The following is an 830,566-nucleotide window of genomic DNA, read 5'->3' on the forward strand; positions in this document are numbered from 1 at the left end:
CCTTTGTTCACTTGTGCTTGAGACATAGATTTCTTTCCCAGTCCTCTACTTTTGTACATTTCCCATAACGTCCCTGTATCTTTCCCATCTATTTCTTCCCTCTTTACACCATCTTTTATTAATGCCAAAAACATATTCCTCCGAGACACCCGATTAGCCCTGTTTGAATTGGATTGTCCTTTTCTCTTTTTATCAAAAGTATTTTGAGGTCCCCAGTCCCCCCGATCTCCTAACTGTCGGACCGCTTCTAAGGCTTCCAAAATAGTCCTGTCTATTTGATTGATCAACAAAGTTATCATTACCTGCAGCATACTTGATAATTTTATTTCTCATGGACACTGTAAAAGGTAATGACATATATGAGTTAGCGTGATCTATTACTAAGGCTACCTTCATAGCCTCCTCCTTAATTCTCATTTGAGCATCTTTTCATGTATACCAAATTTTATCATTTGAGGGCCAATCAGATTCAAGTGGATATCTCCTCGTGACACCCCTACTAATTATCTCTAATAAAGACCATTGGGCATATTTTGCAGGATAAGGATCCTCCCGTAAAGCATCTTGTATTGCTGCTTCTTGACTAATTTGAACAAATTTAGGGGCATCTGTGGCATCCAACATAATCCCTGCTGCGCCCAGCTCCTGCACCCGAATTACCCATTGTATTAGTGGTTCCCCAGGCCGCTGTGTAAAGCGTGCCATTATATCCATGACTTCCTGTTGAGTAACATCCTCCATAACATTATTTCTAGTCAGATTTTCTCCTCTCTGCAGATTTCCCTGTAATCTTTGTCTCCTCACAGGCTTTGCTTCTAAACTTTCTGCCTGCTCTCCTTCAACACATATATCCTCCTCACTGTTATTAGAATTTGAATCCCAAATATCCCTATCCCATTTGTTTGGATTCCAATCATCCGGCAGATGATAAATTAAGATTTTAACTTTTCTGTAACTCATTTTCCGCCTCCGTTTCTTGTATTTATATCGTGCACATCGCACAGCTGCCTTTTCTGTTGCATTTTGATAGGTGTCTACCTTATCCATTAACAACTTATTCTGACATTGTAATGGCATGCTGTTGATTACACATTTTCTTTTCCAGCTCTCCTAATTTCAATTGTAACTCATGTTTAGCTTCATGCAAATTCCTCCATGCTGACAAAATCATCCATCCTTGTCTAGAAATTCCTTCTTGCTCTTTTCCTTTTGAGATTTTCACCTTTTGTAAGGAGGCACATAATTCATGTGGATCCCCACTTCCAAAAGTACAGGATTCACATAATCCTGCTTCTATAGACCACTCAGTGGCCATTAATTTACCTATACTGTCATCCCAACTCGGAATGGAGGGATTGGGAGCCTGCTCCTCAACCCCTTGTTTTCTGTGTAGCTTTTCTAACAACATGATCACCCCACTTCTGGTACCAATATGTTCCGACACTTATTTCTGTCAGATGGGATGATCAGTGACACTCAGAAAAGCACACAGACAATATAAAAGCATTGACAATAACCCTTTATTATATTTATACATATATGAATATAAGAATAAAATAGCTTCACCGTGATCCCAGGCAACACCATCCTTCACAATTGGGAATCCCTGCAATTGATAGGTGGGTGGACCAAAGGAGACAGTCCCATGGTTGCAACGAAGTGGATTCTCATGTTAGGGGCAAAGTCCCGTTCTTATATAGGGTGAAAACTGCTGAGTTCATAGTTCATAGCTTCCTTAGGCACTGCCCTAGACGCCCTAAATATAACATCTTTCAGTTACGCAGATGACATAACCATCATTCTCCCATTTGACATACAAGACCCCAGCTCCAATGAACACCTGATAACAACACTGGAAACTGTAGAAAAATGGATGAAGAACCATAAATTGAAACTGAATTCAGAGAAAACCAAATTCCTGCTACTAGAGAAGGAACAAAAGCAATCTATAACAGAACTGGAAGTAAATACAATCAAATATCCCATACAGAGCACTCTAAAAATTCTAGGAATACAATTAGATAGACGCTGCACTATGCAGACACAGATACACAAAGTCATACAGAAGGCATTCTTCACCATGCGAAACCTAAGAAAAATAAGAAATTTCTTTACCAAAGAACACTACAAGATCATTGTACAATCCCTCACACTCAGTAACTTGGATTACTGCAACAGCCTCTACCTAACATGTCCTAACAATATGATAAAACAACTACAGACAGTTCAGAACACTGCCATCAGACTCATCTACTGTCTCAGCAAATTTGACCACATCACTCCCGCCTATATAGACTCTCACTGGCTTCCGATAAAAGCAAGAACTCAATTCAAGTTCTATTGTCTGCTGTTTAAGATAACCCATGGAACTGCCCCCTGTTACCTAAACAACCGCCTAAACCGCTACCGCTCATCCAGATCAAGAAGAACTCAAAACCTATTCACCTTCCCACCTAATAATGGAACCCGTCTTAAAAAACTATACGACAGCCTTCTAGCAACACAGGCAGCAAAAATTGACCCCACAATCACCAAACTAATGATCAATACAACAGACATCAAAGTGTTTCGAAAAGAAATCAAAACATTTCTATTCAGAAAACACGTCATTACCAACTAATATCCTCCCTTTATGCACAAGCTCGATAGAATAACACATTAATTCAATTCTTAGAACCTTTCCTATCATACATACTCTGATTCCTATATAAACATTTTCCACACTATCCAATAAATTTCTTACGTCATTATTAGGTAACTTCCAATCTGTAAACCATATATACTGATAATCTCCACTATATTCTGTTATCACTTGATTCCCTTGATATGTAATTCTCATAATTGAATCCTCTACCACGCCATGTAATGTACACGAATCACTGTTATGTAATTTATCTAGATAATCTTTATTACGCAATTCTTTTGGTAATTCCTATAATTTGTATTCCGCCTTGAACAATATATAATGTATTCAAAATTAATTTTCCTATGAACTGTTTTCCTACCTTCTTCTACTCTATGTTTATAACCTAACTAATTTATTTTTCTCAAGTACTTTAGCAAGAATGTGAGCCTTTGGGACAGTCAGGGAACTCTAAGTACTTTCTCTTCATCTTAATTAATCTTACTTATTGCATTTCTTCTGTTTCTACTGTAAACCGCTTAGAACCTCACGGTACAGCGGTATATAAGAAATAAAATTATTATTATTATTATCCAAGCTGATTCTGCAGTAACCAGCTTCCTTCACTACGACTCAGGCACGCAACACCCAGGTCACTGAGGTCAGGATAGCAGATAAGCAGGCTTGTTGCAGAAACCAGCTTTCCGCCTGGTTTTACTGTTCTTTTGTTCTTTGTTTTGGCAGCACCCAGGTCACTGAGGTCACTAAGGTCAGGATAGCAGATAAGCAGACTTGTTGCAGAAACCAGCTGTCTTCACTCGGACACCTGGTCAACCTGGTTTTACTGTCCTTTTGTTCTTTGTTTTGGCAACACCCAGGTCACTGAGGTCAGAAGGTCAGGATAGGAGATAAGCAGACTTGAGGAGACATGTCACGTAGTATGCTGAGTTTCAGTTACCCCCTGGCCATAGGCATAACAATATGCATCCACAACAAGAGCATGTGTACTTTAAAGAGGCATACCTGTACATTTTTCTGAGGTTCGCACATGAGTGGAGATGTTGCATACTTGTATATTATAGTTGTTACTGAGGTGACATAGCATTTGCCTTGCCCTCTTTGAAAAATAAAACAAATATAAATAATTAACATTTTCTCTGCATACATTGTGCTTTGTGTTTCTTTTAATTTTGTGGTTACCATAATGAATTAATATGATTAATTAATATTGTTTGAGGCTTGTATGGGTGCTGCGGGGGAAGGTGGTCACGGGGACGGTGGTCACAGGGATGGGGCGGTGACAGAGACAAATTTTTTCCCTGTGTCATTTTCTATACTCAGGATGAAATTACAGATTGCGCTGCTCTCCTGGTCACCTTTTCCTTGGGAGAAAGAAAATCCAACGTGCTCTGCAGTAAACAACAGCAAGCAGAAAACAACGAACAGACTGCAGATAATGTACAAGATGCAGGCATTGTTTATTAATAAATGCAGTAACATATACAACCTTATAGCCAACCAAGGGACCCGACACGGTCCGTGTTTCGGATAACACACCTTCTTCAGGGGTCCTAATGGATTTAAGCATGAATACTATGATAATGTGTAAACGTAAAAAGGTGAAGCAAGCAAATGGGATATGACAAAGGTGATAGTGTCAAACCCAAACATATTGAAGAGAATTAAAGTGAAAATGTGCAAATAATATCCAGTGTTTCTAAATGTGATTGAATTATATAGTGCAAAAGGATGCAAAATGTGCAAATGATGTCCGGTGTCTCTAAGTGTGATTACAATATATAGTGATATAGTGCAAAAGGATGCAAAAAATTGTAATGACTAAAATATCACTGAATGAAAACTAGAAATAAAGTGACATGTGTCAAATGAAAAACAATTGGTATCAACATAGGGATGCGTGACAGACAGAAGAAAAAAAATCACAAACATAAGAAAAGAAAAGAAAAGAAAAGGGAACCAGAAGTAGTGATGAAACGAGAAATAGAGCAGACCAACAGCAATAATAGTCCAAATCTTAATAGCCAGAAGTGATACTGCATAATGGGAAAGGGACAGTCAGTGTGTGAATAGGATATCAGCATGTAGATAACAAAAAACTGAAAAACATACCATGGTGGTTAAGGTATAAAGCAAACTGCATAAAAGATAACAAACCGATAAAAATGAAAATGATAAAACATGGAGTCAATAAAAACATTGATCATAAAACATTAAGAACAGAACTGAACAGGTTATGAATATCTGATATATGCTATACTATAATTTGTGGAACATGGGATACAGAAGACAATATAGTATACATTTGCATAATGTGCACTTCTTAAAAGGTTCTAATCAATGTTATGATTACAACTTTAAATAACAGATAATCCAAATATAAAAAGTGAACTGGTGAAAATGCATTTTACGCCTAACAGTTAATAAAACCCTAACTAAGGTGTAATGTACAAATGTTAAAATATTAAAATACATTACCGTATGTTAATGACAAAAAATTATTAAAAGACTTTATTAGAAAACAATGTTAAACAACAATATTAAACAATAGAAAGAAACTATATTAAAAACAATCTTAAAAATAATCTTAAAAACGATATTAAAACAATATATAGAAAAACTCATAAAATGTTGTTTGCTAAAACTTAAACCCGTTGCATGCCATGGATATTTAGATCGATATACCAAGGGTTCAATGTGAGTAGATGGCAACCACATAATTATAAGAAAAGACAATGAGCAGAGTGATGACTGAGTGCACAAAGCTAGTGTTCTCAAAGGTGGCCTAGGTACTCTCTCTAACAATAGCTAAGAGCAAATAAGTAAGACAAACGGCGTTAGAACTGAAGATTAAATTATGTGCTCAAACATATCATTCAGACATAAAAATAAAAGTACTATAATGACAGCTACAAACGTGTTAACACCATGTTGCAGATATCTTTCCTTCTTTCCTTTCCCTCTTTTATTCTTGCTTTCCTATTTTTTATAGTTGACATTTAACCTCACATTCAATGTGTTGGATAACACGTTTGTAACTGTCATTATAGTACTTTTATTTTTATGTCTGAATGGTATGTTTGAACAGCACTACCATAATCAGTCCCACACAAGGATGCTTAGGCTGGAGCCAGATCAGACAGGGGAGCATATAACAATTTGACTTAATCTATCAGCATTCAAGCCCAAAAGCAAAGCGGGTACTGAAAGCAATCTTCTCTTTTACTAAGCCCCGGTGGAGGTTTCTACCGCGGCTAGGAGCGCTAGATGCTTCGACGCTCAAATAATGCGGTAGTCAAACTAGCGATCATTAGCAAAAGAAGCGCAGGCTATCCATCATCTAACGGTTGGGAACGTTTGTCCACTTGCAAAATGTGCCATCATATCCAAGTATGCTTTATTACTTTTTCTGGATCGAGGTAGGCCAGATATAGCGCCAACAAAACCATTAAAGACCCATATATCCCATATACTGTATCCATGACAGCCTGTTTGTCTATTTAGATTATAAGCTCTTTCGAAAGGGGGTCACGTGACGCTATGAGCGAGTGAAGACGTCTCCTCGCTCGCTCTGAGGCCGCCCGATTTTTTGCGTTTCCCTCGCGGGACGAAAGTGCTCCCTGACGCTTGTGCAGCTCCGGGATCAGTGTGTCGCTGCATGGACAAATACTTAACGCGCTCCCAGGACTCCATGACGACCAAAGCGGCCCAAAAGGAGCGCGAATGTGTGCGACCAGGGGAATCCAAGATGGCGTCGAGCCCTGCAGCATCGGTCTCCCACCTTACTGAGACCGCGCTGGGGGACATTAAGGAAGCAATCTCGCGGGTCCTGGGGCCCAAGATGGAACTTCTCTCCACTCAAATTTCAAATATTGAAACTTTACTATCAGCTGCAGCGGCTCGTACCACTGAATTGGAGCAGCGTGTCTCTACACTGGAGGATTCCTCGGTGACCAGAGGCACAGATATATCTACACTGCAGGCCCAAGTTTCTTTGCAAGCAGAAAAACTGGATGACCTGGAGAATCGCTCCCGTCGCTCTAACTTGAGGATTATGGGCATTCCTGAGACAATTGCGGACCGGCTTTTATTGGATACCCTGGAACGTTGGCTACAGGATGAACTACCCCTCCCACCCTCTTTGGGCCCCCTGAGATTGGAGCGGGCTCACCGTTTGGGATCCAGACCGGGTTTGGAGACTCGCCCGAGGGTGGTTATACTTAAGCTGCTAAACTTCCGTCACAAGGTAGAACTTCTACATCAATATAGAGTTAAACGGGATGCGCTTACCTATGATGGCACACCGGTCCGCATAAGCCAGGACTTTTCGGTGGCTTTACAGGAAAAGAGAAAGCCGTACTATCCACTCTGCACGAAACTTGTTGAGCTTAAACGGAGGTTCCAATTTAACTACCCAGCGCTGCTTCGAGTTCAACATAATGGAGTCTGGAAATCCTTTCAATCACCTGAGGCAGCAGCAGATTTCATAAAAATCCTGGAAAGCCAGTCGTCTGGAGAATCTTGACTGCACTATGAGCTTCTATTGCCCATTGTTCTTTATTGCACTAATTACTGTTTGCTTAGATTACTGGTTTGTTGGAGCACTATTTAGTCCTGATGGCTCTTTACAGTTATTCGGGCGGCCTCGGGCCAAGTGTCCTTTGTACCCTGTCTAGGTCCCTCTCGGTAGGGACTTCTGGGCTTGTTTGGGGGGGTGTTTAGTTTTTGGGTGGTAGCGGCGGCATGGTTTTGGGGTATTGTTTTGATGTTAAACTTTTGTTGGGAGTTTACCTTTGTGGGGAAGTATGAGTGGTTTGTATGGAGTGTGTTCAAGGGATCTTGGGGTGAGGCTGGGCACCCTGGGACCCACTACCCTTGGGGGTTGACAGTTTCGCGATATTCTAGTAGGGTGTACCATGGGTGACCGGACGCTACGTATAATCTCATGGAATGTGTCCGGCATCACCTCCCCTGCTAAACGAACTAAGATACTATCCCAACTGAAACACCATCGAGCAGACATCGCGTGTCTCCAGGAGACTAGGCTCACTGATTTAGAACACCAGAAGCTCCAGAAAGGCTGGGTTGGTACTGTATACTACGCATCTGCCCCTGGGCGGAGGGCTGGGGTGGCCATACTTATCCGAAAGGGCCTAGCGTGCACTGTTCGAGTCCAACGACGTGACATCCAGGGTCGCTATCTTTTACTGAAGATTGAGGGGCCTGGGGGGACTTTTCGATTGTTGGTGGGTTATGGACCTAATGGATATCAACATTCATACTTTCAAAATTTGGTTAACATTTGCTTACAAGATTCGGATAGTCCTTTGATCCTGGTGGGTGACTTAAATCAAGTATTAGACCCAGCCATGGATCGATCCGAGACGTCGGGTATAGCACCGCCGAGACGTACTAAAGGGGTCCCTTACCTTTGTCGGGCTTTGGGGCTGGTTGATCCCTGGCGCTTACTTCACCCCACCGAGCGGGACTACACACACCAATCTCGGGCACATGGGTCATTCTCGCGGATTGATTACACCTTATTGTCAGAATCTCTATTCGCCAAGGTTACGGAGGCGACCATAGGCCCCTTGGAGGTGTCCGACCACACCATGATTTGGATTGACCTGGCGGTGGGTGGACCAGTGGGACCGGGGACGGGCTGGAGATTTCCCTCTTATTTACATCAAGATGCACATTTTCAAAAGTTCTTACTTGACAAGTGGGAATCTTATTGCTCCTTCAATAACCAACATATTGATCAACCGGTGTTGTTTTGGGATACAGCAAAAGCTGTACTCCGTGGAGACATTATCGCATACATTACTACTCGCACGCGACGCATAGCACATCGTATTGTAGCGCTTGAACGACAACTGGTGTTGTTAAAAAGAGAATTGTTGCATAGTCCCACTGCCACTAATCGCGAAGCGTATCATTCGGCGTTGGTGGCCTTAAATTCCCTTATACATGAACGTACGAAAAAGCTATTGTTTTATCGTAAATTTCGATTCCATAAATATGGTAATAAAGTGGGGAAGTTACTAGCATCCATTACTAAAAGTTGGAAGGGTTCTCGATATATCCCAATGATACACGATAAGACAGGGAATATACTAACTTCAGCAGAGGCTATCTCTGAGAGTTTTTATAAACATTTTGAGGCATTCTATGCGTCCCCGGGGGCGTATACGGGCCCCGATGTGAATGATTACCTGGAAGATGCGGGTATGCCTCGTTTGACGGCTGCTCAAATCTCACGCCTGGACCGCCCGTTGCAACTGCAGGAGGTGCTTCGGGCGATTCAGAACCTAAAATCTTGTACCGCCCCGGGGCCGGATGGTTACTCCCCTGAATTCTTTAAGATCTTATCACTTTCTATTGGGGGCTCCCTTCTTGCTTATTACACGACTATTCAGACACAACGCATGTTCCCTCGCTATGCCAATGAAGCCTTGATTACTCTTATCCCTAAACCGGCCAAACCACCGACTGACTTGGAATCTTACCGTCCGATATCGTTATTAAATGTAGATGTAAAAATCTTTGCCCGTATCCTGGCGGATCGGTTAGCCCCTCTGTTACCATCTCTTATAGTTCCTGAACAAGTGGGATTTGTTCGAACTCGACATTCGGTGTTGAACGTACGAAGAGTACTCCTAGCGTTTTCCCGTGCTCAACAGTTGCGTTTACCTGGTCTTCTAGTCGGGCTTGACGCAGCAAAAGCCTTTGATAAGGTCAATTGGCATTACTTGTTTCGGCTTTTACAATATATGGGATTTCCTGTTAGTTATTTTGCTTCTATACAAGCACTCTACGCGGATCCTACTGCCTCTGTGTTAGTTAATGGCATGAGATCGCCCTCGTTTACTATTGGAAGAGGGACGCGCCAGGGATGTCCACTGTCCCCTCTCCTGTTTCTTCTCTACTTAGACCCGCTGTTACGTACACTGCAGAGGGACGATGAGATTACGGGATTACCTGAGGGTCAGTCTCAATTGCGGGTGTTGGCATTTGCTGATGACCTTTTGCTGGCTTTGGGCAACCCTCAACGTTCATTGTATCGGGCGCTGGAAATCTTAGATGAATTTAGTACATATTCGGGACTGGTTCTCAATAAACAAAAATCAATTGCTCTTCCCACTTCGCTAGAAGTGCGCCAGAACTGGAATGGTGGGTTTCCACTACAATGGGCATCCCCCCATCTGGTTTATTTAGGGGTGGTCATTCCTCAACAATTAGATAGGCTTTATACCGTTAATATACTGCCCTTAATTACCCGCACTGCTACAACATTAAAGAACTGGCGGACTTATCCTCTTTCTCTTTCTGGACGTATAGCTTTATATAATATGATGATTTTCCCACAATGGCTTTACTTATTACAAACACTCCCTATAATGTTAACGAAACGACACTTATCTCAACACAGATCTACCCTATCAGCTTACTTGTGGCAGGGAAAACGGGCTAGGATATCTTTGACCAAACTGATGCTTCCTATTGAGCAGGGGGGGCTGGGCTTATTGAGTATTTATAGGTTTAATCTTGCTTGTCAATTACGTCATATTCATGATTGGTTCTGCAATACTGATTGTTTTTCCATGCCTGAAATTGAATGTTTTTCTTTTCAGCCTTACCACTTTAGTTACCTTTTACATGTTCTCCATTTGCCTGATGTGCCTCAATTGCTTACACACCCTCTACTACCTGCTATGCGTGTAGCTTGGCGGATGTTATGTCGCTTATTAAAGATCCCATCACGAACAACGCCGTGCCTTCCCTTATGGGGTAATGGAGACTTTACACCTGGAATGGACTCTGCTTTGTTTCGTCGTTGGTCTAAGATGGGCTTACAGTATGTCTCTCAGGCAGTAACTCGTGAGGGTCATCCTATCTCCTTCGCAGACTTACAAGCGACGTTTCATCTTCGTCCAACTGACTGGTTTGCATATAGCCAACTTCAACATTATTTACGAACTTTGGCCCCGAGCATACTGCTGGAGAGAGTTCATGATCAGTTGCAGGAGGCTCTTGGCCTCACGGCTCAGGACATTATACCTTTGAAGTTTCATCATAAGTTCTTACAAGACTTATCTGGTACCCTGGATTATGCTACTCTGGCTCAGAAATGGACAATGGATCTCCGGATGCCCATCTCGGAGGAGATGCTTCGTAGGGGTATTCGCATGGGCAATACTGCAGTTCTGTCAACAGTGGAGAAGGAGAGGAATTATAAATTTCTTTTACGTGCGTTCTACGCTCCACGGAGAGCCTATTTAATGGGGATTGGTTCGGGACATGGTTGTGGAAAATGTTCTCAACCTTTGGCAACTATTGGACACATGTTCTGGTCATGCCCCTTGATATCTTCCTACTGGCTCCAGGTGGTATCTTCTGTGGCTCAACTCTGGCAGTGTTCCTGGCGACTACATCCGAACTTTCTCTTCACCTTGCAGATTAGGCTTCATCCTCCTAGACCTGGATGTTCGTCTTTCATCCGGAAGACAGTGTTGATGGGACGGAAGTATATTCTGTTACAGTGGCTCTCAGCGCAGCCTCCCTCGCTTGCACAGTGGAGAACACAAATGTTACAACAAATGTTACTGGAACGGAGAGACATTGATAATATGTCCTCTAAAGCGGGGCGGCTATTCCGCCTCTGCTGGCTGCCTTTTAGTTTAACTTTTACCTCTTATGTTCAACAACAACTTTGGGAGGCTTAGAATTTCTTTTTCCCCTGTATACTTCTTTTCTATCTTGAGTTGATTGCCGCTGCTGCCACCTGGGTTGGGTGGGTAGGGGGGGGGTGGTTGGGTGGGGGGGTGGGGGATTGGTGTGGTGTTATGTTGAAAATCTAATTGTGTTGAAACCTGTATTGACATAAGTTTTTGCTATTCTTAATAAAAATGATTTAAACATAAGCTCTTTCGAAAAGGGACTGTTTTCTTACTCTTTGTCTGATAGCGCTACAGAAATAATTAATAGTAGCAGTAGTAATATATCCCACGAAACTAAACAAGCAAGGTAACACTGGAATAATCTCCCAAACAGGCGCGCAGTGCATGTTTCCAACTTCCCATACTCCCGTGACGAGAGCGCGCACGCGAGGTACGCACACGCATGCGCCTTGCTACCCTCTCCTCGGTTGGAGATGAAATGGCGGCTATACCCGCGCGGCTAAGGTGCTAACAGAAGTTTTGCTGGAGAAGCTATTGAGGTAACGGAACAGACAGCATGCTGGCGCAGCCGGTGGTATAGTTACACTGTGCGAAAGAGTCGGTCGAAATGGGAAGAATAGAGATTCGAACGGCGGGTTCGGGTAGGCGCTACTCCGGTTGGGCCTGAAGAGAAAATGGAGGTGGTGTTGGGAGGCGGGGTGAAGGGATTCGCGGTGGTGTCCCCGTTCCTCTATGACTACTTAGTTGCACCTGGCACATATGACGGCGGGACTTGTGAGTTCCCGGTGATAGGGAAAAGGAGACTGCGGCGAAACTGTTTTAGAACTGGATTAGCGGTTGAATTGGGGTCGATATAATGTGGTGTACTGATTGGGAAGGAAGAGCCAGGGCGAATAAAGGAGATTTCCCTACAATTCAGATCACGTGTATGGTGCAGATACAAGGAAGCGAGTTACTGAGTCAGTTGTGGGGGTACGGGTAGATGGGCGGGGTCTTATGAATCTGTGCGGAGAAGGCGTGGCTGCGTTAGTGACGTCTGCCACTGGCTTCTTTGCGCCAAATAATTGGTTTGTGATGTCACAGAGTTTTCCATGGCTACGGGCGATTGGGGCAAACGGTGGTTGCTTTGCGTGGTGTGGAGTGTCCACAGCTGGTTGTTGACTGGCGAGAGAGTTTCACAGTACACGTGCTTTATGTTTCAACGGTAAATGGTAGGGAAATCCGAGGTAAGATGGACTCTTGGACTGTATGATACTCACTCGAAGATATTTAATTTCCTATATGTTTCGGGTTTTTAATACATCAGAAAGTAACTCGTTAGTATTAGTGGTATCCTGGCTTTTATTTAGGTCTTGATAAAATTAGATTACAGTTGACACACTAAAGGGTTCCGAAATGCAGTTTAGTATTTCTGGTTCTAATGATGAGTTGTTCTTTGAAAAATAATTCTCAAGACAGTCTGCAGTTCTATGTAAAAGTACAAAAAGTAGTTTTGAGTTGATGTGATTATATGTAGTAATAGAAATCAGTTCTTATTAAGCAGTTGAAACTTTTTAGTTAACATATTACTTATGGCTTTAAACACTTAGAGGTCTTATTTTTAAACCAATAGAGTGTATTTAAAGTGTACTGGCACTTAGTGTAAGATCAGGGGACGCCCCCAGTTCTCCAGATAACAAACAGCTGGTCAGGTTTTCAGGTTACTCTTAATAGATATAATTGAGGCAGGCTTGTATAGAATGGAGATAATGTATGCATGTATATTCATACATTCATTGAGGATATCCTGAAAACATGATTGGCAGGTTTGAGAACCACTGTTCTAGGTGACTCTCTAAAGTTCTGCTATAATATGTTTCTCTAATGTTATTATGCTGATTTTATTTTTTTAAATGAAATAAATACTAGCAGGATCATTTTTTATTGAATAGATGGTTAAAGTTTAACATTGGGTTTTTAAACATTTTTTCTATTACTGTTATGTTTTTAATATATATTTTAAAAAAGTATACAGTATGTGTAAAACTCTAATACAACAGGAGCAAATGCCTAAGAATGGAATTTGAGTGGTGCAAATATTTTAAAACAAATGTGGTAATAACAATTTCTCACTGTTCAAGAAAGAGACTATGAAAATGCCAAAATAAATAGAACGATAAAAATATTTCAAGATAAAAATAGGAAGTTTATTTAGCATGCGGGTTGATTCGATTTTCTGATCTTTCTGTGTGTAATTGACATCAAGAGATTTTGAAAGCATAACTTTTGTATTTGGGGCTGTCAGTGATTTCGTGGCTTGGTGCCCCCCTTCAAAAAAAAGGAGAAACATCATACCCAAGAAACTGGCAAATTTGTTTCTGTTTTCAAATGTCTAAAGGAGTTGCATCTGATAAGGCATTCTTTAGAAGCACAGGAGAATGCATTGTACCTCTGTTTCCAGCTACTGTATTCCTTTTTTTCCCCATCTTTTGTTTAACTTGGCTTTGGAAAAGGTAGATGGATAAGCAGACTATAGTGGATTCATCAAATTGCTGTTCATTCCCACACCAAAGTCCACATATACACATTTTTCTATGGAATTAAGTTTACCAGTAAAATTTATTTTATAAGATGCCTTGAATTTTGTTTGAAATTAATGTTTTTGATGTTTAAAATGTATTTTTCTAATTGGTAGTATAAAATTTTTTAAAATAAATAAATACAAGCACATGGGTTGTGTGCATGTACAAATAGCTCACATTAATTTGAAAACCAATGAGGAAGACAAAGTCCTTTTTTGTTAGGGGTATTGAGTGCATGGGAGCAATATGCTTGAATTAGTTTGTACTTGAGAAAGCTTGAATTAGTTGCAGGTGTGAAGCATTAAATATGTATGTCAGTGTGTGTGTGAGAAACAAAGACAGAGTATGTTCACTGCAGCAGGTTAACACAGTGCCACAGACACCACCATCATCCTGATGTCAGTACGAACTTTCATATAGAGCTTAGATGTGTTCTTTTTTAATATAAGCATGCTTTCTCAAGTACAAACAGTATTGCTCTCTCAAAAATGAAAGGACTTTGTAAAGATTTCCCTGTTGACAAATGATATACCAAAATCAGTAGAGGAAATACTATGGAAGATGATGTGAAAATCAGGAGGGGAAAAAATTTGAGGAATAGTCTTGAGTGTTTTTGTGTTTGAGTCCCAAAGGAGCAATAAAGTTCAGTGGGATGAAGTTCTTTGTATAAAACAAGAGTGGGATCTACATAGTAACATAGTAGATGACGGCAGATAAAGACCTCGAATGGTTCATCCAGTCTGCCCAACTGATTCAATTAAAAAAATTTTTTTCTTAGCTATTTCTGGGCAAGAATCCAAAGCTTTACCCGGTACTGTGCTTGGGTTCCAACTGCCGAAATCTCTGTTAAGACTTACTCCAGCCCATCTACACCCTCCCAGCCATTGAAGCCCTCCCTAGCCCATCCTCCACCAAATGGCTATATTCAGACACAGACCGTACAAGTCTGCCCAGTACCGGCCTTAGTTCAATGTTTAATATTATTTTCTGATTCTAAATCCTCTGTGTTCATCCCCCGCTTCTTTGAACTCAGTCACAGTTTTACTCTCCACCACCTCTCTCAGGAGCACATTCCAGGCATTCACTACCCTCTCCGTAAAGTAGAATTTCCTAACATTGCCCCTGAATCTACCACCTCTCAACCTCAAATTATGTCCTCTGGTTTTACCATTTTCCTTTCTCTGGAAAAGATTTTGTTCTACATTAATATCCTTCAAGTATTTGAACGTCTGAATCATGTCTCCCCTCTCCTTTCCTCTAGGGTATACATATTCAGGGCTTCCAGTCTCTCCTCATATATCTTCTGGCGCAAGCCTCCTATCATTTTTGTCGCCCTCCTCTGGACCGCCTCAATTCTTCTTACGTCCTTCGCCAGATACGGTCTCCAAAACTGAACACAATACTCCAAGTGACCTGTACAGGGACATCAACACCTTCTTCCTTCTACTGACTAAGCCTCTTTATACAGCCCAGCATCCTTCTGGCAGCAGCCACTGCCTTGTCACACTGTTTTTTCGCCTTTAGATCTTCGGACACTATCACCCCAAGGTCCCTCTCCCCGTCCGTGCATATCAGCTTCTCTCCTCCCAGCATATACGGTTCCTTCCTATTATTAATCCCCAAATGCATTACTCTGCATTTCTTTGCATTGAATTTTAGTTGCCAGGCATTAGACCATTCCTCTAACTTTTACAGATCCTTTTTCATATTTTCCACTCCCTCTTCGGTGTCTACTCTGTTACAAATCTTGGTATCATCTGCAAAAAGGCACACTTTTCCTTCTAACCCTTCAGCAATGTCACTCACAAACATATTGAACAGGATTGGCCCCAGCACCGATCCCTGAGGGACTCCACTACTCACCTTTTCTTCCTTCGAGCGACTTCCATTAACCACCACCCTCTGGCGTCTGTCCGACAGCCAGTTTCTGACCCAGTTCACCACTTTGGGTCCTAACTTCAGTCCTTCAAGTTTGTTCAACAGCCTCCTATGAGGAACTGTATCAAAGGCTCTGCTGAAATCCAAGTAAATTACATCTAACATATGTCCTCGAACCAGCTCTCTGGTCACCCAATCAAAAAATTCAATCAGGTTCATTTGGCACGATTTACCTTTTGTAAAGCCATGTTGCCTCGGATCCTGTAACCCATTAGATTCAAGGAAGTACACTATCCTTTCTTTCAGTAACATTTCCATTATTTTACAAAAAACTGAAGTGAGGCTCACCGGCCTGTAGTTTCCTGCTTCATCCCTGTGATCACTTTTATGAATAGGGACCACATCCGCTCTCCTCCAATCCCCAGGAATCACTTCTGTCTCCAGAGATTTGTTGAACAAGTCTTTAATAGGACTCGCCAGAACCTCTCTGAGCTCACTTAAGTATCCTGGGATGGATCCCGTCTGGTCCCATTGCTTTGTCCACCTTCAGTTTTTCAAGTTGCTCATAAACATCCCTCCTCCGTGAATGGCGCAGAATCTACTCCAATCTTTATCCAATGATCTTAAGGTGGCCAAACCTGTAGATAAAGTGACAGTATGAAGGGGGAAGGAGGAGAAGCAATAATTCCTTTGCATAAGTAACATAGTAAATGACGGCAGATAAAGACCCAAGTGGTCCATCCAGTCTGCCTAACCATACATGCTCCATAAATTAATTTAGTTTAAATGGTCCTTTTTTTGTTTTTTTTAACCTTACGAGACTATGCAAGTACTGTATTCAATTTGAGATATCAACTTAAAATATATATAAAAAGGGTAGTTATTAAATAGTTTTTGTTATAAACCATATAAGGATGTGTTTATTAAATATCCAAACATATTTGTTCTGGAAGAAAAAAAGTCCAAAAAGAGGCGATAGAACAGCAAGAAGCATCTGGGAAAATGTGCACAAAATAAATGTTTGTCTATTATTAATTTTATATCCCACCAATGCAAAAGATCTAGGCGTAGAATGCACGTATAAGAGGAATTCCTCCAATTAAACTTTATTAAATGTACTAGTCTTTTAGCCTGTTACATTAACGAGTGCTAGAATATGTCTGTTTGTCTTTCTTTCTGTCTCTCTCTCTCTGTCTTTCCCTCTCCCTGGCCCCCTTTCTTTGTGTGTCTTTCTGTGTCTTTCCCTGCCCCCTGTGCAGCAACATTTCCCCCACCCCCCCCTTCTCTTCCAGTGGTCTGGCCTTCGCCCCCCTCCCTCCCTTTCCGCGGTCTAGCCTGCTCCGTTATTGCCTTGTTCCTCCCCTTCCTCCTGCCTCCTCCTGACCCCCTACCCATCTTTTGTAGTCTACACATCTATTTCTCCTCCCTTCCACTGGATCAGCATTTCTCCCTTCTGCAACTCCACTCCCCCCCTCAATCTAGCATCTGCCCCTCTCTTCACTCTCCCCTTATCTTCCAGGTTTCTCTCTTTCCCTTCCCTCAGCTCCCCCAACCCTAGGCCTAGCATTTCTCCCCCACTCCTGGGTCCAGTGTGTCTCTCCACCCTCCCCCTCCCTGTGCCTGGGTCCAGTATTTGTTGTGCCCCCTTCCCAGGTCTCCAAACGCTGTAGTGGATCTCAGTAGAGACAGAGTTAAAAGCTGCTCTTTCCCTCGCAACAGCAGCAGATGAATCCAGAGACCAATGGGATAGCACACATCTACCAGCAGGCGGAGATAGAGAAACTGATTAACAGGTGGTCCCATTGGCTGGCACTCCTCCTATATCTCCAGTATTCTCTATCTCCCAGCAGGAAATGGTCGCTATTCAACTAGCTCCTGAATTCTGGCTGTGACTGAAACTTTATTTTCTCCTGTTGAGGTTTCTCTTCAGTGAGACTGTGCCATTCTGTTTCTCCTGTTGAGGTTTCTCTTCAGTGAGCTGGCAATGCTATTTCTCCTGTTGAGATTTTCTCTTCAGTGAGACAGGGGTGTCCGGCTGAACGGTGCCGGCTTTAGGGGTTACACCTGGCCCCCCCAGGTCCCTGCCTCACCCTCCCTCCATTGCTAGAAGTCTGACTGGGTCTCAATTTTTTTCTTCTTTCCCTTCTCTGTAAAAAAACCCCCCCACAGTTGCTCCATTCTGCTCTGTTACTGCTGCTCAACCAGCTTTAACTGGCTTCAGCCGGCCCTAACAACAAGCTTGTGAGTATGTCTCTAGTTTTTACTGTGGGTTGAACTTCAGGTTCTGTTTGGGAGTCTTAGTAATGTGGGTTCGGTCAACGTATGTTTACGGAATGGATATTTTATTGAGGCTAAGTTTTATGACTAGAAATCCGTGGAGGGAGCCGGGACTTCCCGCCCTTTGCATGCATGCGCTTCGTTTCCTTGTTGGTTACAGCGCGGCAGTAGCAGTGCGATTTCATGCTCGCACTTGTTCTCATTGTTGGGTTCAGTGCAGCAGTAGTCCTGTTTATTCTGAGGCTCTCTTTCATCGGTGTTTGTCACGGCCATGTGCAGCTGATTGTGCAGATGCCGGTTTATAGCAGCGCGCATGAGATGGGACATGTTTTTTCCGGCGCTGTGGGCCGTTCTTCTGGTTATTCCCCGAGTCTGATTTTCTTTCTCTGCAAGCCAAGGCAGGGTAAATTTTGCGGGGCTTGAATCCGACTATATTTCTAGGAGCGTTGATGCAGCAGCCATGTGTCAGCGAGAATCAGGCGTGCGCTTGGGTCTCCGGCGATGGCGGGAGAACTGCAGCGTTCGGGTAGTTTGTTTCCAGCTGACTTTGGTCAGGGTATGCCGGGGCTTCTCTCCTTTCTGGTTCAGACAAGTTGTATGTGTTTCACCAGCTTTGGGACAAGCTTGGGCAGATTTATATGTCTATGTCTGTGTTCCTGCTGTACTCCCTTGAAGGAGCTGCTTGTTTAATCGGACTCTGGGGTTAGCACTCAAGGGGTTTACCAGAGAGACTTTGACCTGTGCTAGGTCACCCAGTCTCGGTTTGTCTCCGGACTGGGGCGACATATGGCAACTCATGGCACGGTGAGATCAGCAGTAAGATAGTGCCCTGTATTTCACACAGGTATCTCATTGTCTCTCTTGGGGTCCCTGCAGATTGAGCCTTTGTCTGTTGGTAACGGTCCTTATTTGGGCCTCTGTGCTGAGCTGCATGTGTCTAGTAGTGGCACAGGATATATATGCCTAAAGGTAGTACAAACAGTTTCCAAGTTCGGGCTGTCTCTATGGGCATAATGACACTGCGCATCTTCCTGCGGCCAGGACTCTCTTTCTCTATTTCTGAGGGAGCCTGGACTTCAGATTTCCATGCTTATCACGCTGGTTTCTCCTGTCACCATTTTCTCATGGCACATGCTAGACGGGCCCCCCGACCAGACAGGAAGGGCTGTACAGCTCCTTTTAACCAGGAGCCAGTTACCTATTCTATCAAACCCGCGGAGGATCACGCGCTATGTGGTTGTTAGCCTCATTCCTGAAGCTCTCATTAGCGATGTGAGCTTTGTCTGATACCTGTAAGGATGCTGTTGTTTTCCACGGGGCGGTAGATGCAGCATCTTGATGAGTGTAGTATGTATTCACTTTAAAGGACATACGTATTTCGCTCATGTTGCATGGGGTTAGTACTGTTTTCATGGTTCCAGTATATTCCTCTTTACATTGTGAAACTTGAATTTTCCTAGGAGAATCTTCTTGCAGAACCTACAGTCTCATCCTGCCATTCCCTGACCTTCTGCACTTCATTCTGAGGGGATCTTGACTTCTTTCAATGACTCTTCAGGCTTTCTCATGAGGGAGAAGATGCTATAATGTCAGGTCAGGGGGCTGTGAAGATTTTTCAGGATGCTTGCATCTTTGCATCTTCCTCAGGTTTCCAGTTAGTTCTTGGAGTCTATGTTTTGTGTTTCCCTTTTCAGTGTTACTGGTCCTCAGGACAGTTCTTGTAGTTCTTCGGGAACTAAGGGACGTTGTTCCACTTACTGCATGGTGCTTGAGACGGGGGCATTGGGAAGGCTGGATCCCATTCTTCTGAATTAGTTTCTCGGGGTTACACATTTCTGCAGACAACATGGTAGTATATTTACATTTTCTCTATGGATTCTGATCGGCACTTGGTTTGCCTGCTTCCCTTGGAGCAGCGCTTTCGGTTTTGGCACATGCCAAAGCCTACCCAAGGCTTCACGAAGGTTTTAGGTGATGTGGGCAGTGGTACCGTTTTGGCGCTACCAGACAATTCATCTAATTTCTTCTTGACTGCCTGCTTGATTCGGACGACTTCCAGTCGAGCCATTTGACTGACACGAAAAGGGTGGTATCTTTTCCTCAGTTCTTTACACGTGCATCTTCGAATTTGCACAGCGCTCTTTTCTCCTGTACTATTTATAGGTATATCGGGGTAATGTTTTTATTCATATAGGAGAGACATGTGTTTCTTTCCGGAGACTTGGGCGTGAGGTCTCGATCTCAGATTGGTATTCTTCTTCGCTTACCATGACCAAGAATATGGGATTCTGTACAGTTTCTGTGATCCATATTGCTGACTCCACTGGGAACTTCGGCTTGCTTTCCCCTTCTAACGCTATAGCAGTCGCTTTTGTTCCGGTGGTTCCCGGTACCTCAGGGCTCCAATTATTTGGTATGCTCCTCCTGCATCGCTCTGTATGATTTGGTGGCTCAGCGCGATTTCTCTTTTCAAGGCATGCCTTGGTCTTTGCTGGACTAGCTCATGACCACCGACCATCCCGGGCTGTCGGGTTGGGGAGCTCGGTGGCTTCCATCCTCAGCTCCAGGAGTCTGGTCTTCAGAGGCGACTCAGTACTTGTTCATTCTTCTACTCTTGAGCAGGGTCAGGCTACCTTTCTGGAGCTTCAGATCATTCTTCCGGATTGCCGCTGAGGGTCCTTTTGGTCAGTGTAGGATGGGAGTATTTCTCTACAGCTTGGGCAGTAGGAGTTGTATTCAGTTGGCAGGTGAAGTTGGTCTGCTTCAATAGGTGGACTCTCATCTTCGTCTTCTGTTGGCAGATCCTTTTATGGATCAGGATAAGACTTTCTTGCCGCGGAATCTGAGCATGGCCCATTTCTTATATGTTACAGTGTACAGCGCTGTGTACGCTCTGGAAAGTGTGCATGTTAGTAATAGTGTAATCTTCTGCATCCTGGATATTGAGATTTGTGGCTCAGGCGTTCTAGCTCTTTTTATGGACGTGAGATCTCCTTGACCTAGACCTCATGGCCTCGTCTCTCAATTCTAAGCTTCCTAGCTTCTTCGGCGGGCCCAGGAAGTGGGAGTTAGAGGGGGTAGCTGCATGGCTCCTTTCTCGCGTCTGCCTTCTCTTTTTCAGTGTTTTCCACTGGCTGATGATGGCTTGGATTTGCCATCTCGAGCTCGCTTTCCGGGCACAGTATTTGTAGAATCTCTGGATTGGCGGTGCCATCCTTACTATGTGGATTTGATGAGTCTTTCGACAGCCGGACTAAGAAGTTTCCTGGTATCTCCGGCTTTGCTCGCCTAGGGTCCGATCAACATGGATATTTGTACTACTTTAGTATTACGACCTAGTTTTTTGAAAAATCTTGGTTGACGTGTAAGGATTATGCGAAGCAGGTTGTTTCTTCTCTTCTCCTGTGGCTTCTGCTTCCTTTTGGAGGTTTTTCCTTTCTTGGGTGCTTCTTAACGTTTGAAACACTCCAGAGTTCCTTTTTGGCACAAGTGTATTGCCGAGGGCTTAGCTTTCAATTCCCTTCAGCTTCTAGTGCCATTCTTGGCTTGTTACAAGGGCTAGGTATATTGCTCTTCGCTTACTTCTCAGCTTCATGTAGTTCAGTTCCTAAACAGAGTGCGGTATATTCATGCGCCTCTTAGAAAGCCCGGTTTGGAGTACAATCTTCACGTACTTCTTCTCAGTTTACCGAAGGCTTCATTTCATCCTTGTCTTTTGGGACTCTAAAGGGCTGTGCCATTGAACATGGGGTTTCTTATGGTCATAGCTTCATCTCTGCAGTTTTCTATGTTGCAGGCCTTGTTTAACGGGGATTCCTATTTCTGATTTCCAAAATATGGGGTATCAGTTCGGATGGTAACACTATTTCTTTCTAGGGGGGTGTCATCCTTTATTTTATGTCATGCTCGCTTTTCCTTCCTTCTTCCTGGGAGGAGAAATTGTGAGCAGTGCTTTTATTCACTGCATTTTTTGATACGTACGTAGCGTTCTCCGCGAGCTCGGTTTCTAACGACTTTTAGTTGTTTATATCTCCTTTTTGTATTCTTCAAGGAACGCCTCAAACGTATGGCGGCGTCCGAAGCCTCCATCGCTCAATGGGTCCAGGAGGACATTCTTTATGCTTGCTTGCTGGCAGGGAAGCGGTTGGCGAAAGAACTTCATGACCATTCCGCCGGAGCGATGGCTACTTCTTGGGCTCGGCCCAGAGGTTTTCTCCTTGGAGGAGATTTGTCTCGCGGCTAATTGGTCTTCCGAGAGTGCTTTCTCTCCGCATTTCTACTTGGATGTGGGGGCGCTTGTGGTAGGGGCGTTTTTTGCTTCGGTTGTTGCGGAGGCGGCGATTGAGGATTGCTTTGCTACATCCCATTGGTCTCCGGATTCATCTGCTGCTGTTGCTAGGGAAGGAAAAATTATGTTCTTATCTGTTAATTTTCTTTCCCTTAGATGCAGCAGATGAATCCAGAGCCCCACCCTTTCTGGATATTGTCTCTCGGTTTTTTCTTTTGCAACTTTCGCAGTTTGTTATTATGGCAGGTTGTTTTCTGTATTATTGCATTTTGAGATTTGTTATGGGAAAGAAGTTTTTTACATGCTATGCCTATTGATGGTTAAGGATGCTTGGGCAAGGAGCTATACTGGATAAACAGGAGGAGTGCCAGCCAGTAGGACCACCTGTTAATCAGTTTCTCTATCTCCGCCTGCTGGTAGATGTGAGCTATCCCATTGGTCTCTGGATTCATCTGCTGCGTCTAAGGGAAAGAAAATTAACAGGTAAGAACATAATTTTTCCTTCTTGATTATACCTAGCATTCTATTCGCTCCCTTAGCAGCCGCTGCGCACTATGCCGTCCACCATTACCCCCAAGTCCCTTTCTTGGGTACTCTCGTTTAATAACATCCCTCCCATCGTATAGTTCAGTGTTTTTCAACCGCTGTTCCGCGGCACACTAGTGTGCCGCGAGATGTTGCCTGGTGTGCCGTACGGTCAGGGCCGCCATCAGGGCAGTACCACCAGTCTAGGGAGAGGGGCGGTCCGCCCCACGTGGACAGGAGAGAGCTGGACGGGGGACCCGCGGAGTTCAATACAACTCGAGCCGCGAGGCTCGTCTTCTGTTCCTGCCTGCCCTGCAGCTAACATATAGCCGATCGCAAGCGTTCCCCGATGTCAGCGCTGACGTCGGAGGGAGGGCTTAAGCAAAGCCTGCCCTCCGACGTCAGCGCTGACGTCGGAGAATACTTCCGTTCGGCTATTTGTGTGCGGCAGGGCAGACAGGAAGCAGAAGACAAGCCTCGCGGCTTGAGCTTCGTTTTGCTGAGAAAGTTGCAAAGATGGGCTGGTAGGCAAACACGGAACACAAAAGGGGGGAGGGAGTGCGTTTTAGACACAAGGCATGAACTTGGGAGAGAGGAAGGTAGGGAAAGAGATGCTGAGGTGGGGGAGGGAATGGGTTTTTGGACACAGAAGGCATGGACTTGGGAGAGAGGAAGGGAGGGAAAGAGATGCTGAGGTGGGGGAGGGAATGCGTTTTTGGACAGAAGAAATGGACTTGGGAGAGAGGAAGGGAGGGAAAGAGATGCTGAGGTGGGGGAGGGAATGCGTTTTTGGACACAGAAGGCATGGACTTGGGAGAGAGGAAGGGAGGGAAAGAGATGCTGAGGTGGGGGAGGGAATGCGTTTTTGGACACAGAAGAAATGGACTTGGGAGAGAGGAAGGGAGGGAGAGAGGAAGGGAGGGAAAGAGATGCTGAGGTGGGGGAGGGAATGGGTTTTTGGACACAGAAGGCATGGACTTGGGAGAGAGGAAGGGAGGGAAAGAGATGCTGAGGTGGGGGAGGGAATGCGTTTTTGGACACAGAAGAAATGGACTTGGAAGAGAGGAAGGGAGGGAGAGAGGAAGGGAGGGAAAGAGATGCTGAGGTGGGGGAGGGAATGAGTGTTTGGACACAGAAGGCATGGACTTTGGAGAGAGGAAGGGAGGGAAAGAGATGGTTGTGTACACGGGGAATAGAAGAAAGGAGAATTTTTGGTCATAGGGAGGGAGTGAGGTACAGATAGTGGCATACCAGGGTGGGGGGGGGGGCAGTCTGCCCCACCCCGGGTTTACGTCCCAAGGGGGTGCACAGCTGGCCACCCTCCAGTGTTGTTCATAGGCCGGCAAACTGCGGCTCTTTAGCCACTTGAGTGCCACCGCCGCCAACGGTGTTGTTGGCGGTGGCAGCATTATAAAATACTTTCTTTGTGTTTATTTGATTCCTATTCAAGAGAATTACTTTATATATAGTCAATATAGGCACAGAGTTAAATTTTTTAACATTTTCTTATGGTGGTGTGCCTCGTGATTTTTTTCATGAAACAAGTGTGCCTTTGCCCAAAAAAGGTTGAAAAACACTGGTATAGTTGTACCTCGGGTTTCTGCTTCCCACATGTAATACTTTACATTTCTCAACATTGAACTTCATCTGCCATCTCGTCGCTCATTCCCCTAGTTTGTTCAAGTCCCTTTGCAATTCTTCGCAGTCCTCTTTAGTCCAAGCTCAACTAAATAGTTTGGTGTCGTCCGCAAATTTTATTATCTCACACTTCGTCCCTGTTTCTAGATCATTTATGAATATATTAAATAGCAGTGGCCCGAGCACCGAGCCCTGCGGAACACTACTTGTGACCCTCCTCCAGTCCGAGTAGTGGCCCTTCACCCCTACCCTCTGTTTCCTACCTGCCAACCAGTTTCTGATCCATCTATGTACGTCTCCTTCTACCCCATGGTTCTTCAGTTTCCGGAGTAGACGTTCATGAGGCACCTTGTCAAAGGCTTTTTGGAAATCTAGGTATATGATGTCTATGGGGTCTCCTCTGTCCATCTGTTTGTTAATTCCTTCGAAGAAGTGCAATAAGTTAGGCACGATCTCCCCTTGCAGAAACCATGTTGGCTGGTTATGAGAAGTTTGTTTCTTTCAAATTGTTCATCAATGTTTTCTTTTATCAGTGCTTCCGCCATTTTTCCCGGAACGAGGTCAGACTCACTGGTCTGTAGTTTCCCAGGTCACCTTTTGATTTCGTAACGTTGGCTATCTTCCAATCCTTTGGGATCACGCCTGTTTTCAGGGATAGGTTGCAAATTTGCTGTCTCCTCCTTTAATTCCTTCAGAATCCTTGGATGGATTCCGTCCGGACCCGGGGATTTGTTGGTTTTTAGTTTTTCTATCTGCCTGCGCACATCTTCAAGGCTCACTTCCATGGATGTTAATTTAAACCAGTGGTCTCAAACTCAAACCCTTTGCAGGGCCACATTTTGGATTTGGAGGTACTTGGAGGGCCTCAGAAATAAATAGTTAATGTCTTATTAAAGAAATGACAATTTTGCATGAGGTAAAACTCTTTATAGTTTATAAATCTTTCCTTTTGGCTATGTCTTAATAATAATATTGTCATTTATAGCTAAAGAGACAGATGATCAAGAAACTGTTTTATTTTACTTTTGTGATTATGATAAACATACCGAGGGCCTCAAAATAGTACCTGGCGGGCCCCATGTGGCCCTCAGGCCGCGTGTTTGAGACCACTGATTTAAACCTAGCGGCACAGCGCTTTTGCCTTAGGTTATTAGGTAGGGAATTCCACAGTGTAGGTGCTACAACAGAAAAGATAGTTTTATCCCAGGACAAGCAGGCAGCATATTCTCACATGTGGGTGATGTCATCTACGGAGCCCCGACGTGGACAGCTTTTCAAGCAAACTTGATTGAAGATTCAAGTTTGCTGTGCTGCACCACGCATGCGTGCCTTCCTGCTCCACTATAGGGCGCATCCCCTGCTCGTGGTCTCCAGTTCGTTTCTTTCCGCGGAGCCAAGAAGTCCTGTACTTTTAGGTTTCTGCCCAAAGTGCCTTCTAGCACTGCGGCTTTCTTGTTTTTTGTCAGAGTCGCTGTGCGCGTGTGTTTTGTTGTTTTCTTTGTCTTGTTCTCTTTTGTGATCTTTTTGATTGCCCGGGGGCTCCCGGGTTGTCGCGACCGCGTAGCCTCGTAGGCCGCGGCCGGTTCATTTGCTTATGTCCCGGCCCTTGACCGGGTTTAAGAAGTGCACTCAGTGCGAGCGTCTTCTTTCGATCACAGACCCACATCGCTGGTGCATTCGGTGTTTGGGGGCTGATCATCCGACTGAGTCCTGCCCCCGGTGTGCTACGTTTCAGCACAGGGCCCTCCGTCGGCGTAAGGCCCGTATGGCGGATCTTTTTGTGGTCGACCAGCCCTCGGCCTTGACCTCGGCCCCGCCTTGGGATTTGGCCCCGAAGGCTTCGACGTCCAAGTCCTCGGCTCCGGGTAAGTCTCCTCTTCCTCTCACAGGTTCGACTCCCGCAAAGAAGCCTTCCTCGGGGACGCTGGCCGGGCATAGTGGAGGTTCCCTGCCCTTGGCTTCGGTGAAGTCCTCAACCCTCGAGTCGTGCCTCTGCCACCAGAGAATACTCTGTATCGAGGTTGCCCTCGGTGGAGTGCACGACGGCATCGGACATGCCCTCGATGATGCCCGTGCCGGTTTTTCAGGAGATGCTCCGGGCGATGATCCCGTCGGAGCTCTCCGGCGCGCTAGCCCATCTGCAACCGGCTTCAACCTCGCAGGCGCCGGATCAGCCTGAGCAGCGCATCAGGACCTCGGAGGCCAAGGTGCGTCGTTCTCGACGTTTGTCCTCGGACTCCTCCCCTCGGAGTTCGGGGCGGTCTTCCCCCACGGAGCTCCGCGGGGTGAAGCATCGCTCGAAGCAAGCAGCGACCTCCGGTCCGGAGGGTTTCTAAGAGGGCCCGAGGTTCCCTCCGAAGCGAGGTCGCTCGCCGTCTTCTCGTGCTGGGGGACCGCTGAGGGTTACAGAATTGTCTCTGACTAACCCTCGGCTTTTGCTCACTCCCCCTCAGTCCGGGGCTCCGGACCGAGACTTGAGGCTTTCGCTGAGAGAGTCTGGGGACCGGTCTCCGACCTGTCATTGGTCGGTGCCCCGTACCCCGGTGTCGTCTCCGAGGGGCTCCTCGAGGCGACGCAGGTCCTCGACCCCAGAGCGCTCTTTGTGTGCCTCCTGGGGTTCAGAGCGCGTTACAGAGCGGGAGCCTCGTTACTCTAGGGAGGCTTCTCCGTCCTTTTCTGCGCCGAGGCGGTTTCGCTCGGCGTCGCCACACGAGGCTCGGGGAGCGTCCCGCCCGTCCTTTACCAGATTTATCCAGGACATGGGTCGGGCGCTTGACCTGGACCTCCAGTCTGACTCTAGGTATTCCAAGGAGTATCTGGCGGAGCTGGATATGCCGTCTCTGCCTAGAGAGTCCCTCAGGCTGCTGTTGAACCCTGTGCTCCGGTAGACCTTTATCAGAAACCTGGAGATTCCCTATATGGTGACGGCTGTCCCCTCTAAGATGGAGTCGAAGTATCGCATGGTTCCTTGCCCGGAGTTCGAACATCCGCAGTTGTCCCACCAGTCGTTGCTGGTGGAATCATCCTTGAAAAAGTCTCACCTCTCCCGTGTCTCGGCGGCGGTCCCTCTGGGTCGTGAGGGCAGGACCCTGGATAAGTTCGGCCGCAGGCTTTATCAGAACTCCATGATGGCCTCTAGGGTGCTGAACTACACCTTTACCTTCACGTCCTATCTTAAACACCTGATTGGACTGTTGGCGGCTTTCCAGGTGGACTTGCCGGCCTCCCGCCAAGGGGTGTTTGGCCTGCTCCTGGAGGATTTTTCCAGTTTGCGGCTCCATCTGTTTCATGCGGCATACGATGGGTTTGAGCTTTCGTCCAGGGTCTCCGCCTTTGCAGTGGCCATGCGTCGGCTGGCTTGGCTGCGCCTGGTCGACATGGACCCAAATTTGCAAGATCAGTTAGCGAACCTTCCCTGTGTAGGCAAGGAGCTGTTCGATGACACCATTGAAGCGGCTACGAAGCGCCTCTCGGAGCATGAGAAGTCGTTTGCTTCATTGGTCAGGCCGAAGCCGAAGCCGTCCTCATTGAGACCCTTCCGGGTCCCCCCGCGCCGCTACCCGCAGAAGTCTACTCCGGCTTTTTCCCGGCCTCCGCCCCGGCGTCAGCAGGCACATCCTAGGGCCTTGCCCAAGTCCCAACCGACCGCTGTTGCCAAGCCGTCCCTGTCTTTTTGACGGGGTGAGCGGATGGGGGCGGGCCCCCTCCGCACCGATGTCAGGCCTTCTTCCCATCGGGGGCTGTCTCAGAGCCTTCTACCCTCGTTGGGCGGCCATCACATCGGACGCATGGGTCCTTGGCGTGATCTCATCAGGCTACTCTCTCAACTTTCGGGAGCTTCCTCCCGACAGCCCCCCGAGCGCGTGTCCTCCCAATCGGGCGCAGTTGTCCCTCCTTCTCTCGGAGGCTCGAGATCTTCGCCTGCGGGCGGTGGAAGTGGACCCTCCTGGTCAACGGGGGCGGTGGTTTTACTCCCGTTACTTCTTGGTGCCGAAGAAGACGGGACCTGCGCCCGATTCTGGACTTGAGACGCCTCAACAAATACCTTGTGTGGGAGAAGTTCCGGATGCTTTCCCTTCCGGTTCTTTATCCCTTGCTGGACGAGGGGGGCTGGCTCTGCTCCCTCGATTTGAAGGAGGCCTACACTCATGTTCCGGTGCATCTCGCTTTTCGCAGATTTCTGCGCTTTCAGGTGGGAGAGTACCATGTTCAATATCGGGTCCTCCCCTTTGGTCTGCTTATGTTCTTATGTTCTTATGTTCATCCCCTCGAGTCTTCACGAAGTGTCTCGTGGTGGTCGCGGCGGCCTTGCGGTCCCGGGGTTTTCAGGTATTTCCCTTCCTGGACGATTGGTTGATCAAAGCGCCGTCGAGGGAGGGGGTTATGTTAGCGACCCGACAAACTATTATCTTCCTTCAGGGTTTGTGGTTCGAGATAAACTTTCTGAAATCCCAGCTGTGCCCCTCTCAGTCATTGCAGTTCATCGGGGCCGTGCTGAACACGGTTCGCCTCCGTTCCTTCCTTCCTTCCTCCTCCTCGATTGGAGGCGCTGGTCAGTCTGAGCCGGCAGGTTTCGCTGCGGGCTTTGGTCTCGGCGAAACGCATGATGGCTCTGCTGGGTCATATGGCTTCTACAGTCCATGTCACACCGTTCGCCCGACTGCATCTGCAGATACCTCAGTGGACGTTGGCCTCTCAGTGGCGTCAGGAACGGGACCCGATCTCTGGTTCCGTGACGGTGACTCCTTCTTTGAGACGATCACTCCGTTGGTGGGCCAACTCTTCCAATCTTTCCAGGGGTTTGCTCTTTCTCGCCCCTCCGCACCACAAGGTCCTAACCACGGACTCTTCGTAGTACACTTGGGGAGCTCATCTGGACGGGCTGCGCATTCAGGGGATGTGGTCAGCGGAGTACCGTCGCTGTCACATCAACGTCTTGGAACTTCAGGCCATTTATCTGGCAGCTGTGGCCTTCCAGCACCTGCTTCACGATCGAGTGGTCCTAGTCTGTACGGACAATCAAGTGGCAATGTATTATGTAAACAAGCAAGGGGGTACGGGGTCCTGGTCCCTGTGTCAGGAGGCTCTTCATCTCTGGGAGTAGGCGATTTCCCAAAACATCTTCCTTCGAGCGGTTTACATTCAGGGGGAGCGGAACTGTCTGGCGGACAAGCTCAGCCGCCTTCTTCAGCCGCACGAGTGGTCGCTGCATTCTCGGGTCTTGAGACAGGTGTTCGAGCGGTGGGGGACCCCTCAGATAAATCTGTTCGCCTCCCCCATCAATCACAAACTGCCTCTCTTCTGTTCCAGGATGTACTCCCCGGATCGTCTCGAAGCCGACGCTTTCCTTCTAGATTGGGAGGGGAAGTTCCTCTACGCGTTTCCGCCTTTTCGTCTAATCCTGCGGACGCTAGTACATCTCAAGTGTGCGCGGGCCACTCTGATCCTGGTTGCTCCTCGGTGGCCTCGCCAGCCGTGGTTCTCCCTGCTTCTTCAACTCGGTGTCAGGGAGCCTCTGGTTCTACCAGAGTCGGGGTTCACTCTTACATCCCAATCTTCAGTCTCTACATCTGACTGCTTGGTTCCTTCCCACTTGACTTCTCTTCCTTTGTCTCAGTCAGTCCGGGAGATGTTGGAGGCTTCTCGTAAAGTCTCGACTAGACTCTGCTACTCTCAGAAGTGGACAAGATTCTCGTCCTGGTGTTCGTCTCATCATCTGGATCCTGTGTCTTCGGTCCTGGAGTATTTACTTCATTTGTCTCATTCCGGTCTGAAGACGACTTCTATTCGGGTGCATCTTAGTGCGATTGCTGCCTTCCATCGGCACCTTGACAGAAAGTCCCTTTCCCTTCATCCTTTGGTTTCTCGTTTCATGAGGGGTCTCTTGAATGTCCATCCTCCTCTCAAGCCTCCCCCTGTGGTTTGGGATCTTAATGTGGTTCTGGCTCAACTTATAAAATCTCCGTTTGAGCCTATGGATAAGTCGCATCTCAAGTTCCTTACTTGGAAGGTGATCTTCCTTCTTGCGCTCACTTCTGCAGTGAGCTGCAGGCGTTGGTGGCGGACCCGCCTTTTACGGTGTTCCATCATGACAAGGTGGTTCTACGCACTCATCCTAAGTTTTTGCCTAAGGTGGTGTCTGATTTCCATCTCAATCAGTCCATTGTTCTTCCGGTGTTTTTTCCGAAGCCCCACTCTCATCCTGGCGAGGTGGCGCTTCACACACTTGACTGTAAGAGAGCGTTGGCTTTTTATCTTCAACGCACTCAGTCTCATCGGACGGTTCCTCAATTGATTTTGTCCTTCGACCCTAATCGTTTGGGCCGCCCAGTCTCCAAGCGCACCTTGTCCAACTGGTTGGCTGCTTGTATTTCCTTTTGCTACGCTCAGGCTGGTCTCGCGCTGCATGGTCGAGTCACGGGTCATAAAGTCCGAGCGATGGCAGCTTCTGTAGCTTTCCTCAGGTCCACGCCTATCGAGGAGATTTGCAAGGCTGCCACTTGGTCTTCGGTTCATACGTTCACCTCCCACTACTGCCTGATTACTCTGTCCAGGAGCGACGGCCGGTTTGGCCAGTCGGTTTTGCGTAATCTGTTTTCTTAAATTGCCAACTTCCCTCCGTCCCTTTTTGGTTAGCTTGGAAGTCACCCACATGTGAGAATATGCTGCCTGCTTGTCCTGGGATAAAGCACAGTTACTTACCGTAACAGGTGTTATCCAGGGACAGCAGGCAGATATTCTCACTACCCGCCCGCCTCCCCGAGGTTGGCTTCTTGGCTGGTTATATGAACTGGAGACCACGAGGAGGGGATGCGCCCTCTAGTGGAGCAGGAAGGCACGCATGCGTGGTGCAGCACAGCAAACTAGAATCTTCAATCAAGTTTGCTTGAAAAGCTGTCCGCATCGGGGCTCCGTAGATGACGTCACCCACATGTGAGACTATCTGCCTGCTGTCCCTGGATAACACCTGTTACGGTAAGTAACTGTGCTTTACGAGTAGTGTTGTATACTATTTGGGTACTGAGGGAATAGTAAGAAGATATTGTTGAGTGGATTGAAGCACCCTTTAGGTAGTATATGGTGTCAAAAATCTGTCGGTGAATGCTGGGGAATGATCATTATCCCAGGACAAGCAGGCAGGTATTCTCACTAGTGGGTGATGTCATCCGACAGAGCCCCGATCCGGACGTCTCACAAGCATACTTGCTTGAAGAAACTTCAGAAGTTTCGAGATGCCCGCACCGCGCATGCGCAAGTGCCTTCCCGCCCGATGCACCGGGCGTGTCTCCTCAGTTCTTTTCTTTCCGCGGAGCTGAGAAGTTTTGCTTCAACTCTCTGCGTTGAGTGAACCCTTGTTCTTGCCTTCTAGTGCTCGCGGTTTTGAGTTTATTTCTCTTATCGTGTGTTCTATTCTGTCGTTTTCTTGTTTTTTCAAAAAAAAAAAAAAAAAAATTTTTCCATTGATTCAACCGGATCGGCCGCATGGCTGGGGCCCCGCAGCTTCGATCTAGCGGCGGAGCTTTTTCGGCCTATGTCCCGGCCTATTACCGGTTTTAAAAAGTGTATCAAGTGCCAGCGCGCAATTTTGTTGACGGACCCGCATCGACGCTGTTTACAGTGTCTCAGGCCTCAACATCTTCCGAAATCGTGCCGGCCTTGTTCCACTCTAACAGCACGTGCTTTCAAGCGTCGCTGTTTCCTGTGGGAGTCAATGTTCACTATGGAGGCTTCCAAGGAACTTTCAACTTCGACCAGCGCTTCGCCTTCGACGTCGGCATCTGCTCCTGCTGCATCGGGTCTTTTGAAACCGGCTTCCTTCGTTCCGGTTTCGACCCCCGCCTCCTGCTCCGGTGCCTTCTTCGGTCTCCTCAGGTCAGGTGCCTCCACAGACCGTTCCCCCAGTGGTTCTTAAGATGCCTAAGGCTTCTAAGGCTAAGCACTAGGCCGCCCAGGACCGCGAAGACCGTGCAGGGGGTCCCACTTCAGATGCGGTTCCCCCCCCTTTTCGGCTTCGATGCGGTCGCTCATGGAAGCCCACTTCCTCGAGCTAATGACTACCATGGGGCCCAACTGGCTTGCCACAATCCACTGTGGGCATGCAGAACCTCCTCGTGGGGTCGAGCCGCCTCCTCCTTCTCCGCCTCGCCGCTCGCTCTCACTGCTAGGCGCGGAGGCTCGGTGTTTGGCTGCAAGTTCATCGAGGAGTGCTTCGCTTAGTGAGATGCCGCCTCTGGAACCCATCCCCGCCTCGGACAGAGACAATTGGGATTTGCCTCCGAGGAGCCGAAGCCCTGTGCGTCATCAGGAGGATTTTTTCCGGAGCCCCTTGCCTGCCAAGCCGTCTCCCGACCCGTGGCATGCTGCTCGAGAGGCGTCGACCCAACCTCCTCTTCGCTCTATGACCTCCAGCCCCATCTACTCGTTGGAGGCCTCTGCGGAGCCATCTTTGCATCGTCGTTCCAGATCTCCTTCGAGATGGAGTGCGGGGCGCCGCTCCAGGCATTCTTCGAGGCATTCTACCGTCTTGCCTCAGAAGAAGCTTCCTCGTATGTTGTATTCATCTTCGGATGTCTCGCCTCCCCCGGGCCCGGAGTTCGAGGATACCATCAGATCGTTCTTTCCTTGTAAATCTCATGTCTCCTTGGATCAGGAGGCCTCGACTTCATCTAGTCCGTCTCAGCATCCTATGTTGGCGGACCAGCTGTCTTTTTCATCTTTTCTGCGGCAGATGGCAGATGATCTCGACATCACCTTGGACTCGGGTTCCCGCTACTCCAAGGAGTACCTGGATACCATGCATCTGCCTCATCCTCCTGCTGAGTCGCTTCGCCTGCCTCTTCACAAGCTCCTCAACAAGACGTTCATGCGCTGTTTTGAAACACCGTACTCCATTCCTCCCATTCCTGGCAAACTGGATGCCAGGTATCGCACAGTGCACCATAAGGAGTTTGAGGGCTCCCAACTCTCCCATCAATCCCTGTTGGTCGAGTCCTCCCTCAAGCGATCTCATCCGTCCCAGGTATATGCCTCGGTGCCCCCGGGTCGAGAGGGGAGGACCTTGGATAAGTTCGGGAGGCGCATCTACCAGAACTCGATGATGGCTTCCCGAGTTCTCAATTACACCTTCCATTTTGCCACCTATTTGGAGTTCTTCCTTCCAGTGCTTCGGAAGTTTATGCCTTACATCGACTCTCAAGCTCGTTTTGAATACGAGGAGGTCATCGCCTCGCTATCCCAACTGCGTCTTCAATTGATGCAATCCTCATATGATGCGTTTGAGCTCTCGGCACGGGCTGCCGCCTGTTCCATGGCCATGCGTCGCTTGGCATGGATTCGGACCATTGATATGGACCCAAACCTCCAGGACAGGCTTGCCAACGTCCCGTGTGCAGGTGCGGATTTGTTTGATGAGTCCATCGAGACGGTGACGAAGAAGCTGTTGGACCATGAGAAGTCATTCCAGTCCATCCTTCGTCCGAAGCCTAAACCTACTCAGTCTCGACCTTCTCGACCACCCTTGATATACCAACGGCGTTACACTCCCAGGCAGGCAACCGGCGAAGAGACAGCCTCCGCAGAAGTCTCAACAAAAACCTCAGCTCTCTGCTGTTCCCAAAGCTCCTCAGCCTTTTTGACTCTCTTGTCGGGAGCTTGAGTTGCAAGCGTTATCTTGCAGAGACCCTTTTTTGATTATTTCGAGTCGGTGTGTCGGTCAGAACGGTACCTTCGTTTCTTCCTAAGGTAGTCTCCCCCTTTCATGTGAACCAGTCTCTCTTCTTCCGGCCTTCCGGAAGGAGGATTGGGGGGAGCGTTTCTCTTCTCTGCGTTTGCTAGATGTACGTAGAGTTCTCTTCCATTATCTCCAGATTGCTAATTATTTTCGTCGTTCCGATCACCTCTTTGTGTTGTTCGCGGGCCGCAACAAGGGTATGGCGACGTTCAAGGCTTCTATTGCTCAATGGGTCAGGGAGGCCATTGGGTCTGCTTACTTGATGTTGGGTAAGCGGTTGCCAGACAAACTTCATGCTCATTCCACTAGAGTGATGTCTACTTCTTGGGCAGAGTCCAGGGGTTTTTCTTTGGAGGAGATTTGTCGTGCGGCTACTTGGTCTTCTAGGAATACGTTTTCGAAGCATTACCGGTTGGATGTGGTGGTGCTTGCGGAATCTGCTTTTGGGCTTCGGTTATTGCAGAGGCGGCGTTCGCTTCCCATCCGGATTGAGGATTGCTTTGCTACATCCCACTAGTCTCTGGATTCATCTGCTGCTGTTGAAAAGGAAGGAAAAAATTATGTTCTTACCTGTTAATTTTCTTTCCTTTAGATGCAGCAGATGAATCCAGATCTCCACCTTTTCTGATTCTTTGCTCACTGTGTGTAAGTTGCGGATTTCTGCAGTTTGAGTTGGTAGTTGTGTTCTCTATTCTTGTATTGGCACTTTGTTGTGGGAAAGAAGTTTTTTGCATATGGACCTTGTTTCTGATTCCGGATGCTTGGGCAAGGAGCAATACTGGAGGTAAATGGAGTGTGCCAACCAATGGGACTACCTATTATTCAGTTTTCTATCTCCACCTGCTGGTAGATGTGTATTATCCCACTAGTCTCTGGATTCATCTGTTGCGTCTAAAGGAAAGAAAATTAACAGGTAAGAACATAATTTTGCCGTCTTCAAGACAGTCTTAAAAGTACTGCCTGACAGGTATGGTCTTAGATTGTTCATCATATGCAGTGTAAAAACTACCTTCCTAACCAAGGATAACGAATTGATTGAAGACATTGAAAATATTACTCTACGGGGGGACACTGTTCTGCTAGGGGACTTCAACATGCCCGATGTAGACTGGAACACACTCTCAGCAACAACTTGTGGTAGCAGGAGGATTTTGACGTCCATGATGGGAGTACAGCTCAAACAAATGGTACTAGAGCCCACTAGGGCCGAGGCCATCCTAGACCTCATACTTACAAACGGCGAGAGTGTCTCGGAGGTCTCAGTGGGAGAAACGCTAGCTACCAGTGACCATAACATGGTATGGTTCAACCTCAGGAAAGGTTTCCCTAAATCACAAACCAAAACGAGGGTACTCAATTTCCGGGGCACTAATTTCGCACGTATGGGAGATTTCGTCCAGCAGACGCTGCAGGATCAAAAAGCAACTGATAATGTGGAAGCCATGTGGTCAAACCTGAAATTGACCCTATAAGAGGCAACTATCCGCTACATAAAATTGGTACATAAACAACAAAGAAACAAAAAACCCCGATGGTTCACTGAAGAGGTCTCGCACCTCGTCAAGGAGAAAAAAAGAGCATTCCTTTCATACAAACGTACGGGAACAAGTGAAGCTAACACTGAATATAGGGCCAGGTCTGCAGCAGTCAAAACAGCAGTCAGGGAGGCCAAGCTTGCAGTGGAAGAAACTCTAGCAAAGAACATTAAGAAAGGGGACAAATCCTTCTTCAGGTACATTAGCGACAGGAAAAAAAACACAAATGGAATAACACGCCTCAGAACACCGGACGGGAATTACGCGGAAACAGATTCCGATAAAGCCAAACTACTGAATGAATACTTCTGCTCGGTTTTTACCTGCGAGGCACCAGGGCAAGGGCCACATCTGGAAGCAATGTCAAGCGCGGAAGACCGATTTCAGAATTTTGAGTTCACACCAGCTGATGTCTACAGCGAATTGTCAAGACTCCAGGTGAGCAAAGCTATGGGTCCAGACGAATTGCACCCAAGAGTGCTCAGAGAGCTGTGCGAGGTCCTGGCAGAAACGTTAGCCATGCTCTTCAATCTCTCCCTAAAGAAGGGGAGGGTCCCCCAGGATTGGAAAACAGCGAATGTTGTTCCTCTGCATAAAAAGGGCTGCAGGGCAGAGGCTGCGAATTACTGACCAGTGAGTCTCACATCGATAGTATGTAAAATCATGGAAACACTAATTAAACGTAAGTTGGACACGATCTTGGATGAGGGGAATCTTAGGGATCCTAATCAACATGGATTCACTAAGGGTAGGTCGTGTCAATCCAACCTCATCAGCTTCTTTGATTGGGTAACAGGAAAGTTGGACTCAGGAGAGTCTCTGGACATAGTGTACTTGGATTTCAGCAAAGCTTTTGACAGCGTCCCACACCGCAGGCTACTAAATAAGATGAAATCAATGGGGTTGGGCGAGACGATAACCGCATGGGTCAATGATTGGCTGAGTGGTAGACTTCAGAGGGTAATGGTCAATGGTACCCTTTCTGAAACATCAGAGGTAACCAGCGGAGTGCCGCAGGGCTCGGTCCTGGGTCCTCTCCTTTTTAACATATTCATAAGGGACTTGACACGAGGGCTACAGGGCAAAGCAACGTTATTCGCCGACGATGCAAAACTGTGCAACATAGTAAGTGAAAGCTTTTTACAGGATAGTATGACACAGGACCTTCGTACGTTGGAAAACTGGTCCTCGACATGGCAGCTAGGCTTCAATGCTATGAAATGTAAGGTCATGCACCTCGGTAGCAGAAATCCGTGCAGAACTTACACCCTAAATGGAGAAACATTAGCCACGACCTCAGCAGAACGAGATTTGGGAGTAATCATCAGTGCAGACATGAAGGCTGCCAAGCAGGTAGAGAAGGCCACATCCAAGGCAAGGCAAATGATGGGATGTATCAAAAGAAGTTTTGTCAGTCGGAAACCAGAAGTCATAATGCCGCTGTACAGGACCATGGTGAGACCTCATCTGGAGTACTGTGTGCAGTTCTGGAGGCCACATTACCGTAAAGATGTGATTAGAATCGAGTCGGTTCAGCGGATGGCCACTAGGATGATCTTGGGGTTCAAGGGTCTCTCATACGAAGAGAGACTGAGCAGACTGCGGCTCTACACTCTAGAGGAACGCAGGGAGAGAGGGGACATGATTGAGACATTTAAATACATCACAGGACAGGTCGAGGTGGAAGATGTCATCCTCTTGCCCAGGGGACCCTCGACCATAAGAGGGCATCCGCTTAAACTCAGAGGAGGGAAGTTTAGTAGTGATACCAGGAAGTATTTTTTCACGGAAAGGGTGGTAGATCACTGGAATAAGCTTCCGGTGCAGGTGGTCGAGGCCACCGGCGTGCTTGACTTTAAAAGTAAATGGGACATGTACGTGGGATCCCTACATAGCACGAATCACTAGCATCTAGACTTATCGGGGTGGGTTAGTAGAGTGGGCAGACTTGATGGGCTATGGCTCTTTTCTGCCATCATCTTTCTATGTTTCTATGTTTCTAACCATTGCTTGATCGTGCCCCCTGAAAGTCAAACTGGAGTTCACAAGAACTCCTAAGTACTTTACCTCTGTAGAAATTTTTACAGATCTACCCAAGAGTTCAAGTGAGACTAGTGCAAGGGTGGCCAAATTTTTTTTAGCTTGCGAGCTACTTTTAAAATGACCAAGTCAAAATGATCTACCAACAATAGAAATGCTAAACATATATTTATATATATCCCTCCCTCCCTCCCATCCCTCGTGCAGCAGAACCCTTGCACAACTTCTATCCCTCCCTTCCGTACAGCATCTTTCTATCCCTTCCTCCCTACCATCCCTCGTGCAGCAGAATCCTTGCACAGCTTCTATCCCTCCCTTCTGTGCAGCAGAACCCTTGAGCAGCCTGACCGTCGGCGCTGCACAGCTGAACCCCCGCTGACCCTCCCATCTGAACCCCGCCGACCGAGAGACCTACATACCTTCCTCCAAAGAGCAGTGTCGTCAGCACTCTAAACAGGCTGCTTTGTGGCCTTCTCCCACTGGGGACTGCCATGCGCTGCATTACTGATCACATCAGTGATGCGGCAGAGGGAATGCCCCAGCGGGAGAAGGCCACAAAGCAACCTGTTGTGTGCTGCCGACACTGCTCTTTGTAGGTGTCACAGTCAGAGAGTTGGCGGGTTCGGACGGGAGGGAGAGATGGAAAGATGGGAGGGTCAGCGAGGGTTTGGCTGCGTGGCAGGGGGAAGTGCTGCTGCTGGCGAATCAGGGACATTTGGGTTAGGCTTCTGGGGACTAGGGCTTACTTTTGGAGTAGGGCTTATATTAAGACCTACCCTGAAAATCATGCTAGGGCTTATTTTCAGGCTAGGTCTTATTTTTGGGGAAACATGGTACCTGTACTGTAGTGTATTCTGTGACTCGCGGTTCACTCATTTTTACGTTGTACGGTTTCCTGTGCGCAGTAGAGTTTATTTTGAAAGGCAGGGTTCCACGATTGACTCGGGTTGCCTTTGCGATCGACCGGTAGATCGCGATCGCCGTGTTGGGCACCCCTGCTCTAGTGCATTCCCCACACACATAACATGTTTTCTGGACGCTCAGCTTTAACCTATTGTAATCCATCGAGCCTTTTATCTATGCCACACCATCTGTAACCGCTGCACTGCCCCTTTAAAATCTCATGGAAAAGAAAAACTGTATATCATCCGCATAGAGTCTATAAGAGACCCCTAGGCCCTGCAGCAGCTTCCAAAGTAGCACAAGATAAAAGGTTAAACAAGGTGGTTGAAAGGGCGGATCCCTGAGGAACATCCATCCTGACCTCTCTACAACAGGATAGCAAGCATCCCATTCACCATCACCTTCTGCTGCCGACAATGCAAAAATTATGCAAACCATTTCATGACAGTCCTTCCCATGCCACAACCTTTCTATCTATCTAATAGAATTTCATGGTCTAACGCAGTAACCCATGAACTTTCTCGAGCCGCGGCACGCTAAAGGTTGTGGCCATGGCTCGATGGACCTGGAAGTGCGTGGATATCACCGTGATGATATTGCATGCATGCATGACGACATGACGATGTCCGCGTGTATATGAAGGCCCTCCAGGCGGGCCCTGAGAAGCCAGGGGGGAAGAGGGCCAGAGAGAAGGATAGCTGCTGGTGCCCACTGATTGCCTATAGGACATTCCTCTCGCCACGAGGCATGTCCTATAGGCAGTCAGCTGGTGCTGGTGTCTCTCCTCCTCAGTGTACTGCGGCACACCTGAAATCTCAGAAGGCACACTAGTGTACCTTTGCATACAGTTTGAGATACACTGGTCTTGACTTCTCAGCCATGTTTGATACGTTAGAAAGACAACTAGATACTCCCTCCACTATCCAGACTGTTCCGCAGTTCATCCATCATCGCTACCAGCAGGGTCTTGGTGCTGTGATGCTTTCAAAAAGCATACAGATGATCATCACATTATATCTCTTGACAACAAAACCTAGAGGTCTAACACTTTCCCAAACAATCCCTAAAGCTTTTGGAAAAGAAAAACCCTGCAATCCACCCCTGCATTAACCATCCTCCCAGCACATACCACTTTCCATCTATCTGATGGCAGTCACCTCCAGACCTACCCCCTCCAGCCCCTCTCGCCCAGCAAGATATGTTGTTATTTTTTTTGTTGTTGTTTTTTTTTTTTAGTTTTCATAACTGACTTCCCCTCCCGGAACAATAGTCATGTATGCAAGTTCTCAAATGAGGCAATTGCCTATCCAAAATAGTAAATTCACAGAGTATAATACTCCACAAACTACAGTATAATATTAACAATACAAAGTAAAGAAGGAGGATGTGTCTGGTATGAGTCCTTTTCTGGTAAATGATCACAGAGGTTGCACTCCAAGGGATCCTGGCTTCTGAATGGATGCTTGAAGGTGATACATAGTACATCTAAAATAGAAAACAGCCCGACAGAATTTCAAACTAGTCAAATAAAAGGTACGGATAATCTATCCTTGTATCAGCATCCATTCAATGCAAAAAAAGAGTGACCAAGAAGAGCACAATGGCTCAATAAAATCTTATAGCATCACAAATATTGGCAATAGGTAGGTAACTTCTTATATCTTATATCAATAAAATCTTAAGCATCCAAAATGAAATCCAACATTTGAATTTGTATGACTTAACCAACTTCAGCATAGTAGAATAGAATCCCGAATAGCACATATTCAGGTATCAGAGACAGAACTTGAAGTCTCCCTTAAACTATCCTTCTGCAGATATAGTCGAGCAGCTTGAGCTGAAGTAAATTCAGTTGCAACTTCTTTATATATAATTTTTAATTTGGCAGGGTATAATAATGCAAACTTGATATTGGATTTCACCAGTGTGGTATACACCAGGGCAAACTCTTTTTGTTGCCCAGAAATTTTGTTAAAATAATCCTGAAAACAGAGGATTTTCTTTTCTTGATTAAAGCAGTGTAACACCTTTCTGTAGGGTATATAGAAGTCCCTCTTTGTGAGCATAGTTGAGTCTCTCCTTGTATGTTGGAGAATAACAATCTGAGGCCTCCGATTAGCCTTTCTCCATGGTCTCAGCCTATGAACCCATTCTATCCAGATAGGCCCCACAGCACTTTGAAGCTGTAAACTTTTAGAAAGCCATGATTCCAGGAATCCCCTCAGCTCCACAACTGATTCAGAGAGACCAATCAACCTTAAATTGTTTCTGCAGTGCCTGTTTTAAATATCATCCAGTTTCTTCTCCAATAGTTGAAGTTGCAATTTTAAGAATTTATTTTCCTGAGTGACGTGGTCCATATCTGATTCTAGTTGATTAATGCAGGTCACTGCTGCTTGAAGGTCTTGGCCCATTTTGTCCACATGATTATCTAAGCCACAGGTGTCAGTTGGTCCTCGAGGACCGCAATCCAGTCGGGTTTTCAGGATTTCCTCAAAGAATATGCATGGGATCTATTAGCATACAATGAAAGCAGTGCATGCAAATAGAACTCATGCATATTCATTAGGGAAATCCTGAAAACCCAACTGGATTGCGGCCCTCGAGGACCGACTTTGACACCCCTGATCTGGACCATTAAATTTAGCTAGAATTTGCTGAAATTGTTCCCTGAGAAATGCCTCTGGCGTAGAGAATTACACTACTACATCTGCAGTCTATGCTTCTCCTGCCATGTGGGAAGAAGAGCTCGCTAGATCCACCATTTTGGCCTTCTTTGTCTGCATGGACTGTTCTTCTTTTTGCGGTGCTTTTAAAGACATTCTGCCACAAATCCACCTTGAGTCAGCTGCAAAAACATGGCAACACCTTCACAGACCGGATTCACCAAGTTTGTGAGAAAGGGCAGCTCAAAAGTTGAGTTTCAAGAGAGAAAGGATGGGAGCTAAGTGCCTAAGTGATCACTCAGCCCCACATCATCATGTGACCCCCCCCCCCCCAGCGATGCCCATCTTGAAGTAGCTGCAAAGTTGGTTTAAGTGCTGGATTACTATAAGCATTTCCCTGTATTGAGAGTTCTCAAAGCATGTTTTTGCACCTTTTTTTTTTAAGTGGAAGAGAGAAATGATGGTTTTGACCACAGAGCAGATAAGTGTTACATTGTCGATTAACAGTAAGACATGCTCCTCAATGTTTTCTCCTCATAATCAAGCCAGTTTTTCATAACCTCTCCCCAATTTATCATCACAATAATTATCAAAGACATCTTTCCCTTCTCATGGTTTCATCTAATATAATAAAAGGCTAGCTGCGCATGCGCACTCCCACTGCGTGAGCCCGTTTTCCGTGAGCTGTAGGGCTCCGCAGATAGGAGTGCGCATGCGCGCTTAGGGTTCTGTTTATCGTTTGTTGTTCGGTCTGGCCTGCTCCCTGCTCGCCTTGCCCGACGCAGGTTGGGATCATGAGAGGAGCCGCTGCGTCTTTCAACTCAAAAGTACAATACGGCAAGGCGAGCAGGGAGCAGGCCAGACCGAAGCTCTGAATTTCTCCCTGATATCGGCTTCAGGCGGCACGGAGGCTGTCGGCTTCTGATGGCCGCGCAAATCTCCTCACTGTCTCTCCCGGATGTCGGCTTCAGGTGGTAAGAGATTGGGAAGCTGCGCTTTGGTGGGGGAGGTGGCAGGTGAGCTAGAGAGGGAGGGAGCAACAGCCGGCCGAGGTGAGGGCCTTTCTCTGCAGCAGGAACTCTTCAGCCCCATCATTGCCTGAATTACTATGTTCCCTCTGGGCTTTTCACTCCTCCATGCCCCGGTTTCTCCAGCAGGTCTGCTCCAGCTGTCTCATCCGTCCATCTCTGGGGTGTTAGCAACGCCCTCGCTGTCCCCACGTCTCCCACCAACATTCCCCAGTCTCTCCTTCATTCCCATCACCTCCTGATCAGCATCCAAATGCGTGGTTTAAACTTCATCATGTCACTTTCAAAATCAGAGGAGAAAATCCAAATAGGCTGGCCCAACCCCGAAAGAATTTCTCCTTCCCTCGCTTCTGTTTTTTTGCTCTTTGGAGTCTGTTAGCTTTTTGAGGTTTTGAAAACTCATATTGCAAGACTGGACAGGGTTCTGTGCTCAGAGACCGGGTGGGGGGGGGAGAGAAAAAGGAAGGGAGGCCTACTGCTGGACAGGGGGATAGGAAAGAGGTGCTGATGGCGAGGGGAACAGACAGGGGGAAGAAAAAGGAAGGGAGGTCTACTGCTGGACAGGGGGACAGAAAAGAGGTGCTGTTGGACAGGGGGGGTGGATAAAAAAAGGGAGAAGGATTGCTGCTGGATAAGGGGAGCAGTGAAGGGGTGGTGGTGGACACAGGGAAGGTAAAAGGAAGGGAGAATGGGTGGACAGCTGAGGAAAAATAAAGACACAAAGAAAGACAGAAAAATACAGAAAGTAGCTAAGGAGAGAGAGAAAGAAATAAACAAACACAGACACACACACATATATTCTAGCACCCGTTAATGTAACGGGCTATAACACTAGTTTTGTTATAAATCACTACCCCCACTAATCCTCACTCTGTAGTTTTAGTGCAACCTTTGCTAAGTTTAATCATGGTCATATCCAGCAAATGTTAGCCATTTGTAAATATCCCTTAGTGTCCTTTAGTATATGAATAGATTAAAAATAAATAACCTCAAATATATTTTATGGATGACTATTACAGACTTAGTTTTCTTTTAATCGTTGTAGTCAGCTTGATACTTAAAGCGATAGTAATGTTTTCAGAGTACATTCTAAGATCAGTTGTGGTTTCTTTTGAGAGTTGCGGTTGTTCAGTAAGATGATATTAGCAGATAATGTGACTTTAACTAAATATCAGCGTCTGTATTATTGAATAGGCAGCAATTAGTTAATTTTCCCTCTTCCTTCTGGCAGATTTGTCTTAGAATTGCATGATGTGTGATGAATTGGAAATTCTGAACAAAGAGATTGAGAGGTTATTACACACGAACATCGCAGTGGAAGGAGGTACTCTAAGTCCTGAATCTCAACAACCCTCAGCCTCTGAATCCTGGGACCTGAGCATTATTTCAGGGAGAGAAGCACAATACAAATTAGTGCAGGTACTTAATACATTGTAATGGAGGGACTTTGTAATGTATGTCACAAAAGCTGTTAGTAAATTTATCGCAATAAAAATAGGTAATTAGTATTAATGGAGCTTATGCATAAGTTCCTACCCCCCACAGTAGAAAAATATGGCAGGTGCAAAGCAGATGTCATTGGGCTGCCACTGCTGCTCACGTTTGCTAGACTGGAGGAAATTTCTTAGTAAATTTGGTCCACAATATGGTATCTATGCATTTGAGGGAAGAAGGCTGAGTAAATCAAGCCCTCCGTGTTTAATCAAAATGATTTGATTATATCAGTTTATACAGCAGTAAATAGTCTCTTGTTGCACACAGATACTATGACATGTGTTGAGGCTCTTTGGAAATTTGTGATGAAGTGGCTTAGGGACACTTACTTGCATGGTGAAAACTGGAGCTGAAACTAGTTCTTTAAGATGTTATCTACAAAGAATAGTTTACATTGCAAGCTAAAATGTACATTCCTTGCCATCAGCAGCAGATGAATCCAGAAATTTGTGGGTTATGATCATCTACCAACAGATGGAGATAAAAAGCATTAAACTGAGCTCTGTCACACAGGTTGGAAGTTCCTTGGTCAAAACACCAAAAATGAAGACCAGTCTATTCCACAAAACTGTAAACAAACCTGAGTGGAACCTGTGATCTGGATGAAACCAAGTTATTCAAAAAATAGACACAAAAAATGAATAGGTAATTTACTCCAAAAATAAATGATAGCCCCAAAACCAGGATTCTGTGATAGGATCCAAAGAAGTACAATCCACCATATGAACAGCTTGGTACTTGGTACAGTTTAAGAGGTACCCAAAATGGTCCGTGTTTTGGCAAATTTATGCCTTTCTCACGGGTCCAGAAAGATAAAAATATCTGAAATAAGCACATACATTTTTTAGCATATGTATAAATTACAATTTATGTAACGTGAACAGAAAATACATGAGCCATCTGGTAGTGTACAAGTCTACAAGTTAAAGGTGAACAAAGTGAAAAGTGCTAGGTGAACAAAAGCTAAAAAGACTGAAGTGATGTGGCAGGGGAAAGGCCCTGACAGGGCTGGCTGGAAGCAGCCTGTGTACAGTGCTGCCTCTTCTCACTGGCTGCCGCTACTGTTTCTGGTAAGTGAGGGACTCATGAGAACTTGTGGCAGCCATTCAGCAAGCGGCGCATCACCGGGCAGGAGCAAGAAAGCTCGCTCATGCTCGGTACACCACTGGGCCTCAAGAACTCAAGGTGACCATTCAGGGAAGGTCTCAGCACGGGGCAGCAGCCCGGAAAGCTTGCTCCTGCCTGGTGCACTGCTGAACCACCAGGGATTCATAAAGGTACGCGGGGGGAGGTAAAAAAAATTGGCAGAGTTGTCCAGGACAGGAGAAGGGAGGGATCCCCTCCTGTCTCAGCCCACCCTACCAGGACATACGGCAGGCCCGGCAAAGGCCTGCAACAAGTCCTGGAGGGGGGCGAATGGGCAATGACCCCAGTTTAAGCCAAGACTCCCATTTTTGGGCCACTTTCTTGGCCCAAAAATCTCAGTTTATATTAGAGTATATATGGTATGATATAGTCAAATACTGATGAACTTAATGACTGAAAGCCGTCAAGCTTCACAGGCATGTTTAAAAAAACATTGGTGGGCAAAGTCCTAAGCTTTTTATAACTGCATAAAACTCATGTTATCCCAGGACAAGCAGGCAGCATATTCTCACATGTGGGTGACGTCATCCACGGAGCCCCGACGCGGACAGCTTTTCAAGCAAACTTGATTGAAGCTTTCAAGTTTGCTAGTGCTGCACCACGCATGTGTGTGCCTTCCTGATCCACTAGAGGGCGCATACCCTCCTCATGGTCCTCAGTTCTTAGTTTTCCGCGGAGCCAGAAAGCCCTGTCTCTCTTCTCTCCGTTCTTTAAGTGCCTTTCTAGCACCGCGGCTTCTTTATTTTGTTAGGGAGTCGCTGTGCGTTGTTCTTGATCGTGTATTTCTTTGTTTTACTAAAAAAAAAAACAAAAACAAAAAAAAAAACACCTTTTTTAAACGGACTTTTTATTGTGTTTCTACCAGCAGGCCCTTCTTGGGCCTCAGCCATGCGGCTAGGCCTCATTTGGCTGTAGCTGCATTTTCTTCTTCCCTGGCCTCTCTCGGCTCACCTCGTGTGAGCAGGATGGCTGGGACCCTTGTTCCTTCGTTGGAATCGGACTGAGTAGCTTCGATCCCTGGTAAGTCTTCTTTCTTCCTTTTGTCTTTTAGCTGCATTACCTCGGTAATGCCATCGGCTGAGTCTCAGGCATTCCAGGCACCTTCAAAGCGTGCCTCCTCCCATGGGAATACTCAGATCGAGGTTGCCCTTATGAAGCGCACTGCTGCACCTTTCTTACCAGTTCATTGGTACGGTGCTGACTTCGGAACCTCGATGTGCCTCAACGTCGACGGGAGCTTCGTGCCTCGACGTCGACTGGAACTTCGTGCCTCGACGTCGACGAGGGCTTCTTGCCTCGACGTCGACTGAGGCTTCGTGCCTGGACGTCGACGAGGGCTTCGTGCCTCGACCTCGACGGAGGCTTCGTGCCTCGACCTCGACTGAGGCTTTGTACCTCGATGTCGTCTGAGGCTTCGCGCCTCGACTGAGGCTTCGTGCCTCGCCCTCGACCGAGGCTTCGTGCCTCGCCCTCGACCGAGGCTTCGTGCCTCGCCCTCGACCGAGGCTTCGTGCCTCGCCCTCGACCGAGGCTTCGTGCCTCGCCCTCGACCGAGGCTTCGTGCCTCGCCCTCGACCGAGGCTTCGTGCCTCGCCCTCGACTGAGGCTTCGTGCCTCGCCCTCGACTGAGGCTTCGTGCCTCGACGTCGACTGAGGCTTCGTGCCTCGACGTCGACTGAGGCTTCGTGTCTCGACGTCGACTGGGGCTTCGTGCCTCGACGTCGACTGAGGCTTTGTGCCTCGACGTCGACTGAGGCTTCGTGCCTCGGCGTCGACCGGGCTTCGTGCCTCGGCGTCGACTGAGGCTTCGTACCTCGACCTTGACTGAGGCTTCGTGCCTCGACCTTGACTGAGGCTTCGTGCCTCGACCTTGACTGAGGCTTCGTGCCTCGGCGTCGACTGAGGCTTCGGGCCTCGGCGTCGACTGAGGCTTCGGGCCGCGGCGTCGACTGAGGCTTCGTGCCTCGACGTTGACTCAGGCTTCGTGCCTCGACGCCGACTGAGGCTTCGTGCCTCGACGTCGACTGAGGCTTCGTGCCTCGACGTCGAATGGGGCTTCGTGCCTCGGCGTCGAATGGGGCTTCGTACCTAGGCGTCAACTGAGGCTTCGGGCCTCGACCTTGACTGAGCCTTCGTGCCTCGACGTCGACTGAGGCTTCGTGCCTCGACGTCTCCGGAGGCATTGAGTGCAGTCGGGCCCGCCTCTACGAGACCTTCAAGGCGTGCCTCCTTCCATGGGAATACGCATGTCAAGGTTGCCCTTATGGAGCGCACTGCTGCACCTTTCTTACCAGTTCATTGGTACGGTGCTGATTTCTAACCCTCGATGTGCCTCGACGTCGGCTGGAGCTTCGTGCCGCGACGTCGACTGGAGCTTCGTGCCTCGAAGTCGACGGAGGCTTCATGCCTCGATGTCGAATGAAGTTTCGTGCCTCCACGTCGACCGGGCTTCGTGCCTCGACGTCGACTGGGGCTTTGTGCCTCACCGTCGACTACAGCTGCCTTGACGTCGACTTCGGCTTGGTGCCTCCCCGCCGCCTGGGGCCTTGCGCCCCGATGTAGAATGCGGCTGCGTCCCTCGATCGATTTCTGCCTCAATGTCGACTGGGACTTGAGGTCTCGATGTCGACGGAGGTTGGGTGTCTCGGCGGATGCTTTGTACCTTCGGTGTCGGCTGCGGCCGTGTGCTCCGCGTCACTTGACGCTTGTGCTCGACGTCGCCTGGGGCTTGCGCCTCGACGTCGACTGAGGCTGGGGGCCTCATCGTCGGCTGGAGCTCTGTGCCTCGTTGTTACCGAGGCTTCGCACCGTCGACGGGGGCGTGTGACTTGACGTCGCTTGGGGCTTTGTGCCCTTTGGGGGGCTATGGCCTTGTGTTTCGAAGTCGACGGTGGCTTAGTGCAGCAACGTCGCTGGGGGCTTTTTACCGCGGCAGCGGCTGGGTTTTGGGCCACGGTGTCGACTCCGGGGTTGCACCTGGGCGTCTCCAGCTCCGGTTCGAGAGGGTTCAGACTCTCTCCCTGCTCCGGCTCTATTGCTCCCGCCATGCGGCCTCTCGCTTGGCGCCGAGGGTGGCTGAGGTTCCGAGCCTCCAGGCGCGTCTCGCCGCTTTTACGTGCGTGAGTTCTGCGCTTATTGAGGCCTCTCTTGCGGTGTCCACTAACCGCCTCTCAGCTCGCGACAGGTCCTTCGCCTATCGGGACGCCTTTGGCTACATCCCGTCTGCCTTGGTGGTTTGGACTCCTTCTCTGGAGACCCTTCTTATGTTATCTCGGCCTCCTTCGCAGCAGCCGCAATAGCTGCTGCAGCGCCGGGTTTGGGGTTGGCCACCGGCTTCGGCGACTTCTGGCCGTCTTTTTGTCTATTCTCGCATTGCCTCCGGGCTGCTCTCCTTCTGGGGATTCCTCCACTCCCTTCGGGAGCGGTGTCTCCATGCCTACGCACCGGGAGTATGGCCTCACTTCTGTTGGTCTGGCATTCCCATCCTCCCATCTGCGTTTGGTCCTGGCCTTTCGTGCCCTGCACTAGTTCTAGTACGGGAGTGGGTCTATCTCAGCCCGCCCCAGTCTCGGGAGTCCGTAGGGGCGGACCTGGATCCTTGTCTCGGCCTCAGAGGAGGCCCTTGTTTGTTTATGCCGGAAGGTGGGCCATCTGTCCTCGGTCCGCCTTCGGTCTTTTCTGCCTCTGCCTCGGCAGGTGGCCTGTCGGCGCTTGTGTCGGCTGGTGTCTCAGCGGGTTTCGGCCTCGGCCGACCTGTTGCTGACCCTTTTGGGATCAGGGGTTTCCACGGTGGATGTCCCGTGGTTCGCCGGGTTGTCATCTTCATGTTCCCCGCTGGACCCGAGCTTCTTAGTGATGGCAGGATCGGGATCCCGCTTCCCAGCATATTGAGGTGTCGCCCACCTTGACACGCTTGTTTCGTTGGGAGGCCACCTCTTCGTTTTCCCGTCTGCCGATGGACTCCTTGGCGTTGGCGTAGGGGTGCATCTCGACGGCCTTCGGCCTCAGGGTCCCTGGTCGGGTACGGCCTGTCGCAGCCACATCAATCTGCTGGAGCTCCAGGCCATTTGCAATACCGTGACCTGGTGCGTCCCGACATCTCGTGGCGATGTATTCGGTGACCCACCCAGGGTGTACAGGTTCCCTGTTTCTTTGCAGGGAAGCCCTTTGTCAATGGCAGTGGGTGTTACATCACTGCTTCTTCTTTGGGCGGTGTATTCCGGGGCGTGCTGCATTGTCTGGTAGACACGTTGAGTCGCCCTTTTCGGCCGCATGAATGGTTGCTCCATTCTCAGACACTGGGCATATGAATGTTCGGTGGGGAACCCAACAGGTAGTTCTGTTCACTTGAACCCTCACTCTCTGGTTGCCTCGAGATCGCTCGAGGATTTTCTACCGAGTTCGCATCGTAGTGGATGCTTCCTTCTCGATAGCATGGGCGGGTTCTATGCGTTCCCTCCCTGTACTCGGATTGTCGGTCTGCGCCACCAGGATCTTGATGGCTCCTCTGTGGCCCTGGCGGCCAGGGTTCCTCCAGCGTATCGGGGAACTCAGCTTCTACCTATGTTCCCGTTCTCTGCTGTCTCAGTGTTGCGGTTTCGGTTGCATTCCAATCTGCAGCTTGGTTCCTCGCAACTGCCTCCCTCCTTCTGTTTCTCTCAGTCGGTGGGGGTGTTCTCGAGGCCTCTCGAAAGATCTCCACTCGGCAATGCTTTTCCCAGAGATGGTCCTGATTTGCTGCGTGGTGTGCTGAGCACCGCATGGATTCGCTCTCTGCCTCCTTGCCTTCAGTGCTGGATTATCTGTTGCACTTGTCTCGGTCTGGTCTCAAATCTACATCTTTTCGAATCCACCTCTGTGCATTTGCTGCCTTTCATCGGCCGCTGAATGGGACGCTGCTCTCCGTCCATCCGACGGTTTCCCGCTTTATGAGGGATCTCTTCATTGTACATCCTTCGCTCAAAGCCCCTCCGGTGGTTTGGGATCTTTGTGTGTTCCTGGCTCAATTGGTGATACCTCCATTTGATTCCATTGATGAAGCTCTTTTGAATTACTTCACCTGGCAGGTGGTATTCCTGGTTGCTCTCACGTCTGCTCGCAGAGTCAGTGAGCTGCAAGCTCTGGTTGCGGACCCGTCTTTTCCTGTATTTCATCGGGACACGGTGGTCCTGCGTGCTCCACCCCAGTTCTTGTCCAGGGTGGTTTCGGCCTTTCCTTTCGATCTTTCCATTATTCTTTCTGTCTTTTTTCCGAAGCCCCACTCGCCTCCTGGCGAGGTGGCGCTTCGCACACTTGACTGTCAGAGGGCGTTGGTATTTTGTCTTCAACGCTCGTCAGTCTCCTTGGACGGTTCCTCTTTTCTTTTTGTCCTTCGCCCTCATTGGTCGGGACGCCCGGTTTTTCAAGCGCACCTTGTCCAACTGGTTCGCTGCTTGTTTTTCCTTTTCATATGCTCAGGCTGGTCTCGCACTGTATGGTCGAGTCGCAGGACATAGAGCCCGAGTGATGGCGGCTTCTGTAGCTTTCCTCAGGTCGACGCCTGTCGGGGAGTTTGGCAAGGCTGCCACTTGGTCTTCGGTTCATCCTTTCACCTTCCACTACTGCCTGGATACTCTGTCCAGGAGCGACGGCCGGTTGGCCAGTCGGTTTTGCATAATCTGTTTTCTTGGATTGCCAACTTCCCTCCGTCCCTTTTTGGTTAGCTTGGAGGTCACCCACATGTGAGAATATGCTGCCTGCTTGTCCTGGGATAAAGCACAGTTACTTACCGTAACAGGTGTTATCCAGGGACAGCAGGCAGATATTCTCACAACCCGCCCGCCTCCCCGAGGTTGGCTTCTTTGCTAGATATCTGAACTGAGGACCATGAGGAGGGTATGCGCCCTCTAGTGGATCAGGAAGGCACACACATGCGTGGTGCAGCACTAGCAAACTTGAAAGCTTCAATCAAGTTTGCTTGAAAAGCTGTCCGCGTCGGGGCTCCGTGGATGACGTCACCCACATGTGAGAATATCTGCCTGCTGTCCCTGGATAACACCTGTTACGGTAAGTAACTGTGCTTCATCATACGTCAGCGTTGATGTGAATGGCATCAGCTTCTTTTGTCTAATAAAATATACCTAGTGACAAACAGGCAGTGTGACACCCCAGACTTTAAAAAATGTTTAGCCTATGCATACCAATATACTGTAGACAAATAACCGTGAAAGTAAAAAGCCGACAGCAGCTATTAACACCTGTTCTAGATTCTGGATGAGCGGGTTATCCTGGTGCTCAAGAGCCATGCAGAAGGAATCCACTCCTGCTTTTGAATCCCTCCTACTTCACCAGAGGGCTCTGCTGCCCTCTTCAGTTTTTTTCATTCTGCACACAAGCCAAGAGTCTTTTCTGATTTGCTCTGCTTATTTATTATTTTTATTTTTTTCCTAGTCTTTTCATGGTCTCTTTGATTTTGGTGCTAAGAGCTCCCCTAGTCGAGGGTACGGTTCTTCCTGTGTGAAGGAAAAGCAGATTATCCCAGGACAAGCAGGCAGCATATTCCCACACATGGGTGACGTCACTGACGGAGCCCCGCAGCGGACAGTCTCGAAAGCAAACTTGCTTGAAGATCTCGAGCTTTCGAGTGCTGCATCACGCATGCGCGTGTGCCTTCCCGCCCGAACTAGGGGGCGCATCTCCTGTGAGGATCCTCAGTTCAAGGTTTAGATTAGATTAGATTAGAATAGCTGAGAAGACTTGTCGACTCTGTCTCCGTAGCGTTGTGCCTTCTCTTCACCGCGGCTGAGTAGTTTTTTCTTTTCGGTCGCTGTGTTTGTTATACTTTTCTTCTTTTATTTCTTTAAAAAAAAAAAAAAAAAACATTTTTGAATTTTTCTTTTCGAGTCGTGTTTGGGAGATTTGAAGCCTAGGCCTCTCTCCCTCGTTCTCGACACGGACTTTGTCCTATCTATGTCCCGGCCTGTAACCGGGTTTAAAAGGTGTTATCAGTGTGGCAGAACAATCTCAATCACCGACCCCCATAGTCAGTGTATGCTCTTGTCTGGGGACGACTCATCGCCCGGAAGATTGTCTTCGCTGCCTCACTCTTAAACCTCGTGCCTTTAAGCGCTGCTGTGACAGGTTCTTCGAGCTTTTTCCTCGAATGGAGCCTGACAAAGCTGTGGCCTCGGTCGAGGCGTCTTCTAAGCCCTCGACTTCGGGACAATCATCGAGTGCTAAACCCTCGACCTCGCCTCCTCTGCCGTCCTCGGCCTCGAAGACCTCTGGGTCCTCGGCCTCGAAGGCCTTGGCGGTGTCCTCGAAGCCTGGACTGGGGGGTAAGTCTCCTGCTTCCTTTTCAGGTGCCATACCTAAGAAGCCGACGGAGTCTATTTCCATGCAACCTGGGGCTCCAGGTTCGACTCCGTCTTCTAGACCAGTGATTCCCAACCCTGTCCTGGAGGAACACCAGGCCAATCGGGTTTTCAGGCTAGCCCTAATGAATATGCATGAGAGAGATTTGCTTATGATGGAAGTGATAGGCATGCAAATTTGCTTCATGCATATTCATTAGGGCTAGCCTGAAAACCCAATTGGCCTGGTGTTCCTCCAGGACAGGGTTGGGAACCACTGTTCTAGACCATCCTCGAAACATGCTTCCAAGTCCAGGGAATACTCACATTCGAGGTCGCCCTCATTGGAACGCACGAGACCTCCTGTGACTCCGAGTCCCTTGGTCTCTGTCCCCATGTTCGAGGATATGCTTAAGTCGATCTTAACTACTCAGATTTCCTCGATAGTAGCTCAGTTGGTCCCGGCCTCGACCCTGTCTTCGCAAGTCCAGCCTGAGCAGTAGTCTGAGCCTCATCGGCAGTCTCCTCGACACAGGTCTCGAACTAGGGTCTCCTCGTCAGACTCTTCCCCTGAACGGGTTTCTAAACTTTCTTTACCTCGATCGAAGCATTGGTCCAGGTCTTCGAAGATCCCTTCCTCGAAGAGCTCGAGGCCTTCGGATCTCCCTTCGAAGCATGTGCCTCGCTCTCAGAATACTGTTGCCTCTTCTGTTTCATCAAGGCATTCGAGGTCGAGGACTCCTCCCTTGAGGCTTTTGCCTCGGGATGTGTCTCCTCTTTCTAAGCCTCGCACTCCGCGAACTTCTCCATCTCGAAGTCTTAAGCGGAAGCATTCAATCACTCCACCTCTGACAGGCAGTGGAGCATCCTCCATCACTTTACGTCTTGACTCGGAGCCGGTCTCTCAATATTCTCGCGAGGCTTCCCCCTCGTTCTCAGTGGCTCCTCGTTCTCGTTCTGCCTCCGCTGAAGAAGCATCAACTTCGAAGTCTTCTTCTTTTGCTAAATTTGTTTTCGACATGGGGCAGGCTCTTAACATCGACTTACATTCCGATTCTAAATACACGCCTGAATATTTGGCGGATAAGGAGCTTTCCCATCCTCCTAAGGAAACTTTGCGACTGCCCATGACTCCGGTGTTGAAGCAGACTTTCCTGCGAAATATGGAAACTCCTTATTCTGTGACAGCTATCCCTTCGAAGCTGGAATCTCGGTATCTCATTGTTCCCTGCAAGGGTTTCAAGAAATCACAACTTTCCCACCAGTCCTTGGTGGTTGAATCATCCCTTAAGAAGGCTCATCCCTCTAAGGTGTCTGCAACAGTCCCTCCGGGGCGTGAGGGTCGCACTATGGACAAGTTTGGGCGCAGACTGTATCAAAATTCAATGATGACTAATCGAATTTTGAATTACAACTATGTCTTTACTTCATATTTTAATTATTTTTTGAAACAGTTGTCATCTTTTTGCCCAGACTTGCCCAGAGGGCGCCTTTCGGATTTCAAACAGATTATTCAATCTCTATCTCAATTACGCCTTTTCATATTGCAGGCATCTTATGATGCGTTTGAGCTCTCTTCTAGGGTCTCGGCATTTGCAGTGGCCATGCGCCGTCTCGCCTGGCTCAGAATTGTTGACATGGATCCCAACTTGCAGGATCGTTTAGCAAACCTGCTGTGTCAAGGTTCTGAACTCTTTGACGATTCGATCGAGGCAGCTACAAAGCGGCTCTGAGCATGAGCGCTCCTTTGCCTCTCTTCTTCGCCCTAAGCCGAAACCTTCTACGACTAGAGCTTACAAGCCTCCTGCTCGTCGCTATCCCATGAAATCCATTCCGGCTTTCTCTCGGCCTCCACCTAGACGGCCTCAACAACAACGCCCTCAGAAGTCCCAGGCGCCCGCTCCAACCAAACCCGCTCCGTCTTTTTGACGGTCCAGTGGTGAGCGTTCCAACCTCCTTGCATCCAAACTCCTCCCTACCCATCGGAGGTCGTCTTTCCCTTTTTATATCTGTCTGGGAAACCATTACATCGGACCTCTGGGTTCTCACAGTCATCCGTGAGGGATACTCTCTGCGCCTGCTTCAGGTGCCTCCAGATCACCCTCCAAAAGAGTGTCTTTCCAGTTTCTCGCAACTCCCCCTTCTTCTTCAGGAGGCTTAGGCACTTCTTCGCCTTCGAGCAGAGGAGGACATTCCTCCTTCCGAGCTCAATCTGGGGTTTTACTCCAGATACTTCCTAGTTCCCAAGAAGACGGGGGATTTGCGACCCATTCTGGATCTCCGAGCTCTCAACAAATTTCTAGTCAAAGAGAAATTTCGCATGCTCTCTCTTCCAGTCTTGTACTCCCTCATGGATCAGGGAGATTGGATGTGCTCACTGGACCTCAAAGAGGCTTATACTCGCATTCTTGTCCATCCGAATTTTCGCAAATATCTCCGGTTCAAGGTGGGGAATCTTCATCTTCAATACAGGGTTCTTCCGTTCGGCTTGGCGACCTCTCTCAGGGTCTTCACCAAGTGTCTAGTCGTGGTGGCTGCAGCCCTCTGTGCTCGGGGTCTCCAGGTTTTTCCTTACCTTGACGATTGGCTTATCAAAGCTCCTTCTCTTCCAGGGGTTACACAAGCGACCCTTCAGACTATTTCTTTTCTTCAAAGTCTGGGATTCCATATCAACTTTCCAAAATCTCAGTTGGTTCCAACTCAGTCGATCCAATTTATTGGCGCCGTGTTGGATTCTGTTCAAATGAGAGCTTTCCTTCCCCTCAATCGTCAAGAAACTCTCTTGCAACTTTGTCAGCGAGTGGCTTCCCTTTCGACTCTCACGGCTCGCCAAATGATGGTCCTCCTCGGACATATGGCATCTACGGTTCATGTGACTCCCTTTACAAGACTACACCTTCGCATTCCTCAATGGACCCTAGCGTCTCAGTGGCAACAGGCCCTGGACCCGCCTATTCAACACATAGCGGTGACTCCTTTATTGAAGAAGTCTCTCCGCTGGTGGATGCTCTCTTCCAATCTTTCCAGAGGTTTGCAGTTTCACCATCTTCCTCATCAGAAGGTGCTCACGACAGATTCGTCCAAATACACCTGGGGAGCCCACGTAGATGGTCTCCGTACGCAAGGGTTGTGGACAACCACAGATAGTCAATGTCACATCAATCTGTTGGAACTCAGAGCGATTTTTCTTGCTCTCAAAGCTTTTCTTCACCTCCTTCACGACCAAGTAGTCCTGGTTCGGACAGACAATCAAGTAGCGATGTATTATGTTAACAAACAGGGCGGGACGGGATCCCACTTCCTTTGTCAGGAAGCTCTGAGGTTGTGGCATTGGGCGATTTCTCACAACATCTTCCTTCGCGCTGTCTATATTCAGGGTCAACAGAACTGCCTTGCAGACAAATTGAGTCGTCTGCTTCAGCCTCACGAATGGACGCTCAATTCCCCCACACTTCGTCAAGTATTTGCTCGGTGGGGAACTCCTCGGCTGGACCTCTTTGCGTTGCCCAGCAACTTCAAACTACCTCTGTTTTGTTCCCGCATTTTCTCGCCTCATTGTCTCGAGGCGGATGCGTTTCTTCTGGACTGGGGAAGTCAGTTTCTTTATGCCTTCCCTCCATTCCCTCTTATTCTCAAAACTCTTGTCAAGCTGAAGTCGGACCATGCCACGATGATTCTCATAGCGGCTCAGTGGCCCCGACAACCTTGGTTCTCTCTTCTTCTTCAACTCAGCATCAGGGAACCTCTTCTACCAGTTTTTCCTTCTCTGCTCACTCAGTCAGGGGTCTTTACTTCATCCCAACCTGCAGTCTCTTCACTTGACGGCATGGTTCCTTTCTGCATAACAGATCCTTCTCAATTCTCTCAGTCTGTTCAAGATGAATTTTTGGCTTCCAGGAAGCCGTCCACTCGTCAATGTTATGGCCAGAAGTGGACCAGATTCTCAACTTGGTGTTCCAGTCGTAGTCTTCAGCCGAGGTCTTCCTCAATGGCTTCAGTTCTGGACTATTTGATTCATTTATCTCAGTCAGGCCTCCAATCTACATCTATTAGGGTTCATCTTAGTGCGATTGCTGGTTTTCATCAACCTCTGGATGGGAAACCTCTCTCTGCACATCCTCTGGTTGCTCGCTTTATGAAGGGCCTTTTTAATCTCTATCCACCTGTCAAACCGCCTCCTGTTGTTTGGGATCTTAATGTTGTTCTGGCTCAATTGATGAAACCTCCATTTGAACCTCTTGACTTAGCTCATTTTAAATATCTCACTTGGAAAGCTGTATTATCCCAGGACAAGCAGGCAGGTATTCTCACTAGTGGGTGATGTCATCCGACAGAGCCCCGATACGGACATCTTGAAAGCATGTCTTGCTTGAAGAAACTTAGAAGTTTCGAGATGCCCGCACCGCGCATGCGCCAGTGCCTTCCCGCCCGATGTACCGGGCGTGTCTCCTCAGTTCTTTTCTTTCCGCGGAGCTGAGAAGTTATCTTCAATCTGCGCTGACTGAATTTCAGTTTTTTCTTTGCCTTCTTTACCCGCGTTTTGGTTTATTTCTTTGAATTCAACTTTACTTTACTTTATTTAAAAAAAAAAAAAAAAAAGTTCAAAATTATTTCTTCCGGCGGTTCGGCCGGCCCGGCCTCGTGGCTGCGGCCTACCTCTTTCGACATTGCAGCGTCGATTTTCCGGCCTATGTCACGGCCAATCACCGGTTTTAAAAAGTGCAGCAAGTGCCAGCGTGCGATTTTGTTGACGGACCCGCATCGACGCTGCCTTCAGTGTCTTGGTCCGGACCACGTTCCGAAATCGTGCAGGCCTTGTTCCACGCTCACTGCGCGCTCGTTCAAGCGGCGTTGCTTACTTTGGGAGTCGATGTTCAAGATGGAGACTGCCAAGGATCTGTCTGCTTCTACATCTGCTGAGGTTTCACCGGTCCGCTCGAAACCTGCATCGACGACTCCCGCATCCAGCATCGTGAAGCCAGCATCGTTTACACCGGCTGCGGCTTCCAGTTCCGCTGCGGCGCCTGCCTCTGTCTCTTCGGTTCAGGTACCGCCTTCCACTGTCCCTCCCGTGGTCATCAAGGTGCCCAAAGCTACTAAGCAGAATCACTTGGCCGCGAAGGAGCGCGAAGACCGTGCAGGAGGACCCCCTTTCGGTGCGGATCCCTCCATATCGGCTTCGCTTCGATCCCTGCTGGAAGCTCAGTTTGTCGAGCTTATGCAAACTATGGGACCCCGGCTTATCGCCAACATTCAGGGTGAAGTCCGAGCACCGGTCCCTGAGGGCGGTCCGCCCCCTCCCCCTCCCCCTCGCCGTTCGATCTCGCTGCTCGACGAGGGGGATCGGCGGAGGGCGGTGGATGCCTCCAGGAGGGCTTCCCTTCCTGATATGCCACCTTTAGAGCCCATTACTCCTCCAAGGCAACAGGGCGCTGGGACGGTCCCTGATATTCGGAGTCCTGGGCATACTGCATCGCAGGAAGAGTTCTTCCGCACTCCATACCAGACTTGGGTGGCGCTGCGTGAGTCCGCGTCCTTGCCACCTCTGCAATCCACCGCTTCGAGCCCCATCCATTCCTTAGAGGCTTCGGGGGATCGTGCGATGCACAGAAGTTCTCGCTCCCCATCCCGGCACCGGGAGGGGCATCGTTCTCGTCATTCATCTCGACACTCCTCACGTCATTCGGAAGTGTCCCCACAGAAAAAGATGCAACGTTTGGGATACTCATCGTCCGATGTTTCCCAACCGGAGGGACCAGAGTATGAGGAACCATCTACCTCTTATTCTCCATGCCGGTCTCAGCTCTCCCTAGACCCGGAGGCTTCCACTTCGTCTAGTCCGTCTCGGCGGCCGGCCTTGGCGGACCAATTGTCTTTCTCATCTTTTCTCCGACAGATGGCGGATGACTTAGATGTGACTTTGGATACTGGATCTAAATATTCTAAAGAGTATTTGGATACGATGCATTTGCCTCACCCTCCGGCGGAGACTCTTCGGCTTCCTTTGCATAAATTGCTGGACCAGACTTTCATGCGCTGTTTTGAGACACCGTATTCTATCCCTGCGGTTCCCAGTAAGCTGGATGCTCGATACCGCATCGTTCACCACAAGGGGTTTGAGGGAGCTCAACTTTCTCATCAGTCTCTGCTAGTCGAGTCTTCTCTCAAGCGTTCTCACCCTTCCCAGGTCTACGCTTCTGTGCCTCCGGGCAGGGAGGGGAGAACGATGGACAAGTTTGGTAGACGAGTTTACCAAAATTCGATGATGGCGACTCGAGTGCTCAATTACAATTTTTTCTTCTCTTCCTATTTGGATTTCTTCTTGCCGGTCCTCCGCAAGTTCGTCCCTTTCATCGATGCTGAAGCTCGTTTCCAGTTTGAGGAGGTGGTGGCAACCCTGTCCCAGTTGCGGCTGCAACTGATGCAATCCTCCTACGATGCCTTCGAGCTCTCGGCACGTGCTGCGGCCTGCTCAGTCGCCATGCGTCGCCTGGCCTGGCTTCGCACTATTGATATGGATCCGAACCTCCAAGACAGATTGGCTAATGTGCCTTGTGCGGGAGCGGATCTATTCGATGAGTCTATCGAGACTGTTACTAAAAAGCTTTCGGACCACGAGAAGTCTTTTCAATCCATTCTGCGTCCTAAGCCTAAGCCTCAACAGTCTCGTCCATCTAGACCGCCTCAAATCTACCAGAGGCGTTATCAACCAAGACAGGCTCCCCTAGCGAGACAGCCTGCGAAGAGGCAGCCTCCACAGAAGTCTCAGCAGAAGCCTCAGATGCCACTCAGCCCTTTTGACTCTCTTCCAGGGAGCATAACCGACGTTCTGTCTTCCCTTGTTTTTCCCATCGGGGGTCGACTCCACCATTTTTATCATCAATGGGAGTCGATCACCTCGGACCTTTGGGTCTTTACCATCGTAAGAGAGGGATACTCTCTTCATTTCCAACGGGTCCCCCCGGACCACCCGCCAAGAGAGTATCCTTCCAACTCGATGCAGACCGCTCTTCTTCTGCAGGAGGCACAGGCTCTGCTTCGGCTTCGAGCCGTCGAGCCGGTGCCAGTGGATCAGCAAAACCGGGGGTTCTACTCCCGGTATTTCTTGGTTCCGAAGAAGACGGGCGATCTGCGTCCCATTTTGGACCTTCGAGTCCTCAACAAGTTTTTGGTCAAAGAGCGGTTCCGCATGCTGACCCTTGCTTCTCTTTACCCCTTACTCGAGCAGAACGATTGGTTATGCTCTCTGGATCTCAAGGAGGCCTACACTCACATCCCGATACATCCGGCCTCCCGCAAGTTTCTCAGATTTCGGGTGGGACATCTACATCTGCAGTATCGAGTGCTTCCATTCGGCCTTTCCTCGTCTCCCAGAGTCTTCACGAAGTGTCTGGTGGTGGTGGCCGCTGCACTCCGGAACATGGGTCTCCAGGTGTTTCCATACCTCGACGACTGGCTCATCAAGGCACCTTCGGCCCCAGAGGTCATTTCGGCGACCTTGACTACAATTTGTTTCCTGCAGAACTTGGGCTTCGAGATCAACTTCCCCAAATCACATCTTCAGCCCACCCAGTGTCTCCCCTTTATCGGGGCTGTTCTGGATACCATTCAACTTCGAGCATTCCTTCCTCCTCAACGCATGGATGCTCTCCTTCTACTCTGCCAGTCGGTGTCTTCTCGCCAGTCCATCTCGGCGAGACACATGATGGTCCTCTTGGGCCACATGGCATCTACAGTTCATGTGACGCCTTTTGCCAGACTACATCTCAGGATTCCTCAATGGACCCTGGCATCTCAGTGGACTCAGGTGTCCGACCCGTTGTCCCGTCACATTATCGTCACTCCTGCTCTACGGCAGTCTCTTCTCTGGTGGATGACCTCTTCGAATCTATCCAGAGGTTTACTGTTTCACTCTCCTCCCCACCAGAAGGTTCTCACGACCGATTCATCGAACTATGCATGGGGGGCCCATCTGGATGGTCTTCGCACTCAGGGGTTCTGGACCAGTGCGGAACGACTCCATCAAATCAATCTTCTGGAGCTCAGAGCCATCTTCAATGCTCTCCAAGCTTTTCAGCATCTGCTTCACGACATGGTGATCCTTATTCGCACAGACAATCAGGTCGCCATGTATTATGTCAACAAACAAGGGGGCACGGGCTCGGCCCCTCTTTGTCAGGAAGCTCTTCGAGTCTGGGATTGGGCGGTTCGCCACAACACCTTCCTCAGAGCTGTCTACATTCAGGGGAAGGACAACGTCTTGGCAGACAAATTGAGTCGTCTTCTCCAACCTCACGAATGGACGCTCCATTCCAAACCCCTTCATCAGATCTTCGCTCAGTGGGGAACGCCTCAGATAGACCTCTTTGCAGCGCCCCACAACTTCAAACTGCCTCAGTTTTGCTCCAGGATCTACACTCCTCTCCGCCTCGAGGCAGACGCCTTTCTACTGGAGTGGGGGAATCGCTTCCTTTATGCGTTTCCTCCCTTTCCTCTCATTCAGAAGACTCTGGTCAAGTTAAGATCAGACCATGCCACCATGATCCTGATTGCTCCTCGGTGGCCCAGACAACCTTGGTTCTCCCTTCTACTTCAACTCAGCAGCAGGGAGCCAATACTTCTTCCAGTGTTTCCTTCACTGCTTACTCAACATCAAGGTTCACTGCTTCATCCCAACCTGCAGTCTCTCCACCTGACAGCTTGGTTCCTTTCAACATAACCCCTCACCAGTTTTCTCAAGCTGTGAGGGAGGTCTTGGAGGCTTCCAGGAAGCCTGCTACTCGACAATGCTATTCCCAAAAATGGACGAGATTCTCGACCTGGTGTATTTCCAATGCTACAGACCCTCAGAAAGCTTCTCTATCGTCTGTATTGGACTATCTTCTACACCTGTCCCAGTCTGGTCTCCAGTCTACCTCTATACGAGTCCACCTGAGTGCTATTGCGGCTTTCCATCAGCCTCTACAGGGGAAACCTTTGTCTGCTCATCCTGTGGTTTCCAAATTTATGAAAGGACTTTTTCATGTCAATCCTCCTATCAAACCTCCTCCTGTGGTTTGGGATCTTAATGTTGTCCTGTCTCATCTTATGAAGCCTCCGTTTGAACCTCTCAAAACGGCTCCTCTTAAGTATCTCACCTAGAAGGTGGTTTTCCTGGTGGCCCTCACGTCAGCTCGCCGAGTCAGTGAGCTTCAGGCCCTAGTGGCAGATCCACCCTTCACTGTATTCCATCATGACAAGGTGGTTCTCCGTACTCATCCAAAATTCTTACCTAAAGTGGTCTCTGAATTTCACATCAATCAATCCATCGTGCTTCCAGTGTTTTTTCCAAAGCCTCATTCTCATCATGGGGAATCTGCTTTGCACACTCTGGACTGTAAACGTGCTCTGGCTTTCTACTTGGATCGCACAAAGCCACACAGAACTGCACCTCAACTTTTCGTCTCCTTTGATCCAAACAAGTTGGGACGACCTGTATCGAAGCGCACCATCTCTAACTGGATGGCGGCTTGTATCTCTTCCTGCTATGCCCAGGCTGGATTATCCCTTCCCTGTAAGGTCACAGCCCACAAGGTCAGAGCAATGGCAGCCTCTGTAGCCTTCCTCAGATCGACACCGATTGAGGAGATTTGTAAGGCTGCCACTTGGTCCTCGGTTCATACCTTCACCTCTCATTATTGTCTGGATACTTTCTCCAGACGGGATGGACAGTTTGGCCAAACTGTATTACAAAATTTGTTCTCTTAAGTTGCCAACTCTCCCTCCATCCCATTGGGGTTAGCTTGGAGGTCACCCACTAGTGAGAATACCTGTCTGCTTGTCCTGGGATAAAGCAATGTTACTTACCGTAACAGTTGTTATCCAGGGACAGCAGGCAGCTATTCTCACGTCCCACCCACCTCCCCTGGGTTGGCTTCTCAGGCTAGCTACCTGAACTGAGGAGACACGCCCGGTACATCGGGCGGGAAGGCACTGGCGCATGCGCGGTGCGGGCATTTCGAAACTTCTAAGTTTCTTCAAGCAAGACATGCTTTCAAGATGTCCGTATCGGGGCTCTGTCGGATGACATCACCCACTAGTGAGAATAGCTGCCTGCTGTCCCTGGATAACAACTGTTACGGTAAGTAACATTGCTTTCTTGATTGCCCTCACTTCTGCTTGTCGAGTCAGTGAGTTGCAAGCTTTGGTCTCGGACCCACCTTTCACAGTTTTTCACCATGACAAGGTGGTTCTCCGTACACATCCAAAATTCTTACCTAAAGTAGTATCAGATTTTCATATCAATCAATCTATTGTTCTCCCGGTATTTTTTCCTAAACCGCATTCTCATCCCGGTGAGGCGTCTCTGCATACTTTGGACTATAAACGTGCGTTGGCGTTTTACCTTCAACCTTCAACGCGTACTCAACCTCACAGAACATCTCCTCAACTTTTCATCTCTTTTGATCCAAATAGGTTGGGATGTCTTGTCTCTAAGCGTACCATCTCCAACTGGATGGCTGCTTGTATTTCTTTCTGCTATGCTCAGGCTGGTCTTTCTCTGCAGGGTCGAGTGACAGGCCACAAAGTTAGAGCTATGGCGGCATCTGTCGCTTTCCTCAGATCAACACCTCTTGAGGAAATTTGCCAAGCTGCCACTTGGTCCTCGGTTCATACTTTCACTTCTCATTACTGTCTGGATACTTTATCCAGGAGGGATGGCCATTTTGGCCAGTCTGTTTTGCAAAATCTTTTTTCGTAAATTGCCAACTTCCCTCCTCCCTTTTTACTTAGCTTGGAGGTCACCCATGTGTGGGAATATGCTGCCTGCTTGTCCTGGGATAAATCTCAGTTACTTACCGTAACAGTTGTTATCCAGGGACAGCAGGCAGATATTCCCACAACCCTCCCACCTCCCCTGGTTGGCTTCTTGGCTTGGTATCTGAACTGAGGATCCTCACAGGAGATGCGCCCCCCTAGTTCGGGCGGGAAGGCACGCGCGCATGCGCGATGCAGCACTCAAAAGCTCGAGATCTTCAAGCAAGTTTGCTTTCGAGGCTGTCCGCTGCGGGGCTCCGTCGGTGACGTCACCCATGTGTGGGAATATCTGCCTGCTGTCCCTGGATAACAACTGTTACGGTAAGTAACTGTGCTTTATAGTCTGCAGCTGACTCCTTGTGGTACCTGTTGGCAGGAGTGGAATTCTCTGGGTATTTTAACCCTAACTCATGCCAGGTTTGTGTTGGATGGGTTCCTGAAGAGCACTGTTGCAGCACGTACCGCACAGCATGTGAAGGGTGGGGGGGGAGGAACAGTTGTATTAGCCTCCCATTTACTTTCTAGGGCTGAGAAATGGGCGGGAAGCTCGTTGGTTGGGGCTAAATTCCGTCCTAAACGCAGGGGCTCGGTGGAGTACTCTGCAGGAGACTCCATGCTGCCTATTATGGCCTTTTCTCTGGAATTTGTTAATTTGAAGTGGAGAGCCTTTCAGGACAGCTGAACTTCTAAAGACAACGTACTTGATAGCGTATGAGGGGACAGGGACTCCCAGGGTGCATCTGCATAGCTCTCAGAGGCTGGCCAGGATCTAGGGGACCTTTCTGATGGAGATTCAGAGGATGAAGGTTTCTCTTACCATGCCCTTAACTGTCTCGGTGTGCGCCCTCTCTGTTGGGAGATGCAGGGTTTGCAGACAGGTGCGTATGTATTAGATCCACTGGTGGCCCTTGATCAAGGGGATGATCCCATGGTCCTCCATCTATTCATACCCTCAGCTCTGTTGGAACTTATTACTGATTCTCTGCGGGAGTTAAACTTGGACTTCCAGCAGATTCCATTTGCTCCCTGCTCTATTATAAGTGAGAGCCCAGTCCTCTTAGTTTCCCTGTTATCCTGATATCAATGGGGATGCTCCTTAAGGGTCTCTTGAAGTTGCCAGGACAATGGCTCGGCTATATCCGATGACACAAGAGTGCCATCTACTGTTTGCTCAGCCCATGGTGGATTCCTTGGTAGCACAGGTTACCAAACACACATCTCTGTTGAGTGAGGGAGGCGTGGTATTAAAGGATATGTAGGATTGCAGAGTGGATGTGATTCTTAAAAGGCAGTTTGAAGCTTTGGCCTTAGGAATCAAAGCAGCCGCAGCAGCTTCTTTTTGTGACCATGCCTGTCATACCAGGTTGTGGAGTCTTGAGCTGGTGAGTGGTGAGCCTTTGTCCCATCTGCTATTGGCAGGGGTGGATTACATGGTGGTTGATCTTTATGACATCATCAGATTCATGAGCAAAGTTTCCACTTATTTGATTTCAGCCCACAGGATGCTCTGGATCAGGCAGTGGGCAGGTGATTCTACCTCCCAAGGCTACTCTTAGCAGACTTCTTTTCAAGGGACAATTGTTATTTAGTAACATGACAAGTATAGCAGATCATTGACCAAAATCTCTGTCCAATTGAAGACCCAGATCCTCTAGATCCAATCTGCAGCTCCGTGAAGTATTTTGTGTGGCCCCGTTCGAGGGCGATGCAGTGTTTTCCTCTGCTGCTCCCGGGTGTTTACTGTCTTGACAGCTCCCTCCTCTGTCTTTCTGCAGCGGGCGGCCCCAGAAACATTTTTTTTGGCCAATGCGGCCCAGGGAAGCCAAAAGTTTGGACACCCCTGCTCTAGAGGCTCAGGACACACTAATTTTCATGGCTTCAGGCATTTTTGGCAGTACTCAGGAGGGAGCTGCCTCTCAGAGATTCTTCCAAGGATCCAGATAGAGGTTCTCAGGGTCAAACTGAATCGTGAAAGATGTATATCAACGTAACAAAAACAAGTACCACAACAGATTGATAATACTGGAATAAATGCCAAAATGGAGGAAAAGATCTCAGATTCACCACTAAGGGTACATGTATGTTTTCTCCCTATAATACTGTGGTGTTAGGTTTCTTTCATCGATCAAAAAACCTCCATCCTATCCTATCCGAATAAGGATATGGCACTCAGCACTTTATATCGGAGCACGGAAGCACTTTAACCTGCTTCATCAACTGCAGATAAGTTACTTGCCTTCTCTGCATTTAGATAGTTATGAGTTAAGAGGTTCTCAGGGCCCAGGTGAAACCAGGCCTCCAGTTTTCATCCTGCTTCAACCTCCAAAAAGACATGACTCCAGGTCCAGAACGGTTCCCCTCAAGGTCAGGCGATGGCTCTCGGACTATCTACAGGCCTGAGCACAGATATAGTCAGATCATTGGGTACTGGAAAGTATTCAGAGTGGTTACAAGCTGGAATATGCCAAGCCCTTAATGGACTGGTTTGTGGACTCACCGGCGGGGTGACCAGACAAAGCAAGCAGAGTGGAGGCCGGAGTGCAGAGGTTTAGATATTCAGACAATAGAGCTTGTGCCGCCTGAAGATTTGGGCTGTCACAGATACTCCATATACTTCATTGTGCCAAAGCGAGGCTGAGATGATTGGAGGCCCATTCTGGATCTTACTCACATCAGTGCAGCGTTCAAAATTCTGCACTCTTGCACGGAGACAGTTCACTCTGTCATAGTGGTGGTTGCACCTGGGGAGTTCTAGCCTCTCTGGATTTGACAGCCTATTTACACATTCCCATATTTCTGGACAACAGAAAGTTCCTGAGGTTTCGTATTCTGAAAAATCATTACCAGTTCTCGGCACACGTTTACAAAGGTAATGGCTGCCCACCTGCGCAAGATGGACACAGGAGTGTCACTTACTATTGGTTCTTCCATACTTGAATGACTGGCTGATCAGAGCTCCTCCATTAACTGAAGGAGAGCAAGCAGTTGCTTAGGTGGTCCAAGTTCTGTAGAACCTGGGTTGGATAGTGAATTGCCAAAAGAGTTGTCTTGACTCCATCTGTCTCTAGAATACCTGGGTGTCTTGTTCAACACGGCAGATGGCTGTGTCTATTTTCCAGAGGCACGCAGACAGAAGTTTTGTGCTCAGATAACAAGCTTGCTAGCCAAGCCAACTCTGCCTGCTTGGCACTAACTCCAAGTCCTAGGTTGCCACACGAGACATGGTTCCCTGGATGAAGGCTCACATGTGTCCTCTCCAAAACATGCTGTTATTGTACTGGTCTCCTCGATCAGACTCCCTGCACTGGACACCAGAAGCCCAGGCCAGTATTGGACTGGTGACGCCAACCTCGGTCATTAAGCCAAGGGCATACTCCTTCATATAGCTTCCTGAGTAATTGTGACAGCAGATGTCAGTCTGTTTAGCTGGGGGGGGGGGGGGGGGGGCTAACTGCAAAGCAACTGACAATCCAATTCAGGGACGTTTGTGGCCTACCCAGACATAGTAATTGATCAACAGACTGGAACTTCAAGCCATTTGTCTGGCTTTGCAGAACCTACAGAAGACTCTGGAAGGGCAAATGGTCCGAGTCTTCTCAGACAATGCTACTGCAGTAGCCTATGTCAATCACCAGGGAGGTACCAATAGTGCCCAGCTGGGTCTGGAAGCTCACCTACTGTCCAAGTGAGCAGAGCCTCATCTTCAGGCTCTTTCAGTGGTACATGTAGCAGGAATGGACAATGTCTAAGCCAATTTCCTCAGCAAACAGACACGGGATCTGGGATAGTGAATGCTGTCAGCATCAGCCTTCCAAACCACTGATCGTCACTGGGCTCACTTAACGTCCAGTCTCATGGCGATAGCGCAGAACAAGAAGACGGACAGATTTTTCATTTGCAGGTCCAAGTCCGGAAGCGTGGTGCTAGATGTTCTGGTCCAACTAGGGCCACAGAGTGAGCTTTTGTACGTGTTTTCATTGTGGCCTATGATAAGGAGGACCCTCCACAGGATTGCAAACCATCGGGGGAAGGTCATTCTCATGGCTTCAGATTGGCCATGCAGATCATGGTATGCGGATCTGGTGCGTCTTCTGATAGGCATAGAAGATCTGGATTGCTTTGCTCTTATAGCATGGCTCTTGAGCTTGAGGTGTTAGTGTATAAAGGATACTCAGAGGGTAGCCATTGCTACTCTGCTCTGGTCCTAAAAGTTGTCAATGGTCTCTGCCTATGCTCAGGCATGGAAAACTTTCCAGCACTGGTGCATCAAGGAAAAGGAGGAACATTTCTCTGCTCCGGTTTCTGTAGTGAAGGTCTTCCTCCAGGCTGGCCTTGACAAGAGATTTACAATGGCATCCCTTAGAATCCAAGTAGCGGAACTCTTGTTTTAGGGCTTGTGATCGAAGAACTACATTGGCATCTTATCTGGATATAGCCAGATTCCTGAAGGGAGCACTGTCTCTCAGGCCCCCAGTAAAACCTGCATTCCCTTCAGCCAAGCTCCATATAAACAATTTAAAGAAGCATCTTGTCAATTCAAACCTCATTAAGATCAGCCAATGGCTTTGTGATAACATGCTTTCACTAAATATTTCCAAAACTAATTGTCTACTCTTTCCATGGAAAGAAAATATCCATTTAACATCTCCGATCACCATCAATGGCACATCAATAAACTTCGTTAGTTCAATCAAAATTCTTGGTGTAATAATTGACAATAAACTCTCCTATCATCTTCAAATTAGTACAGTTGTCAAGAATTGTTTCTGGAAAAAATTGTTTTTGGTCAGATCCTTAGCTAACATACTTGATCCACAGTTTCTTAACATATTAATTCATTCCCTCATAATTTCCAAACTTGACTATTGTAATTCCTTATTCAAAGGTGTCTGTCAAAGACATCTGACACTTAAAATTAATACAAAACACGACCATAAAAAATTATTACTAACAAGAAAAAATTTGACCACGTCACTCCTTTGCTAAAAAGTGCACACTGGTTACCAATCCACTATTGCATTACTTATAAAATTGCCTTAATCTCCTTTAAAACTATGGACTCCAAGGAACCTTCTTTTATTCATAAGTTCCTTATTCCTCATGATCCTCCAAGAACTTTACGATCTGCCTCTCAGCACCTTCTTTATGTCCCATCCTTAAAAATCGTTAGTACACGTAGGGTAACTTCATTCGCCACAATAGCCCCTATAATATGGAATTCATTACCACCACATTTTAAGGTCTGAGAAAAATCTAGACAAATTTAAGGGAAGTCTTAAAAGCTTCTTATTTAAAGACGCTTATGATTGCTAAATGATCTTAGGGTTCTTCCATGCCAAATTCTGCTTTACTTATATTCCACACTGATATGATCCCTCTCTTTTTCCTTCTTGTTTTTAACCTTAATTGTTCTCTTTTCTTTTAAAATTATATTTCTCCCTTCCATCCTGTTGTTATCCCAGGACAAGTAGGCAGGTATTCTCACAAGTGGGTGACGTGATCCAACGGAGCCCCGATGCGGACATCTCACAAGCAGTCTTGCTAGAAAAAACTCAAAGTTTCGAGTTGCCCGCACCGCGCATGCGCGAGTGCCTTCCCGCCCAGCGCAGGGCGCGTCTCCTAAGTTCATACTTTTCCGCAGAGCCGAGAAGTCCGTCTTCGACTCTCTGTGTGAAGTATTTTCACTTGTGCCTTCTAAAGTCTGCGGTTTTGGGTTCTTTTTCTCTTAATCGCTGATTTTCGTCGTACTTTTCTTGTTTTTAAAAAAAAAAACCAAAACATTTCTTCCATCCGTTCGACCGGGCCGCAGCCCCGCGGTTTTGATCTTGCGGTGGAGCTTTCCCGGCCTGCTACCAGTTTTAAAAAGTGTTCCAAGTACCAGCGTGCGATTTCACTGATGGACCCTCATCGACGTTGTCTTCGGTGTCTCGGGCCTCAACACCTCCCGAAATCGTGCCGGCCTTGCTCAACACTTACAGCCCGTGCTTTCAAGTGTCGTTGCATCTTGTGGGAGCAGCTATACAGCATGGAGTCTTCGATGGAGCTTTCGTCATCGAAGGGTGCTTCACCATCGGCCTCTCCTGAGGCTCTCCAGGCTTCCACATCGTCTGCTCCGAGCCTCATCAAACTGGCCTCGTTTGTACCGGCTCTGTCTTCGACGCAGGCTGCGATGCTTTCCTCTGTCTCTTCAGGTCAGATAGCGCAGCAACCCATTCCCCCGGTAGTACTTTTTTAACTGTTAAACACTTAGAATGTATGACTAGCGTTTTATCAAATTTTAATAAAACTTGAAACTTGATCTTTGATGGACCTGACGCTACAGATTGTTTGTTTTTCTTGTACCCATTACCTCAACAAGAAGGGTTTCAGAACTGCAGGCCCTTTCTTGCAGAGAACCTTTCCTTAAATTCACTGAGGCTGGAGTTTTGTGCAGCACCCACTTCTTTTGCCGAAGGTTGTTTCAGCATTCTATGTCAATCAAGAAATCAGATTTCTATTGTTCCAGTTCACCAGTTCCAAGAAAAAGGACCGGATTCTGAAGAAGTTGGAGGTCACCAACAAGTTCAGGCTATCTGACCATCTCTTTGTACTTACAAATAGCTAGGAGCGGTGTACGGGCTTTCAAGGCCATGATTTCCAGATGGGTCCATAGGGCCATTTCGTCAGCATATTGCTTGTGGGAAGCAGTTGCCAGTTTTTGTAAAGGCACATTTGACTAGAAACATGGCTGCTTCGTGGGTAGAAGCTCAGGCAGCCTCCTTTGAGGAGATTTGTAGGGCAGCGACTTGGTCCATTCTACATACGTTTTCCAGGTTTTACAGAGTGGTTGTAGCAGCAAGGGAGGACTTTACCTTTGTGTCCTCAGTGTTATGAGCTGGTGCAGTTGTCCTGCCCTAGATTTGAGACTGCTTTTGTACATCCTTCTTGTTCAGAATGACACACCTATTTCACTAGAAAAAGAGATTAGGTTCTTACCTTTCTAATATCTTTTCTAGTAAATAGATGTGTCGTTCTGGAGTTCCACCCTGTCATTTGTATCCTGTGCCTGCCTACTGTCTCGATCAGAAAGTTTGTATCTAACCTGACATTTGGATTCTAGTGAGTGCTTAAGGGTATGCAGAATAGAGTTGTCTATGATATTTGCACTCGTAAAGGTTTCTGTTTCCCACGCACGGGGGAAAAAGAAGCAAACATTGAATACAGGACAAAGTCTGCAGCGGTCAAAATAGCAGTCAGGAAGGCCAAACTTCATATGGAAGAAACTCTAGCGAAGAACATTAAGAAAGGGGACAAATCCTTCTTCAGGTACATTAGCGACAGGAAGAGAAACGCAAACGGGATAGTACGCCTTAGAACGCCAGACGGGAATTATGTGGAAACAGATTCCGATAAAGCCAAACTGCTGAATGATTACGTCTGCTCAGTCTTCACCTGCGAGGCACCATGGCACGGGCCACAGCTGGAAGCAAAGCAAAGCAAGGAAGACCCATTTCAGAATTTTGAGTTCACACTAGCTGATGTTTACAGCGAACTGTCAAGACTCAAGGTGAGCAAAGCCATGGGACCGGACAAATTGCACCCAAGAGTGCTCAGAGAGCTGTGCAATGTACTGGCGGAACCGTTAGCCATGCTCTTCAATCTTTTTAGGAAGGACAGAGATGGTCATAAAGGTGGAGGAGTAGCTCTCTATGTAAAGATCAATATCCAAGCGACCGAAATGCAAGGGACCTGGGGAGAGGAAGAAGCGATATGGATTGCTCTGAAAAGAGAAGATGGAACTTCTATCTACGTGGGTGTAATCTACAGACCTCCGACTCAATCGCAGCAAATTGATAAGGATCTGATTGTGGATATCCAAAAGTTTGGAAGGAAAGAGGAGATTCTGCTGTTGGGAGATTTCAACCTGCCGGATGCGGACTGGAATGTTCCGTCTGCGGAATCGGAAAGAAGTAGGGAGATTGTGGATGCCTTTCAAGAGGCTCTGCTCAGACAAATGGTGACGGAACCCACAAGAGAAAAAGCGATATTGGATCTGGTCCTCACAAATGGAGAGAGTATCTCTAATGTTCGAGTGGGTGCTCACCTGGGTAGTAGCGATCATCAAACGGTTTGGTTTGATATAACGGCTAAAGTGGAGAGCGGCCGCACGATACTTAAAGTCCTAGATTTCAAACGTACGGACTTTAATGCAATGGGAAAGTACCTGAAGAAAGAGCTGTTAGGATGGGAGGACATAAGAGAAGTGGAAAGACAGTGGTCTAAGCTGAAAGGAGCGATAAAAATGGCTACGGACCTTTATGTGAAGAAAATCAATAAAAACAAGAGAAAAAGGAAGCCGATATGGTTCTCCAACCTAGTGGCTGAGAAAATAAAGGCGAAAGAGTTGGCGTTCATGAAATATAAAAAAACCCAAGAAGAGGAGAGCAGAAAGGACTACAGGGTGAAACTGAAAGAAGCCAAGAGAGAGATACGTTTGGCGAAGGCACAGGTGGAAGAACAAATGGCTAAAAATGTAAAACAGGGAGATAAAAATTTTTTCAGATATATTAGTGAAAGGAGGAAGATAAAAAATGGAATTGCTAGGCTGAAAGATGCTGGGAACAAATATGTGGAGAGTGATGAGGAGAAAGCAAATGTGCTAAACAAATACTTCTGTTCTGTGTTCACAGAAGAAAATCCTGGAGAAGGACCGAGATTGTCTGGCAAAGTTACACGAGAAAATGGAGTAGATTCTGCGCCGTTCACGGAGGAGGGTGTTTATGAGCAACTTGAAAAACTGAAGGTGGACAAAGCGATGGGACCAGACGGGATCCATCCCAGGATACTAAGGGAGCTCAGAGAGGTTCTGGCGAGTCCTATTAAAGACTTGTTCAACAAATCTCTGGAGACGGGAGTGATTCCTGGGGATTGGAGGAGAGCGGATGTGGTCCCTATTCATAAAAGTGGTCACAGGGATGAAGCAGGAAACTACAGGCCGGTGAGCCTCACTTCAGTTGTTGGAAAAATAATGGAAGTGTTGCTGAAAGAAAGGATAGTGTATTTCCTTGAATCTAATGGGTTACAGGATCCGAGGCAACATGGCTTTACAAAAGGTAAATCGTGCCAAACGAACCTGATTGAATTTTTTGATTGGGTGACCAGAGAGCTGGATCGAGGACATATGCTAGATGTAATTTACTTGGATTTCAGCAAAGCCTTTGATACAGTTCCTCATAAGAGGCTGTTGAACAAACTTGAAGGGCTGAAGTTAGGACCCAAAGTGGTGAACTGGGTCAGAAACTGGCTGTCAGACAGACGCCAGAGGGTGGTGGTTAATGGAAGTCGCTCGAAGGAAGGAAAGGTGACTAGTGGAGTCCCTCAGGGTTCGGTGCTGGGGCCAATCCTATTCAATATGTGACATTGCTGAAGGGTTAGAAGGAAAAGTGTGCTTTTTTGCAGATGATACCAAGATTTGTAACAGAGTAGACACCGAAGAGGGAGTGGAAAATATGAAAAAGGATCTGCAAAAGTTAGAGGAATGGTCTAATGCCTGGCAACTAAAATTCAATGCAAAGAAATGCAGAGTAATGCATTTGGGGATTAATAAGAAGGAACCGTATATGCTGGGAGGAGAGAAGCTGATATGCACGGACGGGGAGAGGGACCTTGGGGTGATAGTGTCCGAAGATCTAAAGGCGAAAAAACAGTGTGACAAGGCAGTGGCTGCTGCCAGAAGGATTCTGGGCTGTATAAAGAGAGGCGTAGTCAGTAGAAGGAAGAAGGTGTTGATGCCCCTGTACAGGTCATTGGTGAGGCCCCACTTGGAGTATTGTGTTCAGTTTTGGAGACCGTATCTGGCGAAAGACGTAAGAAGACTTGAGGCGGTCCAGAGGAGGGCAACGAAAATGATAGGAGGCTTGCGCCAGAAGACGTATGAGGAGAGACTGGAAGCCCTGAATATGTATACCCTAGAGGAAAGGAGAGACAGGGGAGATATGATTCAGACGTTCAAATACTTAAAGGGTATTAACGTAGAACAAAATCTTTTCCAGAGAAAGGAAAATGGTAAAACCAGAGGACATAATTTGAGGTTGAGGGGTGGTAGATTCAGGGGCAATGTTAGGAAATTCTACTTTACGGAGAGGGTGGTGGATGCCTGGAATGCGCTCCCGAGAGAGGTGGTGGAGAGTAAAACTGTGACTGAGTTCAAAGAAGCGTGGGATGAACACAGAAGATTTAGAATCAGAAAATAATATTAAAGATTGAACTAGGCCAGTTACTGGGCAGACTTGTACGGTCTGTGTCTGTGCATGGCCGTTTGGAGGAGGATGGGCAGGGGAGGACTTCAATGGCTGGGAGGGTGTAGATGGGCTGGAGTAAGTCTTAACAGAGATTTCGGCAGTTGGAACCCAAGCACACTACCGGGTAAAGCTTTGGATGCTCGCCCAGAAATAGCTAAGAAAAAAAAAATAATAATAATAATAATTTAAATTGAATCAGGTTGGGCAGACTGGATGGACCATTCGGGTCTTTATCTGCCGTCATCTACTATGTTAATCTCTCCCTAAGTACGGGGAGAGTCCCCCTGGACTGGAAAACGGCTAACGTCGTTCCTCTGCACAAAAAGGGTTGCAGAGCAGAGGCTGTGAATTACAGATCAGTGAGTCTCACAACAATAGTGTGTAAACTCATGGAAATTCTACTTAAAGGTAAATTAAACACGATGTTGGATGAGGGGAACCTAAGGGATCCCTGTCAACATGGATTCACTAGGGGTAGGTCATGCCAATCCAATCTTATCAGCTTCTTTCATTGGGTAACGGGAAAGCTAGACTCGGGAGAGTCTCTGGACATAGTGTACTTGGATTTCAGTAAAGCTTTTGACAGTGTCCCACACTGAAGACTATTAAACAAGATGAAATTGATTGGGTTAGGTGAGAAACTAACTGCATGGGTCAGTGATTGGCTGAGTGGAAGACTTCAGAGGGTGGTGGTCAACGGCACCCTCTCTGAGACATCGGAGGTGACTAGCGGAGTGCCGCAGGGCTCAGTCCTGGGACCATCCCTTTTCAACATATTCATAAGGGACTTGACCCAAGGGCTTCAGGGTAAAGTAGCACTATTTGCTGACGACGCCAAACTATGTAATATAGTAAGTGAAAGCAATCTCAAGGATAGTATGACGCAGGATCTGATCACGTTGGAAAACTGGTCCTCGATATGGCAGCTGGGCTTCAACGCTAAGAAATGTAAGGTCATGCATCTTGGCAGCGGAAATCCATGCAGAACCTACACCTTGAATGGAGAAACACTAGCTAGGACTTCAGAAGAACGGGACTTGGGAGTAATCATTAGTGCAGACATGAAGGCTGCCAAACAAGTAGAGAAGGCCTCATCCAAGGCGAGGCAAATGTTGGGATGTATCAATAGAAGCTTCGTCAGCCGCAAACCTGAAGTCATAATGCCACTTTACAGAACCATGGTGAGACCTCACCTGGAATACTGTGTGCAATTCTGGAGGCCACATTACCGTAAAGATGTGCTTCGAGCTGAGTCGGTCCAGCGGATGGCCACTAGGATGGTCTCCGGACTCAAGGGTCTCTCATACGAAGAAAGACTGGGTAAATTACAGCTCTACACTCTAGAGGAGCGCAGGGAAAGGGGAGACATGATTGAGACATTTAAGTACATCACAGGTCGTGTCGAGGTGGAAAACGACATATTCTTTCCCAAGGGACCCTCGATCACAAGGGGGCACCCGCACAAACTCAGAGGAGGGAAATTTAATGGTGACACCAGGAAGTATTTCTTCACAGAAAGGGTGGTAGATCACTGGAACAAACTTCCGGTGCAGGTGGTCAAGGCCCCAGCGTTCTCGACTTCAAGAATAAATGGGACATCCACGTGGGGTCCCTACGAGGGTCGAGTTAAGGTACTAGGTCATTAGCACTCAGACCTAATGGGGTGGGTCAGTAGAGTGGGCAGACTTGATGGGCTGTGGCCCTTTTCTTCCGTCATCTTTCTTTCTATGTTTTTCATGTTTTAATTGTTCAATGGCAGCATTTAAAATGTCCATTATGTTTTCAGATCAGAACAGAATTGTTCTTCCTTTGCAGGTGTTTCTAGAGGGGACTATCGCTTGCTTTGGAACAAACTGAAGGGGGCAGCAGGTGAAGTAGGAGGGGTTCAAAAGCTGGAATGGATTCCTTTTTCACAGTTCACGAGCACTGGGATATTACCTGCTTGTCCAGAATGACACACTTATTTACTAGAAAATATATTAACAAGGTAAGAATCTAATCTCTCTTTTGAAATTATCACATGAGCCAAAATTTTAGTAAGATGCTAAAATAATAAACAGAAGACACAACCCGTGTGTGAAGAACAATTGATAAATAGGTGTTTCTAAAAAAGGAGACACAATAAATTGGTTTCATCCAGATCACCACTTCCATGCTCCTTGTTCAGCCAGTATTTTCTTATTTCCAGCAAGACGGATAAATGTTCTCTCACAAGCTCCTGGTCTTCTTTGCTAATTTGCTAAAACACCTTTTATACTCTTAATATAAACTGAGATTTTTGAGCCCAAAAATAGGGGTCTCAGCTTATATTCAGGTCATGACCGCCACCTCCCAGACTTGTTGCAGGCTTCTATCAGGCCTGCCATATGGCCTGGTGGGGTAGGCCAAAACAGGAGGGATCCCTTCCATCTCCTGTCCTGGCCAACTCAGCCAATTTTATTTTACCTCCCACCTTCCCCTGTAGCTTTTTGAATCCCTGGTGGTCCAGCGGTGTACCAAGCAGGAGCTGCGCTGAACCCCTCCCAGAATGGCTGCCTCGAGTTCTCGTGAATACTCGCGGCAGCCATTCAGTGAGTGGCTCAGCGCCGGGCAGGAGCATGGAAAACTTGCTCCTGCCTGTTACACCACTGGACCACCAGGGATTCAAAAAGGTATGCGGGGGGAGGCAGGAGGGAGGTTTAAAAAAAAAAAAAAAAATTCCCAGAGTTGTCTGGGACAGGAGGGATCCCTCCTATTCCATCCTACCAGGTCATATGGCAGGCCCAGTGGAAGCCTGCAGGACATTGGGGGAGAAGGGGAATAGGTTACAGGGCAGGGAGGGGGCTGAGTGCAGAGCTAGGGATGGGGGACAGGGTGGAGAGCCTGGCAGGGAGAGAGGGGGGTTGAGTTGCAGAGCCTGGCAGGGGAGGGAAGGAGTGAGGGAGGGGGGCAGGGCACAGATCCTGGCAGGGCACATTAATATTTCTCCCCCCCCCCCCCCGTCTTAAGCTTGAGTCAACCTTATTTTCCTCCTTTTGGGGGGGAAAAGGGTACCTCGTCATATACTCAGATTGACTTATATTCGAGTATATACAGTATACATTTTGGGATACATTTAATGTAGCTTCTATTTTAGTGTTCCCCTTTTTCTTTGTAAAGGAACATTTTACATATGCCAGAGTAAAGGCAGTCAAAGGCTACTAAAATAGAACAATGCCTTTACAAAAACTACTGCCACATGAGGCCTAAGGACATACTGTTTTTTTTCCCGCTCCATAAGATGCACCTGAGCATAAGACGCACCCTAGATTTAGAGGAGGAAAACGAGAAAAAAACATTCTGAACCAAATTTTCTCTGCCAGATTCTGCACCCAACCCCACACTCCTTGCCAGGCTCTGTACCCTGTCCCCTCCTCTGGTGGTCTAGTGGTAGGTTGGGACAGGGCACAGAGCAGGCAGGCCTAGTGACAGGCAGGCAGGCCCCATACCCCCCACGTGCCCCTAAGTACCTTTTTTAATCATACCCCCCTGTATCTTTTTTTTTTTTTCCTTTTCAAAGTTTATTTTTAGATAGGTAAAACAAGTAAAACATAAAAAAAAACATTTGGACATCACGAACTGAGCTGGAAAATTAAGAGGAAATGGAGGTTCCTGAGGGAAACAATGGGTGAGGGGGGCTTGTTAATACTCTGGGGCTCCAGGAAAGCAGAGCCTTTGAATGGGACCAAAATGGGCTGAAAGGGTAGAAGACTTCCTTGACTTGGCTTAGCTCAAATGAAAATGTTATGATGGTTAACTGTTTGAAAACAAAAGCAGATCACATTATGGAACGAGGACAAGATTAACTAAGGATATTCTCCAAGAAGCAGACTTCTTAAGCTAATGCTGTGCAGGCATATTGGTCCTGGAGAAAAGTGGATTCCTTGAAGGTTGTGACACCTGTTATTGAAGCAGTCTGTAAAACTCCCGCATGGCATTGTCTTAGGGAACTTTGTATGTGGGTCCAATAAAAGGTGTCACACATATGCAAAAAAAAATCCAGGCTTGGTCTTCATGAAGTAATAAGGATAAGCCCTGGGAGAAAAAGTGGTGTGGGGACCTCAAGACATTGTATCTACATCTGACCTGGTGGTGCTAGCTGTTAAATCAAAAGTGGTTCAGGATCTCTCTTAGTCTAATCGAAGAATTCTCAGTACCTGGCTTCTGTTATGCTACCCCAGTACATCATCTCCACCCACACAGGTACAATTACCATTATTTAATCCCAACCTTTCTTCCTAAGATATAGCACAGTTTATTAGAACTGGCATTAAAGGGCTCCAACAACCTCTTCCTCTCTGACCACAGCCTCCAGCATCTGGCAGCTGCTTAAATTACAGGAGATGAGGAAAAGATATGAGGAGCTATATGTATGTCACTGCATTCATCAAAAGTACAATGCAATCAACCTTTAAAGAATCACTTTACCCAGAGAAAGCCTGCTCTCTAACAGTACTTTCACCTTCCACAAGCATAAAGCCACCTATAAACAAAGATGATCCTCCTCACAACTCCTCCTCATTGTCCATGGCTCAGCCCCAGCTGTCTATCATATCACCTTTTTAATCATACCCCCACTGTACCTTTAAAAAAAAAACACAACAAAAAAACCCCCATACCTTTTAAAATTCTTCCCTCCCTCCCCAGCACCTTTTTAAACACCGCTTCCGGACCACCTTTTTAAAACAACACCCCCCCCCCCCGACTCGTGTGCCTGCTGCCCGGAAATAGTGTGGCGCCGTTGAGGGAGGGATATATGCTAGACCACCAGGCTGCTTGAAAAAGGTACCGGGGGTGGGGGGTTAAAATGGTGGTCCGGCGGCGGTGTTTAAAAAGGTGCTGCGGTGGGGTGGGGGGGATTTGCAGCTGTACAGGGGATACAAATTTTGCATCTTTACTTCATAAGATGCACCGAGATTTCCACCCACTTTTGGGTGGAAAAAAAGTGCGTCTTATGGAGTGAAAAATACTGTAAGTATGTAAACCCAAGAGAGAAGAGATTGGAAAATGCGATAGTTATAATTTGTTTCACTCACATTATTCATTCAGATAACTCAAATCTTTTGTGAGAAGAAATTTCAAAAAGTACAAAGACTAGAGGACATTCAGAGTTGCACGGAAATACCTGTAAAACAAACAGGAGGAAATATTTTTCACTCGACCAATAGTTAAGCTCTGGTTATCCCAGGAAAAGCAGGCAGCATACTCTCACAGAGTCCAGTATGGAAAGCAGACAGTATATCCTCATCCAAAGAGTCTAGTACAGTCAGTACAAAAGTGTACTGTCACTCTAACTTCTTTAGAAGTTTCATGTGTGCGTGCGCCTTTCCGCCTGACATTAGTTTTCTGCAGAACTAAGAAGACGTGTGTCGTTGGGGTCTCTCCAGTTGCTCTGTGTTTTCCCTTTATTGTCCTTTCCATATTTTTTTTATCCTTTTCTTTTCTTTGATACTTCTTTGATTTTTTGGAAGTTTTTCTCAAAATTTTTAGGTTTCGGACCTTCGGTCCTCCTTCAACTGATTTTCCAGCCAGTGGCATCAATTCTTTTTTATCTCAAATTTACCCGACCATTGGAGGAAAAATTGATTCCTTTGATATTGCATCAGCGTTTCCCCCTCTATATCGAAGCCTTTTACCGGTTTCAAAAGATGTTCTCGGTGCCTCAAGGCCATATCAATGATCCGCACAATTGATTCTTCAGTGCCTTGATCTTGAACACCGCGTAGACTTTTGTCAGCACTGTTCAGTGTTACAAAAACATTCTTTGAAGGCTTGACGTCTGCAGCAGAGAAACATTTTGGACCTCCAAGATTCATCACAGATGTCCTCTACACCCAATGTTGACACAGCGTCGAAGTTAGCACTACAATTGCAGCATCATTCAGCATCAACTTCCTCGGTACCAACGCCGACACCATCCAGTAAACAGGAAAAGCAGGAATCCCTTGCCTCGCCTCATGGCATCTCTAGCATCAAGTAAGTTGATGCATGCTAAATAGCGTTGAACGCAGTCTCACTCTCCATTGTTACAAGAAATGTCACCTCTGAGGCATGCCTCAACATTTAGGTCACTAATTCATCAACACCCTGTACCGTGGGTTCCATCCACACCTTCGGTACCACATCCCACTAATCAAGATCAACTTTGAGAGCTGCTTCAACAGGATCTAGCAGCAATGCTTCGAGGCCAATCGAAGCAGACTGCTCCACCGACTCCTCCGGTACTGGCCCAGCCTGAGCATGGCTTTACGAGGCCTCATGGTGCCACATCCAAGTCTTCTCCTTGACTCAAACCCAGGTTCCCGTCATCGGAGAACTTTCTCTTCATCGTTGTTGGACTGGCACCGAAGGAGATTTAGAGTCCATCCTAACACTGTTGCTGGCACTGAAGCCACCATATTGCACAGCTTCATACTCCTTCTGGAGAAAGTTTTTAAATCTCCAGTTTTACAACACAAGAACTCTGATTTTTATCACATCAAGATTTCTCTGACCCACTGTATTCTGCGTCAGAGTCCTATGGGCTTTTGTTGGATCAATCTCCTCCTCCACCTAGACGTAAGGTCACTACCGGATCCATCTCCTCCTCCACCTAGACGTAGGTCACCACCTTAGAGCCTTTCTTTCACCATGTTCATAAGACAAATGGATCAAGCTCAAGATCAAGTCCTTTTTATCCCAAATTTTTTTTTTTTTTTTTTATTGGTCAGATATTTTGCATGTGTAATACATGCGAAATATCAGTTCCATTAAGAAAAAGAAACAAAACCTAAACCCGGCAGAAGCCCTGGCAGCAGTGACAGGAGGCTGCTTCTCACTACTGTCAGGAGTTTGCACTGACTCAATCACTCACTGAGCGTTTGAGTTGGTGAGTTTACATGCAAACGCTGATCTTCTCTGGTAAGAGGAAATATTTAAAGTAGAACCCCCAAGCCCCTCTGCTGAGGAGATATTGGTTTGATGGTCTAGGACATGGCAACTCAACTTCAATGCCAAAAAATGCAAAGTTATGCACCTGGGCAGCCAGAATCCATGCAAGTCTTATACCCTTAATGGCGAGATCCTAGCAAAAACGGTAGCAGAACGAGACTTGGGGGTAATCGTCAGTGAGGACATGAAGTCTGCCAATCAAGTGGAGCAGGCTTCGTCCAAGGCAAGACAAATCATGGGCTGCATACGAAGGGGTTTCGTCAGTCGTAAGGCGGAAGTCATTATGCCATTGTATAGATCCATGGTGAGGCCCCACCTGGAATACTGTGTGCAATTCTGGAGGCCGCATTATCGCAAGGATGTGCTGAGACTGGAGTCGGTGCAAAGAATGGCCACCCGGATGGTCTCGGGACTCAAGGATCTACCATACGAAAAACGGCTTGACAAATTACAGCTATACTCGCTCGAGGAGCGCAGAGAGAGGGGGGACATGATCGAGACGTTCAAGTATCTTAAGGGCCGCATCGAGGCGGAGGAAGATATCTTCTTTTTCAAGGGTCCCACGACAACAAGAGGGCATCCGTTGAAAATCAGGGGCGGGAAACTACGAGGTGACACCAGGAAATTCTTTTTCACTGAAAGAGTGGTTGATCGCTGGAATAGTCTTCCACTACAGGTGATTGAGGCCAGCAGCGTGCCTGATTTTAAGGCCAAATGGGATTGGCACATGGGATCTATTCACAGGGCAAAGGTAGGGGAGGGACATTAAGGTGGGCAGACTAGATGGGCCGTGGGCCCTTATCTGCCGTCTATTTCTATGTTTCTATGATACAGTCAGTTGCAGAAGGTCCGAGAGTTCTTATCAAGTGATTTGCATGCAAACTTGATAGTGAATCATTTGCTGTTTGAAAAATCAGCCGGAGAATTGGCCAACAGCGATTGAGTCACTATCTTTAGTGAATCTGGGCCTTAGTGACAGTACACTTTTGCACTGTCCGTACCAGGCTCTGTGAATGACATCACTCAATATGTGAGAATATATGCCTGCTGTCCCTGGATAACACCTGTTACAGGTAAGTAATTGTGCTAACTCATTGCCAGAGGATGTGATAACAGTGATTAGTGTATCTGGGGTTTTTTTTTGTGTTTTTTTTCTCCAAAAAAAGATTTGGACAGGTTGCTGGAGGAAAAGTTCATAGTCTGCTATTGAGACAGATATGGGGAAAGCCACTGATTGCCCTGGGATTGGTAGCATGGAAATTTCTACCATTTGTGTTTCTGCCAGGTACTTGTGATATGGATTGGCCACTGTTGGAAACAGGATTGGGCTAGATATTGGTCTGGCCTGGTATAACTGCTATTATGCTCTTAAATTCTGGAGAATGGATCTCAAATTCCAGTCGGGTTTTCAGAATATTTCTTAATGGAGTGTCTCTCAACACTATCCTGGAGAGACACTTACCTGATTTGGGTTTTCAGGATTTGATTGTGTGCAGTAGGCCTCCAATATATTTAAATTTATCTCATGGTAATCCTGAAAACTCTATAGGCTAGGTATGCTCTTGAGTATGTATAAGATTTGTTAACCTACTGTGTCTGCTGCAGCTATTCCCAACCCAGTTCTAGGGGCACATCTAGTCCCATCGGGTTTTCAGGATATCCACAATGAATGTTTGAGTTAGACTTGCATGCAAATCTATCTCATACATATTTCATTATGGGTATCCTGAGAACCCAATGGGACTTGTGTGAATAGGGCCACATATCCCTTCTTTCTGTGGAGAAAGCTAGGTTGTTTACCTGTAGTAGGAGTTTTCTATAGCCAACAAAAAGGAGGAACAAAAAGTGCCCACAAGTCCAGAAGTTGCATATCCTTGTTTCTACTTATTTGTATTATCTCATGGATGGTGTCTTACTTCATCTCTATTCTGTCAACTGCTTTTACATTTTTTAATTTGATTTACTTTTTTCAGTTCACATATTCTGTATTTGTATAGTGTATACTTTTAATTACCATATTTTTTGCTCTATAAGACACACTTTTCCCCCCCAAAAAAGTGGGTGGAAATAAGGATGCGTCTTATGGAGAGAATACCCAATCACCCCCCACCCCGTTACCTTATTTAGTTCCTCCAGTGGTCCTGCGGTCCTGCTCTTCTCTCCAGCTGACTCCTGACAAAGCGGTTCAAAAGACAGACGCTTTTCTGTACGTTCATTAACATGTCTGAATCAGATGCACCTAAATTGAGAATATGCATGTTCTCAATTTTTTCTTGTCTAGTATTTAGCTTATTTTTCACAGATGATTTGTGGGTGATAAAACTGTTTTCAAGTTACAACCCCTCACCCACATCTAGCATATTTCCCCGTCCGCAACCCAGCACATCTTCCTCATTCTCAAACTCTCTAATCCCGCATCCTACCTTATACTACAATTTATCTTCCAGGTCACCCGATTCTGTTCCCTCGGTTTTTTTTTCTTTTCTAGCGCCCTGCCTCCTTTGACGCCACTTCCTGATTCTGACTTGGTGGAAGCGATCGAGGGAAATTCCCTGTGTCGGAGGGGGCGGGACCGATCTGGAGGGGCTTGAAAGATAAACTTGAGTTTGAGAACGACTACGGAGTTTCTTCCGCTTTGCCTCTCACCACCCTTAGAAGTGTTGATACTTTGGCGCGGCTTCGACCTTGTTCATGTTCCTGTGCTGGGGTCGACTGGGATTTTCCTGGAAAAGGGGCGCGGGGCAGACCCGTCCTTGAAAATCCCTACAGAGAAAGCGACATCTCTGTGTAATCTAGAGCCGCAGTTTCAGATTGTCCTTGCACTGTCCGCTGAAGGCGAATCTGTGTAGGGTTTCCTGCACTTCTGCCTTGCACCCTGAGAGGTTTTTTTTAATTTTTTCAATGGTCCCTTGTGTTTGTGTCCTTGCACATCTGTTACTCGGGTCTGACCTCTCTCCCGCCAATTGACACCCTGCCTGCCTGCTTGCCTCGGGGTGGGGGGCCCTGCCTGCCTGCCTGTCACTAGGTCACTAGGTCTGCCTACCTGTCACTAGGGCACTGAGCCTGCTTGCCTTGTGCCCTGTACTGGCCTACCACTAGACCACCAGAGGGGGTACAGGGTACAGAGCCTGGCAGAGAGGGGAGATAGGGTGCAGAGCCTGGCAAGGAGTGTGGGGTTGGGTGCAGAGCCTGGCAGGGAGAATTTGGTTCAGAATGGATTTTTTCTTTTGTTTTCCTCCTCTAAATCTAGGGTGTATCTTATGGTCAGGTGCGTCTTATGGAGCAAAAAATGCAGTATATACTTTGTCACATTTGAATGATTTTTCCATTATATTTCATATCTCACTATATGAGAATCAAATGAAAAGTTTCCAGCTTAATCAAGGAAACATTTTTGAGGAGAAAATGACATTTATTTTCAACATAGTCTAACTTTTTTCCAGTCCTTTTATGCCTTCAATAAAATACAAAATGTCTAAACTGGAAAAATAGCTATTTACAGCATCTATGATTGCAGAATCCGAAGAAAATTTCTTCCCAGACAGCCATTTTTTCAGGTTTGGAAACAGAAAAGTTGCATGAGACTAAATCCGTAGAGTATGATAGATGGATAATTAATTCAAACCATATGCAATTTCACCATTATGATTGTTGATGTGTGAGCTGGTATGTTCTGGTGGAAGAGAACTTTCTTCTTGGCCAAATGAGGATGTTTTGTCTTGATTTTGGTGCTTTAGACGTAATAAGCCAGCATGATATTCACCATTAATGGTTTACCCCTTTTCCAGATAGGCAACAAAAATTATCCAATGGAAATCCCAAAGATGGTTGCCCTCCCCTTTCCAGCCGACTAAGCCATTTTCTCTTTCTTTGGAGTCTGTTCGTCTTTGTCCATTGTTTGGATTTTTATTTTGTCTAAAGAGTACAAGATAAAATCAAGTCTCATTCACAGTCATAAAATGCCGGAAAAAGTCGTTATCATTGCGCTTAAAATGCTAAGACACATTTTTGAAATGTCTAATCGAACTTACCTTTGGTTGACAGCAAACTGTCACCTGCCGGGGTCACGGGAATGCTCCAGGAATGACTGGCAGATGGCAGCACACAATCTGGCATGTCTCCCAGACAGGGGAGACTCTACAGTGCAGTCAGCACAAGAATCAACTGACTCAAATCCAAGGAGTAAAAATCATAACATTGCAGGATTGTTGTGCAAACAAATATAGACCTTTAATTCCATCTTAGGTCAAAACAAAACTTTAAAGCTGTCTTTTCCTGGGGCAAACTTTAGTCAGATCAAAAGGAAAAATATTCAGCACAGTTCATTCACTTTTACTCCAGTAGCAAAAGAAGAAAAAACATATCAAACAGCTTCCTTGTAGAAACTAGGCACTTCTCTCAGGTAAGTACTTTGGCTCTATTACTGAGCCTATAGTGTCCTGGGGTATTTCTGCACAGTTCCACAATTCTATAGGGAAAATAACTCCCACCCCTTTCAGTCATCCTGGACTTGAACAACACAGTCCTTATCTTCACCGGGCCCTTATGCTTGCAAAAAGAATAGCAAACTCATATCTATCCCCAATGTCATTTCTTATTATCAAGTTCATAATCTTTCATTTTTCATTGCCTACTTGGACTCAGGCCTCTCCTCAGTTCTAGGAAAAATTGCTGGATTTACTGTATTCAACAAAGCTTTTAGAAAGCAACCCACAATACTCACCCGGAATCTTTAGTGAACCCTGCCCCACCTCAGTCTCAAAGCAAAATGGGGGAACACCCCCCCTTTCTTATCACACAGTTTCAGTTAGCTAGCCAGGCTGTCTCAGCTGGTGCACAGCTAAGCAATCACAGCCTGTGCAAAAGTCTCAGCACTGCTCCTAACACAGTTCTTTATGCAGTGCATAAAAATAAAAAACTTCAGGAAAAAACCAAAACCATTCCTTTTAAGCATATCCTTCAGGCAACCAGCTTTCCTGTGGTAGCTTTCCAGTAAGCACTTTTCTGGCAAAAGGAGAACTCTGAGCGTCTTTCCACTACAACGCCATCTTGTCTCCCAAGAACCATGTTTAAAGGAGTCGGTTTAAACTAGCTACTAACATTAAATAAAACTAGATAAGGCAAATGTCATTTAAAAGCAGCCAATCAGTATGATAGGTGGGGAATATTGTCTAATATGTAAGGAGGGTTCGCAGTTTTCTCTGCAGGTTTGGTGGCAGGACCGATATTGCTCATCCTTTCCTCTTTCCACTCCCTCCCTCGCCCCAAAAGCATACCGGGGATGCTGGGTTTCCTGAACACTAAGTAGAAATACAATAATAATAATAACTTTATTCTTATATACCGCCAACAATCTTGCGACTTCTAGGCGGTTTACAATAAAGAGAAACTACATACAGCGAATTACAGGGTATAGCAGTGTACATCTGATAATGGGAACATAATGATAATAACAACAGTTCGTATGCTACAGGGCCTTGAAGTGCCATGCGGCTTACAAAGAATTAGAAAAATTCCATAAATTGATTGGGCTATTCATAGTTTGTGATTGGGGTTAACGGTTTACAAATTCAGTTTTGGGGATGATATTGCAAAGGGGCTATTGTCCTGGTTCATTACCTAGGTGTTTCGAGTACAGGTACGTTTTTAGGTGTTTCCTAAATTCTCCATAGTCGTTTGTGTGAGTAATTAGTTTTTCTAAGTCTTTGCCCCATAAGGCTGCTTGATATGATAGAAGTTGTTGGTGGTATCTCTTATATTTGCATCCTCTAGCCGGTGGGGAGACGAACTTCAGGTGTGTACTTCTCTCATGTCTGTTGGATGGGAATGAGAAGAGGTCTGTTATGTATTTAGGGGCTAGACCATATAATACCTTGAAGCAGAGACATCCCAGCTTGAACTTCGTGCGTGCCTCCATTGGCAGCCAGTGCAGGAGTTGGTAGGAAGGGGTTATGTGATCGGACTTCTTCAACCCGAAGATCAGCCTGACTGCCTGACAATAGATGTATAAGACTAGGAGGGACAGTCGGATGCTATAGAAAAGTGGTGAAATCTGCACAGTCAAGCCTGCAAGGATTACTAGATGTCTTTCAGCAGCTCCCCTTCATCCCTCCCCCTTACTTTCGTGGCAATTTTCTTTTTGTCTTCCAGCTCTCAGAGCCGGCTTTCATCAAGTTGCATGTGACTGCTGAAATTTCTCCTCTGATGCAGCTTCCTGTTTCCGGATGCATCAGAGAAGTTTCGGCAGCCACACGCGACTTGATGAAAGCCGGCTCAGGCAGCTGGAAGACAAAATAAAAAAAGAGGAGAGTGTTTATGAGCAACTTGAAAAACTGAAGGTGGACAAAGCGATGGGATCAGATGGGATCCATCCCAGGATACTGAGGAAGCTCAGAGAGGTTCTGGCAGGTCCTATTAAAGACTTACTCAACAAATTTCTGGAAACGGGAATGGTTCCTGGGGATTGGAGGAGAGCAGATGTGGTCCCTATTCACAAAAGTGGTCACGGATGAAGCGGGAAACTACAGGCCGGTGATCCTCACTTCAGTTGTTGGAAAAATAATGGAAGTGTTGCTGAAAGAAAGGATAGTATACTTCCTTGAATCTAATGGGTTACAGGATCCAAGGCAACATGACTTTACAAAAAGTAAATTGTGCCAAATGAACCTGATTTAATTTTTTGATTGGGTGACCGGCGAGCTGGATCGAGGACATATGCTAGATCTAATTTACTTAGATTTCAACAAAGTCTTTGATACAACAAAGTCTTGAACAAACTTGAAGGGCTGAAGTTAGGACCCAAAGTGGTGAACTGGGTTAGAAACTGGCTGTCGGACAGACGCCAGAGGGTGGTGGTTAATGGAAGTCGCTTGGAGGAAGGAAAGGTGAGTAGTGGAGTCCCCCAGGGTTCAGTGCTGAGGCCGATCCTGTTCAATATGTTTGTGAGTGACATTGCTGAAAGGTCAGATGGAAAAGTGTGTCTTTTTGCAGATGATGCCAAGATTTGTAATGGAGTGGAAAATATGAAAAAGGATCTGCAAAGTTAGAGGAATGGTCTAATGCCTGGCAACTAAAATTCAATGCAGAATAATGCATTTGGGGATTAATAATTGGAAGGAACCATATATGCTGGAAGGTGAGAAGCTGATATGCATGGACGGGGAGAGGCAACTTGGGGTGATAGTGTCCGAAGATCTAAAGGTGAAAAAACAGTGTGACAAGGCGATGGCTGCTGTCAGAAGGATGCTGGGCTGTATAAAGAGAGGCGTAGCCAGTAGAAGGAAGGTGTTGATGCCCCTGTACAGGTCATTGGTGAGGCCTCACTTGGAGTATTGTGTTAAGTTTTGGAGACCGTATCTAGCGAAGGACGTAAGAAGGCTTGAAGCGGTCCAGAGGAGGGCAACGAAAATGATAGGAGGCTTACGCCAGAAGACGTATGAGGAGAGACTGGAAGCCCTGAATATGTATACCCTAGAGGAAAGGAGGGACCGGGGAGATACGATTCAGACGTTCAAATACTTGAAGGGTATTAACGTAAGATATCTAAATTAGAAAATGGGAAAATAAATTATAAATATGTTGGCAAACGTTAGCTAATACAAATACAAAAAATGCCACACTTTCTACTAAGTACAAAAAAGTGCTCTAAACCAATGGAATGGTAGTAAAAAGATCACGCCGGGGTTTTACCCCTAGAGAAAATCTTCATTTGTTCAATCATCGCACTTTGCGTATTGTACTGTATTGATAACTATTAAAACTACTCAATAAGTCATAAGCATTCAAAAGGTGTTTAGTGTACTTATCTTGGGTGTCTAATTGTTCCAGGTTCTGATGCGTTTTGCCACACCAGGCTTCCTCAGAGAACCCACAAAGAAGTCTCAAAACGATTGTGATCTGAAAAACATAAAACACTAGTGACCCAACCTGTATAAAAAAAATTTTCATTAACAATTACAAAAAACTTTATACTTGCTCGCAGCGATACTGGAGGTTACCTGATGTTCTTTCCTACTTGTATCTCCTCACAGACTCCTGTACTGACGGAGATGGGTATTAACATAGAACAAAATCTTTTCCAGAGAAAGGAAAATGGTAACCAGAGGACATAATTTGAGGTTGAGGGGTGGTAGATTCAAGAGCAATGTTAGGAAATTCTACTTTACGGAGAGGGTGGTGGATGCCTGGAATGCGCTCCCGAGAGAGGTGGTGGAGAGGAAAACGGTGACTGAGTTCAAAGAAGCATGGGATGAACACAGAGGATCTAGAATCAGAAAATAATATTAAATTTTGAACTAAGGCCAGTACTGGGCAGACTTGCATGGTCTGTGTCTGTTTATGGCCATTTGGGGAAGGATGGGCTTGAGAGGGCTTCAATGGCTGGGAGGGTGTAGATGGGCTAGAGTAGGTTTTGACGGAGATTTCGACAGTTGGAACACAGTACCGGGTAGAGCTTTGGTTTCTTGCCCAGAAATAGCTAAGAAGAAAAAATTTAAATTGAATCAGGTTGGGCAAACTGGATGGGCCATTTGGGTCTTTATCTGCCGTCATCTACTGTGTTACTATGTAGAAAATCGCCATGCTAAGGTAAGGGAGGGAGATGCCCGATCAGTGACCGTGTGCGATCCCTCCCTTAACTGCGGGAGACAAGGTCAGTCATCGTGTCATTGTCTAGTAGAGCCACACTCAAGTGGTTAAAGAGCCGCATGTGGCTCGCGAGCCGTGGTTTGCCAACCATTGCCCTAACAGGTTCTTGATCTGCAATCTGGTGAGTGTCATACTCTTCCTCTGAGTTCTGTGTTGTCTGTGGCTCTTTGTTTGGGCTCCTTCCTACCCTTAGGAATGGCTCTAGTGCAGGATTTACCAGTGACAGTTCTTTCGCTGTGGCTGGAAATGTCACAAAACGTGGCACTCATCGTGCACTCAACTTCCACATGCTTAAATATTTATGTAGAATGGTGTGTACACATTCTGATGAAATGCCAGCAACCTGTGCTATCTCATTTAGGGTCAATTGGTGATTTTCCATCACTATTCAATGAACTTCATCAACCATTTCATCAGTTGTTGCTGTTTTTGAACGTCCAGAGCGTTGTTCATCAGTGATGCTTGCCTCCCTCGTTTAAACTCGGCAGCTCTCGCTATCACCTTTGAGAATGAAGGAGATGCATTACCATACACTGTGTCTAATGTGGATTTAATTTTGATAGGAAATTTTCTCTTCAAATGCAGGAATTTTATCACAGTGTGATACTCAATTTTGTCCATATTTTAAATAAAGTCAAGCAGTTTTTCTTTTTAAACGGTTGATAATGGTAAAACTAGATGTCAGATTAACTTAAAAATATATCCGTAGACTTTTGTCAACACCATCTGTCGGAGAGCTATAGAATTATGATGCTAATCTTGCTGTTCTTGGTCAGGCTGGAAATTTTTCAATTGACCCTTATATTTATCACTTTGTATATATAATACATTCTGTTGCACCATGACCTCTTTCCTTGTATGTATATTTCACATTCTCATATGTTTATATCTTTTGAGAGCTTCTGAAGAAGACATTGATTACCAAAACATGGACCTTGTTGGGTCCTTTGTTTGGATTATTTTCTTCCATCTACATTTGAGAATTGACCCCATTGATTAAAATGTATGTAAATTCATCCTGATGCTGTAATATTTTTTTCCCACTGAGCCTTTGACTTTTTGATTTGCTGTAGACCCCAGGGATATGCAGTCACACTTGCACCACCCCTAGCTAATCCTCCTTATGATCTATTGTGGTGAGTGTTGAAGCATCTTTCCTTGGCCATAATTGATGTGGTAAGATCTTGGTACTTTCTGTATGGAAGAAGACCTTGATCCAATAAGAATCGAACAACGATGGAGTCGTGAGGATGAGATGGCAAGTGATCAGCCAAGGGTGTATCGTTCAAAGGTCACTTTATTGATAAGTATGCCACAAGAGTCTATGAGCTCTTGCGGCGTGCTTATCAGTAAAGTGACCTTTGAACTATACACCCATGGCTGATCACTTGACATCTCATCCTCGCAACTCCATCGTGTGTTTTTCTCTTGTCATTGAGGCCTGTCCTTGGCTTCCGATTCAGTGCCAATAAGAATCAAGCCATTTTTATAAGATAGAATTGAAAAGGGCTCCAAATAGGAATTTCTGATTTGTCCTTGTCTAAATCTTTCTGAAGTTGTGTATTTAGGAGATGGACACCTAAAATTTATCACATGTATGAAAAACAAAGTTACACTGGCATAATGCATTTAAGTAATTTTTTTAAATAAAAAAGTTATTGAGAGAAGAGTGAAACTGTTATCTGGCAGATAGGAGGTGTGTCCTGAGAGAGAGTTCCTATTTTCCAGTAAGCTTGCTGGCCTGGTGATGTCATCTAAGTGGGCTAACTTGGGGTTGAAGTGCTTCAGGCTCTTGCGGCATGGCCTTAGGACATGCCCTAAGGGTGGTATCTCAGGCCCCTCATGAGCCCCAGTGGAGACCAGGTGAGCCTGGACTTCTTGGACTTTGAAGACTTACATTTTGCTCCGGGTACTTTTTATTGTTCCCTTTTCTGCTAAAATGGAAGTGGAAGGCTAAAGTGAAGCATTTATTAACTAGTACTCTCTCCTTCCCAGGCCCTATTGAAAGACACTTGGTGGCTCTGAATAAGAGTTCAGCTTCTCTTTTTATAGCTAGTATAGACTCGAGGGCAGGGGTGTCAAATGTCGGTCCTTGAGGGCCGCAATCCAGTCGGGTTTTCAGGATTTCCACAATGAATATGCATGAGATCTATTTGCATGCATTGCTTTCATTGTATGCTAATAAATCTCTTGCATATTCATCTGGGAAATCCTGAAAACCCTACTGGATTGCGGCCCTTGAGGACCGACAAATATTTTACACCCCTGCTCTAGGGCCTCGTTGAGTTTGGGGATTAGACATCCTCCCTCCTAATCCTTCCCTGCTCTTACTCCATAGAGGGCTTCTTAAGTTGGTTTGGCGCCCATCGGAAGAACCTTGGCATTGAATCAGCTGGATCTACTACCATCGATATCACCATTATCCCAGGACAAGCAGGCAGCTATTCTTGACTGATGGGTGACGGCACCGACGGAGCCCCGGTACGGACAATTTTAGAGTGATCTCACTCTAAGAACTTTTAGAAAGTTCTAGCTCGGCCGCACCGCGCACGCGCGAGTGCCCTCCCGCCCGACAGAGGCGCGCGGTCCCTCAGTTTCTTAGTTTCCGCGGAGCTAAGAAGACGCGTTTTCAACGGCTGTTGAAATTTTTTTATAACTTGCCTTCCCGCTCGCGTAAACTTTTGACTTTATTACTTTCTTTTATTACTTTACTTTTATTTTGGTAAAAAAAAAAAAAAAAAAAAACTTCTTTTTTCTTCAATTTCGGTTTTTCCCCGGCGGGGCCTTCTGCCACCATCGAAGCCTCGGCCTTCGATTTGGCGGAAGCCGTTTTCCCTTTCATGCCCCCTCAACCGGGTTTTAAAAAGTGCCAGCGGTGTGCTAGGCCTATATCTCTCACGGACCCACACAACTGGTGCTTGCAGTGTTTGGGTCCTGAGCATCAGGCCTCTTCTTGCACCCGCTGTGCTACTTTAAAGAAAAGAACATTAAAAAATCGCTTAATTCAACAGCGTTTGTTATTCGGTGCCGAGATGTCCGACCCCGTTCCTTCGACTCCGGCTTCGGCACCGCTTCAGTCGGCACCCTCGTCTTCGACGCCGCGTGATTCCACACCGGCATCCCAACAGTCAGGTAAGCCGGCTAAGAAGCCTTCCCCGCTGGAACGTCTTCCGGCCTCGAGTGCAGTGAGCCCAGTCCTGCCGCCGGTTAGACGCCAGCGGAAGCGCTCCGCCCCTATTGAGGTGAGTCCCTCGACATCGGGCTCCTCATCTCCGGGGCGTAGAGCGGCACCGCAGGTACCGCAGAAGAAAAAAGCGGTACCGGTGCCATCCCTCGATGACCGCATTACGGCCATCCTTCATGTGCAGCTTAAGGAGCAATTAGAACGACTCCTTCCTGCTATAATGACACCGAACCTTCCGGTGCCAGTCCGCACCGAGCCATCGGTACCGGTTGTACATCAACCCGTGTCGGTACCGGTTGTTGAACCTGTCTTACCTGCTTCTACTGTCTCGGTACCGCTTCACCTAACTTCATCGGTATCGATGCCAGTCCTTGCACCGGAGCCGACAGCTCACCATCAATCGGTACAGACTTCGGCACCGGTGCGACCGATAACATCGCCTGACTCGGTATCGATGAGGTCGGGTAAGTCGGTACGCAAAACCCGACACATGCAAACATCGACACCTGAGTCTCGGGACCATTCTTCCCATGTCAGAGACCCTGATCTGTGGGGGGACTCAGAGGAACCCTTTCTTTCTGAAGGAGAATGTTCCTCAGAGGAGGAGGATTCGGCTCTCCCTGACCCATCCTCCAAGCAGACTACTTCCTCTTTCTCCAATTTCTTGAAAGAGATGTGTGAGTCTTTGTCCATTCCTTTGGAGGCTGAATCCAAAAAGTCTAAAGCTTTTTTGGATGCCCTTGATTTTGATCAGCCTCCAAAGGAATTTTTGAAGCTTCCCCTTCATGACATCTTGAGGGAAACTTTCTATAAAAATTTAGAGACTCCTTTAACTGTTCCAGGGGCCCCACGTAAACTGGATTCTCTATACAAGGTAATTCCCATTCCTGGGTTCGACAAGCCTCAACTTCCACACGAATCCTTATTTGTCGAATCCACCCTTAAAAAGACTTCAGGAGCCAGTGTATATGCATCTGTCCCTCCTGGCAGAGAAGGAAGGGCCATGGATAAATTCGGTAAGAGGCTCTACCAAAACGCTATGTTAGCAAATAGAGCTAGTAATTATGCTTTTCATTTTTCTTTTTATTTAAAGCATCTCCTTACCACCATGGCTTCCTTCGAGAAGTATCTTCCTTCAAGAAAACATCCATCTTTTCACTCCTGCTTGTCGTCTCTATTCCAACTTCGTAAGTTTATGGTTAGGTCCATATATGACACCTTTGAACTTACATCCAGAGCGACAGCTATGTCGGTGGCTATGCGCCGTTTGGCCTGGCTTCGGGTATCCGAGCTTGATGTTAACCATCAAGATCGGTTAGCCAACGCCCCATGCCTAGGGGATGAGCTCTTTGGGGATTCCATGGACTCTACCACCCAAAAGCTCTCGGCTCATGAGACGCGCTGGGATACCCTGCTCAAGAATAAAAAGAAGCCTCCTCCACCGAGACCATACAGGCAGCAATCGGCTTATCAACGCCGTTTCACAGCCCGTCCATTGCCTACCACTGCTCAACAACCTCGACGTCAGAGGCAACAGCAACGTCAGCCTCCCCGACAGCAGCAACAGCAGCAACCTGCGAAACAACCTCCTCAGCAGAAGTCACAGCCCTTTTGACTTCTTTCTCCGCAGTATAGCCAGTATCCCTGTTCCTGTTCTCCTGCCTCAACCAATAGGAGGTCGACTTTCTCTGTTCTTCAGCCGGTGGGAAGTAATCACTTCGGACCAATGGGTCCTCAACATCATCCGCCACGGCTACTCTCTCAACTTTCAGACTCTCCCACCTCAAAGCCTGCCAAAAGAGTCTGCTTTGAACAGTCCTCAATCAGCCCTCCTTATTCAGGAGGTCCAATCCCTCCTCCTTCTGAACGCTATAGAGGAAGTTCCTCTAGATCAAAAGGGGCAGGGATTCTACTCCCGTTACTTTCTAGTTCCCAAAAAGACAGGAGATCTCAGACCCATCCTGGACCTTCGCGATCTCAACATTCATCTAGTAAAAGAAAAATTCAAGATGCTTTCTTTAGCCATACTTTATCCCCTTCTAAATCAAAACGACTGGCTATGCTCTCTCGATCTCAAAGAGGCTTACACTCACATACCGATCAATGTAACCTCAAGACCATATCTCCGATTCATGATCAATCATTGTCATTACCAGTACAAGGTGCTGCCCTTCGGTCTTGCCTCATCTCCAAGGGTATTCACCAAATGTCTCATTGTGGTGGCGGCTTTTCTGCGCTCTCACCACCTGCAGGTATTTCCTTACCTGGACGATTGGTTGATCAAAGACACTTCTGCCCAAGCGGTCCTTCTGGCCACCAACCAAACCATCCAGTTTCTGCAACTTCTGGGATTCGAGATCAATCTACCCAAATCTCATATCATTCCCACTCAGAGACTTCAATTCATTGGAGCGATCCTGGACACACTCCTCATGAGAGCTTTCCTGCCATCCAATCGGCTTCAGACCCTTCAGTCTCTATGTCACCAGGTACTTCCTCTGCCGTCCATCTCAGCAAGACAAATGATGGTGCTCTTGGGACACATGGCATCCACAGTTCATGTCACACCTCATGCCCGTCTTCACCTGCGCACTCCTCAATGGACCCTTGCGACCCAGTGGTCCCAAGCGTCGGACTCTTGCTCTCGACACATATCTGTGACATCATCTCTTCGTCAGTCTCTGCAATGGTGGTTGGTATCCTCAAATCTATCCAGAGGTCTTCTGTTCCATCAGCCTCCTCATCAACTAGTCATCACCACCGACGCCTCTCTGTACGCATGGGGAGCTCACTTGAACGAGTTCCAGACTCAGGGTCTTTGGTCAGCCCAGGAAAAGAAGCATCAAATCAATTTCCTGGAACTCAGAGCGATGTTTTACGCCCTCAAGGCCTTTCAACACCTTCTCTTTCCTCAGGTCCTTCTGTTGTGCACAGACAATCAGGTTGCGATGTACTACATCAACAAACAGGGTGGGACAGGCTCTCGCCTGTTATGCCAGGAAGCCCAGAAGATCTGGAATTGGGCCATAGATCATCATCTCTTCCTGAAAGCTATTTACATTCAGGGGAAACAGAATTCATTAGCGGACAAACTCAGCAGAATTCTCCAGCCTCACGAGTGGACACTCGACCCTGTAACTCTACAGTCTATCTTCACTCAATGGGGCACTCCTCAGATAGACCTCTTTGCAGCTCCTCACAATCACCAGCTGCCCCGTTTCTGCTCAAGACTTTACTCTCCACACCGTCTCACAGCAGATGCTTTTCTCCTCGACTGGTCGAATCTGTTCCTGTACGCCTTCCCTCCTCTACCTCTCATGTTGAGAACCTTGTTCAAGCTCAAGAGGGAACGAGCCACCATGATTCTGATTGCTCCGAGGTGGCCCAGGCAACATTGGTTCTCCCTTCTACTTCAACTCAGTTCCAGGGAACCTTTTCTTCTTCCTCTGTTTCCTTCTCTGCTTACGCAACAGCAGGGCACCCTTCTGCATCCCAACCTCCAGTCTCTACACCTGATGGCTTGGTATCTCTCGGGCTGAACTCGACTGATACTCTTTTGTCTCAGCCCGTTCGTTCCATTCTGGATGCCTCCAGGAAACCAGCCACTCTACAATGTTACCATCAAAAGTGGACGAGGTTTTCTTCCTGGTGTCTTCTTCATCATCTTGATCCCACTTCCCTAGCGGTGGAGACGTTGTTGGATTATCTTCTTTCTTTGTCTGATTCTGGCCTGAAGTCCTCTTCCATCAGGGTCCACCTCAGTGCCATTGCAGCTTTTCATGAGCCAGTCCATGGAAAACTTCTTTCAGCTCATCCCCTGGTATCCAGGTTCATGCGTGGGCTTTTCAATGTGAAACCACCTCTTAAAGCCCCTCCGGTTATCTGGGATCTCAATGTGGTTCTTTCCGCTTTAATGAAACCTCCATTTGAACCTTTAGCTACCTCTCCTTTCAAATTTCTCACTTGGAAGGTGCTTTTTCTTATTGCCATTACCTCTGCCAGGAGGGTCAGTGAGCTTCATGCACTGGTTGCAGATCCACCTTTTACGGTTTTTCACCATGACAAGGTGGTTCTGCGTACACATCCAAAGTTTCTCCCCAAGGTTGTTTCTGAATTTCATCTCAACCAATCCATTGTTTTACCTGTTTTCTTTCCAAAACCTCATTCTCATTCTGGGGAACAAGCTCTGCATACTTTGGATTGTAAAAGGGCTCTTGCTTACTATCTGGAGCGTACGAAACCCCACAGATCAGTTCCCCAACTCTTTCTGTCCTTTGATCCGAATAAATTGGGACGTCCTGTTTCTAAACGTACGTTGTCTAATTGGCTTGCAGCGTGCATTTCATTCTGTTATGCTCAGACCGGACTGACACTGGAAGGTTCTGTCACAGCCCATAAAGTCAGAGCAATGGCAGCATCTGTAGCTTTCCTCCGTTCCACTCCTATTGAGGAAATCTGCAAGGCTGCTACTTGGTCCTCAGTTCACACTTTTACATCTCATTATTGTCTGGATACGTTCTCCAGAAGGGATGGTCACTTCGGCCAATCTGTTTTGCAAAATTTGTTTTCCTAATGGCCAACCTTCCCTCCATCCCTCTTTTTGTTAGCTTGGAGGTCACCCATCAGTCAAGAATAGCTGCCTGCTTGTCCTGGGATAAAGCACAGTTACTTACCGTAACAGGTGTTATCCAGGGACAGCAGGCAGATATTCTTGCGTCCCACCCACCTCCCCGGGTTGGCTTCTTAGCTGGCTTATACTAACTGAGGGACCGCGCGCCTCTGTCGGGCGGGAGGGCACTCGCGCGTGCGCGGTGCGGCCGAGCTAGAACTTTCTAAAAGTTCTTAGAGTGAGATCACTCTAAAATTGTCCGTACCGGGGCTCCGTCGGTGCCGTCACCCATCAGTCAAGAATATCTGCCTGCTGTCCCTGGATAACACCTGTTACGGTAAGTAACTGTGCTTTCGATGCAGTTGATCACTCGCTATTGCTTTTAAAATTGGAAGAGCTAGGTATACATGGGATAGAATTGAAATGGTTCACAGAATTTTTGGCAAGAGAACATATGAAGTGAGAAAGGACCATAGGAAGTCCCAGACATGGAAAGCCTTCTTCAGGACTTTACAAGGCTCCTCACTATCACCCCACTTTCACCGTCCTTATTCAAAGTTTGCATGAGCGCTTTGGGTAAGCGGTTCTCCTTCCCACAAGTCCACACTTTTTCCTATATAGATTACTTTTTTTCCTCCTCTATGTAGCCAAAGACTCCTTTACTGACACATTGCAGTACATATCGAAATTGGTTGAAGATCTATCTAACTGTATGGTCACAATGAAACTTCCTCAAACTAAACAAACAGAAGACGAAGGTGCTTTGGTTCAGCAACTACAACTCACTACCACACTCGGAACTAACACTGTCTTTAGACGAGAAATTAACAATAAAATGTTGAAGGTACTAGGTGTAACCTTCTACTCTGATCTCACTATGAGAAAGCAGATTGCCTCACTGGTCAAAAAATCTTTCTTCAGACTGGGGATGATAAATCATCTCTGAGTCTGATCAGCTTTAGGATAGTAGCTCAGGCAGTCTTACTCCCCCGTATCTGGACTATTGCAACTCTCTATATTGCAACATCCCAATGAAAGATCTTAAGAGATTGCAATTACTTCAGAAACAGTGGCTAGACTGATCCTTTACAAGACCCGGCTTGAGAGGGCCAGTCTGTTACTGGCAGAGCTGTACGGATTGCCAGTTGAGAGCAGAATCCAATTTAAAGTTGTATGTATGGTCCACAAGGCGATATATGGGGTAAAACTTGACCAGACTAACATCAGCCATTGCAGTTACTTATTCCTTCTGCAGCTCAAGAACGACCCAGTGCTACAAACTGCCTCTGCCCTCTCCACATCAAATCCGGAGAAGATCACTCTTTGAGTCCACTTTCGAGTTCCAGGGCCCCAAGTTCTGGAATTGCCTTCCGGCCTGCTTATGACAGATCCCTTTCTAATTTCAGGAAATCACTGAAAAGAGATCTATTCTGAATGGGAAGAGAGCTCGTTTATCCTTGTCTCACCTGGCCCGCCCTCGGGATCGAGGCGGTTTTGGTCTCCGCAGCCTTAGGTTGTTGTTTTGGGCGTGTCAGATGAGACACTTGAACGATAGGTTTCGAGGTACTGGATATTTTTCTGCCTCTGCTCAGGAACTTTTTCTTTGTGCGCCTTATCATTTTAGTTATTTGCTTCATGCTCCTACTTTACCGAAGAAGACTTCATCTGCACGGGACCTTTTCCTCATGCCTTTGAGATGTCTCTGGAAAGCACTGTGCCTTCAACTCCGGATTTCGTTCCAAGTGACTCCTTACTTACCTTTGAGGGGCAATGGAGCATTTAAAGCGGGACTGGACCCGGAGCCCTCTGGGGTGTGGACTTCCTGCTCTAATCAATATTTGTTTCAACTGGTTCACTCCTCGGGTTCCTTGAAAACGTTCGAGGAACTCCAACGCGACCATGGTTGGAGGTCCACTGACTGGCTTTCGTATCTGCAACTTTCTTCATACGTGACCTCCTTGCCGAGTGCATCTCTCACTGATCAATGTATTGAGTCCCTCTCAGAGGCATTGAGTCTATCGGCTCAGGTATCGATCCCATTGCGCTTTCATTATCGTCACCTTCAAGAACAATTGGGCGAGCCCTTTTATGACTCCATCGCCTTACGGTGGACCCAGGACTTTCCTTGTGAGGTGACTGCTTCCATGATCTGCAGGGGGACACACCGAGCAGCCCGAGTGACCCTCAACGTTCTTTTGTTTGAACTTAATTACAAATTCCTGCATAGGCTATACAGGTCCACTTCTTACCAATTTCGTGCTAAAATGTGTGCGTCTGACCAATGTCTCAAATGCCTTTACTCAATGTCTGACCAATGTCTGATCAATGTCTGACCAATGTCTCAAATGCCATCTACGTTGGGTCACCAATTTTGGTCTTGCACCAAGATTACAGCCTTTTGGCATCGGCTTAATGTGCATATTCAAGCTATGTGGAATTACAACTTTACCTTAACTCCGATAATGCTATTTTCTCTGGACTGTGTCCCTCTATCTGCACCTAAGGGATTTCGCAGCTTTTTGTCTAAAGCAGTACTGCTGGGGAAAAAGGCGATTTTGCATTGCTGGATTACTGCAGACTCTCCTACACTCTCGCGATGGCGTACGCTTATGATCCACCAGACCTCCATGGAGAGGCTTTGTTTTCCATCCTTGGACATTGAACTGGGACGGTCATTTTGTACTTGTTGGACACCTTTCTGGGACACTTTAACGCCTAGAGCTCGAAGTCATATACTGAATGCTTAGATTTATTTATAGGAATTGCACCGGATTGAATATGTGTACTACTCTGTAGGGCACTGGAGTTGAGGAAGGGAGGGCGGGATGGGGGGGCTGGGGACAGAACTGGTTTAGGGTGAATTTGTGATGTACTTGGAATCCACTCTGTTTTCTTGTACACCTATACAATTCTGTTTGTTGGTATTTCTATATTGAAAATTCAATAAAACATATTTGGAAAAAAAAAAAAAGAGATCTATTCTCACTGTAATCCAGGGCTTGAGCTCTATATTGTCTGATCCTTGATGTTACTGTTATGAATCCTAATTAATCTTATGTAAGTCACAATGATTCCTAGCAGACAATTGCGGGGTATAAGAAACAATATGGTATGGGAAAGCTGTTCCCTCAAAAATTACCATTTTTGATGTTTGGGAAAGTGGTGAAAAAGATTGAAACTTATATAGTCTAGTATGATGACTGAATTTTCTCAAGAAGTGGTCTCTAAGACAGAAGAATTAGATGGTAGAATAGAGAACATGTGAATAGTTCATTGAAGAAATTGGATGTCTAAATGGCCTACATTACAACCAGCCTGAATATCTTGAATTTAAGATAGTTTGATTATTCTAAGTACTTGGGAGAGGTTTGAAAATCAATCTAGGGTATGTAATTCTAGTTTTTGAACTTTTTGCAATTTCATTAGCTTTCTGCAGAGATACTTTGTTGGTTTTTTTAAAAATCATCTTTATTCAATTTCAAGGGAACATACAAACACTGTAAACAGAAAATTGAACAAAAACAGAGATACTTTTAAAGAAAATATCTTAAGGAAGTATTGTCTCTTTCTAATGCTGATTCTATTGTTGTTACTAAGTTCTATTTATCTCAAAAGTGTTTGAAGTGAGACTAGAGAGTTGCACGGGGACAGAAATCCCACCCATCCCCGCCCGTCCCCGCCAGGATCCTCTCCGTTCTCACCCGTCCCCATCAGGATCCTCTCCATCCCCACCCGTCCCAGTCAGGATCCTCTCCATCCCCACCCGTCCCAGTCAAGATCCTCTCCGTCCCCACCCATCCCCGCCCGTCCCCATAAAAAGCAGCAATTACTTCTAACAGGATCATCAATTCCACAGTTTCTTTAGTGTTTGCGCTGCTGTTTTCCTTGTGGAATCTCTTTGGTGGAACCCTTTTTTTGTTTTCTGTTCAGGTAATTAACTTATAAACCCCTTCTTTTACTAAGGCTGATATGTCCATTTTATTATATGGACGAACCCTGCTTCCAAAGCCTTCCATCCCTGTGGGAATCCCGTTGGCTAGAGGGGGGTCCCTGTGGGAGTCCCGTGAGCCAGAGGGGGGTCTCTGTGGGAGTCCTGTGGGTTAGGGGGGATTCCCGTGGGAACCCCGCGATCCCCGTTCCCGTGCAGATCTCTAAGTGAAACCAGGGGAGGATTGATGTGCAGTCTGGATATGTTAACTGATAGAGAAAATGCTTTGGAGAACTTGACTGACAGTTTTTAGCAACTATTCAAGATGATATGTAACAGATAGATATAAGAACATAAGAATTGCCATTGCTGGGTCAGACCAGCTGTCCATTGTGCTCAGCAGTCTGCTCCCGCGGCGGCCCTTAGGTCAAAGACCAGTTCTCTAACTGAGTCTAGCCTTATCCCAGGACAAGCAGGCATGATATTCTCACATGTGGGTGACGTCATCTACGGAGCCCCAGCGCGGACAGCTTTTCAAACAAACTTGATTGAAGTTTCAAGTTTGCTACACTGCACCACGCATGTGCATGCCTTCTTGCCCACTAGAGGGTGCATCCCCACCTCGTGGTCCTCAGTTCAGTTTTTTCCGCGGAGCCAGAAGCCCTGTGGAATTTGTGCTCTTCGAATTTAGCCTTCTGACACCGCGGCTGTGTGTTTCTTTCACGGTCGCTGTGCTTACTTTGCTTTTCTTTCTTTATTTTGTTTCAGTTTTCGTCAAAAAAAAAAAAATTATGATTCGGCTCCGGGGGCTCCCGGTAGCCGCGGCCGCGGGACCTCGTTCGTTCATCCCGTCCCTTGACGGGCTTTAAAAAGTGCACCCGGTGCGATCGGTTGCTCTCAATTACCGATCCTCACCGGTGGTGCTTGGTTTGTCTGGGTCCTGAGCATCCTACCGAGTCCTGAGATAGGTGCTCAACTTTTCAGACTAGAGCCCTCCGCCGACGCCGTGCCCGGATGGCGGAGCTCTTCTCTGCGGACCCCGCGGTGGGGAAGGCCTCGACGTCGGCCTCGGCTTCGGCCCCGGCCTCGACCTCGACCTCGGCCTCCGGTCCCCCGACCTCGCCTCGACCCTCGACTTCCTCCAAGCCTGCTGCCTCGACCAAGTCTGCTTCGGGTAAGTCCTCCCTTCCATCCTCGACTCCAGGGTCAGCGAAGAAGCCATCCTCGGGCTCCTCGACTGCGGGTTCCTCATACCCCGGGGACTTCCCCCAAGGGCTCCTCGGGACATAGGCGGTCCCCGACCCCTTCGAGGTCGCTCGGTACGGCCTCCTGGGGATCAGGGTCTGGTAGGGAGCCTCGGTATTCCCGCGAGGCCTCCCCCTCCTTCTTGGCGGCTCGGACCTCGCATACTCCTTCCCCGCCTGCTAGGCCCTCTTCCTTCTCAAAATTTGTGCAGGATGTGGCAAGGGCCTTAGACCTGGACTTGCTTGCTGGGTCTCAGTATACGAATGAGTTTTTGGAGGAACAAGACCTGCCCACTCCCCCGAGAGAAACTCCTCGTCTACCTCTCAATAAGGTCCTCCACCAGACCTTCCTGAGAAATTTGGACTCCCCTCTTACAGTCACAGCGGTGCCTTCGAAGATGGAGTCCAAGTACCGGACCATACCATGGAAGGGCTTCGATAAAGCACAACTGTCTCACCAGTCGTTGCTGGTGGAGTCGGCGCTGAAAAAGTCGCAGCCCGCTAAGATTTCGGCGGCGGTCCCACCCGGACGGGAGGGAAGGACCCTGGACAAGTTTGGTCGTCGCCTTTATTCCAACTCATTGATGGCTACCAGGGTCCTTAATTATGCCTTTACATTCTCCTCTTATCTTCGAAGCATGGTCAAAGACTTGCCTCGTTATCAAGGGGTCCTGCCGGATTCCCACAAGGAGGGGTTTGCCACTTTCATGTCCAACTTATCTCAGCTGCGTCTGTACCTGTTCCACGCTGTCTACGACGCATTTGAACTGGCCTCCAGGGTATCCGCCTTTGCTGTGGCCATGCGCCGACTGGCATGGCTACGCACCTTGGACATGGACCCGAATTTGCAGGAACGTTTGGCCAATCTACCCTGTGTTGGCTCTGAATTATTTGATGAGTCCCTGGAGGCGGCGACCAAACGTCTGTCGGAACAGGAGCGCTGCCTTGCCTCCTTGGTCCGTCCTAAACCTCGAGCCCCGCCGCAGAAGCCGTTTCGGCCTCCCCCACGGCGATACCCCCAGAAGTCAATGCCGGCCTTCTCTAGACCTCCGCCCCGCCGCCCACTGCAGCAGGGTAGGGGAGGCCAACAAAAACCTCAGGCGCAGGGGACGCCCAAGCCGGCGCCGTCCTTTTGACGGGATGTGCGGACGGGGGCGGGCCCCCTCCGCACTCTCGCTGAACCCCCTTCCTATAGGGGGTCGACTCCGAGCCTTTTCTGCGGCCTGGACCGGGATCACATCAGATGCTTGGGTGCTCCGGATTATCTCCGAGGGCTACTTGCTCAATTTCTCAACCACGCCGCCGGAACATCCGCCGGCTTCTTACCCATTCAGTCAAGCCCAACTTCCCCTTCTTCTCGCGGAAGCGAGGGCCTTGTTGAACCTTCGGGCGGTGGAACCTTTACCCCCCGACCAACGGGGGCGGGGGTTTTACTCCCGTTACTTTTTGGTCGCAAAGAAGACCGGGGACTTACGCCCCATTTTGGACCTCCGGAAGCTCAACAAGTTCCTAGTCCGGGAGAAGTTCCGTATGTTGTCGCTTCCGGTGTTGTATCCTCTTTTGGAGGCAGGGGATTGGATGTGCTCCCTAGACTTAAAGGAAGCATATACTCATGTTCCGGTGCATCCCGCCTTCCGCAAATTCTTACGGTTTCAGGTGGGGGAGTTATACCTTCAATATCGGGTCCTCCCCTTGGGTCTGGCTTTGTCCCCTCGAGTCTTCACGAAGTGTATGGTGGTGGTCGCTGCAGCCCTGAGATCTCGGGGGCTACAGGTCTTTCCCTACCTGGACGATTGGCTGATCAAAGCGTCGACCAGGGAGGGGGTTATCTCAGCGACCCAACAGACTATCATCTTCCTTCAACGTCTGGGATTCGAAGTGAACTTTCCCAAGTCTCATTTGTGCCCGACTCAATCCCTTCAGTTTATTGGAGCCGCGCTGGACACGGTTCGCCTTCGTTCGTTCCTCCCCCCTCCTCGGTTGGAGGCCCTACTTCGATTGAGTCGCCAGGTCTCGCTGATGCCTGTAGTATCGGCTCAGCGCATGATGGTTCTTCTGGGCCACATGGCATCGACGGTCCACGTTACTCCGTTCGCCCGCTTGCATCTGAGGCTTCCTCAGTGGACCTTGGCCTCGCAGTGGCGTCAGGATCGCGACCCAGTCTCTCGTCCAATAACTGTGACTCCTTCTTTGAGACGCTCGCTCCGTTGGTGGACCAACTCTTCCAATCTTTCCGGGGGTTTGCTCTTTCTCGTTGCTCCACATCGCAAGGTCCTGACCACGGACTCCTCGGAGTACGCGTGGGGGGCTCATCTCGACGGTCTGCGGACTCAGGGTCTATGGTCGGCAGAGGACCGTCTTTGTCACATCAATGTGTTGGAGCTTCGGGCCATTTTTCTGGCGGCTCGAGCGTTTTGCCACTTGCTACACGATCAGGTAGTCCTCGTGCGGACGGACAACCAGGTGGCAATGTATTATGTGAACAAATAGGGCGGAATGGGCTCTTGGTCCCTGTGCCGGGAAGCCCTGCACCTTTGGGAATGGGCGGTCTCCCAGAACATATTCCTGCGTGCGGTTTACATTCAGGGAGAGAGGAACTGTCTGGCAGACAAACTTAGCCGGGTTCTACGTGAGGTCTTCGACCGCTGGGGGACTCCTCAGGTGGATCTGTTTGCCTCCCCGGAGACTCACAAACTGCCCCTCTATTGTTCTCGGATGTACTCCCGGGACCGTCTCGAGGCCGATGCCTTCCTTCTCGACTGGGGGGGGGAGGTTCCTTTATGCGTTCCCTCCTTTTCCTCTGATCTTGAGAACGTTGGTAAATCTCAAATCGACCAGAGCCACTATGATTCTCATTGCGCCTCGTTGGCCCAGACAGCACTGGTTCTCCCTGCTCCTTCAACTCAGTTCAGGGAACCTCTGCTTCTGCCTGTTTTTCCCTCTCTGCTGTCTCAGAGTCGGGGTTCGCTGTTACATCCCAATCTTCAGTCTTTACATCTGACCGCTTGGTTCCTTTCCCCTTGACTTCGGTTCCTGTTTCTCAGTCGGTGAGGGGGATTTTGGAAGCCTCGCGCAAGGTCTCGAATAGGCTTTGTTATTCCCAGAAGTGGACCAGATTCTCATCCTGGTGTTCCTCGAACCATCTGGACCCGAGTTCAGTTCCAGTGTCTTCGGTGCTGGAATATTTGTTGCATCTGTCTAAGTCTGGACTGAAGACGACTTCCATTTGGGTGCATCTCAGTGCCATTGCGGCGTTCCATCGGCATCTCGAGGGTCGGTCTCTCTCTCTTCATCCTCTGGTAACTCGTTTCATGAGGGGTCTCGTGAATGTCCATCCTCCTCTGAAACCCCCTCCTGTAGTTTGGGATCTTAATGTGGTCTTAGCTCAACTGATGAAGCCTCCTTTTGAGCCTATCGACAAATCTCATCTTAAAGTTTCTCACTTGGAAGGTGGTCTTTTTGATTGCGCTCACATCCGCTCGTCAGATTAGCGAGCTGCAGGCTTTGGTTGCGGATCCACCTTTTACTGTGTTTCATCATGACAAGGTGGTTCTTCGCACCCATCCTAAATTTTTGCCTAAGGTTGTGTCTGATTTCCACCTCAATCAGTCTATTGTTCTTCCGGTGTTCTTCCCGAAGCCCCACTCTCATCCTGGTAAGATGGCGCTTCACACACTCGACTGTAAGAGGGCGTTGGCCTTTTATCTCCAACGTACCAAGTCTCATCGGAAGGTTCCTCAATTGTTTTTGTCCTTTGATCCTAATCGGTTGGGACATCCTGTTTCCAAGCGCACCTTGTCCAACTGGTTGGCTGCTTGTATTTCTTTTTGCTACGCTCAGGCTGGTCTCACGCTCCATGGTCGAGTCACGGGGCATAAGGTCCGGGCTATGGCAGCTTCTGTTGCTTTCCTCCGGTCTACTCCTGTGGAGGACATATGTAAAGCTGCCACTTGGTCTTCGGTTCATACGTTCACCTCCCACTACTGTCTGGACACTTTGTCCAGAAGCGACGGTCGGTTTGGCCAGTCGGTGTTACGTAACCTGTTTTCCTAAATTGCCATCCTCCCACCTGCCCTTTTTTGGTTAGCTTGGAGGTCACCCACATGTTAGTATATCATGCCTGCTTGTCCTGGGATAAAGCACAGTTACTTACCGTAACAGGTGTTATCCAGGGACAGCAGGCATATATTCTCACAACCCGCCCTCCTCCCCGGGGATGGCTTCTTTGCTGGTTATGGAACTGAGGATCACGAGGTGGGGATGCGCCCTCTAGTGGGCAAGAAGGCATGCACATGCATGGTGCAGTGTAGCAAACTTGAAACTTCAATCAAGTTTGCTTGAAAAGCTGTCTGCGCTGGGGCTCCGTAGATGACGTCACCCACATGTGAGAATATATGCCTGCTGTCCCTGGATAACACCTGTTACGGTAAGTAACTGCTTTACCTGCATACGTTCTGGTTTAGCAGGAACTTGTCTAACTTTGTCGTGAATCCCCTATAACAACCTCCGGAAGAGCGTTCCAGTTTTTCCACCACTCTCTTGGTGAAGAAGAACTTTCTGTACTTTAGAGAGTGCCCTCTCGTTCTCTTTACCTTAGAAAGGGTGAACAACCTGTCTTTAAATCTATTCCCTTCATTATCTTGAATGTTTTGATCATATGCATGATATCCACCATTTTGGCCTCCTCTACTGAACAAGATAACTTTTCACAATAGCAATTTTAACTTCAAGAAAAAAAAAAGTCCTGTTTTGTGGTGGGAATATTTAAATTTTCCCCCTGCTGTTTCAAGAGCTACCCAAGTTAAATGGAAGCAAATTCTGCAATTCAAGGCTGCAGTATTAGCTCTTGGAGTTGGTTTTTTAAAATTCCCATCTAAATGTTGGGTTAATTTTGCTTTTGGAAGTTGTGTCTTATTTGAGCCAGACTGTTAGAGAAGGGAAGTTTAAATAAAGTGATCATAGTAGGGATTATAAATTGGTCGCCTAGGAGAAATCTGATAAAGAGACTGTAGAACAAAGTACTTTGATTGTAACAGTAGCCCTCTCTATTGATAAAGTTTGGTTGTTAAAATTATTTTTTAAAAATAGATAGAAAGAATTTATGGGCTTTAAAGTACAGATATTTCCTGATTTATCAGGAGAGACTCAAAAGCGTCGTCGTGAATTTCTAATATTGAAGCCAGGTGTTACATATTTAGGTGCTACCTTTTATTTACGACATCCCTGTAAGTGTATAGTGCATCACCGAACAGTTAAATATGTTTTCTTTGAACCTAGTCATTTGACTTCCTTTTTAGCGCTCGCCCGTTTGGAGGCAGAAAAATCATAAGCCCTAAGATTATTGATTAATCCCAGCAATCAGCCCTCTACCTAACTTCAGGTGTAAGAGTGTTCATTTTGTTCAATTCTTTTCTTTGTTCTCGCTAAGGAATCTTGGATCCCATAATTTGAGGACTTGAGCATATTAGTTATAATGATCTTAATGTTGTTGAAGTATTTCTTGCTCTATGTAGAATTACTAATCTTGCTTTCTGTACAAGTTATTCTTGATTATATGATTTAAAAATCAATAAATATATTTAACAATAAATTGGTCACCTTTATAGATAGCCAGGTGTAATGACTTTATTGTTATATTGCTTGCTTTTAATATTTGTATCCTATCTTTTCCTGTGACATGGACTGGATTGTTTTCTGGATACCAATGTGTGTATCTAGCAATTTGAAAGTAAAAAAAGTTCTTACATTAAAATATATCATGACTATACAGTTTACAAGAACAATTAATTAAAATCAGAAAAAGAGAAAAATACAGTAATAGTACAACTTTATATAAAAGTGAAAAGAGGTAGAAAAGATATAGTACATGTTGTACTCATCCTAGTGAGCTGGACCAGCCATTTTGCATTTTGGAGCTCAAGTTGTGGAAAAAGGCAAGAGGCCTAAGCAGGAGAAGCTGTCTAAAAAATAGTTTTGAGTGGTTTTGAATTTTTTTTAAAGGATAGCTCCATCTAGGATCAGGGGTAGCAAATTTCAGAGGGTTGGGGCAATAACTCTAAATGCTGTTTCTCTGGTTTAATTTATGGTAGATTATTTTGTAGGATGGTGCAACTATTAGATTCTGGTGTGAGGAACGGAGTGCTTGAGTAAGCATATAAGGGATGTAAGATATTGGGAGCTAATGGATGCCCTTCAATAGTGGTGTAACCTGATCAAGTTTCTTTGTCTCTTTAAAGAAATTAGCAGTGGTGTTATGTACCATCTTAGAGGTACTTATGTTGTAATGTTCAATGACAAGGCTTTAAATCATCACAATAGTTTAATTTCCTTATCACTAAAGGATGAGTCAATTTGTGAAGAGCATTGTTTCCCAAAAAGGGAACAAACTGAATGGATCAAATGAACTGTGTAGAAAGATTTCTTTACAGCTTTATATATTTAGGCTTAAAATTTAAGCTGATCATCCAGTATTACTCCCAATACTTTGGTTGAATCTATAAGGGTGATAGTGATACCTCCAGTCTGTCAAGAAGGAAACGGGGTGATATTGCCATGAGAAAAGAAAACACCTTCAGTTTTTGAGGGATTCAGCTTTAGTTTATCAGGGAGCCATTATTTCCTTGTACAATCCCACTTTATTCCGGGACAAGTGGGTTAATTCCGTGTACCTGCCAGGACTTTGTAGGAAGCCTCAAATTCCAGAGACTTGCGCTTCACCCCTCTTACCTCAGCATTGCCCCCTCAAGATTGTTTTCCTTCCTACAAGCAAGGTGTGTTTTATTTCATGTTCTTTCAGTCTTTTCTTTGTGGTTTTTGCCCTCATGCTGTGGAGGTTGCCTGTGGGGATAGCTCTGACTGCGGGAGATTGCAGACCTTTGGAAAAGTCTGTTTCCAGGGGGGTCACAGCTTGTCAGTACACCCTTGGGATAGCCTGCACTTCAGATCGGGACTTGGGGACTGTTTGCTTGGGGGTTTGCTCATCCCAGTTTCGTCTGCTAGTGGGTCAAGGTGTGCCCGGGAACGGAGCCAGACTGTGTTCCTCTGCCAGGTGTCTATGCGGCGTTCCAAAGGTGGCGGAGGTACCCAACCATGGATGTCCGGCTGGTGGAGCAGTCAGAAGAATTGAAGTCTAGCTTGCCTGCTTCCTAAGGCAGAGGATCTCCTTGTAAGCTGTTTCAACTCTTTGCAGTGTTTTCCCATTCAGCACATGCCACAGTGAGAACAGGCTGGACAGCCTGAATCATCAATTTGTGTTTTTTTATTTTTTATTTTTTTTAAAAAGGGGGTTTGGGGTAGTTTCCCTGCATGCCCTACCCCCATCCCTAAAATCGCTGTGTTTTTCCTGGGCTATTTTTATTGAAAATCGGCACCTGTGGATTCATCCCGATTTTGTTTTAAAGTTATTTTTAGTACTTGCAAGCTTCATTTTTGCAAGAAAATCATCCAGATGGACTCCCCAGGGCAGAATGTGAATGATTCATGCCTTATTTGTGGTGGATGGCTGTTGAGTGCACTGCCCTATTCCATGAATGCTGCGTTCTGCTAGGAGGGCAAGATTTGCTCGGACCCAGTGCCTATAACCTATGACCTCTACAGGGGGTATTCCTGCTATTTCTGACCTTGATCCCGCAAAAATGGCATTGGGCGTGGGGCGGAGAATGTGTATACAATGCTAGGGCGAAACATGTGCTTTTTGGGAGATAAACCTTGTAAATCCTCCAAACATTCCATGGAGGATGGGTTTTCCCCTGATTTTATTAATATGCTGAGTCAGACTCACTTGGCTAAGAAGTCTCTACTTGTTATATCTGGGGACTGCTTTGATACATCCCTATTGCACTTAGAAGGGAAGATTAGGTACCTGCCTTGATAATCATCTTTATCCTAGGACAAGCAGACAGCATATTCTCACTTGTGGGTGATGCCTTCCAAGGAGCCCAGTTTTAAGAAACTTTGAGACTGCCCGCACCATGTGTACGCGAGTGCCTTCCCGTCCAACGTCAGCTCACAGTTCCTCAGTTCTTCGTTTTCTGTGGAGCGAAGAAGTGCTTTTTCAGGACTTCGTCCAGTCTGTGTTGGCTTCAACTCGCAACATTTTTCTACTGAGTGGCCTTTTGCCATTTTTCTTCACTTCACTTCACTTTCCTTTCCTTATTCTTAGTTAAAAAAACTAAAGAAATATCATAATTTTCTTTTCGTCACTTGGCTTTCAACCTTCATGTTGTTTTCTTGGTGGGCTTTCTATTTCTATTTTCTCATCATTGAGTTTTTGCTGCCGCAATTTTTCCAGCCATGTTGAAACTGTTGACCGGTTTTAAAAAGTGCTGTGCTGTCTGTGCCAGAGGCTTATCTCAATCACTGACCCACATAATTGATGTTTGCAGTGTTTGGGTCCTGAGCATCATGTTGACACCTGCATGCGCTGTTCCACCTTACAAAAGCGTTCACTAAAAGCTTGTCGCATTTAACAAGAGAAGCACTGGAAAACATTCTGAGCTGGTGGTAACAACATCAGCATTGACATTGGACAAGCTTCCAGCATTGGGGAAGCCAGCTAAGTCACCATCCTTTTCCCAGTAAGCGTCGCAGGCCTCTACAGCATCGAATCCCTCGATGCAGGCCAAACCTTGAAGCCATAACTTTCCCATCTCTGCAGGTTGTGTGTCTTCAGGGAATGCATCCTCCTTGAGATTACCCACCCCTAGACATCCTGCTGTACCGATGGTACTGGCTGTTGAGCCAACGGTATCAGTGCAGCTCTTCAAAGAGCAACTCAGTGAGTTTTTCAAGAAGGAGATCGGTGACATGTTTAAATTACGTGCGACATAGGTGCTAACATCTATCCCCTCATTACCGGCCCAACCTAAGCATAGCACCTGGAGGTCACGGGATACCAATTTCAGGTCTCCATCAAGGCGTTGGTCCAACTCATTGATCTGCCAGTAGACAACAGTGCTCTCAATCGAGGCATCGATCTTCAACATTGCAACAGTGATGCTCCCTATCAAGACAGTGTCACTCTTCATTGAAGCATCAATGTCCTCCTTCATCACATCGACGCTCTTCATCAATTAGATGGTCTGCATTGAGGCACAGTCATTCTACATCATATCGATCCCATGTTTCCAGGGATAAGAAATTCCCGTTATTCCTCTTCATTGGATTGGTACCAAATATATCAAGGAGCATCGTCTCGTCATTCTCCTCTTCTTCAACTTACAGAGAGTCGCCTGGGGGTCCCTGCGGTTGATTGTGATGTTGTGTCACCATACTGAGTGTGAGCCCACTTTGTCTGCCCCTTAGTCATATGGCATACCTTCAGATCCATATCCTTCTGCTTCAAGAAGATCTCCTTCTGAAGGATGTTTTTTTTTTTTTTTGTAACCAAATAAATTAGACAGTTGGGCAAGGCCCTTCCTGTCATATTAGAGGCTGACACTGAGCCCAGGGCAGAGCTCCTTGATGCCTTAGATCAGGAGTGCAAAAATAGTGTAAAATACCACTTATGTGGAGCAATACACATCAGTATTGTTAAGTCCTTATCATTTAGGACATACTATACGGCCTCAGAAATGGAGCCTACGCACAGCAATGTAATCACAAGCTGAAACAATCCGCGTAGTTAAAATACTCCTGCTCCAATCATTGGCCACTACATACTTATTTAAAGTGCTAATTTTTAGCTTTTTTTAATAGATTTAGTGTTTAACTTAAGACTAATATAAGCCCTTAACCACTCAATACTGAAGAAATGATACTATAACTGTGATACTTTTTCAAAAAATCTTCTTCAGATACTGTGTGTATTATCCAGATTTGAAAAACTAGACCACAAAAACTTATCTGCTTTGATTAGTAGTCTTCACTGGCGGAGTCTTTATAATAAAACCTCAATACATGTCCATTTGCCAACGCGACCAGCGTTTCGCGGGAATTACATACATCCGCTGCGTCAGGGCCACCGGGACATTAACACACACACCCACACTGAAAATAAATACAGAAATTAATACATTCACACTCAAGAACTGAATAGCACAAAAAATTTTTAAAAAGTTAAATAGTACACCACTCACATCAGTGCATTCGGTCACAGCTTTTCAAACAGTGCCAAGATGGCAACTACATCTTTTTATAACCTGAGTAACGTAAACAGCGTACTGACGTAACCAAAACGTGACACATGCACGCTTCACAACTCAAAGAATGGCAATTAATAGAAATGTTGCCATTCAAAGGACCTATTCAGACCCTTGGGCCAAAGAGTGTCTAATCTATTAATCCAGCGCTGTTCTCATTGTGCAAGATAACGCCTAAAATCACCCCCTCTACTTCCCGGAATAACCACTTCCAAAATCAGAGCTTTTAAGGACCAAAACTCATGGTCATTTTCGATACAATGTTTGGCCAAAGGTGCCCCAATTACTTTATTTTTGATGTTACTTTTATGTTCGGTAAGCCTTATAGTAAATTTCCTCGAGGTCTGCCCTACATAGATTAAATCACAGGGACATTTTATGATGTACACAACCCCACAGGTTTTGCAATCAGAAGTATGCCTCAAAATGTATTCACACTTATCCTTCGGATTGCAAAATCTGTCAGTACATACCATAAGCTTACACATTTGGCAAGCCCCACACATTCTATGACCCAACTGAATGCCAACATCACTCAATTTACCACTAGGTAACTGAGAAGGGCACAAAATCTCTTTGAGGTTCCGAGTGCGCCGAAAAGCTATTCTTAATTGGCATGCTTTAAAAATTCCCGAAGTTTGCAAAATCCCCCAATGTCTCTTAAGAGAACGTATCACCTGGTGACATTGACTAGAATATGTCACAACACACGTAATGTATTGTTCTCCTAATTTCTGGGGCCCAGATTTTTTAGGGGCAAACAGAGAATCCCTATGACTATAACATGCTCTTTTATAGGCTGCAGAAACAACCTTATGGGGATAACCCCGAGCCAAGAATTTTTCTTTGAGGACAACAGCTTGTTTTTTGAAGTCACCTATTGTGGAACAAATCCGCCGCATGCGTACAAATTGGGAGTAAGGTAGACTTTTTTTTCAAGGAACTAGGGTGGGCACTGGAATAGTGGAGAGTAGAATTACAGTCAGTAGGTTTTGTATATACTACAGTGAGGAATTCACCATTCCGGATTTCCACAGATACATCCAAAAATGAAATCTGATGGGTACTGGAGGTATGAGTAAATTGAACTTTAGGATGACAAGCGTTCAAATATATAAAAAATTCTTCCAATTTTTCCTGACCACCAACCCAAATCAAAAAAATATCATCAATGTACCTAGTCCAGAAAGTAACAAACTTAAAAAATTCACATCCATAAACCCAATCACATTCAAACTTGTCCATAAAAAGGTTAGCAACTGAAGGGGCCATCGTGATCCCCATCGCAATGCCTGACTTCTGGTGAAATAAATGTTCCTCAAACATAAAAAAGCTGTCACGTAAGACTATACTAGCTAGGGAACAAATAAACTCAGTTGGAACTTTGGGATTCGATCTCTTCTCTAGGGTATCATGAATGATTTGTAATGCTTCAACCTGAGGGATAATTGTATACAACGAGCAAACATCAATGGTTACCAGGAGAGAGTGAGGTTCAGGCTTAACAGTATCCAATTTTTTTAGAAATTGAGTAGTATCTTGGGTGAAAGCAGTAGTCTGGCAAACAAATTGTTGTAGGAATTTGTCAATATATATAGATGAAGCTTCCAACAGGGCGCCTCGATTGGAGACAATTGGTCTACCCGGGGGAGAACTAGAGGACTTATGAATCTTCGGGAGTAAATAAAAAATTGGAGTCTTGGGATGTAAAACATTCAAAAACCGAAATTCTTTCTTGGTCAAATAACCTGCATCTAAAGCCTGTTTGGTTAAGGAATTAATTTTTAGTTGTGAAGATGTTCAGTAGGATCAACAGAAAGAACATCATAGTCCGGACTAAACAGTTGTCTATGAGCCTCACTAATATAAGCCTCTTTACTTAACAGCACTATTGACCCTCCTTTATCTGCTTTTCTTATAATAAGGTTATCATCAGTAGTCAAAGATCTAATGGCATTTTTCTCAGCCTTACTGATGTTATAATAAGTCCTCTCCTTATTATTTGTTGTGTTCTTCAAAATATCATTTCAACCAACTTATGAAATGCAGTAATTAAAGGATCCACCGGACCTGGCGGGACCCAAGTGGATTTAGGGGTAACAATAGAGTCTTTATCCAGCTGTCCATTCACTTCCTCACTCGAGAAGAACGCTTTTATCCTCAGTGTCCGGTAGAATTTCTCTAGGTCAATCCTATTTTGGAAGACATCCACAGGGGTAGTGGGGACAAAAGATAGAACTTTTGATAACAAACTATATTCATCAGGAGTAACTTGATGCTGAGAAAGATTAATTATTTGAATTTCCCTAGACTCTGATGTCATCGTCTGAGTTCCATTCACGGATATCGTTGTCCTCTTTGGGACCGCGTTAGCGGACGTTGATATTGACTTTGATTTTGATTTTGATAAGGGTACTGAGCTTGACCTCGACCTCGGCCAGTCCCTTTCCGCCATCTTCCTCGTCGCGAATATCGTGGATTTTGATCTAAAAAATCATCATCTGAGTTGGAGCTGAAATTCGAGGATTCAGAGGTATGGTCAAACGTAACTCTTTTACCAGTCGAATGCCCAGATGACCATACCTCTGAATCCTCGAATTTCAGCTCCAACTCAGATGATGATTTTTTAGATCAAAATCCACGATATTCGCGACGAGGAAGATGGCGGAAAGGGACTGGCCGAGGTCGAGGTCAAAATCAAAATCAAAGTCAATATCAATGTCCGCTATTGCTCCACATAAGTGGTATTTTACACTATTTTTGCGATTGTGATATATACTGCTGGGCTGTATGACTTTAGGTTTTACATTAGATCAGGAGTGCCCACACTTTTTGGGCTTGCGAGCTACTTTTAAAATGACCAAGTCAAAATGATCTACCAACAATAAAATTTTTAAAAAACACAAAGCACACTGTACGCTGAGAAAATGTTAATTATCATTATCCCAGGACAAGCAGGCAGCATATTCTCACATGTGGGTGACGTCATCCACGGAGCTCTGATGCGGACAGCTTTTCAAGCAAACTTGATTGAAGATTTCAAGTTTGCTAGTGCTGCACCACGCATGTGTGTGCCTTCCTGATCCACTAGAGGGCGCATACCCTCCTCATGGTCTTCAGTTCTTAGTTTTCCGCTGAGCCAGAAAGCCCTGTCTCTCTTCTCTGCGTTCTTCTAAGTGCCTTTCTGGCACCGCGGCTTCTTTATTTTGTTAGGGAGTTGCTGTGCGTTTGTTAATTGATCGTGTATTTTCTTTGTTTCAAAAAAAAAAAAAAAAAAAGGACTTTTTATTGTGTTTCTGCTGGTTCCATCGGCAGGCCCTTCTTGGGCCTCAGCCATGCTGCTAGGCCTCATTTCGCTGCAGCTGTATTTTCTTCTTCCCTGGCCTCTCTCTGGGCTCACCTCGTGTGAGCAGAATGGCCGGGACCCTTTTTCCTTCGTTGGAATCGGACTGAGTAGCTTCGATCCCCGGTAAGTTTTCTTTCTTTCTTTCTTCTAGGTGCGTTACCTCAGGAATTCCAGGCATCGAGTGCAATCGTGCCCGCCTCTACGAGACCATCGAAGCGTGCCTCCTTTCATGGGAATACTCATCTCGAGGTTGCCCTTTATGGAGCGCACTGCTGCACCTTTATTACCAGTTTCATTGGTACGGTGCCGACTTCTGAACCTCGACGGACTTCGGTGTGCCTCGACGTCGACTGGGGCTTCGTGCCTCGACTGAGGCTTCGTACCTCGACTGAGGCTTCGTACGTCGACTGAGGCTTCGTGCCTCGACGTCGGTTGAGGCTTCGTGCCTCCATGTCGACTGAGGCTTTGTGCCTCGACGTCGACTGAGGCTTCGTGCCTCGACGTCGACTGAGGCTTCGTGCCTCGACGTCGACTGGGCTTCGTGCCTCGACGTCGACTGGGCTTCGTGCCTCGACGTCGGCTGAGGCTTCGTGCCTCGGCGTCGGCTGAGGCTTCGTGCCTCGGCGTCGACTGAGGCTTCGTGCCTCGACGTCGCCTGCGGTTTTGTGCCTCGACGTCGCCTGCGGTTTTGTGCCTCGACGTCGCCTGCGGTTTTGTGCCTCGACGTCGACTGGGGCTTCGTGCCTCGACGTCGACTGGGGCTTCGTGCCTCGACGTCGACTGAGGCTTCGTGCCTCGACGTCGACTGAGGCTTCGTGCCTCGACGTCGACTGGGGCTTTGTGCCTCGATGTCGCCTCGACGTCGTTTGAGGCTTTGTGCCTCGACTGAGGCTTTGTGCCTCGATGTCGACTGAGGCTTTGTGCCTCGACGTCGACTGAGGCTTTGTGCCTCGACGTCGTCTGAGGCTTTGTGCCTCGACGTCGACTGGGGCTTCGTGCCTCGACGTCGACTGGGGCTTCGTGCCTCGACGTCAACTGGCTTCGTGCCCGCCTCTACGAGACCATCGAAGCGTGCCTCCTTTCATGGGAATACTCATCTCGAGGTTGCCCTTTATGGAGCGCACTGCTGCACCTTTATTACCAGTTTCATTGGTACGGTGCCGACTTCTGAACCTCGACGGACTTCGGTGTGCCTCGACGTCGACTGGGGCTTCGTGCCTCGACTGGGGCTTCGTGCCTCGACTGAGGCTTCGTACCTCGACTGAGGCTTCGTACGTCGACTGAGGCTTCGTGCCTCGACGTCGGTTGAGGCTTTGTGCCTCCATGTCGACTGAGGCTTTGTGCCTCGACGTCTCCTGGGGCTTAGTGCCTCGACGTCGACTGAGGCTTAGTGCCTCGACGTCGACTGAGGCTTTGTGCCTCGGCGTCGACTGAGGCTTCGTGCCTCGACGTCGCCTGCGGTTTTGTGCCTCGACGTCGCCTGCGGTTTTGTGCCTCGACGTCGACTGGGGCTTCGTGCCTCGACGTCAACTGGCTTCGTGCCTCGACGTCGACTGGGGCTTTGTGCCCCGACCTCGACGGGGGCTTTGTGCCTCGACGTCGCCTCGACGTCGCCTCGACGTCGTTTGAGGCTTTGTGCTTCGACTGAGGCTTTGTGCCTCGACGTCGACTGAGGCTTTGTGCCTCGACGTCGACTGAGGCTTTGTGCCTCGACGTCGCCTGCGGTTTTGTGCCTCGACGTCGACTGGGGCTTCGTGCCTCGACGTCGACTGGGGCTTCGTGCCTCGACGTCAACTGGCTTCGTGCCTCGACGTTGAATGAGGCTTCGTGCCTCGACGTCAACTGGGGCTTTGTGCCTCGACCTCGACGGGGGCTTTGTGCCTCGACGTCGCCTCGACGTCGTTTGAGGCTTTGTGCCTCGACTGAGGCTTTGTGCCTCGACGTCGACTGAGGCTTTGTGCCTCGACGTCGACTGAGGCTTTGTGCCTCGACGTCGACTGAGGCTTTGTGCCTCGACGTCGTCTGGGGCTTTGTGCCTCGACGTCGTCTGGGGCTTTGTGCCTCGACGTCGTCTGGGGCTTTGTGCCTCGACGTCGTCTGGGGCTTTGTGCCTCGACGTCGTCTGGGGCTTTGTGCCTGGGCGTCGTCTGGGGCTTTGTGCCTGGGCGTCGTCTGGGGCTTTGTGCCTGGGCGTCGTCTGGGGCTTTGTGCCTGGGCGTCGTCTGGGGCTTTGTGCCTGGGCGTCGTCTGGGGCTTTGTGCCTGGGCGTCGTCTGGGGCTTTGTGCCTGGGCGTCGGCTGGGGCTTTGTGCCTGGGCGTCGGCTGGGGCTTTGTGCCTGGGCGTCGGCTGGGGCTTTGTGCCTGGGCGTCGGCTGGGGCTTTGTGCCTGGGCGTCGGCTGGGGCTTTGTGCCTGGGCGTCGGCTGGGGCTTTGTGCCTCGACGTCGACTGAGGCTTCGTGCCTCGACGTCGACTGAGGCTTTGTGCCTCGACCTCGACGGGGGCTTTGTGCCTCGACGTCGTCTGGGGCTTTGTGCCTCGACGTCGTCTGGGGCTTTGTGCCTCGACGTCGTCTGGGGCTTTGTGCCTGGGCGTCGTCTGGGGCTTTGTGCCTGGGCGTCGGCTGGGGCTTTGTGCCTGGGCGTCGGCTGGGGCTTTGTGCCTGGGCGTCGTCTGGGGCTTTGTGCCTGGGCGTCGGCTGGGGCTTTGTGCCTCGACGTCGGCTGGGGCTTTGTGCCTCGACGTCGGCTGGGGCTTTGTGCCTCGACGTCGGCTGGGGCTTTGTGTCTCGACGTCGACTGCGGCTTTGTGCCTCGACTTTCTGCCTCGACGTCGACTGAGGCTTTGTACCTTCGACGTAGGCTGAGACCGTGTGCTCCGCGTCGCCTGATGCTTGTGCTTCGATGTCGACTGAGGCTGGGGGCCTCATCGTCGGCTGGAGCTCTGTGCCTCGTCGTCGACCAAGGCTTTGTGCCTCGCCGTTGACTGGAGCTTTGTGACTTGACGTCGCTTGGGGCTTTGTGCCCTTTGGTTGACTGTGGCCTTGTGCCTCGAAGTCGACTGTGGCTTGGTGCCGCAACGTCGTGGGGGCTTTATACCTCGGCATCGGCTGAGGCTTTGGGCCTCGGCGTCGACTGCGGGTTTGCGCCCTGTTTTCGACGGGGGCTTCGTGCCTCGACGTCGTCTGGGGCTCTGTGCCTCGGCGTCTCCGGCTCCTGTTCGAGAGGATTCCCCGTTTTCTCTTCGGTTCATTCCGGGCAGCCGTGACGGAATCTTGTAGTACGGAGTTTGGTTTCCTGGAGGAGACTCTCTCCCTGCTCTGGCTCTATTGCTCCCGCCACGCGTCATCTCGCTTGGCGCAGAGTGTGGCTGAGGATCCGAACCTCCAGGATCGTCTCGCCACTTTTACTTGCGTGAGTACTGCGTTTCTTGAGGCCTCTCTTGCGGAGGCCACTAACCGCCTCTCAGAACGCGACCGGTCCTTCGCCTATCGGGACGCCTTCAGCTGAATCCCTTCTGCCTTGGTGGTTTGGACTCCTCCGGAGGGGCCCTCCGGATACCTTTCTTGTGTTATCTCGGCCTCCTTCGCAGCAGCCGCAAAAGCTGCAGCAGCGCCGGGTTATGGTCCAGCCGCCGGCTTCGGCGACTCCTGGCCGTCTTTTTGACTATTCTCGCATAGCCTCCGGGCTGCTCTCCATCTGGGGATTCCTCCCCTTCCTTCGGGAGGAGTGTCTCCGTGTCTACGCACTGGGAGTATAGCCTCGCCTCTGTCGGTTGGGCGTTCCCATCCTCCCATCTGCGTCGGGTCCTGGCCCTTCGTGACCTGCACTAGTTTCTAGTCTGGGAGCGGTTCAGACTCTGTCCGCCCCAGTCTCGGGAGTCCGTCGGGGCGGACCTGGACCCAGTTTGTCTGCGCTCCTTCTTGTCTCGGCCTCAGGGGGAGGTCCTTGTTTGTTTATACCGGAAAATGGCCCCTCTGTCCTCGGTCCGCCTCCAGTCTTTTCTGCCTCGGCAGGCTGCCTGTCTGCGCCTGAGTCAGCTGGTGTCTCAGCGGTCTTCGGCCTCGGCCGAGCTGATGCTGATCCTTTGGGATCATGGGTCTCCACGGTTCATGTCCCGATGTTCGCCTGGTTTCATCTTCATGTTCCCCGCTGGACCTGAGCATCTCAGTGATGGCAGGATCGGGATCCCGCTTCCCAGCACTTTTGTGGTGCCTCCCTCCTTGACACGCTTGTTTCGTTGGTGGGCCACCTCTTCATATCCCCGCATCAGAGGGTTCTGCCGATGAACTCCTCGGCTTAGGCTTAGGGGCGCACCTCGACGGCCTTCGGACTCGGGGTCTTTGGTCGGGTGCGGACCGTCGCAGCCGCATCAATCTGCTGCAGCTCCGGGCCATTTACAATGCTGTGGTGGATTTTCGTTATTGGCTGCTGGATTGCGGGGTCCTGGTGCGTCCCGACATCCCGGTGGTGATGTATTCCGATAACGTGCGGCGGTGTTGGAGGTTTCCTTAGGCCTTCTGCCTATGTGCTGCATGCGTCTTGTAGTGCTCTAGGCATGTTTCTTCATGGTAGTATGCAGGAATTCCGAGTTGGGGTTCTCTCTTGAGGCCTGATGGTTCTTTTCTTCTTCCAGTGGGCCAGCTTGTCTCCAGGGTTGGCTGATTTTTCACGCTTATCGCGTGGTGGTCGCCTTCATGGCGTGTGCTAGACGACCCTCCGCTCTTGTAGAACGGTCTATGTGGCTGCTGATCCCTAGGGGCGAGAACCTCTGCTTGCGAGTTCGTAGGGTAGCTTGCGCTGTATGCCCATTGAATTCTCCCCTTAAGCTCTCTTTTGGAGGGGAAACCTGGTCTGTTTTCCGTCCAGGTACAGCTCGTTTCTCTGGAGAGGTGTATGCTGCTTCTGGATTACGCCTGGTGAGCCTTGTCTTTCCTTTGCATGCATAAAGTTCAGGCAGGTTGTTGAGTGTCCTCATGCTCCCTTTCACATCGCAAGACGGTGTTCTTTTTCCAGGTTTGCATTTTTTCTCATGAGGGAGTAGTCACTTTACTGTCAGGTCAGGGAGCTGTGGACATTTTTCAGGATGCTTGCACCTTTGCATCCTCCTCAGGTTTCCAGTTCGTTCATGGAGTCTCTCTGTTTTGTGTTTCTCTTTGAAGTGTTGCTGGTCCTCCGGACGGTTCTTGTAGTTCTTAGGGTACCACTTAATTTTGGGTGGCCAAGACGGGGGCATTGGGCAGGCTGGATTCCATTCTGCTGCATTAGTTTCTCAGGGTTACCCATTTCTGCAGTCAACCTGGGAGTATATTTACATTTTCTCTATGGACTCCGAATCGGCACTAAGTTTGCCTGCCTTTCTTGGAGCAGCGCTTTCGGTTTTGACACATGCCATTTCGCCTACCCAAGGGTTCACAATCATTTTGGATGATGTGACCAATGGTACCGTTTTGCGCTACCAGGCGATTCATCTAATTTCTTCTTGACTGCCTGCTTGATTCGGACGATTTCCAGTCGGGTTTTTTTACTGACACGAAACGGGTGGTATCTTTTCCTCAGTTCTTTACATGCGCATCATTGAATTTGCAGTGCTCTTTTCTCCTGTACTATTTATAGGTATATCGGGTTGATGCTTTTATTCTTATAGGAGAGACATGTGTTTCTTTCCGGAGACTTGAGCGTGGGGTCTCGATCTCAGATTGGTGTTCTTCGCTTACCATGGCTAAGAGTATGGGATTCTGTACAGGTTCTAGAATCCATATTGCTGACTCCTCTGGGAACCTTGGCTTGCTTTCCCCTTCTAACGCTACAGCAGCTGCTTTTGTTCCGGTGGTTCCCGGTATCTCAGTGCTCCTATTAGTTGGTATGCTTCTCCTGCATAACTCTGTATGATTTGGTGGCTCAGCGAGATTCTCTTTCCAAGGCATGCCTCGGTCTTTGCTGGACTAGCTCATGACCACCGACCATTCCGGGCTGTCGGGTTGGGGGGCTCGGTGGCTTCCATCCTCAGCTCCAGGAGTCTGGTCTTCAGAGGCGACTAAGTACTGGTTCATTCTTCTACTCTTGAGCATGGTCAGGCTACCTTTCTGGAGCTTCAGACCATTCTTCCGGAATGCCGCTGAGGGTCCTTTCAGTCAGTATTATGATGGGGGTATTTCTCTACAGCTTGGGCAGTAGGTGATGTACTCAGTTGCCAGGTACAGTTGTTGTTCTACTTCAATGGGTGGACCCTCATCTTTCTCTTCTGTTGGCAGATCATTTTACGGGTCAGGAAAAGAGTTTGGATAGTCTTTCTCTCCGCGAAATCTGAGCATGGCCCATTTATTGGATGTTACAGTGTACAGCACTGTGTACGCTCTAGAAAGTGTAGACGTTAGTAATAGTGAAATCTTCTACATCCTGGATATTGGGAATTTTGGCTCAGGCGTTCCAGCTCTTTTTGTAGACGTGAGATCTCCTGGAACTAGACCTCATGGCCTCGTCTCACAATTCAATGCTTTCTAGCTTCTTCGGCGGGCACAGGGAGTGGGAGTTAGAGGGGGTAACAGCGTGGCTTCTTTCTCACCTCTAGTTTCTCTTTTTCAGTGTTTTCCCCTGGCTGATGATGGCTTGGATTTGCCATCTCAAGCTCGTTTTCTGGGCACAGTAATTGTAGAATCTCTGGCTTGGCTGCGCCATTCTTGCTTTGCGGATCTGATGAGCCTTTTGAGAGTCGGACTAAGAAGTTTCCTGGTATCTCCGGATTTGCTCACCTAGGGTACGATCAACATGGATATTCATACTATTTTGGTATTACGACCTAGCTTTTGAGAAGTCATGACTGACGTGTAAGGGTTATGCGAAGCAGGTTGTTTCTTCTCTTATCCAGGCGCTACAGACGTCTTCTCCTGTGGCTTCTGCTTCCTTTTGGAGGTTTTTCCTTTCTTGGATACTTCTCAACATTTGCACCCTTCCAGAGTTCCTGTTTGGCACAGGTGTATTGCCGAGGGCTTAGCGTTCAATTCCCTTCAGCTTCAAGTGCCATTCTTAGCTTGTTACAAGGGCTAGGTATATTGCTCTTCGATTACTTCTCAGTTTCATGTAGTTCAGTTCCTAAACGGAGTACGGTATATTTGAACACCTCTTAGAAAGCCCTGTCCGGAGTACAATCTTCTGGTACTTCTTCACAGTTTACCGAAGACTTCATTTCCTCCTTGTGCTGTTGAACACGGGGTTTCTTGTGGCCAGAGCTTCGGCTCTGCAGTTTTCCGAGTTGCAGGCCTTGTTCAGCGGGGATTCCTATTTCTGATTTCCAAAATCTGGGGTATCAGTTCGGACGATACCACGATTCTTTCTAAGGATGTGTCATCCTTTCTTTTATGACATGCTCCCTTTTCCTTCCTTCTTCCTGGGAGGAGAAATGGGGAGACATGCTTTTATTCACTGCATTTTTTGAAAGTGCGTAGCGTTCTCCGCGAGCAAGGTTTCTAATGACTTTTCATTGTTTAGATCACCTTTTTGTATTCTTCAAGGGACGCCTCAAACATATGGTGGCGTCCAAAGCCTCCATCGCTCGATGGGTCCAGAAGGACATTCTTTACGCTTGCTTGATGGCAGGGAAGCGGTTGGCGAAAGAACTTCATGACCATTACATCAGAGTGATGGCTACTTCTTGGACTCGGTCCAGAGGTTTTTTCCTTGGAGGAGTTTTGTCTCGCGGCTACTTGGTCTTCCGAGAGTGCTTTCTCTCAGCATTACTGGTTGGATGTGGGGGCGCATGCGGTAGATGCGTTTAGTGCGTTAGTTGTTGCGGAGGCGGCGTTTGCTTCCCACCCAGATTGAGGATTGCTTTGCTACATCCCATTGGTCTCTGGATTCATCTGCTGCTGTTGCTAGGGAAGGAAAAATTATGTTCTTACCTTTTAATTTTCTTTCCCTTAGACGCAGCAGATGAATCCAGAGCCCCACCCTTTTTTGGTTATTGTCTCTCGGTTTTCTCTTTTGCAACTTTCGCAGTTTGTTATTCTGGCGGGTTGTTTTCCGTATTTTTGCATTTTGAGATTTATTATGGGAAAGAAGTTTTTTACGTGTTATGCCTATTGATGGTTACGGATGCTTGGGCAAGGAGCTATAGTGGATAAACAGGAGGAGTGCCAGCTAATAGGACTACCTGTTAATCAGTTTCTCTATCTCCGCCTGCTGGTAGATGTGGGCTATCCCATTGGTCTCTGGATTCATCTGCTGCGTCTAAGGGAAAGAAAATTAACAGGTAAGAACATAATTTTTCCTTCTTCTCTTCTTTCAGCCTTTATACTTCCTCTCCTCCAGACCTCATTCCCTCCCCCAACTTTTTCTTCCTATCTCCCTGCCCTTTCTTTCACCCTGCCTTCCTTTCTTTTTTTCTGTTTCCCTTCTTTCCTTCTGTCTCCCTGCCTGCCCCCTTTCTTTCGTTCTCCCTATCCTCCACCAAGCCACTGCTACCACCATTGGGGAACAGGCCCCCAAGCTGCCGCCGCTGCTGCCATCGGGTAACAGGCCCCAAAGCTGCCGCCGCCACACCAAGCTATATCTGCTTCCCTGCGGGCCGACCAGCATTCCTCTCCCCGACGTCATTTCTGCCATCGGAGAGGAAGTTCCGCCCAGCCAGGCAGCGATTGGCTGTCCCAAACTTCCTCTCCGACGGCAGAATTGACGTCGGGGAGAGGAAGGCTGATCGGCCCGGTAGATCGCCAAGGCAAAGTGAGTCGCGATCGACCTATTGGGCACCCCTGCCTTAAATTATGGCGAACCTCCTATAAAACTAAAGTTACCATTACATAATCTTCTTAAGGAGGACTCTGTTTTTAAACTGGGAGTCTCCTCTTTCTGTTACTGCAGCCTCAAGAAAAATTTATTTACTCTTCAGAATAATTTCTTGCCCTGGATTTGACAAACCGCAACTACAACACCAATTATTGCTTGTGGAGTTGACCCTTAAAATATTTTCCAGTTTCTGATTTTACACTTCTGCACCACTTGGACATGAGGGTCATACTATGGACAAATTTGGTCGCTGTTTCTACCAAAATTCTGTGTTAGCTAATAGAGTGCTTTTAATTACAACTTCTACTTGTCATTCTATTTTAAACATCTTGTAAAGAAGTTGGCTATTCCCTCAGAACATCTTGTGGATTTTCAGCAGACCACTCAGTCTTCTACAAACCAGAAAATATATGGCACAGTCGGCATTTGATGCTTTTGAAATGTCATCCAAAGCATCAGCCATGTCTGTTGCTATGAGGCGTCTTGCTTGGCTACGAGTCTCTGACATGGATATTAATCTTCAGGACTGTTTAGCCAACATTCTATACCTGGGGGAGGAACTGTTTGGTGATAGAATAGAGGCTGCTACTCAAAAGCTGACTTAGCATGAACAGAATTGGAACTCTTTGAATAAATCAAAGATTAAAAGTCAACAATCTAAGTCTGCTCCAAAACCAGCTTCTTAATTTTATAAAAAAACGATACCCTGCAACATCCTCTTCTTCCAAACCATCACTTCAGAAGAGAGAAAAGCAGCGGCGACCTCCAAAAGACCAGACTTTGGCTCCTCAAAAGCCAGCTCAGTCTTTTTGACATGCTTCTAGGGAGCATGGCCACCATATCTCCCTCCCAGCCTTTTCCCCAACCTATCAGATGCCAACTACAATTATGTTTAAATCATTTTTATTGAGCCTTCAAAAGCAACTAAAACTAATAAAGATATCTATAATTAAATAAAAAGCACATCAAAAACAACAAAGAACAAGCTCAAACAGTTTTCAATTTCAGTCCCTCACCCCAACTTCTTCCAGGTATATACATAGTATGCGTACCAAATAAGGTACCTTTATATACAAAATTGTGTATTGGTCAAAATCAACCGAAAGCACAAAATCACCATAACACAAACCATATTCCAAGAACCCCCCCCCCCTAAAAAAAGGCATCAATCAGCATGAGAGTAAGCACCACGGGGAAGACAAGAAGCAACAATCATACAATAAGGCATTCAATACATGGCTATGAGCATACCCGGTTAAAGAGGCCCAAAAAGGCTCCCAAATTAATTGCAAGTGACGTCCCCTAACAGAATTCATGTCAGGAATGTCCAAATGTTCCATCTGCAGTTGGGAAATCATCAAGGATCTCCATTGCGATAAGATAGGAGGATGGGCTGTCAACTACAATTATATCATCGATGTTGGGCTCTCATCACAACGGACTCTTGCATCCTCAAGCTCATCATAACAATACCTTCAAATCACTCTCCAAGAGAGTCCTCTTTCAGATCACAACAGATGTCCCCCCTTCTTCAGGAAATCGAAGCTTTGCATCTAAATGCCATAGATTAGGTTCCAACGTATCAGAAAAATCAGGGGTTCTACTCCAGGTATTTTCTAATTCCAAAGAAGATGGGAGGTCTTTGACCAATTCTCGACCTCCGAGACTTAAATACCTAGTCAAAGAAAAGTTTTGCATGCTATCTCTAGGGACTCTGTACCCTCTTCTAGAACAAAATAAATGGCTATGTTCTGTGGACCTCAAAGAGGCTTGTACACACACATCCATACATACTGCTCACAGAAAGTTTCTGTGATTTCGCACAGCTCATCAACATGTCCAGTACAAAGTTCTGCCATTTGGCCTGGATTCTTCTCCGAGTATTCACCAAGTGCATAGTTGTTGTGTCAGCAAACCTGTATACTCACGGATTTCAAGTATTTCCTTATTTAGATGATTGGCTGATAAAAGCTGCCTCGCCTCAAGATGTATTTTCCACAACAGAGTTAAAGAGTGGACGGAGACGTACATAGATGGATCAGAAACTGGTTGGCGGGTAGGAAACAGAGGGTAGGGGTGAAGGGCCACTACTCGGACTGGATGGGGGTCACGAGTGGTGTTCCGCAGGGCTCAGTGCTCGGGCCGCTGCTATTTAATATATTCATAAATGATCTAGAAACAGGCACGAAGTGTGAGATAATAAAATTTGCGGACGATACAAAACTATTTAGTGGAGCTGGGACTAAAGAGGAATGCGAAGAATTGCAAAGGGACTTGAACAAATTGGGGGAATGGGCGGCGAGATGGCAGATGAAGTTCAACGTTGAGAAATGTAAAGTATTGCATGTTGGAAACAGAAACCCGAGGTACAACTATACGATGGGAGGGATATTATTGAATGAGAGCAACCAAGAAAGGGACTTGGGGGTAATGGTGGACATGACAATGAAGCCGACGGCACAGTGCGCAACAGCCGCTAAGAAAGCAAATAGAATGCTAGGCATAATCAAGAAGGGTATTACAACAAGGACAAAAGAAGTTATCCTGCCATTGTATCGGGCGATGGTGCGCCCGCATCTGGAATACTGCGTCCAATATTGGTCTCCGTATCTTAGGAAGGATATGGCGTTACTCGAGAGGGTTCAGAGGAGAGCGACACGCTTGATAAAAGGGATAGAAAACCTCTCATACGCTGAGAGATTGGAGAAACTGGGTCTCTTTTCCCTGGAGAAGAGGAGACTTAGAGGGGATATGATAGAGACTTATAAGATCATGAAGGGCATAGAGAGAGTAGAGAAGGACAGATTCTTCAAACTTTCGAAAAATAAAAGAACAAGAGGACACTTGGAAAAGTTGAAAGGGGACAGATTTAAAACGAATGCTAGGAAGTTCTTCTTTACCCAACGAGTGGTGGACACCTGGAATGCGCTTCCAGAGGGAGTAATAGGGCAGAGTACAGTACAGGGGTTTAAGAAAGGATTGGACAATTTCCTGCTGGAAAAGGGGATAGAGGGGTATAAATAGAGGATTACTGCACAGGTCCTGGACCTGTTGGGCCGCCGCGTGAGCGGACTGCTGGGCATGATGGACCTCAGGTCTGACCCAGCAGAGGCATTGCTTATGTTCTTATGTTCTTATAACATTTCTTCAACAACTAGAGCTTGAAGTCAGCTTTCCAAAGTCTCAACGTCAACCATCCCAAAAACTGCCCTTCTCAACGTTGTTCATATACGGGCTTTCCTACCTCAACAAAGACTGGACACTTTGCTTCAGCTTTGCAAGCAAGTTTCTCTTCTACAAACCATTTCAGCCAGACAGATGATGTGGCTCCTGGGACACATGGCATCCATAGTCCATGTTAGCTCTTTGCAAGGCTCCATCTCGGATCAGCTCAGTGGACCCTAGCATCTCAGTGGTCTCAGGTTCTCCATCCTTTCTCTCAAAAGATTATAGCCAGCTTATCTATTCGTCAATCTCTTCAGTGGTGGATGGATCTGAACAGTCTTTCCAGGAGTCTATTCCAGTCCTTTAGATTTTTATACCGGGTCATCCTCTTAAAAAGAAGCTTGACTCGGTTTACATAAGTAGAAAAAACAAACAAACCACACACTAAAAATCAGTTATGGGAAATGAAGTACAATCCTAAATCTTTTAGTAGAACTATATATACAATTTATTTTTTAAAAGTATTGTTTTTAGAGATTTTCTAAAAGTATAAAGAGATGAAATCTATCTGATCTCTACAGGAAGCTCATTCTAGATTGAAATGAAAGTGTATATAAAGGAATGAGAAATAAAGCCTGGTACCTTTAGTTCCTTAAATGAATGAAAATAAAGTTTATATAATTGAGAAGTTCTTGATCTCATAGTTTGTAGAGTTAAAGGAAACGGAGACCAAAGGCAAAAAAAAATTTCATATAGAATTTTAAATACTACACTTGCACATTTAAACTGGATTCTGAAATGAACTGGAGGCCAGTGAAGTGCCCTTGAAAAAGGAGACGTGATCATATTTCCTCTTTCTAAAAATCAGTTTGGCTGCTGTGTTTTGGATCAACTGTAACTTCCTTAAATTGTTCTTACTCAGACAAATAAAAAGAGTTACAGTAATCTAACTGGGCTAGTATGATGGCTTGAACTACTGTAGCAAAATGTTGTTGATGGAATAAGTGACAAACTTTCCTTAACATACGGAGACTTAGAAAACATTTTTTTGAAAGGTTATTGTTTTGTGTTTTTTTTTAATATATATTTTTATTGAAAGTGAAAAAGGTTATAACCAGACAAAATACAAACTAAGCAGCAAAAATGCAGAAAGGTCCAAATATCAGAAAGAAAGAAAGAAAGAAACAACAAAGGCAACAATCCCAACCAGCTGAACCCATCCAGTAACCCAAAGGTAGAGCAGATCAAAAAAGCTTGTTGCTGATCAGCTGTGGAAACTTATAAGGACAGGAAGATGCATGTATCAAACCAACCAGTACAGTGGCCTTCCACCATTTTGAAATAAGTAGCCCCAAGTACATCCACCCACAACATTCGCCACCAGTCTCACAGGCGCACACACTCCAAATGCCTGAACTCACTCACCAAACCTCCCCCCTCCCCCAAGGTACCAAGAACCCTGCAAGTCCCAACCGGGGATGAGTAGCTGATAAACTATGGATTAAAGAACCGACGCCCCCTCTCAGCCACTCAAGAAGACACTAGATCTCGCAAGCTCTCCCACAGGGTAACATAGTGCTGTTTAGCCTTGTGCGGAGACAGGCAGAGGACCGGATCTCAAACTGAGCTATCTCCCAAAGTCTACCCCTCCACTGAGACATCGGTAACGTGTCTGTTGCCATCCAGTAAATCAAAATCAGTTTCTTAACTAGAAGGAGAACATTATAAAAGAAGCAGCATTGGGGAAGTGTGAAGCTCTGATCCCAGAGGGAACTCTGTAAGCCCAGTAAAAGGGTCCCGTAGTCCCACTCAATTGGTCGATGCACGACTCTCTCCAAAAGGGGAGAGTACCTCCCTCCATATAGTCAGTTTGGAGCATCCGAAATGGCCAAAGAAATTGAAAACAAGTCCGGTACTTGCGAGCAGGATCCGATTGAAAGTGAAATGGGTGACTCCAGCCATCCATCCAACCCGGGGGGGAGTAGCGGGCGCAGCCAGCGTATCCCTCATAAATCCAATGCATTAGTGCAGCCACATTATACATCCGAAGGTCCGGAACATTAAGATCGCCTAAGCTCTTATCCAAAGTCAATTTTAGCGCGCCAATTCGTGGTGCCCAGTGTCTCCAGATAAAGCGGGAAATAACAGATTTAAAAGAAAGTTCGTCCTGCCGCCGAAGCCAAAGTGGCATAGTTTATAGGGGGTACAACAGTTTAGGGACCATAACCATCTTGACAAGGGCCACCCTCCCAAACAGGCCCTGCGGCAGGTCCCGCCATGCCTGACACAGTTTCTCTAAGGCCTTAAGGGGGCGCCGAACATTGTCGTAAAGAGTAGTTATATCAGCGCTCAGGTAGATGCCCAAATCGCGCATAGGTTTGGTCTTGGGGGGGATGGGTAGTAAAGTGTGCCAGGGCTCCGGGGGACTGCCCGACAGCAACAAAAGTTCCGATTTACTACAATTAACTTGTAAGCCAGACAAAGCTCCAAAATCTTGGATCATGTCCAAGGCTCTGTGCAAGTGCGGAACAACATGGCCCAGGTAAAGCAAGATATCATCAGCAAAGAGATTGATTTTACACTCCTGGCCCCCCACCCAAATCCCCTGTATGTCCTCAACTTGCCGGATCTTAACAGCCAGGGGTTCAATAGCCAGGAGAAAGATAAGGGGAGACAAGGGACATCCCTGCTGCTTATCTCGCTGTAATCCAAAATCAACCGTAAGACCCCCCATTGATCAAGAGGCGCGCCCTTGGGTTGGTATACAAATCAGTCACCCAGGCCAGAAAAAAGCCCCAAAAGCTGTCCCGCTGCAACACCCAAAAGAGATAGTCCCATGATATGCTATCAAAGGCCTTCTCCATGTCCAGGCCCGCCACAGCCTCCTGACCATCCCGGCCAATCCGAGCATGAATAGCTCCAAAGACCATCAACAGATTCATAGAGGCGTAGCGCCTCGGCACGAAGCCGATCTGGGAGAAAGCAGTTCAAGTGCTGCACCATTGTCATAGCCAGGAGTTTAATATTCTGGTCCAGGCGCGAAATGAGCTGGAAGGAGCCCACCAGATCTGGGTCTTTGCCGGGTTAGGAATCAAGACCACATGGACCATGTTATCTGGAAACACTCCCTCCCTCCGCTGCCACAGTATTGTACATCTCACTAAGGGGCTGCGCTACTAGGTCCGGAAGGATCCGGTAGTATTCCGGACCAAACCCATCTGATCCGGGCGCTTTCGTTAACTTAAGTGATTTGATGGACGCCAGCAGCTCCTCCACAGAAACCGGCGCACTCAGAGAGGCAACCTGATCAGCAGCCAACTGTGGCACAGGGAGGTCCTGAAAGAAAGCATCTAATGCAGCCCTATCCAAAGGTCTTTACCCGTAGAGAGTTTTATAGTACTGAACAAACTGGTCTGCTATCTGCTGCTCCCCATCGTACCGAATCCCCCCTGGAAACCCAGATAGCTGTAATAAGTTGGCGTTTTTTGTGCGGGCGGACTAGATTAGCTAGAAGCTTCCCCGCCTTACCCCCCCATCAGTAAAGGTTGTAACATTGGAAATAAAGGGACTGTTCTGCACGCTTATGAAGCAGGGCCTAGATCTGCTCCCTAATTCCCCTATACTCCAGACGGTCCTAGTCGGATAAGGTGGTTATGTGCACTCTCCGAAAAGCATGCAATTTCTGGTTGAGCAGCAGAAGCTCCACCTCCCGTTCCCGCCATTTTGTGGCTGTGTAGGCAATCACAATGCCCCCTCATTACTGCCTTAGATACGTACCAGAAAGACACCGGTCCCACATCTGGGGTAGCATTCGTTATCTGATAATCTATCCATTTCGCCCGTAGGAAGGTCCGGAACTCAGGATCATTATATAAGTGCGGGGACAGTTTCCAGGAAGGGGCTTTGCAGGTAGGAGAGAGGGTCAAGGTAAGCTTCACAGTCGCATGATCAAAGACCGTTGCCTCAGTGATCTCCGACCTAGTAGCTCAAGAGAACAGCCTTTTATCAATAAGAATATAGTCTTACCGGGAATATGCCTTGTGAACATGGGAATAGAAAGTAAATTTGGAGTCAAAAGGATGCAGTGCTTTCCACACATCTACCAGGCCAAGATGCTGCGCCAGGAATCTCACCCCACGGTTATTATGATCCTTCATGCTGGCTCGGGGAGGCTTGCAGTCCACGCCCGGAGCTGCTGTGATATTTAGATCACCTCCCATGATCACCTGATACTCGGGATAGCCCTACACTAAAGAAAGGACTGAGGAGAAAAACTTATGACTGTAAACATTCGGGGAATACAGGTTACAGAGTAGCAGCAATTTCATGTCCCAAACCTCCCCCAAGACAATGATATACCTCCCCTCCCTGTCTGAGATTTGTTTGTGTAAGGTGAAGAGCAACCATTTGTGTAGCAAAATTGCCACTCCCTGCTGCTGCCCACTGAATGTGGAGGAATAGACTTCCCTGACCCAAGTCCTCTTCAGCTTAGCATGTTCAATCTGAGTGAGATGGATCTCCTGCAACTATGCCACATCCGCACCCAGTCTCCGCAAACTGGTCAGTATCCTAGCTCTCTTAATGGAAGAGTTAATGCCGTCCACATTAAAGAGGACCAGCTTCAAGTCAGTCATACTGCAAGAGGGTAGGAAGACAGCAGACAAAGCGCAGTAAGGAGAGAGAGGGGACCCACCCCCAACCTCTTATATATCTGTAAATCAACCATGATCATGAGGCATCCTAAGCACATAGCAAACAGTGAGAGATCTGTGTAGTGGAAGCAGAGCCTACCAGCTGGGCTCCGCCGCCCCCCATGCCATGAATACACACCCTCTGAGCCAATGGTACCACCATCCCCACCCACACAAGCACCCCCCAAACATATACCAACCAGCACTCATACTCTACACCTTCCAAACCCCCCCAACCCCCCTCTCCTGTCCCCCTTCCTCCAAAGCATGCTTACCCCACCAGCAAACAACCCCACACGACCAACCAGAAACCGAAACATCTTTACGTACTCAAAGATCACAGGCTGCAAATACAAATCATTTTTGGACAGGACCTTCATGTTCCAAGCAGGCAGGCAGCAGTCCTGGCTGGATAACTACATAAATAGAGCGCATTCCGAAAATCAATTAAAACCGTTCTGTTTGACAAACTCATCTCCTAAACAAAAGCCTCTCCAGACACAATGATATATTCTCCCTCTATCTACCTCGATGTAATTTGCTGTCCTCTACCTATTTCTTATGTAACCTCACTTCTTGCATCCTGTAATTCGCTGATTGTCCAGCCTTCTTTGAATGTGAACCGCCTAGAAGTCTTTCGATTATGGTGGTATAGAAGAATTAAAGGTGTTATTATTATAAACAGATCCCCCCCCCCCCAATAATCCCCGTTCTACATCCCCAGAACTCCAGAATTCAATAGGACAAAACAGTTTAGCAATTCCGGTCCATCTGCAAGGTGGGTCCATGTAAGAACCAGTAGCCGGGGACCCCAGCAGGTAAATCTTCCCCCAGGCACTGTCAAAAGTCTCTCCCGGCGGCCGCCAAAGGCCCGGCAGACAGGGAAATAGCAGACTCTCTGCAGATCACACCAGCAGACTTCGAGGGAAGGTAATAGGCCTGGAAGTAGTTCTCCAGTCAAAAAGCAGGCAAGGGGATCCCCCAGATATCCCGGAGCGACAGTCAGGTCTCCAGTCCCCACTGAGAAGCAGAGCAGGCCCATGAGATAAAGGAAAGGCTCCACAGGTCCAGATGAGCTGGATCAAGCAGGAAGCTTCGCCAGGAAAGCCTGAGCCTCCTCTGCCATGGCTTGGTTAAAGGTCTTACCATCTTGCCAAGCCCGCATTTTATCCTGGAACACTAGAGCAAACTTGATCCCCCGATTGTGGAGATCATGCAGAACGGCGACATTACTTTTCTTTGGGTTGCCACCCATACCAAGTAATCATTGAATGCCAGCACCTTGGAGCCATCGTATTCCAGTGCCCCCACCTTTCGAATCGCCTTGAGTAGCAGCTCTTTTTGCAGCAGTTAACGTAGCGGGCAATTGCCGTGCGTGGTCTCCCCTCACCTGATATTTGCGATCTGATGCAGTGAGCCTGCTCACACTCAAATTGCACCGAGCCAACATCTAGGCCCAGTTTTTTCAGCAGCCACTTGTTGAAGATGTCATACCTTCTCTATCTTTCCAATTCTGGACTAAAAACTACTTCAGTCAGAGTTCACCTTAGTGCTATTAGTGCTTTCTACATTCCTGTCAACAGCAAATATCTGGCCTCTCATCCTCTTGCTTCCAGGTTTATGAAGGGACTTTGATGAAACCACCATTTGAACCAATGGCTTCTACTCACCTCAAGTTTTTCACTTGGAAAGTGGTATTCTTGATCTCTCTCACTTCTGCCCGTTTAATTTGTGAACTCCAAGCATTAGTGTCTGACCCACCGTTCACAGTAATCCATTATGACAAGGTGGTTCTCCGAACCCATCCTATATTCCTTCCGAATGTAGTCACAGAATTTCATTTCAATCAATCCATTGTGCTACCAGTTTTCTTCCCAAAGCTTCATACTCATTCTGGAGAAACAGCTCTTCACACATTAGACTGTAAGTGTGCCTTGGCTTACTACATACAACGAACTAAGCCACACAGGTCTTCATCTCAACTGTTCAACTCCTTTGATCCTAACAGATTGGGCAAGCCTGTATCCAAAAGAACTATTTCCACTTGGCCAGCGGCATGTATTTCTTTCTGCTATTCTCAGGCTGGGCTGGAGCTCGAGGGTCATGTAACAGCACACAAAGTCTGAGCTATGGCAGCATCAGTAGCTTTCTTACTATCCTCTCCCATTGATTAAATTTGCAATGCAGCTACTTGGTCCTCAGTTCACAAATTCACATCTCATTACTATCTAGAATCCTATTCAAGACAAGATGGTCATTTTGACAAAGCAGTATTACAGAATTAATTTTCTTTTAAAAAAAAAAAAAAAATTATATTACGCAAAACCAGTACAAACACAGCGAAAACAGAACAGAGCAATGAAGTAAAAACACATAAGAACATAAGAAGTGCCATCTCTGTAACAAGTCCGGCGATCCGCACACATGGAGGCCCCGCCAGTTGTACCCTGGCATAGTTTTAGTCCCCATATCACTCTAAGCTTCTCATAAGGAGATGTGTATCTAGCTTACCCTTACCCATGTAACTTTATGCCACTCATAAGAAGATGCACATCTAACTTACCCTTAAATCCTAGAACAGTGGATTCCGCAATTACCTCTTCTGGGAGAGCATTCCAGGTGTCCACCACTCGTTGCGTGAAGCAGAACTTCCTGTTGTTTGTCCTGAACTTGTCCCCCCCCCTATCTTCAGTCCATGTCCTCTTGTCCGTGTCACATTGGACATTGTAAATAATTTTTTTTTCCTGCTCTATTTTGTCGATTCCTTTCAGTATTTTGAAAGTCTCGATCATATCTCCTCGCAGTCTCCTCTTCTCGTTCCTCGTATTTGAAGTTCTCCATGCCCTTTATTAGCTTCGTTGCTCGTCTCTGCACCCTCTAGAGCATTTTTATATCCTTCTTTAGGTATGGAGATCAATATTGGATGCAGTATTCCAAGTGTGGTCTGACCATCGCTCTATACTTTCTCCTATCTACTTGTGATTCCCTTCTTTATCATGCCTAGCATTCTGTTTGCGTTCGCTGCTACCGCGCTTTGCGCCGACGGCTTCATGACCTCTAAGGTAAAACAGCCTCACAAGAAAATCCACACATCAAAATAATATACAACGTCGGAATAACTCTGGATCAAATGTCATGCTATACCGGTTGCCTTTTTAATACTGAGCCAAGCAACCAAACCCCCCCCCCCTAAATCCCCAACCCCCACAGAAGTAGAAAGAAAGACAGACAGCTCACCAGACACTCACCAGCCATACCACATGCATACTCCCCCCATACGAGTAGATCGGAGAAAGTAATACTACCGCTTTATAGAGCGACTAGTATTTTAGCCCGTTACATTAACGGGTGCTAGAATATATGTCTGTGTGTCTTTATTTCTGTCTCTCTCTCCCTCCTGCTGTCTGTCTCTCTCCCTGGCCCCCTTTGTCTGTCTGTCTTTCTGTGTCTCTCCCTGCCCCTGTGGCTTTCTTTTTTCCATCTATCTATCTATCTATCCATCCATCTATCACTTCCCTGTGTGTGTGCATGTGCCCAGGCTGGATTGGTCATTCTGTAGCATGTGTTACATCCAGATCTCAGACCACACTTGGAATACTGCATCTAACATTGGTCTCCATACATAAAGAAGGATTTAAAAGTACTCGAGAGGGTGTAGAGACAAGCAACGAAGCTAATAAAGGGCATGGAGAACATATGATTGAGACTTTCAAAATACTGAAAGGAATCGACCAAATAGAGCAGGATAAAAAGAGCGGGTCACCAAATCCAGGAAAAGCCTCAGAATGGAAAGGGGCACCCCCTCAGAAAAACTAACCCTGAGAGCATTACAAAGCCAGACATTGGTGCCATAAGTAGGCAGCTCGTAAGCGATCAGGGGTTGGGCTTTTCCCTTTATAAGAACATAAGAAGTTGCCTCCACTGGGACAGACCAGAGGTCCATCGTGCCCAGCAGTCCGCACCCGCGGCAGCCCATCAGGTCCACGACCTGTCAGGTTTTCTTGATTTAGCCCTATGTCCCCTTATTTTTCTATCTATATTCCTTCTATACCCTATCTACCCCTATCTGTACCCCTCAATCCCCCTATCCTTCAGGAATCTGTCCAATCCCTCTTTTAATCCCTGTAGTGTACTCTGCCCGATCACATCCTCTGGGAGAGTGTTCCATGTGTCCACAATCCGCTGAGTGAAGAAGAACCTCCTAGCGTTAGTTCTAAACCTGTCCCCTTTCAGTTTCTCCGAGTGCCCCCTTGTACTTGTGGTTCCCCGTAGTCTGAAGAATCTTTCCTTGTCTACCTTCTCTATGCCTTTCATGATCTTGAAAGTTTCTATCATGGTCTCCTCTAAGTCTCCGCTTCTCCAGGGAGAACAGCCCCAGCTTGTCCAGCCTGTCAGCGTATGAACAGCCTTCCATATCCTTTATCATTTTCGTCGCTCTTCTCTGGACCCGCTCAAGTATCGCCATGTCCTTCTTGAGGTACGGCGACCAATACTGGACACAGTATTCCAGATGTGGGCGCACCATCGCTCGATACAGCGGCATGATGACTTCCTTCGTCCTGGTTGTGATACCCTTCTTAATGATGCCCAGCATTCTGTTTGCTTTCTTTGAGGCCGCTGCACATTGCACCGATGATTTCATTGTTGTATCTACCAGTACACCCAAGTCTCTTTCAAACTTACTCTCTCCCAGTAACGCTCCCCCCATTTTGTAGCTGAACATCGGGTTTCTTTTCCCTATATGCATGACCTTGCATTTCTCTATGTTAAAGCGCATTTGCCATTTATTTGCCCACTCTTCCAGTTTGCTTAGATCCCTTTGCAGGTCTTCGCACTCCTCCACGGTTCTAACCCTGCTGCAGAGTTTGGTGTCATCCGCAAATTTTATAACTTCACACTTCGTTCCCGTTTCCAGGTCGTTTATAAATATATTGAACAGCAGCAGTCTTAGTACTGACCCCTGCGGGACGCCGCTCGTGACCCTCTGCCAGTCCGAGTATTGGCCCTTCACTCCAATCCTTTGTTTTCTGCCTGCCAGCCAGTGTCTGATCCATCTGTGTATATCCCCTCCCACCCCGTGGTTCCACAGCTTCTTAAGTAGCCTCTTATGGGGTACCTTGTCGAAGGCTTTTTGGAAGTCTATGTAAATGATATCTATGGATTCCCCTTTGTCTATCTGGCTGTTTATCCCTTCAAAGAAGTGCAGTAAGTTTGTTTGGCACGATCTTCCCTTACAGAAGCCAAGTTGGCTCGTTTTCAGTTGTCCATTTCTTTCTGTGTGTTCGCAGATGCTGTCCTTTATCAGTGCTTCCATCATCTTACCCGGAACTGAAGTCAAGCTCACCGGTCTGTAGTTCCCCGGGTCACCCCTCGATCTCTTTTTGAAGATAGGCGTGACATTTTCTAGTTTCCAGTCCTCCGGTATCTCCCCAGTCCTCAAGGATAGGTTACAAATTTGTCGAAGTGTGTCAGCTATTTCATTCCTCAGTTCTTTTAGTACCCTTGGGTGGATTCCGTCCGGGCCCGGTGATTTGTCGCTTTTCAGTCTATCTATCTGTTGGAGGACGTCCTCATGGCTTACCTCTAGTTGCTCCAGTTTTTCTTCTTGATCCCCACTTATGATCTCCTTGGGTTCTGGTACATTGGATGTATCCTCGCTCGTGAAGACCGACGAGAAGAACCTGTTTAACCTATCTGCTACTTCTTTTTCCTCCTTTACCACTCCCTTCTTGTTGCCATCATCCAACGGTCCCACCTCCTCCCTCGCTGGTTGCTTCCCCTTCACGTATCTGAAGAACGCTTTGAAGTTTCTTGCTTCCCCAGCTAGCTTCTCTTCGTATTCTCTTTTTACTTTTCTAACCACTCGGTGACATTCCTTCTGGTGTTTTTTGTGTTCCTTCCAGTTTTCCTCAGTTTGGTCCTTTTTCCCATTTTCGGAACGACATTTTCTTGTCACCTATCGTTTTCTTCACTTCACTTGTTATCCACACTGGGTCTTTTGTTCGATTTTTTTATTTTTTTTATGCACCCTTTCCTAAACCTGGGGATGAACAGGTTTTGTGCTTCTTGCACCGTGTCCCTGAGTAGGGACCAGGCTTCCTCTACGGTCTCCATCCTTCTTGAGCTGTTTTTGCTTTTGAGTTTCCTTCTCACCATTTTTCTCATAGCATCATAATTCCCTTTCCTGAAGTTGAGCGCTGTCGTTGTGGTTCTCTTTACCTTTGGTGTCCCTACGATTGAAGATTTCCCCTTCTTCATCTTTCGCTTTGGTCTCAAGTCTGTGTCCTCAGTTTGGTGCGATAGTTCTCCCTCAGGGTTCTGGTGAGTCTTCGCCTTCTCTGTTCGCTCGATTCCTTCATAAGGTCCTCCTCCCCCGGTGTCTGGTGGTTTCTGGCTCTCATCTGTTGGTTCCTAGCTGTGTGCTGATGGTCCCGTTTTTCCACCCTCCTGTAGGCCTCCTAGATCCAGCTCCAATCTAGCAGCCTGTTTCAGCAACTGCACCCACAGGGATAATGGAGGTTCACTCTCCTCCAGCCAGTACTTCAGGATAACCTTAACTACCACCAAAAAGGTGATAGCCAGAAACCTATGTACTGGTAGCGAAACATGATAGGCCAGCAAGAGGCATTGATCCTCCAGTAAGAGTCAGATAATCCCAAGGAAGCGATATGTTCGCTATCTGTTCCACAGTATGAATTGTTCCAGTCCACAGGGTCAATTTTGGGCACTCCAGGAAGGCATGTAAAAATGTACTAGCTGCAGATTTGCAGCAAAGACAGAGGGGGTCCTCCCAGTGTCCCATTCGACAACCACGGATCCTGGTCAAATAATCCTGGTGCAAGTGTTCCACTGCCTTAAAAATCCCCAGCCCACTTGAAAGATAGCTTGAAAACACTGAAGGTCCAAGGACTGATTCAACTCACTCTTCCACTGTCCGGATGTTTGAGCCACACCAACGGTCTCCACAAGTTCATTAGTAATTTTATAACACATAGAAAGAGTATTCATGGCACCCGGCAACAGACCAAAATATTTCTCTAATTTAGTACCCTCCGCCTGAGCCCCCCAGGTGGCCCATAACTTAGCACAGTAAAGACGAGCTTGCAAGTACGCCCAGAAGTGGGAGGCGAGTAAGTCCCACTTATTGCCAACCTGATCAAAGGATGGAAACTCTCCCTCCCCAAGGCTAAGAGGTCCCGTATAATCCTACAGCCCTTAGTCGCCAAAGATGAAAAAGGGAGAAGCTCAACCCCGGCACAAATTCCGGGTCACCCACAAGCCCCAATAGCGGAGATGCCCCCCCCCCCCCCCCCCGGATCTGCCCTGCCGCTGTCTCCACCAGTCCCAAGCAGCCCGAAAGGGCTTTAGGAGCTCAAGTTGCGCCTTACAAGCAAAGGAAGTTCCAGCCTGAACATGCATAAGATTGAAAAACCCATAGGGTTGGCACCAGGCTTTTAATAAATCCATAGGAAAGAATTTCTGTTCATCCAAAAGAGATTCATGCACCCCTCTCAACAATGCAGCAACATTATAGGTCCAAAGATCAGGTACCCAATTCAGGGCTCAGCACAAGCTTAGCATAACCTATCCTAGCCGGTTTGTTACGCCACAAAAATCAGCGAATGGTGGCCTTAAACTCCAATTCATCCCTACGCTTAATCCAAATAGGGAGCACTTGTAAGGGGTATAAGATTTTTGGCATCAACATCATTTTCAATAAGGCTACTCGGCCAAGTAATGACAAAGGGAGGGTCCATCCAAGATTGACATAACAATTTAATATGTGCAAGAACCCAGGTGATATTCTGCTTGTACATTTCAGGGGCCAAGGGATTTAAATAGATTCCAAGGTATTTAAGAGCGTGCCGCATGGGTGTAATAGGCAAAGTCACGTGCCAAAATTCAATCCCCTTCCACTCAATGGCAAGACGTCAGAGTTACTACATTTCACTAAAAGACCGGAAAATGTGCCAGAGATCTGCACCGAGTGCAAAAACTTTGGAAGTTTTACATTGGTGTGCTGGACATACAAAAGCATATCATCAGCAAACAGGCTTAACCGCAGTTCCTGCGAAGCAACCAAGATACCTTCTAAGGTGGGATCTTGTCGAATACGCGCCGCCAGGGGCTTAAGGACCAAAACAAATAACAAGGGAAAAAAGAGGACACCCTTGTCTAGTGCTTCTGCATGAAGCAAAAGACTCGCTCAACTTGCCATTGATCAGCAATTGAGCCCGCTGCTCAAAGTATAGGGCCCGAACCCATTCTACAAATCTGCTAGAAATGACAAAGATTTCAAGCATCCAAAATAAGTGTGGCCATAAAACACTATCAAAAGCCTTTTCAATGTCCAGACTAGCCAGCACCGCTCGATCCGATTACCCTTTAGAAACCCGAAGTGCCAGAAGAGCTTTACACAAATTCTTTGAGGCGGATCTCCCAGACACAAAGCCCACCTGATCTTCCCCAATTAACGCTGGTAAATAATTATTCAGACGTTTAACCATAATGGCCGCCATCAATTTAACATCTTGGTGGGAAATGAGTCTATATGACCCAGGGAGTTCAGCATCCTTGCCAGGTTTAGGAAGAAGTATGATATGGGCTAGATCAGTGGTCTCAAACTCAAACCCTTTCCAGAGCCACATTTTGGATTTGTAGGTACTTGGAGGGCCGCAGAAAAAATAGTTAATGTCTTACAATTTTGCATGAGGTAAAACTCTTTATAGTTTATAAATCTTTCCTTTTGGCTAAGTCTTAACCTTTTCCTATCGTAATAAATTTTGCATTACACTGGTTCCAATCATAATTATTTTAGCAAAGTTTTGTATTATTCACTGTTATCATTTACGGCTATTGTAAACATAATGTAAATAAGTCATAAGTCTGTAAATTCAAATATTTTGTGTTCCTGTTGTGTACTGTATGTCCCATGCTATGGGACATACGATGGCAACATTTTTGGAATGTCCCGTCAGCTGGGACACACGATAGGAAAAGGTTAATAATAACATTGTAATTTATAGCTAAAGAGACATATGATCAAGAAACTGTTTTATTTTAATTTTGTGATTATGACAAACATACAGAGGGCCTCAAAATAGTACCTGGCGGGCCGCGAGTTTGAGACCACTGGGCTAGATTGACCCTACCTGGATTTCCCTGCTCCGAAGCATCTGCAAACATCCCCTGCAAAGGCTTTAAAACCATATCGTTAAGATTTTATAAAACTCCAGTCCCATACCGTCTGGGCCTGGGGACTTAGCGAGGGTTAACTGCTGAATGGCCAACTGGATCTCTTCAGTGTCGATAGGCCGATTCAAAGCCTCCAGCTGCTCCTTAGTCAAGGCGGGTAGCTGTAAGTCCTGGAAGAAGTCCACCCGCTGAGTAACATCAACCATACCTGCACTATAGAGAGAAGTGTAAAACCTTACAAATTGATCTGCTATCTTCTCCAAAGCAGTGTGTCGGATACCCTGCGCATCTCAGATACCCCCAATGAGCTGCTGCTTCCTGGGTGGCCGAACCAGATTCGCTAACAACTTTCCAGTTTTCCCTTCCCACTGATACAGTTTATACCTCTGAAAATAGATATCCTGTTCCACACGAGTGGTCAATATTACATCAATAATAATAACAGTTTATATACCGCAGTACCGTGAAGTTCTATGCGGTTTACAAAAGATTAAACGAAGGTACAAATTAATTGAACTTAAAGAGAGGTGGAAGAAAGTGATTAATAGGTCAAGAAAACCATGAGGAGAGAGAGATGTGCGGGTCAGTTGTCTAGATACTTCAGGAACAGGTATGTTTTTAGGCGCTTCCTAAATTCCTCATAAGTAGTGGGCGAAAGCAATTGTTCTAGATCTTTACCCCATAATGCTTCTTGATGTGAGAGAAGGTGTTCATGGTGTTTTTTCAGTTTACAACCTCTAACTGGTGGGGGAAATGAAGTTCGAAAGTGAGCTTCTCTTGTGTCTGTTGGCTGAGAAGGAGAAAAGGTCAGTTATGTATTTAGGGGCTAGTCCATATAGTACTTTAAAGTGAAGTTGTAAAACCCTCTTGGTGACCTCATCCAATCGAGTAATATGAGCTCTATGGAGAGTTTGAAGCTCCTGAGAGAATTGTAGAAGCGCGCGGTCCCGAGCCTTGCACCGCTGGTCTGCATAGGAAATGATATTTATTTATTTATTCAATTTTCTATACTGTTCTCACAGGGGAGCTCAGAACAGTTTACATGAACTTATTCAGGTAGTCAAGCATTTTTCCCTTTCTGTCCCGGTGGGCTCACAATCTATCTAACGTACCTGGGGAATTGGGGGCGATTAAGTGACTTGCCCAGGGTTACAAGGAGCAGTGTGGGTTTGAACCCACAACCTCAGGGTGCTGAGGCTGTAGTTTTAACCACTGCGCCACACTCTCCCCTGAGAACCGCCTTCGCAGCTTCCCAGTAAATTGTTGGTAATACATCCTTTGGCGAGTTATCCTGCAAATAATCCTGAAATTTAAGGCAAAGATATGAGTGAAACTCCTGGTCCTGGTATAAATGTGGGGGCATCTTCCAGACCGTATCCTGATCCCTATTGAGAAGATGTAATGTAAGAGAGAACGGGAAATGATCAGAGACCGACAACTCTTCAATACTAGCATCTGCCACCTGAGACAGAAGGCCCTGCGAGGGAAGCAGATAATAAAGCCTGGTATACATATTGTGAGGATGGGAAAAATCTTCGGATGGAGAAGACGCCGTGCATCTACTACTCCCAGTTGGTGCATCAAGAAATTCACTCCTCTAAAATCATGCTGTGTATCCGCTGATGTAGGTGGTGTTCTGCCACAAAATTAAAATCCCCCCCCAATGAGAATCTTGTGAGAACGATAAGCTGCCAGCCGCACCACCAGTTCAGTGTAGAAACTATGTTGGTAAACATTGGGTGCGTACACAGTGCATAACACCACCGGCGTGGCCCAAAGTTCCCCCACCAGTACCACATATCTGCCATTAGGGTCTGAGATGACCTTGTGGATGTGCAAGGGGAGTTTTTTATGTGCTAGGATAGCTATGCCCCTCTTTCTCCCATTGAAAGATGAGGCCCACACCTCCCCCACCCATCCATCCCCTTTTCAGCTTGGCATGCTCTGGCATAGTGAGGTGTGTTTCCTGTAAATAGACAATATCCGCCTGAAGTTTGCGTAACTGTGACAAAATTTTGGAGTGCTTCACAGGAGAATGAATACCATCCACATTCAGAGAGATCAGCTTAAATTTAGTCAAAGAACAGTAGTATTTGGATAGGCCAAATTAGGAAAACACACGAAGGTACAGAGGTCCCCCAGCCAGACCCCCCTCCCTCCTGATACAGCACAACTCGCATCCCCTGCCATGTGAATCCAGAACAGTCAAGCAATATCCCCCCATCTCCCAGGCCCCCCCTCAACACTCACACTCCGGCATGCATTCCTTCATACACACAATACACAGAAAAAGCAGAGACAGAATATAGGAAAATCCCTCCCTCCCCCTCTACATTACTCATCCAAAAACAATCACAACCCAGTGTCCCCCCCCCCCCCGAGAGCCCACTCCACTAGGAAGCAGAAAATAAAAGAAGGTAAAAGAAAAGGAAAAAGATGGAAAAATACAGCACTCTGACACCAAATTACTACTTAACCCAAAACAAGCAGGCTCCAAAAAATAACCCCCCCTCAAAAAAACCAACCCCAAAAAACAAGCAGGCTACTAAAACTGCCACACCTGCACACACCAAACCCCGAAATCCACTGCCCCCCACTTCCCAATACATAGTTCTAAGAAGGGCATGTCGGTCCAAAAATTGGGACACCAGAGAACCAGAAGAAACCAGGCATGCCCCAGTCCAACAACATAAACATCCCAAGGTGGAGGAATTCGCCACAGCTGCTACCACTGCCAGCCTCCCAAGGAAAGTCCAACGAGGTAACAACCCTCCAGAAGCTCCGTGCAGCATCCAGACAGCATCCCTCAGGGGGCCGCAGCACTCGCTGGAGGCAAAGATTGAATAAAAGTGCCCAATTCCTGCAGCTTGACAAAGAATAGGCTTTTTCCTTGATAATGAAGCCGCACCTTGGCCAGGTACTGCAGAACCACCCGAAGACCCCTCTTGTAAAGTGTGGAGCAGTAAGGAGCCATCTCCCACCGCTGAGCTGCTACGGCCGCTGAGAAGTCTTGAAATAGTGATACCGGATGATTCTCATAAGTCAGTTGTTTACATTCCCGGTACTTACGCAATACCATCTTTCTCCATGTAATTAAGGAAGCACATGATGACGGGACGAGGTCTGTTGTCGGTATCTCTGCGTTGTCCAAGTCGGTGAGCACGCTCCAGTATCGCCTGAGAGGTGCCATCCCCCAAAGGAAGAGCTGTTGGCAGCCAGGTTTCTAAGAAAGAGCGTAAATCCCCTTCCTTTACCGAGTCCGTTAGTCCCACTGCCCGAAGGTTGTTTCTCCTTGCTTGGTTTGTTGTTTTTTTTTGTTTTTTTTTTTTTGAAATGTATATTTTATTAAATTTCCAAACATAACAAAATACAGGAACGCAAAGTTCAATGAAAGTGAGCAAAATGAGTACAACATTTCAGTCCATAACCACTCCCATCCCTGTCACCCCCCCCCAACAACAGTAGTTCACCAATTATAATAGAAATATTCCAGTCCAATGTGTCGTATTCCAGTGGAGATCAAACATTCAGTAAGTGACTTCGGGCTCTGGGTGTCAAGGTATTCCAGAATGGCTCCCAACAAGAACAAAACGCTTTCCCCAATACTGTATCCCATGATGAAAAATGCAGGTGTTCCATGGAGGCGTGCTGTAACATCAAAACATGCCAATGGGCAAGTGTAGGAGTGTCCGAAGAAATCCAACAGTGAAGCACCACTTTCTTTCCCAGCAATACTGCACGATCCAGGAAACTGAATCCCCTCGGAGATGTTCTAGGAAGGGACTCCTTGCTTTGTTTTCGTGATCCTCCACATGGTCAGCAAGCTGCTGGTTTGCTCGCTCCAGGACCTGCATTCTGGAGGTAAACACGTCGTGAGAAGCCAGTATTAGTAAGGGATTGTAGCCCTGAGGAAACCCCCTTTACGGGTGAAACGTGTTGGCTTATTTATCCCTTGTCAACCATCATCCCGGTTAAGCTAAGTATTGATTCAAATACTTCTTATAAAATATTTATTATATTAAATTTAAGCTGCAAATTTTTGAAGAAAATATAAGAAAACACTGTAAGACTTAACTAGTTTTACATCTATATCGACCCGGTGACGATTGGGTGCATAAAGCCAGGGGTCATGATCATGTATTGAACCCTTGGTGGCATCTCTGAGGGCCGTGAAGAAAAAGAAAAAAGCAAACAATTAATAGAAGGCACTTAAGGGAGGTCTAGAATACCACCACCCCCACTTATAGTCTACATTATCCCAGGACAAGCAGGCAGGTATTCTCACTAGTGGGTGATGTCATCAGACAGAGCCCGATACGGACGTCTCACAAGCACGTGTTGCTTGTAGAAACTTAAAAGTTTCGAGATGCCCGCACCGCGCATGCGCCGGTGCCTTCCCGCCCGGAGAGCCGGGCGTGTCTCCTCAGTTCTTTTCTTTCCGCGGAGCTGAGAAGTTCAACTTCATCATGCGCTAGCTGAATTCAGTTAAATTTGCCTTCCTTGTCCGCGTTTTTCGCTTTCTTTTATTTTAATTGTAGTACATTTCTTTTTCAGTAAAAAAAAAAAAAAAAAAAGATTATTTCCTCCGGCGGGTCGAACGGGCCGACCACGTGGCTCAGGCCTACTGGCTTCGACCTCGCGGCGGAGATTTTCCGGCCTATGTCCCGGCCAATCACCGGGTTTAAAAAGTGCAGCAAGTGCCAACGCGCGATTTCACTCACGGACCCGCACCGACGCTGTTTGCAGTGTCTTGGTCCTGACCACATTCCGAAATCGTGCAGGCCTTGCTCTACCCTTACGGCACGCTCATTCAAACGGCGTTGCCTACTGTGGGAGTCGATGTTCAAGATGGACGCAGCCAAGGATCCTTCAGCCTCCACTTCATCTGATACCTCCCCGGTTCGTGCGAAACCGGTATCGACCCCTCCTGCATCGAGTGTGGTGAAACCGGCATCGTTCATCCCGACACCATCCACGAGCTCGACGTCGGTGCCTGCCCCGGTCTCCTCGGTTCAGGTACCTCTTCCTTCCACAGTACCACCAGTGGTCATCAAAGTGCCGAAAGCTACCAAGCAGAAGCACTCGACCTCGAAGGAACGTGATGTCCGTGCAGCAGGACCCCCTTTCGGTGCGGATCCCTCCCTATCGGCTTCGCTACGGTCCATGCTGGAAGCTCAATTTGTTGAGCTCATGCAGACCATCGGACCCGGGCTCATCGCTGCCATACAGGGTGACCTCCCGGTACCGGTCCAAAGGGGCGGTCCGCCCCCTCCCCCTCCCCCACGCCGTTCGACCTCGACAACCGACGACGAACGGGGGAGGGCGGCGATACCCATGCGGCAAGCCTCGCTCACTGATATGCCGCCATTAGAGCCCATTACGCCTCCGTGCCAACATGGGACCAGACCTCCGATCGATAATCAAAGCCCTGGGCATAGTCAGGAAGAGTTCTTCCGCACTCCTTACCAGACTTGGGTAGCATCGCAAGAACCCGCATCGCAACCCCTGTTACGATCCACCGCCTCCAGCCCTATCCATCACTTGGGGGCCTCGGGAGACCATGCGATGCACAGACGATCCCGATCTCCGTCCCGCCACCGAGAGGGACATCGATCCAGACACTCATCCTGGCACTCTTCACGCCACTCGGAGGTGTCACCGCAGAAAAAACTGCAACGTATGGGATACCCCTCATCAGAGGTATCCCCACCGGAGGGACCGGAGTACGAGGAAACACCCGTACCCGACTCTCCTTGCCATTCCCCGATGTCCATGGACCCGGAGGCCTCTTCCTCCTCCAGCCCGTCTCACAAACCGACGCTGGCGGATCAATTGTCTTTCTCATCATTCCTCCGACAAATGGCGGATGATCTGGATGTGACTCTTGACACGGGCTCCCGATACTCCAAAGAGTATCTGGACACCATGCACTTACCTAACCCTCCAACGGAGTCGCTTCGGCTCCCTCTGCATAAATTGCTGGATCAGACCTTCATGCAGTGTTTCGAAACACCGTACTCCATACCGGCGATTCCCAGCAAACTCGATGCTCGATACCGCATCGTGCACCACAAAGGGTTCGAAGGCCCTCAACTCTCTCACCAATCCCTACTGGTCGAGTCCTCTCTTAAACGCTCTCATCCCTCTCAGGTCTACGCCTCTGTACCGCCGGGCCGAGAGGGGAGAACGATGGACAAATTTGGTAGAAAATTCTACCAAAACTCCATGATGGCGTCACGGGTGCTGAACTACAATTTCTTTTTCTCTTCCTATCTGGAGTTCTTCTTGCCTGTGCTCCGCAAGTTCACTCCTTTCATAGACACCCAAGCTCGATTCGAGTTCGAGGAAGTGGTATTCTCCCTCTCCCAGTTACGCCTCCAGCTGATGCAATCCTCCTTCGATGCATTCGAACTCTCGGCACGTGCTGCCGCAAGCGCGGTAGCCATGCGCCGCCTGGCATGGCTCCGTACAATCGATATGGATCCCAACCTCCAAGACAGACTCGCCAACGTACCATGTGCGGGAGCTGATCTGTTCGATGAGTCTATCGAAACTGTTACCAAGAAGCTGTCGGATCACGAAAAATCCTTTCAATCCATCCTGCGGCCCAAACCCAAACCTCAACAGTCTCGACCTTCCAGGCCACCCCTGATTTACCAGCGGCGTTACATGCCCCGACAAACGCCTGCTGCGAGACAACCTGCGAAGAGACAACCTCCCCAGAAGTCTCAGCAAAAACCCCAGCCGCCGGCTGCACCTAAGGCTACCCAGCCCTTTTGACTCCCTTCCGGGGAGCATAACCGACACCGTTCTGCACCCCTCAGCCTCTCCCATAGGGGGCCGCCTCCATCTTTTCTACCATCGATGGGAGGCCATAACCACGGACCTATGGGTCCTTACCATCATAAGAGACGGATACTCTCTTCACTTCCATCGGGTCCCCCCGGACCATCCTCCAAGAGAGTATCCTTCAAGCTCGACACAGACCGCCCTTCTTCTTCAGGAAGTCCAAACCTTACTTCAGCTTCGGGCCGTCGAGCCGGTCCCGTCAGACCAATTGAACCGAGGGTTTTACTCCCGGTACTTCCTCGTCCCGAAGAAAACGGGCGACCTGCGACCCATTCTGGACCTTCGGGCCCTCAACAAATTTCTGGTCAAAGAGAAGTTTCGTATGCTGACTCTGGCTTCTCTATACCCCCTCCTCGAGCAGAACGACTGGTTATGCTCCCTGGATCTCAAGGAGGCCTACACTCACATCCCCATTCACCCGGCCTCCCGAAAGTTCCTCAGATTTCGGGTGGGAAATCTGCATCTACAGTATCGAGTGCTACCATTCGGCCTCTCTTCGTCCCCCAGAGTCTTCACAAAGTGCCTGGTGGTAGTGGCCGCGGCACTCCGGGACAGGGGTCTACAGGTGTTCCCATACCTCGACGACTGGCTCATCAAGGCCCCGTCAGCCCCAGAGGTCACTTCGGCGGTCTCGGCTACAACCTACCTCCTCCAGAACTTGGGCTTCGAGATCAACTTTTCCAAGTCCCACCTACAACCCACCCAGTCCCTCCCCTTCATCGGGGCAGTCCTGGACACCAGTCGACTCCTAGCATTCCTGCCCCTGCAACGCATGGAGGCTCTTCTTTATCTCTGCCAGTCGGTGTCTACTCGCCAAACTCTACCGGCGAGACAACTGATGGTGCTCCTGGGCCACATGGCCTCCACAGTACATGTGACACCCTTTGCCAGACTCCATCTCAGAATCCCCCAGTGGACCCTGGCATCACAGTGGAATCAGACGTCCGATCCACTAACCAAACACATCGTAGTCACACCTGCTCTTCGGCAGTCTCTACTTTGGTGGATGACCTCTTCGAATCTATCCAGAGGTTTGCTGTTGCACTCTCCCCCCCATCAGAAAGTTCTCACAACCGATTCGTCGAACTATGCATGGGGGGCCCACCTGGATGGTCTCCGCACCCAAGGATTCTGGACCAGTGCAGACAGGCTACATCAAATCAATCTACTGGAGCTCAGACCCATCTTCAATGCTCTCCAAGCTTTCCAACACCTACTTCACAACATGGTGATCCTCATTCGCACAGACAACCAGGCCGCCATGTATTATATCAACAAGCAAGGAGGCACGGGCTCGGCCCTCCTTTGCCAGGAAGCTCTACGAATCTGGGACTGGGCGGTTCGCCACAACGCCTTCCTCAGAGCTGTCTACATTCAGGGGAAGAACAACGTCTTAGCAGACAACCTAAGTCGTCTTCTACAACCTCACGAATGGACTCTCCATTCCAGCCCCCTTCACCAAATCTTCACACAGTGGGGGACGCCTCAGATAGACCTCTTTGCGGCTCCCCACAACTCCAAACTGCCTCAGTTTTGCTCCAGGATCTACACTCCTCATCGCCTCGAGGCAGATGCTTTTCTACTGGACTGGGGGAAACGATTTCTATATGCGTTCCCACCATTCCCGCTGATCCAGAAGACTCTGGTCAAGCTGAATCTCGAACAGGCCACCATGATCCTAATAGCTCCTCGGTGGCCCAGACAACCTTGGTTCTCCCTTCTACTTCAACTCAGCAGCAGGGAACCTGTACCACTTCCAGTGTTTCCTTCACTACTTACTCAACATCAAGGATCACTGCTTCATCCCAACCTGCAGTCTCTCCACCTGACAGCTTGGTTCCTCTCAACGTAACCCCTCACCAATTCTCACAAGAAGTGAGGGAGATCTTGGAGGCTTCCAGGAAGCCCGCCACTCGACAATGCTACTCCCAGAAATGGACTAGATTCTCCTCATGGTGTGTTTCTAAATCAAAGGAACCTCAGCGAGCTTCCTTATCCTCCGTGCTGGACTATCTCCTACACCTATCTCAATCTGGGCTCAAGTCTACATCCATACGAGTCCACCTGAGCACTATTGCAGCTTTCCACCAGCCTCTACAAGGGAAACCCCTCTCGGCCCATCCGGTGGTCGCCAGATTTATGAAAGGGCTCTTTCATGTTAACCCTCCTCTCAAACCACCACCAGTAGTTTGGGATCTCAACGTAGTCCTTTCCCATCTCATGAAGCCCCCGTTTGAACCACTCAACAGGGCTCCTCTTAAGTATCTCACCTGGAAAGTGCTTTTTCTTGTAGCCCTTACGTCTGCTCGCAGAGTCAGCGAACTCCAGGCATTGATGGCGGACCCACCATTCACAGTATTTCATCACGACAAGGTGGTCCTCCGCACTCACCCGAAATTCCTGCCTAAAGTGGTCTCCGAATTTCATCTCAACCAATCCATCGTACTTCCAGTATTCTTTCCTAAGCCCCATTCTCACCACGGAGAATCGGCCCTTCACACTCTAGACTGTAAACGTGCTTTGGCTTTCTACCTGGATCGTACCAAGCCACACAGAACCACCCCCCAACTTTTTGTCTCCTTCGATCCTAATAAGTTAGGAAGACCCGTATCAAAGCGCACCATCTCCAATTGGATGGCGGCTTGTATCTCTTTCTGCTATGCCCAGGCTGGATTATCACTTCCTTGTAAGGTCACAGCCCATAAGGTCAGAGCAATGGCAGCCTCAGTAGCATTCCTCAGATCAACACCAATTGAGGAGATTTGTAAGGCTGCCACTTGGTCCTCGGTTCACACCTTCACCTCACATTATTGTCTGGATACTTTCTCCAGACGGGATGGACAGTTTGGCCAAACAGTGTTGAAAAATTTATTCTCTTAAGTCGCCAACTCCCCCTCCATCCCACTGAGGTTATCTTGGAGGTCACCCACTAGTGAGAATACCTGCCTGCTTGTCCTGGGATAAAGCAATGTTACTTACCGTAACAGTTATTATCCAGGGACAGCAGGCAGCTATTCTCACGTCCCACCCACCTCCCCTGGGTTGGCTTCTCAGGCTAGCTACCTGAACTGAGGAGACACGCCCGGCTCTCCGGGCGGGAAGGCACCGGCGCATGCGCGGTGCGGGCATCTCGAAACTTTTAAGTTTCTACAAGCAATACGTGCTTGTGAGACGTCCGTATCGGGCTCTGTCTGATGACATCACCCACTAGTGAGAATAGCTGCCTGCTGTCCCTGGATAACAACTGTTACGGTAAGTAACATTGCTTTCTAGCCTTCTACTATCTACCAGCTAAGCCTATACAATCTATTGTAGGGCTGACATCTGCTTTGATACGAACTGAGGACTTGCAGGACAGCCTAGAGTGAAGGGAGGCAGACCGGAAAAATGTAAATGAGACTCTCTACAAAGGATCTCAAGACCAGGTATTGACTACTCAAGTGTTCAAGAATGATGTGCCTATTTACTAGAAAGAAGATTATCGAGGTAAGTACCTAATCTTCCCATGTTACCCAAAATTACAAGTTGAATCTTAAGATGGGCAATGATTGTTAGGAGCACAGAAAAATATTGATAGTCCATTAATCCTGTATTATGACTACTACTTTATTGCATAACTAGTCTTTAAGCCCGTTACATTAACGGGTGCTAGAATAGATGTGTCTGTCTGTGTTTCTTTATCTCTCTCGCCTTGGCCGCTGTCTGTATCCTTCTGTCTCCCCCTCCCCCCTGAGCAAAGCTGTCTGCCCCCAGCACCCCCTCCCAAATATCTCTCCATGGCCCTCTTCTGTCTTCCCTCCCAGAGCAAAGCTGTCTGTCCCCTTTCCCTATCTCTCCATGGCCCCTTCTGTCTCCCCCCAGCACACCCCTCCCCCCAAAGCAGCCCCCTATCCCTCTCCCTGTCTCTCCATGGCCCCTTCTGTCTTCCCCCCAGAGCAAAGCTGTTTGCCCCAAGCACACCCCTCCCCCCAATGCAGCCCCCTTTCCCTCTCCCGCTGACTCTCTCTCTGGCCCCCTTTCTCTGTCTGTCTTTCTGTCCCTCTCCCTGCCCCTGTGTCTTTCTTTCTTTCTGTCTCCCTCCCTCCCGCTGTCTGTCTGTCATTTTTCCCCATTTCCCTGTGCAGCAGCATTTCCATCCCACTTCCCTATGCAGCAACAACAGCATTTCCCTCCTATCCCCCCCTTTCCTGTGTAGAAGGAGAAGCAGCATTTTCCCCCACTCCCCCTTTCCCTTTTCTTACCTTATCTTCCCTGCTCCGTTCGGCCCCTCCCCCTTCTTTTACTGCCGTTATCGATCCGGCCTGCTCCTGACCCTCCCACTGCCGATAAACCTCGGGACTCCAGCCGCGTAGGCAGCACTTTAAACATGCTGCTTCGCGGCCTTCTACTGGCGATTTTCTCTGCCGCGTCTGTCTCCGAAGATGTCATCAGAGATGCGGCAGAGGAAATCGGCAGAGAAGGGCGCGAAGCAGCGTGTTTACAGTGCTGCCTACGCCGCTGGAGCCGGGAGGCGACGGAGAGGGCAGGGGGTGCTAGCGGCCGGCAGCGGTGGAGAGCAGGGAAGGGCGCGCATGTCACTTGAGGCCGACCGTAAGCCGCGCATGCGCACTGCCTATGTGTGCTACAGCTCACGGAAAACGGACGCACGCATAGGAAGTGCGCATGCGCGGCTTACCATTTTATTATATTAGATGATTGTCCTTAGTTGCTTACAACAATGAACTCTTAACATATTGGATTCCTCTCTAGTATTCTTTTTAAACCTACTTAATCTTATTTTTCATGCTACATGAATTAATATATTGACTACTTTTACACAGTGAACATTTCTACTTGGTTTAAGTGTTTCTTGATTACTAAGCCTATGGCATGTTCTCTCCTTAGAGACTAACACCGGTCATTTTAGAAATATATTTTTGTTATTGTTTGTTGCCTAAGATTAGGCTGCAAAAGAAGCTTCTTGGCCACGCCTATCAAACAGCAGGTCTTGTCTCACAACGCTGAAGTTTTTATGGCTCTAAAATGTAGAATACTGTTCTAGTTTAAAACAAGAGAGAAGTTAAGTAACTTGCACTTTATTCTTATCTCAGGAATTTGCATCTAGTGAAAATTTGCTACTGTCCAAGACTTCAGTTTTACCACAGGAGGAACTGTATACATCTCGGGTTCTGTCCTCTCAACCACCATGCGTTTTGGGGCTTATGCTGCATGATATTGATCCACTACTTCCTTCCTCCAGCTCTGCAAATCGAGATCTAAAAGGAGAAACCATCATAATCTCTAATGGTGTGCCAGGTAAAGAGCAGTTCCAGATCGGATTTTGCCTATGTTTTCTCCAAATTTTTCATCTTAAAAATCAAATTCCCTGTGATCACTAACAGATGAATCCAAACAAATGGGCTATGTTCATTCACCAGCAGGTGGAGATAAAGAACACCAAACTTATCTCTTTGATAAAGGATGACACTCTCCATGGCTTTACAGTATTTTCTATCTCCATCAGGCAGATGGATGGATATCTCCCATGGTCCTGGCGTTGTACTCCTGTTTTAGTTTTCTAAATCAATAAGCTGGGGGGGGGTTCAGGTTTGGGGTTCTTGTCTTAGGAGTACACTTAGAGGTGTCCGGTCAATTCCTGCCTCCTTGGGTCCTATCTGGTTCTCACCTCCATGATAAAAAAAACAAGACAGTTTGCTGGGAGGAATCTCAGTAGCTCCTTCTATTTTGGCTGGTCTGCTGTTCAAATTAGAACCTGAGTGTCTATTACTACAACCCCAGGGGAGCTAGCAATTACCTCCATGGGGTGTACAGCAGCCCTTCTCATCAGATAATTGAAGAGACTTGGACCTCTAGCAGCTGGTAGGAGTGAGTACCACTGCCTGTGCTGCTTTGTTTGCTTCCTTCTTTCTCTTGGGGCCTGCTGCAAACTTATTGCAGTGCAACAGATTTACTGGCAGCTTCCTGCAGCTTGAGTCTGTGCTTCTGTGGTGCTTTACTGGCCTTGCTGTAAAAAAAGCAAAACAAAACCCCCCCAAAGGTGCAAACTGCATGGCTGGCTGTACTTTTTACAGCCTGAATAGGTGTTTTTCCAAAATGGTGGTTGACCACGTGAAGTGCTGCTCCTGCTGTGGGAAGCAGAGAGCAGTGTCAGGACTCTACCAGCTGTTTTCTAGTGGCAGGGCCATCAGGTTTGTTTCAGACCGCTTCAACATTCTCCCAATGGCTGGAGGGGAAGGTTTTTTGGAGGGTTCCTCTTCATGAGGGGATTCTGGATGTTTCACAATTGCCTCTAGGACATTGGGGACCTCTGAGACCTCTTAGGGTCTCTTGATTTAGCAACATTTGGATCAGCAGAAAGGATATACTACTGCTATGGCTGACCTAGTCAGCGAATCAGTAGGCACTCAGCTTCTGGGACTCTGGTGGGTTCAGCAGGGTCAGGAACCTTTCTTCCTGGAATTTTTGGTCCTGCTACGTCAGGCATATCTCCTCAAGTATTCTAATCCCTCTTTGGGAACTCTTGTTTTTTGGGGGGGTTTTCTGGTCAGTCTCTTCTGGGGTCTCAAGCATCCCAGGTGTCATAGATTGGAAGTAGACCTGAAGTTGCAGAATTATTGCCCCCAGGACGCTTTGTAGTCATGGAGTTGGTGGCCTCTGATTTGGTGTCCCTTCTGAAGTTCCTGGAGGAAGTTGAACTGGCCATGGAGGGAATGGATGATCCATTCACTATTTGGGTATTTAGGAAGGAGGATCTAACTTCATGTATTATCCAGGCCTTGGAGGCAGTTAACTTTTTTTTCCGGAAACTGCTACCCCTGCCTTGGCCAGTCCTAACATGGCCAGTACTAAGGTGACCGTCTAGGTTTTTCCTGCCCACAAAGCTGTGCAGGAGTTGATCTCCACTCGGTGGTCTCCTCGGGATACGGGCTTATGGGTGGCTTGGGCTATGGCTTGCTTGTATCCTCTTCCTCAGGAAGAACTTGACAAATTGAAGTGGTCAAAAGTGGATGTGTTAATGGCTGTCGTTACTAAGACGACCATGATTCCTGTGTAGGGTTGAATAGCTCTTAAGGTTGCGCAAGATCACAAGCTGAAGGGCCTCGCTTAGGCTTTTCTTTGAGGCTGTGGTGTGCAGTTCGTACGCGACTTGGGCCTGTCTTAGCTGGGCTCAGCAGATGACAGATGAGATGGATTCTTACGTGTTTAGGGAACTTCATCAATGGAGACGGGGTTAGCCTGTCTGGCAGACTTCCTTTATGACTGTGTGGTTGTCGACGAAACAAATGGCCTTGTCTTTCATTGCTCGTCGTATTATATGGCTGCATAATTGGGCAACTGACTTGGTATCTAATTCTCATATGCCTAAGCGGCCATTGAGGAGGTGGCTTTTTTTGGAGAAGACTTTGAGAAGTTGATCAAAGAATTGCAAGACTGCAGTGTGCAACGTTTCCCAGAAGACCAACCTTTGGCTTTGGGGAAGCATTCTCAAGGATGTTCCTAGCTGCGGAACTTAAGAAAATACCTCTTTGGGCATGCTCAAAATTTCAGCTTTATCCAGCGTCGGTCCTTTCATTCAGACAAGCAGAATTCCTCTCAGCCCACCAAGTAGCTCCTGCCTCCAGGTCTGTCCAATGATGATCTGTTTGGTCCATTCTCTGTAAGTTCCAGTTGGGGGCGTTGGCTGTCCATTTTTTATGGGGAGAGGACCATATCACTACTGACCAGTGAGTCCTAGACTTTATTCAAGGCAGCTACAAGTTAATGCTTGGCTTTCTAGTCGTTGATTCTTCTTTGGAATCACCTTGCCATGCTCTTTGCAAGTGGGAGGCCATGTTGCAAGAATGTGTATGCCTGGGAGCCCTGGTGCCAGTGCCTCAGGATGAAAGAGGGCTGGGTATATACTCGATTTACTTCATAGTACTTGAGAAAGAGGGTTCTTTCTGTTTGGTGCTGGACCTCAAGGGGGTCAACAGATTCCTGATGATACGCTGGTTACGGATGGACATTGATCACGGCATTACAGCTGGGAGAGTTTTTGACAGCTTTGGATCTGAAGGAGGCTTATCTTCGTGTTCCAATTTGGCCTCCCCTCACCAGTGTTAATTGTTTTTTGCAACTCTGGGCCCTTCGGGCTGGCCACGGCTCCGAGGACGTTCTCCAAGGTGATGGTGTTGGTAGTTGCCTTTCTGCTGAAGGAAGGTATTCTATAGAGTTCACTCGTATCTGGACGACTGGCTAATTAAAGTATCCTCAGAGATGGAGAGTAAAGTATCCTCAGAGGTGGAGAGTTGTGAGTCTATGTCCAGGGTCATCTAGGTTCTTCAGATGCTGGGCTGCATGATCAATCTTACCAAAACTTTCTCACTCCCACCCAGTTTGGAGTATCTGGGGATTTGTTTTGAAATGCAACTGTGGAAGGTATTTCTCCTGGAGCCTTATCGGGTTAGACTGCAGTTTCAGGCCCATGCTCTGTTGCCGTATCCCAGGCCGAGGATGTGAAACTATGCTCAGGTTCTGGTGTCCGTGGCAGCAGCCGTGGAGTTGGTCCTTTGGGGCTCATATGAGGGACCTCTGCAACTGTTGGTGCTCTCTCATTGGTCTCCGGTTTTGCAGGATTATGACCTTCAATTGGGCTGGATGAGGGCTGCCAGGGCCAGCATGTGCTGGTGACTCCTGTCAGGCAACCTGGTATCTCTGGAATGGATTGTCATGGTCACTGATGCCAGTCTGTTGGGCTGGGGGGCTCATTGTCTCCACCAGAATTCTCATGGCAGAAGAATTCTGGCAGAAGCCCTTTGGTCCATCAACTTGATTGGGGTTTCATGAAGTTCGTCTGGCCTTCGTGGCCTTCCACTCCTTGCTGATGGGAAAGCCCGTTGGGGTCCTCTCCGACAGCGTCAAAACTGTGGCTTACATCAACAGGTAGGACGAAGCGTGCAATTCAAAGTTGGCAGAGGAGGCGCAGCGCCTACTCCAGTGGGCAGAGCAACATGTTCCTTTCTTGTTCACAGCCCACATCTAAGGGATTTTGAACATTTGCACAGATTTTCTCAGTCAACAACCTTGGACCTGGGGGAGTAGGAGTTGTCTCCGACTGTATTTTGGATGGTGACTTGGAAGTGATGGGGGGGGGGTCTCCCATCCTTGATCTGATAGAAACATGATGGCAGATAAAGGCCAAATGCCCATCCGCAGTAACCATTTTCTCTTCCACTCTCTAAGACAGGGGTGTCAAAGTCCCTCCTCGAGGGCCGCAATCCAATCGGGTTTTCAGGATTTCCCTAATAAATATGCATGAGATCTATTAGCATACAGGGAAAGCAGTGCATGCAAATAGATCTCATGCATATTCATTGGGGAAATCCTGAAAACCAGACTGGATTGCGGCCCTCGAGGAGGGACTTTGATATCCCTGCACTAAGAGATCCCACGTGCCTATCCCTCGCTTTGTTGAAGTGAGACACTTCCATGCATCTAGCACCCTTTCTGTAAAAAAGTATTTTCTTAGATTACTCCTGAACCTATCACCACTTAACTTCATCCTATGCCCTCTCATTCCATAGTTTCCTTTCAAACGAAAAGAGACTCGACTCATACGCATTTACACCATATAGGTATTTAAACATCTCTATCATATCTCCCCTCTCCCGCCTTTCCTCCAAAGTATTCAGATTGAGATCTTTAAGTCTGTCCGCATACGCCTTATGACAAAGACTACTCACCATTTTAGTAGCCTTCCTCTAGACCGACTCCATCCTTTTTATGAGAATAATCTTTTTATTGAAAATACAATGCACAGCAAAGATTGAACAGGTACAACAAAATCCCAGTTCCCCCTCCATCCCTCCCCTCCTGCCAACTCAGTGCAATATACAACAACAGAATGAAAGGAAACCATGCTAATACAAGCTACATGTTCAAAAGACAGCTCCATACCTGTGGGGTCAAAGAGTCCCAGAAGGCACACCAAATTCTCTTAAATTGACACCCCTTAGAAGATGTCAGGTCCTTAATCTGAGTCCACTCTAATTTAAACAGAATGATTATTTGCATCCTCCATTGTGTAATAGAAGGTGGATTCCCACTGAACCAATTGAGCAAGATCATTTTTTTCCCCATAAGAATTGCCCTTCACAAAAAATTGCGAAGCCCTTTTGGCAAAGGCATCTGCAACAAATATAAATCAAATAACAGAAGAGCGACATAAGAATATCCTTACTGGGTCAGACCTATGGTCCATCAAGCCCAGTAGCCCGTTCTAACGGTGGCCAATTCAGGTCACTATTACTTGGCCAAAACCCAAGGTGTAGCAATATTCCATGCAACTAATACAGAGCAAGCTGTGGCTTCCCCCATGTCTTTCTCAATAACAGACTATGGACTTTTCCTCCAGGAACTTGTCCAAACCTTTCTTAAAACCAGCTACGCGGGGGGGAGGATCAAGATGGCGGCAATGTAAAGAAGCTGCGAGAGACGTTAATATTATCCCAGGACAAGCAGGCAGGTATTCTCACTAGTGGGTGATGTCATCCGACAGAGCCCCGATGCGGACGTCTCACAAGCATACTTGCTTGAAGAAACTTCAGAAGTTTCGAGATGCCCGCACCGCGCATGCGCGAGTGCCTTCCCTCCCGATGCACCGGGCGTGTCTCCTCAGTTCTTTTCTTTCTGCGGAGCTGAGAAATTTTGCTTCAACTCTCTGCGCTGAGTGAACCCTTGTTCTTGCCTTCTAGTGCTCACGGTTTTGAGTTTATTTCTCTTATCATGTGTTCTATTCTGTCGTTTTATTGTTTTTTGTTTTTTTTTAAATTTTTTTACATAGATTCGACCGGGTCGGCCGCGTGGCTGGGGCCCCGCAGCTTCGATCTAGCAGCGGAGCTTTTTCGGCCTATGTCCCGGCCTATTACCGGTTTTAAAAAGTGTATCAAGTGCCAGCGCGCAATTTCGTTGACGGACCCGCATCGACGCTGTTTACAGTGTCTCGGGCCTCAACATCTTCCGAAATCGTGCCGGCCTTGTTCCACTCTAACAGCACGTGCTTTCAAGCGTCGCTGTTTCCTGTGGGAGTCGATGTTCGCGATGGAGGCTTCCAAGGAACCTTCGGCTTCGACCAGCGCTTCGCCTCGAAGTCGACATCTGCTCCTGCTGCATCGGGTCTTTTGAAACTGGCTTCCTTCGTTCCGGTTTCGACCCCGCCTCCTGCTCCGGTGCCTTCTTCGGTCTCCTCAGGTCAGGTAACTCAGCAGACCGTTCCCCCGGTGGTTCTTAAAGTGCCTAAGGCTTCTAAAGCCAAGCACTCGACCACCCGGGACCGCGAAGACCGTGCAGGGGGTCCCACTTCAGATGCGGCTCCCCCCTTGTCGGCTTCGATGCGGTCGCTCATGGAAGCCCACTTCCTCGAGCTCATGACTACCATGGGCCCCAAGTGGCTTGCCACAATCCAGCATGGGCATGCGGAACCTCCTCGTGGGGTCGAGCCTCCTCCTCCGCCTCGCCGCTCGCTCTCACTGCTAGGCAAGGAGGCTCGGCATTTGGCTGCCAGTTCATCGAGGCGTGCTTCGCTTGGTGAAATGCCGCCTCTGGAACCCATCCCCGCCTTGGGTGGAGACAATTGGGATTTACCTCCGAGTAGCCGAAGTCCTGGGCGTCATCAGGAGGATTTCTTCCGGAGCCACTTGCCTGCCAAGCCGTCTCTCAACCCGTGGAATGCTGCTCGAGAGGCATCGACCCATCCTCCTCTTCGCTCTACAGCCTCCAGCCCCATCTACTCGTTGGAGGCCTCTGCGGAGCCATCTTCGCTCCAGATCTCCTTCGAGACGGAGGGAGGGGCACCGCTTCAGGCATTCTTCAAGGCATTCGTCCAGACATTCTACAGTCTCGCCTCAGAAGAAGCTTCCTCGTATGGTGTATTCATCTAAGGATGTCTCGCCTCCTCCGGGCCCGTAGTTCGAGGATACCATCAGGTCATTCTCTCCTTGTAGATCCCAGGTCTCCTTGGATCAGGAGGCCTCGACTTCATCAAGTCCGTCTCAGCGTCCTGTGTTGGCGGACCAGCTGTCTTTTTCATCTTTTCTGCGGCAGATGGCGGATGATCTCGACATCACCTTGGACTCGGGTTCCCGCTACTCCAAGGAGTACCTTGATACCATGCATCTGCCTCACCCTCCTGGTGAGTCTCTTCTCCTGCCTCTACACAAGCTCCTCGACCAGACTTCATGCGCTGTTTTGAGACACCGTACTCCATTCCTGGCAAACTGGATGCCAGGTATCGCACAGTGCACCATAAGGGGTTTGAGGGCTCCCAGCTCTCCCTTTAGTCACTGTTGGTCGAGTCCTCCCTCAAGCGATCTCATCCGTCCCAGGTGTATGCCTCGGTGCCTCCGGGCCGAGAGGGGAGGACCATGGATAAGTTCGGTAGGCGCATCTACCAGAACTCGATGATGGCTTCCCGAGTTCTCAATTACACCTTCCATTTTGCCACCTATTTGGAGTTCTTCCTTCCAGTGCTTCGGAAGTTTATGCCTTACATCGACTCTCAGACTTGTTTTGAATATGAGGAGGTCGTCGCCTTGCTGTCCCAGCTGCATCTTCAATTGATGCAATCCTCATATGATGCGTTTGAGCTCTCGGCATGGGCTGCTGCCTGTTCCGTGGCCATGCGTCGCTTGGCATGGCTTCGGACCATTGATATGGACCCGAACCTCCAGGACAGGCTTGCAAACGTCCCGTGTGCAGGTGCGGATTTGTTTGATGAGTCCATCGAGACCGTGACGAATAAGCTGTCGGACCATGAGAAGTCATTCCAGTCCATCCTTCGTCCGAAGCCTAAGCCTGCTCAGTCTCGACCTTCTCGACCGCCCTTGATATACCAACGGCGTTACACTCCCAGGCAGGCTCCTGCTGCGAGGCAACCGGCGAAGAGACAGCCCCCGCAGAAGTCTCAACAAAAACCTCAGCCTTCTGCTGTTCCCAAGGCTCCTCAGCCTTTTTGACTCTCTTGTTGGGAGCATAACCAACACCGTTCTGCTATCCCCTGTCTTTCCAATTGGGGGTCACCTCCATCATTTTTTACCATCGATGAATGGCTATAACCACCGACCTTTGGGTCCTTACCATCATCAGGGAAGGATATTCTCTTCAGTTCCATCGGGTCCCCCCGGACCATCCTCCAAGAGAGTATCCTTCCAACTTGACCCAGACCGCCCTTCTTCTTCTGGAAGTGCAGGCTTTGCTCCGGCTTCGGACCGTCGAGCCGGTCCCTGTGGACCAACACAACCGGGGGTTCTACTCCCGGTACTTCCTTGTTCCGAAGAAGACGGGCGATCTGCGTCCTATTCTGGACCTCAGGGTGCTCAACAAGTTCCTGGTCAAGGAGAGATTTCGCATGCTGACCCTAGCTTCTCTCTACTCCCTTCTCGAGCAGAACGACTGGTTATGCTCTTTGGATCTAAAAGAGGCCTACACTCACATTCCCATTCATCCGGCCTCTCGCAAATTCCTCAGATTTCGGGTGGGACATCTTCATCTGCAGTATCAAGTGCTCCCTTTCGGCCTGTCCTCGTCTTCCAGAGTTTTCACCAAGTGTCTGGTGGTGGTGGCCGCTGCACTCTGGAACCATGCTCTTCAGGTGTTTCCCTACCTCGACGACTGGTTCATCAAAGCTGCCTCGGTTCCAGGGGTCATCTCGGCGACCCAAAGGACTATTTGGTTCCTGCAGAGTCTGGGGTTCGAGATCAACTTCCCAAAATCTCATCTGCAACCTACCCAGTCTCTTCCCTTCATCGGGGCGGTTCTGGATACTATCCAACTCAGAGCATTCCTTCCTCCACAGCGCCTGGAAGCTCTTCTTCATCTCTGTCAGTCAGTGTCTTCTCGCCACTCCATCTCAGCGAGACACATGATGGTTCTCCTGGGCCATATGGCCTCTACGGTTCATGTGACTCCTTTTGCCAGACTTCACCTCAGAATTCCTCAGTGGACCCTGGCTTCTCAATGGACACAGGTGTCGGATCCTTTGACTCGTGACATCCTGGTCACTCCTGCTCTTCAGCAGTCTCTATGTTGGTGGATGATCTCTTCCAATCTATCCAGAGGTTTGCTGTTTCACACTCCTCCCCACTAGAAGGTTCTTACGACCAATTCCTCGACCTATGCATGGGGGGCTCATCTGGACGGTCTTCGCACTCAAGGCTTCTGGACTAGTGTGGACCGGCCGTGCCATATCAATCTTCTGGAACTTTTCAACATCTGCTTCACGACCTGGTGGTCCTCATTCGCACGGACAACCAGGTCGCCATGTATTATGTCAACAAGCAGGGGGGCACGGGATCGGCCTCCCTCTGCCAGGAAGCTCTCAGAGTCTGGGATTGGGCGATTCGCCACAACACCTTCCTCAAAGCTGTCTACATTCAGGGGGCGGACAATGCCTTGGCGGACAACTTAAGTCGTCTCCTCCAGCCTCACGAATGGACCCTCCATTCCAAGCCCCTTCATCAGATCTTCTCTCAGTGGGGGACGCCTCAGATAGACCTCTTTGCGGCTCCCCACAACTTCAGACTGCTTCAATTCTGTTCCAGGATCTACACTCCTCATCGTCTCGAGGCAGATGCCTTTCTTCTGGACTAGAGGAATCTCTTTCTATATGCATTTCCTCCGTTTCCTCTCATTCAAAAGACTCTGGTCAAGCTGAAGTCCGACCATGCCACCATGATTCTGATAGCTCCTCGGTGGCCCAGACAGCCTTGGTACTCCCTTCTACTTCAACTCAGCAGCAGGGAGCTATTCCTTTTTCCAGTGTTTCCTTCACTGCTTACTTAGCATCAAGGATCTCTGCTCCATCCCAACCTGCAGTCTCTCCACCTGACAGCTTGGTTCCTCTCAACATAACTCCTCTCCAGTTTTCCAAAGCGGTGAGGGATGTGTTGGAGGCTTCCCGGAAGCCTGCTACTAGACAATGCTACTCCCAAAAATGGACTAGATTTTCTAGCTGGTGTGTTTCTAATCGTAAGTAGCCTCAACGAGCCTCCCTATCTTCTGTGTTGGACTATCTTCTGCACCTCTCTCATTCTGGCCTCAAGTCTACATCGATACGAGTCGATCTGAGTGCAATTGCGGCTTTCCATCAGCCTCTGCAAGGGAAACCTCTCTCTGCTCATCCTGTGGTTTCCAGATTTATGAAAGGACTTTTCCATGTCAATCTTCCTCTCAAACCTCCTCCAGTGGTTTGGGACCTCAATGTTGTCCTTTCTCACCTTATGTAGCCTCCTTTTGAGCCTCTCAACAGGGCTCCTCTGAAGTTTCTCACTTGGAAAGTGGTTTTTCTTGTTGCCCTCACTTCTGCTTGCCGAGTCAGTGAGCTTCAGGCCTTGGTGACGGATCCGCCTTTCACAGTATTCCATCATGACAAGGTGGTCCTCCGCACTCATCCGAAATTCCTGCCTAAAGTGGTCTCTGAATTTCATCTCAACCAATCCATCGTTCTTCCTGTGTTTTTTTCCAAAGCCTCATTCTCATCCTGGAGAATCAGCTCTTCCCACTCTGGACTGTAAACGTGCTTTGGCTTTCTACCTGGATCGCACGAAACCACACAGAACTTCTCCTCAACTTTTTGTCTCCTTTGATCCGAACAAGTTGTGATGCCCTGTCTCGAAGCGTACCATCTCCAACTGGATGGCGGCTTGCATCTCTTTCTGTTATGCCTAGGCTGGATTACTCCTTACCTGTAAAGTCACAGCCCATAAGGTCAGAGCAATGGCGGCCTGTGTAGCCTTCCTCAGATCGACACTGATTGAGGAGATTTGTAAGGCTGCCACTTGGTCCTAAGTTCATACCTTCACTTCTCATTATTGTCTGGATACTTTCTCCAGACGGGATGGACAGTTTGGCCAAACAGTATTGCAAAATTTATTCTCCTAAGTTGCCAACTCTCCCACCATCCCATTGGGGTTAGCTTGGAAGTCACCCACTAGTGAGAATACCTGCCTGCTTTCCTGGGATAAAGCAGTGTTACTTACCGTAACAGTTGTTATCCAGGGACAGCAGGCAGCTATTCTCACGTCCCACCCACCTCCCCTGGGTTGGCTTCTCTGCTAGCTATCTGAACTGAGGAGACACGCCTGGTGCATCGGGCGGGAAGGCACTCTTGCATGCGCGGTGCGGGCATCTCAAAACTTCTGAAGTTTCTTCAAGCAAGTATGCTTGTGAGACGTTCACATCGGGGCTCTGTCGGATGACATCACCCACTAGTGAGAATAGCTGCCTGCTGTCCCTGGATAACAACTGTTACTGTAAGTAACATTGCTTTCTCCTAGCCTGCATTTCCTTATTCAAATACCTCTGATCTGATGCCCCATTCCAAGAGGAAAGCGGTGCTCAGGGCTTTTTCCTCGTCGGCCCTGACGGTCCACCCCGAATCAGCAGACGATGGACCGCTTCCTTGCGGCTTCTCCGGCGCTCACATTTGCTGGAATGGAGAGCTCGGCATTGGGCGGTGATGGGAGGGAGTCACTAGCCCTATCGGGCACTGAAACATCATTATCTCCTCCGGCTCCCATGACACCTCCGTGCCCGGCAACCGCCAAAACGCTGCGGCGAGAGACACACGCTCCCGGAAGTGGAGACGTGGGGTCTCCCTGGAAGGGCACAGCGTTGACGGCGGGACGACTGATGGAAACAACTGAGAGAGGGGAATTTCTTTCCTCTCCGATGGAGGTCTCTATGAACAGCATCTGGCACTTGCTTCAGCGGATGGAAGGAAAAATTGAAAAATCAACTGAAGAAGTAACAAAATTATATGAAAAATTGGAATTGTTGACTGGGACAGTTGAAACTATGAGACTAGAATATACAGGCCAAGCCAAGAAGATGCAGATGGATATACATTACTTACAACAATTTAAATTGGTTTCAATCATTCATAAGAAACTAGAACAATTTGAAAATTTTAATAGGTGTTTAAACCTCCGAATTTTAAATTTTCCTCAAACTCCAGGTGTGTTACCTTTTGATTTATTGAAAAGATACTTCATTGAAAATTTGGAAATATCTTCAAACTGTATTCCTCCTATTAACAAAATTTATTATTTACCAAATAAGAAGATGTCTGGAAAAGAAGAAGGTGAAAATGAGACTGGAAATGAGATTGGAAAAGAAAAGGTAGGAAAGACAAATGTGGTAGACTTTGCAAATGTGACAGCTTTACTTGAACAAACAATAACATCTGAGACAGATAGAGCAACGTTAGTAGTATCATTTGTTTTTGAGCAAGATGTGAATTTGATCATGAAATTGTTCTTCAAAAATTCCCAAAAATTATTTTGGGGACGGAAAATATGGATATATCCTGATGTTGCTAAGACTACACAAGAACGGAGGAAAGAATTTCTTTCTATGCGACAACAGACTATAAACTTGGGAGCAACGTTTTGTTTGGCATATCGCTGCAAATGCTTGGTTAGGTACTTGGGTGTTAAATATACTTTTTTCTCTCCTAACCATCTGAAGGAATTTCTAGATGTTAAGAAGATCATCAAGGATTGAGGGACAATGGAAGTAATGGGCGCTAGATACATTATGCCTTTAAATTTCTCTCTAAATTAATGATTGATCACCCCCTATTATAGTGGTCTAAGAAGGGGTTAATTTGTATGATGTATTGAAAGAGCTTATTTTTTGGTTTGTAATTTTTCTTCCCTGTATTTAATGGAACAAGAATTATTCTTGTAAAATTTGATTGTATAATTATAAATAAATAAATAAAAAAAAAAAACACCCAGCTACGCTATCTGCTCTTATCACATCCTCTGGCAACGCATTCCAGAGTTTAACTATTCTCTGAGTGAAAAAAAATTTCCTCCTGTTGGTTTTAAAAGTATTTCCCTGCAACTTCATTGAGTGTCCCCTAGTCTTTGTAATTTTTGATGGAGTGAAAAATCGATCCACTTGTACTCGTTCTACTTCACTCAGGATTTTGTAGACTTCAATCATATCTCTCCTCAGCCGTCTCTTTTACAAGCTGAAGAGCCCTATCCGTTTTAGTCTTTCCTCATACGAGAGGAGTTCTATCCCCTTTACCATCTTGGTCGCTCTTCATTGAACCTTTTCTAGTGCCACTATATCTTTCTTGAGATAAGGAGACCAGAATTGAATGCACCATGGAGCGATACAGGGGTATTATGACATTCTTAGTCTTGTTAACCATCCCTTTTTTAATAATTCCCAGCATCCTATTTGCTTTTTTGGCTGCTGACGCACATTGGGCGGAAGGTTTCATCATATTGTCTACAATGATACCCAGATCCTTTTCTTGGGTGCTAACCCCCCAAGGTGGACCCTAGCATCCGGAAACTGTGATTCAGGTTATTTTACCCAATGTGCATCACTTTGTATTGGTCCACATTAAATTTCATCTGCCATTTGGATGCCCAATCTTCCAATTTCCTAAAGTCCACCTGCAATTTTTCACAATCCGCATGCGTTTCAACAACTTTGAACAGTTTAGTGCCATCTGCAAATTTAATCACCTCACTTGTCGTTCCAATTTCCAGATCATTTATAAATAAGTTAAATAGCACCGGACCCAGTACAGACCCCTGCGGCACTCCACTGTTTACTCTCCTCCGTTGAGAAATATTACCATTTAACCCTACCCTCTGTTTTCTATCCGATAACCAATTCCTAATCCACAACTGAACTATGCCACCTATCCCTTGACACTTCAATTTTCTCAGGAGTCTCTTGTGAGGAACTTTTATCAAAAGCTTTCTGAAAATCTGGTTACACTATATCAACCGGCTCACCATTACCAACATGTTTATTCACACCTTCAAAGAAGCCAAGCAAATTTGTGAGGCAAGATCTCCCTTGGCTGAACCCATGCTGACTCCGTCTCATTAAATCATGTTTGTCTACATGTTCCACAATTTTATCTTTTATAATCATTTCTACCATTTTGCCCGGCACCGAAGTGAGGCGTCCAACTTTATTCCACAAGTCCATAAAAAAAGATATGTGAGCAAGTTGATTCTTCCAAAATACCAAGATAAGAGGGCAGAGCCAAAACATATATCCTAAAGAAGCAAATAAGAAACCACATTTGAGACTTGCACCAGTATGAGACATCCCTATAAGGACAGGTTGTTCACCCTCTCCAAGGTAGGGAGAATGAGAGGGCACTCTCTAAAGTTGAAAGGGGATAGATTTTGTACAAACGTAAATAAGTTCTTCACCCAGAGAGTGGTAGAAAGCTGGAATGCTCTTCCGGAGGCTGTTATAGGGGAAAACACCCTCCAGGGATTCAAGACAAAGTTAGACAAGTTCTTGCTGAACAAGAACGTGCGCTGGTAGGGTTAGTCTTGGTTAGGGTGCTGGTCTTTGACCAGAAGGCCGCCGCGTGAGTGATTTATCTTTGAATTGAAAGTAAACTTAAATTAGTAATGTCTTGATCACACTTTTCTGTACAAGATGTTTATGCTTGGAATAAATTTAGTAAAATTGTATAAATAAATAAATAAACCTCCCCCCAAAAAACAAGAGAAAAAAGAAACCGACATGGATTTCTAAACTAGTGGTGGAGAAAATAAAGGCAAAAGAGGTGGCATTCCTGAAATATAAGATACCCCCAAGAAGAAAAGTACAGAAAGGACTGCTGGGTAAAACTGAAAGCAGCCAAGAGGGAGATATGCCTGGTGAAAGTGCAGGCGGAAGAGCAAATGGCTAACAATGTAAAAAAAAGGGAGCCAAAATTTTTTTCAGATATATCAGTGAAAGGAGGAAGATGAAAAATGGAATTGCTAAACTAAAAGAGGCTAGGAACCAATATGTGGAGAGTGATGAAGAAAAAGCAAAAGTGTTAAACAAATACTTCTGCTCTGTGTTCACGGAAGAAAAACCTGGAGAAGGACTGAGATTGTCTGGCAAAGTTACACACGAAAAGGGAGTAGATTCTGCGCCGTTCACGGAGGAAAGTGTTTATGAACTGAAGGTGGACAAAGCAATGGGATCGGACGGGATCCATCCCAGGATACTGAGGGACCTCAGAGAAGTTCTGGCGGGTCCTATTAAAGACTTGCTCAACAAATCTCTGGAGACAGGATTGATTCCTGGGGACTGGAGAAGAGCGGATGTGGTCCCTGTTCACAAAAGTGGTCACAGGGATGAAGCGGAAAACTACAGGCTGGTAAGCCTCACTTCGGTTGTTGGAAAAATAATGGAAGTTTGCTGAAAGAAAGAATAGTGAACTTCCTAGAATCTAATGGGTTACAGGATCCGAGGCAACATGGCTTTACTAAAGGTAAATCTTGTCAAATGAACCTGAATTAATTTTTTGATTGGGTTACCAGAGAACTAGATTGAGCTGGATATAATTTACTTAGATTTCAGCAAAGCCTTTGGCACGGTTCCTCATAGGAGGCTCTTGAACAAACTTGAAGGGCTGAAGTTAGGACCCAAAGTGGAGAACTGGATTAGAAACTGGTTGATGAACAGACGCCAGAGGGTGGTGGTTAATGGAAGTTGCTCGGAGGAAGGAAAGGTGAGTAGTGGAGTCTCTCATGGTTCGGTGCTGGGGCCAATCTTGTTTAATATGTTTGTGAGTGACTGCTGAAGGGTTAGAAAGAAAGGTTTGCCTTTTTGAAAAAGAATCTACAAAAGTTAGAGGAATGGTTTAAAATCTGGCAACTAAAATTCAATGCAAAGAAATGCAGAGTAATGCATTTGGGGATTAATAATCGGAAGGAGCCATATATACTGGGAGGGGAGAGGCTGATGTGCACAGATGGGGAAAAGGGACCTTGGGGTGATAGTGTCCGAAGATCTAAAGGCAAAAAAACAGTGTGACAAGATGGTGGCTGCTGCCAGAAAGATGCTGGGCTGTATAAAGAGAGGCGTAACCAGTAGAAGAACAAAGGTGTTGATGCCTCTGTACAGGTCGTTGGTGAGGCCCCACTTGGAGTATTGTGTTCAGTTTTGGAGACCTGGCAAAGGACACAAAAAGGCTTGAAGCGGCCCAGAGGAGAGCGACGAAAATGAGCTCGCTGGGACTAGGAGAAACATTAATTGCATGGTTTAAAGACTGGCTCAGTGGCAGACTTCAAAGGGTGGTGGTAAATGGTACTTCCTCCGAAACGTCAGAGGTGTTCAGTGGAGTACCGCAGGGCTCGTCCTGGGTCCAATCCTATTTAATATCTTTGTACGTGATCTGCCTCAGGGACTTCAGGGTAAAATTGTATTGTTTGCCGATGACGCTAAATTATGCAATATAGTGGGCGGAGGTACCGTACCTGACAATATGACACAGGACCTACTATTTGGCAGCTGAGCTTTAATGCCAAGAAGTGTAAAGTTATGCACCTTGGTAGCGGAAACCCTTGCAGAACCTACACTCTGGTGAGACCTTAATTAGAATTGTTACAGAATGGGACCTGGGAGTAATCATTAGTGAAGATATGAACCGCAAGGCACAGGCGGAATAGAAATCACAAATGTAATGTAATAAATTCAGCCAATCAAGTGGAGAAAACTTCATCCAAGGCTAGACAAATGCTGGGTTGCATCCGGAGAAGTTTCGTCAGCCGAAAGCCTGAAGTGGTGATGCCACTTTACAGGTCCATGGTGAGGCTGCATCTGGAATACTGCGTTCAATTTTGGAAGCCACATTATTGAAAGGATGTGCTGAGAATAAGTCGGTTCAGAGATTGGCCACTAGGATGGTCTCAGGACTCAAGGATCTCCCATATGAAGAACGTCTAGGTAGGTTGCAGTTATACTCTCTTGAGGAAACCAGAGAGAGGGGAGACATGATAGAGACATTCAATATGTTACTGGCCGTATGGAGATGGAAGAAGACATCTTTTTCCTTACAGGACCTAAGGCGACAAGAGGGCATCCGCTAAAAATCAGGGGTGGGAGATTTCCTGGGGACATTAGGAAGTATTTCTTCACTGAAAAGGGTGGTTGATCATTGGAATAGTCTTCCACTTCAGGTAGTAGAAGCCAGCAATGTTCTCGATTTTAAGAATAAATGGGATAAACAAGTGGGTTCACTTCGAGGAAGTTCTTAGGGGGGTGGGTTATTCAAGTGGGCAGACTTGTTGGGCCGTCGGCCCTTTTCTGCCGTCATACTCTTTGTTTCTATGTTTTGCGCCAAAAGACGTATGAGGAGAGACTGGAAGCCCTGAATATGTATACCTTAGAGGAAAGGAGGGACAGGGGAGATATGATTCAGACGTTCAAATACTTGAAAGGTATTACCGTAGAACAAAATCTTTTCCAGAGAAAGGAAAATGGTAAAACCAGAGGATATAATTTGAGGTTGAAGGGTGGGAGACTCAAGAGCAATGTTAGGAAATTCTTCTTCACGGAGAGGGTGGTGGATGCCTGGAATGTGCTCCCGAGAGAGGTGCTGGAGAAGAAAACATTGACGGAGTTCAAAAAAGTGTGGGATGAACACAGAGGATCTAGAATCAGAAAATAATAGTACTGGGCAGATTTGCACGGTCTCTCTGTATATGGCCGTTTGGGGGAGGATGGGCTGGGGAGGGCTTCAATGGCTGAGAGGATGTAGATGGACTGGAGTGAGCTTTGACGGAGAGTTCAGTAGTTGAAACCTAAGAATAGTACCAGGCAGAGCTTTAGATTCTTGCCCAGAAGTAGCTAAGGAGAAGAAGAAAAAAAAAATACCCAACAAACATTTAGATTGAATCAGGTTGGGCAGACTTGATGGATCATTCGGGTCTTTTATCTACCATCGTCTACTATGTTACTATGTAGTTAAGCCACTGAAAACAGAGTAATATCAGAGCCCACTACTGGCAATCAAATGAAAAAGTGGAGGCGCCCAGCTCTCGCCCCCACACGCATGTAGAAAAAGGCCCCTGGGTACAAGTGAAGAAAACAACAAATCATGAGCCAACATAAGAAGAGTATACCACATAGCCCAGTACTTCTCACACAAGTAAGATCCCTTTCATTCCACACAATGCAACCCATTTCCACCCCGAACCCAATGCCATCCAACCCCAAAGATCATCACCCCCATGTTGTCCCCACATCAATGCAGGAACCCAGAGGTCACTAAAATGCAATGGGCCCCCACTCACACCCAATAAACCACAGCAAAGTAACTAGTGAAACATCCAGAAACATGTTCCCCAACCAAGATATTTGTATCGGAGTCAGGAGATAATAGCTTATCCATAGCCTGACTATACCAAGTACCAACTGGCAAAGACCTTAGCAACCATCAAGGAACCCCATAGCCAAAGAGGCCAGAGCTCAGCCACAACAGATACAGTTATGAACAGAAAGTCATGCCGGGACTGTCAACTCTTTTTCAGATTGATATCTACTTGACCTCCTTGGGCCATTGAGCTCTTTGACTTCGTGTCAGTGGTTTTTTCATTGATGTCCAAGGCATCTTGCAGCTTCAGGCAGTCCACTCAATGTTATAAAACAATTTCAGGTACCAACCCGCACAATTGATGTATACAGTGCCTAGTCCAGAACATCAAGATTTTCTGCAAACTCTTGTTCTCATATACAGAAAAGGTTGCTTCGAGCCAGAAAGTTTTTGTTTGAGAAACTTTGGCACAATTTCAGGAACATTGAGCGTGGCTTGAGATTCTGACTCTGGCACTTATTTACGTACAACTCCAGCATCAACATCGGCACAGACCATGTTGACAGCTGATTCCACTTCTTCATCGGGGAAGCCTTTTAAATGAGCTAAGAAGCACAAGCATGTCTCTCCCTCAAGGCATGCATCAGCATCATCTCGAGCGTCTTCTCTTCAATACACTCCAAATGTTGACGCATCGATGCCCGATCACCATATTTGCAGTTGATGTCTCCTCAGAGGTGTGCCTTGGCATCAAGGTCCCTGAAGCTTCAGCACCCAACTCTAGCAAGTGCCTAATGTAAACAGCACAAGGAATGTCAAGTCAAATGCAAGGCGCTAATAAGGAAGACAAAGAGAGATCTTGAAAAGATTGCACTATAAGCAAAATCACACAGTAAAAACTTTTTAAGGTATATTACAAGCAAGATGCCAGGAAGAGAATCGGAAGGACCGCTAGATGACTGAGGGATAAAAGGGGCTCTCAGGGGAGACAAGGCCATAGTGGAGATTACATGATTTCTTTGCTTTGGTCTTCACTGAGGAAGACACGGGGCAGTTGCCGGTGCCAGAAATTGTGTTCAATTCTGATGAACTGGAGAAACGCATACAAATCTCTGTAACTGTGGATGATGTAATAGGTAAATATGCCAAATTAAACTGTAGCGAATCATCTGGACTGGATGGTATGCATCCCAGAGTGCTGTTAGAATTGAAAAAATGAACTTGCCGAGATACTGTTAGTAATTTTTCTTTAAAAACTAGCATAGTACCAGAAAATTGGAGGGTGGCCAACATAACGCCGATTTTTAAAAAGGGTTCCAGAGGTGATCCAGGAAATTATAGACTGGTGAATAGTAGAGACTATTATAAATAACAAAATGACAGAACATATATGTAAGCATGAATTAATGAGAGAAAGCCAAAATGGTTTTAGTCAAGGGAAATCTTGCCTCACCAATCTGCATTTCTTTGAAGGGGTGAATGATGAGCATGTGGATAAAGGTAAACCGGTTGATATTGAGTATTTGGATTTTCAAAAGGCATTTGGCAAAGCACCTCATGAAAGACTACTGAGGAAATTAGAAAGTCATGGGATAGGAGGTAATGTCCTTTTATGAATAAAGAACTGGTTGAAAGACTGAAACAAAGAGTTGGTTTAAATGGTCAATATTCTCAATGGAGAATGGTAAATAGTGGAGTTCCCCAGGGGTCTGTGCTGGGACCGCTGCTTATTAACATATTTATCAATAATCTAGAGATGGGACTAATAAGTGAGATAATTAAATTTGCTGATGACACAAAGTTGTTAAATCGCAAGAGGATTGTAAAAAATTGCAAAAGGAGCTTATGAGACTGAGCATCAAAATGGCAGATGACGTTTAATGTGAGCAAGTGCAAAGTGATGCATTTGGGAACGAGAAACCTGAACTATAGCTACATGATGCTGGGTTCTGTTAGGAGTCACTGTTCTGTTAGGAGTCGCTGCCCAGAAAAAGGATCTAGGTGTCATTGTTGAAGATATGTTGAAACCCTCAGCTCAATGTGTGGCGGTGGCAGCTAAGAAAGCAAATAGAATGTTAGGAATTATCAAGAAAGGAATGGAGAACAAAGATGAAAATATTATAATGCCCTTGTATTGTGCTGTGGTATGGCCACAACTCAAATACTGTGTAAAGTTCTGATTGTTGTATCTCAAAAAAGATATAGCAAAATTAGAAAAGATATAGAGAAGGGTGACGAAAATGATAAAAGGTTTGGGGCGACTTCCGTATGACGAAAGGCTAAAGTGGCTAGGTCTCTTCAGCTTGGAGAAGACAGCTCGGGGTAAAATGATAAAGGTCTATAAAATACTGAGTGGAGTGGAATAGAAATATAATCATATTACTCCTTTACTAAAGCAGGCTCATTAGTTATCAGTTCCACAAAGGATTTCTTACAGAATTCTTTTGTTAGTTTTAAAAACTAATCACCTTATTTCTCGCAAATTTTGATTACGTATTCACCATGTAGAATACTTGGGTATTTGGATCAAAAACATCTAGTCATTCCTTCATATAGAGAAGTAGTTCATGAACATATATGAAATTCTTCTTTCTTAGTTCATGGTCTTACTCTTTGGAATTCCTTACCAAAAAAAATATACTATTAGAATCTTACTTGGGATTCTTTAAATCAGAATTAAAAACTTTTCTTTTTAATGAGGCTTTTTGTAATTGAAAATTATAGAATTGCAGCAATCGTTGAAAAAAAGAAAACAAGCACATGATCTGAAACCTCATGTTTTATTCCTCCCCATAATGTAATTTCTGTTATTTACCCTCACTGTCTTGTTTAAATGTTACACCCTTTAAATTTAACTTAGAATTGTAAGCTGCTGAGAAGTTTATACCATAATGTGCGGGATAGAAAGTCTTAATAAACTTGGAAACTTGAAAAGGCTAGATGTGACACGCCTGTTCACTCATTCTAAAAATACTAGGACTAGGGGGCATGCGCTAAAGCTACTAAGTAGTAGATTTAAAACAAACCGGAGAAAATATTTCTTCACACATTGTGTAATTAAACTCTGGAATTCATTGCCAGAGATTGTGGTGAAATCAGCTTGGTGGGGTTTAAGGCTTGGATAATTTTCTAAAAGAGAAATCCATAGGACTTTATTGAGATGGCTTGGGGAAATCCACTGCTTATTACTAGGATAAGCAGCATAAAATCTGTTTGACTACTTGGGATTTAGCTACATATATGGGACCTGGGTTGGCCACTATTGGAAATAGGATACTGGGCTTGATGGACCTTTGGTCTGTCCCAGTATGGCAATTCTTATGTTCTTATGTACATTACATTACATGATTTCTATTCCGCCATTACCTTGCGGTTCAAGGCGGATTACATAAGATTTACCAGGAGGTTACAAGAATTGTAACTTTACATAAGAATTGTCATAGTAACTACATAAGAATTGTCGGGACTTGAGGTGATACATGTTGGGTAATTAGAAACATTTTACATTTGAAAGGGGTAGAGATTGTGCTAGGTGGAGTTTGGGAAGGAACTGGTCGTATTAAATAGGTTTTATGTATTTTTTTCAATGAGTAGATGAGTCTTAAGGCTGTATTTGTATTGTTTGTAATTGCTTTATCATGGTCGCTGTGTAATTGCTTTATCATGTTCGCTTTACCCCTTGTCAGTATTGGTATTAGTGCTATCACTGCAAAAACAGCTTTGAGTGCTGTTGCAGCAGGAACTGGCTGGGTTACTGGAGTTGTATTTTTTGCAGCCTCCTGCATCAGCCATGCAGTTCATCAAAGCATCGATCTCAGGGGGGGAGGGATTACCTGCCACTGGTGTAGTGAACAGAGGCTGTAGGGGAATAGAGCTGTTTTTTTGCCCCCTAAGAACATAAGAATTGCCGCTTTTGGGTCAGACCAGTGGTCCATCATGCCCAGCAGTCCGCTCACGCGGCGGCCCTCTGGTCAAAGACCACCACCCTAACCAAGACTAGCCCTACCAGCGCACGTTCTAGTTCAGCAGGAACTTGTTTAACTTTGTCTTGATTCCCTGGAGGGTGTTTTCCCCTATAACAGCCTCCGGAAGAGCGTTCCAGCTTTCTACCACTCTCTGGGTGAAGAGGAACTTCCTTACGTTTGTACAGAATCTATCCCCTTTCAACTTTAGAGAGTGCCATCTTGTTCTCCCTACCTTGGAGTGGGTGAACAACCTGTCCTTATCTACTAAGTCTATCCCCTTCAGTATCTTGAATGTTTCGATCATGTCCCCTCTCAATCTCCCTCTGTTTGAGGGAGAAGAGGCCCAGTTTCTCTAATCTGTCACTGTACGGCAGTTCCTCCAACCCCTTAACCATCTTAGTCGCTCCGGTTGCGTCAGAGGAGAAGCTTCCGCTCATACACGTGACTGCAAGAACACTCTGGCGCTTTTAACAAGTCTGAAACCTTAAAACGCGCCGAGAAGGTAAGGGGGAGGGAGGGAGATGCATGGACTGTGCGAGGGGTGCCGAAGGGCAGTGAAGTGGCGAGAGGGAATGGTGGATGCTGGGGGGATGGTGAAGGGGACGGCGGGGACAGGGCAGTGAAGGGTTGGTGGTCCAGTGACGGGGACAGATTTTTTTCCCCGTGTCAGTCTCTTATACCTACTATATCTACCTCATCATTCAGTGCTATATACTCTAACTCTCCTACTTTATTTTTTAGACTTTAGCATTTGTATCCAGACACTTCAAATTGTGTTTTTTTTCCATATATCTACAGGCTGCTGAGAAGATGACAGGGATAACTTCACATGTTTACTTTGCTTTCCCTCTTAAGCACTCTTGGCTTTCTTTCACCATTTTTGAAACTCCACACCGAGCCATCTGCTCCTGGGCAACTGTCGGCTTTCCCCCCATCTTAGTTTAAAAGCTGCTCTATCTCTTTTTTAAATGTTAGCGCTAGCAGCCTGGTTCCATCCCGGTTAAGGTGAAGTCTGTCCTTTCGGAATAGGCTCCCCCTTTCCCAGATGATTTAGTAACATAGTAAATGATGGCAGATAAAGACACAAATGGTCCATCTAGTCTGCCCAACCATACACTCTATAAATTAATAATTTAATTTAAATGGTCCTTTATCTTAGATATTTCCGGGCCAGAAACCCAGAGCTCTGTCCAGTAGCGCGCCTAGATTCCATCTACTGGAGTCTCCACCGTCAAACCATCCCAGCCATCTAAGCTGTCCCCAGCCTGTCCTCAACTGAATGGTCATATTCAGGACACAGACCATGCAAGTCTGTGCAGTACTTGCCTTAGTTCCTCTATATATTCACCATTATTTTCTGAGTAGAGATCCTCTGGATTCATACCATGCATTTTTGGACTCTGCCACTGATTTTCTCTCTACCACCTCCCTCGGGAGTGCATTCCAGTCATCAACCACTCTCTGTAAAGAAGAATTTCCTAACATTACTCTTGGTCTTCCACCCATCAACCTCAAATTATTCCCTCTGGTTCCTTTCTCTGGAAAAGATTTTGTTCTACGTTAATACCTTTCAAATATTTGACTGTCTGAATCATATTTTCCCTGTTCCTCCTTTCTTCTAAAGTCTAGGGTGTACATATTCAGGGCTTCCAGTCTCTCCTTATACGTCATTTGGTGCACACCTCCTACCATTTTCGTTGCCTTTCTCTGGACCGCTTCAAGTCTTATATCCTTTGCCAGATACGATCTCCAAAATTGAACACAATACTCCAAGTGGGGCCTCACCAATGACCTGTACAGGGGCATCAATACCTTCTTTCTTCTACTGGTTACACCTCTCTATACAGCCTAGCATTCTTCTGGCAACAGCCACTGCTTTGTCTTTAGATCTCCCCACACTATCATCCCAAGGTCCCTCTCCCTGTCCGTGCATATAAGTCTGTCACCTCCCAGCACATATGGTTCCTTCCGATTTCTAATCCCCAAATGCATTACTCTGTGCTTCTTAGCATTGAATTTTAGTTGCCAGATATTAGACCATTCTTCTAACTTGCAGATCCTTTTTCATGTTTTCCACTCCCTCCTCGGTATCTACTCTGTTACAAACCTTGGCATCATCCGCAAAAAGACAAACCTTTCCTTCAGCAATGTCACTCACAAACATATTGAACAGGATCGGCCCCAGCACCGAGCCCTGAGAGACTCCACTACTCACCTTTCCTTCCTCTGCGCAAATTCCATTAACTACCACACTCTGGTGGTGTCTGTTCGTCAGCCAGTTTCTAATCCAGTTCACCACTTTAGGTTCTAACTTCAGCCCATCAAGTTTGTTCAAGAGCCTTCTATGAGGAACCATGTCCAAGGCTTTGCTGAAATCTAAGTAAATTATGCCTTGATCCAATAAATCGGATTTGTCTGGCACGATTTAACCTTTAGTAAAACCATGTTGCCTCATATCCTGTAACCCATTAGATTCAAGAATTTCACTATCCTTTCTTTCAGCAATGCTTCCATTATTTTTCCACTAACTGAAGTGAGGCTTTCCTGACTACTCGACCAGCCTCGCTTAACTTTTCCAGATATTTTTGTCTGCCTTCCTCTTTCCGCGATCTTTTGTGGTTTATGAAAGCTAACCTCTTATTCCTTACCTTCGCAGTTACTACTTTTGAGAACCAAAGCGGCCTTCTTTTCCTCTTACTTTTACTTACTTGCCTCACAAAAAGGTTTGTCTCACTTACAATCGCTTCTTTCAGTTTTGCTCACTGCATTTCCACTCTTTCCAGAAGTTCCCACCCACAGAACAATTCCTTGACGTAACCTTGTTGCTTAGACTGCAAGCATTTGTGGTCATTGCTTTCCAGCTATCTTTAAGTGGTAAACTCATTTTTTTCTATGGGTTTGTTTAGTTTCACTTCCTGTTACATTGCTAAGAAGTGAGTTCTAATATTATTTACGTTGCTATCTTTACTACCATCACATATTGTCTTTTGCTTGGGTGGGAGGGAGGCTTCCATAATTGTATTTCATACATACACCACCCCCCAACTTCTAGTTTAAATGCCTAGAAAAACATATTGTCTAAATTTCTCAGCATTGCAATAGTCTTGTCTTTCCATGTATTTCCTCATCCACTTATGTACCTAAAGTCACTTTGATAACACTAGGCCAGGGGTAGGGAACTCCGGTCCTCGAGAGCCATATTCCAGTCGGGTTTTCAGGATTTCCCCAATCTTCCCCACTCCTGGCCAATCTTCATTGGCTCCCAGTGATTTCCAGAGTCCAATTCAAATGCTCTTGCCTGGCTTTTAAGATTATTCACGGCATCCTTCCTTCCCTAATCCCACTTTCTTTCAACTCCTCGTGCCCTGACTCCACCAGGACCGCCCATAAATTAAAACTATCCTTCCCCTCCCTACATGGTATTCTCCACGCAGGTAAACTGGGAAAATCACTTCTTTTCAAAATCACAGGTCTCTGGAATGATCTTACTATCCCGCTGTGGAACCTGAGCTCCCTCCATTTATTCCGCAAGCAACTAAAAACCTGGCTCTTCTCTAACATGTACCGTATTTTCACGCATATAACGCGCGCGTTATACGCGTTTTTACCTACCGCGCATACCCCTCGCGCGTTATACGCATGAGCGCGGTATACAAAAGTTTTTCTACATAGTTCCCACCCCGCCCGACGCCCGATTCACCCCCCCAGCAGGACCGCTCGCACCCCCACCCCGAACGACCGCTCGCACGCGCTCCCACCCGCACCCGCGATCGAAGCAAGAGGGAGCCCAAGCCCTCTTGCCCGGCCGACTCCCCGACAATATCGGGCCAGGAGGGAGCCCAAACCCTCCTGGCCACGGCGACCCCCTACCCCCAACCCGCACTACATTACGGGCAGGAGGGATCCCAGGCCCTCCTGCCCTCGACGCAAACCCCCCTCCCTCCAACGACCGCCCCCCCCAAGAACCTCTGACCGCCCCCCCAGCCGACCCGCGACCCCCCTGGTCGACCCCCACGACACCCCCACCCCCCTTCCCCGTACCTTTGGTAGTTGGCCGGACAGACGGGAGCCAAACCCGCCTATCCGGCAGGCAGCCAACGACGGAATGAGGCCGGATTGGCCCATCCGTCCCAAAGCTCCGCCTACTGGTGGGGCCTAAGGCGCGTGGGCCAATCAGAATAGGCCCTGGAGCCTTAGGTCCCACCTGGGGGCGTGGCCTGAGGCACATGGTCGGTTTGGGCCCATGTGCCTCAGGCCATGCCCCCAGGTGGGACCTAAGGCTCCAGGGCCTATTCTGATTGGCCCACGCGCCTTAGGCCCCACCAGTAGGCGGAGCTTTGGGACGGATGGGCCAATCCGGCCTCATTCCGTCGTTGGCTGCCTGCCGGACAGGCAGGTTTGGCTCCCGTCTGTCCGGCCAACTACCAAAGGTACGGGGAAGGGGGGTGGGGGTGTCGTGGGGGTCAGCCAGGGGGGTCGCGGGTCGGCTGGGGGGGCGGTCAGAGGTTCTTGGGGGGGGCGGTCGTTGGAGGGAGGGGGGTTTGCGTCGAGGGCAGGAGGGCCTGGGATCCCTCCTGCCCGTAATGTAGTGCGGGGTGGGGGTAGGGGGTTGCCATGGCCAGGAGGGTTTGGGCTCCCTCCTGGCCCGATATTGTCGGGGAGTCGGCCGGGCAAGAGGGCTTGGGCTCCCTCTTGCTCCGATCGCGGGTGCGGGTGGGAGCGCGTGCGAGCGGTCGTTCGGGGTGCGAGCGGTCCTGCTGGGGGGGTGAATCGGGCGTCGGGCGGGGTGGGAACTATGTAGAAAAACTTTTGTATCTCGTGGGCTCTTATTAGACTCTCTGCTGTGTCTTCCAGAAGGGAGGATATTTAGTGGGCAAGCCATAAGCTTCTAATAAAAGCATTTATGAGGGGGCGGTCGGAGGTTCTTGGGGGGGGGCGGTCGTTGGAGGGAGGGGGGTTTGCGTCGAGGGCAGGAGGGCCTGGGATCCCTCCTGCCCGTAATGTAGTGCGGGGTGGGGGTAGGGGGTCGCCGTGGCCAGGAGGGTTTGGGCTCCCTTCTGGCCCGATATTGTCGGGGAGTCGGCGGTCCTTCGGGGTGGGGGTGCGAGTGGTCCTGCCGGGGGGGGGGGGGGGCGGGGCAGGGCGGGTAAACGGAGAGTCGGGACAGCGCACGGAGAGTCGGGGAGGGCGAAAGGAGAGTCGGGGTGGCCAGAGGAGAGTCGGGGCGGGCGAAAGGAGAGTCGGGGTGGCCAGAGGAGAGTCGGGGCGGGCGAAAGGACAGTCGGGCAGCATGCGCGTTATACCCGTGAGCGCGGTATACAAAAGTTTTTATACATAATATCGTGGTTTCTGCGCGCTATACCCGTGTGCGCGTTATACACGGGTGCGCGTTATCTGTGTGAAAATACGGTAATTTCTTTTCCCTTACTTTTCCACTCGATTTATAAACTTATGTAAACCTTTTCCTACCCTTTCTCATTTTTAAGTTCTTGTAAACCGTGCCGAGCTCTACTTCCGTGGAGATGATGCGGTATATAAACTTAAGGTTTAGTTTAGTTTAGTTCAGTTTTTTATTTGTGCTTAGGGTGTTTTCTCTCTTTCTCTCTCTTTTCACTGGTTCCAGTCCCTCCTCAATTCTGTTTTCTTGAGTATCGCAATGCACTAGTTGAGCAAAGGAATTCTGTAGAGGTAATATTTGTGAAGGTAGATGTTTCTATGTTACATATCGCAGTCTTCCTGAGTCTGCTATGACCCATTTATTCCTGGGTTGTTTTATTCTTTGAGGCAGAGATGGTATGATTTTGTGGTGCCATGAAAGCTGCTTTAATTGTAATGAGTTCTTTCTCCACAATAACTGATCCCTAGAGCTGTTAATCACTAGCTTTTAACTCAATTTGTACCATCTTTTAATCATTGTAAACTGCATAGAACTTCACGGTCCTGCGGTATGTAAACTGTTATTATTATTAAGCTTGCAGAGCTGCTCTTTAATACTAGCAAGATGAAGACAGATGGGGCAAGCCTTAAGCCTCCAAATGGTGTATCTTGGAATTGGTTTTAGAATGAGCTGAGGAGGGCTCTAGTGACAGGATGGTTAGGATCGGCTGGAGTGGGCTTCAATGGCAACTCCAACAGCGGGAATGTAAAGACAGTACTGGGCAGACTTCTATGGTTTATTGCCTAGAAATATTAAAGAAAAGACAATTTAACTATTCAGGTATCTTCTGTCATTTACTGTGCTAGTATGTAAGAGCTGACAACGAGGAATAACTCAGATATGTCACTCCTCTTTTCTGATGACGAATCAGATGTTTCTGTTGGTGAGTCCTATGGAATACTGTTGTACCTTTCCCCACCAGCTCTTTGACACAGGTCCCCGCCTTAAAGTCTGTCCTTTACTTATTTAGGGGTATTTTTTTTTTTTTTTTTTAAACAAATGGGGAAGCACTCCATATTAATACGGAGTTCGAAGAAGAGCCTTTGGCAGAGCTCATGGAGTCTTTAGAGTATAAACAGTGGCTTTAAGATTGCATCAAAGTACCACTCCATAAACTCATGAAGGAAGCCCTCTTTAAGAACTGGGAAACTCCTTTATCTGTTCCAGTGGCTGCACAAAAATGGTGTACTTTATATAGAATGCAGTCTTGTCCTGGATTTAATAATTACAGCACCAATCTCTGATAGTTGAGTCATCCCTAAAGCAAGCAAATAGTACTCATACATATACCAGTGCTCCACCAGGCAGAGGGGGGTAGAACCTTGGACAAATTTTGGCAGACGGGTATTCCAAGCAACGATGCTTGCTAACAGAATACTCAGTTACAACTTTTATATGACGTTTTATTTTAAATCATTCATTAAATGTCTACCAACCTTTGAGCAGTATATTCCATCAAGCCCTCTCAAGTCTTTCCAACATCTGACCAAGTACTACTCAAAAGGGTCCAGAGAAGAGCGACTAAAATGGTTAAGGGGCTGGAGAAGTTGCCGTACAGTGAGAGATTAGGAGGAGACTGAGAGGGGACACAATTGAAACATTCAAGATAATGAAGGAAATAGACTTAGTAGATAAAAACAGGTTGTTCACCCTCTCCAAGGTAGAGAGAACGAGAGGGCACTCTCTAAAGTTAAGAGGATAGATTCCGCACAAACGTAAGGCAGTTCTTCTTCACCCAGAGAGTGGTAAAAAACTGGAACGCTCTTCTGGAGGCTGTTGTAGGGGAAAAACACCCTCCAGGGATTCAAGATAAAGTTAGACAAGTTCCTGCTGAACCGGAACGTACGCAGGTAAGACTAGTCTCAGGGCACTGGTCTTTGACCTAAGGGCTGCCGCGTGAGCGGACTGCTGGGCACGATGGACCACTGGTGTGACCCAGCAGCGACAATTCTTATGTTGGAAACCAGAAAATATATGGTCAGATCCACATTTGATGCTTTTGACATCACCTCCTGCACTTCAGCAGTGTATATTTGCAATGTACAGGCAGGCAGGCTTGGCTCTGGTTCTGAGATGTAGACACTGATGTTCAAAACTGCCTCGCCAATATCTCATGCATAGGAGATGATCTATTTGGGGATCACATTGAAGAGGCTACAGAAAGGATCAAGAAGCACAATGATTACATGACATTGTCCAAGGTGTAAGCTTCACAAACAGAATCATCTCAACAATATTCTGACACCTCAAGACGATATACATACTACTTTTTCCAGGAACTCAAATGGCCAAAACAGCAGAGACACACAGAAACCTCAGTCTCAACCACAATCCAAGCAACAAAAGTCTTTTTGACTCATTCTTGAGAGCATTGCCAATGTCTTTCTGTCTTCCTCTGGATTTTCCCATAGGGAGCAGATTCCACCACTTCTACCATCCCTGGCCCGCCATAACATCGGACCAGTGGGTTCTTCAAGTTATGCCCTGCAATTATTACAAATGCCACCGACTCTCCTTTCAAGAGAGTCTGTTTTCAACTCCCTCCAGAAGACCCTCCTTCACCAAGAGCTCTTAGCCCTTCTCCACCTCAGTGCAATAGAACAAGTTCCGCTGAAGGTGCGGGACCAAAGACTCTATTCCAAGCATTTCATGATATTAAAAAAGACCAGAGGTCTCTGCCCAGTTCTAGACCTTTGAGCTCTTAATAAATACTTAAAGAAGGAGAAAATTTGCATGGTCTTTCTTGGAACACTGTTACCATTATTGGAGAAGAATGATTGGCTCTGATCTCTAGACTTCAAAGAAGCATACACTCACATTCCCTTCGTACCTGCTTACAGGAAATATCTTCACCTTTGAGTGGGTTTACACCATTTCCACTACAGGGTCCTACTCTTTGGCCTAGCATCAACACTGAGAGTGTTCACAAAATGTTTGGTAATGGTTGCAGTCCTCTGTGTGTTTGTTTGATTTTATATCCCGTCCTCCCAGAAGAGCTCAGAATGGGTTACAAGTTTACATACATAATAAAGTGTATATAAACCTAAGGCTTAGTTTAGTTTAGTTTAGTATTTATACAAAGTGATGGCAGGACATTGTCTGGCAAAGGTGCCAAAAACATAGTTAAAGCATGGTAAAACATAATATGACAAACAAGGTATGTTGAGACATAGTATAGCAAACATAGTATTACAAGTATGTATGACATGACAGTATGACAGATAGCATGATAGAACCTAGCACGGTAGACATGGAATAGCAAACATTGTATAGTAGACCTAACGTGAGAAATCATAGCATGGTAGACATAGTATGGCATATATAGTGTGGAAGATACGACATAGCTATAGTAGAGTGAGAGAGAAAAGGTGATAAGTATTAGAGAATGACACGGTGAAAAAATTGGTCCCCGTCACCGCCCCGTCCCCGTCTCACCATCCTCTGCACCGCCCCGTCACCGCCATTCCCTTCACCGCCCCGTCACCGCCACTGCCACCCCATTCACCGCCCCGTCACCGCCACTGCAACCCCATTCACCGCCCCGTCACCGTCACCGCTGCATACATAAAAGCCTCAAACGGGTACGATTTTATATACTTTTCTAATATCTCCCCTATGTATCTGCCATTGCCCCCCCCCTGTGTCCATATACCATCCCCATGGCATGTCCCCTTTTTGTCTCTGTCCCTATGCCCCATGCACATAATTTCCCCTCTTTCTGTTACCTTCCTGTGTCCAGATTTCCCCTATCTTCCTCTTCCATACCAGTGTGTCTCTTCTTTTCAACCCCATCTAGCTTTTTTCCCTCTTTCTTCCCCCCCCCCTGCTTCTAGCATCTGGCTCACCTGCCTGTCCTTTCCTTTCTTTCCTGCTGTGGGTTTTTCTTTCCGTTTTCATCACCTTGGCCCAGAATCCTTTTCCCTTTCACTCCCTCCTTACAGTCTGAGCCGGGAACACGGGTGATCGCACGGTCCTCGCAGCCCCCACCCGCCTGCCCAATCGATCCTAGTGTTTAGCCAGCTCTCTCCCTTCTCCTCACCTTAATTTGCAGGCTTTCTTTTTCAGCGACCTGCACGCTTTCCCAAAGAGCCGCACACGCGCGGCTGCTCAGTGTTCAATCTTCTGCTCTGCTGCAACTTCCTGTTTCCGGTTGCGTCAGAGCAGAAGATCGAAACTGAGCAGCAGCGGCTCTTTGATAGCGTGCGGGTCGCCGAAAAAGAAAATCTACAAACTAAGGTGAGGAGAAGGGAGAGAGCTGGCTAAATACTAGAATCGATTGGGCAGGCGGGTGTGAGCTGCGGGGACCGCGCGATCCTTCATGCCTCACTGCGGGGACAAGACCCATTCACCGCCCCACGGGCGGTGAATGGCCTTGTCCCCGTCGCCGCAGCGACTGCTAGTTTTCTTCCCCGTTTTCGGCGGTGACCCGCGGCTAAAATGCGGTGGCCGCGGGTAAACCGCCACCGTGTCATTCTCTAATAAGTATGACAAAAGCGTGGTAAAGCATTGTATGACAAAACATGGCATGGTCAGACATTGTACATGTAACGGAGGGATGTTGCACAGTGGAGGATATATATTATACCATCAGAGGGGACTAGGTAGGGTAGAGCATTATTATATGATGGCAATATAAAGTGTACAACCTAAAACAACAAGCCCAAGTGGTTTAGATATACCAAATCATACATCAGGCATTTGATGTGACATTTATTGTCCAAACCAGTATTTCAACAGCGAAGACTGCTTGAGATAAGTTACAAATTTTTGGTCAATTTTTTCAAATCCCATAAACAAGTGCACGTTGGAAATTGGAGTATATATAGTTGAAAAGTTATACTTTTAAATGCATAGTTAAATTATTTGGTGAAGGTTTAAAAAAATAAAAAAAAGCAAATTCAAAAAAAGTACATAGATAAACAATTTGGCCAATGATTGGAGCAGGAGCTTGAATACTACGCTGATCATTCTCATTTGTGATCTAACAGCTGTGCGTAGGCTCCAATTCTAAGGCTGGTAATGTAAAGCCTGTAACTATTAGGGCTGGTAACACTAATTTGTACTGTTTAGAAGAAGTGGTATTATATATATTGTATGATTTGGCAATATAAAGTGTGACAGTACAAGGCACAGTAGGAGAAAGCACATCAGCGTTTGCCGGTTTCATGTATTTCCTTATCTAGACGTCTGGCTAATCAAGGCCTCATCATCGCAGCAGGTTCAGTATGCCATCAATTCCACAGTTTGTCTATTAGAGCTACTGAGATTTGCAGTCAACTAAAAGAAATCACATCTTCAACCAAATCTTGGAATTCATAGGAGCTCTTTGGACATGACGCAAGCTCGAGTTTTTCTATCTCAACAGAGTCAACAATCTTATTCATCTGTGCCACAAAGTCTACTCTCTACCATACATTACTGCATGTCATTTGGTTATGTCTTCTCGTTCACATGGCATCAGCGGTTCACGTCACTCCATTTGTACATCTACCTTAGAGTGCCTTAATGGACTCTCTCCTATTTCTCATCCAATACAAGTAACCTCAGAACTTCGTCAATACCTAATTCATGCCCAATCCCCCTCAGCTATCCTCATCCCAATCCCCAATTCTCTTGATTTTAGATTAACTCATCCTTCTTTCCATTTGTAAAGGTATTTGACCCAAATTGTTTTCCCCTGCACCCCAATCTCTGACTAGATACTTCCTTTTGATTCAAACCATCTTGGTTCTCTTCCATTTGCAATTTGTATCCCAGAAAATACTTTTTCTGTTCCTCTTACATCTCATACACTCATTGTATGTATCTCGTTGTAAACATCTCTTACTTCTTGTTGTAAACATCTCTTACTCTCATTGTATGTAAGAACATAAGAAGTTGCCTCCGCTGAGGCAGACCAGAGGTCCATCTCGCCCAGCGGTCCGCTCGCGCGGCGGCCCATCAGGCCCATTGCCTGAGCAGTGGTCCCTGACTAGCTCTATAACCTCTCTCTACTCCTATTCCTGTAACTTACCTCTACTCCTATCCCTACAGCCCACCTCTACACCTATCTACCCTCAATCCCTTTGTCCTCTAGGAACCTATCCAAACCTTCTTTGAAGCCCTGTACAGTGCTCCTGTCTACCACAGCCTCTGGAAGCACATTCCATATATCCACCACCCTCTGGGTGAAAAAGAACTTCCTAGCGTTTGTTCTAAACCTGTCCCCTTTCAATTTCTCCTAGTGCCCCCTTGTACTTGTGGTTCCCCTTAGTTTGAAAAATCTGTCCCTGTCTACTTTCTCTATGCCTTTCAGGATCTTGAAGGTTTCTATCATGTCTCCCCTAAGTCTCTGCTTCTCCAGGAAGAACAGTCCTAACTGTTTCAATCTGTCAGTATATGAGAGATTTTCCATGCCCTTTATCAGCTTTGTTGCTCTTCTCTGGACTCCCTCAAGTACTGCCATGTCCTTCTTGAGGTATGGCGACCAGTACTGGACACAGTATTCCAGATGCGGCCGCACCATTGCACGATACAGTGGCAGGATCACTTCCTTCGACCTGATCGTGATACCCTTTTTAATGATACCCAACATTTTGTTTGCTTTCCTTGAGGCTGTGGCGCACTGCGCCGACGCCTTCAGTGTTGTGTCTACCATCACTCCCAGGTCTCTTTCCAGGTTACTTACCCCTAGTAATGATCCCCCCATTTTGTAGCTGAACATCGGGTTCTTTTTCTCCACATGCATGACCTTGCATTTCCCTATGTTGAAGCTCATTTGCCACTTTTTGACCCACTCTTCCAGTGTCGTTAGATCCTTTTGGAGATCTTCGCAGTCTTCCATGGTTTTAACCCTGCTGTATAGTTTGGTGTCATCCGCAAATTTAATGACCACATTTTGTTCCCACCTCTAGGTCGTTTATGTAGATATTGAACAGGAGCGGTCCCAGCACTGACCCCTGTGGTACTCCGCTTGTGACTCATTTCCAGTCTGAGTAATGTCCCTTTATTCCAACCCTCTGCTTCCTGTCCGCCAGCCAGTTTTTGATCCATCGGTGGACCTCCCCTTGCACCCCGTGGTTCCATATCTTCTTAAGCAGTCTTTCGTGTGGTACCTTGTCGAAGGCTTTTTGGAAGTCAAGGTAGATGATGTCTATAGATTCCCCTTTATCTACCTGGCTGTTTACCCCCTCAAAGAAGTACAATAAGTTTGTAAGGCATGACCTACCCTTACAGAAGCCATGCTGACTCGACTCTAGCTGTCCATTGTTTTCAATGTGTTCACTGATGCTGTCCTTAACCAGCGCTTCCATCATCTTTCCCAGGATCGAGGTCAAGCTCACCGGCCTGAAGTTTCATGGGTCACCCCTTGAACCCTTCTTGAAGATGGGCGTGACATTTGCTATTTTCCAGTCCTCCGGGATCTCTCCAGTTTTTAAGGATAGGTTGCATATTTGTCGAAGTGGCTCTGCTATTTCGTTCCTTAGTTCCTTGAGTACCCTTGGGTGAATGCCGTCCGGACCCGGTGATTTGTCGCTCTTTAGCCTGTCTATCTGCCTGAGAACATCCTCTTGGCTTACCTCTAATTTGACCAGCTTAACATCTTGGTCTCCATTTATGATCTCCTCAGGTTCCGGAATGTTGGTTGTGTCTTCCCTCGTGAAGACTGACGTGAAGAACTCATTTAACTTGTCCGCTATCTCTTTTTCATCTTTTACCACTTCCTTTCTGTCTCCATCATCTAAGGGTCCCACTTCCTCCCTTGCCAGTTGCTTCCCCTTAATGTACCTGAAGAATGATTTGAAGTTTTTTGCTTCCCCCGCCAGTCTCTCTTCGTATTCTCTTTTTGCTTTTCTAACCACTCGGTGACACTCCCTTTGGTGTTCTTTGTGCTCCTTTTGGTTTTCCTTTGTTCGGTCTCTTTTCCAGTTTTTGAACGATGTTTTCATGTCACTTATCGCCTTCTTCACTGCATGTGTTATCCACACTGGGTTTTTAGTTATATTTTTTTTGCACCCTTTCCTGAACTTGGGGACGCACAGGTTTTGTACTTCGTGCACAGTGTCCTTGAGTAGGTTCCAGGCTTTTTCTACGGACTGCATCTTCCTTGTATTGCCGTTTAGTTTCTTTCCCACCATTTTCCTCATGGCATCGTAATTCCCTTTTTTGAAGTTGAGTGCCGTCGTTGTGGTTCTTTTCACCTTTGATGGTCCAATTTCTAGCCTGCACTGGATCGTGTTGTGATCGCTGTTTCTTAGAGGGGCTAATACCGCCACCTCCTTTGCGGGTCCCCCTAGTTCGTTGAAGATTAGGTCAAGAGTGGCATCTCCCCGTGTTGGTTCCGTGACCAGCTGTTCCATGAAACAGTCCCTCGTGACCTCCAGGAATTTGGTCTCTTTCGTGCAGTTTGAGTGCCCAATATTCCAGTCTATCCCGGGGTAGTTGAAGTCCCCCATCACCACCACATTTCCGCTTTTGCATACCTGCCTCAGTTCAGCCTCCAGGTCCTGGTCGATTTCTTCTCGTTGTCCAGGTGGGCGGTAGTACAGACCCAATTTTATGTCTGCTCCAGTTCCTCCCGGTAGCTTAACCCATAGTGATTCCAAGCCATCCGCCCTTACTGTTGTTTCCATCTTGGTTGAGGGTATAGAGTCTTTTATGTATAGCGCTATTCCTCTACCCTTTTTATGCGTCCTGTCTCTCCTGTATATTTTATACCCTGGTATGGTCACATCCCATTTATTGTCATCAGTCCACCACGTTTCTGTGATTCCAATTATGTCTAGGTCCTTCTTGCTGGCTATGACCTCCAGCTCTCCCATGTTGGCCCTTAGGCTCCTAGCATTAGTGTATAGGCAATGTAAGTCCCGGTTGTTTGCCCTCCCTGTTGGTTTTCCTCGTGGTTTGGCACTCCTGCAGACCCCCTCATGGGTCGTCAGTCCCCAAGCCTCGTCTCGGACATCCTCCTCCTGCGGTGTGTCTGTGTCGTCCTCTGCCTGTTTCCCCATTTTTGGTTGCTGCTCTGGCTCCCAATGTTCTCCGTTGATTCTGCTTGCTAGTGTCATTTGTGCCCTGGGCCCCACCATTGCGTCCTTAGGTCCTTTTTCCAAAATTTCCCACTCAGTCCCGAGCCCTCTTTCACAATGTCTTTGCCCCTCTGGCTCCTGTTGTTCTTTGTTGATCCCGCTTGCTAGTTCCATTTGTGCCCTGGGCCCCTGCAATGCGTCCTTATGTCCTTTTTCCAAAAATTCCCACTCAGTCCTGAGCCCTCTTTTACAATGTCCCTGCTCAGTATCCTTATTTGATACTGCTGTCCGACGTGTCGAGGTCAGATCGACTATCGGCTTTCCCCTTCTCCTCAGTTTAAAGCCAAGTCTATGACGCTCTGGACGTTGCGTGCCAGCATCCTCGTCCCAGCCGTGCTCAGGTGCAGTCCGTCTCTCCTGTAGAGCCTGTTCTTCCCCAAGAAAGTTGTCTAGTTACTAACAAAGTGGAAACCCTCCTCTTTGCACCATCTCCTCAGCCAACTGTTCATTGCTTGTAGTTCGCTCTGCCTCCTTGTGTCCGCTCTCGGTACTGGCAGGATCTCTGAGAAGGCTATCTTCCTTGTCCTCAGTTTCAGTTTCCTCCCCAGGATCCTGAACTGGTCAGTTAGTGTAGTCCTGTTGAAGTTCCTCCTGCTGACGTCGTTGGTTCCAATGTGGACTACTACTGCTGTCTCCTCCGTCTCGGCTCCCTCCAGGATCCTTCCAATTCTGTCGATGACGTCCTTCGTTCTTGCCCCCGGGAGACATGTCACTAGTTGGTCCTCTCTCCCTCCAGCTATGTTACTGTCCACTCCTCTCAGGATTGAGTCTCCAATTTCGATAGCTGATCTCCCTTTCCTCAGCTGTCTCTCTGGTCTCAGATCTGTGTCATTTGTGCAGTCCGCTAGTCCTTCCTCCGGGTTCTGTTTGGTCTCCACCTCATCTGCCTGTCCAGGTCCTCCGCAAGGTCCTACTCCCATGGCGTCTGGTGGATTCTGTTGGTTCTCTCCTGGTGTGTTGGTGGTCCTGTGCCTCCACCATCCTGCAGGCCTCCTCGATGAACTTCTCGAGCTCTCTAACTTGTTCCATGATGTGGCTCTCCCTGGTGGTTTCTTCAGTTTCCCAGCACGGCTCCTCTATGGTGCAGAGTCCCTCCAGTTCCTGGACTCTAACCTGCAGTCTCCCGACCTCCTTCTTCAGGCTATCCAGTTCCTGGCATCGACCGCATATGTACGCCTGCCTCCCGGAGGGGAGGTAGTCATACATATGACACCCGGTGCAGTATACTGGGTAGCTCTGCTGGGTTCCTACAGCCTCCATTTCTTTTTTTTTTCTGGTTCCTTTGTCCCACGGTGTGTATGAGTGTTGCCCGGCGTGCAGTTAGCTGAAAGAGTAGAGAGAGAAGAGAGATATGAGTAGAGAAGAAGTATTATACAGAAGTTAGATATTAGATAATGCTGCTTGGCTGCCTGGGCTCCTTCTCAAGGCTCCTTCGCAAAGGCGCTCTCGCTAAGGCGAGCGCCTTTGGCTCGTCTCCTATTAAGGAGGAGCCCCGGGCGCTGACGCTGCCTCTGACGCGGTGGGGGTGTGCGGAGCTCCCTCTCGCCGCTACCCCAGCTGTTAGCCTGCCTGCCCGCCTTTTCCTGCTTCCTCGGCGGCTCTCCTGTCTCCCCTCTCCGGCTTCTGCAAGCCTCTGCTGCTCTGCCCTGCTCTCCGGTGCGGTCTCAACACGCGGTCTGAGGCAAGGTCGCGCTCTGGCTCGTCTCCTATTAAGGAGGAGCCCGGGCGCTGATGCTGCCTCTGACGCGGTGGGGGTGGGCGGAGCTCCCTCTCGCCGCTACCCCAGCTGTTAGCCTGCCTGCCCGCCTTTTCCTGCTTCATTGGCGGCTCTCCTGTCTCCCCTCTCCGGCTTCTGCAAGCCTCTGCTGCTCTGCCCTGCTCTCTGGTGCCGTCTCAACACGCGGTCTGAGGCAAGGTCGTGCTCTGGCTCGTCTCCTATTAAGGAGGAGCCCGGGCGCTGACGCTGTCTCTGACGCGGTGGGGGTGGGTGGAGCTCCCTCTCGTTGCTACCCCAGCTGTTAGCCTGCCTGCCCGCCTTCTCCTGCTTCCTCGGCGGCTCTCCTGTCTCCCCTCTCCGGCTTCAGCAAGCCTCTGCTGCTCTGCCCTGTTCTCCGGTGCGGTCTCAACACGCGGTCTGAGGCAAGGTCGCGCTCTGGCTCATCTCCTATTAAGGAGGAGCCCGGGCGCTGACGCTGCCTCTGACGCGGTGGGGGTGGGCGGAGCTCCCTCTCGCCGCTACCCCAGCTGTTAGCCTGCCTGCCCGCCTTCTGCTTCCTCGGCGGCTCTCCTGTCTCCCCTCTCCGGCTTCTGCAAGCCCCTGCTGCTCTGCCCTGCTCTCCGGTGCGGTCTCAACACGCGGTCTTGTTGTAAACCGCTTTGAACTTATGGTATAGCGGTATATAAGAAATAAAATTATTATTATTATTATTATTACTTCCTTCCATTCTCCGCTACACCCGAAGCTGCTTACCACAGATGCTTTCATGGTAGGTTGGGAAGCCTACCTTCTCGGCCTATACACCAAAGGCATCTGGACTTCTTAGCTTTCCATATCAATCTCCTGGAGCTCCAAGCAATTTGCAACACCCCCTCTGTACCTTTCAAGATCACCTCCAGAATCAAGTAGTCCTCATTCACACAGACAATCAAGTCACCATGTTAAACATGCAAGGGGGAACAGAATCTTGCCCACTCTGCCAAGTAGCAATACATATCTGGTCTTGGACAATTGCTCATAGCATGTACCTCAAAGCAGTTTATTTGTCAGGAAAACAAAATGTTTTAGAAGACAAACTGAACAGACTCCTTCAACTTCACGAGTGGTCTCTCAACACACCTATTCTTGGATTGAGGGACCCCCAAAGTAGATTTTTTTTTTTTGGCTTGCTTCCCTGTTCAACCACAAACTTCTGCTCTTCTGTTCTAAACTCTACACTACCAATCATCTAGAGTCGAATGCCTTTCTCCTTGACTGATGTATATGTATTCCCTCCAATTCCCTTAGTCAAAAATACTCTACTCAAACTTTGCCAAGAACAGATGTAATCTCCACTCTTTAGATCCAATCTCTTGTCCTTTCTGTCGGTTCTGGATGATTGCCTTTCTAGTTCTGTTCTTAAGACTTAGTGCTGTCAGTGCCTTTCATTCACCATTAGACAAGGAACCATTATCTGTTCATCCTTTGGTTTCCAGATTCATTTAGGGCCACTACCATATAAAATCTCCTCTCATCCCTTCAGGACCTTATGATGGACTATGGGGCTTTAAGGCCAATATGACTAAAACGGAGATACTTAATATATCGGTCCCGGAAGTGGATATACCCTGTATTCAAAGGGTGGTGCCCTTTCGGTGGGTTAAGGGCCCTATAAGATATCTGGGTATCCAGTTGGGGGTGGATTGGACGTCCTTATTTCAGCTTAACTATATTCCTCTGGTGGCATCCTTGGCTAGGGATATGGATCAGTGGGACTCATTATATGTGTCTTGGATGGGGTGCATGGAGGTTCTTCGGATGATGGTCTTACCTAAGTTATATTTTTTTCAGGTTTTGCCTATAGAAGTCCCTAGACAGTATTTTCTCCGTTGGCAGCGGAACCTTTTACAGTTCGTGTGGGGAGGTAGACGACCCCGGGTGGCTCAATGGGCCATGTTTAAGTTTAAAGCAGAAGGGGGTCTGGGAATCCCCCATTTGGAGCATTACTACCGTGCGGCTCAGCTCCGAGCGGGAGTGGAGTGGCATGCGCCTTCTTTGAAGTTGTGGGTGCAGGTAGAGCAGGGAGTCTTGGGTGGCTCGTGGGGGGCTCAAACCCTTGGGTCGCTTATGTGGGGGGACTTGGGGGCACAGGAGTTGGGGACCATTTCTAACCCGTTCACTAAATGGACGTTGCGGGTGTGGAAGGGAGAGGCTAGCAAACTACTGGGTAAAAGTAAGGGGTTGCATCATCTACCATTGTGCAATGCCTCTGATTTCGTGCCGGGCAGAGATGGGGGGATCTTTGTGCGGTGGGCAAGGAAAGGGTTGCAGTACTTTGGCCAATTTCTAGAGGGGGAGTCCATTTATGCTTTTCCGGAGCTCCAAAAGCTCTTATCAGCTTGATTTTAAGGACCTCTTCCCGTATCTCCAAGTGAAAAGTTATTTGCAGAGGGCTAAAAGGGCTGATGCTGTGGCTTATAGCTGTTCTGACTTTGAGCAGCTTTTGGGGTCCCCAGTGCGCAGAGGTTGCATTTCGATGTTGTATAAATGGGTGCATCAGGATAGGGACCGGAAGCCTTCGTATTTACTGGCTTGGGAAGGGGACTTAGGGCAGGTGTTTGAGGCATCTCTGTGGGACAATATCTCGTCTAGGATACATCATTTAGCTGTGACCCCTATGTTGGTGGAGAATGCGCTTAAAATGCTGGTGCGCTGGTACTTCACCCCAGTGATCCTGAGTAAGATGTCCGCTAAGGGTACGGACTTATGTTGGAGGGGATGTGGGCAGCGGGGAACATTTTTTCACATGTGGTGGCGCTGCCCCTCCATTCAAGACTTCTGGAGACAGGTGTTTAAGTATGTGGGGCTCTCCTTCAAGTGCCCCTCACGGAAAGGGCGGAGGTGGCTTTGTTGGGGTTTCCCTCTGGAGGGGCAGATGACACCCAGGATAGACTGGTACGGCTAGCCTTTACAGCGGCTAGACTGACTGTGGCTCACCACTGGCGCAGTACCGCTCCACCTACTTTGGCTCTAGTGCGAGAGAAATTGGGCTGGGTGTGTGAGAAATATCGGCTTTCGGCCTTGTTGACTAGAAAATGGCAGCAATATTACGATATTTGGGGGAGATACCTGGCAGTGGAGGGAATGGATGTGGATAGTTCTGTTGTCAGATGAAGTACTGGTTCCGGCCAGGATTGGATCTTTGGGGGTTTGTCTTCTTGGGGTTCTATGACCTTTTGTCCCCTTTTCTGATTTTTCTTCTTTTCCTCTCCTTGGGGTGCTCCGTGCCTCTAGGGTTTCCGGGAGGTGCAGGGTGCTGTTTGCTGTCACTGGGGGGGGGGGGTTGGGAGGGGGAGGGGGGGGTGACATCAGGGGTTTTGTTGTTCTGCAGATTGCCTGCCTGTACTGTTGTTGGATTTTCCTGATGTTTTGCTGTGCTGTTTTTTCTTGTCATAAATAAACAATTGCAAAAAAAAAAAAATATCTCCTCTCAAGCCTCCTCCCATAGCCTGGTATCTCAGTGTTGTGCTCTGATGAAGTCTCCCTTGTGAGCCTCGCTTGACTTCTTTCCTCAAGCATGTAACTTGAAAAGTGGTCTTCCTCATAGCCCTAAAGTCTGCACGCCTGGGTCATTGAGCTTCAAGCACTTGTATCAGATCCATCCTATACCACATTCTACCACGACAGGGTGGTTCTTCACACACACCTGTGTTCCTCCCAAAAGTCGTCTCTGAATTTCATCTTAACCAATCCATAGTTCTACCTGTTGTCTTCCTGAGACCACATTCTCATCCTGGTGAAGCGGTTGTACACACTTTGGACTGTAACCATTCACTGGTTAACTACTTGAAGTGAACCAAGTCTTGCAGAGCTACCACACAACTCTCTGTCTTTCAACTCTAATAGACTGAGCTCCTGTCACCAGAGAACAATCTCCACATGGCTTACAGACTGTATTTCCTTTACATATTTTTGGCCTGGGCTGATGCTTGCAGGCCAAGTCGCTTCTCATAAAGTTTGAGCAGTGACGACTTCATTAGCCCATCTTCTACACCTATTGAGGACATCTATAACAGCAACTTGGTCCTCGGTCCATTACTTCACTTCCCATTACTATTTGGAAATTCATTCCAGATGGGATAGTTGATTTGGCCAAGCAGTAATACAATTTTTTTTTTTTCCTTAAATGCCAACTTACTCTCCAACCCTTCGGGTTTCGCGAAGCTCATGATAGTTATCAATAACCCTCTTCTTAGAGGCATGATCCTGGCAGCTTGGGAAGTCCCACATGTGAGGATATGATGCCTGCTTGTCCTCGGGGGGAAAAAACAAAGTTGCTCGACTGTAATGGTTATTCTCTGAGAATAGCAGGCATGTATTCTCAAAGTCCTCCCACCTCCCTTAATTGCCTTCTTAGCTATCTTAATGAACTGCAGGTTCTGCAAGCTAGTGGGCGGGAAGGCACCGGCTCCCGTGTGCTATGGACAGGCCTAAAAGATTTAAATAACAGTATACTTTTGCCTGTCCATGTTGGATTCTGTGGATGTCACCCATATGTGAGAATATATGTATGCCTGCTGTCCTCAGAAAACACACGCTATAAGTGAGTAACTTTGCTTTTCATGGCTGAGCTCTAAGATGATAGCCTGGCAGTGATTTGTGTTCCTCTTCTGCCAGGATGGGTGTCAGCTTGTGAAATGTACTGATACTGGTAGACAGCAAGTGGTAAACAAGGTTCAGTGACAGCTGCTCTGTGAAAGGGTTTTCTATAACTTTCAACTATAAATTTCATCAGCCAAAGATGGTGAGGGATAGGGTTACCAGACATCTGGGAAACCCCAGATTTGTCCTCTTTTTAGAGGACTTTCCAGGTTCCCAGATGGACATTCCAAAGCCCGGCAGTTTGTCTGGGTTTTGGAAAGCCTCAAGCTCCGGCCACATCTGGAGAGCCTTCAACAAGCATGCGCGGGTAATGTCACACACATCTGTAAATGCTGGAGGCCCTCCAGACATGGCCTGGAGGTTGGGGGAAAAAAGATGGGGGATGGGGTTGGAGATAGAATGGAGCGGGGCCATGCATCCGGGTTTTTCTGTCTTCAAATATGGTAACCTTAGTGAGGAAGAGAGATTGGATAGTAGTTGGGAGAGAAGGAAGGAGAGATGTTAGATGGAGGGGAGGCAGGGAGAGTTACTGGATAATTGAGTAGAGGGAAGGAAGAGAAATGATGAGGTGTTGGCAAGCGACTTTGTGGGAGGTAAGTGTATGGGGGCAGAAAAGAAGAGCACAAAACGGTTATGGGGGGCAATGAGAGAAGAGAACAAGAGAATATGTGAGATGAGCTATGGACTGGAGAACGAAACTTGCGAGTATGTGGTAAGCAAAGGAGAGAATAAGAATCTTGTGTTGGGTAATGAAAAAAGAGGAAGAGAAACAGACGAGAGAACAAAAATGTGAGAGTGAGTGGGAGGGGAAAAGTAAGGCTGGAAACAGGAGAAGGCTGAAATCTGATGTTCATGGAGTGATTTGTGGACCCTGGGTTTCAGATATCCAGAGTTCTTGAACCTCCAATTTAAATGTTTGAGTACCTCTGGCTTAAACTGCGCTTAAGTTTGTGTTGAAGGAGAGGTTGCTCTCCTTTTGAGTTTGCCTGAAAAAGAAATTGCAGATTTTGTATAAATATATATATTTTTCCTTTGCTTTATTTTAAAGAACTGCAGAGTGCTAGCTGTGGCATCTCTAAAATGGATGAAGTTGTAAGTTCTCAGTCTTCTCTGACATTAGAATCTGAATCAAATCTTGAAAGCAGTTCTCCTGGTATGTGATTTTTTTAAATATATATATATATATTTGTATATGTATGCATACATATATGTATTTTTCTTTAGAGATATTAATAAACAGGGACATCAACTGTACAGTAGAATACCAGAACATTTTCTTATACTTCATAATTTTAAAATGTATAGTTCTTGGTTATGTTCAATATTTTAAAACAGTACCTGTTTCAGAATGCATATGGAAAAATCTTTTGTGTATAGTGGACTTACCCCCCCCCCCCCTTTTATAAAACCGTAATGTGTTTTTTAGCGGCGGTAACAGCTTCGACGCTCATAGAATTCCTATGAACATTGGAGCTGTTATCGTCATGACCGGTGCTAAAAACATCACTACAGTTTTGTAAAAGTGAGGTTTTAGTATTTGTTGCAGTATAGTCATTTACAAGGATCTTTGTATCCAGTTCAGCTTCTGGTGCATAAGAAACCATATGTACCCAATTGTCTTAGTTTTTCATATACAGTTATTTATAAAAATGTGTTCAGGTGATGGGAACATAGATATACTTCTCCTTCAATAGTCGTGGGGGTTAGGAGCAGAGCCGGCCCGCGAAGATTAAAAAACCGCGAATAATATTCGGGCCGGTTTTGACCCACTCCCCACTTTCCCCTGGAATTAAAGCTATATTCCGGACCTTACCAGCCTCCCTCCCGCTTTCCCCAGAATCCCTTAAGCCTTATCTGGTGGTCTAGTGGATTTTCGGGGCAGGAGCGATCTTCCTACGCTCCTGCCCCGTGTAGATCACTCATAGGAAATGGCTGCCGTGAGCTCCCATTGTAGTCTCGAGTGATCTGCACGGGGCAGGAGCGTAGGAAGATCCCTCCTGCCCCGAAAATCCGCTAGACCACCAGATAAGGCTTAAGGGATTCCGGGAGAAAGCGAGAGGGAGGCGGGGAAGGTCTGAAATACTGCTTTAATTTAAAAATAAAAAAAATCGTGAATAACCAAATCCGTGAATTCAGAGGGAGATGTGTAAACTGGTTTACTGCTTATGTTAATATAATATTCTACAATAAACATGATCCTCTTTGCTAGGGTTACCAGATTTCCTCTTTAAAAAAAAAAGAGGACACTTGGCTTCCTTCCCCCCCCCCCAATGAACCTCATGTTTCCTTCTTCGAGCTCCAGGGCACATCGAGGGCCTCTATGCATGCATGGACGTTGATGTGATAACATCCCGCTCTTGCGTGTGTACATGTGATGTCATATCGACATCTGCACATGCAGAGAGGCCCTCCATACTTGGCCCCAAGCTCTGGACCTTCCAAAATCCAGACAGACTGCCAACAGATATCTTCCTACTTGGTGGCATGACATCAAAAACGCTTCATGACATTAATTTCTACCAGAATACCTGGCCTTGGTCACATGTGCAGAACATAGATAAACCCTATGCAAATATAGGACCACAAACTTAAATGTCCTAATATACACAAACAAAACCCTAAGATGCCAGGCTCTGCATGCAGTACACCACCAGAGAAATAGAAAGAAATATGTTTCTTCCTGAACATGCAAATTATTCTAGGACAAGCAGGCAGCATATTCTCACACATGGGTGATGTCACCGACAGAGCGCCGTTATGGACACTTGAAAAGTGAATCGCAACTGTAAGTTTTAGAAAGTTTGCGATCAGCCCGCACCGCACATACACGAGTGCCTTTCCGCCCGACGTAGGTACGCAGTCCCTCAGTTTCTTAGTTTCCGTGGAGCTAAGAAGATGCGTTTTAAAGGCCGTTGGAAACTTTTTTGCCTTCCCACTCTTGTGTCATTGACATTTTAGTCATTTTTGTGTTCTTTTCTTCTTTTATTTTTGTTAGTTACTTCGGTAAAAAAATCTCTCTTTTATTCCTCGCAGGTTTTTGGTCCGGCGAGGCCTGTTGTACCATCTTGGCCTCCAATTTCTATTTCGCCGAGGCGGTCTTTCTGTCGATGTCACGCCTGTAGATGGGATTTAAGAAGGGTGGTCGCTGTTCTCATACCATCTCTGTGACTGACCCACATCGCTGGTGTCTACAGCCTGAGCACTGTTGAGAATCCTGTACTCATTCATCACTTCAAAAAAGGACTTTGAAAAACCGCATTCTTCAACAACGTTTGTTCGGTGTCGCTATGGAGGGGCAGCCGACATTGCTACCGACACCGCACTCATCGACATCGGCAGTAACTCTCCAGTGTTGCAACCTCCAAGTGGGTAAGCCAGCTAAGAAGCCTTCCCCTATCCCATCTGGGACTCAGGTCAAAGTGGCATTGAGTTGAGTCATGCCAACCTCGAAAAAGTCCCGTAAGCGCCTGGTCCCGATTTCAGTGAGTGCCTCAATATCGGCCTCCTCATCACCAGCACCATGATACTGGCTAAAAAGCCTGCGGTACTGGTGCTCTCCCTCAAACAGAAGATTTAACAATTTACTTTGGAAGGAATTGGGTGAGCATTTTCAAATGTTGGTGCCGACTCAAATTATGACCATGTCGACACTGACTATCCAGGCCACGTTGTCATCAACTTTCCAGGTAGTTCAGTCTGAGCAACGAACGACACAGACTGCACCTCAATCTGATGCTCCACCGGTGCGGAGACCATTGACACAGGAGTCAATTGATCTATCTACACGGCACCAGTCATCCTTGACTCAAACATCGAGAAAGGTTACTCCGGTACGGTAGAAACATAGAAATAGACGGCAGATAAGGGCCCACGGCCCATCTAGTCTGCCCACCTTAATGTCCCTCCCCTACCTTTGCCCTGTGAATAGATCCCATGTGCCGATCCCATTTGGCCTTAAAATCAGGCACTCTGCTGGCCTCAATCACCTGTAGTGGAAGACTATTCCAGCGATCAACCACTCTTTCAGTGAAAAAGAATTTCCTGGTGTCACCTCGTAGTTTCCCGCCCCTGATTTTCAACGGATGCCCTCTTGTTGTCGTGGGACCCTTGAAAAAGAAGATATCTTCCTCCGCCTCGATGCGGCCCGTAAGATACTTGAACGTCTCGATCATGTCCCCCCTCTCTCTGCGCTCCTCGAGCGAGTATAGCTGTAATTTGTCAAGCCGTTTTTCGTATGGTAGATCTTTGAGTCCCGAGACCATCCGGGTGGCCATTCTTTGCACCGACTCCAGTCTCAGCACATCCTTGCGATAATGCGGCCTCCAGAATTGCACACAGTATTCCAGGTGGGGCCTCACCATGGATCTATACAATGGCATAATGACTTCCGCCTTACGACTGACGAAACCCCTTCGTATGCAGCCCATGATTTGTCTTGCCTTGGACGAAGCCTGCTCCACTTGATTGGCAGACTTCATGTCCTCACTGACGATTACCCCCAAGTCTCGTTCTGCTACCGTTTTTGCTAGGATCTCGCCATTAAGGGTATAAGACTTGCATGGATTCTGGCTGCCCAGGTGCATAACTTTGCATTTTTTGGCATTAAAGTTGAGTTGCCATGTCCTAGACCATCGCTCCAGTAGGAGTAGGTCGTGCATCATGTTGTCGGGCACTGAATCTTCGTCTGTTGTGCATTTGCCCACTACGTTACTCAGTTTGGCGTCATCGGCGAATAATGTTATTTTACCTCGAAGCCCTTCTGCCAAGTCTCTTATAAAGATGTTGAATAGGATTGGGCCCAAGACTGAGCCCTCTGGTACTCCACTAATCACCTCCGTCATTTCGGAGGGGGTGCCGTTCACCACCACCCTTTGGAGCCTACCTCCAAGCCAGCTCCCAACCCATTTCGTCAATGTGTTACCTAATCCTATAGACCTCATCTTGCTCAGTAACCTGCGGTGTGGTACGCTATCGAATGCTTTGCTAAAGTCCAGGTACACGATGTCCAGGGACTCCCCAATATCCAGCTTCCCCGTTACCCAGACAAAGAAGCTGATCAGGTTGGATTGGCAGGATCTCCCCTTAGTAAGTCCATGTTGTCGGGGATCCTGTAGATTCTCCTCATCCAGGATCTTATCTAATTGGTGTTTGATTAGAGTTTCCATTAGTTTGCTCACTATCGATGTTAGACTCACTGGTCTGTAGTTTGCTGTCTCCATCTTTGAGCCTTTCTTGTGGAGTGGAATGACGTTAGCCGTCCTCCAGTCCAACGGGACGCTGCCTGTACTAAGGGAGAGGTTGAAGAGCGCAGACAGTGGCTCCGCCAAGACATCACTCAGCTCCCTAAGCACCCTGAGGTGCAGGTTGTCCGGCCCCATTGCTTTGTTAACCTTGAGCTTTGACAGCTCACCGTAGACACTGCTGGGCCTAAACTCAAAGTTACTAAACGGGTCAACTGAGCCAACCCTTGTCTGTAACTGAGGGCCGAGCCCTGGCGCTTCTCGGGTGAAGACTGAGCAGAAGTATTCATTTAATAGCTGGGCTTTTTCCGAATCCTTTTCTACATAGTCTCCGTCTGGTTTCCTAAGATGTACAATCCCGCCTGAGTTTTTTCTTCTATCACTGATATACCTGAAGAAGGATTTATCTCCCTTCTGGATGTTCTTTGCTAGAGACTCCTCCATGAGGAATTTAGCCTCCCTGACTGCTGTTTTGACGGCTTTTGATTTGGCCAGGTAGTCTGCTCTAGAGTCCTGCTTCCCTGATTGTTTGTAAGAGATGAATGCTTTTTTCTTCTCCTTGATCAGGTCTGAGATCTCCGCAGTAAACCACTGTGGCTTATTGTTCCTTCGCCGTTTACTTACTGATTTTACATAGCGGTTTGTTGCTTCTTGTATGGTTGCTTTCAAAGTCGACCACATGTCTTCCACGTTATCGGTTTCTTCTTGGCTTTGTAGCGCCTGGTGAACGAAGTCTCCCATTTCTTTGAAATTTGTGTCCTTGAATTTGAGGACATTGGTTAGTGTAGTAGATTTAGTGAAACCTTTCCTGATATTGAACCATACCATGTTGTGGTCACTGGAGGCCAATGTGTCGCCCACCGAGACCTCTGTGACACTTTCTCCATTGGTAAGTATCAGGTCCAGTACCGGTACTGGAAGCACTCTCATAAGACCAAGCATCTCGAGGCTTTGACACCGAGTCTTTCACACCATCTTCATCCCATACAGAATGCTGATTTATTTGGAGACTCGGAACAGGAACCACTCTCTACTGCAGATGAAGACTTTTCTGGTTTAGATTCACCTCAACGATCGCCTCAAAGACATTTGGCTTTTTCTGAGCAGTCTTCCTTTTCTAAATTTCTCTGTCAGATAAGAACATAAGAATTGCCGCTGCTGGGTCAGACCGGTGGTCCATCCTGCCCAGCAGTCCGCTCACACGGTGGCCCTCAGGTCAAAGACTAGTGCTCTTAAATGAGTCCAGCCTCACCTGCGTACGTTCCAGTTTAGCAGGAACTTGTCCAACTTTGTCTTGAATCCCTGGAGGGTGTTTTCCCCTATAACAGACTCCGGAATAGCGTTCCAGGTGTCTACCACTCTCTGGGTGAAGAAGAACTTCCTTACGTTTGTACGGAATCTATCCCCTTTCAGCTTTAGAGAGTGCGCTCTCGTTCTTCCTACCTTGGAGAGGGTGAACAATCTGTTTTTATCTACTAAGTCTATTCCCTTCAGTATCTTGAACATTTCGATCATGTCCCCTTTCAGTCTCCTTTTTTCAAGGAAGAAGAGGCCCAGTTTCTCCAATCTCTCACTGTATGGCAACTCCTCTGTGCTCTTCAATCTCTCCCTTAGTACAGGTAGAGTCCCATTGGACTGGAAAACGGCTAACGTCATTCCACTCCACAAAAAAGGATGCAGGACGGAGGCTGCAAATTACAGACCGGTGAGTCTCACATCAATAGTGAGCAAGCTAATGGAAACTCTAATCAAACGCCAATTTGATACGATCCTGATCGAGGAGAATCTACGAGATACCCGTCAACATGGATTTATCCAAGGGGAGGTCCTGCCAATCCAACCTAATCAGCTTCTTTGACTGGGTGACGGGGAAGCTGGATGTTGGGGAGTCCCTGGACATCGTATACTTGGACTTCAGCAAAGCATTCGATAGTGTACCACACCGCAGGTTGTTGAGAAAGATGAGTTCTATAGGATTGGGAGACACATTGATAGCATGAGTTGGGGACTGGCTTGGAGGTAGGCTTCAGAGGGTGGTGGTGAACGGCACCCCCTCTGAAACGACGGAGGTGATCAGTGGAGTGCCGCAGGGCTCGGTCTTGGGCCCGATCCTATTCAACATCTTCATAAGGGACTTGGCTGAGGGGCTTCGAGGTAAAATAGCGCTATTCGCCGATGACGCCAAACTATGCAATGTAGTAGGCAAGAACACAACAGACAAAAGCACAGTGCCTGAGGGAAACTCAATGCCTGACAGTATGGTGCACGACCTACTCCTACTGGAGCACTGGTCCAGGACCTGGCAACTAAGTTTCAATACCGAAAAATGTAAAGTCATGCACCTTGGCAGCCAAAATCCATGCAAGACTTACACCCTTAATGGTGAGATCCTAGCGAGAACTGTAGCAGAACGTGACTTAGGGATGATCATCAGTGGGGACATGAAGACTGCCAAGCAAGTGGAGAAAGCTTCATCTAAGGCTAGACAAATCATAGGTTGTATACGTAGGAGTTTCATCAGCCGTAAGCCCAAAGTCATTATGCCATTGTATAGATCCATGGTGAGACCCCATCTGGAATACTGTGTACAATTCTGGAGGCCACATTACCGCAAAGATATGCTGAGACTTGAGTCAGTCCAGCGAATGGCCACCCGGATGGTCTCGGGAATCAAGGATCTCCCGTATGAGGAACGGCTGAAAAAATTGCAGCTATACTCACTCAAGGAACGCAGAGAGAAGGGAGACATGATCGAGACATTCAAATATCTCACGGGCCGTATCGAGGTGGAAGAGGATATCTTCTTTTTCAAAGGCCCCACGGCAACAAGAGGGCATCCGTGGAAAATCGGGGGCGGGAAACTACACGGTGACACCAGGAAATACTTCTTCACCGAAAGGGTGGTTGATCGCTGGAATAATCTTCCACTACAGGTAATTGAGGCCGGCAGTGTGCCTGATTTTAAGACAAAATGGGATCATCACGTGGGATCTCTTCACAGAGAAAGGTAGGAGAGGGTTATTGGGGTGGGCAGACTTGATGGGCCATGGCCCTTATCTGCTGTTTGTTTCTATGTTTCTTTACCATTTTAGTCGCTCTTTTCTGGACCCTTTCGAGTAGCACCGTGTCCTCCTTCAAGTACGGCGACCAGTGCTGGATGCAGTACTCCAGGTGAGGGCGCACCATGGCCCAGTACAGCGGCATGATAACCTTTTCTGATCTGTTCATGATCCCCTTCTTTATCATTCCTAGCATTGTGTTCACCCTTTTTGCCACCACCGCGCATTGCGCGGACGGCTTCATCGACTTATTGATCAGAACTCCCAAGTCTCTTTCCTGGAAGGTCTCTCCAAGTACTGCCCTGGACATCCTGTATTCGTTTATGAGATTTTTGTTACTGACGTGCATCACTTTACACTTATCCATGTTGAACCTCATTTGCCATGTCGATGCCCATTTCTCGAGCTTGGTTATATCACATTGTAGATCTTCACAATCCCCTTGGATCCTCACTACTCTGAATAACTTTGTATCGTCTGCAAATTTAATCACCTCACTCGTCGTACCAATGTCCAAGTCGTTTATAAAGATGTTGAAGAGCAAGGGTCCAAGCATCGAGCCCTGTGGCACCCCACTGGTGATGCTCTTCCAGTCCGACTTTTGTCCATTTACCCTCACTCTCTGTTTCCTCTGCTCCAGCTAATTTTTAATCCACGTGAGTATTTCACTCTCGATTCCATGACTTGCAATTTTCCGAAGTAGTCATTCATATGGAACCTTGTCAAACGCCTTCTGAAAATCCAGATATACAATGTCGACCGGGTCATCCTTGTCTATCTGCCTGTTTACTCCCTCAAAGAAGTGCAGCAAATTTGTCAAACATGATCTGCCTTTGCTGAAACTGTGCTCACTGGTCTTCATCAGCCAGTGTCCGTCAAGGTGATCAATGATACAGTTCTTTATCAGCGCCTCTACCATCTTTCCCGGTACCGATATCAGACTCACCGATCTGTAGTTACCCGGATCCCCCCTCGAACCTTTCTTGAAGATTGACATAACATTCGCCACCTTCCAGTCTTCCGGAATCTTTCCCGATTTGATCGACAGATTTGCTATTAGTTGAAGCAGTTCAGCTATAGACCCTTTCAGTTCCTTGATGACCCTCGGATGGATACCATCCGGTCCCAGGAATTTATCGCTCTTTAGCCTATCAAGCTGCCTGCATACCTCATCTAGACTGACCATCAACCCTGTCAGCTTCCCTTCTTCGTTTCCAGCATATAGCCTGATGGGTTCCGGTATGCTGCTTATATCCCCTTCAGTAAATACAGACGCAAAAAATGTGTTCAATTTGTTGGCAATTTCTTTGCCTTCCTTTTGTACTCCCTTTATTCCATAGTCATTTCATCTCGCTAGAAGCGGATTCCAAGCATAGTATGGAGTTCTTGTAAGCTCTGGATTATGTCTAGTTGAAGCTCCTGCTCCATGATAAAAAAGCCAAAAACAGAAAACTATTACTGTTGGGGGATTCCATCATCAGAGGCATTAACCTTGGAACAACAGGTGAGGAGACCAAAATAGTGAAATGTCTTCTAGGATGCTCAGCTGCCAGGAGTTCCAGGCAAATACTGACTATGATTAAGGAAAAAACTAAGGATTTTAACACTCATGTTGTTATCCATCTGGGAACAAATGACCTGGCCAACAACTCCACACGTGCAGCACAGAAAGCTTTTCAGGAGCTTGGTGAGGGCTTGAAATCTTTTGTAAAGACTTTAGTTTTTTCTGAAATACTGCCTGCATATGAAAAGGGAGAGCAAAGAGTAAAAAACACAGAGGACTTTAATAGATGGATCAAAGCCTGGTGTCATCAAGAAGGCTTTAGGTACATAGGAGGATGGGGAAATACATGAAAGGACAAGAAGCTATATTGCACTGATTAGACAATATGTTTCTAGGCATTTAAATTAGAATGTGGGGGTGGTGTATGTATGAAGGACAATTATAGAGACCACCCCTGGCAAAAGAAAAGATGTGATGGTAGTAAAGATTGCAACATAAACAATATCAGCAACTCATTTCTTAGCATTGCAACAGAAAGTGAAACGAAACAAAAATCTATACGAAAAAGGAGATTACTGCTGAAAAATAGCTAGAAAGGGATGACCACAAATGCTTGCAGTCTAAGCAACAAAGTTCATGATCTGAAAGCCCTGATGTTAGAGGCAGATCTAGATATTGTCGCTATCATAGAGATCCATCCATCCCAGGATCCTGAGGGAGCTCAGAGAGGTTCTGGCGGGTCCTGTTAAAGACTTGTTCAACAAATCTCTGGAGGCGGGAGTGGTTCCCGGGGATTGGAGGAGAGCGGATGTGGTCCTTATTCACAAAAGTGGTCACAGGGATGAAGCGGGAAACTACAGGCCGGAGAGCCTCACTTTGGTTGTTGGAAAAATAATGGAAATATTGCTGAAAGAAAGGATAATGTACTTCCTTGAATCTAATGGGTTACAGGATCCGAGGCAGCATGGCTTTACAAAAGGTAAATCGTGCCAAACAAACCTGATTTAATTTTTTGATTGGGTGACCGGAGAGCTGGATCGAGGACATATGCTAGATGTAATTTACTTAGATTTCAGCAAAGCCTTTGATACAGTTCCTCATAGGAGGCTGTTGAACAAACTTGAAGGGCTGAAGTTAGGACCCAAAGTGGTGAACTGGGTTAGAAACTGGCTGTCGAACAGACGCCAGAGGGTGGTGGTTAATTGAAGTCGCTCGAAGGAAGGAAAGGTGAGTAGTGGAGTCCCTCAGGATTCGGTGCTGGGGCCGATTCTGTTCAATATGTTTGTGAGTGACATTGCTGAAGGGTTAGAAGGAAAAGTGTGCCTTTTTGCAGATGATACCAAGATTTGTAACAGAGTAGACACCGAAGAGGGAGTGGAAAATATGAAAAAGGATCTGCAAAAGTTAGAGGAATGGTCTAATGCCTGGCAACTAAAATTCAATGCAAAGAAATGCAGAGTAATGCATTTGGGGATTAATAATCGGAAGGAACCGTATATGCTGGGAGGTGCGAAGCTGATATGCATGGACGGGAAGAGGGACCTTGGGGTGATAGTGTCCGAAGATCTAAAGGCAAGAAAACAATGTGACAAAATGATGGCTGCTGCCAGAAAGATGCTGGACTGTATAAAGAGAGGAATAGTCAGTTGAAGGAAGAAGGTGTTGATGCCCCTGTACAGGTCATTGATGAGGCCCCACTTGGAGTATTGTGTTCAGTTTTGGAGACAGTATCTGGCGAAGGATGTAAGAAGACTTGAAGCGGTCTAGAGGAGGGCGACGAAAATGATAGGAGGCTTGCGCCAGAAGATATGTGAGGAGAGACTGGAAGCCCTGAATATGTATACCCTAGAGCAGGGGTGTCGAACTCAATCAGAGAAGGGGCCAAAATCTAAAATCCAGCCTAAATCGCGGGCCGAATGGTTTACTGAACAGTCATAAACTGACAATGTTAACCAGAAATGTGAATTTAAAATGAGTGGAACAATCTTTTCCTTAACAGTGCTGTTAACCAACTCACATGCTATCAAGCAAAACAGTAATATTGGTATCAAGCAAAACAGTAATATTGGAATGTACCTAAAATGCTCATTGTTTTGTTTTCTGGCTAAATGTCTGACACCGTTTTCCCCGTATCAATGAGTCAATGTTCGGTTTTATTTCTTGGGCTGTAGCAACCCGCAAAACAGCATGGAGGTTGTCATCGGTAATGCGTGATCTGTGCTTGTTTTTGTTCAGATTCATTATTGAAAACATCTGTTCACAAAGATAGGTGCTCCCGAACATGGATAGAATACGGGCAGCATGAAGTCGGAGCTCTGGCATTGAGTCAGGGGGCAGTAGAGGGTAGAAGTCCTCAATTTCAACATCCTGAAACCTTGATTTCAGGCCACTGTCAGACTGAAGCTCGATTATCTCCATCTGAAGGTGATGGGGCACATTGTTGACATCAACTGTAAAAGGATTGGCAAAGATGTCAAAGCCTGAGTGCTGTGTTCTAAAGTCAGAGAAGCGCCGCTCAAATTCACTTAGTAAACGGCTAACTTTGGTAGCCAGCCGACTGCAAGGAAAAGTACCAGAAATAGTGGTTGAGATACTCAAACAAACGGGAAAGTGGGCAAGATTGTCCTGTTCCAGTTGGGACTTCCATAGTTGAAGTTTACGCTGGAATGCTGTGATCATGTCAGACATCTTCGTGATGACTTGTTTGCGTCTCTGCAGCTTCAGATTCAGTTGGGCAAGATGCTCGCATATGTCACACATCATAGCAAAATCACATAGCCAGGCGGGATCCGACAGTTCAGGCAATGGCTTTCCTTTACTTTCCATGAAAAGAGCAATTTGTTCTCTGAGCTCAAAAAATCTTTTGAGGACTGCGCTCTTGCTCAGCCATCTTACTTCTGTGTGGTATGGCATGTCTCCATGCTCTGCACCCACCTCCTGTAAAAACTGCTGGAACTGGTGATGATTCAGGCCACGTGCCCTTATAAAGTTAATAGTTTTAATGACTGTGGTCATTATGTCATTCATGTCCAGAACTTTTCCACACATAGCCTCTTGGTGGATAATGCAATGATAAGTAATCAAGGGTGTGTGGCAGTGACTTTTTTGCATTCTTTCCTTCATTAGTCCAACCAAGCCTTTCTTTTCTTCGCACATTGAAGGTGTGCCATCGGTAGTTAGCCCCACCAACTTTTCCCAGGGTAATTTAAAATTATTTATAGATTTCTCCACAGCTTCAAATATATCTCTACCAGTCGTCGTCCCATGCATGGCAGCTACATCCAAAAGTTCCTCAGTGACAGAGAGGTCGGTCTTCGTAGCATGTATAAAGATGGACAGCTGCGCTGTATCAGTGTTGTCTGTGCTTTCATCGATAGCAAGTGAAAAAGCGAGATAACTGCATGCCTGTTCGGCCAGCTGTGATGATAGATTTCCTGAGAGTTCTTGAACTCTGTCTGCAATGGTGTTTCTTGACAAACTGACAGTTTGAAAACTCTGTATCTGGTCTGGGCATACTTTCTCACACACTTTTAGCATGCATTGCTTCAAAAAGGCACCCTCTGAAAAACACCTTGAAGTACGGGCAATTTCTTCAGCCACTATAAAGCTTGCTTTCACTGCAGCATCATTTTTCTCTGTAGCCTTTGTAAACATTTGCTGCTGTGATTGTAGTTTGCCTTTTAGTTCTTTAACAATTTTATGCTTTTCTTCCAAAGTATATTTGCCATACTTAACATTATGTTTGGTGTCAAAATGACGACGTATATTGTACTCTTTCATCACCGACACTGTCTCATAACACAATATACACACTGGTTTGCCCTCACTAAGCACAAACATGTATTCATTTTCCCATTTGTCATTAAATTGTCTGCCTTCACCGTCAACTTTTCTTTTCCTGGACATTTTGGGATCAATATTGGCAGTAAAAGATGTAGTTTATTGGAAATCTGCGTTAGAATGAAAAAGTCAGTCAATAAATGCCTGGCTGGGTACAGATAGCAGATTCTGTTGCGATTTTTATGCCTACACTTTATGCCAGGAACTGGCAGCTTCTGCTGTGTATTTTTTTTACATAGTTCCCCCCCCCCCGACTTCCGATTCACCCCAAGCAGGACCACTCGCACGCACCTGCACCCCCACCCCGAAGGACCACCGACTCCCAACACGATCGGGGCAAGAGGGAGCTCAAGCCCTCTTGCCCCCCCGACTCCCCGACACGATCGGGGCAAAAAGGAGCCCAAGCCCTCTTGCCCCGCCGATTCCCCAACTCCCCGACAATATCGGGCCAGGAGGGAGCCCAAGTCCTCCTGGCCCTGGCGAACCCCCCCCCCCGCTAGTTGTTTGGGCCAGGAGAGAGCCCAAACCCTCCTGACCACGGCGACCCCCTACCCCCACCCCGCACTACATTACGGGCAGGAGGGATCCCAGGCCCTCCTGCCCTCGACGCAAACCCCCCCCCCCCCATCGACCGCCCCCCCCAAGAACCTCCGACCCCCCTGGCCGACCCCCACGACACCTCCACCCCCCTTCCCCGTACCTTTCTGTAGTTGGCCGGACAGACCGGAGCCAAACCCGCCTGTCCGGCAGGCAGCCAACGACGGAATGAGGCCGGATTGGCCCATCCGTCTCAAAGCTCCGCCTACTGGTGGGACCTAAGGCTCCCGGGTCTATTCTGATTGGCCCAGGCGCCTTAGGCCCCACCAGTAGGCGGAGTTTGAGACGGATGGGCCAATCCGGCCTCATTCCGTCGTTGGCTGCCTGCCGGACAGGCGGGTTTGGCTCCCGTCTGTCCGGCCAACTACAGAAAGGTACGGGGAAGGGGGTGGGGGTGTCGTGGGGGTCGGCCAGGGGGGTCTCGGGTCGGCTGGGGGGGCGGTCGGAGGTTCTTGGGGGGGGCGGTCGATGGGGGGAGATAGATAGCAAGTACGGCTGGCGAGATCACAAGCCTCCTATGTCACCGTGCGTCATTGTGATGGAACGCAGCGGCGTGCAGTGATGACAGCGCGGTGCGGGCCACATTGCAAGGCCTGGTGGGCCGGATTTGGCCCGCGGGGCTTGTGTTTGACACATGTGCCCTAGAGGAAAGGAGGGACATGGAAGATATGATTCAGACGTTCAAATATTTGAATGGTATTAGCGTAGAACAAAATCTTTTCCAGAGAAAGGAAAATGGTAAAACCAGAGGACATAATTTGAGGTTGAGAGGTGGTAGATTCAAGAGCAATGTTAGGAAATTCTACTTTACGGAGAGGGTGGTGGATGCTTGGAATGCGCTCCCGAGAGAGGTGGTGGAGAGGAAAACGTTGACTGAGTTCAAAGAAGCGTGGGATGAACACAGAGGATCTAGAATCAGAAAATAATATTAAATATTGAACTAAGTCTAGTACTGGGCAGACTTGCACTGTCTGTGTCAGTATATGGCCATTTGGGGGAGGATGGGCTGGAGAGGGCTTCAGTGGCTGGTAGGGTGTATATGGACTGGAGTAGGTTTTGATGGAGATTTTGGCAGTTGGAATCCAAGCACAGTACCTGGCAAAGCTTTGGGTTCTTGCCCAGAAATATTTAAATTGAATCCGGTTGGGCAGACTGGATAGACCATTCGGATCTTTATCTGCCGTCATCTACTATGTTACTATGATATTGTATGAGAGACTTTCTATAAGAACCTCGAGACTCCTCTCTGCATTCCGGTGGATCCTAAAAAACTGGACTCTCTATAGGGTGGTTCGTATTCCAGGTTTTGCTAAATCATAGCTCCTTCATGAATCTTTAGTGGTTGAATCCACTCTAAAAGAAATTGTCGGGGGCTAGTGTCTATGCATCTGTACCTCCTTGCAGAGAAGGTAGAGCAATGGACAAGTTTGGTAAGCGTCTTTACCAAAATGCAATTTTGGCCAACAGAACTGGTAATTATAATTTCCATTTTTCGTTTTGCCTGAAATATTTGGTCAAACAACTTGCATCTTTTTAAAAGTATATTCCATCTCGTAAGCAATCAAGATTTCAATAACTCATTGTTTCGACTTTTCAATTGCGGAAATATATGGTTCACACTACTTGTAATACTTTTGAACTTACAACACGAGCAGTGGTCATGAGGCGCCTTGCCTGGCTTTGTGTTTCTAAACTTGATGTAAATCACTTGGCTAATGCTTCCTGTCCTGGAGATGAGCTTTTTGGTCCATTAATGGGTACAACTACTCAAACGCCATGAGACCTAATGGGACACTTTGGTTAAAGCAAAGAAGAAGCCTCAACCGCCCCGTACTTTCAAGTCAGCTTCTTCGTACCAGCGCAGGTTTTCAGCTAAGCCTGCTCCTCATGCTCTTTTTCAGCCTAGGAAGCAAAAGCAGCAACCACGTCAGCAACCTAAACCTTAATCGGGCAGCACTAATCTGGACAGTTACTTGTTGAAGCATATATTCATGAAGATCTTTAAAAAATATTGTTTGTATGGGCTATGATTAGAACACTACCTGCACTACCGTTAAAAGAAAATCTTTTTACCGCACAGTGCCCTGTGAACTGGCATTCTATGAGCAATGAAGCATTCATTACTTGACATAAAGTTTATGTAATAAAACATTTGCAATATAGCGTTTATATGGAGTTGCTATTGAAGTGAAGTTGTTCCTATTTGCCCCTGCAATTATATATTTTATCCTAGGACAAGCAGGCAGCATACTCTCACACATATGGGTGACGTCATCCATGGAATCTGGCATGGAGAGTCTGAAAAGTGAACTATCACTTTTTAAATTTTAAGAGCTTTGTGACTACCCGACTGCGCATGCCTTCCCGCCCGAAGAGGCTTGCGGTACCTCAGTTTTCCGTTTTCCACGGAGCTAAGAAGTACTTTTTCACTAGATTCCTTTTTTTCTTTATTTTCTTTTTCTATATTGTTTTTTTTTATTCTTCTCTCGGAGTTTTTTTCTCTCAGTATCAATTTTTCTCACCGACATCTTTCTTTCGGACATATTGACTCTTTTGATGGGTTTTCAGTGGTGGTGCTGTTCTCAGCGGTCTAATTACTTCATCGACCTTTTTGAAGTTTTTAAGCCCTTACGAGTTATATTCCTACTCGTTCCATTTTTCTTTTTTTAAGCTTTATTTTTCATTTTATTACCAAATGTATACAGAACATGACAACAAGCCATAATATCCCTTCTACACAAGAAGGGGGGTTGTACATGCTAAAATATAAACCATCTTCAAGCATAGATACACGTGATGTCAAGATAACAAGAAAACCCCCAGAACCCCGCCCCATTGGATCAAGCCTAGCTATATCCTATAAAAACGCAATAATTAAGCATGTCCCAGAAACCAATCATTACTCCACAGTTCTGCACAAATTTTGTGAAAGATTACCACCCTACCATATTTATACACTGTCAGTTTCAATATTAGCCATTGCCAATACCATCCCTACAGTAGGGATCACAATCTGCTTACAATATCAAACTAGGGTCAGTTTTGCAGCCACAAATAATGCCATAGCCAATTTATGAGCTCGATTAGGAGGTACCCCTGGGGCTTACAATGCAATAAACAATATTCCATTTTTATAGAGTAACAAAGACACAAAACCTCACCCAAGGTTTGAGTCCAAAACAGCTAAAACAATGGACAGGTCCACCAAATATGAATAAATGTGCCCCTCTGTCCACAGCTTCTCCAAAAAGTATCCAAGCCAGTCTTAAACATCTTATGTAAGCAAACTGGAATGTGGTGTAGTGGTTAGAGCTACAGCCTCAGCACCCTGAGGCTGTGGGTTCAACCCCTGCGTTGCTACTTATGACCCCGGGCAAGTCGCTTAATCCTCCACTACCCCAGGCACATTAGATAGATTGTGAGCCCACCGGGACAGATAAGAAAATGCTTGAAGTACCCGTATGTAGACCGCTTTTTATAAACATTATAATAATATAATTTTATTCTTATATACCGCCAAAGCCATTGTAGTTCAAGGCGGTTTACAATAAGAAGAGCTGGACCATCTGTGAAGATAGGTATAAAGTAAGTTTTTAAAGTACATGAAGCGGATACAGGGAAAAGAGGGCAGGAATATGCTGCAAACAATCAGCGAGAATAGGCGCACTGGACAGTCATCAATACATGTAGATGGAGAACGGATCGGGAATGAGAGATCGTGGTAAAAATCAGATGGAGTAAAGCGATAGGGTAAAGAGAGCATTTAGGTTACAAATCGGTTGAAAAAGTTTGTTTTTACTAGTTTTCTAAAACTTAGATAGGATGAAGAGTGCGTTATTAAGTTGCTCAGCCAGTTGTTCATTTGGCATGCTTGGAAAGCAAGTGTTCTGTCTAGGTATCTTTTGTATCGGCAGGCCTTTATTGATGGATGGGTGAACATATGGACTCTGCGTGTAAGTCTGTTGGGGCAGTCCAAGTTGAAATGTGCAACCAAGTATGTAGGGGCTGCGCCAAGTATAGACTTAAAACAAAGACAGGCAAATTTGTACAAGACTCTTGCCTCTAGGGGCAGCCAATGAAGTTTTTGGTAATAGGGGGTTATGTGGTCTCATTTTTTTATGCCAAAAATGAGTCGGACGGCTGAGTTTTGGATGAATCGGAGTCTTTGAATGGTTTTCTTGAAAGACCCCAGATAAATGATGTTGCAGTAGTCGAGTATGCTTAGTATGGAGGCTTGCACCAATAAACGGAATGATGTTGCATTGAAGTACTTTCTGATGATTCTTAGTTTCCATAGTCAAGAAGCCTTTTCTAATCAATAGCTCAGTGTGCGCTTCAAGAGTAAGGTAACGGACCAGAGTTACTCCCAGAATTATGTTAAAATAAATATTATTTTTTTTTCTATGTTGTAACTCACTTAGTAAAAATTAAATTAAGTGACTCATCAAATTAAAATAAAACTTGAAACTTGGATAGAAATCATAGGATAGGATTAAATGGTCATTTTTCTCAATGGAGGAGAGTAAACAGTGGAGTGCCGCAGGGGTCTGTACTGTACTTCAATGAAAAGGTCTGTACTGTACTGTACTTCAATGAAAAGGTTACCACCCTAAGATGCTCCTTCCCGCCTACAGGCTCCTACAACTCCCTGGCTTCTACTGGCCCCCAACCCTACCCTACCTGTCTCCAATCCCATTCCAGCTAACAGATCCTGGACTGTCTTTGAGCTTGTTTCCGAATCGCAAATCTCTCTGCCTCAAACTAAAAACTTGCAAGTGTACCTTGGATCCTTTCCCCTCCTACCTATTTGAGAATATCTCTACACAGGCCATCACCTCCCTCACCAAACTTATAAACTCTGCCCCAACATCGGGCCTTTTCTCTTCCGAAATGGGACACATTGCTCTGACCCCCTTACTGAAAAAGACCGACCTTGACCCCTCCATACCATCCAATTACCGTCCAATAGCAAACATCCCTCTCCTAACCAAGATGTTAGAATCTATCATATCCACCCAACTCTCATCCTATCTAGAAAGATTCTCTATTCTCCTACCCCACCAATTCGGCTTCAGACCCAACTTCAGCACCGAATCCCTACTGGCCTCACTAATCTCTAAGGTGCAACAACTCCATTCTCGCAACAAATTCGCTGTTCTTCTACAATTCGACCTTTCCGCAGCTTTCGACGTCGTCCATCATGACATCCTAATTTTCCAACTCTCCGAAATAGGCATAAGTTCCACTGTCCTAGATTGGTTCTCGAAATTCCTACGCTCCCGCTCCTACACCGTTAACATAAACGGTACCTCATCCTCCCCCTGGAAGCCGATTTGTGGAGTCCCGCAAGGCTCGCACCTCTCTCCTATCCTTTTCAACATCTACATGTCCTCTCTGAAACTCCTCCATCTATCCCCCTTAGAAACTCTCTACACCTATGCTGACAACATCCTTAACCTCCTCGAGACCGACTCGAACCTCTCTGAGAACATATCTGCATGTATAATGAACCTCCAATCCTGGGCCCAATCTGTACAAATGAAACTAAATGAGTCCAAAACAAAATTACTTTGGCTCGGCCCAATATTAGATCATTTACCCACCTCCATCCCACTGTCTTCCGGCCCCACTCTTCAGCTTGAGTTTTCAAGCAAAGTCCTGGGCATCATCATAGACTCTTCTCTTTCCTTCAATGACCACATCAACTCCTTGGTAAAAAGTTGCTTCTTTAGCCTCCACATGCTGAGGAAAGTGAGATCCTGCTTTCATCAATCTCACTTTGCCGTCCTTGTTCAATCCATCGTCCTCTCTAGACTAGATTATTGCAACTCCATCTTTATAAGTCTAACTAAGAAAAACCTACATAGCCTTCAGCTAATTTAGAATGCCGCGGCTAAGCTTATTTTTGCAAAAGGCAAATTTGACCATGTCTCACTCCTGTCCAAGCTTCACTGGCTTCCAGTACCCTCCAGAGTCCTCTTCAAATGTGCCTGCTTAGCCTTCAAGATCCTTCACGGCATCCTCCCTCCCGTTATTCCACTCTTTTGGAATTCCTCAAACCCTAATTCCGCCAGATCCTCCCAAAAATTGAAACTATCTTTCCCTTCTACAAAAGGTATATCCCACGCAGGAAAACTAGGAACATCCCTCCCCTTTAGAACCACAGAACTCTGGAATAACCTCACATCCCCGCTCAGAAATTCCAGCTCACTCCAACTTTTCCGCAAACACCTGAAAACTTGGCTCTTCTCAAAAATCTAATACCTCCCGCTCTCTCGTACCCTGGCCCCTCTCTACCCTCTTAGTTCCTTTCCTTTAACCCTTCATTGGAGTTCCTTTCTATCCTAACTCTGTAAACCGTGCTGAGCTCTACGCTTGCAGAGATGGCGCGGTATACACACCTAAGGTTTAGTTTAGTTTAGACCTGGTGCTATTTATCTTATTTATAAATGATCTGGAAATTGGAACGACGAGTGAGGTAGTTACATTTGCACATGACACAAAACTGATCAAAGTTGTTAAAACACATGCAGATTGTGGAAAAATTGCAGGCAGACCTTAGGAAATTGGAAGACTTGGCAGATAAAATTTAATGTGGACAAATGCAAAGTGATGCACATTGGAAAGAATAACCCAAATCAATTACCAGATGCTAGGATCCACCTTGGGGGTTAGCGCTCAAGAAAAAGATCTGGGTGTCATTGTAGAAGGTACGATGAAACCTGCCCAATGTGCGGTGGTGGCTAAAGAAGCAAACAAGATGGGAGTGGCGATGATGCAAAGCTTAGCCTCTCCCCTCATTAAACAGGTGGCTTGATGATCTGCTAGCCTGGTGTGGTGGCCTCTTTTGTTTTTTGGGGCTGCGGCCCGACTGATGGTTCCGTGTGCAAGGTTGCAGCCCCTCCGCAGTTTAAGAAACATATGCTTCAGTCATCTCAGGGTGACATTATGCCCCAGGAAACAGAGACCTTCTCAGTCTTTATGGCATATTTTTGGAATGAGTTTTAAAGCAGGCGTGCTTCTGCTACTCAGTCCCACTCCACTGTCTCTTAAGTGGCATTACTTCTTTAGGCACCTCTTCTTCTCAGTCTGCCGCTGTTCCATTGCTGCCTTTTCCTTCGGATGATGAACAGCTCACTGACCCTTATTCTCCAGTGCAGCGCTTCCAGGCATGGGAGATCAGGAGCAACATTGCTGGATCTTATTTCTGAGTCTCTACAAGAGTTGAATTTGATCACTCAACCAGCTCTGTCCACTTTTTCTTCCTGGCTTTGTGGAGTACGCTCCCAGTCTTCCGCCTTTCCTTGGGACCCTGTTATGAGCATTTTAATCTCAAAGTGGTATGTCTCCCTTGAAGGAGCTCTTAAGATAGCGCTGACCATGTCTTGCTTTAATCTGTTGGCACAGGAGTTCCAGCAGCTTCTGGGTCAGCCTAGGGTGGATTCTTTGATTGTGCAAGTGGCTCAACGTACCTCTTTATCCAGTGCAGGTGGTATGGTGCTTAAGGATATGCAGGACCGCCGGGTTGTCCTCTGGAGGATTTTCGATGTAGCTGCTGTTGCCATTAAGACTGCTTCGGCATCGTCCTTTGTCGCTTACACCTGTTTGTCTCAGCTGCACACTCTGGAGAATGAGGCTGTGGAGCCGCCTCCTCAACTTCTTTTGGCTGGTGGTGCGCACCTATATGTTCTTACGTGAATACCTTCTAAGGTACCGGCATACTTCATTTCTGCTCATAGGATGTTCTGGATCAAACAGTGGGCTGGTGATTTCACTATCAAGGCTCCTTTGACTAGTCTTTCCTTTCAGGGGCTGTTATTGTTTGGCAAGGGCCTAGACGACCTCAAGGATTCTGTGGTGGACCGTCGCCCTACGTCCTGGCCTGATAGCAGACAGAACCTCTAGAGGTTTGGGATGCTCTAATTCTAGTGGCTCCAGGCGATCTCACCCATATATGACTGCCACGTCTCAGAGATTTTCCCAGACCTCCCAGCAGCGTTACTCCATTACAGGCAAACCCAGCCATATCTGCCTTTCATTCCGCTCAAAAGGCGCAATAGGAAGCAGATGAGGGTAGACTTTCAGTTTTCCTACCAGCCTTGTCTCCCAAGTCGTCCGACCGATGGGTTTTGGACATTATTTGTTCAGACTACAAGTTGGAATTTGTCTGGCGTCTGACAGATTGGTTTATGGACTATCCTGCAGGTCAACTGGCCAAAGCACAATGCTTGCTGGATATTCATGCTATAGAGCAGGGGCCACCCGCCTTCTCGGGCTCAGGCAGATATTCCATATATTTCATCATGCCAGAGACAGGCTCTGACAATTGTAGACCTGTTCTGGATCTCCAACATAAAAATGCGGCTCTCTTGATTCCACACTTTTGCATGCAGACAGTGCGATTTGTCATTGCAATGATGGCTTGGGAAGAGTTCCTTTGCCTCTCTAGATTTCCTAGAAGCTTATTTGCACATTCCAATATTTCCAGCCCACCGCACTTGCTTGTGGTTTAACCTTTTCCTATCGTAATAAATTTTACGTTACGCTGGTTCCAATCGTAATTAGTTTAGCAAAGTTTTGTATTATTCACCGTTATCATTTAAGGCTATTGTAAAAATAATGTAAATAAGTCATAAGTCTGTAAATTCAAATATTTTGTGTTCCTGGCTCTTTATTAGTCCATACAGACTGTTTATCCACTGCCTATGTCATTTTTGGAATGTCCTGTCATCCGGGACACACAATAGGAAAAGATTTTAATGTTTTGAAAAATTACCAGTTCTTGGCTCTACCCTTTGAACTGGCTTGGCTCCCTGTACCTTCACCGAGGTGATGGTGGTCTTGGCAGCTTATTTACAGAGCATGGGTTTGCAAGACCACCCTTATTTGGCTGATCGCTTGTTGCCGAGGGTTGATATACATCATATTCGGTGATCTATGTTGGACCTTGGTTGGATTATGAGCTCCAGACAGCAGTTTGATGCACATGCAGTCTCTTGAATATCTGGGTGTTCTGTTTGACATGGCAGTGGGCTGTATCTGTCTGCCATAAGCAAGCAGACAGGAGCTGTGTTCTTAAGGTTTCTTCCTTCTTGAAGCAGCCAGCTCCGTCGGCGTGGAACTTTAAGTCCTAGGGTCCATGTCAGCCACTTTGGATGTGCTCCCTTGAGCAAGAATGCATGTGCATGCCTTACTCTCTCGCTGGGCTCCGCACAAGGATGCATTACAACCTGTCTTCTCTGTACTCTGGAGATTCGGTCCAGCATGGCTTGGTAGCTTCTCCTGTTGTCTTCACAGGGGTCACGTCTTTCTGTTCGGTGCCACTCCAGGAGGGCTCAGGTCGCTTTGTTTTTACAGCATAGCTGTTGAGTGCACAGCTTTAGCGCACAAAGGCTATTCAGAGGTAGTTCTTGCCACATTTCTCGAGTCTATGAAGTCACCTAATGTGTCTGCCTATTCTAAGGTATGGAAGGCTTTTTAAGCTTTGGTGTGACCAGGAACGAATGGAGCTGTATTCCATTCCGATTTCGGTGGTTCTCGCTTTTTCTTCCGGCTGATCTAGATAAAGGCCTCACTGTGGCATCCCTTTGAGTCCAAGTGGCTGGGCTCTCTTGTTTCAGAGCCTGGGACTGTCATTGATCTTTGGCATCTCTTCCTGCCATTGCCAATTTCTGAAAGGGCTTTCTGCAACTGACCGCCAGTTGAAACCACCGGTCCCTTCGTGAGACCTAAACCTGCTGCTTTCTGGCTTTACCAAACTCCCTTTGAGACTTTGTCTCTCAAACCTGGCTTTCTGGTCGCTGTTACATCCTTAAGACATGTCTCAGAACTTCAAGCTCTTACTTATTGAGAGCCGATCTTCCGCTTCTGGGTGTCTGGTCTGTCCTTGTGCATGGTTCCTTCTTTCCTTCCGAAGGTCGTTTCGGCTTTCCATGTTCTTCAGGAAGTGCGTTTGCCTGTTTTTCAGCCTACAAGTTGTAAAAAACAGGATTGCATTTTGAGAAAGCTGGATGTTTGCAGAGTGCTCCTTTGCTATCTGGAGGTCCCTAATGTATTTAGTCTCTTGGGCCATCTGTGCTGTTTCGTTCTGTCAAGCTGGGTTCTCCCGCTTCCAAGGCCATGATATCCAGATGGTTCTGTAGGGTCATTTCATCATCCTATATTCTGTCTGGGACACAGTCTCCTGTCTCTGTTAAGGCACATTCTATTAGGACTGTGGCTTCTTCATGGGCTGAAGCTAGTGCCATCTCCCTTGTGGAGATCTGCAGGGTATCAATGTGGTCCTCCTTGGACATATTTGCAAAGTTTTACAGAGTGGATGTGGCAGCGAGACAGGACTCTGCCTTTGGGTCCTTGGTTTTGTGGGCTGGTGCAGTTAGGTTGCCCTAGCATTTAGGGACTGCTTTGGTATGTCCCACTTGTCTCACCTATTTCATTGGAAAAGAAGATTATGTACTTACCCTGGTAAGCTCTTTTCTAGTAGATAGGTGAGACATTCTAGACTACTGCCCTGTCCTTTCTGTGCCATGGGTGTGACTACCTCACATTTGTAAGGTGGCTCTTGATTCTTGGGTACTACTCACATTTGTATGGTGGCTCTTGGTTCTTGGGTACTAATTGCAGGTGGAGTCAGAGAGCACACTGAAGTAGGGCAGTCACAGAAAAATTCCAGTTTGGATTCCTTCTGCATATGACACGCAGCTATTGGGCACAACCCACTTGTCTAGAATGTCTCACCTATCTGCTGGAAAAGAGCATACCGGGGTAAGTACATAATCTCCTTATTTCACCTTTTTACTACCTTGTTTCTGCTTTTTTCCTGCCCTCCCCCCCCCCCTCATCTTTAGAAGTTCTCAGTGAAAGTGCAAGTCAACTTGTCCTCTGAAGTAAGTAAATAACATATTTAATGTTATCTTTACTTTATTTCAGTGTTCTGGTGTCTTGCTGAAGATGTTTGGAGCATGGTACAACATTGAAATGATCAGTTCTAGAATACTATAGTCATAAAGTCATAGTCAATAGTAATGAAAACAAGAAACCATAGCTTAAAATAACAGATTTTATGGAATAATTAGCACCAACTTGCGCTTCATTGTTGAAAGAAGTACAGTTTATAAAGCTGTGGATTCTAAACGGAGAACTTTAACTTCTGAAATGTAGATAAAAATGAACTGTGACATTTAGCGAAAACTGTGGGTACATTGTAATTCATTCCTGGGATATGTTCCTCCCTTATGTATTCTCTATCCTGTTAAAACTGCACAAATCATTTAAATTTGCATTATCCTGCTAGATCTTTCAAAACCAATGGTTGTGCTTCTTTACCAGCAGAGGCAGAGAAACTGAATTCTTCCATTATCATCACTGGTATAAGGGCTTTCACAGCCTGGAACCCTTCAGTATTTCTCTACCTCTATCAGGTAGTGTAGATTGGCCTGGTGCAGCAGGTTTTCCTTGGCCTGATTCCTCAGGGTGCAATTAGGGCATGTGTCTTCTGAAGGTGAGTCCTTTGACTGGTTTGACTGGTGTGCTTCTGAGGTCCAGACCATAATCCTTACCACTGCCTAGAGGAGTCTATTTCCCTGAAGCCCTGAGCTCTAGCCCACAGGCTATAGATCTGTGAAACTTGCTGGCAGAGGTACTTATGAGGCTCTTGCTGGTGTGGGTCGGATGCTCCCATAGTGCCCCCACACAGCTAATTAAGGGGAAAAAAGTAAAGATAAATAATAATAATAATCAGTTTATATACCACAAGGCCGTAAAGTTCTATGCGGTTTACAATAGTTTTAAGAAAAACAAAAACACAATAAAAGAAGTTGAACTAAAAAAGTTAAAAGCCAGTAATTAGAGACACTAAAATGGTCAAAATAGTGCATAATAAAATTTTTACGAATTACCGTATTTTTCGCTCCATAAGACGCACCTGACCATAAGATGCACCCTAAATTTAGAGGAGGAAAACAAGAAAAAAAAAACCCATTCTGAACCAAATTCTCCCTGTCAGGCTCTGTACCCAACCCCACACTCATTGCTAGGCTCTGCACCCTGTCCCCCCTCTGTTTTGTTTAGTGGTAGGCTGGGACAGGGCGGGCAGGGAAAGGGCACAAATGTCAAGTCAGATGACTTTTTAAAATATGCAATGTCACCTCAGTAACAACTATAGAAAAATAGACAAATATAGGGCAAAATATAGACAGCAGATATAAATTCTCCAAACTGATACATTTTGATTACTAAATTGCAAATAAAATCTTTTTTTCCTACCTTTGTTACATTACATTAGTGATTTCTATTCCTTGCGGTTCAAGGTGGATTACATAAGAATTGTTATGATATTAAGAAGTACAGTAAAACCTTGGATTGCAAGTAACTTGGTTTGCAAATGTTTTGCAAGACAAGCAAAACATTTTAATAAATTTTGACTTGGTATACAAGCAATGTCTTGCAATACGAGTGCATACAGTATACACACATCACAACTGAGCCGATGGTTTGTCTTTCTCTGACGCTGCAAGAGTATAGTGACTGTTCTAAATGAGCAAAGTCTTGCAATACGAGTACATACAGTATACATGCGTCACATCATCACAACTGAGCCAATGGTTCTTCTCTCTGACGCTCAAGTGTAGTGACTGTTCTAAACGAACAAGGTCTTGCAATATGAGTACATACAGTATACACGCGTCACATCATCACAACTGAGCCAATGGTTCTTCTCTCTCTGATGCTGCAAGTGTAGTGACTGTTCTAAACGAACAAGGTCTTGCAATATGAGTACATACAGTATACACGCGTCACATCATCACAACTGAGCCGATGGTTCTACTCTCTCCGACGCTGCAGGAGTGTGGTGACTGTTCTAAACAAGTGAGGTCTTGCAATACAAGTGCATATAGTATTTTGTATTAAAGTTTTTGGGTTGTAGAATGAATCGTCTGAGTTTCCATTATTTTCTATAGGGAAATTTGATTTGATATACGAGTGCTTTGGATTACAAGCATGCTTCTGGAACGAATTATGCTCGCAAACCAAGGTTTTACTTATATATTGTTAAGATATTAAGAAGTACAAAAGGAATAGTTCGAACATTTTCTAATTTGCTAAGGAGTAGATAGTATTACAGGAGGAGTTTGGAACATGGCTGGTTGTGTTATATTTGTTTTGTATATTTTTTGAAGAGTAGGGTTTTTGTTTCTTTTTTGAAGGTTTTGTGGTCTGTGGTCGAAATCAGCAGATTGGTTAGTTGTCTGTCCAGTTTTGCTGCTCTGGTGGCCAGTAGGTTGTCATATAGTTTTCTTCGTTTGACATTTTTAGTTGGTGGGTGTGTGAATATTGTGTGGATTCTCCTGTGTCTGGTTGAGGTGGATTGAATTAATCGATTGTTCCAGTAGGTTGGGCTGTCTCCGTTTATAACTTTAAATAGTAGGCAGTGGAATTTGAAGTGTATTCTGGCTTGCATTGGGAGCCAGTGTGAGTCATGGTATGCCTCTGATGTGGTCGTATTTTTTCAGTGAATAGATGAGTCTTAGGGCTGTGTTTTGTATTGTTTGTAGTTGTTTTATCATGGTTACTGGGCAGGGGACATATAGTAAGTTGCAGTAGTCTATTAGGCTTAGGATTAGTGATTGAACCACGAGTTCTTGCGACTCGTGAGAACTGCCTGCAGCCATTCAGGCAGGCGCACGCTCTGCCTCTCCCTCCCGCAGCTGTCCGGCGAAGGAAGCGCTGGGATTAAAAACAGGTATAGGAAAGGGAAGCTCAATGCCGGGGGAGGGCACTGCCACAGCTGTCCAGCGATAGAAGCGCCGACATTAAAAGCAGGCACGGGGAGGGCGGCTCACTGCTGCAGCCTTCTAACGAGGGAAGCGCCGCGATTAAAAACAGGTGTGTGTGTGTGTGTGGGGGGGGGGTATTTGCTCCATAAGATGCACCCTTATTTCCACCCACTTTTTTGGGGGGAAAAAGTGCATCTTATGGAGCGAAAAATACGGTAGCTGCCTAAATTCTTTGAAAACAGATCTTTTTAGATGTCTCCTAAATTCCCCATAAGTGTCAGTAAACAAAAGCAATTGTTCTAAATCCTTACCACATAACGCTGCTTGATATGAAAGAAGATTTTGATGATGTTTTTTAAGTTTACATCCTCTAACAGGTAGAAAAACAAAATTCAGATATCGCAACCTTAGAATTACAGGGTTCTGAGTGACAGTTTTCAGTATTTTTAACTCTGATGACTTCCGGGTTCTATCTAACATGTAGTTGTTGCAACTCTCTCGAGGATTTATTGCAACTTAACCGTTCCTTCATTTCATAAGAAATTACATGGTTCTATGTACAGAAATTAGTCTATGCATGGGATTACAAGGTTCTAACCGGTTCTAACTACAGAACAGTTAGAACCATGTAATTCTAAGGTCGCAAAATTGTGAGTTTCTTTTATGTCTGTTGGTTGCAAAAGAGAAAAGCTCAATTATAAATTTGGGAGCTGAACCAAACAAAGCCTTAAAACAGAAGCAACCAAACTTAAACTTCACCCGCGCCTCCAATGGTAGTCAATTCTGTACTCGAAAGAAGGGTGTTACAGCAAAAATAAAGGTACATGCCAAAGCTGCACAGCAAGGATCACAGCTCTTCTGCAGCTGTACAGGGCTCACTGGCAATGAGTGCCAAGGGCCAGGGTTTTAAGAAAAGTATATGCTCTTGCCTGTGGGAGTATCATGCCATTGATTCCTTTTGTTCATTTATGATGGGGCTGAGTCCATTGTCTTGATCTCAATCAAAGAGCTTATGGAGGGGGATTGCAACTTTCCCACACCCTCTCATGGCAAGGCAATTATGTCCACAAGAGAATCAGTTTAGATGAGAATGGTGGCCATATATCCTCCATTCCACCTTGGCGCATAGCAGTATGAGAAGAGGGGCCTGAGTGGGAGTGTTTGGATGAGCACCTCCACCCTCCCTTTTCAGCTTGCAGGGTTGGGAGGGGTTCAGATGTTGAAGCACCAGTAACTGGCTTTGTGTATTATAGTGACTTCCCATCATTGAGAGTCTGAGTCACATAAGGCTTTTCCACCTTACAGAGCCCTTTTTCAGATGGTTCTGGCTGAATGGAAGGCACCAGAAAGTATTTTCCAGGAATGATGCTCTTGGGCTCTTGCTGATCCAGGAGCTGGACAGACTACTTACAAACAACACTTTTCTATTTCCCAAAAGTGCATGCTCTAGTCATAATGGTGTCCAAGATGACAAGCTCTGCACCAAAGGATGCCCACAACAGGAAGGTAGAGTAGAATCCTAAACAAGCCTTTGCTGCTTTAGCAATCAGGATTCAGACCATAGTGTATGGGGTAACTATGTGGCTCGTACCTTGCCCTCTTTGCGTCTGGGTTTTGCAATTTCTGGAGTCCTGGAGGTGATGCACTTGAGTGTGACCTTTCTGACAGATGTGCTCTAACCTTGGTAATGTTGGCAGTAGTTGTGGCCCGTGGACAGCTGTGGCACTGGGTAGCTGATGTAGCGTTGAATTCCCAGTGGAGTAAGTTGCCGTTTAGGACTGGTGAAGATTTGCAGATGTCGGCAAAGGACCTGGGAGAATCCAGCCCCATCGGCTCCCATAGGGCCCACGTGTTGTGACCTCACACTTCTGGGAGTAGGTCTCATTCAAGGAAAGGGGCTGTTAGATTGAGTAGGCATTTCTTAAGTGTGTGGTGTCATCAAAGGCCCAGAAGAGGTTGCCCTTTTGTAGGACTTTGATGGGGAGAGAATCCTTTCTTCTAATGCGATAGACACTTTATTCCTGAACCTGTGGGTAGTCAGTCCTCTCTTGTGTGAATTCTTGCATAGAGCCTCATAAATATTCTTTTACTCGCCTCCCATACCTCTGGGCTGTCCTCCCATTCCTCTGTTGTCTTTCTGCAAGCGAGATGGTAGGAGCTGGTTTTTTCTGCTCATGTTTATTTTTCAATTAATTTATTTTTTGATGCTATAGAGCAGTGTCCACAGAAATTTCCTGCCGGTCCACAGGGCCGGCATGGGCATCAGGCCCAAAACTATGTTCTTAAACTGCCGGTCCGCGGTGCGATCGATGCGTTGTTAATAAGATTATATTGTGTGTATATATGAAAAATGAATGGAAAAAAAATAGTGTTACAATTAGGACTATGGGGGCAGGGTCTGGGGTGGAGATTGGGTAGAGATGGGCAGGGTCTGGCCCACGACTTAGCCCAGTGTTCTTCAACCGCCGGTCTGCGGACCGATGCCGGTCCACAAAATAATTGTTTTATTTCTGCCGGTCCATAGGTGTAAAAAGGTTGAACACTGCTATAGAGGATCCCAATCTTGGAACATCTCTGTTTGTGGGAGAGTGCAGACTAGAGAATGGCACGGTGACAAAATTCATCACTGTTCCTATCCCCACAGATAACTGCAGGAAACCATCTCCATGTCATTCTTTAAGGAGAAAGGGAAGAATCAGAGTATGAATGGGCACAATGACTGACCCTCAAGCCTTGCATTGAAGAATGCCAGTGTAGAAGAACTGAGGTTGAGATAGGCACTAAAGAATGACATGAGATGGTTTCCCGCAGTTATCTGCGGGGACAGGAACAGTGATGAATTTTGTCACCGTGTCATTCTCTAGTGCAGACTCTGATCTCAAGGGTCTGTTTCTAAGAGGCAGACTGCTATGCAGTGCACCCACTTGGACTTCCTGCATTAAAAATTTGAGAAATTTGATCCCTTGGGAGCAAAGCTCGCCCCATGTTCGTTCGCAAAGGTCTTGAGTGCAGGCCGAGTGGCTCCATTGTGGTTTTTCTAGGATCAGGGCTGACTGCTTTCTCCCCCAGTTTGCATGCACGAAGTCTGTTGGGGTTTGAGAAATCCAGCTGTTTCATTGAGATGCAGTCTGAAGACACAAGCAAGCTTGTTGAGGCAGAAGTTCTCAAGCTGTTTGCAATTTCAGCACTTGCAGCTCTCAGCACACAGCAAGGCATAGTGAGTAACAGGCCGATGGCCTGAAAAACAAACAAATAAACAAATCGGGGTTGTGTGTGTGTTAAATTGGAGTGTTTTTTTTTTGGGGAGGGGGGTTGTCGGGTGGGGGGCCTTGGATTAGTTAGGTTCCCCCACCTATAAAATTCCAACATTGCTGGGGGGGGGGGGGGGGGGGGAGTTTGGATAACATAACTTTATTTTTTGTATACCGCCATACCCAGGGAGTTCTAGGCGGTTCACATCAATTAATCAAAGTTACAAACGGTACAATATCGGTTGATCAAAGTTATGGGCGACAAAATAGTAGATGTTGTAAGGAGTAGGAGAGAGTGGGTCGAGGGGGAGAGGGAAGGGTAGTACCAATGGGGGGGGGAGGTTTTGGTTCTTTGTGGAGGGGCATTAAGGGTCCTGGCCTTGGAAGATGTGAGTTTTGAGTAATTTTCTGAAGCCGAGTAGGTGGGGGCCTCAAGGATCATTTGGGTTAGCCATGTGTTTAGTTTGGCGGCCTGGTAGGCGAAGGTTTTGTCGAGGAATTTATTGGAGTGACAGAGTTTTAGGGATGGGAAGGCGAACAGCTGAATTCTGCAGGAGTTCTTGTTGCTGGGGTTCAGGAAGAAGTGAGGGTTGAGGTAGCTTGGGGATAGACCGGATACTGTTTTGTAACAAAAGCAGGCGAATTTGAATAGGACTCTGGATTCTAATGGCAGCCAATGAAGCTTGCGGTAGAAAGGGGTGACATGTTCCCATTTTTTCAGGCCGAATATGAGATCCATGTGTTCTGGATCATTCTAAGTCTTCTGATGGTTTTCTTTGTGGAGCTCAGGTAAATGATATTACAGTAGTCCAGTATGCTAAGAATAGAGGATTGTACTAGCAGGCGGAATGACATGTCGTCAAAGTATTTTTTTATAGTGCGTAGTTTCCAGAGTACCAAGATACTTTTCCTGACTGAATTATCGGTGTGTTTTTCCAGTGTGACTCCCAGTATTTTTAAGGTTTGTTCGAGGGGGAAAGTCGATCCTTTTACTTAATTTAATTTTTTTTTAAAATTAAATTACACCACAAGAGTTATCCCATCTATATGAGAAAGAGTCGTTCAAGGTTTATTAACATTTGATTTATCGCTGAATCTGTTTACAAAGCGATGTACAATACCCTGTATGATCTGTTTTGAAGGAACACTTGGAACCAATTGAGGACCGGGCCTGAGATGCCGATACATGCTAGGCAGTCTAGGAGAATGTTGTGGTTGACTAGGTCAAATGCACTGCTCAGGTCGAGTTGCAAGATCAAGGCGCTTGAGCCTTGGCTAAAGAGTGTGTGTAGGTGATCTAGTAGAGAGGCTATAATGGTTTCGGTATAATGGTGGTCAGCGCGGAAGCCTGATTGATTGTCATTTAAGATGTTGAATTTTTCCAGGTATGTGGTGAGTTCAGCGTTTACCACCCCTTCAGCTATTTTGGTGAATAGCGGGATGCTTGCGATCGGTTAGAGAATGACACGGTGAAAAAATTGGTCCCCGTCACCGCCCCGTCCCCGTCTCACCATCCCCGTCACCGCCCCGTCCCCGTCTCACCATCCCCGTCACCGCCCCGTCCCCGTCTCACCATCCTCTTCACCGCCCCGTCACCGCCACTGCCACCCCATTCACCGCCCCGTCACCGCCACTGCAATCCCATTCACTTTTCTTTATTTACGTATAAAGGAAACATTCTTTAAAACTTTAAAACTTTAAAACTTAGTTAAATATTAGTTAATAACTATACAAAAACAAAACACGCAGAGAAAAAATTAATTAATATAAATTCTCAAAACTGACACATTTTGATCACTAAATTTAAAATAGTTATTTTTCAATCACTAATCTTCCACCACCCCTGGGGCTAGCAATGCAAAAACAAACACGACATGTACTTTAAATGCTTACAATGTTAGCCTATATGGTAAGTAGACGCGGCCGCTGTACCTAATCGCGGCAAAGATCTCCCTGCCGTGATTAGCATAGTGACCGCGGCTACGGCTGCAAGTCTCCCCTCCCCCCAGCGATCACGGCAGGAGGGCACCCAACCCCTCCTGTAGAACCCCCAACGGCCCTCCCGACAATCGCAGCAGAAGGGTACCCAACCCCTCCTGCCGGTCCTCCCAATGGCCTCCCCTAAGATCGCCGGCAGGAGGGTACCCAACCCCTCCTGCTGGACCCCCCCCCCAACGAACCCTCCCACCCCAGAACCCCCTTAGTCTTACTCTCCAAGTTGGACCGGACGGCTCCTCACACGTATGGCCAGCAGGCTTGCCTCCGTCCAAATGAGGCGGGCCCGCCCCTACCCTGCCCAACCCACAGGATCCTAGGGCCTGATTGGTCTAGGCACCTAAAGCCACTCCCGCTATAGGAGGAGCCTTAGGTGCTTGGGCCAATCAGGCCCTAGGATCCTGTGGGTTAGGCAGGGGAGGGGAGGGGCGGGCCCGCCTCATTTGGACGGAGGCAGGCCTGCTGGCCAGACGAGCGAGGAGCTGTCCGGTCCAACTTGGAAAGTAAGACTAAGGGTGGTGTTTCGGGATGGCGGGGTTTGTTGGGGGAGGGACCGGCAGGAGGGGTTGGGCACCCTCCTATTGGCGATATAGGGGGCCGTTGGGGGTGCCGGCAGGAGGGGTTGGGCACCCTCCTACCAGTGAGGGCGATCGTCGGGGGGGGGGGGGGGGGGGGGTTCTATTGGCAGGAAGGGTTGATCTGACAAATGAGGAGCACGGTGAAAACACAGGTAAATTGCGGTTCCTAGAGGGGGGACATTGGCCTGCGGGGACAAATCTATTCACCGTTTTTGCGGTCGGTGAAAGGATTTGTCCCCGCGTCTGCGGCGATTTGCTAATGAGGTCACCATAACCCGCAGCCAAACCGCAGCCACGCAGCGGTTCGCTGCGGGGATCGCTCCCCGTGTCATTCTCTACGATCGGTCTGTAATTGGAAGGGGTATTGGGAGGTTCTTTCGTGTTTTTTATGATTGGAGTAATCGAAATGTGACCCTGTTCTGCTGGGAAACGGCCTGTGGATAGTAGGAGGTTTACCCATGCTAACATATTGGCTTTGAAGTGGATCGGCGCAGTTTTCATAATATTTGGGGGGCAGGTATCCAGTCTGCAGAAGGAGTTGGTATATTTGTTGAAGGTGAGCCAGTTGATAGTTGTGAATTGGTTCCAGCTAAGGTCCGTTCTGGACCCTAGGTCTGGTTTAGACCTGTCTGTGTCTGGGAGAATTGGGAAGTCCCCGTGGGGGTTGGGTGGGGCAGTTATTGATGATCTTAATGTCTGAATCTTGGAGTTGAAGAAGTCTGCTAGGGTGTTAGCGGTTAATATGGATTCTTCATCGCGGTTAACAGAGAGTGTCTCGAGGTTGTAAAGGTCATTTACCAGTTTAAAGAGGTTTCTGCTGTTGATTGTAACATTTCCGATTTTGTGGGAATAGAAATTTTTTCATTTTTTCTTGGTAAGGTTTTTGTAGTTTTTTAGTTTGAGTCTCCATGCTACTCTGTGCTCCTGGGTTCCAGATTTAATCCATAGTCTTTCTGATTTTCTACGGTCCCCCTTTACCAGTAGTAGCTCTGAATCAAACCATCCCTCCTGATTTGGAGATCTAATTCTACGGGTTTTTATGGGGGCTATTTCATTTAGAATGTTTGTGCTGTCTTTGATCCAGGAGGTCATGATTTGATCCGTTTCTTCGTTTTGTTTTGTGATATTTTCATAATGGGACCAGAATTCGACCGGGTCGATCTTACCTCTGGTGGTGTGAGTTTTGGTGTTTCTTGTTTTGCTGTTTTTGGCGGTTTTGCTTTGACATTGAATGGAGAAGCTACATAGTTTGTGGTCAGTCCATAAAGAGTCTGTCCAGTTATCTTGTTTCCAGTGGAATTTGGGGTTGTTTGGTTCTTTGGTGGAGAATGTCACCAGGTCTAATTGATGACCTCTTTGGTGGATTTGGATCTTAGTGTAGTTCCTTTGGGCTTAGTGTAGTTCCTTTGGGCTGCTTTTGGTGCTAAAATTGTTGCTGCAGCAGCCATATTAGATTTCCCGATTTGAAAATAAAAACCTCTATCTGCCTTAAAACATCTCGATTTTGCTTAAAAACAAGCCAGGATATCTTGTATTCGTGCCAAATTTGTGATGAATGACCATCTGAGGATCGTCTGTGTCCCATGTGCCGCAAGGCGCATGAAGGGAGGGGGCAGGAGCCACTGGCTTAGCCTCTTTTAGTTGCTGGGGAGGTGTTAGTACCCAGATGGTAAGAGAACAAGGGAAGAAAGTCCAGGTTGGAGCTGCGGAACAGCACAAGTACATCCCTGGTGACGCGCAGCCACAAACCCCGGAAAGGAGGTCTGCAGGGGCCATCTGAATGTCCTGGACAGAAATTCATCAATATGATGTTTGAAGCTTCCAGAATTAATAAGGGCCGCATGGATCCCTTGGGTATTGCAGCCATGCTGGCGTGAGGGTCCTCCCTCCCCCCCCCCCCCCAAGAGTGCAATTTCTCAGTAACAGTGCCATACACAAGACAGGGAGGTGCAGTCTGAAGAAGACTGGACTGGAGAGGGCCCTTTTACATTGCGTTTGTTCTCCCAGACAGGGTCCTCTATAGCAGGAGATACTGCTTCTTCTCTAGGTGGGCCGGATCTGCATCTGATCTCTGAGAGAACCCGACTGTGTGCAAGCTGTTCAAGCCTTCAGCGCTTTTGCAGATGATCACGGAATCTCTCCAGGAATTAAAGATAGACTCCACAGTCCTCTACTACATAGTGCTTGCTTTTAAGCAGCACAAAAGCATAGACCACCTGTTTTCCCTCTCATCAAGACATTACAAATATGCTCACTGACTATCGGGAAGTCCCGGAGGGGCAAGGCTCTATCTAATGCAGACATGTCAAACTCTGGCCCATGGGCCAAATTTGGCCTGCAGGGTGCTGAAATTTGGCCCACCAGCCAATTTCAAATTTCCCCCAAAGCTGGCCTGCCGGTACAAGCGCCGCATTATTTGTAGGTTGGTCGGCAGTAGCGATCCTTGCAGGCCACCATAGCCTTAGCTGCACATTCCCTCTAGCACGGTCCTGCCCCTCCTCTGACGTAAGGGACCACAGGCGGGACCGCGGTGTCTGTCTCTCTCCCTGGCCCCCTTTGTCTGTCTGTCTTTCTGTGTCTCTCCCTGCCCCTGTGTCTTTCTTCTTTTCATTCTCTGTATCTGTCTCTCTCCCTGCCTCGTATGCAGCAGCATTTCTCTCCCACCACTTCCCTGTGCAGCAGCCACAGCAGCATTCCCTCCCCCTCCATGTCCCTTCCCCCATACCACTTCCCTGTGCAGCAGCAGCGTTTCCCCTACCCCCCTTTCCCTTGCCGAGGTCTGGCTGGCTCCCTTAGTCCCTTACCGCCCCCCAACCCTTCCCTTCCCTTCCCACGGTCCCGACAAACCTTCCAATTCCAGCAGCGTTTGCAGCACTCTACACACTGCTGCTTCGGGGCCTTCTACTGCCCAGCAAATCAGGGCAATTGAAGGCCCCGAAGCAGCGGGTGTAGAGTGCTGCAGACGCTGCTTGAATCAGAAGGTTTCAGGACCCGCAGCCCTTGGCGGACCTGAAGTGAGCTCTGGGGGTTTTTGGTTTTTTTACGCGGGCCCAGCCGGAGCAGGAGGAGAAGCCTGGGAGGCAGGAATTAAACTCCGTTCGGGCCCCCGCTGAAGTCGCCCTGGCCAGTTCACATCCTTCAGACGGCAAGAGCCGCCGCGGCCGACAGGCTTTGTGCTGCCGCGCGCATGCGCACTCCTATCTGCGGGTTCCTACAGCGCACAGAAAACGGGAGCACGCATGTGGGAGTGCGCATGCGCGCTTAGGGCTTTATTATATTAGATTATCGTGAACTGCACTGGTTGCCTGTTGAGGCACAAATCCTTTTTAAACTGGGATGTGTTTATTATAAGGTAGCAATGAGTCTGGTTCCTTCTTATTTGATAGATCTGTTTTGTTATTTTTGTATTTCCACCAGTTAAGGGCTGCAGGAACAAAAGATACCATGATGGAATGTTCTCTTTCCAGGTTGCATTATGGGATAAAGATTTTAAACAGCTGTTATCAAAGTCTATCTCTTATCTTCATTATAGAAAACAATTGAAAACTTTGTTTTCAAAGTTTTTCAGCTCATAAAAACTAACTCATCTATCATTTTGAACTATGTATTATAGCTAACCTTTTTTAAACCACATTGAACTCTCCAGTAACTGCGGTCTAGAAATAAATTCTTATGTTATGTTTCTTGTAATAGCTTTTTGTGTTTGTGTTGTTATTATGAATTGAAGGCCTGTTTTCATAGGTAACATGAGGGTTAATTTATTGACTAGAAATATTAGAAAAATAGGGGCTCTGGAGCCACCCTGCTCAAGGGCACAGAATATAAGAAAGTAATAGCAGATTGGGTAAAGAAATTTACTGAACAGAGAACTTAATAAGATAGTTGATTTCTTGGTTCATTAAGCCCAGTATCCTGTTTCCAACAGTAGCCTATCTAGGTCCCAAGTACCTGGCAAGATCCCAAAAGAGTAAACAAGATTTTGTTGCTTATCCTAGAAATATGTAGTGGACTTTCCCAATATCAGCTTAATAAATGGCTTATGGCATTCTTTTAGGAAATTGTCCAAACCTTTTTTTAAAAACCCTGTTAAGCCAACTGATTTCACCAATTTCTCTGGTAGCGAATTCCAAAGTTTACATATTGAGTAAAAAAATATTTTCTCCAGTTTGATTTGTGTTTACCACTTAGCAGTGTAATTGTATGCATCCTAGTCCTAGTATTTATGGAAAGAGTAAATGAGGTGTTTATGGAAAGAGTAATTTCATAGTTTCCCTCTAGACCGGTACAGATGGGTATTATGCACTCCTACCAGCAGATGGATACTGAGAACCACTAAGCTTTGGCTTAGAAACATTATGGCAGATAAAGGCCAAATGACCCATCTAGTCTGCCCATCCGTAGTAACCATTATCTCTTTCTCCAAGAGATCCCACATGCTTATCCCAGGCCCTTTTGAATTAGTCTGTCTCCATCACCTCTTCTGGGAGACTGTTCCATGCATCTACCGCCCTTTCTGCAAAAAAGTATTTCCTTAGATTACTCTGGAACCTATCACCTCTTAACTTCATCCTTTGCTCCCTCATTGCAGAGTTTCATTTCAAATTAAAGAGACTCGACTCATGCGCATTTACATTACGTAGCTATTTAAAGGTCTCTATCATATCTCCCCCCTCTCCCACCTTTCCTCCAAAGTATACAGATTGAGATCTTTAAGTCTGTTCCATACGCTTTATGATGAAGACCACATACCATTTTAGTAGCCTTCCTCTGGACCGACTCTATCCTTTTTATATCTTTTTGAAGGTGCGGCCTCCAGAATTGTACACAATATTCTAAATGAGGTCTCACCAAAGGTCTCAATACCTCCTTTTTCCTACTAACCATACCTCTCCCTCTGCAACCTAGCATCCTTCTAGCTTTCGTCGTCACCTTGTCAACCTGTTTGGCCACCTTAAGATCATCACATACAATCACACCCAAGTCCCGCTCATCTGTCCTTCCCATAAGCTCTTCACTCCCTAATCTGTACCGTTCCCTTGGGTTTTTGCAGCCCAAATGCATGACCTTGCATTTCTTAGCATTAAATTTTAGCTGCCAAATTTCAGACCATTCTTCAAACTTTGCCAGGTCTTTCTTCATGTTATTCACACCATCCTGGGTGTCTACTCTATTGCAGATTTTGGTATCTTCTGTAAAGAGGCAAATCTTACCTGACAATCTTTTAGCAATATCGTTATAAAAATGTTAAAAAGAACAGGCCCAAGAACAGAACCTTGAGGCATACCACTGGTAACATCCCTTTCCTCAGAGCGATCTTCATTGATCACTACCCTCTGTTGCCTTCCACTCAACCAGTTCTTGACCCAGCCTGTCACTTTTGGACCCATCCCAAGGGCACTCAGTTTATTTATGACAAAATAATTTTATTAGGTAAAACACAGGTACCAAAATTCAGCCCAACAAGCAGTGCTCCAATAACAGTTAAACATAAAACATTCCTCCCCCCCCACCCCCCTCAGGACCAGGTCTCAACGGCAAACACATAAAACATCAACACAAATAAGTAAAGCAAAAGTGCAATCAACAATTCAAGATACGACTGCGGGCCACTGGAGTCATGGTGTTCCAAAAATGCTCACATATAGCCCTAAAATGCTCCCCCCTCAATGTGGAAAGATCAGGCACATCTCTACACTCCCAAGTCAACAAGAGAATCATCTGAGAATGCTACATGGGGAGATTTGGAGCTTCAGTGTCCAACCATTTAAGGAAGATACATTTTAAAGCACACAAGATGGACCAACAAAGAAAGGCACTCAAGCCCGCCGGCCTCAGATGACAAGAGGGTGACAGTCCAAAGAGCAGACGAGGTGAGGGCCGAATATTCACAGTCCATAGGATCTCTACCTAAGTGAAAAGTCTGCCAAAAGGCTTGCACAGCTGGGCAAGACCATAACATATGTCCCAATGTAGCGGTCAGATGCCCACATTTATCACATGAAGCTGTGGGCCGGAATTTGGCACAGAACGCCCTATATGGTGATACATATATTCGAAACAACAGTTTATATTGCATTTCCCAAAAATAGGTATACTTTCTCAAAACGGGCAGCCTGGCCACAGCACGAGATACAACATCCTCCGGAAATATCATATTCAAATCCTGTGACCAAGCTGCCCGGAGTGTAACATAGTCCGGCAAGGGGGGTCTCATCCTTCAAGTGTCTATGATGGAACTTGAGGGGGACTTTCATCTGGGAGCCAAAAGTATAGGCCGTGGACAGTAAGTCCTGGCAAGCAGAATTCAGATTAGTCTTAGTCAAAGTAGTCACATAATGCGTGATCTGCATATAAGCAAATCTATCCGCAGCAGTAAGGCCATGCTCCTGTCACAATGTTTGAAAAGACTGAATGGAGCCATCCTCCTGCACCAGATGAAATAAAAAGAGCAACCCCCTTGCCGCCCATTGCTTAAATCGTGAGACTCCCATGCCTGGAGGAAAATTACGATTACCACACAGTGGCAAGAGGGGAGACTCACAGGCACTAATACCATGAAATTTACACACCCATTTCCACACCTTCCGTAAGGGGAGGCCAAACACCCGGAGGCGCACATCAGAAGAGTAGACAGAGGGAACAGAATGAAGAAAAGCGCTGAAATACTCCTGTTGATAGCACGCTAGCTCCAGCGAAGTATTAGAAAAGACAGATGTACCCTGAAAGTAGTCATTAATGTGACGCATGCCACAGCCGATAGTAAGATATCGAAGGTTAAGCAAACCTAGACCTCCCTTATATTGAGGGCGCACACCTGTGAATAAGGTAAACGAGCTCTATGACCCCTCCATAGAAAACGGCGGACTAAGCGAATGTAGATGTTCTCGTCCCGACAAAGTAAATACAAAGGTGAGCATCTGAAATTGATAAAGCCAAGCAGGAAGTATGATCATATTAAGGAGAGCCACCCACCCCAAGAGAGAAAGGGGATAGTCCTGCCACAATCGCAATTTAACAGCCAAGGAATGCAATAATGGAGTCACATTCAAAGAATATACAGTGGAAAGATCGAAGAGAATATATACACCCAAATATTTAAGAACGTTATCAGCCCACTTGAGAGGAAAAGCTCCCAGCCAAGCGTCACGAATGGAAGAATGAGAAGGCAAAGCCACCGATTTATCTAAGTTAATGGGAAGGCTGGAGTAAAAACCAAATTCTGCAATAAGATCCAGAGTTGCCCCAAGAGAGCACGCCGGATTCGTAAGAATAAGCATTGTCATCAGCAAAAGCCAAGGTTTTAATAACTTGACTTGCTATGGTTAATCTGCGCACTTCCTCAAATTGACGAAGGGTGCATAATAAAGGTTCCAAAGTAAGAATAAAAATGAGGGGGGAAAGGTTGCACCCCTGAAGCGTACCCCGCTGAATAGGGGAGGTATCTGAAAAGGTACCATTAACAATAAGAGACACAGTCGGACCATTATACAACGAGGCTTAGGTGGCACGATAGAAGCCTGAGATCTCAATATAATCCAGAATATGAAAAAGATAGGGCCACGAAACATTGTCAGATGCCTTAGCTGCATCTAGACTAACCAACAACGTAGGCTCCTGAGTATGCTGAGCATGGGCAAGGGCCAAATGGATTTTACAAACATTCAGCACCAATTGCCTCCCAGGGACAAAGCCCACCTGATCCCCATGGATCAAAGTCAGAATCAGAGGGAGAAGACGGTCTGCCAAGATCCGGGAAAAAAGTTTAAGGTCGACATTAATCAGAGAAATAGAACAATACGATCCAGGGAGATCAGCCGGCCTACCAGGTTTAGTTAGCAGAGCTATAGAGGCGGCATTAGCATATCTTTTGAAAGCCCCAGACTGCACCGCACCATTAAAATAATCCAACAAAGGGCCGCAGAGTTGGGGCTCCAACATCATGTAAAATTCCCCTGAATAACCATCAGTGCCCGGGGCCGTACCCTCCTTACTAGACCGAATGGCACGTTGTAGTTCTACCGCCTGCAATGGACAATTCAAGTGAGCAATGTCCTCCTCTCTCAAACGAGGGATACCCGACAAATGAAGATAATCATCAATTAAATCCCCAGGAGGACCAGAGAGCGAACTATATTGAGCTGCAAAATGATCATATAAAACCTTAGCTATAGCATCTGTATGTGATACAACCACCCCTCCCGCAGAGCATAAAGACAAAATTGGTATCTTGCCTGCATGAGCATCCACCATTCTAGCCAACAGCTTGCCAGATTTGTTACCAAAACGCTGAAGGTTATAACGTCGATAAGTAGACCAACGTTGCGATCGGGAATGTAAAAGGGAATTCAGCGCCGGTGAGCCGCTAGATAGTGTTCTCTGGAGGAAGCCGAGGGACGTGCAATGTGAGCCCTCTTAGCCACCCGCAGTGAACGCTCTAGGGAGATAATAGCCTTATTGAGTCTCCGCACTCTTGCACAGGTATTAGCCAGAACATGACCCCGGAGGACGACCTTGGCCGTTTCCCAAAATAAAAGTGGATCATCCTGATGTTCATTAGTCAAAACATAATCCTCCCATCTCGCCACTAAGAACTGTTGGAAATCAGCATCATGCCGTAAATAAGCTGGGAATCTCCAATGTCTGGAGCGAGTAAAGCTAGCATCAAGGTGAATATCAATCCGGACAGGCGCATGATCAGAAATCTGCATCGAGTCGCCATTACCTGTGAAAAAAGGGAAGAAGAAACTAGAATGTAATCAAGTTGAGACCATGAGCCGTGGGCTCGAGACAGATGAGTATAGTCACGCACCTCCGGGTGTAGCAGCCTCCAGGGATCCACTAAGTCCAGTTCAGTGCAGAAATCAGAAAATAAGAGGCCCTTAGGCCCCAGAGGAGTCAAAGGAGTAGAAGATTTGTCAAGATCAGGATCCATAACCAGATTTACATCCCCAATAAGCAATAATGGGTCAGCAGGATATTTTAATCGAAATGCAATCAATTTCTGAAAGAAAAGCAGTTCACCTGAGTTAGGGCCATAAACCACCAGTAATAAGTAATGTAAGGAACCCGCTTGTAAGCGAACCAGCAAATATCTACCCTGTCGATCAGTCTCCAGCACTTGAACACCCACAGGAGAAGATTTACATAGGAGTATAGCTACACCCCCATGACGTCCCGTGGGCGAGGTAAAATACACCTCTCCCACCCCAGCTTCAAGTGCTCCTCATCCATCAGCCTGGTCTCCTGGAGGAAAGCTAAGTCAGCAGCAGTGTGTTGCAACGCTGTTAAGATTTCTGCTGCTTGATAGGTGATGTAATGCCCCCAACATTCCAGGAGACCAGCCTAAAGAGCAAGCTCTGCATGTCCCACCATAAAGAAGTATACACAAGTCCCAAAATCAGTAAACCCCAGGAGCCCAGCCTCCCCCAGGGTAAGTCCAAACCAAAAGAGCAAGAAAAAGCTGGCCCAAGAAACATGGGGATATAAAATTGTTAAAATTTCAAAGCAAACAACCATCGGGAACTCCGGTCCTGCCCCTACCCCAACACCCTAACCAAACCCACCCACCCCCCAACTCCCCATCCCACCCTCAAAATCCCCTTTCACAACCACTCCCACCAACAGGACCCATAAACAGTGGAACCCCAGGAGATCAACCAAATGCAATGAGCCCCCACGCACACATACAGCAAACACAAATAGGATATAACGATAAGAAATAATCAAAAGTCACTCATATGGACAACAAAATCTGCACACTGCATTCCATAACTCCAGGAAGAAGTGGAAATCAAGCTGAAGCAGCAAACTCTACACCATAACAAAATGACTCCAGGATCAGTCAGGTAAGATGTGTCACCAAAGATTCAAACGACTTCCAGACCCCGTTATCCTGAAGTTTGAGAACTGCTGGATACAGAAACAAAAAGCGGATCTGCTTTGCCGCCAAGACCGCACTTAAAGGATGGAGGGCCACAGAGTAGTCTTGAAAAATACGAATAGGTGTACCATCATACTTTTTTAGATTGTCTCTCCCAGCCTGTATTGTTTAAGAATTTCCACCTTGTGGAGGTAATTATGTAATTTAGACTCCACAACTCGAGGCCGCTGCCATTCCCCCTCTGAGCATCTCACCCGATGGATCTGCTCCAGACAGATGGATCCCATACCAGCGGGTAAGGGAAATTCAGCGGCAAGCCAATTTGTAAAGGTGGTGCTCAGTTGACGATCAGACACAGTCTCTGGGACCCCAATAAACCTCAGATTGTCCCTTCTGGATCAATTTTCCAAATCCTCAGCTTTTTCTTCGCTTGCCGCCAAGCGCTTCTCCAGGTGAGCTAACTTATCACTCAGGGCCAGGTTGGAGTCCTCCGCTGCAGCAACTTTCATCTCCAACTCGTTGGTTCGAATTATCGTGTCTCCCAGCAGAGTTTCTAAGTGCAGCATTTGATTCGAGAGTTTTTCTATCTGCGGGGACAAAGCCGATTACACTGCTGATGTGAGCTGCCGCAATTGATTAGTAGTAAACTCCGCCGTGTAAAGACGGTCCTGCCTCCGCCATTGTGTTGTCAGCCGGCCGCGCTTTGTCTTTAGATTTGGCTGCCGCCGTTCGGCTAGGTCAATTGCCCCCAGATTTGGACACAAATTGATCCATAAAGAAACCAATAGAAAAGTCACGGTGCAGCAAATCACCAAGAAAGATAAGTAGACAATTAATGTGCGCGTGAGGGCCCGGGAGCTGCAGAAAACACGTCCGCTCTCCTCACTGCATCACGTGTTCCCCCACTCAGTTTATTTATTAGACGTCTGTGTGGAACACTGTCAAAGGCTTTGCTAAAATCTAAATACACCACATCTAGTGTACATCCTCTATTCAATTCTCTGGTCACCCAGCCAAAGAAATTGATCAGATTTGTCTGACAAGACCTACCTCTAGTGCAGCGGTCTCAAACACGCGGCCCACGGGCCGCATGTGGCTCTCCAGGTTTTATTTGTGGCCCGCGGTCTGGAGGCATCATTCTCTTCCTTTTGGAGCAGCAGCCGGCTCGTTCGTTCAAAGCCGCGGGTTGGCGGCTCCTTGCGCTATCCACTCCTGCATCGGATGCCTCTCTGATGTCACAACATCAGAGAGGCTTCAGACGCAGGCGCGGATCTCTCAAGGAGCCGCCACCCGCGGCTTTGAACGAACGAGCCGGCCAGACACGCTGCTGCTCCAGTGGCGTACCAAGGGGGCCCGGTCCACTGTTCTCCCTAGAGTGCGGCTCGCCTAGAGAAGTGGTGCCCAACCTGCTTCCCTTCCCTTCTCACTGCTGCCATCGGTGCTCAAGCCGGCACTGTGTTCGATGATCTCCCTGCGGGGCTGATCAACTCTCACGGCCCGACGTCAATTCTGACGTCAAGAGGACGTTCTGGCTAGCCAATCGCTGCCTGGCTGCCCGGAACGTCCTTTCCGACGTTAGAATTGACATCGGGCGGCGAGAGTTGGTCGGCCCGGTGCAGAAGAGAAGCAGGGAGATGGCCTGTTCCCGATAGTGGCAGCAGCAGCAGCCTATTCCGCGGCGGCGGTGGCATGGGGGAGGGCAGGAAGGAAGGAAGAAAGAAAGAAGGTGGGGTGGGGACAAGGAGCCAGAAAAAAAAGCAAAAAATGGGACATGGAGGAAGGAAGAAAGAAGGAGGGGGGACAGGGAACCAGAAACAAAGCAAAAAATGGGACACGGAATCAGAGAAAGATAGACATAGAGAAAGAAAGAAAAAGTTGGGGGAGGGAATGAGGTCTGGAGGAGAGGAAGCATACAGGAGGCTGAAAGAAGGGAAGAAGTATTAGATGCACAGTCAGAAGAATAAAGTGCAACCAGAGACTGATGAAATTACCAAACAAAGGTAGGAAAATGATTTTATTTTCAATTTAGTGATTGAAATGTGCCAGTTTTGAGAAAGAAAAGATATTGACCTTTAAATGTGAGTGCTGCAGAAAAAAATAAAGTACTTGGAGGGCCGCAGAAAAAATAGTTAATGTCTTATTAAATTTTGCATGAGGTAAAACTCTTTATAGTTTATATATCTTTCCTTTTAACTGTTAAAGGAAAGTTTTATAAGCTATAAAGAGTTTTACCTCATGCAAAATTGTCATTTCTTTAATGAGACATTAACTATTTTTTCTGCAGCCCTCCAAGTACCTACAAATCCAAAATGTGGCCCTGCAAAGGGTTTGAGTTTGAGACCACTGCTCTAGTGAATCCATGTTGCCTCCGGTCCTGTAATCCACAGGATTACAGAAACTTGACCATTTTCTGTTTTAAAAGTGTTTCCATTAATTTGCTTACCACAGAAGTCAGACTTACCGCCTGTAATTCCCTACTTCTTCCTTACTTCCACTTTTGTGGAGAGGGACGACATCTGCCCTTTGCCAGTCCTTTGGTACCACTTCTGACATCAGTCAGCAGAGCTACCAGAACTTCCCTAAGTTCCTTCAGCTCCCTAGGATGTACACCATCCGGCCCCATTGCTTTGTCTACCTTTATTTTAGCTAGCTCCTCACGAACATAACCCTCTTAAAATCGATCAGGGTCTATTACTCCTCCAGCCGTGAACACAGAACAGAAATATCTGTTAAGCAATTCAGCATTTTCTTTATCAGCTTCTACATATTCCTCCCCTTCACCTTTGAATCTCACAGTGCCACTTTTGCACTTCTTCCTATCACTAGGGCGGTCTCGGCTTATATTCGGATCGACTTATATTCAAGTATATATGGCATCTAAAATGTCTTGTCTCCCCATTTTACCTTGTCACCTATAAGTGGGCTGTGCAGTCTGGAAGCCAGTTTGTTCTCAGTCTCAGTAGATGTGGTAAACCTGTGCAATCTCCCTGAGGTTTTGGTTTTGTGGAAAAATTAAGAAATCCCTTGCTCCTTTATTTGGTTTACTGGCTACTGGACTAGAACTGACTCTTGTTCTCTCAAGGGTCATTTCATGTTAAGTGGTCTAAGAACATAAGCAATGCCTCTGCTGGGTCAGACCTGAGGTCCATCATGCCCAGCAGTCCGCTCACGCGGCAGCCCAACAGGTCCAGGACCTGTGCAGTAATCCTCTATCTATACCCCTCTATCCCCTTTTCCAGCAGGAAATTGTCCAATCCTTTCTTGATCCCCAGTACCGTACTCTGCCCTATTACACCCTCTGGAAGCGCATTCCAGCTGTCCACCTCACGTTGGGTAAAGAAGAACTTCCTAGCATTCGTTTTGAATCTGTCCCCTTTCAACTTTTCCTCTTGTTCTTTTATTATTCGAAAGTTTGAAGAATCTGTCCCTCTCTACTCTCTCTATGCCCTTCATGATCTTGTAAGTCTCTATCATATCCCCTCTAAGTCTCCTCTTCTCTAGGGAAAAGAGACCCAGTTTCTCCAATTTCTCAGCGTATGAAAGATTTTTCATCCCCTTTATCAGACGCGTCGCTCTCCTCTGAACCCTCTCGAGTAACGCCATGTACTTCTTAAGGTATGGCGACCAATATTGGACGCAGTATTCCAAATGACACACCATCGGCCGATACAATGGCAGGATAACTTCTTTCGTTCTGGTTGTAATACCCTTCTTGATTATGCCTAGTATTCTGTTTGCCTTCTTAGTGGCCGCTGCGCACTGTGCCGTCGGCTTCATTGTCATGTCCACCATTACCTCCAAGTCTCTTTCTTGGGTACTCTCATTTAATAACATCCCTCCCATCATATAGTTGTACCTCGGGTTTCTGTTTCCCACATGTAATACTTTACATTTCTCAACGTTGAACTTCATCTGCCATCTCGTCGCCCATTCCCCTAGTTTGTTCAAATCCCTTTGCAATTCTTTGCAGTACTCTTTAGTCCGAGCTCCACTAAATAGTTTGGTGTCGTCCGCAAATTTTATTATCTCCCACTTCGTCCCTGTTTCTAGATCATTTATGAATATATTAAATAGCAGTGGCCCGAGCACCGAACCCTGCAGGACCCACTCGTGACCTTCCTCCAGTCCGAGTAGTGGCCCTTCACTCCTACCCTCTGTTTCCTACCCGCCAACCAGTTTCTGATCCATCTATGTACGTCCAGCGGGGGCCGACTTTTAAAAGAGAGCAGCGTGGAAGCTGCTGCTTACAATTATCGATCCAGCGGGCAAGCAGGAGTTCGAGGCAGGAGGCCGATCCTGCAGGGGCGTTGAGCCGTTTCCGCCCCCCCCCCCCGAGTCCAGCGGGGGCCGACTTTTAAAAGAGAGCAGCGCCAACGGCGCTTTCTGAAGCGACGCATGTGGAAGTGACAATACGTTAAATCGTAAAAAATCCGAATAAGTTATTGCACGGTCTATCTCCACAATAACCTGTACCGACTGATAAGTTGTTACTACTGTCTATCTCCATAATAACCTGTACAGTCTGATATGCTGTTAGCACTGTTTATCTCCATAATAATCTGTTTAGTCTTATAAGCTGTAAGCACTGTAATCTGTTGAGTCTGATAAGCTGATAGTATTATCCAACTCCTAAACAATCGATACATCTTCCATATTGCCTGATAAGTTGATAACACTGTTTATCCTCAAAATAACCTATATAGCCTGATAAGTTAATAGTACTGTCTACCTCCCACATCCTGACAAGCATTGACAAACCGATACTGCTGACACTCTTATACTCCTCTATTAGCTCTCCTTTTCTTACAAATCCTTGAAAGCACTCCCCCGATCCAACAGGGACCCCCACAATCTCAAAGAAGTGCTCCTCATCTCTCAACAGTGGGAAGAAAAGCTTACCCATCTCTGAACTCACCACTGAGGGTCACAGACGCTACAGAACAAACGACCCCCATCCCCCAACCTCCCAACACCTTCCAGAACCTTGCACCTCACACCAGTCACCAAATAGCAGAGTCTCCTACACCTTACACAAAAACTCACTATGCCTCCCAATATCTCTACAAGCGTACTCCTACAACTACTGCTCTTCCTTCTCCTAACCAACAGAAAAACAGAAGGTTATAATACATCCTCTATCCCAACCTTAACAGAATCCCACAGGCTCCCCCTACCTACCAGAAGACTTCACCCGCCCAGAAATTTGATAGAATGCCCCTCACTCAACCACATCAGCATACCAACCAGCTGGGGAAAAAGACCACCTCCAAAACCAAAAACAGAAAACCTCAACCGTCATCCAAAAACCAAAGAAAATCTCCTCCACCCAAACAGCTCACCAACTCCCCAAACTCTCAATATCTCTTTATCATGCGCATACATGAACATCAGATCAATATGCACAAAAGCAGATCTTATTAAGGACTGGATAGTTAAAAAACAACTAAGCTGCTTATTCCTAACCGAAACCTGGCTAACTTCAGAATCCGATCCCATCATCACAGAACTATGCCCAACGAGTTACAAAATAGAATTGATCTGTAGGAAAAAAAAGCGTGGTGGAGGTCTAGCCATCATACTCAAAAACAACATCAATATAAAGACTCTAGACAAACACTCCACACCACACCTAGATCTCCTAGCCTGCCAACTATCCGAAGACTCACTCACCGGAACATTAACATGCATCCTCTGTTACTCAACACCAGGAAAGTGGAATGATAACAAACAAGATATAGAAGAATTTATTTACCAGAATTCCCTTACATCACCTCACAACCTAATCCTAGGAGACATAAACCTCCATCTTGAAGATCACACCTCTAAACAAGTAATAAATCTTCTCTCATACCTCAAAGCACTGAACTACCAGATCCTTAACCCCCAACCCACACATGAAAAAGGCCACCAACTAGATGTCGCTGCTTACATGACCCAACACCCTCACAAACCCGAAATCCTTATCTCAAATGGGGCCTGGTGCCCCTCACTCTGGTCAGACCACTACAAATACACCTTTAACATCAACTGGCCTCAAAACATTATCAAACAATCTCCAAAAAAAACCTCCTTCAAAATACGCCAAAAAATCGAACCCCTCACATTTTGGGATAAAGCAGACCAAGCCATCACCAACACAACCCCCAACGAATTCATATCCCATTGGCGAACCATAAGCGAAACCATCCTGAATGAACTAGCCCCAGAAAAACTAAAATTTAAAATAAGTAGACCTTCTGATAAATGGTTCGATTCCGAACTCCTCCAAGCAAAAAAGCTCTGCAGACAACTAGAGAGAGACTGGAAAAAAAATAAGAGCTCAGAACACACTAAAACAGCATGGAGAAATCAAATAAACCAATACAAAATCAAACTCAAGGAAAAACGGAAAGCCTACTACTCCAAAGTGATAGGCACAAAAATCCCAGACACAAAAAAACTATTCAACCTAGTAAAGAACCTCACTGACACCAAACCATACCTGGCCACTCAAGGTATCCACCCACCGACAGCCATCCACCTAGCAGATCACTTCAAAAATAAGATCACAAATATCAGAGCTGCATTCATAAACACACCCACCCATCTCGAAAAAATAATAACAAACCCAACAACTGATGAAGCCATCGTAGCAGACAGATGCTGGTCCAACTTCCCAATCCTACTTTGGTCGGATATGAACCGACTCTACAATAAATACAGCCATGCATCCAGCGAACTCAATAATTGCCCCACCTACCTGTTATCAAACGCCTCCACCACATTCAAAACCAACTTGATGCTATGGATTCAAACCACACTAACAGAAGGCCAATTCCCACAGGATTTAGGAGAGATTATAATCACCCCTATCATAAAAGATCACAAGGGCCCAATAGATTGCCCCTCCAACTACAGGCCTATCGCTTCAATTCCAATATATGTCAAAATAATAGAAGGCCTTGTTACACAACACCTCACAAACTACCTGGAAAAACATAACCTACTTCACCACTCACAATCAGGTTTTCGAACCAACCATAGCACAGAAACACTTCTAATCTCACTCCTAGATATAGCCCGGCAACACATCAGTAAAGGAAAAAAGATGATACTAATACAACTTGACCTCTCTGCAGCATTTGACCTAGTTGACCACACCTTATTACTACAGATACTCGACGCCATAGGGATCTCAGGCAAGGTCTACAATTGGTTACAAGGGTTCCTCAAATCAAGAACCTATAGGGTAAAATACAACGATACCAAATCAGAGCCATGGGCAAACCCCTGCGGAGTACCACAAGGATCACCTCTCTCACCTACACTCTTCAACCTCTTTATCTCCTCCTTAGGAGCCACCTTAGATAAACTAAAAGTCACATCCTTCAGCTACGCAGACGACATCACCATACTCCTCCCCTTCGACCCTTTAGAGCCCACCACCACAGAAAAGCTGGAAACAACCTTAGATACAGTAGAAAAATGGATGATGGATCACAAACTAAAACTAAACCCAGAAAAAACAAAATTCCTCCTGCTTGAAAAGGCCAAAACCCCTACCATCACAGAACTGATAATCAAAAACACCAAATACCCAATACAACTCGAACTAAAACTACTAGGAGTTACCATAGACAGATGTTGCACAATGCACTCCCAAATCAACAAGACGACACAGAAAGCCTTCCTAACCATGAGAAACCTACGCAAAATCAGAAAATTCTTCAACCAAACACAATTCAGACTAATAGTACAATCCTTAGTACTAGGTCTACTGGACTATTGCAACTCCCTATATCTCCCTTGTCCAGCCTTTATGATAAAACAACTCCAGACCATACAAAACACCGCCCTCAGACTAATCTACTCACTTAGAAAATATGATCACATAACAGCTGCCTTCTTAGACTCCCACTGGCTACCCATACAAGCACGAATTCAATTCAAATTCTACTGCCTATTATTCAAAGCATTACACGGCTCTTCCCCATCCTACCTAACCAACCGCTTAAACCAGATCTCCTCAAGACACAGAAGAACCCCTAACCCTTTCACCTTCCCCCCTTTCAAGGGCACACATCGCAAGAAAATGTTCGACAACCTTCTGGCAACTCAAGCAGCAAAACTCAACCAATCCGTCACCAACCTGCTGACAACATCGGACGACTTCAAAACGTTCCGCAAAGAAATCAAAACCCTGCTCTTCAAAAAATTCATCCAAAAATCCTAACCCCCTTACCTACCACCAGCTCACTTCACCAACCTCTCACCTTCATCCAGAAAATTCCAGTTACCTAAAAAAAAAAAATAAAAAAAAAATTGCATCCTCACTGGAAAATGTTCAGTAATCTCCTCTGAAATGTTTACATCTCTGGAAATGTCCAGTCAATTCTTTTGTAATCCGCCTTGAACTGCAAGGTATAGGCGGAATAGAAATCCGTAATGTAATGTAATGTAATGTCTCCTTCCACCACATGGTTCTTCAGTTTCCGGATTAGGCATTCATAGGGCACCTTGTCAAAGGCTTTTTGGAAATCTAGATATATGATGTCTATGGGGTCTCCTTTGTCCATCCGTTTAATTCCTTCGAAGAAGTACAATAAGTTTGTTAGGCACGATCTCCCCTTGCAGAAACCATGTTGGTTGGTTATCAGAAGTTAATTTCTTTCAAAATGTTCATCGATGTTACCAGTGCCCTACCTGATGATCACGGATTTTGATGAAACTTTGTATGCTGAATCATACATGACTTAAAATAACTGGTAAAGTTTAATATTTGCCAGTGGAATAGCTGTAGAGATATAACTTTTTTGTTTAATACCATACTGTGACCATGTACAGTATCTCTGGAAAATATTTGGAACTTTGAGTCAAAATATTTCATTGGTTATATAAGCAAAACAAATGAAAGTTGGCAATCTTATATAACTTTTTACAATCTATTCAATGAAACTAATGTGGATTTTCTGTTTTTGAACCTGGTGTATGTAAAAAGCATCAAAGTGGACCCCAAAAATGGACGCGCTAACATTTAAAAAAGTTTAGCCTTCTGTTGCTCCTGTAATAATGAAGCTATCCACCTTAGAGTAGTCAGCTGTTGTCTTTTGCCTTGAAGGTGGATACCCCCTTCCCCTTTTCTCTACCCCCCCATGGATATTGTTTTGGCCATATATAGAGCTTTTTATCCAAGCTAGGCAGGAACATCTGCTTCTCTTTCCTCTGAAGAGGTGCTGCTGGAGTGCTTTCCTTCCCTTCCCCGCAAGTATAGGCATGTGGATTGCAAGGAGGATCTCCTGGACTGTGCAGTCGAGGTGAGTTTGTGCTATGTTTTCTGCCATTTCCCCCCTCCCCCAATATCAGAACTCCACCACTGTGAAGGTGTGTATGAGCCTCTACCCTCTTTCATGCATGAGAAGATAAATTATATTTTGTTCCAGTTTAAAACTTCCCAAGTTTTGAACTGGCTCTCCTTTTGCCTGTGGTAAGATGTATTTTTTTCGTTTTCTTTGTTTGTTCAATTTTCTATATCATTCTCCCAAAGGAGCTTAGAACAATTTACATGGATTTACTCAGATGCTCAAGCATTTTTCCTTGTCTGTGCTGGCGTGCTCACAATCTATCTATCTATACCTAGGGCAATGGGGAACCAATTGACTTGCCCAGGGTCACAAGGAACAGTGTAGATTTGAACTCCTAACCTCAGGGTGCTGAAGCTGTAGCTCTAAACCCTGCGCCACACTATGACATAGTATGGTAGAAGATAGCATGGGAAACATTGTCCGACAGAGATGGTAAAACATAACATGACAAAACATGGTATGGTGAAACATAATATGGCGAGCATAGCATGGCAAACATAGTATGACATGGTTTGGCAAAAATAGTAAGGCAAGCGTGCATGATACAGCATAGCATGGAAGTCATGGAGTGGTAAACGTGTGGCCAACATGGCATGAGAGATTGTAGCATGGAAGACATAGTATAGTAAGTATAGTATAGTAGGCTGGTGAAAAGTATGAATGCATGGAAGAACATTTTATGAGAAAACATGGCACAGGATGAAGCACATAGTGTTTGAGACTCAAAACAGTGGCAGGTCGAGGCACTTTGTCAGAAGGTTTGGGGAATTTGGATTAGTGCATTCTCTTAAAGAGTCAGAGGAAGAGTTGATTTTTTTTATTGCTTTCCTGAAGTTCTGCAGAAGTAAGCAGTAGTTCAAATGGGTTCCTGAAGTTGTACAATGTTCAGATTTCCCTCAGCTTATAGTCATATCACATGAGGCTATGGTAATTTGTTTTCCAGTGCAATAGGTGAGCCACTCTAGACAGGGTTACGGTATTTCCCCATAGCCACGTGCTGCTGCTGAAGGAATCGACCCCAGATTTTTCACTCTGCCTCTGTTGTACTTCACTGGGATCTCTAGATCCATCTTTCCTTCTGCATACGTGTCTGCAGGAGTGTTTATTGTGCTTTCCCAATTTTATTATTTTTAATCTGATGTAATTTTGTCCTTTTTTGGGGTAATTTGGTGCTTGGAGTGATTTTGAAGCTCTGCCTGCTTGAGAATTCACAGACTTCGGTCTGTAGCTGGCAGGCCTATCTCACTGGGTACCTGTTACCCAGCCTGCATAGTTTTCTCTGGAACTCAGGGCTGTCCCTGATGTGGTCTCACCTACTGTTAAATAGGAGTCGCGTGCAGGCTGTTTGGGTGCCCTTAGAAGGCTTGGTGGTGTCTCGCAGGATGCCAGCTGAGTCTTTAGCACCTCCGCCTGTCCCGGTGCGCATCCGTTGGTCCGCAGGGGAGGAGGTGCAGTTGGACATAGGAGTCTGACTGGCAGCCTAAAGATTAGCTTTGCAAAAGCATTCTTAGCATTGTGGCAGTGAATTAAGTCATCTAGCTACTGTGAGAGTACCGAAAGCAGGTTGCAGCACAGATCCAGTCAGATTAGTATGGCGCAGTGGTTAAAGCTACAGCCTCAGCACCATGGGGTTGTGGGTTCAAACCCATACTGCACCTTGTGATCCTATACTGCACCTTGTGGACAAGTCACTTAATCCTCACATTGCCCCAGATACACTAGATAGATTGTGAGCCCACCGGGACAGACAGTGAAAAATGCTTGAGTACCTGAATAAATTCAAGTAAACCGTTCTGAGCTCTCCTGGGAGAACGGTATAGAAAATTAAATAAATAAATATACAGGCTGACAGCCTGTGAGAGGAATCAAGGGAGATTGGAAATGTGGGGTTTTGAGTGTTTCTGGATGTTTCCCTTATGAAAAATCCTAAAATCGCCGTTTTTACAGTTTGAGAAGTGTGAAAAATATTGTGATTTTGATGCAAATTTTTTTATGGTGGCCATCTTGGATTGTTAGCAATCTTTTTTTCTAAAGTTCTCTGTTTCTTCAAAACTGCAAATTTTGACTGGAAACCTGCTTGGACCATCCTCATGTGGATTCTTGCAAGGATTGCTCAAATTTAGCGCTTTTAGAGCGTCTTTGTGCCACGTGGCGCAGCTGGGGTGAGACTTCAACCTCCAGCTTAGCTTCTCCAGGTGATCAAATGCTCAACTAGCCCGGCAGGGTGACTGCCATTGCTTTCGGGACTTGGCATGGCTGGTACTTCAGTTAGTCAGGCTGTGGACCCTCTACAGCCTAAGAAACGCAAATGTACGTCATCTAAGGGTGACTCTATGCCCCAGGAGCTGGACACGTTTGCCAAATTTATGAAATTTTTGTGGTCCGAGTTTCAGATCAAGTGCTCTCCCCCTGAGCAGTCTCAATCTGCCTCCATGGCATCTCTTAGTGGCATTGTGCCTTTGGGCACATCCTTGCCTCAGCCTACTGCAGCTTCCCGCGTTATCTGATCCTGATATGGGGGACCCAGATGCTGATGTTTCTCTCACTGATCCCTTGTTTGTAGGTACAGTGCTTCCCAGGGTCCGGAAATCAGAGACTGTGTGCTGGATCTGCAGATGCCTCTGGGGTCTTGGATCCTTGGGATGATCCTAAGGTCCTTTGCTTATTTAAGTTTTCAGCTCTGCCGGACCTGATTGATGAATCTTTGCAGGAATTGAACTTAGTCACTCAGCAGGCTCTGTTCACTTCTTCCTCCTGGCTTTGTGGTGTGTACTCAGTCTGCGACTTTTCCCTGGCACCCTACAGAGGGCCATTCTTGCTGCTAAAAATGAAGATATCCACAAAATAAACAATCGCATACTTTCTGTTTTACCAGGTGTAATCACTGAATACAAGTCTAATGATACTGGAAGATAGGGCTAAATAAATAAACGGGCAACACCGGGTAATCAGCTAGTATAATATAATAATAGTGAAGACTTTTCAATGTGCTCTCCTCATTTAGCAAATTACAAGTTTCTTTAAAACTACTGCCTTCAATTTTCTTTCGCTGCTTAAATAAAAAAGCAGCAAAAAATAAATGCCAAAAAAATATATGAAAAAATTCAAACTTGGACCTTAGATACGATAAATGAATCTACAATGGAAGTCACATGGAATCTGATGAAATTTTCCAGACTCTGAATGCGAGTCTAGATTTTACTCAGTTTCAGGATCAACTGAGTGATTTGCAGCAAAATTTGGAGATTTTCTGTAAAAAGCAAAAACAGAATAAACTAAACAAAAGTTACAGAGAGCCATACATTTACCTAATTACAGTGGTGCATTATTGAACAAATCCCCACAAAATTTAATGGTGACAGGACTACATATCTTCTGATGTAGGATACTTTTTTTCCATTTAAAAGCTTTTTACCCTTATGAACACAATGAAAATGTAGACAGATGCCTTTCGTGGTGGTTTATATGACATAATGTTGCCATAGTCTTCCTAGAGATATGTATATTTGAAAATGTACCGACATCGTATATATATTTTCTACAGCTGTGTGATGTAACATTGCCATAGTCTGCCTAGAGATGTCTGTCTGTGATTACTGCACTGTTGCTTTTAACCTCCTATTTTGTTCATTTGTTTTCACGCTTTTCTTTGCCAAATTGACATCAAACCAAACAATCAATAAAATTTCAGACATCGTCATTACGTCATCGGGGAGTACGCTGCCTTTTGGGGGCTTTTAATTGCGTCTGATTTTTTCGGCTGCCATTACTCTTAACTTTATTGCAGAGCAGGGGGAGAAAGTTACATTTAAATTCTCCGCCCATGCTATTTTTGGCAGGTCATTTAATGCTTTGGAGAGATGGATTATATCCTGCCTTTGTTCAAGAAGGATTAATGGGTTCCTGCTCCTGAAGAAGTTAGTGAAACGAAGCTCTGTCGGGCTCTCTTGTAAGGGAGAAATGCTGTTTGGTAAGGGACTAAGATGATCTTATGGCCAGTGTGGCAGATGGTTGCCATAAAACTTTGCCTGACAGTAGACCACAAGCCTCTAGAGGGTCAGGTCAGTTAATTGTTGAGGTTCTCAGTGATTTTGGCAGTACTCTGGAAGAGCCTCTACCCAGAGATTATATCAAGAACATAAGAATAGACTTACTGGCTCAGACCAATGGTCCATCAAGCACAGTAGCCCGTTCTCACAGTGGCCAATCCAGGATCTAGATAGAGCTATAGAAGCGCTAGGTGATCTAAATTCTCTGTTTCTCACACCACAGCAGCCTCCAAGAAATCCCAATGTCACCGGGTCAGTAGCTGTACCTCTGCAGATAAACGGGAGGTTTTCTGCTTATTGGAAGACTAGAGAGCTGATCTGTTTGGATTGCCAGGTACTGCACATCATTGAATTCTCCAGTCTTAGCCTCACATGCTGGGACCACCTTATTGGCATATAGTAACCAGGGTTTCTGTTCTGGGCTGCGTGGAGCCTAGTCTCTATGCTTCTCTGAATTAAGGCAGTTGGCAGAGTGCTAGCATAATATATCGCCTTGAGTCTGTTCTTCAGCAGACAGAAGGACTATTGGGCAACAGGGCCGGATGCATTTGTTCAGACTTGGCCTTCGTGGGGGTCTTCTGTTTGTGTTTCCTCCATGGCCCCCTTTGGACAGTCATCCAGCGGATCCAGCACCATGCTGGTCTTGTGGTTTTGGTGACTCCAGATTGGCCATGCAGACCTTGGTATGGAGATTTCATGCAATTACTATAGAGTATCTCCTGCAACTGCCTGTTTGGGGGGGGATTTTATTTCAGGGTCCAGTGCAGATGGAGGATCTGGCACGATTCCCTTATGACTTGGCTCTTGAAATGGCATGGCTGACTAAAAAGGGTTATTACTGCTCTTTTGTATTCTTAAAAAGAGGTTGACTTTACTCACTTATGTGTGTTTGATGCATTTTTGAGAACTGATGTACTAACTATTGCCTTGCTCCCCTAAAGGCTTTGTTGCCGATCATTCTGGATTTTTTTGCATAGCAGTTTGGACAAGGGCTTGTTCCTGTCTTTTCTGAAGGTCCAGCTAGTGACCTCGTTCTGCTTTCAGGGATTTCTCCGTGGTTGTTCTCAAGTTTCCCTTCCGGATGTTGTCTCTTCCCTTAGGTGGGTCCATCTTATTTGTTCCCTGGTCTGGCCCTCCGTTCTGCCTTGGGACCTCAATGTGGTCTTCTCAGTATTTGTGGCAGCCCCTTTCGAGCCCTTATCTTTTTGTTTGTTGAAGGATCTTATCTTTCAGACGGTCTTTCTTGGGGCTTTGTTTTCGTTACATCTTAGAATGCATCTTGGAAATGCATGTGCTTTCGTGTTAGTTCCTTCCTTTCTCCCCAAGGTGATGTCAGTTTTCTTTGTGAATTAGGTCATTTCCCTGCTGGTCCTCGGCAATCATTCAGAAGCATTTGCATTGCTTGGATGTCTGGAGAATCCTCCGCTGCTACTTGGCTGAGACCCAGGAGTTTTGCCATACGGGACCACTGTTTATTTTAATAGGGGGTCTTCATAAAGGTGAGGCAGCATCAATGACTTTTACTGTGTGGTGGATTAAGGAGATAGATGATGGCATCTGTGCCGGTCTAGAGGGATTCTATGGAAGGAGAAATTAGCTAAGTTGCTTTCTTTTAATCCCTCCAGACTGACACAGAACCCACCCATTCTTTGTCTTTACTGCTTATATTTTCCCTCAGTACCTCAATTTGGTCTAAGCAGTGAGGGGGTTGGTTGTTAGGCCAGAGTTTTTAAAAGCAAACAAAATAATAATAGTAGTAATAACAGAGGGGTTGAATGATAATTTGGCTATATGAATTACAATGCTGCTTTTCTACTTTGCTTCTGTACGAAGCACATCAAATGGTTGCCCCATGGAGGGTTGTCCGGATGATTCTGGAATTGACCAGGTCATGTGGGATCATTAGGCTAAATCACACAATAACAAAGCAGAAATAAGAAGAGGATGATTTGTTGAAAACGTGTGATGTAATTCTCATTATGATGTAAATTCCATTGATTGGATGGCTTTTGAAATATTGGCCGCCATTTTTAATTTCAGTATCAAACCGTATTGCATTGGATAGAAGCAGGAAAAGTGGCCAGTACATGTAAGGTAAAAAACAACGAAATAAAAAAAAATATAAAATTTATATAATCCTTATGTATACATAAATGTTGAGTTTATGAATTAATTAATGATCAAGCTTTTATTGGAATGCATTTTTGATATTTTTAAAGGTCTGTTGAAAGTAAAGACAGATTGAAGCTGCAGTGAGACATCTGGCATTGAAGGCGATTTTTGTCAAACACTAACCAGCTGCATTAAGTGAAATGGCAGAGCCCCGCTAAGTGTTTTTTTTACAATAAGTCTCCTTTTGATGAATAAATATTCATTTTTCAGTGAGTAAATGTGAACTGATGAGAAAAATCATTACCCCAGTAAAGACATATGACCATGTCTGGGTGTTTGAGTTACTTGTTTCATTGAAAGGTAACTATTTGAAGTGTTTCATTCATTTTGCTCAATGTGTTGACACAACTTTCGGAAGAGTCAGCTTGTTCCGACACAAGACCTGGAATACCTCGGGTCTTTCGCCACGGATATGAACAATGTGTGTATTCCTGAGTTGCACCAGGAGAAGCTTTGCCAGTTGATATATGCCTTTCTGGACTCTCGGGCCCTGACAGCCTGGCAATATCTACAAGTTCTGGGGGTCCATGGTCACTACTATAGATGTAGTTCCTTGGGCAAGGGCTCACTTGTGTCCGCTGCAAGATGCGCTTATCTCCCATTGGAGTCCGCAGAGGGATCCGCTGGATGTGCAGCTCCCTTGGATAATGGAGGCTCGGTGCAGTCTAGTCTGGTTGAATTCTCTCTCTGTCCAGAGGAGTTCCCCTCCAGATCTCCATCTTGGTGGTCTTGATGACAAACGCCAGTCTTTTCGGCTGGGGGGCACTTTGCATGGACACTCTGATGTAGGGCCATTGGTCCCCTTTCGAGAGAAAGTGGTTGATCAGTCGTCTGGAGTTTTGAGCGATCTGGCTGGCTATCCACTTCGAGAGGGCACTCCAGAACAAGGTGGTTTGAGTTTTCTCAGACAGTGCCACAGCATTAGCCTATGTCAGTCAGCAAGGGGGCACCCAGAGTGTTCCTCTGCGGCAGGAGGCTGAAATGCTCTTTCGCTGGACAGAAAAGCATCTTCTGGCTCTTTCAGGAGTTCACATAGCAGGAGTAGACAACATGCAAGCGGACTATCTCATCTGTGAAACTCTGGGTCTAGGGGAGTGGTCTCTGTCCCAGAGAGCCTTCCAATGTATAGTAGAGAGACTTTTCCACTAATGTTGATCTGGACTCGTGTAGCAGGATAAGGAAGATGAAATCTGTTTAATTTCCTTTCCTTGAGTCCTGCTACAGTGGTCCAGCATCTGCCCTAGAAGACTGCAGAATTGGGTATGTCTTTGGTTCTTTGCCTATTCTCTCCCTGGATTTTATCTATAGTTAGTTTAGATTGTGATCCCACTAGGGACAGAAAAAGTACCTATACATAATATGTAGTTTGCTAGTATGACAGACATTCCATTCCTGAATCTTCGGGTAGTCAATCCCTTCTCATGAGAACTTTTGTAGGGAGCTTCATTTGCAAACTTTTTTGCTCCTCCTCTCTTACTTCGGACTGTTCGACTCCTCAGTTGTCTTCTTACAAGCGAGACAGTAGGAGCTTGTCTTTTCTGCTCACGTTTATTTCTTTAAATTTGAGTCTTTTTCACTTAGTTCTTTTGCAAGACTTTCAGTGCTGCACAGGATCCCCTTTGTGGGACAGCTCTGGCTATGAGAGATTGCAGACTCTGAGGGCTAGTATCGGCTTCCAAGGGGTGGGCTGCTCTGTGGTGCACCCTCTTGGATAAGTTATGATATCAAGCTATCTCCTTGCATTGGAGAGAGGTTATCGGCCTATTTGGGGGAATGGGTGAAGATCACCACAGATCCACTGGGTGCTGGAAAATACAGGAAGGGTACATGCTAGAGTTCTTTCATTCTCTCCCATATCTTTATAGACTCCCCTGCTGGAAGGCCAGAAAAAGTGGCCAAAGTCAGAGTGACAGTGCAAAGGCTGCTGGATCTAGAAGCCATAGAGCCCGTACCAGAGGAAGACTCTGGCTCTGGCAGATACTCAATATACTTCATCATACCCAAAATAAGCTCTGAAGACTGGAGGCTGATCCTAGATCTCAAGATGGTGAAAGCGGCCCTGAAGATACCATGTTTCTACATGAAGACAATGAGGTCAATGATTGTGTCAGTGGTGCCAGAGGGAGTTCCTTGCCTCCCCGGAATTGATGGATGTCTATCTGCACGTTCCCGACCACAGGAAGTATTTGTGGTTCCATGTGTTGGAGCAACACTTCCAGTTTGCAGCCTTGCCCTTGGGGCTGGCTACGGTGGCATGGACCATCACCAAGGTGATGGTCATAGTCGCATCTCACCTACGCAGGATAGCCATACAGGTCTATCACTACTTGACGATTGTCTGATCAGAGTCTAGTCCGAGGGTAGACTAGTGATTCACCGAATAATCCAATAGGTGCAGAATTTTGGTTGGGTGGCCAACTTCTGGAAAAGCCACCTAGAGCCAACGTAGAGCCTGGAATACCTGGGAGTCCAGATTGAAATGGGAGCAAACAAATTGCTTCTCCTAGAAGTCCACAAGGAAAAACTTCTGCATCAGATATGGGAGTTTCAGAGCATTCCAATAATATTACCTCTAAATTAGAACCCCATATGGACAACAAACCTCCCCTCTGCAATACTAACAGGCTTTAATTTCACACACACACACACGCCAATCACACAACAGGTAGCAACAGGGAAAAAGAAAGGAAAGAAAGATGGAGAAAAAGCCTTAGTTCAGCTTCATCTGGCAAAAAACTACCTTTCAAGGCTAATCCTGTACTTCAAAATATAGAACCAGTAGAAAAAGCTCTATGGTAGCCTGCAGGAATTTGGAGCTCTACGTTGCACAGTAATTGAACACATTGCTTACCCTGCTCGCCGGGGGAATTGGAGGCGTTTACTCTGGCAGAAAGAGCAAAAATGGATTTTCACTCTGCAATCTGTTCAGCCTGTGGGACTGAATGCCCGGATTGAGTGGATGGCCTTCTTTGGTGTTTGAATGCTTGTGATTGATGGATCGTGTCTGGAGGTGGAGCTTGTGTGCAATTTCTAGCTGGAGGCTGTGGAGTGTCTTAGCACCGGTATTGATCCATGAAGTGGTGTGAGAGCCTGAAGAGCTTGGTGGGTCTGGATAGAGCGTATGAGAAGCAGTGAAGTTGAAACCCCTGACGCAGCAACCAAAGCGAAACGGAGGGTTCCCTGTCGGGTTCAGTGGCTGCAGGGCCCAAGAGGTGAAGGACTGAGAGATCCTGGATGCCGAAGCAGCTAAGTTGTTCTCTTTTTTTTTGCTGTGTTCCACGCTGAATCCTGGACTACTTTGCTACAGTGCTGATTTACCCATTTTTTCACAACTGAGGGCTGTGTGTCCCGGTGTGTTTTGTAACATCTCCCTGCAGGCTACCATAGAGCTTTTTCTATTGGTTCTATATTTTGGAGTACAGGGTTAGCCTTGAAAGGTGGATTTTTTTTGCCAGATGAAGCTAAACTGAGGCTTTTTCTCCACCTTTCTTTTTCCCTGTTACTACCTGTTGTGTGATTGGCTTGTTTGTGTGTGTGCGAAATTAAAGCCTGTTAGGGTTGCAGAGGGGAGGTTTGTTGTCCATATGGGGTTCTGATTTAGAGATAATATTATTGGAGTTTAACTGACCTTTTCCTGAGAGTATATGTATTAGTTTCAGAGCATTCCCATCCTGACAGCCTGGCACTACTTACATGTTTTGGGGTCGATGGTTGTGACCATGGACATAGTTCTCTAGGCAAGGGTGCATTTACTCATGCTCCAGAAGGTGTTCCTTTTACGATGGTGCCAGCAGAGAAATCTATTGCACCAGCAGATTTCTTGGATGGCGGAGGCCTGTCATAGCTTGGGCTGATATATGAATCCTCTATCTCTCCAGAGGAGTTCCCCTCCACATTTCCTCATGGATGATTCTAATGATAGATGCCAGCCTTAATGGTTTGGGGGCACATCTCTTTCCCAGAGGAAGTGATCAAGTCAACTGCTTGGAACTTCGAGCCATCCGTTTCGCACACCTGGAATTGGAGAGCATCCCTAGAACAGGGCAGTTTGAGTTTTCATGAAAGCAGATTTCTTCAGCTGCAAGACTCCAGACCTTGGGGAATGGCCACTGTCCCAGAAATCCTTCTGCATAGTGAATTGGTGGGAGTGTCCAACATTTGACTTTATGGTGTTGGCTGCCAACAAGAAAGAGGACTGGTTCTTCAGTCAAAGACATGAGCCAGGAAGCCAGGGTCTGGATGCCCTGGTTCAACCATGGCCAAAGGCAGGTTGTCTTTGTGCCTTCCCTTTATGGCCCATGATAGGACAAATTCTGCGCAGGATCCCCGTAGGAACTCATTTTCTCCATCCTGTCCCTGTGAGTTTTGTCACTGTCCCTACTCCATTCCTGTAAGCTCTGACTTAACTGCATAAGCCTCAAACACTTTTAAACTGTTTGAGGCTTGTGCAGATGAAGATGGAGCTTGCAGGAATGGAGCAGGGACAGGAAAATAACTCAATGAGTTTCCACGGGAACAGTGAAAAATTTGTCCTCGTATCATTCTCTATGACATCAGAGTCATGAGCAAGGTATCAGCTTAGCAGTTTCTGCCCGCCAGATGTTCTGGATTAGACAGTGGACAGGTGATTCAGCCTCAAAGCAGATTGCCCTTTAAGGGGCATCTGCTTTTTGGCAAAGGCTAGGATGACGTGATGGCCTGTGTGGTAGATCGCCATCCCAAATCTCTACCAGACAGCAGAGAAGTTCCATGGGGGCGGCAGAGAAAATTTTCATTCCTCTTGGAGATCTTGCCAGTTCTCTTCTTGTTCCTCTTCCCAGAGACCCTTTTAAGGGTCCAGACAGAAATTTGGCAACTAGAGACTCCAACAACCTTCTGCTCTGCCACCAAAAAGCAGCAATGACACCAGGTCAACTGCCATACCTCCTGCTTTCTGGAGAGAATGGGAACAGATCTCATCAGACCGCTGGGTTCTGAACATTATTTGGGAGGGGCACAAGATCATGTTTTCTTGCTCCCTCCAGATCTGTTTCTCAACTCTCCAACTGGATGGCCAGAAAAGGAGGCCAGGGTCTGAGCGACATACAATGTCTCTTGGGTATTCATGCCATAGAACCAGTTCCTGAAGACAAATCGGACTCTGGCAGATACTCTATTTAGTTCAGAGTGCCCAAAAAATAAACACAAGATTGGAAGCCTATCCTGGACCTAAAGTCTGTAAATGAGGCAATGAAAGTTCCATGCTTCTATATGAATATGGTCCTCTCAGTCATCACAGTGGTAGCCCCAGTGGAATTCCTAGCCTCCTTTAATTTAACAGAGACATATCTTCATATTCCTATTTTTCCAAATCACAGAAAATATGAGATTCCACAGATTGGCCAAGGCTCTGTGCAGCTTCACCAAGGTGATGGTGTTGGTAAAGGCTCATCTTCATAGGATGGGCATACAGTTGCATCCATACCTGGACGATTGACCGATCAGAGTCCCCTCAAGACGGAAAGGCGAGCACACAGTGCATCAGGTGTTGGATCTCCTGTAGGGTCTTGGTTGGATAGTCAACTTCAGGAAGAGTCAGCTACAGCAACTCAGTGCTTGGATATCTGGGAGTCCACTTTGACACTGCATCTTCCTTCCTGAGCCATGCAAACAGAAGCTCAAGAAGCAGATCCCAGAGATCTTGGTGTTACTGAGTCCTTTGGTCTGGCATTATTTACAGGTGCTGGGCTCGATGGCTGCCTATTTGGAAGTTGTTTCCTGGGCAAGAGTGCATATGCGTCCACTCCAGGATTCCCTCCTCTCTAGGTGGTACCCACAAAGGCATTCTCTACAGATGCAGCTCCCCTGGTCATGGGAGGCACAACACAGCTTATGTTGGTGGCTCCAGGGGGATGCCTTGTCAAAGGGCATGCCCCTTAGAATCACTTCTTGGGTAACTGCCTCAACAGACATCAGCATGAGCGGATGGGAGGCCCACTGCTGTGGTCACCCTCTTCAGGGCACATGGACCTCATTGGAAAGCAAGTGGTACATAAATTGTCTGGAACCTAGAGCCATTTGTTTGACACTGAAAGCATTGAGGACTATCCTAATAGGAAAGGCAGTCAAGATATTCTCCAATAATGCCACCGCAATAGCTTATGTGAGCAGACAAGGAGGCTCCCCTTTGCCCCTGAAGGCTCAGATGTTGTTCAAGTGGGCAGAAGATCACTTATAGGTGCCCTCAGCAGCCTATGTGGCAGGTGTAGAGAATGTCCAGGCTGATTTCTTAAGCAGGAAGACTCTGGATCCAGGAGAGTGGTCCCTGTCTCAGAGAACTTTCAGCCTCATATGACACTGGAGGAGACCAGAAATGGATCTCATGGCCTCGGCCAAGAATGCAAAAGCAGATTTGCTTTTATAGTTGAAGAGCCAAACTGGGAAGCGCAGTGCTGGGCGCCTTGTTCCATTCCTGGCCCAGATAATCTCTTCTGTGTTCGCACTGTGGCCCATGGTAGACCAGATCATCCGCAGAGTCACTAATCATCAGGTTTTAGTGATACTGGTGGCCCTGGACTGACATTGCTGGCCTTGGTATGTGGATCTGGTGCGACAGCAAAGAGACAGATGTCTCAAGCTGCCAGTTCATCCGGTACTCCTCAGTCAAGGCCCAGTTCCCATGGAGAATCCAGAGCACTTTGGTCTTATTGCATGACTCTTGAGGGCATGGCCCTAACTCATAAGGGTTATTCTGAAGTAGTTATTGCAACTCTCCTTAGAGCCCAGAAGCCTTTGATATTTGTCCTTTCAGCTTTGATGCACCAAGGAGCAGTTAATGCATTGTCAGGCACCAGTTCCAGTGATCCTGACATTTGCAAGCCGGACTAGAAAAAAGCCTAACGGTTGCATCCCTCAAAGTACAGGTAGCAAGCTTCTCAGACTTTCGAGCTCAAGGGGGTAAGCAGTCATTAACGTCTCTTCCAGACGTCTCTTGCTTCTTGGGAGGGGGAGCTGAACGTTACCTTCCTACCTACCAAAAATGCTCTCAGCCTTTCACGTCAATGAAGAAAATCATTTGTATGCTTTTTCACCCTGCAGGTTCAACCAGGTAGGACAGAATTTTGCAGAGGATGTGAAGAATCCTTTTTTACTACCTGGAGAGGGCCAATGATTCCCATTTCTCCGATCCATCTTTTTGTGCTGATCAGCTAATCAAGGCGAGGTAAGCCAGCCTCTTAAGTCTTCGATTTGCCTGGTGGATTCACATGACAATTTATTCATGTATTGCCTGCGGAAAACTGCCACCTCTGCTCATTCAGCTAGAAGTGTTGCTTTTTCTTGGGTGGAATCCCGGGCTGTTCCACCTGATCATATATAATAAAACCCTAGACATGCATGCACTCTAGAAATTTCGTGATCCCTGCCGCTGTGATTTCTGATCCGTGGCCGCGTTCCATTTTAGAACACGGAGGCAGGGATCACTCTAGCCACTCCCCTCCTCCCGCTCTCATTCACCAACCGCTGGAGGAAGCGCAGGCAAGCTTGGTCCCGATTGGTGCTGGCAGCGGCTGCCGGGAGGAGGGCTTCGTGGAGCGCCGCCACACGCCAACACCTCAGTCTCCTGAGCCGCGTCCTCGCCACCCCGATTGCCGGCGTTCAGTCTTCACGCTTCCGCGACGTAGGGTAAGGGTAAGGGAGCCGAGTCAGCGGGGGTTGGGCTGGGAGGGAAGAGAAGCGGTCTGCCTCGGGTTTTTCAAGGCCTGGCTTTTTCGGGCAGCAGCAGCGTTTACAATTCGCTGCTGTTGCCGGCTTCAGGCCTTCCTGTCTGACGGGTCCTGCCTACTTTCTGTTTCAGGAAGACGACCCGACAGAGAGGAAGACCTAAAGCCGGCAACAGCAATGAATTGTGAATGCTGCTGCTGCTGCCCGATGAAGTTCAAGGAGGAAAGGGAGCAGAGGGGAAGAGAATGGCTTGGAGGGAAGAAGAGATGGCAGGGCATGGAGGGAAGGAGGAATGTATGCCAGACCAAGGGAAAAGGAAGGAAGAGATGCCATATGGAACAGAGAGAGAGAGGGCGGATACTGGATGGATAGAGAAGAGAGGGCAGTGAATGGAAGGGGCAAGACAGAGGGTGAACAGTAGATAGAAGGGGTAGAGAGAGAGAGACAGACACTGAATGGAAGTCTGAGGGACAGGGGGAGCAGACGTTGGAAGGAAGTGGGGAAGAGAAAGAAAAAAGGGCACATGCAGGATTGAGGGAAGAGGATAAGAGTTAGAAATAAAGATAGACAGACACGGGGCCAGGGAGAGACAGACAGAAAGAATGACAGACAGACCGCATCCAAGGAGAGAGACACAAATAAAAAAAAACCAGACAGACATGTACTCTAGCACCCGTTAATGTAACGGGCTTAAACACTAGTGATATCAAAGGTTCTACAAAGTGGATTTGGTGGTCTGAGAGTATGCTGCTTTTGGGTCCTTGATGCTGTGGCAGACTCATCTGTCCCTCTCTAGAAGTATGGTATTGCTTTTGTATGTCAGCTTCAGTACAGAATCCTATGTCTTTGCAAAAGAATGGAAGATTAGGTTCTTACCTCGGTAATCTTTTCTCTGTTAGAAGTCATAGGATTCTGTATGGCTCACCCTGTGCAGACTTCTGATTTACGTGTTGCTGCCTCGAAAATTGCTGGTGTCCATCACATGTTGCCTTTTCCTGTTAATTGGATGAGAAAAAAATACAATAGATATTACAGATTTCTTTTATCCTTTGAGGTTTTATAGGATAGTGTTCATTGCACATTGGTTGATTCCTGAATATCCCTATGTTCGAGTTCATGTTAATTATTGTTAATCATTGTGCTGTTTTCATGATTTACAGAGCAGAACAGATGGCTCTCCTCTTTATTTCTGTTTCAGTGGAGTTCACTTGCTTTTTTACTAACTGAAGTGACGCGGGGACAATGATTCGTCCCCATCCCCTCACTGTCCCTTCAGTGAAGCACATTTTTCATCCCCGTTCCCGCATTCTAAATTGTCCTTCCCACATCTCCCCGCTCAAAGCAGAAAGATGATTTTATGCAATTTTATAGGTCTAAGACATTGTAAATATACATTTTAAGCCTGGTTTTTTTTCTAATTTTTATTTTGATTGACAGAACATCAATAAAAGTACAACATGCTGGGTTTTTCAAATTTTCACATGGCCTCTCTAGCTAACTTGTGGAATTCCCCTTCTCAAAGAAAACTAAAGAGCCCGATGAATCATATTATAGTAAATTACCTGTTCATGTTTTCAATCTGTGAACAAAAGTAAATCATCCACTGTCTACATTTTTGAGTCTTCAGTTGTATGAACAGCAAATGAGAGGATGCATTCAGATGTTTCTGTGGCTGGAACAGCCAAGATAATTTTGGCAAAAGATGAAAGTTTTGTCCAACATCTCTGGAACTTGTTTCCTGGGCAAACGCACATATGTGTCTACTCCAGGATTCCCTCCTCTCTAGGTGGTCCCTGTAAAGGCATTCTCTACAGATGCAGCTCCTCTGGTTATGGGAGGCACAACACAGCTTATGTTGGTGGCTCCAGGGCGATGTCTTATCAAAGGGCATACCCCTCAGAATCACCTCATATGCCAATAGCTTAACAAGCCATCTGAAGAATCTATGGAAGCCAGATACAAGTCCAATTCATCAGGCTCAGTTTCCACAGAAGCAACAAACTAGTCACTAAGAAAATCAGCATTTGACTTCAGTTTTTTGGAAGGAGATGATCCAACTTCATCAGCAGTTGAGGAGTTATCCATCAAATCAGTCACAGGATGATCAGGAATGTCTGAGAGCAACATATGGATGCCCTCAAAAGCAGCCTTTCGCTTTTCAGGTTGCATGAGGCTAGTATTACACTTTAAACAGGGAACCATATAATGAAGTTCATGCAAAGGGAAATGGTTGTCAATAAAATGCTGCAGTTTAAGATGTCAAATTGGTTCAACTTCATCACCAAGAATTAAGTCATTTGGCCTACTTCACACGAACAGCAAGTGCTAGATGCAGTGTTGGTGTCTGATCAGGTGAAACGAGTCTTGTTGCATCTTCAAATGGTGCAAGTGTCTTAATTACATCTGAAAGAAGGTCCTCCAAGAGAAGTTTGGTGAGTGTGTGGTTTTTTGCACTGTCAACTAGTTTATCCCAGGACAAGCAGGCAGCATATTCTTAACACATGGGTGACGTCACCGACGGAGCCCTCGGTACGGACCTTTTTAACTAGAAGTTTCTAGTTGGCCGCACCGCGCGTGCGCGAGTGCCTTCCCGCCCGACGGAGGAGTGCGTGGTCCCCAGTTTCTTCGTTTCCGCGGAGCGAAGAAGACGCGTGTGTTTTTTCAACGGCCGTTGAAACCACTTTTTTGCCTTCCCGCTCGCGCTTTTTTCCTTATTTTTTCTCTCTTTACCTTCGGGTTTATTTTTCTTTGATTTGCAAAAAAAAAAAAAAAAAACTTTGCTTTTTCCCTTTTTTCTTTCGTTTTTGCCCCGGCGGGGCCTGTTGCCAGTATACAGGCCTCGGGCTTCGATTTTGCGGAGGCTATCTTCCCCTTCATGCCCCCGCAGGTCGGTTTTAAGAAGTGCCAGCGGTGTGCACGCCCGATCTCCATAACTGACCCACACAATTGGTGTTTGCAGTGTCTGGGTCCGGAGCATCGGGCGGACTCCTGCACCCGCTGTGCCACTCTTCAAAAGAGAACCCTTAAAAACCGAAGAATTCAACAAACTCTTCTCTTCGGCACCGAGTCGGCGATGGACTCCTCACCTTCAACGGCGGTACCTCAAAAATCGGCACCGTCGACCTCGACACCGACCGACCCCACATCGGCGTCGCTGGCGCCAGGTAAGCCGGCTAAGAAGCCTTCCTCTTCCCTCGAGCGCCCTCCAGCTACGGTGGCGACACCGTCCCTACCGGCATCGCACCGGTCCCGCAAACGCTCCGCCCCGATCTCGGTGAGTGCCTTGTCATCGGCCTCCTCATCGCCGGGGCGTGGAGCGGCATCCAAGGAACCGAAGAAAAAGAAAGCGGTTCCGATGCCACCCCTAGATGACCGTATCTCGGCCATCTTAAAGGCTCAACTCCAGGAGCAGTTGAAGAAACAACTTGAACAACTGTTGCCCACTATCCTGGCACCGCTCCTTCCGGTACCAGACCGGCCCGAGCCCCGTACCGAGCCCCCGGTGTCCACCCCTTCGGTACCGGTGAACACCTCCATGCCGATCCTTTCGGCCCAACAACTTCATGGCGATCCGGTGGTTCATTCTCAGGCCACATTGGATCCTCCTCGGCACCAGGCGGTACGGCATTCTTCTCGGGACCGAGATCGACGCCGGTCGTCCTCCCCTGGCACCGTTTCGGTGCGCTCTGGAAAGTCTTTGTCCAAGACTCGCCATACCGCGCCCTCCACCCCGGTGTCTCGACATGCACCAGAGGTCAGGGACCCTGACTTATGGGAGGAAACTCCTCTCGGTACCGAGGAGGATCCCTCCTCATCTGATGAGGAACCATCGGCACCCGATGCCACCTCTAAACCAGAGCAGTCCTCATTTTCTAAATTTCTGAGAGAAATGTCTGCTGCCCTGTCCCTTCCCCTAGAATCTGACTCAAAAAAGTCTCAAGCCTTTCTAGAGGCTTTAGACTTTGAGCAACCTCCCAAGGAGTTCCTCAAGCTTCCCGTGCATGACATCCTACGGGAAACATTCTACAAAAACTTGGAAAATCCCCTCACGGTACCGGGAGCCCCCCGTAAACTGGACAACCTTTACCGTGTCATCCCTATTCCTGGATTCGACAAATCTCAATTGCCCCATGAGTCCCTTCTGGTGGAATCCACCTTAAAAAAGACTCAGGGCTCCAGTGTCTATGCCTCTACCCCTCCTGGCAGAGAAGGTAAGACCATGTACAAGTTTGGCAAGAGGCTTTACCAGAATGCCATGCTTGCCAACAGGGCAAACAACTATTCCTTCCATTTTTCTTTCTATCTGAAACACTTGGTCCAACAACTGTCTGCCCTCCAGAAGTACCTTCCTGAGCGCAAGGTCCCGCTATTCCAACAACATATCTCTGGCCTTCTCCAAATGCGCAAATATATGGTCCGCTCAATATACGACTCCTTCGAGCTCACCTCTCGGGCCTCTGCCATGGCCGTAGCCATGCGTCGCTTAGCCTGGCTCAGAGTCTCCGACCTGGACATCAACCACCAGGATCGTTTGGCCAACGCCCCCTGTCTCGGGGATGAACTCTTTGGAGAGTCACTGGATTCCACCACCCAGAAACTCTCGGCCCATGAGACCAGGTGGGACACCCTGATCAAGCCGAAAAAGAAGGCTCCGCCTGCCCGACCCTATCGGCCTCAATCATCTTACCAGCGGAGGTTCTCAGCCAGGCCACTCAATCCGCCTCCCCAACAATCTCGGCGACCCCGTCAACAGCAGCACCATGCCCAGGCTCGATCTCAGGCCACTCAACCCTCTAAGCCTCCTCAGCCTGCTAAACAATCTCAGCCCTTTTGACTCTTCTCTCCAGGGCATAGCCAGTCATCCACCCTCGCTGCCTCTTCCACAGCCTATCGGGGGTCGTCTCACCATTTTCTCCAGCCGTTGGGAAGTCATCACGTCGGACCAGTGGGTCCTCAACATCATCCGCCACGGCTACTCTCTCAACTTCCAGACTCTTAAGAACATAAGAACATAAGCGTTGCCTCTGCCGGGTCAGACCAGGGGTCCATCGCGCCCGGCAGTCCGCTCCCGCGGCGGCCCCCCAGGTCCATGACCTGAAAGTGTTCCCTACCTAACTTAAAATACCCATACCCTGTTCACTCAATGTCCTGTAAGGTAAATCTCTATCTGTACCCTGTTATCCCTTTCGCTTCCAGGAAGTCATCCAGTCCCTTTTTGAACCCCAGAATTGTACTCTGTCCTATCACCTCTCCGGGAAGCGCGTTCCAGGTGTCCACCACCCTCTGAGTGAAGAAGAACTTCCTTGCATTCGTTATGAATCTGTCTCCTCTCAGTTTTTCTGAATGACCTCTTGTTTTAGTTGTCCCTGCTAGTCTAAAGAATCTGTCCCTCTCCACCTTCTCTATGCCTTTCATGATTTTATAAGTTTCTATCATGTCCCCTCTCAGTCTCCGCTTCTCCAGGGTAAAGAGCCCCAGCCTGTCTAACCGTTCGGCATATGAAAGGTTCTCCATACCCTTTATCATCCTCGTTGCCCTCCTCTGGACCCTCTCGAGTATTGCCATGTCCTTCTTGAGGTATGGTGACCAGTATTGGACGCAGTATTCCAGATGTGGGCGCACCATTGCTCGATACAGTGGCAGGATAACTTCTTTTGTTCTGGTAGTGATACCTTTTTTGATAATGCCCAGCATTCTGTTCGCTTTTTTTGAGGCCGCTGCACATTGCGCCGCCTGCTTCATTGTGTTATCCACCAATACCCCCAGATCTTTTTCTTGGCTTCCTTCCCCGAGTACCCTCCCTCCCATCGTATAGCTGTACATGTAGTTCCCCTTCCCTATGTGCAAGACCTTACATTTCTCCACATTGAAGCTCATCTGCCATTTTTTTGCCCACTCACTCAGTTTGTGGGACAACCTTCCCGTAGAGTCTGCTTCACACTCATCTCAAGCCCCCCTCCTCCTGAGGGAGGTTCAATCCCTCCTCCTTCTCAATGCCATCGAAGAAGTACCTCCAGATCAAAGGGGTCAGGGATTCTACTCCCGCTACTTCCTGGTTCCCAAAAAGACGGGAGACCTCCGTCCCATTCTCGATCTAAGGGACCTCAACAAGTGTCTGGTCAAGGAAAAGTTCAGAATGCTCTCCCTTGCCACGCTTTACCCTCTTCTTTCTCAACACGACTGGCTATGTTCCCTGGACCTCAAAGAGGCCTACACTCACATCTCCATCAATCAGAATTCTCGCCGCTACCTGCGGTTCCAGGTGCTACACCACCACTATCAGTACAAAGTGCTACCGTTTGGCCTCGCTTCCTCCCCCAGAGTCTTCACCAAGTGCCTTATAGTGGTGGCGGCCTTCCTCAGGTCTCACAACCTCCAGGTGTTCCCCTACTTGGACGATTGGTTGGTGAAAGCACCTTCATCTCAACTCGTGCTACAAGCTACTCATCACACCATCTCTCTCCTCCACCTCCTGGGGTTCGAGATCAACTACCCCAAGTCGCATCTGCTTCCCACCCAGCGACTTCAATTCATTGGAGCAGTTCTGGACACCACGCTGATGAGGGCCTTTCTCCCCTCCGATCGCCAGCGGACCCTGCTCCATCTCTGCCGTCAGGTACTCATGCATCCCTCCATTCCTGCCCGACAGATGATGGTCCTCCTGGGTCACATGGCCTCGACGGTGCATGTCCTTCCTCTGGCACGTCTCCACCTTCGTACGCCTCAGTGGACTCTCACCAACCAATAGTCACAGACTACGGATCTTCTTTCTCATCCCATCTCTGTGACATCATCTCTTCAGCAATCTCTCCAATGGTGGTTGAACTCCTCAAATCTTTCCAGGGGTCTACTTTTTCATCTGCCCCCCCACTCTATGATCATCACCACAGATGCGTCCCCCTACGCGTGGGGAGCTCACCTAGGAGATCTACGCACCCAGGGACTTTGGACCCCACAGGAGCGTCGTCATCACATAAATTTCCTGGAACTCAGAGCCATGTTCTATGCCCTCAAGGCTTTCCAACATCTTCTCTGCCCTCAAGTCCTCCTCCTGTGCACAGACAATCAAGTCGCCATGTACTACATAAACAAGCAAGGCGGCACCGGATCTCGCCCCCTTTGTTTGGAGGCTCTGCGCATCTGGACCTGGGCCACGGACCGCAATCTCTTTCTCAGGGCGGTCTATATCCAGGGCGAACAGAACTCTCTGGCCGACAATCTCAGCCGCATCCTTCAACCTCACGAGTGGACGTTGGACCCTCCGACTCTGCTCTCCATCTTTGCTCGATGGGGCACTCCGCAGGTGGACCTCTTTGCAGCACCTCACAACCATCAGCTGCCCCAATTCTGTTCCAGACTCTTCTCTCCTCACCGTCTGGCTCCGGATGCATTCCTGCTCGACTGGAGGGATCGGTTCCTGTATGCCTTCCCTCCACTTCCTCTGATGTTGCGGACCTTGTCCAAACTCCGCAAGGACAACGCCACCATGATTCTTATCGCACCTCGGTGGCCTCGCCAACACTGGTTCTCACTCCTGCTCCAACTCAGCTCCAGGGAACCCATTCTCCTTCCTGTGTTTCCTACTCTACTTACGCAGCAGCATCAGTCTCTACTGCATCCCAATCTGTCTTCGCTCCACCTGACAGCTTGGTTTCTCTCGGGCTGACCTCTCCAGAGAACCTATCTCAGCCGGTCCGCCTCATCTTGGATGCCTCCAGGAAGCCGGCCACCCTCCAATGTTACCATCAGAAATGGACCAGATTCTCCTCGTGGTGTCTCCGGCATCATCAGGAACCCACCTCCTTAGCGGTGGAAACTGTATTGGAATATTTGCTCTCGCTGTCCAATGCTGGCCTCAAAACTACCTCCATCAGAGTCCACCTCAGTGCCATCACTGCGTTTCATGAGCCTATTCTCGGAAAACCCCTCACGGCTCATCCTCTGGTTTCCAGATTTATGAGAGGTCTCTTCAATATCAAACCGCCTCTCAAGCCTCCTCCTGTCGTCTGGGACCTCAATGTGGTTCTCTCAGCACTCATGAAACCTCCGTTTGAGCCTCTTGCCACTACTTCGCTCAGGCTTCTTACCTGGAAGGTGCTTTTCCTAATTGCCATCACCTCTGCCAGGAGGGTTAGCGAACTGCATGCACTGGTTGCTGACCCACCATTCACTGTTTTTCACCATGACAAGGTTGTTCTACGTACCCACCCTAAATTCCTTCCCAAGGTGGTCTCGGCTTTTCACCTCAACCAGTCCATTGTGTTGCCCGTCTTCTTCCCTAAGCCTCACTCGCATCCTGGGGAACAGGCGTTGCACACGCTGGATTGTAAGCGTGCCCTTGCTTACTACCTTGATCGTACCAGAGCTCAACGAACATCCCCTCAGCTATTTTTGTCTTTCGATCCCAACCGTTTGGGTCGTCCTGTCTCCAAACGGACACTTTCAAATTGGCTTGCTGCCTGTATTGCTTTCTGCTATGCTCGGGCCGGTCTCTCACTGGAAGGAACTGTCACGGCCCACAGAGTCCGAGCTATGGCTGCTTCTGTAGCTTTCCTCCGTTCCACGCCCATCGAGGAAATCTGCAAGGCGGCCACTTGGTCCTCAGTTCACACGTTCACTACTCACTACTGTCTGGATGCGTTCTCCAGACGGGATGGACACTTCGGCCAATCTGTGTTACAAAATTTATTTTCCTAATGGCCAACCATCCCACCTCCCTCTTTGTTAGCTTGGAGGTCACCCATGTGTTAAGAATATGCTGCCTGCTTGTCCTGGGATAAAGCACAGTTACTTACCGTAACAGGTGTTATCCAGGGACAGCAGGCAGATATTCTTACATCCCACCCACCTCCCCGGGTTGGCTTCTTAGCTGGCTTATCCTAACTGGGGACCACGCACTCCTCCGTCGGGCGGGAAGGCACTCGCGCACGCGCGGTGCGGCCAACTAGAAACTTCTAGTTAAAAAGGTCCGTACCAAGGGCTCCGTCGGTGACGTCACCCATGTGTTAAGAATATCTGCCTGCTGTCCCTGGATAACACCTGTTACGGTAAGTAACTGTGCTTTTTTGCACTGTCAACTAGTAACGTCAAGTGTTCCAGATTGCCTAAGACTGATTTTAGCATTGTTAGTGTGCTGTTCCATCTGGTAGAAACAACCTGCTTTAATGTTGTTTCCAATTTGTGTTGTATACAGGTACGCTTAACCTTAGCGAGTTTCTTTGCAAGTTGTAATCAGCTCAGTTACTGGTTGAAATGGTGAACTATCTGCAATGTGTTCAGGATCCAATATATGAGAGACAACCAAATTGATATTGTGCCTAGTACATGGGAGCCAGACCTGGTTGTAAACTGCAGCCTTTGCATTTGCTCCATTATTTGTAACAAAACAGTTGTTTTGATGACCCACATAAAAATCACTCAGTATTTTATGTACAACTGACCTGACAATGTCAGCCATTTTTGCTTCATCCATGTATTTTGTAGCCAAGATGTTTGCTGAAAGTTCCTAGTTTGAATTTACATAATGTACAGTTACAGTACTGTAGCTGGTATTTGTCAATCCATTGGTCCACAAATTTGTTATCACTGCCAATCTGCTGAATTCAGACTGTTGCGTCTTTAGCTTAATTCTCTCATTGTCAGCCAAGAAGGATAAATAACAAGACACAGTTTGAGCGCTGGGAAGTACATCATCAATTGGCACATTTCCTTATTTCACCCTTAGTGAAATCAACTTTGATGCCAAAGCTTTAAAACCTGTGCCTTTGATAATGATGAATGGCCTAATATCTTTGGGCACATTTCAGCACAGGCATCAACAATAGCATTCTTAGCTGAAGTGGAAGGCTTCAGTCGATCTGCTACATTTTGAAAGCCTAGCATTGAAGTAATGGTCTGTAACCCTGCGATCTTGTTCTTTTTGTACGTGTTTTGTATGTGGCATGACTCCGATGAGCTTTTTGACCACTTGTGCCATCCCATGACTTCCACTTCGCATGTAATAGCAAAATTTGCCATCAGTGTTGATCTTTTCATAATGGAGCCACACATCGTTTTTGGCCTTCACATTTCATAAATGAGATGTGTTCACTTTTGGAATGCAGTAGTTTTTTGATATCACATTTTTTCCCCCACATATTTCATCACCTGCTCAATGGTCAGTATTCCAATATGCAGAGACCTAAAACACATTGGCGAGAATGCATTTTACAAATTTATATGAAGAAATGGGTTGAAAGTTATCAACAAGAGAAACATGTCATGTCTTTTCTCAGCTTTGAAAACACCTACGTAATTGTCTGAGTGAGATAACTTAACAGGTTTTTGAACAAGATTTGACCCAGGCTATAATTTCAGAAGACCTCTAAGCATAAATTGTTCATTATGTGATGACTTAAGTTTGATGACAGAGAAAAAAAGAATATTCAAATTTCAGATCTTTTGAGTAACAGCAGTGGCTCACAATAAAACCAAGTCTAAATCAGAACGTGCATCCCAATAACTTTCAACATTCACAATTGGACTTGAAGGGGAATATTCAGTAAATGCTGTCCACAAATCCATCTTCATACAACTCATGCAGCTGAAACAAATTATGATTTAGCCAGTTCAAATAAGATAAAATGATTCAGGTTGCATTGTGTGTCAGTTCTAAATAGGATAATTGTGAGATCCCCTCACACAGTATAGAAAAACCACAAATTAAAAATACAAACACAGAAAAATATTAAATTGAATCCCTAAGAAGCCACAATGCAACACCAGCGAAAGAGAAAAAGTGATATTCCCCTGTACTTTGCAAAATATAAAGATCGTAGATATAAATTTCAAAAACTGACATATTGCAATCATTACATTAAATGTTAACACCTGTTGTATCATTCTCCCTCCCTCTCGTACATCCCCATGTTCAACATCTCTCTCTCCCTCTCCCTCCCTTGCACCCTTGGTCCGACATCTCTCTTCTCCCTTCCCCCATGCAGCATTCTCTTTCTTTCTCTGCCATATCCAACATCTCTGCCTCTCTTCCACTATCTACCATCTCTCTCCCCCTCTTTTGTGCCCTGGGTCAAATATCTCTCCCTTCCTCTCTTCTACCATAACTTAACATTTCTCCCTCTCCCCATGCTGCCCCTATTCCCCAACATTTCTCCTTCTCTTGTCCCTCCCCTCTACCCCATATGTAACATTTTCCCTTTCTTGTCTACCCCTTTGTAGTATCTCTCCCTTCTTCTCCTGTACCCAATGTCTTATAATCCTCCTCCTGTTCTCCTGCGTGCAGCATCTTTCATTCCTATCCCTTCCACACCACACTTACAGCTAACTCTCTCTTGCTAGCATCGTGGAAGCAGGCTGGGCTCTTGAATCTTCTTCTCTTCACTCTCTGCCTGCGTCAATGGGTCAGAGTCAGCAGGAATGATAGCTACAGACTGCCTGCCGCTAACCTAGAAGCCTTTCCTCTGCTGCGCCCTGCCCTGTCATAATAAAGAATCTATGACAGCAGCAGAGGAAAAGCTTCTGGATTAGCAGCAGGCATCCTGTAGAAATTGCTGCTGCTGACTCTGGCCTGTTGAACCCAGAGAGTGAATAGAAGAGAGGTGCAGGGACCATGGAACCTAGCCTGCTTCCCTGATGCCATTGTAGAAAAGTTCTCCATTTCTGGGTGGGTGGGCAGACCCGTCCATTGCTACACCCCTGCCCCCCTTCATCTGCTCTGCAATTCATCATCCTTCCCTGCTTTGCCTGCCATCCATCTGTCTCTTCCCTCCCCTACCATCCTACCCCCTCCACCCCGTGGTGCAACCCCAAAGCTAACCCAACCCCCTGTGCCCTACCTTATTATCCCTGGGGGGGTCTAGTGGCTTCTTCAGGAGCAGGAAAAAGTCCAACTCTTTCCTGCCCCTGCTGCTGCTAGAGCCACCGCCAATTCAAAGATTTTCAGAATGGCTGATGAGACATCATAGGGCATCCTTGTGAGACTTCACAAAGTCTCGCCAGCCATTTTGAAAATCTTCGGACTAGCGACGGTGGCGTTAGGCTCTTTCCTTTCTCTGAAGAAGCCACTAGACCACTAGGGACCTTTAAAAGGTAGGATGGGGAGGGTGCCTGTGGCACTACCATAGAATGGTCTACCATTACCGCGGTAATATCTGGCAAAATTTGCAACATTTCCTGTTACTGTGGGAATTACCATAGTAATGGATACCAAGTCACTTTCTACTGAAGAGGGAGATATTCTCCACTGGTGAAGGGGAGAAGTTGAGAGATTTGAGTGACACTCTTCTGCAAATTTCACGACTATAGGAGGACAACAGCTACAGTACAGAATCCTATGTTTATGCATTATGTTTATTAAAATTTGATATCCCGCAATTTACAACAGATCAATGCGGCTTACAAAACACAATAAAATCAGTTAAAACAAGAAAAGAATGCCATTATCAATAAGAAAAACCTAATCTAAATATTGAAGATAAAAACCGCCCAAACCTCTTTCTGTTGTGGTCTCCTGAATGCAGTCTTCTCATGTCCACTGACAATCTAAAACAGTATATCTCAAACTGTGTACCATGGCACACTAATATGCCACCCAAGATTCCAGGTGTGCGGCAAAATTCTGGGGAGGAGGAGAGGCATCAGCGCTGGCTGACTGCCTACAGGACATGCCTCTCATGGCGAGAAACACATCCTGTAGGCAGTCAAGCCGGTGTCTGTCCTCCTTAGCGCTTTTCCATGCCTCTTCCCTTCTAGCACTCCCCATTGATGCCTCAGGGCCCTTGCTTGGAAGGCATTCATGCATGCGCGTGATGTCATCATGTCGACATTTGGGCACTTCTGGATGCCCTAGAGCTGCAGCCACCAGTTTAGTGTGCTGTGGCTTTACAAAGTTTGCAAGACACTGATCTAAAAATTGCATCAAATTAAAAGCCAGATTTTTTTTAAAAATGAATTTTCAACATACATACATTTTAGAAATGAAAGTTCACCTCAAATAACTTGTGGAAGGTTGTTCCATGAGGATAATAATAATAATAACAGTTTATATACCACAGGACCGTGAAGTTCTATGTTTTACAATGATTAAAAATGCTACAAATTGAGTAGAACTAACAAAGTTAAAAACTAGTGACTAACAGCTCTAGAGATCAGTTATTATAGGAAAGATTGTAAAAATTAGCTACCTAAGTACTTCAGGAACGGATATGTGTTTAGGTGTTTCCTAAATTCCCCATAAGTATTAGTGAACATAAGTAATTTATTTATTTAATTTTTTATACCGTTCTCCCAGGGGAGCTCAGAACGTGTTCTAGATCTTTACCCCATAATTCTGCCTAATATGAGAAAAGATGTTGATGTTGTCTTTTAAATTAACATCCTCTAACCGGTGGAGAAACAAAATTCAAGTGTGAGCTTCTCTTATGTCTATTGGTTGAGAAAGAGAAAAGACCAGTTATGTATTTAGGGGCTAAACCAAATAGTACCTTAAAGCAAAAACATCCAAACTTAAACTTCACACATGCCTCCATCGGCAGCCAATGCAGGAGTCGGTAGGAAGGAGTTACATGATCGAACTTCTTCAACCCCAAAATCAGCTTGACTGCCACATTTTGCACCAGTTGTAGTCGCTGCATATTCTTCTGGGAAATTGCCAGATAAGCGATATTACAGTAATCAAGTTGGCTCAGTATAAGGGATTGTACCAAAATTCTAAATGATGAAGCATGAGGATAGAGATAAAAAGAGAAAAGTAGAATTATGAGTTGTTTCTTAATGAGCCATTTTTGGTGAAGGAAGCATCAGTCTCCGAGTCAATCGACTGTAATGTACGTGTTGGAGTATATGAAATGGTTTCAGCAGCCAAGTATGATGGAGCTGCATAATGTAGAGCTTTAAAAGTCAAAGAATTTGAAATTTAGATCTATAATGTATAGGCAACCAGTGTAAACTTATCAACAAAGAGTGATATGATTATATGATTTAGCCTTGAATAGAAGAAGCCTAACTGCTGAATTTTGTAATGTCTGTAACCTACATAAAAGAGCTGCATTGATTCCACAGTATATTGAATTACAATAATCTATCCTATTACAAAGGCATGAATTAATGTGCGAATGAAGTCAAAATCTAAGGATTCCTAGATAACGAAATATCTTTACTCGAATCAAATCAACATCTAATAATTTAATAGGATCTGTAGGTGCAGAAAACATTTCACTAATCTAACAGGTAGTGGTTTTGGGTTTTGTTCTGTTTTTGTTTTCGCATTAATAACTAGATGACAACCAATCTGCAACAAAGACATGCAAGTTTGAAGAGGGACTAAATCTATATTATGTGGGGCAACTGGAAAGATCAGTAGGATGTCATATGCATATACAAATGCCTTAATATTCTTTTCTTGGATTAAGGTCAATAGTGGATCTAAAAAGATATTAAATAAAATAATGGAGGCATAACTGAGCCCTAAGTCTTCACAACTTAAACAGAGATGAAATAAAAACCTTAAATGTTCTATTTTTCAAAAACAAGTCAAACCATTTTAATACCAAACCTGTAATTCCAGTTGATTGAAGTTGTTTAATAAGAAGTTCATGGTCAACCAAATCAAAAGCCACAGAAGGGAGACCAAAAGAATTATATTTCTAGCTTCTAGTGAAGCATGCAGTTCACTGTTCAGAACTGTTATAGTAGTCTCTGTACTATAGGCATTCTGAAGCCCTTTCTAACATGTATGTAATACTAAAGTATCTTCAACAAATTTCACAAGCTATTCAAATACCACATATTCAACTTTTTGTGAAATACAAAGATAAGATATGGGATGATGGTTGGGAAGCTGAGTGGTTGGTAAAGCTGAATTTTTAATAACAGGATGTACAGCTGCAGATTTCCATACTTCAGGTACATAACCTGTGGTAGGGGTCAAATTGATTAAATACAAGTATTTTCAACCAATTAGAAGGAAAAGTATCTAACCAAGAAGTAGTGACATGTACTTTAGAAAGCATTTGCGATAATTTAGTTAAAGAGGGAATATTAAAAGATCCCCATATTGCAAAACTACTTTTCTGTGAAGGTGAGTTTAAACACTGGACACTTATTTAAGATTTTAAATATTCATGTCAAAATAAGTAGCAAGAGATTGTGCTGAAGGCATGGGAAATTTCTTTTTGTGGTTCACTAGTTTGGTTTTCAACCAGGAAAAAAAGATTACCAAGGTAAGAACCTAATCTTTCAATACCAGTTACATAACTGGAAAATTTCAGTATCTCTTCCTCCCTCTGCTGATAAGAGGGATGCATCCATTGTCTGGCTAGGTCTAGGAAGATCAAGGAAAAAAGAAGTAACAGGTATGAATGAATTTCATCTTTTGAAGAATATAATGGAATACCAACCAAGAATGATGTTAAGAAAATTAGAGTGCTGTAGATCAAAATCATACACTTAATAGAAATTTAGAAATAGCTCATTTAACATCCAGAAATTCAAAAATTTCAGAGCTGATTACATTTGGAAATTTGTATTAGTCCTTGTAGAGGATATTTTTTTGTATTGGCAAACAGCTCTCTTTTACACTGGTGATATTTTAATTATGTAAACTTTTTTCAAAACTTTTAACTCACTCTTTATTTTCCCTCTCTTTGGTTAGCATCAGTTTTGGATGATAAAGGTGACCAAAACAATGAGGATGCTCTTAAGACTGTTAAACCTACAAGTAAAGAATTTAAAAAGACATGGGGGTTTCGAAGGACCACCATTGCCAAACGAGAGGGTGCTGGAGATGCTGAGAGTGAGACTCTTGAACAGCAGCATGAGCTTCCACTGCAGTTGCGCCCATCTCTTCGACGAAGTGGCAGGCAGCCCAAGCGCACTGAAAGGGTAGAAGAGTTCCTGACAACTGTTAGGCGGAACCGAGGACGAAAGAGTGCCCCAGTAGTTCTGGAAGATGCCACTGAGCCAACGTCCTGTCCAGTAACAGATGTTGAGACTGCTTCCGAGGGCAGTGTGGAGAGTGCATGTGAAGCTAAATTGGATAGTCAGAGGTGTGATCCAAGCGATGTGAAGGAGGAGCAAATTCAGATGGATATCAAAGAAGGAAAGGAATTTTTCAAAGAGGAAGATGATGATAGTTCTGATAGTGATGGACTGACTTTGAAAGAGCTGCAAAATAGGCTCCGGAAACGTCACATAGAAGAAATGACTGCAGAAACTATGTTAATACAAACTAGACAACTGATTAAGGCTGAGCTACCTGTAGCCACAGGTCGTGAAAGTGAAGTGTGCACTCGAACTGCAAGTCGGGCAATGTCATTGCAGGAGTGTTCTGCAATCATTCAAGTGAAGCAAGAAGTCCAAATACCCTCAGAATCAAAAGTGAATAAAGATGAAGCGGCAACAAAAAATAAACCTGAATATGAAGTATATGACCCCAATGCCCTGTATTGCATCTGTCAACAGCCTCATAATAACAGGTACATTAGAAGAGGAATAACTACCCCCTTCCTCTCCCTCCCCCCAAAAGAAAAAATAAAACACCTTGGTGTTCCTGTTAGATGTGTCTCTCAGATTTAAGGTATTAAAGATATTTCCTGCTGGAAAAACATAGTTGAACAGATAAACTACTTGCAGAAACCTGAAGCAAAATTACACAGGTAGTTTTGCTTTGATCTTTGTTTAAGAAAATGTACCTATACAGTGTTTTTATCAGGTGCCATTTTTTTTTTTTTTAAGGTAAAGGCATGTGTAGATTTTACATATGTTCTATCCTCCTCCAACCTATCCCCATCCCAGGAAAGCTTGTTCAGCCTTGTGGGTAAAGTACACTCTCTTGCAGGGTGGGTAAAACTAGTGGTTTACCAAAGGAAATAACTTTGATTATTCTAGGACAAGCAGGTAGCATATTCTCACAAGAGGGTAATATCATCCATGCAGTGCAAAAGTGTAGTGTCACTTTAAAATACCTGAAAAGTCTTGAGACTGCCCGTATCTGCCATGTGTCAGTGCCTTCCTGCCTGACATCAACTTTTGGAGCTGAGAAGCTGTTTCATTTGATTCAACATGCCAAACTACATTTTGTAGTGCTTTTCCCAGTTCTTTTTACTTATTTTCTTCATTATTTTCATTTTATTGTTATTTCGGTGTTTCAGTAAATTTTTACCGATTTTTATTTTTTTTGTTTTGTTTTTGAGCCTTCGGGAGTGTCAATAACTTTTACTCAACCTCCCTTGACAATTGAGTCCTTTGATTTTTGCATTGGCTATTTTTCCCTTGATGACCGGGTCTTATAGTAGCTTTAAGCAGTTCACTCAGTGCAACAGGACCATCTCGGTAACTGACCTACACAACAGGTGTGTACAGTGCATTGGTCCTGAACACTGACCGGATTCCTGTCTACACTGCTCTAAGCTTCAAAAGAGATCACTTAAGGCTAGTCAACTTCGGTTTGAGAAGCTCTTTGGGGAGTTTTTTAAAGCACATAAAAGATGTCAATGACTTTGGATGCAGATATTATTCATCATACTTCAGCGTTGGTATCGGTGTATCCATCGATACCGCATGCCATGTCAGCATTGTTAGTGCCATCTCTGTTGGTTGAGTCAGATAAAAAAGCTAAAATTCAGAAGCATTCCTCCCCATCCAAGTATACTTTGACCTCTTCTCAAGTGTCCATGCAATAATATGTAACTGTCTTCTCTTCGTTACCTTTGGGGCATGCCTTATCATCAAAGATCTCCAACGCCTCAACACTCCCTGCATCATCTTTGCAGTACCAGTGCCATCTATTTGCAAGACCAAATATAGTTCAGAGGGAATTGGCTAGTATCTTACAAGTCCAAGCACCACAGGTGCCTGCTTCTACACATCCAGTACCAGCCCAGTCCGAGCAGCGCTCTGTTTTAGCATATTGGTCTCCATGGTGTTGATGATCGAGGTCTAAGAGAGCCGAATCATTAAAGTGTCTGAGCTCTTCATCCAGATCAAGGTATTTGGTGAACCAACACCACAGAGTATTTTGTAAAGTGTCTCGATCTCAGCACCATACTTGGCTTTCTCAACCATGCTCAACATTCTTAACAATGCTATCCTCAACGTCAAGCTCGATGCTCTCCTGACCATTCTCGATCAGGCTCAACACTTCCGTGACCATTCTCCTTGGTCAGGCTCAATGCTCTCGTTACCTTTGTCCTTGGCGTCATGACCATAGTAACATAGTAAATGACAGCAGATAAGACCTGTGTGATCCATCCAGTCTGCCCAACGGTCACATTCATAGTCAAGGCAATAAACCAGTAATTACTCATTTTACTTGCTAAGTTTCAGTATAAGATGCCACCCCCTCACCGAGATGGTGAGACCTGTACTCAGAGGATTTGAACGTGGTATAAAATACTTAGAATTGCTCTTGATCCTTTTTGCCGTATATGGGACGGAGACTGTAGAAGTCTGTGTTCAGCATTGACCACACTGCCTCATGGCCAGAATTGCTGTAACAGCTAATGCCAGCCCTCTTTCCCCACCCCCCTCTAAAAATCCATCTTGTCATATATGGGACACAGACCATAGAAGTCCGTTTGCCATCATCTTCTTTCTCCGCTGCAGGGCTTCTATGTGAACACCACTCCTGCGCATCATAAATAAAGATTTCGATCTGTCTAGTTTTGTGTCAAAACTATCCTATTTCTATTTAGGGATTCTTTGTGTTTATCCAATGCATTTTTGAACTCCTTCACTGTTTTTGCCTCTACAACCTTCAGAGGGAGGGCATTCCAGGCATCCAGCACCTTCTCTGTGAAGAAGTATTTCCTGAAATTACTCCTAAGTCTACCACCCCGCAATCTCATGTTTTACTGCTTCTCCCTCTCTGAAATATATTTGTTTGTAGATTAATACCCTCCATCCATTTAAACATCTATATCAGTGGTCTCAAACTCGCGGCCCACCAGGTACTATTTTGAGGCACTCTGTATGTTTATCATAATCACAAAAGTAAAATAAAACAGTTTTACCTCATGCAAAATTGTCATTTCTTTAATAAGACATTAACTATTTTTTCTGAGGCCCTCCAAGTACCTACAAATTCAAAATGTGACCCTGCAAAGTGTTTGAGTTTGAGACCACTGGTCTATATCATATCGCCTCTATCCTTTTTTTTTTCACTCCGGCTATACATATTCAAGTATGCAAGCCTCTTATCATGTCTATTGGCATATTCTTGATATCATTTTCGTCGCCGTTTCAAAACATTACTGAAGTCCAGGCAGACTACATCTAGCACACATCCTTTATCCAGTTGTCCGGTCACCCAGTGAAAGAAATTGATCAGATTTGTTTGACACAATTTCCCCTTGGTGAAACCGTGTTGTCTTGGATCTTGTAACCCATTGGATTCTAGATAGTTCACTATTCTTTCTTCAACAGAGCTTCCATTATCTTTCCAACCACTCAAGGTCTGTAGTTTGCGACTTCTTCTCACTTTTGTGATGAGGGACCACATTCAATCTTCTCCAATCCCACTGAACCTCTCTCTTCTCCAAGGATTTATTAAACAAATCTTCAAGAAGTCCCATAAGAACTTCCTTGAGTTCCCTCAATACTTTATGATGGATCTCTTCAACTCCCATGATGCCCGCCTTTTGTTTTCTCAGTTGTTCATAAACACTTTCTTCCATGAATGGATTGATATTTACTCTATTCCTATATATCATGGTTAGCAACTGAGGTCCTTCTCCAGACATTTCTTCTGTGAACACAGAACAGAAGTATTTGTTTAGCACATTTGCTTTTTTCTTATCACTTTCCACATAGTTCTTAGCCTCACAATTCCATTTCTAGTCTTCATCCTTTCCTCTTTTTACCTCTCTAGTCATTTTTTTCTTCTGCCTGTGCTTTTGATAGTTGTATTTCTTTCTTCACTTCTTTGAGTTATATCCAGTATTCTTTTCTGTTTCTCTTCTTGTCATCTTTTATATTCCTTGGATGCTGCCTCTTTTGCCTTTAATTTTTTTATGCGACCTGTTTAGAGAATCATAATGGTTTCCTTTTTCTCTTCCTCTTCTTTTTATTAACTTTCTTTATATAGAGTTCAGTTGCTGTTTTTCTAGCTCCTTTTAGTTTGAACCACAGTCTTTTTTTTTCCCTTATATCCTCACTTTCCATCAGTTCTTTCTTCAGGAGTGCTCTCATTTTACTGAAATCAGTATGCTTGAAATCCAGGTCTTTGAGTTTAGTGTGTCCACAGTCCACTTTAGCTCTTAAATCAAACCATACTGTATGATCACAGTTACCAAGGTGACCACCCACCCAGACATTACACACTTTCTCCATTTGTGAGCATCAGATCTAGTGTTACCAGCTCCCCTTTCAGACTCAGCTTATGGATATCTGCAACCAGCTCTTTGTCCAGCTTCTCCGTTTGTGTTGGAGGCCTATAGATAACTCCTGTGAGTATAGAGGTTCCATCTTCTCTCTTCAAGCTGATCCGCAATGCTTCCTCCGTTCCCCAGGACCCCTGTTTTTCAGCTGCTTTAATATTGCTTTTTAAATATAGTGCCACTCGTCCACCCCTTCCATCTCTATCCTTTTTAAAAAAGATGATAGTCCAGTATGGTTACATCCCATTCATGGGAATCATTTAACCATGTCTCTTTGATAGCAACTATATCCAATTCAGCTTCTAACATCAGGGCTTCCAGGTTCTGAACTTTATTAGCTGAACTATGAGCATTTGTGCTCATTGTTTTCCGGCAACACTTTACTGCTGTGTTCTGTATAGTATTTTACTTGCTCTCCCCTTCCCCTTTATTGATGATAGTGTTAGCATTAGCTTTCTCACTGCTGTTACATTTTCTGGGGGAGACTTCTTCCCTTTGTTACCCCCCATACTCTTATACACCTAGTAACAATCTGTTGACATCAAGTTTGATGCTCTCATGACCATTCTCGATCTTGATGTCCTCGGCATTCTTCCTCACTAAGACATGACATTGAGGATTATGGCACAGATTTATCTCCTTATTCTACCTCTGACTATCCAGACCTTTCTGCTGAGAAATCATTTGGAATTCCATCAGATCCATCTCCACCTCCACCATGCAGATCACCACCTGAGAGTTTGTCATTCACGAAATTCATCAGGCAGATGGGGCAAGCTCTACCAATTTAAAAATGGAGTCAGAGTCTGAGCCTAGGCCAGAACTGTTTGATGAATATAAAGAGTGCCCAAAAGATTGTCTTAAGCTTCCTATTCACAATCTAATGAAGGATGCTATGCTTAAAATTGGGAAACACCCCTTCTAATATCTGTGGCTCTGCATTAGTTGGATACACTATATAGGGTGTAATCTTGCCCATGGTTCAGTAAACCCAATTGTAACATCAATCCCTTCTTGTTGGATCAGCATTGAAGAAGGCCAGCAGCTGTAGCAAAGAGGGAAGAACTCTAGATAAATTTAGGCAATGACTTTTCTGGAGCACCATACTAACCAGCAGAATACTCTGTTACAATTTCTATATTACTTTCTACATGAAGTTCAAAAGCTGGCTCATTAGGAAATATATTTCTGATGATCAGTTGAATACTTTCCAACACATTTCTAATTGCGACAGGGTGTATGTCCCATCACCAGCCAGCAGAGGGAAGACTCAGCATCAGAAGAAGGAGCTCATTTGCATATGGATCCTGCAAAGACACCTGGGAGCTCCATACTCACATCACACTGACTGGAAAAGAAGTTAGAAAACAAGAATCCTAGAACAAAGAACCTGGAAAAGTAGAGCTTCTTTTGAAGCCCAGGCGACCCTCAAGGGAAGGAATGCTGATGAATGCCTGTCAGTAAGCTTAACCTCGACTAGCCTTTGACTGATAGAGCTTGGAGTAACCATAGAGTCCAGGAAGGACCAGAGTGTTCAAGCTTCTCCACCGGCCGTGACCAATGGAGACTAACCAGGAGAGTCTTCAGGGAGAGGCTGAGTGACTGGGAGAGTCATCGGAGACCAAGGAGTCAGTGTCCTCAGGGAGACTGAGTGACCAGGAGACTGAGGGACCAGAGTGCTCAGGGAGAATATCTGAGTAACCGGAGAGTCCAAAGGGGACCAGTGTACTTAGGGCGTGACAGGTGACAGGAAGGGTCCATGGGGACCAGTGTACTGGGGTTATCCTTGCTAATGGTGACTGGCGAGTGATCAACAGGAGGATCGGTGGTGACTAGCGGAGAGACCGGTAATGGTACTGGAAGCAGCCAGAAGACTCAGATGTCCACAGATATTTGGAGGGACCGGTGGTGACCAGAGGGACTAATGGAGACCAGCACGATCTTTGATGGCCAGATTGACCTGGGAAATGTATTCAGAAGAGCCTGATTGTGTTAGGAAGAGCCTGGTATGAAGAGTGTCCAGAAGAAACCTGCTGGTGGAAGGAAAAAAATGTGACCAGAGGAGCCTGGTAGTGAAATGATGGGAAGTGATTGCTTGGCCCTTCACACTAATGATCTTCTGGAAACTAGAAAATATGTGGCTCACTGTTTTTGACGCCTTAGATGTAACCCTACGAGCATCAGCAATTCCTGTTGCATTGAGAAGGCAGGCGTGAGTATCAGATCTGGATGGTAACGTCTAAGAAAGATTGGCCAATATACCATGACCAGGAGAACTGTTTGGAGACAAAATTGAAGAGGCCATTTAAAAAAAATGAAGATATCATGAAGATTCAGTGACATTATCATCTGCAAAACCATCTAAGCTTCAAACTATTAAGAGATTCTTTAATCCAAAACGCTCCTTCTATTACCCTAATTGAAGGTATATGCTATCATCATCATCTTCCAGGGCTCCACCACATAAGCGCCAGACACTACAAAGAACTAAAAAAAAAAAAAAAGTCAACCTCAAACACAGCAGAAATCTTGACAATCTTTTTACTTCATCCAAAAGAGCTTAGACAGTGTAATATAGCCAATTCCTCAATCCCTATAGAGGGTCATCTCACTCAACCTTTACAATCGTTGGATCCTTATAACATCAGATCTCTAGGTCTTTCAAGGAGTGAGAGAGGGTTGCACGCTTTGTCTATAAACAAGACTTCCCAACCATCCTCCAAGAGAGTCTTGTTTCAACTCCCATCAGACTGCCCTCCTTCAGCAAAAGCGCTCAGTCCTCCTCCAGCTCAGTGCCATCAAACATGTACCTCTGTAGGAGAGGGGCCGGGAGTTCTAAGTATTTCCTCATTCTGAAAAAGATTGGAGGTCTCTGTCCAATTCTGGACCTCTGTGGCTCAACAAATACTTAGTAAAGGATAAGTTTTGTATGGTCTCTCTTTGAACCTTATTACTACTCTTGGAGAAAAATGACTAGATCTCAACGAAGCCTGTACTCACATAACCATCCTCCTATCCCATAGGAAATTTATTTGCTTTCGAGTGGGAACATGTCACTTGTAATACAAAATACTTCCATTTGAACTAACATCAGTACCCAGAGTATTCATAAAATGCTAAGTGGTAATGGCGGTGTCAGGTCAAAACCGCGGAAGACAAAGGTGCGCGCCGACAACTGAGCGCAGCGCGGAGGTGCGCACCAAAGAAAATAACTGTTTTTAGGGGCTCCGACGGGGGTGTGTGGGGGGAACCCCCCCACTTTACTTTATACAGATCGTGCCGCGTTGTGGGGGCGTTGTGAGGGTTTGGGGGTTGTAACCCCCCAAATTTTACTGAAAACTTCACTTTTTCCCTAAAAACAGGGAAAAAGTTAAGTTTACAGTATAATGAGGGGGGTTACAACCCCCAAACCACCCACAACGCCGCCGCGATCTGTATTAAGTAAAGTGGGGGGATCCCCAACAAAACCCCCCGTCGGAGCCCCTAAAAACTGTCATTTTCTTCGGCGCGCGCCTTCATCTTGTGCTCAGTTGTCGGCGCGCGCCTTTGTCTTCCGCGGTTTTGTCTATGAACCGTAATGGCTGCAGTCCTCTGCTCATGCAGATTTCATGTGCCTCCCTATCTAGTTGACTTGTTGATCAAGGCTCCAACACCTCAACAAGCTCACCAGGCTATGAGTTCAACGATACGTCTACTGGAATTTCTCAGATTTGCAGTGAATTGCAAGAAATATCAACCTACATAAATTCTGGAATTCATTGGAGCACTTCTGGACATAACTCAAGCTTGTGCTTTTCTACCAAAACTGAGGCTCAGCACTGATTCACATCTGCCAGAAAGTCTACTCTCTTCAGCGCATCACTGCATGTCAAATGATGCGTCTTCTAGGTCACATGGCATCTACATTTCATGTAATTCTGTTTGCCCCTCTACATCTCAGAAAACCTCAGTGGGCACTTTCGACATAATGACCTCAAGCCACAGATATTCTATCTCAAAGATTGCAAGTGACCCCCAGCACTTTGTTGGTCCCTTTCGTGGTGATTAGTGCCAACAAATCTCTCCAGAGGCTGCCTCTTCCACATTTTGCCACATCAAAAGATATAGACAATGGATGCTTCCATGCTTGGTTGGGGAATCCATCTCAATAGCCTCCACACTCAAGGCAGCTAAAATCCTGAGAAGAAATCCCTCTATATCAAATTTTCTTGAGCTTCAAGCAATCTGTAATGCTCTAAGATAGTAGTACTTGTTCAGACTAGAGAGCTGAACGGGGACGACGGGAATCCCATGGGTTCACCCTTTAGGTCACGGGGATCCCGTGGGGATGCCCCCTATTGTCGCAGGGATCCCGTGGGGACGCCCCCTAGGGTCGTGGGATTCCTGCGGGATTGGATGTACTCGAGCCGCGAGGCTCGTCGTCTTTTCTCTACCTGTCCTGCCGCAGCACACAACCGACCGGAAGTCTTCCACAATGTCAGCGCTGACGTCGGAGGGAGGGCTTAAGCAAAGCCCTCCCTCCGACGTCAGCGCTGACATCGGGAAGACTTCCGGTCGGCTGTGTGCTGCGGCAGGACAGGTAGGGAAAATTCAAGGCAATGGCGTACCAAAGGAGGGGGTGGTCCGCCTGGGGCAGCCTTAGGGAGGGGTGCAGAGCCGGCCAGATCCCCTTACCTTCGTGGCGCTTTCCCCCGACCGACCGACAACAGGCCCGGTCCGACAAACCTCCCTGCCCTGTAGCCGTGAATCTAAATTACCTTCTTACAGCAGCTGGATTCAGGGCAGGGAGGTTTGTCGGACCAGGCTTGTTCTGTTGTTGGTCGGGCGGGGAAGCGCCACGAAGATAAGGAGCAGGGAGGGAGAAAGGGAGGAAAGGTGGAGTGGAGAGGAAAAGACACTTAAGGGAAATGAGTAAAACTGAGGGGGGAGAAGGACGCTGAAAACACTGGGGAAGACAGATGGGGGAGAAGGACGCGGAAAGCACATGTGGAAGACAAAGAGGTGGAGAAGGACGCTGAAAGGACATGTGGAAGATGGGGTGGGGGAGAAGGACGCTGAAAAGACATGGAGAAGACAGAGGGGGGAGAAGGACGCTGAAAGGACATGGGGAAGACAGAGGGAGGAGAAGGACGCTGACAGGACATGGGGAAAACAGAGGGAGGAGAAGGACGCTGACAGGACATGGGGAAGATGGGGGGGAGAAGGACGCTGAAAGGAAATGGGGAAGAGAGAGTGGGGCGAAGATGCTGGCAGGGAAGAAGACAGAGATGCCAGACTATGGGGGGAGCGGAGGGAAGAAGATGGGTGCCAGACCAATTTGGAAAAGGGGAGAAAAGGAGAAGCACAGTAACAGAGCAAATGGAAGACGCAGAGAGAAGAGAGATAGTGGATGGAAGGAATTGAATGAGAACATGAGGAAAGCAGAAACCAGGCAACAAAGGTAGGAAAAAAATTCTATTTTTTTTTTTTTTGCTTCAGGATAAAGTAGTATATTAGTTGTGTTGGTAAAAATTTATAAACATTAGAGGCTCTGGTAGAAACCCGTTTACAAAGTATGTATTCTTCCCAATTAATATTTCCAAATTAATAAAGTCTCTTTGCTTATTTGTAAATGGGTTTCTACCAGAGCCTTTAATTCAGTAGCATAATTAAATGAAATAACTATTTCTGAAGTTTATAGGGACGGGTGGGGACGAAGGGGATTCCTTGTGGGGATGGGTGGAGACAGAGGGGATTCCTCGTGGGGATGGAGGGATTCCTCACAGGGACGGGTGAGACTTTGACGGGGACGGGTGGGATTTCTGTCCCCGCGCAACTCTAGTTCAGACAGACAACTAGGTAGCCATGTACTATGTGAACAAACAGGGAGGCACAGGCTCTTGCCCATTTTGCCAAGAAGTGATCAGAATTTGGTCTTGGGCAATTCCTTGCAACACATTTCTGAAAGCAGTTTATCTCATAGGAAAACAGAATATCCTAGCAGACAAGTTGAGCAGACTACTACAGCCTCATGAGTGGTCACTCAGTTCAACTGTGTTATGTCAGGTAATCAAAATTTGGGGGATTCTAGAAGTAGATCTCTTTACACCCCCTCACAATCACAAATTCCAGTCTCCTGTTCCAGAATCTACATTCCGTTGTTTACAGTCTGGTGCCTTTCTTTGGGCTGGAGAGAGAAATTTCTGTATGCTTTCCCTCCAATGTCTCTAATTAGGAAGACTTTATTCAAACCTCGCCAAGAGCAGGTAACCATGATTCTAATAGCACCTCGAGAGATCCCATTACACTTCAGATCTTTCCATTGCTACTAACACAAAATGAGGGCTCTCTTCATCCTCACTGAACCGGGAAAAAAAAACCACACCAAAATGTTTTTTGTCATATCTTTCACAGAACTCGGCGGGTTCTTATGAAATTTAGTACGTCGTATCCTAAATGAAGTTGATGGAAAATGTAAATATTTCCCACCGTACCACAGCACTACCTTGTGAAAATAAATTGTTGCTGTGGGATACAAGGAGAAGCAAACGATAGTTGTAAACAGTCTCTATATCAAAATGGTTTTCACTGCAGAAGACTGAATTCTGATAAAGAACTTGGTACTGCTAAAAGGTTACAGCAGCCAATAATTGTTGAAAGAGTTCCCACAAAAGGGCTGGAAGAAAAATGGCCTTCATGTACTGCTATGCAAGATCTAAGCAACGGGCACTGTGGATTAGTGCTGCCCGATTCAGGAAAAAACATTTTGATTCGATTCAGCCTATTGAATCAATTTTTCGATTTGATTTTCATGCCCAATTGGGTGTTGTTGTTTTTTTCAAACATCCTGGTGGGTTTATTTTATAGTCTTTTCACCCTTTTATAGCCTCTTTGCCCTCTCCTACCTACACTGGCACTGTGGTGTAAACAAAATAAACAAAAAATACTTTTCCTTTCTCTGTTAAATCCTAGCTCACGTTTGCGGTCTAACACCAGCTCTGGCAGGATACACATGTCAAATCTGACATATTGTAAAAACAAAACAGAAAATAAAACTATTTTTTTTCCATTTTGTTTTCTGATCATTATTCAAATCATGTTGATCCCAGGCTCTGGTTGTCTTCTAATAACTTGCTTGCCAGTGTCTCCTGCCCATTTTTTGTTTCCTTCTTTCTCCATGCTAACCATCCATCTTCCATCTCTGTCCTCCCCTTCAATTTCCCTTCCCTTCCCTGGAGATCTGGTTTCTTTCCTTTTTTTCATCGCCATTCCCGCAGTTGCAGCGATGGACCCCACTATCCCCAGATCCATCTTTCCTACTCTCAATTACCCTTTCATCCAGCATCTCTTCCTCCTTTCTCACCACCCCAGGGTCCAACATCTCTCCCTTTCTCTTCTCAACTACCCTCCTATCCAGTATACCTATCCCCTCTACACACCATCTCTTGTGTCCAACTTCTCTCTCTCTCTATTCCTTCCCTCCCTAAATTCCATTGTCCACCATCTCTCCCTCTCCTCTGTTTTTAGACCTATTATTTCTTCCCCCTTCTTCCCCTCCAGTCCGGTATATGCACTCTACCCCCCCCCCCTCTGTGTACATCTTCACCAGAACCTCTCTCCCCCGAAAGCTGTATGTTCCCCCCTTCTTTGCAGCGTCCTCCGGTTTCCCCCCTGGCCCCCCACTCTTACCTTCAGATAGGCAGCCTGCAGAGAGGGTCGCCAGTGCTGTAGCGATCCTTGTAGGCTGCCGTCGTCCTCAGGAGTAGAGAGCTTCACGGGAACGGGGATGACGGGAATCCCGCGGGACCCGCGGGCATCTCGCGGGTTCCCTCTTCGGGTCACGGGGATCCCGTGGGGACGCCCCTAGGGTCGCGGGGATCCCATGGGGACGCCTCCGAGGGTCGCGGGGCTCCTGCGGGGCTGGATGTACTCAGTCGCGCGGCTCTTCTTCTCCCTACCTTCTCTGCTTGCAGCACAGAGCCGAACGGAAGTTTTCCCGACATCAGCGCTGACGTCGGAGGGGAGGGAGGGCTTAAACAAAGCTTAAACAAAGCCCTCCCTCCCTCCGACGTCAGCGCTGATGTCGGGAAGACTTCCGTTCGGCTCTGTGCTGCAGGCAGGGCAGGTAAGGAGAAGGAGAGTAGCCTCGCGGTTCGAGTGGCTACCAAGGGAGGGGGGCGGTCCGCCCCACCCCGGTTGCAGCACAGCCGGCCAGGTCCCCTTACTTTTGTGGCACTTCCCCAACCGACCGATAACAGCCCGGGTCCGACAATCCTCCCTGCCCTGTAGCCGCGAATCTAAATTACCTTCTTACAGCAGCTGTAAGAAGGTAATTTAGATTCGCGGTTAAGGGCAGGGAGGTTTGTCGGACCGGGGGTGTTGTCGGTCGGTCGGGGAAGTGCCACAAAAGTAAGGGGACCTGGCCGGCTGTGCTGCACCCGGGGCGGTAGAGAAGGAGGGGGGAGAAGGACGCTGAAAGGCCATGGTGAAGACAGGAGGGGGGGGGAAGGACTCTGAAAGCACTTGAAGACAGAGGAGGGAGAAGGACGCTGAAAGCACATGGGGGAATACAAAGGGGTGGAGAAGGACGCTGAAAGGCCATGGGGAAAACAGAGAGGGAGAAGGACGCTGAAAGGACATGGGGAAGATGGGGGGGAGAAGGACACTGAAAGGAAATGAGGAAGAGAGAGTAGGGAGAAGACGCTGGCAGGGAAGAAGACAGATGCCAGACTATGGGGGGAGCGGAGAGAAGAAGATGGGTGCCAGACCAATTTGGAAGGGGGAAGAAAGGGAGAGGCACAGTAACAGAGCAAATGGAAGATGCAGAAGGAAGAGAGACAATGGATGGAAGGAATTGAATGAGAACATGAGGAAAGCAGAAACCAGGCAACAAAGGTAGGAAAAGAATTCTATTTCTTTTTTTCTTTTTTTTTGCTTCAGGATAAAGTAGTATATTAGTTGTGTTGATAAAAATTTATAAACATTAGAGGCTCTGGTAGAAACCCGTTTACAAAGTATGTATTCTTCCCAATTAATATTTTCAAATTAATAAAGTCTTTTTGCTTATTTGTAAATGGGTTTCTACCAGAGCCTTTAATTCAGTAGCATAATTAAATGAAATAACTATTTCTGAAGTTTATAGGGACGGGCGGGGACGGAGGGGATTCCTCGCGGGGACGGGTGGGGACGGAGGGATTCCTCACAGGGACGGGTGGGATTCCTCGCGGGGACGGATGGGACTTTGACGGGGATGGGTGGGATTTCTGTCCCCGCGCAACTCTCTACTCAGGAGCAAGTTCCCTCTGCCGCAGTTCCGCCCCTCCTCTGGGTAGGATCGCAGCAGATTGAATGTGCTCCTGGGGACGACGGCAGCCTGCAAGGATCGCTACAGCACCGGCAATCCTCTCTGCAGGCTGCCGTATTATCTGAAGGTAAGAGCGGGAGGCTAGGGGGGAAGCCGGAGGACACTGCAGCACTTCCCGACTGACCCTCTGCCCCGCCCCCTAAAGCAGCAGCAGCAGTGGACGGCCAGCAAGAGGCAGCGCTGCCACTCTTGCTTTAGGAGAACTGAAGGCACGAGAAGGAGGGTTGGTCACCGAATTGGGAGGCCAATTTTATTTTCCCAACAAATCAATTCACCCGAAGTGAATCAGTGAATTGAATCGGAAATTGGGGAGTACTACTGTGGATTTTAATCCAGGGCCAGGCTGAGGAGGACTGTGCTCGATTCACACATAAGAGAACATTGATGACGTATGCGATCTTGTACGGAGCCAGTACAATGCGCTGCAGACACACTGAACAACTCGCCAAATAGCACGAGAAGAAGGAATAAGCCAGACAACTGTGGTTAGGATAATTCATGATGATCTGAAATTAAAGTATCTTAAAAAGCATTGTGCCCAAGAATTAACTTTACAGAACAAAGATACACGATGCAATGGTGCAAGCAGCTTTTGACCAAGTACCTGGAGCACAGCGTCATCATCACCTAGTTTACAGAAGCAAAGATATTTAAAGTAGCTCCACCATATTAACACACTGAATGATCGCCTATACATGCCTTCAACGACACTGAAGTGTGAAGTTAATGCCAAACGCCTACTATGGACCCACCCGATCTTCAGCCAATCAGTCATGGTCTCAGTCGCAATCTTGAAACTCAAATTAACAGATCTATTTTTCATCAATCCTGGGGTTAAGACAAAAGCTCATGCTACTGGGACAAAGTCGATGCAGAAGCTGTTGCCAGTTATCCGTCACATGTGGGGAGACTACTTTATCTTCTAACAGGACAACGCCCCAGCACATTGGGAGACCCCAGACTTCATTGTTGCAGACCTCTGGCCTGTGAATTCACCAGACCTAAACCCACTTAACTACTGGACCTGGGAGCTGACACAGGAATGCGTCTACCAGACAGTGATATTTGATTTTGAAGACTTTAAACAGCTGAGCTAAAGCAGAGTATCATTGACAAGTCTATAGATCATTGGCAGCCAAGGCTAAGGGTGTGCCTTTGTGCAAAGGGAGTGCACTTCAAGCATCTGCTTAATTGAAACATTACTTTATGATTTTACATTTTTCTGCAAGGTACACCATAAAACTTTTTGATGTGTTTTTATTCAGTTCACAATTCATTTTCACAAGGTAGTGTGGTTTGGTGGGAAATATTTACAACATTTTTCATCAACTTCATGCAGGACACGACACTAAATTTCATAAGAATTGTCCGGGTTGACTTGAGAAATCGGTGGGGCGGATCCAAGATGGCTGCATGCTAGTTTTGGTCTCTCTTACCTCTCTCCAAGGCTCTGACTAATAACACTGCAGAAATTGCCTCCTTTACAAAATGCCTCATACTAAAAGGAAAGGTGCCGTTAAACCTGTTTCCTCCCAGTTTAGCAGTTCATCGCTGGTGCAACAACAGACCTTGGAGCGGCATTTGACCCAACTCTCAACCCATTTGCCAGGAGAAGGGGTCCTGCTAAAGACATAGACGATGGAGCATCTAATCTTCTGGGACATGAAGTATCTCTGTCCCCTCTGGATTCCAGTGTGCCACCATGTCCAGCGTTCAAACAGGTTGCCTTGCCCTGGCGGTGAGTCCAGGGCTGGAAGTCGCAGAGCTGGACTCAAGCTAGGAGGAAGGAGCGCCCATGGACGTGAACGCGGTTTCTTCTTCACCACCTACAGTTTCTCCGGTGGTGATGCTAGCGATCATTTGTCAGGCCTTGCAAAGGATGGACGGTTTGCTGATTAAATCAACTCAAGAGGTACTTAATCTCTCAGAAAAAGTTGATAATCTTGTGAAAAATGTTGAGAAAATTCAACAAGATTCTACTGAACAAAATATATATGTTAAATCTGAGATAAGATTTAAAAGAAGTAACAAGAACTTTATACATCAAAAGTTAGAACAATTTGAGAACGTTAATAGGAGGCTCAATATTCGAGTACTGAATTTCCCTAGGTCATTAGCCATAAGCCCAGTTGAATACTTCACAAAATATCTGATTGAAATTCTTAAATTTCCTCAACAAGCTATTTCTCCTCTTAATAAGATATATTACATTCCAGCCTCTGTTTCTAAGGCTACTGATGAAGGAAATATAGTGCAAGAAAGAAAAACAACTGATTTAAAAGATTTATCAGGGGTTCAAGGAGGGTCTAGATAGGTTCCTAAAAGAAAAGGGGATTGAGGGGTACAGATAGAAGTGGAGGTAGGTTACAGGAATAGTCAGAAACCACTTCACAGGTCATGGACCTGATGGGCCGCCGCGGGAGCGGACCGCTGGGCACGATGGACCTCTGGTCTGACCCAGTGGAGGCAACTTCTTATGTTCTTATTAGAAGATTCCGTCTCTAAAGGAAAGGAAAGGGCAACATTACTAGTTTCCTTTGTATTTGAGCAGGACTTGAATTCTGTTATGAAACTTTATTTCCAAAATTCTCATTTGACTTTCTCTGGACAAAGGATTTGGATATATCCGGACATATCAAATTACACAGGATTGCAGAAAGGAATTTCTATCTATGCATGAAGAAGTTAAAAAGATCGGGGCTTCCTATTTATTAGCATATCCCTGTAAATGTTTAATCTGATATCTGGGAATTAAGTATACCTTCTTTGTACCATCACAACTGAGATCCTTTCTAGACCTTAAAAAGATCTCTAGTGATTAATAGAACTGGAATAAATAGAAAGTATGGGTTTGGTTAGCGTAGTCAGCTTTCTTATTATAAAGGTTTTCTTTTTCTTCTTTTGAATCCTCTCCATAGGTTTATGGACGCCCCTTTCTTAATTGTGGTATAAGAAATGGAAAAAAATATATTTTGACTTTGTGTAACCTAGTTTACTTATTTTCTGTATTGTTGTAACAAGTGTTTTACTTGTATGTTGTTGCAAATAAATAAAATAAAATAAAAAAATGAATCGGCCAGGTCCTATGCAAGATATGACAAAACATTCTGGTGTGTTTTTTTTTTTCCCTGTTCAGTGTACAGTACGTTCGCTAACCCTCTCAACAACTAGATGCTTTATCACTTTCTGCATCAGTGTCAGCCATTACTGAAGCTTTTAGAAAAACTTCCACAAAGCAGTTATCATAAGAACATAAGAATTGCCATACTGGGACAGACTGAAGGTCCACCAAGCCCAATATCCTGTAGCTAACCCAGGTCCCAAGTACCTAGCTAGATCCCAAGTATTGAAACAGATTTTATGCTGCTTATCCTAGGAATAAACAGTGGATTTCCTCAATAATGGCCTTGATTCACAGTCTGGTGTAATCTCCACTTGCTGGACCTGATAAATTACCCTCTCCCACTGGTTCTGGACTACTTACTTCCTATATCTCTCCAACTCTGTCTTCAAGACTGCTTCAGTTAGAGTACACCTAAATGTTATTACAGCTTTTCATACACTTCTGGATAAAAAGCCATTATCAGTGCATCCTCTAGTTTCTAGATTCACGAAAGGCCTGTTTCATACCAAACCCCACCAATCAAACCTCCTCCAGTTGCTTGGTATTTCGCTGTTACACAGTACTTTCTACTCTTAATGAAACCTCTATTTGAATTGCTGTCAGTTTCACCTTTCAGGTTTCTAACTTTAAAAGTAAGTCTTCCTCATCTGTATCACTTCTGTACGCCGAGTCAGTGAATGTCAGGCGCTTGTGTCAGATCCACTTTATACAACATTCTATTACGATAGAGTGGTTCTTCCTACTCATCTGAAGTTCCTCCTAAAAGTTGTCTCAGAATTTCATCTGAACCATTCTGAAGTTCCTGTTTTCTTTCTAAAACCACATTCTCACCCAGGTGAAACTGCACTCTACACATTGGACTGTAAACATGCTCATGCTTATTATTTGGATCGTTCTAAACCCCACAGGTCTTCCACTCGGCTGTTCCTCTCATTCAGTCCTAATAGCCTTGGAGCTCTTGTCACCATGGGAGCTATCTCCACATGGCTGGCAGATCGTATCTCCTTTTGCTATTCTCGGGCTGGGCCGTCACAAATGTCGAGTCACTGCACATAAAGTAAGAACAATGGCAACTTCAGTAGCTCATTTATGTTACACTCCCATTGAGGAGCCACCTGAACCTCCGTTCATACATTCACATCCTATTACTGTTTGGAGAACCTTTCCAGATGGGATAGTCGGTTCAGCCGAGCAGCTCTACAGAATTTATTCTTCATTTAGATGCCAACTTTCCTTGTTTGTTTTTCTGCAGGCTCACAATTATGATCCTGGCAACTAGGGAGTTTCACATGTGAGAATATGCTGCCTGCTTGTCCTAGGATTTAGCACAGTTACTTACTTGTAACAAGTGTTATCCAAGGAGAGCAGGCAAATATTCTAACAACCCTCCCATCTCACCAAGTTGGCTTTTTAGGTTTTTTTAAACTGAACTGATGGTCCCGTGAGCCGACAAGCAGGCATGCACTGGCACATGCAAGGTACAGCAGTATTGAGACTAATTAGGTATTTGTTTTTTAAGTGACAGTACACTTTTGCACTGTGTGTACATGGCTCTGTGGATGATGTCACCTTAATGTGATATCTGCCTGCTGTCCTCGAATAACACCTGTTATAGGTAAGTAATTATGCTTTATTGCTCTCCCCATGCCATTTCTACTGCTCAGTAATGCGGAGAATGATCTTCCATAATGGAAACTGTAACTTACTATATTTGGTGCTATTTCTTTGCTTCTTAGAAAGCAACTTAAATGTCTGTCCTAGTGACTAGTGTCAGAGTCCATCAAAAAAGTGGTTTGGGAAAGGGACGATATTTCACTTCCCTGCTTAAAGGAGCCTCATTTCCTTAGCAGTTGAAAGTAGCCATCTGTTGCATAACAGACATTTTTCCTCAGCAGATAGAAACATTTGTGCTGTGGGACAATTCACACACGTCTCTTTGCCTGTAATAATGTGAATACTTTACATGCTCACAGCTAGTAAATACTTAAAAAGAACTCCACTGAAAAGGGACTTTCTTTTGTCTGTCCCTACAGGGTTGCATACAGCTTAACGTGTTATATAAATATTTAACAATAGTGAAAGTGTAGTTAATTACCTAAAACAGGGGTTCTCATTAGATACCAGGAAGGGGGGGGGGTGTATAGTTACGTTTCTGGGTTATGTCTCCTGACATTTCCTGTGCCGGAACAATTTCTCCTAAAATTGAAGTAAACTCAAATGACTTGTTGGCATGCGTGGGGGGTTCCCATGTCCAGTGCTGCTCCCCTTTCCCTTTTCAGGTTGCATAAGGCTGAGTGCTCTGTTATGTTCAGGAGGGGAATGGAAGATGGGTAAGTATTTAGGGTGGTCCATAAGACTATGGCAAAATTTCAACCTTATCAGAACATGCCTCCACAAGTCTGAATATGTTCTACTTCAAGTAGATAAGATATGGTTAAAATTTGAAGTAGTTTGGGACAAATTTAGAGGAGGTTCATGGTCTACAATATCCTCATAATGCATCTGGCTAGCTAGGATATTCATAACAATGTGGTAATGTGGTTAGAAACTGTTACTTAATATTGGTTGGATACTAAATAGTTATTCTTTGAAGCTGTTATTGACAGTAGTAGTTTTATTGTTGTTTGAATAATAACAACTTAGTAATACTGCAAAGCAGAAAGTTAGCTTAATGATAAATAGGCAGTTGAAAACCAAGTTGATGTCGTCATATTTTAGGATAAAATATAAGCAGGAAGAATGTCAAACTAGAGGAAGGGCTGAAGTATGGCTGCTAGAGAAGGGCACTGATGAAATGTCCAGTTCACATCTTCCAATCAATGCATATGTTCTTTGATCGAGACATTCAAATACATCACAGGACGTATCGAGGTGGAAGATGATATTTTCTTTCTCAAAGGACCCTCGGCCACAAGAGGGCATCCGCTCAAACTCAGGGGCGGGAAATTTCATGGAGACACCAGGAAGTATTTCTTCACGGAAAGAGTGGTTGATCATTGGAACAGGCTTCTGGTGCAGGTGATCGAGGCCAGCAGCGTGCCAGACTTTAAGAATAAATGGGATCCTATGTGGGATCCCTGCGAGGGCCGAGTTAAGGGTTTGGGCCACTAGGGCACAGACTTAAGGGGATGGGACAGTAGAGTGGGCAGACTTGATGAGCTATAGCCCTTTTCTGCCGTCATCTTTCTATGTTTTCTATGTTTCTACTTATATACTGACTAAAAGGCTGCTTTGAAAGAGGCAGCTCATCTGGTCATGTTCAAGGTCTTGAAGATTTGGCAGCATTCAAGATTAGTGCATCAGCAAATAGACTCAGGGATTTGCATATTGATGAAGATTTATGATGAATATGAGAAACTAAAGAACCGGCAAAGATGCAACGAATGTGATCTGGTGAATCAAGCCTTCAAAAAAAAAAAAAAAAAAAAGTCTCATCCATCTTATTGATGTTGCTACCAATGATGCATTAGTCACAATTTGAAAATCGAAGAAGACAGACAATTTCTAATTATGCAGAGGAAAGATGTTTCATCATGCAGCATGGCCAACATTGACACGGTACTTGCAAAGGAGGAGGATAGAAAGAGAACGTGAAAGGAAAGATTTAGTAAGTTTGCAGCCAGAGTAGAGGCAGAAAATGTCATTGTCAGTAGTTTATACTCAGCCAGCTGCTACTTCTCTTTCTCTGACTAGTGGATTATCTAATTCCAGGAATATTGTTGAAGTTGATTCCACCAATTGAAATGCCGATTTTGAAGTCAGCAGAACCCCCTTGTTCCAGTTCTTGGTCAAGACGGCCAAAGGTGAACATCCTTGCACAAGCTGAAGTTGCCAGAGCATTAGATTGTGTTAATTTGCCAGGTGCTGTTGCTGTAGCACTTGGCCATGATGTTCATGAAATGGCATTGTCAAGAAGCTCACTCTGACATTCACGGTGCAAGAACCGTAAGGAGGCAGCCATTCTAAAGGATGTATTCCTTGACAAAGTAGAAACTCCATTACTGCTGCGTTGGTATAGAAAACTCCTCCTGGATATTACTGGAAGTAAAGAAATGGTCAACAGACTTGCAGCACTTGTACTGGCAACAGAGAAGATAGGTTACTCAGAGTTCCAAAAATTGCTGTGGAACTGGCAAACAGCAAGCTGAAGTCTATCTGATAGTACTGGATGAGTGGAGTCTTCAGAGAGAAGTCCAGGGACTGGTGTTTGATACTAGTGTAGTTAAAAAAAGAAAAAAAAAGAAAAGGTGTCAAGGATGGTGCATGCAGCTTCATTAAATCATCAGTAGGACAAGAGTTCTTTCTCAAAAAAAATGGTTCTTTTTTTTAGCCTCATCTACATCCACTATTGGCATGAAGCACCTCTTCCTGGAAAAACACCACTCAATAACTTGCTTCTGCTTTCAGAACTCTAGAAATATCCAAATAAGGCTGTTGCCAAGGCTGCATCAACAACATTCACCAGACATCTGTGGTACTTGTCAGAAATTTTGGCTGGGCTAGCTTTTTTTGATGACAGGCTAATCGTTGAAGTAAAGTTCAAGATGGTGGCAAATCTTCAGCTTCCACAATCCACAAGTTAGATGAAATGTCGTCTCAACTGCCCTCCTGCGTCACTGGGTCCCATCGACCTGGCATCATGTTTAACAAAAAGAGAACTTATGTCATCTTTGGTGTTCTTGAAAAAAATGGAGAAGAAAAGGCTCAACAAGTTCTGGTTAAAGATCTGCAACCTGGAGAGAGAATCCAAGCTATTAGTATTTGAAGCAGTCAGCATCACCAATGATAGTAGTCTACAACTCTGCTGAAAGAACAGTTGCCTTAATGCGGCAGTATAATTCAAGTCTCACAAAGAATGAGGAGCAGAAGTAGCTCCTCCTTCACCTTGTTGCTCAGCACAGAAAGACCTATCCACTTTGCTCCAAAACCACACTGAATACTGACTTGAATGTAGTACTACTGTTCAGCATTTGTACATAAACATTTTGTATTTACTGTGAAATAATGACATTAGTTACCAGTCATTGTTGAACATTGAACAATGCACAATAAATCATTAGGCCAACAAGCCTGTTTTCAGCTGTAAGTAACAGTATGTATTTTAAATTTTTTCTATGTGCATTAGCTCACAATTACATTTTAGATTGAAAAGTAATAAATTATGAACTTGCATTTTATGTATTAAATTAAAAATTGTTGAGTAACCTCTAAATGTTCACCAAAAGGCTTATATTTTGCCACAGTTAACAGTGGCCAAAATTGTGGAAACACCTAGCATTTTAGGCATTAAAATAAAAACATGGCTATAACATCAGAATTGTATTTAAGGCATAAATATCCAACTAATGACATAACTCTGTAATCACTTAACGAGACCAGCATATTTGGCACATTTCACAAAAATAATACTGTTCATAAGCTACCCAGGCTGCTAATGATTTGTCCAGTTATCCAATGATTTCATCAGTCTTACTATTAGTGCATTTGATTAGCCTTGATTACTGCCTCACATCTCTTTTTGGCATGCTGTCCACAAGGCTTTATAGATCAACTAGTCTTATAGCCCGTTACATTAACGGGTGCTAGAATATGTGTGTGTGTGTGTGTGTGTGTGTCTGTCTTTATTTATTTTTCTCTCTCAGCCGCTTTCTGTGTTTTTTTAGGGGGGGGTTTCCTTGGCTGTCCACAACCACCCCTTGCCTGCTCCCCATCCATTATCCCTTCCTTTTACCTCCCCTGTGTCCTCCACCACTCCATCACTGCTCACCTTATCCAGCAGCAGCCCCTTTGTTTTACATCCCCCCTGTCCATCATCACCTTACATTAACGGGTGCTAGAATAGATTAGTCTTATCCTGTATGGCTATTCTTCTTATGTCTTACCCCCTCTATTCAGGCTCCCATTTCCCCTTTTACCCTCCCTATTTCCACCTTTTTTCACCAACTTAAAAATCTGTCCCCTTTCTCTGTCCTTCACCTCCATAGAACTCCCTCTTCATTCCCCCTTCACTTATTTTTCCAGCTCCTGTCTTCAGCCCCTTTCTCTCACATGCCCCCTTTTGTAGCCCCCCTTCTCCCATCTCATCCTTTTTTCATCCCCAGCTCCCTTCTCTCACACATTCATTTATAGCCCCCAAACCCAATCCCCTTCTCATACCTACTCTTCCAGCCCTCAGTTCTCCTCGAACGGTTGGGAGTGATCTATCCCTCCCCCCTTTTCCGGGCATCCGATCTTGCTCCAGGGGAGTTTACTTAGGGTGGGGGGGGGGGGGTCACAGCCGCAGGCATCGGGAGTAGTTTTTGTTGTTGCTTGGGGGGGGGGTTCGGGAAATCGTGGGTAGTGCTGGTCTGTTACATGTGGGTGTCGTCCGGCTCCCCTGGAGCAGGTTACTGTTCCATCCGAAGGTGAACGCCAGTCCCAAGTCTGAGCGATCCTCCCAAACTGATTCCCCGCTTGACCTCCCTTACCCGGGTTGCGTTAGGCAGCGCTAATGTGCGCGAGCGGCTCTAGCACCGGCTTCTTCACCCAGACCCTGAGCACGTGCCGCGCTCCGCCTCTTAGCTACCCGGAAGTACCGGGCTTCACTTGCCTGCTCCCAGTAGGCCAAGAGAGAGGGGGGGAGTGGCTGCCGTGGTGATCTGGCCGACTCCCTGGTGACAGGAGCTGCGACGGCACCTTTAAAGTGAAAAAATAACTGTGGCAAGGGAGCCGGCCAACTGGCAGTTCAAGTTGGAGCTTTGGTCTGGCCTGCTCCCTGGCCGCCTTGCCATATTGTATTTTTTTATTTGAAAGACGCAGCGGTGGCTCCTCTCATGTTCCCCACCTGCGTCGGAAGTCTGACCCCACCGCCACGTCTTTCAACTAAAAAATACAATACGGCAGGGAGCAGGCCAGACTGAAAAACAGCAAGGAGCAGGAGCAGAGGGAAGGCAAGGAGCAGGGCAGAGGGAAGAACAGCACGGCTGACAGCCGCCGCGTCCGACATCAGCCTTGGGGAGGAGAGAGGACTTCAGGCAAGGAGCAGGGCAGAGCAAAAAACAGCACGGGCCGACAGCCGCACGGAAAATGGACGCACGCTTAGGAACTGCGCATGCGCGGCTTACCGTTTTATTATATTAGATAGGTGTTATGTGGAACCAGGAGTTAATTATTGCTGCTATCAGCTGATATTTGTTGGACAGTTGCTTTGCTGCTCTGCTCTCTTTAATCTGGCCCTGAGGTTCTCAACAGAGAGTTGTACAGGGACAGAAATCAAACTCGTCCCTGCTGGAAGCAAATCTGTCCATCCCTGTCCCTACAAGTAATCTCTTCCATTCCTGCTCGTCCCCATAAACTTCAGCAGTTGTTATTTCATTTAATTATGCTACTGAATTACAGACTGTGGTAGAGACCCATTTACAAGCAAAGACACTTTTTAAATTTGGAAATATTACATAGTGCGTATTTTGGTACTCCCTAAACCTAAGGGCGGGATCATACGGTGCCAGAGGCATATTGGCCTATCTCGTTGTTAAATGTGGAAGTTAAACTGTTAGCCAAAATTCTGGTGAATCGACTGGCTAGGGTATTGCCTGGGCTTTTGCATGAAGCACAAGTAGGTTTTGTGAAAGGTAGGTTGATTGTTTGGAATATGCATAAACTATTGCTCTCATTGGAGTTGAGGGCTTTCCGGCAACAGAGGTCACTTTAATCAGCTTTGACACAGAAAAGGCCTTCGACCGGGTTCGGTGGGATTTCATGTTTGAGACTTTGCAGGCCTATGGGTTCAGGGTTTTTTTGTTTGTTTGTTTCAGCTTTTCGAGCACTGTATTCCTCCCCTCAGTCGCGTATTTTAGTGAATGGCATGGAGTCGGGCCTCTTCCCTATCTTTTGTGGGACCCGGCAGGGTTGTCCACTGTCGCAGCTCCTTTTTACGCTGACCTTAGATCCGCTTATTCGAGATGTTTACGCTATGCGGACGATAACGGGGTTTCAGGTGGGGCAGCATCAGTTTAAATTAGCAACTTATGCGGATGATCTGTTAGTTCATATTGTGGAACCTGAACATTCACTGCCGGCTTTGTTGGAATTATTGAAGGAATATGGGGCGTATGCTGGGTTGCGGCTTAACTTGAATAAGTTGGAGGTGCTGGCGTCCTTGGTGGAGGTGCAGGATGGGTGGTGGGCCTCACTTTCCCCTACGATGGGCGACGGGTTCTTTCCGGTATCTTGGGGTAAAGATATCTATGGATATTACGGCATTGGATAAATTAAATGGGCTGTGCATGATACGAGACGGGCACTGGAGATCTGGCATTTATTACCCTTGTCGTTGATGGGGCAGATTCAGCTGCTTCAAATGATTTTGCCCAAGTGGCTTTACATGCTCTCGTAGGAACCTGGGTCATGTGCAGGATATGTTTTCTAGGTTTATTTGGGCAAACAAAAAGCCTAAGTTGCCTATAGCCCGTTTACAGGGAGGTTGGGAGGAAGGGGGCTTGGGGCTGCCCAATCTGCAACATTATAATTATGCATGCCTGCTGAGGCATCTAGGGGATTGGTTGCTGGGGTCGACTAAATTTACACCGGTGCAGATGGAAAAGGCGTACTATTCCCCTCCCCATATATTGTCGCTGTTGCATTTGCCATGTAGAGCGCTCCCCGACGGGCTCCATCGTATCTGTTGGTGAGCTCTCTGCAGGAGGCGTGGACATGGTTGGTGCGTAATTTGTATGGGATCCATCAATTACTGATCAGATTCCGTTGCGAGGGCATTCCCCCTTTCCCCCAGGGACTGATAATGCAGCTTTTGCCAATTGGGAGAGAGAGGGGGTTTGGCAGTTGGAGCATGTGATGATTTTGGAGGGGGACCTCATAGCGTTTGAGGATTTGCAAGCTCGGGTGGGACTCAAATGGGGTAATATTTTTGCGTATTGTCAGCTTAAACATTTTTGGGCCACGTTAGACTCTGGGCAGTTGGTTAGTCATTTGGGGTCTGGTTTGCGTGCCTTTTTTGGTGTGGACACGGAGGAGGAGATCTCCGTGTCAATGGTTTACAAGGGTTTGGGGCGGGTGGAACCCAGTAAGGAGGTGGGAATTTACCGGCAGGGCTGGGAGAGGGATTTGTCCGTGCCCTTGCAGTCCTGGGATCTTTTGACACAACTTCAGGGAGTTCCCTCCTTGACCCGTTGGGCAACCTTACAGGAACGCTATTATAAGGCGCTTTATAGAGCGTATTTCACACCTGCACAATATTTTTATTGTGGGGGAGCTGCCACTCCTCTGTGTTTGAAATGCAGAAAGGAGGTGGGGACATTTGGGCATATGTTTTGGGGATGTAGTTCTATTCAGTCGTACTGGTGGGAGATTCTCCAGTTTATGCGGCACGGGCTTCACCTTGCCTTGACCGGCACCCCAGAGCAATTGGTGCTAGATTTACCTGGTGTGTGTTTTTTTTTTGGGGGGGGGATATGCAGATTGCTGTGTCGCAAGCTTGGGATGGTGGCACAGAAATGCATTATGAAATATTGGACTTTAAGTGAGCCCCCAGGGTATTGACATTGGCGGGCTGATGTACATCAACTTGCCTACTGGGAAGCGAGGGATGTAAGGGGATCCAGAAAAGGGGGTCAGCGATATTTGTGAATTTGAGGCCCCTATTTGCAACAGTTACATTCTAAGGGCCGTAATCTTATTTTGAATACCCTGCGAGTGCTGTAGTCTGCGACTGGTGAGTTTTGCGAATAGTGGGGTTGAGCTTGGGGTGGGTTTTTGGATGGGGGTGTGGTGGGTGAAAGGGTGATCATACTGTAGTTAGCTTTGGGATCCATGTGCTCTTCTGGGCTGGGATTATTTTGGCTTGGGGGTGGTAGTTTGGAGAAGAGGGGGTGGGGGGTTTGCTTCTGACACTAAGCGGGTTTTGTGGTGGGTGGAGGAAATATTAATTGGAAAGAATTCATACTTTGTAAATGGGTCTCTTCTAGAGCCTCTAATGTAAATATAAAATACAAATTGTCCAGCAGATGAGGACCCTCAAGCTATGTCAACTGAAGGTGGCCAAAAATCCCTTTTACCAAATCTGGCAGGTGACAGCAGCAACATCCTTCAGTGGCTCAAGGATGCTGCCAGTGACTTCTACGCGTGCTAGAAGGGAGTTATGGCCTCCTTTGAAGGAGGTCCTCAGCTGGCAGTGCTTGGGGATCCCTACCAGCTACAGGAAGAAGGGTAAGCAAGTACTTCCAACACTGGAGAAATAAAACCAGAAATGCATTTACTTTACTGTTGAACACATTACAAAGACATCTGCTATATACATTTCCTAAACTAATGTATTTCAGTTAATAAATTATTTTTTACCTTTGTTTGTAGATTTATTTTTCCATCAAGTTGGTTCATTTATCTTTTTTCTTCTTTCCTGTCTTCTGCAAATTCTTCTTCAAGTGGTTGCTGTCCATTGGGTCCTCCTACCATGGTCCAGCATTTCTTTCTTTCTTTCTTTCTTCCTTCCTTCCCATTATACATCACACTCACTCCTTTCTATGCTGGATAATTCTCCTTTTTCCCCTCCCCACTCCTGCTCAGCATATTTTCCTCTCTTCCATCCCCATGTGCAACATGTTTCCCTCCCTCCCTCTCTCTCTCTCATTGTCCACCATCTTTCTTTTTCTCATTCCCTCCCTTACTGCAAAGGGAATGGGAGAAAAGAGAAAGGGAGGGATCCAGGGTGCATTTCACCCACCTCCTCTACTGCCACATCCAACATTTCTCCCTCTCTCATCCCTGGACCTTATGCAGCATCTTTCACCCCTGCCCAGCATTTCTCCTTCTATAACCCCTCTTCAGCAGCATGCCACCTCTCTCCCTCTATTCCCTCCACCACCATGTCCAACATTCCTTCCTCTTGCGTTCTTAAGTCTGCCGCACTGTTCCCTCTCTACCACCATATTCAACATTTCTCCCTCTCATCTTTCTCTTCCCCATGGTTTTCTACCTCGCTATTCTCCCACCATCATGTCCAACAATTCTCTCACTCCCTATGCCCAACAATTCTCCTCTTTCTTCCTTTTCCCATGTGCACCATCTCTCTCCCTCTCACTCACACATCCATGCCCAACAATTTTCCTATTCCCTCCTCCACCTCAGTATCTTTCTCTCCCTCCATCCTATGTCCTAGGTTGGTGCCCCCTTCCTCCCTCCATTCTGTGTCCCAAGTTGGTGCCCCCTCTCTCCCTTCCTTGTTCCAACATGCACACTCACTCGTTCCATCGTTCCTTCCTCCCTTCTGTGTTCCAAGTTTGTGCTCCCTTCCCATGAGTGTGTTTCAGAGCCATTCAAGTAGGCTTCCTTTTTGCCTTTCAGATGCATGTGATTCTTCACAAAGCCATGGGCAGCATTCTACATCCTGCATGTGGCTGACCCAGAAGCCTTCCCTCTGATATTAGCTCTGATGTCAGAGGGAAGGTGTCCAGGTCAGCTGCGGGTAGCATGCAGGAAGCGCTGCACATAGCTTTGTGTAAAAGCAAGTGCGACTGCAAGGCAGGAAGAAGGAGGCTTCTTGGATGAGCAAGGTAACATACCTGCGGGAACCCCATGGACCCAAGTGGGAACCTTGCGGGATCCCTGCCGATTCCTTGGGATTCCAGTTGGCTCCATTCCCATGCAGCTCTCTAGTTCTCAATGGGGTTGAGATCTGAGCTGTTTTCTGGCCAGTCCAGCAACTCAACCTTGTTCTTTTTTTACCAGGTGAGGCATTTCTTGGCTGTGTGGCATGGGGGTGCCATCCTGTTGAAAAATGAATGGTTGACTGGCACCAAAGATATTTCTGGCTGAGGGCAGGACCTTGGGCTGAAGGACCTCCTTAATGTATTTATCAGCATTTATCACTCCAAGCACCTGCAATCAACCCGCATCATCTCTGGACATGCAGCCCCACACCATCACACTCAGAGGATGCTTCAGGGTGGTGGTAGTACACTCTGGCAAGCAGTCCTCGCCCGGTTGCTGACAAACATAGCGGACATCGTCACTGCCAAATATGGAGATTCAGGTCTCATCGTTCCACAACACCTTACACTGCTTTGTGGTCCAGCTGGCATACTCTTTAGCCCAGTTCATACGTTTAGGATTCTGAACTTTTGAGGAAGGGCTTTTTCTCAGGAATTCTTGCTCATAGGCTTGCTTTCACCAGTCTCTGGCGAACTGTCCGGCCTGACACCAACAACCCTGTTTTGGCCAGTGACTTATTAATGTCACCAGCAGTTAATTTCAGAGCCATTTTCTTTAACCTTCCATCAGTCTGAGGTGTTATAACCTTTTTGTGGCCCATTTCAACCTTGGTTTTTCATTCTTCTAGTCTCTTCAAAGAGCTTGCAGAGTATCAGTACCCTGGCCGATGATGAACCTTGACCAATTTTGGCTGCACTCTTGATAACTGTAGCTGCCTTTTCTTAAGATTATGGATGCTGTTCTCTTTTTAGTCAACCAGTCAAGTTTCTTTGCAAAATTTAGCATACAGATATAATTTTAGTATATTTAGTCAATTAATATTAAATCCCAGTTAATGAAAAATAGCGATTAAAATTTTGTCATATTGCAAAACGGGCCTTTAGACAACACCCACAAGTTGTGACAGCAACATCAAGGCAACAAAACAAACAACCTACTTGTATGTGCTCAAAATATAAGCAATATATATCAAAAGAAACAACACTGATTGCTTTTCTTTTTGGTGTCGAATCACTAAAAGTCATTCCCAACCAATATATATCAAAAGAAACAACACTGATTGCTTTTCTTTTTGGTGTCGAATCACTAAAAGTCATTCCCAACCAATATATATCAAAAGAAACAACACTGATTGCTTTTATTTTTGGTGTCGAATCACTAAAAGTCATTCCCAACCACAAAATAAATTTACTCCACAAATATTACCAGTAATGTTTATAAACAATCAAATAATGTTTATAAATATCATACATTGCAGGATTAAATAACTGGAGCAACAGTTGAATAAAGTTCTGCAATCTCGAAAAACTCAGTGTTTCCACTATTTTGGCTGCTAATGTAGAACAGAAATAGACTTGTAGAGGTCATGTCCCATGAACTTGATTTTTTTGGCCCACCCTAATTAGGAAGAGTTGGCTGGAGAACACCTAAACAGAATAGAAAAGCAGTGGCCAAAATTGAAAGGAGCTCTTTTAAAGGCAACAAACCTTTTTGTTTAGAAAGTAAATCAAGTTTCAAGTTTAATTAAAAATTTGATAAAATCGCTTTTTCAGAATTTCAAAGCGATGTACAATAAAATGGGGAAAACAGACAATTCATTTGGGAGACCATGACTTACTTCGGACAAAAGTATACTGTAAAACGAAATTAAGGGGAAAAAGCAATCACTTTGGCTCTCAAAAGCTAAGGAAAAACAGGTTAGCTTTTGTACACTGTCAGATAGTAGAAAGAGGAATGTAGCAACTATCTGGAAAAGCTAAGGGAAGCTGGTAGTCAAAGTAAAGATGCAGATGGAGAAAACAGCCAATATAGTAAAACTGGGAGATGACATTTTAATAAATATTAATGATAGAAGTACAGAAGTGATATTTTCAAGGTTGAAGGAGAGGAATATGTTGAAGTTGATAAAAGATAAAGAAGAATTGCTAAATATTTTTGGTATGTATTCATAGATGGATAGCTGGGAGTAGGACCATAGAAAGTAAACAAATAGGAATGGAAGTATGATAGACCTCTAATGATTTTCCAGAAGACTTCATGAGGAGCTAGCTAAACTTGAAGGTAGATAAAGTGATGGGACTGGATGGGGATACATTCAAGGGTATTGAAAACCTTAGGGAAGTTCTGGCAGCTCTGCTGTCTAACCTTTCAATGCTGCTTCAGAGTCGGGTATAGTTCTGGAGGATTGGAGGACAGATGTGGTCCTTTTCAACAAAAGTGGAAGTAAGGAGGAAATCGGGAACTAAAAGCTGGTTAGTCTAATGAGTACATTAATGGAAACTTTTGAATGGAGGATAGTGAGGCTTCTAGAATTCAATGCATTGCAGGAACAGAGGCAGCATTTATTAGAAAGAGATAAATCTGATTAGTTTCTTCGACTAGGTGAGCAGACATTTGGATCAGGGGAGTGTACTAGATACATAGATTTTAGCAAAAAGTCTTTAGCAGAGTACTTTATAGGTGACTTATTGTTGTTTCCTAAAATGACTGACTGAGTTAGAAACTGGTTGAGTGGAAGGCAATAAAGGTAGCGGTAAATGGAGTTCACTCTTAGGAAAGGGACATTACCAGTAGTGTATCGCAAAGATCTGTTCTTGGTCTGATGCTTATAAACATTTTTGTAAGAAATATAGCTGAGGGGGCTGTCTGGTAATGTTTGCAATAGGGTAGATACCCTTCACAGTTTGGATAATTTGAGGAGGGACCTAGGGAAGTTTTAAGAATGGTCCAGACTATGGTAGCTAAGATTTAATGATAAAAAAGTAGCATCACATATTTGAGCAGCAAAAATCTGAGGGAGTAGTACAGTTGGGGGTAGAAATTAGGGCTGCACGTTAATCGTGATTAACAAGTTAATAATCACAACTAATAATTGTGAGCAGGTCATTTTCTGCCTTCTCTCTTCTTCTGTACCTCACTGTGGCTCAATTGCCCCCTCTTGCACCCCTGCATTTGGCTTACCATTAAGCCAGTCCTTAGCCCTGGAGCCAGCGGTGGTCCTACTGAAAGGTTATCTGTTCTGTGCCTATACTAGGCGTCTCCTTCTAACCCAACCTGCTTCCTTATGAAATGAAATTTTGTCAGAAGGGGGCTGGCCAGGTCAGACAGAAAGGTTCAGTGCAGGGCTGAAGACTGACATAATGGTAAGCTGGTGGCGGGTGTGCAGGGAGGGGGAGGAGAGATGCTGGACTGTGTGGTAGGCAGAGGAGAGCGAGGGAATTAAGTTGGACCTGGGGAAGGAGAGAAAGATATTGGTGAGTCCCCTGGGCTCAGGCTCTTTCCAAAGCAGCATACCTGTTCAGTGGCTGGTGGGGTAGCTGAAGCCCCATCAGCCAAAGAAATCTGCTGCCTGAGTCACCCCTTCCTCTTCTTATTGCCTCAGGAGCGGAGAAGTCAGCAGCATGCTACTAGCTACTGACTCTTAAATTCCCCAAGCATGTTTAGTTTGTGCATGAACTGAGAATGCTTGGGGAATGCTGGCATTAGTTGCTGGAGGCACCCCATTGACTTCATCAGTTTTGGGGCAGCACAAGGATGTAGCTTTGGCAATGGATTTGTTTGATTGGTGGGGCTGTGGCATCCTTACCAGCAAATGGAGAGGAGGGAGAGGAAATGTGTGCCTCCCTCATCGTTTGCTGGCTATGCCTTGCTTTTAATCGCACTTAAATATTTATTCAGAATGCAGCCCTAGTAGAAATACTTCTGTGCATGAAAGAGGAGTGAGACTTGGGAGTGATTATATGTGGTGATCTTAAATGACCTTACAGATAGAAATGATTATGGCAAAAGCCTAAAGGATGCTTGGCTTCATAGGGAAAGGGAGGGGAATAGCCAGCAGTTAAAAGGAAAGTTAATATCTTTTTATAAGTTTCCGAGGGGTTGATGCATAGAACACCCATGGTGCCGGAAATGGCTCAAGAAAACACCGGCTCCAGCACAGAGTCAGAATTACCAAGTAATGCTCAATACTAATAGCATGCAAATTATATGCAGGCTGTTAGTGTTAAGCATTGGTCAGTAAAAGGGATCCAGACCTTACTGGTACATGCCCACAAGAGCTTTGTGGTAAGCACAACTCTTGTCGGTATGTCCAGTGAGTGGACCTCTGCTAACTCCCCCCCCCAACTTAAAAAAAATTCCCTGGTGGTCCATTGGACCCCCTGACCACCTCCCCAATTTAAAGTACCCTGGTGGTCTTGCTGGGCCCCCTTTTGAAAACACATTGTCCTGGTTACCCAGTGAAATCTCATCCCTCCCCTTCCCTTATATGTTTGGTTGGAGGCTGGAGTAAGGCCTACTTTCTCTTACCTCTCCTGGGCCAGCCCTTGCCTGGTGCATCCTTGGAAAATACTCTTTAGTATAGTGTTTATAGTCAGCTCTAATATTCTAGGCAGTTCAAAGTATCAGTACAATCATAAACAAAATAAAACATTATAAAACAATTACATTTGGTAGCTAGCCCTTCCCAGGAGGCACTGGGCAGGAGCTGGGTGCTGCCATTTTGACAAGGGACGACCCAGGAGAGGCAGGAGGGATATAGGCTTTTCTGCCTCTAACTAAAGGAATGTGGAGAGGGAAGAGATTTCACTAGACCCACCAGGGTATTGTGTTTACTAGGGGTCTGACCCAGCCTGGCCCGGGGCCCTTTGGGTCAGGTCGGTGGGCTTGCTGGATCATAAGAGTATTTTAATTTGGGGGGGGGGGTATGTATCAGAAGGGGGGTCCACCGAACCACCAGGAAATTTTAAGCTAGAGGGAAGGCTCAGGCAAGGGTTTGGGGGTAAGGGATGGCTTCTGCCATGATGATTTTTCCTGTCAGTGCCTGAGGCAATTGGTGCTCAGGCACGTGCCAGGAATGTTAATAGCATGGGTCCCTATTGACAGCTCAGAACTGTTGGTTCAGCCGTTAGGGTAAGAGTTTTTCCTGCATTTTCTGAGCATTCCAGAGAATTGTTAATAAGCTTGTTTAAATACCAGTGAGCTAATTAGCATAGGACTTTTGATCCCTGCTTCCATTCATGCTAAAGCAGTGGTCAAAAGCCTCTGCATTACTTGCAAAATCATTAAAAATCAGTCTTATTGAACCTTGACCAATAAGTGTGGTTGCATATCCCCTGCTTGTCTCTGGAGAATACCCAGCTACCAACTTGGTCTCCTGCAGAACTCTAAAACAAAAGGAATGAGCACAGAGACAGCAACCCCTCCAAAACCAGGGTGGGGCTCTGGATTTGTCTGCTGTGACTTAAGGGAAAGAAAATTATCAGGCAAGATATAATTTTACCGTCCCTGTCATTAGCAGCAGACAAATTCAGATGCATGGGATGTAGTAAAGCAGTTCTTAGTGTTGGCCAGCACCATGAAAATCACTGATGATCTAAAGCAGGTTGAGCACGGTGGGCTTTGTGCATCTGTCCCTGATTCATCATTTAACATACTTTGTACAGTTCTGGAGGCTGCACCTTCAAAAAGATATATATACAGGATGGAGTTGGTTTAGAGTGTGGCTACTAAAGTGGTCAGTGGTCTTCATCATAAAGCATATGGTCATACTTCAAGATCTCTATGTATACTATGGAAGAAAGGTGAGAGAGGGGATATATGATTGAGATATTTAAATCCCTCTGTGAATAAATGCACAGAAGGCAAGTCTTTCAGTTGAAAGAAAGCTTTGAACTGAGGGGGCATAGGATAAAGGTGAAACGGGACAGACTTGGGAGTAACAAGGAAATAAATACTTCTTCACAAAAAGGTGGTAATGGTCTCTTGGTTGAGGTAGTAGAGATGAAGTTTCATTTTATTTTGATATACTGCTTTGTGTAAATACAGTTTGAGCGGGTTCCAATAAAATAATAAAACTAAAATAATTAGCACCTAGCATAAAGGAAAATAAACTACAATAAATGATGGGACAAAGAAACAAGATGAGGGTAGAAGGAAGGGAATACTTGCTGCACAGTTTTACCATACATACAGCATCCACATGGTCAGGTTGCTAAGAAAGAACTGGAACAAGGCAGGCTATACTGCAAATGCATTTCTAAATTTAAAAAAAAAAGTTCATCTTTGAATCATTCAAGGGTTTGTTCTAAGCAAAGATGCAAATGTAGTGCCTTCCAAAATGTGTGTCCACTTACACTGAAGATTTTTGATCAAATATTGTCAAAGTAAAAGTGCCTAAGGAAAGGGATTACTAAAATGTTGAGGCTGGAGGAATGAAGGTTCATGGAAGGCACATAAGAGGTTAATAAATAGAAAATGTCCCTTTCATCATCAGCAGACAAACCCAGATGCATGGGATAAGTCCATCCACCAGCAGGTGAAGATAGAGAACACCAGAACTTTGATTCATTACCTTCCTTCCTCAGAACTCCTCTATCCCAACAGAAAAGGAGCCAATGCAAACGAGTCTCCTCTTCACCATTCCTCAGGAGCCAGGAAAGCATTATTGCTGAAGGGTTGTCTGGTAAGATATGCCTCTTTGCGGACGATACCAAAATCTGCAATATAGTAGACACCCAGGATGGTGTGAATAACATGAAGAAAGACCTGGCTAAACTTGAAGAATGGCCTGAAATTTGGCAGCTAAAATTTAATGCTAAGAAATGCAAGGTCATGCATTTGGGCTGCAAAAACCCAAGGGAACGGTACAGTTCAGGGGGTGAAGAACTTATGTGCACAACAGAAGAGCAGGACTTGGGTGTGATTGTATGTGAAGATCTTAAGTTGGCCAAACAGGTTGAAAAGGTGACGGCGAAAGCTTGAAGGATGCTAGGTTGCATAGGGAGAGGTATGGCCAGTAGGAAAAAGGAGGTATAAGACTTTGGTGAAATCTCATTTAGAATATTGTGTATAATTCTGGAGGCCGCACCTTCCAAAAGATATAAAAAGTATGGAGTTGGTCCAGAGGAAGGCTACTAAAATGGTATGTGTTCTTCATCATAAGGTGTATGGGGACAGACTTAAAGATCTCAATCTGTACACTTTGGAGGAGAGGGAGAGACATGATAGAGACATTTAAATACCTATGTAATGTAAATGCGCATGAGTCTAGTCTCTCATTTGAAAGGAAACTGCAATAAGAGGGCATAGGATGAAGTTAAGAGGTGATAGACTTGAGAGTAATCTAAGGAAATACTTTTTTACAGAGAGGGTGGTAGATGCATGGAACAGTCTCCCAGAAGAGGTGGTGGAGACAGAGACTGTGTCTGAATTCAAACGGGCCTGGGATAGGCACGTGGGAGCTCTTGAGAGAGAAAGAGATAATGGTTACCGTGGATGGGCAGATTAGATGGACCATTTAGCCTTTATCTGCCATCATGTTTCTATGAGGTAAGACAGTATATGCACAATTGGACAGAGGAAGGGGAGCTGTTGCTGGGAAGAGGGCTGCTGATAAAAACATGTCTAATTAGATTATGATGCTCTGTTGGAAAGTCACCTGACTGCAAGGAGCGCCTTCTTTACTGACTGGGTAGATTGGATTTGAAATCAGGACTTTGTGTGCTTGAGTTGAGGCTCACTAGGTGTGATTGATCTGATGTTTGAGGAGGTAGGTGTGGCCTCTGAGGGGGGATTGGTGGAGCTTTCAGAAGGTCCAGAAGAAGAAGGAACCAGGTTTGTATGATCCGTTGAGGAGGAAGCAGTATGAGATGCACAGAGTCTTGGATGATCTGTTGAAGGACTTTGGAGAGGAATGGAACTAGCAGAAAGACATTTAGGAGGCCCCCACCCAAGGAATGGTGACAGCATTTCATATGATGGAGCCTTGGAAGGCGGGAGTCAATGCACATGCCCAGTGAGCCAAAAGCTTACTATTACTAGGAGAGAGCACCGACACACAGGATCAGTCTAAGGACTTCACCAATAAGTGTGGTTGCATATCCCCTGCTTGTCTCTGGAGAATACCCAGCTACCAACTTGGTCTCCTGCAGAACTCTAAAACAAAAGGAATGAGCACAGAGACAGCAACCCCTCCAAAACCAGGGTGGGGCTCTGGATTTGTCTGCTGTGACTTAAGGGAAAGAAAATTATCAGGCAAGATATAATTTTACCGTCCCTGTCATTAGCAGCAGACAAATTCAGATGCATGGGATGTAGTAAAGCAGTTCTTAGTGTTGGCCAGCACCATGAAAATCACTGATGATCTAAAGCAGGGATCTCAAAGTCCCTCCTTGAGGGCCGCAATCCATTCGGGTTTTCAGGATTTCTCCAATGAATATGCATTGAAAGCAGTGCATGCACATAGATCTCATGCATATTCAATGGGGAAATCCTGAAAACCCGACTGGATTGCGGCCCTCAAGGAGGGATTTTGAGACATCCGCTCTAAAGGATGATTCTGACCATGCCACCACATCCACGATAGAGTCTGGCAAAGCAGAAAAGACGACTCCTGTGAGTACAAGCAGTCCCCAGGTTAAGAACGAGTTCTGTTTTTAAAACCGTTCTTAAGTTGAATTTGTATGTAATTTGGATACTGAGTTTCTTCACAAAGCCACGGGTAGTGTTTCTTGCACGCTGCACGTGGCTGACCTGGAAGCCTTTCTTCTGAGCATTGAGTAGTGGAAAATTTTCTTTTTCCCTTCCAAAGTCTGATCCTAGTATTCTTCCCACCCCCTTGAGGCCCTCTTGCATCCCTTTCCATCCGTCATACTGTTCACTCTCCACCACTATCACATCCAACATTTCTGCCTCATCTATTTCTCTCTTCCCCATGCATTTCTAACTTACTCCTCTCCCACCATCATGTCCAATAATATCTCTCTTCCTCCCCATGCTAAACAAATCTCCTTTTCAAGTTTATTTTAAATTTCTTATACTGCCTAATCAGGCTTCTAAACAGTGTACAGTAGTCTTAAAAACATTTCTTCATGTGCTCCATCTCTTTCCCTCACTCAGACATTCATGCCCAACAATTCTCCCTTTTTATTCCCTTGCCTACCTCAGCATCTCTTTCCCTTACTCTCTATTCTTTCATCCTATGTCCCAAGTTCATGCTCTCCTCCCTCCCTCCATTCTGTGTCCCAAGTTCATGCTCCCCTCCCTGCTTCCTTTCTTCCTTCCCTCCCTCCACCCTTTGTCTGAAGTTTGTGCTCCCTTCTTTCTTTCTATGTCCCAACACATCTCATCTCTCATGTCCCAAAGTACCTGTCTCTCTCCCTTCTGTGTTACAAGTTTGTGCCTCCCTCCCGCGGGTGTTTACCTTTTGTGGCCGATTCCCCCCTCCTCCTTCCAGAAGCCTTCCCTCTGATGTCAGAAGGAAGGCTTCTGGGTTAGTTGCGGGCCACATGTAGGAACCATAGCCCACGGTTTGGGGCAGAAAAATAAGTACAATAACATTGCATTAACATTGTAGATGATGGCAGATAAAGACCCAAATGGTCCATTTAGTCTGCCCAGCCTGACTCAATCAAACATTTGTTGGGGGAAGGAAGGAGGAGGGAGCCAGCCAGAACAGGTAGACACCCACAGGGGGAGTGAAGGAGGGAGAGGGACCTCCATTCGTGACTGAGTCTCATGTAAGTTGGATGTTGGAACACAGAATGGAGGGCAGGGAAGGAGGGAGAGGGGCATGTTGGGACATGGAAGAGAGAAGCAGGACCCCCGTTAATAACTGAGTCTGATGTACGTTGGGATGTTTGTAATCCAGGTACTGCCTGTATATAAATTAATAACGAAGAAGCAAATGTTGAGCTGTATAGCACTTAACTATCGTGTTGATGTGATGGCAAGCTCAGAATCATCCTTTGGAGGTCAGTGATTTCCATGGCATCGGCCCATCCTGTCTAAGGACTGCTTTGCTGCATTCCATGTGTCTAGATTTGTCTGCTGCTGATGACAGGGAAGCTAAAATTATGTCTTACCTGATAATTTTCTTTTACTTAGTCACAGCAGATGAATCCAGAGCCCTGCCTGGTTGTGGAGGGGGTTGCTGTCTGTTTCTGTGCTCATTCTTTTTGTTTTAGAGTTCTGCAGGCGACCAAGTTGGTTGCTGGGTATTCTTGGCTCATGAGGAATGGTGAGGAGGGGGTTTGTTTGCATTGGCTCCTTTTCTGCTTGGATAGAGGAATACTGGGGAAGGAAGGATCATGCCATCCAAAGTAATGGATCACAGTTTTGATGTTCTCTATCTCTGCCTGCTGGTGGATGGACTTAACCCATGCATCTGGATTTGTCTGATTAAGGGAAAGAAAATTGAGGTAAGACATAAGTTTTCCTTAGGCAGGCTGGTCTGAGTGAAGTACTTAAATGTTATGAGTAAAGCTTTATAGATAACACGGTGAGAAACAGGAAACCAGTGTTCATTATGTTGTAACATGGACACATTTCTGTGAGTTTGTTTATAACGTATAGCTGAGTTTTGGATGAGTTGTAAACATCAGTTATCCTGTGTCCTAATTCCTTGGAGAGGTGAGTTATAGTAATCCAAATAAGATATGATTAAAGAATGAATATGTTTCAGAGGGTAGATCTTGAAAAGAGTTAGAGGGATAAGTCATATAAAGCTTAAAAGTAGCTGGCAACAACATTGGATGTGTGTTTCTTGAATGACAAAGTAGAGTTCATAGTTACTCTTAGTAGAGAATGACACAGTAATAGAATTTGTCACCATCCCTCTGGATAACTATGGAAAACCATTCCATGTCATTCTTTTGTCTATCTCAAACCTCAGTCCTTCTACACCACCATTCTTCATTACAAGGCTTGAGGGTTAGTGGTTGTGCCCATTCATACTCTGATTCTTCCCTCTCTCCTTAAATAATGACATGGGGATGGTTTCCTTGGAGATGGTGACAAATTATGTTACTGTGTCTTTGTCTAACTGTTAGGACCTTGATCAAGGTTATACCTTAGTGATCTGAACCTTGAACATATTTAGAGAGAGTTGGGGGTGCCTACAACCTTTTTAATTCCAGAAAGCTTGGGACAAGTACATAAAGATCTCTAAAGAAGAGGAAAGGATAGTAGATGGCATGGATGGGCAGACGGGATAAGCCGTATGGTCTTTATTGCCTTCATTTCTATTTTCCTATATTTCTGTGTTTCATTTTTGCACAAGATAAAGATTCTGTTATGCACTTCTGTTTTCATTGTCATAATGAATTTCTAGGTTCTACATTAACCCTTTCAGGACCAAGGGACATATTTGTCCCATAACTTTAAAATCCTATAAATTTTGATTGGGATAGTCTACAGTTCTAAATTTGATATGTACGGATTCCATATGATACTGCCTTTATGTAAACAAACTGGTTCCGACATTCATTCATTAGCGTCGTTGCCAGATTGACGAGAAGATTCACTTGCCACACTGTCCATAAGCCAGAAGTGTGATTTTTTTTTTAAAAAAATAATGATATTTCACAAAAAAAATAAATTTTTTGGCATCTGCAAGCCCTTTTTACCATAAAAATGTCGTCAAAACCACAAAAATTGGCCTACGATCCTTATGGTCCTGAAAGGGTTAAGAACTTTTCCTGTTGTGTACAGCAGCAACCAGGAAAGGAGGAAGCAGTTCTCGACTTTGAAACAAGAGGTGCCCACCTTGGTGGCAGAATTTTTCTATGCAAGTGTGTGATCCAGTTTAGAAACTGTTTTCTTTGATCAATCTTGCTTATGGGCCTTTTTTTCAAAATCAAGTTGACGTTTTAGAAGTGGTCATCTTTCTTAATAATGGACATAACCTGTTATCTGAATATCTGCCTTAATTGCATTAATTTCTTTTTTTTCTTCCCCCTGTTCTTGAGGGATTCTTTTTTTTTCTGAACTCTCTCCCTTTCATTCCTTGAGTTTTGGAAGTATTTTTTGTATTTATTGTAATTATATATAATTACTTTCATTGTGTAGTGTAGAGCAGCACATATAATGAAAAACCAATGTGTGAGAAATGCGTCTCACATCAGGTTCTAGCTCATATCCATTGAAAGTGAATTACTAGTATATTACTCTTTCATAGTGAAAGTTAACAGCAAGGCTCATGAGGCAGGCCACAGGCCGAAACAACGTGCATGTCGAGCCGTTGCACTCTTAAGTAAATCTTGAAATAAAGTTGCATACCAGGAACTTTTAACATCTCCACTGTTGGTTTGTTCATGTTTGTAGTTGTAGAGATATTTCTCCCTGCATTGTTTTATATCATATACTAGTATTTAAGACCGTTACATTAACGGGTGCTAGAATAGATGTGTGTGTCCGTATTTCTTTCTCTCCTTGGCCTTTTTTTTTTTTTAGCACACCCCTCCTCATAAAGCAGCCCCCTTTCTCTCTCTCCCTCCAATTCTCTTGATGCCTGACATCCAAGTAGGGGAAATCCACTCTCCCCACCTCCTTGCTTCTGCTGCACTTCCTCCTCGGATATACACACGCACACACACTTACATACACCTCTCCAGCTCCTCACGCCCCTCCTCCACCTTCCGCTACTTTGGCGGGGGCCAACGTTTTCTTTATTTTCTTTTGTTTTCTTTTCACCTGTTAGCCGTAGTGCCGTAGGAGCGCGTCTTGGTGCGGGCCAGGCTGTGGGAGAACTCGCGCAGACCTCCATCACGGAAAAACAGCACTACCGGCCAAAGTTTATTTTAAAGTTTAAAGCCGCTGCGCACTCTCTCCCCTCCCTCCCCCATCCAGTCCACTAAAAATGCTCAGCCTCGGCGGCTTCGCTTATGCCGTAGCGAGCGAGACAGGTCCCTCTCCTGGGGCGGGGCAGGGCCACGATGTGGCAGTAAAAAAAAGTTTAGATTTTTGCACTGGAGCAGCGGACCCTTCCTAACTTGGTTCCCGGGGCGGTCCACCCCCTTACTATGCCACTGGTTATGATCCTCCGATGGTGGCTATCGTTTCATGGCTCCGCTCCGCACCGCCTTTGCCTTAGCGCGCATGCACACTCCGTGCTGAGGCCGGGACTCGCGGGATGGTGGGGAAGCTGGGGTTGCGCGAGCGCTGAGCCGCACCGTGGGAGAGGCAGGAAAGGAAGGCCGCCGCTCTTCTTTGGCAGCTCCTGAACGAAGGCGAGTTGCGAGTGTGGGGCCGTTACTGCAGCGGCGCGAGGTGGAGAGCAGGGAGGCTGTGGTGACGTACTAAGCGCGCATGCGCACTCTCTTGTCTGCGACGGATCAGAGAACACGACTTTAGAGTGCGCATGCGCGGCCTAGCATTTTATTATATTAGATAACACATTTTAGTAGAAAGATCTTCTATGTATAAACTATCCCATATCATCTTTTTATAGAGGTTTTTCTTTGTTGATCTAAAATTGGACAAATAAGAGAGGGAGTGAGGAGTAGAAAGCTTTTAAATGCCTCCAGACACCTAGGGCTCCTTTTACTAAGGTGAACATAAGATTTGCCGCTGCTGGGTCAAATCAGTGGTCCATCGTGCCCAGCAGTCTGCTCACGCGGCAGCCCTTAGGTCAAAGACCAGTGCCCTATTTGAGTCTAACCTTACTTGCGTACGTTCTGTTCCAGTAGGAACTTATCCAAACTTGTCTTGAATCCCTGAAGGATGCTTTCCCCTATAACAGCCTCTGGAAGAGCGTTCCAGATTTCTACCACTCTCTGGGTGAAGAAGAACTTCCTTACGTTTGTACAGAATCTTTTCCCTTCTAACTTTAGCGAGTGCCTTTTCTTTCTCTTCACCTTGGAGAGGATGAACAATCTCTCTTTCTCTACTAAGTCAATTCCCTTCAATATCTTGAATGTTTTGATCATGTTCCCTCTGTCTTCTCTAGCCTCTCGTTGTACGGCAACTCCCCCAGTCCCTTAACCATTTTTGTCGCTCTTCTCTGGACCCTTTCGAGTAGTACTATGTCCTTTTTCATGTATGGCGACCTGTGTTGGATGCAGTATTCCAGGTGGCGGCGTACCATGGCCCGATATAATAGCATGATAACCTTTTCAGATCTGTTTGTGATCCCCTTCTTAATCATTCCTAGCATTCTGTTTGCCCTTTTCACTGCCGCCGCTCCACGTTGCGCGGAAAATTTCATTGGCTTGTCTACAAGTACTCCCAAGTCTCTTTCCTGGGGGCTCTCTCCGAGTAAATCACCGGACATCCTGTATTTGTGCATATGATTTTTGTTACCGACATGCATCAACTTGCACTTATCCACGTTGAACCTCATTTGCCATTTTGCGGCCCATTCCTCGAGCGTGGGTTAATAGGTTTAGTGGTAAGCCCATTTTCCCATGTTCATCATTGTTTTTAGCATGCACTAAATCAGATCGATGCTTCTCAACTTTCTGGAGACATGCTCATGCTAAGCCAGTTAGGTTTTCAGTATCACCAAAATGATTCTGACAAAATAAATCTGCATATGTTAGACCTATCAGATGCAAATTAATTGCGATGATCTTGAAAACCTGGCTAGAAGAGACTTCAGGAAGGTTGAGAAATACTGATCATAGAGTACGATGTATCAGTAATAATAATCTTCAGCCCACAAAATAGGTAGAAAACTTTTCCATGTTTGTTTCCATATTAAGAAACATATGAATAGAAATTATACCTATTGTAATTTGCAGTTGAATGTATACTTTTTACAACAGTTCTAAACTTACTTGACAGTCTATTATTGTCATTTACATTTAATTACAAACAGACCTTTATTTGATTTTGTTGTGATGTTTTGCAGATTTATGATTTGCTGTGACCGATGTGAGGAGTGGTTTCATGGGGACTGTGTGGGAATTTCTGAGTCTCGTGGACAACTCCTAGAAAAAGATGGTGAGGATTACATTTGTCCGAATTGCACCATTTTACAGGTGCAGGATGAAGCAGCCTCAGAAAAAAGTCAACATATTGCAACACTCTGTCAGCCTGGCACAGATCTTACAAGTATGGGAACTGTTGAACAGAAGTGTATCGAAGACCAAGGTATCAAGGGAAGGATTGAGAAAGCTGTGAATCCTAGTGGGAAGAAGAAACTCAAGATCTTCCAACCTGTGAGTATTTTGAACACAACTTTTCTTTTCCAGTTACTGCAACAGTTATTATTTTTTGGGTTGGGGTGAAATCCCAAGTTTTAGTGGTTTCTTTTGTTAGAGCCTTGGTCCCTCCCACCCCTAAAATCCTAAATTCACCATTTTTGAGTGTCCCTGAAGTGCTTTGGTACTGTTTTTATGGCACCAAAACGCTCTTGTGGCAGGCAACTTAGAGTTCCCAATTTTTCTTCTAAGTGCTCAAATGTTTAAAAACACCACTTTCTTGCCTCAAGAGTAACAGGAAGGGAATCCTTAAACCCTAAAACTCCTGTATCATGTCTTATGTGCTGAATGGCCAGCTGAAGAGTGCCCTTGCACTGTGTGCTGCATGATATGTGATGGAGGAGCAGGAGATAGAACAGGAATCTTGTATGGGGAGAAAATATACCTTCCAGATAGCTGGAACACTGCTTCTGCGCACCGTAAGGATGTAGAAGTTCCGCAGTCCAAGAAACATGATGGCAGATAAAGGCCAAATGGCCCATCCAGTCTGCCCATCTGCAGTAACCATTATCTCTTCCTCTCTCTAAGAGATCTTACGTGACTATCCCAGGCTTTCTTGAAATCAGACACAGTCTCTGTCTCCACCACCTCTACCGGGAGACTGCTCCATACATCTTGCACCCTTTGTGTAAAAAAAGTATTTCCTTAGATTACTCCTGAGCCTATCACCTCTTAACTTCATCCTATGCCCTCTCATTCCAGAGCTTCCTTTCAAATGAAAGAGACTTGACTCATGCGTATTTACATCACATAGGTATTTAAACGTTTCTATCATATCTCCCCTTTCCTGCATTTCCTCCAAAGTATACAGATTGAGATCTTTAAGTCTGTCCCCATACACCTTATGACGAAGATCATGCACCATTTTAGTAGCCTTCCTCTAGACCAACTCCATCCTTTTTATATCTTTTTGAAGGTGCAGCCTCCAGAATTGTACACAATATTCTAAATGAGGTCTCACCAGAGTCTTATACAAAAGTAGCCATATCTCCTTATGCACCCTAGCATCCTTCTAGCTTTCACCGTCACCTCTTAAACCTATTTGGCTACCTTAAGATCATCACATACACTCACACACCCAAATCCTGCTCTTCTGTCGTACACTTAAGTTCTTCACCCCCTAAACTGTACCATTCCCTTGGGTTTTTGCAGCCCAAATGCATGACCTTGCATTTCTTAGCATTAAATTTTAGCTGCTAAATTTCAGACCATTCTTTAAACTTCACCATGTCTTTCTTCACGTTGTTCACACCATCCTGGGTGTCTACTCTTTGCAGATTTTGGTATCATCCGCAAAGAGGCAAATCTTACCTGACAACCCTTCAGCAATATCGTTTACAAAAATGTTAAAAAGAACAGGCCCGAGAACAGAACCTTGAGGCACACTACTGGTAAGATCTGTCGCCTTCCACTCAACCAGTTCTTGATCCAGCCCGTTACTTTGTTACCCATCCCGAGGGCACTCAGTTTATTTATTAGATGTCTGTGTGGAACATTGTCAGAGGGTTTGCTAAAATCTAAATACACCACATCTAGTGCATTCCCTCTATCCAATTCTCTGGTCACCCAGTCAAAGAAATTGATCAGAATTTTCTGACAAGACCTACCTCTAGTTAATCCATGTTGCCTCCGGTCCTGTAATCCACAGGATTCCCAAAATTTCATCATTCTCTGTTTTAAAAGCGTCCCAAAGGAGAAGAGAAGTTGTCTTCTCAGGCTTTTACCCCGGAATTTGTTAAATCTCCTGTGACAGGCTTACACACAAAGCAGAGCCCTGCATGATAGGGCCACTGCACAGTGGGCCGACGTGTAGGCAGGTCTGGATGTTCAGAGCACTTTTGTACTGAGATTATGGGCTTTTTTGGCGTCTAATGCTCCATCAGTCAGGGACTCAGAGGACGAGGGTTCAGAATTAACGCTTCTAATGTCCCTAAGTGAGGTTTTCTAGACAGCCGATTCTGGTGCAGGGAGAGGATCTCTCAGTGCACCAACTGTTTAGATAGTCAACACTATTGGAAATCATTACCGAGTCCCTTTGAGAATTAAATCTAAGTAACCCAACCCTGCCCTATCCATGTTCTTTTTTGAGTGGAGTGCGGGCTCAGCCCACTTCTTTCCGTGGCATCCGAAGATCCTGGTTATAGAGCCCTGGGAGACTCTTGAGGGTTTCCTGAAAGGGGCTAGAACCATGACTATGTTATATCATATGTATCAAGAGTTTCAGCAAATGTTTGCACTGCCCAAAGTGGACTTTCTGGTTGCCCAGGTGTCTTAAGTGCATTTCTCTGCTATGTGAAGGAGGCGTGGTTTTAAAGGATCCACAGGACAGAGTGGATCTGATCCTTAGCATTTTTGAGCCTTATAGCCTTAGGTTTTAAGACAGCATCTGTGGCCTCCTTTGGGCACGCGCTTCATTCCAAGCTGTGGAGTCAGTTTGGTGGAGGAGTAGCACCCTTCCCCAGCTTGCAGACTGCCCTTCAGGTGACATATGCTATTTGGGAAGGGAGTGCATAAGATCGCCACCCAAAATCTTTTCCAGACACCAAACCATGGGCTGGATTAATTAATAGGCACACTAGGCACGTGCCTAGGGCCCGAAACTGTGAGGGGGGCCCGCTGAAGGAGGACGACTCACCTTGCCATCAATGGCAACGGGCCCCCCTCCCGACATCAACCGCAATGGGCCCCCCCTCCCGGCATCAACCATAGTGCAGCTGGATCTGTTACTGGAAGGTCCCGCGATAATTGCTTCTGCCGGTCCATCCCCCTCCGACGTCACTTACTTGCTCCGTAAGAAGTGACGTCGGAGGGGGGATGGACTGGCAGATGCAGTCATCGCGGGACCTTCCAGTAACAGATCCGGCTGCATTGCGGTTGATGCCGGGAGGAGGGCCCGTTGCCGTTGCTGCATGGGGGGGGCGTTACTGTAGGGGGGCCGTTGCTGCCGGGGAGGGGGGGCGTTGCCGTCAGCTGTTATAATGCTTTCGGGCAAAGGAGCTCAGAGGGCAGAGCCAGCAGCAATGTTTGGAGGGGGAGAAAGGAGCATGGAAGGGTGTTGGCGGAAGAGAAAGGGGGCAGGGTGGTATGGAAGGGTTGTGAGAAGGATGGTTTAGAAGGGTGGTGGAGGAAGAGGGGGCAAGGTGGTGGGAAAGATGGTGGGGCAGCGTGGTATGGAAGGGTGGTGGAGGGAGAGAAAAGGGGCTGTTGCTGATGGAATTGTGTGCAGGGAAAGGGAAGGATACTGGATGGATTGGAGGGAAAGACAGGGGGCTGATGCTGATGGAAGTGGGAGGAAGGGAAGGAGAGAGTGAAATGCTAGACCATGGGGGTGTGGGAGAGGGAAGGGAAGAAGAGAGGAGAGAGATGCCAGACCATTGGAGGAGGGAATGGAAGAAGATGGATTGCAGACCAATGAAGGTGAAGGGAAAGATGGAAGGGGGGAGGCATTCAGTTTCTGGAAGTGGCACAGAAGGACAAAAGATGAAAGGAAGATATTGACAAGAAGATGAGGAGAGCAGAAACCAGACAAGACAAAGGTAGAAAAAAAATTTATATTTATTTATTTTTTGCTTTAGGGGACATGCATCGCTGTTTCTGTGGTGTTGCATTGTATGCAGAATCCAGCTTCTTGGTGGTTTTATTTAACCTTTGTCTACATATTTCTATTTTATCCCCCCTTTTACAAAACTGTAGAGCATTTTTTTAGCACGGGCCGTGGCTAAAAACCATACTACAGTTTTGTAAAAAGGGGGAGAGGTTAGTTTGTGATTACATATTCCATACTAGGTGAAGGTGTTTTCTGTGACCTGTCTGTATGAAAGGCATGGTTTTTTGTTAGCGTTGACTAGCCTTGTTTGGCGAAATGCATCAGGCATGGTTCTTGGGAGCACCTTGAATTAACCTGATTTGAATCTCCTTATTTTCTGCCAATCTTCTTTTGTTTCATGCTGGATTCGTTGGTGGACTGCTTGCCTTGTTTCGTTGCAAGTTAACATACATGGAGTGGAATGTACTAGAGGAATTACAGATTTGTTTTTTTTACATACATATGGGTTACAGTTGGTTGATGTAGAGTGAGGCAGTTGAGAGGCGTTGTAAATTTGGTTATTAATATAGACTTATATTTCAGATAGTATTACTGCTTTACAAATATTTGAACACTTTTATATATGCATGGAAAGGGTTCAGAGTTAAAGTCCTGGGTAAGTAGGTGGGAAGGGAAGGAAGGGGGATTTGTTCAGAGATGTTTGGCATAGAAGAAAAACTGCACTGGTATGCTAATCTTTTGTTTGTTTTGAATTAAAAAAAAAAAAAAAGAAATACAAGTGGAAATAAAGAAGTAAATAAGAAAACAGATAAATGGGGGCTTGACATGGGCGGGTTAGGGAGGGCAGGGCCAGGGGGGCCCAATGTACTTGTGTGCCTAGGGGCCCTCGAAGAATTAATCCTGCCCTGAGCATACAGGAGGCTGAAAGAAGGGAAGAAATATTGGATGCAGTCAGAAGAATAACCTTGGTTAGCAGAGAATAACCATGGTTAGCAGAGGGCCAGGCTGAAGTTACTTTTGTGGATTGCTGCACTCACAGCAGTATTCTGCAGGGACCTCTATGCAGAGATCCTTTCTTGGGTCCGGACAGAGATTCTCTGGGAATCTAAAGAACCAAGGTTCAGGTTCCCACCCTGCAGTATCCGCCAAAAAGCCATAATGATGCCAGGCTTGATGTCTCTCCTCTCAGGATTGGAGGTTGACTATCAGAGTATGCGGAGGCTTGGGAGCATATAACGGCAGTCAGCTGGGTGCTGGAAATTCAGAGAGGGGTACAAGCAGGAATGAGCTTACCCCCTTTTTGATTGGTTTATGAATTCTCCGGCAGGCTGGCCAGAAAAAGCGGAAAAGATCTTTGGCCACGATGCAAAGGTTGCTGGATATTCAAGACTTAGAGCTAGTGTCCCCAGAAGACTCAGACTCCAGCAGACACTCCATATACTTTGTCATGCCCAAGAAAAACTTGGAAGAGTGGAGACCCATTCTGGATCTCAAATATGCCAATGCAGCTCTGCAAGTTCCTTGATTCTGCATTGAGACTGTTTTGGTCCATAATTATTGCTGTGGGACCAGGAGAATTCTTAGCTTCCCTGGATCTGACAGACGCATACCTCCACATTCCAATTTTCTTGAAGCATGGAAAGTTTCTGAGATTCCATATGTTGGAAAACTACTATCAATTTTCAGCGCTTCACTTCAGGCTAACGATAGCACCCCGAACCTTCACCAAAGTTATGGTGGTTGTTGTGGGCCACCTCCACAGAGCAGGCTGGCACGTGCACCCATATTTGGAGGAATGGCTGATCAGAGCTCCTTTCATGATAGAAGGAAATTGAGCAGTAGCAGCAATGGTGCAGGTGTTTCAGATGCTGGGATGGATTATGAATTTCCCAAAAAGCCATCTTGTCCCCCCGTCTCAGTTCCTGGAATACCTACTACTATTCAGGCTGCCAGTCGAACCCAAAAATTCAACTGAGACCTCAACCCCCCATGGACCATGCACGAATAGATAGAGGAATTTTTACAGCCAGTAGCCGTGAAGCCCTGCTAGACCGAAACCAGGGCCAAACAGCCTGCATTCAAGCAAATGATACATCAGTATCCGAGCTAGTTTCAAAGGGAATGGATCCTGAGCTGAAAAGGTTCAAAACAAGGCCTGCTAGACAGGAACCTGAAGGTTACCTTGCCAGCTGCAGACTTCTGACACAGAGTCTGTGTCTTCTCCCAAGCAGAGCTGCCCCCAGTTCTACTATATGGAACTACATTAGCTGTCCATAATCGCAAGAATCAAGTTTGTTAGGCATCACTGCCTTTTAAGATCCTGAGAGGCATGCCCCCAACTACCTAACAGAGTTGGAGGAAAAGTCCATAGTTTGTTATTGAAAAAGACATGGGTGAAGCCATCTGACCTCTGGGTGTTGTCAATAATCAGGGAAGGATACTATCTTCATTTGTCTCAAATTCCACCAGAGCTTCCTCCAAGAGAGTATCCTTCCAATCCATCACAGACATCCCTTCTTCTTTAGGAAGCTCAAGCTCTGCTTCATCTCCGTGCCATCGAGGAAGTTCCAGGGTTTTTGCTCCCGTTACTTCCTAGTTCCAAAGAAGATGGGCGACCTGTGACCCATTCTGGATCTCAGGGCTCTCAACAAATTTTTAGTCAAAGAAAAATTTTGCACGCTGTCCCTGGCATCCCTTTATCCCCTTCTAGATCAGAACGATTGGTTATATTCTCTAGATCTTAAGGAGGATTACAGTCACATCCCCATTCCTGTCAGTACCTCGGATTTCGGGTGGGGAATCTGCATTTTCAATACAGTGTGCTACCCTTTGGCCTGGCATCATCTCCCAGAGTGTTCACCAAGTGCCTAGTGGTGGTAGCAGCAGCTCTACGGAACCATGTTCTTCAGGTGTTTCCCTACCTAGACGACTGGCTCATCAAAGATTCAACATCTCAGGGGGTTATTGTAGCGACCCAACGGACTATGTAGTTCCTACAAAGCTTTGGATTCGAAATCAACTTTCCCAAATCCCAACTTCAGCCCTCTCAGAATCTACAATTCATCGGAGCTGTTCTGGACACTATCCAACTCAGAGCATTCCTTCCTCAACAACATCTGGATGCTCTTATTCAGCTCTATCACAAAGTGTCTTCTCGCTCTTCACTCTCAGCAAGACACATGGTACTACTAGGTCACATGGCCTCCACAGTACATGTGACTCCTTTTGTTAGACTTCACCTCAGAATTTCTCAATGGACCCTTGTATCTCAGTGGACACAGGCTTAGGACCCACTCTCTCAACACATTAGAGTCATTCCTTCGTTGAAATAGTCTCTCCACTGGTGGATGCTCTCTTCCAATCTCTCCAGAGGTTTACTGTTTCAGACGCCACCTCATCAGAAGGTCCTCACAACAGATTCTTTGACCTACGCTTGGGGGGGCCTCTCCTCGATGGTCTCCATACTCAAGGCCACTGGTCCAACACAGATCGTCAGTGTCATATCAGTCTGTTGGAACTCAGAGCGATCTTCAATACTCTCAAAGCTTTTCAACATCTTCTTCACAACCAGGTAGTCCTCATCTGAATGGACAACCAAGCCGCCATGTATTATGTCAACAAGCAAGGAGGAATGGGATCTCTCTCCCTTTGTCAAAAAGCTCTGAAGGTTTGGGACTAGGCGATCTTCCACAACACCTTCCTGAAAGCTGTTAACATCCAAGAGGTGAAAAACTGTTTGGTGGACAAATTGAGTCGTCTTCTGCAACTTCACGAAGGGACACTCAATTCCTTGTCTCTTCATCACATTTTTTCTCAGTGGGGAACTCCTCAGATAGATCTCTTAGCATCACCCCACAACCACAAACTGCCTCAGCTCTGCTCCAGGAAATATTCTCCTCAGTGCAATTGTCTACTTCAGACTTCAAGTCTACATCCATTCGAGTCCATCTCAGTGCAATTGCTGCTTTTCATCAGCCTATTGAAGGGAAACCCCTCTCTACTCATCCGGTGGTTTCCAAATTTATGAAAGGACTTTTCAATGCCAAACCTCCTCTTAAACCGCCTCCAGTGGTTTGGGATCTCAATGTTGTTCTAGTTCAATTGATGAAGCCTCCTTTTGAGCCAATGTCTATGACTCATTTGAAGTATCTCAATTGGAAAGTGGTGTTTCCCATTGCCCTCACATCTGCTCGAAGAGTCAGTGAGCTGCAAGCGTTAGTTGCTGCTCCACCTTTCACAGTTTTCCATCATGACAAGGTGGTCCTCCGTACTCATCCTAAATTCTTACCTAAAGTAGTTTCAGAATTTCATCTCAACCAATCTATATTGTACTTCCAGTGTTTTTTCCAAGACCTCATTCTCATCCAGGAGAATCAGCTCTTCATACTCTGGACTGTAAACATTCTTTGGACTTCTACTTGGAACGCACCAAACCACACAGAACTGCTCCTGAACTTCTCCAGGCAAGGCATTACCGGATCAGCTATCTTTCTTCTCTTTTCTTCATCAGATGGCTGTTGACTTGGACCTTCAATTGGATGCTGGTTCCAAATACTCTAAGGAGTATCTCGAAGTCATGCATCTTCCTCAACCTCCGGCAGAGTCACTTAAGCTTCCTCGTCACATGCTTTTGTCTCAAACTTTTACCAGATGCGTGGAAACTCCTTGTACAATTCCAGCTGTTCCAGGCAAATTAGACTCCAGATATAAAACTCTCCATTGTAAAGGATTTGAGAATTCACAGTTATCTCACCAATCCCTACTTGAGGAGTCTTCCTTGAAAAGATCCCATCCTTCCAAGGTTTATGCTACCATTCCTCCTGGAAGAGAAGGGAAAACTATGGAAAAATTTGGACATTGCATCTATCAAAATGCCATGATATCCTCTAAAGTCCTTAATTACAATTTCCATTTTGTCACTTATTTTGAGTTCCTCATTGCTCTTTTGCCTAAATTTCTTGATTATGTAGATACTCAAAAGCACTTTGAATTTCAAGAAGTCATCGCTTCTCTATCACAACTCAGATTTCATCTACTTTAGTCTTCTTATGATGCCTTTGAGTTGTCTGCCTGGGCAGCTGCTTGTTCTGTAGCAATGCGTCGCCACTTGGCTAATATTCCTTGTGCAGGCAATGACCTCTTCGATGAATCTATCGAGGCAGCCACCAAGAAATTGTCTGAGCATGAAATTTCCTTTGCTTCTATTGTCAGACCTAAGCCAATGCCAGCTCCTGCCAAGCCTGCATGCCCTCCTCCCATTTACCAGAGGTGTTTTGCTCCGAGACGGCTCCTTACACTCGCCCTCCTCCCAAGAAACAGCAGAATCAGAAGCTGCAGAAATGTCAACCTTTTGCTGCACCTAAAGCTATACAGCCTTTTTAATTGTTTAAAGCAGAACATAACCTCCACCGTTCTGTCTCCCCTTTCTTCCCCCTATTGAAAGTCATCTTCATCATTTTTACCACCGATTGGAGAAAATCACATCCGACCTCTGGGTGCTGTCCCTCATCAGGGAAGGATACTCTCTTCATTTCACTCAGGTTCCACCAGAGCTTCCTCCAAGAGAGTATCCTTCTAGTCCATCCCAGACCGCCCTTCTTCTTCAGGAAGCTCAAGCTCTGCTTCGTCTCCATACCATCGAACCAGTTCCCTTGAAACAGTAGAACAGGCGGTTTTTCTCTCGTTACTTCCTTGTTCTGAAGAAGACGAGCGATCTGCGGCCCATTCTGGATCTCAGGGCTCTCAACCAATTTTTTGTCAAAGAAAAATTTTGAATGTTGTCCCTGGCATCCCTTTATCCCCTTCTAGATCAAAACGACTGGTTATGCTCTCTGGATCTCAAGGAGGCCTACACTCATATTCCCATTCATCCGGCCTCCCATCAATATCTCAGATTTCGGGTGGGGAATCTGCATTATCAGTACAGAGTGCTGCCCTTTGGCCTGGCTTCCTCTTCCAGAGTGTTCACCAAGTGCCTAGTAGTGGTAGCAGCAGCTCTACGGAACCATGGTCTTCAGGTACACACCTTGCAAACGGTACTGAAGGAGGCAAGTTAGCTCAGGCAGGAATATTTCGACAGGGACATAACAAACATAAGGTATGGAGGGCTATGTACGTCAATGCCCACAGTTTGAGCAACAAGATTCTAGAATTAGAGATGGAAATAAGGAACGCCGACCTAGATGTGGTGGCGATATCCGAGACCTGGCTCACGGACTCCCATGGATGGGACATGGTCATACCGGGTTACAACTTACTCCGTCGGGATAGAGAGGGCAAAATGGGAGGAGGGGTAGCTCTTTATACTAAAGAAGACATTAAAGTTACAAGAATTGCGAATGTCAGGTACACCGGGGAATACCTCTGGGTGAATTTGGCCAGGGGGAAGGACAAATGCCTGTATCTTGGCATAATATACAGACCTCCAAGACAACAGGATGACCTAGATATTGAATTAATCGAAGACATAGAGAATATCACTCTTCGTGGGGACACGGTATTATTAGGAGACTTCAATATGCCTGATGTGAATTGGAACAATCTTACCTCAGCGACCGGCAGCAGCAGAAGGCTATTAAACTCTATAAAGGGAGCAAGACTCAGGCAAATGGTACTGGAGCCCACTAGGGATCAGGCGATACTGGACCTGATACTTACCAATGGAAAAAGCGTCACGGAGGTCTCGGTAGGAGACACGTTGGCCTCCAGTGACCACAACATGGTATGGTTCAACCTCAGGAAAGGTTTCACTAAATCAACCACACTAACCAAGATCCTCAACTTTAAGGGCACAAACTTCGAAAGCATGGGAGACTTCGTCCATCAGGCGCTGCAAAACCAAGTAGAAACAGACAATGTAGAGGTAATGTGGTTAACTCTGAAAACAACTGATTTTATATAACCAACCGTTATATAAAATCAGTTAGTAAACGGCGCAGAAACAATAAACCACAATGGTTCTCTGCGGAGATCTCAGACCTCATAAAAAAGAAGAAAAGAGCATTCATCTCCTACAAACAATCAGGAAAGCAGGAATCTAGGGAAGACTATCTGGCCAAGTCAAAAGCGGTCAAAACAGCAGTCAGAGAGGCCAAATTTCAAATGGAAGAGAATCTAGCGAAGAACATCAAAAATGGCGATAAATCCTTCTTCAGGTATATTAGTGACAGAAACAGAAACATAGGTGGGATAGTACGCCTTAAGAAACCTGATGGGAACTATGTAGAATCGGACTCCGATAAAGCCAAAATTTTAAATGAATACTTCTGCTCAGTCTTCACTTGCGAGGCGTTGGGATCCGGCCCTCAGCTGCAGACAAGGGAAAGCATGGAAGACCCATTTCGAAATTTCGTGTTTACGCCCAGCAGTGTCTACTATGAGCTATCAAGACTCGAAGTGAACAAAGCTCTGGGACCAGACAAACTACACCTCAGGGTGCTCAGGGAGTTGAGTGATGTCCTGGCAGAACCATTATCCACACTCTTCAATCTTTCCCTAAGTAATGGAAGAGTCCTGTTGGACTGGAAAACGGCTAACGTCATCCCGCTCCACAAAAAGGGATGCAAGGCGGAGGCTGCGAACTACAGACCAGTGAATCTAACATCGATAGTGACAAACTAATGGAAACTCTAATCAAACATCAATTGGACACGATCCTGTCCAAGGAGTATCTACGAGATCCCCATCAACACGGATTTACAAAGGGAAGGTCCTGCCAATCTAATCTGATCAGCTTCTTTGACTGGGTAACAAGAAAGCTGGATACGAGGGAATCCTTAGACATTGTGTACTTGGACTTCAGCAAAGCATTTGATAGCGTCCCACACCGCAGGTTATTGAACAAGATGAGTTTGATGGGATTAGGCGACACATTAACTGCATGGGTTAAGGACTGGCTTAGTGGTAGACTTCAAAGGGTGGTGGTAAACGGCACCCCCTCAGAAACAATGGAGGTGATCAGCGGAGTGCCGCAGGGCTCGGTCTTGGGACCGATCCTATTCAACATCTTCGTAAATGACTTGGCTAAGGGTCTTCGAGGTAAAATTACGTCATTCGCCGATGACGCCAAACTATGCAACATAGTGGGCAAGAGCACAACAGACAAAAGCACAGTGCCTGACAAAGGCTCAATATCTGACAGTATGACACATGACCTGCTCCTACTGGAGCATTGGTCAAGGACCTGGCAACTAAGTTTCAATGCCAAAAAATGCAAGGTCATGCACCTTGGCAGCAAAAATCCATGCACGTCTTACGCCCTGAATGGTGAGACCCTAGCAAGGACTGTAGTAGAATGAGACTTGGGGGTGATCATTAGTGAAGACATGAAGTCTGCCAATCAAGTGGAGAAAGCTTCATCCAAAGCTAGACAAATCATGGGTTGTATCCGTAGGAGCTTCGTCAGCCATAAACCCGAGGTCATAATGCCTTTGTACAGATTATCTGCCATCATCATCTACTATTTAGATCCATGGTGAGACCCCATCTGGAATACTGTGTACAATTCTGGAGGCCACATTACCACAAAGATGTGCGGAGAGTTGAGTCGGTTCAGAGAATGGCCACCCGGATGGTCTCAGGACTCAAGGATCTCCCGTATGGGGAACGGCTGGATAAGTTGCATCTATATTCACTCGAGGAACGCAGAGAGAGGGGGGACATGATCGAGACGTTCAAATATGTCACGGGGGCCGTATCAAGATGGAGGAAGATATCTTTTTTCTTAAAGGTCCCATGGCAACAAGAGGGCATCCGTTGAAACTCAGGGGTGGGAAATTTCATGGTGACACCAGAAAATATTTCTTCACCGAAAGAGTGGTTGATCGCTGGAATAGTCTTCCACTGGAGGTAATTGAGGCCAGCAGCGTGTCAGATTTAAAGAAAAAATGGGATTGGCACGTGGGATCTTTTCATGGATGGAGTTAGGGGGGTGGGACATTGGTATGGGCAGACTTAGATGGGCCTTGGCCCTTTTCTGCAGTCAGTTTCTATGTTTCTATGTATTTCCCTACCTAGACGTCTGGCTCATCAAAGATTCAACATCTCAGGGGGTTATTGTAGCGACCCAACGGACTACGTGGTTCCTCCAAAGTTTGGGATTCGAAATCAACTTTCCCAAATCCCAACTTCAGCTCTCTCAGAATCTACAATTCATCGGAGATATTCTGGATACTATCCAACTCAGAGCATTCCTTCCGCAACAACGTCTGGAAGCTCTCCTTCAACTCTGTCATACAGTGTGTTCCCGATCTTCCATGTCAGCAAGACACATGATGGTACTCCTAGGTCACATGGCCTCCACAGTACACGTGACTCCTTTTGCCAGACTTCACCTCAGAATTCCTCAGTGGACCCTGGCATCTCAGTGGACGCAGGTTTGCGACCCACTTTCTCGACACATAACAGTCACTCCTTCATTGAAGCAGTCTCTCCAGAGGCTTGCTTTTTCAAACGCGCCCCCCCATCAGAAGGTCCTCATGACAGATTCTTCGACTTACGCTTGTGGCGCTCATATCGATGGTCTCCGTATACAAGGCCACTGGACCAGTACCGATCGTCAATGTCACCTCAATCTATTGGAACTCAGAGCAATTTTCAAAGCTCTCAACGCTTTTCAATATCTTCACAACCAGGTAGTCCTCATTCGGACAAACAACCAAGTCGCCATGTATTATGTCAACAAACAGGGAGGGATGGGATCTTCCTCCCTTTGTCAATAAGCTCTGAAGGTTTGGGACTGGGCAATCCGCCACAACACCTTCTTCAAAGCTCTGTATATCCAAGAGGCGAAAAGTTGCTTGGCGGAAAACTTGAGTCGTCTTCTGCAACCTCATGAATAGACACTTCATTCCTCGCCTCTTCATCACATTTTTTCATAGTGGGGAACGCCTCAGATAGATCTCTTTGCAGCTCCCCACAACCACAAACTGCCTCAGTTCTGCTCCAGGATATATTCTCCTCATCGCCTCCATTCCCTCTCATTCTCATGACTCTGGTCAAGTTGAAGAATGATCATGCCACCATGATTCTGATTGCTCCTCGGTGGCCGAGAGAACCTTGATACTCCCTTCTATTTCAACTCAGCAGCAGGGAGCCATACCCTCTACCAGTTTTTTCCATCTCTGCTTACACAGAGTCAGGGATCTCTGCTTCATCCCAACCTGCAGTCTCTACACCTGTCAGCTTGGTTCCTCTCAACTTGACTCCTCTTCAGTTTTCTCAACTTGTCAGAGACTTCTAGGAAGCCTACCACTAGACAATGCTATCATCAAAAATGGACTAGATTTTCAACGTGGTGTTTTTCTCATGATATGGAGCCTCCACATTCCTCCTTATCTTCTGTTTTGGATTACCTTTTGCACTTATCCACTTCTGGTCTCAAATCTACATCGATCCGAGTCCATCTCAATGCAATTGCGGCTTTCCATCAGCCTATTGAAGGGAAACCCCTCTCTGCTCATCCGGTGGTTTCCAGATTCATGAAAGGACTTTTCAATGTCAAACTTCCTCTCAAATCGCCTCCTGGAATCTGTTGAACCAGCTCATAGAAACATAGAAACATAGAAAAATGACGGCAGATAAGGGCCATATAGCCCATCAAGTCTGCCCACACTATTTACCCACCCTCTTAGGTCTTCTGACCTCTTAAGTATAATTGTAATTATACTGTCACTCTACTGACCTGCTCATTGTAATTATACCGTCACTCTACTGACCCGCTCATTCAAGTCCTAGTGACCCTATCCTTGGCATGACCTCGTAGGGATCCCACGTGGGTATCCCATTTGTTCTTGAAGTCTGGGATGCTGCGTGCCTCGACCACCTGCAATGGAAGCTTATTCCAATGCTCGATCACTCTCTCCGTGAAGAAGTACTTCCTGACGTCTCCACGAAACTTCCCTCCCCTGAGTTTGAGCGGATGTCCTCTTGTGGTCGAGGGTCCCCTGAGAAGAAAGATATCGTCTTCACCTCGACCCGTCCTGTGATGTACTTAAATGTCTCAATCATGTCTCCCCTCTCCCTACGCTCTTCAAGAGTGTAGAGCTGCAATTTGCTCAGTCTTTCCTCGTACGGGAGACCCTTTAGCCCCGAGACCATCCTGGTGGCCATCCGCTGAACCGATTCAATTCTGAGCACATCCTTACGGTAATGTGGCCTCCAGAATTGCACACAGTACTCCAGATGAGGTCTCACCATGGCTCTATACAATGGCATCATGACTTCAGGTTTCCTGTTGACGAAGCTTCTCTTGATACAACCTATCATCTGCCGTGCTTTAGATGAAGCCTTCTCCACTTGAGTGGCTGCTTTCATGTCAGCACTGATGATTACTCCCAAGTCTCGTTCTGCCGTAGTTCTGGTTAAAGTTTCTCCATTCAAGGTGTAAGTTTTACAAGGATTTCCGTTACCGAGATGCATGACCTTACATTTCTTGGCGTTAAAGCCCAGCTGCCATGTCAAGGACCAATTTTCTAAAGTACGCAGGTCTTGTTCCATAGCATCCTGTAGTTTATATCCGTTTACTATATTGCATAGTTTGGCGTCATCAGCGAATAAGGTTACTTTGCCTTGAAGCCCTTGAGTCAGATCCCCAATGAATATGTTGAAGAGGAGTGGGCCCAGGACCGAACCCTGTGGTACTCCGCTAGTCACCTCCGACATTTTAGAGAGGGTACCGTTAACTACCACCCTCTGAAGTCTGCCATTAAGCCAATCTTTAACCCATGCAGCTAGAGTCTCTCCTAATCCCATCGATTTCATCTTGTTCAGCAGCCTGCGGTGTGGGACACTGTCGAACGCTTTGCTGAAGTCTAGGTACACGACGTCCAAAGACTCTCCTGAGTCCAGTCTTCTTGTTACCCAGTCAAAGAAGTTGATTAGATTTGACTGGCATGACCTACCCTTGGTGAATCCATGTTGGTTGGGATCCCGGAGATTTCCCTCGTTCAGGATCGTATCTAATTTATACTTAATTAGTGTTTCCATGAGTTTACACACAATTGAGGTGAGGCTTACCGGTCTATAGTTTGCAGCCTCAGCCTTGCAGCCCTTTTTATGTAGAGGAACGACGTTGGCTGTTTTCCAGTCTAACGGAACTTTCCCCGTATTTAGTGAGAGATTGAAGAGCACTGCCAACGGTTCTGCCAGAACGTCTCTCAATTCTCTGAGCACTCTTGGGTGTAAATTGTCCGGTCCCATGGCCTTGTTTACCTTTAGCCTTGCCAGTTCGTTGTAAACGTCCCCAGGTGTGAACTCAAAATTCTGAAACGGGTCATCCACGTCTTGTTTTATCATCAACTGTGGTCCGTGTCCCGGTGCTTCGCAGGTGAAGACTGAGCAGAAATATTCATTTAGTAGTTCTGCTTTTTCTGAATCCGCCACCGTGTAGTTTCCGTCCGGTTGTCTAAGGCGTACTATACCGTCTGTGTTCCTTTTCCTATCACTGATATACCTAAAGAAGGATTTGTCCCCTTTTTTAATGTTCTTTGCCAGAGTTTCTTCCACTCGAAGTTTGGCCTCCCTAACTGCTCTTTTGACCATTGCAGATCTGGTCTTATATTCTACTTTAGTTTCTCTTCTCTGCGTACGTTTGTAGGAAAGAAATGCTTTTTTCTTCTCTTTAATGAGGTGCGAGATCTCTTCAGTGAACCATTGGGGTTTGTTGTTTCTTTGTCGTTTATCTACTGATTTTATGTAGCGATTAGTTGCTTCGTGTATGGATGATTTCAGATACGACCACATGGTTTCCACATTGCCGGTCTGCTTGGTCCTGTAGCTTCTGATGAACGAAATCGCCCATGCGTGCGAAGTCGGTGCCCCGGAATTGGAGCACCTTTGTTTTTGTAATTGATTTAGGGGATCCTTTCCCAAGGTTGAACCATACCATGTTATGGTCGCTGGAGGCTAGCGTATCTCCTACCGAGACCTCTGAGACGCTTTCCCCGTTGGTGAGTACTAGGTCTAGGATTGCCTGGGCTCTAGTGGGTTCCGTTACCATCTGTCTGAGATGTACTCCTTTTATGGAGGTCAATAGCCTCCTGCTGCTGCTGGTTGTTGCTGAAAATGTGTTCCAGTCTGCATCAGGTATGTTGAAGTCCCCTAGCAGTACAGTTTCGCCCCGTGGAGTTATATTCTCTATGTCTTCAATTAATTCTGCGTCCATGTCTTCCGGTTGTCTTGGAGGTCTGTATACCACTCCAAGATACAGGCATTTTTTGCCACCTCTTGCCAGGTTTACCCAGAGGGATTCCCCGGTATACTTGACATCAGTGATCCTGGTGGTCTTGATGTCCTCTTTAATGTATAGTGCTACCCCTCCTCCTAACCTGCCCTCTCTGTCCTGACGAAGTAAATTGTACCCCGGTATAGCCATATCCCACCCATGTGCGTCCGTGAACCAAGTCTCGGATATTGCCACTACGTCCAGGTTGGCATCCCTTATTTCAGTTTCCAGTTCTAGAATTTTATTGCCTAAACTGTGTGCATTAACATACATGGCCCTCCACACTTTGTGTTTGCTGAGTCCCTGTAAGGCTATTCCTGACTGAGTCTGTGTGGCTCCTAGAGAACTGTTTGCATATTGGGTCCTTACCTCGGAAACAGAGTGTCGACTCGTCCCATCAGGATAGTTCCTTTCCACACCAGTATATGAGTAGGTCCCCTCCCCCAACTTACCTAGTTTAAAGCCCTGCGAAGCAGGCGGGCTAGTCGGTGTCCGAAGACGTTCTTACCTCTGCTGGTCAAATGGAGTCCGTCTGGTCCCTGTAGTCCCTGCAGCGCCTCTCTATGATCCAGGAATCCGAAGTTCATATCTCGACACCATCCTTGTAGCCATTCGTTTGTTCTCCGGATGCATTCATCTCTGGCTCTTCCCTTGCCTCTAACTGGGAGGATTGATGAGAAGACTACCTGCGCACTTGTCTGCTTCAGCCTCTCTCCCAAGGCTCCGAAGTGCTACAGAGTTATGCTTAAAAGATGGATAATCCAGGGAGAGTTCTTGAGTGGGCAGACTTGTTGGGCCGCTGGCCCTCTTCTGCCATCATACTCTATGTTTCTAAGTAATTTAGATTTGATTATCAAGGCATCTAGTTGCATTACATTACATTAGAGATTTCTATTCCACCATTGCCTTGCGGTTCAAGGCGGTTTACAGAAGAATTACAAAAAATGTATTACAAGAAGAAGATATCTGGTAATTTCTAGAGGAGATAAAGAGTAGATGAGGTTCCTTTGGGGAATTGGGAAGTGGGAAGGAGCTAGTGGTATTAAGTCGTTTGCAGGAATTTCTTGAAAAGTAGCGTCTTTGCTTCTTTTCTGAATGCTTTGTAGTCTGGGGTCACAAGTAGTAGATTGGAGATTTGGATGTCGAGTTTTGCTGCTTGTGTGGCTAGGAGGCCATCATATAGTTTTTTCCATTTGACTTCTTTGATTGGAGGGTGCGTGAATGGAGTGTGGGTTTTCCTTTGTCTAGTTGATGTAGTTTGGATGAGGCGGTTGTTCAGGTAGGTTGGGCTATCGCCGTTTATGGTTTTAAATAGTAGACAGTAGAATTTGAATAGTATTCTTGCCAGAATTGGAAGCCAGTGTGAGTCGAGGTATGCTTCTATGATGTGGTCGTGTTTCCTCAATGAATATAAATGTCTCAGTGCTGTGTTTTGGATTGTTTGTAGTTGTTTTATCATTGTTGCTGGGCAGGGGAGGTATAGAATGCTGCAATAGTCTGAAAGGCCTAGTACTAGGGATTATACTAAGAGCCGGAATTGTGTTCTATCGAAGAATTTTCAAACTTGTCTTAAGTTTCTCATAACTGCTAATCTTTTCTGTAATGTTTTATTGATTTGTGGTTGCATCTATCTATCGTCATTCCTAGTAGTTTTAGGGTGGGTTGAATGGGGTAATTGAGTTAATTTCTAGATTGGTTATGGTTGGGACTTTATTTTCGAGGAGGATGAATTTTGTTTTGTCTGGGTTCAGCTTCAGTTTGATCTTTCATCCATGTTACTACTGTTTCTAGTGTTTGGTGTAGTGTGTCTGTCATAGAGGGCTTGGGTTGAACAAAAGGTATGAGAATGGTGATGTCGTCTGCATAGCTATATGAGGTTAGGTCTAGTTTGTCCAGGCAGGTGCCGAGGGAGGCAGTATAGAGATTGAAGAGAGTAGGAGATAGTGGGGATCTTTGGGGTACACCGCAGGGGTTGGACCAAGGTTCTGATTTTTCTTTGTGCGACTTTACTCTGTAGGTTCTGGATTTTAGGAATCCTTCAAACCATGAGTATACCTTATCAGTGATACCTATTGTGTCCAAAATTTGCAGTAGGATGTTATGGTCTACCAGGTCAAATGCTGCGGTCAGATCCAGTTGTATGAGAGCACTTTTTTTTTCCTGTGCTGAGGTGTTGTCTTGCTGTGTCAGCAAGGGAGCCTAGTAGTGTCTATGTGCTGAAGTTGGTTCTGAAGCCGGATTGCTTGGGGTGGAATAAGTTATGGTCTTCCAGATAGTTGGTGAGGAGTTTGACTACTAGCCCTTCTGTTAGTTTGACATAGAGAGGTATTGAGGCAATAGGTCTGTAATTAGATGGTTCATCTGTTGCTCCTTTAGGGTCTTTTAGGATCGGTGTGACGATGATTTCGCTGAGGTCATTTGGGAAAAGGCCTGCGAGCATGGTTTGTATCCATTGTAGGAGAAGGGCACGGAATTTTGTGCTAGTGGTTTTTAAGAGATAGGCAGTGGTTGAGGTCACATGATGCGTGGCTGTACTTTCTGTAGAGTTTAAGTTCGGACCATTGTAAAGTGGGGAAGTTGGACCAGGTTCTGTCTGCAGCCATTGATTCTTTTTCTGTAGGGGTATTGTGATTTATTTTAGGTGGATTGGGGTACCGTTGAGGGTAGCTCTGGCATTTGTAAATTTGTTCTTGAAGTGTTCTGCTAAGAAGGTGGCTGAGAGGGGTGTATTGTTAGTGTTCAGGTAGGGTTTGGTGTCAGCTCTTTTAGTATTTGAAATAGTTTTTTTGGTGTCTTGAGTTTCTGTGCCTATTAACTATTATCCTTTAGTTGTAGTTTGTATTGTTTGTTTAGTTTTTTCCAGGCGGTTTTTGTATGTTCTAGGTTAGTTTTTCTCCATTTTCTTTCAAGTCATCTACATTGTCTTTTGAGAAGGAGTAGTTCATTGTCAAACCATTGGTCTGATCATCTGCTGGTTCTGGTTTTGGTTTGTAATAGGGCTAGTTCATCAAGGGTGTGAGTGCTCAGTTTGCACCATTGTGAAATGAAGTCCTTGTGGTTTTATTCCTGTATTTTTTCATCTATTTTATTCCAGAATTTGATTGGCTCGATTGTATGCGTGAGGTGTAGGTTACTTTTTGGGATTTTGGTGTGGTTTTGTTTTTGGTCCAGTTGATGTTGAAGGAGTATGTGTAGTGGTCTGACCAGATTCCATTGGATGTATGAATTTCTAATAGAGATGGTTCATAGGTCATGAAAGCTGCGATATCAAGTTGGTGATCTTTCTCATGAGTGGTTTGTGGGTCTAAAATCTGGAATGATACGGCTTCGAGAAATAAAAGAAAGTTATCTACTTGTTTGGATGATTGGTCTTCAAGGTGTAGGTTTAGATCTCCTAGGATTAGGTTTTAGGTTGCTGTTAGTGAGTTTCGGTATATGAAGTATTCAAGTTCAGGCCTTACTGTGGTCCAGTTTCCCAGTGTTATGTAGCAGAGCATGCAGTTTAGAGCATGAGTATGGAGCATGAGAGTTGGCAGGCTATAAGGTCCATGTATGGGGTGGATGTTTTTTCAAGTATATTTAGAGTTAGGGATTCTTAAATTAAGATTGCTAGTCCTCCTTATTTTGTATCCCTGTGTGTAGACTTCAGTTATTTTGGGATCTGTTAGCCAGGTTTCTGTGAGGAAGAGGCAGTCTAGGTTTTCGTTTTTTATCCAGTTTTTGATATGTTCTGTTTTTGGGCCTACGGCTCTGATGTTTAAGTGGGCACATGTAAGTGTGGTGAGCTCTGTTTGAGGGTTGTGGGTCGTTATTGGGTAGATGAAAGATCTAGGGAGATGGTGAGGTTTCATCCTGAGGTTTGTTGGTCTTCTTCCCCATGTTGGAGAGATGGAGTGTTGGAGAGATGGCTTTGTTGATTTGCTTCGTTTGACACAAAATCGGTACCATTTCCAATCCTTTTTTTCCTTGTCTTATTGTGAAATTAACTAACTAAGACATATGTATTTTTAATTTTTGGAATATTGATAAATATTGTAGAAATCATCAATAAATAAGAATAAACTTTGGTTATTGAGCTTTTACTACTTTTGACTTGAATTTAAGTTTACTTGCGATCTCCTCAGTACAGAGTTCAACTACCGTATGTACTTGAATATAACCTGAGATTTTTGGGCCAAAGAAATGGCCCAAAAATGGAGGTCTTGGTTTATATTCCCCCCTCCTCCCCATCAGCAGACGACATAGCAAAATTCTTCAAAGAAAAGATCACTACCATAAGAAGCTCCTTCCCTCCAGCAGTCTCCTCTGGCCCCCAGCGACTCTAACCCTATTCCAGCAGACAGATCCTAGACTGCTTTTGAACTCGTATCCGAACCCCAGATCTCTAAACTCTGCCTCAAACTGAAATCTTGCAAATGTGCCCTGGATCCATTCCCTTCCTACCTGTACGAGAATATTCCCGCACAGGCCATCTCATCCTCACCAGACTTATAAACTCTGCTTTACTATCAGGCCTCACCTTCCTCACTTTCTAACTACCTTCCCATAGCAAATATCCCTCTCCTGACTAAAATGCTAGAGGCCATCATTTCCACACAGCTCTCATCCTACCTAGAGAGATTCTCCATTCTCTTACCTTACCAATATGGTTTCAGACCCAGCTTCAGCACCGAATCCCTACTAGCCTCTTGTAATAAGTTTGCTGTCCTATTACAATTCAATCTCTCTGCAGCTTTTGATGTCGTCCACCATGATATCCTAATTTATCAACTTTCCGAGATTGGCATCGGCTCCACAGTCTTAGAATGGTTCTCAAACTTCTTACGTTCCCGCTCCTACACTGTCAACACAAATGGTACCACGTCCGCTCCTTGGAAACTGACTTGTGGAGTCCTGCAGGGCTCACTCCTATCCCCTATTCTCTTCAACATCTACATGTCTTCCCTGAAACTCTCGGCGGCTTTTTCAGCATGTCACCAGCGTTTCAGTTTTCTCAGCGTGTCACCTACCGGACCCCTGATGAAGATTGTACGAAACACGGACCGTGTTGGGTCCCTTGCCTGGTAAAAGGTTTTTAATCAAAGATTTACTTGTCATAATAAAGTCTGCCTGCATCGTGTACAAAGTCTGCAGTTTTGGTTTGTTTTCTCTGGATTGTTTTTTACTGCAGACAGTTGGACCTTTGGTCTTTCCTTTTGGTTTGGTTTGCTTCCCTGAAACTCTTCCATCTATCTTCCCTTGAAACAATCTATACATATGCTGACGACATCCTTGTCCTTCTCGAGAGAGACTCAAACCTTACCAACCTCTCTGAGAACATAACAGCTTGCATAACGAAACTCCAATCCTGGCCCCTCTCGGTTGAAATGAAACTGAACGAGTCCAAAATGAAACTTTTCTGGCTCGGTCCAAAATTAGAACAGCTGCCCACCCTCTTCACACTGTCCTCTGTTGCCACACTGCAGCTTGAGTTCTCAAGCAAAGTTCTAGGCATCATCATCGACTCTTCTCTTTCCTTCAACGACCACCTCAACTCCTTGGTAAAATCATGCTTTTTTAGCCTCCACATGCTGAGGAAAGTGAGATCTGCTTCCGCCAACAACATTTTGCCGTTCTTGTTCAATCCATCTTCCTCTCCAGACTAGACTATTGTAATTCCATCTATCTAAGTCTAACTAAAAAAAGTCTTCAAAGACTTCAACTAATTCAGAACACTGCGGCCAAGTTGATTTTCGCAAAACGCAAATTTGATCATGTTTCCCCACTTCTGTCCAAACTCCACTGGCTCCCAATAATTTCCAGAGTTCATTTTAAATGCGCCTGCCTAGCTTTTAAAATCCTACACGGCATCCTCCCTCCCCTAGTCCCACTATCTTGGAACTCCTTGAGTCCCGACACCACCAGGCACTCCCAAAAACTTAAACTAGCCTTCCCCTCGCTAAAAGGTATCCTCTATGTGGGAAAATTGGGAAAATCTCTCTTTTTCAGAATCACAGGGCTTTGGAATAATCTTACTTCTCCACTACAGAATCAGGGCTCCTTCCAACTATACCGTAAACACCCGAAAACCAGGTTTTTCACAAAAATGTAATGCTCTCCTTCCCCCTGTACTCAACCTCCAAATCCAATGTGCTATTCCTTCCTATATTAAGCTTTTGTAAACCGCGCCAGGCTCTATAATTATGGAGAGCATGCGGTATATAAACTTAAGGTTTAGTTTAGTTTATATTCAGGTTCTCGGGTCTGCACCCACCCTCCGTCCCCGCCCAGACCTTTTTCAGGCCTCTTGTAGCCTGCTGAAGCTCTGGTGGTCCAGTGGTGAGCCGGGATAGGAGCAATTCTTCCCGGATCTTGTCATGGCTGACTCTAAATCACCCTGCCTTCTTGATCACTGCAGACATTACCTTTAAAGCCCTTGTGGTCTAGTGCTGAAGCAGGGCAGGAGCAATCTACCTACTCTGCTACCCTATGAGAGCCATGATCAAAAATTCCTACTGTGAGTTTGTTGTAGTCTGGTGGATTCCTGCAGTCTTGTGAGACTGCAACGGGAACTTGTGGCAGGCATTTTTGATCACTGCTTTCACGGGACAGGAGAGTAGGAAGATTGCTTCTACTCCACTTCACCGCTAGGCCACCAATTAAAGGTAAAGTCTGCAGGGGTCAGAGAGGCAGGGTGATTTAGAGTTAGCCGGAACAAGATGCAGGAAGAATTGCTCCTGTCCCAGCTCACCGCTGGACCACCAGGGTTTCAGGCAGGCCTGTAGTGGGCATCGGGGGCTGGGTAAGAAGGAAGGAGGGAGGGATGGGTGCAAGACAGGGCACTTGAATATAACCCCCCCCTCCCTCCGGTTTATTTTCGAGTCAACCTTTTTTCCTCCTTTTTTTGGGGTGGAAGGGGAAGAGGGAAGGTTACCTTGATTTATATTCAAATATATACAGTGATATGCAAATAGCATTGGTACTTGTTTTAATTTAGTAAAGTCGGGGGGCTGTTTGAAATCTGTGTTGTAGACAGGTGTAGGGACAGAAACATGGTGGTGAGAGTAGTAAAAGTGATTACTAGTGCTGCCTGATTCAGGAGAAAAAATTTCAATTCGATTCTGCCTACTGAATCGATTTTTCGATTCGATTTTCCTGCCCAAATGGGTGTTTTCTTCAAACTGGTGGGCTTATTTTATAGTCTCTTCAACTCTTTTATAGCCTCTTTGCCCTCTCCTACCCACACTGGCGCTGTGGTGTAAACAAACAAACAAAAAAGACTTTTCCTCTCTGTTAAATCCTAGCTCACTTCAGAGTTTCAGTTTCAGCCAAAAACAAATATACACTTGAACAGAATTGAAGAAGGACTAAATCAAGATGTCAGGTTAGTTTCAGCACCAGAACCAAAATTCAATTGGCCTCTAATTCTGGGTCACTTAAGTGCATGCACAAAAGCCTGGTTAACTCACCTCCTAAGGTTAGCTCTGTGTGAGATCCTTTTTTCCTAGAAAAAAAAAAGCACTGCCCATTTAGATCTGGTCCCTTCACAAAGGATAATAATGACAACCACTGGGAGAGGACCAAAAATAGCCTTGAATGAACTCCTTTATGCTTTACAAACAAAACAAAAAAAACACAAGAGATAAAAAAGGGTGTGGGGAGGAAGCCACCACCCAGCCAGGTGTTGCAAACAAGCTACAAAATAAAGCACAGATGAAAGTTCAAGAATAAAAATTCCAAAGATTAGTTAGGACCAGGACAGGCAAAGCCCACCTCGCCCTTCTTCCTACCTGCTCTGGTTTATTTTGATCGTGCGGTTTTTTTTTGAGCTGGAGAACAGACCATGCCACTCACTGCTACTCCTGCAGCCGCCAAACGTCAACAGACAGAAAGGGAGACGAGCATGTGTGGCCCTCATAGAGTCAGAAGGGTGTGCGTGTCCGTATCCCCCATGGACAGGCCCTTCTCCCCTCTGCCCCCTTCAGCTTTCTTACCCCTTAGAGTTGACCTGCTTTTGTTGTTCTTTATTTGGTTTTCTTTTGCTGTCACCGAGCTCCCAGGAAAGGAGAGCTGCCATAATGTCTGATCTCGGCTGGAATGCAGGCCAGTGAGTGCAGGAGAGAGAGTTTGGTTAGCACAGGGGGGGAGGGAGGACAACAGAGCTCGTTAGGCAGCTTTCCGCCTCGGGGGAGGGAGAAAAGCAGAGGCTGCAAGGCACAGGAATGGTTAACCCCAGAGGTGTGTGCAGACACAGAGAGCCGTGCACTGGGGAGAGAAAATGAGCAGTGGGAGACTAAAGCATGCTGGGGATCGCCCTCTGAGATGCAGCCGTTGTGTTCCTCCTTCCTCTCTGGCTGCTCATTCAGGAGGCAGACAGAAAGAGATGTCCGCTAGTAGGGCCGGCTCTACCTTTAGCTAGTGGTGGGGTAAGGAAGGAATTTATCCAGAGTCCTTGGCCGGTCCGTGTATGCACAGTTTGTAGAGATGCCGTATCACTCTAATTTGGAAGCCCATGTCAGGCATAAGCACTACAGCACTTCCGAATCAGCCAGGCCGATTTTTTTTAAAAAGCAAATCGATTTGAATCGTGAATCGGGCAGCACTAGTGATTACACCAGGCCATGTGGAAGCCTCACAGAGTATATTTGTTGTCTTGTATTTTCTCAAGGTTTTAATAATTTGAATTGATTGTGCTTCAATTTTCAGGTCACTGAATGTCATGGAGTTCCAAAGTGCATCGGGCCTGGTTGTTGTAACCTAGCTCAGCCTGATTCTGTATACTGCAGCAATGATTGCATTCTCAAACATGCTGCTGCAACCATGAAATTTCTTAGTGCTGGTAAAGAATCAAAACCAAAAGAGAAAGTCAAATCCAAGTTTGAAAGAGCCACACCTCCAAAAATTCAGCCTCAGGTATGTAAGTTCATAGATCCCTCTGACCAGTTTTTGGTCCTTAGTAAAATAGCAGATCTTGATAACTATTATGGTTTTGCAAGATACACGTTAGATAGTTTGTTTGACATACAGGTATATATATAGGTTACCATATTTTAGTCTGGAAAACCCCGGACACATGACCCAACTCTATTCTGCCTCCAACTCCACTCCATTCCACCCCAGCCACGCCAAGTTCAGCCTCCAGACTCACCCTATTCTGCCCCATCCCATCCCGCCCCCAGCCCTCCCCCACAAAGCCTCCTCTCTTCCCCGACAAGCTCTGGCCACGTCTAGAGGGCCTGGAAAGAAACAAACAAAACCCCCCCACAACATTTCTTAATGTCTCACTAGACCTGTCCAGCTCTGTGGGTTGTGAGTCTCAATGCTGGGTAGTAACTAGTTCTTGTACAATCCCACTTTATTCCGGGACCAGTGGGTTATTTCCATCTACCCTCCAGGATTTTGTAGGAAGCCTCAAGCTTTAGAAACTTAAACCCATCCCCCTCATACCTCATCACTGTGCGAGTTCCTCCGTCTTCCTTCCTCAAAACAGACTGTAGGAGCTTATCTTCTCTGCTTGTGTTTCATTTCGCATAATTTCAGTATTTTGCATCCGCGGTTTTTTCACTTGTGCTTCGAGGACATTCTTGACTGTGAGAGATCGCAGACTGTTCAAAAAAGTCTGCTTCTAGGGGGTTCCCTGCTTGTCAGTAAGCCCCTTGGACAGCCTGCACATCAGATCGGGGCTCAGGGACTGTTCCCATGGGAGCTTGTTCACCCCAGGTTCATCTGCTAGTAGGTAGAGCACATGCTGAGTGATTTTGTGGAGGCACAACCGGGATTGGAGCCAGACTGCATGGCGTGTCTCTGGCCGTGGAGGATAGGCCGATGGGGCAGTCAGAATATTTGAAATCCAGTTTTCCAGTTCTTTGAGGCAAAGGATTTTCCTGTGAGCTGTTTCAGCTCTGTCTGCAGTGTTTTCTATTCAGCACATATCAGCGATTTTGGGGGTTCTTTTTTTATCTTTAAAATTTTTATTAATTTTTAAAGCAGAAGAAAACAGCCATATAGCCACATACAATTTGTAACAATGCATCCAAGAAGCACAAACAATGCCAAAGCATAAAGATAAAGCTAAACAACAAAATCCCTTACAAACAACTCTACAATCCCCCTCCCCCCAGACAGCAGAGGTAAAACCCTCCAAACCCCCCCTCCCAATCCATCTCATCCATCATCCCAAACAAGAGACATAGAAAAAAACAGTTCCCAATTCAAAGATAGCATATAAGGTGTCAGAATACAATTAAAGACCTTTCAATATATCCCACAATTTATGCCAAGTAGCACTAAGACCCTACGGGAGCCCGACGTTTCACCACAGCCAATCCCATTTTGCCCAATGACATTAAACGGGTAGTCCAGTCAACATATGTAGGAGTAAGGTTGTTTTTCCAATGATTCGCTATTAGACATTTTGCTGCAGCAAAACCTAGGTGAAGGAACTGAGTTTGCCACGGATAATCCCTACCAGTATCAAGGCCCAGCAAGCATACTTGTGAAAAGTCTCCCACCGACCCTCCCGTAAGTGTGGCCAAAGCATGAATCACACACTGCCAAAAGGGGCGTATTGCCCATTCCCACCAGATGTGTAAAAAGGACCCCACCCTATTGATCCGATACCTGTGTAAACATTCTGTGCAAGCACGCTGGTGTATTATACCAGCGTGTGAGGGTCACATGATGCAATGAGGAGCGAGGTCGCACGTTTTTCTCGCTCCCAGGCCCCCGCCGATACCCTGCTCAAATAACCTATTTTGCAGCGGCTCCAGCACACGGTGCGGTTACTAAGAGGATCGGAAGTGCATGGATCCCTTTGTGTCCAAATCCGGCGGCGACATGACGAGCAGGTCGGTGGCTAAGACCAGGGACAAGACGCGGCCTGCTGAAGAGAAAACAGGAGAGCCATGCGTAGCGCCGGCAGTGGAGTTCACGGAGAGCCAGATGCGGCAGCTTGCGGCATTGTCGCAGCTGAAGAAATTATCCACACAGCTGACCCATATGGAGGCACTGTTGGGGAAGACAATAGTGCGGACCACAGAGTTGGAAATGAGAGTTTTGGGCACAGAAGATTCAGCTCGGGCGCTTACATTGCATCTTGCCAGATTGGAAAAACGCTTGGCAGAGAGTGAGGAGAAGGTAGAAGACCTGGAGAATAGGTCAAGGAGAGACAGTCTTAGATTTATTGGATTGCCGGTGACTCAGCTTTGTGGTCCCTCGATTGCTTATTATAATGAGGTGGTGAGCGGTGGTTCCTTTCCGCATTTTTAAAATGAGGCATCTATAGCTCTTTTGCTTAAACCTGGTAAGGCTGCTGATCTCCCCAGTTCGTATAGGCTTATTTCTCTAATCAATGTCGATGTTAAGCTTTTCTCCCATATTTTGGTGAATAGACTCCTTCCTTATATCCCCCTGTTGATTCATGGGGATCAAGTGCATGCACAGTTTCGTTCCGGGGCAGCAATTAGTGTTGAACGTGCATAAGATCTTGCCCTGGCTCATGCTCAACATGTAGAGGTTCCAACTTTGTGAGTTTAGACGCGGCCAAAGCATTTGACAATGTGTCGTGGTCCTATTTGTATTCTACGCTGGATTATATTGGTGTTTCTGGGTTTTACCAGGCAGCTTTATGCGATTCCCATGGCTTCCCTTTTGGTCAACGGGACATCCTCTGAGAAATTTCCTATACATAGGGGAACTCATCAGGGTTGCCCCATATCCCCTTTGCTTTTTATTCTTACCCTGGAACCTTTATTATGTACTTTGCAGAAATTTGCGGAGGTAAGAGGCTTGCATATTGCGGGGCAGGAACTAAAAATACTGGCGTTTGCAGATGACTTACTGCTTATACTCACGAACCCGGCCCGCTCTCTTCCTGTGGCTTTGGATTTGATAGAGGAATATGGGTTTAATTCGGGCTTGATTATTAATCTTGATAAATTGGTGGCTTTGCTGTCTCATCTTTCCATTCGTCGTCAGTGGGAATGTGTGTTTCCATTAACAATGGACCGAAGCTCTTGGAGTTTTAATTCCGTATAATCTCCCTACTTTATATGCTATTAACGTGGGGCCCTTGTTCAGTTCCTTGTCTGCGAAGCTGCGTATGGGTAGAGTTGCATTGCTCAACATGATTGTGATCCCTTCTTGGTTATATATCTTTCAAGTCCTCCCTTTGTATTTGTTACATCGAGACGAGACCATGAGTATATTTGTTCTCTTCAATATTTCATTTGGAGGGATCGTCGAACGCGACTATCTTATCTGCAGACGGTGTGCCCGCTCTATAAAGGGGGTCTGGGATTGCTTAACCTTCGCTATCTTACTATTGGTTGTGGAATGCGCCATATCAATGACTACTTTAGGGGAACGTCTGATTTTTCTAATACCGCCTTAGAAATTACTTGTTTTCTGGGGGATCACTTCAGTGCTTATCTGCATTCCATTTCTTCACCCTCCCCCTCTCATCGGGGGCTTCAGATGTTTGGTTTACCTCTGAGGTGTGTCTGGGCATGGCTGTGCAGTGCCGTTTTCATGGAATGGGAGGCAATGGGGCTGATCTACTTGTTTCACTTGGTTCATCGGTATGGTATAGTGAAGCCCTTTGCCCAGCTATGTCAAGAATATGGCTTGACTGGCAGAGATCAGTTTGCTTATTTGCAGATTCACCATTATGTGGCTTCCCTTCAGTGAACCAATTTGGGTACTGATAGACGGGAACTCCTGTCTGTGGCCTATACCCTTGGTGCTCAAATGGCGGTTCCCCTCAGATTTCATCATCACTATCTGAAGGATGGGACCCCATTGCCTGACTATGCCAGATATCAGACTGCCTGGGCTCAGGATCTCGGTGTAGCACTACCCAATGGTATCATTGTAACTGCTGTTACTAAATTGCCTTCATTAAGGAAATATGTATATTTTTTTGAAATGCAATACAAATTGTTATTTCGACTTTTTGTTTCACCCAAATGGGCATATCTGGCTAAGCTCCACCCTTCTGCAGATTGTGACATGACATTTGGAAGCTACACTTGGCCATATGTTTTGGTCTTGCCTGGATGTTCAGGTCTTCTGGAATAGCCTGTTTGCATTTATCAGACGCATTTGGAAGATGTCTGTCCGTCTTACACCTGAACTTCTTTTTGGAGTTCCACCTCCTCATCACCCTCGACAGCCTGGCACTAGGGCTTTCTTGCGGTGGTTTATTCAGTCTGCTTTCAAATGTATTCTATTGCATTGGTTGGAGCCAACAGCTCCCACGCTTTCCCTATGGAGGGTCCAGATGATTAATCTGCTTGCTTGGGAATGTCGGAGTATCCTGGACCTCTCATCTGTGCGTGACCTTTCTTTTACGGCTACCTGGGAACCCTTCTGGAACACTATGACTCCTGTGGCCAGGAGTCGGATTTTGAACTGTTGAATGTGTAATCCTAAATACTGGTGCTTTCCCTAAATGTTCTGCCTTTGGATACTGTTTGATTTGTTAGTTATAGTGGGACTCCGGAAAGGGAGGGTGGGTGGAGGGGGGGGGAGTTTGATAGTTGAAAATTGCTTGAGCTCTGTTTGCTGTGAGGATTGATGGATCTGTGTGTGTACCAAGCTTGGCTCAATAAAAATTATTTAAACATAATACCAGCGTGTCAGAACCTTATATGCATTTTCCTGTACCAAAGCACAAGAAGATGCTCGATATACCTCCCTGCACATACTCTCCCATTGTTTAGCAGTATAACACTGTCCCAAGTCCCGTTCCCAATGTACCTTATAAGAGAAATGGGTGCAGAATGCTCCCTCCAATATTTATTTAACACCAAGATAGGGCGAGGGACCTTTTGCAAAACCAACCACAAATTTTCTAAATGCTCATGCTCCAGAGGTGATCTAGAGTCCCATCCTTGAGTATGCATAAAATGTCGTATCTGATAATATGCCAAATAGTCCCCAGACGGCGACTCATATTTCCTCCTGAGCTACTCAAATGGTAAAAACCCCATAGGCCCCAATAAATCTCAAAAGGTGAGCTCCCCTTTTTTGGCCCACCGAAAGAAAACTACATTATCCCGACCCGCTGGGAATAGCGGCTCAGACTGTATATCTGCCAGAGAAGACACCAAAGCCCCATTCCCCAATTTAGTCCAAACCCGTATTCACAACAGGCCAAGGTGCTGGAGGAAATGATCATTAACACCCTGAATACAAGTATGTTATCCCAGGACAAGCAGGCAGCATATTCCCACATATGGGTGACGTCACCGACGGAGCCCCGCAGCGGACAGCCTCGAAAGCAAACTTGCTTGAAGATCTCGAACTTTCGAGCACTGCACCGCGCCTGCGCGCGTGCCTTCCCGCCCGAACTAGGGGGCGCATCTCCTGAGAGGATCCTCAGTTCGTTTATTTCCGCGGAGACAAGAAGACACGTTTTCTTTCTCTGCAGCATTGCCTTCTCATCACCGCGGCTGTTTCTTTTATTTTAAAGTCGGTCGCTGTGTTTGTCTTTATTTTTTCTTTTCTTTTTCTCTTGAATAAAAAAAAAAAACAACTTTATTTTTTCTTTTTTTGTTCGGCCGTCGAGCTTTGGGCCTAGGCCTAGGCTCCTTCGTTCGACACGGACTTAATTTTTTCCATGTCCCGGCCTCTTACCGGGTTTAAATGTTGTCGACAGTGTAATCGGGTGATTTCGGTCACCGATCCCCACTGCCGTTGTTTACAGTGCCTGGGTTCTTCTCATTCCCAGGAAGACTGCGACATGTAACACAGAAACATCCACCTTCACTAATATTACCTCTACAGAATTCCTTCGCTCCACTAGTGCACTGCGATACTCAGGAAAACAGAAGGGAGGTGGGACTGGAACCAATGAAAGAAACTCAAGAGAACAAGAGCACCCTAAGTACAAATAAAAAAGCCAAAAACAGAAAACTATTACTGTTGGGAGATTCCATCATCAGAGGCATTAACCTTGGAACACAGGGCGAGGAGTCCAAAATAGTGAAATGTCTTCCAGGATCCTCAGCTACCAGGAGTTCCAGGCAAATACTGACTATAATTAAGGAAGAAACTAAGGATTTTAACACTGATGTTGTTATCCATCTGGGAACAAATGACCTGGCCAACAACTCCACACTTGCAGCACAGAAAGCTTTTCGGGAGCTTGGTGAGGGCGTGAAACCTTTTGTAAAGACTTTAGCTTTTTCTGAAATACTGCCTGCATATGGAAAAGGAGAGCAAAGAATGAAAAACACAGAGGACTTTAATAGATGGCTCAGAGCCTGGTGTCATCAAGAAGGCTTCAGGTACATAGGAGGATGGGGAAATACATGGAAGGACAAGAAGCTATATTGCACTGATGGGCTACATATTACTACAGCAGGAAAAAGAAACCTTGCAGAGAAATTTAGACAATATTTTTCTAGGCATTTAAACTAGAAGGTGGGGGTGGTGTATGTAGAGACCACCCCCGGCAAAAGAAAAGATGTGATAGTAGTAAAGGCTGCAACAAAAGCAATATCAGCAACTCATTTCTTAGTATTGCAGCGGAAAGTGAAACGACACAAAAATCCATACGAAAAAGGAGATTATCGCTGAAAAATAGCTGGAAAGCGATGACCACAAATGCTCGCAGTCTAAGCAACAAAGTTCATGATCTGCAAGCCCTGATATTAGAGGCAGATCTAGATATTGTTGCTATCACAGAGACATGGTTCAGTGAATCACATGGATGGGATGCAAACATACCGGGATATAATCTTTTTAGGAAGGACAGAGATGGTCATAAAGGTGGAGGAGTAGCTCTCTATGTAAAGATCAATATCCAAGCGACCGAAATGCAAGGGACCTGGGGAGAGGAAGAAGCGATATGGATTGCTCTGAAAAGAGAAGATGGAACTTCTATCTACGTGGGTGTAGTCTACAGACCTCCGACTCAATCGCAGCAAATTGATAAGGATCTGATTGTGGATATCCAAAAGTTTGGAAGGAAAGAGGAGGTTCTGCTGTTGGGAGATTTCAACCTGCCGGATGCGGACTGGAATGTTCCGACTGCGGAATCGGAAAGAAGTAGGGAGATTGTGGATGCCTTTCAAGAGGCTCTGCTCAGACAAATGGTGACGGAACCCACAAGGGAAAAAGCGATATTGGATCTGGTCCTCACAAATGGAGAGAGTATCTCTAATGTTCGAGTGGGTGCTCACCTGGGTAGTAGCGATCATCAAACGGTTTGGTTTGATATAACGGCTAAAGTGGAGAGCGGCCGCACGATACTTAAAGTCCTAGATTTCAAACGTACGGACTTTAATGCAATGGGAAAGTACCTGAAGAAAGAGCTGTTAGGATGGGAGGACATAAGAGAAGTGGAAAGACAGTGGTCTAAGCTGAAAGGAGCGATAAAAATGGCTACGGACCTTTATGTGAAGAAAATCAATAAAAACAAGAGAAAAAGGAAGCCGATATGGTTCTCCAACCTAGTGGCTGAGAAAATAAAGGCGAAAGAGTTGGCGTTCATGAAATATAAAAAAACCCAAGAAGAGGAGAGCAGAAAGGACTACAGGGTGAAACTGAAAGAAGCCAAGAGAGAGATACGTTTAGCGAAGGCACAGGCGGAAGAACAAATGGCTAAAAATGTAAAAAAGGGAGATAAAAAATTTTTCAGATATATTAGTGAAAGGAGGAAGATAAAAAATGGAATTGCTAGGCTAAAAGATGCTGGGAACAAATATGTGGAGAGTGATGAGGAGAAAGCAAATGTGCTAAACAAATACTTCTGTTCTGTGTTCACAGAAGAAAATCCTGGAGAAGGACCTAGATTGTCCGGCAAAGTTACACGAGAAAATGGAGTAGATTCTGCGCCGTTCACGGAGGAGGGTGTTTATGAGCAACTTGAAAAACTGAAGGTGGACAAAGCGATGGGACCAGACGGGATCCATCCCAGGATACTAAGGGAACTCAGAGAGGTTCTGGCGAGTCCTATTAAAGACTTGTTCAACAAATCTCTGGAGACGGGAGTGATTCCTGGGGATTGGAGGAGAGCGGATGTGGTCCCTATTCATAAAAGTGGTCACAGGGATGAAGCAGGAAACTACAGGCCGGTGAGCCTCACTTCAGTTGTTGGAAAAATAATGGAAGTGTTGCTGAAAGAAAGGATAGTGTATTTCCTTGAATCTAATGGGTTACAGGATCCGAGGCAACATGGCTTTACAAAAGGTAAATCGTGCCAAACGAACCTGATTGAAATTTTGATTGGGTGACCAGAGAGCTGGATCAAGGACATATGCTAGATGTAATTTACTTGGATTTCAGCAAAGCCTTTGATACAGTTCCTCATAGGAGGCTGTTGAACAAACTTGAAGGGCTGAAGTTAGGACCCAAAGTGGTGAACTGGGTCAGAAACTGGCTATCGGCAGGCGCCAGAGGGTGGTGGTTAATGGAAGTCGCTCGAAGGAAGGAAAGGTGACTAGTGGAGTCCCTCAGGGTTCGGTGCTGGGGCCAATCCTGTTCAATATGTATGTAAGTGACATTGCTGAAGGGCTAGAAGGAAAAGTGTGCCTTTTTGCAGATGATACCAAGATTTGTAACAGAGTAGACACCGAAGAGGGAGTGGAAAATATGAAAAAGGATCTGCAAAAGTTAGAGGAATGGTCTAATGCCTGGCAACTAAAATTCAATGCAAAGAAATGCAGAGTAATGCATTTGGGGATTAATAATAGGAAGGAACCGTATATGCTGGGAGGAGAGAAGCTGATATGCACGGACGGAGAGAGGGACCTTGGGGTGATAGTGTCCGAAGATCTAAAGGCGAAAAAACAGTGTGATAAGGCAGTGGCTGCTGCCAGAAGGATTCTGGGCTGTATAAAGAGAGGCGTAGTCAGTAGAAGGAAGAAGGTGTTGATGCCCCTGTACAGGTCATTGGTGAGGCCCCACTTGGAGTATTGTGTTCAGTTTTGGAGACCGTATCTGGCGAAAGACATAAGAAGACTTGAGGCGGTCCAGAGGAGGGCGACGAAAATGATAGGAGGCTTGCGCCAGAAGACGTATGAGGAGAGACTGGAAGACCTGAATATGTATACCCTAGAGGAAAGGAGAGACAGGGGAGATATGATTCAGACGTTCAAATACTTAAAGGGTATTAACGTAGAACAAAATCTTTTCCAGAGAAAGGAAAATGGTAAAACCAGAGGACATAATTTGAGGTTGAGGGGTGGTAGATTCAGGGGCAATGTTAGGAAATTCTACTTTACGGAGAGGGTGGTGGATGCCTGGAATGCGCTCCCGAGAGAGGTGGTGGAGAGTAAAACTGTGACTGAGTTCAAAGAAGCGTGGGATGAACACAGAAGATTTAGAATCAGAAAATAATATTAAATATTGAACTAGGCCAGTTACTGGGCAGACTTGCACGGTCTGTGTCTGTATATGGCCGTTTGGTGGAGGATGGGCTGGGGAGGGCTTCAATGGCTGGGAGGGTGTAGATGGGCTGGAGTAAGTCTTAACAGAGATTTTGGCAGTTGGAACTCAAGCACAGTACCGGGTAAAGCTTTGGATTCTCGCCCAGAAATAGCTAAGAAGAAAAAAAAAAAAAAAAAAAAAAAAATTTAAATTGAATCAGGTTGGGCAGACTGGATGGACCATTCGGGTCTTTATCTGCCGTCATCTACTATGTAAGATTGTCATCGCTGCTTTACCCTCACTCCACGAGCTTTTCAGCGGCGTTGTGCTCAATTTTTTCAACTTTTCGGTATGGAGCAATCTTCGGATCCGGCCTCGACCGTGGCGGCTGTCCCGGTCTCGAAGGCTTCGACTCCGACGACCTCGACACCTGTGGTCTCGAAGGCCTCGACCCAGACTCCGGCTGGAGTTTCGGTCTCGAAGGCCTCGACCTCTTCTACTTCGGTTGCCTCGAAGACGACGTCTTCCACGAAGTCTTCTACGGGGGGTAAGTCTCCGAGTTCCCTTTCAGGTGCCGTATCCAAGAAGCCACCAGAGTCCTCGGCACGTCCACTTTCAAAGCGTACCTCCAAGATAAGGGAATACTCACCTTCGAGGTCGCCCTCTTCGGAGCGTACTGCTGCACATACGAGGTCAGAATCTTCTGTCTCGGTGCCGATGCTGGAGGACATGTTAAAATCTATCCTCACCACTCAGATTACCTCTTTAGTGGCTCAACTGGTCCCATCCTCGACCTTGCCTCGGGCTGACCAGCCTGTTACTCAACCGGAGCTTCCAGTCTCCCGAAGCCGATCCCGAACACCGAAGAACATTTCTTCATCGGAGTCGTCTCCGGGCTCACCTCCTCCGAAGCACCGGTCGAAGCATTCAAGACCTGTTGCTTCCAAGCTTCGGAGGGAGTCTTCGACATTGGATACCGAGGTTTCTTTACCTCGCTCTTCAAAGACGAAGCATGGATCTCGACATCGAGCCTCCACTCGAAGCCCTTCTCGATCCAGAACACCGTCGAAGCCAGTCCGTCGAGACAGTTCTCCACACACCTCAACTCATTCTATACAACGTACACCTGGTACTTCTCCATCCAGGAGTTTGAAAAGGAAACATTCTCTTACTCCACCTCACAGTGCAGCTTCTTCTGTCACTATGCGTCTGGAATCAGACCTTTCCACATACTCTAGAGAGGCTTCTCCATCCTATTCAGTTCAGCCTAAATCTCGCAGTGGCTCTCCTGAGGAATCATCTGATCCAAAATCAGTTTCTTTTGCCAAATTTATTTTTGACATGGGCCAAGCTCTTAAGCTAGACCTTCATTCAGACTCTAAATATACTCCTGAATACTTAGCAGATATGGAGCTTCCCCATCCACCTAAAGAGTCACTCAGATTACCTATGACTCCTGTTCTGCAGCAGACCTTCACTCGCAATATGGAAACTCCTTATTCTATCACTGCTATACCATCCAAATTGGAATCTCGTTACAGAACGGTCCCATGTAAAGGATATGAAAAGTCTCAACTTTCTCATCAATCTCTGGTGGTAGAGTCATCATTGAAAAAAGCACATCCCTCCAAGATTTACGCTTCAGTTCCTCCTGATAGGGAAGGCCGTACCATGGATAAATTTGGTCGACGTTTATACCAGAATTCTATGATGGCAAATAGAGTTCTCAATTATAACTACATTTTTACGTCCTACTTCAACCATTTTCTAAAGATTTTATCTTCATTTTACCCGGACATCTCTACCAATCGCCTATCAGAATTTAAAAATATCCTTAAGACTCTTTCTCAGTTGAGACTTTTCATGTTACAAGCTTCCTATGATGCCTTTGAACTCTCGTCTAGAGTATCTGCATTTGCTGTAGCCATGCGTAGGTTAGCATGGTTACGTATAGTGGACATGGATCCTAACCTTCAGGATAGATTGGCGAATCTTCCTTGTCAAGGAAATGAGTTATTTGATGACTCTATTGAGGCGGCTACAAAGCGTCTTTCAGAACATGAGCGCTCTTTTGCTTCCCTCATCCGCCCAAAACCTAAACCTGTACCAACTAGAGGTTTCAAACAAACTCCACGTCGCTATCCACAGAAAACAACTCCTGCTTTTTCTAGACCTCCTGCTCGTCGGCCTCCTCCACAACAACGACAACAAAAGTCTCAGACCCCTGCTGCCACCAAGCCTGCTCAGTCTTTTTGACAATCTCGACCTGAGCATTCAAATTTCTCTGTTTCCAAATTCTCCCCTCCCCATAGGGGGTCGCCTGTCCACATTTTATCATCAATGGGAGCTCATAACATCAGATCTCTGGGTACTTACCATCATACGAGAGGTATACTCTCTTCGACTCCTTCAGGTGCCTCCAGATCGCCATCCAAGAGAGTGTCTTTCAAATCAGTCGCATCTTCCTCTTCTTCTTCAAGAAGCTCGAACTCTTCTTCTTCTGCGAGCAGTGGAGGAAGTTCCTCTCTCCCAAAGGAACTCGGGATTCTACTCCCGTTATTTTCTAGTTCCCAAAAAGACGGGGGATTTGCGACCGATTTTGGATCTCAGAGCTCTCAACAAATATCTAGTCAAAGAGAAATTTCGAATGCTCACTCTGCCAACTCTATATTCCTTGATGGATCAAGGGGATTGGATGTGCTCCCTCGATCTCAAAGAGGCCTATACTCATATCCCTATTCATCCAGCATTTCGCAAGTACCTCAGATTCCAAGTAGGAAATCTTCATCTTCAGTACAGGGTTCTCCCCTTCGGACTGGCTTCTTCCCCCAGAGTTTTCACAAAATGCCTTGTGGTTGTGGCTGCAGCTCTTCGCAACCAGGGTCTCCAAGTATTTCCATACCTAGACGACTGGCTCATCAAGGCTCCCTCTCTTTCAGGGGTTATTGCAGCGACCCAACAGACTATTCTTTTTCTACAAAGTCTGGGATTTCACATCAATTTTCCCAAATCTCAGCTGACTCCTTCTCAGTCTCTCCAGTTCATAGGAGCAACTCTGGACACCATCAATCTGAGAGCATACCTTCCACAACCACGTCAGGAGGCTCTCCTTCAAATTTCCCAACAATTCTTCCAACTTTCCACTGTTCCAGCAAGGAAAATGATGGTTCTACTCGGTCACATGGCTTCTACAGTTCATGTGGTTCCTTTTGCCAGACTTCAGCTTCGCATTCCTCAATGGACACTGGCATCTCAATGGCAACAATCAGTGGATCCTCCAACTCGACTAATTTCCATCACTCCTTCATTAAAGAAGTCTCTCCGTTGGTGGATGCTCTCTTTGAATCTTTCAAGAGGTTTACTGTTTTACCCTCTTCCTCATCAGAAGGTCCTCACAACCGACTCGTCAATGTACGCATGGGGAGCCCATGTGGACGGTCTTTGCACTCAAGGGCTCTGGACCCAAGCAGACCGGAAGTGTCCTATAAATCTGTTGGAACTCAGAGCGATATTCTATGCTCTCAAAGCTTTTCAGCATCTACTTCACGACATGGTGATTCTAGTACGTACCGACAATCAAGTAGCCATGTATTATGTAAACAAACAGGGAGGGACGGGATCTCATTCCCTCTGTCAAGAGGCTCTGAAATTGTGGCAGTGGGCGATTCTTCACAACATCTTCCTCAGAGCAGTTTATATTCAGGGTCAACACAACTGTTTGGCGGACAAATTGAGTCGTCTTCTACAACCTCACGAATGGACACTCAATTCTCCTACTCTTCGCCAAATTTTTGCTCGTTGGGGGACTCCGCAGATAGATCTGTTTGCGTCACCTCTCAACTTCAAACTGCCTCAATTTTGCTCCCGCATCTATACTCCTCAACGTCTCGAAGCGGATGCGTTTCTACTGGACTGGAGGAATCAGTTCCTTTATGCTTTTCCTCCGTTTCCTCTGATTCTCAAGACTCTGGTCAAGTTAAAATCAGACCATGCCACCATGATTCTGATAGCTCCTCGGTGGCCCAGGCAACCTTGGTTCTCCCTTCTACTTCAACTCAGCACCAGGGAGCCTCTACTTCTACCAATATTTCCTTCTCTACTCACGTAGAATCAAGGATCTTTGCTTCATCCCAATCTACAGTCTCTACATTTGACAGCTTGGTACCTTTCTCTATAACAGACTTTTCTCAATTCTCTCCGTCTGTGCAAGATATTTTACTTGCTTCCAGAAAACCATCAACTAGACAATGTTATGGTCAAAAGTGGACAAGATTCTCTGCTTGGTGTTCTACACATAATTTACCACCCAGATCTGCTTCCTTGACATCAGTTCTGGACTATTTACTTCATTTATCACAATCTGGACTTCAGACTACATCTATCCGAGTCCACCTTAGTGCTATAGCTGCTTTTCATCAGCCTTTGGATGGAAAATCCCTTTCTGCACACCCTATGATTTCTCGTTTTATGAAAGGACTTCTCAATCTCCATCCTCCTCTTAAACCACCTCCTGTGGTTTGGGATCTCAATGTTGTTTTAGCTCAACTTATGAAATCTCCTTTTGAACCACTTGACAAAGCTCATCTCAAGTATCTCACTTGGAAAGCTGTGTTCCTGATCGCCCTCACTTCTGCTCGTCGTGTCAGTGAGTTACAAGCGCTAGTGGCTGATCCACCTTTCACAGTTTTTCACCATGACAAGGTTGTTCTCCGTACTCATCCTAAATTCTTGCCTAAAGTTGTTTCAGAATTTCATATCAATCAGTCTATTGTTTTGCCTGTATTTTTTCCAAAGCCTCATTCTCACCCAGGAGAGGCGGCTCTTCATACCTTGGACTGTAAACGTGCTTTGGCTTTCTACCTGCAACGCACTCAGCTTCACAGAACGTCTCCTCAACTTTTCATATCTTTTGATCCGAACAGGTTGGGTCGTCCTATATCGAAGCGTACCATCTCCAACTGGATGGCTGCTTGCATTTCTTTTTGCTATGCTCAGGCTGGTCTTCCTCTGCAAGGTCGAGTGACGGGCCACAAAGTTAGAACTATGGCGGCATCTGTAGCTTTCCTCCGATCAACTCCTATTGAGGAAATCTGCAAGGCTGCCACTTGGTCCTCGGTTCATACTTTCACCTCTCATTATTGTCTGGATACTTTATCCAGGAGGGATGGCCATTTTGGCCAATCTGTTTTGCAAAATCTTTTTTTGTAAATTGCCAACTTCCCTCCATCCCTTTTTACTTAGCTTGGAGGTCACCCATATGTGGGAATATGCTGCCTGCTTGTCCTGGGATAAAGCACAGTTACTTACCGTAACAGTTGTTATCCAGGGACAGCAGGCAGATATTCCCACAACCCTCCCACCTCCCCTGGTTGGCTTCTTGGCTAGGTATCTGAACTGAGGATCCTCTCAGGAGATGCGCCCCCTAGTTCGGGCGGGAAGGCACGCGCGCAGGCGCGGTGCAGTGCTCGAAAGTTCGAGATCTTCAAGCAAGTTTGCTTTCGAGGCTGTCCGCTGCGGGGCTCCGTCGGTGACGTCATCCATATGTGGGAATATCTGCCTGCTGTCCCTGGATAACAACTGTTACGGTAAGTAACTGTGCTTTGCGGTCCAGAAACCCAAAGCCTATGTATCAGCATCATCAAACCCCCACTCCCCTGCTCCAATTGAACCCCACTTTTATAGTCACCAATAGTCCAATCCAAGATCATTCTTATCTGAGCAGCCTGATAATACCACCAAAGATTGGGCACCCCTCCCCCATCTGTTTTTGAGATAATCTAGGAGGCTTATGCTGCCAAATAAATCTCCACCACGCAGCACTTAGTCTAGCTATATCTGCCGGAGGCACCAGGACAGGCAAGGTTTGAAACAAAAATAACAATCGGGAAAGAACATTCATCTTAACAATGATTTTGGAGGTTCTTAAAAAGGGAGTTTTGGGTGGTTTCCCTGCTTACCCTACCTCTTCCAACCTCTAAAATCCCCAAAACGCCATTTTTTTAAGGGTTCCTGTGGTTTTACCAGGCTATTTTTAGTCAAAATTGGCACCTACAATGACCATCTTGGATTTTTCCCGATTTGAATTTAAATATATTTTTTATACTTCCAAACTTTATTTTTTCAAGAAAACTGCATAGATGGCCTCCCCAGGGCATAATGGGATGGATTAATGCCTCATTTGCGGTGGATAGCTGTCTGATGTGCAGCCATGTTCCACATGTGCTGTGACCCACTAGGGGTGCAATGATTGTCCAGGTTCAGTGCCTTCAACCTCCAAGGAGGTTCTTCTAGCGCCTTCTGCCCCTACACCTGCAAAAATGGAATTGGGGGCCCTGTGGAGTTCATGGCGATATTTCGACAAAATGCAAGCGAGTCTGTCAATAAACCTCGTAAATCCTCCAAACAGTCCAAAACTGATGTGCAGAAGCTGGCTGCCACTGTGGAGGATGGGTTTTCTTCTGAATTTGTGAATATGTTTTATCAGGCATACTTAGTTAAAAAGTTTCTGCTTGTTTCCCTTCTGCCGGCCGGTGCCAGTCATAGGGGCCCCTGCTCCGATGGACCAGGGTCTTTTCTCTTGCCTTCCTTTGGGGGTGTCGGCAGGTAAGCCGGGCTATGCCCATTATTGCCCCAGTCACTCTTTCCATACCTCTACATTCGCTGGAAGGCACTGCGGTGATCGCAAATGTGGCAGATCTCCAGGATCCAGAGCAGTGCGGAGCCCTTGATTTGGGGGAGGATTTGGGGCTGAATTTTTAAGTCACACACCTTGTTGATTTGATCTCTTAATCTCTACAGGAATTGAAGCTGCAGGCTGAGCAGCCTGTCACTGCAGAATGTTCCCTCATGAGTGTCTAAAGGCCACAATCTGCCTCCTTTCCTGATCATCCTGACCTTGTTCGCATTCTTAGGGATATTTGGGAGACTCCTGAGGGGTCCTTGAAATGTGCTCATGCCATGGCACAGCCTTGTTTCGGATGCATTTAACAAGCACTTTGCTTCTCCCAAAGTGGATTCCTCGGTGACGCAGGTCACCAATGTGCACATCTCATCCCAATGATGGGGAATAGTCCTGAAGTTTGTTCAGGACAGACGTGTGTATTTTGTCCTTAAATATCTGTTTGATTCAGCCACTGCTTGTATCAAGATGGCATCAGCCTCTCTTTTCATGACTTGAGCATGCCATTCCAAGCTGCGCCATGATCCTGATGCTGTGGTGCTTCGCGACTTAGATTTTCTTATCTCCAGAGTAGATTATATGGCTGATGCCTTATAAGACATCTTGAAAGTTTCGCCAAGCTTGCCATATATTCTGTTTTGGCTTGCAGAATGCTCTGGATCTGGCAGTGGTCTGGCGATTCATCTTCCAAAGCGACCTTGAGTCGGTTGCCCTTTAAGGGACAGCTGCTGTTTTGCCAATTCTGTAAGGTCTGGATGACCTTATAGCCATTGTGCAGGATCGCAAGCCCAAGTCGCTGCCTATGAATAGATCCCACCCTGCCAGGGATTCTGGACATTCTAATTTTTGTCCCTTCAAGTGCGCTTGTCCGTACTTGGGCTCTTCCTTGAGACAACAGTCTTCTTCATCTGGCGGACCTGGATTCTTCAGGTCTTGATGCCAGCAGTCCATGGGAAGTTGGCCGGTGGCATCAGTAAAGAAACAGTTCTGACGTCAGGCTAGTGTCTCCTCCCTCATGCATCGGGGCGGTTGTCAGCCTTTCTGGCAGAATGGCAGGCCATTACCTCTAACTGCTGGGTCCTGGAGGTTCTCAGGGATGGCTACAGGCTGGAGTTTCTCTCTCTTCTGACCAAGTATTTTCTGGATTCCTCTGCGGGCTGCCCCAAGAAGGTGATTTGGATGCAGACCACAGTCCCCAGGCTTTGCAGGGGCCTTCCCCTATGGATTTCAGATTGGGTGATTCTGTATGGATTTGAGTCTCAAAGGCTGGGGAGTGGTGTGTATGACCGTCCCTGTTCAAGGCCAGTGGGTGCCCTCAGAGTTTTAATGGTCAATCAATCATCTGGAGCTTTGGGCGATTTGGCTGGCTCTTCTCTGTTTTGAGAGTCATCTCCGTCATTGAGCCATCTGTCTTTCCTTGGACATGCCATGCCAATGGCTTATGTCAATCGGCAAGGGGGCACGAGGAGCCCCTTTCTAAGCATGGAGGCTCAGCTTCTCTTCTGGTGGGTGGAGAGACACCTTGTGGTGTGTTCAAGCTGATTTTCTCAGTTGTGAGACACTAGTCCCTGTAGAGAGGTCCCTGTCTTAAAGAGTGTTCAAGTGCTTAGTAGCTCAGTGGGAGTGACCTCATGGCGAGCTAATGTTTGACTTCATGGTGACTGCGGCCAAGAAAGCTGTTCAATTCATTAGTCACAAGGCCAGCAGCGAAGGTCTGGACGCTCTGGTCAGCCCTGGCCATGGAAAGGTCTCCTCTATCTTCCCTCCGTGGCCGATGATAGGGTATCTGTTGAGGCAGATAGCGGCCCATGAAGGTCCAGTGATTTTGGTTGCACCCGATTGGTCAAGGTGACTATGGTATGCAGGCTCCAGCAGGATCATGGGCTCCAGTTACCTTGTCATTATCGTCTTCTTACACAGGGTGGTATGCAGGCTCCAGCAGGATCGTGGGCTCCAGTTACCTTGTATTTTATCGCCTTCTTACACAGGGTCCAGTTGCGATGTTTGGTTTTATGGCACGGCTCATGAGCGCGTGGCCTTAACTAGCTGGGGCTATTCTTTGGCTGTGATTGCCAAGTTGCTTCACAGCAGATAGAAGGCCACAGTAGTGACCTATATGAAGGCTTGGAGGTGTTTCCAGTCCTGGTGCACCCTGAAACAGGAGATCCATCTTTCCCATCTATTCCTAGTCCTGGAGTTTCTGCAGGATGTCCTGAAGAAGGGCATAGCGATAGCTTCGCTCTGGGTACAGATTACTAGTCTCATTGGCAGCTCATCCGGATGTAGCTTGTTTTGAATGGAGCACTCTGTTTCTTAGGCCACCCTTGCACCTTCCCTGTCCAACCTGGAATCTTAATCTGGTTCTTCACTCTCTGGCTCATCCGTCATATTAGCCTCTGGTGCAGGCGTCTCTGATGGATCTCATGATCAACATGATCTTTCTAGTGGCTATTACCTCAAGCCCTTAGGGTTTCAGAGGTTCAGGCCCTCTCCTTCAGTGATCCTTTTCTGCATATTACGGATTCTGCTGTGATGCTGAGTACTGTTCCTTCTTTTCTTTCAAAAGTGGTTTCCACTTTCCATGTGAATCAGGAAGTCTGGCTTCCTGCTTTTGCTTCCTCTGGTTCGAGGAAGCAGGACCGAGTGTTGCGGTCCTTGAATGTGCTCAGTTCGAGGGAGCAGGACCGAATGTTGCGGTCCTTGAATGTGCATAGAATTTTGTTGTAGTACCTGGAGGTCACCAGTGAATTTCACCTCTCTGACCATCTGCTTGTTCTGCAGGTCCTGCCTGCAAAGATAGGCTGGCTTCTAAGGCCACCATTTCCTGATGGATCCATATGGCCATGGCGGCTGGAAAGATGCCTCCCTCTTGCGGTGAGGGCTCATTCAACTAGTGGCGTGTCATCCTGTTGGGCAGAGTCGTTGGCTGTTTCTCTTGATGACATTTGCAGGGCTGCTCCCTGGTCTTCCATACATTCACCAAGTTCTACAGGATTGATGTGGCGGTCAAGCAGGATGCTGCTTTTGGTGCCTCTGTTTTGGCAGTGGGCTCTTCAGTCCCACTCTGAATTTTTGGGACTGCTCTGTTACATCCCATTAGTCCTGGAATAAAGTAGGATTGTCCAAGAACGAAAGATTAGATTCTTTCCTTTGCTAATCTTTCTTGTAAATCCACACCTTGGAACCCACCCTATACCTTGCTGATTCGTTGATCGTCTGCCTTTACAAGTACAAGTAAGCTGGATTTCTCTTTTCTGACCAGTCTTTATAAGAGTGCCATCAGAATGGGTTTAGTACTTTTTTTTGTGTGTGTGTATGTGTGGAGGGGAGGGGGTCCCTAGTTCAGACATCCCCTTCTGATAGTGCAGGCTGTCTCCCTATAGCACTGTCTTCTTGTTCAGGTTTCTAATGTTACATAACCTCTTCTCTCATTTTTCATTGTTGCTGTTTTGCAATTGTTGATATGAGCAGAATTTATTTACTTGCCAGGGAGTTTCTCTGTTCCACTTTTGATGTTATCCTCTACAGATATTCCTGGCTGCTTTAAGACTGACTGAGGAACTTGCATTATGATGAGATATGAGGGGGAGGGGCTTAAGTTTCTAAAGTTTGAGGCTTCCTACAAAGTCCTGGTGGGTAGATGGAAATAACCCACTGGTCCCGGAATAAAGTGTGGATTTTCAAGAAAGAATATTAGCAATGGTAAGAAACTAATCTTTTCTTACAGTAATGCTAGTTACTGTAATTAATTACATTTTTAGATAACTATCAATGTAACTAGTTACATTAATAAGATTGACTAAATTAAGTACACGTAACTAGTTACTTTATTTTAGGAACTACTAACTGTCCTTTTAAGGGCAATTGAGTGAAAATATTACTGAACTTATAGCAGCCCTCCCTCTTGTTTTTTCCTTAATTGTTTGCTTTTACTTTGCTTCATGTAGTTCTTGCCTTTTACCCTATGTTCTTGTTTGTCTGCATTTTTAATAGTTTTTAAAAGTTTTTATAGTTAGTTTGGTGACGTAGAGTCATGTCAAACTTTTTTTTTAATTTAAAGTTTGTCCTTTGTTTTTACAAATTTGTACACCGCCTAGAAGACTAATTGGGCGGTATAAGAAATTTTAAATAAACTTGAAGCAAAAATTTACAAGTTAATTTTGTGTTACAAAGTTACTTTTGTGTTACAAATGTTTAACCGACTTCATCTCAAATGCACTCTCGTACCAAATGTTTAGAAAGTCAATAAAAACCTATCTCTGACAAATTTCTCTGACCCCACCTCAACCTGATGTACTCCCAAAACACTTCCAGATAAACCTGACTAAACTTAACAAGCCAATGTAAATTTGAAAGTTTGCTGTAATGTCGCTGTCTGTATACAGTCTCTTCTATTGTAAATCGCTTAGAACTGTTTGTGGTATGGCGGTATATAAAAATAAAGTTATTATTATTATTACATTAGAGATTTCTATTCCTCCATTTCCTTGCGGTTACTGTTTACATAGCATGCAGTACAATTGACAAGGAGTTGTCATTAATGCTATTTTACTCCTTCCCACTTGCAATCTCCTACAAATCTCTGATTCCAATTGACCCCAACCCTAACCCAACAGACTCCTACCCTATCCCAGCAGACAGATCCTGGTCTTCCTTCGAACTTGTTTCCGAATCCCTGGTCTATAATTTCTGCCTCAAATTGAAATCCTGCAACTGTACCTTGGATCCTTTCCCCTCCTACCTCTACGAGAACACTCCCCCTCAGGCCATCTCATCTCTTCTCATAAACTCCGCCCTCCATTCGGGTCTCTTCTCCCCAGAAATGGGCCATATTTCCTTAACCCCACTACTGAAAAAACCTGAGCTTGACCCCTCTACACCATCCAGCTACCGTCCAATAGCTAACATTCCCCTTCTTACCAAGATGCCATCATATCCACTCAACTATCTTCCTACCTTGAGAAATTCACCATTCTTCAACCCTACCAATAAGGCTTCCGTCCCAATTTCAGCACCGAATCCCTTCTGACCTCCTTAATCTCAAAAGTTCAATATCTCCATTCTCGCAACAAGTTCGCCGTCCTTCTTCAATTCGACCTCTCTGCAGCTTTTGATGTCGTCCATCATGATATTCTAATTTACCAACTCACCGAGATAGGCATAAACTCCACAGTCCTTGACTGGTTCTCGAAGTTCTTACGCTCACGCTCCTACATAGTCAACATGAAGGGCACTTCTTCCTCCCCCTGGAACCCGATCTGTGGAGTCCCACAAGGCTCACCTCTCTCTCCTATCCTCTTCAACATTTATATGTCCTCCCTTAAACTCCTCCATCTCTCCCCCCTTGAAACACTCTACACTTACGCAGACGACATCTTTGTCCTCCTCGAGACCGACCGGAACCTCACCAACCTCTCGGCGAACATATCCTCATGTATATCGAACCTTCAATCCTGGGCCCACACTGTGCAGATGAAACTGAACGAATCTAAAACAAAACCTCTCTGGCTCGGCCCAAAATTGGACCAACTGCCCACCTCCATCCCATTGTCCTCTGGCCCCACTCTGCATCTTGAATATTCTAGTAAAGTTCTGGGAGTCATCATTGACTCTACACTTTCCTTCAACGACCACCTCAACTCCCTAGTAAAAAAATGTTTCTTCAGCCTTCACATGCTGAGAAAAGTGAGATTCTGTTTCCATCAAAAACACTTTGCCATCCTTGTCCAATCCACCATCCTCTCCAGACTGGACTACTGCAACTCTTATCTACCTTAGTCTAACAAAGAAAAACCTTCAAAGACTCCAGCGGATTCAGAATACCGCTGCTAAGCTTATCTTCGCAAAAAGCAAATTCGACCACGTCTCACTGCTTTTATCCAAGCTCCACTGGCTTCCGATTATCTCCAGAGTCCACTTCAAATGTGCCTGCCTCACTTTCAAGATCCTACACGGTATTCTCCCTCCCTTCATTCCTCTTTCTTGGAATTCCTCTAACCCCAATTCTGCCAGATCCACCTAAAAACTGAAACTTTCCTTTCCCTCTCTAAAAGACGTTTCACTTGTAGGAAAACTAGGTTCTTCCCTCCCTTTCAGAATCACTCAGCTCTGGAACAACCTTACCTCCTCTCTTAGGAATCTGAGCTCCCGCCAACTCTTCCGTAAACATCTGAAAACCTGGTTATTCTCAAAAATGTAATTCCTTCTCCCTCTCTGGTTATTCTAGTCTACTAAATTTTCTCTTCATTTTGCCTCTTCCCTCCACTGGAGTTCCTTTCTTCCCTAACTCTTGTTAACCGTGTCGAGCTTTACGAATGTAGAGATGATGCGGTATACAAACCTAAGGTTTAGATTAGATTAGATTACTCATTAAACCTCCAATTCAACTCGTTTCTCTTGCCTCGCCACAGTGCATTACAGTTACTACCCATGTACCGGCTATACGTTGTGACAGCCAGCCAAATGGGCTATACTGAACTAAAAGAATTGTTTCATAAAGGGCTGGACTGTTTTTGTGTACTTAAAGGGTCTAATTTGCAAACTCATTTGCAATTACAGTTATCAGTAATAAAAAGGGTCTCTGAAGTGGCTAAGAGGCCCTAAACACTGGGAGAGAACCCCAGAAGGGGAGGAAAAATCCCCCCCTTCCAAAAGGAAGCTTTCCAAGGAGGAGTACTGTGGACATAAGATATTCTCACCCTGAGATAAAAAGGAGGCAGTGACAAAGACCCGTGGACTGGCAAAGCACCTTGTCAGAATCCTGGGAAACTTGGACTCTCCGAGTGACCCTTGAGGCCCACAATGGAGATGAATGATAATTACAACGTAAGCGTTGACAAATTACAGCTTGACAAATTACAGCTATACTCGCTCGAGGAGCGCAGAGAGAGGGGGGACATGATCGAGACGTTCAAGTATCTTACGGGCCGCATCGAGGCGGAGGAAGATATCTTCTTTTTCAAGGGTCCCACGACAACAAGAGGGCATCCGTTGAAAATCAGGGGCGGGAAACTACGAGGTGACACCAGGAAATTATTTTTCACTGAAAGAGTGGTTGATCGCTGGAATAGTCTTCCACTACAGGTGATTGAGGCCAGCAGCGTGCCTGATTTTAAGGCCAAATGGGATCGGCACATGGGATCTATTCACAGGGCAAAGGTAGGGGAGGGACATTAAGGTGGGCAGACTAGATGGGCCGTGGGCCCTTATCTGCTGTCTATTTCTATGTTTCTATATTTGAACATTCAGTCTTCATTTAATTTTTTATGTTAGTAGGGTCAGACAGCAGAAATATCTGTGTACATTGCAAACTTGTCTGTCAGCTTCTAAGCAGACCTACAGCTGTGCAATCAATACTCAGCAAATCTTAAGAAGCACCTGTAAAATGTCCACCTGGCTGCACATGATAAACTTCCTTTGTTGAGATCAGCAAGCTGTTCTTCGTCAGATACATCAGAATCCCTTCCAAAGAAACAACAAACTTTGACTGCTTCATGGAGCCAGGACAGTAGCCAGTCTCCTGCGGATAGGTGGCGTGGGCTCAGATCTGCTTGGAATGATGGGTCTTAGACATTCGGGAAGGATAAGGGATCATTTTGTGGATTTGGCGGCCAAGGTCTGAGCAGCAGTACTGAAGCTTTTAGCCATTCAAGTTATAGAACCTGTTGCACCTGCAGAATCATAATGCCCAGAAAAGACTCAGAAGACTATAGGCTGATGCTGGATCTGAAGTAAGTGATGCCTTGAGGGTGCTGTGGTTCTGCATGAAGACAATTCAGTCAGTCATTGCGGCAGTCGCAGCAGGAAAGTTTCTGGCCTCCTTAGATTTAACAGAGGCTTACCTCCATATTCTGAATTATCTAAGAACACACAAGATTCTCAAGATTCCATGTTCTGGGGGAGATATTTTCATTTCTCCGCCCTACCCTTCAAGTTGGCAATAGTGCTTCATACCTTCACCGAGATAATGGTGATGGGTGACGGTGGCCTATCTCAGAAAGAAGGGAATTCAGGTGCACCCCTACTTGACTGATCAGGACAATGTCCAAAAGAGTCACTTAGAGCCGATTCAGAAATTGGAGTACCTGGGAGAATACTTCAACACGGCAGAAGGCCATATCCAAGTTCCAAGTTTATTAAATATTTGATTAATCGTTTATTAACAGTCTAAGCGATGTACAAAGTATAAAATATTAAATTACAATAGTTGAAGGGAAACAGACAATGTAAATACGACTGAATATATCTGTCTTCCTGAACCATGCAGACGAAAGCTGACAAGACAGATCACAGATGTTTTGGCAATTCTTGCTCCTACAGCAAGGCACTACCTCCAGATTCTGGGTTCCATGACAGTGACCATAGAGGTGGTTCCTTGGGCAGGGGCACATATGCATCCGCTCCAGTATCCCTTGTTGTTTGACTCCAGAAACCTCTGACATGGTTGGTAGAAGCCTAGCAAAGCTTAAGTTGATTGCTGAGACTGGAGTCACTGGAAAAAGGAGTTCCGCTTTGGATCTCCTCTTGGATTCTTTTGACAACTGATGCCAGTCTCTATGTCTTGGGAGGGCATTGCCTAGGGCTTCCAGTCCAAGGCTGTTGGACCCCATCACAGAGGAAGTGATCCATAAACCATTTGGAGTTACAGGCTATTTGGCTAGTCTTGCTGATGCTAGAGAAGTCCTTGGAGGGCAAAGCTGTCTGTGTTTTCTTATACAATACCATGGCAATTGACAGGGAGGCACCAGGATTGCTTCTCTGAATCTGGAGGCCAAGCTGCTCTTCCAGTGGGTGGTGCATCATCTAGAAGCAATATCAGTGGCACATGTAGCAGGAGTAAACAGTGTATAAGCTGACTATCTCATCAGGAAGACTTTACACCCGGGGGAGTGGTCACTATCCCAAAAGGCATTCGACTGCATTATAGGATGCTGGAGGTGTCCAGTGATGGACCTCATGGCATTGGTGGGCAACAAGAAACAGATCGATTTTTCTGCAGAAGATTGAAGACAGAAATGGAAAGGCCTAGGTGCCCTGGTCCAGTTGTGGCCAGAGCAGGATCTGTTGTACATATTGCCCCGTGACCAATGATAGGCCGAGCCATTTGTCAGATAGCGAGCCATTAAGGACTGGTAATCCTAGTGGCTTCAGATTGGCCACTTTGGCCTTGGCACAGGGACTGTGTGCACCTTCAAAAGGACAAATGTCTCAGGCTACAAATGATCTTACGGCATGGCACTTGAGTGTGAACTCTAGTGCAGAAAGACTATTTGGAGGTGGTTATCACTGCTCTCCTAAGGGCAAAGAAAACAACCATCACAGCATACGCCAAGGCTTGGAGATTGTTTCATCAGTGATGTGGTATCAGATTCTGTGAGCACACTGGTTTTATTAGTGTAAGCTTTTCTTCAGGCTGGTTTGGAAAAGGGGCTGGCATTGGGGGTCCCTTAAAGTATAGGTGGCGGGTCTCTCATGTTTTAGAGCCTGTATGTGAAGGGGGGTCCTTGGCTTAGCATCCGGATATTGACAGATTCTTAAAGGGGGGAGGCACCAAAATTGACACTGTTTCCCTCATGGAACTTGAACATCGTACTGAGGGGCTTCAGGAAGGCGTGTTTGAGCCTTAGCGGGAGGTGTCTGCTGAATCTATCAGTGAAGACTGTCTTTTTGGTAGCCATTGTCTCCACGAGACGAGTCTCGGAGATACAGACACTGTCTTGCAGAGATCCGTTTGTCAGAATTACGGAAGTAGGAGTCGCACTTATAAAACATGCCTTAGTTTTTACTGAAGATGGGCTTGGCTTTTCATATCAGTCGAGGTCAGATTACCTGCTTTTCAGTCCATGGGCTTCCAGAAGAGGGACAAATTGTTGAAATTACTGGATGTGAAAAGAGCTCTACTTCATTATCTAGAAGTTTCAAGTTTATTTCATATTTGATAAAATCGCTTTTTTCAAAGATTACAAAGCGATGTACAATAAATAATTTTCAAATAAGGGGGACATACAATATAGGGATAGACAGACGTACACTTCATGGGAAATCAGGGAAGAACTACAATATGATATAGGATAGAGAACAAATAAGGCTAGAACAATAGGAATTATATTATATTAGATCAGTGCTTGCCTACTTGGGAATGTCGATTCAGTTTAAAGACCTCACTAATCAGTTAAAAGCGTGTCTCTGACTTTCGCCTTTCTGATCATCTTTTTGTTTTGACAACTGCTAGAAGAGGCAGACAAGCTTCAAAGATGACTTTTTCCAGATGGATCTGTATGGCTATATCTACCATGTATATTGTCTGTGGGAAACAGCCTCTAAGCCTTGAGAGTGCATTCTGCCAGCAAAATAATCAAATTTTAAATAAACCTGAAAAAAAACCACACCTTTGTGGGTGGAGGCATGGGCAGTTTCTCCTGAAGAGATTTATAGAGCAGCCTCATGATCCACTCTTCACATATTTACAAAGATTTATAGGGTGAATGTAGCAGGGAGCGGGAATACTTATTTTATATTCTTGGTGATAAGAGCATGCTCATCTGTCCAGCCCTAGACTCAGGAGACTGCTTTGGTACATCAGGACTCATGTGCTTTGTGTAACAGAAGGGAAGATTAGATTCTTACCTTGATAATCTTCTTTCTCTTAACACAGCATACAAGTCCTGACACCCCGCCCTATTAGTCTGGGATTCGCTTCTGTATTCACTAGATCAGAGTTTAGTGTCAACAGCTGAAGATTTTCTGTTGTTAGATAAAAAAAAAAAATAAAACAAGGAAGAGAGAAGTGAGAGTGCTTTCTTCCATAAGGTTAATGCATGTTTTTGGTGGATGATTCTGGTCCGTTCACCCTGAATTACTTAAGGTGTTGTTTAACCTTGTTTAATATTTCTTACAGAGCAGAGTAGAACTGTGTTTGCGGGGAGACTCCCTGTATCCCCTCCATGTTTTCTCTGTTTTAGTGCTGTTAATTTCTTTGATATCCACAATGAATATATATGAGATGGATTTGCATGCACTGCCTCCTTGAGATGCAAATCTATCTCATGCACATTTATTGTGGATATCCTGAAAACCTGACCTGCCTGTGGCTCTCGAGGACCAGAATTGCCTACCCCTACCCTAGATCATACTAAGGCATAAGTCAGATCATTGTCGTTAAAAGTAGGAAAGCATCAACTGATTAGATCAGAACCATAACTGGATTCTTTAGCAGTGAATCTAGTATCAGTAATGGTAAAATTGTTAAATTTTCATCTATTCATAACCCATTTTTTCCTGCCTCCAAAACTGCCTCTTATAGATTTGAGAGAGATTCTAGCTGCACACCTGTTTGTTTGTTTGATTGTTTGTTTATTTATTTAGACTGTATACTTCACAGCCCAAGGAAGTATCTTCTATCCAAGTGAACTTGTGTTGAGGGAGACTTCAGCCACCTAATTGGCAGTGCCAGATCTTCTCTACCTCCTGAGAGGCACAGTTGGCTACAATGTTTTTACTAAAATGGGCCTGCATCATTGCAGATCAGGGGGTCCTTGACTTTGCGCACAATATCCTCAGGCATTCACCATCAGAAAATAATTTGAAACAGGCTTTCTGAATTCTATTGCAGTTCCTAATCCTATCTCGACTAGACTACTGCAATGCAGCGCTAGTTCTTTGCTCTAAAACGTTGCTAACACATCTACAACTAGTTCAAAACGTAGCAGTAAGACTCCTATATGGACTATGGAAATCGGAACACATACAGCCTTATTATATGAAACTACATTGGCTGCCCATAACCGCAAGTTTAAATTAGGCATCACTGCCTTTAAGATCCTGTGAGGCAATGCCCCCGACTACCTGATAGAGTTGGACATCCTATTCCAGGGTGCCCCACCAGAAATCTTTTCCACTTAAAATTCCCAGCATGCAGCAATATAAAGTCTCCCAGATAAATTACCTTGTTCATCCAATATCAATTAACAAAATGCTGGAACCAACTACTGCTTACACTATGATCTTGTGACCACTGTCTCAGGTTTATAAAATACTTCTATACCATGACAGGGAGCCAACACTGAAGTAACTGAAATGGTAATTGTAAAACCCATTTCTAAACTGTCTAATGCAACTCCTGGGACATAATGATGAGCCAACGATGACCTTCTTGAACTTGTAACTATGTATTTGAAATTGTGACCTAACTGTATTAATATTTATACTGATCTAACTGTACTAGGAATCCTGTTGAATGTCCATGTCAAACTGTCCTTTGTAACTTTCTGGGTAACTGACCCAATCTCTTGTAATATAATCTGATCTTGAACTGAATAGGTAAAGACAGAATAGAAAACCTGATTAACATAACATAAGATATTTCAGAGCTTCATAGCTTTGCTGTGATGGGATCCATATTTGATGTTTTTGCAGGACACAGTTTTCTTGCATTGGGATTTATCCTTCCTCCCCAAAGTGATTTCTCCTTTCAGTGTGAACCAGATTATTTTCTCACCTATGTGTTCTAAAAGGAATGTCGTGGTAAGGAACATACTCTGTGCAAGTTGGACATGCCTTGGGTTCTTCGATATTTGAATGTCATGAATAGATATCAGAGATCTGACCAACTGTTCATTCTCTTTAGTGGGCCACACAAAGGAGGGGCTGTGACTAAAACATCTCTATCCCATTGGGTGAAGGAAGATATTCTCCAGCTTAATTTATTAAAAATAACATCTGGTGCTTGAGGGCTTTTAATGAGGGCTCATGCTTTATCCTAGGTGGAAGGTATCTGTAAGGCAGCTCCTTGGTTCTCCTTATGTTATTTAATGAAGCATATTGGTAAAGAGCAGGCTGGCTTTGGAATTGAGATTCTCAGAGTAGGTCTGACGACTTCTCAGCTGCAGTGTTAGGAGGCTTGTGTACTTGCTTTGTGTCTGGCCTGATCTAGTAGGATGAGGAAGGTGAAATTTAAACTGATTTATCCATGTCTTTTCTTGCATTCTGCTATACTATCCAGGGCTCAATGAGGAAGCCAAGTTTGTGAGTTGAGCACTACTGCTGTGTCTTTAATTTACCATCTTCAGAAAATTCCTTGTGTGTGTTTTTGAGCTCACTGTTCCCTATCTTCTGTTGGAACAGTGGAAGTTAAAGATTGCAGCCCATGTTCTTGAGTTTTTAACAGGAAAGTTTTTTTCCCTTCCCCATGGAAGGTTTGCGTTGATAAGATTTAGTAATATCTTGGATGCACAGCCTCTTATGGGCAGTGATATCACTGCGAGTTGTGTTTTCTGCCTCCATTTGCCAGCAGGGTGGTATCAGCCTATGCATCTGGACTTGTTAGTAGGATTTAAGAAAAGGAAATGAACAGATGAGTCCAAATTTCACCATTATGTATATATATTTTTCTAATTAGATACTTATACAAGTATAGAAGCTATAAGCAAACTAGTACCACAGTTTTCAAAACTACCACATAATTTTCCAACTCCTGCCACAGAATATACTATCAAATTGCCATAGTAAGCGGATACTGTTGTTTTCATGATATAACAGATTAAACTTGGCAGTTGAGCATCTTGGGCCGGATTCTGTAACCAGCGCCGATATCAGTGACTGTCAATCGTGTGTCAGTCACGCATTGGCGCCAGTTTCAGAATCGTGGCTAAGGGGAAAATAGTCACTGGAAATGTAGGCCAGGGTTTTCCAGGCCTAAATTTGCGGTTCTTATCTTTGTGTAAATTGCACCTATATAGGTGCTTTAGACTGCCTAACTCCATGTCTGGCATTGACCATGCCTACTTTGGCATTCGGCAGCCTAAAGCGCCTACATAGGCACGATTCCTGCACATTTTATTTAGGCCCCACTAGGCTCTTCAACCTCGCCATTTCTAACGGCACTTGTCAATTAACTTAGGTGCCAGTTTTAGAATCCCTCCCCCCCGGTTAATATGAGATTGATATTAATAAATATATTTCCACATAAAACTTGATAGTTGAATTTTGGAAAGGGCTAAAAGATAATCTGAATTTGACAGATGTGATATCTAGATGTTGCTTTTTGGCTTGCCTTTTTACTGTTGCGTAAATTAGTTCTTTTGATGTCTTTGATTGTTTAGGTAGTTCTCAAACCTCTAAGTGGCCAGAAGAGAACAGCTCCAGAGAAGAGAGAACTGAAACTGAAGAAAGTGTTAGTGGCTGTTCCAAAGATAGAAGGGAACACTGATGAAACTGGTACCGATCTGACATCAGAAAGTAACACTCCATCATGGGCAAGCGATCACAATTACAATGCAGTAAAGCCAGAAAAGACTGCTACTACTGCTGCCGCCGCCGTTGCTGCTACCACCGCTACCATTTCATCTTCAGTATTTTACAAATGTATGTATCACCCAGGGATTTGCCCCACTAATCATTTACCGATCTTAATACATTACCATCTACCCCTGTGGCTGCCCCTATTTTCTCTTACTATCCTCACCTTATACTTTATATTCAGATACAGCACACTTAACACACACACAAACACACACACTCTTTCTCTTTCTTTCTTTCTTTCTTTCTTTCTTTCTTTCTTTCTTTCTTTCTTTCTTTCTCTCTCTCTCTCTCTCTCTCTCTCTCTCTCTCTCTCTCTCTCTCTCTCTCTCATAACAAAGTAGATGCCTCTCGGTTTTCTCAGCTGCATATTTGATACTGGGTTGAGCAAATTTGTACGGAGAATGGTTTCTGAATGTAAACTTCTTTCTTATTGCTATTCAAAGGGTAAGTATTAGAATTATTACAGTAAGTTTAATTCAGCATTCATTTGACACATTATGCTTGCTTTGCTTCACTCCGAAAAAATGGTTTAAAATTTTTGCTACTTGTTTAGCCTTATCATATTGATAAACATAATCAGATTACCTAAAGTTTCATTGTTGGTGCCTTAAAAAAACCAATGCCTCTAAGCTGTACCTGAAAGTTCCTACTAAATCAGTCCCAAATTCAGTTGTTTGGCCATCTTGAAGTATTTGAGCAAGCATACACCAAAGTCTTATCTTTCGCTACTACTATATTTCCACTACGTCATCTCTACATGGTATCTATTCACAAGGAAAGATTCTCGGAAAGGTGCTTCTCTTGTATTTGTTAAATGTAACTTTAACACATTATCCACGTACGTAAAGGGTAAGTGAAATTGGGTAAATAGTGTGGGGAGAGGCTCAGTAATAAAGTAGTCATGGAAGAATCATAGCTGGAATTTGAGCATATATATATGACTGACCCACAGAAAGTGATAGTTTGCTACCAGAATAAACAAAATGTGTTCATGTTGTCATTCAAATCTGACTCTTTTCAGCTATTAAATGCACCTCACATGTCACTATCTTTCTTCCCTGGGTCCCAAGCTTTACTTGTAACTGTTGGCCATGGTTGTTTCTCTCAAGGTCTGCTCAGTTATCTTGGCCTTTTTCCAGTTTCTTTGATGCTATAATAGTGCACCCATTAATAGTGCAATCATTTTAGCAAAAGTCTTCATGAAAGATCAGTCAGTTGGACCAGAAAGTCTTGTGTCCATTCATGCAGCTCAAACATTGATCTTTTGTCAGCAAGTTACAGTAAACTTGAGTTAATTTCACAGTTTTACTTCAGAAGCTGGACTAGGATGTAGAGCAGGGCTGCCCATGTCCGGTCCTCGAGATCTACTGGCAAGCCAGGTTTTCAGGATATCCACAATGAACATGCATGAGAGAGATTTGCATACCAACAAGGTAGTGCAGGCAAATCTCTCTCAAGCATGTTCATTGTGGATATCCTGAAAACCTGGCCTGCCAGTAGATCTCGAGGACCGGACATGGGAAGCCCTGATATAGAGAATTTTATTTGTTTTGAGAAATGATCAGCTGAACACGAAGAGCTAGAAAAAAATGTGGTGGTAGCTATATAGATATTTTTTAAGCAAGAGGAATTGCTTTTTAGTTTAGGACATCAAAACAGTTTGATAATCTAAAATACTTTCAGCCTTTCTCCTGACACATATGCAATTTTGCACTGAACTTTAATTAGATATTTGTGACAAGGCCTATGGGCCCTATTCCCCATAGTATACTTTCTGATTCTGTCCTTTTAAATTTTGTGAATGTGACAATATGAAGTTTTGGCTTTGTGATGCTCTTAGAAATGAAGAATGTCGAAGGAAGCTTGGTTGCTCAGAAGAATTTTATCCTTTAATTGTGCATCTTACCTACAATAAGCCTGTATTGGGGGGGATTGGAACCTGTATAATGTTTTTTTGTAGTTTCATAACCACATTCAAAGCAGTTTACATTCAGGTACTTAAAGCATTGTTTCCTATCTGTCCTGGTTGGCTCACAATATATCTAATGTATATGGGGCAGTGGAGGATTAGGTGACTTCCCCAGGGTCACAAGGAGCAGTGTAGGGTTTGAACCCACAACCTCACAGTGCTGAGGCTTTAGCTCTAGCCCCTATGCCACATTCTTCTCCTAAAGGAGAGAGAAGGAACTAAGATTTCCCCTTCTTTCTTCAGGGTAGGACAATACTAGTAAGTAGGAAAAGATAAACCTTTCCCATATCAGGAGTCAAATCCAGGCCTCCTGGGCAAAAATCAGGAATCCTAACAGCTAGACCGCATGGTACAGGGTTTTGATTTCCCTTTGTTTTAGTCTGGAGAAAACAGGAAATGAAAGGCAGAAATACTATCCATTAATTTGTTATTGGTTCTATTTCCTGAAATGATTAAAAAAAGAACCCAATCTCTACCCAAAATCAAGCTCATGTGAAAGGTTTTAACACCCTCAGTTGACAAACTCACTTCATGAAGAAATATTTTCATATCAACCAATCAGAATTTGCTTCAGGTATGTAATTTATAATGTGTCTCTTATTCTTCTCCGATTTGTATATACAGTATATGTATGTTAAAACCAACAAAGAGACCCCCCCCTTTTTACAAAGCCATGTTAAGCTTTTTCTTTTTTTTTTAGCCAGCTGTGGCAGTATTAGTTCATCACTCACAGGAATTATGTGATCATTGGAGCTAATACTGCCGTGGCCAGCAATTTAAAAAAAAAAAAAAGTCTAATGTGGCTTAATAAAATGGGGGGAGAGTGCTGAAAATCTTTATTTGAAACACTATCAGCCTCATTCACAAATGCTGCGCTGCGCTAACAGCCCCAAAGCCCATAGAGATTTAAAGGGCTTCGGGGCTGTTGCCGCGCGGCAGCCACTAGCGTGGCTTTGTAAAAGAGGCCGTATTTGTAGAGTAATAATAGGGAAATAGCTCTTTCTAAATGTTTTAAATCAATTATGCATTCCCACTGACAATTTTTTAATATGAACTTTTTACATTGTATGTGCGTGACTTATATTGACATTACTGTGTACATACTGACAGAGGTAGAAAAGAGAAGCTGACCTTTCCAGACAGGTCTAACATTTTCTTATTTTATATCAAATCAACTCCACTGAGAAGTGGATATTTTGCCATTTGATTCCTTTGTTCATTTTCTCCTGTTACAGCTTTTGAGTTAGAAAAATCTGTATACTACACCATATATTTCTTGTTTCAAAGCCCAAATTTTTATTATACTAATGAGATATGAATATAAATGAATAAAGCCCCTTTGATGTCTTCCTTTTCACGCCTGGATGTTGCTAAAGTGTGTGCTGTAATAGCATTTCTAAAATTACAATTAACTTTTACAATCTAGTACAGTGTTCTTAAACCTATTGACACCTATGGACCGGCAGAAATAAAATAATTATTTTGTGGACTGACACCTGTCCGCGGACCGGCAGTTGAACACTGGGCTAAGTCGTGGGCCAGACCCCACCCATCTCCACCCCATACCCCGCCCCCATAATAGTACTAATTGTAACACCATTTTTTCCATTCATTATTCATATACACACACACACACACACACACACACTATAACAACACATAATGGTTAACCACAAAATTAAACTACAAAGCACACTGTATGCTTCTCAATATTCATTCCTACCAGAACACAGATAACCCCATGCAAATATGGGACCAAAAACTAAGGGCTCCTTTTATCAAGGTGCGCTAGTGGGGTTAGCGCGTCAGACATTTCATCATGTGCTAACCCCCGCAGCAAGCCAAAAAACGAACGCTTCGTCAATGGAGGCGTTAGTGACTAGCGCGGCAGGCGATTTAACACATGGTATTCCGTGCGTTAAACCCCTACCGCACCTTGATAAAAGGAGCCCTAAAAGTACTAATATATACAGATAAACCCTAAGGTGCAAGACCCTGCATGCAGTACAACCCCAGAGGAAAAGAAACAAATGCATTTCTTCCTGAACAAACAGCAGATGTAAATCAATCACTAAATTCAAAAAATAAAATCATTCCCCCTACTGTTGTTGTCTCCCTTCCTCCATGCTGTGCCTTGCCATCTGGACTGCTACTGCCTGGCCATTTTATGCCGCCCCCCAGTGTTGTCTTCGGGCCGGCTCTCTCTTCCTCAGTGTTGCAGCCATGGACAGCGGCTCCTCTCACATCCCGCACCTCATCTGAAAGCCTTCCCTCTGACATTGTGACATCAGAGAGAAAGCTTTCGGTTAAAGTTCAAGATGCGCATAGGAGCCTCTGCCCATGGCTCTGTGCACTGCAACACTGAGGAAGAGGGAGCCGGCCCGATGACAACGCTGCATTGATTGTACCGTGGACCAGCGGCTGAAGAGCACTGTCTGGGGCCCAATGCACGTGCTGGCCATGTGGACTGGCAGGAAATTTCTGTGGACTGGCACTGGTCCATAGACTGGTGGTTGAAGGTCACTGATCTAGTACACAGGTGATTTATTAAGTTATAAGAATTTTAATTTAATCAAAGTTATAGTTATTATAAAGAAGATGGCAGAGATATTTAGTTTCATGGAACTGTTATTCTACCAATGCATTTAGAATGTGTATCCTTTATGTTTGTTCTACTGACTTCTCAAATTGAGCTTAGCAAAAGGAATTTATCTGAAAAGCTGTTTCATGCTGTGTTGTGCTTCTATACATAGTTTTCTTATCATTTGAAAGAGCAAAAATGGAAGTAGGGTGAATATAGTAAACTAAAGATTTTTGCTGTTATTACCCATTTTTCTCTATTGCATGGACAAATTTGAACAAAGGAGTCATGGCTAATGATACCTAATAAAACAAATTTCACAAATTTCTTTTCAAATTGTCACTATTATAATTTTTATCAGAAAGTATTTTATTAACTTTCACTATTTGTCGCTCCTAAATTGTGCAAGATTGTATTTAGAATGGGAAATATTGTTTATCCTAGGATAAGCAGGCAGTATATTGTTACATGCGGGTGATATCATCCACAGAGCCTGGTATAGACAGTGCAAAAGTGTACTGTCACTTTAAAAATGTTTGTCTCGAGACCGCTTGTACCACACATGCACTGGTGCCTTCCCACCTGACGTCAGTTCTCAGATTTCCACGGAGCTGAGAAGCTGTGTTTTTTATAGTCCAAAGCACATCAAACTTAAGTTCTGTGCCTTCCCGTGCTTATTTTCTTCAGTATTTTGCTTTACTTTTTGTGGGAGCCAGTAAGGAAGCCGCTCGGCTCCAAGCAGCAGCGCCACATCGCGCTCGTGCTGCTAATCAGCCAAAGAAATTATCTCATGGCAGCCGGTTAGCAGCGGGGCAGGAACTTGGAATGTTCGCTCCTGCCTGCTGCACCTCCAGCAGGGACATCAGATGAGGTATGAGGTAGGGCAGTGAGGGGGGCAGGGTACAGAGCCTGGGAGGAGGTAGGGTGCAAAGTCTGACGGGGGAAGGAAGGAAGGGTGCTGGGTGCAGAGCCTGTCAGGGAAGGGAGGGAAGGGTGCTGGGTGTAGAGTCTGACGGGGGGAAAGGGGGCTGGGTGCAGAGCCAGACAGTGCACTGTCCGTCCGACTTATATTTGAGTCAACTATTTTTCTTCCTTTTTGGGGGAAAAAGGGGGGTCTGGACTTATATTTGGATCGACTTATATTTGAGTATATATGATAACTTTATCCAGATCACTCTCCCAGGCCTCCATATATGATAAAGACAACCCCCTCCTAGCCACTAAGCATTGATCTCCGAGATAGTCCACTTTTGGAATGTAGGACCCAACAAGCATTCAAATCGTGTCTTCCCCAAAAGCAAGACCTCCAACATTCCAGAGCACAGCCCATATTTATCCTAGGACGAGCCCAGGGAAGATGCAGATGCTTATCAGGCCACAAACCAGCCTGTTCAATCTCAACCCACTGCTTAGGCACCTGAGTTTGCCATTCTAGCAGAATCCTCAGTTGTGCTGCTTGATAATATTTTTTGGAAATGTGGGACACCCAGTCCCCCCTCCGATGTACTAAGGTATAAAATCTGCCTACTAATTTGAGGCTTCTGAGACCTCCAAATAAAGCCCCACCACTCCCTCTGTACCCCATCCAACTCCTTTTATCCACTCAAATAGGGGCAGAACCATCATCTTCAGGATCGCGATTCTACCCAACCAGGAGAAAGAAAGACCCTTCCAATCTTTTAAAGCCTGACGCATCCTCCAAATAACGGGTATATAATTCAGATCAAATAAGGAGGTCCCCTGATATCCCAAATTCATCCCCAGATAACGCAGGGATGTTCGGACCCAATACAAGGGAAAAGCAACCCACAAAGGGCCACCCACTCAACCGGTAAGTTAACATTTAAAACAGATTTGGACATGTTAAACTGAAACCCAGAGAAACTCCTGTATTCCAATAAATCCTCGACCACCCGCGGTAAAGAAGTCTCCGAATCAGCAAATCATCCGTAAAAAGCAAATCATCCGTAAAAAGACTCACCTTATAAGATCTACCTTGCATATCCACCCCTTTTATATTCAAATTCTCTCTGATCTTTTGGGCCAACGGTTCAATAACCAGCGCAAACAAGATAGGAGAGAGCGGGCATCCCTGCTGCATGTCCCGAACAGGTGAAAAAGAAGTGGAATAGCTGCCATTAACCTTAACGCAACCCAGGAGACCCGTATAATGAAATTTAATCCAACTTAATAACTGGGGGCCCAAGCCAAAACGAGCCAGGACCCTGAACAAAAACGCCCAGGACACCCGGTCAAAGGCTTTTTCGGTATCCACAGACAGTATTAGCATAGGATGTTTCTGCCACAATGCCCACTGCCTCAAATCCAGAACCTTGCAAGTGTTATCTCACACTTGATGACCCAAAATAAACCCGGACTGATTCAGGTGTACAAGCTGAGGTACCCTATACATTAAGCAATTAACCAAAATTTTAGCAAAAAGTTTTGTCAACCCCCAGAAGTGAGATAGGGCTATAAGAGACGCACGAAAGGGGATCTTTCCCTGGCTTGTGCAGCACCATTATGCCCGCCAAGCGCATATAATAGGGAAGTTGGGTAGCTTCCTCAAGCGAATTAAAGAGATGGAGCAAAAGCGGAAAGAGTACTCCCTGAAATAACTTGTAAAATTTCACAGTGAAACCATCTAAGCTTGGGGTTTTCCCCGGTTTCATATCCTTGAGGGCCCGTTGGGCTTCAATCAAAGTGATCGGGTGGTCCAAAAACTGGGCGTCAGTGGCAGTAACAGCACTCAAGCCCAGAGAATCCAAATAAGCGTATCCTCACAAGTATCCACTGTGGGAGAAGATCCCTCAGGATCCTCGTAGAAGATCTGGTAGTATTGCTTAAAGCAATCACGTAATGAAGCTTCTGATTGGATCATAGTACCATCCTGAACTTTAAGCGCACATATGTTGTTCTGGATTTTCTGTACTTTCAATCTATGATCATCGAACTGGCTGGCCTTATCCTCAAACTCAAAAAATCTTTGTTTCAAGTTCCAGTTCCCTACGTACCCACTGCAATCGCAGTAATACCTCCCTGTCCTAAGGGGTATACTTATGTGTCCGTTCCAAGTTAATAAGAGTGTGAACTGGGTTCTACGCTGTTTATTTATATAGGACGCCCAAGAAATAAGATGGCAATGGACTACCGCCTTCAGGCCTTCCCAAACTGCAATCGGGGAGGCCTCCCTCCCCCCCTACACACACACATTCAAATCAAGGTAGTCCATGAGGACAATCTACAGCTTCTCAGTCAGTTCCCTATCTTCCAACAAGCTGTCATTCAGTCTCCAGTACTTCACCCCCTGGGTACCATCTGAATCATCCAGAGAAAGCCAAGCATGATCCGACCTGAGAAATTCAAGATGATAAATTCTTGTCAACAAGAAAATTGGTTCTGAAATAGGTGCCATTCACTAAAGAGTAATGGGTATAATCTCTGGTTCTAGGATTCAACCACCTCCAAACATCAATCACTCCCAAAGCTCTCATAAATTCCTTCAACCCCTGTCTATCCTTGCGACCGTAACCAATCCCCGTCCCCAAATTGTCCAGAGATGGGGGACAAGAAAGGTTGAAATCTTTCCCAGTGATAACAGAACCATCTTGCATCTGTTGATGCCCTTGTACAGGTCGTTGGTGAGGTCCCACTTAGAATATTATGTTCAGTTTTGGAGACCGTATCTGGCAAAGCACAAAAGAAGACTTGAAGTGGTCCAGAGGAGGGCGACAAAAGTGATAGGAGGATTACGCCAAAAGACATAGGAGGAGAGACTGGAAGCCCTGAATATGTATACCCTTGAGGAAAGGAGGGACAGGGGAGATATGATTCAGATGTTCAAATACTTGAAAGGTATTAAAGTAGAACAAAATCTTTTCCAGAGAAAGGAAAATGATAAAACCAGAGGACATAATTTGAGGTTGAGAGGTTGTATACTCAAGAGCAATGTAAGGAAATTCTACTTTATGGAGAAGGTAGTGGATGCCTAGAATGCACTCCCAAGAGAGGTGGTGGAGAGGAAAACGGTGACAGAATTTAAAAAAGTGTGGGATGAACACAGAGGATTTAGAATCAGAAAATAATAGTAAATATTGAAAAAATAAGGCCAGTACTGGGCAGTCTTGCACGGTATGTCTGTATATGTCCGTTTGGTTGAGGATGGCCTGGAGAGGGCTTCAGGTTGGGCAGACTAGATGGATCATTCGGGTCTTTATCTGCCATCATCTACTATTTAGCACCTTAGGCTGTAATGCCTGAAGCGAATCTCCTTGCCCCTCATTAGATGCATACACATTAACCAGGGTCAGCTTGTGACTGCGAATAGTCACCACCAAAATCACCCTGTGGGTCCTGCACCACCCTATGAACCTCAACAGGAAGATGCCTAGTTGCAAATAGAATACCCACCCCACAATTATTGGAAGATTTCCCCCCCCCCCCCTTTAGAGGCCCACTGTACTCCTGGACTAGGGTCACAAAACATATGCTCACAAGACTTGGTAAAACGAGACACCTGTAAAAAACAAATCTCTCTCCGGGTCCTCACCAGTTCCCTTTCTAGAGCCGTACGCTTATGTGGCGAATTGAACCCTCTGATATTGTATGAAACTATTTTTACCCTCAAACCAGCCATCCCCACAGCCCTCAAAACCAACACCAGTTCACCAGAGCCCCCCCCCCCCTTTCTCCTCTAAACCCACCCTTCCTCACCCCCTCCCCAACAACTGAGTGGGATCAACTAGACCTCCCACTACAATGATCAGGAAGAGCACACCCCCTAATGCCTTAATCCACCTCCACAGATATCTCAACATCCATTCCCACACGCTCATCAAACCCCCAACCCGAAAGCCAGCACACAAGTCCCCGGACATTCTCCACCAAATATATATATATATATACACACACACAATCACCGCAGCTGGTACCCCCTCCCTTCCCATTCCCAAACAACTAAACACAACTAGAACCTTCCCTACAGAGAGGAGATAGGAAAGGGCACTACACAAGCCCTCCCCCAACCTGATCCAACAGTAAAGAAAATGCATCAAACACCCTTTCGCTTCAGCCCTCAACCCACCAAACCTATAGTAGCACCAGCCACAGATACAACACGCACAGTACTACAATTCCCTCCCAGCAGAGTCCAAACCCCAGCCATAAGACCGAGGGGCCCCAAAAAAAGCTAGACCCCCAGAGAAAAGAGGCAGTCACACATAAAGTAGCCGATGGGGAAAGGTTTGCAGGTCAACAAGCCAGTCTGTGAATCGCACACGTTAACAGCCAGCCTGTGGGGCCCTCTGCCACTCTCGATCCAGTAGAATTCCCCAATCGCTGCCATCGAAACTCCACAAGCCCACTGCTGCACCATGGGGGCCCCACCCGATGGTCCAGACTCCTCTGAATATTCAGTTCCCTCCTTCTGCAGCAATGCATTGGCTTCAGGTAAAGATAACACTCTTGGTAACCACAATTCCAAAGGGGAATGTCCAGCGATAGCGCAGATTAGCCTTAGAATAAGCTCTGGCTACCTCCTTAAACAACCGCCGCTTCTGAATGTTGATAACTGCCAAATCCTGGTACAGTTCCAGGCGGCATCCCTTCCTGGTGACTGTGCCCAACTCACAAGTGCAGTGAAGAGCCGCTCCTTCAGATTAAAGCTTTGGAGGCAAACAATGATGTCACGGAGTCGTATCAGCCACGCAGGTCTCCAAAGATCTATGGGCCCGCTCTACACCCAAATCAAGGGAGTCATCCGCAAGCAGCCAGTGCCCCAGACCTGTAACTACTTCCCTATATTAATTAGTATCAGGAAGCCCTCTGATATGGAGGTTGTTCCTCCGGGTCCGATTCTCAAGATCTTCCATCTTTGTAAGTAAGTCAGCAAGTTCCGCCCGCACGTCTTCCACCTCACCTCACAAGTATCCACTATGGCTTCCACAATGTCAATTCTGGCACTCATATTACTGTAACCTGCGAAGCAACTGCTGAAATTTCAGTCTTAATATCAGCATTCCACTCTCTTGTATCTGATCGAGTGAGCAAGTTCAATTGACCTTTTGCCACCTCCGGCTCTAGTACCGCAGAGCTCTCCTTTTCCTGCATCGGAGAAGTCGTTCCTGCCGGCATCCCCCCACCATGTATCTGGTGGAGCACTGAACAATCTCCCTCTCGCTGCCAGGGCTTAGCAGAATCAGGGTTTTTCCTAGACACCATGCACCAACTCTAGTCGCTCCTCACACCACATCCTCCGAGGGTCAGAGCTTCATTTAATATGCTTAATATTGCAGAAATATAGGCAGCTAAAGACAGAACCCCAGTGTTAGGCTGCCATCTTCCTCGGCGATGTCACTTCCTCTCTCCTCCTCCTTCCATTTTCAAACAAATTTTATCTTTTCACGTTTTCCAAGTTTATTCTATATTTGATATATCAGTGAGTTTCTGATCTGTTTACAAAGTAAAATTACAATGTAAATTACAATATTAAAATTAAAATATAGTTCTAAAATAAAATTTTTAAAAAGGTCATTAACTAAGTATTTACATAATTGACAGATAGGACTTAGACTGGTTTGATACAAAAGGTAGTGGGGTTAGGATGGGAGAATAAAATACATGGAAGTAAAAAAAAATTAAAAAGGAAGGTGAAAAGGGGAAGAAAGGAAACAAAAGGAGTGGGTTGTTTCTTAAAAGCGGTTCAATTTCTTTCTTGATCAGAGGAGGGGTGGGAGAAGTATTCTTTTATCATGTTAGAAATGCATCTTGGAATAAGAATGTTTTGAGTTTGCTCTTAAATTTGTTGAGAGATTCTTCTAATCAGATGTCAGGTGGGAGAGAATTCCAGAGTGTGGGCACTATAGCAGAGAAGATTGTATTACGAGTGTAGAATAACTCCTTGATTTGGGCAATAGTCAGCAAGTTTGTTTTGTGCATCTTAAGGCTTGTGGACTGGAATAAGGGATAAGATATTTGGCCAAAAAGGATGGACAATGAGTGAGTTTGATTTTGAAGGCAAGTAAGAGTATCTTATATGTCATCTGATGTGTTACTGGTAGCCAGTGAGCTTCATGAAATAGAGATGTAAAGTGATCAAATTTACTTGCCTTATATGTGTTTAATGGCAGTATTTTGAATCAGTTGTAATCTGCGGGTTTCTTTTTGAGTGATGCCACGATTGAGTGAGTTGCAGTAATCAATTTGTGAAATGATCGGGGAGTGGATCAGAATTTGAATAGAAGAAGACTGGAGAATGGAGGTTATTGAGCTAATTAGAGTTTGTAGAAGCATTTTTGTGTTAAAACGCTGATTTAGGATGATTCCTAGAATTTTAATTTTAGATTCAATTTGTATTAGATGGGACTTGATACAGATTGGATCATTTAAATTTTCTTTGATGGTTGGGAATAGTATGGCTCTGGATTTTGATATATTTAGGCAGTTTATTGTCCCTAAGCCAGGAGCTGATTTTGTCCAATTTGGTGTTTATTCCCATTATTTCGATATTATGCATTGTGTTAATGGGATGCAGTAATTGGATATTGTTAGCGTAGGCAAAAACGGTAAATCCAATGGACTGAGCTAGGGTCAGTAAGGGGGCCAGAAAGATGTTAAAAGAAGTGGAGAAAGGACAGAGCCCTGTGGGACACCATATGTCTGGGGTTAGGGGGTGAAGTTGATCCATTTAAACATACTTAAAGTTCTAATCGGTGAAGTATGAGAAAAACCATTGTAGCGCACTGTTTCTGAGGCAGTTTAGAAGGATGTCGTGATCGATTTTGTCGAAAGCGGCTGATGGATCAAGAGAAATCAGAAGGACATGTTTGTGATGATCATGGTAGTAGTAGATAGTAGTAGTGAGGCCAAGAAGAGATAATTCAGTAGAGTGATTTATTCGAAAGCCTGTTTGGTTTGGGTGGTAGGCATTGGTATTTTCGTAGAAATCAAATAGTTGGTTGAACACGATTTTCTCTGTTAGTTTGGCAATAAAAGGCAGATTGGCGATTGGGCGGTAATTGATACATTGATCTTCTTGTAAGTTAGGTTTTTGTTTTTGGGCCTACAACCCCTTGCCAGCCTGTTTTCAGGCCAGTGACCAATCTACTCGACATTCTGGGACCATTGAGTCCTTTGATATTGCATCATTTGTGTTTCCCTCCATATCAAAACCATCCAGTGGTTTTAAGTGGTGCACTCGGTACAGCAGTTACTGATCCACATAATTGTTGTCTTCTGTGTCTTGGTCTTGCTCACCATCTACTTTCTTATAAGCACTGATCTACACTTCAGAAAAGATCACTGAAGGCTAGATAGCTTCAATTTGGCAAACATTTCCCATTGACATCGAGAACTACTCCTACTCCTACTCCTACTCAAAAGACAATGCAGATGACTGGAAAGAAAATGAAGGAAAACTAACCAAGAACCCACAAAAACCGCATGGAGAAAACTCATCCTACAAAACGAACTACAACTAAAAGAAAAAAGAAAATCACACTACACCAACCTAATAGACAAAGAAATCCAAGACACTAAAAAACTTCCAAATACTGAAAGAACTCAGACACAAAACCTTACCTGGCCAATAATAACACCCCTCCCCCCCAGCCACCCTTCTAGCTGAACACTTTAAAAACAAAATCACAAATGCCAGGACAAACCTCACTGGAAACCCAACACTCCTAGATGAGATCACAATAACCCCCTCAAAGTTTCAACAGCAGCAGATAGAACATGGTCCCTCTTCCCCACTATATAATGGTCAGACTTCAACAAACTCTACAAAAAATATAGTCACGCAGCCTGCGACCTAAACCACTGTCCTTCATATCTACTAAAAAACGCCAGCATCAAATTCGATCTCTCCTCCTACAATGGACGCAAGCAATGCTCACAGACGGCCTTTTCCCACAAGATCTCAGAGAAATCATCGTCACCCCAATCCTAAAAGACTCTAAAGGAGCAACAGATCAACCATCCAACTACAGACCCATAGCATCAATACCACTTTTTGTCTAAATAATGGAAGGCCTATTAGCCAAACTCCTCACCGACTATCTAGAAGACCACAACATACTCCACCATACACAATCTGGCTTCAGAACCAATTATAACACTGAAAGTCTACTAGGATCCCTTCTGGACACAGCTAGACAACACCTTAGTACAGGCAAAAAAATGCTCCTCATACAACTAGATCTCACCGCAGCATTTGACCTAGTAGACCATAACATTCTTCTACAAATTCTGGATGCAATTGGTATCACGGACAAAGTACACGCATGGTTTCAAGGATTCTTAAAGTCCAGAATCTACAGAGTAAAATCAGGCAACGAAAAGTCAGAACCCTGGTCCAACCCCTGTGGCGTACCCCAAGGATCCCCTTTATTCTCACACAGTTCAACCTCTACATCGTGTCCCTTGGCGCCTATCTAGATAAATCAGACCTAATCTCCTACAGCTACGCAGATGACATCACCATTCTTCTCCCTTTTGATCAACCAAAACCCTCCATGAAAGACACTCTACACAAAACATTAGAAACAATAACAACTTGGATGAAAGACCGCAAACTGAAACTAAACCCAGACAAAACTAAATTAATTCTCCTTGAAAATGATAAGAACCCATCCATAACAAACCTAGTAATTAACTCAACCACATTCCCCATACAACTCACTCTAAAACTACTGGGAATGACGATGGACAGGTGCTGTACCATGCAACCACAAATCAATAAAGCAATACAGAAATCCTTCGCAATCATGAGAAACTTAAGACAAGTGCGAAAATTCTTTGATGAAACACCATTCCGGATCGTAGTCCAGGTCCTAGTGCTGGGTCTTCTAGACTATTGCAACATTCTCTATCTCCCCTGCCCCGCAACCATGATTAAACAACTACAAGCAGTCCAAAACACAGCTCTGAGATTCATCTACTCACTGAGGAAACACGACCACATCACCGAGCGTACCTCCACTCACAATGGCTACCAATACAAGCAAGAATACAATTCAAGTTCTACTGTCTACTATTTAAAGCCATGAACGGCAACAGCCCAGCATACCTGAGCAATCGCCTAATCCAAACTACCTCAACCAGACAAAGAAGAACCCACTCTCCATTCACATATCCCCCAATCAGAGAAGTCAAGTGGAAAAATCTATACAATGGCCTCCTGGCCACACAAGCAGCGAGACTGGACCACCAACTCTCCCCTTTGCTGATAACGACCCCAGACTACAGAACATTCGGAAAAGAAATAAAAACAATCCTATTAAAAAAAACCTACTACCTAACAATTCCATGAAATTATCCTAACACCATTACCATTCTCAAAAACAATCTTAACGCCACAAGAACCACCTCACTATTCTCAAATTCCTCTGGAAATGGCCAGATATATCTTTATGTAATCCGCCTTGAACCGCAAGATAATGGCGGAATAGAAATCACTAATGTAATGTAATATAACATAGACATTGACAGCACTGAGAATGTCTGCAACATCTTTTGCCGATAACGAATAAAACTCAGCATCAAAGACTGTACCACACCTCATTCAGCATCTGCATCCTTTCCATCAGGGTTATCCATCAAAAAGGCTAAGAAGCATGAGTATGCTTCTCCATCCATGCATGCATCAGTGTCCTCTCGGGCATCAAAACCATCAATGCACTCTAATCGTTGGTGCACCAAGGCACGCTTTCCTTCTTTATAGGTTATCTCCTCAACGGTATGCCTCATCATCAAGGTCTCCAATGCCTGTGGCACCTACTGTGCTGATCACTACGGTACTGGTGACCTCTCTGCAGGAGCAGATAAAGGAGATTTTTCAAAAGGGAGTTGGCTGACATGCAGACACAAGAAGCTCAAAGCCCTATGATGACACAACTGGGAGGACCAGATCTCACGCTCCCCATCAACATCAGCAGAGATTGAGGAGAACATCATTCAGATGTCGAAGTACTTCAATATCAGATCATCACTGAAAATGATTTAGAAGTTCCTCTCGACACTCTGCAATGTCATAGTTGGTACATATCCTCGACTCAACGTCATTCTCAACACCATCCATCTTGTTGCTTTCCATCTCCACAAGGCATCAAGGAATATGACTCAAATTTGTGAAACCATTCTTCTGCTGGATGCCAGGAGCTCTTGGCTGATGAGTCATATGGGTTCTCTTCAGACCCATCTCCTTCACCACATAGAAGGTGATCACCATCGGAAAGTCTCATTCACCAAGTTTGTGACATAAGGGTCAAGATCTGCCAATCAAACTTGAGTCGGAATCTGAACCCAGAGCTGAACTCTGATGCTCTAGATTATGAGCAAGTTCCATGCTCCCATTTTACAACTTAATGAAGACACCATAATGCGAAATTGGGAGACACCTTTATTGATTCCTGTGGCTCTGAGGAGACTGTATTCTCTAGGGCTGTGGAGTCGGTAGATAAATGTTCCGACTCCTCAGTTTTTTGTACTTCAGACTCCGACTCCAGGTACCCGAAATTTCCTCCGACTCCTCGACTCCGACTCCACAGCACTGGTTAATTTTCAGATCGTTAAAATTGAATGTCAAGTTGAGAGAAATGAGCATTTTCGACACCACCTTCTTTTTGCTTTTAATCAAGGTTCTAAGGCCGCAGAAGCTGCTCGCAACATTTGTGCTGTGTATATAGTGGGTGCTATAGCTGAAAGAATCGCTCGTGATTGGTATGCCAAGTTCAAAAATGGAGTCGGTAGATAAATACTCCGACTCCTCAGTTTTTTGTACTTCTGACTCCGACTCCAACTCCAGGTACCCGAAATTTCCTCCGACTCCGACTCCACAGCCCTGGTATTCTCTATACAGTAGTGCTGCCTGATTCAGGAAAAAAAAAATTGATTCAATTCAGCCGATTTTTCGATTCGATTTTCCTGCCCAAGTTTTTTTTTTTTTTTCAAATATCCTGGTGGGTTTATTTTATAACCTCATCACCCCTTTTATAGCCTCTTCACCCACTTTGCCCTCTCCTGCCTTCACTAGCGCTGTGGTGTAAAGAAAATAAACAAAAAAGACTTTTCCTCTCTCTTAAATCCTAGCTCACGTTCGTGGTCTAACACCACAAAATAGAAAATAAAATTATTTTTTCTACCTTTTTTTGTCTGATCATTATTCAGATCTTATCAGTCTCTGGCTCCAGTTGTCTTCTGATAACTTGCTTGCCAGGATTTCCTTCTTTCTTCTTTCTCCATGCTAACCATCCATTTGCCATCTCTGTCCTCCTCTTCCGTTTCCCTTCCCTCCCCCAGAGGTCTGGTATCTTTCCTTTTTTTTCGTCTCCATCCACAGATCCACCTTTTCTGAATTACCCTTTCATCCTTCATCTCTTTCTCCTTCCCCACCACCCCAGGGTCCACCATGTCTCCCTTTCTCTTCCCAACTACCCTCCTATCCAGTATCTCTATCCCCCCTCCACACCATCCCTTGTGTTCCTTCCCTCCCTAAATCCCATTGTCCATCATCTCTCTCCCACTTCTGTTTTTAGATCCTTATTTCTTCTATCCTTCCCCCCATCTCCCCTCTCCTTGATCTCCCCTCCACCAAGTTCATTTCTCCCATCTATCTTCTCCCCATCTCTCCAGTCCACCAACTCCCCATCTCCCCTTTCCCTCCATCTACCTTTTTTATTTTTTTTATGGCACTCCTAAGCCCCCACCACCACACTCCCGCACCTTCCCCAAGGAGAGTCTGGCAGGAGGGATACATCTGGGAAGAGATCTGTCCGATGGCGATAGCGATCCACTTCTGCCACTACTCCTTGCGTCTTCTCTCCACTGCAGTCCGCCCTCAGTGAAAATTTCCTGTTTCCACTTGGGCAGCCGAATGGAGAGAAGAAGCCCGTAGTAGCGGCAGGGTAGTAAATTGCATTCACTACCGCCGCTTTTGGCTCTCTCCTTCCCGACAGCAAGGCTCTCTCCTCTCCTCCCTGGCCAGGCAAAAGCGGCTTGTAGAGTTTGCATTAAAGAAATCTAGTAGTTCCAGAACCTAAGCCAGCACCCCTCCAGGAAGGGAGGGATGCATATTGGACAAGTTTGATTTCAGTCTCTTTCAAAATTCCATGCCCTCAGTAGAATGTTGAGCCATAATTTCTATATGATTTTTTACATGAATTCATTGATGCATCAATCCCAGTTTAAGCAGTACCCTCCTGGATGACCAACCCAACAACATCTCACTAATAATCTGGAAATGAGAAAGTATATGGTTAGATCAGTAATTGATGCCTTTGTCGTCACTTCTAGAGTGTCGGTACTGTCCATTGTCACGAGGAGACTAGCATGGCTCCAAATATCAGACCTAGATGCTAATGTGCAAGACTGTTTAGCAAACATACCATTCTTGAGAGAAGAACTCTTTGGGGAGAAAATAGAGGAGGCCACACAAAAGATCACCAAACACGAGCAGCCAATGTCCACACTATCTGCTTCAAAATCTTCAAAACCTCCACTTGGTCAAGTGCTTTTACAACCTTAAGCGCTCTTATTATTCTGGATTCCAAACTGTGTGCCCCAGAAGATTTCAGGTGTGCCATGAGATGCCAGCAAGGAGGAGAGACACCAGCTGACTGCTTACAGGATGTGCCTCTTGCGGCAAGAGGCACGTCCTATAGGCAGTCAGCCGGCATTGACGACTCTCCTCTGCACCGGTGTGTCTCCTCCTCTCCCCGCACCTCCTCTCCTCCAGGATCCCCCACCGATAAAGTAACAGGTAGAAAATGACACGGTGGCTGTTACCTGCCAGTAGCCGCCAAAATGGTGGGAATGCTCCCTGCGGGCACGGGGACAAGGCCATCCACCATCCCATAGAGCGGTGAATGGCCTTGTCCCCACAGTTAAGGGAGGGAACGCGTGCTGTCACCTCCCTCCTTCCAACCTACCAGCCAAATCTATCTCCCTCCCTCCCCCCTTACCTTCAAGGTGCGTTAGTTTCCAAAGTAACTTGCTCAAGCCGGCTAACCATGCCTGCAGTTGTGTGTGTCTGTTGGTGGAACTTCTCCTCTGATGCAACTTCTGTTTGTGTCAGAGGAGAAGCTTCCGCCCACAGACGCACACGATTGCAGGCAGGCTCGGGGCAGCTTGAGCAAGTTACTATGGAAAGTAACTTAAAACGCGCCACGAAGATAAGGGGGAGGGAGATTCTCGGGCCATGTGCTGAAGGGCGGTGAGGTGGCGAGAGGGAAGGGTAGTTGTGGAAAAGAAAAGAACACGCTGAAGGGTTGGAGAGGAACAGACGCTGAAGGGGTTGGAGAGGAACAGATGCTGAAGGGGCATGGGAAAGACCGAGTGGAGAGAAGACGCTGAAGGGATATGGGGATGACAGACCAATTGGGGTGAAGGGAGAGGCACAGTAACAGAGCAAATGGAAGACGCATAGAGAAGACAGACAGTGGATGGAAGTAATTGAATGAGAAGATGAGGAAAGCAGAAACCAGACAACAAAGGTAGAAAAAAAGATTTTCTATTTTATTTATTTATTTTTTTGCTTTAGGATAAAGTAGTATTAGTTGTGTTGATAAAAATTTATAAACAAAGTCCTGCCAGCTGAACATCTCTTTCTCTAGTTCAGCAGCCAGAACTTTGATTTATAAGGAAGGAATAAGCTAAATATTGCAGTACTGAGGCTTGTATGGATGCTGCTGGGATAGTAGTCACAGGGACGGGGTGGGGACAGTGGTTGTGGGGTTGAGGATGGGGCGGTGAGAGGGACGGTGGTCACGGGGACAAATTTCCCCGTGTCATTCTCTAGTAACAGGTTCAGGGTCATAGCTGAAGGGCCTCTCCCCATTCGCCAACATGATGACTTAACACATGCACATGATATCATCGCATTGAAATCCGCGCACTTCTGGATGCCTTCCGGCTGCGGCATTGGGTTTAGTGTGCCGAAAAGTTTGCAGGACACTTCTAGATGTAAGTATATTCCATTCACTTCTTTCTCTAGGGCTCCAACACAGGCGGTCTAGGCAACAAGAGGCCCCAAAAGACCCAACCTCAGTCGTAGCAGAAGACCTATCTTTCAGTTTGACTGTCTCATAGAGAAACTGGCCAGCATCTAACAACCATCTCCTCAGACTCTTCCAATTGGAGATCGTAATCTTCATTTTTATCATTGGCTCCATATCTCATCAGATACCTGGGTTCTACAGGTTGTCAGACAAGGTTACACTCTCCACCTCCAAAATCTACTTCCAAAAGAGTCTTCTTTCAATGCCCAGTAGACCATCCTCTTTCATCAAAAATTCATAGCCCTCCTCCAACTGTGTCATTGAGAAAGTACCTCTGCTGAAGAGGAGTCGATGGTTTTATTCCAAATATTTTCTGATACTGAAAAAAAGAGACCTTTTGTCCAATTCTAGACCTCCATGCTATCAACAAAATTGTCTTTTTGGGAGCTCTTCTTCCCCTGCTGAAGAAGAATGATTCTCTAGATCTCAAAGAAGCATATTCCCATTCTCCCAGCCCACAGAAAATATCTGTTGTTTCGAGTAGGTGCACTGCACTTCCAGTACAAGGTCCTTCCCTTTGGCCTGACATTAATGCCCAGAGTCACAAAATGCTTAATAGTGGTGGCTGCAACCCTATATTTATCAGGTTTCCAAGTATTCCCTTATCTGGATGACTGATTCATCAAAGCCCCCATCCCTTAACAAGCTCACCATGCCATGGATTCTTTAGTACATCTCCTAGAATATCTCAGCTTTGCAGTCAATTTCGAGAAGTCTCATCTATACTACAACCCACTGAAACTCTTGATTTAATTGGAGCACTTCTATACATGGCTCAAACTCTCATGCCTTTCTTTCACAACAAAAACTCAATATTCTGATCCACATTTATCAGAGGGTTTTCTCTCCAGCATATTACTGCACACCAAATGATGTATCTCTTGGGTCACATGGCTCCATTTACCAATCTACATCTTAGGAAACCTCAGTAGGCACTATTCACCCAGTGGTCTCAAGCCACCAATCTACTGTCTCAATATCTACGAGTTACCCCAATCCCTTCAGTAATGATTATCTTCAGTCAGTCTCTCCAGGGGCCTTCTCTTTCACACCTACTGCATCAAAAGATGCTAACAGATGCATCTATGCTCAGTTGGGGAGCCCACCTCGATGGCCTCCATACTCAAACCGGGAATTCTCAAGAGATAACATAAGAACATAAGAGTTTCCATACTTGGATGGCTGAAGGTCCATCAAGCCCAGTATCCCATTTCCAACAGTGGTCAACCCAGGTCCCAAGTACTTAGCTAGATCCCAAGTAATTAAACAGATGACTTTTCACATTAATCTCCTATAACTGCGAGCAATATGCAATACTCTATGAGCATTCCAAGATATTCTTCTAAATCAAATGGTTCTCATCCGTACAGACAAACAAGTAGCTACGTACTACATAAACCAAAATTGGGCAGCAACCAACAAACTGAAGCTAAACACGACTAAAACCAAAGTTCTATACTTCCACACGGCCCAGCAAACGGCACCTACAAGCATTACACTTCGATCAGGCAAAACCCTCTCCATAGATGAGTCCTCCAAAATCCTAGGTTGCATACTGGACTCCACTCTAACCATCGAACCCCAAATATGTAGTCTCCGAAAGAAATCCCTCTACACCCTGAGACAAGACTAATTAGACCTTACTTTCACCAATACCATTTTGCCTTAATCATACAACTGATGATCCTACCACAACTGGACTACTGTAACTCCATCTACATGAGAATCAACACTGCTCTAATTCACAAACTGCAGCTCATCCAAAACACTGTCATAAGACTTATCGTCAACCTGAGAAAATACGACTCAGTCACAACCTTCATCAAACAAATGCACTGGCTACCCATCCCATCACAAATAACATTCAAAATATCTTGCATCATTCACTGCATACTTTATGGAAACTCTGTGGCCCCACTCATCCAAGTCTTCTCAATAGCATGGTCTACTTCCCGCAGAACCCACAACCGGATGCTACAAAATCTCCCATCCACTAAAGATCTTAACTATAAACGAGTTTTCCACTCCATGCTTACCTTCCTAGGAGTCAAAACTTGGAATGGCCTTACAGAAAAGACCAGAACTGAACCTTGCCACATCATCTTCTGAAGAAAACTGAAACCCCATCTGTTCAATACTTAATCTCCTTTACCCTCTCTTCTCTCCCTTTCCCTTCCTCCTCTCTCCCCTCTTTTTCTCACCCCTTCTTCTTCCTCTCCCCTGTCCACCTCCTCTCTCTTCTTCCTCTCTCTCCCCTCTTACCTCTCTTTACAGTCGCCTTGAGTCTGTATAGGTATGAGCAATGCACAAATAGATTAGATTAGATAAACAAGCAAGGGGGTACCGGGTCTCACTGCCTTTGCCAGGAAGCAGTCCATTCCTGGTCGTGGGCAATACTACGCAGCATTTTCTTGAAAGCAGTTTACCTAGCAGGGAAGCAAAATATCTTGGCAGATAAGCTGAGCAGAATTCTATAACCTTACGAGTGGTCACTCAATTGTACTATGATAGATTTTCAAAGATTGGGTGACCTCCAGAGGTAGACTTCCCTACACCCCCTTATAATCACAAACATCCAGTCTTCTGTTCCAGAATTTACACTCCCAGTCACCTAGAGTCAGATGCCTTACTCCCGGACTGGCGACACAGATTTCTCTATGCTTTCCCACCAATATCTCTCACTTTACTCAAACTTCGTCAAGAGCTAGCCATTATTATTCTTGTAGCTGAGGCACATGGAAGAAAGTTGAAGAGGAGGGAAGAGATGGTGCACATGGGAAGGGGGAAGAGTTGGAAAGATAGATTTGAGATGGAGGTAGAAAAATGGAAGAAAATCATGGTTCCCTCTCCTTCTCCAACTCAGTGTTCGAGAGCCCAACAAACTTCAAACCTTTCCAACACTGTTGACTCAGAACAAGGGATCGCTTCTCCATCCCGATCTATGCTTGTTAGCTCTCCCAATCAGTAAATACTTTTGTGCTCTCTGCTCCAGTTTCAGCTATCATTGAAGCTTCAAGAAAGCATTCCGCTCAATGTTGCTATAGCTTTAAGTAGACTTGCTTCACCCTCTGGTGTACTCTTCATTCCCTGGATCTGATCACTGTTTTTCTCTCATCGGTCCTGGACTACCTTTTACTCCTCTCTAACTTTGGTCTCAAGACTACTTCAATCAGAGTTCATGCGCTAATGGATAAGAAAGATTCAGTGTAGCTGCTGAACTAGAGGATTCACGTGCCTTCCAGGTTGTAATTGGTTTGTCAGGTCTCTGGCTAGTCGTATCACATTCCGGACCCCTGATGAAGGAGTATTCCAAAACACGGACCGTGTCAGGTCCTGAAGACTCACAGCTGAGGACCATTTTTTATATTTTTATTTATTTTTATTTTATTTTTTTGAATGCTACACTGAATCTTTCTTAATAAAGATTAGTTTTACACCATGTACATCATATCTGCAGTTTTTCTTTTCTTTTGGTCTTTCGACTTTTAGCTGCAGTTAGTTTGGATATCACTTTTTGTTTTTTCTCTAATGCACATGTGTCAAAAACAAGGCCCGCAGGCTGAATCTGGCCCGCCTGGCATTTTTATGTGGCCCACAGCAATGCTCCCGAACTTCCCTTTCTCAGAGCCCAGCGTGTCCTCCCTCATGCGCCAGTCTAATGTCGCTGTCACGCCGCGATTCGGCGGTGTTGTCCGTGGCTGCTCCTCCTGCCTTCGTCTGCCGCGGTCCACCCAGGCGGAAACAGGAAGTTACACATCATTGGAAACGGACCGTGACAGGTGAAAAGCAGGAGGGGGAGCCATGTTCAACACTGCCGAATCGCTGAGGCGGACTCCTCAGCTTGGTGGCGATATCAGACCGGCACCGGAGGGAAAGACACACTGGGCTATGAGGAGAGAGGGACGAGCTGGAGGGAAAGGCATGCTGGGCTGTGAAGAGAGCGAGATGAAGGGAGAGAGGTTGGACCTGGGGTAGTGTGGAGAAAGGGAAAAAGATACTTGAAGAGAGAACATTTGGGAAGAGAAAGGGAGAAATGGTGGACCTGGGGGGAGGGAGGAGGCAGGCAGACAGGGGGAGGGGAGAGATGGGATGTGGGCAATTGGGAAGAGAAAGGGAGAGAAGTTGGATCTGGAGATGGAGAATTGATAGGTAACGGAAAATTTAAAAAGGAGAAGGGTGAGAAAGAGGGTGAGATTTGAGTGGATAGAGGCAGAAAAGAAAAAAGGAGAAAAGCTGAAAGGGAAAAATTAATATGTTGGAGACAGGGACTAGAGCAAGAGAGAAGAGGAGAAAAAAAATGGACAGCAGACACTGGAAAGAGATTTAAAAAATAGACAAAATCAGAAAGAGAAACTGGAACTAAAAGCAAAATGACCAGACAACAAAAGGTAGAAAAAATAATTTTATTTTCTATTTTGTGATTACAATATGTCAGATTTGAAATGTGTATCCTTCCAGAGCTGGTGTTAGACAGCAAGCGTGAACTAGGACCTAAAAGGAAAAGTTATTTTTGTAGCCGTCGTGCGGTTGGAGAGGTTGTATCCCTATACTTTTACTAAGACTAAACCCCTCCTTTGCTGGCGTGCAGTGTGGGTTTTGGTGGCGGCGATTGATCCGACGCTCACAGAAGTCTTGTGAGCATCGGAGCAGCTGCTGGCACTGGGACCCATGCTGTACGTCTGCAAAGGAGGGGGTAAGTATCTTAATAAAAAAATCTGGCCCGCGACTTAGCCTGTGTTTTAGGAATTTGGCCCCTTATGTGATTTGAGTTTGACACCCCTGCTCTAATGGATAAGAAATCTTTATCTGTACATCCGTTTGTTTCTCCATACTCATCCAAACTTCCTCCCAGAGATGGTGGTAGGTGCCAATGACTCATGCTTGAGTCTTAGTAACAAGATGAATTGCAGATCTAAAAAGAACTTGGTTTTGTGCTAGTCCTTCAGCATCATTCCCAAGGTTGTTTTCAACGTGTTCAGCCATCTGATTGCAGGTTGGAATTTCATCTCAATCAGTCTATAGGTCTCCCTTTCTTTCCAAAGACACATTCTCACCCTCGTGAAGCTGCACTCCACACATTAGACTGTAAACATGCTCTTGCTTATTATTTGGATTCAACCAAACCTCACTGAAATTCTACTCTGGTGCCAGAAATGGTATTCAATTCTGATGAATCTGAGAAACTCAAACAAATCTCAGTAATGCTGAAAGATATATTGAGTCAATTTGACCAATTGAACAGTAGCAAATCAGCTGGACCGGATGGTATACATCCTAAAGTACTGATAGAATTGAAAAATGAACTTGCAGAGCTATTGTTAGAAATTTTTGTAATTTTTCTTTAGCATCTAGCATAGTACCAGAAGATCGGAGGATGGCCAACCTGATGCTGATTTTTTAAAAAACATTCCAGAGGTGATCCAGGAAATTATAGACCAATGAGTCTGAAGTTGGTGCTAGGCAAAATGGTAGAGACTATTATAAAGAACAAAATGACAGAACATATATATAACCATGGATTAATGAAAGAAAGCCAGCATGGATTTAGTCAAGGGAAATCTTGCCTCACCAATCTACTGCATTTCTTTGAAGGGGTGAATAAAAATGTGGATAAAAGTGAGCCATTTGATATTGTGTACTTGAATTTTCAAAAGGCATTTGACAAAATTAGGGAAATAATTAAATTTGCTGATGGCACAAAGTTGTTCAAAGTTGTTAAATTGCAATAGGATGTGAAAAATTGCAAGAGGACCTTATGAGACTGAGATATTGGGCATCAAAATGGCAGATGACATTTAATGTGAGCAAGTGCAAAGTGATGCATGTGGAAAAGAGGAACTCGAACTATAATTATGTGATGCAAGGTTCTATGTTAGGAGTTGCTGCCCAGGAAAGAGTCTGTGTGTCATCGTTGAGGATACGTTAAAACCCTCAGCTCAATGTGCGGCGGTGGCTAACAAAGCAAATAGAACATTAGGAATGATCAGGAAAGGAATGGAAAACAAAGATGAAAATGTTATAATGCCCATATATTACTCTATGGTACGGCCACACCTTGAATACTGTGTGCAATTCTGGTTGCTGTATCTCCAAAAAGATATAGCAGAATTAGAAAATGTACAGAGAAGGGCGATAAAAGGGATGGGATGACTTCCGTATGGGGAAAGACTAAAGCGGCTGGGTCTCTTCAGATTGGAGAAGAGACGACTTAGGGGTGATAAGATAAAGGTCTATAAAATACTCAGTAGAGTGGAAAGGGTAGATGTGAATCACTTGTTTGCTCTTTCTAAAAATTCTTGGACTAGAAGGCATGTGATGAAGCTACTAAGTAGTATATTTAAAACAAACCAGAGAAAATATTTCTTCACACAACATGTAATTAAACTCTGAAATTAATTGCCGGAGAATGTGGTGAAATCAGTTAGCCCAGCGGAGTTTAAAAAAAGTTTGGATAAATTCCTAAAAGAGAAGTCCATAGGCCATTATTGAGATGGCTTGGGGAAATTCACTTCTTATTCTTTGGATAAGCAGCATAAAATATCTTTTATAACTTGGGATCTAGCTAGGTACTTGGGACCTGAGTTGGCCACTGTTGGAAACAGGGTACTGGGCTTGATGTTCATTTGGTCTGTCCTAGTATGGCAATTCTTATGTTTTATGTTTCTATCAGGCTTGGAATTCCTGTTATCAAGAGAACCATCTCCTTATGGCTGACAGACTTAACTCTTTTTGCTTTGCTCAAGCTGGTCTGATACTGGAATGTCATGTCACTTCACATGAAGTTTGAGCTATGGTCGTGTCAGTAGCTCACTCATGTTTCATTCCCATTGAGGACATCTGTAAGACAACTACATGGTTCTCCATGCAAACATTCACATTCCACTATTGTTTAGAGAATCACTCCAGATGGGATAGTCTGTTTGGCTAAGCAGTAATTCAATTCAAAATTTATTCTCCATTTAAATGCCAACTTCCCTCACTCTTATCCTGGAAGCTTGGAAGTTCCACATGTGAGATTATGCTGCCTGCATGTCCTAGGATAAAGCACAGTTACTTACCTGTAACAATGTTAATCTCTGAGGACAGCAAGCAGATATTTTCACAACCCTTCCATCTGCCTTAATTGTCTTCATAGCTTTTTTACTGAACTGATGGTGCTGTGAGCTGATATTGGGCGGGAAGGCACCAGCACATGCTCAGTACAGGTAGTCTCAAGACTTAAAATTTTTTAAAGTAACAGTACACTTTTGCATTGTCCATACTGGGCTCTGTGGATGATGTCACCCACATGTGAGAATATCTGCTTGCTGTCCTTGGAATAACACCTGTTATAGGTAAGTTAATTGTGCTATTTTGTTCTCTGCATTGGTTAATTTCAGTCTCCCAGCTCAACTAGTTCAACAAGAAACTAATCAAACTACTCTTCTGTTCCATTGTGCTTGAGAATTACATGAGTTACAACTGAAGAATGATTAGTTTACTAATACATCCAAAGAGTAACATAAAGTGAGAATTTGAAAATGTTATGAATTTTTTAGTTTATCTTGGGACAGGCACTCTAAATGTATTACCGAAAGAAAGATGGTGTTCGGATTTGTTATGGCCATAGTTTTAATTGGTTTAGGAGGTTACTGTCTCCTAAACCTGACTCTACTGTTCAGTGTGGAACTATGAGCACCACTTTTGGAATGCATGAAATGGACAAATACTGATGGCATTACCTACAAACTGTCATTGAATGAAAAATCCTACGGCAAGGTCTCCATGTGGATGAAGTCTGGATGTCACTGCAGTGAGCTTACAAAGCATGGCCTGATTGATTGCCTACCCTAGTTACAGATCACACATTATACAAAGTGTTTAATGAATTTAGAACTGGCCCCTATGTGTATACAAACAAGCTATATGACTTGAGAAGCCTTGATAAGCTTATTCTGTCTTCTGTGATCAATGTGGCATCTGTTTCTTGTCTGTTTGACAAAAAAATTTATAAAACACAAAATTCACTTGAGTGCACAAGAACGTAAGATGGATTGTGTTGTATGTCTTCAACAAATATTTTGCTCTTAAAGCAACATCTGAACTGTCAAAATCAATTTTAACACCGTTCTCCTCAGTGCATAGGATTCTTCTTAGGTCTGCATTTAAAATGGCTAACTCTTCAAAAATAGTGAAGGAACACCAATAAATAACCATATATACTTGAATATAAACCAAGATTTTAGGGCAAATAAAAGGCCTAAAAATGAGAGTCTTGGTTTATATTAGAGCCTCCTTTTGATGAAGGTGCTTTTTTTCCGCCCCTCCCTACCCAATGACCAATACTGCTATTTTCCACCTCTCCAGATGTCTGGTACTTCTATCCTCCACCCCATCCTCCAATGACCAGCAGTGCTATACCCCCAATGCTATCTCCACCCACCCCCACCCTGTGTACTTTTCTTTTGCTGTGGTCCACCCCCTCTGAAGCAACTTCATGTTTCCGTTTGGGTGCACCGCAGCAAAGGAACGATGTAGAGGAGGCTGCCAACAGCGCAAGAGAATAGTTCCCACACCAGCGACCTCTTTGTAGCTTTTGTGGTAAGGGGTGCTTCAGAACCAGGTGGAAGAACATTTGGTGGAACCGAGGGGAGGGGGTGGAGGAAGAAGGGAGAGATACTGAATGGAAGGGGTAGAGAGAAGAGGATTGGGGGGCACATGCATGGAGGGGAGAGAAAGGAGATGGTGGCACATGGATGGAGGGAAGGGGAAGAGATGGGGCACATGGAAGAGGAGGGAAGAGATGGTACACATGGGTGGAGGGAAGGGGAAAGAGTTGGAAAGATAGATTTGAGATGGAGGTAGAAAAATGGAAGAAAACTGAATATGAAAATCGGTGCCAAGATATAGTGCACAATTTAGAGAGGAGGAAAGAAACAACAAATGCATACGGAGGCCTTGGAAACAGTATTAAGAGCACAGATGGAACAAGATGATCAGAAAAATAAAATCGCCAGATGACAAATGTAGGAAAATGTTTTTATTTTCAAATTATTGATTGAAGTATGTCAATTTTGAAAATTTACATTTGTTTTTATATTTTGGACTGTTCAGAAAAATGCATTTCTTTCTATTTCTCTAGTGATGTACTGTGTGCAGAGTCTGGCTTATTAGGGTTTCATTTGTGTACAATAGTACTTTTAATTTGTGGGTTTTTATTTTAAAAGGGTTTTTTCCTGTTTTCTGCATGTGTGACTGAGGCCAGGTGTTCTGGTGGGGATAGAAGTCTAGAAACTTTGGTTGGTGTCATAGTCCCAAGTAGGAAAATATTTGTTGGCTCTCCTTCAGCTTTTTTGGACTCAAAACAGCCCCAACTGAAAAATTAGTGATTATTTATGGCATGAACCCTGACAAATGACACTTAAGTACCCAGATTTCTAACCTTGGTTTATATTCGAGCCAACCTGTTTTCCTTCTTCTTTCGGATCGGTTTATATTCAAATATATACGGTAGTTGTGTACACACACTTATAAGTAAAATTAATATTTTGAGCTAAATAGCTTTATTCCCTTTACAGGACACAGATTTAGAAGGATGGTTGGTGTCATTAAAGTATTTTCTCTTTAGCCAACTGATTTCTTTCTGAGAAGAGCATTTCTCAAACCATTACAGAAAGATATTAAAAAGGCTGTCTGAAAATTGACCAACCACCTTTTGTATGGGTTAAATATACCCATGTGTAAAAGGGGCTGGAATAGGGGTATGGGAAGAAACACCAGGGATTTCATTTTGAAATTCTTTGTGGGTAATTTAATGTGTATAATTTGCACCTGAACCCAAGAAGGTTGGAAGCCCACCATGTACATTATAGTTCTGGCATGTACACTAATCCACACTTTCAAGGAAACCTGTAGGACATTTCTCATTGGAAAATCAGCTTGAAGGCCTTTGATTACAGAATACTTGTGGTTCTCTGAGGACAAGCGGACATATTTCTCACATGTGGGTGATGCCATCCACGAAACTGCTAAGAACTTCTCCATGTGCACTGTTACTTTAAATATTTTAAGGCTGAGTCCATACCGCATGCTTGCCTGGTGTCTTCCTGCCTGACATTGGCTTGTGAGGCCTGATGTTTTTCATTTTCCATAGAGCTTAGAAGCTGTCTTTCAGTTTTTTCTTCAACACATCAAATATTTTAACATTTTGATGCCTTCCCATCATTTTTCTTAGTTTTTATTGTCATTATTTTTATCATGTTCTTCTATTCCTACCGACTTTGGTTTATTTTTGTTAACCTTTTTGTTTTTAGCCTTGTATAGTCTACAATGCCATATATGGGAAAAATCTCTCAGGGACTAGTATCTGATATTAAGGCTACTTGCTGTCTGCACAATTCAAGACCAACACAGCGGCTTAAACTGACCTTTCCATCTCCCCTACAGATTCGCCAAAAGAAACTACTCAGTTCCACCTTTGATTTTTCAAGATCCTAAGATTTTGAATAGCCTGCCGCTATGTCTGCGTTTAATCCCCTCATACTAGTTATTCAGGAAAATGCTAAAAAGATATCTTTTCTCTCTATAACACCCAGAATTCTCTTAACTTACTCCAGGTACCTAACTATAATGTAAACATCTGATATCTTGTAAGCCGCATAGAATCCTAGTTGATATTTTGTCGGTTATAAGAAATTGTATGGTATGATATGGCCTTCAGTCTACTTCGAGCCCTTTTTTTTCCTCGGGAGCATTGATTGCTTTTGAAGTCCTTTCTATTCAAGCTCCCTGGGTCATTGAGCCCTTTGACTTCACGTTGGCCGTTTTACCTTTCATTTCAAAATTGGTACCGAGCAGCTTGATGCCATGGGACCATTTCAGGCTGTGATCCAATAATTGGTGTGTCCAGTACCCAGGTCATGAACATTGAAATATTACCTGTATCCTCTGCTGCTGTGTGCAAAAGAGGTAACTTAAAGCCCACAAATTACAATTCGATAAACTATTTAGTATCCTGTTGGCATTGACATCGGGCATGCCTGGGGACTCTGAACTCAATGCTCAGTTTTCTGTGACCCCAGAATTGACTTTGCTGCTAACTGCATTGAACCCAAATTGTGAGAATCATGCATCGGTCTCCTTGCAATGCTGAGAGTCTGCTTCATCTTCATTGATTCCTTGGGCATCGAAGATGTAGTACATAAAGCTAGGAAGCCTAAACATTCTTCCCCTTCTAGGCATACCACTGCATCTTCTCAGGCTTCAAATTCATCAATGCACAGGAAGTGTCAACACCCAGATAATCTTTTTCATCCATTCAGATGATGTTTCCATAGAGGCGTACCTCAACATCGCAGTCTCATACACCACATCAACAACCAACCAGTATAACAGACTGCTTCCATGCTACTGTCTGTTTTGGTACTGGCACTGACCCTCAAGAAGGAGATCTGTAGGCACATTCTTCACAGTCTGTAAAGGCTTCCATACCAGCCTCATTCTAGCCTGAAGATGCACCGAAGTCATGATTGATTGGTCATATACTTTTGCTCAATGACCAGCACAGACCCATTCAACACATCGTCATTGATAGAGTAATTATCCCCTGTTTCACTTTGATGTCCCTTGATGCATGGCCAACACTCCCCTCAGCGTACACTCCCTGGTTCATCTAGAAAAGAGTACTTTGAGGAGTCTGACTCGTATATCTCCATCCATTCAATTGAGGAGTTGCCAGAATACTTGGCAGAAGAATCCTTCACTGCCACCTCCACACATCTTCACCTAATAGTCTCTCTTACTGGCTTCATAAGACAGATGAGGTACACATCGCCTATCAAAATGGAAATGGAGGAAGAACTTCGTTCTGAACTCTTTGAATTCCTTTACTTTGAAATACCACCAAATAAGTGCATTATGATACCTTTATACAATGTCGTGAAGGACACTTAAAAAAACAAAACAAAACTGGGAGTCTCCCTTATCAGTACAAGTAGCTCCTAGGAAAATAGACACAATGTACAGAATACAAACATGTCCAGGATTTGACAGAACTCAACTTCAACCATTCACTAGTTGAATCTGCCTTCAAGCATTCACACAGTACACAAACTTATGCTTCTGCTTTTTCAGGCAGAGAAGCCAGACTCTTTTAACAGTTACATATTCCAGCCTAATATGCTTCTTAACAGAATTATGGACTACCAGTTTTAAATATCCATTTATTTCAAATATTTGCTAAAACAATTGTCAGACTTTGAACATTTTCCCTAAGATCAGTTAAAGAGTTTCAAAAATTATCAAAGAACTTGTTTACTATTAGGAAGTTCATGGCTCAAGCAGCTTTCGACACATTCAATGCTTCTTCTAGAGCAATGTTTCTCAATTCCAGAATGAATATGCATAAGCTTGATTTGCATACACTACCTCTATTATATGTAACTTTCTGTCATGCATATTCATTGCGGATATCCTGAAAACCTGACTGGCAAAGGGGTATTCCAGGACTGAGATGAGAAAAACTGTTCTAGAGCAATTGTTGGCCTGGCTTCAAGTCTCAGATCTGTAAACTTCAGTTCAGGAACATCTTTCCAATGTTCCCTGCAAGGGAGATGAGCTATTTGGAAAGAAAATTGAAGAAGCTGTAGATAAAATTAAAAAGCACACAGATACTATGACAACTTTATCTAAAGCTCAGACCTCTCAACCTTCCTCATCGTCGAGGAATTTCACCACTTCAGATGTTCATATTATAATATATAACTCTAAATATTGCTACAATAAACCTTCTTCCCCATCTTCTAGACCAGGGTTGGCAATGAGGGCTGGAATCCAGTCGGGTTTTTAGGATTTACCCAATGAATATGCATGAAATCTATTTGCATGCACTGCCTCCCATTGTATGCAAATGGATCACATACATATTCATTGGGGAAATCCTAAAAACCCAACTGGATTCCGGCCCTCGTTGCCCACCCCTGTTCTAGACCTACCAGACAATGGTCCCGCTTAAGACAACGGAGACCACAGAAATCACAATCTTTCTCGATCCAAACAACAGTTGTCTTTTTGACTCTTTTCTAGAGAGCATTGCTAACATTTCTCTCATTCTTCTTCCCAATCTTCCCATAGGAGGCAAACTATGCTAGTTTCATCACCGATGGACTCTAATTATATCAGACCCGTGGGTATGTCAGGTAGTAGCTCAGGATTAAGTCCTACAATTGCTAAGAAAAATCTTCAAACCATCCACCAAAATCACTGTTTTATATTTTTATTATCTTATCTAACCACTGTAAAACGAGTCAAGCTTTCCCAGATTGAGGACCCGGTATACTAAACTAAGCATTACATTACATTACATCCCAGGGCAAGCAGGCAGCATATTCTCACATATGGGTGACATCACCGACGGAGTCACAGTACAGACCACTTTAAAAGTGGAAAATTTGTGATATTCTGAAGCATGCATGCGCAAGTGCCTTCCCGCCCAACATAGGCGCATGGTCCCTCAGTTTCTTAGTTGCCACGGAGCTAAGAAGACGCGATTTTTCAATGGCTGTTGAAATTTTTTCTTCCGCTGCCTTCCCACTCTCGCAAACGTTGACTTTTCAGTCATTTTCTTTTTTCTTTAATTCGTTTAATTGTTTTCAGTAAAAAAAAAAAATTACAATTTTCATTTTTTCTCTTTCTCGGTTTCGGCCCGGAGGGGCCTGTTCGACCACTTTGGTCTCGGGTTTTGATTTAGCTGAGGCCATTTTTCTTTCATTGTCCCGCCCGCATGCGGGTTCCCTTTTGAAGAATCTCCTTATCAAGAGCTGTCAGACCTTCACCAGCTAAACACAATATGCATGTAGAACTTGTTCCTCTGCAGAAGAAGGGCCAGGAGTTCTATTCCAAATATTTCCCGATACCAAAAAAGACCAAAGGCCTTTGACCAATTCTAGACCTTAACAAATACTTAGTGAAGTTTTGCATGGTCTCTCTGGAGAACCCCTTTTTGCCCCTATTGGAAAAGGATGATTGACTTTGCTTTCTAGATCTCAAGGAAGCCTATGGAGCCCCGATGCGGACGCCTCACAAGCAGACTTGCTTGAAGAAACTAGAAGTTTTGAGTCGCCCGCACCACGCATGCGCCTTCCCGCCCAGCACAGGGCGCGTCTCCTCAGTTCTTACTTTTCCACGGAGCCGAGAAGTCAGTCTTTGACTCTCTGCGTTCAACTTGTTCTTTTTTGCCTTCTCTACAACCGCGGTTGGTATGTTTTTCTTCACAAATCGCTGTTTTATTTTAAAAAAAATTTTAAAAAAAATTTTTCAGTTCGTTCTCCTGGACGGGCCACTCGGCCGCAGCCCACCAGCTTCGACTTCGTGGCGGCTGTTTTTCGGCCTATGTCCCGGCCTGCTATAGGCTTTAAGAAGTGTAGCAAGTGTCGGCGCGCGATCTCTCTCACGGACCCTCATAGACACTGCCTCAAGTGCCTTGGGCCTAAACATCATCCCACGTCGTGCCTGCCTTGCCAAACACTTCAGCCTCGTGCTTTTAAGTGTTGTTGCATTCTGGTGGACAAGCTCTTCGAGATGGAGTCTTCAGCTAATCCCCCGACTTCGATGCGTCTTCGGCCTTGACTTTCATCGACCCTCTTCTGCGCCTCCTGCTTCCACCTCGAGCCTCATCAAACCTTCATCGTTTGCAGCGGCTCTTGCTTCGACATCATCTGCTGTATCTTCCCCTGTTTTCTCAGATCAGATAGCTCAGCAGTCGGTTCCGCCGGTGGTGATTAAGGTGTCTAAGACTACAAAGTCGAAGCACACTCACACTGCCTCGAAGGAAACTCCAGCCAAGGCAGGTTGTCCGGTTTCAGACGCGGATCCCACCTTGCCAGCTTCTTTCCAGACCATTTTAGAGAAGCAGTTTCTTCAGTACCTTACCATTATGGGTCCTAAACTGCTTCCTATTATCCTGCCTGACTTCCGCGAGGTCGAGCCGCTTCCTATGTCCCAGTCGGAGTCACACTCTTTGCAGGGAGTAGAGTCTCTGCAAGTGTCTGGTCTTCCATCCAAGCACGAAAAGCAAGGAGTAGATTCTTTGCGAGTGCATCGACAGGACTCCTCACACTCTCAGCAAGGAGCAGAGTCTTTGCGAGTGCATCGAGGTTCCTCTTCCAAGCCTCTAGTCGTATTCATACATTGGCATCGGCCGCTTCCGTCTCCGAGGCGAAATCTCCTCGATCCTCGAGATCTGGTTCTAGACACAGTTCTCACCATCATTCGAGACCTTATTCGAGGCATTCTTCCAGGCATCGTTCTTCGCAGGAAAAACCATCTTCCTCAAAGCCTCGCTCCATCCTGCCTGCTCACAGAAAATGTCTTTGCTTTCACATGGATCTCAGCACTTCCAGTACAAAGTAAGACCCTTCGGTCTGGCTTTAGGTCCTCATGTTTTTACAAAATGCCTTGTGGTAGTGGTGGCAGCCCTTCATTTATGGCAGTTTCATGACTTTCCCTACTTAAATTAGTGGTTGTTTGAAGGCTTCATCATCGTTTTTAAGTCAGCATACCATCAGTGCAGCAGTTTGTCTCCTAGGTTTTGCCATAAACTTACCAAAAATCTCATCCACACCCATCTCAGACAGAGTTCATAAGAGCTCTTTTAGACATTACTGCAGCAGAGAGTTGACAATCTGTCTCAACATTACCACACATAACAGCATGCTAAATGCTACACTCTCCAGGACACTTGTTCTCCACAGTTCACATCACTCTGTTTGTCCATCTCCACCTCAGTATAATCTGTCAGTATTAGGCTATGGGATATCTATCTGCTCCAATCCAAGTCACCTTGAACTTCCGTCACTACTTCCAGTAATGTTGGTTCCGTATAGCCTTTCTCAAGGTCTTCCCTTTTAGTCCTCTTGCCATCTATAACTCCTTACCGCAGATGCTTCAAAGCTAGGCTGGGGTGCTCATCTGCAAAGCCTTCACACTCAAAGAGTGTCTGGTCTCCTCACAAGCAAACTTTCCATGTAGGTCTCCTTAACTGAGCAATCCGCAATGCCCTTGAGGCATTGCAGGACAGCCTCTTTTGGCAGGTAGTCCTTATCTGCATTGACAATCAAGTTGCCATGTTCTATCTAAACAAACATGGGGGAACAGAATCTCACTCTCTTTGCATGGAAGCAATTCTGATTTGGACTTGGGCAATTATTGGCATTTTTCTCAGAGCAGTTTATCTAGTGGGGAAGCAAAATTTGTTAGCAGACAGACTTAGCAGAGTCTTTCTTCCTCATAGTGTCAATATTATCCTCTCTTGAAACAATCTACACATACGTTGATGACATCCTTGTCCTCCTTGAGACAGACCAGAATCTCACCAACCTCCACGAGAACATTACAGCTTGCATAATGAGACTCCATTCCTGGTCCTTCTCGGTACAGATGAAATTTAATGAATCAAAAACAAAATTACTCTGGCTCAGCCCAAAATTAGAACACCTGCCCACCCTCTTCGCACTACCCTCAGGCGCTGCACTGCAGCTTGAGTTCTCAAGCAAGGTCCTTGGCATCATTATCGATTCTTCTCTCTCCCTCAATGACCACCTCAACTCCTTGACTAAATCATGCTTTTTTAGCCTCCACATGCGAGGAAAGTAAGTTCCTATTTTCGCCAATAACATTTTGCTGTCCTTGTCCAATCCATCATTCTCTCCAAACTAGACTATTGCAATGCCATCTACTTAAGCCTATCAAAAAAAGTCTTCAAAGACTCCAGCTAATCCAGAATATTGCAACCAAGTTGATCTTTGCAAAACGCAAGTCTGACCATGTCTGCCCACTCTTAGCCAAACTTCACTGGCTCCCAGTGATGTCCAGAATCCATTTCAAATGCTCCTGCCTGGCTTTTAAGATCATTTACGGCATCCTTCCTCCCTTAATCCCACTATCTTATAACTCCTCGAGTCCTGACTCTACCAGACCCGCCCAAAGGTATAAACTATCCTTCCCCTCTCTACATGGTATTCGCTATGTAGGCAAACTGGGAAAATCCCTTCTCTTCAGAATCACAGGTCTTTGGAACGACCTTATTACCCCTGGGCTCCCTCCAATTATACCGCAAGCAACTGAAAACCTGGCTTTTCACTAAAATGTAATTCTATCCCCCCTTACTTTTCTATATATAAGTTCATGTAAACTTTTTTTTTTTCCTTCTTTTCCTATATTTTAAGTTCTTGTAAACCGTGCCGAGCTCCACATCTGTGGAGATGATGCGGTATATAAACATAAGGTTTAGTTTAGTTTAGCATAACTGTTTTGCATTGGATTTTTTCTAAATAAGGGACTCTGGACATAGATCTCTTTGCTTTCCTCCTCGCAACTACAAAGTTTCATTCTTTTTTGCTCCAGAATATATGCCCTCAGACACCTGGAATTTAACGTCTTCCTAATTTTAATCTAATCAGTAGTCTTCTGTTCCGCTATATTTCAATTCAGATTCAACGTAGATTACAACAAGAAAACCCTACATTAAGGTGAGCACACACATTTGAAAGTTAATAGTTTAGAAACTTCAAGGATAACAACAAGAAGTCACTTCATTGGCTCCCTATCAATTTCTGCATATAGTTCAAACTCCTCTTACTGACCCACAAGTGTATTCACTTGAATCTAATGGGTTACAGGATCCGAGGCAACATGGCTTTACAAAAGGTAAATCGTGCCAAACGAACCTGATTGAATTTTTTAATTGGGTGACCAGAGAGCTGGATCGAGGACATATGCTAGATGTAATTTACTTGGATTTCAGCAAAGCCTTTGATACAGTTCCTCATAGGAGGCTGTTGAACAAACTTGAAGGGCTGAAGTTAGGACCCAAAGTGGTGAAGTGGGTCAGAAACTGGTTAATGGTTAATGGAAGTCGCTCGAAGGAAGGAAAGGTGACTAGTGGAGTCCCTCAGGGTTCGGTGCTGGGGCCAATCCTGTTCAATATGTATGTAAGTGACATTGCTGAAGGGTTAGAAGGAAAAGTGTGCCTTTTTGCAGATGATACCAAAATTTGTAACAGAGTAGACACCGTAGAGGGAGTGGAAAATATGAAAAAGGGTCTGCAAAAGTTAGAGGAATGGTCTAATGCCTGGCAACTAAAATTCAATGCAAAGAAATGCAGAGTAATGCATTTGGGGATTAATAATAGGAAGGAACCGTATATGCTGGGAGGAGAGAAGCTGATATGCACGGACGGGGAGAGGGACCTTGGGGTGATAGTGTCCGAAGATCTAAAGGCGAAAAAACAGTGTGACAAGGCAGTGGCTGCTGCCAGAAGGATTCTGGGCTGTATAAAGAGAGGCGTAGTCAGTAGAAGGAAGAAGGTGTTGATGCCCCTGTACAGGTCATTAGTGAGGCCCCACTTGGAGTATTGTGTTCAGTTTTGGAGACCGTATCTGGCGAAAGACGTAAGAAGACTTGAGGCGGTCCAGAGGAGGGCGACAAAAATGATAGGAGGCTTGCGCCAGAAGACGTATGAGGAGAGACTGGAAGCCCTGAATATGTATACCCTAGAGGAAAGGAGAGACAGGGGAGATATGATTCAGACGTTCAAATACTTAAAGGGTATTAACGTAGAACAAAATCTTTTCCAGAGAAAGGAAAATGGTAAAACCAGAGGACATAATTTGAGGTTGAGAGGTGGTAGATTCAGGGGCAATGTTAGGAAATTCTACTTTACGGAGAGGGTGGTGGATGCCTGGAATGCGCTCCCGAGAGAGGCGGTGGAGAGTAAAACTGTGACTGAGTTCAAAGAAGCGTGGGATGAACACAGAAGATTTAGAATCAGAAAATAATATTAAAGATTGAACTAGGCCAGTTACTGGGCAGACTTGTATGGTCTGTGTCTGTGTATGGCTGTTTGGTGGAGGATGGGCAGGGGAGGGCTTCAATGGCTGGGAGGGTGTAGATGGGCTGGAGTAAGTCTTAACAGAGATTTCGGCAGTTGGAACCCAAGCACAGTACCGGGTAAAGCTTTGGATTCTCGCCCAGAAATAGCTAAGAAGAAAAAAAAAAAAAAAAATTTAAATTGAATCAGGTTGGGCAGACTGGATGGACCATTCGGGTCTTTATCTGCCGTCATCTACTATGTTACTATGTTACTATGTCACTCTGCAGCAGTGTATTTCTCCCCCCCCCCCCCCCAGTCACTCCGCTCATCAGTTAAGTCTCATATACATACACTTCTCCTCTACGGTCAACTCCAGACTCTATCCCTTCTACTTTGCTGCACCCTATGCCTGGAGCAAATTGTCTGACTCGGTATGTCAAGCTCAGCCTCTGGTAGTATTCAGATCCAGACTCAAAGCTCACTTTGAAGATGCTTTCAGTTCCAAACTCCAACCCACCTTCTAAGCACCAATATCTGTTTTATCATTCCCTCTGTAATTCCCCCACCTGAGTACTGTGTATTGATGCAACTTCTTGCCCAGTTTATCTTGACTAGATTGTAAGCTCTTTTGAGCAGAGTACTGTATTTTCACTCATATACCGCGCACACGTGTAAAACGCGCACACTGGTATAGCACACAGGAAACTGTAATTTATGTAAAGAAAGAGAAAGACGTCAGAGAAAGGGCGGGACCGCCGGAAGAGGAAGCAGCGCAGACGCAGGGCTCAGAGAAGGGGCGGGACCGCCAGTAGAGGAAGCAGCAGGACAACGGTAGGCAGCTTCATGATGGGGGGGAGGCTGTGGGGGTGCGAGCGGTCCATCGGGGTGCGAGTGCGAGCGGTCCTTCGGGGTGGGGGTGCAAGTGCGAGTGCGAGCGGTCCTTCGGGGTGGGGGTGCGGGTGCGAGTGCGAGCGGTCCTTTGGGGTGGGGGTGCGAGCGGTCCTGCGGGGGGGTGAATCGGACATCGGGGGGGAACTATGTAAAAAAAAGTTGTAAAACGCGCTCACGCATATAACGCGCATGGTTATGCACAGTTTGTAAAACCGTGCATAACGCGCATTATATGCGTGAAAATACGGTATGTCTCTTATGTGTTTTGGATATACAGTACTACATATGTCTAGTAGCCCTATAGAAATGATTAGTAATGAAAAATAAGTCTTTAAAGCCTTGCAAAAATAATATATGAATCAAGGCTTCTTATGTCTAAAGGAAGATTGTTCCAAATCTGAACAACCTGATAAGAAAAGGATTGTACTAGTTGACTCTTCCTAATTACTCCAGAGGCATTTAGAGACTGCAGTTTGAAACTGCAACTACTCCATGAAGTAATAAACTTAGTTGGAATACATTCAAAAATAAGTTAAATGATCTGGAGCCATTACCATATAAAGAAACCTTAAAGTGAATCCTATATCTCTTCAGAAGCCAGTGCAATTTATGCATAAGTGGTGAAAGCCTTCAAACTTTCTAACTGAGAAATTTATTCTAGCAACTGTATTCTGAAACAACTGTAATCTAGAAAGATGTTTATCAGGTGCTTTACAACAAATACAATTGCAGTAATCTAGATAAGACAATAATATCAATTGACAAAGTACTTGAAAAATGGATAAGGTGGATCATATAGCTCTTAATTGTTGAAGATGGAGTGGTTTTCTAATTCACTCCTAAAATTCAGGAGAGGGAGAGAGATGGTGGACAATGGAATTTAGGGAGGGAAGGAACAGAAAGGGAGAGAAGTTGGACACAAGGGACAGGGGGGATAGAGACACTGGATAGGAGGGTAGTTGGGAAGAGAAAGTGAGAGCTGGTGGACCCTGGTTGGGGGGGGGCAGAAAAAGAGGGAGGAAGTGAGAGTATGAACGCGTTGCAACAAAGGAAGCGCATTGGGACATGGGAGGTGGTGTACACAGGGAATGGAAGAAAGAGGAGAATTTTTGGTCATAGAGAGGAAGTGAGGTACAGATGAGAGGGAGAAATGTGGAAAGGGAACAGTGGGACAGATTGAAAGGGATGCAAGAGGGAGAAATGTTGGACATAGTGGTGAAGGGAATGGAGGGAGAGATGTGGCATGGTGCTGGAGAGGGGTGATAGAAGGAGAAATGTTGAGCATGGGGCTGGTGGGCAGGGCAAAAGATGCTGCACATGGTCCGGGGAATGAGAGAAAAATAAATGCTGGACCATGGTAGGAGGAACCAATGGACAGCAACAGAAGAATTTGCAGAAGACGAAAAGCGGAAAAAAGAAACTGGGACGAACATGATGGAAAAATAAGTCTCTAGACAACAAAGGTAAAAAACGGAATTTGTTGACTAAAATATGTTGGCTTTGGGAAATGTATATAGCAGATGTCGTATTGTGTTCAAAAGAAAAGAAAAGGCATTTCTGGTTTTATTTCTACAGTGTTGAAGTACTTGCTGACCCTTGCTATGGCTGGTGGGATTCCCAAGCACCGCCAGCAGAGGACCTCCTCCAAAGACGGCCAGAACTCCCCTTCACCAAGCGCAGCAGTTGCTGGCAGCATCAATGAGCCACTGAGGTGCAAGCATCTGTGACTCGGACACTACTGCTGCCTGCTGAGCTTGGCAAAAGGGACCCCCGGCCAACTGCAGAGAAAGTCCTCAGCTAACAGCTTGAGGGTCCTCATCGGCTGAGTATTTATATTTTATATTTACATTATAGGCTTTGGTAGAAATCCATTTACAAAGTATGTATTCTTCTCAATTAATATTTCCAAATTAATTAAAGCATCTTTGCTTATTTCTAAATCGGTCTCTTCCAGAACCTTTAATTCAGTAGCATAATTAAATGAAATAACTACTTCTGAAGTTTATAGGGACAGGCAGGGACGGATTTGATTCCAGCAGGAATGGATTTGATTCCAGTGGGGACAGGTTTGACTCCTAGTGGGGATGGACGGGGACGGGTTTGATTCTACCGGGGACGGGTTTGATTCTACCGGGGATGGGCTTGATTTTTGTCCCTGTGTAACTCTCTAGTCCAAACCTCATTGAAAATCCTTCCAGCAATTTTGTGGCTTTTGACCCTAACAAATTTGGAGTTCCTATTACTACCACGAGAACCATCTCTATTTGATTCATGGATTGTATAGCCTTTGTGTGTGCTCAGGCTGGGCTGATGCTACAAGGCAGAGTGAAAACCCACAATAATAAGGGCTATGGCTGCCTCATTTAGCTAATTTCCACTCTATATCTATTGAATACATTTGCAAAACAGCTATTTGGTCCTCAATACATACCTTCATCTCTCACTACTGTTTAGAGCAAAACTTCATAAGAGAGAGTCTGTTTGGGCAAGAACTTCTGGTTTTCCTCCTGAATACAAACTTTCCCTCCAACTCTTTTGGGTTTTTTCCAGGCTCATGATTTTTATAGAAACATGATGGAAGATAATGGCCAAATGGCCCATCTAGTCTGCCCATCCACAGTAACCATTATCTCTTCTCTCTAAGAAATCCCACATGCCTTCTTATATTCAGACACAGTCTCTGTCTCCACTACTTCTTCCAGGTGACTGTGCCATATACCTACTACCCTTTCTGTAAAAAAGTATTTTCTTAGATTACTCCTAAGTCTTTCACTCTTAACTTCATCCTATACCCTCTCATTCCAGAGCTTCTTTTCAAATGAAAGAGACGCGACTCCTCATGCACATTTATGCCATGTAGGTATTTAAGCGTGTCTATCATATCTCCCCTCTCCCACCTTTCCTCTAAAGCAGGGGTGTCCAACCTGCGGCCCAAGGGCCGCATGCAGCACAGTGAAGTATTTTGTGCGGCCCCGGTCATGGGCAATGCAGTGTTTTCCTCTGCTGCCCATGGGTATTTACCGTCTTGCCGGCTCCCTCCTCTGTCTTGCAGCCCCAGAAACAATTTTTTTCAGACAATGTGGCCCAGGGAAGCCAAATGGTTGGACATCCCTGCTCTAAGTATACATATTGATATCTTTGTCTGTCCCCATACGCCTTATGACGAAGACCATGCACTATTTTAGTAGGCTTCCTCTGGACCGACTCCATCCTTTTTATATCTTTTTGAAGGTGAAATCTCCAGAATTGTACACAATATTCTAAATAAGGTCCCACCAGAGTCTTGTACAGGGGCATCAATACTTCATTTTTCCTACTTGCCTCTTCCTATACACCCTGGCATCCTTCTAGTTTTCGCAGTCACCTTTTCAACGTGTTTGGCCACCTTAAGATCATCACATACAATCAAACTCAAGTCTCGTTCTTGTCATGCACATAAGTTCTTCACCCTTAAACTGTACCGTTTCTTTGGGTTTTTGCAGCCCAGATACATGACCTTGCATTAACATTAAATTTTAGCTTCCAAATTTCAGACCATTCTTCAAGCTTCACTAGGTCGGTCTTCATGTTGTTCCCACCGGGGTGTCTACTCTTGCAGTTTTTGGTATTATCCACAAAGAGTCAAATCTTACCTGACAGCCCTTCAGCAATATTGTTTATAAAAATGTTAAAAGAACAGACCCAACAACAGAACCTTGAGGCACACCACTGGTAACATCCCTTTTCTTAGAGTGATCCCTATTAACTGCTACCCTCTGCCGTCTTTTCTCTTTATACTATTCCAGAGTCATGATCCTAGCAGCTGGGGAGTCCCACATGTGAGAATGTTATGCCTGCTTGTGATCGGAGAAAGCAAATATTCTTGAAGCAGGTTTTTCAGAGGACAGCAGGCATATATTCTCACAACCTATCTATCTTCCCTAGTTGGCATCTTAGCTTTGTTACTGAACTGCCAGTACTGTGAGCCAGTGTTGGGCAGGAAGGTACGGGCACTGCTTTGTAAAATTTAAAGTGACAATGCATGTAGTAGTGTCCATGCCAGATTCTGTGGATGATGCCCACATGTGAGAATATATTCCTGCTGTCCTTGGAGAACATCTATTACCAGTTAGTATCCTTGCTATTTGCAAAGAGTTATCCCCATTATAATCCAAAGGGTAGAGAGGTGAACATAAATACGTTTTTTGTTTTGTTTTGATTAATATCGTACTAAGGCTTTCAAAACAAGAACATTTCCTACTCCTTGTTGGGTTAATGAGATGTTAATAGAGTTTTGAGTTCAGCTCATCTAGAGAGTACTGTAGCTGTATTTTTATTTTTACACTGTCAGGACTGCTTGCATTGGGTTAATATCTCTTCCTTATAACATGCACATGAATTTGCATTTAGAATGAGAGTACCTCACAATATGACCTATATTAATAGTATACATATGACGGATTAGTTCATGTAACGAAATCCTACAGATATTTTGACATCCTACTGGAAATAGCATGTGATTTTGCAAGAGTTTAATTGTTAATGGTCAGTAACAGATTTTGTGAGAGTAATGAGACGGGACCTGTGAAATAGGACATGGCAGAAGAAAAGACCACATGACCTATCTAGTCTGCCCATCCAAATCAACAACTCTGTCCATGCAATCCCTTCTTCCTTAGAGTTCCTTGGTACTTATCCCATGCTTTGTTTTCATCACATTCTCTGGGAGGCTATTCCACACATTCACTACCTTTTCTATAAAGAAATATATATCTAGGTTATTTCTATATCGTGCATTTCACTTGTTTCCTGTGATCCTTTATTCCAGAACCTCTTTTCCATTGAAAGAGGCCTGATTTTGCATCAGTTTACCTTGGAGGTATTTATATAGCTGTATGATCTCTCTTCCATGTGATCTTCAGGCTGTGCATGCTTTGATCTTCGTCCTCATGCTTTGATGAAGACCAACATTGTAGTGACTGTATATCTTTTTGAGGTGTCTCCAGAACTATGTGCAGTACTCTAAATGAGGTCTCTCGATACTTTCACAGAGATACTAACATGAAGAAAGACCTGGTGAAGCTTGAAGAATGGTCTGAAATTTGGCAGCTAAAATTTAATGCTAAGAAATGCAAGGTCATGCATTTGGGCTGCAAAACCCCGAGAGAACGGTACAGTTTAGGGGGTGAAGAACTTATGTGCATGACAGAAGGCCTGTCTGCTGCCACCTAGTTTTTTCCTTTAGCATGCAATCCTGAAGGAGTGCTTCTGTTCTGCTCTCCCTTTTTCTTTATTTTACTCTGTTTTTCTGTGAACTTTTGTCTGTTTCGGTGCTTGGAGCTTTCCTAATTTGAGTTCAGATCTGCCTGCATAGAGGATAAGCAGACTGAAGTCTGCAGCTGATGGGCCAATCCCTTGTGGCACTTTTTAGCCAGCTTGTGAAAGTATTTTTGGCGCTCAGGGCCATCCCCACTTCTGTTCCTCACCTACTGCTTAGGGCGGCTGTCAGGCATCCATAGGAGGCTCAACAGGGTGCCAGCTACATTTTCGCCTCCCCCTTTTTAGCGCATCCACTGGTCCACGGGGGGGGGGGGGGGTCAGTTATACATCAGGCACAAAGATCAGCAGTGAAAAGAGACTCAGCTTGAGGCAGTGATTTCTTCTTCTCTTTCAACTATTATAAAGAGCTGAGGCAGGCTGCAGGACATTTCCAGCACAGGTCACATTGAGTAAGGCTGTTACAGCCTATGAGAGGAATTGAGGAAGGTGTTCTGAAATTTCAATTTTGAGGGGTTTCTGCATGTGTGTTCAATTTTGAGTGGGTTCTACTGTTTTTCTTCTCCTGAAACATTCTAAATTCTCTGGTTTTTCACTTCATTTTCATGGGGGGTATTTTTAGCGATTTTTGGTGCCAAAATCTGACAGCAGCCATCTTGGATTTTTTTTTAGCAGTCTCTTTTTTCAGAAATTCCCTGCAGCTCCAACTTGATTCTTTTTGCTTCAAAACTTATTGGGATGGAGTCCTTGGGCTCTTTTGCCACTAATCCATGCCAGGATTGCGCAAATTCTGCACCTCGGGAGCATCCATACGCCATGTGCTGCACTACATGGGAAGGAGAGGTTGGAGCTTCGAGCTTAACCTCTCATGGGCTTGTCCAAAATGACACACCTATCTACTGGAAAAGATATTATCAAGGTAAGAACCTAATCTCATTTAATAGAACAAAAATATGAAAATAAGTAAAACAAAAACCTCTGGCTTCAAAAAATAATTTAAGAATACAGCACCTGAGCAGTATTTTAAATTGGACAATTTAAAATATTTTTTTTTAATTTGATAATCTGCGTCAGTTTTTATCTGGCTGTTATAATATGATTTTGATTTCATTAAACAGTCTGCTGTACACAGTTTCCCTCATATATGTCCATCACAATACTTGCTTACCTCCTTGTTCTGCATCATGTTGCTGACTCCTGGGCTGCTCTCAGTCAATATTGACATGCCTGTGGTGTATTATGTGGGTTCATGGACTGCCTACTTGAATGAGCCACCACCAATACAAATCTTCCTATAACAGAGAGTATGGATATGAGGAGGATTTGCCTGGGTTATGTTGGATTTGAGGGATTTTAATGTCAAACTGGTGTTTGTGTAGACAATTCAACACAATTGTGACATCGGTGAATTTGGTTTATTTGCATTTTTTAAACAGCAATATAGTGGATGATGGCAGATGACCAATGCAGCCAGAAAGATTGTCAGGGTTGTACAGGCTGTGCAGTGTAGGTTACTTACAGAAACGCTTTTATGTTACAGGATTATAAAAGTGATAAAGGCATCTGCTAATTTTTCTTCTATAAATGATTTTTCCAGAGACAAGCAGGGGAGATGTAGTCACACTTGGTAAAGTGCGTAAAAAAAAAAAAAGGAGTAAAGGAAGAAGGACCCTCCTCAGAGACATTAGGGCCCTACAAAAAAAAAAAAAAAGGAAAAAAGATTAAACTGCCTTCAACAGCCCTCTTAATACTTAAAACCAGCAAGCTGACAGGCACTAGGACCACACGGGAATCCTTCCTGCTGAGAAAGATAAAACAATAGCTCAAATTTCATTGACATGGCCATGCGACATTGATGGTTCCTTCCCCCAATGCCACTTCTTGACAGGATTTCAATGGGAAAGAGCAGCAGAACAAAGTCGAGCACAGCAGAAAACAAAACAGCTAATGAAGTTCCTACTCTCCTTTCTCCCAGGGTCCTGTTTCGGCCTGCTGGGGGAGGTGAATCACCTTCACTGACTCAAAAAAAAATTCAGAACTACAATACAGCATTTCCCCTTCATCTCCACCATCTGTGAAGCCCTAAGCACAGACAAGGAAGTCTCCTAAGGGCCAAGTCTCGGCCTCATTGTCCTCTCCCATGTCAAGGAAGTAGAAACTAAAGATTAGGAGAACTCCTGTGGGCCAGGCTTAGGCCTCGCAGTTTCTCTTTCACTTCAAAACAGTAGCAATCTCTAAGGAAAGGTAAGCACCCTCATGAATAGCAAACTCCCCCTACCCAGGGCTCAGATTAAGCACTGCAGGGGAAGGTGAAATCAAGAGACCACCCTCCTACATCTAGCTTCTATGATGGATTGGAGGGGGGGGGGGGCACCTCAGTTTTGGAAAAGCCAGATAACCAGCAAAAAGACTGCTATTTTCATACCACCACACCAAGCCCTGCAATGACTTCTCCTGCAGAATCACAGTTTAAGCGGTATAGCAAGAATTTTAATAAATAAACATTTTTGCATTGGGCTCATTCCAAGTACCCTTCTTCCTCCTCTAACCTGAGCAGACAACAGGCATTTAAAAAAAAAAAAAACAAAAACAAACCAGGACCTTTCTCTCCTGCAATCAGACTTTAAAAGGGGGCTCCTCAGAGAAAATTAGCATCTTCTCTACCAGTCCAGAATTTTGCTATCAGGGACAGGCACAAACAAAATGTCTTACATTTATTCACCCTTTTCTGCAGAATGCTGCAGCCTGTTTGCAGCTGCTGCAAATATCTGCTGTTCTCTGCAATATATGTATTTTTCACCTGCTTTAGGCCCTCCAGATATATTTATTAGATATATTAGTGCCTCAAACCTCTGTACATAACCATGTTTTAGCAATATGATCCTAGTTATAGCCATACTCAACTAGATCCTTTTTAGAATTTCATATCCTTCATTAAATCCTTGCCTTTTAGTTACTCATCTCCTGAACAGTAACAGCTTTCAGTGTCCCAAACCAGAGCAAAAACCACATGCTGAAAATCACCATAGGTCACCGTCGGATTCATTGAACAAAGCAAAATATTTCTCTAATTAGGTGCTACCCTTTCCAAGGTAAATCTTGTAGAACCTGACCATAATTTTTTAATACCTTCTTTAATTCATTTGTCTTAAAATATAAATATATAAGATCAACAGTTCCTCCAGGGAAGGAGCTAAGTCCTCTGGAACCTTTTGGCAAGGGCATCTACTAAGGAACTAGATTAGCTCACAGTACTGGCAAATTCTTACCAAGAGCTTCTCTATCATTATTCCATTCTCCTTTAATTTGAAAATCAACAAAGAGTGCCTCATACCCAAAGGGGTAGCTTAACTTGAACCACATCCCCTTCTATGCCATAAGGCTTCCAATACCTCAAAAACAGTAAGGTATCTCTTTCAATAACTAGTAGCTTACCTGCTATCTGCACCAGTTTCAGCCATCATTGAAACTTCTAAGAAACCTTTCATTCAGCACTCCTATCTTTCCTTTTTTTAAAATGTATATTTTTATAGAGTTTCCCAAAAAATTTTCAAGCATTAAACATCTTGTACAGAATGTTTGATTAAGGAATACAAATTATAGTTCAATTACTTTAATAAAAAAGAAAATAGTATTTACTTAATCAATCTCAAGTCCTCAAAGTTTGAGTCCAAGATTACGTATGAGTGATCAGAATAAAGGATTAATACTAAAAAAAAATAAAAATGGAAGATAGTATATCTTTTGCTGGGATTGAGAGTTCAGATCTATTCATTAGAAGTTGTTGTTGCTCCTTCTCTTTCAAGGTGTCTTAGGGATAAAAAAAAACCTAGTTAACTAGGATGGATAAAAAAACACATATTTCAAAGAACGATATCTGACTATGCACTTGCAGAGATATCTAAGAAAGAAAATACCTCCTATTGAGGTTACCCCAGGTCTCAAAATCAGGAATTGACACCTAAGAACATAAGCAATGCCTCTGCTGGGTCAGACCTGGGGGTCCATCGTGCCCAGCAGTCCGCTCACGCGGCGGCCCAAACAGGTCCAGGACCTGCGTAGTAATCCTCTATCTATACCCCTCTATCCCCTTTTCCAACAGGAAATTGTCCAATCCTTTCTTAAACCCCAGTACCGTACTCTGCCCTATTACATCCTCTGGAAGCGCATTCCAGGTGTCCACCACCCGCTGAGTAAAGAAAAACTTCCTAGCATTTGTTTTGAATCTATCCCCTTCCAATTTTTCCGAATGCCCTCTTGTTCTAATATGTTTTGAAAATTTGAAGAATCTATCTCTCTCTACTTTCTCTATGCCCTTCATGATCTTGTAGGTCTCTATCATGTCTCCTCTGAGTTTCCGCTTTTCCAGGGAGAAGAGCCCCAGCTTCTCCAATCTTTCAGTGTATGAAAGGTTTTCCATGCCCTTAATCATTTGTGTCGCTCTCCTCTGGACCCTCTCAAGTATTGCCATATCCTTCTTAAGGTACGGCGACCAATACTGAACACAGTACTCCAGGTGCGGGCGCACCATTGCCCGATACAACGGCAGGATGACTTCTTTTGTTCTGGTCGTAATACCATTTTTAATAATACCCAACATTCTGTTTGCCTTCTTCGCGGCTGCTGCGTATTGCGCCGTTGACTTCATTGTGGTATCCACCAGTACACCCAAATCTCTTTCAAGGTTACTTCCCTCTAATACTAATCCCCCCATTTGGTAGCTGAACATCGGGTTCTTTCTCCCTATATGCATGACCTTGCATTTCCCTACATTGAATTTCATCTGCCATTTATTCGCCCACTCCTCCAGTTTGCTTAGGTCCCTTTGTAGGTCCTCACACTCTTCCGTAGTTCTAGCCCTTCTACAGAGTTTAGTGTCATCCGTTTCTTTGTTTCTCTAGACATGTCAGGAAATATTTGTATCTTTAATCCCAAAAATTCTTTAGATCTATTTTTGAAAAATAGTTTCATGATCCAATTCTTATCAGGTGATGATGCTACCATTATTAGAAGAGTTGCTGGTCTAACAACTACTTCATCAGGAATCTCTAACATTGAACACTCCTGTTTTTTCAACTGGATGTGTGTGTGGTGTAGTGATTAGAGCTATAACCTCAGCACCCTGGGGGTTGTGAGTTAAAACCTCGTGCTGCTCCCTGTGACCCTGGGTAAGTCACTTAATCCATCACTGCCCCTCCTATATTAGATAGATTGTGTAAATCACTTTGACTGCAAGAAGGCAGTATACAAGTCCTAATGCTTTTTCCCTTTCCCTTGCCCTAGTGTAACCATCACTCACTGAATCTAATCCTTACCTTCTGCCATTGGTGCTTGACTATCTTCTGCATCTTTTTCAAACTCTAGTCTTGCACCTACTTCATTCAGAGTCCCTCAGTGCTATCAAGACTTTCCATACATCATTAGAAAGTCATTGTCCATCTTCTAGTTTCTACATTCATGATAGACCTTCTTCATACCAAGCAGCCTCTCAGACTTCCCCCAATTGTTTGAGACCCTAACGTAGTACTTTCCAGTTTGATGGAGTCTCCTGTTGAACCACTTTCAAACTCATCTCTCAGGCTCTCACTTAGAAGTATCATCCTCATATCTTTTACATCTGTATGATGAGTCAATGCACTAAAAACTGGTGTCAGATCCATCTTGTATAACTTTCTGCTATGATCAGGTAGTTCTTCGTACTCATCTGATGTACTCCCAAAGATCTTCTCAGCTCTATCTTGCTACTTGGATCAGACAAGACCTCACAAAACTACTTTTCATCAGTTCCTATCATTCAATCCTCACAGGCTTGCGCCAAGAGAACCTTCTCTGCAGGGCTAAAGGACAGTATCTCTTTTGCTACGCACATTAAGTTTGAGCAATAGCAATTTCAGTACCTCATCTGTATTCCATTCCCTTTGAGGACATCAGTAAAGCAGCCACCTAGTCCTCAATTCCTACCTTCATATCCCACTATTGTTTCATGAAGACCCATGCTAAACAACCAAACGTTAGACACCTCCAAGGAGAATTCTGCATAAAATATAAAACTAAAAAGACACCAAACAAGTGATCAAATGAAATGCGCTCATTAAGAAAGCTGCAACAACATACATTCATATATGGTACTACTGAAGTACATACCATCTTGAGCCAAAATGAAGCTAAAGAAAAAACATTCAGATGATACCACTAGATCCATGAACCAGTACCTACAGCCAAAGTCCTAATAAGGGCTGCTGAGATAACATCGTTACTAGCAGGTTCAGGGATCCTGTATGGAACCAAGTGAACCAAACCAGCTTGAGGGTGGTTAGCTGGTGACAGAATTCAGAAGCAAAGTACTAAAACAGACTTCTGTGGTTTGTACCCTGATCAAACCTGATCAGGAAAGCCAGTACTGAGAAGACTTCCAAGACCAATTCAGATTCTGGAATGCATATGTACTACTGCATTATCCCTTATTAATTTTCCCTGTTGGACAGAAGCAATGAGACCATACCTTCATCTACTATGTACTATGGTGTATTAATATGGTATTGTAGCAGGTAAGTTTGCAGCCAACAGTTTAATATGACCAAAACATACAGTAGATGTAGAGAGGTCACAATATTATTTGTAGAGCAGTGGTTGTTACTTATGCTGCAGTAATAATGTTGTGGGTTTTTTTAACTAGATAGTGCCATCTAACAACCACTGCTCTACAAATAATATTGTGGCAACTGGCGCATTACAGGCAACAGACCTCAGTAACAGCAGTCACTGCTACTCCAGAGTCCAGACCACTCAACTACTCAAATACACCTGTGACCCATACATATACAGTCATTTCACAGTATCAGTATGTGAGACATCTGCAACTGTTATCTATTGCCACATCTATACACAGCATCACTAACCTGCATGCAAGTCACACCTGTATATGCCATCTCTTAAGGTTCCAGAAGAGCTGTAAAACAGACATATTTCTCTTTAAGAGAATGGAATAACATAAAGCTGAATATTGAAGTGGCAATGGTGACCCAAATAGCTCTCGGGTGTATAGAAATGCTATTAGCAGGCACTGGATCTGTGTTGTAAAAACACTCATGAGGATGTAGAGTCAAGATATCAACTGTTGAAGCTGATCATTATATCACATTACAGTCATATTGAGGAGCAACAAACAAATTTATTGCAAAATGACAAAAAATAAATCCTCTACATAGCTATGCTAGAACAGAAATAATTGTGCGTACAGCAGCACTTAAGGTTCTGCTTTTGAGTAATCCTCATTCGCACAGTTACGACTCAGTATTGGTTTCAGTTTTTAATCCACATGTTTTTATATCAAGACTTTTAGAGACCCCTGAGAAAGACAGTATTGTCGAAACACAGATCGTGTTGGGTCCACAGTTCCCAACGGTTTGGGTTCTAGATATATTTTATGTGGATTATGAATTTGTATATTTCTTAATAAAGCCTGCATCCTGAACATCACCATCTCCACAGAGTTTTTGTCTGATAAAATAGAACCACATAATAGAAAATGCAGATTCCACTGCTGTTTTCATATAGCTTTACTGTTCAGTAGAGTTTTATTCCTCTTAAACCGATCATTTACTTCTTTATAGAATAAACACACACACCACTTCCAGGCAACAATTTCTTCAGTGGTCCACCACTGTTAGACCCTGATACAGGGCATCGTACTCCTCAGTCCATACTTTTACTGACCTTTCCAGCTTGTCATGAATTTTCAACATTCTGTCATCAGAACTCTATTTGCTCCTTGATCTATGACCGCCACCCTTTTTATACAAGAAATAGCTAGGGACTCACCAACAAGTGTGACTCTTTGAATGCATCCAAAATTCCTCCCTAAAGTAGACTCAGAATTTCACCTCAACCAATCCTTCGTTTTGCCGAAGCCCTTCACATTTTGGACTACAGTATATCATCTCCACTTGGCAGGCTGGTCTGACATTGCAATACCCTGTAACAGCCCACAGTGTATGAGCTATGTCTGCCTCGGTAGTTCATTTTTGATCTGCATCTATTGAAGAAATCTGCAAAGCAGCTACTCGGTCCTCAATCCATAAGTTTATTTCTCAAGTACTGTTTAGAACATAACTCCAGTTTGGGCAAGCAGTTCTACGAGATCTATTTTCTACCGAAAGCCAACTTTCCCTTCAGCCCTATAGGGCTTCTCCAGGTCCATGTATATTCAATTGTTAATCTCTTCTGAAGTGGTGATCCTGTGAGCTTGGGAGTCTCACATGGGTACTGCCTAAAGATTTAAAGTGACAATGCACTTGCTAATGTCCATACTGGTTTCCGTGGATGATGTCATACCATGTGATAATATATGCCTGCTATCATCGGAGAACACCTGCTACAGGTAAGCATCTTTGCTTTTTGGTAATGGAGCACTTTGAGATCCATACCATTGTAAGTGAACTTATTTTTTCTTTTTTGTAAAACCTTTCTCTGCTTTTTTTTTTTTGTTGTTGTTGTTGTTGTTGTTGTTAAACTGTTTGGCAAGGTTTATGTGCCAGAGCACTCATTTGATTAAGCATGCAAATCCCCTTTAATATACTTGTACCCTCACCTCTCAATGTACGGTCTTTTACTTAATTCCTGTTAACCTCATCGAACTTCACAGTGTATTGCGGTATACAAATAACATTTTTTGTTATTTTACATTACATAGTAAATTTTGGTAGAGAGACCAAACTGGATCATCTAGGCTACCCAGTTAAGATTCATGCACTCTAGGTAGCTATGCATAAGATCTCCCACATGTAGCTTGACATCACTGTCCTCTCACCACATATTTTACCTAATCCCTCAATCCTTTTGGTCCTGCTCTGCTAGTAGGAAGCTTTGTCATCTTGAGCTTTCCTTCTTACAAGATTGCTGCAAAAACTAACACCTAGGGGCTCCCTCTGTCTATGCTAAAATCCATCTTTTCCATGCTCATTGAAGTTTGTTTAGCCATGGTTTTTAAGGTTCTTCAGCCTTCTTGAAGGCCCAGTGCAATTATGTTACTGCTGTTGAGGATTTTAATAGTTGTTCCACTTAGGTTTTGTTCCCTTTTAGAAAGCATAATACAGTGACAGTATGTTTTTTAAGGCTGTACCTGCTGCTCTCATGTGAGTTGTGCTTTATTCTATTCATTGTATCCCACTTTTGTTTTGTGTCTCATTACCAATGTTGTCTTCACTACGTCCTCTAGAAAGGTATTCTAGCATCCCACTCCTTTCCTTTGGAAGATAAAAATATTTCTGATATTGCTGCTGTTATTGCAACCCCTCATTCTGTTACGTTCCTTCTGGATTTCATACGTTAAGTGTTCAATCCCTTCCCACAATCTGGGAGTTGCCGCATGTGCTCTTCCAACCTTAGAGAGTGAGAACCCCCTACAGTTTCAATTTCTGAAAGCAATCCGTGCAGAAGTCTTTTGAATTGCTCTTCTTTTTTTTTTTTTTTGTTTACAGTTTCTTTTTCAGTGGCTTCAGTGTCTTGAGACCCTTTTCTGTTGGACCTCTCTCTGAGGAAAGGATGCAGTCCTGCAAGTCCAGACTACTGCTTCACGGAGAAACTTTGGTGGATCTGTGGAGCCAGTTTGCCGTGTGCCACCATTCTTTGACTCTGGGTCTATTCCTCTGGGAGTTAGCTTGCCTGCTGACTTTTGTCACGGGTTTAAGTGTAGGCTGTATGCATCCTGTGTGAAAATCCCTGGGTTTCAGGGCACAGGCTGCATTTTCCGCCCCAGGTCACGTGGATAGGATCTATTGAGGCGGAGGTTATAGTCAGTGTCCGGCTGACTAGAAGTCCAAAGATCTTTGGTCAATTTGGAGCTATTCTGAGACAGAAAATCATTTTCTCCATTCAGCTGCTGTGTGAAAAAGGTGACAGACAAGGCACTTCAGTGACTGTAAGTAACCCTCCATTATTTCCTAAGGGTATTTGGGGGTGGTTTGTAAAACGTGCTTAAACTTGTTTTATACAGTATCTGAAGGTAAGGTTCAGATCCTCCACCTCCTCAGATCCAAATTGCTATTTTTTAATTTTGGATTTTGTTTATTTTTGCCATTTTTGGCACAAATTCGTTGGTGGCAGCCATCTTGGATTTTAATTTATCTTTTTTTTCAAAGTTTTATTTCTGCCTCAAAACACCTCGATTTGATTAAAAATAATTTAGGATGGACTCCCCAGCCCTTAATCTTGATTGCACTGGATTGGCAATGGATCTGCGATCATATGCTGCATGCCACAGAAGGAGGCAGGAGCTTCAAGCTTCGCCTCTTTCAGGTTCTACAGGGCTGGGGAGCTGGCCTCGGTCCATGATGTCAGGGAAATATCTTGCCCAGAGGCCGTTCTAGAGTTTGGCACCAAATGCCTGCATTCCAAGTCTGGGGACTCTTTTGGCACAGTGCAAGGTCCTCAGCAGGGCCCTGCAGTACACGCAGTATAAATTATCACCAAACCTTTTTTCAGCTCCTCTGGAAAGAGTATTCCTTGGACCCAGCTCGTTGGATGCAGCCTGCAAGTGCATTGGTTTCTTCTAAACCAGTTGCGCCAGTGGTGGAGGTCCGTTCTCGACCGGCTACGGCTGAACTCAGTTGCATTGTGCCATAAGAATATTATGTCGCTTTTGTCTTCTGACACCGCTTTTATTTTGGATCCTGCTGATACTCTTGTTGGGACTGGTCAACGCGGTTTCCCCGAAAGTTCAGATTTGGATGAGGACCCCTCCATCAGCGGCCTTTTCAGCATGGCTTTGTCCACCATTTTATTGCTGGGGTTTTTTGGCAAGAGAAAAAAAAATCCTCTTTTTTTCCCCCCATCCTATCCACAGCTTCTTGGACTGGTTACAGGACAATAGGATGCCCGGCTGCTCTTTTCGGCTCTCTCAAGCCATGTCTAAACTTTCTCCGCTAGCTCCTGCTTTTCAGCAGTTTTGAGCACCCTAAGGTGGATTCTGCCATGGCGCAAGATACCCGGTGTATAGACTGCCCTAGTGTTGGAGGAGTAGCATTTAAGGACTCCCAGGATCGCACAGTTGTGGTTTTATGTAATAAACAAAAACAACATTTGAAGTTTCTTCATGTTTCCAGGCAGCGGCAGCCTCCTTTGTTGCGTGTGCCTTTCAACCAAGATTGTGCAGATTGCCCTTTGCGGAAGTACTGGACGGTATGAATTATGTAATGGATGCCCTTTCTGATGTCATTTGAGTTCTTACCACTTATGCGGTGTCTGTGTGCCAGCCTTTTTGGTTCTCTCCTTCGGCTTGGGGGCGCTGCCTCCGACGCCACTTAAGCAGACTTTTTTTCAAGCGTCAGCTGCTTTTTGCGGACAGGTCTGAATGACCTCAGGGCCGGTGTTGCTGATTGCCGCCCTTAACAGACTTTGGGAGGGGACAATAATAATTTTTGTCCTCACGTCGTTTTCATCAGATATCCTCGGGCTTTTCCTCTCAGAAATATTCCCAGATATATAGTCTCTGTGACAACTTTTCCGTTCTAGCCTTCCTCAGACATCCAGATCCCAGGCTGCTACTGCTCCTAAATATAGCCCTCCAGAGGGCCGCCTTGCTCAGTTTTAGTAGGAGTGGACTCGCCTGTCCTTGGATATATGGGTGCTGGATAGCATTCAGGAGGGGCTAAAGATTGCTTTCTTTTGCCTGTCTCCAGTTTGTTTCTGAACTCACTGGCAGGTCAGCCAGACAAGGAGTCAATCCGGGCACTAGAACCCATTCCTGACCACGAATCGGATTTTGGAAGATACTCTTTATGCTTCATCATGCCAAAGTACGTCTCAGAGGGCTGGAAGCCCATTCTAGATCTCAAGTCGGTCACTCTGCTTCCTTATTTCCAAATGGAAACCATGTGAACAGTTATTGCTGCTGTCTCTCCTGGAGCATTCTAGCATCCTTGGATTGCACGGAGGCTTTCCTCTGTATTCCAATAGTTCCAGAACATCGCACATTTCTGTGTTTCCATGTTCTGCAACAGCATTTCCAGTCTGCGGCTCTTCTCTTTGGACTCGCAAAAGCTCATTGTATTTTCACCAAGGTGATAGTTCTTGTAGCAGTTTTTCTCCGCAGGCAGGGTGTCCAGGTCTATCTTTCTTGTACGACTGGTTGATCCGGGCTTCATCTCAAAACGAATGCACCTGATTGGTGAAGACTATGGTCTCTCTGCTACAGAGCTGGGATTGGATTGTCAACTTCAAACAGAGCCAGTTGATGCTGTCTCAGACCTTGGAGTATTTGGGTCTTCTCCAACAGTGCATTTCTTCCCGAGTCACGCAGTCTGAAAGTTCAGCGGCAGATCAGAGATCTCCTGAAACTTCCAGCTCCTACACCCTGGCATTATCTGCAAGTGCTGGGGTTCATGACAGCCTCCTTGGAGTAAATCCCCTGGGCCAATGTGTACATGCACCTTCTACAGGAGTCCCTCCTCTTTCGATAGAATACTCAACATTATCCCTTTCGGATGCCACTCCCTTAGATGGCACCAGCGTGCAGAAGTTTGCGCTGGTGGCTTCAGGAAAAGGCTCTCCGCCAGGGCAAGTTTCTTCAGATCTTAAGAGTGGTTAACTCTTATGATGAATCCCAGCCTGTTGGATTGGGGTGATCACTGTGGGGTGCTCCATTCAGGGGCAATAGTCTCCTTGTCAGTGGTAGTGGTCAATCATTTGGAGCTTCAGGCGATTTGTCTGATGTTACTTGCTTCCAGCCCACTCTGGAAGGAACAGCGGTACGAGTGTTCTCAGACAACGCCATGGCGATGTCATATATAATTCGTCAAGGGGGCACGAGAAGCACTCCCTTGTGCCAGGAGGCTCGCATGCTGTTTTGTTGGGCAGAGTTACGTCTTTTGTCTCTCATCGGTGCCTATTGCAGGAGTCGACTGACTTCCTCAGTCGGCAAGTCCTGGACCTGGGAGAATGGTCCCTCTCATGGAAAGCATTTCCATCTGATAGTACAGTACTGGGGTCATCTCCAGATGGATTTGATGGTGTCAGTAGAGAACTTGAGGGTCAGGCGCTTCTTCATTCATCGAACAGGGCGTGGAAACTTGGGGCTGGATGCTTTTGTTCAGCCCTGGCCGCCTTATGAACTCCTTTGTGTGTCCCCTCCATGGCCTCTGGTTGGTTGGGTCATCCACTGGATGGTGACGCATCCCAGCTTTGTGATTCAAGTTGCTTCAAACTGGCCTCGTCATCCGTGGTTTGCGAATCTCGTCAATCTTTTGAGGGATAGGAAGCTCAACCTCTCTCTTTCTGGCAACCTTCTCGGCCAGGGTCCGGCACCCATGGAGAATCCACAGTGCTTTCGTCTTCCGGCATGGTAATTCCTAGCATTTTGTTTGCTTTTTTGGCCACTGCCACACATTGGGCTGGAAGATTCATTGTATTATCTACAATGACACCCAGATCTCTTTCTTGGGCGCTAACCCCCAAGGTGGACTCTAGCATACGGTAACTGTGATTTGGGTTATTCTTCCCAATATGCATCACTTTGCATTTGTCCATATTCAATTTCATCTGCCACTTGGACACCCAGTCTTCCAATTTCCTAAGGTCTTCAATGTTGGGGGAGGGTACCCAATCACGTGCTGGCGCAAGTAACCAACTTGACGAGGTAAGTTACCAATCCATTTCTGAGTCCGAGGTAAGTACACACTGCATTTCCGAGTCAGAGGTAAGTATGCACATTGCAAACAGTATTATAGGAGTCCAATTAGCTTAAGCAGGAATATCTACACAGAGACATAGTAAACATAAGGTATGGAGAGCTATGAACGTTAATGCCCACAGTTTGGGCAATAAGATTCTGGAATTAGAGACGGAAATGAGGAACGCCGACCTAGATGTGGTGGCGATATCCGAGACTTGGTTCACGGACTCCCATGGGTGGGATATGGCTATACCGGGATACAACTTACTTCGGCAGGACAGAGAGGGCAAAATGGGAGGAGGGGTAGCACTGTACACTAAAGAGGACATCAAAGTTACCAAAATCGCAGATGTCAAGTACACCGGGAAATCCCTCTGGGTGAATTTGGCTAGGGGGAAAGACAAATGCCTGTATCTTGGTGTAGTATACAGACCTCCAAGACAACAGGAGGACATAGATATAGAATTAGTTGAAGACATTGAGAATATCACTTTGCGTGGAGACATAGTATTGTTAGGAGACTTCAATATGCCTGATGTGGATTGGAACAATCTTTCCGCTACGACCAGCGGCAGCAGGAAGCTATTAACCTCTATAAAGGGAGCGAGACTCAGACAAATGGTATTAGAGCCCACTAGGGATCGGGCGATACTAGACCTAATACTCACCAACGGAGAAAGTGTCACAGAGGTCTCGGTAGGCGATACGTTGGCCTCCAGTGACCACAACATGATATGGTTCAACCTCAGGAAAGGTTTCACTAAGTCAAGCACATCAACCAAGGTCCTCAACTTTAAGGGCACAAACTTCGAAAGCATGGGAGATTTCGTCCATCGGGCACTGCAAAACCATGCCGAAACAGATAATGTAGAGGTAATGTGGTCAACTCTGAAATCAACCTTACACGAAGCAACCAACCACTACGTCAAATCAGTAAGTAAACGGCGAAGAAACAATAGACCACAGTGGTTCTCTGCAGAGATCTCAAACCTTATAAAAAAGAAGAAAAGAACGTTCATCCTCTACAAACAATCAGGGAAGCGAGAATCCAAGGAAGACTATCTGGCAAAGTCAAAAGCAGTCAAAACGGCAGTCAGGGAGGCCAAACTCCGAATGGAGGAGAATCTTGCGAAGAACATCAAGAAGGGCGATAAATCCTTCTTCTGGTATATTAATGACAAAAAAAGAAACACAGATGGGATAGTACACCTTAGGAAACCCGACTGGAACTATGTAGAATCGGACTCCGACAAAGCCAAACTTTTAAATGAATACTTCTGCTCGGTCTTCACTTGTGAGGTGCCGGGATCCGGCCCTCAGCTGCCGACGAGGGAAAACTCGGAAGACCCGTTTTGAAATTTTGAATTTACGCCCAGCAGTGTCTACGAGGAGCTATCAAGACTCAAGGTGAACAAAGCTATGGGACCGGACAAACTACACCCCAGGGTGCTCAGGGAGTTGAGTGACGTCCTGGCGGAACAGTTATCCGCGCTCTTCAATCTTTCCCTAAGTTCAGGAAGAGTCCCGTTGGATTGGAAAATGGCTAACGTCATTCCACTCCACAAAAAGGGATGCAGGACAGAGGCTGAGAATTATACACCAGTGAGTCTCACATCTATAGTGAGTAAACTTATGGAAACACTAATCAAACGCCAATTGGATACGATCCTGAACGAGGAGAATCTACGAGATCCCCATCAACATGGTTTTATGAAGGGAAGGTCCTGCCAATCAAATCTGATCAGCTTCTTTGACTGGGTAAGAAGAAAGCTGGATATAGGGCAGTCCCTGGACGTCGTGTACTTGGACTTCAGCAAAGTGTTTGATAGCGTCCCACACCGCAGGTTATTGAGCAAGATGGGTTCGATGGGACTGGGTGAAACATTAACCGCATGGGTTAAGGATTGGTTTAGAGGTAAACTTCAGAGGGTAGTGGTAAACGGTACCCTCTCCGATACGACAGAGGTGATCAGCGGAGTGCTGCAGGGCTTGGTCTTGGGCCAGATCCTATTTAACATCTTCATAAGAGACTTGGCTGAAGGGCTTCGAGGTAAAATTACATTATTCGCCGATGACGCCAAACTATGCAACATAGTAGGCAACCGCACAACAGATGAAAGCATAGTGCCCGACAAAAACTCAATGCCCGACAGTATGACGCAGGACCTACTCCTGCTGGAACATTGATCAAAGACTTGGCAACTAAGTTTCAATGCCAAAAAATGCAAGGTCATGCACCTTGGCAGCAAAAATCCATGTAGGACTTACACCCTAAATGGTGAGATCCTAGCAAGGACTGTAGCTGAAAGTGATTTGGGGGTGATCATTAGCGAAGACATGAAGACTGCCAATCAAGTGGAGAAAGCTTCATCCAGGGCTAGACAAATCATGGGCTGTATCCGTAGAAGTTTCGTCAGCCGTAAGCCCGAGGTCATAATGCCGTTGTACAGATCCATGGTGAGACCCCCATCTGGAATACTGTGTACAATTCTGGAGGCCACATTATCAAAAAGATGTGCGGAGAGTTGAGTTGGTTCAGCGAATGGCCACCAGGATGGTCTCAGGACTCAAGGATCTCCTGTATGAGGAACGACTGGGTAAGTTCCAGCTGTACTCACTCGAGGAACGCAGAGAGAGGGGAGACATGATCGAGACGTTCAAATATGTCATAGGCCGTATCGAGGTGGAAGAGGATCTCTTTTTCCTTAAAGGACCCACGGCAACAAGAGGGCATCTGTTGAAAATCAGGGTGGGAAATTTCATGGCGACACCAGAAAATATTTCTTCACCGAAAGGGTGGTTGATCGCTGGAATAATCTTCCACAACAGGTAATTGAGGCCAGCAGCATGCCAGATTTTAAGAAAAGATGGGATTGGCATGTGGGATCTCTTCATGGAGGTAGTTAGGGGGTGGGCCATTAGTGTGTGCAGACTAGATGGGCCGTGGCCCTTTTCTGCCATCATGTTCTATGTTTCTATGTCCGCATGCGTTTCAACAACTTTGAACAGTTTAGTGTCATCTGCAAATTTAATCACCTCACTCAACGTTCCAATTTCCAGATCATTTATAAATAAGTTAAATAGCACTAGTCCCAGTATAGATTCCTGCGGCACTCCACTATTTACTCTCTTCAATTGAGAAAAATGGGCATTTAACTCTTTCCTCTGTTTTGTATCCGATAACCAGTTCCTACTCTACAACTGAACATTGCCTCCTATCCCATTACTCTTTAATTTTCTCAGGAAGCTCGCATGAGGAAATTTGTCTAAACTAAACTAAACCTTAGGTTTGTATACTGCATCATCTCCACATTCGTAGAGCTCGGCACAGTTTACAGGAGATGGGATAGAAAGGAACTACAATGAAGGGTTAGAGGTCCAAGTATGAAGAGTTTTTAGAGGGCTTAGAATGCCAGAGATGGAATAAGTATCAGATTTTTGAGAATAGCCAGGTTCATCATGGGACGTGGGATGTAGCTCATCAGAGCAGGGAAGGCAGGGAAAAGGGTCATTTTCTCTTCCAGGGGAGAGCAGAGTTCAGTGGGGAGTGCAGGCAGGAGGCCATCCTGCTGCTACTCGTTAGTGTGGGGAGAGCAGGGAGGAAGGCTTTTTCCTTTTCTGGGGGAGGGCAAAGTTCAGTGGGGAGGGCAGGGAGAAGGCCATCTCACTGCCCTGATACTGGTGAGGCTGCTGATGGGGATAAGGAGGATATCTTGGGGGGGGGGGAGGGGCATCACCTCCCACACACTACCGGGAGGGGTGCACTACAGGAGGGGTGCACTGGTGTCACTGCGATGAGGGCAGGAAGAAGAATTGGATTCATCACGGGCAGTTCATTGCACTAAGGCGGCCACAATGAACTGTCCTAGACCTTGTGTGCTCCATCTCTATGGATACCTGGACAGTTCTGGAGATGTAATTAAGCCTGGAATCTCAATGGCCTCCTGACCCTAGTGCCATCCCTAAACTGGATATTCGTCATTTCTTTTCCCCTGTTTTGAATCTGTATATGAGGAGGATGAGAGATGTCTGTCTTGTGGTCTGGCTGACATAAGACTGGAAGGGGAGGAGGAAGGATTACTGTCATCAAAAAAGATTCCCTGAAGTAAAGAGATTTATAACCCATACCATCTACAGTACTGAGCAAGTAACAATAATCTAATCTAATTTTCAATTTCTGGGTTGCTCTATTCACGGATCTCAAAGTCCCTCATTGGGGAATTCCTGAGAACCCGACTGGATTGCGGCCCTCAAGGAGGGACTTTGAGACCCCTGCTCTATGCCTATCTAGGTTCAAGGTGACTTAAAAATCAAGAAGTTTACATTACATTTAGAAGTTAAAACAATGAAAATAAAATAAGCAGTATATTATAAGGTAGTACACATACTTAATAATAAAACCAAAACAAACTTCAGATTATGACATTGGTTCTCAGTCCTGTCTTTGGGACACATGTAGCCAGTCAGGTTTTCAGGATATCTATAATGAATATGCATGAGAGAGGTTTGCATACAATGGAGGTAGTACATGGAAATCTTATGCATACTTGAAAACTGCAAAACCCCAACCTTGACTAACATAGAAATAAACTCGATCTCATACCCCATTCAACCCAATCTAAAACTCCTCGGAGTGCTGATAGAAAGAGGTTGTACCATGCAACCACAAGTCAACAAAATTATAAAAACATCATTCGCCACTATGAGAAACCTAAGATAAGTTCGAAAATTCTTCGACAGAAAACAATTCCAACTCGTGGTTCAATCACTAATCCTAGGCCTAATAGAACATAAGAAGTTGCCTCCGCTGAGGCAGACCAGAGGTCCATCTTGCCCAGCGGTCCGCTCCTGCGGCGGCCCATCAGGCCTAATTGCCTGAACAGTGCCCCTGACTGATTTTGTAACTGCCTCTAATTCTCTAATCCTATCCCTATAACCTACCTCTACTCCTACCTGTACCCCTCAATCCAGGTACCTATCCAAACCTTCTTTGAAGTCCTGTAGCGTGCTCCTGCTTATCACATCCTCCGGTAGCGTGTTCCATGTATCCACCACCCTCTGGGTGAAAAAGAACTTCCTGGCGTTTGTTCTAAACCTTCCCCCTTTCAATTTCTCTGAGTGCCCCCTTGTACTTGTGGTTCCCCATAATTTGAAAAATCTGTCCCTGTCTACTCTTTCTATGCCCTTCATGATCTTGAAGGTTTCTATCATGTCTCCTCTAAGTCTCCGCTTTTCCAGGGAGAAAAGCCCCAGCTTCTTCAGTCTGTCAGTATATGAGAGGTCTTCCATACCCTTTATTAGTTTAGTTGCTCTTCTCTGGACTCTCTCAAGTACCGCCATGTCCTTCTTGAGGTACGGCGACCAGTACTGGCCAAAGTACTCCAGGTGCGGGCGCACCATTGCACGATACAGTGGCAGGATGACTTCCTTCGTCCTGGTCAAGATACCCTTCTTAATGATGCCCAACATTTTGTTTGCCTTCCTTGAGGCTGTGGCGCACTGCGCCGACGCCTTCAATGATGTGTCTACCATCACTCCCAGGTCTCTTTCAAGGTTACTCACCCCTAGCGGTGATCCCCCCATTTTGTAAGTGAACATCGGGTTCTTTTTTCCTACATGCATGACCTTGCATTTCCCTATGTTGAAGCTCATTTGCCACTTTTTGGCCCACTCTTCCAGCGCTGTCAGATCTTTTTGGAGATTTTTGCAGTCCTCCGTGTTTTCAACCCTGCTGTATAGTTTGATGTCATCCGCAAATTTAATAACCTCACATTTTGTTCCTGCCTCCAGGTCGTTAATAAATATATTGAATAGGAGCGGTCCCAGCACTGACCCCTGCGGAACTCCGCTCGTGACCCATTGCCAGTCTGAGTAATGGCCCTTTATTCCAACCCTCTGTTTCCTGTCCGCCAGCCAGTTTTTGATCCATCGATGTACCTCCCCTTGCACCCCGTGGTTCCATAGCTTCCTTAGCAGTCTTTCGTGTAGTACCTTGTCGAAGGCTTTTTGGAAGTCAAGGTAAATGATGTCTACAGATTCCCCTTTATCCACTTGGCTGTTTACCCCCTCAAAGAAGTATAACAAGTTCGTGAGGCATGACCTGCCCCTGCAGAAGCCATGCTGGCTCGGCTTTAGCTGCCCAGTGTTTTAGGATGTGTTCCCAGATGCTGTCTTTAATCAGTGTTTCCATCATCTTTCCCGGGACCGAGGTCAAGCTCACCGGCCTGTAGTTTCCTGGGTCTCCCCTTGAGCCTTTCTTGAAGATGGGCGTGATATTTGCTAGTTTCCAGTCTCCCGGAATCTCTCCAGTTTTTAAGGATAGGTTGCATATTTGTCGAAGTGGCTCAGCTATTTCGTTCCTTATTTCCTTGAGTACCCTTGGGTGAATGCCGTCCGGACCTGGCGATTTGTCGCTCTTTAGCCTGTCTATCTGCCTGAGGACATCCATCTTGCTCACTTCTAGTTGGACCAGATTTTCATCCTGATCTCCTTTTACGATCTCCTCGGGTTCTGGAATGTTGGTTGTGTCCTCCCTCGTGAAAACTGAAGTGAAGAACTCGTTTAGCCTGTCAGCTATCTCCTTTTCCTCTTTTACCACTCCCTTTCTGTCTCCATCATCCAAGGGTCCCACTTCCTCCCTTGCTGGTTGCTTCCCCTTGATGTACCTGAAGAATGATTTGAAGTTTGTTGCTTCCCCCACCAGTCTCTCTTCATATTCTCTTTTTGTTTTCCTAACCACTCGGTGACACTCCTTTTGGTGTTTTTTGTGCTCCTTTTGGTTGTCCTCTGATTGGTCCTTTTTCCATTTTTTGAATGATGCCTTTTTGTCACTTATCGCCTTTTTCACTGCATTTTTTATCCACACTGGGTTTTTTGTTCTATTTTTTTTGCACCCTTTCCTGAACTTGGGGACACACAGGTTTTGTGCTTCATGCACCGTGCCCTTGAGTAAGGTCCAGGCTTTTTCTATGGACTCCATCTTCCTTGTGGTGTCGTTGAATTTCTTTCCCACCATTTTCCTCATGTCATCATAATTCCCTTTTTTGAAGTTCAGTGCTGTCGTTGTAGTTCTTTTCACCTTGGATGATCCAATTTCTAGCCTGTACTGGATCGTGTTGTGATCGCTGTTTCCTAGTGGGGCTAGTACCGCCACCTCTTTAGCGGGTCCCCCTAGTCCGGTGAAGATTAGGTCAAGAGTGGCATCTCCCCGTGTTGGTTCCGTGACCAGCTGTTCCATGAAACAGTCCCTCGTGACTTCCAGGAATTTGGTCTCCCTCATGCAGCTTGAGTTCCCTATACTCCAGTCTATTCCCGGGTAGTTGAAGTCCCCCATCACCACCACCAGACTACTGCAACATACTATATCTCCCCCTGCCCAGCAACAAAGAAGAAACAATTTCAAACAATACAAAACACAGCCCTAAGACTTATCTATTCATTGAAAAATTACGACCACATCACAGAGGCATACCATGACTCACACTGGCTCCCAATACAATCCAGAATTCACTTCAAATTCCACTGCCTACTATTCAAAGCTATAAACGGAAACAGCCCCTACCTACTGAACAATCAACTAACTCATTCCACCTCAAACACACAGGAGAACCCACACAATATTCACACACCCGCCAACCAAAAATGTCAAACAAAAAAAAATATATGACAACCTACTGGCCATCCGAGCAGCAAAACTGGACCAACAGCACACCAATCTGTTGACTTCAACCATAGACTACAAAACTTTCAAAAAAGAAACAAAAACCCTACTCTTCAAAAAAATACATAAAACCAATATAACAACCAATAATGTTCCAAACTCCTCCTGCATTACCAATCTACTCCTTAGCAAATTAGAAAATGCTCAAACTATTCCTTAAATACTTCTTAATATGTACTTCTTAAAATCATAACAATTCTTATGTGATCCGCCTTGAACCGCAAGGTAAAGGTGGAATAGAAATCACTAATGTAATAAATGATATCCTGAAAAATCTAACTGCCAGGTGTATCCAGGTCTGTCCTGATATAATATGACACTCCCCTTCTAGTTGGCCTCTTATTCTCATCAAAATACCTTACATGATCTAAATCAGGGGTTCTCAGACCAGTCCTCTGGACACACCTAGCCAGTCAGGTTTTCAGAATTCCCACAATGAATATATTGAAATAGATTTGCATATATTGGAGATAAGGCTTGCAAATATGGTTGGATGTGTCTTGAGGAATGGGTTGAGAACCCCTAATCTAAATAAAGTACTAACTGCTTAACAAATCCCTTGCTAATATTAATGACAGTGGGCATGCTTATTTAAACAGCAGAGCTTTCAACTGATTTCGAACAGCTGTAACATAATCAATTTTTCTCAGCTCCTGATGGAATGCTTGCATTTACTACATCTTCCAGCAGTGAGCTGCAGAGCTTAACAGAATGTTCTTACATAGTTTGCTCTTCCTCTAAACCAGGGGTAGGGAACTCCAGTATTCAAGTCGGGTTTTCAGGATTTCCCCAATTAATTTGCATGAGATCTATTTGCATGCACTGCTTTCAATGCATATTAATTGGGGAAATCCTGAAAACCCGACTGGAATACGGCTCTCGAGGACCGGAGTTCCCTACCCCTGCTCTAAACCTCTCTTCTGTGATGCCCCTCAAAGATTAATAGAAACATAATGGTAGATAAAGGTGAAATAGCACATCCAGTCTGCCCATCTACAGCATCCACTATCTCCTCCTCTCTCTGAGATCCCATGTACCTGTCCCATGCTTTCTTTACTTCAGATGGTCTTTGTTACCACCACCACCACGCATCTATCATCCTTTCTGTAGATAAGTATTTCCTTAGATTACTCCTGAGTCTATCACCTCTTAACTTTATCCCAAGCCCTCTCATTCCAGAGCTTCTTTTCAAATGAAACTCACATCATGCGTATTTATGCCATAGCCCTATCGTATCTCGCCTCTCAAGCCTTTCCTCCAAAATATACATATTGAGATCTTTATCCCCATACGTCTTATGATGAAGACCAACAACCATTTTAGTAGCCCTCCTCTGGATTGACTCCATCCAGTTTAGATTTTTTTGAAGGTGTAAACTCCAGAATTGTGCACAATATTCTAAATGAGGTCTCACTAGAGTGTTATACCTCCTTTTTCCTATTGTCCATACCTATCCCTATCCTACTGTCCATACCTATCCCTATGCAACCTAGCATCCTTCTAACTTTTGCTATCGCCTTTTCAACCTGTTTGGCCACCTTGAGATTGTAAGCTACTATCACACTTGAGTCCTGCTTCTCGTTCATGCATGAAAGTTCTTCATCCCCTTATCGTGGGACGTACCTTCAATATTTTTCTGGCACCCTTAACTCTTCTTTTAAAATCTCTTGGGTTTTACTTTATTTATGCAGATATCCAACTTACTTCTTCCTTTTTATTCAAGTTTTCAAGTTTCAAGTTTATTTATTGATTTGATGAATCGCTTATCCATGATTTACTAAGCGAATTACAACGAATTATATAAACATATTAAAAAACATACAAATAATATTAAGTAAAAAACAGACTCATAAACAAACGTAACAGAAATACGAAGGGATAAAGGGGAAAAGTTACATCATTAATGTTTTAGAAAAAAGAGGAGAGAACATTCAGGGAGAAAACATTCTCATATTCACTCTTTAATTATCCATCTATCTCTTCAAAACTGGATGCTGTTTCTAATTGGTTAATCTGTAATAGACAAACTAAATTATAAACAAAGTCCACTGTGATATTTTCATCCCAGTCTTTGTTCTCCTCTGTCAAAATTTATTAAGGACATTTCCATTCCTTACTCTTCCTCAAGTAAAATCTAAATGTTAATCTTAGATAATACCTTTATCCTCTTCATTCTTATCTCTTAGACATATTTGCTCTATTAGTTCCTTTATGTTCATTAGTATTCTCTAAACTCAATTATTGTAATTCCCTTCTTGTTGGTCTCCCTGTTTATCAAATTAACAGACTTTTGGGTAGAACACTGCAGTGAAATTCTTGCATGGTCATTCCAAATTTAACCATGTTACTCCTCTCCTTATTTGTGGACATTTACTCTCAGTAGCATACAGAATTCTTTTTATGTTCAATTTTCTATCCTTTCAGATTCAATTGTTCACGCACAAAATCCCTTCATTCCTCACAGCAACATCTTTTAATAATCCTCTTCTTTGCAACAGGTTTTTCTTGATATAGTAACATAGTAACATAGTAGATGACGGCAGATAAAGACCCGAATGGTCCATCCAGTCTGCCCAACCTGATTCAATTTAAATTTTATTTATTTATTTTTTATTTATTTTTTTTCTTCTTAGCTATTTCTGGGCAAGAATCCAAAGCTTTACCCAGTACTGTGCTTGGGTTCCAACTGCCGAAATCTCTGTTAAGACTTACTCCAGCCCATCTACACCCTCCCAGCCATTGAAGCCCTCCCCAGCCCATCCTCCTCCAAACGGCCATACATAGACACAGACCGTGTAAGTCTTCCCAGTACTGGCTTTAGTTCAATATTTAATATTATTTTCTGATTCTAAATCCTCTGTGTTCATCCCACGCTTCTTTGAACTCAGTTACAGTTTTACTCTCCACCACCTCTCTCGGGAGGGCTTTCCATGCATCCACTACCCTCTCCATAAAGTAGAATTTCCTAACATTGCCCCTGAATCTACCACCCCTCAACCTCAAATTATGTCCTCTGGTTTTACCATTTTCCTTTCTCTGGAAAAGATTTTGTTCTACGTTAATATCCTTCAAGTATTTGAACGTCTGAATCATATCTCCCCTGTCTCTCCTTTCCTCCTTTTTGTTTTAATGTAGTGGCTCCACTTCTCTGGAATTTGCTTCCTCTTTATTTGAGGATGGAATCATCTTTATCAAAATTTAAAAGTTTATTAAAGGCCTATTCTCTTTGATATTAACATGGACTCTCCTCCATGAGTTTAATTTACATTACATTAGGGATTTCTATTCCGCCATTACCTTGTGGTTCAAGGCGGATAGTTTATTTCAATTGTTTTTTGAGCTTTTATTTTAAACCAAGATCTCCTTTTAAAAAATTTCTCTCCTCCATTATATTGTAAACTTTTCTTTTCTCATTATTCATTTTATTCTTGTTTGTTTTTATTTTGTTTATAAATATTGATTTACACGTCTTCCTTTCCTCTTATTTTACTTTGTAAACTGCTTAGATTTTCTATGTGTATATATTTGCAGTATATCAAATTGAGCCTGAAAAAAAAAATTTTCCCAGATAGTTTTAAATATACTCATTAGTAATTTCTTGGTGTGTCCACTAGTCTTTTGTACTGTGTAAAGAAGTAAAACAATTTGCTTTTATTCATTCCACTCCACTAAAGTCTATAAATTCATGTAGAGCGGAATGGATAAAAGTTTTGCAATTCATTGCTGGAGGATATGATAACTACAGTTAAACATACCTAGGTTTAGAAAAAGTTTTGGACACGTTTTTGGAAGAAAAGTCTATAAACCATTAATTCAAACCTGAGAATAGTTACTGCCTATTCCTGGAGGTAAGTAGTATACTTTTTGGGATTCTTCCAGTTACTAGTGAGTTGAATTGACCACTGTTGGAAATGGCATGTTAGGCTAGATGGAACTTTGGTCTGACTTGGTATGAGAATTCTTATACTTACATCAAAAAGGCAATATTTGCTTCAGACAAATTACATTTTCTTAATGAAGGCATAAGAAGCCAATGGAAACCCTTTTGATCTCAATGATCATATTTCTCTATCCTCACTTAAAACTCAATGTATTATGGTCAGAATTTAAAATTTGATCCTCCAAACCACTGGAAGCTAACTTGACACAGCCAAGTGGGTGGTGGTAATCTTGAAACACAAAGCCACTGATAGAGCTGCTACATTTTGGACTCTCAAATATGTAACCTTGTAAGACTTGCAGAGATATCTTAGTTATCATAAGAACATAAGAAGTTGCCTCCACTGGGTCAGACCAGAGGTCCATTGTGCCCAGCGGTCCGCTCCCGCGGCGGCCCATCAAGTCCACGACCTGTGAAGTGGTTTCTGACAATTTCTGTAACCTACCTCCACTTCTATCTGTACCCCTCAATCCCCTTTTCTTTCAGGAACCTATCCAGACCCTCCTTGAACCCCTGTAGCGTGCTCTGGCCTATCACAGCCTCCGGGAGCGCGTTCCATGTGTCCACCATCCTCTGAGTGAAAAAGAACTTCCTAGCATTTGTTCTAAACCTGTCCTTTTTCAATTTCTCCGAGTGCCCCCTTATACTTGTGGCTCCCCACAGCCTGAAGAATCTGTCCCTGTCCACCTTCTCTATGCCCTTCATGATTTTGAAGGTTTCTATCATGTCTCCTCTAAGTCTCCGTTTTTCTAGGGAGAATAGCCCCAGCATTTCCAATCTGTCAGCTATGAGAAGTTTTCCATACCCTTTATCAGTTTTGTTGCTCTTCTCTGGACTCCCTCGAGTACCGCCATGTCCTTTTTGAGGTACGGCGACCAGTACTGGACACAGTACTCCAGATGTGGGCACACCATTGCTCGATACAGCGGCAAAATGACTTCCTTCGTCCTGGTCGTGATACCCTTTTTGATGATACCCAATATTCTGTTCACTTTCCTTGAGGCTGTCGCACACTGTGCTGATGCTTTCAGTGTTGTGTCCACCATCACCCCCAGGTCTCTTTCAAGATTGCTCACCCCCAGCAATGATCCCCCCATTTTATAGTTGAACATTGGGTTCTTTTTCCCTACATGCATGACTTTGCATTTCTCAGTGTTAAAACTCATTTGCCATTTCCTTGCCCAGTCTTCCAATCTCGTTAAGTCCCTTTGCAGGTCTTCACAGTCTTCCTTGGTTCTAACCTTGCTGTAGAGTTTGGTGTCGTCTGCAAATTTAATAACCTCACAGTTCGTCCCTGTCTCCAAGTCATTTATAAATATATTGAACAGGAGTGGTCCCAGAACCGACCCCTGTGGGACTCCACTCGTGACCCATCGCCATTCTGAGTAATGGCCCTTTACTCCAACCCTTTGTTTCCTGCCTGCCAGCCAGTGTTTGATCCATCGATGGATATCCCCTTGTACCCCATGGTTCCACAGCTTCTTTAGCAGCCGTTTGTGGGGTACCTTGTCGAAGGCTTTTTGGAAGTCCAGGTAAATGATGTCTATGGATTCCCCTTTATCCATCTGGCTGTTTATTCCCTCAAAGAAGTATAGCAAGTTCGTGAGGCATGACCTTCCCTTGCAGAAGCCGTGCTGGCTTGCCTTCAGCTGCCCATTGATTTCTATGTGATCACAGATGGTGTCCTTAATCAGTGCGATTTCCATCATCTTTCCCGGGACCAAGGTCAAACTCACCGGCCTGTAGTTTCCCGGGTCACCCCTTGATCCCTTCTTGAAGATGGGTGTGACATTTGCTATTTTCCAGTCCTCTGGGATCTCCCCTGTTTCTAAGGAAAGGTTACATATTTGGCGAAATGTTTCTGCTATTTCGTTTCTCAGCTCTTTTAGTACCCTTGGGTGGATGCCGTCCGGATCTGGTGATTTGTCACTCTTTAGTCTATCTATCTGACGGAGGACGTCCTCCCGGCTTATCTCTAGTTTGGCCAGCTTCCCATCCCGGTCTCCATGTAAGATCTCCTCGGGTTCTGGAATATTGGATGTGTCCTCTCTCGTGAAGACAGACGAGAAGAACTTGTTTAACCTGTCAGCTATCTCTGTTTCCTCTTTCACCACTCCCTTCCTGTCTCCATCATCCAAGGGTCCCACTTCCTCCCTGACCGGTTGTCTCCCCTTCATATACTTGAAGAATGGTTTGAAGTTTCCTGCTTTCTCTGCCAGTCTCTCCTCATATTCTCTTTTAGCTTTCCTTATCACTCGGTGACATTCCTTTTGGTGCCTTTTGTGTTCATCCTGGTTGCCCTTGGTTTGGTCCTTTTTCCATATTCTGAACGATGCTTTCTTGTCGCTTATCGCCTTTTTCACTGCATTTGTGATCCACACCGGGTTTTTTGTTCGGTTCTTTTTGCACCCTTTCCTAAACCTGGGGACGTACAAGTTCTGTGCTTTGTGCACCGTGTTCTTGAGTAGGGACCAAGCTTTTTCTACGGTCGCCATCCTTATGAACACTAATCCAATTTCTGAAATCAACAGGTAAAAGCCTTAACGAGCATACAACATACTTGATGTGTAATTTAATAGATTAGAAAAGGGTCAGGAATAATGCTGAAACAGTGCATCTGACAAGTTGCCACAATTTGATGCTTGTTCGTTTAAACTTTATGTCCTATATTTACTGACAAGCAGGCTAAAGTGGTGTACAGTAAAAAAGAAAAAAGAACTTCATTTTAAAATAGGACAGGCATCATTCAACAAGTAGATACATTTACACTAAAAGCTAAAAGAGTAATCATAATTGATCCCTGAGACTCGATCCTTGAGAAACTGAAGATTCCAGAGAGTCCACAAATGATGTATGGAAAAAGTATGATTATAAACTTTTTTTTTGATACCTCTTTACAGAGGTAGACTGGTTCCAAAGTAATTGTAAAATATTTAAAAATGCTGTATCTTATATATTTTTAGTGTTTATACACCACTTATAGCCTAAGTGGTTTACATTCAGGTACTCAAGTATTTCTCCCTATCTGTCCTGGTGGACACTCTATCTAAGGCAATGGAGAGTCAATTCACCTGCCGAAGGTCACAAGGAGCAGCATTGTGCTTGAACCTGCAGCCACTAAGCCACTCCTCGTTTATCTTTATTAAAATCTTTCTGTACCGCCTATAAAGCCAAAAAGGATCAAAGCGGTTTACATCACAACTTAATCATATTTAAGAAAGGAACTCCATTAGAAAATAGGAAAGGAAAGAAGAAAGAAATTAACATTTCTAAAACATATCCACTAAAACTGTTATATGAAATAAATAAATCCAAATCAACACGAATCGGTAAAAATTAATGCAGATTGTGGTTCCCATTCCATTATTCAATTCTAGAGAGCCATTTGAAAAAAAAATGTGCTTTTAGATGTCTCTTAAAATTTTGAAATGATTCTTCCTTAACTCTACTGGTAAATTGTTCCACTATATGATGGGTGGATTCAAGATGAGCCTGTGAAGATGGTGGAATAGATAGACACTGTTCATAAACGGATTGTGTGAACATAATTTGAGGATACCATTGTAATAAGATGAGCAACATAAGGTGGAGATTGTTGAAGAATAGCGCAATGTGTCAGTGGAAATATTTTAAATACAGTATTGAATTGGAATCCAATGTAGTTTTTATCAAAAGTGATGAAATATCAAATCATGTAGCCTTAAAAAGAAATCTAGCAGCTGTATTTTGTGAAAGTTAGTGTAATTTCAGTTGGTACTGAGGTAGTCCCTCAAAGACCGTATTACAATAGTCAAGTCTTGAAAACAGCAATGACACAATGAGAGAAAGTACCGTAATAATTGAAAATCAAAGAGATGGCAAACTGAAAAAAGACACCTGAGGACCTGAAAACCTTTCTGCATTACTGAAGCTACTTGATATCTGAATGACTTCATTTTCAAAGAGAACACCCAGGTATTTAATAGACTTGACAGGTGTGATAAGAAAATCCAAGAACAAAACTGGGGCAGAGGGTGGTGTTAGATGAATCAAGAAATGGTAGTTTTTTTTAAATTTTAAGGACTAGCTTTGTTAGTCCTTAACTAACATGATGTGTTCCTAACTGAAATACTGCTGGGCATTCTAAGACTATCTACCCAGCAGTGTTCCCGCTAAGCTGCGCTGGGGTGCGCTGACGCACAAAATATTACCTCGCAGCGCACAAGTTTCTCGTCACAGCGCACACAGTGTAGAGCACAGTTCTTCAACCGCCGGTCCGCAAACAAAATCTTGCCGGTCCGCGAAGGATTCGGTCCCCGCCGCAACGAAAGGCCGGCGTCAGCTGACTTGCAACTTCCTGTTGCAGTCGCTGTGCCGGGACTCCTGCCTTCGCCGGGACTCCTGCCTTCCACCGCGTTTGCCTCCTGCCTTGTCTCCGCACCTCCAGACCAGCAGCGGCAGCTGTGTATGCTTTTAACTTCGGCACAGAGCTGCCCCTAATCAATAGTTTAGCGCGGTTTCATAAGGCAGCCTCGGGGCCTTTGCTAGGCCGGCCCACATCGCATCATCGAAGCGGGCCGGCTATCAAAGGCCCCGAGGCTGCCTCATGAAACCGCGCTAAACTATTGATTAGGGGCAGCTCTGTGCCGAAGTTAAAAGCATACAGAGCTGCTGCTGCTGGTCTGAACTCTTGGGCCGCTGAAGGAGGGCAAAAAGCAGCTGTCCTGGAGGTTTCCCTTCCTCTCGCCTTTACAGGTTCCTTTTTTCCACCTTTTTTTTTTTCCTTCAAACGGCAACGGGCCCCAGCATCGACATCAATCAAGTAAGTTCCACTGTCAATCAAGCGGTTCTGCTCGGCCAAAGCTTCCCCTGTGACATGAGCCACCCTCAGGGGAAAGAAAGTGACCCACAAAGGTGAGGGGAAGGGGGGCAGATGATGGAAGTTGGGGGGGGGGGAGAGAGAGAGAGAAGGGGCAGATGATGGAATGGAGGAGATGAGAGAGAGAGAGAAGGGGACAGATGATGGAAGTGAGAAGAAGGGAGAGAGAGCAGAAGGCAGATGGATGTCAGTTGAGAAGGGAGAGCAGATGCTGAATGGAAGTGGGGAAAGAACACATACTGGATGGAAGGAGGAGATAAATAAAGGGGGAAGAAAATAGTAAGATAATGGAGGGGTGAGGGAAAGGGGTGACAAGCTGTGTGTAGACACAGTGAAAAGAGGGAAACGGGACTAAATAGTAAGAAAGAATTTAATTTAGATGGAGGCAGAAAATAGAGAAGGAAGACCAGAGAAGAAAAGGGAAGAGAGAGCAGAGAATGATCAGATCTGAGTGGAGGAAATGAGAAGAGAGATATGCTAAAAACCACAGGGGGGAGGGAAGGATAGAGATGCCAGACCATGAGGGGAACAGAAGGAAGATGATGGATGCTAGACCAAATTGGGGGGTGGGGGGGGGCAGGAGGAGAGATGGCAGGGAAAGACAGACAGTGAATGGAAGGGGCAGATGCTGGACTGAAGAGACAGAGAAGGTTATCATGCTGCTGTACCGGGCCATGGTACGCCCTCACCTGGAGTACTGCGTCCAGCACTGGTACTTTAAGAAGGACACGGTACTACCCGAAAGGATCCAGAGAAGAGCAACTAAAATGGTTAAGGGGCTGGAGGAGTTGCCGTACAGCGAAAGATTAGAGAAACTGGGCCTCTTCTCCCTTGAGCAGAGGAGATTGAGAGGGGACATGATAGAAACATTCAAGGTACTGAAGGGAATAGACTTAGTAGCTAAGGCAGGGAGAACGAGAGGGCACTCTCTAAAGTTGAAAGGGGATAGATTCCATACAAACGTAAGGAAGTTCTGTGGTAGAAAGCAACATATTTATTTGGCTCATAACTTGCTGGCGCCCGATATTTTTAGCTCACAGTGAAAAAAGTTTGCTCACAACACCCGCCCGCTTAGAGGGAACACTGCTACCCAGCACCATCATTTCAGTTTTATCTAGATTAGAGACTATACTATTTTTTAGTCATCTAGTTATCTATTTTAATCAAATATCTCGTCTTTGACAATGTGCCATCTAGACTAGATGTTTGGTTAAAAAATTAGTTGCCATCTGTATAAATTCTGAAATTCACATCCCAGATAGCTAACAATCTACACTTAGGTGGCAGATACAAATTAAACAACACTGCAAACAACCACCCTGTGGAACACTTGTGGTTAACAAATGTTAGCTGGCCACTCTGAACAAAATTATGCTGGAATCAGAAAAGAAGTAAACCTGTGTACTACTTTCCCCCATTGCTTTAAGATGGGCCAACATAATCAAATGATCCAAAGTGTCAAAACCAGCTGGCAAGAAGAAATTTCTGATCATGATCAAAACCGTAGCAAATTACAACAAGACTAGATGGCAGTAACATTTAAACTTCTCAGAATTAGGGGCTAGATACACTAAAAATTGGCACTCTAGGCGAGTGGGTTGCTGTTGGCCAATTCATTGAGCGATTTTAAAACAGCAACTGATGTACGATGGACTTTCCATGCAAATTAGTTTCGCAGAGGACGGCCATAATCCCACCCCACCAGTCGCTGAAAAAGCAACTCACATGCACAGAGCCAGCAGGGGAAGTCCTGAAGCAGCCTCCTGCCTCAGCTGTTCGGGGCAGGAAATCTTTTTTTTTAATTGGCACAGATGTTGTGCATAATGTTAACCAAGCACAATCTCTGTCCTCATTTAAAAAAAATAAATAAATAAATGTGCCGATGCCATCAGGGACCTGCGGTTGTCCAGGGGGGGGGGGGGGTCCTTGCTTGTGTTTAATGGGGCAGATATTATGAATGTAACGGGCACAACATCTGTGCCATTAAAAAAAATGAAATAAAACAAGTAGACCTGTCGGTCAAAGTGATCGCTATTTTTTGTGCATGACGATAAGTTAGCTAGTTTGCTTGGCAATTTAATATTAATTACCTAATATTTAATATTAATGACCTAGCTATGGCAGGATCAGAGAATGAACGATCACACGGAAAAACATGTGGTAAACCATTTTGTGCATTGAGTCGGCAAATACGATCAGTTGCTAAACCAGTTTAGTGACGATCAGAGACTTTAGTGCATCTAGTCCTAGAATGGCTTGTTCTATCAGAAAAATTATTCTGCAACAACTACTGCAGTGCTGGTAAGTACAGTATATTTAGCATTATAAAATACTTGAGAACTGTTTCTTTATGAAGTTTAAAATCTAGTTGAGAGAGAAATTTCTAGTAATTACTTAAATAACTTACAATAAAACATGTTGGGTATAAGAAGCCCAAGATAAGAGAGTGGGATTTTGATTTTAAAATTATTCAGAGATGAGCCTTCAAGTAGGACTAGAACATCCCTAGAAGTGGAGCAGAATGTACCAATTTAGAAAGTCTGTGCCAGGCATTGGCTGCCATAAGGTAGAAAGAGTGCCAAATGTCTAGTTAGCAATGGAGGGGAAGGAGAGCTTGCCTGATGAATGGAAGTTATAAAGGGGGAAATAAAATTACTAGTCATCCTGTCTCAATTCCTCATGTGTTTGGAGGCCACTGTTACTTTTTAAAATTATGCTTTATACATAGTGTTTACACAGCCAATTTTTAGTACTCGGGCTGTAATCCAGTTGTGTTTTCTAGATTTCCCCAATAAATTTGCCTGAGATTTATTTGCAGGCATTGCTTCCATTGTATGCATATTGATCTCATGTATATTCATTTGGGAAATCCTGAAAACCTGGCCTGGCGAGGGCTGAAGTTGGGCACCTCTGTTGTACAATATAGCACTAATTTAATACAATTTTATCCCATCTGTAAAATGTATTTTCTATTTAGGAGATGGTTTGTGAAAACATTTACAGTTGAAGACGCACGCAAATGCAGACAAGAAGATGGGGCATATGCATGACAGGCATTTGTAGGGGTGATGTTAGGCAGAGTGGTGCTGTGATTTATATGTGTATTTTATAAAATATGCGACTCCCATTCATAGAGTACATTGCACACATTTACACTGCTAGAGCAGATAACATTTGTATACTACTAGGACTGGTTCTGGGTGTCTTATAAAATACATATGTATCTTTGTTGGCTTAGTTAAAATGGATATAAAATAGGCACTATTTTTGGACATAACACATAGCCACATTTCACCCTTTACTTTCTCTAAGCCCATGTTTCCTAGTCGTTACATGGCTGTAACCTCATAATTGTGGCCAAATAAAATTGTGTAATCTCTTTAGAAGTTCAGAATGGTAATAAGAACATAAGAATAGCCTTACTGGGTCAGACCAATGGTTCATCAAGCCCAGTAGCCTGTTCTCATGGTGACCAATCCAGGTCCCTAGTACCTGGCCAAAACCCAAGGAGTAGCAACATTCCATTCTACCGATCCAGGGCAAGTCTTGGCTTCCCCTGTGTCTTTTACAATAACAGACTATGGACTTTTCCTCCAGGAACTTGTCCAAATCTTTCTTAAAACCAGTTACACTATCGGCTGTTACCATAAACTCTGGCAATGCATTCCAGAACTTAACTATTCTGAGTGAAAAAAAAATTTCCTCCTATTAGTTTTAAAAATATTTCCCTGTAACTTCATGTCCTCATCTTTGTAATTTTTGATGGAGTAAAAAATTGATCCACTTGTACTCGTTCTACTTCGCACGAAGAGTCAACCTAGGCTTGTGACCCCCATACTTAGGTGGTGGGACCCCATTTGGAATCCTGACCCACAGTTTGGGAAGCTCTAATCTAAGAGTTTTTGCTTATCTGTATACCATAACCTGCCTGGAAAAGGGGATTTTGATATACAGTGGAACTTTGGTTTACGAGCATAATTCATTCCAGAAGCATGCTTGTAAACCAAATTACTCGTATATCAAAGCGAGTTTCCCCTTAGGCTATGGGCGCTGCTCCACCCCCCCTTCCCCCCTGAGAACTGGCATCACTCCCTCCCCCGCTCAAACCGGCACCGCCTGCCCGAACAGCATTCAGCCTTACCCCATCTGGCAATAGCATGCAGCCCACAGGACATGCCTCTTGCTTAGGCCTTGAGCATCTGCTCATGTTCAAGGCCTTCTGGTTCTCACTCTCTCCGAGATTCTCGGAGATCTCTGACACCGTGTCCTATGGGCTGCGTGCTGGTGCCAGATGGGGTAAGGCTTAATGCTGTTTGGGCGGGTGGTGCTGGTTCGCGGGGGGGAGCGATGTCGGTTCTCAGGGGAGGTGCTTACAAATCGAGTCAATGCTCGGTTTGTTTTGTTCGTCTTGCAAAACACTCGCAAACTGCGTTACTCGCAAACCGAAGTTTTACTGTACTGCTTTTCTGCGCTTACAATCAAAGCAGTTTACATATTATATGCAGGTATTTTTTTTTGTTCCTGGGGCCATGGAGAGTTAAGCGACGTGCCCAGAGTCACAAGGAGCCACAGTGGAGATCAAAGGATCAATTTTGCTGGAAGCTGCCAGGTTGATGCTGCTCTTTGTGCAACTGTATTTATCAAATGATGCAGGGGAAATTTAGCATTCCTCAGTGTGGTCCACTCGAATGCAATTTGAATGACCTATGAAATGGCCCTTTATGTGTTGCTGCCACTAGATTGAAGTAGAGCAAAGAAAAGAAGGCAAGGATTGTTTTCAGTTGTGCTGGCCTAGGTAAATATGCTGAGAACGTTTGTGCTAACAGAAAGCAAGCATGATTAACAAAAAATTCTGCAAGGGATTGCAGCTCAGGACAAATGTTCAATTTGTTTCATGAGAGATCTGTTATCCTGGAAGACATTTGGAGAAGGGAAATGCATCATAGGGCCAGATGAATTCATGCCACCTCTGTACTTTACAAAACTCTCATCTTCTATTTATATGGAATGCTGCCAATCTCTCTTAGGAGCAAAAGCACAAAGTCCTCTCCCCCCACGCTGGCAAGATTTCATTTAGCCTGGTTTTTATCTAGTCTAAATGAAACGTTTATTCTGCAGCCAATGCACAAGTCTTTTGGCCACTGCTTTACCATGCATGGAAGTAGTGATGAAAAGTCTCATGCTAATGAGCTCATTAGCAGGTTCCGTGCAATGTCCAGAATAATGGACCACACCTCTTACCCCCCCCCCTGCCAGGTCAAACTATCAACAGCGCTGCGCTATCAGTAGTGGCCGCTGCCTTTACTTTCCTATCAGCTTTGACAGGAAAATAAAGCACAACCCCAAAAATCCCAAAAATAAAATATCTGATTAAATCCCTGGTGGTCCAGCAAACAATCCTGACCAGACTCCACCCCACCCCCCACACACACATATTTAAGGCAAAAAAATAAAAATATTTCTAGTGGTCTAGCGGACCCCCCAGCCCAAACAAATATCAGTGGTGGTTCAGTGATCAGACTGGGCCCCTGTCAGCTAGATGACCTTTCTTCCCCTCAATTCCCTGACATACCTTTTGGATAACAGTAGTAATGGCAGAAGGGATGCTTATTCTCTCCTGCCCCAGGATCTGTCTCTTCAAAATGATGGTGTCCTGCCCGGTGTATCTTGGGATCCACTGGGAGGGGCCTAAACACAATAAAGAGTTTTTTTCCTTATATCATGGCTGCCCAAGTCCGGTCCTCGAGATCTACTGGCAGGCCAGGTTTTCAGGATATCCACAATGAATATGCATGAGAGAGATTTGCCTGCACTGCCTTCTTGGTATGCAAATCTCTCTCTCATGCATATTCATTGTGGATATCCTGAAAACCTGGCCTGCCAGTAGAGCTCGAGGACCGGACTTGGGCAGCCCTGCCTTATATGGTATATAGGCCCCTCCTAGTGCATCTCTGAATGCGTTGGGGAGAGGCAGGAGGGAGTATGCATCCCTTCTGCCATTACTATTGCTATACAAAGAGATGTAAGAGGGTCACAAGCTCTGGGTGGTTCGGTCCAGCCACTGGACCACCACTGATAATTGGACTTGGGGGAGGAAGTTGTCCAGCTGGGAGGCCCAGGCAAGCTACTGGACCACCATGCCTCAGGAAGTTCACAATCCTCCCCCCCCTTAGTCACAATCCTCCCCCCCCCTTAGTGACCAATGCTCAACACTTCCAGCATGCATATAATTTGCATCTTGTTAGTGTTAAGCATTGGTTGCTAAAAGCAGACTGATGTTTTTCTGGTGCTGTTCCTCTATAGCGCCAGAGTTTTGTACATCTGCCCCTTAGTCATTAGGATTGTGTATTCTGTGATGCACTGGCAAGAAGTGCTGTTGTGTACAAACCTATCTAGGAACCATGGGTGACTAAGGGCTAGTTTTTAGAAATCTGATTCTTGCATTACTTTTATAGATGTAACAGATACAGTTCTGATTAGATCAAATCTAACAAATATATAACAATCCTTTTTCATTTTTGTGTTTAGTTTTTATTCCCTCCCCTCAAAAAAGATTTTAAATAATCAGTTGCTAAAGGAGGTGGCTTAATTTTTTTTTAGAATGAAGTTATAATAGTTATAATAAAACTTCTTATGCCTCCTTATTGCTGCTTAAGGCACCACTTTCATTTAAGCTTTGAAATCGTACCAGGAAATATGCTAAATGGTGAAGCAGATGTCATGCATTTCTTAAAGTTCTTACCAGTCTCTCTTCAGTATTTGAAACATTTCCACTTTCTCCTTTCTTATGAGAGATAGTAGTATTCTGTAAGATCAGGTACAGTACAGAATGAAAGGCATATACAAATGTTGCGAGATGTGAGAGCCACTTAAACATCCTCAATTCATGCACTTCACCCACCCTTTGTGGTTTTGTATTGGTGAAGAAAAACATTTTAACTTTTTTTTTTTTAATATAAACATTTTTGTGTGCTTTATAATACCTAAAATGTTGCATCTGAGTTCTAACTTAATGGTTGAAATACGGTACACAGTGTATATGGAACATGTGACAGGTTAAATAATGAGCCTTTCATGTAGGTTATTTTCTGCAACTGCACAAAATGAATTTGTATCTGCAACCTGGTTCCAATTCTACCCTGCAGCTGCTACAGAGAGCATATGACTCATTTTAGATAAACCAAAGGTTTTGTCTAAAGATTATAAACTTTATAAAGTGATTTGTTTTTCTTGTGAGTGAAACAGCTATAACTGCCTTTCTTCTTACCTTTCTACCAACTTACAAGGAAAATTACAATCCATATAGTAGTAGGTCAAATATAGAAGCAACCATATTTAATGCCTCTTATCAGATGGCATGCCTGAGTGATTGGTAGAGGGCCTATGGAGAAAATCTGTAAGACTGAACCTCTTGGTGTTTTCCACAGACTAACTGATCTCTCTTGTCTTTGAACATACCACCTTTGCAATATGCCAAAGTCCTGATGGACAAATCTTAATCAGTGTCTTCTGGACTGAAGCACTACAGCTGAGCCATACAACCAGAAGGACCCCGTTCTATCAGTATATGTTATGACAAAACAAGTCTATACACCTTAAAAAATATTCTTCACCTTCAGTTGCTGTTGAATCGTTATTTCTTTAGTACTAATACAGAATTCTTCAGTCATTAATACTATTCCCCATTATCAACAAAATAATCATATTATCAAATTAAAGAGCAGCATATTAAGTTACATTTCATATTTGTGAATATCTAACAGTCAAATTTTTTAAATTTGTTTTATACATTTGCACAAGATTTACTTATAGAAATATTATGTTTATGTAGTCTTGTGTATCAATTTTGAATATTTTATTTGAGGGAAAGAAGGATGTGATGCTCAGCTACAAGGACATCCATTTGTGACAGCAAGGGATTTTCCTTGATTAGGGCCCCATCTTCTTCATCTGCCCAGTTGTTAACAGCCTTAGTTGATAGGAGTCTACAAACTGTTCAGAATCTTGTACGCTACAACATTGTCATCTGATAATGCACAAACACTAAAAAGACAGGAAGTTAAGAATAGCTGTAAATTGTAAGCTGTCCTAATGGTGATAAGTGATTAGGAGAGCTATCCAAGGATCTGTTCTAGGACCAGTATTTAATGTTTAACATCCTAAAGGAAAGAAAAAGTATGATCAAATTTGCAGATAGAAGTGGCCTAGGAGGATTTAGACTGGGAAACTGAACATTTAAATGATGGACAAATTTTAATTTGGACAAATGCAGTGATACACAGGAAAATAATTCCAACTTCTATGAACACAATGCAGATACTATATTAGCTGTTAGCACTTGAGAAGAAGGCCTTGGATTCAGTATGATTGTATATAAGTTGACAAAAATTAGAATATCATTATGCCTCTATAGGTAGGTCCTTGGTGAGTCTGTATTTAGTGTATTATGTGCAGTTCTAATTGTCCTGTCTCAAGGGTATCGTGCAGCTAGAAAAGGTTCAGAGAGAGGCGACAAAAATGATAAAGGAGATGAAAGGACTCTCTTATGAAGAGAGGCTTCTCAGCTTGGAGAGTAAGATGACTGCTAAGGGATATAATAGAAGTTTATAAAATTATAAGTGGGATTAAATGGTGGTTTAACTAAAAAACAGTGCAAAACAAGGAGGACACTCCATGAAAGTAATGACTAGCATATGGAAAACAAATTGTAGAAATTGCCATTCCATATCAAGTGTCTAGGCCTCCCCACCTGACCATCTCAGATGTTGATGAAATTTTTCGTGGAAGTACAATAGGACATTCAGTGAATATGTGCAAGTCTTAGAGCTGGATCTCAGCTTGTTCCAAAGTTAGGGGCCTCATTATTGGGGACACATTTTTCATTCCAAGGAAGATGGTGCCAAAACATCAATTTTGGGTTCAGGTTGTTGAAAGGATAGTTGCTTGACCAAGCTAAGAGTCATATTTCTAGTACAATTGTTTGTGCTGAATCCAAATATATCACTCATATCGTTGCTTTGGTATATCACTTGGAGCCCACAAGGTCAGGAGGCTTGTCGTGGAATGCACAGGCAAATATTTAACACAACATAACTCCTGAACAGAAAGCACAATAGGGCTCAGATTTTAGGAAATGGAAGAGATTACGGACAGATACCAGTAAACTTTTAGGCACACTGCACTTTTCTTTTCTGAGTTAAATCTTTATTAAAATTAATGAAAAAAATGTTATGCAAATTTTTAGCTATATGTCATATCAATTGTACATCCTACAATCTCTTTATTTCTTGCACCATCTGAAAGAGCAATTTTTTGGCTATAAAATTCACCAAATCACATTTTTGACCTGCTATTCCTAATAGCTTAAATAGGCCTGAAAGTGCACCAAGGTTTTAACCTTCGTTTAATGTTAAAATATGTGGGAGATATGGACAGGCAGTGGAATAATGAGAGAAACTTTGAATTGGAAATTTGTGGTTTTCTAATAATTAAATTTTTATTAGGATGAAACATGATCAAGGAACAATATGGTTTGGATAAGTGTTACAATTTCGGAGACAAATTGTGCTTCACTATCACTTTAAATGCTGCTCATCGTGCAGCTAGCCTGAGTACAATGCCTTGAATTTGTTGTCATTATTGGACAACACAGTTTGTGATAACTGTGTTTCCTTCCTGTTGAGGTTATCATTGGAGCTTCAAGAGCCATAAAAATATGTTCCTCAAATCCACACAGTATCTTTTTTAATGGGCCAGTGAAAGGATCGAGTAGGGCCAGGGCCGGATTAAAGGGTAGGCCTGAAATGGTTGGGGGAGCCTGCTGGTGCGGTGCTTTAGGGCCATTTGGGCTCACCCTCACTGGATTTGTCGACAGTAGCTATGCCGTCACCCTGGGCCCCCCTCCCGACCGGCAGCAGCTTTGCCGTCTGTCCATCCCCCCCCCCCCGACTGACCAACAGACAGACAAACCTCCCTCTAGCAGTGCATACCAAGGGTGGGACCGGAACCTCCCGCCCTACTCTACAACAGGACCTGTACCTCAGCGCTGCTGCCATCCTTATTCCGGAGCAGAGTCACCAGCCGCGTTGAAGTGCAGGAAAGTCCTGTGATGACTGCAACTTCCGGCTCTGCCCAGGAACACGTAAGTGACATCAGAGGGGGCAGACCGGCAGACGCAGTCGTTGCAGGACCTTGCATTATTCCCTGTGTCTGCCGGCCCACCCCCTCCAACGTCACTTCTTCCTGAGCTGAGCCGGCAGTTGCAGTCGTCGTGGGACCTTCCTGCATTGGTTTGGAGGGAGAGAAAGGGGGCAGTGTGGTATGGAATTCATGTGCAGGGAAAGGGGAGAGAGACATGAGGGGGAAGGATACTGAATGGAATTGGGTTGGAGGGAAAGAAAGGGGGCAGATGCTGATGGAATTGGTGTGCAGGGAAAGGGGAGGGAGACATAAGGGGAAGGATACTGGATGCAATTGGATTGGGGATAGAAGGGGCAGATGCTGATGGAAGTGGGGGGGGGGGGAGAAGGAGAGGAGAGAGTAAAATGCCAGACCATGGGGGTTAGGGAGAGGGAAGGAGTGGAGAGAGATTCCAGATCATTGGAGGAGGGAAGGGAAGAAGATGGATGCCAGACCAATGAGGGTGGTAGGGGGAGGCATAAAGTTTCTGGAAAGGGCATAGAAGGAGAAAAGATACCATATAGAAGGGGCAGAGAGAGGGTAGACAGTGGATGAAAGGAAGAGAGTAACAAGATGAGGAAAACAGAGAAGACAAAGATAGAAAATAATTTTATATTTATTTATTTTTTTGCTTTAGGGGATATGCATCACTGTTTCTGTGGTGTTGCATTGTATGCAGAGTCCAGATTCTTGGTGGTTCAATTTAACATTTGTCTACATATTTCTATTTTTTCCCAGGACAAGCAGGCAGCATATTCTAAAGACTTAAAGTGGTGATGAACTTTTAAAGTGGTCCGTACCGGAGTTCCGTCAATGACCTCACCCATACATGAAAATATGCTGCCTGCTGTCCCTGGATAACACCTGTTACAGTAAGTAACTGTGCTTTATCACCCCTTTTGCAAAACTGTAGAGTATTTTTTAGCGCCGGCTGTGGTGCTAATAGCTCTGATGCTCAGAATTCTATGAGCATCTGAGCTGTTACCACTGTGTCTAAAAGCCACACTACAGTTTTGTAAAAGAGGAAGGAGTTAGTTTGTGATTACATATTCCATATTAGGCGAAGGTGTGTTCTGTGTGTTCGAAAGATATGGTTTTAGAAATAGCAATATTGTGCTCCCCATTAATGTGGGCTTAAAAGGAATTATGTATGTATGGTTTGATTATGTATTGAATTATGTATTTATCCTTTTTTCCTTTGGAATTATTTGGATATTGTAAATGTATTCAAAATTTATTAAAAAAAAAAAAAAAGATATGGTTTCCTGTTAGCTTTGACTAGCCTTGTTTGGCGAAATGCATCGGGCATGGTTCTTTGGAGCAACTTGATTAAACCTTATTTGAATCTCTTTATTTTCTGCCGGTCTTCTTTTGTTTCATGTTGGATTCTTTGGTGGACTGCTTGCCTAGTTGTTTCATTACAAGTTAACATACATGGAGTGGAATATGCTAGAGGAGTTACAGATTTGGTTGTTTATACATACATATGGGTTACAGTTGACGTAGAATGAGGCAGTTGTGAGGCGTTGTAATATAGTTATTAATATAGACTTACAGTTGTAATATGGTTATTAATATAGACTCAAGCAATCTATGGAGGAATAAATAACTATTCTGTGATGAGAATCTTCAATAATTTTAAATAATCACAGCTCTAATTTATAAATAAATTATAACTTAATTAATATCCTTATTTAAATGTGAAGTGCTCAGACCTTATAACCAATGTTTTTAGTGATGTCACCAAAACGGGGTTAACAAGGGGACCATCATCGCCTTCACCGTCCCCAAACCACCATTATTATATAAACAAATCACTCCACGTGAATTGCTATTGTATATAATATACTTATCTTCGCCAGGTGGTTGTTGGTAATGTTAAACCTCGTTGAGAAATTTTAAGAACCGTGTTATGTGGGGACAGGGACCATAAGTAGAGAAAAACACAGAGTGAAAAATTTTTTTAAGCCCACATAACACGGTTCTTAAAATTTCTCAACGAGGTTTAACATTACCAACAACCACCTGGCGAAGATAAGTATATTATATACAATAGCAATTCACGTGGAGTGATTTGTTTATATAATAATGGTGGTTTGGGGACGGTGAAGGCGATGATGGTCCCCTTTTAACCCCGTTTTGGTGACATCACTAAAAACATTGGTTATAAGGTCTGAGCACTTCACATTTAAATAAGGATATTAATTAAGTTATAATTTATTTATAAATTAGAGCTGTGATTATTTAAAATTATTAATATAGACTTACAGTATATTTCAGATAGTATTACTGCTTTACAATATATTTGAACACTTTTATGTATGTATAGAAAGGGTTCAGAATTAAAGTCCTGGGTAAGTAGGTGGGAAAAGAAGGAAGGGGGATTTTTTCAGAGATGTTTGGGGGGGTTGCATAGAAGAAAAACTGCACTGGTATGCTAATCTTTGTTTGTTTTGAATAACAAAAAATACAAGTGGAAATAAAGATATAAATAAGAAAACAGATAAATGGGAGCGGGGCAGGGCCAGGGGGTCCCAGTGTACTTGTGCGCCTAGCAGCCCTCAAAGAATTAATCCTGCCCTGAGTAGAGCCTTGTGGCTGCAAAAAGTTAATTAAGGCATTGTGTTTTGAGGAGATTTCAGAGATATTTCTAATCCACCAATTGTCATGCATACAAGCAACATGTTGGCCAGGCTGCAGGCTGACAAGTCGTATAAATGAAGGAGGATTATCAGCTTAGTGACGGCAGTGAAAAATATTTCATCTCCTGATACTCTGCTGACACAAATTTTGATTTCATCAATTGGCTTATACGTGATTTTCCTGAGTTCAGCTACTGTATGGCCATTCTTAAACCTGGATTCTTGACTAGGTCTTAATTTCTCAATGTCTTCCTTTAAGATGAATAAGAATTTGACTACAGTAATAATTTCTTCACAAAAGCTAAATAAACTGTTTTTAGAGTCAAGATCAGATTTTTCAGAGGCTTCTACAAGCTGGCATGTACAGCAAGTCATTTTACAGTTCCCCCCCAAGATCTTGAATAGGACATGTTACCTGTGACGTTTTTACAGCCCAACACACACAAGCCTATATGAGACAAAAAATTTTCGACCAGGCAGGCCACGTGGCCGCAGCCCCGCGGCTTCGACCTAGCAGTGGAGCTTTTTCGGCCTATGTCCCGGCCTATCACCGGTTTTAAGAAGTGTGTCAAGTGCCAGCGCGCGATTTCGCTGACGGACCCTCATCGACGCTGTCTGCAGTGTCTCGGGCCTCAACACCATCTGAAATCGTGCCGGACTTGCTCCACACTTACAGCACGTGCGTTCAAGCGTCACTGTTTCCTGTGGGAATCGCTGTTCAGCATGGAGGCTTCGTCGGAGCTGACCTCATCGAAGAGTGCCAAGCCTTCGACTTCCGCCTCGACTCTTCCATCTTCCACCTCTGCAGCTCCGAGTCTCCTCAAACCTGCTACGTTTGTGCCGGCTTCGACTTCGCCGCTGGCTGCGGGGTTTTCCTCTGCCTCCTCAGGTCAGGTAGCTAAGCAGCCCATTCCCCTGTGGTGCTCAAGGTGCACAAGGCTTCTAAGTCCAAGCACCCGGGCGGCAGGGACCCCGATGTCTGTGCGGGAGGTCCCATCTCGGATGCGGATCCCTTCTTGCCGGCGTCATTCCAGACCTTGCTGGAGAAGCAGTTCATCGAGCTCTTTACTACCATGGGGCCGAAGCTTCTTTCCCAAATCCAGCCTGGGCACGCGGAGGCCTCCCGCGAGGTCGAGCTGCCTCCGGTGCCTCCTCGTCATACACTTTCGCTGCAGGGAGCCGAGTCTCTGCGAGTGTCTGGTCTGGCATCGATGCATGCATCGCAAGGAGCAGAGTCTTTGCCCATGCCTTCCTTGGAACCGATTCCCTTGATGCAAGGAGCAGAGTCTTTGCGGATGCCCCCGTTGGAACCAATTCCCTCGATGCCGGAAGCCGAGTCTCTGCGAGGGCCTCCTCCGGACCCGATGCCCTCGATGCCGAGCACCTCGAGGTGTGTCTACTCAGCCTCCTCTGCTTCGATCCACCGCCTCCAGTCCCATTCATTCACTGGAAGCCTCGTCGATGCCTCGCTCGCCTCGACATTCGAGGCTGACTTCCAGGCACAGTTCGGGTTGTCGCTCGAGGCATTCATTGAGGCATTCATCAAGCCGTGACTCGCCTCGACGGAAGCAGCCTTTCATCGAATATTTACCTCAGGAGTCGTCGCCTCCTCCTATGCCGGAGCTTGAAGACACCTTGAGATCTTTTTCTCCCTGCCGATCCCCAACCTCGTTGGACCTGGAGGCCTCATCGTCATCGAATTCTTCTCGAGGCCCGGCGCTGGCTGACCAGCTGTCATTTTCCTCTTTCCTGCAACAGATGGCTGTAGATTTGGGCATTACCCTGGACACGGGATACAAATTTTCAAAGGAATATTTGGAGACGATGCATCTCTCTTAACCGCCTGCGGAGTCCCTCTGGCTTTCTTTGCATAAGCTGCTGGACCAGACCTTCATGCGCTGCTTTGAGACTCCTTACTCCATCCCAGCTGTTCCGGGTAAATTGGATGCCAGGTACCGCATGGTTCACCACAAGAGATTCGATGGGGCTCAGCTCTCTCATCAGTCTCTGCTGGTGGAATCTTCCCTGAAGCGGTCTCACCCTTTAATATTAAGAGCTCAAATGCAGATTCTTATCCTCCGTTTATTCTAAAAAAATACTTTGAAATTTTTGGTCCTTACGTCCTAAAATTAATAAATGAAAGTCTAATACAAAGTATTATGCCTAAATCCTGGAAATCTTCTATTATTCGCCCTATCATTAAAGATCATAAGATTAGTTCAGAAAAAGTTTCAAATTATAGGCCAATTGCTAATCTCCCATTTATGGCAAAACTCACGGAAAAAATTGTGTTTAACCAAATTTCAGAATTTATTGAAAAAACCAATGTTCTTCATCCAAATCAAACAGGATTTTGACAATATCATAGCACAGAACATTCATTAATAGGAATGACTTTCTTCAATACATTATTTTTTGGATCATCACCAATCAGTTTTGTTAATATCTATAGACCTTTCTGCTGCCTTTGACACCATAGACCATCATATTTTATTAGACAGACTGCAATCAATCGGTATTACCGATCAAGTATTATCATGGTTCAAATCTTATTTTACAGATCGTATATCCACAGTTGCATTTAATAATGTTAATTCTGAAAGCTCATTATCCTCCTATGGTATTCCTCAAGGATCTATTTTGTCCCCATTACTTTTTAATATTTTTCTCGCACCTTTGATGACAGTCTGTCAATCTATAGGATTTCATGTTTATGCATATGCAGACGATATTCAACTTCTGCATCCTTTAGATCCCAATAAAGCATCAGACATCACATTAATTAATAATAAACTTGAACAAATCCATCAATGGCTAGATACAAATAGGTTGGCCCTTAATATTGAAAAAACAAAAACATTACTTTTTCCATGGAAAGAAACTCCTAAAATCTGTGCACCCATCACAATAAAAAATATTCCTTTACAAGTAGTCAACAGTATTAAAATCTTAGGAGTTATATTTGACAGCAAATTAACCTTTCATGAGCACATATGATGCCCAACAGGATGCTGGGCATCATAAAGAGGGGCATAACAACCAGGACGCGGGAAGTCATCATGCCATTGTATCGAGCGATGGTGCGTCCACATCTGGAATACTGCGTTCAGTATTGGTCGCCGCACCTCAAGAAGGACATGGCGGTACTTGAGAGAGTCCAAAGGAGAGCAACGAAACTGGTAAAGGGGCTGGAACACTGCCCATACACCGAGAGATTAGATAGGCTGGGGCTCTTCTCTCTGGAAAAAAGGAGACTCAGGGGAGATATGATAGAGACCTTCAAGATCATGAGGGGCATAGAGAGGGTGGATAGGGACAGATTCTTCAGACTGAAGGGGACAACAAGTACGAGGGGGCATTCGGAGAAACTGAAGGGAGATAGGTTCAAAACAAATGCAAGGAAGTTTTTTTTCACCCAAAGGGTCGTGGACACATGGAATGCGCTACCGGAAGAAGTGATCAGGCAGAGTACGGTACAGGGATTCAAACAGGGATTGGACGGATTCCTGAGGGATAAAGGGATCGTGGGATACTGAGAGAGATGCTGGGATGTAACACAGGTATAGAAAGCTAACCAGGTAATAAGTATAGTAACCCAATAGGTCGTACATGTGCAAGACCGGAGGGTTAGGACTACGATGGGAAGATAGGACTTAAATGAGAAAACAAGGTGGCAAGTGAGCCCCTTCTGGTGATGCAGACAGGCGTGACCTGTTTGGGCCGCCGCGCAAGCGGACTGCCGGGCAGGATGGACCTATGGTCTGACCCGGCGGAGGCACTGCTTATGTTCTTATGTTCTTATGTTCATAGGCAGTATTGTCAAATCTTCATTCTATAGACTCCGCCAAATTCGTTCCTTGTCACAATATCTTTGTTCTAAATCATTAAATATTCTTATACATTCATTAATAATTTCCAAAATGGATTATTGCAATGCACTTTTTAAGGGAATTGCACAAAATGAAATAAGACGGTTACAAATAATACAAAATACTGCCATTAAACTAATAACAAAAAAAAAAAAATTTGATCATGTAACGCCGCTTCTTAAGAACGCCCATTGGCTTCCAGTAACCCATAGAATAACATATAAAATATGTCTACTTACCTTTAAAGCAATGTTTTTTAAAACTCCTGCTTTTATTTATAAAACACTGATTCCCTATTCCACAAATAGAATATTGCGGTCTAACGAACAGCATTTATTGACAATTCCATCTCTTAAAATTATAAATACCAGAAGACAATTTATTTTTTCTGTTACTGCACCACAAATGTGGAATTCCTTGCCAATCTACCTAAGAAAAGAGCATGATATTGATAAATTCAAGATAAATTTAAAAACGTTCCTTTTTAAAGACGCTTTTGATTAATAACTTATAATCTGGAACACAATGATTCAATAGTTAAAGAAAAATAAATTCCTACCTTATGTTTATACCCAACCTTCTTTTAATTATATTTTGTAGTTCTTGTCCCTTTTTTCCCTATACTCATGTTGTATTATGTTTTTTGTCTCTTTTACATTTATTTTTACACTCATGTATAATTAATGTTTTAATTTTTGTTTTTAATATTGTAATATTAACTAATTCTATTTATATATATGTATGTTCATCGCTTTGAAAAAAAGACAAAGCAATTAATCAAAAATTTTAATAAACTTGAAACTTTCCAGGTCTATGCCACCGTTCCACCTGGCCGGGAGAGCAAGACCATGGACAGATTTGGCAGGCGCATCTATCAGAACTCGATGATGGCCTCTCGAGTACTCAATTACAGTTTTCATTTTGCCACCTACTTCGAGTTTTTCCTCTCCATTCTGCAAAGTTTCTGCCATATTTGGACTCTCAAGATCGCTTCAAATACTCGGAGGTTCTGGCTTCGTTATCCCAACTGAGGCTCCAGATGATGCAGTCTTCTTACGAAGCTTTTGAGCTCTCGGCAAGGGCTGCTGCTTGTTCGGTGGCCATGCGACAACTGGCGTGGCTTCCAACCATCAATATGGACCCGAATCTTCAGGACAGGCTGACTAACGTTCCATGTGCTGGAGCCGACCTCTTCGATAAGTCCATCGAGGTGGCGACCAAGAAGCTGTCGGACCATGAGAAGTCTTTCCAGTCCATTCTCCGTCCGAAGCTCAAGCCTGCTTCTCCTCGTCCATCACGCCCGCCTATGATCTATCAGCGGCGTTACCCACCGAAACAGGCACCTACCATCTGTCAGCCTGTTAAGAGACAGCACACGCCGAAGCAGCAGCAAAAACCTTCCACTTCTGCTGTGCCCAAGGCTCCTCAGCCTTTTTTACTGTCTCGTAGAGAACATAACTACCATCATTCTGCCCTCCCCTGTTTTTCCCATCGGAGGTCGTATCCATCATTTTTACCATCGATGGACGACTATCACCACCGACCTCTGGGTCCTTTCCATCGTAAGGGAGGGATACTCTCTTCAGTTCCATCAGGTTCCTCCGGAACATCCTCCAAGAGAGTATCCTTCCAACTTAACCCAGACCGCCCTTCTTCTTCAGGAAGCTCAGGCTTTGCTCCGGCTTCGGGCTGTCGAGCCGGTCCCCTTGGACCAACGGAACAAGGTTTTTTACTCCCGGTACTTCCTTGTTCCGAAGAAGACGGGCGATCTGCGTCCTATTTTGGACCTCAGGGTGCTCAACAAGTTTTTGGTCAAAGAGAAGTTTCGCATGTTGACTCTGGCTTCTCTCTATCCCCTCCTCGAGCAGAACGACTGGTTATGCTCTCTGGATCTCAAGGAGGCCTACACTCATATTCCCATCCATCCGGCCTCCCAACAATACCTCAGATTTCGGGTGGGACATCTTCATCTTCAATACCGAGTGCTTCCTTTCGGCCTGGCTTTGTCTCCCAAAGTCTTCACCAAGTGCCTGGTTGTAGTGGCTGCAGCACTCAGGAACCACGGTCTACAGGTGTTTCCCTACCTCGACGACTGGCTCATCAAGGATTCCACATCTCAGGGAGTCGTCCAGGCGACCCAAAGGACGATCTGGTTCCTGCAGAGTCTGGGGTTCAAGATCAACTTCCCAAAATCCCATCTGCGCCCTTCCCAGACTCTTTCCTTCATTGGAGCGGTTCTGGATATCATTCAACTCGGAGCATTCCTTCCTCCACAATGCCTGGATGCCCTTCTTCGTCTTTGTCACTCAGTGTCCTCTCACCCATCCATCTCGGCGAGACACATGATGGTTGTTCTAGGCCACATGGCCTCTACAGTACACGTGACTCCTTTTGCCAGACTTCATCTACGGATTCCTCAGTGGACCCTGGCATCTCAATGGACGCAGGTGTCCGACCCTCTGTCTCGCTACATTCAGGTCACTCCTGCTCTGACACAGTCTCTTCGCTGGTGGATGCTCTCTTCCAATCTCTCCAGAGGTTTGCTGTTTCTCATGCCTCCCCATCAAAAGGTTCTCACGACCGACTTCTCGACCTATGCTCATCTGGATGGTCTGCGCACTCAAGGCTATTGGACCAGTGCGGACCGCCTATGTCACATCAATCTACTGGAACTCAGAGCAATTTTCAATGCTCTCAATGCTTTTCAGCATCTCCTTCACGACATGGTGGTTCTCATTCGCACGGACCACCAAATCGCCATGTATTATGTCAAACAGGGAGGCACAGGATCTGCCTCCCTCTGTCAGGAAGCTCTGAAAGTTTGGGATTGGACAATTCGCCACAATACCTTCCTCAAAGCTGTCTACATTCAGGGGGCGGAAAATGCCTTGGCGGACAACTTGAGTCGTCTTCTGCAGCCTCACAAATGTGCTTTCCATTCCACACCCCTTCATCACATCTTCTCTCTGTGGGGAATGCCTCAGATAGACCTCTTTGCGGCCCCCCCCCACAACTTCAAATTGCCTCAGTTCTGCTCCAGGATCTACACTCCTCACTGCCTCGCGGCAGATGCTTTTCTTCTGGACTGGAGGAATCTCTTTCTGTATGCGTTTCCTCCGTTTCCTCTCATTCAAAAGACTCTGGTCAAGCTCAAGTCCGACTGGGCCACCTTGATTCTGATTGCTCCTCGGTGGCCCAGACAACCTTGGTACTCCCTTCTGCTTCAGCTGAGCAGCAGGGAGCCCTTCCTTCTACCAGTGTTTCCATCTCTGCTTACGCAGCATCAGGGATCTCTGCTTCATCCCAACCTGCAGTCGCTACAGCATCGATCCGAGTCCATTTGAGTGCGATTGCTGCTTTCCATCAGCCTCTTCAGGGGAAACCTCTTTCTGCTCATCCTGTGGTTTCCAAATTCATGAAAGGACCTTTTCATGTCAACCCTCCCCTCAAACCGCCTCCAGTGGTTTGGGACCTCAATGTTGTTCTTTCTCAGCTTATGAAGCCTCCTTTTGAACCTCTTGACAAGGTTCCTCTGAAGTATCTCACTTGGAAAGTGGTGTTTCTCATTGCCCTCACTTCTGCTCATCGAATCAGTGAGCTTCAAGCTTTGGTTGCGGATCCTCCTTTTACAGTATTTCATCATGACAAGGTGGTCCTTCGCACCCATCCCAAATTCCTCCCCATAATGGTCTCGTAATTTCATCTCAATCAATCCATTGTTCTTCCAGTGTTTTTTCCAAAGCCTCATTCTCGCCCTGGAGAATCTGCTCTTCATACTCTGGACTGTAAGCGTGCTTTGGCTTTCTACCTAGAACGCACCAAGCCACACAGAACTGCTCCTCAGCTTTTCATCTCCTTTGATCCGAACAAGTTGGGACGCCCTATCTCTATGCGCACAATCTCCAACTAGATGGCGGCTTGTATCTCTTTCTGCTATGCCCAGGCTGGATTACCCCTTCACAGTAAAGTCACAGCCCATAAGGTCAGAGCGATGGCAGCTTCTGTAGCCTTTCTCAGATCGACACCGATTGAGGAGATTTGTAAAGCTGCTACTTGGTCCTCGGTTCATACCTTCGCTTCTCATTATTGTCTGAATACTTTCTCCAGACGGGATGGACAGTTTGGCCAAACAGTATTACAAAATTTATTCTCCTAAGTTGCCAACTCTCCCACCATCCCATTGTGGTTAGCTTGGAGGTCACCCACTAGTGAGAATACCTGCCTGCTTGTCCTGGGATAAAGCAAAGCTACTTACCGTAACAGGGACAGCAGGCAGCTATTCTCACGTCCCACCCACCTCCCTTGGGTTGGCTTCTCTGCTAGCTATCTGAACTGAGGAGACACGCCCGGTGCATCGGGCGGGAAGGCATGCGTGGTGTGGGCGACTGGAAACTTCGAAAGTTTCTATAAGCAAGTATGCTTGTCAGACGTCCGCATTGGGGCTCTGTTGGATGACGTCACCCACTAGTGAGAATACTGCCTGCTGTCCCTGGATAACAACTGTTACGGTAAATAACATTGCTTTACCATCATCTGTTTTATGCCCTTTTCTCATATAACTAGAATCTAGTCGTGCTTGCTTATTTCCTCTAGACCTACTGGGTTTGATACTTTGAAAAGATTTACGTGTTGGTATTGATGCTGACCATTTTTAATTTATTCCCATCCAACACATGATTTTATGTGCTCCATTACATGTTTTACACATAAAACTTAAATGTTGACGGACCTGGGGTTTGGAGTTAGCAGTAAAGCCATATATAATTTATTTATTTATTCATTCAATTTCCTATACCGTTCTCCCAGAGGAGCACAGAACGATTTACATGGATTTATTCAGGTACTCAAGCATTTTTCCTTGTCTGTCCCGGCGGGTTCACAACCTTGTGCAGCGTATGCTGCATTTAGTACAAAAATATCAAGAGATGTTAAAAAATTTATCACATTTCTCTTTGCTCCTGATCCAGGTGCAAACCAAAAATAGCCATATTTGGATTTTATGAATAAAAATTACATTTACCATACTTCACTAGACTGTGCATTTGATATCTCTGCTGTACAACGCCTTGGGTGTATCTCTTCATAAAAGTGGTTGATATATCCTAATTTTGTTATGTCCACTCCGGATTCTGTACAATAGGTCTTTCATTCCAACCCATGAACTGAGTCTTGCAGAAAACCACACACTTTTTCCCTCTGCTCCTACCACTTGGCTGAGGAATACAGAGCCCCCTGCAGTTTTCATTTCTGCAAGCGAACTGTTGTAGAAGTGCTTGTAGAAAACTCAGAAGTTTCGAGTCTGCACTGTGCATGCACGAGTGCCTTCCCAGCCAGCACAGGGCACGTCTCCTCAGTTCTCAGTTTTCTGTGGAGCTGAGAAGTCCATCTTTGACGCTCTGCACTGAACTTAATTCGCTTCGTGCCTTCTCTCACCATGGCTCATGTTTTATTTTACTTCTTACCGTGTCGCTGTGCTTTTCTTTTGGTCTTTGTAAAAAAAAAAAAAAAAAAAAAAGTTAATTTTTTCGTCGAGTGACTGGCAGTGCCTGTCGCACATCCTCAGCCTGCGGGCTTCAACTTTGCGGCAACTATCTTTCCTTCTATGTCCCGGCCGGTCACAGGCTTCAAGAAGTATAGCCAGTGCCAGCGCGCGATCTCCCTCACTGACTCCCACACCGCTGGTGTCTTCAGTGTCTGGGGCCTGACCATTGCCGGGAGTCATGCATTCGTTGTGCTACTCTTCAACCTCGAGCCCTTAAACGTCGTCGTGTTCAAGTGGGGAAGATTTTCGGTATGGAAACCTTGGCTGCACCCTCGACCTCCAATTCGGTCCGGCCTGCTACGGGGTGTCCTGCCTCCATGACCTCGACTCTCATCAGACCTTCCTTGTTTGGAATGTCCTCGACCTCGAATAAATGTGCCAAGTGTTCTCCTGAGCTTCCCTTAGGTCAGATACCTCAGCAGACAGTTCCAGCGGTGGTCCTCAAGCTACCCAAACATCATTCTTCCAAGTCAATGCATTCTTCATCTTATACCTTGGAGCCTTTAGCCTCAGCAAGTGGTCCAGTTTCAGACTTGGATCCACAATTGCAGGCTACTATCCAGACCATTTTAGAGCGGGAATTTGTTCAGTTACTGACCAAATATAGTCCTGCCTCGACTATGCTTCCTACTGTCCAGCCTGGGCACTCAGCAGGCTCACAAGAGGTCAAGTCCTTGCCTGTGTCTCAAGCTGAATCTACACACTCTAAGCAAGGAGTTGAGTCTTTGCGAGTGTCTCGTCTGGAATCCTCACACTCCATACAAGGAGCTGATTCTTTGGGAGTGCTTCGAGATTCTTCGATTCAAACCACATAGTCTACGGGACTTCGATCTACAGTTTCTAGCCCTATATCCTCATTTCAGGCATTGCCCGTTTCGAGGCATAGGGCAAGTCTCCTCAACCTTGTACGAGACCTGCTTCCAGGCAGCACTCTCACCACCGGTTGAGACCCTCATCGAGGCGCAGGTCCTCCTCCAGAGAGAAGTCTTTCTCATCCAGGCCTTCCAGTTCTTCGAGGCCTCCAACTCCTTGAGACAGGACACCAGTAGCAGAACCTGAGGACTCAGCTGATTCCAGTGCCTCACCACAGTCTGTTTATTCGCTGGGATATCAGTACTCCAGAGGCCTCAACTTTGTTTTCCAATCGAGGCACCTCGAGATCATCGAGTCCCTCTTGAGGCCATGCTCTGGCGGATCAATTGTCCTTTTCATTCTTCCTCCGTCAAATGGCTGAAGACCTGGAACTTAAATTGGACAATGGTTCTAAGTACTCTGAGGAGTATTTAGAGGAAATGAGTATGCCTCGGCCTCCTGCGGAGTCTCTCAAACTTCCTCTGAATAAACTTCTTTCTCAGACTTTCAAATGAAACCTGGAAACTCCTTATGCCATTCTTGCTATTCCAGGCAAGCTGGAATTGAGGTATAGAACTGTACATTGCAAGAGCTTTGAGAACTCCCAACTATCTCATCAGTCCCTTCTTGTGGAATCTTCCTTAAAGAGGAGTTATCCTTCCAGGGTCTATGATACCGTACTTTCTGGCAGAAAGGGCAGGACCATGGACAAGTTTGGCTGTTGTCTTTATCAAAATTCAATGATGGCCTCCAGGGTTTTAAATTATAATTTTATCTTTACTACTTATTTTAAGTATTTTATTGATATATTCCCTGGTTTTTCTAAAGACCTTGATCAACACAGGCTTTTAGAGTTCCAGCAAGTCATTGCTACCTTGGCGCAACTCAGGTTGCACCTTCTTCAGTCCTCTTATGATGCCTTTGAACTATCCTTGAGGGTCACTGCTTTTTCAGTAGTGATGCGCCGCCTTGCCTGGCTTCGCACCATTGATATTGATCCCAACATTTAGAATCGTCTGGAACAATATTCCTTGTGAAGGCAATGACCTCTTTGATGAAGCCATAGAGTCCACCACCAAGAAATTGTCTGAGCATGAGAAATCTTTTGCTTCCATCGTCAGACCAAAACCTAAGCCAGCTCCTCCTAAACCTTCTCGGCCTCTTCCATCCTATCAGAGGCGTTATCCTCCGAGGGCAGCTCCTTAGACTCGAGCACCACCCCAAGAAACAACAACAGTAGAAGCAACAGAAACCTCAGCCTTCTGCTACACCAAAGGTTTCTCAACCTTTTTGTCTGTCTCAAACAGAGCATAACCTCCATCATTCTGCCTCTGTCCTCTCTTCTTCCCATAGGAGGTCGTCTCCATCATTTTTACCATCTATGGGAGACTATTGCATCTGACCTCTGGGTTCTGTCAGTAGTCAGGGAAAGATACTCTCTTTATTTCGCTCAGATTCCAACAGAGCGTTCTCCAAGAGAGTATCCTTCCAATCAATCCCAGTCTGCCCTTTTTTCTTCAAGAAGCTGAAGCTCTGCTTCATCTCCGTGTCATCGAGGAAGTTTCCTTGGAACAGCAGAGCAGGATGTTTTACTCCCGTTACGTCCTAGTTCCGAAGAAGACGGGCGATCTCCGGCCTATCTTGGATCTCAGGGCCCTCAACAAATTTTTGGTCAAAGAAAAGTTTCACATGTTGTCCCTGGCATCCTTATATCCCATTTTAGATCAGAATGATTGGTTATGTTCTCTAAATCTCAAGGAGGCTTGCACTCACATTCCCATTCATCCAGCCTCCCGTCAGTACCTCAGATTTTGGGTGGGGAATCTGCATTTTCTGTACAGAGTGCTACCCTTCGGCCTTGTATCATCTTTGAGAGTGTTCACTAAGTGTCTAGTGGTGGTTGCAGCAGCTCTGCGGAACCATGGTCTTCAGGTGTTTTCCTACCTAGACGATTGGCTCAGGGGGTTATTGTAGCGACCCAACGGACTACATGGTTCCTACAAAGCTTGGGATTCGAAATCAACTTTACCAAATCCTACTTACAGCCCTCTCAGAATCTATAGTTCATCGAAGCTGTTCTGGACACTATCCAACTGAGAGCATTCCTTCCTCAGCAACATCTGGATGCTCTTCTTCAGCTTTGCCACAAAGTATCTTCCTTTTCTTCACTCAGTGAGACACATGATGATATTACTCGGTCACATGGCCTCGATCATTCACATGACTCCTTTTGTCAGACTTCATCTCAGAATTCCTCAGTGGACCCTGGCATCTCAGTAGGTGCAAGCTTGCAACCCACTCTCTCAACACATTACAGTCACTCCTTCATTGAAACAGTCTCTCCACTGGTGGATGCTCTCTTCCAATCTCTCCAGAGGTTTACTGTTTCAGACGCCACCTCATCATAAGGTTCTCACAACAGATTCCTCGACCTACGCTTGAGAGGCTCATATCGATGGTTTCCATACTCAAGGCCACTGGTCCAGCATGCAGCGTCAGTGTCATATCAATCTGTTGGAACTCAGAGCGATCTTCAATGCTCTCAAAGCTTTTCAGCATCTTCTGCACGACAAGGTAGTCCTTCGGACAGACAATCAGGTCACCATGTACTACGTCAACAAGCAGGGAGGAACGGGATCTCTCCCTCTTTGTCAAGAAGCTCAAAAGGTATGGGACTGGGCAATCCATCACAACACCTTCTTTAAAGCAGTCTACATTCAAGGAGAGAAAAACTGTCTGGCAGACAGATTGAGTCGTTTTCTGCAACCTCAATTCCTCGCCTCTTCATCACATTTTTTCTCAGTGGGGAACTCCTCAAATAGATGTCTTTGCATCTCCCCACAACCACAAACTGCTTCAGTTCTGCTCCAGGATATACTCTCCTCATCGCCTTGAGGCAGATGCTTTTCTTCTGGAGTGGCCAAATCTTTTTCTGTATGCGTTTCCTCCATTCCCTCTCATACTCAAGACTCTAGTCAAGCTCAAGAACGATCCTGCCACCATGATTCTAATGGTTTCTCGGTGGCCCAGGTAACCCTGGTTCTCCCTTCTACTTCAGCTCAGCAGCAGGGAGCTATACCTTGTACCACTTTTTCCATCTCTGCTTACACAGAGTCAAGGATCTCTTCTTCATCCCAACCTGTAGTCTCTACACCTGACAGCTTGGTACCTCTCAACATAACTCCTCTTCAGTTTTCTCAACCTGTTCGGGATGTTTTAGAGGCTTCCAGAAAGCCTACCACTAGACAATGTTACCACCAAAAATGGACTCGATTTTCTACGTGGTGCATCTCTTATAACAAGGAGCCTCGAGATATCTCCTTGGCTTCCGGCTTGGATTATCTTCTGCACTTATCTACCTCTGTCCTCAAGTTTACATCCATTAGAGTCCATCTTAGTGCAATTGCTGCGTTCCATCAGCCTATCGAAGGGAAACCCCTTTTTGCTCATCTGGTAGTTTCCAGATTCATGAAAGGACTTTTCAATGTCAAACCTCCAAACTGCCTCCAGTGGTTTGGGATTTCAATGTTGTTCTTGCTCAATTGATGAAGCCTCCTTTTGAACCAATGTATACGGCTTGTCTGAAATGTCTCACTTGGAAAATGGTGTTTCTCATTGCCCTCACATCTGCTTGAAGAGTCAGTGAGCTGCAAGCTTTAGTTGCTAATCCACCTTTCACAGTTTTCCATCATGACAAGGTGGTTCTCCGTACTCATCCAAAATTCTTACCTAAAGTGGTTTCAGAATTTCATCCATTGTACTTCCAGTGTTTTTTCCAAGACCTCATTCTCATCCTGGAGAATCAGCTCTTCATACCCTGGACTTTAAACGTGCTTTGGCCTTCTACTTGGAACACACCAAACCACTCCTGTATTGTTGCATGTATTCCTCATGCCTATAAAGGAACTTTGTGGAAGAGCAATAGTAATTCAGAGTACACTGCACAATATATATATATTGATTATCTCTTAAAAAAATAAAATTTTCTTTAGATCAAGTCGATATGTAATGCTCGTTGAAAATCCTATTACAAGCTCACATATATACCCTTCAATAATAATCTGTGTACTGACTCTACTATATATACATGTGTGTGTGTGTGTAACAACTCAAAGAAATGTACAAACTACTCCCTAAATACTTCTAATCTCTGGACAAACCATTTGTAATCATCTTGAACTGCAAGGTAATGGCGGAATAGAAATCCCTAATGTAATGTAATGTGTGTGTGTGTGTGTGTGTGTGTATATATATATGTGTGTATATATATATATATATATTTATATTTATTTATTCATTTATATATATATTTATTCATTCTTTTCTTTTTATTATTGTTTAGTATTGCTTGTTTTGCTTGGTTTTGTTTTGCTTTGTATATACCACCCATGATTTGTACTGCAGGGACTGTTTTGTTGTTGCTTTATCTTAGATAATATCTGTGTTTCTTGTATACTTTGTTAATTATCATTTAAAATTAATTAAAAAAAAAAGAAAGAAAGAAAACGAAAGGAGCCGTATGTGCTGGGAGGTGAGAGGCTGATATGCACGGATGGCGAGAGGGACCTTGGAGTGATAGTGTCTGAAGTTCTAAAGGCAAAGAGATAGTGTGACAAGGCAGTGACTGTTGCCAGAAGGATGCTGGGTTGTATAGAAAGAGGCATAGCCAGTAGAAGAAAGAAAGTGTTGATGGCCCTGTACAGGTCAATGGTGAGGCCCCACTTGGAGTATTGTATTCAATTTTGGAGACCGTATCTGGCAAAGGATATAAGAAGACTTGAAGCGGTCCAGATGAAAGCGATGAAAATGGTAGGAGATTTGCGTCAAAAGACTTATGAAGAGAGACTGGAAGCCCTGAATATGTATACCCTAGAGGAAAGGAGGGGCAGGGGAGATATGATTCAGACATTCAAATACTTGTAAGGTATTAACGTAGAACAAAATTTTTTCCAGAATAAGGAAAATGGTAAAACCAGAAGGCATAATCTGAGGTTGAGGGGTGGTAGACTCAAGAGTAATGTTAGGAAATTCTTTTTTACAGAGAGGGTAGTGGATGCCTGGAATGCACTCCCGAGGGAGGTGGTGGAGAGGAAAATGGTGACGGAGTTCAAAAAAGCGTGGGATGAACACAGAGGATCTCTAATCAGAAAATAATAGTTTACCGTATTTTTTGCTCCATAAAACACACCTGACCATAAGATGCACCCTAGATTTAGAGGAGTAAAACAAGAGTCCCGCCGCCAGTCATTCGGAAAGTGGCATGGGCCGAAGTGGGAGCGTTTAAAGCTTGGTCCTGACCTCTGGGCTTCTGACTTGCGCGCCTGCTGTCCGGAAATGGTACGGAGCCGTCAAGGGATGGATATACGCTGGACCACCAGGCTGCTTGAAAAAGGTGCGACGGCGGGGGGGAGGGGGTTGTTTTAAACAGATGGTCCGGCAGCGGGCAAGCGGTATTTAAAAAGGTGCTTTGGCGCGGGGGTGTTTTTCAACTGTACAGGGAGGGGCGGCGTTTAAAAAGGTGGTGCGGCTGGTGTGCAGGGGGGGGGTTTGCAGCTGTACGGGGGATACAAATTGTGCATCTTCATAAGATGCACCGAGATTTCCACCCACTTTTGGGTGGAAAAAAGTGCGTCCTATGGAGCAAAAAATATGGTATATTGAAGAACTAAGGCCAGTACTGAGCAGACTTGGCAGGTCTGTGTTATTTACATGGCTATTCAGTTGAGGATGGGCTGGGATGGTTTAGATGAGCTGGAGTGAGCTTCGATGGAGACTCCAGTACAATACCAGGCAGAACTCTGGGTTTCTAGAGAATGTATGTTTGGGCAGATTGGATGGACCATTTAGGTCTTTATCTGCCGTCATTTACTATGTTACATCACCATTCATCCTGCCATCTGGCAATTTCTTCTGCATCAAATTCCTCAACTACCACTAAGATTACAAGGTACTCCCTTTTCGCATCACTTTGACACTATGAGTTCACAAAGTACTTAGCTTTTACTAGAGATTTTCAATCCATGCTGTCCCTTTTATTGATTGAATTTGTAGTTCTTTATTTATGATTTTACTGTACACTACTCTGATTTCCTTGAAGGGTGATGTATTAAAATATAAATGAACTAAAGAGCAGGTACCTAAATACACGAGATATGCACATAACTAAGTATTCTATAAGTTATATGTATAATTGAGCACTTGCCATGCCCAAACCCCACCCATGTGAGCACCCTGTAAATTACATGCTCTATAAGACTGCAAGTATTTACAGAATCGTGCTTAGGTGCAATTGTGGCACATATGTTAGTGCCTGTTTTATAAAATTAACTTCCTTAGTGCTTGATGACTTGTGGGCTCGCTCAGCCAGAGCTCAGGTGTCATCCTGGATGGAATGTCAAGTGGCCTACTAGGGAACCTCAATGGGTAAATTACTTATATCTGTACACTTCCCTTCCATTGTTTGAGCCATATTCCTTTCCATCCCAGGGTACTAAAAGAGCTCGAACATGAAATTGCTGACCTGCTGTTAGTGATCTGTAACCTGCCACTAAAATTGTCTATAGTACCTGAAGATTGGAGGGTAGCCAATGTCACTCCGATTTTTAAAAAGAGTTCCAGGGAGATCCAGGAAATTACAGACTGGTACGCCTGACTTCAGTACTAGGCAAAATGGAGGAAACAATTTTAAAAAAATTAAATCTTGAAACACGTAGACAGATGTGATTTAATGAGACAGCATGGGTTCAGCTGAGGGAGATCTTGCCTTACTAATTTGCTTGACTTCTTTGAAGGTGTGAATAAACACGTGGATAAAGGTGAGCCAGTTGATGTAGTATATATAGATTATCCCAGGACAAGCAGGCAGGTATTCTCACTAGTGGGTGATGTCATCAGACAGAGCCCCGGTACGGACGTCTCACAAGCACGTGTTGCTTGTAGAAACTTAAAGTTTCTAGATGCCCGCACCGCGCATGCGCCGGTGCCTTCCTGCCCGGAGATCCGGGCGTGTCTCCTCAGTTCTTTCTTTTCCGCGGAGCTGAGAAGTTCAACTTCATCATGCGCTAGCTGAATTCAGTTAAATTTGCCTTCCTTGTCCGCGTTTTCGCTTTCTTTTAATTACAGTTAACAGTACTTTTCTTTTTCAGTAAAAAAAAAAAAAGAAGATTATTTCCTCCGGCGGGTCGAACGGGCCGGCCACGTGGCTCAGGCCCACTGGCTTCGACCTCGCGGCGGAGATTTTCCGGCCTATGTCCCGGCCAATCACCGGGTTTAAAAAGTGCAGCAAGTGCCAACGCGCGATTTCACTCACGGACCCTCACTGGCGCTGTTTGCAGTGTTTGGGCCCTAACCACATCCCGAAATCGTGCAGGCCTTGCTCTACCCTTACGGCACGCTCATTCAAGCGGCGTTGCCTATTGTGGGAATCGATGTTCAAGATGGACGCAGCTAAGGATCCCTCAGCCTCCACTTCATCTGATACCTCCCCGGTTCGGGCGAAACCGGTATCGACCCCTCCTGCATCGAGTGTGGTGAAACCGGCATCGTTCACCCCGACACCATCCACGAGCTCGACGTCGGTGCCTGCCCCGGTCTCCTCGGTTCAGGTACCTCTTCCTTCCACAGTGCCACCAGTGGTCATCAAAGTGCCGAAAGCTACTAAGCAGAAGCACTCGGCCTCGAAGGAGCGCGATGTCCGTGCAGGAGGACCCCCTTTCGGTGCGGATCCCTCCTTATCGGCTTCGCTACGGTCCGTGCTGGAAGCTCAATTCATTGAGCTCATGCAGACCATCGGACCCGGGCTCATCGCTGCCATACAGGGTGACCTCCCGGTACCGGTCCAAAGGGGCGGTCCGCCCCCTCCCCCTCCTCCCCGTTCGACCTCGAAAACCGACGAGGACGAACGGGGGAGGGCGGCGATGCCCACGAGGCAAGCCTCGCTTACCGATATGCCGCCATTAGAACCCATTACGCCTCCGCGCCAACATGGGACCAGACCTCCGATCGATACTCGAAGCCCTGGGCATAGTCAGGAAGAGTTCTTCCGTACTCCTTACCAGACTTGGGTAGCATCGCAAGAACCCGCATCGCAACCCCAGTTGCGATCCACCGCTTCCAGCCCTATCCACTTGGGGGCCTCGGGAGACCATGCGATGCACAGACGATCCCGATCCCCGTCCCGCCACCGAGACGGGCACCGATCGAGACACTCATCCTGGCACTCTTCACGCCATTCGGAGGTGTCACCGCAGAAAAAACTGCAACGTAGGGGATACTCCTCATCAGAGGTGTCCCCTCCGGGGGGCCCGGAGTACGAGGAGACACCGGTGCCCGATTCTCCTTGCCACTCCCCGATGTCCATGGACCTGGAGGCCTCCTCCTCCTCCAGCCCGTCCCACAGGCCGACGCTGGCGGAACAATTGTCCTTCTCATCATTCCTCCGACAAATGGCGGATGATCTGGATGTGACCCTTGACACGGGCTCCCGATACTCCAAAGAGTATCTGGACACCATGCATTTACCTAACCCTCCAACGGAGTCGCTTCGGCTCCCCCTGCATAAATTGCTGGACCAGACCTTCATGCAGTGTTTCGAAACACCGTACTCCATACCTGCGATCCCCAGCAAACTCGATGCTCGATACCGCATCGTGCACCATAAAGGGTTTGAGGGCCCTCAACTCTCCCACCAATCCCTACTGGTCGAGTCCTCTCTTAAACGCTCTCATCCCTCCCAGGTCTACGCCTCTGTAACGCCGGGCCGAGAGGGGAGAACGATGGACAAATTTGGTAGAAAATTCTACCAAAACTCCATGATGGCGTCACGGGTGCTAAACTACAATTTCTTTTTCTCTTCCTATCTGGAGTTCTTCTTGCCGGTGCTCCGCAAGTTCACTCCGTTCATAGACAACCAAGCTCGATTCGAGTTCGAGGAAGTGGTAGCCTCCCTCTCCCAATTACGCCTCCAGCTGATGCAATCCTCCTTCGATGCATTCGAACTCTCGGCACGTGCTGCCGCAAGCGCGGTAGCCATGCGTCGCCTGGCATGGCTCCGTACAATCGATATGGATCCCAACCTCCAGGACAGACTCGCCAACGTACCATGTGCTGGAGCTGACCTGTTCGATGAGTCTATCGAAACCGTTACCAAGAAGCTGTCGGATCATGAAAAATCTTTTCAATCCATCCTGCGGCCCAAACCCAAACCTCAACAGTCTCGACCTTCCAGGCCACCTCTGATTTACCAGCGGCGTTACATGCCCAGACAAACGCCTGCTGCGAGACAACCTGCGAAGAGACAACCTCCCCAGAAGTCTCAGCAAAAACCTCAGCCACCGGCTGCACCTAAGGCTCCCCAGCCCTTTTGACGCCCCTCCCGGGAGCATAACCTCAGCCTCTCCCATAGGGGGCCGCCTCCATCTTTTTTACCATCGATGGGAGGCCATAACCACGGACCTATGGGTCCTCACCATCATAAGAGAAGGATACTCTCTTCAATTCCACCGGGTCCCCCCGGACCATCCTCCAAGAGAGTATCCTTCAAGTTCGACGCAGACCGCCCTTCTTCTTCAGGAAGTCCAAACCTTACTTCAGCTTCGGGCTGTCGAGCCGGTCCCGTCAGACCAATTGAACCGAGGGTTTTACTCCCGGTACTTCCTCGTCCCGAAGAAAACGGGCGACCCTCGACCCATTTTAGACCTTCGGGCCCTCAACAAGTTTCTGGTCAAAGAGAAGTTTCGCATGTTGACTTTGGCTTCTCTATACCCCCTCCTCGAGCAGAACGACTGGTTATGCTCCCTGGATCTCAAGGAGGCCTACACTCACATCCCCATTCACCCGGCCTCCCGAAAGTTCCTCAGATTTCGGGTGGGAAATCTGCACCTACAGTATCGAGTGCTACCATTCGGCCTATCTTCGTCCCCCAGAGTCTTCACAAAGTGTCTGGTGGTAGTGGCCGCTGCACTCCGGGACAGGGGTCTACAGGTGTTCCCATACCTCGACGACTGGCTCATCAAGGCCCCGTCAGCCCCAGAGGTCACTTCGGCGGCCTTGGCTACAACCTACTTCCTCCAAAATTTGGGCTTCGAGATCAACTTTTCCAAGTCTCATCTACAACCCACCCAGTCCCTCCCCTTCATCGGAGCGGTCCTGGACACCACCCGACTCCGAGCATTCCTGCCCCTGCAGCGCATGGAATCCCTCCTTCATCTCTGCCAGTCGGTGTCTACTCGCCAAACCCTACCGGCGAGACAACTAATGGTGCTCCTGGGCCATATGGCCTCCACAGTACATGTGACACCCTTTGCCAGACTCCACCTCAGGATCCCCCAGTGGACCCTGGCATCACAGTGGAATCAGACGTCCGATCCACTATCCAAACACATCTCAGTCACACCTGCTCTTCGGCAGTCTCTACTTTGGTGGATGACCTCTTCGAACCTATCCAGAGGTTTGCTGATGCACTCTCCCCCCCATCAGAAAGTCCTCACAACCGATTCGTCGAATTATGCATGGGGGGCCCACCTGGACGGTCTCCGCACCCAAGGATTCTGGACCAGTGCGGAAAGACTACACCAAATCAATCTACTGGAACTCAGAGCCATCTTCAATGCGCTCCAAGCTTTCCAACACCTACTTCACGACATGGTAATCCTCATTCGCACAGACAATCAGGCCGCCATGTATTATATCAACAAGCAAGGAGGCACGGGCTCGGCCCTCCTTTGCCAGGAAGCTCTACGAGTCTGGGACTGGGCAGTGCGCCACAACGCCATACTCAGAGCAGTATACATCCAGGGGGAGAACAACGTCCTAGCAGACAAACTAAGCCGTCTGCTACAACCGCACGAATGGACTCTCCATTCCAGCCCCCTTCACCAAATCTTCACGCAATGGGGGACGCCTCAGATAGACCTCTTTGCGGCTCCCCACAACTCCAAACTGCCTCAGTTTTGCTCCAGGATCTACACTCCTCATCGCCTCGAGGCAGATGCTTTTCTACTGAACTGGGGGAAACGATTTCTATATGCGTTCCCACCATTCCCGCTGATCCAGAAGACTCTGGTCAAGCTGAAACTCGAACAGGCCACCATGATTCTAATAGCTCCTCGGTGGCCCAGACAACCTTGGTTCTCCCTCCTACTTCAACTCAGCAGCAGGGAACCAGTACCACTTCCAGTGTTTCCTTCACTGCTTACTCAACATCAAGGATCACTACTTCATCCCAACCTGCAGTCTCTCCACCTGACAGCTTGGTTCCTCTCAACGTAACCCCTCACCAATTCTCACAAGAAGTGAGGGAGGTCTTGGAAGCTTCCAGGAAGCCCGCCACTCGACAATGCTACTCCCAGAAATGGACCAGATTCTCCTCATGGTGTGTTTCTAAGTCAAAGGAACCTCAGCGAGCTTCCTTATCCTCCGTGCTGGACTATCTCCTACACCTATCTCAATCTGGGCTCAAGTCCACATCCATACGAGTCCACCTGAGCGCTATTGCGGCGTTCCACCAGCCCCTACAAGGGAAACCCCTCTCGGCCCATCCGGTGGTCGCCAGATTTATGAAAGGACTCTTCCATGTTAACCCTCCTCTCAAACCACCCCCAGTAGTTTGGGACCTCAATGTAGTCCTTTCCCGTCTCATGAAGCCCCCGTTTGAACCACTCAACAGGGCCCCTCTTAAGTATCTCACCTGGAAAGTGCTTTTTCTTGTAGCCCTTACGTCCGCTCGCAGAGTCAGCGAACTCCAGGCATTGATGGCGGATCCACCATTCACAGTATTCCATCATGACAAGGTGGTCCTCCGCACTCACCCGAAATTCCTGCCTAAGGTGGTCTCCGAATTTCATCTCAACCAATCTATTGTACTTCCAGTATTCTTCCCTAAGCCCCATTCTCACCACGGAGAATCGGCCCTTCACACTCTAGACTGTAAACGTGCCTTGGCTTTCTACCTGGATCGCACCAAGCCACACAGAACCACTCCTCAACTATTTGTCTCCTTCGATCCTAACAAGTTGGGAAGACCCGTATCAAAGCGCACCATCTCTAATTGGATGGCGGCTTGTATCTCTTTCTGCTATGCCCAGGCTGGATTATCACTTCCTTGTAAGGTCACAGCCCATAAGGTCAGAGCAATGGCAGCCTCAGTAGCATTCCTCAGATCAACACCAATCGAGGAAATTTGTAAGGCTGCCACCTGGTCCTCGGTTCACACATTCACCTCACATTATTGTCTGGATACTCTCTCCAGACGGGATGGACAGTTTGGCCAAACAGTATTGAAAAATTTATTCTCTTAAGTCGCCAACTCCCCCTCCATCCCACTGAGGTTAGCTTGGAGGTCACCCACTAGTGAGAATACCTGCCTGCTTGTCCTGGGATAAAGCAATGTTACTTACCGTAACAGTTGTTATCCAGGGACAGCAGGCAGCTATTCTCACGTCCCACCCACCTCCCCTGGGTTGGCTTCTCAGGCTAGCTACCTGAACTGAGGAGACACGCCCGGATCTCCGGGCAGGAAGGCACCGGCGCATGCGCGGTGCGGGCATCTAGAAACTTTAAGTTTCTACAAGCAACACGTGCTTGTGAGACGTCCGTACCGGGGCTCTGTCTGATGACATCACCCACTAGTGAGAATAGCTGCCTGCTGTCCCTGGATAACAACTGTTACGGTAAGTAACATTGCTTTTTCAGAAAGCTTTTAACAAAGTTCCACATGAAGACTCCTGAGAAAATTAAAGTCATTTGATAGGTGGTAAAGTTCAGTTATGGATTAGGAATTGGTTATTGGATAGGAAACAGATGGTATGGTTAAATGGTCATTTTTGCAATGGAGGAGAGTAAACAGTTGAGTGCCACAGGGATCTATACTGGGACCGGTGTATTTAACTTATTTATAAATGATCTGGAAATTGGAACGACGAGTGAGGTGATTAAATTTGCAGATGACACTAAACTGTTCAAAGTTGTTAAAAAGCATGCAGATTATGAAAAATTGCATGCAGACCTTAGGAAATTGGAAGACTGGGCATCCAAGGGCTTCTTTTACTAAGGTGCGCTAGCGTTTATAGCACATGCAGCAGATTAGCGCGCGCTATCCCTGCGCTAGGCGGCTAGAACTAACGCCAGCTCAATGCTGGCATTAGCGTCTAGTGCACAGGGCATTGTAGCGAGCGCTATTCCGAGCATTAAAGCCCTAGCACAGCTTAGTAAAAGGAGCCCTTAATGTGGACAAATGCAAAGTAATGCACATTAGGAAGAATAATCCAAATCACAGTTACCGGATGCTATGGTTCATCTTGGGGGTTAGCGCCCAAGAAAAGGAGCTGGGTGTTATTGTAGACAATACGATAAAACCTTCTGCCCAAAGTGCAGCAGCGGCCCAAAAAGCAAACAAGATGCTAGGAATTATTAAAAAAGGGATAGTTAACAAGACTAAGAATGTTATAATGCCTCTGCATTGCTCCATGGTGCGACTTCACCTGGAGAATTGTGTTCAGTTCTGGTCTCCTTATCTCAAGAAAGATATAGCGGCACTAGGAAAGGTTCAAAGAAGAGCGACCAAGATGATAAAGGGGATGGAACTCCTCTTGTATGAGGAAAAACTAAAAAGGTTAGGGCTCATCAGCTTGGAAAAGAGAAGGCTAAGGGGCGATTGATTAAAGTGTACAAAATCCTGGGTGGAGTATAGCAATTGGATAGATTTTTCACTCCACAAAAATTACAATGACTAGGGGACATTCGATGAAGTTACAGAAAAATACTTTTAAAACCAATTGGAGGAAAATTTTTTCACTCAGAGTATATTTAAGCTCAAAAACGCATTACCAGAGGTTAAGAACATAAAAATTGCCGCTACTGGGTCAGACCAGCGGTCCATCGTGCCCAGCAGTCCGCTCACGCAGCGGCCCTTAGATCAAAGATCAATGCTCTATTTGAGTCTAGTCTTACCTGCATATGTTCTGGTCCAGCAGGAACATATCTAACCTTTTATTGAATCCTCTTAGGGTGCTTTCCCCTATAACAGCCTCTGGAAGAGCGTTCCAGATTTCTACCACTCTCTGGGTGGAGAAGAACTTCCTTACATTTGTACGGAATCTATCCCCTTTTAACTTTATAGCAAGTGCCCTCTCGTTCTCTTCACTTTGGAGAGGGTGAACAATCTCTGTCTCTACTAAGTCAATTCCCTTCAATATCTTGAATGTATCGATCATGTCCCCTCTCAGTTTCTCTAGCCTCTCATTGTTCAGCAACTCCTCCAGTCCCTTAACCAATTTTGTTGCTCTTCTCTGGACCCTTTCGAGTAGTAAGTACTATGTCCTTTTTCATGTACAGCAACCAGTGTTGGATGCAGTATTCCAGGTGGGGACGTACCATGGCTCGGTACAGCGGCATGATAATCTTCTCAGATCTGTTTGTGATTCAATCATTCCTAGCATTCTGTTGGCTTTCGCCACTGCCGCGCATTGCGCGGATGGTTTCATTAACTTGTCTACAAGTACTCCCAAGTCTCTTTCCTGGGGGTTCTCTCCGAGTATAGCACCGGACATCCTGTATTCATGCATATGATTTCTGTTATCGACATGCATCACCTTGCACTTATCCACGTTAAACATCATTTGCCATTTCGCTACCCATTCCTCGAGTGTGTTTATGTCTCGTTGTAGGTCTTGGCAATCCTTCTGTGTCCTCACTACTGTGAACACCTTTTGTATCGTCCGCAAATTTAACCACCTCACTCGTCATGCCAATTTCTAGGTCATTTATAAATATGTTGAAGAGCACAGGCCTGAGCACCGAATCCTGTGGCACTCCACTCGTGACACTTTTCCAGTCCGATTATTGTCCATTTACCCCCACTCTCTGTTTCCTGTCGGCCAACCAATTTTTAATCCACATGAGTATATCACCCTAGATCCTATGACTTGCAATTTTTCGAAGTAGATGTTATCCCAGGACAAGCAGGCAGGTATTCTCACTAGTGGGTGATGTCATCCGACAGAGCCCCGACACGGACATCTTGAAAGCATGTCTTGCTTGAAGAAACTTAGAAGTTTCGAGATGCCCGCACCGCGCATGCGCCAGTGCCTTCCCGCCCGATGTACCGGGCGTGTCTCCTCAGTTCTTTTCTTTCCGCGGAGCTGAGAAGTTTGTCTTCATTCTGCGCTGACTGAATTTCAGTTTTTTTGCCTTCTTTAACCCGCGTTTCTGTTTATTTCTTTGACTTTATTTCAATTTTACTTTATTTTTCTAAAAAAAAAAAAAAACAAACTTAAAATTATTTCTTCCGGCGGTTCGGCCGGGCCGGCCTCGTGGCTGCGGCCTAGCGGCTTCGACCTTGCAGCGTCGATTTTCCGGCCTATGTCCCGACCAATCACCGGTTTTAAAAAGTGCAGCAAGTGCCAGCGTGCGATTTCGCTGACGGACCCACACCGACGCTGCCTTCAGTGTCTTGGTCCGGAACACGTTCCGAAATCGTGCCGGCCTTGTTCCACGCTCACTGCGCGCTCGTTTAAGCGGCGCTGCTTGCTTTGGGAGTCGATGTTCAAGATGGAGACTGCCAAGGACATCTCTGCTACTGCGGCTGTAGAGGTTTCGCCGGTCCATTCGAAACCTACGTCTGCGACTCCTGCATCGAGCATCGTGAAGCCCGCATCGTTTGCCCCGGCTTCAGCTTCGAGTTCAGCATCGGCACCTGCCTCCGTCTCCTCGGTTCAGGTACCGCCTTCCACTGTCCCTCCCGTGGTCATCAAAGTGCCTAAAGCTAGCAAGCAGAAGCACTTGGCCACGAAGGAACGCGAAGACCGTGCAGGAGGACCCCCTTTCGGTGCGGATCCCTCCATATCGGCTTCGCTTCGATCCCTGCTAGAAGCTCAGTTTGTCGAGCTTATGCGCACTATGGGACCCCGGCTTATCGCCAACATTCACGGTGAGATTCTGACCCCGGTTTCAGAGGGCGGTCCGCCCCCTCCCCCTCCTCCTCGTCGTTCGATCTCTCTGCTCGACGAGGGGGATCGGCGGAGGGCGGCGGAATCCTCCAGGAGGGCTTCCCTTCCTGAGATGCCACCTTTGGAGCCCATCACACCTCCACGCCAACAGGGTGCTAGGGCGGCTCCTGATAATCGTAGTCCTGGGCATACTGCATCGCAGGAGGAGTTCTTCCGCACTCCATACCAGACATGGGTGGCGCTGCGTGAATCCGCATCTCTGCCACCTCTGCGATCCACTGCATCGAGCCCTATCCATTCCTTTGAGGCTTCGAAGGATCAATCAATGCATAGAAGATCTCGTTCTCCGTCCCGTCACCGGGAGTGGCATCGATCTCGGCACTCTTCTCGGCACTCTTCACGTCATTTGGAGGTGTCTCCGCAGAAGAAGATGCAGCGTTTGGGATACTCCTCGTCGGATGTGTCCCAGCCGGAGGGGCCGGAGTATGAGGAACCATCTGCCTCCTATTCTCCTTGCCGATCTCAGCTCTCCCTGGACCCGGAGGCTTCCACGTCTTCTAGCCCGTCTCGTCGGCCGGCCTTGGCAGACCAACTGTCTTTCTCATCCTTTCTCCGACAGATGGCGGATGACTTGGATGTGACTTTGGACACTGGGTCCAAATATTCTAAAGAGTATTTGGACACCATGCATTTACCTCACCCTCCAGCGGAGACACTTCGGCTTCCTCTACACAAGCTGCTGGACCAGACTTTCATGCGCTGTTTTGAGACACCGTATTCCTTGCCTGCAGTTCCCAGTAAACTGGATGCTCGATACCGCATCGTTCACCACAAGGGGTTTGAGGGAGCTCAACTTTCTCATCAGTCCCTTCTAGTCGAGTCCTCTCTCAAACGTTCTCATCCCTCCCAAGTCTATGCTTCCGTGCCTCCGGGCAGAGAGGGGAGAATGATGGATAAGTTTGGTAGACGTATCTATCAGAACTCGATGATGGCGACTCGAGTACTCAACTACAACTTTTTCTTCTCTACATACTTGGATTTTTTCTTGCCGGTGCTCCGCAAGTTCATTCCTTTCATCGATGCTCAGGCTCGTTTCCAGTTTGAAGAGGTGGTGGCGACCCTGTCCCAATTACGCCTTCAACTGATGCAATCCTCCTACGATGCCTTTGAGCTCTCGGCTCGAGCTGCGGCATGTTCGGTTGCCATGCGTCGCCTGGCGTGGCTTCGAACCATCGATATGGATCCGAACCTCCAAGACAGACTTGCAAATGTACCTTGTGCAGGAGCGGATCTATTTGATGAGTCTATAGAAACTGTTACTAAAAAGCTGTCGGACCATGAAAAGTCTTTTCAGTCTATTCTGCGTCCTAAACCGAAGCCTCAGCAGTCTCGTCCCTCTAGACCGCCTCAAATTTACCAGCGGCGTTATCAACCGAGGCAGACTCCTCCTGCGAGACAGCCTGCGAAGAGACAGCCTCCGCAGAAGACTCAGCAGAAGCCTCAGATGCCGGCTGCACCCAAGGCTACTCAGCCTTTTTGACTCTCTTCCAGGGAGCATAACCAACGTTCTGTCTTCCCCTGTTTTTCCCATAGGGGGTCGTCTCCATCATTTTTGTCATCGATGGGAGTCAATCACCACAGACCTTTGGGTCCTTACCATCGTAAGAGAGGGATACTCTCTTCATTTCCAACGGGTCCCCCCGGACCACCCTCCAAGAGAGTATCCTTCCAACTTAACGCAGACCGCCCTTCTTCTCCAGGAGGCTCAGGCCTTGCTTCGGCTTCGGGCCGTCGAGCCGGTCCCGTTAGATCAGCAGAACCAAGGGTTTTACTCCCGATATTTCCTGGTTCCGAAGAAGACGGGCGATCTGCGGCCCATTTTGGACCTTCGAGTCCTCAACAAGTTTTTGGTCAAGGAGCGGTTCCGTATGCTGACCCTTGCCTCTCTCTATCCCCTCCTCGAGCAGAACGATTGGTTATGCTCTCTGGACCTCAAGGAGGCCTACACTCACATCCCGATTCATCCGGCCTCCCGCAAGTTCCTCAGATTTAGGGTGGGACATCTACATCTGCAGTATCGAGTGCTTCCATTTGGCCTTTCCTCTTCGCCCAGAGTCTTCACGAAGTGTCTGGTGGTGGTGACCGCTGCACTCCGGAACATGGGTCTCCAGGTGTTTCCATACCTCGACGACTGGCTCATCAAGGCCCCGTCGGCCCCAGAGGTCATTTCGGCGACCTTGACTACGATTTGTTTTCTGCAGAACTTGGGCTTCGAGATCAACTTTCCCAAGTCACATCTTCAGCCCACCCAGACTCTCCCCTTCATCGGGGCGGTCCTGGATACCATCCAACTTCGAGCGTTCCTTCCTCCTCAGCGCATGGATGCTCTTCTACTCTGCCAGTCGGTGTCTTCTCGCCCGTCCATCTCAGCGAGACACATGATGGTCCTCTTGGGTCACATGGCATCCACAGTTCATGTGACGCCTTTTGCCAGACTACATCTCAGAATTCCTCAATGGACCTTGGCATCTCAGTGGACTCAGGTGTCCGACCCGTTGTCCCGCCACATTGTAGTCACTCCTGCTCTACGGCAGTCTCTTCTCTGGTGGATGACCTCTTCGAATCTATCCAGAGGTTTGCTGTTTCACTCTCCTCCCCACCAGAAAGTTCTCACGACCGATTCATCGAACTATGCATGGGGAGCTCATCTGGATGGTCTTCGCACTCAGGGGTTCTGGACCAGTGCGGAACGACTCCATCAAATCAATCTTCTGGAGCTCAGAGCCATCTTCAATGCTCTTCAGGCTTTTCAACATCTGCTTCACGACATGGTGGTCCTAATTCGCACCGACAATCAGGTCGCCATGTATTATGTAAACAAGCAAGGGGGCACGGGCTCGGCCTCCCTCTGCCAGGAAGCTCTTCAAGTCTGGGATTGGGCGGTCCGCCACAACACCTTCCTCAGGGCTGTCTACATTCAGGGGAAGGACAATGTCTTGGCAGACAAATTGAGTCGTCTTCTCCAACCTCACGAATGGACGCTCAATTCCAAACCCCTTCATCAGATATTTGCACAGTGGGGGACACCTCAGATAGACCTCTTTGCAGCCCCCCACAACTTCAAGCTGCCTCAGTTTTGCTCCAGGATCTACACTCCTCTCCGCCTCGAGGCAGACGCTTTTCTGCTGGGTTGGGGGAATCGCTTCCTATATGCGTTTCCTCCTTTTCCTCTCATTCAGAAGACTCTGGTCAAGTTGAGATCAGACCATGCCACCATGATTCTAATTGCTCCTCGGTGGCCCAGACAACCTTGGTTCTCCCTTCTACTTCAACTCAGCAGCAGGGAGCCCATACTTCTTCCAGTGTTTCCTTCACTACTCAATCAACATCAAGGTTCACTACTTCATCCCAATCTGCAGTCCCTCCACCTGACAGCTTGGTTCCTTTCAACATAACTCCTCACCAGTTTTCTCAAGCAGTGAGGGAGGTCTTGGAGGCTTCCAGGAAGCCTGCTACTCGACAATGCTACTCCCAAAAATGGACTAGATTCTCCTCCTGGTGTATTTCCAATGCCACGGAACCTCAGCGAGCTTCCCTTTCTTCTGTATTGGACTACCTTCTACACCTATCTCAGTCTGGTCTCAAGTCTACCTCCATACGAGTCCACCTGAGTGCTATTGCAGCTTTCCATCAGCCTCTACAGGGGAAACCTTTGTCTGCTCATCCTGTGGTTTCCAGATTTATGAAAGGTCTTTTTCATGTCAACCCTCCTATCAAACCTCCTCCTGTGGTTTGGGATCTCAATGTTGTCCTGTCTCATCTCATGAAGCCTCCGTTTGAACCTCTCAACAAGGCTCCACTTAAGTATCTCACCTGGAAGGTGGTTTTTCTGGTGGCCCTCACGTCTGCTCGCCGGGTCAGTGAGCTTCAGGCCCTAGTGGCGGATCCACCGTTCACTGTATTCCATCATGACAAGGTGGTTCTTCGTACTCATCCGAAATTCCTGCCTAAAGTGGTCTCTGAATTTCACATCAACCAATCCATCGTGCTTCCAGTGTTCTTTCCAAAGCCTCATTCTCATCCTGGGGAAGCTGCTTTGCACACTCTGGACTGTAAACGTGCTTTAGCTTTCTACTTGGATCGCACAAAGCCTCACAGAACTGCTCCTCAACTTTTCGTCTCCTTTGATCCAAACAAGTTGGGACGACCTGTATCGAAGCGCACCATCTCTAACTGGATGGCGGCTTGTATCTCTTCCTGCTATGCCCAGGCTGGATTATCCCTTCCCTGTAAGGTCACAGCCCATAAGGTCAGAGCAATGGCAGCCTCTGTAGCCTTCCTCAGATCGACACCGATTGAGGAGATTTGTAAGGCTGCCACTTGGTCCTCGGTTCATACATTCACCTCTCATTATTGTCTGGACACTTTTTCCAGACGGGATGGACAGTTTGGCCAAACAGTGTTACAAAATTTATTCTCTTGAAATTGCCAACTCTCCCACCATCCCATTGGGGTTAGCTTGGAGGTCACCCACTAGTGAGAATACCTGCCTGCTTGACCTGGGATAAAGCAATGTTAGTTACCGTAACAGTTGTTATCCAGGGACAGCAGGCAGCTATTCTCACGTCCCACCCACCTCCCCTGGGTTGGCTTCTCAGGCTAGCTACCTGAACTGAGGAGACACGCCCGGTACATCGGGCGGGAAGGCACTGGCGCATGCGCGGTGCAGGCATCTCGAAACTTCTAAGTTTCTTCAAGCAAGACATGCTTTCAAGATGTCCGTGTCGGGGCTCTGTCGGATGACATCACCCACTAGTGAGAATAGCTGCCTGCTGTCCCTGGATAACAACTGTTACGGTAAGTAACATTGCTTTCATGCAGGACCTTGTCGAACGCCTTCTGAAAATCTAGATATACGATGTCAACTGGGTCTCCCTTGTCTATCTGCCTATTTACTCCCTTGAAGTGCAGTAAGTTTGTCAAGCAAGATCTTCCTTTGCTGAAGCTGTGTTGGCTGGTCCTCAACAGTTTGTGTCCGTCAAGGTGATCGATGATGTGGTCCTTTATCAGCGCCTCTAACATCTTCCAAGATACCGAAGTCAAACTCACTGGTCTGTAGATTCCCGGATCTCCTTTCGAACCTTTCTTGGAGATCGGTGTAACATTTGCCACTTTCCAGTCTTCCGGAATCTTTCCTGATTGGATCGACAGATTGGCTAATAGTTGAAGCAGTCTAGCTATAACCCCTTTCAGTTCCTTGATTACCCTCGAGTGGATGCCATCCAGTCCCGGGGATTTATCGTTTTTAGGCCTATCGGTCTTTCTGCATACCTCTTCTAGACTGACCGTCGACCTTGTCAGTTTCCCGTCTTTGTGTCCTGTGTATAGTCTGTTGGCTTCTGTTATATTGGATATATTCTCTTCGGTAAATACAGTCGCAAAAAATGTGTTCAGTTTGTTGGCGATTGCACTCCCTTCATTCCATGGTCATCCAATGGCCCCACTGTTTCCTTCGCGGGTCGTTTCCCCTTAATATATCAAAAGAACGGCTTAAAATTTTTTGCCTCCTTGGCTATTTTTTCCTCATAGTCTCTTTTGGCCCCTCTTACCGCCTTATGGCACTTGCTTTGATGTTGTCTGTGCTTTTTCCAGTTTTCATGGTAAGAACGGATAGCATAGCTGGTTTTAAGAAAGGTTTGGACAATTTCCTTGAGGAAAAGTCCATAATTTGTTATTGAGAAAGACATGGGGAAGCCCCTGATTGCCCTAGATCGGTAGCATGGAATGTTGCTACTCCTTGGGTTTTTGCCAGGTACTAGTGACCTGGATTGGCCACTGTGAGAATGGGCTACTGGGCTTGATGAACCATTGGTCTGACCCAGTAAGGGTATTCTTATGTTCTTATTTTGCTACATACTGTGTGGAATAGAGTTCCCGATTCAGTACATCTTGCTTTCTCACTGGCCCTATTCAAATTTAGGAAATAAATCCATATTTCTTGAGACTGCTTCTAACTCTTACCTGCTTTAGTACACATGTTTTAATTATTCTCATAATAAATAAATCTCTGTAATCGAAACAGACAACCAAGGGATGAGATGGATTTAAGTTCTCTTGAGGAAGGATTGCTTCTTATATGTTTGTGTACAGCAGTGCATATTTCTAATAGCATTATGGAAATAAATAAATAATGACATCTGCAGTTAAGCGTTGTGTTCATTGTTGTATTTCATTACAAACTATTACAGCTTAGATGTATGGACTGAAAAGAAGCCGGCCTTAAAGCAGAAGTGCCTGGCTTTTTCCCACTTGTAATGCTGGTGCGCTTGGATACTTCCCATACATCTGGACGGGTTTAGCAGGATGAAGAAGGTAGAATTCAGAAGTACCGTATATTTCGCTCCATAAGACGCACCCTAGATTTAGAGTAGGAAAATGAGAAAAAAAAACATTCTGAACCAAATGGTGTACTAATATATACCAGGCTCTGCACCCAGCCCCCTTCACTCCCTGCCAGACTCTGCACCTAACCCCACACTCCTTGCTAGGCTCTGCACCCTGTCCCCCCTTCCCCGCCAGGCTATCCCCCACCTTCCCAAACCCCATGCAGCCCAAATATGTGAAAACTCTATTAACCCCATCAGGGACCTGGACTCTTATGGTACCCAAGGAAGAGCCACCATCCACTCCTCCCAATGGTTAGAGAAAACCAAGGCAAATACCCTGATTGCCCAAATCAAAATCTTTTCTGGGGAGTGTAGGGGCAGTGGTCATTTTATCCCCTCCAGCCCTACCATATTAACCCAAATAATTGGGGGGGGAGGGGGGGGTGGCGCTAGAGCAGCGAGGCTTGCAGTACCGAGCTGTTTTAAAGCAAGGAGGATACCAGTACAAGAAACAATGCGAGCGGCGTTAAAAGACCCTTCTCTCCCCAGCAGCTGTGACCTTTCCTTTCTCCAGACAAAAGCCCCCAGGATCGCAGCTGCCCGCCTGCCCGTTCTCGTCTCTGCAGAACCCCGCAGCCTCCCTCGTTCTATTTGTTTTCTTCCCGCACACTTTGCGCTCCACTGGCAAAAGCAGCAAGATGTGCTGGATGCCGAGCATGAGGTTGAAGGCGGCAGGTGGGTGACAGTGGGAGTTGAGTGGCGGCAGCATGTTTTGGAAGTTCTCGCGAGAACTGACAGCAGCCATTTCAGAGAGCAGTGTGGAAAGCTCACTCTTGCTGGCCGATACACTGCTGGACCACCAGGCTATAAGGGACATTAAAAAAGGTACGACAGGGTGAGGGGGGTGTTTTTAAAAAAGGTATCTTTGCTGCAAAAGATTCACCAACATTTCCACCTACTTTTGGGTGGAAAAAAGTGTGTCTTATGGAGCGAAAAAATACAGTATCTGCTAATTTCCTTGAAGCCTGCAAGACAAGTCCAGAATCTGCCCTCAAAGTCAGAATTTTGGTCCCTGAAATTCTCTGTATGTTAGTTACTTTTTGTCTCTGTGGTTGATGGAACAGCTGCTGTCTGTATTCCAGTTGTGTATGTATTCCCTTTTTCTATGGTACTAAGAATGTTGACAGTTACTTGTATCCAGGTATTCTTGGTGGACATTAGAGACTATCAGAAGGGGCTGGAAATCTTAGAATTTGGGAGATTTTATTGTTGCCTTTGCAGTGTGTCTTTGATAAAATTGTAGGTAAGTGATACAAAACCTTATCTGCACTGGTCTAGCAGGATTCTAGGAAAGGAGAAAAGCCTATATTTTACTTTTTAGATATGCTACCAACTATCACTCCTATTGCCATTCCCCTGCTTATCCTCAATTTATATATAGTATGTTTTTCTGAATTGAATATTTGTAGTACTGTCTTAATTATATATTTTTTTATTTTTATAGCTGAAAAAGAAGAACCGATGGATTCTGAAAACAAGCAGGTAGAGCTAATATCCGTTTCTTCTAAGAAAGGCACTACTATGTCATCTCCTGTTGTTAAAAGCATATCTTCCCTGCCAAGAATTCCCATGCTGAAGAAATCTCCATCATCATCATCAAGTGCTGTACCTACTAAACAATCTAGCAAGCCCTCTGTGGGACCTTCTAAAGCACCAGTCCTTACCAAGAATGCTCCATGGTTGTCAGCCAGTTCATCTGCATCAAAAAATCTTTTGGCTCCAAAGCAGACCATACCATCCTCTTCTGCTACAGTGTATGGTCCTAAACCAATGGCCATGTCTTCTGCTTTGGCTGGAGTATCCAAAAAAACTGCAAGTTCTTCCCCTACAAATGCTGCTGTAAATGCTTCTTCCAGCAACACTCAAATAAAACCAGCAGTGAACCCCAACCAACCCCTACCAAATTCTCAAATACGACAAAATATCCGCAGATCCCTCAAAGAGATTTTATGGAAAAGGTAGGAGTTTTATATGATTTTATGCTTCTTAGAGTTTATAAAACAACACTAATTATCAAATCTTTCTTACAGTTTCTACCTGTAGCAAAAGGTGTGTTGTGTATGTTCTTACAAGTCAAATGCATATTCAAGATTCTTTTTTGCATGTGAGGTAGTAAAAATAAATATAAATCATATGTTCACCGTCTGTGGGGAAAACTGTGTTAACTTGGCTGTAATGTTGGTTTAGTTGCTGGGCTAGTTAAAAGGTAGATTTAAAAATAACAAATTGAAAAATAGACGGTAAGAGAAGAAAAGCTAGGTAGTTGCTAGTGAAGACATATGGTATGCCATAGCCTCATTATCATGAATTCTGGTTGAGTTGGCATCCAAAGGTATAGGTGAGAGTTTGGGAAAATAAAGTTGTACTAAGGTTTTTTAAAGCTTATTCTTGTACAACCACACTCTATTCCTGAACCTTCAAGTAGTCAATCCCTTCTTGTGAGAACTCTTACAGGAAGATTCATTTGCTACTTTTGCTGCTCCTCTCTTACCTCTGGGCTGTCCTCCCAATTCCTCAGTTGTCTTCCTACAAGTGAGAGAGTAGGAGCCTGTCTTTTCTGCTTGTGTTTATTTTTCTTTAAATTCGGTCTTTTTTCTTTGTTTTGTGAGGCTTATTTTTTTGTGCTGCAGTGGATCCCCTTGGGGGACAGCTCTGGCTGCTGGAGAGTGTAGACTCTGAGGCAGAGGGTCTGCTTGGAAGGTAAGGGGAAGGGAATAATAATAATAACAGCTTATATACCGCAATACCGTGAAGTTCTATGCGGTTTACAGAAGATTAAGCAAAGGTAACAAATTGAATTGACTTTAAGAGGGGAGGAAGAAAGAGAATTAATAGGAGAGGAAATTCATGTATAAAACATAACAAAATCAACTTATAGACTACATAACCGTGAGGATCTATGTGGTTTACAAAAGATTAACATATATCACAAATGAAACTCTTAAAGAAATTAGAGGGTAGAGAGGGACAGATTCTTCAAACTTTCAAAACATAAAAGAACAAGAGGGCATTCGGAAAAGTTGGAAGGAGACAGATTCAGAACAAATGCTAGGAAGTTTTTCTTTACCCAGCGTGTGGTGGACACCTGGAATGCGCTTCCAGAGGACGTAATAGGACAGAGTACGGTACTGGAGTTCAAGAAAGGATTGGACAACTTCCTACTGGAAAAGGGGATAGAGGGGTATAGATAGAGGGTTACTGCACAGGTCCTGGACCTGTTGGGCTGCCGCGTGAGCGGACTGCTGGGCACGATGGACCTCGGGTCTGACCCAGTGGAGGCATTGCTTATGTTCTTATGTTAAATTAGTTACCCAAGAATCTAGAAAACAAGTCTTTAGATGCCTTCTGAAATCCAAGTATGAAACAGATACAGAGAATAGTTGCTTAAAATCTTTATCCCAGACAGCAGCTTGATATGAAAGCGTATGTTTGTGATATCTTTTAAACTTGCAACCCTTTACTGACGGGTAAATGAAAAGAGCATGAGATTTGCGAGAGTATTTTAGATTAAAGACCGTGAATGCATCCTTTTTGTTGCTTTGGCATTTCAAAGTCAACATTCAGAATGGTGGGCATTGGAGAATTAAGTAACTTGCCCAGGGTCACAAGGAGTAGCACTGGGATTTGATCTCACAACCTCTGGGTACAGAGGTAGCTTCTCTACCAGTAAGCCACACCTTCCCACTTGGACAGCCTGAATTAACAGTTCAGGAGCTCGGGGACCATTCCCTTGAGAGCATAGCTCGCCAAAGGGTTCATCCTCTAGTGGGTTTTCTCCAGGATTAGGGCTAACTGTGTTCCTCCCCCCATTAGTGTGTATGAGTTCTGGAGGGGGTTGAGGTCTCCAGCTGGTGCATTGGGCCCGAGAAACAAGCAGTTCAGATTCCAGACTTGAGGCAGAGAATCCCCCTATTCTGTTACAGCTTCCATTCTGCAGCTCTGAGCACATATGGCACAGTGAGTAGCAGGCTGACAGCCTGGCAAATCAATTTGGGAGGATCCTTAAAATCAGTTTTGGGGAGTTTCCAGAGATATTTCTAGGTTCCCCCTCCTCAAAAATCCCAAAACTGCTATTTTTAATTTTACTGTGTAGTTTCCCCGAACCTTTTCTTGGTGCTAAAATCACTGTCATGGCTGCTATCTTCGATTTCCCAATTTGAAATTAAAAGCTTCTTTCTGACTCGAGGCACCTCATTTTTGCTTAAAAACATGTGGGATGGACTCGGGTCAGAATACTTCAGATTAACTACCTTTTTGTGGCAGATGGCAATGTGAGGAGCATCCATGTATCACGTGCCGCGCAGCATTTGAGGGAGGGAGTAACTACTTTAGCCCTCTCTGTTCCCTCGGTGGTTCTGGGACCCAGTCCACCTGAGGAAAGAGTCAAAATTTGAGCTGGGGGCAGCACAAGTGCATCCATGGTGAAGTGCAGCCGCAGTTCGGCTGTGAAATCTTGAAAAAGTTCAAAGCAGGGACTTCAGGGGCAGGGATTTCCCCTTGAATTTATTAATGCGAGGGTAAATCAAAAGTAAAGGCAAAATACATTTAACGTCTTTTAATAGAAGTAACTATGAGCAATTGAATGTCACTTTTTCACATAGTCCCCATGCAAGACGACATATTTATTGTATCGTTCAACTAGCTTCAGCATTCCTGCAGAAAAGTTTTTATTGACTACTCCCAAAGCCAGGTGAGCACCACTTCATTTACTTCATCATGCTTTGTCTTTTGCTCTCTGAGTCGCAGTAATGCACCCATGTCTTGTGGCCCGTGACAGTTTTCCCCAGAATAGTCGGATCTTCTTCATACCATCTCAGGAACAGGGGTGCGACCTCCACATGATGTTTCTTGTACAAATCAATAAGCTGTTTGGGAACTCATCATGCACAGACTTTCCTGTTTTCCAGGTCATAGTGCATTATGGCAAATGCAGATCCATAGCTGATATCCTGTTTAAGCTAAGTGTTATTTCAAAACATATTATAACACACAGTGACTCTCAAACACATTATAAATCTTTATTATTAAAGTTTTTTTGAGACTGAATTAAGCAATATTCTGTGGAGTTAGTGATCAAAGTTTTTATAAAATCACAATGACTGGAAGGTGAACTCTTCACTCAAGGGAGGTATTCAAGCCTTCCCTACAGAGTTCCATATCTCTGAGTATTTTTATAAACTTTATTTTGATCACTCTCCATGAATTTTGTTACCAATGCGGGTCAGTTGAATGATTTTGATATCATAGCCTATTTCTGACCTCAGGTCTGTAATCATTGTCCCTGAATCTCACAGCAAATTAGCATCCTTCTTTGGCATTAACTTAATATTCAATTTTTCTGCTTTCTTTTCAAAATCTACATTTCCATGTCTTACCTTCCCTTCTATCTCTCTCTTCTTCCGTCCTTATTTCCATGGTCTGACATCTCTTTCTTTCCTTTCTCTCCCTCCATCCTTCCTTCCTTTCCCCTGGTCTGGCATCTGTCTCCTTCCCTCCCCCAACTTTTTATTTCTTTCACCCTGCCCCCTTCTTTCTTTCTCTCTCTCCATGCCCCCTTTCTTTCTATATGTCTGTCTTTCTCTCTCTCTCCGTGCCCCTTTCTTTCTTTTTTTTCCTTTCTTCATGCCCTTTCTTTTTTGTGCCTTTCTCCATGCCCCTTTCTGTCTGTGTCCCGTCTCTTCTTTCTTTCTGTCTCCCTATCCCCCCCCTTTCTTTCTTTCTTTCTCCCTGCCCTCCCCCAAGCCACCACCATTGGGGAACAGGCTGCCACCGCCACAATAGGGGAACAGGCCAGCGCCGAGGTCTTAGCTCTCCCTGCTTATCTTCCCCAGCGCGGGACCGTCTAATTCTCACCACCCGACGTCAATTCTGCCATCCGAGAGGAAGTTCCGGGCCAGACAGACAGCGATTGGCTGGCCCGGAACTTCCTCTCCGATGTTAGAATTGATGTCTGGTGGTGAGAATTGGTTGGCTCCACGCTGGGGAAGGTAAGCAGGGAGAGCTAAGACCTCGGCGCTGGCCTGTTCCCCGATTGCGGTGGTTTGGGGGAGGGCAGTGGGAAGGGAAGCAGATTGGGGACCCCTGCTTTAGGCGAGCCGCGAGCCATTTGCCGACATTCACATTTGCCGACATTCACTCCAGGGAGATGCAAGTCCAATTACAGCAGTTGTGGTCTGTACGCGATTTTCCTCTCCACAATTGGAAAACTTGTGGAGAGGACAGACCACGGGCCGCAAAATAGTCCTTGGAGGGCCGCATGTGGCCCATGGGCCGCGAGTTTGAGACCACTGCACTACTGCATGTTATTTGATGGTGCAGTCTTGCAATGGAGCATCCATGTTTCTGACCTCGTGGCTGCCACAAGACTAAAAGTCCGAGCATTGCACTGTATGTGGATGAACTATCCAACAGGCATTGTATGAGTAGATATGTTGCATTTCACTAGCTATGGTCCGGTTATTGCGTAATTTAACAATTGCCTTTAATTTTTGATTCAACTTCGTTTGATGTTTTGGGTTTGTCTAATTAACAAAGGCCCCAACGGGTATCCGTCTGTATTGCAGCCCTGCTGGTGCCAGGGGTTCCCCCCGAAGAGCACAAGTTCCCAGAAATACCATTTGCATTTGGGGACAGTCTGCCTATGGATGACTTTGATGATCAAGATTCTGGTTTTATGCCTTTGCTTTCCCTGGCAGGAAATTCTACAGTGGGTGATGATATTGCAGCCACAGGACTGCAGGACCCTGACCTGGGAGACATTCCAAATCTTGGTGAGGAGCCCACTGTGCGCAAACTATTTAAACAGTCAGCATTGATAGGGATAATCTCAAAATCCCTCCAGGAGTTAAGTTTCCTCAGGCCTCAGCTAAGCAGTACTCACTTATGAGTTGAACACTAAGCCACAGTTTTCCTGTTTTCCATTGCATTCAGACATCATGTAGATGCTTACAGATCACTGGGAGATGCCGGAAGGGCCCCTGCGGGTGGCCAAGGCTATGTCTGAGCTCTAGCTGATGGATTCTGCCTTTAACTAGCTCTTTGTTCTCTCAAAGGTAGATTTTCTGGTGGCACAAGATTTGGAATATTTGAGAGTCCACTTCACCATGGGAGCAAAAAAGTATTCTTCTTTGAGGCATGCAAAGAGAAACTTCTCCAACAGATCTGAGAGGTACACCCATTACAACAGCCTGGAAATACTTGCAGATGCTGGGGTCAATGGTTGCAACTATGGACATTGAACTCTGGGCAAGAACCCCCCACTCATGCCTTCTCCAAGAGGCACTCCTTTCCTGTTGGTTCCAGCAGAGGGATTTGCTGTATCAGCAGTTCCCTTGGACAGCGGAGGCTTGTCACAGTCTAGTCTGGTGGTTAAATCATCTCTCCAGAGGAGTTCCCCCTCCTTATCTTGGCATCAGTTATCTTGATGACGGACGCCAGTCTTTATGGCTGTGGAACCTGTGACAAGGGACGCCTGATCCACGGATGCTGATCCCTTTCCCAGAGGAAGTAGTCAATCAATGACGTAGAACACCCCTTCTGTTTCCCTTTCCTCCCCCAGAGGTCTGGCATCTTTCCTTTTTTTCGTCTCTGTCCCTGAAGCTGCAGCATCCCCAGATTCACCATCTCTCCTTTTCTCAACTACCCTTTCATACAGCATCTCTTCCTCCTTCCCCACCACTCAGAGTCCACCATCTCTCACTTTCTCTTCCCAACTACCCTCCTATCCAGTATCTATCCCCCCTCCAAACCATCCCTTGTGTCCAACTTCTCTCCGTCATTCCTTCCCTCCCTCTCACTGTCCACCATCTCTCTCCCTCTCCTCTGTTTTTAGACCCATTATTTCTTCCCCTCCCTCCACCCTCAGCCCAGTATGTGCACATCTCTTTGGACCCCTCCTTCCTTTCCTCCCTCCGTATACTTCTACACCAGGGTCCCCCCCCCCAAAGGCCTGCATGTTTTCTCCCATTTTTCTATCATCCTCCGGCTTCCCGGTCTCACCTTCAAAGCAGCCTGCAGAGGATCGCTGGTCAGCTGTAGTGATCCTAGCAGGCTGCCATCAGCCCCCGCAGCACATTCCCTCTGCCGTAGTCCCACCCCTCCTCTAATGTACGGGATCGCAGCAGAGAGAATGTGCTGCATAGGCTATGGCAGCCTGCTAGGATCGCTACAGCCGACCGGTGATCCTCTGCAGGCTACTTTGAAAGTGAGACTGGGAAGCCGGGAGAGAGATGGTGGACAATGAGATGGAAGGAGGGAAGGAACAGAGTATTTTCTCACGGGCCAAATTTGGCCCACGGGCCTGAGTTTGAAAAGCCCAGTAGCCTGTTCTCACAGTGGCCAATCTAGGTCACTAATACCTGGCAAAAACCCAAAGAGTTGCAACGTTCCATGCTACCAATCTAGGGCAAGCAGTGGTTTCTCCCATATCTTTCTCAATAACAGACTGGACTTTTCCTCCAAGAAATTGTCCAAACCTTTCTTAAAACTAACTATGCTATCCGCTTTTACCACAACCTCTGGCAATGCATTCCAGAGCTTAACTATTCTCTATGTGAAAAAATGTCATCTTATCTTGAAGACCCATTCCACCATGCGAGGCGTTGCTTTTTCGTGAACGGAATCTTCAGCGATTTTGCCAGAAGAGATATGTAGATCCACCACTTGGTCATCGCTGCATACATTCATGAAGTTTTACAGAAGAGACATGGATTGTTGATTCTGGTAGCAGGCTCATCGGTCCCACTTTAATTTTGAGGGACTGCTCTGTTACGTCCCAAAGGTTCAAGAATAGAGTGAGGTTGTATATGAAGGAAAGATTAGGTTCTTACCTTGGTTATCTTTTTTGTAAACCCTCACTCTGTTCCTGAAGCTCGCCCTCTCAGCTATAAAATTGCCTGGTGCCTGCCTCAGTAGGTACCAGTAATTTGGACTTCTTGTTCACTTTGTCCCAATTTAGCAAGAATATGATCTGTAAATACCGTGTTGTTCAATCCAGAGTACTGTATAGAACATTCCCTCATACTGTTAGTGCAGACTGAGTTTTAATTGTTCAATTGTTTGTTCTGTTTTCTAAATATTTGATTATTTATTGTGATGCTTACTAATATGCTTTGTTACATATTGAGGAATTGGAGGATAGCCCAGAGGTAAGAGAGGAAGAGCAAAACTATGCAAATGAAGCTTCCTACAAGAGTTCTCACAAGAAAGGATTGACTACCTAAAGGTTCAGGAAAAGAAGATTAATAAGGTAAGAACCTAATCTTTCCATACTACTACTTAACATTTCTATAGCACTGACAGGCATATGCAGCACTGTATAACAACATATTTAAGAAATGGTCCCTTCTCAGTAGAACAAACAATTGAAATCAGGGGTGCCCACACTTTTTTGGCTTGCGAGCTACTTTTAAAATGACCAAGTCAAAATGATCTACCAACAATAAAATTTTTAAAAACAGAAAGCACACTGTACGCAGAAAAAATGTTAATTATAATTTATATTCGGGTGGGGGGTTCAAAGAGGTCAAGGCAGATGACTTTAAAATATGTAATGTTACCTCAGTAACAACTATATAAAAATAGACAAATATACCCCCTCCCCTTTTACTAAACCGCGATAGCAGTTTTTAGCGCAGAGAGCTGCGCTGCTCCTGTCGCTCATAGGCTCCCTGCGATAAAAAATGCTATTGTAGTTTAGTAAAAGGGGACCATAGTCCAAAATATAGACAGCAGATATAAATTCTCAAATCGGACACATTTTGATCACTAAATTGAAAATAAAATCATTTTCCTATCTTTGTTGTTTGGTGATTTCATGAGTCTGGTTGCACTTCCTTCTGACTGTGCATCCAGTATTTCTTACCTTCTTTCTGCCTCCTGTATGCTTCCTCTCCTCCAGACCTTATTTCATCCCCAACCAACATCTCTCTCTGTCCCTTCATGAGTACAACTTTTTTCTTCCTCTCTCCCTGTCTGCTCCCGCCACCCGACACACTCCATTCCCTCCCCCAACTTTTTCTTACTCTCTCTGCCCCCTCTTTTTTTCTCTCTCTCTCCATGCCCCCTTCTTTCTTTGTCTTTCTTTCTCTCTCCTGCCCCTTCTTTATCTGTCTTTCTCTCTCCCTGCCCTCCAAGTCATCTCCACCATTGCCAAATGCCCGCAGCAAACATTTCTTCCTGTCTGCTCTTACTCTTATTTCCCAAATTATGTATTTTTTCTCAGTTCCCTTCCCCCATTACAGCGCATGCTCCCTCTCTGAGTTCCTGTCACCCTCAGCCTATTTCTTCTCCACTGCCACAGCTCCACTCCAAGTTTCTGTCTCCATCAGTCTATCATTCTTCCCTTTAGAACTTTCAGACAGAGGTTACGTGATGCAGCACTGAAGTGCAGACGTGTGTGCTTCGATCTCCCGGGCCTCTCTCTCTAATCTTGTGTTACCAAATCGGTATTTGATTTTCCACGCAGATGATATTCTCCTTACCTGAGGCAGATTGACTCCTTGTGCCGGAGGTTCCGTTTATATCTACGATGACGTCTAAATTTGGCCGTAAGGAGCGAGAGAAGGTGAAGCCTACTGAGCTCAAGAATTGAATGGGAAACTGACCTCCCTGTCGGGAGAATTCTCTTATTGTCAGCAGATCTCTGGGCTGGAGGATGGCATCCAGCAACTCACTTCTTCACACTTGGCTCTTCAGACACGAGTAGCAGCCCTGGAAGACAAACTCAATGAACTCAAAAATCGGTCTCGACGGGGAAAGCTCCATCTGATAGTACTCCCGGAGTCTATTGCCGACCCAGAGTTCCGTACCTTCCTGGAGTCTTGGTTGGTTGACTCCCTTGGGCTGCAATCGGCGGCAGGACCCCTGCGTATCGAAAGAGCACACCGGTTGGGACCAAAGCACTCTCCAACTCAAAAACCCCTGGTAGTGATTCTTAAAGTGTTGAATTACGCTCATAAAATGGAAAACTTACGCGCTGTTCACTCCCGGGGTTCCCTTTCTTATGATAATAAACTGGTGCTATGTTTTCAGGACTACTCAGCAGGAGAAAGAGGAGAGAAACAGCAGGAGAGAAAAGGCAGGAGAGAAACAGCAGGGGAGAGAAGGGAGGAGAGAGCAAGGGGCAAGTGGCGAGAGTTAGCTCTGCCCACCCTCCGACATCATCCACCGGAGCTCCCTCTTAAAAGGGGAGGGGCCAATGGCAATCGGGTAGAGGCTTGTGAACGAAGCCAGGAGAGGAGAGAAACAGCAGGGGAAAGAACGCAGGAGAGAGCAAGGGGTAAGCGGCAAGAGTTAGCTCCGCCCACCCCCCGACGTCATCCACTGACGCTCCCCCTTAAAATGCGAGCGGCCAATGGTGCTCAGCAGTTTGGCGTGTGTCAAAGACGAGCGTTAAAGGTGCTCGCCTTATCGAGAGTGCTTTTAAGAAGGGCCTTGAAAAGGGACGAGTCACTGCAAAGGAGAACAAAGAGCAACCGCAGCAGACATAGAGAACAGCCACAAAGGACAGCCACAGCAAACGCAGAGGACATCCACAGCAGACCAGCAAGTGGGCAGCAATGGAAACAGCAGACATAAGCAGGAAGTTGAGCTGCCCAGTTTTCTGCACCATCTGGCATATGTATGAATACCTCCCCTCTGGGAGGCGGTCTTATATATGCACTCGATGCGGGGAACTGGAGAGCCTGAAGAAACAAGTCTGACTCCTGGAGGGCAGAATACTGGAACTGGAAGCTCTTCGAGCAATGGAGGAGGAGGAGGAAGAAGTCCGGGAGTTAGAGAAGTTCATTGAGGTGGCATACAGGGAGGCCGTGGAAAATCACCAGCAACAGTGGAACTGCCGAGATACACCTACAGAGAGTGAGGATCATCTGGAGGACAACTACAAGGAAGAAAAGGGAGACACAGCAGTGAGATCTGGAAACAGCAGAGGGAACCCACAAGAAGAGGAATCCGATGCAAGCCAACGCCAGGATGAGGGAAGATGGAAGTGCACAGAGAACACGGACCTACGGCTGGAGAGATGGACATACACCAGGGACACGGATCTGTGGCTAGAGAAGCAAGAGAAGATAGAGAGGACAGCAATCGTCATAGGGGACTCCATCATCAGACAAGTTGACAGCCACATAGCGTGAGGAAGACAGGATTGGCTGGTGACCTATCTACCCGGAGCCAAGGTAGAAGACATAGTGAGCCGCATCGATAGGATCATCAACAGCGTGGAAGAGGAAGATACGGCGGTGGTGATCCATGTGGGGACAAACAACGTGAGCAACAGGAACTACAACAGGGAAATACGGATGGACCAGTTCTGGATGCTAGGAAGGAAGCTGAAGACCAGAACGCAGAGGGTAGCATTCTCGGAGATCCTGCCAGTACCCAGGGCCGACAAGAAGAGGCAGACAGAGCTGCAAGCAGTCAAGGCGTGGATGCAGCGCTGGTGTGAGAAAGAAGGATTCCACTTTGTGCGCAACTGGACGACGTTCTAGGGGAAGAGCAAGCTATTCAGGAAGGATGGACTCCACCTCAGCGGAGACGAAACGAGGCTACTTGCAAGCAACATCAAAAGAGAAATTGAGAAGTTTTTAAACTAAGAAGAAGAGAAAAGCCGACAGTTGACAGAGTCGATGGTTCGGGAACCAGTATACCCAGAGGATACCGTGCAGAAAGATAGCAGGGAAGACTCACTGGATCATAAACAAGATAGAAATCCTGACAGATCAAATTGGACACAAGAAGGAAGGAAATGCAAGAGTAACAGGCTGCAAACTCAAGTGTAACTATGTACACGAACACAAGAGCCTAAAGAATAAGATGGGTGAATTAGAAGCTATGGCACAAAAAGATAACCTTGACATCATCGACATCACGGAAACATGGTGGAACAAGGAAAACGTTTGGGACACTGTGCTATCGGGATACAAGCTATACTGCAGAGACAGAGTGACTCAGAAAGGTGGGGGCATTGCCCTATACATCAAAGAGGGAATTGAGTCTACCGGAGAGAACAAATGGAACGGAATTGAATCTACTGGGAACAAATGGAATGGAAACGAAGATCGGCATCTACTACTGACCCCCAGGGCAGTCCGAAGATATTGATGGAGAAATGACGGATGAGATTAAATGCAACTGCAAGGGAGGCAATGCAGTTATCATAGGTGACTTCAATTATCCGGGGATAGACTAAAACCTAGGCACTTCCGGCAGCGTTAGGGAGACCAAGTTCCTGGATGCTGTAGGCGATTGCTTCCTGGACAGAGTACGATATTGGGTTTCAAAAAGGGATTGGATGATTTCCTGAAGGAGAAGGGGATTGAAGGGTATAGATAGAGGGTTACTATACAGGATATTAAATGATTAGGGAACAAAATATTTAGGTAAAGGATCACTTACAGGTCAAGGACCTGGGGAGCCGCCGCAGGAGCGGACTGCTGGGCACAATGGACCCCTGGTCTGACCCGACAAGAGGGAATGTTTATGTGCTTATGAAACAACTTGTCAGGGAAAATATGAGAGGAAACGCAATTCTGGACTTAATCCTAAATGGACTATGAGGACCGGCACAAGGTGTAAAAGTAGAGGGGACGCTGGGAACCAATAATCACAATATGATCCACTTCGACTAACAAAGAAGAGGAGGTTAGAAAGATTGTAGCCAAAGAGAAGAATCTAAAGACCGAAGCACAGGAAAAGGAAATGAAGGCAACAAAATTCCAGGACCTAAATTGCATATATACAAATGCAAGGAGCCTAAGAAACAAAATGGGAGAATTAGAAGCCATGGCCATTGCAGAGGACCTAGACATCATTGGAATCTCTGAAACATGGTGGAATGAGGAAAGCAGATGGGATACAGCACTGCCGGGGTACAAGCTCTATCGCCAAGACAGATCAGGACAGAAAGGCGGTGGAACAGCACTATACATAAAAGAAAGCATACAATCGACAAGAATGGACACAGCAGAGACGGCCAACAAGCTAGAATCGCTATGGGTTAAAATACCAGGAAGGAAAGGGCCTGAAATAAAGATAGGCCTATACTATCATCCACCTGGACAAACCAGAGATATCGATGAAGAAATGGAAGCCGAGATGAAGCGAGAATGCAAAAGCGGTAACACAGTTATTATGGGAGACTTCAACTACCCTGGGATAGACTGGAGTCTTGGAAGCTCAAGATGCGCTAGGAAGGCAGAATTTCTGGAGACTGTACAAGATTGCTTCATGGAGCAGCTTGTTAGAGAACCGACGAGAGGAAATGCCACTCTGGATCTAATCCTAAATGGGCTAAGGGGACCTGCAGAGGAAGTGGAAGTAGTGGGACCTTTGGGAAACAGCGATCATAATATGATCAAGTTCAAGGTGAAAATAGGAATACTGAAAGGAAAGAGAACCATAGCGACAACTTTTAACTTCAGGAAGGGAAACTACGAAGCAATGAGAGGAATGGTAAAGAAGAAATTTAGGAACACTTCCAAAAAATGGCAGATGGTAGAACATGCCTGGTCCTTTTTCAAGGACACGGTGAGCGAGGCGCAAAATCTGTATATCCCCAGATTCAGAAAAGGGTGCAACAAGAGTCGAACAAAAGACCCGGCGTGGATAACTAAAATAGTGAAGGAAGCGATAGGCAATAAGAAAAATTCATTCAGAAAATGGAAAAAGGACAAATCTGAGAGAAACTGGAAAGAGCACAGGAAGTATCAAAAAGAATGTCACCGTGTGGTTCGAAAAGCCAAGAAAGAGTATGAGGAGAGACTAGCCAGGGAAGCACGAAATTTCAAGCTGTTCTTTAGATATGTTAAAGGCAAACAGCCGGCTAGAGAGGAGGTGGGACCACTGGATGACGGAGACCGGAAGGGGGCGGTGAAGGAAGAAAAAGAGGTCGCAGAAAGACTTAACATGTTCTTTTCGTCTGTATTTACAAGCGAAGACACAACCAACATACCGGAACCTGAACAAATCTTCAATGGAAATCAAGCTCAAAAGTTAACATCCATGGAAGTGAGCCTTGATGATGTGCGCAGGCAGATAGAAAAACTAAAAACTGACAAATCCCCCGGTCCGGATGGAATCCATCCAAAGGTTCTGAAGGAACTAAAGGATGAAATAGCAGAACTACTACAGCAAATTTGCAACCTATCTCTGAAAACAGGTGTGATCCCGGAGGACTGGAAGATAGCCAACGTTACGCCCATCTTTAAAAAGGGATTAAGAGGTGACCCGGGAAACTACAGACCAGTGAGTCTGACCTCGGTTCCGGGGAAAATGGCAGAAGCACTGATAAAAAAAACATTGATGAACATTTTGAAAAAAACGAACTTCTGATAATCAGTCAACATGGTTTCTGCAGGGGGAGATCGTGCCTGACTAACTTATTGCACTTCTTCAAGGGAATTAGCAAACAGATGGACAGAGGAGACCCCATAGACATCATATACCTAGATTTCCAGAAAGCCTTTGACAAAGTGCCTCATGAACGTCTACTCCAGAAACTGAAGAACCATGGGGTGGAAGGAGATGTACATAGATGGATCAGAAACTGGCTGGTGGGCAGGAAACAGAGGGTAGGAGTAAAGGGCCACTACTTGGACTGGAGGAGGGACACGAGTGGTGTCCCGCAGGGCTCGGTGCTCGGGCCGCTGCTATTTAATATATTCATAAATGATCTAGAAACAGGGACGAAGTGTGAGATAATAAAATTTGCGGATGACACCAAACTATTTAGTGGAGCTCGTACCAAAGAGGACCACGAAGAATTGCAAAGGGACTTGAACAAACTAGGGGAATGGGTGATGAGATGGCAGATGAAGTTCAATGTTGAGAAATGTAAAGTATTACATGTGGGAAGCAGAAACCCGAGGTACAACTGTACAATGGGAGGGATGTTATTGAATGAGAGTACCCAAGAAAGGGACTTGGGGGTAATGGTGGACATGACAATGAAGCCGACGGCACAATGCGCAGGGGCCGCTAAGAGAGCAAATAGAATGCTAGATATAATCAAGAAGGGTATTACAACCAGAACGAAAGAAGTTATCCTGCCGCTGTACCGGGCAATGGTGCGTCCGCATCTTGAGTACTGCATCCAGTATTGGTCGCCGTACCTTAAGAAGGATATGGTGTTACTCGAGAGAGTTCAGAGGAGAGCGACACGACTGATTAAGGGGATGGAAAGCCTTTCATATGCTGAGAGATTGGAAAAACTGGGACTCTTTTCCCTGGAGAAGAGAAGACTTAGAGGGGATATGATAGAGACTTACAAGATCATGAAGGGCATGGAGAGAGTACAGAGAGACAGATTCTTCAAACTTTCAGAAAATAAAAAAACAAGAGGGCATTCGGAAAAGTTGAAAAGGGACAGATTCAAAACGAATGCTAGGAAATTTTTCTTTACACAACGTGTGGTGGACACCTGGAATGCACTTCCAGAGGACGTTATAGGGCAGAGTACGGTACTGGGGTTTAAGAAAGGATTGGACAAATTCCTGCTGGAAAAGGGGATAGAGGGATATAGATAGAGGTTTACTGCACAGGTCCTGGACCTGTTGGGCCGCCGCGTGAGCAGACTGCTGGGCGCGATGGACCTCAGGTCTGACCCAGCGGAGGCATTTCTTATGTTTCTTATGACCTGGACACAGGGGCGAAACGTTGATTCAGAACGATGGGCATGGTGCTGAACTTCCGAAAACGGAATTACGAAGGGATGAGACTCATGGTAGGAAAGAAGATTAAGAAGAGGATAAGCACTGTAAAGATGCTAGAACAAGCATGGTCCCTTTTTAAGGACACAGTCACTGAGGCGTAAAATCCTTTATATACTGCGTATCGGCAAGGGATCCAAGAGGAAAAAGAACAAGGAACCGGTGTGGCTCACAGTAATGGTGAAAGAAGTGATCAGAGACAAGAAGACTTCATTTAAGGAATGGAAAAGGTCAAAAATGGACGAAAACTGGAAAAAGCACAAACAGTATCAAAGCAGGTGCCATAAGGCGGTAAGAGGGGCCAAAAGAGACTACGAGGAAAAAATAGCCAAGGAGGGGAAAAATTTTAAGCTGTTCTTTCTATATACTAAAGGGAAACGACCCGCGAAGAAAATGGTGGAGCCTTTGGATGACCATGGAATAAAGGGAGTGCTAAAGAAGGACAAAGCCATCACCGACAAACTGAACACATTTTTTTGCGTCTGTGTTTACCTAACAGGATATACACAACATACCGAAAGCCGACAGGCTATACGCGGGAAATGAAGATAGGAAACTGACAGGGTTGACAGTCAGTCTAGAAGAGTTATGCAAGCAGATAAATAGGCTTAAAAATGATAAATCCCCGGAACTGGATGGCATCCATCTGAGGGTAATCAAGGAATTGAACGGGGCTATAGCTGAACTGCTTCAACTAATAGCAAATCTGTCGATCAAATCAGAAAGGATTCCGGAAGACTGGAAGGTGGTGAATGTTACGCCGATATTCAAGAAAGGTTCGAGGGGTGATCCGGGAAATTACAGACCAGTGAGTCTTACCTTGGTACCGGGAAAGATGGTAGAGGCGCTGATAAAGGACCGCATCATTGAGCACCTTGACGGACACGATGTGATGAAGACAGCCAGCACGGCTTTAGCAAAGGAAGATCTTGCTTGACAACTTGCTGTACTTCTTCGAGGGAATAAACAGGAAGATAGACAAAGATGACCCGGTCGACATTGTATATCTGGATTTTCAGAAGGCATGAACGACTACTTCGAAAAATTGTGAACCATGGAATCGAGGGTGAAATACGTGGATTAAAAACTGGCTGGCGGATAGGAAACAGAGAGTGGGGGTAAATGGACAGTACTCGGACTGGAAGAGCATCAAAAGTGGAATGCTGCAGGGTTCGGTGCTTGGACCCATGTTCTGCAACATATTTATAAATGATCTGGAAATTGATACGACGAGTTAGGTGATTAAATATGAAGACAATACTAAGTTATTCAGAGTAGTGAAGACGCAGGAGGATTGTGAAGATCTTCAACGTGACATAAACACGTTTGAGAAATGGGCTGCGACATGGCAAATGAGGTTCAACATGGATAAATGTAAGGTGATGTATGTCGGTAACAAAAATTTTATACACAAATACAGGATGTCCGGGGCGTTACTTGGAGAGACCCCCCTGGAAAGAGACTTGGAAGTGCTGGTTGACAGGTCGATGAAGCCATCCGCGCAATGCATGGTGGCAGTGAAAAAGGCGAATAGGATGCTAGGAATGATTAAGAAGGGGATCACAAACAGATTGGAGAAGGTTATCATGCCGCTGTACTGGGCCATAGTACGCCCTCACATGGAATACTGCGTCCAACACTGGTCACCGTACATGAAGAAGGACACGGTACTACTCGAAAGGGTCCAAAGAAGAGTGACTAAAATGGTTAAGGGGCTGGAGGAGTTGCCGTACAGCGAGAGATTAAAGAAACTGAGAGAGAGAGAGAGAGAGAGAGGACTTTGATGGGAAGATAGGACTCAATGGGAAACCAAGGTGGCAAGGGGGCCCCTTCTAGTGATTCAGACAGGTCGGGTTGAGTTGGCACCCAAAGGCATAGAGAATTTGAGTAAAATAAAGGTGTGCTAAGGTTTTTAAAGCTTAATTTCTAGTGCAATAGGTGAGATATTCTAGACAAGTGGGTTATCTCCCAATGGCCACATGCCATATGCAGAAGGAATCCACTCTGGATTTTCTGTGACTCTCCTCTATTTTACTGGGAGCTCTAGCACCACCTGTAGATTTTCCCTTCTGCAAGCGTGCCTGAAGGAGTGTTTCTGTTCTGCTTTCTCTCTTTTTTATTTTATTCATTGTTTTCGTTCCCTTTTCGGAATTTCTTTGTGCTTGGATGATTCTTAAATTCTGCCTGCATTGAGAACACACAGACCAGTCTGCAGCTGACAGGCCGATCCCAGAGGGTACCTGTTAGCCAGATTTCATTGGTTCCTTAGGAGCTTGGGGCCCCTGCGTTTTTCTTCCTGCTGAACAGAGGTTCGTGCACAGGTTGTTAGGCATACCTAGGAGACCTAGTGGTATTTCGCAGGATGTTGGCTGCAGTTTTTCTCCTCTACTTTTTCCTGAGCACGTCAGTCAGTCCACGAGAGTGGAGGCACAGTCAAACATCATGGCTGACTGGCTGAGTCTGTCTGGTCAGCGTCAAAGAGGCATTCCCAGCATGAGGCAGTGATTCTCTGATTCTGGCCTCTTTAGCAGAACTGAGGCAGGCTGCAGCATATTTCCAGCACAGGTCACAGTAAGTAAGGCTGTCAAAGCCTGCGAGGTAGATTTTTTGGGGGGTGTCTGAATTTGTCAGTTTTTGAGGTATCTGTATATCCCCCCTGTGTTCCTCCATCTGAAAAATCCTAAAATCGCTGTTTTTGTGATTTTCTTTGTGAAAAATTGTGATTTTGGCATGAATTTCTTTTTTTTTTTAATTTAAATTTTTATTTTTTAAAATAAATATACAAAGTATACAAATAATTATTATAAATATGCAAATATACATATATGTAAATATACAAAAGGTAACTTAAACATGAAACAGACTAGTTGTATGTATCACAGTTAATAAGCAGGAAGATAGTATTATTTATAAGTCAATACAACCAGTGTCTCGTATCAACCAAATCCAGCAGGGCCAGTACATATAATTTCAGCTGAGAGTAAAAGAAAAGAATAGAAGAGAGTTCCCAATGAGCATCATACTGAGCATCCCAAGCGACTTAATTAACTGACAAGAAGTGACTCTAAATATATTATATAAATATTACATTGGTATTACATTGAGATAATTTTATGTTAACGGTCCAAGTCACAATGAAGTTGAATGGGTCTCCAAATTTTGAGAAAAGAACTAGTAGAATGATGTTTTTCAGCGATTACACTTTCAAATTTGTTGGTTATGCATACCGTGTTCCACCATACAATGTATTCTACCTTAGATAAGTCCTTCCAACAATGCAAGATGTTTTTAATAGCCAAGAATAATAAGATGTTAAGTAAACGAGCATTGGGTTTGGACATAGAACATGTGAGACCATGTTGTCCAAGAATAATAATTTTAAGATGTAAGAGTTTATTAATATTTAGAATGGTGGATATGGTGCTCCAGACTTTATTCCAATACAATTTAATATGCGAGCATTGGTATAACGTGTGCGGCAGTGTACCTTTGAATTTTCCACAGAACCAGCATAGATTGGAGCCTTCTTTGGAAAATTTAGCGAGTTTATGTGGCGTCCAGTGGGATCAATGTAATAGAAAGTATATTGATTGAAGGACTGGAGCCGATCTTATAGATTTGAATACTCTGGTCCACACTTTCTGCCAAAGCTCATCATCAGCGGAAATGTCTAAATCCGGATGCCATGCACTCATCATTAGTGATATAGACACAGGTGAAGTTTGTCTCAATAAAGTGTACCATTTAGAGGCAACACCTTTAAGAGGAGCTATAGTAATAATATTTTGAAGGAGATCAGGTATTGGTTTCAATTTTAGAAGTTCTGGAATTGAAGCACACACAACGAGTTGTAATTGAAGCCAATTAATATATTGATTGGCTGGTAGATTAAATTTATCACGCACTTCTTCAAAAGCCAACCATCAATTATTACATAAAAGATCTTGCAGTGTCCAGATATCATATTTTTGCCAAATAGACCAATTCAAGGCAATGTTATTGATTTTAAAAGTGTCATTGTTCCATAATGAAATCAATGTGGTGTCCTTCCATTTCATTTTCATAATGCTATCAAAATGTAAGAGAACCTTATATGTTGAATGGAAAATACAATTATATTTTTTCAGAGAGGAGGATATTGACAGGATGCAAGCAAGATTGTTGGTACCATATAAGATTTTTTTCCAGAGACAGCCAAGAGAGGGGGGGTCAGATGTAGTTTTACTAAGAAGCCATAATGAGCCCTGACGTCAATGAATGTCTTAAAGGTGGACATCTTGAATTTTTAGCAATCTTTTTTTTTTTTTTTTTTAAAGCACCCTGCAGTTCCAAAACAGCACCTTAAAACTTGGGATGGAGTCCTTGGGCTCTCTCCTATTGTGAATTCTTGCCAGAATTACGCAAATTTAGTGCCTCGGAAGCGCATTTGTGTCACGTGGCACAAACAGTGTGAGGCAGCAGCACAAAGCTTAACCTCACCCCTGACTAAGCAGGTGACAAAATGCTCGGCTAGCCCATTGGGACGGCCTTCTCTTTTTTGGGGATTTGGCAGGGCAGGACAGATGTGGACCTTCCACAGCCCAAGAAACACAAGGTGAAGTTATCTAAGAGTGACTGTGCCTCAGGGATTGGAGGCTTTCATGGATTTCATGAAATATCTATGGATTGCATTTCAGAGCAGCCGTTCTTCACCTGCACATTCCCGCTCCATCTTGGACTTGTCCTTTGTGGGCACAGTCAGCTGCTGTTCATGGGCAGGCTGCCCTTGACCTGGGGGATACTTATGATGATGACCAGCTTGCTGACCCCTTGTTTTCAGGCATTGCGCTTCCCATGCCTGGAGATCTGGGGATATACGCTGGATCTTAGGATCCCTCAGAGGCTTTAGAACCAGGGAATGATCTCACGGTTCTGCATTTGTCTTCGACTTTGCTCGACCTCATTTCAGAATCTATGCAGGAGTTGAATTTAGTCACTCAGATGACTCCATCTTCGTGTCTATGTGGTCTGCATTTGCAGTCTTTCTCCTTACACTGGCATCCTGATATAAGCATTCTGATCTCAGAGTAGTGGGACTCTCCAGAAGGTGCTCTTAGGGTTGCAAGAGCTATGTGTTTGTTTCTATCCTATGGCACAGGAGTGCAGCCAGCTTCTTAGGCAGCCTAAGGTGGATTGCTTGTGGCTGAAGGGGATTATGTTGCTGATGCCTTATATGACCTTATGTGGGTCCTGGTTAAAGTCTCAGCATATTTGATTTCTACTTGCAGAATGCTCTGGATTTGACAATGGGCTGGTGATTCCACCTCCAAGGCTACTCTAGCTAGGCTTCCCTTTAAAGGGCAGTTATTATTTGGCAAGGGCCTGGATGACCTCATTAATTTGGTGATGGACCGTTGCCCTAAAACCTTGCCTGATAGCAGACCCCGGACCTCTAGAGGTTCAGGGTAGTCTAATTTTAGTGGCTCCAGGCATTCCCGCCCATATTCCATTGCCATGTCTCAAAAGGTTTTCACAGGGCTACAGGCAATGGTTCTCCAGTTCCAGATGTGTCCAGCCTTCTGCTTCCCATTCAGCTTGCTCTGCCAAAAAGGCACAATGACGCCAGGCCAAGGGATGCCTCTCTTTGGTTAGGGGATAGACTTTCAGTGTTCTGCAGGCCTGGGAACCCATTACATCCAACCAGTGGGTTCTGGACATTATTTGATTAAACTACAAGCTGGAATTTGCCTGGCCTCTGATGGATTGATTTGTGGACTCTCCTGTGGGCGCACCCAGACAAAGTGTTCAAGAGTGCAAGCCACTGTTCAAAGATTGCTGGATATTCAGGCCATAGAGCCAGTGCTACCCGACCTCTCAGGCTCGGGCAGATACTCCACATACTTTATTGTGCCAAAGAAAGGTTCCAACTGTGGATCTTACACATATGAACAAAGCTCTCAGAATTCCGTGCTTTCATATGGAGACAGTAAGGTCTGTCATAGCTGAAGTGGCACAACGAGCATTCCTTGCATCTCTAGATTTCATAGAGCTTACTTGCACATCCCAATTTTTCCAGCTCACCTCAAATTTCTATGCTTTCATGTTTTGGAAAATAATTGCCACTTCTCAGCTCTGCTATTCGGCCTCAAGACGGCTCCTCGGACCTTCTCCAAGGTGGTGGTGGTTGTGGCAGCTCACTTGAGGAAAATGGGTTTGCTGGTGCACTTGTACTTGGACAACCGGCTGATCAGAGCCCTCTCATTTGCTGAAAGCGCACTGTGGATCAGGTGATCTGGATATTGGAGGACCTCGGGTGGATTGTGAATTACAGAAAGAGCAGTTTTGTTGCCCACGCAATCCCTGAAGTACCTGGGTGTTCTGTTTGACATGGCAGCCATGCATTGCTCTCCCATTGGGCTCCGCACAAGGATGTGTTAGATCTCTCTTCCTTGGACTCTGGAGGCCAGAGCCAGCATGAATTGGCGGTCCTTCCACAGTCTCTTTCCTTAAGCATGCCACTGCAGATTGCTTCCTGGGTCGTGATGATGGATGCCAGCCTTCAGGGCCGGGAAGCCCATTGCTATCGTCCCATTTAGGGGTGTTGATCCCATTGTCATATGAAATGATCGATCAACTGGTTGGAGCTGAGGGTCATTCGTTTGACTCTGGTGCAACTGCAGAAGACTGGAGGACCAAGCGGTCAGGGTCTTCAACAACGCGACAGTGGTAGCTTATGTAATTTGCTAAGGAGATACAGAGAGTGCATCTTTTGCTCTGTTAGCCCACCTACTCTTTCACGGGGTGGAGTGTCACCTCCAGGCGCTCTCAGCAGCGCATATGACAGGAGTCGGCAATGTTCAAGCAGACTTTCTCAGCAGACAGACTCTGAATCCGGTCAAGTGGGTGCTGTCCTCAGCGGCGTTTAAAGCCATCGTAAGGCGCTGGAGTCAGCCTCGCTTCGACCTCATGGCTGCGGCTCAAAACAGGAAGGCAGATTGCTTTTTCAGTTGAAGAGCTGAGCCAGGAAGCAAGGGTCTTGATGCTCTAGTTCAGCCGTGGCCGCAGGAAGTTCTTCTGTATGTTTTTCCTCCTGGCCCATGATCGGCTTAGTTGTTCGGATCACGGCCCATTAGGACCGAGTCATTCTGGTGGCTCTGGTCTGGCCTTGTAGACCATGGTACATAGATATGATGCATCTGCTTCTGAGTTGCAGCCTGCGGTTCCGCGTACATCTGGACATTCATACACAGGGTCCAGTTTGCATGGAGGATCCGAATCACTTTGCTCTTACAGCATGTCTATTGGGCACGCAGCCTTAGTATGCAAAAATTATTTTGTTGTAGTCATTGTTACTCTGCTCAAGTCTAAGAATTTGACTACTGTGTCTGCCTACATTAAGGCTTGGAAGACTTTTCAACACTGGCGCGACCAGTAGAAGGTAAAGCCGTATACCGCTGGGGCCAATCCTGTTCAATATGTTTGTGAGTGACATTGCTGAAGGGTTAGAAGGAAAAGTGTGCCTTTTTGCAGATGATACCAAGATTTGTAACAGAGTAGACACCGAAGAGGGAGTGGAAAATATGAAAAAGGATCTGCAAAAGTTAGAGGAATGGTCTAATGCCTGGCAACTAAAATTCAATGCAAAGAAATGCAGAGTAATGCATTTGAGGATTAATAATAGGAAGGAACCGTATATGCTGGGAGGAGAGAAGCTGATATGCATGGACGGGGAGAGGGACCTTGGGGTGATAGTGTCCGAAGATCTAAAGGTGAAAAAACAGTGTGACAAGGCAGTGGCTGCTGCCAGAAGGATGCTGGGCTGTATAAAGAAGGTGTTGATGCCCCTGTACAGGTCATTGGTAAGGCCCCACTTGGAGTATTGTGTTCAATTTTGGAGGCTGTATCTGGCTAAGGACGTAAGAAGACTTGAGGCGGTCCAGAGGAGAGCGACGAAAATGATAGGAGGCTTGCGCCAGATGACGTATGAGGAGAGACTGGAAGCCCTGAATATGTATACCCTAGAGGAAAGGAGAGACAGGGGAGATATGATTCAGACGTTCAAATACTTGAAGGGTATTAACGTAGAACAAAATCTTTTTCAGAGAAAGGAAAATGGTAAAACCAGAGGACATAATTTGAGGTTGAGGGGTGGTAGATTCAAAGGCAATGTTAGGAAATTCTACTTTACGGAGAGGGTGGTGGATGCCTGGAATGCGCTCCCGAGAGAGGTGGTGGAGAGTAAAACTGTGACTGAGTTCAAAGAAGCGTGGGATGAACACAAAGGATCTAGAATCAGAAAATAAGATTAAATATTGAACTAAGGCCAGTACTGGGCAGACTTGCACGGTCTGTGTCTGTATATGGCCTTTTGGTGGAGGATGGGCTGGGGAGGGCTTCAATGGCTGGGAGGGTGTAGATGGGCTAGAGTAAGTCTTAACAGAGATTTTGGCAGTTGGAACCCAAGCACAGTACAGGGTAAAGCTTTGGATTCTTGCCCAGAAATAGCTAAGAAGAAAAAATTTAAAAATTTAAATTGAATCAGGTTGGGCAGACTGGATGGACCATTCGGGTCTTTATCTGCCGTCATTTACTATGTTACTATTTTGATGGTTCTTGCCTTCTTCCAAGTGGGTCTTGATAAAGGCCTTACTGTAGCGTCCCTTCGGGTCCAAGTGGCTGGGCTCTTTTGTTTTAGAGCCCGGGATATTTCTTCTTTGCTTGCATCTCATCCTGACATCACCAAATTTCGGAAGGGTGCTCTTTGTATTAGACCTCCCTTCTTGGTACCTGAACTTGGTTCTGTCTAGCCTTACCAAGGCTCCTTTTGAGCTTCTAGAAAATACTTCCCTCTTGGACTTGATGCTCAAGACTATTATTCTGGTCGCTTTTACTTCCGTGAGACATGTCTCGGAGCTCCAGGCTCTTGTATAGCCTTTCCTGCGGATCTCAGATACTGGGATTTCCTTGTGTACTGTCCCCTCTTTTTTGCTGAAGGTAGCTTCATCTTTCCATGTTAATCAGGAGGTGTGTTTATCTGTTCTTCAGTCTTCTGGCTCATAGTCGCAGGATCACATGTTGAGGAAATTGGATGTGCGCAAGGTTCTTCTGCATTATCTGAAGGTTACTAACGAATTTTCTGTCTCTGACCATCTGTTTGTGCTGACTCATTCTTTTGAGCGGGGCACTCCTGCTTCCTTGGCCACTATTTCCAGATGGATCCGAAAAGCTATTTAATTAGCTTATATTCTTTCCAAGAAACAGTTTCCCGTCTCTGTAAAGGCGCATTCTGCCAGAAGTGTGGCTTCTTTGTAGGCCGAAGCTAGAGCAGTCTCTCCGGAAGAGATGTGCAGGGTAAAGATGTGGTCCACTTTGCACACGTTCACTAAATTTATCTGAGTGGATGTGGTTTCAAGACAGGATTCTGCCTTCGGGTTCTCGGTCTTGAGGTCCGGTGCAGTCAGCCCGCCCTAGCTATTTGGGATTGCTCTTGTATGTCCCACTTTTCTAGAATGTCTCACCTATTGCACTAGAAAAAGAGAAGATGTTCTTAACGTGATAATATCTTTTCCAGTAGATAGATGAGACATTCTAGACTTTCGCCCTATCCTTGTTGCACCAGCCTACTGTCTCATTCTGTTTTTGCTTCTCCAAGTTGCTCTTGGATGCCAGTCAGCCCTTCAGGGTTTTAAAGAATTCTGTATATATGTTTATGTGCAATCATGAGTCTTTCCTGAGCTCCTTTGATGCCTTTGTTAGCTGTTTTGGAGTTGATGTTCTCATGTTCCTTTGTTGAGAAGAACAATTGATTTTGGGGAGCGTTCCCATTGGGGTCCCTACTTCACGTACTTTCCTTGGAGCCCTTTGTGTTAGGTACTAACTACTGGTAGTGCTAGAGCTTCCAGTGAAATAGAGGAAAGTTACAGAAAAATCCAGAGTGGATTCCTTCTGCATCTGGCACGCAGCCATTGGGTGATAAGTCACTTGTCTAGAATGTCTCACTTATCTACTGGAAAAGATTTTATCAAGGTAAGAACATAATCTATTTATAACACTCCATAAACTTTGATTCTTGTTCAGTACGGTCCTAGCTTGAACATCATCTCATTTTACATAGTATTAGCCTGGACTGTGGAAAGCATATTTTATTTATAACCTGGCAATTTGCTCCTACCACTATTGAGCTTTATCAGAATCCACCTAGATTTAGCTATAGTACCATTTGCAGCCAAAAGTAGTTTCTTCCTGCCTTGGATTTCTTCAAGCTCCTTTCCAGTGTATATTCTAGCCATGTGTAGCAAAGTTAATGATAAGTTGGATTTTCTGGAGCTCTGGGTCCAACCATTGGATGCTGTTCTTGACTAATGTTGGATTTCTCCTTTGAGGGGTTCAGAATCCTACTTTTTCCCCTATTTTTAACCCCAAAGGGCCCAAAGCATAGATGCTTGATTAGGAACTGAATGCAAATTTGCTGTGGGAAGTTGATTTACATAAGAACATAAGAATTGCCATACTGGGACAGACTGAAGGTCCATCTTTCTGTAATTGTAGAAAGAGGAATTTTGAAGTCAAAGAGCATGTATATTGTATAGTACTTGTAGTTACTTCACCAAGTTACTGTATTCTTTTTGCTGACTACAGTGTAGCAAAGGGTAATGTCACTGATTTAGCTTAAGGTTATCTGCTTTTCTCAGTTACTCAGTCTGTCTTGCATGTTCTGTTGACCTTTAAAAAAATAAAGAAATTGAGTTACTGTACTGTATATTATAGCAATGCGGATTTCTCACTTGCATTTTTCATTTCTGTTGGTGGACACTCATCTGCTGCTTAACTGCCACATGCTAAAATGTTCGGGAAAATGGTCAAACATTCAGAATATTTTAATTTTATGATGCAGAGTTTACAGAAGAATCTCCCTGTTAATTTGACTTTCATTGTTTATACTTCTCTGTGCTGTGTTTTAGCATCCTAATGATTTTTCCCCTTCCAGAGTCAATGATAGTGATGATTTAGTCATGTCCGAGAATGATGTGGGCAGGATTGCACTAAACATTGAAAAGGAGATGTTCAGCTTGTTTCAAGATACAGATATGAGATATAAGAAGAAATACCGTCACCTCATGTTTAATCTTAAGGATCCCAAGAATCAGGTTGGTGTTTTATCTGAGGGGGTGCGACATAGATGTTCAGTTTACCGATATTCAAATTTCAGCTGAAATTTCTAAAGCCTTCATGTTAATCGCCTTTTGATTTGGGAATGTGTTTTTTGAAATATGAAAACTCACAAGTAAATTTGAGCTGCAGGAGTACAAATGTATAGATTCAGATTCAATGACACTGACCCAGTCCAGCACAGTGACATTTTGACTTTAAGCTATAAAGCATTTGTTTAAGCCAGGGGTGTCCAATGTCGGTCCTCGAGGGCCGCAGTCCAGTCAGGTTTTCAGGATTTCCCCAATGAATATGCATGAGATCTATTTGCATGCACTGCTTTCAATGCATATTCATTGGGGAAATCCTGAAAACCCGACTGGACTGCGGCCCTCGAGGACCGACATTGGACACCCCTGGTTTAAGCTATAAAGCATTTGTTATGTACTGTGGGATATAAATCTTTTTTAGAACTAGGTGGCCTTAGAGTAAGTCCAAATATATTTCCTGCAGCAGAAAAAATAAAATGTTTTGGGCTGGATTAACCAGGTATATAGGGTGAGGCAAAAAAAAAAAAAAAAAAGTTAATCCCTAGAGTTTTTTTGGTGTTTTCTCAGCAACCACTTCAACTTTCAATAGGATGCTGTTTTCTCAGCAACCACTTCAAATTGCAATAGGATGCTGAACCATAGGGTTATTCTTCTGTGCTTGCAAGCATACTGCTGAAGTTGTCAATTACAGCTTTCCAACTCCTCTTTCTCCATGGTCTCTTCTGCCCCCTTCAGTTCTTCATTCTGCAAGCAAGCATAAAGGTATCTTTCTGATCTCTGTTTATTTCTTCGTTTTCTGGGTTGTTGGTTTTTTTGGGAGGGGGGTTTAATTAGTGAATTTTTTGCACAGTTTGTAGATTCCAGTTTAAAGAGACTGCTCTGCTTGCTTGGAGAGGAGAAGATATTTAAGTCTGCTGAAGATTTGTGAAGCTCAAGGTTCTGAGCCCTTCGCACTTGCTTGCTTATTTGACTTGGTCAGGAGCTTCAGCACAGGCTGTTAGGCATCAATAGTGATCCTTCGGGACGCTCAGGGTGCCAGCTGGAATCTTGCCTCCCCCCCCTTCCTCTGCCATGTGTTGCAGTCTAGGGGGTAGAGGATCAGTCCAACTAACTGGCAGCCCGTAGATCTCGGCGTGGAGCAGCTGGAGGCAGAAAACCTTTCCAGATCCAGCTACACCTTAAGAGAGCTGAAGCAGACTGCAGCACCATTTTTCCCAGCACATGGTCTGTGAGTACAGGCTATGAAAATCAGGGAGGACTTGAAAATTGTGTTTTGACTGCTGGTCCCCCCTCTTCTAAATTCCTATTTTAAAAATTTTTTTTAGTCAGCCATGAAGCATTTAGAAGCCATTTTTTGTGCCAGAACGCTGCCACTGTGGCCATCTGTTTTCTGACTTCTCAAGAACAACTTGTTTTGCCTTAAAACTTACAGGGATGGATTTACCGTTTCCTGCCTTACGTTGGGTAGGTGGCTGGTGAGCACCCTTATGCCAAGTGTCATACGATATGGGATGGAGGGGTGTGCATTTCGGGTTTAGCTCCTCTACAGTTTTCTAGAGCTGGAGAAAGATAAGAGGTCTCATCAGAGAGAGAACACTACCTGGAGCCCTGGGATAGCATTTCTCTGCACTTCGAGGGCGAGATGCTTTCACAGTCCAGGAAAAGGTGATTGCTCCATCCTAAGTGGGAAGGAGAGTTGCTCATTCAGGCCTTTACCCTGGAGTTTATTATTCTTCTCTGGCAGACTTAAACACAAGGTAGAACTATTTGATCCGCTGGTGACAGACCAGTGTGCAGGCCCTTCTAGATGCTTAGAGTCCTTCTTCCCTGAGAGCGGAGGTTATTCTGGACTCTGATGGTCCATTGGACAGGGACTTGGAGGATGAGGGATCAGATTTAATCCCTTTATTGTCCCAAAGTAAGGCTTCCTTAGGGGAAGAGGCATCCTCTCATATGGAGGACCAGAAGACAATATTGGACATAGACCAGGGTGAGGATACCTCAGTGGCAGAAATTTTTCAGGAACCAAGGCTTCGGTTCATGTTTTGCAGTGACAGCCAAAAAGCTACAATGACACCAGCCCTCAAGCTAATCCTCTGAAGATTAGAAGTCAGCTCTCAGACTATATGGAGGCCTGGGAACAAATAACTGACTGCTGGGTCCTAGATATTAGAGAAAGTTACAAGATAGAGTTTACCTGCCCTTTCTACAATTGATTTGTGGATTCGCCAGTGGGTTGGCCAGTGAGGGCAGTAAAAGTCCAGGCAACATTACGAAGGTTGCTAGATATTCATGCCATAGAACCAGTTTCTTCAGAAAACTCGGGCTCTGGCAGGCAATATACAAAGTGTGATTAAAAAAAATACAATGAATATTTAAATTTTTTTTTTTTAAATCTTTATTCCTTTTTATTTCTTTCAACAAGTGTACAATATTATTACAATTAATTCACATGACTCACTTGACATTCTTAAACAATATTATTATACATGTTTTAATACCCCCCATCCATCTCCCATCCCTTCCCATATCAACAAAATATTTCGTCCAAACTTATACATACTTATACATCCCTCTTTCATAATACAATTAATCTTACATTAAATCTGTCCCTCCCCCCACCCTTTCTTCCTCAAACTCTTTATTCATTTTATTATACAAAGTAATGCACAACAATATATATCTCATCATAGTACATATATCCCCTTATATTTCATAACAACATATTTCCAATAAATTTACCCTCTTTCCTTTTCTATTCATATCTATATACCATGTTTCTTATATCCATTAATCAGTTGAAATATACCGCTAGCTAACTAAATTATCTTATCCCCCCCACCCCACCCCATTTTTATAAATTATCCTCTAAGGAAAAAGAATAAATCTTAATCATTATAATAATCAATTAATGGCCTCCACTTTAAAAAATTGTATTACAGTAAAAGACACATTACCATTAATCACCCTCAAAATATTCCCCCCTCGCTTCGAACACACTTATCTCATCATTCTTGCCAATTTTTGAAGCAGTTCTGGAAGGCCTCTTTCATGAGTGTTGTGCTGTCATGTGAGACAATGGAAGAATACCTGAAGAAAGAACTATTAGGATGAAAGGACATAAGAGAAGTGGAAAAACAGTGATTTAAGCTGAAAGGAGCAATAAAATGGCTACAGACCTTTATGTAAAGAAAATAAATAAAAACAAGAGAAAAAGGAAACCGATATGGTTCTCCAAACTAGTGGCGGAGAAAATAAAGGCAAAAGAGTTGGCGTTCCTGAAATATTTTTTTAAAAACCCAAGACGAGGAGTACAGAAAGGGACTACCAGGTGAAACTGAAAGAAGCCGAGAGAGAGATATGTCTGGTGAAAGCGCAGGTAGAAGAGCAAATGGCTAAAAATGTAAAAAAGGGGAGACATAATTTTTTCAGATATATTAGTGAAAGAAGGAAGATGAAAAATGGAATTGCTAAACTAAAAAAATGTTAGGAACCGATATGTAAAAAGTTAGAAAGCAAACATGCTAAACAAACACTTCTGTTCTGTGTTCACGGAAGAAAATCCTGGAAAAGGACCGAGATTGTCTAGGAAAGTTACACACGAAAAGGAAATAGTTTCTGCGCTGTTCACAGAGGAAGTGTTTATGAACAACTTAAATTGAAGGTGGACAAAGAGATGGGACTGGACATGATCCATCTCAGAATACTGAGGGAGCTCAGAGATGTTCTGGCGGATCCTATTAAAGACTTGTTCAATAAATCTCTGGAGACAGGAGTGCTTCCTGGGGATTGGAGAAGAGCGGATGTAGTCCCTATTCACAAAACTGGTCGCAGAGAAGAAGTGGGAAACTACAGGCTGGTAAACCTCACTTCGGTTGTTGGAAAAATAATGGCAGAGTTGCTGAAAGAAAGGATAGTGAACGTCCCAGAATCTAATGGATTACAGCAGTGGTCTCAAACTTGCGGCCCACCAGGTATTATTTTGCAGCCCGTGGTCTGTACCACTGCCCGTTCTTTGCAGCATCCTCCCCCTGGCCTCCCGCTCTTACCTTCAGATAATTACCGTAGCCTGCAGAGAGGATTGCCAGTGCTGTAGCGATCCATGCAGGCTGCCGTTGTCCTCAGCAGCAAGTTCACTCTGCCGTGATCCTGCCCCTGATGTCATAGGAGGGGTGGGACCATGGCAGAGGGAATGTGTTGTGGAGGCCGATGGCAACCTGCAAGGATCGCTACAGCACTGGCAATCCTCTCTGCAGGCTGCGGTAATTAGCTGAAACTAAGGCCCTCTTTTACTAAGGTGCGCTAACTGATTAGCGCGCGCTAAACGCTAATGTATGCATGTTAGTCTATGGACGCGTTAGCGTTTAGTGTGTGCTAATTCGATTAGCGTGTGATAATCGATTAGCGCACCTTAGTAAAAGAAGGGGGAAGACTGGGAGGCCAGGGGGGGGAAGCTGGAGAATGCTGCAAAGAAAGGGGGAACATGCAGGCCTTCCGGGAGGGCGGGAAGATTTATAAACTATAAAGAGTTTTACCTCATGCAAAATTGTCATCCTATATAATAAAACGCTAGCCGCGCATGCGCACTCAGACCTGCATGATCTGTGATCCGTAGGTTCGTGGTCACAGTGCGTATGCGGCGGCCAGATTGGGAAAGCACAGCACAGCTGGCGACTCCCCCCTCCCACCCTCAGTCACCGCCAAAACCACCACCTCCTCCTTCTCGCCGGCTCACCCGCCTTTAAATGGAGAGAAAAGTGCTACACCGCGCTAACGCTGGCTTTTCCGTCTTCTGTCCACTGCGGCCCGCCCTCTCTGACTACTTCCTGTTTCCTCTAGGGTTGGCCGCAGTGGATAGAAGACGCCGAAGCCAGCGGCTGTAGCCGCCGATCTCCGTTCCTCCAGCGGGGGGGGGGGGGGGGTCTGGGAGGAGAGGGATCGCGGCCACTCAGCACCCCCACCGAGGAACCCAGCAACTTTCCGCTGCCCGGGACCCGAGTCATTTGTCGCCCCCCCCTTCCCTTCCCGTGGGCCCGACTGCCGATTTAAACAGCGTGTGCAGCAGTCTTCACATGCTGCTTCGGGCCCTTCTACTGCCCTGATTTACTCTGCTGCGTCTCTGATGATGCCATCAGGGACATGCCAGAGTAAATCAGGGCAGTAGAAGGACCCGAAGCAGCGTGTGAAGACTGCTGCACACGCTGCTTGAATCGCCATGTGTAGTCGGGCCCGCGGGAAGGGAAGGGGGGGCGGCAAAGGATTCGGGACCACGTTTGTAGTCGCGACCGCGGGAAGGGAAAGGGGGGTAGAGGAAACGCTAATGCTGCACAGAGAACTGGTGTGGGGGGAGGGAATGCTGCTTTGGACAGACAGTCAGGGAGGAAGGGAGACAGAAAGAAAACAAGAAAGACACAGGGGCAGCTGCACAGGGAACTGTTGTGGGGGAAGGAAATGGAGGGGGAGGGAATGCTGCTTTGGACAGACAGAGAGGGAGGAAGGGAGACAGAAAGAAAAGAAGAAAGACACAGGGGCAGGTGCACAGGGAAATGGAGGGGGAGGGAATGCTGCTTCGGACAGACAGACAGACAGAGGAAGGAAGGGAGACAGAAAGAAAAGAAGAAAGACACGGGCAAGACAAAGGGGGCCAGGGACAGAGACAAACAGAAAGAAAGACAGCGGGAGTCGCGTCAGGAGGGGTGCTGGATGCAGCAGAGGGAACTTTTCCAATGGGTGCAACTGGGTGGCTGTCGGGAACCTCTGATCAGGGGCAGAGCAAGGTAAGTGTATCATAGGGATAACAAGGAGGGGGGGGAGAAAAATGAAGGGACGCCTACTGCTGGACAGGGGGAGAAGGAAAGAGGTGCTGATGGACAGGGGGTGAAGAAAAAGGAACGGAGGCCTAATGTTGGACAGGGGGAGAAGGAAAGAGGTGCTGCTGGACAGGGGGGAGGTAAAACAAAGGGAGAAGGGCTGCTGTTGCATAAGGAAAGCAGTGAAGGGGTGGTGGTGGACACAGGGGAGGTAAAAGGAAGGGAGAATGGACAGGGGGAGCAGGCAAGGGGTGGTGATGGACAGCCAAGGAAAAAGAAAGACAGAAAGAAAGAAAGTGGCTAAAGAGAGAGAGAGAAAGAAAGAAAGAGAGACACACACAACATATATTCTAGCACCCGTTAATGTAACGGGCTATAAGACTAATTTATTTAATAAGATATTAACAATTTTTTCTGCAGCCCTCCAAGTACCTACAAATCTAAAATGTGGCCCTGCAAAGGGCTTGAGTTTGAGACCACTGGGTTACAGGATCTGAGGCAACATGGCTTTACTAAAGTTAAATCATGCCAAACGAATCTGATTGAATTTTATGATTGGGTGACCAGAGAATTGGAACAAGGATATATGCTAGATGCAATTTACTTAGATTTCAGCAAAGCCTTTGACACGGTTCCTCATAGGAGGCTTGATGGGTTAAAGTTAGGACCCAAAGTGGTGAACTGGATGAGAAACTGGTTGACTGTTAATGGAATTCACTTGCAGGAAGGAAAGTGAGTAGTGGAGTCCCTCAGGGTTCTGTGCTGGGGCTGGTCCTGTTCGATATGTTTGTGAGTAACATTGCTGAAGGGTTAGAAGGAAAGGATTGCCTTTTTGCAGATACCACCAAGATTTGTAACAGAGTACATACCGAGGAGGGAGTGGAAAACCTGAAAAAAAATCTGCAAAAGTTAGAGGAATGGTCTAATATCTGGCAATTAAAATTCAATGGAAAGAAATGCAGTGTAATGCATTTGGGGATTAGTAATCGGAAGGAGCCGTATGTGCTGGGGGTGAGAGGCTGATGTGCATGGAGGGGGAGAGGGACGTTGGGGTGATAATGTCTGAAGATCTAAAGGCAATGAAACAGTGACAAGGCGGTGGCTGTTGCCTGAAGGATGCTAGGCTGTATAAAGAGAGGTGCTTAGAAATAAAAGCTCGACTCGGTTTACATAAGATACTTAATGAAATAGAAGGGTCAGGCCTAATTTACAAAAACTAATGAAAACATAACAAAATCCACATCTCAATAAAAATAACTGAAAAAACGTGGTTAGATTTGTAGGGCAGCTACATGGTCAACTCTTCATACTTTTATGAAATTTTACAGAGTGGATCTGGTGGCACAGCTTGGCTGACTCTCAGTCAACAAACAATTATTATGAAGTGACATATGATGCCAATGGGCCCCATATCAATTTAGATATATTACCTTGCCCCAAATTCTCAGCATTTATTCTTTCATATCTATAACTAGAGCAAAGACTTGCCCACCAGAATGAAAAATTTATACGATCACAGTTCTTCCAGTTTCTTGACTGCCTGCCCTGTCAGTTACCGATTTTGCTTTCTTATTGTCCAGCAGGTATGGGTTTCTAAAGGTTGTCAGACATCTGAAGAATAAAGAGACATCTCTATTGTTAAGAAGCAAGTGAGAGTATTTATTCATTCAATTTTCTATACCATTCTCCCAAAGGAGCTCAGAATGGTTTACATAAATTTATTCAGGTACTCAAGCATTTTTCCCTGTAAGTCCCGGTGGGCTCACAATCTATCTAATGTACCTTGGGCAATGGGGGGGGGGGATTAGGTGACTTGGCCAGTGTCACAAGGAGCAGCATGGGTTTGAACCCACAACCTCAGGGTGCTGAGGCTGTAGCTTTAACCACTGTGCCACACTCTCCCCCTGAGAGATTCACAGGTGTTAGTGCTGGTTGCACTCAGGTAGGTGGCTTGTTTGTTCCACCTTGTTTTCCGTACTGTTATTGACATTGATTATCAATAATTGTTTCAGAGCAGAACAGAAATGAGGTTCTTTATACCCCTCTTTCATATTTCTCCTCTTATAGTGGTTTACAATTGCTTTGAGACAAGCAGAGCTACACAGCCCAGTGAAGGAGGCAGAGCTGAGAAAGGTAGATGATGTCTTCTACACAATTTGCAGTTAAAGGAAAATACCCCATTGAACAAGACTGATGGGCCTTTCTACCAGAAATAATATTATCGAGGTAAGAACTTATGTATTTTTTGCACTATAAGACGCACCTGACCATAAGACGCACCATAGATTTAGAGGAGGAAAACAAGGAAAAAAACATTCTGAACCAAATTGTGTACCCAGCCCCTCTCACTCCCAGCCAGGCTCTGCACCCAACCCCACACTCCTTGCCAGTTCTGCCCCCTGTTCTCCCTCCCTGCCAGGATCTGTACCCTGTCTCCCCTTCCCTGCCAGGCTCTGTCCCCTGTCCCCCTGCCCTGTAACCTGCCCTCCCACCTCGGGTGGTCTAGTGATAGGCTGGGACAGGAGGGATCCATCCCAGCCGACTAACAATTTTTTCCTTCCCGTCTCCCTTCCAGTACCTTTTTTTAATCCCCCCACAGTACCTTTTTATGTTCAAATCTATTTTTATTGATAGTCAAAGAAATAAAAACATACAGCAAGAGAAGTACAGTGCCAAAATACAATCTATCCAAACATAATGAGGAGAGTCTGTATTCTTGTGACTCCACTCCAAAAACAGAACAAGTGGCACAACAGTAAACCATCAAACATTATGAGATGCAATAATCCACAGACCCCCATAGTAAGTGAACTCCCCCCCTTCCCCCTGGTACCAAAACAACCCCTCCCCCCCGGTGGAAGATGACCCAAAAAGATGAAAGAAAATAGCAGTACTTTAAGACAAATCCTTTTTAAAACACACCTCCCTCGCACCCTTTTAAAACACACCTTGCCCCGTTGTACCTTTTTAAACGCCCCTTAAAAGCCTGGTGGTCCAGCATTGTATCGGCCGGCAGTAGTGTGCTTTCTGCGCTGCTGCCTGGGCCTGCACCGCTTTCTGAATAGTTGATGTCAGTTCTTGCGAGACTCGTGAGAACTGACGGCAGCCATTCAGAAAGCAGCGAAGGCCCAAGCAGCAGCGCAGAAAGCACACTCTTGCTGACCAATACACCAGTGGACCACCAGGCTTAAGGGGTGTTTAAAAAGGTACTACAAGGATGGGGTGGGGGGGTGTTTAAAGGGCAGTCAGGGTTTTAAAAAGGTACAGGGGGATGCACTAACAATTCCACCCACTTTTGGGTGGGAAAAAAGTGTGTCTTACGGAGCAAAAAATACAGTAATCTTTCCTTGTCCACCCCAGGCTTTAACACAGGCTTTCAGTTTGTTTGGGAAGGGCTTAACAACCTTGTTAATCTGTCCCTGTGGCATGTTGTCTGAGATCATCTGCAGCGATTCCTTGAGTTCAGTGACTTCTTTGCGGCTTTGGGTGGAGCATGTGATAGGCGTCCAACATTGCTCACTAAACAAAAATACACATCACTGTGATGTCATTAACTCTATGCATGGTTTATGCAGCAATTAGCTCTTCTCGGGCGTGCAGATTTACAAAATCTGCTACTTAATTGTAAACATTTTTGAATGTGTGAAAATTGCTGGGTGTTCTTTCTAAAAAGTCTGTAGCTTTGCCATGTTTAAAATCTTATTTTACTCAGCACATAAACTAGATAGTAACAAAGCTGTGAAATTTCACATTGATATTCAAAGTGGTTGCTGAAAAAATGGCAAAAAAAAACTCTAGGGAGTTGCATTTTTTTTTTTTGCCTCGCAGAATAGAGAGAAGCCTTTGATTTCTGTTTTTCTTGTTTTAGGCCAGGGATTTTTAACCAGTAGTGTGAGAAGAAAATCGTGTGCAGAGAAAGGTCTTGAAATCTGAGGCAATTTATTGAAACTTTCTAAACAGAGTAAAGGCAGTTATTAGGATAGCTATTGATAGTACATGTGCTTACTACTGTAATTTTAGCAACCTATTATGCAGTAAGCTCTATTAGCGGCTAACAGCAACATATGTAACTCAGTAGTCACTAGTGGACATGTGATTAAGAAGTGTGAGGGTTTCATTAATCTGTTAAAGGGGTGCAGAAACTGAACAAGATTAAGAACCCATACTTTTGGATGTGAACAGTTCCTGCATTTTACATGATCATCGCTCCCTCTTCTTTATGAAGACAATAAGCAAAAATATTGAGTTGCAGTTGATAATGGAAGGCTTAATAGATATTTGATTTTTTTTAAGGGTCTTTTCCATCGTGTTCTTCGTGAAGAAATCTCACTGTCAAAACTAGTAAGAATGAAGCCAGAAGAATTAATATCTAAAGAAATGTCTGTGTGGAAACAGAAAGAGACAAAACTGGTAAGTGATTTTTTAAACGGGATTTGAATGCTATGTGCAACAACTGAGGACATAAGAACATAAGAAAAACCCTCACCGGATCAGACCGAGGTCCATCCAGTCCGGTGATCCGCACACGCGGCGGCCCATTTAGGTACTCCTGATTACAGGCCGGTGAGCCTCACTTCAGTTGTTGGAAAAATAAGAACATAAGAAGTTGCCTCCGCTGAGGCAGACCATAGGTCCATCCTGCTCAGCGGTCCGCACCCGCGGCGGCCCATCAGGCCCATTGCCTGAGCAATGGTCTATACCTATCTATACCCCCCAATCCCTTTCTCTTCTAGGAATCTATCCAAACCTTCTTTGAAACCATTTAATGTTTTCTTGTCTACAACAGCCTCTGGAAGCGCGTTCCATGTATCCACCACCCTCTGAGTGAAAAAGAACTTCCTAGCGTTTGTTCTAAACCTGTCCCCTTTCAATTTCTCCGAGTGCCCCCTTGTACTTGTGGCGCCCCTTAATTTGAAAAATCTGCCCCTGTCTATTTTTTCTATGCCCTTCAGGATCTTGAAGGTTTCTATCATGTCTCCTCTAAGTCTTCGCTTCTCCAGGGAGAAAAGTCCCAACTGCTTCAATCTGTCGGTATATGGGAGATTTTCCATTCCCTTTATCAGTTTGGTTGCTCTTCTTTGTACTCCCTCAAGTACCGCCATGTCTTTCTTGAGGTACGGCGACCAGTACTGGACACAGTACTCCAGATGCGGCCGTACCATTGCACGATACAGCTGCATGATGACTTCCTTCGTCCTGGTCGTAATACCCTTCTTAATGATACCCAGCATTCTGTTTGCTTTCCTAGAGGCTGTGGCGCATTGCGCCGATGCCTTCAGTGTTGCGTCTACCATCACTCCCAGGTCTCTCTGGAAGTGTTGCTGAAAGAAAGAATAGTGTATTTCCTTGAATCTAATGGGTTACAGGATCCGAGGCAACATGGCTTTACAAAAGGTAAATCGTGCCAAACGAACCTGATTGAATTTTTTGATTGGGTGACCAGAGAGCTGGATCGAGGACATATGCTAGATGTAATTTACTTGGATTTCAGCAAAGCCTTTGATACAGTTCCTCATAGGAGGCTGTTGAACAAACTTGAAGGGCTGAAGTTAGGACCCAAAGTGGTGAACTGGGTCAGAAACTGGCTGTCGGACAGACGCCAGAGGGTGGTGAACATAAGAACATAAGAACATAAGAAATGCCTCCGCTGGGTCAGACCCGAGGTCCATCGCGCCCAGCAGTCCGCTCACGCGGCGGCCCAACAGGTTCAGGACCTGTGCAGTAAATTTCTATCTATACCCCTCTATCCCCTTTTCCAGCAGGAATTTGTCCAAACCTTTCTTAAACCCCAGTACTGTACTCTGCCCTATAACTTCCTCTGGAATTGTATTCCAGGTGTCCACCACCCGTTGTGTAAAGAAGAATTTCCTAGCATTAGTTTTGAATTTGCCTCCTTTCAACTTTTCCGAATGCCCTCTTGTTTTTTTATTCTCTGAAAGTTTGAAGAATCTGTCCCTCTCTACTCTCTCTATGCCCTTCATGATCTTGTAAGTCTCTATCATATCCCCTCTTAATCTTCTCTTTTCTAGGGAAAAGAGTCCCAGTTTTTCCAATCTCTCAGCATATGAAAGGCTTTCCATCCCCTTAATCAGTCGTGTTGCTCTCCTCTGAACTCTCTCGAGCAATGCCATATCCTTCTTAAGGTACGGTGACCAATACTGGACGCAGTACTCAAGATGTGGGCGCACCATTGCCCGATACAGCGGAAGGATAACTTCTTTCGTTCTGGTTTTAATACCTTTCTTGATTATACCTAGCATTCTATTTGCTCTCTTAGCGGCAGCTGCGCACTGTGCTGTCGGCTTCATTGTCATGTCTACCATCACCCCCAAGTCCCTTTCTTGGGCACTCTCATTCAAAAACTTCCCTCCCATCGCATAATTATACCACGAGTTTTTGCTTCCCACATGCAATACTTTACACTTCCCAACATTGAATTTCATCTGCCATCTCTCTGCCCATTCTCCTAGTTTGTCCAAGTCTCTTTGCAATTCTTCGCAGTCCTACTTTGTCCGAGCTCTACTGAATAGTTTGTTGTCGTCCGCAAACTTTATTATCTCACACTTCGTCCCTGTTTCTAGATCATTTATGAATATGTTAAAAAGCAGTGGCCCGAGCACCGAGCCCTGCGGAACACCACTCGTGACCTTTCTCCAGTCTGAGTAGTGGCCCTTCACCCCTACCCTCTGTTTCCTACCTTCTAACCAGTTTCTGATCCATCTATGCACGTCTCCGTCCACCCCATGGTTCTTCAGTTTCCGGAGTAGACGTTCATGAGGCACCTTGTCAAAGGCTTTCTGGAAATCTAGGTATATGATGTCTATGGGGTCTCCTCTGTCCATTTGTTTGTTAATTCCTTCGAAGAAGTGCAGTAAGTTAGTCAGGCACGATCTTCCCCTGCAGAAACCATGTTGGCTGGTTTTCAGAAGTTCGTTTCTTTCAAAATGTTCATCGATGTTTTCTTTTATCAGTGCTTCCGCCATTTTCCCCGGAACCGAGGTCAGACTCACCGGTCTGTAGTTTCCCGGGTCCCCTCTTGATCCCTTTTTAAAGATGGGCGTTACGTTGGCTATCTTCCAATCCTCCGGAATCACACCTGTTTTCAGAGATAGGTTGCAAATTTGCTGCAGTAGTTCTGCTATTTCTTCCTTTAGTTCCTTCAGAACCCTTGGATGGATTCCATCCGGACCCGGCGATTTGTCAGTTTTTAGTTTTTCTATCTGCCTGCGCACCTCATCAAGGCTCACTTCCATGGATGTTAACTTTTGTGCTTGATTTCCCTTAAAGATTTGTTCAGGTTCCGGTATGTTGGTTGTGTCTTCGCTTGTAAATACCGATGAAAAGAACATGTTAAGTCTTTCTGCGACCTCTTTCTCTTCCTTCACCGCTCCCTTCAGGTCTCCGTCGTCCAGTGGTCCCACCTCTTCCCTAGCCGGCTGTTTCCCTTTAATATATCTAAAGAACGGCTTGAAATTTCGTGCTTCCCTGGCTAGCCTCTCTTCATACTCTTTTTTGGCTTTTCGAACCACACGATGACATTCCTTTTGATACTTTCTGTGTTCTTTCCAGTTTCCCTCAGATTTGTCCTTCTTCCATTTTCTGAATGAGTTTTTCTTATTGCCTATCGCTTCCTTCACTATTTTAGTTATCCACGCCGGGTCTTTTGTTCGACTCTTGTTGCACCCTTTTCTGAATTTGGGGATATACAGATTTTGCGCCTCGCTCACTGTATTCTTGAAGAAGGACCAGGCATGTTCTACCGTATGCCATTTTTTGGAAGTGTTCCTAAGTTTCTTCTTTACCATTCTTCTCATTGCTTCGTAGTTTCCCTTCTTGAAGTTAAAAGTTGTCGCTATGGTTCTCTTTCCTTTCAGTATTCCTATTTCCACCTTGAACTTGATCATATTATGATCGCTGTTTCCCAACGGTCCCACCACTTCCACTTCCTTTGCAGGTCCCCTTAGCCCATTTAGGATTAGATCCAGAGTGGCATTTCCTCTCGTCGGTTCTCTAACAAGCTGCTCCATGAAGCAATCTTGTACAGCCTCCAGAAAGTCTGCCTCCTTGGCGCATCTTGAGCTTCCAAGACTCCAGTCTATCCCAGGGTAGTTAAAGTCTCCCATAATAACTGTGTTACCGCTTTTACATTCTCGCCGATCTTCAAGAAGGGATCGAGGCGTGACCCCGGGAACTACAGGCCGGTGAGCCTGACTTCAATAATAGGGAAGATGGTGGAAACTATGATCAAGGAAGGCATTAGCGAGCACATCAAGAGGAATGGCCTACTGAGAACAAGCCAGCACGGATTCTGCAAGGGAAGGTCGTGCCTAACGAACCTTCTGTACTTCTTTGAGGGAATAAGCAGTCGGATGGACAATGGGGAGCCCATAGACATCATTTACCTCGACTTTCAAAAGGCTTTCGACAAGGTGCCACATGAAAGGCTACTTAAGAAACTGTGGAACCACGGGGTGGGAGGGGATGTGCACAGATGGATCAAGCACTGGCTGTCGGGTAGACTGCAGAGGGTTGGAGTAAAGGGTCAATATTCGGACTGGCGGGGAGTCACGAGCGGTGTGCCACAGGGATCGGTGCTGGGGCCTTTACTCTCTAACATATTCATGAATGACCTGGAAAAGGAGGCAAAGTGTGAGGTTATAAAATTCGAAGACGATACCAAACTGTGCGGCAGAGTTAGGACCAGGGAGGAGTGTGAGGACCTACAAAGGGACCTGGACAAGCTGGAAGACTGGGCAAACAAATGGCAAATGCGATTCAATGTGGACAAATGCAAGGTCATGCATATAGGGAAAAAGAACCCGTTGTTCAGCTACAAATTAGGGGGGGTATTGTTGGGAGACAGCAGACTCGAGAGAGACTTGGGTGTGCTGGTGGATGCATCACTGAATCCATCTGCACAGTGCGCAGCAGCCTCAAAAAAAGCCAACAGGATGCTGGGCATCATAAAGAGGGGCATAGCAACCAGAACACGGGAAGTCATCATGCCATTGTATCGAGCAATGGTGCGTCCACATCTGGAATACTGCGTTCAGTATTGGTCGCCGCACCTCAAGAAGGACATGGCGGTACTTGAGAGAGTCCAAAGGAGAGCAACGAAAATGGTAAAAGGGCTGGAACACTGCTCATACGCCGAGAGGCTGGATAGGCTGGGGCTCTTCTCTCTGGAGAAAAGGAGGCTCAGGGGAGATATGATAGAGACCTTCAAGATCATGAGGGGCATAGAGAGGGTGGATAGGGACAGATTCTTCAGACTGAAGGGGACAGCAAATACGAGGGGGCATTCTGAGAAACTGAAGGGAGACAGGTTCAAAACAAATGCAAGGAAGTTTTTTTTCACCCAAAGGGTCGTGGACACTTGGAATGCGCTACCGGAGGAAGTGATCAGGCAGAGTACGGTACAGGGATTCAAGCAGGGATTGGATGGATTCCTGAGGGATAGAGGGATCGTGGGATACTGAGGGAGGAGCTGGGATGTAACACGGGTGTAGGAAGTTAACCAGGAAATGAGTAAACCAACCTGGTCGTGCATGTGTAGACCGGAGGGCTAGGACTTCGATAGGAAGGCAGGACTTAAATGGGAAACCAAGGTGGCAGGGGAGCCCCTTCTGATGATTCAGACAGGTCTTGACCTGTTTTTGGGCCACCGCGGGAGCGGACTGCTGGGCAGGATGGACCTGTGGTCTGACCCGACAGAGGCACTGCTTATGTTCTTATGTTAGGAAATTCTACTTTACGGAGAGGGTGGTGGATGCCTGGAATGCGCTCCCGAGAGAGGTGGTGAAGAGGAAAACGGTGACGGAGTTCAAAGAAGCATGGGATGAACACAGAGGATCTAGAATCAGAAAATAATATTAAATATTGAACTAGGCCAGTTACTGGGCAGACTTGCACGGTCTGTGTCTGTGTATGGCCGTTTGGTGGAGGATGGGCAGGGGAGGGCTTCAATGGCTGGGAGGGTGTAGATGGGTGGGAGTAAGTCTTAACAGAGATTTCGGCAGTTGGAACCCAAGCATAGTACCGGGTAAAGCTTTGGATTCTTGCCCAGAAATAGCTAAGAAGAAAAAAAAAAAAATTTAAATTGAATCAGGTTGGGCAGACTGGATGGACCATTCGGGTCTTTATCTGCTGTCATCTACTATGTTACTATGATTGGAGACCCAGATATACCATAGCCCTCAATACGATTTGCAAGAAGGTGTGCATCCAACTTGCCCTTGAATCCTAGAACAGTAATCTTTGTCACAACATCCTCCAGGAGAGCATTCCAAATTCCCAGCACGCGCTGTGTAAAAAAGAACTTCCTGACATTCGTCCTGAACCTGCTGCCACTCAGTTTCAGTCTGTGACCTCTTGTCCGTGTCACATCCGAAAAAGTTAGCAATGCTTCTTCTTGGTCGATTTTATCAAATCCCTTTATTATTTTAAAAGTCTCTATTAAATCCCCTCTCAGTCTTCTCTGCTCGAGGGTAAACAATCCCAATTTCCTAAGGCGCTCTTTGTAGCTCAAATTCTCCAATCCCTTGACAAGTTTCATGGCTCGCCTCTGTACCTTTTCCAGCAGAGTTATATCTTTCTTGAGGTATGGAGACCAGTGTTGGACACAGTATTCCAATTTTGGTCTGACCATTGCTCTATAAAGTGGCATTATTACATCTTCCGATCTACTCGTGATCCCCTTCATAATCATGCCCAACATCCTGTTTGCTTTCTTCGCCGTCGCCACACATTGTGCCGAAGGCTTTAGGGTTCTGTCAATCAGTACCCCCAAATCCCTTTCTTGTTCGCATTTTGCTAATGTCATCCCCAACATCTTATACTCGTGTTCTTTGGTTTTTTTTTTCCTAGATGTTTATGTTAAAATTCATCTGCCACTTTGTTGCCCATGCTTCTAGCTTGTTCAGATCCTTCTGGAGTTCCTCGCAGTCCCTTTGGGAGTCAACAGCCCGACATAGTTTTGTATCGTCTGCAAACTTTATTATATTGCAAGTTGTTTCCTTTTCCAGGTCGTTTATAAAAATATTGAACAAGATAGGCCCAAGAACCGAGCCCTGGGGCACTCCGCTAGTCACCCTCTCCCAGTCTGAGAATTTCCCATTTATGCTAACCCTTTCTGTTCTCCAACCACTTGCCGATCCATCTGTGCACTTCTCCTCCTACTCCATGGCTTAGTAGTTTCTTCATAAGCCTTGCATGTGGAACCTTGTCAAACGCTTTCTGGAAGTCCAAGTAAACTATGTCCACTGAATCTCCACTATCCACTTGTTTGTTCCCTTTCTCAAAGAATTGTAGTAAATTTGTCAAACATGACTTCCCTTTCCTTAATCCGTGTTGACTAGCCCTTATTAGGTTGTGATCCTCCAAATGTTGTACAATGTTGTCTTTAATCAGTGTTTCAATTATCTTCCCAGGAACCGAAGTGAGGCTCACAGGTCGATAGTTTCCTGGATCACCTCTTGATCCTTTTTTGAAAATTGGGATAACATTTGCTATCCTCCAGTCTTCTGGTATTTGCCCAGTTCTAATTGACATATTAGCCACAGATTGTAGCAATTTAACAATTTCAACCTTAAGTTCCTTTAATACTCTCGGGTGAATTCCATCCGGTCCAGGGGATTTGTCGCTTTTCAGTTTGTCAATCTGAAAGTATATCATGTCCAACGTCACATTTACTGTTGTGAGGCTTTCTTCTATGCCTCCGGTGAATATCTTTCCTGTGTCTGGCACTGTTGAAATGTCCTCATTTGTGAAGACAGAGGCAAAGAATGAATTTAACCTATCGGCAACCTGTTTATCCTCCTTAATTGACCCTTTCTTTCCTTGATCGTCGAGAGGGCCCACTGCCTCTCTTGCTGGTTTCTTACCTTTTATATATCTAAAAAAGGGCTTGAAGTTTTTGGTTTCCTGTGCTATCTTTTCTTCATAGACTTTTTGGCATCTCTTACCACTTTATGACACTTTTTCTGATCACTTTTGTGACAGTTCCAGGCCTCTGATGTTTTTTCTCGTTTCCATTTTTTAAACGAATTCCTCTTCTCCCTCACTGCATCTTTCACCTCTTTTGATAACCATGCTGGTTCTCCTTTGTTCTTCTTTCGCCTTCCTTTAGATATCTTTGGTATGTGAAGATTCTGTGCTTCTGTGATGGTGTTTTTCAGCAGCGACCATGCTTGATCAACTGTTTGGATTTCTGCTTTGTTCTTCTTGAGCCGTTTTCTAACCATGAATCTCATTGCCTTTTTTGAAGTTAAAGGTTGTGGCTTTATTCTTGATTGGTTTCCCCTTTCCGATGCTAATGGTAAAATAGATCATATTGTGATCACTTGTCCCTATCGGGGCCTTAACATTTACATCAGTTGCTCTTCCCGAAATGCCATTTATGACCAAGTCCAGGACTACATTTCCTCTTGTCGGTTCTCCTACCATTTGTTCCATGAAGCAATCTCCTATCATTTCCAGGAATTTTATCTCCCTGCTGCAGTTTGACGTTCCCAAATTCCAGTTTATCCCCGGAAAGTTGAAGTCTCCCATGATCGTCACATTGCCTGATTTACATCCACGATTAATTTCCTCCATCATTTCTTTGTCTGTTTCCTCAGTCTGTCCCGGAGGACGATAATAGAGTCCAATTTGTGTGTCAGCCTCTTTTTGTCCAGGAATCTTTATCCAGAGTGATTCTAGTTTTCCATTTGCTTCTGTCTCTCCTTCTCTAACAGACTCTATTTCTTCTTGGACATATAGGGCAATACCTCCCCCTTTCTGCCCTATCCTATCTCTTCTGTATAGTTTATATCCTTGTAATGCTGTGTCCCATTCATTTTCTTCATTCCACCATGTTTCTGTTATTCCTATGATATCCGGATGTTGTCTACTTGCTAATTCTTCCAGCTCTCCCATTTTGTTTCCTAAGCTTCTGGCATTCGTGTACATACATTTAAGTTCAGTTCGTACTAAGTTACTGGATTTAGTGGCCCACACATCCTTTCTAGTATCCAATTGATCCCTTTCATTACTTCTTGTAGTGTCCTCATATTCATGCCAGAGGACTGGAAATTGGCGAATGTCACACCTATCTTCAAGAAGGGATCGAGGGGTGACCCCGGGAACTACAGGCCGGTGAGCCTGACTTCAATTATAGGGAAGATGGTAGAAGCTATGATCAAGGACGGCATTTGCAAGCACATCGAGAGGAATGGCCTACTGAGAACAAGCCAGCACGGATTCTGTAAGGGAAGGTCGTGCCTAACGAACCTTCTGTACTTCTTTGAGGGAATAAGCAGTCGGGTGGACAATGGGGAACCCATAGACATCATTTACCTCGATTTTCAAAAGGCTTTCGACAAGCTGCCACATGAAAGGCTGCTTAGGAAGCTGTGGAACCACGGGGTGGGAGGGGATGTGCACAGATGGATCAAGCACTGGTTGTCGGGTAGACTGCAGAGGGTCGGAGTGAAGGGCCAATATTCTGACTGGCGGGGAGTCACAAGCGGTGTGCCACAGGGATCGGTGCTGGGGCCGTTACTCTTCAACATATTTATCAATGACCTGGAAAAGGAAGCAAAGTGCGAGGTTATAAAATTTGCAGATGATACCAAACTGTGCGGCAGAGTTAGGTCCAGGGAGGAGTATGAGGACCTGCAAAGGGACCTGGACAAGCTGGAAGACTGGGCAAACAAATGGCAAATGCGCTTTAATGTGGAAAAATGCAAGGTCATGCATATAGGGAAAAAGAACCCGTTGTTCAACTACAAATTGGGGGGGGGGCATTGTTCGGAGACAGCAGACTTGAGAGAGACTTGGGTGTGCTGGTGGATGCAACACTGAAGCCATCTGCACAGTGCGCAGCAGCCTCGAAAAAAGCCAATAGGATGCTGGGCATCATAAAGAGGGGCATAACAACCAGGACGGGGGAAGTCATCATGCCATTGTATCGAGCGATGGTGCGTCCACATCTGGAATACTGCGTTCAGTATTGGTCGCCGCACCTCAAGAAGGACATGGCGGTACTTGAGAGAGTCCAAAGGAGAGCAACGAAACTGGTAAAAGGGCTGGAACACTGCCCATACGCCGAGAGGTTGGATAGGCTGGGGCTCTTCTCTCTGGAAAAAAGGAGGCTCAGGGGAGATATGATAGAGACCTTCAAGATCATGAGGGGCATAGAGAGGGTGGATAGGGACAGATTCTTCAGACTGAAGGGGACAACAAGTACGAGGGGGCATTCGGAGAAACTGAAGGGAGATAGGTTCAAAACAAATGCAAGGAAGTTTTTTTTCACCCAAAGGGTCGTGGACACTTGGAATGCGCTACCGGAGGAAGTGATCAGGCAGAGTACGGTACAGGGATTCAAACAGGGATTGGACGGATTCCTGAGGGATAAAGGGATCGTGGGATACTGAGGGAGGAGCTGGGATGTAACACAAGTATAGAAAGCTAACCAGGTAATAAGTATAGAAACCCAACCAGGTCGTGCATGTGCAAGACCGGAGGGTTAGGACTTCGATGGGAAGATAGGACTTCAATGAGAAACCAAGGTGGCAAGGGAGCCCCTTCTGGTGATTCAGACAGGTCGTGACCTGTTTGGGCTGCCGCGGGAGCGGACTGCCGGGCGGGATGGACCTGTGGTCTGACCCGGCGGAGGCACTGCTTATGTTCTTATGCCCTATATCTGTATGATTGCTTGGAGTTACCTCCTCAGGATATCTTGGTGTCCGGGCCATCGACCGGCTGTCGACTGTCGGCTCTCCCCTGATCTTTAGTTTAAAGCCTTCTCAATGAACTTCCTTATGTTCTCAGCCAGAGCTCTCGCTCCTTGTTTGGCTAGGTGAAGTCCGTCCTTCCTATAATACCCGCTCTTTCCCCAGAATGTATTCCAGTTTTGCACGAAGTCAAAACCCTCTTCCTCGCACCAACGCCTCATCCAGGCGTTCACAGCTCTCAGTTCATCCTGTCTCGTAGCGTCCGCTCTCAGTACCGGAAGGATTTCCGAGAAAGCCACCTTCATCTCTTCGATCTTCAACTGCCTTCCAAGTGAGCGGAGCTGGTCCTTTAATTCTTCCCTGTCGTACTTCCGTCTGCAAACATCATTGGTTCCCACATGGATGAGCACTGCAGTTTCCTTTCCCCTTGCTCCATCTATGATCCTGGTGATCCTGCTGGCCACATCCTTGACTCTTGCACCAGGCAGGCAGGTGACTAATCTATCCCTTCTTCCTCCCGCAATGTGGCTGTCCACATTTCTTATTATGGAATCTCCGACTATAATCCCAATCTTTTCTAGTTGGAGGATCCTCAGGGGTCTTAAGTCTGTATCCTCGGCGTAAGTCATGTTATCTTTCATCTGTGTCTCGTCCTCAGTTGGTCTATCGTCTCTGCTGATTGGATTGTTGTCTCTTTCTGCATCAATTGTTCCATCCTCCTTGGTTGTTCGGTTGCTGATCTCAAGCCCTGGGGTCTCCACAATCTGCTGGTGGGCATCTTCGATGTATCTCTCCAATTCTTCAATCCCTTCACTAGAGCTAGACTCCACAGTCAACCTCTCCTGCATGCGATTTTCCTCTTTAATAATGAGAAGTTCTTCTAGTTCCTTCACCGTTCCCTCCAGCAACCAGACTTGCTGTTTCAGGCTTTCCAGCTCCCTGCACCAACTGCAAATGTATGCCATAGTCCCAGAGGGGAGGTATTCATACATACTGCAGCCAGTACAGAAGACTGGAAAGCTCATCTTCTGGCTTCCGTCTGCGCTCATAACCTCCTTATGACCCAAGGACTTGGGATCAATTAATTTGTTGGCCTTGCTTCCTGGCTCTTTCTTAAGGCATTTTCGCAAAGGCTCTCTCGCTAAGGCGAGCGCCTTTGCCGCGCGCCGTTGGCCCTCTCCCTTATAAGGGTGAGCCGAGTCGCGCTGTTGCTGATGCGCTGGGGGTGGGCAGAGCTACCTCTCGCCTACCCCGCGCTGCCTGCGATCTTTTTTAGCCTTGCTGGTTTTAAATGTTAGAAATAAAGACTATCTCTTTACAGTATTCGCTGCTCCGGTGGTTCCTGCCTCCCCCACCGGCTGTTCATTTTTACATGTCTGAAATATTAGATTGCAGATATTTTTCTGGACTGGTGGTGTGCTGGTTTACAAAGGCCCATATTACTTTTTAGCATCACAAATTTATTTAAACTGTATTTCTATACCAGTTGTATCCAAAATGTGATTTTCAAAAATTATTTTTAGCGTCTTACCAAAATGTATAGTTAAAGTAATGTGGTGATTTTCTTAATCCACTTAAAGGTTAATTAAAAAAAAAATTAAAACAGAAGAAAGAGGTTTTGGCCTCCAGAAACTAGTCAAAAATATATTGTTAATCCAGTAAAAAGGTGTTTTTTAAATTTGTTATCAAAATTACAGGAAATGTTTGTATTTTCAAATGCTATTTGCTGTTAAAACTGACAAAAACTTCTTGGTTAGGCTAGATTCAGTGAAAATTAAACAATATCTGGAGCTGCATGTTCTAAGAATTTTATATATGATCCCAGTTGTATGATTTTTCAGATAGTAGCAGACCTAGGTGCATATTTGTCACAGTAGATGATTGGGAAACTGAGAGCATATCTGACAAAGTATATGAAAAGAGTTGATATAATATAAGGTCTGTTCAAAAAGTTCCAGGACAGTTTGAATTGCATGCCAACAGAAAGTTCATTTGAGACGCGATAGGCAGCATTCAGTAGCCTGAAACCTCAAGAGTAACCTGCTTTTTTCTGTTTGTTGATATCTGTTTTCGTCTCAGAGCTACAGCAGTTTTTGTGAAAGTGTGTTTTCGCATTCGGCTATTTTTCATCATGTGCGACCTCACTGAGCAGCGTTATAGCTTGAAGTTCTGTTTAAATTGGATAAGACTGCTACAGAAACTCATGAAATGTTGAAAGTGGCTTATGAGGAACATATCATAAGTCGTGGAAGGCGTTTTGAATGTGTCAAAATTGCGAATTTTGTGCAAAAACACAATGACAGTTCTGTTACGTCCCTTCTTGTGGTGCCGGACTGCAGCTTCACAGAGAAACTTTGGAAGGCAACAAAGGGTAGTGATCAATGGAGATCGCTCTGAGGAAAGGGATGTTACCAGTGGTGTGCCTTAAGGTTCTGTTCTTTTTAACATTTTTATAAACGATATTGCTGAAGGGTTGTCTGGTAAGATTTGCCTCTTTGCAGATAATATGAAAATCTATAATAGAGAAGACATGCCGGATGGTGTGAATAACATGAAGAAAGACCTGGCGAAGCTTGAAGAATGGTCTGAAATTTGGCAGCTAAAATTTAATGCTAAGAAATGCAAGGTAATGTGATGATCTTAAGGTGGGCAAAGAGGTTGAAAAGGTGATGTCAAAAGCTAGAAGGATGCTAGATTGCATAGGGAGAGGTATGGCTAGTAGGAATAAAGAGATATTGATGCCCCTGTATAAAACTTTGGTGAGTCCTCATTGTGTACAATTCTGGAGGCCGCACCTTCAAAAAGATATAAAAAAGATGGAGCCGGTCCAGATAGAGGAAGGCTACTAAAATGGTACGTGGTCTTCATCATAAGGCATATGGGGAAAGACGTAAAGATCTCAATTTGTATACTTTAGAGGAAAGGCGGGAGAGAGGAGATATGATAGACATTTAAATACCTAAGTAATGTAAACGCGAATGAGTTGAGTCTCTTTAATTTGAATGGAAACTCTGCAATGAGAGGGCATAGGATGAAGTTAAGAGGTGATAGGCTCCGGAGTAATCTAAGGAAATAATTTTTTACAGAAAGGGTGGTAGAAGGATGGAACAGACTCCCAGAAGAGGTGGTGGAGACAGACTTGTCTGAATTCAAAAGGGCCTGGGATAGGCACGTGGGATCTCTCTGAGAGAGAAAGAGATAATGGTTACTGCAGATGGGCAGACTAGATGGTCCATCATGTTTCTATTTGCCATCATGTTTGTATTTTTCTTACACTACCCGGGGTCCCTTCCCATGGGAGTCTGCTGGCCGATGACCCTGTCACAGGTTTCTTGCGCAGGCTGTGTGCGTCTGGACAGAAACCCACCCAGGTTTCAAGGTACAGGCTGCCTTTCCTGCCCCCGACTGCTTGGCAGAGGATCTGTGGGGGCAGATGTTGTAGTAGGTCTCTGGCTGGTTGACAATCAGAAGATCTTCAATTCTCTGCATGTGGAGCTGTTTCTGAGGCAGAAAGTCATTTTTTTCCACTCAGCTGCTTTAAAAAAGCTGACTTGCAAAGGTACTATAGAGACTGTGAGTATCTCCATTATTTCCTATGGGAACTTTGGGGGTGGCTTGTGGATCAATTTAAACTTCATTTTTCACAGTTTCTGTGGGTAAGGTACAAGTCCCCCACCTCCCCAGACCCCAATCACTATTTTTTATTTTTGTTTTTTGCTGTTTTTGGTGCAAATTTGTGACAGTGGCCATCTTGGATTTTTAAATCAATCTTTTTTCCTAATTTTTTATTTCTGCTTCAAAAACCTCTCGATTTAACTCAGAATCGATTGAGATGGACTCCTCAGCCCCTAATCTATTGAATGTATACTTTGATTGCGCCAGATCAGTGGTTTTGTACCATGTGCCATAGCACGCCAGGGGATGGGGCAGGAGCTGCGGACTTTGCCTAATCCATGTCCTCAGGCTGGGGAGCCGGCCTGGGTTTATGCCTTCCGAAGAAAATCTCGCCCAGGGGCCGTTCTGGAGTCTTGCGCAATATGCCTGTGTCCCGAGTCTGGGGACTCTCTTGATGTGACACATGTACCTCAGTAGAGCCCTGCCATGGTTGAGTGGGCCTTTTCACCAGATTTTATTTGGCTCCTCTGAATTGCGTATCCTTGGGCCCCGCTTGTTTGATGCAGCCAGCAGGCACATTAGGGCTTTTTCAGTTTATGGCGTCTGTGGCGAAGTTTTCTGTTCAGGAGCTCTTTTGTCTGGCCATATCAGACCTCGATTGTAGTAAGTTGCCATGCAGATTTTATTATTCTTCTGTCTCCTGCCACTGTATTTAATTTGGATCCGGCTGATGCCTTGCTGAAATTGGTCTCGGCCGCCCTGAGCGTCCGGATTTGGAGGTGCTGATCCTATATGTTTTCAGCGGGCTTCTGGCTGCCTCTTAACGGCTGCTGTTCTGAAAGAGCTCTATTTGGATTTTCTACCTTCCAATTCTTTGGGTTCAGTCCTGGTCTTTTCTGCTGTGATTTTTTTCCATTCTTTGGTCTGATTTCAGACCACTGTGATCCGATCTGTTAAAGCTATATCTACGCTTTATCTCCTGAATCCTGATTTTTGGCCTGAGGTAGATTCCACTGTGGCACAGATTTTCCAGCACGCAGCCCTCCCTAGTGATGGGGGAGGGGGGAGTGAGGTTTCAGGACTCTCAGTATCGCAGGGTGGATGTTATGTTACAAACTATTCTTTATCCCAGGACAAGCAGGCAGCATATTCTTGACTGATGGGGTGACGGCACCGACGGAGCCCCGGTACGGACAATTTTAGAGTGATTGCACTCTAAGAACTTTTAGAAAGTTCTAGCTCGGCCGCACCGCGCACGCGCGAGTGCCTTCCCGCCCGACAGAGGCGCGCGGTCCCTCAGTTTCTTAGTTTCCGCGGAGCTAAGAAGACGCGTTTTCAACGGCTGTTGAAATTTTTTTCTCTTTGCCTTCCCGCTCGCGTAAACTTTTGATTATTATTAATCTTATTTCTTTTCTGTTTCTATTTGTAAAAAAAAAAAAAAAAACAAACTCATTTTTTCTTTATTTTAATCTTTCCCCGGCGGGGCCTTCTGCCACCATCGAAGCCTCGGCCTTCGATTTGGCTGAAGCCGTTTTTCCTTTCATGCCCCCTCAACCGGGTTTTAAAAAGTGCCAGCGGTGTGCTCGGCCTATATCTCTCACGGACCCACACAACTGGTGTTTACAGTGTTTGGGTCCTGAGCATCAGGCCTCCACTTGCACCCGCTGTGCCACTCTAAAAAAACGGACATTAAAAAATCGCCAAATCCAGCAGCGATTGTTGTTCGGTGCCGAGATGTCCGACCCCGTTCCATCGACTCCAGCTTCGGCACCGATTCAGTCGGCACCCTCTTCTTCGACGCCGCGTGATTCCGCACCGGCGTCTCACCAGTCAGGTAAGCCGGCTAAGAAGCCTTCCCCGCTGGAGCGTCCCCCGGTCTCGACTGCAGTGAGCCCAATCCTGCCGACTGGGAGACGCCAGCGGAAGCGTTCCGCCCCTATAGAGGTGAGTCCCTCGACATCGGGCTCCTCATCTCCGGGGCGTCGAACGGCACCGCAGGTACCGCAGAAGAAAAAAGCGGTACCGGTGCCATCCCTCGATGACCGCATCACGGCCATCCTTCAGGTGCAGCTTAAGGACCAATTGAAACAGCTCCTTCCTGCTATCCTGGCTCCGAACCTTCCGGTGCCGGTCCGCACCGAGCTACCGGTACCGATTGTGGAACAGCCTGTGTTACCTGCTTCCACGACTTCGGTACCACTTCAACTAACTTCATCGGTATCGATGCCAGTTCTTGCACCGGAGCCGAGAGCTCACCATCAATCGGTGCAGACTTCGGCACCGGTGCGACCGATAACATCTCCTGACTCGATATCGATGAGGTCGGGTAAGTCGTTACACAAGACACGACACTTACAATCATCGACACCTGAGTCTCAGGACCATACTTCCCATGTCAGGGATCCTGATCTGTGGGGAGACTCAGAGGAACCCTTTCTTTCTGAAGGCGAATGTTCCTCAGAGGAGGAGGATTCAACTGTCCCTGACCCATCCTCCAAACAAGTCACTTCCTCTTTCTCCTGCTTTTTAAAAGAGATGTGTGACTCCTTATCCATTCCTTTGGAAGCTGAATCCAAAAAGTCCAAGGCTTTTTTGGATGCCCTTGATTTTGACCAGCCTCCAAAGGAATTTTTGAAACTTCCTCTTCATGACATCTTGAGGGAGACTTTCTATAAGAATTTAGAGACTCCTTTAACTGTCCCAGGGGCCCCACGTAAACTGGATTCTCTATATAAGGTAATTCCCATTCCTGGGTTCGACAAACCTCAACTTCCACACGAATCCTTGACTGTCGAATCCACCCTTAAAAAATCTTCAGGAGCCAGTGTATATGCATCAGTACCTCCTGGCAGAGAAGGCAGAGCCATGGATAAATTTGGTAAGAGGCTCTACCAAAATGCTATGTTAGCAAATAGAGCTAGCAATTATGCTTTTCATTTTTCTTTTTATTTGAAGCATCTCCTTACCACCATGGCTTCATTCGAAAAGTACCTTCCTTCACGAAAACATCACTCCTTCCATACCTGCTTGTCGTCTCTTTTTCAATTACGTAAGTTCATGGTTAGATCCATATATGACACCTTTGAACTTACATCCAGAGCGACAGCAATGTCGGTAGCTATGCGTCGCCTGGCCTGGCTTCTGGTATCCGACCTTGATGTTAATCATCAGGATCGGTTAGCCAACGCCCCTTGCCTAGGGGATGAGCTCTTTGGGGAATCCATGGACTCAACCACACAAAAGCTCTCTGCTCATGAGACACGCTGGGATACCCTGCTTAAAAATAAAAAGAAGCCTCCTCCGCCTAAACCATATAGGCAGCAGTCGGCCTATCAACGCCGCTTCACAGCTCGGCCATTACCTACCACTGCTCAGCAACCCAGGCGTCAAAGGCAGCAACAACGTCAGCCTCCCAGACAGCAGACACAGCAGCAACCTGTGAAACCACCTCCTCAGCAGAAGTCACAGCCCTTTTGACTTCATTCTCCACAGTATAGCCAGTATTCCTATTCCTGCTCTCCTGCCTCAACCTATAGGAGGTCGACTTTCTCTGTTCCTCAGCCGATGGGAAGTTATCACTTCGGACCAATGGGTCCTCAACATCATCCAACACGGCTACTCTCTCAACTTTCAGACCCTTCCATCTCAAAACCTACCAAAAGAGTCTGCTTTGAACAGTCCTCAATCTGCCCTCCTCATTCAGGAGGTTCAATCCCTCCTTCTTCTAAACGCTATAGAAGAAGTTCCTCAAGATCAAAAAGGGCAGGGATTCTACTCCCGTTATTTTCTAGTCCCCAAAAAAAACAGGAGATCTCAGACCGATTTTAGATCTCCGCGATCTCAACAAACACCTGGTAAAAGAAAAATTCAAGATGCTTTCTTTAGCCATCCTTTATCCTCTTCTCAATCAAAACGACTGGCTATGCTCCCTCGATCTCAAAGAGGCATACACTCACATACCGATCCATGTAACCTCAAGACAGTATCTCCGCTTCATGATCAATCATTGTCATTATCAATACAAGGTGCTGCCCTTCGGCCTTGCCTCCTCTCCAAGGGTCTTCACCAAGTGTCTCATTGTAGTAGCGGCATTTCTACGCTCTCACCACCTTCAGGTCTTCCCTTACCTGGACGACTGGTTAATCAAGGCCACATCCGCTCAAGCAGTTCTACTGGCCACCAACCAAACCATCTTGTTTCTACGAATTCTGGGATTCGAGATCAATCTACCCAAATCTCATCTCATCCCCACTCAGAGACTTCAATTCATTGGAGCGATCCTGGACACACTCCTCATGAGAGCTTTCCTTCCATCCAATCGTCTTCAGACCCTTCAGTCTCTTTGTCAGCAGGTGCTTTCACTGCCTTCCATCTCAGCCAGGCAAATGATGGTACTCTTGGGGCACATGGCATCTACAGTTCATGTCACGCCCCTCGCACGTCTTCACCTGCGCACTCCTCAATGGACCCTTGCTACTCAGTGGTCCCAAGCGACGGATCCTTGCTCACGACACATATCTGTGACATCATCTCTTCGTCAGTCTCTTCAATGGTGGTTGGTATCCTCAAATCTATCCAGAGGTCTTCTGTTCCATCAGCCTCCTCATCAACTAGTCATCACCACCGACGCCTCTCTTTATGCATGGGGAGCTCACTTGAACGAGTTCCAGACTCAAGGTCTTTGGACAGCCCAGGAAAAGAAGCATCAAATCAATTTCCTGGAACTCAGAGCGATGTTTTATGCCCTCAAGGCCTTCCAACATCTTCTCTTTCCTCAGGTCCTTCTGTTGTGCACAGACAATCAGGTTGCGATGTACTACATCAACAAGCAGGGTGGGACAGGCTCTCGCCTTTTATGCCAAGAAGCCCAAAAGATCTGGAATTGGGCCATAGATCACCATCTCTTCCTGAAGGCTATCTACATTCAGGGAGCACAGAATTCTTTAGCGGACAAACTCAGCAGAATTCTCCAGCCTCACGAGTGGACACTCGATCCTGTAACTCTGCAGTCTATCTTCACTCAATGGGGCACTCCTCAGATAGACCTCTTTGCAGCTCCTCACAATCACCAGCTGCCCCTCTTCTGCTCCAGACTTTACTCTCCTCACCGTCTGGCAGCGGATGCTTTTCTCCTAGACTGGTCGAATCTGTTCCTGTACGCCTTCCCTCCGCTGCCTCTCATGTTGAGAACCTTATTCAAGCTCAAGAGGGAACGAGCCACAATGATTCTGATTGCTCCGAGGTGGCCCAGGCAACATTGGTTCTCCCTTCTACTTCAACTCAGTTCCAGGGAACCTTTTCTTCTTCCTCTGTTTCCTTCTCTGCTTACGCAACAGCAGGAAACCCTTCTACATCCCAACCTCCAGTCTCTGCACCTGACAGCTTGGTATCTCTCGGGCTGACATCTCATGATACTCTTTTATCTCAGCCTGTTCGTTCCATTCTGAATGCCTCCAGGAAACCAACCACTCTGCAATGTTACCATCAGAAGTGGACGAGATTTTCCTCCTGGTGTCTTCTTCATCATCTTGATCCAACTTCTCTGGCAGTGGAGACTTTGTTGGATTATTTGCTTTCTTTGTCTGACTCTGGCCTTAAGTCCTCTTCCATCAGAGTCCACCTCAGTGCCATTGCAGCGTTTCATGAGCCAGTCCATGGAAAACTTCTCTCAGCTCATCCCCTGGTGTCCAGGTTCATGCGAGGGCTTTTCAATGTGAAACCACCTCTTAAAGCCCCTCCTGTTATCTGGGATCTCAATGTGGTTCTTTCCGCCTTAATGAAGCCTCCATTTGAACCTTTGGCTACCTCTCCTTTCAAGTTTCTCACTTGGAAAGTGCTTTTCCTTATTGCTCTTACCTCTGCCAGGAGGGTCAGTGAGCTTCATGCACTGGTCGCAGATCCACCTTTTACGGTTTTTCACCATGACAAGGTGGTTTTGCGTACACATCCAAAGTTTCTCCCTAAGGTTGTCTCTGAATTCCATCTCAACCAATCCATTGTTCTACCTGTTTTCTTTCCAAAACCTCATTCTCATTCTGGAGAACAAGCTTTACATACTTTGGATTGTAAAAGGGCTCTGGCTTACTATCTAGAGCGTACGAAACCCCACAGATCAGTTCCTCAACTTTTTCTGTCCTTTGATCCAAATAAATTGGGACGTCCCGTTTCTAAACGTACGTTGTCTAATTGGCTGGCAGCGTGCATTTCTTTCTGTTATGCTCAGACCGGACTGACACTGGAAGGTTCTGTCACGGCCCATAGAGTCAGAGCAATGGCAGCTTCTGTAGCTTTCCTCCGTTCCACTCCTATTGAGGAAATCTGCAAGGCTGCTACTTGGTCCTCAGTTCACACTTTTACATCTCACTATTGTCTGGATGCATTCTCCAGACGGGATGGACACTTCGGCCAATCTGTTTTGCAAAATTTGTTTTCCTAATGGCCAACCTTCCCTCCATCCCTCTTTTTGTTAGCTTGGAGGTCACCCATCAGTCAAGAATATGCTGCCTGCTTGTCCTGGGATAAAGCACAGTTACTTACCGTAACAGGTGTTATCCAGGGACAGCAGGCAGATATTCTTGCGTCCCACCCACCTCCCCGGGTTGGCTTCTTAGCTGGCTTATACTAACTGAGGGACTGCGCGCCTCTGTCGGGCGGGAAGGCACTCGCGCGTGCGCGGTGCGGCCGAGCTAGAACTTTCTAAAAGTTCTTAGAGTGCAATCACTCTAAAATTGTCCGTACCGGGGCTCCGTCGGTGCCGTCACCCCATCAGTCAAGAATATCTGCCTGCTGTCCCTGGATAACACCTGTTACGGTAAGTAACTGTGCTTTTCCAGCATCTTTAGGTAGCCATGTTGCGGTGGCCATTTCCTTTATGGTGCATGCCTGTTATTCCGGCCTGTGCAATGCATCCTCTGTGAAGGAACATGCCTGTCCTCCACTGGTGCTGGTTGATATGGAGGCGCCCTTTATGATCTCATTCAAGTTCTTAGTACATTCTCTGCTGGTGCTGTATCTGAGTGTCGAACTCTTTGAATCCATCTTTGGATGAGGACACTGCCTCAAGGATCACCTTCAGCAGCCGTCTTTTCAAGAGCCAGATTCTTGTTGGTGTAGATCTGGATGACCTTTACTCAGGTGTTGCCAACCGGTGCCCTATGTTGCTTCCTGTAAAGTAGTTTCGCTGAACTTCAGAAGGAGATCTTAATTCTCATTTTTCCTCCTGCAGGTGTCGATACAGATACTCAGGTTTTTCCTAGAAACGTTCCAAGAGCTATGCCACATTTCTATGCTTCCAATTCCAGGCATCCTCAGGTTCCTGTGCAGAGGCTATGCCTCACAAATTTTTTAAAAAGTGCCAGTGTTGCCAGGGGTCGGGCGTGGCTTCCTCATTCGCAGGCTGTCTTCTATAGTTTTGTCAGGGGTGAATTTTAATTTCCTCGGACACTTGTTAGTCCTCCTTTGCCTGCCTCCAGTTTGGTTTCTTCAAAGTGCCAGCACGTCAATTAAACCTTAATAACAAGATTTTAGTATCTAAAAACTCTTTATAAAGTTGCCTGAACTATGTAACATCATTTTTAAAGGTTGGAATCTTTGTATTGTCAGAGAATCAATTTGATTCACAATCCTTTGGTTTTCATTTCAATTTATTGGCAATTTATAATGTTTTAATGATTTCATTCAATTTAATGAATTTAGGAAGAATTTGATTCAGCTACACAATATATTTTAAATGTATTATTCACATAACATGTCAAATGTATCCTGAGTAAAAAAAAAAGATAAACTTCTTAAAACTGTTAACTGTGTCAAGACTCGGTGTGTATTCCCAAAGAGTCTATACATGTTTTTTTGTAAAATTTACAATCAAATTAGAAAATAGTTAAATCATTACATTTCTAATAATATGATGTAAAGAAAACAAAAGAGCTTTCAATTAAACCAACCGTTTTTATTGGAAATTCCAGATTGGAATACAACAGGGCCATGTAAAGTCCCTTTTTTAAATAACATCTTTAAATAATATTTAAATAACTTAGAAAGTGTCTTAACTGCAAACTGAAAACACTGCTTCATGTAAACATATGCATTGGGCATGCTCTGAAAAAAATTAATGTGATTTTTGTTGTTGCATGCATGCTGATAACTTGTCAATCCTTGGCTCATAGTGCGTTAATTTCAGAGCAACACATGCAGCACTCATGTCATCCGTTAATCTGTTTCTAGCATCAGATTTTATATGATTCAAAGCCGAAAACAGCTGCTCACAAGCATAGGATGACCCAAACAAAGTAAGAAGAGCAATCCCAAGTGCTTTCATGGACTTAAAATTGTCTGGCAGAGAATTCCACGCTTTTAGGATTTCATTTTCAGAACTGCTAGCAGTGATTTCATTTGTCACCCTTTCACACTCAATACGTTCAAGAGCCGCACGCAGGTCATTGAATTTACTTTTCCAGATAGAGCTTTCTTGAAATTCCAGTAGCTCCATTTCCAAATTTTGAATATCCAAAGATCAAGATCTTCAAATGTGGACTTTTCTGGGGAAGTTATAAATGAAAGGGTTGTCTCCATCTTACGGAACTGAGAAAATCTTTTACTAAAATTCTCCTTTGCTTCGGCTACAAAGTTCACCATTTTTGTTACATCTTTGAGGACATCGTCAAGTTTTTTGCTGCTTTCTTTGGCGCAGAGAGCCTCTTGATGTATTATGCAGTGAAATTGAATCAGTGGATGTTTTGCTTCCTTAGCAAAGAAATGAATGAATCCTGATGTTGTCCCCACCATGCTAGGTGCTCCATCGCTAGTAACTGAAACCACTTTTTCTAGACTTATGTCTAGTGATGAAAAAGCCTCTATCACAGCATTGTGGATATCTATCCCTTGTGTTCTTCCAGGCAAAGACAGCAGTTTTACCAGCTCTTCTCTCATGATGTCACCAGTAGCATAGCGCAAAATGAGCGCTAGTCTTGCATGGTTAGTAATATCTGTACTTTCATCCAAGCACATGGAGTAGAAGGGTGCTTTTTGTAAGTCGCAAGTAAGCTATTGACTAACATCAGCAGCCATTCGCAGAACCCTATCTTTTGCAGTATTTCTGCTTAGCGGCATCTCAGAGATGCACTGCACAATTTTATCCTTGTTTTGGAAATCATGGAAGAGTGAATTACTCCCAGCCAAAATTGCCTTTTTGATAAAATCTCCATCAGAGAGGGGCTTACCATGTTTTGCCATGCACAGTGAAATTTGAAAGCTGGCAACTGTAAGATGATTAGTTTTTGAAAGATAGTTGCTAAAACTAAGAGACTGGGAGTGATATTTCTTTAATTTTCCTACAAGGAACTCTTTTCTTTGAGCTAAACCAAGTTCAGCAACACTGTTATGGTTTGTCTCAAAGTGACGTTTGACACTTGATTTGCGAGACACAACACTTTCATTACACATAATACACAATGCTTTCCCACTGTGTTCAATCACTCCATATGTCTCTGTCCAGGCCTCTTGGAATGGTCTTCCACTATCTGTTTTTGCTTTTTTTGCTGTACTCATTTTCTTTGTTCAAGACTTCAAGTCTACAAAAAGATAAAAATTGTATAATAAAAAAAAATATAATTAAGTGCTGTATACAAATCCGTCCCCATAAAAAAATATGTGATTGGGGAATTTTACTAATTGTAGACATCCGTTTTGGTCAAAAAATATACTGTCTCACAGCCCCGCGGCGGTTCAGGCAGCCGCGAGGAACACATTGCCAGGCAGGGCTGGACTGGGACAAAAAATAGGCCCGGGCATTTTAGGTTGAGCAGCCCAATCACATGACCTCACGCAGGCCCCGCCCATTGAAGTCCAGGGGCAGGGCTAAAATGCAGAAGCACACTTGAGAGGCACGGCCAGCCACTAATAAGAAGTGACTGCGATTCCCCAAATAAAATGACCTGCAAACTGGATTAATCGCATTAATGACTATACAACATTGGATTCATCACAATAACAACTAATTAAGAGGTGACCTGAGTGTATGGGAAAAGGACTTTTATTTTTCATTATTGGAGCCTTTGTTATTTTATTATGATGTTTACAAAAGCACTGTGAAGGGCCACATATACACTTTACTGTTTTTTGCTATATTGAGTTTTCCATAAGGTACAGCGCAGAGGATTAGTGTGTTGGTTGTTCACAGAGAGCCCAGCACTCCTCTCAGCTTACTGAACTTCTCTATGCAAACATCATAAGCAGCTTTTTTATTTCCTCGAATTTAGCATGTCCCCCATGGAAGATATAGAGGTTTTTACAGAGGAGCACATTATTAGACACATTAACATCCCCCCATATCCTCACCTCTCTAGCATGGGAGCACTAGGAACTGTTCCTGATTACAGATGTCACATGTGGAGTCACACTACAGCCTCACTGAGTTCCTGTGACAGACTCAGTGTGAAGCTTCTCTTCCTCCCCCCACTTCCCCCTCACACACTGCCTGGCTCATAGGATACTAAGGGGAAGACAGGCAGGCTAAACATCCACTCACAGGACTGCAGCCAGCACAGGAGGATGGGCCGCGGCCCACCGGGACAATGCCTCCTCCCAATGGCCAGTCCGGCCCTGTTGCCAGGTGAGCTGCAAAGCAGACACCGGCACACTCGCCTCCCGCCGCGCCGCATATCTTAATTGCGGACCTTCCCGCGTGCCAGCTGCAAGGCCTTCGCGTGCCACAGGTTTGCCATCGCTGGTCTAGGATCTGCACTATTCTGCAACGCCTCTTAGTCTTCGAGATGCTGGAACCTGTTCCAGACTAAGAATGGGAGCTTAGACGGATATTCTTGATACTTCCTCGTGCCAGAAAAGCTCGGAGGATTGGATACATGTTCTGGATCTACAGTCGGTCACCCAATTCTCGCAAAGTACATTGTGTTAGCTGCTATCTCCAGGGGAGTTTCTAGTGTCCTTGGATTTCACAGATGTTTCCTCCATGTTTCAATCTGTCCAGAGCATCATAGGTTTCTGTGTTTCCATGTTCTGCAACAGCATATCCAGTTCGCAGCTCTGCCCCTTGGGCCTTGCAACAGCTCCAACACTTTCATCAAAGTGATTGTAGTTGAGGTGGCTTTCTGCCAGCAGGGGGGGGTCCAGGTCCACCCTTCCTGGGACAGCAGATGATCTAGGCTCTGTCTCGGGTGTATGAAGGTGTGGTAGGGATGGTAGTGTCTCTGCTGCAGGCGTTGGAAAGTTCAGGAAGAGATGCTTGGCATCCTCTCAATCCCTGGAGTTTCTGAGGCTTCTATTTGTCTCCAGACAGGGTCGCATGTTTCCTCTTAGGGAAAGTGGAAAAAACCTTCGTCAACAGATCAGTATTTTCTTGGACTGTCTGGCTCTCTCGGCCTGGTTTTATCTGCAGGTTCTGGGGTCTCGGGAGCCTCCTTGGAGGCGTTTACCTGGGCCAGAGTGCCCAAACGCCCTTGACAGTTCCTCCTATCTTGGTAATCTCCACTGAGTTTCTCCCTTCAGATGCCTCTCCCCTGGTTGGAGCCAACTAGCAGCGATTTGAGCGGTGGCTTCAGGGGGTGGCTCTCACCAGGGCTGGCTTCTTCAGATTTCCAAGTGGATGATTCTTATGATGGATGCCAGCTGGTTGGGTTGCAGGCTTGCTCCATTCAGGGGTGGTGGACTCTTGGTCCGCTCCGCTGGTGGACCAGTCATCTTGAGCTTCGGAAAATTTGGTTAGCATTACTTGATTTCCAGCCCTTCTGAAAGACCAACGGTACCAGTTTCTTCGACGCCATGGCGGTGGCATATGTACATCACGAGGGAGCTCTATTGTTCTCTCTTTCTCTCTCTTAGACCCAAAAGATCAGTGGCGTTCCACTGGGTGGAAGCGGCTCTTCTGTTTTCTTGGTGGCCCATGTGGCCAGAGTCGACAGTGTTCAGCAGTCTTCCTTGGCCGACAGGAGCATGGTCCCTCTTGCAGGAGGTATCTTGTTGGCTTTGGCAGAGAACTCGAAGGCTTGGGTGCCTTTTCGAATAACGAGGAAGCTAGGGCCAGGTGCCTTGGTTTGACACTGGCTGGTTCACAAGTTCCTATCTGATGTTCCCTACATGGCCTCTGGTTGGGTCTTCCGCCAGACAGCAACACTTTCTAGCCTGGTCTCTAGTGACTCTGGATTGGCCTCGCCACCCATGGTATGCAGTTCTCGTATCTCTTCAGCAGGACAAGAAGCTCCAGTTCCATTTTCATTGATGTCTTCTCAGTCAGAAACCAGTGTCCAGAGAGAACCTATGGCATTGTGGTCTCTTGAGTGCTCAGCAGAGAAGATTATTTACAATGTCCAATTTGACACGGACAAGAGGACATGAAATGAAGCTAAGGGGGGGCAAGTTCAGGACCAATGTCAGGAAGTTCTGCTTCACACAGAGAGTGGTTGACATCTGGAATACTCTCCCAGGGGAGATTATTGCGGAATCGACAGTCCTAGGTTTCAAAAGCAAACTAGATGCATATCTCCTTGAGATAGGCATATAAAGATATGGTTGGCTATAAAATAAGCCAGGTGAATACCTAGCAGGGCCTCCGCGTGTGCGGATCGCCGGACTTGATGGACCGAAGGTCTGATCCGGAGATGGCGCTTCTTATGTTCTTATGTTCTTATGTTCTTATGTGCGGATTTTCAGAGGTAGTTAACTCAACTCTTTTATGCTCGAAGTAATCCTCTACTATGGCTTCTTTTGCCAAAGCCTGGAAGTCTTTCCCACATTTGGGTGCTAGGAATCAGGTGGAGCCTGAGAAGTCTCCCAGTTAGATAGTCTTGACTTTCCTTCAGGAGGGTTCCGACAAAAGTCTGGCAGGTGACCTCCCTGAAAGTTCAGGTTGCAGGTTTTTCATGTTTTCGAGCATACAGAGGCGCAAATTCGCTATTGCTCTTCTAGATGTGACCAGGTGTCTGAGGGGGTGCTTCGTCTGCATCCTCCCTTGTGCCTTCCTTTCCCTTCGTGGAATCTTAACATCGTTTTACAGGGCCTTGGTGAGGCTCCTTTTGAACCACTAAAGGATGAATTTCTTCTGCACCTAATGATCATGATAGTTTTTCTGTTCACCGTTGTCTCAGCACAGTGTATTTTGGAACTTTATGCTCTTTCATGCGGGGAACCCTTTCTCCGTATTACAAACATAGGTTCCTGCATACTGTACCTTCCTTCCTTGCTGAAGGTGGCCCCAGCTTTACACGTCAACCAGGAGGTTAGGTTGCCTGCATTTTTTCATCCAACAGGTTCTGAGCGCCAAGATCAGATCTTATGCAAATTAGATGTCTGGAGGGTCTTGCTCCTTTATTTGGAAAGGACTCTTGAGTTCACTTTTTTGTTCTCACTGCTGCTGCATCCAAGTCCTCAATCACTCAATGAATTAGAATAGCCATTTCCGCGACTTCCGTCACCCGTGGCAAGCAGCTGCCAATCTCGTTTAAAGCTCATTCGACGAGCAATGTGGCTGTATCATGGGGGAAATTAACGCGATTCATCCTGATGAATTTTGTAGGGCGGCTTCTTAGTCCTCTCTTCATACTTTTGCTTGGTTTTACCGAGTTATTGTGGTGGCGCATTCTGATGCTGTTTTTGGGATCTCGGGTTTGAGGGCAGGCTCCTCTGTCCCTCCCTAGCTGCCATGGCTTTGGTGTCACCTAGCGTATGGAATCCGGAAGGGACATAACAGAATGGAAGATTAGGTGTATACCTTCGATATATAAAAAAATATTTGGGAACTATTACTTATAATGGGCATTCCAATTTAAACATTCCATATATTATTAATGCCACTTTCATTAAATTTAATGTGATTTTTCATATCTCTAATCCATTGCATATAAAATTTGTAACTAAATAAATAACTTTTAAGTGAATATAAATAATTGTAAAGTGCTCAGTGCCACCACCAGGTCATTGCTAATGCAGTTCAGACCATGATAGTTTTGGAACCATCATTGCGCTTTACTGTTCCCTTCCTTCCATAAGTCATATGCACAACGGCTTAAACATTTCTCAAAACCCGCTGCTGTTAAACTTGCTTACTATATATAGTTCTTGATATAAATCATAACATTCACAGCGTTTCTGAGACAGTACTTATCTTGTTAAAATCCTGTCCATAGTTTTGCTATCACGTCTTATAAACTGCATCAATATTATTCTGTGATAAAGTGCCATCCAGTGTCTACTTAAAATAATATAGACATGCTTGCATTCAGTTATGATTTCTAACTGCCCTCTGACCCAAGCTGAGTTTCATGATCGTCTTCAGGGAGAACAACGCCTAGGAGAAACTGAAAACACACTACAATGTATTTCCTTTTTGTTTTTCTATTACAAATCATATTGAAATCTCTAAATCTCTCTTCATAATTTTAAATATGTAAACCTCATACTTATCGCTTGGCTAAAGCCTTCCCAGGGACTCCAATTCCCAGTGCATCAGTAGGAACTGCGCAGTGCTATTAAATTTAAACTTATCATGTGACTCTCAACCATTCACCACACTCTTAACCAAAATGTTCCTGATAGAATGGCCCGTGACTTGAAAGGGTAGAACAACCAATCTCGTGATTCAAGCCCAGGGGGACAACAGTTCTCCAAGTATAAATGAACTTCTGTTCTTTGCGCAAAAGTATTTGAAACAAACCTCCCCCGTGTTGTAAACGGACTTGCTGTAGCACAGTAATTGCTATAAAAAATGATTGTAATTGGGTCAGACCAGTGGTCCATCGTGCCCAGCAGTCCGCTTCCGCAACAGCCCCTAGGTCAAAGACCAGTGCCCTAACTGAGACCAGCCCTACCTGCGTATGTTCCAGTTCAGCAGGAACTTGCCTAACTTTGTCTTGAAACCCTGAAGGGTGTTTTCCCCTATAACAGCCTCCGGAAGAGCGTTGTAATTTTCCACCACTCTCTGGGTGAAGAAGAACTTCCTTACGTTTGTACGGAATCTATCCCCTTTCAGCTTTAGAGAGTGCCCTCTCATTCTTCCTACCTTGGAGAGGGTGAACAATCTGTTTTTATCTACTAAGTCTACACTTCCCCCTCCCCATTCGTGGTTTCGGTAATCGCGATTTCACATATTCGCGATTTTTGGAGAGGGAGAAAAAAGAAGAAAAAAAAAAACATCGTTAAGTCTTCCCCCGCCATCCCGGCCTTACCTGGTGGTCTAGTGGGCTTTCAGGGCAGGAGCGATCTTCCTATGCTCCTTCCCCGTGCAGATCGCCATTAGGAAATAGCTGGCCAACCAAGTGGCCTAGTGACAGGCAGTCAGGGTCCCCACCCTGAGGCAAGCAGGCAGGCAGGGCCCCCCACCCCAAAGCAAGCAGGCAGGCAGGGCCCCTCTCTCGTACCCACCCCAAATTCCCCTGCACCTTATTTTAGTTCCTCCGGCAGTCCTGCCCTTCTCTCCAGCTGACTCCCGACAGAGTGGCGCAAAATGCATGCGCACGCTTTTCACATGCCTGCCTTGTCCTGCTCTGCTCCGTGAATGTCTGTCTTCAGTTCTTGTAAGAATTGACGGCAGCTATTCACGGAGCAGCGCAGGACAAGGCAGGCATGCGAAAAGCGCACACCTGCCTTTTACGCCATTCTGTGACAGGAGTCAGCTGGAGGGAATAAATGTTGCTTTTGGGCCACTCTGTCGGGAATCAGCTGGAGGGAAGGGCTGGACCGCCAGAGGAACTAAATAAGGTAACGGGGGGAGAGGGGTTGGGGTTGGATATTCACTCCATAAGACGCATCCTTATTTCGACTGACTTTTTTTGGGGGGAAAAGTGTGTCTCAGAGTGAAAAATACAGTAAGTCCACGCTGAAAGGAAAACTATTCAACACCATTGAAGGCATAAAGCAAAATCAGAGCAGCAACTTTTGGTGATTCCTGAAGATGCATTTAAGGACTGTTTCCAAAAGTAGAAATGACATTGTGGAAAAGTGTATACGGGAAGGGAAGGGGAGTACTTTGAAGGGGACCCAATGGAATAAGTTGTAAGATTGTTTAATAAATTTTTATAAAATAAAATCAGTCTTGAAACTTTTTGAACAGACCTCATATATCAGGACAAATGGATAGATGGTGGGTGTGTATATTATTATTTTTTTTAAACCTATCTTTTATTTTTAGGTAATAGAATCCAGAAGCAAATCATATGCAGAAAACAAACATTCATCTGGCAGATCAGATCCAGTCCTGGATATTAATATGGAAGAGTCTCCACCAGTATCTGATACAGATGTAAGTATGAAAAGAGAGACTGCTTCATTGTAGAAACCGGTTGATTGGGTCCATGGATGCTCTTTCAAACCTTTTAACTTCATGTTTAATTAAAATGTTGTGGTGCCATTGAACCATTTGAACCAGTATCTAGCTAGGAGTGGTCATTCCCTGGGACACTTTTATTTCCTGGGACAAAGCCTTGGGAACATGTATGCTAGAAACACAGCAACTTTAAGAGCTTAGTAATCAAGAATTGTTTATCCCTGATTTTGCTTTAAGCATAGAATGTAATATTTTCCCTTCAATCTTCTACTTTAAGCTAGTAGAAAAAATTATTTTTTTAAAAAAAGAAGAAGCCTTCTTTTCTTTTACATTTTGGGAAGTTTGTTTCTCATCTGCTTGGTTCTCTGCTGAATTAAGGACTCTTTGCAAGTACAGGAAAATTATGTTAACTGTTTTCCAACCTGACTTTTTAGCAAGCTCAGGCTGTAAAGTCTGACCTTACAGCAAGCTTCAGGTTTAAAATCTGGGCACTCCTCTAGTAAAAGGAGCTTGGGACTTTAAATCTTGTGGGAGGGTTTCTGCTTAGTTAAAGTGAGGTTTTGCTAATTCTATGTTCTGCTCAGTAGAAAGTGGTGTTCTGTGTTTAGAAAATACTATATCTTTGTCTGCTTAGGTCTGTAGTGAAGTGAGCATAAATATTTGGCTTGCTATTGCACCATTTGAATTTGAATAAGGATTTGACTTGCCATTGAACCTTTTGAATAAGTTGCCTTGAGCCAGTATCTAGATAGGAGGAGCCATTTCCTGGGGTACTTTTCATTTCCTGTGACAAAACCTTGGTGGGAACACATGTGCACAGGTAGAGGGGCATTTTTGAAAGAATATCCAAGTCATAATTGGGGTGTCCTACTCATAACATCCCCAAAAAGTCCATCTTATAGCAGTTTTCGATCAGCAAAGGCACCCAGATTTCCTGCTTGAAAATAAATGAGAAAGATGTCCTTATGCTGGAGACATCCACCATTTTGCAATCTGAGAACACTTTTTACAAAGTTTCTCTTAGCTAAGTAATCCTGAATTGTATATCCCTGATCAGACCGGACCGTGCGCTTAAGTAGAGTGTGCACTTAATAGGAGTACCACTTTTTAGTCAGGCGGTTGTTTAGCCATTATCAGCAGCTATCTGGGGTGATAGTGGCAACAGCAAGCAGTGCTGAGAGGAAGGTGCTGGTGAGAGCTCGGCGCGCTGGCATAGGTCTCCCATCTACTTGCTGCATAGGATGGCTTGCGATGCTGTGGTGTTCCAGGGAGGGGGTGGGGGGATAGTAAATGCGGTGCAATAAATACCGGAGTGAATGTAATGTGAATGAATAGAGGTGAGACCTATGACATCAGTGCATATAAGCGGAATGTGTGCTTATCAGAAGTGCAAATATTCGGAGTTTACGTCCATTGGCTTTAATGTAAAAAAAAAATGGGACCTTGGTGGTAGGGTGCGGATAACCAGAGCGTGCGCTTATCCGATGTTCACTGAGGTGGAGTCAAAAGACAGCCCAATAGTCAAGAATACTTATCAGTCAATTCCCATAACAACCAATCAGGACAACGATTCAGTGCAATCATTGTGAAACATTTAGTTCCAAGGTATACCAACTAGGGACTTAGGGCTTGCCCAATCTATCTTCAGCTTTCTAATATTAAGCAGGAATTGGATGCAATCAAAGTGGCTTCCATCATTCCACATAATCATACACCACCACTTGCCACCACTGCATCAAAAGCAATCCAGGAATAAATGGATCACATTAGGATCAGGTAGACTGCGATATGTGACATAAAAACAGCCACCCTCATAATTGCACCTGCAGAATTCTTTTGCTCCATTAGAGCATTTCAATCCTCAAGAAAGAATTGAGCTGTAACTGGAACCAGTGAAGGTAACTCATGAAAAAAAGCACCCCCAAAGTTAAAATAAGAGAGCTCATACCAGAAAATTATTATTGTTAGGTGATTCCATCACAGAGGCATTAATCTTGGCACACAAGTTAAGGAGCTTAAAATAGTGAAGTGTCTCCCAGGATCCTCAGCTACCGGGAGTACCAAACAAGTGGAGGGGCATAATCAAAAGAAACATCTAAGTCCGATTTGGAAGTAAGGCGCTAGTTGCTCAAAGTCGGCAGAAGCAAAATGTCCATTCACGAAAAGTACGTCCCAAAATTTTATTTTATTTTTTTTCGAAAATCATCTACCTGTACTTCCAGGCGTTTAATCGGCCAGACCGCCACTGCATCTATCTTTATACCACATTCTCGACCAAAAATTCATCCAAGACCCAAGCGCCCTGAACAAGATCTTTTATGTGGGATGCCCATTCCCTCCTGCTGGAACCCCGGTAGCCCCCCCCCCCCCGAATGTCTGTGGCAGGAGTGTCGAATTCCTCCTGCCGCCACCTCGCTGAGACATGCACCTGGCAGGAGGGTTGCCCACTCCCTCCTGCTGGACCCCTCATCCCACCCCCCCGCAAAGATAATCGACAGGAGGGATGCCTAGTTCATCCTGCCGGAACACCCCCTCCCCCGAAAGGCATGCCCCCTGACACACACACACACACACACACACACACACCCCCAAGCCCTTCCAGACCCCACCAATACTTTTTTTAGTTGGCCTGCCAGAGGGATACTTCCTCCGGCCAGCAGGTCCGCCTTCACAGAATGGCGGGCCTTCCCCTTCCTGATGCATCGTGGGATGCACCGGGGAGGGGCCTAAGGCTCCTCCCACAGAGGCTCATAGGAGTGGCTTTAGGTGCCTGGGCCAACCGGAATCTTAGACATCTCTCCCAGTGCATTTTGGGATGCACTGGGCATGGCCTAAGATTCCGAATGGTCAGATGCCTTAGGCCACCCCCCCCCCCATAAGCCAGGCAGTGCCTTAGGCCCCTCCCCAGTGTATTCCACAATGCACCAGGAAGGGGAAAGCCCGCCATTCTATGAAGGGGGGCCTGCCAGCCGGAGGGAGGAAGCATCCCACTGGCCAACTGAAAAAGGTATTGGTGGGTTGAGGGGGGATCAGGGACATGCCTTTCGGGGGGGGGGGGTGTTCCAGAAGGAGGGAGTGGGAATCCCTTCTGCCGATGATCTTTAGGGGAAATGGGTGGGTTCCCTTGCCACAATCAGCTCAGCGGAAATCTGACCTATACAGAATCTGGCCCTTAGACCTGGTTTTATATCATCTAAGTCACAACGATTCTGTGCCATTCATTCTCCTAACTCTCTTGGCTCTTTCCCAACTGTGACGTGTAAATGATGGGAGATTAACCTGGCTCCTGTGTGATGATTGGCATCTCGATCTTGGACTTACTTAGATCTGTGAGAGCATGCCAGCATGTCGATTTGTTCCTTTCCTGGGGTACCAGAAAGCAGGCGGCACGTCCCCACCCTTGCTTCTGCTTCGGTGTACTTTTGTCCCCTTTATTTACTAATTTTCCTTTAGATTTCCTGTCACTCTCTCTGGAATCACAGGCTAAATCAAGGAATCATTCTCTAGAATCAGCGATAGCGGAAAAAAAATTCCTTTCAAGAGATTCCATTTGAACGGAATAAACCATGGCTTAATACTGATTGTCGATTACGAGTGTTGGAACGTAAATGGCATAGATCTCAAACTGCTCTCGATCTTCAGAATTTCCGATGTATCGTGCTTACTTAAAAGCTGTTAAATGCAATTACTACACTGCTCAGATAAAACGTGCTACTAATTGTCCTAAGAAGCTGTTTGTAATTTTGAACAGATTATCTAATCCTAAATCTTCTTCCATTGATTCTACTTTGTCAGCTCAGAGTTTAGCAAATTATTTTTCAACTAAAATCACATTGCTGAGAGTAATTTTCCCTTGTTCACCCCCATTAGAGTCTTTGAGTAAAGATGATGATTCAATATCCGATAGTTTTTCATTTGATATTTCATCTACTTGGTCAAAATTTACACTTCCTTGTCTTGTTACTTTAGAACAAACAATGAATTCAATGAAAACGACGACCTGCTTACTTGTCCCTTTTCCTTCATCTTGGCTCCTTGAACATAACGCATGGCCTGTCTCATAAGAACATAAGAACATAAGCAGTGCCTCCGCTGGGTCAGACCACAGGTCCATCCTGCCCAGCAGTCCGCTCCTGCGGCGGCCCGAACAGGTCACGGCCTGTCTGAGTCACCAGAAGGGGCCCCCTTGCCACCTTGGTTTCCCATTGAGTCTTATCTTCCCATCGAAGTCCTAACCCTCCGGTCTTGCACATGCACGACCTGGTTGGATTTCTATACTTATTACTTGGTTTGCTTTCTATACCTGTGTTACATCCCAGCACCTCTCTCAGTATCCCACGATCCCCCTATCCCTCAGGAATCCGTCCAATCCCTGTTTGAATCCCTGTACCGTACTCTGCCTGATCACTTCCTCCGGTAGCGCATTCCAAGCGTCCACGACCCTTTGGGTGAAGAAAAACTTCCTTGTATTTGTTCTGAACCTATCTCCCTTCAGTTTCTCCGAATGCCCCCTCGTGCCTGTTGACCCCTTCAGCCTGAAGAATCTGTCCCTATCCACCCTCTCTATGCCCCTCATGATCTTGAAGGTCTCTATCATATCTCCCCTGAGCCTCCTTTTTTCCAGAGAGAAGAGCCCCAGCCTATCCAACCTCTCGGCGTATGGGCAGTGTTCCAGCCCTCTTACCAGTTTCGTTGCTCTCCTTTGGACTCTCTCAAGTACTGCCATGTCCTTCTTGAGGTACGGCGACCAATATTGAACGCAGTATTCCAGATGTGGACGCACCATCGCTCGATACAATGGCATGATGACTTCCTGCGTCCTGGTTGTTATGCCCCTCTTTATGATGCCCAGCATCCTGTTGGCTTTTTTCGAGGCTGCTGCGCACTGTGCAGATGGCTTCAGTGATGCATCTACCAGCACACCCAAGTCTCTCTCAAGTCTGCTGTCTCCCAACAATGTCCCCCCCAATTTGTATTTGAACAACGGGTTCTTTTTCCCTATATGCATGACTTTGCATTTTTCCACGTTAAAGCGCATTTGCCATTTGTTTGCCCAGTCTTCCAGCTTGTCCAGGTCCTTTTGCAGGTCCTCACACTCCTCCCTAGACCTAACTCTGCCGCACAGTTTGGTATCGTCTGCAAATTTTATAACCTCGCACTTTGCCTCTTTTTCCAGGTCATTGATAAATATGTTGAAGAGTAATGGCCCCAGCACCGATCCCTGTGGCACACCGCTCGTGACTCCCCGCCAGTCAGAGTATTGTCCCTTTACTCCGACCCTCTGAAGTCTACCCGACAACCAGTGCTCGATCCATCTGTGCACATCCCCTCTCACCCAGTGGTTCCACAGTTTCCTAAGCAGCCTTTCATGTGGCACCTTGTCGAAAGCCTTTTGAAAATCAAGGTAAATGATGTCTATAGGTTCCCCATTGTCCACCCGACTGCTTATTCCCTCAAAGAAGTACAGAAGGTTCGTTAAGCATGACCTTCCCTTACAGAATCCGTGCTGGCTTGTTCTCAGTAGGCCATATCTCTCGATATGCTCGCAAATACCATCCTTGATCATAGCTTCCACCATCTTCCCTATAATTGAAGTCAGGCTCACCGGCCTGTAGTTCCCGGGGTCACCCCTCGATCCCTTCTTGAAGATAGGTGTGACATTCGCCAATTTCCAGTCCTCTGGTACCTCTCCAGTTTTCAAGGATAGGTTGCAAACATGCTGGATTGTGCCCGCTATTTCTTGTCTTAGTTCCTTCAGAACCCTTGGATGGATCCCGTCTGGGCCCGGCGATTTGCCGCATTTTAACCTGTCTATCTGTTTGAGGACATCCTCCTTACTTACCTCTATGTGTTCTAATTTTTCAGCCTGTTCCCCACTCATGAGCTCCTCTGAGTCCGGTATATTAGATGTGTCTTCTCTCGTGAAAACCGACGAGAAGAACGTGTTCAACCTCTCAGCTACCTCTTTATCCTCCTTGATCACTCCCTTCCTATCCCCATTGTCCAACGGCCCCACCTCCTCTCTCGCTGGTCGCTTCTCCTTTAAGTAACTGAAGAATGCCTTGAAGTTTTTCGCCTCCCTGGCCAGCCCCTCTTCATATTTCCCTTTTGCTTTTCTAACCTCTCGGTAGCATTCCTTTTGGCATTTCCTGTGCGCCTGGTGATTTTCCTCCGTTGGGTCCTTTTTCCATCTCCGGAAGGACACTTTCTTGTCGTTTATTGCCCTCTTTACTTCTGTTGAGATCCAAACCGGGTCCTTTGACCGCTTGTTCTTGCCGCCTTTCCTGAAACTTTGGACGTACATTCTTTGTGCTTCCTGCAGGGTGTCCCTGAATAGGGTCCAGGCGCTTCCTACAGCCTCCATCTTAAGGACGTTTTTAAGCTTCCTCCCCACCATTTCCCTCATAGCAACATAGTTCCCTTTCCTGAAGTTGAGCGCAGTTGTTGCGGTCCTCCTTACTGTGGGTGTCCCCCTTTCTAATGTGAATCTGATCGCGTTGTGGTCACTGTTGCCTAGTGGTCCTCCCACCTCTACCCCTCTTGCAGGCCCCCCTAATCCGTTTAGGATGAGGTCAAGAGTAGCACTCCTTCGCGTCGGTTCCCTGACTAGTTGCTCCATGAAGCAGTCCCTTACAGCTTCTACAAATCCTGTTTCCTTAGTGCAGTTGGAGTGACCCGTACTCCAGTCAATCCCCGGGTAGTTGAAGTCCCCTATCACTGTTACACTTCCAGTCCTGCATTCTTGTCTCAGTTCAGCTTCCAAGTCGTGTCCGATTTCCTCCGGCGTACCAGGTGGGCGGTAGTACAGCCCCAGTTTTATGCCTGTACCCTTGTTTCCCAGCAATTTGACCCATAGCGATTCCAGCCCCTCTGCCTTCTTTGCCATATCCATCCCGACCGAGTAGATAGAGTCCTTTATATATAGTGCTATGCCTCCCCCCTTCTTGTGGGTCCTGTCCCTCCTGTAGAGCTTGTACCCTGGCAGCGCCACATCCCATTGATTCTCCTCTGTCCACCATGTTTCTGTAATTCCAATTATATCCAGGTCCTCCCCCTTGGCTACGACCTCTAGTCTCCTTTGTTATTAAATATGACTATTACTAGTTTGTAATCTGGAGTCATTCCCCAAGAATGGAAAACAGCAGTTGTTCTTCCTGTTCTGAAAAATCATACATTGGTCAAAAATTAGAAACTTGTGAAAAGTCTATTTTCCAACCTTCCTTTTGTTTTGAGGGTTCTAGAAAAGATTGCTTTTTCACAACTTTCACAACATGCTGAATCCTCTTTCCTGCTGCATCCATCACAATCTGGCTTCAGAAGATTTCATTCTACTGAAACAATCTTAGCATCTTTGCTTAATGATTGCTATATGGCCTTTGATCATGTTAAGGCAGTACTATTAGTGTTTGTAGATCTTTCGCCAGCCTTTGTTCTTGTTAGCCATTCTCTTCTCATAAATTGGTTGGAGTATTTTAGAATATCTGGAGAAGTATTAGAATGGTTTAAATCATTTCTCACAGAGTTTCAAAGTTTCTTTTTCCTCTGTTTGCTCCTCGATCAGTAGTCTTCCCAGTGGTGTACCTCTGATTCTATACTTTTGCCCTTATTGTTTAATTTAATTTTTTTTTTTTTAGTCCTTTGGCTTTGAGAATTCAGGAACATCAAATTAAATGTTATTTCTGTGCTGATGACATATTACTGGTTTTCTCACAATTGCTAATCCAGATTTAACTCCTTTACAATCGTGTATCAATATGATTAGTGATTGGATAACTGAAAATAAATTGATTTTGAATCCACGGAAAAACAGTTGGGATGTGGGTCACTAGTTCATCACAAACACCATCTTTTATCACCTGTTTTGGGAAATCAACCCATAAAGCTCTCAAATCACTTGAAATATCTAGGTGTCCGTTTGGACTCTGCACTTACATTTCATTTACAAATTTCATCAGTTGTGAAGTCTTGTTTTTTCTCTTTACGAAAGATTCGCTCTATTTGTACTTACATTGATACTTAAAACTGTGAGTCTCTGATTTATGCCCTAGTAACTTCCAAATTAGACTATCGCAACATTGTTTATATTGGATCAGTGGCGTACCTAGCACATGTGACATTTGGAGCCCATCGTTTTTTGACACCCCCCCCATCTGTACAGAAAATATGATTTTTAGTAACAAGCCACACGTCACACATGAGTACCTAGGCAAAGGCAGCATCTTACATACTGCAGTGAGCAGTACAACATCAATACACCCATTGTAAAACTAAACAAGCCAGACTAGTACAGATCAATCTTGCAGTCAAGCCTAACAAAAAAACCATGTCTTTCGAACACACAGAACACAGAAAACACCTTCGCCTAGTATGGAATATGTCATCATAAACTAACCCCTTCCTCTTTTACAAAACTGTAGTGTAGATTTTAGCCACAGTGGAAACAGCTCTGACGCTCATAGAATTCTGAGCATCAGAGCTGCTACCACCACGGCTGGCGCTAAAAAACGCTCCACAGTTTTGTAAAAGGGGGGATAAAATAGAAATACATAGACAAAGGTTAAATTGAACCAGTAAGATGCTGGACTCTGCAAATAATGCAACACCACAGAAACAGTGACACATGTCTCCTAAAGCAATAAATAAATAGAAAATTTTTTTCTACCTCTGTCTTCTGTGGTTTCTGCTTTCCTCATCTACTTGTAACTCTCTTCCTTCCATCCACTGTCTGCCGTCTCTCTTCCCCTATATGGCATCTTCTCTCCTTCTATGCCCCTTCCAGAAACTGTATGCCTCCCCCTTCCATCTCTCCTTTCACCCTCATTGGTCTGGCATCTCTCTCCTTCCCTCTCCCACACCTTTCCTCTGCAATCCCTTTCCCTTTTTTCCCTCATTTTCCTTTTCAATTTATTTTCTGCATCTGTCTAGATTACGTTCTTACTACCCTCTCATCAATGTCCTTTTTTACTGTCTACCTAAAGCTTGCCACCTCTTTCCCTCACCCCTTCCAGTATCTAACTCTATCCTCGTCCCTCAATCCAGCATGTGCTCTTTTTTCTTTCTCCTCCCCACTTCCTTCCAGAGTCTGCTCCCTCTCTCCCTCACACTTCCATTCAGTGTCTGTCCCTCTCTCTACCCCTTCCATCTACTGTTCACCTTCTGTCTCTCCTTTTCCAGTCACTGCCCTCTCTGCCCTTTCCATCCAATGTCTGCCTTCTCTCTCTTCCATACATCTTCCTTCTTTCTATGCTCCTTTCATAACTATCTATCCTGTGCCCCTTCTCTCCTTTGTACATGATTGATTTCAGCTCTGCCACCTCTCCATTTTTTATCTCTGTCACCAACCCATCCCCTATGCTGGCATCTCTTCTCCTTTCTTTTCTTCGCATCCCACAGTCTGGTATCTGCCCTTACCTGATTCTCTGGCATTTCTCTCCTTCCCTTCCATCTTTCCCTCCCCCTCCATGCTCTGAGATCTCCCCCTTCCTTTTCCCTTAGTCTGGCATATCTTCCTCCTTCCCTCCAAGCCCTGGCATCTCCTTTCATTCCCTCCCTCATCTTCCTTCTCCCTCCAGCTGGGTACAGCAACACTCTCCCTCCAGCTCTGGACTTCTCCATACCTGCTCCCCCCAAATTGCCAATGCTTCAGTTAGTCTTCTTTCTTCCTCCCTCCCCCCCCCCACGCGGGACCCTGCGGCACCATTAGCTCTTAGTCCCTCTAACGCCGGCCCTGCAGCTCCGGACTTCCCCACACTTGCTCCCCCCTCCCGATCGTTATTATTTTAAACGTTATGGCAGCCGCGGCGCTGTATTGATCGAAGGAGACTTCTAATCTCGGCCTGCCCCGGAACTCTTCCTGCAGCCACCGCCCACCTAGGCGGGAACAGGAAGTTGCTGTTGCAGGAAGAGTTCCGGGGCAGGCCAAGGTTAGAAGTCTCCTTCGATCAATACAGCGCCGCAGCTGCCATAACATTTAAAATAATAGCGATCGGGGGGGGGGGGGAGCAAGTGTGGGGAAGTCCGGAGCTGCAGGGCCGGCGTTAGAGGCAGTGAGAACAGCCGGCTGTGCACCCCCGCAAGGCGTGCACCCGGGGTGGACCTCCCCCCACGCCCCCCCTCGGTACGCCACTGTATTGGATTACCATCAGTATCTCTTAAGAAACTACAAACTATTCAAAATGCTGCTATCAAAGTTCTTGTTAATGCTCGGAAATATGATAAACATTTCTCCTTTTTAAAGGAGTACCATTGGCTTCCAGTTAAATTTTGCCTTATGCATAAGGCTTTAACGCTTGCATCTAATGCATTACAGTCAGGTCAACCAGACTACTTAGAAAAATTATTAGTTCCCTACTAGTATTTAAGCTCGTTACATTAACGGGTGCTAGAATAGATGTGTAGACTTTAAGCACAATGGGGCGCTGAGGCGTTTTTCTTTCTTTCTATCTCTCTCCCTGGCCCCCTGTCTGTCTGTCTTTCTTTCTGTCTGTCTGTCTCTGTCCCTGCCCTACTGTCTGTCCCCTGTCTGTCTGTCTTTCTTTCTTTCTGTCTGTCTGTCTCTCTCCCTGCCCCACTGTCTTTCTGTCTGTCTCTCTGTCTGTCTCTCTCCCTGCCCCCTGTCTTTCTTTCTTTCTGTCTCCCTGCCCCCTGTCTTTCTGTGTGTCTGTCTCTCTCCCTGGCCCCCCTGTCTTTCTTTCTGTCTCTCTCAATGCCCCCCTGTCTTTCTATGTGTCTGTCTCTCTCCCTGGTCCCCCCTGTCTGTCTCTCTCCCTGGCCCCTCTGTCTGTCTTTCTTTCTTTCTGTCTCCCCTGCTTTACAAGGATTTTATTTCCTTTCCAGTTGGTTGGGAGGGAGGATTTGCTTTATATCCCAGGACAAGCAGGCATGATATTCTCACACATGGGTGACGTCATCTACGGAGCCCCGGCGCGGACAGCTTTTCAAGCAAACTTGATAGAAGTTTCAAGTTTGCACACTGCACCACGCATGTGCTAGCCTTCTTGCCCACTAGAGGGCGCATCTCCACCTCGTGGTCCTCAGTTCAATTTCATCCGCGGAGCCAGAAGCCTTGTGGAAAATTGTGCTCGTGTTTGCCTTCTGTCGCCGCGGCTGTGTGCTGAATTTCGACGCGGTCGCTGCGTTTTCTGTGTTTTCTTTCTTTGTTTTCTTCATTTTTCAAAAAAAAAAAAAAAAAAAGATTTTCATTCCGATCGCTCCGGGGGCTCCCGGTAGCCGTGGCCGAGGAACCTCGTCTGTTCCCGGCCTCGTTTTGGGCCCATGTCCCGGCCCGTAACGGGATTTAAGAAGTGTGGTAGGTGTGACCGGCTTTTGTCGATCACAGACCCTCACAGGTGCTGCTTAAGGTGCTTGGGGCCCCAACACCCGACAGCATCGTGTGCTAAGTGTGCCACCTTCCAGAAACGGGCCCTTACACGCCGCAAGGCCCGTATGGCGGATCTGTTCGCCGTCGAGACCCCGACGGGGAAGGCCTCGAGTTCGGCCCCGGCTTCGGCCCCGGCCTCGACCTCGGCCTCGACCTCGGCATCGGGTCCCCCTGCTACCTCGAAGCCGGTTGCCTCGCAAAAACAAGCCTCGGGTAAGTCTCCACTTCCTTCCTCAGCTCCAGGATCCACCAGGAAGCCATCCTCGGGCTCTTCGTCAGCGGGGACGTCGACCTCTGCCCAGCCCAAGGTGTCTAAGGTGATAGCCCCGAGGGAATACTCGAGACCGAGGTCGCCCTCTGAGGAGCATCGCCAGGTGTTGCCGCCGGGTCTGACGATCCCGGCATTCCAGGACTTGCTCCGAGCGTTAATTTCCTCGGAGCTGTCCGGGGCCATTGAGTCCCTGCAGCAGGCTTCGGCCTCGACTGCTTCGGTCTCGGCAGCCCCGCAGATGGCGACCTCGGCCTCGGGCACCGGGGCTTCAGCGGCCGAAGCACCCTTGGCCTCGACCTCGACTCTCCCCTCGGACCCGACCTCGTTGAGACAGCCTGAGGGTAGTGTACGGTCCCGGGACAAGCAGCGCCGGGTGCGCCGGATTTCCTCGACCTCGTCCTCGAAGTCTTCCCGGGGCTCCTCGCCCTCGAGCAAGCCTCGGGCGAAGCACCGCCTGAAGAAGGCCAAACGGTCTCGGGCCTCGCCTCGTAGGCGTGGTCGCTCGACGCCACCCGAGGGCGGGGCTTTACGGGTCGAGGAACTCCGACTCGACAACCCCGATCTCTTGCGGTCCCCGATCCAGGAGAGTTCCCGTGCCTCCTCGCCGGGGCGGAAGGGAAGGGCCTCCGTACCCCGTACCCCGGGGGGTTCCCCCAGGGGGTCTTTCAGGCGGGATCGGTCCCCGACCCCTTCGAGGTCACGGGACCGTGCCTCGTGGGGATCGGGATCCGGTATGGAGTTGAGGTATTCTCGCCAAGCCTCTCCTTTCGGCTCCGCTGAGAAGTCTCGGACACCCTCTCCGCCCGCACGGACGGCTTCTTTTTCAAAGTTTGTCCATGATATGGCGAAGGCCCTGGGGGTGGACCTGTTGGCGGGGTCCCACTATACTAAAGAATTTTTGGAGGAGCAGGATCTTCCTGCCCCCCCGCGGGAATCCCCCCGCCTTCCGCTAAACAAGGTCCTCCTTCAGACCTTGCTTCGGAACCTCGAGACCCCTCTTACAGTCGCGGTAGTGCCCACCAAGATGGAATCTAAATACCGGACGATTCCCCCCAATGGTTTTGACAAGGGGCAGCTCTCCCATCAGTCGCTCCTGGTGGAGTCGGCTCTCAAGCGATCGCAGCCTTCTAGGGTCTCCGCTGCGGTCCCCCCTGGGAGAGAGGGTCGGACCCTCGATAAATTTGGCCGTAGACTGTATGCAAATTCTCAGATGGCGACGAGGGTCCTCAATTATGCCTTCTCCTATTCTTCCTACCTCAGAACAATGGTGAAGGACCTGCCAGAATTCCAGGGGGTGATCCCGGATTCGCACAGGGACAGGTTTGCCACATTTATGTCAAACCTGTCCCAACTGCGTCTGTGTCTGTTTCATGCAGTATACGACGCATTTGAACTTGCCTCGAGGGTATCGGCATGTGCGGTAGCGATGCGCCGGCTGGCGTGGCTGCGTACCCTCGAGATGGACCCCAACCTGCAGGAGCGATTGGCTAATCTACCCTGCGTCGGGTCGGAGTTATTCGACGACTCCTTAGAGGCGGCAACCAAGAGGCTTTCTGACCAAGAGCGTTCTCTAGCGTCACTGGTGCGCCCAAAGCCTAAGCCAACGCCTCAAAGGGCATTTAGACAGCCCCCTAGGCGGTATCCTCAGAAATCGACACCTGCCTTTTCGAGACCTCCACCCCGACGTCCACCCCAACAGGGTAGGGGGGGGTCCCTCCAAGCCCGCCACGCAAGGGGCGTCCAAGCCAGCGCCGTCCTTTTGACGGGATGGGCGGCTGGGGGCTGGCCCCCGCCGCGATGTCGCCCAACCCCCTCCCCATCGGGGGTCGGCTCACGGCCTTTGCCGGGGCTTGGTCAGAGATTACGTCAGACGCATGGGTGCTCCGGACCGTCTCAGAGGGCTATTCGCTCAACTTCTCCAGGCAGCCTCCAGACATGCCTCCCGGGGCTTGCCCGCCCAATCGGAGCCAGTTGGCCCTTCTCCGAGAGGAAGCCAGGGCCTTGTTGAGCCTCCGGGCAGTCGAATTGGTACCTCGTGATCAGAAGGGCCGGGGGTTTTACTCCCGTTACTTTTTGGTCCCAAAGAAGACCGGGGACTTGCGCCCCATTTTGGACCTCCGGAAGCTCAACAAGTTCCTGGTCAGGGAGAAGTTCCATATGTTATCGCTTCCGATTCTGTATCCTCTATTGGACGAGGGGGATTGGATGTGCTCCCTGGATTTGAAGGAAGCGTATACCCATGTTCCGGTGCATCCCGACTTTCGCAAGTTTTTAAGATTTCAAGTCGGGGAGTTGCACCTTCAGTACCGGGTCCTCCCTTTCGGTCTGGCTTCGTCCCCTCGGGTGTTCACGAAGTGTATGGTGGTGGTCGCGGCTGCCCTGCGCTCCCGGGGGTTGCAGGTCTTTCCCTATCTGGACGATTGGCTGATCAAGGCCCCGACCAGGGAGGGAGTTATTTCAGCGACCCAACAGACTATCTCGCTTCTTCAGGGTCTAGGGTTCGAGGTGAACTTTCCCAAGTCTCACTTGCGCCCGACTCAATCCCTCCAGTTTATAGGAGCCGTGCTGGACACTGTTCTCCTCCGAGCCTTCCTTCCCTCTCCTCGGCTGGAGGCACTGCTTCGATTGGGCCGTCAGGTTTCGCAGCTGCATGTAGTGTCGGCTCAACGCATGATGGTGCTTTTGGGTCACATGGCATCTACGGTCCAAGTGACGCCGTTCGCCCGTTTGCATCTGAGGATTCCTCAGTGGACGTTGGCTTCGCAATGGCGTCAGGACCGCGACCCAGTATCTCGCCACTTGACGGTGTCTCATCGGAAGGTTCATCGGAAGGTTCCTCAATTGTTTTTGTCCTTTGATCCTAATCGGGTAGGACATCCGGTTTCCAAGCGCACCTTGTCCAACTGGTTAGCTGCTTGTATTTCTTTTTGCTACGCTCAGGCTGGTCTCCCGCTCTCGGGTCGAGTCACGGGGCATAAGGTCCGGGCGATGGCGGCTTCGGTTGCTTTCCTCCGATCCACTCCTATGGAGGACATATGTAAAGCTGCCACCTGGTCTTCGGTTCATACGTTCACCTCCCACTACTGTCTGGACACCTTGTCCAGAAGCGACGGCCGGTTTGGCCAGTCGGTGTTACGTAACCTGTTTTCATGAATTGCCATCCTCCCACCTGCCCTTTTTGTTGGGTTGGCTTGGAGGTCACCCATGTGTGAGAATATCATGCCTGCTTGTCCTGGGATAAAGCACAGTTACTTACCGTAACAGGTGTTATCCAGGGACAGCAGGCATATATTCTCACAACCCGCCCACCTCTCCGGGGATGGCTTCTTTGCTTGATATGGAACTGAGGACCATGAGGTGGAGATGCGCCCTCTAGTGGGCAAGAAGGCTAGCACATGCGTGGTGCAGTGTGCAAACTTGAAACTTCTATCAAGTTTGCTTGAAAAGCTATCCGCACCGGGGCTCCGTAGATGACGTCACCCATGTGTGAGAATATATGCCTGCTGTCCCTGGATAACACCTGTTACGGTAAGTAACTGTGCTTTTTGCGTTTTCCATCAGGGGCAATTGCGGAGATAGATAGGATACATCCCCGAGATGCAGGCAAGATGTCCGATCGCAGCTTTACACCCTTTTACCTCCGGCTCCTTGGCTTCCCAGGCAAGCGAACCCAGTCACAAAGCTCGTTCCGACCCCCTCTGTGTCTCCACTCCTTCACACCGGGATTCCCTCCCCCCCCCCCCCCGCGTGCGCTTTCTCACTCAATCTGTGACAGTTTCTGTCAACTTCGCCCTCACTGGGCCAGTCTCGTTCGCTTCTGCTTCTGGACCTTTCCAACCCCCTCTGTCACTCCCAAACAGAGGCGGTCTGTTCCCTCAGAACATGTCCGGTTCTCCTTCCGGATGGTCACGCCCATCTTCCGACCATGGCCGTCTCTCCCTGCCTTCACCCTCGTCTTTCGCTCTCAGAAGACACGGCAATGTACTGCGCACGCGAAGGCACAGAAGCATGAAGGCATGGAGTTTCAAGTGCGCATATGCGCTTATTATTAATAAAATAATTTTCCCTACCTTTGTTGTCTGGTGACTTTATTTTTCTGTGCTTTTAACTATGTTTCTAGGGCCCCCTGCATGCGTCTCCTCTGGTCCTCCTTCCTTCCCCCATATTCTCCCTTCCTTTTATCTCCCATGTCCTGCAGTACCCCTTCCCTGCTCCCCCTGTACAGCAGCAGCCCTTCTCCCTTCCTTTTACCACCCCCTGTCCAGTAGTACCCCTTCTCCCTTCCCTGCTCCCCCTGTCCAGCATCCGCTAGCTTTAGTTTAGCTTTAGCCGTGGTTTCATCAGGCAGCCTCGGGGTTTTTGCTAGGCTGGCCCACCTCACATCATCGAAGTGGGACGGCCTAGCAAAGACCCTGTGGCTGCTTGATTAAACCGCCGCTGCTGGTCCTGGGGTGAGAAGAAGAGGAGTCCCGGCAGCTTAGGCAGAAGGCAGGAAATCTGCCGGCATCAGCGATCAGGGCAGAAGGCAGGAAATCAGCTGACATAGGCACGGGTGATTGGCGGCAGGCGAGATTATTCTACTGCGCATGCGGAGGCACAAAGACACGGATGCACGCGCGCTAAGGGTTTTATTATTATTGATGAGCCTTCTTGTAGCCTACGTTAATTGACTGCTCACTGACTGGCTTTGCCTGCTGTTCATTTGGTACACTTGGCATCTATGCAAAAGTCTGCCTTTTTTGCAGCAGTTCCTCGCCTGTGGAATTCTCTTCCAGTTATCATTCGTTCTGAATTGGCTTGTGTTAAATTTAAATCAATGATTAAGACGCATCTTTATGGTTTAGCATTTTTATGAGAAGTTTGATAAATTGCGATCCTGTTTTTTGGCAACTATTTAAACAAGACAAGAGGTGATGGTAGTAAAGAAAACAATGCAAATAACAATATTAGTAATACACTTCTTAGCAAGGCAACAGGAAGTGAGACTAAATAAAAAATTAGACAAAAAATAAAATTGTCACCGATAAGTAGCTGGAAAGAAATGACTACAAATGCTCACAGACTAGACAACAAAAATCATGATCTATAAGCCTTAATATTAAACAGAGGCTTGGATATTGTATTGATCACAGAGACATGGTTCAATGATTCCCATGGATGGGACACAAACATACTGGGCTATAATCTTTCTAGGAAAGACAGATAGTCAAAAAGATGGAGGAGTAGCTCTCTATGTAAAGACCAATATCCAAGAGACTGAAAAGCAGGGTGCCTGGGGAAAGGAAGTGATATGGATAGCTTTGAGAAGAGAAGATGGAACCTTTTATTTATTTATTTCACTTTCTAACCTATCCTCCCCAGAGAGCCCAGGACGGGTCACAGGTTTTTTAGAAGTCTGATCGCCCATTTTGTATACACTGGAGATGTCGTATGTTCTTTGCCGTGAGACCGTTGAATAGTGCGTTGCAGTAGTCCATGTGGGAGAGGACTAAGGCATAAAGTAGCTGTGTAAAGTTGGACTCGGAAAAGTAGTTCCTTATTTTCCGGAGTTGTTGCACAGCAACGCGGCAGAGGAATGCCCGGGTGTGAGAAAGCCGCGATGGGGCCTGTGCTACAGACGATGCGGTTTGTTATAAGGTACTGTATTTCGGTCTCGCGGTCGGGGTTCGGATGGGTGGGAGAGATGAAAGGGACAGCAGGGAGAAGAGGGGGTGTGCGGCGGCGGCAGCAGGGGGGATGGGAGGAATTAAAAAATGCTCTATGGGGGATGGGAGGAAGGGAGGGACATAAGCTGCAAGGGTTCTGTTGCACAAGGGGAGGGAGGGATATAGGCTGCAAGAGTTCTGCTGCGCAGGAGATGGGAGCGAGGGGGGAGGGATAGAAAGATATTGCACAAGGGGATGGGTGAAAGGGGAGGAAAGATGCTGGACATGTGGGGGAGAGAAAGGAAATAGGAAGAATTGGCGTGGAGGAGACGAAGGGAGAGATAATCATTGTACATGAAAAAAAATAAGACCTCCCTGAAAATAAGACCTAGTGATTTTTTTGGGCCCAAAATTAATATGACAGTGTCTTATTTTCGGGAAAACACGGTAATTTTGAAAGTTTATCTACTTTCCTTCTAGACATATGCTTTCATAGGTTCAGATCCCTTTTCTAGTGGTGGTCTAACCTTACCAAGATCCTCTTTGAGACTTTTTAAAACAAAACAAAAAAATGAACAATCAAAAACAGTTAACCAACTTTTGGTTTTTACAAGGATATTAAACGGTGCTTTCAGAAAATCTTTAAAAACCATATTTATTCAGTTATTTTTATTGTGATGTGGATTTTGTTATAATGTCTTCATTAGTTTTTGTAAATTAGGTCCAACCCTTCTATTTCATTATGTATCTTATGTAAACTGAGTCGAGCTTTTATTTCTAAAAGATGACCCGGTATGTAAATTCAAGGATTAGATTAGATTCACACAACATGTAATTGTTGTTAGACTCGTGTTCGAGACCTAGTGACTTGATGAATTATAGATCTAAAAAGAAATTGTTGCTGGAGAATAAGTTAGCAGGATTTTAAAAAGGTTTGGATAATTTCCTAAAACAGAAGTCCATAGGCCATTATTGAGATGGCTTGGGGAAATCCACAGTGTATTCATAGGTTAAGCAGCATAAAATCTGTTTTACTACTTGGGATATAGATGGGTACTTGCGACCTGGATTGGCCACTGTTAGAAACAGTATACAGGGGCTGATGGACCTTTGGTCTGTAGTATGGCCTGTGAGGAGTAATGAATGAAGTCATAGAGCACAAACAGAAGAGTTTCGGTGCTATGATAATGACAGATGTCCACTTGAAAAGGGTAAAGAATGTTAGTATTATCCCAGGACAAGCAGGCAGCATATTCTCACATATGGGTGACGTCAACCATGGAGCCTCGATGCGGACAGCCTCGCAAGCAGACTTGCTTGAAGAACTTTTAGAAAGTTTGCGACCACGCATGCGCGAGTGGCCTCCCGCCCAACGTAGGGCACATGTCTCCTCAGCATCTCCTCAGTTCTAAGTTTTCTGTGGAGCTGAGAAGTTCTCGTTTCAACGCTCTGCGTGAAGAGTTAGTTCTACTCGTGCCTTCTCTCACTGCGGCTTGTGTATTTTCTTTACAGGGTCACTGTGTTTCTTTTTGCATTTTATTTAAAAAAAAAAAAATAAATTTAGAAGTTTTGTTTTTTTCCTCGTGTCACGGCGGGGCCTACTCCGTGGCCTCAGCCTCCGGCCTTCGATTTAGCCATGGCGGTGTTTCCTTTTATGTCCCGGCCAGTCACAGGCTTCAAGAAGTGTAGCCAGTGTCAACGCGGGATCTCTCTCATTGACCCACACAAGTGGTGTGTTCAGCGTATAGGACCTGACCATCATCCGGAGTCGTGCGCCTGCTGTGCTACACTTCAACCTCGGGCTCTCAAACATCGTCAAGTTCAGCTTGAAAAAATATTCGGCGGCATGGATCGGCATTTGCCTAAGGCCCTGACCCTGATTCCAGCCCCGACCTCAACCTCCACTCCAGCGAAGTCTTCAACGGGGCAAACATCTTTAACCTCAACCTTAAACCTTCCTCATTCGGGAAGTCCTCATCTTCGGGGAAATCAGCTAAATCTTTGCCTGAGGAGCCGTTATCCTCACTGTCTCCCTCAGGTAAGATAGCTAAGTCATCTCCTCCGGACATGCCACCCTTAGAACCAGTGGTTTTGAAGCTGCCTAGGAAACATGTCTCAAAATTTGAGGCAGCGTTCTTCCTCGAGGTCATCTTCCTCGGAGAGTGTAGCCACACCAAATGTACCAGTTTCAGTGGTCTCGGTGCTGGTTTTGCAGAATATGTTGACAACTCTTCTGCATCAGGAGTTTGGTAACATGCTTGCCCAATTAACTCCTTCCTCAACTCTGCTTCCTGCAGTCCAGCCCGAGCACTCAGCAGTATTACAAGGAGTCGAGTCCTTGGCAGTGGTTCTCTTTATCTTCTATGAGTGGGTCATCTTTGCCTATGGATTCAGATCTCAGGTATCAATACTCCAGAGAGGCTTCACCCTCGTTCTGTGTGATGAGAGCAACCTCAAGGTCACCTTCTCCTCCACAAGGTCGTACCTCTTCAGATCAGGTATCCTTTAACAAGTTTCTCTGTCACTTTGGAATCTGACTCAAAAGCAGGGGTCTTCAAAATCCCTCCTTGAGGGCCTCAATCCAGTCGGGTTTTCAGGATTTCCCCAATGAATATGCATGAGATCTATGTGCATGCACTGCTTTCAATGCATATTCATTAGGGAAATCCTGAAAACCCGACTGGATTGTGGCCCTCAAGGAGGGACTTTGAAGACCCCTGCTCTAAAGAGTATTTAGAAGAATTGGGTATGCCTCATCCTCCTAGGGAGTCCCTCAAATTACCCATCAATGCCATTCTTTCTCAAACCTTCAAAATATTCTGTTCCTGCTGTGACAGCAAAGTTGGAATCTCGTTACAGGATGGTCCACTGTAAGGGATTTGAGAAGTCTCAATTATCCCATCAGTCTCTTCTCGTGGAGTCTTCTTTGAAAAGAACCAATCCTGCCATGGTTTATTCCACCGTCCCTCTTGGAAGAGAGGGCAGGACCATGGACAAGTTTGGTCGTCTGCTGTATCAAAATTCAATGATGACAAACCGAATTTTGTCTTCACCTCTTATCTCAAGCATTTGATCAATGCCATGCCTGATTTTTTCAAATAACTTCCTCAACATTGACTTCCAGAGTTTCAACAAATGCATAACACTCTGGGTCAACTTCACACGCATATGGTTCAAGCTGCATATGATGCGCTTGAAATATCTTCTAGAGTCACTGCATTCTCAGTGGCGATGTGCCGTCTTGCCTGGCTCCGCACCGTGGATATGGACCCGAATCTTCAAGATCGCCTAGCTAACATCCCATGCCAGGGCAATGAATTGTTTGATGACTCTATTGAGGCAGCTACCAAATGCTTATCTGACCGTGAGAAGTCGTTTGCTTCCATCATCAGGCCAAAGCCTTCCACTGCCAAGGGTTATAGGCCTACTCCATCCTACCAGAGGCGTTTTCCTCAGAAGGCAGCCCCTTATTCAAGGCTGCCTCCTAAGAAACAATAGCAGCAACAACAATGGCAGCAAAAACCTCAGACTTCTGCTGCACCTAAAGCCTCTCAGACTTTTTGACCATCTAACACAGAGCATAACCTCAATCGTTCTGCCTCTGTCCTCTCCTTTTCCCATTTGGGGTCGTCTCCATCATTTTTACCAGTGATGGGAACTCATTACATCCGACCTCTGGGTCCTCTCAATACTCAGAGAGGGTTACTCTCTTCATTTCATCCAGATTCCACCAGATTTCCCCCCTTCCAGTCCATCACAGACCACCCTTCTTCTTCAGGAAGCTCAAGCTCTTCTTTGTCTCTGTGCCATTGAGGAAGTTCCCCTGGAATAGCAGAGCAGGGGGTTTTACTCCTGTTACATCCTAGTTCCGAAGAAGATGGGGGATCCGCGACCTATATTGGATCTCAGAGCTTTCAACAAATTTCTTGTCAGAGAAAAATTTTGGATGCTGTCTCTAGCATCCTAGTATCCCCTTCTAGATCAGAATGATTGGTTATGCTCTCTGGATCTAAAAGAGGCTTACACTCACATTCCCGTTCATCCAGCCTCTTGCAAATTCCTCAGATTGGGGGTGGGAAATCATCATTTTCAGTACAGAGTGCTACCCTTTGCCTGGCATCATCTGCTAGAGTGTTCAACAAGTGTCTCGTAGTAGCAGCAGTTCTGGGCAACCATGGTCTTTAGATTTTCCCGTACCTGGACGATTGGCTCATCAAAGATTCAACATCTCAGGGGAGTTATTGGAGCGACTTATGGACTATTTGGTTCCTCCAAAGTTTGGGGTTCGATATCAACTTTTCAAAATCCCAGCTACAGCCCTCTCAGACTCTACAGTTCATTGGAGCTCTACTGGACACTGTGCAACTCAGAGTATTCCTTCCTCAACAACGTCAGGATGCTCTTATTCGACTTTGTCACAAAATATCATCCCTCACTTCATTCTCAGCGAGACACATGATGGTTCTCCTCGGTCACATGGCCTCTACAGTTCACGTGACTCCTTTTGCCAGACTTCACCTCAGAATTCCTCAATGGACCCTAGCATCTCAGTGGGCACAGGCTTTCGACCCACTCTCTCAGCACATTATAGTAACTCTTTCATTGAGACAGTCTCTCCGCTGGTGGATGCTCTCTTCCAATCTCTCCAGAGGTTTACTGTTTCACATGCCACCTTATCAGAAGGTCATCACGACAGATTCCTCGACCTACACTTGGGGGGGGGCTCATCTCGATGGTCTCCATACTCAAGGCCATTGGTCCAGCACAGATCGTCAGTATCTTATAAATCTGTTGGAACTCAGAGCGATCTTCAGTGTTTCAAAGCTTTTCAGCATCTTCTTTATGATCAAGTAGTCCTCATTCGTACAGACAATCAAGTCGCCATGTACTACGTCAACAAGCAGGGAAGAACAGGATCTCTGCCAGGATGCTCAAAAGGTGTGGAATTGGGAAGTCCATCACAACACCTTTTTGAAAGCGGTCTACATTCAAGGAGAGAAAAACTGTCTGGCGGACAAATTGAGTTGTCTTCTACAACCTCACGAATGGACACTCAATTCCTCGCCTCTCCACATTTTTTCTCAGTGGGGGACCCCTCAGATAGATCTCTTTGTGTCTCCCCACAACAACAAACTGCCTCATTTCTGTTCCAGGATATATTCTCCTCACCGTCTGGAGGCATATGTATTTCTTCTGGAATGGACGAATCAGTTTCTGTATGCATTTTCTCCATTCCCTCTAATTCTCAAGACACTTGTCAAACTCAAACAAGAACATGCCACCATGATTCTGATAGCTCCTCGGTGGCCCTGACAACCTAGGTTCTCCCTTCTACTTCAGCTCAGCAGCAGGGAGCCACTACTTCTACCAGTTTTTCCATCTCTGCTTACACAGAGTCAGGGTTCTCTACTTCATCCCAACCTGCAGTCTCATCACCTGACAGCTTGGAACCTCTCAACTTAACTGCCACTCTTTAGTTTTCTCAATCTGTCAAGGACATTTTAGAGGCTTCTAGAAAGCCTACCACTAGGCAATACAACCAGAAATTGACTAGATTTTCTTCTTGATGCACCATTCATCACAAGGAGCCTCAATCTTCCTCCTTGTCTCCAGTCTTAGATTACCTGTTCCATTTATCTCAATTAGGTCTCAAATCAACATCCATTCGAGTCCATCTCAGTGCAATTGCTGCTTTCCATCAGCCTATTGAAGGGAAACTCCTTTCTGCTCATCCTGTGGTTTCCAGATTTATGAAAGGACTTTTCAGTGTCAAGCCACCTCTCAAACCGCCTCCAGTGGTTTGGGATCACAATGTTGTTCATGCTCAAAAGTGGTGTTTCTCATTGCTCTCACGTCTGCTCACAGAGTCAGTGAGCTACAAGCTTTAGTAGCAGACCCACCTTTCACAGTATTCCGTCATGACAAGGTAGTCCTCCGTACTCATCCTAAATTCTTGCCTAAGGTGGTTTCAGAATTTCATCTCAATCAATCTATTGTACTTCCAGTGTTTTTTCTATACTCAGGACTGTAAGCGTGCTTTGGCGTTCTACTTGCAAAGAACTAAGCCACACAGATCTGCTCCTCAACTCTTTGTCTCCTTTGATCAAGTTTCAAGTTTATTAAAAGATTTTTTAGACCGCTTTATCAAATATCTAAGCAGTTTACAATATAGTAATACATAGAAAAAATGTACATCATTATAAAAACAGGGGGTACTGGAAGAGAATCCAAGTATAAAAAAAAACAAAAACACAGACGTACGGACCTATGCAAACATTGCAGTCATTGCAGCAAGGGGAAGCTAGGAGGTGCTGTGCTGAACTGCAACCCAAACCACGAGGCAGGCAGGCAGTGGAGGAAGCTGCGGGGTTTGAGGAATCGGAAAGCGGGCAGAGAGAGGAGAACAGAGGGCTGAGAACGGTGCAGACTGAGGCAGGTGGCCAGAGAGCGGAGCGGACAGAGAGAGGAGGTTAAAAGCGGTCAAGAGAGAGGAGACAGAGAGCGGAGCGGACAGAGACCAGAGCGGACAGAGTGAGAGGGTTAAAAGCAGGCAACCGGAGAGCGGAGCTGAAAGCAGGGGAGGAGAGCCAAGGGGCGAAACCAGACAAAGCGGAGCCAAGGGGAAGAGGCGAGAGATAGCTCCGCCCACCCCCGATGTCACCAGCCAAACTCCCCCATAAAAGGGGAGGAGCCAACGGCGACGATCGCAATCATTGCAGCAAGGGGAAGCTAGGAGGTGCTGTGCTGAACTGCAACCCAAACCACGAGGCAGGCAGGCAGTGGAGGAAGCTGCGGGGTTTGAGGAATCGGAAAGCGGGCAGAGAGAGGAGAACAGAGGGCTGAGAACGGTGCAGACTGAGGCAGGTGGCCAGAGAGCGGAGCGGACAGAGAGAGGAGGTTAAAAGCGGTCAAGAGAGAGGAGACAGAGAGCGGAGCGGACAGAGACCAGAGCGGACAGAGTGAGAGGGTTAAAAGCAGGCAACCGGAGAGCGGAGCTGAAAGCAGGGGAGGAGAGCCAAGGGGCGAAACCAGACAAAGCGGAGCCAAGGGGAAGAGGCGAGAGATAGCTCCGCCCACCCCCGATGTCACCAGCCAAACTCCCCCATAAAAGGGGAGGAGCCAACGGCGACGATCGCAATCATTGCAGCAAGGGGAAGCTAGGAGGTGCTGTGCTGAACTGCAACCCAAACCACGAGGCAGGCAGGCAGTGGAGGAAGCTGCGGGGTTTGAGGAATTGGAAAGCGGGCAGAGAGAGGAGAACAGAGGGCTGAGAACGGTGCAGACTGAGGCAGGTGGCCAGAGAGCGGAGCGGACAGAGAGAGGAGGTTAAAAGCGGTCAAGAGAGAGGAGACAGAGAGTGGAGCGGACAGAGACCAGAGCGGACAGAGTGAGAGGGTTAAAAGCAGGCAACCGAAGAGCGGAGCTGAAAGCAGGGGAGGAGAGCCAAGGGGCGAAACCAGACAAAGCCTTAGCGAGAGCGCCTTTGCGAAGGAGCCTTGAGAAGGAGCCAGGAGACCGGGCAGCCCAGCAACGACATCTAACTTCTTGAAAATAAACCACAGGTACCTCTTCTATACTCATTTCTCTCTTCTCTCTCTATTCTTTCAGCTAGTTGCGCGCCAGGCACCACCATACACACCGTGGGACATAGGAACAAGAAAGAAGTAATGGAGGCTGTAGGAACACAGCAGAGCTACCCAGTATACTGCATATGTATGACTACCTCCCCTCCAGGAGACGGGCGTACATATGCAGTCGATGCCAGGAACTGAATAGCCTGAAGAAGGAGGTCGGGAGATTCCAGGTTCGAGTACAGGAGCTAGAGGGACTCTGCACCATACAGGAACAATGCTGGGCAACGGAGGACACCGCCAGAGTGGAACACATCACAGAACAAGTTAGAGAGCTCGAGAATTTCATCGAGGAGGGCTGCAGGATGGTGGAGGCACGGGACCACCAGCTCATCAGGAGGGAACCAACGGGCGGATGACAGAATCCACCAGACACCATGGAAGTAGGACCATGCGAAGAATCTGGACAGGCAGATGAGGAGACCCGACAGAACCCGGAGGAGGGAATTGAGAACTGCGCCACCGACACAGACCTGAGACCAGAGAGACAGTTGAGGAAGGGGAAATCTGCTATCGTAGTGGGAGACTCAATCCTGAGAGGAGTGGACAGTCACATAGCTGGAGGGAGAGAGGACCGTCTAGTGACATGTCTCCCGGGGGCAAGAACAAAGGACGTCATCGACAGAGTTGAGAGGATCCTGGAAGGGGCCGAGACGGAGGAGACAGCTGTAGTAATCCATGTTGGAACCAACGACGTCAGCAGGAGGGACTACAACAGGACTGCACTAACTGATCAGTTCAGGATCCTGGGGAGGAAACTGAAACTGAGGGCAAGGAAGGTAGCCTTCTCGGAGATCCTGCCAGTACCGAGAGCGGACACAAGGAGGCAAAGCGAACTACAAGCAATAAACGGTTGGCTCAGGAGATGGTGCGAAGAGGAGGGTTTCCTTTTTGCACGGAACTGGACAACTTTCTTGGGAAAGAATAAGCTCTACAGGAGAGATGGACTGCACCTGAGCACGACAGGGACGAGGATGCTGGCACGCAACGTCCAGAGTGTCATAGATTTGGCTTTAAACTGAGGAAGAGGGGAAAGCCGACAGTTGATCTGACACATCGGACAAAAGTATCAAGTAAGGATACTGAGTAAGGACATTGTAAAAGAGGGCTCGGGACTGAGTGGAAATTTTTGGAACAAGGGCCTAAGGATGCATTACAGGAGCCCAGAGCCATGGACATGGAGTAAGGACATTGTAAAAAAGGGATCGGGACTGAGAGGGAATTTTTGGAAAAAGAACCTAACGACGCAATGCAGGGGACACGGGCCAAAGATATTGAGCAAGGACACTGTAAAAGAGGGCTCAGGACTAAGTGGGAACTTTTTGAAAAAGGATCTAAGTGAGAAATGCAGGGGTCTAGTGCACGAATAAAACTGGCAAGCAGCACTAATAGAGAACAACGGATTCCAGAGGGACAACCAAAAACAGGGAAACAAGCTGAGGACGAAACAGACACACCACAGGAGGAGGATGATCGAGACGAGGCTTGGGGTCTGGCTACTCACGAGGGGGACGCCAGGAGCGCCAAACCACGAGGAAAAACAGCGAGAAAGGCGAACAAACGGGACTTACTTTGCTTATACACTAATGCTAGGAGCCTAAGGGCTAAAATGGGAGAGCTGGAAGTCCTAGCCAGCAAAAAGGGACTAGACATAATTGGAGTCACAGAAACGTAGTGGACTGATGACAACAAATGGGATGTGGCTTTACCAGGTTTTAAACTATACAGGAGAGATAGGTCACACAAAAAGGGTGGAGGAATAGCGTTATACATAAAAGAATCCATACCTTCAACCAGGATGGAAACAACAGTAAGGGCGGGCGACTTGGAATCACTATGGGTTAAGCTACCAGGAGGAACTGGAGCAGACACAAACGGAAGAAATCGACTAGGATCTGGAGGCTGAACTGAGGCAGGTATGCAAAAGCGGAAGTGTGGTGGTGATGGGAGACTTCAACTTCCCGGGAATAAACTGGAGTATTGGGCACTCAAACTGCATGAGGGAGACCAAATTCCTGGAGGTCACGAGGGATTGTTTCATGGAACAGCTGGTCACGGAACCAACAAGAGTGATGCCACTCTTGACCTAATCCTCAACGGACTAGGGGGACCCGCTAAGGAGGTGTCGGTACTAGCCCCACTAGGAAACAGCGATCACAACACGATCCAGTACAGGCTAGAGATTGGATCATCCAAGGTGAAAAGAACTACAACGACAGCACTGAACTTCAAAAAAGGGAATTATGATGCCATGAGGAAAATGGTGAGAAAGAAACTCAACGACAGCGCAAGGAAAATGGACTCCGTAGAAAATGCCTGGGCCCTACTCAAGGGCACAGTGCACGAAGCACAGAACATGTGCATCCCCAAGTACAGGAAAGGGTGCAAAAAAAATAGAACAAAAAACCCAGTGTGGATAACAAATGCAGTAAAAAAGGCAATAAGTGACAAGAAAGCATCATTCAAAAAATGGAAAAAGGACAAAACAGAGGAGAACCAAAAGGAGCATAAAAAACACCAAAAGGAGTGTCACCGAGTGTTAGGAAAGCAAAAAGAGAATATGAAGAGAGACTGGCGGGGGAAGCAACAAACTTCAAGTCATTCTTCAGGTACGTTAAGGGGAAGCAACCAGCAAGGGAGGAAGTGGGACCCTTGGATGATGGGGACAGAAAGGGAGTGGTAAAAGAAGAAAAGGAGATAGTTGACAGGCTAAATAAGTTCTTCACGTCAGTCTTCACGAGGGAGGACACAACCAACATTCCGGAACCTGAGGAGATCGTAAAGGGGGAGCAGGATGAAAATCTGGTCCAACTAGAGGTAAGCAAGGTGGATGTCCTCCGGCAGATAGACAGGCTAAAGAGCGACAAATCGCCAGGACTGGATGGCATTCACCCAAGGGTACTCAAGGAACCAAGGAACGAAATAGCTGAACCACTTTGACAAATATGCAACCTATCCTTAAAAACTGGAGAGATTCCGGAAGACTGGAAAATAGCAAATGTCACGCCTATCTTCAAGAAAGGCTCAAGGGGAGACCCAGGAAACTACAGGCCGGTGAGCTTGACCTCGGTCCCGTTAAAGATGATGGAAGCACTGATTAAAGACAGCATCTGGGAACACATCGACAACTATGGGCAGCTAAAGTCGAGCCAGTATGGCTTCTGCAAGGGCAGGTCATGCCTCACGAACTTATTATACTTCTTTGAGGGGGTAACCAGCCAGGTGGATAAAAGGTAATCCATAGATATTATTTAGCTTGACTTCCAAAAAGCCTTCGACAAGGTGCCACGTGAAAGACTACTAAGGAAGCTATGGAACCATGGGGTGCAAGGGGAGGTCCACCGATGGATCAAAAACTGGTTGGCGGACAGGAAACAGAGGGTTGGAGTAAAGGGCCATTACTCAGACTGGCAATGGATCACGAGCGGAGTTCCACAGGGGTCGGTGCTGGGACCGCTACTTTTCAACATATTCATTAACGACCTGGAGGCAGGAACAAAATGTGAGGTTATTAAATTTGCGGATGACACCAAACTATATCGCAAGGTAAATAACATGGAGGACTGTGAAGATCTCCAAAAAGATCTGACAACACTGGAAAAATGGGCCAAAAAATGGCAAATGAGTTTCAACATAGGGAAGTACAAAGTCGTACATATAGGGAAAAAAACCCCGATGTTCACTTACAAAATGGGGGGATCAGCGCTAGGGGTGAGCGACCTTGAAAGAGACCTGGGAGTGATGGTAGACACAACATTGAAGGCGTCGGCGCAGTGTGCAACAGCCTCAAGGAAAGCAAACAAAATGTTGGGTATCATTAAGAAGGGCATCACGACCAGAAAGAAGGAAGTCATCCTGCCACTGTATCGTGCTATGGTGCGCCCGCACCTGGAGTACTGTGTTCAATTCTGGTCGCCGTACCTCAAGAAGGACATGGAGGTACTTGAGAGAGTTCAAAGAAGAGCAACTAAGCTAATAAAGGGTATGGAGGACCTCTCATATACTGACAGATTGAAAAGGCTAGGGCTTTTCTCCCTGGAAAAGCGGAGACTTAGAGGAGACATGATAGAAACCTTCAAGATCATGAAGGGCATAGAAAAAATAGACAGGGACAGATTTTTCAAATTAAGGGGATCAACAAGTACAAGGGGGCACTCAGAGAAATTGAAAGGGGAGAAGTTTAGAACAAACGCCAGGAAGTTCTTTTTCACACAGAGGGTGGTGGATACATGGAACGCGCTACCGGAGGATGTGATAAACAGGAGCACGCTACAGGGGTTCAAAGAAGCTTTGGATAGGTACTTGGAAGACAAAGGGATTGAGGGGTACAGATAAGAGTAGAGGTAGATTATAGGGATGGGATTAGAGGTAAGTTATAAAATTAATCAGGGATCACTGTTCAGGCACTAGGCCTGATAGGCCGGCGCAGGAGCGGACCGCTGAGCAAGATGGACCTCTGGTCTGACTCAGCAGGGGCAACTTCTTATGTTCTTAATAGAGAAGTGGAGAAGAACTACAATTTTTATAGAAAAGGTAAAACATAAAAGGAAAGTACAGTAGGCTAGGGTAAGATAGCAGGTTATTTTATATTTTAAATTTTCAAAATTTAAGAATTTAAGATTTTTGAAATTTTAAAATATTAAAATATTAAAACATTGAAATATTAAAATATGCCCTTAAAAGGACAGTTATTGTCCAAAGGCATCTTGGAACAAAAAAGTTTTCAGTTTTGCTTTGAATTATTTTTAAGTCTAGTTCACTACGCAAATAATTAGGCATCGAGTTCCAAAGAGTAGGGGCTGTGACGGCAAAATTATTAGAGCGCATTGTATTAATCATTTTTAAGAAAGGTATAGTGAAGAGATTCTGTGTCGTCGAACGAAGAGGTTTTGATGTATTATAAGGAATTAAAAGTCTGTTGATGAAATCGGGTTGGTTGTTTTGATTGTGTTGTGAATGATAGAAGTAGGATTTTATAACTAACTCTATGTTCAACTGATAACCAATGTGCGTTGAACAAAAGAGGTGAGAAGTGATCGTATTTATTTGCCCTATAAATAATCTTAATAGCAGTATTTTGCACAATTTGGAGCCGCTTGATTTCCTTTTTTGTAATGCCCTTATAAAGGGCGTTACAGTAGTCTATGCAGGAGATTACTAAAGAATGAATCAGTGTGTTTAAAGAGGCCGGTTCAAGCAACTTGGCAAGAGAACGTATCATTCTAAGGCGATGAAAGCATTTCTGAACAACTGTGCTAATGTGAGGATGGTAAGAGAATTTACAATCGAAGGTGACTCCTAATAATTTTAACGTTGGAACAGTTTTAATAGAGAGCGAATCGAACTTCAGGGGAGCCTGGAGTGATGTTCCTTCTTTTAATGGAAAAATCATGAGTTTTGATTTGTTTATGTTAAGTGACAGTTTATTCAAGTCTAACCAAGTTTTGATCTTTTCTAATTTGTGATTAATGGAGGCAACTTCATCTATGTTGTTAAGGTCGATAGGGTGAATTAGTTGCACATCGTCCGCATATATGCAAACGTGGTGAATCTGATGGATTGGCCAACCGTCAGTAGGGGCGATAAGATGATGTTAAAAAGCAATGGTGATAGAATGGATCCCTGTGGTATTCCGTGTTTGGTGGAAAAGGGTTCAGAAGATGTGCCGTTAAAGATGACTTTTGAAGATCTATCTGTAAAGTAAGAAACGAACCAGTCCATGACCTGGTCAGATATGTCGATTTCTTGGAGTCGCATTAAAAGTAAACTATGATCTATGGCAGTGATTCCCAAACCTGTCCTGGGGGACCCTCAGCCAGCCAGGTTTTCAAGATATCCCTAATGAATATGCATGAGAGAGATTTGCATACCTGTCACTTCCATTATTCATTAGGGATATCTTGAAAACCTGACTGGCTGGGGGTCCCCCAGGACAGGTTTGGGAATCACCGATCTATGGTATTGAAAGCAGAGGAAAGATCTAAGAAAATGAGCAGTACAGATTGAGATATTCAGGGGTAAATTCTCTATAGTACGTCTAAACTTAGGCGTGCTTTAGACATCTGCAGTAATTGAATAATTACAGAGTTAAGGGTCTTAATGAGCGTTAATTGAGAGTTAGACGTAGGTAGACGTCCAACAAAGATAGGCGTAGGATAGACGTCTGAAGAAAGCATAGTCGCGTCTATATATGTAGACGTGGGTGTGCCATGGGCGTGGTGATGGGCAGGCACTAGTTAGACACTACTTAGGCGGCAGACCGCGTCTAAATATCGTCTATAATGTAGGCGTAAGAAACGCTGGTCTAACGTGGATTTTGCTTCATTTCAATGCGGTTTCAACTTTCTTAATTCCGGCTCCCCTTTAGACGCTAGTTAGACGTCCTTGGTGCTTTTGCAACAATAATTCCAATAGTGAGTTTGAATAGGTAATTTTCATCTTTTCTCTGTCCTAATAAATTTAATGACACCATATCAATAGAACACATTATATTGCATGGATAACAAACTACATTTCTGCCCAAACAATAATATAATTTACACATTGCACCACCTTTTTGGCTTTCCTGTTTAAAAACAACCCCATTTTTTTCTCAACAAACAGCACTGCAATCGGCTCTTTTTTGAAAGCAAAGAAAGAACAGCAAACACATATCATTATTGCACACATTACTTCATTTCTCAGCACTTAAAAAGAGAATAAACAGATACACACCTTAACATTCATCTTCCCTCATTGCAAAATGGAGCTCTTCAGCTGCACAAAGCTGACCTCATTGTGACATCATCAATCTGCACCTTCAAGGTAGTATGCCACAATTAAAAGATGCGCTGGGTGTAGAACTCACAACCTCTGGACTACTAGCACAGCATATTTACCCATAGAGCTACAGCAGCTTCTACTTAGGTCCATCTCACCACCCTTTCATATCATACTTGACTGATCTGCCTATGTATCATCTCATTAGATATCATGTCACACTCAACACAAAGAAAGCATTTCTGGCTCACCAGGTTAATGTGCCTGGTCCAACCTCTCAAGGTCACCGGTTCAAATCCCACCATCAGCATACTTCTTTTTCACAGCTTCCTATTAGCTCTCAAAGTGGTATGTATATATATATATATATATATATATATATGGTGGACTTTGCTGCTTTTCATGGTTAGGGTTCGGGTTAGGATGTTATGCTGCAGGGTGGGGTGGGGTGGGGGAGGGGGTGTAGGATGACAGAGAACAGGCTGCTGAGAATCAGTGCAGATCATTTTAAGGATCAACTCAAATAAGTTTAAGCAAAGGAATGCCTAAAGATTTGGAAGGTTTTCTGGTAGAAAACAAATATCAAATATGTATTAAGGAATTGCAGCACAAATGACGCCGATCGTTAAGCGCAAGGAACACCGCTTTTCCGCATATGACGCCTAAACGGAACAGATTACTTACAGTCATACATCCATTAGTACAGTGCTTAGAATGAAGATTAGCGTGTGAGCATGGTCTGGGTTTCACATTAGAAAAATGCAATCAAAACAGCACCTTTGGACTCCACTTCACATGTATTCAACCATACTTGGGAATATGGGTTTGGGGGTCAGTGAAAGCAGCGCTTTTAACCATTGAGCTACCACTCTTTTGTCTCAACCTACTGTGAGATGATAGTTAAGCTGCTTTTACCTTAGCAGTTTACTAAGATATGATATGACAGGGGAGCCAGAGACATTAGAGCGAAAGGTGCTGTAGCTCAGTGAGTAAAAGTGCTGTATTGATCATCTGGAGGTTGCGAGTTCAACTCCCGGCTTGTCTTTTACTTGTGGCATATCTACCTTCCAGGTGCACCTTGATGATGTCAGAATGAGGTCAGCATTGTGCTGCTGGCTACTTCCTCTTCCTATGAACTAGAAGCCACATTCAGGTCTGATCTGTGTTTTGATTCTGTTTCTAAGTTGGGCCAGTGTAAGTTATGGGATTTACCTTTGTTCTGAAGAATGAGCTGATTGTAGCAATATTTTAAGACCAGGAGAGTTTTATTTAGAGCAAGATATAAACTATCCTCTCTCAAATAATGTATCTGGGAAATCCAGAGAAAGCTCATTGGATGACTTAGGGTGCCTTTCCTGCCAGTCTTTGTGGAACTTAAACTAGGTTTATCAGAAGTCTATATGGTGTTCAAAGTCTGATCCTTTCCACTTCTAATAGGAGGTGAGTATAACATTACTGTGCAACTTTCTGTGTAGCATACATCTACAGTTTCCCACCTTCCATACTGATAATGTAAGTTCAACACCCACTCGGTACATTTCATCTTCTAGTTCTCCTTTTAAACATAACATATTTTTTTACTTTATATTAATGGTAAACTGTACAATTCTGATATCATAGAGGAAAAAGATACAACACAGTAGTGTTCTCTGTCTGCCATTCCCTACCTCACTGATATTCCCAGATCAACTCCCACTAAAACTAATATATTACAGAAAATATATAGTTTACAAAATGGTATACTGTGTTTTGATTATCCTTTTCATCATCCTATACTTTGGGTTAATTATGTGAAAGCTTACAATGCTGAATGACTGATAATAAATCAGTAAAGAGTACTTCTTTATATATATACTTATATTAAAAAAACATCGTACAGACGTCTATCTGGCGTCTAAGCACGGCCATTTAGAGATGTCTAGATGACGTTTCAGAAAGCCGCGTCTATCCCGCGCTCTGCGTCTGTACAGATGTCTATCGGACGTCTAAGTATCGCTGATTGACACTTGCGCCTGCTGGACGTCTAAAGCATGCCTAAGTTTAAACGTACTATAGAGAATCTAGACCTCAGTTTCTAAGTGCACCATTTCCAACTGGTGGCTGCTTGCATCTCTTTCTGCTATGCTCAGGCTGGATTGCATCTACAGGATTGAGTTACAGCCCATAAAGTCAGAGCCATGGCGGCATCTGTTGCTTTCCTTAGATCTACTCCTATCGAGGAAACCTGCAAGGCTGCCACTTGGTCCTCGGTTCATACCTTCACCTCTCATCATTGTCTGGATTCTTTTTCCAGACGGGATGGCCACTTTGGCCAGGCAGTATTGCAAAATTTATTCTCCTGAATTGCTAACACTCCCATCCCATTCTGGTTATCTTGGAGGTCACCCATATGTGAGAATATGCTGCCTGCTTGTCCTGGGATAAAGTACACTTATTTACCGTAACGGGTGTTATCCAGGGACAGCAGGCAGATATTCTCACAACCCAACCACCTCCCCTGGTTGGCTTCTTGACTAGCTATCTGAACTGAGGAGACGCACCCTACATTGGGTGGGAGGGCACTCACATATGCATGGTGCGGCGGTCGCAAACCTTCTAAAGTCTGCTTGCGAGGCTGTCCTCAACGAGGCTCTGTGGATAACGTCACCCATATGTGAGAATATCTGCCTGCTGTCCCTGGATAACACCTGTTATGGGAAGTAACTGTGTTTTCTCTACATACTGAGTTAGCGGTTGAAAAACAATATCTTTCAGGATTAACAGAAGAACATAAGCAGTGCCTCTGCTTGGTCAGACCTGAGGTTCATCATGCCCAACAGTCCGCTCACGCGGCGGTCCATCAGGTCCAGGACCTGTGTAGTAGCCCTCTATCTATACCCTTCTATACCCTTTTCCTTCAGAAAATTGTCCAATCCCTTCTTGAGCTCCAATACCGTACCTTGTCCTATCACTCCCTCTGGAAGCGCGTTCCAGGTGTCCACCACCCGTTGGGTGAAGAAGAACTTCTTAGCATTGGTTCTGAATCTGTCCCCTTTCAATTTTTCCGAATGCCCTCTTGTTCTTGTTGAAAATTTGAAGAATCTGTCCCTCTCCACTTTCTCTATGCCCTTCATGATCTTGTAAGTCTCTATCATATCCCCTCTAAGTCTCTGCTTCTCCAGCGAAAAGAGCCCCAGTCTCTCCAATCTTTCAGCGTATGAAAGGTTTTCCATACCTTTTATCAAACGTGTCGCTCTCTTCTGAACCCTCATATCCTTCTTTAGGTACGGCGACTAATATTGGACGCAGTACTCCAGATGCGGGCGCACCATCGCCCGATACAACGGCAGGATAACTTCTTTCGTTCTGCTTGTAATACCCTTCTTGATTATTTCTAGCATTCTATTCGCTTTCTTAGCAGCCGCTGCGCATTGTGCCGACGGCTTCATTGTCATGTCCACTATTACCCCCAAGTCCCTTTCTTGGGAACTCTCACTCAATAACAGCCCTCCCATCGTGTAGCTGTACCTCGGGTTTCTGTTTCCTATGTGTATGACTTTACATTTCTCTACATTGAACTTCATCTGCCATTTCGTCGCCCCCCCCCCCCCCCCCTAGTTTGTTCAGGTCCCTTTGTAAATCTTTGCAGTCCTCTTTAGTCCTAGCCCCATTAAATAGCTTGGTGTCATAAGTGAATTTTAATACTTCGCTCCTTTTCTCCATTTCTAGATCATTTATAAATACATTGAATAGCATCGGTCCAAGCACCGACCCCTGCGGTAAATTAGATACTGGATGGAAGTTTGATGGGAAAGATTGATCTAAGTGTGTTTTTTTAAGCAACAGCCATACAAGGGCCTACTTGGAGACTCTGACGAATTATATAAAGCAGAGATTGGACTAGCAATGTGAATAGCTTTTTTATTTTTTTACAAGACGTGCTGGCCAGGGATCTGTAACAGGGGCAGTATTGTTTAGATCTGCAGTGCCTGGGACATTAAAAGAAGATCAATGAGATGGGCAATGTAGAACTGAAGTCACCTGAGTGTCAAAATAAAGCAGGAGAAATAAGCATGAGAGAATTAGAGTTAAGAGAATCCAGAGATTCACGAAGGGAAGTGATTTTACACTCCCCTGAGCCATCTTTTCCAGGCTACAAAAACCTAACCACTTTAGTCTTTCCTCATAGGGAAGTTGTCCCACCCATCATTCCCATTATTTTTGTTGCCCTTCTCTGTACCTTTTCTAATTCTGCTATATATTTTTTGGAGATATGGTGACCAGAATTGCACATAATATTCGAGGTGCGGCTGCACCATGGAGCGATACAAGAGCATTATAACATTCTCATCTTTGTTTTCCATTTCTTTCCTGATAATTCCTAACATTCTATTTGCTTTCTTAGCTGCCACCCAGGTAATTTATTCCAGCTGAAGGTTTCAACGTATCCTCAACAGTGACAACACCTAGATTTTGTTTCCTGGGTGGTGATTCCAAAAGTGGAGCTTTGCATTATAATAGCTATATTTTGTGTTCCTCTTTCCCACATGCACCACTTTATGCTTGCTTGCATTAAATGTCATTTGCCATTTTGATGTCCAGTCTCGCAGTCTTGCCAAGGTCCTCTTGCAATTTCTCATAATCCTCTTGCAATTTAACAACTTTATCAAATTTAAAGTTTGCCCTTACCTGCTGTGTAGGAAAGGAAACCCATTGGTGCAGGTTTAATTTGGCAAGAAAAGAGAGAAGAGGAGCAACCCTAGGATGAGATGGAACATCAATATGGTGATTACAATCTCCCAGAGTTAGCAAAATTATTAGTCAGGTCAGCAAGTGATTGAAGACAGGTATTGTATTTGTCAGTGGACAGAAAAAGTGGACAATAAAATAAAGAAAAGAACAGAGGTGGTGATGTATGAACCTTCCTTAGTGAGTGCTTCTGGATAAGGAAACTGAGGCACTTCCTTTAAGTGGATCTCAGTAAAATAGATTATTGTAAGGGTCTCCACCTTGTGTTGCTGAGATTTAAAGAGAATGTCATAATTGGGAGGGAGACATTGATATAGCAAGCTTTTCTCCCCATCTTTCAATCATTTTTGTTAGACATAGAATCTGGCAGCCCAAGGAAACAATATAATCTCAAAGGAAGGGGGATTTAGATTTTTGATGTACAATTCAGTAATGCTATTGAGAAAGTTGGTAGCTGTAGGGAGGCTAGATAACATAAAATGACAGCTTACCCTATGGTTCTCGCTCCAAGCAGACTATGGGAGAGTGCCGTCCCCATACTACTATTAATAATTTCTATATCGCTACCAGACGCACGCAGCGCTGCAGAGTCACAAAGAGTAAGAAAACAGTCCCTGCTCGAAAAGCTTACAATCTAAACAGGCAAGACAGACAAACAGGATGTCATGGATACAGTTAAGGGGAATGGTTAATCAGCGGGCTGGGTTGTAGGGAAGATGAATGGGGTTAAGGATTGAAAGCTTTATCAAAAAGGTGGCTTTTAAACAAGGGAAGGGAAGGGGCTTGACGGACAAACTCAGGTAATTTATTCCAGGTATAGGAGGAAGCTAGGTGAAAGAAATGAAGTCTGGAAGAAGGGAGAAGAAGTGGAGAAGAAGGGTAACACTAAGAGTGACTTATCTGAGGAACGGAGTTCTCTGGGAGGTGTATAAGGAGAGATATTGAGGAGCAGCAGAATGAACACACTTGTAGGTCAGCAATAAGATCTTGAACTGTATGCAATGGCAGATAGGGAGCCAGTAAAGTAACTTAAGGAGAGGGGTGACATGAGCGTAGCAAAGTTGATAGATGAGTCGCGCAGTAGAGTTTTGCACAGATTGCAAGGGGAAGAGGCGACACTGAGGGATACCAGTTAGGAGTAGATTGCAGTAATCTAAGCATGAGGTTACGAGAGCTTGAACAAGGTCCAGGTAACATAGAAACATAGAAAGATGACGGCAGATAAGGGCCATATAGCCCATCAAGTCTGCCCACACTATTTACCCACCCTCTTAAGTCTTCTAACCCCTTAAGTATAATTGTAATTATACTGTCACTCTACTGACCCGCTCGTTCAAGTCCTAGTGACCCTATCCCTTGGCATGACCTCGTAGGGATCCCACATGGGTATCCCATTTGTTCTTGAAGTCTGGGATGCTGCGTGCCTCGACCACCTGCACTGGAAGCTTATTCCAATGCTCGATCACTCTCTCCGTGAAGAAGTACTTCCTGGCGTCTCCACGAAACTTCCCTCCCCTGAGTTTGAGCGGATGTCCTCTTGTGGTCGAGAGGTAGTGTGCTCAGAGAGGAAGGGGCAAATTTTTCTGATAGTATTAACAGCTGAGAGACAAGTAGTGAATGACAAAAGAGGATTTGCAAAAACCAGAGAAAAGAATTGACAGTCAAACAAGCGAGAATGAAATGAAGCATGATTTAAGCAAATTTGGATCAAACTGTGAGTATAAATCGGAACAAAAAAGAAAACGTGTACATTGCTAGGCAGTCTTTAAACAAGCTAGCAATACATTTGAGGTGCTCTGGTTACTTTGTGAGTCATGTGACCTGTCGCACCAGTAATGGGGGCAGGTCTTTCTGACTAGAGAGCTGGGAGGTAACAGCAAGCAACTGCAAAGTGCAAAGCACAATAGAACAGCAATCATTCCAAAGAGATGAAGAGGTTTAATGTCTGGTGTGAGAGCAGAGCACTAGATCTTCTCTCCCATCCTATACAAAAGTGCTTGACTATCTCTCCTGCACCTCTCTGAGCCTGGTTTGAAGATAACTCTATAAGGGTTCAGTTTGGTGCAATTAATGTTTACCATCACCATATAGAAAGAACATAAGAACATGCCTTACTGGGTCAGACCAATGGTGCATCAAGGCCAGTAGCTCGTTCTCACGGGGCCAATCCAAGTCACTAATATCTGGCCAAAACCCAAGGAGTAGCAATATTCTATGCTACCGATCCAGGGCAAGCAGTGGCTTCCCCCATGTCTTTCTCAATAACAGACTATGGACTTTTCTACCAGGAACTTGTCCAAACCTTTCTTGAAACCAGCTACGCTATCTGCTCTTACTACAACTTCTTACCACAACCTGTGCAGTCTTTAGTTGTTTGATTCATGAAAGGTTTGTTGTTGAGAAACCTTCTCTATCAAAGCTCCCATTATGTCATTGGACCTTAACATTGTCCTTACCCAGCTGATGAAAGTTTATTTTGAGCCACTAGATTCATCTGAAGTACATGACTTGGAAAATCTTGTTTTAGTGGTGGTCAGCTTGCAGAGTCAGTAAGCTTCAGGCCCTAGTAAATGATCCGCTTTACACAAAGTTTCATCAGAATAAAGTACACCCATCCTAAGTTCCTAATATTTTTTCCAGAAGGCCTCATGCCCAACCTGGAGAAAGTTGCACACCTTGGACTGCAAGCAGGCCTTAGCCCTCTGTCTGAAGTGGACTAAAGCTCTTAGTCAGTCCACTCAGCTTTTTGTTTGTTTTGACACAAACAGGATGAGGGCAGCCATTGGTAAAATACATTTTATCCAACTGGCTAGTGGACTACATCTCCTATGCTTGCTTATACCCAGATTGGTCCAACCCTTGAGAAGATATGTCACAACTCACAATGTCAGCGCCATGGCTACATTGGTAGTTCACTTAAGATCAGGGGGAGAGTGTGGCGCAGTGGTTAAAGCTACAGCCAAAGCACCCTGAGGTTGTAGGTTCAAACCCACGCTGCTCCTTGTGACCTTGGGCAAGTCACTTAATTCCCCCCCCCCCCCAATTGCCCCAAGTACATTAGATAGATTGTGAGCCTGCTAGGACAGAAAGGAAAAAATACTGAATAAATTCATGTAAACCGTTCTGAACTCCCTATGCTCTCCTAAGCCCATTCTTGTCTGTTCCAGGCTGCATCTTTATAACAGGCCGTTTTGTCATTGTAAGTCTCTGAACCTTTTTTTGTTGTTTTTGGTGAGCCTAGTAGCTAAACATTCCCATCAGTGTGAATACTCTGTCCTGCTTGTCCTTGTAGAAAGCAAAGTTACTTACTTATTTGTAGCAGATGTTCTCTGAGGACAGCAGGACAAGTATTTTCACTTACTCTACCACCTCCCCTAGGAGGAGTTTTCTTACATTTTTTTAAAATGAAATGGTGTGGCCACGTTAGTCCACTTTTCAAGGCAATATTTAGAAATAAGACAATGGTGATAAGGTGTAATACCTTTTTTATTGGACTAATATTTTTTAAAAATCTGATGGTCCTGTGGGAATACACTGAGTGGTAAGGCACCTGCACATCTGTGGTCAGGCCTATCTAAGGTTTCAGGAATGATCAGTGAGGTTGCCCACTGGAGATATACTTGTCTTGCTGTCTTTGGAGAACATATTCTACAGGTGAGTAACTTTGCTTTATTTGTATAGTCTGCTGTCTTTAAATGTAATTAGTGCTCTAATCTTGGTCTGAGTATTTGTGAGCTGAAGGAGGTTCCTGTGAGTTTTGCTTATGTTTTTTGTTTTTTTATTTAGGACCAGCAAGAATCTGTGCAAGTAACCCCAGAGAACAATTCTGCAGTTCTGCCGGATGTTTTCAGCAGCATGTTAAACGATACAACCAGTCAACATCGGGCCCATCTTTTTGATTTGAACTGTAAAATATGTACAGGTGAACATGATGAAGTTAATTTTGAAAATGCTGGTTCAAAGTTGATTACCAACCAAGAAAAATGAGTCTCTTGTATTGTTCTTTACACTTATGTTTGTAAATTTTATTTTATTTTTTTTTTTAGTTCCAAAGATTTTTAAACAATAATACAACTGAGGACCTTTAGAGGTCCACCACAATCCTTGTAGAGAATCATCTAAACAACTCAGGTCCCACCCCAATCCTAGTCTTTCCCACCACCCTGTCCTCCCCGGGGCAGTCTATTTATAGCTGTTTAATTTGGTAATTTATTTTTCTATAGTTGCATAGATTACATTTTACAGGTCTAACCTGGCAACTAGTAAAATTTCAGAAGTAAATCTTTGTTTAGCTAGGGGAAACTTCCATATAATTACCTTAAAAATCTCAATTATTTCTCTAATACACGAAATGTCAACCTATGTGCTGCTACATAGGCTATATATTTAAGCTTACAGGCTGCTTGTAAAATCCTGTTTTTCTTGCTTTGAGATCAATGTTCCAGTGTTTTTAAGTTATTACATTTAGGTTTTCTTAGAGTGGTATTTTGTTTTAATTTTTAAGACAGAGCAGTTCATATTACAGTGATGTTGCATGACAATCTTCCAAACTTCCATTTTATGCATCTTGCATGTCTGGTTAACATTCAGGCTTCAAAAAATGGATCCACATTTATATTAATCCTTTTATAACTTGGAACACTTCAGCTATGTATTCACCCAACATTAGACTCCTACTACTGCACACTTTCATATAATATACTAAAAAAAAATCAAACTCATCATCCACATTGAATTTACAGGTCAAATTTCAGCCTCTGAAGATGAAGCATCCCAGAGAAGACCAAAAGTATCTACAAGTGCTGTTAAGAGAACAGAGCAAAAAGTGAAGTCTGACATGAAAACGAAGACTGAAACTCCAACAGCAGTAAGCATTCAGGCTGCTGTGGATAAAACACCAGAAACTGTCCCAGAAACTAACACTGGATCTGCAGTGGAAATAGAGATTCAATCTACTGTGGAACCTTCATTCCCCTCAACCCAAGGACCTAATTGTGGAGAAAGTTCTCTCCTTGATCAAGGCCTAGTTTATTCTACCTCTGCCACTACTGGGGTTACTACAACTGTAACTTTATCAGGCAGGGACCCTAGAACTGCAGTGAACCGACCACTTAGTACTGTGACACTTGCACCAGATGTGATTTCCATTTCTACATTAGAAAAGGCCTCTGTAGAAGAAACAAAAACAGACATGCCTAAGCCCCTTGCAACAACCTTTTCAGCCCCCAAATCAATACTGATGAAGCCATCTTCCTCACCAGATCCAAGATACTTAACAGCACCATCATCCAGTACCAAGTGCGTAACTACTGTATGCCAACCCTCTGAATGTTTTTAATATAAGAGGCTTGCTTACTTTTCATGATTTATTTCTGCTTAAATTTTTATGCATTTAATAACATGTATTTTTCATTAGGTGTAGGTACTTAGTTCTTTGCTTCTTTTCTGCAAGTCATTTTGTTGAGGCTTCTTCCTTTTCATCATTAGCTGAAGGCAAGTTACTTTTATATAACACAGGAGTCCCCAGGCTTTTCATGTGAAGAGCCCTTCAAAAATAAGTACCTGTAAATATGTAAACTGCTTTGAATGTGTAACCACAAAAATGTGATATACAAGTCCTATCTCCTTTCCAATTTCCCTTCCCCTTTTAGGACATTTCAAATTGCTAAGAGGGGCTAGATGGTGATGGGGCAGGGTTCCCCATAGAGAAGAGTTTGTTGATTAGAGGGAGACAGAGGAAGAAAGGGGGACTGTTTAGCCCTTTCTGTAATTTCATGGTTGCTGCATTAGTCCACTGTAAACATACTTTTTGACTTAAAGAAGAAGGTTCTAGCCTTTGAAAGCTAGTCAAAAAATATAATATGTTAGTCCATTCACACCTCTCATATACTCCCCTTTCTCTTTTCCACACTATTTAATTCCTTCTATCAGTCCTTCCTATCTTCTCACCTGTACCCACTTTTTCCCTGGTCCTGCAGGGAAAACCCACATGCATAAATCTGTTCCTGTATTACTTAGAACAGGGAGCACCAACAGACATTCCAATCTAGGACCTAAAAGCACTCATGCACACTTCTGGTCTTGCCACTCTGGAGTAGAAAAGCACATTCCTCCCTCCCCTAGCCCTGCATTACCAAAAAGGGAGATCTCTTTTAGTAGCACTGGTGGTCAGATTGTCACAGGTGCAAGCTGTAGAAGAACTGTAGTTTTAGGGACTGGAGGAAGTTGGATGGATTAATTGTTGGGCTCTAGAGGCAGTGGCTATTCCCTCCTTATTCCTAGGGCTGCTGTTGCAGGAGTAGGATTTGTGCAGTGGGGAAAGCTTGCCAGGAAAAGACCACTGAGACTGAACTGCTCGTAGTCTGCTGGTCAAAATTCTCAAGCTATAGGAGGAAAGGAGGAAGATAGAAACAAGATGGAGTACATGAGCAAAAAGAAAGCAAAAACTACAATTTTTATGAGTCAGATCTGATTTGGGAACCAGAGAAGTTTGGAAAGCTAGAAAAATCTGCTCCAAGGGCAAGAGCAGGCCTGTGAGCTGTAGTTTCAGGGACCATTAATCCAATGGTTAGGAAAAGATATAAAAAGTAGCGATGAGGCTGTGGAACTTGGCTGGCACATATTATATAAACATTAATACATTACCACAAACAAGTTATAAATGATCACATCTATGATTTGTTATAGATTTTTACTGATTTAAAATTGTATATGAACATTCTGATTGATGATTCAGAGAATAGGATAAAACCATTTCTCCAAGGACAAAGAGGCATTATATTCTCACATGTGTGTGACATCCACGGAAGTTGGTACAGACACTATCGAATGCACTGTCGCTTCAAATATTTTAAGGCAGTGCCCATATCATCAAATCTAATCTAAGCTTCTATTTCTGTGTCGCTCATACCTAGGCAGGCTCAAGGCAACTTATAGAGAGGGGGGAGGAGGGGAGGAAGAAGAGAAAAGGTAGGTAGGAGGGTGGTAAGGAGAGGGGTGGAGGGAGAAGGAGAGGATACAGGTGATTAAGTGTCAGATGAGTTTGCAGTTTCTTCTTGAATATGGATTCTGTTCTGGTCATTTCTGTAAGGTCATTCCAAGTTTTTACTCCTAGAGGGAGATTTAAAAGTATTCTGTTGAGGGTTCTGCGGGAAGTAGACCATGCCTTGGAGAAGAGCTAGATGAGAGGAGCCACAGAGTTTCCATAAAGTATGCATGAAGTTTTGAAGGTTATTCTTGATGGGATGGATAGCCAGTACGTTGCCTAGTGAAGGCTGTAATCAAGTCATATTTTCTCAGGTTGAAGATTAGTCTAACAGCGGTGTTTTGATGAGTTGCATTTTGCGTATTAGAGCGGTGTTGATTCCCGTGTAGATGGAGTTGCAGTAGTCCAGTTGTGGCAGTATCATCAGTTGTACAATTAAGGCGAAGTGGTGTTGGTGAAAGTATGGTCTGATTAATCTTAGTTGTCTCAAGGTGTAGAGGGATTTCTTTCGGAGACTGGAGATTTGTGGTTTCCCTGGTAAGTGTGGAATCCAGTATGTAACCTAGGATTTTGGAGGATTCTTCTACAGGGAGGGTCTTGCCCGATCGAAGAGTGGTGCTGTCTGTTGGGGGTGTGTGGAAGTATAGAACTTTGGTTTTAGTTGTGTTTAATTTTAGTTTGTTGGTAGTTGCCCAGATTTGGATTCTTTCAATATTATGTGAGACTTGTTGGTGATGTCCAAGTGATAGTTGGTTATGGGAATAAGGAGAAAGATGTCATCTGCATAGGACAATATGCTTTCGACTTCAAATTTGATGTTACCAAAAGAGCTCATGAAGAGGTTGAATAGGATGGGGGAGAATGGGGAGCCCTGTGGCACGCCACAGAAGGCCCTCCAAGGGTTGGAGATCTCTCCGTTCATTTTGACAATGTATTCCCTGTTTTATAGGAAATCTGAGAACCATCTTAGAGCACTGTGCCTGTTATGCCAATTTTTGTTAGTAGTAGATGGTGGTCTCCTGAATCAAAGGCTGCTGAGATGTCAAATTGGAGGAGTATTGCTTGACATCCTGTACTGAGCAGTTGTTTTGGTTTTTGTGATCAAAGTGAGGAGGAGAAGCTCTGTGCTGTGTTGTTGATGGAATCTGAATTGGGATGGGTGGAGGCATGAGTGTTGTTCAATGTAGGTTGTGAGCTGTTTGCACATAGAAACATAGAAAGGTGACGGCAGAAAAGGGCTACAGCCCATCAAGTCTGCCCACTCTACTGACCCACCCCATTAAGTCTGAGTGCTGCTCGACCCACGTAGGGATCCCACGTGGATGTCCCATTTATTCTTAAAGTCGAGCACGCTTGTGGCCTTGATTACCTGCGTCGGAAGTTTGTTCCAGTGATCTACCACTCTTTCTGTGAAGAAATACTTCCTGATGTCACCTCTAAATTTCCCTCCCCTGAGTTTGAGCGGGTGCCCCTTTGTGACCGAGGGTCCCTTGGGAAGGAATATATCGTTTTCTACCTCGACACGACCTGTGACGTACTTAAAAGTCTCAATCATGTCACCCCTTTCCCTGCGCTCCTCTAGAGAGTACAGCTGCAATTTGCCCAGTCTTTCCTCGTATGAGAGACCCTTGAGTCCAGAGACCTTCCTAGTGGCCATTCGCTGGACCGACTCAGCTCGAAGCACATCTTTACGGTAATGTGGCCTCCAGAATTGCACACAGTACTCTAGATGAGGTCTCACCATGGTTCTATACAGTGGCATTATGACTTCAGGTTTGCGGCTGACGAAGCTTCTATTGATACATCCCATCATTTGCCTCGCCTTGGATGAGGCCTTCTCCACTTGTTTGGCAGCCTTCATGTCTGCACTGATGATCACTCCCAAGTCCCGTTCCTCTGAAGTCCTAGCTAGTGTTTCTCCATTCAAGGTGTATGTTCTGCATGGATTTCTGCTGCCGAGATGCATGACCTTACACTTCTTAGCGTTGAAGCCCAGCTGCCATGTCGTGGACCATTTTTCCAACTTGATCAGATCCTGCGTCATACCATCCGTGGGATTGCTTCCACCCACTATATTACACAGTTTGGCGTCGTCGGCGAACAGCGCTACTTTACCCTGAAGCCCTCGGGTCAAGTCCCTTATGAATATGTTAAAAAGGGATGGTCCCAGGACTGAGCCCTGAGGCACACCGCTAGTCACCTCCGATGTCTCAGAGAGGGTGCCATTGACCACCACTTTCTGAAGTCTTCCACTCAGCCAATCGTTGACCCACGCCGTTAGTTTCTCACCTAACCCCATCGATTTCATCTTGTTTAATAGTCTACGGTGTGGGACACTGTCAAAAGCTTTACTGAAATCCAAGTATACTATGTCCAGAGACTCTCCCGAGTCCAGCTTTCCTGTCACCCAATCAAAGAAGCTGATGAGATTGGACTGGACACGTGTATCACATGTATGTTGGTGCCTTCCTGCCTGTCATTGGCATGTGGGATCTGCAGTTCTTTGTTTTCTGCAGAGCTGAGAAACTCTCTTCAGTGTTTTCTTCCGCGCTTCAAAGTTTTGGTTTTTTTGGCTCCTTCCTGTCATCTTTTTTAGTTTTTGCCATAATTCTTTATTTTTATCATACTCCTCTATTTCTACCGACTTTTATTTTTGTCAACTTTTCTATTTTTGACCTTTAGGCCACTTTCTGCCTGGGAGCATCAATCGTTTTCAGGATTCATTCTACTTTAGCTCCCTGGGTCACTGAGCCCTTTGACTTTGCGTTAACCATTTCCCCCTCTGTGTCAAAATTGGTACTGAGCGGCTTTAAAAAATGCTCTTGATACAATAGGACCATTTCAGGCTCTGATCCGCATAATTGGTGCTTCTAGTGCCTGGGTACTGAACATCAAGATATTAACTTATCCTCTGTTCCCATATGCAAAAGAGGTCACTTAAAGCTCGCAAACTACAATGTGAAACCTTTTCTGATATTGTGTCAGCATTGACATTGAGCATGGCTGGGGACTTGGAACTTGGCATTCAGCCTTCTGAGATCCCAGCATCGGTGCCAACTGCATTGACATCGCATCATGAGCATTGGGCTCCTTGCAGCGCTCAGAGTCTACTTCATCTTCATTGATGCCTTGGGTGTCTAAGGATGTAGCATGTAAGAAAGCTAAGAAGCATAAACATCCTCTTCTAAGCAAACCATTATGTTCTCTCAAGCATTGACTTCGTCAATGTACATAAATGTCAATACCTGGATGACCGTTCTCTATTCATTCAGATGATGTTTTTCCAGAGGCATACTTTAACATCAAAGTCTCCCATGTCACCTCAACCAGTATAGTAGACTGCTTCCATGCTACTTTCTTTTTCGGTACCAGCACAAACTCTCCAAGAGGAGATCTGGGTTATGCTCAGACAAGAGCTTTCAAGGCTACTGCAGATAGTCTTCACAGGCCTTGAGCGCTTCCATGCCAACCTCGGCCCCAGCCCAAGGATGCATCGAAGCGTTGATCAATGAGAAGGTCACATACTTCTCGACATCAGCACTGGAGACCTCACAGACTCAGTCAATGCATGCTTCGTCATCGATGGAAGAATTATCCTGTCTCACCTCAATGCAGGATCAACGCTGTCATTGACACCACTCTGATACGCCTAGGAAAGAGTATTTTGAGGAGTCTAACTCGGATATCTCCATCTGATCAAGTGAGGAGCTGCCAGAATATTCAGCAGAAGTCTTACAGTATACCTTCTGATCCTTTACTGTCTACTCTTCCATGATACACATCTTCACATGAGTCGCTCTCTCACTGGCTTCATAAGACAGATGGGGTAGGCATTGCCCATCACAACTCTTTGAACTCCTTGACTTTGAAACACCACCAAATTAATGCATTAAAGTATCATCTTGCCTCCTTGGGTATCTCAGGATGGCTGTCTTGCATCAGATTTTCTCCAAATTGAGGACTTCAGATACAGGTCTCTTTGCCTCACCCCACAACCACAGACATCTGCTCCAGACTATATGCCCCCAATTGCCTGAAATTGGATGCCTTTCTCATTGAGGGGAACAGATTTCTCTATGCATTCCCTCCAGTCCCTCTCAAAGGGAGGACTTTATTCAGACTTCACTAGGAGCGGGAAACTATGAACCTCATAGCACCTCATTGGCTAAGTCAGCCATAGTTCCTACTTCTAGACATTTCACCCAAGAACCCAGCCACTTATCAGCCATTCTCAATGCTACTAACACAGAACAACAGTTCCCTACTTCATCTGAACCCTTGCTCATTAGCACTCACAGCATGGTTTCTTTTACTAAACCTTAACTCTTTCCACTTCATCTCTGCTGTCATTGAAGTATCCAGAAAACCTTCCATGCAGCGATGCTATCACTTCAGATGGGCCAGATTTTCTGAATAGTGCATACTACATTCTCTTGAATTTGTCACATGTCCACTCCCATCCATTCTGGACTACCTTCTCCATCTCTCTAATTCTGGCATAAAAATCAACCTGTTCGAGTTCATCTTGGTGCCCTCAGTATGTTTCATGGTTCCTTAGACAAGAAGCCTCTAAATGTTCATACTTTAGTATCCTGATTCATGAAAGGCTTTAACCACATTAAACCACTTATGAAGTCTTCAGCAGTTGCCTGAGATCTTAACATTGTACTGTCTGCTGTTATGAAGTCTCCTTTGAGCCACTCACAACTTGCTCTCTCAAACTTCTCACTAGGAAAGTGGTTTTTCTCAAAGCTCTCACATCTGCATGCCGGGAGAGTAAACTTCAATCACTTGTATTGGATCCACGTTATATGGGATTCTACCATGAGAGAGTAGTCTTTCAAAGTCATCCCAAATTCCTGCCTAAACTTGTCTTAGAATTCCATCTCAACCAGTCTATAGTTCTGTCTGTTTTCTTCCCAAAATCATATTCCCATTCAGGTGAAGCAGCTCTTCGGAGTCAAGCAGGGGATATGCAGGCACATTTGTTGGTGAAGTCCTCTGACTGAGCCTGTGTGTTAGTGCTTTCCCCTAGCTATAGTAAGCTTTTAGCTTACTGAGCATGTACAGGATGCCCTACACCTGGAGCCCCTCCCATTTTCCTGTCAGTTTTTTCTTCAACTGGTGTTTTATCCTGTACAGTCGCAGCTCTCCCCTCTATCTCCTCAGGAAAAAAAAAAGGAAAGAGAAAAAGAAAGCCAAAAGTGCATTACAGGTAATTCTTTCCATTAATTAAAAAAAAAAAAGAAGAGAGTGAAGAAAGCATCAGAGGAGGGGTGGGACCACAGCAGAGGGAAGACAGCTCCGAAGACCTATGGCAGCTTGCAAAGATCGCTAGCACCGGCGATCTTCTCTGCAGGCTGCTGATATTAGGTAAATGGATGCGCAGGAGGTCAGGGGGAACACACAGGCCTTCTGGGGGGGGGGTGCAGTCCTCTGTGGGTGGTGAGACAGGCCTTCAGGGGAGACAGGCCTTCGGGGGGTGCAGGCCTTCAGGGGTGGTGGCACAGGTCTTCAGGAATGGTGGCACAGGCCTTCGGGGGGGGGTGCAGGCCTTCGAGGGGGGACAGATCTTCAGGGGAGGAGGGCCCTGGTGTAGAAGTACACGGAGGGAGGGAAAGGGGTGGTTCAAATAGATGTGCATATACCGGACTTTAAGGGGAAGAAATAATGGGTCTAAAAACAGAGGAGAGGGAGAGAGATGGTGGACAATGGGATTTAGGGAGGGAAGGAACAGAAAGGGAGAGAAGTTGGACACAAGGGATGGTGTGGAGGGGGGATAGAGATACTGGATAGGAGGATAGTTGGAAAAAGAAAGGGAGAGATGGTGGACCCTAGGGTGGTGGGAAGGAGGGAGAGATGCTGGATGAAAGGGTAGTTGAGAAAAGGTGGATCTGTGGATGGAGACAAAAAAAGAAAGATGCCAGACCTCCAGGGGAGGGAAGGGAAACGGAAGGGGAGGACAGAGATAGAAGATGGATGGTTAGCACAGAGAAAGAAGGAGACCCTGGCAAGCAAGTTATCAGAAGACAACCAGAGCCTGGGACTAACAAGATTTGAATAACCAGACAACAAAAGGTAGAAAAAATAATTTTATTTTCTGTTTTGTGATTACAATATGTCAGATTTGAAACGTGTATCCTGCCAGAGCTGGTGTTAGACTGCAAACGTGAGCTAGGATTTAACAGAGAGAGGAAAAGTCTTTTTGTTTGTTTATTTTGTTTACACCACAGCGCAGTGTGGTTAGGAGAAGGCAAAGGGGGTGAAGAGGCTATAAAATAAACCCACCAGGATGTTTGAAAAAAACACCCACTTAGGCAGGAAAATCGAATCGAAAAATCGATTCAATAGGCTGAATCTAATCGAATTTTTTTTCCTGAATCGGGCAGCACTAGTTCCCAGGGGCTCAGTTTCAGCCTTGCAGTTCTCTCCCAGCTCCATGCTAAAAGATTTGGCTGCAACTTTGAAATTCCTCAGCTTGCAGCAAAGTTATCTTCTCCAGAACAATTCTATAGAAAAGGTACCACTCCTTCAAATAAATCAGGGGTTTTATTCAAATTTTTCCTAATTCTCAAGAAGATGCAAGGTCCTCCACTCAATCCTTGATCTCAGACCTCTCAAGAGGGAAAAGTTCAGAATGATCTCCGTTCCAGCAATTTTTCCCTTACTGAAACAATACGATTGGTTAGCCACCCTAGATCTCAAGGATATTCCCATTCATCCTTCCCTCTGGCACTTTCTACGCTTCAAGTTTCTTAACATGCATTTCCAGTACAAAGTCCTGGCCTTTGGCCTATCGAAAGCACCATGGGTGTTCACAAAATGCCTAGCTGTGGTAGTGGCACATTTGCAAAGATAACATCATACCCTTAGCTAGATGATTGGCTCTTGGTAGCCCATTCTAAAGACCATTCAAACCACAGTGCACACCTTGCAAACACTGGGTTTCATTATCCACTTCGAGAAGTCCAGGCTAACTCCAGTTCATTCCCTCATGTTCATTAGAGCACTTTTAAACACAATATCTGCAAGGGCCTATCTTCATCAAGAAAGACACCAGGCCATAATCACGCTAGCAGACCAAGTAAAGCAATCTTCCTCCCTACCAGCTCGAACTATACTATGCCTTTTAGGCCACATGGCAGCATCCCTTTCACTGGTGCCACATGCCAGACTCCACATTTGTCCATTACAGTGGAAGCTGAAGCTACACTGGAATCAGTGAAAATGTGGGTTCAACTCCTCACCACTTTGAAAGCTAATTCCTCTGCCTTCAAAGTTCAAAGATTCTCTCCTATGGTGGATTCATTCCATCTTCCTGCAAAAAGGATGTCCGTTCCAACTTCCACCTCCAGTACTTAGCATAACAACCGATGCTTCCAACCACTAGGGGGCACACCTCAGCAGCCTTAAAACTCATGGTCAGTGGTCAACAAATGAAAGACTCTACATATCAATCACTTAAAACTCCGATCACTTTATTACACTCTTCAGACCTTCTGTCCGTGGATTTCCAAAAGAAACATTCTCATTCAGACAGACAATCAAGTGGCTATGTTTTATGTAAACAAGCAGGGGGGCTTGGGATCTCTCCGACTCTGCAGGGAAGCTTATCGTCTATGTAACTACACTCTTTCTCTTTAAGTGGGCCTTCATGCAGTCTGTATTCTAGGGGAACACAATGTCCTGGCAGACTCCCTCAGCAGGATTAGGGAAAGATATAAAAAGTAACGATGTGGCTTCATGTGGACCCTAAATCCTACTGTCCTACATGACATTTTCCAACAGTTGGAGACTCCCCAGATGAATCTTTTCACTTCTTAGATCAATGCTCAATTCAGCATGTTTTGCTCCCTACGTCCAGCTCCACAAGCAATAGTAAGAGATGCTTTTTCCATTCCATGAGGGCACAATCTTCTCTATGCTTTCCCACCATTTCCTCAAATTTCCAGGGTTCTTCAGTAGGTTACCGCAGACAAGGCACAACTTATACTCATTGCACCCCAGTGGCCAGACAGATATGGTATACTTCTTGATGCTCTTCCAATTCCATTAGGAGACCATCCTTCTCTCAGTAGAACGGCCAACTACTGCATCCTAATCTCTGCAGTCTCAGTCTTGCAGCTTGGAAATTGAGAGTTCACCAACCTTCCTTTCTCACAATCAGTAAAGTCAGTTCTGCTTGCAGCAAGACGACCTTCCACTGGAAATTCTTATCAGGCTATGGGCACATGCTCAAAGTCAAGATCCTCTTCATTGCCCACTGGATTATATCTTCACAAATCTTCTACACTTGTTAGACTCCGGCCTAAAGACAAACTGTAAGATTTCATTTGTCATCTATCTCAGCATATCACACACATTGATGCATGGTGAACCAGTTTCACAGCATCCTCTCATTTTCTTGCTTTATGAGAGGTCTTACCAATCTTAGACCTCAACTGAGAAGACCCTCCATCCTGGGACCTCAATGTAGTCTTGGAACAGTTGATGAAGGACCCTTTTGAGCTTCTGGGATCTGCATCTCTTACCTTTCTTTCCTGAAAACAGCCTTTCTTACAGCACTCACATCAGCTAGGAGAGTTAGTGAACTTCAAGCTTTAGTCACATATTATCCTTAGTTACAATTTTTTCCAAATAAAGTGCAATTACGGACTCATCCTAAATTTCTTCCCAAGGTGGTTTCAAAATTCCATCTTAATCAAACCATCACATTGTTGTTGTTCTTTCCACCTCCTCACTCCTCTGCAGCAGAAGAGTACCTTCATACATTAGATTGCAGAAGAGCACTTATTTTTTACCTTAAGGAGAGTTCTCATTTCCACAAATCCAGCCAACTTTTCATTTTCTACAATGATATAAATTACAACAAAAATGGATGCCATGTACCCATGGCCAACAAGCAACTAAAAGAGCTATATCATCATGGATTCCACACTGCATCCATTTTTGTTGCACAAGAGCTCACATACAGCCCCCTAGTTCAATTGGGGCACATAAACTATGAGCTACAGATGCTTCAATAGCAAACTTGAAATAAATCCCAATTCAGGATATCTACAGAGCAGTAACCTGGTCTTCAGTGCATACTTTTACAAAGCACTTTTGTTTAGACCAAAGTTAGCACAAGACATTCGTTTTGGACAATCAGTCTTATGTAATTTATTTGCATTGTAATTTATATCCACCGCCCGTCTGCTTTTTCAGCTTGGGACTCGCCAACAAGTGTGCTTGCATATACCCTACTTGTCTCCGGAGAAAGCAAAGTTGCTTACCTGTAACAGGTGTTCTCCATAGACAGCAGGAGAATGCAGTCACACTTGCCCGCCCACTGCCCCCTCATCTCAACTTGTTATATTGCTAGAGATAAAACTGACAGGACAAGGGGAGGGGAGGGGTTTCAGGTATAGGGCATCCTGCACATGTTCAGTAAGCTAAAAGCTTACTATATCTAGGGGAAAGCACCGACACACAGACAGTGTGGCTGCATTCCCCTACTGTCTATGGAGAGCACCTGTTACAGCTGGAAAGCAATGACCACAAATGCTCACAGTCTAAGCCAGTGTTTTTCAACCGTCGGTCCGTGGACCAGTGCCAGTCCATAGAAATTTCCTGCCAGTCCTCAGGGTCGGCACGTGCATCGGGCTCAAGACGTTATGATTCATAGAACAAACGGACTATATTGTGACTTGATTGACAGGGCATGTTGGGCCAATTAGCTCCCGGGGACGTTCGAAAACCGAATGCCAGCCTATGGGATAGCTGAGTTTTCCGTGTTGCGGACCAATAGGCGTTGAGCTGACTGGCTGATGCAGGGGGATTACAATGCGGATGGGAATTGGAAGGAAGAGGAGAGGATTGTAAACATGGAAGTGGTGTGGCGAGCATGGCCTTTGAGACTTGGGCAGCATGTTAAAGGAGGATTGTGGGTTTCCTACTCAAGTTAGTTTATACTTAACTGTCAAAGTTTTATAGGACTTTTTTTGTAGGAAGGCGGTTAATAGATCCCAAAATAGACGTGTTCCAAGAAATTGAAATGGTGAGAAGAAACAGAATGATGGTAGGAAAGTAAATGTTATTTGCTACAGAAATGGCAATAGAAGGAGACAGAATGATATGATTTGATTTTTCTTGACTAACTTGAAGCTAATGTTCCTGTGCTGGCCCTGGGTCATTTTGTCTCTCATTAACTTACGCTTCCTGCCTGGTGGTAAGATGCAATATATTTTGCTGCATGGAGGGAGAGAGGCAACAAAGGTAGGGGGAAAGTCTTTATTTTTTAATTTAGTGATTGAATAGTGTCAATTTTGAGAATTTACATCTGCTGTCTGTATTTTGCACTGTTCAGGAAGAAATGCATAATTTGTTTCTTTTTCTCTGGGGTTTTTCTCTGGGGTTGTACTGCATGCAGAGTCTTGAAACTTAGGGTTTGTTTGTATATATTAGTACTTTTAGTTTTTGGTCCCGTATTTGCATATGGGTTATCTGTGTACTAGTAGGAATGAATGTTGAGACGCATACAGTATGCTTTGTGTAGTTTAATTTTGTGGACCAGCACCGGTCCGTGGACCGGCTGTTGAAGATCACTGGGCCCATCTCCGCCCCAGACCCTGCCCCCATAATAGTACTAATTGTAACACTATTTTTTTGCATTCATTTTTCATATATACATAATGTATATATGAAAAATGAATTTTTCATATATACATTATGTATATATGAAAAATGAATGCAAAAAAATAGTGTTACAATTAGTACTATTATGGGGGCAGGGTCTGGGGCGGAGATGGGCGGGGTCTGGCCCACGACTTAGCCCAGTGATCTTCAACAGCCGGTCCACGGACCGGTGCTGGTCCAGAAAATAATTATTTTATTTCCGCCAGTCCATAGGTGTAAAAAGGTTGAAGAACACCGGTCTAAGCAATAAAGTTCATGATCTTCAAGCCCTGATGTTAGAAAGAGACCTGGATATTGTTGCTATCACAGAGGCATGGTTCAGTGAATCCCATGGATGGGATGCAAGCATACCAGGATATAATCTCTTTAGAAGGATAGAGATGGTGAAAAAGGTGGAGGAGTAGCTCTCTATGTAAAGATCGATAGCCAAACGACTGAAATGCAAGGGACCTGGGGAGAGGAAGAAGCGATATGGATCGCTCTGAAAAGAGAAGATGGAACTTCTATCTACTTGGGTGTAGTCTACAGACCTCCGACTAAATTGCAGCAAATTGATAAAGATCTGATTGTGGATTTCCAAAAGTTTGAAACGAACGAAGAGGTGCTGCTGTTGGGAGATTTCAACCTACCGGATGCGGACTGGAAAGTTCCATCTGTGGAATTGGAAAGAAGTAGGGAGATTGTGAATGCTTTTCAGGAGGTTCTGCTCAGACAAATGGTGACGGAGCCCACGAAGGAAAAAGCAATATTGGATCTGGTCCTCACAAGTGGGAAGTAGCGATCATCAAACGGTTTGGTTTGATATAATGGCTAAAGTAGAGGGCAGCTGCACAATACTAAAAGTCCTAGATTTCAAACGTAAGGACTTTAATAAAATGGGAGAGTACCTGAATAAAGAGCTGTTAGGATGGGAGGACATAAGAGAAATGGAAGAACAGTGGTCTAAGCTATAAGAACATAAGCATCGTCTTTGCTGAGTCAGACCACAAGGTCCTTCATGCCCAGCAGTCCGCTCCCGCGACGGCCCTCCCAGGTCAATGATCTTTGACTTAAAAAACACTTTGCTCTGTATAGTATCCCTCTAATTATACCCTTCAATCCCCTTTTCCTTTAGGAAATCGTCCAATCCCATTTTGAAACCCAAAATCGTACTCTGCTCTACCACCTCCTCTGGAAGCGCATTCCAGGTGTCCACCACTCTCTGAGTGAAGAAGAATTTCTTAGCATTTGTTCTGAATCTGTCTCCTTTCAATTTTTTTGAGTGCCCTCTTGTTTTAGTTGCCCCCGCCAGTCTGAAGAATCTGTCCCTCTCTACCTTCTCTATACCTTTCATGATCTTGTAAGTTTCCATAGGAGATATAAAAATGTCTACGGAACTTTATGTGAAAAAAATAAAAAACAAGAGACAAAGGAAACTGACATGGTTCTCCAAACTAGTGGTGGAGAAAATAAAGGCAAAAGAGTTGGTGTTCCTGAAATATTAAAAACCCAAGAAGAAGAGTACAGAAAGAACTACAGGGTGAAACTGAAGGAAGCCAAGAGGGCGAAAGTGCAGGCGGAAGAGCAAATGGCTAAAAAGGTAAAAAAGGGAGACCAAAATTTTTTCAGATATATCAGTGAAAGGAGGAAGATGAAAAATAGAATTGCTAAACTAAAAGATGCTAGGAACCAATATGTAGAGAGTGATGAGGAAAAAGCAAATGTGCTAAACAAATATTTCTGCTTTGTGTTTACGGAAGAAAATCCTGGAGAAGGACCGAGATTGGCAAAGTTACACGGGAAAATGGATTAGACTCTGTGCTGTTCACGGAGGAAAGTGTTTATGAACAACTTAAAACTGAAGGTGGACAAAGCGATGGGACCAGACAGGATCAGTCCCAGGATACTGAGGGAGCTCAGAGAGGTTCTGGCGGATTTTATTAAAGACTTGTTCAACAAATCTCTGGAGACGGGAGTGGTTTCTGGGGATTGGAGGAGGATGGATGTGATCACTATTCATGAAAGTGGTCACAGGGATGAAGTGGGAAACTACAGGCTGGTAAGCCTCACTTAGGTTGTTGGAAAAATAATGGAAGTGTTGCTGAAAGAAAGGATAGTGAACTTCCTAGAATGTAATGGGTTACAGGATCTAAGGCAACATGGATTTACTAAAGGTAAATCTTGTCAAACGTACCTGATTGAATTTTTTGATTGGGTGACCAGAGAGCTGGATCAAGGACATATGCTAGATGTAATTTACTTAGATTTCAGCAAAGCCTTTGACACGGTTCCTCATAGGAGGCACTTGAACAAACTTGAAGGGCTAGAGTTAGGAACCAAAGTGGAGAACTGGATTAGAAACTGGTTGACGGACAGACGCCAGAGGGTGGTGGTTAATGGAAGTCACTCAGGAAGAAAAGGTGAGTAGTGGAGTCCCTCACTGTTCGGTGCTAGTGATGATCCTGTTCAGTATGTTTGTGAGTGACATTGCTGAAGAGTTAGAAGGAAAGGTTTGCCTTTTTGCTGATGATACCAAGATTTGTAACAGAGTAGACACTGAGGAGGGAGTGGAAAATATGAAAAAGGATCTGCAAAAGTTAGAGGAATGGTTTAATGCCTGGCAACTAAAATTCAATGCAGAGAAATGCAGAGTAATGCATTTGGGGATTAATAATAGGAAGGAACCATATATGCTGAGAGGTGAGAAGCTGATATGCACGGACGGGGAGAGGGACCTTGGGGTGATAATGTCAGAAGATCTAAAGGCGAGAAAACAGTGCGACAAGGTGGTGGCTGCTGCCAGAAGGATACTGGGCTGTATAAAGAGAGGCGTGACCAGTAGAAGAACAAAGGTGTTGATGCCCCTGTATAGGTCATTGGTGAGGCCCCACTTGGAGTATTGTGTTCAGTTTTGAAGACCGTATCTGGTGAAGGACACAAAAAGGCTTGAAGCATCCAGAGGAGGGCGACGAAAATGATAGGAGGTTTACGCCAAAAGACGTATGAGGAGAGACTGGAAGCATGAATATGTATACCTTAGAAGAAAGGAGGGACAAGGGAGATAAGATTCAGTCGTTCAAATACTTGAAAGGTATTAACATAGAACAAAATCTTTTCCAGAGAAAAGGAAAATGGTAAAACCAGAGGACATAATTTGAGGTTGAGGGGTGGGAGACTCAAGAACAATGTAAGGAAATTCTTCTTTACGGAGAGGGTGGTGGATGCCTGGAATACGCTCCCGAGAGAGGTGGTGGAGATGAAAACGGTGACAGAGTTCAAAAAAGCATGAGAGAGGATCTAGAATCAGAAAATAATAGTAAATATTGAAGAACTAAGGCCAGTATTGCGCAGACTTGCATGGTCTGTGTTTATATATGGCCTTTTGGGGGAGGATGGGCTGGGCAGGGCTTCAATGGCTTGGAGGGTGTAGATGGACTAGAGTGAGCTTTGACGGAAAATTCAGTAGTTGGAACTTAAGCACAGTACTGGGCAGAGCTTTGGATTATTGCCCAGAAACAGCTAAGAAGAGGAAGAAAAAATCCCAACAAATATTTAGATTGAATCAGGTTGGGCAGACTACATGGTCCATTCGGGTCTTTATCTGCCGTCATCTACTATGTTACTATGCTTTCACAGCTTGGACTGCAGACGTGCTTTGGCTACTACCTGGACTGGACTAAACTGCATAGAACATCCTCCCAGCTCTTTGTGGTTTTTGACCTTTACAGACTTTGAGTTCCTGTTACCTAGATAACTTTTTCATCTCTACTTGGTTGGCAATTGTATCTCCTTTGCATATACTCAAGCTGGGCTGATGCTACAAGGCCGAGTGACAGCCCACAGTGTAAGGGCTATGGCTGCCTCAGTTGCTTATTTCCACTGTACATCTGTTGAAGACATTTGCAAAGCAGCTGCTTGGTCCTCGATCCATACTTTCATCTCTCAATACTATTTATAACAAAATTCTAAAATAGATTGTCAGTTTAGGTAAGCAGATCTACAAATTCTTTTTACTTCCTGAGCACCAACTTTCCTCTAACCCTTGGGGGTTTTGTTAGGATCATATTGATATATCATTATCCTCATCCAGAGTCATGATCCTTGGGAGTCCCATGTGAGAATATTGGGTTCCACAGATGATGTTACCCATATGTAAGAATATATGCCTGCTGTCCTCTGTGAACACCTGCCACAGGTAAGTAACTTTGCTTTCTTTGAGAAATGTTTTTGGAGTTTTTTTTAAATGCACTAGCTTCTAGAACTTAAATTCTGAAATATATTTTGAATTTTCTGAACAGTTGAAGTAGAAAAAATCATTTTACAATTGATTATGATACTGTAGTTTCATATATCAGACACACATATAATATTTCATTTCTTTGAAAGCTTGAATAACCATGTGAGCATTGATGTATATCTAGACTTTGAGAAAACTTTTGACAAAGTTCCTCATGAGAGATTCCTGAGAAAATTAAAAAGTCATGAGAGAGGAGACAATATTTTATTGTGGATTAGGAGTTGGGTATTGAACAAAAAGCAGAGGGTAGAGTTAAAAGGTCATTCTAGTATGACAAGACACTCTTCCTGAACAATTGGGTAGTCAACCTCTTCCCACAAGAACTCTTGCTTTCCTCCATCCCTCTGGGCTGTCCTTCAACTCCTCAGTTGTCTTCCTACAAGCAAGACAGTAGGAATTTCTTTTCTGCTCGTGTTTCTTTTCATTTTAAACTCGTCTTATATGCTAACTGTTTGTGAAGTTTTTTGGTGCTGCAGAGGATTCCCTTTGTGGGACAGCTCTGGCTTTGGGAGAGCACAGACTGAGGTCAAGAGTCTGCTTCCAAGGAGCAGAATGCTTGGCAGTGCTCCTATTTGGACAGCCTGCATGGATAGTTCGAAGGCTCAGGGACTATTCCCTTGAGATCACAGCTCATTGGCAGTGGGCTTAAGCGCTGGCTGTGAGGCTCAGTGGTGGTTTTTATCCATGATCGTGGCCGACTGCTTTCCTCCTCCTGTTTTGAGTGCAGGTTCCGGTGGAAGTTGAGCTCTGGCCAGTATGTCAGGCCTGAGAGGCAGTCAGAAGACACAAGCAGTTCAGACTCCAGGCTTGTTGAGGCAGAAGTTCTCCCTGTAAGCTGCAGCTTCCACACTTGCAGCTCCCAGCACACAGCATGGCACAGTGAATAACAGGAGACAGCCTGGCAAACCAAATTGGGGGGGGGGGGTCCTTAAAATTTGATTTTTTTCACTTCTGGAGTTAAAGTTAGACTCCCCCACCTCTAAAATTGCTGTTTTTAAAATTTTTCAGTGTAACTCCCCCACGCAAAAATTACTGCTGCAGTGGCCATCTTGAAGTTCCCATTTTGAAAACATAAGCCTCTCATAAGATCTCAGAAAGTACTACTAGGACCCTCCTTATCAGAGCCAATACACCTCTGCTACGGAGTACCCCAGGGTGCACTGCTATCTCCACTCCTCTTCAACTTGTACGTCAAACTACTACTTGACATTGCAGAAAAATATCAAATCAAAATCCACTCGTACGCCGACGACATGCAGCTCTACCTCCCCCTAGGTCAACACAAATAAATAAACTTCACTGCTGCCTAATAGAAATTTAAAAAAAACTGGTTGACTACAAATAAACTACAGCTCAATGCATCAAAAACAGAACTTCTCTGGATACACAAGAATTCCTGTGCATACTCCTGTCCATCCCTTTCCTGGGGAAATGACACCCTTACAGCCAAAGACAATATCCGCAGCCTAGGAGTGATTCTTGACTCAAATCTGTCACTATCAGACCATGTATCAAAATTAGTATCGTCAACTAAAGTGCATTCGTGCTTACTTTACAGAAAGTGATTTCGTACAACTACTATATTCGTTTTTTATTATCCCACTGTAATGCACTACTAGTGCCTTACCCGCAAAAACACTCTCCCATCTCCAAGGTGTGCAAAATGTCTCAATCCAACTCCTGAAAAACCTGGGCTTCCGTGACCATGTCACCCCAGTATTAGCATCCATGCACTGGTTGCCTATCCAAAAACGATGCACCTTTAAAGCCTTGGTTTTAGCTTTCAAGACATTCCATATGATGACTCCAAACGACATAGCATCTAAACTACAAGTTTACATCCCCAACCGTTCACTGAGATCCCAAGCAGAAAAACGGCTGGTCCAAACATCTGGCCGCTCACTCTCATCTGAGATAGCCAGAAGACGCTCTTATTCTCATTACTTACCCAGATTATGGCACACTATCCCCCCCCATCCATTAGATCATTGGATAGTCTATGGAACTTCAGGAAAGCTGTGAAAACCTTCCTCTTTACAACCCCAGCTCCCTAACAACCCGCGCCTGCACCCCTATCAGATGGATCCTAAAGGCACCGACTAATACACCAAACAGAATCTCACCAAAATTCATATGCCACCACGAATATTACCTGAATTACTACTACCTGAAAAGAAAACTTTTTACCTCTGTTATGCCTATCTATACAGAAAATGCTGCACTTCAAACCACATCTATATCTAAGTCTGTATGTTACGTCTATACTGTAAATGCAGTGTCCTATGTCCACCAAGTCTGTACATTACACTTATACTGTAAATGCTGTAATCTAAACCCCCTACGTCTCCAATCTCTGTATTCTCACAAGCGTTTATTCCGCTTTTTCTGTGAATGTACTCGTGTAACCCGTTCTGGGCTCCTTTGGGAGGACCGGCTAAATAAATAAATATCTGCCTCAAAATACCTAATTTTTGCTTGAGAACAGGTGAGACGGACTCCTCAGGCCAGGATAACTTGGATTATGTTTGTTTATTGTACATTTGATATCCCGCTTAATGCAATAGGTCAAAGCAGCTTACAAATTTAAAAAGAATAAAAACCTTTAACATAACAATACAATAGGCATAAGGAAAGAAGAGTAAAAAATTTAAACCAAAAATAAATAAACCCTGGCAGAAAAAAACGAATAAAATAAAATAATGTCCAATATGAAAACTCATAGCACCAGTCAGCAGGTCTGGATCAGGTCTTCATCAAAAAGGAACAGAGGCAACTTTTCAAAGAGGCTGAAGAACAAGTCAGGCAGGATCCGTCAGAAGAGGCAGGCCACAGAACTTCTCGGTCATACCATCCAGTCAGGCCTGACAGACCAAACTGGGCTGCCGAAGGAGGCGAAGGACACATCCAGCAACATCATGACTTTCAACTGTAGAGGAGTAGCAAACCAGTGGCATCAGCGACAACAGCACAGGAGGATTCCAGCGCGGCCGCCAGAAGCAGCACATCCAAGACACACAAGGGAACCAATGTCCATCACACCTAGCAGAGGAGGAGCTGAAGGGGCCCAGCCTTGATCTGCCAGAGCCAGCATCCTTGAACTGCCACCATGGACCCAGACAGCAGCAGCAGGTGGTAGGCCCCTCGACCGTTGAATAAGAGCTTGCGGTCAAAATGATTTTAATGCCTAATATGAAAAATAAGCTTAAATACCCCAGACCTGAGGAACCAGGTTAAAAATAAGTCAAAATAAGAAAAAAAGGATAAAATATTAAAAGAAAAGTAAACAAGGTGGGGGAGAAAACTAAATAAAATAAATAATAATAATAATAATAATTTATTTCTTATATACCGCCAAAGCCATAGTAGTTCGAGGCGGTTTACAATTAGAGAATGACACGGGGAAAAAATCTGTCCCGTCACTGCACCGTCCCCAGCCCACCATCATCTGCACCGCCCCGTCACCGCCGTTCCCTTCACCGCCCCGTCACCGTCACCACCATCCCTTTCACCGCCCCGTCACCGCCACTGCCATCCCATTCACCACCCCGTCACCGTCCCCGCAGCATCCATATAAGCCTTAGTACTGCAATATTTAGCTTATTCTTTTCTTATAAATCAAAGTTCTGGCTGCTGAACTAGAGAAAGAGATGTTCAGCTGGCAGGGCTTTGTTTATAAATTTTTATCAACACAACTAATATACTACTTTATCCTAAAGCAAAAAATAAATAAATAAATAGAATTTTTTTTTCTACCTTTGTTGTCTGGTTTCTGCTTTCCACATCTTCTCATTCAATTCCTTCCATCCACTGTGTGTCTTCTCTCTGCTCTTCCATTTGCTGTTACTGTGCCTCTCTCTTCACCCCCTCCCACAATTGTTCTAGCACCCATCTTCTTCCCTCCGCTCCCCCATAGTCTGGCATCTGTCTTCTTCCCTTCCAGCGTCTTCTCTTCACTTTGCCTTCCACATTTCCCTTCAGGGTCTGTTCCTCTCTACCCTCTTTCAATGTCTGTTCTATTCCTTTCCACCACCACCCTTCCCTCTCTCCTTTACCATCTGTTCCTTTCTACCACCCTTCTTTCATATCTTCTATCAGTCCCCCCCACCATCACTAGCAGTCTCTCTTCTCCCTTACCATGAGCAAATAGAACTTCTTAAAATTGTATTGCTGAGGCATTATTTCTAATGCCTCAGCATTAGACATCAATTTTATAATTCTTACTGTCTGCTCTGATTTCATTCACAATTTGGTTTGTGTTGTGGCTGAGGATTCCATGAGGCATTTAACCTTTTCCTGTCTCTTGAACTGTGATTTCAAGTTGATTCCTTCAATAATGGAGTCTCACGGCAGTAGCAGTTTTCTCTTTTGGGCTCTTTTGACATTGTTTAAGGGATTTCTTGTACATTTGGTGCTGGTCTTCTTTGATGAGGTCACTTCAGAATCTATTTCCAAGGAAGAGAAACTTTTTCCCTTTCACTCCCTCCTTCCTTGTGTGAGCCGGGAACATGCGGTCCCCGCAGCCCCCACCCGCACGCCGGCTCGATCGTTTAACCAGCTTCCTCTCTTCACCTCACCTTAGTTTGCCGGCTTTCTTTTTCGGTGACCAGCACGCTTTCAAAGAGCCGCGCATGCGCAGCTGCTCAAAGTTCAATCTTCTGCTCTGCTGCAACTTCCTGTTTCCGGTTGGGTCAGAACAGAAGATTGAATACTGAGCAGCCGCGCATGTGCGGCTCTTTGAAAGCGTGCTGGTCGCCGAAAAAGAAAGCCGGCAAACTAAGGTGAGGTGGAGAGAGGAAGCTGGTTAAACGATCGAGCCGGCGTGCAGGTGGGGGCTGCGGGGACCGCACGATCCTTGATGCTTCACTGCGGTGACAAGACCATTCACCGCTCCACAGGGCGGTGAATGGCCTTGTCCCCGCAGAGGCTGCTATTTTTCATTCCCCGTTTTGGCGGGTTACCCGCGGCTAAACCGCCACCGTGTCATTCTCTATTTACAATAAAGAAGGGCTGGAAAAACAGCGAAAGTTGGTACAATCAGCGAAAGAAGATACAATTAAGAGGACTGGACAATCAGCGCATATTTGGGACAGGATATAGGTACAATATAATATAAGAAGGACTGGACTATCAGCGAATATTGGTACATCAGCGAATGAAGATACAATTAAAGGAATGGTACAATCAGCGCATGTTGGGACAGGATACTGGTACAATATAATATGAGAAGGACTTGGACCATCAGCGAAAATTTGTACAATCAGCGAATGAAGATACATTAAAGGGAAGTGGGAACAGGTACAGTATAATATAAGGGGTCATATGTAAGGAGCAGGAAACGGGGGGAGGGGGGGAGGCTAAGAGATCTTAGGAACAAGAGGACGGGCATATGGGATTTAGGTTATAAATCGGTTAAATAGGTTAGTTTTTAATAATTTCCTGAAGTCAAGGTAGGATGAGGAGTGCGAGATAATATTGCCTAGCAAATCGTTTAGTTGACCTGCTTGGAAGGCAAGAGTTCTATTCAGGAATCTTTTGTAATGGCAGCCCTTTAGAGTTGGGTGGCTGAACAGATGGGTTTTGTATGTGGGTCTGGAAGGGCGGTCTAAGATAAAGTGGGGTACCAAGTATAAGGGGGCCGAACTGAGGATGGATTTGAAACAGAAACAGTCAAATTTGAACTGTATTCTTGCTTCCAAGGGTAGCCAGTGGAGTTTTTGGTAGTAGGGGGTTATGTGCTCCCATTTTTTTTACCCATATATCAGACGTATTGCCGAATTTTGGATGATTCGGAGTCTTTGAATGGTTTTTTTTTTTTTTTAAAGACCCCAGGTAGATGATATTACAGTAGTCAAGTAAGCTTAGAATGAAGGATTGCACCAGTAAGCGGAATGAGGGAGCATCGAAGTATTTTCGGATGGTTCTTAATTTCCATAAGGTGGAGAAGCCTTTCCTGACCAGTAGGTCGGTAAGTGCTTCAAGGGTAAGGTTGCGGTATAGGGTCACTCCCAGAATTTTTATGAATTTGTGATAGGAAAGACTTGACCAGTCAAGGAGATTGATGAATCTTTGATTTTGTCGCTAAGACTCGCCAGGAAGAATTTGGTTTTATCTGTATTGAGTTTCAATTTGAAGTCTGTCATCCAAAGTTCGATTTGCTTTAAGATAGATGCCAGGTGATTTTTTGTCTCAGGAGTTAGGTTAGTAAGGGGAAAGACTATGGTGTTGTCATCAGCATAGATGTAGAATTTGATTTTCAAACTTTGCAATAGGTTCCCTAGAGCGGCCAGGTATATGTTGAATAGTGTGGGGGACAGGGGGGAGTCATGTGGTACTCCACATGCGTTTACCCAGCTGAAGGAATGAGTATTGTCACTGAAAACTTGGTAAGATCGTTTACTTAGAAAACCCTGGAACCATTTTAACACATTACCTGAGAGGCCGATTGACTCCAAACAGTTCAAAAAAATGTCAAGATCAACTAAGTCGAAGGCACTACTAAGGTCGAGTTGCAGGACTAGAGCACTTGTGTCCTGACTAAACAGGCTGTGGAGGGAGTCTAGTAGAGAAGCATTAACAGTTTCAGTAATGTGACCGGAACGAAAACCTGACTGGTTATCGTTTAGAATGTTGAATTTGTCCAGGTAGGTTACTAAATCTTGGTTGACCAGACCTTCCATCAACTTTGTAAAGAGGGGAATGTTCGCAATGGGTCTGTAATTAGATGACAGGCTGATGGATTCTTTGGAGTTTTTTACAATCGGGGTGATTAGGATTTGGCCTAGGTCATCCGGAAAGGTGCCGGACTGCAGAAGGGAGGAGATCCAAGTGTGTAGCTTGGCTTTGAAGGTGACCAGGGCTACTTTCATTACATTTGGTGAGCAACAGTCTAGTTTGCAGTGGGAATTGGAGTATCTTGAGTAAAACTTGCAGAATTGTTGCCAGGTGGGGATGGTAAAATTGTTCCAGAATAGATCGGCCCTAGGTTCGTCATAGAGCTGAGCAACTGGGTAATTCAGGTGGTTGTTTGAGACGGCCGATAGGGTGGATCTCAGATTGGAGATTTTGCTGTTGGAAAAACTTGGCCAGGGTATTGGCCAGTGGCAGGGAGTCTAAGGTAGGGAGAGTTAGGGTCTGAATGTCATAAAGGTTGTTGACTATTTTGAAAAGGTATTTGATGTCGGGGTTAGGGGAGCCAATTTTTAGAGCGTAAAAGTTGGCGCGTTTGGTGGTTATAAGATTTTTGTATTCTTTTAATTTTGATCTCCAGTTGGCTCTTTCTTTACTATCACCAGATTTCAGCCATAGTCTTTCAAGTTTTCGAAGTTCACGTTTCACTGATCTAAGTTCGGCATCAAACCAGCCGTCCAGACTTTTGTTTCTCATTTTCCTTGTTTTAATGGGAGCCATTTTGTTTAGGATCTGAGTGCTCGTGTTGGTCCAGGAGACAACCGTAAACGAGACTCCTGGACTTCCGAGTTGGAAGAGATGTCATAGTGGGACCAAAACTCCACTGGGTTTATTAAGCCTCTTGTGGATATTACCTTATTACACCTTTTTGCTGTCTTTGGATAGGGTCGGTGTTGTTTTGCTTGCAAGTTAAGTTGGAAATTGCATAGTCGGTGGTCTGACCATAGGGAGTCAGACCAAGTGGCAAGCTCCCAAAGAATCTTGGGGTGGATTTGTTCTTTAGAGGAGAAGGTTACTAGGTCTAATTGGTGGCCTATATGATGGGTTTTTTCAGGGATCGGTATGAAAAAGTCGAGAGAGGAGATGAGGGATAGTAAATCTTTAGTGTCATTCTGTTCAACCTGTTCTAGGTGAATGTTCAGGTCCCCGATCAGTAGGTTATAGGGACCTGTAATTGAGTTAGTGAGAAGGAATTCTGAGAAGATATCTTTAGCGGCAGACCATTTCTTGGGAGGGATGTAGAATATTGTGATAATTAAGCTATCTTTTAGTTGGTCTGACTGGAGTTTACACGAAAGAATTTCGAGGTCTGTTGAGGATTTTGAGGCTAAGATGGTGGACTCAAATGAATCTCTTGTTATGATGGCTAGCCCTCCCCCTCTTCCCTTGGTTCTAGGTAGGGATGTGATTTTAAACCCGGGTGGGAGACATTCATGAATTATGATATCGTTGTCGGAAATCAACCATGTTTCAGTTAGGAGGACAAAGTCGGGGTTGGTCTCTTCTAGCCAGTCTTTAACAAGCTGAGTTTTGTTCCTGATAGATCGGATGTTTAAGTAGAAGCCTTGTACCTTTTGGTAGTGGGAGGCATCAACAGGAACTGAGTGGGGAATTTTCCTCAATGATCGGAGTTTTTTGCTGTGAGGTTTCTTTGGTTTGCTTGAGGGGGGAACAATCGGGATTTGGAAAGGGCCCTGTTCAGAACAATCAAGAATGTAGCGTTGGGCTGGCTGGTGAAAAGGCACCACAGTTGTTGACCCATCCTGACGCCAAGCTTGTTCTGTTTTTTTCTTAGCGTTTTCTTCATGTCGAGTGCCCAATGGGTTTTTGCTCACTCCCTGTTTGATATTTTTATGTTATTCTAGCTTCATTTAGATATAGCATAGTTCAACCTTGATATTTAACCATCTTACTCTGTTTTTATATGCCAGTTTCAAGTTTATTAAAAAAATTTTAAACCGTTTAATCAGGTTTCTAAGCGGTGTACAATATAAAAATTACATAAAAACAAATTTAAAAGTTAGGGATACTAAACAATACCAAAATGGATTAGTAAGACGCATAATAAGACGTATGGACTAACTTCAAACAGTAGGGAAGAGAGGAGAGAACTACAATCGTGAGAAAAAGAGCACGATAAAAGGGAAAAAAAACAATAGGTTAGGGTAAAAAGCGATAAAGCTTGTTTTTGTCCTTAAAAGGACAGTTATTGTCCAAAAGCATCCTTGAACAAGAATGTTTTTAATTTTGATTTATTACGGATTCACTGCACAAATGATTGGGCAGCGAGTTCCAAAGAGAAGGGGCAGTGACAGCAAAATTATTGGAACGCAACGTGTTGATTGATTTTAATGATGGTATGACAAGAAGGTTCTGTGACATTGAACGAAGCGATTTTGATGGTCTGTAAGGAATTAAAAGTCTATTAATGAACTCTGGTCAGCGCCCGGACCCCCCCCTTTAAGCAATAAGGAAGGGAGCCGCGGCGCGAGGACTTCTGCGGGCCGTGTGGAAGCGGCGAAGAGGGAGAGAGGAGGCGGAGGGAGAGCAGAGGAACCGGAGGAAGACACAGAGACAACTTCCAGCGGCGGCAAGGAGCGGGTAGCGGCGAGAGAAGGCTCCGCCCACCCCTCCACGTCAGCACCGCGTCAGCGCCCGGACCCCCCCCTTTAAGGAAGGGAGCCAATGGCGCGCAGCCGTTCTGCGCGCGGCAAAGGCGCGCAGCAAAGGCGCTCGCCTTAGCGAGAGCGCCTTTGCGAGGGAGCCTTAAGAAGGAGCCAGGAGACCAGGCCGCCCAAGCCACAAGTACTTCTTTCTTCTCTTATTCCTTTTTTCTTTTCTTCTCTTTCAGCTAACTGCACAGCAGGGACCACCTTCACACACCACACACCAAGAGATTAAAAGAGGGGATAGAGAGATGGAAGCAGCAGGAACCCAGAGGAGCTTCCCGGTGTACTGCACAGAGTGTCATATGTATGACTACCTCCCCTCGGGAAGGCAGGCGTACATATGCGGTCGGTGTCAGGAACTGGAAAGCCTGAAGAAGGAGGTCGTTAGACTACAGGACAGGGTCCAGGAGCTGGAGGAACTCTGCATCTCAGGAGATCCTTGCTGGGCAACCAGAGACCCCGCAACAGAGAACCACATTGAGGAGCAAGTAAGGGAGCTCGAGAGATTCATCGAGGAGGCCTACAGGAGAGTGGAGGACCAGGATCACCAGCAGTGTAGACAGGAACCGACAGATGGAGGACAGGAACCAACAGACACCAGGGGAGAAGGACCTTATGAAAACGTCGAGCAAGCAGAGGAGGCAAAGATCCATCAGAATCCTGAGGAAGAAGTATCGCACCACACTGAAGATACAGACTTGAGGCCAAAGAGGAAGCTGAGGAAAGGGAAATCCGCAATTGTAGTGGGAGACTCAATCCTGAGAGAAGTGGACAGTCACGTAGCAGGAGGGAGAGAAGATCGGCTGGTGACATGTCTCCCAGGGGCAAGAACGAAGGACATCACTGACAGAATCGAGAGGATCCTGGAGGGAGCTGAGACGGAAGAGACAGCAGTGATCATCCACGTAGGAACAAATGATGTCAACAGAAGAAATTACAGCAGGACTACACTAACCGAGCAGTTCAAGATCCTGGGAAAGAAACTGAAGCTGCGGACACAGAAGATAGCATTCTCAGAGATCCTGCCAGTACCGAGGGCTGATGCGAAGAGGCAGATTGAGCTACAAGCAATAAACGCATGGCTGAGAAGATGGTGTGAAGAGGAAGGCTTCCACTTTGTGAAGAACTGGATGACTTTTTGGGGGAAGAACAAGCTCTACAGGAGGGACGGACTGCACCTGAGCGCAGCAGGAACAAGACTGCTGGCGAACAACGTCAAGAAAGAAATAGAGAAGGCTTTAAACTGAGAAGAAGGGGAAAGCCGACAGTCGACCTGACATCGTCGCTTCGGACAAGAGTATCCACTGAAGATACTGAGAGGGAGAAATGCTGGGAAGAAACAAATGATAAACTACAGGAGTCCAAGAGTCAAATGGAACTAGAGACCAATAAGGGGAGCAAACCGCGGGAAATAGAGAAACAGATGGAAACAAGGAAACAGGCTAAGGACAAAGAAGATGCACCGCAGGATGAGGAAGAACAAAATGAAATTCAGGGGCTGACAGCCCATGAGGAGGACGGCAAGAAGAACAATTCACAAGGAAGAACAGCAGGGAAGAAAAAAAATCAGAACTTAAACTGCTTATACGCAAACGCAAGGAGCCTAAGGACCAAAATGGGAGAACTGGAAGTCATGGCCAAAAACGAGGACCTAGACATTATTGGAATCACTGAAACATGGTGGACTGAGGACAACAAATGGGACGTAGTACTGCCAGGGTACAAACTCTACAGGAGAGACAGGACTTACAAGAAGGGTGGAGGAATAGCACTGTACATAAAGGACACCATTCAGTCGACCAGAATGGATACGGCAGCAAGGGCGGAAGGACTGGAATCATTATGGGTTAAATTACCAAGAGGAAATGGAGCTGACATAAAATTGGGACTGTACTATCGCCCTCCTGGACAAACGGAAGTGAACGACAAAGAGCTGGAAGCAGAATTGAGGCGGGAATGCAAAAGCGGAAGGGTGATAGTGATGGGGGATTTCAACTATCCCGGGATAGACTGGAGCCTTGGAAACTCAAACTGCGCTAGGGAAACAGAATTCCTGGAGGCCGTGAGAGACTGCTTCATGGAACAGCTTGTCAAGGAATCAACGCGAGGGGATGCCACTCTTGACCTAATCCTAAATGGGCTAGGGGGACCTGCAAAGGAAGTGGTGGTAGGAGGACCACTGGGAAACAGCGACCACGACATGATCCGGTACAAATTAGAGGTAGGAACATCCAAAGTGATGAGAACCACAGCAACAGCGTTCAATTTCAAGAAAGGGAACTACGATGCTATGAGAGCAATGGTGAGAAAGAAACTAAAAAAAAAAGGCTCAATACGAATGGAGACCGTAGAGAAAGCTTGGTCCCTATTCAAAGACACGGTGCAAGAAGCACAAAACCTGTACATCCCCAGGTTTAGGAAAGGATGCAAAAAAAATCGAACAAAGGACCCGGTATGGATAACAAATGAAGTGAGGAAGGCGATAGGTGACAAGAAGAAATCTTTCCGAAAATGGAAAAAGGACCAAACCGAGGAAAACCGGAAGGAACATAAAACATACCAGAAAAACTGTCACCGAGTGATTAGGAAAGCAAAAAGAGAATACGAAGAGAGGCTGGCTGGGGAAGCAAAAAACTTCAAAACGTTCTTCAGATACGTTAAAGGGAGGCAACCGGCGAGGGAGGAAGTAGGACCGTTGGATGATGGAGACAGAAAGGGAGTGGTAAAGGAGGAAAAAGAGGTAGCTGACAGGTTGAACAAATTCTTCTCGTCGGTCTTCACAAGCGAGGACACATCCTATATACCAGAACCCGAAGAGACCATAAGTGGAGATCGAGAAGAAGAAAAACTGGCGCAAATAGAGATAAGCCATGAGGATGTCCTCCAGCAGATAGATAGACTGAAAAGCGACAAATCGCCGGGCCCGGATGGAATCCACCCAAGGGTTCTAAAAGAGCTAAGAAACGAAATAGCGGAAACACTCCGACAAATTTTTGACCTATCCTTGAAAACGGGGCAGATCCCAGAGGACTGGAAAATAGCTAACGTCACACCTATTTTTAAAAAGGGATCAAGGGGTGACCCCGGGAACTACAGGCCGGTGAGCTTGACTTCAGTTCCGGGCAAGATGATGGAAGCACTGATAAAGGACAGCATCTGTGAGCACATGGAAACAAACGGACAACTGAAAGAGAGCCAACATGGCTTCTGCAGGGGAAGGTCGTGCCAAACAAACTTACTGCACTTCTTTGAAGGTATAAACAGCGAGTTGGACAAAGGGGAACCCATAGACATCATTTACCTCGACTTCCAGAAAGTCTTTGACAAGGTGCCCCATGAGCGACTACTTAGGAAACTGCAAAACCACGGGGTGGAAGGGGATATATACAGATGGATTAAACACTGGTTGGCAGGCAGAAAACAAAGGGTTGGGGTGAAGGGACAATACTCAGGCTGGCGGAGTGTCACGAGTGGTGTTCCACAGGGGTCTGTGCTCGGACCGCTGCTGTTCAATGTGTTTATAAACGACCTGGAAACGGGGACGAAGTGTGAGGTTATAAAATTTGCAGATGACACCAAACTCTGCAGCAGGGTTAGGACCGCGGAGGAATGCGAAGACCTACAAAGGGACCTAAACAAACTGGAAGAGTGGGCAAACAAATGGCAAATGCGATTTAATACAGAGAAATGCAAGGTCATGCATATAGGGAAAAAGAACCCGATGTTCAGCTACAAAATGGGGGGATCGGTGCAACCTTGAAAAGGACTTGGGTGTGCTAGTGGATACAACAATGAAATCAACGGCACAATGTGCAGCAGCCTCAAAGAAAGCAAATAGAATGTTGGGTATTATTAAGAAGGGTATCACAACCAGGACGAAGGAAGTCATCATGCCGCTGTATCGAGCGATGGTGCGCCCGCACCTGGAGTACTGTGTCCAGTATTGGTCGCCGTACCTCAAGAAGGACATGGCGATGCTTGAGAGGGTCCAGAGAAGAGCGACAAAAATGATAAAAGGCATGGAAAACCTTTCATATGCAGACAGGTTAGAAAGGCTGGGGCTCTTCTCCCTGGAAAAGCGGAGACTCAGAGGAGACATGATAGTGACTTTCAAGATCATGAGAGGTATCGAGAAGGTAGACAGAAATAGATTCTTCAGACTAATGGGGCCCACAAGTACAAGGGGGCACTCGGAGAAGCTGAAAGGGGACAGGTTTAGAACCAATGCTAGGAAGTTCTTTTTCACTCAGAGGGTAGTGGACACATGGAACACACTGCCGGAGGCTGTGATAGGACAGAGTACACTCCAGGGTTTTAAAGAAGGATTAGATAAATTCCTGAAAGATAGGGGGATTGTGGGATACAGATAGAGGTAGAGATGGGATATAGAGAGAGTTTAGATAGAGACCAAGGGGATTTAAGGGTTCAGACAATGATCACCGTACAGGTCATGGGCCTGATGGGCCACCGCAGGTGCGGACTGCTGGGCGCGATGGACCTCTGGTCTGACTCAGCAGAGGCAACTTCTTATGTTCTTATTTAAACGTGTTGTAAAAGTTAAGAGTAAGATTTTATAACTAATTCTATGTTCAACGGGTAACCAATGCGCACTGAACAGGAGAGGTGAAATGGGATCGTTTTTAGCGCCAGTCCTTCTTGTAAGTCATAACATAGTGACAATACAATGTGTGCACAATACAATACAATTTGAGCTTTTTATGAGCATACCATAAATTCATTCAGTAGATCAACAATCCTTCTTTAAGTCTTTTTAAACTGCTATACCTTATACACTTTTTATAGTTATAGATTCATGCTAAATTTGTTGTGGATGGCCGAGAAGCATCCGTGTTCCACGTGCTGTGTGGCACATGAGGGGGGAGGGCAGAAGCCACTGGATTAGCCTTCTTTGGTCCCTTGGGGGGTGTCAGTACCCAATCGGTCCATGGGACAGGGAATAAGATCCAAATTTGAGCCGGAGAACAGTGCAAGCATGTCCCTTGCAAAATGCAGCTGTAACACAGCAGAAAAGCCCCATAATAGGACTAGGCAGGGGCTGTCTGGACATCCGGGTCAAGGTCCCCCCTCCCCCCCACCGACTTAATTGATATGATGTTTGCAGCTTACATGATTAACCAGGGAATCATCAGGGATCATGGAGTGCAGTTCCCCAGTAACAGTGTCATATACAAATCGGGGAATTTCAGTCAGGGTCCTTTATAGCAGGAGATGAGGCATCATCTCTTGGAGGCTTCAGATCCAGATCTAGTGGAATCCCCTGATCTTGGCGTGGATCCATCTGTGCGCAGGCTGTTTAAACCTTCAGTGCTTAAGAACATAAGAATAGCCTTACTGGGTCAGACCAGTGGTCCATCAAGCCCAGTAACCCGTTCTCACAGTGGACAATCCAGGTCACTAGTACCTGGCCAAAACCCAAGGAGTAGCAATATTCCATGCTACTGATCCAGGGCAAGCAATGGCTTCCCCCAAGTCTTTCTCAATAACAGACTATGGACTTTTCCTCCAGGAACTTGTCCAAACCTTTCTTAAAACCAGCTATACTATCTGCTCTAACCACAACCTCTGGCAAATGCGTTCCAGAGCTTAACTATTCTCTGAGTGAAAAAAAAAATTCCTCCTATTGGTTTTAAAAGTATTTCCCTGTATCTTCATCGAGTGTCCCCCAGTCTTTGTAATTTTTGAAGGAGTGAAAAATCAATAATAACGAAATCCCTCCAAGAATTGAAGCTAGAGGTTTTTTAGTCCTCTGCACACAGTGTTCGCTTATGAGCAGCACCAAGGAACCGACCTCTTGCTTTCCCTCACATCAAGACATTATAAAACTGCTTTCGGATTATTGGGAGGTACCGGAGGGGCCCCTTTGGGTGACCTATGTCAAAGCTCTGTCCAATGGATTCTGCATTTAACCAGCTTTTTGTTTCCCCAAGTCCTGCTCTTCTGTCATGCACATAAGTTCTTCACCCCTAAACAGTGGGTTTTTGCATTAAATTTTAGCTGCCAAATTCAGACCATTTTTCATCCTTCGGTAGGTCTTTCTTCATGTTATTCACACCATCCGGGGTGTCTACTCTATTGCAGATTTTGGTATCATCCGCAAAGAGGCAACTCTTATCTGACAGCCCTTCAGCACTATCACTTATAAAAATGTTAAAAAAAGAACAGGCCCAAGAACAGAACCTTGAGGCACACCACTGGTAACATCCCTTTCTCAGAGCGATCTCCATTGACCACCACCCTCTGTCATCTTCCACTTAACCAGTTCCTGACCTAGCCCCTCACTTTGGGGCCCATTCCAAGGGCACTCAATTTATTTATTAGCCGTCTGTGTGGTACACTGTCAAAGGCTTTGCTAAAATCTAAATACACCACATCTAACGCACTCTATCCAATTCTCTCGTCACCCAGTCAAAGAAATTGATCAGATTTGTCTGACAAAACCTACCTCTAGTAAATCCATGTTGCCTCTGCTCCTGTAATCCACTGGATTCCAGAAACTTCACCATTCTTTGTTTTAAAAGCATTTCCATGTTATTCTCTAAAGAGGGGCTTACTCGATGAACAGCGTTCATTGGAAGTGGGTGGGGGGAGATGAGTGAGGAGAGATAGTCAGGGTCTACAGAGTGAATGCATTTGTCAGAGGAGTTTGAACTATTTGGAAATGGATGGGGGAGCCAGTGAAGTGACTTGAGGGAGGGGGTTAATGTGAGCATGGCAGCTCTCACAGATTGTGAGGCATTCAACAGCATTTTGAACAGATTGAAGGGGTGAGAGGCAGATGAGTGGGAGACCCTCGAAGTACTTTGCAGTAATCTAAGCGAGAGGTGATGAGAACGTGGATGAGGGTTTTGGTATTATGCTCGGAGAGGAGAGATTGGATTTTGGTAATATAGAGGAAGAAGTGACAAGTTTTAGCGGTTTCTTAGATCTGAGCAGAAAAGGAGAGAGAGGAGTAAAAGGTCACCCCGAAGTTGTGAGCTGATGAGACAGGGAGGAGGAGCGTGTTATCCCCAGAAATACAGAAAGGGGGGAGTAGGAATCAAATCAAAGGAGCAGGTGGTGAATTTGGAGGAGGAGATAAGATGAGCAGTTTCCTCTTTCGAGACTTCAGAAAAGGAAAATGTGGCAGGGGTTGTTGAAGGGAAGTTGGCAGAGTAGACAGCTAGAAAGGATGATGGGGAAGGTGACTTGGTTGAGAATTCATGGTGGTACTTGTGGATCTTGTAATAGAAGAACTCTGTCACTGTCTGGGGAGAAGGTGAGGAGGGGATAGAAGGTGGGGATACTTTGAGTAAAGACTTGAGCATGGCAAAGAGATGGCGAGGGTTGGCACAAAGAATTAGTTAAATGATTGCAGCATTCTTGTTTGACAAACGAGAGGGTAGATTGGAAGAACAACAGCATGAATTTGAAGTGTATGGAGTCAGCATGTTTGTGAGATTTAAGCCAAAGGCATTCAACCTCTTCGACACAGGAGCACAGGCAATGGATTTTGCGGGTCAACCAGGGCTGGGGTTTGGCACGTCTTACAGGATATGAAATGGGAGGGGCGAGGGTATCAATAGAAGAAGAAAGAATGGAGTTTCCTCTCCAGGGCTGATTTTTCTGCTTTGTTACAAACTGAGGAGTTGATGGGCAGCCCAGAAGGATGGGAGGAGGAGCAAAAGAATGCAAATGAAGCTCCTTACAAGTATTTTCACAAGAAGAGGTTGATCACCCAATTGTTCAGGAATAGAGTGTATGTCTACTATAAAGAAGATTAACGAGGTAAGAACCTAATCTTTCCTTTTTCTCAATGGAGGACGGTAAATAATGGAGTGTTGAAGGATTCTGTAGTGGGACCAGAGCTATTTAAGATATTTATAAATGGTCTGGAAATTGGAATGAGAAAGGTGTCAAAACACATATGGACTGCGAAAATTTGCAGGAAGACCTTAGGAAATTTGAAGACAGCATCCAAATGGCAGGTGAAATTTAATGTGGACAAATGCAAAATGATGCACATTGGGAAGAATAATCCAAATCATAATTACCTGATGCTTGGAGTTGGCATCTAAGAAAAAGATCTGGGTGTCATTGTAGATACTACACTGAAATCTTCTGTCCAGTGTGCGGCAGCAGCCAACAAAGCAAACAAGATGCTAGGAATTATTAGGAAAGGGATGATAAATAAAACCAAAAATATTATAATGCCTTTGAATTGCTCCATGGTATGTCCTTACCTTAAGTATTGTGCTCAGTTCTGGTCAGTGTATCTCAAAAAGATATAGCAGAATTAGAAAAGGTTCAAAGAAGAGTAACATAGTAAATGAAGGCAGATAAAGACCTGAACAGTCCATCCAGTCTGCCCATTAGTTATATCCATTAAAAGTGACCAAGATGATAATGGGGATGGAACTCCTCTTGTATGAGGAAAGACTAAAGAGGTTAGGGCTCTTCAGCAAAGGAAGAGAGACGATTGAGCCTCTTCAAAATCCTTAGTGGTGTAGAATGGGTAAAAGTTAATTGATTTTTCTTTCTTTTTCAAAAAGTACAAAGACCAGGAGCATTCAATGAAGTTACATAGAAATATTTTTAAAACGAATAGGAGGAAATATATTTTCATTCAGCAAATAGTTAAGCTCTGAAATTTGTTGTACGAGGATGTGGTAATAGAGGTTAGCACCGCTGGATTTAAAAAAGATTTGGACAAGTTCCTAGAGGATAAGTCTGCTATTGAGACAGATGTGGGGGCTTTAAGCCACTGCTTGCTCTGGGGACCAGTAGCATGGAATGTTGCTACAATTTTGGTTTCACCAAATACCTAAGACCTAGATTGGCTACTGTTGGAAACAGGATACTGGGCTAGATGGACTATTGGTCTGACCCAGTATGGCTATTATATTCTTACGGTATTGTGGAATCTCTATGTTAAGCATCATTTTCATTGTCACAGAATAGAAAAAAACAAACAAACCATTCCAGTACATCTGAATAAATCTGCTTATATGTGGTTGGAAAATTTCTTATATACTACTTTTATTTCTTGTGCTCATATGTAGACAGTTCTGTAAATTGGCCCTAATTTAGGTGCCAAAATGCAGGACCCAGAGCACAAATTCTGAGACTTTACACACATTTAGGCGCTCTCACGTAGCTATGCAAAAGATAGGTATAAATTTGAGTGTGTAAATGTTGTATTTTTAACGCACAACTTGGTGTTCTAAAAGTTACATATTTAAATATAGAACTCTCCCAAGCTCTGCCCACTTTTCATTCCCCTTGCATCTAACCGCCATATTCACACACATAAGTGCCATTATTTTATCATTGTAATGTGCAAATGACTCTTACATTTTGGCACTAAGGAGGAAATTCTGTAAGGGCTGCCTAAAGTTAGGCAGCGGTAGGTGTCTGAAGCACGACTACCAACACCTAATTTAATTGTTTTAATTGGCTTTAAGTGAACATGCCATTAAAAGCCAATTACAAAACAACATAAAAAAAATAAGACGGTATTAGGTGTTTTCTGTGCCTATGTCTGTGGCGTATAACAATGCCTAGTGATGCCTAATGCGGAAGTAGGCATGTTTAGGGGCAGCACCAGAATTAGACATTGCTATGCAGGATTCTCTGATTCACCTAGACTCTGGAAATTTAGGCCTTTCAAACCCTGGCCCACATTTTCAGTGCCTAGGGTCTGTGGTAGCTGCAATTCTGGAAACGCCACCTGTTGGTGATTGACACATGGCAGGCGCTGCTTTCAGAATCAACTCCTGAGTTTATAGAATGAAGGGGAAATCTGTGTACCCTTTTTTTGTCTTCTGATCTGTAGAGATCATTGCTAGTAAATATGTGCACCGCATTTCAAGATTGCAGTTTTGCTTTTCTCTTAACATTTTTAGTTATTGTAGTAACCGGCTCTGTACTTGTCATGCTGCTTAGAAGTGCTGTAAGTATCCAGATTCTTTTCAATTCACAAAAATACACTTTCCTCATCACCCACAACACCAGTCTAGATGCCCGAGTTTGTGCTGTCCTGATAGCAGGTAGATACAGTACTATTGAGCAATGATGTAATTGCTTAAGAATCCTGTTGAGCAATTATGTCATTGCTTAAGAATCCTGTTCAACCCCCTGGCCAATCAGTATTTCTCAGTTTTCTGCAGGCGGTAGATTCCTGTGCAACCTCTGGTGGTCTGTTAAGATTTTATTTCCATTTCCTTTGTCAATTGTATTGGGAGGGGTGGAGGAGAACAGCTAAGGGAGGCCAGGCTAGATATTATAGACAGGGCAGGATTAATTCGTCGAGGGCCCCTAAGCACACAAGTACACTGGGCCCCCTGCCCCACCCCACCATGAGCCCAGGCGGAAACAGGAAGCTGCATCAGAGGGAAGCTTTGGGCAAGCAGCACCGCTTGCACAATTACTGTTCCCGTTGCCTTTCTTACCCACGTTGCTTGCTTGTTTTACTTGTCTTACTTTCTGTCGATGGGGGAGCCGCGTTACCGATTGGGGTGGGGCCCGAGTTGCCAATGAGGGGGGCCCGTGTTGCCAAACAATGCTGGAGGGGACCCATCGCCGTTTGGAAAAAACAATGTTGATGCCCTCCTTCATCGGGCCCCCCTGACCCATTTCGGGCCCTAGGTACGTGCCTACTTGGCCAATTGGTTAATCCTGCCCTGATTATAGATATATAAAGGAGACCCTCCTCCCCCACCCTACAAATCTGACCAACATTTTCCTTAAAGGGTTTTTGTGTGCCCAAACTTAATTCTCATTCAACAGACAGCTTATCAGTTGTCTGTTTTGATGTTTTTGGGTTTTAGCCGCTGGGAGAAAAAAGACTGGCTTTTGTTTTATCTCATTCTTTTTTACTAGCCTCTGTGCAGGATTGTATGTATGGAAGTGCTGTTCATTTGTGGGGCACAAAGGTCAGCTATGCAGTAGCAAGAAAATAGCAAAATTGTGAAGAGAAGTTATGGCTTCCTTTTCTTTTAGTGCTGAAGGATATTGGTTGAGCAGTACTCTTTCCTCAAGTTGAACCAGTTATGGCTTCCTTTTCTTTTAGTGCTGAAGGATATTGGTTGAGCAGTACTCTTTCCTCAAGTTGAACCCAGCCAGCAGTTAGAACATAAGAATAGCTTTACTGGGTCAGACTAATGGTCCTTCAAGCCAAGTATCCCGTTCTCACAGTGGCCAATCCAGGTCACTAGTACCTGGCCAAAACCCAAAGAGTAGCAGCATTCCATGCTACCGATCCATGGCAAGCAGAGGCTTCCTCCATGTTTTAATAAAAGACTATGGACTTTTCCTCCAGGAATTTGTCCAAACCTTTCTTAAAACCAGCTACACTATGTAGCTGAAATGGTTGTAGACACAATTTTGGTATGAACAATTTTGGTATGTTTACATGGCCACAGTGCTTATTGCTAGAGATGAGCCACCTCAGGTGTTGTCCTCCCTACTGACAGCAGTGGATCCTGCTGCAGCCCAGCTAAACCTGTCAGGGGCCTGACATTTTTTGGAATTAGTGCAACCCCTGGTACTAAGTTCCTATGCAAAGTTTGGAATCTACTATGAGGCTGTCTCCCTTTTTATGGGCCAGCAAGCTGTGAAAAATCTTACAGTAAGAAATTGAAGGCCTACTTTGACTCCTCATTGCTCCCGACCTTTATTTTGATTCCGGCCATAACTGGACCAATAGTTATGGCCCGTGACATACATCAAAATTTGCACTAGGGAGGCCTTGCAGCCAACTGGAAGCAAAGGTATGACAAAGATTTGATGTCACTTTTATATGCAAATTTTCACCATTTTTGGGTGCAAATATCTCTGTTGTGTAGTTTTAATTTTTTTTTCTTTAAGTCATTTGAAAGAGCATATTTTATGCTTTAAAAAAAAAAAAAGTCATCCTGTTTCATCTTGGACCCAGCCTTGCTTTGGTCAGAATTAAGGTTCCAAAGACATGCATCATTTGCACGCACAGATACACTATGGACTCCTATAGCACGTGCTAGCCAAAAATCTACTGCCTGCTCAAAAGGAGGTGGTTACAGCTAGCGCGCGCGGTAATTTAGCGTGCACTATTCCATGCGTTAAGGCCCTAGCGTGGCTTTGTAAAAGGAGCCATATGTTATACAGAGTCATCTTTGGTGTCCTTTTGTGTAACATGCAAATGTGCTAGAGATGTGACTTTTTACAATGCAGCTAAGCTTGTTGTGCTTACCCTGCTTTTAGGTTAGCACATTTTGCTTGCCATGTACTTTTATAAATGACCCCTCAAAATGGACATTGAGGGCTCCTTTTACTAAGGTGCGCTAGCATTTTTAGTGCATGCACGAACTTACCGTGCGCTAAACCGTGCAGTATGCTTCTAGAATAATGCCAGCTCAATGCTGGCGTTAAGGTCTAGCGCGTGTGGCAATTTAAACATAGAAACATAGAAGATGACGGCAGAAAAGGGCTACAGCCCATCAAGTCAGCCCACTCTGCTTACCCACCCGGTGTCTATGCCCTAATGACCCAATTTCCTTATCTTGACCTTCGTAGGGATCCCACATGGGTATCCCATTTATTCTTAAAGTCTGGCACGCTGTCTGCCTCGATCACCTGCACTGGAAGCTTGTTCCAATGATCAACCACTCTCTCTGTGAAGAAATACTTTCTGGTGTCGCCATGAAATTTTCCGCCCCTGAGTTTGAGCGGGTGCCCTCTTGTGGCTGAGGGTCCCTTGAGAAAGAAAATATCATCTTCCACTTCGACACGTCCCGTGAGGTACTTAAATGTTTCGATCATGTCTCCCCTCTCCCTACGTTCCTCGAGAGTGTAGAGCTGCAATTTGTTCAGTCTCTCTTCGTACGAGAGACCCTTGAGCCCCGAGATCATCCTGGTGGCCGTCCGCTAAACCGATTCAATTCTGCGCACATCTTTACTGTAATGTGGCCTCCAGAATTGCACACAGTACTCCAGATGAGGTCTCACCATGGCCCTGTACAACGGCATTATGACTTCAGGCTTTCGGCTGATGAAACTTCTATTGATACAACTCAATATCTGCCTTGCCTTAGATGAAGCCTTCTCCACTTGATTGGCAGTTTTCATGTTTGCACTGATGACTACTCCTAAATCTCGTTCTGCTGAAGTCCTAGTTAAAGTTTCTCTGTTCAAGAAGTACGTCCTGCATGGATTTCTGCTTCCGAGGTGCATGACCTTACATTTCTTAGCATTGAAGCCTAGCTGCCAAATTGAGGACCAACTTTCCAATGTAAGCAGGTCCTGCGCCATATAATTCTGTAAATTGCATTCACTTACTATATTACATAGTTTGGCGTCATCGGCGAATAGTATTATTTTACCTTGAAGCCCTTGAGTCAGATCCCCTATGAATATGTTGAAAAGGAGAGGACCCAGGACCGAGCCCTACGGCACTCCACTGGTCACCTCCGATGTTTTAGAGAGGGTACCATTAACCACCACCCTCTGAAGTCTGCCACTCAGTCAATCATTGACCCATGCAGTTAGTGTCTCTCCTAACCCCATCGATTCCATCTTGCTTAGCAGCCTGCGCTGTGGGACACTGTCAAAAGCTTTACTGAAGTCCAGGTACATGACATCCAAAGAATCTCCCAAGTCCAACTTTCTTGTTACCCAGTCAAAGAAGCTGATGAGATTGGATTGGCAGGACCTACCCTTGGTGAATCCATGCTGACTGGGATCCCAAAGATTCCCTTCATTCAATATCGTGTCCAATTTGCTTTTAATTAGTGTTTCCATGAGTTTGCACACTATTGATGGGAGACTCACCGGTCTATAATTCGCAGCCTCTGCCCTGCAACCCTTTTTATGCAGAGAAACGACATTAGCTAATTTCCAGTCCAGGGGAACTTTCCCCTTACTTAGGGAAAGATTAAATAGCTCAGCCAACGGTTTTGCCAGGACATCGCTCAATTCTCAGAGCACTCTTGGGTGCAAATTGTCTGGTCCCATGGCTTTGTTCACCTTGAGTCTTGCCAGTTCACTGTAAACTTCACCTGGTGTGAACTCAAAATTCTGAAACGGGTCTTCTGTGCTTTGTATTGCCTTCAACTGCGGACCGTGTCCCGGTGCCTCACAGGTGAAGACTGAGCAGAAGTATTCATTCAGTAGTTCGGCTTTATCGGAATCTGCTTCCACGTAACTTCCGACCGGTCTTCTAAGGCGTACTATCCTGCCTGTGTTCCTTTTTCTGTCACTAATATACCTGAAGAAGGATTTGTCCCCCTTTTTAATGTTTTGCCTCCGTAACTGCCATTTTGACCGCTGTAGACCTGGTCCTATATTCTACCTTTGCCTCTCTTTTCTCCATGCGCTTGTAGGAGAGAAACGCTTTTTTCTTCTCCTTAATGAGGTGCAAGATTTCCGCGGTGAACCATAGGGGTTTATTGTTTTGTTTGTCGTTTATTTACTGATTTTATGAAGCGGCTAGTTGCTTCATGTATGGTTGATTTCAGTGTTAACCACTTAGCTTCTACATCATCAGTCTCCGCTTGGTCCTGCAGCGTCCGATGGACAAAATCTCCCATGCGTGCTATTCCGCGCGTTAAGGCACTAACGCACCTTAGTAAAAGGAGCCCTAAGTTGTGCTGTGTTATTTACTGCATGCAAGCCTAGACGTGCAAAAGTATCACCTTTGCAAGAAATGTCATGTTAGCAGTGTGTTGAGGCAGAAATTTTAGGAACATGTCCTGGCCTGTGACATAACTGTGCACTTTATACACAGGAGCTTATGCATTTATTTTAAAAATTTCTTACCCGCTTAAACTTAAGTGGCTTACAAAATACAATCATAGTCATAAAATGACATACATACATACAAAACATAACACAATTCCAATATACTCATAAAAATATCACCACTCATTCAGTTAAAAGCCTCCATAAACGAAGTTGTTTTCAGTATCTTCCTAAATTTCTGAATATCCGAAAGTAATCTCAATGGTCCTGTCAAATTATTCCATAATGATTCCAAGGATTATACTAATCCAAAAAATTTCAGGCCCCTGATAAGTTTTGTTGAACTGCAGCACAGAGTGGTTTCACTTTTATAAGATTTGTGATAGTCTGTTTTTTCCAAGAGCAACCTTACCCTATCCCAAAGGTTGTGCTATTTGGGGGTAGAGTTCAGCACTCTCCAAGGCAAAGTGTTTCTTCCCATGGTGAAAAAGGGAAAACTACAAGCTCAAATCAGAAAATTTCTCAAGTGTTGGGATCAGTTAGGGCTACGAATCAGGAAACACACAAAATCTTTACAGAGTTCTCTTTTCAGCAGTCTCCAGAGAGCTAAGAGTTCCACTTTGTACTACCATTAGCTCCAGAGGGTAGAGAATCTTGACTGGTGGATACACATTAACAATCTGTCCAAAGGAAAGAGTTTGGATACCGCAGATTAGATCCTTGTAATGGCAGATGCAGCCTTCACAGGTTTGTGGACTCATTGTTTCAACATATAGGCACAAAATCAATGGTCCTCTATGGAAACTGAGTGGTCAGTCAACCTTCTAGAAGCACGGATGATAAGCTTAGCTGTCCTGGAGTTTTGACAGCTACCATGTTTCCCTGAAAATAAGACACTGTCTTATATTCATTTGGGGCCGAAAAAAGGCACTAGGTCTTATTTTCAGGTAGGGCTTATTTTTTTCCATGTACATGATCATCTCTCCCTTCCTCTCCACCCCAATTCTTCCTCTTTGCTTTCCCCCACATGCTCAACATCTTTCCTCCCCTCTCACCCATCCCCTTGTGCCTTCCCTCTGTAGCATCCCTCCCATCCCCCTGTGCAGCAGAACCCTTGCCCAGCTTCCATCCTTCCCATCCCTCGTGCAGCAGAACCCTTGAGCAGCCAAACCGCCACTGACCCTACATCCTTCCTTCCCAATCAATCCTCGCCGACCGCGACCATAAATACCTTGCTGCAGAGGAGCGTCAGGCTAGCAACACTAACAGGCTGCTTTGTGACCTTCTCACTGGGGCCACCTGTGTACTGGTGGGTTGTCTGGTAAGATTTGCCTCTTTGCAGATGATACCAAAGTCTGCAATAGAGTAGACACGCTGGATGTTGTGAATAACATGAAGAATAACCTGACGAAGCTTGAAGAATGGTCTGAATTTAGCAGCTAAAATTTAATGCTAAGAAATGCAAGGTCATGTATATGGGCTGCAAAAACCAGAGGGAACGGTACAGTTTAGGGGGTGAAGAACTTATGTGCACAACGGAGGAGCGGGACTTGGGTGTGATTGTATGTGATGATCATAAGGTGGCCAAAGAGGTTGAAAAGGTGACGACAAAAGCTAGAAGGAGTCACTGTGGTGGATTTGTAACTTATCCTTGAGAACAGGGGTAATCCCGGAGGACTGGAGGATAGCGAACGAACAGTCTCCCGGAAGAGGTGGTGGAAACAGAGACTGTATCTGAATTCAAGAGGGCCTGGGATAGGCTCGTGGGATCTCTCGGAGAGAGAAAGAGATAATGGTTACTGTGGATGGGCAGACTAGATGTACCATTTGGCCTTTATCTGCCATCATGTTTCTATTTTATAGAAACTCGGTCTTATTTCACTTCAGCCATTTCCTCTCCAAGGTGAAAAGCCCTTGTCTTTCCTCATAGAGAAGTCATTCCATCCCCTTTCATTTTCATTGCCCTTTTCTGTACCTTTTCTAATTCTGCTATTTACTGTATTTGAGGTGCAGTCACATCCTTGAGCAATACAAAGTCATAATCAGTTTTGTTCTCCATTCCTTTCTTAATTCCTAACATTCTATTAACTGTCACTACACATTGAGCAAAGGGTTTCAATATATCATCAACGATAACACCTAAATCTTTTTCTTGCACAGTGACTCCTAGGGAGCCCCATTGTTTATTCTTTTCCATTGAGAGTACTGATCATTCAACCTACTCTGTTTCCTATATTTTAACCAGTTCTTAATCCACAGTAGGACACTGCCTCTTATGACTTTCTAATTTCCTCAGGAATTGTTCATGAGGTACTTTGAAAATCCAAATATGCAATATCAAGTCGTATTTGTTTACCCCTTCAAATAAATGTTACTGATTAAGGTAAGATTTCTCTTGGCTAAATCCATGTTGGCTGTGTCACATCAGTCCATGCCTATGTATATGCTCAGTAATTTTGTTCTTTATAATAGTCTCTGCCATTTTGCCTGGCCCTGAAGTCAAGCTCACTGGTCTATAACTTTCTAGGTCACCTCTGAAACTCGTTTTAAAAACTGGCAATAAGTTGGCCACCCTTCAATCTTGATTTTAAAGATAAATTGTATTTCCAGTGCAATAGGTGTGTCATTCTGGACAAGCGAATTATCTCCCCATGGCTGCGAGCCATCTCCAGATTTTTTTCTGTTGTCCTCTTACTTCACTGAGAGCTCTTCTGCCATCTACAATTTTTCCTTTCTGAACGCGAGCTGGAAGGAGTGTTTCTGTTCTGTTTTCCCTTTTTCTTTATTTTACTCTGTGTTTTTCAGTTAATATTTGGTGCTCGGAGCTTACCACTTTCAGTGTTGGCCCTTCCTGCATAGAGAAGAAGCAGACTGTGGTCTGCAGCTGACAGGCCAATCCCTTGTGGTAACTATTAGCCAGCCTGCACAAATATTTCTAGATTCAGGGTCGTCCTCACTTATCTCCTGCAAGGATCTGAGCATAGGCTGTCAGGCATCCATAGGAAACTCAGCAGTGTCTCACAGGGTGTTGGCTGCATTTTTCTCCTCCCCCTTCTGTAGCTCATCCAACGGTTCGTAGGGGTGGGTGTTCGGTAAGACGCCATGTCTGGCTGGCAGCCCAAAGATCAGAATTGAAGAAAGGACTTCCAGCATGAAACAGTATTTTCTTCTCCTTTCCGGCTGTTGTAAAGAGCTGTGGCAGGCTGCAGCACATTGTAAGGCTGTTACAGCCTGTAAGGAGAATTGGGGGAGGGGGGGTTGTCTGAAAATTGTTTTAGAGAGTTTCTGCATGTTCTTCCTACTCAAAAATCCTAAATTTCCCAGGTTTTAACTTTGGCTTGGTAGGGTTTTTATTTGGGGGGAGGGGGGTTAAGCAGTTTTAGGTGTCAAAATCCTGACAGCAGCCATCTTGGATTTTTAGCAATCTTTTTTTTCAAAAGTTTCCTGCAGCTCCAGACCTTTTGCTTCAAAACATGTTGGAATTGAATCCTTGAGCTCTGTTACCCTAATTCTATGCCAAGATTGACCAAATTTTCCGCCTCAGGAGCATCCATGTGCCATGTGCCAAGCAGCATGGAACATGGAGGTGGGAGTGGCCAGCTTAATCTCTCATGTGTTCTTAACTGGCTGAAAGAGTGGCTAACCCGCTAAGGTGGTCTTTTTTCAGGGCCTGGAAATTGTGTTCTGTGCGAAAGGATGCTGATGCCCCACAGCCCAAGAAATGCAAATTAGAGTCATCTCAGGGCGACTTCTTCACGTTTCAAGATTATTTAAAATTTGATTATATCAAAAATTTGTCAAAATTTCAAAGCGATGCACAATTTAAAATAAAAGGGAGGATAAACAGCTAAGCATAGTGTACAATGGACTTGAACATTGACAACAGATAAACAGCAACATTGAACAAAAGGAAAAGGGAGGAAATACAATTGTTATAGGAAAGAAGAACAAAAGGAAACAACATCAGGTTGGGAAGTACGTTGCAGAAAAGCCTAATTTATTTTATGATTTGAATTGAATGCATCTTTAAACAGAAAACCTTTTAATTTTCCTTTGGATCTGTCTAAATTTTTTTTCCTCAAATATATTGGTAATGAATTCCAGATTCGAGGTGCTGTGACTGAGAAAATTGTGTCCCACCGTGTGTTGATGAATCTCAAAGATGGAACAGAAAGTAGATTTTTATCATCTGATCTTAGTGATCTAGAAGGAGTGTAAGGATACAGCTTTCTCTTCAGAATTCATCAATTTAACGTGGAAAGCCTTTCAGGAGAGCCGTGCTCAGACTGTGCAGACCAGCTGTGCATCAGATTCAATATGTTAGATCATAGCTCCCCAAGGGACATCTGTTTCACAGTCTGCCACTGTCCAGGACTTGGGAGACCTGTTTGCAGAGGATACAGATGATGATGATGATGATACTCTCACTATTCCCTTATTGTCTACAGATGCGCCTCCCGTAGCAGGGGAGGATGGGATGCAGACTTTCACCTTAGATCCTGTTTTGGCATTAGATCCTGGGGATGAACCCAAGGTTTTGCACTTATTTAAGCCATGCCCTGCCGGATCTCATTTTGGAGTCTTTGCATGAGTTAAATTTAGACTCCCAGCCAGCTCCTACTTCTTCTCTCATGTGTGGAGTGAGGGTTCAGTCCTCTGAATTTCCCAGGGATTCAGACATTAATATCTTGGTCTTGGAGCAGTGGAATTCTCCAGAAGGTTCTCTCAAGGTGGCGGAAGCCATGTCCTGACTGTATCCTATGGCACAAGAGTGCCAGCAACTTTTAGTCCGCCTAAGGTGGATTCCCTGATTGTCACAGGTTACTAAGCACACTTCCCTTCTGAGTGAAGGCAGTGTGGTGCTTAATGACATGCAGTACCGCCGAGTATATGTAGTTCTAAAGAGACTTTTTGAGTCGGTGGCTTTAGGAGTCAAAGCAGCCTTAGCAGCATCCTTTGTCACACGGGTCTGTCTTTCCAGGCTGTGTACTTTGGAGCTTGAAGGCGATGAACCACTCCCTCAGCTCCTTTTATCTGGAGTGGATTATGCAGCGGACACTCTATGGCAGAGTGTCCAACCTGCGGCCCAAGGGCCGCATGTGGCCCCGTGAAGTATTTTGTGCGGCCCCGGTCGAGGGCGATGCAGTGTTTTCCTCTGCTGCCCTCGGGTGTTTACCGTCTTGCCGGCTCCCTCGTCTGTCTTGCTGCAGTGTTTGTGCGGCCCCAGAAAAAATTTTTTCGGCCAATGCGGCTCAGGGATGCCAAAAGGTTGGACACCCCTGCTCTATGGCATTATTCGTGTCATAGGTAAAGCGTCGGCTTATTCAATTTCTGCTTGTAGAATGCTTTGGATCAGACAATGGGTGGAGATTCTACCAATAAAGCTGCTCTCAGCAGACTCCCTTTCAAGGGATAGTTGTATTCGGTAAGGCGCTCTAATTTTCATGGCTCTAGGCAGTCTTGACAATATTCCAGCTCCACATCCCATAGGTTTTCCCAGGGCTACAGGCAGAGGTTTTCCAGATCCAGGCATAGCTAGACCTCAACACCTTGGGCTGCTCCCTCCACCAAGAAATCGCAATGACACTAGGTCCAGTGTGATCTCTCTCCAAATTGTGGGCCACCTCTCAGCATAACTGCAAGCCTAGGTTCAGATTTCGTCTGACTGTTGGGTTCTGAACATCATTCAATCCAGCTACAAACTGGAATTTGCCCGGCCTCTAACGGATTGGTTTGTGGACTCTCCTGTGGGTCATCTGGAAAAGGCAGTCATAGTATAAGCACCATGAGAAGATTGGTAGATATTCAGGCAATACAGCATGTACTACCCAAATACTCGGGCTCAGGCAGATACTCCATATACTTCGTTGTGCCAAAGAAAGACTCTGAAGATTGGAGACCCATTCTGGACCTTACTTATGTAATTTCAGCAAAGTTTCGCGTTTTCACATGGAGACAGTTTGATCTGTCATAGTGGCAGTGATGCCGGGAGAGTTCCTAGCCTCTGACAAGAGGCCTATTTGCATATTCCTATTTTTCCAGATCACAGTTTCTCAGGTTTCATGTCCTGGAGAATCATTATCAATTCTCAGTTCTGCCTTTTGGCTTGGTGACAGCTCCTCGCACCTTCACCAAAGTAATGGTTGTGGTAGCAGCAGCTTACCTGCGCCAGATGGGGCTGCAAGTGCATCCCTACCTGGATGACTGGCTGATCAGGGCCCACTCATCCAAGGGTCAGCACACAGTGGATCAGGTGATCCGAGTCCTAGAGGACCTGGGGTGGATTGTGAATTACCAAAAAGGCCATTAGACGGCGACTCAATCCCTGAGTACATGGGAGTCTTGTTCAACACGGCTGTCGGCCGTGTCTATCTTCTAGAGGTGTGCAGACAGCAGCTTTGCTCTAAGATTTTGTGTCTCCTGGACAAGCCAGCTCCGTTGGCTTGGTACTATTTTCAAATCCTGTGTTTTATGGCAGCCACAGTAGATGTTCCTAGGGTGAGGGCCCACATGCATCCTCTCCAGTATGTGTTGCTCTCGTGCTGGTCTTCTCAGAATGACACTTTACAGAAGTCTCTACTTTGGACCCTGAGGTTTAGACCAGCATGGATTGGTGACTCCGCTCTCAGTCCCTATTCAAAGGTATGCCTCTTCAGATAGCTTCCTGGGTGGTTGTAATGACAGATGCCAGTCTCCTCGGCTGGGGATCTCATTGCAACCATCGATTGATTCAAGGGTGTTGGTCGCCCTCTCAGAGGAAATGGTCAATCAACAGACTGGAGCTGCGTGCCATTCGGCTAGCTCTGAAATTGCAAAAGATTCTGGAAGGTCAAGTAGTCAGAGTCTTCGACAATTCCACACCGGCAGCATATGTCAATTGCCAGAGTGGAATCAAGAATACAACTCTGTGTTTGGAGGCACACATGCTCTTCAACTGGGTGGAACGTCACCTGCAAGTACTATCGGCAACACATGTCAAGGATGTGAACAATGTTCAAGCCGACTTTCTCAGCAGACAGACCCTAGATCTGGGCAAGTGGGCTCTGTCGACGACAGCTTTTCAAGCTATTGTTCAGTCCTGGGGTCGACTACGATTCGATCTCATGGCAACGGCGAGGAACAAGAAGAGGGACAAGTTCTTAAGTCGAAAATACGAGCCTAGAAGTGAGGGTCCAGATGCTTTAGTCCAGCTGTGGCTCAGGGCTCAGAATCTACTGGGGTACTACCTGAGCTCCTTTGATGCTTCTGTTGGCATTTGGTTGTTATTTAAGTGTTGTTTGTTAGAGCAGAACTGTTTGGGATGTTTCTCTTTTCCTTACTTCACCTAGTTTCAGGGAAGCTCTTGTATGCTTGGGTATTAACTGTAGATGGCAGTAGAGCTCCCAGTGAAGTAAAAGGATCACAGGAAAAAATACAGAGTGGATTTCTTCTATAGATGGCTCGTGGCCATAGGATGATAACCCACCTGTCCAGAATGATACACCTATCTACTGGAAAAGATATTATCAAGGTAAGAACAAGAACATAATCTCATTATTACTAATAGTTCTGGAAGTTGATGTTTTAGTTCTAGCGGTACTCTGGAATGTATACCATCTGGTTTAGACAATTTACTACTCTTTAGTTTGCCAAATTGCTCTATTACATGTTCCAGGTTTACAGAGATTTGTTTCAGTTCCTTTCACTCATCAACATTAAATACCATTTCTGGCACGGGTATGAGGCAAAAAAATTAATTTAGTGTAGCCTTGTCCTCTCCGAGTGCCCCTTTTTACTCCATATCAACAAATAAAAATGGAACAAGTCTGTAAGTGATAGAGGAGGTGCAGATTTTAATGGATTGGGCAGCAGAGAATTTGGAAAATAGTTTTGCAGTACATGTGGCTTGGACCTAGAATAATCTGGATTACCTCAACAGGATTTCTATGGGTGCAAGAGAAGATGCTTTCTTGGAAGTGGTACACTGTTGGGATTATCCAATCATGGACCTGATGTCAACAGGCCAGAATTCAAAGGTCTTGCCTCTTTCAGTCGAATAAAGGATTGGAAGTCAAGGAATAGATGCCTTTAATTCAGCCTTAACCATAGTTGGGTCTACTGTATGTGTTTCTGCCGTGGCTGCACATGGGATTATTAAAAGGATAGAGAAGAATCAGGGTCTAGTAGTATTGATTGCTCTGCTCTTTATTGTACAATAGGACCTTGGTACAGAATCTTGATGCATCTGAAAGAAGTGAATCCTCTATCTCTGGTGAGCAGGGAGAATCTGTTGCTTCAGGGCCTGATAGCATGCAGGATGCATCTTTAGTTTTATGGCATGGTTCTTGAGAGAATGAAGTTAAAGAAGAAGGCTAAGTCTTGTCTACTGTAGTTCAGCCTCCTTTTGAATCTATGGATTCCAGTCTTAAGACTAGTTTCTTGAGACTAGTTTCATTCAGCTAGGCAAATTTCAGAATATGCAGGCCTTGTCCTGTAAAGAATCTTTTGTTACATCCTCTCCGGAGTCAACATGATAGGTTATTTATCTGAAACCGCAAACTGGGTCTTGCAGAATACCACACAGTTCTTTTTTTCTGCTCTTCCTACATAATTGAGGAGCATATAGCCCCCTGCAGTTTTCATTTCTGCAAGCAAAATGTGCAAGAAGTCTTTCTGATCTGCTCTGCTTCTTTTCTTTCCTTTTTTTGCTAAAGTTTGCCTTTATCATTGGCTTTGGTTTCTTGAGACCCCTTTGGAGGGGTTCTCTGCCTGGGAAAGGATGCAATTTTCACAGAACCGGACTGCTGCTTCACAGGGCAAGCTTAGAGTTGACCTGTGAAGCCAGCCTACTGTGTGCAACCTCGAGGCTTAGGATCCATTCTCCTGGGAATGACTTTGTCAGAGGCTTAAGCACAGACCGGATACATCATGAGTAACAGCTTTAAAGGACCTGAAATTCTGTTACATCCCTGCCGGAATCAAAACCTCAACACGTGAACCGGAGCTTACAGAAATCCACATATTATTTTCTCCGTTGCTCCTCCCACTTAGCTGAGGAGTAGAGAGTCTCCTTAAGTTTTCTTTTCTGCAAACAAACTGTGTAGAAGTATTTCTGATCTGATCTGCCCTTTTTTCTTGTTTTATTCGCTATAATCTGTTTTTTTTCAATGGCTTCAGTGCCTTGAGACCCCTTTGGAGGGATTCTCTTCCTGGGAAAGGACACAGTTTCTGCACAGCCTAACTGCTGTTCCACAGGGAAATATTCGGGTGGGCCTGTGGAGCCAACCTGTTGTATTCCACCTTCGGAGCTTGGGGTCCGTGCCCCCAGAGCATGTTTGCCTACTCTAACCCTGTTAGAGGTTTAAGTGCAGGATGTTTAAGCCCTGAATAAGAGCCCTCAGGGTATCAGGGTGCGCAGGCTGCATTTTTCCCACCCCCTGTTGAGTGAGGATGTTCCATGGAGGTCCATCCGACTATCAGTCTGAAGATCCTGAAGATTGAATTGGTGATATTCTGAGATAGAAAAAACTTTCCCTTCACTTCAGCTGCACAGACAGAGCTGACAGGCATTGTGGAGACTGGGTTTTTAGTGTGCCGATGTCGGCAATCTTTTTTTTCTTTTTCAAACTTTTTTTCTCCCAGGTCACAACCCTTCGATTTCACTAAAAATTGTTTGAGATGGACTCTTCCACCATTGTAGATGTGGATTGTGCCAGATTACTGGTAGAGAGGGCAAGAGTTTCAGGCATTGCCTCCTCAGGGTCCTCTAGGACTGAGGAGCCTGATTGAGTCCAGAAAATGGGCAGAAAATCTTTCCCAGTGCGGTTTTCAGATGGGGACACAAAGTGCAGGTGTATGGAGTCCGGGGACCTTTTGCTGTCATTCTTCTGGACTTGCAGGGAGCCAATGGGGATCCTAACCTGTGGATTTTTCCTGGAATTTGTGCAGCTCATGTGGAGAATGTATCTTATGGACCCAACCCATGCGGCGCAGCTGTTGAATGCTGCGCAGGCTTTTCAATCAGCTTTCCCTTGCGGAGGTACCTGCTCAGGCCCCCAGTGCCCCTGTCCACTCAGACCCAGACAGCCTTAACTGGCACACTGAGACCATGGTTACTGCGTCCATCCTGGATGACCTGGATACCGTATACGACAATGGTCAGCCAAGTAGTCTCCGAGAGCGCTGATATAGGTGATGACTCCTCTGTCCATCAGCTGATTAAATCAACCTCTATTCATAGTTTTATTGAGGACTATAAAGCAGCTGAAGCTAGACGCTCAGCCCTCCATATCTCAGTGTACTGTCATGAGTCACTCTAATACTCTGATGTCCATTTTTCTATTGCACAACAGCTATTTGAGCAGCCAAAAGTGGATTCAGCAGTAGCACAGATGACCAAACATACAGCCCTCCTGAGTGAAGAAGGAGTGATGCTGAAAGATTCTCAGGACCACAGAGTGGACATTGTCTTGAAGAAGCATTTTGAAGTGACTTCAGGTATTAAGGCGGCAGCTGCTGCTGCCTCCTTTATGATGTGTGCATATCGCACGCGGTTGCACCGAGATTCTTCAATGGAGGATGACTCCAGCCCCCAGCTGGTGCTCGAGGGGGTGGATTATGTGGCAGATGCCTTGTATGATCTTGTACAGGTTCTAGGCAAAGTTTTGGCTTAGGCTGTTTCTGCCCACAGAACGCTTTGGATCTGCCACTGGGCTGGATATTCGGCCTCTAAGGCGACTCTCAGCAAACTCCTCTTTGAGGAGTTAATGCTGTTTTGCAAAGGATTGGATGGCTTTATGGCCAGTGTGGTGAACCGCTGTCCTAAGTCCCTCCTGGATAACAGGTGTCGCAGTACCCCTGGAGGAGATCGCAGCAATTTTCATACCTCATTCAGGTTTCGCCAAAATTCCTTGGGCTCATCTGGCCAGAGATATTCTCAGATGTCTAGGCAATGCTATAACAATCCCAGACGCCAGCAGTCTTCTGGTTATCGCACCAGCACCGCTTCTAAGTCCCAGTGACTCTAGGGACTCAGCTGTGCTTCCTCGTATTGGAAGCCAGTTATTGGCATTCCAGCAGGAGTGGGAACATATCTTCTGTGATCAATGGGTACTGGATATTATACGGGAAGGACCTAAGGTAGATTTCTTTCACCTCCCTCCAGATTTATTTCTGGATTCTCCTGCGGGAAAACAGGAGAAAGTGCTGAAGGTCTAGAAGACTCTGCAGCATCTCTTAAACAATCAAGCTGTAGAACCCATTCCTGAAAACAAATCGAGCTCAGGCAGATGCTGCTCATACTTCATTGAGCCAAAGAATGACTCAGAGGATTGGAGACCCATTCTGGATCTCAAGTCGGTCAGTGCTTTTCTGCAGGTTCTGCACTTTCGCATGGGGACAATGCATACTGTTATCACAGCAGTGGCTCCAGGAGAATTTCTTGCTTCTCTGGATCTGATAGAGGCTTATCTTCATATTCCCATCTTCTCAGGTCACCAGAAATATCTGCAATTTCATGTTCTCAAGTGGCAATGGGCCTTTGGGTTGGTGATGGCTTCCTACACCTTCACCAAAGTAATGGTTGTGGCGGCAGCGACATATCTCTGCAGAATGGGGGTCCTAGTTCATCCATATTTGGATGACTGGGTTGATCAATTGGTTTGTCAATTTCAAGAAGTCAGCTAACCCCATCTCAGGTGTTGGACTATCTGGGAATTTGGTTGAACACACTTCAAGGTCATGTTTTTCTTCCCAAACCACGCAAACAGAAGCTCCAGCAACAAGTACTGGATCTCTTGATGGTCCCGAATCCCACTGCTTGGCATTATCTTCAAGTCCTGGGGTACATAGCAGCCTTTCTGGAAGTAGTGCCCTGGGCCCGAGCACACATACAACCATTACAGCAGTCCCTCCTGTCTTGGTGGTCTCTGCAGTAATGCTGCCTGATTCAGGGGAAAAAAAATTTCAATTCAATTCACTTTTCCTGCCCAATTGGGTGTTTTTTAAAAACATACTGTCAGGTTTATTTTGTAGTTTTTCCACCCACCCCCTTTGCCCTCTCCAACCCCATGCCAGCGCTGTGGTATAAAAATAAAAAAATACTTTTTCTCTCTGTTAGGTCCTAGCTCACGCTTGCTTGCTGTGTAACACCAGCTCTGGCAGGATATACATTTCAAATCTGGCATATTGTAATCACAAAACAGAAAATAAAATATTTTTTTTTCTATCTTCCATTGTCATAGCCAACATTTGTTTCTTTCCCACTGTCTACCATCTCTCTCTCCCTGCCTTGTGCCCTGGGTCAAACCTACCTCTCTATTCCCCTCCATTATGATGTGCAATATATCTTTCTCCCTATGCATCATCTCTCCCTGCCCTCCATCCTTTGTCCAACATTTCTTCCTATCTCTTCTCCATGCATGTCTCCCTGCCCTCTACCATATGAAGGATTTCTCCCTCACCCCTATCTGGCTGCGTCTTATGGTCCAAAAAATACAGTATATACCACTTATAACCTAAGTGGTTTACATTCCAAGTACTCAAGCATTTTGTCCCTAGCTGTCCTGGTAGGCTCACACTCTATCTAATGTACCTGGAGCAACGGGGGATTAAGTGACTTGCCCAGGTTCACAAGGAGCAGTGTGGGATTTTAACCCACAACCTCAGGGTGCTGAGGCCATAGCTCTAACCACTGCGCCACACACTCTTATCTTTTTTATATTAACCATTTTGAACTTCTTTTGAGTTATTTGCGGTATACAAATAAAAATTTTATTGTATATTCTCCTCAGTCATTCAGTACTAGAATTTTTCAAAACTCATTCTACAAGGGGTCAGTCTGTTTCTTGGGCAGAGCAGTTCTTATTCCCCCTCATGAAATTTGCAAAGCAGCAATCTGGAAAACTGTATTGGAAATTCAACTTTGAAGTGATGTAGCCTTGGGACCAAAATGTTAGTGGCAGGGTTTTCAGTGACCCATTCTCAATAAGTACTGGACTGGTCTGGTGGGATAATAAGAAAGGTAAATTAATTCTTACTTTCTAAATTTCTTTCCTTGATTCCTTCCAGTCCAGAACCTACCCATGATTCTTAGTATCAGTTTTTCTATATTCTGAAGTGTAAAGATTTTGATTTTAACCACTAGTTCATTATTCTTGTTGGATCTTTAGTCTGGAGGACTTTAATTCTCCATTAGTGATTCTCTGTTCATTAATTTTTAGGAGAGATTTTACCCTTTTAATTGCCCTTTCTCTTCTGCTTTATGATAAATACTGACTGGCCAGGAGGTGCACATAGTTCTTACGTAATGACACCATGGCTCAGTAGTTCTCATTCTCCATCTGCTGGCAAGCACAAACCCAAATGTCTAGACTGGTCTGGAGGCATTCAAGGGGGCAAAATTAGCAGGTAAGAACTAATGTACCCTTTCTGTGTAAACTATAGCAAAAACCCCAAGACAAAATATCCTTAAAAGACACCAAAATATAAGTTGGGCGTGCCCTAGGGCATTACAGGAAAGTTAACTCTGCTCAGTGTTTGATGGCTTTGAGTCGCTCTTTAAAGCTTTCAAACTTACACTGAGGGTGCTCCTTATCTTAAAAATTTAGATTTGAGGTTTATGCATTTTTGGTGGAGTCTAAGGAGTTAACTTTCCTGCAATGCCCTAGGACACGCCCTTTCTGTGTAAAGCCATCAGATGGCAATTTAGGGACACTATTTAAAGCTTAGACTTTTGAAGTAACCGAATTGATAAAGGTTTGAGTAAAAAATTATCAGTTGCTAAATTTTGTTATAGAGAGAGATTTTCATCAATGTTTTTGTTTTTGTTTTTCAGCATCCCAGAGTCCCGATCACCTCAGGAAGGAGATACTTCCCTCTTTCTCTCTCGTCAGAACACCATCTGGAAAGGATTTATTAACATGCAAACTGTGGCCAAATTTGTCACTAAAGCATACCCTGTTTCGGGCTCTGTAGACTATCTCAGTGAGGTTAGAAGGCCATGTTTATATTGTCACAAGCATTTTAAATAAATCATATTTTGAATAAACTTTATTGCATGTTTGCCACAACTTGGAAAGATAGGAAATAATTTAGCACTATTACACAGCTGATAGGATAATTGAAAAATTCAAAATCCATTATTTTTTTTAATGAGTTAAAATGAGATTTGGCTGTACTAGTTTGTGTGTATTGAATAGAAACTAAAACATTTTACAAAATGGAAATTTTTTTTTATTTGTAGTTATGGGATTTTGAAAACAATAATTCCTAGGAGTAACAGTAACATAGTAGATGACGGCAGATAAAGACCTGAATGGTCCATTCAGTCTGCCCAACCTGATTCAATTTAAATTTGTTTTCTTCTTATAAAATATCCTGGTCAATAAGAGATGGAAATAGATAGTGGCTGCATGATTACATTTATCAAATGACCGATATTAGCAAGGTCCATTTAAGTAGAAACTGCTTTTGTGCATGTGGGGGGAAATCCATATTTTCCTTTTTCTAACAAAATGATATTAAACTTTCTTATCTAGGATTTACCAGATACAATTCACATTGGTGGGAGGATTTCACCAAAGACGGTCTGGGATTATGTTGGCAAACTCAAATCTTCTCTTTCCAAGGTACTCATATAAGAGACTATATGTGGTGAGATTAGGTTTAATTAAAGGTGTGGGATATTCATTGATACTCATATATATATAGGTAGAGTGCTCTTATATATATATAGGCACTCTGTACAGGCAGTCCCTGGGTTAAGAACAAGTTCTGTTTTTTAAAACAGTTCTTAAGTTGAATTTGTGTGTAACTCAGATCTTGTACAGTACACAGTTAAAACATTAAAGAACATTAAACATTAAAGAAACAGTCCTCAAAATAAAGTACTGTAGTTTAAATAGAAAGAAAAGATAGGAGTTTTACACTTACTTTTGTTCATCTGTCCCATTGTTCACTCTCCACCACATCAACATTTCTCCCTCTCATCTCTCTCTTCCCCATGCATCTGTGCCTCACACCTCCCCCACCACCATGTCCAATATTTCTCTGTCTCTCTAAGCACAATTTTCCTCTTTCCTCATTTCTCCATGTGCATCATCTCTTTCCCTCTCACTTAGACTCCCATGCGCAACAATTCTCCTTTTCTAGTCCCTCTCCCACCTCAGCATCTCTTTCCCTCACTCCCTCCATTCTTCCATCCTATGTCCCAAGTTCATGCTCCCCTCCCTCCATTCTGTGTCCCAAGTTTATGCCTCTTCCTCCTATCCTTTGTCTGAAGATTCCTCCCTTCCTTCTGTGTCCCAACGTGCCCTTCTTCCTTCCTTCCGTGTCCCAATGCGCCCCTCATCCTCCTCACTTGCCTCCCTCCTGCAGGTGTTACCTCCTGTGGCTGGCTCCCTCCGCCACACCATATCTCTCTTCTCAAAGTCATGGCCATGGTTCCTATACGCAGCCCGTAGCTCACCTGGAAGCCTTCCCAATACGAGTCCGACATAAGTCGAGCATTCTTAGACAAAGTCGAGCATTCTTAGACCAGGGACTGCCTATATTCTGTCCAGAACTCATGTGTTAGGGAGCTACAAAAATAGTTGAATTTATTTTTGTAAACAACAGTATATCTAACTGGATTAAAACAGAAACTATAATGGAAACAATTCATAACTTGTAATTTAGGACAGAGGTGTCACTACAATCCTGGAGGGGCACAAACTAGTCAGATTTTTAGGATTTCCCTAATGAATATTCAGAAGACATGTTTGCTTAGACTGCCTCCAGAATATTCAAATATATCATGTATATATATTTTTAAGGATAGCTTGCCAACCTGAATAGTTTGAGGCCTTCCAGGATTGCAGTTTGGCACACCTGATGATAGCTTTCTGAATGCTTTAATGTCTAAAAATGTTACTTTCCTGAATTATCTTAAAATAAGGCAGAATATTAAAATGTTCTTTATATGCTACTGATTCTCATGGAATCTATTATATCCTATCATGTTCTTACTTTGTAGGAGCTATCTCTGATCCGATTCCACCCTGCCACAGAAGAAGAGGAAGTAGCATATATCTCTCTGTATTCTTATTTTAGCAGCCGTGGCCGCTTTGGTGTTGTGGCTAATAATAATCGGCACGTCAAGGACCTATATCTAATACCACTTAGTGCCAAGGACCCAGTTCCATCCAAACTCTTGCCCTTTGATGGACCAGGTAAGAAGTACACATGTACATTGTGAAGGGAACAAGGTAAATGTAACAAATCAAAATCATGTAGACCTATTTTACCTACGATAGGTATTGTGTGATGCTCCTCCTATGAATGGTATTTGATAGGTTTTCTGTGTGGATTTAAAATACCATACATTTATAGCTTGGGCCTGTAGAAAATTGAATCACTATGCATAAGAGAGAAAGCTGAAAACAAAAGCAGGCAGTTCTTGTAAACTCCACTCTTTCCACCTGCAGCTCTTTGTGTTTCAAAATCTTATTTTTATCTCTTCACATAGACTTAACATTTTATTACTAAAATTTCAGTTTGTGCTCCCATGTATTAATATAGCAAACATATCTTTTGCCATAAGCTTACATTTATATACCTACAAAAAGAACTCCATATATATTGACTGTCTCACATACATTACAAGCCACACTTCAGATAGCAAGGCATGATTTGATTAGGAGGGCACATTGGTTGGAACTTAACTGGTGTTTTGACTGCTGTTTCCAGCATTTAAATTTAGGGGTTAATTTTATAACCAAGCAACATAGGTGCCTGTGTAATGAGCATTTCTATTCCATTTTATTTCACTGTTTAAGGCAGATTACAAATACTGTACCACTGTATAATAAATCCATAAATAGAAGTTGTTATAAAACCAAAATTCAAGATACAGGTCCATAACAATTATATCATTTACTATTTGGATAAAACATAAAAATAGAATGAATCTAGTATATAATTATAAAAATAGTACTCATTTTAAACTCATCACAACATATTCAGTCAAGATAAAACATATACAACATCTTTAATCCCTTGCCAACATATTCACCGCAGTATCCATTAAGTAGATAAAGAGAATTACAGAGAAATTTATTTCCCTTTCAAGATACCCCAGATAGCAAATACTCAGAGTATCCATACAAATTTAATTATGTTACATTTAAAAAATATTTATATCACACCTCTCAAAAAATGTTACACACAAATTCCACTATTTACTCAAATGATGAAAACGAGAAATTTCTCGTTTCTTCATTTGGGTAAATAGTGGAATTTGTGTGTAACATTTAAAAAATAGCCATGTTTTAGCAGCTCATTTAAGCTCTTTATAAAAAAAAGCCAAACAATTAATATCTAGGGGCAGAAAGTTCTAGACCACTGGGTCTCTATCTAAAATGGTCTTATTTCTTGAATCACTTACTGTAGCTGTTTAATAGTTGGGAGCTGTAAATGAATTTCATAGGATATATCTACTGTTCCTGAATGTATACCATTTGATAGGTTTTGAGCTTGCAGTGGTATGTAGACAATTTTACTAAATAACTCAAATTAATCCGAGACCTTATAAAATTAAAAAAAAGGTTTGAAAATAATTTGTGCCTTTTTTGGTAACTAATACAAGTTAATCGTGTACTGGTCATTTACCATCCTGTGATTCTGCTTAAACAAATAGCATTAAATTAATGCATCATTTTAATTTTGCTTTCAATCCCCAAATCTGTCTTTAATTACATTTCATTTTCCAAATTAACAATTCCAAACATATATACTACAAATTTCTTATAAGAAATCAAATTGCTTTTCACAGTATCTGCTGCTAGGACTGTTAAGAGGATTTCTTTATTTTTTTTACTAACAAGCTCCTATAAAGCTTAAATAATGGCCACCCAGACGGAATACTCACCCCTTTAGATTTCTTGCTTAATTATCTAACATATCAGGGTCCAACAAGAAAGCAGTTGTGGATTCTGTGGGACTTCCTTTTCTGGTGCTGGATAATAAGACTGTCACAGCACAAAGCTGTGACTTATTGCATTTATAACCATGAAGGCAGTGTTCCTGTAAAATGGGAACCACTTACTTGCTTTCTAAGGGGGTCTTTTACTAAAGATTAGTGCATGTTATCTGCCTTAGGACCCATTTTATTGCTAAGGGCCCTGCTGCAGATAATGTGCACTAACTAATCTTTAATAAAAGACTCCAAATCTGATAAGAAACACTAAATTTGCTTAAAGCTGCTTTTTGGGGGAGGGGAGAGAATAAAGCCTGGAGCCTGAAGAATAAGCAAAACATAAAAGTAGAGTAAATATAAAGCAAAGTGGAGCATGGGCAACATTTTGTGTACAGCATGGATGGAGATTTGAGCTAGTACTGGATTTCTCAAAGAGTCTCTGAAGTTTCAACAGTTGCATTCAGTATTTTATTTAGCATTACTGGTTCTCCAGGTAAGCAGTATTCATTTTTATATGTTTCTGTGTATGTATATACATATATATTAAAATTTTTGGCATACAGAAATGTGTATGATCAATAAAAGCATTTACAAAAAATGGTCATTGTCTCCTTAATTTGAAATATTGACACATGGGTTTTCATTAGTTTTCACCTTGTTCAGACATAATTTGAAACATAAAACTGTGCCACAGTCTTTAATGGAAAAGGATATGTAGATAAGCTAGGGATAAACTGATAATGAGTATAGAAGACAATGACCATAAAAACCTATTCTGTTCTTCATAGTATATGATCATCCCCAGATACTCCTTAGCAAGAGTGTATTGGAGCTGCGAAGAGAACCACTTGATAGATGCCGGATTTCTCTCTACTTCCTGATGAACCTGTGTATAAATGAAGAGGACGTTGTGATGAAATAAAGAGCAAACTTCTCTTCCATCACAAATGAAGTTTTAAAAATGGTGGGAAGAGGGGTTGATATTCTGTTTTGTTTTTTTTATATTACTGAAAACAAAGGCATGGCCATGGGTAGGGCCTGGATGGACCAAAGCCCCTCCACTTTGGAATCAGGCTCACCCATTCAAAAGTAGCAGCAAAGACCAAGAAGAGGAGACGATGTCAACATCTGCACTGCCTAGTGCCCCCCATGTTAAGCTCCCCCCTAAAAAAAAAAAATCTGTCCTGGCTTTGCCACTGGATGGAAATACAGGTATCATTTTTATGAACTCTCATCAGCTGGCTTCATTTTTTTATTTTTTTTTTTACTTCCCAAATAGCAGACACATTCATCTATATATGGAATATACATGTTAATGGCATTTCAGGTAAAGAACTAGTAAACAGTATAAATGGTAGAAACAAAAATTGTTTACATATGTACGATAAATAGGGGAGACATGACTCTTTTTTCCTTCAACTTTTCCTCTTATTATGTCTTGCAGCAGCTTACATTAGTGGCATAGGTCTCACAAGATAATCCCTTGCAAAGCAGCTTATAATAATATCCAAGATTTTAATTATTTAGTATTTACAAGCAGATTGCCAAAAGAATTACATATTTAAATATAAGATGTGGTACCCATCTTCATGCTAGAAAATGATCAGACATAACTGTGACATACATGCTTAGCTTTACTTAACAATTGTGAAAAAAGGGAATAGCTAAAGTAAACTCAACATAGACTACCCTCTAGTATTCAAACCTCTAGTATTGATTACAGTATTTGTAATCAACTGAATTGGATTTTCTGTAGAAGATAAATATTGCTTGGTTTGTATTGGGAACAGTAAAAATTCAGGTAGTTTTATTTATATCAATGCAAAGGAAGGAAAAGGCCCTATAAGAAACACAGTAAGGTTCTAGATTTTACATGTGTAGTACAAGGAAAAGCCATTTTTCTCTTGTTTCAGCAAGTATATGCTTACAATATAAAATCCTCAAATTTAATTTTTTTAAATTATTGTTTTAGAGGACAGTACTTAATTCAGAAACAAATTATGCATAGTAATTAAAAGGTGAATAAAACCAGGAAAAGGAATGTTCTCTGTTGTAGTGTTAGCACTTCAGTTGTTAGTGTCTTGCATCAACTATTTTAGAGCACATTGGGGTGATATAAGTGTGTGTTGCAATCTTGATGAGTAACTTCAGAATCAGGAAACCTATAAAAAAATCCTTACATTATATCCCAATCTAGTAGGTTATTATTTGTGCAGTGGTTTTTTTGTTGTTGTTAAATGATGTATTTGAATCAAAATATCTATTATTCTGATGATTCCCATTTTACATGTTCTGTTAAAATACCACTAGTAGAGAACAGATATAAACCTAATTAGTAAAGCCTTAGGGAACAAGCTTGCTCTGTGTGGGTCAGAATTTCACTGCCATAATTTGTTTCTTTGGTTGTGCTTTTTTGTATGTGGATTATATCAGAAGAAGCCCAGAAAACTAATAATTAAATATCTTAAAAAGTTGCATAGTAAATATTTTCTGGACCTTCATAGAAAGGAGATTTCAATTTGGATGGTTTCTCCATTATAAAGTAATCGTCACTTTCAAAATATAATCATTGGTCTTTTCAAAATTCTTCCAAAATTAGCACCCCAAAATTCTAATGATCGCAGATATAATACACTTATCTCATAGTTCAGTTGCCTCTGTGCAGAAATCCTTCTTTTGAAAATTTTTCACTCTGACGTGGTGGTATGTTTCAAATGATTCTGTTGTCAGGGAGGAAATTTTTTTTTTTGGTCCAGTACCAGCATCTTCACTACTGCTTGCTGCTGCATGTATACATTTTTAGCCATCCAAATCCATTAGGTCTCTGAAATATGGTGACAGTGTCTTTTATCTTATACCTCAAGGGAATTTAATTATCCAAAGTGATATACTTAAATATGTTCTACTAACTCACTTTGTTATTCAAAACAATATCATATCAATCAATCAAGTAACTGAAGTTATTTAGTGAACACTCAGACCCACAGCTGAGGTCTCAGTGAAAAATTCACGGAGCAGCTGTTAAAGAGACCATCATCGTTGTTCACAGTCTCACCCTCCATACAACAGCTAAATAACTGCACAAAGATGGTAAAACAAAACCAACTTAGCTTTGAATGGAGTGGGTAATCGATATAGCTGCTCCGGTTTCCTTTTTATTCAAGTGACTGCATTCATTACAATTGCCGACCCCCCTTCTTCAGGAGGGGTACGGCATAACGCACTCCACACTACTCACAGACACTAGAGCTTTTGAAAGCTCTAGTGTCTGTGAGTAGTGTGGAGTGCGTTATGCCGTACCCCTCCTGAAGAAGGGGGTCGGCAATTGTAATGAATGCAGTCACTTGAATAAAAAGGAAACCGGAGCAGCTATATCGATTACCCACTCCATTCAAAGCTAAGTTGGTTTTGTTTTACCATCTTTGTGCAGTTATTTAGCTGTTGTATGGAGGGTGAGACTGTGAACAACGATGATGGTCTCTTTAACAGCTGCTCCGTGAATTTTTCACTGAGACCTCAGCTGTGGGTCTGAGTGTTCACTAAATAACTTCAGTTACTTGATTGATTGATATGATATTGTTTTGAATAACAAAGTGAGTTAGTGGACAGTGTCTTTTAACCATATTGTTACATAACTCAAGGGAGCAATCAGAAAAAAGTTCAAAATGTGCAAACTCTATTTGTTAATTGGATGTTTTTGACCATAAGAAATTATTCTCTGTTGGTGAAATAGTTACAAATGATGAATCCAGAATTGTTAGTGGAAATTTAGTCTATGCCCCTGATCACACCCAAATGAATTCTGTGGAACTAAATCTATAATCCACCATCTTAAATTGTGTCATGCTTCTTATGGAGCTGGTAAGATTACTAAGCAGAGCAGAAATTGCAGTAGTATTCAAAAGGCTCTTAAATTCATTAAATCCAGAGTCTGACACATCGTTCAGTATAGCCCATATATACTAGAGAGCAAGGGCAGACTATAATATCACAAAATCTGAGGTGCAGTCAATAGAAAAATCCTTTGGATTAACCAGTTCACTGCCATAAATGGATAAAGCCTACTAGGTGCAGTGGTCACTTGTAAAATGAGCAGCCAGGGGAGGAACTTCTCTCAGCCAAAATGGTAAGCCCCACTAATATGCTGCCAGAAATTAAGAGGTGATAGACTCCGGAGTAATCTAAGAAAATACTTTTTTTTTTTTTTTTTTACAAAAAGGGTGGTAGATGCATGGAACAGTCTCCCAGAAGAGGTGGTGGAGATGGAGACTGTGTCTGAATTCAAAAGGGCCTGGGATAGGCACATGGGATCTCTTAGAGAGAGGAAGAGATAGTGGTTACTGTGGATGGGCAGACTAGATGGGCCATTTGGCCTTTATCTGCCATTATGTTTCTATGTTAAAAGCAATGGAAGGATAAACTAGTCCAGTGGGTTGTAGAAGCATCTGCTGAACTTAAATTTGCATTATTTGTGACAGTCTCTAATCTCTCTTTCCAAAAACATGCATTCATAAAATCTTGGAACAACACTGGAGTTCTCAAGCTTCAAAATAACAAATTCCCCTAACCAAAAATATAGTCACTAAGGTTCTGAGTCACTTAGTATTTTTCCCATAGACACGAACTAGGAAAAAACCAAAGACACAAGTTTTGATACTGGCATCACAGGAAGCAGCAACCATTTTAGCTCCTGAAGAGTTATGCCCAATAGATTTACACAAGGCTAATTTGTTTCTCTTTTATTTTTTATTTTCCACTACTGCCTTGACTTGTGTCTTTTCTCCCTTTTTGTTTCTATGGGGAAAGACCTTGAAGAATGGGGCCCTAAAATGGTCTCTTTGGGATCTATTGTTGACACTGTGTCTTCATTGACTTTGGCATCGCCTAAAACAGTGCAGTCTTTTAATCACATGAATTGATCTTTCATATTGTGCAGGATGTCGATGCCCATAGTTGTAATAGAATGGTTTGAGTACATAAAGAAGCTTGACCTGTGAATTGTACCTATTTAGGCCTGTTTGCATTTAGTGTATCAGTTACTTTGTTTTTTGTACTTACCTGAATCTTCAAACATGTATTTTCAAACATAGTTACCTAAACCACTTGTTTTTCCAGGGCCCTGAAATTTCACTTTCCTGAAAACAAAAATTGTTAGGTGAGGAAAACCAGTGAGTTATACATCATCAGCCCCCTTGACAATTCAGTGAAATTGGCTGCTTTTATGTCACTACCTTCAGCTGACCTTGGCATTTTTGATGCAAAGTAGTTCAACATTTACCTTTTTTGTTTTTAATCTGGGCTGTGTTTTAAGGAATGCCTGTGATTTTCTTAACTGGTGTTATAACAGTTTCAGATTTGTTTGTTTTATTTTTTTGTAAAGAAACAATGGCATGAATTTGTCGTGGACAGGATACTACATAACCAATACGGGTAAAGCACATGTCTTGGAGGTAAAGTTTAATGGGTAACGGTACTTTCTAGACCTGTTACCATATGTTAATTTCCAAAACTATAGAGGTTCATTTTTCAGATCCTTCAGCAGTAGGTCAAAAGAAGACGAAAAATGGCTTTGTTGCATCGTTATTGTGCTAAGGACTATTATTTCAAGTAACTAGAACCTGAGGCATCTGCCTGAATCAAAGACCTTTAAATAAATACATATGAAGTCGGTAACAAGAGAACACAGTTCAGCAGAAGAGAAAGAAAACAGAACATCAGCTTCACTTTGAAAGATAGTTGATATCGAAAGGTATTTGTTTAAAACAATAAAAAAATTCACAGCTCTGCATAGCACGAACACTAAAATATGACTAAAACCACTATGGGAGGAACTAAAGAGATAAAAACGCCAAAGTAGTTGAGCGTGTTTGTGTACATGTGGAAATGTGTGTGCATCAATTCTTACATTGTAAAATGTATTGAATTATTAAGAATATTAGAAAGAAGCACAAAGGCCAATTATTACTGAAGTCAGGAGCATGAAGTAGTAGCTGTGCAACAAAATGGAAAACCAAGTTTCATTTAGTGCTTCCGAGGTCCACAAAATATATTTCCACCAGGCTTAAGAGTTTGTAAAACTCTTGCACACCAGCAAGCATTTAAAACTTTGACTTATCAGAAAGTACAGAGTTTTAGTCTGTTTCCTATCCATATATTTTTATATAGTAATTGTTATGTTTCTAATAATGAAACATTTTTATTTAAAAACATGGAAAATTCTATTATGCCTACATTTTCATTGCACTCTTCAAGAACAGAAAGTCTTTAAAGATTACTTATTTAAATAATAACTTTAAAAACAGGCCTTTTTGTAGAATACAGATCAAAATCCATTTAAAATAAGATAAAATACATGGTAGTTTAGTAGATGATGTCAGATATGGACCAGTTAGTCAGTCTGACCAGTAATTGCTTTAACTAAGAAAAGCTCCCAGGTTTCAGCCATATAGGCTTAATTGTCTGCATCTACTCCTTTAACCAGTTAATTTAGTAAAGCTTCAAGCTGACTTTTTAGTTTTTTAGGGCTAGTCTTTAAAAAAGATGATTGTATCCTGAGACTGTTGTAAAGAATGTTTATTATAATAATTTGCAATTCTGATATTTAAAAAATTTTATACTGCCTTATTGGCTAAAGTCAACTAAAGCAGTTCACTAATTGCACTATATTTAACCAAATTCCTGTAAGTATAGATTTGGTGGAAAATTGAAATCTGTTGAAAAATTTAAATTAACATTGCCTTGGGGCCCTGAGGAAATCCTAAAGAGTGGGTTCCAATTTATATTACTTGTCATAAAGTTATCTTTCACACTTTTGTTTTATATTTGTTGGGGTACCAACATGAGATCCCCTCAGCTATGATATACTGCTGCCTTCTTCTATGCTGCTGCTGCTGCCACCATCACCACCACCTCCATCCTGGATTCCGATCTGCCCTCTGCAGCTGCTGCTTCACCCCCTTTCCAACTGCTCCATTGTAGTCTGCTGATACACTACTATCAATCCTGATCGGCAATGGCAGACAAGAATTTTGCATTGTATTGGCAATTAGTGCTGATCTTGATTTTATTTTTTTTTAACTCAATTTACTTGAATATGGATTTAATTACTTGCCTTTCTAAGCCCTTGATCAATACAAGTTAACAGTATAGATAGGTCCTTATCCCAAAGGATTTGACATAAATTTAGGTACTTGTGTACAGGCTATATCTTGATCTGTTTTATATCTAAATGTATCTCTTATTCTTGAGACTTAAAAATATATGTAGAATATTTTATTTTGGTGCAAACTTGTTGAATAATTTTAAAGATGGAATCAATGAGCAAGTATCAGAATTTGAGCAAGCATCAGAAGTGAAAATGCTCACTGAATTATACCTATACCAAAAGAAAATTAACAATAGAATGAAAAAATAAAATTATAAATGGGCCCAGTATTTATGGATGCCAATCATGTAAGTGCTTTTTAAATATTTTGCCACCTGCAGAATGCTACTTTTTGACCATCTGTCATATAACCAAAAGTCAGAAAGTAGGGGAGAAGAGAGGCCAGAGGCATTTTGGGGGCATCATTTGAAGTTACACAGAACAGTGAAATTTGAACATACTATATAACTTCTAAATCCAAGCTTGGCTGGCCAAATAGTAGGTATACCCTTAAATGTATAGATTATACAGACAGTTTATACATTTGGGAATTGCCAAATGTATGTATAAGTTATACATTTAAACTTAAGTTTTGTGGCCAGCTAAATATTGAAGTTAAGAGTTATTTCAAAATAATATACATTGTAGGCTTTCTGTTGCAAAAACCAAAATTGATAATAACATACTGACTTTAACCATCCTGGAATAAGTACTTATACCATTACACATGCTTTTGAATAGAATAAAATCCATCACACAAGTAGCCAACACTGAAATAGGCCAACTGTTTAAAGGACCATGCTTTTGGGCATGTAGGGGATTTCCAGTTCAGCTGCTACCTCACAAATCCACTCGTCTTTTTCTATTTATTTATATTTTGGTCCATGCTGCTTTCCAAATATAGTATCTTCCATTCTTTCTTCCCCTAGAGAATTGTTACAAAACGTCCCTGAGGAAAAAATTATTTCTCTCTCCACCTTAAATTTAATTGACAGTCAAAATATTTGCTATTAGGATATGTTGCTCCTGTGGATGGAAAATGCATATTGTGCACTCAACTGCTACTAGTGTTTGTGATCAGACCACAGACAAGCCAAAAGGGGAAATAATAAATTTGCCATGAAATATATCAAAGCATCCCAATAAAAGGAGGCAAATGAGATATCAAAAAAATCAACCAACTAGTTACTTTATTAATGCAAATGTTAAACTAATCACAAGTCTATAACAAAAGGTCAATCTTATAAAAAGATCTATATTGTCCCAACCAGGATCTCAGTTTCGACATCTGTAGATGCCTTCTTCAGGGGATGAAAGACTGCCGTAGATGATTAAGGCACAAGGGGTCAATCACAGAATTTATAAACAATCTGAGCGTGGGACAACCTCCTTTTGTTGGGTTGCTGTGATCAGACCACAGCATCCCAAACTACTCTCAGCAGGTGAAGTGATTGCTAAAAAAAAGGCATTTCAGGGTCTTCAAAATGTCAGATTTCCTATCAAGTCATATTTCCCGCTGCAAGGAAGGAAGAAATAAAAAACCAAGCACAGAAACTGAAATCTACACTACTATCCAAGCAAAAGTGCAACCAATTATCTTTGGGACTAAAGAGCAAATCCTTATGAGAAATGGATCAGTAATCATGTTGCAGGAGATGACATAGTAAAAGTCCACCAAGAAAAGCTTGGTCTCAATGCTGAGAGAACCCGCTAGCTCCCATAGGCCATCTGCAGGAGAGATCTCCCTCATTTCAGTCAAAAGCAAAAAAAACCCAAACCTTAAAGGGTAAACTACCTTTGGGGGATAAAGTGCAATTTATATCCACATAGAAGTTCAGCCATCATTGGTGCCATAGGCATAGCTTAATCTGCGATCAGGCTTTCAGCACTAAAATCAAAACCTCAAAACACCACTTCAGTGTGTGTTCCTGAGAAAGATATGTTATCTCCATCGCATTCTTCTAACAGTGCAGTGAAAGAAAAACTGATATTTTGAATGGATTGCAAGCATGCTATACTACAGTAATTCATCCATTATACAGGAAGTACCTTTGTTTACTAGTATGAAGTATATGCCATTGTTGCTGGGTTCTTTATAAACATAAAATACATAGCGTTGGAAGCAGTTCATCTTTGAAAGAAGGGAATCTTTGTTTCTCTACCTATATAATTAAGAGGTCATTCATATGATAGATTTGCTGGATTTTGTTATAAACTATTAGCAATCAAAATGATTGCTGTCCTAATAGCTATGGTATATGGGAGTATGAATAATCAAGTATTTATATAGGGGCTCATTTTCAAAGTATTTAGACAAAAGTACCATCAGTTTATATGTACTTTGTGTGTGTAAGTGCTTTGAAAACAAGTCCCTATTCAATCGAGGAAAGCCCTCCCCCTTGAAGAGTACAGAACAGACACTGATCGTGATCGTCAGGAGTCTCTTGCACAGAAAATGTTCTTCATAGTGTCACTCAGGGATATAGTAGCCACAGATCATGTAACTACACCATTGCACTGCAGCATCCATCTGCATCAGTGGGCACTATAGTTCCAGTGGAGCCAGTTGACCCAGCAGTTAATTTTTTGTTCATTTTTCTTTTGTGTTATTAGCCAAGTAAACTTGACAACACCTTTTCAAATCTCTTGTAATGAGCTTTTGAGAATTTTAATCTGTTTTTGGGATATGCCAGGTAATTAATTGTTGACTGGCGTTGAGATTAGGGCAATCAGAACTGCATACAGTATTTGAGATGCAATCACACCGTGGACCTGTAAAGGACTTAATTGATATTTTCAAGTTTGTTCTCCATTCCTTTTTAAACAATTCTTATCTGTTTGGTTTATTGGCAGCTACAACATATTAGGATGAAAATGTAAATGTATTGACTACAATGAATCTCTAAGATTGTCTACAATAAATCTCTAAGATCATTTCATTGAATAGTGATTACTAGCTTGACACCCAGTATTTTATACCTGTAGTTAGGATTATTTTTCTATGTATGCATCACTTTACACATCTACAATGAATTTCATCTGCCACTTAGATGCCCAATTTTCTAGTCTCACAAAATCATTTTGCAGGTTCTCATAAGTCTTTGCTTTTTTAAGGACTTTGAAAGAATTTGTCTCATCTGTGAATATTATTTTTTCACATTACTCCTTTTTCCAAATCACTTATGAATATATTGTACAGCACAGGTTACTGTACAGAGCTTTGGGACACTTCATGATTGACCCTTTTCCAATTAGGCCTACTCCCTGTTTTCTGTCTTGTCAGTTTTTCTAATCCACAATAGGGCACTGTCTCCTATCCAGTGGCTTTTTAATTTTCTGAGGAGTTATGAGAGATTTTGTCTGATGCCTTCTGGAAATCATCATACTAATATGGGGCTCATTTTCAAATAAGAAAAATGTTGAGTGGCATAAAGGGGTAGATGGATGTTTTTCTCACCAAACCTTTCCAATTCACTATTTTCAAAACCTATTTTCTAGATAGATTTCTATGCTGTTCATCTGTAGTTTGTCTAAATCTCAAAGGGGCATGTTAGAAGCATGGTGTAGGCGGGGGACTAGTGTGGGCTTATGAACTAGATTTTTTTCAGCCATAAACATTTTAGAATATGTCTGTGGCACAGTTTGGATGTTTGGGGTTAAGACGTGTTTTAAAAGTAAGTGCCGAAAAGGTGACCAGATGGCCACTGGAGGGGTGTAAGCATGACACACCCACTTCCCCTGTGGTCATCGACCCCCCCCCCAAAAAAAAAAAAAAAATGATGTAAATGAAGCAGTACATAACTGCCTGTATAACAGCTTCAGATGTTATGGGCAGTACTAATAGAACAGAAAGCTAGTCTCGAGTAGCCTGGTGGTCAGTGCAATAGACTGCAGAGAAGGGGACCCAAGCCCATATCCCACTCTAGCTACTATACTTGTGGTGGAGTGTGTGGACCCAACTGTACACATAGGTATCATAGTCCAGTAGGTTTTGGAGAGTTCATCACACAATATAAGAGAGTTATTGTGAGAGGCGTACCTGGGACCTTTTATGAGGGGTTGTTGAAAAGTTCTCAGCCCAATCAACAAAGTTGGGGCAATCTCTAGCAAGAGCTTTACACTTAGTCCAGCAATTTTTCACTTTTTTGTTCCCTATTTTTCCAACAGTGAAAAAAGTGGAAAATCACTTTATGGAGACTGGCCCAACTTTGTTGTTTTGGACAGAGAACTTTTCAGCAGCATGTGAAGATGACTTCTGTGCTCCCTGAAGTGCCCCACTGCTCTGCAGGAATGTCTCTGTGATCAGTCTACTGCAAATGCTGGCCCCTCCTACATCCTAATGCCTTGCGTGTTTTTCTAGAAAACAATTCAAAAAGATAAGATACACCTGAAAAATGGCCATTTTTGAAAAAAGGACATTTTGCAATTTTGAAAATGAGCATATTTGGTACTAGATTTTTGTGCATCTTCCACAAAATGTTTGAACTCTGATCTGGACATCATATTGGAAATGGTCCTTTATATCAACTGGCTCACCTTTATCCACTTGCTTGTTTACACTGAGAAAAATATTTTGTGTTCATTTCTTGACCCAGAGAAGAAGGTATTTGCCTTTGAAAATTATCAAATGTATTGATTCATTAAAAAGTATCTGCTTACCTTCATTTTTTATGGGAGGTATTTTATTATTATTACCTTTAAAGTGGACCAAAATGGCTACCCAACCATTTTATCCAAATTTCTACCTAGAAGTCTAACATTGGCTTTCAGAACTCCTCTCCTGTATTTTTCTGTACCAAGACAACCAGCTCCTCCCCAACACTCTAAAATCCTATGTAAGTGTTGCATGTTGTCTGCCACCTTTGACGCAGGTGGGCAAGTTACCAATCAGTCTGTGTCTTTCTGCTACCCAGCTGTCAGCATTGCCAAGAGTAACTATGCTAATCCTGCCTCTCTAGGCACATGACTCCTGAACAGATACCCTCAGTGCAAGAAGTACTGCATCACTTTACAAGCAGGATCTAACTATGGGATCTCCTGCTTCAGTATCTGTTTTGTCATCTGGTCTTTATATCTTATCAGTAAAGATGCATCTAAGTACCTTAGCATGCTACCATTCTCCTGCAAATAGAAACACAGCATTGTATCTATTGTTGTGTAGGTTTATTTCATACAAATGTTTTCTGGCAACTAATTTTATTAAAGTTTTCCTTCGTAATGATGTTTTAGAGACCTTCCAGTGATTATGATAAATTTATTTGCATTGTGATAAGAGTTCCACTACTGCTACCCTTTGTACCAGGTTCTGTTCTCAGTGAAGACTTTGAAGCTAAAACAGTTATTTATAGCATCCAGAAACTACTCCCCAGCACGTCCAACTGAGATGTTCAAAGCCCTCAATCAGAAAACTGCCTGTTCATTTTATTCCACTTATAAGTTGTATATTCATAGCCACTCCATGCAGTGTTTAACAATCAATTTGATTTAACAAAATATATCTTAAAAATCACATCTTAACCCCGAAACACATCAGCACCCATCCAACCTGAACTATCCTTTTGCCTAATCTCCCCCAAAAGTTTGGTGAAAGGTGTAGGTTTACAACCATCTCCAAAATCAGACTCCCCATAAACAGTAACTAGTGGAAGAGCAATCCATGGTGAAATGCCCTACTAGAAAAAGTTTTATCCTGGTGGAATACCTTTCCCGTAGTTTTCATATCCAGTACCATTCACCCCCTTGTGAATATAAAGAGTTCAGAACATAATCTTGACTATATTGAGCTAGTCTCATCTGTGCCTCAAAAACTATTGTCAAAATCTTCAACCTGGTGTTGAACTGGAAGCCATTGTAATTGAACCAGTACTAGTGAGAGATGATCAAATTTATTCACACCTGAAATCAATGTGGTCACTATTTTGGATCACTTGCAATCAGGATACTTTTTGCTGAATTAATCCTAAAATAAAGGACATTACAATAATCCAAAATGAGTAAAAATAAGTGCCCTAGTAATGGAAGCTAAAAGTGCAGTAGTTAGAATGCTTGGAGTTGATGAATCTGTCTCAGTACCAAAAACAAAACCTGAACTAGCAATGTTCCTTCAATCATAACTGTAAGTCTATCCATAAAGCTAGATTCTGAAACAGTAGTGTGAAGTTCAGTCCTACAGAATCTTTCAATTGGGCCAAATTCATAAGACTACATCAACTAAGCCACAATAATTCTGTCTTTGAAACATTCAACTTTAGTCTTTAAGAATCAACTCTGATCAGATTTTTACCAACATAATGATAATAGTATTTGAATATTATCTGCCAGTTCCTTTGGATCCCAGTATGATCCTAGTTCAGCTTATGAAACTACCTTTTGAGCCTATGGAATCAGTAGAGCAAAAGTATTCATCCTAGAAATTCTCTTCTTAATAGCAGTTAACTTCAGCAGAGTAATTCTTGAAAATCACTCCAGGTTCTTGCCCAAATGTTATCAGTATTTCACATCAATTAATTCATAGAGCTTTCTGCCATCTTTCCAAGGCCTTAGCTAACAGAGGTGAGCAGTCCCTGCACACATTCATATTGTTTGAGTACAGGTTTAGCCTGTCTTGGGGAGCAGGGAAGACATGGTGGAACTTAGCAAGTAAAATTAATACTAGATTGTTGGTTCAACATTGCCTTGATATAATGAGTGTGTCTGTTGGGCAGACTGGATGGACCATGCAGATCTTTATCTGCCATCATTCTTCATTACATGCTGGCTTGCTATATTAAAATGATGTAATCATATTTCCAGTCCAAATGACTTTTAATTCTGTTGATCCTAACAAATTGGAAATTGCAGTAACAAAAATAACATTAGCAAACTGCCTAATGGAATACATTTTTCACTGCTACAATCTAGCAAGATCATAACTACTGTAAATGATCCAATGGAAGTCCATGAGGTCAGAGTTATAGCAATCACAGTTGCATATCTGCATTCATTCTTCAAGTATCTAGAGCTGTAACATGTTTTTCAGTTCATATAGTTCATATATACTCAGGCAGCGAAGATAGACAACCAAGTCTCCAACCTATTGACAACAACCCCAGACTACAAGATGTTCAGAAAGGAAATAAAAACTATACTCTTCAAGAAATCCCTTAATAAAGCTTAATACCATGATAAAGCTTAACCCCCCTCTTACCATCCCCTCCCTAACCCCAGATCCTACTTTTCCCTCTCTTGGAAACCTCTGATCTAACGTTGTAACCCTTCTTCCATAACTCTTTTTGTAATCCGCTTTGAAACGAAAGGTAATGGCGAAATAGAAATATGTAATGTAATGTAATATAGAAACATGGCAGATAAAGGCCAAATGGCCCATCCAGTCTGCCCATCTGCAGCATCCACTATCTCTTCCTCTCCCATACTTTCTTTAATTCAAACACAGTCTTTCTCTCCACTACCTCTACCGGAAGACTATTCCACGCATCTACAAACCTTCCTGGAAAAAAAAAAAAAGGGAAGCATTTCCTTAGATTTCTCTGGAGCCTATTGCCTCTTATTCTAGAGCTTCCTTTCAAATGAAAGACTCGCCTCATACACATCTCTATCATATCTCCCCACTCCCACAGTATACATATTGAGATCTTTTAAATCTGTCCCCATATGCCTTATGACGCAGACCACCAACCATTTTAGTAGCCTTCTGGACCAATGCCATCCTGTTCATATCTTTGTATATTGTTACTATATGCCAATGAATATGTCTTATGTCCGAAAATGATAGTGTATTAGGCCAACAAAAACATTAACAACTGAAAGAGAAGTGATATTGGGAGTTGACAAGTTCCCTGCACTCCCAGAGATCCCCCCCCCCCCCAACCCATTAAAGCATCTCTCAGTTACAGAATTTTCTACTTGATAGCTGATTTCATCTTCCTCAATGGAAAAATGAAATTGCTTATCTGGAACTAGAGTTCTCCATAGACAGCAGAATAATTAAGACACATACCTGAACACCTTCCTGGAGAGTTGATGCCTAAGTTGATGGTTTGTATTAAGACTCATTACTCATTAGGTAGAGACAAACATTAGAAGGTTTCTCTGAGCTCCAAGAAAATGTGTTCCTGTTGCTGCCATCAGATGCTATTTCTGTAACTGATTTATTCTGCTGTTTACAGAGAATCCGTGTTACAGGTAAGCAGCTTTGTTACCTTGATAGTTTATGAGAAGTTAAAATATTAACAAACAAAAAAAAACCTTTTAATTAAATATGTGCAATCTACCTTTCTATTTTGTAATTGCTAACTGTTGACAAGTGAATCAAGTCACTAAGGAAGGAAGCATCTTTAGCCATAACATTCTAGTGGCCATATTTACTAGTAAGCAGGCTGTATTTCTTTGATCATGTGTTCACATCACAAAAGCCATCACTACTATAGTTTATAGTTTTATTCATAGTCCACCTTTGATAAGGAGGATCACATACATAATTTAAAAAAATACAACATATAAAACATTACAAAATATAGTATCTTGGATTACAATGTCCAGTTTCCTCTGCCATATTTATATAATTGTTCAACCCCTGTACTTCATTTTGCAAAATAAATGTACACAAATCCCACTGCTGCCATATGTAGGCTGGAAGCTTGTTCCACTCTGCAGGACCTGCGCATGAGAAGACACTTGCTCTCGTTTGGCATTTTAATTCTTGTTGGTATAGATAAATCAGTGTCCTGCAAAACACAACTACTAGTGCAAATTGGTTTCTAAATTTATATTTTTTATTAGATATGGGCTTGATTTTATAACAGGTGCCTATTAGATAAAGGTATCGTAGATGTTTGCGTGCTTTTTTTAAATATAAAATAGGCGCCCAGAATCGGCCCCATTACCGTACAAATACTCTGGAAATGTAAAGGTGTTCATGTTCTCAGCCTGTGCTTGCATATTTTAAATAAAATATGCACATATATTGTAACTCCCTCCAAAAAACTATACTCCAGAGAATATCTGGGCTCCTTCCAATTATTCCGAAAGCATCTGAAAACTTGGCTATTCTTAAAAATGTAAATATTGCTACCCTCTTTATAATCACATTCTTATTATGTTTTTCCTTCCTTATATTAAAGTTCTTGTAAACCATGCCGAGTTCTATCTTTATGGAGAGGATGCGGTATATAAACTTAAGGTTTAGTTTAGTTTAGATCTTCAGTTAAGCTTCTGAAGGCAGAGCTTTCCTCTTGCTCTCTACAGGGATCCATAGGGTGTCTACTAAAATGGTTAGTGGTCATCATGAAGCATATGGGGGACAGACTTAAAGATTTCAATATGTATAGTTTGGAAGAAAGGCGGAAGAGGGAAAGATGTTTAAATACCTCCATGGCATAAATACACAGAAGGTGATTCTCAATTGAAAGGAAGCTTTGGAGTGAGGGGGCATAGGATAAAAGTAAAGGAGCTAGTAACCTGAGGAAATACTTCACAGAAAGAGTGGTGAATTCATAGAATGATCAACCAGTGGAGATGATGGTGATGAAAAATGTATCTGAATTCAAAAGCCTGGTACAAGTATGTAGGATCTCCAAGGGAAAGGAAGAAAGAGAGATGGTATGGATGGGGCAGACTGGATAGACCTTATGGTCTATATTTGCCTTCATTTTCTATGTAAGATTGCATAACTATTTTGTAGCTAAAAGAAAATACTTAATATCTAGAAGTGAGGTATCTTACTATCTAAATTTTAACAATTATGAAATGCAGATTGAAAACTTCCTACCTCCAATTTAATAAAATCAATGTTTTGCTAAATGTACATTTTTTAAAAATGTCAAATATATTTATAGTTAGTTCCTATAATCTTATGCTTATCTTATGTTTTTGTTGATCCATGTTATTGCTTAAAAATGTGTTTGTTGATGGTTTTAGATGAACAGTAGTATTGTATGTCTTACGTAATGTCATGGCTATCTACCACTTTGCAATATTTTTGGTTTAAACTTAATTTTTTTTTCTTATTTGTCTTTGTAGGTCTGGAATCATCACGTCCAAACTTAATCCTAGGATTAGTGATCTGCCAAAAAGGCAAACGTCCAGCTCCTACTGCCGAGCCTGAAAAGATTGAAGAAAAGAGAAGCCGTGTTCAAATGCAGGAGGAAACAGATTTATCAGAGTTTCCTAAAGGACCTATAGTTTCTCAGACAGAAAAGAAAGCAACCCAGTATCAACCCTCTTCTTTTGATACAGCTGTTAGTATGACACCACCTGGATCCCCACCATCACTTCCCCTTCCTGAACCACCTACAGTAACAACACCCTCGGTGTTGACATTATCCTCCATACTTAAAACTGAAACCACATTCACTACCTCTACTAACACATCAGTTCAGGTTTCAGTAACAACACCATCCATGTTAGCAGCTTCATCATCAAAAACTGCCACACCACTGGAGCACATCCTGAAAACACTTTTTGGAAAAAAGAAGCCTTTTGATTCTGATACTAAAGACTCTGAGCCAGAGATTCCAGGTCTTGGAAACGAAGATAACAAGGATCAAGATGTGAGGCCTGTTTCTTTGTTAGATCCAATTGTACAGCAGTTTGGTCAAATGTCTAAAGAGAAACTTTTAGAAGAAGAGGAAGATGACAGACCATATGATCCTGAAGAAGAATATGACCCAGAAAAAGCTTTTGGAATGGAGGAAACCCCTGAGAATGAAAAACAGACTTCTGAAACATTTGGACAGGAAGAAATAGCATATGATCCAGAAGATGAAACTATTTTTGAAGAAGCAAAAGTTGCTATTGATGATTTACCAAATAAAATGTCCACAGAACTGAAAAGAAAGCCCATGGACACATCTGCAGACTATTTACCTGTTGCATCCTCCTCTTCGTCCCTTGTAGAACAGCAGAAAATGTTGGAAGAATTGAACAAGCAAATAGAAGAACAGAAAAGACAATTAGAAGAGCAAGAAGAAGCTCTTAGACAGCAAAGAGCAGCTGTATGTGCATCAATGGCTCACTTTTCAGTATCTGATGCTTTGTTGTCACCTCCTCCAAAATCATCTTTAGCAAAAACTGAGTTATTCCAACAAGAACAAAACCTAGAGAAGTCAGTTGTGACTTCTATTTCAAATCAAATAACGCAAGCGATAAATCAGAATCGTGACCCAAGGTATAGCAGAGATCCTCGGCATGCAGCTTCTAAAAGAATGCTTACAGGGACTAGTAAAGATTCCAGTTCTCAGGTACAGTTAAAGATGGTATCGAATGAAGCATTTCTGAAAGACAATTCATTGGGTAGTAATCAAAGGGAATCACAAATATTGTCTCTTCCAGAAAATAAAGACTTAATTTGTTCTACTCTATTAGATCACAAGGAAGAGAAATGGCAATCAAATGAAAAAGAGCTTATGTATTCTGAAAAACATGCACAAAACATTAAATATGAAGATACTGAAAACACACATGGAGCAACACTTGCTGATGCCTCAGTAACTTTACGGAAAGCACTGTTACCAATACCTTCTAGTGTACCATTTCAACCCAACTTTCCTGTTGCACCTAATTTGAATTCTTCAGTAGTTGGAAGATCTCCATTTTCCAATCCAGGATTTGCACCACCAGAAAACCAAATGGATCATTTTGAACCAGACCAACCGTCATCCTCCCAGTATGAAGAACAACGAAAGACTCTGTCTTCTCAGTTTGTACAGCAAACAGAACCCCAGTCTGTTCATGCTGAAGTAAAAGAAGTATCTCGATCCTACATCTTTGAAAGCAGTAGGGGGGCAGCCCAATTTCCTATTTCAGTACAAAAAGAACCCCCATCACAAAATTTTGAAGGCAATATGGGAACAGCTCCATTTCCATTACTAGAACAAAGAGGAGGACCCCCATCTCAGCTTTGTGAAGAAAACAGGGGCCTGGCTGCATTTCCTTTGTTAGGACAAAGAGGACTTCCATCTCAGCTCTTAGAAGAAAACAGGGGCCCAGCTCCATTTCCTTTGTTAGGACAGAAAGGAGGACCCCCATCTCAGCCCTTAGAAGAAAACAGGGGCCCAGTTCCATTTCCTTTGTTAGGACAACAAGGAGGACTCCCATCTCAGCCCTTAGAAGAAAACAGAGGTCCAGTTCCATTTCCTTTGTTAGGACAAAAAGGAGGACCCCCATCTCAACCCTTAGAAGAAAACAGGGGCCCAGCGCAATTTCCTTTATTAGGGCAAAAAGGACCCCCATCTCAGCCCTTAGAAGAAAACAGGGGCCCAGCTCCATTTCCTTTGTTAGGACAGAAAGGAGGGCCCCCAACTCAGCCCTTAGAAGAAAACAGGGGTGCAGTGCCATTTCCTATGATAGGACAAAGAGGAGGCCCCCCATCCCAGCCCTATGAAGAAAATAGGGGCCAAACTCCTTTTCCTTTGATAGGACAGAAAGGAGGACCCCCATCTCAGCCCTATGAAGAAAATAGGGGCCAAACCCCTTTTCCTTTGATAGGACAGAAAGGAGGGCCCCCAATTCAGCCCTTAGAAGAAAACAGGGGTGCAGTGCCATTTCCTATGATAGGACAAAGAGGAGGCCCCCCATCCCAGCCCTATGAAGAAAATAGGGGCCAAACTCCTTTTCCTTTGATAGGACAGAAAGGAGGACCCCCAGCTCAGTCCTTAGAAGAAAACAGGGGTGCAGTGCCATTTCCTATTTTAGGACAAAGAGGTCCCCCATCTCAGCCCTTTGAAGAAAATAGGGTCCCAGCTCCATTTCCTTTTTTAGGACAAAGAGGACCCCCTTTCCATTCATTTGAAGACAATAAGGGCCCAACTACATTTCCTGTGTTAGGACAGAAAGAGGGACCCCCATTCCAGTCCTTTGAAGACAATAAAGGCCCAACTCCATTTCCTTTATTAGGACAGAAAGGGGGACCCTCATCTCAATCCTTAGAAGAAAATAGGAGTGTCATGCCATTTTCTTTATTAGGACAAAGAGGAGGACCTTCTCAGCCCTTTGAAGAAAATAGGGGCCCAGTTCCATTTCCTTTGTTAGGACAGAAAGGTGGACCTCCATCTCAGCCCTTTGAAGAAAATAGAGGTCCAGCTCAATTTCCATTGTTAGGACAGAAAGGAGGACCACCTCAGGTACAATTTGGACAAAGTGAACCTGTGCCGCTTGGAACACCCAAAGGTCCTTACATATCCAATTTTCCTGGGAAGAGAGGTTCATCACATATTTTAGAGGACAGTAGTGCCCCTCCAACTGTTGATGGACATAGGGGACCTCCAGCAGCCAGATTTGGAGGACAAAAGGGACCTATCCCTTCATTATTTTCTGGGCAGTGTGGCCCTCCTCTATTTGGGGATAATAGAGGATCCTCACCCTCTCAACTTGGTGATCAGAGGGGTTCATCACCATCCCAATTTGAGGACCATAGTGGGTCTCGCATGGAAGTTAAAGACTCCCAGTTCAATAATATGAGTGGTGCCCCCTCCCAGTTTGAGGGGCCAAGAGGACAGTTTGGGGGAAACAGAGGACATCCCCCTTTTCACTTCAGTGGGCAAAGGAGGCCTTATCCTTCCCAATTTAAGGGTCGGCGAGGAGGCCCTATGAAACCCCAGTTTGGAGGCCAGAGAGGACCACCATCTGGTCATTTGGGTTCAAGAGGTTCTCATTCAAGCCAGTTTGAAGAAAGAGGTCCAGTAGCAGGCCACATACAAGGACAAAGAGGACCTCTACCCCACCAGTTAGATGAACAAAGGACAAGTCCACCATCCATATTTGCAAATCAGAGAGGAGGAAGAGGACGTGCAGCTGGTAAATTTTCCGAACAAAATACACTCCCTCCTAGATTTAATTTTCAAGGACAGACTCCACAAGGTGTTAAACCTTCTCCTAGACCTCTCCTTGAACTGCCAAGCCATCCACCACAACACAGGAAAGAAACTTGGGAGAAAGGCGGGCCACGTGATTCCTCTTCTAACTTTTCAGGACAGAGACGCGAGTTAGAAGTTCCATGGCCAGCTGCTGAGTCCAGAGAAGGCAAAGATCATGAGCACAGAACTCAGGTTTTTGAAGGAAGACACAAAGAAAGGTATGAAGGAGACCAAAAAGAGAAACCTAATCAGCCAGAACCTCACCAATCAGAGAATCGACAAAGCAGAGGGTTTGAAGAAAGACGGCGGGATCGCGACTATAGTGGACCTTGGGACAGAGAACATGGCAGAAACTGGAACAGAGACAGAGATTGGGAAAGAAACCGAAATTGGGACAGGCAAAGAGAGAGAGATCCAAACTGGGACCATGATAAAAGCAGAGAAAGAGACCAAAACCGGGACCGAGACAGGGATCCAGAGCGGAATAGAGACAAGGATCCAGATCGAAACAAGGAATGGGAAAGAAACAGAGAGAGAGCAAAAGCTCGAGATTGGGAAAGAGATTCACATAGGAGACGAGAGAGGTCGAGAAGCAGAGAGCGGGACCGCGACAGAGACCGAGAAAGGTCGAGAAGCAGGGAGCGGGACCGCGACAGAGACCGAGAAAGGTCGAGAAGCAGGGAGCGGGACCGCAACAGAGACCGAGAAAGATCAAGAAGCAGAGAGCGAGAACGAGAAAGATCAAGAAGCAGAGGCAGGGACCGTGACAGAGACCGAGATTGTGAAAGATCAAGAAGCAGAGGCAGGGACCGTGACAGAGACCGAGACTGTGAAAGATCAAGAAGCAGAGGCAGGGACCGTGACAGAGACCATGAAAGATCGAGAAGCAGAGGCAGGGACCGCGACAGAGATCGTGAAAGATCGAGAAGCAGAGGCAGGGACCGCGACAGAGATCATGAAAGATCGAGAAGCAAAGGCAGGGACCGCGACAGAGATCGTGAAAGATCGAGAAGCAGAGATAGAGACCGTGACAGAGACCGAGAAAGAGAAAAAGAAAGGGATAGAGAACTAAGAGAACGAGACCGGACAAGCGAAAGAGAACGAGACAGGGCACAGGATAAGGATAGAGACAGAAAAGATCGCAGTAAAAGCAAAGAGAGCAGTAGAGATTTGAAATCTGAAAAACAGAAAGAATCTCAGAGACCAGGAGAAGCAGAAACAGCTTCTACTTCAGACCAAAAGAACGGTTTGAAATGAATTACAGACCACTTCAACAGATACCAATCTCTGTATGAAAAGAACATGAATCTATCTTTTTAAGTTAACACTTGATTTCTGTTTCCTGGTATATGTTCTTATCTTTTCCTCAAAAAGAAAAAAAATAGTAATGAACTCTGCTGAAAATTTAATGTTCAGCAAGATAATGTTTAAGTTAAAGTACAAACATACAAACAATTGGATCATACTGGAATTTATAGGGTGTTTTCCCCAATATATATATATGTATATAAAATCATTACAATGCTGACTTGTTAGTTTTGCTTTTATATTGTTTCATTTTGTCTTAGTTTCCATTCAGAAATATACAAAAATGGAAAGTTAGCCTATAAAGAGCATATTGCTTTTTAAAGAATATTGTTATGTTTTTCAATAATTTGTAACTTGTAAATTTTGGCACAGATCTTAAGAGCCAAGCACTTTTATTTCAGATACTTGTATTTCTGTGTAAATTAAGTACATTGAGTAAGATAATACTTTACTAAACAGACACATATCTGTCTGTATTTGATCTTTACAGAAAATACATTGAATGTGATGTATATATTGAATCTAATAAGAGTATCTGAATATAATGGCTCAAAGTACATTTACTACCTTTCCTTTCGGTAAAGAAATTGTGAGTATATAAAATATTTCTGAATTCATACCAGAATTTTTTATACTGAAATTTAAAAAAAGGCTGGTTATGTTTTGTTCTCAAAAGATAATAAAATCAAATTATTCTTTTGAATTGAAAATCTACACAGTGGAACACTTTTAAGCAGTTAAGTTTCTTTTTACAAAGCCATAGTAGGGGTTTCTACTGGGCTGGCGAGGTAAGTGCTCTGTTGCTTATAGGAATTCTGTGAGCATCGGAGCATTTATCTCACCAGCCCGCGGTTTGTAAAAGCCAGCGTTAATGTGAAACCCTACTCTGCTTTTAGATAATTGGAAGCAGTTTCATTCCATAGCAGGCATTACTTCTTGAGTAAATGATAGTATGAGAAACAGTTAACTGAGCATTTTGTTTTCAAAAATGCTTAGATTGTAAGGATTTTAAACAAGTTTCTCATTTTTTGGAAGAATGTGTTTTTGCTTATATTTTTCATTATTTTAGTGCCCAATAAGATGTATTTAAAAGTCTTCCACTGAAAATAACCATGCTGAGAATCAGCTAAGAACTAGAAACTATGTGGAAAGCCTTTCCACTGTGAAGCATACTGCTACTGTTTGAAGAAATACAGTAAAAAGTATAATTTATTTGATCTTGTACATTTGAAGTTTGCCAATTATTTTGAGAACTTCAGTAGTAACTGTTTTCCTACATAAACTTAATTCAGCATTTGCATCTTATAGCCTGCATTGCAATAACCAGTACTGCACCTTGTAAATAAAGCACTGCAGACATCAGATGCCTGTAAACCAGTAGTCAGGGATGTTTAAAATGTAGTGTAGGATTTGTTCAACACAGGTGTCTACTGTGGAAAGTTTTTTTAATTGAAATGTTTGTAATTTAAAAACCTACAAAAAGGTGTGCAGGAATCAAGTATGTTTGTTTAAGATTACTCAACATTTATCTATGTAAATAGAATTTTATATTGCAAAATACAACTGTACATTAATGTGAGGCTTCAGAATTTTACTGTAAGTAGAATAAATATCTACTGAGATGTTTTGGTCTTCTCTTTCTTTAAACAATTTTTCTCTGTATACATGTACTGTTGTACAGCGTCACTTGTCTTTTCATGGTGGACCTGGTTTGTAACACGCAGGTTGAATTGTCCTTATTCTGAAATAATTTTGCTGAGAATGGTGGTTTTTTTAAAGGGTTCTATTCTGTCAGCATATTCACATTTTCTGGTTGTAGCTACATCTGAGGCTTCTTGGTGCAGTTAGTAAGTTGCCCACTGTATCCACAACCTGAGTTCAAGTCTTACAGTGGGATTTCTGTCAGGAGGCTGGCCTCTGACCAACTCAGCCATCTGTCTACTTTCAGTTGATAAATTATTAATGACAAACCATGCCAATAGTCTACCAAGAAACTGTCAGGGAAGTGGCAGTCTCCATTAGTTGTTTACAACTTTGGTACTTTTGTATAGATTACCTCTACCTAGTTAGAATGTTTGAAGTTGCTGTTTGTTAATGAAGGTTCTTTATGCTATATCTGTATTCCAAAAGAAAATCCAATTTCTAAACAATGACCCAGTAGCAATACTCAAACCTAAAACTGTCTTCAAGTACTTTCAAGATACTATGCTTGTGACTATCACTTTATACAACGAATGACTAAAAAATCAGAATCAAATTCTTTCTTGTATATTTGCATATCTATGAGGAGGCAGTGGATAACCTGCATGGATTGGCAATTAAAGCACAAGTCAGCATTGTTACTTGCCGTGTTATCCAGGGACAGCAGGCAGATATTCTCACATGTGAGTGGCATCATCCACGGAGTCCAGTATGGACAATGAAACGTGCACCGTCCCTTTAAGCATTGTGAAGCTTTGAGACTGCCTGCACGCTTGAGTGCCTTCTCACCCGATGTCAGCTCATGATTCCTCAGTTCCATAAGCAAATTAAGAAGCCAGTCAGGAGAGGTGAGAGGGATGTGAGAATATCTGCCTGCTATCCCCAGATAACACTTGTTATAGTAAGTAACTGTGCTTTATCCTAGGACAAGTAGGCCGCATATTCTCACATGTGAGACTCCCTAGCTTACTCAAATGGGATGAAGGGAGAGTTGGCCATTAGGAAGAAAATAAATTCTGTAATACTGCTTGGCCAAAATGACCATCTCATCTGGAATAGGAATGTAGACAGTAGTGAGATGTGAATGTGTGAAGTGAGGACCAAGTAGCTGTCCTGCAAATATCCTCAATAGGAGTGGAACGTAAGAAAGCTACTGATGCTACCATAGCTCAGTTCTTGTGTGCTGTGTAGCCCAGCCTGAGCATAGCAAAAGGAAATTCAGGCCACCAACCATGAGGAAATACTGTGTTTCCCCGAAAATAAGACCTACCCTGAAACTAAGCCATGGCATGATATTTGGTTAAGGTCTTAATATAAGCCCTACCCCACAAATAACCCCTAGTTAGATTGCCCCAAAGCACCTCCCACCCTCCCCGCTGCACAGCCGAACCCCACTGACCCACCATGAGACTGGCATACCTTCAGCAGCGTTGGCAGCACTCTAAACAGGCTGCGTCACGGTCTTCTCCCGCCAGGTCCTACTCTCTGCTGCATCACTGATGATATCATCAGTGACGTGGCACAGGGAAGGCCCCGGTTTGAGAAGGCCATGAAACAGCCTGTTTAGAGTGCTGCTGATGCTGCTGTTTCGAAGGAGGTATATCAGTCTCGCGGTGGGAGGGTTGGCGGGGTTCTGCACGGGGGGGATGGGAGGGAGGGATAGAAAGTGCAAAGGCTCTGTGCGGGGGATGGGAGGGAGGGATAGAAGCTGTGCAAAGGTTCTGCATGGGGGATGGGAGGGAAGTCACATGGGAATGAGTGAGAGGAGAGGAAAGATGCTGCACATGGGGAGAGAAAGGAAGAATTGGGGTGGACGAGAGGAAGGGAGAGATGATCATTGTACATGAAAAAAATAAGACATCCCCTGAAAATAAGCCCTAGTGCATTTTTTGGATCCAAAATTAATATAAGGCAATGTCTTATTTTCAGGGAAACATGGTAGTTTGGTGACATGCCCAATCTTAAAAGGTGTCAAGGTTTTATTAAAAATTTGATTAATTGCCTATTAACATTCTAGACAATATACAATACAATTAAATTGGAATGAAAATTAAAATAATTAACGAGAACCAAAACACGAACAAGCCCCACAGACAGAAAACAAGAGGGTAGATGGTGAAATACAATATTTTAGAAAAGAAAACAAGGATAACACAAAGGGTAGGGGAAAGTTAGTTGAGAGCTGCCTTTTCATAGATTGTAAAAAAAAGTCCTGAATTATGGAGTATTAGTGTCTCTGTAGAGGAAGCTTTATAATGCTCCTTTAAATGTATCAATATTTGATTCTTCCCTCAGATAAGAGGGTTAGGGTCAAAGGAGATGGAACAGTTGAAGTGAAGATCTGTGTGGCTGTATATTGTAGGCCAAAGCATGCTTACTGTACAATGTATGAAGAACTATTTCTTTATAAGAATAGACTTACTGGATCAGACCAATAGTCCATCTAGCCCAGTATCCTGTCTTCATGGAGTCCAATCCAGGTCACAAGTACCTGGCAAAAACCCAAATAGTAGCAGCATTCCATGCCACCGATCCAAGGCAAGCAGTGGCTTCTCCAATGTCTGTCTCAACAACAGTTTATGGACTTTTCCAAACCTTTTCTAAAACCAGCTACATCCTCTGGCAATGCATTCCAGAGCAACTTCGAGTGTCCACTAGTCTTTGTAAATCTTGATGCAGTAAAAAATTGATCCACTTGTACCCATTCTACACCACTCAGGATTTTGTACACATCAGTCATATCTCCCATCAACTGTCTCTTCCAAGCTGAAGAGCCCTAACTAGAAAATGGCATGGGGAAAAATTTGTCCCCGTGTCTGCCCCGTTCCTGCGAGCTCCGATCCCGCAAACTGTCTGATCCCATCCACACAAGCCTTGAATGGTTAAGTATTTTTTATTAAAATTTTCCAGAAAGTGCTAGAACAAACATTCAGATGTTGTAATTCATAGTTTCTTACATGTGCACAAACCAGTCCCCTCCCCCCCCCCCATGTCTTTAGGGTTAGAGTCCAATAACACATCTTGTAGTATACGGTCATCTTCACAAATTCAATAATCTACCACGAGCATGGGGCGTAAGGTCCATCCAAAAGTGTTCCCAAATCTGACAAAATCGACGACCCTTGTCACAAAGTCTGTCATCCCTTTTGGTTTTGGCGTTGTTATAATATCCAAATAACGCCCACGGAGATGCCAAAGAGGAGGGGAAAAAGCGCTATTGGAGCCTCGCGGCTCATAGGAACCCCATTGCAGGCAACTATTGACGATCTCCTGAGGTGTATACAGCAGGATTGTGTCCGGGAGTCGCCCGCTGGAACCGCGGGCTATGAGTGAAGCTGCCGCGAGTTTCCCTGGGCTGGAGTCCAACCTGAGCCCAGACGCCAGGACCCCAGCTCCACAGCTGCAGAGTGCCAGCTCTCCACTGGAGGACAGTCTTTCTGAAGTGGCGGACTCTATCTCCCGGGAGGCTGTTTTTAGCTTGGCACTGAATGAGAGCTTGACTGGGAGAAACCAGCATTGGAGCAAGAAGAACAAGGCATTCAGGAGGGACCCAGGGCAGCTGAGGATGAAGCACAGACAGCAAGTATCTTTACAATCTCTAAACCCACTAATGTTACCCTGGATTCAATATGGGATTTAGTAATGTCTTTGGGACAGGCTTTGTCACCACAAATTAAAAACTTAGAACAGAAGATCCAGGAACAAAAGGAGGATATAACAAATTTGAAAAAAGATAATATCATAATAAATACAAAAGTGGAAAAAATTGAAAAAGACCTTTTGGAAGTTAATCAGATACAATCCACTATGATTAGAGATAATTTGAATTTGAGAAGGAAGATGGAAATATTGGAAAATAATATCGAGCACATAATCTTAGAATTTTGAATTTCCCCAAAATTTCCTCAATATCAGCTATAGAAATGTTAAAAAAATACTTTCATGAAATTCTTGATATATCAGAAGAACTGTTTCCTCCTTTCTCAAAAATTATCTTCCAATAAAAGATCAAGAGGGGCAAAAACATCCGCATCAACAAGACCAGAATCAACAGATGGATTTATCAACTTTGTTAGATACCTCTTTGAAAGAATTAGACCAGCTACTTTGTTGGTCACAGTAGTATTGTTGCCTGACAAGAATTGTATCTTGAAATTATTCTTTAAGAATAGACACAAGGAGTTTCTGGGTCAAAAAATTCAAGTGTTTCCAGATGTGATAAAAGAAACCCAGAGACGTAGAAAACAATTTTTGTTGTTAAAACCAGGGGTGACTGCAATGGGGGCTGTCTTTCTTCTACGATACCCATGTAAATGTGTTATAAAATATAAGTCTAATACCTATATATTTTTTGAACTTTCTCAGCTGTCAGGATTCTTAACTATGAAGCATCTTGAAGGGGGAATTTTAACAACTTAAGAAATTGTTTCTGTATTCACTAACAGTTGACCGCCTATTTTGTGAATAGGATGTGTTTTCCTTTTTTTATTTTATTGAATTTCACTCAGAATCTTGGACTTTGTCAATATGAGACTTTAAATATTGATTAAGTGAATAATTTTATTTAAAAAAATTTAATTTCCTTTGACAGCAATTGTATAGCTTATTCATTTCTGTACAAGAAGTGTATTTCTTGATAAAGTGTTAAAATATAAATAATAATAATATCAATAACGCTCTTGGTGTAGGAGACCATCGTCGGCCCCAAAGAGAAGTTGTATAATGTCCAAGGCATTTCCAAAATTGTTGAATGTGTGGACAAGTCCAAAGCATATGACCCAAAGAAGCATGTGCTTTGGACAATTATGGTGTGGGGTAATTCCCATTCGGGATGCTCGCTCAGGTGAGATTTAAAGTCTCATAACAATTTTCAATTGCAATTCCCAGTGAGTAACATTAGAGGACACCTTCTTGATGTTTTTTAGCACTCGTTGCACCTGTTGTGCTGTCAAAGAGCATTGCAAATCTTCCGCCCAGGATGCTGCCAAAATGTCCAGATTCGGCCCCGGTTGGCATTCCCAGAGGCTTAGGAGGTGAAAGCGAAGTGGTATCCTCTGTTGTGCTGAGAGACTGAAGAGTTCTGAGAGTGCTTCCCAGCTGTTCTCTGTTAAATACTCTGCTGGTAAAGAATGAATATAATGTCGTATCTGGTAATAAGCAAAAATATTTGTTGCTGGTAAGTCAAACATACGACATAATGCAGGAAAAGAAGCCATCCGTCCATCATCCGAGCACACAAGCCTTGAATAGTTATGATTTTATATTGAACTTAATTATTAAAGCATAAAAAGAAACAATATTCTGTACAATTGTCATTTTACAAACACACATAATACAAAGTAAGGATCAACAATACCCCTGTCTCTCTTCCCATACACAAATATTCCCTCCTGTCTCTCCTCCATACACAAATATTCCCTCCACTATCGAGAAAACTATAAGCCAAATTATTACAATGCTAAATAGAAAAATCATGCTAACAGAATACCACAGTCACACGACAGGAATAGTGTTAGGGGAGTGCAACTAGGGCAATTACCCGTGGTCAGAGAGAGCCCCAAGTCAGCTGGAAGCTACAGCAGCATAGCCTGGGTTTTGCAGTCCCCGATTATGTCTAACACCAGCTCTAGCAGGATATATATTTAAAATCAGAGATATTCTAATCACAAAATAGAAAATAATTTTTGTTTCTAACTTTTGTTGTCTGGTCACTTTATTCTTCACAACACATTGGTCTCAGGCTCTGGTTTCTGTTTCCATCTGTCTACTCTTAACTCACTTGCCAGGGTCTCCTGACCATTTAACATGTCTTCTTTCTCCATGCTTACCATTCATTTTCCATCTCTGTCTATGTTTTATTTCCCCATGTTCACCAAACCTCTCCCTTCTCTGTCTCCTATATTTCCCTTTCTAGTATTTCCCCTGTGCCCAACTCCCTGCCTTCATCATCTCACCATTCTATGATCCCCTTCTGTGTACAGTATCACTCCTCTATATTCCTATGCCCCACCTGACCAGCATCTTTCTTCTGCATTCTTATTCTCCCTATGTCTAGCATTACTCCCTATGTCTAGCATTACTCCTGTGTCCATATACCACCCCCATGCATTCCCCTTTTTGTCCCTGTTCCTATGCTCCCATCCATGCCCACCATCTTCCCTTTTGTATATCTCCCTGTGTCCAGCTTCTCTCCTTTCTTACTCCCTTATACCAATGTGTGTCTCACTCTCATCCCTCCCTCCGCTATGTTCAATATTTCACTCTTCCTTCATCCCCTTGGTTCAGCTTTTATCTTTCCCTTCACTCTTCCTCCCTGCAGGTCCTGCACCTCTCCCCCTTCCCTCTAGCCCCCTTCCCATGGGTCCACCTCTATCCCCTCCCTTCAGCACCCAGGTGTGGATCTGGCCTCTCCCAGCTCCTCTCCACTCACCATATGTTTCCCTTCCCCCCAATCCCCAAACTAAATCCATCAACTCTCTCTTCCCTTCAGCTCCAGCCGGTCCACATCCAGCGGCCCAAGCAACTCCCTCCCCCTTTGTGGGTGTGGCATCAGCCCCCTTCCTATCACCAGTTCAACAGCCCCCCAACCCTTGCGCCCTCCCTCCCAATGGTGGACAGCAAAAAACCCTCCCCCTTCACAGGTGCAACAGCAGCAGTATCCCTGACAAGTCCAGCAGCCCCTCTTCCTCTAGCTAGTCCAACATCCTCCCAGCCCTCGTACCCTCACTCCTGATGGACAAAAAAAACCTGTGGGTGCAACTCCTAGATCAGTTCCTTCACACCTCCTAGGGTGGGCATACCAGCCTGTTGAAACGGAAGCTACCTGCATGCAGGGCTGCTCAGATTGGAACTTTCTTGCCACCGAGTCACTCCTTCTAATGTAACTTCCATTTGCCATCAGGAGGGAGGGTATGAGGGTTGGGGGGCTGTTGGACCAGTGATAGGGAGGGAGGGGGCTGCTGCTAAACGCACGATCGTGCCAAGGAGAGCACAGAGGCAACTCGTGACAGATACTTCACTGCAGGGACAAGGCCATTCACCGCTTTACAAGGCTGTAAATGGCCTTTTCCCTCTACCCGCAGCAACCAGTCTTCCCCCTCTGTTCCTGCGGGTTACTCACAGCTATCCATGGCTAGCTGTGGGTAACAGTCACCGTGTCATTCTCTAGCCCTAATCTCTTTAGTCTTTCCTTATATGAGAGGAGTTTCATCCCCTTTATCTTGGTCGCTCTTTGAACCTTTTCTAGTGCCACTATATCTTTTTTGAGATGAGAAGATTAGTACTGAATGCAATACTCAAGATAAGGTCGCACCATTGAGCAATACAGAGACATTATAACATTCTTAGTTTTGTTTACCATCCCTTGTTTACCATCTTGTTTGCTTTCTTGGCCACCATACATTGGGCAGAAGGTTTCAGCGTATTGGCCACAATGACACCCAGATCGTTTCTTGAGTGCTGACCCTCAAGGTGGACCCTAGCATCTAGCAACTATGGTTTGGATTATTCTTCCCAATGTGCATCACTTTGCATTTTCCACATTAAATTTCATCTGCCATTTGGATGTCCAGTCTTCCAATTTCCTTAGGTCTTCCTACAGTTTTTCACAGTCCACATGTGTTTTAACAACTTTAAACAGTTTAGTGTAATCTGTAAATTTAGCCATCTCACTTATAGCTCCAATTTCCAAATCATTTATAAATAAGTTAAATAGCACTGGTCCTAGTACATATCCCTGCAGTACACCACTATTTATCCTCCTCCATTGAGAAAAATGGCCATTTAACCCTATCCTTTGTTGTCTGTCTGATAATCACATTTTAATACACAATTGAACATTGTCTCATCCCATGATACTTTAATTTTCTCAGGAGCCTCTCATGAGGAACTTTATCAAAAGCTTTCTGGAAATCTAGATACACTACATTAACCAGCTTGCCTTTATCCACATGTTTATTCACACCTTCAAAGAAGTCAAGCAAATTGGTGAGGCAAGACCTCCCTCAGCTGAACACATGCTGACTCTGTCTCATTAAATCATGTTTGTCTGTCTATGTGTTCCACAATTTTATTTTTTTATAATTGTTTCCACTGTTTTACCCAGCACTGAGGTTGGGCTTACCGGCCTGTAATTCCTCAGATCTCCCCTGGAACCATTGTTTTTAAATCAGCATAACTTTGGCTACCCTCCAATCTTCAGGTACTATAGACAATTTTAGTGACAAGTTACAGATTACTAACAAAAGATCAGCAATTTCATGTTTGAGTTATTTCAGTATCCTGGATTATATCCCATCTGATCCAGGTGATTTATCACTCTTTAACTTGTCAATTTGGCTTAGTACATCTTCCAGGTTCACCGAGATTTCTTTCAGTTCCTCTGCCTCATCACCCATGAAACCATATCTGGTTAAGGAAGATTTCTTACATCTTCCATGAAGACCGAAGCAAAGAATTAATTTAGTCTCTCCGCTATGGCCTTATCCTCCCTGAGCTCACCTTTTATTCCTTGATCATCCAAAGGTCCGATGGATTCCCTCACAGATTTTCTGCTTTTGATATACTTAAAAAAATTGTTACAATGATTTTTTTTCTCATTGGCAAGTTGTTCTTTATATTCTTCTTTATCAATGTTTTTGCATCTAACTTGCTAGCGCTTATGTCTCTTCTTATTTTCTTCATTGAGATCCTTTTTCCATTCTTTAGAGGCTGTTTTCTTGGCTATAATAGCCTCTTTCACTTTGCTTTTTAACCAAGCCAGCTCTCGTTTTTTCTTCTTTCCACCTTTTTTTTAATATGTGGAATACATCTGGTCTGGGCTTTCACAATGGTATTTTTAAATAACATCGATGCCTGGTTTACACTTCTGACTTTTGCCACAGAACTTTTAGCTTCTTTTTAACCATTTTCCTCATTTTATCGTAGTTGTCCTTGCAAAAATTAAATGCCACTACAGTAGATTTATTTAGCAATGTCACTCTTGTTATTAACTCAAATTTGATCATGTTATTTATTTATTAATGTTTATAGCCCGTCCTCCCCAGGAGCCCAGAACGGGTTACAAAGAATACATTGTTTGTTTTCATTGATTGTAGGGAGCTCAAGATAATGTGTATGTAATTTGTAAACTGCATGGCCAATATGCGGTATATAAATTTTAAAATAAATAAATACACAGAAGTCATTAGAAACCACAACACATATGTTAGAGAATTTAAGATGGGTATCAATAACACACATGCTAAGGAGAAACAAAGAACACATATGCTATAGTGAATCTAAGAATGGTACCAGCATGGCTGCAGTAGATGAGAGAACAAGTAATGGTTGAAAGAAAGTCTCAGGTGCCCCTTATTACAAGTGCACAGTGTCTTGGTCGGTTAAAGTTTCAGATCAGGAGCATGCTGGTTCATAAATAGTAGTGCCTTCATTGCCTTCTGGAAGGGCAGTAGATTGTCAATTTCCCTGATAGCAGGGGGGAGTGAGTTATGATCACTGTTTCCCAGTGGACCCAACACAGTTATCTCCCATACTATGTCCTGCATTGCACCAAGGACCAAATCTAAAATTGCTCCCCCTCTTGTCAGTTTCTGGACCAGTTGCTCCAAGAAGCAGTAATTTATGATGTCTAGAAATTTGACCTCCCTAGCACCCCCAGATGTAACATCCAGTCATTGTTGGAGTAATAGAAATCACTATAATGGTTGGAAGAAGCACAATAATCACCGTAATTTAGAAAATAAAGCAGAATACCAATATAGGAATAGAATGAGGAGAGGAGAAAAAAATCTCAGTAATACTTCATGGGATTTAGAGGGAAAAACTCCACTCTCACTCAAATAGTAACTTCCGCAAAGGGGCACTGTTATCAAAACAATTAAAAAAAAACAAAAAACTGATTGAATGTAATACTGCTTCAAAAAACTGTTCAAGCAAATATGTTTAGATGAATATCATAAGCAACTTGCACCAGGATAAGCATTTGAAAAGGCACAGTATAAATCACTACTGCCAAGTCAATAGGAAAGCAAGGACTTATCTGTTCCCGTGGAGCCACAAGCCTTCAACGTTCTTAAAAATGAATGGCAGCCACAAACGTTATTCAAGGCTGTCACATGGGAATTCCACTGTCCCATACACCCAACATGGATGATCCGTTTTGCTCCCTCACTGCGTCAGGGTTTTCATTCCAATTCAACTGAAATCAGCAGGGTGTTAGCAATCCAAAATGTTAAGCACGGCGCTGGCATACACTGACGCGCAGGGAATGAAGTTTATACAACAGGCTCCTCCCATCCTCATAATCCAACAACCAATCAGCTGCTCAGAAAAACACTGACCATTCAAGGCGGGAATTCAATCTGCTAGGACTTACTGTGTTCAAATTATGTATTCACCACTGCTCACATTGTAAATATCTAGACCAATCTCCTTTCTTCACAGAGCATTTGCAGACCTCCAAAACAGCACATCATAATTTAAAAAAAGAAAGGCCAGAAGACAGGCAATGAGAAACCAATGGCTCTTCCATTCTGTGAGTAGCAATACATGACTTATGCTCTAGAACAGTGGTTCCCAACCCTGTCCTGGAGGACCACCAGGTCAATCGGGTTTTCAGGCTAGTCCTAATGAATATGCATGAGAGAGATTTGCATATAATGGAAGTGACAGGCATGCAAATCTGCTCCATGCATATTCACTAGAGCTAGCCTGAAAACCCGATTGGCCTAGTGGTCCTCCAGGACAGGGTTGGGAACCACTGCTCTAGAAAGCTCATTTTTAAGGCACGTGATGTTTGCCCCATATATAATAGGGGACATGGACCCTGAACCACATTGATGACTCAGATTGACAAGTAGTATGGTTATTCATGCATACTCTTGCTGTGTGACAGGATGAATGAATGTCTGAATTTCCATCATAATTGGGCACATTATGCACCGCCCACATTTAAAGTGCCCCAGAAATGCCATTGACAACTCCACTTCAGCGTGTAACATATTAGGGCATAGTACATATGACAGATTCTTGTTTCGCTCAAAAGAAAACAGCAATCGGCTGTCTGAAAAGAATGGATGTAAGGATAGCATAGGAGCATGGCGTTTCACAATACGCTGGAGATTACATGACTGATAGTATATCGCGTCACAAATGGAACCACATCTTCATGTGTATCCTGCCCCTGATATGATAGTAAGCACTCCCAGGGATTGTATAATGCCCGCTTGTAAGCTTTATTCACCACTCCCCATGGGTATCCCCGATGTTCAAATTTTTGTCTCAGTTCACCTGCCTGTTGCCCATTTTCTTGGCTGGAGCTGCAAATCCTCCTATACCTTAAAAACTGGGCAAAGGGGATACTAGTCTTCATGGGGTAAGGGTGTATACTTTTAAACTGAAGCAGGGAATTCCTATCCGTCGACTTTGAATATACAGTAGTCGAAAAACTAGTCCCCTCTATCTTCACCAACACATCCAGGAAGGGTATAGAGACCCATCATATTGCATCTCAAAGTAGATTGTTGCATGGCAGGAATTCAAGAATTGGTGGAACTTAATCAGATCTTCCAAAGAGACTGTCCACAAACAAAATATGTCATCTATGTATCGCAATCACAACAAAATAAGATGACCTGGATTTCCACAGGAGAAAATAAGAAATGAGAAAAACTGTGGAAATTCAATGTTCTTGACATTGATTTTATTCAAAAAAATTCTTTAAAATACAAATCCTTTAAAATATTTTAAAATACAAAATCCACTTTTGTGATAGAAGGGTACTTTTGTGGATTTTGTATTTTAAAATATTTTAAAGGATTTGTATTTTAAAGAATTTGTTGAATAAAATCAACGGCAAGAACATTGAATTTCCAGTTTTGCTTGTTTGAACTATCTATGTATCACATCCAAACAAGTATGGACCCAGAATGGCTTGACCCATAGATCCATTTTTCCTCAAAATGAGCCATAAATAGATTCATCTTAGTGGGGGCAAAGGAGGCACCCATGGCAACACCTGAACACTGTTGGGAAAAAAAATGGTGTTCAAACCAAAAATTATTCCCGATTGCCAGTTGACTCAGAGACCTAAAAAAATCAGTGAGGATGATATGGGGGCGTATTTGATGGTCCAAAAATTCCCCAATAATCTGCACAGCCTCTGATTGTGGGAGAGATGTATAAAAAGAACAGACATCAAAAGTTACTAGCCACACATGTTCATCCAACCTCTCTTCTCACTGGCTTAAAAGTTGCAAAAAAGTGTGTTGTGTCTTTTAAATAAGTCTTAACTTCTGAAAGACAGGGCTGTAAATGATGATCTATAAACTTACAGACCATTTCCAATAGGGAGTCTCTGGCTGACACAATCAGACGGCCCAGTGGATGTTGTAAATTCTTATGAATTTTCAGGAGGAGGTAAAATACAAGAATTTTATAGTGAGAAGTCAAAAATTTAAACACTATCAGTGATAAATCCAGCCTTTTTATCATCCCCTGCAAACTGACAAATCAGCTGAAAAATTGTCCTCTGTTAAAGGAACATAATTGTCAGCATTAAATAATTGGGACCATGCTTCATTAAGATATTGTATTTTGTCCAAAAGGACAATAGCTCTTCCCTTATCAGCTCTACTGATTCCAAGGTCTTTAAAGCCAAACTTTTCTCCTTCCCTAAATTATGCTTGAATCTCATGGGGGAACTCTCCAATCATTCAACATCTTTCAAAATGGCTTTCTTAAAGGCAGCTAATACTGTGTCTAAGGGCCCTGGAGGTATCTATGTAGATTTGTTCCAGGCTGCTGATCAATCATTAAGTTCTCCCTCTTTTTCTGAGAAGTACAATTTTAATTGAAGCTTCCGCATAAATTTTTCCAGATCTATATGGAACTGAAATGGTTAATGGTCCATTGTGGGTACAAATGATAATTTTTTTTAAATAAGGCCTCTTCCATAACCATCAAACAATGCTTTGAAATATTTACTACAATTGATTGTGCCAGGTCTGAGACCGGGTTTGGGGTGTCCTCTGTTCTTGCCTCACTGGCCTTGTTTCTTGCGTGTATCCCCATCTGTATCATCTTTCTGTGAACCATCCTCACTACCACTACAGGAAAGCTGGAACTTGGTCTTTTTCCTTTCCTGGCCATTGCTCTCCTTCCTCATCCATGTATAGACATAGCCCGCAGTATAGTCTTTCTGGTCCCTCTAATATTTTTTAATTTTTTGGGAGCGCAATTCAGTTTTAAATTTATCACTCTTTTGATAAAGTCAGTCAATTTATCCTCGCTATTATCCACAGTGGTTAAAGCATTGAGATCACCTTCAAATTGCTGCCGCTCCGACTATATCTTCGGTTGTGCGGTTTTGATCAACAGGAGCATTAAAGCTAATGAACACCTATTGAGAATCTTATTTCATTAGTCCACAAACTAGGGGTTGTATTCAAATAACCAAGGGGCTCTAGGCATACGCAAGCCCATAAGAATGATCTCTTGTTTACAATAATCTACTAAGGAAGCACGGTGGGATTCTAATTTGATTAGGTCTTTATGTTTAGCTAACAGCTCTGTCCATTTATCCATATCTCTCATGGGCATCTCCTCCATGCCCAAGGACGGAGCCTGTAACACTTCGCTCTGCGGAGTATCAGTGAACCCCAGGCCACTCTTCCAAAATTGTGCCATAGCAAAAAGATTTCCAATATCTGTACAATGCCACTGTAATGGTTGGAAGAAGCACGATAAATCACTGTAATTTAGATAATAACCTGCTCCATAAATCACTTGCAACAAATGCTCCTAGCAGGTGCCAATCATCTAGAAGCAGAATAGCAATATAGAAATAGAATGAGAAAAAAACCTCAATTATGCTTCATGGGATTTAGGGGGGGAAAAAAACTCCTTTCTCATTCAAATAGTAACTCCCCCAAAGGGGCACCGTTATCAAAACAATTCTAAAAAAGCTGATTGAATGTAATACTGCTTCAAAAAACTGTTCTAGCATATACAGTATGTTTAGATGAATATCACAGGCAACTTGCACCAGGGTAAGCATTTGAAAAGCCACAGTATAAATCACCACTTCCAAGTCAATAGTAAAGCAAGGACTTATCTGTTCCCTCAGAGTAACAAACCTTCAGCATTCTTAAAAACTAATGCCAGCCACTGACATTCTTCAAGGCTGTCACATGGGAATTCCACTGTCCCATACACCCAACATGGATGATCCCTGTTTAGCTCCCTCGCTGCATTAGGTGTTTAATTCCAATTCATCTGAAATTAGCAGGGTGTTAGCAATCCAAAACGTTAAGCATGGCGCTGGTAAACACTGACACACAGGGAATGAAGTTTATACAACAAGCTCCTCCCATCTTCATAATCCACCAACCAATCAGCCGCTCAGAACGCTGACTATTCAAGGCATGAATTCAGTCTACTAGGACCTACTGTGTTCAAATTGTATATTCACCACTGCTCACTTTATCGTAAATATCTAGACCAATCTCCTTTCCTCACGGAGCGTTTGCAAACCTCCAAAACAGCACATCATAATTTTAAAAAAGTATGACCAGATGACAGGCAATGAGAAACCAATGGCTATTCCTTTTCCGTGAGTAGCAATACATGACTTATGCTCTAGCCATCTCTTTTTTTAAGGCATGCGATGTTTGCCCCACATATAATAGGGGACATGGACACTGAACCACATAGATGACTCCCTCAGATTGACAGGTAGTATGGTTATTCAATGCATACTCTTGTTGTGTGACAGGATGAATGAATGTCTGAATTTCCATCATAATGATTATGATGGATTATGATTATGCACCATCCGCATTTAAAGTGCTCAGGAGACACCATTGATAACTCCACTTCAGCGTGTAACATATTAGGGCAGGGGTGTCCACATTTTTTTGGCTTGCGAGCTACTTTTAAAATGACCAATTAAAATGATCTACCAACAATAAAAATACTAAACATATACCCCCCTCTTTTATTACCGTGCACTAGCCGATTTAATGCGCGCTAAGTGCTAATGCGCCCATTATATTCTATGGATGCGTTAGCATTTAGCGCACGCTAAATCGGCTAGTGCACCTTAGTAAAGTGTCCCACAAGGCTCACCCCTCTCCCCAATCCTCTTTAACATTTACATGTCCTCCCTGAAACTATTCCAACTATCCCCCCTTGAAACTCTTTACACTTACGCTGATGACATCCTCGTCCCACTTGAGACCGACTCGAACCTCACTAACCTCTCCACGAACATATCCTCATGCATAAAGAACCTCCAATCCTGGGCATTCACAATGCATATGAAACTAAACGAGCCAAAAATTAGACCATCTACCTTCCTCCATCCCATTGTCCACCGGCCCCCCATTACAGCTCGAGTTCTCAAGCAAAGTTCTGGGTGTCACCTTAGACTCTTCTCTATCCTTCAACGAACATCTCCAATCCCTGGTGAAGAAATGCTTCTTCAGCCTTCACATGCTAAGGAAAGTCAGACCCTATTTTCACCAAAAACACTTTGCAGTCCTAGTACAATCCATCATCCTCTCCAGATTGGATTATTGCAATTCTATCTACCTCAGCCTAACCAAGAAAAGCCTCCACAGACTTCAGCGGATTCAGAACGCCACAGCTAAGCTTGTTTTTGCGAAAAGCAAATTTGATCACGTCTCACCACTCCTGTCTAAGCTCCATTGGCTCCCAGTAATCCCCAGGATCCACTTCAAATGTGCGTGTCTGGCCTACAAGATCCTACATGGCATCCTTCCTGCCGTTATCCCTCTATCCTGGAACTCCCCAACCCCTACTTCCTCCAGATCCTCCCAAATTTTTAAACTATCCTTCCCTTCCATAAAAGGTATTTCCCATGTAGGCAAACTTGGGTCATCCCTCCCCTTTAGAATCACTGAGATCTGGAATAACCTCACCTCCCCTCTCCGAACCTCAAGCTCCCTCCAACTCTTCCGCAAACACCTAAAAACCTGGCTATTCTCAAAACTGTAACACTTCCCCCCTCTTAGGCCTCTCACCTTCCCCCTTTACACCTAACTCTTTAATCTCTCCACTGTAGTTCCTCTCTCATCTTTCTTCCTGTAAACCGTGCCGAGCTCCGCATTCGTGGAGATGGTGCGGTATATAAACCCAAGGTTTAGTTTAGTTTAAAAGACCCCCCCATATTTATTTATATCGAGTGCACCTCTTCTGTCCTCTAGACCTTGTTCCACTCCCCAACCAACATCTCTCTCTGTCCTTCCAGGAGTCCAGCTTTTCTTCCTCTCTCCTCCACCCCTATTGGCAACGTCTCCCTCCTCTGTTATGATCTTGCATCTCTCTGTTCTTCCTCAGGGTCTCTCCCCCTCTGTCTCTTCTGTCTGCAGGGGGTGGACATAGGCCCCATTGAGATTTCCGACCACGCTTGGGTGGGTTTTCGGTGGGCCTGGGGCGATTCTCTGGACCCTCGAAGGAGGTGGCAGTTTCCGTGCTACCTCTACAGGGATAGTCAATTTCAGGAGTTTTTGGTGCAGCGGTGGATTGATTTTAAACACACTAACAAGCAGCATCGCGATGATCCCATTCTCTATTGGAAGACGGCAAAAGCTGTCTTGCGGGGAGAAGTCATTGCATATGTGGCCCCGGAGTCCCAGCTTAGATATCGGACTGTTCTTGCTTTAGAACGGAAAGCGACCGTGTTGAGACGTCAATAGGGCCGGTCACCCTCGTTTTTGCTTCGGACGCAACTCTTAGAGGTACAGCAAGAATTGAACGGATTATTACATCTACGGGCTATGCGGGCGTGGGCACTCTTTAAGTTTCACTTATTTCATTTTGCGAATAAGAGCAGCCGGTTGCTGGCACGAATGGTGCATATGCATAGAGGACAACTGGACATTTCCGCTCTTTGGGACTCTTATGGGGTGCTGCATCATAGACCGGAGGAGCTTTGTGACCTTTTGGCGGATGTTTTTCGCAGATGTCTATGTGGATTCGGGCGTTGCGGTTTTGGATGGGCAGCTATATCTTGACAGTGTTGATTTGCCTTGTTTGTCCCATAGGGATTCTGACACCTTGGATCTTCCCTTTACTATTGCACAGTCATGCGGGCATATGTTTCCCAAAGTCAGGCTTATTATATGGGCTGCATTGGCACTCAACTCTGTGTCTGTTGTTCTGTAGAGATTAACTCTACTTCCATGGTATCTGGAGTTGTGAGGGGATTCAGGCCTTTTGGAAGGCACTGGCTTCCTTCTTACAGGACCTGGTGCAGGTTCCTGTGCCTATATCGGTGTTTTCTATGTTATTTGCCCAGTTTTCCTTACTCTCTGTGTATACTTCTTCGGAAAAACTATTTCTTAGTACATTTTTTATTTTGGAGAAGAAATGTATCTTATGTTGTTGGCTCTCTTCTTAACCCCCCCCCCCCTTCCTTTGGCTTTGGAGGAATCGACTTCATGAACTTATGGGCTGGGAAGCCCGTTTGGCCTGTTCTTCTCGTCGTCGGAGCAGAGACTTTGTCAACACTTGGACTCCATACTTGAACGTTTTATCCCCTGTGAGTCGTACCGTATGCTGAATAGACTCCAAATGTAATCGGGTCTACCTGTTTGACATTGGTCTCCCCCAGTTTGTATGTTGTAGTGTTTCTCTTGGTGGGAGTGGGAGGGAAGGGGGTGGGTGGGGTTCTTTCTGAGGGGTTAGGGTGTTGATCATGATCGCAGAGGACATAAGAGTCCAGTCCTCCGCGGTAGTTGGTTAATATTGTAAACCTGGTTCATGCTATTGTTGTACCTGCTGTTGTCACTGCTTAATAAAAAGATTTAAATATAAAACAAATCATGAACAATGGACAAGTGGGCTTCTATACTAAGAAATGTAAATTGGTACTAGATCCCAGTATGTGTCATGTTAGGATAAAAACTTGGATTGAAAAATCTTGCACTCTATGGCAAATTTAACCTGTAAACTGTATATTATGTATATTGGTATTCATCCCCTAGTATGTTTCAAGATAGGATAAAAACTTGTACTGTAATTATGGCAAATCATAACCCATTAACTGTATATTATGCATGTTTAACTTGTAACCCGTTCTGAGCTCTTTGGGGAGAATGGGAGAAAAAATGAATTAAATAAATTTGCCTTTTCCCTGCTGGAATGGAGCCAGCATCTGAGAAAAATTCTTCATAATGTGCATGTGTCTATCATGTGTTAGAGGAGTTCCCTCATGTGCCTGCTTGTGAGAAAAATTTTCCTTGATAAAATTCTTATGTTAATTACAGATTGATGTGGGGAAAAATTTGCGTAGCAGTTTGGATGCAATGGGTATCTCTGCTAAAGTCTTTACATGGTTTCAGGGTTTTCTAAATTCACATACTTATACATGGAGTAACCCTTGTGGATCCCCTCTTTCCCCTTTGCTTTTCAATTTTTTGCCTTTAGGCTTTAGATTAACAAATTAGACTTTATAGTTATGCTGATGCCATAATCTAATCCAGTGTTTCTTAACACGTGGCACGCGTATCCTTGGGGGTACATGGTGTGGCAATTCTAGTGAAATTCCTGATTTGCCACAGGGGAATCATCAGGGCAAGCCAAGATTAAAGGGGTTTAGAGCCCATCAGGATAGTTTCCCCGATGAGCAGGCAAGCAGGGCTGTCTATCCTAGGTCCAGTTCCCATAGCCTGGATGGTTAACAAGTTAACCCAGGACACCAAGGGAAAGCACACAGACAGAAAGGCCATTGTGCCCCTGCTCAGATATTCAGACTCGCCAAAGGGGGAGGCAGATGGAGTACAGGACTATGCTTATCCCACACACGTATAGGCAGGATTATCCCCTATTTAAACCTGACCCTGAGTGCACACAGGAGGGCAGCAAAGAGAGCAGTATAGGAAACAACAGAGAGACCAGCAACCGGGAGGAAACAGCACCAGTGTCCCAGCCCAGGAGGAGCAGAACAGAGCCCAGAATACTACATCCCAGCAGTCACCAGTCTGAAAGAAGCCCTGACGTGGACATGATAAATGTGTCTGAAGCTGGAGAATTGACTGACACAGAGCTGTCCACACATCAGGAGTTTATGGAGGTGGGTAGCCCATCGTCATATGAAGCAGGGCTGGGTAAAGGCATGGAGCTGGTTTAAAACTACTGTGTTTAGAACTGAAGAGAATGTTGCTACTAGATGCATTATTGCTTGAAACTGCTCTCTTATGCTCTCTCTCTGAAATAGCCAAGCTGCATAGAAACCTTATAGCAAGCTGTGCACAAGTGAGTGAAGTGCCTGCAACACCCTTATGGAACTGAGTGTTTGTTTGGGGAGATTTATGATTTATTTTTGAACTGTGGAAACCTTTTTGTTAGCTGTGCCAGGAGGTACTCTTTTGCCCTGGTAGAGGACTTAAGAAAATGGAGGTGGTAGTGAAAGGTCACTAGGACACACAAAGTCAGAGGCTTGAAGAAAGTACAAGAGGTTTATTACAGCATGCTGGACTCTAGTGCAGTAAACAACCTGCTTACCAGAGTGTCAGAAACAGGAAATGCACGGACTTTTATGCCCTTTTCACTAAGCATACGCAAACTAATATATGCAAAAACTACAATTTTCATTTGTTACTTCTATAACTTTTCTACAATTATTATTGGTCCTAAGCCAGCACTTATGATAGGTTCAGGGATACAACTTATAGTCCTATAGGAAACTAGCTCATTTCTCTGCTTATCTAAATCTTACAGTTCTAAATGTTACATGTAAATAAGGGCAGGGCACATCATGGCTCAAACTCTTATCTATTCAGCTTACAATGTGGTAAGGCAGGGACATACATTTCAGGCAGATGAGGTCAATAGATTGTACACTGTTTTCAGCTATGTAGACCAGAGCAATATTTTAAACAACAGTTAACCATTTCATGACCCTACATTAGCTTCAGAACTGCCACAAGCAAGACTTTATTATTGTGTTTTGCCTTTTTCATTAATATTTTTTTTTTATTCTCTGGTATAAAGAAAAGCTTCCAATTGAGACCTTTTCCAAAGCTGCAAAGATTACAATACTTACCTGACTTAATAAAAACATTGACTAAAGTCTTATGCTTGGCACTGAAGTAATTATTGATTTTTTGCTTTTTTTTATTGGAGAAAAAACCTGAAAATACTACAAGCTGGAAACTGGGCATGGCCCAGCAAAAAACTGCCAGCACCTCAGTGGCCATCTTGGAACCTGGCAAATACTGAACAGTCTCTTGTGCAGAGTGAATCATTGCCATCTATTATCACTGCTGTTTGTGTTCATGGTTTTCCCAGAATACTTTATTTTGTGCAATGGTTTTAAATGCAAAGACTTGTATAATAAACCTTTTTCGAAACACAATTCTTTGGTGTGTGTATCTTTGTACCTTTAATGTGTCTGGGTTGCCTAAAGAGGAGTGCTCAATGGTTTAGACTAGCACCCCATGTAGGGCTTCAGCCTTCTTGCCGTAGCGTGCCTAGTTTGTTTTTACTACCACCTGATTGAGGGTCACTGTAAGGATAGCGTGGACCCTGGCTAGTGACAGGTGGCCACCTGTTGAGGATAAGTGGCCTGGCCGCCAGCGGGGATTCCTGCCTGCCCCCACTGAAGCTGCCGGCGGTGGGGATCCTTCCCTGCCTCTCTATTGGCCCGCCCACTGCACCACCCCCAAAGCCGACCCTGCCACCTCGCCTGAGCCGACACGCTCCATCCCCTCCCCCCCAAGCAGCAACTCCATGCAGGAAGGAAAATGGTAAAACCAGAGGACATAATTTGAGCAATGTAAGGAAATTCTTCTTTATGGAAAGGGTGGTGGATGCCTAGAATGTGCTCCCGAGACAGGTAGTGGAGAGGAAAACGGTGACAGAGTACAAAAAAGCATGGGATGAACACAGAGGATCTAGAATCAGAAAGTAATAGTAAATATTGAAGAACTAAGGCCAGGACTGGGCAGACTTGCATGGTCGTTTGTTTGAGAATGGGCTGGGGAGGTGTAGATGGGCTGGAGTGAGTTTTGACGGAGACTTCAGTAGTTGGAACCTAAGCATAGTACCAGAAAATTAAAAAAAAAATTGAATCAGGTTGGGCAGACTGGATGGACCATTCGGGTCTTTATCTGCTATGTTACTATGTGTCCTAATTTTTTAACATGACTGTACATTATAGCAGTTTGAGGAGAGTTATGAATGGAGAAACAAGGAAGAGAGAATGGAGATTCTATGAATATATTGGTATAGCACTTGAGTATTGTGGGATTTAGTGACTTTAAGTATTTTGAGTTAGTTGTCTACGGTGTGCATGCTTTCAAAGAGAGTTTTTCATCTTTTTTGGAATCTGTTATAGAATGTTTTTTGCCTGATGTCAGTTGGGAGGTTGTTCCAAGTCTTGGTGCTATATGAAGAGTGAGTCAAATATGCATCTGTATTTAACCCTTTGGGAGATGGGAGAAGCAGTTGAAGCAATTTCAGTTTTCTGGTTCATGTAGACCAGTGTTTCTCAACCTGCGGTACAGTACGCGGGCCGCATGTTGGGGGTACGTGGGCTGGCTGCTGCCCGGGATCTCTCCCTGCCCCCCGCTGATGCTACAGCCGATTCCTCCCTGCCACCCAATATGCTACATCCACCCCCCCCCCCCGGTCTGCAGCCAGTCCCCGCCACCTGACATGCTCTGTCCAATCATCCCCCACCGCCTCTCAACTTTGGACAAGGAACCGTCAGGCATGTGCAGCGATTGCATGCCACAATCCCACAAGCCTTCCCCCCAACATCAATTCTGATGTCGGAGAGAAGGTTCCAGGCCAGCCAAGCAGTGATTGGCTGGCCTGGAACCTTCTCTCCGATGTCAAAATTTACGTGGGGGGAAGGCTTGTGGGCTGGCAGTGTGCAATTGCTGCACGCGCCTGGCCCTTCCTTGCCCGGAGTTGCAGCGGTGGCGGGGGATGATTGGACGGAGTGTGTCGGGTGGGGCGGCGGTGGACCGGAGGTGTGTGGATGTAGTGTGTCAGGTGGCAGGGAGGAATTGGTGGTAGCTTCAGTGGGGGACAGGCAGGCTTCAGCGCGGATCGGTTTCAGGGGAGGGAGGAAGGGGGTAGGACAAAGAGTGGAAGGCAATGAGGGGGAGGGGACATGAATTCGGGAAACAGAAAGGAGGGGGTATGAACATGGAACACAAGTGAGGGAGGAAGGGGGCACTAACTTGGGACATAGGGAGGGAATAGAAAGGGACAATTGTTGGGCCTGGGTGTGTGAGAGGAAAAGAGATGGTGCACATGGGAAACAGAAGAGGAAAATTGGGCATAGACAGAGAAAGAGTGAGGTAGATGCATGGGGAATAGAAGGATGAGAGGGAGAAATGTTGGATATGGTGGTGGAGAGGGATAGATTGAAGGGGATGCAAGGGGGAGAAATGTTGGGCATAGTGATGGAGGGAGATATGTGGCATGGTGTTGGAGAAGGGTGTGGGGCAGTGGTGAAAAATGCTGCACATGATCTGGGAATTAGAGGAAGAAATGGACTCAATGTTGGTTGGGGAATGGAATGAGGTCTGGAGGAAAGTAAGCATGCAGGAGGCAGAAAGAAATAAATATTGGATGCACAGTCAGAAGGAAGTGCAACCAGACTGATGAAATCACCAGACAACAAAGGTAGGAAAAATGATCTTATTTTCAATTTAGTGATCAGTTAGAATTTATAACTGCTGGTTATATTTTGCACTATATTTGTCAACTTTTCTATAGTTGTTACGGAGGTTACATTGCATATTTTAAAGTCATCTGCCTTGACCTCTTTGAAAAAACCCCAAAATATAAATGATAATTAACATTTTCTCTGCATACAGCGTGCTTTGTGGTTTTATAATTTTTTGGTTACCATTATGTATTAATAAGATTATATTGTGTGTGTATGAAAAATGGATGGACGAAATTGCATTACAATTAGTACTGTTATTATGGGGGTGGAGTCAGGGACAGAGTTTGGGCAGGTCAGAGTTTGGGTGGGTGTGGGGCAGAACTTGGGTGGGGTCCTTGGTTGGTATCTTCGACTACAGACTACAAAGCCTTCAGGAGAGATATTAAAACCATACTCTTCAAAAAACACATAAAACCTATCCAGCACAACCAATCCCAACCCAATATCCAACACTCTATTTACCCTTAGATCTCTCTAATACTTTTTTATCTACCAAACTTTATCTAAAACTCATAATTTCACCCTAATCTTATCTCCTAAAGACCTCCACTTCCCTTTGGTAACTCTTTACCCAACATATATTACCTTAAAAATTCTATGTCATCGCTTATTCTATTCCTTCAAATTTTGAATGTAATTTTTGTTTTAGTTTGGATGTAATCCGCCTTGAACCGCAAGGTAATGGCGGAATAGAAATCACTAATGTAATGTAATGTAATGTATTTGTTAGGTTTAGGACAGCGATCTCAAACTCAAACCTTTTGCAGGGCCACATTTTGGATTTGTAGATATTTGGAGGGCCGCAGAAAAAAGTCTTATTAAAGAAATGACATATTTGCATGAGGTAAAACTCGTTATAGTTTATAACTATTTCCTTAATTGCTTCTGATAATTTCAGCTATATACAGCTGAAAGCAGTGCAACAAGCAGAAAGTGAAGTTTAGATTAGTTTTTCACTTTCTGCATATTGCACTGCTTTCCGTTGTGTATACCTGAAATTATCAGAAGCAATTAAGGAAAGATTTATAAACTATAAAGAGTTTTACCTCATGCAAAATTGTGATTTAGATTCAAATCTAAAGTATCAACTGCAAGAGACAAGATTTTGGTGTAGTCTTCTAGGCTTTTTTGTAGAGGAGAGAATCAATATCTGACTTGTGCCTGGAAAACTTGTGCCTTAAGTGTCTGGTGGTCGCATCCGCAACTGCCTTCAGCTCTCACCTCCTTCAGCACCAGACACAAGCAGTCACCGCCAGGAGAGGTGCTGAATTTCGTGAGAGTTCACGAGATTACATACACACCCACAAGCTGCACTGCCTCCAATGGTTATCTTACATTATGGAATGTTGCTCGCCTCACTGCTGTAACCTTGTGCAAGTGCTTTCCGGTGTCTGTACACGATTGTCCTCTCCACTCCACAATTGCAGGAAAGCGCTTGCATGAGGTTACAGCAGTGAGGCAGGCAGCGTTCCAGAACAATGGTAACATACCGAGGGCCTCAAAATAGTACCTGGCGGGCTGCGAGTTTGAGACCACTGGCTTAGGGGGTACTTGGCTTGAAAAGGTTGAAAAACAATGATGTAGACCAAGAATTGATGAATAGGTTTGAGCGGTTCCTTGGTTTTTGTGTATAGGATTTGGAACATTATGTATGAAATTTTCAAGGTGTTACATGTTTTGATAGGCAGCCAGTGTAAGTTTTTATAGTATGGGGAGACGGAGTCAAATTATTTTAATTTGAAAATGGATGGAAGAAATTGCATTACAATTATTATGGGGGTGGAGTCAGGGGCACAGTTTGGATGGGTCTGGGGTGGAGCTTGGGACGAAATATCAAATTTTAAATAAAATTTGATTGATGCATATTGGGAAGAATAACCCAAATCACAGTTACCAGATGCTAGGGTCCACCTTGGGGGTTAGCACCCAAGAAAGGGATTTGGGTATCATTGTAGACAAATTTTTCCCTGTCCCCACGGGAACTCATTGTCCCTTCCCTGTGAGTTCTTTTCCTGTCTCTGCCCCATTCCTGAAAGCTCCATCCTCATCTGTACAAGCTTCAAAGTCTTTAAAATCATGTGTTTGAGGCTTGTGTGGTTAAGGCAGAGCTTGCAGGAATGGGACAGAGACAGGGACAGCGACAACGGGGAAATTGAGTTCCTGCAGGGATGGGGACAAACTTGTCCCTGTGTCATAAGAACATAAGATTTGCCGCTGCTGGGTCAGACCAGTGGTCCATTGTGCCCAGCAGTCCGCTCACGTGGCGGCCCTTAGGTCAAAGACCAGTGCCCTATTTAAGACTAGCCTTACCTGCATATGTTCTGTTCCAGCAGGAACTTATCCAACCTTTTCTTGAATCCCTGAAGGGTGCTTTCCCCTATAACAGCCTCTGGAAGAGCGTTCCAGATTTCTACCACTCTCTGGGTGAAGAACTTCCTTATGTTTGTACTGAATCTATTCCCTTTTAACTTTAGCGAGTGCCCTTTTGTTCTCTTCACCTTGGAGAGGGTGAACAATCTCTCTTTCTCTACAAGTCAATTCCCTTCAATATCTTGAATGTTTCGATCATGTCCCCTCTGTCTCCTCTTTTCAAGGGAGAAGAGGCCCAGTTTCTCTAGCCTCTCATTGTACGGCAACTCCTCCACCCCCTTAACCATTTTTGTCGCTCTTCTCTGGACCCTTTCGAATAGTACTATGTCCTTTTTCATGTACGGTGACCAGTGTTGGACGCAGTATTCCAGGTGGGGGCATACCATGGCCTGGTACTCAACTTTATAGTCTGCAAATTTGTGGGTTAGAGCTCATTGACTTGTTTTTCCATCTATTACAAGAATCATTCCCCTCAAAGTTCCATGTTATAGTCTGTCTTTTTAGTTATATATGTCCTATGTAGTTAGTTATAGATGACCTATGTAGTAATTGATTCTTTTAGGGCTTCACTCAGTGGCATTTCATAAGAATGTAAGAATACATTACATTAGTGATTTCTATTCCGCCAATACCTTGCAGATTACAAAATAAGTTATCTGGCCATTTCCAGAGGAATTGAAGAGAAGAGTGAGTTGTTTCAGAGAATTGGGAAGAGTCTTGCAGTGTTAGTTTGTCTTCAAGGATTTCTTGAATAGCATGGTTTTTATTTCTTTTCTGAACGATTTGTAGTCTGAGGTTGTTATCAGTAAATTGGAGAGAATAGCCTTACTGATTCAGACTAATGGTCCATCAAGCCCAGTAGCCTGTTCTCATGGTGGCCAATCCAGGTTACTATTACATGGCCAAAACCCAAGGAGTAGTAATATTCCATGCTACTGATCCAAGGAAAGCAGTGGCCAGTTTTCTCTGGAATAATCTATCTTTTCTTTGCTATTTTGTTTGTTTGAGGCTGTACCCCACAGTTCATCATCTGTTCTCAGCTTCTTACATCACGTAAAGGGTAATGCTGGGACGAGTTCCTGAAGGTAAGGGAATCCAGGGGTACAATTAGAGGGTTACTATACAAGACAAAATGCTCTTGAGTAATAGATCACTACAGGTCATTGACCTGGGGGGCCGCGGCGGGAGTGGACTGCTGGGCATGATGGACCTATGGTCTGACTCGGCAGAGGCAATGCTTATGTGCTTAAGTGTAGTACAGGCTCATATTCTGACCATGTGAGATCGCCAGCAATCTCCAACGGTCCACAGCAATACCAGAAATTCAGTGCCAGCATCATATCCAGCAACTGGAATTGAATTTCCAGTCTATATTTGGTTGGCTGAAACATAGCTGGCTATGCCAATATTCAGCAACTAGCCAGCTAAGTCTCTAGACAGGGATACTCTGCTGATATTTGTTAGACTGGGGGGGGGGGGTAATTGGCTTGAAGAAGTTGAGAAACACTGGTCTAACCAAGGGACTGTTGTCCAGTTTCTGTTATGAGCTCAGGGGGGCTTGAAGATATGAAGTCCAAGGTGTGATCTTTTTCATGTGTAGGTCCTGATGCCTTTAAGTCTAGTTGTGATTTCCATTCTTTCCTCTTTATCTCATGCAATGCAGTTAATATGTAAATTCCATTATTGAGCAATGGATGATCAAATTCAAGTTGAAACTCAATTTAGATAAAACTCAATTCTTTTATGCTATTCCATGTAATAATATTGAACAGAGTATAAACTTGAATGGAACTTTGCATCTGATTAATAAAGCAATTAGGATCTTAGGGGTCATTTTGGATCAAAATTTGTCAATGACTGCCCAAGCCAACTTTGTGGTCTGAAAATGCTTCCTTATTTTATGGAAATTTAAAACAATTAGATCATATTTTAATACTGCCTCTTTTAGATTGGTGCAGTCCTTGATTTTGAGTATCTTGGATTGTTGCAATATTGTTTCTTTTTCCAGGTTATCAGAAAAGTATATATACAGTAGAATCTGAGCTATCCGGCACACATGGGGCTTGTTGGATGCCGGATAACTCTTTTTCTAGTTGATTGTGTGTTAGAAACCTTGTCTAACACAGATCTCGATTCCCATCCCCCCCACCCCTGCCCTGAAGTGGCAGTGGTCCTGAGCCACAAAACCCCCCTCCCTCCCTGAAGCCTTGAAGCAGCAAAAGCAGATGGCAGTCCTGAGATGCAAATCCCCTCCCTTCCTTCCCCGAAGCAGCAGCCCATCAGCAGGAGACAACGTTCAAAATAGACCGCTTGCGGCCAGCCCCAGCAGGGCCTTTTCTCTGATGCATTGTAAGTGACATGTCAGAGGAAAGGCCTTGCCAAGGCTGGCTGTGAGGATTGTTTTGAGCCTGCCTCCTGCTGACCTGCTGCCGCTTTGGGTAAGGAAGGGAGGGAGGCAGCGAGGGGGTTTATGGCTCAGGACTGCTGCCTGCTTCTGCTGCTTTGGGGAGGGAGGGAGGCTTTGCAGCTCAGGACCACTGCTGTGCTGGTGCTTCTGGGAAGGAGTGGGGTTCATGTCTTGGGTGCTTTGGGGCTTGGCTGCTTGAGGGAGGGGAGAGGGATTTGCGGCTCAGGACCCCTGCCATGCTCAGGTCAGATGGGAGGTGGGGTTTGCAACTCAGGCTTATTGCTGCTTCTATTGCTTGAGGGAGGGAGGGGAGTTTGCGGCTCAGGACAGCTAGTGCTTTGGGGGACTCTTTTTTTTTTTTCTACCAATTTTTTTTTGCTGGTTGCATGAGAGTGCCAGTTAACTGAGATTCTACTGAAGATTGCATATTATCCACTTAATTGATTTTTAATCTTGAAATTGATTTTTATCTTTAAAAAATCAGACCATGTAACACCTTATTATCATAGGTTGCATTGGTTTCCGGTTGAGGCAAGAGTGGTATTCAAATTGAATGCATTTGTTATAAGGTGTTGCATGGTCTTACAGCAAATTATCTTGTTGATCATTTAATATTTTCTAACCCAAAACACACCATGCGTATTGTCACAGCCACCCCTAGACCAGCTGATACCTGAGTAGCACATGACAGGATTTCACACAACCCTTCTGGTATAGTCGGGGTTCTTTGAAGACTTAAGAGTCTTAGCTTTAAAACACTGTAATAGACAATCTCTTTGGAGCTTGGCAAAAGCCAAACTTTATTTGAAACACGGTCCAAAACAAAAGTAGCAGCAACACAGTTCATAAAGTAAAAGAAAAAGATTCTTGCGTCAGAATGCTCTCAATTCACAATTTTCAGGAATGGTCATTAATAAAACAGAAAAGAAAATCAACAAATGTGTCTCTGAGCGTTTTCCTGGGTCCAGACAGGTTTCACTGTTGTGCAGTGCTCTGCTCAGTTCTTGTAGCAGCACTGCAGAGGAAAAATAAACCTTTTCAACAGGTAAGTTCCAAACCAAACAGTCTCGGATTCACAGTGCTTTCATTATTCATATATTAACTTAACAACAGGGAGATATGCCTTGTGTGCTGGTAATTACAAGCCATAAAGCACAGTTACTTACCATAACAGGTGTTATCCAGGGACAGCAGGCATATATTCTCACATGTGGGTGACGTCATCTACGGAGCCCCAGCGCGGACAGCTTTTCAAGCAAACTTGATTGAAGTTTCAAGTTTGCTACACTGCACCACGCATGTGCATGCCTTCTTGCCCACTAGAGGGCACATCCCCACCTCGTGGTCCTCAGTTCCATAACCAGCAAAGAAGCCATCCCCGGGGAGGAGGGCGGGTTGTGAGAATATATGCCTGCTGTCCCTGGATAACACCTGTTACGGTAAGTAACTGTGCTTTATCCCAGGACAAGCAGGCATGATATTCTAACATGTGGGTGACCTCCAAGCTAACCAAAAAAGGGCAGGTGGGAGGATGGCAATTTAGGAAAACAGGTTACATAACACCGACTGGCCAAACCGGCCGTCGCTTCTGGACAGACAGTAGTGGGAGGTGAACGTATGAACCGAAGACCAAGTGGCAGCTTCACATATGTCCTCCACAGGAGTAGACCGGAGGAAAGCAACAGAAGCTGCCATAGCCCGGACCTTATGCCCCGTGACTCGACCATGGAGCGTGAGACCAGCCTGAGCGTAGCAAAAAGAAATATAAGCAGCCAACCATAAGAACATAAGAACATAAGCAGTGCCTCCGTCGGGTCAGCCCATAGGTCCATCCCGCCCAGCAGTCCGCTCCCGCGGCAGCCCGAACAGGTCACGGCCTGTCTGAGTCACCAGAAGGGGCCCCCTTGCCACCTTGGTTTCCCATTGAGTCCTATCTTCCCATCGAAGTCCTAACCCTCCGGTCTTGCACATGCACGACCTGGTTGGATTTCTATACTTATTACCTGGTTAGCTTTCTATACCTGTGTTACATCCCAGAACCTCTCTCAGTATCCCACGATCCCCCTATCCCTCAGGAATCCGTCCAATCCCTGTTTGAATCCTTGTACCGTACTCTGCCTGATCACTTCCTCCGGTAGCGCATTCCAAGTGTCCACGACCCTTTGGGTGAAAAAAAACTTCCTTGCATTTGTTCTGAACCTATCTCCCTTCAGTTTCTCCGAATGCCCCCTCGTGCCTGTTGACCCCTTCAGCCTGAAGAATCTGTCCCTATCCACCTTCTCTATGCCCCTCATGATCTTGAAGGTCTCTATCATATCTCCCCTGAGCCTCCTTTTTTCCAGAGAGAAGAGCCCCAGCCTATCCAACCTCTCGGCGTATGGGCAGTGTTCCAGCCCTCTTACCAGTTTCGTTGCTCTCCTTTGGACTCTCTCAAGTACCACCATGTCCTTCTTGAGGTACGGCGACCAATATTGAACGCAGTATTCCAGATGTGGACGCACCATCGCTCGATACAATGGCATGATGACTTCCTGCGTCCTGGTTGTTATGCCCCTCTTTATGATGCCCAGCATCCTGTTGGCTTTTTTCGAGGCTGCTGCGCACTGTGCAGATGGCTTCAGTGATGCATCCACCAGCACACCCAAGTCTCTCTCAAGACTGCTGTCTCCCAACAATGCCCCCCCCAATTTGTAGTTGAACAACGGGTTCTTTTTCCCTATATGCATGACCTTGCATTTTTCCACGTTAAAGCGCATTTGCCATTTGTTTGCCCAGTCTTCCAGCTTGTCCAGGTCCCTTTGCAGGTCCTCACACTCCTCCCTGGACCTAACTCTGCCGCACAGTTTGGTATCGTCTGCAAATTTTATAACCTCGCACTTTGCCTCCTTTTCCAGGTCATTGATAAATATGTTGAAGAGTAACGGCCCCAGCACCGATCCCTGTGGCACACCGCTCGTGACTCCCCGCCAGTCAGAGTATTGTCCCTTTACTCCGACTCTCTGCAGTCTACCCGACAACCAGTGCTCGATCCATCTGTGCACATCCCCTCCCACCCCGTGGTTCCACAGCTTCCTAAGCAGCCTTTCATGTGGCACCTTGTCGAAAGCCTTTTGAAAATCAAGGTAAATGATGTCTATAGGTTCCCCATTGTCCACCCGACTGCTTATTCCCTCAAAGAAGTACAGAAGGTTCGTTAAGCATGACCTTCCCTTACAGAATCCATGTTGGCTTGTTCTCAGTAGGCCATATCTCTCGATGTGCTCGCAAATACCGTCTTTGATCATAGCTTCCACCATCTTCCCTATAATTGAAGTCAGGCTCACCGGCCTGTAGTTCCCGGGGTCAACCCTCGATCCATTCTTGAAGATAGGTGTGACATTCGCCAATTTCCAGTCCTCTGGTACCTCTCCAGTTTTCAAGGATAGTTTGCAAACATGCTGGATTGTGCCTGCTATTTCTTGTCTTAGTTCTTTCAGAACCCTTGGGTGGATCCCGTCCGGGCCTGGCAATTTGCCGCATTTTAACCTGTCTATCTGCTTGAGGACATCCTCCTTACTTACCTCTATGTGTTCTAATTTTTCAGCCTGTTCCCCACTCATGAGCTCCTCTGAGTCCGGTATATTAGATGTGTCTTCTCTCGTGAAAACCGACGAGAAGAACGTGTTCAACCTCTCAGCTACCTCTTTATCCTCCTTAATCACTCCCTTCCTATCCCCATCGTCCAACGGCCCCACCTCCTCTCTCGCTGGTCGCTTCCCCTTTACGTAACTGAAGAATACCTTGAAGTTTTTCGCCTCCCTGGCCAGCCCCTCTTCGTATTTCCCTTTTGCTTTTCTAACCTCTCGGTGGCATTCCTTTTGGCATTTCCTGTGCGCCTGGTGATTTTCCTCCGTTGGGTCCTTTTTCCATCTCCGGAAGGACACTTTCTTGTCGTTTATTGCCCTCTTTACTTCTGTTGAGATCCAAACCGGGTCCTTTGACCGCTTGTTCTTGCCGCCTTTCCTGAAACTTTGGACGTACATTCTTTGTGCTTCCTGCAGGGTGTCCCTGAATAGGGTCCAGGCGCTTCCTACAGTCTCCATCCTAAGGATGTTTTTGAGCTTCCTCCCCACCATTTCCCTCATGGCAACATAGTTCCCATTCCTGAAGTTGAGCGCAGTTGTTGCGGTCCTCCTTACTGTGGGTGTCCCCCTTTCTAATGTGAATCGGATCGCGTTGTGGTCACTGTTGCCTAGTGGTCCTCCCACTTCTACCCATCTTGCAGGCCCCCCTAATCCGTTTAGGATGAGGTCAAGAGTAGCACTCCCTCGCGTCGGTTCCCTGACTAGTTGCTCCATGAAGCAGTCCCTCACAGCTTCTACAAATCCTGTTTCCCTAGTGCAGTTGGAGTGACCCGTACTCCAGTCAATCCCCGGGTAGTTGAAGTCCCCCATCACTGTTACACTTCCAGTCCTGCATTCTTGTCTCAGTTCAGCTTCCAAGTCGTGTCCGATTTCCTCCGGCGTACCAGGTGGGCGATAGTACAGCCCCAGTTTTATGCCTGTACCCTTGTTTCCCAGCAATTTGACCCATAGCGATTCTAGCCCCTCTGCCTTCTCTGCCATATCCATCCCGACCGAGTAGATAAAGTCCTTTATATATAGTGCTATGCCTCCCCCCTTCTTGTGGGTCCTGTCCCTCCTGTAGAGCTTGTACCCCGGCAGCGCCACATCCCATTGATTCTCCTCTGTCCACCATGTTTCTGTAATTCCAATTATATCCAGGTCTTCCCCCTTGGCTACGACCTCTAGTTCACCCATCTTGGCCATGAGGCTTCTTGCATTTGCGTATAAGCACCGCAGGTCCCGTCGTTTTTCCTCCACCTCCGTATTTACCTGGGCCGCCTCCCCTTGAATTTCGGGCAGTTCTCCTGTTCCCTGTGCTTCTGCTTTGCCCTCAGCCTTTACCCTCGTAGCTTTCGGTTTCCCCACATTTCCGCCACCCCACTCCCCCGCTTTTTCTCTGGGTTTTCTAGCCCTACCGGCCCCCTCCTGGGCTATCATCCCTTAAGCCTCTGTTTGATCCCCCTCGCCTTGTGGCACCCCTATATTGCCCTCAGTTTTCGCCCTCGTGCCACCCAGTCCCTCTGTGTCTCCATGCCCCTTAGTCTCCTCCCAGCAAGCTCCCTTTACCTGGTGTTTCCCTCGCTGTCTGATCATAAGATTCACCGGTCTCTCTACTTCCTCCTTGCATTCAGCATCTGTTCTGGATACTGTTGTCCAAAGCGTCAACATCAGATCAGCTGTCGGCTTTCCCCTCTCCTCAGTTTAAAGCCCTCTCGATCTCCTTCCTCACATTGGCTGCCAGTAGTCTAGTTCCCGCTGTGCTCAGGTGCAGGCCGTCTCGCCGGTAGAGCTTGCTCTTTCCCCAGAAGGACGTCCAGTTCCTCACAAAGTGGAAGCCCTCCTCCTGGCACCATCTCCTCAACCATGCATTCACAGCCTGGAGGTCTGCCTGCCTCTTTGTATCTGCTCTCGGTACAGGCAGGATCTCTGAGAATGCTATCCTCCGGGTACTCCGCTTCAGCTTTCGTCCCAGGGACCTGAACTGGTCAGTCAGTGTGGCCATGCTGAAGTTCCTCCGGCTCACATCATTCGTTCCGACGTGGATTATCACCGCAGTCTCCTCTGTCTCTGCTCCGTCCAGGATCCTCTCGATCCTATCAGTGACATCTCGTGTCTTGGCCCCTGGGAGACAAGTCACTAGCCGGTCCTCCCTTCCTCCAGCTACGTGACTATCTACCTCTCTCAAGATCGAGTCTCCCACCACAATAGCAGACTTCCCTTTCCTCAGCAACCTCCTCTGTCTCAGGTCCGTGTCCTCAGTGTAATGTGGTGTCTCTCCCTCGGGGTCCCGGTGAGTTACGGTCTCCTCCTCTTCCGTGATTCCTCCGCTAGGTCCTTCCCCGGTGTCGCCTTGTGGATCCTGGGTCTCGTCTGCCGACATCTGTCTGTGCAGCTGATGGTCCTGTTCCTCCACCTTCCTCCTATAGGCCTCCTCGATGAATCTCTCGAGGTCCCTCACCTGGTCCACAATGGGGTCTGCTCCGTCTGTGTCCTTGGTTGACCAGTTCGTCTCCTCTGTGTTGCACAGTCCCTCCAGTCCCTCGAGTTCCTGGACCCTGACCCTCAATCTGCCGACCTCCATCCTCAGGCTTTCCAGTTCCTGACACCGACTGCATATGCAAGGGGAGGTAGTCGTACATATTACACTCTGTGCAGTATACCGGAAAGTGCCTCTGGGATCCTGGGTCCTCCATTGCTCTCATGAAGTGCTGGTGTGTTCCTGCTGTGGGTAAGAGAGAGAGAAAAGAGAAAAGAAAGTGAATTACTTGGCGTTTCTGGCTCCCTTGCAAGGCTCCTTCGCAAAGGCGCTCTCACTAAGGCGAGCGCCTTTGCCGCTCGCCTTCGCCGCGCACCGAATGGCTGGGCGCCGTTGGCTCCCTTCTTCTTAAAGGGGGAGCCCGGGCCCGATGCAACCTATGACGCGGGTGGGGGGGGGGGGCGGAGCTAACTCTCGCCGCGACCCCGGTCTTGCAGCCTGCTCTGGCTGCTCTTCCTGCCTTCCCCTCTGCCTCTCCTGCTCCTGCAAAGGAAAAAAAAAAGAAAGAAGAACGCTGTCGAGGCTTGCCTCGTGCCCTGGCTCCCTTCTTCTTAAAGGGGGAGCCCGGGCCCGATGCAACCTATGATGCGGGTGGGGGGGTGGAGCTAACTCTCGCCGCGACCCCGGTCTTGCAGCCTGCTCTGGCTGCCCTTCCTGCCTTCCCCTCTGCCTCTCCTGCAAAGGAAAAAAAAAGAAAGAAGAACGCTGCCGAGGCTTGCCTCGTGCCCTGGCTCCCTTCTTCTTAAAGGGGGAGCCCGGGCCCGATGCAACCTATGACGCGGGTGGGGGTGCGGAGCTAACTCTCGCCGCGACCCCGGTCTTGCAGCCTGCTCTGGCTGCTCTTCCTGCCTTCCCCTCTGCCTCTCCTGCTCCTGCAAAGGAAAAAAAAAGAAAGAAGAACGCTGCCGAGGCTTGCCTCGTGCCCTGGCTCCCTTCTTCTTAAAGGGGGAGCCCGGGCCCGATGCAACTTATGACGCGGGTGGGGGGGGGGGGCGGAGCTAACTCTCGCCGCGACCCCGGTCTTGCAGCCTGCTCTGGCTGCTCTTCCTGCCTTCCCCTCTGCCTCTCCTGCTCCTGCAAAGGAAAAAAAAAAAAAAAAGAAAGAAGAACGCTGCCGAGGCTTGCCTCGTGCCCTGGCTCCCTTCTTCTTCAGTTGGACAAGGTGCGCTTGGAAACAGGATGTCCCAACCGATTAGGATCAAAGGACAAAAGCAATTGAGGAACCTTCCGATGAGACTTGGTACGTTGGAGATAAAAGGCCAACGCCCTCTTACAGTCAAGCGTGTGAAGCGCCGCCTCACCAGGATGAGAGTGGGGCTTCGGGAAGAACACCGGAAGAACAATGGACTGATTGAGATGGAAATCAGACACAACCTTAGGTAAAAATTTAGGATGGGTGTGAAGAACCACCTTGTCATGATGAAACACAGTAAAAGGTGGATCCGCAACCAAAGCCTGCAGCTCACTAATCCGACGAGCGGATGTGAGCGCAAGCAAAAAGACCACCTTCCAAGTGAGAAACTTAAGATGAGATTTGTCGATAGGCTCAAAAGGAGGCTTCATCAGTTGAGCTAAGACCACATTAAGATCCCAAACTACAGGAGGAGGTTTCAGAGGAGGGTGAACATTCACGAGACCCCTCATAAAACGAGTTACCAGAGGATGAAGAGAAAGAGACCGACCCTCGAGATGCCGATGGAACGCCGCAATGGCACTGAGATGCACCCGAATGGAAGTCGTCTTCAGCCCAGACTTAGGCAGATGCAACAAATATTCCAGCACCGAAGACACTGGAACCGAACTCGGGTCCAGATGGTTCGAGGAGCACCAGGATGAAAATCTGGTCCACTTCTGGGAATAACAAAGCCTAGTCGATACCTTGCGCGAGGCTTCCAAAATCTCCCTCACCGACTGAGAAACAGGAACCGAAGTCAAGGGGAAAGGAACCAAGCGGTCAGATGTAAAGACTGAAGATTGGGATGTAACAGCGATCCCCGACTCTGAGACAGCAGAGAGGGAAAAACCGGCAGAAGCAGAGGTTCCCTTACACTGAGTTGAAGGAGTAGGGAGAACCAGTGCTGTCTGGGCCAACGAGGCGCAATGAGAATCATAGTGGCCCTGGTCGATTTGAGATGTACCAACGTTCTCAAGATCAGAGGAAAAGGAGGGAACGCATAAAGGAACCTCCCCCCCAGTCGAGAAGGAAGGCATCGGCCTCGCGACGGTCCCGGGAGTACATCCAAGAACAATAGAGGGGCAGTTTGTGAGTCTCCGGGGAGGCAAACAGATCCACCTGAGGAGTCCCCCAGCGGTCGAAGACCTCGCGTAGAACCCGGGAGTTCAGCGACCACTCGTGCGGCTGGAGAAGACGACTGAGTTTGTCTGCCAGACAGTTCCTCTCTCCCTGAATGTAAACCGCACGCAGGAATATGTTCTGGGAGACCGCCCATTCCCAAAGGCGCAGGGCTTCCCGGCACAGAGACCAAGAGCCCGTTCCCCCCTGTTTGTTCACATAATACATTGCCACCTGGTTGTCCGTCCGCACGAGGACTACCTGATCGTGTAGCAAGTGGCAGAACGCTCGAGCCGCCAGAAAAATGGCCCGAAGCTCCAACACATTGATGTGACAAAGACGGTCCTCTGCCGACCATAGACCCTGAGTCCGCAGACCGTCGAGATGAGCCCCCCACGCGTACTCCGAGGAGTCCGTGGTCAGGACCTTGCGATGCGGAGGAACGAGAAAGAGCAAACCCCCGGAAAGATTGGAAGAGTTGGTCCACCAACGGAGCGAGCGTCTCAAAGAAGGAGTCACCGTTATTGGACGAGATACTGGGTCGCGATCCTGACGCCACTGCGAGGCCAAGGTCCACTGAGGAAGCCTCATATGCAAGCGGGCGAACGGAGTAACGTGGACCGTCGATACCATGTGGCCCAGAAGAACCATCATGCGCTGAGCCGATACTACAGGCATCAGCGAGACCTGGCGACTCAATCGAAGTAGGGCCTCCAACCGAGGAGGGGGGAGGAACGAACGAAGGCGAACCGTGTCCAGCACGGCTCCGATAAACTGAAGGGATTGAGTCGGGCACAAATGAGACTTGGGAAAGTTCACTTCGAACCCCAGACGTTGAAGGAAGATGATAGTCTGTTGGGTCGCTGAGATAATCCCCTCCCTGGTCGACGCTTTGATCAGCCAATCGTCCAGGTAGGGAAAGACCTGTAGTCCCCGAGATCTCAGGGCTGCAGCGACCACCACCATACACTTCGTGAAGACTCGAGGGGACGAAGCCCGACCGAAGGGGAGGACCCGGTATTGAAGGTGCAACTCCCCCACTTGAAACCGTAAGAATTTGCGGAAGGCGGGATGCACCGGAACATGAGTATATGCTTCCTTTAAGTCTAGGGAGCACATCCAATCCCCTTCCTCCAAAAGAGGATACAACACCGGAAGCGACAACATACGGAACTTCTCCCGGACTAGGAACTTGTTGAGCTTCCGGAGGTCCAAAATGGGGTGCAAGTCCCCTGTCTTCTTTGGGACCAAAAAGTAACGGGAGTAAAACCCCCGCCCCCGTTGGTCGGGGGGTGCAGGTTCCACCGCCCGAAGGCTCAACAAGGCGAGAAGAAGGGGAAGAAGGGGAAGTTGGGTTTGGCTGAATGGGTAAGCAGCCGGTGGATGTTCCGGCGGCGTGGTTAAGAAATTGAGCGAGTAGCCCTCGGAGATAATCCGGAGCACCCAAGCATCTGATGTGATCCCGGTCCAGGCCGCAGAAAAGGCTCGGAGTCGACCCCCTATAGGAAGGGGGTTCGGCGAGAGTGCGGAGGGGGCCCGCCCCCATCCGCACATCCCGTCAAAAGGACGGCGCCGGCTTGGGCGTCCCTTGCGCCTGAGGTTTTTGTTGGCCTCCCCTACCCTGCTGCGGTGGGCGGCGGGGTGGAGGTCTAGAGAAGGCCGGCGTAGACTTCTGGGGGTATCGCCGTGGGGGAGGCCGAAACGATTTCTGCGGCGGGGCCCGAGGTTTAGGACGGACCAAGGAGGCCAGGGAGCGCTCCTGTTCCGACAGACGTTTGGTCGCCGCCTCCAGGGACTCATCAAATAATTCAGAGCCAACACATGGTAGATTGGCCAAACGTTCCTGCAAATTCGGGTCCATGTCCAGGGTACGTAGCCATGCCAGTCGGCGCATGGCCACAGCAAAGGCGGATACCCTGGAGGCCAGTTCAAATGCGTCGTAGACAGCGTGGAACAGGTACAGACGCAGCTGAGATAAGTTGGACATGAAAGTGGCAAACCCCTCCTTGTGGGAATCCGGCAGGACCCCTTGATAACGAGGCAAGTCTTTGACCATGCTTCGAAGATAAGAGGAGAATGTAAAGGCATAATTAAGGACCCTGGTAGCCATCAAAGAGTTGGAATAGAGGCGACGACCAAACTTGTCCAGGGTCCGACCCTCCCGTCCGGGTGGGACCGCCGCCGAAATCTTAGCGGGCTGCGACTTTTTCAGCGCCGACTCCACCAGCAACGACTGGTGAGACAGTTGTGCTTTATCAAAGCCCTTCCATGGTATGGTCCGGTACTTGGACTCCATCTTCGAGGGCACCGCTGTGACTGTAAGAGGGGAGTCCAAATTTCTCAGGAAGGTCTGGTGGAGGACCTTATTGAGAGGCAGATGAGGAGTTTCTCTCGGGGGAGTGGGCAGGTCTTGTTCCTCCAAAAACTCCTTCGTATACTGAGACCCAGCAAGCAAGTCCAGGTCTAAGGCCCTTGCCATATCCTGCACAAATTTTGAGAAGGAAGAGGGCCTAGCAGGCGGGGAAGGAGTACGCGAGGTCCAAGCCGCCAAGAAGGAGGGGGAGGCCTCGCGGGAATACCGAGGCTCCCTACCAGACCCCGATCCCCAGGAGGCCGTACCGAGCGACCTCGAAGGGGTCGGAGACCGCCTATGTCCCGAGGAGCCCTTGGGAGAAGTCCCCGGGGTATGAGGAACCGAGGTCCGTCCCCTCCGTCTCGGCGAGGAGTCTCTCGAACCCCTTCCTCCGGGGGTGCGGAAGAGCCTCGGATTATCGAGGCGGAGCTCCGAGACACGTAATGTCTCCCCCCCGGCCGGCGAGGAGCGACCGCGTCTCCGAGGAGAAGCACGAGAACACTTGGGTTTCCTCGGCCGACACCTCATTCGAGGCCGACTTGAGGGCGAGGAGCCCCGGGAGGACCTCGAGGAAGAGGACGTGGAAGAGATCCTCCTAACCCGACGCACCTTGTCCCGAGGCCTGACACTCCTCTCAGGCTGGTCAACCGAGGTCGAGGTCGAGGGCAAGGTCGGGGTCGAGGTTGGCAGACCCCCGGGGGCCGAAGCCGAAGGCACCGAGACCGAGGCCGCCGACACCGGGGCAGTCGAGGCCGGAGCAGTCGAGGCCGAAGCCTGCTGCAGGTGCGCGAGGGCCCTGGATAGCTCCGAGGCAATCAGCGCTCGGAGCAAGTCCTGGAAGACCGGAACCCCCATCATGGTTGGCAGGTCCGGGGCCGAGGAGTGCTCCCTGGAGGGCGACCTCGGTCTCGAGTATTCCCTCGGGGCACTGGGCTTTGCTACTCGGGTCGGGGCAGAGGACGACCCACCCGCAGTCGAGGATGGAAGGGAGGACTTACCCGAAGCAGGCTTGGTCGAGGCAGCAGGCTTGGAGGAAGTCGAGGGTCGAGGCGAGGTCGGGGGACCGGAGGCCGAGGTCGAGGCCGAAGCCGACGTCGAGGCCTTCCCCACCGCGGGGTCCGCAGAGAAGAGCTCCGCCATCCGGGCACGGCGTCGGCGGAGGGCTCTAGTCTGAAAAGTGGAGCACCTATCACAGGACTCGGTAGGATGCTCAGGACCCAGACAAACCAAGCACCAACGGTGAGGATCGGTAATTGAGAGCAACCGATCGCACCGAGTGCACTTTTTAAAGCCCGTCAAAGGACGGGACATGGACACAAAAAACGGCCGGGAACGAACGAGGTCCCGGAGCCGAATCAAAATTTTTTTTTTTTTGACGAAAACTGAAACAAAAGAAGAAAGAAAAGCAAATTAAGCACAGCGACCGTGAAAGAAACACACAGCCGCGGATGCGCCCTCTAGTGGGCAAGAAGGCATGCACATGCGTGGTGCAGTGTAGCAAACTTGAAACTTCAATCAAGTTTGCTTGAAAAGCTGTCCGCGCTGGGGCTCCGTAGATGACGTCACCCACATGTGAGAATATCATGCCTGCTTGTCCTGGGATAAGTTCTTATTCCCACCACATTATACAAAGCTTCCCGCTCGCACTGGGATGGTGCTGGCACACCTTTCATTTCAAGGAGAAGAAACAGAAGTAACCCCCCCCAAAAAAAAAACAAAAAAAACCAACAATCCTTTAACTGCTTTCTCACAGTCCTTGTAACAAACAGTTACTTGCAGGGATTACCCAGGAGGTAAAAATGAAAGTATTACTGCTCTCATAGAAAAAACTTCAACTACATTCAGTAGCAAAGTATTAATTCCCACTTGCCTTGATTATGTTAAACAGATTTCCATGTCCTGCTGCTCCTGGTTTGGCAGGTCAGTGTGCAGCTCCATGAGCTGATTCACAAGGCTCTATGAGTTTGTAGCCTCTTCCTCAACTTCCTCCAGCTCCATAGACATTGGCAGCTCTGTGTCAGCCTGGCCTTTCAGCCCTGAGAGCGCCCTGCACTGCTCCTGGCATATTCTCTCCCTCTCTAACAAGTTTTCTTTGGCATTTAACTCACTGCCATGCCCCAAACTTCCAGGTGCAAGGATTCCTTTCTGTGCTCTGCAACCCTGGTGACTAAAGGCATAGCTTTTTGAAGGATATGTGCCCTGCTCTAATAGCAAGCCTGCACTCCTATTCCCTCTAGAGCAGGGGTCTCAAAGTCCCTCCTTGAGGGCCGAAATCCAGTCGGGTTTTCAGGATTTCCCCAATGAATATGCATGAGATCTATGTGCATGCACTATCATCAATACATATTCATTGGGGAAATCCTGAAAACTCGACTGGGATGCAGCCCTCAAGGAGGGACTTTGAGATCCCTGCTCTAGAGGTTCTGGATGAAATAACCTCAGATTCAGGAATATGTGTGTGTGACTGTGGTGAATGGTTCATGTTGGAATCAAAGAATTCCCCAGTGACAGGAACACTGCTAGCAGGCAGAGCCAGCTTACCACAGTATTTATGCATTGTTTACATTTCAATTTGTCAAGGATTGCACATATAAGAAATATTTTCAGAGGCTGTTTTCATATCAAGCTGCAATTAGGGACAAAGAGTTCAATTATTTGATTCGTTATTCTATTTCTTACCTACATTTTAGGAAATTATTGAAGACCTATATGTTATATCCTACATTTTTGTAAGTTTAATACTTGTACTTTGCTGTGTTTGTTCAGTTTTTATTTTGCTGTAAGCCACAAAGAACTGTGAGGTATTGTGGTATACAAATAAATTTTTGTTATGATATGTAATATATTACACAATCACAGAACATTAATTATCCTGGACTCAGCTAAGGAAACAGCACCTTATAATTACCTAAAGTTCTACCACTGCTATCTTATTGGAAGAATGATGCCAAAGTATGAATAAATCTTAGTTATTAGAAGAATAAATAAATGTCTTAGAAAAATATTGCAAGCAGTACAAAAAGCACAGTTACTTACCGTAACATATGTTATCCAGGGACAGCAGGCAGATATTCTCATGTATGGGTGACATCATCCACGGAGCCCTGATGTGAAGGCGCTGTATTTAAATGACCATACACAGACAACTCAATTGCTGTATATAATATAGGTTTAATAAGAATAAACAAAAGACAGCTTACATATAATGCATGTGCGAGTGCCTTCCTACCCGACATAGGGCACGTGTCGCCTCAGTTTAGATACCTAGCTAAGAAGCCAACCATGGGTGGTGGGTGGGTTGTGAGAATATCTACCTGCTGTCCCTGGATAACACCTTTTATGGTAAGTAACTGTGCTTTATCCAAGGACAAGCAGACAGCATATTCTCACGTATAAGTGACCTCCAATCTAACCAGAATGGGATGGTGGCAGTGTTGGCTTTTAGGAGAATAAATTTTGTAATACTGTTTGGCCAAAATGGCCATCCCGTCTGGAAAAGGAATCCAGACAGTAATGAGAAGTAAAGGTATGAACCGAGGACCAAGTGGCAGCTTTGCATATTTCCTCCACAGGAGTGGATCTAAGGAAAGCTACTGAAGCTGCCATAGCTCTAACTTTGTGGGCTGTGACTCGACCCTCCAGTTGTAGCCCAGCCTGAGCATAACAAAATGAGATGCAAGCAGCCAACCAGTTGGAAATTGTCCTCTTGGAAACTGGATGCCCCAACTTATTAGGATCAAAGGAGGCAAAAAGTTGTGGAGATCTATGTGATTTAGTCCTTTGCAAATAGTAGGCCAAAGCACGCTTGCAGTCAAGAGTATGAAGAGCTGTTTCTCCAGCATGAGAATTAGCTTGGGAAAAAAACACTGGAAGTACAATGGATTGATTGAGATGAAATTCTGTTAACAACTTTGGGTAAGAATTTTGGATGGGTGCAGAGTACCACCTTATCATGATAAGACTGTAAATGGTGGGTCTGCTACCAAAGCTCACTGACTCTGAGCGGACATAAGAGAGATAAGGAAGACCACTTTCCAAGAGAGATATTTAAGATGAGCCGTAGACAATGGTTCAAATGGAGGCTTCATTAATTTAGCAAGAATGACACTGAGATCCCAAACCACTGGAGGTGGTTTGACATTGAAAAGTCCTTTCATAAATCTGGAAACCACAGGATGAACAGAGAGAGGTTTCCCTTCTAGTGCTTGATGAAAAGCAGCAATTGCACTGAGATGGATTCTAACAGAGGTGGATTTGAAACCAGATTGAGGTAAATGAAATAGATAATCCAGAACTGAAGACAAGGGTAAACTGAGGCTCCTCGTGATGAAAGATCGCACCAAGCAGAAAACCTAGTCCACTTCTGGTTGTAACACTGTCTGATGGCAGGTTTTCTGGAAACATCTAAAATGTCTGTCAGATTGAGAAAACTGAAGATGTGATGTTATGCCGAGAGGAACCAGGTAGTCAGATGTAGAGACTGCAGGTTGGGATGAAGAAGAGAACCGTAACTCTGTGTAAGCAGAGACGGAAATACTGGTAGAAGTGGTTTCCTGCTGCTGAGTTGAAGTAGAAGAGAGAACCAAGGTTGTCTAGGCCACCGAGGAGCTATCAGAATCATGGTGGCATGTTCCTATTTGAATTTGACAAGTGTCTTGAGAATAAGAGGAAATGGAGGGAACGCATAGAGAAATTTGCTCGTCCATTCCAGAAGAAAAGCCATCTGCCTCCAGGTGATGAGTAGAGTCTGGATCAGAACTGGGGCAGTTTGTTGTTGTGGGGAGATGCAAAAAGATCTATTTGAGGAGTCCGCCACTGAGAAAAAATATGATGGAGAGTTGGTGAATTGAGCGTCCATTCGTGAGGTTACAGAATGTGGCTTAATTTATCCGCCAGTGAGTTTTTCTCTCCTTGAATATAGACAACTCTCAGAAAAATGTTGCGAGGGATTGCCTAATTCCAAATCTTCTACGCTTCCTGGCAAAGGAGAAGAGATCCTGCTCTTCCCTGCTTGTTCATGTAGTACATGGGTACTTGATTGTCTGTACGAATGAGAATGAATTTATCTTGAAGATGCTGAAAAGCTTTGAGAGCAATGAAGATCGCTCTGAGTTCCAACAGATTTATGTGATGGTGACGATCTGTGGCGGACCAATGCCCTTGAGTACGGACACCATCTAGATGAGCCCCCCCCCCAAACATAAGTTGATGAATCTATTGTGAGAACCTTCTGAGGAGGGGGCATTTGGAACAGCAAACCTCTGGAAAGATTGGAAGAGAGCATCCACCACTGAAGAGATTGCCATAGAGATGTCACTGTAATGTGCTGGGAGAGCGGGTCGAGAGCCTGTAACCATTGAGAAACCAGGGTCCACTGAGGAATTGTTAGGTGAAGTCTGGCAAAAGGAGTCACGTGAACTATAGAGGCCATGTGATCTAGGAGAACCATCATGTGTCTCGCTGAGCGTGAAGAAAGAGTGGACACTTGTTGGCAAAGTTGTACAAGAGCATTCTGACGCTGCTGGGGAAAGAATGCTCTGAGTTGTACCGTGTCTAGAAGAGTTCCAATAAATTGCAGAGTCTGAGAGGACTGCAGTTGAGATTTGGGAAAATTGATTTCAAATCCAAAATTTTGCAGGAACAAAACAGTCTGTTGTGTTGCAACAGTAACCCCCTGAGACGTAGGATCTTTGATAAGCCAATCATCCAGATATGGAAAAACCTGGAGTCTATGACTTCGTAAAGCTGCTGCTACTACTACCAGGCACTTGGTGAAAACTCTGGGAGATGATGCCAGGCCAAAAGGTATTGGTAATGTTGATGTCCCAACCGAAATCTGAGGAACTTGCGAGAGGCTGGATGAATGGGAATGTGAGTGCAAGCTCCTTGAGATCTAGAGAGCATAACCAATCATTGTGATCCAGAAGGGGATAAAGATCCCTGAGACAGCATCCAAAATTTTTCTTTGATGAGAAATTTGTTGAGAGCTCTGAGATCCAATATCGATCAGAGACCTCCTGTCTTCTTCGGACAAGGAAATACCGAGAGTAAAACCCCATGTTCTGCTGTTACAAAGGAACACTCTTGATGGCATTAAAAATAAATAGAGCTTTGACTTCCTGGAGAAGAAGGGAGGCCAGGAGAGAGCTGGAAGAAACTCTCTGGGTGGTTGATCTGGGGGAGTATGAAGGAAATGAAAGGAATAACCTTCTTGAATGATGGTGAAAACCCAGAGATCAGAAGTGATTAACTTCCATCGATGGTAGAAATGGGTGGCCCTTGGTAGTCACAAGAGGAAAGCCCTCCCCCCAACAAACAAGGCAACAAAACAAAGGAAAAGAGGGAAAAAAAAAAAAAAAGGAAGCGCCTGCGGTGACTGATCCCGGGAGTGAGCGTGATGAACCTCAACAAGGCTAAAGAAGAGGATTCAAAAGGAGACTGCGACCTCTAGGAGATAAGGAGTCCAAATAGACTCCCCACACAAGCATAAAGCGACATCGGCGATGAGGGCGACCAACGGCCTCTCGAGCCTCCCACGTGGCCAAAGTATGCACCAGAGCTCTCCAGGTCCAAAAAGAGGGAGGTTCAGAAACAGTCCAGGATTGCAAAATGCATTTGCGAGCAAGGAGACACACCTTACGACACCAGAGGGGATCCCCCCTTAGGAAGGCCACAAAAAGCCCCAGGCAGATCAAGAACCAACTGCTCCATGGTACCCACAATTGTTCTCAAAAATAAGCCTCGGAAGTAATGAATGATAGACTTCCAAAAAACTTGTATAGTCCAACAATCCCAAAAAGAATGAGCTAAAGTATTGGGATCCCGGCCACATTTCAGGCATAGGGGGGAGTCAATACCTCCTATTTTATGCAATTGGACTTGAGTATAATAGGCCCTATAGATCACTCTAACATAACACTCGCGAAACACTGCTCCTGTTATCAAGCTAGGGATCCCCCGCAGGGCTCGCAAGCACTAAGATCGATTTGAAGTTCACGACCCCAGCTCTCTTGAAGACGCGATACTTTTTTAGGGCCCGTAAGCTCCGATAGGGCCCTATACAATGCCAACACTGAAGTAGAATGAATCGCCACCCCTTCAAAAAAAGCCCGAAGACGCACCCCCCATCGGTAGAGTAAGCCAATCCTGCTTCACTTGATAATAGGCAAAAGTATCATCCCAGCACCCACCCAAGCGATCCCCAAAAGCAGCAAGAGGTTTCAAACAGCCCTCTTCAATCAACAGATGTTCCATGAGACGAAATCCGCGAGTAGCCCAGCTGAGAAAAGCAGAGTTATCCCGGCCCGGAGGAAAGGCCAAGTTCCCACGGAGGGGAAGTTGATTCGACACGCACGGGTCCCCTCCCAATCTACTGATCAAGCTCCCCCACACAGCGCTCATAGATTTCAAAAGAACACACGCACAGAACTCAGTGGGAAGCTCCTTAGTAGGTAAATGTAAGAGACTGTACAAAGAATGAGGAGCATAAAAAGCACGTTCAAAATCCAAAGGAGTATGCTGATGTTCTCCCAGTAACTAGTCTTTCAGATGCCTGAGTAAACAAGCTTCATTGTAAAGGCCAAAATCGGGAAGTCCGAGGCCCCCCTGTTTCCAGCCACCCACCAAATATTGAAAGCGAACTTTCAGTTTACGCGAATTCCAGCAAAAAAAGGGACAATAAATGGTGCAGACGTGTAAAATCCTTCTTCAACAAACGAAGTGGCAAAGTTTGTAACACATACAGCCAACACGGAAAAATCACCATGCAAATTAAAGATATATGGCCCATCAGGGTCAGAGGGAAGTCACTCCAGGCCTCAAGTTGGACTCTAGTATCAGCCAAAACCTTTGGAATATTAAGCAAATAAAGCTGAGTCGTGGAGACCAAAAGATAGACCCCCAAATACCAAAAGGAGACCGGAGCCCATCATAAAGGAAAGGAAGCGCCCCACTGAACCTTCAAGGCCGGGGAGGAAGGCAAGGCCTCAGACTTGATCAGATTCAAATGGAAACCAGCGTACTCCATACTCTCTAATAGTCTCCAAAAGAGTCTGCAAGGAAGGATAAGGGTCCGTCAGAAAAGCCAAAAGATCGTCTGCGAAAGCAGCAACTTTAAAGCTCTGAGCCCCCAACTGAACACCCTGGATAGCCGGATTCGAATAGACATCACGGAGGAGGGGGTCAAGCGCCAATATGAACAATAAAGGGGACAAAGGACACCCCCTGGCGAGTTCCAGTATGGATCTCAAATAAAGAAGAGCGACAACCATTGACCCACAGAGCAGCCTGGGGAGTAGCATAGAGTGCACGGATCACCGAGACAAAACGGCCCTGAAAACCATATTTAGCCAGAGTAGCAAATAAGAAATCCCAGCGAAAGCGGTCGAATGCCTTCTCAGCATCAAAACTCAGTGTTCCCCCCAGGGCCTTTTAACCGGCTAATTTAGATGACTTTTAACCTTTTAGCCCGGCTAATTTAGATGACCGCCCAGCGAATCCTTCTGCTGCCACCGATGCTCTTTCCCGGGCTGACTCTCTGCCGAAAATTTTGTTTGACACCTGCCTTTTTTTTTTTTGCCAGCATGCTTTTACTTGCTTCGGGCCTTCCTCGTTGCCAGGTCCTGCCTACTTTCTGTTTCTGCGAAGGCAGGACCCGGCAGCGAGGATGGCCCGAAGCAAGTAAAAGCAGTAAGTTGTATGCTTCCCTCCGGGGCTCTAACGTGTGCTTGACGGCTTCCATTCTCTTCCCTCCCCTCCTCGGGACACAACTTCTGGTTTCGGAGAGAAGAGAAGGGAAGCTGGCACGCACACGATAGAACCCCGGAGGGAAGCTTACAAGCTTTTACTTGCTTCGGGCCTTCCTCGCTGCCGGGTCCTGCCTTCGCGGAAACTGAAAGTAGGCAGGACCCGGCAATGAGGAAGGCCCGAAGCAAGTAAAAGCAGCAAGTTGTAAGCTTCCCTCCATCACTGACCTATGAAAGATAGGTCAGTGATGGAGGGAAGCTTACAACTTGCCTAGCGACTCTACCGAAGGGTTTTTGAGCTGGGAGGGATGGGAAGAGAAAAGCTGGTGCACCCAATTGGGGGGGGGGGGAAGAGAAGAAAAATGCTGCAGCAGCATCCAATTGGGGAGGGGGAGGAAGATGAGAAGTGCTGCTGCAGCAGCACTCAATTGGGGAGAGAGAGGGGAGAAGGAAGACCAGGGAAGGGAGAGGAGAGGCAAGAGACGCCAAGACCATGGGAGGGAGGGAAAGGAAAGGAGCAACCAGACCATAGAGGGGGGGAGAGATGTCAGCGCAAATGGGGGGAGGGGGAGATACCAGGGCATGGGAGGGAGAGAAGGGTAGGAGATAGAGATGCCAGACCATGGGGTAGAGTGGGAAGGAAGGAAGGAAAGGAGAAGAGAGAGATGCCAGAGCATAGGGGAGGGGGTGAAGCTGAAATGAATCATGTACAGAGGAGAGAAAGGGCACAGGATATTCAGTTTATTGAAGGGACATAGAAAGAGGGAAGATGCCATATGGAACAGAGAAAGGGTGGACACTGGATGGAAAGGGCAGAGAGGGTGGACAGTGGATGCAAGGGGCAGAGAGAGGGTGGACAGTAGATGGAAGGGGTAGAGAGGGAGAGAGGGCAGAGGCTGGGTGGAAGGGGCAAAGAGAAGACAGATATTGCTTGGAAGGGAGCGAGGACAAACGCTGAATAGAAAGAAGAGAGCGAAGAGCAGATGATTAAAGGAGAAATGACAAAATGTAGGAAAAAAATTTTTTTGTTGCTTTACGTAGAATCAAGTAGTATCATAACTGTATTAATTAAAGTTTATAAATAGTAAATTGAAATAAGGCAGTTTTTTTAGGACTAAACCCCTTTCCTCAGGTCAGGACAGGATACCATTACAGCAGGGGTGCTCAAATGGTCAATCGCGATCGACCAGTAGATTGCAAAGGCAATGTGAGTCGATTGCGTTGCCTTTGCAATCTTTTTCTTCCTGCCTCCCCGAGCCAGGCCAGGCGCGTACAAGTGCCAGACTCACAAGACTTCACCTCTGACATCAATTCTGACGTCGGAGAGGTAGTTCTGGGCCAGCCAATCACTGCCTGGCTGGCCTGTAACTTCCTTTCCGACGTTAGAATTGACGTCAAAGGTGAAGTCTTGTGAGTCCGGCGCTTGTATGTGCCTGGCCTAGCTCAGGGAAGCAGCAGGGAGAAATCGGCGTGGTGGCTTAGGAGGTAGGGAAAAATCAGGGAAGTGGAGAAATCGGTGCAATGGCTTGGGGGGGCAGGGGGAGAGAGAAAGAAAGACATCCAGGGGGCGATAGAGAGAGAGAGAGAAAGAAAGGCAGAAATAAAGAGAGATAAAGAAAGAGACAGAAAGAAAAGGGAAGTGGCAGAAATAAATAAATATTGGATTTACAGTCAGAAGAAGGAAGTGTAACCAGAGACACATGAAATCACCAGATAAAAAGGTAGGAAAAATGATTTTATTTTCAATTTAGTGATCAAAATGTGTCCGTTTTGAGAATTTATATCTGCTGTCTATATTTTGCACTATGGCCCCCTTTTACTAAACCGCAATAGCGGTTTTTAGCACAGGGAGCCTATGATCATCGAGAGCAGCGCAGGGCATTCAGCGCATCTCCCTGTGCTAAAAACCGCTATTGTGGTTTAGTAAAAAGGGAGGGGGTATATTTGTTTATTTTTGTATAGTTGTTCCTGAGGTGACATTGCATAAAGTCATCTGCCTTGACCTCTTTGAAAACCCGCGAATATAAATGATAATTAACATTTTCTCTGCGGACAGTGTGCTTTGTGTTTTTAAAAATTTTATTGTTGGTAGATCATTTTGACTTGGTCATTTTAAAAGTAGCTCGCAAGCCCAAAAAGTGTGGACACTCCTGTTGTAGATCCATTCTTGTATGACTGGATGAGCTATATTTATCTTTTTTTTTTAGTTGTTTAAATTCATGCAGAAATAAATGGCTCTATACCATTTGAAAGAGGGCAAATATCTAATTATTCCCTTCTAGCATTGGATGCTTCTTAAATTTAGTAAAAATATTCTGGCACAAGTGTCAAACCTTAAAAAAGAAAGTCATATTGAGCATTGGAAAATAATAATAATTAACTAATAAAAATAGTACACATTTAGGGCTCCTTTTACTAAGTTGCGAAAATGGTTTTAGCATGAGCTTAGCGCGCGCAGAATTACCATGTGCGCTAGACGCTAATGCCAGCATTGAACTGGCATTAGTTTTCCCGCATAGCGCGGGAGTTTGCGCTTGCTAAAAATGTTAGCGCACCTTAGTAAAAGAGGGGGTTAATTTTCCCCACCACCAAATTTCCCCATCCTGCCCCACCCGGCTGGAAAAAATTTCTGGGGAGAACACTGAAAACTAATAAGAAGAGAAGGTGCTGTGACTCTCGAGCTATAGTCCAAGGATGTTAAAATTTTGCACAAGTTTTTTGCCACCGAGCGACCCTGAACAAAACCGACCTGGGACTCGTGAAGAAGAAGCAATAACACCCGGGCCAGTCGGTTAGCCAGATCTTTGCCAAAAGTTTGACATCAAAATTAAGTAGTTAAATAGGTCTATAAGATTCCAGGATAGTAGGATCTCTCCCAGGTTTCAGAAGAACAACGATCTGAGCTACATTAAGGTGTTCAGGCATTGCCTCATATTAGCCAGCGGTGTCACAATTTCAGGCTTCAGAAGTTTATAGAATTCGGCTCTATAACCATTGACCCCAGGGGCTTTCAAAGTAGGACTTTGTGCAATAGCGAGTTCCACCTCTCCGGCCTCAACAGGCACGTTCAGCCGGGCATTCTACTCCTCAGTAAGACAAGGGAGAGCAAGTCCATCCAAGTAGAGTTCCCCAGGAAGCCCCAAAGCCGGAGGTGGAGCATAGAGAGCTGCATAAAAACATCAAAAGACATCGCATATATCAGTATCATTAGTGACCCGCCCAGACTCTGCAAAGAGTTTTCTTTTTAAAGAAAATTATGTTTAAAACTTTGTACTAATTTTCTTCTTTGATTGCACTTTTCCCTCCCTATTATTTTCTCCATATATGGTTCTCCTCTGTACTTTAAAACACTGAATTGTAGTTCTGTTCCCTCTTACCTTGTGTATTAGTCGGTCTGTAAGTCTATTTGTCTAACCCATTATTTTAAATTTTTTTAAAATTATTTATCGGATTTCAAATTTACAATTCAAGTATCCACTTGTACAGAAAGTTGAAGAAAGCAAACTAGCACACTGCTATTTCAAATACAAATTATCTAAAGAAAATAAAACATGTGGCTTTACTTCAACTCAAGTCCTCAAATTAGATCCAAGATTAAGTTTAGCGAGTTTAAACAATATAATATAAAATATCATAAAGAAAATAAGATCCCTCGGCTGAAAGAGGATATCTCTTAATATTCAAACTGCACTCAAACTGTCCTTCATCCATTTGAGCTCCAGCCAAGAAGGCTGTTAGCTGGAAAGGTTCGAAGAAAACATATTTTTTCATATGATAATGTATTATGCATTTACATGGATGACAAAGAAAAAATGTCCCTCCAAGAGAGATAACCCCTGGGTTTAACATAAGAAATTCATTTTTAAATTTTAAATTGTATGTCTAATTATATGTTTATATTTTTATCAATTTTGTACCTCGCTTAGTAAAACTAAATAAGCGATTCATCAAATTAAAATAAAACTTGAAACTTGAGGCAGATTTAGATTTAGGCCTGAGCAACGCGGCAAAAGATTTTTCATGCTCAGAAAGCTTTTTCGTTGCATTTTCAATTGAATCCCCAAAAGGTTCAACCCCCCCAGGCAAGGGATATTGGCTAACCGGTCTTGGAGGTTAGGGTCCATGTCTGCAATTCTTAACCATGTCAGTCGTCTCATGGCTATTGCAAGTGCTGAAAACCTGGATGACAGCTCAAATGCATCATATGAGGATTGTACCAGATGCTGCCGGAGCTGTGTGAGAGAACAATACATATGTTTGAAATCTGGTAGTTGATTAGAAGGCAAGTATTTGAAATAGGTTGGCATGGTCTTAATCCAGAATTTCAAATATGAGGAAGTAAAAGTTATAATTTAAGTGTAAAAAATTTTTATTGAACAGAAAGATACAAGAACAAGAAGTATAGCAAAAGGTACACTATTTGTTCAAAATAAAATTGTAAACCATAGAGTTCTAGTATAACCTCCTCCCAAACTTGTCCATCGATCTACCTTCACGCCCAGAAGGTACCTTAGCATACACTTTAGAAGGGGCTGACTTTTTCAGAGCAGACTCTACTACCAGAGACTGGTGAGACAACTGAGGTCTCTCGAAACCTGAACAAGGGATAACCTTGTAGTGAGAGTCCAGTTTCCCATGGACTGCTGGTACTGAGTATGAGGTTTCCAAATTTTTGCGAAAGGTGTGCTTCAGGATGTCATTCATAGGAAGCTTAAGCAATTCTTTAGGAGGATGTTTGATTTCTAACTCCTCCATGTACTCCTTGGAATATTTAGAGTCTGCTTCCATCTTTGTGTTAAGGTCCTTACCCATCTGTCTAATGAAATGGGTAAATGAGACAGGTTCCAATGGTGAAGGTTCCCGATAAGTGGATCGAGGAGAACACTCTCCTTGGGGAACCATAAGCCTCTGTGGAGGAAGTTGAAGCCCCATGTGTAGATTTAAAATGAAGATCCGAATCTTCGGGCATGGAAGAAGAGTATCACTTCCTGGTACGGTGCCGAGTTGAAGGAGCAGGTAATGCAGATCATTTACGCTTGACCGAACATGCAAGAGAGAGATACTTGAATTTGGAAGCATGTTTCCCAGATTTCGAGGATGGAGATCGTGGAGATAAATACCTAGAAAGACTAAAACTGTGTCCCGAAGCACGATGGTGTTTTTGCTGACACTCCGAAGAAGTAGAACAATACCTAGAAGAGTGATGCTATGGAGAAGGAGACCGATGCTTTGATGGTTGACGCTTTGGAGAAGATGACCAATGCTTCAATGCAGGTGATGCTTTGGAGAAGGTAGAGACCAATGCTTCGGTGCAGGTGAAGCCCGAGGTCTTGGTGAAGGTGAGGAATAGCGCCTCGGTGAGGAGCGATGTCTTGAGGATTGATGTTTTGGTGTAACAGATCGATGCCTCGAAGATCAATGTCGAGAAGCATGGCTCGATTACGATGATCTGTGTTGTTGAGGTGGTACCGATGAGGCCACCTTGGTACCTTCAGTTGGCATGGAGCTGGACCGGTACCAGAGGAGCTGACATGGGACTGAGCATTTGAAACATGTTCCCAAACTCTAATTGAAAGAGAGCATCAAGCTTCTTTTTAAAGGTCTGCACCGAAGACAGAAAGGGAGTTGTAAAAGAAGAGAAAGAGATAGCTGACAGGTTAAATGAGTTCTTCACGTCAGTCTTCACGATGGAGAATATAACCACCATTCCGGAACCCGAGGAGATCGTAATAGGAGACCAAGACGATAAGCTGGTCTATTTAGAGGTAAGCCAAGAGGATGTACTCAAGCAGATTGACAGACTAAAGAGCGACAAATCGCCGGGTCCGGATGGCATTCACCCAAGGGTACTCAAGGAACTAAAAGACGTAATAGTGGAGCCACTTCGACAGATATGCAACCTATCCTTAAAAACCGGAGAGATCCCGGAGGATTGGAAAATAGCAAATGTCACGCCCATCTTCATGAAGGGCGCAAGGGGGGACCCGGGAAACTACAGGCCGGTGAGCCTGACCTCAGTCCCGGGAAAGATGATGGAGGCACTGATTAAAGACAGCATCTGTGAACACATCGAAAAAAATGGGCAGCTAAAACCGAGTCAACATGGCTTCTGTAAGGGTAGGTCATGCCTCACAAACTTATTGTACTTCTTTGAGGGAGTGAACAGCCAGGTGGATAAAGGGGAATCTATAGACATCATTTACCTTGACTTCCAAAAAGCCTTCGACAAGGTGCCACACGAGAGACTGCTTAAAAAGATATGGAACCACGGGGTACAAGGGGAGGTCCACCGATGGATCAAAAACTGGCTGGCAAACAGGAAGCAGAGGGTTGGCGTAAAGGGACACTACTCAGACTGGAAAGGGGTCACGAGCGGAGTTCCGCAAGGGTCGGTGCTGGGACCGCTCTTGTTCAATATCTACATAAATGATCTAGAGGCGGGAACTAAGTGTGAAGTCATTAAATTTGCAGATGACACCAAACTATACAGCAGGGCTCAAACCAAGGAAGACTGCGAGGATCTCCAAAAGGATCTAACGCAGCTGAAAAAGTGGGCCGAAAAGTGGCAGATGAGCTTCAACGTGGGGAAATGCAAGGTCATGCACGTGGGGAAAAAGAACCCGATGTTCACATACAAAATGGGGGGAACACCACTAGGGGTTAGTAACCTGGAGAGAGACCTGGGAGTGATGGTAGACGCAACACTGAAGGCATCGGCGCAATGCACCACAGCCTCTAGGAAAGCAAACAGAATGCTGGGTATCATTAAGAAGGGTATTACGACCAGGACGAAGGAAGTCATCATGCCGCTGTATCGTGCAATGGTACGGCCGCATCTGGAGTACTGTGTCCAGTACTGGTCGCCGTACCTCAAGAAAGACATGGCGGTACTTGAGGGAGTACAAAGAAGAGCAACCAAACTGATAAAGGGAATGGAAAATCTCCCATATACCGACAGATTGAAGCAGTTGGGACTTTTCTCCCTGGAGAAGCGAAGACTTAGAGGAGACATGATAGAAACCTTCAAGATCCTGAAGGGCATAGAAAAAATAGACAGGGGCAGATTTTTCAAATTAAGGGGCGCCACAAGTACAAGGGGGCACTCGGAGAAATTGAAAGGGGACAGGTTTAGAACAAACGCTAGGAAGTTCTTTTTCACTCAGAGGGTGGTGGATACATGGAGCGCGCTTCCAGAGGCTGTTGTAGACAAGAAAACATTAAATGGTTTCAAAGAAGGTTTGGATAGATTCCTAGAAGAAAAAGGGATTGGGGGGTATAGATAGGTATAGACCATTGCTCAGGCAATGGGCCTGATGGGCCGCCGCGGGTGCGGACCGCTGAGCAGGATGGACCTATGGTCTGCCTCAGCTGAGGCAACTTCTTATGTTCTTATGATATCTGAGGGGCTGATGTCGGTATCACTGGTTCCGCGGCTCACTCTGTTGAGGAAGACATCGAGGAAGATGCACCTCTAGACTGGGAAGCGAGCCGCATCAGAGGTCTTTGTTTGGCTGGTACGAATTGACTCTGTACCTTTACGGCCTGACACCCTGTCTGGGAAACTGGTAGCTTCTTGGTTGGCTTAGCTGACATGGACACTGGTACCTCTGGCGACGTCAATGCCTTGGATGTCGAAGGTTTGGCCGGTGTTGGAGGTATTGAAGCAGCATCCATGGTACCGAAGATTTGCTTTTGTTGTAAAAGACGGTATTTCATGATCCTTTTTGTAGTGTGGCACAGCACAAACAAGATTCCATACAGTGGTCTGGCCCCAAGCACTGGATGCACCACTTGTGGGCATCTGTTAGTGAAATCATGCGCTAACACCTGCTACACTTCTTGAAGCTGATAGAAAGACCGCCTCAGCCAAATCAAAGTCCGAAGGCTGAGGCGGACAAGGCCTCGCTGTTGAGAACGGCCAAAAAAGAGAAAGAAGGAAGATATTATTTTTAATTTTTATTAAGAAAGATCAAAAGATCACAAAGAAAGAATTTCCCCGGCAGAGGCACATAAAAACAACACAGAGCATATGAACACGACTTCACGGCTCCGTGGAAAAACGAGAACTGAGGAGATGCGCAACCTACGTCAGGCGGGAAGGCACTCGCACATGAGCAGTTAGTTGAGAACTTTCTAAAGTTCTTCAAGCAAAATGCTTTTGCAGTTGTCCGCATCAGGGCTCTGTGAATGATGTCACCCATAAGTGAGAATATGCTGCCTGCTTGTCCTGGGATAAATATACTAATCATTACAAATAAACTAATAAGAAAACTATTGGTATATTGGTATATATATATATATATATATATAAACAATTCTAACACAGTAAATAACTAAACTAACACCACACAAAAAAAATACTGTATTTTTTTGCTCCATAAGATGCACTTTTTTCCCCAAAAGTGGGTGGAAATGTGTGTGCATATTTTGTGGCGAATATAACAATTTTTTACTTCCCCCCGTACCTTTTTAAATCCCCCTATCATACCTTTATATATCCCCCTTAAATCCTGGTGGTCTAACATAAGAACATAACAAGAATTGCCGATGCTGGGTCAGACCAGTGATCCATCGTGCCCAGCAGTCTGCTCACCCAGCGGCCCTCTGGCCAAAGACCAGCACCCTAACTGAGACTAGCCCTACCTGCGTACGTTCTGGTTCAGCAGGAACTTGTCTAATTTTGTCTTGAATCCCTGGAGGGTGTTCTCCCCTATGACAGACTCTGGAAGGGCGTTACAGTTTTCTACCACTCTCTGGGTGAAGAACTTCCTTATGTTCGTACGGAATCTATCCCCTTTCAATTTTAGAGAGTGCCCTCTCATTCTCCCTACCTGTCCTTATCTACCAAGTCTATTCCCTTCAGTACCTTGAATGTTTCGATCAATCTCCTCAGTTCGAGGGAGAAGAGGCCCAGTTTCTCTAATCTCCTCCAGCCCTTTAACCATCTTAGTCGCTCTTCTCTGGACCCTTTCGAGTCTAGCGGTGTATCGGCAGGAGCGAGCTTTCTGCGTTCCTGCCCCTCCCTCGCTGGCCTAGGCTGATTACCACAGTCATGAATATAACCAACCCTTTTTGAAAGCCAAGGATAATTCTGTCTAATCCTTGGAACTGTAAAGATTCACTTCTCACCCTTTTTCAGCTAAGGTCATCAGCGAATGTTATAGAAATGATTTAAGGCTACTAGCTTAAAAGCAAGCCCAGTGGTTCTGGCAGGTAAGATCCAAAGTCCCAGCACTGCTACAGCAGAAGGTATTTCAGTCAGATAACAGCCACAAAGCATTTGGTTGCCAATTCTTCATGGAACAGTTACAGCCCAGAGACAAAGTTCACTAGAGTACAGACATCAGCAGATGGGATGCACGACTACCAGGAAGGTTTCTTCGCTTCTTTTCTCCTCCAAATGTTCACCTGAACTCCTCCAAACTCTACTAAGTCCAGTTTGTGCAGTTTTTATCACTCTTGCCATGCACAGATGACACACATGGGCCAATCAGGACCTGTCCAAAAGGAGTATTGTCGGACACACAGAAGAACAGTGAATAGGCTTGTTGATGATGAATCCTCTGGTCAGACAGCATGTCTCACCAAGATAACAGAACAATATATAATTCATTTGAGTGGCTGCAAGGCTCACTCCTATACATATTCGTACAGCAAGAGGGGCCCATCGCTGGTGGATTACATAGGCTGTGAACACACACAGCTTGTAAACCTGTCCATAATGCTTCTGGAGAGAAAAGATAGTTCATAGCCTGAGCTAGACTTAAAGCCTCCAAAATGTAAACTGGGGATACCCCTACACTCCCCTAGTATGCCACATTTGTAAAGACGATGAGGTGATCAGCCAGCCAGAACTAAGCTACCTCCAGATAACAAAGCAAAATTCTTCATACTTCCAGAAATTTCAACACACTATCTGCCTTTTTCACTCCTGTAGGTGTGAAGGCTTCGAGATGCACCTCTTGGTTTACATGAAAACCGGACACAACCTTCAGTAGGAAGGAAAGAACCATTCAAATTTAGATGCTAGCTTCTGAAATTCGAAGAAAGGGCTCTTTGCAGGAGAGGGCCTGCAGCTCCACCACTCTTCTTGCTGATGTTACAGCCACGAAGAAAACTGTCTTAACTGTCAGATCTAATAGGGATGACTCTTCCAAAGAATCATATGTGGCCTTTGCAAAGGCCCTCAGAACCAGATTAAGATTCCAAGAAAGGAAAGTGCTGGCATATTGGAGAGCGAAGACGTAAGGCTCCCATGTGGATCTGAAAACATCCACATGGGAAACTATCTTGAGAGAGCCAACCACCAGGTCTTTCTTTGGACCTTCCTGCAGGAAGTTTAGCACTCCCAAAATTGGTTGTGGTCACAGGGTCCAAGCATTTTCACTCATACCAATTCCATAACCACTTCCAGGTTTTTGCTTAGGCTGCTAACTTGGACTGTTTCTTAAATCTCAGGAGCATGGTAATAACTTAAATTGAAAAGCCTTTACGCCCTAAGGCTTCGCACTCAAGAGCCATGCTGTATGACCAAAGTGCTCCGGATACTCCGGGGTGACGGGACCCTGTTAGAGAAGATTCAGATGACAGGAGGATAGAGAGAAACTCCAGAGCGACTTGTGTCGGTTAGAAACATGGGCGGAGAAATGGCAGATGAAGTTCAATGTGGAGAAATGCAAGGTAATGCATTTAGGCAATAAAAATAAGGAATACGAGTATACAATGTCAGGTGCAACTCTGGGGAAGAGTGAACAAGAAAAGGACCTGGGTGTACTGATAGATAGGACCCTGAAGCCGTCGGCACAATGCGCGGCAGCGGCAAAGAAGGCAAATAGAATGTTGGGCATGATAAAGAAAGGAATCTCGAGTAGATCGGAGAAAGTTATAATGCCGCTTTATAGGGCAATGGTCAGACCACACTTGGAATACTGCGTCCAACATTGGTCTCCCTACCTAAAGAAGGATATAAAACTGCTGGAGAGGGTGCAGAGACGAGCAACAAAACTGGTGAAGGGTATGGAGAAACTGGAATACGAGGACAGACTTATAACACTAGGATTGTTCTCCCTTGAGAAAAGGAGACTGCGTGGGGATATGATCGAGACCTTCAAAATACTGAAAGGAATCGACAAAATAGAGCAGAGAAGATTATTTACATTGTCCAATTTGACACGGACTAGAGGACATGTAATGAAGCTAAGGGGGGACAGGTTCAGGACTAATGTCAGGAAGTTCTGCTTCACTCAGAGAGTGGTTGACACCTGGAATGCCCTCCCAGAGGAGATTATTGCGGAATCGACCGTCCTAGGCTTCAAGAGCAAACTAGATGCATATCTCCTTAAGAGAGGCATATAAAGATATGGTGGACTATAAATTATGCCAGGTGTACACCTGGCAGGGCCTCCGCGTGTGCGGATCGCCGGACTTGATGGACCGAAGGTCTGATCCGGAGATGGCAGTTCTTATGTTCTTATGACTAGGAAGCCTGAGAGCCTTGTCTTTCTGCAGACGTGCTAAGTTTGTGTACCACAGTTGCCTCAGCCAATCTGGAGCTAACAGGATCACTCAGTCAAGCAGTTGATCAACCACTTCCTCTGAGATGGGGGCAACCATCCTTGCAGTGGAAGTCCCTGGCAATGAGCTCCCCAGATGAATAGAATGGCATTTATCTTTAGAATTGACCACTGGGAGATACATAGCGGCATTCCCCTGGTCAAGGACTATGGCCCAGCCACCAGTCCAGGTTGCTCCATGCCTTGCCTGACCATGGCAGTGAGAGGTCCAGGTCATCCAATTGTCAAGACCACCTTGAAAGGAGTGACCTCCTGAAGAAGGCACAAATGCACTGTTGCCCAGGGCATTACATTTATTGTGGCTACCCCATGGATCCCAGCAATTGAAGAAGGCACAAATGCACTGTTGTCCAGGGCATTACATTTATTGTGACTACCCCATGGATCCCAGCAATTGAAGAAGGCACAAATGCACTGTTGCCTAGGGCATTATATTTATTGTGGCTACCCCATGGATCCCAGCAATTGAAGATATTGTCAAAATGTGGGAGCCGGCAGGCTACAAATCTCCAGAATTTGCCTCATGAGCTTCATATTGCATGCTTCCAGGAGGAAGATGCTGTTCTGTGCCATCTTGAAACGGATTTCCAGGTATTCAAGGGACTGAGTCAGGATCAAGTGACTCTTTCTGAAATTGACTACCCAGCCCAACGTCCATAGGAGCTGAAGCACTTGATCCACTGCTGTTACTCCCTCGTGCTCTTATGAGTCAATTATCTAGGTAAGAATGCACCTGAATTCTCACCTTGCAGAGGTACACTGCCATCAAAAACAGCACTTTAGTAAAGGTTCGTGGTGCTGTTGCTAGGTCAAAGGTAAGAGCAGAGAATTGGAAATGCTTGTCCAGAATATGGAACCTCCAAGAACTTTCTGTGAGCCAGAAAGATGGGAACATGGAAGTATGCCTCTGTTAGATTTACAGAGGCTATCTGTTCTGTTATATCTGTTGCACATCTGTTGTATAGCCTTTAAATCAGAAAGTATAGCCTACTGCGCGACAAATAATAGTATAACCTACTGCGCCACAAATAATAGTATAAACCACAGTTCTTCAACCGCCGGTCCATGGACCGGTGCCGATCCGCAAAAAAATCTTGCCAGTCCGCGAAGGATTCAGGACCCCGCCGCAGCAAAAGGTGCCAGCTTCCTGTTGCCGTCACTATGCCGGCACTCCTGCCTGCCACCACTGACTTCTGCCGCGTATGTCTCCGCACCCCCAGAAAAGCAGCGGCAGGTCTGTGTGCTTTTAACTTCGGCACACAGCTGCCCCTAGGCAGTATTTTAGCGCGGTTTCATGAGGCAGCCTCGGGGCCTTTGGTAGGCCGGCCCACATCGCATCATCGAAGTGGGCGGCCTACCAAAGGCTCCGAGGCTGCCTCATGAAACCACGCTAAAATACTGCTTAGGGGCAGCTGTGTGCCAAAGTTAAAAGCACACAGAGCTGCCGCTAGCCTACATAGAGGAAACATTTTCTGGAAAGGGAAGGAAGGAAGGGAGTAGAGGTGCTCCTGGACAAGGGAGGGGAAGGGGCTACTGCTGGCAGGGGAGAAGGTAAAGGGAAGGGACGAGAATTACTGTTGGATAAGGGGAGGAGGAAAGGGAGAAGGGGTACTCCTGGACAAGGGAGGAGAAGGGGCTACTGCTGACAGGGGAGAAGGGGAAGGGAAGGGATGAGAATTACTGTTGGATAAGGGGAGAAGGGGTACTCCTGGACAAGGGATGAGAAGGGGCTACTGCTGACAGGGGAGAAGGGGAAGGGAAGAGAGTTACTGTTGGATAAGGGGAGGAAAAAAGGGAGAAGGTACTGCTGGACAAGGTAGGAGGAACATTGGAAGGAAACAGCTGGCAGGGAAATTAGAGGAGGGGAAGGAGTCAGGATGGAATGGAGAGATCAGATGAGGGAAAGGGGAGAGACAGAGGAATGACAAGGTAGAGAGAGATTGATGCTGGGAAGGGGGGTCAGATGAAAAATAAGGAAAGAGGGACAAAGATGCTAGATCTGGTGTAGGAGAGAGGGGCATAGAAAGAATGCAGATACCATATGGGAGGGGGGGGGTAGAGGGCAGACAGTGGATGGAAGAGGCAGATGCTGGATTGAAGAGACAGAGGGCAGACACTGGATGGAAGAGAGTGAAAAGACGATGAAAGCAGAAACCAGAGACGACAAAAGGTAGAAAAAAATAATTTTATTTCTATCTTGTGATTAGAATATATCAGATTTAAAATATGTATCCTGCTAGAGCTGATGTTAGATATAACTGGGGAGTGCAAAGCCCAGGCAGTGCGTCTTTAGCTTCCAGCTGGCTTAGGGCTCTCTCTGACCAGGAGGCAGTTGCCCTAGTTGCACTCCCCCTAACACCATTCCTGCCATGTGTGACTGCGGTATTCTGTTAGCATGATATTTGTGTAGCATTATGTAATAATTTGGCTTATTCAGTTTTCTTGATAGTAGAGGGGATATATGTGAAGGGGAGGGGAGACGGGGGTTTTGTTGATCCTTGCCCTTTATTATTTATATTTATAAAATGACAATTGTACAGAATATTGTTTCTTTTTATACTTTAATAAAATATGTTCAATATAAAATCATAACTATTTGAGGCTTGTGCGGATGGGATCAGATGGTTAACGGGACTGAGCTCGCGAGGACAGGGCGGCAATGGGGTTTTAAAAAATTTCAGTCTTATTAGTTTGCCGGTCCACAAAATAATTATTTTATTTCCGCCGGTCCATAGGTGTAAAAAGGTTGAAGAACACTGGTATAAACTACTTTGCGACAAATCAATCTCTTGCCGGTAGTGCAGTACTCCGGTGATTCAGCAACAGATAACACTTAGCTAGCTATCGCATAGCGTGCACACAGCGAACAGACTAAACAACATCCAGCAGGCAGGACAACAACCAACACTAGCAGGGAAACCAACCAACTCACACCAACAACCGAAACACAAACCCAGGTAATAAAAAAAAAAACCAACAAAAACAAAAAACAAGAATGGCAGGGAAGACGAGAAGCACCAAGACCACAATCAAGATCAACCCCCCGGCTGCCGAAGAGATCCAGATGAAGGCCACAGTCTCCGTGCAGACTGAGGACCCCCCCCCCCCCAAATGGACGGCGGAAATCTCTATACAGACTGAAGCTGAACCCCACCTGAAGACTTCAGTCTCTGTGCAGACGGAAAAGGACGCCCAGCAACAGCTCAACGGAGACATCCTTCAGGAACTGACAAGTTTGAGGGAAGAAGTGCAGCGGCTAAGAAGTATCCGAGACAGCGAGGCTTTCATCGATGGAGTCCTCCTAGAACTATCTCAGGTCTTTGAGCAAGGGCAAGAAGTCAGGCCCGCAGCATTGGAAATATCGGCTGGGGTACAAGAAGAGACTAGAGACGAGGACACCTGGCAACTAGTAACCTCAGCAAGTAAACAAGAGACTCGAGACAAGGATACTGGCAATTAGTCACCTCTGCAAGGAAACACAGAACGCGGTCCTACTCCTCTAGATTATCTTCAAGCAAGCACAACAACTTTACATCAACTCTGCAAATCACCCTGAGCAACAGTCCCGCCAGCAGAACTCAGGAGGACATTCAGGAAGACATCCAGGAATGCAATCTCGAAACCCAGCAGATGAGCCCAAATCATGAAATAACAAATCAGCACCCCCCCCCCAAGAAGCGCAGAGTAGTTGTCATTGGGGACTCTATGCTGCGGGGAACTGAGGGACCGGTATGAAGACCTGATCTACAAGCAAGAGAGATCTGCTGTCTACCAGGAGCCAAGATCCGGGATGTGAATACCTGCATAGGCAAAATAATCAAACCCCAAGACCACTACCCATTGCTCCTCATCCACGTTGGGACAAATGACACAGCTAGGAACTCCCCAGAGCAGATACAGGAAGACTTCAGAGCCCTAGTAGAAAAACTGAAGCAAATGGAAGCGTAAGTGGTCTTCTCCTCCATCCTACCGGTAAGAGACAAAGGGAGAGCCAGAGTAGAATGGATCAAGAAGACTATTGAGTGGCTAAGGAGTTGTTGAAAGAGATGAACTTCGGCTTCCTGTACCACGGAGGGGCACTTCAAGGACTGCAGGGGCCTGATGGCCTACACCTAACCAGAAGAGGGAAGAACATCCTGGGACGACGCCTGGATCACTTGCTTCAAAAAGCTTTAAACTAGGTGAACCATGAGAGGGGACCCACACTCACACAAGTTGGGTAAGTAACTCGGAGGTAAGAAATCGCGCAAATACTAAAGGTGACAGAGGGAGGGAAGAAGGTAAAACAAAGGACAGGGACTTAGTATCTGAGGTAAGCAATCAAGTCGGTAGAGTGGGGGACAAAGGAAAAGATAGAGACTCCATCTTGGGGAAAACTTGCATGGACAGGGCGACAGTGGGGAGAAATCGCTTGGACACTGAAGGAGACTGAGGCATCAGAAGGGAAGACAAAGACACGATCGAAGGGGACAAACTATCTCAACCAGAAAACACTCCAAATAAAATGAAAGAATGGACAGCCATGTATGCAAATACCCGTAGCTTAGGCAACAAAATACTAGAACTGGAAACAGAATTGAGAAACGCTGACCTTGATGTACTGGCGATATCAGAAACTTGGTTCTTGGAGGCCCACGGATGGGATATGGTCATACCAGGTTATAACTTACTCCGTCGAGACAGAGATGGCAAACCAGGAGGAGGGGTAGTTCTATACATTAGAGAAGACATCAAAGTTATTAAAATCACAGACATCAAGTATACGGGAGAGTCCCTCTGGGTGAACCTTGCCAGGGGCAATAACAAATGCTTATATCTTGGTGTTGTATACAGACCACCTAGACAAAAGGAGCAAGCAGATGATGAGCTATTGGAAGACATTGAGATCATCACACTTCGTGGAGATACAGTGCTAGTGGGAGACTTTAATATGCCCGATGTGGACTGGAACAAACCTTCCGCTACAACCAGCGGCAGCAAGAGGATACTAGCCTCCATGCGAGGAGCCATGCCTCAAGCAGATGGTATTGGAACCCACTAGGGGTCAGGCAATCCTGGACCTATTGCTCACCAATGGCGACAGTGTCACAGAGGTATCGGTGGGAGACACCTTGGCTTCCAGCGATCACAACATGGTGTGGTTCCACCTCAAGAAAGGAACTACTAGGTCATATATGTCGACTAAGGTACTAAATTTTAAAGGAACTAACTTTCAGGGCTTGGGGGACTATGTCTACAACAGGCTGCAGAATCAAACCACGACAGACAATGTAGAGGAACTATGGTCAACTATGAAATCTACACTGCTAGAAGCAACCAACATATACATAAAAACCGTGAGCAAACGACGCAGGAACAACAAACCACAGTGGTTCACCGAGGAGATCTCAGAACTAGTAAAACAAACAAAAAAAAAGCGTTCGTTATCTACAAACAATCACAGCAATCTGAAGCTAAAGAAACCTATATGGCAAAATCCAGAAAAGTTAAAACGACAGTCAGAGAGGCTAAACTCCGGATGGAAGAAAACATAGCTAGACAGGTAAAGAAGGGGGAGAAATCCTTTTTTAAAAACATTAGCGACAGGAAGAAGAACACAAGCGGTATTGGGCACCTAAAGAAACCTGACGGCAACTTTACAGACTCGGATGCAGACAAAGCAGAAATACTCAATAACTACTTCTGCTCAGTCTTCACCTGCGAAGCACCAGGATCCGGCCCTCAGCTACAGACAAGGGGGGGTACAGAAGACCCATTCTGGGACATGAAATTTACTGCAAGCGAAGTATACTGTGAGCTATCAAAAATAAAAGTGAACAAAGCTATGGGCTCGGAGAATCTACACCCTAGAGTACTTCGAAAATTGATCGATGTCCTGGCAGAGCCGTTGGCCGTGCTCTTCAATCTTTTCCTGAGGAAGGGAAAAGTACCCCTAGACTGGAAAACTGCCAATGTTATCCCGCTCCACAAAAAGAGAGGTAGGTCAGAGGCTGAAAATTATAGACCGGTGAGTCTCACACCAATAGTGAGTAAACTCATGGAAAAATTGATTAAGAACAGACTAGACACGTTCCTAAATGATGATCGATTAAGAGATCCCCACCAGCATGGCTTTACAAAAGGAAGGTCTTGTCAATCCAATCTGATAAGTTCCTCTCTAATAATGGTCACATTATTATAACCCCAATTCTAAAAAATTGTAAAGTATCCTCAGCCCTATAGACCGGTAGCTTCCATTCCGTTTATTATAAAAATTATGGAAGGATTGGTTCACACCCAACTGATGGGTTATCTTGATCAATTCTCTCTCCTCCATGAAACTCAATCTGATTTTAGGCCATTATTCAGTACAGAGACAGTAATTGCGGCTATCTTAGACAATTTGCACCTACTGTTTAGTAAAGGCCTTAATGCCCTGATAACGCAATTCGATATGAGTTCTGCCTTTGATCTAGTGGACCACATGAAACTGCTGCAATGCCTAGATGCCATTGGTATCCGGGATAAGGGTGCTGAACTGGTTCCGTGGCTTCCTTATATCCCACACCTATCAGGTTCGTTTTAATTATGAGCTTTCCAACACCTGGAGCAATCCATCCGGTGTGCCCCAAGGCTCTCCACTATCCCCATTGCTCTTCAACATCCTCACTGGGCACGAAGCTAACCCAGCTGGGGATAAAACTATTTGGTTATGCAGATGATTTTACGATTATCATCCCATTCACCAATTCTGTCTCCAAAACTATTCTCAAAGCTTCAGAAGCTATAAACATGATGGAACAATGGATGACAAACTTTAGGCTCAAACTTAATTCAGATAAAACGACTTTTTTCCTTGCTTCACCACATCCACTTGACATTAAATCACCCCTCTGTATCAATAACCTTAGTTACCCTATCCAGCCCTCCATAAAGATACTAGGTGTAACTCTGGATCAATTCCTAACCATGAAAGACCAAGTAGATTCCTTAATCTGAAAGGGATTTTTCACTCTCTGGAAACTCAGATCCCTTAAAGCTTATTTTGTTACATTGGTTTTTAGAATCCTAGTCCAATCCCTCGTACTAAGCCTGCTTGACTACTGTAACATCGCCTATTTGGCAATTTCCCAAAAAAATATGCGACGCCTACAACTGTTGCAGAATGCGGCAGTCAGACTAATCTTTGGACTAAAAAAATTTGACCACGTGACACACATTGGCTGCCGATGAAGGCACGCGTACAGTTCAAATTTGCCTGTTTCTGCTTTAAAGCATTACACGGACTTGCCCCCAAATACATTACTGACCTTTTCTCCTTCTCAACCAACAAACACAAGAGAAGTTCACATTCCAACTTCGTTTCCCCCCCAGTGAGAGGTTGCAAACTGAAAAAACACCATGAATTCCTTCTCTCACACCAAGCAGCATCATGGGGTAAAGACCTAGAACAATTACTTTCGCCCTCTACTTATGAGGTATTTAGGAAACGTCTAAAAACACACCTGTCCTAAAACATCTTGACAACTGATCCACTTATCTCTTTCCTCTCAATAGCGACCTACTGTCCTTTTGATCACTTTTCTCCTCAACAATGAATTTCCTGTCTAATTACTTCTCTTTCTTCTTCCCCTCTTGAAGTCAGTCAATTTGTACCTTTGCTTAATCTTTTGTAAACCGCATAGAACTTCACGGTATTGCGGTATATAAGCTGTTATTATTATTATTATAAGCTTCTTTGATTGGTAACAAAAAAACTGGATGAGGGTGAGTCCCTGGACATAGTATATTTGGACTTTAGTAAGGCTTTTGACAGTGTTCCACACCGAAGGTTATTAAATAAGATGCATTCGCTAGGACTAGGGCTCAGGGCTCAGTCTTGGGCCCGATGCTATTTAATATCTTTGTAGGGGATTTGACTCAGGACTTCGAGGCAAAATTACACTATTTGCCAACGACGCTAAACTATGCAGCGTTGTGGGCAGGGCCTCAGAACCTGACAGCGCAAACAGGCCCAACACTATGGAGCAAGACCTGCTTGAATTGGAAAAATGGTCCAGTACTTGGCAACTAAACTTCAATGCCAAGAAATAAGAACATAACATAAGTATTGCCTCTGCCGGGTCAGACCAGGGGTCCATCATGCCCAGCAGCCCGCTCCCGCGGCGGCCCTCCAGGTCCTTGACCCATAAGTTCCCACCACCTGAATTGTTTATGCTCTAATCCTGAAGCACCTTTCTCCTTCAAGAAGTCATCCAAGCCCTTTTTAAAATCCATTGTTATACTCTGTCCTATCACCTCTCCTGGAAGCGCATTCCAGGTGTCCACCACCCTCTGAGTGAAGAAGTACTTCCTAGCATCTGTCTCCTTTCAGTTTTTCTGAATGCCTTCTTGTTTTTGATGACCCCACTAGCCTGAAGAATCTGTCCCTCTCCACCTTCTCTATACCTTTCATGATTTTATAGGTCTCTATCATGTCCCCTCCAAGTCTCCGCTTTTCCAGGGTAAAGAGCCCCACGTCTCCAGCCTTACGGTATATGCAAGGTTTTTCATGCCCTTAATCATTTTTGTTGCTCTTCTCTGGACCCTCTCGAGCATCTCCATATCCTTCTTAAGGTGCGGCGACCAGTATTGGACGCAGTACTCCAGATGCGGGCGCACCATTGCTCTATACAGTGGTAGGATAACTTCCTTCGTTCTGGTAGTGATACCTTTTTTGATAATGCCCAACAATCTGTTCGCCTTTTTTGAGGCGGCTGCACATTGTGCCGCTGGCTTCATCGTTGGATCCACCAATACCCCCAAGTCTTTTTAAAGTTTGCCTTCCCCCAATACCCTCCCTCCCATCGTATAGCTGTACATCGGGTTCCCTTTCCCTATGTGCAAGACTTTACATTTCTCTACATTGAAGCTCATCTGCCATCTTTTTGCCCACTCACCCAGCTTGTTCAGGTCACTTTGTAGATCTTTGCATTCCTCAACAGTTCTGACCCTACTGGAGAGCTTTGTGTCGTCCGCGAATTTTATAACTTCACCATTCATCCCTGTTTCCAGGTCATTAATGAATATATTGAACAGCAACGGTCCCAGCACTGACCCCTGTGGGACACCACTCGTGACCCCTTTCCAGTCAGAGTAGTCTCCCTTTACTCCTACCCTCTGCTTCCTGTCCACCAGCCAATTTTTGACCCATCTGTGCACATACCCTTCCACCCCTTGGCTCCACAGCTTCTTTAGTAGGCGCTCGTGGGGTACCTTGTCAAAAGCTTTTTGGAAATCCAGATATACAAAAGCTTTTTGGAAATCCAGATGTAAAGTAATGCACCTTGGGAGCGGAAATCCATGCAAAACATACACCTTGAATGGTGAAAACTTAACAAGAACTACTACAGAAAGGGACTTGGGAGTTCTCATCCGGGAAGATATGAAAGCTGCTAATCAGGTGGAGAAAACTACAGCAAAGGCCAGACAAATGCTGGGTTGCATTAGAAGGAGCTTCATCAGCCGAAAGCCAGAAGTCATACTACCGTTATACCTTACCTCATCTGGAGTACTGTGTCCAATTTTGTGAAGAGGATGGAGTCGATACAGAGAATGGCCACTAGGATGGTCTCAGGACTTAGACATCCCATATGGACATCCCATATGAAGAATGCCTGATCAGACTGCGCTTATATTCTCTGGAAGAGCGCAGAGAAAGGGGGGACATGATAGAAACATTTAAATACATCATGGGTCACATCAAAGTGGAGGAGGAAATCTTTTTTCTGAAGGGTCCCACGGCGACAGGGCATCCACAAAAACTTAAGGGAGGAAGATTTCATGGTGACACCAGGAAATACTTCTTCACCGAACGGGTGATTGATCGATGGAATGATCTTCCCCGCCAGGTGGTCGAGGCCAGTAGCATGCTCGACTTCAAGAGTCGAAGGGACAAACAGGTGGGAGTACTACTGAGTTATGCTCAAACGATAGATACTCCAGGGAATAAGGGTTCTTGAGTAGGCAGACTAATTGGGAGGGAGGGTTCTTGAGTGGGCAGACTTGTTGGGACGTCGGCCTTTTTCTGCCGTCATATTCTATGTTTCTATGAGGCAAGGTATTCCCCTGGTGCAACCGAGGCAATGACCGACTGCACTGTTTCCGTGCAGAAGCAGGTAATCTTGAAGGCTGCATTGATTGACTTTAGATCTAGAATCGGTCTCCAGTCTTCTGAGTTTCTTTTAGGCATGATGAAGTATATTGAGTATCTGACCAAGCCCCATTCTCCTTGTGATATGGGCTCTATGGCTCCTACAGCAAAGAGCCTCTGAACCTGCCTTTTCCGGCTTCCCTGCCAAAGAAGTGAGAAAGAGGTCCAGGAGGGGCCAGAAGAATTCTAGCTCGTAGCCCTCCCAAATGGCTTCCTGCACCCACTGATCTGAAGAGATCTGTGTGCAAGCCTGCCAATATTCTGCCAGCCTGCCCCACCCTCTGGGAAATGGACGTTGTCCTAGCATCATTGCTTTTTCTTGGAAGCCACAGAGGAATGGGATCCGGATGCTTAGGGATACTTGGTGCTCCTGAAGCTTTCTCTCTGGCCCTGGAATGTCCTCTGACTGGAGAATGCTCCCGAATACTGGTAAAATCGCCAGGAGCCACAAACATTTCCCCTACTGGACTCCCTTGCATTCTGGAATCTGCTATCTGGTAAGGATTTCAGTTAACAATCCACCACACTAGCCATGAGATAGTCCAGGCCCTTGCCAAAGAGCAACTGGCCTTGAAAGAGGAGTTTGCTCAGGTTGCCTTGGAGACTGAGTGTCCCACCTGCTGCCTATTCCAGAGCATTCTGCAGGTGGAGATGGCATAAGCAGAGACCTTGCTCAGGATCTTAAAAGATCATAAAGTGCATCAGTGAGGAGTGTGTGGCGCAGTGGTTGGATCTACAGCCTCAGCACCCTGGGGTTGTGGGTTCAAACCCCGCGCTGCTCCTTGTGACCCTGGGCAAGTCACTTAATCCTCCTTAGCCTCAGGTACGTTAGATAGATTGTGAGCCCACCGGGACAGATAGGGAAAATGCTTGAGTACCTGATTGTAAAAACCGCTTAGATAACCTTGATAGGCGGTATATAAAATCCTAAATCCTAATCAGCAACATAATCAACCCCTTCCAAGAGGAATTGGGTGTTAGCATTGCCCTGGTGAAATTTCTGGTCCAGAAAATGCTCCAGCTGAGCACCAAACCACCAGAAACATAAGGGGAGATGAAGCCCAAAGCTCCTGTCCCCCCTTATGCGCCACATGTGATGTGGAACAATGACCTCGCTACCTTTGTTTCATCTCTCCCTTCCTATTCTCCACCCAATTCTTCCTCTCTCCCCCATATGAAGCGTCTCTCCTCCTCTCCCATCCCCGAGCAGCAGCTTTCCTCCTATCCCACCCATCCCTCTGTGCAGCAGCTTTCCATCCTTCCCTCCCATCCCCCTGTCCAGCAGCACCCCACCGATCCTCCCACCATGAAACCTGACATAGCACCACGGCTATGAACAGGCTGCTTTGTGACCTGCTCCACTAGGGCTTCCTTCTACTGCGTCATAAGAACATAAGCTGTGCTTCTGCTGGGTCAGACCAGAGGTCCATCATGCCCAGCAGTCCGCTCACGTGGCAACCCATCAGGTCCAGGACCTGTATAGTAGCCCTCTATCTATACCCTTCTATCCCATTTTCCTTCAGAAAATTGTCCAATTCCTTCTTGAACCGCACTCTGCCCTATCACGCCCTCTGGAAGCGCGTTCCAGGTGTCCACCTGAACTTCTTTCGTTCTGCTTTTAATATCCTTCTTAATTATTCCTAGCATTCTATTCATCAGTGATGTGGCAGAGACAAGGCCCAGATGGGGAAGGCCGCAAAGCAGGCCTGTTCAGAGCACCGTTGTTTTAGGAGGCCTCGGAGATATGTCAGGTCTCACCAGGATGGGGATCGGTGAGTCCGATTTTCTTGGACAATGAATCAATTCACCAAAGTGAATTGGTGAATCGGTTCAAATCACGAATCAGGCAGCACTAGTGAAGACTACCAGTCCTCTTGCACAAGAATTGCATTTGGGGTTTGATTTAGAAATCATTTCAGGGTAAGAGACTACCACTGGTGCCACAGATTCAGAAACCTGATTTAAGGCCTGAAAGTCAATAATGAGCCTGAAGGAGACCCCTACTTTGGCAACTGGCCATGCTGGAGTGTTTGCATGTTGAAGAGAGAGGTTCAATCAAGTCCCTCTCCTCCAGGACTTGTATAATTTTAGTTACTGGCTTTGTAGCCTCATAGGCGTCGGAATGGGGGGAAAGGGGGGCCACAGGGGCCATGGTCTCCTCCCAAATTGGTTAATCAAAAAAGCCAAAAAAACTCAAAGGTCATAATATAAATTGACCAATCTATTTTAGTTTACATGAAGGAAAATGATCTCAGATATGCCACTCCTGCGGATTATATTGTTATAGCCCACATATGGATTAGTGGCGTGGTTTTCTTTCATTGATCTATAAAACCTTCATGGTAAACCTATGACTAATTATGTCTAAATTATCAATATTTTAACCATTACTCTTATATTTAATAATTTTTACTCTCTTATTTTTAAATAATTTTTACTCATATTTTTAAATAATTATTTTATAAAAATTTTTTTCTTTTTTTCTTTTTTAATACTGAATAAGTGCAAAGTTATAAAAATTGCCTATTTGCACAAATAGTGTTTTTGCCACAAGATTGCATATTTGCACTATTTTGCTGCTATTTTTGTGCATTTCATATACTTGCATAATCTCGTTGATGTATATTTATACGAGAATCTTTCTTGCTGGTTTATATATTTCCAGTGATGATAAATTAGCTGCTATTCTACTTTTTTGCAAGTTTGCACAGTTTTGAAAATTGCTTATTTGCACATATAGATTTGCACTTATTCAGTATTAAAAAATAAAAAAAGAAAACATTTTTTATAAAATAATTATTTAAAAATATGAGTAAAAATTATTTAAAAATAAGAGAGTAAAAATTATTAAATATAAGAGTAATGGTTAAAATATTGATAATTTAGACATAATTAGTCATAGGTTTACCATGAAGGTTTTATAGATCAATGAAAGAAAACCACGCCACTAATCCATATGTGGGCTATAACAATATAATCCGCAGGAGTGGCATATCTGAGATCATTTTCCTTCATGTAAACTAAAATAGATTGGTCAATTTATATTATGACCTTTGAGTTTTTTTGGCTTTTTTGATTAACCTTTTTGTGGATCTATTTAGTTTTTGGTTAATTTAATTCTCTATTATTCACTTTGATTCTCCTCCCAAATTGCCCAGCATTAGGGAGGAGCAAATAGGGCAGCTTCCCTATCTCCCGCCGTAGCCTGCAAGCAACTTTGCCCATGCTCCGGGGCTCTAACGCTGAACTTGCCGGCTTCTCGACCCTTCTCCGATGAAACTGGAAGTTACGTCATGAGGGGGGAGGAGGAGGGAGAAGAAGCGAAGGCAACAAGCAGAGTGTTAAAGCCCTGGTGCATGGGCGAAGTTGCTTGCTGGCTGCAGCGGTGGCATGAGATAGAGCAGCGAGGGAGGCGTTCAACTTGCTGCTCCTGCTTGCTTCGGGCCTTCCTCACTGCCGGGTCCTGCCTTTGTGGAAACAGAAAGTAGGTGGGACCGGGCAGCAAGGAAGGCCCGAAGCAAGCAAGAACAGCGAGTTGTGAATGCTGTGCTGCTAATGGCTGTGTGAGACGAGGGGGGGAAGAAAGAAATGCTGCTGATGGCTGTGTGAGACCACGGGGGAAATGCTGCAGCAGCACCCAATTGGGGAGAGAGAGGGAAGGAGGGAGAAGAAAGACCAGGAAAGGGGGGACAAATGCTGCTGCTGCACCCAATTTGGGAGAAAGAGGGAAAAGGAAGACCAGGGAAGGGAACGGAGAGGAACGAGATATGCCCAGTCCATGGGAGGAAGGGAAAGGAAAGGAGATACCAGACCATGGAGGGGGAGGGAGGGATGCCAGAGCATGGGGGGAGGGGAAGGAGTCAGATGCCAGACCAGGGGAAAGGAAGGAAAGAGGAAGGGAAGGAGAGAAAGGAAGGATAGGAGAGAGATGGCAGGGCATGGGGGAAACTAAGGAGACAAATGCCAGAACAGAGGGAAAGGAATGGGAGGAGGTGCCAGAGCATGGCGTGAGAGATAGGAGAGGAGAGAGATGCCAGGGCATGGGGGGAGGGAAGGAGATAGAGATGCCAGACCATGGGGTAGAGTGGGAATGAAGGAAGGAAGGAAAGAAGAAGAGATGCCAGAGCATAGCGGAGGGGGTGGAGACAGAAAAATGGAGAGGGGGTGAAGCTGAAATGAATCATGTACAAAGGAGAGAAGGGGCACAGGATATACAGTTTATTAAAAGGACATAGAAAGAGGGAAGATGCCGTATGGAAGAGAGGGTGGACAGTGGATGAAAACGGCAGAGAGGATGGACAATGGATGGAAGAGGCAGAGAGAGGAGTGGACAGTAGATGGGGTTAGAGCGAGAGAGGGCAGAGGCTGAGTGGAAGGTGCAAAGAGAGAGGGCAGATATTGCATGGAAGGGAGAGAGGACAAACGCTGCATAGAAAGAAGAGTGAAGAAAAGATGATTAAAGCCGAAACAACAAAAGGTAGAAAGAAATTTTTTTGTTGCTTTTTGTAGAATCAAGTAGTATTGTAACTGTATTGATAAAAATTTATAAATTGGAAATGGAAATAAGGCAATTTTTTGGGGACTAAATCCCTTTCCTTAGGTCAGGACAGGATACCATAATAGCAGTATACTGTACTGTCCTGAAGAAAGATTTGGCCTCTGAAAACTAATTGAAAAATGGATTAGTCCAATAAAATGGTATTTTCTTATTTCTCATTATTTGTTTTATTTCTATTTGTTAATTTGTAAAGTGGTGATTGTTTTGTATCAGTTTTTTCAAATTTACTACTACTACTACTACTATTTACATCTACTGTCTTCATATTTTGCACAATATTAGGGGACATGTGTCACTATTTCTGTGGTGTTGCATTTTATGCAGTCTTGCATCTTAGGGTTTCATTTTTATATATTAGTACTTTTAGTTTGTGGTCCCATATTTGCTTAGAGGTTATCTGTGTTCTGGTAGGAATGAATGTTTAGAAGCATACAGTGTGCTTTGTGTTGTTTAATTTTGTGGTTAACCATGACCTTATTTTTCGCTCTATAAGATGCCCTTCCCCCCCCCAAAAGTGGGTGGAAATAAGGGTGCGTCTTATGGAGCGAATACCACAACCCCCCCCCCCCCCCATTTTTGTAGCCCCCCAGTACCTTTTTCTACTCCTGATGCTTCCCTTGCTGGATGGCTATGGCAGTGACCTTTTTGGACTCCCGGTGCTTTCCTCGCTGGACAGCTGCGGCAGCAAGAGGCAGAACGGTGAACAAGGCAGGCACGAGCTTCTCATGTGCCTGCCTGGTCCTGTGCCACTGTATGAATGGTTGCCGTCAAAAAAGTACAGGGGCCCTGCTGGGATTTTAAAAAAGTAAAAATGCTAAAGGGGGAGGGAGTATGGGGGGGCAGTACAAATAGGTATGGAGGGCCCTGCTGGGATTTTAAAAAGTAAAAAAGATATGGGGGGGCCATCCCAGCCTGCTTGCCACTAGGCCTGCCTGCCTTGTCCCTACATGCCTGGCAGCCCTGTGCCCTGTCCCTGCCTCCTCTGTCCTACTAGCATGCCAGCCACTAGAACAGCTTGCCTTGTGCCCCGTCTCTGCCTGCCAGCTACTAGCCCTGCCAGCCCTGTGCACTGTCCCTGCTTTTCAGGCACTAAACCTGCCTGCCCTGTGCCCTGACCCTACCTGCCTGCTAGCCGCTAGGCCTGCCTGCCCTTTGCCCTATCCCTGCCTGCCCTGTGCCCTGTCCCGGCCTACCACTAGACCACCAGAGGGGAGACAGGGTACAGAGCCTGGCAGGGAGAATTTGGTTCAGAATGGGGTTTTTTCTTGCTTTCCTCTTCTAAATTTAGGGTGCATCTTATGGTCAGGTGCATCTTATGGAGCGAAAAATACGGTAACTGAAAAATGGATTAGTCCAATACAATGGTATTTTCTTATTTCTCATTATTTGTTTTATTTCTATTTGTTAATTTGTAAAGTGGTAATTGTTATGTATCAGGATTTTTCAATTTTACATCTACTTTCTTTATATTTTGCACAGTATTAGGGGACATGTGTCACTGTTTCTATGGTGTTGCATTGTATGCAGAGTTTGGTTTCTTGGTGGTTCAGTTTAACTTTTGTCTACATATTTCTATTTTTAGTTTGTGATTATTCCATATTGGGCAAAGGTGTATCTCTGTTATCCCAGGACAAGCAGGCAGCATATTCTTGACTGATGGGTGACGGCACCGACAGAGCCCCGGTACGGACAATTTTAGAGTGATTGCACTCTAAGAACTTGGAAAGTTCTGGTAGGCCGCACCGCGCACGCGCGAGTGCCTTCCCGCCCGACAGAGGCGCGCGGTCCCCAGTTTCTTAGTTTCCGCGGAGCTAAGAAGACGCGTTTTTCAACGGCTGTTGAAAATTTTTCCTAACTTGCCTTCCCGCTCGCGTAAACCTTTTTGACTCTATTGCCTTTTTTCTTTTCTTTAACTTTTGTAAAAAAAAAAAAAAAAAAACAACTTTCATTTTTTTCCTCATTTTTGGTTTTTCCCCGGCGGGGCCTTCTGCCACCATCGAGGCCTCAGCCTTCGATTTGGCTGAAGCCGTTTTTACTTTCATGCCCCCTCAGCCAGGGTATAAAAAGTGCCAGCGGTGTGCTCGGCCTATATCTCTCACGGACCCACACAACTGGTGCCTACAGTGTTTGGGTCCTGAGCATCAGGCCTCCACCTGCACCCGCTGTGCCACACTTAAAAAACGAACCTTGAAAAATCGCCAAATACAACAGCGATTACTGTTCGGTGCCGAGATGTCCGACCCCGTTCCATCGACTCCGGCTTCGGCACCAGTTCAGTCGGCACCCTCTTCTTCGACGCCGCACGACACCGCACCGGCGTCCCAGCATTCAGGTAAGCCGGCTAAGAAGCCTTCCCCGCTGGAGCGTCCTCCGGTCTCGAGTGCAGTGAGCCCAATCCTGCCGACTGTGAGGCGCCAGCGGAAGCGCTCTGCCCCTATTGAGGTGAGTCCCTCGACATTGGGCTCCTCATCTCCGAGGCGTCGAGCGGCACCGCAGGTACCGCAAAAGAAAAAGGCGGTACCGGTGCCATCCCTTGATGACCGTATTGCGGCCATCCTCCAGGTGCAGCTCAAGGAGCAATTACAACAGCTCCTTCCAGCTATCCTGGCACCGAACCTTCCGGTGCCGGTCCGCACTGAGCCACCGGTACCGATAGTGGAACAGCCTGTGCTGTCTGCATCCACTGTTTCGGTACCGCTTCACTCGACCTCATCGGTATCGATGCCAGTCCTCGCACCGGAGCCGAGAGCTCAACATCAGTCGGTGCAGACTTCGGCACCGGTGCCACCGATTACACTCCTGGCTCGGTATCGATGAGGTCGGGTAAGTCGGTGCGCAAAACCCGACACGTAGAACCATCTACTCCAGAGTCTCGGGACCGTATTTCCCATATCAGGGATCCTGATCTGTGGGGAGATTCAGAGGAACCCTTTCTCTCTGAAGGTGAATGTTCCTCAGATGAGGATGATTCTGCTGTACCTGACCCGTCCTCTAGGCATGACACTTCATCTTTCTCGAGTTTTCTGAAAGATATGTGTGACTCTTTGTCTATTCCTTTGGAGGCTGAGTCCAAAAAGTCTAAAGCTTTTTTAGATGCCCTTGACTTTGACCAACCTCCAAAGGAATTTTTGAAGCTCCCTCTTCACGACATCTTGAGGGAGACTTTCTACAAGAATTTAGAGACTCCCTTAACGGTTCCAGGGGCTCCACGTAAATTAGACTCTTTATATAAAGTAATTCCCATTCCTGGGTTCGACAAGCCTCAACTTCCACACGAATCTTTACTTGTCGAATCTACCCTTAAAAAATCTTCAGGAGCCAGTGTATATGCTTCTGTACCTCCTGGCAGAGAGGGTAAAGCCATGGATAAATTTGGTAAGAGGCTCTACCAAAATGCAATGTTGGCAAACAGAGCTGGTAATTATGCTTTTCATTTTTCTTTCTATCTTAAACATCTCCTTACCACCATGGCTTCATTTGAGAAGTACCTTCCTCAACATAAACAACAATCCTTTCACCATTGCTTGTCGTCTCTGTTTCAACTGCGTAAGTTCATGGTTAGGTCCATTTACGACACCTTCGAACTTACATCCAGAGCGACAGCAATGTCTGTGGCAATGCGTCGCCTGGCCTGGCTTCGGGTATCCGAACTTGATGTTAACCATCAAGATCGGTTAGCCAACGCCCCGTGCCTAGGGGATGAGCTCTTTGGGGAATCCATGGACTCGACCACTCAAAAGCTCTCTGCCCATGAGACACGCTGGGATACCCTGCTTAAAAATAAGAAAAAGCCTCCTCCAGCAAGGCCTTTTAGGCAGCAATCGGCCTATCAACGCCGCTTCACAGCTCGCCCATTACCAGCAGCTGCTCAGCAACCCAGGCGTCAACAGCAGCAACAACGTCAGCCTCCCAGACAACAGCAACAGCAGCAACCTGTGAAGCCACCTCCACAACAGAAGACACAGCCCTTTTGACTTAATTCTCCAAAGTATAGCCAGTACTCCTATATCTGCTCTCCTGCCTCAACCTATAGGAGGTCGTCTTTCTCTGTTCCTCAGCCGATGGGAACTTATTACTTCGGACCAATGGGTCCTCAACATCATCCGCCACGGCTACTCTTTCAACTTTCAGACTCTTCCGCCCCAAAACCTGCCAAAAGAGTCTGCTTTGAACAGTCCTCAATCTGCCCTCCTTATTCAAGAAGTTCAATCCCTCCTCCTTCTGAACGCTATAGAAGAAGTTCCTCTAGATCAAAAGGGACAGGGATTCTACTCCCGTTATTTTCTAGTTCCCAAAAAACGGGAGATCTCAGACCAATCTTAGATCTTCGCGATCTCAACAAACATCTGGTAAAAGAAAAATTCAAGATGCTTTCTCTAACCATTCTTTATCCTCTTCTCAATCAAGACGACTGGCTATGCTCCCTCGATCTCAAAGAGGCATACACTCACATACCGATCAATATAACCTCCAGACGGTATCTACGCTTCATGATCAATCATTGTCATTAACAATACAAGGTGCTGCCCTTCGGTCTTGCTTCCTCTCCAAGGGTGTTCACCAAATGTCTTATTGTGGTAGCTGCATTTCTACGCTCTCACCACCTTCAGGTATTCCCTTACCTGGACGACTGGTTAATCAAGGCCACATCCGCTCAAGCAGTACTCCTGGCCACCAACCAAACCATCCTGTTTCTACAAATACTGGGATTCGAGATCAATCTACCCAAGTCTCATCTCATCCCCACTCAAAGACTTCAATTCATTGGAGCGATATTGGACACACTCCTCATGAGAGCATTCCTGCCTTCCAACCGTCTTCAGACTCTTCAGTCTCTATGTCAGCAGGTGCTTCCACAACATTCCATCTCGGCCAAGCAAATGATGATACTCTTGGGTCACATGGCATCCACAGTCCTCCCTCGCACATCTTCACCTGCGCACTCCTCAATGGACCCTTGCTACTCAGTGGTCCCAAGCGACGGATCCTTGCTCACGACACATATCTGTGACATCATCTCTTCGTCAGTCTCTACAATGGTGGTTGGTATCCTCAAATCTATCCAGAGGTCTTCTGTTCCATCTACCTCCTCATCAACTAGTCATCACCACCGACGCCTCTCCTTATGCATGGGGAGCTCATTTGAACGAGTTCCAGACTCAAGGTCTTTGGACAGCCCAGGAAAAGAAGCATCACATCAATTTCCTGGAACTCAGAGCGATGTTTTATGCCCTCAAGGCCTTCCAACATCTTCTCTTTCCTCAGGTCCTCCTGCTGTGCACAGACAATCAAGTGGCGATGTACTACATCAACAAACAAGGTGGGACGGGCTCTCGTCTCTTGTGCCAGGAAGCCCAGAAGATCTGGACTTGGGCCATAGATCACCATCTATTCCTGAAAGCTATCTACATTCAGGGAGAAAAGAATTCCTTAGCGGACAAGCTCAGCAGAATTCTCCAGCCTCACGAGTGGACACTCGATCCTTTCACTCTACAGTCTATCTTCGCTCAATGGGGCACTCCTCAGATAGACCTCTTTGCAGCTCCTCACAATCACCAGCTGCCCCTATTCTGCTCCAGACTCTACTCTCCTCACCGTCTGGCAGCGGATGCATTTCTCCTCGACTGGTCCAATCTGTTCCTGTACGCTTTCCCTCCTCTGCCTCTCATGTTGAGAACCTTGTTCAAGCTCAAGAGGGAACAAGCCACCATGATTCTGATTGCTCCGAGGTGGCCCAGGCAACATTGGTTCTCCCTTCTACTTCAACTCAGTTCCAGGGAACCTTTTCTTCTTCCTCTGTTTCCTTCTCTGCTTACACAGCATCAGGAGACCCTTCTACATCCTAACCTCCAGTCTCTGCACCTGACAGCTTGGTATCTCTCGGGCTGACCTCTCATGATACTCTTTTGTCTCAGCCTGTTCGTTCCATTCTAGATGCCTCCAGGAAACCAGCCACTCTGCAATGTTACCATCAGAAGTGGACAAGATTTTCTTCCTGGTGTCTTCTTCATCATCTTGATCCCACTTCCCTGGCAGTGGAGACATTGTTGGATTATTTGCTTTCTTTGTCTGACTCTGGCCTTAAGTCTTCTTCCATCAGAGTCCACCTCAGTGCCATTGCTGCTTTTCATGAGCCGGTCCATGGAAAACTTCTCTCAGCTCATCCCCTGGTGTCCAGGTTCATGCGGGGTCTTTTCAATGTGAAACCACCTCTTAAAGCCCCTCCTGTTATCTGGGATCTCAATGTGGTTCTTTCCGCCTTAATGAAGCCTCCATTTGAACCTTTGGCTACCACTCCTTTCAAGTTTCTCACTTGGAAGGTACTTTTCCTTATTGCTCTTACCTCTGCCAGGAGGGTCAGTGAGCTACATGCACTAGTTGCAGATCCACCTTTTACGGTCTTTCATCATGACAAGGTAGTTCTGCGTACACATCCAAAGTTTCTCCCTAAGGTTGTCTCTGAATTCCATCTCAACCAATCCATTGTTCTGCCTGTCTTCTTTCCGAAACCTCATTCTCATTCTGGGGAACAGGCTCTACATACTTTGGATTGTAAGAGGGCTCTAGCTTACTATCTAGAGCGTACGAAACCCCACAGATCAGTTCCCCAACTCTTTCTGTGCTTTGATCCGAACAAATTGGGACGTCCTGTTTCTAAACGTACGTTGTCTAATTGGCTGGCAGCGTGCATTTCATTCTGTTATGCTCAGACCGGACTGACACTGGAAGGTTCTGTCACGGGCCATAGAGTCCGAGCAATGGCAGCATCTGTAGCTTTCCTCCGTTCCACTCCTATTGAGGAAATCTGCAAGGCTGCTACTTGGTCCTCAGTTCATACTTTTACATCTCATTATTGTCTGGATGCATTCTCCAGACAGGATGGACACTTCGGCCAGTCTGTTTTGCAAAATTTATTTTCCTAATGGCCAACCTTCCCTCCATCCCTCTTTTTGTTAGCTTGGAGGTCACCCATCAGTCAAGAATATGCTGCCTGCTTGTCCTGGGATAAAGCACAGTTACTTACCGTAACAGGTGTTATCCAGGGACAGCAGGCAGATATTCTTGCGTCCCTCCCACCTCCCCGGGTTGGCTTCTTAGCTGGCTTATCATAACTGGGGACCGCGCGCCTCTGTCGGGCGGGAAGGCACTCGCGCGTGCGCGGTGCGGCCTACCAGAACTTTCCAAGTTCTTAGAGTGCAATCACTCTAAAATTGTCCGTACCGGGGCTCCGTCGGTGCCGTCACCCATCAGTCAAGAATATCTGCCTGCTGTCCCTGGATAACACCTGTTACGGTAAGTAACTGTGCTTTCTGGGTGTATGAAAAGGACATGGTTTTCTGTTGGCATTGACTGTACAGGATCAATTGACTGTGCAGGATCTGGCTTGTTTAGTTTTACAATGTGTATGTGTTGGTGTTCTAGTGCTCACTGCAGTATTTAAGATGCTGCCTTTTCCTAGGTACATTCTTGTTGTGCGATATGTGGACCAGTGTTCTCCCCAGAAATTTTTTCCAACCAGGTGGCACAAAAAAGTAGCCAGGTGGGGTGGGGAAATTTGGTGGCGGGAAAAATGAAATGTGCACTATTTTTATTAATTAATTATTATTAATTATTTTCCAGTGCCCAATATGACTTCCTTTAACGTTTGACACTTAGGCAGTGTTCTGGTAGCATTTAAGCCACCCTTGAAAAAGCAATGTTACTTACCGTAACAGTTGTTATCCAGGGACAGCAGGCCGCTATTCTCACTAGTGGGGTGACGTCATCCAACGGAGTCCCGATGCGGACATCTCAAAAGCATACTTGCTTGTAGAAACTTTTAGAAGTTTCGAGTTGCCCACACCGCGCACGCTCAAGTGCCTTCCTGCCCAATGCACCGGGCACGTCTCCTCAGTTCAGATAGCTAGCAGAGAAGCCAACCCAGGGGAGGTGGGTGGGACGTGAGAATAGCTGCCTGCTGTCCCTGGATAACAACTGTTATGGTAAGAACATAAGAACTGCCATCTCCGGATCAGATCCATGGTCCATCGAGTCCGGCGATCCGCACACGCGGAGGCCCAGTCAGGTATACACCTGATGTAGTTTTAGTCACCCATATCCCTCTATGCCTCTCGTAAGGAGATGTGCATCTAATTTGCCTTTGAATCCCAGCACAGTGGATTCCTTAATAACCTCCTTTGGGAGAGCATTCCAGGCGTCTACCACTCGCTGCGTAAAACAGAACTTCCTGACATTTGTCCTGGACTTGTCCCCCCTTAGCTTCAAACCATGTCCTCTTGTCCGTGTCGCGTTGGACAATGTAAATAATTTATTTTCTTGCTCTATTTTATCGATGCCTTTCAGCATTTTGAACGTCTCGATAAGTAAGTAACATTGCTTTATCCCAGGACAAGCAGGTAGGTATTCTCACTAGTGGGTGACCTCCAAGCTAACCACAATGGGATGGTGGGAGAGTTGGCAACTTAGGAGAATAAATTTTGTAATACTGTTTGGCCAAACTGTCCATCCCGTCTGGAGAAAGTATCCAGACAATAATGAGAAGTGAAGGTGTGAACCGAGGACCAAGTGGCAGCCTTACAAATCTCCTCAATCGGTGTCGATCTGAGGAAAGCTACAGAGGCTGCCATTGCTCTGACCTTATGGGCTGTGACTTTACTGTGAAGGGGTAATCCAGCTTGGGCATAGCAGAAAGAGATACAAGCCGCCATCCAGTTGGAGATGGTGCGCTTAGAGATAGGGCGTCCCAACTTGTTCGGATCGAAGGAGATGAAAAGTTGAAGAGCAGTTCTGTGAGGCTTGGTGCGTTCCAGGTAGAAAGCCAAAGCACGTTTACAGTCCAGAGTGTGAAGAGCTGATTCTCCAGGGTGAGAATGAGGCTTTGGAAAAAACAATGGATTGATTCAGATGAAATTCCGAGACCACCTTCGGTAGGAATTTTGAATGAGTGTGAAGGACCACCTTGTCATGATGGAACACTGTAAAAGGCTGATCCGCAACCAAGGCCTAAAGCTCACTGACTCGACGAGCAGAAGTGAGACCAATGAGAAACACCAGTGAGACCAGAAGTGAGACCAGTGAGATACTTCAGAGGAGCCTTGTTAAGAGGTTCAAATGGAGACTTCATAAGCTGGGAAAGAACAGCATTGAGGTCCCAAACCACTGGAGGCGGTTTGAGGGGAGGATTGACATGGAAAAGTCCTTTCATGAATCTGGAAACCACAGGATGTGCAGAAAGAGGTTTCCCTTGAAGAGGCTGATGGAAAGCAGCAATTGCACTAAGATGGACTCTGATCGATGAAGACTTGAGGACAGAATGAGACAGGTGTAAAAGGTAGTCCAAAACAGAGGACAAGGAGGCATGTTGAGGTTCCTTTTGATGAGAAAAACACCAAGTAGAGAATCTAGTCCATTTCTGGGAATAGCATTGTCTAGTAGCAGGCTTCCTGGAAGCCTCCAAAACATCCCGCACAACTGGTAAAAACAGAAGGGGAGTTACGTTGAGAGGAGCCAAGCTGTCCAGTGTAGCGACTGTAGGTTGGGATGAAGCAGAGATAACCTGATGCTGCGTAAGCAGAGATGGAAACACTGGCAGAAGGAAGGGCTCCCTGCTGCTGAGTTGAAGTAGAAGGGATTACCAAGGTTGCCTGGGCCACCGAGGAGCAATCAGAATCATGGAGGCCCAGTCGGACTTGAGTTTGACTAGAGTCTTTTGAATGAGAGGAAACGGAGGAAACGCATACAGAAAGAGATTCCCCCAGTCCAGAAGAAAAGCATCTGCCTCGAGACAATGAGGACTGTAGATCCTGGAGAAGAACTGAGGCAGTTTGAAGTTGTGGGGAGCTGCAAAGAGGTCTATCTGAGGTGTTCCCCACAGGAAGAAGATGTGATGAAGGAGCGTGGAATGGAGAGTCCATTCGTGAGGCTGAAGAAGACGACTCAAGTTGTCCGCCAAGGCATTGTCTGCCCCCTGAATGTAGACAGCTTTGAGTAAGGTGTTGTGGCGAATTGCCCAATCCCAAACTTTCAGAGCTTCCTGACAGAGGGAGGCCGATCCCGTGCCCCCCTGCTTGTTGACATAATACATGGTGACTTGATTGTCCGTGCGAATGAGGACCACCATGTCGTGAAGCAGATGCTGAAAAGCAGTGAGAGCATTCAAAAAATCGCCCTGAGTTCCAGGAGACTTGGCACAGGAAACTTGAGACCAACCGTCGGAATACAGGAAGTGGCTGGGGACGCTGATTCCTGGCAGCTGGTGACTTCCTCCACAGGAAAACGCAGAAGACCTTATTCTGTCTCTTTCTCTCACATACAGGGCGGCTCTACATCGACACCACAAATCACCCTGAGGAACAGATACCAGCTGCTCAGGAAGGTCCTGACAACGAGGAACAGGAAGTTGTTCAGCAGACGGTTCCAGTTCCGGAGTCAACAGATCGGCTCACCCCTAAGAAGCGCAGAGTGGTGGTCATCAGGGATTCGCTGCTGAGGGGCACGAGGGTCCAATTTGTAGATCAGACCTACAATCAAGAGAGGTCTGCTGTTTGCCAGGGGCCAAGATTCTGGGATGTAACCGCTTGCCTGAACAGACTCATCAAGCCCCATGACCACTTCCCCATTATTCTCATCCACGTCGGAACCAACGACACCACCAGGAGCACCCCGGAGAGCATACCTGAAGACTTCAGAGCCCTGGGTGAGAAGCTGAGGAGGATGGATGCGCAGGTGGTCTTCTCCTCGATCCTCCCAGTAAGGGGCAAGGGCAATGCCAGGGAAGATCGCATCCAGAGAGCAAACGACTGGCTGCAGGGATGGTGCAAGGAGATGAACTTTGGGTTCTTGCACCATGGAGAGGCACTGCAAGGACTACAGGGACCAGACGAATTACACCTGACCAGAAGAGGGAAGAACGTCCTTGGACCGTCTAGCCCGCCTACTACATAGGGCTTTAAACTAGATAAGTTGGGGGAGGATACGGGCACAAACAACCTACCTGGCGAGCTAAGCTGCCAATACTTTTTTGAGACTAAGGTAAGTAAACACCGATCTGGGTCAGGGGAGAGTATACACACTTTCGAGTCTGGGGTTGGCTCACATTATAATTCTGGGTCACACTGTAATTCTGGGTCTAAGGGGAGTACACATTGTAATTCTGGGTCTAGGGGGAGTACACATTGTAATTCTGGGTCTAGAGGGAGTACACATTGTAATTCTGGGTCCAGCAAGAGAACACACATTGCAAATTGTACTAAAGGAGTTCAAGTAGCCCAAGCGGGAATACTCCCACAGGGTACACACATTTCCGAGTCTGGGATAGGAACACACTGTAGTTCTGGGTTTGGGGAGTCCGGGATAGGTGCACGTTGTAACTCTGGGTCTAGGGAAAGTACAAAACATGCGAATAATGCTAAAGGTGTCCAAGTAGCTCAAGCGGGAACATCCCCACTGAGACGTAACAAACATACAACATGGAGGGCTATGTACGTAAACGCCCACAGTCTGGGAAACAAGATCCTGGAATTAGAAACAGAAATGAGGAATGCTGGCCTGGATGTGGTGGCGATATCTGAGACCTGGCTCACGGATTCCCACGGGTGGGACATGGTCATACCGGGTTACAACTTGCTTCGCCGGGACAGGGAGGGCAAAATGGAAGGAGGTGTAGCATTATATACTAAAGATGACATTAAGGTCACCAGAATCACAGATGTCCACTACACTGGGGAATCCCTTTGGGTAAATTTGGCCAGAGGGAAGGACAAATGCCTGTATCTTGGCGTAATATACAGACCCCCGAGACAACAGGATGACCTAGATATGGAATTAATCGGAGATATAGAGAATATCACCTTGCGTGGGGACACAGTATTGTTAGGTGACTTCAACATGCCTGATGTGGATTGGGACACGCTTTCCTCTGCTTCTGGCAGCAGCAGGAGGCTATTAAACTCTATGAAGGGAGCAAGACTCAGGCAACTGTTGTTGGAACCAACAAGGGATCAGGCAATACTGGACCTGATACTTACCAATGGAGAAAGTGTCACAGAGGTCTCGGTGGGCGACACATTGGCCTCCAGTGACCACAACATGGTATGGCTCAATCGCAGGAAAGGTTTCACTAAATCTATCACACTGACCAAGGTCCTCAAATTCAAGGACACAAACTTCAAATAAATGGGAGACTTTGTTCACCAGGCTCTACAAAGCCAAGCAGAAACCGATAACATGGAAGAAATGTGGTCGACTTTGAAAGCCACCATACAAGAAGCAACAAACCGCTATGTTAAATCAGTAAGTAAATGGCGAAGGAACAATTAGCCACAGTGGTTCTCTGCGGAGATTTCGGACCTCATCAAGGAGAGGAAAAAAGCATTTATCTCTTACAAACAATCAGGGAAACAGGACTCTAGGGAAGTCTATCTGGCCAAGTCAAAAGCCGTTAAAACAGCAGTTAGGGAGGCCAAATTCCACATGGAGGAGTCTCTAGCGAAGAACATCCAGAAAGGAGATAAATCCTTCTTCAGGTATATCAGTGACAGAAATAAGAACTCAGGCGGGATAGTACGTCTTAGGAAACCAGACGGAGACTATGTAGAAGCGGACTCGGAAAAAGCCCAACTGTTAAATGAATACTTCTGCTCAGTCTTCACCCGCGAGGCGCCTCAGCTACAGACAAGGGTTGATGCAGATGACCCGTTTAGTAATTTCGAGTTTACACCCAGCGGTGTCTACTGCGAGCTGTCAAAGTTTAAGGTTAACAAGGCAATGGGGCTTGACAACCTACACCCCAAGGTGCTCAGGGAGTTGTGTGATGTCTTGGCGGAACCACTATCCGCGCTCTTCAATCTCTCCCTTAGTACGGGTAACGTCCCGTTGGACTGGAAGACGGCTAATGTCATTCAACTCCACAAGAAAGGCTCCAAGATGGAGACAGCAAACTACAGACCAGTGAGTCTCACATCAATAATGTGCAAACTAATGGAAACTCTAATCAAACGCCAATTAGATACGATTCTGAATGAGGAGAATCTACGGGATCCCCGTCAACATGGATTTACTAAGGGGAGATCCTGCCAATCCAACCTGAACAGCTTCTTTGACTGGGTGACGAGGAAGCTGGATGTTGGGGAGTCCCTGGACATCGTATACCTGGACTTCAGTAAAGCATTCGATAGCGTACCACACCGCAGGTTGCTGAGCAAGATGAGTTCTATAGGATTGGGCGACACATTGACGAAATGGGTTGGGAACTGGCTTGGAGGTAGGCTTCAGAGGGTAGTGGTGAACGGCACCCCCTCCGAAATGACGGAGGTAATCAGTGGAGTGCCGCAGGGCTCGGTCCTGGGCCCGATCCTATTCAACATCTTTATAAGAGACTTGGCAGAAGGGCTGCGAGGTAAAATAACATTATTCGCCGATGACGCCAAACTAAGCAATGTAGTGGGCAAAAGCACAACAGGCATAAATTCAATGTCCGACAACATGATGCACAACCTACTCCTACTGGAGCGCTGGTCTAGGTCCTGGCAACTCAGCTTCAATGCCAGAAAATGCAAAGTCATGCACCTGGGCAGCCATAATCCATGCAAGACTTACACCCTTAATGGCGAGATTCTAACAAGAACTGAAGCAGAACGAGACTTAGGGGTGATCGTCAGTGAGAACATGAAGACTGCCAATCAAGTGGAGCAAGCTTTATCCAAGGCAAGGCAAATCATAGGTTGCATACGCAGGAGTTTCGTCAGCCGTAAGCCTGAAGTCATTATGCCGTTGTATAGATCCATGGTGAGGCCCCACCTGGAATACTGTGTGCAATTCTGGAGGCCGCATTACCGTAAGGATGTGCTGAGACTGGAGTCGGTCCAGAGAATGGCCACCCGGATGGTCTCGGGACTCAAGGATCTCTCGTACGAGGAACGGCTGGATAAGTTGCAGCTGTACTCACTCGAGGAACGCAGAGAGAGGGGTGACATGATCGAGACATTAAAGTATCTCACGAACCGCATCGAGGTGGAAGAAGATATCTTCTTTATCAAGGGTCCCGCGGCAACAAGGGGGCATCCGTGGAAAATCAGGGGCGGGAAACTGCACGGGGACACCAGGAAATTCTTTTTCACTGAAAGGGTGGTTGATCGCTGGAATAGTCTTCCACTTCAGGTTATTGAGGCCAGCAGCGTGCCTGATTTTAAGGCCAAATGGGATAGACACGTGGGATCTATTCACAGAGAAAGGTAGGGGAGGGTCATTGGGGTGGGCAGACTAGATGGGCCTTGGCCCTTATCTGCCGTCTATTTTTATGTTTCTATGTTTAGACGATCCGCACTCGTCCAATAGCCCTGGATGCGGAGACCGTCCAGATGAGCCCCCCAAGCATAGTTCGAGGAGTCGGTCGTGAGGACCTTCTGATGGGGAGGCATGTGAAACAGCAAACCTCTGGAGACATTTGAAGAGAGCATCCACCAGCGAAGCGACTGTAGCAGAGCTGGAGTGACCTGAATGTGTCGAGCCAGAGGGTCGGAGATCTGCGACCATTGAGAAGCCAAGGTCCACTGAGGGATCCGCAGGTGAAGTCTGGCAAAAGGAGTCACATGTACTGTAGAGGCCATGTGGCCCAGAAGCACCATCATGTGTCTCGCCGAGATGGACGGGCGAGAGGAGACCGAGTGACAAAGATGAAGAAGAGCTGCCAGGCGTTGAGGAGGAAGGAACGCTCTGAGTTGAACAGTATCCAGAACAGCTCCGATGAAGGGAAGAGTCTGTGAAGGTTGAAGATGGGATTTGGGAAAGTTGATCTCGAATCCCAGACTCTGCAGAAACCAGATCGTCCACTAGTGGCCTGGACGACACCCTGAGAAGTGGAATCCTCGATGAGCCAGTCGTTGAGGTAGGGAAATACCTGCAGACCATGGTTCCTGAGTGCTGCGGCCACTACAACCAGGCACTTGGTGAAGACTCTGGGTGACAAAGCTAGGCCGAAAGGGAGCACTCTGTACTAAAGATGAAGATGTCCCACCCGAAATCTGAGGTATTGACGGGAGGTCGGATGGATGGGAATATGAGTGTAGGCCTCCTTAAGTTCCAGAGAGCATAACCAGTCGTTCTGCTCGACGAGGGGATAGAGAGAAGACAGGGTCAACATGCAAAACTTCTCCCTGACCAGAAACTTGTTGAGCACCCTGAGGTCCAAAATAGGACGTAGGTCGCCTGTCTTCTTCGGAACAAGGAAGTACCGGGAGTAAAAACCCTTGTTCTGTTGGTCTACAGGGACCGGCTCGACGGCACGAAGCCGGAGCAAAGCCTGAGCTTCCTGAAGAAGAAGGGCGGTCTGGGTTAAGTTGGAAGGATACTCTCTTGGAGGATGTTCCGGAGGAACTTGATGGAACTGAAGAGAGTATCTCTCTCTTACGATGGAAAGGACCCAGAGGTCGGTGGTAATAGTCTTCCATCAATGGTAAAAGTGATGGAGACTACTTCCTATGGGAAAAAACGGGGAGGGCAGAACGATGGAAGTTATGCTCCCTACGAGACAGTCAAAAAGGCTGGGGAGCCTTGGGGACAGCAGAAGGTTGAGGCTATTGTTGGGACTTCTGCTGGTGCTGCCTCTTCACAGGCGGGCGGATGGAGGGGGCCTGCTTCGGCGGGTAGCGCCTCTGATAGATCTTAGGTGGGCGAGACGGACTAGCAATAACAGGCTTGGGCTTCTGGCGGAGAATAGAATGAAAAGACTTTTCATGTTTGGACAGCTTCTCCGTCGTCGCCTCGATGGACTCGTCGAAAAGGTCTGCTCCCGCACAGGGAATGTTCGCCAGCCTGTCCTGGAGATTCGGGTCCATATCAATGGTCCTGAGCCATACCAGGCGTCTCATTTCCACCGAACAAGCAGCAGCACTAGCTGAGAGTTCAAAGGCGTCGTAAGACGATTGCATCATTTGCAGGCGGAGTTGGGACAACGACGCCAGGACCTCCGAGTACTCGAAGCGAGCCTGAGAGTCCAGATATGGCAAAAACTTTTGAAGAACGGAGAGAAAAAACTCAAAGTAGGTCGCAAAATGAAAACTGTAATTCAGGACTCGAGAAGCCATCATCGAGTTCTGGTAGATGCGCCTGCCAAATCTGTCCATAGTTTTGCCCTCCCGGCCAGGAGGAGTGGAGGCATAGACCTGGGAGGGATGAGACTGCTTCAAGGAGGATTCAACCAAGAGGGACTGGTGAGAGAGCTGTGCCCCGTCGAAGCCCTTATGATGCACCGTGCGGTACCTGGCATCCAATTTCCCTGGGACCGCGGGGATGGAGTACGGAGTCTGAAAACATCTCATGAAAGTCTGGTCCAGAAGCTTATGGAGAGGCAGACGGAGAGACTCAGCAGGAGGTTGGGGAAGATGCATCGTCTCCAAATACTCCTTAGAAAACTTGGAACCCGAATCCAGGGTGATATCCAGATCCACCGCCATCTGCCTCAGGAAGGATGAGAAGGACAACAGGTCAGCCAGGGCCGGGCCTCGAGACGGACTCGAAGAAGGCCGAGGACCGGCAGGGAGAGAACGAACCCACGAAGTCCTCGAGTTCCGGCATAGGAGGAGGAGGCGAGTAATCCGGTGAAAACTCCCGAAAAGGCTGGTTACGATGAGGCGAGGCATGCCTCGAAGAATGCCTCGATGAATGCCTCGATCGACGACCAGAACTGTGTCGAGAAGCAGGCCTCGAGCATCGAGGCGAACGAAGCCCAGACGAGGCAGCCACTGAGTAGATGGGACTGGAGGCTGTGGATCGAAGCAGCGGAGGCTGAGACGAATCCCCCCGAGGCACTCCCCAAGGCTCGAGGCTCAGCATCGAGGAGGAAGGTTCCGGTCCAGGCAAGGTGGATACGCCATGCATCGAGGGTATTGGTTCCAAAGGTGGCATGGGCAAAGACTCTGCTCCTTGCGAGGCATGCCCCGAAGCCAGACCAGACACTCGCCGAGACTCTGCTCCCAGCAGCGAGAGTGTGCGCCGAGGAGGTACCGGAGGCAGCTCGACCTCGCGGGAGGCTTCCGCGTGCCCAGGCTGGATTTGGGAGAGAAGCGTCGGCCCAATCTTAGCTTGACGAATCGCTTCTCCATCATGGCATGCAACAAAGCCGGGATCCGCTTCCGGAAAGGGACCTCCAGCACGGACATCACTAACTCGGCCACCCGGGGGCTCAGGATTAGACGCCTTGGGCACCTTGAGCACCACTGGAGGAATGGGAGGCTGCGTTACCTGACCTGAGGAGACAGCGGAAGGCACCGCAGCAGGCATCGGAGTCGAAGCCGGCACGAACGAGGCAGGCTTGAGCAGACTCGAGGCCGAAGAGGTTGAAGCGGAAGTCGAAGGCGTGGCGCTCTGCGATGAGGGCAGCTCCGGGGATGCCTCCATGCTGAACAGCGACTCCCACAAAATGCAGCGACGCTTAAAAGCACGTGCTGTAAGTGTGGAGCAAGGCCGGCACGATTTCGGAAGATGTTGAGGCCCGAGACACTGAAGACAGCGTCGATGAGGGTCCGTCAACGAAATTGCGCGCTGGCACTTGACACACTTTTTAAAACCGGTAACAGTCAACAGGCCGGTACATAGGCTGAAAAAGCTCCGCTGCAAGATCGAAGCCCCGGGGCTGCGGCCTGCCCGGTCGAACGATCGAAATAAATTTTTTTTTTTTTTTTTTTTTGAAAACAAGAAAACGCAACGTGAACCAACGATAATGAGTCAAAAAAACTCTAAACAGCGGGCACAGAAGGCACAAGTGAAGGAACTTCGCGCAGAGAGTCGAAGACGGACTTCTCAGCTCCGCGGAAGAGAAAGAACTGAGGAGACGCGCCAAGTGCATCGGACGGGAAGGCACTCGCGCATGCGCGGTGTGGGCAACTCAAAACTTCTAAAAGTTTCTACAAGCAAGTATGCTTGTGAGATGTCCGCATCGGGGCTCCGTTGGATGATGTCACCCCACTAGTGAGAATACCTGCCTGCTTGTCCTGGGATAAAAATTACTACTGGCCAGTGTCAAACCTTCCATTTCTTTCAAAACTACCGTACTTGAGAGAGTAGTATTCAACCAACTTCAAACTCATGTTGAATCAGTAATGCTTTGCATCCCCGGTAATCTGTTTTTTAAGATATAGCACAGAGACAGTAGTTCCTGCCTTAGGGCTCCTTATACAAAGCTGCGATAGCAACAACAAATGCCACAACAAATGCACTGAAGCCCATTGCAATTGAATGGACTTTGGTGCATTTACCATGGGAGAATTGCTACTGTGGTTTTGTAAAAGGGGCCCTTACTGAACTCCATAGTCACCTAGACCAGTGTTTCTCAACTTTTTCAAGCCACGTACCCCCTAAGTCTAACAAATACCAACCAAGTACTCCAGCCCAAGTTCCACCCCTGACCCCACCCCCATTATAATAGTACTTGTAATGCAATTTCTTCCATTCATTTTTCATGTGCACACAATATAATCTTATTAATTAATAATGGTAACTACAAAATTAAAAAAAATCCACAAAGCAGAGCAAATGTTAATTATCATTTATATTTGTTTTATTTTTCAAAGAGGTCAAGGTAGATGCCTTTAAAATATGCAATGTCACATCAGTAACAACTATAGAAAAATAGACAGCAGATTATAAATTCTCAAAACTGACACATTTCGATCACTAAATTAAAAATAAAATCATTTTTCCTACCTTTGTTGTCTGGTGATTTAATTAGTTTCTGGTAGGACTTCCTTCTGACTGTGCATCCAACAGTTTTTTCTTTCTGCCTCCTGCATGCTTCCTCTCCTCCAGACCTCATTCCCTTCCCCAACCATCTCTCTCTGTCCCTCCATGATTCCAACTTTTCTTTCTTTCTCTCTCCTCCACCCTTATTGGCAACATGTCCCCCTCTCTCTCCCTCCTCTGTAATGATCTTGCATCTTTCTGTTCTTCCTCAGGGTCCCTCCCCCTCTGTCTCTTCTGTCTGCACCTCCCATAGCCCAGCATCTACCTCCTGTCTTTCTCCTTTTGTCCAGGTCTATCTCTCTCTGTCTTTCTTCTGCTTACAACCCCCCCCCCCCCCATGTCTAGCATTTGTTCTCCTTTCTTCCAGGTCTTTCTCTATGTCTCTCTCTCTCTCTTCCTTCCTCCCTCCCTGGTCCAGAATCTTTCCACCTCTCTGCAGTAACTCTCTCTCTTCCCTCTATATACCCCTAAGTCCAACATCTGCCTCCCTCTCTTCTGCCTCCTCTTTGTTTCAGGTTTCTCCCTCTCTATATCTTCCTTCTAATATTTTGAGTCCTTCCACCTTTGATCCGAGTTTTTCTGTCTCTCTCACTCTGTCTTCCCCCTCTCCTGGGCCTGGCATCTCTCTCTCCTCGGTTTAGGGTGTTTCCCCTCTCTAGTCCAGAATCTGCTCTGTCTTCCCCCTCCCTTTTGGTTCAAGTCTGCTTTCCCGCCCCTCAAGGTCCTTTTCTGTCTCTCTCCCTCTCCCCGGTGTCCAGATCCAGAGTTTCTATGGCAATCCTCATCCCGCTGGGGCCCTCGTGACGGGCAGGGCCTTACCTCTGCTACTTCCTACATCCAGTGAGAGGTCGTCTTCCACGCTGTGACCGCTGCTTATCAAGGACCAATCTTTAATGCTAATTACGGCAGCCTGCAGAGCGAACCTGGTAGGCTGGTTGGCCTCTGCAGCACGTTAAGAACATAAGAATAGCCTTAATGGATAAGACCAATGGTTCATGAAACCCAGTAGCCCATTCTCATGATGGTCAATCCAGGTCACTGGTACCTGACCAAAACACAGGGGCAGGACCGCAGCAAAGGGAACATACTGTAGAGGCCAACGGCAGCCTGCTAGGTTTGCTCTTCAGGCTGCCTTAATTAGCTTTAAAGGTGAGACAGTAAGACTACGGGGGAATCCAGAAGATGTTGAGGGGGGAAGCGTTTTAAAGGTGAGACTAGGAGGGAATCCGGAGAATGCTGAGGGGGAAGTGCCCGGCTAAAAGATGCTAGGGAGAACACTGCTTTTCTTGGTTGGGCTGAGAACTTTTCAGCAGCACATCGTAGTTGCAAATGAAAGGTCATGGGGCACTAGCAAAGCTGAAAAGCATTCAAGAGGAAACAAAGACTCACAAAATTATCATAATGATTTTAGCAATTATTTATGAAAACCGATCAGTTGTATATTCTTCACAGCAATTACATGCAGTTCCATTTACCTGTATCAGATGTACATAATACTACAGTACTTGTTTTTCAATGTATATTATTTTCATTTGCAAAATTCTACCTGTCCATTATTCTGAAATGTCCCTTCTGAAATTCTCTGTTTCTAAAAGTTATGAAATGGAGAGTAAAGTGCATTTCCTAACCATCTTATACAATTGTTAACCTGCTAAAGTCATCCCTCACTCACCCTATCTACTTAAGTATTTTATATCAATTTTGGATGACAAAATAGAAAGAAAGAAAACACAATACAGAGCATAAATGAATCAGAAAAGAGCAGATGCACTGTAGGTTCTGGATAGGAAAGTTATTTTTGTTTGAACACTGTAAAATTGTGTTAAAGTAAAACTAATCCTATTGATAGTTCAATTAGAAAACTGAGTTCCCTAAATTTAAACCTTTCAAACATCAATTTTGAGTAATTTAGATTTATATCAAGCTAGAATGCATACAGACCTAATTGCTAAGTCCACTTGCACAGAGACTAACAGTGCACCTGAATATAACTGGCTTTCAGCAAAGATATGGAAGGAAAAGGCCAGTAAAATAAAAATCTAAGCACTCATATTTTTTCCATTCCCATAGGCACCAAACGGGATAAAATCTTTAGTAACTAGGCCCCTTCTGTTACCCTGCTTCCTTTTGAAAGGTCAGATTAGTTTAAGCTGGTTTGAATTTTAGGTATTGCCTTTCCCCTCAGTAACCAAACTGCCTGGCACATCCACAACTACTCTAATTCCCCTTTCTGCAGAAAATCCTTTGCACTGCAGAAAAGGAAGTCTGGAGTTTGGCAATGCACTCTGAGAAAGGAACAGCAGTGAGAGCACACAACCCCGCAAGCTGATCAGTATTCAGCACTGCTCTCTGTCCCCACTATGCCCGCAAAATCAACCGAATGAACACAGGATGGCCTCTCATTCTGCCTACCTTGGAGAGGGTGAACAACCTGTCTTTATCTACTAAGTCTATTCCCTTCAGTATCTTGAATTTTTCAATCATGTCCCCTCTCAGTCTCCTCTTTTCAAGGGAGAAGAGGCCCAATTTCTCTAATCTCTCACTGTATGGCAACTCCTCCAGTCCCTTAACCATTTTAGTTGCTCTTCTCTGGATCCTTTCGAGTAGTACCGTGTCCTTCTTCATGTACAGTGACCAGTGCTGGACGCAGTATTCCAGGTGAGGGCATACCATGGCCCGGTACAGCGGCATGATAACCTTCTCCTATCTGTTCATGATCCTCTTCTTAATCATTCCTAGCATCCTATTTGCCCTTTTCGCCACCACCACACATTGCACGGATGGCTTCATCGACCTGTCGACCATCACTCCCACGTCTTTTTCCTGGGGGGTCTCTCCAAATAACGCCCCGGACATCCTGTATTCATGTATAAGATTTTTGTTACCGACATGCTTCACCTTACACTTATCCACGTTGAACCTCATTTGCCATGTCGCAGCCCATTTCTCAAGCGTGTTTTTGTCACGCTGCATATCTTCGCAATCCTCCTGCATATTCACTACTCTGAATAACAGTATCGTCTGCAAATTTAACCACCTCACTCATCGTACCAATTTCCAGATCGTTTATAAATATGTTGAAGAGCACCAAACCCTGCGGCACTCCACTGGTGACACTTTTCCAGTCCGAGTATTGTCCATTTACTCCCACTCTCTGTTTTCTATCTGCCAGCCAGTTTTTAATCCACGTGAGTATTTCACCCTCGATTCCATGGCTTGCAATTTTTCAAAGTACTCATTCATGCGGAACCTTGTCGAACGCCTTCTGAAAATCCAGATATACAATGTCGACCGGGTCACCCTTGTCTATCTGCCTGTTTACTCCCTCGAAGAAGTGCAGCAAGTTCGTCAAGCAAGATCTTCCTTTGCTGCAGCCGTGCTGGCTGGTCCTCAGATCATGTCCGTCAAGGTGCACAATGATGCAGTCCTTTATCAGCGCCTCTACCATCTTTCCTGGTACCGAGGTCAGACTCACCGGTCTGTAGTTTCCCTGATCTACCCTTGAATCTTTCTTGAAGATCGGCATAACATTCGCCATCTTCTAGTCTTCCGGAATCCTTCCCGATTTGATCGACAGATTGGCTATTAGTTGAAGCAGTTCAGCTATAGCCCCTTTCAGTTCCTTGATTACCCTCAGATGGATGCCATCCGGTCCCAAGGATTTATCATTTTTAAGCCTATCAATCTGCTTGCATACCTCTTCTAGACTGACCGTCAACCCTGTCAGTTTCCCGTCTTCGTTTCCCGCATAAAGCCTGTCGGCTTCCGGTATGTTGTGTATATCCTCTTCGGTAAACACAGATGCAAAAAAAGTGTTCAGTTTGTCGGCGATGGCTTTGTCCTCCTTTAGCATTCCCTTTATTCCATGGTCACCAACAAACCCACCGCTTCTTTCGTGGGTCGTTTCCCTTTAATATATCAAAAGAACAGCTTGAAGTTTTTCGCCTCCTTGGCTAGTTTTTCCTCGTAGTCTCTTTTGGCCCCTTTTACCCCCTTATGGCACCTGCTTTGATGCTGTTTGTGCTTTTTCCAGTTTTTATCCATTTTTGACCTTTTCCATTCTTTAAACGAAGTCTTGTCTCTGATCACTTCTTTCACTATTACAGTGAGCCACGCTGGTTCCTTCTTCTTTTTCCTCTTGGATCCCTTGCCAACCCACCTTATACGACATTCTATCATGACATAGTTCTTCACACACATCCAAAATTCCTCCCCAAGGTCATCTCAGAATTTCATTTTAACCAATCTATAGCTCTTCCTTTCTTTCTAAGACAATATTCTCACATTGGAGAAGCAGTATTCCACACATTAGACTGTAAACCTGCTCTAGCTTATTACTTGGATTGCACTAAGCCTCAAAGGACTTCTAATCAGTTCTTTGTCATTTAATCCTAATAGACATGGAGTGCCCATCACCAAGAGAACCATTTCAATTTGGCTGGCAGACTATATCTCCTTTTGCTATGCTGGGGATGGGTAGATGCTTAAGGGTCATGTTACTGCACATAAAGTTAGAGTAATCACCACTTCTGCAGCTTACCTTCGTTTCATTTCTATTGAGGATATATGAGGAGTGTTCAATAATTTATCTGAGTATGAAAAAAGAAGCATCTTGAAACAAGTCTGCATGTTGCGATATCTCAAGGTTACTCATGCACAGTTGTGGCTCAATGCAAGTCTTCACAACAATCTAATGTGCACAAAGTCTCTGAATCAAATCACTTAATAATACTTTAGTTTCCAACTTAAATATATCCAGTGATTATCAACACCATGTTCCTCAGAAAGCCACACTCAATTTGTTGACTTCTTAATTATTTAGTATGGTAGGCGTCCTCATAGGAACCAATATAAGATGAAGTTTTTCACTTGGAACTTCTTATATTCATTAAATATTCATTCATTAAATTCGTTTAGAATAAAGTGCCAGTGCTTAACAATAAATAAGTCTTCATAACTTTATGGAAATCTTATCAAATTGCCACTTAACTTAGAACAGTTCTGTCATAATCCCCACCGACGCGTTTCAAATTTCTTCCTTACTGCAAAAACAATGATCTTACATTCTAAGTAAGAAGCACAATATAAACATACTAACTTACCAGAACAGTTCAGAATCTTAGGAAATACTAAATCCATAGCGTTCACACCGGGGCTGTAACATGGCCGCGGCGTTCTAGGTGGAGCTACAGAAAAAGGGTACCCGGTGACGAATACCGACTCCCACCAATCGCAGACAGACAGAATAAACCACAAAGTATAACCAGGGCAGATCATATGATTGAAATCATACTGCCAGAGTCATCCAATCACTTGTTAAATTAAGCCCATGAGGGATCATGGAGAAGATTGGATGAGGATCCAGTTATGGAGCTCAAAACAGAGATTTCTCAGATTATATCACGAGCCTTTAAAGCCAAATTCATTATGGCAAAAGAAGCTGCTTATTATCCCAGGACAAGTAGGCAGCATATTCTCACACATGGGTGATGTCACCGACGGAGCCCCGCAGCGGACAGTCTCGAAAGCAGACTTGCTTGAAGATCTTTCTAAGAGCTTCCGAGTGCTGCATCGCGCATGCGCACGTGCTTTCCCGCCCGAACTAGGGGGCGCGTCTCCTGTGAGGATCCTCAGTTCAAAGTTTTCCGCAGAGCCGAGAAGACCTGTTCTTTTCAGCTCTGCAGCACTTCGCCTTCTCTTCACCGCGGCTGTTTCTTATTTTTTTGTAGTTCGGTTGCTGTTTACTTCCTTGAATCTAATGGGTTACAGGATCCGAGGCAACATGGCTTTACAAAAGGTAAATCGTGCCAAACGAACCTGATTGAATTTTTTGATTGGGTGACCAGAGAGCTGGATCGAGGACATATGCTAGATGTAATTTACTTGGATTTCAGCAAAGCCTTTGATACAGTTCCTCATAGGAGGCTGTTGAACAAACTTGAAGGGCTGAAGTTAGGACCCAAAGTGGTGAACTGGGTCAGAAACTGGCTGTCGGACAGACGCCAGTGGGTGGTGGTTAATGGAAGTCGCTCGAAGGAAGGAAAGGTGACTAGTGGAGTCCCTCAGGGTTCGGTGCTGGGGCCAATCCTGTTCAATATGTTTGTGAGTGACATTGCTGAAGGGTTAGAAGGAAAAGTGTGCCTTTTTGCAGATTTGTAACAGAGTAGACACGGAAGAGGGAGTGGAAAATATGAAAAAGGATCTGCAAAAGTTAGAGGAATGGTCTAATGCCTGGCAACTAAAATTCAATGCAAAGAAATGCGGAGTAATGCATTTGGGGATTAATAATAGGAAGGAACCGTATATGCTGGGAGGAGAGAAGCTGATATGCACGGACGGGGAGAGGGACCTTGGGGTTATAGTGCCGAAGATCTAAAGGCGAAAAAACAGTGTGACAAGGCAGTGGCTGCTGCCAGAAGGATGCTGGGCTGTATAAAGAGAGGCGTAGTCAGTAGAAGGAAGAAGGTGTTGATGCCCCTGTACAGGTCATTGGTAAGGCCCCACTTGGAGTATTGTGTTCAGTTTTGGAGACCGTATCTGGCGAAAGACATAAGAAGACTTGAGGCGGTCCAGAGGAGGGCGACGAAAATGATAGGAGGCTTGCGCCAGAAGACGTATGAGGAGAGACTGGAAGCCCTGAATATGTATACCCTAGAGGAAAGGAGAGACAGGGGAGATATGATTCAGACGTTCAAATACTTGAAGGGTATTAATGTAGAACAAAATCTTTTCCAGAGAAAGGAAAATGGTAAAACCAGAGGACATAATTTGAGATTGAGGGGTGGTAGATTCAGGGGCAATGTTAGGAAATTCTACTTTACAGAGAGGGTAGTGGATGCCTGGAATGCGCTCCCGAGAGAGGTGGTGGAGAGTAAAACTGTGACTGAGTTCAAAGAAGCGTGGGATGAACACAGAAGATTTAGAATCAGAAAATAATATTAAATATTGAACTAGGCCAGTTACTGGGCAGACTTGCACGGTCTGTGTCTGTGTATGGCCGTTGGTGGAGGATGGGCAGGGGAGGGCTTCAATGGCTGGGAGGGTGTAGATGGGCTGGAGTAAGTCTTAACAGAGATTTTGGCAGTTGGAACCCAAGCACAGTACAGGGTAAAGCTTTGGATTCTTGCCCAGAAATAGCTAAGAAGAAAAAATTAAAAAAAAAAAAATTTAAATTGAATCAGGTTGGGCAGACTGGATGGACCATTCGGGTCTTTATCTGCCGTCATCTACTATGTTACTATGTTACTATGCTGTGTATTCTCTTTCGTGTTTCTTTTAAAAAAAGAAAAAAGAAAATTACATTTTTTCCCTTTTTTCATCGTCTCCTTTTCGTCCGGTCGGCGGGCCTTGGGCCTAGGCCCAACTGCTCGCATCATTCGACACGGACTTTATTTTTTCTATGTTCCGGCCTCTTACCGGTTTAAACACTGTCGTCAGTGTAGTCGTGTGATTTCTATCACCGACCCTCACTGCTGTTGTCTCTCTTGTCTAGGCCCGAGTCATTTGCCTGAAAATTGTCACCGTTGTTGGACTCTTCAGTCTCGGGCTTTTTGTCGACGGTATGCCCAATTTCATCAACTTTTTGGCGGTATGGAGCAGCCTTCTGACAAGGCCTCGACCTTGGTCCCGGTCTTGAAGGCCTCGACCCCAACTTCAATGGCAGCCCCGGTCTCGAAAGCCTCGACCTTGGCTCCAGCTGGAGCCTCGGTCTCGAAGGCCTAGACCTCGACTCCGGCTTCCATCCCTGAGAAGCCCTTGACCTCGTCAGCTTCGATCTTGAAGGCTTCAACAATACCTCCTGTGAAGATGGCCTCGCTGGGTAAGTCTCCTGTTTCTCCTTCAGGTGCCGATCCTAAGAAGCCTCCAGAGTCCTCATTACCTCCTTCTAAGTGTGCCTCTATGAAAAGGGAATACTCATCTTCGAGGTCGCCCTCTTTGGAGCACACTGCTGCATCTACGAGACCGGATCCGTGTGTCTTGGTGACCATGCTCAAGGACATGTTGAAGTCCATCTTGACCACTCAGATATCTTCCATCGTGGCTCAACTGGTTCCGTCCTTGATTCTGCCTCTGGTAGACCAGCCTGGAAGCCAACCTGATCCTCCAGTCCTCGTGTCTTGAGGCAGGTCTCATACTTCGAAGCGGCTATCCTCCAGTCATTCTTTACCTGAGCCTCCAGTGTTGCCTTGTTCGAAGCATCACTCCAAGCATTAGAGGCATCTTGCTTCCAAGCTTCGTCGAGAGTCCTCTGCAGTACAATCCACTTCCATGGACACCGAGGCTTCTCTGCCTCACTCTTCCAAATCGAAGCACAATTCTCGACTACCGGCTGCCTCGACTCGAAATTCATCCAGATCAAGGACTCCTCAGCTATCCGAAACTCTTCTCCTCCTGCCTCGACACATTCTGTGCCTCGGACACCGGGGACTTCACCATTGCAGAGTCTGAAACGTAGACATTCTTTGACTCCACCTCATGTTGACAGTGCAGCTTCTTCAATTACCATGCGTCTTGAGTCTGAACCATTGTCTCAATACTCTAGGGAAGCTTCCCCTTCCTATTCTGTGGCTCCACGGTCTCGTAGTCCTTCTCCAGATGAGACCTCCTCATCCAAGTCCACTTCATTTGCTAAGTTTGTTTTTGATATGGGACAAGCCCTCAAACTGGATCTTCATTCGGACTCCAAATATACTCCTGAATATTTGGCAGATATGGAACTTTCTCATCCACCTAAAGAGTCTTTGAGATTGCCTCTCACTCCAGTCCTTAAACACTTTCATTAGGAATATGGAATCTCCCTATTCTGTAACTGCTATTCCATCCAAACTGGAATCATATTATCGTACTGTAAAGGGTTTGAAAAATCTCAACTCTCTCATCAGTCCTTGGTGGTGGAGTCATCTTTGAAAAAGGCCTATCCTTCAAAGATCTATGCTGTAGTCCCTCCAGGCAGGGAGGGTCGTACCATGGACAAATTTGGTCGTCGTTTATACCAAAACTCTATGATGGCCAACAGAGTTCTCAATTATAATTACACTTTCACCAACTATTTCAATTAATTTCTGAAACTGTTGCCTTCCTTTTATCCTGACATTTCCAAATCACGTCTTTTTGAGGTTTTTTTTTTTTAAATCTTTATTTATTGGATTATTCATTATAATACCTTAGTAACAAACATTCATGAATGAACACAAAAAATGCAAATGTAAATTCCCTACAAGGAACAACAAAATATTTAAGGAAACTAATCAACCATATCCTAGTCCACATTATTGCTGATCGCCAGTATTTTAAAATAAATCATCAAATCAATTATTTCTATCTACTATCTAGGAACAGGCAATTGGCTTTTATATATATTATACATCATCCTCCAAAAGTAAACTCAATATTAGAAATTAAACTTTTAGCAAAGGTTTCTCTTTAATTAAATCTTCCACCTGGGCTGGATCAAAAAACACATATTTATCACTTCCATATGAAATCAAGCATTTACATGGAAATTTCAAAAAGAAAGTAGCTCCGACTGCCAAAACCATAGGCTTTAGCTGAAGGAACTGTTTCCTCTTGAACTGAGTTTGCCTAGAGACATCTGGAAAAATTATCACCCGTTGACCACAAAACATCTCTTGTATTTTCAGGAAATATAATTTCAAAATATCTTGTTTTTCAAGCTCTGTCTTAAAGGTCACGAGAAGAGTTGCTCGTTTATCAATTATGTCTTTAGATGACTCCAAAAACTGTGATAGATTCAAACTATCAGGTAACACTATTCTATCCATTCCACCTTCATCTACCTTTTCCTTGGAGTCTCTTGAGATGTAATATAGGTTATCAACCTCAAAGATCTCCACTTTAGTATAATGTAATATCTCCCTCAAATACATTCTCAAGAGCTCCATCGGAGAAAGGTAATGTGTGATTGGAAAATTTAACAGGCGAAGATTTTTAACTCTGATAGCATTTTCCATTTTTTCTAATTTAGCATGTATCATCATACTATCTTTTACATTAGAAACAGCACTAGCTTGTAAATTGCCTACTACCTGATCTAGCTTTTCAACCTTCACAGCTGTTTCTCCAATTTTATTATCTTGTTCTTTAATTTTCACAGTTACATCAGATGAAAATTGACATAAGTTCAAAACGTTTTTTTTTGTAAAGATGACTCTATTCTATTAATACTTAGCCAAACATCATTTAGAGTGATCACCTTATCCCTGGGGAGAGCGTCCGAGCTTTGCCCAGTAATCATCTGTACTGGGGTTAGTTCTTTAGTTTGCCCCAGGGATTGTCCTGAAACCTCCAGACCAGATAGTAAAGATGATTGAGGGGAAGAAGAAATTATTCCTTCCTTAAAAGGGGAAGGAGATTCTTCTAACCGTGAGGAATATGATGGTTGAGGAGGTGGTGTTAGTTCCCCAGAAGATAAGGAAACAGCTTGAATGTTAAAAGTTACCTGTTCCTCAACATGTGGCAATATAGGAACCACAAGATGGCGATCCATCGGGCCTGTTGTTCCAGCAGATGGTATTGCTTTAGCTTTCCTCTTACCCATGTTGAAGATTCGATAACCCTGCTCCCTGCTCCTCTTAGGCTCCAAAGGGGCTCAAAAGGGGCAAGCCCCTTTAGCCACGCCCCTTCAGCTCGTGACCCGGGGCTCACGACCGCGGGATGCGGTTGTGCCGGTGTTTTAAGGCTCCTCTCCAAGGACCCTCTCAGCTGGCTGGGTCGGACAGCAGCGGGACTGCCTGCCCCGATGTAGAAAAGTGCAACAAGCACTAACGACAGGCTCCCTCTCTGCTGTGCCGGTGTTTTAAGGCTCCTCTCCAAGGACCCTCTCAGCTGGCTGGGTCGGGCAGCAGCGGGACTGCCTACCCCGATGTAGAAAAGTGCAACAAGCACTAACGACAGGCTCCCTCTCTGCTGTGCCGGTGTTTTAAGGCTCCTCTCCAAGGACCCTCTCAGCTGGCTGGGTCGGGCAGCAGCGGGACTGCCTGCCCCGATGTAGAAAAGTGCAACAAGCACTAACGACAGGCTCCCTCTCTGCTGTGCCGGTGTTTTAAAGCTCCTCTCCAAGGACCCTCTCAGCTGGCTGGATCGGGCAGCAGCGGGACTGCCTGCCCCGATGTAGAAAAGTGCAACAAGCACTAACGACAGACTCCCTCTCTGCTGTGCCGGTGTTTTAAGGCTCCTCTCCAAGGACCCTCTCAGCTGGCTGGGTCGGGCAGCAGCGGGACTGCCTGCCCCGATGTAAAAAAGTGCAACAAGCACTAACGACAGGCTCCCTCTCTGCTGTGCCGGTGTTTTATGGCTCCTCTCCAAGGACCCTCTCAGCTGGCTGGGTCGGGCAGCAGCGGGACTGCCTGCCCCGATGTAGAAAAGTGCAACAAGCACTAACGACCCGTCTTTTTGAGTTTAAGCAAATCCTCAAGACTCTTTCTCAATTGAGATTCTTTATGCTGCAAGCCTCCTATGATGCTTTTGAATTATCCTCTCGTGTCTCTGCTTTTGCTGTAGCGATGCATAGACTGGCCTGGCTGCGTATTGTTGACATGGACCCCAATCTTCAGGATCGTTTGGCAAACTTACCTTGTCAGGGGAATGCGTTATTTGATGACTCCATTGAAGCAGCTACTAAGCGCCTCTCTGAACATGAGCGCTCTTTTGCTTCTCTGCTTCGACCAAAGCCCAAGACTACACCAGCTAGGGCATATAAACAGACTCCACGTCGTTACCCTCAGAAAACGACTCCTGCTTTTTCCAGGCCTCCACCTCGCCGTCCTCAGCAGCAGCAACGTCAACAGAAGTCACAGACTCCTGCTGCCACCAAGCCAGCTCAGTCTTTTTGACGTTCTCAGCTTGAGCATTCCAATCTCCCTATTTCAGAATTCTCCTCTGCCCATAGGGGGTCACCTGTCCACTTTTTATCACCAGTGGGAGCTCATCACCTCAGATCTCTGGATTCTTACCATCCTGCGAGAGGGATACTCTCTTCGCTTCAGGTACCTCCAGATCACCCTCCAAGAGAGTGTCCTTCCAATCAGTTGCAACTTCCCCTTCTTCTTCACGAAGCTCGGGCTCTCCTTCGCCTTCGAGCTGTCGAGGAGATTCCTCTGTCTCAGAGGAACTTGGGGTTCTATTCCCGTTACTTTCTAGTTCCCAAGAAGACGGGGGATTTGCGACCCATTCTGGACCTCAGAGCTCTCAACAAATTCTTGGTCAAGGAGAAGTTTCGCATGCTCTCTTTGCCGACCTTGTACTCCCTGATGGCTCAGGGAGATTGGATGTGCTCGCTGGACCTCAAGGAAGCTTATACTCATATCCCTATTCATCCAGCTTTTCGTAAGTAGAAACATAGAAACATAGAACATAGAAACATAGAAATTGACGGCAGAAAAGGGCTATAGCCCATCGAGTCTGCCCATACCAATGACCCACTCCCTGATTCTTACTCTCCTAGAGATCCCACATGAATATCCCATTTTCTCTTGAACTCTAACACGCTGCTGGCCTCAATCACCCTCTGAGGCAGCTCGTTCCAATGATCTACCACCCTTTCAGTGAAGAAGTACTTCCTCGCATCACCCTGAAATTTCCCTCCCCTGATTTTCAGCGAGTGTCCTCTGGTTACTGAGGGCCCTGTAAGACTGAAGATATCATCTTTCACCTCTATACGCCCAGTAATATACTTAAAGGTCTCAATCATGTCCCCTCTCTCTCTTCGCTCCTCCAGTGAGTACATCCGCAGTTTTTTTAACCTTTCTTCATACGTGAGTTCCCTGAGCCCCAAAACCATCCTGGTAGCCATTCGCTGAACCGACTCAATTCTCAACACATCTTTTCGGTAGTGTGGTCTCCAGAATTGAACACAATACTCGAGATGAGGTCTTACCATGGATCTGTACAGCGGCATTATGACTTCAGGTTTTCTGCTGACAAAACCCCTACGGATACAGCCCATCATTTGTCTTGCCTTGGACGATGCCTTCTCTACTTGATTGGCAGCCTTCATATCGTCGCTAATGATCACTCCTAAGTCACGTTCCACCGTGGTCCTGGACAAGGTTTCACCATTTAGTGTGTAAGTTCTGTGTGGATTTTTTTTGCCTAGGTGCATTACTTTACATTTTTTAGCATTGAAGCCCAGCTGCCAAGTTGATGACCACTGTTCAAGCTGTCTTAGGTCCTGCGTCATAAAGTCAGGCACACTGCTTTTGCCAACTAGTTTGGCATCGTCAGCAAACAGTGATACTTTTCCTCTAAGTCCTTGGGTCAAATCTCCTATGAATAAATTGAATAGAATCGGCCCTAAGACGGAGCCCTGAGGTACTCCACTCATCACTGCTGACGTTTTGGAGGGGGTACCGTTTACCATCACCCTTTGAAGCCTACCATCTAGCCAATCCCTTACCCATGTTGTGAATGTATCCCCTAATCCCATCGATTTTAGTTTGTTCAACAGCCTGCGGTGTGGAACGCTATCAAAAGCTTTGCTGAAGTCCAAGTATATCACGTCAAGGGACTCACCGGCATCCAGATGACTGGTCACCCAATCAAAGAAGTCAATCAGATTAGATTGGCAGGACCTTCCCCTGGTGAATCCGTGTTGATGTGGATCACGTAGATTTTCTTCATCTAGAATTTTGTCAAGTTCCTGTTTGATCAGTGTTTCCATGAGTTTGCACACTATGGATGTAAGACTCACTGGTCTGTAATTTCCTGTCTCCGTTCTGCAGCCCTTTTTGTGGAGTGGAATTACATTAGCTGTTTTCCAGTCTAGGGGTACTATTCCCGTGCGCATGGAAAGATTGAAGAGTACGGATAGTGGTTTAGCCAGAACTTCACTCAGCTCTCTGAGTACCCTGGGGTGTAGATTGTCTGGCCCCATAGCTTTGTCTACTTTGAGTCTTGAAAGTTCGTGGTAGACATTACTAGGTGTAAACTCGTAATCACGAAACAGGTCATTTTGGCTGTTTCTTATTCAAGGTGGGGGATCTTCATCTCCAATACAGAGTCCTTCCTTTCGGCTTAGACTCCTTCCCCAGAGTGTTCACAAAATGTCTGGTGGTGGTAGCTGCAGCTCTTCGCACCCAGGGTCTCCAAGTATTTCCATAACTGGACGATTGGCTCATCAAGGCCCCTTTTCTTCCAGGGGTTATTGTAGCGACCCAACAGACTATTATATTCCTTCAAAGTCTGGGCTTCCAAATCAACTTTCCCAAGTCTCAGTTGACCCCATCACAGTCTCTCCAATTCATTGGCGCAACTCTGGGATACTGTTGATGAAGCATATCTTCCATTACCACGTCAAGATACCCTCATTCGGCTTTGTCAGCAGGTGTCTCGTCTTCCATCCATTTCTGCAAGGCACATGATGATTCTGCTTGGTCACATGGCTTCTACGGTTCATGTGACTCCTTTTGCCAGACTTCACCTTTGCATTCCTCAGTGGACCCTAGCATCTCAATAGCAACAAGCCACAGACCCGCCTTCTCAACAAATTATAGTAACTCCTTTGTTGAAGAAATCTCTCCACTGGTGGATGCTCTCTTCCAATCTTTCCAGAGGTTTGTTGTTCCACAATCTTCCTCATCAAAAAGTTCTCACAACCGATTCGTCCACTTACGCATGGGGAGCCCACGTAGATGGTCTCCGTACTCAGGGGCTGTGGACTTCAACAGACTGTTGGTGTCACATCAATCTGTTGGAACTCAGAGCGATTTTCAATGCTCTCAAAGCTTTTCAACACCTTCTTCACGACACAGTGGTTCTTGTCTGGACAGACAACCAGGTGGCCATGTATTATGTCAACAAACAGGGAGGGACGGGTTCTCACTCCCTTTGTCAGGAGGCTCTGAGGCTGTGGCATTGGGCAATTCATCACAACATCTTTCTCAGAGCTGTCTACATTCAGGGTCAACACAACTGTCTGGCGGACAAATTGAGTCATCTTCTACAACCTCACGAATGGACACTCAATTCCCCCACACTTCATCAGGTGTTTGCTCGTTGGGGGACCCCTCAGATAGACCTTATTGCGTCCCCCTCAACTTCAAACTGCCTCAGTTTTGCTCCCGCATCTACTCTCCTCAACGTCTCGAAGCGGATGCTTTTCTTCTTGACTGGAGGAATCAGTTTCTTTATGCCTTCCCTCAATTTCCACTGATTCTCAGGACTCTTGTCAAGCTCAAGATGGAATGCGCCACTATGATTCTGAAAGCTCCTCGATAGCCCAGACAACCGTGGTACTCCCTTCTACTTCAACTCAGCACCAGGAAGCCTCTACTTCTACCAGTTTTTCCTTCTCTGCTCACTCAGAGTCAAGGGTCCTTGCTTCATCCCAATCTGCAGTCTCTACACTTGACAGCTTGGTACCTTTCTGCATAACAGACTCTTCTCAATTTTCTCAGTCTGTTCAAGATATTTTACTTGCTTCCAGGAAGCCGTCCACTCAACAGTGTTACGGACAGAAATGGACTAGATTTTCTGCTTGGTGTTCCACACGTCAGCTGCAGCCAATGTCTTCCTCCTTGGCATCTGTTCTGGACTATTTGCTTCAATTGTCACAATCTGGACTTCAATCTACATCTATTCGAGTCCATCTCAGTGCTATTGCTGCTTTTCATCAGCCTTTTGATGGGAAACCTCTCTCTGCACATCCCGTGGTTTCCCGCTTTATGAAAGGACTTTTTAATCTTCATCCACCACTTAAACCGCCTCCAGCGGTTTGGGATCTTAATGTTGTTTTGGCTCAACTGATAAAGCCTCCTTTTGAACCACTTGACAAAGCTCACCTCAAGTATCTCACTTGGAAAGCTGTATTCCTGATTGCCCTCACATCTGCTCGAAGAGTCAGTGAGTTACAAGCTTTGGTTGCAGACCCACCTTTCAGTTTTTCACCATGACAAGGTGGTCCTCCGTATTCATCCTAAATTCTTACCTAAAGTTGTTTCAGAATTTCACATCAATCAATCTATTGTTCTGCCAGTATTTTTTCCAAAGCCTCATTCTCATCCTGGAGAAGTGGCACTTCATACTTTGGACTGCAAACGTGCCTTAGCTTTCTATCTCCAACGCACTCAACCTCACAGAACATTTCCTCAACTTTTCATCTCCTTTGATCCGAATAAGTTGGGACGTCCTATCTCGAAGCGTACCATCTCCAACTGGATGGCTGCTTGCATCTCTTTCTGCTATGCTCAGGCTGGTCTTCCTCTGCAGGGTTGAGTGACAGGCCACAAAGTTCGAGCTATGGCGGCATCTGTTGCTTTCCTCAGATCAACTCCTATTGAGGAAATTTGCAAGGCTGCCACTTGGTCCTCGGTTCATACTTTCACCTCTCATTACTGTCTGGATACTTTATCCAGGAGGGATGGCCATTTTGGCCAATCTGTTTTGCAAAATCTTTTTTCTTAAATTGCCAACTCTCCCTCCATCCCATTTTGCTTAGCTTGGAGGTCACCCATGTGTGAGAATATGCTGCCTGCTTGTCCTGGGATAAAGCACAGTTACTTACCATAACAGTTGTTATCCAGGGACAGAAGGCAGATATTCTCACAACCCACTCACCTCCCCTGGTTGGCTTCTTAGCTAGGTATCTGAACTGAGGATCCTCACAGAAGACGCGCCCCTTAGTTCGGGCGGGAAGACACGCGCGCATGCGCGGTGCAGCACTCGGAAGCTCTTAGAAAGATCTTCAAGCAAGTCTGCTTTTGAGGCTGTCCGCTGCGGGGCTCCGTCGGTGACGTCACCCATGTGTGAGAATATCTGCCTGCTGTCCCTGGATAACAACTGTTACGGTAAGTAACTGTGTTTTTATGTCCACCTTTTCATATTACTCCGAGAAAGCACAGTTACTTACCGTAACAGTTGTTATCCAGGGACAGCAGGCAGATATTCCCACACATGGGTGACGTCACCGACGGAGCCCCGCAGCGGACAGCCTCGAAAGCAAACTTGCTTGAAGATCTCGAACTTTCGAGCACTGCACCGCGCCTGCGCGCGTGCCTTCCCGCCCGAACTAGGGGGCGCATCTCCTGAGAGGATCCTCAGTTCAGATACCTAGCCAAGAAGCCAACCAGGGGAGGTGGGAGGGTTGTGGGAATATCTGCCTGCTGTCCCTGGATAACAACTGTTACGGTAAGTAACTGTGCTTTATCCCAGGACAAGCAGGCAGCATATTCCCACACATGGGTGACCTCCAAGCTAAGTAAAAAGGGATGGAGGGAAGTTGGCAATTTAAGAAAAAAGATTTTGCAAAACAGATTGGCCAAAATGGCCATCCCTCCTGGATAAGGTATCCAGACAATAATGAGAGGTGAAAGTATGAACCGAGGACCAAGTGGCAGCCTTGCAGATTTCCTCAATAGGAGTTGATCGGAGGAAAGCTACAGACGCCGCCATAGCTCTAACTTTGTGGCCCGTCACTCGACCTTGCAAAGAAAGACCAGCCTGAGCATAGCAGAATGAAATGCAAGCAGCCATCCAGTTGGAGATTGTGCGTTTTGATATAGGACGTCCCAACCTGTTCGGATCAAAAGATATGAAAAGTTGAGGAGATGTTCTGTGAATTTGAGTGCGTTGAAGGTAGAAAGCCAAAGCACGTTTACAGTCCAATGTATGAAGAGCCGCCTCTCCTGGGTGAGAATGAGGCTTTGGAAAAAATACAGGCAAAACAATAGACTGATTGATATGAAATTCTGAAACAACTTTAGGTAAGAATTTAGGATGAGTACGTAGAACAACCTTGTCATGGTGAAAAACTGTGAAAGGTGGATCAGCCACTAGCGCTTGTAACTCACTGACACGTCGAGCAGAAGTGAGGGCGATCAGGAAAACAGTTTTCCAAGTGAGATACTTGAGATGAGCTTTGTCAAGTGGTTCAAAAGGAGATTTCATAAGTTGAGCTAAAACAACATTGAGATCCCAAACCACAGGAGGTGGTTTAACAGGAGGATGGAGATTGAGAAGTCCTTTCATAAAACGAGAAATCATAGGATGTGCAGAAAGGGATTTTCCATCCAAAGGCTGATGAAAAGCAGCTATAGCACTAAGGTGGACTCGGATAGATGTAGTCTGAAGTCCAGATTGTGATAAATGAAGTAAATAGTCCAGAATTGATGTCAAAGAAGCAGATCTGGGAAGTAAATTACGTGTAGAACACCAAGCAGAGAATCTTGTCCACTTTTGACCATAACATTGTCTAGTTGATGGTTTTCTGGAAGCAAGTAAAATATCTTGAACAGACGGAGAAAATTGAGAAAAGTCTGTTATATAGAAAGGTACCAAGCTGTCAAATGTAGAGACTGTAGATTGGGATGAAGCAAAGATCCTTGGTTCTGCGTGAGAAGAGAAGGAAATATTGGCAGAAGAAGAGGCTCCCTGGTGCTGAGTTGAAGTAGAAGGGAGAACCAAGGTTGCCTGGGCCACCGAGGAGCTATCAGAATCATGGTGGCTCGGTCTGATTTCAACTTGACTAGAGTCTTGAGAATCAGAGGAAACAGAGGAAAAGCATAAAGGAATTGATTCCTCCAGTCCAGTAGAAACGCATCCGCTTCGAGACGCTGAGGAGTATGGATGCGAGAGCAAAATTGAGGAAGTTTGAAGTTGAGAGGTGACGCAAATAGATCTATCTGTGGAGTCCCCCATCGAGCAAAAATTTGGCGAAGAGTAGGAGAATTGAGTGTCCATTCGTGAGGTTGTAGAAGACGACTCAATTTGTCCGCCAAACAATTTTGTTGACCCTGAATATAAACCGCTCTGAGGAAGATGTTGTGAAGAATCGCCCATTGCCACAATTTCAGAGCCTCTTGACAGAGGGAGTGAGATCCCGTCCCTCCCTGTTTGTTGACATAATACATGGCTACTTGGTTGTCGGTACGTACTAGAATCACCATGTCGTGAAGTAGATGCTGAAAAGCTTTGAGAGCATAGAAAATCGCTCTGAGTTCCAACAGATTTATAGGACACCGCCGGTCCACTTGGGTCCAGAGCCCTTGAGTGCAAAGACCGTCCACATGAGCTCCCCATGCATACATTGACGAGTCGGTTGTGAGGACCTTCTGATGAGGAAGAGGATAAAACAGTAAACCTCTTGAAAGATTCAAAGAGAGCATCCACCAGCGGAGAGACTTCTTTAATGAAGGCGTGATGGAAATTAGACGAGTTGGTGGATCCACTGATTGTTGCCATTGAGATGCCAGTGTCCATTGAGGAACGCGAAGGTGAAGTCTGGCAAAGGGAACCACATGAACTGTAGAAGCCATGTGACCAAGTAGAACCATCATTTTCCTTGCTGGAACAGAGGAAAGTTGGCAGAATTGGTGGGACAGTTGAAGGAGTGCATCCTGACGTGGTTGTGGAAGATATGCTCTCAGATTGATAGTGTCCAGAGTAGCTCCTATGAACTGGAGGGACTGAGAAGGAGTCAGTTGAGATTTGGGAAAATTGATGTGAAATCCCAAACTTTGCAGAAAAAGAATAGTCTGTTGGGTCGCTGCAATAACCCCTGAATAAGAGGGAGCTTTGATGAGCCAGTCGTCTAGGTATGGAAATACTTGAAGACCTTGGTTGCGAAGAGCTGCAGCTACAACCACTAGGCATTTGGTGAAAACTCTGGGAGAAGAAGCCAATGAAGATTTCCTACCTGGAATCTGAGATACTTGCGAAAGTCTGGATGAATAGGGATATGAGTATAGGCCTCTTTGAGATCGAGAGAGCACATCCAATCCCCTTGATCCATCAAGGAATATAGAGTTGGCAGAGTGAGCATTCGAAATTTCTCTTTGACTAGATATTTGTTGAGAGCTCTGAGATCCAAAATCGGTCGCAAATCCCCCGTCTTTTTGGGAACTAGAAAATAACGGGAATAAAATCCCAAGTTCCTTTGTGGAAGAGGAACTTCCTCCACTGCTCGCAGGAGAAGAAGAGCTCGAGCTTCTTGAAGAAGAAGGGGAAAATGCGACTGATTTGAAAGACACTCTCTTGGATGGCGATCTGGAGGTGCCTGAAGGAGTCGAAGAGAGTATCCCTCTCGTATGATGGTAAGTACCCAGAGGTCTGAAGTAATGAGCTCCCATTGGTGATAAAAAGTGGACAGGCGACCTCCTATGGGGAGGAGAGAATTTGGAAACAGAGAAGTTTGAATGCTCAGGTCGAGATTGTCAAAAAGACTGAGCAGGCTTGGTGGCAGCAGGAGTTTGAGATTTTTGTTGCCTTTGTTGTGGAGGAGGCCGACGAGCAGGAGGTCTAGAAAAAGCAGGAGTTGTTTTCTGCGGATAGCGACGTGGAGTTTGTTTGAAACCTCTAGTTGGTACAGGTTTAGGTTTTGGACGAATGAGGGAAGCAAAGGAGCGCTCATGTTCTGAAAGACGCTTTGTAGCTGCCTCAATAGAGTCATCGAATAACTCATTTCCTTGACAAGGAAGATTAGCCAATCTATCCTGAAGGTTAGGATCCATGTCCACTATCCGTAACCATGCTAATCTACGCATGGCTACTGCAAATGCTGACACTCTAGACGAGAGTTCAAAGGCATCATAGGAAGCTTGTAGCATGAAAAGTCTCAACTGAGAAAGAGTCTTAAGGATATTTTTAAATTCTGAAAGTCGATTGGTAGAGATGTCCGGGTAAAATGAAGATAAAATCTTTAAAAAATGGTTGAAGTAGGACGTAAATATGTAATTATAATTAAGAACTCTATTTGCCATCATAGAGTTCTGGTATAAACGACGTCCAAACTTATCCATGGTACGGCCTTCCCTACCAGGAGGAACCGAAGCATAGATTTTGGAGGGATGTGCTTTCTTCAATGATGATTCTACAACTAGAGATTGATGAGAAAGTTGAGATTTCTCATATCCTTTACAGGGGACCGTTCTATAACGAGATTCTAATTTGGATGGGATAGCAGTGATAGAATAAGGAGTTTCCATATTGCGAGTGAAGGTCTGCTGTAGAACAGGAGTCATAGGTAATCTGAGTGACTCTTTTGGAGGATGGGGAAGCTCCATATCCGCTAAGTATTCAGGAGTATATTTTGAGTCTGAATGAAGGTCTATCTTGAGAGCTTGGCCCATGTCAAAGATAAATTTGACAAAAGAAACTGATTTTGGATCAGATGTTTCCTCAGGAAAACCACTGCGAGATTTATGTTGAACTGAGTAGGATGGAGAAGCCTCTCTAGAATATGGTGAAAGGTCTGATTCCAGACGCAGAGTGACCGAAGAAGCTGCACTGTGAGTTGGAGTAAGAGAATGCTTTCTTTTCAAACTCCTGGAAGGAGAAGTAGCAGGTGTACGTGTTACAGAATGAGTCGAGGTATGTGTAGGACTGTCTCGACGGACTGGCTTCGACGGTGTTCTGGATCGAGAAGGGCTTCGAGTCGAGGCTCGTCGAGATCCATGCTTCGACTTTGACTTCGAAGAACAAGGTAAAGAAGCCTCGGTATCCAAATTCGAAGACTCCCTCCGAAGCTTAGAAGGAACAGGTCTTGAATGCTTCGATCGATGCTTCGGAGGAGGTGAGCCCGGAGAAGACTCTGATGAAGAAATGTTCTTCGGTGTCCGGGATCGGCCTCGGGAGACTGGAAGCTCTGGTTGAGTGACAGGCTGATCAGTCCGAGGCAAGGTCGAGGACGGGACCAATTGAGCTACCAAGGAGGAAATCTGAGTTGTGAGTATAGATTTCAACATGTCCTCTAGCATCGGCACCGAGACAGAAGATTCTGACCTCGTAGGTGCAGCAGTACGCTCCGAAGAGGGCGACCTCGAAGGTGAGTATTCCCTTATCTTGGAGGTACGCTTCGAAGGTGGACGTGCCGAGGACTCTGGTGGCTTCTTGGATACGGCACCTGAAAGGGAACTCGGAGACTTACCCCCCATAGAAGACTTCGTGGATGGCGTCGTCTTCGAGGCAACCGAGGCAGAATAGGTCGAGGCCTTCGAGACCGAAACTCCAGCCGGAGTCTGGGTCGAGGCCTTTGAGACCACAGGTGTCGAGGTCGTCGGAGTCGAAGCCTTCGAGACCGGAGCAGCCGCTACGGTCGAGGCCGGATCCGAAGATTGCTCCATGCCGAAAAGTTGAAAAAATTGAGCACAACGTCGTCGAAAGGCCCGTGGAGTAAGGGTGAAGCAGCGATGACAATCTTCTGGAGAATGAGAAGAACCCAGACACTGTAAACAACGGCAGTGGGGATCGGTGACAGAAATCACCCGATTACACTGTCGACAACGTTTAAACCCGGTAAGAGGCCGGGACATGGAAAAAATAAAGTCCGTGTCGAACGAAGGAGCCTAGGCCTAGGCCCAAAGCTCGACGGCCGAACAAAAAAAGAAAAACAATATATATATATTTTTTTTTTTATTGAAAAGAAAAAGAAAGGGATAAAAAAACAAGCACAGCGACCGACTTTAAGAAAGAAACAGCCGCGGTGATGAGAAGGCAATTGCTGCAGAGCAAGAGAACGTGTCTTCTTGTCTCCGCGGAAATAAACGAACTGAGGATCCTCTCAGGAGATGCGCCCCCTAGTTCGGGCGGGTAGGCACGCGCGCAGGCGCGGTGCAGTGCTCGAAAGTTCGAGATCTTCAAGCAAGTTTGCTTTCGAGGCTGTCCGCTGCGGGGCTCCGTCGGTGACGTCACCCATGTGTGGGAATATGCTGCCTGCTTGTCCTGGGATAATTTACTTTTTACCTAAGATTCACAAAAATTTGTCTTCACTCACTGGACGACCCATCGTAGCAATGAAGAATTCTGTATTGGAACCTCTTTCTAAATTTTTGGATCTATTTTTGCAGCAGGAAGTTCTTAAGGTAAAATCCCATGTTAAGGACAGTACTCACATGATTGGGTTATTGGAAGAGATATCTAATGCTCAGACCAATTGGTTACTAGTAACCTTTGATGTGAAGGCATTGTACACAATACCAATTCAGGAAGCCTTGGACTTAACGTCTTTTTGAACAACAAACATATTATAGTAGGATACCTGCCACGTTTTTGATGGAGCTGGCGATCTTAGTTCTTACTAGGAGCTATTTTTGGTGTAATGAGGCATTTTACCAACAAATACATGGAATAGCCATGGGTGCCTCTTTAGCGCCGGCTCTGGCTACTCTCTACATTGCAAGGTTAGAGGAATCCTATCTATATCCCTTTCAATGAGGCAGACGGAACTACAAGCAATAAATGCTTGGCTGAGGAGATGGTGTGAAGAAGAGGGGTTTCAATTCGTGAGGAACTGGACAACGTTCTGGGGCAAGAACAAGCTCTACAGGAGAGATGGATTACACCTGAGCACGGCGGGAACTAGACTACTAGCAAGCAACATCAAGAGAGAAATAGAGCAAGCTTTAAACTGAGAGGAAGGGGAAAGCCGACAGTCAACCAGATGTTGATGATTCGGAAGACAGTATCCCAAAAGGATACTGAGTGGGGAAAGTGCAGGGAAGACACCAACAACGTCAAACAAGCAATGGAATACCAGCAGAGCCAGACAAATCAGGAAAGGGATAGGAGGAATCTACTACATGGGGAAGTCAACAAGGGGCAAGAAGAAGAAAATGAACGTAATGAAGAAACACACCACGCCCCACAGGAGGAAGACAAGAGAGACAATAAACAAAAGTCTGCAGAACAAGAAGGGGACGGAAAGGAAAATGGATCGCAAGGGAAACCAACAAGAAAACAAATCCATCGAGACTTAAACTGTATGTACACTAATGCAAGAAGCCTGACAAACAAAATGGGGGAACTAGAAACCAGGGCCAAAGATGAGAACCTAGACATCATAGCAATCACGGAAACATGGTGGAACGAGGACAACAAATGGGACACAGCACTACCAGGGTACAAGCTCTACCGAAGAGACAGGACACATCAGAAAGGAGGAGGAATAGCACTTTATGTAACGGATACAATTAAATCGATCAGAGTGGACACACCAACAATTAATGAACAACTGGAATCAATATGGGTTAAAATACCAGGAAGAAAGGGAACCGAGATAAAGATGGGGCTGTACTACCGCCCGCCCGGACAAACAGAAGCAATAGATGAAGAACTGAGAGCTGAGTTGAGGCGAGAATGTAAAAACGCTAACACCATAGTTATGGGAGATTTCAACTACCCAGGGATAGACTGGAGCCATGGAGTTTCCAATTGTTCAAAGGAATTGGAGTTCCTAGAGGCTGTAGGGGACTGTTACTTGGAACAGCTCATCAAAGAACCAACGAGAGGGGCAGCTATTCTGGATTTAATCCTTAATGGGCTGAGAGGACCTGCCCAAGAAGTGGAAGTAGCGGGACCTTTAGGGAACAGTGACCACAACACGATCCAATTCAAAGTGGAACTAAGTATGCCAAAGGGGAAGAGAACCACTGTAACAACGTTCAACTTCAAGAAAGGGAACTATGATGCCATGAGACACATGGTAAAGAGAAAACTCAAGAACAGCACCAGAAAGGCACTGACGGTGGACCAAGCCTGGACCCTTTTTAAGGACACAGTGAACGAGGCGCAAAGCCGATATATACCCAGATTTAGAAAAGGGGGCAGAAAGAATCAAGCAAAGGACCCAGCATGGTTAACAAGAGAAGTTAAGAAGGTGGTAGGAGATAAGAAAAAATCCTTCAGGACATGGAAAAAGGATAAAACTGAGGAAAATTGGAAAAAGCACAGGAAGCACCAAAAAGAATGCCACCGCGTAGTCAGAACAGCAAAGAGAGAATATGAAGAGAAACTTGCAAAGGAGGCACGGAACTTTAAACCTTTCTTTCAATATGTGAAAGGGAAACAGCCGGCGAGGGAGGAAGTGGGACCCCTGGATGAGGGGGATAGGAAAGGAGTGGTAAAGGAGGAAAAGGAAGTGGCGGACAGATTAAACACGTTCTTCTCGTCGGTCTTCACAAAAGAGGACACATCCAATGTTCCGGAACCGGAAAAATTCTTCAAGGGGGACCAAGAGGAAAAATTATCGTGCATGGAGGTAAGCCTCGAAGACGAACTCAAACAGATAGATAGGCTAAAAACTGACAAATCGCCAGGCCCGGACGGAATTCACCCAAGAATACTAAGAGAACTTAGAAACGAAATAGCGGAGTTACTGCAACAGATTTGTAACCTATCCCTGAAAACAGGGGTAATACCGGAAGACTGGAGGATAGCAAATGTTACACCTATCTTCAAGAAAGGAACCAGAGGCGACCCGGGGAATTATAGACCGGTCAGCTTGACCTCAGTTCCGGGGAAGATGGCCGAATCATTGATCAAGAACAGTATCAGTGAGCACATAGAAAAAAATAAGCTGATGAGAACAAGCCAGCATGGTTTCTGTACTGGAAGATCCTGCCAAACAAACCTACTGCACTTCTTCGAGGGGATAAGCGGACATTTGGACAAAGGTGACCCCATAGATATAGTATACCTAGACTTCCAGAAAGCCTTCGACAAGGTACCTCATGAGCGCCTTCTAAGGAAACTGTGGAACCACGGGGTGGAAGGGGACATACACAGATGGATCAAAAACTGGTTGGCAAACAGGAAACAGAGGGTAGGAGTAAAGGGACACTATTCTGACTGGAAAGGGGTCACAAGTGGCGTCCCACAAGGGTCAGTGCTGGGATCGCTGCTATTCAATATATTTATTAATGACTTGGAAACAGGGACAAAGTGTGAAGTTATAAAATTTGCGGATGACACAAAACTCTCCGGTAAGGTTAGATCTGTAGAGGAATGTAAAAAACTCCAAAGGGATCTGGACAAACTGAGTGAGTGGGCAGATAAATGGCAGATGAGTTTTAATGTGGAGAAATGTAAAGTTATGCACATAGGGAAAGGGAACCTGATGTACAACTACATGATGGGGGGGATGACATTGGGAAAAGGCAACCTAGAAAAGGACTTGGGGGTTTTGGTGGATAAAACAATGAAACCGGCAGCACAATGCGCAGCGGCCTCAAAAAAGGCGAACAGAATGTTGGGCATTATCAAAAAAGGTATCACTACCAGAACCAAGGAAGTTATCCTCCCGCTGTACAGGGCAATGGTGCGACCGCATCTGGAGTACTGCGTCCAGTACTGGTCGCCGTACCTAAAGAAAGATATGGCGATACTCGAGAGGGTCCAGAGAAGAGCGACAAAAATGATAAAGGGCATGGAAAACCTCTCGTATGCTGAGAGGCTGGAGAAGTTGGGGCTCTTTTCCCTAGAAAAGAGGAGACTTAGAGGGGATATGATAGAAACTTATAAGATCATGAAGGGTATAGTGAAGGTAGAGAGAGACAGATTTTTCAGACTGGCGGGGGCAACAAGAACTAGAGGACACTCAAAAAAATTGAAGGGAGATAGTTTTAGAACAAATGCTAGGAAGTTCTTCTTTACCCAGAGGGTGGTGGACACCTGGAATGCGCTTCCAGAGGGGGTGGTTGAGCAGAGTACTGTTTTGGGTTTCAAAAAGGGATTGGACGAATTCCTGAGGGGTAAGGGAATCCAGGGGTACAATTAGAGGGTTACTATACAAGACAAAATGCTCTTGAGTAATAGATCACTACAGGTCATTGACCTGGGGGGCCGCCGCGGGAGCGGACTGCTGGGCATGATGGACCTATGGTCTGACTCGGCAGAGGCCATGCTTATGTGCTTATGTAATGGTTCCAGGATATAATATTGTGGAAGCGATATTTGGATGATGTCTTCTGTATTTGGAAAGCATGTATGGACAAACTATCAGCCTTCATTACATGGTTAAATCAGCTGGGTAGCACAGTTACTTACCGTAACAGGTGTTATCCAGGGACAGCAGGCAGCTATTCTCACATGTGGGTGACATCATCAACGGAGCCCGGATGCCTCACAAGCAGACTTGCTTGAAGAAACTCGAAGTTTCGAGTCGCCTGCATCGCGCATGCGCGAGTGCCTTCCCGTTCAGCGCAGGGCATGTCTCCTCAGTTCAGATAGCTAGCAGAGAAGCCAACCAGGGGAGGTGGGTGGGTTGTGAGAATAGCTGCCTGCTGTCCCTGGATAACACCTGTTACGGTAAGTAACTGTGCTTTATCCCAGGACAAGCAGGCAGGTATTCTCACATGTGGGTGACCTCCAAGCTAGATCCACAGAAGGTGGATAAAATTATGTCGCAGTTATTCATGAAGGTTTTGGATCAATGAAAGATACCCATGCCACGATTCCTATATCAGTGTTCTCCCCAGAAATTTTTTCCAGCCGGGTGGCATGAAAAAGTAGCCGGGTGGGGCGGGACAGGGAAATTTGGTGGTGGGGAAAATTAAGGACTCCTTTTACTAAGCGTTTTTAGCGCATGCAGAATTGCCACGCTACACAGCTAGAACTAATGCCAGCTCAATGTTGGTGTTAGTGTCTAGCATGTGCGGCAATTCTGCGCGAGCTAAGCGCGCGGTAAAACCGCTATCGCAGCTTAGTAAAAGGAGCCCTAAATGTGTACTATTTGTATTAGTTAATTATTATTAGTTATTTTCCAATGCTCAATATGACTGCCTTTCTTAAGGTTTGACACTTGTTCCATAATATATATATTAAATTTAAGAAGTATCCAATTCTAGAAGTGAATAATTAGATATTTGCCCTCTTTCAAATGGTATAGAGCAGCGTCTCTCAAACTTTTTAAACTCCGGCACACTAAACGGAGCAAATGTTTTTTGTGGCACACTAAATGCAGCAAATGTTTTTCATGGCTGGAAAAAATTTCTGGGGAGAACACTGATGCCCTTAGTTTTCAAGGTCCAATCACGTCAAAGAATGATACTTATCTGGGCAGTTGTATAATAAAAAGAATGGATAAGATAACATGAGAAGTGAAATTGTCATGAATCAGAGGGATACATTCCCTGTAGGTCCTAAAAGCAGGCTTGTGGATTAGATATAAACTATGAAGGCAGTGGTGTACCTAGCATATGTGATACCCGAGGCCCATCATTTTTTGACACCCCCCCATCTGTATGAAAAACATGATTTTTAGTAACAATCCACACATCACGCAAGAGTGTACCTAGGAAAAGGCAGCATCTTGCATATTGCAGTGAGCAGTATATCAATACACCCATTGTAAAACTAAACAAGCCAGACTAGTACAGATCAATCCTGCACAGTCAATCCTAACTGAAAACCATGTCTTTCGAACACACCTTCGCCTAGTATAGAATATGTAATCACAAACTAACCCCTCTCCCTTTTACAAATCTGTAATGTGGTTTTTAGCCATGGTGATAACAATTCAGACTCTCATAGAATTCTGAGAAATTACCATCATGGCCAGTGCTAAAAAAAAAGCTCTACAGTTTTGTAAAAGGGGGGATAAAATAGAAAAATGTAGACAAAGGTTAAATTGAACTACCAAGAAGCTGCATACAAAGCAACACCACAGAAACAGCGATGCATCTTCCCTAAAGCAAAAAAATAAATAAATATAATTTTTTTCTACATTGTCTTCTCTGGTTTCTGCTTTTCTCATAGTCTTGACACTCTCTTCCTTTCATCCACTGTCTACCCTCTCTCTGCCCCTTCTATATGGCATCTTCTCTCCTTGTATTCCTCTTCCATCTCTCCCTTTACCCCTATTATTCTGGCATCCATCTTCTTCCCTTCCCTCCTTCAATGGTCTGGCATTTCTCTCCTCTTCTTCCCTTCCTTTTCCCACACCCCCATGGTCTGGCATTTCAATCTCCTCTCCCTTCCCCCCACTTCCATCAGCATCTGCCTCCTTTCTCTCCCTCCACCACCCTTCCATACCACCCTGACCTCCTTTTTCTCCCTCCACCACCCTTCTATACTCCTCTCTCCCTCCAAACCAGCAAGGTCCCATGATGACTGCTTCTGTTGCCTCTGCCTCTGTAAGATGCAAATGACATTGGAGGGGGTGGGCCGGCAGACACAGGGAATTGCAGCAAGGTTCCGCAATGACTGCAGCTGCCGGTCCTCCCCTTCCGACGTCACTTACGTCTTCCGGAGGCAGAGGCAGCAAATGCAGTCATCGTGGGACCTTCCTGCACTTCAGTGCAGCTGCCGACTCTGCTTCAGAATAAGTACGTCAGTCGTGCTGAGGTGCAGGTGCCATTTAGAGCAGCTTGGAAGGTTCTGGATCCAACTGGCTGTGTACCCCCCTAGGGCTGGCACCCGGGGCGGTCTGCCACTGTATGAGGGGACAAAAAATAATAGAAAGAATGGATAACTTGACCGATTTTAGACATGTCATACAATTATAACTACAAAAATACGTCATAAAATCTAATTCTAAACTCAAAAGACTCCAGACGAAAAGCATACTATAGAAAGGAAACCAGAAAAGACCAAACCCATAGTACTAAGATCCAAATGCTAAAATTGGACATGTCCATTACGAAGAGACATGTGGATCACCACTAATTATAACGAGTGAGTCTTTAAAATATGAGATGGTAACGGATAGCCAGACCTGGTGAACGGAAGTGACAAATACTGGAGCCAAAACCAGAGCACCGTGATGAAACTTGAATATGGATACCTTGCATTTCTTGGCGTTGAAGCCCAGCTGCCAGGTAGATGACCAACGTTCCAACAAAAACAGGTCCTGCGTAATACTATTGTGTAAATCGGAGCCGCTCACTATGTTACATAGTTTGGCGTTGTCGGCGAATAGTGTTATTTTACCTTGAAGCCCCTGAGTCAGGTCCCCTATGAATAAGTTGAAAAGGAGCGGGCCCAAGACTGAGCCCTGCGGTACTCCACTTGTCACTTCTGACGTTTTAAAGAGGGTACCGTTAACCACCACCCTCTGAAGTCTACCATTGGCTATTTTTTGGGCTTGCGAGCTACTTTTAAAATAACCAAGTCAAAATGATCTACCAATAATAAATTTTTTTTAAAAAACCACAAAGCACACTGTACGCAGAGAAAATGTTAATAATCATTCCTTTTCCGGCGTTTTCTCAAAGAGGTCAAAGCAGATGACTCTATGCACTGTCACCTCACTAACAACCATACAAAAATAGACAAATATACCCCCTCCCTTTTTACTAAACCACGATAGCAGTTTTTAGCGAAGGGAGCTGCGCTGAATGCCCAGCGCTGCTTTTGACGCTCATAGGCTCCCTGCGCTAAAAACCGCTATTGCGGTTTAGTAAAAGGGGACCATAGTGTAAAATATAGACAGCAGATATAAATTCAGACACATTTTGATCAGTAAATTTAAAATAAAATCATTTTTCCTACCTTATTGTCTGGTGATTACACGAGTCTCTGGTTGCACTTTCTTCTTCTGACTGTGCATCCAATCTTTCTTCCCTTCTTTCAGCCTGTATGCTTCCTCTCCTCCTGACCTCATTCCCCTCCCCCCCAACTTTTTCTTCCTCTCTTCCTGCCCTTTCTTTCTTTCTCTCTTCATGCCCCCTTTCTTTTTTTCTGTTTCTCTTCCTGCCCTCTTACTTTCTTTCTCCTTGCCCTCCTCCAAGCCACTGCCAATGTCACTGCCATCGGGGAACAGGCCCCAAAGCCGCTGGCCGCCGCCCCCCACCAAGCTCTCCCTACTTCGGGCCGACCAGCATTCTTCTCCCCGATGTCAATTCTGCCGTCGGAGAAGGTGGCTGACCGGCCCAAGATCACAATCGATTGGAGGAAATGCTGCCGGGTCCTGCCTTCGCGGAAACTGAAAGTAAGCAGGACCCGGCAGCAAGAAGAGCAAATGGAAAACTTCACTGACCTGTCTCCCGCCTTAGCCCGTAGCGAATTTATGCTTCAGGGATCTAACATGTGCGTGCCGACTTCCCTTCTCTTCCCTCCCCCCCCCCAAGACATAACTTCCGGTTTCGGAGGGAAGAGAAGGGAAGCCGGCACACACATTAAAGCCCCGAAGCTTAAGCTCGCTACGGGCTAGGGTGAAATCATCAAGCCGGCTTTTTTTTTTTTTTATGTTGAGCAGCAGCGGAGGCAGCAGAATTTAGCTGGGCGGTCATCTAAATTACCCGGGCGGACCGCCCAGCTGAAAGGCCCTAGGGAGAACACTGCTATATGGATGATATTATTATGATCCTTGGGGTGGTAATTCTGAGATTCTTTCCTTCATTTGTATGTTATAAGTAAATCCTAGTTATTTCAATAAGGGTCTTTTCTCAGTTGATTAATCTTCTGTGGATCTAGTTATTTGTGATTAAACTTTCTTTTTTTTGTATTATTTTTGATTGACCTCCAAGCTAACCAGAATGGGATGGTGGGAGTGTTGGCAATTTAGGAGAATAAATTTTGTAATACTGTTTGGCCAAACTGTCCATCCCGTCTGGAGAAAGTATCCAGACAATAGTGAGAAGTGAAGGTATGAACCGAGGACCAAGTAGCAGCTCTATAAATTTCCTCAATAGGTGTAGATCTGAGGAAAGCTACTGAAGCTGCCATAGCTCTAACCTTATGGGCTGTGACTTTACTGTGAAGGGGTAATCCAACCTGGGCATAACAGAATGAGATACAAGCCGCCATCCAATTGGAGATGGTACGCTTAGAAATAGGATGGCCCAACTTATTTGGATTGAAGGAATCAAAAAGTTGAGGAGCAGTTCTGTGTGGTTTGGTGCGTTCCAAATAAAAGGCCAAAGCACGTTTACAGTCGAGAGTATGAAGAGCTGATTCTCCAGGATGAGAATGAGGCTTTGAAAAAACACCGGAAATTCCGAGACAACTTTAGGGAGGAATTTAGGATGAGTACGAAGAACCACTTTGTCATGATGGAACACCGTGAATGGTAGGTCAGCAACTAAAGCTTGCAGCTCACTGACTCGTTGAGCAGAAGTGAGGGCTATGAGAAACACCACTTTCTAAGTGAGATACTTCAGATGAGCCTTATCAATTGGTTCAAATGGAGGTTTCATTAGTTCAGTAAGGACAACATTGAGGTCCCAAACCACAGGAGACGGTTTGAGAAGAGGTTTGACATTGAAAAGTCCTTTCATGAATCTGAAAACCACTGGATGGGCCAAGAGGGGTTTCCCTTCAATAGGCTGATGGAAAGCCGCAATTGCACTGAGATGAACTCAGATCGATGTAGACTTGAGGCCAGAAGTGGATAAGTGCAAAAGATAGTCTAAAACAGAAGATAAGGAGGAATGCTGAGGCTCCTTATGATGAGAAAAACACCAGATAGAAAATCTAGTCCACTTTTGGTGATAGCATTGTCTAGTGCTAGGCTTCCTAGAAGCTTCTAAAACATCTCTTACAGATTGAGAAAACTGAACAGGAACAGGAGTTATGTTGAGAGATACCAAGCTGTCAGGTGTAGAGACTGCAGGTTGGGATGAAGCAGAGATCCTTGACTCTGTGTAAGCAGAGAAGGAAAAACTGGTAGAAGGTATGGCTGCCTGCTGCTGAGTTGAAGTAGAATGGAGTACCAAGTTTGTCTTGGCCACCGAGGAGCAATTAGAATCATGGTGGCATGATCGTTCTTCAACTTGACTAGAGTCTTTAGAATGAGAGGGAATGGAGGAAAAGTATAGAGGAAAAGATTTGTCCATTCCAGAAGAAAAGCATCTGCCTCGAGGCGATGAGGAGAGAATATCCTGAAGCAGAATTGAGGCAGTTTGTAGTTGTGGGGAACTGCAAAGAGGTCTGAGAAAAAATGTGATGAAGAGGGGAGGAATGGAGTGTCCATTCGTGAGGCTGGAGAAGAAGACTCAAGTTGTCCATCAAGCAATTCTTCGCCCCTTGAATGTAGACAGTTTTGAGGAATGTATTGTGGCAAAATGTCCAGTCCCAAACCTTCAGAGCTTCTTGACAAATGGAGGGAGACTCCGTCCCTCCCTGTTTGTTTACATAATACATGGCGACTTGGTTGTCCGTCCGAATGAGGACTACTTGGTCGTGAAGCAGAGGTTGAAAAGCATTGAGAGCTTTGAGGATCGCTCTGAATTCCAACAGATTGATATGACACTTACGATCCGTACTGGTTCAGAGGCCTTGAGTACGGAGACCATCTAGATGAACGCCCCAAGCGCAGGTCGAAGAGTCTGTGGTGAGGACCTTCTGATGGGGGGGCGTTTGAAAAAGCAAGCCTCTGGAAAGATTGGAAGAGAGCATCCACCAATGGAGAGACTTCTTCAATGAAGGAGTGACTGAAATGTGTCGAGAAGGAGGGTCGCAAGCTTGTGTCCACTGAGATGCCAGGGTCCACTGAGGAATTCTGAGGTGAAGTCTGGCAAAAGGAGTCATGTGTACTGTAGAGGCCATGTGACTCAGAAGCACCATCATGTGTCTCGCTGAGATGAAAGAGCGGGAAGACACTGCATGACAGAGTTGAAGAAGAGCTTCCATTCGTTGTTGTGGAAGGAATGCTCTGAGTTGGACAGTGTTTAGAACAGCTCCAATGAATTGTAGATTCTGTGAGGGTTGAAGTTGAGATTTGGGAAAATTGATCTCGAATCCCAAACTTTGTAGGAACCAGGTAGTTTGTTGGGTCGCTACAATAACCCCTTGAGACGTGGAATCTTTGAGCCAGTCGTCGAGGTAGGGAAACACCTGAAGACCATGATTCCTTAGAGCTGCTGCTACTACTACCAGGCACTTGGTGAACACTCTGGGAGATGAGGCCAGGCCGAATCGTAGTACTCTGTATTGATAATGCAGATTCCCCACCCGAAATCTGAGGTACTGACGGGAGGCCGGATGAATGGGGATATGAGTGTAGGCCTCCTTGAGATCCAGAGAGCATAACTAGTTGTTCTGCTCGAGAAGGGGATAAAGGGAAGCCAGGGACAATATTCAAAACATTTCTTTGACTAGAAATTTGTTGAGAGCCCTGAGATCCAGAATGGGTCGCAGATCACCCGTCGTCTTCGGAACAAAGAAGTAATGGGAGTAAAACCCCCTGTTCTGCTGTTCCAAGGGAACTGGTTCGATGGCATGGAGATGAAGCAGAGCTTGAGCTTCCTGAAGAAGAAGGGCGGTCTGGGAAGGACTGGAAGGATACTGGAGGAACCTGAGTGAAATGATGATGGTAAGTACCCAGAAGTCAGATATAATTGTCGGCCATCGATGGTAAAAAAAGATGGAGATGACCTCCTATAGGGGAAAAAGAAGGCAGAGTCAGAACGGTGGAGGTTATGCTCTGTTTTAAACAGTCAAAAAGGTTGAGAAGCCTTAGGTGTAGCAGAAGGTTGAGGTTTTTGTTGCTTCTGAGGCTGCTGTTTCTTAAGAGGAGGGCGAGTATAAGGAGCCGGCTTCAGAGCAAAACACCATTGATAAATAAGAGCAGGGCGTGTAGGTTTGGCAGGAGCTGGCTTTGGCTTGGGTCTGATAATACAAGCAAAGGATTTTTCATGGTCAGACAATTTCTTGGTGGCTGCCTCGATAGATTCATCAAAGTGGTCATTGCCCTCACAAGGAATATTAGCTAAACGGTCTTGAAGATTAGGGTCCATGTCAATGGTACGAAGCCAGGCAAGACGATGCATAACTATAGAGCAAGCAGCTGCTTGGGCAGACAACTCGAAGGCATCATAAGATGACTGGAGGAAATGCAAACGGAGTTGAGTTAAAGAAGCAAGGACTTCTTGAAATTCAAAGTGCATTTGACCATCCAAATAATTCAAGAACTTTGGTAATAGAGAAATGAGGAACTCAAAATAAGTAATAAAATGGAAATTATAATTGAGGACTTTAAAGGACATCATATCATTCTGATAGATGCGACGTCCAAACTTGTCTATAGATTTTTCCCTCCCTGCCAGGAGGAACGGTGGCATAAACCTTGGAAGGATGGGACCTCTTCAAGGAGGACTCGAAAAAAAAGAATTGATGAGATAACTGTGAGTTGTCAAAGCCTTTGCGATGTACAGTTTTATACCTAGAGTCCAACTTTCCTGGAACAGCTGGTATGGTATAAGATGTTTCCAGGCATCGACCAAAAGTCTGATTCAAAAGCTTATGAAGAGGAAGCTTAAGTGACTCTGCCGGAGATTGAGGGAGATGCATGACTTCGAGATACTCCTTAGAGTATTTAGAGCCAGTATCTAATTGAAGATCCAATTCCACAGCCATCTGACGAAGGAAAGATGAGAAAGATAGCTGATCCGCCAATGCTTTGCCTCAAGAAGGACTCGAGGACATCGAGGCAGCCTGGGTCGAAGATGAAGCTTCGGCAGGAAAAAAGGCAGGAAAAAAGGAACATGGTGACTTGGAAGAGGCAATCAAAACTGGGACATCCTCGAGATCCGGCATTGGAGACCTCGAACGAGGAGTCGGTGGTCTAGTCAAAGTTGGGGTAGATCGAGGCTTAGTTGAAGAAGGTAGTTCTTTACAAGAAAAACTATGCCTGGAAGGATGCCTCGATGAAGACCTCGATCGTCAGTGAGAACTGTGTCTGGCAGCAGATCTCGAGGATCGAGGAAACTTCGCCTCGGAGATGGAAGCAGCCGATGCTATCAAAGAATGGATAGAACTGGAGTCTGTACATCGAAGCTCCAGAGGCTTGATGGAGGAACCTCGATGCACTCCCAAAGACTCTGTTCCTTGTATAGAGTATGAGGATTCCCACCGAGGCACTTGCAAAGATTCTGCTCCTTGCTTCACGTGCTCAGATGCCAGACCAGACACTTGCAGAAACTCTGCTCCCTGCAAAGAGTATGTGAGCTCAGACTGAGGCAAAGGAAGCGGCTCGACCCCGCAGGAGTCTGCTGAATGCCCAGGCTGGATAAGAGGGAGAAGCTTTGGTCCCATATTAGTAAGGAACTGAATGAATTGCTTCTCCAACATGGTCTGGAAAGAAGTCGGAAAGGATGGATCCGTGTCTGAAACCGGACCATCTGCTTTGGCTGGAGGTTCCTTCGAGGCAGTGTGAGTGTGCTTTGACTTGGAAGTCTTAGGCACTTTAATCATTACCGCTGGAACCGACTGCTGAGCTATCTGACCTGAGGAAACAGGGGAAGATACAGCAGATGTCGTTGAAGAAAGAGACGCTGCAAATGACGAAGGTCTGATGAGGCTCGAGGTGGAAGCAGTAGGAGCAGGAGGAACCTTGGTAGGAGTCAAGGGATCAGTAGAAGATTCCATCTCGAAGAGCTTGTCCACCAAAATACAACGATGATTGAAAGATCGAGGCTGAAGCGTTTGACAAGGCAGGCACGACCTAGGATGATGTTTCGGCCCAAGACACTTAAGTCAGCGACGGTGTGGGACCGTAAGAGATCGCGCGCTGGCACTTGTCACACTTCTTGAAGCCCGTGACAGTCCGGGACATGGAAGGAAAAATAGCCACTGCAAGATCGAAGCCCTCGGGCTGCAGCCGAGCGGCCTGTCCCGAGAAACAGACGGAAGAGGAAAAAAAAATTATTTTTTTTAAACTGAAAATGAAAGAAATAAAATAAGAACAGCGATTCATGAGGAAAAAAATACAAACCGCGGTTCAGAGAAGGCAGAAAGTAACGAAGTTAAACGCAGAGAGTCAAAGACGGACTTTTCGGCTCCGCGGAAAACTAAGGAGACGCGCCCTGCGCTCGTGCATGCGCGGTGCGGGTGACTCGAAACTTCTAGTTTCTAGTTTCTTCAAGCAAGTCTGCTTGTGAGGCGTCTGCATTCGGGCTCCGTCGATGACATCACCCACATGTGAGAATACCTGCCTGCTTGTCCTGGGATAAAATAATATCCAATTTTCTGCTACTGTGAGCCAGCATGTAATATCTTTTTTGGATCTAAAAATAATGAAATCTCAAGGAAAATTGTTGACTACTATATTTTGCAAACCCACTGACAGGAACAGTCTACTTAGATATCACAGTTTTCATCCTCGTAAATTCAAGGGTACTTTACCTCAGAGCCAATTCCTGTGGCTTCGCAGGATTTGTTATTCCTTAGATGAATATAAGAAACAAGCCCGTATTTTAAAAGATCGGTTTAAACAGAGAAGATATCCTTGTCAAGTAGTACACCAAGCATATTTAAGAGCAAGATATGCAAACAGAAGGTTGCTACTTCAATGCAATCAGAATCCCACGGACGAGAATGTTTTAGTTTGTGTTCAGCAGTTTTCCCCCCTGGCTTGGGATATAAAGAATATCATTTTGAAACATTGGCATGTGATTAGATTGGTATTAGGTTCTGATGTGGATGTCCCGATTTTTGCGTATAAGCACGCAAAAAATCTGGGTGAGCTTATAAAACCTTCTAGAAGTCATCCTGATTGTACTCAAAAAGGCCACTTTACCTGTGGACGATGCCAATGGTGTGAGTTTGCTCTGACTGGGGATAGTTGGGTGCATCCTCAGTCAGAGAAGACTTATTTTGCTAAGATTAGAACAGATTGTAAATCTTCTTATGCCATATATATGATCCAATATCCATGCCCTAAAATATATATTGGACGTACAACCAGGCCCATGAATATTAGATTGAACGAACATAAATCCCGGGTAAATACTGGGTCTGAATCAGCTCCTTTAGCTCGTCATTGGGCTCTTTTTAAACATAAGATCACTGACTTGAGATGGCGGATTATAGATACAGTACAAGTTGAGTGGGAAGGTGGTAATATCGAACACATTTTAAATCTGAAGGAGCTCCGATGGATATTTAAGTTGAGCATCATGATCATTCACGAGCTTAATTTAACAAGTGATTGGATGACTCTGGCGGTATGATTTCAATCGTATGATCTGTCCTGGGTATACTTGTGTGGTTTGATCTGTCTGTCTGCGATTGGTGGGAGTCGGTATACGTCACGGTGTACCCTTTTTCTTTAGCTCCACCTAGAACGCCGCGGCCATGTTACAGCCCCAGCGTGAACGCTATGGATTTAGTATTTCCTAAGATTATGAACTGATCTGGTAAGTTAGCATGTTTATATTGTGCTTCTTACTTAGAATGTAAGGGAAACCTAATGAAGATCATTGTTTTTGCAGTAATCTCTGTCCCCGACCCTGAGGAAAAAATTTGAAACGCGTCGGTGGGGATTATGACAGAACTGTTCTAAGTTAAGTGGTAATTTGATAAGATTTCCATAAAGTTATGAAGACTTATTTATTGTTAAGCACTGGCACTTTATTCTAAACGAATTTAATTAATAAATATTTAATGAATATAAGAAGTTCCAAGTGAAAAACTTCAGCTTATATGTTCCTATGAGGACGGCTACCACACTAAATAATTAAGAAGTCAACAAATTTAGTGTGGCTTTCTGAGGAACATGGTGTTGATAATCACTGGATATATTTAAGGTGGAAACTAAAGTATTATTAAGTGATTCACCATCATCCTACAAAGTAAAATTTTGGAGTTTAAGTGGCATAGAGAGTCCACTGAAGAAGACCCTCACACTGGAAGGCCTGTGGAAGTAACTTCCGCAGAAATGCACAAGGAAGTCGAGGATTTAATTTTGTCAGATGAATTAAGGTTTCCCAAATAGGTGAAGAAATGGGCACCTCAGCAGATAGTTTGGAAAATAATTCATGAAATGTTTGGGCAAGTTCAAGGTTAGTGCAAGATGGGTTCCAAGAATACTGACGCCATGTCAGATCACAAGGCTCCAGTGCTGTCAAGAGAACTTGGAGATACTCTGTGAAGACCAAGTGAATTTTTTTCATTGTTTTGTGACTGGAGACGAGACTTGGGTCTAACACAGAGATCCTGAGTCCAAAATGGAGTCAATGCGGTGGAAGTACAAGTCATCTCCCATCTCAAAAAAGTTAAAGACAGAAAAATCTGCAGGCAAAATCATGGAAACTGTCTTCTGGAATGATGAAGGACTTTTGAGCTAGAGTTCATGCCACATAAGACAACCATAACCGGGAAGAGTAATGCAAACACAATGATTGTGAGGGGAAACTCACAGGAGGCGTGCTGCTTCTTTATGACAATCACAGGCTGCCATTCAAAAATGTGGATTTCAGCAGCTGAACCATCCACCTTATAGTCCTGACCTTATAGTCCTGCTTTAAAGCATTTTTTTAAATTTAGGATAAAGCAGTTACTTACCTGTAACAGGTGTTATCTGAGGGCAGCAGGCAGATATTCTCACAACCCTCCCACCTCCCCTGGTTGGCTTCTTAGCTTTTACTGAACTGATGGTCCTGTGAGCCGACAGGCAGAAAGGTACTGGTAGTCTTGAGACTATGAATTTTTAAAAAAGTGACATTTTACCATTGTTCATACTGGGCTCTGTGAATGATGTCACCCACATGTGAGAATATCTGCCTCCTGTCCTTGGGTAACAACTTTTAAAGGTAAGTAACTGTGCTGTTTATCACATTTGTTTTTTCCTCATCACTCTCTACACAGCAGTTCATAGCTTCTTTCAGTCTACACAAATCCCAAGGAATCCAAAGAAGCATGAGCCAGGTCTTCAAACGAACCACACTTTAATGGCAACCAATGTAGCACATACATGGGACTTAACATGGGCTTTGTTTTGGCAAATGTGCCTGCATTCAGAGTTCAAGATGTTAGTCAGTACTCCTGACATTAGTCAATGCCCATGGATATAATGTCAAACCATAAAATATATGTTCTGCTGTATCAGTACACAAAAGGTAAATGTGTAAAAGCTCTTGTGATACAAATTGCAACTCAAGTGTGAAGGAATCATTACTGTAAAAGCCTTGAAAAAGGTGCTGTTACACTAGTTGCCATTAGTGTGGTTCAGTTGAAGACCTGACTCACTCTGCTGCTTTTTTGGATTCCTCCTTTCACAGTTACTGGTGACCTGGATTGGCCTCCGTGTGGATAGGATACTGGGCTGGATGGACCATTGATCTGATCCAGTAAGGCTATTAATATCATACCTGAAATTTTTTTGTCTCCCTTTTTTACATTTCTAGCAATTTGCTCTTATATAAGGGTTACTATATTTTATGTATGTAAAATCTGGACCCGCAGACCTGCCTCATTATACCCACATCTTGCCCCAGCCTTATCCCTAGCCTCGTCTCACTCAGCCTACTTCTCTGTTGGGAGGATGCGATCTGCTTTTTAAAACCTGGACAAAGTGCTGGGTTAAGCCGTCCAGACATGCTCTCTAAAAAGAGGGCATGTTCCAGTAAATCTGGACGTCTGGTAATCCTACTTTTATATATGGCGAAAATGCAAGCTGATCTCCCTCTGGGCTTCTTTCATCTGGATATTTACTGCAGAGTTTAAACTTGAAATTTTATATTTATGCTGATGACATATCTATCTTGTTTCCTTTAAATAATTTCTCTGTGGAAGTTATAAACCAGATATCATTTATATTATCTCAGATAGAACAATGGACTATCAATTTCAGGCTGAAACTCAATACAGAAAAGGCTAAATTTTTTTTAGCCAGCCCTAAAGATAAAATAACAGAAACGTCACTTCATCTCAATGGACATGTCTATCCAATAACCAATTCCATTAAAATTCTGGGAATCACGCTTGACTGTCATCTGACTTGGATCAATCACACTAATTTAGTAGTACAAAAATGTTATTTTTTATATTATGGAAATTACGGATCATTAAAAAATATTTTGATCCAGTGTCTTTTAGACTATTGATACAATCATTGATCTTACCCAGCCTGGATTATTGCAATATTATCTATTTGGGATCCTCAAAAAATGTTTTAAGAAGATTGATTTTTGCTCTGAAGAAGAATGACGCCGCCAGCCCATATTATCATTTTTTGCATTGGTTAGTGTAAGAAGCAAGAGTACTATTCAAATTTTCTTGTATCTGTTTTTAGTTGATATTGGGATTGTCTCCAGTTTATCTTTCCCCTCACTTTGATTTATAGACCATTAAGGAATACAAGAAGTTTTCACTTATTTGCCTTTCCTAAGCCAAATGGTGTTCGTTATAAGATCTTCTTTGATAGGACCTTAGCGTTTCAAGCAGGTAAACTTCAATTTTGGCTTGGTGAATGTATTCATCAAGCCACGTCTTACTGTTCTTTTTGAAAATGTCATAAGAATATAAGAATTGCTGCTGCTGGGTCAGACCAGTGGTCCATCATGCCCAGCAGTCCGCTTACGCGGCGGCCCTCTGGTCAAAGACCAGCGCCCTAACTGAGACTAGCCCTACCTGCATACGTTCTGGTTCAGCAGGAACTTGTCTAACTTTGTCTTGAATCCCTGGAGGGTGTTTTCCCCTAAGACAGACTCCGGAAGAGCGTTCTAGTTTTCTACCACTCTCTGGGTGAAGAAGAACTTCCTTATGTCCGTACAGAATCTATCACCTTTCAATTTTAATAATAATAATAACTTTATTTTTTCTATACCACCACAATCTTGCAACTTCTAGGCGATTTACAGTGAAGAGAGCTGGACAATCAATGAATTATAGAATACAATTAGTAAAAAATTCACATATTTCTCAAAGTTATCAGCATGGTGTTAATAGTTTTAAAATGCTATCTGATTAGGAGATAAATCTATCAAACAGTGCTGTCTTAATTTCTTTCCGAAATGCGCCGTAGGTCAACCTGGCTCTGTTGATGTAATTGCCTAGCCAGGTCTGCTTTTTACTAGCTTGAAACTTAAAAGTTCTGTCCAGAAAAGGACCTGTATTTGCAATCAGTGATCCTTGGATAGGCAGATCCTTGGAGAGTTCCCTCTCATTCTCCCTACCTTGGAGAGGAGTCTTCTGTTTGAAAAGCACAGTTACTTACCGTAACAGGTGTTATCCAGGGACAGCAGGCAGATATTCCCACACATGGGTGACGTCACCGACGGAGCCCCGCAGCGGACAGCCTCGAAAGCAAACTTGCTTGAAGATCTCGAGCTTTCGAGTGCTGCATCGCGCATGCGCGCGTGCCTTCCTGCCCGAACTAGGGGGCGCATCTCCTGTGAGGATCCTCAGTTCAGATACCAAGCTAAGAAGCCAACCAGGGGAGGTGGGAGGGTTGTGGGAATATCTGCCTGCTGTCCCTGGATAACACCTGTTACGGTAAGTAACTGTGCTTTATCCCAGGACAAGCAGGCAGCATATTCCCACACAAGGGTGACCTCCAAGCTAAGTAAAAAAAAAGGGGGGAGGGAAGTTGGCAATTTACGAAAAAAGATTTTGCAAAACAGATTGGCCAAAATGGCCATCCCTCCTGGATAAAGTATCCAGACAGTAATGAGAGGTGAAAGTATGAACCGAGGACCAAGTGGCAGCCTTGCAAATTTCCTCAATAGGAGTTGATCTGAGGAAAGCAACAGAAGCTGCCATAGCTCTGACTTTGTGGCCCGTCACTCGACTCTGTAGAGGAAGACCAGCCCGAACATAGCAGAAAGAAATGCAAGCAGCCATCCAATTGGAGATGGTACGCTTCGAGACGGGATGACCTAATCTATTTGGGTCAAAAGAAATGAAAAGTTGAGGAGAAGTTCTGTGAGGTTGAGTACGTTGAAGATAAAATGCCAACGCACGTTTACAGTCCAAAGTATGCAGTGACGCCTCACCAGGGTGAGAATGCGGCTTAGGAAAAAATACCGGTAGCACGATTGATTGATATGAAAATCAGACACTACTTTAGGTAAGAATTTGGGATGTGTACGGAGAACCACCTTATCATGGTGAAAAACTGTGAAAGGCGGGTCCGAGATCAAAGCTTGCAACTCACTAACTCGACGAGCTGAAGTGAGGGCAATCAAGAAAACAGTTTTCCAAGTAAGAAATTTAAAATGAGCCAAGTCAATAGGTTCAAAAGGAGGTTTCATCAGTTGAGCCAGAACCACATTAAGATCCCATACAACAGGAGGCGGTTTGACAGGTGGATGGAGATTAAAAAGACCCTTCATAAAACGAGAAACCAGAGGGTGTGCCGAGAGCGGTTTCCCATCCAAAGGCTGATGAAAAGCAGCAATTGCACTAAGATGAACTCTAATAGATGTGGATTGAAGACCTGACTGAGATAAATGAAGCAAATAATCCAGAACGGAAGCCAAAGGAGAAGATTTTGGCTGAAGACTATGAGTGGAACACCAAGTCGAGAATCTGGTCCATTTTTGACCATAACATTGACGAGTGGATGGTTTTCTGGAGGCCAGAAATACATCCTGAACAGACTGAGAAAATTTAGCAGAATCTGTCAAGTAGAAAGGAACCATGCTGTCAAATGAAGAGACTGCAGGTTTGGATGAAGTAAAGACCCCTGACTCTGAGTGAGCAGCGAAGGAAAAACTGGCAGAAGAAGAGGTTCCTTGATGCTGAGTTGAAGAAGAAGAGAGAACCAAGGTTGACGGGGCCACCGAGGCGCTATAAGAATCATCGTGGCATGGTCCGACTTCAGCTTGACAAGGGTTTTGAGAATCAGAGGAAAAGGAGGAAAGGCGTAGAGGAACTGACCCCTCCAATCCAGAAGAAAAGCATCCGCCTCGAGACGAAGAGGCGAGAAAATGCGGGAACAAAACAGAGGTAGTTTGAAGTTGTTGGGTGACGCAAAGAGATCCACCCGAGGAGTCCCCCATCGAGTGAATACTTGATGAAGTGTGGGGGAGTTGAGCGTCCATTCGTGAGGCTGAAGCAGACGACTCAATTTGTCTGCAAGGCAATTCTGAAGGCCCTGAATATAAACAGCGCGAAGAAGGATGTTGTGAGAAATCGCCCAATGCCACAACCTCAGAGCTTCCTGACAAAGGGAGTGGGAACCCGTCCCGCCCTGTTTGTTGACATAATACATCGCTACTTGATTGTCCGTCCGAACAAGGACTACTTGGTCGTGAAGGAGGTGAAGAAAAGCTTTGAGAGCAAGAAATATCGCTCTGAGTTCCAACAGATTGATGTGACATCGACGATCTGTGGCAGTCCATAAACATTGCGTACCATCTACGTGGGCTCCCCATGCGTACTCGGATGAATCTGTTGTGAGAACTTTCTGATGAGGAAGATGGTGAAACTGCAAACCTCTGGAAAGATTTGAAGAGAGCATCCACCAGCGGAGAGACTTCTTTAATGAAGGCGTCACCGCTATATGACGAGAAGGTGGATCCAGGGCTTGTTGCCACTGGGACGCCAGTGTCCACTGAGGGATGCGAAGGTGGAGTCTTGCAAAGGGAGTCACATGCACCGTAGATGCCATATGTCCGAGAAGGACCATCATTTGTCGAGCCGTGAGAGTCGACAGGGAAATTACGTGATGACAAAGGCGCAAGAGAGTGTCCTGACGATTGAGAATCCAACACGGCGCCAATAAATTGGATCGATTGAGTTGGAACCAACTGAGATTTGGGAAAGTTGATATGGAACCCCAGACTTTGAAGAAAAGAGATAGTCTGAAGGGTCGCTTGAGTAACCCCTGGAAGAGAAGGAGCTTTGATAAGCCAATCGTCGAGGTAAGGAAAAACTTGAAGTCCCCGAGCACGAAGGGCCGCGGCTACCACGACTAGACACTTGGTGTTGCCAAGCCAAACGGAAGAACCCTGTATTGAAGGTGAAGGTTCCCCACCTTGAACCGGAGATATTTGCGAAAATTTGGATGGATAGGAATGTGAGTATAAGCCTCTTTGAGGTCCAGTGAGCACATCCAATCTCCCTGATCCATGAGGGAGTACAGAACCGGAAGAGAGAGCATGCGAAATTTCTCTTTGACTAGAAATTTGTTGAGAGCTCGGAGATCCAGAATGGGTCGCAAATCCCCCGTCTTCTTTGGAACTAGGAAGTATCTGGAGTAAAACCCCAGGTTGTGTTCGGAAGGAGGAATCTCCTCCACCGTTCGAAGGCGAAGAAGCGCCTGAGCCTCCTGAAGAAGAAGGGGGAGTTGCGAGGAACTGGAAAGACACTCTCCTGGAGGGTGATCTGGGGGCACCTGAAGTAGGCGCAGAGAGTATCCCTCGCGGATGACCGTAAGGACCCAAAGGATGTAATGGTTTCCCAGACAGATGAAAAAAGGGAAAGGCGACCTCCGATGGGTAGGGAGGAGTTTGGATGCAAGGAGGTTGGAATGCTCACCACTGGACCGTCAAAAAGACGGAGCTGTTTTGGTTGGAGCAGGCGCCTGGGACTTTTGAGGACATTGTTGCTGGGACCGTCTAGGTGGAGGCCTAGAGAAAGCCGGCATGGACTTCATCGGGTAGCGACGAGCTGGAGGTTTGTAAGCTCTAGTCGCAGAAGGTTTTGGTTTTGGACGAAGAAGAGAGGCGAAGGAGCGTTCATGCTCAGAGAGCCTTTTAGTAGCCGCCTCAATAGAGTCATCAAAAAGCTCCGAACCTAGGCACGGCAGGTTCGCTTAACGATCCTGTAAATTGGGATCCATGTCCACTATCCTGAGCCATGCCAGATGTCGCATGGCCACTGCAAATGCCGAGACCCTGGAAGAAAGCTCAAAAGCATCATAAGATGCGTGCAACATGAAGAGACGCAATTGAGAGAGAGACTGAATAATGTGTTTATATTCAGAAAGGCGTTCTTTGAGCCAGTCTGGGCAAAAGGATGACAACTGCTTCAAAAAATAATTAAAATATGAAGTAAAGACATAGTTGTAATTCAAAATTAGATTTGTCATCATTGAATTTTGATAAAGTCTGCGCCCAAACTTGTCCATAGTTCGCCCTTCGCGCCCCGGTGGGACTGTTGCAGACACCTTAGAAGAATGAGCCTTCTTCAGGGACGATTCCACCACTAGAGACTGATGAGAAAGTTGAGATTTCTCGAAACCTTTGCAGGGAACAGTGCGATACCGAGACTCCAACTTCGATGGGATCGCTGTCACAGAATAAGGAGTCTCCATATTCTGTAGGAAAGTCTGCTTCAGCACCGGTGTCATGGGCAGACGCAAAGTCTCCTTAGGAGGATGGGAAAGCTCCATATCCACAAGATATTCAGGTGTGTACTTCGAATCGGAATGCAAGTCTATATTAAGCGCCTGCCCCATGTCGAAAACAAATTTCGCAAATGAAGAAGACTTCGAGGTCGAGGCTTCCTCAGGGGAGGCAGAACGAGTATGAGGCGCCACTGAAAACGATGGAGAAGCCTCGCGCGAATATTGAGAGACAGGCTCCGATTCGAGGTGCAAAGTGATGGAGGATACTCCACTGCCAGTCAGAGGAGGAGTGGCTGAATGCTTCCGCTTAAGGCTCCGAGTTGGAGAGGTGCGCGGAGTACGAGGTTTAGCCAGAGGAGATTGATCCCGAGACAAACGCCTCGAGGGTGGAGACCTCGACCTCAAATGCCTCGATGAAACCGAAGAGGCAACGGTACTGTGAGAGCGAGGCACAATCTTCAAAGCGAGATCCGAATGCCTCGAGCTCTTTGAGGAAGTGAGCTTCGAAACCGAGACCGATGCTTCGATCGAGGCAATGATTGTTTAGCAACCCGTTCAGGAGAGGAATCCGACGAGGAAACCCTAGATCAAGACCTGCGACGAGGAGATCGTCGACGAGGTGCAGACTGCTGCTCAGGCTGGAGTTGCGAAGACAGAGTCGAGGCCGGGACCAACTGAGCCACTATCGAGGAAATCTGCGTAGTCAAAATTGACTTAAGCATGTCCTCAAACATGGGGACGGAGACCAAAGGACTTGGAGTCACAGGTGGTCTCGTGCGTTCCAAGGAGGGCGACCTCGAATGAGAGTATTCCCTGGACTTGGAAGCACGTTTTGAAGATGGTCGAGAAGACGGAGTCGAACCTGGAGCCCCAGGTTGCGTGGACACAGACTCCGTCGGTACCTGAAAAGGAAGCAGGAGACTTACCCCCCAATCCAGGCTTCGAGGACACCGCCGAGGCCTTCGAGGCCGAGGACCCGGAGGTCTTCGAGGCCGAGGCCTGTCGAGGAGGCGAGGTCGAGGTTTTAGCACTCGAGGGTTGTCCCGAAGTCGAGGGTTTAACAGATACCTCGACCGAGGCCACAGCTTTTTCAGGCTCCATGCGAGGGAAAAGTTCTAAGAACCTGTCGCAGCGTCGCTTGAAGGCACGAGGTTGAAGAGTGAGGCAGCGAAGACAATCTTCGGGGCGATGAGTCGACCCGAGACAGATCATACACCG

The 830,566-nt window shown here is 45.3% G+C and overlaps 1 protein-coding gene across 6 annotated transcripts; it reads left to right on the forward strand.

Moving 5' to 3' along the window:
* Positions 1 to 11,691: 11,691 nt before the first annotated feature.
* Positions 11,692 to 691,541, forward strand: DIDO1 (death inducer-obliterator 1). Of its 6 annotated transcripts, none has more exons than XM_033963660.1 (18): positions 11,692 to 11,861; positions 43,623 to 43,810; positions 153,253 to 153,457; positions 197,152 to 197,256; positions 278,735 to 279,557; positions 322,257 to 322,566; positions 348,063 to 348,269; positions 378,510 to 378,771; positions 500,411 to 500,924; positions 526,642 to 526,801; positions 536,956 to 537,072; positions 567,127 to 567,237; positions 607,462 to 607,597; positions 608,418 to 608,973; positions 663,495 to 663,648; positions 664,198 to 664,287; positions 665,673 to 665,868; positions 684,775 to 691,541. In XM_033963660.1, the coding sequence occupies exons 2-18, from the start codon at positions 43,640 to 43,642 to the stop codon at positions 689,862 to 689,864; spliced, it is 9,207 nt and encodes a 3,068-aa protein (XP_033819551.1). In that variant the 5' UTR covers positions 11,692 to 11,861; positions 43,623 to 43,639; the 3' UTR covers positions 689,865 to 691,541. The 6 variants fall into 6 exon arrangements, with proteins under 6 accessions (XP_033819551.1, XP_033819552.1, XP_033819553.1 ...); XM_033963659.1 differs by lacking the exon at positions 11,692 to 11,861 and adding an exon at positions 12,400 to 12,548; XM_033963661.1 differs by lacking the exon at positions 43,623 to 43,810.
* The last annotated feature ends 139,025 nt before the right edge of the window (positions 691,542 to 830,566 follow it).

This window comes from Geotrypetes seraphini, chromosome 11 (genome assembly GCF_902459505.1).
Source record: "Geotrypetes seraphini chromosome 11, aGeoSer1.1, whole genome shotgun sequence".
Taxonomy (NCBI): Eukaryota; Metazoa; Chordata; class Amphibia; order Gymnophiona; family Dermophiidae; genus Geotrypetes; species Geotrypetes seraphini.

What these genes read in the sequence shown, in the direction of transcription:
- DIDO1 (XM_033963660.1), top strand. Translation starts at nt 43,640, where the DNA reads ATGATGTGTGATGAATTGGAAATTCTGAACAAAGAGATTGAGAGGTTA. An exon ending in CACAATACAAATTAGTGCAG is followed by an intron (nt 43,811 to 153,252) that starts GTACTTAATACA and finishes TTCTTATCTCAG; the next exon opens with GAATTTGCATCTAGTGAAAA. An exon ending in CACCAGTATCTGATACAGAT is followed by an intron (nt 567,238 to 607,461) that starts GTAAGTATGAAA and finishes TTTTTTATTTAG; the next exon opens with GACCAGCAAGAATCTGTGCA.